The sequence below is a fragment of the Anser brachyrhynchus genome (assembly GCF_964034855.1).
Source record: "Anser brachyrhynchus genome assembly, chromosome: 16".
NCBI lineage: Eukaryota > Metazoa > Chordata > Aves > Anseriformes > Anatidae > Anser > Anser brachyrhynchus.
The window spans coordinates 9580893-10637604 of NC_137734.1; the positions used below are offsets into that span (position 1 = coordinate 9580893).

The 1056712-nt window shown below is 44.1% G+C and overlaps 25 protein-coding genes and 13 long non-coding RNA genes across 118 annotated transcripts; 21 read left to right on the forward strand and 17 right to left on the reverse strand.

The window, feature by feature from the left end:
• Positions 1-15560: 15560 nt before the first annotated feature.
• On the forward strand, positions 15561-110281 carry LOC308178981. The gene is made up of 2 exons (XR_013940085.1): positions 15561-15691; positions 105109-110281. It is a non-coding gene; the product is annotated as an uncharacterized lncRNA (long non-coding RNA).
• A 5809-nt stretch (positions 110282-116090) lies between these two features.
• On the forward strand, positions 116091-276153 carry SULF2 (sulfatase 2). 14 transcript variants are annotated; one of them, XM_080558307.1, is made up of 27 exons: positions 116307-116468; positions 116979-117063; positions 167431-167497; positions 168146-168348; positions 188330-188377; positions 189063-189200; positions 210283-210464; positions 212148-212395; positions 218598-218837; positions 231629-231780; positions 235253-235422; positions 239815-239965; positions 241815-241990; positions 245723-245851; positions 246788-246844; positions 247548-247677; positions 257307-257514; positions 263642-263885; positions 265731-265827; positions 266948-267042; positions 269632-269691; positions 270113-270282; positions 270805-270947; positions 271165-271288; positions 272735-272765; positions 273071-273127; positions 274228-276153. In XM_080558307.1, the coding sequence occupies exons 8-27, from the start codon at positions 212221-212223 to the stop codon at positions 274256-274258; spliced, it is 2640 nt and encodes an 879-aa protein (XP_080414433.1). In that variant the 5' UTR covers positions 116307-116468; positions 116979-117063; positions 167431-167497; positions 168146-168348; positions 188330-188377; positions 189063-189200; positions 210283-210464; positions 212148-212220; the 3' UTR covers positions 274259-276153. The 14 variants fall into 14 exon arrangements, with proteins under 14 accessions (XP_080414441.1, XP_080414443.1, XP_080414434.1 ...); XM_080558317.1 differs by lacking the exon at positions 168146-168348 and having other exon boundaries at positions 116278-116468; XM_080558309.1 differs by lacking the exon at positions 273071-273127 and having other exon boundaries at positions 116306-116468.
• LOC308178983 lies at positions 144675-178233 on the reverse strand. Its single transcript, XR_013940090.1, has 3 exons — positions 170116-178233; positions 159290-159368; positions 144675-158266 (listed from the first exon to the last, which is right to left on the reverse strand). It is a non-coding gene; the product is annotated as an uncharacterized lncRNA (long non-coding RNA).
• A 673-nt stretch (positions 276154-276826) lies between the features above and the next one.
• NCOA3 (nuclear receptor coactivator 3) lies at positions 276827-361939 on the reverse strand. Of its 10 annotated transcripts, XM_080558293.1 has the most exons (25): positions 361766-361849; positions 361084-361138; positions 342645-342686; positions 306221-306296; positions 300652-300759; positions 297914-298086; positions 296713-296813; positions 295618-295792; positions 294850-295038; positions 294493-294594; positions 293553-293693; positions 292194-292341; positions 290930-291318; positions 289766-290646; positions 287956-288091; positions 286655-286843; positions 285861-286100; positions 284990-285116; positions 284315-284486; positions 283473-283769; positions 282287-282391; positions 281589-281814; positions 281193-281367; positions 280492-280633; positions 276827-279556 (listed from the first exon to the last, which is right to left on the reverse strand). In XM_080558293.1, the coding sequence occupies exons 5-25, from the start codon at positions 300747-300749 to the stop codon at positions 279545-279547; spliced, it is 4218 nt and encodes a 1405-aa protein (XP_080414419.1). In that variant the 5' UTR covers positions 300750-300759; positions 306221-306296; positions 342645-342686; positions 361084-361138; positions 361766-361849; the 3' UTR covers positions 276827-279544. The 10 variants fall into 10 exon arrangements, with proteins under 10 accessions (XP_080414419.1, XP_080414427.1, XP_080414420.1 ...); XM_080558301.1 differs by lacking the exon at positions 361084-361138 and having other exon boundaries at positions 361766-361934; XM_080558294.1 differs by lacking the exon at positions 361084-361138 and adding an exon at positions 329675-329801 and having other exon boundaries at positions 276827-280633; positions 361766-361923.
• A 4496-nt stretch (positions 361940-366435) lies between these two features.
• Positions 366436-382318, reverse strand: LOC308178977 (translocating chain-associated membrane protein 1-like). Of its 4 annotated transcripts, XM_080558337.1 has the most exons (12): positions 382096-382234; positions 379844-379984; positions 376802-376862; positions 375170-375288; positions 374620-374736; positions 374457-374515; positions 373601-373685; positions 373229-373299; positions 373038-373142; positions 371420-371563; positions 370512-370672; positions 366436-368824 (listed from the first exon to the last, which is right to left on the reverse strand). In XM_080558337.1, exons 2-12 carry the CDS (start codon positions 379844-379846, stop codon positions 368751-368753), a joined length of 999 nt encoding a protein of 332 aa, XP_080414463.1. In that variant the 5' UTR covers positions 379847-379984; positions 382096-382234; the 3' UTR covers positions 366436-368750. The 4 variants fall into 4 exon arrangements, with proteins under 4 accessions (XP_080414463.1, XP_080414462.1, XP_080414464.1 ...); XM_080558336.1 differs by lacking the exon at positions 379844-379984 and having other exon boundaries at positions 382096-382314; XM_080558338.1 differs by lacking the exons at positions 371420-371563; positions 379844-379984 and having other exon boundaries at positions 382096-382318.
• Positions 382319-382325: 7 nt separating this feature from the next.
• LOC308178982 lies at positions 382326-385146 on the forward strand. Of its 4 annotated transcripts, XR_013940088.1 has the most exons (4): positions 382465-382745; positions 383615-383806; positions 384157-384362; positions 385082-385146. It is a non-coding gene; the product is annotated as an uncharacterized lncRNA (long non-coding RNA). The 4 variants fall into 4 exon arrangements; XR_013940086.1 differs by lacking the exons at positions 382465-382745; positions 383615-383806 and adding an exon at positions 382326-382445; XR_013940087.1 differs by lacking the exon at positions 383615-383806 and having other exon boundaries at positions 382465-383073.
• Positions 385147-402761: 17615 nt separating this feature from the next.
• Positions 402762-461866, forward strand: ZMYND8 (zinc finger MYND-type containing 8). 11 transcript variants are annotated; one of them, XM_080557572.1, is made up of 23 exons: positions 402804-402919; positions 403101-403323; positions 413535-413605; positions 426008-426156; positions 429710-429928; positions 430824-430937; positions 432204-432296; positions 433456-433543; positions 434112-434167; positions 435282-435359; positions 435759-435874; positions 436958-437439; positions 440917-441057; positions 446256-446408; positions 447214-447717; positions 449970-450344; positions 452445-452635; positions 453530-453610; positions 454651-454729; positions 455165-455404; positions 455570-455727; positions 457159-457248; positions 460410-461866. In XM_080557572.1, exons 3-23 carry the CDS (start codon positions 413581-413583, stop codon positions 460509-460511), a joined length of 3534 nt encoding a protein of 1177 aa, XP_080413698.1. In that variant the 5' UTR covers positions 402804-402919; positions 403101-403323; positions 413535-413580; the 3' UTR covers positions 460512-461866. The 11 variants fall into 11 exon arrangements, 9 of the variants coding, with proteins under 9 accessions (XP_080413701.1, XP_080413695.1, XP_080413703.1 ...); XM_080557575.1 differs by lacking the exon at positions 403101-403323 and having other exon boundaries at positions 402762-402919; positions 429785-429928; XR_013939860.1 differs by lacking the exon at positions 403101-403323 and having other exon boundaries at positions 402763-402919; positions 456052-457248; positions 460410-460445.
• Positions 461867-468874: 7008 nt separating this feature from the next.
• On the reverse strand, positions 468875-566476 carry EYA2 (EYA transcriptional coactivator and phosphatase 2; the record flags this gene model as incomplete). The annotated part of the gene is given in 18 exon segments (XM_080557583.1): positions 468875-470076; positions 473649-473749; positions 474568-474689; positions 475295-475409; positions 476438-476598; positions 479000-479058; positions 484892-484981; positions 498458-498541; positions 499060-499187; positions 500811-500988; positions 502787-502854; positions 519693-519809; positions 522685-522827; positions 523455-523503; positions 526255-526290; positions 528142-528260; positions 566417-566443; positions 566445-566476. Coding segments are annotated over 18 exon segments (1710 nt in total). The 3' UTR covers positions 468875-469995.
• Positions 476605-502775, forward strand: LOC308178637. Of its 4 annotated transcripts, none has more exons than XR_013939863.1 (4): positions 476605-479087; positions 479886-480010; positions 491510-497701; positions 502036-502775. It is a non-coding gene; the product is annotated as an uncharacterized lncRNA (long non-coding RNA). The 4 variants fall into 4 exon arrangements; XR_013939864.1 differs by lacking the exon at positions 502036-502775 and adding an exon at positions 500030-500802; XR_013939865.1 differs by lacking the exon at positions 502036-502775 and adding an exon at positions 500046-500802.
• Positions 554995-654259, forward strand: LOC308178636. The gene is made up of 17 exons (XR_013939862.1): positions 554995-556736; positions 564706-564805; positions 574101-574375; positions 579054-579238; positions 594541-594810; positions 595453-595649; positions 598458-598641; positions 601390-601516; positions 610074-610173; positions 610434-610571; positions 610811-610931; positions 619859-620078; positions 620232-620321; positions 637027-637230; positions 639839-639955; positions 640133-640918; positions 646984-654259. It is a non-coding gene; the product is annotated as an uncharacterized lncRNA (long non-coding RNA).
• On the forward strand, positions 620335-631628 carry LOC308178638. The gene is made up of 2 exons (XR_013939867.1): positions 620335-622056; positions 630960-631628. It is a non-coding gene; the product is annotated as an uncharacterized lncRNA (long non-coding RNA).
• Positions 654260-654371: 112 nt separating the features above from the next.
• Positions 654372-662581, reverse strand: SLC2A10 (solute carrier family 2 member 10). 4 transcript variants are annotated; one of them, XM_080557581.1, is made up of 6 exons: positions 662424-662544; positions 661256-661688; positions 657203-658579; positions 656049-656171; positions 655376-655511; positions 654372-654755 (listed from the first exon to the last, which is right to left on the reverse strand). In XM_080557581.1, the coding sequence occupies exons 2-6, from the start codon at positions 661290-661292 to the stop codon at positions 654659-654661; spliced, it is 1770 nt and encodes a 589-aa protein (XP_080413707.1). In that variant the 5' UTR covers positions 661293-661688; positions 662424-662544; the 3' UTR covers positions 654372-654658. The 4 variants fall into 4 exon arrangements, with proteins under 4 accessions (XP_080413707.1, XP_080413706.1, XP_080413705.1 ...); XM_080557580.1 differs by lacking the exon at positions 662424-662544 and adding an exon at positions 661902-662037; XM_080557579.1 differs by lacking the exon at positions 661256-661688 and having other exon boundaries at positions 662424-662581.
• Positions 662582-666804: 4223 nt separating this feature from the next.
• Positions 666805-668508, forward strand: TP53RK (TP53 regulating kinase). The gene is made up of 2 exons (XM_080557585.1): positions 666805-667746; positions 667894-668508. Exons 1-2 carry the CDS (start codon positions 667401-667403, stop codon positions 668370-668372), a joined length of 825 nt encoding a protein of 274 aa, XP_080413711.1. The 5' UTR covers positions 666805-667400; the 3' UTR covers positions 668373-668508.
• Positions 668509-675185: 6677 nt separating this feature from the next.
• On the forward strand, positions 675186-702074 carry SLC13A3 (solute carrier family 13 member 3). Its single transcript, XM_080557578.1, has 13 exons — positions 675186-675431; positions 685180-685445; positions 685627-685790; positions 689467-689533; positions 690226-690411; positions 691289-691414; positions 694708-694803; positions 696674-696778; positions 697819-697916; positions 698795-698907; positions 699231-699392; positions 699709-699846; positions 700422-702074. Exons 1-13 carry the CDS (start codon positions 675321-675323, stop codon positions 700605-700607), a joined length of 1818 nt encoding a protein of 605 aa, XP_080413704.1. The 5' UTR covers positions 675186-675320; the 3' UTR covers positions 700608-702074.
• Positions 702075-702185: 111 nt separating this feature from the next.
• On the forward strand, positions 702186-710760 carry OCSTAMP (osteoclast stimulatory transmembrane protein). The gene is made up of 4 exons (XM_080557584.1): positions 702186-702284; positions 705098-705186; positions 706077-707121; positions 707953-710760. The coding sequence occupies exons 2-4, from the start codon at positions 705143-705145 to the stop codon at positions 708292-708294; spliced, it is 1431 nt and encodes a 476-aa protein (XP_080413710.1). The 5' UTR covers positions 702186-702284; positions 705098-705142; the 3' UTR covers positions 708295-710760.
• Positions 710761-715054: 4294 nt separating this feature from the next.
• Positions 715055-726626, forward strand: LOC308178640 (thyrotropin-releasing hormone receptor-like). 3 transcript variants are annotated; one of them, XM_080557588.1, is made up of 3 exons: positions 715055-716443; positions 716678-717512; positions 724319-726626. In XM_080557588.1, exons 2-3 carry the CDS (start codon positions 716727-716729, stop codon positions 724694-724696), a joined length of 1164 nt encoding a protein of 387 aa, XP_080413714.1. In that variant the 5' UTR covers positions 715055-716443; positions 716678-716726; the 3' UTR covers positions 724697-726626. The 3 variants fall into 3 exon arrangements, with proteins under 3 accessions (XP_080413714.1, XP_080413713.1, XP_080413715.1); XM_080557587.1 differs by having other exon boundaries at positions 715055-716418; XM_080557589.1 differs by lacking the exon at positions 715055-716443 and having other exon boundaries at positions 716604-717512.
• LOC308178650 lies at positions 722409-724323 on the reverse strand. The gene is made up of 2 exons (XR_013939874.1): positions 723996-724323; positions 722409-723320 (listed from the first exon to the last, which is right to left on the reverse strand). It is a non-coding gene; the product is annotated as an uncharacterized lncRNA (long non-coding RNA).
• Positions 726627-727071: 445 nt separating the features above from the next.
• Positions 727072-729583, reverse strand: LOC308178647. The gene is made up of 3 exons (XR_013939870.1): positions 729120-729583; positions 728873-728992; positions 727072-728472 (listed from the first exon to the last, which is right to left on the reverse strand). It is a non-coding gene; the product is annotated as an uncharacterized lncRNA (long non-coding RNA).
• Positions 729584-733043: 3460 nt separating this feature from the next.
• JPH2 (junctophilin 2) lies at positions 733044-763186 on the reverse strand. Its single transcript, XM_080557586.1, is given in 7 exon segments — positions 733044-735610; positions 736600-736697; positions 737989-738579; positions 738581-738777; positions 742322-742440; positions 754487-755270; positions 762382-763186. Coding segments are annotated over 6 exon segments (2151 nt in total). The 5' UTR covers positions 762761-763186; the 3' UTR covers positions 733044-735610; positions 736600-736616.
• On the reverse strand, positions 742557-754472 carry LOC308178649. The gene is made up of 2 exons (XR_013939873.1): positions 746181-754472; positions 742557-745873 (listed from the first exon to the last, which is right to left on the reverse strand). It is a non-coding gene; the product is annotated as an uncharacterized lncRNA (long non-coding RNA).
• A 2960-nt stretch (positions 763187-766146) lies between the features above and the next one.
• Positions 766147-772861, reverse strand: OSER1 (oxidative stress responsive serine rich 1). Of its 2 annotated transcripts, none has more exons than XM_080557599.1 (4): positions 772718-772861; positions 769585-769698; positions 767685-767798; positions 766147-766962 (listed from the first exon to the last, which is right to left on the reverse strand). In XM_080557599.1, exons 2-4 carry the CDS (start codon positions 769662-769664, stop codon positions 766269-766271), a joined length of 888 nt encoding a protein of 295 aa, XP_080413725.1. In that variant the 5' UTR covers positions 769665-769698; positions 772718-772861; the 3' UTR covers positions 766147-766268. The 2 variants fall into 2 exon arrangements, with proteins under 2 accessions (XP_080413725.1, XP_080413724.1); XM_080557598.1 differs by having other exon boundaries at positions 769585-769701; positions 772718-772860.
• On the forward strand, positions 772825-777551 carry LOC308178644 (oxidative stress-responsive serine-rich protein 1-like). Of its 2 annotated transcripts, none has more exons than XM_080557596.1 (4): positions 772825-772953; positions 773271-773391; positions 775130-775240; positions 775924-777551. In XM_080557596.1, exons 1-4 carry the CDS (start codon positions 772863-772865, stop codon positions 776615-776617), a joined length of 1017 nt encoding a protein of 338 aa, XP_080413722.1. In that variant the 5' UTR covers positions 772825-772862; the 3' UTR covers positions 776618-777551. The 2 variants fall into 2 exon arrangements, with proteins under 2 accessions (XP_080413722.1, XP_080413723.1); XM_080557597.1 differs by having other exon boundaries at positions 772931-773056.
• Positions 775899-783137, reverse strand: LOC308178648. Of its 2 annotated transcripts, none has more exons than XR_013939871.1 (2): positions 782622-783137; positions 775899-778159 (listed from the first exon to the last, which is right to left on the reverse strand). It is a non-coding gene; the product is annotated as an uncharacterized lncRNA (long non-coding RNA). The 2 variants fall into 2 exon arrangements; XR_013939872.1 differs by having other exon boundaries at positions 780811-783137.
• GDAP1L1 (ganglioside induced differentiation associated protein 1 like 1) lies at positions 780276-793276 on the forward strand. The gene is made up of 6 exons (XM_080557590.1): positions 780276-780754; positions 783144-783336; positions 786098-786271; positions 789035-789132; positions 789219-789333; positions 791869-793276. The coding sequence occupies exons 1-6, from the start codon at positions 780575-780577 to the stop codon at positions 792210-792212; spliced, it is 1104 nt and encodes a 367-aa protein (XP_080413716.1). The 5' UTR covers positions 780276-780574; the 3' UTR covers positions 792213-793276.
• A 4993-nt stretch (positions 793277-798269) lies between these two features.
• Positions 798270-813319, reverse strand: FITM2 (fat storage inducing transmembrane protein 2). 5 transcript variants are annotated; one of them, XM_080557595.1, is made up of 6 exons: positions 813241-813319; positions 811812-812601; positions 810811-810941; positions 809850-809954; positions 805694-808942; positions 798270-803712 (listed from the first exon to the last, which is right to left on the reverse strand). In XM_080557595.1, the coding sequence occupies exons 5-6, from the start codon at positions 806068-806070 to the stop codon at positions 803070-803072; spliced, it is 1020 nt and encodes a 339-aa protein (XP_080413721.1). In that variant the 5' UTR covers positions 806071-808942; positions 809850-809954; positions 810811-810941; positions 811812-812601; positions 813241-813319; the 3' UTR covers positions 798270-803069. The 5 variants fall into 5 exon arrangements, with proteins under 5 accessions (XP_080413721.1, XP_080413719.1, XP_080413720.1 ...); XM_080557593.1 differs by having other exon boundaries at positions 810806-810941; XM_080557594.1 differs by having other exon boundaries at positions 805694-809954.
• A 4747-nt stretch (positions 813320-818066) lies between these two features.
• On the forward strand, positions 818067-822868 carry R3HDML (R3H domain containing like). Of its 6 annotated transcripts, none has more exons than XM_080557678.1 (6): positions 818067-818999; positions 819572-819846; positions 820768-820886; positions 821037-821169; positions 822085-822200; positions 822281-822868. In XM_080557678.1, exons 2-6 carry the CDS (start codon positions 819586-819588, stop codon positions 822411-822413), a joined length of 762 nt encoding a protein of 253 aa, XP_080413804.1. In that variant the 5' UTR covers positions 818067-818999; positions 819572-819585; the 3' UTR covers positions 822414-822868. The 6 variants fall into 6 exon arrangements, with proteins under 6 accessions (XP_080413804.1, XP_080413801.1, XP_080413799.1 ...); XM_080557675.1 differs by having other exon boundaries at positions 818068-818999; positions 819543-819846; XM_080557673.1 differs by having other exon boundaries at positions 818070-818999; positions 819122-819846.
• Positions 821822-866428, reverse strand: LOC308178690. 12 transcript variants are annotated; one of them, XR_013939897.1, is made up of 8 exons: positions 866142-866428; positions 865164-865285; positions 845352-845507; positions 844512-844710; positions 833377-833584; positions 826275-828574; positions 823513-823651; positions 821822-822446 (listed from the first exon to the last, which is right to left on the reverse strand). It is a non-coding gene; the product is annotated as an uncharacterized lncRNA (long non-coding RNA). The 12 variants fall into 12 exon arrangements; XR_013939899.1 differs by lacking the exons at positions 844512-844710; positions 845352-845507; positions 865164-865285; positions 866142-866428 and adding exons at positions 836581-837384; positions 843001-844502; XR_013939900.1 differs by lacking the exons at positions 844512-844710; positions 845352-845507; positions 865164-865285; positions 866142-866428 and adding an exon at positions 836581-837386 and having other exon boundaries at positions 826275-828223; positions 828327-828574.
• Positions 824261-860046, forward strand: HNF4A (hepatocyte nuclear factor 4 alpha). 4 transcript variants are annotated; one of them, XM_080557654.1, is made up of 11 exons: positions 840330-840632; positions 844542-844716; positions 846550-846644; positions 848910-849016; positions 851230-851385; positions 855007-855094; positions 855608-855763; positions 856054-856290; positions 856996-857118; positions 857778-857889; positions 859124-860046. In XM_080557654.1, the coding sequence occupies exons 1-11, from the start codon at positions 840512-840514 to the stop codon at positions 859215-859217; spliced, it is 1464 nt and encodes a 487-aa protein (XP_080413780.1). In that variant the 5' UTR covers positions 840330-840511; the 3' UTR covers positions 859218-860046. The 4 variants fall into 4 exon arrangements, with proteins under 4 accessions (XP_080413783.1, XP_080413780.1, XP_080413781.1 ...); XM_080557657.1 differs by lacking the exon at positions 840330-840632 and adding an exon at positions 824261-824434 and having other exon boundaries at positions 857778-860046; XM_080557655.1 differs by having other exon boundaries at positions 840331-840632; positions 844539-844716; positions 857778-860046.
• LOC308178692 lies at positions 865175-865755 on the forward strand. The gene is made up of 3 exons (XR_013939910.1): positions 865175-865310; positions 865399-865550; positions 865640-865755. It is a non-coding gene; the product is annotated as an uncharacterized lncRNA (long non-coding RNA).
• A 141-nt stretch (positions 866429-866569) lies between the features above and the next one.
• TTPAL (alpha tocopherol transfer protein like) lies at positions 866570-875919 on the forward strand. 5 transcript variants are annotated; one of them, XM_080557667.1, is made up of 6 exons: positions 866813-866935; positions 867872-868324; positions 869031-869224; positions 871370-871480; positions 872179-872376; positions 874088-875919. In XM_080557667.1, exons 2-6 carry the CDS (start codon positions 867886-867888, stop codon positions 874151-874153), a joined length of 1008 nt encoding a protein of 335 aa, XP_080413793.1. In that variant the 5' UTR covers positions 866813-866935; positions 867872-867885; the 3' UTR covers positions 874154-875919. The 5 variants fall into 5 exon arrangements, with proteins under 5 accessions (XP_080413792.1, XP_080413794.1, XP_080413793.1 ...); XM_080557666.1 differs by lacking the exon at positions 866813-866935 and adding an exon at positions 866570-866593 and having other exon boundaries at positions 872179-875919; XM_080557668.1 differs by having other exon boundaries at positions 866654-866935; positions 872179-875919.
• A 414-nt stretch (positions 875920-876333) lies between these two features.
• SERINC3 (serine incorporator 3) lies at positions 876334-884183 on the reverse strand. 2 transcript variants are annotated; one of them, XM_080557660.1, is made up of 10 exons: positions 884093-884183; positions 883707-883868; positions 883029-883222; positions 881924-882003; positions 881086-881223; positions 880056-880225; positions 879262-879352; positions 878707-878884; positions 878059-878286; positions 876334-877265 (listed from the first exon to the last, which is right to left on the reverse strand). In XM_080557660.1, exons 2-10 carry the CDS (start codon positions 883740-883742, stop codon positions 877127-877129), a joined length of 1254 nt encoding a protein of 417 aa, XP_080413786.1. In that variant the 5' UTR covers positions 883743-883868; positions 884093-884183; the 3' UTR covers positions 876334-877126. The 2 variants fall into 2 exon arrangements, with proteins under 2 accessions (XP_080413786.1, XP_080413785.1); XM_080557659.1 differs by having other exon boundaries at positions 884002-884159.
• Positions 884184-896370: 12187 nt separating this feature from the next.
• Positions 896371-913751, forward strand: PKIG (cAMP-dependent protein kinase inhibitor gamma). 3 transcript variants are annotated; one of them, XM_080557683.1, is made up of 4 exons: positions 896371-896998; positions 903713-903780; positions 911534-911709; positions 912813-913751. In XM_080557683.1, the coding sequence occupies exons 3-4, from the start codon at positions 911559-911561 to the stop codon at positions 912890-912892; spliced, it is 231 nt and encodes a 76-aa protein (XP_080413809.1). In that variant the 5' UTR covers positions 896371-896998; positions 903713-903780; positions 911534-911558; the 3' UTR covers positions 912893-913751. The 3 variants fall into 3 exon arrangements, with proteins under 3 accessions (XP_080413809.1, XP_080413808.1, XP_080413807.1); XM_080557682.1 differs by lacking the exon at positions 896371-896998 and adding an exon at positions 897068-898418; XM_080557681.1 differs by lacking the exon at positions 896371-896998 and adding an exon at positions 898427-898675.
• On the reverse strand, positions 898762-911523 carry LOC308178691. The gene is made up of 2 exons (XR_013939909.1): positions 905477-911523; positions 898762-900832 (listed from the first exon to the last, which is right to left on the reverse strand). It is a non-coding gene; the product is annotated as an uncharacterized lncRNA (long non-coding RNA).
• Positions 913752-915523: 1772 nt separating the features above from the next.
• On the reverse strand, positions 915524-932639 carry ADA (adenosine deaminase). The gene is made up of 11 exons (XM_080557661.1): positions 932544-932639; positions 925962-926023; positions 923752-923874; positions 923512-923655; positions 922192-922307; positions 920219-920343; positions 919513-919584; positions 919278-919379; positions 918819-918886; positions 918402-918531; positions 915524-917236 (listed from the first exon to the last, which is right to left on the reverse strand). The coding sequence occupies exons 1-11, from the start codon at positions 932577-932579 to the stop codon at positions 917135-917137; spliced, it is 1080 nt and encodes a 359-aa protein (XP_080413787.1). The 5' UTR covers positions 932580-932639; the 3' UTR covers positions 915524-917134.
• Positions 932640-949046: 16407 nt separating this feature from the next.
• CCN5 (cellular communication network factor 5) lies at positions 949047-954093 on the forward strand. Of its 2 annotated transcripts, XM_080557680.1 has the most exons (6): positions 949047-949245; positions 951218-951425; positions 951952-951977; positions 952080-952203; positions 952365-952558; positions 953110-954093. In XM_080557680.1, exons 1-6 carry the CDS (start codon positions 949186-949188, stop codon positions 953116-953118), a joined length of 621 nt encoding a protein of 206 aa, XP_080413806.1. In that variant the 5' UTR covers positions 949047-949185; the 3' UTR covers positions 953119-954093. The 2 variants fall into 2 exon arrangements, with proteins under 2 accessions (XP_080413806.1, XP_080413805.1); XM_080557679.1 differs by having other exon boundaries at positions 949060-949245; positions 951952-952203.
• A 139-nt stretch (positions 954094-954232) lies between these two features.
• Positions 954233-958519, forward strand: LOC308178683 (P2Y purinoceptor 1-like). Its single transcript, XM_080557663.1, has one exon. The coding sequence runs from the start codon at positions 956119-956121 to the stop codon at positions 957154-957156; it is 1038 nt and encodes a 345-aa protein (XP_080413789.1). The 5' UTR covers positions 954233-956118; the 3' UTR covers positions 957157-958519.
• Positions 958520-966188: 7669 nt separating this feature from the next.
• On the forward strand, positions 966189-971119 carry KCNK15 (potassium two pore domain channel subfamily K member 15). The gene is made up of 2 exons (XM_080557662.1): positions 966189-966533; positions 969149-971119. The coding sequence occupies exons 1-2, from the start codon at positions 966251-966253 to the stop codon at positions 970060-970062; spliced, it is 1197 nt and encodes a 398-aa protein (XP_080413788.1). The 5' UTR covers positions 966189-966250; the 3' UTR covers positions 970063-971119.
• Positions 971120-972440: 1321 nt separating this feature from the next.
• Positions 972441-1030548, reverse strand: RIMS4 (regulating synaptic membrane exocytosis 4). Its single transcript, XM_080557669.1, has 6 exons — positions 1028152-1030548; positions 994993-995134; positions 983999-984111; positions 983257-983358; positions 982851-982990; positions 972441-980291 (listed from the first exon to the last, which is right to left on the reverse strand). The coding sequence occupies exons 1-6, from the start codon at positions 1028246-1028248 to the stop codon at positions 980073-980075; spliced, it is 813 nt and encodes a 270-aa protein (XP_080413795.1). The 5' UTR covers positions 1028249-1030548; the 3' UTR covers positions 972441-980072.
• Positions 1030549-1056712: the final 26164 nt, after the last annotated feature.

A 1056712-nucleotide genomic window follows, 5' to 3' on the forward strand; every position in this document is an offset into this window, starting at 1 on the left:
CCACCTCCCTCTGCAACTTCCACAGGCTTTCTTCCAGAAGTGCCCCCTGCAGGTGATGCTCACGATACCTCATGTTTGACAACTGTATTTCTTCTTAAGAAGACTTTAATTATTTAGCGCATCCTTAGAACTTCTTGTCTCCTGGAAAAAAAAAGTCCTCAAAAAGCACACACGTACGTGACTGCCACGTCTGGCAAGGCGTTTTTATCTCCCAGGTTTTCTTCTGCATGAATGCCATGTAAGTTTTAAAGCAGGGATATTCCACTCATGAATTTCCAGCACAGGCCTGGCTCCATACTTCTCCTGTGGCTGCTGTCAAGCACCTCATGCTCCCTACTTCCCCTGCATTTTCAGGAAACTTTCCACCTCTGCCATTTCTCAATTCTCTCCCACGTTCCCTTCCCTCCTCTCACACAAGGCCTCCCTCTTCTCTTGTCTCCAGACAGTCCCAATGGATCCCGAAATGTCCTACCACCCACTCCTACTCCTCCTGTCACCCTTGAAAATAGCAAAGACTGAGCTTTTATGTTCTCTCTCTCTTTTGCAAGACCTCCCTGTCAAACCCTTACCACCTGCCTCCTCTCTTCAGTTGCCTTTTGCTGCTCAGTGTTCCAAAACACAGCAAAAGACCAAACACACACACAGGATGACTGATCGCACTTTGACAAGCACAGCTCACCTCAAGAGGCAGTGCGTGCTGTTTGGCTAGTTCGGAGCCTGTCATTTACATCAGGCAGCCGGGCTGTTAGAGCAGCTGTAAGTCAGGCCACCCGGCCAAGCAGCATGAATTTACATCCTGCTTCATCAGCCATTGGCTTGTGGGACTGGGCGTCAGTCCTCGGGTGCAGGAGGAATGCAGGCTGCCTCTTAACTGTCGCTGTGCCACACAAATCATCCTGCAAAGTACATGCCACGCAAGTCTGTCACTGAATCTCCCTCAATAGCTAGGTGACATATCAATATTTCTAGATTTTTACACAGCACATTTACACAGCATGTGTCGTTTGTACCATTATTACATTTAGCTCCCCTTCTGTCTCAATCTTATGTGACATACTATGTTTTACTTCAAAATATGCACATGCCCTAACTTTACTTGGGAATGATAAATAGGATCTTCAGAAAACTATGGAGCATATGTTTGCTTCTACTAATTGATATAAACTGTTGTCCTTTTTAGGGAACTCTGTTCAAAATAATTCTACACTTATTGGATTTAAACCAGAATACAGACTGTTTCAAGGTGGATGGCTGATGACAGTGTGCTGCCTGATAAGCTGACTGCAAAGAAGGGATCCAAAGCAACTCGTGTCTAGTGAGGGCAGCTGTTACTCCATCAAGATATGACTATTACAGCATGATGCTTGGTTTCCCTGCCTGCACAAATGGTAATAGTATATGTTTACCTGCTCTGAAGTTCTGTCATCTGATTCTAGCACTTTTGTATAGGTGACAAAGATTATGATAAGCCCACATTCAGATGGTTAAAAAAATTGTGTGTACCAACATGAGTAAGTTTATGCTATGAAGAAATGTTACTGCTTACAAAAAGATGGATGAAAAATGACTTGTACAAACTGATCTGCTAATATAAATAAAACATGCTTTACAGAAAGTTAAATAAAACTGCCTGGCATAATTAGATAGTACAATTCCTTGTAAAAAAAGGCCACCAACACAGCAATACTGAAAGAATAACTATCTAGAAGAACTGAACAAAGGACTGGTAAATTATTTAAAAATATATACTAAAATATCCATTTGAAACAGACTACCATTTCTTGTACACGATGAGTCCTTGTAAACTTACTGAATGAATTGTTCAGCTCATGCCTTCAGCTCCATCCCATCTTTCAAGGTGAGAGTCACACTGGGAGGTGCAGTGGAACTGGATGGAATGGGAAGGACCGCGCACCCCTGTGCCTCGGTTCCCAGCGCTGGCAGCCATCCGAACGGACTTGTGTCTGTCCTTTCCCTGTTCCCTTGCCCTACTGCTGCCATACAGAACAAAACCTCAGAGGAATGCAAGGATATGTGAGACATATCAGGCTTGTATCATCAGCAGGTATCATCAGGCTTGTAATGGTGGAAGACTTTTCAACCTGTTTTAAATGTGTGAGCTTGCTGATTTCAGTCTGTACTTCTTGAGTAGCTTTGATCTCAGAATTGGCCTCATGTTTAATTTGGTTTCCTTCTTGCTGTGGAATAGTAAATTTGAACTTGCCTTTCTATCTAAATGTTATGACTGAGCAATCAATTAAACATTCAGTGGTGCAGCGCAACAAGATCTTTGCACAGACCATGTTATTTTCGAGTCATTCTTTTGCAGTTCTGGTCCTACTTGTAAACATTTAACCCACACTGAGAGTCTCAGATGAATGCATAAAGGAACTAAGATGAAAAGTGAAAGAGCATTCCCATGAGTCAGCTGTACTTTGAAACTAGTTTTGATTTCACCCTGTTTACAGCCCTCCCCTTTAGGGCAGAGTCACACGGAGCCCCACCCTGGGTCGGAGGAAATGGCAAACTCTAACTTTCCTTCTTCACCCAACATAAGGAGCAAAAATTACCCTCAGAATCTATTTTGACACCAGATTGGGAGCAACAGTTGAAAGGCAGACATAAATTGCACCTTCAACATGCCTTTAATATAAGAACGCAAGTGTACGCTCAGTGAAAAACTGTTTAAATCCACTGCGAAGCGGGTTTTTTAACCTGGAAATGAGATACAGGAGACCATGTTTTTATGCAGATCTAACAGATTTGAGATCGCATGGTATTTAAACCTGGTTCAATCCAATTTTCACTATTTTTTTTTCATAAATTTTCAGCAATTTCACTGAGTCATATTTGACATTCAGACAGATATATCCCAAAACTAAGTAAATTCCTACAAATTTCATGAAATTCAAGAGCTCAGTAAAGGAGATAAAATAAGCCCTAAGGGGTGAGAACATCTCTGCTTGTTTCTCTCCTCCTTAATCCCTGTATTTTGGCTTGTACTTACCCAGTTACCTCGTGTATACCAGCACACATCATTCAGTATTGCTCAGCACATGCTGCCTCTCGCGCTGCGGGACCACTGGCTACGTGCTGAGGAGCAGGGAAATGTGGGATGGACGTGGGGGCACTGTGGGGAGATGGGGGCTGCCACAGCACAGTCACAGTCATTAGGAACTAGGCTTCAATTAACTCCAGTGCTGATGTAAAAAAAACATTTTGCTGTTGTTTTGAAACAACGCAACATAGACATTGCTGCAGAAAACATGAATATGGAACAGCATATTAATAGAGTATTCAAAGTGGATCGCTATCAATGCAAACATGTCATGTCATTCATCTTATTCATAGCAACCTGCTATCCTTTCTGAAGAGCGGATGGAAAGTGTTTTTAAAGAAGGCTTTTGTCCTATAACTCTACCTTAGAGTAAATACAGAAGTTTGAAAGACTTTGATTAACCTAGGAGAAGCAGCCTCATCCTAGTATTTTCTCCTTTGAGATGCACATGCACCAACACATGCAGATTCTGTGCGCGTATTCTTCTAGCAGTAACTACACGGGAGATTCAAGTCTACACTGACACAATGGTAGCCCATTTACGGGTTATTTGCTCTTTTGTAAAATCAATTCAAGCAACAAATTGCCAGACAAGTGTGCTAAAAGATAAATATTTAAATATTCAGACATAAGCTTTTCCCCAGATTCATACCACATCCATTGCTATTAAAGCAGCCTAAGAAGCATACTGGCAGATTGTTTTACCTAGAGATGAAAACTAATTTTTGTCCTTCCTCTGCTATGCTTTGCACTGTGGTGGCAGAATGTTATAATGAAACAGCTCTGTAAAATAGAAGAAAAATAAGCGAGAGGAAAACAGCAGTTCACAAGGTGATATTCCTCCATCAGTGTTTTTGCACAGGTCAGAACACACCAAAGCAACTTCGTTTGATACAACTTTTCATAGTACACTATCAAAACTTTATATAATATATCTGGTGGAATTCCTCCCCCTACATGCTCAACTGGCCACCTTAAATTACATGTTGGACTTGGTAGTTAATCATTCTCTGTAACATTTCTACTACTGATTAAAAAAAAAAATAATGTGTCACATATTCCAGAGACCAGAGGACTTCAACAATCATTATAAAGAAAAAAATAATTAAGGGAGAACAGATAGGTGATGGACATCTTGTCCTTATTTTCAGTATTACAGATACCTGTGATGTTTTTCCAATATTGCTTTATCACAAAACATACTGTGATGCCGATTTCTGATGTTCTGCTACTCAGCACTTACAGACGATACACACCTGTTCTGGATTTGACTTCAGAACAGAACCTCCAGAGCTTTTATTTCACTGGATTTTGTTTCCTGAGTTGAAATTCTGTTTATACATTAGGTGTTTTAGTGGACTTTTCTCAATATATGCATATGTTTGAGGGGGCTTTGTTTTACCACAGCAAGAACACCATTTGCTCTAAAGAAAATACAATACAGATTTCTATGCATGAGATGAAGTACTTTGAAATGCTGAAATTTTGCTTTATCAGACTCAGTCTTATGTAGCATATCAACTAGAGCTCTCCAAAATCAGTGGAAGCTGTGTGATGAGAGTCAAGCACATGTTGAATCTCTGCTGAATCTCTGCATATGTAAATGTCTTACACGACACACATGGATAGCACCTGTGCAACTTCACAAAGTATTTCACTGTGATGAAGTTTCTGCCGTGTTTTTATACAGACACATGAGCTATAAGTTTTAAATGTGATACACAGAAAGAACGTGTGATGCTATAAAAGGTCAAGTCAATGTAAAAATATTCAACAAATATGGAATTTCTTACCTATACCTTGTCCATTATCTTCACCCAGATGAATGCTTACTGAGATGAGAAAAGAAGGGACCTGTGAGGCATGAGCATCATAACACACTTCTTTTATCACTTAAAGTAGAAAGAAAAGAAAGAAATCAGGCATGCTCTGGATAAAATTCAATGAAAATAGCTTGCATTTTAAAGGAAAACTATACTGGAAAAATAAATCTGCTTTCTATTTATCACATAGAAGAGGGAAGACTGTAAAATCTCATCTTTATCATGAAAAAAAAACATGAACACTTTTGCTTTTTGAAAAGAAAGATTTTCAATGTTTTATTGCCACAGTCTTCACCTCCACCACCACAACCTTGCATTGCAAATACCTCCCAGGGTTTGTACATTCAAAGCCTGTTTTGTTTTGTTTTGTTATTGCTACTATAATATGCCTTACTGGAGTAGCAATATGACAAAACTTCTGGAAAGTGAACTCTCAAATTAACACTGAACTGAGGGAACATGAAAGTAATGTATAAGAAGGGAAAGAGTTACTGGAAAAACTGACTTGGAGCTTACGTATTTCTTTAACTTAAAAAATACATCAGGAGGAATGGAGGAGTTACACAATGAGTCTGGCATGCTGCCACATAATTCTCAATAAATAATTCAAAATACTGCTTTATACTGATGCTGCCACCAGGATAATTTCTGCATAACAAATTACTTTCATATTCAATTGATGGTGAAAAGAGGGAAGTATCATCTGATAAATAAGATTCTTACTTACCTGTTGTGATTTCATTGCAATTCCTGTAAATGAGAGGATGAAGTCATGGTTTTTAAAAACCTGACATATGATTGACAAGATCAGAACTAGCTGTCCTGTAGACAGCAATCCTGACCAACGGGGGAAGAAAATTCTTTTTTTTTTTTTTTGAGAAAAAATGTGAAAGTCTATTTTGCAAATGGTTTTGCTTCTGGGAATTATTTACTATATTTATTTATAGGACATGAAACAGGATCCTAAATCCAAAGTTAAATTAAAACTGTGTATGCCTATGCATCTATTGACCACATAACTTTTAAGCTAAGTATTTTCATGACATAAATTCTTTTTTTTTAATCTTCTTTATTTATATTAAATCACTGTAAGTTCATATCCAGATTCACCACTACAGCACTAAAAGGTGGCATTCTTAAAGGAGGCAAGGAAAAGCACCCTAAGTGCAGTGTGATTTGGAAATTCCTTGCCAATGACTAAAATCTCACAAATGCACACTGAAACTCACAGTTTTTTAGTATTTCATGTCATTGTCAAAATATAAATATCCTGATTTCATGATGACTGTCAACAAAGAGTTTTAGTAAAACTATATGATGAATAACATAAAACAATACAATAGAATCAAAAATCACATCAGAAAAAAAAAGAACATTGACCAGATTTTCAAAAGCAAGCATACAAAATATTTATGCACACTCATATATGCAAACATCTGAAATGCTGACTCTGAAAAATAAAAATTATATTTTAAAATGGTCTGCAGTTCCATAGATCACAGCATAAATCCAGGGGATATCTTAGATAATGGATCCACAGTCAAGATCCATCCTCCAAGTCAGCCTCTGAAAATTCAGGGATGAGCTTTGGAAACCAACTTTTTAAAACACAGTAGCCTATAGCTATGCACAGAACAAGTGCACAACCTTTTACCCTGGTAAGCAAGCAAAAGTTACAAATACTGTCACTAGAAACTACTTGAGATGTTGCCCTTTTTACGTTAAGGCCAGGTTATTTCATTTATCCTGAAAATGGGCATGATTCACATTAGTAGGCATCCCTTACTGGGACTTCAAAACCTCAAAGCCTGTCAGTCATTTTCATCAGCTGGAGTGGAGAAGATACACCACTGAAAAATAGGTAGCAGAGGCAGTGATAGAAAAAGTAAACATAATGAAAAGTGACAACTGTCAAAGTTAAAAATATATCATTACACACAGTATGCCATCGTACTCCTTGGTACTTCTGAAGGTATTTATCATAAAATGTAACTTCTCTGTAAAACCATTGAGCTAATCAACTGTCAATATCAAGTCTTGCATTTTCTGGGTTTTGTAGATTTATATTTGTGACTAGTATTTTTTTTTCTATTCCTGAAATGGTTGCTTCTGCTCCAAAAATAATCATCTGGAACACTGAAAACACATTTCTGTAGTTCAAGGAGTTTCTTGACTGCTGAGAAACAGCAAACATCTGCTTGCATGCATTGCAAAGTGAGAGCTTCTCAAAAAGCTCTGCCTGTTTGGAAAGTGTTGGGTAACTAAATGCAGCTAGCAGCTTCCTCACTAATACTAGCATAGGGAAATAATCTGTTAGAGTTTAGCTCAGGTTTGCAGCTATGCATGTTTTTATCTTTGTTCACGTGTTGGGATACACTTACCTGCTGAGTTACACACTTGTACAAAGTGTTTCCAAAAATTTATGCCTTACTCTTCCATGGAGCTCATGCATAAAGAAAATGGGAGGTGTCACCAAGTCTCTACCAACACAATTGTTTTCGAGATGGAACAGAATGAGCTGGATAAGGATAGTCGCACAGGAGATACAGGAATAAGGATTAGTCTCCTACTTTTTGAAGTGTTTTACACGGGTGGAAAGGAAGGAAGCGTCTTGTAAGCATAAACCAGTAATTCAAAGACACACAGACTGATACTCAGATCAATAATCCTGTCTACAACTGGAGCATGCTAAATATTTCCCAGAATAAGAACGTTTAAAACATACTATCATCAGTAAGATGCAGTGGCATACTTTTAATATTGGCTTGTAGCTATTTTTGTTGATGGTATTTAAACACCTTAATTGAAAATATGAAAATATTCTGACAAATATCCAAAGGAACAAAAAAAACAACATAAATTATTCAAAACTTTCACACCTAAACTGTAAAGCAAACTGCTTGATGATGCTTTCTTATAGTCCTTTCAGTGTCATTTACTGGCTTAACCAAATAAATCTAAAAGCAGAAAACCAGACAACATATTTCCACATCTGGAGCCCCAGGGAATTCATGGTAGTTATGACGTGATGTCAGATCATATTATACCTTCAAGGTGATTGATTAGTATAGCAGTAGCTTAATTGTATTGCAAAACTGCACTGGCTATTTACTAGGAGATAAACTGAGGTGCTTTCTGTGATTATGCCAAGTGATAAATTCCTCATCCACCACATTCCATATATAATGTGCACCACTAATACAAACTCCAGCAGGTCCATCTTCAGTTTTTCTCATTTACTACAAGTTGTACTGACATGGTATTCAATTACCTTCCTGGCACAGAAAATCCTTGTACATCATAAAAACAACAGCAGTAAAATCCTGCTCTGGTATATAATTTGGTACTTTTGAAAATAAGGAGAATATGAAAAGACTGAAATAGGCTAGCACCAATGCAGGATAACAGAGTTTTAGACTGACCAAGTGTGCAAACAAGGGGTTGTCTATATAACTGCAGTAGAATACGTTCTCATGTGTCAGTCGCTCGGAGACATTTTACTCCACACATTACACATCTACCACACTAACACGCCAGGCCAAGAAGCACAAATCTGTGGAAGGAGACAGTTCCTGCTGCGTCCTACAGTGCAGGTAAAAGCAACTTAACTACCTGCACAGAGAACAAAAAAGGCTTCTGATTCCTCTTTTGCACTGTTTTATCTTTAGATATTTTACTAGAGGATTGAGCACACTGCAAAGATTCTAGCACTGCCTATATGATTGCTTAATACAGTATCTGAATAAAAACAGTTATCTTAAAACCTAGAGCTCTCTGCATAAGCCTGTGCACATCGTGCAGGTGAGTTTCATGTTGTGTCTGCAAGAGAATCAGACGCATGATACAGCTCAATTCCAGCATAAACATGGTAGGAGAAAACACTGCATTACACGTGCTATGCCTGTGCACATCTATGTTTTTATGAGTGGCTGTAGCAAATCATTAACTACTTGGAAATTAGTTCTACATGCACAGACGTACACAAACATCAGCTAATGCTGACTACCCACAAAATGCCAGGTTCTCTGTCGGTTAATCCTAAATAGTGTTTTAATTAATGGACAATATTTACTAATGTTTCTTCATTGCAAACAGGTAGAACTATTATATATATACAGTGATAACAATTTTAATTTGGTAATTTTTGTGTTTGTCATTTTGAGTTTATCTTTGTTGAGTTGGTTTTCTTGTAACAAATTCCACTTTTCCAGAGAGGTTCAATATCTGTAGATGATGGATTTTAGACGTGGCTGGTTCCTTGGTTGGCTCCAAGAGCCTTGGTTGTCTCTTTTTATTTTTTCCTTTCTCAAGGGACACTTTTCTATATAACCACTTGGGTCTCCTCTTGAGTAATGTTTGAGAATCCTTACTGGGATAGAGAATGTGTCTAGCAGTCACATTATTTGCACTGTGATCAGATGGTTGTAGTAGTACCCATCTCTGGCAGTTTACTTGCCTTCTCCTTTCTCAGTGTTTGTCTATGCTCCCAATTTGCATGGCATTTGTCATTCTGGATCCAGCGCTGCTTTATGTTTTGCTAGCTTTCCTTCCTCCCATCCACATTCATTTTAGCACTATACATTTCATACTTTTATGGTGTTTATAACTGAGCTCCCTTCAAAGATATTTTTTCTTGGCATATTTTCCTCTGTCTTTGAGTTATCCAGATGGAATTTGCTGAGAGTTTCTCTCTTTTGGAAGTATTTTTAATTAGGAGAAAAACAACTTATTTTTTTCCTCATCTTATTATTTTGAATTCTTCTTTAATTAGCAGCTAATGTACAAGAAGATGAAATATACTAAAATGAAGACTTATTAACCAGCAGCGTTAACATTGTCATGGTCTGTGGGGTAGGAGGGTGGGAAGAACCTTCTGAGAGAGAAATTTTAAAGCTGCCTTCAGGGGACACATGCATACATACTCGTTGGAATTTAATTAAAAATGTCATTGGAAAGCTGCTGAATAACCTCCATCTTAAACAATTAAGCCTAAACTCCTAGTGACTCAGGCTTCCCTAGATCATTCATTAGAAGAAGCTCTGTGTCTAGGTGCAATAGACTACTGGTGTTAATGTCAGCCTTAAAATGATGTTCAAGGGACTCAGAGATACACAGGCTACGCCATGTATCAGAAGACTACCAAAAAGTTAATTTTGTGGAAGGCACTTTATCTAAAACTGAAATGTAGTTATGTGGCTAGGCTGCCAAGCAGAAATGAAAAAGTAAAGACAAAAAAAAATGAGGTTGAGGATATGTTAACAAAATAGCAATACAGGTGCCTAAACAGATGTGTGCTTCAGTTCCCAGACTATAAACTTGATCTTTTTTGGCTTCAATTTCAGAACTCAGTGCTTCTGACATACATAATTTTCAGAAGACACTAAGTCCATTTAGAAGAGGAATATATTTGGTATTTAATAAAGAAGCCTTTAAAGAAGCACCAGAATCATTCACTGGTGGAGACAGGCTATAAGGGATAGTATCGCCGTAACTGGTTAGCTCTGCCCCAGCGGTGCTGCCCGACGGTCACTTTTCATAAGCACAGACAGTGAGCATCAGCAACGGTGAACTGACTGGCTGCTTTCAAACCATCTAACACTCTACAGTAATTAGAAACTGGGCTTGAGCTCAGTCTTCTACTGGAAACATTTTTATATGCATATTTACATTTCTGTATAGACAACAAAAACTTTTCTCTGAGGTGAAATCTCATCCTAAGGTTTTGAATTTTAACATCACATAAAGGCCATGAGGCCCTGGGCAACCCGATCAGGGCGGCACCCCAGCCCATGGCAGGGGGTTGGCACTGGGTGATCCTTGAGGTCCCTTCCAACCCAAGCCATTCTGTCATTCTGTGATAAAGTAACATCAACAAGCCTCCTTTTTTCCATGTTTTTCCTGAGATGGATGTAATCACTGACTGGAAGACTGTGTTATAAAGTATTTTCAGGTTAATTTTTTGGGACACTGCCTATTGTTGGAAAGGGTAATATATTGTATTATAAGACTTGTATATAGCACTGAATGATTTAAATTATTCAAATACATTTGTAGGGTAGTTCATAGAGTAACAAGCTCAACAAACCATTTCTTCCTGCATTCCAAACCAATTTCTTCTCAGAAAGCAATTACATTTAAAAACAACTGATGCACACCGAGGAACAGTAAATTAACTTTTACTACTCAGGAGAAAGTCCCATATGTCACTGTGGACAATCCAATGAAAAACTTCTGTTTAGCACAGATAATCCATCAGAAAGATCAGAAGTGTTTAGAAAAGCATTAGGAATGGACTGAGCAATAATCCCAAACCTTATAATGCCTCTGTATCAGTGAGTGGTGTATTCTCATCCGGAGTGCTGTGTTCAGGTATGGTCTCACGACTGAACAGATACAATAAGCAAAACTGGTTTTGAGAAGGGTGAAGTGCTGCCTAAAGGCATAATGAGATTCATGTGTGAGAACAGATGAGATTAGGACCGCTTTGCTAAGAGGATTTTACAAAGAGGGGGAAGGGAGGAATTGCAAAAGCAGTGTGAGAGCGCAGTGCCAACCACCTCCAGAAACCCCGAGGGTCATTGACTTTCCAGCATGTCGGAAGGAGTTGACAGCACGCAGCTGCTCCAGGAGCGTGGTGTCACTTACCCGTTATTTCTCTGGGCTCCCGAGGTGAGCACAGAAGGTGTTCCCCCCATTGGTTACGTCAGATGCCCTTTCTAGCTCACGTTCCTCTCTCAGCTTGTATATCACTGCTTTTATTTCATTGACTTCAGTGGTTTTTTTTTGTTTGTTTGTTTTTTTGACTTGACTCCACAGTGCTATCCATCTGCTCGGCTTCAACTTTACTGCCTATAACAGGCCAAAAAAAACCACAGCTCTAATAAAATACTCACAGTCTTGGAGCATGTGAATACAATAAATGCATTAAACTGTTCAAATGCAATTTATTTGTGAAAAAAAAAATCAAAAAACATATTCCTGAATAGAAAATCCCCTAAAGGTGGTTTTATTTTCAGTCCCTTCATTGGGCCACATTCTAAGATGTCCAAAGTATGTAAATCCAAATCCATTTACTTGGATTTGTATTAATACCCAGCACCAAAATATAGAATCCCGTGCACTGAGAAATGCAATCAGATACAGACAAACTTATGTGTGTATGTCCCACAATCAGATCTACACTCCTAAATGCAACCCCACACCTGTACACATTAAATTCTGTTACACTGGAAGCTAACACATAATTTAGAAACCACAAGTTTTAAAGAAATTCCAAAGGAATTTGCTTTCACAGTGTAGAGTAAGAAACAGTTCTACACGCATCACTTTGTGTCCCGTAATAATTCTGTACATGCACATACTATCACACCTAATTCCAGGGAGGCTCAGAGCACACAGCAATGGCAAACAGCTGTAAGAAAATATTGTTTTCACGAAATGGTCCTCATGTGATTTCCTCCTTATGTTGCCATGAAGAAAGACCGATTTTTGCAATTGTCTCTACAACATTTCTAGAACGGACTAGAATCTAACATCCATTTTATTATTTGTTTTAGGAAATAATTTTTCCTATTTTTAATTTGTTTCTCAAATTATATAGCTATGTAGTAACTCCTCTATTTCTTGCTCTGATATTTTCCTGTGAGGAGAGGCGAGGAGAGATTCAGGGGAATCTTATCAAACGTATCAAATCAATACCTGAAGGGAGGGTGCAAGGAAGCCAGAGCCAGGCTCTTTTTGGTGCCCAGTGCCAGGACAAGAGGCAGTGGGCACAAAGTGGAACATAGGAGGCTCCCTCCAAATAATAGGAAGCACTTCTGTGCTGTGCGGATGACAGCACTGGCACAGGCTGCTCAGAGAAGTTGTGGAGTCTCCTTGGAGATCTTCTCAAGGTGCCTGGACGTGGTGCTGGGCACCCTGCTCTGGGTGTCCCTGCTTCAGCAGGGCTTGGACCAGGTGGACCCAGAGGTCCCTTCCAACCTCAACCTTTCTGTGGTTCTGGAATAATATCAGACAAACAGACCACTCTAAAAAACAGAATGAGAAGACAGTCAGTGGCCAATAGGCATAGTATATGCAATTTGCACAATGTAGTCCTTCAAATATGGTGATCTCTGTAAAAGAAAAAGATATTCCAATAGCTCCACTAGAACATGGTTTCCAGGTCAATTCCTGCCTTCTGACAAATCAATACAGAACACGAAATCCATTGTAAAGAGACTCGGGCTTTCAATCCCTCATTAACCACATTGCAACGCTGATTTTGAGTAAAAAAAAAAAAAAAAAGTAATGAAAAAAGATAAATTTTCTGTGCCTATCAGTGTAAGAGAGAGATGGTAAGGATCCATGCAGTTCTGGCTCCAGCTGGGATTCTGCTGCTTCATACTCCGACATAAATTACAATTGACCTAACTCATCTTTATTATTGAAAAGCTATTATGACTGTAGGAGAACTTTCTCCTACAGATGAAGATTGAGGCTCTAGTATGACTTTGGTCATAAGTCCTATCTTCACTTTCTGTATCCAGTTATTCCATTCTCAATGTCACATAATTTTAAGAATGAACTCTTCAGACTTTCTTCCCCCAGAAAACCTGTAAAAATTGGAATTTTGGATGCTATGTTTTTTTTTGTTTGTTTGTTTGTTTTCTATTTTAATTTAAAAACAACAGCCAACCAACCAGTATAAAACTAATGAGAATGGGGTAACAAGTTTTAAGTTGCACTGAAAGAGATTAGTGCTAGTTTTATACATTCCCAGCTCCCGCATTAGGAATGTCTGGGTTACCAAGAGAATCAGCTAAGTCCCAGCTTCTTCAGTACAGGAAAACATTGTTGAGTGAAGCGAAGAAATAATACAGAAGATGAGTGAGATGTAAACAAGTGAGCTCAGAAAATGTTGAAAGTGAACTAAAAGCCAAAAGCATCCTTGGTGTTATTTCAGGGAAGTTAATGGATTGACAGCAAGGATAAATTTGAGACTTGGAATCAATGTATAGATGGTTTAAAGGTTCTACCTTAACCAGTAATTGGCTTGTCTGACCTACACCCTAAGAAGTTATGCAACAGGTTTCTGTACTAATGAAAGCTGCCTTCTGCTGGCTTCTGTTTTCATTTGACCCTTTACAGGAGCCATTCAGGGCCTGCCATTGTCAAAGTAAAATGTAATTCTAAGCACAAAGCTTTTGGTATATGAGCAGATGGTCACCTTATCCCTGAATGTCAGTTCACCAGGTCGTATGCAGCAAGCTTTCACAATAAAATTTAATGGAGATGACCATACAGATGTAGAACAAAATGGTTTCAAACAGGCACAAAGCAAACAAGGAATGTGTCTAAACTGTGCAGTTTTGAACAACTGAAAACAAAATAGCTTTTGACTTGTTCTTAATAGTCTTGTTCAATTGTCGGAACTAAAGAAAAATTCCCTCTGGCAGTTTAATATATGTAGCACTAGCAATATCACATTCTCAGTTTATAGAAACATCAATTTTTTCTTATTCACTCTGGCATTCTTCAGATGATAGCATTAAGCTGTGTATTGATACACTCTACAAATTCCAAAGACTAAGAAATTTTCACTCTTTAGCTTCTCAGAATTAAGCTTTGGACAAAACAGTCAATACAAACTTAAAGGAGAAAAATGGCTATCGGATCACAAGGTCTACCAGCTAAAGCAGATAGGAAGTCAGCTAACAAGTGTACCACGGACATTGTGAGATCAGATCAGCACAGGTACAGTCACTCTGTAGAAGAGTTCACCAATACACATAGTTCTTAGGTGGTACATGACTACATAAAATTGATAGCACCCTCTGTGAAATCCTCAGTTTCCAGGAGACAAACTGATATCCTCTATCATATACATCAGAACATGCACACATTTCCTGTAGATGAGTCCTGACAAAAGAGTACACAGAAAATCGATGTGCCTACCTCCTTGCCAATCACCAGTTATAGCAAGGTGGGTATTTCAGGCAAAAGCACTGAACTGTACATGATTAACCACAACTAAGTATGTTCCTGTATTGATCACAGGCAGCACAGACCAGAGAAGAGGATCGTAATTCCAACTCATCTTGGAGAACTGGAGAAATAAACAAGAGACACAATGAAAATGAAAATAGACCATAATCATACAGGACGTGTAGGCCAAATCAACTGCACAGAGATAAGAAAGGGGAAGACAGGTCTGTTTACAAAGGATGTGGGCTTTAAAGTGAATTACCAGCCAACATACATGAACAATGTCACACGTCGGAAGAAAAATGTAATCACAGTATTGGGTTGCTTGAAGGCTAATACTAGTAGCAAGACAGACAAAATAATATAACATTTGGCTTAAAGAGTTGGGCTTCTTACTTTTGTTTCTTGAGTTGGGCTTCTTATTTTTGTTTCTTTAATTAAAATATGATACTCACACAATCTCTACCATGGGCACCAGTAAACATACACAAAGATCCTTTATACCAGTATTTGTCAAAACCTCTACCCAACAGGAGAATAGCTATAGCAGTGCCAAATAACATGATAGCAATAGTGCTGCAGCAAGAAGGTTGTGCTGTATTAATGCAGACTCAAATAAAATGCATAATGTGTGTGTGTAAACAACTCACAGTCTTTGGCAAGCACAAGTCTTTCAGCAAGGTACATCTGACGACTGATAGTGAGATGCATCTATGGGTCCATCCAGAACCACATGGCATTGTCCAGTTTCCCAAACCATCGTTTCTTGACTCAACCAATCCATCAGCAGTCTCTATTTCACAGCTACCTCATATATAAATGCTTCTTTTAGCATTTTGAGATTGTACCTGCACAGAGATTAATAAGGTGCATGGAAAACATGAGAATTGCATACAGTGAGAAAAATATTCAACAGCCACTAACTCATCTCTAGACCTATGGATATAAACTGAAAACTGCCATGGACAAATAATCATGCATTTGGTGGCCACGGCTGGAAGTTTGATCCACAACAATTTGAGATAAAATGTAACAGTAGAGTCCTACTTAGGCTTCATGATTCAGTGAGATTTTAATATGTAAAACTCTTTCAAATCTTCTTTGTTTGCTGAAGTTTTTCATAAGCCCATAAATGAGATTTATTTGTTACAACTGAAATAGGTCAGAAAAAGAGAATCAATAGCCTTAGCTTGGGAAAAACCTCTTGATGCTGAAATTCTAAAATAAGAAAGTTCTTTGAAATGCCCTTCTATTAACTACTTTCCTCAGAGAAGTCTAAGGCATATTCATTAGCCTGAAATTAAATTGAGCATGGTATGATTTGCATCATATAACATAATGTGACAGTAGTGAAACCCCAATATGACATAAAAGACACACAAAAAATTCAATTTTAAGAATTTTCAATTAAAAAAGTAGCCTGCAAACCTGCAAAGTCCCATAAGCAAAAAGGATTACAGCTGGCAGTGCTCTGAATGACTTAATTTACATGTGAAAGAGCTCAACTTCTAGTTAATTATACTGCAGACGCAACCCTGAAAATCCAGGGTATGGATATTCATTTCTCATTAGAAAGCTCCTGCTTTTCTCACTCTCTTTCTCTATTATTTTTTTTTTAATTATTCACCTCACCATTGTGCACAGATCTACAGAAAAACAGCCCATTAAAATATACCAATAAAAGTATGACAAATATTGATATCAAAATTGCTTTGGTATAGGTGTTTTATTCATTCCAAGTCTACATAGATGAATACTCTGCTTATCTCTTCTTCTGCTAGATGCTCCCATGATTCCCCTAAGCTTACTAGCTGTTAATAAAAGAACCTTTTAATTCATAATTTACATAGAAATGAATATGAATTTAAGAAATCTACACTTATTTTGGAAAAAAAATCCTTGGTTGTGCACTCCTTTCTTTAAAATTCTTCCGATCTCCTTCTCCCATCTCTGTTATCATTCAGGTTATGAACAAAGGAATTAAGCTGTAACTGAGCTCATATTCTCATACTCCATATCAGCAAGATTCCCTCTGTCACAGCCTCCAGAACAGTTGTGTTTCTCAGTGGTATTATTCTGGAACTGTTCACTAAAGCAAGCAGTTTAAAACAATCTTTCTGCTTGTCTTTCTCCTCCTCTATATCATGTTACACTAGACACATACACACAGTGGCTTTATGGGCTTTTAAAGACCATATTGGGAAATCAAACTTTACAAACCTAGATTTGTGGGAGTGCGTGAGTGTGTCTAATGTGCACAAATCTGGAGAAAAGGGAAGACGTTGCTGCTCTTGGTTGACTAGTAATTCCCCTCATAGCAAAGGTCCCATCAACACATGATGGGTCTGCTGCTGTGCTGGTCCAGCTGCCATCCTTCACAAACCCAACAAATGTGTGAGGCTGGCACTGGATCTCCTTTGGGCTTGTTATAGGAGCTACCTGGCTGCAGTCAATGAAGTCTGTGAGAACCCACAAAATTTTCTGTTCTCTTTCCTTCCCCTAACGAACCTGAAAGATACATCACCAGTCAACAGAAATGTAACATCAGAAAAATCAAGGGGATTGGCATTTTGTTAGATTGTTTAATAGATCTTCCTCAGCATGGTTGCATTTGTCAAGAAATAACCACTAATGCAGAGCTACCAGCAGACAACAGTGTGCAGCTTCAGGGTCCTTCCCACCTTTCTGAAGCACTGCCTAGGTTTCCAACACAACTTGGGCAATGTTAGGAATGCGCACTGCTGGTTGTCTCACGGGCTGCCACAATGATAAAAACCTGCACAGAAAATCTGTACACTCCTACAGAAGCCCAATTTATTTACAAGGTGCCTCCTGTGAGGGCTTTTGGATGGCAACATCATAACCACCAAATGCTAGTCTCTGCACATACAAATTGCTTTTAGACCAAAACTTGCCTGTTAGAGCTTCATGCAACTTTTTTTTTTTCCTCTTGTAAAAAGTACAACTGGTCCAGAAAACAGGCTAAGTATTCTCATATGTCTCTACTGACCAATTTCCCAGTTGATGGCTTTTTGTTTAAACTTGATGTCTATTGTTTAAAAACAGTTGAACACGGGGTTTTGTTGTTGTTTGTTTTTCAACTTTGTTCTATACATTTTTTCTTTCCTGGATTTCACTTTTACAGGGTTTAAAAACTGAGCTATTAAACAGTCTATATTCAACTAGATGCATCAATTCTAGGCAGATCCACAGCAAACCTCAGCTAAATTTAATAGCTCCATTAAAAATGATAGAACGGAAATAATATTCACTGTTATATTTTTTCCTAAAATTATATATGCATTTTCTGTTTGTTCTCCTAGGCACCCAAATCCGCCTGTTCTCCCTGCCAACTTAACAGCTTTTCCTGCTTCAAAATCAACTGAGACACTGATCCAGATTTATTGATCCAGAGCATGAAGTCTGACACTTCATGGCTCCGTTCTAATCGTAGCTGCCACAGGATGATAGGACACACATATACATGTTTACCCTCAACCTTCCATCTAAAGGGGAAAGAACTCTGGCAGCTGCAAATTACTTGAAGTGCTATTTAACCTTTTCTGGTATTGACATCATTTCCTTTGGGAGTGAAACAGAGCCTGTCATAGGTTATAGCTTTTATTCAGCACAGTAGATCTCATCTAGTTTGGCAAAGGTTCTTCTTTGGCAATTAATTCCATGTTTTATTCATCCCAGAATTCTTTAAAGCTGCAAATCAAAATGCCAGTCTATGCACTGCTAACCACATTATGAAGCACCAGTATTGCTAATAAAGGTGCTTTTTGCATAGCAATCAGATTGCCTCTTTTCAGAGAAAATGAATTTAGCTCTGTATTTATCTCACTAATTGCATTCATAGCATTACAGACAAAATATCACCCACCTCAGATTTACATTATGCAAAACCTAATCTCTTAAGTTACTAAACCAAAAGTAAGCCATACGTTCCCTCCCGAGACGCAGAAAACACATTGTTTGAACTGTCAAACCATATGAATTAGATTTATCAGGAAAAAAAGCTTAGATACCACAAATGATAAGAAAATAATCACTTCAGAGCATGTGCATGCTGTAAATTCACTGCTTAGGAGAAAAGCACAACAGCTGACCAAGCACATGTTGCAGAATTTATGTCTCTCTGGTAATTATGAAAGCAAAGAAGCAATTTCTTACTTGAGTCCAGTTAAATTCGAGAAATAACTTAACATTCAAATGGAAAGCAGCGAGAGCTCTTACAGCTATCCCTCCTCCATGCCCCCAGGGCTCCATTAAGTTTATGGGTAAAGTCAGTCAGTTTTCATTGTCCCACTGCAAGCTTGAAAAATGAAAATCTTCCTTAAAGAGGTATATAAATGTCTGTCCCAACTAGCAGGAAAACTGTGATACACCGAGACTTACAATTCAGGGGCCAGAATCTGCTGCTCTTATTTATGCCCAACTCTCTCTTCATGCTGAAGCTTAGAAAAGGTCTACAGCGTACTTTATTGTAGTTACCTATTGCCACGGGTTTTTAAGTACTGCATTGTACCGTAATTAGTGTTCCACCTCCTACTCTATTAGCTCCATTATTGTGTACAGCACTCTTCACAAATTTCTACAACAGAACAGATTGAGAGAGTGCATTAGAGACAATGTTTTCATACTACGAATTCTTTCCCATTTTTAATTCTTTGTAAGGGTCCCTGCTCACTGGAATGACTCACAGGGTTGGTGCATTATTATTCCACAGACTTTACTTCAAGACTAGTGCCAGTGATTGAGACTTTTGAGATGAAACTTTGTCACACCAGAAGCAAGGCACATCATTTGTAAAGTCCGATTGCAGCTCCTTATGAAGACCTTTGGATTGACACATGTCTGTCTGGTCATACTCTGCTTCAAATGTGAGAGACTAGAATATTAAGGAGAATCTATTGCTTTGGGTATCTGCCTACGCTGAAGACAAAGCAGTAAAACTAGTCTGTGCTCAGGCACAAAAAGAAGACTATTGATGCTAAGCTTACAAAGCCAAAAGAACCTAAGAACGGCAGCAAAGGTCAGACAAAGGCTCAGCTATCCCAGCACCATGCCTCTGGCTGTGCTCAGCAGCAAAGGCTGACTGAAGGTTACTGGGAAACCTTCTCAAAACACCAGTTTACTGTTTTTAGACTTCCTGAGAGCTGCTGTCTTGGTATTTAACAGCTTTCAGTGGATTTTCCTTTCAACATTTTCTCCATTCCTTTTTCAACCTATAGTAATTTTGCCTCCAAGCATCTTGTGGCAAGGAGGACAGATTACTTAAATTTGCATATACAAATGAGATTTTCTTCTATGTAAATACATAAACTTCTTTCACAAAGGTTTAAAAATGTAGCATCCATTATTTATTGCCATTGCAAACGTCATTAGTTTCTGTGGCACTCACCAAAATGGAGAACACTACAAGCACTAATGAATTTACTTTGAAATATCTTGGGTACGTAGAAAATGCTATCTTACTTCTATATTACAGCACAAGGAGACTATTTACCTCGATAAGTCAAATGACATAGGTAGTCTGTGGCAAACCCAAGAGCAGAATCTAGGTCATCAGCTTCTCAGCCTGTTCTCTAAAGTACAAGATATGGAAGAAAGAGCACAAGAAACTACACAATAAGAAAAGATCAATACTGAAGAGCTTTTAAAAGCTTAGGAATAAATTCAGATCTGAACTGAGCTAATGAAGCTGAAAAGAGGTGTACTCATTCTCCTATTTTTTTCAGTATTTATACTTGTCGTTCTCCACAGTGTCTAGCTTTGCAGGTGAAATATCTAATAGGGGCAGTGTTCTCTGCTCTTATAAATATCTCTATTTTACTCTGTCCTGATTTCCTTCATAATATGTCTTCCTTTTCAAGTAAACCACATTGCTTTTGCTTCAGTATTAGCTAAATGTATTTTCGGAAGGCTTCTGCATGTGGAATATTCCATCCACGGAGGCCTACTGGTTGGAATGCTTTGCAGATGGTCCTCTGTGGAACAGGAACAAGTCCATGCCTTCTGAAATGCAATAAACAGCTGTAATAACCCCTTACAAACCAATGAGGAAACACCATATAAAATTCAGTTACCTCATCTGCCTTAAAAGCCAAAGGAAAAAAAAAGTTGCAAATATTGGACACTGAATCTGATAAGCTAATTCTTGGAAGTATTTTATATGCATTCCATTCTGCCTCCAGAACTTTGGCTGGGGAGGAGGCCCTTTTTTCCGTGTACCTCCTTTCACAGTAAACCAGGAGTGTGAAAAAAAGGGGATGCTACCCCTCCTAAACCAAATTTGTGATGTCTGTTCTTGCCTCTAGTTTATGACTATTTTCAACAACTCTTCAGTAAGGCTGCACTGTGCCTCACTATAATGGAAGTGCTTTGTGGTCTTACGGATCAGTATGACAGAGCACATATTCCCCATCCCACAGCGTTATGGCACAGAAATGCAGAAATTGGCATATTCAGAAGAGGGAGGAACTGCCTGAGTATCAGTACTGACGAGAAATGACAGAAGAGCTTTTAGACCAAGGCCAATATTGTCTCAAATGGGCCAAGAATATATAAGATTCACAGTTAAAGCAGAAAAAACTTTTGAGTGGTGGTAAATTCCCTTTCTCTTAAATGTAACATCTCTTTTCTGTGATACGCTGTGATAAAAATTATGCCAGAGGATCTAAACGTAGAAGGGGGAGCTAGCACTCTGTACCATTTCAAGGCAAGCAGCAGTCGGCAGCGTTTTGGAATTTTCTCAAGAATGGCATGTTCATCTGACATTACTAAAAACTGGCCCTGATAAAACTAAATGGCTTACAAAAGGATTAATAACAAGTTGTCCTAATGATTAAGAGTCCACTATCCACCATTTTCTTCAGAGATGAAATGTATGAGTTTAATATGAAGTTAAGAGCTTTAATGACTTCTTCATGAATACTTTATTCGCATTAGTTTACTAACTTTGTAATAAAAATAAAAATGTTTTAAAAACTCCTTAAACTACTCATTTAGCTGTTGTAATGCAGACCACAGAGGCAACTGACTTTATAAAGCTCAATAGGCAAACTATAGTAGAAAAAAAGTAATTTTCTACATGACAGAAGCTGCTGTATGAAACCACTAATTCCAAGGTGATGTTATCACTACAGTTTAATCCTTCTCGTATGAACTACCTAAATATTTTTAATAGCTTATCTACCAAATCCTATGTTTTCCTTTTCAAATTTTTTTCAAAAATCCTTGTAAATAATAAATGAACCTTTCATGTAAATGCAGTTCAGTCTAGCTTTGGGAAAATGAAACGAAAATGCATTTGTCAACATTGTTGCTTTAAAGAATAAAAGCTGCATACGGAAAAGATTTTATTATTCATGTATAAGATCACGCAACAGTTATGAATGTTTACAAATACTCTGAAAACAGCAAAAGCTGTTTAATAAACTTCAAAGCTCAAACAGACTAATTTGCATCTTAGATGACCGATTACAAATTGTGTAGACAAACTCTGTAACCGAAAGATAAAATCCTTTGAAGTAAACTACACAGGAATGAGTCACAAATTCATGATCTGCTTTCAAAAGCAGAAAAAGGGGTAATTTTGTCAGGAAGATGGTTCACTGGAAGAGTTCATACAGCTCCAATTTGCTAACAACTTGCTTGAATCGTTCTGAGCTCTACAGCACTCGCTGCTCTCACGGGCTGACCGGCCTCTGTGGTTATCTACTGGAGTTCCAGTGGTGTGACTAGACGAGTGCAGCTACAACACATGTCAGAAAGCCAGAGCCCACCGACATAACTGTAGATAGTATGTGGGCATTGGTGCCATGACTTGGTACTCTTAACTTTTCTGGTACAGCTTCATATAGCCCACTACATGAAACACCACCACGTTCACCAACAGTTTGAAAATAAGAATTGTGTCTTCAGAAACACACAGACAAGTTTTCTTATATACATTCTGAAGTGTGTATTCTGTATTCTCAAGATTGTGTAAATCTTTCTGTGAATGTAAGTGAAAAAGGTCAAACAGGTAGGTGTTCTAGCAATCTGAATCAGTATTTTTTCTGGAGAACAAGCTGACAGCACTTGAGAATGCAGTTCCGGTTTCTCATTAATTCCCTTTTCTTTAAATATCGTGTTTGCTAGTGCTATCAACAACTGTGATATGGAATTCTGGTCAATACTGCTGGGCATCTAGCTGCCTTTCAAGAATGTATCAAGTGTAGAAGTCACAACAAACTTTAATAAGGCTTCAAAAGACTATAAAACATAAGGTTCAGGCATGAACCTCATTAACATTACCTGCTGTTAGGTTTCAGTGTGTTTGATTCAAATTTTAATGAGTAAGCAAAGCCTCTGGATAATCTTAACTCAAAAGGATACAAATTACAAAGGCTGGCTGTAACAAAATAATCACCAGCTGAAACAAAACTCCCCTCCTTAACATTGTTCACGTGTATTTCATGGGTATAACGCACACACACCAGGTTAAGACTGTACTCAAAAAGTAGGAAATGCCAGCAAAAGTTTCTTTTTAGTTCAATACTATTTCCTTCTGTTCTTCTCCTTTTTTATTTATTTATTTGACAGCCTGATAGCCCCAACTCTTTATTTCTTAATTACACTCCTCATTTATCCTGAGCAATATGAATCAAATTTTCTAGTGATGCCGAGAGGAGATGCACAGACCGCGGGTCTGTAAAAGCACTGCAGTTTGCTGCCCGCCTTCATACGAGTCTGTAACTTAGCAAGATCCCTGCTTCACCTGTTCAAATGATGCTGTCCCCCCAAAAGCCCATGTTCTGTGTATAGCTGATACTCTAATCTGATGCTGGGCTAAGAAGGGAGGCTGGAGAATGTTAAGATCTCTCTCTCTTTCCAAGGATACTTCCCACCACCTCCTCTTTCTCTGAACCTAACTTCAGATGATGTCACTTTGGGCAGGCTTCCTCTCCAGCAAAAAAAGAGACGCTACCCTTAGCAAAAAAAAAAAAAAAAAAAAAAAAAAGACAGATTAACTTCAAAACATTGACTGTAACTCTACCTGTTGTCTCATCTGAATAGATTTTGAAACTGAGAAAATATAATCTTTAACAGATATTGCTGGCAACATCAGTGAAAGTTAAACAGTCTTAAACATGTCTGCTCGAGGGTAGATAAAAGGCATATAGCCTCCCACCTCTTCATATTAGTCAACTAAATGTACATTTTGACAGATACCAAAAGGCCTGCTCAGTGACTATCACTTACTTGCAAAAGGAGAAATTTAATATTGCAGCAAAAGCCTGGATCAGAAGCTTATTTTCACATATTACAGATACTACACTACTGAATTAGAAGAGTTAAGTTTCTAGTATTCCTCAACTACTTTCATCTAGAAATACACAGGATAAAGATACTTGCTCCCTTTTCAGTTTAGGATCTTTTGCTTCTTCATATCCCCCCCCACACAGGCACGTGACTCACTTTCAACAGCCAGATGCAGAACAAAGCTCCCTCAAATGCATCAGTGCAATGCCAAATGCCTCATCAGTGTTCAGCAAGTAATAAATAAGATACTAATAATTAAAAATGTAATCCGCCTGTAACTTCCTAGTGAATCTTGCTTATAATTTTCTCCCATGAGAGAGAATAATACCGGATTCAAAATCAGACGTGTAGATGAAGAGGTGAATTTTGGTGAGAGAGTCTGTACCCAGAGAATTAAACTTGGTATAATAAAATCATTTTGTAGGTTTACTAGGGTTTTAGTAGATTTTTACTATGGTTTTACTAGGACAAGTAACATTTACAACATAATCGGTCCAATAGATATAAACAATTGGTATTACGCTGTTATTAAAATAAAAAAAATTCAACTATTTTTTCAGTATTCACAAGCTACTTTTAAATTACTTTCATTTTGGATATGGACCCTGCTGGGATAACCACAGTGATTAAAGAATCACTGTAGCACAAGCCTGCCTGAGGGAATTAAGGCCTGTGCGGACACACTAGGTTCAGAGCTCACTCTGTAATGGCATGCATCGGCGTAACAAATACCATGACAAAGAAGAGAGGAAAACCAGATGTGGGCAGAAAACCACAGCCTGCAACTATCCCACCCCCCACACCTGCTGCTGCTCTGTTTTGTCTTTCCTGTCCCCCTTACCAGCAAAATTTGATTTTCTCCTTGCCTCTCCTACCAAGTTCCAGCTCCATTCCCTTGTACAACGCATGGTACCAGAAGCTTGTGTCTGTCCATTGGGCTGAGATTCTTCTGTCCTCAGAAACTGGATAGAGAGACTGAGAACAGGAGGCTGAGCTGCTCATGCTACAACTTGAGAGCCATGACTAAGCCCTCTGCTCTGCAAAACCAGTGCTCTTCTGCACCCAGCTAATGTTAGCTCTGTCACTCAGATGGCAGCCCTGATCAGGGGTTTTCCAGACATAACCCTGCTGGTGATATAGGATGGGATGAGTACCACACACATCTCCCTTTGAACCTTAGGAACATACACACACACACACACAAAGGTACATGGAGACTATTTCCAAAGACATTGATTCTATTGAGACCCGAATTCTGCACCTTCAAGTTTCTGTGTTATGAAAGAGTCTTTAGGCATGACACAACCGATATTCATTCCTCGTGACCCCTGCAATTTAGGGAACAAGCAGCAGAGCCCAGGGACTGTACTGAGACTACACAGATCAAGAATAAACTCGTGTATCTCCATCCACATTGGATTTTCCTTACATGTATGGAGAACTTTGAATTGCAGCCTTAAGACAACTTCCGGAGGTCTTCTTCAGGAACAGAGAAACAAATATTTCCAGGTAACTTAATTGAGACCATGTTACTAGATAATATTAGCTGTATGATATGCAACAGATAAAAAAAATCCCTAAAAAAGTTTGCAACATGCATTATATTTCTGTGCTAGAGCCCTACAAATAATCGCTGAGGAATCCACTGTTTTCACTGCAAAGTATTTCTGCCCAGCTTCTGCTGTGCTTTTGACTCCTGAAAACACTGATACAATGAAAGGAGTGCTGCACCACTTGAGGAGGGGCCATGAGGCTTCAAAGCCTCACACTCTTCATCAGCCACTGCACCTTGCACAGCCTGGGAAAGCTGCATGATGCTAAGGCATTACACGCTGCTCAAAAAGGAAGAAGTCTTACTGGGAAATTTTTGCAGAATGAGGCACAAAGAGCCAGAACTGGCTATTTCATAGTTCCTCCAACTTTTGAAGTCTGAAAAGATATTAATGTTAATTTTATCTAACAAAACATGAGGCGTTACGCATGTTGCTGGGCAAAGAACAGAGATGGTACAGAGCCCCCTGTTTGGAGACAAACACTGCTGGTGTCACAGCAATCTTTGAACTTGCCTGGATGCCAACATGCCTCAACAAGCACAGAGAAAAACAAAGTGAACGAATCCAGACTTTTTTTTTGACCTCCTTGTTAGGTAAGCTACGCAACTGTAAAACTACTTACATCTCTTCTCTAATACCCTGTCACATAAGGGAAAGGATGATATGCACCAGCAATTCCAGATCAATACAGGGTTTGTTTATCACTGATGGGGTAGAGCTTTTCTCTCCCTAATGTCTAACGACTGTGGTTTATTTTCTAATCAGACATGCATTTTCTTTCTGACTACGTTTCACTAAAGACAATCGTTTGGATGCAGTGAGGCATAACAAATCAGTCATTTTTGCCACGCCATTGTCAATGTTAATGCAGTGACTTTGAATCCAGTGAGTGCCTTGCACAGATGATGCCTATCCCGTTTCATGCAAGTTTTGCATTCTTGCAGTTATAATGCAGAACCAGATGGTTCAATCAATAAGCACCTGCCAGGTGGATCCTGTGCACAGAGCTGGGGAGAATGCCAGCATTCTTGACAGCATGGCTGTTGTACCATCTCCATCTCTAGGCCTGAAATTTATCAGAGGTGAGAATGATCAGAACTACACGTGAAGTCTGCACGCAAGCATTTTTGGCATTGCACAACCACTACAGGAAAAACAGCCAGGCTGAAAGCTTGAATTATGATCTTGCTCTTTCTCCTCCTGCCTCCCATTGCCAACTTTTCTTCATATCCTTTCAAAAACCTGGCATCATAACAGAATGTAAAAAAGTGGAAAGAATGATGTTCAGATTCCCTTGGATGTAATTCTTTGATTGACCCAGTCCACTGTGAGGCAGCAGCCAACAAGTTTGCCCTTGGGGTTAACAAACAGAGAAATAGCCTCACATTGCCTTATTATCTTTTCTTTCTTCCTCTGTTCTTTTTAATAAATTAAAGTTTGATTTATCTTTCCTTTAGGTGTTTGTAGGGATTTGGATTATGAGAAACCCAAATTAGTGGAGCTTTATTTGCTGATCCAATTCAACTTGTGCCCTTCCATTTCAACACAGGGGAGCATCATGAATGCAAAGTTAAAAATATCCAATTTGAAAGTTCTGGCCCACATATGGAAAAAAAAGTAGTCACTGGCAGATTGTCCTCTAGAATACAGAGCTAGAAGGTATGTCAAGAGATTACTAGTTCACTACCCTGTAATTATTGCTATTGAACAGGATCTAGATTGTTTTCTTCCATTGCTGAAATAAGCTAGACCTAAGACAGACCATAGCAACACAAAAGTCAGACGCTAACTTGGGCTGACCTCTACACCACTCTCCTGCTCCCCTGGGTCGGCAGGCAATGTGCTGGCCCTCAAAATAACCTAATAAATTTTACCAGCTGTTCTAATTTCTGGCAGCTGGAGGTTCAGTCTACCCTTCAGGCCCCTGAAGTATCTCCTGCAGTGGGAAGAGAAAAAGGACTAGTGAGAGGTCAGCTTAGCTCACTTTGTAACAGCTGAGAAACACGTCACTTCTCAGAAGTCTTGGTAGGTTGTTTTGGTTTGCTGTAGTTTTGCCGTTTTAATGCATGGTTGCATGGCTCCAGCTGTACAAACAGATCTGGGAAACACAAGGTAAGGCTGAAAACTATACTATTTCAACAGACTGTTCTCAACAAGGTTTTTGATAAGGAACTCAACTTCTCCACGGCCTAGTCTATGCACAGATGCTCTTATTTGGTCACAATGTGAGCTATCAATAACAGTAACACTGGTGACAAGCTCAGCAGAACCTCCCCTATAGCATCCTTCTACTGCTTAGGTGAAGTACTTAGGACCCAGATGAAAAAGAGTTTGAAAATGTTTGTATATAAGCTACACTGTAATGAATATTACTGAGGCATTATGATGTATTTATCACTTGGTCAGAAATCAATTTTTTTTTTCTTCTTCCTTCAGCCTACCTCAAGAAGCAGCTACAGTACCTAAAAGCTGCTTCTGTTAAAGCTGAAGTTAGGCGTGATTCATTAGTCATCCTGACATGGCAGGAACAACACAATTCATCTCAAGCACCTCAAATCCTCTAGAAGACAAAAGGCAAGTAATGGATACTGCACTGATAATAAATTTGAGATTTTCAAGCGGAGCCAGTAAAAGTGATGAGACCAGAGTTCTGCATTTCTTAGGTTTCCCCACCATTTAACAGCATCCACAACTGGTTCAAATTAGGTACCCAGTTTAGATACTCAAGTATGAGTAGAAGCTGGTCTTTCTGGGATCACTCTTCACAATCAGTGAAGGAAAAAACGGCTTATTAAAATTCAGAGGACAAATTTCTGCATACTTTGGGGACCTGCCAAAATAAGTTGAGCACAATCCAAAATTTCAGTGTAGTTTGCTTCTCATAGATATTTCTCTATAAAGAAGAACCTACCTCCTCAGAGAGGGGTTCTTGGAAAAACCTCTGCTAAATAGCTCCACAGAAACAGTTCTACGCTGGGAAAGGCTTCCCTACAATCAGCCTGCTCTCCTTCAGAGGGTTTATTTTTTGCTGGAAAATATGGTCCGCTACAGTAAACCTCCTCACTCTCTTACACACACAAGCAAAGAACATAGAGTAAATCTCACAATTAGATAAGCTTTTCATTATCTGTAATAAGCTATGGATGGCATGACTAAAACATTTGTTTGTAATTTCATGCAGGCAGACTTTGGTATTTATGAAGTTGTTGGTAATACATAGCTTTATTCATAAATATATTACAGCCTGGCAGGGTTTGAAAAACTATTGCTTTTTAATTGATTTTGTCTATTTGGCTCTTTGTGAAACTGCCAGTGAGTTATATGGTCAGTTATTGCAAGCTGTAAAAAAGTCTCCAGCCTCTTTTTCTTAACTCTCTCTCTATATGCAGCTTGCCAAGGAACTGGGATAAACAACCACACGTATGCTTGAAGGCACAATCAAAAATAAAAAGTAAAATCTGAGCACAGTTGAACTGAGTGCATTTAAATAAATATCCATGAATACAGCTTTATAGTATCTACCCAGCTTCACATTTTTGCTAGTTTTTTTTTTTCCCACAGACTAATGAGAGGCCCATGTTCCTGCAGTATAACACAAGAGACACCAGTTCTGCTCTCAGTTAGAAACTGTATCTTCCTCCTATGAACCTAACAAATAACAATCTCAGATACTATGACCCCAGACTTCACCCTATAGCTCTAAAAGCAGAAAGAAAGTAAGAAGCACAAAGCCTTCTACCTGCAATAAATTTAAGTGCAACCTGTGCACGAACGCTGCTTGTGCCAGGCCTCCCAAACCAAACTAGCCAGCCAACACCGGTCATTTTGTTTCCACCAATAGGCCATATGCACGAACACATCAGGATGTTCCACCCAAAAATATGCTTTTGGCTGGAGCTGTCCCTTCAGTACAAACATATTAGCTTCCTAATGTTTATGTATGTGCTTGACAACTCTCGAGGTATGAGGTTGGCATTCTGCCAACCAAAATTTTCTGTTTCGCCCATAACACAAACAGTTGCTTTGAAGTACTCCAGGTTTATTGAATGGACAAATAACTTGTTTATGTAAAATATTCTGGGAAAATTTCCATGACCTTTTACTATATAATTGCAGCTTGCCTTCAGATTCATACAGTACATCATCAGGTCTGGTTTTATATGCACAGAAGCTCTCCTGTATGGCGCAACCTTAGAACAATGTTCATTCTCAAATATAAAACTGAGTGAGTAGGAGAAGTTAAGGAAAATAAAGCAAGCTGTCTTAAACCAAAATGTTAAAATCTAAATACCTGACTTTAAACACTTAAATTTTTGCATACTAGATACATAAATATTATTTTTAGAAGTAACTAGGCTTTTAGAGGCATCAAGGACCCTCTGTTAATACTGAATAATCTCAGTTTTCCAATCAGCGGGGCTTGGAAGTAAAAAACAACTTGGATTTTATCTGAATGCCTCCCTGTGAGGTTAACCTCCTAACTCTGAGGGTGTCAGTACTTCAAAAAAGAGATCAAACTTCCTGGAAATTTCGGGGAAGCTAGTCTTTTGTTCAGTCACGGTTCACCACCTTTTCAGGCCAGGTATTCTGCTGAAACAATACTAAATGTCCTTCCCCAACTTCTGTTGAAAGCAAAACTCCCACCTAAGCGTAGTAATGGTCCTGGGTCCTCAGACAAGGAGTAGATGAAACACAGGCTTCCTGTTTGTCTTCTTCAATGACATGGCTTTCCTGGCAAATGTCATACTGGTAAATCAGTTTATCTTGCAGTATGTAACATTGATTCTTAATAAGAAAGCAATAAGAATGGAGTAAATACCATGCTGGAATATCCATAGATCTATTTCCTGTTTTGAATCAGACATGGTTAATGTACAGTCAGGGTATCAAATACAGTCCATTGAGACAATCAGTTTCACCTGACTCTCCCTTGGGGCTGCTTTTTTCAGGATTACTCCTCAGCTGCAGGCTGAAGAAATCTTTCGGCTGCAGACACCTGCATCTGGCAGCTCTCTACTGTGGATATTATTTGCACCTTGTGCAACTGTGCTGCACAGTGCCTATCAGGTTGTCCCAGAAAACAAGAAACCAATTGTATGCTGTATTCAGTAGGTGCATTCATATGAGTGGGGTAGGGAGGGTATGAAGCATGGTGAAAATCCTACTCACAGCTGGAGAAAATGTGCCTCTGAATGTGCCTCTGGTCTAGACTTAAATATCCACCAGCAATGGCTTTAATCTAAGGAGTACATTGTTCCCATTGATATTCATACCCTCCTTTTTGATTTAGTAACTTTACTTCTTAATGTACCGTGTTTATTTTCACAAATTGCAAGTCAGGTTCCATTTATCCTCTGCTGATTAAGATAATCTCCTTTGATGGTCAAGAAGCAGAAGTATATAAATGCACTATAAATGCTTCTGAAAGTTATTTTGGTTTCTTTAGCTTCTACAAAATTCCTTCATCTGGTGGAACACATGCTGAAATCGAAGAAGTCAAACTTATTCTGTTTTAAAAGACTCTTCCAGTATTTTTAGATTAATCATGTGAAACTGCATTCTTAACCTGTGCATGCTTCAAAACCATTTTAAAATTCAAATACTAAAAGACTGAATAAAGTTTTTGGTGAGCTAAGTCAGCTGCCATTGAAGTCTTAAATCCAGAGGCATTCCCATATCAGCCTCACCTTCAAAGGCCACCACCAGTTCACCACCTTCTGTTGCCATGCATCTCACGGAAGGATGACTGGAAAATGTATTTCACTTCTGCCAGAAAAGCCAGGTTCCTGCCAAACCTGGAGTCTCTCCAAAACCTGGGAAAGAAGCCAAGAAGGAGTCCCAAAATAGGTTCCTTCAAAAGATCAGCACTTGTAAAACTCCACTACATAGGAATTTTATCTTTGAGGACATTTCTTTGGTGCTATACACATGTAGCAGTTTACACTTCTCTACTAGAAAGTAATTTCTAGCACTTGGAATACCAACCACAGGACAAGACTGTCCTACTGTCCTATAAAGCTTCTATTTTAGAACCCTTTCTAACAAATTTCCATCCACATTCTCATACAGCTTTGTTGTGAGTACATTTACAGACGACCACTATGCTCTATGCTACAGTAAATACGCGTATCTCATTTACCACCAATAGGCTCATGCTCATCCACATTACACAAAGAATAACCTCAACCACGTTAGAATCATGAATCTGAGTTAGGTTAGGCTCTTGTTCTGTGTCCTTGCTGGACAAAATAGTGGAGGAACTCTCAGTTTCTGCTGACTATATAGGAATCAATGGGAGACTAGGTTTGTAAATCAGATGCCTACAGCTAAGCAGTGTGAGAACAACCATCTTACATGCCCATTTTCACCCTTACTAAATTAACTGGCTAAGAATTCTGCTTGGGATGTCCTGTCACTTTCACAAATCAATAGCAAGGCTCAGACCTGCTGTCATATATTACCCACTAGTCTGTTTGCTGAGCATCTGGGCACTTCATTATTTAGCCAGATGAAGGATACAATGACACTTGCTGCCATCACGATGCCATTCATTCAAACACTTCAGGTGAGTTTGAAACAAGTGCTGAACAATGTCACGACCAACAGATCCCTGCACAGTCATGGGAGATGACGATCAGGAAACCAGCATTCTGGTTCAGGGCGTACTGACAGACTCCCTTACCCAACTCAGTACCTCAACCTAGGAGAGGAGAACAGTAACTGATTATTATTTTTTTTTTCCCCCACTTTGTTTGTCTTCTATTAAAATGTCAGGAACTGGGCGAAACTAGAGAGAGAATGTCGCTCCAGATGGATCAGTGATCTAATGTGCTACAGCAAGTTCAGAAATCCCAGGATCGTGTTTGTTACAACATTACTAAATAATGGAAAGTGGTTGGAATACATATATGTGAGCAGCTGACTTTTTATTTCATCACTGATCTGGAAAACAATTATTAAAGAAATTAGATGTACACTAAGTCCTTAAAGTCTTTCCTTTTTTTTTTTTTTTTTAAATCCAGTAAGATAATGTTTTTTGGTGACTTCAGACATTAAAATTTTCAATTTGATGAAAGAAAACATGACTGATGATTGGGGCACTTACATTTTTTTTTATTACTATTACTTTAAAAAATTGAAATGCTTTGTTTTCAGAAGGACCACACAAACAATTCAGCAAGAAGTCACAGAATTATTTGGTCTATCTTAATCTACGTTTTACTGGGGGAGATTTTGACCAACTAACTTGCACAGCTCCAGTTTGGATAGATTTTCTCTCTTAGGAATAGGTCGTTCTCCTTTCCTGTACCATCAAGGAGAAACACTGATTCTCAAGTTTTCCTGTTCACTCTCTGTTAATCCCATAGATATCACAGCATCCTCCATCTTTTTCTTTCCTTCCCTTCTAGATGTTTTCTCTTTTTCATGCATTCTTAATTTTTATTGTTATTCCTCCTGTTTTCTCTTTTCTTTCAACCAGTGATCCTATTGTTTATTTGCCAGCCTTGATACCATCCTAAAAGCCTTCACAAGTAAGCTGCTCCGGTGGTCAGCTGTAAAAGAAGCGTCAGCAGGAGGAGGAAGTTATGCAGGTCTGGGATCTGTTCATTTCTATATTGACCAACACAAGGCAGGAGATTCCATTAGGACCCCTGCCCTCATTTACTCCCTCTCTCAGTCCTTCAATCACTGCTACCTTTCAGCTTTGGAAAAATTGGATTCACCTGCACAGTGGAAATGCTCTCCCACACCCCCGGCATCTCACTAGCTCAGATGCTCCCATCGTCTCCCTAACCTCAGAACAGGAATCATAGCTCTGCGAACGCGTTGCTCTAACTCTCTGCTCAGTTCATTTCTCTTCTTGTTCTTCGTGACGGAATCACAGCCTATCTGAAGTGTAGACTCTGAGCTCCCAAGGACCTTCCTTGCTTTCTGAAAAATGCCCAGACAGATATCTGAGTCCCCAGCATACATCAATGACAAGAAATCTGGGCAAATGCTGGCATCTTTTAATAACCAGAGGATGTGTCAGAGTGAAGATTAAGTACGTACTCAACACTGAGTGGCTGCTCAGCCAATGTCAAAGCAAGTGAGTTCCACTTCGGCTGGCAAAGATGTACAAAGATACCGCACATACAAAGTCCAGCAGAAAGGTCTTTCTGCTCTTTGTCAAGCCCATAAAATAAAAGCGCTGCATAACATAAATCAAAAGGAATTCAAAACGTCTCTGTCTCAAGCTGCTAATAAAAGCTCCAATTCAGTTCAGCATTCTGTGCCAGCGCCAAACATGGCAAACCACCAATAAGAAAGGAGATGAAATCTGCCCTCCTTCAAAACCTTTTACACTTGGGTCATTTTATTTGATTCTTATTCTATAGCCTCATCACCGTATTCCCTCAACTGGCCTTATTTTGTCTGCATAACTGAAAGGTAGGCAGTAAGTTCCCATTCCTCAGAAAGACTTAACTTCATTTCTGCTAAGCTCTGTGCTGAGTTCATCTCCCCCCTCCTAACTGCAGTGCTGACTTCAGTTGAACGTGGTGAACTCAGCTTAGTTTTTTGATACAACCCCCCCCCCCCCATCAACCATGAAATTTTCTCACTGACTTTAACTTGCTTTGGCTGGGCTATAAACAAATTATTCAAATCATTTGAAAAGCCACTATCATAAAAGCTTTTCCATTCATCATTCTAAACCGATCTGTTTGGACATAATTGAACCATTATGTCTTTATGCAAGGGAAGCGTTGCTTGGGTCTTCCTATGTGCAATTTCTTCCTCAGAATATTTGCCCTTAAACGGGTTAATTGTTTTCCTCTGCCCACATTGAGCCTGTCAGGAAGGTAAATGCACGGCTAACCTTAACACACATTTCCCAGGAAAGAGAGTAATTTATCATTGCACGAACTATAGCAGATCTAGCAGACATTAATAGTTTGCCAGCCAAGTGACCTACATATGGCAGGGTAAAGCTACAATCAGCACAAGAAATCTTATATACACAAAAGAAGCATGACTCCATCTGGTTCGAGTTGCCATCTTGCTTTTATCTCCTTTTGCTGATAGTTTTGACTGTTGCTTTGACTGAGCATCTCTTTATGTCAGCTCCTAACAAGTGAGCGATTGTGTGCAGCACCACAGCGTTCTCACACTGTTATGATTATGTGCTGCTGGGAAGGTTGGAAAACCACTAAGGGTGTGTAAACAGCAATAAATTAGTTCCACCTTCCTTAAGTGGTAAGTGTAAAAGGTATAGTGCAAGTGTGCACCATTGTGCCACCCTACTCTTAAAAAAATAGTACAGACTTACAGGTCTTTTTGCACATCCAGCATGCCAATAACCAACGTTCTTGTCATGTATTGACTCAACTATCACACAAAACTACAGGCTTCTTTATTAGCACAAGGCACAGTAACACTTCAAACTGCATTTACCTCTAATGTGCTGGTTTGGACCTCTCTTGTCCCTGAGAAGCACTCTCGGTGTCAGCCCTCACCAGGTGGCACCATTGCCCCGTCTTCAAAGCATTCTTCCCAGTGTGTGAGCAAATGTTCCCTCTCTGGAAGACATGCTGACAGTACAAGTGCTGATTATATTTTTGTTAGATAAAGTTCTGTCGTGTTAAAGGCAGGAAAGTTTGCTCTCTGCTTTGCTCTTTGATGGATATCAGTCCTTTCACAAGAACTTACTCCCTGGCAGTGGTGTTCTGTAGAAGGGGTCACCAATCTGCTATCTGTGACTGCTTCTGTTCCAGCACCGATGCACATAACAAGTCGCATTTAGAATACGTTCACTCTGTGGCTCTGACTTCTCCTCCACTGGGAATTCAACCCACAAAGTTGCATAGATGTCTACTACCATTCAACAAAAGAAAAACACTATTCTGAGTTAAGAGTAAGATTTAACTAGTCTGAAATTTCAGCTAGACAAATATGACTTGGATGTAACCTGCACAACTGTGTCCACATCAAAAACCATACAAAACTTAACAAATTAGACACACAAAACTCACTTGGAGGTTCCAAGTTCATTTTTCTTAGTTCAACATGGGGACAGCGAGAATTGATGCTAGGTTTGTGTACACGCCATTCACTGTACTTCAGTGATCACTGCAGGTTGCTCAAAACCATGTTGTTAGAGACCCCTCCACTGGCAAGGCAAGGAAACACTACTGCTTTTGAAGAAGACAAATTAACTTTATAGGGTGTGTTTGTTTTAAAGATATCCTGTTCTATGATTCTGTCTCAAATAACACTAATGTGGCGATGCCCCTGTAAGCTGTGCAACAGCTATCAACAACTACTACACGATTGCCTTGTCCATGCAAGGAAGAAAAGAATTTATATAACACAAGTCCAGATAATTCCCTGGAATTGCAGAGCTGAACTAATAAACCTTACTAGCTCCTCCTGTTTAAGAAGCATAGGATGCACAACAGTCACCACTGGAGAGCAAGAATCTCCCGTCAGGTCTGTCAGAGAAGCGAGCTGCCAGATTATTTCTGTTTTTTAAGAAATGTTTACTACGCTGTGTCTGCTGGCAACCATTGACTTTAACTTTTGAAACAGCAAGTGGGATCGACTTCCACTTTCCAACACCCATGGAAAAGGATCAAGGCACTTTTTAAAAACTGGGTGCATGGATAGCTGCAGTAGTCATGTTCTCACGCATTTGGTCAGATAGAAGCCTGAATTTCTATGCAAAAACATACACACAACAGTCTTGCGTACCGTGACCCTTGGATTTCCCTGAAGGTAAACACTGTGTAAAAGAGAACTACCTTCAGTAGTTTATACATCAGGCAATCACTATTCAACGCCTATCAAACGCTTCAAGCTGAATGCTGGAAAGAGACCCAAGACTGTTGTCCTAACAGCAAAGCATATAGCTACCTCCTATGATTTTTTTTCTGCTGCCTTCCCTACTTCTCCATCCACCACCTTTGCACCTCCTGCCTATTCATCAGTGAACAGTGCATAAAAATGCAGACATCTAACACTGTTAAGCACTGAGCATTGCACAGTTTCCTGGCATTTTCTGATTACCATAAGAGTATCAATAAGCAGGCCAACTGTTAATGAAGCCGCTTGTCTTTGTGAATCAGAAATTTTAAAAAATCACAGTAGTGACTTAGAAAATAAATAATCCTACTCATTTATTGCAACATAGACTGGCTTGTACTTGTATACAAAACTTCCAAAGCAACCTTAAGTTCTGCAGGACATATGCTCGCACTCACACATTTCCTTCTCTGAAAAGCTACTCTGAAGTGGGGATCCTAGTGGCCAATGGCATGAACTGGAAGATGGTCTGCTAGCTAACTTTTGAACTAAGTGCATTAAATATGCAGACTATATTCATCCTCACCAGCAGCAGTTACCCATCAGGGACTCATTTGGTTCATTATGTGTTGTGACCTTCCACTAATCTGATTTTGTCAATTGTTTCTGAATACAAACTATGTAACTATCATAGAGCAGCTGATGGTCAGAGTACATAGAAAGGCTGATTACGCCACTGCTTCTTTCCTTTTCTTGTTTTGATAATAATATTGATGCACTACTTTAGCTTTACACTTCATTTTCAAGCAAAATTTAGAGTTTGTACTACTTGCTGAGATGCAATAAAATTAGCTATTATATAGCATACCCTGCAATAGTATTCTATTACACAGAACTGAACGTTATTGGAACAATGACTGTTTCTAGCCTGTTATCCCAAATGTGAGCGAGCATGCGAAAGCAAATATTTGGCACTCACAAAACATGCAAAGCCAACACTCTCCCTTTAGTGTAAGAGGCATAATACAGGCAGCCTGAGGCTTAAACATTCCCTGACCTTTACCAGCTTGCCCCATGCCTGACCTAGAGGTGGGTAGTTCAACCTGCAGGTTCCCTTCAGTCCTTGACCTCTACGCTGAGACTACCGGTGCAGGTGCCAATTAGCAGCGAAGCAGTCATGCTGGGGGTCTCACCTGGGCTGGAAGGGCTCCACTTCCCATTACTGCTTCCTGCACAAGCCTCCTCCTTTTTTTCCCTCACTCCCAACTACTGCTGCTCAGACGTGCTAGGGAGATTTAATTACCTTAACTGGCCCGTGTTTGTGCAGCAAAGCGATGGTTCTTCACCACGCCACTGACCTGTTCATTTCTCTACAGATCTAAAAACCCTTAACTTCAGCCCTATTGAAAAAGATATCACCCGACTTTTGGAGAGGCTTTTAAAGAGTTATTCTCAGAAATATTCAACCTGGGCCTCACACCAATTCGACCCTGAGCTCTGGACTCATATGATGACTTGAAGCCATTAATGATTTTAAGATTACAATTGCAGCAACTGTTGCTGCATTTAGGGGAGGTTCAGACTTAGAGGTGTTCGGTCATAAAAGCCCAGATGGCAGCCTTGCCTCAGTGGTAATCAATTATTTTCCATGAGGTCCACTACCTCTATTCTGTGAGGCCATACTTTTCCTCTAAGAGAATATATGGGAAACAGGCAGTGCTGAAAATACCTACACATACTTTTGTCTAATAAATCATCTTTTGCATTTTGCAGTGATCATATCCACATTACTGATACACGCAGAAGCGCCTTATAAAGGCCTGGAATGCTCCGAGGACTCTGAGGAAGTCAGGAAACTCCCTCTTCTGGTAAGGGTTCAACCCCAGCCTAGGTTATTCTTGCACAAAGGCTGTTAACAGTGAATAGCTTTAGACTGGCCTCTTGCCTTGGCAATCGCCACCACTGCTGACTGGCCCACAGCCCATCTGTATTCATAATGTATCATCTCAGCAAAGCAAAGGCATTCTGAAAGGTCCTGAGGGCTGCAGCCTTCCAGATCAGTAACCAGGCTATCGGGTCTTAACTGAATACAGATTATAGCTCTGTAGGAACAATAAGCACTCCCTAGTTTCCTGCAATTGTTAAAAATACGAGATTTATGACTAAAAATACACAGTAAAGTTGGTAATAGCATTATAGCACACAACACCATACATATAAATGTTAAGGTTGACTTCACCCCCAAATGCTACAAGTTGCACGAGGATTCCCTTGATTGCTTGCAGTCACAGTACATGAAAGGGTTTCAATGACAGGGGAACTGCAGGCCTGCTTTTATCACATATAGAAGTCGAAGGGGTTTGTTTGTCCTGCAGGGATAGTAATTCCCATGCTAGATGCTGAACTGACAGCTAAAGCCAAGAAATTCTTCATCCAGGAGAATCACTTCCATTAATAAGTGCTTTCTTTTACGCGTCCAGCTGCCCAGAGCACTGCAGAACACGCCTCGTATCTATCCATAACCTGAGTGCTTTCACAGACAAGAGATAGGTTAGCAGCAGAGCTCAGCACTCACACAGCCACCAGGAACCCTGGCCAATTCCCATCTATAAAACCCTTCTGCCTTCGTTACTGGGTTTGAGCTATTCAGCTCATCTTCCTAGTTTAACGAGAAGACCAGCTGAACGGGGGGATGAGAGGGTCACGGCACTGTGAAACACTACTTGAGTCCAGAAGAAAGATCTGAAAACCGGCACAGAGTGATTGAATAAGGAACTGATACGTTACAGTGTGCTGGGAATCAGCTTGCAGCTGTTATCCAACTGTACAGCTAGCCGCACTGCTGGAAACAATCCAGCTCCAGGTCATGCTCCGTAACAGCACAGTTTGAGTCTAAAGCAGTATGCAACACAAGTAAGAAAGTTTTTATGCTAGTGGGAGTCAGAAAGGGGTTAACACCTGAGTTCAGCATTGCTGCACTAAGGCCTCAGCACAGTCTGAAGACTTGCTATCCTATCCTATCTGCCAACTCCAAAACCCACCACCAGCAAAAACTTATTTATTTGGTGACTGTTTCTTATTTCTGTAACCATACTATAGTTAGAAATTTTGAAAGTGACATTTATAGGGCAGTATAAGTACTTACAGTTTATTTCAAAAGGCCCGCCTTCAGTATTGAATTCATAATAATTTTATTTTTCTGTATTCTACTGTTAAATTATTTTCTATAAAAAACCAACATCTTGTAGCCATATATCATTTTACAAGTTTGTAAAAATATTCACAAGTACCCTAAAAGCCTACGGAGAGTTTGCAGTAGACTGTATAAAGGGCAGGAATAATCATATTTAGAGCTTGTACATCCTCCTAAATAATTCCTTGGAAGTTGAAAGGAACAGAATTATTTCTATGAATGGTGCACAGTCCAAAACATCTCTCTCACCCCACGAATCTGCCATGTGCAGCTGAGTGCCAATGCACGGCTGCATCGCTCTAAATTCTGCCTTATGGACAGTGTCCAGGTTTGTGACATCTTGAATATGAGACTATCAGGCCAAGCTTTCCATTTCTTATAATGATGCCAAGTGGAAATTATCCCATCAGAGAGAGCCCAAAGAATGCCTTAGGCATCATTAAGCCCTGAAACAGGGATTTAAAGTAGATCGAGATCAACGTGTGGGTCCTCTGTTGTGGAGAATTATATTTCCATGCAGAGGCTCTCTTCTGTTTGTTTCATTATCAGCAAAGCAATGTGTTAGTGAATGGAATAATGTATGACGGTTAAAAATAAAACCTGAAGTCTATTTTAATAATGACTTTTACTGCAAATCCAAGGATTTCAATATTGCCAGATTCAGTTTTGAATTGGGGTATGGAAGAGATTTCCTTGATGTATTTTGAAAAAGAATTGCAGAATATGTCTTTGTGCGTGGATTTGGCTTTTGGATTTCAAATAGTTCTGATTTTGCAGTGCAGACTCATATTTTGTGCATATATGTGTCTGTGTGTATATACATACATATATATATATATATATGTATGTGCATGTCTGTGTGCGCTGATCAGGAGTGGTCAGATGTCTCTGGTAAATAAGCAGTGAAAACATTCTGGATATTCCTGATTTATGCAACCTGCTGACAAGAAAATCCTTGTGACAGTCTGTCTGTCTTGGGCTATGCTTACCACTGAACACTGAATTTAATTTCATTGCTTCTATAGGGGGAAAAGAAAAACAGCAGAAAGAAAAAAAAAAGTTATATTGCAGCCTAAGCTTGAATTACACCATAAAAGTAGAGCAAAACTACTTGTTTGGTGTTTCAATTCAAACTGCAACAATTTTGACAACTGAAAAAAACAAAAGACATTCTAAATGATAAGAACTAAGCATCACAAAAGGACTGAAGTATTTGTGCGGTTTGACAGAATATTAACAATTAATAGATTTTTTTTTTTTTTTTTACTCAAAGTCTCCAGCACATTCATCAAAAGACAACAGGTTACCGGAAAATAACAAAGGTCAGGAGACAAAGGGAATTAATTGTAGCTTGGATCTTAAATTAGTTTTATTTTAATTTCAATGTGATGAGAGCGTTTCTTGACATTAGTAGATATTAATCAGAATCACATGCTTCCTCTAATCTCATTGATTAGGGTCTCTGTTTTCGTACTTAACAGAGTGTTTTTTACAGACATTAAAAAGTTCACACTAGCTGACACAGCTCACTAGCTGAACTAGTGAGAGAAAAATCTGAGATCAATCTTATTCAGTATAGCTCTGGCTCCTTTTTCACACAGTGGGGAAAATTCTTTGGAGAATTATCACTAGAGAAAGCAGAATAATTATTGCCTAGAAAATATTCCCACTTAGGTATCCTTATATTTGTCTCTGTGATGAACACACTGACACGTACTCAGAAATTTGGTTAATTAACTAAATAAAGAGAACCATTGTATTGAAGATCAATATGGAGTACTGCACTTCTTTTTTAACTCAAGCAAATGTTATCTCAGCACAGATTTGTCTCTACAGACTTAAAACCAGATTTTGGTGCAGACAGGGCACATCTACACCCTGCAGGTTTCATTACACATGCTGCACCTACATTTAGGTAATGCAAGCAGCTCAGCTGCTACAAATGTTGTAGCAATTGCTGCACAGCCAGCAAAAGTCTTATGAGATGATGAGTAAATTCTTAACAATCATTGTACATAATCAATACTCTTACCTACTCTCTTTAAAATTGGATTAATGAGGCCCCTGAAAGCTGTGTTTAAGTTTTGGTTGCTGCATAGGCATAGCTTTACCCATACTATCAGTATCTTACCCTGGAAGTAGTCCTAAGTAAAAGAAAGAGACCATTTGTGGAGTAAAATGTGGCATGCATAGTGGCACTTAATTACAGGAGAATAACAAGAACTAGTGTAATAGCAGTACAAAATACATGCTTTAAAATTAAATTTTGGGAGATCTGGAAAATCAACGAACCATGAAAGCTTACAGGAATCCCAAAGAAGCTCCTTACACAAAATGTATGAAAGTATAGAATAAAAAAGTACAGCCGATAGGAAGTGTAAAAGGGAATTACAGATGTGTCTATGGAATGACATGAAGAAAACCTATTGAGAAAGGAAAAGCAAAGCAGCAAATTTGGAATTAGACCTAAAAGCAATCCTCCTTTTCCCTCCCTCCCATAAATAATATTTTTAAAGTAGTAAATTTTAAACATTGTAGGTTGAAAGGCAAGCTTCAACTAACAGCAGATTAAGCGATCTCTAGAATAAAACAGAACATGGATAACTTCTTAGGTTTCAATGTTCTGGATAAAAATCTGTAGCTGCTCATCTTCATAAATAGCATGGAACCTTACTGCCTACGCACGGTTTGATCCAAACACATCCAAACACAAATTACGTTCTTGGTTAAAAGCTTCCTCATTACTGTTAAATTAGATTACACTGAGATTCTGAAGAGTTTTTGTTATTTCTCTTTTAGAAGTACATTTTCTGATTTTACTGTGCAAACATCAGAACAAAAGATATCAACATAGTATATTTAATAAACTGTATCTCTGAGAACATACTGTTAATTAGAGTACCAGCTGCATCCAGCTTCATCCTTTGAGTGTAATGAGCAAATCAGTTAGGCATTTAAAAATCTATTTAAACTTGATTTAAATGTTTTGATGGAGACAAGTGAAGTGTGAATTCCAGAATGTTAATTTTGTTAAACAATTGGATAAAGCTTGAAGAGAATCATAGACCATTGTGTAACGACAAACAAATATCATACTGTGTTAGCAGGAGAAATAGCCAAATTCAAGGGAACAGTAGGTGGCAAGAGAAGTTAATGGCGACAAGGCGAGTTTCACCATACGTCAGTTTGGATTTATGTATTCATTTCTAAAAGAACTACTCTCCTGAAATCAGCAGAAATAATATATATGGCTTCTGTTTACTCTTGTTTAACCTTGAGACCTGGTCCCACGGTTGTCTTGGAACTGAGATGCCATAGATTGCTAGAACCAATAAAGTGTGATCTGTGTTTTCTTTGGGTCTTTGTAGCCATGAAAATAAGACAAGCTGAGAGTGTCTGCAGAAGTAATGGCCTCTCTGTAGGTCAGTTGTTCAAAATACATGTTTATCATTTGCTTCCTGGGAAGAGCGAAAATAAACCAAACAGTAGCTGGTGAATTTCAAAGGCCATTGTTTAGTTGACTGAACTGGCTAGAAGAATTACTTTCTCTTTGTGTTTAAATTGCAGCTGATTCTGTCCTTCTCTATTTCCAGATAACCTGTTCCATATTAAATAACAAAACCCTTGGAAGCTTGCTAAGTACTCTATTTCAGATATGCCCTAGTCCCCTGCAAAAGTCAACTTCTGACAGCAGACAGTGGTAACCTCATTAGTAAATGGTCAGAAGGAAAACCAAAAGGAGCAGCTAATGTACTAAGAAGCCTGCCATTAACTGCAGTTATGCCCATTTCTGTCATTGTGGAAGTAATAAGCCACAGGTCTTGGATTTATAATCTCAGAGTTCTACTAGAAAACTAAGTGCTGTAAGGCGGGTGGTGAATGGAGCTGCACAAAGTTTCATTTGACGTCATACAGGTAATGGCCTATTTTCCTCTCCCAAGGTAAGGTAAGATCTCCGTCTCCTTCAATAATTAAAGTACAGCTAGTTTAAAATGCCTTTTTTTTTTTTTTAGTAGAACACCGTACTTTCACACAACCTATTAGCTGAGATTCCCCGCTTGAAAAAACAACAAACAAACCAAACCAAAACCAAACTCCAGTCTGAAAGAGGGGAGTTCCTAACCACTGCAAGAATTGCACCTGACTTCAAGTCTATCGTCAATAATTCTTTCAGTTTGTCCTCATTGATTGAACAGTTTCTAGTGGATTGAATAGTCACCTGGTATCTTGCCACAATGGAATTAAAAATAATCTGGGGAAAGGAGGACTGCATAAACCGTAACAACACAGGTTATATTGTTAAAGAGTCCCAGAAGTTTTGCAGCATTTTAATAACCACTTAGACTTAAAATTCTTGTTGGCAAGTTGCAAAACCTGAGTCCATTAGAGAGGAGTTATAAATTCCAAATAGTGATTCATTTGGGATGGTAAAGGAGAAGGAAGTTAGATGGCTGGAATCACACTTGTGATAACTTGTTAACAGGTTATAGAGAAAGAGATGGTTCCTACTTAAGTAAAAATATCATACAGGATGAAACACTTTTTAGGGATTAACATGTAAGAAAACCATTTAAGTCCCTTCTGCCAAGTTTTCCACTTACTGGGTGTCCCTATGAGATATGTATTAACATAAACCCGTCTATTCTTACCTTCCAGTCTTAGCCATAAAACTATACCCATCAGCAGCCTCCTTCACTCTATCAATTCAGCATGATTTCACCCATCTGTCTGCAAACGGCAGTGTAGTAAACAGAGACACAGCAGCCTAACTTAGCTATGAATATAGAACAAAGGAAATCACCCATATCAGTTTAAGTTGAATTGTTATGGCTGGCAACAAAAAATGACATTTATTAAGCAACTGCTGGTTTGACTTGAACAACTGATCTTCCGTAGCAGCATGAAAGCAATGTATGTCAGTCCCTGGAGTTCCAGCCCTAACAGCACGACATCCAGAGTGATCTTCTTGGGAACAGGTACAGATTACACGAACTGTGTCCTCAGCTATGCAACAGGTGCTGGCACTTTGGAAAACACTATTCTCAGTAACATCTGATTTCAGCTCTAAGTAACTTATATTAAAAGGAAGCTAAAAAGGAACCCAATACAGCCTTCTGGCCTGAGTGTGGGCTGGGTATGGCATGCAATATGGTTGACTAAGGCTTCCGTATCTTACACTGTCTAGTGCCTAGGTAACCCCAATAACTCACAAAGCCATCTTGGTGATAAGATGGAATTGCCAACCACACCGTCTCCTTTGGATAGACTCAGGATGGTTTTCAGAACCTCATTCACAATGAGAGATTTCCCTCATGTTCAGAAAGAGCATCAAAGTCCTGAATCAGGAGCACGTAGAACCTTCTCTCAGGCATCTCTTATTAACTAGAATTTTTTATTAATTGTGATGCTAGGCAGATGCTTAAGGTAGCTTAGCTAAATGTATGTCTGTAAAGCCTTCTGCAGACACAAGTGAGCAAATCCTACTCGCACTAGAGACCAACTAAACATGAACTGGCTCTGAAAAAGAAGCTATGCAGACATAACTGAAAGGGGTCGAGCTTATTAATTAAAGCACCATGTTGCAAGACTGTGCAGCTCACAGTTAGAGCTAATTCTAGCCTGGACAGCTTACATCACAGACAGAGCCAGGCAAATGGACATCCAAATGTTGCTGCAAAGCTTGGAGTTTTAGCACCCAATGTCCTTTTGTGATTTATCCTTGGTTTCCTCCTCTCCTGTGTGTCCCTCTGTTCAAATATGAAGATAATATTTACCTCCTATAGACACGGCTTTTAGGCTCACCGCATCCAAATTTGCAAAGCATTTCAGAAGTTTTGTTTGCATTTCTCTCCATTTCCCCTCTCTCTATTCAATTAACACTGTGCCTTTCTTTGTAAAACTTCCCACTATGTTTGCTCTGCTTTTCTCTCTACTCATTTTTTTCCAAAAACACTGAAGTCAGAAGCAGAACTTTCCAATCCACAGTTTTTGGAATGGTTGATAATTAGGCAAAATGTGCTCACTAACGCCTCTAGCAATTGCTCATTATGAAGAAACTGAGAAAATAAATGAAGGAAAAAGAATTAGGGAGGTCACTGACTACTTAGCCATTTGAGACTTACAGGCATAATGAATAGCCTTCTGGAACGAGAAAACTCCGGCCACACAGACTGCCTTCTTTGGTGAACAGTTTAGACAGTTTATTTCTGTCATTTCTCTTGACCAAACCCAGGTAAACTAATGGCATTCAAAAGCTGGAAATATTTTACATGTTTCAGTTAAAATGACTATTTATACATGAAATGGGTGGCCTGGGCAGGCTGTCGAGATGGGCACAGTAAGGATTTACCTCTTGTAAACTTTCCTCTGACATGTTTCTACTTAAGGACGTAGCCTTTCATGTGGATTGTGTGGTTTGTTTTTTTAAAGGCAGAGCCAAACTTTGGAGAGCAGAAAAATTTCAAATCCTGTTGTTAGGGAATCCTTTTGAGAGAGCAACACATGGCTTTCATTGGCTTCACATTTTCATAAAGAAAGCACAGTGAGTCTAAGCAGAGGAGAATGGAGTGGAAAAACAGAATGCAGCACCAGATTATAGCTACAGCAAACCCCATAAAAGTTTACATACTGACAATAAGCAAAATCTTGCATCAGAGCCAACTTACAATAAAGCAATGCAAAATGAAATGACTGAAAGAAACACTTTCCAGCATGTAGCAATTAATATCAGTATTTTACAAGGTGGGGTGTGGGTGAGGTGGGAGGAGAGTAGAAGTATCTTCATATTCTATCTTATTCTTTCCAAGAATAAAAAAAATATAGAAAAGCTTTGTTTATTTCCTGTATTCTGTCAGGGGTCAGTGCTCCAGAACGCTGAGCAACCTCAGCTCTCAGAAAGTGCAGGACTTTTGAGGGCTTTCAGCACCTTGCAGAACAAGCATGCGCTATTGCATTGCATTTATAAACACAAACACTTGCTTTTCAAATCAATGAATGAACACAGGGAATGTCTGGGCGAGGTGTGAAATGTGCAGCCTGTGGAAGCTGAATCTGATCCAAAGTCAAAGGAACAATTCCTATCAGTTTCCCTGGGATTTAGATCAGGCCCTTACATGTTTTGAAAGATGCCGGATTGACAGCCCTGGAGACCTAAGTTCTGTTTATCCACATAACAAGCCCAGCACAGGCAGGAGCATGTGATCTTAACCCACACTGAGTCCCTTGACAGTGGGCCTCAGTTGCTCACTGGAAGAATGGCTTTTTCAGGTGAAAAGGGAATGTGCTCTGGCTAGCCCATTTAGCCCTTTGCCTTTCTGCTGAAGCTGCCAATTACAGTCAAATGTTGGCAGCTTATTTCTCCTTCCCAAACCTATTGTCACCTCTGGTGGTGCAGATTTAATTGAAACCCTTCTGCAGCAGGTTGAAAAGAGGATTTGTAACTTACTCCAGCCACAGCTGCAGCTAACTAGACCACTCTGGCTTTGCAGAATTATTTACGATGTTACCTTATGAAATCAACCAGAAGTGTCAACAAACTTGAGAAAGCCCTGACCTGTAAGAGAACATAGTGCCCACTCCTTAAGTTTGCATTCAGTTGTATGAACAGCACGATAGTGAGAGCAGTCATCACTGGCATCTCTGACAAGGTGACCAGCTCTCGTGCAAAGGGCCAGCACAGGCACCAACAAATTCCTCAGAAAAGGGGTACCTCACAGCCCTGCTCAGTCTGCTACTCATGCGTAAATTTCACCCATGTTAAATTTATCTTCTTAAAGGAAATGCAAAAAATAAGGCATTTCAAACATCAACATAAAAATAATCCTTGCTAATCTGGTGTGTTTTTCCATTTAGAAATCATTTCACTTCTGATGCATGTATATTTTCCATCCTGTGAATTTCAGGCAAGACTTCCATTATAAAAGCAGGCTTTACTGAAAGTTTACAGCTATATAGATGTAACTCCAACAATCTGCAGAAATTTAATTTGGAATGAAAGCATTCTGCATCAACATGTTTTTTTTTTAAAGAAGAAAACTTTACTATATTGAACTCTCCACAATAGTAGTATGGTTTAATTCAATTCTACACCATTTCCTAAAAGGGCACCAAAACTCGTGTAACTTTCTTTCAGTTCTTTCATCATCTAAGGAAGTGTTTCAAATAAAACCATTCCTGCTGAAGAACAAGTCCCTTTCATTTCCTCATTTATCCACCCCCACCTTCAGCCAGCTCCCACCTGCCCTGTCCCACAGGCTGCAAAGCACCATCTCAGAGGCGAGGAATGTGGGCCCTGGCTATGTAACCCACAATGGAGCTGACAGAGCTCACGTGAGCTGTATGAGAGTCGTGTTCCCCAGCTCTGAAAGGGGTTTTTGGGTAACTGACATGAAAATCAGCCCTGCATAAGGGTGTAAGTGGTTTCAAGAGAGGGTCTCTGGTACTTTTCAGAATGTCAGCTAGCTCTCTAAACACTTACCTCATGCTATCCAGCCTTTTACCACCTAGTCTTGACACAATGCACACACACACAGAGCAAACTTTGCAGCTCAAGAAACTCTTCAGCACATACAGATGATGTCAGTCTAAACAGTTTTCCCCCTTCCTGACTCTATACTGGGACCAAATTGTTCCCTCCTTTAAGAAAGCTACAGAAGGAAGAAGTGCCCATTTGAAAAGTAAGGAAAATACAAAAAAGTTTCAGTCTACCTTCCCCTCAGATTACAGTCATGTCAAGCTCTTGAGAATAAGAGCCAGGAGAATTTCACAGCATGCGAGGGTCTGGTTCAGATCAGGAGCCCTGCAGACGTTTCCCCTGATGACGGTGCTCCACCTTCAGCAGCACTGCCACTTAGCGCTTCGATTCCTTCTTTCCACACTGGCTCACAGCAAAGGAGGCAGAAGAGAACTTAATTTTGTCTAAAGCACACTTGACACCTGAGCATAGTACTGTTGGCAAAATTGTCAGATTACAGTGCTAAAATTTTTGATATTGAAAAGGTCATAGTCATCACTGTGGGCTTTAGATGAGCATGATCCCTTTTACGGCAGCACACGAAATCCTAACAGCCTTCAGTATGTTTCTCCCCAATGCCTCTGCATGGCAGGACAGTGCTTCCACCCCGCTGTTACAGAAAGGAAGCAGAACACAGAGCTTTGTGCTCGGCCCAGACAAAACTGCTCATGTGCCTCATGCTGCCTGACTCCAGCTGAAATCAGAGGCATGTGAATCAGGGGCACCGAACATCTAGGTCTAAAGTTACTTGCATTAACTCTCACGGGAGGTCTGCAGCAGACTCATAACAGCTTTCATTCTCTTCCATTCCTTGCTTCAGCCACCACTTGCCTGTCCCTTGCTTTAGCAACTCTTTTACAACCTGGGCCAGAATCATCTGTGTGGTTCTGAAAGCAATGACACCATTAAAAAAAAAAAAAACATTTCCTACCTCTTTCACTTCTTTCCACTCCCCACATCTGCTTTTGTTGCCTTCCTCTGAGAGACAAAGCTTTGCCTCAGTCATCTCTATGGAAAATGCATCATATTAATATAGCCTTTTTATTATCATTAACTTTTAAAATGTGGAATGAATTTCCAAGCTAGCAAAAACTAGGTCTGCAAATACTTGCTGCAATCCAAACCTAGTTTTCTTTGCTTGTCTGCACTGCTGTGAAATTGGAATTACCATGCCATGGGAGCGCCCAACTGAAATCCAAATAGATTCCCACTCTCCTTTCAGGATACTCAAATTTTCCAGTATCCTGACTAATTTAAGGATTAACAGATCTTTGGGATTGTGGCCTAGTATATGGAGGGGGCCCAACAGCTAAGCCAGGCACAGCAGGCAGCTGTGAGTCAGAATCCAGAGCACAGCCAAGGTGCTGGCTGGCATACCTCAGAGCCAATAGCTGCTGGCTGGCTACAGGTCTGATGTTAAGGAACTGTAATTAGGACTCGAGGGAGGAGATTTATACCGCCATCCCACAGTCTGCTTCACTTTGACCCGAGGGAAAGGCAGAGGCTGAAAATCATCCCACTTGAGGGATGCTAGCTGGCTGGCTATACAGGAGAAGAGCCAAAGAAACAGAGCCAAACCCAGCACCTTTGTGCTCCCAGTGCCGAGTCACACACAGCCTGTAAGAGACTGAAAGCACTAAGCTGGGACATCCAGGTGAGCAGCACATGCCTGTCACCAGGCTGCAAACCCGTACCTCTGCAGTCTCGTGTACAAGCATGCAGACCAGCCGTAAATTCTTCAATGCCACTATATTCTCATAAAAACCAGGGGTACTGCAAGAAGGCTCAAGCCCTTCTGAGGAAGAGTGGGTTCATTCTAATAAGGCCGGCCTTCAATGCAAGCACATTATCAGCAGCAGACAGTGAAAGAAGAAATATTCCTACTTGCATTTCACCCCGCTTGGTAACTGCTAGTGGAGGAAAGAAAGGTGTCCCTCTGGCTGCAATGAATAGACTGGCCAGGCCCATCTCGATGTGGTGAACACACACAGGTTGCCACTGAATGAATGGCATTTGGCATGATCACAGAACTCAGTGATTTTTATGGGTTTCTATAATCTTTGTTCTATGTTCCTGGAGTCCCATAATAAAATGTCCTGTTCTCACATCAACTCCTTTCTATATATAATGGCCTTCTAACCCCAACACTACTCCAAATTTGGTCTATTTTGTCTGATGTAATTTAGCTTAAAGTCTTGAGGTGACTTGTCTTGGTTTCCAATGCAAAAGCAAACATTTGCAAACTCCCTCCAAAACAAGTGCACCTGTACAAACTGGAACAGCCACAGTCAGTCCTCAGTCTCTTGCTTTTCTAACGAGTCCGAACACAACCACAGCAAACCTTCAGACAGACCGTGATTTTCATCCTTCAGCTGGATGTCGCTCAATCACTTTGTCTCCAATGGGAAACACCCTGCCACAGCATAGATGCACACAACATGTCCTGCAGTAAACTACAGCACAGGACAGAAGATGTGACACATAAATAACCTTTTGGTTCAGTGAAATCCCATTAAGCTCGGTCAGCAGCGAGGATTCAGACAAACATGCAGAAGCCTTCCATCCAATAGAGACCTACAAATGCAAGCACAAGTCAAAACATAGCAATAACATGGCTGCCTTGGCACAACAGTGAATTCCAAGTATTTCTGCATTGCTTCAGAACACAGCTCCATTAATACTCTGTCACCATCTCTCTGTTTGTTTGGCAACTGATTTTTTTACTGCTTCACATGTTCTTAAAGCTGCAGTGAGTCCCAGTGCATACACCTAGTCGTTCCCTCAAAACAGGGGAAATCACAAAAGTTGAGGTATGCCTTTCGTAACAGAAAGAATATTTGGATTGCACTTTAACCTCGGACCACTGGACTAAACAACAGTCTTTACGTATGTTAGTTATCATGAGCAAAGACAAAATAAATTTAAAAAAACAAACTCTTTTCATCAGGGAATAAATTATACAGGGTTCTAGATTTGGTCTGACCCTTGGTTTTGAACCCTGGTTTTCATCTCTCTCCCCAGAATCACTGTCACTGAAATCAGTGTCAAATATAGCAGAATAGCTCTCCAGGTGCCAATGGTATCTTAATTATCTGAAATCTCCATCATTCACTCAATGCAAAGACAGAATGTGTGAGCTTAGCACAGCAAATCCTCATGATTCAGGATACCTGTTCTGAAGTGACCCACTAGCATGGGCTGTATTGTTCTCTTTCCTGGCACAGTCTCTGCCCTTCAGGACAACACAGGACACCGCGTTCTAAACACTTGGTCTGTGGATCCTCAGAATGGCCCTGGCTCAGGATTCTCTCTCGCTGTCATTGTCTCCTTGCTTTATGCAAGCCTGAGAAACTTCTGCAACAGCACTTCCCAAGTGGTACTCTACAGGAAACTGCATTGCTCTCTTCCTCGTTTCCTCAGAAGACGCAGGAAAGAAAGAAGATACACCAGCTTCTCTCTTACAACATAACAAGATGAAATGAAGCAGCTGGAAGCTTCCCCTAGAGGTTAAGCAACAAATGAAAGTAAATCCAATAAGGATCTACTTGAGGCCTGAAGCTGCCAGCCGTAAATATGAAGCAACAACCATCAAGTGAAGAAAGAAACATGACAGCCAACTGGCCAATCACCAGGGCAGAGAGAATAAAGTGAAATAAATGGAGGACAAACAAACTCACACAATTTATTTCCTCACTTCAGAGGTTTGACTGTAGAGAAACAAAATTATGACCCTCCACAATAGCTGGAGGCACATTCCCAATGAAAGGTAAGGTGGTGTCCACATGGCATATAAGAACGGCTCCTCCAGAAATCACTGGGCTGAGCTTTAGAACAAAGGTTGAAGAAAAGAGATAAGTAAAATTACAGGGATTACAGGAATGAGAAAATACAACATGGATTTACCAACAGCAGATCATGCCAGACTGATGCAGTACCTTTTTCCTAATGTAGCAGATGTTCTAAGGCAATACAGCAGAAAAATACAACAGCCTTCATTTAGCAAAACTTTAAGAGACCACTTTGTAAAATGCCATATCAGAAATTACTATTACTAAGGACAGTGAAGGTAGGGATTAATTAAACTGGTGAGGAGCTTCCTAAAAAGCTTGATTTGTGTTCACAGAAGCTCCAGTTTTGGACTGGCCATTTAATATTTTCACTAACATTCACAGCACAAGGGTGAGGAATGAAACTATGGAACCTGCTGATGAGAAAAATTTGAGATGCCTCATTAATAAGATAACTGGGCTATCGTACAGGAAGAAGCGGGTAAATTGTGACTGGAATGACAGAAATAGGATGTAAGGTATCATGAATTTGTTATTTATTAAATCTGCCATGAGTTTTCATATAAACAAGTTTCAAGTGGTAGATCTAAAAGAATGAAAAATGACAAGGATAGTTTTTTTCTTTTGCAGTTTTCCTGTCAGCTCAGTGCAGACCCGGTGAATAAAAACACCTAAAGCCTTAGTTTAGATATTGTGATGCAACACACAAAATGTTTGCAGAGATTCAGCATATATGATAGCACGAGATCACAAACTTCATTTTACACCAGAGTATAAAGAACAAGGCTTTGCACTTTCCTCTGCACAACATAAATGTAGCCATCCTGAAGCTCTGCACAGCAAAACTAAACTCCAATAGGCATGTGTTGCCCCTGCACATGCTAGACTCACGTTAGACCTGAAGTCTGCAGAATTGCCTTGAAAACGAAGCTAGTATGAGCAGAAACCAGCTTGTGAAACATCTACGTTTAGGCAACAGATCCACTCTGGCTTCTACCCTCGAGGCACAACTGTAAAACCCAAAATGCAGCAAAATAAGCTTGCGATAGCTTTAGAAGACTTTCAAAGCATGGGGTAGGATGGGGGAGAAGTGACAGTGAAGACAGACAGAGACACAAATCCAATCATTGTCAGTAATGAAGCCATGGGTAGGTCTTACTTCTTTAAGAGGTGGCTTTGAGTTTCACCTTTTTTGTGTCTGTGGAAACATCACAGGAATTGGCAGAAGAAATCATACCACCCACACAGCATTTCCATTTTTACCAGGTGCAGAAGTGCCAAGATGCCTTTCAGGATTTTAATATCAACTCCAGTAAGATATTCTTTAGTCTAGCAATGAGATTAAAAATAACTCTTCCACTACGAAACTTCAGTTTGATTTTCAATATAAAAAAAATCTTGCTATTTTAAATGCAAGATACTGTACTATAGAACCGATAAGGAACATTTCCTGTCACCACCAACAAGGTGAAAATGAAAAAATGTTCTATAAAACTGTTCTTCAAAATGCTATACTTCAAGACTTACACAATAAAAACAATCTCCATATGGCCTCACTATACTCGATGGGCCTGACCTTGTTCCAGACTCTGTGTACTATGTTGCATCTGTCATCTCTCTGACTGAGCTTGCGTGTGTATCACGGGAAGCCCAGGAAATCACATCCCATAGGAAACTAAGTCCAGTTGTAGTTCTCTCGTTCACCGAGGTGACCCAAACATTTAAAGTCAAAATTAGAATTTGTGGAAGAAACCCAGTGAAAATTGAAACCAGCTGGTGATCTTTGGCAAAAAAGCCACAAGTATAAGGAAAAGGTCGATGCTCTGATCAGTCAGAAAAACAATTTCCTAGCGAACAGCTGATGGCAAATTTTTCAGTCAAGAAGCCTTCTTAATTCTGGGTTTAGAGACTGCTTATGAATATTTTTTCTGAGTATTCCTCAAAGAGAAGACTTAATGTATATGCTGTTTAAGGCCTTGATTCTGTAAACAATTATGCACAAGATAAATGTTATGCATACAAACAGCAGCCTCTTGTTAAATGGGATATTCACTTGCATGAAGTTACTTATTTAGCGCTCACATATCGTAACTGAAGCTAACCTAAACCTACAATGAGATCTGGAGGAACTATGTGTATTTAACACCTTGAGCATGTTATCCTTTTTTCTTTAAAAAATTATTCATTCACATCATGTTCTATGCAGAATTCTCTGAAATACACTTTTTGTTGAACACACACCTGCTTCTGGATTCTTCCCCCACCATCTGCTCCATTTGCTGCCATTCCCTTTCACTATAAGATTGCTCATCCAAGTCAGTGTTTTTGCTGTTTAATTGAATGATTGGTGCTTAAAAACAAGAAAAAATATTTTTTAAAAAAGCTTTATTAAATGATTTTTTTCCCCAGAAAAATGGATTTGAAGATATCACAGAACTGTTTCTCTCTTAAGGTTTAATTTTAATTTACTTTTAAATGCAACTACATGTAAATGTGGTTTAAATGTAAACAAAGCTCTTTGTCTATTAGGTGACAGTTTTTGAAACTAGCTTTAGTTTAGGGAATATTTCCTAACTGATAGCTTGGATGGACACATAGGAGCTGTAAATACTTCTCTGGCAACTGAATAAGCTGATCCTGAATATCTGTGCAAGCTCACACTTTGCTCTTTGTTTCTCATTATTTATTTTTAAAACTGCATCATTTTATAAGGACATATATATTTAGTTCTGAGTCACTTGCAAACAAATCACGGTCTCCAGAGAAAGAGCAGAAAAGGGAAGTTTCTCCCTTTCCTAGTTGCTATCAGCCTCAAAACATTCATGCTGAACTCTGTCGTATGCATGGGATGGCCAAACTGCAGTTGCTCTGAGAAACAGTGGTAGATTGTGGATTCATAAAAACAGGCAAGTGCAAACAGATAAAAAATATGTCAGAAAAATATTTTCCAATTAATATCTAAGGAAAGCTAGTCAGTGATCCTCCAGTGAAGGACAGAAGGAATGTCATATGGATCCATTCCACCTCCTGAATGTTCCCAACCACACATGTGCTCACTGAAAAAACTGAAATGACTGCTATATTGGAGACAACAAATGAAGTATTTGTAGAGAATTACCTGTTTGTCATTGCTTAAAATGTTAGTAAAAATCAGAATGTTTTAAACTCTTACTGAGTTTGTATTAAAACAACCAACATCTGTCACAGCTTTCAGGAATCTTCGCTGAATGATCCCACAAAGAATCCTTTGCTGAAAAGACAAGGGGGAAAAAGTCTCTAGAGAATTCTGTCTTGTTTGCTGCAAATATTCTCCCCCTAATTCTCCATCTCTGGAGGACAAAGGAGGGGGAATCTTCTCCCTGATGCTAGTGTGAATTTAGCCTGTGTCTTTGTGTCTCCATGGAGACAATGTCAACACATCTGTTTTCTTTTTGCACTTGTGATGGAAGCACTCTACGCAAAACTCATAGTTGTGGGGAACAAAAACAGTATCTCAGGGCAGAACCAGGGAGAATTCTTTACCACAATGACCAAAGCTGTCCTGGTTCAGTTCATTTCCACCAGTGATATGTGCCACCAGAAGAAAAGACCGGTGAGTGTAAAGTCATAGCCTAAAGCTCAGAACTTGTATCTCTTGATACTTTCCTCTTTAATTAAAGTAAGAATAATAAATATTAAGCGTTTGCAAGGGAAGAAAAAGAAATATAGATCCAAGATATTCGAGGCCGTCAGGTGAATTACAACTTTCTAGACTTCTGCAATGTTAACATGATATTATAATGTGCCCACAGCTGTTAGATATTTTTGCCCCTTTGTATAGGCACTACAAATGAATACCTCCCAAGACCTCACTGCAGAGCTCCATTGTATATACATTATTTGTAACTTTATCTCCCATTTCCCCCAACATTTATTCATTGTCAGCTAATGGAAGAGGAAAATGCATTGCAATGCAACTGTGTCCAAGTTATTTGTTTATCTCACTAAATATATTTCAGCTCCAGAACTGGCAAAGGAAAGCAAAAGTTGAAACCAGCATTGTTTCAGTAGCTGCACATTCATTCAGTGCCTGGAGCGTGTTAAACTGGGTTTTACCAGTCATAAGAATGTCCCACGTTCCTATTCATTAACTTATGAATAGGAGTAGGTCACTCTCAAGCTTCACTGTCTGCAAAAGGAAATACAAAATTGAGATATCCTACCAGAATTTAGTATTTTTAACAAAACTAAACCACTGATTTTAGAACATTTACCACAACCACAGTACATTTAATATGCATTCCTGGTATTCCATCATTTTTATTTATCATTCCTGCTTGTGAAACCTTTGGCCTTCAATATGACAATGATCCACTAGTGAGTTTTTGGCTGGGACTACAAACCTAGAAATAAAGAGAAGGTCTTTACTCTGTAAAGTGCCTTCTCTCAAGCAGAATTGATTACTCTTTGCCACACAAAGTCCTCACAATAGCAAAGAAACAGAAATGCTGTTTTAAAGATATACTAGAAACCACAAATAACAAACCTGTCTGGTATGGACTAGTTAAGTACTAGCTGTTTGCTTTAAAAAACATCCACTGTATATGCTTTGTAAGGGGAAAGTATTGAGAACATTTACAATATGGAAAGCAACTACTTTGTATATTTAAAAGCTTATCATTTTAACAGCCCTTTAAAGGTCTGTGCAATAACCAGTCTAATGTTATTCTTCTAACACTCATGATCCAGTACTCAGAGCTTCAGGTTCTGACAGCTACAGAGCACCTGGAGCTTCTACAAAACATGTAGTGAAGATAGGACTTTTCATATCTTTTTCTATTTACTACTAAGCTTGTTACATGCTTCATTCAATGAACTGGATAGCCAGTTCCCTAAAAAAAACCAAACACATATCTTTTCTTCTTTATCAGATCAATTTAAATCCATAAAGGTGACATCTCAAAAGTAAAGAGAGAATTATAGATACGAGACCAAACTTAGGTTTTGTCCCTTTCAATCTCCATGCTTCAAATTGACCAGAAACTCACTCAAATTGTCTGGAGTTTGGACACAACAGACATTTCCCTGACCTTCATGCACAGCTAGTACTGAGGAGGTGTGCATTTTGGGGAAGGATTATGCCTTCCTTGCACAACTGCCGACTTTGTTTGGGAGAGTTAAAGTAATCATATGCAAGAAAAGAAGCCTAAGCATAAACTTACTTTACAGTAATAATAAAAATAGTAATACTTACAGCTGTCTGCAAAACACCAAGTCAGTTTATAACACATGGTTTGAAACCACTTTGGTGACAGGCACAAATGATGAGAAGGCATGAGGCAGGAAACTGAAGTGCGGTGTCCTTACATGCAGACAGAAACATCCTTTTATAGTTTTCTGGTTGTAGCAAAAATCCCTCATTACTTCTGCCCTAGCCACAAACCAGATGCACCTAAGTCTCATTTTCTTTCATGAGTCACAGGTAGAACACACTCAAGGTGAAACTACTCATATCATGCGAATTTAGGTTTCTAATGAACGGAACTTTGTTTTTTCAGTTTTACGCAAAATTCATTGCAACTAACAAGAAAAGTTCTTTGGCATCACTGGACTTTGAATCAGCCTTCAGACTCTAAGCCCAGCATGGAAGTGATGCGGCAGCAGAATAAAGACCTTAAAATCAGGGGCAAGCAACCAGAAAATCAAATGTCTAGAATTAGACAACACTGAGGCTAATGAGGATTACCCGTCTGTTCAGGTAAGAAAGCAGCACCAGATTCAATGTTTGCTATTTTGCTGATATTCAGACAGGTTCCTAAAAACAAGCTGTTGCTTCGATTTGCTTTCAATTTCCTTAAGAGAAAAACTTCAAAGCATATTCCCAAGGTTTGGAAATGAGCTTATGTGAGCAGCTGTTCAGAGCATCCAGCTTCTTTCTAATTAGCTTGGGGAAAAAACTGGAAAGTGAGATTTTGCTAGTCCAACCTTACAATATAAAAGACAGGACAACAAAAGGCATGTGGTGAAGAGCTCATATTTCTGTTTCAGCGTGGGGCTTATCCATTCAAATGTTTCACTTTTAATAACTTTGCTGCTGCCATTTTTATGCTAGTTGAACATCTCAACTCAGTATTTTAGAAAGGAATAGGAACCTCCAGGTTCTACAATAAGAACCTCTGAGGCAGGAAGGGACATTAGTATTCAAATGCTGTAATTGGAACTGTTAAACTGCTAACTGGATATGCATGATGTCCCCTAAACTGCCAGAGACATGTCACAGAAAGACACACAGCGAGCCATGTTCTCTTAAAGGACAGGGCAGATGATGAAAGCTGAAGCCATTAGTCATTTCACAGCTTGTTTGGGTTGGCCTTGGGTTTTTATGCCTTTCAGAATACTTAGCTAAGGAATTTCATGACATGGCAATACTTAAAGTGAAAAGGGCACAGTAATTAGTTCAAGGCATGAAAGGAATTTGATTTTATAATGTAGACTTTTTGAATGCATAGCGCATATTAAAAAGAGCCTGTAACTTTTAGATTGGCAAAAACTCAAAATTATCCTTGGAGATAGTATGAAGTTTCTCCCAACTTTTTGCAGAGTAAGACAGAAGTCAAAATGAGCTACTTTTAATAAAACAAACGTTTTTCATTCTCAAAGATAAGGCCTTGGGTTCTTATCCCAGGGCAGGAGTCATCAGTCAGTATTTACTGATTGAGATTTTTTTCCTCAGCTCTGGCTGACCAGCCAGGGTGTGACAAAGCCCGGCTCTGGGCACACACCCAGCTGGCATTCTTGGATCGCAGGAGCTCTTGTCCCTTTTTCAACTTTGCTGGCAAAGCGTCAGCACAGATCCTAGGGATGAATTAATCTACTGTATAAATATATACTGTGGAATCTTCCCTTGGGAAAAGGATCCAAGTTCACAGAGAACTGCCAGTCTAATTGAATGTTTCATTGACACTGGAAGTGGTATTTTGTTACATTTTAAGACATTTATCTGGATTTATTCCATATCTTTTGCAGAAGGAAGTTTCATAGAAATGACTTCCTAATATTAATAAAAGCACTAAATATGTTTTAAATATTTCAAGAAAAAATACATTTCAGTATTTCTATATTTCATTCTTTCAAAAGATCAAAATAATATTAATTTGCAGGAAATCCTAGAATTTTTTTTTTTTAAAAAAAGGAAAAATGATCAGGAAAACTTTGGGGCAGTTTAATTTCTTCCCTTTTACCTTCACTCCCTGGTTTTCAAATGGAAACAAAACTAATAAGATATTTTCTATTCACAGATTTTTAAAATGCTGAACAAGCAAGCCAAAACACAGAAAGACTTTCCTCTCCTTCTCCCTATCCAGACAACTTTAATATTCCAAGTAGAAGTACCTTTTCATTTATAAATAGGGAAATAGAGACAGAAAATGGAAATAGAGTAAGTCTAGAAAAGAAACTGAGAATTCTTAACCATTGTAGCTCAAAACTGGTAGACTAAGTGGGACCACTGCTCATTGTTTTCAGGCACAAAGAATGGAAAATTTTAGATTGGGCAATGAAAGTTCATCTTACTTATAAGATGGCTGCTCATTATTTTCAGGCACAAAGACTGGAAAAATTCACATTGGGCAATGGAAGTTCATCTTCTTTGTAAGATGAGTTCTTTTTGTTGGGCAGCACCATGCAATTACTTATGACATTGTTACCAAGCTGAAGAGTCTGTTTGTGTACTATGTAATAATTATGACTGGTGTTGTGAACTGTTTCTTTTTTTTTAATCAGTGAAAAATGATCAAACACATGTGACATGTGAAATCCATGATTTCCTAACAGATTAGTCACAACTGCTGTTCTTCCAGTCAGAAATACCGAATAGCCACATATTTTTCATCTCCCTCCTGCAAATGGGAGCTCTCTAAAACAACAGGATGGACTTTCTTGGGAAGCTTGATTTCTCTTGACTCACCACAGACAACAGGAGCAGAACACAAAAAACATTTTGTCGGAGATAAAACTAGCCAAGTATTAATGCTAGGTATCCAAAGCCACAGAACAGAAGTGCTCTGAGACACAATCAGGGAAAGGAAGCTCAGTGACAGAGCCCCGAGCACATCCTCCCCACGCCTGCAGGTTTGGCTGCCTGGGCTGAGGGCCAACGCAGAGATAGTGCAGCCAAGGGCTGCTTGTGGCTCTGAAAATGCATGCCATAAATTCAACACTCGGCGCTGGAGATTCAGTTGTACATAGGACTTTTCAACCCATGAAACTGGTTTCCTTGAAGCAAGATCAGATGTTCTCAATTGAAGTGGTATGCTGGAGAGGGTGGGATCAGAGTAATTCACAAAACTCTGCTGAGATTCAAGAGTGAAAAAACTGTAAGTTTTAGACAGAACTGGTGGGATCCTGCCATGGATGATTTTTATCAGATCCATGTCACAGCATTTTTGTCTATTTCAAAATATCTTGTCACTGCAGTAAAAGGTTGTGCATCAAATCCTAAGGCCAGTAAGTCAAGTGAAATACCAAAGTTTTTCCTATATGGTATGTGTTATGGATTTTCAGAAAACAAAGAGCTACCTTATTTAAGATGGTTTCTGTCACCTTGTAATGCTGACAGAAATATATCATATCTTTTGTTACTTAGACTATAGTGATACTTAAAATGCCCCGTCCTCTCCAAAGAGGCCTTGCCTCTGCCCCCCAAGTCCACATGCTCTAATTAAACATCATACAGGAATCTGTTGCAGAGCAAGACTGTTGTGTTTTAAAAGAAAGACTTGCTCTTTCTTCCAAATAACTTCTGCATAAAATCAGGATGAACATAACCTAAGACATTTGAGTTTAAGCACTCAAATGCAATACACAACTCCTGTGAACAAATAACCAATGTTAATTCAGATATTTAGTTGCATATGCAAACATATTTTATATCCATTTAGCTTACTATGCAATAAAAGCCTATCCATCATACAATTAACTAAGCACTTCAGAAGTGTAAGAATGATATACAGCTCTTACACAGCACTTGTCTGAACCTCCAGCTTTCAGAAATCATGAACAGCTGCCTTTTAGGAAAAAAAACCAACAAACTTTAGAATGGCTTTTTTAAATCTGTTGATCAATTTTAGATTCTTTATTTCTTGAAATTTAGAGCCTTTAGGATTCACATTCATTGTTTTTTACCCCCCCACGCCCTAACCAACAGTCATAATATTTAAAACATTTTTCTAGGGAGGCTCACGATTCTGTGTAAACAACTGTTTCCAACAGCTAAGAGCAAAAGTGAAACTCCATGTGTCCCAAGAGCAAGCCAGGAAAGGATATATGTAATCACATAAAAAGGAGAGCTTACCACTAGGAAATGTCAGCTACAACAGGCAAAGGGGATATCAATATATAGTTACTGTTATCAACACTGCAGGCCACTGTTTACACTCTACATTATTCGCATCTAAGTGAACTAATAACACAGAATGTAACAGAACTAGTAGTTACTATAAAGCCCTGCTGAACTTATTTCCAAAAGAAACTTTATAAGAAGCAGGATATCATTACTGACGTGAGAGCATACGCATAAAATCAACTACTGCTGCATTTTTTTTAGATCATTTTCTTGGTCGTTAAGTCTCATCATAATATCTGGAGTTCTGTATACTCTATAAGGAGCCCTACCTCCTCAATATGCATCATGATCACAATGTAAAATTTTAGGCTATCCAATTTTTCAGATTTTCACAAATCATGGTGGTTTGGTTTTGGGTGGTTTACCCTTTTTTTTTTTTTTTTTGAAGGGGAAGAGAAGTGGATAGCATGCTGCATTTCATCTCCTCTGCCATATCCCTGTGCAACATCGTTTTTGCAGCTGTTAACCTCGTCCACCCCTCTTTTTAAATGACTATTGAATTTCTTAAAGGAAATTGGGAAGCCCTAATGATTTTGAGGTACACCAAAACTGTCCCACAGACTCAGTTAGATCCTGTTCATCTAATTTATGATCTTTTGTCTCAAGCATATATACCAATCAGGTATGTGCAAATGCAACTAGTTAAATGCTGAAATACAAACCTGATTAATATCTACAGCCAGAATTAACTGCTGATGTAACCTGAACAACAAGCAATTTATAGAGAAAAGAGCCCCCCTTCTCAGAGTCTGTATTCAACATGCCCAGATTGTCTTGCTCTTTAAGGAAGTTTTTAATGTAGTCACAGAAGCAGTAGAGAGTGAGGGGAGAAATGACAATCAAGCTATACAAATATCTCAGAATTCAGGCTTCAACCTTAAGCGAATGATATCAGAACTGCTAAACTCTGGCAGAAGTGCCAGTATGGAAAATAAACTAAAGAAACAGATGGGTCTACTCACTAATAGAGTAAGCTTTCCAAAGGGAAACCAGCTGCAACACACGTAATGTGAGCCATGATCCCGCGTCTGTGCTTCATCCTACTGGGAGAACCAAAGTGGAGGTGGGAAACAAAGGATACTGATTCTGACATACCACACAGATTTCTCTCTATCCATATTAACACTGACCAAAACATGCTCCTGCTCAGTAGAGACTGCACCGTGCTAAGGACAAATTTCTTCTACCCCAGTAACCTGATGCACTGTGAACTAGACTGAGAAGCGATGACCTTGCTGTAAATGACAGAAGTAGCTCAGGGGATTGGACAAATACAGCGCTAGTGAAAAAAGCCACACACTCATATACAAGAATTTGGTCCTCCAAATGGTTCTGCAACAGAGTGATTAATCATTGACAAGGAATTAATCCCTTGCCTTCAGTACAGAATAGTGTAGGACTAGTGTAGGACAAAGCCATCCTGTAGAAATCTGGGATTTAATTTTCTTTTTAACTTCAAAAGGGAAAAAAGAAAAGCAGACAAACACCAAAGAGCCCAAAGTTTAAGACTGGCCCCCTACCAACTCTTGAGACACAGACAGTTTGGAGACATTCATGCAGAGCTAAGTCAAGCGATCAGCAGTGAAGCCATTCTGACACATGAACTGTTGAGAAATTCACATTGCTGGGTAAGTAAGCCAAGTAGGTTACTGAAACCAACATCAGCAGGCTCACCAGGAAACAAGCTGCAATGCTAAAACAAAAAATGAGAAACCTCTGTGATCTTCTTCCTATAAACTCCACTTCTGTTAAAGCTTATAAGTGATGAGATCCAAAGTTCTGTGGCTCTGCGCTACACATAAACTTGGTAGCTGGTCCTCAGTCAGAAACTGTAGTCCACCCTCAGGAAGATCATCAATTTAATTCAGTTTATGGATAAGCAAGATGCCAACCCAGCAGAGCCAGAAACTGAACCTAGGCCTCTCACACCCTGAAGAATGAGTAGGAAGAACCCTACCCACCGGGCTTTACGCCTCCTGCACTTTAATCAACGACAAATTGGATTCAAAGTCTTTCTTCAAGTTGAGAGAAAAAATAAGCAGCTGGGAACTGTAACAAGAAAGAAACTCTTCATCTGTAAAGGCCAAAGGCTAGAAATCAAGCAAGAATTCCCTAATTTTTAGTTTTGTTTCATCCTGTGAAATTGGAGTCCATAACTTTCCTTGGGGCTGTTTTCTAAGCCTTACATGTTGCTTGTGTTTAGTAAATCTGGGTATTGAACACTGTTGTGCACCTACAATTCCTCCACAATGCACGTTTATATATTATTACCCTCTACACGTTTGCTATGAAGAGCAAAGGATAAGAGCCAGGAACCTGGTTGCTTTCCTAATGCAGGAACAGACTGCTGAAACTGCAACCACAGGAACTGACTGGGTGATGTGTTCTCACCTCTACTACCAATACCTTGGATTATCTTCATCACTTGAAAGAACATACAGTTATAGCGCACACCTTAAGAAAATTAGCATAAATAGCATAAGCAGTGAGGAAAAGACGTTCTACCAATTCACGTGAAGAGTATGTCTGCTGTGTAACCCGAGAGTTTCTAGTTAATCAGTATTTTTGCTGAAATGGATAATTTTCCACAGTCTCAGAATGACAGCTTATGGTACAACATTCTGCTTTACGAGCACAGTGAAAAGCAAAACCAGGAATTAAATGGATGAGATTAATAAAGCCTTTATTGTCTGGGGGAGTTTGAGGGATGTGCCTGGTACTGCATGGCACATCTGTGGCACAGAGTGAGGCGATCCAAAACCACCTATGGACTAAACCTTGCTTGACTCTGAAGTGCTGTTTTATTAGGAGACAAGCGTTAAAAGTCTTCGATGAAAATCAAAAAAGCAGGATATATATAACCTGTTGAGAAATGTTCCTCTGTCAAACAGTAGAAATATTTGAAATGAGATCCTCTGGGTAGCATTGTTGTAAACTTCTTTTTTTTTTTTTTTTTAATATTTTCTATATCAATTTGAATAGTAAGAATAGAGGACAGTTAAAAAATCTGTCTATGACACCTACTTTGGGGTCACTGCAAGGATTTCAGATGACAAGCTGAGAATTAAGAATGATCTTGACAGGCTGGAGAGAATCTAAATTCAACAAGGTTGAATTGAGTACAGGTAAGGGCAAAATGGTCTGTACTTCAGAAGGGCAAATGAACTGCACAAAAGTAAAATGGAGACCATCTGGTGAGGCAGCAGTTCAGCAGAAAAAACATCTAAAGCTTATGGTGAATCAACATGATGCTGATATTAAAAAGGCTAATCTCATTCTGGGAAGCATTGTTACAAGAGTCATATGTAAGACACACAGGCAATCTATTCCACTCCATTTGAGAAATGAAGACAGCATTTCCACTTTTTGGGAATCAGATAAGAAAAAAGTAGAAGAATTGGAGAAACTCTGGAAGAGCAGGGACAGAAAGAGGCATGGACACAACTGGCAGAGAAAATAAATATGGGACTGTCTGAATATCCTGTAACACAGAGAGTCAAGAGGTACATCAAAAGATGTCCCTGCAAAAGAAAAGATTTCACAACAGAAATTAATTTTATTTAAGGATAGTCAGGAGATCTTTATCCAAACTGGCAGAGGAAAAGATAGCTATAGATATAAAAGGTTAGCAAATTCAACTCAACACAAAACTTAAGTGAACTTCAAGACAGCACAGCCAGTGTTTCACCTGGTAAAAAGTATAAAATTAAAACTGTCCTTAAAGAAGGAACAATCCCTACACTTTGCAAAGCCTTTGGTATGCACTGCAGTATTTTTAGAGGGCAGGCTATTTAATAGAAGAGAATGAGGCACCCCTAAACTCCCAGCGCTCAAAAAGAACAGGACTGTTGTTTGTGGTGAATCCAAGGTTACCACTACCCAACACTATCAGACTTGTTCTTTCCTTTTTTCAGACTTCAAGAATGGCTTTGCCCTTGCTGTGGTTAATTTTCCTTCAGTCTCAGTCAAATCAGCCTGTAACTTAGACTCTTTGGCTTTCAAACAGGAAAGGTAAGCAAACAAATGGAGGCACTGTGAATATTGGACAGAGTGCTGCAATTCACATCACAGACGAAGTGCCTGCTCCATTAGAGAATGCTAATGAAAGAGCTATAAGGTCCCTATACCTCCTGGTTAAGTTTGTGCCTAATTATGAAGAAATAGCAAAGACACAGCAGGATCCATCTAAACCTTTTTGCTAAATAAACACAAAATGAGAGGCTTAGATCCATACACTTACTGTTATGCTGGAAAGCTACTTAAACACAAAGATAACATTTAAAACCTTGCAAGCCATATGCAAGTATTCTGGCCAGTTATACTACCATCAATTGGTCAGTCTAATCATTAATTTTTGGAAATGTAGATAAACCAGTCTCTTTCCACAAAAAGAAAAAAAAACAAAACAAAAAAAACAACAACCAACCAACCAAACAAAAAAACAGTTATATTAACCGGTATTAAGCATTAATCTGTCTTTTCATTTCATTCCTGCTTTGATCATCTTAGGCAAATAGCATCCATTGACCCACTCAAGAGAAACAGAGCATAATATTCCACTGAAAATTTTCCTCAATTTATAATAATGTCCAGCACTGAAATCAAAGCTCTTTCTGATTAGCAGGGGAGACCTGGGGATAAAAGAGAATTGTATATGCTGATAAGCATTTTTTGATAGCAGAAGAATAAATTATTGTGGTTGTAATGCAAGTGGATTATTAATCTTCCTGTGAATTTACAATACTCAAACAATGACCACTGAAATACTGTAGATATTTATGAGCAAATAACTCCAGGGAAAAATGTGCCCTATTTCATTGCTTGGACCCAGAATTCACAATGATTTAGTATTAGAAAGCAGTTCCTATATCTTCCTTTTATGCATGCACCCTTTCCCAAATTTGGATTTTAATTTTCCAATGTCTTCTAGTGCATTTGTGATACTGATGATACAGCAGAAATATAGTACTCATAGTATCATGTGTATGAGGCAAAAATCTCTCTCCTCTCACACCACCAGTGATTGACTGTGCTGCTACTACATATACTATAATGGGAAAACACAATGATTAAGGATCAGTCAAAACCTCACTGGACCCTTTTCACCTTCCAGCCACTTGCTTCTCATTCTGCCCACTGGAAATAACAATAATAAATTAAAAAACAAAAACAAACAAAGAAAAACTACTAAAAGCTGAAGGGATTCTCTCAGGCAATAGGGATGGATTTCATATTAGCTCCTCTAGACTGCTTCAACAATGACAGAGAAGTTTGAAATTAACTTTAGTATTTACAAATATTATTGGTGTGATTCTCCCAGGAGGAGCACGTACAACATCCCTGAAAACCGCACTCCCAAATTTCAAAATTTAATTCGAAGCACACTGCCTACCTCAGGACAAAATGCCTGACTGCTAAAAGCTTTAGCATCCTCTCTGCTCTGCTGCTGAAGGATTGCTATTTCTAGAAGAACTCAGCTCTGTAAGACAAAGTGTTAATACATTATTTCTGTAGGTCTCTATGGCCTGAAGTTTGAATTTAATGTGAACTGAATAAAATCATTTGCTTTTTATCAGCACGGTCCATGAACCATGGTTTGAGGCCAAGACGTGACTCTAAGGAAAATGAGTTTAGCTGCAACTCCCTAATCCCTGGATAAGATCATAAAATCACCACACTTCACTCAGTACTGTTTAGCAAGGAATGACTGCCTCCATAGTAATAATAATAATAATAATAAATGAATTAGAGTCACTAGCTCCTTTAAGATGATGGCCTTTGCAGGTTCAGGTGAGGTACCTGGCTGTGCATGGAGAGGATGCAGCGTAGCCAAGACAGAACAATAATGTCCATTTCACTTTTATGTTTTATTTCTGGAAATCAGCTCAGAAATCTACTTTCAAAAGAGAGGAAACATCCTCTTGCACATTCTTTCTCTCTTAACACATGCATAAGATGTCCTTTTATGTCTAACAATTCTGGGTTAAACCCATGCTTTGCTGCAGTTATAATTCCAGAATAAACATAGGAGTAACTCCTGATACAGACTGTTGTAATAACCCATGAAAATATGGAAACTCAAATGTAGAGACAGTTGCAGAAGCAATTATTGTTTTCCATAAAATCCATAGAATTACATACGCTAAGAAGGAAAAGAGCTAAATTCATATGAACTGACCGTTGTTTTAAATATTGGTTCCACCTCTCTTGATTAGATGCAAAGGAATTTCACTAACGTAAAGACGTATGCCTACACTTAGCTCTGTAGCACACACAGATACTGACCATTCCCTGGCAGAAACTTGATGATACATGTGTGCTGGATGGGAGCAGAAACAAACCAACACAACCAATCGCAACTAAGCCTCCCATTGAATAGGTGAAGCGTAACTAAATGAAACACTTCTGACAATTTGATGGAATAATCTTGCATGACGAATACTCCTGAGAGAAAATGCAGAGGCAAAACACTCTGAGAACATTATTTCTTACAATTTCTTCTCAGAAGCCTGTGAGCTCCCTTAAGGTTCTCCACACAGTAAGTATGAACTTAATAGAACATGCTCGATTTCTTTCTCTGAAAGAATCTTAAATATTTTTTATTCCATCACATAATCATTTAAAGACCTTTTTCTTTGATCTTAATAGACTGTGCACCAAACCATAGTTAATAGGGTGATAAGAGTTTAAAAAACAGCAAATAAAAAGACATAAGCCAAAAAATTGATCGACCCCACCATGGCTCAGATTTTATTTTGTAGAATTCAAGCAACTACAATCACGCTAATTCTACCCTGTTCTAAAGTGCAACTCCTAAATTCTGCAGAACCATTCCAGTATTTAGACACCAGCAGAATAACTCCAGATGTGGCACAAGCAGAGAAGAATTTATTTTGTTTGTTTACATACAGTTATACAAGCTTAATTGAAGATTCAGTTTAGCACTGGTGTTTTTCAAACAAGGGGGCAGGACTTGTTAGTTTGACCACAGTCCAATGTTATTCTGCACAAACAACAAACGAGGTTGGAGTGTGAACAGAGCTATCACACAGCTATCCACATCAGCTGTGTATATCTAATGCAGTTATTTAGAAAAACAGTTAACGTAAGCATATTAATCAATGAAACCTGAAATAAGAGTAGCTATAAAAACAGCCGTACTGTTTAAACTAAACTAGTACAAGTATGCATAGATTGGCTCTAGCAGTTTCTGCAGTTCCCATTTCCACTCTAATGCAATGAATTATCTGACTCTACCTCTCATTTAAAAAAAAAGTTCTCATTTGGCACAGAATTTTTAGCTAAGGGTGCCAGGTCCTGATAAGGATATGCTGGGGCCATCTGTACATGCGTATGTTTCTTAAACAGTACTAAATAAAATATCCATCTTTCTTTTAAAAAAAAAAAAAAGGTGTTCAATAAGGAACTTCAGAGTTAGCCAGTGGTATTTTGTAGAATATATTATTTTACACCCTGGATTAAACTGAATAACTCATCTGAAAGATATCCATGCCTAATAATTCATTAATAAGCACATGATATTATCATATAATTAAAATTTATTATTTGGTGTAGATATGCTGCAGGATTTTCTTCCTGAAGGGTTCACATAGGGTCCAATCCAGTTTTTCAATGTTCTTTTTTCCAGTTCCCTTCTGACAAACAAGAACATGATTGTCACTGCCTTACACTTTGTTTCAAGCCAAATCTCTTGACTCAGTTTCCATTCTCCTACTTGATCACCCCAAATTCCTTTTTCAACCTCTTTCTCGATAACTGTTGGGAAATTGGATAACTTCTTTCTGGATAACTTTTTTGGGAAGGGAAAGGGATTTTTTTTTTACATAGCAAAGCTAACTTAATCTGGGCTAAAACGTCTGCCCTACTGAAATTGTGCCCGAGAGATATTTGGATCCCAAAGATATCAAATCTTAAGCAACAAGAAATAACTCCACAGCATTCATTGCAAACATAGCAACAACTCAGAGGAATAAGGAATATTTTCTTTCAAATGCAAATCTACCTGCAGTAGGTAGAGTTCTGTCATCTGATGATAGACCTGTCCTTTCAGTCAGTGCACATTTCCAGTAGTAAATAGGTAATTTTCCTGCATTGCCTTTTGGGACGTTTTGAGTTTATTTTCATAAGGATAAGCAGAGAATATACCTTTACTGACTAGCAAGAGTGGAAATAGCATCAAAGCAACCATTAACTCGCAGCTGTTTTAAATGGCACCCAAACAATAACAGACAAAGTGTTCCATTTGACAGCCTTTCTATCTATGGAAAGTAGTGATCCGTGGAGCACAGTGATATTCCTGCCCTGATAAATCTGCGCTGGTACACAGGCAAAGCACAGTCTGGGAGAAAGGACTCAAAGCAACAGGAATGAGAATCATTGACAAAAACTACCAAGTGGGAGTCTTGGACTGTTATTACAATACCTTAAAAAAAAATGTCTTGATGGTGAAGTTAGAACAACAAAATATTTTAACTGCATGCAAGAAATATGGCTCTCTGCTCTGATTTTCACGGACTGAAATGATTCTTTACAGGTACATGTCGAGAGGTGGACTTTTCAGCTTCTACACAACAGACATGCAAGGAGGTGATTATATACTGAAGAAATGTAAAATCCTATAGGTTTTTACTGTAACTGATAAAATGGGTTTCAAGGATAACAGCCGGGTTTGAGGTACATACAGCCAAATCCTTTGAAAATCCATGCATAATATGCTTGACATTAAGACGTATTTCAGTGACAGCCTGGAGCATATATAAAGAGAGTCCTTCAGCACAGAAGACAAGGACAAAATGTAGGGAACACTGAAGAAGAACTAAAAAATACTCTCCCCAGCAAAAGGTTTTAGCACATTATGACTGCAGATTTACAAGAAGAGTTTAAATTATTAGTAGGAATGAGAGTAGAGAGAAGTCATTGGAGAGTTATGAAGAGAGCAGAATGATCCATCTGATATTCTCTGCTTCTGCCAGTAACGATTTGAAGCAACAAGGAAAAACTGCAAGTTCTCTCTCTTGATTAGGGTTAGGAGCTTACCTAATTATGAACAGTTGTGCCTCAGATCAGACATCACAAACAATGATCAAAGTTAAGATATTCAATACAAATGGCCTCTGTGGATGTCCTATTTGATTTGCATATTTTCAAATTTAAAAAAGCTCAACTCTGCTGGCATTTGTTCCTAAGCCCTTGAGTTTAACAAGGTTGCCCTCTAAAGCCTTTGAAGTATTCCTGCCTATAAGAAACAAACACGTGACTGCATCACAGAAAGGAAAGAAAACACATAAATGTTTCCTGAGCCAGTTAGAAATCAGGAACTATGGACTCAATCCCATCAATAAGGGGATACATCTCAAGCTCATCTCTAACTGAATTGAAATGAAGCCCTCATAAACCTTGGCAGTCTCTTATTAAATGCCTCTTACAAAACATACATCAACCTATGAGCTGGAAGACATGACTGAACTGAAGGTAATTTTTCAGTGCCCAGAGGCAGCTCTTTCCTTTTTTTCCCCATATTACCGATCCTGTTACTGCCTGATAAGCAAATTAATTTTCTCACAATTGCTACGTAAAACATGTAATTAGCATTCCAGTACACAAAATTGCTACCAGCCCACTACACTGGTTTGAGAGCTAGGAATACTCAACAAAAAAATCATGCTTTTGATACAGTCTTTACACCATCCATACAGTGAAGTTGCTACTTAGCTATTTCACAGCGATGGTACAAAAGCTGGGTCATCATTTGCAACCCTACTAAACTACAGCTGTGATGGGAAATACGTGTGAAAGATGACTTACCCCTAACTTGGCCAGTGACTCTGTCATAAATGAGGAACAGCAAAAGAAAACCTGTGAAGTCAGAGAGCTGAAATGTCGCTGATTCTTTTTTCTTAATGGTGGGTCAGTTTGATAAAATTGCACTGTGTTTTGACTAGCCAAAACAGTTTCATTTTCCTATAGGGAATATCAGTGTGAGGTTAAATAAATAAATTGGTAATAGTTTGATATTGCAGTGCTGCATGTTAATGAAGCTCTGGTAATCAAAAGAATTACTCTGAGTTTATGTATATCACATGTAAAACAAGTAGTACCCATGGATTACATTAATACATACAATTAATGAATGGGTGCTAAACTTTCAGAGACATTTTCTAACATCACCTTACAATGCCTGCTGCTCATTGTTTCAAAGAGGATGAGGTGAGAGTAGAAGAACTCAAGTTTTGCTATAACTAACCGAATCTTCCAGTAACGACTCTGTGAATGTTCAGATTTACATCCAACAAGATAAGGCGACCATGCCAAGAAACGTAAGCGTTACAGACAAAAAGAAAGGGTTAGATCAATCTGGCCAATCAGATGTTACTCTCTTTACTAACATGCACTAAAGAAAATGAGTCTGTCCTGAAGTTTGACAAGAGATTTAGCGGTCAATGCATTAGCAGTTACATTTTTGGCATTCCATTCAATCCCTACTACATCAGTTTAATAATTATTAACAATTCCCATTCTCACATAAGGGAAAACGATTTACTTATTCTTGTTAAGATCAAGGTGTAATCAAAAACAATTTGTTACCCTTTATTGTGAGGAACAAAAAGATTCAAATAACAAACACACAGATTGCCATTAAAAAGAAAGAAAGATTACCTTCTTTTAATTGCATATACTTTCTTTAAATTGGTAAAAACATTTTCTTTGAAAATGGATGAAATACTGGATACAGCCATGCTAATGGTGGAACAAGTTGGTCTTAGTTAAATTGGCTAAGATCCCATCAGACATTTTGAAAAGTATTGCAAGAATACTTTAAAACACTGAAGAGTTCAGAAAAATACCATATACCCTATCAGTTCTAGTCTTTGGACACACCAGCGCTTGTTAATTGGACAATTAAAACTAGCACTTTAATGCTACGGGAGCTAGTGAATGCTAATGGATTTATTAGCTCCCTCTATTTTAGCAGCTCTTTGGGCCTCTAGCTGCTTCCATGAAGGAAACCATCCTTTATTATATGTTTACAAATAGGACTGAAAGACATCAATCATATTATAAAGGGAATGAAGGAGGAGTCTGATGAAATGATTTTTCCAATTATTCAGAAAATTTAAGGGCTAGCTAGAAGGAAAAAATGTTATTTAGGACATGCATGAAAAAGCCCACTTGTTTAATGAAATTCAGACTAAGATAAATGGATTAAGTACACCAGTTACTCAATAATGAGCAGGCAACACATAAATGTGTAGAAAGAGAAGTAATTTGTTTAGCCTATGGTGAATACATGATGAATACTGTGTAAAGGCATTAAGATTCCAAGCCTGAATAAAGATGCCAAGTGTACTTATTTGTATTGCTCTGGCTGTTTCTCTAATGGATGGAAACTAAAAGGTAAATATTTTCTATCATGTCTTAAAATTCCTTAAGAAACAGTTAGACGAGTAGGAACTATAAAACCTCATCCAAGCCACAATTTTGTTTTCTTAATATAATTTGTTCTAGGTTAGCATCCTGAATGTCTTTTGCTCACTGTATTCCTAGCACTGTTTGATCCATATACAGATGTTTTTACACAGACATCTGCCACAGATTTTGCCAGTTTTCTGGAGGGTGACATCTAGAACTAACATGGAAGATGCTTCCCCAAAGAGAAGTTAAAAGTTAGGAAGCACTTTGCAGAAACAATTGGTTTTACGAACACAACAATGAGTGGGGGTGCAACGTATTTGGCACATCAAAGTTACCTGTTGTTTCAAGGAAGGTAGTAACCAGAGAAACCGATCAGAAAACCTCTGGGCATAGATTTCTGATGCGTGTCCAGTGAAGTTTACTAAATGCAACAAGGCTAACAGAGAAGAATATACAGTGCAAACAAGCAGTATTGCATGGTTACTAAAGATTTACAGCTTCAGCACGGTTGACCTAACTGCCCACGCACCATTCCAAATCCCTATTTTATTTCCACTAAGTCTTTGTCACACAAAATTTTTCCTTTTTTTTTTTTTAGTTAGATAGCTTTTATGAATTAATGAAGTTCAGAGAATTGAGCTGAAAAGGTTACATTTAAGACACACAGTCCATTACTGAACTTATGAAACAACAGAATCCAAACAGATAGAGATTGATTGACTCCAAAAAAACATGCATTAACCCCATTTTTATGAAAGACGAGAACTAGCAATATTTACATGCCTGGAAGCACATATAAAAATGGGTAACAGATAAAGCGATTGCTGTAGTTAATGTTGTATATAACAAAAGAAAATGTGATTTTTTTTTTTAATATTTTAAAATAGATTTACAGTGGCAAGATTATTCCAGTTCTCTGAGATTAGAGGCAAGGATAGTTATTTATAGTTTTTCTCTCAAGGAAGGGACTCTTGACTCTAAAGGATTTTTGTGAAATAAGGATGGGCTTTCGGTTTATTAGGCAGAAGCATGTTTAACTATAACTTTGATGAGAAAGGTGATTTACATGTGAAATGGATATTGTCTTGTTTCACTAATTAATGTATGGGGTTCAAAGGTAGGTAATGTCCCACATTAGAGTTCTGAAAGTTTGTTAACTCGGCAACAGCATGGTGTGAATGTACAGACAGCTCAGTCTGATGCTGTGCCTGAGCTGGAATATCTTCACAGAAACCAGACCCTGTGGAAACACAATGGTGAGATGCCCACATACCTTTACATGTCAACACAGAGCTAAGATGAAGGACTCAAAGTGGTTCTGTGCTGTGCAGTACATTTACCTTGCATTCCCCCAGATGTCCTGTAGCAACTGCACTACCCAGACTTGTCCATAACTGGAGGAATCATGTTCTCCTAATACTCAGCAGTTAAGAAGTTAATTGTGTACAGAATAGAGAGGATCTAAGTGTCAAACCTAAATGCATTCAGTTACAGACTGATCCAAAGGCTTCTGAGCCTCTCTTCTTACTTTACATTAGTAGCATCCAATGTTTCTTGGACAAAATGTAGGTGACACTTTCAAAATTACCTCCAACATAGATAGGGCAAAAACAGCTTGGTAACTGCAACATATGCTATGAGTTTGATGGCCTAGGCCCCTGCTGCTCCATAACAATATGTTAAAAGCAAATTACCAGACGTACCACAGTGACAAACGTCTGCTCATTAGCAAAGGTTACTGTTTTGCCAGGGAAGACAACTACTCACTTAGAAAGAAGCATACTTCATGCTGGAAGACTGAGAACCACAGCAGCATTGCGCTTTTTCAGATCTTCAAATTAGTACACATTTTTGTTATGTCAGGGCTCTACATCTGTTTAAATATTGTGAACATTTATGAATATTAATTATCATTTGTTCCAGAAAGCTGTAAATCAGTTAATTAGGAACCTGTCATCGTGTTTATATTGTCTAAAGGAAAATCCAAACCGGAACAGAATAAGAAATTAAGCTAAGATTTAGTCTACAATTACCATTTTATAAACACACAACTTGATGCACTCACATTAGAGCCTTCACAAAACATGATGTGAGCTACAATTTTTTTTCTGCTGGTCATATTTTGGTCTAACAAATAAATACAAGAGTTGAAAATTAAATTGTGATGACATTCCATTAACAAATTCCATTAGGTAAAGCACAGATCAAATGGGCCAGTTTTAGATGCTCAGCTCAAAGAGGCCAGCAACTTTGGGAGGTGCTGAATACAAAAACCTGAGAAATGAGCAATGAAAGTTACTTACCCATAAATAAATGATGTAATGACAAATAATGAAGGCTTAACTGGCAAATATTTAACATTGGATCTTTCCTTCCTATATGTCCTCTTCCAATACTTATTAAGCTAATCACTTAGTGTTTTATGAATGTGAATTGCTTTTCCTCCATACTCAGTTATTCTTCTCTCTTAAACAACAAAGCCTCTTCACTGATTCACATCACTTATGCTCTGGATCATTTATATACTCTTATATCGAGAGTAAATAAATACTCCAGCAATAGAGCCAGCAATACTTACGATTTACATTCTTTCTCACAATTTTGGAAAACTATAACATATGTCATATATATATTGGTAGCATGAGTGTAACAAAGAGCCCTTTGAGCTATCTGCCTGGCTTTGACCCTTCTGTATGCAGCACATATTATAAAGAAATTCTGCAGAAAGGTTTAGCTATAACCAAACGTTGTTTTCATTAATGTTCTAAGATCCAGAATGTCTAACTATGCACCGGATTCTTCCTAGGTTTTAAGATTTCTCACTGAAGAAAGCACACAATTTTAATCTGTTAATCAATGTGTATGAGAAATTAACAGTGCCTTTAGTGAATAACAGACTCAGACTGTTAACACAGACAGAGTAAAGTTATTTCAGTGCACCAAAGAAAATGACTTGTATGAGGGATGTACTTGTATCTGTCTAACATTTCAAAGTAAACCTCTCTAATATGGAGCAGTTAAGGAGGCAAAGTAAGCAACCAAGAAGAATATTTCCCTACACAATCTTCCTGGTGTGCATGGCCCTTTGACTTCAAACGACTTTTGACGGATTATCATTCATTCCATTTCTATAAATTCGCAATTAAAACTTACATGCTTTCAATTTCAACATTATCAAAAATGCCTGAAAACACTTCCAAAGCTTCCATACAGCTGACAGCTAATGCTGAAACGCCTAAAATTTTAGGCATTTCTGAGAAGTATCTGCATATAAATTTTACATCATTTTTCCACTTCTGTGTAAACGAAATAAAGTAGGGCATACAAGTAAAAATATGCTGTTATGCTCGTATGTTACGACTTTTATGACTATCGTGACTCATGTACAACAGAAGGCAACGTACAGGGTGTTTCCCCGTGAGTTAAAGACCCATTGAAGTTAATGACTGCTATCTCTTTTTTTGGGCCATTAAGTCTGCTCACTGGTCATCAATCCCCAGGAAATGCCTGGTTCCTGAAATGTTTATTGCCTAATTGAAAGGATAGCAACCAACACAGTAGAAAACATACAGCCTTCTACTGGGAATGTACAAACTACAGGCTCACATTGAGAAACTCCTTTCTTCCATACCCTCAGAGCAGGGGCTGAGAACAACCTGGGAGGGGAAATAAATCTGAGGATACAAAGAGCTTCAGCAACAAACCAGCAGGTTATAAATAAAATCCCCCCACAAACGCCAAACATTTTTGTTTTTCTTTTTCTTTCTCTCTCTTTTTTTTTTTTTTAAATCATTACTCACCCTGACATGAATCCTAATTAAAATTTTACACAGTGTGTCTTTTAATTAGCCATGGCTGGAGTGGTGAAAGCTATCAATATTTAGCAGGATAATTGTATGAAATGACTTTTCAAAAATGAACAGCAGGCATGAATCCACTCAACAGCAGGGGGTTATTCAGACACACACTGTGCAAGATGGGGTGCCTCAGATAATGTGTGAGAGATAATAATGCACATAGGGAGTGACACATGCTGCCATATTTTGTGCTTCATTGGTTTTCTGCAAACAGCATTTGGCTCTTGTTGCACTCAGGACATCAGGGTTCACACAAGCTACAAGCTGGTGATTTTTATCTTTATGTTGTTGATTTATTTTGTCTTAAATAGAAGGATGTGTTTAATAACAACTCACACAAACAAAAGACTGAGACACAGCTCCATGTATGACCTAGTTTGATTGTACCTAGCAGAGGCTAGCAACAAACAGATCAAAAACAGAGTCTTTCTTTCTTCCTCTTTCTTATCAAAAAGAAAACAAAAAAGCTTTGCCCGTCCAGGCAGAATGTGAAGCAGTCAATTGATTTCTGTTTTGTGAATGCATGTAGTAAATATATTCAGCTTTATTTTTAATAGCATTGTAGCAGTTCACTTCCCACATGATTTTTCTCTCCTTTCTTTCATAAAAGAACTAGGCCAGACAAGTTGCTATGGCACAGTAAAAAAAAAAAAAAAAAACGTAAACACCTGCAAATGTTTCCCACTTGCACTAAGGAAATGTCAAGTGCCACCAAGTAAAACGGGGTTCCAAGGCTGTTGCTCACAGTGTGAGCAGTTTGTGTGACCAAGTCCTCGAGGAACGAGGTATTCCAGAGTAAGAACACAAATCCCAACACAAATTCCCACCACAGAGAGCCAGATGTAGAGCCCAAATGAGAACAGCAGCGTGGACATTCTGGTTAAATGTATGCAAAAACAAGTATCTGACTCAGCTGTTTCGATGTAGAAGATGTGAATGAGCATATTTCTACCTGCTGTCTGCAGAAAGTCTCTTGCTTTCCCATCATGGTAAAGAAGACTCCTGCAGCTCCAGGACATTCTCTGCAAGTAGGTAGGTGGAGGAGAACACCAGTGCATGTCCAAGGCTCTTAATGACACTAGAATTAAACGCAATGGGCCAAACGGGTACAGATATATCTGCTCATCAGTAAGGCAGCAGACTGATGACTGAAACCTACATGGAATCTGTACAAAATGGTAGTACACACCTGTAGGATTTTCAGCACAACTCAACAGTGGGACTGCCCCCTGAAATGCACAAAAATTCAGAATACCTTGGCCTCTTTTTTTTTTTTCCTTTCTTTCATAGTATGAGATGACTGGAAATAGCCTGAGCCCACAATGCAATATTTCAGCAGAAATATTAACTCTCTCTTTGCTATGGCATATAATGCAGCATCAACTGCACCCAAATCTTTCCCATAATCCTTTATAGCCAAATTAGCTATAAAACTGAGAGACCAAGACATACAGCTACATTGTATATCATCTCAGTGCACTGCATACCACCAACATAACAATTATAAAGCAGCTAATGCAATTAGATTGGCAGAAACATGAGAGATTTATAACACAAGATCAGTAGGAAAGACTTTTTTTCACGACTTAATGGAGGTGTAAAGCGCTAGGGTTTACAACATAACAGGCAGTTGCAGTACTATACCACTGATGAATTACCCCTTCACAGGCTCTGATCTAAAACCCTGTGAAGCCAGAGGAGCCCCTCCACTGAGTTCAATGACTACTGCAATGGGCTCCCAAATTAAGTTTGTATGTAAGCCTGGGAACCCAAGATCTTGTTCTTAATGCTGCAAGAGATTTGTTGAGTGACTTTAGCCAGTTCATTTCACCCTTTCGTGCCTCAGTTTCAATTTAAACTGAGAATCACAGCAGTTTTTACAACCTCCATTGAGTAACAGTTATAAATCTCTCTAAAATTCCTAGGAGGTGATATGCTGGTGCTAAGTATTTTTAACACTAAACACATTACCATGTACAAAGTTGGCACTTAACAGTTAAGAAAACAGCTAAGGAAAGAAAAGAGGCACAGAAACCCCAGAGACGTAAAAGCAACACATCAAAGTATCCTGAAGTTAAAAATAGTAATGATAAATAAAATAAATAAAAAAATAAAGCTAAAAACCAAGACAACTGATTAACTAACTACTTTAAAACAGTTTTATATAAAATACCACAATTTACCTTTTTCCAAACACTTTCTCCAACATATGATTATGTTGGATCATAATCAGAATTTGTTTTGTCAAAAAAGAGGAAGACTAAATGTGAACTTTGGAATTTCAGTTAATTTTCCAAGGTATGTTATATAGCAAAGTATTTCAATGAAAGAATCATAGAATGGTTTGGGTTGGAAGGGACAGTAAAAACCAATTAATTGCAACCCCCTGCCATGGGCAGGGACACCTCCCACTAGTCCAGGTTGCTCAAAGCCCCATCCAGCCTGGCCTTGAACACTTCCAGGGGTGGGGCAGCCACAGCCTCTCTGGACTACCTGTTCCACTGCCTCACCGCCCTCTGAGTGAAGAATTTCTGTCTTATATCCAACCTAAATTTACACCCTTTTAGTTTAAAACTGTTTTGCATTGTCCTATCACCACAGCCCTTGATAGAATCCCTCCTCATCCTTCCTGTAGCCCCCTTTACCCCTTTAGGCACTGAAAGGCCACCGTAAGGTCTCCCTGGAGCCTTCTCTTCTCCAGGCTGAACACCCCCAGCTCTCTCAGCCTGTCTTCACAGCAGAGCTGCTCCAGCCCCCTGACCATCCTTGCGGCCTTGTTGTTCCAGTGGAACATCAGTTTATATGCACTCAATCTTACTGTAAGACATAATGAAATGTAACTGACAGAAGTATAGTAACAAGACGGTCAAAAAGTCCAGGAAGATTGACTGAGTGGTACATCAGCTATAACAGCACCAGCTGAATGGTTATATACAGCATCAGACCAAGGTTACTATCATCGGTAGGCTGATGTTTCTCACGTGTTTTAAAACTGTGAGGTGCTGGCTGAGAACTGGAGCTGGGGCACAGGTATGAGAAACTTGTTCCTTCTGTAAATGTATATCAGCAAAGGAATGAAGTTCTCTGCCAGTGTCCGTTACATCCCTTGAGAGGCACAGCCTAGGCTCCAGCACTGGTTGCAAACTCTTGTCCCCCTGGAGCTCGCACAAGCCATCACCCTGACTCTCCCATCTCCCACAAAAATAAATTAGAAAAATAATTACATGCAATAATCTATCTAGAGCCAGCAGCAGCTGGATTGGGTGAGTAACCCCAGAGATACTGTTACACATTCACATAATTCACAATACATTAATCTTGCTGCCAGTAAAAGTAATTGCTTAAGAATTAACTTGGGTATTTATGAAGGCACCTTACCCTTCATATAAATGAAAGCTCTGTCATTTAGCCAGTCTTACAAAAGATACAGTAACTGAAGGGACATTCGAATTAAACATGAAAATACTGTTGCACCCTAAGGGAATGGAACCTGCCATAAGTAAAAAAAGATCTAAACACAAAGTAGTATGGCAATTTACAAACTGAGTGGCTGTCTCTCTACAATGTTAATAGGCACTGAACACCCAAACCTCTCAGATGTTTGAAAAAAACACCCTAGATTTCAGACAGATTTGTAATCCATGCCTGGAACAGAGGGTTCATTAGTTAGATATACCTCAATAGTAAAATAGTGGACCCTGTTTTTCTGCGGACTACACATTGGTAAAATGCTGCAATAAAAAAGTCATTTAGTTGGTTGGAACATCTGTCTGAAACACTGGCAAATTTGCTGTTCCTTGTATAATGGAGGACTTTATATTTAGCTTTGCTTCCATCCAAAGCTGGTGAATGGTGTTGATGTTATAAATGAACTGAACACAGATTTATTTCTCTTTTTTTTTTTACTACCAGCATGTCATCATCCCTGTCAGTCACCAATGTTTTGTGTTATATGTACCCTTGATTTTTTAATAAGAAGCAAATGTGTCACAAATATTCCAAGCACAATTTACAGACCTTTAGCCTAGGAAGCAAGAAAGAGAAGGAAAGGGAAGGGAATGAACGTCTGTGTCAGTTCTGCTTCCTACCTGTTTGTATAATTGCTCAGAAGCAACTGCAGGCCAGATTTCAAGGGAAAAGACAGCTGGACAGGCAGGCAGTTGCCTGTTAAAAGCAAACATTAGAGAGGGAGGGGAAAACCATCCACAGGGAATAGAAAGGAGATGGAATCACTGGTGTGTAAGTAATCTAGGGCACCTGTTGGGGAACCTGGAACCACCATGGGCTGAAAACTATTAAGCACTGAAGAAAACAAATGTCCACCAACAAAATGGATGAGAAGCTTAGAAAGCTTGGAAAACTTGGAAAAGAAAACCAGCTTGCCCTGGAGTTTTTGTTGTATCTAGAACAAGTTCATAAGCCGCTTTCATTGCATTGATGCAGCCATTTCAGATTCTTATGAAGAAAGCAGCTAGAGGAAGTGGTAGCACCTGGCCCTTACCAGTCTAGAGAACAAAAGGCATTATTAAAGCCCATTAGCAACAGTGCAGCTGCCAGTTAAGGACAACACACAGGACTTATGGATTTGAAAACCACAACTGTGGAGAAAGAACAGCTGGATGTACAGAAACACAGACAACCTCTTTGCCGCCAGCAGGAAAAAAACGTCTACATTAAAATACATCAGACCTTTTATATCTTTGAAATCTAGAATCTGACTTTATTGCAAGCTCTGGGCCTTGACCCCAGACTGAATCACTGCTCACCAAGAAGGAATTTAAGGACAGACTGAGGATTATTACCAGCTGGATGTGACAAACTCAAAAAGTTCTGATAACATTAACTTTTTAATTTGTGCAATATTCAGTTTTGGACCATATCAGTTTTCGTCATAATCAGTTATTATAGCAGACTTCAAAACACAGTAATCCCCTTGGGAATCCTTCCATCAAACGGATCAGGCGAAGGTGCAGGAACAATTCGTGGAACTATTAGATAAACTAAGCAATTATCAAGAAACAGCCTGGCTTTAGTTTTAGAATATTCCAAAATCTCTACAACATTACAAGTGAAGCCAACACAGCTGCATTGAAACTCAGAGAGATAAGTGATGAATAATCCAGAAAATGTAACTAATGAACTTCATTGGAGATATTCCTAAACAAACGTTGATTTTCCAGACCTAAATAGAGAAATCAAAGCTGGATTTTAGTTTTCAAAAACTACCTGTGAGACGTTCATCCATTATTTGGAATTCTAACACTCCGCAGCAATAAGCTATCTTTAAAGTCAAGGCACGTAGTATGAAATTAAAACACTACCAACAGTGATTGCAAAATCCTTTTTACCAGTATGTGTGCTAACTATTCCAGTCAAATCATGTGTGTAGATGTATGGGAAGTATACAACTGTGTGCATGTACTCAGAAAACAAAACAAAACAAGAACTGGTGAAGACAAAAAGGAAAAGGGAGATATTCAGCTGAATTTGTTTCAGTGAAAGATTTTATCATAGGTTTTGTCTTTGTGTTTGTATGGTTGTTTGTTTGTTTGTTTATCATAAAAAATCCTTACTTTCAGGGTCAAAGACAGTACAAAGTAAAAAATCAGAGGATACTATTAAGCAGGCTCTGGATATTTGATGCAGATAGCTTTCAATTTCAAAACAAACCAACAATTCAAGCCAAATTTGACAGAAATCAGTTTCTGGTTTGTAAATCTATCTAATAAGCCTGCTTCTACGTGAAATAAATCCGGTTTTATTTACATCTATCAAAATGATCTAAACTACAAATTTCATTTTACTGCAGAGTAAGTTAAAGCTCAGTGGCTTACCTAGAATTTCATTCTGCAAAATGGATATTCAAAGCAGAAAGTAAAACTTAAAATTGTAAGAATCAAAGGCAAAAAAAGTGGAAGTGCTCCAAATTTCAGAGTTCTGAAAACCACCCCAGGAGCTGGACTTTGCTGTGGCAATATTCCATTTGGAAGCAAGGAGAAGAGGTAGATCATTTTGTGTAAATTTATTGTAAAAAGACAAATCTGTAATATACAGCAAAGAAAAATTAGGAGCTAAGAAAGCATTAGCAAGTACTCTCCATAGGAAGTGGGAAGCATTCACAGCAAATGAACTGGATTATAAATATTTGACTGATGTTTCTATCAATAGGAATAAGCAATACTATCACTGGACAGATACAAATTTAAATTTTGTGGGAAAAGAGCACCATTCTTTTCCTCTGACATACCCATCTGGAGAGCAAAAATATGATCTCTGCTAATTGGGCACGAATACTGCAGATGCTTGAGTAAGAGCAGACGATATTTCTTTATGATTTACCTACAGAAATCCAAAATGGCAATAAAAGTTACAATGCAGCGTGTGACCCGCTGATTCCTATCCCGTTAATACTCCACAGTCATTATCAGGCATCTTTATTCACTTGCCAAATGATGTTATCTATTCTGTCTCACATAGCTCATTTTTGTTTGGGTGCACCCATTAACACACTCACTGTGATATGGACAGAGCCCCTCCCATATTTCACACACATTTCACTTTGCTTCATTTCAATCGTTACCAGGCCAAGCTTTTTGTGTTTGTAATTTCAACACTACACAGCAATCGTCTATGTCAATAACCTCACCTATAGTGACTCAGACACAAAATAATACTATGGTGGTACACGTTGCCATGCATTTGCAGAGCTGCAGTAATGACCCTATACACGCTTTTAACCCAGAACAAATGCAGGGCAATTTAGACTTGGTTTAGCATGAAATGAAAGAGAATTAAGGTAACCTGTGTGACCTTGAGGATGCTGTCGACAGGCTGAGAGAATGCAAGTGGACAGTCACAGCAACTCAGCTGATGCTATAGAGCTGCATCTTGCTCCTGTGTTTTAAGCCTCAGCCAAACCACTTCTATCTTCAATATCGCACAATCATAGCACTATATGCTATTTCTAGCCCAGCCAAATCATCTTTCTGAAGCTCTCAAATTGCTGTCAAATTATCAAAGACACAAATTATAATGTAAACTTGACAGAGAAGGGGTGTCTGTGTGTGCACGTGTTTAAAGAGAGGGGGAAAAAAACACAGAAGAAAAAAGGCAGTGAAAAAAGCTCCTGCTGATAGCTGTGCAGTGTGCCAGTGTGACCCACCAGCTTTTGCTGAGTCTCAGCCAGGTTTCAATTATCATCACGTACCTGTTTCTGTGAAACAGTTTGTTAAGACAAACCAGCTCATTCTAATAGCTACTGGATTTTCTAGCAAAGTATGAGCAGTGTGTTAGGAGACACTGAGAACAAAATCCTGAAAATGGACATCACACATGTACAGATCAATAAAATCTTTCAACTCAAACTCCATCAAGAGTTTCTATGTCAAACATAGACAAAGAGAGCATGTGCAGAAGAGCACAGAAGGTGCTTCTTGCAACAAACTCCACAAATTCAAGACGCTCTCAAGACAAGCCTCCTGACAGCTGTGAACAGTCCAACCTGCAGGCAGGAGACATGCTCCGTCTTTGCCAGATTCCTGTAGGAGGCATGCTGTCCGCTCCAGTTAGGTCTTAGAGGATAGACAGTCTTTGACCTTTTGCTGAATGAGGCTGGTAGTGTTAATTCCACAAGCCATGCAGTGACTGCACAGCCCACTCACTGCCAGATGCTGTTTAAATTGCATATTATCAAATGGTACGTTACCCAAATTAATTCTGTAAATCAAAGAAGCTTGTGATTTTTTTTCTAGAAAATCCTTAAATATAGAAGACGGGTTTGTTTGCTTTTGCTGTGGTTTGTTCTTCTGAATATGTCAAGGGCATAAAAACTTCCCCTGAAACACAAATATGCCCCAGGTCTCTTCTCCTGAATTAACCTGTACCTTTAAAATGTTTTTTTTTCTGAAGGTGTTTCAGTTTGCATTACAGCCGTGTATTAACAGCTGGACTACATTTTCTTTTTCTTTTTACAACACGCTCAAACCACATGCTCTTTCAAGCTCTCTACTCATTTCTTCTCTCCAACTTTAAAAAAATAAGTGGAAACAGAGCAGTCCCAGTCACCTGAAGCACTAAACAAACGCATCAATCTTACTGTGCTCAGCAGAGAATTTAGCATGTGGACCAAGAGCCAACTAGCTCAGGCAGCATTAAGCTCAGATGCCACTATACAGGTGTAACATGCAAACACAAGTTGCAACAAAGGAAATTTCAGTTAGATACTGAAAAAAAATAAACAAAAACAAAAATTCACAATGAGGGTAGCTGAACGCTGGAAAAGGGACCAAGAGAGTGCACAGAATGTCTGTTCCTGGAGATACTGAAGAGTCAGATAATAATGGCGTGCAGTATCTGAACGTATCACAGCACGTTCTGAATAAAATTTACAATAGAGACAAGCATAGATGAGAATGAGCAGTAGCACGGCAAGTCATGGCTCATGGTCAGCACATTCTGCAAGCACACTCACAGATGCTCCTGTCCAGCCACTTCAGGTGCAACTGCCTTATTTGTTGACGTACCTAATGCTTGGCATGCAAACTGTTGAAAATGCTGCTTGCTAACTACAACCAAACATAGAACTCCACTTTTTTTCTAAAAATTAAAACTTATGGAAAAATGTTTCACAACATAATCCCCCTCAAAATCTTCAAAAGAATCAATGAGGATCATTATTACTGTCATTTGTAGCTTGACACTTGAGAAATTTCAAGAACAGCTATTTTACTCTTAGATTAACTAAAGCACCGAGAAGCAGTTAATATTAAATCAAAGTAAGTTGATGGAGGACTCCTAAGTGACTTCTCTATGACCTAAGGGCTGTGACAAGCCATTAGTCCTCATTCCCTTCCCAGCAGTAAATGATTCCTCAAAGGGTAAAAAGTTAACTTTAAGCTATGGTGTCCCTGAGAAGGGTACAATCCTTTATGTAACCTCTTCAATTTGCCTCTCTGTAACAAAAGTGCTGCATGCATTGCTGAAGCCTTTAAAGAGCAGGAATCCACAAAAGGTCAAGACCTAAATGACATATATTTCCCTTTAGCCTGCAGATAAGTGAGAGCAAGTTTTCTCAACACAGGCTTAACAGTAAGCCCTTTAACATTTATCCTTCATACCAAAACCAATAACAATTTATAGCTGGGACACAAAGATTAAAGCAAATCAAAAAATGTTTCAAGCATCTCCAGAAAATAAGTTCTTCTTTGAAAGTGATTGCTTTATCAAACAACTGCTATCAAAACATAAAGTCATGGAGGAAAAACATGAAATTATTGTAAGGATAAGTTTTTTTTTTTTTTTTTTTTTTTTTTAAAAAAGATTACAAAAGAAGTGCAATATTTGACCAGGTGTTTAACACCTTAATCTGAGCTTCAACCACTTTCTAAGGATAGCACAGAATAAACCTTATGAAAAATGTACCTTAAACTGAGCAAGTAGTGACAACTTGAATTTACAATGTATTTTAATACCTCCAGAATTATTTTTATTTGTACACTGATTCTGGATTTCCATGCCAGAAGTCCTGAGAAAACAGAACTTTTGTGCTTTCATAGATGTTTTCACTTTTAAAAAACATCTCTGCACTTATAAACAATGTGAAGAATGTTTTCTTTATAATAATTTTCATTATAATGTTACTAGATACTCTGATTTAGAGGAGCTCCAAATCTTAACAAACATGAGCATTTCATGATTTAAAGTTAAAAATAGCTTTTTTTGTTTGTTTGTTTGCTTCCAAATTAATATTTGAGCTTTAAGCAGAACTGCAATAACTTCTTTTTATTTGAAAGCTTTGCCATGGTTTAACCAAGAACAGGATCAAAACTACAGTCCGTGCTCAAATAATTTTATATGTATTAACACTAGGCTGTCTGTTTAGCACAGTTAGTTAGAAGGACTACATAAAAATTATACTATTTCAGTCATATCAGATGAAACTCACTCTAGAAGACTTGAACGATACCAGCCCTCTAGGCAAAGGTGACTTTTACCAGCTTACAAAGTCCCAGATAATTATCAGCACTGTAGGTTTCATTTTTTATGTAGTGCTAGACACCTTCTAGGTGATTTCTTAAAGCTACCTGCTTTATGAGCCAAGAGTTCATGAAAGGTAGCTGAGGAACATCTTGCAAGCCCACTCAGCAAAATGTGTGTATTGATTCCAATGATTTCACTGGAGTTAAGCATGTGTTCCTGTACTTATGTTAAACAGGTACGGAAAGTAGACATTGGGTAGAGTTGGCATCAAGAGAAGAACACAAAGGGTGTATTCTCCTCTTTCTTCTTTGCAGAGAGCCTAAAATTTGACCACGTTAATATTACAGGTAAGTCGATATATTTTTTCTCTCCTTATGTTTACCAGCAAACATATAGAACATGGAACAATAGAACAATACAGAACTGGCATTGTACCAAACAGCAGAGAGCAAACCTGTCACATATAATGTGTGCTGTTACCATGTGTTGCTGTCAAATGGTGTCACTTTTAACATTGCAGTATCATTACATTTAAAATAAATGTAATATCAAGATACAAGTGTTGGTCCCAGATGGAAAAATCACTGAAACTGAGAAGTCAGAGATCAATTTCCAGAACACACTTTTTATACAGTCTAATTTTCTTTTCTTCTATGTATCAGAAAAATAGCAAACTGAGGTGATAACAACTTTGGACCAACTACCAGTGCAAAACTGCTGCATCCGCTGAAGCTAGTGGTAATTTTGCCTTGGATTTAAGAGAAACAGAACTTATACCAGGCATACTTGTCAGAAGGAAATGAAGAAAATGTTCAAAACAAATTGATAGAACAATAAACAATCTCTGAAAGCCCCAAATGAATCTTTTTTCCAACGTGTTAAGATTCTTCCACATCCCTCTCATCACTTTTATCCTAAAATTTCTTATATTTCCTTCAGTTATACTTTTCAATAACAAATAGTGATATAAATCACTTAGGGGGTTGACATAAGAGAATTCTTTTTTCTTTTGAAACTGGAGATAAAACAGAGAAAATGAGAGACTGTTCCTAATGATAGGAATTGCAGGAGAGAAGCTCTCTGGGAAGAGAACCATACTGAATTTAAGTGCAAGGTGTACTTCCTTTCAGTTGATGTTAGCATCTCTCCCTCTTTGACAGTCAGCTCTACTAGCTTCGTTGCCACCTACTATGGCTACTAAACAAAGGAGTTTATTTCTTTACCCAGCAGAAAAAAGGCTCAATGCTTTTGGTGCATTGCTATCACATTTTCTGGCAAGAGGCAGAGGAGAAAGCTAATAATCAAGACAAAGTTGAAAAACAATGTAACGTGACCCTCTGGCAAAGAGAAATCCTATCACCCCCAATCTATGAAATAGGTATTGTTGATTCCAACACTGAATATAATCTCCCTTTGACTCATACACTTTTTTTTTTTTTTACTGCAGATACCTTTATAATCTTGCCGAATTACATTAGAAGGCACACATACATTTATGCAGTAGCACACTTTCTGTTGTACCACAGCAGTACTTAATCAAACAATCAGGAAATAAAACCCCACAGGTCAAAAAGCAAATGATAATATTCCAACTGACAGAATTCTTGTAAAGATTTAACTCATCCATGTTTCACTTCTATTGTTTTACGCACCACATGTTTGCTGTTAAATGAGATATCTGAATTAATTTCAATTCTTTCCCAAAATGAATGAAAAAAGAGACAATAGTTATCCATCTATGAAGAACAAAATCAAAAAAGGAAAAATGCCTGTCAGGCTTTAAAGAGGGTATAGAAAACAATACCAACCATATAAAGAGTGGAAAAAACACTATAAAATGCCTTTGGAAAAAAAAAAAAGTCTTCAAACTCATTTTTTCTTAAGTAAAAGCTTATTCAGCACATTACCCCTGTAAACAATACAACTGTCATGGCATTGTACTTATTTCCCTCTGTGATGTTCCTTTCAATGTGATTTGCCAGAACTCTTAAAATGTGTTTGACTGTTTTACTGTCAAATTGTCCTTTGTTGTCAATTGTTCTCTTTGCAATGGCTCACATATTCAGCAGTCTTAAGATTTATTTTGCCAGTGAGAGAAAACAGCAGCAGAACTCTGCCCGTTGAGCAAAAAGAACTACTTGATCCCCTAATACTTGGGCTTATGTACAGGAAGAGTAAGCCTAGATATTCTGGATCTATAGTTGAAATGAAGTAAACCCATTGGTATTGAAAGGACAGTACAGGGGATCTGATTTGGGGTAAGGCCCTGCAGCTAATGAGATGTGGCAGATGAATTCTGAAACAGAACCAAAGGTCCAAATCTCCAAATCAATGTGAAATGAATGCTCTCAACATCTGTCAGGAGTACTCAGTGCACCACAGAGCAGGCTGGTGCAATCTGAAAAGCTAAAAATAAAGTAACTTGAAAACTTCAAGTCACCTTCTAAAGAGATACCACAGCCGATGATTTGTGAGCTATCTGGTAAATAAATGAATCTACTTACAACCTCTGCATTCTGGAAAATGAGAGAAATGGCATTCCCATCGTGTTTTTTTCACTTCAGTTGTGAGGTAGTTTTGGAGGTCATCTCCAGAACCATTATACTTGACACTATGCAAAGGCTGTGCGAAGTGCATGCTCATGAAAGCAGTATCTACCAGGATAAGAAAGCCTCAAACAAAACAGCACAAGAAATTTTCAAATCAGTACATTTGCCTTATACAGTGCTCCTTGCAATTATTTTAAGTACAAACAATACATCTTACCCTTCACCTGGTGCCAGTTTTGGGGGTTATACACCACTCAGGGTTTGACTGAGTAAATCAATTTCCCAGTTTTATATTACGAGAATTTTTCCAATAACTTTTGTACATTTTAAATTAGCCCTTTTAAAATGGAGTATACAGTTGGAAAAAAAGAAGCAGTGGATTAGACTAGCTGCTATGCCTTGAAATTATTATTCTTTTGATGATAGGCAAAGGTTCTCATAATGAAACTTTTTTTTTTTTTTTAAGACATTGACAATTTGCAGTTGGAAAGCTTTGATGATAACACCTAATTGGGAGTAGAGAACACACCTGTAACCTAGTCAAGAATTTGGGACTTCATTGGCAAGCTTTTCCTGCAAACACAGTAAACACTATGGATGCATATGTCACTAACAAACAGCATCGATTAGTGCTTTTGAAGTTAACAGATCAGCATTGTTGAGATCTGTACTACTAATATATACAATTTGCATAAAGGAAAAAGAAGCAGCAGAGGCAGGAGCTCCTTTGTAACATAGAAAGTATCAAGGAGTCTTTCAAAGTCCCTTCCAACATTAAATATTTTCTGTTACTGTTTTTCATGGGGACCACTTATTGTGCGAGTTATATCCAGCCATTTACACAAGCTGCCATAATAAAAAATGAAAACAAAGATAAACAAACAGGCATTTCTAAATCTATGTTGGCAGCAGAAACTTAAAAGACAGGAAACATTTGTTCTCTCTAAGGCTGATGAGTTTTAGTGCTGCTAACTTACATTCCCAGCCTCTGGCTTGAGGTGGTCAGCCCACAACCTGCTATTCCAGAATACGGTGTTTAGCCTTGGGCAAAATAAAAAGCAAATGTGGAATTCATCATGGACATAATAAAACAGCAGGGAATCTCAATCCTCTGCTTCTGAAGGCTCTTGGCATACTTGAGAACTACCCAAAGAGAGTGTAGATCCCTCTCCAAGAATATCTTCTGAGAATCTGGAACCTGGATGAATTCCTAAGCCAAATGTCATTAATGAAAATAGCACGAATCCTCACTAACTTAAGCTAACCCTTTCTTGCTCTCCTCTGCATGGGCAATAGTTGTGGCAGACAAAGCTTCAATGTAACTGCTAAAGCAGTGAGCCCAAGCTGAAGTTCTCCTCTAGTGCCCTCACACCTCCAGCGGTTTCACTACCGAACACCGACTAACTGACCATGACAACAGTGTAAATGCACTGTCAGTGGCAAACTTTGCCACTAACTTTCTCAAAACGCCATAGGATTTTACTAAGGAGTCATATCTTCTGCCATTTGCTTGAGTTATTCATTATAAGTTAATGTGTGCTCTGATTTTTCAAACAGTTGAAACGTGCTGAAGGCAATTTTGCTTTAAAGTGCTAGTTACAACTTACCCAAAAAGCATTAAGGGCTGGTCATTGCTTTTTATTTCAGTGTAAATGTTCACTTAAGCAAGAAACAAGGCAGGAGCAAAAGGGGGAAGCGAAGACAGTAGCTAGGGACTGTCCATTTCAGAATTACGAAAAGAGGCTGATCACAGACTAACAAGGGATCTGAACTAAATCAGACTGGTTTTACCATCTGTGCATAAGTACAGATGAACTGTCATTCTAACTGATGGAGATTTTATTTCCTAAATTAGCTTCTCAAATGGAAACACTTAAAACCCACTTTGAATGCACAGCTGAGTCATGAATGTGTTTATTCTTATTATTTCTGTCATAATGAATCTTAAATTTGAAAAATGCTTGTTGAACTATTTTTACTTGGATAGAAATAAAGAAACTGCATTAAATTTGTTGTTCTTCCTATACCCTCTGGCGATCACCGCATCCCACTTTTGCCTAGAAACCCCTTCTGCTATTTTATCAGCATTGTTTCTTCCTAAATGAAACTTGCTACTCATCTTCCTGGGAGCAATTAATTTTTTTTTCCTTGTTTCATTTGTGTTTAAATAAGCTATTGATTTTATTTTCAAGGTAATTTAAGGTGGGAATACAGTCCTTATTTGATAACTACCAGCCTAAAGTGCTTTGAGTAAACAAATTTTATGGTTTCAATTTGTTGTTTTTGTCATCAAAATCAACCAAGCAGCAACTACAACTCATGTGGTTGGATTTGTGGACTAAATGTCGTGTGAAGCAAGAAGTAACATTAATAATTCAGTAAAGTGCTACCCGCGGCTAAATGATTACAAGAGATGGGGCACAACACTCTATACTGGTACAAAAAGCTTGTCATTAAAATATACCCTAAAGGGGGTGACAATAGGGTAGCTGCATAAACAAAATTAAAGACCTTTCATTTTTAGAGGCCATAATTTTATTACATGAGACTCATTTCTGCCTCAGGTGCTGTCTGCGGTAGTCCACCTGAATGACGTGGTAACATTGCCATCAGCTGCTGGGCTGTTCAGAAACCAAAAATAGTTTGTCCAGGCTGTCCTATCAGCTACTGAGGTTAGTCATACCCGAAGAAATGGTAGATGCAGACAGAGGTTAACTATCACTGTGCACATTTTTAACTTCTATTTTTTCTACAAGATTGGACATCTAAAATGTTGATATTTTCCTAATATCCATGCCTGTCTGTAAAGCACATTTTAAAAATATATTACCAGTTCTAGGATAGGTCTCTTAAACTGTCTGAAGCTTTTACATGTCATTGAATGAAAATTAATCTCCCACCTCCAACCCAGACTTTCATTTTGAAAAAAAGTAATAGCTCTTCATCTTTAACAACACGTTACTCAGCTTACAAAGTCTATTCCTGTATTTCTTGCCACTAAAGCCTGGACTAAAACAAATCCATCTAGTAAGTATTTTCAAATGCTATACTCATATTTTAAATATCATCTAATAAAAATATTCTGAATATTAATAGCTTAAAATTTAAGCATCCATGGTAATGATATATATTTCATAATATTGTTTATATTTTTTTCATTATAACATGTTGAAAGGCCTATGAAGAGCTAGTAAATAATAAATAACTGACTACAAAGGGTTGGGCATATGGTTAAGACAGAGAACCAGTTTCATGGTTAAGAAGCAGACAGAGGCTTAACTTTCAGAAAGTCTTGACAGGTTTCAATAGGAAATATCAATAGGAAAAATGTATCTTTGACAAAAAGAAATACAAAAAAATTGTGGCCAGAACCATCTATTAACAGCAATAATGAATTAGGATTTGACAGGCATACTACCACGTTTCCCTTAAAGATCAACATGTCACTGCATATCCCTTTAAGCCAATTGTTTTAATAACCTATTTTACAAAACAGAAAAGGTCCCTGAGAACAGGAATATTTAAGACCTATGCAAAATCAACTGGATCTTGAAAATAATATTGCAATGCATGAATACTATGTGATTCCCTTCCTGTTATGAAGCACACAATCAACCACCTGCATTTGTCTAAATGTAAAAACAAAAACTACCTAGGGACTGACAGCAAAGGAGAGGAAGAGCTAAGGCTTGTTTTCCATGCTGAATGCAGTTGAGTTTCTATTGCTAAAAAGAAGGAAATTTGGCAGATACGACTGTGGTGAGGAAAGGTAAACAGATCAATCTGCCCACAGGGTTTGTTTTTTTTAAGACTGCAGTGAAAATATTGGTCAGTTGGCTAAATTATAAACATTTTAACTGTACAGGACCTAGCAAGACATAACTGTCCTCGAGTCTGATTTTTGTAGCTCATACTAACAAAACATCAATTAATTTGACCAGATTTAAACACAATAATAGTTCGAGAGCCACCATAGACTCTGGAAAAATGGAGCCTACCAGTTATTGCTCTCATATTTTCAAGCCGGTCCTCAAGCTCTGTAAGCAACTAAAAGCCTGCACGGTATTGCTTAGCTAACAGCTACTGCATTGAAAGCCTGGAAGGAAAGGTTGTACGAACAGCTCCCGTTTCCTTCTCCTCATGCCTTTAAATGACGTTACCAACACAGGTTAGATTCCTGAGCCCAGCTCCTGTATCTTCTTCCACAGTGCTGTCTGCTCATTACAACATAGCAGCATGCTTCTGAGTTTCTCCATTCTTAGATTCATGTAATTACAGAAAGACTCATGCTTTTAAAATTTTTGCTCCCTATAGAGTTTAAATATATATACACATACAAAAAGCATAAGGAGGGAGATCCAGATAAGTCACAGAAGCTGGCAGCAGGGACAAGCTGAGAGACATCAACTACTGCATTTATGGAAATGTTGTGCTTCAATATAGGAAAAACAAGCTGCACTTCAGACAGAGTATGCGGCATTTATTAAATATGCAAAAAAAGAAAAAAGAAAAGTCTAAACTAGTTGTTCATTGTGTTGTCCTTTGGTTAAAAAAAATAAAAAGAGATGGCAAAATCTTTGCTATTGTGGTGATTGATCTTGTCATCTTCATATTGCTACCTGATAGTTGTCTGGAAGAGTAAAATGCCTGAAACATAAATAAGTCTGTATTCAAGGTGCCTTCTTCCAGGAAAAAATTCTCCCTCCCAATATTTCTCCTTGTATTTGGTAACAAAAAAGCAGTAGAATTTTATAATCATACATTAAAATTTTAGAACCATTTCAATAGCTATCTCTGCATTAAAAAAAAATAAAAGAAACCTTCAGTAGGGTCACTGACATTTAATGAATTATGAAGTGGTTCTTTCAGAGCATCCCAATCCGGTTATCTTGCTAGCCTCATTAAGATTTTTCTATCTAGAATACCAACCCTTTGATAATATCTACTTAGTCTTGTTTTCCGTCTGACAGCTGTCGCAGAGGAATGAATGGAATATTTTAAGATTTTTACTGAAGAGATTTTCTTCGCATCATTTTGGTGACATTACACAACATGTTGGCTAAATCCTATGCTCACAAGGTTCTTTAAGAAATACCCTCACCAATGTAGTCACGGTGAGCATGCCATGACTAAGCTAATGTAAACACTCTGCAGTGTTTTTGAAGACCAGACCTTTTGTCTAACACCGTATACTGCGTGCTGTTCATCACAAAGCAGGAAACTGGAATAGCTCTTCTGTGTACTAAGTTGCCAGAAGACTGTAGGTAGTCACCCAGAGCATCTAATTTATTGAGTTTGACTTATTCATTGTCTTAATATGTAAGTAGAATATAAAGGTTCGACTATGAATGGTAGCTGACCTTGCAGTACATGCAAAGGATATTGGAAGATTCTCCTTACAAAGACATCTACAGCCATCAAATCAGAGTTTGCTATGATCTACCACTCCATCCCCATCAGTTCTAGCCATAGAGATCTATGCAACAGTGTTTCAAGAAAATTTACTGCAACTTTACTAAAAGCATGACCATCAGAAATCACACTAACATCTTCTGTAAAAGTCTTGACTCCAAATGTTTGCAATAACCTTGTAAATTCCATCACTATTAAAGGATTTGTCTTAGTACACATACATACCTACAGGCATTACATACTTTCACACATCCCAAACTCACACTTTCTAGCTAAAGTGCAGCTATCCTATTTGAAAACTCTAAGTCCAAATCAGTTTGCAAAATCAAGACAGTTGTAGATAGTGGTTTGCTTCCAGCACACAGGTTTCAACGGCAGAAAAGGGCTTGTTAGAGAATTCAGTTTGCTGGGAATTTTGCTTAAATAAGAAGCAACATAGGGTGAAGTCTATCTATCATGGAATTGGTAAACACCGCATGGAATCAGAAATCCAGTTCCTTCAAATAATTTCAAAGAATTAATTACTAACGAGAGAATGTTGCAAGGCACTTCTTTTAAAAAGTTATACTTTGAAAGGAAGACTCTCAAAATTGTTCAGCACTGGCCTACCACTGATTTTATAAAGTATCAGTTCAGTTCAGATGAAATAAAACTAAGTGACCACTTCTGAACATTTCAGACTGCATTTCTTAGAACAGAGGTTTCTTCTGTTAATTGTCAAAGAGAGTTCATATACTTCTAACATTAATAGTATATTCTTCAATGATTTTCTGGAATTTTATGTGCATGCTTTTGAGGGTTCTCTGATATGCAAGTGCATATTCTTTCATTTATTATTTGTAGAGATTCTGAACAATCACAGAACAAGAGGTTTGGAAGGACCACAACCTATAGCTGAATATTTTAGCAAGGAATGTACTGGTTGTGGAATACCCCATATAAAATTACAATTATACTGTGAATGAGGCAGTCTTGAAAAGGTTGTTCAGACAGTAGCCATTCTTAGCCAGGAGACTTGCAAGCATATTTATTAAAGTCACTGCAAAGACAACTAACAGCATCAGCAAGTTCTGCCTCTGTCTGTATTAATCACCTACAATGCTTTAGTAGAGAGGAGGTGTAAGCAAAGGACAAAGAGCAAACTAACTGTAGAAAGTCTAGCTAGGCATATTTCTTCAGTTATCCAAAACCGTAAGCTCCCTCTACTGGTACAGCTGAATTACTAGATACTGATGATGGTCCCTGATCATGTAGTTTTAGCCCTAACACATGACACTATTGCTTCTGTATTGGCACAGACACCATTGACTTCCCATTTCTACAGTATTTGTTTAATCCTACCAATAAAAAAGTAGATGCAAGGTCATACAAATTTTAAGTTTATTTCGTAAAAAGACCCATAAATCTTCAACATTTGGGCTAGCTACCAGGTTTGTTTTTTTTCCACATTTTCAAAACCATTTCTGACTTATCTTTTACTCCATAAAATGGAGGTTCAATGGCTATAGGACAGCTGATCCTTAACATTAGGTCAGAAGTGTTTTGGGAATTAGAATGAAGGATCCTAGAAACAAGAAATATCCATGCTCATCTGATCTGTCCAGAAGACAGAAATAAATGTCTTGGATCAGCAAGAAATCACGTGAAAAAGCAAGAACAGCCATCCTAAAAGTAGCTATTGAAATTCAATTTCAAAATACTAACAATGTCAACAAGACAAATTCCAGATGGCAGCCCAGACCACAGCCTCTGGAAGTGCGTACAACACGCATTTTCTGTTGCAGCAGTCTGAAGGAAATACGCAGAGTGACACAATCCATGTCTGTAGAGCCAACAGACTCATCTTACTAAAACAGTGTTTAAGATGTAGAACCTCAACCGAAATAGGTCCATGGGGTAATAATGACACAGTAGGAAAGTGACTGATAGCACCCGCAGGAGTTCGCAATTTAGTGTAGACACTAACAGGACACAGAACATACAAATGTTAGCCCTCCAATTTTAAAATACAACATTTGTGGTTTTTTTTCCTGCAAAAAAGAGAATTTACAAATAGAATGAAATCAGTTCCATCCGTTAGATCAGTCCCACACCTAAGACTTTCCTAAGAATGTTTCCACACTTCTGTGCCTGTCATAGCTCTTGGCCTGTCACAGTTCCTGATTATGAGTAGTTTTACCTTCAAGGCTGTCTACAACTATAACAAAAATCTCAACCAAAAAAAACATCCTTTGTTTACTAAAAGGGCTGTTTCACTCAAAACCCAGGAGCAACTAACACTGCAGTTTTAACAGTAATATCTTCAAACAGAAACATGCTGGAGAAGTTGCTCATTTTTCCCTTCTTTTTGTAGACATGGATCAGTGTCTTGGGTTTGTGGTTGTTGTTTTTTTTATTATTATTATTTTTTCCTATTTTTTGACATGCCAAAGCTGTGTCCATTCTGAGTAGATTTCATTTCTACAAACCCTCAGGCAATGTCATTTTGACTTCACTGTGATCTCTGCACAGCTCCTGTCCGGGAGCCCATTAAATGGAGAGGAGTTCAATAATCCATTCTCAAACTAGCAAAAGCACAATTAAGTGTTTAACTTCAGGATGTGAAAGGCAAGGCTCCTACCTAGTAGTGTGTGCTCAGTGATGAAAAGCAAGTCTGGAAACACCAGAAGATATTTACTGAGATCCAAATAGGATCGTTTTAACAGGCTTCATTCAAGTGAAATTTGCTGGCGGGAGTTTTTCCAAGCAATGCAATTTTATCTGTTCATCTTGCCCTTTGGGTATCCCTTGTACAGCACAGACCCACCACATGAGTGTCAGGAGTACTGCAGCACAGGAACTGGGAAGAACATTGCCATTATATATCAATGCAAAGATCTGACCATACTACCTGAAAAGCACTACTCAGAGACGAAACATGAACAAGAAAGGAATTAAGCTTCTGTGTAATCGGAGGCAAGTGAAAAAACAGAAGAAATGACAAAGTTTTTGGCACCAAATGAAGTATTTACAGCTCTTTCAAACCTCTCCTAAGCAGCACACCTGACATCTAAAGACCCTTCTTAACAACACAACAGAAAAAACAAAAACCAAAAACAAGCAACAACAACAAAACCCCGCAAACCAACAACAGGAAAAGTAGGAGACAACAACAACTTTAGGTGGAGGGTTTTGTAGTCACTCCAAATACAGCAGGACAGGACTTGCTATCTGTGCTCAGAAAACGTTCCACAGACCACGAACAAGGAAAAACTAAAATAAAGCAAAGCATTCTCTAGGAAAGCATAAAGGAAGCATCCAGGTCCTGCAGCACGCACACACATACTGCTTCCCGTGGCTTTATCACGCAACCTGGTTAGAGAACCTTGGCAAAGCACAGTTCCTTGCACCAGTGTTGTTCTCTGCAGAGGTGGGTTTCATCCAAAGTGAGTAATTTCCAGTGATGACATAAACCTTCAGTATGAAACAGCTGCTGGTACCCATCAGAATCTCTTGGCATCCTCCTTATCTCACTGCATTGGTGTTGTTGCCTTGGAACAAATCACTTCTCACTGGCAACAGAAGACTTTCAACAAATTAGGGGGGAAAAGGTCTGCCTGTGTGCAACTCCTTTACATCATTTAAGATGGACCTCAGGAAAACAAAAGAGTGCTGCATTGAACATCATTTTCCTATCTTTCAACCTTGCTCACTTGAGTTCCCCCAGCTCAGCAGTCTCTAGAGATGCCTGTAAATACCTGTAACACACACCTCTCTAAGTAAATGCTGATCAAGAACCTGAGACCAGACACGCCATGCAGCTACAACAAACTGCACCATTTACCTTTAAAGTCCCATGCCACGGCCATTTCATAATGCCTTATACTCAAGCATATACCCACTTATACCCAAACAAATCAAAACGTCTCCTTAATAAGAGGCAGGCTTTGTTTCTCCTGTCAACATGTGACATGTTGAAACTTTAGAAAATTGAAATGTGGAACAACAAAGCCAGTATTCAGTTCTAGTCTCTGACAAAGATGTGATCTGTTGCTGGCCAACTCACTTGAATTACATGATATATTATTTCATGTATCCTCATTTTCATTGGCTTCATTTACTGAGATAACACAATAATTTGGATAGGACCTTCCCCAACCATCTGTCTGCACACAGTCAAGCACAACAAAGCCACAGCATTCTGAGGTTCCACCTACTATTATACTGTTTGGATTTTGTATTAAAAGTTACCTCATAATGCTTTTCCTCTGTGGAAGACCATAAATGCTACTACACAGACTGACTAGTTTAAAGCTAATATGTGCAACTCAACAAGCCATTCAGGCTTTTATGCACCGTGACTACTATATTTTCTAGTCACTTCGATACCCTGCAGGTACCTTTTTAATTTCCTTTCTCTTTTTTTCTTGTTATGATTAGGCAGAACTTATAGGCTCAGCTGGATATAGCAAGTATATCTGATCACTTCCCCTGTAGAAAAGTGTGTTTTGGTGAAAAATGCAAATCTTCCTAAACTACAGTAGCAATCACCTTTTCTTACTCTCTAAAGCATAGATCAAAGCACCACCCCAAGTAAATGGGGTGGCTTTCTAGACACCACAGCTAGAGCAAGCCCTTAGAGCCAACAGATAGGTTTGCTCAGCCGTTAATTAAGGATATGTGGCTCAATGACATAATTAATTTTAAAATTCAGACTGCGTATCTGAAACTGGCTTTGACACACAATAATTGCAAGACTTTCTATAGTTTCTCTGTTCCTCACAAACACTAAAAATGTCAGACAAATGAGAGTGAATGCTAGTTATGAATAGAAATCTGAAAGAAAAAGGCATATAATAAGTAACCCTGATGATGACAACCACACCCATTGGGAATCAAAACCAGAGCTCCTACACATATCCTTGTCAATTTTCCAACCAAGACTCTGAGGCTGTGGTTTAAACAGCATCATTCCCTAAAGGGTACTTGTGTGAAACACAGATCACACCCTATAGGGAAAAGAATAATGCATTAACTCTCCTTGATAATCACACAGAGTGATGCAGCAAATAGATGCTGCTCACTCATATTTCACAGAGAAAAGGGTACTTGGGAGCAATAGGATAATGCAAGAATCTTGGCATTATTTGCAAAACAGATCAAATTGCTATAAATCTACTAGCTGCTGGCTGTTCTAGCTTCGACTTGGAGATATTTTGAGACTCCAGGCTGACCCAAATCTGGACCTAATTACCTTTGAGTTACCAGTCTCCAGTTATATCTTCTTTTCAACATCCAAAGAGATGTAACAAAGAAAGTAATCCTCAGAGAAACATAATCGAATGAGTTCTCAAGAATAAGGATGTAATTATATACTGCCCAGTGAGTATCCTACAAAATGTGTTCACTGCCTATATGATACTTCGGACTAACACTTCAGCTTTTCCCAATGAAGAAGGGAACAAGTATTCTCCAATGCATAATGTTCAGTTCAAAATGTCACACTGTAATTCCCTTAGATACTCTTCTCACTTGCCTTTCCCTAGGAATTGTCATCCCAGTTCCCTGCTCTTATTCATTACATATCTGGCAAGACACGGTGCTGGAAGCAGCCTCTACCCCTCTGAACAGGGCAAGAGCAGCCAGCCCCACTAAGATCTGTCCCAACACGAGGGCAAGCTCAGCTGCTGCTGATACTGAAGCATCTGGAGGAAGGAGATGGCTGCTTTCTGTAGGCAAGTGTGGGTGTGGAAAAGGGACAAAAAGCTTCTCAAGTATGGGTGTGGAAAAGGGACTAAAAGCTTCTTAAGTGCAGCCCCAGCTCAAACAACTGCTCAAGCTGGATCAACACGATCCTTTGGGATATTGAAGCAGAGATGGGGACCTTTAATCCAGCCAGACAGCCAAGACATCACTCAGAATCTATTTAATAACCTGATGTTTTTTAAAATATATATATACACACGTATACACATACACATATATAGAAAAAAGTATATATATAATAGAATGGTTTGGGTTGGAAGGGGCTTTCAAAAATCATCTAGTCCAAACCCCTGCCATGGGCAGGAACACTTCCCACTAACTGAATGTGTTATAATATACAAATCTGTAATATATATGTGTATGTATGTGTATATATACAAATGAACCAAGTGATCATTCCTAGGTATTTCTCAATTTCTTTGTGATGGCCAGAAGGCTTCTTTAAGGTGCACTCAATTTTAGAATCAAATGTTCCTTTTCTCTGACAGACATGGTGAAGCAACATACCCAGGCACATACATTTTGTTATCTGGAAAAGATGACAGCATCCTGCCTTCATTTGTACTAAAGGTTATGAGGTTCATGCCTGCAGTTTTCTTCCAATGAAGTAACTCAATGGACCTTGAAACAGAGACATCAATTAAGGAAATTTTTAGCAACTCTTTCAAACAAAACTAAACATGTTTGGTCACAGTGTGGGGCTGTAATTTTACCTTGTTTATAATTTTTTTTTAATTTGCCCTCTGGATTTCATACAAATCCACCATAAGCAGTATAAGCTTCACAGTTACTGACGTGTATGACAACATTGCACCAGTCGCCCACTTTTCTAACTTGGAAATCAACTTGAAAAATTATGGCCAGAAATGCATATTTTGTTATACTTGCATATGTTATACTTGTTTCTGTAAGATCTCAGATTTGTTAATATTATGATGAAAGTTGTGACCTCATTATATTACACAATATAAAGGGCAAAAAATAGCACGTGTCAGAATTTTCACAACACTGTACATCAATTCCCTCACTTTCCTTAAATCATGACTGAGAACTTGACCAGGATTCTGCCAGGGAAATTGTTTTCAGTTACAATAAAGTGCCTTTCTGAATGTATGTCATTGTAGTACAAAGCACTTCTCTCCAAAAATGCTTGATTGAGCTCAGGTGCTTAAGCTAGCAACATTTCACTACATTCTGATTAATTACCTCTATTGAAAATCTGGAAAAATCTCTGATCTGTCCAATATCAGCCAAATATAACAGCAGTCTCTATTATTTTAACTATTTCCAGACATAACAAGTGAAAAATCTAGGCACTGAGTAAGAATACCATAAGTTATAGAGATTACATCACTTTATTACAACGAAGAGGCCAATGATGTATGCAAAATGTGAACTAAATTATATTTTAGTAGTACCATAAATTTCTCCAGAGTTTGAGCTGTGCTGTATAAGCCTATAGAGCAAACCTAGTATACGGCAGCTTAAGGAGGAGATCATAAAAGAGCCTGCTATTTCAGAATACATTTTGAAACCCCTTAAGACTATAAACCAGAAGAAAAATCTTTAAGGGAAAAAAAAAAAAAACGCAACATAACCCTTTTGACAGCACTGCTGACTGTACCAGCAGAAGCTCTACCCAAATAAAATTTGTGCGAGACTTTCAGATGTCACACATTTTCATATCACTATACAATGTCACTGATAGAGTGAAAATACATTAACCTAATAAGGAAAGAGTTACTGCTATTTTTAAAACTTAAATGTATAAGAGCAAATAATATATGAAGGATAGAACTTCTGTTCTTTCCCAATTTTTTTAGCAGAAAGCAAAGGCAAGGAATTCAGGTGAGACAGCTACATCTCGACCACAGAAACAAACGGGCAGAAATACCAGCATTTGATTCTCCACACAGGACAGAATATTTAACTGCATTGGCTTGTATTTATCAGTTAACAACTGCAAAAAACAAGCAGTTCTTCAAAGTTTACTCTTCTGATCATATGCCAGAACAAATAAAGCTTCAGTATGAGGTATACCTTGTTAGCATTACCCTGAATTTTTCAGCTTACCTATGGATTTAGGGAATTAATCTGTCCAACATACTATATATACATATATATATATATACACACACACACAGAGCACTGTCTGTGAACTTTACGATAAATGTAAATGCTAAACACACAACCCCAGCTGTAGATGGAATAGACATACATTTTCATTACTTCTTTTTCTTTACTACAGGTTTCAATGTGATTCAACAGCATACAATACGGTAAGACATATCTCAGCACTAACAAGGATCATTCCAGTGAAGTAAGAGACATCAATCAACAAAAACTTCCCCGGATAGCACTTAGTTTTCGGGGGGCACCTGCCTGTAGGCAACAGAGAAACTGAAACAGGTCAACAGGTGAAAGTTTCACTTCCTTTGAAATAAAAAAAAAAATAAAGTAATTAGGGAGGAGCTGAACTGTAACGTCCCTACTGGGCACGTATCACAAAGACAGCACCTTGCAGTCACTCATAGATTTTTTGAAAGGCAGCAGAAACATCAGCAAACTTACATTGGGTGGGAGGATGAGGTAAAGAGAGGCTACCCATTGATTAAAGTGCAAGAAACAATATTACTCAGATTCTTAGCAAAGCTACAACTTGGCATGTCAGGTCTTTTGTTTTACAGTCTTCAGCCAAGATCCTGTTTCTTCTTGCCTTAAACTAGACTATTGCAATCTTGACTTCTATGCTCTGGGCCATTTGAAGTTGTAAACAATATACTTCTGTTGAGGGTTTTGTTTCTTTTGCTGGGAGATACAAGTTATGATCCATGTTTCCACTTTTCACACAGAAAAAGATGAACAGATAAAATAAATGAAATTAATCAGATTAATTAAAACATTATCTGAGCAGAATGGTATGTAGCTGGTATTATACAGGCATATAGCAAGACAGGATTCTTCACCCAAGATGATAACAATCAAGTCGAAAGATTAACAGGATGGTTTGAATAGGTAGTAACATACTCAGGAAGATCCAATCATGCAGTTCTCCTGTTTGCTTCATTTTCAAAATTATGAAAAATCAACTTCCTGAGGTCTGCCCTTATTCTGTGGCAACAATCCAAAATCTTATAGCTTACGTTTTGAATACTGCACACATTTGGGATGACTACTCAAACACATTATTGTGACTTTGGGGAAAATAGGAGATCAGGAGGTCAGTTCTGAGAGATTTGGTTTAAAGGTTACTGAAAGGAATATGGAGTAAACAACCGAGAAGTTCAAAAACCGTGATCAGGATAATAATTCATGCTTTTTTGCAACACTGCTTTATAAACTAAAATTTTACTCATAGTATTTCTGTTCATGCCAGTAAAGTGTTAAATTGTAATTTAATGTTATCAGCTGAAGTAGATCAGCTGGCACCAAAAATCCCTCCAAAAATAATCTTTCAGAAAATGGATCCTTTGAAATAAATTCCAGAAGAGTTTCAAGCTGCATAACATTATATCTGGCAATTTCTTTCTAGAAATTTATCCATCTTCCCAATGTGATTCAGATCCTAACATTCCTTTTATGTTAGAAAATATGCTTACAGGCTCTTTTTCCCTTGGTTAAACTGTCTTTTTTGGATTTCAAAGTTAATTTCAAACCTTAGATTGATAAATGCTTTTGCACTAAGTCAGTAGAATGGCAACAACAAAGCCTACAATTAAACCACGGTCTTGAACTGCTAGCAAAAACAGCAAAACTCAGCATATTTTTAAAAGGAATTTGAAAAAGTCACAAATATAATCAAATAAACCTGAAGCCTGTTCAGCATTTATCATCTCTATCCTTTGATGTTTTCACACAGAGGTATAGAAGTCTCATTTCTCAAAGTCTTTTCCAGCACAATGGTGTCATCTACTCCTCTTGTAGCTCTTACTTGCACTGTATTAGCTGTTTTTTTAAACTTATAAAGAATTGTTGACAAAAGTATATACACATATGCAGTACATACAAGATACAATGTTTTTTATCATTACTATTAAGAATTTGGTGGATAATTTATAAAAAAAATATTTAAAGGAACTGCAAATCTACCTTGGATCTGTCTGGGACACTTATATCAAACTAATTACACATGTAAATACATATTTTCCCAAGTAAAATTGATATTTGATCTGCAAATAAATATTTCTGCACTCTTCCTTACCAAGCATACCAAATACATACTTTCATTATGGATTTTTTAAATGAACATTTCTACACAGGAGCACTCCCTCCTCCTGGCCTACAGTTCTGCTAAGGAATTATTCTAGACTGGTATCTCTAAATGATTTTTATCCTCCACAACATCCAGATTTGGTCTTTGGCACTTTGGGTCTTACTTAATATGTCACCTGTTACCAGAGTACATCAAAGCCTAAAACATAAGAAATAACGTCACCAGCGTCTGAAGGTTGGGGAGTTTAATAAGTTATAATAGGAATGAAGCAACGTCAACAAAAATAGCTACTTGGAGATAAGCAAAAATCACCGCGGGACAAGAAACTCCTTCTCCACTTTGAAATGTTGCACTGTGGTAAATCAGAATTATAACAGTACTGAAAAATTTCACAAATATATAGACTGTGCAAACTGTGATGGATTAAAGTTACTTTTTAACTTTTGCTGGAAAGTTTACTTAACTTTTATTAAATTAAAAACAAAAAAGGGTTAAAAAAACTTTTATACAAAAACGCTCACAAATTTTTAAACTTAAAAAAAATAAGTTAAGGTACCTGTTGACAAATACCCTTTCTTCAATGAAAACTTCAGCTTCAGCGAAGATTTCTGAAATGCTGTGTCTATACTTACTCTGGTCAAATCAACAAACTTGCTAAGACTGCATCTTTTAAAGAGAACGTTAAAAGTTTTGTAATAGAGCCACCTAACAAAACATTATTGCAACAAGACTCATGATGGAATTATTAATCCCTCAAGATTTAAAATGGAATAGAAAAAAATACAATGCAGATCAGGAAAAGGTATGTTGTGTAAATTGAATTGCATCGCCATTCAAGAGCAAAGAATCTGGCCCAAACATCTCATAATATGCCGCAACCTTTTTCACTTTCACAGTAAATACACCTACAGAACAATTAATATATCCACGTTACAATGTAGTCACACTCATAAGGTATTTATAGAGCATAACACTAAAGTATGTGAGTCCATTCTCAACAGCCTGACCAGATTAGCCATCAGGGAGCACAAAGAGGTGTAATTAAATGGCTCAGCTGGGGATAGTGAAAGATTAGTGGTAAACCACTAACCTACAAGCTAGGATGGAGCACAGTAATGCCACAGGCTCAACCCTGAAGGAAAACGCTGATAATCCCCAGTTAAATTATTTGAGCTGATATCTATCTCTAACATTACTGTGGAGATCAAATTTAGCTCTAGTGCTACTACAAGTGCCAATGCTGCACTGTCAGGAAACATCTTAGTGTGGTTCGAAGACACTGATGCAGAACAGCCTCATGGAGGTAAGGGAACCAGCATGGTGAGTGAAACCTGGAGACTATTTAAAATGTTTTTGCTTGTTTCTTTGTTTCAAGGAATGTATTAGTCTGGTAAATAAGTGGGCTTTAGGAAAGCACCTTGGTGAACTCTCATTGGGGGTCGTCTAAAGTTGTGAATTCTCTTTGGTGCTATCTCCTTGCTGGAAGAACACTGGGTTACATTTACAAAGGAGACACCTTTCCAAGATCTGGTACTTGAAAATGCCGATATCTTCTGAATCGCAATGCCTTGCATGCAAACACTTGAAATTCTCAAACTTGTTACCAGTAGTCACATAACAGTTTGCCTGTACCTACTCAGGTCCACTACCTTTGGAAAAATAAAAGTGCTTAATGTTTGTCAAATTCAAAATATCAAAGAAGCTTCAAAACAAAACCGTATGTATTGCAAGAGAACAAATGATTAAGTTCTTTATGTCAAAACAGGAAACAATTATAAAAGAGAAATTACACTAATTATGTAAATGGTTCTTGCAATGTTTTACACATTTTCTGTTGTATGGATGACTCCCTTTTTACATACAGTAATAATTTTGTGAGTTTATTAACTCACAAACTCTATTGTGCTTTTAGCTTCTTATATTCATAATACAGGTAAAAGCTTTGATGTTTATATTTTTCAAACAAAGCCCTTTGTTTTCTGTCTGTTTTATGTGCTTCTAGAACATGCACCTACCTAAGGATGTTAAGATTGGTATTTTGCATCTTTGGCTGAAATGTAGTATCATAGATTGAAAATAAAAAAAAAAAATAAATTATTATTAAATCCCTACTTCAAACAAAAAAACCCTACTTACTCTTCATTGTGGCTGAATCAACACTTTGTATCTACAGTTATCATGGTAAAATACTAAGACAGACGGTGCTTAGAAAAGGAACTGTAAACAAAATTCTATCTGGAATCAGCATGAGTTTTCCCAAAGGAAATGCACCCAGTTTCTTCACAGTAATAGTCAAATATTTGTGTTAAGGGAGAAACAACTATTCCCAAGAAGAGAAAATAAAAAGCTAAAGAAATTTTACCTCTTAAATGCTGTAAATTGACTACTCAGCTGAAAGACTCATATGTGTAGCATCTAGATATACGCACAGGACACACACACAGGGAGAAGATGAGTCACACAGATTCAGACCTATATTTAAAAAAATAATACTGAAAGTCTCTGTATGTCTATAGGAGGTTCAATTTTAAAAGCCAGTATTTCAGATCTTCTCTTTCTTTATACCAGTTGGAACAGACAGAAGCCAAGGTGGCTGTAAGCCAGCTTTACCTCAGCCAGGGATTCCCTCTTGCAGGGGAAATCTCAGCTGCCAACTCTGGAAAGCTTTACAGATCGTTTTACTGCAAAGGAGACTGCACACAGTCCAGGATATGGCTTAATATTTCTTTCCCTACTAAAGTGAATTTTATGGCAGTTAGTACATCTAGAAGACCCTTGCCAAAAAAGAGGAAGATGGAGGTCCATATACAGCAATGTATCTGGAGCTTAATTTTCCACTACCAGTTCAAAGTAAGTATAAATGTTGCCATTTCCATTAGCTCTTTCCTTACAATTTGCAGTGGCTTTGCATAAATGTAGATGAAGACATTACATGGTGGGCAAGGAGTAAGAAAGTTTATTTTCCTTAGTACAATTGTGATTTCTCCTTCAAATTTATCTGTGGCATAAAGAACATGACTTTCTTTTACAGAATAAACAAAATGGAAATAACTAATAAAAAAAAAAAAAAACTTGCATTGGACGGACCAAGTTGTAAATGTCACGTCAAAATTGAAGAAAAGTGCCTAAGAGATATTTCACAGTTACTTATAGTCAGACTTTTGTTACTATCAAAAGACTATATTCAGAAAAATAAATCATAAAGCAGCACATAACAGAGTAACTGGGAGATAAGACATATGAACTTTAGATTGAAATGGACTTAAAACCAACAGTCAGTACATCTATCTTTGCTGCTCTTTTCTAGAAAATCTGAAATGTCATCTATCAAAACTTTTAGATTACGCTTCAGATGTATTACTCTGTATTATTCAGCATTAAAAGGGCACAAAATGGGTTGCACAGAAAACAGAGGAACTAACTTTTACATTCAATCTTCAAACAATAAAAGCCATTCATCTAAAAATGCATATGCAACCAGACACAATCCATGTTTTCAGGTTTTACAGCTCGGTCAGCTGACCATAGTTCTTAGAAACCCTCACTGTGACCTCACTTCAATAGTGGCTGATACAAATGGAGGGCTGACTTTTGAGTTTTACAGTCAAACAGAAAGAAACATGGGTGATTTCTTTATATATGCCTATTCTTTTTTGACCACAGTAACTTTCTCCTGTTGCGATCACAAAGTGAGAAACACAACAGACGCAACTAAATGTAATTTAAGAATGCAATACAGTTTATATGCACTTCTCCTTCGTACTCAGTTCTCTGATGCCTTGTGCTAAGAAATAGGTTAAACAAACATAACAAGTTTGCTCAAGCATTGGAGATGAAAGTTCAAATGATAACTACATCTCAGCAGGAATAAAATACAAAATTGATAGGGAATTTCATTTTTAATGATATTACCTACATGCAATTTTCCTACAAAAGTACCTGTCACAAATGAAAATGTTTCATTTAGGGAGTATAATGATTTATTATTGATGCTAAAAATATCAAGAAATCATCATAAATACATCACAACTCTGAAATCTCAAAGTCACAAATAAATCCGCCCAGCCAATGGCAGTAGATTTGAATTCCCTTTCTAAATCCTTACTGATTTAGATAGAGTTACTAACTCCTATCCCTTTGCACACCATGTGCTTATTGTTTTCTATGTTTCAGTAGCCAGAACATGATGATTTATCTATTTTAGGGCCAAACTCAAATGTGTAGACTTCAGTAAAAGCTCTTGTCTTACAAGGGTACAGTTCCTATGCACATCTAGGCTACTCACTTGCAAATACCAGGTGACAATTTTTTATTTTTCTGCAGTTTGTTCTACTCTTACAGCATAGCAACAAACATTAGAAACGATTATACGTGCTTAAGTTTACATTCTGCCTGACAAAGAAAAAAAGACAGGTTTTAGGCAAATCATGATCCTTGCAGGCGCTGTGTATCAAACTGCCTTTTACTGTGTAACACTTTGGGATAAAAGAACAGCATTTGCTGTACTGTATGACATCATATATTGAAAAAGGACCCTATCTGGGATAAATTGATTAATAAAAAAGCCTTCTGTTCTAATGAATTTTCCAAACAAAACTTTGATCCTTTACAAAAACCAAAGAAAATGCAAATCATGTTTTTTTCAGTCTGGAAAACTTCAACTTACTTTGGTAGGTTTTCATTTCAGTGACGAATGGGTTAAAAACCAAACAATGGCCTGGGCATTTATCCCACAATGTAGTTTCTTTCATAACAACCATATAATAGAAACTTCTGGGTGGGTTTCTCATTTGCTGCTCCTGCTTCCTAGAAGCTGCACAGCTCAGTCCCTTCCCCCTCCATAAATACATTCAGATTTCTCTACTCTGCCAACACAAAATTAAAAGGCAAAAAAAATCATAAAAGTAAGGTCTGTAGCATGTGATGGCACTGTACTCGGAGCAGAAATTTCTTTCTTTGTAATTTCTCTATATAAGAAGAAATCTAATTTTTTTTTGTGATGCTTTATAGCAATATAACAAGAAGCAAGAAGAGTACAGTGTTCACAAAGTACACTTGTTTTCTACATAAAGAAAGGTATGTAGAAAAAAGGATGTGTTATTGGGACATCTCCTTTATGCCAGATACCTAATTTACACTTGGAAATCCAACTTACATGTAAGGCTGTTTGACTTTAGCCCAACGCTTGTCCATCCTTCAAAGACAGACATGATTAAACAGATGCATGTAGTCCCAGGAAAACTGTTACCTATATACAGATTTACAACTTAAAGACAGCATAAATAGATACATATTCAGTACATATATTTGAGAAGATTAAAATGCAAAAGAAGTTCTGCTTTTGCACGTAACCTCTGGTCCCTAGCACATGCAAATCCCTTCAAGTCAAGCACTCTTGAGAGCCCGGAGATTCCAAATATTGTTTCATACATATTGAGATATACCTCACTCTTGCAGGTCTGGTTTGAGTCCAGTTATTAAGTCAAAAAAAGGAAAATGGCACTTCTGTTAGCGATTTTTAAGTGGTAAAAGACTAGCAGCTAAATTCAGGTGTGACTGTTATTCAGATAGCATGCCCCAAAGGTCAGGGAGTGTTTGCTTTATTTTAAGGCTCAATATATAAAAACACATACAGCATATATAAGTTGGATACTGCCTACCTATATGTGAGATATTGAACAGTTATCATGGTAGAGCCTGTGGTAACCAGGGAAGCTTGAAAGATTTGCTGTATAACCAGAAATCCTAGACGCCAGAAGATCTAGTTAAGCTGTCACAACTGTTCCTGCTTTTGTTAATAACTATGAACCTATGCTTGTGTGGCCTAGCCTATAGCTGCACTGTTTACATTATTATGTCTTAGATCTCTAGCAGGAAGCATGAGGAAAAGATTTAAATCCAGCTCGTGAATTAACCTGTGTGATTGAAGGCAGTAGCAGACCAATGCTTGCTTGAGGAGTTAAACTCAGAGCTGATTTAAAGTCCTGAAGAGTACATACTTTTCTGTTCTCCATCTACAAAGTACAGATGTACTGATTAACATACAAGGGTACCTGTAGTAGCACTGTACGTGTGAAACAGAACTTTCCAGATACTGTAAGAAAAAAATCTGTCGTAACTGTTCAATCCCTCAAGAATTTTTTAAGCACAGAATTCCAATAGAATTCTGCAGAGATTGCATTTTTGTTGATTTGTGATACTTTTGAAACATACAAATAGTTGAAAGATCCACGCGCTTGTAACCAGGAAAGATGCCACATGCACATTCAACCCACACCAAACGAAAGTATTAGATCTATGCATAAATCTGTATATGCAAGAGTGAGTAATTTCACAGTTATTGCAAGAAACTGTACTGTTAGTTTCATTTTTAATTTGCCTGGTTCAAAATGAAATCATCAATCATGAGTCTTGGAGCATATTTCATGGAATTACTTGATCTTTCTCATTAAAAATACAATTAAAGCATGTCACTCCTCTATGCACATTGCATATGTATGTACAGGCATGATCTATTGATACAATCACAACTTTTTGACTTCAGTGAAATTGCAAAGGTTCATTAGAAAGGAAGAGACAGAGAGCCCTGGCAGTTCGGAGATCTTAGGGGGTCATTTATTGTTGTAATAAATTTCATTTTTCTATCTGAAGGGTAGAGTCTAAACATTGTAATAGAGCAATATTGAGGTATTTATTTTACCTCATTTTTTCTTCAGCTGAAATACTAGCAAGGGAGTGTTTTTCAGGTTGGCAGGCAGCCAGTCATTTCTCAGTAAATAATGTGAATCCTATCCTGCAGCATAAAGCTGTACATCTTTTCAAAAAATGTTCAGTCCCCTGCTAAAGTCCAAAGAACCTTTGCTTACAAAGTGTCTGCAGAAACTTCTATAGCAAGCAACTCGGCCTAGGCTTCTCCACTAGATAGAGTTCTTTCTTACTCTGTCTCTTTTTGTCCCACTGAAATGACTTCTTTTACTCCTCCTCCTTAAGGTACTTCTCCTCAATATACGAGAGAGAGAAAAAAAAATCTTCTATAGCCTACATAAGGTGTCTCAGACTGTCTTTCACCCAAAACCTGAAAAATTCTGCTCTGTAACTTCTGGTGCTAGATGCACAGCTGTATCAAAGCAGACATGCAATATATGCAATTGTTCAGACAGCATCATTGGCAGGGCTCCATTATGACTTATGCATAATTGTAGTACATAATGAGTGTTCTGTGAATTTCAAATTTAGAAATTTGGTTTAGTTGCCAGTAGTTGATGTTGTAAATAGGCTCTGAAAGGGTAACTTTTGGATACATATCATTCAGATCATTCAGGCTACTAGCTGGCAAAGGCAGGTTTAGTGTCCTTAGACAGAAGCTGTAGAAAATACAAAGCCAAAGAGTAAGGGTGAAGACATCTAGACAGGTGTATCTTGATAAATTGGACTGAAAAGGGAAATTCCACATTACAAAGGGAGTGCGATGAAAATTCAATCAATTTTATGCAATGTAGAAACCAATACACTAAGTTTTGGAAAGTTATATAGTCAGAAGAGAAAGTAATGTCTGAGTATGTTTAGGTAGCAGAAGAAATTTGATGACTGTGATCCTTGTGTCAGCACAGCAACCTGCCTTTATGTGTAATACATCAAAGAGAAAGCTAAACTTGTGGAAAGAGATATCGAGGCTTTTTTAAAAACAAAACAAACACACACACACATACACAGAGGTTCGGTGTTGTCTTTTTGTGTATCATTTGGCACCTCAAAAAAGGAAAAGATTTACAGCCACTGTTAAACATGTTCCTTGTAGCTACCCAAACGGTGTGCCTTAAGCAGATATTGCTCCAGTATTGACCCTCTGCACGTGTGCATTCACCCAACCAAACAGCACAGCTCAGGCTTTAAAATCCACAACAAAGCCCAACTGTTCAGTAGAAGGACTGCATGCTTCGCCAGAATTGAACACAGAACAGATTAATTAATCAATGTTTGCAAACCCCTTTGAAATGGAAAAGTGCTCTGAAAGCTACAGATTTCTATTACTCAAAACTTCCCTCTTAGCACTGAAGTTATAATCCATTTCCCTTAATGTGTTATGAGTAAGAGGATAGGAAACATGACATTGCAGATACCGATTACCAGAATTATCAAAGGCCATGCAAAAACTCGAAGTTTTGATAGCTGTCTTTACACAGGAAGACTCATCTTTAAGTCAAATAGAAAACTGTCTTATCTTCTTAAGTTCAGACAGTACTTTATGTACTTGTAGTACTGTCTATTGATATTGTTGTTTTTCTTTTTTCCTTTCCTATAACAGACAGAGTTGTTGATTGCCAGCAGAAGAGATGGCCCTGTGGGGTAGGAATGTAACATTTCACTTACCATCCGCTGGCATTTTCAGTGGTTAGCACCGTCCATCAATGTTTTTGTTTTCTCAGTGGTGTCAGCACAGAAATGACGTTCCAAATGTTTTCATTTCTGCAGCTTCTGAGATGAATTTGCTTGCTTAGGTAAATTTGCCAAGCTATCTAAGTCTAGGTTATGTCTTGCAACATTTAAAACAGTACATTCATTTTCCTAACAGTTCCTGAGTCATGACTGGCATATAACCAAAATTAAAAAAAAAAAAAAAACAGCTTTCGACAGTTTATAAAAAGTGGCAACATTCCCACAAATCTGCTTTGTCTTTATAACAAAGCAGCTTCTTTCTGACTAAGGCTGTAAGGTATGTTTCTGATTAGTTTACTCAATCCTGAGATATTTTTTTTTTCCCACTGGGAACTTAACATATATCACATGAAAAAAAAATAGGGCTTTAAAATTCAAACTTAATCTTTACATTCACATGCTGAGTTTCACTCTCATGTTTTTGGCTGGTTCACGTCAGAGATTAGCCTGCTGCAAGATCCAAACCTGAACCAGTGGATTATTTGAGTCTTAGGGTTTGTTTTCAAGTTCCTGCTAGTATTTAATTACCGATGTTATTAATGGAATTTGATATACCTTTATTTGGAAAAAGGCAGATGGCAAGCACAATCGGAAGTGTTGGAATGATTGTGCTAATGGATCTTCTAAGACATTAGGGATTTAAAAAAATTGATTATTGCAAATAATGGATACCAATATTTTTTTAACTCTACAGAAGCATCAGCCTAATGGGTCACATTTCTCTCACCTTCGCATAAAGAAACCATGTGGGGAAAAAAGCTACAGGTTAACTATATGTAACATGCATGTACAATTGGAAATATTTTCAATGTATACAACTGAGTAATAAAAACTGTGATGAGCCAAGCGAGAGGATGTTTAAAAAAAAAAAACAAAAAACAAGCAACTGACTTTGGAATCAACGCAATCAAGTCAATGCATTTTGCTTGTAAAATAAAAGACGGAAGCATTATTTTTGGACTTAAGGCATAATTTCTAAACTTAACAAGTGATTTATTACATCTGTGGACTGAGACACCACTTACCTGTACATGCTTTTGGATTCTGTCAAGACTTCTTGTAGAGCTGAACAAATTATTTGTATTTTCAGTTTCTGGGGCCAGCTGTTTGTCTACGGACTGTTCCATGCCTAGCCATTATTTCTCTGAGGTCTACATATGACAGCATGCAAAATGAAGAGCATCTCTTTATGATTATCTTTGGTACCTACGACAGGACAATTGGTTTAAGATGTTAAATGGAATTGCTATGTACTAGTAAAATCAATAACAACAACATTCTTAGAATAGCAGGAGAAAAGCTTGTATTAATGGTAAAAACACTATCTCAAAATTATGACAATGAGGCTTGATTAGAATATATATGGGAATAACTTAGGTTTGAGAACAGTCTTATAAAATTAATGGAAGATTCACTAGCTAATTTTTCATTCTAATAATTAAAACTATATATAAACCGTTCCTTAAAAATATCTTGTAATGACAAATTCTCCCTTCAGACTTATAGACATTCCGCTTGCTTACATGAGGGTAAAATTTCATCCATCTGAAGGCTCATGAGGAAAAATGTAAACCATTTAAAGTATTTTTGAGTATTAAAAGTAATTGTATTTTTGAGTATTGTTGCAATAATAAGATAAACCTCAACTGTACTGAGATCCTCTAATGCAAAGAAAAAGCCTTCCTCGTGGGTTAGAAATGTATCCCATCTTTGAAAAGTGTCTATTAGGAATAGCATGTACCATATGACAGAGCATTGGAACAGGTTGCCCAGAGACGTTGTGGAGTCTCCAAGATCCTCAAAACCCAGCTGAATGTGTTCCTGTGCAATGTGCTCTCGGTGACCCTGCTTGAGGAGCTGGGTTGGCCTAGATCTCCAGAGGTCCCTTCCAGTATCAACCATTTTGTGATTCTATGTCATTTACATTTAATGACAGTGTTGGGGTAGAATACAAATGGTTGACTATTTCCAGGAATCATAATCGGTCCACACACTAGTTTTAAACCCAAAACTCTGCTCTGAAACTGCTCTAGTGAGAAATAAGAACGTGACACTTTCAAAAAATGACAAAATTTCATTCAGAACACGGTTTACCATATGTAATAAATATGTATTTTTTCTTCTCCAGCACGCATCTCAAGACTGTTTTGTCAACTTTAAATTGTTGGATGCTGAAAAGAATTTGCATCATTTTCTTGCCATGTCATCATAAAAACATTATCTTGGAACCTGTCTGGAATAAAATAAGCTTCTCAGTCCCTGGATTTTCTGTGGAGAATCAACTGAAGATGTAGGGACTGGATTAAAGAGCATCATCTGGGAGGTCCGTAGCAAGGAAGGTATTTTAAAAATCTCTTTCTCTTCCTTTGTATCTCTGTAAAGTGTGAGTGCATTTCAAATTGGTAGGGAGGTATGGAAAAGTGAGAAGTAAACCTGGAACGATGGGGCTGCTTTGGGTGGTTTACAAGTACATGGCAAACATCTGTGCTACTTCCACTTGGAGTGGAGATAGGGACCCAGAATATGGGATCCTGTCCACAGATTGTCCACGTATCTGTGGAAAATTCTTCAAATTAGGAACGTGGAAGGCTAAAACTCAAAGCCATTTAAATGGTCAGAGTCTTGACTCTCCTGGAACAGCTTCTCCACAGGAGATGTAGAAGAAGTCTCCACACACACACACACAGGAGTCTGCTCCGTGCCCCTTACAGCAGGCTAAGGCACACTGCTCCGTGCAGTACCACGGCCGGCCTCCCCACACCGCATGTGGAGAGCCCTGCTTTAGCGTTAAGTGGGACGTGAAGAAGTTTTAATAGGCCAGGATTTTATTCCTCCCAACCCCTAGAGGATCAGGCTTCCCCTTCCCCCCGCCCCCAAATTTTTCCCTGATCTCCCCCCAAAACCTCTTTATCGCACCTGGCGCCCGCAGCGGGGGCCATCCCCAGAGATCTTCGAGACCTTCTTCTCCGCTCACCCTACGGCCATGGCGGGGCACTGCTGGGAGGCGCCCACCCGGCAGGGAAGGAGATGAGGGGAAGGGACGGCGGCTGTAGGGAGGGAAGGGCAACGAGGGGACGGGGAAAAGCAGCGGCGAGCCTGAGGTGAGGGGGTCAGGAGGGGCGGGCACCGCCGCGGTCCCTCAGCGCGCTGGGCGACGGAGAGCGGCCGGCGGGGCCCTAAAGCTCCCCTCACGCTCACCACCTCCTCGGCAGGGAGCCCCCCGGGCGGGGAGGCGGCAGCGCTTGGAGGAGGCGCCTCGCAACAGATGGTTAAAGCCGGCTCCTCGCCGCGGCCCGTATTGGAGGGAGGGAGGCAGCGGCCGGAGCTGCGCGGAGCGGCGCGCAGCGCCCCCAAGCCCGCTTCGCTCGCTCCCGGGGCGGGCGCTGAGGAGAGACCGCCGCCATCCCGCCACCCCTGCGCCTCCAGTCCTCGGCAGCTCCGGGCCACCTGCGAGTTTTAACCGCCCGCCGGGCGCTGTGAGTAACGCTGGGCCGGGCTGGGGCCGCTGGGAGGGCTCTGGCTGCGGGAGGCCCTGAGGGCTCGGCTCCTCGGGCTGCCGCCGCCTGCGCTTGAGGCGGGCGGGCGAGCCGGAGCCGCCGGCTTTGCCGGCCGGAGCCGCCTTTTTCTCCGGTTTAACCCGTACGCAGGGAAGGTGCGGGAGCCGATCCTCCCCGGGACGGGCGGCTGTGCGGACGTCGGGCAGATTTTTATCACCTGTGAGGAAAACCCCTTGCCATTCGGTCCCCCTTCCCTTTCCATCCCGGCTTCGACGCTGGTGGCGGCTAATTACCGGGCTTTCCTGAGGTGCGGGGAGCGGCCGGCCCAAGGTCACGCAGCGAGGCGGTGGCAGAACTGGAGAATAGCTTAAAAAACTTCTGGTGCCCGGTCCTGGGCTCGGCTCAACGAGGCTGCAGGGCTCCGGGCAGGGACGGGGTCCAGCTGTAGGTAGGTCTCAGATCAGCTCGTCTTTTTGTTCCCCTTCAAAGGGTTGCCTACTGATGTGAAGCCACACAGAGGTGCAGTGTCCGTGCTGTCTCCCTCATCTTCTCTAGCCTGAGAGCATGTAAATGAGTATGTATATAGTCTTACTTTACTAATATTAAGTTCAGTAGATAAAAACAGAAGTTGTTAGACTACATTTTGTTAGTTAGACTACATTTTGTTTTCAGGTTTATGGTGTTAATAAGTAATGTCTGATATTAATAGTGAATGTCTTCACATGCTATCAGACAGGAATTATCCAAAAAAGCCTTAATTGCTTGGGTGTTAACTGTATGCCAAAGCTAACCTGCAGTGCAATGCGTTTTATGCATAATGCACGTGAGAGGTTTGGTGGGCCATGTCCTAAAACTAATGTATAATGGGCTTAAGAGTTCTCCAAACTATGCAATTTCAGTAATTGTCTTAATATTAGCTATTTGCAAAATGATCTTTTCTTCCTTCTCTCCTTATCTCTAAACATAATTTTTATGAGTTCAGATAAAGGTATTCTACTGTCTTTTGCCCCCACTAACATTCAGTGTTTCTCTGAAGTTTCTTATTGCATGGAAATATATGTTATGGTTCTAAGGATGATGCTTTGACTAAACATATTAGAGTCCTCGAAGTAAATCCTCTTCATGTAATTTTGCAGGGCTTTGCATTTCACACCATGTCATGCAGCAATGAAACTTAAAAAGTTAAATGTGCTTTTTCAAAAACTGACCCCCCATCTTTCTCAATTTTACCTTACCCGTTCTGCTTAGTTATGGGGGGTAAGGAAATGGAATATGAGAGGTTTAGGAAAGCACTCAGAATATTAGTGTAAATAGGACAGATTTATTTTTAATTTGCATTAGACAGTTCAGGTGAACTCTGGATTCTGTTCAAAACAAACCTTGGAATTCAAGGCAAGGTTCCTGCATGATGGGGTATTTTTACTATAGATTTTGTATTTTGCATGTGGAGGGTTTTTGTGTGTGTATGTCTTTGTTTTAACCTCATTTAGAAAACAATGCATTATTCTCAAAGTAATTAATGGACTTTTTTTTCTGTGGACTTTGATATTTGCAAAAAAGAAGAAACCTCTTTGTGCTTGTATTTGGGCTATGTAACACTTCTTTTGCTGCAAGGATACCTTGCAAGGAGTCTTATTTCAGGTAACTTCTAGCTAGAAGAGTTGGCCCTTGCTGTATAAAACCCTCTTGATTAGTTATATGTTCCAGTACCGATACTTTATCATTTCTTTGAAATGGATAGGAAGAAGTCTGAAGTCAGTTCATCGAAGTAACTCGCATTATTTCATTAAACAAATTAGTAAGTTAAAATAGGTGATGCTTTGCTATGGCCCTGTATGTTTTGTTTTTAAAAATAGTCTCTGTTGCATTGTTGGCACTTTCTTTCAAGCATCTGTTACAAGGACTTCAGGCAAGAAGAATCATGGGTGCTCATCTACATAAACAAAACTCAAAATGGCTCGGTGATGTCAAACTTGGAAATAAAATTGATTTGCTTACAATAAGTTGGTAACGTAACTGAATGAATAGGACTGTTTTCTGTTGCAAATGAAGAAAAATGTGGTGGAGTGAAGCAAAAACTTGTGCAGTATAGCAGCAGAAATATTTTTGAGATGCTAGAATTAATACTAGGAATAAAGATAACTGTAAATAGCTTCCTTTTTACTATGGAGCTATTGCAAAAAAAGATTCACAAGCCAGTAATCAGTACGTAATGTCGTCTTCTGTTATTACAGTGGAAATAGAAAAATAAATACCTAATATCTCAAAGATCTCTACAACTTGGAAAAGGTGTGGATTTATTTAATCTTCCCTTCAAAATTGCTTTTAGAAATAATTAATTTGAATTTCAGGCTTCTTGCTTTGTAGATAGAAAAGACTTCAATCATTCTATGCTAAATGACTGTGCTCCCTAAAAACACATTTTTCTCTTTTTTCCTCTCAACATCCTTTCCTCATCCACCTATGGATTTCAGAATAGAGCAAAAGTGAGCTCAAGAGCTGCTACCAACCCATCAGAGCATTTTGATTAAAGTTGTTTGTGAGATCCTACTTCTGTGAAGAATGCTCCATGCTTTTGCCAATTTCCATGAAGTGTAGATAAGACCTGCCTTTCTAATTTTCCCTTGCAATACCATTGATAGAACAGATTCTCATTTTTGTCAATACACTGGGCTAATTTCTCAGGCTGGAGTGGGCATTCTGGAGAATGAGATACGGGCCTACATTTTCAATATGAAATCGGATGTTCCAGAATGCTCATGGGTTTTGAGAGTACCTGGATTTATTCCAGTGTAAGCTATGATTCGATCTGAAACCTGAAGAGGTGTCATGAGTGTCTTTTGTCATTTGTTTTTTTTTTTTGTTTTTTTTTCCCTTCCCATTAGTAGTATCTAATACACTTGGATTTCTTGTTAATCTTTCAGAAACTGTCTGCATTTCTCACAATTGCTTGTTGCTAGTTACCTGCCTCTACCCTATCCCTCTCACACATACACACCCCAAATGGTACATATGGAGTGATAATGCAAGTTTGTTAAAGGAGGATTTTAACTAATTAGTGGTTGACCTCTGTAGGAGGAGAAAAGATTTGTAATACTTGTGAATATTGCACATATTCAGAAAACATTCGGACAAGTCTGAAATATTACCTCAGCTTTGTCTAATTGCTAGATATAACCATGCCTTTCTACAAATACAAATGCTGAAAGTCCAAAGGTCTTCAGCAAGAAGCAGCATCCAAAGAAGCGTTGCTTCTGAGGCAGTAAGAACGTCTTAGTAAACAGATAATTTAATCTTCCCTCTTGTAAGGAGTTGTACTTGGGTTCCAGTGTTCCCATAACACAGGAAATGTATGCCGATCTCCTGTGGCTGCCACAGGATCTGTCGTGTGCAGATCTGTGCATGCTAATATCTACTGTGGTCTTATCTTCCCACAGTGCAAAATTTCATTTTCTGTATCAACGCAGTTTATATATACAATTGGGTAACACTTCTTTTTTCTTTTTTTTGTGAGTACAATAGTTCAACAGTTTAACCTAGACCCACCTCTGTGTCTGTGGATGTGTGTGTGTATGCATATTTTATTTATATATATATATATATATTTACATGTACACAAGAAAGAGGGGGTTATGTACTTGTGTTCTTATGTTTCCAAATCCTGGTGAGCGAGATTTCCCATGAAAGTGTTTGAGATGATGTCTTATTTCTGCAGTTTGGCTGTGGTAGGAAATCTGTTTCGGTGCTCAGAATGACACTAAAGTGAAGTAATTAATGTGAAAGATCGAAAAACATAACAATAGGAGATCTTATTCAAATGCAACTTTCTGTAAAGCTGAATAAGAGTCATTGTTAAGCAGCTATTACTTTATTTAGTTTTACAACACCCTATTTTATGCTTACAGCCTTTGTAACACAGATACAGTTCCTACTCTAAATCTGTACAGAATAAACTGAAGTAACTAAGCAGATGAAATATATACAGTGACATGTTGACATTTCTAATCTGGTCTTGTAGCAGTGATGTTTTTTTTTTCCCATGTGAACAATGTAGAGGCTTTTTATGCAGTTAGTATCTGTAAGGAGCTTATTCCAAATCTTAGTTTCGTTATTTTGTATTTGTCACTATATTTCTAGTGTTCTAACTGTCTTACTTTTTTTCCACAGTAAAATCATGAGAGTAATTCATAGTTCAGTGAGTTTGAGCAGCTTGTGGTAAAATACAAGTTTTGCTGTGTGATCACTAGTACTAATTAGCATGGTTAATGGATTGTTGGAAGAGAATGTCAAAATAAAGAGGTGTCTGTTAGGCTCCAGAGTCATCTGTAATCTGCATATGGTATTCAAAAATAAAGATAGTATCTTTGAGGAAACCACTATAAATATCGATACCTCACAAGGAGTAACAAAAATACTGGCTAAAGTCTCATTGCTCCAGAAAGACATGTCCCATTTAAAAATAGGCAGCTTCTTATTTGAAGCTTCTAAAAAGAAAGCAATTGAGTTGCCTTTCTTATCTGAAGGTCTTGGAGAGGCAGCAACCATTGCAGAGGCCTGAAACTATTGATCCAGGAGGTAGGAAGCACTATAACCAGTGGTTCTGGGGTGATCTGATAGTTCTGGCCAGCTCTGGCTGAGTCAGTGAATATGACTACCAGGTTTAATAGATGGGGTCAGTGTATTTAGGAATTTGGCGTTTTCTAGAAATACTTGAGAAAAGAAGATCAGGGATCATCAAGATGCTGAAGTATGTCAGAAGGTGATGTCATTTGCATCTGGAAACCACATAAGGAATACTTCATGAAGCTCCGTGCACATTTAAGAACAACATTTCTGATCCTTCTCTCATGCAAAATATCTGGTAGAACTCTTCAGAAATGAAAGGATCTTAATATTGGCAGGTCTTCACAAGGCTTTCTAGTTCAGTTTCCCTTCCTCGTTTTCTGCTGTTCCCTTTTTGTCTTTGTTAACAGTAGCAACATGTTTATGCTGCATTGTTAAAATTTTGTAAATTTTCTATTGGAGTGTGTGTATAGGATAAAAGTAACAATAAAATGCATAGATCTCTTTTTTTTTTTTTTGGGGGGGGGGGTATAATTACAAGGTTGTTTCATGTGAATTTAAGTATGTGCAGTGAACAAGGTTTGCAACAAACTCCAGGTATTAATTTGTACTGTTTGGCTCACTAGTTCTTAACTGTCTCTGTACTGCTGTATTCTCTCCAGTGCAATTAAATAGTTATTGTCTATTGTCTTTTGAACAAATGTTTGTGTATAGTTCCATTGTTGGATGGATTTCCCTCCCTCCCCACCGCAATGAATAATTTGAATTGCTTCAAAAAAAAAAAGGGGGAAAAAAAAGAAGTCTACATTACTTACTGCTATAACTTTTGAAGTTTGGATATAACCTCAGATATCTAATAATAGTGTGTAAATTATTGATATACTAAGATAAATATGTCTAGTATTATTCCAGTTCATATCCTAAGGTATCCTTAATCCAAGTCACTTCTGTGATTTTAATGTCTTCGGGGTTCCTTTTCCCTAATTTTACTAGACTACGAGTCATATTCATCACCAGTTTTTACCACCTTTGTGGTTTTGTAGCCAACATACAGCTTGTGCCTTTGGAAAGAGCAAAAAAACAGCTGTGCCACTGACTATAATATTTAGAATTATTGACTTGTTTTTTAGTAAAAAAAATAACTTTGTTACTAATCAGGGTAAGGCAAATATCTGTTATTAATAACTTCAAGATGAACATTAGGTGTTTTAGCTACTGTACTTCCTTTTTCCACCCTTATTTTGAGGTATATTTCACACATACAGAGTAAATAACTGTTCAAAATAATTTAACTTTTAGTTTACATCCATCTTCACTTTCCCCTATGTTTCAGTACCAGCAAGATTTGAAGGGCTTTCAAAAGAATCTGGCTCCTTTAAATCATTCTTACTTTGTTGGGGGAAATGTGTAGAAGACATCAGTGACTTACAGAAAAATTACATGCACTTAGAAAACTTTTTTGTCATAGTTTTTGTGTGAGGAAGCAAATTACTGTACAGAATGTAACTGATCTGTACATAGAGAAGGGTGAAAAGGCGGTGTGACTTCTGCCATCTATTTCATTTGACACGTCTTTGGATCTTCCTGTATATCTAGAAATACTGTGATGCAATGGTTTCTGTGACCCACTTGGATTCTTTTCTGATTACTCTGAATCCTCGTACACTGATGAAAGTGGAGGCAGCTGTAAGACTGCAGATAAGTGAGTTCCAATTAGTGCCTTTAAGTCACTGTCAAATGATCTGTCTTTAGTCACACTTGTCTGGTAGTCTAACTACAGAATCAAGGCAATTTTAAACATTTTTTTGAAATTTCCTTGAATGCAATATTTGCATGGTTTCTCTTCTGCTCAGTGCCGTCTGGTGGAGAACAGACTTGAAGCCAGTAGTTAACTATGATACAAGACCCTGTAGGTTCTGTAGCTGTTCACAGTGTGACATTAATGGTGTTAAATTAGCAACATCAGCAATATTAACTAATTTCCTCATTCAGACTGTGACATTTGTTTGGTAAAAGGATCATTAAACATATGCAAACATCCTATGTGCAGTAAAAGGTCTTTGGGCCCTGACAAATGATAAATGAGAAAATTACCAGTTGTAGGAAAATGTAAATATCATTCTTTGGAAATCTGTCCTCTGGCAAGAGAAGAATGTTCCCCTCTAAGCCATGAAGGATTCATTATATTCTTTTCACATCTGTAAAGAAAGCTAGAGGATATTTTACATACTTAAAGCATATCTTGATGTCTCTTCTTTTCTTTCAGGCACTGCTGTTGAATTGGGATTTGTCCTGGTTTTGTTAAGCAAGTACTCCAGCAGTGTGCTGCAGAAAGAAGTGCTGTAGCCTCAATTAACTCCTCCTATAATCTTCTGAGTAATTTTGAGTCCATCTTATGTTTTTGTTATTAACAGCTTTAGGTTATTATTTTAATCAGCTGTAATGCAAGGGATTAAAGCAGGGGCTCACATATTGATTGCCTTCCCATCAGATGACTCCATAATTACTACAGATGTAATACAAACTTGCATGTTAACTGATGAATGTATTTATCATGGCTTCAGGGAAAGGCTTAGTCTAGTTTCTGACAACCTTGAGTGACTTTTTTACACTCGCTGTCTCCAGCTGTATAGGATTTGTAGTGTCAGGTTGGAGAACTAACATCACCAGCTTCAGAAAAGAAAAGCTTCAAGTATGATGTGTTTGCAGTAGCTTATTACCTAGTTCGATTCATGGGTAAAGTTTCTAGCTGCAGCGATGTTCTAAGGCATGACTGAGTACTGTATTTCAGCCACTGCTGTTTGCCTCATTAAAGCAGTGGCTCAAGTTCCTGTGCTGTCCCACAATAAAACTCAACTGTGAATTCATCCTGCTTTTATCTTGTGATATCAGCGCAGTTCAAAAAGAGCCCCACAGACTTGATAGTTTTTGTCATCTTTGAAATGACAAAAATAATTTTCTGAGACTTGAGAACTTTTTGTCAATCTTTCCAAGAATGGAGTTGTTACAAGCTATTAAAATAGTTGTTACGTTAAATATTAAAAACTTTAAAATGGCTGAAAGAGATGACTTTAAATTAGCTAACAACAGTATCTTTTTTCCCTTCCACTGGAAGCTAGGTTTGCCAATAGCAACCGTATAAAATTGTGAGAGGCTTATTTAATTTTTTTTCCAAAATTCACCCAATCAACTCCATTGCCTGGAATGTCTGATACTTCTGGTCTTGGTTGTGGATTCTTGATAGTTTTTCTAGGATATCATTCCCAAGCTAGTAAGGCATGTACTTTGATGTATGGTAAGATCAACTAATAGCCAAGCACAATCTGATGCATTCATGCTTTTCTAGATGCATGTGGGCTGTACCACCCTATACCAGACTCCGTAACTCTGATTCAGAAAAGCATTTTAAGAAAAAAAAAAAAAAAAAACCAAACTTCAGTATAGTAGAATCTCCTACAAAGTAAAGACTTCAATTTTTAAATGAGCACTGAACTGTGGGAAAGGAGAGAGGGAGTGGGAATAGAGCCTGAATCTGCCAAGTTTTGTGCAGGATGGTATCCTGTATGTCCCATGATGTTTTGGTACTAGAAGATGAACAGAGCACATTAGCACCAGTAATGCTTAAAAGCTGAACCTGGAATGAAATCCTTTCCTCACTTAAGACTTTGGCTGTATTTCTAGATACTGAGGATATGATTTGCATCCCAGCTTGTTGGGTGCTGTCAAATATCAGTGTTTTTTATCTCTTCAGGAATTATCATGAAAGCTCAAGGCAGGAACTGCCTAGGAGGAATCTGGAGGAAAAGGAATAAAATGAGCTATGATCTAAAATATGTATTAACCCAATTAGGGAATACTGAGTTTGTTGGATTTAAAATTCCCCAGGTTGTATAAGATTTTGACACAAACAGGTCAGCTTTGTGTCTACTGTGGGTAAGACAAGGTAGAGCAAAATTGCAGCAGGTGAGATTTGGGGTAGGCATTACATTTAAATTAAGGGGAAACTCAGGTCTCATTTTGAAGTTACAAACTTGAGCCCTTGTGAGATGAAACTTTGGACATTCAGTTGGTTGACAGAAGTTAAAACTTGATCTCAGCTGGCAGACAGTGTTTTGTACGGACTTTTTATTTTACGAATTTATGTCTCAGGGCTTTTACTAGTTGTTTGCTGAGACTAGTTGTTCCTTTGTCTGTTGGACTCTCTACCAGTCTCTAGAGCACTGGAAGGCAGACAGAGCACTTAGATATTTGTTTTAAAGGTAGGTCATGCTCATGCTCCTTTATCAGTTGACTGCCAGATCTGAAACTGAGAAAATACTGCTTCCATGTCAGAGTGGGCCAGAAGGACTGTTAAGCAATAGAAGTATTCATATTCCTAGAATTAGATGATGACCCGAACTGAATTTATCCTTTCTTCAGATCCTAAGAGTTTGAGAAAGTCTGTGATTTCTCTTCTGTCCTCTGGAGATAGTGTGTTGTGTGACTTGCTTTTAGTGATCTTCAGCAGGGGCTCCTTATGATAAGCTTACAGTATTTTATAGCTTGCAGCATGGACATACACTGTGTGTTTGCCTGTATCTGCAGGGTGAAGTTGTTTTCCTACCACACTGCATTTCAAAGACCTGGAGTTAAATATCCAGGTAAGTTGCAAAACCTCATCTTGAGAAGATTAACAGGTTGGACAGTCATCACAGATACACAGAATCGTTAAGGGTGTAAAAGATCTCTAAGATCATTTAGTCCAGCCGTCCACCAACAGACAAAGAGGAGCTCTGCATCTCCTTTCTCCCATGGAGTAAAGGTCTGGGCTTGATGAACTACAGTGATCCTTTGCTTTTTTTTTTTTTTAATTAGCTCTCTATTGTCCATTTGTACTTGATTGGATTGCTGAGATGTAAGTATATAATGCTTCCTACGTTGTTACTTAGAAAGTATAGCTAGTTATTAGAACAGTGTATGTTAGAACAACAGTAGCATTAAGCACAGTTGTAGTAGTGAGTATTAAGTTTGAAAAGAAATTCCTTTTTTGATGTATTTTAAGTTTTTCTACTCTACACGTTAACAAAACTCCTTCAGTTATGGAAGACTTAAGTTAGCTTTGTGTTTATTAGCAAATTCACTTAGTCCTGATTTCTCAATCTTAAGAGTGTCGTTATCAGGGTGAATATGTTTGTCTGTATCTCTTACTGCGTGTTTCGAAGACAGACTGGAGACAATGCAACTGTGGTAGCAAAGAGGTTGGTGCTGAAGAACCACTTGAGAATAGGTTCTGCTTCTCAGTTTTATAGCACTAGCTCATTTTCAGTCTGCTAATAACATCAAGGCAAGCTAGTTTAAAACTAGCTGAGGCCAAAATTGGAGCAGTAATAGTAGTAGTAAGAGCCTGCAAGTGATATTTCTGGGTAATTTGGTGAGCAGAAGCATTGTGGTGTCTTAAATCTTAATTGTAAAGATGTCTTACAAATGAGACACAAGTACCATTTCTACTTCTGAGCTTATATAAATATTCATTTTTATGCAGAATTTTAAAGTTTTTTTTCCCTCTAAAATTATCCTTGTATGGTATTAGGGAAAGAGAAACTGCATGTGTATAGATGAAATTCACTAAAACCTGCAGAAAGAATAATTGAAAGACAGCTTTCCTATCCTAGATTAAAATAACTTTTTTTTTTTGCAGTACATACTTTCCTTCTACTTGTGTGTGTGTGTGTGTTTTTTTGTTTGTTTTCCCCTGCATATGTATGTAAAATAAGAATGGAAGTGCTAAGGAAGAACAGTTTTCTGCCCACGGCTTCCAAAGTGTTCTTCAAACATTTATCTCATAGATGAATTACTCACTTCAAAGTCATTCTTAAATCTGTAAGGGGAAAACTTCCTACTATCAATTGCACTAAAAGGCAGAAATGTCTCTTTATTCTTGTCTTATTTAACATTGTCAGCCTGTGAGGCAGTAAAGTTTTAATGCCTGATAACTTTTCATTATGGCAGAATTGTTTCTTTCATTATCCATGTGCTGAATTTTGCTGTTCTCCTTGTTCTCGGGGCACAGGCCTAGGTACCAACATCATACTGTTGGTATCTTTGCTTTCATTAGCCTTCCACATGTACACCCCTATCACCTCCAGCGATAAGAAAGCATTTGAAAGGTTCGAGATGCTTACTGGGAGTTGCTGATGCTTAGAAACCTGCTGCCTGTCTCATAGGGCCCAGTCTTAAAACCCAGCAGTTTTGTCTGCAGGTGGAGTCTTAGGCAATCTTCCTGTGACAGCACTGCTGAGGGAGTTGTGGAAAGGCCAAAGGGAGTCTCTAACTTTTTTAGAACAAAAATCTTCAGTAGCTAGCTGGGATTTTCCACCACTTTGCAACTATCATGCTGGGGTTACTTGTTTCTTTTAGCTGTATACCCTGGCTTCTTTAGCAATGGCAGTGTCCTCTTTTGGCTTTGACATCTGTTTTCTGGTTTTCGTTTGTGTTTGTGGGTAGAATTACTGTGTCTTTTGTGACAGGCTCTAAATTTAGGACACTGAGTCCTTCTGTTTTCAGAGTAGGCATGAATGTGTATGAGACGCTTCAGGAATGGAACCTCAGCCACCTACACGTTGGTTTGGATTATATGATTGTTGGGGTTAGGTAGGGTGCTTTTACTTCTTGGCTAAAGGGAAAACAAATGCTTTGGTTGTCCTTGGCTGTTAGTGTCAATCTTTGTCTACTTTCTATGAAAAGCAGATGAAAGTTAGGGATCTAGAAGCTGTGGATCACTGTGTTTCGCAAAGCAAAATGGAGCAACCTGTAGTTGAGCTAGCAGTGTGCCCTTGCAGCAGAAGTGGCAGTTCAACCATCCTGTGCTTCCCTGACAAACTTAAGGGTATTTTCAGTTCTGTTGATAGTCATTGAACTGAGTTTGACTACCTCCAGCGTGTGTGTGTTTATAGATGCAAATTTTGCCTAGAAGCTAATGCAACAGCAGGTCTCTTAACCTGCAGTATCAGACTCCTTTGGAAACACTGAATTAATAAAGATAATGAGATCCCCCCCCCCAGTTTTTTTGTGAAACTTCTCTTCTGTTTGATCTGTGATGTTTTCTGTTTGTTCTGTGACTTTTTGCTTTTCTTCCTCTACTCTTCCATACTGTCCCTATATCCTCAGGGATGTATCTTCCCATTTCTCAACTGCTCTGAAATAAAATGTACAGAGATGGTAGCTGTGGTATTGTATAAACTATGATCTGGCTTTTCCAAGCACAGTTCTTCAGTAAAGTCACTTTGGAGATGAAGTACCTGAGTTTAGTTTGTAGAATAGAAAATATTAGCGGGGTGTCATAATTCTCATTTATATAGCGACTGAATCACTTTTCTGTAGAATACTTCTAGGAGCAATAGATGGCATAGGATTAAACAGACAGGACAAAAAAAAAAAGTTGCCCTACAGAAAAGAAGGACTTTGCAGCATGGGGAATCAGCTGCTTCCAGAAGAGTTCTGAGAGCATGCTTTCAGATGGTATATAAAAGGAAACTGGAAGGTCTGTACTCAGACCTTAAGTCTCGGGTGACTTGCTAAAGGACCATGAAAATTATTCTCTTCTGGATATTCTTTGTCTTTTTCTATCAGGTTATTGCTTACTTGGCAGATGTACCCAGGCTGAGAATTGCATGATTTACTGCAGTAAAACTGTTAAATACTGCTTTCTTTGGTATGTTTTCACTCTTCAGATGCATGGTGTGTATAAACTGAGAATTATTGTAGACACATCTACTAAGTAACAATGCTGAAAACCTTTTGCCTCGTGAGTTTACTTGTAGGAAGACTTTCTGGTTCCTTTAAAGGCGTTAAAACTTGCATTTCTGATATGGTTTGAATGTATTTTCTCTTGCAGTTCTGGTTTATGATTTTAAAAAGGTTTCTGTGACATAGAGCTCTTTTTCATCACCTTTTAGCTTCATATATTGTGGTGGGAGATTGTGTATGTAATGAAAGGTGGTAGTCATGAATTTAAGATGGTCCAGACTAAATACACAGATCACTGGTGAGATGTTTGGGTTTGAGAGACTATGGCTTTCTCTTTCCTCTGTGATGGCAATACTTCCTTTATCTCTGAAATGAGGATTTTGTGCCATCCTGCAGGTTATGAATACTGAGTATCAAGCCATTGTGGGACATCTGTGTGCCTTCTGCAAATACTTTGACCTCCTTTTATTTGAAATAGTTTTGAAGAATAAAGACATAAGTTATTTTATAGGCATACTTTTTTGATGCTTAATTAGCATTGCTGCTAACACAAGAAGGAATTCTAAAAGTGTATTGTAGAGGCTTGACTTATGATAGGAGCCCATCTGAGCATTTTTGTTTCCATTTTCTGCCCTTTAGTCAAAAGCATCTAAACTGGTATTTGGTCCTCCCGGTAATATTACATCTTAGAATCTTGAGAGAGTTATTCAGCGCTGTAGCCTGTAGATATTATTTTATAGCTCATCTTTTCTGTCTTTCTTAAGAGATGGCAAAAATTATAATGCCTGCTATTCTGAGTTCTATTGAACAGTCACTGTTGCTTGATAGGCTTGCATTCATCCTGTCAGATGGTACCAAATAGGAATGCCCTATGCAGATTGCTCTGAGAGACTGAGTGAAAAGTCTGGGTTGATTTCCACTCTGAGAAGCATGTTTATGTAGGTTTTGAAAGCACCTTCGCAAACTGGTTCAGGACTGAACAGAAGGTGTTCATCGCTAGCTAATAAAATAATGTTGAAATACAAGGCATTTCTGCTAATTTAACAAAATACTTCTGGAAGTACTTCTTGCTTCTCATCCTGCTTAGAACTAGGTTTTGAATGTGTGTGGCTTGCTATATGTAGTGTCTGTTCACACCAAACTGAGTTGTGGCTTTGAGGGGAGAAAAAAAAAAAAAAACTTACAGGATATCGTGGAAATGAAATAATATTAAATATCTTTCTAGGTAGAGGAATTGTAAGTCTTCTCTCTTCCCCTGTCCCTGGTTGAATTCTGATAGGGGACGCTAGAGATCTTGAGTTACAGAAAAAATGTAAGGGTTTAAAAAGCAAGAAACATAAGAGAGCACACCAGTTTTGCATATGAAATTATACCTCCTTTCCTATCTATACACAGGGCATTCTCAGAAGTTCTGTTTTAGTGCTGTTTTAGTTCTAATGTTGTGTTCTAATTCCGTGGCGGGAGGGGGATGGATTGTGTGCCTGTGACTGATGTGCGTGAGAGCAGCACCTGCCCCTACACTGACATTGTTTCTCAGGTTTTCAAACTGGACTTCATCAGTATCAAGTTGTTAAGGTCATGCCAAAAATGGTTTCTGCAAGAGCAGAGGCATAGAATATCCTGAGTTGGAAGGGACTCACAAGAGTCACTGAGTCCAACACATGGCTCCACACAGGACCACCCAAAACCTATGTGTATGTACATCATATATCCCGGAAAGACTGTCTCTGTGGAGACTGCCATAAAATCAGTCATCTTTCAGTGTGGTCTAATCTTTTAGGGACTAAAATATCTGGTTCTTAACACTAATAAAATAAATGCTTCAATGCAGAAAATCCTAAAGCCCTTAGTTAAAAAGAAAACTAAATATGTGCCTAAAGGCTCTGGTGACTTTCAGTCTTTTGCTTTTATGAGTACAGAATTGTTGCTAGGAAGATTCCAGTTCAGCCAGGTACAAATCTTACAGCAGAGAAGACTGTATGATGTACGTATGATGAAATGGAGATAAGCACCTGAAGGACAAGCATGAGCACCCTCTTTGCAAGATGTTCTTGGTTCTCGTTACAGTCAAATATCAGGTGGTTTAGAATTGTTCACTTTGTAAACCCCGTGTTTTTGCAGCTGAAACAAACCCTAACAAAGGCAAAGAAAGTGAATACCTCTGGATCATATTTGGTGAAGTGTATTCCTTCGCAAGAATCTGGCCTGCTGCCAGTTTTCTCAGTTTCATGCATGAGCAGATGGTAATACTTACACCTGGACAGCCAGCTATCTGATTCACTGACGAGGTGATTTCTCCCATTAGGTATCAATATAAATACAGTTAGGACCTAGGATGTGAAATTTCTAGAGTTGTGGAGTAGGTTTTCATTGTCTAAAGCCTTCATTTCGACTGTGCTGTAAGGCACACTCATTTCTGAGCACTGACTGTTTCAAGCCTCGAGATGAACAGTGGGGCTTTTTCTTCCCCTTCCTGTCACTGATACTTTTACTTGGATTTGTTTGGGTGGGTTCAGGGCCGGCAGCAGAAGTTGACTGAATTAAGAATGACAGTTGTTGGATTTTTGGATTTTCTATTATTCACATATTTCTAAAATAATTACCTCTAGGCCGGATACTTGGCTATTTCTAGTCCCCTGCCATTCCTATTTTGCTCTAAGGCAAGAAATGAGAGTTCCCTTGCATACGAAAGTCACCAGTGTAGATCTCATGCAGCGGTTGAAATATCAGTGAAGTTGTATTGATTTCACAGGCAGTGGAGCGCTCTACAAATTGAACAAATTAGGTGTCCAAATAGAATTTCAGAATTAAGTTACTATTAGATTAGTATCTCTCTTATTTTTTTCCTCTCCAACCTATTGGTTTACCAAAGTAATATTTTTTTAATTTTATTTTCTAAGTTGGTTATCTTCAAAACTTCAGACACTTTTATTTTTTAATAACGCTGTATGTTCTACTGCTGTAACAAAACAGAAAACAATTTTTTTGTGTGTGTATAATTGCCTTTACACTATAGTAATTTTTGGAACTATGAATGAGCAGTCAAGCAGAAGCAAAGCTGAAGCAAAAACTCTTGAATGACTTCTCAAAGCAGAAAGTAAGCTTTATTTAAACTATTGCTTGCAGAAAGTGAAAACCAAGGTATTGCAGTCCATTCATAACGTTAATTTCTGAAAGAGATATGTGTGACAGCATGTGCACATTAAAGATTTAAAGCTATTTAGAGAATCCAGAGAGAAAAGATAGCAAAGCTGAAACTTGCAAAGCTTCCAGTATTTTCTGTGACTGTTATGGTAGGGTAGATAAGTTAGGTCACTCCCTTGCTTTAATTCCATGTGTGAAGAAATTTAATGGAGACCGTGCCTAAGTGTCAAGGGAACTTTGTATCAAATTACTAACACTAATTTTGAGCTCTTGATGTACATATTAGCATATACTAAGCCTTTTTTTATCCTTCATCAGCTAGCATGTAGTTAGAGGCTAATAAATAGGACTGTGTAAGCAGCCCTGTAGAGCAAACTTGTTGGTGCAGAGCTCCTGACACCCATGCTATGTGTTTGCCTTCAGCTGAATTCGAATTAGCATTTGTAGAGGTTTTTAATGGGTCTGTAAGCTGCATGTTCAGTTAATTTTTCCAAAAAGTGTTCAGTTTGTGTGCTTTCAGACTGTTCTGCAGTATGAGCAAAAGCACAGTAAGGGGGTGCAGTTGGATGTTTATTGTGCATGACGTATATTTAACTGTTACTTAAGATTTTTCTACTGAAATAAATGACTTTAAATACATTATTTCATACCAAAAGTATTTCAGATTAGGCTTTGTTTTGTAAAGGAGCAATGAAATCAAACCAGAAATACTGATTGCCAGAAGAATGTGACTTTTAAGTGAATTAAGTCGAGGTGATGTCATCAATGATGTGAGTAAAACAGTTTCAGAAGTGTTGCATTAAAATTAGTTATGCTGCCAATATGAAGATCATCTGTTCTAATTTCTTTAGGAGCTTTGAGATAACAATAGCTGCTGAAATGCTGAAAGCAGGGATAGCAGAATATCTTTCCTCCCTTTTCTTGTCACGAGGGGCCCTTTCTGCATACATGGTTTAAGTAACAAGAATGGTCAAACGCTTTGGAAAATGTGGCCCATGAGGAAAGGCTAAAATCTGGTTTTTAGTCTAGGAAAGACAAGACTGAGGGTAGACGTGAGTTTTCAAATAAATCAAATCTTACTGTAAAGAGGAAGGGGATAATCGGTTTTCCTCAATCGTTGGAAACAGGACAAGAAATAATGGCTTTAAATTTCAATAGGGATTAAGGGGAGATAGAAGAGATTCTTATTTGTAAATCTGGAAGAGATTTTTTGGGGGAAGTTTGAAGTCTGTGTTGGAGACTTTAAGGCCTAGGTAACCCAGATGGGTTGGAATGGCTCAGCATAGCTGGGAGTGCCTGGCAGAGCTGGGTGGACGGGACAGTTTCTTGAGGAAAGCCCTGCAGGTCTGGTCAGTGATGGGCAGTAACACATTGGTCTTTGTCTTCTGTAAATAGAGATGCGTGCTTCTTATTCTTGATATGTGGTGTGCAATAGAAACAGTGTGACTGAAACCTCCAAGAACAGCAAGCTACGGCCGAGGTTCAGTCTAGCAAACTGCGAAGGTGATTTGTTTTCTGTATCTGACAGATTTGAAACTATTGGAAAGTGAGGTTGAGTTAAAACAAATCTAAATTAAGGTCTGAATTTCCTGCCTTGCTGATTGTCTTTAGAGATGTGTTTTTGTCAGCCACATAAATTAAAGTTTCCTGTTGACACTGGTCTCTAGCAGACACATCACAAATCTTAAGGAATGAAGAAGTTCTGTGGTGTGCTCTTAAGTGACTTTCCTATTAATGCTTTTGAAGGGCGGGGGGGAAGAAATCGTCTGGGTTCTCTTCAAATATACTCCAGAAGTTGATTACAAGCCTATTGTAATATGGGCTCTGTGTTTGGTTTGGTGACTCTTAGTTCATTTGCTTATTGATCAATTTATTTCTATTTGTTTATTTTGCTGATGACATAGAATTATCTACACCAGTTTGTGGAACTTAAAGAGGATTTAAAAACACTTAATGAGCCACAATATGCCAATATTAAAACACTTAATTACTCTTACTCCCTATCCCTTGTACATGAGGAGAAAAAGGTCTGGCTAGTTTGGGTTTATTTTGCACAACACAAGCGAAGCTTGTTAAGTCCTAGTCAATCATAATGAAATGTTTGAGCATATGTCAGCTTCCCAGAAAATTGTATTGTGTAACCCAGCACTTCACTATTCTGACAAGCTGAAGAAATGTTTCCAGTAGAGGAATCAATCAGAGGAAATGAATCATCATCTGTGTGTAGAGGGAAAAGAAAAAAAGGCAAAAATATTGTCCTCTACAAATTAGACTTAATTTACTTCATTGTGGAGTGAACTGTGGCTACCTCTAGAAAGGTTATAACCTAGAATAGCCTGTGACATTGCAAATCAGTGTTCAAGTTGGTGGTTGTTGTCACCTTCTGTGTTTGGCTGACACAGAGGGAAAGAGCAGCGGCTGAGGAAGTAACTTCCTTTGAACCTTTGATAACCAATTCTGTTGCTAGTGCTGCATCTTGGCAGGAGTTATTTCATGTTCTCTTACAGTAGCCTTGGGAAAACTGACTTTCAGGTTTCTCTCGGTTAAATGTATCTTTAGTGTTGTATCATCTTGCAAAGGAAATAGCCTAAGTGTACTTGTTCCATTATATTATCTCTTGCTGAAATTAAAAAATAATAATAATAATAAAAAGTTCTATATTGTCTCTTCTTTGTAAGCATTTGTTTGGACTGTGATTTTCACAGGGACTCCCAAAGCTTTTTTCTGGGTAGTAGTTCCTAGTTCTGAGCCCTTCGTTGGGTCTGGGGCGCTGAGAGATGAAGAGCAGGGAACTAGTTTCAAGATAGTTGCGTCACTATGACTAGAATAAGATTTTTAAAACAAAGTACCTGAGAAGGAGAGGAAATTCTTCAAAGATAATATTTCCAATGAGGGAAGAATCTTATTTCTCTAGTAGTTAAAATAAAAGTAATAAATTTGTTAATTTAAAACTATATTTTGAGTCCCATGTAAATTTCATACTTCAGAAGAAGCAGCAATTAAAATCGCTTGTCTTCTAATGACCTACAAATGTGTTTGATATGTTATGAAGATAATCTTGTTCAAGTTGACATATGGTAAGGATTCTTTGACTGTTAGTAGGCAGGACTGGTTTTTTTCCTCTAGCAAGTTGCACTTTCCTTTTTGCCTTCCATTGTATACATCGTGGTGTTCTATTCATGGCCGTACAAGGCTTTAAATAGAACCTGCCATTTGTGTGTCTCATGAATCATGCATGTGTGATACATTATTAATCTTTAATATGAGGATTTAAGTGTTGTCACTGAAAATATGCATCTAAGCCTATTTTAATATTACCGTGGCAGAAAGAAATAACAAAATCATTAATTACACTTGTGTTTCTTAGGCATGGTTTAGATAAAGATCAAATCATTCTGTTTATATTTATGAAAGCTTAAATACTGGGACACAGATGGACAAATAACATTTAAAGAGAGAGGTGAGTTACAGAGTAGTTGATTTTAGCATTATCCTACCTGTAAGAGCCACTTTACATCAGCTAATGCTCATGCACTCAGACCATGAAGTATTTATCTAGGTTTATCATAAGTAATACCAACCTTAGAAGGAGGAAAAAAATTGCTCAGATTTTAGGAAGCTTCAGTAGAACGTCTTACAGTTCAGTGCATTATAGCAATAATGTTCCCTGAATTTAGCAAGGTGATTGTAAAGAACAAATGTATAGGAAAAGAAATGCCAAAGTCTGCAAAATGCCTACAAAGCTCCCAAGAAATGGTTCAGATGCTTTCCTCTAATTCTGATCCTCTGGTTTAATAATGAGTTCAAGAGAAATACGAACTATTTTGTTTCATTAAGTTATGCATGGCCAGTTGGACTTCATTTAGTAAGCTGGCTCTAAGTTCAGTTAGATTCTGATTCAACTTTTTTCCTGTTTCAGCCTTTGTGTCAATATTTACAAGTTTGTTGCTGTGTTTTTCTGTTTGTCTATTTAAAAAAAAAAAAAAGCTGTCATGTGGTCTAAGGAGCTCTACTTATGGCCTGTTGGAACTAATTAGAAAGAAAACATGTTCAAATTCAGAAACAGTAATATGGCCAAATTTTGCATGGTGCTAAGCTGCTTTGGTGAGTTGTTGCAACTAACTGTACTAAGAATTTGTTGAGATGCTTTGTTAGTTTTCAGGCAGAGGCTCGCATTTTGTGGACTAATAGAAGGAATTAACTGAGAAATACAAGTTGAGACTTGCTCACTGCAGAACGTGAATGTTAGAGAATGGTAATACCACTGGTGTTGTGGTGAACGTGGAGTAGAGAGGACGTCATAAACCCCGGTGGTGTAGTCGGGGCCACAGAGCTATTGCAAAACAGAATTACATTTGGAGGTAAAACTAGAGGTGTTTTAAAATCCCTTTATAAGGGTGTTAAAGGGAGAACTTTTTTTTTTGAACAAAGAGCGAAGTTTGGAGCTTTTGGTCTTTGCTGCCTGCACTGTTCTCAGTGTTCCCATTCCAGATTCTGACTTGCAGTGCTTGCTTACCTCTGAGACTCTGCTCTGACCTCAAGGATTTCTAATGCTAGAGATTAATATGTTTTAAGTAAGTTAAGTGTTTGATATGTGGGATTCTTACATAGGGGGAACCAGTAGTGAATTTCCAGGAAAGAAAATCTTGTTGGTGTAGAAAAGGTGCTGCCTGGGATATTCAGCTGAAAGGGAGCTGGAAGAATATCTTCAGCTAAAGCAGAAAACGTAGCTGGAGTAAGTGGAAGTGGCTGCTCAGAGAGCTACAAGGAGATGGAAGGACCAGACCACCTAATAAATTTGTTCCAGTGCTTGCTTGGGGTGTGCAGAAATCATTCGTATGGCTGCTGAACAGAAGGTGATTGAAACCTCAATGCTAAAGGTAACAGAGGATTCTCCCTTCCCCATTTCAATGTTTTTTCCTCAGAATTGCATCCTGAGCAAGAGATGATCTTGTGTTTATGTACAAAAAACAAACAAACCAAAAAAAACAGAACTGTGCTTTCTTGTTCTGTAATTGAAGTCTTGATTAATCATATGCAGATATAAAAATCCAATTTAGATGAAGCTACAGTATTTAAGCAGAGTTGTTTAATTCTCAGAATCATTCTTGGGAAAGAAATGCTTGCCTTGTGATTTCCTGATTGTACTTTAAATTATTTGCTGGCTGCTGCAGTCACTGGCCTGCATCAAAATACTGCACTTGTTCTCAAATCTGGAACTTAGCAGACTTTGTCTTATTTTTTCACTCTGTATTTTAGACCCAGTATGTGTTTGTATGTGTTGGATCCTTATACTGCTTGTTACCTTCATTGAAAAGGTTGTACTTCAGATTAACAAGGCCTTTTTGAAGGACAGTAATTATTTCATTTCTACCTCCGAGTTCACTAGTGCCACATGTTAGACTTAAAATTTTGATCCACACATCCCATCATTGAGCTAGGTCTGTTTGTGTACTGAATAGCACGTCTTATTCGCAGCTACTTTTTTGTTGGTGGTGTTTTTCTTACATAGCAACAGAAGAGGCACAAGTGTTATTAACAACAGGAGGCTAGCTGCAAACATGACAGCGGTCATGGAAATTGCGCCAGTTCTAGTGCTTGGAGCAGTTGAAGTTAGAAATCTCTTAATTAGACCCGATGTAGCTACAGTTTGCTTGAAAATTCCTGCAGACAAGCTTTCTGAACCCTCTCCTTTAGTTCATACTTGCCTAAAATGATGCAAACCAAGGCTATGGGATAAAAACCAGTCATAAATGTTTAATCTATTTAACATGGTTCACTGTTGCAAAGTTTGGGCCATGTATTGGGTTCCCCGTTACAGCTATTGAGGTAGTTTGTCCCTAGAAGACTGTATTGAGACAAAATACTTGCATGCGTGTTATTTAGGTCCTGATCAAACTCTTAGTAAAACCTAATGTTTTGTTCTTTGTTTTTTTCCTTAACCCATATTATATATTTTTTATTAGACTTGTGTATTAATTACTTCCTTGCCAGCCCTCTTCTGGGAGGGAAAGCTTGCTTAAATATTTTCCAATGCTTAAAAAAAAAAAAAAAGACTGCATACAATGATAAATATTCTGTATTTGTGTGTGTTTCACACTTGCATCTAGAACTATTTAAATTGTGTGTATACACTGTACTTTGTTTCATCAAAATAATGTGAAATTCGTTAAAAGTGGTATGAATCATAAGGGCAGACTTTGTGCTGTGGTATCCAAGATACGTTAACGTGCTGATAAGTTACTTGTTTTCCCGCTGTGAGAACTGGTTGCTGTATTTGATCCTTTAGCTGAATACAAACTAAATTAAATCTGCAGTGACCTATATTGTGCTCCAGCTAATGACCCAGTTAACCTCTGGTTAATTTTGTGTCTCTTGGTGTCCTGGGAACAGGGACATGTTTACTTCAGTTGCCACAAACCTTTAGAAATGTGCCACTGGCATTTATTATTCTAGAGCTGTGTGTTTTAATAGAAATTAGCTAATGGGCCATGGGGGTCTGCAGAAGTTGTAGAATGCCAATGAGGAGTTTCCTTTCGTTTTTCCTCCACCCTGATTTACATGACTAAGCTTTTAGCTTTTCTTGGTTTTGTTTTTGTTTCTTGAGTATTGATCTGTCTCCTGTGGAGGAAACAAACTGTTTGCTTAATGTGCAGGCCGACATTATGGCTGGCAGCTTCCCAGAGGCTCCCCTCTTCTGCCTGCTGAAAACGGCACTAGGACCAGCACAGATATTGGCAGGGAGGCTTGTAACTAATGCCACTTTATTATTCCATGGCTGTGTTGTGCAAATAAATATGAACATGATCAACCATAAAATAATTACAATGGTCTTGTTTAAGGGTGAATCTGAATAACCCCTTACTCTAGCAGAAGTAGGATTCTGTTGGAACTGGGTGGGCTCCTCTATGAAATCTGCCACCTTTTTCAGGAAATTAACGTGCACGGATACAAAAACTGGCAGCAAGGAAGAGTGATTATCCACACCCATTCATAGCAACAGTCCTTACGCTTGCCTCCAGAGCTCTGGTCAGAAACACCTGAATTAGGCATAATTTTTTTTGTTGTTGTTGCTTTACTTTGCCTGCCTCTTGCAAGGGAGGACAGCTGTGTTGGCTTCAAAGACCCTACGATGGGTGAGAAACAAGCCAGAACCTAGCAGGTGAAATCTGAAGCAGCGTTAGTTATGTAGCGAGGTAATACGTCTCTTGGAACTGCCAGCAGCCAGGAGTAGGTGAAGAGCCAGGTGGCTGGTGATGTTTACTCCCTCCCAGCAGCATGGCCCTTCTCTGATCCAGAAATGATTCTATGAGATATGTGTCAGCAAAATAAAATTATTTATGGTTTTGTACCATGGATGGGGAAAAAAAACTCAAAGGTATGGGGTGACTGCCTCATTATATTATTTATACATGAGAGTATGATATCACAGCAGTACCACAGCTGCACGTGAATACAGAAGATCTAAAAGGATAATTGTCCCAAGTTTTGTCCCAAGACCAGTTCATCTGCTCCTGTTGACAATTCTTGCCTTTTCCTGCATAAACTCCTGCTGTTTTGCTTTTCTCTGCTTGCAAGCCATTTCTCCACTGTAACCTGGGTATCACAGGTTGGTCAGAGTGTGTTTCTGGGTGGTCCCTGAAGCACTAGTTAGTTGGAGCGGTGCTTGGTGTCTCCTCAATCACTGAGCTGCATTCAACATGACCTAAATGCTCGTTAAATGTTTCACTGCTATGTAAGCAACTGATGAAGTTTGCTTAGGGAAGTTTGCATAATGGTGAACACAGATGGAAAAGCGTTTCACTGATACCTCTCCCTCGACTAATGGTTGCTCAGCCTGCCTACAAACATTTTTCTCCAGATGTGGAAAGATTTGTAGGCTTGATCTTAAACTCAATTTCTAGAGACTGGGTAGATTCAATTGTTAGCAGAAGAATGGTCTCAATCTAAATTCAAGCTTGCAAGTCTTTTTATTGGTTTGTTTTTGTTATATTTGTTTGTGGGCTTGTTGTTGTTTTGTTTTTGTTTTATTTCGATAGCAAACCAAAAATTAATTTAGCCCAGCCCTGAATACTACTGATTCACAAAGCACCAGATGAAAGTGCTATCCCTTTTAGATAGAGACCTGTAAATACGAAATTTACATAGAAATTGTATGTAAAATAGAAATTTTAAGTATCACAGAGTGGCCAAGGTTGGAAGGGACCTCTGAAGATCATCTAGTCCAACCCCCCAAAAATATATTTTTCAATACAGAATTGTTCTACTGGTTCTAACTGGAAGATTATTTTCCAGGTCTGAACTCTTTCCATTAAGAATTAGACTGTCAAACAGTCCATTCATGCAGGTTTAGTTACCTTTTTTAAGCAATAGCTGAAAAGTAACATTGGTGTAGTGCCTTTTAGGAGGCAAAAGTACAGGCAAGTTGAAACAGAGTTTAGATCATTTCGTGGACAGAAAATCTGTTGATAGCTGTTAATCGTGATATGATGTAACTGTAGATGAGGAGATTTCCAGTTATAGGCTGCCAGAAGATAGGAAGATATGCCAAGGGAAGATTCACATACTCCATTCCTCTAATATTTTTTTTTTTTTTTTTTTTGCTGTGTCTCAGCAGTACTCCAAGAATACTGGGCTAGGTGAACCTTTGATCCTTGCCCAGAATGACTTCTGTAGGAAACTCCCCATGTTGCCATTGTCTCAGCACACTACTTTTTCCCTCCAGGTAACTTTCCATCCCTTCCGTGTCAGGGATCTGTTAAGTGAGGCATAGTCCAGGACAACCTGAACCTGTCGTGCCGTGTAGAACATGTAGTGGTTACAGACTGGGGCCTTGAAAAACAGCTGCTCTAGAGCCAATCCTTTCTGCTCTGCTTGTTCCCTGAAGTTTGTACAAATTTCCTTTGGGAATGGAATCCTTTTTTATTTCACTTTTGCCTGTGGCAGCAACAAGAAGGAGGAGCTCACGGAGTGCCCGTGTTAGGCAGTACAGCTGCTGTGCAGAGGACAGGTGGGAACAGTTCTGCAGCGGTCCTCAGTCTGCTGCTGGCCACTTAAACAGACGGCTTTAGGGGGACAGGGGGGTTTGGGCTGGTTTGCTGAGATACAGGACACTTGTTCAGAGACTTGTTTTATTTGAAGAGTTTTTTGTGAGCTAAGAATTGCTGCTTAAAATGCACAATGCAGAGAGGGGGAGGAGTTATTCCCCCAAACAGATTGTTGGGAATGGGCTCTGCTCAGCCAGGTGTCTAAGGCACCACACAAAATAAACTGCATCTGTGTTGTTTGTGTAATTTGGGTATCTTTTGCCAATTTTGGTAGAGACAAGCTACCTCCACCAGCTGGGCAAAGCTGGCACTCACTTTCATCTGTCCTCCTTTCCTTGTTACCTGTAGAAAAAAAAACACAATAAAATCTACATTCCTGAGAGAGGACTTTATCAATTTTTTTCTCCCTCCCTTCTAAGAGCCTGACTGTAAAGGATCCACCACATCATATCTGACTGGGCGCTACAATTCTGCACCCTTAATGTAAGGGGGAGAAACTTACTATAAAGAAACAACACTGAAGCTGTGTGTTATAATGGTACAGTGTGAGTGAACTTAAATGATGGGGAAAAAAAGCCCGTTATTTTCCTCTGGGTGGGTGTTTTTTGGTTTTGGTGGTGTGTTTTCTTTATTGTGTTGTTGCCTTTTTTCTTTCTTCTTTTTTATGGCAGAGGAAAAAGCAAAGTATCAACCTCTGTCTTGTTTTGCATTTCTTGAGAATTAGGTCTAAACGTAAGGAATTTTAAGTTGCAAGGTATTAAATCCTTCCTGCTTTACCAGCTGAAGCATCTTGAAAATGCATACTTCTTCTGTCAGTCATCAGAGAGCACAGGGCATCCTGTGTGCAAAGGGAGCTGCAGTGCCCCACCGCTTAGTCCCTCGTCTTTTCTGTTTATGAGCTTATTCTGTCAGGGTCTGTTAGTTTTGGTATTGTTAGAGTTTTAACAGGATTTCAGACTTGTTGGTGGTCTCCATGGGTCCTTTCCCTATTTCACCTCTGAGTATTCCTACTGCTAGAGGAAAAAAGCAACTGTGACTGAGAAGATTGGAATTACACACAGTGTAATTCCCTTATTCATAAATTTATAAGGGAGTTGCTTCTCTTGGTTAGTGGCTGAGGAGACAAATTGCAAACTTTTGTTAAGAGCGGGAATATACTCTTTGGACATTCAAAATCCTAAGCTCAGTGATATTTTTATTTTTTTTTTGTGTTTAAAAATAAATCAATGAGAGAAGTTATTCTTATGTAGGTATTTATGTTTCAGTTAATTTGTACAAATCTGCAATCAGTGCTATTGAGCCAGTATAAGGAGGAGAATTTATTTAGATTAAAGGCCTAACCTGAGTTCCTTCAAAAGCTGCTAAGAAAATAAACTGAGTATATTGTATTGCGCTCTAGATAATGCTGTCATGCGGTATGTCTTCACGTTTGGTTTTGCAATAAAACGTACAGTTTTGCCTCCCTGTAGAAGGGGAAATCTGGCATCATGCATTCATCTCTTATGAGTAGGTTGTGAATACCTTACAATGCAGTGCAACTTACAGTAGTATCGACTTTCTAAGATTAAAGAATGGGAAAATAAGAAAGATGAAGGAAAAAGCTGAAACGTTTCTGAAATAGTTATATTCAGTGAACAGCATTTCTGAAATACTATTTTTGTTGAGTACTATTAGCAAAAAGCTAAACAATTTTAAAAAACAAATGATCTCAAGATAGTTCATATAATAATTATTACTGTAATTAATGATTCCCTTGAATTGCTGTTATCTTCCTTACAGTTCGTTACTTCAACACTTAACTAAACTTCTCAGGGCTTATACTTTTTGTGTTTGATTACCTTCTTCACTGTGCTTCTCCGCTGACACAGAGGATAATCTTGAGGCTGTGTACAGTGTGGCCACTTAAGGAGAATTTAGATACTACCTCTTTGTCTCAAAAGATTCAAAATACTTTGCGTAAGTGTTCTGTAGCATAAGTTGTTATGAAGAAGCTTATCTTAAATATTTGTGCCATGAAAATCATTCTTTCGAAGTATAAAGCATTGCAGTAGAAAAAACAAACAGTGTATTATTTTGAGACTAAATTTTTATTTAGAGACCAATGTGTTAAAACCAAATTGGGTTTTGATCTTGCAAGCATGACTGGAAATGGTCTGTTAAGGACATTCATGAATCTGCCTGTTCAGCCTGATGGATATAATTTCAAAACCATTGTTTCTAAAGGTTAAAATGTGAAACTGCCATATAATTCTAGGGGAAAGGAGTTGCAGGATGTGACTGTTTATGGGTACTGACTCCAGTACTTTCTGCACGGTTTAAATATATATTTTGGATATTGGGATCTATCATATTAGAGTTTGCTTTTATTTTTTAATACCCTAACTAAAAACTCTGAAACAAAATACTGAGCTTTTAACCTCTGCATTTTTTTCTTTCTTCTCGTGGTGCTCTGCAAGTATTCTGAGCCTGACAACAGCTGATTTGCCAACTAGTTTTCAACGCAGAGTGCAGAATGCCATTTCCACTGAGCCACCTTTCTTCAAGGTAGAATGTAACAAGACATCATGCCCTCTCCAGGTAGCCCAGATGCCCAAGATAGCACTGATTAAGATAACTTCTCTTAAATTTTAGTGTTTCTTCTAAACCACAGTGGTGCAAAAAATAATAGCTTACTCAGAATATTTTCAGAAGGAACAAAGCATGACTATATCAAATTTTGTTGAGTTAGTTTCGTTGGTTTCAGTCCTTTAATGTGAATAGAATCATTTGATTTTTTTTATTCCCATCCAGCTAACTCAAAGCCTGCAAACGTCACTTTTCTATAACACCTGACTGTCAGAGTAAAACTCAGCAAGTGGAAGATATATGGAAAAATATTTTTGGTGTGGAAAGTGGGGGGAGAGAACTGCTAAGTCCATGAATTTAATACCAAGTTTAATGTCTCCTTTATGCAATGTTTGGTTTTTGCCTTTTTTGCCTGGGTATTAATTCAGAGTCAGTTGGCTTCAGTACGGTTGCATTAGTATCCTTCAATGTAAAGAGAAAGTGCACTTTTACCTCTTTAGACTATTTCTCTTTAAAGACATCTTATTTACTAATCAGAAAAAGTTGGCCTTTAGGCAGATACACTGTCCTGTATTTGTTGTTGATGCTTGTATCACAAGTAAACCTCTTCTGTATGTACATGGTGAGATCTTTCGGGATTTTCTTTTTTGTTCACTTTCACATTTATGAGAACTGGAGCTATAATGTAGAGAACAAAAACTGATTTCTTTTTACTTGCATCATGAGTCTCGAATGCCCTGCTGAGGGCGGGTGTGCCATGCATCCAGCCATTCAGGACTGCATAGGAGCTGCCATGAAAAGCCTCTACTGCTCAGCCGCTCGGCCCTTGCAGGGACACCTTGCAATCCAGGAGGTGTGCTGCTCCCTTGCTGCTGAACAGGGAGTGCTGTGGCTTTCCTTGTTCTCAGGTGCTGTGTTTCAGATGCAACTGATGAATTCTCTGAACAGCAGAGGAAGGGAGAGGCAGTGACAAACTACAAATGGGAAGCTCTGTAGCCACTGGGTCAGGATGCTTGACTGAGCCCCGAGCGAATGCATGCATGTGTTGTTGGCATTTTGCAGCGGAGGAAATACCTTCATCAGCCTTTCTGTAGCTATGGTCATTTGTCCAAGAGATCTGTATGTTTAACTGTGATGAGAGGTGTGTTACAGAAATTTGGAATCTTTTATTTTGAAATTCCTGTGTATTGTTATTAAAGGAATGTACGTGGCCTATAAACAAGTAAAAAGCAAACGCTGATCATTCACTTGGCACATTTTTTAAACTTCAAGTTTTAACTCTACCTTCCTTACTCTGTGTCTTTTTCTGATGTTGGCTGAAAATAGAGCTCAAAGAGGCTTTCAAAAAAGTATTAAAACATGAAATCAAAAACATTTTTAGACTTGTGGCACTAGGAACTTTCCTAAGGCTTGCTTCAGGTATGACGTGGCCATGCCTAAGGTATTAGATACACACCGATAGAGAGAAAAGAGCACCGTGTTCAATATAAATGTAAAAAAGCCTTAGACGCTGCTGATTATCTGTCTCTTTGCATGAATAACTACAGCAGCTTGCAGATACAAAGGATTTGGCAGAGACCAAAATTGCAAATCCTTTGCAACAGCACTGCTCTCAGATTAAGTTCCTGTGAAATCTTTCCTCAGCCACTAATTTCACACTCTGGGGATGGAATTGTGAACACTTTATAGCATATAAATCTTGTTTTAATAACAGCTTCCTTGAGCTTTAGTATTTTTTTACGGAATTGTTGTTGGTGGTTTGATAAGAAAATAGTTTATATTTGTAGTATATAGTATAGGTTGTTAGATGTTTTATTTTATAATTGTAGCATCCATGATAATTCAGAGAATGTTGGGAGAGTGAGTCCCAAAACACATTATTTTAATAGTACAAACTCTTTTTCTCTGGCTGTTACAAGCAGGAATAATAAAGTAGCTTATTAACATCTGCTTTATATTGGAAAATAAAATTTGATTTTTTGCAGTGGCATTTTATATGCAACAGGAAGAGAACTTAAAGTGAGTAAAACAGTTTGTGAAAACTTCTGTATTAAAACATTGCCCATCAAAAATTGGTATTTGTCACACAACTTTTCTGTATCATTTTTCTTGAAAAGGGGATTCTCTGTGGTAGGATAAAGCCCAGAAAATTGGTAAGTGCTGCTCTAGCCCAGCCAGCAGCCACGCTGGGGGAGGAAAGGGATGGAAGCAGACTCGTTACCTCTGAGAGAGTGGTGCAATAGACTCGAAACTCTTCCCCAAGAGTTGTCACATATATTGGGCATTTGGGCATATATTTGGTACCTCACAGCCCTTTTCACCCAACAGCTCTTGTCCTCCTCCTGTTTCCTTACCTAGAAGGTCTCAGTCTTATTTTGATGTGATTGATTTGAGGAGGGCAGTGAGGTTGGGAAGTCAGTGTGGTACAGTGTCAAGGGATAGGAAAAGGGCTTCCTGGGAAGCCCTGAAAATGTTACTGTGTAAAGCCTGAGGAGCTCTGTTTGGGTTACTTTGCAAAGAATATTGTCTAACACACATTTGCATTTGTATTTGAAAGTGCCCCAGTATTTGTCAGATGTGGTTCAAGTCAGATTTGTTGCACAATCTATAGGTTTTTATAAGTTCAGATCTTTGGGGGCAGTGGAGGGAGAACCACAGTATTCTTCTGATTTAAAAAGTGTAAATCTGCAAGCGTATTTGGGAAAAGTGAAAAAATTGTTCACGGAAAACTGGTTTGTGTTTGTTTTTAGTGAATGGAAGTAATAAATTTCATTCATCCATTGTAGAAACATAACATTATGTTCTTTGTAACAGCAGTAATTTTTTTTTCTGTCAAACGTCCAGTATTGACCTTGAGTTCTGTCAACAAAAAATCCTGTTCTAAGAACCCGGCTTCTTGCTGCACTCGTACCAAAGTGAGCAAATAGGAGGATGCAGAAGTTGGGATTTATTGTGGCTGGTGTGCGTTGCCTTCTGGACTGGTGGCGTGGCTTTTTACTGGGTTGGGATCTCTGTCGCTTACCTCCTGCTGCTTGGGCTGGAGGCGTAGTTGTGAGAAGTAGTTCTTCAGCTTCTGGCGCTGGGTAGCCTCTAGGAGAGCCTGAGGTTGTAGTGCTGCAGGTCTCTGGCTGAGGAGTTGAAAATTTGGCATAGTGGAACTGAATAATCTGGTCTGTCTCTATTTACCATTTCTGAACAAAATGAAGTTTAACCCTTAATTTGTGGTGTTTTTTTGTTCTGATTTGGTTTGATTTTGTTGTTCTTACCCACTGCTTTTGTGCTTTACATGTATTTTAGGAAAATGCACGTCGCTAAATCAAGTGAAAAGTCAATACACTTCAAGTTTTACTTTATAGGTTGCAGGACCATGATCTCTTTTCTGATGTGGTGCATAAGTAATAAATTTTAATGTTGCTTCTGTTAGCAGGAGTTAGATGAGGAAGGATCTTGCAGGGAACTAAATGTAGGAACGCCTGACAGTTAACATCAGTAACATGTATAAGAAACAAATCCTTCTCAATCTACCTTCATTTATTAACTTGGATTTTAAATAGAGATACTTTGGTAAATTTAGAAATGTGTTTCAGCTGTTTAATCTACATGTGTGCCAGTTTAACCTACATAATGTGCGGTGATGTTGCTTTCTTTTTGCTCGATGGGAAGTTGTCTTGCAAAGTTACCGTAATGGTGACCACGCTGGTGGCAGTGGCAGTCACTCGTTCATGTGCGAGTTTGTGCTGAGCACGAAGCTTGGGTGTTGTGCTTGGTTGAGGAACAGCTCAAATATTGTCTTCAGCTGTAGCCATGGTTCAGTTTTGTGCTGCCAATACAGCACCCAGCTGGCAAGCAAGAATGTTTCAGTTTTAACACCTCTCTTTTAACCAGAGATTCTTTTTTCAGTTGTTTCCTGGAATCAGATTGTGTGTCACTTTCCATTCGTCTGTTTGCTTGTGTTGAGCTCTGGCTACAAAGCAATACAGAGAGTTTCAGCTCTCATAGGAAACAATGACATACTGGTTTCCATCCTCAACCAAATACTTAAGAAATAAACAGTGTTCATGGTAGGGAAAAACCTGAAGCAAATTCCAGCTGTAAATTTGTGATGCCACCTGTTTGTAAAAGAAGCTGCAGTGAAAAGTCTGTGCTGCACGCAGCCTCTGTTCTTTTCGTGCTAATACTTCCTGTTTCTGCACACCGTGCCTGAGGTATGGTGTAGATGGCAAGTTACGAGAGTCACAATCAACTATAATTTGAATGTGAGATGTTTAACTAGCTGCATAAAAAAGTAAGAGAAGGGAGAAGAACTCTTGGAGACCAGATCTCTTCAGACTTCCTTCTGAGCATTCTTGTAATGTTATAGAAGTTGCTTTAAAATCAGTGACAATGAATAGTTCTGTTTCAAAGGAAGGTGCATAAAACTCAGATCTGTAGAGCTATAAATGCACAAAATATTTGGTGCTTATTGTATTGGGCTGTACATACTAATAAAATGTACATACTACTAATCACTTTGATTTTTATGCTAGGCCGATGCTAAACTAAAATCTTATATGGTACATTTTGGCTCTGCTTCTCTATTACAGAATAATTTAGACTAGAACGGGCCTGTGGAGGTCATTTAGTTGAATTCCTTCCAAGCAGGGATGACTCCAAAATTAAATTGTAATTTATTGCTCCCAGTCTTTTTCTTAAGTATCGACTGTCTCCTTCCAAATGAGGTGCACTGAAGTAATATTATGTCTGACCTATTAATTCCATCCAGTCAGCCTCTGTTATGAAGATGGACATCCCTGATGTGCTGGTATCTCAGCTCGTGCAGAGTGCCATGAAGATACCTGACTGCGACAGAGTTTAAACAAGTTGAAGAATTTACCAGAGAAAATCTGGAGCTTGTTCTGACATCTTGTGCAACAAAGTTCTCTACATGGCAATCCTAGAACATGCTGCAAACGAAATCTACTCGTCAGTGCATGTGCCAGAGACAGTCAGGATTCAGTGTGGCTTATGTGGAGATCTGTGCTGCCATGGCTGTTATTTTTACTGGACTATTGTGCTGCCCTTTGAGCAGGGGTGGCCTGTGTAAGCCCACGTAGTGCAGGCAGTTTCAGTAAGTTATTAGCAAGCCTGAAGGGATAGAGGAAGTTGAACAAAATACAGGGCAGGGTGCAGAACAAGGGTACGTACTGTGAGCTCTTTGATTTGTCTTGGCTGGAGGGTGGTTCTTCACTAGCTGAGGGATCAAACTGAGTCATCTTGTCTGTCATCTGGAGCTGGAAGGAAGATGCTTAAGGTGATGCTGGCTGTCTAAGTTTCATTGGTAATGATTAGACTAGGGTTACCCAAAGGCTGCTGATTATTTTATCCACTTTGTCCTGGCTTGAACTTATGTGCTGTTTCTTTGATAGCTCCCATTCTCCTCCATTAGTGTATCTTCAGCTTTTGTGGTGTTCAGTGAGCAAAGCCTGTTCTTATAGGAACTTTATTTTGTACTTAGCTCAATAATCCATTGAACATATTTAATCCTGGTGGCTAGAAGAAGAGTGATATGAGAATATTGGTGGTAAGGATAAGAGATTGAAGACAAGTAATGTCTTTTTCAGTATTCATATAGAAGGGATGTGATGATTAGCCTGAAGCTTTGTGCAGGAAGGGAAGTTTGTACTCTGCTTTATAGATTGTTCTTACTGGTTCTGATCTATTGGCCTGGGTCATAGCTCAGTTATTTCTTAAATAAAATGGGGAAAAATAGTGGAAACAGTGGAAGAGCTGTAAATGATCTGTTCTGCCTTTTATTAGGTTCTCTGAAGCTTGAGTAATTAATTTCTGCCATTCTACTTGTTTTTCCCCGTGTTCTCTGTTTTTGTTCTTAGTTTTGAAAGTAGCTGACTTTCACTGACAGCTTATTACAGAGAATACTGTATTTTTCTCTATGGTATTAGACATTCCAAGTGGTCCCCAGAATATTTACAAAAATGCAGTTGATAACACAATCCTGTCATATTTTCCTTCAGGAAACTTTCTCAAAAGGTTATTTTCTTCAATGTTATCTAGGCTGTATAAAATAGCTACATAAAGAAGTTAGCAGCAAGCTTTTGGGAGCTCTGTGCTCTCTTGTATGTACATTCCTTTCTAAACTGAAACTTTGCAATAGAAACCTATACAGCACTCTGCTGTTTGTTACAAAATACCTCTAAACGTTCGTCTATTTTGGAAAACAAATGTCTGCTTGCCTTGAAACCACAAGTACTAAGTTGAGAAGATTGGTAGAAAAACAGTTTGTAAATGTTTGTTAACATCCACAGAATAATGATGAAATTCTACCCCCTAAAGAATTTTTTCCTTTAAAAGGATTTTCATAATACCACGCTCCATAATATATGTTTATATCAAAATCAATACACAAAGCATGTAATTAAAAGACAAGCAGAGCTGGCGTTTACACTTGAAGGAAATTAATGGCACTGTTGCAGTCCTTCAAGAAAACTGAATTCTCCCTACTAATTCCCACTTCCCATGCTTCCTTCTTAACCCTGTTTTCTGATAGCCCAGCAGGTTTGGAGAGGCACTGCTCACCTCTACAGAATATTTCATTGTTTTGAGGGGAGGGTATGGGTATTTAAAAATTTACCAGCTGTTTCAGGTCACTTACAGCTTACGCAGCTCTTTCTTTTTAAATGATTTATTTAGTTGGCCTCTCATTGAGTTGTCAGCAGTTTGCAGACTGTAACCATGGGAAGAAAAGATCCTAATTTGTCAGCTCAAGAGAATGGGAGTTGTTTGTAATCAGAGAGAAAGGGGAATTAGTTCATTTTGTGGGACTGACATGTTGGCTCTCCCCAGATGCAGTACTGAAAGAAGGGTGGCTGGCAGCCATGCATTTGTGATCAGAGATTGAGAAGACAAAAAGAAGGGGTGAGTGCGTGAAGCTAAAGGAAGATAGCAGAGATGGGAATAGGATATTTCTTTTGAAAGACATGAGAGGATGTACACGTGCGCACATTTCGTGCCTCAGAGGGAAAACTAGAGGGAGTTGTCAGAACTAAGAGCAGGCATGAGCAAGGAGCTGAGCTTTCCTCCAGCTTGAGAATAAGATAGCGTATGACATGAAAAAGAAACAACAGCAGAATGTTAAGTAGGATACAACTTTGAAGTACGCACCTCTTGTCTGACTCATCTGCTGTGGCACTTCATGTCAGCAGGAAGTTTGTCAGATGTAGGGCACAGTTGCCATATTTTATTACTAAATAAATATAATTCTAGAAATTTAGATGAGTTTAACAGTAACACGGAAGTAATTAGGGACAGACATCATGCTACAGATGTAAACTCGTAATTTCCAGAAGTCAAAAGAAATGATTGTGGTTTTCTTCTGTGTAAATTGACGTGTTCTGGCTGAATGTGTATTACATCGGGGTAAAAAAGGGGTTTTACCCTTCTATGAAGGATCATATCTTGGCACTTGGAAGGAATAGGAAAAAGGCGGGTCGGGTTGGGTTTAGATGTTGATGATGGCACTGATATTTTTTTATATGCTTATCCAGAAACTGGTTACATTTCACGTTGGGGATACTGGTCCCAAGGGATTACAGTGGATATTGTTGGCATACTTGTAGAACCTGATTTAGGCAGTACTATTCATAGATGTCTTTAGTTACTATTTGTATAAAATGGTATTTAACAGTGCTACTGCTCCTTGGTCATATTATTGAACCAATCAAAAGTCTCTTCATAAATGTCTGCTTCTCTTGCACCTGCAAGTGCTTTATATACAATGAGTCTAGCACAGATAATGCAGACCATAGTCTGGAAAAACACGTTTTGAAATCAGGCACTTTACCGTTTGTTTGTGCCTGCACTATGGGAGGATGATGAGATTTCTGAACAGCTATCTTTTAAGTGTTCTGCAACAGCAACCTGAAGGTTAAGGCTCTTCTAGCTACAGCTTTTCTCTATGATCAATGAATAAATAAAATTTGTGGTGTGTCATGGATGTTATGTACGTGCAGACATTGGTACAGGTAAATGGTTTCAAGGCTATAGAAAAGGTACACATCAGTCAGATGCAAGCTGTGTGTATGTATGTATATACATATTTTTAAATAGCTTGACTTACCATAGTAACAGCTTAAAAACAGGAGATTTTTTATTATATTTTTTTTCCTCCTGTAGATGTATTTAACTTTGTCATTCTGTGCTTGCAGTACATTAATCTCTCCTAGTAGGTGTGGATGTTTGCTGTGGATATTTGTAACTTCATACACGGTATTCAAAATGATTGGGATTGAGTGATACATACATACATAGGTCTCTGTTCGTAGCCTGCTTAAATTAGTGAATTTATATTTATGAGATACAGAGGTTGGGCTTGGTTTATAATTTTTGGCAATTTAAAAGAGTTGATCACTAAAATTAGTCTAGCAAGATTGTTCTGTGTTATTAGATGTGCAAGAGCTGTTCTTGATGCTTTGCTTGAGCAGACATTCTGTTGTTCCCTGCTCTGTACTGTAGCTTGGTCTCTTTGAATGCTGTGTTTTGTTCTTCTCTTTCAGGCTGTTTAATGGTGTGGTGTTGGTTTTTTTTTTTTTTTTTTGCTTTGTTTTGTTTTTTCCTGGCTCAACTCTACCCAGCATGTACATTCTATGCTTGCAAAATATAAAAGAGTTTAAAATCTGAGAGGGACACTAGGCCAAAAGTAATTGGTATTTTTGGCTTGTGACAAAGATTTATAGCAAATACTCTATTCCTTGCAGTGATATAGTGAGTATAATGGCAATATATACAATTGTGCTCTGTCAAAATGACTCTAAGCTTGCAAAGATGTTTTGCTTTGCCTGTAGGTAGCGTGTAAGAGATGAGAACTGGATGGTGTCTCATTCATGAGTGGTCTTTATTTTGTCATACAAGGTTGCATAATTTAGGTGATAATACAAGAGACAAAGACAAGAGGAAAAACAACTTTTGTGAATGATGGTGTATGTTGTAACATACAGAAAGGATAGGGAACAGGAAATAAAACAGTGAGAAGAAAGGTAACCTGAAAACATTACCAATTAAAAATTGCTTCACCTGTGAAAGTACTCTCATATCAGGGCTGGTTTGTTTGTTTTAAATGAACTGTTGTCAAATATGAGTCTTATTTTATGAACCAGACACAATTTTTAATTAGCATGGCTAAACCAAATTTCTTGAAATAGCCGAAATGCAGTAGGTGTGAATAGTGTTGTAGAGACACAGCAAAGCCCAGTCTTGCATGGAAGTTTCAGTTGGTTTCAGTGCAGGTTCCAGCTCAAAACACTTTCAATAAAATGATAAAATAGAAAAAAAATATACTCTAGCAAGTGAAAAATAAATGGTAGCTTTATTGGTTTCTCAATGAAAGTGTGTCTTGTATGTGTTTTTTTTAATCAAAATACACAAGTGGCGATATTGTCTGAACTTAGGCCTGATCTGTCCCTTTCTCAACAGAATGCAGTGAAGAATTTTGTTTCCAGCAGAACTTGTTTTTATAAATGAAAAGAGATAAGTGTTTCATTTTAGTAAACATATGTATAAAAACAATCAGGTTGTATGGAGCAACGAAGAGTGTAGGTTCTGCGTATACAAACGGTCATGCTTAGTTTGTCTTCAGCGAAGTTGCACAGCGCCCATTCTGGACTGTGCACAGAGAGCTCTCGCTCTTGGGACGAAATTCTGCAGTGCTGTGGTGGGGCAATATACCTGACCTGTGGAAATAAGGATCTTGTCAAGGAAGTGCTGACTTAAGTGCTCGTTAGTATAACTGTTTAGATCTCAAGAATACCTCGGACTATGCATCAGGATAAATGAAAGGGAATTCGATTATTTTATCCAGAAACTAAGTAATCTTAAGTTTTTGTTGTCTTTTCTGTTGTTGGTATGCGTGAAACCCACTGTGAAGTGTCTTTCCTTAATTAGAAGATTGTACAGTGACACATTTCCATATTGTACCAGTATCAAACATTGGAAAGGTTATGGAGACACAATTCTAGTTTAACAATAATTTCTGTAATCTAATTCCAAAAGAATTTTACAAGAGGGACAGAGGCAGCAGCCGTAACTGTATGTTATATATTTTTGCAAATTGGTCAGGTAACCGGTTCAAGGAAAGGCACAAGGGAAAAGCTTCAGCTGATCAATTTGCTGTTGGCAATTTTTTGTCAGTCTTCATATTTATTAATTACTGCAAACACAGCTTGTAATCGGGTGTGATACAGCTTGGTCTGGTTGTAATTACCTCTGGTTGAGGTAATTTAGGTGGAGCTGTAGCCGGGGTTGAAGAAGAGTCACATTTTGGAGTGGGCCATTCACGAATGGAGGGAGAGAGAGATTGTGTTTGGACGTAACAGCCAAATCCATATGTAACTGTAGTTTGTTACTTTAACAGCGTACAAAAGAAGTTGTAGTAGAACTTTGAGGCTGCAAGGTTAAAGATGTTAGTTCTCCAGGTGGACCACGTGTCTGACTGAAGAATGGAGCGTGAATGCAAGACCTGCAATTTACCAGTTTTTTCTAGTTGTGTGTTCATTATGTTGCTGTGAACACAGCCTGGCTTGAAAGGAAGAGAAGTGTTCACGTGCTCATTCTCTCGTCCTTGATCTTTTTGTTATATATGTGTACTACTGCTGTGACTTGTTACCGTGTGAACATAAACATCCTGTGATGAAATTCTAAGGTAAAGGCAGTTACTGAGATGCATAAATAACAAATGAAAGTTGCTGAGATTTAATCTGGAGATTGATGTACAGACAGTAATTCAGAACTGGTTTTCAACTCTGAAAGTATTTTTCATTTGCAGTGACACAAATAAGTATTTGCCATATCTCTATCTTATCTCCATGCAAACTAATCACAGAAGATATGAGAAGAAGTGTGAATTTAATTGCGTCTTTCAGCCAAGCCTTCTGTGAAAGACAGTAACCCTGGAATTCTCAACCAGTTGCTGGAGGTGTTTGCTTACTTGCCAGAGAATCCCCAATGATACAAACAAATAACAATGATTGAGAGTTCTACTAAGGAAACCAAATTTGAGTTCCCTAGTCCTGCACCCATTACTGTGGTGAAAAGATTTAATCAAACAGTATCCAAGTTATAAAAGTTCATAGCGTCTTTTTTCTTGATCATAAATGTGATCCGCATAAACAATTTCTAGTGTACTGCATAGAATATGTCTTTGAAATTAGTATGCTGTACCAAGGAGTTCTGGGGCAGTCAACGACAGCAGTTCAGTTGCTGGCTGATGAAATTGTCATGTTTTCTCAAATCTTAAATGTATATATAAACATTATTTCTCAAATTCCATAGATAGGACTTTTGCCTGTGGATATGTAGAATTTTATATATACATAAAACTATATATTATATCAGTGTTTTGTTTTTGTTTTTAATGTGAACTGAAAGATACCTTTTAAAAGAAGAAAAAGGAAAATTAAACCTGTTAACAAATACAGTAGGACTCTGTTTCCTTTGGGAAGAACGTGGATACTGATATTTCACCTGGACTGCTTCCATCGTCATCCTTGGTTTCAGAATTATGCATTATTTGACTGTGGAAATGTTGACCATTCTGCGAATTTCATGATATTTCAGTGAAGCTTGGGTTTTATCTGTTTGGTTCAGGTGTAGCCTTCTGTTTCATGAAGTTTTAACTTTCAGAACTGTAAAAATGTGAAGGGCAGTGTGTTTCTCAGTGCTAGATGAATCCTGGCTTTCTACTGTTAGATGGATTTCCAGTAAAAAGATTATTAAAATAAGGTTATTTTTTCTTTTAGATAATCTGGGCTACAGTATTTTGACTAGACAGAGCTTTTAACTGCGGTGTCGTATACAAGGAGGGGTAGGATACCTGAGATACCTGGCTAGCTGACAGCTGCAGGTGATGCTGCAAAAATTAGAAGTAACTTTTTTAACTTTTCTTCCATAAAGTAGGAAGAGCTGTTCTTGAAACTGACTAGAAGACAGTATAGTCCTGTGACTCAGAATGATTTTGAAGTTGGACTATTCTAGCACCAAGCTGCAGTAGCACTAAAGGGTTGTATACATGATGTAATTTTAACAGGAGTGATCTAAATTAAGAACCCTTAGCAAACAGCATATTTGACATCACGAAGGGCCATGTAAGGAACAGTTCTGTGGACCTCGCAACCTGTAATACCCTCCCCTTCTCCTCACTGGCACTGTGAAGGTCATGGAACAAGCAGATAAAGAAATGCTAGCAAAGACTGTAGGAGAGCCTTGCATTTGTTCTTATTTAGTCTCTTGTGTGTGCATTTTTATTTAACAAAATATCATTTTAGTATATTTAATATGACTACTTAAGGTGAAAGTTGGAGTGAGCAAAAGTCATACATTCTAATTAAGTTTGTCTGATCTCAGACTAATCTGCAGGTTGATTGGAAGGACAGCCATTCGGTGCTGTTAGAGCTACAGAAATGGCATTTATAATTCAAAGCAACATTTCTTGAGGTTCATGTTAGTGTGGGCTGTCAAAATGGAGAAACAAAAAATATTGCTGAGCAAATAGAGAATTCTAGCAGCGTGCTTGAATTTCAATTTCCTGTGATTACCCAAGGGCAAGGTAAATCTCTTTCACAAAGATTACAATGATCTGTGGTCAGTAAAATGTACAAGAATCTTAGTCCGCAATAGCAACCGTTTTTCTGAGCTTCAGGAAAAGAGAGACGATGCAAAGAACAAATGCCTGGCTTTATTTTTAGCATGTGTGTATGTGGTGGTTTCACCCTGATGGACAGCTGAACTCCTCCCCAACCCTGTTCTCACTCCCCCTTCCCAAAGGGAGTGCGGGGGAAGAAAGTACGCTGGGAAGGAGAAAGGCTCCTGGGTTGAGATAAGGATAATTTAATTAAAATGAAAAGAAGGAAAAGAAAACAAGGAAGGGCATACAAGGAAGCAAAATGAAAATGTTTATTCTCTATTTCTCATCAACGAGCAATGTTCGACTGTGTCTTGGGACGCAGGACCTCAACAGGCTCAGTGGTTCTGCAGGAGGTCAGAGGCTTTCATAACAGGAGCCCCCCTTCTCCTTTCCCTTTTCCCAGCTTTTATTGCTGGGTGACACCATATGGTGGGGGCTGGCCCTGTGCTCGGTTTAGGTCGGCTGTCATGGGGGTATCCCCTCCCCACCTCTTGCCCACCGCAGCCTGCTGGCTCTGCGGGGCTGGAGGGAGCCTTGAAGCAGTGCCAGCACTGCTCAGTCATAGACCAAACACTGGTGTGCTCCAGTGCAGAGCACAGCGTGGGGACAGTTAGCTCTGACCCAGCCAGACCTGGTGTGGTGTGTATGTGTACATGTGTGTCTGTAAGCAAAGATAACTTCAGGGGGGGTATACATCTATACACATTTATACTTGCATACATTTAAATACATATAAAAAATACTCCTTCCCATTTTCTTCCCATGTTTAGTGGAAGTTTCATTTATTACCATTTTTCTGGGGCTGTTGTGTGCTCCTTTGTCCATCTGGGAATAGAAGTTCAGATCCATTTTCCGCTTGCCGACGCGTCTGTTAAGCCATGTTGGCGTACTCCCTTCCTGGGTGATGAATCGGCAGTATGTTCCTTAATATTTCTGAGATAGCACAAGAGGACTTAACGTTAGTCGATGGGAAGAAGCCTTCTAAATGAAGGGTACTCCTTGTGCTACTCTTTTGGTCTCTGTATCCTGGGTGTCTGAGGACCACTGAGTAAAATGTTCCTCTTTAATAGCTGGATAGCCAGAGGGTAAGAACTGTGAGTTCTCTTGGCTTTTTTTTTTTTAATTATTTAGATTTATTTATTTGCTTTCAACTGCCAACACAAAATAGACAATAAGAATCCAAAAATTTGCAGTCTGTCTGAAGAGTTACGTTCCTAACTCTTTGTACTTGGTGATATAAAGCTCTCCAGTATGCTCAGTTACAGTATTGCTTCTTGACCAAACTGGCAGTATAAGCCTTAGCTGAACAATTATAACTAACTTATAACTACTGCAGGGCATTGGTGGCCAGTTGGGCTCCAACCATAGGAAATTTGCTTTGTGATGTTTCCTGCGTGTGTTCAGAGTGCTGACAAATCAGGCTGTTTTCCAAACTGTTCTGTTAATCTGCCACTCCTGTTTCTTGGCATGCTTGTCACGGACCTCAGAGGTCAAGGCTGGATCTGCCTCTTCTGAAAACGATCCATGGCTTTGCTCTTCATTGCTGATAAGAATATATGTATGTGGCACACGGGGAGTGTGGAGTACAGGAAAGCAGAGCAGTCACTGGCCCCTGATCAGGAAGACGTTGTCCTAGAGAGGCTGACAGTGTTTTGTACCCTTTAAGACACCCTTATTAGTTTGTTTAGCCATCCTGGTTAATAGGGTATCTGTAAGTGCACTGCAAGGCAGCTTCCTCTTTTTGGATAACACAGAGCCCAGCTGAATTATATAAGGAGTTATGATCACCTTAGGCAAAAGACTTGTTGCGGTTTACACTTGATGAAACCATCCATGTGTCTAAACTGCTTAGCAGTGTACGTGAAAGGTTCATAGCTTCGCTCACCAGTAAATGTTTCAGGTAACTTCTTGCTTGCTTTAATCATCTCTGCCACAAATGGTACATGCTTGCTGCCCGTGAGACATAACCGAGAGAATAAAGCATATGATAGACTTAAACCTTAGCAAAAGGCTTCCACGTTCATTCCAAAAGGACATTAGGCGCTCTGCTGCTCCTGCAAGTGCTGCAAAGTCAATAAAATGTAGATCTATCAGTAGCTGACAGGAACTAGTGAGGGAGAATTTTCAAGCAATATTCTCCTTCAGCATTTTAACAAGCTGTCAGAGATAAACAACTGCAAATATCCAGATGCTCGCACCATCGAAGAACTGTGCTTTTCAAGGTGACAACAACCTGCACTGCTAAGTAACTTTATGCTCTATCAATGACTATGGGGATAAACAGTTATGGTGAAATATAAGGATGGGGGAGTCTAACATTGAGGGAAAAGAAGTGAAACAATAAGAGTTAACAACAGTCTCTGCAATTTATTAGGTGTTGAAAACAGACTGCACAATGTTACAAAGAATGTTCTTTTATTAAAAGTTGAGTCAGCTAAATTAGGTATCTAGAGTGTAGTGATAGTTTTTCCTCTATTGACATGTGGCTCCTAAATTAGATGTCCTGAATTACCTTCTGCATAAGCTCACTTTTATTCCATTTCCTATACACTGAATTCAGTACCCTAGCTTAGACATCTAAAGAAAAGAGCTAATAATAATAAAAAATACTTCCTCACTCTTCTTAATATTGGATTCCTAATGTTATTTAGTCCCAATCTGATTTTGGACTAAATATCAGTGTCAATCTGAAGTTGGTTTTATTACACGGTTTGTAGAACACTTAAATATTTTGGGTGTTGGTGATGCCACATTGTGGAACTGAAACTTACTAGCTAGAGAAGAAGAAACGAAACCTGTGATTTTTGTCTGCTTGTAGACAAAATATTCGTGAAGCATAGTGTAAACTATCTTAACACTCTAATCCACATTCTCAATTTTGTCATCATTTTGTTTTTGCCTCATTAAGTGGAACTGGGAATAACATTTGAAATGAAATGAAATCATGAAGAACTGAACGTTAAATAAAAATTAGCCAGAAAAACACCAAACATAAAAAGTGCCTGAGAAGATTTCTCAGAGATGGTATTCTTGAATATCATAGAAATGTGCCCCTGTTCTATAAAGCTCTTCTGCTAAATACTTACCTGCTAGTGTATATTGAGATCCATGTTTTTAATGGACTGACTTGGTAAAACTTTCTTCGTAACTGCTTTCCCAGTCACGCTGTAGATAGATGGGCACCTTGTTAAGAGAGTTACAGTAGAGGTAGGTAGGTAGTTGCAGCAGAGGTAAATTAGGTATCTTAATTTTAAATGCACTCTATTGTTGAACTGTCATTGATTATTTAAAATGTCTTTGCATCATTTATGTAAACATGAATGGTAACTGTGGCACTGGAGGAAAAAAAAGTGATAGCTATTCTCATGACAAAAACTTAATGAAAGTAGACCTTCTGCTTTTAATGATGTGATGTTCTTAAAGGCTATTTATAAGTACAAATTTTATCTGTGATGGAAAAAACTTCACAGATGGGTACTCATGAGAGAATATTTAAACTAATAATAAAAGATATTTTAGTGAAATATATTTGGGAATCCTATGGTGGCTGTCCTTGAAGTTAGGAAAACGTGAAAGCTTGTTCTACTGCCTAGCTTTTCCTCATAGGAGGGATTAAAAGTAAAATGTTCAAAGCTTTGTCTCAAAGTCAAGAAAGACAGATGTACGGAAGAGCATCTTTTTCTGGTTACGGATGATCATTGGGAGAGGTGCACAATAGGTTAAAATGGGGAAGTTTGCTTAATTTCAGTTAACCACATAGATAATTTTTTTCTTGCAATGGCTTTTTGAAGGCTTAATATTTAGAGTCTCCTATTACAACAGTCTGGCTGTGATGTCTTAAAAAGAAGATAATGGCAGAGGTTCTACCCTACCACGTGCCTGAAGATAGCTACTTAAAGAGTGGTAGGATAGGAATGGCAAGAAATAGTCTGCATTTTGGTATGCAAAGTGGTGGAGTAGCTACTCAGTACACTTCACATATATTTATTGACCTCTTGCAATCAAGTATTTTGAGTAATAGAATTTCTGTGCAGCAGTTTCTTTAGTCTCCATTATTAAATGTGTTGTTATTCAGCTTTCTTATCAGAATTCTTTTTTCAGTGGATGAATTGATATTAGCTATGATGAGTTTAAAGGATGACAGACATGAGCTCTGATCATGGTCTGTGATATCTTCTATAATTTTTGGAAGTAGAGCCTAAAAGCTTAGCTGGAGAATTTCACTTTAATACAAAAGCACCTTTTTGTATGTCTTCAAAGATGCAGAAGAAAGTATCTCTCTGAAGACTCATGAAGCAAGAGGAGGTTTAGAACTGAACTTAATTACATTAACGCTCTTTGAATGTTAATAGTTACAGTCTTCAGAACATACCTGATCCTGTGAAAAAAGAACATTGTTGGAGAATAAGATCACAGGAAGCCTCAGTTTTAAAAAATTAAGCAGTTTGTAATAAGATGTTAACTGTTTAACTTCTGGATCTTAAATACAAACTGAAATGTAGTTAAGAAAATGCACTCATAAAATATTTTTTTCTATCAAATTCTGTATTATCATTACAAAACATTCTTGTTTGCTGCTAGAATGATTTAGTCTCCTTGGCTTCTATAAAATAGATTTTGTGCAATTTTTGTAGCTACATTTCTTTTTCCTTTCTTTGGAACAGCTGTTAATCTGAGAAGACTGTCCTTTTCCACTGTGTCCCAGACTAGCTGCAGTTTCTGTAGGTAAGAGCAGTGATGTGTGATACAAACAACCTTAGCCTCTGTGTATCATGTACAATATTTCATTTCATCAAAGATGTCTCAGATACAGGAATGACCAGACAGGCTTACTTGGAAATAAAACATCAGAAAGATAAAAATGGTTACTCTTCTTGTTTTGTCATTTCTGAAATTTTTCTTCAATATATGTGGCAGAATTGAAGGATATGTACGTGTTGCGCATTTTATTCATCAGAGTGTTTGGCCATGGATTTGATAATTCATATTAATTTTGAATTTCTACACAAAATACTTGTTCTTCATCCCTTAGGTGAATATTTTTCCTGGTGTGGAGTCTGTATACCTCTTCATTTTTGTTAATACCTCTCATTAGACCTACAGTTAAGGAAATCTAGACTTCCAAGCCTTAAGGCTTAATATACTTCTTATGAGGAGTTCTAAATACAGTAATTCACATATCATGTCCATATCTTTAGGTTTCTATACTGCAAAGTTTGGAAATAATATATATTATAGGAGAAGATCCTTGTCTCTAGGAAGAACTTCGAAAGGCATGCTTATCCTTCATTTGAGACATGAGTCACATACATAACTTAAGAATAGACATGATGGGGAAAGAAAGAAAATACACATAGCCACCTGGCTTAGTGTGTCATTACCCTTTCAGACATTTCATGATGATTCTGTGCTGATTGTGTTGCTCCAGATCTCCATAGCAAAAACAATAAGCTTTTGACCTCTCAGCTGAACGATCCACGTGTAATAAAACCTGTGAAAACTGTGGCAAAGCTCACATATTCTCTTCGTGAGTATAATATAGCACCCAGATGAGCTATTTTGTGTTCCGTTAGAAGTAATTCAAGGAAAATTTTCAGGGATTATTGGACTTTGCAATTAGTGCCATCAGATCTTCAAGAAGCAGGACATTAGCTTAACCTTGACAGTTCACAACAACCTCTGCTCACACCCATGCTTTCAATTCTGAAACGATACCACAGCTGTGTGCTGAGAAAACCACAAACACTGTCATTCTGAGTGAGATTCTTGATTCTCTAAAGTATCTTAGTCCCTCAGCATCAGAAGAAAAGCTAATGATATAGCCTTGAGAATGTCCCAGGAAAAAGGAAGATGAAAGGTTTATAACTGTCCCTTGAAAATACAGCGCAACAAGTTTGTGAGAATCTATGAGAAACTGTAAATAATGTTCTTGGTTTTATCGTATTTTTGAAAGGAGGGTTTTTTCCTTACCATCTTCCATTCTCTCTTTCCAAAATGTCATCGTGTAAGGGATGAAGGCTGACCTCTGCTACTCGATTTTCTGCTGGACAATTTTGCGTTTACCTTTTAAATCTCTTCTGGATCTGAAATTTGGAATCCAGAGTTACAGCAATATGATTTGCTTTGTGCTTGACCCTATTTGCAAAGTGTACAGAAACTTGGAATGCTACATGGATCTAGGCAAAAACTATCAGGCTTTCTGAAGCACAGTAAATTTTAAAATCAGTAAGTGATAGCCAGGGCTTCCTTGCTTATGACTAGAAAAGAGATTGCTTCATGTAACAAGCCTAGTTCTATCTCAGGGTGTGAGAGAGGTGGTAATTCACTTCAGGTGTTACCCCATCATCCCCCAGTAGGTGTTTACATTTGAGCTTAAATTATAATACTACAATTATAATACGACTTGAATGCAATTGTGCTTTGAGCAAATTACTGAACTGGTATTTTCACTGTCAAGGTGTAAAACTTCCACTCTACTGCAATTTATTTGCTTTTCCTGACTTAATAATCCTGAAATAATGCACAAAAAACAGTTAACTTCCATTTCACAATTAAGTACCTTACCTACTGCAAAAGTAAATCTTGCTTATTTTAAGACGTAGGAAGACTATTTTAAGTTAATGTTTAAAAACACACAACAGTCTTACCAAAAGATTTTCCCTGTCACTCAATTTGTTATTTATGTGACAAGTGCTCTGTCTTTTGTCGTTGTTGTTCCTTTGTTTTTTGTTTAGATAAGTAGTTTAATTGCATGGAAGCGAGTTGATCACTTTATGCATGTAAATTTTTTCTCATCTCTGGATTGCAACTGGAACCTATAGTCAGGCTCTGCTATCTAGGTAGCTGGAAAGTGGCTCTCAACAGCACCGTGCGATGCCAGAAAGCGCAGGTGAATGTGAAGTGAACTTCCTTGGTTGAGGAAGCACCAAGTCATGTTAGCAGTGGAACTCCCTGCCTCCCCCCCCGCCCCTTTTTCTTGGGCACCATGTTCCTCCATGGAAACAAATGCTGATCATGAGCTGCTTCTTGCTCTGAAAAGTTTAAAGGTTTGGGCGGCATAGGGCAAGACAATGGAAATGCAGTTTATCCTACTGTTTATGCTTAAAATACTGTTACCTACATCATGTGTGTTTTTATTTTGTCTTTTGAATGCATTTCTAAAACTGGTCATTTTTCAGTGTTTTAAAAAGCAAACATCGATGCGAGTCAATGCAGAATATGTTTTCAAGGAGTACTGTTTGCCAGAATCACTGCTAAAAATGAAACATTCTCTTAGGACTCTTAGTATACTGTACCCTGAAGGACTTAAAGCTTTGTTTTAGAGAGCTTTGCCATTAACGGTTGCTACACTACAAGGGGATTGTTCTGATTACAACCCTGTGCAGTTGAGAAGTACCAGAATTGATGGTACGGCATGCTGTCTGGGCAGTGTACTTAATACAGACTTCTTAGTAGAAGATTTCCACCGTTCCTGTCAAATTGCACTGTATTACTTCACAAGAAGTCATGGTTTTCCTAGTGTATGCTTAGAACTGAAAAGGTTAAGGTTGCATTTTACAGGTGGTGATTTGAAACAAAGATATAAGTCAAGATTATCCTTTGTGCATTTTTGTTGCTGCTGGTTTAGCAGGTCAAAGGCTGCTCAGCTGGAGGTAGTTTACTCTCCTACAGGGCTTTCAGTACAACAGAACAACTGACTGTTGGATATTTTGTAGGTCAGTGTTGAAAAGACACTGGCTTCAGCCACAGTTCTCAGCAACTCTTCAGAAATCCCAGTTCATTCCTGTCCCCAACACCACTGCCTCCGACGAGAAAATTGGGAGCACGCAGTCATCAGCTGTGAAAAGTTTGCTTGTTGGATTAATTAGCCCTGCTCAGATTGAGGGCTTGTTAATTGTGTTTAGCAAAATGTTAGCATGCTTGTTTCTGGAGCTAGTGTGTCATTGCACTGCATTGCTATCTAGACATACCAACGGAATCAGACGTAGCATGTTGTACCGATGAAGTAGGCATGTCACTTGGCTCTTCCTAAGGCATTTTTGCTGTTGTGAAGTGCACATGGTGCTGCAAAGTCTGTCACACGTTTGCTGACCATGGAATGGTGAGTTACAGCATGCACAGCTTTGCTCTTTGCTTTTTCTCTTGGGACAATTCAGGGGCAGCCTATTGCTTCCTTATTCAGATCACAGGGTAGAAGTTGAAGTAATGTAATGACTTGGGTTTGCCCCCTGCAATGATTTACTACAGTGACAGCTGGATAGTGGAAAACATAATTATTGGTCAAAAATTGTAAATAGAATTTATTGGCTAATGAATGTATTGTGTGTTTTTCTATTCCTGCAAGGAATACAGCTAGGTAAAGTTTACTGTATTGCTTATAAAAAGCTGGAAGTACACATAATAAAACCAAGAGTAAAGTGAAAACTGGAATTTCCCTGTAAACTGTTTCATCTTCCTCTGATTGTTGAGGAAAGTTACCTATCCTGTTATTTAATGATGGTGGCTTTCGGTTATGCTGGTTCAGTTTGTGATCTTGTCAAAACACAAGAACTAACAGATAGGTCTGTATAATGCTAAGGTCATAAGCTCTAGAAAGTACTGTGTTTGGGAGGTGAAATGGGTGTCAGAGGTCTCACTTACTTAGGGTCTGCAGGTATTTGTCATGAGGATAGTATGTATTGCAGCAAAGTTCAACAAAATTCAATATAAATATGATTTTTTCCCCCCTGAAGCTTTTGTTATTATGTACTAGAATCCTTGGTGTTGCTTTCCTGCAGCATTCATGGCAGACAGTAGTTTCTGTCCTTACTGAAAGAAAACAACAGTAAATTCTTTGGGTTAAGATCCAGTTTCTTTGGAAGTTAGTATTTTGTTTGGTTGTTTGTCTCTCAGTGGATGTATTATCATAGATAAATACACAATTAATTCATTATGTTATTATTTTATTAGAAAACAGGACTTGAACTTAAAGAGCCAGGCTGAGTAGTTCCCTGCTTGTAGGGTTTATGCTCTGAAACACGGAGGAGCAATGTCAGTGGGTGACTGTGCAGGTGCAACGTGGCTTAATTAGGATGACAAAATACAATTTATACAGGAAGCATACTATTTTTGGATCCTTATGTTGACACAAATCCCTTGTGAATTAAACCATTTAATATATGAAATTGAAAAAGTCCCTCTAATCTTCCTTTTGAATGAGCCGTGAAATAGGATCCGTGAACTGCCTGAAGTGTGAAGAGGTTACTATGGCTTGTTTCCAATATATTTTTATAAGATATTAACAGATCTGCAGTAGCCAGGAGCTTAAAAGGGAACTTTTATAATCTTCCATAAAGTAACGCAATATGTATCTGAAAATCAGACAATTACGTAGGTTGGAAAAGATCCTCAAGACCATCAAGTCCAAAAATATGTCCATTGTTCATGGTAAAAGCTTTCAGTGCTCTTTCTGAAAGTCATCTCGACACTCCCTACCAAATGCATAATGTATTCAACTACAAGGTATCGCTTCCTATGAGAAAGTAGTTAAATAATTCTGTTGACTGTCTGGAGTCACACCTATTCTTCAGGAAGAAAAACCTGCTTGAATTTCATGTCTGCTGTAATAGACACCAGAGTGAAAATGTGATTCGTGTGTAATTACCTCTGTTTTTTGGAAGAATGCTCATATTAAATAAATGCCTCTACTTTAGGACTTTTAACCAAAAGAATTCTAAGTTTGATGCAAGCTTCAAGATAACTGAATAGCTAGGATTTGTATCATGGTAAACTAATTTTGTATTACATTTGGTTTCTTAACACAATGGCAATTTTTAAGCCTTCTGTCCCTTCAGGCAGCATATATTTTGCCAGACATTAAGCTGTTGCTTCTAGCATGCAATCTAATAATGCTAGCAGAATAATAAAATATATAACTTCTCTTAACACTTGTTCAAAATGTTTAAATATTCCTCTTAAAATGAGTAACCTGTTCTTATTGTGACTTGATTTAGACCAAAAAGCTAAACCCAAACAGATGAACAGTAGGAATCACAGTTGCTTCTCTGAACAGTTTTTTAATGATCCAGGGTTTTTCTTTTGTGCTGACTGCTTATAGGTCTGCTTTCCTGTCTGCAGATTTGAGTCTTCAGCACTTAGCAAATTCTCAGCCTAATTCTTCTACAACTGCAGTGTGCGTGCTTGCAGATCTGTTTGCTGCACTGCCAGTGTTAATGCTGCAGTGCCCTAGTGGGGCTTAGCTCTGCTTTCCTCAGGTTTATGCATGCAGCAGTTCAACTAGTATCAGCAGAAACTCTGTGGTTTTGTCTGTTTCTGTAGATACTGAAAACTCTACCTCAATACCAGCTCTGCAGATGATTCTAATACAAGAGTCATAGGGAATAAACAATGTGCTTGGAGCAGACTTCTTGATTTAAAGACGGTGTGCTGTTGGCACGTGCCCAAGTCAGAGCCTGCAAGCCTGCGCATGCCCAAAAGAGAGATTGAAAACTGTCCTGGTGAAGGGTATTTGTCTCTCAGCTTGTACTAGTGACAAGAAATCCAGCAAGATTTGGATTCTTTCTGGAATTCCTGACATCGGTTGTAGAAGACCTTGAAAGTGAGCAGTGGCCAAACAGTCCTGGTTTAATAGGAGTGGGGTGATTTTATGCAGAAAGTGTGTCAGGACTAGCTTGTACTATATACTTGGGGGAAAGGGGGACAAAAAAATAAAATGCTCTGGTGTTTTCAAGCAGTAAAGAATTCCTGAGATGTTGAAGTTTTAGGAAAGTAGTCTTTCCTAAAAACTAATCCTCAACAGGGAAATATAAGATTGCATTTTGGAATATTTTGCAAAATGGTGTGGTTTCTTTAGCGATAGTGCTCTGATCTTTGCCTGATGCTTTGTCCAAACACGTCTGTCACATCAGGATTTAACCACTGCTAGTTAATGGTTGCATGGAAACCCTTCCTGCAGGTGTACAAAGTGCTCTTAGTGGCTTAATGGCTACAATTTTTCATGGCCTGAATAAATCAGTACTGTAGAAGGGAGGATATACCAATACTGTTGTGCTGCCTCTTTGGAGGAAACCTTGAATTAAGGTATTTGCCTTTTGTTGCTGAAGTCTGATTTTTGTTGTTTTTTTTTTCTTTTTAATGAACGGACACTCCTAGTTGTATGTGTAAATACAAGCAAAATTGTACACCCTACTGAATCAGTTACCAATTAGTTCATGGTAATATTTTACAGCTGCTGATACTGGAGAGCCTGATTACTCACCTCTGTGTTCCCCTGTAGAAGACCAGTTGCTGACCTGGTGAGTATAAAACCCTCTTTTACTATGTTAATTCCCTAGTCTCTGTGGCACTTAAAAATCACTCAATTCACTTACTCTGTGAAGAGGTTTGTAAATATGTTCAAAGTTTATTTACTGATGACAAGTTTTGCCTGAGGAATAGAGCTCAAAGTTTCCTTTTGGTACGCAAATTTTTTTTTTCCTGTTTCTTTTTTAAAGTAATGGAAAGCAAGTAATTTCCCAATAGTTGAAAAAATGTCAAGGTAGTTTTATTTGTTGCTTAGTTGTAGTTTTTCTTCATTTATTTTGATACTTGATTTTTTGGAAAAGTAGCACTTTCTGTGAAGGACTTGAAAAAAAAAAGCATGGTTGTAAATTGGTGTGGTTTCATTAAACTTAACAGATATATTGGTTTCTGCCTATTGATGATAGGGTACAGGAAGGAGAGGTTTAAAATTCTGAATATAGTTCATTGATATTGTGGCTTCTCAAGCAGGTAGTACTAAAATACACTCTCTGAACTGTATGAAACCCTCAGGTTGTAGTTCCAGTGTTCTAAGATCTTAAGATCTGGTGAGATACAACTTCTTAACTCTATCATTTGCCTTATATTGAAGAAAATCTGTCCTGTGTACGTGGCATACTGAATGTTTTACATGTTTTTTCAAGACTTGTGGACCAAGTCTGAAACCAGGGCCCCGAGGCTCTGGTAATACCTACCACCAGTGCAGTGGAACTGAAATACAGTCCGGCTTTCCTTCTTTGATTTTCACTTTTTGTTCTGGAGCGATGCATCCTGCGTACCTCATTCTGGAAGTCAGCCTTGCTGTTAGATGTCTGACTCATGTAAAGATGTTGCAAGAATGACTATTGTGAGTAGCATTTTTTTTTTCAGTATAATGGCCCTAAATGCTGTTCTTCACAATAAAAACAGGATAGATTGGTGTAATTTATACTGTAGCTGAGCTCTTGGCCGGGTTGGAATCTTTAAAGCGTGCCCTATTTAACGATCAGTTCATTTACCTTTTATTGGAGCAGGGAAGCAAACATCTGTGCTGCTTTTTTTGCTAATTACCTCTGAAGTTTCTGTTTAGACAAACTGTTCATATCCCCTCTATTCTGTCCTGCTCAAATTCTGTCTTGCATTTTCCCTTCCCAGTTCTTTCTCAATACCCTAAAATTGCTTGGCATGTTTTCTGTTTCTGCCTTTGCCCTCTCTTTCCACCAACTTGTTACTTTGTAATGACAGGCCTAACAAGAGCCTGCTACTTTCCTATGTAATGCAATATAAAAGAACAGGGCGCAGAGTGTGTGCAGGTAAGGAGGTGGAAACAAATGCCCAGCAGTGGGTGGAATTAACTCTCTTGGTGGTTGTACCCCTGCTAGCCTGAAGATAGGACCAGCCATTTTTTCCTTTCTAGAGTGTGCAGGGATTGGAAGTTCTTGTAGAAGGGGGAAAGGAAGCTTTCTTAATAAGAAACAACTAGATGAACTCATCGGTATTTTTTTCTCCCTTCTTTCCAATGAACCCAGAGTTTTGTATATACTCACAACATTATTCCAGTGATTATTTTGTTTGTTTGTTTCCTTTCATGTTAGCATGTGTCAATAAATGACAAAATACACTCAGATTGAAATGTAGCCACTTATTAATTACAGGGAATCTGTACTTTGGGGAATATAAGAGTGTATTCCTCCATTGTTGCCATTATATGTGGTTTTATCCCTTGTACAGAGAGTTTTTGCACAATAAGTTTCATACAGTATTCAGTTCAGGGTGTAACTGAGAAGTGACTTAAATTAGAAGGTAATGGTTTGCTTGTGTTCGGTGTCAGTTTCAGGATTCTACAGCTTTATCTCAACTGAATGTGGACTGCTAGCAATGCATCCTCATTATACTATTGCCAAGTGGCTTCTCTGTCAGTTTATAAAGAATTTGATTCAAAACCAATTTCTTCTCATGACATGGCAAAATTATTTAGCAAAAATGGCTACATGCCACATCCGTAGAATAAAAAATTACGTATATTTATATTTGTGCATTTAAATCGCAACAGAATGACGTTAAAAATATTTGACAAGATACTAACCACACTTTTTTCTGTGTTAGTCTTACGAATTCACGTTACAAAAGTAACTCAAAAGTTACATGCTTGGCCAGTATGGTCAAGATGTTCCAAAAAGATTTAAAAATACCCACTGAAATTAGAGTGAAATTAGAGTGAAATTAAGTAACAGACATGTGCATGCAATATTTAAATATTTTGATATATATTACAAAATGTGTGATATATCAATGGGTTAATTAATGCGACGCTCTTTCCCTGAAAGTCAACAGCAAGGAAAAACGAACATTTGATAAATGTTCTATATGAACATCTGAAAAATCTGTTTCAAATTGGAGTTCATTTGTATGCAGGGGTAGGAGTCTGGGAATGACAGTGACACAGACTTTCTTCTTTAAGCCACTGACTGTTAATGTAACGAAATATTTGCTAGATTCTGACTCGAGTTATTCAGAATAAATTTGTTTTGCACTTATGGAGAGTGCCTGAGTATTATTTTGGACCGTTTATTTATGTTAAAAATTGACTCAACTTTTCCTTAATGTCATCCTGAATTCAGAGCACACCACTTACCTTGGCAAGAGGTGAAAACGTGAATATCTAAATGAGGATAGAGATGTCTTCCAATGTTCTTTCTCCTTCCTTTGTAGCCTTCCTTTAATCTCCTTATGTAGCCTGAGACCATCCCTCAATCCCATGAAATCAATTCTGAACACTAGGCCTCACTGTCTTTTGTGGGGTTTTGGCCTCTGCCTGCTTTCCCAAATTCTTGAAGTGATATGGATGATTCAGAACAAATTGCTCAAACAACTAAGCGCTTGCATTTGATAAATTGATCAAACATGAAAACAGGTAGCCCAGACTGGTTGTTGAAGTTCCATCTTTGAGGAGATTCAAAGTCCTGAGCAGCCCAGTGTGACTTTGAACCTGGCAGAGCTTTGAGCAAGGGCTTGGACCAGGTGACCTCCAGGGAGCACAGCAGTTCTTTCAAAGACATGCAGTTTGGGGCACTGCTGGGAATAACTCAAGTACCTGCAGAAGGATGTGGTGCAGACAGCTGTTTGTTCTCAGGGTGCTTGGCGTGGGTATCATCACACACTGCAGCTCAGGTGGTACAAGGTACAGATTTTTAAAGGTTGGCCCTTGAGGGTCCTGTAGGAGTCACTTTGTGGAAGTGGTTCGTTCCAGCTTGAGGTTCACTTGTTTCTTTGCCTTTAAATTGTTGCCATTTCCTCACTTAGCAAGTTTCACCTTGCAGGCAGTTCTGTGATGGACCATTATCACACTTTGTATGTTTGTATATGAACCTGAATGCATCTTGGTACCATATAGACACTTTGCATCGTCAACTGCCATCGACAGTTTAATCCTTGGAAACTTAAAGATGTGGTTAATAAGATTACCTGTCATGAGAGTGTGATAGCTTCAATGTTTTGAGTGACACTGAGAATTTCTGGAATGCCTAATGAAGCAGTTTTGAAAATCATTGCTCTGACAAAATTAAAACCATATACATATTTTCATGTTCTGGTGCTTCAATACAAAATGCAATCTCTTATCTAGTAGTCAGTATAAACAGTTGCAGGGTGTTTTGGTGATTGGATTTGGGTATATGTTTTTTGTACATTTCATTTTCTAACAAGCCCTGTCATATTGTCATAAAAATTGAGCAACTCTCTTGCTCTTCTATTTAATATTAATAATAAAAATATTCCACTGCAAGAAGTTGAATAAAGATGAGCTAACTTAGTCTCAAAACTTTCAGGTTTTACTGTGAATATTTTAGGCAGCTTGAATTGTTATCTTGTAGGCCAAGGAAGTAATTGCACAGCCTTTGAGCCTGCTTGTACTTAGGAATATGGATAATGAGAAACACTGCAGAAGTTCTCTAATTAAAATAAAATTATTTACAACACCAGCAGCTGCTAGTCATAGAGACTGCAAATTCCTTTATAGCTGCTCCAGTCTGAGGAATTTGGAGCACGTAGGATTTTGCTTTGCTACAACTGAGGCTTGTGGCAGTAACGTAGAAGCTCTGCTCAGTCTTTTGGAAGTTAAAGAAATACAGCAAAGACTTAAGCGGCTTTTTAGTTTGTTTTTGCTTTTTGCTTGTATGAAATGTTGTTAAGCATTTTCTTTGGTTGATGTACATACTACTTTTCCTAGTATGATGCAGAAAGAAAGGAAGAAAAAACTGCTTAGCAGCTCACATGTGAGCTACTACTGGAGAGAAAGCTATTATAAGCTTAATTCTAAATCACACAGAGACACCACTTTGCTGACCTTGCTATTATGTGTGGCCTTCAGAGGAACAACATCTTTATTGTGATTATTTTCTCCACTGCCCTAGGAGTCTGGCTTCGTGTCCCTTTTTACAGGGAGTTTTAATGGGAAGCAGTAGTATATTTGGCTTCAATCCTTGACTTCTCTACAGCCAATAATCTTGCTATGAGGAGTTACTCATTGAGAAATACGCTGCTCTTGCATGCTCAGATTCAATTTCATTATACTTGGGTATGCTCGTTGAGACTGTTACAGCAGAGCATATGGTCCTCAAAAGCCACAGCGTTGTCTGCATTCACTGGAAAGATCTGTTTCCCTGGAAAAAATTAAGCAGAAAAGGGTGGGAAGTGAAATCTGATTGATAGTGAAGAGATGCAAATGTCTCTGAGTCACAATTTTGAATTTGAACTGACTGTGAATGAACTGTTCTAACAGCTGAGGTTCTACTGTATTAAGTCCTTAAGCACACACCTTTTGTAGTTAGTTTTATGCTTCTGAAGTTGAGCACACAAGTGTTCTTTTACCTTGCTCCCTTGTGCAGGTATATTATCACTGTGTGTGACCAAGTCGTAAAGGTTTATTTTGTTTTCCCTCATTTGATGTGCAGGACAGATGGAGCTTACTGCAGCAGGTAACTGCAGTACCTTTTTTTTTTAATTGCCCTGATGTCTGGCTTCTCAGGAACTATACAATAGTGAACCTGAATGAAGAATTATTAACTGCTTTGGTTCTTTTACGATGGCTATCAATGTATTATCTAAATACTTTGTGACTATTAGAGTAACTTGAAATTGGGTGTCAGTATGACCACCATTTCAAAGAAGGGGAATGTAGGCACAACACAATAAAAATAGACCTGTTCTGAGAAGCTTAGGAGTTTGGGGGATTGATTTATCTAGATGACTTTGCATAGTTATAGCATTTTACAAGATATTTTTCACAAGCACATCTCTTGCCCTGTTTGCAGTTTAGAATGTGCAGTGCTTTGGGGATGCTCAGTTAAACATTCAGCAAACGGTGGCCGTTGCAATCTCATCCAAGCTACCAACGGTGCAATAGCTTCCTTTCAGCAATTTCTCAGACATTCAACAGGAGCCGTTAATAATTAAACGCTGATGTAATCATTTACAGTTAAATATATTTTTTGTGGTGGAGGGCTGTTCTGTTACTGCTTGGGGTTTGGGGATTTTGTGTGTTTTGTTTTGTTTGCTTTTGCTGCCCTGTGGAAGACTACGGCAGGCCAGACTGTGAGAAGAGTGTTGGGGACCTGAGGTTCCTACCATAGCATATGGTTTGATGAGTGAAGTGCTGCACGAGCAGCTTGTTGTCCTCTGCATGTGACAGCTGCCTGAAAGCACAGAGACACATCTTGCCAGCAGCCTCACTAGCTTTTTGCTTGCAGAAAGGACACATCAGCAACCGCAAGTTTACTTTCAAGTTCCAGAGGGAGGTATGCAGGTGTAGTTAAAGGACCCCAAATTCTGTTTCACCACCCCCTGTTTCTCTCACCCTTTCACCTTTGTGGCTTTTAGAAACAATTAACAGCAAATCAGAGCCTCTGTTCTGATCAGAGAGAGAGGAAGCAGGTTAAAGAAATGTGATGTTGGCTCCGTGCCGATAAATTTATGGAGCATTTTAGATGAGTTCTGAGGATAGCACATAAGGATATCGTTCACTGGAGACTAGTTAAAGATGTGTACTATTTCAAAGATTCATTAGGAGGCACTTGGAAGTTGAATGATGATAGATGCTTTGCAAGCCTCTAAGTGTTGCTTTTCATTCTCTTTTTGTTGGTTTACCAGTCCCATATATTATCAAACAATACTGTGATTAAAGTAAAAGCATCATGAAGATGACTGGCAAATTACACTCTGTGACACTTGTACAAGTAAATTTATTTGATTGTTCAATAGGGTGTATATTTGTTAGATAATAGTTGTGATTATTGCTGTCTTTGAGAGCAATCATTACAAGGTATAGTCATTATATCAGTAATGCAAATTCCAAATTTGGTCCTGGTTCTTAGTTCCATGCAGTTACAGCACTGATCCCAGGGAGGATTGAACAGTCTTCACGTAATCCACAGTAGCATTATGTTTTGTTGAACTCCAAATAAATTATACCCGATGCAAACAGCTTTCTATTGAGATGGCAAGCAAGTTTTAGCCATTTGGTATTCCTTGCATGGTCTTTTAACCTTGTTGGTGTTGAATCTTTAATGTTCAGAAAAGGGTAAATGTGATTATGGCCAAAACTGACATTTGTATTATATTTTTAATAGGTTTTGAGTCACTAAGAAAATATTCTAGTACAGTGAGGGATCACAGTAAGCTGTAGGAAGTGAAACAAACACTAGAATATGATTTTGAAGTAACCCTAATACTGGCAAGGGGATGAACTAAGTGATCTAGTGCAGGCAAACACTTCATAGTCATACCATAGTTATGGTCTGTTGGTACAGTTGAGTAGAAATTAGTTATGCATATTTTTTCTTCATAATTTAATTTGTAGCAATGCATGCTGCAAAGAGGTTTTAATACAAACTGAAGTTCGTCATGCATTGTCTCAGGCTGTAGGCAAGGAATTATGAGCATTTATGCCACAACCAAGTACCACTTAAAAGGTAAATTAAATTATTCTTAGATTTCTGAGAATATCTCTGTAGCTGTATAGACTTCTATCTGTTCAAGAACTGCAAAACCTCTGTCTTTGCTAATTTCAGGTTGGTTTTTCCCCTGTCAAGTGTCTGAGTATCTCAGTAATGCTCTGTCTGTTAAGCTGTAATTAATTGCCAGAGACCTGACGGCGAAGTCCACTCTGCTCCAGAACATAAAAACGAGCTGTTTGTTACCTGTAATGTCATGACTTGTTTCCTTGAACAGTAATTGATGTCACTTGTAGATGATGTCTATGAACTTGGAATTGTGTTGTTTATCTGCGATGGACCTTGAGAGGGTGATCTTCGAACCCAGTCACAGTGGTATAGATTACATCTGTAGTGCAAGAATTGTCTAGGGACATAAATTACAGCAATTAAAATTAGCTAGAGGAGAGAGAATGATGCATTATTAATTGGCATAGTCATTAAAGGGCTGCAAAGAACCTAAAAGAGATGCAATGTCAATACTCAAGCACTGAAAGTGACAGACAGCGTACAAAGACCAACAATTGTATTCAAAGCCTGAGGTCATTAAGACGTGGGCAATTACATGGAATTTTATAACTCTGGGCGAAGATTGCTCCAGCATACTAAAAATATGTTAAAACTGAAATTTTTTGACTGTTCATATTCATGTAACTACTCTGAAAGCTGGAGTAGTGCAATTCATTTCTACCTAAATAACAGTTAGTGTTTTATTTTCAAGAAGTTGGAAACAACAAAGAATCGTAATGAAACCGCATCAGCAATATGCTGAATTTAAGCAAGAAAAAAAAATAATTTTTCAGCATTAAATGTAATAATCTGAGCTCATATAGAGAAGGATAAATCTTGTCACGCTGAAGAATGAAGATTTAATTAAGAGTCTCTTTATACTACAGAAACAGAGTCCTGCCTGTGTCGTGCTGAGAAATCCGGCAATCTGACTAAGAGGCTCGTGGTAGCGCGGCTGTATATCAGCTACTTCATTATTCGTAAGCCTGCTTGTCAGGGAGTTTCGGTGATTTACCTATCTCAGCTAATCTGCCATATTGGAAGTATTGCTTGTTTTATAAAATAGTTCATTCATACTGCTAGAAATGTTAAAAGGAAGTGTCTTCACTGAGAGAGAAGTTTTAATAATTGATTCACAAAACAAAGTAAACTTTAAATATTGGAGGTGTTAGGACAGCAGTGTGTTTGTCTCGACATCTCATGAAAGAATGCATTTGTGCCGGATGGAGATTTAAAAAGTCCCAAGTAAATGTCTGAATATTTTCTTACCCAAATCCTTGGAAAGTTTTTGGTTTTGTTTTTCAAAACTTACCAATGCTTTCTTATTCTGCTTGCTAAGAACTCAGATTTCTAATTCATCTCACCCTTTACCCCAAAGTTTAAACACTGAATGTAATTAGCTTTGCTGTGCAGATGCTGAATTGAATGGCCTCTGTTGATTCAGAGAAGCTGAGCAGTGTCAGAGTTCAGTTACTGTGCTTTCAGGAAGGCCTCCTGTTGCCAAAATGAGCTTTCTTTTTTCTTTTTCCAAGCTGCATGCCAGAGTCTGGATCAGCATGCAACTGGTCTCAAGAAAAGCATGTATGTATAGCCCCTGAAAAAGCAATACAAATGTGCAGCTACATCTTCTCCAGCAGCAGCCACCCTCACATGAGTCGCGCCATTAGTAAATTACGGGGCTATCTGTTTGCATCTATTAGGTTTGTACCTGTTCGCTTAAATCATTGTTTTCAGCATTTATCCTTCTGGGCACTGAGAAGCAAATATACCATGGCTTTGACTATTTAGTCTTCAGCCTGTGGTTAAAAACTATGATATAAGACAGCCTTTCTCCTGCCATCTCTGAGTGGTGTAGTAACAGAGTTGACTTGCTCCAAGTACAATGATTTAGCGCTATCACTGAATTGTCTGCTTTATTATATCTCACACTCTATTATTTTGGCCTTAGATACTTTGCTTATCTGCTACATCCTCAAAACTCTGCCCTGATTTAACTGCTTAGTAGTCAGAGCAAGTCGAGTGCGATGCAGTCAGTGTACTTCACCAGTTTTGTGCTCTCTGGATGTTTCTATGATTCAATGCACGATGCCAACCAGGAACTGTGGAATTCAAGGTCTCTGGGGGTCTAAGTAGCTAACAAGCTTCCATTATTCCATTCCTGGCTTCCATCAATTTTGCTGTTGCTCTTTTCAGACTATTAGGCTGTGTAGGGAACTCATTGGTGGGAGCTATAATCATGTCAATCATTAGAATTAAGCCAGAATGGTGAATATTCATTTCTAAGTCATACAGGCAAAGAAGTTTGGCTCTTGCTTTTCAAGCGATGTTTGATGTCGAGTGAAAGATGTTAAAGAGGTAAGCAAGAAGGAAACAAAGAATTAAGGCAGACAATTCTGAGGAGGGTTTGTCTGAGTATAACAGGTCCAGAGGCTCAGTGAAGCACTTCTTGTGTGTTCAGCTGCTGTGTAGACATGGGCAATGCAGGATAATGATGCTTTAAAAAACAGAACAAAACCACCAACAACAAAAAAGAAAAAGCCAAGGTGACAGGTTATTTACCCACAGACAACAAGCAACAGACCATAAACCCAAGGGTTTGCTTTACATGAAGAAGCATGTTGCTCTTGCTGTGCGTGTTTGCCACCTTTCCATCTAGCAGGCTGTGGTGAGCCAATGCGGGGGAAGCCGAGGTGTTGTCCTGGGACTTTTCACGTCCTAAAGAGTGGTGCTGGGCAGAACTGGTGCTTGCCAATGTTTTCAGCAGTTTGAATGCTGGGCAGGCGCGTGTTTTGTGAGCCAAGTCGCAAAACAATGGTCACACAGCAATTGGTGGAAACCTTGGCTGTGCTCAGGAGGCCAGCCATGGAGAGCTTTGTGTAGGTGAGGTTCCTGGTTAGCATGTGATGAGCTGTGTATGTCCATCCTGTATGTCACCGGGATGCTAGTGGTGTCCTCTTGGCAAAAAAAATAAACACAGTGACCAATTCAAAATGGAAATACGTGCCTGCTATCTCAGCTGTTTCACCTTGCTCCTTTGGCCCAGGTTTTCTGTAATGCTATGTTAAATCAATTGCATAGAGGAGTAAATGACTTTATTGATTTTATACTAAAAAATAATTTGATTATACGAAAGAACTATTCCAGACTGAATTTGTTATACTGAGATTTACTACCGCTGATTTGGTGTACGGACTGAGCATTTTGCTGCAACTTGCTCGAATTACGAGATATAATAGGGAAGTAACTGTTGTTACTGCAGCACAGCGTACTCTGCAACATCTGACTGCGATAAAAAGGACGTGCCTGGCCACATGGCATCAGGAAAGTCGTATCAGAAACAGTCTTTGTTCCCAGGGGTCTTTGTGTAGAACAGAAAACCACACAGAACATGAACTGATAGGATTATTAAGATGAAGAAAGGTATTTTTGTTTTAAAAATGACATTTCTAAATGTTAGAAATGTCAGTCAGTATTGGGTGAACAGCATAGTTATGTTCAGGCTGCAGACAGCTGCGGAGCCAATTGTTACTTCCTTGGCACTTCTCAAGGCTCCTGCATCGATGTTGCTCACAGCATTGCTACAAGCTGGTTGGACTATCCAGACAAACTAAGAGAACTCATTAAATGACTTGATTGAGGTAGGGTCAAAGGGTGCTATTGACCTTTCATAATGCCTGTCAGATGGGTTGCTTTTTACAGGTATTTAGCACCACCTGCTTCCATTTGAGCAAACGGGCCCTACTGCACACAATTGCTGTAAGTAATACTACCTAGGAAGCAAGAGATATCAAGTAAGGGCTTTGTGCTACAGATAAAACATATCTTTCTAAAGTTCTCTGAAATCACGATTTTGATACGGATTCTGGGACCTTGTCTGATAGTTCTGCTCGTGATGGAGAAGAACACGCTTTACAAAAACTTCTTTACAGAATTTTTGAATCAGACAATTAAAATGAGTCTACCATACATGAATTAGTATACTAGCAATAGTATTTCCTAGGTACTTTCAGCATTTAGCGCAGCTAAGAGCTTTCGCTTTAAACTTTTAATTTCCATTTTGAAAGGGTTTTTATATAACAACTTGCAGGTCCTGTTGATGTTCATGGAGAAGTGACACTAATTTTATTTTCTGATGTTATGATGTTACTTGCTAACACATTGTGGGAAGCTGGCAATGCAGAAAACATGTAGGTATGACTGGGCAAGGTGGGTACAGGGTGGGTACGGGTATGTGACATGACCTGAACTTCTTCCTGCATGCTGAGCATAGCTTAAGGAGTCATTGACAGTTAAGTGATGTGTGTATAGGGTACACGACTGACACTATGGCTGCAACGCAATGACTTGCACTTCTTGCCTGTAATAGGAGGTAGTAAAGTATTTTGCCTTAGAAATATATGCATGTTTTAAATATCCTTTGTAATTTACTGTGGTTAGTGTCTTGCTACCACCCCAATCTCAGGCTTTTAGGCAATTGGGTATAAAAGAGCTGAGATCTGAAATGGTGAGGTGCTTAATAAAAAGAGGGGAGATTTATCAGACCATGCATTTTAGTCTCAAGAATATATTTTTCCAGTTTTGCACATTTTAGTGATGCAGTACGTAGGGGAAAATACTTCGTTTTAAACACATTGCTTGATAATTTCATCCAATTTCCTCTGGTTCTTACAAGTGGTGAAAAGTCATTCCCTGTTTACTCTCACCACATCTTTATAGATTTCTATCATATACTCCATTACATTTGTAATCTTCTGTTCCATCTTTGCAAAATCCTGATCTATTAACTATCTCCTTCAACAGAAAATACTGCTTAGCTTCCATTATCTTTTTTTGTTGTTCTCTATATTCTTCCGAATGGTATGGTGTTTCAAGATGGGAGGAGGACAGAACTGGATACAGTATTCTGCACGTGGACAAATTATGCATCAATATGGTGACTTAGTTAAGCTTTCTGTTCTGTTCTGCAGTCCTTTCCTGTTAGTATTTTCTGTTGTCTTGTTCAGCATTGCTGAGCATTGAGGTAACTTTTTGACAATACTGTCTGACCAAATTGAAAGTCCTTCCTGAAAATTGGTATCTACTTTACGTCCCCCTCAAATATATGCATAGTTATTCTTGTTTCCTCTTCAGGTACATTACTTTGCATTATTGACTTTGAATTTCAACTACATTTTTTTTATGGCCGGTTATTCAACATTATGAAATTCCTTTGCAATTTTGTCTTAGGTTTAACCTACCATGAATAATTGTTGTGTGTACAAACTGTCATCTAGTTTCAGACTTTTTCATCCATTCCTAGGACAGCTGTTAATATATTCTGTGACGTCTGTCCCAATACAGATTTCCCCAGGTTCTTTTTAAAGATCTCCACCATATAAACTAAAAATCTATTTTGACCTTTCACTTCCTCTTTCAACCACTAGAGTCACATGCTAGAACTCCTGCCCATGGCAGCTCGCTTATTTAAACAAACAACAAACTTATTGAAGGAATTTTGTCAAGAACTCTGTGGAAAAGAGGTACATTTTGTTAATCAGATAATTTTTGTCAGTATGTTCACTGACTGCTTCACAGTTTTAATAAGCTTAAGGAGCGGTGACTTACAATTTTTACAATGCCTATACAGACTGTCTTCCAATATATCATATTTATCTGTGTATTACTAGCTGTGCTATTTTATGACATCTTTATTCATGAATTTTGGTCACTATCACTTAAAACAGGCGTAACCCAGCGAAGAATGAGTCTCATTGTGTTTTGTTGTACTGAGCGGAAGCAAAACTGAGAAGAGTAAGTAAAATAGATATGAAGGAGGAAAAAAAATGAAAATAGTATATTTTAAAAGAACAATGAGATGGGGCGTTGCTTTGCTTTAAAAGAGCCGGTGAACATCAAAAGTCCTTTTTCTGACTGTCAATGCTTTGCTGAATTCACATCACTGAAACAGTGACAGTTCATTCCAGCCAAGGATCTTTCTGGAGGGGATGTTTCTGTTTGAGATGTTTTCATTTGTCTCTCATCTTCCTCCCATCCACACGCCTCTGTTCTTTAACTTTTGGTAATGATGCTTTGTGTGGCAGAGACACAGGAAATATGATTTTCTCTGTTATTATAATGCTTAGTTTTAAGGTAGCATCTTATATATGCTATGCAGTACCAATAAATCATCAGTTAGATAGTAGTCTTCTTTCTCATGTGATAATGGAGAATATCTGATTGAAAGAAGACATTAGCCTACCTTTCAGAACTGCTCAGCATGTAAGGCTTCAATTATATTCATTGGACTGCTCAACATTTCTGAAATTTGGTCCCTTAATACTCAAAATCAATAGGAAGAAATTAATATTAGTGGAAAAATAAATCTGAACTGTGCTGCCAAACAAAGATCTTTTGATTAAAAAGTCTCAAAAAAAAAAAAAAAAAAAACAACTTCCAGAATACTTGAATTTTCTTATTCCTGTCATGGGGGTCATCTTGATGTTAGATTTTATGCGGGCAGTGATACCTCTTAGAGCCAGTTCTTGTCTGAAAAGGTTCAAAAACTTAACCACAGGATGAAAAATATTTAAATATAAATCCATTCTTTCGAGTTGAAGTCATTTGGAAACTTGCTCAGGATAAGAGCGTGGGTACTACTGTGTGCAGTAACTTTTGTCCCAGGCAACGTGTGTATGACACAGATCAGAGGCGAGCTATGAGCATGAGTGCCCTTGCTCAGGTTTGTTGAGGAGCTTGCTCTAGTTCCATTTAATGTCTCATTTGAGCCCAGGCCTGTAAAACAGGAAGTTGACTTAAAGGCTCTGTTGTTGTGATGGCTTTTTTCACAGCAGTTCTGAATTAGCTGTGGTGGTGAAGGTTACAGATGTGAGGGTGATTGCATTTACATGGCTGTGGTAATCAGCTGGGGATCTCACTGTAAAAGCAAAGTCAGTAAAGGTGGCATATATTTGCATGGGAATTGGTAGCTGATAGATAATGTCTTTCAAGAGGAATAATGTGGACAGATTGCCTTAATGTGAACAGGAGAGGCCAGCCAGCATGCCTTGTACTATGGGATTGTTATTGTGAACAGACCTGTGCTCATTTATCTAACCATGACCACAATGTAACAGACAGAGGTTTCTTTTCACATCTTTTCTGGGATGATTTCTAAAATCTAGAGCAGAAAAGGGTAAAATGTGTGAAATAACTAGTTAGAGATACCCACTACTTCATTTTTTTATTTGCTTTACTGTTTTTCTTCCAAGTGTGTAACAGGTGGGCAAAATGGGAATTTATATATATATTTTAAAAAGCAAAAAAAAATGGTTTGAATTGGGGTAACATAATTTAGGACAAAAAAAATGATAATATCAAGGGCAGTAAAAAAAGATGCTGTTCTCTCACTTTTCCTCCTCTCTAAAGAGACAGCATATACATATATATAGCTGTTAGACAAGAAGTTGGAAAATTTTAACCACCATGTTATGCATGTGTATTTTTTCACCACTTTGTCTAAAATGTGAAGTTGGTGTTACCGTGCTGTTGATTTGGAGTTGATAACAATACTTACATTTATTGTTTATTGCATAATTTGCTAGATACTATAGCAGAAATTAAGGCTTTATCTGCAGGCTTTATTCAAGCTATGAATGGAGTTCTCTGACTTCTTTAACTCTTCATTTTTTTGGTAAGCAGAAAATAAGCCAGCTATCAAAATATTTTACCATGTGTTACTTGCATTGCGTGTTTGCTAGTGGGGTACTGACCAGACAGACACTCTATTTGAGGAAAAAGGTTTATAAGCATCTGAGAACATACTTCAGTGAAATTTCATTATCTGACACTGCTTTAGCAGTGCATGGCTTTGCATTTCTCTTTTTGTGGGAACTTGAAGTTGTAAATCTTCATGCTTAATCTTAGTCTCCTCTTTCCCGGAAATGTGTTTTACTAGGCAGTGCAGTGCTTTGTACTCTGTGGGCTCCTGGGGGTATCCACTTTAATTTTCAGTTTATTATAATTTGCTTTCTTTGTTGACTCTTAATTTCATTTAATCATAACTTGGCACGTTGTTTAGCTGCTATTTCCCAAGGTCTGCAGCTCCCCTGCTCTGGTCATGTCACTTTTGATTAAGCAGTCACAAAGCCCTTTACCCAGCTTATAAAGGGTAAAAGTCAAAAATCAATAATGTGCCAGTCCTCCCCAAGTGCAGTAGCAGTCAGAGGTAAATGAATGATTAAACATGATGAATAACAGTGTAATGGAAGACGTAAAGTAGGGAAAAGTGCTCACTTTAGCCTAAACTCAGAGATTTATTGCTGAGTACTACAAATAATGGAATCATCAATCTTCCAAGGACTAAAAAAGGCATCTGCTGCAGCCAGTTTAAAATGCAGTGAAAGAAATCTTACCTCCTCATCCCCGCCTGTTGCAGTCTTACTCTGTTGTACCAGAACAGATGCTACATAAGGAAATTGGCATGTAAACCTTATAGATGGTTGGGTGGTTTTTTTTTATCCATCTATTCCATATAATAATATCTTGCTGGACAACATGTTTTGTAGATACAGATGAGATATTTTTCAGTATTTCTGTAGTAAGTCATTTGTGCACATGAACATAGCTTTTGCATTTTTCCACTCCAAACTCATTCGCTTGACAGCGATAACTCTATGATTTGTTTTTTCCACTTGTAATACGCTCTAAGTATCCAGCTGTTAAAATACAATGCCCAATTTATAAAATAAATACCCTGTATGGAAAGAAATATCAGTAACTCTATAGAGTTCTGTCCTTTGCTTGAAGTTTCTGAGTGATCTGGGTAGCATAGTGTGGTGTGTGGGTGATGTGGGCTACCAGGAGAATAGCGTAATTCATGGGTGTAAGATGTAATAAGAAAAAAAAAAAGGCAAAAATTGAAAATTCTTGCTGTGGTGCTTCAGGCACATTTTAATCTAACTCTGATATATATTATTTTGATTTATTTCTTCTTGCTAGCAAGTACTGGCAGACAGTGAAACTGGAACTGTTTCCTGCCTTGGTTGCACTACCACAAATTCTGAATTTCACAAAATAATTTAAAGGCTTTATGGATTTAGGCTGTGTCTGAACTTGGAACAATTTGACTGAGACCCACACTTGTTCTCCTATTTAAGCATCCATCTTCTCAAAAGTTTCAATGCATGTTAAGATGCTAAAGAACTTTCTGAATCTTGGCTTTTGCCAGTATAAGTAGCTATGTTATATATACAAAATAGGAGGTTTCCATTTCTGTGGATCAAAATACTAATTTACCAGTATTGCTTGTTCCAACCTAATAAATATGTGGGCAAAATAATGCAATATCAGTAACTTTGTGTTTTTATCTTTGTTAGGGGTACTGAGGCTTTTGCCAGCACAGTTAGCTCAGATGTTGTGGTTCTGCAGACCTCCCACCTGCTCAGTTAGGTTGGTGAAAGCTGATTGTAGAAATAGCACTGTATCCTATACAGGTAACAAAATTCTGTCTTCCGCTTAACTTCTTGAAACTAAATTATCTGGAGCTTTTCACCATATCTGTCTAATACGAATAGTTATTAAAGGACCGTTAATAAAAACTTCTGATTAAGGTTGCTTAGACTTCGGCAGAGAAGAAAAAACAGCCAATATCAATTACTGTGAATGTGCCTAAAAGGATTCCACTATTCAAATGTTTATAAGGTACCAAAATGACTGTCATAGTGTCATTTTGTAAGATGGGACTGAGATGCTAATTACACTTCTTAAAACAGGAAAAAAATGAAGATTGCTTAAGGATTTGAAGGCAGAGACTTTTCAATGGTATGGGGCAAAGCTGATGGTTAAGTTAGAGCTTCTAAGAGATAATGGGAATAATTTAGCGATTAAAAGCACTAGACATTGTTGAGCATCTAACTTAATTCTTTGCTTGGCTGTTCACAAAAAAAGACTAACAAGGGGCAGAACAGTTTTCCTTGTCTTGCTCACCGGGGAGCAGGAAAATATAACAAAGTGGAGTGTATGTCAGTGATGAGACAGGGCTCAATGACTACTTGGAGTTGTAGCCTCTCGGAGTTAGAAAGTAGTACATACTGGAGAAGAAAACCTTCCCAGACAGTCCTAGTCCTGCAGGAAATAGCGCTGTGGATTTTGGTTGAAGTTCTTTATTTCAAGTGTTTATTCTTTGCCAGGCCACAAATTTAAATGTCTAAGGTATCTTAAAGCCATCCCTGCCTATTGAAGTGAGTCTGCATTGCAAAAAATGTGTGGGTGTGAACAAGCTCAGGAAGCACAGAATTCTTCTCCTGGGGCAGACATAATAGCAAGAAGTCCCTGAGGACTCTGAACAGCTTCTACACACATCTGGTGCTGCAACCAGCTCTTTCTGTGAAGAAATCTCTGCTGGCAAAACTGGAGACTTTCAAAGGTTCTTCATTCGGTGGGAAAAATAGTGCAGTGATGATGCTTTTGTGTTGTTTTTGTTGGGTTTTTTTGAATAAATTAAACTCGGTGTAAGGACTTGCTCTGCCATTTAGCATGAGAAACCTTGAGTAACTTTAAACTGTTTTGAATTCAGGAGCTCATAGTTTTCCTATTTATTATTACTGACCTCGCACACCTTTACATTCTAGATGCTCACATTCTTCCAGTGTTCTTTAATTGGCTGCATCACTGCTCTGGGTTTCAGGGGCACCATCTTGTCTCTTGTGTGCACCCTTTGCAGCTTCTCTATAAAAAATCCTCTGAGATCTCTTCACTCCTTGTGTTTCCCACGTTCTGTTAGCTCTTTGGGGAAGTTTCTACTCTGATCTATTATCCTTTTGTACTCTTCCCAGCCCCAAGGACCTGTATGGAATCCACTTACCGTGTACAGGTCTCTTCCTGGAGGATTCATGTCTTCTCTGTGGAACTTGAGAGGTGCTGTACATTTGATTTTGTCTAGTGGTTCTGATATTTAATTCTCTTTTGCAGTGAGGTGAGGAAGCTGATACAATATGGCCTGCAGTCATTTTGGATCCCCAGATCCCTCTCCCAGTGACACTTCCCAGCAGTCTGGCAGCAACCTCTTTTCATTTATTACACATACTATTAATTTGCCGTGGGGTCTGGTATTGATCTTTCAGTCCCATTAAAGGCAGCTATTTTAATTTTAACCCTTTTTCTTGGAAGAACAGAACTTGTATCCCGAGGTGTTTCCCAATTACTGTCAAGTAGTTAATCCACCCCTTTTCCTTTAATAATCTCGTCTGAGCTACAGTGCAAGAAATGAAAAGAAGCTTTCTTGAAGAGCTTGCAAAAGCGCTGAAATGGTATCCTACCAGTGAAGAGAAGGAAGACAGCGCAAACAAAGGCTGTGACTGCTCTGCCTCCTAATCCTGCAGAGTGGGGTGTTACCTGTGTTCCTGGGCAGTTCATTTACGTTTTATATGATCAGTCAAGCTGTGTCATTAAACTCTTAGGGCTGTTGGAATGGAAACTGCACTGCATTAGGTTTTACATGCAGTCTGGTGGTTCTTGTTGGCTTGCATTCTGTGCCTGATTCTTTCTTCTCTTTCTCATCTTCTTTTATCTGATGTGGATGGCGAGTGACTTGAGGCATGGACTTTCAGTTGGACAGATGTGCAATTCTTCAAGTTCCTGAGAGCTGCATATCTGCTGTGTGAGGCTTAGCCTGGCTGTGGGGATTCTCATAGAAGAAAGGTTTCCCTAAAGCACAGATGAGTCTTGTGACTGTGGGCCTCGCAAAGACAGACCAGCGCTGCTAAGCAGATTATATCAAAATTGGACAACAGACTCTTTATCCTCCTATCTTGAGAAGAATTTTCATGGCTTTTCTCCCCACACCGTTTCCTTCAGTGGTCTGGGTTAGGCTCTGCCACTGACCTTGCTGTTCACAAATGCTTGGGCTACTTGTGAAACTCAGTGTTGGGATGTATGACAGCAGGCTGACTTGCACTCCTCAGCCCCTCACTTTCTAAGTCTGGCTTCAAGTCTGACCAGGCAAAAGGAACACGTCTGTCTTCCCTCTCAATGGGCTCGCTGTGTATTTAAAGCGTAGAGAGCTCCAGGCAGTCTGTGACCAAATGAAAGGCTTCTGAGCTCTTCTTTCCCTATGTAGCTGAATCATCAGGGGATTAGACGTATCAATAGGAAAACATTTCTCATGGTTTAAAGTGACTGTCACTTATTGAGGCTCTGGTGAATAGCATACTGCTTCCTGCCTGAAAATAGCCAGGGAGGATCCTGCCTGCTGCCACGAGGAGGGAACGCCCCTGCCCAGTTCTCCTTAGAAAGGCTCTCAGTTCAGGCAAGGAAGTCCTTAACGTGTAGAAGCTTATCCCTCAAGCATTATAAAAGAGAAGATTCCTATTCAAGCGTCCATTGAGGATCTCGCAGTAACTAAATGAAAATTTACAGTTTAAAAAAAACCTGCTACAAAATACAATTCATGATATTTTCCTTTCCAAGTTTGAGAAGCTGGAAAATTATGTAGTATTTTTTCTTTCTGAAGTCACACACTGACTCTATACAAATTGCCCTTTCCTCGACAGACTCAGAATAACAACCGCTGACTTACAGAGTTAAAACAGAAAGAGAAGAGGATAGAGGACTTCAGTCTTTCAAACTCTCATTCCTATTCTGTGGTGTTTACACTTGTGTTTTTAGCACCACGTTGTGTTTAAGCCTCTGATCCTGACTGTGAGGTGCAGGGAGCTGAACAGAGCCTGTGACTCCGCAGAGGGCAGTGTGCTCTCCTCTGCCAGCAGCTATGTGTCGTGGGAGTGTGCATCTGTTACCCAACATGATGCACTGTAAGGGAGACAGACTCTTTTCACCTTTATCCTGAGGCTCCTTCCTCTACTACTTATGTATCTGACTTCAGAAGGACACCAGGAATTTCAGGGAAATACTAGCTAAAAATGCAGGCAGAGCTCAGCCCTTGCTATTGAAGGTAGCTTCATGTGATGCTTATTTCTACTGAGGCTGTGGAGCAATGTAATGAAACTAACATTTTACAAGAGGTCAGTCAATATCAACAGCTATGGTAAACAATTGCAACAACCGTTGAGTCCTGTTAACTTTATCATGAATAATTGCAGATTTACAATTAAGCATCTTTGAAACCTGGGCAGAGGTTTTCCTTGTGTTTCTTGGGCAAACACACGATTACATCTCAGGTGTTAATAAGTCAACTTTCTTAACCATAGATAAACTATATCAAGTATTGTAATTATCATTACCTATTAAAGTAGAACTTGATTTTCTTTCCTCTGTGTACATAAAGCGTATTATATCATTTGTCTGAAACCAAAAGCTGCTTCACAGCAACTTGTTCTCTCCTCAAGGCAAGTTCTTTCTGTGCGTACCGGGAAATGGTTTCTGTATCTCTTTGGAGCACTTCCTGCTTATTTGGAAGGGCAGTCTTCACGAAATCTCAAACAATGTGGTAACCACGCCAATCATACCCTGTTCATCTTGCTCGCTTCCAAATAACTCATAGTCTCAAAACTGCTGCAAGGAAGATACTCGAATCACTCAGCAGTTGGCATACAGGACATCCTAGAAATTGCTTATGAAATACAAAACAAGTTTTCTTCAAGGTCTCTCACTGGCATTACTGGAAAAAAATGTGTGATGATCTGGAAAGTAAGTTAAAATTTCTGTGCTGGGAAGTTGCTACTGTATCAGTTCTGGATCAGCATCATTGTAAACAGTTCAAACATCTTCAATCATTTGTTTTGTGTGAAATGTATTGATATACACATGAAAGGCTGCTAGCAGAGAGAACATTGTTGATCTGCACAAGTGGAATACAACTTCTGTAACTTCTGATTGATGAAGGAAGCTAATACATATTAATGTATTTCTTTGTAGAGCAGAATGAGCATTTGATCAATTTGCGCTGTTCTGGTCTCCTAAAAGGTAATGTATTTAACGATAGTTTCATTTTACCAGAAGAGTTTCTATGTGTATTCCTCACAAGTCAGCTTCATTTCAGTTGATTTTATTTTTTACTGATCTGTGCACACCATCAAAACCAAGAGAAAAGTTCTAGATCCAAGCTAGCTGCCTTTTGCTATTGAATGTCAAGTGCATCTTCACCAGTTTTCTCTAGCACAAGTTGTTTCAGGAGTTTCTAGTGTTTAGTTGACATCTTTCTGTGCTGACCTCAGCTGTGTTAACATGTTGGAACAGACGTTGCTTCAGAAATCCTTAATGATGACAGCACCTTTTCACAAATGCAGCATCCATTAATCACACGCTGGACGTTATTTCAACACCAAAGGCTAAAAGATAGTCACTATACATCTTCATTGGTGCTTATCTGTCAATGTCAGTTCACCACTATCAATGGATTTTACTCGATATGCAACCATAGGAACCTGTATCAGGAGGGGCAGCGTGTTCATAGGAGTGTTAGTTATTCTGATGGTTATTCTTGAAGTTAGCTTGTCAAGTCCTTTATTCATTTTTTAAAAGGCTATAGGGGTTCTTATTCTTTGAGCATTATTTAGTGAATACTCAATTCACATTAAGAGTTTTTAATCTTTTGAGGCTTTAAATAATTAAGAAAAATCATTTTAACATGCACCTATTGACTTTCCAGCTCCTACCAAATGACTTGAAATAAATAAATCATGAAAACAGTCTGATGCTTCACAGACAAAAATGTGCGTTGATGAGGGAGGAAAGAAGGAGTGGATTCAGTTTGGGCAGCAGCAGCGAATGGTGTTGGATGTGACAGGTATGTGCAAAAATGCAAGCCTGGCATATCAGAGACTCCACTCTAACAAATTAATTTCAAAGGGCATTTGAAATGGGTTTCTTGGTTTGCAGGTGAATTGCACCTTACAGCTGTTAGAATTTTTGTAGTAGTTTTTATTTTCTAGATGGTGAATTTATGCATCTGAATAGCCAAAAGAGGATATGTTTTAATCAAAGCTTCAAAATGCCAAGTACCACAGAAATGCAGGGGGAAAAAATTGCAGGATGTGCTCTCATTTCATTTGATAATAAACAATAAATGTGAGGCTGGAGGACAAACAATATAGGTTGAATTATGTGCTGTCTATGCGGCTTTCTACATAAAAAAAGCCCCCTAACAAGGCTTCTGATATTTTTTTCTTTCTTTTAAGATAACAAGTCTCCTTATTACAGTTGTACTGAGAAAATAAGCAGATGCAGACAATGTATAAAGTGAATTTGCTCTGTAAGTCAGAGCAGTCTATCACGCAGGGCTTCGTAGTTGCCTCATAAGGCCGGTATATATACTGTGTTATACCTGCTCACAGTAAGATGGTTTATAGGAGTATAAACAAATTAGTATATTCTCTGTAAAATAACTGGTATGCTTTACCATACAGATCCCCCGAGTGCCTGATAAATATGCAATATCAGGCTTATTTCTTTAAAGAAACATTGGCACTTACTCTGAGCTTCTGTGAAATAAAAATCTTGCCTTTATAAACTGCTTAAGAAAATGAGACCGTGTAATTTTTTCAATACCTGTTTCTTAAGTGCATAAGCCTGGTTGTTTTGTGATTTGTCCCCCTTGTTCTTTTTTTGTTTTATAAATGAATAATTTTGCTAAAGGGTCCATTTTGACAGTGCTGGAACTTTCCACACAAGTTCTACAGAATATCTTGCATATAAACTTTGGCTCGTTTATTGAGCTTGCCAGGGCATATTTTCCTTTGAAAGCTCAAAACAGTCTTGCAGATGCTGTATTTTTCCCTCTGACATTGCAACGTGGGATGACATTGCTTCCTGGAAAGGTTCATGGGACAAGCTATGATTCACTTTTTTATTTTTATTTTTTTGCAAGAGGATTTTTAATGGCCTGTTTTTGCATCAGTTTGGATGCATGCACTCATACATACTTGCATTAAGCTGCTTCTGAAGTAGACTGTGTTTGCAACCTGCAGGTATGTTAGCTCCCGCCTACCTAAGGAAACAACCTTGGGATCCAAAAATCCGATGTTTTATGTTGTGATCTAAACAAACAGCAGTAATAGCTAAAGCAGGGAAAACTACTTCAGATCTATAGCAAATATGCTTCCTAGTGTTACTGCAGCAAGCTTGGTATGCATGGTGTCTCACCCGGATGAGAATAATCAATGAAGGGATGCAGCAGCACACTGCTTACCAAATCTAACCTGGCTGCTTTTCCTACCATTTAAAATAATAGTGCAATCGTGTCTGGTTGGTCACACTCTTCAGTTAGGGGTTTGCATGGCTAAACCTTGCTGCAGTAAGTGCAGAAATGGGAAATGCATAAACAGATAGAGAGCTTCAAAGTTGTCATTGTTAAAAATGTCAGTAACCAGTGCTTGGTCTTTCTAAAGTCATGCTAAGGAGAATGATGCACATATGCTACTGCCCTGAATGTTAGGGTGGCTTTCTTTTTTACAGCTGACAGACGTTTAGGCAAGCAGATTCCTGTCTGCAATCAAACTTAGTGTGCTAAACTCTGCAGAGCTCAAATGAAAATGGTAATTATTGCCTTACTGCTTGAAATATATTGTATATTAAAAATATACTGCTTTCTACTAGTAGTCCTTGGTGTTTGGAAATTAAGTGGTTGGGCTTTTTTTTTTTTTTCAAGCCATAGTGCAGTCAGTATTAAAGGCTTGAAATTTGTTTAGTTTTTAAGTATTATGCAAATAAGGAGGAAATCTTGTATTCTAGGAATTAGGTGATTTTAAAAATGGGTTATATTCATGCACAATTGTAAAGAAAGTTACTTCTGTTGAGGGTAAAGGTACTTGGGATGGCATCAAATTTTTCACATTAGATGATAAAAGACAAACTACTGAGAAACTAAGCTAACATTTCCTAGATTACTGCAACTTGAATTAGGGTCTGACTGGAAGAATGTGATTACACAATGTGAGCTCTGTAGAAAAGCAAAAGGAGTCAGGAATTCTTGAACCTTATTCTCTGGTGCTGTGCATGTGTGTGATCAGTTATATTGCTACGGGTGTGGAATGAGAATATGCATTACATGTGATGTTTTGTACCCTGTTGAGTACTTAACTACTCAAAGTAGCTGTCTAGTACTGCCGCCTTCTCACGAGTCAGGCTCTGATTTTGAACCTTTTTACACTGATTTGCACTGACAAAAAGAGTAAGAGTGCTCAGTCACAAGAACACCAGGGTTGATAAGTAGTTGACCTAGCTAACTAGCAAATGGACAGAACTCTGTAATTTCTGAGAACGAGTTTGAAGTTGTCAAACTTGAAAGCCTCAGGTTAGCCTCTGCTGCATGTCAGCTTATATATTTAAACTGCTTTGTTGGGGACCAGAGCTTTTGAACTTTGAGACTCGAAAGTTTTGCCTTACTATTTTTTCCTGCTTGCCACTGAGGCTGTTGATAAAGACACTGATTCTTATTTATGAACTTCTAGATTATAAACAGTGCTTCTTTAAAAACTTTGTAGACAGAAGAGCTTGGTAAGTCTTTCCTTAGATGTTGGTATGTAATACTGTTACATCAGCAGCATCATGTTAGGTAGGCGGAGAAGATTTTGTTTTCTGTCATGTATGAATTGCCTGAAGAAATACTGGCAGAAACACAGGGAGATGTAAACCAAGATGATATTTAGTATTCCATTCATTTTCTCTTACATGCATTTTATGCAGCCTAAAGATATCGAGTGTATTTTGTCTGTTCTGCCAACCTTTCACAGAAAACTTTTAGTCGTACATAATGATTTTTCCTTCAGTTAACTAAATTCAGGAAGATGGCTAACTGTAAAGAGGAAACTCAGGATACCATTTCCTCTGCCTACTTACCTGGAGTTAGTTATCTCTTCTTTCTAGGAATATTCACTTACCTAGGTGTAGTTAACTCCTCTTTTGAGGAATATTTCTTTTTTTTTTTTTGGCTCTGTTTTTTGTGTTGCAGTTGCCTGCCTTCAGTGTCGGAACTTGCTGTTTTCCCACTGCTTGTAGACCAAATGAAGGAATGGCTCCAGTGCCAGATAGTCAGATTGCATCCCAAAGAGTTCCCGAATTACGGGGAAAGTAGGTGTGCCGCGGAGGAAGTGTGGCTATCAACCCTGAAAGTGACTCAGTTATTGTTATGTTTTGCAGATTTGCTGCTTGCTTTCTGTTTCTTTTGACCATAGTCTAAATTAATTCAAGGGATACTGGGAGAACCAGGTGCCTTTTGTGGTCATATGCATATACAATAATTTAAAATGATAGTGAATAAGTACTTCCTGCTTGAAGATGCTCACAAAGGCACCCACTGTAACTTCATCAGTTCCCTGGAATTAGTTACTTAATAATCTACTTGACCTTTGTTATTAGTCATGTTAAGGCTGTTCCCACGTGCATTACTAAGTCACAAGAGGTAAAAAAAAGCATTAATAAAGCTGTAGATATGAAAGATGCTGCAGAGTGCTTACAAGCTTTTGAGGATGCATCACTGTTGATTTACAGAGTTATTAAAATTTAATAGCTGCTAAATGCATGGGAGTGTTGCCCAAACTTTAGAAAAACATTCAGTTGTTGAGATCAAGATGGCAGGAGGCTGACTGCTGCCTGTCAGGTAGCTTCTGATGCACTTTTAATGTTAAATCGCAGTGTTGTCTGAGTAATAGTATGTGTAAAAGTATGTGAAAACTTCAAACTACACACATTTTAATTGTACTTGTTTACAGTGCTGTAGTTAATTTGTAGTTCATTTGTAGCTCATTATAGTTCAGTCTTTTTAACTTACTAGTAGCTGCTGCAAAGCTATTCAAGTCAGTATTTGTTTTTGTAGCTGTAGGTCAGCAAGAGAACTTGTAGTGCTCTGTTATAGCAAAGAGTGTGCTATAGCTTCATTGTAGCTACCAACATCAATCTCGTGTAGCTGGTATGCCCCTAGAAGTAGCCATTATTAGCGTAATACTTAACCTTTATGCTAATGTGTTAGGATGGGGACAAAGTATTTCAATGCTTAAAGTCCAGAAGGATTCATCATCATATAAACACTTACGTGTAACAAACTATAGGACCACTTTTAAATGCAATACACTGAGTTGTAAAAATTCTGGAGGCTGGTTATTCTAATCTGGTGTAATAGTGCTGCTAAACATAAACTGCAATTTCACGTACACTGCCTCAGACCACTGTAGTTGGACAGTTTATTTGATATAGTCTATTTCAGTAGAAGTGGTGTGTGGATCAGATAAACAGATCATTTATGCTCACTGAGCTGGTGTGGAAAGGGGATAATCAGGGATTGATGTGTATCAAGTAAAATCAAAAGCAGCTGGATATTATAAGATTTACAGATGCAAATACAGTTAACAGTATCCATATCCGTGCTATACTGTTTGCCACAGTATTTAATTGTTTCTTTTCATTAAACTGGTCAAGCTGCTGAGGAATTCAGGCTTCTAACTTACCTGGGTTCATCTCTGTAGCCACTGGGGCAAGCGTAATGCTCTTTTTCCCTGAATTCATTTTTTTAGATTTAGCGGTGAGAGGCTAAGGAAGTCAGCACGTGGCAAACTGAAGGAAGAGAAGTATCTGCCATAGCCTTGAGAAGGCTTGCTGTGGGATTGCCGTTGTGAAAAGATGTGGGGAGCCCACGCTTTGTAACACAGCCTGCTAAATCAAGTGTGTTTCAGTCTCATCTTCTGCCATGCGCTTGGGTCTGATAGGCAAATGCTAACACTCCCACTCTAACTGTATTAAAGCAAGGAGAATAACATTTTCATGCATAAGATTGCATTTGCGATCATTAAGATTAGACCTGTGCAGTACCGGATCATCTGGAAGTAAAAACTAGATTTATTTTTTTAGTTTATTTGGTTGTGGGTGTTTTTGTTTTTTGCCAAATTGAGCCAACCATGTGATTTATTTTGTTAAACTATGGGAGGAGAAGTGATACCTGATCTGGCACAAAGTCTCTGTGGATAAAATTACCTCTACAACATTTTTGAACATGTCTGAACTGGCAGAATGGCTTAAAGTCAGCCCTTTTTTTATTGTGTGTGTGTGTGTGTGTGTTTGATCCACTCAGGCTATCCTAAAATAGAATATATATATGTATGTATGTATGTATATGCATGTATTTAGTGATAATGCTGCCAGCAGCAAAGAGTTTCCTATCACTCAGCTTGAGAGTTGTACTTCCTGACTTGCCAGGCACATGCTCACAACTGGAAGTATATGTGGAAAATCAGAATTCGCAGACACTTTTAAGGAGGAAAAGGGCAAAAAAAAGCACTGCTTGAAGAAAAAGGTTCTATTCTGAGGGAGAAGTGTTTTCAAAAGTCAAAACAAGCCCTTGAGGTTTCTCTGATATTCAAATTTGATCACAAGGCAAAAACTGATGAGCAGTGATTTCTAACTTCAGCTCCTGTTAGCAGTGGAGCTTCTCAAGGATGTGAGGAGCGTGCATACGACACATTAGTGTCAGAACATCCTCGAGGCAGTTTGTTGGTAGGTGCAAACTTGATATAGCTATGCAAATTTTGTGAGTTATCACCATTGCATGTTATCAACTCTGCAACAGACAAATCTGCATTATTTTTGTTTTAATAAACATTTTAGTCTCAAGATCTCTTTGAGTAGAGACGTCAATTAAGGACTGCCGAAAGGGACTCGGTTGGAACATGATATTTTCTTCTGGATATTGAACACTCAACTGCAAGTTTTTTTCATCTTTTTGTTCTTGGGCTTGGTGCTTCTGATCAGAGGGGGATCAAAGTAAACAGACTGCCTATTGATTGTTGTAGTAAGGTCCTCAATCATGACTTCCCATCATAAATACATCGGTATTTTCCTACTTGACTTTTTTCTTTTCCTCACAAACTGGACAGGGCTTGAATAAATTCTAACAACCTGAAGTTACATGATTGTATCAGATACCAGTTATTTGCTTATTTCTTTTAAACTTCTTATTCTAATGATTTACTTTGTTTTTTTGAGGAACTGAGCGCTTGTCATCAATGTAAATGGATCCGCCTGAGTCTTGAGAGAACCCAAAATGCCAGATCGGGAAAACATAAACTGCCTCACTAAGGCTGTGTTAAGAAAATTTGCCATTTTCATTTTAATATCAGTTGGTATGTGAGTCCATATGTTGCAAGGGAAGTTTATTATTGCCTTCAACCCTGGACCCCACCATTTCCCCCGTCACTCCCTCTCCCTCCACCTCTTCCCAGCCCCCTGGAAACACACATGCCTTGTGCCTACTGCAGGGAGTGCTGGAGCGTTCCTCTGGTCCCACTTGGGTGCATGTGCACACACGTGCATATACACCTGGTTTGCCCCACAAGCTTCTCTAGAACATAGGGCATTTCTCATATGCTGTTCCTCAGTAACCTTATTTGAGTGTGCATTGCCTATGGCCCTGTGTTACTGCTCTGGTAATCTAAACGGGTAATAATTCGCACAGCACAGTTGGGACCTCGGCTGGCAACACTAGTGGGGAAGTTCTGCCGTGTGTGGGAGTATCAAGGGGAGCGGTTAACACAGGGTGGGCTGATAGCTTGTGATGCATGTATAGAAGCTATCGTAAGCAAAGCAGGTCATTATATATTGTGTAGCTTAGAGATTTAATCTTAGTAGAGGGGAGATTAAATCTTTTTTCTACTTGAAGATCTATTAGCACTTTGCAGGTGTGGGTGTTGTATAGTGAATTTGTCTACTGACAATAGGTTGGCTCTTGTTTGTGGAGGCCCAGAGGTCCATGGGCTTCAAGTTGGAAACTTGTAGCCTAGCAAACAGAACAGTGGTTTGCAGCCCAGGATATCTACACTTAGGTGGATCACTGACCTCTTGAGGGTGGATCACTGGCCTCTTGAGTTGACCATGAGTAAGTCATTTTATCTTTCTATGGCTCAATTTCTCAGTCAATTTAATATTACCTACTTAATTTGTAAATCCATTTGAGATTTATTTATGAATGCCAATAGGTAAAAGGAAAAAATGTACTAGAAAATATAAGATATGCTAGACCAGTTAAACTAAAAATCTAACAGAATTATCACTTCAATATTTTCATATATAAACAGCCAAATCTTGTCAAGTTCAGTTAAATGCAGTGACCTCAGATGTGAACTGTGCTGCCGTATGATAATGTAGTGTTCTGATGCAGACGTCATCTTCCTGTTGTACAGTGTCAGCCAAACAGGAGGCTGGATTTGGATTGCAAAAGATCAGACACAGTGGGAAATGGCTGGTCATTATGCATTATTTGAGCACCTTCTGCTCAAATCTGACAGGCTGCAACAGTAACTCTGGAATAGCTTTCCTGTTGTTTCTGTCTGCAGAAGTTCAGTTGGAAGTGTCTGGATTCATCCAGGCCATTCTGCATGGACTTGATCCAAACAATCCATATGCACAGTATATGTATGGAAACATGCTGAATTTACACTAAGCTGCAAAGGATGAGGTTCGTCCCAAAAATCTGATTCCAAGCTAAAATTTTTGATCAAAAACTTGCCCCTCGTAGTGAGGGGAGGGGGAAACCTGCTCTAAAACAACATTAGCAGTTCGAATCCCAAATGGGAACTTTTGAGGTGTATGGAATTGGCTGATCTTTAGGAAAAGTTGCAAGCTGCACATTCTGGCCCTTGTCTGTCTGGAGTTCAGATCCAAGGGTTTATTTTAGGCATATGTATTGCACATAGCAGTGGGATAAGAAAAGGGAATTATCAGGTGGGGGAGCAGCAGAAGGAGGAGTTAATTAAGCAGAGGTGGTTCCAACATTAATATTTTTGTCCTTAAAAATCACAGCTGAATATGTGAAATGAACGCATTATCATTCATCTCCATGCTTTTCAGCCTGTTTTTGACAAATCACCAACCGAAGCCTAGGAACACTTTCAAAATGCTACTTTGTCCTTCATGAATATTAATCTTAAATAAAAATATTTCGGTATTTTGAGAGATGATTGATGCACTTCTGGTTTTGATTGTTTTGAATTTTAATAGATTAGATGTCTATATTAAAAAAATACTTCAAGTAAAATTAAAGGTGTTATTTTTTTTTCCAGAAAAAAACTTTATCACAATTGTCAGTGCCTTTTACAATCTTTGTAAAACGCAAACATGTTGAAAGATGCCTACACCAACTGGACAAGAAGATGAAATATTACTCCTAACTTCTTATCGTTTCATTTGTCATTAAGAGATATTTAACTTTGCTATAAAAAAAATTGCCATCCATAAAAAAAAAATTTACATGTTTTCCACTGTTAGCATTTGAAGTTTTATCAGCTTCCTTCTGGCAGATGACACACTAGTTTAAATTAAACCTCTACTAATTCATGCAACATTTAAAAACAAATATTCTGAACAGGTGCTACCTGATACAACTCATTTTGCTTTTGACTTGATGAGCCTGAGACTGGGGCATTATTTGCATATATTTCTCCTTTTTCCTGTCTTGGATATTGGAACCATCATGTTTTGCAAGAGTTTTATGCACAAGATAGTTTCTTTAAAAAAAAAAAAAAATTGCTCTAGGCATTTTAGAGGTTTTTAATCATAAACTGGGAGGCTTGAATAGATTCTGATTTAGCAAGCGTGTCACAGTGCTTTTGGTGAAATACTTTTCTGTTCACTTGAAAATGCTTTCTTCTTAGTAAAAGAACCAGACTATTTTATTTACTTAGTATTAAACTGATGAGGTCAGAAAAAATTTGGTCTGCAATCTTGTGTGTGTTTAGGAATATGCAAGCCAAAAGTCTGCTGGAGAGTGCGAAGTCTACCTTTGGGTTATGTAATACTGCAGGCACAGCCCTTTGGATAAAACGTTCTACTTTACTTCATGTAAGAGTTTGGTCTTAAAATCTATTCAGCTGGAAATTTTTAAGCCTGAAGTTTGTCTTGACCTTTGCCAGTAAACAAGAGTCAAAAACATTTTAATACTGAGCAATAAGTATTGATTGGCACTTCACTGTCATTCATTTAGCAGATTGCAGTTAGATAGCAGTTAAGTTTTTGGTTTTACTACTGTTATCACTAAAAATCTGTGTGATGATTCAACAGGTACCTCCAGCAGCTTTTTTTGCTGGTACTACAGGGCTTTTCAGAAAACCTTAAGCATCAAATCTTCAAAAATAGATTTTGAGTTTAAAATCTCATTTTAACAAATTGGTTTTTTATGTGCAATACACATACCAGATGTTCAGTGTATGGTGGTAACAACTTTTTCCAACTAACAGCATCCAGTCTTCTCTTTGGGGTAGAGGGGGAGAAGTAGTCTTAGTTCCTGAAGAAATGCATTTAGATATTCTCATGCCAGATGCTACCGTTCGTAGGTAAGGTAGCTAAGGTTTCTCTTATACTTTGGGATGAACAAGATTCTCAGGAATTATTACTGTGATGAAGCATGAGAGTAATGAGGTATAGGAAAAATGTAAAGCTAACTAAACTGTAAATAAGAAGATTGCATTGCCAAACACCAAAAGAGTTCAAGTGGAATTTCAGGACCTAAGGAAAGCCAGATAAACGTTCAGAACTGTTTCTTGTGGGTGCTAAGCACTTTTGAAAAATCAATTCACTCCATTTTAGGTGTGTAAATGACATAAGAATTCTGAACTTTAATTTGTTGTTCACTGGTAATCCAGGGACTTTTTAGTGATAAACATACAGACTTCTACTAAAGTGAGTGATAAAACTATCTCTGAATTCAGGAATACAGGATCAGACATCACAGGGCAGATCTGTTTAATGAAAAAAGAAAAATGTTTAAAGAGACTAATCAGGCTTAATTTTTTCTTTGCCAGATACAATTGTAGGCAGCAATGCTCCTACAGTGACCGTTACATTTTTTTAATGGCAAATAGGATGCAGCTTGTGAGTCTAGAGAAAATGGCATAAGTTATTTTTCTTAATTGAAAGGAGAAATTGTGGTCACAAATAATAATTCAAATATGCTCTACACATGAAGAAAACATAGATATAAATCACCTGAGATGGGTACTTATGTGATAGAAAGAAAATAAAAGGTTTAAGCTAAGATAATTAAGTAGAAGACCAGGATGCTAGTCAAGTTACAGAACTGGAATCTTTTTTCTACTTATATAAGAAGGTAAGAAAAAATAAATGTAATTGCTTAGATTCTGAACATAGAGAGAAGACTTATTTTTAGTACTTAAGACAACTCCTATAATCAGCCTGAAATTTTTGAAAGATGAACAAGAATCAGATCTTTTAATATGAATGTATTAACATTTCTAAACACAAAAGATGGGAAGAGGAGGAAACAGGTTTGCAACGTGTGTTTTGGACATTACTGAGTCAGTGGCTGTTAACAGTATTGTCAGATCTGTGTTGCACGCAAAATCTTAATAATTGCTTGCTGAAAGGGGATTGTAGGGGAGTGATGCTAAAGCTCATGTGTGGATTCAGCTCTATTTTTAACTTTCTAGAAATGGAAGTAGAGCATTCTCCAGCAGTGATGGGACGTGTTTCTGCTTCAGTATTTTCCTTGTTGTCTTGGATGAAGTAGAAAGCATTTGGTTGACTTTAAAGTCCTTTAGACATTTTGTAGGTAATCTCTGCCCTCGGCACCTAGGCAAAAAGAAATAAATAGTTGATTTGTGATTAAAAAGCCACCTTTTCAAAATATAATAATTAATGTTTTGAGAATGCCTCAAATGTATGCGTTAAATCTTTCAAATGGCTGCACATCACCTATACTAAGAGTCCTGAAGCTACCGTAACATCAAAACTGCGTGTCTTCTTGCTGGTGTATCTTCACAGTCCCCAAAGCAAGTAACCTGTGTAACCACTTGGCCTCGCAGAAAGCGAGTCAGGAAACCCTCGGGGGCCTTGCAGATGATCAATAAAGGAGAGTCATGCCAGTGGCTCCTAGGTAAATATTTCTTATTTCTTATGAAGTAACCCCTCTATTTCTGATGGGTCAGTTCTGACCTTCAAGGGATATCTACAAAACACCTTCAAAAGATAAACCTCAATATTAAAGTTCATGACAATTAAAAAAGAAAAATGACAATTTTCAGAGATGCTGGTCTTAGGCATATTATAATTTTTTAAACCTCTCTTGCAATTTCTCCTGTATCTCCTCCTCACTACTACCTCCAGGTTTGTCAGATGGTGAGTTTCTTCTTTGTTTTAACAGATCGAGCTCTCTCCTCTTGCTTTGCTAGCATGCCTTGCTATGCCAGAGATGCAACTTACTTTCCCTTCTGATGGATTGATTAACTATTAGTTAAACTCAAAGAAATTTAGCTTTGAAGATTGCTCCTTCTATTTCAGTCTCGAAGGAGTGCTTTGTATGCTCTAGGGCATGTCTGTTCCTTCCTATGTGTAACAGCTGATCTCATAACAGGTATCATGCCTCCTCCTCCCCACCAGAAAGTTAGCCTCACCTCTGCTACTGAGGCAACTGAAGAAAATGAAGGAAACAGCCTTCTCTGTGTGTGTAGAGTGCTGGGAGTTGTGTATATTGTGCTCTCTGAATGTCTCTTGAAGTTGTGCATTTGAAGTCCCACTTAAAGCATGTAAATATCCAGTCAGTTTGAGATGTCTCTATTATTATGGAAAGTATTTGAGGTAGGGATGGAGGACTACTTTACAGTAATAATTAAGTCATAATGATAAGCAGAGTAAGTAAACAGTAAGATGTAGAAGATGTAGCCTTCCTAATGGAAGTGAAGCCCAGTCGTATCCATTTTTTGTGTGTGGGTTTTGTGCCTATGGAATAGGTCTTCATAACTGAAGGTACTCCCTACTGTAGGTGCAGCAAATACAGCTGAACGTAAAAGCTGCAAACCAACCCTGCCTTTCGCAAAGAGCTAGAACACAGGCACTGGATTCCTGCTCCCAGCTGGGAGCTGTTGGGGGGCAGAAAATGTAGATGGCTGCTCCAGGGTGTCTGTAGGGTGCAGAGAGCATGGTCACCTCATAGGTCCTGGACTAACATTAAATGTACAGAGAAGAACGAACACTGTGCTTAGGTTGAGTTAAGGCCCATTTCAGCTGATTATGCATTTCTCTATTCTAGCACTTTCAGATCATAGAGTAGTTGTTATTAGGTAGGCACAGATTATTTTCATATTTTAACATCTTCTCACAAAATTTTATTAGGGCAATGGCTATTGACTTTATTATATTCACTTTTACTAAAGTTTCTCTTAATCTTACACATCTTGTATTACATACTGCCTTATCTGGGTATCAGAATAAGAGGCAGTGTGCACGCTACACTAAAAAGGGGTTGAAAGCCTACTAGGGAAAATCAGATGAAGATGTTCAAAACAAACAAGCAAAACACACCTGAATTCTTTATGAAATGAAAAATTCTTTATTAAAAAAATATTAAATCATTGGTTGCTTACAAGCAACTCTTCTAAGAGTAATTCTCTAATAGAGAAAAAGAGGGCTGTTTTTCTCTATTTCTTCATTATATGGGCTGTGTGACCAATGACACTTCATCCTCTGTATAGAGCTTGAGATGCGTCTTTGAGCCTTATTAACAATATTAATGCTTAGCAACCGTATTAATTTTGTATGCGCGCTTCAGAGTCATTCAGATAAATAGTGTTTGCTCTGGATTTCTGTTTGGCTTTCCAGGAAAGATTTGTTTTGAGTGTGTTATCCATCTAGATAACCTATCACTTTTTATCAGTGCACTGGTGTGTTACTTTAGTTATTCTTACAACTTACCAGTCACCTTTGTTGCTTCAATATTTTGCTGAATTACTTAATCCACTGTTGTGAATTATGATTAAAATTTGTGATTAATCTTAGACTAGAAATTGTCTTGATGCATTGTAACTAAATTTGTACAGTGTACTAAATCTTTATTTTCATGCTGAAGAGTAAGCAGGAGAGCAGATCCATTGCTTAGCAAGGTGAATTTTTTCCTCCTCCTTTGCTTTTGTTGGCTGTGTTCCTTTCCATTTCCGTAGTACCTCAAAACATATAAACCATTTTCCTCCATAATGTGCATGCATATTTATAGAAAGTGCAACTTGACTTTAAAAGTTAGAAGTGCAGCTATTGCCCACAAAGTTATTTTGAGCTGGATCTGCAGTAAAAAACATTACAATGTGTGGGATCAGGGCACTGAGCATTGGATCTCATACTGTGCTGCTTAGTCCTTCTTAATAGGACTCCCAATTGTTGAAGCAACACTTGCACATTTTATGCAACTGAAATGCATTTGTTTACGAATATTTTTTTTAAAAAAATCATACCTGTATTTGGAAAAGGTCTGAGCAGATAGTACAACTCAAGTGACTATGGTCAAGTAAGTTACCCTGAGAAAATGCAAGCGAGATCAGCTCATGTTCTGTTGCTGGCTTTTTTTTTTTTTCTCGAGGTCTTTAAAGAGGGCTCAGAGCATATGCATATACATTTCAAAATATGAAAGCAAAGGAGAGATCAAAATGACTAATGATTTGAGAGGTTTACATATGGTAAGTAACTACAAAGATAGAGGCTAGTAAGTCTGAAGAAGAGTTGGAAGGCTTTGACTGAAGTATTAAAGTGTGAAAGCCAGCCCGTCTTATCTATGTGTGAAGAGAACAATATTTGAGCTCTGAAACACAATATATTTGGCAAGAGTGGAAGAAAGCATGTCTCACGCAGCAAGTTCCTTTTTTTTTTTTTTTTAAATGACTTTGGACTCTCTCTGATTGCCTTGCCATTTCCCAGAAGTTGCTTTTCTGTACCACAGACATGCCACTCTTCCTACTGTGCTCTGTTAGGGGGGCGACTGTTCCTGGTGCTTTCTCCACCCATGAGCTTCAGTTGGTGCCTCTAAACTGATGGAAGGAGAGTGGTGGGGATCCCCACTCTGCCAGCTGGATCCAAGTGGTTCCCCTTTATGCCCAAATCCATAGCTCAGTAAGCACTCCAACCTGCATTGTTCAATCTATTCTGTGCCACGCTCCTTCCAAACAAGGTGTGCAGAGACACTAGTGTGTCAATTTTTTCAATTAGTGCCTAACAATGCAGACAGATGTGTGGTGGTGTTTAAAGAAATGCTGGCATATCTCTTTTCTCCTAATTTCAGTAGGGATTTTTCAGACTAATTTTTTAGCTAATCAGCAATATTAGTTACTTGGAGGTACAGTTAAATAATTCTGAGCTGTTAAATGACATGCTATGAGAGAGATCTGAAATTTATTTAGTGATGCACAGTGACAAAACTATTGTATGGGAATGAAAGGGAATGGTCTTGTTTCTTCATTTTATCCTTTAAACTCCTGATTGTTAGTGATGGTCTATCTATGCCAATGGAATCCTTTTACAATTAGTGAATGAAGAGTTGTTTTTCTTTTAAAGTCTATACCTGCATAGTTCCTTCCCCTCTACACCCGTAGTCTTTCAAACCTCCTTGTTTTACCAGTAATTTCAGATGATTTTGTTGCTCTAGGCTTCAAATAAACCACAGCATTTTAAATGCCTCTATACCCTTTGATTTTTTGGCATTACAAAAACAAGCTAAAATCACTGAACTGCTTTTACTTTGGAAACTGCTCTCCAAGTATACACAATTGTTATCCCTCCTGTTTTGGGACAGTGCCAGAACAAGTTACTTTGAAATGCGTGAGCTGGAGACCCCATTCTCTTCGAGAGGAAGCCCCTTTCACTTGGCAGGGTTATCACAAACCGGGGGGCGTATTATCCTCCTAATGCACTTGTATAACTGCCATTAACATTAATGGAAATTACGTGCACTGGCTGTGAGGTGAATATACCCTTTTGTTGAAAGGAACGATCTATTGCGACAGATTTTCCAGTAATGATAAATCACCTTTAGATTGCTACGCTACTGTCACTAATACTAGTTTTAGTATCTTTGATTACAGCTTGTGGATGAAAATTCACAATGTAACTTTATTGGGTCATGGGCTTCTTATAATGGAATACCCCATTTACAGTGCTCTAGAAAAAATGCATTAAAAAGGGAGCTTGTCCATTTTCTTCTCCAATGTAATATATGGACTATTGTGCAGCAAAATTAGTATTTCCTTTTGGGTCGGTAGTTACTGTCTGCAGCCCTTTCAGAGATGGTTTGTAGGGTGTGTGTATTGCAGATGGCAAACGTTGGCCTGCGGTGGGGACTGAGAAATGCTGAGTTTCCTGGTTTCTGTTCCTGGCCGAGCTGCTGAAAGTCTTTTTGGCTCTGGGTGACTCATCTGCCTTATCTGACACTAATTCGTGTCTAAAATATGTGGAAACAGAAAAATCATAGCTCACAGGTCTGTTGTAAAACTTAATTATCTGTAAATTGTTTTATCATAAGATCAAAGTCACTACCAAAAGGTCAAATGTTATCTTAGAAACCAATAGAACAATTTTATCAAAATCTCAGCAATATATAGTCCCTGTTCTGCATAAAGCTTCTGTATTAGTGTAACTCACTGTTACGGAGTGGTTACTTGTACAGTTATACTGTTGCAGCCCCTAGTGTGGACGCAGTTGTACTGACACATAGTGCTTCACTTGGATTGTTTATTCCTGAGCACATTGGTACCTTAGTAGTGATATAACTGCATTGGGGGAATTGGGCTGTTTGGGTTTTGCTGATTTAGGATCAAATCTGTGTGTAGCCAAGAATGAAAAAGGTTCAGGATGATCAGCCTTCTCCAGCAAAGTCAGAATTAGGTCATTGGGAGTAATGTTTGTTTTAAAGCAAAAATCCAAATAAATCATAGATGAAACAATTTTTTTTCCTCTCTGCATTGCTTTTCAAAATATTCACTTATAGCATGATTATAGTTCTTTCTGCAAGTCTCTTCTGTGCTAGCATTTTTCTTTAAAACTACATCTAGTCTTTTTCCTTAAGAGTTTTCAGGAACTGTCTTATTTCCTCACTGGTTTTGCCTTCAGTAGAGAAATGGTAGAATCTTCTTTATTTTCTTTATCAGTTACTCTTCTTCCACTGATTATTGGTCCTGCACAGAAAACATGTATACTGTCCGTTTTGAACCACCTGACACTACAGTGAAAATGGTTTATGATAAAAACAGTGCTGTAAAATCCTCTTTTATTTTTAGATGTATATTTTCAAAGATACAAATCCAAAATCAAGGAACCTACAGCTACAGTGGGGTTTGGGATGTGGGGTGTCTTCCATGGAACTCAGTACTAGCTGTAGTGCTAAGTGTCAGTACAGTCAGAGGAAAACTACTGTGTGTGACTATCAATGGAGGGAATGCTTGAAGAAAATATTATGCTTTTTAACATCTTAATGTGTCGGTATCTTTGAAAGTTCAGGGGTTCTTAAAGAAAGATACTACCTGCATAAGGCACAGAATGTAGTATATTCTAAGTAGTGCATGGGTACCTGCAGCAGACACAGTCCCTACCTTGAAGAGCTTGATTAAGCATGTCTTAATTACCAACGACTGTGGTGTCCCTCACTTCACCCCCCCTACGGCGATGGTGCCTCAGCACCCACCAGGGCTGGGGCTCTCCTCAGGTGGCCCAGCCCCTGCGTGCCCTCCTCAGGCCCCGGAGGGGGGGACGGGGGGCCATTAATTAACCCTCACACGCACTCATACACATAGTCACACACACACGCACAGTCACTCAAACTCACACACTCCCAGCTACGGCACCTTCTTTCCGCTCTGAGGGCTTCGTGCTCCCGGGGGCAGAGCCGCCCCGGGGGGGCTGGCCGCCCGCCTGCCCTCTGCGCGCCGCCGGGGCCTTGCGTCAGTGCGGGGAGGAGGCTCCGTGAGGTGCAGGAACTTTTGAACGGAGAACGGAGAGGAGGGGAGGACGCGGGGCGGCGGCGGGGAAAGGCGCAGCACCCGCACCAGCTCCTCTTTCTCGGAGCCAGCCGTCGGCCGCGGGCGGCGGATGCGCGGCCGGGCTCGGGGGTGAGTGAGGGAGCGAGCGGCCGGAGGCCTCCCGCCGGGCCGAGCAGCGGCTGGGCCGGGGGCACCCCGCTGCTGGGGCTCCCCGAGGCTGAGGCAGGCGGCCGGGAGCCGGAGGGGGCTGAGGGGGTGACGGCCGAGGGCAGAGGTGGGGCTCGGGGCGGTGTGAGGCGGCAGCGCCGTCTGAGAGCTCAGCCCTGCTGGCCCGGGGCAGCCCGCCCGCTGCGCCTTGGTGCCTGCCGGGGCTGCTGAGCACGGCTGCCCGGCTCCTGCCCCGGCTTCCCGGGTGCCCGGCCCCGGTGGGTGTCGTGCTGTCGCTGCCCGTGTCCCCCATTCCCTAAGGGGCGAGGAGAAGCGGTCCCGAACCAACTGATGCTCCAGCGCTCCGCGGCTCCGTCGGTGGGCTGTGCATCCGGGTAAAGCGCGGCTGGGTGTCTGTTTGTTCGTGGAGGTACGGACAGGTTTGGGCTGTGTGAAGCCACAAAAAAATCTGTTCGCTTGGTAGAGCGTGTTTGTGTAACGGTAACTGTGCTTGCCTGCTTTTTCTATTTTAAAGCACGTGCATTTGTTCCCTGCTGGTGTTGTCAGAAGTCAGTCTGTGAACGTTACCATACTCAGTACAAGATGGCTTAATTATCTTTAAAGTCATCATGTCTTTGTAGTTTATAAATACCTGAAGATGATAAGTACGATAGGGAAGTAATGCTTAATCTCCTAAAAGTTGTTACTGGGTTAACAGTGCTCACAGTGCACAAGAGGATGTGTGTTCCTGTGGGTTTGGGGGATCCAAGTGACAATTTAATCTACCTGAAGACACGCTAATGCTGTGCATATTACTGGGGACCTTCTGTAGAAACAGCCAAGTAGTGAATAGAAAAAATAGTATGGATGTATGGAGAGTATATCGTGCTATTTGGAACACTTTTTTTTTTAATAAAGTTCCCTCCTAGGAAAAATTATAACTGAATTATAATTCAGTTTTACTTAAAAGGAAGTTACATAATAGGGAAAAGATTCCCCTATGAAAATAAGCTTCCCTTTGATAAATATTTAGTTTTGGCACAGAGTTCACCAGCGTAAGGAAAGCAACAGGGGAGAACCCATCTGAATGGTAATTCAGTGCACTGAGAAGTCTGGGAACAGAAAAGTTGGTTACCTGCAAATAAAAATACTTTAGCCCTAGTTTGTGCAGGTAAACCAGCACAACCATAAGCTTCAAGAGCCAAATTTAGCATTGGGGATTTGATTATGTACTTTCTCTTAAACTTTTGATTTTCTGGGAAAAAAATGGGGAAGTATAAAACTACAAGGAAACACAGCATGATGTTAGATTACAGCGTTAAATGACGATTCCAGCTTTCCCCTGAGAGCTTTGTTTGATTGCCAACAAGAATTCTCCTAATCCACGAATAAAATTGTTTTATTCTCTTGCAAACAAAATTTAATAGTTTCAAATGATGGCTGACAGCTTCAGTGAAAAAGGAATGCTACAACTGAACCCGGGATGTATGGGAGTAACTCAAGAGTTAAGAGAACAGCAGCAGGGCTGAATCCATTTAACTGGCAAAGTGGTTTTAATTGGGTCGGTTGCTAGGGAATGGATCCACCACCATGTATTTCAATGGCTTTAAACACTGGACAAATGGCACACCTAAGTCTGCTTCAATAATACACCTGGTATTGGCTCCAGCTGTATTTAGAGCAGGTGTGCGTTGCTTTTTGCTAACCTGTTTACCCTTACTGTGCAGTTCCACTTTGTGGCTTGCATGCTGTTACCCTATTCTGTTGTGGCTGCTGGACAAGTTGGATTTGCCATACCAATTTTGTATTTAGTGCTTTGCAGTATGTTTATTTAAAAAAAAAAAAAACAGTTCATGTAAACATAACTAAAAACAGCTTTCCAGAAATAGTCTCACAGCAGGATTAACTTGCATGTTTGATACAAGAATTAATTTGGTATGTTTGGACTTCTGTCACAGCAAGAGTCGGGTACTACTCTTTAGTGTACTGGCATAACTTAATTATTTGACTTCAGTGAAGTTACGCTAGCTTTATGCAGGGGACAGTTGTGCTGGTGACCAGCATTAGCAAGGTTTGGAGCACCAGTGCGTGCAGGCTACAGTCAGTTACGAGTTTGACACACAGTGCGTGCTACATCTCTGCCAAGCAATAGTAATCAATAGCATGATTAAAAAAGACCATCTGGGGGTAGAAGTGACACAAGTCATCCCTGTGCATCCTGCCTGTGCTGCAGTGGACCTGATGATAATTAGTGAGGGCAGTGTTAAAAAGAAGTCATCTTTCCTTGGTGGAAATGCTACTTGGGAACAGAACTTGTCTCCATTCTTTTATAAATAGATTAAGTGCGCCGAAATCTGGCTTTCTCTCTTGAACATGTATATGACTTAGTGCAATGTTATGGGTCGCTACACAGGAGGACTAAGTGTGGCTCTCTTCTTATTCCCCATACTGGCAGGAGTTAAGAGCAAAAAGACACAGCTGTATCTAAATCAGGCTACGAAGGGAGTCGAGGACTTGTTAAACTCGACTGTAAACCATAGAAAATAAGAGGACCAGCCTTTCTCTACAGCAGCCTGCTAGGAGGTTTAATAGGCTTCATAAAGTTCAGCTAGATGCCCCAGCTGAAGAATGTTTCATGAATTTCTGATAGCACTTGCCTAAATATAAAACAGGGGTGGCCAGACTTGTCAAGTTCATATGTGTAATCTGGGAGAAAACAAGAGGCATACCTAATTCTCACGAGAACCACTACAGATTAAGCGTCTTTAATATTGGAGGATGGCCTGCAGAGGCACATAAAGCAGCGGGCCATCTGTGCCGCTCAGAACAAAATGCATCACTGGAGAGGGTGCTATATTAAAAGCGAAGGCAGACTGGGGCATTGCTGCGGAACTTTTCTGGCTACCGTTGAGTCACAGTTTAGCTTGTTGACAGAAACGGGGAAAGAATTGTTAATGCGCTTTGTGTCATATTTCCTTCCCTGAAGTTCACCGAAGACAAGGGGTTAAAACCCATCAATCTATATTTGACCACTAGCAGTCCATGCAAGACGCTCTTCTGCTGCTATTCTGAGAACTATTTAAAGCTGGCTTTTAGGTTTTGCAGCAAATACGCTGTTAGTAGTGGCATGTCTGTCTTTTATGAATACATATTTTGAGAAATATGTTATTTTCTAAAATTGCTTTAATTTTCTTACCTAGCTATTGGTGTGAGTTTTGCACATAATTACATGCTTCGAGTTGATTTCTGGCAGGACTTATCCTGTTAATAATAGGGACATAAATCATTTTCAACATAATGTTGAAAATTTTTCATTGAGGTGGGGGCTGAGAGAGAATATTGGGAGAAGATGCCTGTTGTACTTAATTCTCTCTTCCATTCACAGTATCCTCTCAGATATAACCAGTTCCTTTAACCATAAATGTACATGTGTGGATAAAAGCTGTGGAATAGCAGTTTATGTACATCCCTGAACATGTTAAGTATTTCCCAGATAGATAAGCAGCTCTCTGAGCTGGGGACAACTTCTATTTTTAAATAACAATGGAGTGAGTGAGGGTCAATAAACTATGAGGAAAAGACAGGCTGAGGGGAGAGAGGCCATAGGGTTCCTTCCATGCATTCGTTTAAAAGAAGTGAGAAGAATGTGAGGAAGACTTACATGCACAACACTCTTCATGAATGCAGTTAAGAACAGATATAGCACAAATAGACAGCCGCCTAATGCTGCAAGAAAAGGCAGTGAACGCTATTATTCAGAGACGCAATTGGCTAGTGTAGAACAGGAAAAAAAAATAAACTTTAGACCTTCAGAAAAATGTGTGTAATAAAAGTGTCTATATTATCTGTTCCTTTTTTTTTTTTTTAACAGAAACACATATGGAATGATTTCTGAAGAGTAGAAACTATTTCTATATCCCTTCCCCCAAAAAGCTGGTGTCCAGGAATATACGCCTGCTAAACTAACTTTTTTTTCCTTGTCTTTTGAAACAGATCCAGGTTTGCCTCTCAGACTGCTTTTGACTGCACTGAACAGTAGCAGCACATTGAATCTGACATGATTCTTCCCAGTTGTACTGCTGCAGATGGAATTCTGAGTATGGAGAACGAAAATTGATTGGACTTGTTGGTGTTCCTTCTGATATTGCCTGGCAAATCTCTGATCAGCAGCAAAGGTACTAAAACTGTATTTGTAAATTTAGGAAGTTGGACTTTTCTCTTTCCCTGCTCGTTGGATTAAGTGATAGGACATGTAAAATCAGTTTTTAGTTTCTACGAAGGAAATTAATTTCACCTGCCTATGAAACTCAGTGGAGAGACTAGTAAGGAAGAAGGATTTTTCTTTTTTGTTCAAAAACCTATTAGTGTACGTTTCTGGAAAGCAGCCTTAGTAAGTATTGCATCATACTATCGCTAGATATCTGTTGACTTATATGAAAATTATATACATATTTCTTAAATAAGCATAGAAGCTGAGTATAATTTTTCACACCAGTGGTTTTGCTATTGCATGAGAACTTTCTTAATCAAAGTTTATCTCAAAGAACAGACACTGACAGAGATGAAGTAATAATGTGGCTATGAAATAATCTGCTGGAGGAAAAACTGTTTTCCCAAGTGGCTATAGGAACAGAATAGCCAATGTATTTCTTTGGGTAAAGCACACTTTGCTAGATTCTTTCTACTCAGGCATTTCTAGTCTTTACAAAGAGCAGATAGTCTCCCTTGTGTCATTTTTAATTGATTTTTTTTCACTGCATTAGAAGAGATCATTGGCACTGGTCCAGGAAATGGCAAGCAGCAAGTAGGGAAGCCATCAAAAACTGACTCATTGATCACTGGGTCTGATGAAATAATTAGTATTTGGTATTTTTTGTACAGCCTCATATTGGTGTTTTGACTTCAGAAAGTGAGAGAAAATCCCTCTACGCCAAAAGACCACTGAGCAGAATTATAATTTCAAAAATGTTTCAGCATACTTAATCATTTTCAGGAGTCTGCTTGTAGGAATGGCTAGCAGTTGCTTTGTTTCTGGCTCACCAAAAGGAGCAGTACCCTTTAGTCACGCTCTGTTCTGCGAACAAGTCAATTTTGGGGCATTGTATTTATGATGGAGGGAAGTCAGGCAGTGCAAAACATTTCAGTGCATCTGTTCCCAAGCATTTGCAGCAGTAGATCTTCAAATATACTCAATACTTAAAATAAGAATCTTGGAAACCAACAGAAATGTTGAAAGGATATCATATTATCATCAAAGCTGTAGTAGACTTCAAACGGTGTCACACAATAGTTTCAAGATCTGGGCAGTTCTGCGCACTAATGAAATCTATAAGATAAAACAGTGTATATCAGTATATACAGTATAAACAGTATATAGTATTATATCTGAGGATCCTTTGTGAGTTTGCAAATGCATTGTTAACTCAGTAAATTTTACCACAGTCCTGTTTAAAAATGTGGATAGATGTGTTTACCTCTTCAACATCTGCATTTTTGATATAGTAAACAAAAATGTCATCTCAAAGCATCCCAGAACCTTAAAGAAGATTGCTTTTTATGTGTTAAAGCAAGAGTTAAGAGTTGGTGCCCTGCTAAATCCTTGAACTTGCTGCCAAATTTGAGCGTAGAGTGAAAACTTCCTTGTGTATGTAGGTAATAGCTTATGAACTGTGAATTTTTCAAGTTTCTGTTTCTAGTTGGCACTAGAAAAATATTTAGTTCCTTTGTTTTATTTATTTATTTTCTTAGGAGTTAGATTATTTTAGGCAAATAACCTTTTACTTCTTTGGAGAGAACCTTGCTGTTCCTTTGGGGAGGTGGTATAGAGAGAAAAGTATAAGTTTCCTTCTCCCTTACAGGAGACCTGCAAACAAAAAAGAAGTAGAAGCCATTAACCTACCTTGTTCAGAGAGAACACTAAATCAGAACAATATGGCACAGCATAGTCTTGTCCTTGGATTATTCATGATGACTGTTTTATCACTGTTGGATGGAAGTTCAGCTTTCCTGTTAAATCAGCGTCTGAAGGGAAGATTTCAAAGAGACCGTAGAAACATCCGCCCAAACATCATCCTCGTTCTTACTGATGATCAGGATGTAGAACTTGGTAAGAGCCCAACATAAAGAGAATTTTAGTTAATGAGTATGGCAATTCTTTTCATTGAAGCTAGATGATTATTTTAAAAATAATTATCTTTTTTTTCATTGCAAAAAATATAATAGAACAAGTAGCAAAAACCTACCTTTATGCAGGTTTCCAGCTGCATGCAATTGAAAGACAGCAAAAAGTAGTCTACATTTAAAATGTCAAACTTCCTGTTTCTGTGGAAATATGAGATTCCTGCCTATCTGTCTTCATCTGTATGTCTAAACTGTGCTTCTGGCAATTGCAAGTATAATCTGGGAAGCAACGTGCTTAAGCAGTAGGTTTAAATTCATAACTGATTATTGCACTATGTAATTACCCAAATTTCTTGTGTAATTGCAGACATTCATTACATAGACAATTTTAATTTTAATTACTTAAATCTTACCTAACATATTCATACTACTCTCAGTATTGTCCATTTAGATGTGTAGTTAATTACTGACCAAAATCACTTAGTATGAGAAGGTTCTATGGTGTTATTCAATGCTATGTTAATTGTTGAAGAAAGGAGATGAAGATTAAACACACTTTGCCTAATGATTTGGAATAATGAATTAACTGACAGAGATTGGGTTTTGTTCTATTTCCTGAACAAGCTTATATTTACAAATGTTGTCTGTAGTTAGAACTGATTAACACAAACCAGTTTATATTAGGAATTTTGCATTAAAAATATGCTTTTAAGTCAGTATAAAGCCTGGATCGTCTGAAAGATGAGAGCTGCTATATGTGTGGTCTGGCAGGTTTGTTTGACGAGCTACTATGCCAAATTTCTAGTATGGATGGGAAAAATTGGAAAACAGACCTGAAAGAAGAAATGGAACACAATAGTAAAGTTAATTGACTTATATTACTTCTACACTTCTCTAGCTGAGAAGTTAATTACAGCAACATGGCAATATTCTTATAGATGCTTCCTTTTTATTAGTATTTCTGCATGTCTGTGATATTGTAGATGTCATATATTTCTCAAAGGTGGCTGAAAAGCCTGCTATAGCAGTAACCTCACCAAATAAAAATTTAATTGAAATGAGTGGGATCAGAAGATTTTTCTTTTTGGTTGTCACCTCTTTTTTCTTTTGGAGAATGGTTATTCTAATCACAAATAAAGGAGTTTTAATAATGTATATCCAAAAGAACCTAAGTACATTATCTTGCAGGCTCAGAAGGTGGTCCTAAAAAATTTATCATCTTCTATTTTATGCTAGTCTACTTGTTTCTGATGCAATTGTCTAAGTCCTTTGGGCAGTATATTTCTCTTCTCTGATAATCTGATGCTTTCCAATTTCAAGCATAATGGGCATGTGTCTACACAAATTAGGATCTAACTAAGGAAAATCCATCTGATGAAGCTGAGATTTGATATTTGTCATTTGCCACTAATGGCTTGGCGAGACCCAATATTTGTTTGAATTAATTTTTATTCTTGTCTATTGTCTGGTGAGCTGTCCAAGTTAATCAAAATTGCCATTTGTGGGGATTGTGGTTAATGCATTTAAGAAAGATGAAAACAAGATGTGAATCACCAATAAAAGCTAAGGAAAACTTGGAAGCTATGAAAGTGTAGCATAGAAAGCTGTGCATAACAAAGATTGCAACTGCTTCTAGGAATGTTCTGTAACTGATGGGTGTTTTAGCTTTTGTTTTTCTATTGTGGCAACTTTTGAGGCAAAAGGGAAGACAACTAAATCTCAACAGCCTTTCTTCATTTAAGATAGATTTAACAATGTAACAGGAGTAGGTGGAGTTTGCCAGAAGGAGATGTTGTCCTCTCAGCAAACGAGTTCAACTTGTTTTATTCTTTTTATTTTCACTGCTTCTAATCATGAGTTTTACTTAGGAAACCAAACACTAGTTTTGTATTGAATAAAAGGAAAAGACTGGTAAGGGACTGATGAAAAGGATACAGAATCTCCAGGTCAAAGAAGAACAAGCATAAATTGTAATGGATACGGATGGAAGACGACAAATGAGAACACCAAGAACTACGGAAACATGCACACTCAGTTGACTGTCTTTTTAATCAAAAGAGTTGTGCTGACAACCTGAATATAAAGAAGAGGAATATACTGATGAGGAGAAAGAATTAATTGGAACCAAAGACTTTCTCCCCCATTAGAGCCATGTAATTCCATGTTAGTCTAATGCTGATGTCTGCTGTGTGATGGCCTCGGCGTCTTCAGTTCCATTAGGTGTGCCTCCCATATCGCTGTGCTTTAAGAAATCAGCTTAGTTCATTATCTTGTAGTTGGAGAAAAATCTGATTATTTAGAAAACATTTCAGCCTCGTTAAATCTGAGTGAGAGGTGATTCATATGTTACTACACGTTCCAATGTGTGAAAACACTGAAGTGTCACAACAGTAATGTTTCTTAGTTATCATACACGGGGATTAGTGTCGTAGAGCTTTGTCAGAATTGAAGATGAGCAAAGAAAGGAAATGAAGATGTGAAAAGGGTGTCTAATGGGGTTCAAATAGAACGCAAATAGAGGGCTTTAGGGGACAGTACGTTCTGGGTTCCAGTGAACTTACCTGCTTATAGATGATACTTCTCAAATTGGGCTTCAGAGTTGACTAAGTCATTTGGGACTTAACACCAGCTCTTAAACAAGTGGACCTCCCTAAAACTCATGTAAATTATGACTTCTGACAACAAAATACTAATGGGAAAGTCAATAATATTTCATGAACAACTGTTAAATTAATTAAGGACTTTTTTTAGCTAGCTTTTATTGCAGTCTTACTGAGCAGGTAATAAAGCATCCTCATAGTTGTACAGGTTGTTATATGCTAGTAAAGGTTTTACATAATTCTTTTTCCAATATAACATACATTTGGAGAACTGAATATGGTTAAACGTTTCGCTGTATTAGATAATCTTTTCTTTATAGCATTAGTAAATGAACTCAGTTCTCCAGTACTATAGCATAGAATGTCTTCTAATGTATTAAAAAGTGAAGTTATGTTCAGTATCATACCTATTGCAAAATGTGAGCAAGATAAGCTGCTTCACATTGATAATACAGATGATCTAATTGAATGTGTCTCTAGCTAATAGAGAATATATGAAAAACAGTATGCAGTATTGTACATTTTAAAAATCATGATGAATGTGTGTATAAAAACCCATGCATTTTGTCTTTAAAACATTTTTGTACGTTCAAATAGGAATATTTCTGTGTGAATTAGAATCCATCCTGGAATCCAGAAATCATACTGAAGAAAATAACCTGTAGGTTCAGAAACATGGACCTTTGTATACGTTTTAACTGCCTCATGTGTGTGAGCTTCTCCTCAGTGTCAAGACCTCATTAAAAATGCATGGAGTTTTACTTAGTTTTCTCCATTAATACTAGTCAAAATTAGTCAAAGCCTTATCTTTAAAGCGAACTGTGAAAAGGCACTAAGCAAAGTTTTGGACACCACATGAATTTCAAGTGGAATTTCCACCTCTATTTTGCTTTGCTTTGTTAAGTGAGCAGCTTGAGTGCATCAAATTGATTAAATGCATATTTGCACAGTACTTCCATAGATCTTTTGGTTTTTGAAAATAGCATAGACACTTCACATTTAGCTCTGAATCATTTTTGTTTATCATCAGTGATTTTAGACAGGTAACAGACCATTTTCTGAATAAAATATTGACACTTCAAAGCATGACTTCTCATGGTACATCAGCTAATGAAACCCCAAAAGATTTTCCAATGCAAAATATGATTTGGTGAGGTTCCAGCTGCTGATTAATACACATCTCCTCTTCTGCTACAGAAAGATCAATTTGTACTTCTTTTTTTTTTTTTTTCACGATTCTGTGTTTGTATTGGAGGCAGGCTGAAGAAAATAAGTTTTGGTTGGCTGGTTTAATGCTGTCTGAAATATTTAAAGCTGGCCTATTTAAGATTGCACGGAAGAGTATGCTAGATTTTTACCTTCCACTGATCTGTCACTCTGTATTAGTTCTCAAGCTGCGGAAGCAGATTAGATCATATGTTTTTGTATTAAAGACTGTTGATATATAGGTCCTTGTCATTACAACAGTTTTATTAAAGAAGGTTACTGTCCCCAAGGGGAGTCTTAACATGTACTGTTATTTATGCCCAGATGCCTCTGTCGTTTAAAGGGGTTGTTAAATTGTATTTTAATATTGGAATGACAAAACATTATTTTGGTCTGACTAGTTATTTTGGGGCTAGCTCATAAGATGACAGAGGAAACATCCGCAGTTCTCAGGCTCACATAACAAATTGACTGTTAAAATCATCAACGGTGTTAGCACTTTTGAAGAAAGGGAGGTTGCTCCCAAAACACGTGTTTTCTTATCCCACAGTGTTGGAAACAAAGAAAAAAAATCATTTTGTTTAGAAACTTCCTTTTGATATATGAAGTTCAACAAGTTCGAAAGGGAGAACGAAATAACCTGCCTTGGTTATTGTACCAAAGTGATTTGACAGGGATGTACTCTGATACAGGTTTCATTTATTTCTTTATAATATTCATTTCAGCAAAATGATCTTAAGAAAACTAATGCCATGGCAATTGCAAGATGAAATGACCTGCTGTAGCAATTAACTTTCCTTCATGGTGCCAGAGAGTCAGATTCCATATGTGGCTTATGACCCTTTTCCCTCTAGGTTTTGACTCCTGGTTATATCAATGTGCCCTGTATCAAATCAACTTATTGTTGCAATTTCATAATGAAAGCCCTGCCTAAAGAGCTTAGAAGAAACCTAAACACATTATTGACAGAAACAACATACAATTTGTGCCAGATGGTTGCAGGATGCATTGATTAAAGCTGAACTATTAATCCAACTCAACCTTGGGTAAGTTAGCCCCAACGCTACTCCAGCATAAGCCCATACCTTCATCTCCATGTTGTCTGTTGGCTTTCTCTGCTCATAAAAAGAATGGAGGGTTGGTGTTGGAAAGGTTTGCTCTCCTTTGCAAGGTCACACTGTGACAGGTGTCATTATAAGTTCTTTGGAAAATGGAAATTCTTCCTAGATCAAGTATGCTGATGCAGTTTTAACTGCCAGACACTGATAGATAAGGAACACTGAAAGCCTTTTTTCTTCTGATCCTTCATAAATCTGTGCATAAGAAGAATTCTGATACAGATCAAGATTTAACTATGTGTATGTCTGTGGTAAAGATGCATTCTTTGCCCAAAGCCTTGCCTTAAAAAGGAAACAGAACAGCCATTTGGCAGCAGTGTGGCTTTTACTAACAGCTGACAAAAGGACTTTGACTCCCATTACCCCAATTCATCCAAGTCTCTGCCAGTTAAACTTGCTCTTTGTTTTTAGATGATGATTGTTACTTGTCCCAAGTGGTCATCTAGAATCTGATTCTGCAGAATCAAACCTAAGAAAACTTAAGAGTTTTAGGTGACACTATTATCAAAATAGGTCAGGTGGCTAGAAGGAACTCAGTGGGCTAGTGATGGAAGTTCTGATGAGGGTTTTGCTCTGTCATTGCTTCTTCCAGAGACCAGTACCAGCTAATATCACATATCAGGGGAAATAACTTTATATCAAGAGAACAAGTCTAGTAGATCCTGCTTGAACTGCAGGTTTAAACTAAATAATCTGCAGCTGTCTTCCAGCCTCAACAGTTCTGTGATTACACCCTCAGCCAAAAGGGTTCTTCTGCAAAAGCAGAAGGTTGGCACAAAAAGCAGTGCATCAGGTGTCTTCAGAAACCAAGGATTAAATAATGCTTAAGGAATATGCAAACTTTGGTCAGGGTTGCTGCACAAAGTTAATTTCACCCTCAGGCTGTGTTGTCTCAGCCTAATTCATGCTGCTTCTCGCCTTCAGCTACTGGAACAGTACTAGTGGCTCCAGAAAGGCTGCACAGATGCTCTTGGATACAGTGGGAAATCTTGAGCTTGGAAAGAAATTGAAAAAGCCTTATGATTTATGTCAACAAGTTTGAGTTCAATCTTAAGTTACGACTTCAGTATTTGGTCCTTTTTGAAACAATGGGAGAACTTCGCAGGTGGGGAGAGAATAATCTCTTTGGATTTGGATTCCCTGTGCGATTACGGTGCCGTTACTACAAGTGGTTCTTTCTGGTCTCTGATGTAACACACGAGCTCTTAGTTAGCTCTTGTGGCTGAGACAAGAGAATGTTTCTGAAATGCTTTTCTTTTTCTAGGGTCTATGCAAGTGATGAATAAAACAAGGCGGATCATGGAACATGGAGGTGCTCATTTCATCAATGCCTTCGTGACAACACCCATGTGCTGCCCGTCTCGCTCCTCTATTCTGACGGGGAAGTACGTCCACAACCACAACACTTACACTAACAATGAGAACTGCTCTTCTCCATCCTGGCAGGCTCAGCATGAAATACGTACGTTTGCTGTGTACCTCAACAACACAGGATACAGGACAGGTAAGATCAAGACTGGCTCTGTCTGAAAGCTCCCTTAGCCTTCTTAGTACAGAGGTTAATGTATAATATTTTAGTTTGTACTTGTAATGGACTGCAGTAGTGCAGGATGCTATAGCTTCAATTGTGCGTGTGGGTTGGAGGTTTAGCTTCCTTGTGCTTTTACTTGAGTAAATTTTAAAACAAAACCGAAAAGGCTTTTTTAGAGGCTGTGAAGGAGAAAATGTGTGTGCTGTAGGAACAGAATTTCTTGTTACAGGACTAAACCCAAGGCATAGCACATGTAAAATGTGCCCTGCAATGTGTAGAAAAGCCAAGAAAGATATTATGGAAAGGAGTTAGTAATTTGAATTTTCATAAAACAGGTATATCAATCAAACTAAGAATACAAGACAAGGGACTGCCTCTTCTGTGCTTTGGGGCAGAGCAGTCAGATGGATTGGTTTCTCTGGACAGTCCATTCCCAGAAAGGTGTTTATTCCTCAGTTTTTCATCTTAATCAGCAAAATCAAATGTACTCTTGAGAAACAAATGATCTTTGCATGCAGTGCTTCTTAGGAATAAAGACCGTGTAGAAAGGATTTCAGAAAATATGCAGCACTTTTTTCACGCCTATTTCTTTCTTGCACTCTCTGGACGTGAGATTTAGGTTCTTGCTGATTGCGGTGTTTCTGTCACGTTTCTTGCTAATGCCTTTTGTCATATTCAAAAACTGGCATAAACCTGGACCTATTCGTGTTGTTTATAGTGTGTATATATACTATAGTAGTATAGTTGTTACTGATAGTATACATTTGTGCATTGAATTTATAGTATGTGAGGCTTGATCGTGATGATGCTTCCAGGAAAGAGTATAAATCTTGAATAGTAATTATAACAAGATCTTTTTTTTTCTTTTTCTTTCTAAACATTCATATGAGTTGTGCATGTCATCACTGTAAAAGCTTAGTCTTAAAACAAATAGGTAATTTCCTTGTTTTGTTTTTTCTAAAACAAAGATCTGAATTAATCTGGAAAGGAATAAATTAGGGGAAGTGCACATACCTAATTAATTGGTTGCTGTTTCCCTCCGTTTATCATTCCTGGCACTAATACCAGTGATCATATGAATACCACACCAAGGTTAATGTTTTATTCGTCACAGATCATTTGTTTTGTGTTTGCTGATATTTGTCTGTTGTAATAATTTTTATATTTAGTGACTATATTTTGAGCACTTGCAAGTTCAACCAACTTCCACAGCTTTTGCAGGTGTCCTGGTATTCATGTGTTATATTTTTTACATAAAGTTACTGTTTACATGTAGGCCCAAGATCTTCCTGAATCTCTATTCTATTTTCAGTCTGGTTCTGTTAATTTGCAAGCTAAATGTGTTGGAACATGCAGAAATAGTACTTTTGTAATTACAAAGCAATCTTCAGGTGTAAAGGAGATTTTCATGTAGCTATCACGTAGTTAAACGTGATATATTATAAAAATTTAAATGGATATTGCCATTACTAAACGTTTGTGTTAATTTCTGGTCTCTGATTAAAATCTTGTGTTAACCACTGTGAGGGATCTGTAAGAAGGTATTTCTTTTACAAGTTTTTTTCAAATATCAGATTTACCTGTTTCAGAAACACAGTTTCAAAAGTAACTCGCAAGTAGAATATTTTGGACGTTATGAATACATTCTCTGACGTGGCGAATCCTTGAATGTGACTGCAGTAAACAAAAGAAGGTGGGGAGAGCACTGGAGTTAATTTGTAGATTTTATCTATTTATTTTGAGTTCCATGGTATTACTGGTTTACCCTGGAAACACAGTTTAGCTTCTTCTTTTTTTTGAAGAAGAAGAAAAGGAGGCCATGATTAATAAAGTCTTCTCAGGTTTGCTTTTATATGTAAGTTCACAACTCTGGAATGAGAAGGCTGTCATTTTGGGAGAAAGGTTGGTTTTGTTTTTTTTCTTAATTCATAAGCCAGGCCTTCTTCCTGTGTTTCCCTTTTCTTGTTTAAACCTAAAAGAAGAAACTGTACTCTCCTACTCCATTTAAGCTTCCATCATTTTTCCCCCTTTTCTGCCACTCATTTCACATCTCCTTGCCCGTTTCTCTATTCATGGTGATCTCCGTGTTTTGTTCTATCTCAAAAGATGATTCTGCTGTGAGTGTTCATCCTGCAATGTAATATTTCTTCTGTGGCAGTGGCATTTGTGGTTTAGATCTATATAGACTTGTGCTACTGCTGGCACCTTTGGGTGCAGGTGGTATGCAGGCAGGAAGAGATCAGTGTGGTGTGGGATTCTCCTCCACATGTTGCAAGTAAAAAAAATATGATAATAAATGGAAAAGGTGTGGCTTTCCTGTAAATTGTTCTTAGTTTCAGCCTTGGTTGCCAGTTTTATATCATTCAACCTTGGTACTTTACAAAGTTTTACCTACCTTGTTAGGCACTGGACTTGGCAGAACAGAGGTGAAAGTAAGAGGCTGAGCTCAAGGGAATTTCTGTCTTCAGCTTTAACAGTCAGGATTTCAGCAATCGTGCAAGACTCACTGTCACTTCATGTGAATCAATTAAAATAAATATTACAACAAGGCAAAGGGCTGGCTTTTCCTCCTACAAAGGAAGCCATTAAGGCAGTCGGCGTTACAGGTATGTCTTCCTCTGCTTTAACCTTTCTCACAATCTTAAAAAATGCCAGTGTCGTGAATAACAACTAAAGGACTGTATTCTCATTACATAGCCAGTACATGTAGACACTAAATCCCTAATCTCAGTACATTAAACAGTCAATCCTGTTTTTAAGAGCTTCTCACATCATTGTCCTACTACATATCATGGAGAATCAGGAAAGAAGAACAATTTATTTAAATAAATCAAGTCGTTTGATTAATTCATCTTTAGAAAAGTCCATGTAAGCAACATCTGAATCATCAGTAACTTAAAAGAGTGGTCACTGGTACTTCAGCTTGGAGCAACAGATGATTAAGATGGAAAAGAAAGAGATCCTGTGACAAACGTTTCTGAATGTGAGAGGATTTCTTTGCCAAAGGTTCCTGTGTAAACATTTACAGCAAAAATGTTCAGTTTTCCAAGAATATACGTAGCTCTTTCTATGAGTCATCTTTTAAAATGCACAAGGCATTGTTGCATGCTTGTTTCCTGCAACAACAAATACCGTTATATTTTATTGGAATACAGATTTAAATTTTCCCTTGGACATTACTTAATGAGAAAAGCTTCTCTTTTCCATTTGCCTGGCTGGCTGAACGATTAGGTCTTAAAGTTAGTGACTGATTCCAGAATACTTTGTCAGCCTTATCTGCAGTCAGGAAATGAAAATACATACTTACTTTATTAAATTCAACAGAATTAGGGATGGTGGGCCAAATTCATACTGGCAAAAGGACACTTGTGCTTCAGTGACTCTTTGTGAGAGTTTTATTAGTTTATGTTAGGGCTTAATGTGGCACAGTATGCAGCAAATGTAATACATGTTTTGGCTAACTTACCATCTTCATTCCTGTTGAGCAGTACCCTACAGTACAGCTAACCCCATTCAGTAAATTAACCTGTTAAAGAAGGAAAAAGCTACTTGTTGTGTGGTAATATGTAAATATCTCACTCTGATGGAAGGCTACACTTGAATTATGCGAAGAAGGCACAAAATATGTGCCATTTTGCACTATTTGTGTATTTTGAACCTAGAGAAAAGTCATGGCTGAAGGTCCGTCTCTGCCATAATAATAAATTTCTTGGGAATAAGAGTAATAATCATTCTTACCACTTTCACAGGGCTTTACAGTAATTAACTAATGAATTCATTAAAATTCAGTGACAGTCTTTCATTTCCTCCCTTTAATATTTAGACTAAGATGATACCGTGGTCAACTGCATTCAAATAATTATTTTTCCACTTCACCGTCTGAGCCTGTGACATTTTAAAGTGATTTTAACATTAAATGGTAAGATAGAGGAGAAAGGCTATTGGTAAATGTTCATTAAAGGACGAATGAACATGAAAAATATGTGACCAGATGTTAATATCTTTATACGTGCCAGGAGAAAAGTACTGATTATCAGCTGGCTGCTGCAGAATTTTCTCTGCACAATAGCTGAACTACAGAAATACTTAGAAGCTTAACTGAAGTTGCTCTCTGTGTATAATTGCTTGGTAGGGAACAACTGGTAAAGTGAAGAGTCAAATTGTAAATAGAGAGTAGTGAAATACTTTCTGCAAGGTCACGTGCAGGTAAAGAGCAACATTAAGAAGAGATGCAAGTTTTCATTCGCACCCTAGTGCCCTAGCCACTGTGCCATGCTGCACTTCTCTGTCATCTTACATGCATATAAAGAAAACAGGTTGTCCAAGTCAAAATGACATCCATATGCAGGATGGCTGATGAAGAACTGAAGGCCATCTTTTAAAATAATGACTAAGTGAATTAGGAGTCAGGCTTGATTTTTAGATATGATTTGCATAATTAGGAACTGAAGTGTTACAATATTCACCTCTAAGACATCTCAGTGACTTTTGAAAAATGGATATCAGGTTTCTGAATTATTTAACTTGAAGATAAATTGGTTCCCTTAGATCTTCTCTTTGTATATAAACAAAAAGGGCTGTCAAATAATATCTGTTATGGGGTTTAAGGCCATTAGACTTGAAAACTGTGTGAAAGAAAGCTTCAGCCTACTGGATATATCATGATAGCTGTTAGTACAAAGGGAAACCAAGAACCTCTGCTGGAAAGGATGTAAGAAGAGTCCTGACGCATAGACCCAAACCAATGACTCTACCCATGTTACTTCTTCTGTCTGACTTGGTCATTCGTAGTGAATTGTTGAGTTGGAATATCCTGCAAATGTTTTGGAGAATGACACTTTAAAACAAAAGTTATTTCTAAGTTTCCTACCTCATGTATGTTAAAGACTTTTGTCTCCCAGCTCTAACTTCACGTCTGTGCTATCAGTTGGTTTTGAATCAAGCACGCATATATCTTCTCCCTCTGTTTCTATGAATTGAGTTCAATGCCTCAGTAATTTAACTTTAAACATATTATAATGTATGATACCTTCAAGTGGGAACACACGAGGTAGAGTTGTGGTCTCCTGAGGTTTATGCAGAGGTTGTACAAACGGCACTCATCTATACAGCTGCTATTACACCATCTGTCTTTTGCATGTAGCTTTATATTATATTTTAACCATCCTGAAGCGAGGAATAGTTGTGCTTCAGTGAATAAAGTCACTGAGTAAAATCCACAAGATAGCCTGCAATCAAATATAACCTTCCAGGAGTCCAAGATGAATGCATCCACAACTACAGAAATAAGCCAGTGTCTGTGGCTCCCTTCTTTCCAGGCATATTTTATTCCCCACTGCCCTCTCTCTTATTTTATCCCCTTGTCTCTTTTCAACACAAAATGTTGTAGATTTTGAAAAACAGCTCATCTTCCCCCCCCCCCCCACTATAATGTACTCTTCTGATAGGATGCCAATTGGAATTGTAATACTGTAAGTGTATTACACCGAAGTGTAATACTTTGTTATACTGATACATCATTTCAAGCAAGAAGCAATTCATAGCTTGATACTACTTCAGAAGTAGGATTACCATTTCATAGCATTCAGAATAGCTAAAAGCTAAATAGAATATTTGCACATTTGAAAATATTTTTAAAATCTTTGTTAGTTTACTTACTAAGCCAATAGGTTCCCTTACTTTTTAAGTTCTTCATCTTCCTAGGCAGAATGACTTCTTTCAGTGCTGTGTTCAACATCAGGTAGCATAGTAGCCAAAAATGAGAAGAGGTTCCCTCGTTTTCTCACTCCAGTTTAATATCTTGTTGTTCGTCCAGCTAGCCATTTAGGCCTTGTGGCATCTTCTCGCATTGTTTTTCTCTGTTTTTCTAGAATGCTGTTTTTTGATTTAATTAAATTTAACTTAATGACATTTATTGAATACAGTTGTCCTAAGCTGGTCTTCACTTTATGCCCAGAGATGTGAGTGTCCCATTGGCCCACATGGTTATACACTTGCCCAGTAGGGCAACAATCCGCAAGTCAGTGGGCAGCAGAAAAGCTCAGTGGTACAAGAGTTCATAGAACAGTAAGCTGCATGTCATCTTTTAATAAGTGCATAGCAGAACATTGATAACTTCAAAGGCTGGTCAAGTTAGAGATAATATTACTTGCCATCCTCATATGTATGTTATGCACAGGAGGCCTATGTACATTTATGAGACAGATGCGTTTAAGGATAGTAAGATGTGACTGGTTATTTGAAAAGAAAAAAAAATCAGATTTATTTTTTGTGAAAGATAAAAGGTGAAGGTAAAGAAAGTAAACTACTATAGAAGCTAAATTTCTTCTCTTTTGGAGAGTATCTTGATGAAAGGAATTTTGTGGTTATATTGAAACGGGGATGGACTTTTCCCCTAATTGAATTTGGTAAGACTATTATTTATGAACTAATGTTTTTAGTAATGTTCTTCCAAGTCTATTGCTAGGTGGAAGAAAACAGGCTGTGTTGAAATACAGCAATTATTTCTTCTTGCACAGTATATCGCAGTAGCTCCCTGGAACCAGGCAAGCAGGCGGCAGTATGATGAGAGGAGGATAAACTAAAGGTTAGGATTATCTGTGGGTATGGAACATGAAAGAAGGGTGTGATACCAATGGTAAATCTTCAACAAAATGTCTCATCGTTGTGGTGGGTTTGACATTGGGAAAGATTTTTGAAATCTGAATGATTAGGCTTGGCCATCAAGGAGGGAGCAAACTGTCGAGCGATAGTGAGCTGTGTGGCAGAGCAGCACTCTGAACCATGTAGCCATCAAACTCCCTTCTCTTGCACTGCCTATTATAGGAAATGGCGCTGTTGCGATACACTAAGTCATCTTGTGCTGAATTACAGTAAAGATTGATGATTTGAACGTTGCCATTTCTAGATTTTTTTTCCTTTAACTTTCAGAGAGCGTGAGATAACTGTTCAGAAAGATATTTATGCCTTACAATTCTGGTTCTGCTTAAACTTTTGTAAGCTGTGCCATAGGAATTAATGAAAGGGAGCTTTGGCCAAGTGACTCCATGGGGAATTTGTTCACCTGAGAAAGACTTGCAAGACTTGGATTGTTATCAGCATTCTTCTATTTGGTTCCTGATTGACCGTTTCAAAATATTTGGTTTGAGACCTTTTGTTTTACTTGGCTTCATCTGCTCCCCTTCTGCCAATTCCTGATTCATTAAATAGATCTTGGCACTGATCCTTGGGCACAACTGAAAATGTATGATGCAAATTCAGGAAGAGGAACAAAGGTGTCACAAAGATTACTCTGAATTCACTTTGTCCTGCTAGATACCGTGCTAGTCCCCTAGAAAAATAAGAAAGTCTGCAGGCTATTCTAATTGCACTGGTTACCAATCACTGTACAACATGGTTCTTATAGCTATTATGATGATCATAATCAAGAGCTACTCATTTTTGGAAGATACAGTCAGCTATTTTAATACCTAATGAGAACTGATGTCTCCTAAAAATCTCTCCTATGGGATGAGATTTCATAGTAAATTACAGAATTTTATCTCAGTACCCCTATCTTTCTTCTGCTGTAAATCCATTAATTTCACTGGGTTGATTGCATTACACGTTGTCAGTTTAAGAGTATATTTGGCCATGATGTGAAGGCAGAGTTGAATTGACCTTTGGGCTTATTGCTCATTATATGTGTACTTAGCCATGCTGAGAGTGCTTTCTCATCCGCTTTCCTCTGATTGTCTTTTAGAGGACAAAAAGTACTGAAAATAATTTTTGCTAGATATACAGCGAAAATAAGATCAGAAATACCCCTTCCCATCCAAAACTAAAGAATTGTTCAACTGTAGCTAATTGTTCAACTTTGAGCTGGGAAAAACTAGTAGCAGATACAGAGGTAAAAGGTTTTTGAGGCGTAGACAAATCCTTATATGTAACTGTAAGATTCACAACTCAAAACCTTAGTTAATATGTGGAAGGCTGGCTGCTAAACTATGTGCTGTCAGAAAAACAGTGCTTAAAGTATTTCTTTGAAGTACTTAATGTACTGTATTCATGTTTAAAAGTAAAGGGTCAATGGCTTAAAATGTGAGTTTAACTTCCCAGTCACAGTGATAAGTGCAGCTTAATGGGGTACTAATAACTGGATCAAGCTAAGTAGCATGGATGATATGAAGAGAAGACCCCAGAAGGACAGATGGGTAATATAAATTCGGAGCTTACAGTCCAGGAGTAACAAAAGATTAATTTTACTTTTTCTCAGCTTCAGGATTTATTATGAGAGCACAAGCATTTACAAATATCCTCCTAAATGCTAAAGTCCTGGAACGAAGTAAATTTGACTGAAGATCGGCCTAGTAAGTCACCTAGCTGATGACAGGATAGTTCAGGTTGGAAGGGAGCACTGTTGTCCAACCACATACCCAAAGCCTGTGCCAGGCCATGTTGCTGAGTGCTTTAGCCAGCCTAGTCTTGAAAAACACAGAGGATGGGAACTGCACGGTCATTTTGAGTAACCTGTTTCAATGTTTGACTGTTCTCTCATTTTTTTTTTATATTCAGGCTGAACCTCACTTGTTTCAATTTATCACAGTTACTTCTCCTACCATGCACCACTGTGAAGAGCCTGGCTCTCTCTTCTCCATAACCTCCTCACAGGTGAGGAGCTTATTAAGACCTCCTGAGGCCAGGCTAGCATTGCTCCTTGGAGGGTATCTTTCCAGTGTGTAGCTTGTCTCGTCCTTAAGGACTGCAAGAGTTTTGGTTTTCACTGCTTCCTAACAGAATGTAACATATCACTGTCGGGAAGCTATTACCAGTATGCCTTTTGTACATTCCTTTTTTGATTTCATCTTCTTACCTTATTTTAAAAGCACATGAACACCATGATCATATTGTTAAACAGGTCCCTAGCGGAACAGGGAAGTGATCTTGGCCAGTGGGTAACGGAACGGTGCCTAACAGAAGGCTGACTAGGGTCAGAATCAGACCTGAACTGCCAAACTGAGGAAACTGAATGAAAGCCTGAAATTCCGTGTCTAATTCTGATCTTCTGGCAGTTCTGCACTGGAGAATCTTTGTTGACTTGTGCTGCATTCCCCTTTCTAGTGTGGGAGCCAAAAAAGTTCTGTCCTGATTGCCAACATTGGGTATTCTGTATGGAATGAAAAGAGACAAATGATGCCCTGCACTGTTTTATTGATGCATCAGTAGGATGAAATGTCTTAATTTTCAGTGTAATGCAAAGTTTTATGAATATCCTTTGTAGAGGTATTTAAGTCTTGTTAAGTGTTTTTAGGTAGGTATTAAAAAAAGTAGCAGAATGGTTTTTGTTGGGTTTTTTTGGTTGTTGTTTGGTTTTTGTGGGTTTTTTTTTGTTTGTTTGTTTTTTAAATAAACTTGCAGAGTTTGGTAGCTAAGGGTGGATGGTAAAACTAGCCTGAGCATTTCCAGTGGTGGTAGCTGGTGCCTTTGGGAGCATTTTTGAGACCAAGATGTCTGGTCTTTCAATTATGCTTTTATACTACATTTGGCAATATGTTAGCTGCGCTTTCTAAGCAGTGAGCTGTGGCCCTGGTATACCTGCAGTGGCGTTTCATTCAGAGCAGACCTTTGTGTTAATTGATAGCATGGGGCAAATTCTTGCATGTGTGATTCTCTTCCTTACAGGAAGAGTTTATAAAACAAAACAAAACCTCTTGTGAAAAAAAATCTACTGTATACTAAAGAATTTTCCAGGTGCTTATCATCGAAGGGTGAGACTCTGAGAAATGAACTTTGAAAGGTTATGAACCCTTGAGGAAATGGTAATAGTGTACAAAGGACTCACTTCTGTTGTATCCTGTTCCATGGGGTCTGAGGAGAAACTGTGTTGTATGGTAGTGAAAGCGAAGGGAGATCACATTCTTGATGCATTTATTAAAAACGGTTGCTTGGGTGTTTTTTAATGATCCTTTCCTAGACTGGATAGAGGAACATGGCTGAGCATATCAAACAGCAGTCTCTGAGGATGTTTGTTAATGAAATCTTGGAGCGGTTTGCAATTGGATGTACCAAAGGCATGTGTACGCTATTGAGCAGATGTCTCTGGCGGTGAACTAATCTGATGAGGGGAAAAAATGTTAGAGAGAGTCTTTACAATCCAAAATCAAAATCCTTCACCAGCATCAGGAGAGCTTTTTTGTAACCCAGTATTTTGTAGTACAGAGAAGTGATTAACAGTTTTTGAGTAACAAGAGTTTGAAAGGCTCAGATGGAGGGAGGAGGGGAAAAAGATGTGCAATGGAAGATTGGAAACAGCAGAGAAAATTATTTAAAGCACTTGACTTCCATGAAGGAGTATAAAGATATCCTGAATGTACAATGGAGGTTATGCGAAAGGTGCTGGAGGAAGCTTCCGCCAGACTTGCCTTTAATGCCTCTGCAGAATAACAATGAAGTAATTCTGTACAGAATGCCTCTTTCCTGAATTCTTCAGCCATACATTTTAGGAACTGATTGCTTTCTGTGAGCAAAAATGCCAAATGTATCTGTTTGGATGATAATATGTTGCTTGGGGGACAAGAGACTTTGGACTGCCTTGTGCATACCTGCTGATGCAGACAGTGGCCAGTGTTTCAATCCTTTACTCCTTGTTACCAAGACAAGAAAAAATGTTCATCTGCATTGTTTAATTCTCCACAATCGCTATGAGTTGCCTTTTATTCTTTAAAAATTAGAAATAATTCATAAAGCCAAAAGTATATACTGTACAAACACAGTCCCTGAGTAATGCAATAGCTTTTATCTACAGTGGGGTAGCTACTGCTTTGTTTGTTGCTTCAGGTTTACTTAGCTTGGTTAAAGAAGACATTAGGAGGTAGTTCAGGACAGTGAAACAGGAATTCTTCTCTGCAACATGCTTCTCAGTTAACCCCTTTGTTAGTGGCTCATCTGTAAAATAACGCAACACCTTACCTGCTTTTGCAAAATACGTAGGATTAGAATACCTAGAAATTCAAGGATCTTATTAATTGTGTCTCAATACATGTGCCCTTCACATCTTCTGTGATACAGGTCCTAATTTTGTCAACACCTCTATCTCTTTCAAACACTGAAAGTTCTCAAACATTCCCTTTCTTGTGGCTCACCTAAAACATTAATTGAATGCATTTAAATTTGTTTGGGGAGATGGTTCAAAACATGCTTTTGAATTCTACCTAGGCACTTCGAGCTGGGTCTCATGGCCATTCAGTGCACAGCATACTTACTCCCTGTATTCCATTGTATTGTATTATTATGTATTATAATATTGCTTAGGTCATGTTTCCCATCTTTATAGAAAAGAAAATCACTATCTGGTAGTGATACAGAGCTCTCTCATGTACCATATATCATGGTTTCCACTGTTCTCATTGTGTGTATCTTTCAGACAGATTCAGCCTACTACAAATAGACTCAGGTCCTTGACTTCACTCAAGGCCCTTTTTACAGTGACTGAACACCAATTCTGTGCTTTCCACAGCCTTGCTCCCTGCATGTATATAAGTACAAGAAGGCACAGTATCAGATGCTGTGGGCTGCAAACTTAAAAAAAAAAATCTATAAGAATCTGGGAGCTGAGAATTGTGCGCTCCTATCCCCTCGACTTTGCGAGGAGCTTTAATCTGAGGTTAAGATCAGAGTCTCAGGTACTCTGTTGTCCTTACAGAAGCACAGATGTTTGCTGGTAGATTGTCAGCATGAGGTGCTGCAGCACTACGTGCTTCTGGATTAAAAATATTTGTAATGTCAAGTGGAACAAATGTAAAGATCTTTGTGCTGGTCGCTGCGATAGTGCTAACTTGGATTGCCAGACCCTTCAGAAATTGAGATGTGAGTTCTGACATGAAAAACTCAGGTCCTGAATTGCTTTGCAATCCACAGGTGTGAGAGCAGAATTTTCCCTCTAAGCTTTAAAAAAATTAGGTGGAGGAATGGGGTGTAATTTATCCTGCAGTTGCATAGTGATGATATAACATGAAGTAATACTGAAAAAAATGTACTGCTAATTTTGATTTTTTTCTGGAATAGCATGGAAGTGTCACTGGATACATCATATCCTTTAGAAAATGTGTTCTTATATAATTCTAACAATTTCTGTTTTTCTTAACCATTTTATGGAAAATAATTAGCATCTGTACACTTGCAGTTTACAGTTTAGCAAGGCTAGCATATACATAGCTCTTGTGGGAGGATCATTCAAACGTCTACACTGTGTTGGAATCCTTGCACTTATTCTGCTGTTTCATTTCCTCTATACAGCAAGTTTAAAATCTCATTATCTTTACAGTCCCCATTTGTCTTCATTTCTCCTAAGCCAGCCTCCTGTTGGTGACCTCAGCGCTTCTGATTGTTCCAGAAGTGGAGATGGCATAAGTGGGTGTAACTAAAATGAAAAATGTAGCTAAATTGGGTGATTCAGAGTAGGATGAGATAATGTGGCAATTGATACTATTTTAAGCATTTTCTGTTTTGTTCATCTAAGTCTGAATGTATCAGCCCCTAAATAAAATGTGGTAATTGTAGTGCAGTGTGTCTCATGTACTCAGGTTGTAAATCAAAAGATATGTGTTATGGAGCTCTGAAATAAAGAAACAAAGGCAAAATCGTAACTTATCTATTACCTTATGTGTGTCTGGATGAAGAAAATGTTTCAGTCAGACGAGACGGATATGAAAGAATATAGTTAAAAATAGTATCTTTGAGGTGTTTGTTGTACCTTCTTACTGCACTTCTGCTTTCTCTACCCCTAGCTTTCTTTGGAAAGTACCTTAATGAATACAATGGTTCCTATGTGCCTCCTGGCTGGAAAGAATGGGTTGGATTACTTAAAAATTCTCGATTTTACAACTACACACTCTGTAGAAATGGAGTGAAGGAGAAACATGGATTTGACTACTCCAGGGTAGGTCTTACCGATTTATTTCTATTTCTTTAATATTTGAGTGTGACTGCAAGAAAGCTATGATTTATGGTTTCAGTCTAATTAAAGAATTCTCTTCATACTTTAAAGCTGCTCTGTGTTACATTAGCTACAATGCAGTAGGCTCCGTGTTTGGACTTTCTGTTATCTTCCATTCCATGTGGGTCATGTTACTGAAAACATTGTTAGCAGAAATAGAAACAAACAAAACATCCTGAGACTGTTAATGTGTGTTATGAGCTGCAGATGTGAAAACGGATTTAAATGCTGCATGACAACTATTTTTCGTCTTTGTACTATAATTATGGTGTGCTAAATCCGATTGTCATCTACTCCCCTGGTATAGAACTGATTTCAGTGGAGTTGCACAAGCGTAAATGAGATAAGAATCCAGTTCCCTCCAGCTAGACCCATCTTTTTGTGTTAAAGGAACTTGTTTCACAGCCAGATGAGGAGAATTCATAGTATCTTGGTATATCTTACGTTAATTCTGACTTCACTGTCTGAATGAAGGCAGAATTTAATTATTAAATGTATATCTTGATGTATTGTTAGAGGTGTGTATGTTCCTAATATACTTCCAAGGATATTGTACTGTGGCCAAACTTACTAAAATACTTGATAATTATTGTGAAATATAATGTCATCCTGTGTCACCCCTCCATCTAGCACTCGTTGCAGATCAAACAGTTACCTGTTTGCATACAAGAGTATGTTTATTTCAGATGAAAATGTTAATTTTCCAAAGAAATCGGCTTTTCTGGAATATAAATGTAAACGAGTTAATCAGTAAATGGATATAGTTTAAATAGTGTATAACTTCAAAAGTTGACTTGCTGAGGAGTGATACAGATTTATAAGGTGTATTTGCTTAACAGAAATTGAATTCACTTTCTCCTGTTGAGCACAAATCCTGCCTTCCTCTTTTTTGTTTCATTAGTGATGTGTTCACAGTTTTTTTTCTTGAAAAGGTTGATGTCTATGTGATTTCCTTCTTCCCCTTATTCATTTGCCATTTTTAATAGAATGCAGTTTGTGCTGAAAGATAAAACTTGACAGGTTTCTATGGTTTCCTTTTCTATTACCAGTTGCTAGGAGTAAGGGACAACTGATGTACAGAATTATTTGTCTTTTATTTCCCTTCTGATCTATGAAGAATCAGAGAGCTAATCTTTACAGCCGTGCTACCAAGAACATTATAATGGAAATTTACCTTAAATGGAGCAATGTCAGGCAAGTGATTTCATAGGGCAGTGTTCCCCATTGTTATAAAAAGTCAACAAGGAGCTTTACGTTCCGAGAGTCTCAGTTCTATTTTGTATATGCAATACTTGAAAATGTTTAGGTTTTCAGTTGGTTCCGTTTTTCTTACTGAGTTTGTTAATAAAAGAAAAAAAAAAGAAGTCTGATGAAAATGTAAATGTTTTTATAATCTTCATATTCTTGCCTAATACACAGCTGTGATAATAAACAGATAGTGTGCAGAGCAACAGTATGTGTTGATGTTAACGCTGGAGTTCAAATGAACAAACACAAGCTGGAATACAAGACTGCTTCTCTATTCTTCCTACCATTTTTGTTGCTGGAAACCTACTTTTCCAGTAACATACAGTATAATCAGATTGTATTTTAGCCCTATGTACTTGACATAATTAATGCTAATTATGTGCCAGTGGAAAACTGAAAAAAAACACACAAAATAAATGACTGATTCTGTCCTCCAAAGCAATTGCTAAGCATTTATCCTCTGAAAATCAAATCTTTGCAAATTCTTTCAGATTCTCTAACAGGAAGTATTCTACTCCATTTTTTTCTTTTTCAATTTCTTTCAACTTTTTAAGTGGAATTTTTAGTTTTGTTTGCATTCTCGGAATCTTCTACAGTCTCCACAATCTGGAGCTTTAAAAAAAATAAACCAGTTGAAGGAAACGTTTCTGTTTGGTCTTTGGCCTGGTAAGCACTTGTGTTTGCAAAATTAAGTTTGAATCGTGTTTTGACCAGGTGAAGATCTTCATCTTCAAAATAGAATTTGAAGACTATTCTCTCTTAATGTCTAAGTCAAAGATGAGTTACATACTTGAGAAAGTGACCAGCCAGCTTAAAGAACAGGCACATTTTAGATATGTGTCAGTGCTTTTTTGAGAGTATGGTCAGTTACTGAGACTTACGTTCAGAAGTCAGATTTTCTTTGGTCTTGTTTACTGTATATCTTCCCTTCCACTGCAAATGCTAATGCATGGAGTTTCTTCAGTTAACTTTGGATTTATACCTAATTATACCTGCTTTCATGATGAAAATATATCAATAGTAGGCAAAATCATGGCAGTTTCATGACAGATGCGCCTCGTGTTGGGACCAGTTATAAATCTATAATGGAGACTTTGCTAGCCTGGTTCTGGGATGCACAGGAAATAAGTGGGGAAAAGTAAATACAGTCAATGAAAAAAATTATTTGATTACTCAGAAGCTGTCTTCTCATGTCATGGACACTGGCAGTGGTAAAGAGCAGCAAGTGTCCAAACCATGGACAAAAATCTGTATGTAAAAGGAGGTGCAGTGCAGTACGTACCGCACCTTGTTCACTTGGCAAGAAGCAGTCATTATGTCCAATTTTATGTTCAGCTGTGACAAGATAACTTTTTTCTTTTTTTAAGTAGTGTCTTTCTTATCCTAATCATGTTTGACGGGTATTTATATTTGCAACATTTCCCATGACACAGCCAGCCCAGGGGGGAACATGGCTTGTCATTATGCGAATACTGTCTTCAATCCATATAGCTTGAGCATATATCAGAAGATGTATATGATACTTCTTGGAAAATAGAAAGAAGTCCTTATCTTCCAAAGGGACTCTTCTAAGTTATCAGTGATTAATTTGATAGAGGTATATCTTTATCAGAGTGTCATTATGCCTGTAATATAGAATGAAATTTTGGGTCCATTCAGTCCAGCATCTTCTAGCTTTAGTGACTTCTGGTTCAGAGGGAGGAGAAGAAAAATGAGTATCAATCCATTTGAATTTTCAAAGCACTTTTATGGTGTAGGGTTGGACTACACACCTTGAAGATTTCAACACCAAAAAGCAAATAAATTAACCTCTAATTTTCTTTTTTTTTTTTTTTCCTTGTTAATACCTGGTCATTGTAGTTGGTATTGTGATCTGCATAATTCAGTTATACACTATGAGAAGAAAGAGTCCTAATTGATCTTTAATGTCATTCATTTCTGAGACGAAACTGTTGCTTTTCATATTTCTAGACAGTGAAGAGGTAAATATTTGATTTTAGGTTTTGAAGTTTTAACATCTATAATTTACTCCCTCCTTTTCCCTTTCTGAGCTAAGTAGCTTTCTTTTTCCTGTTTCTTATGATATCTAAGACCTCCTGTTCCCATCACACCCCCAACTTGAAATTATTTTTTAAGTATCTCACTATACTTTTCCTTCTACTTGCAGGATTATCTAACTGATCTGATAACCAATGACAGTATTACATTCTTCAGAATCTCAAAGAAGATGTATCCTCACAGGCCTGTATTGATGGTTATAAGCCATGCTGCTCCTCATGGCCCCGAAGATTCAGCTCCTCAGTATTCACATCTTTTTCCTAATGCTTCGCAACACATGTAAGGAAAGTGAAAATCCTGTTATTTCAGGTGTTCAGGTTCAGGTGTATAAAATCCTGGGTACCTCTGGGGGAACAGTATTTGTTTTACAATACTCTGGGCATGACTGTGTCACAAATATATAGGAAGAGTTTGAAGGTTTTTTTGTACCTCTTTGCACTAGTACAGGTGGCTACTGCATCTAGAACTCAGGAATGTAGCTCACAGATAAACAGAAAGTTTCTTGTTGAAACCATTGGACATTGTTATAGCCTATTTGGGAAGTGAAGCACTGTTTTATTTTTAGAAGAAGAATCGAAGTCTGGTTCTTAAGTTTAGTCTCTTCGGTGGAAGAAACCCTGTCTCCCTGTCGATAGACACAGACATATTATTTCATAGGTATTACCAAAAATCACATAGTATGTGTTACTTATTAATTCTATTTTCCATATGGAAAGAGAGGAAAAAGAGGCCTGCAGCATCAGATTAGACTGGCCGTTTCTGAATGAGCTGGTATATCTGTAAATGATGCAGTACAAAGTTTTGAAAACAGCTAAGGTCCCTAAGTAAGTATCATCTAGTTACCAAGTTAATATTTTAATAAGCTCCAGTGCAACACCATGATAAGATGGTTCTTGTTTATAGCTACAGAGACGGTTTGCAGGTACAGGCCTGTAATTCTCTACTACAGGCGTCTCATCTTATGCTGATAAATCAAATGATTCACCCATATTACCCTTTGTCACAATGGAAAATATTCAGTATTTTTCTAATTACTATCTTTATGTCTTCATTGATGCTCAACGCTTGTAACTTTCTTCCTTTGTATCCTTTTTTAAGGGGAATTCTGTATTATTTTGGATTTGTGAAGGGACTGCTAACAGATTGAAGTAATAATTGGTACCCAAAGCTCTTCAGACAAATCCAAAGTCCAGTGAAATCCATTTGAGCTTTTTCACTTCATTTAAAATAGGGTCTGAGAGGAAAAAAAGCTTCCCTTGTTCTGTTGTCTAGGTGTCGTGTAACTTAGAATTGTATTTCTTTGTTCTGTGCTGTGCTGACAAAGACAATCTGTGTCCTAGATCTCAGCAATGTAGTATTTCATGTTTGTTTGCCTTCTTATGCTCATTTATTTTCTCTGAAATTAAAGTTACAGAGATGCCAAATGAGTAACTTCTGCTATTGCTTATACTCAGTATTGACATGGGTCTTACCAGAAGTTCTGGTAGGCATTTGTATCTCAGGGATTATAATCTTCTGTCAAACAACATTCTGGAGCAGTTTACTTATGGTGGTTGAATGAAAAAGAGTAGAAGGATTTGAGGAAGGCTAACAATGAAAAATATAAACTACATCTATTTTTCTTTTGCTTATGATGTAACTTCTATTTTCACACAAATGAGGTTTATCTTCCTCATTATAAAATAGTTATGCAAAACTATTTTTAATTGCAGGTGCTTTTTCTTGCGATGATAATTATGCAGGAAATAACACTTTGCAGAAATATGTTTTGTTTGTAAAGAAATAATTTAGTAGATTAAGGAACTGTGGGTTTTGGGTTTATTCTAGATATGAACATAAAATAGGATTTTATATACTTCCTGTGCAAAGAAACTGCCAGTCTTATTCCAAACACTTTTCATATCATTACATAAAAATAATCTGTAAAGATGTTCACTGGCCTGGTTTTAAGATTAAATTAAAAAATGAAGAACATGCATCATTCCCTTACTGTATATACACATTAGTCCTCTGGTTTCTATTCTTTCTCCTGTCCCCGCATCCCAGGGAATTGCTCAGTGACAGATAGGTCTGTCAATGACAGTGTGTGTAGTTCTCACTGTTCTGTTATCTTGTGGATATGATAGGGAAGGATCAGGACACAAGTAGAACACTTGTTATGAATTGCCCTGAAGCAATATCCTGAACGAAGTCTTTGCCCAGCCCTGGAATCAGAAGGCAATATACCATGTAGCAAGTCTTTGTACCTCGACTTGCGGCAGCATTGACAAAGTCTGCATGCGGATTCTTAAGCTGTATCCACAAAGCAAAGTGCAGATGCAACTGTAATGCTTATGCTGGTTGTCATACATACTGTATTGTGTAGCATTGCTAATAGGAAGTTAACGCTAAGGATTTTAGCATAGACTGACAATCAGAGTGTGTTGTGCTTCTATTATTACAAGTACTAGCTGGTATGAATATTCTACCCTATACTGCAGTGTCTGTCCTTCTTGTTTTGCAGAGTTCCTTTTTTTGTGTACCTACAGTCTTACTTGAAAATTATCCTTATCCACCAGCATTCAGCATAGCAAATCTGTGGGCTACTTGGCCGGTTTTCCTTTTATTATCATCTATACAAATAGCTGCAGATAATGCAACAGCTGGGCAGTTTAACAGTCGTCGGAAATATTATTTCTGTAGAGGGTACACTTTACCACCCATTTTTTCCAAGGTCAAATGCAATCAGACTTGGACTTATCTTCTGAGTGCATTTGAAGGAGTTATCTTAACCAACTTCTAGGAATGTTACGTTTGTGTATTTTTCCCATAAGACAGACAAATCTGTTAAGTGTTAAGAGGGTTACATTTGTAGTAATCAAAGAAAATCATGGGCTTTGGTTGGATTAAACAGCGGGAGGTTTCAAATCAGCCAGGAAATCACAAAGTAAGCTGAAAAGGAGTTTGCCAAGCATTTTTGATTCATTCTGGGCATCACATAGCAACAGTTTCCATAACTGTCAGCATTTTCAAAGGAGCAATGTCATTATTTCAGCCACAATAACGTTCTGAAATTCAAGAGGCTATTAACAATACACAGAGAATAAACACCAGCCCTTTCCTCCCTATATGAAGAAGCCTCCATTTGCTGCCTACGCACATTTTGCAGATAGCATCTAACAAAGGCTTTCTGCATAAAACATTTCACTGTCAGATTATTAATTTCATATTTATATAAAAACTTAAGATTACCTGTCATATTCAAAGATACATTAGATACACTTACTTCAAGGAAAAGTTTCAGTTTATATTACTATTGTTTATCTTAATAACCTACCCTGCTGCTCTGTTGCATGCACAAAAATAACAGTAGATGTTTGCCAAGTAGGAGATGAATTTATCAGGAAATTGTGTTTGGGAAGAAGAAAATAGCCGACTATCTGCTATTTTTTCCTGTTTTACTGTGTCACCGTCTTGGCTTGCACTTTTGCATAGACTGAGTTTATTACTTTGAATGAAAAGGGAAGCCTTAACAAATCATGTAGGAAAAGTAATTTTTAATATTTTAGACTCTGTGTGTGGTGTGTTTTAAGTAGGATAGGAAGAAACTCTTGAAAGTGGTTCTCAGTCTTAAGGAATTAAAAAAAATAGGAATATTTATGGTAGGTAAAAATAATATTTCTTGTAAATATAAGCTATAAATACAGCTTCCTAGGGAGATGGTGACACAAGGAGTCAACATCATGATAAAAATATTCCAAAATAAATCTTTTGTTTAGATCCAGCTAACTTAGAGTGACGTAATTAAGCACAGAAGAGCAATCTCTGAAACTGACAACCACATGAAATAATGGACAATGAGTGATATTTCTCCTCATAACTTTAATGGTTACAACATTATGAGTACTTAGAGGGTCTGTGAGGTTCCAGGAAGACACTGAATCCAGCTTTTGGGATTTTTGCAGGAACTTTAATTATTTGTTTTTAGTTTGAACTCATCAATTTAGAATTTGAAAGTTTCTTATGATCACAAAGGAGTTGGTGGCTTGAAAGTATCTACAAAATACAGTCCTGTTTCCCCTCACCCCTGCTTTTCTTGGCAGGTCTTTAAAATCTGGCCATGCATCTATCTACTTCTGCTTGCCATGAGCTCACAGTCAGTTTGATACCACCAGGTAGGGTTTCTGTGCGTCCCCCTAGTACTGAAGAATTAAAGTAGCCAGTCATGTTGAATTCAAAAAAAGCCGTTAAACAACATAGCAGAACCTTCTCAGCAAGTTTTATAGTTGTTGTCAAACAGCTTTTACTGTGCTAATGTGGGCAGAATGAAAGCAAAGCAATAATGTGTAGAAGGAAACTCTACCTGTAGTATGTGCTCTTTATCCAAATGATACATCCCATTTGTGGAGTTAGACACTGAGGCTAGTCTCTTGGCCTTGAAATGTATCTGTTAGTCTGAAGACATTGCAAAAATGTTTACTCTCTTAATAGGTTTTAGTTCCCTCAGAGCTGTTTTTTTCCCATCTTCCCCATAGAACATGAAAGAATAGACTTCTCCAAACTAAATCTAGTATTTTATTGTGTACTTCTGAGAGCATGTCCTATGGTGTTGATCAAACAGAAATTGTTGTTATACATTAAGGCTTTTTTTCTACACTGCTAAAGTATTCTGCTTTTCTCTTTGCTTCTTAGCACTCCTAGTTATAACTATGCTCCAAACCCAGACAAGCACTGGATAATGAGGTATACAGGTCCCATGAAGCCTATACACATGGAGTTCACTAACATGTTGCAGAGAAAGCGCCTTCAAACACTCATGTCTGTGGATGACTCTATGGAGATGGTAAGATTAGTAGTCACTTTTTAAGTCAGTAAGTGCTTGCTTCTTGAGTTAAGCTCTAAACAGTGGTGTATATGAAGATAAGAGGGCTGTGTATGGGGGTAGGAGGGGGAGGAGGACTGCTGCAGTTTTTAAATAGTGTGTTATCCTTTCAGTGCTGAGGATGTTGTCTCTCTGTCAACATTTAAGGATCCTCATCTCCTAAATACAGGCACTGTGAGTTGGGTGCTTTGAGTGAGCTAATTTGTTGCTATATAGTCATTACTGATTAAGGAGAAGAGGAGAGGGATCACCTGAAAAAAATGTCCTAATTTTTAAATATTCTGATAGTGAAAAGTCATCCTACAACCTGTTGAAAAATACATACTTAACTGTGTGGGTCTATTTTGGTCCTGTAACACTGGATTTCTGAGAGGGGAAAAAAAAAAAAAAGGTGCTACAGCAGGACTAACCAGAACAATTCCATGATAAATCGGGCCCAGGATGTTAAATGTTAGAAGTAAATACATATATAGGTAGATTCTATTTTATCTTTTTTTAAATTAAGTCTGCATTATGTAACAACGAAATTTCTTAGTGCAAGTTGGGAGTCTTGAAGAGAAATATCTGAATTAGCTAAAAGCTACTGTGAAAAAGGTTGGATTTGTTTCCAGTTGTAAGAAGGCAGATTTAAAGGTGTTGCAATTTTCTGCTTCTCTTGGCATTCTTAATCAAAATGGTGGAAGATTCAAATAAGAGGAGTCCTGTAAGGCAAAGATGAAGTATCTGAATGGCATTGCATGAACTTGTTAGTAATGTCTTATAATTACTGATTCAGGCAAGTCATTTTCTTAATGAACCTTCTTAGACAGATCAGATATCAGCATTTGGGGAGATTAGCTATTTTACTACAATATTTTGATTTTCTGTTTAGTGAAATGTTTTCACTTTGGATTAATGTATTACACATATGTTTCACTGCATACAAAATCAGTTGGGTTGTTTTTCAGTTGTAATCCCCAAGTTGGTGTGAGATTTTCAACTGAATTATATGCATCTAATAGCCTTTCAAAATTAAAGCAAAAACAAGTGCAACAATAAAAATTAATGCAAAAAAGAGTTTATTTTCTTCCATGCTGATTTGTCATGAATGTGTAAGGCATCACTTTGGTGGTGCCCCCCCACCTTTGGATCTTTGCAAGTGAAAATACCACATAAAAAATTGATCTGTGGTGCTCAGGTTGGTACATTTCACTTAAAGATTCTAGTATAAATCCAAAGAAGCAACTACAAATAGAGTTAAAGCTTCTCTTAATTCTTTATGTTAGTTCTCTGTCTAGTGAGACCAAATGGTGTTCATCCGGAAGAGATTTTACAGATATTCTGCATAATGGCGACTGATTTGTCTGAAGGCAAGATCGTTAAATGTTGCTTAAATAAGTGTGAGATACAAAATGCTGTCATTTTATTAAAATTATTTACTGGTGGGAAAAGATAAAGGTGAAGAGAGAACTTTAAAAATACTCATCACCTTGAAGCTCTCATTTCTGTTACCAGATAGTATCAAATACATATTTTGACAGGTCTCATGCAAAATGCTGAACACAAACACTTTTGAAACTATGGAATGTGAATGCGTTTACCTAAAAACAGAAAACAGAGATTTGCCCTGTAATACATAGCCACAATATTCAGTTAGTAAAATTTTTGTGATTATAAATTATTTGGAATAGATCATTGCGATAAATCAGTGGCATGCTGAACTGTTGGTATTTATTTGTAGATTACACGTAGGCAGAAAATTGTATCCAATATTCTGTGTACAATACTATTCAATGAAACAAACATCATGTTTTGTTTTGCTTTTTTTCAGATTTACAATACATTGGTTGAAACAGGGGAACTGGACAATACGTATATAATATACACAGCAGACCATGGCTATCATATTGGTCAGTTTGGGCTCGTAAAAGGAAAGTCCATGCCATATGAGTTTGATATCAGAGTTCCTTTCTATGTCCGAGGGCCAAATGTGGAGGCTGGGTCCTTGTAAGTTCTTTGCTTGTGTGTGTGTATGTGCATGTCATAACCAGAAAAATCCTTGATGTTCACATCTCTGGTCATATTGACCTGGCATCCTACTGGAGGCACCCGTCCTTTAAATGCCTCCAAGGATGGTGACTCAGCCGCTTCCCTCAGTAGCCTGTTCCAGTGCTTCACAACCCCTTCAGTGAAGAAATGTCTCCTAATATCAAACCTAAACCTCCCCTGGTACAACTTGAGGCCATTTCCTCTTGGCCTCTCCCACCTGGCTACAACATCCTTTGTGGATGTAGCTGAAAAAGCCACTGGGAAATAGGTCCGTTCTAAGAAACACTTATTTGTTTCCTTTTGAGGGATGCAAATAATGCATGTATCTATGATATTTTCAAGGTGAAAAATGTATGATACAATGTTCACTTGCTACAGTGGTAATTATTGCTGGGCATTAATTAAAACACTTAGTGAAGCCACTTGTTTCAACTTATGAAGAAGAATGTACATAATAGCTTATCTACAATTATCATCCACAGATCTTCTGTGGTTCATCCTTTGAGATTACATGGTTAGCGTTGTTTGTCAGATGCACGCAAGCATGCAGAATATGGCTGTTAATTAAAATGGTAGCTTTGATCAGCTAAGAAATTATGTAAATACACTTTCTAAGCAATTATTTCAATAGCAAATATTTGCACTTAAGTAATGATTTTGGACAGAGTGCCATAATTTACTGCCTTTTATTTATATCAATGTGCATGTTTTAGCATAATTAACACGCACACAATCTTCTACGCGCAATTTTTTTCATTACTGCAGAGGAACAGATCTAGCAGGTAATACGGTGGCAAAAAAAATTAAAAAATCCATTTGTTGGTTAAATTAACTGATGCATATTATCAGTAGACACAAAATGTTACATCCTGTAGATATTGCAGTTTGTGCAATTTATTTACAGCAGTTATGCATGTGAAATAAACAATGGAGAATAACAGTTCTGATAGCAGTTAAACTGAATTTTAGGCATGATTTAATTTCCAGCACCATTTATTCAACTAATGATTTCAGTTGAAGTTGTGAGGTACTGAAATCCACCCCACCCCACCCCGCCCTTAGAAGTTAGCACTAAACTCTGAAGCACATGACTTTATGAGAAGGATCGGAGTGAATAACATCACTGGGGTAAGAAGAGGGAGTGTATTTTGTAGGGGAATAGCAGGCTGATCTAATGGGAGGTGATATAAGGGAGAAAGTGAAGCCAAGAGTTTGAGAGGAGGTGTGCAAACAGAATTTAGAATAAAGTAGATCAGGAAAAAGAAAAGACGTGGCAGGGGAGCAGGAATATTCTGAAAGAGGCACATCTGGGGAGCCAGCGAGTGCACCAGAGACTGTGACTGACACCTGTGCTAAGCAGAAGATCCAATACTCTGCTGAAAAATGTTGCTAGAATTCTGTAATTTAGAGATGAAGTGTAGGTGCGGTGAGTCTATTGAAATCCTAGGTATACTTGGATCACTTCCTATAACGTTAAAAGTGATAAAGGATAAGAAGTATTTCACTGTCAAAGCTTGCCTCATGGTTTACATGGTGTCAAGGCTGCCTATACAATGGACTGGAGTGCAGGGAAGGAATTCCTTAGGTGGAATTAAAAACATTAATCCAGCACTGAAAGAAGTTTGTCTACAGCAGCAGAGACTTTCCAGTGAGCTGGATTAGCCTCCTACAAACTTGCTCTACTTCCCATGAGCTGCTGCCATGAGTTCCATAGAGAGGCAAAGCTAATATGGCCAAAGTGGGGTAAGCTAGCTTTTCTGCAACGTGCCATGCTAGAGGCCAGCCAGCTCCAGTCTTCACTAGTTCAAGGATCTTCACACCTAGACATTCATAAAACCTGTGTAATCTTCCTACTGAACTTTCATTTTATTTTTTTTTTTTGAGTGGCCTCTAAGGATAAAATATAGATATATATTTCTGTTAGAATCTGAGGAGTCAGCCTGACAGGCTGGCAGAACAGAGCCCATCGCAGTTCAATGAATAGGAAGAACAGGATAAAATAGCTTGGAGGGGGATATATCAGCTAATAAATTGATCCTTCCTTTCAGAGTGATTTTCTTTAAATGGTAAAACCTCAATCATCCATGTTTTCTGTGGACCTTATGTTTCCCCTGCAGAGTAATTGCCATGACTCCCTTTTGATACCAACGAAGATTTAATAGCAGTCACTGTAGCAAGTCATTACTTAGCTCTCATTTCTGTTACCAAATATGCTACACCACAATTATTAGTAATTAAAATCAAATTAGGTACATCAATTTAATTCATCATCCATGCTCTTGTCAGTGCCTGTTTGCTTGCTTGCTCAAAAATGTAGTAATTTTTAAATGGTGTCTCATTAATTAGTGTGAATTTAGCAGCTTTCTTCTGTCCTGGATTTTGAGTTAAAATTCTGCATTGACATACATTTATAGCAGCCCATCTGGTCCCAATCCTTCTTTTGTGCCTGCAAATCATGGCATGGTTGTTCTTTATGTTCAGTGCTGTAGAAGATTGTCTCTATAGCAGTATGCTCGCTTTCTTTTTTCCCAGTTTTTTAAAATTGACTGCCTGCCTTTATATTTGTTTAAAAAATAATAATACACAGCTAATAAACTATATATATATGTAATGTTGTGAATAATAGGACATCACCTTAATAGATGTATTTGAAATAAGCTTTTCAGAAGTAACATAAACTTAGAGCACTTCTCAGTTAGACCCAGAGTAAAAGCAAGTCACCTGGCAGTGACTTTGGGGCATTCTTTCAGCCACTCAATGCTGGATTGTGCAACAAGATGCTCTGACCCATGATCCTATGCATATTCAGCCATGGCAGTTCAAGGCATTTGGGGGTGGGAGCTGTCTGTACTTCTCCAGAGCTGATGCCAATGAATTTTAAGCCAGTTTATGTTCAAATGTTGCCCTGTTAACCGTGGTGGCTGAGAAGCACATGCCGCTGCTTAAAGAAACAGGGCATGGCAAACACTCTGAACTCTGACAATTGGAGCTGTTTCGAAGTGTTTGCAGAATGGATGGTTGTGAATTTGGGAAGGCTGATATTATTTAAGTTAAAGATGTTTTGGTTTTTTTAATTTTTCTCCATAAGTGCTTCCTCTGCTTTTTCTTTCCCATTTTCTGTCTCTCATTCTACATTAACAGCAGCTTTCAGTTCTTTCAGTTCTTTGCTGTAGTATCTGGCAATATATTTCTCCTCATGTTCTGATCAGAACATGCTTTATTTGATATGAGCTACAGTACTTATTTCCATGCCATTTTGAGATACAGATAATGCATGTGCTGCGTGCCAAATTTACCGTTTAATCAAGTCATCAACATATTTGGCAGACACTTTGCTGTAAGACACTGAAGTTTTACCAGTGCTTTCTCATGTTTCAAAAGAGTTTTGAACCTCTTTTGCAATAATTAACTAATTTTTGCCTTATGAACTACTTCGCATTCTCAAAAATGCTTTGTACTAAAGTTTTATATCTTCATATTAGTTCCTCTTCAGGTTATGCAACTTACCTGTATTTAACATTTTAATCCTTTCACAGAACTTCATAGTACTGGATTTGTGTCCTCTTTTCTTTGTTTGTGTCACAAAATAAGATTTTTCAGATCCGTGATCTCTGTGGAAGAGCTGTAGTTGCTTTAGTTGCTTGGTGTCATTGCAGAGCCTTTAAACTGGGTTCTCATATGTTTTTCCAGGAATCCTCACATTGTGTTGAACATTGATCTCGCACCTACAATTCTAGATATTGCTGGATTGGATATTCCATCTGATATGGATGGTAAATCCATTCTGAAACTTCTGGATTCTGAGAGACCAGTGAATAGGTAAGAAAAGGAAATATGTATGTAAAAATGCATGTTTGCACAGGAAATTGGATTAAGTATTCATCAATGTGCAGCAAACTTAAAGGAAAATTAATAAAATTATCATCTGAAAATCTAAAGACATATTTGATGATATGTGGATTACTATTTTCATTTTGTAAGGTTCATATAGTAGGTATTTGGCATGTATGGTATCTGGATATACTATAAGTAGCATGTGTAGTGGTGGGTGGGCCACGCATGATGAAGGTCTTTAGCTATATGAGTTACAGATTTTAAATGTCTCTGTGGCATCATTTGTAACAAAGCATTTCATAATGAATAAACTGTAGAATAATTGAGTTGAAAGGGTTGGTTGTGTATCAGGCTATAATATAAAGACACTAGCATACAGAATTGCAAAGTTATTATTTATCATCAATACTTTCATTGGAAAAAGACAGGGAAGAGAATTAGACTGGATGCTTGCTAGAGAAAATCAGCAGCTAGTGTAAAAGAAAAAGGGAAAAAGGAGCTTTGCTTTATAAGTAGTCGTGTAGAGCGAGGGGGGAAGGAGCAGCTGCTTTAGAATAGGATACTTTGGGGGTGGTGTACAGGTTAAGAGTACAAACTGGATTCAGGAAATCCTGATTTAATTTGCGATCCTTTGTGATCAAGGACAATTCAGTTAATCCTCTGTGCCTTAAAAGTGCTTATGTTGAAATAGTTGTACTGTGTGAATCTGTTGTGGATTTTGTCCCTGTGAGAACAAATCTGTCCTATGTTTGTTCATGATTTGCACTGGAGAAGCTTATGTGCCTGCTTCATAAAGCTGTATGTCCCCTTGAGAGTTTATTGTTGTGGTTCTCATCTGAATTAGGAGCGGGAGAGGAAACTGGGGCATTATTTGATAACTGTTTTTGGAAATTGTTCCTTTCTCTCCTCATCTCCTCCCAGGTTCCATTTAAAGAAAAAGATGAAAGTGTGGAGAGACTCATTCCTAGTGGAGAGAGGGTAAGGAAAGCGTTAATCACAAAGCTCAGTCTTTTTAAATAGAAGGATACTGAATAGCTAGAGCCAAAGCAGCACTCTACCACAGACCTAAAGCCATTTAGCTGTGCCAGCAGGGACACGGCTGCAGTATGCCTAATGGCAGTGATTGTGTGATAGGAGGGAACGTATGGCCTCTGCCTACAGCCTACCTAAATGTGCTGTTGGGGTGGGGGAAGGGGAGTTTTACTTGGATTGGGAGATGGAAAGGCATCCCATTTCCTTTTAAGCGATTCCCCCACCCTCCTACTTATATCATGGGAGTAAGAATAACCTTTCCTCTCTGCGTGATCATCTGCTGGCCATTCCCTCTGTGCCTCTCTGCCTTCATACCTAATGCTGGGCATGAAGGTTTGGCAAAGTGCAGCCCTGTGTGGTGAGGATATGGTCTCTTAATGCACACTGTTGTTATTGCCTGCCAATCAGACGTGCAATACATTGCCCTGGTTTTGTATGCTCCCTGAGCATGATATAAATAACTTCTGTGTTATCGGAGATGATGAGAAGGGCTAGTTTCTACTGGGCTGTTAAGATTTGGCCACCAGTAATGCTGGCATCCTGGCAGATAGCGTACTTCTCTCTGTCTTATCAGCAAACGGTATGTTTATCTTAGAATCAATGCAAAAATAAATGTGTGGTTTTTCGTTTTTGTTTTTTTCCACTCCAGTAAACTACTGCATAAGAGAGAGAATGAGAAGGTAGATGCCCAGGAAGAAAACTTTCTGCCCAAATACCAGCGTGTGAAAGACCTCTGTCAGAGAGCTGAGTATCAAACAGCTTGTGAACAGCTTGGCCAGGTAGGGCAGACTGAAAGTAAGGAGTTGTATATGGGCTAAGCTTAACACCTTAACTATGACATTGTCATTCTCCTTGTTGTCAATGCCAGTCAATGTCAATTATAAATCAAATGGTTCATTTTGTAGCCTCTGCTCAAAACCATATTACAGCATTTATGAGATTGACTGTCAGTCGGGAAATTGCTGATTCAAGTGCCTCTGCCTACTCTTAAGAGAACCGCCTAGGTTGTTTTAATATTATATTCCCAAAATTGAATGCCTTTGGGATTCTTTAGTGATGAGAAGCAACAATGAACCTAACAAATTGGCCTCTTCCACATGCATACAGCTCCCTTTTCTTTGAATTTTTAATTTAGTTCATTTTATTATTTGGAATTATGTGTAATAACAGAAAACTAATGTCTTGTGAATTCAATATATCCCTCCTGTTAACAAAAATGTACTGTGAAAACAAACAAGCATTAAAAGAAACTCAGGAAAAAAGAATTACAGTAGTATCAATGCATGATCTTGGCCTAGGAGAAGGTTTTGCAACATTACCAGAGCAGCGCAAAGGCATAGCAAAGCTGTGTCCAGTGACTCCACTTCTGTGGAGATTTCTACCCTCTTGGGGTAATTACCATCCTCTGGAAACAGGAAAATTGGCTCTGTGCCCTTGCTTTCTCATCCAGGTACCAGTTAGAATAACCCCTCCCAAGGACCGTAACACATTCTGCCTGTGGACAAAGGGACGAAGGTAGATGGGTCCGTGTGCTAATATATCTGTTATTAGGCTGGCATTACCTCATATCCTGGCAGCTCAGAGGGCTGTCAGAGTAAGTCAGTCTGGGAAATACAACTGTTCCTGCAGACATGAGCTGAATGTCTCACTGAGACTATTGTCAGTAATGAGCCATTTAGGCTCCAGTAGTTCAGTTTCTACTGTTGGAGGGCCAGCTTCCTTCTTCTGGTTCCACAGATCATGTAGTTCAGTGCACCTGTGAAGTGAGTCCACTGTTCCTTAGGTGCTTGGATTCAATTTATATGCACAAGCATTTTCCAGATGCTCTTTTCCTCCTGTGGCTTCTTTGTCAGATTCAGGAGACAAGGAGATTGTAGTTTCCCTCTTCTTGTTAGAAGTCCTGAACTTAAAAAAGTACTTCTGTGCTGTAGTTTGTCATCAGATGTCTTGGGCTGAAATTTTAGATAGGTGAGAGCAAGCCATTGTTTTTTGAAAGTTCAATATTCTTTGAGAAACTGAGGGAAAAGTCTTCATTTCTGCTAGAAGATCATACAGTACATTGGGGGAAATACAGCTTTTCTTTTTCCATCAGTATTCTCTCTTTGAGGGATGTTTCAACTTCCTTTTGTCTTCATCTCCCCAATTATTTTGAACATTATTATAAGAACAGAGGTGAAGAGAGACTTTCCAAGTCCGTGTTGTCACTGAAGCTGTCTCTTTGCATAAGATAGCTTAGCTACATTCAGGCTTTCTTACACTAATTACCACGTCTCAGTTATGGAAGAAAGAGGGAAGGCCCTGTATTGTCTACATACATTCACAGCCTTATGTTTGCTTTTGTGGATAATAAAATATCTTTGGCATCTGTAAGAAGTGGGGATAAAATGTCAACTCTGTAGTCAGGATTGCCAACAAATTCCAAAGTGAAGGTGTGCTAATAAGAGATGTGTGTGCTGCATCCTCGTAGTCAGGAGACAGAGAGAATTACTGTTTTGAGCACTTCAGTCAGATGTAATTGGAAGTGATAGGATGAAATTGAGCAAAAAAGAAATTCAAGTTGGACATCAGGAAAAATTGCCTAACAATCAAGTCAATTAGAGTCTGGGAAGGGCTCTCAAGGGAGTCGCAATCCATCTAACCCCTGCTCTAGAGAATATGTCCTAGTACTCTGTCTAGACAGCAGGAATAGTGGGAGATGAATGTGCTTATTTGAGGGTAAATTGTCCCTAAATGTGGGTGCCCCCGAAAGTCTTTCAGAGTGAAGCAAGCCTAACTTCCCAAATGACAAATGGTTGTTGTCTGTTTGCTGTTGCTATTCACAGCTCTGCATAATAAGTAGAATGAGCCCAAATGAATAACATACTGCTGTCAGGTGAATTTATGATATCCAGATACAGTGGTTATATTACAGACATCTCCTCATCCTGCAGGATACTTATTATTATGCGTTTAACAGTATCCAGAGTGTTTAGTGCAAAAAGTGAATTTTTACATCCTGATCTAAAGAGAAGCCTGGGTGAGAATTCAGGTGAAAGCTTGCAGAAGTCATTGGGATTTTTCATCTTGACTCAAAGAAGTTCTGGGGACCTGCTAGTCCATGCACAGAGAATTCTGAGCAGTGCCAGGGAATCTGAAGTGTGAGTAGGAGATGAAACACAAACGGAGGACAAAGACTCAGGAGAGGAACGAGTGGTAAGGGACAAGGGCAGCGTTACGAGTAAAGGAAAAGTAAGGAAAGCTTTGAATGTGATATGGAGAATTTGAAATTCCCCTTTGTGAGCATGCAAGTTTGTGAATACAGTTCTATCACTGCAAAACACTCTTCCTTTGCAAATCTCAGTCACTCTCCTTGACCTATAATCGTTTTGAGAAGAGAGCACCAGGATCATGGAGATGAGGCTATTCATGCTGTTTAAAACCTCATTTCAGAGTCCATTATATGGGATTTTTTTTTGGCAAGACTAATATATGTAAATTCTCCTGAGTGCAATGGGAATCTGCATGTTGCCATGTTCTCTTTCTCAGTTTGTAGTTTGGGCTGTGTTAGTTATTTGCATCCAACAAAGGGTGACTGTAGGCTCAGGTGAAAGAGCAGCTCAGGATTTATATTCAAGGATTTAAGAGAGATGCGTTCTTTCTTCCCATGTGAAATAAAAAACATTTCGCCTAGTACCTAATAGCTTCCTCACAAATTCTTTCTCTTCGTCGGAGTTTGGCTTTTCATTCTAAACTGGCTGGTAAGTGGAAGCTGACCCACTTTTATCTGTAGGCCTGCATTAATGTGCTTTTGTGGAAGCCAATTATGATAGTAGCATTGCTCTATAGAGTATTCCCAGCAACTCCCCAGTATCATAACAACAGCTGCACAAAATCTCCCTCTAAATCACTTGCCAGAATTTTCTTATGTGACAATTTTATTCAGGACAAAATTCAAATTATGCAGATTTGCACTTGGTTTCCTGCAGGTATTCTGCAAATTAAAGGTCTAATATACAGCCTTCCTTCTGACCGCTTCATACTCTACCAGGATCAAGAAGGGATATTCTCTTTTGTAAGTGACATGAAGATACCATAAAAAAAAAAGGTTCCACTTACTCCATTGTTCCCCCCAGTTCTCCAACGTAGCATGGCATAGCAGCAATGAAAACTGTTAGGATCAATATGCGCTTTCCTACAGCAGTTCATAAAGTGGTATCACCATTATCATCATTAGCCATTGTCTAGTGCCAAGGGTGGAGCAGTAGGAAAAAATAGCTTACATTTTCTCCATTTCCTGAAGACTTTGTAGCTTGAACTTACATTAATCAAATCTTGGAAACTAAGGCACGTTTTATAAAGAATTTCTTCTAAAACTGGAAAGAAAATTTTTGGTCTGTCTCTTGTGGTTCTCTAGTTCTTTTGTAGCTAGCAGGAATATCTGAGGTTACTAAAGAACCTGGGTTCTCTCGGTAACAGTGAAACATATCAAGCCAGCTAGATTCCAGATAATTTTTATAGCTCATTAGGGGGATCTTTAGAGTTCCTGAATTCCAGTGTGAGTTGCACGTGCTCAGCAACTTTCAGGATCTGGTTCTTAATCTGTGATTACAACAAGAAATGGCTTGTTGATAACTTCATACATTAAAAATTTTATCAGCCCACTGACTGATAACATTTAGCAGGCAACAAACCATGAAAATTAAAATCACGATGATTTATTAAGGGCTGTTATTCAAGGATTGTATTCCTTATCAAGAATTAGAATTAACAAAACTGTTTTCCTCCTTTAGCCAGAAATAGCCTGTAATGATTTCCAGAGGCTATTTTACTTAAAGGTTCCTTTGCTTGTTGTTGTTGAACAGATCCAAGTGATGTGCATCTCTTGTTAACAGAGACGTTTAAACTCCCTGTCATTACAGTAGTGGATGATGCAAAGAAGCTTGCCAAAATAAATGCTGACGTTTAATAAAATAAAAAATAAAAATAATGTTCTAATATGTAATATGTGTGTAGCAAGGTAGTTTGATTCAAGATACAGTAAGCTGGAGGCTGGGAGACTGGCTTCAGTTAGTTAGGGACTCAGCGTGGGACCTTAGACAAATCCAGTTCCCTTTTGGTGGTTCTGTTCTGTTTTTTTTCCTCCACCACTAATCTAATTGCTGCTTTGCACACCCTCCTTAGCTTCCTCAATACCTAACACAGCAGCTGGGACCATTTGATACCACAGTCCAATTATTAGAGCAACAATAAGTGAATTCTGTAACTGTAACATTAAGTTCAGCTGAATACCTCATTTTTCATTTGCATGCTAGTTGATTGCCCCACCTGCCTCACTGCAGCTACAGCTTGTAGCATTAAAAAGTCCTCCTACTTTTCTGTTGGTAATCTTGTGAGTTTTGACAACTGAAATTGAGCTGAGAGCCCAGAGGTCCAAATCTCCAAAAATCATGAGCCAGTGTAATGAAATAATGTCCAGTTGGAACAAAGACCAGGCAGTACTGTTTATATACTGATAAAATGGAGTAGAGAAAACTAGACTCATCCTTTGCCAATGGATATATTGGAAGAAGATAAAATGGGAAAAATAAATTGATAAAAGATCAAGAAAATAATACCTGTGGAGAAGAGCTAAGGAATTGGGCATATTCAGAAAAATAGCTGGGGAGGGAGGCATCTGTCGGCATGGATCTACGAGATACTATACAAGAGGCATGAGCTAATTATCTCAGTCAACAAGAACAGAGGAATAGTAATGTGTATGAGAAAAGCAATAGGAAATTCAGGTCAGACTATTTCCTGAAATTTGTAACACCTGAGCTGTAGGACAAGCTGCACAAAAGCAGCAGAATTGCCTCTGGTAGAGAAGGGGCTTGCGTCTCTACAGAATTTGCTGTATTGTCTGGATTAGCTCAGTAAAAAATAACACAAGGAGCAAAACACAGCAAAGAAAAAGAGCCAACTAAACTAAACTGTACTGTTTCATACAAGAAAAATTGTATCCTAACTACTCATAGATCAATTTAGACTGGAAGTTTGTCTATTTCCAGCCATTATAGCAGTTTATTTCTAGCTCCCCGTTCAATGTGGCAGCAAAGATGGGGTTCAGAAAAATGTATGTAAACTGAAAATGGATGTTGCTGAAGTGTCTTTGTGGGATTGCTGGCAGTGAGAGAGGATTTTATTATCCTGCAAAAATCTTGAATTCTGGAGTCTATATTCCTAAAACTGTTAGGGAGGGAGCCTTGCTGGCAGCTAACTGATCAGACAGTTTCACTTTTCACTTCTCTGTAAAAGGGAATGGAATCCCTTCCTCTTAACAAAAAGAGGAGCTGATGAGACACAGCGTGATGATTTAGGGCTCAGCTGTGAAAGCTGTATGTTTCTACTGGAAACTTTTCTTAGCGAGATTTGTGTGATCAGCCCTTTTCTCCCAAAGAAAACAATGTCAATTTATAGAGATTCACTGTGGGAAATGAGTGAATTGTATGAAAAATCTAACAAGGAAGGTCATGGCTATTTATTTCTGATTGGAACCTCAAGTAATGACTTTGAATTAACATCCGTGATTGCTCTAGTGGTAAGGAGACAGTGATGCACAGTAACGCAAAAACCACTTGATGGTGATGGGGGTTGTGAAGGAAATAATGGATTTCTGACACTCAGAAAAAATATGTCTTTTTCCACTAAGGGATCATTTGCATGTTCAAGGTGAATAGTGTGAGCAGAGGGAAACAGTATCTGCTCAGTCTGCAACTGCTGCTGTTAGAGTCATGTTTCATAGATGCTGAAGTCCTAATTTGCTCTTGTTGATACATAGAGCAGACAGTTTGGGCTGAAGGAGGGCAAATACGTGTTACAGGCTGTCTTCTCTTTGCCTTTGCAGTGTACCTTTGGGCAAGTTTTCTATTCAATAATACTAATTTCTCCATTAAACTATAGCTCAGGCTCTTCTGATTTGCACACAAGTAACAGTGAGTAGCACATGTTGTGCAGTGGGAAGTAGGGTAGGGGATGGGGTAGAACTGTTAGAACAAGCCCAACACAGTAGGTGGCAGAAAGCACAAGCACAGCAGCTCACTTGGCCTGCCTGAAGGTGGTGGGAAATCGCCAGCTGGAACAGGTTTAATAATTAAACGAGGTGTCTGGAAAGTTTTGCACAATGTGAGCCTGATGAACTTCAGGACATACTGCAAAAGTCATTTATCTGATGGCTGGAGTAGCTGTTCTGCAAGGCACTACAGGAGGAAAGACAGGTTATCCCTTTGGGGTTTTGATATGAGCTGGAATAAAGACTGTGGGGGGAGCTTGGGTTTTCCAGTGAGTTTTAGTTTACGTTAAACCACACGTTCCCTTTGAGGATATAGCTCTTGTGAGATAATATGAGCTATAGAACTTGAAAAGTTGGAGGCAAGTGGTGAACTAAGGGCACTTAGTTTTCTTGGCTGGTTGCGTTAATCCACTATTTATATGTAATTACATTTTGCTGCTGGATGGTTATCATTTGTACCTGTGAGCCAAAGTATCTCTGGGGCACCCTAGAGTTCTTCATATAGGAATTTAATTATTTAAGCGATTACCTCTTGTAAAATACTTTATTTGCTTCCAGGGGTTGACACAGGTTTCTGCAAGAGGGTGTGCTATGCACTAGAAACCAATTTGAAATGCCAGAATTCACAATGTTTAAAGCTTCTTGACCGTTGAGCAGAGGTTTTCACAGTTCTTGCAACTACAGCTCTTCTCCCTAAGATTGAAAGCATCCTGTGGAAATGAATGCGGTTGATATAGCTGTGATATTGCCTAGAGAATTTGTGTTTGTACTTAAAAGCAGAGCAGGCTAAATTGTAGGCTCCCAGACACATTCACACACATGCCTGTATCTGTTCTGTGAAAAAAAAATAGAGCTTGAGACGTTGGGGTTTTTTGCCAGCTGGGTTCAGTGTTTGTTTCTAACATCATTTATATAGTTCTGCTCTGCATTTGGTTCAGCAGTGGGCCTGCTAATGCATACAACATGCCCTTCCAGCAAAGCCCTTAAGATATATTCACTGGATATATCCATCCAGCATACAGCTGCCATGGAAAAATTTAAACGGCACCAAGAATTAAAGGAATTCTTCCAGTTCACCTGGAGGGGGGAAATAAGCATCACTTTCTTGACAGGAGATGAAAGAAATAGAGTTTAAATATTTTTGGGCCACACATCACAGCACTTATAGTAGTTCTCATCCTGACATTTAACTTTCCCTCTGTTGAATTTTCATTTTTCATGTATCAGATACCTACAGCATAGAGTTCTTCTGAGTAGAAAATGCAGTTTGTTCATATACGTTCAAAACTAAGATTGAGGTATCTGTAATGGGAAGCAGCAACAAACATTTTTAAATCTCATTCTACATTTTTTTGTGAAAGAAACTGTTGCTCATTCTAGTAAAATAACTTCCAACCCCAGTCTGTGTATCAATGAATGCTGGGCATTTATAAAAAAAAATAATATTAGAAAAATCAGCAATTTATTCTTGAAAGATTTTTTTGTTCTGCACTGCACCTAGGTAGATGCATCCTGCAGCCATGCAAAGATGCCTGATTCAAATGTCTGCTTGTCAGTGTCACTGATTTCCTATGATTCCTTGTGCTGAAACTTAAGACAGGTTTATCTGCATGAGTGCAAGGCTTGGCTCATATAGGATTTTTGGACAGGATACATACAGCTAAGAAGTAATTACAGCTCAGGAGACCCGGCATACAACTGTCAAAGGAAGTAAGTGGCCACACCATAAACTTCTGAATGTTTTAAATAAGCAGACCTCCTGTGGATATAGATAAATCTACTGTAACTGAGTATCTCGCGTCTGACTCCTATAATGAAAGCACTATGCGTTCTCTATATTCTCTATAATGAAAGCACTGAAGATGGTGTTTTCTTTCTTAGCTGTCATGCAAATGATAGGGCAAATTTCAATGGAAAATGAGTGCTTTGTTGCCCAAGCCTGGGCACACCTCTGTATGGAAATTGAAGTGACTGAATCTCCCTCGTAGAGCAGCAGGGTGCTGTAAAATGTCATCTCACTTGGGAACTGTTGCTCTTTTTCTTTCTGTTCTTTTATTTGGAAAATTACCAATATTCCAGTGAGTCCTGGAGGCACAGACTTAGGATTTTGTAACAGGGAAAAGGAGAAATGCTTCTCAAGGCTCAGCAAAAAGCTGTAGGTTTTTCCAGACTGTTTAACATGGTAACAACTGATACATGTTTTTTGTGTTTTTTTTTGTTGTTGTTGTATTTTTTTTTCTTTTTATTACTGTGTCCCAAAGCCTAGTTCTGTAGCTAGTAATGTGTTGGTGAATAAAGGAGTAGGTAAAATTAGTTTGTACTCTATCTGAGAAGCAGGTAAAACTTCTTTGCCAGATTGAAGGTGGCTAAACTCCCTTGCCCTTGGCACGGCTCTGACAGCAGCGCAAAGGGATCTGTAACCAACTTGCTTCAGGTTTTGAGTACCAGAAGTAATCAGATCAGAATAAAGATGAGATTTTCTCCAGTTTGAGTGGAAGATGGAGGCAGTTATCACTGTGCAGGCATCCAGTGAAGCTCACCATTGCCAACCAAGCCCAAGGGTGTTGAATGGGAAAAGCTATTATTAAGAGAAACACTGAAGATGGAAATAAACTTGTCTAACCACAGACATCCATAACTGATCTAGTTATACAAACCCTGTTAAGGTCAGTAAAGAGAAACGGGCTCTTCTGCAGGGCAATCCTCTATTCTTCTCCTCTCTTTTATATGGCCACCTTAAGATAAAGTGAGTTTTACCCTGGAAGTGCCTGTTCCTCCTCTTTGACTACAGACAGAGTCCAGATAAACAGTTCACACCGGATCTTTACAGTAAAGGAGTCCACTACTTGGATAAATTTATCCCACCATCAGGCATTTGAACTAGGAAAGAGAAGAAGACTTCTCAGAAAAGTTATTTCTTTTCTTGTAGAGTATGGGATGAGGCTGAATTGAACACAGGCCTGGAGCTTAGTGCTGTTTTAATGGCTTGTTATTGGCACAGATTCCTACCACCCTGCCAAACTCACTTGCAGGTGGGCAAGGATTCTTCCAACCTGTGGTAGGGCTTGAACTTCCTTGTTAGAGAAGCATAATTGGGGAATAAACCTTTTTGCTTGATGCCTCTGTATTTTTAGCTGTAATACTGATTTTGTTAACAAATTCCCATTGCTCTGCCTCCAGGAAATGAAATCAGAAACAAATACAAGAGTGTTCCAAAATGTTCCTGGTTTGTCTAAAAATGGAAGGTTACAGGAAATCTGTTCTGCTGGTAGACAATGAACCCCAGCTTACTGTAATGAGGAGTCTCTGATAAATCACTGGAGCTGGCCATTAGACATTGCAGAGTTGAGACAAGTTTTAATGACCAAATCTTTCTTCCAGAAATGGCAGTGCGTAGAAGATGCCAGTGGGAAGCTCAAGCTACACAAGTGCAAGGGAATGGCGAACTTGGCAGGTGCAGGCAACAGCAAAGGCACTTCCAATCTTTTGCCCAAGTATTACAACAGGAATAGTGAAGACTGCAATTGTGAAGAGAATGAATACAAGCTGAGCCATGTCGGACGGAGAAAGAAGCTCTTCTCCAAGAAGAGTAAGTGAACCCACTACATCTTGTGTCTCTGCCTTACAAAATGGTAACTGTTCAAACACCCATAACCGTCCTGATTTTCATGGACATTGAGTTCTACAGATGTCATTGAAGGCAAGCATATTTACTGTGTATCTGCACATGAAGCGGTGTATTTCATATTGGACAATCAGATTTGAAAATACCTCAGTCTGTAGGAAGAGGAGTGTTTTGATCCAAAATAGAGTCCTATGTTTATTTCTTTCAAAAACAGGAAATGCAGTACACACACTGAAGCGGCAAGTAGCTTAAACTTGCAAAGGCCTTGAAACATGAACAGTGTGTTATAGTGAGTACTCTAATTTTCAGTAGATACTGCAGTGCTTGGGGCTGTTACTGCAGTAATTTATTTTTAATAAAGATGTGTGTGCTGCTACAGAAGCTGCTCGCTTCTAACATCCTTTTCTTGTGCTCAGTCAGCAGAGCCAGGGCTGACTTTTAACCAGAGATCACATCCAAAGGGGATGACTCTGATTCTGGTTTCCTTGGCACAGATCAGGTGCTTTTTCAGAAGGCCCATTCCGCTGGCTCTGTTTTAAACCTGAGTCAGACTAACATCTATATTTGAAGTACATAGTCTAATTATAGATTAAAGAGGCAAATGGCAGCACAGAATTACTGTTCACTTGTAATGTTTCTTTCGTCTCATTCCACAAATACAGGGCCTTAATTATTTAGCAGATTAGTCTTTCTGTATAATGACCTGGCACAAGCTTCAAACAGAGAGTTTAAATTGATTTTCTTCCATTATATTTGCCTTGCAAGCTGATTAGTACCTTCTAAGCTAATTTTTAGTTGAAAAAAATTATTGGTTCCAGGATGAAATTACTCAACTATACTAGCTGTTTAAACATGTGGCACAGCAGATAATCTTTAAATAACACTAGAACATGCAGTTCAATTAACTTTTTTTTCATTTTCCGAAGTCACAGAGAAGAAAGTTCAGACACAGGGAGTCAAATAACAGGAGTAGATTGAAGGCACTTAGATGGGAAGAGGAAAACAATTTACGTGAGGACAACATAATGCTATCTGATAATACTTAACACTTACTTAAGTACTTTTCATTTGTGTTGTGCTTTCTAAACATTAACTAATTTTCGCAACATCTAGAGGAGGTGGTTAAGTGTATAATTACTGTTAGTTTACGTATTAAAGAGGTTGAGGCAAAGAAGCGAAGGTTGTGCAGATACTTTCAGCCAAAGGATTGGGACATCTTTTTCCCTACATTTGTCTCAGAAGAGGCAGAGTTTATGCTGTACTGTCCAGCACGCTTCTCATTGAGCCATAAGGCATAAACTTCAGCAGCGTAAGATAGGATGTTGGTAGTCATGTTCGCATTGCTTGTATCTGAAGTAAAACAATTGGCTCCAGATGCTTTATTATTCCCTCTGCCCACATCCAGGGTGTGCGATACAATGGGAGAGTTTAGCTTGGACCTGTTGACACAGACTCTTGGGTTTGATGTTGGCTATTCTTTCACATGCACTTATCTAATAAATCACACACCAAAAATAAACGAGCACAAAGAAATACAAATCAAGATAACATGCCAAGGATTTTCTGAACAGCTTACTTAGAAAGCTGGCTCACTGGATTTGTAAATGGTGACCTGGGTACTGCTGATGTGCATGTGGATTTCTATGACCTGTTTCATGAGATGGGGTAAAGTGCAGTCTGTGCTGGGTTGTACGGTTCTGAGGGCATTTTTGGGGTCTACTACTTAGAGTTTGAAGGGTGCATGGGATCAGTGCTACTTGAATGCCAGCAAATGCTATCCATAAGATTGAACGATAGCTGTACAGAAAATGGAAGTTTCAAACCGGACTATGTCAGTGTCAGGTCCACACTAATGATTTAGTTCATAGCAATGCTGAAGCCTTTGAAAGGAACGCCGTGATCACTCCCTCCTGTCATGAGCAGTAGAGATGGATTTGCAAAGCAGTTTTGACATACTCTAATCTACGGTTGTTTGCAGAAAACTAAATTGGATGCCCTGCTTCAGGGGCGCATCAAGAGTGTTGCAAACCCTGATGGTGATAGGAGGTTTGGTCTTTCGCAAAGATTAAACCCAGCGATGCGTGGTGAATGCGTGGTCTAGAAGACCAGACTAAATTGCTGATAGAGGGGCCAAAGCACCAAATGTTTTGATAAAATAATTGCTTTCTAATGTAGGCATGGTCTAGATCCGTTGTCACGTACACCATTACATTTAAGAGGCAAGGATAGTTCCTAAAATGAGGAAATCAGTTGCAAAACAACGTCATGTCATGTGCATGCCTTTTGGGCCCTGGACAAGTAAGTACACAGCTCACCTGCAAAGCTGTTACCTGTTCTGCATTGCAGTGTCCTCTTTATTTCCTTTGGTGCATTCTTATTTTTATAAAAATGATGAAATAAAGCTCTGCAATGGGAGGGAAATTTAAAGTAATAATGAGTGCTTAAAATCTTCGGCTGTTTGTTGTCTGTTATGTTTTTCTTGCTGTGGATTTCATCTCTTCCTCCTGTGACAAACAAGTGCATATGATTAAAGGAGTTATTAAGCTGCATGTAGAGAAATGATGATAGGCCACATAGATTTGTGTACAGAGCGTGTACAAAGAAGCTAGTACATTTTTATTCCAATTTTCATGTAATTTGTTTTTCTTTTGAAGTAGTTTCAATACTGTAACAAAATGGCCTTCTTTGTTACATAAAAAAAAAGTACCCAAACATCAAGTACTTTAAAGATAATGCATTTGAAGTATGATTTTCAATGGCTGTTGTGAGAAACTGGATGTATGGAAGTTTTTGGAGGTTGTTTTTTTTTTCCTCTTTGAAATATCCAAGAACACAGAATCAAAATAAGATTTCTAGAAATCTCTAGTTACCTAATGATCAAGAAAAACCTCCTCTAATCCTTTATCTGTATTTCTAGACGCTTGAGATATTTTCAAAAATTTGACTTCAAAGTGCCTAATTTTACTTTGGTCTTGTAGAAAAAGTGCTGCTTCTCTGCAGAACTCTGAGAAAATACAGAGACCTTACTGGGAAATATAACAGAATTGAGGTGGCTGGTGGTGGACTTTTTCCTCATTGCCCACTGTACAAAAGCAGAGTTCTTGCATGCTGGTTTATTCCATCATTGTCGTGATGCTGGACAATGCATCAGATGCAAAACACCTACCTGGAATAAATGATGACAGGAAAGCCCAGGAGTTCTCTGTCTTCCGCTAATGTCCCTGCTGAGCAGTCACATTCCTGCTTAGGAGAAATGGCCACGCAGTAGATACAGTTGGTCACAGTCTTCTCAGCTATCCCTGAGATCATTTCCAAATGATCTCAGTGTTAAATCATGATTCTGGCAGCAGCAAAATAAGTAATAAAGCTTGAGAGATGAGGAAGTGAGGAGAGTTAAATACAAACCTGAAGGCTGGGCATGTTTATGTCAGATATGAAGCTTATGGTTTTATAATACAGCATTACCTCACTTATAATCTCAGATACTGCAGTTCGTGCTTGCTCTAGACAGTGTTGAAACCTGAGATGTTACCAAGTAGTTGTAAAAATTCAAGTGTTTGAGTCCCCAGACCATCTGGGGGAACTCTGGACTGGAACAGGCCTGTCCTGTCAGGCTAGAGCGAAGCCACACGTGCCTGTCAAGTGATCCAGGGAGCTGAGGCAGGATGAGTGTGGCATTGAAAACTCATTAGCTTTCTTATGCTGAAATTCCTCTGGACTCTATTTCCAGATTTAATTTTGAGGATGTAATTTCTTAGCAGTGGCGGAGGACAAGAGGCACAGGGACTCAACTTACCAGAGCCAATCTTTAATAATTTGAAAAAGGAGAATAGGTATTTTGGGCAAAATATTTAACAGATCTAGATCTACTTTCTTTGTGGGTTAAAGAATTGGAAAGTAAAACTGAAGCCTGGGGGAGGATCAAGTAATTAGACACTGGTATTTTTGCCTGCAGTGACACAGTACAGATGAATATTGAGCTTACTAAATATTTTAACCACTTCCTCTGAAAATGATGGAGTTTGATACTAATCACGGCATTGAGTCAGCACTGTGGATAGCACGTTGTAATAATGCAAGGCCTTCATGAGCTGTCTCTCTCCAGACCAATTTGTTCTTTATAAGGCTGGATTAGGACTGGCTGCAAGGGAGGAGCAGCTCCTGGCTTCGAATTCTTCAGGGGCGTGTGGAGACGGCGGTACCCTGCAGTTGTCTGTTGAGGTCCAACATGCTGGCTTGGCATATTAGACTTGGAAGGAAGGTAAATTGTTAGTTGGCTGAGCTTAACAAGATGAAATGAGGGAACAATTAAAGAAATGGGAGTTTACACTTTGAATGTAATTGTTAGGGTGTAGCTTTTTGGAACTTCCTCCTACTTTTGAAAAGATGGGAGTTTCCTTCTCATTTATTCAAACATTTCCTGAATGGGTGCCTGAAATGCAGTTGGTCTTTTTGTTGCTTTTTTTTAAATTTATTTTTTTCTCAGATGTGACTCACCTGGCTTAATATCGGCTATAAACTTTGAGCCACAGGTGGAAAATGGGCTAAACCAGACAATCCAGCTGGTATTCTGCTTTCTGTGTGGCACTGATGAGAATTTAGGGCTTGGACCAGTTTCAGGTGGGAGGGGATGTTTGTTTCTCTTCCCACAGTCTACAAAATGGCCTTTGAGACTTTGTGATCCAGTTGGAATTCATGTAAGGCTTCTTGAAAGAAGTTAGTCTGTGTTAATGCCAACGCATGCCAATAGCCATGAATATTTCTTTTGTCAAAATTGGTTGTTCTACCTCCCATTTCTTTTCTTCACTGCTTGTTTTTGCAGTGGAGTTTATCCCTGAGATGAAGTCGGCTCTTCTGTGGATCTTGAGATTACAAGAAATGTTGGTCTTCTCATGTGGCACATCAGCTGAGTTTTCCCTTACCAGGTTGCAGCAGGAGGTCCTGTTCTAGTGAGAAGTGCTGTGAATCAGCTCGGTGTGAAGGAGAGGTGACCAGAGGAACCAAGACGCTTGCTTGGTTCCAGCAACATCTTGGATGACTCCAAAGCACATATACACAGCAAGGAGTCTGGGCAGGGGAAGAAGAGAAGCTATGGTACTTTGGTCATGCTTTTTTCTCCAGGAGTGAGATAATTCTGCTCAACATGAGTGACTGAGCAGTCACTGCAGTGAGCAGGAAATAGTCAGAGGTGTGAGCCCTCCTGTACAGTAGGGAAGTTTAGTTATGGATTCAGACTCCATAGCTAGGATATATGCATGCCACTTTAGACAAAACTGAAGAGGAATTGGGATTTGGGCCAGGAGAGGGAGCTTTGGAAAGCAGCGATGGCAATAAGATCACTGGGAATCTCATACTGTGAGGTGCAGATTCTGTCTTTGGGCTGCAAACACAGAGGCAAACTCTGAGGGAGTGCATAGCACTGGAGGGTGGTGCTTTTTGTAGAAACTTGCTGTCTGGCTTGCACGTGAGGAAAATAATTGCAAAGAAAATAATTAAATGTGGATAAAAGTAAAGATTCAAATATTAATCCCTCCCATTAAAATCAAGCATCTTGTCTTGAAAAAAAAGAGTATGGAATTGAGAAGAAGTTCAGGCTGAACACTCGAGTACTCCCTGTTGAAGTTCGGGGTGACTTCTGTGAAGTGTTGAAGGAATACTGGCACTGGAATGTTTTACAGTAGATGACAGAATGCAGTTGAGAACTAATCCGCAAGGATGACCTAAGACCCTGCTGTCTTTAACTTTCAGAATTATTTTTTAAGGTGTTACTGCCATCTAGTGGCTCTTGGGGGAAGAGTAGAGTTTCTTTGAAAGTTGTTCACTCTCGGGGTGATGACTGTACAAATACATTCTCTTTCCCCTCTGCCATCCTTGTGCATTTGCACTCTATCTACCCCTCTCTCTCAGGCTTTAAGGTACCCATCAGGTAATGACATGGCAGTGCTGAGGAAAGCTGCAACAAACAGCATTTGTCATTGAGTGAATTCCAAATGTCATATTAGGGGCTGTTGTTTGCCAAGAACCACAGAGAACCAAAGTGTAACCTGCTGTTTCTCCCCGTCTTAATCCTTTTACTCCCTTTTCTGTGCAGAATACAAACCAAGCTATGTCCGGAATCGTTCTATACGCTCTGTATCCGTCGAGCTGAATGGAGCCATTTATAACTTGGGTTTAGAGGACGGATACCAACCTGTCTTACCAAGAAACATCACCAAGCGACACAAGATGCAGAGGGCTGTTCCTCGTGAGGAGGAAGATAAAGACATGGCAGAATACAGTGGCACTGGTGGCATTGCAGAATATACAGCCCCTAATCTAATAAAAGTTACTCACAGGTGAGTAAATATTGTAAGTTTCTATAAACTTTTGCTGCTTGAGTGGCTGCTGTACATAAATGCGTGCATTACCTTTTGATAAACATATTATGTCCCTTTTGGATACCGTCTAACTTCACTAAAATTGTTATTCTCATCCGTACACACCTTTCAGTTCTGTTTTAATTTTGTCATCATGCACAAAGGGGCATGAAGCTACTGAAGAACCACAGCGGTGCTTTTATGTCTTCTACACTTTGGAGACAGTAATCACTGATCAGTGCACATTTCCAGTAAGGACAAGTGAAACTCTTTGCAGTGTTGGTGTGTACACCTATCTGAAACCAGGAAAGGCTCTACCCATATAAATCTCAGTGTGCAGCATGTAACCCCGCCTGTCTGAAGATCAGAATACTCCATACTCCAACTGGAGTATTACCCAGTTTCAACATGCCATTGGTTGCTTTGTATTTCAAATACAAAATCAGTCCCAAAGGAAGCAGCAGCATCACAGAGCTTCCTGTACCCAGTGCTAGGAAAGGAAAATCTATGTTATCGATGAGGTTAGATAGACCAGGAGTACTGGGGAATGGAACATTGGAGAGAGAGGTGAGGGAATTGTCCACGTTCTAAAGAGACTCTAATAGTTAAAGGTTTCTCAGTGTGCAGATCCAGGGTCTGGTGATGTATCTTCAACTCTAGTTAATTCAGTGTTTAGTCACCCTTTCTACTTGTGAATTATGAGAAAATCCATCAATCACTATGGATTATGTGAATTAAATTGTTTAATGACTAGCTTGTGCAAATATGCATGAGCCAGATAGCTGCTGTTAAAATCTGTGGTTTCCATTTGACTTCAGTTTACAGGGTTAGAGATTTGCTAATATGAGGAAACATAGGTAGGTTGACATCAGCAGAGTTCTGCCCTCATTCCTCAGCTTTTTTGAATGTTCAGGACCCGTAAATCACTATTTGTGCTTTTTTTCTGGGACATGTTAAATTGATTTGTGCTGCTTTACTGGGTGTATCCCAGCTCCATACCAGGAACTGTCAGGAAGGTTGTGCGTAATTCATGAGAAGTCCCCAGGAATACTTGCAGAAAAGAAGGCAGTGGGATAACATGCATGAGGTGGTTTAAAGAAAACAGAGGAATATTGAAAAAAACCTCAGCTTTAATTTAATAAATAATCATTCAAAAATAACTCCATGATATTTATTGACCCCTAATAAACTTGTTGAGCATTTATGTCTTTTTTTTTTTTTTAATCTTAAATCCTGGACTTCATGAGAAGTTACTGGAACATGAGCACTTAAAGTTGTCGGAGGGTATTTTGCCTTTGAAGTCAGGGAGCTGTATTTGAAAAAGTTTATCCCTTTTGTAGAAAATCACATTTTTTTTCTTTGTAGTATTATAATACATGTTATAAAGAAGTGCTTTCTCCTTGCCCCTACCACTGTATGTCACTTAATTATGCATAGGGAAATTGCTTCTGAGTAGTGCTTTCGGTACTTGCTAGTTAGTAGAGATTATTTATGTAGACAGCCTAATGCATAAACAAGAACTCTGTGCAGCACAATTTGCATATAGAAATGAAACAGTCAACAGGTTCTCTTGATAGGAATATTGTCCTTGAATTTTTTGCCTTCTGAAAAATGCCCATGGTGACTCAAACCCAAACTTCTTTCCTGGCTAGTAACATACTCTCCTGTTCTCTTGAATGAACATTGTTTATTTTGAATTCTGAGTGTCATTTCCAATCTGGCTTCTCATGTGTTCTGGAGTTGTGCTGTTAAAAATAGCACAGCAAAAGCTGTTTGCATTGTGTGTGTATCTACTATAATAAACATTGCTTTTTCCATGGCCAGGTGCTATATCCTGGAGAATGACACTGTTCAGTGTGACACAGATCTGTACAGGTCACTGCAAGCTTGGAAGGACCATAAACTTCATATTGACCATGAGGTGAGTGATGTTACCAGTCACACATTTTCAGCGTGTCTTTGGCCTGGTTTCCTGTGGGCTGATAGGATCATGCTGACTACATTTGTGTCTGTCTGCCTCTGTGTGTCTTTGTTCTTCCCTGGAATCTTTGTAACTTAATGGTTGATTTCAGAATAGAGATTTCATAGATAATTAAGTTGCTACAAGTTTCTGAAGACAAGATAGTAAGTGGAGGAGAGAACTACAACTTAAAGAACTGAGAAATGGCATGAGCCTTATGAGATAAATGAGAGAGACTTGTAAGTCTCGCTTCTGTCCTGTTGTGTTCCTGCTTTAGGATCACTGGGCTGGATTCTTTGTGTATTTTTCGTGAAATCTTTGTCCACTGTCTATGCAGCCATGGACTTCTATTAGATTTGTGGTCACTGTTGTCTGATGGTAGTTGCATGGCAAATTCTTTGTTCACGCTGGATGACTTCATTTTTTCTGTTGTGTAAAGAATTGAAGTGGAAGCCTGTAATACCCATCTGAGTGGGCTACGCTGTGCATGAGCTACACTGAACAAAAGCAGGAGTTTCATTTACTGAAGGTGGTTAAAAATAAACCATGTGGGTGGCACAATTAAATTAACTGCTCATGTACATCCCATGTGGCCAGATGTTGCTAGACTGCCATGTAAAAGGATGGAGATTTACTGCTTTTCTCTTCCAGAATCTCTGAAGAGGGGACTTCAGAGCACTCGCTCCCCATTTTCTTCTCAGGTTCCTAACAGGCCAAACCTTTAAGGGCTTCATTTTCCTTTGGTACCCTTTCACCTTTGCAAATATGCTGAAGAGGAAAAATCACAGTGGAAGTGGAGTGTTCATCTGTCTAAGGCTGTATGGCACCCTCCCACCTTGCTCCCCCCAGTGCCACATTCTGCTTTCACCTTCAGTAATCAGAGCAGGCAAATTGTGCCCCAGAATTGTCCTCCTGCCTGCAGTTTCCTTTTGGGAAGGTAGCTAATCTGAAAATGCTTGTTAGTGGAGGAAGTTATGGAAGGTAGCAAGAAAGAAGCATTTGATGGCAATATGTTTGAGAGGGTTAGAATAAAATTAAACCATGCTGTAATTTTTTTAACCTGTATGTTTACTTTTTTCAGATTGAAACGTTGCAAAATAAAATAAAAAATCTGAGGGAGGTGAGAGGTCATCTGAAGAAGAAGAGACCTGAGGAGTGTGATTGTAACAAGATAAGGTATTTTTGGTGTACTTGTGAATAGTTAACTGTAGCTGATTTATGTCTTCACAGGAGAGATCAGAATCTGTTTTAAGTGGTTTTGTACCTGCTATGCTCTTGTCTAATGCTTTCTGCACCTGTCCAACCCTCCTAAAGTACAAGGCCCACCTTCTGCCAGGCAGCAGTTTAATTGCCTCTGTGTCAACTGATGTATGTAAAATGCTTTTAAACCAGTAAGTTATGCTCTTGTACTGAAGATGTTGCTATTAGATACTAGAAATTAATATTTTTAGCTGCAGGCTTTCTTCTGAAAACTTGCTTGTCAGTATGGTGCAGTGTTACACAAATCTTTCAGTAAGAATAGTGCATAATGTATATGGAATAAAGGGGTGGTCAGATGAGAGACTTTCTTTCCATTTGGTTTCTTCAAGTCCAGATGAGTTATCACATAGCATATAGTTCCTGCAATACTAAGCAGCTATGCCAGGTAGAAGAAGCAGGAATTTAACAGTTGGTGCAGAGTAACTGTAATTCTGTAGCCACCACCGACTTTGTGCAACAATTTTTTTTTCCCTGATGCATATGATCTCTGGATTTTAAATGCAACAGGCAATACTAAAATAGCGATTGTGCATTAAGATCTCTGCATAGTTGGTTTCTCATAGCCACATATTTGCAAAATGGCTGTGAGATCAGCTCACTGATTGCATGGAAAGAAGGTTCAAGCATATCTGAAACCTTCTAGGGAGCAAGTTCTTGCTCTGCAAATAAGCACAGCAGAAAAATCTTACAAAATCAAATGTTAACACAAACAGAATTTGCCCCTGAGAAAGTTGATGGAATGCAATAGTTCAGTTGGAAGGATCTACAAAGATCATGAAGTCTAACTGCCTGACCACTTCAGGGCTAACCAAAAGATAAGCTTATTATTAAGGGCATTATCCTTAACGAAACCAGGAGCAACTGCTCTTTGATCAGAGTGATCACAGAGCAATCACTGAGGCTGCAGTGAGGCAGATGTTACCAAGAGTACAGCAGCCACAGTGGCAGTACGACAAGAAAAGCTGTACTCAAAAACATAAGGCAGCTCTGCTATCATTGTCAGCTAAAGTAGTTTTTATTAAGGAGCCTCTATAAGAGGATGTGGATGATACTTCTCTGTCTCATTGCTATAATGGAGGTACAACATAATCTAGTTTAGTTTACAGACACAAGGTACATAGTCGTTTTGGCCCATGTTGATTCTGCAATGCAGCTTCAGCAACAGATCATTAAAATAAGCAGAACATCCCTTTCTTAGGTTATGCCAACCCAATGTACATACAAGCTATGGCATAAAGTACTTAAAATTAAACCCGTATAATTCTAAATGACAAATCCCCTAAACTTTGCCTTAACAGTTTTGAAAGCACTGTATTATGTAACCAACCAAGTTTATTTGATACATACAAAGATGAAGTTATTTTTACAGTTAACATAACACTACGTTTCTCACATCTGATACAAGAAGCACTTACATTTGTGCATAGCATCATTCAGATGAATAATCCCACTGAAATCAATGAAGGTAATAACGTGAGTTATATGTTTGCAGAATTGCATTGAGCGTAGCATTTCAGACTAGTTAATGATATGCACATTATCTATGCTAGAGAAAAAAGTTGACTGAATTGAAGATAGTTCTTTAATAATTTTATTTTGTTAATTTGCTATAAGGATTAAATTTACATAAGCTCCCAGTAGCATTTGTAATTTAAAAGATTTGTTTTGTTTCAAAGGGAATTTTAGTCTGACAATTAGAAAAATAGCACTTACTGAACTTAGTTTGTCTTTGCTTATTTGTGTGGTTAGTAAGTATAGTGAACTGTATTAGTCAGGAAAAAATTGCCATTGCCTAAGCCTATTTTGTCCTTTTTTTTTTTTTTTTTTTAAACTTTGCAAACTACAAAGAAAGGAAACTTGTGCGAAACCTAATAAGAGCTCTTGAAGACAGTCAAAATAGTAGAGCTACCCAAATAGAATGTGTATGATGTCAACTGCCACCCTACATATCTCAGAATACATTAGACACTGCTACTGCTTGGACAGTCCCATCCGGTTTCAGTTTTCCTGGAACTACTAGCTAGTAGCAGTGGGGGGGTGGGAACTCTATGAGGTACAAGTGATGCTTAAATTATTTTGTTTGGAAAACAGCAGGAAGGTGGTATGAGCTTGTCATCATATCCTCTGAAAAATTAATGAATATTCTGTTGAAGAAATCTCATAATTGAATTATAAATCTACTGATTTTACCTGCCCCATGTAGGGAAACAGGAAGTAATGACAACTAAAATTGAAAATTGCAACTGGAATCATCTGTAGATACATAGTGCAATACAGTAGCAGAGCACCAGGTGTCACTATGTACAAATGATCGAAGGAAAAGAGAGGCACAAGTGCCTGACCCAGTCTAGCAAGGCTGTTTTGTGTTCACCACCTACCCTGAGTGAACAAATTGAAGGGAGAAGTGATACTGGATTAAATGCACTTTGAATCCAGGGTGAAAATATGGTATGAACAGGTACAATTGTCTCTGTTGTTCATCAACAATTCTTTTTTATTTTCCAGTTACCATTCAAAACACAAAAGCAAACTGAGGCACAAGGGATCTAATCTTCATCCTTTCAAGTAAGTGAAGAAGGCCTGTTCCTTTGAAAGAGAAAATGCAAAGATCCTAGTATTTGGTCCAAGCACATGTGTAAAAACTAAGCAAAAGAAGTAATTTCACTTATCCTGTGCTAAAAAGAATAAACATACAGACATCTGGGAAAAGAACCAAACCAATAGTAAAAAAAAATGCTTGTAAATGCACATCAAAGACTTCAGGCAAGCCCATTAAACCTCTTTGGCTCCATTTTTTTTTCCCCTGTACCATGGAATTGCAAAGAGCTCTGGAGATCCAGAGCTATTTGGAAGAAAAGCCATTTATTTTTAAAATACCAACTATTTCTTTCCCTCAAAGCAGCTTATTTTATTAGCTGCTTCATTTTTTTTTAGGTGTATTCAAGTATAACAGAGTCTGCATGACCCTAATGTTTCATGTGTGCAGGAAAGCCCTACAGGAGAAAGACAGGCTGTGGCTGCTTAGAGAGCAAAGGAGAAAGAAGAAACTGCGCAAACTGCTTAAGAGAATAAAAAATAACGACACTTGCAGCATGCCTGGTCTGACCTGCTTCACCCATGACAACCAGCACTGGCAAACTGCTCCCCTGTGGACACGTAAGGATACTCTAAATTAACTAACAGATAGCTGGGTGCAGTGTACTGACTAGGATGATTCTAGGTTACCAGAAACTACCAGCATGATTAGGCAAGTAGCCAAAGCCACACGATTTTCCTCATACTAAATAATCCATGTTTCAATGTTGGCATGCATGATCCTTACAAAAGGCAAAGGAGTTAAATTAATAAAAACAACAAAACTGCAGATGAAAACCTAGAGATACTGCAGGCAGTACACAATACATACACAGTACATCGTATTATTATCTCAGCAGCTGGAATGTTTCCCAACCAGGAAGGGAAAAACAACTAGCTGAGACACTGCTCAAGTTAGACGTTTTGTGGGGGCTACGTAAGCATAGAACGTTATGCTGGAAATGTATTCTCTGCTTTAGAGCTCAGGAGTGAGGGAGTGACTGCCTATGAATAAAGCAGTACCATAACCAAAAAGTAATAAAATAAGCAGTGCCTAAAACCAGCAACATATATCTTAAGTCTTTATGATGCTTTCCTTTGCAGTGGGTCCTTTCTGTGCTTGTACCAGTGCCAACAACAACACCTACTGGTGTTTGAGGACAATCAACGAGACCCACAACTTTCTGTTTTGTGAATTTGCTACTGGATTTTTGGAGTATTTTGATCTCAACACTGATCCATATCAGGTACCTGATCATAGTACAGCTCTGGAAATGTATGAGTGTTCTTTACCAATGATGCATTGAAATACCGCAGTATTGGTACAAGAAGTAGATGCAACTATTAACATAAAATGATTTGGCTTGTCTCCTGTTGGAAGTAAACCACAGATATTCCATATGTGCAAGTTACCAAACTACAGAGGAATACCTGTTCTCTAACAAGAACCTCTCTGTATTGCAGCTAATTAACGTGGTGAACACACTAGATAGAGAAGTTCTTAATCAACTGCACATCCAGCTGATGGAACTAAGAAGCTGCAAAGGATATAAACAATGCAATCCAAGAACTAGGAATATGGATCTGGGTAAGTGCTTCTGCTATTACACTCAGAAACTACCCAAAAGAAATGGATCTCTTGTTTACTGACATGAAACTTTCATCAGCCAAAAAATGATTTTAGAATTGATTTATACTAGTAATGCCCTGCTGCGGCTGATGATTGCATGCTCAAATGCTTGTATTGTTTGTTCAATTTGTCTTATGTAATGTTTCCAGAAATTCACACTTACATAGTAAGACTTGGATACTTAAATATGCAGCTGCTGAAATGCAGGAAGAAGAGCATCCCTGCCCCTGGCAGGGGGGTTGGAACTACATCATCTTTAAGGTCCCTCCAGCCCAAGCCATTCTGTGATTCTGTGACTGAAAGAGATGAGGAAGGAAGAAAACTAATGAAAGAACAAACAAATACTTAATAGCTGCTTCCGAGTTCATAGGCTCTTGGGATAGGTCAAGCTGGAAGGGACTTGTGGTGTTCATCTGGTCTAACTTCGTGCTCACTGTAGGGTCAGTTTTGAGGTCAGACCATGTTATTCAGGGCTTTATGCATTTGGATTTTGAAAACCTCCAAGAATGGAGACTGCACAACTCCTCTGGACAACTGGTCTAGCAGTTGTGTTACAGCATTCCATCTGAAGGCATGATTTTTAGGAATATTTCTTTTAGAGACAATACAGTCCACGCAGACTTACTAAACTAGCTTAGAAATAACTTTAACCTCAAAAACGGAGGCTAGTGCTTAAGCTGATTGGTTTTCCCTGGTGTTGGTGCAAGGTAGTTGTAAAATAACAGCAGGTCAAGGTAAGAGGTGCACTGAGGAATGCATTACACTACCAAAAGATGTGCTCTTCTAACTATGCCTTTAAGTTCCAAAAAGAATGAAACCCATAGTTCTTTATTCTTTTTCTAGGTTAGACTCATCGTTTTGAGTCCTTTCAGTTTTCCTGGTCTACTCAACACTATTCTGTGTTTGTTTTTTTAATGTTTAGTCATGATAGCAAACTGAAACATATAGTTATTTGTATTTCTCCTTTTTAAATTGCATTTCTTATTTACTCCTTAGTACAAAGGCATAAGAAATGCAATGTAAAAAAAATATGTATAGCCTTCAGAGCTTGAAGACCCCCACCCCCAATATACTGTTACATACCTAAGTCCACCTGAGTCAAAAATATTATTTCAGGTCTTATTTAGCGTATGTACCATCTAAAGCTGTATGCTTTGAAATCAAGTTTTTGGCATTTAAGTATACCACTGCAGGACATTTACAGAATAGTTTCACAATTACCTATCTCAATTTACAACCCATTTTACCTAGAATAAGGGATTAAATCTGAAAATAACAGTTCTAGTGAACATCTTAATATTCTGTTAATATTCTCAGATCTTACTTTAAATTGTGTGTTACCAAATACCTTATTCTGTTGGTTAATACAATGGTTAATAACATGTTAATTTTTTCCTCACTTAGGACTTAAAGATGGAAGCTACGAGCAGTACAGGTACATTTTTAAAAATACATAGTTAAATTATTATTCTTAAATACCACCTTTATGCTAAAGAGTTAGGAGTGTGGGATTGGGAACGACATGGACAGACACTGCCTACAGTGACGTTTGCAAGGTCTTTCCATCCCAGTTACTGTGAAACACCAGAGCTATTTCTGTTTCAATGTTATAACATGTTCTAATCTTTGTAGTCAAAATTCAGGCTAAACTCTTCTCCTTCCTCATCTTTTAGACTGTAGTGCTGGTGGTTTTCTTGGTGATGGTTAACTTTTTTTCTCCTTTTGCTGCTTGAAAATTAGGCAGTTTCAGCGTCGAAAGTGGCCAGATGTGAAGAGACCATCATCTTCTAAGTCACTGTGAGTTGGGAGCAGTTCATGAAAAGCATTAGCTTTTACTTACCTTTCTTTTCTTTACTTTTCTGTTTGCATGCAGCACCTTTTTAACATCATCATCTGTTCTCATGAAATGCTAAGTGGCAAGTGCTCTAAATTAAGCAAGAAATATTACACTGCCATCGTTACAGACTAGTCCTGTACAAAACCTCTTGGTATATGTTTTCTGGGAATGTAGGAACATTAAGATTAAAGCAATTTAAAACTTGAGCAAAGGTGGACTCTCAATTAAGAAACCGATTACCATTACCTACCTGTAAGAATTTGAGATCATTGTGTTGGTTTTGTCTAAACTTAAATGTGTGGCAGCCTCCTAGCAGCCTCTCATAACATCCAGAAATAACAAGACTGATTGTCATTACTCATAGAGGATCATGTACTTTCTTGCTATTTATCCAACCACCACCTCCCTCATGTTGTGAGCAAAGAAAGCAAGTTAGAACAGAAAGTAGCGTACTTTGGATGAAGAAAGGTCTGTACATTTTGGGTTATTCTGACATTATACTAAAATCAATATTGTTTGTTGCTTATTTTACTGCCTTCTGAAACTTGAAGATTATTATTCAGTGTAGTACTGGTAGTTCTCAACTTCCCAGACCCCAAAGGTGAGATACAAATTTAAAGATAAGAGAAATAGTTACTTTTGACATGCCAGTTACTCTCTGTCTCTGAACCTCCCTTAAAAAGAAGGTTGAGACTTTAACTCGTAAGGTGCTCTCCAGCTGTGCAGCAAGAACTACGTACCAGTACCTTCATCAATAGGCACAGTCTGACCTTCGCAACTCCTCCAAGAGCATTTTTGTCACCAAATGGTAACACTTTGTATATCTAGTTAAAGAGAGCCAAGATTGGATTCAGAACCAAACGAAGCTAGAATTTATGAGATATATTGATTGAAGTTTCAAACATGGTTGGTTGATTGTTTGTGATATACCTGCTGTATTTTTATAGGTGGTCTACAATGTTTCAATTGTTTTATTCCTGCATGGAACTATTGAAAATATATTCCAACTACTTCCTAACTAGAATGTTATACACTAAATCATGTTTGTTTTATTTTAAAGAGGCCAACTGTGGGAAGGATGGGAGGGCTAACCTCCCCACCTGCTGGACCTCAGTGAGGATATAAACTGGCCAGAACTTGAATTCATGTACAGACTATGTGAAAATGTGTATGATTTCAGAAAGAATTATAATGTTAGCCTGGAGGACTGGATGAACTTTGAGGCCGAACTAGATAAGAGTGTTTGCACTGGTGAGTGAATTAAGTAGATGAAATGAAATTATGGAACTCCTGTCAGGAACACAGGTCTCTTTGAAATCCACTATTGTACCTGCTTTTTGCTTTGGATTATACCTCACCTGCTTCACAAAGCATTTTATGTCAAGAAGACACCACTAACACTGTTCCAGGAATTGACAGAAGAGGAAATACAGCTGCATCCCAAAGAGGATTGCCATCCCCATGGGCAAAGTGTACACAAAGACAGTGGAAGTAAACCTACAACATTTTTCAGTTCAGCTATACCTTTGGATGGCGCGAGGGAAAATTTCAAAGCCAAGTATTTCTAAAGCAAGATACAGAAAACATGGATGTTTTTGCTTCCAACTGGGGTAAAGGTAATGGTGGAAAAGAACTTTTAAGAGATTCAGGAATTCAAGTGAGCAGCACTGAATATTCTCAACACCATGCTATTTCTCACATTTCCTCTGAGGGTATGTTTTAGGTCCATGTCTACTTGTCTGTCCTATTGACAACTCTAGGAAAATTAGAGAAATCTTAACTAACAGATGTCAGACTTTTGGAGGGGTTGTGTAAATATTGATCAATATACTGTTTAAAAATAAATTCTTTCAGGTTGTGAAGATTTTCGTTATTAAAAGTGTGGAATGCCCACATACCATTTCTCAAAATGTTACTTAATGTTGCATAGCACATTTCAGAATTCATCCATTTTTAAAAGTACTGAAAAAAATCAGTAAATGTACATCTTACATTTTAATGAAATCAGATTTGTATTAATTTTTTTTGTGGGTAATATTATATTGTATGTTCAAAACCAAAACAATTTGAGAAAGCAACATTGGCTTAGTAGTGCAACTTTTACACTTATTTTTAAAAGGCTGCTCCAAGAAGTTCAATAATCATGACCAATTAAAAAATAATCTAGTTATAGCTCAGTCTAGAGAAAAGTAGATGATCTGAACGAGGGTTACTGTTTAAAAGCTTTTAAAGGAAAGAAAACATGACTTTACTAAGGAAGCACAGTGTACAGAGTCTATTTGAGTATCTTCATAAAGATGTTATTAAATACATCGTAATACAGGCAGTAGCAGTGATAATCTATCATTTTTTCCATGTTAATCTGCTACCTGTTTTAAAGCTGCATATGAGAGGAAGCTCGTGATAGACTCAACCAACTGTGGCCTTGACTCTTAACAACAAGAGGAACATTTTTTGCAAAATACAACCTTAACTTGCACTTCACAATAGAAAAACATTTTTGCTGCTTTCCTGGGGAAAGTATTAGCTGTCTACCTTTACCTGAGTCAGTATGCAGAAAGAATACTCACTAGGTTAGAGGAAAAAAGTTTCCACTTACCTTTTTTTGCATTCAGCCTATAACCTTTGAACAGAGGATGAGACTATCAGTCTCCTGCATGGCTAGTATTACTGCTCTAGTTGCATATCAGATAGAAGCTTGAAAAGTTACCATTTCCCTTCATGCACATGCAAAATACTGAGCTGAAAGATTTGCACACTATATAAGAAGTAGCTGTTACTTTCTGAAGGTAGGTTGTTGCCAAGTTAGGGGGAAAGCTACCACCTCTCCTCCTTTCAGCTCTGCTAAAGAGTGCTATTTAAGTTGAAAAAGACATAAATTCCAGTCAGTATTGATGCAACTTCGCTAAACTGGTCTCACAGGCCAAATGTCTAAGGCATTACTCCCTTAGGTTTTACAGCCAGCTGGAAAAAAAAAAAAATAAAACCATTTGCTATACATAGCTTTCCACAGTAACAGCTGTAGCAATTTTGTAATAGTAGCGGATTTCCTCTGACCATACCAGGATGTTGCTAGCAGCCTCAAAGTATTAGAAAGCTAATACACTATGTCACCAAGTTCTGATTTTAAATAGAAACCTTTATTTACATTATTATTAACATCCAAACACAAAAATCAGAAGAGCAGTAATACCTTACAACCAACTCTTTTATAAATCAGTCCCCAAGGTTTTTCTGTTTTTCAACATAAAGATACAGATATTTCAAGCAATACTTAATGTAAACTAAACTTAAATGCAATTCTCAATACTGTATGCCTTCTCCTGAGAATTTTTTAAAATATTGCTCTCAGAGTTACATGGTTTCATACTTGCTGTATCATTCAATCACCTGGTAGTCTGCACATAAATTCGAAAATAAAATGTGTGCTAATTGGTACAACATTCAAATAGTTTTTGTCTTATAACTGAAAAATGGTCCTGATTTCCTAAATTTAAAAGCAGAATTTTAGATCAAGATTGGATAAAGGTACTACACGCGAATTTTATAAAAACATGGTTTCTGTGATCAAAGAATAACAAAGTAGCAGAACTATGCTCATTATGCAGCAGTGACCAGAGGTGGTTGTACTAGCTAACTGTTCTCTTACAGTTGAAAAATTTTATACACGTTTTGTTGGTTTTGTTGTTGTGTTTTTTTTTTTTATCTGCTGCTACAGAACCAAATCAGAATTGGTGGAGATATTAAATGCTAACAGTTTTCAAGGTAAGTTTTATTTACTGCAGTCCATAAGCCTTTCAAACTAGACATAATATTTAGGATCAGTGTTGCCAAGAAAGATGTCATCAATGCAATTTTAAAATGCGCCCTCCCCCCCTTTAATCAAGTTTAAACTAAAAATCTTTGGATTCAGCAAAAAAGTAGGTACTAGAAAGCTCCAACATTCTAAATACAGATGAGAAAACAATGATCCTTTACAACACCAGTCAGGTAGGTACCAGCTATACATACATGTATAAACAGAATCACTCATTTTAAAAAAAGTTAAGAGGGTACAATGTATAAAGTTGTATACAGTCTAAGAGCTCACCTAATGAAAGCAATCAGGGTTTGTAGTTTCCATCAATATAATGAATAACTACAAACTATAAAGATTGTTCTACTCTCATTTATATAAAAAGCAAGGGATTGTTGCCTTTCAACTTCAGTAGGCAGCACTTAACAAACAGATATGTTCTAAGAAATAAGAAAGAAGATAAAAGTTCCTTAGCCTTTTAAAAGTTTCTCATTAAAAAAAACAACACGTATTGGATCGAAAGTTTCAAATAAATACTAACACCTAACCTATACACTCAGTACTAATTGCAAAGATAGGGTTGCGTAAGGTAGACTGAATCTACATTCCCACTGGAACACAACTGGCTGTATGCTAAGGATTAACTTGTTGAGAAATTTTCTAGTGAAAGTTACTCCTATTCAAATGGAAGATCACTGCATATTCTGAAAAATAAAACCACCTCATGCTTACAGTACCAAGAAGAAGCAATCAAGAACACTTTTTTTCTTTTTTTTTTTTTTTTTTTTTTTTTACTCACTTGGGAGAAGTCAGTTTTCCATTACACAGTGAATAACAGAACAAAAGCACCACACATCTTAAACATTTCTGGGTCGTCCCTTATGGAAGATTAGGGGTTTGACTCGCTGTAACTGCCTGAAACTGGAAAAACTGCAAGAGGAACTTCATTTCAAGGAACCAAAATAGAGAAAAAAATAAACCTTATCAGCAAATAATATGAATAAATTTGTAACCAAACAAACTTAAATACTGATATGAGAGAAACCTGCTTAGAAAATACATTCATTACTATTAGAACAATCCAATGAAGTGCAGACATTTGGTTAAGTGTGGCTTAATATCCTTAAAGATTTTTGGATGTTATGTAACAACAAATATTTGCAACAGACAAACTTCTTTTGAAGAACATTTAGAGTTTGTTAAAATCGACCAAAAAAGACGCAATCCAGATTCATCAGCTGAAAAGGAGAGAGATCATAGAAAGACATGATCGTCATGACAAGTCATAACATCTTACAATACAGAGCCTTTTTGTCAAATTGCCTTATGCAAAAATAAATGTAACAAAGTGCTCACAGGTGGAGAAAGCATTTAACAACTCGTCTTTTATAAAAAGCTATATGTTAAAGATGTAAAAATAAATGAAGTGTCAAAGACCAAAGAAGAGAAAGGTGTGGGCTGAGGTCACCCAGCTTCAAAGTCATTAAGTTTAATTAAAAAAAAAAGTATTCTATTTGGACCTCAACTACGCTGAGTTTACAGAAATCAATTTTGTTAAATATTTAGCTTCACAAACTCTGCAAAAATGAGTTAGTGACCTACAAAAGTCATATATATAATACATTATCTTAAAGAACATATTTACAAAATTTATTCACAAAAAGACTGCAAAATTCTGATTCAGACTGCAGTGCCTTGCCTTGAGTTTTCTGAAGTATTTTCAAAATGATGAAAGATTATTGCTCTTATTTCCATACACAGAAAACATTACATTATGCAGTCTTTTCAAATAATTCTTAAGAGATTGTGTTTGAGAAGGAACATGAGCACACCCTACCTTCATATTAAGTCCTTATCAAAGATATTGCATTAATCCATTATATAGTCTTATATAAAGTGCACTCAGCTGCACATCAATATGTAAATATTAGTCACAATTGTGTTTAAATAATTTAAATTTATTATCCTCTCTTTTTACCCCTTGGCATCAATGGACAGGATAGTATTGGAATAGTATGTGCCAATTCATTTTGCACTGCTCCTTTGCTTGGGAAATCCTGACTCCTGGGGGTAAGAGATTAAAAGCAGCATTTATATTCAGGAATTAATATAAAAGAGTCAAGGCTAGGAACTACATTCTCTGTCAGATACTCTTACTAGAGAAATCAGGAAATTCTTATCACTGTGACTTCTCCAGGCACTTTCATCTGCCTGTAGTTAAAGGGCTTTGGATAGCTACAGTAAACAGACAAGGTATTCCAGGGGTCTACCCATCCTATTTACTAAAATGCCTTTGCCGAATTCACATTTCTAGAGGCAGAGCGCCAAAAATATTTATGACCTTTTTTGTACACCACAATATACAGTAATACAGACTGCTTCTACTAAAAAAAAGTGGGTTTTTTGTTTTGTTTTGTTTTTCTCTGAATGAAGTAACTTAGGACATCATGGTGATTAGCGGGAAAAGTCCCTTATTTCCATAAGGCCAGTACTAGTTGCCATGAAGAATGCGTAACTTTCCTTTATAATACTAGTGCATCGTTAATACAGCGCATTCTTGTTTGGAGATCGGGTTTAGGTGTCAGCAGTATTTCTGTTAAAGAAAAGAAGAAAGCATCATCAGCGAAAATAAAAAATACCTTTGCTGGAAAAACTGGTCAACATTTTGCATTTTGAGGAGGAAAGTACTGACAGTCAATTTCTAAGCTGAACAGATTTTAGAGCTCCATTTTGAAGATAAATTTGCAGAGAAGAAATGCTGTCCCAGAATTCCCTAAACACATTATTTGGTTATCTTCACTGTGTGATGTGGTTTTGGAAAATGTGACTCCCAAAACTTCCTTTTTCCCTCTTTATAAAAGGTACTGGTTTTTATCAAAGTACTCATACCTTACTTGTCTTGCAGAAGTCCTCGGATTATTTTGGCTACTACTTACGTACCTTAGACAAAATTTCATGAAGTACTGGCAAACTGAATAAATGTAGCTCATCTCAATATTATATTGCCTATCCCTTGGCATTTTCTGGAAAGCGTACAGCACAAGTATAGTTAGTATTTTGGCCTCCTTTGTCATACCCATTATTAGCTCACTTTCCTCTTAAATAAGAGGCCTAAGTTTTCCTTAGTGTCTTGCTATGCATACACAAATATTCTAAGGTGTTACAAGGGTAAGTATTACCATTAGCTTCTGCCAGAAAATACTGCGATACCAGGATTCTTGGTTCATCTGCTGAAGATGTTTTTCGCAGTCCCTGTGTTTTCCTTTCTGGGCTTTCTCCAAGCTCCCTTTGTGCAGTCCTTTGTGCGGTTTAAACCTCGATCCAATACGTGATACTTCTAAGTCAACAGCTAATCACAGCTGCTTGGATTCATCAAAAATAGTATGTATCTTGTGTCATACAAGTTGTATGTCCACAGATGTAAAAACAAAGAGGATAACAGAGGATTGTGCCAGAGGAATGTCTTGAAGCAAATCATACTCAGTTGGAAAAGAGCCAATACATCATCACTCATTATGGGCAACTTACCTGGTCTGGACCCATAGGCATCCCTGACATAGGCATAGTATTAATGTTCATCTGTCCAATATGGCCACTGCTGCCATTCATGTGCATCATACTGTACGTTGCAGGATTACTTTGATGGCTAAACTGTTGCTGTGGAAAAGAACTGAAGCACAAAAGCAAGAATAAAATGACGTTCCAAGAAGTTTACTCACTGTTATATTGCCTTCCCTGTACCAGCTGTCAACATGTGAAAGAATTACGTTATCAACAGAAGCCTAAAACTATTTCTACATTTATTTATATCTGTATATTGTCTGTTTAACATAGAAATAAAAATTTCCCTCCCCAAAGGAATTTTGAATTTTTAAATATATGCAGAAGTATGTATACACATTTCCTATTGTAACCTTTTTGGACACACTGTGATACTATTCTGAACCTTTGTATTTCCCCCAAGTTATGTTTTCAATATTTAAAGAGTGAATGTTGTCTCCAGTTGCAAAGACTGCAGGGGTCCAATATGAATAAATGGAACTAGGCATAATATAGGTTCAGTCTATTTCCTAAACCAGAGCAGGATCAAGGACAATACAGACCTTAGAAATATAATTATTTTTCCCTTTTCTATATCGTTTTCCTACTACAAGCTCTTTAACATAGTTTCTACTTTTGGGCAAACTGAAAGACAATTTTTGAGCTATAGGTTATAGCTGTAAATTTACCTGCTCCTGGTCATGCTTCCTGAGGGCCAGCCCTTCATCTCAGGAGACTGGTACATCGCTGCTGCCTGAGGATGCTGCATCATAGGATTCTGAGAGGGTCCCATTCTTGACGACATCATTGGATTGGGAGGGCTTGATACTCTGCTAAAGGCAGGATCAGGTTGTTGGGTTATTCCTGACAAGACAAAGAACAATATACTCATTTATCATCACCTAGGACTTGGTTTATCTTCTTGCAAGGATAGGAGGGGAAAAATAATCTTTGTTATAGGAGCATTTCCATTTTTCAGAATGATCAGTATTTAGTCATTTTGGATTAACAATAAATAAAAAAGGAAAAGAACACCAGACAGACATTCAAAACAAAACAAAAAACCACCATGTTAGTACTAGTACCATAATTAGGTGGATAGGAGAATTGCTGTGGAGGAACTTGAGCCATTGGAGGGCCTGTCAGACCACTGTCCATGCTTCCTGAGGCAGTCACATTTGGTGGTGGACTGAAGGCCTGAGGTTGCTGTTGCTGCTGCATCATCATTGCCATCCTCTGTTGTCTAAAATGATGACTTATTATCTCCCTGTTACGCTGAGCCACCATTTGAGCATTAAGAAAACCTTGTTGCTATCCCCCAAAGAAAAAAAAAATGATATTAGAAAATTTTTTACAAATAAAGTTGTCAGACTCAAACTGTCTACACTCTTAAGACCCAGTATATCACTCACCAGAATAGAAAGAAATTTTATTTTTAAGAAAACCCACAGCTATTACAAAAAATATCCAAATATCAAACAAAGGTTTTCATTGATTTCATTGTTACTGTTACAAAACAGGTGATAGAGTAGACTGTCTATTACTTCCTACATGGAAAAGACAGTTTGCACACTGTACTGATAGCATGAACCCAATGAACAAACCTCTCTGAAGTCTCAAGAATAAAAGAGGTAAAAAAAACACCTTTTTTTTTTAATTGTACAGTGGAAGAAAAAAATGCTGTGGCACCAAGAAAAAAGGTTCAAATTCTAAACAAACCTGTAAAAGATGTGTCTGTCCAAAAATGACTCTTTCAGAAATCGTTAGTGTAATAATTACTTACCTGTGATGCCACCTGTGGCTGCATAACTGGTCTCATCACTGAGGTATTACCACTGCCTGGATTTTCCATTTTCATTTCAAGGGCTTGACGGGTTTGATTCATGAACTTAGAAAAAGATATTTCACCACTGTTAGCTTGAAAATACCAGTATCTGAACAAAATTATGGCAACTCCTTAAAAAAAAAATTCTTTACACACCACTTGAATTTCTAAAGCACAGTGGTTAATTTTTCCTTGTTTGACATACCTGAAGTACCAAACTATTTGCTATCGAGCTCAGACAGACACACAAAAAGAAAAAAACCTTCAAATAGTGCAGTACCAATTGGCTTTATTTTTCCCTTTGAAATAGCGCTTTTTAAGAATAAATATATAACAGACTGTCTCTCTGTTCCAAATCATGCTTGGGGCCGAAGAGTATGATCTCCAGCTTTGTTTAAAATAGTGAAATTTTTTCTCCTTCCTTTCTATCACAACATCCCAAAACCATACAGCTTGAACTAGTGTCGTAGAACAGCCAAGACAGAACACAGCATTTCCTAAGGATTTAACGTTGCCATTCCAGGTCACACAGCACTATCTCAGTTTTCTGCGTTTTATTTGTACATTTTCTATTACCCAAAACTTCACCATGTCCAAGTGTATTTCTGAAAGGCCACAGCACAGGAAGCATTTTCCATACTAAAATCATATTCAATGCTGTTCTCTTATATTTGGTATCAGGACTTCATTCTCACATGGGAATTCAATACTGAAATCATGCAGCAATTTTTTAAAGCAGTGCTTTCAAGCCAGTGTTAAGATCTATGTGGCTTTCATCTACTCTCTCAACTTCTATCCTAAGAAAAAACCTACGGCAACAGCAAATCATAAGGGAAAGCAAAACAGTATTTCAATAAGCCCAAATGCAGGAGAAAAAAAAAAAAAAGAATATTTGGTTTTCAGGAAAAATGTAACTGCTTATGTAGTGGTTAAAAATGATAATATTAACATGGATAATGAGATCATCCAGAGCTATGTTGTACAGGATTACCGTTTTAATTAAAAAGCACTGTCAAAATTAAAGTTCCGTCCTTTCGATCATCTGCTATAATGTCAATTTCCATATTCCTGAAGTAATACACAGTTCAGAGCACACCACATTCTGAAACAAAACAAAAGTGTAAAAGCAGGAGCAAAAGATTACCTGCTGCCCCTGAAGCCTCTGCTGGAGCTGCATGCGGAGCTGCTTTGGTGTATTGGTCCGAGGTCTCATCACATTTGCTCTAGGATGCATACTTTGAAGTGGAAAATTGCTTTGTTGGCTCATCTGATTCATCACTGAATTAAAGGATGGCTGTTGTCCCTGAATGCTGCTAAAACCTCCTGGCAGGGCTGCCCCTTGCCCTTGATAGGGCTGACCATATAATGAAGGCTTCTGATCAATCATCACTGCAGATTCCTGACCTTGAAATGAATCTTGCTTGGCTTCCAAAGCTTGCCCCTTCAAGAGATGTAAAACACATACTGCTAGTGAGACCAACAGTTTCTTGAGTAGAAGATAGCATAAGCAAGATTACTACTAGTTTTGTCTCTAGACAAGTGAAATAGCAAAAGTGATTGTTAATAATTTATTTTAAAATCAGTTCTGCTGCACACTGCTCACATAAGCAGATCAATATCATTATTCAAACCCTTCTGCACTTTTAAACTGCAGTTTGTACAAATGATGGTGTGATTTTGTGTTTTCCAGTAAATTCCAAAGATTTTAACAGAATTTCTTTTTCCTATTTGTTAGCCATGCAAATTCAGGCAGGCTGGAATTAGAAGAGATGAAAGTGTCCTACTCACTCATCGGTTTAATCAATAAAAGTTCTTCAATGATAACCATTACTCTAAACAAATACTTCCAAAGAGATTTAGAAAAATGGCATCAAGGAAGTGAGAAGAGACACATGTGAGTGAGGAGGCTCTCCTCACTTTCTTTTCACGTACCAAAATAATAAAGGCTATTGGAAAAAAAAATGGCCAGAATTTCTTCCTTCTTACTTGGTTTACAAGATCAGGAATTCCTAGCGCTCTGTCAATTTCTTCCAGGCTCGTGACATCTGTGTTACTTAGCAATGTGTGCAGCTGATCCAAAAGCGCTCTTTCCTCATTCTGTCCTTCCACGTTTGGTGCTGCACATAAGAGGTCATCCAAAGAGTTTCTCACTAATTGTCTATAAATATATATAAAAAAATGCAACCATTATGGACTATAGAGACATGTACTTAGTTTTTATATTATATATTGACCTGGTGATGATGAAGTACACCCAGAAGACTGAAGAAAGACTTAAAAACTTAATGTCCACATTTAGGTCTAGAAACACCCAGTCAATTGTCATCTATCCTTCAACATTTGTAAATTCTGTTTTCTCCTGGCACCTAAATATTAGCTTCTGAATGTTCCAGAGAGACATAATTTAAGATTTTCCCACTCTTTTCTCTGTGCCTCCCAACTCAGGGACTGATTGATTTTGTTAGCAATACCTTTTGTGGGGCTGGGTTAAAGAGGTCCAGTGTCATATGATGACAAAATATCAGCAGACTAGGAAATTAATTCTGATCTGTTGTCCCCACCGCATAAGCTACTTTGATTTTTTTTTCCAGGTCTTAAATTCATCTGACAAAGAGTGAACAGTTGTATTCAAACACTTTTTAAAACTTCCCTTAATTCTACCTGTTTTGTGAACCCCGCGATGCTTGCTCCATGGACAGCATGTTGTCAGGCCATGATCCTGGCTGGTTAGATGGTGCCGGCTGTCCGTAGGGATTCCCCCCCAAACCCATGTTAATCTCATTCGACCCTGTGAAGTAAAACACTTGTTTTTAAAACAAAAGGTGTCATCTTGCTCTTCAGTGTTCACACAGTGTTGTGGAAGATCATATAAATTATGAAGTAGCTTCAAGAGCTACTGATTAGCATGTTTCAAGGTGCATGCATACATAAATTCATCCTCAGGCTTATTTCAAAAATATGATATGACCACAGATTTAAATATGAATATGAGTACTTAAATGAGTACCTGAATTTGCAGTGTGGTTTCATATGAAATTTGGACAAGCCATGTGAGAAGAGTATTGAAAAATTTTGCAAAAAGCTTTTAAAAACCCTGATCACTGTTCACAGTAATAATAATAATATTTATGTCAAAGATTATTAAACAAATTAGGTACCAAGTAACGTGAATTAAATTGATCAGAATACTAGCATCTTCACATATAATCATAAATGGCATCCGGTTCCTGGAATTTAGCAGTGAAGTACTGCACTAAAGTAACAGAAATAATCTATAAATTATCCAGAAAAGATCTGGAGATTCAGCATGAACGACCTATATACAAAACACAAATCACCAGAAAAAAAAAAACAGTAAGAACATCAACAAGTCATCAAATGCCCTAGTCAGGGGAGATAAGTCTTAACCTCAAAGAGTCAAGTCTTCAGATGAAAAGCTAGCATTGTATGAAAACTGAAAATGTTTTGATGATGCTTGCAAAGAAACTAATGAGATAGTGCTAAGTATGACAATAAAAAATAAAGAACTTACTCATGTGAATCATTTGCTGTTGTAGCACTGGTCTTGTACCAGGTATGCTATTAGAACGAACGGGCAGTCCGGGCATAGAGCCGCCTGCTGTGGGTCTGGGCAGTGATGCACTAAACTCAGGTCCTGGTCTCATCACTGAAGTAGAACTTGTAGGTTCCAACCTGTTAACCTTTGAGTTTGGCAAACCCCAGTCTCCGGACTGGTGTTGATTCATAGCTACATTTCTGTTGGGAGCACTCACTATAAAAAAAAAAGCACAAAATACAGTATTTTTTTTTTCTAGAATGCAATACGTGTTTTCGTTTTAAAACTAACTTTATGTAGATTTCTTTGTTGGTGGTTTTCATTTATTTTTACACCAATAAGGACACTCGCCAATGACAGAGCAATTCACTGAACACTTAACAAAAGCAACTAAAGGTTACCATGCTAAGTTTTAAATCATCAGTTATATTCATTAAATATATATTTAAGTTGCCAATGTTTGACTGCCATTGTGACTTGTTCTTGCTTCTATATATCAAAAACAAATTAAATTCAAAAACTTTTAATAGTCAAAAATAATTTCACTACTAATACAGAAACAAAGTCCTGATAATAATACACAGATAATAAACAGCTATGTTCTTAAAACTTCAACTAGAGATAATAATTAAGAAGTATTTCTATGCTGCTTATAAAACTAACATTCTTTAATGTTTCTTCTACCAAAGCTCATACTATAATCTTGCAATATTTTTTGCATTAAAGCTTTTTCTTTTACAATGAGAACTATTTGTACACAATCAACAAACCTAGATTTGCTCCAAAGTTTTCCTGGTTTTCAATCATTCTTGGACTTCCACCCATCAAGTTTTGCTTTTGTAACATGGAGAATGCATTGACATTCCTCACTGGAGCACTCGAACCCACAGGGCTGTCTAAAGACATGGCTCTGCTGAAAGGTGGACGGGTGGGCTGCACAGACTGGGGACTCCTCATACCTGTTGAAGAATTAAAAGAAGCTTGCAATTGTATATTTTAAATAGAAAGTACCATTAATGACTTATAAAAATTTAATCTATTTACAGGCATGTATATTTGACCTTAAACAAGCCAATAGCTAGCTACTCTGCTTATGTTCTCAATGCCCAAGCCACATTTTGAATGCATAGTTCAGACCTTTCACAGGCAAAGCCAAATGCAACTCCATCTGACACTAGACATAAAAAGGTATGTTTTAATTTAGGTTCTATAATGAACCCTGCTTTTAGCATTTTGAAATACTCTAGTATTTTGGACACTTTAATATATAGGAGTGGACTACCCATCCTTTGGATAACTGACATGGAGACAGGAACAAGTCAAATGGATCTCTGAATCAAGTGGAGCCCAGAAGCAGTATGTTTTGGAGTCTAGAAACAGTATGTTTTTGAGCACTTTGCATTACGTGGATTTATTAGTGAGATCACTGTGTTCTACAGCCAATGCTGTCAGTGACCTTACATGTTCTTGTACTTGATTTCACATTTCTCATTATCCATGATTCACCTCCTTAGGTTACCTCAGCAAACTATGACCCCATATAATCAAGAGATGACCAACATTATAAAAGGACATGACAATTGTAATGATAATGATGCTGGTCTATTAGCAAGGTTATCTTTTTCTCCTACTCAGCTTCCTGTTAAGAAAGGTCATTCCTTTCAATGTCAAGGAGGAATATTGATTAGAATTTGCAAGCCACGAGATGTTTTACATAGAGTAAGTAGGAAATCAAAGGCTTGCCACCAATCCCATGTTATTTCCCTAGTCATCTGCAAGGAACAAAAATCCTCAATTTCAATTTACAGCTGACAAAACATTTTTCCTGATGTTTTGCCTCTGAGAAATCTGGTAGACAATCCCAGAAGAAACCATTAAATGAGGAACTGACGTTAACTTTATTCACTGTGTATATAGTAGATAAGTGCAGCCATTTTGCATTGCATTTATCCATGAAGATACAGCAGATCAAAATGTATTCTCTAAGGATTTTAGGATGCATTATGTTTACATCAAGTAAGAAGAAAAGCCTAATTGTAAAACCAAAGTGATATTAAATGAAATTCCTTACTCAATGGGGCATTTCCTTGAAATAATGCTTGCTTTGTTCCAAAGCTATTTCCATTTGTAGACATAGCATTATTATAAAACTCTGAACTAGTCAGATCACCTAAAATTGCATCCAAATTATCCAAGTCTCCACTCATCTGAAAAAGAAGCAGTAAAATAACCAAGGTCATTTACTATCATACAACTATCATTCAGCTTTTATTTAGCTTCTCACTAATCTTAAACAATATTATTGAGATAAATATTTTAGTTCACGGGCAGTACCTTAGGCTTTCTCCCAATTTCCAAAGAATTTCCAATATCAATTAGCTATGTTTTTTAGAGTATTTTGCTCTGTTAATTTTGAGAATAAGGTGAAACTGGAGGTACATGTAAATAACAAGAAACTCATTTTCGAATATAAAATTGCAGTCATCTCAAATTACAAACATAAAAATACTAACAGCAGCAAACAATATCAAGAATGTTTACCATTCAGTGATAAATACTGCATTTGCCATACATAAATATCCAAATTTGATCATTGCTAAACACAACACCAGACAAAAAGTACCCACATATTTTTCTAGTCAATTGGAGCCCTAATCTTTTTTGTATATTTGTTGTTGAATCAGATGTGCTTTTACCAGAAAAAAAAAAAAATCATATATAATGGTTTTCAATCTTCACACAATAAGCTTGTCTGAACATGTTTGTAAGATCTCAGGAGCAAGTACTGAAACTATACTAGCGTACTATTACACAGTTGTTAGGAGCTGTAAGTACACTGTTACTAACTGTTTATTGTTGTTCTATAAGAGGTACTCAGAAGTGTTACAGGGTGTTTTACTTAGAGTCAGCCATTCGCAAATGTAAGAATTGTATAGGCATTTTTATTTAGAGTTGTTACTGATTTGGAAAATCCAAATTCTAAGATACCAACATGTTTTCAGTAAACTGTGCCATAATGACTGGTATTATTTGCTTTAAAACAGTTCCAAAGGTGACTTAGGATCTAAATGCAAAATAAGTACTATCTGTACTTCATAATTTTATGAACAGCTGTCTCCAACAAGTGTACCACTGCTTTCAGTAGAATTATTTCACAGAGACGTAGTTTGCTTTATTGTGACATTTCTTGGAATTTCATCTCTTGAAATATTGAAGCAAATAGACATATATAAATATATATTTGAAAACTGTATCAATATATAAGTATATATATTTATATATATAATATATGAATATATATGTATTTGAGACAACTTTTCCCTCATTTAAGGGAAAAAAAGAGTACAAGAACCAATTAACTAAACCCAGTCAATATCTATTTTAAGCATTACACATTTTTATGTATTGCATATATTTTCAAAATGACATTACATAATGTCTGCTAGTTTTACCTTTTGTTTGTTGCATTGCCAGCTAATTATAAAGGCGTTTAACAGCTCTGTTTCATAATAAGCCACAAAAATAAACACGTTCAATGTGAAATTGCAGATGCTGAAGATTTAATTTTAGGTAACAATTTGTAAATAGATGCTACCTTAATCAAACAATAACTTAAAGTCTGCACTACACCAGGACTTCAGTACAGCTACAGCATTTGGTTAAATACATATCTCATACTTCTATTTGTTTGAGCGTTGGCAGTTACAATAAAACCTGACCATGTAGTTCCCTACCATCCGCACATAACATGTTAGAAATGTTTATACGTGCATACAACAACAAAAAAAAAAAGTGTTGTCCTTTTAGCAACTCACTGTAATTTAAAAAAAAAAAACAAAACACTGACTAGTTCATTACCATCACTTTACATTATACTCTACCTCCTCTGTTGGTTCCGTTTTTATTTTCATGTCCTTTTCTTGACTGGAAGTAGGAATAGTAGAACTACTGCACTGACCCATTTTATTATCCACATTTTCTACTTTAGGCTTCAACTCTTTGGAAAGTGGATCCTTAACATCATCTTTATCTAACAGGTATCTTAGTAAAGCATTGTTTTCCTTCTTCTTTGGGCTCAGTTGTTCCTGTTTGACAGTGCCTTCTCCACATGGGGCTGTATTAGCAGTGTCATGATATGTGTCTTTACCAGTAGCTTCAGCTGTGATCTTGGCTACTTCTGCAGGAGAATTACCGTTCTGCAACAATTTATGTAAAATTCTATGCTTCTCTTGCAGGAGTGACCCATGCATGTTTGAGGAGGAAGACACCCCTCCAGATGTCGATGAGGAAACTCCTGAAGGACTGGTAACATTGGTAGAAGATTCTTTACAATTAGATTCTAACGGCGAGTTGGATGCTGTGGAATGTCCTCTTTCATCTGAGGAGCACGTGAGTAGCTGAAGCAGCTTTTTATGCCCTTTGCTTTCAGATTGTCCTCTCTGACTTTCAGGTGCCTCCAGGCTTCCCTCTTTACTATCTTTTTCACTAAGGAGATCCCTGCTGTTTGACTGGCAGAGGGAACTTTCCACTTGATTTTGTTCACAATACAAGCCGGAAGGGCTTTTGGAGTCTTGGGTGCTTCCTTTATTTTGCTGAGCTACACTCATGTTTGGGGAATTATCCAATTTTGGACCTGGAGAAGAAAGTGTTGATAACAGGGAAGTTCCAACACCCTCGCTAATGGCTTGAAGAGCACTAAGAGAACTGCTAGAGAAAGTGCTGTTGCTGGTGTTGCTGGCAGATCCCATTGGAGAGTGCATACCTGTATCACAGGAGAGAGAGCAAACTTATTAGATTACAGTACTGACTATACCTACTTTTCCTTCAGGATTATGTCTGACTGCTACATTAATTACTTTTAAAAAAGTTAAGAAGTTTAAAAGTTAATTACTTTAAAATAAATTTTAACATGAAATTACGTATAATATATTTAAGTCACGTGTACACAGTCATATAGAACTGTTAAAAAGGATGAAAAATGGAATTCAGATAAAAGTGGGAGAAGAGAGCTTTAAAAAAAATAGCTTGCAGCAAAAATGAAGTACCTGTAACTGGAGAAAACTGGTGCGAACTCATTTTTGGACTCCCTCGATTCCTAGGAGATATCATTATATTCTGTTGGTTGGATGTTAAACCAGGACTACCGTGTGGTGGGCTACTTATATTTAACCCATAACTGTTGTTCTGATAAGCAGAGGACTGCATTCCTGGTCCAGAGTTCACTGGCCCCATACTACCAGGGCCTCCATATCGAGAGTTGTTCAGCTGACCCACTGCATTGGGATCTCCCATGCCATAGTTCCTGTTCTGCAATGGCATGCTTTGACTGGGTGACATGTTCATAAGACCACCAACAGAATTTGTATTTCCAGCCACAGGTGTTCTCATGTTTTGCCCAACTGCATTAGGATTTGGTCGATATCCATTTTGCTCTCTGTAAATTCAACAAGACACCCAGACACCCCAAGAGAACAAATTAAAACTGTATTCAGAATCAAATGCTATAAAGACAGAACAACAGTATTAAATAATTTTTCAATAAGAACAGTGAAAACTCAAGCATCTCCACAAACACAGAACTGAACTATGCCACTCATTTATTCATTCTAGAAGTGCTCGGTCCTTTAGGTGAGTTGAGTTACAAGTGCATACAGTATCACCTCTTCCTTCTTCTGCTTCGTTCCTGAGTCAACGCATGACACTATCCTAACATGCACACTAATCACACCCTGAACAATCTCAACTACTCATTTTTCAGCATCTGGAGGTACTTTAATGCCAGAAGCTGAGAGACTCCCTCCAGAGTGGCATATCAATTATTCCTGCAATCAACAAGAACAGGTCACAGGAAGTGCTATTTAAGGTACGTTTGAGTCATCAGTGATGCATCTGAGGGGGTTTTGTTGTTGTCTTTTTAACTGGTCTGCAATTAAAAAGAACAAGATGCAAGATAAAGCACATAACTAAGCATTTCTATTTCCAGTGTTTCATCATTGTAAATGTTAACCCAAAAGAATACTAAACACATAATGACAGGCCCCCTGCAGGAACAGAGGGAAAAACTTCCCTTTTGACTGGGGCTGTCATTCTGCCACACAGCTGCGAGGCTGCATGTCGACTAAAATCTTAAGATTGAATAAATGTGTCATTTATTTGCATGCTATGCAACACTGCTTCCCAAATTATTATTCTTCTGTTTGAGCTTTAACCAAATAAAATATTTTGGCATACTAGTTTTACAGGTATCTTCAAGGTTAGATATATTTTTAAAAGCTATGACACTTAAATGACAGACACCATTGATTTCACCTTTGAAGAAAGTGGGTAGAGACAAATCCATGACGGTCATTAGTTACAGGATTTCGAAATAGTTTACTCTTTGTTTGCGCAGTTACGATAGTACCATCCGCTAAAGAAAACCGATACAATGGTGTTTCAGCATGACCTTGTGTATAAGCTGTAAAGGAAATACACTGATATCAGTCATATGTAAAAGACCAAAAATTGTTAATATGCACTCTATAGATTTTTCAGCAAAATATCCCTCTTCTGATGAAGACAAAAATAATCCAAGACACACACAAGAGTGATATTCAACTAAAGGAAGCATTACACATTTTCTCCTCTAACAGCAGAGGGAGCAGAAAAGCAAACAAAAGATTATTTTGATGCTGCAGTATTTTGTGCTAACCATGCACAGCTGGCAAAGTTCTATATTTAACAGATTTCCAAGACTAGATTAGCAGGTTTCCGTGACTCGTCCTTGGGGAGAAAGACTAATCAACGCTTAAATAGCAACTTCAGTTAAATAAATAGGTAACAAATATGAAATAGAAATGAAATTTGGAAGCCTTCTGATTAAGTACTTTCAATTTCAAATTATTATTTTTTTTTAAATCAAAAAATTGTGGAAACCACTGCTTTTAATCTGAGACCCAAATTTCTTCTTAACGTGGGATTTATTTAATCAGTTAAATTGAAGAACTTCCAATGGAATCTCCATTTTCTGCCACTACACTTTCCTTATTTAATATCCCCCTACTTGAATTTGTTAATCATTGAGAAACACTACAATTTAGAAAATGTACGAAATTTCATTTTCTTACTGTAGATGGTGGCTGTACTTCACTTTATCAAGATTATCAAAGTAGCATTACAAAATAACACTGGAACACTGAAAATATTTTGAAACCCTGTATCTTGAATAAGATGAAAAAAGGCATCAACACAAACATTACCACTTTTCAGACTAGCTAACAAGTAAACTATCCTTTCTTTAGCAAAATAAAATAAAAAGAAAGTCATGTTAAAAGAGAATAACAAGCTAATGACAAACAAGGATTACATGTTATTACAGAAATTTAGCTGTCACTGTCATTGCTATATCCATCCATGGAAAAAAAGATTACTTCAAGCTTCCAGATTATTTATCTGGCATTTTCCATGAAAAGTATCTACACAGACACATTAGAAAAACAAAATAACTTCTATCAGAATTTCTATTTCTCAAGAGTTCATCCTTCTTCAGACTGTACATATGAGTCACAGCAATTAACTAAAAATATGGAAAAAATGAACACAGGCAGGATTTTAGCATTTTTGTTTTTCAGAAAAATATGCAGTCACTGGGAAAAGCAGTACAAGCAAACACTGCAAACAGATTTTTACCTTCATGATAATGGCGTTTGTTTGACCATGTCTGTCCATCATTATGGCATAAGAACCTCTGAATACATCGACGAATTGTGTCTTCAAAGCCGGGTCTCATGGAAGATCGCAACGAGTTTGTATCAATGTTGACAAGTTTGCCTGTTACATGGAAGAAAACATGCAAGATAAACTCTTTAGGACTATACCAATCCTTTCATATAAACATGATACATTTCTGAAGGCTCCAACATCACTCTTTGAATTGTTCATCACCCTAACACCCAATTTTAAGTATGCAGAAGCTACGTTTATGAATAATCTGCCATATGGGAGTATGATGCTGCTTGTTAAAACATCAATACCCAAACGGATTTAGATAATCATAAAAGAGGAAGTTCAAATATCCGTAGGTTAATACTAGAGCTTTTAGAAAACATACAGCAACTTTATCTCTGGTTACAGGCACCTAAAGGATGCACAGACAGTAAAACTTTCTACTAACCAGCTACATCCACAAATTAACATCTTAAACATAAACACTGAAAAGCCCAATATAGGTATTTCAATTTAAGCAGCGTAAAATGCTTTAAATATTAGCTCACGTACTGCAGAAAAATACAAACATTCTAGAACTTTCATTACCTTCAATTATGATTTATATTTCTTACATGTGAAGGAAAGCATAATGAAAACAATTTGAAATGCTGCCAAGTAAAGACACAAGCAATGTTTTAAACCAACCTGCCAGACAACGCCATACCAGCATACAGACAGAAAATGTGTCCCACACTTGCTATTACACCCCAGTGCCAACGATGGTATATTTAAAAAAAACAGTTAGGAATTCTTGTTATGAATTCTGCTAGTCACTATGGATCCGCAACTTATTTATGTATCTAAAACAAGCACATGGACAAAAAAGATACCTTCATACCTTCATCTTGGGTACATTTCTCACCTGAAAGATCATGTCTCGTAATAAAACTCTCTGGGTTTGTTGGAAATACTCTTTCAGCAGTTGTGATACGACGTGCCACACAAATCATACAAGACTGCAAATCTGTATTTAAAAAAGAATAGTTTTTCTTTCATTTCTTTCTTATTTCATTCTGTTAAAGAATCTAATAAAATAGATGGAGCATCTTGCATTGTTAAAATAGAAGTATAAACAATAAGAGTTTAAGTTTTTGCATTCTGTTCCTACTTCATTCAGAAACGGATTGCATAAGCTACAGATTTCATAACACATACCAAATAACAAAAAGCTTTACTCAGAGATTTCTTTTCTGCACAGTAATTGAATAAAATTTCCTACCTTCCCCCTCTTCCATCATAGCTCTTGGCTGAGATAAAGCAAAACACTGCATTGTTTCATATCTCTGACGTGTATCCTGATGGCTGCCTACATCTTCCAAAAGATCATGAGAGGTTTTCACCATCATCCGGCAATTAAATGTATGGCTCTTCTGTCTAGGTGTTTCATTGGTCCAAGCAACTCCGTTAACTTAAAAGAACACAGTATGGGTTTATAATGATTTTCTATTTTTTTTCTTAACTTAGATACCTTGTTACTAGATTAGAGAGATTAAAGAGTTTTAAAATGTACTCAATATACCATCATTTCTATACCTTGGGAATAGTAATATTGTGAGCCAAGTAAAAAAAAAATATATTTCCTTAATATGACGATTTCACTCTTACTTGAAAGACAGCTGAAAAGTCATTCCCAGATTTAAAAAACAAGCAGTTCCTTCAGCTAGTCCTGTAGCTATACAAAATGTGTTCCTTTAGTATGCTTGTTTTATGTTACAGGTAAACAAATTGAAAAGGCTAAAGTACAGTGTGAATTTCCAGCGCATTTATTTCTAGTGGTGTGTTTATTAAGAATATTTTAATTTTGTGCACTATTAAGAACATACTACCATGTTTTCAAAATTAATATACTTTTGAAGTCAAATTTCCTTTGCAAAAGTAAATTGTTTTGTAAGGTTATCCATTACAAGTTACTTAGGTGTTTGTTTTTTTCCTTCTCTGATTATTTTCAAATAGTCTAATGACAGTATAGTAAGTCAACTTTCATTACCTGAAGATTTTGGTAAGTTTTTAAGGAAGTCCTTCCGGTCCTCTTCATGCAGGATACCATAGACGCTTGTATTTACCAAATCTTCTTGTTTATATTGCAAATACTGTGTGACATTTTCTGACACAAATACTATGTTCCCGTCTCGATTTACAACGAACAGGAAACCATCCAATGCCTAAATATTAAAGTGACAACATACCATATAAGACTGCAAAATTCTGAACATAATTTAGTTTAAAAATCATGCAGGTGCTAAACGTCAAATTACAATATATGCATTTCTTTTCATGGGTAGTGCTAAATTTTCAATTTTTTCTGCACAGAAAATTGTGCCTGTTAAGAAATGATTTCAATATCCAAAATCAATCTATTCATTTATTATTCAATTGAGATTTTTCACAGTGATAACCAGCTTTCATGTTTTATTCTTTCTTTATCTGAACAGAAGATAATGAATTCATAAAATTATTCCAATAGCTGGCAAACTCAAATACGAAGAAATTCAGTAGAAACAAGTAGTAAGACATAACCATGAAGACATTTCCACCACCAAGTGACAAAGTAACAGAGAGTCTATCCTTTTGTTAAAATACTGTATGTTCTTAACTGAAAGAAAAATTAAATTTTTATTTAAAACAATAAAGTTTCAAACATGCTTTTTCTTAGATTAATATGCTTGATAGCAGCGTTTGTTGAAGATGCTCCACATTTTAGAAACACAAACATCGATATACATCACATACCTCTAGTCTTTGTAAAACCTCATCCATTTATTTTAATGGACACTCCCTAAAGCTAAGGGAAAATATTTCTTGTATGGCTAAGCCCTGCTTTAGTTGTAATTTCCTAATGACTGCCAGAAAAAGTAAAGCACAAGAATACAAGAAAAGGCCAAAAGCTATTCTTTTCTTTCATTCTACAGACTATTTCAACAAAAATAAGAAAACACAATGGATTTTATTTCTGATCCTTTCATGGTTCCATATAGTTCTTGCATACTATTTCACTATAGCATTGCAGGCTCTATTGTAATAGTTTCAGCTGCTCTAATTTTTTTTTCCATAGGGATTTACCAGGTGCCTAGTTTGTACTTGCCTGTAATAAAAGAGGTCCCAAGGAATCCTTATCAATAACTCCTTGACCCGTAGAAGACACATCAGCTTTCTGAACATCATCGTCATTAGAAACAGCTTTTCCTGAAAATCAGAAGATGTTTCCATAAAGCAACATTTCATATGAAACTATATTTTTAATATTACTAGCCAAATTCTGGAAAGTAAATAAATAAAGGAAAAAACAAACAAACAAAAAACACTAATGAGAGAGGTGATCTCAAATAGTTCTTGTTGCTTATGACCAGAGTAAATGTCATGGCTACGTAATATCAAACCCTTTGCTCACAAAAATTGACTTGACAGTTAAAGCTGGATCAAAGCAACCACCACTCTGTTTTGCGAACAGTATTTCTTCTGCTGCTTCCAGGATCATATGTCTGATGAATGCTTGATGAATCTTTCAATGTCCATTAAACAGACTTTTTGGCACATCTTTCTGGTTTTATTTTGATTATCTCATCATCATTGGTCACAGTCCTCAGATGCTATCACAACTGTTCTATGAGCAGTCTTTGGGTAGTGTTAATAAATATGTGTGTGTGAGCACACGAATATGTCTGTATGTATATGTATATATATAAATAAAATTATATTTTAAGGATCAAAATATCCTAAATGAGTAATTTGGTTGCAGGCAAAGGTGCAATGGGCATCCACATCAGGCAGGAGAATTACAGAAAACAAACAGTAAACTTTGTTCTGTGGTATCGCATACTAAGCTGTATAATGAAACAATTATTATATTAGGATACATGCAATTGCATTAGAAATATCTTAAATATCTTAAGAAATTCAGAAATATCTTAAGACGTCTTTTTAGAACTGTTTTAACATGTATTCAAAACTGTGGTAAATTAGCAAGACTGGCAAAATACACAACATAGTTCACTTGATTTGAAAACGAATCTACTGCCCAAAGGAAATATGTATAGTTGACACTTGGTAGGCTAGTCATTTAAAATATATATATTAATATGTATATATATATAGTCATGTGATATATATATATATACATGGAATATATATATATTCCATCACTATGAATTTCTTTTTTTTTTTTTTTTTTTTTTGCATATACCCGTGTATTTAAAAATATATGTATTGTACCACTTAGTCTTACCCTTTGAAAAAGGAATCACAAGAAAATGAAATTGTTTGTTTGGCTTAGCAGGGAACTGTACCTTGCTCTTTTATCTGTCGAATCTGTCTCACGGTTTCTTTTAAAATAGCACATTTGTCTGGTTTGACGTTGAAATTATCAATGTCACTCAGATTAGCAGATATCAGTTCAGCCAGTTCTTCAATGTATTTGCTTTCCTGCTCACGCCGACGCTTCTCACCACTGCAGGTCAGACTAGGAATCAAAAACATTATTACATATACTTATATTCCATCATGCACAAGAGCTGTGTGCTCACACTGAACTTCAATGTACTTCTTGTAACACCTATCTATTAAACTTAAGTAGTAGTCATTCTTCTAGCAAACACAAATCTAACGGGGTGTGCGTATGTTTTGTTCTGTTGCTGTTTGTTTTGTTGCTTTTTTGTTTTCTTAATAATCTTAAGTAGCAATTTATCTTAAGAGGACATGAGGTTATTCATCCAAAAAAATCCTTCTGTGATATGCTATTGTCAAACAATGAAAATAGTAACCGCCTATTATAAAACTGTAACATTCCTATTTTAATCTTAAGTTACTTTAGATTTGTTTATAAGTTATAAAAAGGAATTTAGCATTTTATAAAATCTTCTCAAATTGCTTGTAATGAGATGACTATGAAAGGTGATACCTAAAATAAATTTCTAGGCATTGGGGAAAAAAAGAAAAAGTCATCTCAGTTTCCAAGAAAATCAGAATCCCAGACAACCTAATGTTGAGAGATAAAGTCTCTCTCTGAAATTTCTTTTCCTGCATAGTTTAACAGGAAAAAGTAAAGCTTTGCTGAGTAAAGATATGGTCTATAAGCTAAATCAACAAGAAGGACTGTGGCATACCCAGAGCATCCTGAGAGTAGGAAGAGGTATTCAGGAGAAAGGAAAGGGGGCAAGAATGGACACACTGAGGGAATCAAAAGACAATGAAAAATCTTTGAGAATGATAGAATCACCTAGGTTGGAAAAGACCTGCAAGACCACCAAGTCCAGCTGTCAATCTGACCTACTGAATCCCATCACTTAAACACATCCACATGTCTCTTAAATACCTCCAGGGATAGGGACTCCACCACTTCTCTGGGCAGCCCATTCCGATGCCTCACCACCCCTCTCCATGAAGAAATTCTTCATAATATCTGAACTAAACCTCCCATGTGCATCTTGAGGCCATTTCCTCATGTCCTATCACTTGTCACCCGAGAAAAGAGACGGACACCATCCTCTCTGCAACCTCTGCGCAGGTAATTGTAGAGAACAGTGAGGTCTCCCCTAAGCCTCCTCTTCTCCACACTGAATAACCCCAGTTCCCTCAGCCACTCCGCCTCAATCTTGTCTTCCAGTGCCTTCACCAGCTTCATTGCTCTTCTCTCTACACACTCAAGCAACTCAATGTCCTTCTTGTAGTGAGGGGCCCAAAACTGAACACAATGTTTGAGGTGCGGTCTCACAAGCACCACGTACAAGAGGACGGTCACTTCCCTGGTCCTGCTGGCTACACAAGTTCTGATGCAGGCCAGGATGCCATTGGCCTTGGCCACCTTGGCACACTGCTCAGCACCCCTGGGTCCTTCTCTTCTGGGTAACTTTCGAGCCACTCCTCCCAAAGCCTGTACCACTGCATGGGGTTGGTATGACCTGCATAATCCTCCTTCTGTTGTTGATAATAATTATAACAGCATTTTTATTGTCCGTTACTAAATTAGTCAAACTGAGTTCCAGTTAGGCTTTGGCCCTTCTGGTTTTCTCCCTGCACAACTTCACAATAGCTCTACAGTCCTCCTGAGTTGCCCGTCCCTTCTTCCAGAGTTCATAAACTCTCTTTTTCTTCCTGAGTTCCTGTAAATCTCTGTTCAGCTAGGCTGGTCTTCTCCCCTCAACTTTCACTGCATTGGGACAGCCTGCTCCTGTGCCTTTCAGATTTCATTCTTAAAGAAGGTCCAGCCTTCCAGGACTCTACCTGTCAGAACCACCTCCCAAGGGACTATGTGGAGGACACTCCCAAAGAAACTCTGGGATATGGTGCAAGGATCTGAGGATCTCATAGGCAATTTCTTACATGATGGAGGAAATTAGCAAGGGACAGTGGGGAAGTGTGTAAAAGGGAGAAATAAGAGTACACATGACGCCTGGTATTTTGGTGAAACTGGAGACATTTTGAAAAGGTTTTACTGTGTGGGAACAAGAACATGAAAGTATAGCACAGAACCATTAGTGTGTGGCAGAAAGTAAGGAGGTCTGAGACAGAAAACTAAATCCCTCAGACAACTGAATCTCTGACAGGTTTGAATGAGAGGCAGGAAGACAGCATGGAATAACAAAATTCAAGACAAGGTTGCAAAGAACTAGTCTGGAGAAATGCACGTCAAAAAAGTGCTCACTCTATTGCAGTATTCTGTAGTAACCATAACCATCTGAAATGAGGCCTGCAAATCAATTACCAGATATAAGATGCTGCCTCTGTAATTTCTTTGAAGCAACCAGTTTTTCTTCTTTTGTCTTGCAATCACAGCTTCAAACAGTGACTCCTTAAACATCCACTCCAATAAGATTTAGCAAGAGACTACCGAGTGTAGTTCGTAAGCTTTGGCAGATCTACACATAATAGTAAAGCTGTGCATCTTCAAAACAAAAAATGCCCTAAGAATTTTTCAACTGAACACAATGCTTAGTTTAAACATACTCAAAAGTGCAATGAAAACTTGAAAAATAGTAAAAAAACCAAACACGTAGCAAAAGAAGCGGAGAAGTCTCTATACACCTACCTTGCACCTGGGGTATCACAAGGCAATGGCTTGCGCTTCCTTGACTCATTGGTCAAGCTATCCAAGGAGTTTTCTCCTAATCCACTCATCCTGACCATACATCAGCAACTAAAAGCAATAAAATAAGAATTGTGAATGAACCTCTCAAAATAAAAGTCTAAAATGTAGAGAATTTACCCAGATAACTCATTTATTTTTATTTATAGAACTGAGTCTTCATTTATTTATTTATAACTGAAAATCCATCTACCGTTTTAATATTAAAAATACATCTGGTTACATTTTTTTAAACCTATTTTTGTAAACATATATTTTGGTGAACTTTGCATCAATGTCAGCAAAAATAAATGTAAAAAAATGCATTTAATTTCATAGTATAAATTACAGTGTGAGTAATCTGTATTCTATATATGCTGAAATAATTTTTCCCCATTTTCAGAGACGTTTAAAGCTTTGCACCATAGAACAGGAATGACCGTATAGCTCCAATTTGGCTGAAAATAGTAAGATTCTCAGTGTTTTAATATACACTAGGAAACTTGAAAAGAAATAGGTTTCTTTGCAAATAAAACAATAAAGGAATTTAAATGCCATATAGCCTTAAAAAGACATCTAGTAAACAAAGTGCTTTCAGGACAAGTCATCTAAAGAAAAAAGAGAGGTGTCTGCATTGCTTCTGATGTACTAATTTGGTTTTCGCTTACCAGCTTTTTGTGGCAAAAAGTACTACTACCTAAGAGGAGCAAACAAAGGGAAAGACCCACAAGCACATATTTGTGTGAAGCAGCAGAGGGGTTGCTTGCAGCATTTGATACTGTTATCACTGTATGTCAGCTATGGACAGAGAATTGGGGACATTCTTCCTACAGCAGTACCAACCTTTGGAGACTAAAAAGGACAGAGGATTGCTGACTGCACTGAGGAGGAAACACTGGATTACTCTTGCAGATGTGCATAGTTCAGAAATAAACTGGCATACATTTAAAGCACAAGTTCTCTTTACAGCTAAGCAAATGTCATGATGCTTAACATAAAGTCATATTGATAACCAAGTCTCATTCCAAGTGATATGCAATAGGACAGGAAAGGATAACATACTTTGTAAATCACAGGAAAATTCAAAATAACAGTAAAGTATAATCTTGCATTTGAAACAAACTATTACACAAGATGCCTAACTCCACAACTATAGCCAGGACTGCACAGGTACGAAGCTGGTGTAACAGCTAACTCTCTGACGCAAAACCAGGATGGATAAGACAGGGTAGATGGAACGGCAAGCCTGAAGACTGTTATTCAGTCAGGTATTTCTCCAGGGTAAAAATTCCTGAACACAGGGAAAATAGCAGCCCACCTTGCTTGAGGCTGCAGGTACACAGTTACACCACTAGATGACAGTATATTGCCAAATGGCAGCAAGAACGGTATTTTCTTCAATTAAGCAGCTTGAACGAAAAGCTGCTCAGCTGAACAAGTAGTTTCAAAACCAAATTATAAAAACAAGCTACGATCACGCAAAAAGCGGCCGATTCTCTGAAGCTCAGGGGAACAGACTCACAGGGTCTTACGCCTGCGGAGCACACGCTCAGGCCGCAGGTGACACACACACACCCCAGGATCAGGATCGGTGCTTCTCCCCTCTCGCAGCTGCATTCCTGGGCAAAGTGTGATGCTGCAACACGAAGAGCTATTGTGGCGAGAGAGAGGATGAGCTTAAGCTATAATAAGATTTGAGGATGGCTCAGGAAGGGTGTGGGCACAGCAAGTATGTCTGAAGCCAAGAGCAAATGCTTCTATTTAAGAGGAAGAAAGATTGAAACTGTATTAAATATTGAAAAAATCGAGCTCAGATAGCTTGATTTTTGGCATTTCAATGGAACGTAATTTGGGTTGCATTAAGTGACTTAGAACGGAAATGCCATTTCTGGTTTGGCATCTACCTGTATTGACAGGTATTGAACTCAGCATAGGATTAAATAGAAAACAAAGTTACTATGTTTTGTCTCAGAAACATGATACACGTCACAGCACTTGTATTTAAGAAAAACATTAAGTGCCTACAAATAAAAGCTTGAAGAAGGAAGGAAAAACTTGGTAAGTGGTGTAGCTCATTTCCTTACTGTTATACCCAAGTAGCTTGCAGTAGTTCTTCCAGCCTGGAGCTGCAGAGTGCCCTGCCCATGCCTTTTCCTTTCCCTAAGAATACCTTTCCAAAGGTATTCCTGAGAAGGTACATAACATCTACAACAACTGCTTAGCTAAGGAAACTCTAGCAGCTGCTTTCCAATACGCGTGGATTTACAGTACAAACTGTTAATAGTCAAACTAATCTTTCTGCTACAGGACATCTTAGCAAAAGAAGCTATTATTGAGTGAGTTAATAATGAAATAAATCACCAGTTAAAAGATACCAGATGTTACGTTTATCTATTGAATAGGAACCTGTAATTTCTGACGGGCTAAAGAGTTTTTTGAAAAACAAATCTATTTGGGGGACAGGGGGATTTTTTATTTTTTTTTTATGCTACTCATTATGTTTAGAAGACAGCTCTGAAACAGTTTTCAAAAGTCAGTGCATTTTTACCACTGAAGTAAAAGAAGTTTAATACAACCACCTTCGTAAACCTATTTTCTGAGCTAAATTCAAAGCACAATTTCTGGCTCTTGCATCTGTAATGCAAGCTAGAAAGATGGTGCTAGAAAGACTCTACTGCTTATATTGCACAATCTGACTTAAGGAAAGCATTTTTTGTTAGAAAAGAATTGCACAATGAAATTCTTATTTGCTTAATGAAAAGATATTTATAAGCTAGCTTAATTTGACACAATAAATAGCTCAGTTACTACGTAAACCATGGAAAGTGTAAGAAACTTTAGATAAGTATAAGTTACCCAAAGCACAGGAATTATAATCTTTCATCATATATTATTGTTCTTACTCAGAACAACTGAAAGATAGACGTGACAATAATGACTCATAAAAAATCTGACAACTGTTTTGCTGTCTTTCTTTGAAGTTACAGGTACAAACTCAAAAAGTGGATGGCAAACCTCATGCATAAAAGGTTAACTAACAGTATATGCACGTTTGTGCTTAAAATGCAAAAAGGTACAGCAAATTGATTACATGTAAGGATGAAGGGATGCTGAATATAAATTCTATTCTATCACAAACAACTAGATTTTTCTAAAATTTATCTGTCCCTAATTTATATAATTTGTATATAGAATTACTTGGGACTGCCTAATTTTAAAGTCAGGTATACTTAATAATTCCATGTATACCAATATTGGTATACCAATAATTCGTATGTATACAATAACTTTCAAATGTTTGCTAGTCTGATGTTATTAGAACCAGAAAATTACTACACTGCATTGGAATCCTTTGTCATTCCCATGAAACACTTAGTAAAATAAAAGCTATACTCTATTTTGCTATTCAGTACAGTTCATAATAAGCCACACCTTGTTCTGTCCAATATTATCTTCCAATTATTTGGGAAAACACAGCACTTGCTCTCACCAAACAATTTAGAAAGATCTATATTTGTATGAAATAGACAACGTTAAAATTGGATGGAAGGAAATATGACCAGAGCAGTCGAAAGTTTATACTTAAATTTGAGAAAAGACAAGATGTTATAAGAGATGGTTTAATGTCTTCAAAGAGAAAGACATTAATTCCTTCAGCTGCAGCAGTAATGAACTACTATATACTAATGTTCCTATATCCACCAGTGGATTGGAACCAGAGGCAGCAACATTTGGAGAAAATGTTCCAAACTTTCATGACTATTTAAAAATATTAAATCCTAGAATTGTTTTTGCAATACCACTAGATTTACCTTTTCCAACATAATCTTAAATTTTCCATGTTTTTTCTCACTCATCAAAATGGGGAATGAAGAAAACAAAAAATAACAAAGAACTTTTTGCTTATCAATAAGTGTCTTGAAAAAAGCATTTGTCCCTTTTAATGAGGTGCATATGTCTCTGCCCTTGCATTATACTTTTCACATGGTAGGTCTATTAATTTTTCAGTGAAAATCATAAATGGACTGTTAAAAAAAAGCACTATTGTTTTGCACATGACATAAAACAAGTTCTAGTAATTAACAGTCCATCCATTTCAACAATATATGTACAAATTTCAAAAAACAAACTGACAATTTAAAGAAATCATCAGCGTTTAGAAGACTAGCTCTTTTCAACCTGCCAGTTTCAATATTTAGACAGGCTAAAAAATTCTTCTAAAATTGTGTCCTGGTCCACCAAAAAACAGTAATCATGTCAACAATAAGATGTTTGAAATTGAGAAAGTTCCTAAAGCCATTTATTAGAGAGCATTCAACTCAAAAGCACATTAAGAAGTACTGAGTACACTAAGCAGAAAGTTTTCAGCCTGATATGATCATTTCTTCCCTGGTCTTACTCCCCTCACTCTCACATAAACTGGAATGCTCCTAACTTAGAACCTTAATTTCTGCTATGTTGTCTTTCAGTGTGCTCGTTTCCTTCAAGTGCTACTTCCCTTACGTTCTTTCTTATGCCGGTGTTCTCAGTCGGTTAAAGACTTATTTACCAAAAAGGTTATGGCAATTGGGAAACTTCTGTCCTACCAGAAGCCAAAAAATATAGACAAGTATGCACTTCAGATTTAGGTTTTGTATTTGTTTAGTTGAAATAGTTGACCATACACACATACACACAAGATAAAATTGTATTAAGTGCATAAACTCTTTTAGCACTCTTTTAGTCCCATTAAACCATCAACGTTTTGCTATAGTAAATATATGTATTTGTGGCATATAGCACATTTGGAAGCTCTTATGTCTGAGCTGACTTCTCGTTTGAAGAATTCACTAGGGAAAAAGCATAAACTGGCTCTTTGCATTCCCCAGTATTTGCCAATTATGAAAAATTAAATCAAACCAGTCCTTTTCAATGAATCATGAAGATGGCCTGGAGTTTCTTTAATTGTACATAATTTTAAAGTATTAAATACAATCTTCCTTTCTAAAAACCAAGACATAATTCAGAAAACTTATCTTAAGATGCAAACTGTAATAAACTGGTTTATGCTAAGGAAAGTCCTATATCATTAAATTTAACTTTATGTAAATAAAACGAAAGACATTCTCTTCAGCAGCTCCTCATTCTTAAGAAAAAAATATATTTTTTTCCTTAAAAGCATATATATAAAAAGCATGATAGCTTTCCAGTGATAAATTCTGATTCAAAATATTATTCAAAAAATAATTTTCTGATTCAAAATATTATTCAAACCAGCCAAAGTTTCTTTTGTTGTAAGACTGACCACAGAAACAACTGACGTTCCCATTTACAAGGATAGGAGTCCACAAAAAAGCAAACTTGAAAAACTCTCTTTATGTCAATATTGCTGTAAGGCTTTGGTTCTCTCGCTCTCTTTCCCTCTCCTCCTCTCTCTTCCCTCCTTCTCTCCCCATGCTTCTTATATACTTACATGTATAATACGCAGCTTTAAAAATGATACGGAAATAACTATTCAGGTACATATAGTCCAAGTATAAAATGGGTCACTTACATGTCCTTAGCAAACATTCAAGCACAGCATATTTTTCATAGGACCTTCAGAATCAGAAGTCATTTTAAGTCACATCCTGAAAAACAAAAAAGGCTGTACATGGAAAAAAGTGTTTACTTTTCAATATTTCATCTAACATTAATAATCTTAAAAAAAGTAAACCTTATTCAGATATTTTAATGTGAAAGTTTATAACTCAATTGTACTAACTGTAACTGTCATTTTTGCTGTATTCTAAAAAAAAACAAAAAATCTGAATCTCAGCATCACAAATGCCGCTAGTATGATAGATTTTCTTTCATAAAAGAACTGAAAATATTTATTTTAAATGCATTTTTTTTCCTTTAGGAGGAAAAAAAAAGTAGATGTTTGATCTTAGTAACTTTAAAATCTAAATTAATTATTTTGTAAAGTTATGATTGGCAAGTACAAAACTAAGCGCTTAGCCACTCTACGTCAGCTTGTACACACTGCTTTGCACTAACTGTTACATGAGAATAGCAAACTGTTTTCGGAGCTACAAACATTTGGTTTTCTGTTACCCTGTTTTTCTATGAAATTCTAGGAATGAGTAATCCATATTATCATGCATTTTATACAAGGTACGATTAAGTGTACTAATTAGTGAGATTCTGGGTCTCTACAGAGAATTACGGTAACTTAGGAAAAGTTTCAAACAACAGCTGCGTGATTGAATTGATTTACTGAAAACTGCTTAAAGCACTATGTAAAGCAGAGGCTGTTCAAGCTAATTAGAAAAATAAATTGCTCTTGGGAAATATTTATGAGACATTCACATGTAAGCACACACCACAGTCCTATCCAAAATCAAGAGTTTCAAAATCGATACTTCTACCCAGACTACTTAATAGGTAATCACCAGTAGGCAGGTAAAGGAGTTCTATTCAAGTAGCTCATTTCTTAAGAGATTAAACTGAAGCTTTTCATATCAACTGGTTGCATTCACATTCATCTGCTGTTTTAACCATCCCTTTGACAATACTGATTGTAGCTTTATTTGTATGAACTGGAATTGCCAATTAGAAGGTTGATTGACAATGTGGTCACATAAGAGTAAGCATCAAGAGTAAATTGTCTGCTAATTAAAGACTTCTATAACACCATTTTATGCTAAATCAACCTCTGCTAATCATGCAAACCAGAACAAAAGCACACACAGAAAGAAGAAAAATCAAAAGAAATCCTAAGATGCAGTATCAGAAACATTTGTTTGGACATGATGGAAAATTAACTCCTTCAGCTGTTCATTTCCATAAAAATGCTAAACCAGTCCTATACTGCACTCAGTTACAGCTTGCCACCTAGCTTCCTGGGATGTCTTATACCCAGCAAAGGCTATTTGCTGATATCTCTACTGCACAGGATTTACAAAGGAAAAAGGTAGCATAAATTATATTCACTGTTCAGTGTGATGTGAAGCTTTTTCTTCTCAGATTTTTAGAGCAGCTTGATAAACTGATGCATACGCCTGTGCAAGAATGGAGGTAGTTCAACATCACAAACAGGAGTCTCACTGGGAAGCTGAACTATGCAGGAGAATCTGATAGTGCTAAATCACTCGAAGAAGTGTGAAGGAGAATCAAGACCCACCAGTATATACCTAAAGGATTCTGTATGACTGGAACTGCAAGTGGAAAGAGAGGAACCCTGAGAAAGCATGAAGTTGAAAACCCCACAAAAATCTTAATACTATTTAAATGAGTTTTAGAATATTCCTTCTCTATTCCTCTCACATAAATATTCCTTCTATAGATATAAGTAATCTGAGCTGTTTAAAGAGAAGATGGAATCGAAATTCTAAAAGTAGTACTGCAATAAAGTAACTGTAAAGAAACCTCCTGAATAATCCCACAGGAAGGCCCTTAAAGGATTTACAAGAGCATCTAGAGTAGTATTCCCTGTCCCTTCTCTAAAACCACTGCTTCCTCATCTGAGTAATGAGATCACAGCCAACTTCATGACAATTTAAATATAAAGAATATTTTATGTCAACGCTGCTTTCTGTTCTCCTTCACCCGAATTAGTTTGGGATCCCAGAGTGTCTATACCAAAGCACAGTAGTGCACCAAGCAATTGCCAGTCTCAAAGCCAGTGCTACTCTACAGTGCCTGGCATTTGGGCTGTGCAGTTGCTTCTCCATCAGCTCTCCCTGCGCTGGTACCACTTTCCACACGTGAGCATACTGTTTCCTGCCTAGAAACAGTTCAACCAAAATCAAGACTGTTCAAACAAAGCCATTGTTTGGTGTATTTTGATGTCAATGAGCTTGATGTACTGACCTTCAGCTGCCTTCCCCACTTTCAGGATGAGCTACAGAGATACTCAGTTTACACCATATAGAAATTAGGCATTCAACATAGCACAGATATAAAATCTAAGTCTAAAATTGGTTGAGTTTTCAATCCGATTTTTAAAAAACATCACAGAAATATTACATTAGACTTTGGATGGAATGGACAGGTGATAAACCATATCATTGTATGTGGCACAGCTAGCAACAGTAGGACACATTCATAGCCAAATGTGCCAGATGAGGTAAACACAATGGCTACCTTTAGAAAGATCTAAAGAGGATTACATCTTCGGTCCTCCTTAAATGTTTCACAGATAATTCATATGCCTGTTTAAAAAGGAAATCAAATATAACACACTATCCTGTAGACTACAGTACGTTAAAGCAACGTCTTTTTTAACCTCTTGGGGGGGAAAAGAAGCAGACGGAAAAAATACCACTGAACCTTAACCACAGCTTTGTGAACCGACAGCACAGTGTAACTAACTACAGAAACAGATAACGAGACTGAAGTACAGAGTTAATGTGGAGCTTTTAGTGTGCTGTAATTATTTTGTGCTTCACCTATCTTTTAAGTCTTCACCTATACTTTAAGACTAAAGCAGCTATGCACACATTATGAAGGAAAAAGCAAATTACTTTGTTAATTGTATTGATACATCATTATCCAAATCTAGCACTTTCCTCAGTACAATAACCGATGATAAAATACTATTCCAAAACATATGGATTTCATCATTCTCCACTCCCCTTTTCTCCCACCCTCTCAGCCTCTATTTTCTAGATAACAAATAACTGACTCAGACACAGACTTCACTGAATCAGGGCTGTCATTTAAAAAAAATAAAAGGTGCTATCTGTAATCTGGCAGTCAATGAAGCACACCTTGTTGCAACATGTTAAACAATCTTAACTCAGCACACATCCTTTTTATATTATACGTTCCATCTTAGGGAGACTATAATTTTTCAGGCCTTGTCAGGTTTCATTTACCAATTTCCCTGCTGTGTTTAGTAAGCGCTGTGCACTTTGCCTCTTTTTTTCAGACATGACAATTAACTCGAGCCTTGTTCTCTTTGCATATATTAAAATGACAGGGCACTTTCAGTTAAAGGATTGGCAGAGGTGGAGCACACTCCTGGTACTTCTCCTGTTCCTCTGATAAATAATGTGTGTGCTCTATTTTTGGAATGTCATTACTTGTTAATTTGTTTCCTATATGTCCCTGTTTGCTAGCCACTGCAATAGATTTCAGATTCCGTCATAACAAAATGGAAGAAAAACAGGGGTCCCAGTGAACTCACTGTCACGAAAAAAGGCTAGTCTTTATCCCTCTGCCTTGACCACACGCTGCAGAATACTTGGCAAAATGTCTCACCTGTCAGCTTCGGCACTGTGCTACAGTGGTTAAAGCAGCTCACCTGTGACCCAAAGACATGTGAGCCACTTTCTGCAGTCGTAACAAACGTTGTCCTCATAACCCAGCTGCAAACAGGTATTGAACTTACACTTAGCTAGCTGTTCTCATCGGGATAGAGCTCTTTTAAGTAAAAGGCAGTTGGACATGACGCAGCCACATCAGGTACTTGTATGACACTGGCAACAGGAGGCTGAAAGATGCTGAAGGGAGCCTTTCATTTCAACTAATGTCCAAGCCCCTGTACCGTATGTGGTCGTTTGGGCTGTCGGTATAGCTGCTGGCATCTCAGGTTTAGAATGTTTTTAACATAGGTACGTCCTTACCAACTTGTATCTGGAAGACTTAGTTAACATTTAAAAAAAAAAATTAAAATGCTATAAATATATCTAAAGAAAGAATCCTAAGCTCAAATACCACCAAAGAGACAGGATGTGATATATGGGCTACTATAATGAGATGTGATAACTACATAACTGGTAAGAAACCACACCGCCACCATTCTTTTCTGTACATCCAGACGCTTTAATAGAAGAAACTCAGGCAAGTCATTGGCTGACTGAAATATATATGGTCTGCTTGAGTTTTACATTAATATTTACTGACGTTCTAAAAGTGGAAAACACTTCTCCCCATCATTCTTGCCAAAACAGTGGGTGCTATGGAAAGAGCTTGTGCTGTGACCAGTGCACTATTCTCTTTACTGCTGATAACAGCAGTAAAATTCTTTAAAAAAAGAGAGAGAAGAATTTTAATGAAGTTCTCCATTTACAAGACAAAATGCCCTTGCCAGGGCTCACAAGAGAATACCAAGGGAGAGTCACTTTCCAGCTTTACACACACTTAATTCATAAGTGACTCCATGCCATGAGACATGATATAATCCACAGGTTACTAAGAAGAATGTAAGCTGTATAACGCATGTCTACATATTATGATGTCAGCTTAACTTGGAATTAAATTTGAATTAATTCACATAATTTGTTAAAAGGGAAGTATACATTCCTAAATTATTTAAATTAGGATTACTAATCCAAGCTACAAAATCTCTGTAAATTAGAAATAGACATTAAGAGCCTTAGAACATGAAGATATGAGTTGGAACATATAAATCTAAAAACATAATTTATTTTTAACCAACTCTAACTTTTATGTTTTCAAGTGAATGTATTAACTCACCTGATGAAAGCTTGTTTCATGCCTCACCAATACGTGACTTCAACTGGAGTAGTAGTGGTAAAGACTGACACAGTCTACAAGGGTGAGATATTTGCTTTGATACAACTATCTAAAACTGTATCTAAACAGGATAGAAAGTTCATTATTTTTCTTCCCCTCACAAGCTTAATATGTCAAAAAAAATGTAAAGCACTCCATATTAGATAAAGAATTTTAATGAATATTTTGTCTTTCTCTGCCTAACTGAAATTAAATTCTGAAGAGCTCAGAAGTATCTTCCTATGCTCCGGAAATATTTGGCCACCCATATAGTATTTAAGCTTTATATACACACTTATTTTGCACTGCTGTATCATAAAATGGAAACTAGAACATAAGCAGAAAAAAACCTCAAAGTTACCAGGAGACAAAGCTGTTCAGAGCATAGGCCTCGTGGGTACTTGGGAGGGAGGGGAAAATTGATGTTGATTCTAGGCTTTTGTTCTCTTTGTGTGTGTGTGCATGTATTTTTTCTTAATATATGAACCATCTCTCTTCTCTTGAAACATCTAACCAACCTTGTTACTTACAAATGCAAAACATGCTTTTATACCAATATTTTTTCATTATTTTAATATGGACCGATACATCTTTCTGATTTCTAGACAGAACTGCAAAATGATGAGGCACTTAAATATTGAATAAAACCATTAAAATACAATTTGAGTTTACTAGGAAAAAAAAATAATGCATTTGATCTCAATTTCTTTTTATACACTGAAGCAGAAAGTTTGCAAATCTTTCAGAACTCAAGGCTAGGGACAATCTACTGACAAAACCTAGTTTTCAAAGCTTAGCCAATGCTTTTGTTCTTATTCTTGAAACACTGAAAGTCATATACAACAGTCCAATTTTATTTATCCATGCACTCTTGGCAAAACATGTTTATTAATATACTTAGAGAAAAACCCCAAATCCTTACTATCACTACTACACCAATTAAAGCTCAGGTAAATTAGCCAATTACTACATTTTTTTCTTCTTACAAAATACAGTAGCTCCTGTAAGATAATAGGGTGACAAAGATATTTTCCTGCATGAGCTGAAAAAGATACACAACCTCTTACCTTAATTTAATAATGACTAAGAAATTAGTTTTCCTTTAAAAGAAACAAAGCAACTTCCCAAACAGTTTCACTAGAATTAGAACTCAACCTGCAAGTTTTCAGTAGCAATGGTTAGCATTTTCTGGGAGGTATACACTGTGACACTTCAAAAACAGAGTGTACTTCTGAAGTTCTTGGTGAAAACAGGAAATGTAATCAACTCAACCAAGTTTGTTTCACTAAATACACATGGTCTTTCCTCAAGACATCAGCAAGTCCAATTCCCTTTCCTGAAGCTCTGAACATGTCGTCAGCAAGTTCATTCTCCTTCCTGAGACTCTGACTGGGTTCGAATACATTTTTATGCATTATATGCATGCAATTTTTCTGTTCTGCATTTTATCTTACCAGCATCTCAAGAAGCAGACTGCTTTCTGGATTCTGGAGACAATTTAAACACAAATACAGTCTTACAAATGGCATTAATTCACTTAGTGCTATGGCATTGATATAATTGAATCAGACTCTATCATGGCAGAATCTTACTCATTTTCCAGAGACCACAGTTTATGTAAAATATGTTTAGAATGAGAACAATTCAAAATCAGAATTTTCCAAAGCAGCACTTAAAAGCTAGGCAAAATATCAGCAATTTCCTTGTAAAATCTTGTCCACTGGAAGTTGAAATTTAGAGACAGAAGTCACTTTGCAGCTGCAAAATAAAATTTGGATAAAAATCTCTACTAACACCAAAATACCTTCAGACAAAGGGAAAAACTGACTGGTTTTGAAAGAATCAAAAATTAACTGTGCACACTATCAGTTTCTGACTTGTGATCTCTGTCAAGTAGATGCCAAGCTTAATGCCAGCTTTTGAACCTCCCTGCAAGTAATGTTCATAAAAGCATTCAGAACAGATGAATATGTTGCATATTCTACAGCTATTATTAGTAATGTTTCTTCATCCCTGGTATTTACAATTTAGTCTTTGGCTCTTGCATGGGAATTAAGAGTATTCATCAAATCAGTTGGCATGGAGATTGGCTTTTAAGATACCTGCTTATCTGAAGAAGTAAACACGTTCAAGTGTGAAGCTGCAGAGGAAAAATATTTTTAATTACAATTGCAAAGGTGGAAAACAAAATCTAACTATTCCTTTTGTATCTCCTTATTTAAAAAGCAAGCCTCTCAATTAGAAGCTATAAGCAAGCTAGAATTTTTGCAATGATCTAAAAGCTTTAATCATAGCTTTGTTTCCCCAGTTCTAGTCTGGGATACTTTATTTGGGGAGATCCAATGTGATCTCGTTGGTGCTCAAATACCTTAAACAGCACTGTCATTAATCACCTCACCATACATTTAGCGTATCAGCCTGCTAACTTCATCTGTCATTTCGCAGTGCTTGAATAATCCCCCAATATTAAGAGGCACAGAACTTCAGCAGCAGCTGGAAACTGCAAATCCCTGAAAAGGATAGTCCTGGTGCCTGTGAGGATTTCTATACAGCTCTGTCATACTCTGCTTTTGTGGAAGTACTGGGGAACAGTAAACTATAATTGTTTCTATATTTGTATACAGTCTCCTGGGAGATACTGTAAACTTCTGATAGACCTCCCCTTTTGTTGGGTGGATTCTATGAAAGAAACCATTTTCAGCCAGACTGACCAAGTGAGGCAAGTTCTTATCCTCAGCATAAAGACCTCTGACGTGAAAATTCCTGAGCATTAAACGCATCAGGTCCACTTCAAAATGTAATGGAACATCCTAGCCATCAACTGAAAGACCCTCTTTGATTTTGACTACTAAAAAGAAAACCCTAAGATGTCTGCCTTGCATGTTTATGAACAACACAACAGTAGGTCTACAAAGTATGCACCCAGTGCTGCAGCTTCAAGAATCTTTTATTTTAGTGTCAAGACAACATCCTCGTATTTTGTTTTTAATATAGAAGAACGCAATTTGTTACACAATTTATGAATTAGTCTCTGATATTAACCTTGGAAAAACTCCTGTCTCTCAAGACGTTCATTGCACTAACAGCTAGAAAACAATACAATGCTTAATGAACTCTTTCGGTTCTAGTCTTTACGGTGCTTCAAAGACAGACCTTGATGTTAGCAGCAGAGTAATGCACAATTTAACGGAGAGAAACAAGCCTTGCCAGTGGTGCTCTGGGTCTGCAGCAGATGAGCTGACATAACATGCCACCCAAAACATGCTCACAGGAATTTCTTTCCCTCTTGCTAAACACTCAAAGGCTGTTGTACAAAGCACAGCACCCCACACTACCAAGCCTCTAGCACTGGACAGAAGCACTGATTATCCCCTTAAGAAAAGCATGTCATAAATTGCACAGCCTGCTGTCACGAATTTGCAGACAGCTGAAATACACAGCACTTTCAAGGGCACAAACATTTGAGGGAATAGCATTCTGCTGTTACAACACAACAACAGAAAAAACAAACAGCAACAAGAAACGGCTTAAAGAATTTTGCTAACATGCTTAGACTAATCACGGCATCCTGTAAAACAACTAGAGATCACGATGTATCTGTGAAATCTTTACCTTTTGAGTGCTCTTAACTTAAAAAGGAGGACTAGACCGCACACACAACTCAGCCTACAGAAGCAATGAAGTGCGTGACTGAAGTATGCTTTAAATGCACCGCTAATTTTAACTGGAAAAATCAAGTAGCCAGCCATAAAAGGACATTGCTACAAGACAGTTCGGAGATGTAACGCAAAACACAAAATAGTTTCCTGTTTTTGTAAGTGCTTGCTTTTTCTACACATGAATGGTATGTATAAGGAGCATGCAAAAAGGGAATTTGTTTGCTTAGAGAAAAGTAATTCTGAATGAATAAAAGAGCATTGCTACTGCCTGCTCAACTCAGCCATCTGAACACATGTGACTGATATGGTCCATGAGCAAGTATAAATTACCTACCACTACACCTCAGTGTAACAAGCCAAGAAGAGGCACTCTTAGGGTTCCAGGTACTTGGAAGAAAGCTACATCCATGCTTAGAGCTATAACCCTAAATTCACTATTCCAACAGACAGGGAATCAGGTATTGAGGATAGTCAATGGGCTTCTGTCAAAATAGAACAAACCATTTTGAAATGAAACTACATAAAATAAATTTATTATTTAAAATTAGTCATTCCTAATAATCCTAGTTGTATTAACAGTACGGATGAACACAACACCTGATTTCAATCTCCAGAAAAGAATTATAAATACAGCTTTAAAACTCTTTCAGTTGCACACGCATTTCATACTAAAACTGCACATTCCTTTGGTGATAGTGTTGAGCCGATGATCTGAGACGATGAAATATTTGTGGGATGACACAGATTTTGCCATATTTTGCCAGAAATTGACAGTATATACAGGCACACTTTCAGCTGAATCTTCCCCTCACTCAAGCAGAATGAAGCTATTTGTGACCTAAATTTCTTTTTGTACAGCCTATGTCAATTTGCCTGAGAAAAGGAATCAAAAGAGTAGCGGTCATTAGGGCTGCAAGGGAGAAAAGAATTGAGAAGAGCATCCACATGTGTGCCACCGCAATGGGACGGAGACAATGGCCTGCTTATAAGGTCTACATGGAGGATGTGGGGGAGGCAGGGGAGCAGGCTGGGTTTGTTTGTAATGTGAAGATGTGAATAATTCTCGAAAATGCGGTTAGGAAGCATTGCGTGCCAAAAATAAATTAGTCTTATTTCTCGTTTTTTTGTTGTTGTTGTTGTTGTTTGAACTGAATTTAGTTTTAAAAAAAAATGTTAAGTTATGAAGCAGACTCAGAGAGAAACAGGAAAAGAACACGTCTTTACTAAAGAAAAGTAACCAGCTAGGTATGGTGGACACATTTTATAAAAGCTACTAAACAAAGGGCTGAATCTATAGAACAAATAAAGCCTAGCACTTCTAAGGACCTCAGAAAAAAAATATTGCTTGGCCATCAAAAACACTGGATCGGAGTCACAGAGAAATAACAAGTTAAAGGCAAAAGAAAACAAAAAATATCAAATTCTTACTAGAACTCACCAGATGTTCACAGATTAAAAAGTAGGCGGCTTTGTAAATTTAATACCAAATTTGAAATAGTTTTCTGGGGGATCTTTGTAATCCAACAGGAGTACTACTTAGAATTGAATTATCAGCTCTGAATACAGCTGCTGGAAGTACAAAAAGGCCTTTCAAATCGTAAGCTTCATTTTTAAGATGACTTTTTCACTGGGAACACTAATTGGCACAGTAAAAATACTCAATATTACGATCACTGCAAGTCCCCAGTTATTTAAAACTTACCAGTTTAAGTCATGAGTTACACTACATGAACTGAATCAAGATTTAATTTTCAACACTACAAAGAATTCTGCCAAAACATTTTTCCACACTATACAAAGGCATATAGGCTGCAGGAAACACATACTCTAAATTTTCTAGCACATTATAATATTCTATTTATTTCTTCATTTCATAACACCATTTGTAGCTCCAGTTCAAAATATTAAACCCAAATATTTTAAATAGCTGTAAGTAGTAAAAAGAAAAGGAAAAGGAAGGCAGCACATTAATCAGTTAATGCTTGCGCACACATCTCAAAGATGGTATTATTCTCCTCTAAGATCAGTTGTGTTTAAAAACCACCCTGCAGCTCAGCAGCAGCGTGGAATATTAATTTACACATCTCCAGCGATATGTGAGGACATCTCCACATCCCCCCAGCCCTCGAGATGGAAAGTGATTATACTGTCACTGTATGACTGTAGTGTGATGACAACAGCCAGACAGGGAGAGACAAAAATGATGCTGCCTCTCAAACGATTTCTGGAGAATAGCTGCTGCACCTACAGCTTTTGCAGCAGAGAACAAAAACATCAACCTCCCCTCCCTGTACGGCTCCATAAGAAAGCTAAGGGGGCTTCCACAGGGAAAAGGTCAACATTTCAAAGCGGGAAGCTTGTCCACCTAGGAAGAACTGAAACGCCTAGAAAACCCGGTAAATCAAATGTAAACAGGAAATACAGGGCTAAAAAAAGAACGTGAAGCGTGCCTTGCACCGAACTCTGATAGTAAAAAGATGTTTAAACACATGAGAAGCAGGAAGCCAGCCAGGCAGCCAGCAGACCTCCTCACGGCACAGGCAGAAAGCGGGCACTCGGGGGGGATAAAGCCACAGCCCCAAGAATTAATTTGTGCTGCTGGTCTGTCCCACTGAAGATGCTCGGGCGATTCCCACAGCCAGCATGTTCTTTGCAGCAATCTGGCTGGAGGAGCAAGATGTAGAAAATGTTAAGGACTCGTGGAGGAAGTATTAAAGCAAACAGACACACCGGGTGTTGCAAAGTCACCAGGATACCCGTCATCTGCAAGGGGCTCAAACGTGAATGCTTGGAACTGCCGGCCAAGCTGCACGGTCTGTCGTTACAAACTGTTGCTGAATCGGAGGACTGGCTGGTGACCAGCGTAACTGCTGCTGGCAAAAAGGAGGCTGCAGGGACTGAGGAGCCCTGGACCAGTGACATTCCTCCCTTGACTGACTTCCATCCCTAGGAAGATGGTAGAGGCCAACCTAAAGAATAAAATCACTGAGTGCGTGCGTAAACAAGGTCTGCCACCCTGGTGTGACCTCTGAAAAGGAAACCTGGTCTTGAGAGGGAAAAAATTGCCCTGAAAAAAAAAGAATGAAAGTCACACAGAGTCACTGTGTGAGTCATATGATCCTCAAACTGATCTAATATTTCTTGTCATCGTGCATTTGGTACAACTTGTAAAAAGATTTTTTTAAAAATATTTGAATTGCTTTAGTGCAGTGGCAGAGATATATTTACCCATATAGCCTGTTTTACCCTGGGAACTTGGAGAGGGACTCCTTTGCCAGTGAGAAATGTAATTTTACGAAAAGGTTTGTTGATAGAGGTTTACCAGGAAGCCTCCTTTGTAAAAGATTAAAGCCAAAGAAAAACTGCTAGGATAAACATAGTGCTATCATACTTAACATCTAACATTTACTACAAGTCAAAGCTTCAAGCATTTATCAGCCAGAGGTCAATGAGGGAGGAGGAAAACAGGTCAGTGACACCTTGAATTCTCCAAGTCAGGTTTTTGACGTGTTTGTTGGTTCTGGGGTTTTGTTGTTTGTTTCGTTCTTTTTTTGGCCCACCTTTACAATTACATGTAATAAAAACTCACATTTCTCTCCCCATTTCTCAAAAAAATAGGTGGTTTCTAGATTTAAGCTCTTCACTTTTCCATTTCCTTCTATCAAATTTCTGTGTAAACTGTTGATATTTTCAAATTTGCTTTTACAATGTTGTGGGAATGGAAACTATTTTTCTTTTAAAACGAAAAGTGAGGAGGTGCTTTGCCTGTTGAGTCACTGGCACAGATGGGCTTTGAAGAGAAATGCCAAACTGAGTGAGATTTGAAAACAAATGTCATTGTGGCAGCCTGCAACAGACGTAAAAATGTGAAGAAAAAATAATTGTTTTCTTTCCTATGTTAACGAAGTATTTTAATATGAACAATATTAAGAACTACAACATTAGCTGTTACTATTTGTCTAAATTGCTGTTACCGAAAAAACAAAAAAGCGATTATTTAGATCATAGACAAACAAAAACAAGCAAGTGAACATAGAATAAATGTATTTTAGAGAAATGAATTAAGAGAAGGATTTGAACATCAGTGCATCCTGAGAAACTACGCATAGAAGGGATCTGTAAAACCAAAACTACAGGCTGGTTTACATGGGAAACTAACTAGCATTATTACATGAATAAAACACCATACCCACATTAGACCTACCTCCAAAGTAATTGGACTTAAACACCCTAACATTACATAAATTGCTTGGAGCACATGTTGAGCCAGAAAGCCATAGCCACTATAATGACAAAAGCATAAAACTAGAGGTATGGTAACACTGAAACCTTTTACCACGTAGGTAAACTCAAACATTGGAACAATAGGTATACAAATTCCTTAACCAGGTAAGGATGCTCAATCTTGTCAAAGTATTCACAGATCAGCTGTGTGCTAGTAACCTCTTTCCAATCCTGAGCAGACTGCAAGTGAATGAATGTCTGTGTAATATTTGAAACTGGAAAGGTTATATAAGATTAATCAAGTAAACCACGAGAGAATATACTGCAAATACAGTACCTATACTGCAGGATACTTTTAAGACTTTCACTCTGTTGTAAAATGAGTTTTGCACACAATCACTACAGCAATATTCCAGCACAAAACTGCATTACAGCATGCTAATTTCACCATGCTCCCTATTATAATTTGCTGTTGGGTATCAGTGACCAGCACTGATAAAAATAAAGCTTGTTATAAAGCTCGTCCCTTCTTGTTATTACAAAATGCTTTTTGAAGCAAAGGATTTATATATGTGCTATGTCATTCCTAGCATCTATAATTTTGCATAATGATGCCTACAGCTATTTCATAAGGAAGATTAAAAACAAAGCAACATAAATTTATAGGCAGAAACATGCTGCCCTCCAACTTGTACCTTACCATCCATTTCAGTTTGTACAAAACTAAGAAAGTAATCCAAAATCTAACTCAGAAAGAAAGATTCTCACTTTTAAGACCTTTATGAGCTTGCAAAGCACTGAACTCTGTTGTTGACCACAGCACATACACACACATGTGGCATGTGTGTAAACAGACTCTGCTACTTTAGCAGCAACATTTCACAAAAATACCAGTCCTAGATATAGAGCTAAATCTGAACTATTCAGTTCCTCTACACTGGACAGAAGCACCACCAATTATTCTACCCGTTAATGCTTTCTTCTCATGGCTTTTTTTAAAGGCCAATACCACACAAATGTCATAGTATCAAGGCAGTTACAGCATCTTCCTCATTCCCTCCACATCCCACCCCAGTCCCACTTTGCCAACTGGTATGTTACGATGGGGAAATAAGACTGTAACTACCAGAGCTGAGGGTAGCCAGGAAAGGACAGCCAAGCTTCAAGTCACTGCACAAAATATCTTACCTGTTACCCTCAAAAAACAAACAAAACCCATCACCACCAAGATCACAGTTTGTCATTGATCACATGGGTTTCTAGCACAGTAACCCAAAATATCTCAAGAAAAATCATGTAGAGAAGTTTGCTGCAGTATCTTCCTCTACAAAATAGGTATCTATCTACAAAACATTGGCTTCTTGGACATGTGCACATAGGGGAATGAACAGAAGAAAGTCTTTACAGGATAAAAGTATATAAACATTGTCTGATATAGGAAAGTTAACATTTCTAAGAGATCCATTTGCCCATCACCCTACCAGTACTCCATAAACAGCAGACAAATTATGAGGGATGATTGCTAAAGACAAAAATGGATTTTCTGACTTTCTTGTAATATACAGACATTCGCAGGTAGTTAAAAACAATCACACTGGGAAAACTACTCTAACCTTTTATTTATGTTTCTAAGAAGATATTTTCTGCTATTCATACAGCTTATTTTGTCTGCAAGACCAAATTTGCGAGACATCAGCTTAAGGTCCCCATGGGTCTTTAAGCCCCTAAAACAAAGTCAGCTTTTCTGCACTACGTTTGTTTCAAAATTTTAAAATGTCATAAATCAATGCACTCATTTCTTTAAATGAATTTGCAAAGCTTTTAAGAACAGTAGTCAAAATCTATGGACTATTTAAAGACCAGCAAGCTCAATAAAGAGGCGTATTTTTTAATGTCATCTTACTTTGCCTTGTTTGTTGTCTGTATGATTTTTATCATGCCTGGTTATGAATTAGTAATATCTTGAAATGATTAGAACAAAGTACTCCCTATTTTAAGCTCAGCAAATCTACGGGGAGGAGTTATTCTACAATTATGACCGCAGATTTGACTGAGGTTGATCCAAAACAACAGAGAAAATGCAGTAAATCTGCTCAGCCTCTTAGGACTGTTTGAGACCAATTACTGCTTAGAATCCTGCCACTGCCAAACCGGAGCAAAGAAATCCCATCTTGAATCTCCAATTTTTATCAAAGTGGTCCAGCAAAGTCTGAAGTTCCAAACTGGCTTCAGACCTGCAACCATGACGAAACATATGAAATATTCCTTCATATGTCAACTTGTACAGCTCTCTCCTGTTCTGTTAACAGACAAGATAGCAGAGAACTGTGGGCAGAAATACCAAGCTCAGATTGGGATTTCCATTTGGACTCAAAAAAGTGCATGTTTTGGGGCAAACAAAATCCTAGACTCCCAAAGGCTGAAAGAAGCCTGAAGTCTGTGTTAAAACTTGCACTGATTATGAACATATGTAAGGGTAACAGATCTGAGTAATACTGGATTTGTAATATGAAATCCTCAGCCTGCCTAATAAATAGATTTGAAGACTTCTCAGAAAAATACTTCATTGACAGCTACCTTGATATTGCACACCAAAGAGATCCTAGCAGATGAGACATTTTGCTGCCCATTGCTAGCAGGTAGTTTGGTGCATCAGCCAAGAGGTTTCCTGCTCTCATATGGAAGAACTAAGAAGCCAAAAAACCCAAGGTTGTCTCTATGGATGGACAGACACAGCAAAATGCACACCTCATCTATTTTGAAGAGAAGATTTCATATGGTTGAAAGCTAGGACAGATTTTAATAAGTCATTAACAATACTGGAAAAAAAAATCAAGATTAGTGGTATGACTGTACTCAGATTTCACCTCTTTATTACGAATTTTTAGTAGCTTATGAACACAAACAAATGAAAAGGCTATTGTGTTCAATTCTACCTTTACAGTAACAGAAGAGTAACATTAAAATTCAGAGACTATTATATGACCATAAAGAAAATTTATAAAAAGAGAAGTAGCAATATAAAATTAGGAGTAGTTTTCTTCTTTACCATACTCAGCCATTTCATTTTGAGGAGTCACCCACAGTTTGGAGTTACCTGGCACCAGACCAATGAGATCTTTTTAGCAATACACTGAGTTACTGAAGTAACAGGAGTATAAAAATAGCCCAGCAAACTGTTTAGACTAGCAGAAAACTTATTAAATAAGAAAATAATTATTTTTTCCAGACAATTCTCTCTTTAAGAGGATTATTAAGCAAGAATAATTACATACACAGTTTTGAACATTTCAAGACAATCACGTCATTCTTTACAACATCTGAAGCAAGTAGAACGAGTTTTTCATTTGGCTAAGGTACACAAACTGTTTAAAAAGATATCCAAATGGCTACCAAGCACTTTGTTCATCACTGAAAAGATAACGCTTTTTTCTTTCTTAAGTTCTCAAAGAGAAGCTTTTTATTCTAATAAGAAATGGCTTTTTTTTATTGTATTTGATTGCATGATTTCTACGAAATGTGTTCATTCAAAATAATCCAGTGTACTGAAAATACAAATTCTTTACTGAAATTTACGAATACAGCTAATAAGGAAAGAGCATTTTGACACTACACATTTAATGTTACTCTTACTGTTTACAGTGCCAGTTTACAAGATGTTAACACTGTGCCTAAATTTGATATACAAAAAATCATTATGGGTTTATTATAGTCTGGATTCTCATTTTAATGAGATTTAACATCTTTAGAACAAAATGTTCAAAGCTGTAAGACATATGCTGAACATGTGTATACATGTAAAGCTTTGAAAACTGCTTTAAAACGTGAGAATGAGAAAAGCTCATGTTACCCTTGATAAATGTCAGCTGTCAGGCAATACAGGCCAATATACACTATACTTTCCACAAACTAGAGCCCAGAAAAATGCAATTTTTACTTCACTAGCTGGATATAATGCATTATACATGGCAACATTTACCCAAGGTCAAAAGTTCAGTGTTTTCAAATTTTAACCTCCAAAGCAGGGTATTGTTACACAGATAACATCATTATGCTGAAATTAATGGAAGTATTTCCAAAATCTCTGCTACACTCTAATATACACATTCTACCAAAGTGGACGCATTCAGCATCAAACCTAGTCCAAAAGAACTTGAAAAGGAAAACAGCAGTTGTTCATATTTCCACTTCCAATTCTGTATTTTTTACTGTCCAATTTTACAATTTACATAAAAATGCAACCACCTTCTCTCCTGTATTGATGAGAATGATGTACAGAAAAAAGAGAAAATCATTGCTAGCTGAAGGGATGATGTTAAATATTGTGTTGAGAAAAGCCTAAAGCAAAATAAGCTGAAAAAGAAACAAAAACCCCTTTTGTTGTTGTTGTTGACATGAATAAAACGTCTTGCAATCAGAGACTCATTCAGCAGCATGAACCGGAACATTTCCTGCTGTAGTAAATCACTCATTATAAAATTCTGAAAGTATCTTATAGAATTAGCCCAGGTACAACAAACTGAGCAGAGTGGGAACACTGTAAAGGGTGGGTTGGGGATCAGATTGTCACAACTGTCCATAATGTAATATTACTTTCTGATGTGATAAAACTAGGCCAAGCATCCCTATCTACAGTGCAGTCCTCTTAAAAGCTGTTCCTTTTCCAGCTCCCCTATTTGAAACCAGATATAATTGATAATTTTGTGCATATGAAAAATGACTTCTATGCTACCATTATCAAGCCAAATGGGGAAATGGACTTTAAAGATTTCACTGTGATTACCACGTTAACAAGCAGGTTTCTTCTGCTGCAGCCAAGTCTGAAGCACTCTGATAGTCTTCTGTGAATTTTTGTGAAAAGTGTTAGCTAGTTTTCCTGAGCAGGTTAAAAGCTCAGTGTGTTTAAAGATGAAATACTCATGTCATATCAATGCCCTTCCCTCTCTGTTGTAATAAGTATTTTGATCTATTCTAATTTAATATGCTTCCACTGAGATTTTCAGAAGCTTTTAGCATTGGTCTAGGGCTCTTTCTGTTAATTCAGTGACAATTCGATCACCAGCTTCAGTAGGATTACAAAGGCCAAATGCAGTATTTTTTCAGAATTTTATCTTCAACAGGAAGAAAAAAAAAACACTTTTAAAGGTATGCTTTTATTAAGCTCAACTAGAAAGATACAGTAAATATGTCAAAATGAGTAGAAAGGCTCAGAAGACCTAAATTTTACTTACAATTGATTATTTGCCAGGCTATTTAGAAACATAGGTGTGCACTATACACACAGCCAAGAAAAACACATGTCTGTTAGCTCCAAAGGCAACCTTTAAGCATCTTCTGGTACTAGGATCTACATTAAGCCTAGTGCCTGAAATGGAATGACTTCTGCTTAAAATGATTATTCCAGTATACTTGGTGTTTTAAAAGAATGTCAATAATAACCTAATATAATTATGTCCTTCAATGTTCACATTTTTTATTTTAAAAAGACAGAAAACTGTCCAGCACTTACTATAGTTACAGTAAATAATCTAGATGACCTTTCATCAACCACATTGAACACCAGTGTTGAAAAACAGAACAATAACTGCTGAAAACAGTGGTAACCTAACCACTGTACTTACTACAAATATTGCAGTATCTGTAGCAATGTAAACATCAAAACATCCCTTAGCTGAGAAGGTGATTACACTTATCAGAGCAAACTATCACATTTCAGCAAAATTAAAAATAACCCTTCAGATCTTTTATAGCATAATAAACAGTGAAGTATGAAAAAGTCCCCTTGCACATTTAATTTACAGTATTCATTGCACCTGCTCTGAAACCAACATAGGTAATGTGAAATTTGAACTGAACAAACAAGGTAGAAAATCTAATGAAAAGGCTGTAATCTGGAATAAGTGAGCTATTAATACCAAGGCGTACAGCTCTGAAGAGCAACTTTTTTATGTTCTGTTTCAAAATCAGAATCTAACATTACATACTGGTTAACTATAATTCTCATAACAACAGCTCCAATAGCTTCCTTCAGAGACACATTAGTAAATACATCCTATATTACTGCAATAAGCATACACAACAGGACAGAAGAGGTAGTAAGGATGACAACAGCTGTCAAATTAAGTAAGTACTACAGTGCACGTACTACTGACCAGGAAAAATATCCTGTGAAGCAGAGAACAGCTCATTCAGGTTACTCATAACTGGGTAAGTCAGAAGTTTGAAAGCATTACAGAAGGGACACAATACTTCATTGAGAAATTCTAAAAACTATACTTGGTCTTTAAATTATATTTTCTAATTTTCCTTTTGTCTTCACAACTTTTAGGAAAATCGCTAGATTATTTCATTCTACAGCGAAATATGCAGGCCCAGTTTAAGTGCTCTTAAAACCAACTGGAAGTTTTGTTTGGATGAGAGGTAAACTTCACCCATACACCATGAAAGAGTTAAATTCCACTCAGTGAATGGTAACAGCCTTGGATTATGAAAGAGCCAGAAGCCCTGCAATTTTGGAGTAAACAACAAGTAGTTATTTTTACTGCTTTAGAAATTCCACGTCTTTCCTATCTCTACATGTTCTTTACAGTTCTAGGATCTTTGCAGACCTCTGAATGATGAGCAGGGATTTGTTCTTGTCTTTGTCCAAGTGAGGACGTTACCACTTACTGTCCTGCCATTACTGCATGGCCAGCTACTTGCTGACAAATTGCTCATTATTAGCCACTAAAACGTCACACATCACGGCAGAGCATTTTAAGCAAAATGAAGCTGGTATCTTCAAACACCATTCTGCAAACTGAAGTGGTTCAGGACTGACAAATAACTGTCAGAAAGTACAAGCAGGGCAGAACTTCTTCCGCTTCTCCTCAGAGAGCCCAAGACACTACTAACAAAAACTGTCTTAGTTCTGCTAGTTTATAAGACAGAAAAAAAGTCTTTAAAAACACCTGTAAAAAGGGTGATTTTTTTATGACTGCACTTCAAAGACACAGAATTAAGTGTCTAAAAGCAAAGACTAATTTTGATTTCACTGCCAAGCAAGGTAAAATTTTCCTAAATTCTGAGCCAATAAATGACTAGCAGCCTTCCAAGTTTCTCAGAGGTTAACCTGAAACTTTATGAAAACTTGAACTGAAGAACACTATGAGGCTAGCACGAATGGCAAGTTACTTAAAGCAGTGCCATTAAACAGTATTAATGTTGCTCTGACAGACTGTAAAAGCAAGGAATGAAGAGAATTACAACTTTGAATGCTCTACTTTCAGAAAGATCAGAAATGTATTCTGAACATCTAAAGGGACATTATTAACATTTATATTATATAATCATAAAATAACAGGAAAAGAAAAGAGAAGTGTGATTTCCTTCATAACAAGATAGCGTTTTTGGCTCTGGAGTGTTCATTACCAATACCCATTTTAACAAAGGAACGTAGAATTCATCACGCCACTTCATATCCCAGGCTTGCTCTATGCAGGAGTAGAAAAGGGTGGGAAGACAAATCTACCAAAGGGTGGGTTTGTTTTCAGGAACTAGTAGGAAACTAATAAATATCACAGAATATTCTTTAAGTATAAATTCTACTAACTATAGGTACTCTCCTACTTTAAAACAAAAAAAAAAAAAGGAAAATGCTTTTTAGTATACAAATAACTTGTCTGATATCACATGCCTGCTAACTGTGTAAGTAAAATTCTTTTTTCTTTATCAATTTTAAATGCATTGGCTTTTCATTTTAGGCTGTCCCCATTGTCCTCCCCACAAAACACACAAGGCTCCAGTTAGTTCTTATTCCACACTCCGTTATTCAGCTTCTGCAAAACTCAAATATTTATTCTCTCTCCAAATGTTCTCTTCTGCCTCTTACAAAAGCCTTAAGAAAGCTTCACACTGATCTTAATTTTCTTCATTTTCAAATTTAGAATATCTCAAAACAGATTCCTGACTGAAGTCCCCAATTCTAATACTGTCACAACAGCAGGCAAGTGATGTTGACATGGGACCCAGGAGGATGACATTACACAGGTGGCAAGGAAGTAATGTGAAAAATAAAAGAAGTTCAAAGCAAATGGACAGAACTGTCTACCCTGCTTTAACAGTGCTGTGGGGAGGAGAAGGGGAATGACAGCTTTTGAAATAAAAAATCACCTAATGAAAATTCTATATAAGAATCTGGAAAATAAAAAAGAAGAGTTATCAATACATTCACTACATATAATTTTAAAATATTAATTAAAAAATCCTGAAATTAACATTATGAGAAATGCCTCTATCTAAAGGGGTATTTTTAATATGAACTACAGGTAGAGATCAATTCAAGTGGATACAGTGACCATTACCAAGTTCACAATTGCCCTTCCTCCTTCATTTGCATAGCCAGGATAATTCAGTTCTGCCCCTGTTTCTAATTACATTAAAAAGGCATTGAATAAAAAGCACAATTATTTCTCCTACTGTAAGACATAACAAATTCTTCCTGTAAATAAAACAAACTTGTTTTTGTAATTTTCCATGTTCAGAACACATGGCCCTTTTTCTTCCCTAGGACAGATAAAGTTAAACCTAGGGGAAAAAAAAAATAGGTAGGAATTACTCATTTTCCTATTCTCTATCGCATCACAGCCTTGAGCTTTACTATGAAGGAACGTTTACAGTAGTCTGTTCCTCCAGTGGTCATGGGCATATGTTTAAGTAGTAACACCCAAAAAGAAAAATACTTGTCCTCTGTTTTCAAAGCATCGATACCAAATGACTACAATAGCATGTGGAGCCAGCAAGACAAAAGACACCACTTTTGCTGGCAAACCCTTTTTGCTCTGAATCTATTTACACTTGTCCAATCCTTGACTTAGCAGGACACTCCCTATTTATACCTTGAGATTGAAAACTGATGGCTATAAGGACTATGGCCTTATTATTCAAAGTATTATTGTGTTGTGTTTTTAATTTACTGATCTTGAAAAAAAAAATGTGCACTTCTACTTCTGATTGGAGAGAGTGAACAACAGACATGGTGCAGTGATGCATCATGAAGAAATTTCAATACCACAAACTGTAAAGTTGATCTCCTTTGTTGTCTTAGCCTTCCAGATACAGACTTCAGCAGACTACGTACCACAAATGACTGAATTCAACAGTTATGGAGCACTTCAGCCAGTGTTCTGTCTTCCTTCCTGCATCTGTTCATGGATGTTGTCTATTACTGAAATTCCATGTACACTGAGAAATAACCAGTTAGGTTATACTGATGATCATCCTAAAGGACAAGCACTGTTTGCTCATTAAACATCAGAATGAAAGTTTAGAGAAATCAGAGCTAGCAATGACTCAGGATAGATAAGAAGAGCTTTCCAGAACACACAAAGAAAACTGGAATGTGAACGGCAGAGAGGGTTCTGCATTAGCATGTGGAATTTCTTTGAACAATCCTGTCTTGTCCAACCCCCATCCCCAAGACCCCATCCAAACAACCAACCTAAAAACAGTTTTAAACTGTGCTGGAAATAAAGCAGACTCTTCTAAAAAGACTGCAGAGTAAGTATTCTGGTCTGCTCCTTCAGTAGAAATCAGTAAGCGACGCTACTATTTACCATCCTTGTAGTCTGAGAAACTGAGACTACTTCAAACTACAACAGAACCTAGGAATAACCTGACTGTAAGGGCATATCAACCCACAGACATGCAGGAAGGACAGCGGTATAGATAAGGCAACCTATGAAAATTATAAAAGCAAAAAGTCCTTTCAGCTACAGCAACCAATTCCTATATTTATTGCATTTTTCAAGAAAGTGTGGAAGGCCACACACAACTCACAGTGGGAAGTCTGCTTCACCACGATCACACCACTTTATTCTATCTGAAAAACACTATGATTTCTGCATTGTTTTGTATATTAAAAGAAAAAAAATATATATATATCAGAGACACTGAGGTAGACACTGACTCCTAACTCTGTGCCAAAGAAATGAGGCAGTGGGTATGTACACTTAAGCTTAAAGGAATCAATATGTCCACAGCTTATTTTTTTTTTTGCATCTCTTCATCTTGCAATATCCTAACTGCATGCAAGAGAACTTATTAAAAAAAAAAAAAAAGTTGATGCTGGCAGAGAAGATGAGAGAATGAATACACTGATTTTATTTATTGTCTTTCAAGAAGTTGCTACTATAAATCTGCTCCAAGGCCAGAGCAAAACAGGACTTAAAAGTCTATTGAAAATGTTCTGAGGACCTCTAGACCTGATCACTGTACATCTCAGAACAGGTTATGTCACCACACCCAACACAGCTCTTCCAAGAGGGAGTTTCATTCCAGAAACTCAACCCATTGTTGTTGCAGAGGACCAAGAGTTCTCTCATCACTGGAGATCTGCGGCAAGGATGCCAACAAGACTGCTTTCAGAGATGGACCTATTGAGGACAAAGGAGGGAAAAAGGCTGCTTACTGCATCCCACCATGCAACGCTTGGACTGCAGATATTAAGTTTCACCACTAACTGAAATGTAAATAAAAGCAGAGAAGACAGAGATACAATGATAATGTTTTAAAAACAAACAAAAATTTACATTCCAAATACTACCGTTCTGCTGTTTTTCAGTGTCACTTGTGCCTGCACTTACAGTTAGGAGCAGATTTGGGTGGAAATGACAAGCTTTCATACGAGATCTCCAAGTGCAGTTCACCATGCAACTCCATGACGAAAGCCAGGAAACTCAGGAGGATGAGCCAGCAGAAACTTGAAATAGACTACAGAAGTATTGACAATGAGTTTTGGAATATAAAATCATTTTCCCATTTGGGAGGCTGTGCTCTAAAGCCTTCTCTCTAAATCATCCACCCTTCCTTCACTAAAACAGGACAATAGGAACTGTTTACGCTAGATAACAAATAATAGAGGAAAACACCTTGGCATGAACTTCTCCTTTTCAAATTTCCAATTCACAGTCTGGAAATGGTGAAGAAAAAAAATCTAAAAGTGCAACTCCCAAACAATTGGCAATTCACCCTGAGGAAACTTGATAGATGTAACCAACCTCAAAATCTACCCTGAATAAACATGCAGAATAAAACAGTATAGAACTCAGCAGTTTATTTTCAGTCCGAGAGTACTTATTTAATGATTTTATGTTACAAAAACGCACTGGCAGTATTTCTGATACCCCTCTTTCTGGCCATTTTTATTAGAAATAAAGGTTATACTGTCCTCACGTTCAGCACTTCACTTTCAGCCTGTTGCCACTTTACCAAAAATAGGATACTTTGAAGTTACAGGACGTACGAATCTGGTGAAGTTAAAGTTTCTTTAGCTGGAAAGACGTTTTTTGTTTGGTTGGTCGGTTTTTGCCGGTTTCTTACCGTGCTTCTGGCATAGGTATTAATGTTTGTAGAGATTACTTGTTTCTAACACTAAAAGGCATGTGCATCCAACACTGCCCTGATGCAATCGTGCCACTGTTCAACAGAAACCTTTCAGATAGGGACACTTAAATGGCACTTCAGAAACAGAGTTCACAAGCATTTCTGAGTTCCTGACAATTGTTACTCACTCCTCTTTCTTTTAGAAGAGTATTAATTCTATTTCACTGTGATATGCAATATGATTTGTGACTTCAGTGCAGCTCCATTGTGAAGGCAGATGAACTGCCATGAAACGGACAACGAGAAGCAGACAAGATGCACACAGGCACAGTGAGGACAGAACAAAGAATCACAGGGAGTGGGAGAAAATAAACTGTATAATAGCTGCTGCTCGGGAACACTAGCTGGAACAAACAGGGAGGCCACCAACAATCATTACAAGCGCATGTTTCTTTTGCTGTTGCAAGGAGAATTGCACACAAGAGGGGGCAGGGGATCTGCTATTAATCATATTATATTCATTGTTCCCTTGATGCCGCTGGCAATGCTTCAGGAGACTCCCTCAATTCCCAGATAAAACTGTAGCGAGAACAGCGCTCAAGAATCCCGGACCAAACCTTCGCTCCCTGGTCCTACTGTCCTAACGCTGCCATAAACTAAACACTTCACACCCGAAAAGCTCAATATACTGAATTTAAAAAGAAAAAAAATCCAGATCACAGCAGTTGAGGGCTCGTCCCCACCCTAGTCTCTCATTAGGAAAATGAACACACTACATAAATCTGACGAAACTATTTGCAAGAACAAGCCACCAGAGAGGTGAAAACATCAGCCTGAAGTAGTCGGGAATCAAGTTTCTTTGTTGAGGAAGAGTTTTGAATGTTATCTCTGAGTAAGGTGCTGAGTGACTCCCTGATTAAGTGGCACTTAAAATTCAGTGAGTTGAATGCTCCAGCCAGAAGAGCAGGCCGCTACCTGTGCCTGGGAGCGGGGGAGGGAGAAAATGGCAGCTGATGCAGCAAAGTAACCAAGTCAGCTATTCTTTTGTCAGGGAAAAGACAGACATGTTTGAGGGGAAAAAAACGTGGATTAACTAAATCTCCTATTCATATTTCATCGAAAACGTAATGCTGCTTTAATTTGTCTGGTTTGGCAAAGCTACAAAGGGAAGGTGAATTTACTTGACCACAGATATTTTTGATTTTTTTTGTGTGACAAAATCTGCATAGTATGAAAGTGACACGCACGCTAATTGGGTCCAGAATTTGTTAGTCACCCTACCCAAATAAAAATCTGTAAGATGGCTACCATGGGACGCCGGCATTCCGCAAGTTGGCAGTGACGTTGCGCAGGCACTTCTTCTTTCCCAGGTCGAGAAAATACAAATTATTTTGTTTAAAAAAGATACAAGAGAACAGAAAAACAGCTACAGCTAGGTAAATGTGCGCTTAAAACGCCAACTTGTGAACTAACGAGGCATTTCTACCTCAGATTTCAGTAAACAGCAACCACTTCATTTTTAATTAAAAAAAAAAAAAAGCCCAACCCCCGTTTATTAAGCAGCAGAGCTCCCTGCAGCCAGCACGCCGCTGTGTCCGATGACTCATCCTCCCTTCCCTAGTTTCTAATTAGCTGTGATAGCATCAATTTGGAGTTTTGGGTTGTTTTTTTTTAAAACACAAAACCATGGTGGAAACTGCCAAACGGACGACTCGTCGTTCACCGACCGGCTTGCGAGGAGCCGGAGCGGCAGCACCCCGTGGTCCCCTCAGGACTCCGAGCCCCCCTCAGCACTCACCCAGGTCCCCTCAGCGCCCCGGGGCCCCCTCAGCGCCCCCCGGACTGCCCCCCCCCCCCCCCTTTCCCGCTCCGTGGGCCCACAGGCGCCGGGCCCGCTCCCGCTGCCCCCTCCCCGGGCGGCTGCCCGCGGCCCGGCCCGGCGGCGAAGGGGAAGGACGGGACGGGCAAAGGAGGGGGGGGAAGCCCTCGCTGGGCTCCGGGCCCGGGGAAGGCGTTCCGCCACCGCCGCTGCGGGGTCAAAAGTTTAGCCTGGTTTCCATTTCACCTCTCCGCGCCCAATGGCAGCGCGGCGGCGGCGGCCAGGACCGCGGCCCTGGCTTAACTCCTTGCCGCCCGGCCGTGAGGAGGGTGGAAAAGAGCCCAAAAAACAGGGAGCAGGGCGACCCAAGGGCTTCTCGGCCCCGCAGGATTGCTGCTAGGCGGGGTCCCAAGGGCTCTGAACCGGCCCTAGTACGAGTGACAGCAAAGAGCAAGGGGTGACTTTGGTAGAGGGGCGCAGAATGGGCAGAAAGGACTGGGGTGTGCAGCGGGGCCCCGCAGGGTTTGCTTTGCATCTTGGGCAGCCGGGGATGGGTACCGTGACAGAGCAGCGTGGGGCAGCCCAAAGAGCCTCTGCACCACAGACACGTCTCTGCTTCAGGACTTCCCCCCCAAAAAGTCACCCTCCATCTACCCTGAGAAGGACAGACAGCGGATGGGTGGCTCGTCCTCTGAACAAAAATCTTCAGCTCTGCAGTCTTGGACATGAAAGCACTTACAAACCCCCATCAGGCACTATTCAAAGGTGGTCATCTACCGTGGATTGCCATACATGTGACAATACAAACCCCATTATAGGATTCGTTAATGACTGGCAGACTAACAGGAATGAGGAGCCTCAGGTCCGTTTGATTGAGGGACCGATCCCACTGCTCCCTGGCACTGCTGCTTACAGTATCTGCCTCGGGTGCCTGTCCCAAATTTCACTATGTTGTGTAAATATCATGTATGTTGCGGTGTGCAATCCACAGAAGAGGGCTCCTGTTGAGATAGTTTGGTGAGGGATGCAGAGCAACTGATTGGCAGCACTGTGAAAATATGGTAACTATTCAGACATCCTTTGAGGGGGTAGCTTGACAAGCAAAACACAAAGTTATTGGAATACAGCAATATTAATCGTGGCCAGAACCATGAGGGGAATTTAAATGGGTATATGAATGTCTTCCACAGCTGAGAAACTACAATATGAAGTTTTATATGGCTTGGATAGAAATGCGGAGATAAATTATAGGTAGAGGTCCCCCAAAATACAGTAAAGCTTAAAAAATCCAGAATGAAAATGATTAGGTAACCTAATTTCTGGATTAAGATCAGTTTCTTAGATTTATGAAGCCCACCAGGATATACAGAAACATCCTGAGAAGCCCAGACCTTCAGACCTAGGCCCTAAGTAGCACCAAGTCCTTTAACTGTCTGCTCAGTGGAGGAATTAAGGTATTTCCTTCTATGAAACTCTTGGCAACGAAGAAAGGAACTTTCTGCAGTTAATACAGCACCCCCTGAACGTGAACCAATACAGTAATGCTCACATATCAATACTGTATTCTGCTGCCCAGAATAAGTTTTACTAACTAATAAAATCAGAAGCTCAGATATGACTGAGCATGAAGAGAGGCTCCTGTCCTACAATAAGTATATCAATGAGCACTTCTGAGCAAACATCTAGTGTTCTGGCTTTGGCTGGGATGGAGTTAATTGTCGGAGTAGTTGTGGGTTAACCCGCATCCAGCCACAGAAGTAGAAAAGAATCTGAATGGTCTGGACACCAGACATTTTAAACAGCTTTTCTTGTTTTGGCACATAAAAAGACAAGAAACATCCTAGTCTCCACTCATTTCAGGATTAGGGAGCTAGAGGAAGAATGTGGAACAGGTTTCTCGTTCCACGGTATGCCTCCATTCTGCATTAACAATCTTAGGTTCTGTCATCCCCTAATCAGCAGTTCTGGTGTAAAATTGTAATGGACAAAATTATGACAAAAGCTTTCCAGAGTCAGAATTATCATCACAAGCAACACAGTTTCATCACAGGCACTAATGACTCAATGCATCAGCCTGTGGTGGAGTATCCCAAAATTTGTGCCCAATTTTATCCTCTAGGTGATTGACAAAAATGTTGAATGAAGATAGGTAATATTGAATAACAGGGGAATGGCAACCTATGACTGCATTCTGCTTGGTCTTGGAAAGCCAGTGTCAGCTACAATTAAGCAGATAGCAAGGGATGCATCACCCCTTCATTTCAACAAAAAAGTTCTTAGTCTGGTGCATTAATAAACACAATATAATACAGGCAGCACAAAGAGGAGTAAAACGTGTAGTTAAGACATCTGTTAGGCTAAGTATCCTAAGGCAGCAGAAAAGGGTAGGGTTAAGTAGAGACCTGAAGTAAATGATTGGCAACTGACTGGATACCAAGTGGAATGGCAAGTCATGGCATACACTTACAGGGTAGACAACATGGAATTTAGCTTTCCAAAACAGGCAGCTTCTAACAGTAAAGCCAGAAAACACTTGAGAACATGTATCTTAGCATACTCTTGTTAATTTTTCCGCAGAGATCTCAATCGGAATACAATTGTGAAGAGGTAAAATGGGTAAACATGCCATCAACATGCATAAGAGGTTTATGCTGAAGATGCCAATAAAGTAGTACTTAGTTTTTCAAACTCTGAAAACAACCAGATATCAGATTGTTTGAGATTATGCCCATGACAACCTAAGGGAAAAAAACATTAGTCAGGTGGCAGCTATTACTAACTCTCCACAAACATGCAGTTTGGAAATTATCTTACTCAAGAATCTCAAGGCTTTCACAGCACTTCAGAACGATGAAAGATATTCAGGTCTCAGCCCTCTGCATAGGTCCCAAGGAAGAATAAAGACATAAACAGACATTCTTCCAAACAGCTATGCCAGCTGAAAATACTGCAAGCAATCTTCCATTTTTATAAACCCAACTCACAAAATACTTTTGGGCACAACGAAGGAAATAATGCAAATGCTCTTCAAAGCTGCTCCAGGAATCAGACAACAGTGATTTCTTAAACAGGCACAGGTAGATTCTTTTCTCAATCTATGCAAACAGGCATAGTAGCTCAATACAGCAACTCTGTGGTTAAGCTTAAGGCCTTGAGAGCTGTTAAAAGATGTAGTAAGTGATTAGAATGCATCAAAAAGTTAAAGGCATCATGAAAATCTTGAGATCAGACCTTACTACCAGGCTTTTTTTTTTTTTTTTTTTTTTTACTCTAGCTCAAAATGGATAAGACACCAGTGGAAAAAAATATCAAATAACACTATTTTCACAATTTAGGTAGGTTAAAAAACCAGTTTTGCTAAGAGCAATTTAAGACCTAATTACATATATAAAAAGCTATTTTCCTCTCAGTAAAAACAGCAGTTAGTTTTTGTTTCTTTACCTTCTCTAAATACCATGTCTTTTCAGAGAAATTCTTTTAAACTGAAGTACCACAAATAAATTCCCTTTTTATAAGATGGCCTCATTTTAAAAGAAAATGGATGCTATAAAATTTTACATCAAGTCAGCATGTTACCAAGAAGCTTTTCTGTGTGTTCTGAATTTGATTAATACAAGCCAAGGTCACTTCCTGAAAGATGCCTACCACTGCAGCTGCAAGCAAACTAGACTCCTCTGAGCTCAAAAGCTGGGGGATGGGAAGACACTAGAAATTTCTAACATTGTCTCCTAAAATACACTACTTACAAAACTTGAGTAACATTTAGAGTGTTTACTAGATCACCACATAAGTAACCTATTAACTAAAGTCAGTCTGTATAATTGTGTTTTCAAGCAAAAAGATTGAAAATGATGCAGCAGCGTGTCTGTAATAATGAACAATTCTGAGGATCCTTTACTAAATTTTATGCAATTCCCTGGAAAATGTACAGTTTTTACATTATGTAGCTCATAAAGCTAATGAGCGACTGCCCTTGAATTAACAGCACATCTCAATCCTCTGAGACTCCGAGGCTCCACCCAATCTACACAGTGCCCTATTCTGACTCCATTTAGGAAAAACACGTTTGAGTTAAGCATGCAAGCTTTTTCCAGAAGTCTACAGCATGTATTTTTCTAGTTTCTGAAGACTATACCTGCTGTTTACAAGACGAGCTAGAAATTAGCTGTTTTCACCTGTAATATTCAAGATATTAAAAAAAATATTTTACAAACATGCCACATTCACATTACACATGAAGCCAAACAGCTGCAGTTTCTTCCACTTCCAGACACAAAGCTTATAGGTCATGAAAATAAGACCTGTACCAAACAAAGCCGAGCATTATTTTTGCTTTTTGTGTGCACAAATAAGAACTGTACAATCTGAAGTACCAAACAGGAGGTGGGGGGAAGGAAAGGATTGCTGGAAAATGTTTAAAACCACACACCAACAGACATTCCCCGCAAGGGCATCTGTTTGTCTAGGAAATGGGCCCCACTGGCTTTATTTATGAACACACACACACAACTTAATATACTTCATCTTTAAAATAGCCTTGATATAGCCAACATTGCATCCAAAGTTTCATACTAAAATTAGGAGGATCTGCTCAATGAAAGTTCATTTTGACAAATTGATGTAGTAGAAGGAACAGAACATTGTTGGTTTTGGGTGGGCATCTTTGCCTGAAATAGAAAAATATACTAAAGCATATCATTACCTATGCAGGCACTGTGGTTAAGGATGCCTAACATTTTCCATCACAGAAGCCCGTTCTAATTCTTTGATGACTCTCTCGCACACCCCTCAGAATTACGTTTGGTGGAAGACTTGCATAAAATTGGTTCAGACATTTAAAAACAGAGTGGATAATTATGTTGAACAAAATGCAACTTTTTATTCCACCTGAGAAGTTAAAAGTTTTAGGAAAGAAACTGCTCAAATCTCTAAACAAGCTAAACTTCATCTTGCTGCTCTGCACAGATGGTAACTGCCTTTAAAGTCTTTGCACATGCTCAGTTGTGTTTTAAACCACTTGCCAAAATCCTCAAGTATTTTATCTAACCAAGCAAGCTTTGTCGCTGCACTGCTCCTCCACGCTGACAGGACAGAACATGCTTTATCATTGTATTATAAAGACCAGGAGCAGCTTGCCTATGAACCTGCCAGCTATGAAGCAGTTAAAGCGCCTGGCAGCCCAGTAGCTGGTGAACAGGGACATTTTTCTAGGTTATGCTGCCCCACCCATTCTGAAAACAGGAGGCAGCAGAAGGATCAAGGGCTTAGCGAAGGCTGCCCCCCCCATTCAGGATCCCAGTTGAAACAGCAGATGGGGGTCTCACCCAGTAGTGCTAAAAGGGGCTAGCCGATACAGAAAGCACACAGACCAGTGGCCAAAGCGATGTTCCCATCTGCTCTGTCCAATTCCACATGCCAACCTTGCTGGCAAACAGAGCCATATTTTTTTTTTTTAACGCTTTTTTCTATTTTTTTCTTTTTTTGTTCTATTTTTTTCCATTCTCTTTTTAAAGGTGTACAAAAAAGTTACACTGAAAATATTAATGTTCTGAAATCATTCAGAAAAACTTAAAAATCACTGTCCAACTCAACACCTCTCTCTTTAACCCCAGTTGCACGTAGATAATTAAGTACATTGCTGTGTCTACATGGGACTGGCACCCGCCAATTCACAAAAAAAACCTACTATAGATTTACTTATGTCTCTTGTATCACCTCCAAGGTACATTACTATTTCAGCAAATACATTTGCTTTACTATACACCTATATAAAATGGTCTTAAAATGGAGAATTCAATTCTGTCAAAGACTCGTATCGTAACTTTGCCTTGCCCAGTAAAGGTACATAGGGAATTTCAATTACATACAAATTAGGATGCTTTTTTTTTTTCCTATGAGGAGTAAACAAGACAAATGCAGTCTTGATTATCACAGACCACAACTTCCGATTAAGACTATTCATTCACAGCAGATTTTCAACTGGCATTTAAATCACTGATTTAACTGTTGGAAATATTTACACCAGCCAATAGGGGGGTGGCGACACATGAGCTGGAAAGAAATGTAGTCCATAAATCACATCGACTTGCCATAGGCACATTTTGCTACTCAGCAGATGCAGTACTTATGGACATTTATTCACGTGTTTCCACAGGAACTAAGCTATAGAATTAATGTCAGTAAATGTATTATTTAACACTGTAAACCCACTGATTTTAATCAAAGCTTTGGATATGTTAGCATTTTAAATGTGAACTACTAAGTTTACTTAAAAAACAACAAAACAAAACCTGTGGTTAGTAAATCCACAACTAAAGAGGAAAAAAGCACAGAATCATTTTCTGAAAAAGTATTTGAGTGCAGGTGGGAGAGAAGAGGAGGGAAGACAGCTATCCATTAAGGGTTTTCAGATTACATACACACAGACTCACAAACTGGCTTCAATGGGAGTTAAATGCCTGATGTGTTAGAGTGCTTTTGAAAAGTCTACTCAGTATCTCTTTTCATCAGGCTATTAAACTAGTTTGTTTGTGTTTTTTTTTTTTTTTAAGAAAAACAAAGAGCCACGCACACACATTCCCCTTGCTTTTAAAATTTGATCTTGTTACCCTCTAACCTAATAATAATAAAAGTACGTTAATCAAGTTTCTTGACTTTTTGGCATAACTGGACACTCAAATTTGAAGAGGAGCTACAAGATCGGAGAATGAAAACAAAGGAAGTTACTGAAGAAATGAAGTCAAAATAGTTTAGTTTTCCATGCACGGTATCAGTGCTTACGTACTATTTTTGCTTCATTGTAAGGAGTGAAAAGAGCTACTTAATGCAAAAGGGACCTTTCTAAAACACAATTTGACCTTGAAATATGGAGGTATTCCTAGCTCAATGCTGTAATTAACATCTCTGAATAAATTTGAATGTACACAGACCGTATATTTGGCACTGCAGCAAGAGGCCTTCATTTAGTTCAATGCTAATGCTTAGCATGCAGAGTTTGAAGTGACAGTTATGTATCTACAGTATAGCTTATCTGAGGATTTCATTAGCTAAAAATCCACTTTCCTCCACTTGTTTTCATGTATCTTCCTGTATTTCACTTTCATACTGACCAAAACTTAATAGACTACCTTCAACTGAACTGCAAAATAAGGACAGAACAGAATAATTCTCAAATTAGAATAATTTGTTTTGCCACTGTACAGTCAGATTATCTTACTGTATTTCAAATATTACCCATCCTCTGTGTTCCAATGGTTGTAACACTAGCACCTGCTAAAACCTACTGCAAAAAAAATGAAAGCTGTAATGTGGTTTTGCATGTCAGTGTTAGGCTCAAATGTTAGATTTCAGGGATCAATTGTTTACAAGTTAAACTGAAATGGGTTAGTGTCTTTCTTCAGTGCTATGCAAAATGGAAAATAGCACCTATAGAGATGTTACAGACTAGAGTGCCACAGACTCACTTCTGAGTCCTACAACAAAAGGGCAAGAGGCAGGGTTTACTACCTCCAAAAAGATGAATATCAATTTCCAAAGAGTTTGAATGCTGGAATGGGTTCCAGACAACTTGTGGAATCTCTTTGCTAAGAAACCTTCCAAACCTTCACTGAACAGAATTCTCAAACAGTGCTTTGTCAGCACGGTTTAGATTGATGCTAGCATAACATCTCTATGATTTTCAGTGACACATTATCATGAGAGAATTATATACTGCAGCCTTGTGATAAACTGGTACCATTATAATGAGTTACTAAGACAAAGGGACTTTACAATTAATCCCACTTCGTCTTAATTTCAAGATGTGTCACTACATTCTTTTCACTACTGTTTTAATCACAGTATATTTTGTTAGTCTCACAAATCCTTTATATTTTGCATACATCCGTTAATACATCCGTTAATATTCCCATCTTTACTGGAAACAAACTATATATTCCTGATGACAACATTAATTCCTACCATCAAGGATTTTTTCCATTTAATAGCAAAACCAGAATGTTTTTGAATAAAGCTCTCAAATGCCCTCTGAATTTTTCGTACTGAATTTTATATTCTTTACCAACCATTTCCATTGCATGAAAACCTTGCGCTTCTATTTTTTCTAACGTTCTCCTGAAGAAGTGAAAACCTTCACTTTCATTAAAAAGAAATTGTACAATAAATCTCACTAACCTCTCAAGGATTCACACAGAAGGTATGTTTGTAATAGCTGCTTACCAATTAGAAAACCAGCTATGCTCCTTAAATTGTTTATACAAATAGCATGTCTCATACATTGATGTTTATCTGCAGAATTCTCCAAAATAACACTGTCATCGTTAGCACAGAAATTCCAAGTAATTTTAGAAGATTTGCAACCATTGTGGAAGTTAATACAAGAGGTCAGTGACTGCCAAAAACAGAAGAATGGATTACATCCATCTTCTTCAAGTCCCCAAAACATTTGTAATGTTTTGTTTCAGATCCAGTTGCTTCCTTGTTTACAGATAAATGACTAAATGGTTGCATAGTTTCACAACATTAGGAAGCAGTTTTATGTATTTTTATACAGAGCACTGGAGGGACCATCAGGATAGAGGTTTTTGGTTTTTTTTTTAGATTATTAATACTACTACTTTTTCTTAAATGCACTGTATCTTCAGTTCCCACCCAAGAAGATCAACTGAACTGTAGCTTACATGCAATAAAACCATGAGCTGGGGAACCACGGCTTGAGCATATGTCTGCCAACAGGACGTCCAAGATGCATCCACCATAATTTAAACAAGTCATGCTCTCTTTTAGCAGACTTGCAGGTAATTTTGCAGATAACCTGATGCTAAGCTTTAAAGCTAATATCCAGTCACACTCACATACTAGGAGGTTTCTATTAGCATCTGGTGAGTGTGTCAAACATGGTACCTAACCAATTAGCACCAGTCATGTATTTATGCCACAAAACTAGAAGGTATCACCTATCAAGTGTAGTTTATACTATGTGTTTTTTTTGTTGGTAAACAAAACACCACATTGCATTTCTATGACAGTACATCATATCGACATTGCATTTAAAAGAAAGGGATGTTATGTTTATGTACATCAGTCAGAACTTTATATTCCTGGGCCTCATCAAATTTAATTCGTAGCAGTAAAGTCACTATTATTGTCTCTAGGCATGGCATAGCTTCAGTGTTTTCTATTTAAAACCCACTAAGCATTTTTAGTGTACCTAAAAATCCATTAAGATTCAGAAAGCTACAAAACCTTACCAACTCTTGGGCTTCCATCAGATTCTCACATATGGAAATGACATCATACATGTAATAACAGGATAAACATGGCATAGCATGGAGGGAACACAAGAGCGTATGAAGCAAACCTAATGTCATTAATTCTGTCTTTCAAGATATAAATGCTGTGATATAGTAGTTTTTTTCCCCCATCGTAGGTAGATTTATGACAGACAATATGCTTAGACATATGTCTCCATCCAGTCAAGAGCAAAAGTTATTTATCCCTTCTCTCCACTGCATACTATTTACCTCATTGTGGCATCTGTCTGTAAATCATTGCTTAGGAACATTTTAATGAGCACAGCTATCTGAAACGAAACAATCTTTTTTTCTGTGCTTAGACAAGAACTTTCTCCAAAGGTTTTCCTTTCACTGTCTCCTTTCATTTTCTTCATTTTGCTCTAACCTTTCCTTATTCTAGCCAAGCCAAGTCACTTGAATTTTATCACAGACCATCCTGCTAAATTGCAGAGTAAAGAGGCTAAGCTTACCAAAAGAGATGACTATGAAAGAGGTGATGTCCAGACATGCTATCAGTTTCAATACTCTTCAGCAATAGGTATAAAACTTGACAGTTATCTATTTGAGTACTGAAGGGTAAATGGGTTACTCTGAGTTATGACAAAAAAAAAACCACGCCCTGATGATCAGCATCATACCCACTCTGGGCCCAAACAGCTTTAGCTGAGAAACTCCATTTCAACACCACTGTTTCAGAAGAACTGTTCTGAGCAAAGTATTTACATCATCAGTTACTTCAGAAATAAGAAAATCTTGGCACCAGTGATAGAAAATTAAGAACTGAAGGCAAATATATACACAAAAGGATGTTATTACTTCATCCCACTCCTTTTAAGAGCAATATTCTTTAAATGCCCAGGTATCCCCAGGAGCCTACTAGCCTTAGATACTACAGAGTGCACTGAAGACAGGTAATACCATATACTTCCTCAGTTTAAGGGAGGTAGAAAAGAGCATATATAAAGTATTGTAGATTATTAATACATAACAGAAGAAAATACATTTCTCTAAGGGAATTGCAATTATTTTATCCCTTCTCCAAATCCCCTTACTATCAGTGTATTCTTTGGATCAGTTCTCAAAGTAGCCCTGGACAACCAAGTCAAACAGAAGACTTACCTAGCACAGTGTTCTCTCTCCAACAGAAGCCAGTAGGAAAGCCTAGAAAGAACAAGGTAAGCATATCACTGTTTCAGCATTCTCTCAAACTTCTTAATCTCCAGCTCAGGAATTTCCTGGTTCACAAGGACCGAGTTTCCCAGCAGCTGGATTTCTCCTCTACGAGTATATGAATTGCTTTTGAACCCATGAAAATCAACACAGCTGTAATATTCTGTGGCAGCAAGTTCTGCACTTAAGCTCCACACTATGTAAAAGTACCTTTATTGATTTTTATTTTTTAAATTGCCATGTGATAAAAAAATAGGAGGGAAATAAATGAAATGGCTGAAAAGCAAAACACTTTCTTCGTCTTGATTTTCCATTACACCCATGGTTATTTCATACGGATCAGTATGTACTGTTAATGGTGGAAGTTCTGGTAAATTTTATTTCTCATACAAAAGCTGTTCCATGGATTTGATCTTTGTCTTTCTCTATACTTTAAGACCACTGTACTCTTTTTGGCATAGCAAATCTTCATGCAATAAGCTTTACAAAATTGTGTTACACAATATCAAAGTCTCACGTCTATAAAGGAATTCATAAATTGGCAGTTAAGTCAATAAATGCATTTATATTAAGCAGAATTAAGAAAGATCTATGTAGAACTAAGCTCAAACACTGGAAATGTCTTTAATATTGTATAACAAACTCCACATAGTGAAATATCTGATCTACCACTGTTTTTATCCAGCATCTAAGTAAACAAAACAAGTTTGTTTTAGGCTTTGACAATAAAGATTTTTCAGTTGTTTTGCATCTTCAACAATATATTTAGCCTTTAGAAAATATAAGTCTTAGAAATCCCACGTTCAAGCTTGAACTTTGCATCGAATTTGCAAAGTAACATTTAGATAAGATATCCAAAATGTAAACAAAGCAACGACAGAGGCTTTATTTCATAATGTACTGTTTATTTCAATACTTTTAATCAGCGATAAACCAGCTAAACAATACACAATTCACAGTACAATCCTTGTAAAAGCTGGAAAAGATATTAAGGTTCATGTCAAGTTCAATGTGCTCTATTTTTAACTTTAGTCAAGTCCCTTCTCATTAGCAGTAACTTAATAAATAAGCTCTTATATCAAATCAACTTCCTAGCTGCAGCTAGGAATTTATGTACTTACAAAATAAAATGTTTAGCCCAACAAATAATTCAGTTACTTGGATCTAGCAAACTAGCAATCTTCCACTGCCACAATATGCCAAATAAAGGATTATTAATTGCTTAACAAAGCAGTACTTAATTGTTTGCTATTATTTTTCGTAATCATCGTTTGCTTCCCAAGCTTCATTCCGAAACTTTAAGAAACAACAGAAAACTGGCCTCCCCCTTTGATTCAGCTCACAAAAAGAAGCAGTCTTCACATTCATATAGTTTGACAGCAATGGAACAATTCATTTAGCATAACTTTTTAATAGTGAAATTTAGGACACTGCTGTAGGACCTGCTGAAGATGCTTTTTAAAAGCATTTCACAAGGTCAAACCAACCCAGACTATTCTCATGACTGACTTATTAGGAGAGAGCCAAGTTTACATAATAGTGATCTGAAAGACAGATGATGCCTTTGAAAACAAGCCCATCCTTGAAGACACTTCTGCATTTCAAGGATGCTAACAAATAGCATCTAGCTTGTCTTTAAGAGACAACAAACTGGTTTTGAACACTCCTGCTTGCAGCAGTACCCGTATCACACGAGAGTAACCCCGTTTGGAGGCCAGACTCATTCAAGAATTGATACACACTGCAAGCAAACATCAGATCTCAAAAGCACACTGACAAAACCCAACGCCTGCTCAGTCACTGATGGAAAACTGAAGTGCTCAGAGTAAGGTGTTGAAGTCAGATAGGACCTGTAACAATCACAATAAAAATAACCCAGATTTGGGATGTGATGAGAGCAGCAAGAAGCAATTTCTCAGCTACTGATTTATGAGTCAGATCTAGAACCACTTTTAGAATAACTTCCAAGCATCACCTCTACAAACTAAGATGATTTCAGGAACCATCTCTTGAGACATCTCTAGCTTCACATCTGGAACCATCACCCAGAAGCAGCACGCCTCTAAGACTTGGTGGGAAGACATCCAGGAGCCTTTCTAAAACACACCAACTTGTATCTAGAAGCTTTTCTAGAACAGCCTCTGAACTCCCTCCCAGGCCTGATTCTGCAAGTCACGCCCTCAAACCACCACTCGCATTGTTTCTAGGACCAGTGCCAGGTACGTCCCCAGGAACCCCTTCTGCAGCCACTGTTGTACAATTTCCCCCTCCCCAACCCACCCCCCCAAAAAAAAAAAAAACCAGCTGATTTGGCTACATAAAATTGGGGAAGACTCTTGTAAGAGTTAAAAAAGTGTCATTGATATTCAAACTGCTTCACCTGTTCTGCAGAATGTGTTTACAACACAATTTTATGTAACAAGCCTTAATGCAAGTTCTGCCAGCTATAAAACAGCAGCTAAAAACTAACTGCTGGTGGCTAGCTTTGTGTTAAGTTCTTAAGCAATTACTGAATTCTACTCCATGTCCCCTCAGGTTCTTGAGCATAATATTGAAATGCATGAAGACTTTCTATGCAAAGATAGAGAGAAAAGTCAGAGAAGTTTACGAAATGCCTGGTTTGGAGGCGGGGCCTTTAAGCTAGAATGAATATGCTAAAAATGCGCTAATACACCAAGCAGGTTAGAACAAGCCGCTTCTCAGTTGTGTTCTTTTATTTTGTTTTTGTTGTTGGGTTGGCATTTGTGACTAATCAATCGCCCTATCCTTGTTTCAACTGACTTAGCTAAGATCTCTATGGGGCAATTATTACATATTTTGTTCCACTGTTGATGCTAAGGAGCCAGCATAACTATAGAAGAGAAATATTCCATTTCATGCTCACTAACAAACTGGCAGTGACATTTTTGTTCATAGTGCTTTTGGTGTTGTTTTTTTTGTTCGTTTGTTTGTTTTGTATTGTAGGGTGGGTTTCATTTCTAACAGTACATTAGAATCTTTTTTATAAATGAATCAGTGTTTGCAATGCTAGTGAAATGTCTTCCTCACCAAATAAAATTAGTAAGAAAAGCCTGGAAGTTTTGCAAGTTTTTTTATTATTTCAGAAAAAAACAAGTCTAGACTGGATTGGAATTACTAAATACCAGAGCTCCATAATAGAAGAAACTTTCAGGGGAGCAAATACAACTGTAGAAAAGTATCCAACCTTTTGTTTAAAGTGTTATATTAGAAAATTGAAACAGCCTTGCTACTGAAAAAAAAATAAAGATTTTTTAGTGGCTGAGGCAATTAGCATAGCTAAACCTGAGTCTATTTTGCTTAATGCCAGCATGTATACTCAGAACAAAACATTGCCACTGTCTGCCACGTTAGCACACCTGATTTTGTTAAAAGATATGAACTAGTTGCACCCTCAAGAAATCTATAACAGCTGTGGAGTATCAGACTGTTTTTCTCATACACATTTCTTGTAATTAAATTTGCCTGAATGTGCCTAAGGGAGCTTTGAAGTTACCTTCTATCAGCAATGTAGCCAAGATGTTGTGTGCAGCAAGAACTTTGGCTAGAATCTGGATACACTTACCATGGAACTCAGCACCTGCTACCAGACCAGAGCAACAAGATAGACATCCTGTGACACAGCTTCAGGGTTACACTGAAGCTTTGGGGTGCTAAGCCTGTACCTCAGACTGGAAGCATATCCCTGGTAATTAGTAATGCAGATACCAGCCCCATGGCTCAAACAAATAGGGAACTGTGTGCAATTTCTTAGTAGCCAGTTTTGCTTATTTTGTAGTCAAGGAATTAAGTGCTTAGATATGAAGTGCTTCTTCATATCATGAGGAAATAACTTGTGTATCATGCCCTGGAAACCTCGATCATGTGGCACAGGTGAAAATTGTTCTTTTCTTGCTAGAGCCTCACACTGTAACAATAGACACACCTGTATTTTCATGCTATAATGTGTTAAAATTTGAGCAGACTGCTCACTTTGGGGGAAAAAGATGCAGACAGGTAGATAGATGTCTTACAGATTGACTTTAATAAGAGATTTTTCTTAAGCCCTTTTTACTAATACTTTGAATCTACAACTACCCCCCATCCCTTACTGGGCTCTAGGCTTGTTTTATTGAAGGTGAACAGAGACCACCAGGACTGTTAATCTGATACCCTTAGCTCTTACGTTCTCATTCCCTCCTTAAGAGATATGCACACCCCACTAACCTGGCAACAGAAGTACCAGCTCACCTGACATTGCTGTGTAGCACTAGTAGTACTCCAAGCCTGGAGGTTCCCCTGAACCACTGCTACTGAACCTGCTTATATAAAAACTCCAAACTAATCCAAACTCTTAAAGGTCATAAATACAAGACTTAAATCTTGGTTATGTTTATTAACAACAGACATCTCCAAACCCAGTTCAATCCAGTTCAAGGGAATGGCACCAAATCTAGATCCAGATCAGGCTCTAGGAAATGACTCCTTGCATACAACTGGGGAGATGTTAACAAATTATTCTGGACACAGCTCTGTAAAGTACCTTACTATAATATATAAAAATCACTTTGGAAATAAAATCCCCCAAAGCTACAAACTAATCAGAAGGTTACAAAAAAAAGGGGGGGGATTAATACAGGTTCTTGAGAGGAAGCTATAAGAACTCTAGGTCTGTTCAGCCTAAAAAGCAGGAGGAAGATTAATTTACTGTCTGAATACATTAGTAGAATGGATGCTGGGAAGAGAGAAGAGTTAAAAAAAAAAGCTTACCACTTTATGAAAGAGGTTTGAGATGAGATGTTAGCCATAATATCATCTGCTGAATGATAGCTTTGTTGCTGTCATGCTACTACTTTAGACCAAGAAATGATGTAAGAGGAAAGAAGAAAACCAAGTTTAAATCCAAAAAGGAGGAAAAAAGCACAAACAAAAAGCCACATAAAACATGGTGGCTTTTTACTCATCAGATAACTATCCAAACCAAGGACACAGCACTTTCATTCAAATGAAATTTTAGTTTAATGGATTCAATTTTATGTGTGCAGTATGAAGTCTTGTAGCCTCAGACAGACGATCAACTTCACGAAAAATTCCTTCTCTAGCCTGATCTCTGAATTTGTCTGTATTTGACTGAAAATGCTGTTAGAGTATTTGACATTCTCAAACTATACCCAGAAGGATTTAGATGCAAGAATGAATCTGGACATCTCATAACAGAAACCCTTACACGTAAGAAGTTCTGAATTCTCAGCTCAGCACAACAATTTTCACCATCTTGATTAAATTTCCACCAGTACAGGCAGTTGCTTTGGCACTACAAGCTTCAGGGCTGGTCACCAATTTCTAGTCAAGATCTTCAGGTTTCTACAGATTCCACGTAGAATTCCATTTTCTATTTTATGAGCGTTTTGCTTTTAAATAAAATAATTTTCACATGTCATTGATACCAAACCCCGCCCTACTGCAATGACTCGAAGAATCCTGAAATATCTGATGGATTGGAACACAGAATAAAGAGAACCTCTTTTCCCTCAACCCCAAAATAAACCCCTGTTTTGCCTCCCTGTTGTTGCTTTCTCAAGGCAGCGATCGCATCCGGACTGATGTTTGGTGAGGATATTTTGCTTAAGCAGCAAGCACTCCGGGCTGCAACTGCTGGGTGACCTTGAGCAGCTCCTGGAAGGCAGTCGCCATGGTAACCCCACCACAACCGTACATCCTCAGCTGACAACGCCAGCCTGGTGCAACCCATCTATAATAAGGACATCTACCCTGCATTAGGGCTCACTGTTTAAGGAGGAAGTCAGATTTGTTCCCCCCCCCTTTTTTTACAATTCAAAAACCTGTGCTGTGGTAGACGCTGTCTGCTCTCTGTATAAATACGAGTGACACGGGCTGTACGAGTTCACACAGTGCAGGAGTTAAATAAAGTACCCTAAAATAATGCACTATGGAAAGTTGAAACTACTCACTGTCTTAATCCAGAGGGTGGTCCTCAACCAAATGAGTCTAGCACAGACACCTTGCAATACCATATAGCTTGGAGAAAGAAGTTTGTCATCTTTTCTCAAATTCTCTAATAGAAATAAACTTTATAGAGCTTAACGGGGTCAAATTTGATGCAAAGTGAGAGCAAAATGGGTTATTTTTGCATGCCAGAATATTCTCAGTTCCACCTGTGCAACCCTCATCACCTCGAATAAATTTTCAAACTAACCTGGAATTAATTGTGTGGCCCAAGAAGCTTTTTCTCTACATAGTATGCTACTAGTTCTTGTGAGGTCTGGCAGAGCAGGAAGAAGTGGATGATTCCGTAAATGTGAATAAAAACGAAATAGCCAGAATTGAAAAGTGCCAGTTAACAGAAATGTTCAGTAGAACCATTTCTGTTTAAAGACAAAGGATTAATGAACATATTTAGGAGGTTAGTTATAAAACTCTAGCAGTCAGATATTAAAGTTTCCTTTAAAACTAAACTGCACTTGCAAGATCCATCTTTTCCTTACACTGCAACTAGGAGAAAGGGCCAAATCAGATAAGTGTCACAATTTGTTGATGTCCAAGAGATTCTAGTATAGGTAAAACATTTGTTTTACCTAAAATTAGAAACAAGAGTTAGGACTGTTCTGCCTCAGAGAAAGTCAGCCAGCATCATGGATTTGCACTTATCGCAAAGGAAAACATTTGTTCCTCCACACCAGTGGAATCACTCTGTCAGCTAAAAGTTAATTTCAGTTAGAAGTAAAGACGTATATTTTAAAATAGCCTTTTCAATACTCCTCTGAAGAGTATAGTTTTTAGTTAATTCAGTCAAGTACCTGCCCTGAAACCTGGATGAGGAGCTCCTCCATCCACGAACTGTAGCCTAAAGGAGTTAACCTACATTTAACTTTCATGACTCTCTTGATCTTTGCTTAGGAAAAGGAGAGAGACAAGGGCGTACAGAGGCATCTCAAGGACTGCAATACTATCTGTACCCTAGCAGAGACAAAACCCTAGTAGACAATGTGACCTGCAAAGTATTTTTAAAAAGTATTAGCAGGGTAAAGGGAATTCATAGGTTGTTTTTTTTTTTTTAAGACTGTAAAAGATACATAAAAAGTAGCAAGAATTAATAAAAAGAGCTCATGTCTATTCTAACATCAAGGGAGGAAGAACCTGTGAAACTTGATCCACATGCCAGACCTCCACTCCAATTGCACACTTTGCTAATTGAGAAGTTAATGATACAGCTTGTGTTTAGGCAAACTTGCAGGGGAAATTCGGAAGGAACACTTGTCTTCTACACAGCACGCACTACTGTAGTGTCCTTGAGTTTAAGAAAGCCTGAATACAGGATTCTGTGGAAGCAGAGAAAGTGACGACAGTACAAGTTGTCTCTAACCTTGCTCTTTTCAAAAAGACATTAAGAAGCTCCTTTAAGCATACCTAAATTTAATTTACAGCCACACAGAAAGATTTCTCATACTTCATTGTCTATTTAATACTCCATTCAAACTCTTTCAGTGATCTCATTTTATCAACTAAAAAATGATAATAGGTTATCACACATTTAATAACACATCTTTTCCTTAAAGTGTCCCTTTCAAAACATAACACCTATTTTTAAAAAATGCTGAGGAAAGAGTAAACCACATCCTTCCTCCCCACCCCCCAAAGTTTCACACCACTTAATTTTAACTACTTAGACACACCTTCACTTCCATTTCTTTTTTATATTCTCCTGCTTTAGGTGATCAGCACCTGTAAGATTTGTATCTTTGGATATCTCTTTTTTTGTTGTTTGTGATTTTTTTTTTTTAAACATAGGCATTGAAATAGAGAAGTCACGCACCTGTCTGAAGCTTTTCCCCCAGTATGGGATTCACAGAGTCTTTCGATGATACAACCTACAAGGTACAAGCTCACGCTACAGCAACTGTCAGTGAGGGTATTAACAGAATCTCCCTTCTGTCTGGCCATACATTTCTCCAAAATTGTGTCATGGTGTTCTGATTTGCTGACCTTACTACCTGGGGTTTCCAATCACTGAAATTTGAGCAATGTTTCCCACTGCAGTAAGAAGGGCAGACAATATAATCACTCAGGAGAGAACAGAGCTAACAGTGGAAGTAAGAGACCAGAGATTTGGTTTTACCCTAAAGCTACATGAGGAGTAGAGTTGCTTAGTTCCCTGAAAGGAAGCTTTGTCTGCTACATATATGTAAATATAACTCAAAAAAAAAAGCATTAAGTAGAGGTTATCAATATTACTGTCCCTACACAAGTTAATTAATTCATCAAGAAAACTGCACATTGTATTACCACTTTACTTCATATGATACTGAAGCATTAAAGAAAACAGCGAAAAGCAGAGAACTATATATTTCACCTCAAAAGAGCTGATAAAAGTTAATACGCAACTGGAAAAAAAAGACGACAAAATGGGAAGGAAGTTCCCAGACAATATTAAGCAGATATTCCATAAGGCCCTAAATCCCCCCCCAAAAAAATCAATTATTTTGGTGACAGTTTGTTATAGTACAATTGCCAATCAAAAGGGTTCAGCTATGTTGCTTTTGGAGGTCTGGAAACACTGCCACCCTGGCTCAAAAAAGTATTATTTGAGATTGATGATCTTATCAATTACTGTCACGTTCCACTTCTTACTTTCATCACATCTGTGCGGTTGCAAGCAAGATGGCTATATTCTAAATTGACCTGTCCTATCAATCTGTGTACAGGCATTGACATATTCCTTTAGAACAAGTGTTCATATAAACACTGAATAAGTTTCTATTTAGCAATAGCTTCCTAGGGTAAACATACTTTATCAGAGTACAATACTTTGTCTTCAGCTTTGCACGTAGTTATTTATTTTGGCCTAACTGCCCAGGTTTACTTTGAAAATAATCTAGAACTAAGCATGAAAAGCACTTGTGGCATATAGTAGGACAAAACTTGTTCTGTACTGTCTTGTTGTCCTCCCTTCCCATTTTGTTTTCATTCCCACAAAACAAATCCTCAGACAAAAACAATTTCATTAGATGCAAGTAAAAGCTACAGCTTAAGTGACAGTTCCACAGCAGGTTAAGTACTGATCCTACAAATGCTGCTGTATATGTTAACCTACTCTGCAAATTGACTTAGAAACAAGTATCACCAACTATGCACAATCTTTACAGTTTTCAGTCTTTAACCTCAACCTAGAAACCAGGACATTCCTTACCACCTATGAAGAACCACTAACTACAAAAGCATAGGAGAAACAAACAAGAGAAAGCTTTTCACAACAAGCAGCAATATATTCTAATCCTACAGTCCTGTTAAGTCTTTCAACACTAGGCCCAATGGCACAGGGTTGCTCATTTTCTAGGTCTCTGCAGAAGTGATCCGATAGATTAATTCTACCTCAAAAGAGCATTATTGCAGTACTTACCCTTTCAGCAGGTCATTCTGTTTAGCAATACCTATTTACATTACACTAGTAACAAATCCATATCAAATATTTGCAGGTTTCTCAACATCAGCTTTCAGAACAGCACTCAATACATCTACTTAATCCCTATTGACTTGACTGAAGTTAATTTTCCAATGCTGATGCAACAGATAGGGAACTATCAGTAATAAGACATAACTCCACCAACTCTTACTAGTTACAGCCTCAGGGTAGACAAAGGGTGTTGAACTTCTACACCTAGGTACCACCTGAGTCTCCTCTAAAACACATTTGTTTCAGGAACAGTCTTACAGGAACTCCATCCAATTTTAGCTTTGCTAGGCTGCAGCTGCTACTACCCCACCCCAGCCATTCCCTTGCACCAGAACTTCTGTTTCTGCAACTAGGGGGTAAACTGAAAGCCCAAAGTTGTCTGGGTAGTTTTGCTCACTTTGGGGGTTTGTCGTTTTTTTTTGTTGGGAATGGAATGACAATTTTCTATTGAATCAGTTTGCTGAGTGCAAGAGCCCCAGTCCTAGTGTAAGGGGAGGATAGGTAAGAGAAAGGAAGCATAACAGTCCTGACTTGGCCGGAGCTGTGGTGGAAGTGCAGTGCATGGCGTCAGGAAGACAGCATTCCATAGGAATGCATTTAAAGGGTTACGGTTTTCTATTTCCAGCTAATAGAGGAAAGAAGTCAGTTTACTGTGACATCTCTTGCTTTTTGCACAATATACCACCTTAGCTCCCACACCAGCATTTAAGCAAAGCAAAAACAAAAACGAAAAACATAACATAAAGGATTCTTTGCGCCCTAACCCAAAAGAGCATAATTCAACAATGAATATCTGTAATGACAGAAAGACAAGGCACATTCAAAAGTACAGAGTCATCTAGTTCTTGGAGAAAGGTCAGGGAGCCTTTTTGTAAACAAGAATTCAACAGAAAAGAGCTTTAAGGTAGATAAATGATGTTGAACTTGTAGAGCCCTTCAGTTTTATTTTCAGCAATGTATCTAAAGCTACAATAATTTTATAAGTAACCAGTAAATAGGCTTAAAAGTTAACTGTTTTATAGAAGAATACGATTAGAGCAGGATGTGTTTCCTAATGTCTTTCTTTCTTCATTATACCAAAGACATGGCAATTAGGATCCCTATTACCATGCAGTCCTTATTGGAAATATAAGTCTAGAATTACTATTGGCAGCAAGAAACAAGATGATCACTGCCAGGTGACAATTCATCTAGTAACAGCAACAGTTAACACAAACTGTAAAACAAGAAATTGAAGGCAAGTTTAATATATTAATATCCATGGTTGATATCCAGCATGTGTTTGGTTTATGTACATTCTTACACGTGAGGTTTTTTTTTTTCCATAATTAGTTTACAGGGATCATTTGCTCAACAAGAGGCTTGAAGTTTCAGTCAGAATGAAACTCCTAACTGAAATTCCAGCAACATAAGCATGCCTGCATGTTATTAAAGGAAATAGTGGAAAATTTCACAGGCTGACATCCAGAATGTCTGCGGTTCCTTTTCATATTTTTCTCTTCTTGCAAAGCAGTTATTTGACTAGAACTTTAAATCTTATGCGCGCGCGTGTGTGAAGCCTGGAAATTTCCACTGCTTTAAGACTTTTAAAAAGCTTTCTCAACTGTACAGCTCAAACAACCTGAGAATTGTGACTAGACAGAATCCTCAGTTTAAGCAGAAGTTTCATCGACAAAAAGCAGTGCTAAGACAGGAAAAAAATGAAAAACTTTACTCATATACTAATAGCATTGCTTGGCTAATCTGAAATGTTACCGTACTACACATTAATCTCTTGATAGAGGTCATTTGAGGTCCAGCTACAGACAGATGGGCAAGGGAAGATGAAGCAGTTCAGGATAAAGCTAGAGTGGATGACATTGCAAGCTACCCTGACCCTCTCAAATGATGGCTCTCCTCGAATTTTCTTAAATCTCTACTCATTTCACACCTCACAGGGTCCTACTCTTCACCCCTACCACCTTCTTATGATCTGGTAATGATAAGCATTACCAGCCTGACAAGTTTGCTAGCCCTTGCTCTACACCAGACATCTACAAGTCTTATTTATGAGCTATAAACATGCATCACCAGAAGAGAGCTTCAGCAGAAAACCCATGGGTGTAACACAAAAGTATTCAAAAGCTACTCCACACAATGTGGATGCCTTCTGTCAGTCTTCTGTATACAGATCAAAAGGAATCCCTTCCTCTTATGGGGGAGGGGGTCAAATGGACATTCAAGGGTAACAGAGGTGCTGCTTTTGTTCTATGTAATTAAGAGGACAATTTGCAGAGAGACTACTCTTGTTTTTGTTGCCTTTAGAGCTATTATTAAATATTTACTTTAAATACTGTTTAATAAGGAATTTTTATCAATTTACTGCATAAAATTATTTCCTATTTTGACAATTTTGCTTTCAAATATGCAAAAATAAGTTATTTACAAAATGAGAACAAAACATACACCAGTACACGCCATCGAACTACTAAGCAAACAAATAAGATAACTAAAGTGTCTTGAATCTATTTCCTTTTATATATTTTAAAAGGCTACCACACAACTATACTTACATGAAAACTACAGCAACATGACTGAGCAAATATTTTGAAACTTCCTTCTTATGTAGTTATAACGAGTCTCTCTTGTAACACTTAACAATTATAACTAAGCCAAACAAATGGTATAATTACTGGCTCAAAGAATCAAAAATCTACCGATACCTAACATTACATAAAATGTGGTCATTTAGTAGGCCACATGCTGAGATCTGTCCACTGAGCCAGACATCCCCATTGGGAACATCAGAAAGGCTTTCACAGAAGATTGAGAAAGCGGAGGAGGAAGTACTACAGCAAAAGATGCTTCTACGTCTACTTTAGTACACAGCAACAAAGATGCAGAGAGCTCAAAAGGAACTAGAACAGGAGCCATAATTCCCTGGTTTTGTCCAGCATCTTTAGCCCAGACTTTATGTGGAAAGAAGTCACCAAAGGAGGTCTTTGGCACTGACAAAATAAGTTACTGTTTTTTGTTTTAAATGATACCTTTAGAATGTAAGCTGCTCAGAGCGGGTAACCATTTTTAACCCACCATCATGAGGTTGAAGAAGTAGTTTCACTTCCTTTTCCATAAGCTTCCAAGAGACAAGAAACAGCACTTCCACACGTTAATTATGTGCAGACATACATTCCGAATGGTTGTCTAAAATTTCAGAAAAGTTCATCCAAGTAGACTGTATCAGCTGCTACACATGGTTGAAAGCAGCTTGCAGCACAGACATGTCCCTGATCTGAGGCTCACTAGCCTGCAGCAAGTCTGGTGAAAACAACTTAGACATTTGACAAAACCAGCAAGGTTAATTTGTTAATACATCCCATAGGATGATCAGTGATGTGTTAGAATTACACATTAGTGCACACAGCAAAAACAGGGGAATGCTATCTTTGCTTTAGATTTTAGTTCTTCCAGTTGATGCAGAAAAGAAAAAAATAAGCTTATGTTGACTGACTACTCAGAACCATTAAATTTACTTAAAATACTGGAGTAGAGAGTATGCATGTCACTTTTTTAGGGTTTTTGGCAAGTAAATAAATCATTCATATAGAAGTTGAACAGAAATTGGTTGATGTACTTCGACCAAGTTGGTTCACAAGTGAGTTGGTCACCAGAACTTTTCATGCTGAATCACCACTGGAAGTTGCATTCAATTTCACACCACTATCTAGATGTAAATGACTCAGCTCATCAGTATCTGGCAAATGGCATTTAATAACAAAGCATTAAATCCATGCAGTGTTAGGGTTCTCTCTAGAACTACAGCAATATTTGAAAGACTTATTTTTAAGAACAGTAAGAGGTCTAAAAGACAAAAAGTGAACTATTGCTTATGCAACTCATGAAAGAAGCCCATCTATATACCAGACCTTGTCCTCATGATTTCTGAAGTCATATTTCACTAATTATATGAAGTAAATAGTAAATTAGCACCCTTACAGCTTACTACTCATTTGCCAATATAAAGTAGAAATAGCTGTATTGTTGCACTATGCTCCAACACTTCGTATCTTGTGCACTTGCTAGAGCTCAGAGCAGTGACAGCCCTGCCTAGTACTTAGAAAAGCAAAAATTTAGAGGTTTTCAGATGAACAGAAAAACAATCACTACAATAAGCGTTCATCACTTCTTACAGTCTCCACATTGGTACAAGCTTCAGAACAATGGACTTAACAAGCTAAGTGTTAAGAATACTACCTATCAGCACAGAATACTCCATACTTTTTACTCACTGCCTTTGCCCTTTATACATATGTACCACTCCAAGTGATCCTGAGAGGTACTCAAAACCATAAGCCCTGCTAGGGAAGAAAAACCTTAGAGCTTTGGACGAGCAGCTGACATTCAAAAAGAACGAAAAGGAAAGTTGAGTTGCATAAGATATCCTCACTGAGATGAACTCTTTCACCTTTAGAAGGTTTCAGGAGGGCTAGAAGTCAACTTTTATGTTCCCATTTTCACATCTGCATGAGTTTCTTCCAACCTACAGAGAGGGGTAGAACTTACACAGTGCTTTTCTGCCTAATCAAGAGAATAAGCTAAAACAGAAGAGCTAGTATAACAAACAAATAGTAGGTAATAATTTAGGATTTACAGTATAAAAAAATACAAAATAGGGAAGTGTGGAAATATTATTTGGGTTATTGAATGCTATGTAAAATGGGTAAAGGAAGCCTGCAGGACTAAATCCTTAGCTTATTCCCAGGAAAAGACAAGCTTCAGCAAAGTAACTCATAACTACATCTTGCAAAAACTTGAAAACCATACACTTTCAAAACACAATACTTGCAAAGAGATTATCCCATTGTCTATTCTATGTGGTTTTTCAAATGGAATGTACAAAGAATCCTTCAAAGCAGTATCAAAGTCAACAGTTCCATGATGCATTGTAGAACAGGAAGTCCTTATTCCACAGAAGATTTAGTTTGAGGTTACCGCACCTCCTGAGTGTTTGCTGTAGTAGGAAGTCTGATGAGACATCCCCATAACAGGCAGTTCCCAGAATACCAAACCCATTTAAAAGATATAATTTATGCAAAGCTTGCATGATGCAACATCTCTAAATCCATATCAGATTTAATATGATGATCTACAGGGACCTAGAGGCATCCATTAGCATTCCAGAGCTTTACCTCCAAATTCCTAATCCCAAACACTAGCACAGCAGAACATGGTAGCACTTAGTTGCACTAAACTAACCATTCCCCCGCTAACCTCTCAGTTCAAGCAGCACAGCGTCCAACAGGTTTTTACCATACCTCACACATGGAAGTTTCAACACCATGGATTACTAATGCCACCACTCCAAACAAATTCTTGGGTCATGCTACTCATAAACCAAGTTTTAGCCCAATGGAGATACTAGGCAAACAAAGTAAATCCTGAAGAGCCAGTCTCGTCCATACATTAAACAGCCCTACAGTCTGAAACCAGGGAAATAACCGGTACTTGTCTTTTCTTTTTACCCTATCCCACTCAGTCCCCCCTTCTATCACTACCAAAGAAATAGCATTAGTCTACAACTACCCAAGAGATAGGTGAAGTGCACTATACTGATAATGGTTTTAGACACGCAACCTGTTTCAGTGCTGCTTTTGAAAAAGCAGACAACACATTTTCTCACTTCCATGAAGCAGAGAACAGAAGGAGGAAGAAAATCTTAACTCAGAAGTCTCACACACACAATATTCCGTGCATCTATATACATAAACCTACCTTGAAAATGGGTCTCTAAAAGGCCTGCTGGGTATACCTGTAGTACTCAACTATTTCATTCCACAGCTCTGACACATCCCAACATGCACGGAAGCGTGGAAACAGTAAAGAGTACAGGCTTTATGACAAAAAGCTCATGCTCAGCTGAGGCTAATGCAGGTGCTAATCATTATGGCTAGCAGCATAAGAGTTATATTGTTCTGCAGCTTTCCTCTTGTCCCTCCTCCCTCGCCTTCAGGTGCACCTGATAAATCAGGGCACAACTGCTAGGTAGTTTAACCATATGTGTAACAATTTTTTGACAAAAGATTGCTTGCCCTGACCTAACAATTATTACATTTTCTGGAGAACTTTCCTAGTGTTTCAGGTTTCTAGCATATACTTCATAAAATGCAATTATAATGGTGTTGGGCTTGAAGTCATGACACTATCCATGCTTGTAGCCTTCAAAAATGAATATAACTCGATGGTCAGAAAGTCTTTAAAATAAAGTTTCTAAGAAGGCAATGATCCACAACCTACCAAAGAATGTTCACAGCAAACAGTTTAGGTGTACCTGACCAGAAGTCACATTTAACAAAGAAGGTGACAAAAGGTGGAAAAAATAAAAATAAGAAAAAACAACAGCATGTGTGCACACAGTCAGTGAACAAAAAGATAAAAGGTAGATAGATACCTGTAGAACTGAACTTACCACCTCCATTCTTCTAGCATATTGCAAAAGCAGTGACTACTGCTGCAGGAAAACCTTTTTCCCAGCCTCAGAAGTAGGTGCCTTACGCTGTATCCTAAGCTGTCAGCAGTAACAAGTATGAGTTTCCAGGGTATAAGTAAAACGGGCAGCAAAATCTCTGGTGCCCCTCTCCTCCTTCTCATTTAAATAGCACCCTGTCTTAAGCAACTGCCTTTTTCTTACCTCTACAGAATGTCAGAAATAGAGCTGGCTCTAGACAACATAAAAGAAAGACCTGTACCTACATCTAAAAGCATAAAACCTCACCAACAGTAATTCCATATGCTTCACACAAAAGACAAATTCCTTCATGTGACTGAGTTTGGAAGCAAGTTAATTTTGTTCTGCTTCAAGGACAATCAGCTTGCTGATAACTGTCAGCAGAAAATAAAAATCACCAATTAAATTTAAAATATTATTAAAGTAATAGGGTCTGTCTGAAGTATACCTCCTATTTACACAGGATGAAAAAGAATTTGATGTACCTTCCCTTAAATAAATGCAACATATCAAATCTACTATGGAATATTTGTCCTCTGATTTTAATCAGTAGCAGCTAAATTCTTTCACAGTTGCCTCTTCCCTAATACATTACGTTTAGAAACATCAATACATCTAGCCACAGAAAAAAAAGCACACAGGCATGTTGCCCTAGCATCCAGGTTTAGGTATTCTTCACCATCCTCTCATATCCTTGGCATAAAGAATACTATTCCTCATCTTCTCCCCTGTCATTTAGTATTTTAAAAAAATACTAAAAATATTTAAGATATTTCTAACTACTTATCATCAAAAAGCTTCCATGAACACAATGCAGAATATCCTGTGTCATACAGTCACTCAAGATCACATCTTCAAGGGAGGCTCATTTAAATGCAGGAGTTGAAGCAACCTCCAGTGTCAGACTGTAGTGTCCAATATCATTTCACATGCTATCAGTGGCTTGATTTTGCAGACAAATATAACCAAGATGCCCTTTCTTTCTCTTTTAAAGAAAAAAAAAAACAAAACACTCTTCTATGCAACTGTAACAGAGAAATTAATCAAAAAGGTCTTGACTGTGATTTCTTGTCTGGTATAAATGAAAAAAGCACACGATCAAAAGATAGCACTCTATCGTAGAACAGATTTCCTTCTCCTTCCCACCCTGCATTTTATCTCAGCTATACATTAATTTGAGTGATATTATGCAAAAAAAAAAAAAAGTATATATGGCAAGCTTCTAAGTTAATAAATCCAAAGACAGAATGAACTAGGGTTTTAAAAGAAGAATTTAAGAAATCCCACGACTCACATGCCAACATAAAAGCAGACTGGAAACAGTACATCGTCGTCAGGAACAATATTTAAAGCAAGGCTGAATATTGGGTTTATTCTGCCTGCCACCACTTCCTTCACTTATCCCCCAACCTCTAGTTTCATATCAGAACAGCAAATCCACTAGTAAAAAGACCTATCAGTAAAAGATCTGAATGAAATTCAGAACCACAGCCAGAAAAACAGCCCTTTACAACAAATGCTAACAGCAAATAAAATTACAGTAGATTATCACGCAGTCTAGTTTAAAAAAAAAAATCAAAAAAACATGCAATTTGGTCAGTTTCCTCTAAACTCAAGCTCTTATACTGGGGCTTTCACACAGATGTTACTATGAAGTTACCTTGTATTTGGAACGCACACATTTTTGCATCCTTCTGTTATCAGTAGAAGATATTTTACTATAAAATATTTATTTCACAACAGTGATGACTGATATTTAAGCATATGTTAAGTTTCCTTTTCAAGCAATATACATTAAGATATTTTAAGGAATATATATATGATAGATATTGTATAGCTAGACATTACTGACGCTTATGCTTCCAAATTTGCTTCAGTTTTGTCTTGTTGCTCCTAATAAAATATAACATAAATCTTTTACCTAAAAGTTAACAGACAATACTAAAGGCTGAATCAGTTATTTCTTTATTCTTTTAACAGGCTAAGCAGGAAGGAGATACATCATGAATAAGAGAGACTGATTTAAAACTGATCACTAGATGAGCTGACAAAAGTGAGAAGCTTCTCTTTTAAAATAAAACCTCAGCCTATGCCAAAGACCAGGAGCAGAAACCACAAACAGAACCAACTTTAGAACCAAAGAGGACTCTGGGAACTATGTCAACCTCAGACAATATCCCTACCCATGTTTACCCCAGTATCACTAACACCTTTCCCAGGCAGCAGTCTGTGACACCCCCCCCACGCTCCTAAAAAAAAAAAAAAAAGTGTATATATACACACACACGTTGTCTTATCTCCATCCCTCAAAAACAGCTTCACTGCAGCTGTGAGGCAGAAACAAATAAAGAGGCAATGGAAATCACCTTTCATTTCCACTATTCTCATCCCTTTCCTCACTAGCAGAGACATGAGAAGTCACCTCTGAAACTTACCAACGCTACAGGATGATCAGAAGGAGAATGCAGATAACAAGGTCTTTGGAACCGCCTGTGTACCAGAGAAACCCAGAAGAATGGCAGATGGGGCCATTCTAGCCCAGGTATCTCCCCCCCCAACACACACCTTTTACCCAGGCTGAGAAACAGAAAGAATTAGACGCCTCTAAACGCGAGACTGGGAAATTCCGAGCGACCCCAAGGCTCCCAGCGTTACACGAAGAACCTCCACCCAAACTCCCCCTACTTCGATACGCATCACACGGCGACACGAGAAGCCTCCAGCCCCGCGCAGCAGCCTCCTGCCGCCGCCTCAGCCATGCCTGCAGCTAACTGCGCGCAGCCCCAAAGTTACAGCGGTTGGGAAGAGGTAAAGGCGTGGAGGCGCTGCCTTGGGCACCCCCTCGCCCCCAGCCCAGGGGTTACTCCTCACACCCGGTCCGACCGCGCTCCCCTCCCTCAGGGAGCCGCCTCCGTGCGAGGAGAGGGCGGCAGGCCGAGGAGAGGGACGCCCCTCAGGGCCAGCCCCGGGCTGCTCCGTGCCCAGCCAGGGGCAGCTGCCCGCCCTCCCCCTGCCCGTTCCCAGCCCGGCGCCGGGAGCCGGGCAGCGAGAAGCAGCAGCAGCAGCAGCAGCTCTCCTCCCTCCGCTCCTCGCTCCCTCCCTCCCAACCCCGCTCACCTGGGAAAGGCGCCAAGGCGCAGCTCCTGCTCCCCGTCTCCCCCGCGCTCAGCCGCTCGCCGCCATTTTCCTCGCTGCCCACATTTAAATAGGAACCGGCCTCCGCCAGCCGCCCGGCGCGGGGCGCGCTGGGAGCTGTAGTACGGCGGCGCGCGGGGCAGCGCGGTACTTGTAGTGTCACGGGGAGCCGCGCCCCGCCCGCCCTGCCAGGGCCGGAGCCGCCGCCCACCCCCCGGGGGCTCCCCTGGGCCGGGCTGGGGCCCAGCTCGCTGAGGGCCCGCCGGCAGGGGCCTGGCTCGACCTCCCCTTGCAGCGGGGGGCGGTCAGGGGGAAGCTGTGTGGATACAGGATTTAATAATGAGCTTTTGCTTTGCGTGAAGGGTTACAGCGCTGCGAGGCGCCAGCCCCGCACTGCTAGATAGTGGCTGGGGGGATTTGCTGTACCGAGTACGAGCTGTGCCATTTCAACAGGGGAAAGCCAGGCTGCTGAAGTCAATGCTTAAAATAATTAAAACAGGTTAGAGTGAAAGTTAAAAAGTACACAAATAATATCCATTATTCCCTACTGCAGCTATACATTAGAGACAGTTTTCAAGCTAAGTCAGACTAGCTGTTCAGCGTCCATCTGTTTAAAAAAAAAAAAAGGCAAGGCAAGGACATGTAAGACTGGGACCTCACATAATACAGCTTAACTGTGCCCCAGGTTTGCTAGCAGAAATCCTCTTTTTCAATAATTTTTAAAACCAGACATTAAAACATTCCACATTAAAATAGGATGTGTGCAGAATATGGTAAAATAGGATGTGTGCAGAATATGGTATAGCAAAGTTTCAGGTACTCATAAAGGTGGTATATGTTTTTTCAAAATTGAAAGACCGTTTTCACAGAGCATGAAATAATGAAAATGCACAAACTGAAGACCTGCCAAGCTACTTGTACAGAATCCATTACAGGGCCATAGCCACAATTTGTATTCAAAAGGGACAAACAAATGGAGCAATTAAGTACACCTTCCAGTAATTCCCAAATAAAAAAAAAATAATATTGGGCACCTATGAGGAAGTTACTAGTACAATACAAGCCTCTGGCTATCTCTGAAACAAACATTACAAACCAAGTGAACATAGAGATGAAAGAAATCCAAATACGTCAAGTTCTGGAAAAACAAGTTTCACCTTAGATTTTACCTTGTAGTTATACTACAAAAGAACTTGCCAATTACAAATGTGTTTGGACTTGTGAGCTCAGTTTTAACCAACTGGTAGAGATAGAATCCTTATCACGTTATCACAGCAGGAAAGAGTTGATGGTGTTCAGGTACCTTAAGAGAAATGAGGTCCTGTTGCATCTCCTGAAAGCATGAGTTCTGCCATTTAATGATTCCACTTCTTCCATTATGAGTTATCTTTTTCTGCAGGATGTTCTCTTCTTCCACTATGGATTACAGTGGAGCATTCATCAGGACAAGAACAAAAGGGGTGTGCAGGGAGGAACAGGTTGATGACAGACAACAGTAACACTGGAATTTAGCTGTTGTGTTTTGGTTTTGAACAACTACATGTTATGTTTTTTCCATGTAGGTCATAAGGTCTTTGAATTATACTTAGATTGAATCTATGACATTTTAGACTCAACACTAATTCAGAACTTCATGTCTCAGAATTGTGTATTTTTGTTTTCATTTTTAATCTTGTTCTGTTTCAGCAATTAGAAAGATAATTTCAAAGTTAGCTCACTTTATATAAGGGAGGGTACAAAGATAAAACGCTTTCACTTTTCATTGATGCGATGCTCTACAGCAATTAGTAATAAACTCCCTCAAATTTTTGTACTTAGTACTTTTTGTACTTAGTTATAAGCTGATAGTAATAATTGTAGCTGTAAAATTGCAACATTTAACATTTTTATCTATTTGCTCCACCTGCTGGTGCATTTTCATTTGAAGAAATCTTTAGAAGCCTAAATGTATTAAAAAATTGGCCAAAAGTATACCCTAAGACGCATACTTGACTTTAAGGTTAATTTATGTGATGTACTTATTAAATTCAACTCTGTCAAAAAAAAGCCAATGGATACATAGACTTAGGGAAACATGACTCATAGCTTACTTTTTGGACACTGCCATTCATTTTTAATGTGACAGTAACACAGCTGGTCATCATTTTCCATCATCTATTATTCTTCTCAAAAAAAATGTTCTTTCATATGGGAGTCTCTCTACGTAACTGATTTGTGTCCTGAATTTTCCAAGATAATTTTCTGTTTGGACAACTAGCGTGAAAGTTCTGTTTCTTCAGCACATTTAATTGTTCTCTGCTCAGAGACAGAAAAAAAAAAAACAAACACTGATCAACAAGCACTCTTTATTAGAAGTTCCACCTAAGAATAGATTACTTTCCATTCCATATACTATTTTTTTTTTAATTTTACGTTTAAGTGCAAGGAAAAGGTAAGAATAGCCCCATTAAAAGCAACCTTCCAAGGCTACAATATTTTCCAATAATACTGCAGGACAGAAGTAGCTTTCCATCCCTTCCTCCCTTACCAAATAATTAGAAACAGTAAATGTGAAAAGAACAGAAGCAACCCTCCCAAACAAATTTTTGGTATTGGATTTTTTTTCATCATCATCGTCATTCACACAGCATTAGTTTAGGTTTCTCTGATCTAACCAGGTTAATCAGAACTAAGGCGGATAGCATTATCCCCAGGTTTTCTGGAACTGAACTGGCACTTTTTGACAAATGGAAAGTTTTAACTAATTTCTGTATTATTTTAATAAGTTTTCCGTACACTGTTTGCAGCAATTTGATTGCAGAATGCTTGACTACAGTTAGAGAGAATATGCAGTGTCCAAGAAATTTTAATTAGCATAGCTGGAAGAGAAAAGCTCTTCTGGCACTGAATAAGAATCACAGAAAACCAACACTGTTAGGAAGTGGTTAAAGATGTTGAAAAACTGCAGTATACTTGGGGGGGGACTGTTTTTCATTTATTTTTAATAAATCCAGACAACATATATACCCCTCTTTCTAGACCACTAATTCATTTTGCATGGCTAATCTGCTTAACTGACCAGACTACCAAAATTAACTGATTAACAATTTTAAAAGATGTTTTAGCAAAAAATTAACAAAACTCCAGTGTAAAATTAGATGCACCAGTAACACAGCCTTAGAGAATTTTTCTTTTCAAATGGAGAAAATTTTCCTCATCAGTATCTTATCAAGTGATGAATCAGAAGCAAACGTATGTTGAAAACAGTTTTTGTTCTATGCATTATGGATTTCGCATTAAATAAAAACCAAAACCCTATGTGCAACATACACTGCAGTGTATTCAATTTTTTTTTTTTTTAAAGCAAGCTCTCACTAAAGTATTATTTTAGCTCATACAATGACTGATGAAATTATAAAAGGAAGCTGTGGGGAGCTGGGGGTCAACCTCTTTTCACAGGTAACTAGTGATAGGACTAGAGGGAATGGCCTCAAGTTGCACCAGAGGAGGTTTTGGTTGGAAATGAAGAGAAATTTTTTCTCAGAAAGAGCAGTCAGGCATTGGAATGGGTTGCCCAGGGAAAGTGGTGGAGTCACCATCCCTGGGGGTGTTCAAGGAAAGGTTGGACGTGGTGCTTAGGGACATGGGTTTAGTGAGAGACATTGGTGGTAGGGGGTGGTTGGACCAGATGATCTTGGAGGTCTTTTCCAACCTTAATGATTCTATGTTTACCTGAATTCAGGTGTTCATATTGCATTAAAAACCACACATTTCAACACTCAATTTGGTTACCCAGAAAAAACACACAAATTAACTGAAATGAAAATACAGCTTAAGTAGAATTAAAAACAAGCCGGTGTATTTGTTGCAATCAGACAGACACACATTCAGTATAACCCACAGTACACTGTTGGTTTCAAGGTAGAGTAACTCTACATTTTAGGAGATAATTGTAACAGCATCAAACAGAAGTGTTAGAATGATATTGTTTGTAAACTTTATTCTGTTGTTTCTGGTCAGTAAGTTCATAAAGTGAGTGCCAGCTACTGACACTTAAAGCTAAACACCTAAAATTCTATACTTTACAATATATCAGTGCTCTTCCGCCCATTTCTCTAACTACTAGAACCTTCTGTGGTGAAAGTCAACATTCAGATGGTTTAAGAAAGGCAGTACAAGTGTGCTTTCAATTTAAGTAGATGTAGCAACCCATTCTAATACTAAGAAACAAATACAGACAAAACATTGCTTTCGTCATCCCAATTCACTTATCTACAACATAATGAAACAATTTACATAGTCACACAGCATTCCAAAACACTGAGCATTTAGAAATTCTCATGTTTTCAGAATTTGCTAACTCTAGCTCCAAGACAACATCCTGCATGTTTAGAACTTACTCAGAATAATTAGTTTTTAGTAGATTTTTAAACAGGAGCAGGCAAGAGTAACACCATCATCCAAATCCCTATGCCACTATACAGTCTTCAAACTATTCTGCTTCAGGTGGTCAACTCAAAACCTTTGTAAGAATAGGATGTAAAATGTATCAGCTTAAGAATTTTTCTTTTCACTTTTTTCCCCAAAATCAAGACAATCTGTTCATTCCTATCATACTGTTCAAAACCAGAAATGCAAATTTGTAATGTAAGAGTTTCTGCACTAAAAGATGCTGTTTTATCTTTAAAACAAAACAAAAAAATTCTTAGATACTCACTGAGAGGAAAGGAAGGTTAGAAGTAAGAGAATATAATTTTGGTTTTCCAAAGCAGATGAATGGTAGTATTTTACATTTTGGTGTGCACACGCATGACTATGCAGAGGACCTCTACCCTATAAAGTTTACAATTAGATTGTTACAAAATACTACATACAATTGCTCTGAAAGTCTTAAGATTTACATAAATTAATGCCTTATATTTTAAAAATACTTAACAGGATCATTCATCATAACATCACACCACTAGGGAACATGCCTCAACATCTGTGCTAACAGATTTTATGCAACTTCAGCAAAGGCTACACGGTTGAAACACCAACAAGTTAACATCTAATTTGATCGTTACTCTGTGACATTCATAGTTCTCTGAAGGAAGAAAAAGCACACTGATAAAGCTGTGAAAAAAAACAAAACAACCCCCCAACACACACCCCCAACATATTGCATAGTCTTTAGCCTAGACCTTAAGCATAGGCTGACTTGTCTGTTAGGCACTTAGGACCTGTGTTTCTAAGACTTTTGAAAATCCCCTCTGAGACTTTGCACTAGTATTTCTACAACAATACTTTAAATAAAAAATTACAGTCTTTAATATACAATATATGGCCATCATGAGTGTTGTGAGTGGATTAAGAACATTCACGAGTGTTATCAGTTTATTCAAGTTGTAAAATACTTTCTGGTAACACTTGCCAAAAAAGCCTTTAATGTTCCGAGTTGTTTAGTTTCACGTGCCTAGGAATGGATACTGGAGCCTAAACCCCCCTCTGGATTCACTTGGAAAGTTTGCTAACTTAGGTATAAACACACTGAAATCAAGAAGAACTGCAGGCGTGCAGTTGCAGGATACTTTAAAGAAAACAGTCTTTTGAGCAGCATGCTGAGAAATACTTGAAGGCTAGGCAAACCTCATTCAAACTGCTCAGGAGGTAATACTTTCACTGAAAAAGGCATTCACTAGTACCTAAGTCCATTAAAAATATCAGCAAATGTAGTCTGGTTCCATGGTACACATTTTTAGTAGAAATGTATGGGCTTATGTGAATCATCTAATATTCCTACAATTTATTCACACAGGGAGGTTATGGCAAATAAGAAAGTGTGTTCCTGAAACTTATCCAACATTAAGGTATCAACATCAGACCTAAGAGAGTTACTTACAAAAATACCATGAATCTCTCTATAGTTAAATAATTCCTTTTAATATAAGCATATTAATATTAAAACCACATCTAAATAAAGTGTTCACATAAGTAGCAAACTACTACCTTCACAAACAAAAAACCTTGAGTCAGAGACTAAAATAAATGATTATCTAGAGACTAAGAAAGAAAAAAAAGGCCTTTAGGTTATGCTTGATGTAGCATTCATTGCAATACTGTTTGAACGCCTCCCTGAACAGTAGTAGACTCAAGTTTAAGAAGTGGCTGTTACAAATTAAAGGAAAATAAAACAGTTGAGGAAAAAAATTGGCATGTGATTGCAAGCGTAAAATATTAACTTTTTAGAAATATTTTTAAATGAAAGACAAAACTTCCAAAGGACTAAAATACAATAGATATTAACTGGCTACTTTTTATTTCCCCCTCCTTTTCCCCTCCTCCTACAAAAGGGTATAATCCACAGCAAAAATTCAACAGGCAATCTACCATTTCTGCCAATGGAGACAATTTGCATCTTTACTAAAGATAGTCCACATCTTTATACTGGAAGATTAGCGATGTCCTGCCAGAATTTGCACTCTAAATCTGTAATCTTTGAAGGGAAATTAGTTATAAAACATTTTTGCATTTTTCTGTATATTTTTGCTATATAGCTTCTAGACATTCCTGTTACTCCATGTAAGAGGAGTGCAATAAAGAAAATAACTCTCAGGGAGACACAGGGTAAACAAATATGGTAAGAACTTTCTGGTACAGACTTCAGATTTTATAAATACATAAAACCAAACAACTAAGATTTAGACAGCCTCCTGAAATATCTGTAATAAAAATATTACAGAAATGTACTAATTTCTGATCACAGAGTCAGAAGTTCAAACTGATCTGTCCATTTTTATTGTTAAAGGTAAGTGAGTTTAAATATGACTACTGGGATAAACTAGATCCAAGAGAATCCTATCATAAAGTTAGGGTTATTAACAAAAATATTGTAAAAATATAACCTGATAGTGTCCATTTAAATAATGAGACATCCAAATTATAGCTTTGCAAGGTCAATTCTTCAACTCAGTCTTCTGTGAAACGTCTTCTGATACTAGCTTGTATCTCATACTGGTTTTGATTTTCTTATTCTTGGTGATGCTCCATCTTCTAGCTTTGCTGCTCCATTGACAACGTTAACTGTAATTTTAGATAAAGAAAATTAAAATACAGTAAGCAGAAATACAACTTGGCTTCACATGAAAAACACAGCAATTAGACCAGGGGAAAAAAAAATCAAGTATTTGTTTCAGTTGAAATTAACTTCAAGTTAGGTATCTAAAATGTTTAAGAACTTTGACTGTATGAAGTTAGTAAGAACAGGAAATCAGACAGAAGTTGCTTCTAAGTCTAATCTCCTATCTCCAGCAGTGAGAAGTAGCAGATGCTTCAAGAGGAATATTAAAAATATGGCAAATAAAGAGTAGCCCTACCAACATAACATCTCAGATTCCAGGGGATCTTTGGCAACTTCCTGAAGTCTAAGCTGCATTTAGACCATTGTAAAGTGTTGACTGCAACAAATCATTGACATGATATTTACAGAAAAAGTATTACGAAGATCTTTCTTGAGACATTAATGCTACTCTGAAGTCTATTGTTGTGTATACATAAATTACATTTCATTTTCCCTCCCTCCATAATATGCATTACTTTGAGTAGCTTAGAAGTTTAGGAAATGCATTGTAGATTATGAATTTAGTTTTTCATTGTTGTTTTGCTCGTTTGTTTGTTTTTAACATATTCCATGTTTGCAAGATCATTCCACAACACTCTGCTGTCAGGAATCTGAACAGTTTTGTTTCATTGATAGGTTTTGTTACCTTGTCAATTTGTTTATGAATACATCAGCATAGAAACTTGTTAGGGCCCACTGGTAAGCTCTCTATATAGAGTGACAGTTGATTATTGTCACTATTTAGACAATTGACTATTTTTATATTTTGAGTAATTACTAATAAGTATTAATCAACATCTCTTCTATGATGTCTTAGTTTAACAGTTTTGGTTTTTTTTCATTATTTCTTGTACCAATCTTACTGATTCCTTCAGATTTTTGCTTTATACAGCATTCTTCTGCCAGTAAGGAAAGTGCTATCCTAGACAGCTTGCCACTTAACAGCTTTCTCTGTCACTAGCTTAAGAAGACCAGGCCATGACATGAAGAAAAGGTGTAACAGTACAGATGGAACAAAGTAGCATATAAACGGTATGAAATTTCACAATCTTCATAACGCTTAATTGATATGATACAATACAGGGATTTGAAAGTCATATAATGTCATTTATTAAAAGACTTTTTCATTTGTCCTTTGCCAGTTACTGGGATGTTCCTTTGGAGTTCTTTTTCAGTGGGTTTGATGTTCTTTACATAATACATCTCTACATAGAAGAACAAGCAAACAAATTTAATTTTAATGATCTGAAACTAATAGAATATGTAAGATATAGTAGGGATTTCAGATGAGACTCTTCTCATTAAATTAAAAAATTTTTGAAGCATTGTAAAGTTTTTAAAGAGAAAAAACATACACATTAAGCCCAGTTTCATGAACTATTCCTTGCATTTAGATTAAAATAGTCTTCAATGAATAACACTAATCATGAAGATCACCCAAGGTTAACACTAAATATAGTTAGCACTCTGAGTGCTGTCCTATTGCCAATTAGAGAACATGTCCTAACTCCTGAAGAAGCTATCATGTTGTGTATATTCTCTACACATCAAGAGATAGATGCTTTTGCTTTTTATGAAAAGAAAAGAAGATGATGAATCTTGTATCAAACCATTTGGTCTAGAAAGAACGTAAAATGTTATGCCACTGACCTCTGTTTAGTTCCTTTTTTGTCAGTTTGTTCTTCGTGTTTGATATTTTCTTCCTTGGAATTTGCTTCTTAATATGCTCTCTCCATTTCTTCAGCTGAAAATTTATAAATTTCCACATCATCCAGGCCTGCGTTAAACAAATAGCACCCAGGCAGCTAATCCTAATGAAATTAAAGATTTTAGAGACAGTTAGATAAAAGCTTTGGTTATTCATTAATAGACCGTAAATCTGTCATTATTTTTTTCCCCAAAAGTCTACTATGCAAACAATTTAAATCTTCATACCACAGAAAACAGATATATCAGAAGGCTTTACTCAAGATAAAGTGCATCACACAAGAAATGAATGAGCACTGTATGAAAGCATACTGATAAAAGCAATCATGCTTATCAAGGAGCTATGACCATAGCTTTCAACAGCCAATAGGAAAACGTGTGACTGCTTGCAAGAAAGGGCTTCAATCTATGAATGAAAAATCAGAGATTCAAAATCCCTCCCACATACTAGATTGCAAGCATTGATATAAGGTGAGCTTTAAAATGATGAGCTCATGATGAAAAAGTAGTAAAATTTCAAAATGACCAAGTACAAAAATATTTTTAAAATACAGCTATTATTATTTCCAAATGATACTATGTCCACAATAGACATAGAAGTAAATAAACAATTCGGTTAAAAAAGAAGACACCTCTTCCTTCTTTCACACATATCCTGTTCTACTACTACTGTAAAAAAAAAAAAAAGAAAGAAGAGCACAAAATTCCCTTTTTCTTAAATAATATAAAGGAAAGGTGTCAAACAGGGAATTTCTTCAAAACACACTGTCCTCTTGGACTGTTTTATTAAAAGATATTTTGAAGTGTCACATTACACAAGCATTAATTGATGTCTACTAGCCTTGTTATACCTCACACTGAGTACGTTGAAGTTTCCGTCTGCTATGGAAAAACCTGGATTCTCTACTCTGGCCAGACCAAATCCAAACGTGAGGACGGATAAAGTTAGGGTCAAAAGACGCACCATTACAAAAAGTAAAGCCCAGATGGTAAATCTGAAAACAAAATAATGAAATTAATCTGCTTTCCCAGTTTAGCCCATTTCTTTTCAGTAAACTCAAACATACAAAGAGCTTTTCATTAAACTCCTCACAGTAACAACAGAAAAAGCCTACAGAAAGGCCCAATAATTACAGAAAAAATGACTTGCAAAACATTCAGTCCTGCTTCAAGGTGTTAAATACAGAAAATGAGCTTTCACTGGGGAATAGGGGCAACTTACTGCTCTAGGATGTGACAAAAGAACCCCAAGTAACAGAGTGCTATTAAAATGATAAAAATAAATGTATAAAAATCAGTATTATTACTGCCATTACATAAAGATTTATTTGGAAAAATACTTAATATCAAATGACTGATGAATTAAATGGATTAAAAAGGCACTATCCGGGGGAGAGACACAGTTGCTTATTTAATCGTTAGAGTTATAAGACAGGAAAAGATTTTTGTCCTAATCAGTATATTTAGCCTTCATGCTTTTGGATGTTATATAATGAAAAGCAGGTAACCTCCTACCTCTAAAAACCTCACAATTAAATAGGATATACAAATGAAAAATTAGCTCTCCCACTTCCTCTATATGCATTCATAAACACGGATTTTCTGAAAACATTCAGCACGCCTATTTAAAATGTTGGTTTTAAGGAATGACACGAATAGGTCTGGTGAGAAGATCAGAAAGGGAAGCAGCACTACACTACCTCAAAGGAGGCTGCTTATACATAATGGATTGCATGAAAGAAAGCAAGGTGTTTATGGTAACACCTTCCAGCTGGGCAGAAAATGGAAGAATATGAAGCAAGAACACATAAATGGAACGATGTTGTTTGTTTGTTTGTTTTCAAATTGGAACCTCCAAAATTTCTTGCATTCAAATGGCAAAACATACCCTATCCCTCTTAGCATGCTTCCGTTACGTATCTCTCTTCTACATCTCATTTCTTTCTCAAATGCATTACTTTCATACCCATTATTCTCAGAATAGTTAGGAACCCTACTCAAGAAATATATAATTGAGAACACCTTATCAGCTACAGATTTTCAGACACCACCTCCTATGTTGTACAGTTACTTCCCTTTTGCACCTAACTATAAAGAAGAAAGACCTACAAAAATTTACAGGGAATGTTGCTTTTATTATCAATTTTTTTTTTTTTTTAAGTCATCCCTACATACAAGTATTTATGGACACGTAAGTAAACTGGCATCATATAGAAGCAGAAGCCAACATATATCTCATATGGGACTTTAACAAAAAGCTTAAGCAAACTCTTACAACGATGATTATGAGCTGGTATATTTGCTTCTATGACTATGTAATTATGATGACTTCTTTTGGAATTCAAAGCAGGTAACGTTAGACATAGAACAAGAGACTTGCTACCTAAGTACTTTTATATACATTGAAATCCATTTATATGCAATTAGTACCCACAGATCTAAATTTTAATTAATACATGAAAGATTTACCCTTTTTGCTTGTTTTCATCACTGAAGTAGAAAAGACGTGAAGCATGGAAAATGAGTTCCACTAAATAGTGAGGTACCATCAGAATTAGCCCCAAATGCTGCAAACTATAAAACAGAAACATTATATATTTTTTAATTTAAGTATGAAGAAAATAGATACATTGATTGAAAATGAACATGTAAATACTTACTTTAATATATAGGCACCAGAGATATGAGCAATGTAAAGGCAAATATAACACAGCTGCCTTGGAATATCTTCCTAAAATTGGGGAAATTATAATAAGCGCTGTTATGGTTTCACTATATTATCCAAAGAAAAAGCACATCATTCACTAAGTTTGATTATTTTTCATACTACTGTGCAAGTCTCTGGAAAGAACACCTGAATCTGAAACCACAGAATGCCTATACAAGTTACCTAGGAATGCGAGCAAATAAAATACATAAATGGTATCTAAATAACTGAATATACAAATACATGCAATATAAACAAATATTAATATGAATAATTTGAAAGGAATATATATTTAATTAACTGTACCGATGACTTCTCTCCATACCTTTCGGATCTTCTGGAAGTACAGTTCTGGCAGTGCATGAAGCCAATAGGCTATCTGGCAAATATAGAAGAATTTTACCTGAAAACTAAACAATAATTCAGATGAAGAAAACGAAAGCTTGAAAACTCACCATCTTTTAATGAGATAAATTTTAATTTGTTATCTTAAAATACATCATTCTGACTCATTATACTTTATGATTCCCAAATCATGGGAACTGCAAATACAAAACAAACCTGTGATGACAGTTTTTTTGAATTAGCGTTCATAAACTTCTTGATAGCAAGTTCTCAATCACCTTTTGAGACAGTACGAAAGAAAAAAAGACCCTAAAAACCAGAAACAGTATATCATGTGAGCAGTAGAACTCACTTCCTAAAAATTAGTACGATCCCCCTTCCTTCTACCACCCTTGCCAGCAAACAGATAAGATGAAGAAGAAAAAAGGTGACAAACATGAGTTCTGTAAGTCATCTTAATAATAATTAAAAATCAATTAAGTTATAAGTCCTGTCTATTAACCCACTCGCAAATATCCATTTCTTCAGTGTAAAACAGTTCAGCAGTCCTATTATAGGTCCCATTTTGCAAAGAGTTTCACTTTGTCAGCTACCACAGTTAATTTAAAGGTAAAGGTAAGAATACATGCAAATATCTTTTAGATTTTTAAATTATCAAAAATTACCTTTGGATAAAACAGCCATCAATTTTCAAACAAAAGAAAAGATTTTCACTTAATTGTCATTCTTACCAAGTACCAATGTCACTACCTTATCAGCAGTCCCTATAATTTTGGGCAGGGAAACATCCAGTGAGTAGAAGCACCAGGTTTTCAAACTGAAAATAGAATACTTACAGCATACGAGAATGGGGATAATCTTTCCACAGTAATGTTGGGTTCACCATGAATTCTTCCTAAAGAAAAAGGCCATTGATTTAAGGACCTTCTTAATACTTCAAGTCTGTTTTTGTTTTTTTTTTTTTTTAAATAAAAATATCAAATAGAGTGACTTACTTACTGCATTCAAAATACTGGCTCCCCATACAAATGAAAATAAGTAGAAAAATGCTAGCTGTCCTGATTCATTGAATTTGCTGTGCTTTGTTTTTGACAAATGCAGACGTCTATTAATTTTCTAGAAACAAAAAGATGAACAATACATTTAATTCCTAAAACAAGCATCTATTATGGAGTTAGCGTTCCCTCTTAATTTCTTAATTCCCAGATCTCCCATTCCTTAACCAAAATGCATAGCTCCCACTATTTGAAACTTTGATCTGCGCTTTATACACCAATTTGCTTTACTAAGATTTGCCACTAAAGTAAAGTTCACACAGAAAATGTTCAGATATGTTCAAACATTTTTTTCCTATAATTAATCATATTGATAAATGCTTCAAATCTATTTGCACACAGAAAAACATTTGAGCTTCTGTGGTTCAAATGATCTACACATGAAGATATTCCACAACCATTTAACAACAGTTGGAAAAATAGAAAAACTGTTAGCAACTGATGGCTAAAAATAACATTTAAAACAGGGAACTACACCCCAATAATAAACTTACATCTAATATGTAGTCCTGGATTACAGCATGCAGAATAATAGCTACGAGCATGTAGAAGAAGATTGTAGCAATGTCTTTAGGACCATATTCATAAAAATTAACACGTTCACTCTTGTCATCTGAAAAAGAAAAAGTGTATTTTTTACATTCTTATGAAGAAATACTCTGCAACCAAGAAAAGGCAGCAGTGACCACTGTTCTTGGAAGTTACAGTAAATTGATACAAGAGACCAGTTATTTCCTGGTTTTGAAAATTACTTTTTAAGCCTGATTCAAATGACCTACATCCTCTTTTCCTTCAATACAGTGATATAATTATAAACCAGGAATGAACTATTGAGAGCAGCAGACACTGAGCTATATCCTCAATACATTTTTTCATCCAGACCATCAAAACAAACAAAAACATCCTACAGTCCACATTTTGGTAGAGAACCAATGAGATTCGCTTTTAAGACTCATGACTACACATAGAAAAAAAAACTACATAGTGAGGATAGTATCCATAGTCATTTGACACACTGGTAAATAACAAGTAACTTCTATCTCTTTTTAAAGAGATGCTGCATATTTGCAAAGTAATTTTACTTTTACAGAACTAATATGTTCCTATAAATCAAAAACAAAATTGCTATAAAAAAGAATATTACTGTTGTCACAAATACTTCACATGTTTGCATTTACAATGCTTAAGTGTAGGAGAAAATATACATGAAATTCAATTTAAAAAGCACGTAGAAGGAGCAGTAGGCCTGAAGAAAGCTTATTTTGTAGGGATGTCTCTCCTTTGGCCTACAAACACCCCTTACAACAGCTCCACCTTTCTTCACGCATCTATCAGACAACAGAAAAGAAATAACTTGCACTTCAACTGCTGAGGAACCACACACATCCTGATTTGCAGGCTAACGTATCTACCACTTACAATCCTCTGCTTTTGCCTAAGAGAGGGCAATGAGCTGGATGTTTCAGCTGCTACTTTTCATAAACATCAAGGAATTTTAAAACTTTTTTTTTTGGTCTAACTATCTTTAAGACTACCCTTTGACAAATAAAAAACAGCAGAAATATGGCCAAACATTTTTTCTAAAGGATACTAGGCCAGAAGGTGTCAAGAAAGCAATTAACTGCTTCCCATACCAGGAATGGCACAGGTCCTAACACACAGTACATTTGCAGAATTCTAAGTGTGAAATGTCCCATTTCCATGTTTGAAAACAGCCTGTGATATAATCAATGAACAAGTAATTGCATATCAAATGCCACTTCTGCCTGCACTATTTTTCCAGAGAGACATTCACTAGTAATATATTCCTGAGTCAAAACCTCAAAAATTCCTGGTGCAAAACTCATCTACATCTTCTTTTAAAACCTGATCACACAATTGTACACATCTATACACACGCACACACACCAAACACTATGAAGAGGTCACATCACAAGCACCTTTATATCCACAAATGGATTTTACCTTAGTCTCTGCTACAGGAGATTTCTACCTGATGCTGCTCAAATATCAGTAAAATATTTGTATTATGAAAGTGCAGTTTTGAGAGCAGGGGAAAAAAAGTAACTTTTAACAGTTGAGCTCTTCCATTACATAGAAACAAAATAGATTTGATTTAATCTCACCAATGGTATAGGTGACATTGTACTGCACAGTAATAAAGATGATGACGTACTTGGCTGTGACCTGGAATTTCAAAAGAAACAAGAAAAAGCTATCAGATTTTTCAAATGAACTGGACTATACAACAGCCAAAAGTAGAAGATTATGCCATCAACAAATGTTCTTCCACTTTTGATTTAAATCAGCAAGGTCCCCGAAGTGTTATTCATCTCTTACAAATGAAGAGGTTCACCTTGTTGCAAATCCTTCAACATTTGCTGAGTAGGGTCAGGACTTGAATTATGTCCTTTTAGCTAAGGATCAAATTACTCACTGTTCTACTAAATAACATTTTAAAGTGTTTAAAAGCATAAATGACTTTTATTTATTTCAAAAGTTAAGACTCTAAATTAATCTAGACGGAAAGTTTCACACAACCTTGCAAGATATTCAAAAAAGTGATATACTGGTTAAGCCTCTATATAAGCAAATTGAGTATTCAAAACATCACAGTAGAACTGTAAGACTCACCTATGAATTTTTGTCTGATAAATCAAGCAAGAAAAGAAAACAAGTAAGATTGATCTTAGAAATAAGATCAACAGTAACCAATGGTATATTTTTACATTACTTTTTCCTCTGGTGGCAAGACTATTCAAAAAAACAACAACAACCAAAAACCTACACCCAATGCTTTCAGCCATCCCCAGTTCCTGATAACGTCTTCCCATTTCCATCCTGTAGTATATGTAGCCTTTAGCTATGGCAATGGAACTGTTTATAATCTGGATTACTGTATGACCCTACAACTGAGTGGTAAGAGGTAAATATTTGCTTAGTTAACTGAAAACATTTCATTATCGGGCTTGCACAACTTCAAAAACAAACAGCTGTGTTGATCTAACTGATAAAGTGATGAACTATAACAGAGATGTAAGTGGAAGGGGAAACAAACAACTGGTTCTTTTGATGCAAAGAACGCAATACAGAATTATATCCTACACCGCCACAGTGAATACATTTTTTCCACCTACAAGCAGTCAGTTATCTAGGTTATAAATCAGAGAACGGCAACAGGCTTCATCTGAAAAATGATGAGGTAAAATACATTCTTGTATCTGTTACATTTTCTCTTAAACTAATCTTCACAAATGTGAATTAAACGAAAAAAAAAAAGAAAGCTATTTTCACCAGGTGTTACACAGTCTACTATCTCAAAGTATAACTAAGAACATCCAGGAGTACATAAAACAAGCATCCATTTAACCAGCTACAAAGCAAACAAGTGGCACAAAAACGCAACAGATCCTCTGTAACAAAGGGGGAAATGGCGTATCGCTTCAGTACACTGCACCCATGAAATTAAACAGTAGAGGAGTCATAATCCTCAAGAGTGCTTTTGAAATGAATTCTCATTAAGGAAAGAAAAAATAACATTTTTTCTGGCATACAAAATTGACCATCAGACACTATAGTCCCAAGAACGATTTAACCTCATGTAAGCCAGCACTACCATCAAAAGGAACGATCTTGCCTTTTTCTTGTCTGCCAGTTGCTTCTTGTTTCTGTCTGTTTGTGCTATCAAAAGTAGTGATGTGGTGAACTGGACAGGAAAGTTATACAAAGTAAAACAGACCCAGCCAAACAAGAGGGAGGAGAAAACCCTACTAATTATAACACAGATGTATTTCCTAACATGCTGCGCTGCTCAGCTGTGAAAGTCCTTTCATGTGCTCAGTGGTGAGAATAAACAGCGAGAGCATCACCAGCTCAAAGACCAGACAAATCCATTGACAATTCTCCTGGAAAGACAGGGAAAACATAGGTGGTTACATAGGGATTGATGTCACCAGCACCAAGCTAAAACTGAACCGTTTGCTTTCAGTAAGTCATCACCCAGGACCCGCAGCAACACACTCCCTTGCAGAGAGGTGTTCTGACAGCACTGTGCAACTTCTGCCAGATTCCTTAATTCGGGACCATGCCTCTTCCCTCTCATTGTACATGCCAAAATGACAACAGCAAAGTGGTCAATGGTTGTGGCTCTGCTGTGCTGCCTTCTGAGACTGTGGATGACTGCAGGCTGTGAGAAAAGCCTTATTACAGAATCCAGAGCAGCTCAAATGGCAAAGGAGCAATGGAAAAAAAATGGAAAAGGAGCAATCTATAAAGTAAATGGGTGCATAGCTTACAAATCTGTTAAGCTTGTACTTCACATTTTACAAAATACCCTCTTCATATTTACTTCATTAACATAGTTCCTGTTACCCTGCATGTTCACTGCAATCTTATTTCACTCTAAAATGAACTGAAATCATATGCTTCCTTCAGTAGAATTCACTCAAGTATTATGATCATATCCCAAAGGCATACCAGGAAGTTAGCTCTCCTATGAATAAGCTTTCTCTTTTTCTAAATGCTCTTTGGGAGAAGAGGGTAGTAAGCATCTTTGCTCGAGCCCAGCAGGTTAGCTTGTCCATTTGTCCACGAAGCATACAACATGACACTACAAACTCTCTACTCTACTGGAAGTATGGGAGCCCAATTAAGTGGTATTCTGTGGTAAGACAGCCGTGGATATAAGGATAATGTAAATTTTTCTAAAAGGAGGAAAAAAATCACATGAAGCTTCCTCTGAAAAGATATTAGAGGCTTAAGAAGAACTAAAAGAAAGGTTTCTTTAGAAGACAAGCGCCACCCTGTTCTCAGGAAAAGGAGCAGTATTGGGCACATAGAAGACTATAAAGGTTCTCAGAGGAGAAAATAAAAACTTTACTATTTTACCTGTTGTTTTTTAACTGCCACTTTTCAGCATGTTATAATCAGAGCGGATCTCCTTACACACATCTTTAGACCTCATTATAATCAGCAAAGTTAAGGTATGGGGAAGCACAATTAAGGTGGATAAACAGTCTTAAGTATAAGAGTTTTTCTTTAAAGAAATTCTTATAATTCAATTTATAGCATTCCAATGCTCATTTCTAACTCTAACATACTTATTGTTTTCTTATATGGTCTTAAAAATATGAGCAATAGCCATCTTGAAAAGAAAATCCTGTATTTACCATAGTACTATGCAAGCCTCAGCAGATCTTTCAATAGTTAGTCAACTGTGAAAAGTCTCATTTACACTTTCTTTGACTTATTAGTGTATAACCCCGAGGTACCACAGGTTAGGTTTGGACGTCTGTTATTGACAGCTGCAGCTGAAATCACAGAAAGCATAAAATGCAGTAGAAAGCATTGATTAAAAAGACAAAAAAAAAAGTAGCCCTTCAGTGCTTCAAACTTAAAAGTTAAAAATAATTTCTCTTTAATACAGAGAGGAAATCAAGACCAAAAGAAAATAGAAATAACAGCTGTGAAGGCAAGTCCAGTAACACTTATGAAGCACTCAATATAGAAACATGATAAATGTCACCAAAAAATACTGGAAGAACATCAGTAGTTTTGTTTGCTTGGCAGAGACTGAATTACAGATTATAAAAATGGTCTAAAACCTCCACAGTGAACAAATGAAATATAGATTTAATTCACATAACTCTCGTATTTATTTATAGTTTTGTTCTGTATAAGGAAGAGATCTAATACAGAAAAATCTGGTCATAGAATGAAAGGATGTACAGCTTTTTTTATATAGATTACAGCAATATGAGTATTTATCACCTGTTACATAGCACCACTGTTCCTTGCATAGCACCTGAAAGCTGTCTCAATCCAGAGTATTTCGGCATCAAAAAGTAGATGCATGTTTAAATTATACAGTAAGTATATTCAAACACGCACTATAAAAACACATCACAAGCCACCCTTGAATATAGTCTGCAGAACATTGAACTTTAATTCCTACTCAGTATAACTCTCAAACAGTTTACTAATTATACTTGGGTGTAACTAATATTAACTCTCTCTTCTTCCTTTAAAAGAAGCCACCTTCATCAGAATAACGATGCTGACCCTGTGGGAGCTGCAGAGTCCCTCCAAACACCTGTAGAGTTACAGGAATACGACTTCTGCATCATATACAAAGCCTGAGCTAACACAAATGGAATTCTGAGACTGAACTCAAAAAAAAAAAAAAAACATTTTTGTTTTAACAGTAGAAAGACACAGGGCAATACCATTTTAGAAGTAACATATATCAAGATACATAGAAGGTTCCTTTTGGGATCCCAAACAGGGTTTACATTATCCCATGTGCTGGCATTTACTTCTGTTCTCAAAGCCTTTATCACCCAAGTTGTTAAACTCCCAGCATTTTTTTCTTGTATCCCAAGACTGAGTTCTGCATTTCATATATAAACTTCTATACCATATTCCTCCATAGATAACAAAACTTATTATACCTCAACATCAGTTTGTCCCCATTTAGAAGGGAATTATCTGTACATCACAATTGCTTTCTCAATAAAGTGAACAACTGCATATAACTCTTTTCTGTCCGAATTTAACAGTAATTATAAATCAGATTGTTCTAAACTAAGATCTTATCCAACTGGCAGAGCATGTTGAAATAACTCAGTGTAGTATTTGTTTATTCACTTCAACCTCTATTTACCAAGCCTTATCCCTTACTCAACACTAGCATAACACGTTTACTCAGGAGCACACACTGAAGAGTTCTGTCACAGAAGTGAGAAAAAGATGCCAAATACACCAGCATACGGAGCAGCGGTGCAAAAGCGTGACTAGTAGTTTTTAATCACCACCTGATTAAGCATACTTAAAAAAACTGGTGGTCTGAAACCCCCTTTACAATAGTGTTCCTACCTGTTTTACCATGTGGACGTTTGAAGAGGGGAAAAAAGTTTGAAACAGTCACAACAGAGACATACAGTGACTTTGCTTTCTGTGTGAGGGGCATTTTTCCTCATAACAGAACTGAATAGAAAGGAGCTTATGGGAAGCTGTTAGGAATGAAGGTGCAGATGTGAAAGAAAACTAGACGAGAAAGAAAATAAGAGAGCAGCCAGCAGAAGGGCTGAGAAGTGCGAATAGGAGCTGGCTGAGAAGTGCGAATAGGAGCTGGCTGAGAAGGCACCGGAGAACTGAGGGGGAGCTGAGGGCGCCCGGTCCGGGTGCACGGAGCTGGGCGTCAGGACGAGGAAGAACCGTGACCAAAACCCTGCAGGGATGAGGGGAAAGGCAGACGGGGCCGGAGGAGCGGGGCAGAGGCCCCCAGCCGCAGGGCTGAGGCACAGAGGAGGCTCTGAGGCGGGCACACCAAAGCGGCTGCCCCACAGCAGGACCGGGACCGGGACCGGGACCAGGCACCGCTCCCCTCAGCGGCCAGCGGCCACCTCGCCCCGCCCGGTACCTCGAACATCAGCCCCAGCAGGATGCCCACGGCCAGGTAGGACGCGGCGTCCGCGTGGTTCTGGAGGACGAACTCGGGACCGAGCACCGGCGGGCTCCTGCCCTTCCGCCGGAGCCCCATCGCTCCCGCAGCCCCACTGAGGGTGCGCCGACTCCCGCCCAACCGCCTTCACCTCACACACGGTAAATACAGCCAGCCTCAGGGGCCCACCCCCTCCTCAGTTTTAACCAACCAAGACGAAGGAAGCCACGAGTGGCGGCGGTGGAAGCTAATGGTTAGGCGACTTGGAAGAGCGGTTTTTAAGGGGGTGAAGCTTCGTGAGGCGGTTGGGCGCTCGCGGCTGGAGACGGGTGAGGAATGAGTGACAAAGGCTCTCACCAGTCCGATACGCGCATGGGTGGGGCTTGAGCGAGAGGCGGGAGCGGCTGGGGCTGAGGGGGCTCCCGCCCTCGTGAGGCGCATCGAGCAGGCAGCTCTCCTCACGAGGCTGAGGAACAGAAACCTGCTCTGCTGGTGGGGAGCGGCTCCTCAGCCTCTCCTCTGGAGAACAGTCAGGATTCTTCACCCCCTTAGAGAAGTCCCCTTTGTTTCCTTTTTTTATTCCATTCTCGTGTTGAAATGGAGAGAGAACGGATTGATGGCGTTCTGAGGTGTTAAAAATACAGAAATTTGTGTATCTGCTGGTTCTATCCAGAATTTAGTGGGAAAAATGGAGCAATTTATCAGAAGAAAAAAAATTCAGATGGGGACAAGTACAAGTTGGGGACAAATCAGTTGGGGTCAAGGGACAAGTAGGGCCTCACACAGAAGAGGAAAAGGGGAAAATCAGATAGTGCCTAGTCTCAGCTGGCTCCGGGGAGGGCAAGACTCTTCTGGATCCAGCTGCCAAAATTGCACCTAAAATTTGGTTCACCAGTAAAGCTATTCTGGCTAGCTGTTGGTTATCAAATGTTTAATGCTTCCCCAAGCAGTTCTGAAGTATGTATGTTAGTCTGCTTTCTGTTAAACATTCTGCTGCTGAGCTTGGCTATGCTTCTATTCCTTTCCCCAACTCTGTTTTAGAGTTTCAGACTAATGTTTTCAGAAACTAGATTTTATATCTTAAGAATTGCTAAAGAGCAATTGTACAGAGAAAATACGCTGCCATGTGTGTTGTTCTCCTCAGCTGAAGAGACACATTTGAAATAAAATACTTGTAATTTTTTTACAGACAGTGGTTGATTTTTGATGAAAAATATAAAATAAAATTGAAAGAACGTCATAATTACTTAGCATAATTGCAGTTTGTTTGGTTTTTAGCTACAAAAATTAGCCATGTTTCAAAACAATTTATTTTCCCTGGACAGTCCAAAAGAAAAGGGCAAATAATGATAAATAGAAATGGAAACCAAAAAACCACAAACTTGGCTTATGATTTTATAAACCAAAATATACTAATCTGATTAAAAATGTTAGCATTCTTCTTGTACTGTAGCAGAGTGCACAAGCTAATCTGATTTTTTATTTTTTTCCCCCCTAGGAATACGATTTTCTAAAAGATCCATATCTTTAAGGCCTTAAGAATTGTTCTACATCTGTACAGCTTCTAGATTTGTAGCTTTGTAGACAATTTTACTTTTAGCATAAATTTCAGCTCTCATGCTGAAGTTCTAAACAAGCAATAGAGTTTGAATTTTTATTTTGAAACAAAGCTAAAGCAATTTAGGAGCAGGTAACTTCTATCACTTATTAGTCTCTTACATAAATGCATGCTTTCTGTAGGAGAAAGTAAGTTTCAATATGTTAACCAAGTTTAAAATTTATAATTAGTAATTGCACTATTTTGTAACAACGAATGGCAAGGAAGGTTTAGATCATGAGCTATAATGAGATAATAAGGTATGATAATTATAGTAATATTAAGCTAGTGGTCAAGTTCATACCACAAGAGCTATCCAGTAAGATCTATATATATTAGCATAAGTTTTTAAAATAGACATATGCTGTATGCTTAAGAGGATATCACTGTTGTCTACAATGTTCATTTTGATTAACAAAAGCCTTGAAACTATTCTTTTGCAGTAAAACATGGTGTGTGGGATGCAAGAAAAATCAAGACTTAATGTTGCAGGCCGCCATTTTACTCCTTAGAACCTGTGGTCAAGTTTTTTTCTTTTCTGAAATTTGATGACAGGGTCATGTTCAAGCAGTGAAGTGACCCCTTCTACCTATTACAAGTATGCTGTTTTCAGTAGATCTCTAAAGTGCTGAAGTCTTGTCTTTGGCATGTAAGTAAATCCTATTTCTTAAAGCACTGTACATACGTATTTAAAAACAAACAAACAAAAAACTATATTTCTGTTGCTTACAATTAGTTTTCTGAGATACTTTTTCAGAATTTATGTTATTTAGTATTTGGAAACTGAGATAACTGTTTGGGCCTGCATACAGACAACCCACTTATTTTTCTGGCTACCAGCTTTCCTGCATGGTTTGTAATTCCGTGTTTTTGTTGTTTGAACGATTGAGTCCCAGGTTTAAGGACCCAAGATTTCTCTACATCTTTGATTCCACAATTCTGTGTTATACGTGGGCACATATCAAATACAGCCCACCTTGTCATTTTGAATGTCCTACCCTTTAAACAAATGAGCTTTGCAAACATAGCTATTCTTAGATGCTTTTTTCCATTAAATGAGTAAACAAAACAAAAACTTAGCCTCTTGTTAAGAAAAGATTATGGTCTAGCCTTTCTGCTTTTCTGTTGATTTATCATGTTATTTATTTAGTAAAGGAATTAAACAGAAAATTATCATCAGCCAGCTAGCTTGAGAACAGCTGCATAGGATTTAATACTTAGTCTCTTCTTAAGTTTTGTTGATTTGTTTTTCTAGTATCTAGAAAGCAAAATGAAATTAATGTATTTTGCAGAGCTGTAGAAATCAACCAGAGATCTGCTTGCCCACGCAGAAGGAACTGAGAATGACTTCTTTATTTTATGCTTCAGTTAAATAAGATGATTTAATTCGGAATTTGAGAAAATTCAGAGAGAAAAAAAGTCATCATCATGGGCTAAGTAAGACAGTTAAAAAATCACAAAGTAAATACATTCAAATTGGCTAAAGGATTTCCTTTTGTGTTTGTGTGTTAAAAGACAATCCAAGACTGGGATTTTTGGTGGGGTGGGGAGGTGTTAGGAATTGTATAAACACAGAATAGCTAGAGACCTTTTCTAGCAGCATTTAGGATCTAAATAGACAAGATAGATTCCCTATGGGGAAGAACCATACCCCATAAGCATTGAGCAGTTCAGTGGCATAAAAATGTATTAATTCTGTTCTTTGGGGTGTAGGGAAGGAGAGAGTACCTAGGAAAGGACTAGCTGGGAAAAATGAGAGATGTGCATTCTGTAAATCATGGAAGGAGTATAGTCAGATTTTGGACTGCCAGAGGTTCTTTACCTTTTGCAAAAAAAAAAATCAAAAATTATAACCTTTATAGGTTAGAATCTATAGGTGATTTCTCTGCACAGTCTTCAGTTATAGTCATGTGGCAAAAGGAAAGGAAGAATCATCTGGGTATGACTGAAGTGAGGATGATCTTCTTTGATCTGTCCGGGGCCCAGAAATACCTGAGGGCAAGGGACTAGTCTACCTGAGCCAGTTTGCCGTCTGCCTGTTCTTAAGATACTGGTTTTACAAGACAAAGTAGAAAAAGATCAGGATTTCCAGTCATGGAATGATTTGCATTTGAAAAATATTCTCTTTATGCCAAGCATTTGCCTGCGCAGAATCTAGTTGTTGGAATTCCAGCTTATGGGACAGAGTTCTATCGTAGTTTGAGAAGGAGAATGACAGATATGAAGTAAAATAAAGTGCAAGATACATATGTCAGGTGTTTTGATTTATTCTGTACCTAAAAGCAAAACTTAAACAGGATGTTCTTGTTTTACACAATTGGCATTTAATGCCAAACAAAATAAGACCCAGTAGCAACAAAATAATGATAATAATAATAAAAAGGTTAAATAATAGTAGCTGAGATTAAAATTACAAGAGCCTATTAATCATTGTTCTTTTGGGAATTAAGGAATTATCAGCTGAGCTAAGAAAGGAGTTTTTCTGTCAGAGTATAATTTTTTCATAAAAAAATAGTTTAGTGCTTTCCTCTGACATATAAGATCCAAGCACTTTTGCAGACAGGGCTTTTAACTGTATGATTGATATGCTTCTGTATGGTATTTCTTGCTTCTCTTTGTACTTCATAAGTGACTGTAAAGCAGACTTCTACTTTGTAAGAATTGAAACTCAGCATTTAGTCTGCGTAAAAGTTTTACAAAAATGTAGCTTTGCAAAAAGGGGATACCATTGTGTACCATTAAGTGTACCCTAGTGAATTTTGAGAACTCAGTGCTACAGTTAGAGAGCAGTCTGCCTATTTTTTGATGCTGTACTGTCTCTGAAATAAAGGAAACTGTGTTAATAATGTGCAGGCTAGGTCATGTAATTGGGACAGGGAAGTGAAGAAAGAATGGATTTGTGTCTGAGCCCTATAATTAAAATACTCAATGGGAGTCATACATCAAAAAACCCTTTACAATTAAACAGCAGTTGAAGTCATTTTACTATAATATATAATTGAATAGTTATTGTAGAGCCTTAAGAAAGGCAGGAAACAAGCACTAGATTTTAGGTAGCAAGTAAGAGTGAAAAGCTATCTTGCTGTTTTGTAAAAACCAAAATTAGAAATTCAGTTCAATGTCTGTATCTGGTAATCAATTACTGGCTGTTATGCAATGATGTGCAATTTCTGAGGTGACTGATTGCAGTTTTTATTTAGAGTCTATTACGCAAATAAATACTCTACTTGCAGAGCAGGTGGAACAGTTCTTGCATACATTAAAGCAGTAGTGCCTTCTTAAAAGACCAGACTTCTAATACAAGCTCCTATATCTCTCTGGCTTTACACCACCATTTGTTTCATTCCGAGGCTGGTTCTTTCTTTCAACCTGCAAATCTCATTACAGTCCAACATGACATTTTTGAAGGCTATCTACTAGGTGCTGAAGTGACTGCAAACTAGTTTATAACACTGTATTTAGCAAGTCAAATGTAGTTAATTTTTTTTAGTCATAAGATTTTCTAGAAAGACAGGGAGGAATTGAACTAAAAATAGAATGATTGGTTTAAGGGAAGGTTATTTAGGAGACCAACATTATAGTTTTAATTTAAATTTATTTCCTGTTACTATATTGACTGTACACCAAAAAAGATCTTTCAGATCACAAAGAAAATGCCATTATCGATGGGGTTTCAGTAAAACCTTTAAGTTAAAAACACTTATTTATAAAATGCTATCGTACTGTTGTAGCTTGGTATGAAGATGATTTTGATATCTAGATGCTTAAGTGTTATGTATTTATGCTGAAAGTATCTGTTGGTATTTGTTGGATTGTTGTTCTTTATAAGGTATTTTAGAGTTATTTATAGTTGTACAGAAATAGAGCAATTGAAAGGATTTCACTATTTAATGTAGTAAGTAGATTCTCCAGATATTGCCAAATTCTTGTCTGAATAGTCTGCTTTCATATATACATCTAAAAAGCCAGCTCTGTACATTAGTTTATGTTGGTTTTACAACCCCATCAGGGTTTTTAGCGTATATCATATATATCTAAAGGGCACTAAACCTGCATTGTTTTACTTTTATTTATTTACCTTGTAAAACAGCAATCATTGAATCATCCAGTATATACAATATAATTATTTATTTCTACATATACCTTTTTGCACTTATGTGCTATTTCCCATATAATGTGCTTCCCCCTACACATGGAGTTTGTAGATCTCAATATGCTGTTCTTCAAAGAACAGCTTTCAAGGTCACCAACTGATTAAAATTCTTATATTAAAAGTGTTTTGTCAGAAATGACATTCCAGAAAACAGAAAATGTAAACATTCTAATTAATGTTATATTGTCAAAGTAATATGTGCTTTTTCTGCAGCTTGGATAATGATAATAAACTAATAACTTAGGTTTTCAGGCTTTTATGTTTTTGGCCATGTCTGGGGCAGATTTAATTCCAAACAAAACTATTTCAGGGAAAATTTAAGATAAAAGCTTTTAAAAGATTTCCAGCAAACACTTCTCATTTGCATTTGATTTTGTAAAATATTTTTTTTATTATTATTATGACCCTGTCTTTGTAATAACTATTTCCTTTTCCTCCCTGATAGATTAATAATATGGCAGTAACACTCCCCCCCCCAAAAAAAAGAAAAAAAAATTGCACTTCATGCTTATTTTCCTAATTTTATTTTATTTTTTAAATAAAAGAAGAATAAAAATAGTATATTCAAACGCAGTATATCCACTTGTACTAGAGGCAGGTTGTCATCTGAAATAATTACCACTATGATATATAGAGACTGCACAAGGATCCTATAATTGGTATTAGTTCAAGAGTAACTTTTTTCTCTATGTGTTTTCACCTCAGATAAACTGAATTATTTATTGTATCACATTTTTTCCTGAAAAAAAAAAAATTGCCACTAAAGCATAAATAGGAACGAAAGTACAGGTCAGACCTATTCTTTGACTTTATTGGTAAATAAGAACACTTATGTTACAGGCTCACTTTATCTGAATGTTAACTTTGAGAAGGATTTAGACTGTATCAGTACAGAAACAAAAATATACTTTTTTTGCAAAATAATAATAATAAAAAAGATCTGGCTGAAAGGGATCTCAGGAAGTCTGTAGATGAACTTCTATTCAAAGTGTGATCAAGTTGTGAGGTCAGACCAGGTTGCTTATGATTTTATCCAGTCTAATCCTGAAAACCTCCAGTGCAATCCAATCCACATGCACACACCCCAAAACAAAACAAAAAAACCCACAAAGGTAAGCCAGCAGTGATGTTCAGCCAGGCCTTCATAAATCAACTAACAAGAACAATGTGAATGAGCCATGACCATTTGTTAGCAGTCATCTCTGTTTACCTTTGGGAGGCTGAAGGCCGTGAAAGCCTGCAGGGCTTTTAACAGAACCAAAAAACATGTGTTACTTTGTATTTAGACATTGTATTAATTGAAATTTTGGCAACAAAATCTGTGTGTATTTCAAATAAGCACCATCCAACCTGGCTTATAAGGCTGTATTATAAATCACAGCCAAGCTGATGGACATGCTTCTAGAATGCTTTAGTTAGCTAAACTCCCTATTATTAGCCTTATTTCCAAAGCAGCCTTTGTTTAATCTTGATGCAAGGTTATTTTCATGCTTACAGAATGCCTGTATGCTCTTGTGCTAACATCACTGTACAAAACCAGCATATTTTACTTGTTACAGAACAGTCCTTGAGACTGAAGCCTTAATTCTGTTCCAGATCTCTTTCAAGCCCATTAACTTTTGATACCTGATGTTGTCTAATTTTGTTATTTTGGCTTGAAGGTAGCATACAGCTTAACCAAGGAATGAAAAGGCTCATGTTTTTTCAGGCTTTTTCCCGCAACTTGTGATTCATCAAGAAGTCATGAAAACAGAAATCAGCTGAAGAAATATTGCACAATTTCAAGATTCTTTTGGGTGTTGATGCTCAAAAGGAAGAGAGAATGCACATGCCTTTTTTCGACCAAAATATAAAATTCTTTTATATTCCAAGCAGATCACTTGGGTCTGAGTAACACAGAATTTACCTTGTCATTTACAAGGGGAAAGTATTTTATTCTCCTTTCCATGTTTTTACCATTTGTTAAATGGGCAGAGTAATGCTTTATAAAGTGTTTTGCATAAAAAGGTATTGAGGGTTGCAAAGTGGTAACAGTAATACAAGAAAACAGACTAATGAAAAATAAAAAAATAAAAAAGAGACTCCTGGTTAGAAAAGCTCTTCCAGATCCATTTAATATTTCTGTCAATTTAACAATTTTATTAACTGCTATTTTCACTACTTACTCGATAGACACAAGAAGGGCTTAGATACATTAATAATTTTTAATTTGCCTAGAACAGATTTTATTGTCCTTGAAAGACTATAATTTCCATGCATTGTAAAAACAGATGAATGTCCTGGGTGAAACTCCAGCCTCACTGGAGTTAATAGGACCTGGATTTCACCCTAGGGTTTTATGTAATAAGCTATTAAACTGACATTTCAATAGATGACCCCACAATGCAAAGACTAATATTTCATTCATGCATTAATACGTTAAGTAGTCTGTCAAGGAAAAACTAATGACTAGAAATAATTGAAACTGAAAATACACCCCCCCGCCCCCTTTTTTTCCCCAATCTGGTTTCCTTATCTTTTATGTGTATGGATAAGCTACCTTAATTTTTCTAGCATTTTAAAGATTGTCCTACCCAAATCAATATTTATAAATACATATTATGCTTTCTTTGAAATCTCCTGAGCTAGTGTCTATGTAGCAGTGTGCTACATATTACATTGGAGTTGCTTAGATGGGGAATCACCTAGCAGCAAGTCTCCTAAAATGGGTTAAAAAATAAAGATTTAATTGTTGACCCTTACAACTACTGAAAGTGCAATAAAACACAAAGTTTTGAAGGGAGTTTAGAGGAGATTTTTTTTCTCCTGGATTTATTGTCATAATTTACTACTATTTGTATTACACATTTATTTATTTGACATTATTGCAAACTATGAGGCTGAGATCACACAAATGAAATTTCACAATTGAGCCTGGGCAGGGCAGATAATAATAGCTAAGTGCTAGATGCAGAGAAACCCTGAAACCTTTCTCTTTCACAAACTTCTTTTTTTTTTTGCTTGTTAGATTTTATCCTATAATAAGGAATATTCTGTCACAGCTGTTCACCAATTATATATTCTCTGTAAGCATCTGTTCTTACTCCCCATTAATAATAGCATCATCTCTCTTCTGTGTAGTGGTCACACCAATTAAGCGTTAAAGAAAAAATGAGAATTACTAAGTAGACACCATATAGTGTTCTTGTAAATATAACTAGTATAATTTGTATAACCTAAACTACAAAAGAAAATATGGACAAGAATAATACAGACTTTTCTGTCCAAGACCAGCTCTCTTGCCACTGTAACAGTATCAGAAAGCAAGAACTTAACTGTTCCTTTCTTTTTTCACCACAAAACCTGCTATCAAATTAGCTTTTCCCAGTTTAATTGCTTACTCTAACAGACAGGGAGGTATTAAGAAAAAATATTTCCTGATCATCTGGGTGTACAAAGCAGTGGAAGGTGCAGTCTACACTATTTCAGTGACTGGAGCAATGTTAGGTGTGTGCTAGGTGCATGTAGAAGTTATTGTGACTATGCTTCTGTGGTTTAATGATGTATAATTTCAAGTGTATTAGTGGAGCACGGTACAAGAGGTGCTTGTTATGGCTTCCTTTGTATACATTTTAGAATTTCATAAGGAATTTTATAATATTCTTAATTATCAAGAAATCTTCTGCATCTGCTTTATGTTTCTTTCTTCCTCTACTCATGTTGAGAAGATTACTCTGTTCTGAAAAATATTTTTTTCTTGTTTATATGGTAACCATATAAAACTATTTCATTGATGAGATTAATGAAGCATCAATGAAGACATCTCTTTGTAAGAAGCAGCATTGTATAAAATTTGACAAATTGGCTATAGTAGTTTGAACCAGGTGAGGTAATGGGAACTTCTATAAATTTTTGTCCATCTGTCTGAATATCTTAATTCTGGCTGTTCTGTACAGCCTGTACAAGCATCTCTTCAGAGAGAGTGAAAACTTCAATTCCTTGATGTTCCAGGTGGCTGTTAACAAGCACCTCAACTAGACTTTCAAGTCGAGCACTTTTTCAAAGGGTGGGATTTGGCTTCCTAAGTAGAAGTAGCTCGTGTAATTCTAAGTGCTTTCTGGGAGCTGAGGTATCCTCCTGGGGCTCACATATATGACATGGGGCTTAGCAGTGACTTTTGGCTTTGGGGAGTGGAAGCTAGAGGCTACATGGAATATCCTAGGACATCAGCATTGCTAGATGTCTCTGTAGTTGTCTGAATTATTCTGTTGACATAGGAAGATTTGGGCAGAGAGGAGTGACGGACTAAGTAAAGTACTTCAGAATTTTAATGACAAAACTGAGAAGCTCTCTTATGATGCTTGAGCTGACAAATGGAGAGGTTCATTTCTAAAGCACTTCATCGTTCTACTTGGAAAGGTTAACTAAAACAGTTTGCAGTATAGCTCTTTTCTATCATTTTAGCTGGCAAAACAGTGCCATCATGCCATCCAGAAGAGGAGGATTTTTACTAATGTATATGTGTTGCATGGGTATTTTCTCAATAAGAATTTCTGAGAGTTAGTTTCATTTACATTTTGTTTATATGATCAATGTTATCAAAGTAAGGTGGTTTCTTTCTGTTATCGGGAAAAAAATCTTTAAAAAATGTCAGGGAAACCAGAGGTTGAGAAAATGTGATTGGAAATTCTCCTCTCTCAAAGCACAATGTGTGTGGCACTTTTAGGTGAATTAGATCTGTATGTCTGTTGGGTTACTGCAGAGAACACAGATATTCTGAGCTGGGCCATTATGTCCTTTCTGGGTTAACTTGTAAGACAGAATACAACGATACATAGAATAAAACAAAATGTGATTGACATGCTACTTGAAAGAAATACACTTTTTCCCCTATTTTGAAAGACATATGGGTATATATGCCGTTGAGAATGAATGATGTTCTGATTGCAACTGATCACTTTTAATGTAAATATGAAAGCTCAGATAATCTGCTTGGTTTTTAGTTAGTGTTATAGAATTGAATTTAAATCAAACATATCAAAACAAAAAATCAAATGTGCTTAGTGCAAGACTACTAAATTCAAAACATCCTCCAGTGTTGACAGATTTCTGAAGAAATCTGGTCAAAATTTGTGATGAAATCGTACATTTTTATTGAGGGCCCATATGCCTTCCTATTCTTCAGACAGTGTTGTCACGAGCAGGTTGAGATCTTTTGAATATATGTTTACTGCAGTTATGTGAGTGTCCCCTGATGGTGGTAGTTTCTTCCATTTCCTGATGTGCTTTGGTAGAGAAGTCCCAGTTGCTTCAGTAGTTTCTGTCTACTGCTGCACCATACAAGAAACAGTTTGTTTCCAGGTTTATTTCTAGCCTTTGTCTTTTTATCTGTGTTTACTAAGATTTGTTTACATATAACTGGATGCCTAACTGCAATTTATATGCCAAAAACATATATGGACTGAGACTTAATAATGATTTCCAATGCTCTGCATCAAGCTTGTTTGTCTTCGCAGAATTAAACTTACACATGAGGTATTTGATGTGGCTAGAGGAAGATTATGCCCTAGCATGAGGAAAGGTATGCAGGCTCTTCAGTCTTCTCTTCCATCAAAGTGCAGGGCAAATGGTTCCACGCTGACCTCACTAAGGAACGACTGAACACTGCTGGCTGGGGTTGGTCTGGGGGCTCAGAATGGCAACTGCAGGTGTAAAAGTCATGCCGGACAGGATAGGATGGCTCAGCCTCAGTCTTGGCGTTGACACCAGCTTGGAGAAGGGTTTACATGTGCTCTTTAATTGCTTTTCTTCCTGCTGCTACAGCAGAGCAGCATGTACAGCAGAACAGTAGATATGTGTCCCATGAGGAAACCCTAACTCTCAGATGGTCTGTGGTTATCAGGCAGACCAGAGAGGTCTGACAAAATCTGGAAGTGAAAATGAATACAGAATCCTATCACAAAAAAAAAAAAAAAAAAAAAAAAGTTCTGAATATCGTTTTCTAGGTAGGTGATTATTTGACCATATTTATTTTTTCAGTGAAATAAATGAACACTAGGGGATGCTATATTTCTACCAAAGTTGGGAACAATGTAGGAAAAAGTGCCAAATCTCTGAAATTATTACCCTTTTCTTTGACACACGAGGTGAGGGAAAGCAGCTTTTGGCCATTTGATATAGAAGGGTATTGTGTTGTAACACATCTGAGTGAGTAGACATAGATTGTTTTTTGATTCTTTTCTAAAAGTCTGGGGAAGATGTCCTTTTTATTTATATATAAAGTTGTTTATTTTTGAATATTTTTCCCCATATAAATACCCAGATCAGGATCCCATTTCAATAGGTTACATGCAGAAGTAGGCAAAGAACATTTCAGATACACTACCTACAAAGCTGTTTAGTCCAAGGCTCCAGTTTTAGAAGCTGTCATTTGACAACAAATGTGGAACAGCATGCAGGTTTTAATTGTTACAGGACAAGCCTGGCTGTTTTGCATTAAAACTTGTTTTTCCTTTAAATAATTTACATTGTTTTTAAGTGCTTATGAAAATTTCACAAAATAGAAATATTTAAATGCTGTTGAACAATTATATAAACTTTTGTTGTGTTTTGACATGAGGAACAAATACATATAAAAACGTAAGTAGGTGATTATTTTTAATTTAAAAAAAAATCCTATCCATAAGCAGGAACAACCTTAACTTTCAAAGAAATTGCTATTTAAAATTGCCTATTTTAGCATTTGTTTTACAAACCTTTGCAAATAGAAGCAATACTGAAGAAGTTTTTTTAATTATTACATGAGTTAAGTAAGACCAGTTTTTTTATATATTATGCAGACAGCTGCCTTTTTCTTCTTTTTTTTTTTTTTTTTGATAGCCCAGCCTTATGTGGCTATGTTCCTCTATTCTTAAAAAAAAAAAAAAAAAAAAAAGCTTGCTCTTAGTTCATACAGTCCCTTTCTTCTTTTCTGGGCTGTCAGAAAAAAATGTTAGTGTCAATTTTTGGGTGCAGTGTGAAAGGCTGGTAGTATTCTATGCTATCCTTCCATCAAGATCTACGTTTTCATAAGCAAAAGCATACACAGGTAAATAAACTCAAATGTTCACTGCAAATATACTGTGAGTTTTTGTTTGTTTGTTTTATATTATTTTTATTTTTAATATAGATTCTTGTGGAGAAAAAATGGGGGAAAAAAAAGGCCAAACACTGCAAGGTTCCTTTTACTCACATGAATGCAAGGAACTAAGCTCACACAAAACTGCAGATAGTGGCAAGGGCTATAGGAGAGATTTTTATCACTGAGATGTCAAAGCACAGAAAGTTCAGAGAACTGTCAAATATTTGTATGTAATTTTCTTTTCATAGCAGTGTCTTTGGGGAACAGAGGGGGCAGTACAGACAATGTGATCTAACTGCCCCCAGTTGAAAGCGTCAGCCTCCCTCCCTCCCTCCAGTCACTACTGGTGGCTGCAGAATCTAACCTTGCTGTTGGATTCAGTTTTCTGCAAATTGAGCAAACAGAACTGTCTCACTCCTCGCTTATACAAATAGAAAATCCAGTGTGATGGAAGGAGTTGGAATAAGTGGTTGGGAATGGGGTTGGGAGTCATAGAACCTTTTCAGTGTCCGTAAGCTCTTATGTAATAATGATCCTGTTTCATTAAATTCTAAGGCATTATTTGGGAGCCAAGCCCTGAACATATTTGCAAATAATGTCTCTGGTTTGATAAATTTGCAGTTTAAAAAGTGTATTCATCCTTGTGGATTAGCTCTTGTAGGTAAGGTTTACAAGCATGTAACTACCAGAGCAGAACTACAGATAATCTGTATCTGCTTTAGACCCTTTTGGTGGTCTAAGTCGCAAACATTTCTTTTGTCAGTCTTTATGTAGCTCATATAATTTATCTTAATTTGTAGATATTTCTATCTAAATAGAATTGTTGGTACAGTTTTACCTTTTATATTTTTATTGCTGCTTTTTTTTCTGCTATCATACGAAGATGAACAAAAATGCACAGTAAATTAGAACTTAATTATAACAGCTAGCAAATCATTTTTAATTTTCCTGAATAATGTTTTTTTTTTCTTTCTTAAAATGTTTGCTATTGTCCAGGACTGGCTGTTTCAAGATATTCTCACATCCCTTGAAAGGAGTAGTAGTTATAGATATCTGAATGCAGATATTTAAGAGATTAAAAATGCAGGACTGGAATCTGAGGTGATTTTAAGAGAAATACAGCTGAGGGATGGTGAGAAGGACAATAAAACAAGGGTCACAGTAATAATTCTATCCTCCAACAGCCTATGAATGGATGTTGTATAGAGTTGCTTAAGAAACAGTTTTAGAATTTTCTTTTGCCACTTCTGCAGTATCTTGGTATTTCCTGGATATCTAATGACACACTGAAATGCAGAATAATATCACAACTTATTTTCAAGCATGCATTGTGCTGTTATATTCCAGCAAATGTATAAAGCTAGGATTAAGCAAGACCGTTATACAAGAAGTCAGAATAATGCTTTATAAAGGGGTAAACCGACATTTTGCTTGAGTTGTTCTTGGGCCTATTGTAACTTAAACACAGGAGTAAATACATTTCCCCTATACTTTCATTCTGTAGTTCCTTATGTGGTTGAAATGTTGCATACAGTCTCATTTTTGAATCGCTTACATCTGACATCTCTTCACTCTAATGTCATGTGAGGATTTGTGGCTTTAGAAAAAAAAAAGTGTAGTGAAGTTCATTTAGTGAAAAAGCTTGCAGACTAGTCTTATATCAGTAAAGACTTATTTGTGTACCTAATTAACACACACACTTGGATTTTATTATGTTATTGGCAAGCAGAATAAATACAGCTTGATTTCTTCTGCTCTTTCAGAATTATGTTCTTTGATGTGGGTATACGTTTCCTTACGGTAATTCCCTTTTTGAAACAACTTTACAGTGGCACTAATTCAGTCAAGTCCTCGTACCTGTCACCTGATAAGGACGGCTTAGTCAACATTGTCTGCAAGTCCAACAGTGCATGAAAAATAACAATCTGTAAAAGTTCTAAAATTAATTCAACTCTTTATGGAGATGTTAGTTACTGTGAGTGAAGTATGTGCTGATTATGGGCAAGTCTTTCACCTGGCTTCACAAGACAATGCCACAACTGGAAAAAAGTCTTGCTTCTTTTCAGAGATGTGGTTATATTTCAAAGGCTTTCTTTCTTCCTGCCCTTTCACAAGGTTGAGGAGATGAGGACAGATCTACAGTGTCATTTAGGCATGAACAGAACATAGTTAATAATGTAAAAATGTAGATCCAGTGCTTCAGCATGTAGTTTCACAAAAATTTCTTTTAGTCATAACGACTTTTTAAGTTATCTCAGGCTGCTCACTCCTGTCCTCTTAGTCACGCCACTACAAGTGATATTGCAGCAATGGGTTAAAGTTAGCAGAGTAAATATTTGATTCACTGATCCTGTTCTCCATGTAACCATACTGACAGTTCTGCAAGAAGTGCAGAACTGGATACAGAACAGTGTGGATATTCTATAATTCTGTGATTCTAAGTGTGATTGAGCTGCCTGCTATGGTTGTAGGGAATGAGGAGATGCCCAAGTTAGTACTTCTAATTAAAAAAAAAAAAAAAGTTGGTGAAACTATGCGTTAAGCTGTTGTGAAAGTGATAGGACTGAGCATTTGTGGTGGAAAAAGAAACTGCTCTTGAAAGGCAAACTAGAAAAGTGAGATAAATATAGGAATTGGAAGAAAGGGTATGCAGAGCCTTAAAACTGAAGCCAGCCTGCAAATTTACTGGATGGAATAGCACGGAAGAGGTTCTAAGTAAGAGTGATGCAGTTTAGACCTGCATTGGGTTGTGATGAAGTATATGTCTAGGTGAGAGGAAAATGGCTGTGGTGACAATTTGCAATTCCATCCCTTTAAATATTTGGTATGAGCTTTAGCTGATGGACTCCTATGTGAGATAATCATCTTGTATATAAAAAACAAACCATCACAACCAACAATAAAAACAAAACGACAACAAAAAATACTCTTCTATCTAATGATAGAAGGAAAAAAAAAGTCAATTTTGTGATTTAAAATGTAAACCAAGCAATTGCTGACTGAAAAAAATAATCAGAAGAAAAATTTAAACCACAGTAATGGGACTATGGTTTAGCATTATCTAGAGTCTGTCCTAAATAATTCTTCCCTAGCAGTAGTGACTCCTCTGTCTTCCTGGGAAGGCCATGATATCAGAATAAATGCTATATGCAGGATGTCTCACGCTTGGGCATTAGAATCCCTTGGTGAAACACAGACTTCTTTCAGGATTTTGTATGCAGTTCTCATGCAGGGTTTCTACATCCTGATACCCACAAGCCTTGCATGTGCAGTGGGTTGGGCTCATCACTGTGTTGGCACAGTCTGGCCGTGATAAGTTCACATGCACTCTGGTGTGGTTCAACTTCAAGGTGGATATGCTTTAGGTCTGACGTGCAGTATATCTGCGTATGTCCCACAGCTGCTTTCCAGGTAACTGAAGAAAGAATTTGGTTGCAGATCAAATACAAAATAAATTATATCTGTTCTATTTCCTATAGAACATCCAATTTAAATGTATACTAACAAAAATCCTGTTTTATATAGGATATCCAACAGCCCTACTCCCAGCTGTTAAGTCTAATCTAGGGGTGAAAGAGATTAAATATATGGCCTTATGCCTTAAGATAACATAGGCCATAGCACCTCTTCTGAAAAAGGTACAGCTGCTAAAACAAGGCTCAAGGGTGTGTGTTGTTGGTTTTTTTTTTTGGGGGGGGGGGGGGTAAAGATAATTTTGGCAGATGATTGAACGTGAATGGAGATTTTCTTTGGAAGCAAACATACATGAGGCAGTAGTTAAAAAGGCTGTCAGAAGAAAATTTCATAATGCACCAGACATTCAGTGTGTATTACAAAGAAAATCAGAATTTTAATCTGTAGATAGTGACTGATCAGTGTCATCCACAACAAGTAACCTAAATCAAACGTATGCAAAGATGTTCGCCAGGACAAATGCAGTTCTCCAGCAGTGGTTTCTGGTGTAATTTACAGAATTACCAGCCTTCTTAGGCAGGTTAATAAATTTAGCATCCAGCATGATTCTAAAATTTCAGGAGCTGTCTTTCCAGATCTTGCTGGATTCTCTGTCAGCTGGCAGTCTTGTCCTCTGGTCTTCAAGCAGTTACTGATACTTGGGTAGATTCAGATTAAAGCGTAGAAGGGGGTGGGGAGAGGGGACTCTTAAAGGAAGGATACCGAATTACAATATTTCATGTTCCTAATCTAGAAATTAGCATTCTCATTCCATAACTTGGAAATGCAGGATGAAGCTAAAAGCCCTTAAATGCAATGTCTTTCTCTTGCGTTTTGCTAATCCTTTGAGAATATGACATTCTTCCTTTTGTGTATCTGTTCAAAACGTTATTTTTAAAGTTTCATCTTTTGTCAAAGGAAAACATCACCTGTGTTTCCCTTTCTGCCACTGATATTTTCACCCTACAGTACTTACTCTTGGGGAGACTGTGAATAACTGGCTGCTTCCTACAGGGGAATATATCAAAACCCCTGCTTCTGTCACATAAAAAAATCTCTTCCTTGGTGTGATTTATATACTGGAAAGCCTCAAGAACAATTATTTAGCAGTATAGTTGCTTAAAATGCTGTTTTTTGTTGGTTTTTTTTTTTCATTCTTTTTGACAGTGGTGTTTGATGTGTGCACTTTCTGGAGATTCTGCACAGTGGGCACAGTTCTTTGCAAAGAGCTCTAAATATAGTAGGTTGCACTTCTAACATTGTTATCTTTAATTTCCTTTTGACTGTATTTGTGCTTTCCATCTTTCCCTTGGTTTCTCTCTTTAGCCTTTTTTTTTCCTGCATCACACCCATGTTTTCCTTTAACATCTCCAAAGCACTGATAAGGACAAATACTAGCTAATCTAATCTCTCCGCCCTCTCTTCTGCTTTAACAAAGCTTTTAGCTTCCCCTGTCTCTCTCTTTTGTTTTCTTTTCCTTTCCTTTCCTTCCCTTCCCTTCCCCCTCCAAAAAAATTCACCACTCCTATGTAAAATAATCGGTCGCGCAGGACATGAGTTCATCGTAACTTAACAGACAGAATCTTCTGAGTTTTCCAGATGTACCTGTGTGTTGTTATACTGGGCTTGTACCTCCAGCTGTAAAGTGTATGTAGGGACAAGAAAACAAAGAGAAGGATATTTAATGCTTTTCCCTCCTGATTCCTGATGGAATTATTTTGGCTATTTTAATAGTGTGTCTAATGGCTGAATGCAATTGTCAGATTTACTTTCTACGTTTTCGTCCTTGTTCTTGCTAATCACTGAAGGATTATAAATTTTCCTTTTGCATTTGGGCCACCATTTTCTTGAATCAAGAGGATAGGACCCTAGGCCTTTTCTAAGGCTGCTTCTGCTTCTGTCTGCTGCATGCTGATTCTCTCCTATCAGTCCAAGCGTGTCAGTTTGGCAGTGTTCCCAGTCACCATCAGCGCTGCTGCATTCTCGGAGTCAGGTCTGGCTTAGCACAAGGCATGCACAAATTCAGCGTGTTAAGTTTTACTCCCTTGCTGTACTTCATTGGCATTAGGATATATATTTAATAAATAGAATAATATTGAAGTAGAGCAGTCAATTAATGAGCCAATAATCCTCTTACTTAGATATGCTTCATGGATCAAAATTTGGATATTTGTGTGTTGGGGGCTGGTATCTCTGAGTGGCATAGGGCTTTAGGTATGCAATAAGAAAAGAAACTGATCTTGAATGATTTAAACTGTTAAAACTGATGCAAGTGTTCATTTGAATGTCATGCATTTCCAGTGCTGTCTTGCTGCTGCAGTGGGCTGTATGACTCCCTTTATAGCAGCACTCTAGTTTCTGCTACATTCTTAAAACAGAACAAACTGCCAGTGTAATCCATGAGCCTTCCTGCTCCCTGCCCTGAAAAACATTGCCAAAGCTAAAAAGGGAAAATGCTTCCAGCAGGGACTCCAGAATTACTTACGAGATGAGAATTTATACTCTGGGCTGTTAATCCACTGTTGCGGCCTAAAACACAGGAACACAAAAAAATGTAAGCATGGTGATAGGATGGTTTGGCAGTTTTCCTTTGACAATGATATCTCAAGAAACAATCTGAATTCAGTATGGGACAATGCAGAGTAGCAGTATTAATTTTACTGGGTAGCATAGGTATGAGTCATGTCGGCTCACAAGCAAAGAGGTTTGTATGGTGAAGTAGTTATATTGTGAAAGATACTGGTTGGAGCTAAGGGGGGGCATAAGCCTTATTTGTGGTGATTGTTTTCGGCATAATTTGCACTTGGGTAAAGCTAGTGAAGTGCATATATTCTGTTTGCAACTGGTCTTGATTTATGGGAGAGGGTTTTCTATAATCATTTTTGCACAATTCTAAATCTGTTGGCATGACGTTTATTTTGCTTTTGTTATTTCAGCTTGTTTGATAATTATTGTTTTAATATTGAATTTCTCTCTCTACTACTCCATTAGTTCTTCTTTTTGTATAAATAATCCTTTGATAATATGCAGTGTGTGTCAGAATCACCTTTTCGTCTACAATTTCCATTATAATTTGTTCATGGCTATAGAATGCTAATACCTAACTACCTAATACAGACGCAAAATTCTGAACAGAATGTAATGCCTTGGTGGGGCATTTCTAAAGATTTGACCTTTGGAATACTCATATGGAGTCGACACTTTCTTCCTTCCTGGCACAGCGATAAATCCTCCCACTTTCACTGCATTAGGAAAGAGAACTGAATCACAGAATTTTAGGGAAAGGAATTAATGCATTTTTGAATAAAATGTTTGGGAATTGGCTCGAGATCAAATGGATCACTTCCACGCTGTTTTCTCATTTTGTTTCATTTGCAGAATTTCAGTAGAAGATAAAAGGTAAAGCAAAAAAAAAAAAAAAAAAAAGCTGGACAGCTATATTAACATTTTTGTGAAAGCAGACCGACAGTGTGCCACATAAAGAATTCTACTTCTTTTTAGGGCCTGCCTTATATCTTAAAAAGTACCAAGTCCTACAGGGTTAATAGACAGGAAACTGCAGCTGCAGCGGACTCATACGGAAGTCAGATTTTTGTTGAACAGCCAGCCCTAGCAGGCCGAAAGGTGGGGGCCGCGGGGGGGGGGGGGCGGGAATTTGAGAGTACAGTATCTGGTGTGATACTGATATTTTGGGCTGTTCTCTGCAGCATTTTTTATAAATGGGGAAGGCACGCAACGAATGCCAACAACCCTCTTTGAGAATGCAATTTCTTTTGTATCTTAGTTTCTGTAGAAATCAGCCGTCAGGTTTTTCCCATGCAGGGCTTGGCGTGCAGTATGTAAAACACTCGCACTGTCAGCGTGTGCTTGCTCCTGTGGGTGTTGGTGTGCAGGAGGATTCTCCCCGAATTTCCACATTTTGATTTCCGTCCCTCCTGTGCACGTTCACTTCCAGTACGTTTTGTCCTCTTGTGGCCTCGCTTTCCCTGTGCAACACGTTGCAGGCCACCAGATAAGTGAATTTAGCGTTTTGTTTGGAACGAGTAGCTTTTGTGACCTGGGTGAACTCTTCCTTCCTCAGGTTTAAAATATCCAACTGCCTTCAGCAGCGGCGTGCTGGGGCACGCTTGCTCAGGCAGGCAGTTGGTGATCACTTCCCTCGGCCTGAAAATCTGTGTGTTTTATAGGGGAGGTGGATATTTGGGGGCCCTTCCCAAGTTTCTTTTGCTGCCACGGGCCTAGCTTAGCCTGTCTCCTCTCTGCACAGGATGGCTCCTGCTTGCCAGAGCTGCACAAAGATAATCGCTCAGGAAGTGTTTCAGCCAATCCCCTGAAGCTTTACATTCAGATTTAGCAAAGTAGCCAATCCAGGATTAGCTTTTATTGGGAAGACAGATCATCAAGCTGAAGTGCCAAGCCCTTTCTGTCTGAGTACTGAGAGCCTGTCCTCCATGTTTTATAAGTATTGACATAACACTGTGTTAACAATGCATCCACAGAGGTAAGCCTTACTTTTTACATTTTTTTTTCTCTAAGACCTATGAGTTGTGGGTTGAGAGTGTGATTCTCTGTGATTTGTTGTGCAAAACTCACACCACAGCACTTTATTAAGTTGAAACTGTTTAAATTTGCTTTCTTGGGTCACATGGTTAGTAGCCATTAGCCACAGCTTTATTTTGCAGACTGGCAAAACCTTGGCATACCTACTTCTGCACAGGAGGATGGTGTTTTTAGAATTTAACAAGATCCTGGTATTCCAAAGAAGCTTTCTCTCTCTGAGCAGTTTGCCAGCACTATTGTCTGTTGTGTCACATGCCTGCTGAAGAGAAAATGGAAGCTAGGGAGCAGATGCATTTAACTGCCCTACAGGGAGTCAAGCAGGGATAATGGCAGACAGAAGAACAGGCAAGTTTACCTTTCTAAACAGTGAATGGAATAGCTAAGATAAGTTATCTATGAAAAAATACGGGATTTTTAAAAACCTAGACATCAGCAAAAAGTGCTAATGGCAGATTGTAGATATTGGGCCTAGGTGGTGGTGTGCTGTTGCATCATGTTTTTTATGCAGCTTATCTTAACTTAAAACGATTATTGAACTCTTTTTCTTGCAGGAATAATTAATACAATGTGTTTCTCTTTCTGAGAGACACTGTATGGTTAATATTTTGTTCCTTTAAAAGGGAGTTTTTATGCTGCAGATTTTGGAAATGGGTTGCTGCTCAATAAAATGCAGCAGTACATCAGTTTACAAATCTGATTCTTTATGGAAAATGCTTTTGAACTGTTAGCTTTCTTCTTTTACATAGTTTGAATAAACTAATGTACCTTTTATCTGTGCCTTTTTGTTTTACACTGTATCAGCCACAGTTCTGTTGTGGAGTCCAGAGGATATAAAATCATCTGTGGTTCATGACAGTAGTACATGTTGTTCGTTCTTGTTTTTTTGTCTTTTTTTTAACTTTTGGTTTAATGCTACGTAATTATTTCAAGAAATTCCTTTTTGATCAATTCCCAAATCTGCCAGCCTGTTGTATCTTCTTAACTGGAAAAATGAGATGGGTGCTTGAACAGTTGGTAAGTAAGCAGCATGCTACTCTGAACATTTTTAATAGTTTTCCAAACATTTTGCTTTTACTGGGTCAGTTAGTCCAGCAGATGAAGTGATTTTAGTGGTTAGCCATATAAAAAATCCGATTTGTTTAGCGTCCATTTTAAGGGACTTGTACGTGTAAACTGTTCCAATTTGAATGCACGTTTTTTTGATAATTTGCTTCTAAAGTTTGAAGCTTATACTTCCTGTTTACCTCAGGCCAGTGAAAAATATTCTACTTGCTATTTGTTCGTAGATCCTTAATTACCATGTTTGTAGGGTAAAGCGCAGTTTGGTTGTTCGTTAGGTTTGTAAGGTGTGATGAAAGCGCTAGTACTCAGCAATGAAATGACCTTACAAAGTAAAGTAAATAGTACTTAATGGACGTATGTTTTTGATAGTATACAAAGCATAATCTCAGATAAGCTTGCTTGATTCATAACTGATTTAGAACATTTTGTGCCCTTTATTAAGCTTTTAATCGTAACCTTTTCATGCATGTTTTAACAAGTAGGTTTTCAGTGATCACAAAAAACATTACAAAAGCAGAGGAAAGATGCTGTTTTGTGCTTTAATGTAATTTTTGCGCTGTTTTTTGGCAGTTCACACACTTTCATGATTTTAGGAAAGAACTTAGAGCTCAGGTAGCTTTGAAAATGACTGCACCTAGGTACACTTGCATGTTAACTTCAATAGAAGGTTACCAAGATAACATGGTGTAACATGGGCATTTACCTCTGCTTAGTTGTTTGCCTGTATGTTACTCTGAGTACCTCACTTTGCATACCCCCCCCAACAAAAAAAAAAATTACATTGTAAGAATCTCTAGTTCAATTTGCAACCTAAAACACTGCTGTGTTGTACCTCTGAGTTTCATGTGATAGCAGTTTTGTATGCAATTTTAATGCAGTTTTCAGCATACATAAAGGTGCTAACACAGCTAAGAAGTTATTCTGTTCTTCGTTCTTCAATTGCTAAAAACAGAAATTACATTTGGACATAATTTTCCTAGCACTAGTTTATACACATTAGCAGTTTACTTTCAGTCTTAAAAATTGCACAACATAATATTTGTTTAATGTGAGGAAGCAGGAGTAAGTGATCTGCAATCAAAAAGCTTGTATTAAAATGGCTCCCACAGGTTTTGTTAAACTAGGATCTGTTTCAAATCTGCACCTCCAGACACATTGCTGACAGTGAAGCATATTTGTGTAAGCTGCCCTTGTACATGAAATGAAACATAGCATCGTGAGTCTGTTAAGGTTCACTATTTTTAATCACTCAAATATAATTCTTTTATAGTTCACAAAAAATAAATGTCTGCATTGCAGCAAGATGTCTGAGGCAAGGTAGAGACAGCAGTGTTGTTTTACAGATCAGCCCAATCGCGCTGCTCCATGGAGTACTCGAGCCAATAGAAGCAGAGGGTAGGTTAAAGATTGACAATTGCAGTGGCAAGACTGAGAAAGGCCTTCTGGAAATTTCTACCATCTTTGTTCCACCTAAGTAAAGCAAATTCAGCCAAGCTGAAGAATTTCATGTATTTTTGGTGCTTTGTCAAGGTACGATGTTATCACTCACTTTCATAGATTGCATAATAAGAAGCACTCTGCAGATTTTCTGCTGTTCAGGACAGATGGAATATAGGGTTTTGTTAAAGTGATAGTCACGGGGGAAAAGCACATATTCTTTCTGCCCAAGGTTTTATAGGACTGGATCTTGTGAATTTCACAGTTAGATAGAACATATATGAAACAATGTAGCTGAGTTTTTTTCAGCTTGTAGTAAATGGCCATTATTCTAATGTAACTAGCAGTTAATCGTATAATTGCACTTTAAGTTTTCTGGCTACTAACGAGTAATTTGTATTGTCCAGGATGAGTATGATTAGGCATTATTATTTAGTGCCAGCATCCAGTTACTTTTATAATTAGTTGGACAAAGAATGCAGTGGGGGAAAAACAAAGGAGTGATCTGGATTATAAGCTATGATGAAAACAGTAGCTTTTTAAAAGCTACATGCCTCCCTTATTCTTCCCAGGCAAGCTGTTTTAGTTGGAAGCTAAATAGTACTAGGGAAAAATGAATGATTTCTTTAAACAAATGACACTACTTAACATACTGAGAATGAAAAAAGTGTAGAGTATAAACCACTCCAAATGTGATGTTTTTCCCTCTCTCTTCAGGCAGGAATATTGAAACGTAGGGGAAAACCTACAGTGATACTAGAGAGGCACGTACTAAAAGGGACTTCATGCTCAAAAATCAAAAATAGATTGAGCTATAAATTTACCTCTTCATATCAGTGTTCACAAACTTCAGTTGGCTCTTCTTTCTGAGCTGTCTCCCATTTTGTGATATCACTTTTGCTTTTTTGTTGTTTTTGTTGGTTTTGGCTTTTCTTGATTTTGTTTTTGCTTTGTTTTCAAGTGTATTGGTCATGTGGATCCAGTAGCTGAAAAGTGATCGGTGATGGTCAGTTTTGCATAGTAATGGTACCACTTCAGCACGGTTGGATAAGGGGTGGTAAATCTCTGTGAAAGTGCTCCTCTTCTTTGTCTGGAATTCAGGATATTGATTTGAATCCTGTAAATATCATGAAAGTTGAACATAACCTTTGCCCGTGTAGAATGTCGTATTATTCACTAAGACATCAATTTTGAAATTTTGTTATTTGTGGATCCCTAACATTTTCCCATGAGCATATGAATCCCAATATAATTAATTTAAGCCTAATAGAATAGGTTTGATTTACCTATTTTCTGCAATAGTTTTGGAAAGTACTACACAGGCTTTGAGGGGTCTGCAAACCACAGGCTGAAAACCATTGTAGTAGGCCACATAGCTTGGCCCTTTAATTGTCTTTAGGAAGTATTTTTTTAATACTTTTTTTTTTTAAACAAGTGTATCCCATATCCATGGGTTAAAGTCTAATTTAGAAATTGCTACATAGAAATGGAAATTTATTTATTTCATAGCTGTTTGTCATCCTTCTGTTAACCCTTTACTGGTAGTTGTTGTGCCATCTGTTTAATACTGAGAGATTAAAATTATGTTGTAGCGGGATGTTAACATCCTTAATGTAGCCAGTATAGACCTTTGTTTTCAAACATGATTGTTCTCAAATTATGGTTTTGGCTTCTGAAGTCTATAGCTATTCTTGTTGCCTTGCTTGGGCCTCAGTTCTAGAGTTTATAGTCTTACAGAGGACCGTATAACACCAAGGGTCTTCCTCCTGCTCCTAATTTTCTCTTTTGTGGCACTATTTTGAATGTACTGGATAAAGAGTAAGGTTTTAGAAAGAACTTGCATGTCCTTTAAATTAAAAATATCTATTTTGGCTCTGCATGTCAGCAGAGGTAACTAGCTTAAACATTGCTGTATGCAGACAGCTGAATAAACATTTTGTATATCTTAATTGCTTAGTAGAAATGGAGCATTTTGCAGGGGATTCTACAAAAGGAAACATAAAATATGAGAGGCTCAAACTGGAGAGTGAATCTAAAATTGAGTGATTTCCCTAGTAACCTGTGACTTCACAAAACTCCGTCTTGTGCCTTTATAGATAAACATTCAGATGTCAGGTATCCTTTTGTCATACTTCAAATCATTTCTGATATTTAGATGGTTTCTTCGAATACAGCACTGCTGTTTAAACAAGAGATACTGTTATTGAATAAACTGCTACCATTTTAACTACAGTACAGGAATGAGGCAGTGCAGTGCTGTCAGACGCCATTTTAAGAATCCTGCATAAATAGCATAGCTACCGATGAGTAAGAGACTGTTATAGGTGAGTGCTTATACAAAGCTGCTATTTATTCAGCAATGGCATGCAAATATTTTTTTCAAATTTTTATTGAATGCAGTTTTTTGAAATCATTATTTAGATTTGCTACTCACAAATGTGATATGGGAGAGGCAGGAATTATCTTAAGGATGAAATTCAGTTTTAGTGCTTATAGTCTTAAATCAGTGGTTTTTTTTGTTTGTTTGTTTTCTATTAATTAAAAGGGAAAATGAATTCCATAAATATATAATTCTAGAATTAATGTGCTTATTCCCTAATGTAGATCTAGACTGTATATATGGTCATTGGCTGTTTTGAGTGGTTTTCCATATCTGTCAGTTTTTCTTGGTTAAATGTCAAGGTGCAGTAGTTCATCTGCAACTTTTAATTGCTCTTGGTAGTTTATATAGATTAGAGCAGCTTTAAAGATTTTTGTGTATGTACATTTTTTTTAGATAAGTACTAATACTACAGGAATTATTTTCCTAAACAGAAGAGACAGTATTTCTTTTACTTGTCTGAAATTTGAAAAACTGAATTTTATTCGAATAAAACAAGACTCTTCAGGTTAATAGGTTAATAGAGAACGTATTTAAAAATTGTGCAGCTAAGTTTTTTCCTTTTTTTTTTTTACTGAAGTATCAGTAAATCCTGTATGTTTGCAATCCTCATTTTTTTTTTCTTTCTGTCCACAACTATCCCCAACGGAATAACCTCCACCCCTTCCCCTCTCATTCAGATGTGTTAAGATAATTTGTATGAAACAAATTAGTTTAACATTTTAGGAAACAATTTATTTTTTAAAGTAAGTTTTGTCCATACTAGTAGGGAAGCTTTAAATGATTAATTGGTGCTCTAGTCAATTGACAGTGAAACTGGCAAAGCTTAAATTTCAATTGTGTTCTTAAAATACGTTCCTCTATGTTCATTCATCTTCATAAGGAAATAAGAGAATAAGAGTATCATTCAGAATGATACAAAGTATTTTCTGTATTCAGTTGGTTACCTAGTTGCATACATACCAGCATCATTTCTGAGCCGCAACCTGAGGGCATCACATTCATAATACACATGCATGATAGTAATGCATGCTATCTGAAATAACAGCTCTAAGCCCTGCAAAAATGAAATCTCCTCAAAATACAACTCTCTAGACTGGCCTACTTGATCACACAGTTATTGTTTACATAAAAATAGATGCTTGTTTGTATTTACTTTGCTGCTGTTCTTGATTTTCATTTTATTTTCTTTATGTGTAATAAGAAGATACCTCTTGCTAAGGACCTGTTTTTCTTGAATTATTTAATTTGAAATCTTTGGGTAATGAAATTTCTGGGTTTGGAAGTTTGAGCTGCATAAAGCATTTTCAGAATATTGCTTGTAATGATGGAAGGTACAAAGGTGGAAAGATCTGTCAGCTTTAGAAAAGTTACTGTAAACTTGCTGTGAATTCCTAGCATGTATTTGCAAGCTTGAGTTTTAAAGATTACCACTACAATCATCACTACTACCATTCAAACAATGTCATGTTGTGCAAGTCATAATACACTACAGCAAATAAAACACTGGGAGATGCTTCTGAAGAGTTGTGAACTTTAAGTATCTTTTATAGCTAAGTCTAACACACTTATTTAACTTTCCCCCCAACATTTTGATGTTTTTTTTAGAATAATCTCAGTAGTTTTCTTACCTACTTAAATATTTGTGCCACTATTTCCAGTTGAGAGAGATTAAATGTAATAGAAAATATGAAGATACAATCTGCTCCTATAAAGGTCAGTTTTCATAGTATACTATATAATTGCAGAATTTTGTGTTAGTTGTGGGTGAAGGGCAGTGTGCAGATGTGTGTATATGCACCTCCATTGCTCAGAGAGATGTATAACCTTTGTATCTAGTGGTGAATCCATTTTGACTGTTCTTTTACATTTCAAGTCTTTGGGAGAAGCAGTCTTCAGACATTATCTTTTATATGATAAACCAGAGATGTGTCAAGTCAAGATACTTTGTTCATCTTGGAACTGCTTTTGAAGGATGTTTTTCCTGTCTCTTTAGATCTCTTGAAAGAACATTTTTAAAAGGGGAGCTGGCTGAATTTCCAAAATTGATCTCAGTAGATGGGAAGAGTCAGATTTTGAGTGAAGAAATGTTAGGAGTCCTGACCTGTAACACCCCCACGGTGCTAAGTTTGGGCCTGCGGGAGTAAAGCACCTTCAGTCAACTCTAACTTCCCATGCTACTTTGGTCAGGGATGTAGGAACAGTTCCCACTCCTGAGCTGCTGTATTGATCTGCCACACCCATTTCTCCCTGTATTCATGCACAACGCTCTGCCTTTTAATGCTGACTTGGGGCAGCTGTTGTGTTATTGTTTTATCACGTTCCCCTGAGGTTGTACCCCCAGCGCTCAGCACTAGCGCAAGTTCTCTGCAGTGTCTTTATCAATGATCTGGATGGGGGGATCGAGTGCACCCTCAGTAAGTTTGCAGATGACAGCAGGTTAGGCATGAAGGTAGGAGGGCTCTGCAGAGGGAGATGGGTGGGCTGGACCAATGGGCCAAGGCAAACTGTATGAAGTTCAACAGGGCTGAGTGCCGGGTCCTGCACTTGGGGCACAACAACCCCATGCAACGCTACAGGCTGGGGAAGCAGTGGCTGGAAAGCTGCCCAGCAGAAGGGGACCTGGGGGTATTGTTCGATAGCCAGCAGGACCAGGGGAGTGACTGTCCCTCTGTACTCGGCTCTGGTGAGGCCGCACCTCGAGTGCTGTGTTCAGTTTTTGGCCCCTCGCTACAAGAAGGACATCGAGGCCCTGGAACGTGCCCAGAGAAGGGCTACGAAGCTGGTGAAGGGCCTAGAACATGAGTCCTATGAGGACCGTTTGAGGGAACTGGGGGTTGTTTAGTTTGGAGAAGAGGAGGCTCAGGGGAGACCTTATTGTACTTTACAATTACCTTAGAAGAAGTTGTAGTGAGGTGGGGATCGGGCTCTTCTCCCAAGCACCAAGTGATAAGATGAGGGGAAAAGGCCTCAGGTTGCACCAGGGGAGGTTTAGGTTGGATATTAGGAGAAATTTCTTTACTGAAAGGGCTGTGCAGCATTGGAACAGGCTGCCCAGGGAAGTGGTTGAGTCACCAACCCTGGAGGTGTTCAAGAACCATGTAGGAGTAGAACTTAGTAGCATGGTTTAGCGGTGGACTTTAGGACTAGGTTAAGGGTTGGACTAGATGATCTTAGAGGTCTTTTCCAACCTGAATGATTCTGTGAACAAAATGCGTCTGATGCATTTGGATGAATCTGGAACATCATTGTTTTAATGTAAATTAAACCTGAGCTCCTGCTAAAGGGGTATTTCAGTCCCGACAGCCCCCTTCTCCCCCCAGCCCGCATTACATCCTCATTTCCTCTTTTCTGCACATCTAGCTGCACAGTGAGCTATATCACAGAATTGATTCAGTTAAAATTGACATGATTTTTGGATCATTAAGTCAGCTATTGGAGAGACCTTTCCTTTAGTAGCAGACAGTGTAAAATGATCTTAAGACTTCAAACGGAGTCTTTACAAGACTTGTATGTTCTAATCTGTGGCAGAAACTGGATCTGTATTTTAAAACAGGTAATGTGTGCTGCCAACTTATTTCACTCTTGACAGAATTAATATTTACAAGTCGATTTTTTAAAAAGTGTTCTTTTATTACAGTTTGGTGATTTGAAAATAGGATTTTATATGGGGAAAGAGAAGAAAAAAAGTAGTGCAACATGGGAAGAGAGTAATGAACCAATCCTGTAAGCCCATCCATTCCTATTTCTTAGGAAAGAGAAGGGGCAAGGGCAAGTTTTGGTGTCTGCCACACACTGCCAGCTCCTCTTTGCTCGAGGCCTTCTGGGAAAGGATGTAACAAATGCACAGTATAATTGATCTTCCCATGCATAGTAAATTGGTGAGCATCATATTATGGTCAAGTCTACTATGCATTTAATTTATCTGTGCAAAATAAATCTGAGAAACGTGCTATGGTCAACAGTGCTACACATTTACCATAATTCTGGTCACATGGCTCCCTTTCTGTGCTCCTGGAATTAGCAGCATAGTTAATAGAATTTGTTTTTTATGATGTGTTTTATGATTTTAAAGTGCTTAATTTGTGAATTATTACTATATTATTACTATATATGAATGACAAATATAAAATAACATTTTCTGGAGCTGATGGATCTTCTGAGCTTTGAGTCTTCCATACATTGAGCTCTGTTCATTTGTATTTAAACTTTTGGCTGACGTAACTGTCCTGTTTAAAATATGAAAGGGATTCCAACCCGACCCCCTGACAGTTGATAGGTGCTCAAAAGTAGTTTTGATAAATACCAGACTAAAAAGTCCTTCTGCTGGTAAGTTTTACTTTGTTTAGAAAACTGTTTTAACTTATACCAGTAACAAAACTCCTGCTAATACAAACTGTTTGTCAGTCTCAAGAGTTTTTCTGTTATAAATGTAACTAAGTCCTCCCTGTTACTTCAACGCTCTGATTAGCTGCCTTAGGCAGATTTAATGGTATTGGCTAAAGCAAAGGTCTCTAGCTGTCCTCTTGGCCTTCATGGTAGAAATAGCTGTCCCTATTGCTGGGATGGCTGAAGGGAAAATCTCAGTCCACTCTTAGCAGCAGTAGCTCACAGTCTGCCATATCAACATAAACTGGTATTAGCAACAACTTACGTTAACAAACTAGACAGTAAATCCTCACTGCAGAGGAAAAGATCTACATCCTGCTTGGCTGTCATGCTTTGGTGGTATTAGTAGACAACTGTGATACCTGCTTCAAGCACCGTAATTGCATTTGTCCATTATTTTGAATTTGGGCTTGCTTCAATGTCATGTTTTCTTTTATCATTCATCTGTACCAGTCATAGCTGCAAAACTGGTGTGTAACTCAATACTTCTAGTTTTTGTTTCATTTCTCTTCCACAGTCCTTCTCCAAACCGACTTAACTAGTAAAATGTATCGAGTTATTTTGCTGAATGGTATAACTATAAGAAAGTAGAATGCTAGCAAGTCAGATCTAGTTTGTCATCTAATGAACCATTTAATCCTACCTGGAATAAATTAAAAGCATCTGTGTAAGATCCCATGGTTGAATGATAGTAACAACTCAGTTCTGTTTATTCTTTATTAAAGATAATAATTAATTAATGGAATTGTATTGCCAGTGGATTATAAATACGTAGTTTTCTGTTACAGAGTCTCATTTAAAAATCCTTGAAATTATTTATTTTAATAGTTTTTTAAACTGCATGTTACATTCTAATTTTGCAAGCTGTTCTGTTGCTAAATCTGTTACTTCAGCTAATCTGTTCAGTGGTGCAGGCGAGTGTTTAAACATTAGCATGAGTCTGTTCACACAGTTTATACAGGCCTTAGATGAGGAGGCACAAGGAAGAGAATTCCTGTTTTTCTGTCCTGTATGATTTATACAGACAATGGCATACATGTTACAAGGCTGTTGTTAGTATGGAAATGTTGCCTTTTTGATGGGTAACATGCAGCATGCATGTGTACGGGGACTGCCTCTCTCCATGTTCTGGTCAGTGTATACTCTGGCAAATAGCAGACCTTTAATTTAATCAGAAATCTTCATATAGTTGTATTTGACAGTGTCATGTTGAATTTCTATGTATGAAATTAGACATGGGAATAATATAATCTAAAACTCTCCTAATTCACTTTTTTGACTCCTGCAGTTTGGCTGAAGAGGAAATAAAGGCAGAGCAGGAGGTGGTGGAGGGGATGGATATCTCCACTCGATCCAAAGGTGAGTGAGAAGGACTATTTCAGGTGTGTTCTACAACAAAGAAGAATATTTGTAAATGGGATAGCAGGAGCTGTGCAATCATGTAATCTACAAAGAAACTGCACTTCAGCGAAGACGCAAGACTCACTGTATATTTGATGGTGTCCGTCGTATTTTGTAAAGTGTTTTAGTTTTTGCTGAGTTTTTGTTATATGTCAACCCCACCCACCCACCTGCATGCTCCATTGTTACTTCTGGTTTACGAATAACTAAGGTTAGGTCCCTGGAGAAAACATCACCCTTTTGTATCATCTTACTTACAATGGCTTCCTTTGAAGTACTTCTAGATTTGCAATGTACGGGAAGGAAATACTACCTTAATATTGCTACTTAGGGTAACTGATCCTAATTGTTCTAAGAATAAAGAAGAACAATAACATTTAAATTTCCATAAAAACTGGTCCACTGAACAGTGTGGTTTCAAGGATATTAATATATGTATCCCATTATCCTCACCTAAAGAAAACTTGGTGGAATTGTAGGTGACTGAGAATTTCTATCCCTCAGGTTTCTGGAGTTTTTCCTATGAACAAGTTACTAGAGGCAAATGCTGTTCTCTCTCGGTATAAAGAAAACCAAAGATGTAACCATCTGTTATCGGTGTAAATAATGCCACTGTCATTTGGAGTGGAGGAAAAAAGCCCTTCAATCAAATACTTGTGCATAATCACTTGCTCCAGTTCATTGTAATTGACTGCCAGCTGCCTGTCCACACTCCTTTTGCACTTGCAGATGATTTTGTAGCTCAGTTTACCTGAAAACTATTTCTGTAAAACAGCAGCAATGGATACTACCATCCTGTTTAAATTCTGGCGCATACACACATTTCTACTACAGGGGTCCTAAGTCCTGTCAGTTCTTGACTGCGCAGATGTAATTGTCTTAAAAGCTTGGCACAGGTCATCTGCATTCTCTTGTTGTTAATTACAGATCCTGTGGAGATAACATGGTTATTAAATTGAATTTAGGTCATATTTTACTAATGGACAGTAATTTTCTTGTTTCAGTTCTCATGGTATGGTTAGATGGTATAATACCTACCATCTGACAGCTCAGAAGAGATTCAGTTAGTCATTTTGCCCCCCTTCTCCCTGTACTTTTCCCCCTTCTCTGCTTCTTGTCTTGCACACCAGTCTCCATCCCTGAACTATTTGTAATGTTTACTTTTCTCTATATTTCAGTTTACTAAGCTAGCAGAAAATTAACCTTTTTTTTTTTTTTAATGATTGTAACTGAAAGGGGAAATTCTTGGTCCTCCCTGCTCCCAACTTTGTGGTCCCACCACTTAACTCCTTTGTTAAGACAAAGGGGGTGATATGACATATTTCAGCTTCAGTTCACCTTAGAAAGACTTTGACACAGATATCGACGCTAATAAGAGCTTCACATGCATCAAGCAAGCTAAACTATTAGTTATGTCACTCTGACATCCAATATCTAAAAGCCTTTTATGAGTCTAATACCTGTTTATGTAGTTGTCTGCATTTTAGCACTGCTGTTTACTCAGCACAGAAACAAACGCATGATCCATACAACAGGTTGCAATTCCCTTGCATTAATTGTAGTGCTGGTCTGACCTCAAGGTATAGTGATTCAGTGAACTAAGCCCACAGGAAAACTTGTGCTTTTCTTGTAGGGTTAAGATGAAATTTCCCAGGACAGTAAGCTGATTTAATCCCTCATGGTTATTGAAAGGGGCAGTCTTTCAACTCACAATCTCGGCTCTCACACACGTGATCTTGCAGCTCCCCTTGCTTGGGCTCAGTTCAGTTCTAAGCGAGCTAACCTGTAAGACAATGACTTATGTTTTTATACTTCACTGACTACTCATTTTCTTTAATTGGTTTGTTAAATTTGGAGTGTGTGTTGGACAAAACCCATGCCTGCGCTATTCTAAGGGAAAAATAACCATCACCCGTTTTTAGCCCTTTCAGCTACATTTTTGTTGGTGAAGAAGCGTTGTGGGATGTAAAATAAATAAATAAATAAAGACTTGCCTATAAGCTTTGTTATATTCCCAACTTAATTTATGAATTGGTGGTAGAACTTTATACTAGTTGAATGCATAGGAAGTTTGCATAGAAAATAAAAAGGAAGTAACTGTGGATCATAAATGTCACCTGGTTAGTACCAGAGTTGGCCATGTTTTAGGCCTGCTAAAATGAGTCTTTCTTGGCTTGTTATATGTATTGAGACAAGTTTCTCTGTTAGTTCCATGTAGTGTTTCTGCAATAGAAAATTCACAAACCAGAATTTAAAAACTGTTGTTATACCCTGTATAAGGTAGAAAAAATGTGACAAGGTTCTATACAGGTGTGATAGTGGTAGCAATGTTTCCTCTTGTAACATTAATCTTATTCAGAATTTTGCTTTGTGTGCTTTAGAAAGGATGTAGATGAGGAAATTGACCCTATATAGACAAACTGTTAAGCATGGAGCTCTGCTTGTGTGTTTTGGTTTTGTTCTTGATGGTCTGAGGAGCTTGTGCAGAAATTAAATTGACAGTATTGTTTAACTTCACACTTGTCCTGGAGAAGCTGATGTGCTCCAAGTTTGTAGCCTAAGTTGCTCTGCTACAGTGTGCTTTGTAGAGATAATTTGGGCCCTGGGTAGTGATAGTTGTAATGAAATAGAATGTTTTAAAGACAGCTAGGTCTATGCAGACCTCTTCATAAACATTATTGTTTTAGAATAAACAGTTTAATTCTAATTGTTATAAATCAATTCCAGTTCAGTTTAGGCTAAGCTGAAACATGCATTGTTTAATCTGTAACAAAGGTGTCAACATAGCCTTTTGAATTGGTTTAAGTAATGTGGTGGTTTCAAAGCAGCCTAAGCTGGTCAAACTGCTCAGTGCTGCAGTTTTATCCACTTCCTTCAATAGCTAAGCTGACAGGAAACTAACTGAACCATAAAACATGCATAGTCTTCTACTAGCTTAGTGTGCTGAAATAGCTTGGTAGATTGCCAGAACTGGTGTAAGAGAGAGGGCAGGAATATACCAGTTGAGTGCAGGAAGTGTAGAGGTTTGGCAGCCAGTATTTAGATGGGTTTAGGCTCTAATGAAACTAAAACATAAAACCATAGCTGAGACTTCTTATGCTTTAGAATGTGGTGTCTAAGAGTGAGTCTATAGCAATAGTCAGGAGGAGAAGACTTACTGTAGCAGTTCTAATTTAGGTCTTCCTATAAGCTGTGAATGTGCAGCTTAAAGAAGGGGTTTTAAAACCCCATTAAAGATGGGGTTTTAAAGTATACTGCTGCCTTGATCAGAACAAGCAGGTGTAAGGCATCTGAAAACTGGAAATGGGAAATGATGGCTTAAAGAGAATAAAGAAAGTCTGAGAAAACAGAATGGATTCAGTAGAGGATTGCTATTTAGCAAAGGAGAAAGGCCAGGGATTAGATTACTGTAATATTTTGTCTTCTGCATATGATACATTAACATGTCTGACAGAAACATCTTGTTGTATTTCTTTTCCAGCCCTATGGACTACTTTTTAAACTTGTTTATTAAATATTTCAAGATGGAGCTTTCAAGGCTTTCTGGAGAATTTCCTGAATGTTTCCAGGTTGTGCTCCCAGAACAGTATAACCAGCTAAATCACTGTCTGATGCAGTTCTGTCTTCACTTGTACTTGTTTTCTTTGGACAGCAGTAGACTCATCAATGGGCCTTTTCATACTATTGAATTGGAAGATTTTGTTTGTTTGTTTTATAATTCTCAGGTCAGTTTTTCGTCTACTTACCTGTTGATAGAAGTTAGCCTTGGTGGCAGATGGACTTCCATAACACCTGTATTTCAGCTAGTACCCTATTTGCCTGCCTAGTTAACTAGTCAAAAGTAGTTCTTTAACTCTCTCCATCCCTTCATCAGTCATACATTCCTTATGTTTCCTTTGCATCTATACTGGCGCTTAGCCAATCATATTCTCAGTGAGTTAAGGACTTGGGTACAGAAGCAGTTTTCTATGTGCTTATCTCCCTGAACCAGATTACTAGGGAGTTGGATAGATGTCATTGCTAGGATCAGACTTGTCCTGTCAGTGACAACTAGTCATTAGATGGTCTTAGCTGTGTCATCAAATGATATTCTGAAACACTACTACACTTAATGGTGAGAATTCTGACTAGTACAAATTTTGCCCTGCTAAAGGTTTGTATTGAAGGCATCTTAAGGACGTCTCTCAGCAGTAAAGACATTGTTCGGTTATTTTGAATATAAATACAAAATGATTACTAAAATCAAATTCCCCAAATAAATTATATATATTGTAACAATTTCATAATAAAACATTTTTTATCAACTTTCTGATACCAAGTATGAAATTCTTGCTTCAATTTGAAAAATAATTTGAGAATGCTTCAGTGCAAAGTAGTACGGCCTGAGACTTTTTTCAGTAGTGCAGAGGGTCTTCAGGAGTGCCTTGGCAGCAAGCCCCCCTACAGCCAGGCTGTAGTTAATAAGCTGCTTACCTCTGCTATATTGCCAGAGGTTTGCATGTGTTTCTTGTTTTTATCTTTCAAAGTCCTGCACTGAAGACGTGTAACAATGTCTTTCTGTACTTGCCCAAAACTGTAATGTAAGAACTAATCAGGATTTACACAACCATGGCTAACCTCAGTTATTTATTACATCAAGCAACTGGATTGGGTTAATTGCATCAGTTGAAGTTTCTGGAATGTAAACAGGGCTTTAGTGGTTGAACGCAACTGGGTCATATTTCAAAATCCTGGCATAAGATTAAAATGCCTCAGAGTTTGCATATATGTTCTAAAAGAGTTATCCATCATATTGTTAAGCATTTTGTAGATAATTCAGCTTGCTATAGTATGATAGGTAGTGGGTTTGAAAAATTATAAATCTGTTAGCAACCATTCAGGATAATAAAATTTAAAAAGTATAAATGGGAGACTTCATAGTTCTAGAAACCGTAAGTAATTGAAGCTTGATCTACCAAATCAGACGACTGTGATGCTCACATTGGAGTTAGTATTGCTCCTTTTTGTCTCAGAATTCTTCCTCAAACCATTTAACTCATATGCACTCAGAGCTTTTGAGGAGGAGGAAGGAAGGGAGAAGTGATAGTCTAGGTGAAGTTAGGCCAGTTTTCTGTGAGCAGTAGTTACTGATCCTGTAGTTACATGATGGCATGTTTAAACAATGATTTCTAAACTTCAGGTGAACCTCAAGCTAACTTGTCATTTCCCAATGGATGCTTTGGGAGAGCACTCATAAGTGCTCATGTCAATGTTGGTAACATTGTAGAACAATTAATAATAAACTAGTGATGAAAAACAAGTAGCTTTTACTGAGAACTTAAAAGGTTATTTCAAGTATATTTTTTCACTTGCACTAGAAACAATTTTTAAATAATGTGGAGGTAAAAATTAAAAATCTCAAAAATCGAGAAATAAGTGGAGTAAGATTGGCAAGATTATTCAGTAGAACAATTGATTTATCATATAATCTTTAATGAAATGTTCATTTATTATTTTTCTGTAATGCCCTTCATTTAGAGTACTGAACATTTCATATTAACTTCTTTCTGAGTGCTGGGTAACTGTAAGTCTGATCCCTGCCTTTTCAGGTAGAAAAGGTGGGTGTACAGTCAATGCCCATCTGACCCAACTTGGTTCAAGTTGTCTTGCTCAACCTATGACAGGAGTTTTGTAGAAGAAGCAGGGAGATGGCAGAGATATATACTGATTGACTGGCATTGTGAAATAGACTCTTAAGTGAGACATTTCTTGCTCATTAAACACCTTTTTTAAAAATACTTGCTTGATATGTAAGAGATCATAAATTCTTGGTGTTATTTTTTTGAGCAGAAACTTAAATTGACCTCCTATAGAATTGTCCTAGTCACCAAGCTGTTGTACAGTTTAAATTCGGTGGTCTTTGTTCTTTCCTCTTGGATTTGTTTCGCTTTGTTCAAGTAATAAATATTAAATTGAACTACATTGGGAAACTAATCCAGGTTAAAAATTGCCCTTCCTCCTGACAGATTATTTTAACAAGGATGAATGTCTTGATCTGATTCTCAGAACAGCTACATGTATTCTGCTAACAGAGCTGGAAGAGTCGAGGAGTGAGAGGCAGTGTGTGCTAAACAGAGCACTGCTGTCAAGAAAAATTATCATAAAATACAACTTAGGCATTCTCTATCTTAATTAGAGTTTGAAACTAGGTACTGTCATTCTTACTTTACCTGAGCTGAATTAACGATTGTTTATATTATTAGTTCCCTGACAGGCTGGTAGATTGGTGATTGGTAAACATAGTGATAGAGAAAGGCATTAGACTATTCTACCAGCACAACTAAATCTGAAAGAAAATGCCTTTGCATTGTTGTTTTCCTGTCTGTTCCTTATTTTTCTTAAAGTTATATCTTACATTGCCTCCAGAAAATCTCTTGACATTTCAATAACTTCTCAGTTGAAAACAAAAAACACAAAAATCATAATTCAGGTCAGTTTTTGTGTGTTTTATGAGTCACCACTTGTTTATTTGAAAATCCCTAATATTCTCAGGCTTGAGCCACAGAAGCAAATTACGCTAGTTTAATGTAAAGTAGTTTTCAAAATTGGTTAACCAAACATATATTTCTATGGGATCATTAGTGCATTGGTTTAATCAGTATTGAATCAGTACCTTTTTCCAGCTAAAGTGTAGTTTGGATTTGGCAGTAACTGAATTGCAATTCACTTCTTGTTTAGCTAATAGCAGTTTAACCCTTTTCTGACCTGAATCAGGCAGCTTTGGAAAAAAACATAATTTGAAAGTGAGAAAGTATGACATTATGGCGGCAAGCCAATAAAGAAGAACTTAAATCTAACACCCGATTTTCTTCTTTGCATACTAGAGCTAAGGCACCACAAGCAGTGTCACAGTGTGCTCCGCTGGTGGTAGTTATGTGCCTGGGAGTAAGAAATGGAAGCCAAAGGGCAGAATGCTACATGCTTCTGTTACCCTCCTGGTTCAAGCTGTGCCTGCATACATACACTCTGGAAATAAATGCCCAAGTCTCTTCAGTGAGTTGTGCTGAGGGAGTTACTTGCTGGAGAGAAACTCAAGCTCATAGGTCATTGCAAGTACTTTAAGGATGTTGTTTCCAGGAGGGAGAGACAATTCTTCAGATCTCTGCATTGGGAAAACAAGGATTAAGGTATGGTCAGCACTTCACAGTAAGAGTAGTTTAGGTAAGGCTTCCTTCAGGAGTGTGTGCAAAAGCCTCGTTGAGAACTGCAGTTTATAGAAAAGAAACAAAGCATGACATTGTTGTACATACTGTTTGAGCCACGTGGTGATGGCAGGATAAGAAAAAACTGGTGCGATGCAGTTTTTGCTGATCACTCTGAATGCAAACAGTTCCCATGCTGAGTAAGCTCCATTCCACTTTAATGAAAAATTTGAATTCAGAACTTGTTTTGGTTTTAGGTTTGATCGCTTTGGTTAAGTTGTGGGTTTTGGTTTAGCTGACACTGCTGCAGTGTTTCTTTCATGATAGCTGTATAAGCTCAGCTCTCTTGGGATATATGAAGCATATGCCAGCCAAAGGAGTTCTTCTGCCAGCTTCTGTGTGTGATTAGCTGAATTGGAAAACAAAACAAAACAAAAAAGTAAAACTAAAAACAAAGCCTCAACAAAACAAAAAAACAACCTTAGTCTGTCACTATAGTTGTACCTGTGTTAGGATTTTTATAGTCATAGTTGCTTAAGGAGGTGTGGAGAAGCAGATGTATTTTTCTCATATTTAGAGGACATATCTTATTTGACTATTTGTTGTATTGTCAAATTAATCTGAATTTTGGCCTAAAAGGAGTAGGAGGCAGATGCACTTGAATTGAAACAAGTCAAGTAACAGTAATGGTCTCAGACATGCTGTATTGGTTTAATTCAGCGTAGGCATGTGAGAAAATAACTGGTCCTACACACAGGCTACTGATGTAGAAAGGGGAGGGGTAGGAAGGAAAAAATCCTATTTCTTAGTGCCAAAGATAACTTTGAACATAGAATGTGTTTTTTTTTTTAATTATTATTACTTTACACAAGCTTAACTACATTCTGCTGAAATTTTATATCTTATGTCAACAGAAAAATTTCTTTGACAGCCAACGCAACATTTCTGCTAGGCAACACTGCTGAAATGGCTGTGCCTGTGTAACTCCAGTAGTAGACGCTTTTCCTGGTATTGTCAAAATTATATGTGTGGTTAAGTTGGTGCAGCTATTCTGTATGAACAAAACTCAGGATGGACAAATGCTCCTAAATTTCTCATCCTTCCCTCAGTTGTATTGTCCATTTAGCTTTTTGTGTTTTTCAGATGTTTCTCATATTTATTTACAATTTTCCTGATTCTTAATCATTATCTTGACATGTTACCAAGCTTTTGGTCAATCATAAGTCACTGTATAGCACCAAATTCGCCATACAATCATGTGGAAAGAAGTCAAAACAGCTGCTATTTTCTGTGCAGTTACATATTTTGGGAGAAAAAAAAGTTAAAAAGCTCCAGGAAATGGAGAAAAAAATGCTTGTCATTACAGCTGATAGGTAATGTGTCTGGGCCCACCTGTAGAGTATAAAGCTAATTATAATAGGTAAGACTGATTGACACGAGTTAATGTAGACCACTACAACTTCTCATTTACAGAAGTTCTTCTACTACACCTTTTCCATCTTTTTTTATATTTTCTTCCATACATGTGGACAGTGTATGTCTTGAAATGCTTAGACACATCTTCAGATCACTTCTTGAGCTTGCATCATGAGTAAGATATAGTGGCATCATGGGGTTTTTTGAGCATATTTTCTCAAAGTTTTTCTACGTTAGTAACTGTGTAGTTTCTTGACACTGTATCACTCTGTCCACTCAATAGTATGCTATTTTCCATAAACATAAGCTTTATAAGCAAGCATTCCAAGGTTATTAAGACTACATTGTATGTATCGCTCCTATTTTTACATCAATGTCATTTGGCCATTTTCATAACAGAGACAAGTCATTAATTCATTATTAGTATATGCTCAACTGTTGTTCAAAATTTTTCAATTTCTGCCTAGCTTGTTAACCTTAGCTCCATTTGTGCAAATCATTATTGCAGCCAGTTTTTTATTTCTTCTTATTGACAGTTTGACCTTCACATTTGTAGAAAACACAGAGATCATCTGGAAATCTAGTTTTTCATTGTGTCATTGACCCTCTAAGATTTGTGCTATGTGACAAATTACCTCATCTTCGAATGAGATTCAGTCCAACTTCAATTTCACAGGGCATTATTTTGTGTACGGTTTTAAAATAAACTTCATTTCCTTGGCTTTTTTAGGAATGTCTAAAGAGAACGTGTCAGTGGCCATGTTACTTGTGGTATCTGTGGTTTTGTTGTAGAAACTAATTATATTTAATTTGTTCTGACAAGCTCTCTTTCTTACGCTGATGTTGGTTCATATATATAAAATCCCGGAGCTCTGTCCAGTCCACGTAACCTCAGCTGCCTGACGGAAACTGACACCTTAGTTAGCAGCATGCCCAATCTTCCCTGCCTCTGTGGTAGGAGGAGGTAAGTCAACTGCATTGTCCTCTGGAGATGTGAATCAGGCTCCCTACACATCTCTTGCCTGCTACTGGCTCTGCAGGCAGAGTAGAGTGACAGCTGTTCAAATTCAGGTAGCTCTGTAACTATGCCTGAAGGCACTGGGGATTAATACAGGCTATGGGAAGGTGACATGCTACCCAAGAGGACTGGAAACTAGAAGGAGCTGGGACACTTGACTAGCCTGCCCTGCTAATTGAGAGCCCTGACAAAAACAGTGGCAGTGGCTTCAAATCAGATACCTGAAATGTTACCTGCTCAGGCCATCTGCCAGCTCCTCTGGTGAACCTTGTTGCGTCTCAGGCATGATTCACTTCTGAATGGCACCTAAATTGCCCATTTTAGCCCAACTTTGATTTAAGACGATTGGCTAAAAACTGGAGTAGGCCCAGGATATCTGCTCCAGGCAGGTTAGATGGCTGGGAGTGCTAACTGCTTGCTATGGTTATGCTGGCAAAAGTGTTCTTCAGTCTTCAGTCTTGTCAATGTTTTTGTATATCTTCCTCACACAAGGTTAAATAGATTTTGATAGTAATGCTGATGAGGTTAATACTGCCTTTCATTTTGGGATCTGGGAGATGTGAAGAATTATGGAAGTAAAGTGCTATCCAAATACGTTCAGCTCTTTATTACAGCATTCTGGTACCTATTTTGGGGAGGACTGAGGAGACCGTGGGCCTACCTTGTAGCTCAGTGACATTTTCTCATTCAATAAATTCTTCAAATTCAGACTGGGAGGCATTTGTGGGGAAAAAGGTGCTCATCCACTTCCCACATGGCGTGGTCTAATGCTGTGTTTTTCAGTATTTTTCTGTTTGGGGGAACCTTCAGTATTCTTTGGTGGACCTTTTTGTGTTTAATTTCAAACTATTGACAACATACATGCTCTGATAAGCTGATAAGTTACTGGCTGTTGTTCTGGTACCTCTGAAGTTCATTGGAGACTTCAGGTGAAGTGTTTCAGCGAGTTCTGCGGGCTTAGCAACCTGGTGCGACTGAGCCCATCACTCAGTGAGGCCTGGAAGGAAAGATGACATATCCAGGAAGGAAGGGATAATAGCGTCATCCCAACCAGTGGTTTGATTGACTTTGGCTTCTGTCAAATAGCTGCCAAAAACTACTCTGCCAAAAAAGCTGTCAAGGTGGCTTCAGTCCCCAAAGCAGCATTTCCTATTTTCTTCCTTTGTTCTCACCTGTGTAGCTGCTTTGCTGAATGTGTTACATGCATGTGTGGTTGTGCAGTGAGTGGGACTACAGAAAAAAAAGCTGCAGCCAAAAGTTAGTTTTTAGACAGATTTCATTTCTCAATGGCTTTGCATGCAGCCACAGAAACACTTCTACTAGCACAGGTGAGTAGGGAATTGAAAATACGGGAGTGACTTTGGGGAGGTTTCAGTTGTTTCTCTTTATTGGAGTGGTGACTTCTGACCCCTTGGGTTTTATCTATCATTTAGTTTTGTTACACACATCAACAACTTAAGAAAAAATGAAACAAATGTTAAAAAAAAGTCTGTTAAACTTTCACTTGTTTTGTCAAACTTGTTTCACTGAACTATGATTGTCTATTGCAGTTTTTGTTTTTGAAAAATGTTAGTACTTTGTAATTAAGCTGAGCTTTCCGTATTCATTAGGAGTCATTTAAATTTTGTTCTGAGAAAATGAAGTTGCAAATACTCATATTTCCACCTAGGATATTTCTGATGAGCTTGTAAGTGATGTTTTTATTATTACTATTTTTTTTAAAGTGTATTAATAACAATTTAGCATAATTGGAGGACTGAAACAGACTAGAAGATACACAATATATGGGTAGACCTGTGTTTCAATTTCCTCTCTCTCTGTGTCTCAAGAATTTTTTCAGTTCATAGCCACCTGGGCACACACCAGGGCTGCTTAAGTTGCTGCTATTTAATTTAAGCTGCTTGATGAGCTTACACTAAGATAGCAAACCACGACTTAGAGCAGCTGAGACACAGGCACATGTTCCCTTCTGGCCAGCTTTGTTACCTGGAGTAATAACTTTGGGCATAGATTGCAACTGTGACTTATTAAACTGCTCTAGTAATTTGCTTGGTGAATGCGAGAGCGGACTGTGAAGGACACTAAAAAATTGTGTCACTTTCTTTTTGTTACTCTATCTAGCTGTCAAAAGTTACTACTTGAGTGGTAGTCTTGTCTTAATTTTATCTTTTTTACAATTCAGTTTAGCATGTACTACAAATGACTAAGTATTTGAAGCAATATTATTTTCAGACTATCGGACAATTTGATTATTTCTATTAACACATTTCAGTAGGTATATTTAAATATTGGAAATAGGAAGAGTGTCTGACCTTGTCATTTATCATGTTATAAATTCCGTTGTTTATCTTCCTAAATTACAGTGTGAACTTGTCAGAAATTGTTATTTTTATTCTTCTTTTAAGGGGTATTGCATAGATTTGCATGGAACAGTGCTCTGTTACACTACAGAATGTAATTGTTGTTACACTTTAAAAGATACTAAAATTTTAAATTAGATGAATGGTCAGAATTCCATGGGGGGGAAAAAAATGTAATGTTAATCTAAATTAATATATTGAGAATTCACTTATCAGTGGCACAGCTTAGCAAGTCTATGATTCCAGTTTTGTAAGTGACTGGATGAAAGGCAGTTGAGAATTTTTATTCTGTTCAGTGGTGGAGTGTGAATGACAAACTGTATCCTTGTCTGAATGTTGTTCATTAATATGCACTCTTTAACAGTATTGCTTGTATCTGTTATAGATCCTGGCTCTGCCGAACGCACAGCACAAAAACGGAAGTTTCCCAGCCCTCCACATTCCTCTAATGGCCACTCACCACAAGATGCATCAACAAGTCCTATAAAAAAGAAAAAGAAACCTGGTCTATTGAACAGTAATAATAAAGAGCAGGTAAGAGAAGTCGTGGTCTTGTTATGCTAGGATATGAAACAAGGATTTAGAGACAGCTGAACAGATGCCATTTCCTCATTAGGAAACACAATTTTCGTACTATAAGAAGTATATACTTATTGATGAATGCAGTGGGTGTAGGAGTTTTTAAGTTGGATTTGGGTGGCCTTTATTTTTTATTTTGGGGACTTTTTTTTTTTTTTTTTAGAGAGAGAGTACCTGTGTCCTGCTTTTTTATTTCATAAAACTAACAAGACATATAACCAGTAAGTGTTATTTTGAACAAAAGGATTATAAAGGAATATATAAATAATAACAACAACACTAATAACTCTCATTAATTTAAACCATTAGAAGGAAGTGTTTGGGGACACGATCTACTAGATTAGGAAAGATACCACAATATCAGTGGGAATCTCTCATCTATTCGCATTTCTACTACCAATTATTAACAAAAATCCAGCTGCTCCTTCGCTTGGTACTATGCAGATTCCCTCCCCTTCCTTTAAATTGGCAGACAGTATACTCTGCTATCAAACTAGATGAATCAAAGGGTCATGCTGGCAGCATTTTTCAGTTTTCACGTTTGAAACATTATTTTCAGTGTCTTCTGAATACTGAGTTCATAGCGTTTATTGTAGCTCTTAGAAGAACTCCAGAAGACATTGAGAAATTCTGATTCAATGTATGATGCAAGTGAAAGAATTATGTGAATTATGTTGAATACCAAATGCTATAAAGCAGCTATATCATCCTGGAAGAGATTGCACGAAGGCAATCTTTAGCCCTACTGAAATTATTTCTCATCTAATTTACAGATAACATACCTCTGTGTTGTTCAAAGTCCTTTTGCATGTTAGTACATTTTTGCCAATATTGTGTAAACACAGGATTAAGTTCTGTGGTTTAAAGCATTTTTTCCTCATTAATAGCATCCATATTAAACATTAGTGTGGTACAATTGCACTGGTTAAGAAACAAAATTAAATTCCTGATCACTGCAGTTATTCTGGAACAAAAACTGTGAATAACTCGGGCCAAAGAAGTCTTTCAGTGTTAAGTATATTTTATTTAAGGGTAATTGGCAGGTCCCATAATAGCATGTGTAGGCACTGATGAACTAGTTTACTGTGGCCAATTTGGCTTTTACTGAGCTTCACTGCAGGCTCTTTAAACTCCTCCACATCCTGGACACTTGCTAGGGAAATGTTGAAGAAATGTGAAACTGATGAGAAAACAAAGCTTTTATTTTAAGACTGTTAAAATTTAAACTCCTAAAACATTTTGCTCTGATTAGAACAACTGAAAAGGTCTTTTGATGTAGTTGAGATTTTCTATCATTTTGTTTTGTTGTTTGGATCTTTTTTGAGTCTTATTCCTTTTTTCTTTTTTTTTTCTTTTTTTTTTTTTTGTCCTTAAACTTAGCTCAGGCAAAATAAGCTGATAGATGTCTAAATGATAGGAACATCCTTGATCAGACAACTAATTCCTCCCATTTTCTAGCAGAAATGGACTCTTTTATTTAGATATTAGGAGGTCATTTCTCTGTAGTGTCTTACAGATTTTAAATTTTAAACAGGATCTTTAATTCTTACAAATTTAGTGTGGATATCCACTTGAAAATCAAAGTATGTAATAAATTTTACTGGTAATTTGCTTTGTCTGCAGTTGAAGACAATGCCCCATAGTTGCATCTATGTATAAGTATAGACTATTGAGATTTTGGTCTTATAGCCGTGGTGCATGCAACTGCAAACAAAACATGCTTCTGAATTGTAAACTGCAGCTTTCTCTTTTTCACTCTGTGTTTACACGTGCCTTTCTATCTTGGTTTGAATGGCATAATAATACATTAGAAATGTAGGAAGAGCCTTTTCTCGTCCCTTTTATTCCACAGGATCTCGTAGAACCTTCCATATAAAAAAACTTGTATTATATGATTAAACATACACAGAGAACGTACAGAAAATAATACCTGGTCCATTTCTGTGGTGGGAGCAAGTACCTTTTCACTAGCTATATTGTCTGTAGAATAGGAAATGAAGACTGCCAAAACATAGAAATTTGAGTGAACCTGTAGGTAGCAGAACACTTTTGGAATTACAGTAACGTTCTTTCTTTGCTTAAAATACTATACCGTATTTGATAATTAAAGGTAATATCTCTTCTGGTGTATCTTTTGAGATATAACACCTTTAGCTGGATTGTCATAGAATATCACTTCTGCACCTTGAACATCCTCTGTTCGTGAAAATAATTAGACCTTGTCCTTCGTAACTTAATAAATCTAGAAAGATCACAGTCCAAACTGGCATGATAATGGTTTGTGGTTTTTAATATTTGTCCTGTGTGAGTAGTTTTGTATAGGATGCTGCAAAGGTTTGGAACATGCATATCGTTCTACTGTTTTATGAATCATGTAGGCATGTGACGGTTTAAGGGCCTAAGAACTTGCGGAGCTGTTAATTGGTGTAGGAAGCACACAAAATTACCTGAGAATCAAACAAAATGCTTCTGCAAACTACAAACAGCCAGTTGGATAGTTAAAATAATGTCATGAACAAATGGTTTTATGTCAAACAAAAAAAATTACAGTAAATAGCTTAAAGATAAGATTGTTTCCCTCCATCCCCTGCATCCTCTGCAGCAAACCATGCCTATAATTAATACCAACCAGTAAACTTTAGTTCCTTTGTCATTGATAAACAGTACTTAATTTTCCAATAAATGTTATAATCTCTTCAAATCCAATCTAATAGACTTTGGGTCTCTGTTGACCCGTTTTGGCTATCCCAGGATCTTCAACAGTTGTGTTTTGGTATCAGCTGTGTCATCTTTGAGCTATTTGAGGCTCAAGTGAAAGTCAAGTTCATGCAGTTTATGAAATTAACGCTGTTTTCTAGTGCAGACAAACCAGTGGAGATTGTGAGTCTTAAATTCTGATACACATTTAAATGATAGATTAAATCTTTTCCAGGGTTCATGCTGCTGTGGCACACCCTATTAAGGATGTGAATATGCTCCTGTATCACCCTACTGGTGGTTTGCCTTATCAATTAAAATCAGCAGTGTTTTGCTTGATTTTAAAAAGTTGTGAATTGCTGCAAGTTAGGACAGATTTGCATCATGTTCAGCTCCTTGTTTCACGACTTCTTCAGTTGTCCTAGGTTTAGCCACTACTAAATCTCTCTCAATATTTAGCTTCCACAGTCCCACAGAATTCTGAGTTCAGAGGACATATAACCTCTATAGCTACACTATTTTCTTGAAGATAAAAGTATTTACTGATATTTGTTGGATTGCATGACCTGCACATTATGACCTCACTTGCCACAAAAGTTTATTTTTAGTGTTGAGTGTAATTCAGCATTTGTCATCTGAATGAGAAGTAAACCTCTTTACGAATGATTTTGTGCAATGAAAAGGATATTATGCTTACATAAATGTTAATCAAACTCTGTAGATTTCTGCTTGTTTTATATAATGAATATTATTATTTGAAAAATGCAAATTTGTTTTGAAACCAAACCTGTTTTTCTTGCCTACATTTCAGTCAGAACTAAGACATGGTCCGTTTTACTATATGAAGCAGCCACTCACCACAGACCCTGTTGATGTTGTACCACAGGATGGACGGAATGATTTCTATTGCTGGGTTTGTCATCGGGAAGGCCAAGTCCTCTGCTGTGAACTCTGTCCTCGGGTTTATCATGCTAAGTGTCTGAAACTGACAGCGGAACCAGAGGGGGATTGGTTTTGCCCAGAATGTGAGGTTAGTTTGTTATAAGGAGTGGATTTCTTTCATGTGTGTGAGATAGAAGCAGCTTTTTTACATTCCTGAACGTTTGATTTATTCCTCTATGACCTCTTGGTAACAGTACCAGAAGAATTTGTACAAAAAAAGGAGGCATCTGTTGCTGCTTCCCTGCTTCTCTGTATGTGTTCCTGTATTGTGTTTGCCTTCTTACCATGACTCTTCAACTTCCTTTGTGTTCCCATCTCTAGAGAAGGCCCCATTTCAAAGAGTGATCCCTTTATCACACCTCTAATGCTGAAAACATTCTGCATTTTCAACTAGTGTAGCTTACGCTTCTTCCTGTGGGCTGATAGCTCTGCAGCAGTGCTCAAAGTATTTGCCACTGTAGGGTTTACGTAAACAAGTGAATATTATTATTACTACTATTTTTTTTTCTGCAGGGCTAAGGAAGAATTTAGCCATTCCTCTCCAGTGATTCCTGGGGAGAGAATAATTAGCATCATAGTATCTTCAATGAAAGTAAATTGGTTTATCACATGTTTTTCTTTGGCCACTTATTGTATTAGAGCCCAGGTTAATTTCTCACTTATTCACATTGCTGTGAACTTGCATTGTATTGAAATTATGTATTCCCACATTCACTTTGTGTGATGTAGGAGATGGATGCAGTTTTCAGTCCTTTCCCTTTTTTTAAAATTTTGTTTCAGTTTTTTTTTTTAACTTTTGTTAACGTATTCAGAATTAAAATTGAGTAAAACAATTATCTGAAATACTTACGCTGCATCATCAGAAATGTTTTGTTTCATAGGAGGTGGTTATTTTCTTCCATTCAAATGCTGGGATGTTTTGATGGAGAAGAATTCACCTCGAAATGTTTGCTGACAAAATATTTTGTAATCTTAATTTTTAGAAAATCACAGTTGCAGAATGCATAGAAACACAGAGTAAAGCTATGACAATGCTCACCATTGAACAGCTATCATATTTACTGAAGTTTGCACTACAGAAAATGAAACAGCCAGGGGTAAGGAAGATTTTTTTATATGCTTGGATCGTATCTTTGTCATAATACTGGGTTTTGCTTCCTTTTGTTGATCTTGAGCCTAGCATATTTTATTGGACTGTATATGACAGCTTCTGTACTGTCTACCACCTGGTGCAAACAATAGTTAAGACTATATATATGGTTTTGGAGTGCATTTAAAATTTAACTTTTAATGCAACTTCCAGAGATATTTTCAGTACACCTGCTGAAACTACAGTGTGGCTTCCCAGGGGGACTTTGTGTTTTCTCACTCACTGAAAGTGGACGATGCTATTTCTAAGATACAAAGGGAATGACAGGATATGATCTCTTACCAGTCCAGGTACATGGGCAAGATTGTAAGCACAGACACTGTTTGGTAATTCATTATAACCATTGAAAAACTAGCATCTGTCTGTTAGGAGAAATTGTTTTTACCACAAATATTAGTTGTATCATATACTTGTAAAACACCGAATATTTTTCACTCAATGTGGTGAAAACCTATGCCATCAACTTGCATGCCAGTTGAGATTGCTGCTCTATGAATTTTTGTCTTGGAGGCAAAATTGTTTCCTCTTGACTTCCTCTCTCCACAAGTCTGTCTTAGTCCTCAAAATCAACATGCTTCTAAGTTTCAGATGTTCCAGTCACTGATTCTATGATTCGGTTTCTGGTCACTCTTTCTTCACTGTGCAAGCTTTGTCTAGTTTTCACACGTGAAGAAAAAAGTAAATCAAAGTAAGATGCTGTGATGAATTGCCATGGCTTGCTTTAACTCCTGTTCCTTTCTTGTACCTGTAAATAAGTTAGAGGAGTCTGTCTGCAATGTTACAGTAAAATATGTTGGGAAAACCAGATGTGTGGAATCATGGGCTCTTTGCAACTCTGGTGTCTCTACGATAAGTATTTTAGCAGAACAATAGTGGCACTTTCTGGAAAGGTTACTCTTTAGTTTTGATACACTTTAGCTCTTGAAGTATTTTTACTCTGGAGTGGTCAATACTCTTCTTTTAGGAGGAGTCATTAGAAGCTTTAAGTGCTGCTTTTCAGAAGCAAAGTGTCAGTTTTTGTTGATATTGAGTCGACAATCAAAGCATTTTGAAAATGCAGCTAGAAAAATAATGTTTAATGAAGGCTATAGAAATATTTTGCCCTTTAGACATTTTACTAATAACCTGTTGTTTTTGTGCCTGATTAGAAAAATATATATTAATGAAACTGTTCAATATTAAGATGCAGTGTGATTTTTTTTTTTCCTAACAGACAGAGCCATTTCAAAAGCCAGTTTCACTGGATCAACACCCAGATTATGCAGAATATATCTTTCATCCAATGGACCTTTGTACATTAGAGAAGGTTTGTATGAAGCAAGGAGAGGAAGATCCCTTCAGTTTGATTGCTATGGTTAAGATACCTGGAGTGTTTGTTGGGAAGCAGGAAAGAAGTTGTTAGAAATTATTTTATTTTTTTTTATTGTAGTTTATTTTGCATATAAATGCCAGTTCAGTTATAGCTTGAAAATAATCATATGCCCACTGAATGAATTTGCTATTTTGTCTGAACCAGTAGCAAATGCTAAGGAAAAACAGTATGAAAAAGACAAACTTACACTGATGACCTCCTCCTGTATAAATGCATCTAATTCCAGGAATCATCCTGTGGGGAGACTTCGTTAATCAGAGTTTGCATTTGATCATCATGTTTGTTAGCTATTAATGGATCACCGGTACATTGATTTGTCTTGGGACCATGTGAGTGTGTGACCAGGGGTCATTCCAGACTTACGTACTGATCATTCAACAAATACTATAATCTCCACTGCACTTGAGATGTGGAAGAAAAAGGAAACAGTAAAGAGTTGGATTATTGTAGTTCGATTGTCAATTCAATAACAAGCTAGGTGCTTCACATTATGAAGTTCTTTATTCTCTACTGTGTTAATAAATAGTGGAGCACTGCAGAGCTTTGCTCTGCTACTACTTGGTGAAGAGTCAGCAAGCATTTTCATTCTCTGTGCCCTTACAGTGGACATTGATGTCTGTGTTATAAAGCTGTGACAAATCCATGTGACTGATTTTATCTAAATGAATTACTTCACCCAGTTGGTAGGTCGGAGTATCAAACATCCTCTCTTATGTGATATGGTGAATAATTTTTTTCTGGGCCTTGTAAAAATTAAAAAAAAGAGTTCTGTGGAACAGTAACATGCCAGTAGAATAATATTGTTTCAGGAAATTAACAGATGATGTATTTTTTTTCTCTTGGTATTGTTTTTTTTAACATTGAAGAATTGAATTTAGTTTTATTAGAATTGATTTAGTTCATATGTTTTCAGGGCAATCAAAAACCATTATGAATTTGATAGATTCTTAAGTATTTAGAATTACAGGTTTTACTGTAAATAAGTAGTTTGTTTTATTAATTGTATGACTTATGGTAGGAAACTGTTCAGGAAAAAGCTGTCACTTCTTATTCATTTCTGTTTCCTGATACATTTTTAATTTTTTCTTTCCAGAATGTTAAAAAGAAAATGTACGGTTGCACTGAAGCATTTTTGGCTGATGCCAAATGGATTTTGCACAACTGCATTATTTACAATGGGGGTAAGTAGTTATGTACATGTGTACTTACGTCCTTGAATATGAAACTTTGGATTAGATAAAGTAATAGATCAAGTTGTAGATATGCTTGCAAATGCTGAAAGTATCTTTTCGCTAATTACTGTAGTTCCTAAACACGACAAAATTTTTTAAACAGCTGACGTACATATAATTTAGTACCAAATACTGCCTGTGCTGTCACTTGCTCATTCCACCTTAAACTTTTTTCAAATTGACGATACATTGCTTTAGTGTTTTGCATGATGCTGTGCTTTATAGGAGACCTAATTGAGGAAATGATACAACATGTTGGTCGCTTTACAGTGTATCAGCAGTGGGCAGGCTGCACTTGGCTTAAGGGAACATTCTAAGAGTTTTACTGTATTTGTTGGGAAGATAATTGTTTGCCTAATTCTTTTACAAGTATGTATTTTGTGTATACTAGTTTTGCATTATCTTCTTAGATATTCCCTTTTGTCTTTAATACAGACTTTTAAAACTAAAACCGGTTGATTTTATCACAATTTTAGCATAAGTTTTCTTGGTTAAAGCATTTTTCTTGTTTCCCTAGGAAATCACAAATTGACACAAACAGCAAAAGTCATCATCAAAATCTGTGAGCATGAGGTATGTGTTCCCCAGTTAATTTGATTGTTCTATCTGTATTTTTAAAGCAGAAACACATTCCATTGCTTGTACTTGTGACTGAAATAATGTTTTCTATTGTGTATATTACATAACTCTAGTTTGTGTAGGCTTTCTTTTGTTTAGAGATGCATATCCATGGCCTATGGAATGATTTTGAAAAGGGCATTGCTAAAGAGTCTTCCATTAGGATATTCTCTATACATAATAAAGACTTTCAATGGTGGGTGGTGGGAGAAAGGAGACATATGGAATCTGCACAGACACTTATCTTTCCAAATGAATGCTTGAGTTGGAAAAAGAGACAGATTTTCTGATCTATAAATACGTTTTTGTGTGTGTCATTTGCTGTTACTATATGAAAGTCCTGTGAATAAATACAGAAACGGCTGCCTGTGTTTTTAACTGATCATTTGCACTGATTTTATTTCAGTGGCAATTTGTAATGTTTCGCATTACAAAAAATTGTTATTCTAAATGTAGTATTTTTGAATAGTGTTTCACTGATATAAATTGTCTGATGATCTGACACTTTGTGCCAAGCGTTTTCCTCACCCCCGGGTTGACACAGCAATATGCATGATATGCATTAAATTCTGAGATTGTATCAATTCTTGACAGAAAAAAATTGCATGTGTAACCTGAGCCTGATTTCTTAAATGTTTTTTGTAATCTGAGTATAAGGAACAAAATATTTTTTGTTCTGCCTAAATTATTATAAAATTAAATGCCCAATTGAGGTTATATTTTTGTGTCTGGAACAAATGATGATAAATAATTCTTTATCACTGGAACAAATACATCAACAAAGCAAGAATGTATTTTTTTTGACTGGAGTAAATGACAGCATAGCACATAATCTGAAGAGACGTGTAAAAATGAGATTAGTTCATTAGCTGGAAATGATACATTACAGGGGTAGAAAAAGATGGGTTTCTGTCAAAACGGTGTTGAGTTCATGACAAGTAAAGGTTGATTTATGACCACAGAATTATGGAAAAATTATGTTAGTAAATTAGGTTAACATTATAATATTTGTTGATCACACTTTAGATGTGTTTAAGCTACTAAATAACCATTTGGTCTTCCTTTTCAGATGAATGAAATTGAAGTGTGTCCGGAATGTTACTTAGCTGCTTGCCAAAAACGAGAGAATTGGTTTTGTGAGCCTTGTGTAAGTTAAGGGTTACGGTAGCCTAGATAATAGATTAAACAAAGTTCTCATTTGACTCTGACTTCTTATCCTCTCACTGTTTTCAACCTGTGGTGGTTACTGAGGAGTTAGTGAGTCAAGGAAAACTGCTGCAGTTTACTGAACCACTGGCTTGTGGTTGTGCATCATGCAAATCATGGTCCTTGTGGAAACACAAGCCCATTTCAAGATGTGTAGCTGTCAGATTGCATACTTTCAGTGAGAAATATCAGCATGTCAGAATGTCAGCAAGCAGTTTGCAGCCTCTCAGTCCACAAATACAGGATATTTGCTCATGGGTCATCTGTGGTACTTGCACTTAGAATTTTGAAGGTAATACTGCTTGTATCTTCTTAATGTATGTTTTACCTCTTCCTCTAGAGCAATCCTCATCCTTTGGTCTGGGCTAAACTCAAAGGCTTTCCATTCTGGCCTGCTAAAGCACTGAGGGATAAAGATGGGCAAGTTGATGCCCGTTTCTTTGGCCAACATGACAGGTGAGAATTTAACCAAAGGATGTTTTTGGCTGTAGTTAAAAAATGCGTATTGTAATTTTGTGCTCTCAGAGTTTTTGGATTCTGTTTTTTTGAAACTTGACCCTGACAAGCTATATAATACTGTAGCCTATAAGTTTTTGTGGAATGCAAGTCGTGTTCGTAAGACTAACACCTATATAATCTCACTGAGTATGCACGTTAATTCCTGTGACTGTGATTTTGTGCTGCAAAGAACTACAGTTCTTAAGGGTCGAACCAAGTATTGTATAAACACTATGGGAATGAACATGCAACTGTAGATTTAAAAAATGGACAAAAATTATCTGTGTTGAAAATGCCAGTTTTGCTCTGAAAGGTATTAATTATTCTGTACCTGTGAACCTGCAGCTTAGATGGAGAAAGCCGTGGTAAAAACTAGTTGATTTATAATGAATTAAAAATACAAATCCATATAGTTATAAAAACATGTGCTTTAAAACTGTACAGGGCCATGAAACTATTAAGTCAAAGTTTCCTGAGCTTCTTTGGAAAGCAAAGTTTTAGAGTCTGGCTCATTTCATGATGAATAAAATCTTTCCAGTATTTGTTGGAGAGAAGCAATTTTTCCTCGCACTGGGGAGTTTGATTGCCCTTACCTTACGTGTAAAAATAGATTGTTGTATATTTAAGAATGTTGTTTTGAAATCTTTTTTTTTTTTTTTCTTGAACTGTGTTTTTCTGTTTCTCTGCTATGAGCAATGGAAAGATTGTTTAGTAACGGTCATCTTACAGTTCCATAGACTATTTTGGTTAAGTATGTTTCGTCATACTTGACCAATGTTTATTCCTGTTTTATGTGTTACTGGGGAAGTGTAAAATAAGCTAGGAATAATCTAAGACAAGCAATTACTTATATACCGCAGCTTAAGCACTGAACTGTTAAAAGAAGGTGGAGGTAGTCCTTTGAAATTATCTGAGATGTGCATATCTTTACAATTAGGATAAAATAAATCAAAATTTGAAAAAAAAAAAAAAAAAAAAAAGGTGCCAAAGTCAATTCATAGTGTGAAATGTAGTCATATCATCTTTTTTTTTTATTTATAGGGCCTGGGTTCCAATAAATAATTGCTACCTCATGTCAAAAGAAATTCCTTTTTCTGTGAAAAAGACTAAAAGCATCTTCAATAGTGCAATGCAAGAAATGGAGGTTTATGTTGATAACATTCGTAGAAAGTTTGGAGTATTTAATTATGCACCTTTCCGGACACCATATACTCCCAACAATCAATACCAAATGTTGTTAGATCCTGCAAACCCAACTGCTGGAACTGCAAAGACAGACAAACAGGAGAAAATCAAACTGAACTTTGATATGACAGCATCGCCCAAGATTCTAATGAGCAAGCCTATGTTGAGCAGTAGTACTGGTCGTAGGATTTCGTTGACAGATATGCCACGGTCACCAATGAGTACAAACTCATCAGTGCACACTGGATCTGATGTTGAACAGGATGCAGAGAAAAAAGCAACTTCCAGTCATTTTAGTGCAAGCGAAGAATCCATGGACTTTACAGAGAAAAATACAGGTAAAAAAAAAAGGAGGTACAAGACTTCTGCATTTGTTTAATTTACTAGTTAGAATTGTTATGATTAGGAGATATTCTATTTAAAAATTGATAGCTCTTTTTCATGGTGTTCATTAGTGTTCCTCAACTGAGTAGCTAAAATATGATAAAATTACAGTTGTACAGGCAGAGTAGTTAAACAGAAATAGGAGCAGTGAATACAGAATTTGGACTTCGCAGTCTTACAATGTAGTGAAAGACAAAATGGTAGCTAATTCTGTGTTGCTCAGGCAAAGCATCCATCAAATTAAGATCATCACTGTCTGACACCCCCCCCAATATGATGTTATTTAATATTAGTGTCCATTAAACTGCTTTTGTTGAAATAATTTCTTTGCAAAAAAATCAGTATGTTCCATTTCTGTTTTTTTTTTTTTTTTTAAAAAACTTTTGATAATGCTTTTAAAATTGATTGGAGATAAACTTTTAGCAGTCCTGTATGGATAGCTTAGCTGCAAATAATTCCTTCAGACTTATCGCACAATTCTGCATTTTTTGTCACATATTTTGGAGCAATAGAAAATTTCCAAATTGCTAATGGATTTGGTACAGTTCTTGGCAGGGTCTAATTTTTCAGATTCCTTTTAAAGAGTTGGGTTTTTTTTTTTTGATAGTGTCATATAATCAAGTAAAAACTTGTAAAAACTTTGAAGCTTTTCAAGTTTCTTGATCTTGAAAACTGAAAAATAAGGGAAGTTCTAAAAGCTACATATAAAGGATGGATGAAGATATATAAGAAATTGGAGACTGGAAAAAATGGTTGAAGTGGCATGATAACAGTGAAGTTTCCTAAATTTTATTTAGTTTTGATATGATCAATATCATAGATTTTTTTAATGTTAGACTTGAAATTGTAACCCAAATGAAGCATTAAGTTTAGGAAAAGCTTTCATATAAATTTTTCTTCTTCCTTTCTCTCAAGATTCACATATATTTTTTACACAAATTTTACATAAATCTTGAGAGAAAGCTTGTTTCCTTGTAAATTTTTATTTTAGATGATCTGATACTAAAAATAACATTAGAGGAAGCTGTAGAAGGCTCCTTCAAAGAAGTGGATGTAGCTTATTATGGAGGTGCTGTTGTGCAATAGAAATGCTTATTCCTTTGTTCTGCAGTGTGTGTACTGTCAAATAATTTTTTAAACAGACAAACATGAAGGCCAAATGGACAGTAGATCTGACAGGTAGTGGTTTGGGAATCTTATTCGTCTTAGCCCATAAAATCTAGGCTGTGAAATGACATTTGGGTACACGTTATCTTGTGATGGGATCCTGTACATCTTATGAAAGTGAAGATAAAGTAACTCTGATGAGTTTAAGTGTATGAAAAGATATGGACATTTCAATAGACAATAACATATCAAAAGAAATAATTCATTTTATAGATCAGTTATCATGTATATGTGTTTGTACATCTTTCACACACGAGGTGTAGCTTACAGGTACTGCTTTCTGTCTTAAGATGTAGAGTTTTAATTATACCACACTATTATTTCTTCATAATAGTGGCAATAATTACGGGAAATCACATTAAAGCTGTTTTATCAGATAAAGATAATAGATGACGACAGATGTTCTCCTATTACTCAGGATTCCTGGTTATCATAGTATTTCTTGGGATTTTTTTAAAGTTTTCCTCGCAACTTACAGATCCTGTTTTACAGTGCGCAGAAATACCAGATTTGACTTAACAGCTGGCAACTGGCCTTGGATGATCTTTGAAGGTTTCTTCCAGCTGAACTGTTCTGTTATGTCTTAGTCTATTCTAAAGTAGTATAGTCACTTTCCCACCTGGCATTTCTACCAGTATATTATTACAAATGCCAATTTTTGTAATATTTACTTCATGTATAAACTTAGATGACCTATTACTGGAACCTGTGTGTTTTGATTAAAATGTAAATGAAATTACTTGTTTGCTGTAAAGGAAAAAAAATCCTAGTAGTAGGACTGCACTATCCTTAAACAGGAATGTTTTTATTTGTATGCCACTCATAGGGATGTTTCCTTTGCATCTTTTGAGTGATGGAGTGATGTGAAGGAAATAACTTGGAATGATATCCTGGGCTGTATCAAAAGAAGTGCAGGTAGCAGGTCGAGGGAGGGGGTCCTTCCCCTCCACTCCACATCGGCAGCGCTGCGTTCAGCTCTGGGGCCCCCAGCACAAGAAGGACATGGAGCTGTTGGAGCATGTCCGGAGGAGGCCAAGAGGATGGTCAGGGGGCTGGAGCAGCTCTGCTGTGAAGATGGGCTGAGAGAGCTGGGGGTGTTCAGCCTGGAGAAGAGAAGGCTCCAGGGAGACCTTAGGCCTTCCAATGCCTAAGGGGGGCTATGGGAAAGATGAGGAGAGACTTTATAAGGCACTACAGTGATAGGACAAGGAATAACTGTTTTAAACTGAAAGAGGGTAGATTTAGATTAGATATAAGAAACAAATCTTTTACTATGAGTATGGTGAGGCCCTGGCAAAGGCTGCCCAGAGAAGCTGTGGATGCTCCATCCCTGGAAGTGTTCGAGGCCAGGCTGGATGGGGCTTTGGGCAACCTGGGCTGGTGGGAGGTGTCCCTGCCCATGGCAGGGGGTTGGAACTAGGTGATCTTTAATGTCCCTTCCAACCCAAACCATTCTATGATTCTATGAAAGAGTTCCTGAAACAGCAGATATCACTACCTTTTAGGAATGTGAAAAAATATATAGACAGTCTTTTAGGCACTGGGGAACACAGATTGTTCAGCAGTGAGTTTAGAATGACAGCTTCAGAGCATTAAGCAGAGATTTAATGGACAACTCTTGCTGACAGGAGTTAGACTTTCTTTTCAGGTAATGGCCTACAGATGTTTCCCTTTCTAGACAGATTGGGTGTTTCCAGAAGTTTGTTTTTGAAACATGACTTTGCATACATTTTGAAGGATCAGAGCACAGAATTTTGCCAAACTGTGTTAGAATATCCTAGTACCTTATCTATGAGATTTCATCAGTAATCTCCAACTGCACTAAATTTAGTATGATTTGTGTTTTTAATTCTCTACTAATATATCTAGACAATGGGCTAGTTTTATTTTTTTGAAGTGTTTACCTGCGTACATGCAATTAAATAGATAGCAGTTCAGTGTCAGAGTTTGTTTACATTTAAAATAACTAAATCTCGAAAGCTAGAAACTTCACTGAAAACTGAGTTGTTTTGAGGGTAAACATTCATTTGGCCTGAATAGAATTAATAGCTATAGTAACATGATTTTCCTTACAGCTTCTTTTTTATTAAACTAAAGCATAAGAGACAGTTGTAAGTTACAGTGGAGTTATAACATGATGTTGAAATTATTAAACAAAAATCCTTTCCCTTCTTTTGAAGGTTTAAAAGCTGTTTTGTCCCAGTGAATATGGCTTTATTGTGATTATTTTTAAATCTTTCTTTATTAATTTTGTACTTTTTCAGCTTCTCCAGCACCAACAAGAGCAGGTCAAGCAGGGAGCTTGTCAGGCAGTCCCAAACCCTTCTCTCCTCAAGCGTCAACGCCAATTTCTGCTAAGCAAGAAAGAACTTCTACTCCGGGAAGCATTCTGAATCTTAATCTTGGTTAGTCTTGACCTTCGAAAGTCTAATTCTGTTACAGCTGAGTAAATTACAGTGGTGTTAATGTGAGAAAATACGAACAAACTTGATTCTATGTAGCTTTAAATGAACAAAGGGCTTTACATGTGGCACTTGTATAATTGTTTCATCAAATAAGCTGTTCTTTTTTGTTTTATAAATGGAATTAAAGTTTCTGTTATCATTTCTTCGTTTTGATGGAAGGAAGTAGTTGAGATCATTTTTGGCTAACCTGTACAAATGAATGTTACTAAACAGTAGGTAAGTTTCTAAAGCTTGTAATTACATGAATATTGCCATTCTTCACCCCTCAGTCTCTTGTGTGAGCTGCTGGTAAAGTTTTCCTGTGTTTTTTAGGGTTCAGGATTTATTAGGGTTTCTCTTTTGCTACCTTCATGTCACCTCTTCGCTAGCCATCCACATCTAGGAAGATAGATGGAGGAAAGGAATTAGCAGACATCTTGAAAATCCCTAAATTTTAGATTCTGGAATTTTGAAAGATGAAGTAGGAAAGTACTACTTCGGTAAAATAGTTCCGAAAGCCAGAGAGACATAAATCAGTTTCTTCAGTCATGCTTTGACCAAGAGTATTCTGCTTCAGTTCTGGCCACTTTTTTCATCCCCATGATATTACATGGAGAGACAGGATTCTTCCTCTTGGTCTTTGCCAAATACTTCAGGAAGGCTTGATCACAGCAAGCAGAATTTGAAATGCTTCAAATTCCAGTGAGCTAAATGTAATTGTAGATACAAGCTTATAGTGTACTTTTTAGTGTGAATCTATCTGTGTGGACATAACCATTACTTTTGCTGCACTGCAGCTGTTTGTTGTCGTATCTGAAAAAAAAATATGCATTTGGGAAAAAAATGTTAAGAAACATTTTTGTACTGAAATTGTTTGAGCCACAGGTAGGAGACGTTAGTTGGAGCTTAGAGTATTTTGAATACATAGGGTGGAACTGAAAATCTGTTGTTGTTGTCCACAAGCAATACCATAAAAGAACAGCTAGTATACTTTTAGGTAGAATATCAAATATTTCTTCAGCTTTAGGGGAATTTCCTTTGCTATATATGCTGTTTGGTGCTAGGCATGGAAAGGGCACTTCTTCATTTGTTCGTGTCAGCTATACCTGATATGGCTTCATCTGGGAATCCCGTGGCTTTCAGATAAGATTAATTGTGTGAAAAGGGATTCTTTGAAAAAACAAAAGTGAAAGTACGGAAAACAGAAACTTGTACCTTAAGCAGCCAGCTTAAGGGCTGTGTGATCATCCTACAGCAATATTTCAGCAATAAGGAAAGGCAAATATTGGAAATGAGCCATCAGTTCTTCCTGGTAGACTGGCTAAAGGGAAAAGTGCAGGTGTGAATGATCAAGCTGTACACAGATTGCTTGGAAAAATGTGCTAATTCCAGGTTTATATATATACACGCCTGTCCTTGTGTAATAGAGTCAGAAAAGATGGAATAAAACTTGGACCCAATAAGGAGTTAAATTTTTCAGATGGGTGATGAGAAAAACTTACTTGTTTTCTTTTTACTAATACCTCAGAATTAATGAGACTAATTGGAAAAACAGATCTTCTCAGTGAGACCTCCTTCTGGGCTAGATAAGTTTGGATTGTGACACTTCTTCCATATTAAGATACAGAGTTCGCTGGGTAGATATTATAGTGTTTCTTGTCCTGCCATGTAGTGATGGTAACTTTGTATTTATCAAATCCTAGAGCAAAGCTTTCTATAATTTTTTTCTTTTATTTATATACATACTATATACATATATATCGCAAAATTAAAAAAAATCAACACTCAAATTCTTTCAGTGAAAATGAAAAAGCTTTGTGAGTGCTGATTTCTTTTGAAATTCTATCCTTATCATGCCTGAAAGGAAACTGCAGGTCTTGAAAGCTAACTGTAAACAAAACACCTTATTGTAAAACCATAAGATGTAAGCTGGCAATGCTCCAGTAAAATCATGATTCCAAACTACACTAAGGAAAAGGAGTAAGTCCCATACTTCATTTCTGACACAAAGTTATTTAATCTGTCCTTGGAAATTGATGAGGGAAATTCCACATTATTCCTGGTTAAACTTTTTGATAGTTTCATCACTCTTTCAACCTCACATGAATATCCAATCTAAATAATGTTTGCTGGAAATACAGCACACTCTTCTTGTCTGTTCCTGACCATGGAGAACAATGATCGCTTTCAACTTTTAGGGCTTTAAGGAGAAAGGCTGTTAATATTTTTTTCATGTTTCATCTCTCCAGAGTGAGTTTTCCCCCTTACATAATATTTTCTAAATTGATTTTCTCTCTCTCCTGTGAACCATCTCTTGTTTGCATGCATTTTTTTCCCTGTGTGTTTGTATTTATTTTTAAGTGCTCCAAATGGAATGTTGTGTTACAATTCATGTTTTGCGTAACTCAGTGAACCAGTCTTTAATTCAGAAAGTGTTAGGAAGAGTTTCTTATGACATTTCTGATGTATCACTTCTCCAGTAGCATCACATTGAGTCATATTTACTATACAGCAGTCAGCTTTTTTTTTTCCTCTATTCTTCTTTAGCCAGATACTCCTCATTTTATAAATGGGTCTTTGACACCTCCCCCTCTTCTTAAGTGCAGAGTGCAGAATAACATTTAAGTTCTCAGCACTTACAGAGCTGTAGCTTAATAGCAATTAGAACTATTAATTCAGCTTCTTTGTTTCAGAAACACTCTGCAGTTTAAAAACATTTTGAACTGTGACCCCTTTCCTAAAAAAGGCAGCCTTCATTTCTGTCATCTATGGATAAATTACTGTCATCACAGTAATTAAGGAAAATGTTGACTAGAAATGAGTTTTAGAATAGAGTGTTTTGATGTTTGAGGTGAAGTACCCTCCTATAACAACGCGCCTACCTGGTGATAATGAGATCTCCTTCCCTTCATTTGCTTCTGGGAATGTCAAAATAAGAGTGAAGCTCCGAAGTTGTTATTTTTCACAAGTGCTGTCTACCATATGTCCAGTTAATTCCTTTTTTTAGGAGGATGTATGGATTAGTTCAAAATCTGCTAGGGACTTAAACACTAATTAAACAGTGCATTTTTTGTAGCTTGATAGGGAAAATAGTTTTTTTGTGTTCCTTTGCTATAGTATCATATCGTTCCACTCCATGAAAGCAACTCAGTGATAGGACATCCTTTTAGTATTGAGATAATGTCTCCCTTGCATATTCATACAGCATGTAAGAACAAAACATGAGACTGAAGGGTGTTACTCTGCTGTTATCTACAATAGCAATAGGGGAAAAAAAACCACCTGTTTCTTTCATAAGCACTGGAGCTAGATGCCGTATTTGTTTTGTCATTGTAGATGACATCCATTCAAAGCTCTTCTGTGTGATGAAGTATCTTGAATTGCAGTTTCGGAAAATTAACAGTATTTCTTTCATCACAGAAAAATTAACTTTTACAAATAGCTTGTCTTTCCAACCTAAAAATCATTGCAACTGTAATTTGTATGTTTGCAAAGAGCTACCTGTCATCAGTTAAGATGGAAGTTAGGCTGAAACCTCATTTTTATTTCAGCCCCTCTGGGGTAGATTATGGAAAGCCAGAGGAGTTTAATTAAGCTGTGACTTGTGATTGTGATTTTATTTAACTTCTTTGGTAGTCTGCTTTTTGTCATTCACTTTCTGTCCCACTTTTTTGTAGTGGTGACAAAAAAAAAAGACTGTTTAATGAGATATTTTTGGCTGTGAAGACCTTCAATGAAATTCTCTACTAAGCACGAAATAGCTGTTACTGCTGTGGAATTAGAGTGGATTGGATTTAACTAACTTTCAGTTAGCTAAAGAGCATTGTGGGGGGAAAAATAGTCTGTTATTTCCTTCATCGTGCTACGTATGGAACCTAAATTTCCATAGTTCTTTGCTGTCACTGGGTAACTGTGAGAAAAAATATCTGTGTTTTACTGAATTTAGATGGAAAACATTTTGTGAAGGAAAAGAGATTCAAGGTAATCATTTCCATGTTGATACTTGAAGGATAAAAAATGTGTGATTATACCTCAAAAGACTTCACAGAAGTTGACAGTAATTTTATTAATTTACTAATCTGTTTTGTTCAGGCTTTTTTATTCATGTGCTCTTTTTGAATTGTGTTTTTTTAGCTTAAATCTCACAGATCATGTTTGGGATAAGGGGATTTTCATCTGCCTTTCTTTCTGCAGTGAAGCCCCAAACAAAAGTCTGTGTTCTCTTACTGGCAGAAAAAAATATTAAGACAGTACTAGATTACCAGATACCTTTGGTTCACACTGCAATAATTTACTGTAATTCCTATGTGAAATATTTTCCAAAGTTACAAACTGGTATACTGTATATCATGCAGAAAGTTATCTTCCTGAATTGAAATTAATTTCAAGGCCATCTCTTACAAAAAGTTAAGGTCAGTTTTTATCAGTCTATAAACGTACAGGAAGAAGAAACCTAGTTCTAATACAAGGAGCAAATTTTTCAAAAGCACTTAAACAACTTACTTAGGGCCTTTGTTATTTTCAAAATTTACACTGAAAGTGATGGAGTTTGTGGTGTGTTTGGTCTTCCGCAGTATGAAAATGCAACATGAGGACTGTGAAATTCAATATTACTTTTAGGATCATTTCACTGGGGCTAGAAAAGATGACTGTGCATTAGATTATTTAGTCTGAATTTGTGTATGCTATAATGCGTGTGTATATATATATATATATATATATATATATAATAATCCAAGGTGATCCAATATATTGCCTGTATATTTGGCTTGTGGGATTGCAGCACATAAATCATGTCTACAAGGATAATTATTATTTAATTTTCTCTGTGAAAATATACTAATAGTAAAAAACAATAGCTTACTAGAACTGCTGTCGGACAATTTAATGAATGATAATTTGTTGATAATTTAACATTGATGGAAAAGAACATCCGTATAATTTATGCATGCAGTTTGCACGTGAAATATGTAGCATCAGAGAGGAAGAATCCGTTATTTTTAGTGGAGTCATTTTAGAATTACTGTTTAGCCTGTAGTTATAAAAGAAATGAAATATGTTTCAGGGTGTGTTGTTACTCCGTAAAATTTGTCTTACATGGATAATGAACTTTTTTCTTTTTGCAAAATATTTTTCTTAGATCCTTTTTCTTTTTCTAGATCGTAGCAAAGCTGAGATGGATCTGAAAGAGTTGAGTGAGTCAGTCCAACAGCAGTCCACCCCTGTGCCACTCATTTCACCAAAACGACAGATACGTAGTAGGTTCCAGCTTAATCTTGACAAGACAATAGAGAGTTGTAAAGCACAACTTGGTGAGTATACCGCTTGAGGAAACTCAGGAGTTTAAAAAAAGTTTTCAAATAGTAAAACTTTAAATATTTTATGCATTAACACAAGAGTAAGAGGGTATTCGAGCTCTTAAACACCAATAGAATACATTGAACTAGTTTAACTTAAAATACAGTGAGACCTTACATTTCAGATTTTTGCCAAAAATCTTTCATCTTTTAATCTGTTTTTGAACTATTCTGTTGAAGATAGTATAGCAGAATTAAAGTCTTTCTATTTGCTTCGTAAATTGAAAAATTGAAGAACTGTACCTAACTCAGGTTAGCTGCACAAATTGTTATATCCAGTCATACAGGAGCTGTTAAAAATATAAGCACAGTCTAACAGTTAATTGAAGATTTTCTAGGCACTAGAGAATTGCAGATTCTTCTCACAAAAATTACGCAGTCTAAAACTGATTCTGGTAACATGTGCGGAAGTAACTAATCAGGTGAACAGTGCTACTAATTTTAAGGTGGTTTATTGTGGATACTAATTATTCCTTTTCATATTTGTCAGCATTGGTCCAACATTGAACAAAGCTACAACTTGCAGGTAGTGGGGGAAAAATAGTGAAAGGAGGGCTGTTGAGTCAAATAAAAATAATTGGAATATGTGGAAGGTAATTCTTATACATTTTGATATTGAGATAGGGAGGTGCTTATAGCTTAAGGACTGACAGTTAGAGTAATGGTATTTATATACCTCGTTCTACTGAGGGAATTTTTTTTTCGGTAATGCCAGTCAGTCTGATATCAGCATGGAATGTACTTTCCTCCCCACAATTAGGAATAAATGAAATATCTGAAGCTGTTTATACTGCAGTAGAACACAGTGACTCTGAAGATTCTGAAAAATCTGACACCAGTGACAGTGAATATAGTGATGAGGATCAGAAATCAAAGAATGATCAAGAAGATGGAGAGGATAAGGAAGGTACAAGGAGCGACAAAGAATCATTGAGCTTGAAAAAAAAACCTAAGCCCCCAGCACAGAATGAAGACAAGGAGGAGCTTAAAAGCACAAGTCCAGAAGTGGAGAAAACAGATGACCCAGTCAAAGAAAAGGCAATTACCGACACTGAGAAAGAATTTTCTGAAAAGGGAAAAAGTTTGCAACATCCTGCAAAAGAAAAACTGAAAGGTAAAGATGAGACAGACTCTCCAACCGTGCATCTAGGACTGGACTCTGATTCTGAGAGTGAACTTGTCATCGATCTTGGAGATGATCATTGTGGGCGTGAAGGACGGAAAAACAAGAAAGAATCTAAAGAACCTCCTCCTAAACAAGATGGTAGGATGAAATTCTCTTTTTCTTTTTTCTTTACTGTAGGGCTGTTGTTGAAGTCGGAACTGTTAGCTCTATTTTTGCATTAAGATGCTAAAAATATCCGTACTAAAACAATTTTTATGAATGATTTTTCATTCTATATGTCTATGAAAGAAGGTTTTCAGTCCCCATTATAATTTCTGGTTTAAATAAGAAGACTTCCATTGAGTTTCCTTTCAGCAACATAGAACTATGAATATACATAACATTTGGTCCGTCACAAATTTAGAATTTTTTTTTTGGTATGTTAATGAGTTCCAGCTGAAACTACGTTTCTATAGACATCCCAAAATCACAGCAGTAGAATTAGCTGGAATTTTTCAGACATACAAATTTCATAAGGTCCCATTAAAATCAATTCTTTAAAGGGAGTAGAAACTTCTTTTTGCATTTGGAGGGTGTAAAAGAGATCTCTAGACCTTTAGGGAAGGGAGTTTGTCAGTTTTCTTAGTGTTTTGGTCATGTGAGAGAGAATGGTACTTCTCTAGCCACTGGATTTTGAAAATAAAGTAATATGTTTCAGGTGAGCTGAGGGACAGTAAATGAGTTATTCAACAAGTGGTAAGTTGTCAGTAAGAGAGGACAGTGGTAAATCATGAGAACTAATACAACACTGCTGATTCAAGCCGAACTCTACACCTGGTAACTCATGTCTAGCAAGTGATGCCATTTTTCTTATATAAATGCAAGTTAAATTTAAAAGAAGTTAACTCTGATATTTTTGCTGATTTCAGAATTGTGTTGGACACAACACAAAGTGATATTCAGATTTATTTACTTGATCTGGAAGGATTTTCTCAGCTTCAGTGGTTCAGTGATGAGGGAGTGCTGAGTAGACAGAGCAAAGCCTGACTATATATTGCCCTGCTCATTGACTGTGTATAGGTCCTGAATGAATATCGTAATTCAAATGTGGATAATTTCTCCTCACATTCCTTCTGACTGAATGAGGATTTCATATGTTTAGTGTTATCGTACATATTATTCGTTGGAGCTAAGGAATTCCTGTTTTTTTTTTTCCTTTGACATGACAAGCTCAGGTAAAAATGCACTATTATGTTTCAGCTTTTGACCATTTTTTACAGTATCTATTTAAGAACTTCTGTTTAAGGTCCATATGTAAACAGTTGTACATTGCCAATGCAACTTATGAAAAGATACCAGATGGTTTTAGATACCAATTGTTTGCTGATTTGGTTGTCTGAAAGTTATTTGTCTTCTACCATTTGTCAGAAGAGGACTTATTAAAGTAACATCAGTTATAGCAAAAAAGTGTGTGTAAGAACATCCACGCATTTAGCCCACCAGCCACCTCAGTGAAGAGATTTTTTTGATAAATCCTAACGTTTCCCTGTCAAGGTGCATAGCAAGAGAATGGGATCTGCTATGTGGAACAATCAGCTGTAAACTCTGGGATGACAGGTTTAAGTGGTAATCCAGAAAATGTCTAACAAATGCAAACCTCTCTTTCTTCTAGAGAGATCGAGCTGCTTTTCTGGGTTTTGTACTTCTTGTTTTGTTTTTGTCAACAGCTGGTGCTTCTCAATTGCCACCAACTTCAACTAGACTGAAATGAGTTTACTTGTAGAATATCAGTATGGGACAACTGAGTCATCAGAAGCAGACGGAATGGGTTATGAAAGGCCTGACTAACCCGATCTCCTCCTATGAGAAGATGATTTCCCTCAGTAGATGAGGGAAAGGCTGTGGATGTTGTTTATCTGGATTTTAGTAAAGCATTTGACACTGCTTCCCTCAGTATTCTCCAGGAAAAACTGGCTGCTCGGGGCTTGGAGAGGTGCACAGTTTGCTGGATGAAGAACTGCCTGGGTGGATGGGCTCAAAGAGGCCTAGGGAATGGAGTTCAGTCCAGTTGGTGGCTGGTCACCAGTGGTGTCCCCCAGGGCTCAGTCTTGGGGCCGGGTGGTCAGGCATTGGAATAGGCTGCCCAGGGAAGTGGTGGAGTCCCCATCCCTGGAGGTATTTAAGAGACATGGATGTGGCACTAAGGGACATGGGATTTGGTAGGTCAGGCTGACAGTTGGACTTGGTGGTCTTGAAGTTCTTTTCCAACCTAGGTGATTCTATAACTACCTTTCGAGGAAAATAATTCAAAGTAGTCTGGAAGGTGCATATGACTCTTTCAAAAATTAGCTGTAAAATTATGGGTCAGATTTGCTGGCGAAAAGCTGACATTAAATTTAATGTTTGTTTAGTTGTAGGTAAAACTCCACCTTCTTCCAGTGCAAGCACCCAGCCTCTACCAGAAACTCCTGTTCTTACCCGCTCTGCATCCCAGACTCCACCAGCTGGTGTGACAGCAACTACCAGTGCTACTTCTACAGTTAGTGCTCCATCTGCAGCCACTGGAAGCCCTGTGAAAAAGCAGAGACCTCTACTGCCTAAGGAAACAGCCCCTGCTGTGCAGCGAGTAGTGTGGAATTCTTCAAATAAATTTCAGACATCTTCTCAAAAATGGCACATGCAGAAGGTGCAGAGACAGCAGCAACAGCAGCAGAACCAGCAGTCTCAGTCACAGCAACCTCAGTCCTCTCAAGGCACAAGATACCAGACAAGACAAGCAGTTAAAGGTATACACTTTCTAACTCAATGTGCCCATGATGCCATAATTCCCCAGTAGTGATCTCAGTGCTCCAACGCTGCCTAACCAGGAATTCTTCTGTATAAACAAAATCTCAAAGTCTGATTCTACTCTAAGTGACTTTAAAATACAACAACTTACTCACCATACCTGCTCTTTCTGGTGTGTATTTAGAGACATGTCTCCGTATTTGAATGACAAAACATTTGTGTATGTATCTGTAAAATATTTTTGCCATTCTTAGCTGTCACAGATTTGAGAGAGTAAACAGAATTATTTTCTGGATTAAGTGATAAAATCATCAACTCTATTCCAGTTGCACAATTACCACCACTATCTCAGTATCTACAAACTGATCTTATTTTATCTGTCAAGAAGCTGATTTGTACAGGTTTTTTTCATACAGTAATTTGTTAACAATGAAATTACCCAGGCTGCATTTGTCTTTGAAATCCCTGTTGACGGGAAGAATCAACTCTTAACAGGACTCTGATTCCAGTTCACTGAGCAAACAGTCTGGCATGTTACAGTGTTTTCACAACTGTTTTCTTACCATCCCTTTGCCAGAGGTTTCTGTAATAGTAAGCACATGGTCATGTGAGTTAGCACCTCAACTACTTCAGTTCAAAGAACAGCAGCTTTATGCAAATCTAGCTTTATTTGTAGTTTCAAATTAATCAACTGAACTATTTTCAGGTGTGCTAGATACATGCAGATATATTCTCCATTCTGCTAATGCTACCAACAAGCCAGTAATTTCTTACAGAAGAGAGGCTTACGTATCAGGGGACACATACAAACATTTACCAGAGTGACATTTCTCTGCTCCCAAACTGTTTTTGTGACTCATTGAAGAAGTGATGAAGAAGTGTTATTTTTCTGCTTATAGACTGCACAAATTTGGTACAGAAATATTCAGTGAGAGAAATAAATGGGAAATTTGGTGTTTTATTTTTAATAGTCATGCCTTAGTATGAGCTTAATAATATGGACTAAACTTTCAGTGTTCAGCCCATGAGTGTGTTTTATCAACATACTATTGAGTGCGTCATAGCTATGTTCAGTCTTAAGTATTATACGCTAGAAATATCACATGAAAACATTCTAAAATATACAGCTTTTTGTACATACTGAAATGACATAAAAATAGTGCATAGGGATAATTTGAAGAACTATCATATTTCAGTAATTTGTGTTTTGAAGATATCAGCAACTGAGACATCTTTATAATGTGAATCGTTAAAAACGATCTTAAAGGAGTTGTCTAAAAAAATTAAGGCAGGTAAGTCACTAGGGATGTAAAGGTGAAAGGTATTTGCTCTTATTTTTGAATTACCAACTGCTTTAAAATTATTTGAAATATTGAGCAAGGATGAGAAAGCTTTTCCTGTTTGAGTTAACTCAAGACTCTCTTCCTGTTTAATTCTCTGAAGAAATTCTTTGCTTTAATGAGTTAATCTCATGTTGCATTCCTTGCTCTGCACCCAGCCAAAGGCTGAGCTTGAGCTGGATGTATGTATATTAAAGACATCACAGCTCAAAACTAATAATAATTAGTAGAATTAGTAAAAAAATAAAAAAATAAAAAAATGCAAATAACACCAGGAAGTGAGACTAAAACAGACCGTCTTCAACAGTAGCTCACTAAACCTTGTTAGAAAACAAAAAATGAAAAAACTTCATTAGTATGTTTCCAAATGGTGACAAATGAAAACATCAAAGACTAAGTTATGGTTATACATATGGTATTAGTTGGGAGTTCTCCAAATTGAGAGGTTAGGAAATGGGATGGGGAAGTACCCAAATGGGAGGAATATGGATCTAAGGGAGACTTTTGCATTGGCCAGTCTAAACTTGTAAGATTTGAAGTTGTTTGCTACATTACCTTTAAGCCTTGTTAATAATGTATCAGTTCAGTGACTGGGCACTGTATAATCTGTTGATTAAATAGCACCATTGTATAAATAAGACAAATCTTGGAAATGGTTAGGTGCATGTATTTAATGGACATTAAAATTAGAAAAAGTTTGCCTATTCATTTTCATAATTGTTTGTGACTGATGATCTGCTGTACGTTTTCTTTCCATAGCTGTGCAGCAGAAAGAGATCACCCAGAGCACTTCCACATCAACTATAACCTTGGTTACAAGTACTCAACCGATTTCTATGGTTACAAGTTCTGGATCTGCAAATACACTTTCTTCCTCAGTTAATACAGACTTGCCAATTGCAACAGCTTCAGCTGATGTGGCTGCAGATATTGCTAAATATACTAGCAAAGTAAGTTCTTGAATAAGATTTTCTTTAAGTTTTGTCGTGAAATGAACTTTCAAATTTCTAAAATTTTAAACTGTGAAATAAAAACTTTATTGTGAAATTAATAATTGTTAAGTTATCATATGTTGTATACTCATTCTGCTGGGTAGAAACAGCTAGACTTTGATGAGAGTGCTGAACCATCATTGTGGAACTGGCTGAATGCTGCCATTCTAAGCCAGAGTGTATGTACGATATGCTCTGGCTGTCCAGGTACTTTAGACTCTTTGGCTCTCATATTCCCCATTGCTTCTTTTGGTTACACTCTGTTGAGTTTTGGCCTATTCTTGGTATTTCCTTATAAAGGCGTAGATAGCTCCACAGCATCATATTTACAGTAAACATTAATGTTTCATTATCTGTATTTAGTAACACATACACAAAAATGTAGCTTTGTTTTAAAACACAAGCATTAAAAGCATAAGAATTAATCTTGACTATCAACTTTCAGTGTTCTCACTTGACCGTATGGTCTTGGTAGGATTGTCAGTAGTAAGCAATGTCAGTAGGTGCCTTTTTTTCCTCTTTTTTCTTTTTTTTTGATTTTTTTTTAATTTGTCTTTTCCCCCAAACTCAGTTAAATTTTTTGTTTGTAACTGACTTCAGTGGCAATGTCTTGGTAATTAGAAGGTCAAGCTCTTCACCAATTCAGGACAATTAAAAAAATCAGACTCCTGATGAAAAATGTCGTCTTCTACCTTCTAAAATAGTCCTTTAAAAGTAGATCCGGGTAAACATATATGCAGATATGTGACATTGATAGTAATAGAACTTCATATTAGAGTGGTTGAAATGAAAGGTAAGCTGGTATCTATTAAAAATGTATATCAAAGATTTTTTTTGATTTTTGTCTTTCAGATGATGGATGCCATCAAAGGAACAATGACTGAAATTTATAATGATCTTTCAAAAAATACCACTGGAAGTACAATAGCTGAGGTTAGTGTAAGATTAAAAAAAAAAAAAACACTGCTTCTATTTAACTTTGAAAGTTGTGAAAATAAATAACTTTATTTCACATGGTATAAAAATACCATGTAACCATATAGTACTGTGTAGCTATTCCTATAATACATTATATGTGAGTGCTATCTAGAGATCATAATTTTTGTGCTGTTATAGAAGTAATGATTAGTGTGGTAGAGAAAAACACAGAAAAAATATCAGGTGGGCTCTATAAGATAAGCAGAAAGATCCTTAAAGGTATTTTGTCTAGCTTCTGTTGAGGATTTCTTTGTATCACCTTGTTTAAAACAGAACTGAAGTTCTTTTTTTTAAATTTCAACATTTTTTTGTCAACTTCTTAAAGCAAAAAGATGCCTATCAGAAGATTTTAATTTACTTGTAGTGCGGTAGTTTATTCCAGTTATTTCATTATGACCATCAATTTAATACTTTAAAAAAAATGCTGTCCATATTATCATACAGTGTTTACTACTCTTTAAAGAGTTTTCTTTAAACTTGGCAAAAGTAGATTGAACAGTGTAAACTATGAATGAATGCGAACAAGAGAAAGTTCAGAGTTAAGTGTGTAATGTTTTGTTTGCTTGTTTTAAGCAAAATAAGGAAGTTGAAGTTTTGAGCAACAATATTTGTATTCCCAATCCATAGTGAATGAAAAACTTGCTTTCCTAAGTCTGGTCTCATTAAAATAAATAAGTAAATCAAATGGCACACCAATAAATACAAGCAAAACTGAGGAACAGATTTTTGATTCTGATTAGAGAAATTAGAGACTCAACTAATTTTAGGTGGAAGTCCAAATTTAATAAAAGTGCTTTTTGTTTTCAAACAATCCTGCACTTTTTATGGTAGGAAAATCTAGCAAGCAAATAGAATACTTTCCTCTTGTTAATAAAAAGGAGCCTTAATGTAAGTGATGATCAAGCTCTTTGTTACGGGCATGTTTTTCTGTATAATAGTTATGTATTCACTGCACCCTGTTTATTACTACTACATATTAACTTTTTAATATTTAGATTCGGCGTTTGAGGATTGAGATAGAAAAACTTCAATGGTTACATCAACAGGAACTCTCAGAAATGAAGCATAATCTAGGTATGAAAGTGACAGTTCAAAATGTTGTGTCTATCTTTTGTCCCAAATAGAAAAATTTAAATGCTAGAAGTATACATTGTCTTCATCATATGATACTACAAATTAGCCATGTCAAGGACAGAATACCTTATAGAATGTGCTGTGTTGGTCAGTGGATACCGTTTCAATCCATACACAAAGTACTTTTGTCTATGCATAGTAAATAACAGGTGTTCAGTCCTCTGAGACAAATTTAGGCCACAGAGAGCTTTTGATAGGACAGAAAAATTGTTTTTTTAATGCATCATTGGATAATCCCTCTTCAAGAGATATTTTATGCTGATTACTTCATAGTAATGAAGTAGGAAGCTGGCAAATGTTGCTCCAATTTTTCAAGAAGGGTCTTGCTGTTGGAGGGGGGAACAGAAAATTCATCTTTATTTGTATTTTGATTAGAACTGACAATGGCTGAAATGCGTCAGAGTCTGGAACAAGAAAGAGATCGTTTGATTGCTGAGGTGAAGAAGCAGCTGGAAATGGAAAAGCAGCAAGCAGTGGATGAAACTAAGAAGAAGCAGTGGTGTGCCAACTGCAAGAAAGAGGCCATCTTTTATTGCTGTTGGAATACTAGCTACTGCGACTATCCCTGCCAACAAGCTCACTGGCCTGAGCATATGAAATCTTGCACACAGTCAGGTAATCTTACTCTGGGTTGCATGCTTCGTAGCTGAGGGAGTTAGGGTGGGTGTAATACACAATGACTCAGTATTCCTCATTTACATGGGTGCAGATGTGCCTGTGAAGAGTGATTGTGGACCGTCACACATGAGTAGTGGCTATTCTTTTCTTCTTTTCCTTTAGCTACTGCAACACAGCAAGAAACTGATACTGAAATTAGCACAGAAACATTAAATAAATCATCACAGCCCAGTTCAAGTGTGCAGCCTACACCCACAGAAACAGCCAGCACCCCCAAGGAGAAGGAAGTTTCAGCTGATAAAAGCAAAGAGAGTGTTACAGTGAGTATCATTATGGTCACTTCAAACTAAAATAGCATGTAAGATTCCTCTGAAACCTACCCCTAAAGGCTTCCCTGGATCATCCAGGAATTTGTAACCATTTGCGTATTTCAAACAGTGTGATCTGGGGAGTAAGACAGGGAGTTTTGGTTTGTTTGTTTGTTGTTATTGTGTTGTTTTTTTTCCCTTCATCTTGGCAAAAAATCTCCTTCTGTCCTCTGGGAACACCCTTTCCCCTTCACTCATTCCCAATAAAACCTTGTGTTGGCTTGACTCATCCTTCCAGCCAAGGGGGACTGGACCTCTTTCTCTCTCTCTCTCCAGGACCCATCAGTGTAGCTTCTGGTCTGGATCTTTCGATACAAGTTGCCTTCTGATAAGCAATACTGACTGCAGCACTTCCAAGCCCTTCTTGCCTGGGGGTTCAGAGGCCAAGCTCAAGACCTGCATTCAAATCAACTTACTTTATCACAACAGACTGCCACTAGGGTACCACAATGTTCCATAACACTGATACAACAGTTCACCTGGATCTACAGTTAACGGAGCAGTGTGCAGTTACGAAATCCTCCATAGCATCTACTCTGATAGTATTCAGTAGGCAAGGATGAGCAAATGCTCTAATAAAAGGGACTTAACATTGCATATATAGAAAATGTTTATAGAGAAGATTTTGCTTTATAGGTAGGACTTGACTATTAGCAATTTCAGCACCGTTTTTCTTCTGCCCTTGCAAGATTTATTAAATGAAAAATTTTATGGGGGGGGCTGATCCTTCAAACCCTTACACATGATCCCCTACATCCGTAGGAGCCTTGTTGTATTTTAAAATATTAAAAGCAAACTAATTTTGTAGTATTGTGATTCCAGCATGATGTCTCATTGAGATAGTCCTCTAGAATTGGGAAGCATAGTAAACTAGAGAGCTGTGTTCATTTCTTGACACTTTTGCTACTACTGTCTGATGTTAGATCTTTGGGCTTGACATGTCATCTAAGGGATTAACTTGGGAAACATTTAAAGAGGGGAAAAAGGATGTGCTGTTCCACCTGAATTCTTTGGGGAAGTTAGTTGAACTTTGACTCAGTTGAAGTTCGTATGTATTGTCTGTGGCAGCACAACCTTTGAATTACTGGAGAAATACGGGATGGGATTACCTAAAACTTTTGCCAGGGAATATTCCAGTTATACTAATCTGGAATTGCTTTCACATAGGTGTTCTACCTGAAACATCATGCTGTATACATTGATCATGTTCATAAGTTGAATTTTGTTTTATTAACAAAGAAGTAACCTGTGAATTCATTAAGATACAAATTTTTAACACGAACAAAACATCCAACATAAATTTCATATTATAATAATAATGACTAGGTGGAATTTATGTAAAAGCTGAGACTTTTACTGAGGTTACCTGTGCTGTCTCTGCAGATAGCAACAGGTGTGACAAGCAACCAGCCTATAAAACTGGTCCAGGTACCGCAGACCACCACCTATATTCCAACTACTCAACCCACAATTGTAAGTACAATATAATCATTTAAAGTCTGCAGTAGTACTGTTCCTGGCATTAAAATTGCTCAGTATTTCTGGGGGGTTGTCTCCGTATGCTGTTCTATCAAGATATGAATTCACTGGTGTAGTCTCAACTTGCAGTGCAAAATGTCCTATTTTGCTGTGCAACATTCCACCCTATCATTTCATCCATTGATTATTACAAAGATTGAGAAGCTCTCAGTAAGAACAGCTAAGGCACTGAGGACAGTCAGACTTCCATTTTTCCTTATTGTGTTAGTTATTTGTCCGTTTCATGTATATACTTGAAAACAACATCAATGTAAATATATAGAATTCATTTAAAATATCTTTTTGTCTATGGTATCCTAAAGAGATTTAATGAATTCTGAGCTATGCTTGATATTCCTGTGATATCTCAGTAACTCTGGAAAAAAAATATGCATTCAGCAGTAGTGTATCTCCCATGCAGTATTGCACATTAGCGTTATGAAATTACGAGAAATAGCATTGCGTTCAGACCTGTTTTTTTCCACTGAAAACTTTACCAAGGACACTTGAATACCCTAGTATCAGTCACCGGAGATGGGACAGAAGTGAGTTTGCTTTTTTTGGATTTTGCACACCATACTATCACATTCTTTCAACTCGTGGTGTTCTGCGGTGTTCACTTCAGAGTCAGCACGGCAGCTGAGCTGACGTTCTTACCAAAAGAGAAATGCTGATACTGCACTGGTAACTGAACTGCATGCCTTGTCTCAGTGGGGGGTTCAGCTGAGAAGCCCATGTTTGGGTAACTTCAGTTCATTTTCTGCCTGAAGTTAGATAATTTAAATTCATTTTCATCCTGTGACTGTGAGGCCTGATTTGCTAAGTTTTCTCTCTGTCTTTCTCTCTCTCTGTGTTCACACAGACATGCATGCACCTTCCCCCGCCAGCTGCAGCATACCACGCCTGTGTGCATTGGAATACATGCACCTCCACACATACACGCGGTGTTTCATAGCCGTCATACTCCACACACAAAATGTATCGCATATAGTGGCTGTCATGACTTGTCACATTCCTAAGCATTTTTACTCAACTCATTTCGTCTCAACTGAGAGCACTGTGCACCTTTGCAGGATTGGCATGAAGTTACTTGGACTGAATTCCCATAACAAGGTTTTGTGTGTTTTAAAGTCAAATAGGAAACATCGGTGAAGTTAGGTTCTTTTGTGAATAGCTGAGAGGTTCTAAAATCATAGAGTGGTTTCGTGTAATATTCAGAAAAATGGCAGTTACCTTCATCAGTTTTCTGTAAAACAAAGTGTATTGAGTTATGTAAAGCATAAGTGGAACATCTGAAAGGTTTCAACCTTTATTTCTGCATGTTTAAAACTTTGTACACGTATATGCATTAGTCTTGCACAGCTACAGACACCTCTGTATTCTAACAATTGCACGTGCAATTTAAATAATTTTAAACCTTAGTGCATGTTTAATATGTATACAAAATGTACATATGTGAAAAGCTGGCAGAGGTGGAGAATTTACCTCTCAGGGAATGATCCTAACACATTTAAGGAGTCTTGCACATTCCATATCCCGTTCACTCTAATAACTGAAACTTTTTTTTTTCATTTGTGTAAGTGTGTATATTTAAAAGACAACTGTGGCAACCTTAACGTCCCCGCCTATAGCACTATCAGTGACTTACACAATGGCTTCCTTAGGGTTCAATTTGCACTTTGTTTCCAAGTAGGAACTTCTCCCCTCTGAACAACTTCCAGTATATCTTCTGGGTACCATTTCCACTGAACTCTCTTTACACATCTGAAATCATTGTAAAATGACAACAATCTTGAATTTATTTAGAAAATTGGTTTCATTTTGGTTTTTATTCTTTCTGCAGTTAAATATTGTAAAAATTTGAATTCATCATCTTTGCATTCCAGGGAATGGAATGAGTAGGCTTCTGGAAGGCATAGACTTTGTCACAAAGGAGCTGATAAACACTCTAGGTTGTAATCCATCTCAGTAGGGATATTCACAACCTTTGGTGAATACCATCAAGACACTAATGTGATTTCTTAAAACAATGTGGGGAGACATTGGGCTTCAGTGAACTTGTATTTCTTCTTCCATGTTCTCTCTGGAACTTTACACTAACAGTAAGGGGAAGACCTGGGCATCCCTTTCAGATATCTCAAATTCTCACTTCTTGTTTCTTCCGCTAAATATTGTGAACTGAAATGGATGCATTTGTTTGATCACCAGTTATCCATCACTGGAATTGTATCAAAACATACTTGCAATTTGTATGTTACAGACATTTCTAAACTTTCTCACGTTTTTGTAGGAAAGTTAAGATACAGGCTTAAGATTCAATAAATCGTTTTCCAGATCTTCCAGAGTGATGTGACCGTTTCCAGATTGTTTAACATTCTTGTGCCTTTGTCTCTGCATCTGTAGAATCAATTACCACCCATGGAGATGTCCTGAAACTTCATTTATTAAGATTTATAAATCATGATCTGTATGATGGAAGTGAAAAATTTATTCTATATTAGTATTTTTACGGGGAGTATAAGACAGTTCCCAGTAATTCTGATGTTTTTGTTATCTATTTGTGTAAAAGTTAAGTACTTTTTTGTTTAAACGGATGTTCTTTGCTCTCTTCTGTGTAGACTGAATGCATGGAGGAGTTCCTTTTGGGAAAAAGAAAAAAAAAAGATTTAACTAATGTGTAACAGGAATATACTTATAAACAAGGGTATTTTTGTACTCCAGTTTGATTCATCAAAACTTTTTTTCAAATGACAAAGGATTTTCTTAGCCCTTTTTTGTCTCCCCATGTATTAATTTGGGGAAAATATGTAACTGGACGTAGTAACTTTGAAAACCTAATTCTCCTAGCATAGGCAGAGTGTGTACATTACCTATAGGAACAACTGTCCCTGTAATTATGAAGTAGTAATAATACAGTAAAAAACTCTTGGCTCTAGGAAAGTAATATACTACTTTCTGCCTTGGAATAAGGTAATATTGTGGTAATAAAGGTATTAATTCTTGCACAAAATTGGAACTTGTTCTGGATTTTCCCTGGAAAATAAATCTCTATTTCTGTGGTCATGTTAATATGACCTTTAACATAACAATATGTTTCTCTTGGTTTTAATTCACAGACCATTCCTGTAGTGGTAAGTCCTTCTGCTGGGACAGTAGCAATGAGAACTGGAGTTCAGTATGTTCAGACCACAATGCCAGTCCAAGTACGAAGAGTCTAACTGCTAACAAGAAGTCCATACAATTGTTGGAAAAAATAAATCTAATAGAGATGTGAAAAATAAACACAGTTCTTTGGATTAACCTCAAAGGTTCAGACTTTAGCTTTGTATATGTGTACAAAGCATTAACTACACTACATTAATGTAAAGCATTAGCGCTGGCTTAGAAAAGCTGAGGACAGGTAAGATCCATGTTAAATCTATGCTTCTTTTGTAAATAATGTACAATTTGTGGATGTCATTAAAGTTAGAGTACCATCTCCTTTTTATATTTGTATTGACTTTAACTTATAAAGAGTGTTTGAAGTTGGAAAAGAAAGGTTTAAAATAGCCTTATCACAAGCTAACACTGAAAACTGGTCTCAGAAAATTGCAGTTATGCATCAAATAATATAATCAGGAGAATCTGAACAACTTGATTTGCATTGGGATTGAAAATAATTTCTGCACTTTGAAACTCTTGTAGAATTTCTTGTTGAGCAACCAAATGACGAAGGGTATCTTTTTTTCTGTTAATTGTATTAGGCGAATTACAACATTTCCAATCTGTGGACCTGAAATACATATTTACATTGCTTTTTACAGTGACCAGACTGTTAAAATTGTTTACAAGAGACAAGTTAAAATTTCAGCCTAATATCAGGAAAGTTCGAAAGTGTAATACCAGCTGGTTGGTGGCATTATTTCTTATCGCTAATATCAAAGATGAGAGGGGGTTTTGGTTTTCCTGTGCTTCACAGTTCAGTTTTATTTTCTTCTTCCTCTTCTTTCTTTTTAATCCTCTAAAAAGGATTTTGAAAAGCTTTTCAAATGGAACAAGAGCTAGGTGTGGAGAAAAACATGGATCAGGAAACATGGGCAAAGGACTTTTGATGCTGGGCCAGAGCATGTATTATTTATATGATGGAATTTATGTTTTTATGTAAGCATGAAACAGTACAGTATGAGAGAAAGTAACCCATGAAAATGCTGTCTGTTACACTTATACTGTAGTACCATTTTGTATGTTGTGTAAAACGAAAGCATTGAACAAAGCAAAGGTGATGTATGTATATGAGAAAATTAATTGTATGATATCATTCCAGTACATTCTGTTGTACATTTTAGTCATGTTGATTTCTCCCATTGTTTATAAAAGAATGCGGTTTGTACAGTCTCCAGCTAGTACCCATATTAGAGGGAAAAAAGTATTAGAAGAAAAAAGCGAGAACAGAATTATTCGTGAATTGCAGTTGTGTCAAAAATAGCCTAGCTGGCCTTATTTGTGAAGCATAATTGCTTTTAGCATATGGAAGTATTTTTTCACATTTTCTTTGTATAAAATTTGTATTAAACTTAAATATCTTTTTTGAAAATTGTGTTTCTTTGTGACTAAGACAGGTGACACGCGATATGCTTTGGGTTTCTCCAATTTTTCAAGAAACTTCACACTTTTTTATTAAACAGTTTTAGAAAAATGTTTTGTGTTCCTGAATTTCCAGTTCCATTCAGTCTGGATGAATGCTCGTTTCTGCACAGTCTCCAGATCATAGCTAATTTTGCTTATGTTGGGATTTTCTGCCTCAGAAATGTGGGACCTTTGAATCCAAGCCTGTCAGATTTGAGAAAAAACAAAGCAGTGTTGGCAGTCTGTAAGTAACAAGCCACGTATGTATAAAACTCACTAGCATCTCATTTTAATAGCAGCTAAGGTCCAGTGCTTGTTGTGTAACATTTATTCGTCTGTTGCATTGGGGTTGGACACAAAGGATTGATACGCATAGCTCGTTAGGTATGTTTGTGAGTTGAGGTGGGGACTTCCATGACAAGTCCTGCTGTAGTCCTCTGCCAGGGCATGAACTAGAGCAAGACTGCTACGTGCCTCTGTTAAAAGAACCAGAGGGAGCTGAAATAGCTCATTATAAAATCTTACTACGACTATTCTTTTAAAGTTCCTACTCCTGTAGGTATTTTGTTACCTGCATTTATAAAATCAAACAATGTTCCCAGTGCTCCCGTTTAAAGAAAAGCACAAATCTTGCAAGCTTGAAATGATGTTTTGGCCTGCCCCATGTAGTTTGAATGTTGGATTAATAATGTTGGAATCTCTGAAGCCTCTGTTTCAGTGATCATCGTTATGATTTATTTTTATTTTAATGGGCATTTCTTTTTTCCCTAAGAGATGCTTTCTTTCCTCATATGGGATAATAGGTGACAAAATCCCAGTGAGGACTTGTTATCAGGCCAGGGTGTCAAGGTGTTATCTCAGATGTTCTGGTGACTAGTGTCCTCCCCCCATTTTAGCTGGTTATGGGATGAAGTTCAGTTTTCTGAAGATTTTATCTAAAGTGAGGGAAGAACACATCTCTGGCTTGGACATACCAGAGGAGATGACATTGATGTGATACGAATTTAAAAGATTGGCTGTAACTTTATTTAATATAAATTCAAATGCCATGACTGGGCTTAAGCTGCATTTATCCCTTGTGTATAGAGTACCTCCTACCCTATGGAGTGTCTCTCTTACTTAGGAGCCAAGCTTGGGAAAGATTAGTGGGCTGGGTCTGCAACTTTAACTTTTCTGACTGTTTATCTGTTGCAGAACCTGACTCAGTCCTGGCCTGAAGACAGCCAGACTCCTTAGTTTGGAGTCTGGAGGGGCTGCCCTTGGGTTGTCTGGCTGCAGAGGGCAATGCCAGTGATTAGGTGTTGAGTTGCTGGGGGCAAGGAGTAGTGTAAATAATGGGAAGCCTTTTTGGCCATATACCATTTTGGGACAACTTGTCTTCACTGTTCAGCTACAGGCAATGGATATGCCTCAGGTTTTCCATTTTGTATTATAACCTACTAGGAGGCGTGGGCATATTACTACTGATTCCTCTACTTTTGTGGAGAAAACTAACTTTTCTTAGTTTGAACTTAGAAGTCTCTATACTCTGTTCTTGCATTATCTCTTGGGCCTTCAGCTGGAGGAAGAGATGGACACTGGTGTTCCTTATCTGGGCCAGTCATCTCCAAAGCTTTACCAAGAGATGGCGATGTGTTCCTACCTTTACTGCACCTTCAGGAACCCTGCACTGGTCAGAACATGCTAATACAGCATTCAGGCTGCTCTGAGGTTTTGCTTTAGTCCCCCAGATGGTATGATGTGGATGGAGTTTACCATAGCAAAGTTTCCTAATACAAGCCTGATGTTAGTATATGGGTGTGACGAGCAGACAGATGAAGCTGAATCAATGCCATGCAGCTGTAACTGCTGCGGTGGCAACAGCCCGGCTCTGGCAGCTCTGGCTGGAGAAGGGGGAGCTTTGTGGGCTGGCTAAGAATGTAGAGTTTAAGAATTTGCCATCAGTTGTGCTGTCACCTTCTTGTGCTGATGCTTGGTGAATTAGGTTTTCAGGGCTTAAATCATGGAAAAGTGGTTATAGAGCAGAGAAACATGGAGCAAACAACAGCAACACAGCCCTTCTAGAGCCAAAGGCTCCAAGTTTCTCATCCTCTTCAGTACTGATGTCTCAGTTCAGAAGGGGTGCTATAGGCTCTGCTAGTCATGCTCAGTCTAAGCTAATCTATAACCAACTGAAGTTCGTTACGGAGAGGTGGAGCCATGCCACCAAAGGCTGTCTGAATAACCCTTTCTTTGTGTGAATGACAGAGGATAGTTTTTAAAAACAATTGTGCAGTTGCACCTTAATTGAAGGTATTAAAAAACCTCACTAAACCAAGATTTTGTTAAGCAGCTTTTTAAGATTTTGTCTAGAGGAGGCTTATAGCGGAGCCCAGCTGCCATCATGTGGAAAAACGCGAGAACTGCAAGGAAAAAAAAGTACAGGAAATTGGCAAAGTAATTACGTGTTCTTCCATCCCCAATAACGAGGTACATTTTTGCAACAACTTTCGTTACAGTTTTTTGGTTATTTGACAAAATGCTATTTTGTTATTGCATCTGAATTATTCAAAGCTTGGCAAGGCCCAAGTGTGATTTTTGGCAGAGCTGTTTTTAGAAATGGTTCAAATCCAAGTTCTGTTTCAACTAAATAACCGAAAGTTTTAAGACAAAGAGACCTAAGAAGATAGCATCCTTTCCTGCCTGCCATCTCAGTGTTATTTTTGGTTGGTAAGAGCTATTTGCTTTGTGTTACACTCCACAAAACGAATGACTTGCTAGAAGTGGCAGTTGAGAGCAGATGGGTGGGGAGACCCTAAGGATAAAGTTGGGGGGGGGGAGAGGGGGGAGGGGAAGGGAAGGAAATATTTTGTTTCGGTCCTTCACCTGAAGAGGATGGAGGGGAGAAAGGTATGTGGTGTGCATCAGTCCCTGCAAAACACATTAGGCTTTTGCAAAAGGAGTACATTATGTGAGTGCAGTTTGGCAAGTCATTCTGTATATGCTCCAAGAATGAATGAGCACTGCTCATCAGAGAGCTAGCAAATGTACCTGAGCTTTAAGCCAGGCAAAAGCCCAGGCAGAACTGAAATTTGACATGATGAGCAAAAGGTGCTCTTAGAAAATGGAGCAACAATAGCAAATCTATTAAATTCCTCTCTGAGGCAGCACTTGCAGGGACTAGAGGTGAAGGGAAAAGCAACCGTGCCCAGAAAGCCTGTTTACTTTCACTGTCTGCTGGGAGAATTCCTTGATACTCGATTCCCAATGACAGCATAGGTCATGAATCTGTCTTCAAGTCTGATCTTTGTCGTGATTGCAACTTTTCCATTGCGTGTGTCGCTTTTTGTGTTACTTCTCATTTTAAGTGTTCCGTATGTTTGGTGTTTTCAGGACAAAAGGACTTCACAACTCAATTTGCTGTGGCCTTTTGCTCATTTTTCAACAATATAAGTATCTGAAACTTGGGAAAATAATCTCCAGGTTTCATTCTACTTATAGTTTTATATATTGAAATAAGCCTGTTAAAATTAAACGGATATCTTCTTTAGAGTCCTGGCATGCAAGAAAACCTTACGGTGAAAAGTGGAAGAGAAAGGATACTATGAATTATTGTGGTCTGTTTCTGCACAGTACCTTGTAAGTCTGCTGAATAAATAGCATTAGATACGAAGTTCTGGTCATGCAGAAGTTAACTGAAGTTTCAGGGATAAAACCTTGGCCCTGATGAAGCCCACACACAGTATGTTACCTAAGAATAACTACAGTAAGTGAGGAAGGTCCTTACCTGACAGAGAAGAGATGATCAAGAAACACCAGAAGAGAAGGAAAAGGTAACACAGCAACATGAAACACTTCTAGGAAAAGCAAGAATTGCTCTGGCTTTTAGAAGCTGCTTTTAAGAGCCAAGTGATAATGTATCTGTATGAATTTATCTCCCAGTCACTGCAGTCTAAAGTGCCTGCAGCAGACCATCAGCACTTGTGTTGCTCTTACAGCAATAGATTAGATACATACTTATTGTAAGTCAGCATTTGAAACTCCATCCTTTGTAAGAAGTATGTAACAGGTGAATTACTGCCCTTAATTTCATAATAGAATAATTCAATGATAAACTTGGTCAGAGTTTTCTCCCGTATCTGAGAAGTTTCTGGCCAAAATAGGCAACCCAAATTATGCAAGTTTTTCGTTCATTGCTTTGGGAAATTATTGAAAATGCAAACAGTAAACATGCTGTGAGGCTGTAATAGTGTAGAAAATACGTTTAAAATGCTGTAAAATATTTTAAAAATGGTTTCCAGTGCATGTCTTTGCAATTAAATTATTTTGTCTTTTATAATAGATTGGTCTGGCCACGTTGGGGGTTGGGGAGGCGGTGTTGGAACCACAAAACCTGCAGCTGCTTCTGAGGAAAAATGAGAGTTTCTTTTCTCTCCTTGATCATAACTCTACCAAATCAACAGGAAGGTGGGAAGGTGCTTTACCATTACTGGTGTGGGGTTTTTTTGTTTTGTTTTTATTTTTAGCACTTGTTCATTGTGCTGATAGGAACAGACTGAAATGGAGGCAGTGTAGGTGGCTGTGGTAATTCATCACAAGGCTGCTGCTCTGATCAGCAGGAAGTTACCAGCTATTTTGGTGATACTGCCCCATGTGGGTGCTTAGAGTGGAAGGCTTATATACTCCCACGTAACCCTTAGCTTTGCTCTATTTTGCAATGCCTGCTGTCTCTGAGAAAATGGCTTGATTTTTCTTTCATCCTTCTGGCAAAGGGTCTGATGTAGCTCTTTTGCTTTGCTACAGCAGAACAGGAATTCAGGGGTTTTTAGGGGTTCACGACATGGTTTGAGGTGTAGGTTGTTAGTCCTTCTAGTATTGGCATTTTAAGTCCCAGGTTTTTCAGACATCAAATACACGTGTCTGGGAGCCAAGTGGTACCAGAGGATCACACCAGAAAGGAAATCTTCACTCCGGCTCCCAAGTGAGACTCTGCTTCCTTTATAAAAGGTTAGGAAACCAGTTGAGATTATGGCATACAAAGGGTCTGATTATGACATTATGGGAATATTAGCAATCAGTAATTGGTAGCTTAAAAAAGCTGTTTTCTTCTGCAGCATTGTATTCATATGTCATCTATTTAACTATGAGGGAATGATAGTGCAGAGGATGTGATGAATATGACATGCCAGTTTAGAGGTTTTTTTTTTTTTTTTTCCTTGTTTGGAAAAGTATTTTGGTCAGTGTTGGAGAGGAGCTGTGACAGCAGCTACTGCACCCTCATACCTACAGTCCTATTCAAGACTCCAACCAGTGTTATCTCACCAGATATGTGTTTCACACCCCCTTTTCTACTTAGGTTCCAACAAGTTTGAATTAGAGGTTCAGAAGTGTACTAACATACTGCCACTTTGTGTATTGTTCTGCCATTTTTTGGCAGAATTTGGTATCGGCCATCTTTTTAATAATGGTACTAACATGATTGGTTTGGTTTGTTCACCTTGGATTCAGCTATACTGCTACTTATTTGAGAATGTTGTCACATCATAGCTGTACTCTGACCTGGTTAATGATGTGACTGAGAAAAGATTTTATGCTGTAACTCTGTGCAAATGCACTGAAACAGTTGAAAATAGTAAGCCCTGTGTTTGTGTTCACGAGTAACAAGATGTTACAGATACATTGAAACACAGTGAAAAGGCTGAGCAAAGCCCCTGTATGTATGGGGCATGCACGTGTTCCCAGGCCTGATGTATGTTCACAAATAAAAAGCTGTTACAGATACCTTCTTCCAGCCATCCGATTCCCTGGAACAGTAAATCTTCATGGTCTGGCTCTAGTGAGAGATGAATACCTGCTACTGTGACTAGAAGGAAACACTGTGCCAAGTCTGACAAACAAGTGTTCCTAAAGCCGGTGTACATCACCCTCATCAGCTCTGTTATCTGTGGGTAAGTAAAAATCATTAGCTGGGAGGATATACGGAGAAACAGTAATATAGTAAGTGGAGCACCAGCAGGCACTAACAGAGAACAAAATGCTGCCAAGAACTTTGGAGGCAGAAACAACAGAGTTTGAGAATCTTTGAATACACTCAGAAAGCAAAATCTTCTAAGAAGCCTTGCGGGCTGGGTGGGAATCACTCTTGACTCAAATAAGGCAGGTGTTAGATTTGGAGTATCAAGCAAGAGCAATTAGCTGATTGACAGGGTGTTAAAAGCTGAAGTTTTGCTTTCTTAGGAGTCTGCTATCCCTGGCATTTGTTCCTCTTTCACAAGTTTTATTCATAGATGTGCTTATCTTGCAAGTATCTCTCAGTTCTCCAGTTTGATTTCTTTGACTTGTGATAAAACTTCCTACCTGTGACACTCATACACAGCTGGAAAACCTTGAGGGAAAAATTCTACCAGTTGCCTCTCAAGAGACCCTGGGACAAGCAATGCCTCTGCTAGAAAAATCACATTTTGTTTTCTGTTGTACTCAGCCCAGAGACCAGCTCTTTGCAAATGCCTCCAAAGCATGTACTCACAGGATGGTTTCGTTCATGCCTGCTGTTGATAAGTATGGCTAACATATTTTAAAACTGCTGCATGGCTGCAACATTTAGAGCCCAAGACTTAGATAGGGTTCTCTGTTTGAGTCCTGTAGAAAATCCCCTCTCAAATCTAGCGATGAGTCCGTTTCTTGTGGTAAAACTATTTTAACATCAGGAGTGTCACTCAGGCTTGTGTAGCACTTATGTAGCACTTGTGTAACGCTTGTAATTTGTGCAATGCTTGCCTGTTTGATCTTGTTTCACACATGATAGATAAGGGGATTATATTACTTAATGCATCGCTCTAACACCTTGTTCCAGTGAGGCTGTGATCCTTGTGAGGTTATTTGGTGCAAGCAAGAAAGAGCAGTTTTGAAAGTGAATCAGAGATTCATCCAAACCCAGAGAACTGCAATATTTGACAGCAAGAATTAACTGCCAGTTCAGCAGAAATCCTAAAGCTGAAGCTTACTTGTAGATGCATTTATTTACATAAAAATAAATATGCACAGCTGCAATATTTGCTTGCCCTGTATCTTCCTCTGCAAGAAAAGTTGGATTTGCTGACCATCCGTGTTCTCTTCCAGTGGACACAGCCACTGACTGTCTTCACTTTGCACCAACAGACAGAATAGTTGGCTACAGACTGCGTTTTGCCTCTGAGGGGCTGTGTTCAGAGTCCTCCTAATCCAACCCCACCTTGAAAGGAGGAGTATGTATTCTACATATACTCCTAGGTCCAAGAGCGGCTGGAGAGAAAAGGCAGGTAATCTAGTCCCCCAAAATGTAAACATTTTTTTATTTAATGCCTTTCACTCATCACAAGGTACTTTTTCCCCACCCCCAACCCCCCAAACCAAGATGGCAGCATAAGGCACCGTGTAGACACATGCACAGTCCACATACCATCCATGTAAGATTTAAAAACACAGCTATAGTTCTTACCAACAGTCCCATGTGTCCTTATTGTTACTGTACACAACATGATTTTCCCCAGCGACTGTCCTGGAGAAATGAACTCTTAATTTAGAATAGCAGGACTCTCCCCACCCACACCCACCCCACCCCAAAAAGCCAGATTAAAAACACAGGTACAGAGCTTAATACCAGAGTAATGAGATTAGTTCATAAATTAAAAAATACAAACAAAAAATCAACAGTTTCACTCTTATTTTCAGAAGGTCCCATGTGATATGATGTACTACGCACAGAGCATGCTCACAGACTCTCTACTATGTCCTCTTCCCCTTTTAAAAGAAAACTGACAAGTAGACCCAAGACTTCTAGTGTTTGTTGTTGATGGCAAACAGGCAGTTACAGCTCTGTGCATCCGGCTTAAGCGTGTAACTGCAGGATTCCTCAGAGTTATCTGAAGGCTTTTCCTCTGTTCAAAGGAAGAGGGACTTGATACAATGTTCTTTGGCTGCAAGTTCTTAGAGGCTTCCACTGAAAGGGTTCTCCTTCAAAAAAAGAAAAACTGCAGTTGCTGTGGGATTTTTTTGTTTAATAAGAAAATGCTGAGGAATAGGCGGAACCGATGTAATAGTTTGAGTGAAGCCCTCACAGTGCTAAGATGTTGGGGTCTGCTACAAATATTCAAGTTCCAAGGCGTGCCGAAGAGCTTCCAGGTCAGCATGACAAGAGATTCTCCAGAATGGCATGTTGTGCTAGAGTGAAACCAAAAGAGGGTTTTTTTGTTTTGTTTTGTTTTGGTTGTTGTTGTTGGTTAATACTGAGATGAAAATAAATTTCTTAATTTGCACCCTCAGGAACAGAGCTTTATACTCGGGCCACTGGGTTGTCATGGTGTCACAGGCAAGGAGGCTCATCTTAGAGAGAAAGGAAGGGAGAAGGGAGTTTCTATTTGCTGATGCATTTCTCCTGTGCAGAGAGGAAGGAAAGATCTGCCATAATTTGTGAGTGTCCTGCTTCAGGGATGATGGAGGATGTGGGCAGACTTTCTGTATGTACTAGCCACTAAACTTTACCCTCCTATTTTTTGGGGGGGGATTAATTAAGGAAGTTTCTAGAATTTCAGTACTCTTAGAAACAATTTTCTTGCCACTTAGTGATGTTTGCCTATAGTAACAAGCTGTAGAGGAATCAAACTCTCCAGAAAGCATTGTAATCCTATCCTGTAACACAAGGTTCAAAGTTATTCTGTTTGCTGCAAGTGAAAGCCAGTGCATCACTGGCTTACTTACTTAGTCAAATAAACAATATATTTATCACAAAATGAAGTTATTTAAACTTACAAAAGTGTAATACCATACAGAGACAAAATGCTTTCTAACAATTAACTCCCTTTCCAAATTAACTGGAACAATAGGTCATGCTGCATTTCCTGGAAAGGTAGGAACTGGTATCATTGGTCAGATCAATTGTTCATTTAGTGTAACACTGCTGCCCCAGAGAAAGGTGCTATAGGTTTATATGACAATCTGTCCTCAACAAAGTCTCCCAATTCTCATTTTTGAGACACTATCATATGTACTTCTCCTGCCTCCCTGTTCTTCAATTCATATTGTGATAAATCTGAGGTCATGTATACAAATGTCCAAGTTCTAACCAGTCATGCCACTTCATATCCTAGCATCTGGACAAGTCAGCTATCTGTGACCTACTATTAGCTTCTTTATGATATCGAGATCATCTGCTGAGAATTGTGAATGTACTGTAGGAAAACAAAACATCTCTGAAAGAGGACAAGGTTCCAGCTTTTTGTAAGTGCTGTGAAACAAGGGAGATTCAATTAAACAAGGGACCTGAGATGGAAACTGTAATCTGGTAAGGTATAAATGGTACTATCAAAGTCCAGTGCTAACAACATAGCTCCGTAAAGATTAGCAGTAGCTGCAATTGCTGTGGCCACTTTTTATGTGAAAATATCAAAATAATTAGAACTTGCTTTTAAATGTTAAAATCAACTCTTCTAGGTATGTTCTGGTCAGCCTGTGGTTTGAGCTGCATTTGTTTCTTATCCAAAACAATTCAAACAATTTTACTTTAGATCAAAGATACACAGCTTGTACTTGCACTTAGATTTTATGGTAAGATTGTGGTTTTCTTAGCTTCCTCCCAAAATACAGGTTTCTGTACAGTCAGTAGGAATTATGCACTAACAAAGCATTAATTGACAAAGTTTATTCCCTTTCTAGTGTGAGAATAATTTCTGAATTTATCACTGTAAACATACTGTTTCTGAATAAGTAGCGTAAACAAAGCCTTAAAAAAGAGATGATGCTGATGAAGGGAGAAGATCCTTTTCCAAGTCTACCTACCTGTATAAAAAAAAAAAACTCCAGTGTTTCCAGGTCTTTATTTTACAGAGTGTCTATTGACACTCATCTAATGTTTAAATACAACTCAAGTTTCCCTCTGGTATGTTGCCTATCAGTAAACAAATGCTTCCTTCAAGCTATTCATCAGTGTGTGTAGAGACAGCAAGCAAACACAGACCTCTGAAGTGACTGGAATCCATTGCTCTGCAATTTCACTTTAAGGGGAAGAGTTACTTCCTTCTCCCTTCCCTTCCCCTGGTTATTATTAAACCCCTCCCATTAAATTATCTACTTTTCCTTCTTTAAAGGGAAGAAAACTTGGCCTCCCAGCCTCTCCTGCTGCTCAGCATTTACAGATTTATCACTCATCAGACAGGTGAAGAAAAATGACCCACTAAAAAAAGGAGATATTATCAGTGCTGTCGGCAAAACAGTGAAAGGCTCTTTGCCTGCCCTCTCTCCCCACTTTTTTTTTTTTGTATAGAGCTCAGGTGTGTAGAAGCCTTGACTAATGATTGTCATCAATCAAAGGAGGTGACAGCCCAGCAAAGAATGTGCTCTGCTAATGGGAGAGCTGCTTAGGCCAGGAAACACAAGCAAGAGGACTCTTGAAATCCTGCCTATATGAGCCCGCTGAACCTTCCCACATCTTCATACTGCCAGGGAGCCTGGTGGCCTTTGATGCAGTCATGTTCACTGACCCACTACCTTTGAAGTATGGCACTGGGCTGTCAAAAGCAGCAGGCTATTATCACTTCATTCCCAGTCATGCATTCTGGACTCATCTCTGAGGATGCCTTAACCCTTCATGAACTAGAGGACCCTCTGCAAATTTGAGCAGTTTTCAAAGGGGTAGGATTTGTTGTTTTATTAGCAAGGCAAAATAAAATAGGAAATGAAAACTGTGGCACTTCAATTCTCATGTCGTACAATTTAGTTGATATATGTGACTACTTTCTGTCTTCAGTTGTTCCTCTCCATATCTTGCTACCACTCTTGTGTTTCTCTGATACACTGACATTATTTATGCGTGGCAGAAAGTACTCCCTGCTGTAACTTTAAATCACATTTTTTCCTCATAAATCATTGTAACCAGAACATGGGCTTTGGTCTTCTTAAATTTTGCTTGTACTTCCTCCGACCTCCCCCCAGCTTCTCTCCTCTTACAGCCTACTGAAAACAAAGAAGCTTCAACTGGTCCCTGAAACTTCAATTCCTGTTTCAAATGGCTGTAGAACTCAATTGGATGCAAGGGTTAGTCCATTTAATTATTTCTATGTCTACCTATGCCAGTGGGCCAAATACATTCATCAAACATGAAATGTTACAAACTGTGGGCTTATCATTCCTGACCATACTGCTGTCAGAGTTTTTGTTCTACTCCAAATTCAGTATACCTTCCCAATTTCATTTGGCTTGTGAAATTAATCACATTGATCAATAAATCATTAATATAGGCAGCAGCTCAGTACTAGTCCTTTTGGTAGTTACTGTAATGATGTTATGCCCTATGACCTCACTGAGTCATAAATAGAGGTGTGCATACATACATGTTCTAATAGACCATTCAAAACTAATTCCAAGAATTTGGACTTCACAAAACAAAAATAACAACAACAACAAAACAGCTATAGATCAGAAATTCACCCTGCTTGCTCATCTGAGATCACACACTGGAGTTTTCCTTTTCTTGTGTTTAAAGCCATCTTTATTAAGCAAGAATGATTCCTGGAACACATGACAGAGCAACTACCTGAAAAATTTCACTAACTGCCAAGGTGGAGGGAGAATTTACAGTATGAAATTGCTCACATGGTTGCTAAGCACTTTGCATATTAAGAAATGAGACCAATTCTGAACTGTTTCAAATGGAGGGAGCTTCATTAAATGCTTACGTAAAGAAAGAGCCATTGAAATGAAAATGTGGAAGAATCCAGGATGGCATCCACAAACTGTACCTTTTTTGCTCCCTGTTCCTCTTCAACACCATCTCCTATTACAATGTACACGGCTTTCCTTCCAAACCTTTGCATTATTCTTTCAAAACAGCTTTCTTTCCCTGAGAAACAGAAGAGAAGATGCATATTTTATCTGTACACATACAGCAAGTAGGGCTGACATTCAGGTACTGGAACTGAAGTTGGAACCTAATTGAACTTGCTGCATTCCTCATTTTCTTTAGAAATTAGAACCCAACTTAATCTTCATCTGAGATGGATTCTTTCCGTGTCACGAAAGCTACTAGCACTTTCTTTATCAGCTGAAGACTTCTAAGTGCTGCAAGTTTTCTGTAAGCTTTGTGACTCTGATGAACTGCTTAGACTGGCCATTGGTAGAATGATACAATGCTCATCATTTTCAGTTTTGAGAGCCCTCTTCTGTTTGTTCATAAAAAAGCAAACCTCAAAAGTTCAAACACTTATACCAAAAGGGACAGAAAACAAAGCAAAAAAACCTCCAAGCCAACCCTATCAATATTTATTACTCTCACAGCTTCATAAAACTCATTCAGCACACTTGACTCCAGCAAGAGCAACAGGATCCAAACAGTGATCCAAAAGTGTTTCTGTAACAGGTCCAGCCAGACTGCCTTCCTTCTAGCTGGGTGCAGTTGAAGACCCGACATGCTGTAGATGCTCCACAGGGTGGATATTTTTCAGACTTATTCCCCCACAGAGATGCTTGGGAAGACTTAATTTTTTGTAGTCTGTACTAGCTTAAGTGTGGGCAGTCAGGATGCAAATCACAGATGTGTAAACATGGAGCTAGAATGAAAGTTCACACGTTGCTTGTTGCAATCAGGTTGGGTGGATGTGCCTGACTTAGGGACAAAAATCCAATCTATCTTTGGTGAGGCCTAAGTTACTTTGCTCTTACCTGTTTTTGTTGCACTGTAAATGTTTTCAATGGGGAAGACAGTGCCCAGGCCATAGAGAAGAACTTTTGCAAGAGCTGGTATAAGCTGAGTTGTGGTGACCAACACATTCACACAGTTAGGCCTAGAAAACAAAAGTTAGTAGAAATGGCAATACATGTTTCTTTCTTTTACTCTAAACTGAAAGATGGCAGGAAGCAAACCTTTCTTGCGATTTGAAGTTCCCCAGCCAAGGGGAATTATGGAGCTAGAGGGATTATGCAGCTAGAGGCAGGTAATCTTAGTACTGGTATTGTCTCTTTAGCAATTTAATAGAATGAAAAAAAATATAAATCAGCAGCAGTGATGCAGCCTTACTGCACGCATGCCAGGATCTATTTTGGAGGAATTTAAACACTATCTAGGTAATGGCCGTGCTTTCGTTCTTTGAGTGAACGTGTTCAGGGATAGAAGGGCCCTTTCCTTCTCTCATAAATCTGTGCACAGGAAAAGTGTACTGCAGATGAGGCAGTCATGGAAAGGCAAGAAATAAGGGCTGGTTTTTCTTTTGCTCAGTTCATCATCTCAAGCTAACCCCAACAAGTCTGACAAACATGTGCAGACAGGCCTCCCACAAGTTTGGCCAGCAAAGTCCTATAAATGTGTCTCAATTTGTTTAGAGGGGGAAAAAAAGGGAAGCAAAGGAGATCCTGGATCAAGCCTGTAGGCAATTCTTTAAGCTGTTCTTACCGGGAATGTATCAAATTCAGCGCCTTCAGAGCATGTGTGAGCCAGAGATCAGTCAGCGCTTCAAGTTCTGCTCTTAACTGCAGCCAGGTTTCCCTCTTAGGAGCTCCTATTAAACCTGTAGGCAGGGAAAGCATCTTTGCAGAAGCACAAAAAGAGAGCTGCGTGGCTTTGCATGTAGTATGCCAAAGGCCTCCTGGCTGTGTTCTGAATCCTGTCTCTCCTAGTGCCCTTCTCTTGGCCCCGGTGCAGGCTGCTCCCCTTTGCCCAAGGCCACGTCACTGCAAGGTTCTGCCCTGAGGTCCATAAGCCCAGACTGCAACACACGCCTGTGCTACTAGAGCTCAGCTTCCTTCCTCTCTGAGGGAGCGGTATCAGTCACCCGCAGTCTGCAGGACCGCATTATCTTGGAGTTAACACAGAGCTCATACGGGAAATGAGCAAGAGGACAAAGTACAGGGGCTGATGTCCTGAGCTGAGAGGCAGCTGGAGCCAGGAAGGTTTTGTTTTTTTTTCCTCCTGAAAAAGCCATGCACCATTTCTAGTAAATGTGGGAGGGTATTCCTCCAACAAAACAACAACAATAAAAAGTCTGTGTTTTACCAATTCTTAGTTTTACTTCTTTCTTGTCACAGACCTGTCATTGAAGTTCTAAAAGAGAATCAGAGCAACCTACTGGAAGAACTGCCTGAAACCAGCTGAGATGAAAGATCCCAGGGCATCCTGATATCTGGTGGTATTGCTTTAGGGGAGTTAAAAGCAAGTAGTTATGTTTTCAGATAGAAATCAGCCCTGTGTTCTTCTGTGGGGAAAAAAAAAAAAGCCTATTTAGTTTTGAACTGTTTGCTTGCTTAGTAGACATTTTGGAAAATTTGAGGTTGTTCTCTGGCCAGAGTAATGATAAAATAAAGCCCATGCTCGGACTTCAGTCCTTCTCCAACTGTTAAACCAAGTATTGTAGCATATCTCCTAAAAATCTCACACTGAATCCTCATTTAAGAATGACTGCTGAAACACTTGCTCAGCTCAGTGTAAAATATTCTTATCACAGTGCTCTCTACACCTCCTCTACAGCATGCTTCTAGCAGGGTCAGAAGTATTTGAGATGATGAAAGGCATGCTTGCTGCCTGGCAGTAAATACTCACCCCCGACATTGTTTTTGTAGGTGTTGTACATCTCTTTCACCCGGCGGTAGCGGAATGCTAATTTCCTCATCCAGTCAACTCCCCCGTGAACGCCTGAGCCCAGACATAGATTTGCACTGGCAGTTGAACTGTGAAAGCCATCTGCAGAGAAGTTATACGTGCTGGGAGAAGGAGGAGGGAAGGGGAGAGGTCATTATAATCACAGTCTATACAGTGCCAGCAGGGAGCGGAAACAATTGAAAAGTGATGTGGAGTCAAGTGGCAGCAGAGATGTACACAGCACACGCTGTACAGCTGTGGAGTTCATCCTTGCTGCCTGCTCTCACTCACCCACGTGCCCCAGAAGGGCATGTGCCTCCCTGCCTAATGCTCATTTCCACTGTGTAACTTTTCTGTGTGCAACTAGAACCAAAAGATTTGAAAGGGCATTTGTGGCCTGTTATTTTTCTTTTACTTGAATGATTTATTTCCAGGCTAGGGAATCAGCCTGGTTGCCAGACCCATGATCCCACACAGCCATTAGCCTCATCTCTGAAAACAGTGACAACTAGCACAAATATAAGCAAATGTTCTTACTGTAAACAGTACAGGTTATTTAGCACTTCCTGTAAGTTCTGAGGTTCTCTGGACTACAAAACATCTGACTGTCCTCAGGTCACTGAAAATCCTTACCTGCCTCTCATCCAGGCTGCTAAACTACAGAAATAGTCAAATCTTAAAGAATTTTTCTGGCTGCTTGGCTATATTGTTAAACATGCACTGAACACATTAATCAAGAAAAAAAATAAGAAATTAACTAAATGAGCCTTAAATGCCTGCACTGTGTAAAGCTTTTTAAACAAAAACTGAATGGAAACTTCAAAGCAACTCCAGGGTAATTACCACCATGGGTGGGTGGCAGTTCCACCAGCATTCTAAACTGACAATGTCTTGGAAGGCAGCAAGCCTCTCTTCTTCCAGGTGTTTTTCCCTGTCTTGAGCCTGCATTGATGCACTTCTCTTTGTACTAGTGCAAGCATTTCTTCAGCACTGAGGTGCATCAGATCAGGGAACTGTTCCAGTTAAAAGACAATAGAGCTTAAAAACAAGCAAAGAAGTTGCTTTTCAGCTGGATCAATTCCCTGAGAATATGGCTGGGGGCGGGCTATGGAGCAGCTCACGTTATCCTAAAATGTTTGCTGGATGGCAGTGTCAGGGTGGGTTTCAGAGCTTCAGCAGAAGGCAGACTGGGCTGCAGTTGAAGAGGGCAGCTGCACTCATGGGACACAGTCTGCTGGGTCAGGTCACAGACCCAGCGGAGTCAGACAAACTGAACCAGAGCAAGGGAAGAGACAGAAATGCTCAGTGACACAGACCTAGCGTTCCTTGGCTGCAGCGTGAAGCCAGCTCAGCTTAATGTGCTTCTGGTACCTCACTGGGGCAGTAGCCAGTGCCTCTGCATTCACATCCTGATTTACTACGAAGTAATTTCCCCTTCTTGAGAGCCCTGAGGCCAATTTATTTCAGTATTAGAGCATCCAGATAAGTTTAACATGCTTAACGTATTTCAGTCAGCTCAACTTCATATCCCGCGCAGACAAACCATAAGCATGAGAAGTATTTTTGAAACAACTGAAACCACTTAGGCAGGGGCTTTTCACAGGATTCATGATACACTATTAGCTTACAGCTTTTGTTGTTGTTGTTCACTCAAAGTAAGTGCACTGATTGAGATAAAACCCAAATTATTATTTTAATCAATGCCTGAATATGTATCCAGACTCATCTGCTTACAAGCCACTGGAGCCAAAGGACCAAAATATGCATGTGCCATTTCTGTGCATTACAAAGCACAAACCTTCAGTAAAAAACCTTTTGAGTGTTCTCCACAGAAGGAGAAGGCTCTTCCAGAAGGCTGTTCCACTGTTTTCTATGCTGTTTCTGCACCAATTTCTCATAACAACCATCCACAAAAACACAAACTAAAGTTTTGTAAGAGCTCTGCATATCTTGTTCTTGCACCGATTACAGTGACTGCAAGCAACACTTTGGGAAAGGGAAATGTAATTGTACAAAAATAGTTTTTATGTATATGATTAATGAACTTAAACAGGCAATATTAATAGTTGGTGCAGTTTGGGTGTATGTTTACACCAGTGACAAGGCTGTGGCTTTGGCAAGGTCCACAATCCTTACGAGTAAGCCCATTTATTACAGATTGGGCAGTGGGAAACATTTCAGTCTGGTTTTGAAATGGTTTGGCTACACTTGTGCCAACTGGCTGGCCAAATCATATTGGAAACCAGTGTAGTCCGAGCAAAGTTCAACCTAATTTTAAACATAATTCCTAGAATGGTTCAAAGCTGAGCAAGGTCAGGGCTTGACAGTAGGCACAGGCAGATTAATGTGTGAACAGCAGCTCTGTACTTCTCCTGTGTGTTTAATAACTGCAGACAGAATGGAGCCAGGAAGGGGAGAAGGCACATGGCCGAGGAAGTTTTTTTACAACACTGACCAACCCCCTGCTATTTGCAAACAGCTGGGGACTACCTGGCCTGCAGCTTCCACCCAGAGGTCTCATACCTTAGATCTTGACCATTATCATCTGACGATACATCATCTATGTGGATCTGGTCACAGTCCTGAGAAGCGTATGAAAAAAAATACATCAGTAAGTAAATACTTTGAAAAAACATTTTAAAGAACACTTCATGTAATGAAAAATGACTTTAATGCTAAAGCTAAGAGAAAATCTTACACGTTGCCAATACTGTCTAGTACAGTATAGCCAGCTAATTGTTACAAACAGTATTACACAGCACTTGCACAAATAACTAATTGTATGTGAGACCAGCTGTTATCTAAAGGCACAACAGTTCCTTAATAATACAGTAAGTGAAACTCCTTCCTATGCAGATAGGAGGGAGAGAGAGGGGCTTGTCTTTTAGCCAGGAAGACTGTGTTTTGTAAACGTTGTTATACATGGTAAGGCACAGATTTGGCAGCCTCTCCCACTGTGACAGTACTGCTTTGGACAGAAGGTGTATCCCCACATAATTACAAGGGGAGATCTGGCTCACAGAAATTTCCAGAGACACCTGTCCTGCTGGTGTCTTCCCAGGGCATACTGAGGGGGTTCAGCTTCCTTTGATGTGCAGGGAAGCACTGAAAAAGGCACCCTTTCACAGCCCTGTACCACAGAGTTAAGAAATAATGTGTCAGTGACGAGGAAATCTATGGACAGGAAAATTAACCAGAAGGTATACTTAGAGCTCAGCCTGCATGAAGTACGTACTCGAGATCTTATCTTGCAAAATTCTTCATTGTTTGAAAGATGGAGGCCCTGCCTCAAAAACTTGAGAAATGTTGTTTCTATTGTTCCCTTCCTAGTCTTAACACCATCATTAGAGAGAAAAATCTGTAAGCTTCTCCCTACCGCCTTAATCTCTTTTCTCTATGATCCTTGTAGGTAACGAGAAAACAGAAAGCCTTGAAGCTGGCAAACACTACCCTTTGTTCTGGCTGATTTTCAATAGAAGTAAAAGCACAGTTGATGTAAGGAGACTGAAGTCAGAACAACTACAGCTAACTAAGGTACAGTTATCCTTTACCATGACAGTATTTTATAGACCACACAATCACCTACCTTACATAATTATAGGCTTTATGAATTACTTTAAATTAGCCCATTCAAAAAAGAAAAAATCCCCAAACAAGTAACTAAGCTTGATATCAATGGCAAAATGTCACACATTGTTCCTGCCTATAATCATGACATTTTCTGCAGAACTTGTTTTAGATAATTCTCAAGAAGTCATCCAATTTTATCTTGTTCTTATCTCCTCAGTCCTCTTCATCAACATATCACCGAGGTGTATACTCTGTATAACCGGAGCCAAGTAACTGAACTGCAGATTTCTGCTGGCACCTCTCTCTCTTCCACCCACTGTCATTTTTTTAAGCCCCCCTTCCCATAGCTGTTGTGAGCCATGCTGGGATAATATCGATGCAGCCCCACTCCATTTCAGTTGTGTGATGCAGGGCATTAAGTCAAGGGAAAGGTATTTGTGGAGGGATCTGTTTTTCTCATTTGTGAATGAATTGTTCTGTACACTGAAGTGTGACAACAGTAGCTATCACATTTCTGACTTAATAAAATACCATGACACTTGGTGAGACGCTACCTCATAGTCCGCCGGCTGAGCCTATCATGTTACTGGGTAAAACACAGGGAAGCTGGTTAAAGCAAGAATGTGGACCGTGTTTTACTACTTGGTTACGAGACTAATTTTTCATTCTCACAAAATTTCCTTGAGATCTTAGTGAGTGGGGAATCAGGGCAGGATATCTGGGCTGCTGAAAAGAAGGTCCAGATTGTCTGAATGGAAGTCTGCAATGGAAAACCCAGTTTCCACATCTGCTGACTTTTTAAAATGATACTCTAGGATCTCAGAGGTACGTGATCTGTTGCATGTGCAACCTGTAACTGAGTCAAATGTGTAAGACCTAGTCAATCCTCCAAGCTCCTGGAACGGAACTGTTCTTACTGTTGTGACATCTCCAGGCCAGTCAGTGATACACAATCTGCCTCCCGATGGGACCAAACCCTTGAACCCACACAGAAAGGTGCCTGAGCTAGCGCAGCTTTGAAATGGTACCACAGGCTTGGAGAAAGCTTCTGCTGTCTCCTTGTGAAATACAAGCTGGTTCTGAGGATGCATGGAGAAACTCCTTCAGTTACTACCTATGTTCTCTCTGCATATTCTCTAGGTATGGCTCTTGCACATGCAGAAACAGCTTGCAGACACACAGGTTGTCAATTTTTGTATCAGTACTGTGTTAGATAATTTTAAAAAACATCACATGAATTCATTGATCACTTGAGCTTGCATCCCTTGTTAAGGTGGGGATAGGGGGTTAACAGTTCCCAGACCAGGAAACCTCCAGGGACAGCTCTGAAAGGCAATAACCTGTAAACACACTAATCCCCTTGTTTGCTAATTCCTCATCCCCTTGTCGGTCCTGCTGTCCTTCACACCTTTTTCTAAAGTGCTAGGCAACAATATCTCCAGAGGGAGGATGAAATGTACTATTTTCTAGCTTGTGTTGCACTGTGAACAAAAGGAGTCTGGGAGAAAAAGCACAACCTTGAAAAGCCCAGAGTCCGTATTTGAGATTCACCATGATCTGTAACCTCGGCCGGTTCCTATTCTCCCTGATTTCCCAAAAAGGGAATAAAGAGTGAGAATATTTCCTTTCAAGTGTATTTACCCATATAGTCTACAGTGTGATCAGAGCCCTTTATAGGCCACACCTTGTACGGCCTGCGTTTGCAGACAGTAGGGATCTAACCTGCCTGCACTGCAACTGCAGTCAGAGGTGATGTGTCCAACAAGCACCTAAGTGCTACATGAGTAGGTGAATTAGTGTGGTAAACCCCCAGATTTATAATTTGAAAATGCAGCTCAGCAAACACATACCTCTCGCTTGCCTGGGTTGTGCTTCTAACAGCCTCCAGAATGGGGCAATACTTGTGTGGCTGCATGCCCTCAAAGCTGCCCTTGTCAAGGTTTGGTGCCTTCATTCCTTGTTACACGGCAGCCACACCATTAAGCTGTGTTTTAGTAAGTATTGACTCTCCTCCTGCCCGAATCTGCTGAAAATACATCCATCTTCTAAGTTCTACTACTCAAGAGTTAACTTGCTGGCAGAGAATCCCTTTCTGTAAGAAGACCAGAAGTATTTGCTAAGAGTCTAGGCCTAGGGCATCTCCATTCGCCCACCTGCCCTGGGAACTGGTCATCAGCCTCCTGCTGTCCTGTGGGCTGGGGGTCAATCTCGTGGGAAATGGGCCTCTGCTAGGCTGCAGCACCAAGAGAGGATGGGCTGTAGCAGCTTATTTGAATGGATCTGCTGGGTCTACTTTTCACACATGTCCAAGATTCCCCTTCTCTGGCATAGCAGGAAAAACGCTTCCAGGCAATGTATCCAGGAAGCAGTTGCCTGAATCCCACCCAGGAAGACCCTGAAAACATGTAAAACCCTGGCCAACAACAGGGAGCCAGGCAGCAGGATGGCACTGCGTGTGGTTCAAGGCCATGGCACAGGTGAGGAGAGGGCAGAGTAACAGTGGCTTGGCTCCTGTGCTCATTTGGCAGTTTTACAGAAGCTCTGAAAATGCCTGCTATTTATTCATCTGTCATCCACTGAGCTGACAGCCTGCATCAACTGCAGTAATTCATTCTCTTGATTTTGTTAGTTTTCAATGTAAGAACAGCAAAACAAAGGGCTGCCTAGTTTTCTTGGACAAGTTGACAGTGTGTTGCCATAGAGGAAAGCCCTACTGCTCTCTCCCGTCTTGCTGAAACATTTAAAGAGGTATGATGTGCCACAGCCTGATAGCATTATTTCTGCATAAGGCAAGAATCACGTGGCTTTGATAGAAAAAAAAGACTATTTCCAGTTCAGGCCCCTCACTCAGAATTTGAAGCCAATTTTTTGCTAGGCTGTTCAGTCACAGCCTTACCAGGCTAATGAGGATTACACAAATGCTAGCAAGGACTGTGCGGACCTTGCTGTATCTATGAGCAAATGATTTATCCTCATTAGGCACTTTCTAGGAATGTTTCAACAAAGCTTTATACCCTGGCAGCACCTTCTGCTCTGCACAGCACTGAAAACTGCAAACAGCATAATAAACTAGTCCCCTATTGCTAAAACAAGGTAATAATTGATTTTTTTGTCCTACCTGCCTCTCTGGTGAGGAGAGATGACATTCCCTCTCCCTCACAATTATCCCCCAAGTTGAGGCAGCCATACTTTAGCTGCTTCCGTATGCTGGGCATCCCCAAAATGCCTCAACTTGGCTATGGATTTATGCCAGAGAAATGTTTTGCTATGTTTAATATTTCCTAACAAGAGTATTCTTGCTTTAGTACTGTTTAGTTTCTGTTACAGCTTCTTTCACCTGGCCCCAGCACAGAATATGGCCAGAAATGGTTTCAGCCCTGTACAGTTTTAGCTTATTTTGTGTTACACAGGTCAGTGTTATGCCACATGATGGTGCTAATGTATATGGTAATCTTTGTGGGTCTAGAACTGAATCAGCTTCTGTGCTTTTTTTTTTATCTATTTTTTTCTCAAGAATATCATCCACTGTGTCTTTTTCAAGCCTAGCACTTGGTGATGTACAACCCTTAAATACCACTTCGTGAACACTCAAGCCTGACTTTCATTTACCATCCAAAATCAAGGACTAGGACGGCTAATGAACAGAGATGGATGACTGTTTTTGCAAATTCGGCTTCTGTTCTTGGAAAGCAAAATTTTGTAAAGGACATTCACTTCTTTTGAATCTTCCCTCATCCATCACTTTAATTACTGAAACGCTCAGCTAAAATCAAAACACCTTGGTTTTACTTTGAAAAAAAAAGTTTAGTTTGTTTCACTTGTCAAGCATGAGTCAAAAGGGAAGACTGAAAAAACAGATAATTCTCAGTAAGCAAACCCCCAGATTTTAAGGAGACAGGCGGCAGGAAAGCAGGCACCTCCTGTAACGTGCAGAGGAACACGGCGCAATTAAGCAGTGAAGGAATCAGAAGTTCTCACTGAACTCATCAGGCACAAAAGAAGTTCTCTCATTTTATGCAGCACAGAAACAAATCCTTCATTTCTCCAGTGAAGAGAAAGTCCACAGAAGCCTGCCGAGGGATGCCAGAACTTTTTCCTCCAAACTCCTCCAAGCAGTACTCTGACTCCAAGGTGCCCACAGCACAAACCCATCCTACTCACTGTAGGTGACCCATTCAGATCATTTCTACTGATTGCAAATTAAAACAACTTCTCCTCAGCACTATACAGCTGTTTCTCAGCTGGTGACAGAATTTTGCTTGCATGACTTTGTTTGGATTTCACCATATATTCAAAAGGAATTTCACTTTGTGTAAGGAAGGTATAGCCAGATCATAATAATCTGCCATAATGCAGACAATGAGGAATTTTTCCTCTTGGTCTTTCATGTAGAAACTCACATAGTTTCATCCTGCAATGTGTCTGTGCTTGAGCAGACCTCCTGCTCTGCCTCTGTGTGCAGAACAGAGCTTCCTCAAGAACAGAGACCGTTTTAAAATCTCTGCATTGCATCATAGCTAATTGCTACCTGCCCCATAGGATCTATGCTAATTTAGCTTAATAAAATTATTAAATAGCAAATTTCTGGAGAAGCAGCAGTAATGTCCTCATTATTAGATTTAGTAAAACTGCCAAAAGCCATCATTGTTACTGTGTATTTAGAAAAAAATTCCTTAACAGAATGAAGATGTCAAAGGGACATAGTAAAGTATGCTTCCAATAAACCATCTAAGGCCCATTTCTTTGGGGTCAATAATGAAAGTTTCTTGGCCAGAAAAACAAGTTTGTAGAGCAGATGCAAATGATTAGAAAGAAAGATGCTAAATAAAATAAGCAGCAACATACCTCCAGGTCATTAAAGAACAGATGTGTATCTGCAAGGTTGAAGATCATTTCTTCCATCATAAGACCTATCCGCACAGACGTTGTAGTGTCCTGTTGGGAGAGAATCATTTCTTTTTTCATTCAATTTTTTTTTTTTTGGGGGGTGGGAGATCTTAGACACAGGATCTACACATTCCTTTTTCTGAAGATACGGTCATTAAAGTCATTTAATTTCCCAAGTGTATCTTAGCATGATTTTCCCATCCGTTTTTTTTTTCTTTTTTCTCTACTAGATAATCAGTTTCTGTTCTCTGAAGGATGGATATGGCTCACCTTATGCATTTCAGCCTGTACTTTCAGATGAGTTTAACAAGCACATTTAAACACCTGAGGCTGTATAAGAATTGCTTCAGTAGGTTGGACCAAGAAGTGATTTCCAATAGCATCAGTACAGAGCAGCTAAGGGACAGTTATGAACAACAGAGCCCACAGAGGGTGATTCTTTCCAGACTCTGTCCTTTGAATCAGCCGTAAGAGGCCAGCATTATTCTTTACACATGAAAGTAGACTTTTAATGTCAAGCAGCAACACGATGAGCAGAATCTGAAAACAGAGCCCACGAGTTCAAACATAAACTATCTTTCTCTAAAGCGTGCAATCCGCATCTCGGCATGCTTGGGTTAGGTCTTTACTACCATGCTAACTTGGGTGATGAGCACAGAGCAGGACAGAAAGACAGACGTGTCGTTCCCACATCACAGCCCCCTGTGTGGCACAGTATCTACTGGCCTTGGTAGCACAAGTGCATGTGGAGACGCAAGAGCAGCCACACTGGTGCAAAGCTCTTCCATCTCTGCTGAAGGTGTCCGCTTATTTAACAGTACCAGCAGAGTTAAAACAATCCCATCCTCCCATGCAAACCCAATTATAGCAGGATAAAATGCTTGTCCAAGTCTGACTATTCTTGCTCAGGACAGGACATGCTTCTGCAGTGGCATAAAGCTTACTTGCAGAGCCAGAGATGTCATACCGGAGTTACACCCAAATAGCTACATCAATTTATAAAATAAAGACAGAACAAGATAGCTCATTAAAATGTTGGATCAGTCCATATGCCATTTGAGCTGCTGTTAGAAATGGTGACATGCACTTGATGCTCCTGCCTGCATGGACTGACTGCTTCACCCTTTGCTTGTTCTGCAATTTTCTTGTATCAGCAGTTCATCCAGGTCTGGGTCCAACTTGGCCCTAACTTGGCCCCAGACAGGGTCCCAAACTGCTTCCTTAAACGGAACAGCAAGAAAACGATGCAGAAACTCTGTCTGCGTACAGAATTATGAAAACATACTTTTTCATGAACAAAAGAACATGAAAACACACATGCCAGCAGCTCTAAAACAGCTCCTATACATTTTAAGCACCTGTGAAGTTTCTAACATTCTGCTCCTGCTCCTACTAAAATCAGTAACAAAACAAGTACACTCCTGTGCAGGATTGCACTGCCTGCAGCTGTAACGCAGGATGTCCCAAGCAATATGGACCTCCTGTGTGTTTAGTTGATTTACTTTAGAAAATGATTTTTTTCCCTGTTCCTTGCTACCCAGCTAAGACACCACAACTGCCCGTGAGAGGGCCACCAATTCACTTCCCCGCTAAGTCACAAGCGCAAGCTTCCATCAGACCAAAGCAGCCGGGCTGACTGTTTGGCCAGGAAAGCCACTTGCGGACAATCCCGTGTAGAAGTGACTGTTAATGGCTGACTGCATGTGTGCAGCAAATCCACTTGGTCCCTCGTGCTGCCCCTGTGGATGGGTACAGGGGCCACTGGGCTCCTACAGCTCTTGGCGTACTGCTTCAAAGCTGCTTCCTGGGCACTGGGTACAGCCCCAGGGATCTGATGCTCTGAAATACAACCAAGTGACATATTGTACCCAGCCTGGTACACTACAGTATTAAATAAGCCCCGGCCACTTTTCCACGTCTCCTTCCTCAAACAACTGACCTTGTTCCTAAACTCATAACAAAAGCACAGACATGTTCTGAGGCAAACTAGGTCCCTAGCGGAAAAATTTATTATTCATTCAGATATATTCTTCTTCAAAAATGCAAGTAAAAATAATTTACAGTTAATTCGATAAACAAGCTCAAAAGCATTCTGCCTGTTCAAACTAAACAACAACAGAACTTGAAAAAAGAGCATTCCCACAACAGGCTTTTATTTGTAATTCATCTTCATTAGGAGAGGGATCTCTCATCTTTACATTTATGTGGGTGGTTTTCCTCTGCTAACGTTACAAGCCATGCTAAAATGTCAGATTTATATGTAGTCTTTGCTCTAATTTTCTGCAGATTTCTGTGGAGTCATGTTATTGTATGACAGGACAGTAATGAATTAGCTGAGGAACTCTAACAGGGAGCACAATGTTTGGAGGATGAGTACATTTCAATCAACCTTTGCGGCAGATGCTGTTGACATGGATGGTGTATTACACGCTAACCTAATTATTACGCATTCTTGGTGTAGTTCTCTTTAATTAGAGCAGAATGGCTGTGGTTTCAGCCATGTGTGTGACTCACAAGCACTGTGCCCATCTAAAGAAAAGCTCAGTCACTCATGTTTAAACATGCTTATTGCTGTCCCTGGAAGAAGGGCACTTTCTCCTCTGGGCAAAAAGTAAACTCCATCAGGCTTGCCTTGAACATGTCTACCTTTAAGCCCCAAACCTGCTCCCCTGATGAGGGGCAGGGACACAGGCGCAATTAGGGCATCTGACCGTGGCCCCATGTGAACAGCACTGAATCAAATTTTACTACCCAGGTGTAGTTACACGAGGGAACTGTTTTGAAGAAAATATGCTGCTAGGAAGAAATGATTTTGTAAAATAGTTTTTAATGAAGCAATTTATTTTTATACATTTCAAGGATCATTAGCCTTTAAACCTCTTTTAGGAAGTCTCATTCATTGGTATCTGTCATTTATTCTCTAAGTTTTGTCTTTAGATTTATTGGTATTAATCACTAACAGGGAGTAAGAAACATTTCCACAGTGTATGAAGTTACCTTCTCTTAAACTAAACAATATGGAAATTAAACTGTAGATGAGAGGAAAAAAAATATCTTTCTCTTGAGATAGAGAATATGATGGAATGAAAATAAAACAGAAAAATGCACTTTACCACCCAGAGGGGAAGTCGTTTGGGGAAATGATTTGGCATCAGTGCTTTCACAGTATGGATATTTCCTCTGCAACAAGGCATGCTTCCAAGTCTTAAGCTGATAAAGTTAAAAGGCAAATCAGTGCTCCCAGTATGATGTAGGTGTCTAGAGGCACTAGGCCAGGGTTCTTCTAGCAATTATTTATTTGCATTACTGTTGCACTGATCTAGAAGCACTAGTCCCAGACTTGAACCCCACTGTGCTAGTTGTACCCACACAGAGGAAAAACATAGTCCCTACCTACAGCTTGCAATTCAAGTATGAATAAACAGGAAAATAAGGCAAGCACAAAAATGACACAGGTATATCAATGTGTTGTCAGAATTCTCTGTATACTGTATAAAGAACTGGAAAGAGAATTATGATTTTTTTTTTCCTAAAGATGTTAATGGAGAGGTCTTCCTAAGTGTTGAAGTCCAGAAGGACTAAAGGATAAGGCTGTGCTGCAGGCGATGCCCTAGTGGACTGCTAATGCCTATGTTAGAGCAGTGTGAGTTTAGCAGAGCAATGTAAAGTTGCTGCATCCATAACGATGACCCCTGCCAACATGTCTTACCATAGGAAAAGTGCGCCCTGGAGCCCTAGGAACCAGCTTCCTCAGTAACAGATCTACCCAATGTTTTCTGATGCATGTGAAGGCTAAAAACAAAAGGGCTGTGGTCAGCTTGAAATCATATCTCCTCCAGGAACCACTTTTTCTACAGTGAAAACAGATTCACCTAAAACTTCGACCCTGAGCGCTTGTTCAGTAACATTAGAAGCGTGAGGTCCTACCCCTCTGCTAATCTACAAGTCATGCTTTCGCAAACAAGGACAATGAGAGGCAGGGATAGAAAACAGGCAACGAACTCCTATAAATAAAACCTCCAGCACCACAGTGCATTTCTGTGCGCCTCACCTCTGCATGGCACATTGTTGGAGCTTTCTCCAGGGTTGACATTAAACAGCCCCAAAAATTACACGACAAACTAGGCACCCCAATAGAGCTCAGCTCATGACCGATCAACACAGCCTTAATGGGCTCCTTCCCGTCAGCTGGATGGGATAAGCATCACAGCAGTGGTGCTCATTTTGAAGTACTCATTCCCAAAGAGCTTGATATTCCCCCTAACTGCCACACCTTCACTTCCACATTTACCCAGTAGTAGTGTTTCACAGCTGCCCATTTCTGCTCAGCGTACATCCTGAGAGAACTGAGAGGTAAAAATGCCCCGTTCCCCTCCACTTTTTCACCAAGTATTAAAACATAAAAAAGGGAAAATAAGCTCTTCTTAAAAAAACAACACCAACAAAAAAAAACATGTTTGGACCAAGTATATTGATCCTGAAGAGTATTCCTGGACATGTCTCCCTACTGCGTCTGTCACAGGATGTGACTTCTAGCTAAGAGGGACTGATGTGCTGTTGCCTACTGCTGACAACGCTGTGAACGAGATAATTTTCACTAGAAGCGAGGCACTGCCAACTCCCAGATCTGTAACTGCTTGTTTGGGGGCAGCTTTGCTGCCCTTTCAACAGATAGCCCTACTACAGGAAAACACAGAAAAGAGAAGCCTGTGAAACACTCTGTGGGGGAAGGCAGAAGTGTCCATTCACCGAGGGAAATGTTTTCTTTCTGATCCCAAAAGCATGAGCTGACACGTGCTCTGAATACTGCTTTTGTGCTGGCTAGTTGTATGCACTACTCCTCTTTGAATTAGTTCTGCAGATGTGAATTGCGTTACATTTTAAAATCACAATTTTAATTCACTTATGTCCTACAAGCTAAAAATATCCTTCCTAAAAGTAATTCTGTTTCTGTTTCATTTTTCTCACTATGAATAATAGGATGACAGAAGGTGGCTAGAAGGAGCTTGATGAGCAGCCTTCAGTCTGGCCTTGCTCAAAAGGCAGGCTCACCTATGCAGATGCCTGTGTTGCTGTATTTTCACTACTAAAGGTAGCATTACCTACAAAAAAAGTCCATGGTGGATGCAGCCACACTTCAAACTGCACCGTCAGTATCCTCCCAAATGGCCTTCTTACCACTGCTCCTGAAATACTGAGCTGGATTTTTCATAAACTGCTTATACTTGCCCTAAAGAATGCATTAAAAAGACATGTGTTTGTTAACACCTGCAGTTACTACTAATCCACTTGGCTGGATGTCCACAGCCAGCTTGCCCCTCTTGTATAGTGTAATTTTGAAAGGAAGCAAGAAGCAGACTTATCTCTGGCAATCTCTCAAGTGCAAGTCACTCTCAACCCCAATCCTGGCTCCAAATCAGCCAGTTCCAATCCTCTGCCTTACAGGTACCCTGTTCAGACACGCAGGCCATTAGCAAAGGGGCAAAGCTGGCTCCTTTGAGACAGATAACAAATCAGCTTGTTGTCTGACTCTGCTTCTATTTAGCAATGTGCCAATTAACCCGACATTCAAAATGTTAGGACAAAGTCACTCGGAGCATGAATCTTGGACTCAGACCTCCCTACCCCCCCCCTTAAAAAAATAAATAAATAAAAATAAAGCCCTTCTACTTAAAACCAATCACTGTCTTTAAATCCCTGTCAAATACCTGTTTATGCCATGAGCAAATAATTACTTTTCTACAAGGAAGAAAGCATTAATTAAGGTTATTCATCAGACTCCTATTCTGTAGGGTTTATCTGCCACAGGTGTCAGCCAGAGGTGAGAGACGGATTAGTATACAATCAAGGGCTTTCTAAGTTAAATCTCTTCCTTGTGGTTAGCTGTTAATAATGAAGTTGTCACCAAGAGAAAGAATTTAATAGTTTTAATTGGGTTTAATTACTTGGAAACTCCTGAAAAATGGACCGGTTTGGTTGTAGTATAAAAATAATAAAAAAAAGCAAAGACACAAATGCCTGGGCCACATGTTTGAACAAAGAGAGCCTGTGAGAATAATCATTCTTTGGTTGTAACATTTTATACCTTGATCTGAATTTGAGACATTAACCAGGCTTTCCCATAAAAACGGAAAATTAACCTTGTGCATCAGTTCTAGTTCAAATAAGTCGAGGGGGGCAGCTGCTGCGCCTGGCCCCATGGCCGTGCTGCCTGCCTAGTATGGGGCTGCCCACGTCCCTTTGTGTCCTGTGTCCCCATCTGTCCCCGTGTGTCCTTGTGGTGTCCCTGTGTGTCCCTGTGTTCCCTCATCATCCTCTTTGAGGGTGAAAACACATTTAGCTGTTTTACTAGATTTAACTACCTTAGTTTTGTTTATCTTTTTTTCATAGAACCAGGTAACTGCTAGACCCAGCTTCTCAGAGCTTTTCAATCGAGAGAGTGGCTATTTGTGAGACCATTTGTTTTAAGTACCCAAGTAGCTCAGGAGCTCAAACCCATTTTTTGAAGTGACTACATTTCTTTTGACAAAGAATTGTCGTTTTTCAAATAGCATGACCCAGTTTTCTCATTTCCAGGCTCTAAACTTTTTGGCCACCAAAATGAAGACATATGGTTTTACCTAAACATTGACCTATCCAGGCTTGTTAGATGATCTACTGAATTTAAATGATGTCTCTACAGTCATTGGCAGTGTGACCTCGTGGCACGTCCAAGCTAGACAGAAAGCAAGTATCATTTAATCGCATTTATTCAGATACCTTTTCTTATTCATCATTGCTGTGATTTGGGAGGTACTTCCACAGTACTGCTTACTATTTACTGAAGGACTGTAACTCACTGGCATGGATCTGTTCAGAAGTGGTTGGGGACTACACCTTGGAAATCACTGCAATAAGCAAATGGATGTGTCAGTAACTAAATCCTCACATTCGAGAAGCAGACAGAGGTTGAAAAGGCTCTCCTCCCTCTCCAAATGAGCTATGCTTAGGGACAAGCAGGAATAACTAATTTATACAGTGCCTGAACCCATGGGTGGATTCCAGGCCTGTGGGAAGACAGTACCTAAATACATTTTAAAAGCTGGGCCATAATGCTCGAGAACAAATGGAAGTTACTTTTAGGAATTCTACTGGGTCTGGCTGGGATGGAGTTAACCTTCCCCACAGCAGCTGCTAAGGAGGGGGTGAGAGTGGCTGTGTGGTACTTAGCTGCCTATCACTGTTAAACCACAACAGTAACACGAAAGGTTCACGACCAAAAAGTCTACAAATAATTTCTTTTTACTATACAGGGCATAAATGTCAAAAAAGGAGTGGATTTAAAACAAATACATGTTTTAACCCCCTTGCCCTACTCACAGGAAAATCACCATATTTCTACGTAAGCCCTTGATAGCTCTGTGAAAAATACAAAACTCCTGGAAAGCTTGGTGGAAACACATCATGGCGTGTAAACCTCAGCACAACTACACATGTTGTACATGCAACTTCCTAATGCGAGTTACGTTCCTTTATTTTTTTATAGTACCTTTCCCTTAAAAATCAAGTCATAATTCAGCAACACGGGAAAGCAGGTTCCCTTTACTCATGCTTGTTAGACAATCCAGCATTGTTCCTGACATGTATTCTATGTCAGAAATAATCCTTTAATACTTCCAAATGCCACACATGCACTTTGCTTATAAAGCCCTCAGTTCACCTAAGCTCTAGTACAAGAGGTTACATCTACATGAGCTCAGAGCATCTCCTGTGCCCAGCATCGAAGCTGTTGTGGGTCTGGTTTTGCTGTTTCTGCTGCCGCTCGAGCCAGTACAAATGATAAACACAGATGTTTGCTCCCGAAATACACATTTGAAATAATCAAATAGCTGGAATTATTTACTCCCTTCTCTCCAATAATGAACTAATAATTGATGTAGCAGCATGTCTAAAGTAACAGACTTTTTTATTACCTGCAGTGATTGAACGCTTTTTTAATTTAACTTAAAAAGGCATTAAATACAAGGTTTAGCCTCCAGTGGGTAAAAAAATCTCCAACTTCCTCAGAAAATCCTTTCCAAATTGTATTCATCTTGACTTAATCCATGATCTACTGAGTGAATTAGGCTCTGTTTGTTTTGAAAATCTATTTTATGGAGTTCCAAGGACTGTGTTTTCCTTAGGAAGGGCTCATTCTGCCTTTCTGACCAGGATGCCTGCTAGCAGCCCTCCACATAGGCCTCTGCAGGTTTTTAACATCCCAAGGTGCCCCACACATATGACTAACAAAATGTAAATAAACACAGCTGAGCCTGTACGAAATTGGAAGGTTTTCTCATTAAAGAAATAAAATAAACAGATGTCCTTAAGCACTTTGGCTCATGTTTGTCAAAGGAATGGAAAACTCTCAGATGTTTGAACAGCAATAGTGATATAAGGCCACATCTCAAGCGAGGGGAGAAGAAAAAAAGCAACACCATGGCACTTTGAATTAACTAATGGTTCTCAAGGGAGGGTGCTTTTGATTTGAACCTTAGCAACTTCTACAAATAGATTTTAACAGCCGAGCAATAAAACGGGGTTTTATTCCTCCTCAGTTTGTAAAGTAGTTAAGGACAGTTTTGGCCATTAGAAGCATGAATCACCATCAGATTTGATTAAATCCCTACGGTGTTTCAATCAGGTCCTGGCTTTAGGTCCTGTGAGGGAACAATGCAAGGAAAAGCAAAAGTTACACAAAGCATTCAATGAAAGCAGGGAAAAAAGAAAAAAATAATCAACTCTGTGTTTTCAAAAGGACCTCAAGTAGGGCCACGCAAGAACTTTTCAATGACTTTTTTTTTTTTTAAATTGGTAATGATAATTCACTTAAAGGAAAGTTTTTTGTAAGAACATGTAACTGCAAGTGGAACTTTTGAGGGATAAGGCTTCTTAGATCTACATCAACATTTCTGGTGAGAACAAGACAGCCCAGTTCAGACAGCCAACAGCAGCTCTGACATTCATCTGAAATGGCAGAAAATCATTTTTAGGTCCTCTCCTCAGCTGGGCCAAGCAGTGATTTTAGTTACTTTGTCCAGAAGGTCTTAAGGCCCCACTACTGCTGGAGGATGCTCTCCTATTCCTAAGCATACCTGTGGCACTGCAAGTCCCTCATAACATCAGTGCATGCCCCGTGTCCACCACACTGATACCTGGCTGCTTACAACTTGGATAAATCTACTGTTGCCACTTCTGAAATGCAAAATAAAATGCATCTTACAGGGAATTTTATACATCTTAACTCCCGAGTATCAGCAGACATCAAAGTGCTGATAAAGATCCAACACAATTCAGATATTTAGACTGTCCTCTGGATTCATTCCATTTAGTTCCAGGATTTCAGAGTAACTCGTGCATGGAAAAATGAATTTTAACTCTAGATTTTAGTTTAATTGCATTTCTTTTTGACACTAAAATCCCGTGGACGTGTTTTACTAACAAGTATCTCAACACAGAACAAAAAACTCACTTTCTGGAAACAGTACAAAATCATGAGAAAAGGAATTAGCCTCACACATACCCTTCACCTAGAGAAAACAATGCACTTAGTGCACCCTTTCTTCTTGATACTAGTCCTCTGAAAAGTAAGAGAATGAATCTGCAACATAATACTTACATTTCTTTGAAAGAGATGCAGAAATACTTTTAATTCTTTAATAGATTATGGAACAAGCTTGCAGATATCTCAAGTCAAGGAAAAACGAATAGACTGTTTTGTTTTTTGGCACAGAAATGCTCATAATCTCTTTTTGTTGTGTCTGAACTAATACTACTCAAAGAGTCTTTCTGTGTTGTGCCTCGCTGCCTCAAATGGCCGAGGCCCCTTGACATATACTCAATTCATGTGAAATCCCAGCAGCACTGTAATAGATTTTGATCCATTTTTCGCATTGTATTTCATTAGTGATTTGTCAGGCAGATCTCTGGAGACAGTAAAGGCTGCAGCCACCTTCTTGCTGAATGGGAACTCTATTATACATGTCTGAAGGGATTGAAAGGGCAGAGTGGACAGCACATTAAGCTATAATGATGGTTTATGTCTGGTGTGGTCTCTAAGCACTCGGTAAATATTCTGCACCCATGCAGTGATCAGAAGCCTGCAGAACAGGTTTCTAAAAACTCCTGAACATAATATCCAGACTTAATTGGGTATAGAACTTTTTTTTTTTCCCCTTTTCTTTCTCAGATAGCCTCCTCCTAAGAAACGAAGGGGTGGAGAGATTTTCTCAGGTTTGACAGCTGTGCTGCCCTAGCCTAACCGTGACTCCGTGTGTTTGTACAGGTATGCATCCATTCAACCATGGGCAAGAAAGCAAAAGGAGATGTGAATTCGTAGGCCACTCTCGCTGCCACTGTAAAGGCTGTACTGCAGGGACCATATGGGAAAGACATTAAGACCCCATGTCTGATGACTAATCCACGGGATAGTGCACAGAGTTTGACAGAGGGGATTAAAGGAGCAACACAGACTGGGCCATTCATTCGTATTTCAACCTTGAGTAATTTTTGTGCTTTAACTTCTATTAATGCTGTGAGCAAAGTATTTTCTAAACACCTGAGACCAACTCCTTGCCATATCTATGGCAAGGACCACAGAGGTTTCCCTCAGATGAGTTTTATACCAGACATAAAGAGAATTTTCACACGAAATCAGGTCAGAATGCATGCATTGGAGCACTAATCATTAATGTCCAAGAGTCATGTAATGACTCTAACTGATAATACTTCTGTGAATTCTTCCCCACACCTTTTTCTTCTTTTTTTTTCTACACCTTTTTACACCTTTTTTATTCTTTTTTTTTCTTCTATCCAAAACCAGATTGTTTTGGACAGCTCCCTACTACCACCACCACCAAGAAAGGAACAATATGCATAAGCATGGTGATTTTGTAGCTAAACAACACAGGAGTTTAGTCCCCAGTTTCTGAAGCTAGGTTGATGTTTCTCCTTCCCTTTCTCTCCTCTCCCAGGAAAAGTCACCCCAGAAAAAGGTGTTATTTTTCAGCTTAAGCAACTTCATAGTCCAATTTTCTGAGTGGCTGCACAGCAGCTCTACCAGCACAACCAACAGGATGATACTGGGACAGTACTGTTGCTCAGGGAATGGTGAATATTGTACGAACTGGCACACTTTCTGGAGGAAGACAGAACCAAGACCTTCATGTCTGAGATCTAATTCAGGGCATGGGCATGTCTAATCACAGGCATGTGAATCTTTTATGATCAATTATACATAAACGTAAGAATTTTAGGCCCTGATACTTAATTTACTTTGAGATTAACGCTTCCTATGTTTTTCACAAAGTAAGAGATTCTGAAGCACTATTAACCTTTGGCTCACTGCTTCATTTATATTTGATAGTTCAACTCACTTGAACATTTCTGAATTGTGTTACTATTTAATGGTTCCCAGGACAGCCTGTCTGAGTGTGCTCTATTTCCCTCTTGGTTTAAGGTCTGTTCCAAAGCCCACTGAAGCCTGTGGTTGTCTTTGGATCAAGCTGTTAGCTTACAATACTTTTATAACACGACCATTACCTTATAGAAAAGCTCTGAGGAATTTAAAACTGATGAAACAAATGAAGAACTAAAAAAAAAAATTCTTCTACTGAAGGTTCTCAAAGAGCCTGTTGTAGCTTAACAGAAAAGGTGATTCACTCACTAAAAACAAAACAAAAAATCCCTGCTCATACCACTCTTTACATTTGTATAAAGGAAACAGCCAATAGAACTTAGTCATTTTCTAGCTTTAGAGGCCTTTCAGAGCAGACAATCCCGAGTTTCCATTTTCCTGTGCTCTTCTCTTTGTAGGCTGCTGCTCACAAGTGCCCTGCCTTGGCCTAACTCTGCTCTCAGAGCTGATGGGAACAGCTCGGCTGCTGGTGAAGGCTTTGGATAAATCCTCTCTGGCTGACTCCCTGCCATCTCTTCATCCCCACGCTGGCTGCTACAGAAATGGCAGCATTTGCCTCCACAGCAGCCCATCAGCAAGAGCTCGCAGGCACTGCGATGGCAGGGCTCCTCACCTCTGCAAGTCTGTCACAGCTCTTGTCCCATCGCCATCTGTCCCCCACACAGCAGATCCCAACCCCACATCCTCTAAGCTTGGACAGGAGGCAGCAGATGAAGGGAACTGCTTTGGAGGTTTTATGCTAGGCCAAAATATCCCCCCACACAGTTAAGGGAATTCTCCATATGCCATTTGCAGCCCCTACTCAATCCTAAGTATGACCACATCGCAGGTCTACACCAGCTCAGTTTATATTTCCTGATCCTGCCTAATTCTTTCTATTTTTTGCAGGCAGTAGGTTTGAGCTTACACATGTATACCTCTGACTGCCTCATTCATTATGTTCCCTGGGAAAAGTAACTGCTTCAATTACCTTGTACAACATGGGTCTGAATAAATCCCTGCTTGGAAACACATGCTTGGTTTTCAGAGGGTGCTGCTAGAAGTGTTAGCAGCATTCCAAATGCTGCAGTAGACTTCCACACCACAAACACCATTTTATATCCTTTACAACTGTGCACATCTAACAGCGAACAATAAATCTATCTTACTAATTACACATTCAGCTTGTTATAACTGTCGTAAAACAAGTACAGCTGCTAAAGCCATGAAATGATGTCAAATCATATTTCTGCTTTCTAGAGGGAAGCAGGGTTATTTTCCAGTCTCCTGATGAAGCTGACTGTTCAAAGCCATGTGTGGAAACAGCTGCCAACTAGGTCATCCACTTTAATTAGGTAATGATATTGTCTTTTTTCCTACCCGTTTAAAAGTGTTTGACATTGTGTAATTCAAAGTGACTTAAGTGTTTATCATAAAAAGCTGCCTTAGGAAGAAATTGAAGCACGTGGTACTAAATCCAAGACCCAGCATTTTCTCCTTAGCAGCCAAGTTGTGTCTGTTCAACCACAGAGAGCTGCCTAAAAAATACAACTGCCAGTGTTTCAAAGGGGGTATCTGACGCACGGATAGCTGAAGATCTGATTCCTAAAACTCTCAAAAGTGTACTCCACAGCAGCTATGTGGGAAGAAGAGCCAGTAGTCTTTGTGGCAACCCAGACTGACTAACACAAAATCTCTCCTAAAAAAAACCACAAACCACCACCAACAACAAAAAGTTGTCTGAGATTCAAAAGAAAACACCATTCTAACAACAACAACAACAAAATTACCTCATTCAGGTCAGAGTAACTGCTCTCTGGCTGCTGGCTAGGCTCTTTCTCGCAGAAGACAGACATTCAAAGAACATCCTGATGTCCTATCTAGCAGCAGCCAACAATACAAGCTTTAGAAAAACATGGGGCTACTTGCAACATGAAAGAGAGGTAAACTAAATTTTCACATTAGAAGGAAATACCCCAGGACATATTTATACAAATGTGCCTGAATAAAATCAGCAGCATCTGTTTGAAAAGCTGTCTTATTAGCTGCCCCCACAGTTCCCAATGCAATTTGGCTGGACAAGCAGTAATGTTAAAAAAATTAAGTTTTACCTTCCCATATCTGGATGCAAAGGTTCCCGTGAGTAAGGAGTGAAAAATAATTATCGTCTCATCCAAATCCCACACAAATACACGCTGTGATGACAGACGGGGTGGAAAAGAGAAATACAGTTACACATTACGCAATTGCAAGAATTTGTTCATTCAGGAGATATGTCCTGCTGGACTAGAGCTTTTTAAGATCTCAAGCCCATTTAGAGCACTGACTGCAGATGCTTTGTGAAAGCACGCAAAATGAAAGATGAAGAATTCTGGAACTAAGTACATTCTGATTGCCCTGAGAGTCTGCTCTCCTAACAATCACAGAAATCACCTGTTGTGTGTCAAGTTGGGGGAACAAAACAGCAGACTTACAAGAAGCACAAAGTAAAAAAACGTACATATGAAAAACAGTCTGAGATGCTAATAGTCTGAGATACTAATAATACAGAAACTGTGTGATTATTCTGACTACCCAATTTAAAAAGCTTCAGTTATATTACTGATTTTACTCTGGCTCTTACAACTCACTAATTTGATAGTTGGTTTTGCTAATAGATGCAATCACTTCTCTTTGCTGGTTTTACTAGGGGAATGTAAGTTAATGTTATTACCTCAATCTCACTGTCAGCAGTAGGGGAAGGATCGTTGCTTCTTTTTGACCGGGCTCGTACCTTGCCATCCGAACCTCTGTGATGTCTGTCTGTTTCTATATCTTTTGCTGGTGTTGTTGTATATTCCCCTATTTTGAAAAAAAGAATTCCATTGTAAACTTAAATTTTGCGCAGATCATTATAATAAAAGCAGGAAAGCTTTTAGTGGAGAGCACCAGAAACGTTATGAAAACACTATCAGAAAATCTCTTTTCATGTCAATAGCTGACATTGTTAGAGAAATGATTTATAACTTCTAAGAATAGTTGCAACAATTTCAGAAAGCACCAAGACTTTATATAAAACATTTTAAAGTGGATGTGTCACTTCAAGAACCTTAACACATTTTTAAATTAAAAACAAACAAACAAACAAACAAAAACAACACAACTTTTTGAGTTTTACCCCTCTCTCCTCCTTTTCCAAGAGAGAAATTAGAAAGTGGAAAAGGAAACGAGGATCAATTCAACATCTGCAAAAACGGTATGTTTTCTTAACTCGATGAATACTCATGATTAAAAAGATACTTTCAACATCAACTTTTATTTTTAAAATACATAACTAGCCTGTTTAGCTGTATTGCATTTCACAAGGGACAGTAGTTTAGAAATAACTGAGAAGAGACAGGTAAACTTCCCTGTATAAAGTATCTGTTTTGCTTGGCTGGAGTTTCATAAACCTGTCCAGATTTCACTTACCTTACATTACAAATCCTTTTCAAACATATTTTTCTTTTCACCTTGCTAAGCTGTGGCCTCTCCAGCTTCCTATAATAACCATATTCTTCTTCAGAGCAGCTTGGATTGTGCCTAACAAGCCTTTTTTGAAACCATGCTTTCTCAAAAAGGCTGAGATAAGATCTAAGAACAGAAAATCCTCCAACTGCTCTCAGAGCAATCTGTGACCGCTTCTTTTTAACAACCAATATTAGTTTATTTTTCTTTCAGAGAAACCACAGATGTTCAGATTTGCTCCATAAGTCAGCAGACCTACAATGGGCGTATACTGTGATCATCCTCAAATTATGTGGCATTTTATATAAATGTCATTGCATGCCAATGAAAACTTTAGTAGGGAAGTGATATCTGAAGGCTGTACTTGAACAGTACATTGCAGGATCATAATCTGTCAATAATTCCATAAACCATTTAAGCCTCAAGACTTTAAGAATTAAGCGCTCAAAGAGAGGCCACAAATTCTGAAGTCTTTTTGCATGGAATCCATCCTGAACTTTTAACTTAGACAAACAGTTTGTGTTGATTATTATTTTTTAAGAGAGCCTTTCTCTTAGTGAACTTATTTATGAATGCATATATTATATGTTGTTATTAGGAGTGAACATGAACCTTGATGGAGACGTGGGCTAATAAGTGAGGAAACTCTGGGGCTTTTTCAGAGCATGCCACTCATTGCTAAACACATTAGCACTTTGTACTAATCTGGATTTTGCATGTAATTATTTTCTACCTTTAGAGGAGATCAAACCAGGTGTACTCATGGAAACACCACAGGATGGTCTTACAGAACTTGTATTTTTGAGTCTCTTCCCAAAATTCTGTGTTGTACTGTGTGAGCAGAACTGTTATGTGCTAGGAAATCTCATTTATCCATGTAAATGCATGTATTTAAAGAAATTCCAACAACAAGGTTACAGTGCTTATGTCTACAGATGGCTGGAACTGCAAAATTAAGAACAGAATAAATGTACCTACCAGACAGCGATTCTGTGCTCTGACTGGTGATATTGTGAGAAGACTCCTGCAGCGAATAAGTGGAGGTTGGGATGGCTGAAGGGCTGATGCTGTTTGTGGACATGTAGGGAGAGTTGTAGGAGGAGCTGTAATACTGTGAGTACTGGCTTTGAGGAAAGCTTGGGTATGATGAATATTCCTTTGAGGAAAAAAGAAACACGTAACTTCTGTGTATAACTGGTGTTATCTTATAAATAAATAAGGCACCACATATGGCAAGGCAGTCTTATCTACACATGCAGTAAGTCATGGCTCAGGAATACTTTTGCTAAAGAACCATCGTTTCATTCACTTATGAAATTACATTTCTCCTCCTCCCAAATACATTCCTACTTTATTAGAACTAGCTGGCCTCAACAAGAGGTCAGAAATCAGGCAAGTTCTGCTTTTTCTGTGGAATTTTATTCATCAGCACTGACACATTTTGCATTACAGGGTTCAACAATTCTATACAGGAGTGAAGTAGGCTGCATTTTCCCATGATCAGCAACATTTTCTGATAAGCTGTTGAAATAGGATACAAAAATCAAAAAACCAATCTAACAATTGTTTTGCAGAAATGCTCACACTTGAGATTGTCCCCCTGCCTCAGTAAGAACTAAATGCCGGAATGATCTTCCCTGTCTGTAGACAAATGAACTAAAAATATTAGTTGTGAGAGATCTCAGAGCTGAGGTATCATGATATTCTTTGTCTTGTTTTAAAAGGTCCCAAATAAGCTTCGTAACACTCTGCCCATCTGTTCTTCTTTGTAAGAAGCAGGATGACACTGAAATAGATTAGAAAACTTCTCTCTGGATAATTAAAACATAAAAAAATTGTTTCTTTTGTTTTTAATTGCAACCCTTGCTCTTGTCCACCTGGTTTGCTTTTTCAGGTATAGAACTATACTTTCTTTCAACAAAAGGTTTTTGTTTCCTCAGAAACATTAATCAGCATCTGGTATTAAATAAAATTAAATAATAAATAGCCTTTAGAAAGACTAAAAGCCCTTTCCTTCTTAACTGCTTACATCTTTGTCTATGACACAGCTATTCTCAGTCACCATGGAGCTCTCAAGAACAAAGACGAGTCAAGTTGTCAAAATAAAAATTAAGCTGAAAATGAAATGAGAGAAATTCATTGTTTTCTCTTAAAGGACATCATAAAATGATGAAAACATCCCACCTATTTTTCCTTTTTGCAGGTAACCTCTATACTTCAATCAAATGCAATTCTCTCAGTGTTTATCGACCATGTTTGTAGCCAAAACTGAAGTAATAACAGAATTGCTCACTGTTGTCATTACTAATACGAGTCATAACAACCACCTTGCTGACACTACTGATTGAAATTATTGCTCCATGGCTAACCAAAAAACATTTTCTGGACAGTGTACACATTTGTTTGGTCCAATCAAGAAAAGCCATCTACTACTGCAAAAACATCTGTCTTGTGCATATATGCTTGCTGTTTATTTATACACACACATTTCTCAAGGTATCTGAAGCATGAAGTCCACAGACAGGTGTACTCTCAAAGAAGGAAGCACAGAGACGGCTCAGATGGCTCAGTATTCAGCACCTGCCGACACCTCTTTCAGTTTGTTCCTATTTATTACACAGTGCCAAGACAGCAGAGGACAGGATCCTAAAAGGGGAGCTCTCTGTGTAAGATGGAAAACATATCTCAAAGTTGTAAGATGGCAGCAAAATGATGAAACTCTTGGAACTGCTGCGCAACACCACAGCAGAGACTGCCAGGAGCATGTGTGTTGACACACACATCTTAAAACTAACCACCAGGCCACCCGAGCAGGCCAAAATGGCACACAGCAAAACACACGCTAGAACCTTCCTTAAATATATGTAAACACCAGGATAATCTCTCTGATCTGCCAGTCTCCCAGGTGCTTAAAATAAGCGACAAGGTTGCCAATAATAAATGCTGAGCCATACCTGATGCACAGCACTGAATCCAGCAGAATTTGTCAGGCCATTGGCTCCCTGGTAAATCCCTGTTGTGCCTAAGGGAGAGAATATCATGCTTATAAAACACAGCAGCAATCAAAACAGTGGGATATATTTAAATAAATTATTTCCAACAGGAAATAAAGTACCTGCTCCCCAGAAATAAGCATACAGTAAATCTTGACAAACATAGGCTGTAAAGACTGCAAGCTAATACTGAGGTCTGCTTACTGAAAGACATTCAAAGACAATGACCCAATTTAAAATTCTGTCACTTCTTTTTCCAATAAATAATGGAAGAGTTGTGTTTTTTTTTTTTTAATGATCTTTTTATATAAGAAAACATCTTGGATTACATTTGCAGTCTCACACACACACACACTTTCATGCATAGGTATGTCTTGGAATCTTGTCTTTATGGACCAAGTACCTAAAAATTTTTAGAAGGTTGTTTGAAAATTCGTACTCTGATGTTGGTACCCCAAACATAAAAATAATATTGCTGAAGCTTCTGGGCCAGCAGGGAGCAAAAACATTGCTTCATCCTGTGATATTAAGAAGAGAAAGGATGGACAGGTGAGTTTTACATGGTTCCTTCCCAACAAAGTAGGTGATATCTAGCCAAGGCTTCCTAGCTGTGGGAAGCATTAGTGCAAGAATTTCATGGTTAGAGAAGTAAAGGTTCAGAAAACAGGAGGTTCGGACAGTCCTCCTTTGACAGACAACTGAAAGCTTCTTGTCCCCTGGATCCTAGACCCCTGGGCAAGTTCTAGCCTCGATTTAACTCCGGTCTATGCTGTTTCCCATTTCAAAATTTTCCTCTTTGTATGGATTGAGAATTTCTCTTGGGACCACGTGGCATGATGCTAATCTATACCAAAAGTCTTCTTCCCATGTTGGCAGGAGTGTTTGCATCAAGGGATAGCTTCATGTACAAGTTGCAAAGGCTGGATTATGCTGACTCCATCCTAACAGAAGGTTAGCGAAGCCTAGGTTAGGTTAGGTTAGCCTACGAAGGGCTCCAAAGGGTACTCAGCCCCACTGCTTCCACAGTGACCTAAATACAGTGAAAGAGGTATAATTTTGTTGCTGTGTAGCCACAGTGGGCTCTTGTCTATGCTTCATTTTGTCACCTCAGAGCACCATCAATTGAGAAATTGGCCCTAATAAAGAGCCTTTTCTTCTTAACGTGTTTCTTACCCTAGGAATGATTTTGAGCAGTGCTGTTTTAGCCACATGAAGACGTGGAGACAGTCATGTGGCATCCTTTCTCCAAAGATCCACTTGCTTGTTTTTATTTTAAGACACAAGATTAGCTAGGGAATGGACAGCTGAACAAACTCCACTCTGCCAAGTGCAGCTACAAAGCACAAGCAGTGAGAAATAAATCTCACGCCAAAAAGAAACAAGAGGGAAGATCTGCCTTCCAGAACTAATTTGCTGCCACATGTAGCCTTTAAAAATAAAAGAGAGCAGAGAGGGGGAAAAGAGGGTGCAGGTGAGTGCTGGATCTCTGGAGCCTTCTTTGGATGCTGGCTGGGGAGAGCTGAGCCAGTGCAGGTGGGTTCAGGTGATGCCTCCCCCTAGCACTCACCCCTCAGAGGCAACCCCGGGAGGAAAGCCAGCACAGCACCCAAACCCTCCTCCTCCACACAGCCCGTATGGGGAGACTGCCCAGAGCAGCATCCTGACAGCGGCAACACGTTCAGCTATTGGCATTTCCCCACCTCCTACCCATGCCAGGTGTTGCTTTTCCACATCAGGAGGAATCTATTCCTGTGGTAAGCAAGCATTTCTCACCACGGCAAAGGGGAGTAATAGAGCCCCAGCGCTTACAGGCAAAAACAACTTTCACAGAACACAAAACAGCTCTTGTACACCAGAGCTCAAAACAATACAGGGGGGAATTTTTGATCCTCCTAAACTGTCATTTAGAAACAATCCATCATCCTTTATTAAAGCTGTCAAGAGGGGGATGAGTTACCTCGAGGGACTCACGCTTTATGTGTAAATTGTGATGAGAACACGTTTATTGCTGTGCTACCTGCACATGATACCATAGCTTCCCTGTTTCCAAATGATCTGAGAGAATTACAAAAAGGAGAGACCTGCACTATTGGAACGAGCTTACTTTGAGCTTTGCACCAGCTGTGCAACATCAGTGGGTCCGTGCATACACGATCGGGTGTGAGCAGGGAGAAGAGGGTAAAAAATTCAGGGGTTAGGGGATGGGGAAATGATTCCACAGCTTCCTGCAGTGCTTTGTGACTAGATGCTACCTGTTGGATTTTGCACTGTGGTTTTGTGGAACAGTTTTGCCATTTTAGCTGAGCTACCCCAGGTACAAGTTCAGGTAACCCCACAAGCTTTCACAACGTGGCTCCCTCTGCCCAGCAGGTTTTCAAAAGGAAGGACTGTGGTGCTGAGACAGAAACTAAACGTCTTATTTTTTTTTACCTGTGTATAAGCCTGGTATTTCCCAAAACCTTAAGTTCAGCAGGCCTGGGAACAGATTTTGGCAAATCTGTTCACTGATTCTATCCCCTGACAGTATCCCGACCAAGCACAAGCATCAACTCAAGTACTGTTTGTCTAAACTGAGATCAAACACAGTCCTCTTTTTCTTTCTTCTCCTACAGCACCGCACTAGGAGGAGGGAAGCTCCTCCACCCTAGGAATACTCAGCGCTGCTAAGCTTGGTATCTCTTGGCAGCTCAGCCTTGTTAGAGCAGAACAGGTACAGATAAGGGCACTTGAGAAAACCAAGCAACCAAAGCTAGTAAAAATTCAGATTTTCTTCCCAGCTTAATAAGGATGAAAGGCTGGGGAAAAAAACAACCAACCAACCAAAAAAAAAAAAAAACCACAAAAAAAAGCCCAGAATTAATGGAATGAAACCAAAAGATCTTGAAAATCCAGGTTCAGAAATATTTCCTTTTAATTGCACTCAACATCAACATTTGTATTGGGGACTAGAGCTGTCTCTCACAGGGATGACAGCTCAGTCCCTGTTCCACTTTACAGGCTAGACCTCCTGGAGAGACCACATTTTCAATGATGAACAATCAGTTCAAATGGAAGGCAAACAAACAAGCACCACAGTCAATGAAAATAAGGATAAAACCTCCCTTTTCACCCAAAGAAGAGCAGAGAATGAGCCCTGCTAGTTACAGTTTCTGTGAGCAACCTCGCAGAACTGAGCCACTCAGAACCCACATCAAAACTGGCCCCCAATGTTTGTTTTTTCCTTCCTAAGTTGTTGATAAGAAATAAAAATTTTAGTAATAAAATTAATTTTGCTGCATGAAATTTCGGTTTTGCATCAGTAAATTTTACACTCAAAAACCACTGGAAAACAAACCTTACAAGCTGGCATTAGCAATTTATCTCTGTTCCCATTTTTTTTTTCAAATGTCTTCCTAGATAACAGCACTTGAAATGTTCAGAGGTAGGTTGCAATGACACTAGAAAAGCAGTGGTTATGTTCAGTGGGGCACTTCTAGGAAGCTGCTGGGGAAGCAATGTACATAAACGTTTGTCCCCCTCCCGTTTCTGAATGGATACCGCCCATTTTTACATGAGTTTTACTTGCATATACATTGGCATATTTTCCTGGCTTCTGAAGACAGCACACTACCTCAAACTGCAGCTGATTTTACATTTGCAACACCGTAGATGAGCAAGTGAGTAATTTGTTTCTAACTATCTTGGTAGCTCAATGTTGAGTAATTGCATTCAAATTCCTGCTTGCAAATCAGAAACAAGCCTACGATCTCTGCTTTTGCATCTTCTCCATATGGAATATGGTTCACATCTGTGTTCAATCAAACCAGTTGCTAAATGTCACAATGCCCTCATTCACAGGTAGCTTAAAGAACATTTAGCTGGTAATAAAACAATCTGGATTCTGGAGAAGAACAGCTCTTCAGATGTATGGTACCAAAAACTTTCCCTTTAAAGTAAGTATATCACAAACACACTTGCATGAAAAGACACCGCATAAAAGCCATGCATATGCTGTACGTATTCAGTGCCATGGCTTCTTGATAAGTAGATGTGGCCCTTCCTTCTATGAGTGTCCAAGGGCAATATTTATAGAGAAACTCTTTGTGAGCTGATTGATGTTATACGCTCATACAGATGGATTTCATTTGCTATGTTTCCCTCATTCCAATTTTAATGCAAATATTTTCAAATCTATACCATGGTCAAAGATAATTTTCAACGGTGTGTGCATTGCTACTGCAAAAAATTTCACACCGGCTTCTCCTACTCAGACTCTTCCTTTTGCTCTTTCCATTGCTGCAGCTACAGGCTGTATTTCTTCCTTTCCCTTTCAGGCAAGGGCAAGTAAGGAAAATAAGGGAATATTCACAATTATTTTCAGTATTTTCAGAACTAAGCTCTGGCACGGCTAAAACAAAAAAAAAGTTTTATTTCAGCTTAAGAATACACAGTACAACATAGGAATATTGGTGTCTTAGAGAGTTGTGATTACAAGAAAGAATGGACCTGTGGTGCAGTTCGGATCAATACCACAGCAAGCCTGAAAATTAGTTTATGTTCTTGCATTACACAGGTCAGAGGGACCCTGTCATCAGAAAGGTGTTGTCTCAGTCTCCTGTGCTGCTCAGAAAAGAATAATCCACTATATTTAAAAGAACAGATGGTTTGTACTTCCAGTATTTAATAAGATACTCAAAAACCAGAGGAGACAGCCAGGTTCAACTAAGGTGGACAACAGGGCACTTATCACAGCTCCCTGGGTAGACAGCACTATTTGCAACTCAGAACATGGCAAGCTGGACTGAGACAAGGGGGTTTGGAGGACAGCTGCCATGGGCCCTTCTGAATATGCCTGAAATAGAACGACGACGTTTAGATTGAAGTGCTTCCTCTAACTCGTAGATGAATCACACAGCGGTTTTAGGGGGAGTTCTCTCAAAGGATTATTTGACCACTTAGCACTAATAAAATAAATGCCTACAGGGTTCAGTTGAATTGCATGGTATTTCACAACCTTGCCTATAACGGCTTGTATAATCTTACATTAGCAAGCTGTTTTCCTAAAGGAAACAATGTTGACTATGAGCGAGGCAAGGAAAGGCCTTCGCCTAAGTCCCAGCAGAGTGTGCATTACTCTACGCCACGAAGAACATCTGGATGAAGATTTGCATGGTCATTCAAAAAGGTTCCTTGCAGTGCTTTAGCTCTCTGACAAGCTAATGTTTCCTGTAGTAAATATTGCCTTCTCCAAGCTGCTACTTTTTTAGCAAGAGGTTAAGCACTCCTCAAAATTACCTCCTACCAACTATACTCCAGTGCCTTGTAATGTTCCAAATCCTACAACATCTGCCTGCATTTATTGGGCAAGAAAACTCATAAAATGTTGCATGACTGTCAGCTGTGGAGGTATTTCAAGACTATCTGACCTGTTAAAGGAGAAGAAAAACTCAACCCATATGTACTTTGCAGCATATTGCTCAACTGTTTGCCATTAGGCATCATGAACCCTTCCCCAAAAACAGTCTTGTATTTCTGTCTGAACAGGCTCAGACAGTATGGGGAAGAGCACACTATATTAACCTAGATGAAAGCTTGGCTCTACCATGTTATAGCACTTGACATCAGCAGTGTCTATTAAAGAATATTGCTCCCGGGAGCATACAAACACCTCCTGCAGATAATACTCCCTGACATGCAGCCCATTTAAAACATGCCCCTTCTTCTCCCACTACAATCCCATTCACTCCAGCTAACCTGACCAGGTGTTTGTGGGCACTTCGAATGGTGATATAAAACACATTTCGCAGCACAGTTTTTCTGTGTCCAAGCTCTTCCCTTGCTGCCTGCTTCTGGGAGCACCCGAGGCACGGAGCCTCAAAGAGCTTTAACGAGTGATAACCAGGCCGCTTGTACAGGCCTGGCTTTTACCGTGCTTTGGAGCCTGGTCACCTGTAGAGCTTAATCGAGCCCAACAATGGTGTTGAAAGTGCTGGGATGGTTTACGTTCACTCTCAGGATTTGAACCCTGGGAAAGCAATTCAATTTTATCTTTTTTTTTTTTTGAGAAAGTGTTCCTTTTAACCACTCCAATCCAATGATGCTGCGGCTACAGAAGGAAATCACATTGGATTGTCTTCAAGAACAAATTGCAAGGCAATGTTTTAGGCTAAAAAGTGAACATCCTTAGGACAATGAGGTAGATTCTTTCAGTGCAATCCCTTGTTGAAATAAGCATCAGCAAAACTGACTTTATCTGGGGGACTCCATGGGCACCAAAGATTAAAAATTCCTCCTGCTGCAGGTTTGATGCGGGGCACAACCCTGCTGCAGCCCCACTGACAGATAACTGGACACGATAAAGGAAAGCTGGATTTGATACCCGCTGTTCTGTTTAGTGGTTATGAGTTCCCAAGTCACCATTTAAATCAAACAAGCCCTAGAACTTCTGCTGTCATGTAATTGAGGTAAAAACCTGCCCTGTGAGCATAGCCATGTATCTAGCAATTCCCTTCCCCTTGAGCAAGACAAATCTCTATAAATACCAAGAGAAAAGAAAAGAGCAAGCTGGACAGCATGTTTCCACTCTTTGACCCATCATTTACGATCAAGATAACTTTACTGACCGCTTCCTAGAGCCAGACAATTGCCACAAGGCTTTTCCAGTCCCTCTATGCACTGCTTTGCTACTGCAATACCTCCGGGAAAGTAAAAAAAAAAAAAGGAAAAAACAGTGACCAACAGAGGATGCTCAGAGAAAGGTATGAAAAACAAGACAAAAGCAGAATGATCTGCCTGGTACTGCCTCATCAGCTTCAATTAATCTGCCAGATACAGACTTTCTAAGCCAAATGTATATCCTCTTCTTTTTATCCTTAATAACTCTCAACGGGCTCTTGGACTCTTCTTCAGACAGTGCAGGTATTGTAGTTCTACAGGTCACAATACTGTAGAGCACAAATTTCAGTATTTGAACCCTGCCAATACAAATAGAAAGTGTATCCAAATTACATGTAAAAAAACCAACCAACATGCAAGAAGGTTATCTGATGCCAACACAGCAGTTAAGAAAGTCCTGATTTGCAAAGCCTGTGCTAATTGAAGCAGAGTCAGACCCTATTTGTCCGCAAACATCAACACAGTCTTTGATCATATGATTGCACTCTATTTTTTAAGGCTCTATTTTGAGCATTACCTCACACAGTGCTTAAAATGGAGATAAAACAAAAAGCAGTACAAATACTGCACTGGTATCATGAATCATGGATCCTAACTTTCAAGTGCTTGCCTATGCAGGTACGCTAATTTTTAATGTAAATTTCATATGTAATTTTATACTAGCTCTTCTATTGCCTTGTAGATATTTTCAAGAAAACATTATTAGGTGTTCCAAATCAATTATTCAGTGAAGCTTCTGTAACATTTTAGCATATTCCATGAGAACTGCATTATAACTGAATAATCAAGGCCAAGTTCATAATTTCCCAAGCTGTTACCATCTGATGATTTTTTGACCTACAAAAATTAAGAAAATACAATCCATAAACAGAAGTCTCCACAACACCCAAACACCTCTGTAACTCAACTGTTTTCTGTGCTGATGTTGCATCTATATGAAAGAGAACAGTAATTTCAAAATTACTTATTTTTAAAGCAGAAATGTTAACTGCAGATATAAGCTGATCCAAACATATATGCCACCTCTTAGCTACCAAACCTCCATTAAGATATGAAAAATGTTCCCTTTTTCTCATCCACTTCTTATTAGCTCTATAGCTCTCTCACTTGTACGAGATGTCAAAACTGTGATTTAAGATCTCATTATAGCAAAGATGTATTGTTTCCTTTGAAATACATGCACCCGTCTGGTCTCTGAGGTCTCAATAGAAATCTCAGCAGAGCCTCATGTAAAAAGGATTTTAGTGTAATGTTTGACCGTTTCATTATTCATATTTTTTCCAGTTTGTTCAGTTGTAAAGGCATCTACAAAACATTAATATGTAAAAAGGAGAACACAGATCCAGGAACGAGGAGACCTTTCTAAGATAAATTAAAATCTTGGCTATTGTTTTGCATGTCTCCTTGCAGATGTCAAATCATCACCTGAAGTTCGAAACAGCTAAAATAGACATCTTAATTGCCACTTCTTAAGCCCGCCTTTCTTAATGACTATGCATACCTTTCTGGCTATTGCTCAGGACTGTAATCTTGGAAATCTCTCATAGTCATATTATCTAGGTTATACCTAAACTCTAAGATTTCTTTTTGCCTAATATATGGCCTCTCCAATCCATGCAGACACCTTTTTGCCTAATATATGGCCTGTCCAGTCTATGCAGTGATGACGTACAAACAGCATTTACCACGATCACTGGGCAGCACTCACACTTTTTATTTCAACATCAACACCCAGACAGGCAGCTAGATGCTATGGATATCAGGCCCGGAACAGTCATTCTGATGTTTTGTAGAAGACACCCCCAGAATTTTATCCAACACTTTCTGCAGTGAACCTGTGAATTGCCTTACATTCAAGCACATTTGTCTGAAACTACCTGTAGTTCTTAACACAGAGATTTGGACAGATACTCTGAAACAGGAACCACGCTAGGAGAATGAAGCCTCATGAAGCGTCAAGCAGCTCTTCACAGCAGGCAGCTGGGTGTGGGAAAAGCCCTTCTCCACACAGCCCTCTCCACACCTTCCTCAAGCACCTCAGCAGATATCAGATACCTCCCAAGCACACGCTCTGTCTCAGAGCAGGCTCCTGGTTTCAGCTGTGCCACTATCACAACTTAGGTTTTCTGCCACTACTTCGGAGTTTCCATGAGTGCTACTCAGCCATGACAACCTGTGTCCCCATTCATACTTTAAGCCTTACCACAAGCCCTGGTGTTTCTTAAGGATGAAGGCACCGACAAAGACGCGTTACACCTCTGATAAGCCTCGACAGAGAAAATGTTTAAGACTAGTTGTCAGCCCCTTTCTCTCCTGCAAATATACATTTGCTTCAGAAACATGCACCCTGGTGCCTACTCCCTCCCGTGGCACATCCCTTCCCAAGTCCCTCCTTGTTTAATAAGGACCTAGGAATCTGTTTTAATATCAACTACAGTAAGGTTTCTGAATAGTAGCACCAAAAAAGCAGTAAATAGGAAAAGTTAAGGCAGGGCTTTCTCCTTGGGTCTCAGTAGCACAGATCCTTGAAGCTTACAGTGCATCACTGTCAACACCTTCGCCTCTCCCCATGAGTTCCCTCTCCTGTAAGATAGTTGTTTCTTAAACAAAGTAAATGTAGCATGGTCAGCCCCTGGTGTTTAGAAATCTCTGAAAGGGAGATTGTGCTGTTATTCTGGGGAAACTTGTATTTACACTGTAAAAAGTGAGGTCTGACCCCTCCTGAAGAGAGGCCTCTCCCCGCTGAACTCACCATTGAGCAGAGGACAGCTTTGCTGCCACAGTTTTAGACTGCAACTAATGCAAACCAGCTGCGAAGCAGAAGCATTTGAAAGAGGCTACTCATTTGCTACTGAGGTTTTAATTTTATGAATCTAAGGCTGTTAAGATTGACAGTTTGCTGAGAATATTTTCTCCGTCTCCTTTATTTTCTGGGACTTATGGGTTCACTATCTGTATGCCAAAGTGTGATCCACATTTCTCAAGTGTAAATTGAGATTTACCCTTCTTGCACATTTCATCACTAAATATTTAAAGAATCAAGCTTAAAATTAAACATGTCGCTTTCTTTGCAAAATTCATGCATGCAGAACTAACTGTTCACGCCAAATAGATATTTATGGGCTCACTTTAAATATGTAACACACAAACTTGCACACAAGTGCAAGAAATTCAGGCGTCTCTTTGAAAACAGTATCAAGATACTGACAAGGGCCAAAATGTTTCAAGCATAATAAAACATTTCAATCAGTTAAATGTTCAGATTTTACTTTGTCTCAAGCATAAGCAATTCGTTCCACAAACATAAGCAACATCCATGATTAGTCCATTTCAAATCAGCATTGCACAAAATATATGCCACTTTCTATTCATTCATTACTTGACAGCTGATCAGAACAGACTCTACAAAGAAAACAAATGCTCAGCAGTAGCAAAGAATTTCACTGCGTAGGTCTTTGGCCCCAAATTTATGTCTGTACTGAACTCAATACTACTTTGCAATTCCTTGGCAAAGGAAATTTATCCCAGTTACGTAACCGAATTTTCCTTTGTAATGTAAAAAGTATTTTGCGGGTAGATGAATTTGGCTATTAAAAAAAAAAAGGTCAAATCTTTTCCTGCCCAACAACAGTATCTGCAGTATCTGCACAGTTTTAACTGTTGTGCAATTTCATAGTTTCATACCAGCTGTCATTTTAGCAATAATAACTGAAGAGCAAGGCATTGTCTAGGAATTAATGACAAGCTGGGAAGAGATGGCCTGATGTGCAATGAGGGGGTAACACATGCTCATGTGACCACAGGAAATGCTCTATAAGCTGGCTGCTATTGCTCTCTCTACATAGCTTATGGTTTTTTATATTAGCTAACACACTGGCACAATTTTCTCATAGTATTTCACATAGCTGATTAAATGACAAGTTTATTACATTCCAAAGACTTCCTTAAGCATTTGATAATTCATTTGCTCCTATGGAGGTTCAGATTCCGTTCTGTTACGCTAACGTGAAGTCCAAAAATATTCTTTCCAAGTGAGCAAAAGGTTGTCAGGCTAATATTCATGGGACTAAAACCCAAGTCTGCTCTTCACTCACAATCCAAGGGACAGGAAGATCAACACATCAGGAAGCGAACAGCACGCAGAGGGATGAGAGATGATGCTGGATGAAGCATCTACTGCCCACGCAAATCCGAAGCAACAGTTTGCAGCATCAAGAATCTCCTCCAGTAACCAAGGAGAAATACATACAAGGTGTTATAAAACTAGGTAAGGTTGTCTGTAATATGCAAAATGGCTAGAGGGTAGATGCATAAAAAGTATCTCTGAGGGTTGCTGTAAAAAAAGGGGGGGGGGGGGGGGGAGAGGGGCTGAGAGGTGTTCCAAAAACAAAACAAAAAAAACCAACCCAACCCAACCAAACAAGACACATTTTAATTGGAACATTTGTTTCATGTTCTGACCAGCTATTTACAGCCTTATGAAAACAAAAGGAAAGTAATAATTATCATAAGCTGTGGAAGTGTATGGTTTTACTAATCTTAATCAGCTCTACCAGACATGGTATCACAGACAGATACACACCAGCAATTCAACCAGAGAGTGCTGGGTTTGAGAGCCCTGCTCTTCCATTTCTTTGAGGTATGGAACCATTTGGGTAAGATTATGCTTGGCTGGAGTACAAAAGTTTGCCCTCCTGCAACTCTAGTCTGTTTGTGCTGTTACCATTAATGCAGTGAAGCCAGAAAAGAGAGTGGGTGCATGTCATTAGCTTATTTGGGCCCCTGCCCAACAAGAACCATTTTCGTCAATTACCAGTTTAGACAGTAAACTCTTTGGGACAGAGGCTGAATATAATCTTTATGTCTTGTATTCCATTTCTACTACTGAATAATAATTTGACCAAAGGTCTGAGCAAATCACTGAACTGCTAAATTTTCATAAAATGCAAACTTAGAAAAATGTGTGTTAAAAAGTAAATATATTTCTAATATCTAGCCTATGGTGTTGTTCAGTGCTGCAGCTGTGTACTTACATAAGGATCTGTTAGGAAATGGCATATAGAAGCAACACTTCTTTCCCCCAGCATTACAAATGTATTATTTTAAAGACAGAAAAATCTAATTCAAACTGACACTTTTTCTTCTGATTCATGGCTCTGGAAATAAGTGGCATCCCTCAACTGGTCATATGCACATTGCAAATATCTTAGCTTCATTATCAAATATTATTTTTGTAAATACACTAATGGCCTGAATCAATGCTGTAAACATCACTGATTAAAAAGAAGAGAATACTGTCCCTCCTTCAGAGTAAATAACACTAGATTTCAGTCTATTTGAATGTTACTCAGTCTGCCAAAATACTATCATACCCACTCTGTTACATGGCAATTAAAATCATTATTTCAATCTATAGTAAGTTTGCGACACGGTTTCATGTCATTTTTGTCAGCTATGGAACTTGCCAACCTCATCTTTTATATTTATATGTCTGTGTGACATATTGCATTAGCTATTTGGCTTAAAAGCCCTTCCACGTTTAATTTATTTTCATGCTATGGAAGCATGAAAATAGATTTCCCCTTCTGGCTGTCCACAAAATATTTTTTTAATTTTTTTTTTCTTTACCACTTAGTGACTGAAAGAGTGTTTTATCCTCATTATTACTTTTCAGTGTATTCTGTTCTTGCTAAAGAACCAGGATACAGGTGGAAACAGCAGTTAAAAATGTAAAGCTGAACACTACATTGCATCTGCATCATCTGTGTTTGTAATGAAAATGAACGGATTTAAGGGAGAGCAGAATCTGGCTTCAAAAGTGGCACATTATTGACAACAGCCATCAGGGAGGTGAGGCCCTGACACACAAATCCCAGCCAGAGCTTGTGCTGGTTCCAAAGAAACATGAGAGCAAACCAATCAGTTCCAACTACCTTGGCACTTACTGAAGGAGAACATTTGTCCTAGAGCCCTATGAGACAAAGTATTTGTCACCCAAAAGGTCATTAGTCCGTGATTGCATAACACACCTATTTCCTGGCCGTGTAATTCATAAACGAGGGGACTGCGAGGATTTCATAGCCTGCACAAGCTGCTCAAGATTCATGGCCTGACCACCCATGCCTGCAGACAGCTTCACTGTGTTGCTCTGGGAGCTGATGCTCAAGAGAGGCCAACATCAGTCAAAGTTATTTCACTTATAGGTACTTGAGCTACTACTGTCTTAAAATACTTGTAGACCTAAGCTTGAAAAAAAAGCCTTTTTCCTCACACTTTAACATACAATACTAAGCAGCAGGCACTCGTGGAGATTACTTTCCTTACTGATCCACTGCACATGTCAGCCTCTTCAAGATCCCTTCTCTCTTTTGACATGACATAATAAATATTTTGTCCTTGAAGTGAGGGTTAAGAGCTTGACTCTTCAAGTCCCCCTGAAATTCGATTTTATGAAAGCATTTAAATAAAAATTTGCACTTTCAGCTGTTTTATCACATCAGTAAGAGTTCCTGCCTGGGGCCAGTAATGGGGTGGCCAATAGGACTGATGTGAACTTGGCAGAAGTCCCAACAGTCCTGGAGTTTGGGTGGCATGGAGAGTTGCTGGATTGGGTTAAGGAGATGGAACAATTGCCTCCCTGCCCCCAGGTGCTGCAGCGTGGGAAAGCACGGAGTGCACATTCCTCAGTAGCACTCAGCACAGGAAGGCTCCTAGCTTCTCACTCAAACCTTTCACCAGCACTCAACAAGGTAAATAAACTGTATGATCAGGGAAATTCAGACTGTTCCCCTGCATAAGCAAGGAGAAGAAGGGTTGAAATATTTGTTTACAACAGGAAGACACATTTACTTCTGCTCCCTTTGCCTTGGAGTAAGCACCTGCCACTTGCAGAAACAGTTTTCCTTTGTTTTCCCCTTGAATTTCAGCCAGTGAGCTGGCTGAAATGGCATAAAAATCTGAATGAAAATAAGTGATTTTATCTAACACCACAGCGTTGCCCTAAGAAACATTATATGAAGGTACCTTGGGCACATTCATGGTCATACAAACATGCATGAAGTTCCTCCCAGTCTGCTTTGGCACAACACACGCAGTTAGGTCAGTATTCTTTGCAAGTGTAAGATTTTCAAGTGCTGATGCACAGAAGTTGTTTGTCTAAACCTCTTGATTGAGCAAAGGGGCCATCTTAAAAATTTCAGTCCCAAATGAGTCAAGAGTTTGCCTTCCCAAACAGCTCAGATTCTTCTAAGCTAACACAAAGCACATGTGGGAGCTGCATTCTGGGGAAACAAAAGAAAAACACAAAACCAACACCGGAGACCTAGACATGAATACACTGGTCTTCCAAGGCATGAAAAGAAAATGCCCATACTTCTGTCAAAAGTGGTGCAACAACCATTAGTATCTCATCATAAAGCAGCTAGTCAGGCTAGAGCACAACTGCTGTTGCTCCAGGAGGGCATATACATGACACTTCAGCTCACTGACAAAGCAGCAAACAAGCTGCAACACTCCAACAGCTCCAACTGCTGATAACTGCAAGCCAGTTTTACCAAAGAGAGAGGACTTCCACTGCTAACAGTGTAACACAATCTCAAAATGAGACTGGGACATTCAAGGAGCAAAATAGAAGCCAAAAACTGAACTCCTAGTTGGAGTAGGATGGATAGAGCTTGTAGGAATCAACATTAAGAAAACCACAGCCTTGTGCCTTTTTGGTTTGTTTTTTGGTGACACATTCAACTCAGGTGTCTCCAACACGTCCCACATGGAATCTAAGCCACAAAAAACACCTTAGTGTTAGAGATGTGTGCTTTGACAAAACTGGCACGTGAAGTCTCAGCCAAAGGTAACCTCTCAATATTCAGCTTTCCTAAATAATTTCTGGAATGAAATGGATTTTACCTTGTTTCCTGGTTTATATAACTGTTTAGGATTTTATTTGCTCTTGGATTTAAAGTCAAAGCAGATGTGTCTGTCCACGTTTCACATTCAGGGCTGAGAAGAAATACAATTTTCTCCTTCCTTTCTTCATTACGTGGGGGATAGCTAAGTGTAGTGACACAGACGGACACTTTGCCTAGAGTTTTTAAAAAAGACCCCCAGCAATATCAAAAAGCAAAATAAGAGACTTTCTCCTTCCCCTGGCTTCCACATGAACTTGGACAAATCATATAATTCTTCTGTGGTTTCCAACCCTTGGAAAGTCTTTGAGGCAAGGACAAAGACAAGGCAGAATGCATTTGCCTTCCCTCCAGCAGCTGGATCTTGGAGTGGATCAGCCTCTCATGCGCATTTTGTACATACAAGCTTGCACTGCTGCCGGCAGAGCTGCTGCAGTTGTACATGAGCTGCTTTTAAACTAGGCAGTCTGAATAGGTGTAGTCACAGCAGGGAAGTCTTCCAATTCACCAGAACCTAAGTTGGGCAATTTTTAACTACCTGAGGCATGTTCATTTGTGTTACTGTTACGTCATCAGCTGTAATGAAGGTATTTGCTAAGAAACAGCAAGAGTATTTGCATTTTAATCTCTTGGAATTGTTTATTTAATGCTTGGCTCAGTTCATGCACTCAAGGCAATTCATGTTCCATGCAAGGCACTTTCAAATACACACACGCTGAGGATTAGCAGAAGACGAAAGTCTAATCCTTGCATTTTACTAGTCAAGTTCAATATAAATATCAAAGTGGACTCAGAGTAAGAGACCTACAAGCGAGGAACGAAACTGCACTCTCACGGGACTCAAGGTGGAAGGACAGAGATGGAGCGACATTTTAAGGACATGATCTATTTCTCAGAACATACTCATTATTCTTTTTTGGGTGTAAAATGATTGATAAAGCTGAAATGGTTATGCCATGGTTCCTCTAATGCAACTGTTGACTCCTTGAAGAATTCTCTGGACAGTATTTTTAAGTCCAGATTTCACAGAGTTTATCCAAATCTTAATACTCCCCCTCTGATTCATGCATAATGACTTGGCAAGTTTCAGGAAAATAAATAAATAAACAAACATAATTCACAAAGATCAGGAACAAAACACGCTGGAGGAAAAAAACACGTTAGTATAGCTATGATAACAGAAACCTCCCATATGCACTTAAGGTTTCTGACCAGCAGCACCAAAATACTCAAAGAAATCAAATTTCATGCTAAAAATGAGTTAAAGTGAATCACAAAATGAAATTTCACCATTTTCATTTATTTCACTCTTTCTGGCAATTCAGATTTAAACCCTTTCAAGACTTTCTTGGAGTTGGCAAATCAACACTGACTCTCATGAAATCTGGTGTTTCGTACAGCTTCTGAAATTGAATGATGAAAAAATAACTAAGTTTTATTTTTAGGAATAAAGTGTATTTTGGCCTTCCTGGTTGTACAACAAAACAGAGTGTTAGAAAGCTCCAAGCACAAGGCACTGTCATCGATGCCATAAGGAAATCCAATTCTCTATTTTATAACCAGTTATTATTCTGACAGTAATAAAACAGCTATTCTAAACTTATTAAGTCTCAGCTCAGGAACCTTGGGAAAAAACAGCTGCTTTCAGCTTTGCTTTTCTGAATTTCACCTCAACAGCCTGTAGTTATTCAATGATGTTGGTACTTCAGGAGATAAAACAGGTAGATGTATCTTAGCAGGCATTTGCTATGTGTTAGCAGTAAAAAGAAAAATAATATGAAGGTATCTTTTTTTTTTTTTTTTTAACTTCAATGGTGACAATATACAGCAGTTTTACCATGGAGCAGATTGTTCAGAACAGCACTGGGGAGAAGCATAATACCACCATTACTACTGGCATGAAGTGTAAAACCACTTTTGTTTTGTTTCCACTCAGAATACAGGAATTCACACTAACCCTAGAATCCCAAGGAGGCAATCACAAAATTAATTTTAAAAAGAACAAAACAACAACGAAACAAACAACAACAAAACAAACAAACAAGAACAGTCTTTGTAGAAAAGCAAAGCTTATATTGGTCATATGTTAAGTTTTGCTAGGGTATACAAGTTCTAAATCCAGTACTTCTGCCAGAAATTAATTCCTTGATGAGCACAACAGACCTCCACAGACTTACCGTCTCTCCTTCCCTGACTGCCTACACCTAATCTTTTCATTCTAATTGCAAAAGGAAAAGAATTGATCTAATAAGGGGTATATTATTGTGACTTCTCATAGCACATGCCACAAGGCAACAAGCTGTACTTACCATGCATCTGGTAGGTGTATGGTGCTTGTCCAGCAGTTGGGGTAGTGAAGCTGGATCCATAGCTAAGAAACCCACTCTGTCCCGGGGAATGGCTCAGGCTGTCCTCTGTTTTGATGCCTTTGGAACATATAGTAGAAACCAACAGCAGAACATGAGTGCTTGTCACATAAAGGTATAAAAATGCGAGTTTAGGAATTCAGAATATTTCAGATAGATTTTAAACTAATGAACTCTTTTGTTTTTTTCCTATAATTTCTATTTTTTTTAGAAAAAAATCTACATTACTCAAAGAGCTCTCAAGTAATACAGTCAAGTACATTCACCACAAATGGTTGAGTCAGCTACATCCTGTATGCACACCTGAATGAACTTTTGCTAAGACAGAAAAGCAACCATGAATAACATTGTTTTCAAAAACAATTTATGGACAGTTTTGTTTTAGAATTACTTAAACTCATTGACTCAAGAACTTTCTGAACAGTTATCAGATGCAAGCAACGATTAACAAAACAACAGAGCCTGCAGCAAACTAAGCTCAAGACTTCTGTTCTCAATAGAGTTATTATCTTCTACTTACATTATATTTTCAGCTTTGGTAGTATAATATTTATTAACAGGTCATACAGGAGGGGTTATCACCTATTCAGATAGATATACAGTTCAGGAACAGAAGCCCTGAAGCCACAAAATCTTTTCATTACTAAAATTGGGCAATTAAACTGACAATTTACAGGGGGAGCGGCCCCAGCTGAATTAAACACTGCAAGAGGAAACCTTTGCTTGTAGTGAAAGGGGCTGATATTTTCTTCCGAAATGCTGCCATGAGTCTACAGCTGTATTATTAAAATAAACAGCTGAAAGGTATGTCTTATTATGAACCCTTTGGGTGTGATCCTCCCTCTCCTTTGCATGTCTATTTGCACAAAACCAAAAATGACCATTGGACGCATCCTGAGTATGGGGGCTAAACAAAGACCCTGTTGATGTTCTGGCTTTGGATTTATACGCTTCCCAGGCTGCTGTCGTCTTTTAGCACTTGCAGGCAAACTTGCCAAAAGACAAGTCAAATCCATGTGCCTTTCATGAAGCATACTGTTTTCTAGCTTAATGACTCTTAGAAGTAACAAGTCTGCATTTGCTCAGGTTGGAAATAATTTCTCCCAGATTATGTCTTCTCTAGTAAAATCATTTCTTTTAGCTTTAGGTGAGAATAACTGCAATATAATTTGAGTACTAGTTAGCAACAATATGACAATGCTGCATTGTGAAACACAGGAAGTTTATTTGGACAGTGAGTGAACATATTTTGGTGCAAGCGTCTGGGTCCATTACTGCCGGGAGAGCAAAAGGATTTGCGAGTGTATGTAGAGAAGCCTCTTTTCATAACATCCCATGATTTTCAATTACATCAGCACTCCGCATGCAAACACTCAACCTACCCTGGCTACAATTAATCTTCAGCAAATGGGCCTTTTTGGAAGTCTAAAAATTGTTGTCAGACAGTGAAATAACTTAGCACCAAATTAATTTCCACACAATGTTCTGTTTTGTCTAGAAACTGGCCGAGTTTTATTTTTGTGCCTAAAAACAATACTGCTTCATTGTTCTTGGTTGTCAGCCAGGTGGAGTTTTTCATATGCTGTGTCAAGTATCTTAGAGAGGGTATATGGATTGGGGGAGGGAAATCACTGCTCAAGGATGCTAAGAGGTCATCTGCAGGATTTATAAGCAGCATATGGGCCTGACACATGTATGCCCTAAAGACTCAAGGCAGTAGCAAATGGCTCTACTTTCACCTGCTCTAACAGGACAACTGTTCAGAGTTTTTCTTGGAAATCAGCCAGATGATGCAAACACACAAGTAGCTCCAGGAAAAGGGTCTCAAAACATTCCTCTTATCATCCTGGTAGAGCTTTGTCTCTGCCAAGCCCATTTCCCTGGCCTTCCAGACTGTTGCACTGAATTTCCCTTCGGTAAAAGCCTTATCAATAGCTCTATAAAAGCTTCTTGTTGGGAAAGAATACTGTATTTGCCAAGCAAACAAAGGTGTTTAAGAGCACGAGAGAAACCAGGAGTGGAAAAGGAACCTATGAAGCCATTTTAATGCTGCAAGTCTCAGCACTCATGGGATCAGCAAGAAATAAGGAGCCCAAAGCTTTCTGTTAAAGAACTGTGCCTAAGCAGGAGTAATATCTCTTTGGTCTTCAGGAGTGGAAAGAACTTCCCAATTGCCTCAAGTGCTTGGTATTTACATGCACAGCTTGAAGACACTCTTAACACTTGGTTTGCCAGGCTTTCCACCATCAGGAGTGCTGGTTTAGTTAGTTCTCTGCCTGAACTCCCCCAGCTGCTCCTGGCCCAGCATCATCTCCCCACAGCTGCTTGCAAGGCTGTGCAGGAACGCAGGGAACAAAGCTGACGAGGGTTAGAAATGCTCACGGCACTTATAGCTAATAACCATCCATTGAAACATAGACTGTCTTCCAAAACTGTAGTACTCCCTATCTTTTCACCCATGTCTTACTTTGCTCTATGCCTTGGTTCTTCTGTAATAGTATACAGATTTTTTTTCCTAACATAGCTTTTATCATTGAAACCACAGGAAGAATCAAAGGCAAAATGTATTTTACCTAAATATCTTATTTACTACAAGAGACTGTCTTAGCAGTGAGTCATGGGAACAGTCACAAGCTACTACTACAAGTAGCACATACCACTGAACCTGTGTTTTTCATGCTGTCTCATATCCTATTACTGACCAGCTCCAACCTTACCTAGTTTGTAAGACCATATCCCAGGATATCAAAGGGATGATAGATAATTCAAAGTAATCCTATCATTTCTAACAAAGTCAGATTTTCCTCCAAGCCTAAGAAGAGAACACTGCCAAGACAGAAATGACCTTTCATTCTAAACCTTTAATCTTCAAATATATTTTTCTAACAGTAATAGGAAGATGTCCTCAAATATAACATGGTATCCAAGTACTCACTGTAGGAGGGTATGCCATAGGGCTGCCCGGGAGCAGGGTAGGCAGTGTATGCAGCAGCCTGTTGGATTCCCGCGCTGTACTGAGTCTGTCCATATGTTGCCATTGTTGGGAATGATGAGACTGTCACTATATGGGGATAATGTCTATTGAGAACAAGAAAACAGAGGGCATAAGGCAATAGTTATTATACATGATCTTCTAGAGTACATGTAAAACATTTCTAGACATTTTGATAAAATACCATCAATATGCTACAATGATGGTGAATATTTTGGAGCTCAGAGTTTACTACACTGGGGCAAAAGTTTGTTTCAGTATATGGCTCCTCATATAAACTATTAAGATAAAGCTACCTGTATGCATTGGGACTTTTTCAACTCTGCAAAATACACACAAGTTAAAAAAAAAAAACAACTCAGTACTCTGATTGCCATGTTTCATGTTGAGTCTGCCAAACAACCAGGTGTCATGGGAAACCTCTGACATTTTAACATATTCCTCTATGGTCACCAACAAACAAAGCAACATTCAAAGTGATAAGGTTTAGATTCCCAGGGGTACGAATTTTCAGTACACAATACCTCAAACCTTCTTTCACTCCATATCTAACAAGATTAGGGAAACTGGTTAGTTCACTGGGCCTGAGACATGCAGAGGAACAGGTGGATGGGCTTAAGACAAATGTATTTTAAGGTGACAAAAGTCTACAAAAAATGGCTGTTCAGCAAAACATTATTTTTAATATCACAGCACTTGACAGAAACACTCACTTTGTGGAGTACAGATGGAGAGGACAATGTGGAGCTGCTTTGCTGTTGCCTAGGAAAAAAAATAAAATTAAAGGGTATTAGATTTTCATCATGTTCTGTTCTACAGCCAAGATGATACCATTGCTTTTACAACTGGTAGTTTGAGAAAAATATACAGTAATTAGGAGACATTGTTTTGGAGTAAATCTCAAAAGAGCTGAAGCAGATAAACTTATTCTCCACTTAACAACAAATAAATATATCTTCAGTTTCTCACTGAGGGTGCTACTGATTGACTGAGTTACCATTTTCTTCTTCGCATGGGACTGGTACCAACCATGAAGTTGGGCTTTGGTAGGATGAATCATGCTAAAGGCTATAAAAGCATCTGCTATGATCACTGAAGTGATTTAAGATCACTGCACTTTTTGCCCCTTTGCTTTTTTTTTTTTTTTTTTTGATATTCTCCTAGACCGTGACTGACTTTCTTTAAAATGCTAGTTAAAACATATAAAGCCAAAATAAATATAAAAAATACAACACGGTAAATCTCCTCATTCTTGATTTTTTTGAGTTAACCATCTACCTAATTGACCTGCCAATAATCAAAATACTAAACCATTAGAAAATGTATCATACAAGTTAAATGTGCAGGATGCTTTCCAATGTATCAGACAGTTGTGTTCTGTAACACTAGCAAAGCAAAACATGCCATCTTTATCTAGAGATATATTTAGGCTTAATTTTTATTTTTATTTTTAAACCTAAGTCAAAACTCGCATGTTGTAAGGAAAATACCATACTTAAATGCCACCATGAGTATTATTATACAGGTTGGCTCCATAATGCCATCCAAATTCTGATTCTCCAGTCCTGGTTGATGTTAGATGTTATTAAAGCAGTATAAACGCCAACACACCTTCACAATCATCAATAATGACATTAGGCACAACACATCCAACCTTTTTATCTGCTGGCAGTTATCAATCAACACACCAAACTAATTGCAAAGAGTTTCTCCAGGGAGAAGAACATCAACCATTATGTTCTCTGCTGACTACAGCACCACCACCCCCCACGTTAGGTGCTCGCATCTATCATCTGATCTCTTACATGGGACAGGAAATTCCGCCCAAACTCAGGCAGAAAAGAAGATCTCTCTGACGCAGGAGCACACGCTGGGTGGAAAGGGAGACTCCTGGAGTGTCCCCCCTGCCTGCACATTGCCACTGCCAGGCACAAAACATCCGCAGTGCTGTCCCATGCATCGAGGTGGATGTACCCACAGTGCTACAGAAGTGCTATCCTCAGCACGAAGTCATCCAAGTCAGAATCACTTCATTTGTTCAGCAGTTTGTAAGTTGGTGAATTAAACATTTAAAGTATGTTTTATTTAATGAAATATGCAAATACACATAAGATCTAAGTACATGCAAGCAGTCCTATGGGTTTGAGTAACTTGTTATGCCATAAACCTGCAGAGAATTTCCAAAAAGCTTTGACATGCTTGCATACGAAATATTCAATCTTCCTGGTTTAACTCTTTTAAAATTGTTGTTTCCTCCACAAGCTTCTTTCACAATATTTTACATGGCTTTGTCATTCTACATTGTAACATGAAAATTACATCAAAATAGTTTTAAAAAGAGAAACATTTAATCTGACAAAAAAAAAAAAGTAAATTGAAGTAAAATGCATTTTAATCTTTGTTCACTTATGGAAGCGAACAAATAGAAAAACCCCAGTGGAGGTACATGAGTTTTAACAAAATAATATTTATTATAAGATATTATTCTCCTTTTAGAATGTTAATTTGTGTAATGTTTCTTTATGTAACAATAAAACTGAAAAAGAGCTGCATTTTCTCAGAAAGAATTATATTTCAGTAAGAGATGAAAATACCTAGAACACACACTTTCTCAAAAAAGAGGCCCTTTTTCCCACAAACTTAGAAATCATCAAAGACCACTTAATAAAAAATAAACAAAATTAGAAAAAAATATATCTGTGTACTCCTGTCTCTTTTCTCTGGGATAACTGCAGTATTTAATAACCACTCTTAGAATAGATCAGAAATGTTACTGCAGTGCTGAGTTACTCTAGGAAAAATGGCTCTGGTAACAAAGGCACTGATGACCACGGGGAACAGGTTTCAGAGTGAGCTGGGCATGACTGCGTTGACACTGCTGCTTACTATTATTTCTAAGAGAAAAAGCCAACTTGAAGACGTCTATCTGTGCTGCACACTGACCCCATCTGCCCACAGACCCATGCACTGTACTCTAGTGTCTTTCCTAGTGCTATGCTGGACGCCTGCTTCACCCTCTTCTCTCTGGATATTAAGAAGAAAAAGAACTAACTCATCCCAATGTAGCTGCTGTGATAAAATCAACTTCTATGACCCACTCTTTGGTATCCCTTCTCTGAATGCTTTTCTGTGCCTTGCCCCTCTTATTGTACCCTTCTGCACAACAAACTCACACCTGACTGTGCATCCTACACACCTCTAACATGCTATGGGCAGTAACAAACCAAACCATAAAGACTCTATGCTCCTGTATTCCAGAAGCACCTGAGAAAAGTAAAACCCACCGTATCTCTGCCCTAGTTCTCTACGTCTACAATATGGCTAACAGTAATGTATCTCCCCAGCAAGAGGCACAGATGTTTTGTATTTAAAAAAAAATAAAGCAGAATAAAACATAGTAAGGCAAAAGATAGTGTTATATAAATGTACATAAACATTTATACTATAGATATAGGAATACCAGGTATAGAAAAAGACTGCTTTCAAATCCAAAGCTGGGCTTACCTGACTCACCTTCATACTCACTGTGAAAAATTTGCTTTGACTTACCTGAAAGAAAACAGTTTAGAAAATTAGGGTTTTAGATTGTGAAAACAAAATCTGTATAATTTCTACCAATCTGTTGCTCATTACCAGAAATATGTTATATATAATGCTTTTTACATTTGAAAAGCAGCAGAACAGGCAGTTTGAGTATAAGCTTAATTTCTTTTCTATTTCAGAAATACAATATCTTCAGATTTTTTAATTTTGAAAGAGCTAAATACAGAGTAAATATATGTGCTAAGAATGCCAAACAGGGATTTACTGTGCGTGAATATTCAATATGCCACTGTCACTGTCAAAAAAGGCAGGTTAAAGCTATTTGTTTCTATCCAAACGTGTACATCTACAGGCAAAATGTGTATTTGAAAATTATACTGATACGATTGCACATCATGATAAGCACCCATGAAAATAGCAGGCTAGACATCTAAGTAGACATCTACATAAGTAAGTATTGCAACTAGACTTGCTAAAATTAAAACTATTTATGTAATACAGAGCATATACTTGTGTGCATACAAAAGCTCTGGCAGTCTGAGATTTGACAAAAACACGGGTATTTTCCTGTTTTCCAAATTAACGATAACTATTTTCAGTGAAAAGAACATAATCATGGTAGCACAGGGAATCATTCTGTAGAAAAAATAGTGTATTATTTCTGTAAGAAACTTATCAACATGAGCTGTCACTCACAGATTGCTGATCTGTGGTACAAGCATTCCGTTGGCTCTTAATTATATTGCATAATAACAAATAGTTCCTGCACCAAGGAGTTTACAAAATGATGTACTTAAAAATCATTTCTAGCTCTAATCTTTTCTGCAAACACATACGTTTAAAAGGATGTTTCCTTTAGATTCTTATCCTTTCGACTGCTCTTGTAAATAGGCAGTCATGATGTTCGTGCTTTAATCACACAATTTCTAATGCCTTAGCAAACATGCAAGCAAAACATCTCCTTGGCTTCTTAGAGCCTATAAATGAAGGGTTAAACCTACTACTAAAACATAATAGTCAGGGCCTTTTGCTAACTCTGCTCCAACAGGAAGGCTGACAGATCCTGACCGCAGCAAACAATAGCTGGGATTGTACTAGCAAGAACTAGTTCAGCTGCATCACTTGCCAATAATTTTTTTAGCAGATTTAACATTCTTCTGTTTCCTTCACTTGAACAGTATGATGGGGGGAGGAGAAGGAGGAAGAGGAGGAGGAAGAGAAGAGCAGATAGATTTTCATCAGAGCCTCAACCACTGAAAGAATTTGTCCTTGGTACCTGCCAAATGTGAAACTTCAGACCAGAGATCAGCAGGACAAACCGTTTGGGGATGATAGCAATGATCTCAGAGTGATGCAAACTGGGGCACAGGGCTGCTTTGGCAAAATGTTTTTTTGGCTGCGCAGTGTGTTGTTGGGCCTGGGAGCCCCTGCGCTCCACACCCCACCAGCAGCAGCACAGCCACCAAAGCACAGGGCTCATGTTCAAGCCACCTCTGGGGCTGGGGCTCCAGTAGGGTCTAGACCAAAAGTACGAAGTCTACACAAAACACATTTTATACCTGCTATTATGCCAGTGAACAGATACATACATGCGTGCATGTGTTTACACCTCCAATAAAAAGACCTCTATACATGTAACACATTTCAATTCTGTCTGCATTCAAACCTTTTCTGAACTAAAGAATTCAGCCACAACTGGAGTAGCTACAAATATTCTCAAATAAAAATCTCAATCACTCGCTACACAGCAGAACTAATTATCAGAAGCAGAGGCCATGCATGTGGCCAGCTCTCCTTTTACATATACATACACATTATGCTAAAGCTAACAAACAGTAAGCAAAAGAGGAAGCCTACCTTCTATGTCATCTGGAGCCGTGGCATAAATGTTAGAAAGGTTAAGCTTCAATCTGTCAGGGCACTCTCTATTTACAGTCAGGCTGGGTGGTATCACTAGATCTAGCATTTCCTTATACCTGAAGGAAAACAAAGAAAAAATATAATTTATTCATTAATTATGCATGCTTACTAATGATTCAATTTTTTTCCCTAAGAGTATAAATATTAAAGCTGATTACCTAAACCCAGGCTTCATATAAATTCCACATAATAACATTCACTAAAGTTTTCATCAAAGGAAAATGCTGAATTGCAATGAACTACTTTTTCCCTTGGAGATTACACCCATCTGATTAACGCTTTCCCTTTCTTCCTGGATTTTGCCATCCAAAAATTAAATTTCCATCTTTCTTACATGCTAGCAGCACAAAGATGCACACACCAGTGTCCAGTGAGGTTCTAGACCAGACTACTAAGGGCTGAAAATGAATCTGAGGGCAGTTAACAGCAATGTGTATTTTTACCAGATAAGGTTGGTACCTGTGATAGGAGAGATTTAGGTGTCTGGGCTAATCCTGCTATCTGCTGGATATACCCTGAAAAACTGATCCCAACTACAAAGTCTTGACCATTAGGTGGCAGTGATACCAGGACAGTCCCTTTCACATAAAAAAACTCATCTGATTTAACTGAAACTTTCAAGTGAACAATCTATGTCATATAGCATTTGAGTTTCCAAAGAAAAATGTAGTTATTTATGTGCACACACGGCTTACAAAATAATGAAAACCTACAAACTATGCATCACAAAGAGTTCAAGAAAAGACTGAATAAATCATTCTTTCAGACCCTATACACGTGAACACACCTATTCATCTAAATAGCACAGCTTTCGATATATGTGCCTAACTCCACCTGTGCAGCTTTCTGGAAGCGGGCTCCAAAGAAACCTGCTTAAAACAGAGCTGCTTGCTTCCTTTGAAGTGTTGGATGTTTTTGATAGGTACCAGAATATGGCAGTAAGATCTACGTACCTATGTTTGCAGGACTGGGTAAAGACATCTAAGTGAGTACAGCAAGGAAACTGTGTGTTATTTATCTGCATGATACATGACGGTGTTTACGCAAGGCCAGCCTCCCAGGCACCTTTACTCCCGCAAGGTTCTGCCCTTGTTTACTGTACAGCCAGTGGCTGCAGCTAGAACTACGAAGAACCCACCAGCCAAAGAAAATCTAAAGCTAAAGTTGCCAGTTTTCCTTCCTTCCTTCCTTCCTTCCTTCCTTCCTTCCTTCCTTCCTTCCTTCCCTTCTTCTCTAAAACACACATGATGCCATGGAAACCTATGTGAAAAGGGCCCAAAGGTGCTATGTTCTTCACTTCCCACAGTCACATCGAGCAGGTCCTCAAAAAGCCTAACTGTGCTCTTAGAACAGGCGAGAGCAAATGGGAGAGAAGGGGTATGGTGGCGAGCAGATCCTGGCAACCTGCATGGGCTCCCCTTTCTGGTAGCACTAAACACACTGCCTGTACGGGCAGCTGGCACATCCCTGCTCTCAGTCAGGACCCAACTGAGCTATGAAGACAGGAGATGGCACAGCAGCAGCAGGCCAGTAGCAAGGCGCAGCACTTACTGTACAGCACGCCTAAACCATCGTGAAATTGAAGACAACAGCATAGAAATCTGAACTCTTGACACTGGGCCTCTGCAGCACTAATCTAGGCAGTTCTGTAAGAAGCGAGGACATTTTGTTTTGATTTTTTTGTTTGTTTAAAAACCAGTGTATGACTTTACCAGTTTTGAGAATCAGAGAACAAACTACATACTTTTTATCTGAACTTCTCCAATCACTTTTATAAAGACTGCAAGTTTCCGTGAGGGAGGGTAAGTATTGTTATTAACAGGTGCAGATCAGATGAAATATTTTACCTGTAACTGAACAGCAAAGACCAAAGCTGAGTTCATTTTCACTTCCCCTACCTAACAGCTGTGAAGACACTCTGCACCCATCCTCTGGGAATTTGCTGAATTGCCAAAAAGGGGAACAAAGTGACATAACTATGTACAATGTGCACAGCCCCAGTCCTCTTCCTTTCTCCAAACAGAATCTGGACTCCTCTTCTCTGCCTCCCTTAGAAATCCGTGTGGGCATGTGCATTTTTGCCATCAGTGTAGCATCAAGTCCAGAGGTTGGCAAAGGCTGCCTGATTACCTGCCACGAAGGAGATCTCAAGTCAGCAGTGAATGACCAACAGGGTAGAAATACAGTGCTCTGGATCCGCCACTTGTGTGATCCACACTCCCCAACTGCTGTGCCCTGTAGATTTGCTAAGAAAGCAAGACTAGTGTAGAACTAAGTATTATTGCTTCACAGCTGGCTCTTTGGTGCTAGAGCCCCTCAAAGCGCTCCACCTTCAGGCGTGTCCCTGTAAGAGCAGCACAACTCCTGCCTTGGACACAGACGCTAAGGTAGAGCAGGACAGAAATACAAACACAGGTGCACAGGGGATACCAACCGTGCCTGCATCACTGCCCATGAAACCAAATGCATGAAAATGCGATGAGGCTTCAGATTTGTACAAGGATACCAAAACTGCCCCTCGCTTTAAAAATCTCTCCCTAAGCAATACAATTTAACAGCAGCACTAAAATGGGAATCCAGTACTCTGGACGTAATCCTACACAAAACACAGCCCATCAGCAACGTCACTCAGCCCTAGCAGCACCGTGGCAAGGTAAGCTCTGAAGCCGCACCTGCAGGCAGCGGCTGCACTGAAGCACACACAGCAGCTCCACAGGCAGCCTCAGAGGAGGGGCGGCAGGGGATGGCCCCGAGCCGCAGGCTGGCAGGCAGCATTTCTTCAGGCAGCATTCTTTGCCTGCGCCTGAGGAAAAGGAGATTTTCCTAAAATGGCTAATTTCACTTTTTTTGCCTGCACAGCCAGGCTGCAACAGAGGAAGGAGTCAGGAAGGATGTGGTGGGCCTTATTTCTCCTGGGGCAGGAACGAGGTCTCTCCTATGAGCCCCTGTGGTTCCTAAGGCTCCCCCCGAAAGCAGCAGGTGCACAGGGCCTCTTTTCCCCAGGGAATTACTTTATTCAAATCCATTGGCACCAAAATGAAATTTTGCTTGCACTGCTTGAAAAGCAGGGTTCAGATTTATACCAGGTTTTCCTTTCCCCTGTAAACAATGTCTGATTTTTTCCTTATTTCCTTAACACTATCACTTGAATCTAGGAAAAGCACTGCCATCCCAGCTCCTGTCAGGCTGGGGATGTTGCACATTGTTTCTCAGGTAACACATGCCCTTCAGCACAATCCCAAACCCCATCACTCATGACACTGCCCAGACTGTTGCCAAGCAAATGGGAGCAGATGTTTAAAGGGAAATGATCTTTTATAATGATTAATGCACTTTAATTACATCATTGTTCAGAGATTTCATTAGCTAATCTCTGATGCTTTTTTTCTTTGTTTTGTTCCCATCACTTTTATATTCAGAGTCACCCTTCCCTGTATTTGTTTTAAAACTTTTTTTTTTCTTCCCCAGCTTCCATTTTTCTTTAGGGTGTGTATTAGTTGCGTGTACAAACAGGTAGCTTTCCAGAGAAAAGCCTGTCTGGCCGCGCACGTCATGTACGCGTTTGCATTGTTAGCGGCTTTGCTTGCTTTGCATGCACCATTTACCAATTTGTTCGTATGAATTTGTTGCTCATGTACTTCTTCACAGGAGTTTCTGAAATTCCAGTTTTAATTATGGCCATCTACAGAAAATCTTCTGTAAAATATTGTGACGTGGATGGGATGTTAGCACAATGAATGACATGCTGGAGTACAACTGATGGAAATATCAGGACTTCATTTGCTTGCTTTTTAGAGCAAAAAAGTTTTCTGGCTTAAGTAATATACAGTAAATCAGTAGTAAATTTGCTGAATATGAGCTTTTATTAAAACCAGTGATGGCAGCATCTAGCATGCTGGGCTGACAGACATCTGGAAGAGCTTTTGGCGTCTATAATTAAGAAGAACCTTGTGTGAATTTGGTGCTCAGCTTTTCCATTAGAATCCCCTACTCAAAAAAACGTATTTTGCCCTTAAAGTTGGCCCACAAAATCTCTGCCAAGAACAGAGCCTTTTCTTTTCAGGAATGTTTAGGAAGAAAAAAGAATAAAAGCCTACTGCAGTCACTCTGAAGCTTGGAATGCCAAATGAAACATTTTAAAGTTTCAAATTTTTGGTCAAGGTGTTGGGGTAATTTACAAATCACATTTTCTTTTACAATGAAGTTTTGAAGGCAGTGATGCCAGACCCCAGCTCAAAATACTCCAACATGAGCTGAGGATTAATATAGGGGGCAGTCCCTTGTCTCTCCAGCAAAGTACTCAAAGAAGGTGCAAGTGCAATGCCGAAGCAGAGCCCAGCACAGACTGAGTCAGCAAGGCGCTCTGGATGCTGGCTGTGATGAGAACCAGATAGCAGCTTGATGGATGGTATTTTGAAAGGCTGAAACAGGAAACCACCATGGTGTTGTGGGCACATGCAACCACTCCACAGCTCTGCTCAGCACAGCTGAAAGGCCAGAAGGCACCAGCAAGAGATGAAGGAGATTCTTTCCAAAGCTTGGGCCTCTGCTGCTCGGGCATAATTTAAAGCATCTCTCAGGCTGCTCTAAATGGTTTTGCAACTCCCTCCTCACAACACACTAAAGACATCTCAGGACCATCGGCACTTCCATCTCTACTCTGGAGGCACTGGACTTTGTCATGGGAGTCTGCCTGGAGAGTTTTCAGTTGGAATGTGAGCAAGGAAGAGCAGAGCATTTGCCCCATAACAGCAGCAGCCTGTAAGAGGTTATTTGAGCCTGGGAGGCCGATGGGACACTTCAGAGAGGACATACCAGCAGTAGAAGACAGCTTGGGGAAAAAAGATGACCTGGTTGTGAGAACAAGCTCTGCGTCTGCCATCAGTGGAGGAACTGATGAGCTAGGAGCCCTGCAGAATGAAGCAGGTAAGAAACAAAAGATGGGACTCCTGCCATAGGAAATAACTCTCAGATCCTACAATGAGAGAAATAAGATACTTTGAGGGAGTAAGAAATTGCAAAGAAAGTTTGTTCGTGAGGACACAGGCAGATCTAGAAATGATTCTCCCTGAAACAACCCCACGTAATGATCTTCTCAATTTTTACTGATACCTGGCTAGAGGCCAAATACAAGCTGAAACCACTCGATCTTCCTAAACATATGCATATGCCAACACAGAGCCCTAGGCAGGGCTGGTACAAGCCAAGTCCTCTGCTTTAGCTTTGCTGGGAAGAGAAGGAGTAGAGACAGAGACTGCAGTCTAATTACAAGGGCTGCATTTTTGTCTTGCTTCCATGACTTTATCTGGTTTTCATTATTTGATTAACTGTTTTCACCTTTCTTCTCCTTCAAAAATGGTGCAGATTACTAAGTAGAAAGCTGGAACTTTACGACTCCATGCTTCTCGTCATACAAAATAAGGCAGTCTGATTTCCTACTTGTTTTAGAAGTGAATTACTAAAAGGTAACTGAAAAAAAAAGAGTGAGAAGACTGATTTCTCACTCCCTCTGATCGAAAGAAACAAAACAAAAAAGCCCCAATCCTAAATGTTTGTCTTTCCTTAATTCCTAGGAAATACCAGATTTGTTGTTGTTTTTTATTCCTTAGGTCAGTTTTTCAAAAGCACCTGCTACGTCTCATTAATCTTCACCAGGAATTAAGATTTACAGTTCGCACAATTATGCTCCTAATAATATCTGGGAGCCATGCTTTCCCAGTGCAGGGAAAACGCTATTATCTTGCTGTCACCTTCCAGGTGGTAGAACAGCAGGGAACCTCCCATCCTGAAGATTTTGGCTACATCTTTCCATGCATTTCAAGCAGAGGAAAGTAATTTCACTTCCTCTGTCAGTACATTCTTCCTCGCACGGTTTTGATGCTCTCTCTCCATCGATAACATAATAGATCCTTTGTTCCTCCCACTTTAAGAACTGAAAAACGCTTCAGCAAGTGAAACCCATGACGCATAATGCCTCTCAGCTCACGCACAAGTTCAGCTGATAGATGTATGCAGGAAAGGCTGAAGGGGCATAAAGTTAAACCTGAGTTGGCAAAAACGCTCACGTACGAGACCGACAGTACAGCCACGATGACAAGATATCCTTTCAAGGTGACCTGCAGGGCAGCGTGCCTCAGGCTGTTTATGTTCCTGAGAGCTGCTTTTCGCTGACGTAATCACACAATAAAAGCAGCAGTGCCTGTCTGGATTTATCATCGCCCAGCCCAACACAGACACACAAAGTACGAGGATTCATAGTAGTACAGCTTGTAGGGCAGCATCTGGGGCTGGGGGCACTTAGGAGCATTATTCTCCAGCACAGAATATCTCAGGCTGAGGATTAAACAAAAGGAAGGGGAGAAAAGTTTTGTGATAGATAAACCAGGAAAAAAAAAAGCCATATCAGACCAAAGTGAGAAATGAAATGGGGTGGTATCGAGGCTGCTCCAGAAATCAGGGCACAGTTAACCCTTCCTGCCACCACTGGTCAGAGAGTCGATGAAAATAACTAGGTACGACAAAGAAGGAGCTGGGAGTGGTGTCAGGTCCACAGTAAGGCAAAGGTTCATTTTGAATGAAGCAGGATGTCATTTGCTTTCTGAAAGAGCCTGGCAGAAAGCAACACCCAGCAGAGCAGTGACTTCACGTCCCCTGCTCACTGCCCTTGGGCACATATTGCCACCCCCTTTTCAAGTCTTAGTGGGTCTTTGGAAACATAACCCTTTTTGGTTAGTCCACTACTGGCCACATGGTTACTTCAACAAAAGGTACAGCTCTAATAAACTGAAAGAGATACACGTGTACTGCTTCAGTTTAAACAAATAAACAAACATAAAAACCAACCCAAAACTTGAAACAGGAGCCCAAGCACCCAAGACCTTGATCACTAATTAGTTTGTTAATTCAGGAACAAATTGGGAAAAAAAAATCACAATGAGAAACAGCTCTCCCTTTTCCATAATAATTGTGTACATCTAAAATTACTTCACTGAGAAAAGAAAAAAACTGACTTGGATTTAAATTAAATTTTCCAAATTACTTTTAAAAATGTGTTACCTCTAAACAATTTAAAGAAAGATAACTGAGAAAAGAGACCACAAACCAGACCATTTCTGGCAAATTCTGAGAACACTGTTTAAAAATACCCAAGTTACTCCAACAGCACTAAAATATATCCCCCTTTTTAAAGAATGAGACAAGTCTTTTTGATCAAAATTTTACTTCACTGGAAGTTTTCTGTCTTGCTCTAACTCACAGACTAGACAGTAAAAAAAAAAAAAAAAGATGAAAAATCCTGTCTGAAGAATGTTTTGAGCCAACTTCATTTTTTTTTCTTTTTTTTGAAGGGAAGCCTGCCTTAGGATTTTTGAGTGCTTGGGACTGGCAAAAATAATTGCATGCCTTGTTTCCCTGGAAGTCCTGCATTTCCAGAAGCGTTGGCTTGCTTCACCAGGCTCCATCACCTGCTATTCTAGACTGATTTTCAATTACTTTTTTTTTTGTTATTATTTACTTAGAAATGCTGTTTCTCGTGTAAGACCTGTTGATTTAAAGAAAGCAGGTTGTTTTCAAATAAATAAATGTTCTTCCTACTCCTGCTCCTTCCCCGACCCTCACGCTGCAGCCACAGAGCGGTGCTGAGAGGGGAGCAGGCAGGCTGTGGTCCCCCGCACTTCATGCAATTAACCCAGGAACAGATTGAAGGGAGACAGAGCGGGGAAGCATCAGCGTCTTTGGATTGAGCAGTCCGAGGTAAACGTGGGAATAAGCACTGGAAGGGCTTTGAGTGCAAATACAACCAAACATGGCTAGCTTTCTTCCCAGCTGGTTGTTATGAAGGCGCAGTCTGGCAGGTAGCTCAAAGTTTCTAAGTGATGGGGTTTGTGCCACAAGCTCTCAATTTGGCAACCTAACCAGGAAATACATTATATAATTGCTTTGAATCACTGTGTTTTGTTTTTTAACTTCAACACCAATTTCACTCAAAATAAATCAAAATGAGAAACTCTAATTTTTCAGAACGCGCTTCTTGCCTGTTGAACCTGTTTGCTAAATGGGAGCAACGTTTGCAAAAGATCTTCCTATTTGCCAAAAAATAGATATAATTACTCGGCTCTCTTCCTGTGAACAATCAAGTACCAAACAGAACAGATTAAGCTGGTAAAGAAACACTACAAGCCTATAATCAGCACTCATTTGAAAACCAAAATTGCTTGTATGTGCATGTATGTACATATAATCTCTCTCAGTTTCAACACTTCTCTGTGACATTCACAAGCTTTTTAACTCCGTTAAAGAACATGTCTTCCTACTCAGACTATGGCTGCAGAAATCCACTTAGCAGCTCCAGCTGCGGAATCAACATCCGTAACACAAAATGACTGCCTCCAGAGACCGACCGGGCTTCTCAGGAGCTGGACCCAGCAGTAGGCAGTTTGTGATTTATTTGTTACTGCTTCGGCATCTCTTTTCACTGAAGTACTATGCTTTTTATCCCTTCTCTTCGGAATCAGAAATGCTAAAAATGTGCTTAAAATTAAATCACAAAAATATGATTTAGAGGAAAACAATGAGATTTGGAATGAGGAAGTAACAGCTGATAACTTAGATATTCAGGCTGAAATCCTCTGGGTTCTATTACAGAAGTGTGCAAGAAGGTTTGCTGTCTTGAAGCCCTCTTGTTACTTTTATCCCTAATACTAGTTGCTTATCCCTTTCCCCCATGGGACACACCGGGTGCACCCACCTAGATTCTGGTGGCCAAGCCACAGCACAGCCTGAAAGAACCTGTGCTCGGATAAAATTTGTGTAAATGTACATGCTATGCACAGCAGAACGAGACAAAAAAGCTACCACGAGTCCTGGAGGGCTCAGGAGGGAAAGCACTGTGCCAACAGCACACCAAAGCCATCGCCAGACAGGTGTGAAGTGGCACAACTGAGTTCTGCAGCAGAAGATCAGCAGATCAGCTCCTGGGCTGAGCATCAGGAAAACTGGGTCCTTCTCCCCCCTCTGCCCCTGGTAACTCAGCTGAACCTGAGGCGAGTCCCTTGCGTCTACTGTGCTCCTGACCTCTGTGTGCCTTCCTCCTCTGCAGGGACTACAGACTTCAGGACAAGTGCCCCTCTTCTGTGTATGTCAAGCATCAACCAGTGCAAGAGGCTCCTACTTTCATCTCCAGGTACTGCTGTACTAAATAAACAGCAATAACAAAAATATATACATAAAGTTCTCCCTAGGGCTGCAGCCTATCCCAAAGTAAAAGAAAGCAGCTTCTACTGAGTTCTTCCAGCTAACAATGCACAATATTTTGTTCCCTCTAACAGGACCACAATCAGACTCAGCACTGCTGCCACCACTACATCAACAGTAGGAGATTTTAGAAAAATATGCGCAGGTCTTGAGCATGTTAGCATCCATGCTGTCCACAGGCAAGATACAGCTAAAAATTGCCCCATAAAACATCTTTTTATGCATGGATGGAAGGAGAGGCCTGTGCTAGCCCTCACATTAGCCAAACATACATTAACCCAAAGTCTGCGCTGGCCTTGATATCTTCACCTATCACATTTAGCTTTGTGCTGCATCATGTGAATAATCCAGGGAAAACAAGACAGACTGAATAATCCAGACTCTCTTAAACAGCCCTGACCAAACCTGGCCTGCTGAAGGACACCCAGGGCAGCCTCAGCTGCCTGCACACCCCAGAGCCCAGCGTGCCGCAGGGCTGCTCACCACCCCTGCGAACGGCAGCGAGGTGAGGCACAAAGCTGCTCACCGCTACGCGGCTGGCTCTGACGCCAGCTACGAAGAGACGTGTCAAGGAGGCAACGGAGAATTGAGCTTTCAGTTTTGCTCCTAGGCTCTGTCACTAAGAGATTGGACAAGTTTCTCAGGGCTATATTAGGGCCTCTGTGAAACTGGGAAACACAGTATAAACTGCCAATTAAGCTCTTTTTAGGGGCTGGAAAGTGCTCGGATATCTACAAGTGAAATTTGTTACACTGCTGCAGTACCAATATCCATGCTGATGAATAATGACTGTCCTGAACGCGAGACAGCCAAGACGGAGGTGAGGCACGAGAGCTGTCCTTCAGGGCATGTTCTCTCACTCATTTTTGGTCTAAAAGCTCTCCATTCCCAGACTATGAGAATTTCTTCACCCTTTTGATTTACTCTTTAAACCTGTCAGAGTCCTGCAGCGACTCCAAAACCCCAGTGAGAAAGGTAAGGCTGCCCCTTTATAACAGGCTTGTGTCAGCACCTCCGTTCTCAGCCTGTAAAGGACTGACATTCAGGGAATAATAATTCAAAAAGAGCTATGGGAAAAGAACTATGAAATGCAAGTTGGTAAAAGGACCTTGGATATGAGGGAAAAGTCTAGCATAACAGCACAGGTGAGGCCGGAGTGAGAATGACGTACCTTCTCCTTGATTAAATCCCCTAGGTCAAACTTGCTCCAGAAGTGGAGACCAGAGAAGACAACGAAGAGGAAGGTCTGTTTTTGTGTGTGAAATGCTGAAAGCATCTTTTTTTTTTTGTTTGGGATTCTCTTCTTCCCCCCCAGTAAGGGAAGGGAAGACTATCTTGTCAGTCCGCGGCTCATTCTCAAGGATGCAGAACCAAAATACGCTTCAGTATACTAAAGATTCATGATACTTCTCACCTATTTATAAAGTACCTTGATGAGGGAAAACACAAACGCTGGCCTCATTATCCAAAATGTAATTGATGTCCTACATATCAAAAGGAAATGCAACAGAGTTTGTGGACTCCCTAAAATTGAAGACACTTTCTTAATAAACTGGAGATATAATATAATTGAGCAATATGTTTGAAAACCCTGTACCGTTTTGTCTTGGTCTCAAAGTCTGGAATCTAAGCAGCCTCCCTCGGCTCCTCATACTTAAAAATAAAATTTAAATATCTTTGTGGTAACCCATTACTACACACAAGGAAGAACAAAAACTAACCCCCTCACATACCCCCAGTTGGCTTCTCTAGTTGTATCTTTGATAGATCTGGTGTAGGGTTTTCATGGCAGGGGAAGGGCATTTATTTATTTTTCTTCCATTTTAGGGTTTCCTTGCTGTGGTCTTCACTGAAGAATCACTAAATCAGAGCCCGTGATTCCTGAGTAATTGCTGATTGAACACATTTGTCGTGCCAGTGGGATGCAAGCCCTGTTAGCTGGTCCAAGGGCAGTTTGCCTGCCAGGGCAATGGATTCCCATGCCATGTCTATGGAGCAGACTTTTTTCATTTTAGGAGCTACAGTACAACAGTAGTGAGCAAAGTAACGCAGTCCAATTGTTGCATATCTTGGAGATGTTAGGAGAAATAACTAATGAAAAGCAATACTGGACCAAAAACTGCACTTTGATTTGTCACTCATGCTCACTAATAGCGTGAAAACAGCTAAGCAGAGAAGAAATTTTCTTGGAGCAAATGTTCATATGGTATTTCCCTTAATATTCATTCCATTAACATTCTGGTTCTGTGGGCATTTGAGAGTCAGACTAAAATAACATGGAAAAAAGAAATGGGACTGTTTGATTCACTTCATGGGTTCAGGTGGGCTGAGGTCTGATTTCACAAGAGTTTTGGTGTGACAGTATGTTGAATCTTTTTCTTGAAGCCCAGGCAAAAGCTAACACAGGCCCAAGATCAGAAAGTTGATAGCATCAGATTTATTTTCAAGATGGAGGGATTTTTACAGGGATGACCAGACTATATTATCCAACAAGGAAGAGTTTTGGAGAACCTTTGCAGCGATCCTGCCATCCAGTCACTGATACACCACAGAGCAGCATGGACATGAAAACATCAAATGACAAATGCATCAACCCAATGCCATTCACACAGACATCCTAGTTTTACTTTGCAAAGTCTGACCTGAGAAAGAAAAGCACCTCCTGAAGGTGCCCTTCTGCGATAGTAGGCAGGCTTCAAATGACTTACCATAGTACAGAGGGACATTGACATTTGAACTGCAGGAGTTTGGGTTTCCGCCTTCTTTTTCCCCCCTGTGACAACTGTATTTGAATAACTGGAATTTTTAAAATCCCTATTCCTCCTTTCAGGGTGATGTAATGCAACGGTTGCAAAAGCCTAACAATGTAGAACTGCTGCTGTGAGAGCCAAGTCTGGCACCAGGAGAGATTAGAGTTGGCACCAAACACCATGATCTTTAAAATAAATCTGGCAGACACACTGAAAAGGTTTGCCACTGCTGCCATAAACAGCATACAGAGCAGTAAATGGAAAAATGCTGAGAAAGGCCACGGTTTTGTTGTTGGAACAAAGATGCCAATTAGCTAACCACTTAATCTAGCACTTAGTAAATGGTTTTACAATGGCATGTCAAAATTAAGGGCAGTAGCTGGGACCAAAGGTAACATAGCAGTGCCTTTCATACGTCCATCACACCAAAGCGAGCCCACAAAACCCACCAGCTACCTATCAGCCAGGAGAACCTCTGTGCACAACCGCAAGTTACGCCAGATCACTCACACAAAAATACTTTTTCCACACAGGAACGGATCTGTCTCAACACATTTCTCTTCCCAGTACTTTTCAATTATGCTTTCCAGAGAGGGAATTTGCTTCCAGTCAGTGATGCTGGAGCAGTGCTCTGGAAATAGGTGTGTATGAGGATTTTCCTTTTTTTAAATGCAGACATAATGGAGAAGAGAAATGCAAGTTTTCTTCTCCACTCTCTCTCTCTACTGACTTGAAGTGAAGGAGCATGGGCTGATTTTGTCTGCTCTACACGAGGCTCTGATGATTTGTGATGTGGACGTGTGTCTGCCTGCAACTGGCCAGATGACACCTTCTTTCATGCAGACAACTAGGCAGCCACGTAACAACAGCATTTTTCAATTGCTATTATTTTTTAATCTTAAAAAAAAAACAACACACAAACAAGCAACTAATTTCCTTCAGCAGGAAATCCCCATATTACACCCCAAATTCTAAAACTCTACAAGCACCCAACTCTCAAACAAGGGATCACTTTCACCAGGCAGACAAACTGCACAGAAGTCAGAAATGTGTGTGGTGTCTTAAGAGTTTTTTGCCAATCTGGTTAGTACTAAAACTTAAAGAAACGCTAAAAGCAGACAGCAGATTTCAAGCTATTTATCTGAACCTCCGTAGTAACCATGCAATTTTCATAAATAATACTTACAAGCACTCCTAGTGGGATACCCAACATGCTGTTTGCATGGGGAGGCATATAAAAGTTACAGCCTCCTGTCCCAACTTACTTGCACACACATGAAAGGAAAGACTTAGTTTAAAGGCGAAAACTTCACTCCCCCCCCCCCCAACCAAACAAACTGAGAAAAAGAAGATCTGATTGCACCTCCCCCAAAACCAAACAAACTGAGAAAAAGAAGATCTGATTGCCATGACCCAACTTTTTCCCGGTGGCTTCAAATTCTCCAAACAAAACTGACAAATCTGAAAACCGAGACAACTTTCAATGACCACAAACCATGTTGTCTTTTACCAGATGTTTACAGCTGCAGTGACAAACCTAGCACCGTGAAGCCTTTTTGTTTCACCAAAGAGCAGTTTCCTCCTATCACGTTATACACCACTCACCCTTGGGATCACCAGTCCAGCAGCTCATCACCTCCGAGCCTGGCTGTCAACAGCAACTGCTCGAGCACAATGCCAAACCTGGGGACTGCCATAAACACAAAAGAGCCAGGATTTGGGGTGGCAACAGAGATGATGGCTTCATTTACAGGACTGCAAGGCAGCTCTGGAAAACCTCCTGCAAGCAGAGAAATTGGCAGCTACCTCGAGTTCCTTCAAATAATCTAAGAAAACTTTATCATCTCCAAAGATTAGGAAATCCAGCTGCAAGCAAAAGCAAACTTCAGCCTCTTGGATATTTGAGAAGAAGCTTACATATGACGTTAAGAAGGTGACTGCCGTAGGCCTAAAACTCAGATTTGATCTGCAATATCCTTAGCTTAAAGGCAAAACTCTCCCACGCGCATGGGACTTCAAAGGCCCTCCCCTTCGACAGCCTAGGAGAGGAACCCGACAGCCCGGTTCAACAGCTGATGCCTTTCCTGACACCGCATTAACTTCAGCTCATCGCCTTTGGCACAGCTTCTTTCCAACACTTTGATGGAATAACTTCTACAACAGACAAAAGAATCAAAGTCATTTCTTCCCTTTGGCTACTACAGGATGGCACAGACACGACCAATTCACTCATAAGCAACATGCAAAGATACTCTTGCTGACCCCCACTGTTTGCCATGGCTACTGCAATATGAGCTACCAAAAATCAACAACTGAGCAAAATATCTGAACACGATGCTTAGCTTCCAAAGGAAATACAGTTGCTCATCTCCCTTCCTTCCAGAATAGTAGTCCGGGTAACTAGTGAAACACAAGAAAAAAGGAAAGTGTGCCTCCTTTAAAAAAATAATAGCAGAAACAAACAAAAAAACAACTAACTACTGCATGGAACAAAACAAAAATTGGAGTAAAGGGGTTTCAGCTCAGATAAATTACAGACTTACAGTACTACATGAATTCCCCTGAACAATTAAACAGCCATCTTAAAATGCTAACACCAAAAACCCCGTAATTATGTAAAAAGTTACTTTTTTCTCAAGTGGTATTCTCAGAAATTGCAATTCTGAAGCCACACTCCCATGGTAAGGACTCTCATTAGGCAGACGTGTATTCAGTTCCACGTCAGCCACAGGTTTCCTGTTACCAGAGCATCTTACAGAGACAATTCATATTTAATCTGCCTGCCTCTGTTTACCTCTGTAAAGCAAGGTTTCCTGTATTTTTTCACTTCTGAGTAAGCTGAGCTCAAAACCATGCAGATAATAGGCTGCAGTCGGGTAAATCAGCACAAGGGACTACGGGAGAAAGCTATATAAATGCCAAACCCTAAACCTACTAAAAATACCATGAAACTAGTGTATTTTTGACTTTCCTTACTACTTTCTCCACTCTTTTACCAATGGTGAGAGCAGATACTGCCTGCAGTTTTCAGTGCAGACCAGAAGTGTAAATCTCGCACTCCTATTTTCTCTTAGACCACATAACCCCTTTTCCCTACGCCCAACTTCTGCACGGCTAAATTCTCCTTTTAATTCACGATGGCTGCATAACTCTTCTCTCCCAGTCATTCTACTCCAGTTGGTCTGTTTTTACCCTGGAGCAATAGGTGCTAGGTATGTTGTGCATCTTCCGTTAGCACATGTCCTGCCATGGTTCACATTAAGCAGAACCAATCTGCTAACCCCTAGACAGCTGCTGGTTTTACAGGCTGTCATCACAAAGACTGCCTGTGTGCCTGCTTGGGGGACTTTGATTCTTCAGGAGCCCAGAAACTGAATTCATTCAGCTCAGCTGCAAATTTAAGCATAGAATTGAAATGCCACAATTAGAGAACCAGCTTCCCTTCGTTTAGCTTCTCTTCACAAACTAGTGCTGGGGGTGTAACAGCTGAAAGTCCTGCACCTCTCACTTCTAGCATGGTTCCTGAAGGTACATTTTCAGCAATAGGCATTGCAGAATAAATGGGTTCGACAAAGATCCAAACCGCAAGCACTTGCAAGAGAGGACAGCCTGTACCAGAACTTCTCCTTCTAAGCCTGGCCTAGGAACTAGAGGAAGCTGAGAGACACAAAATCAGTGAGCAAAAAAGTCAAAAAAAAAAAAAAAAAAAGCTCCTGAGACACAGGCATGAGAAAGGCCTATGGAAACCTCACGGAATACTACTGAAAACCACAATCTCTATTCCTTTTTGTGCACTGGAAAAACAAAAACAAACCAACAAAACACACACAACCCCCCTTTCAGTACTATTTGTAAACAAACAAAACATGCTTCCGCAAGAATTACACTCCTATTTCCCTCTGTCATGGGACTGCCCAGAAGACCTCAAATTTCTGGCTTGTTGGGAAAAAGGTTAATAAAACCTAGCTGAAAGAGGGAACTTTTTTCTTGTCCTGTCACACACCGCTCTGCCAGTAAATGCACGGGACAAATACTTTGAAAAGCATGTACACACTCTAAGCAAAAGTCTAAGTTTTAAAAGCAATAATCTGCCCCTGAGAGCTGTAAGAGTTAAGATTTTTCTCAAAAGCTAAGCATACATTTTTCCATACAAGCAGCTGAATCATGGCTATTTTAAAAAGTAGTTTATTAAGCACAATATAGCATATGTCCAATTGAGCTCTATAAATGTGGCCAGTGCTGTACAAAGCATCAAAAAGCATTTAAATTTGAGACTTGCTGGCATCCACTGGCATAGCAGAAGAACTGAGAAGACTAATCTAGCAGCTAGTGTGAAACAGAAAATTTACACTGTAAGTTTAGTCATTAATGGCAGTTACCTGACTTATGCCACAACACAAAAGAGATAGTGGCAGGCTGTGGACTAACATAGTATAACCTTCTGGCTGCTGAAGTTGGCTGTATTGCTCCTCAGTAAAAGGATTCAACTTTGGATGGATGGTATGAAAGTGTAATCAAAGGAAAAAGCCAGCTAAAATCTATGTACAACACAGTTTATCAAATATCTAGATATGTAGTGGTTCTGCTGGTCTTTTGTACTGCGATAGCTCGAAACTTGCAGGTAACACCCAGCGATTAAAAACTGGCAAGATTCAATAGTCCAGCACCTTGTTTGTTTGCTTTAATATGTGGTCTATGCTTGTTTATTTTTTAAAGGGGAAAGGAGATTACATCAGAGAAGCAGTGGTATAAACATTATCCTTTGCTGTATGGAAACTTTTATCCAAGTATGTATTTTAGAGTGCAATGCATGGGAAATATTACCATTGGATTTAAAATTCAAAACTGAAGCTCAGCGAATTCAAGGGAAAAACAGAATGAACATTGCATCAATCTAAGAAAAACTGAGTGTATAAATGAAATTCTAGACAGGCTGGCAAGATCACCCTCAGTTACACCAAAACTTTGGGTTTATGCCAAGAAAAGCTCTATGGTTTTAGACAGGAGCACTCAAGTGGGCAGAACTTCACGTTTATTTCTCACTCCAAAATGGGGTTTTCCTGTGGTCCGTATAAACACTGCACTTCCTAGCTTCTCTACTCTTCCTTACGTGAAGCAGCCTGGTGAGCGTTGGCACTCCAGGGCTGGGCCATGGCAGAGATGTTACACACTTGGAAGACCAGTGAGCAAACTTTTGTGGCTGCTCCCTGCGAGGATAGAAACAAAAGATGACAGAACCTGGAAGTATTTCTCCATCATACTCTGCCAGCAGCACAAGTCAGAATGCTGAAGAAGCTTTTCACTGTCATTTTGTTTAAATATTTTTAAAGTCTGCTATCAAAGACAACATTGAGGTAATATGAAAGCTGAGCTCTGATTTCCCCTCTCCACCTCCCATCCCCCAGGCCCCTCTTTCTGCAGTTTATTTGGCAGAAAGGCGTTGCACAGTGTCTCATCCAACACTGCTACGGGAGTGTTCCTGAACGTGATTAATTTGCTAATGATACAAATCTCCAAACAGCATGTTAGTACTGTTGATGATTTATGAAATGCCAGAGACAGTTCTCTCACCAGCGATAAGCTCGTGCAAACTGGTGATTTTGCCTGAATCTCTTGCTAAGAGCGTTCTCATCTCTGCATTGCTCCCAGATGGTGCTGAGGCAGGGAGCTGCAGCAAGGATTTCTTTACTAAATTGCAGCCTATGTATACACACAAGTAATACAGAGGGTCAGGTTATGAATTCTTGCATACTTTCATATGCAAAAATCTGAGAGTTTGCTTTGGAATGGGGACAAGCCTTGCTGGTCAAACGCTCTGCTGGTCTTGCTCTCCTCCTCCCAGGATGCAAGTGCGCACTAATGACTGCAAAACTAGGCAACATATTTCCTTTTCTCAGCTGCTCACAATATTGCCCTTGGCACCCCAATGGCCCAAGATACATTAATAGAGATTCCAAAAATAGTATCAGAAACATCAGTGGTTTTTCCACGTTTCTTAAGCAGATATTCCCCACGTCACACAACGTACCTGAGCCTGACCTATGACCACCACGTGTTGCCACAGTCTCAGCATCCTGTTGACCAGAAAATGCTGGCGATACCAAACTGCCCTCAGTTGTGACTTGATGACTTTGATCGATGGCACACAGGGTATGGTTTATTTCTTTAAGCAACTTTTGCAGTCAGCTTGCGGTTTCCCTCTGTTTATTCAAATTTATGCAGACTATGAGTTATTTTTACCTATGTGGAATAATCACAGATAGCTGAAAATATTTAAGACGTGAGATCTTCACTGTGACCAGCCAAAAGTCTTGTGGTTGCTTTTTCTCTTCTGACAAGTTAGCCCTTGCTTAATGAAAATATTTCAAAATTGGAATAGCAGAGAATAGGACAGCTTTGGAACTTTTCCTGAAACACAGAGACTGACATTATCTACCAATTCCTGTAAAACCAGGCTACTACAAGATACCTTTGCAGAATGCCATTTGAGCTTGTTTCTCAGTTACTACCTTCCCACAAGTGTGCTGGTTTTTGAAGGGTTTGGTTATCTCCCTCCCTAGTGCATTTACTTGTCTCCAGTATGGGTGTGCTGAGACATAGCTGGAGCTCTACCCAGCGTCATTGTCTATAAAATAAGCCACTCATTTGTAAACACTAATAAACATGCCATCTATCAGGGAGTGCAAGCTCATGATTACCCCGGGGGTTTTCCACTAGCAGTGCCTCCGAAGCCAGACATTTGCACTACCTTGCACACCACAGCCACAGAGTCGTTCTGGGCCAGCACTCCAGGCTTTCCTGGCACAGATACAAGTCAATCTGCTCAGGCTTCTATGTGTGAGTGATTTTCATGTCGTTAAAAAGAACTTCTCAATCCTATCACTGTTCTGCTACCCACTCCTTGTGCACTTTATGCTACTGTAATTTGTGAAAGAATTCCATTCAGCGATGCCGTGTATTTCTCTGCACTGCTACAAGAGCAGCATCTTCTCCAAGGCTCCTCAGATTATAACACCACGCCCAGACCTTCTCAAACCACCTTCAAGTTACAATTCCACACCAGCGAGGAGCACAAAAACTGACCTTAGGAGCTGAATACAAATAGAAGGAACGGGCAGGAGGACACAAGATTTGGCAACTCAGTAAAAACTCTAGCTCTCTCGTTCATCTCATAACTAAAACTGACAATCCAGAACAGAACTGCATATATTCTGTCTAAGAGCTGTTTCTACTTTCTTTTTACTTTAGCGTACCTGATTAATGTGTACATATTTAACACTAGTGTACTATCAGTTATAAAACAATAGTTGAACATTTGACCAAACAGGTGCTGTAATCCTGCGGTTTGTTTTGTAAATCAGTATAACCCTAGCTGCATTTAATAAGCAAAGCAAGAGAGAACTTCCCATATGCTTGTTTAAATGTACTGCTGTGCTCAAACAGGCCCCTGAGTTTTGGTTGTTGCAACTCCACAGCTTTTTCCACAAGCTGGTAAAGCCATTATTGCCACAAAAACCTCAGAGGAGTAATAAAAAAACACCCAAACCCATCTTCATTTGCATGCACACAGTCTTACTGAATGATATTCATGCAATTAAGTTACAATCAGCTCTTGACACAAACAGCAATCTGTGATGCCACAAGTCGCCTGCAAGTTAGATGCTGCATTAGGCGTTTAAAACTACTCAACATTTAACTCCAAATGGGCTCCACCTTGGTGCTCTGCTTCCAGCCTGAAACGATTTGTAACTTTATTCAGAGAAGCAAGGCTCAAGGACCAACACTGCTGCACTCCTGGAAGCAGAAATGTTTGAGCAAAGGTGAGGAGGTCAGACAAGGGCAAAGTCCAAAGTAATTTTAAGTGGTTCCCCTAAGTAGGAAAGGCTAATGGGAAACCATTTTAATTTATTACAGTCATCCCTAGTGAATAAAAGGACAACGTTTTTCTTCAGCAGCTTGATTACAAAGCAGTAAATCCCTCTGTGTATATAAAAGACCTATGGACAGTACAGATCAAATGACAGATAAAGGTTTGCACTGTTAGACGTGGGAGAAAATATCAGACTTGGTAATAGCTACAGATATTAACTCTTATTCTTTTTGTTCAGTTTTCCCAGTACACATTATCTGCACAGGAAAAGACGTGTATGTTATTCTGCCATTCCCATCCACAAAGACAAAGTAATACTGTTTTTGCAGCATTTTTTGGACTTTCCAAAAACCTAAGCAAAAAAACATATTCTTAAACATACAAACATGTCAGCTTTTTCTCCTCTCCCCAACACTTTCTGTCTCTTTTGCTGGCAACAAATGCTGCTTCAAGTACTGGCCCCAACCTGTGCTTTATAGACCCTAGACAGCAGTAAGCAAGCAAACAAAGCACGGCTTGAAGTGACAATATACTTCAGCAGTATAAACATCTTAGACTAATACCAGAAAAGAATTTTCGCCAATTGCTTAAAGTGTTTTTGTTTTTTTTTCTTTTCTCTCCAGTGTTTCAATTTGGTTTTCCCCAAATAATTGCTAGTTCTGGCAGACACATACGCCTGAGTATAACTAATAACTATCTCATTGCACTGGTCTAAGATGGGATTGAAAAATATTTAAAACAGTGAAAGTTGCAGCTACTCAGCCTGGGATTCTTCTCTTAAAAATAAGATCCGTTTAATCAGAAGCAGGATTTCTACATTTAGGAATAGGATGTTTCAGCAATGAGGAATTATTGAGCTGTCCCAAAGCTGTATAAGTCACAGGCAAAAAAAAACAAATATTTGGTTTACTTAGTAACAACATAATTACCTGGCCATAGCAATTTTATATCTTGTGTCCACCCTGTTCTTCCACACATTTTTCTCCCCTCATGAGAAATAAATATTCTGAGTCAGGAAGCACTTCAGTTACATGCAGTATGGGGCTGGAACCTCTACCTGCTACTGTAACACAACAGCCACCAAATACTTCCTGAATTACAGAACACCTTTTTAGAGTAGTTTTAGTAATACTTGCCAAATAGTTTTGTCCATTCACATTTTCAAAAACCCTGTATGGGGTTGGCCTTTTGATGAGAACATCAGCCAGTCCTACAACATTGGAAACCCTTGGGGTATAAATCCTAACAGCCCTCAGGGAGCACTTACAGATGTGCCACGACGTCTCAGCACATGCTTACAATTGTACAAGGGGCCTTTACAGAGGTCTGGGGACACAATCATGTTACCAAAAGCTCACCTATAGGGCAGTAATGCTCCTTGTGAGCGTTATTCACCTTTTTCTAAGGCCAAAATGCACCCGCTGTTGGTACCTTGACTGCATTAGGCATACTGCTCCATCAGACACTCCACCACCACTTCTTGACTTCACTGCCTTGAGCTAATACTGTTAGCTGCAACCTCAACCATCTCTGGGGAAGATCAGTGGTGTCTTCAATGAACTCCTCTACACAGGAGCAAAGTGATACTGCTGCAGGCATAGTGCAACTTTTTAACATGTTAGATTTTGAACTTTCAAAGCAGTTATCATCACTTAAGAACCTCAGGACAGTTTAAATAGGTTGATGTCGCCTCTTGGCCAAAGCAGGATCTGGTGTTTGTGTTCTGTCTGCCCACAACACTTCCTGCCGTTTCTACTGGCTAAAATCTTCTTTTCTGTGGTTTTGCAGTGTCCTTCCCTGCTGTGGACTATACAACAACAGTCGGACTTCTTCTCAAATATGGCTTTTTCGAGCTCATGGGGAGCAAGGAGAACAAAAAAGAGAGAACAACAGGGGATGGGACCCAAAGCTAAATAAATCAATGTTTCTTTGATCCTTTGGGATCAAGATGCTGTAAAAACACATGGTTATTAGAACTGTGAATTTATTGGTGAAGGAGTTGGTTACTGGCCCTGTATTTCAGCATGAACTTACATTATGATAGTAAGTACAAAGCGTTCGTTCTGTTTGTGGCTATGAGAATTAATCTCTTCCATGTGCAGAGAGCCTGTGTGATAATTGAACTGAGATTCCTGTTGGTAGTTCAGGCAAGCACTCATCAGCTGCAGGGCTTTCAACAACACACGAGCAACAGCTCCAAGAGAAAATGATGTAACCAATGTCTCTGAGAGCTACCAAGCAGGACTAGAGCCTGCTCATTTCAGGGTTTTCATCCAAGGAGATTGTCAAAATCCTGAAACAAAAAGGTGAGTTTCTCCCAAAACACTTGAAATACTTAACTTTGGACAGGATTCAATAACTAATGGAGTCTGAATGAAACTGTATGCTCCTAATATCTTGCTGTTGCCTCAATACTCAGAAAAGGTCTGATCCTGATTATTAAAAATGAAAAAGTAATTTGAAATGTTTATGTGGATGGCAGCTTTATATGCAGGATAAAAATGCTCCAACTGCCTTTTCAGTCCAGCTGGAACAAAGTTTTCATTTTTCTTTTTTTTTTTTTTACATGAAATTTCATTTATTATGAGTGCTATGTCTTAGTAAGGCAGCTGTTGGCAGCAAGCTGTGAAATTAAAGTTGAGCTGGTTATTAGTAAGAGCCAAGATATAATATGCTTTTGTCAGAGAGAAGTTATTCTTGTAGATATGTAACCTACTTTCAGTAATTAAAATAGCTAGTCAGTCAACCCCATCAACCCCACTTCACGGGAGAGTTAATATTAATTTAAAATACAATTTCCAAATTGTATAAATTGCAACCAAAAAATTGAGATTGCTATAGCTCATTTCAGTGAGGTCTTTAAGCAGTGAACACACCAACGATTTCAGAAACCCAGGAATTAAGAACTCCTCTTTCTCACTGCTATCCTAACACAGTGTTAGATTTTGAGCAAGGCACTTTTGACAAGATCCCAAACAGGAATGAAATCAGGATCAGTGCATTACTATTATCCACTGAATATGTCACACACAGCCTGTGCCTAGAGGGAATCATCCCTGGCTTCCTGTCACTGGGGCAAGTCCTTTTATCAGTTCAATACACAAACATGACTTTCCTCCAGCTTCTATAGCTGTCGTCAAAGAAAGCAGCAGTAAACTTCATGTCTTGCTCAGAATCTCCTCTAGGACGTGCTTAAGACATTTCAAAAATACCTATCCAAAAATGCCTTTGGGAACCAGGTGAAGGAACAGGACAGGACTTGGCACGTGCTGTCGGAAATCCAAGCCAGGTAAGGGATGTAATTTTATATATTGACTTTATATATATATATATATATATTTACATATAAACTAAAGTGTCAAGCCGATTAATCCTCAACAACCAAGCTAACTACATCTTGTAAATTGACTTCTTTTCCAAATTGCTGCCTTGAAGTTCAGTTATCAAGGGTAACAGCAAAACTGCATCATCATCCAGCATTTGATCAGCTTCTAGTGACTATAAAAATCAAAACCTCACTTCTGACCAAAGATGCAACCCTTCTGTGTCCTTGCCTGAGCCACAAGCTCCTGCAGACTTCTGCGACCACACAAGTCTGTTTTCAGCTAGACCAGAAAACCTTTTTTTTTCCTGGTTTTCTTTTCAGCTAGATCAGTGAGTTGATCTGATTTGTCGCATGTCTGGTAAGCACCAACAAAAAGGAGAAGACAGGAACATGCAGCCAGGCTGAGAAGGCCACTTCTTCTCATGTCAACACAGCTCTCACTCAGCTTCATCCAGTCCTGAAACCACACCTGCAATCTATCAACGTGACTGCTATAAGGAGGGCCTCGTTGCTTGCAAGGTGACTGTAGTTATAACGCCAATAAGACAGTCTGACCAAATTACTCCACTGCTTAGGTGACAGCAATCTTTACTTCCCTGTAAACACAGGATTTCTATAAAATACTCCAATATAGTTGAAGCCAGCACCACTTTTACTGCTTTAACTGACAAACATTCGTGTAACGTGGATTTGAGGACTATGCCCAACGTAATCCATAACACTAATCCTACACTTGTGCAGACTGAGTCAGCAATTCCCACCTGACATCTACTTTAGGTACTTGCAGCAGTGTCCTATTTTCAGGGCTATCAAACTACTTTTGGGGTTTACTTCGTCATGCATTTACCCTGACAGCCATCTAACTGCAGTCAGAGAGAACCAAAAAGCTCTACTAGATATCTAGAAAATGAAACAGCATTTAGGAATTAGTGGGAAATTGCTCAGTAGTGTTTAGTATCAGTGAACATTGTAGCTGGCTACAGGGCACCCTTGGTAAGTACAACATTTAGATGCTGCGAACAGCTGGACTTTCAACAGCTTGGCAGCTACCTAGAAGGGTGGAGAAAATAAAGATTTTTTTGTCAGGCAAGTGGCCATTGCCATCTTTCTTTTTAAGTAGAGGAAATCTTGGCAGGTTTTCCACCATGCAATTCTTTTTCTGAAGAGCTTTTAAATGGATAAGAATAGGGTTCTCCTCTTCCGAGATTACATGCATTGTTAAAGACAACTGGATTGTATGTCTTTTGTGTCCAAAAAAATCTTACTTGTCAGTAACTATAGAGTAAAAATCCCCAGATCAAAAATACACTTAGTATGCCTGTGAAAGCTGAGAGCCAGCAGCCCTCACTCTGCAAGTATTACCTTGAAATACAAACTCATAGCAGTATAAAAAATACAAGGCTGGCAAGAAATTGGAATGAGAATAAAAAAATACATGAATCATGCACACAACTAATTAAACATGAAAACTGACTTTACAGTCACTTACCTTCACCATTATAAGTTAACATTGAACAGAACAAATTTAAGCAGTGTATTTTGGACATTTACAATCTGGGATAAATATTTCTTTTAAACTTGTGTCAGGATAACACAGCTTCTTTTCCAAGGAGTCATGATTTCAGGCCTTCCTAACTGAAGTGCAAAACACTTAAGACTGAACACAAGACTTGGTTGACAGCACTTAAATGAGCCTGGAAATCTTCAAATTTACAGTGTCAGGAATTGCTGCGTAACTTCTAGGCTAAGACCTCAGGGCAAAGCCTACCTCTATTGAGTCAACTTACAAGCTAAAGTAGTCAGATTTTGGCAACTAAACCCTGGTTTTCCTTTTGCATATGTAATAATCCAACTTCTAAGCATTTTACCCTTCATTGTCAGGGGACCATCTGAAAAATGCTTCCACAAGTCACATCCCAGCTATTTCTTCTTTACTAATATTTGATTTGTGGATTACAATACAAGCTGCACTTCCAGAGGGTGTATAAACCATTTGAGGCACTAAAAAAAATTATACAACTTAAAGCCTGATTTTCAGTGACTCTGAAAAAAGCCCAGTATGCATTAACCTTTAAGAGTATATGCAAAGAATAATCACAGAATTGTAAGTGCCAGTGACCACAAGATTGCAGGTTCCATACTATTTCTTCTGGTAATAGTATTTGCATCAACACAGAAAGCATCCATTTGAGGAAGGACAGAACATCACGTTGGCACAACAAATCCTATTCATTAAGGACACATCTGTGGCCATTAATAGTATGTCTCATGGGGGAGGCAGCACCTCGCTAGATTGGGTTTCAAACCAAGTTCTGCTTGAGGTGTTGAGCAAAAGAGAACTGGCTGCAAGCAGGATAACACAGGCCTGGAGGGTTTTGTTTCCCATATAGTTAAAAGACCACTTCATGATTAATAAAAGACAACCAGTCTCTCTCTGGAATGGCAGACAGCATTCTGGGGCAAGAGTCTGGCCTGTCAGAGTAAACATAACAATGCTTATGTAGAGCTCTCTCCTGAGCCTGTTGCCATTCAAATAACTTTAACTTACTTCCAGGATGAAGGCATAAACCTAAGGCTCTTTCTTGAGAAAAAGAAACCCTCAAAAATGTTAGCTTGCCTACACAGTAACTGGCCCATTAACAGGTGCCGAAACACTAGCACCATTTGGTCATCTTCACTTACAATCTTGTTAGCAACTATAGGTTAAGTCCTTGATTTGAGCCCTCTGAAAGTAAATATGCTTCCCCTGCAAAGAGCAGGATCCTTTGCCCTTCTCATCCGCAACCATCCCCGCCTGCTCCAGGCTCCTCCTAGGTGCAGCGCTGCCATCACCACCAGGAAGGCCAAGGCTCAGGGGGAACTGAACGCAAATCTTACCTTGTTTGTAACGTAAACCAGGTAGAAAATGGTGCCGTACAAGCATCAAGTTAATGGCTTGAAAAGCCGTGAAGCTTAACATCTGGAGAAAATATTAAATGCTATTTAAGGCCTTGGGCAAGTGATCAAAACCAGAGGACTGCCACCATTTGACAGCAAGACCATCTCACCTGTTTCTTCCCTCACAATATGAATATTAACAGAACATAAATAAAATAATACAAAAACAAACAAGAACAAACAAAACAAAAAAACCATGACAACAAATGGATAAAAAGACCCGGCTTCTGGAAAGATTGAGAGGAGATGGTAGATGCTGCCTCGCTACAGGAGTGCATCCCATCTTCAAAGCAGTTACAAGCAACTTAAAAACAAAAAATAAAATCAAAAAATACACATACCCACACACACACACAAAAAAAAACCACCACAGAAGTAGCATGTATCTTGCACCTGGAAAAGACACATCCCTAGTTAAGATAGTCATGTGAAAGACAGCAACACATTCAACACATTTCAACAGCTAGCACACTACTGTACAAATAAAATTAAATTATTTTGGAAAACATCCAGTCCTTAAATATCAGCAAAGCACAAGCTCAATTTTCTGTGCCCACAAGATGCCTAAAGAGTCAGTTGGCCTCAACTCAAGAGACTTTTGAAAAAGCGGTTGCAGTTTTAGGTGACCAAGGACCGGGCTAATTGTCTGACTTACCTCAGGTGGGAGGCGGGAGTGCGAGCAACCTCCCTCGTCACCCTTCTCTTTCTTTCCCTGTCGCGATGTGCCCTGAAAACTGCAGCAATTCCCTCAGGATGAGAAGTGCTGCTGCTCCAGATCAGTCTGATATCAATTAATAAAGCCCTGATTTCGGTATAGTGTATTGGCTGCCCGTGTGGGCAGCCTCTGTGAGGAGAGGTCGGGGCTGCCCCGCGTCTGCTCCAGCCGCCTCCTCACAGACCCGCGGCACAACCCGGTCGAGCCCGTCAGGCAAGCTGGTGGCACCTCCGTGAAAACGCATCGAAGAAAAGAGCAAAACGGGTCAGGGCAGAGAGAAGTAAGGAGAAAAGTGCGAGAAACAGCCCTGCAAGCACCCAGGTAGCTGAGGAAGCAGGGGGCGGCGCTGCAGGCGTCGGAGCAGGTTCCCCCGCACCCTGCGGGGGCACCATGGTGGAGCAGGCTCCCCTGACAGGAATTGCAGCCCAGAGGGGAGCCGTGCTCTCCAGGCGAGCTCGAGCCACGAGGCACACAAAAGCGTTAAACTGAAGTTAAAACTGAAAGAAACGTAGCAAAACCAATTGTTTCCTTTCCAATAATCTGCTTCTGACAAAATACAAAATATTCCTTTTCTTCAACTAACCGTAGAACAGCTAACGTTAAAACTTACTCTCTAGCAAGAAACAGAGGCCTGTATTAATATGGCCTGGGGGCTGCAGGACATGCCAGGGCTTCCGCCGCTACATAAACACTTCTACCACAAAGTTGTCAAGCATGTTGTTTCCAACATGTATGGTTTTTGCTGTAGTATTCACTACTACTTCCTAAATCTCTAACATCTCTGCAGTCCTGACACTGAATCACTACTATCACAGACAACTGGTAATGTGCAGAGCCAGCTCAAGGGTTCCAAAGCGAGTTTTTAAGTTGGATAAAAAGTAGGGGAAGAATAAAACAAAGCTCTTGTGAGGGAGGACTGCTGCTGCTGCAGAAGCATGGAATAGTGGTACCTGCCCTGTTGGAGAGCATCCACTGCTGGGGGAGAAACCAGACCAATTACCACACTTCTTGCATAGGTAAAGCACCCACAACAGAGCTGGCTGCCACAGCAAATTGCCTAGTTCACACTTCTAAATCTGGTTTTAAGCAGAAGTCTTCTATCCAATATTAACATACATGTTTTATTGTGCCTACTGACATATTACACTGGTGCAGAAGTTTTTTTTTGAGGGTATGACGACTACTCAAGCTCCCCCTCTTATGCTAAGCTGTCATGAAACCACAATACTGGAAGGACAGGAACTGAGTCAAAGTTTTGTTAATGCAACAAAGGGATGACACTAAATATGCAAGTGTCTGAACACCAGAATAGTTCTCTGCTGGTAAAAAGGACTTGTTGAATCTTTGATGTAACAGAGATGCTGTGATCTTTGTTGTCAGGTGTGAGCTGTCAGTAGAGCCAGGTATTCTCTAGCAGCATTTTCTTTTGAACTGTGGTAAATATTGGAGGCAGTTCATTGCGATGAAATATAAAATACATCAGTAAGCACTGTGTGACTTTTTTTTTTTTTTAAACACAATACAGTTCCTCCTCAAACAGTTACCAGGATGCAGTACGTGCAGTTTGGAAGAGAACTGAGCGTCAGTCTGGGTATTACTGCTTGCCAGAGCTCCTCCTCTGGAGTCATATCAAGTGACTTTCCTCCTCACACATGTCCCAGTGAATACAACTGAAGCCTGCAGGTAAAATCCTTCTCCATTTGTTTTACCCTGATTGATAGCTTTAGAGCCTTCCTTCACATGGCTTCGGCTGCTTTCCAGACCTTTATTTTTCTCTTTTTTGTGTCTGCAACAGGAAGTTGCACTCAACTTTTTTACTTTACCTTTCTCTTAAAACTGACATCTTTGTGTTGTAATGAAGGAACCCCTGGGTATTAGTGACAAATTAGTCACCGGTTAAAGACTACTTTCTTTTCATTTCTATACCAGGTGGAAGATATTAAAATCTCTAGAGGAATTTCTCCCACTGTGCCATGATAAATCATCACACCTTTTTAAGTGACTTAATTTTGCTACCTTTAAAACTCACAAATAAAGAATCCCACAACTTTGTTAATGTAGGATTAAAATAATCTTGTTAATTTGATCAAGGAGATATTATCATGAAGTATAAGGAACACATTTTGAATATTTACATTAAAAATAAACATCTTTCAAAGAAGGAGTTGCTTCCTCCCATTAACAAAAAACCCCTGCACCTACAATGGTTAGAAGTATCATCTTCAAAAAGACCAGAAAAATCTTTTCCCTTCTTTGTTTAATTTTCTAACGCAATAAGGAATAGTACTTGAAAAATCTACAAAAGATAACTGTAGTCTGTAAGGAAAGGTGAAATCTTGCGCTGACTATTCTATGTTGAAGAACTTGTAAAGTAGCAGCCAAAATAGAGAAAAAAAAATCTTAAGTGGTAGGTTGCTGAAATCACAGGCCACTGAAATACAATACACAAATAAATAAAAATCACTGAAGGCAGAACTTTGCCTTTTATTTTTTTTCCCTAGAAAGTGGTCACTATTTTAATAGTGATGTGTTTATTAAAAATGTGTTATTTAAAATGTTAACCTCACAATTATGCAGACTGTGTCATTTCAGTGGAGTTTTCTAATTTATAACAGAAAAAAAAAATTCTATAGTTTATAATTAATGCTGAATACTACACAAGTGCCTTATTTAGGATTTCTGATTAAATGGCTTCACAATTATGTGCTCTTATTCATCAATTAAGCCACTTTTCCACATTATAGTAGGCCTATTAAATAACCCAGGCAGTGAAAGAGTTCCTTTTACAACTGAAAGGAACACTAGGACCAAGATGGAAATTCAGTCCTCCCCTACAGGGAAAGGCAGGCGGGAGATGTCTATCAATAAATACAGAACATTAAGTCTACACGCAATTGTCTCTTCCTCCATTAGCCATGAAAAAAATGAGGAGCAGAAGATCAATTAAAAAGCAGAAATGTAAAACCAAAGCATTAAACACAACTAGATATTTAAAATCCCACAGTGCATCTTACAAGTGTGGTGCATCACTCCCCTGCTTCTCCCGGAGGAGTTCCAGCTCTAATAATTACTTTCTGCCTGCTCACGAAGTTCAAGTTCAAAACAACATTCATTTTCCACTTCCTGTCCTAAACCAGGGCACAATGCTTCTGTGCATTGTTAAGCAACCATCACACTCCACCACAGACGCAGTTAAACCACTGCTGTGATTGAATAATCCTGATTTGTGGCAGCTTGGACTGGGGAAAGAAACAGCACTGAGCTTTAAGAAGGAAAACACCAGACTAACATCAATGCATCTTATAGCAGTAGCACCCTTTATTACTTTAAATTCTAAACAAGCATTGTCTCCACCCCCTACCTTGCAGGGGGGCATAAGTAGAGTTTCAAAACTAATCTAGTCCAGAGGTTTTACTGGATCTCAAATATTTTACACAAATTTGCTTCCCTAGTCTCCCTCACCAACCATTTCTCTTCCCCAGATCATATTCATCTGTTGCAGCAAACATGAAGGATGGCTGCCAAACAAACAAAATCAAATCATATGTTAAGGGTGAAATATGCCTTCTTTCAAATTACAACTTACAAATGTTCAGGTGCAGAGAGATTGAAGAAGGCAAAGTCATTTTAAGGAGAGAAAGCAAAGGTCTGTTTAAGATTGTAGATAGAAGAGCCTTACATTCCCTTGTACACACATTTACAGCATTGCTGAAAGATCCCGTAGTTTAGGTCAGAGACCTAAGTTTGTCCTTTATTCAAAGAGAACTGAATTTTATTAAAAACAAGGTTCCTCTGAAGTAGATGTTTACACAACAGTCTACCAAGGCTAAACAGAATGAGGATCTTATTTTATATCAATAAATAAAACGAAAATTGGTGCCTGTCTTATTTTCCTGCTAGACTCCTAACTCCACCAACACGCCCCAGAATATTTGGTCATAGAAGATGCTATAACTGAGTACTAAGTCAGACCACCGCAAAGGTCTTTTGGTGCAGGAGGCTACATCCACTGTTACTGCAGGGGCTGCAGTACCTCCTGCTGGAGCTTTACTGGCTTCCACTGGATTTGGATTTCTCAGCTTTTGCTAACTGCTGCTGAAAACCTTTGCCAAGTTGCAAATAAAGTCTATGAGTGTGGATAGCACAGAGACATAGCAATTCCTGCTCCCGTTTTGCAAGACCCGGGCCCTGAAGAAGTCAGTCAGACTTGCACTGACAGTGGTTACGATACAAAGCCATTTCTTTAAATGCATTTAGGCAACAAGTACAGAAAATTTAAAACTGCTCCCTCTCAATGGGGGTGCAGTCCTTATTTAAATGAAATGACAGGAAACTGTAGTGAGGGCAGGACTGGATCTGACATATATTTGCCCGCAGTTAAGCACAAGAACGGAGATAATTTTGCAACATGCATTAAAGCTGACTGACTCCCAGTTCTGTATTTCAGTGGAGAACAGGAGTGTCAATGTAACATTCACCAAATGGAAGCTAACAAAAAGCATACTTCAGGCAAACTAAGGTGCTTTATAAATTCAGAAAATGTTTCATAAAATCAAATAAATCCTATTTAAAAAGTAAAATTTGGACACAGCCAATATAACATTCAAATGTTTTACTTACAAAAGTGTTACATTTCATTAAAAAATGGTGCTTTTTAGTTTGTTAAAGGGTGGATAAACAATATCTTTTCAAATAAAAAGTATTGCTCAATTCTAAACAAAATTTTGAGCTGTTTCAGTCACAGAAACTGAAAAAAAACAACACGCATTTGCATAGCAGTACTTTAGCTTTGTAAACTGAAGTGAATATTTTCAACACTTACTGAAAGTTAAGTATTTTGTAAATACGTTTTGACTGGAGTTAAAATCTTAAAGAATCATTAGGCAGTTACAAATAAATTCTAAAGATGGTAATCTAGCACAGAAGCACAGTTGCAAGGGGAATCAAAACTGGTGATACAGATCTATATTCAAAACCGATCGGTTATTTCAAAGCAGTTGTAGGACAATTACATGGCAAAAAGCTGAATCAAGCATGTCATCAAAAGACAATTCGCAATAGATGCAAAACTTGCCTCTAAGACAGCTGATGAGCGTCTCTGCATGGTGCACAGTCTAAGTTGTAAATAACTGGGGCCCTCAGAATGCTTTGCTTACTCAACCTATTTAAAAAACAAAAAATTTCAGATGCCTGCTCCACTTTTTCCTCACTGTTTCTTGTGGGTGCTTGAGTAATCCTAGAGGCATTTCCAGTTTTTAAGGCATTTGCTGAGTTTAAGAAATTTTCCCCACGTCCTCTTGCCTTTTGTTCAGAAATACATTGCTTTCTTACTCCAGTTGAGTTTCTCTGGTAAGTCTGCTCTTTCAGCATAGAGTGAAGCATCAGTTCTGTGTGGGTTAACTGATTACTATCTGGACTGACTAGTCCCAAATTGTTCTTTTGCATTTAGGATTTTTATTTACTTATTTAGCTGGGCTGTTTTCCTCCTCAAAAGCAAGGACACCAAATGAGGATTTCTGCACCATGAAACCAAACGTCTAGAGTTAGGCACCAAAGAGCATAAAAATATGTTTTCTTAAACCTGTCTGCGCAGCTGAGAAGGGGCAATTAAATCTGGACCTACTTTAATTACCAGAGCCCAGAAAAGTAGGAGCCCACTGCCAGGAATGGCCAGCAGAGAGGAACCAGGTCTGCACAGTGACTTGGTCTGACCAGGCTTGTCGTCTGTAGCACTGGTTTATTTTAAAACATCCCCAAAAAGTTTTTTATTGTTGAAACATTTCAAGACTTCAGTTTTGCTGAATTATTAGCTGGTGTTGCAGCAATGGCAAGTTGAGGTTCTACCATGCATCAATTTCCTCTCAAAAAAGCAGAGGGGAGATGAATGACACTGGTATTTCATACAGCACTCATGAAAAGACACGGACGTGAAAAATTCTTACATTTGTAACCAAATACCTTAAACCTTCATTTCCTTAAGAGGAAACCAGTTGGGAATAAGTTAGTAATGGACTATCATCGAGGAAGTTTCTAACATCTGAAAAACAAACTTCCATCAATTCTTACCAGTCTCTGTCCATCAATAACAACCCCTTCACCTGCTTTTCAAATTGCTGAGGCCCAAATCATATCCAGGCTCTCCCTGCCTCAATCCCATTTTCACTCTTTGTATTCAAACCTGGCAGCAACAACAGAAGAAAAAACAGCAGTCTTTCAAACAACAAAATCCCACACCCCAGTGAAACATGCACTCTGGTTCTACAAAAAATGTCAGTCAACAAATAGGCACAAATTTCACAATGGCTGAGGTCATTCCCTTTAAGTCATTAGGGTTTGTGGGTGAGTTTTCCTGGTGGTTTTAACATTGGTTTCTGTGATTGCAGTTATGCTTATTTATGCATTTAGAGCGTATGATCTAATACACTTAGGTTTAACTACTTCATTCTTTTGACATTCTTTCCAAATTATAAAAAGGATTCTTGGTGTTTTCACTGCCTTGGTAAAGAAACAAAATTGCTGTCCACATAATTTCTTAAAAATACAGAACAGAGTAAGTACTTGTTGAAAATAATTCAAAGAAAAAAAATCCTGCACCAGACATCTTCCCCCAACACAGCACTTATTTTTGTTTTCTCTCTAGCCATATGAAGGAACCTACTATTCTTTAGAAACAGAAGTTTTGCTGGCTTAAAAAAAAAAAACAAAACAATACACACAAAGCCCCAACAACATTCTGCCCCTCAATGTATTTCAGTTACAACTTACAATCAGTGCAGAAGTTCAGTTTATTTTTTTAAATCTATTTCTACTGTTTTGCTTTTAAAAAAACTGCACACTTGCAGTAAGCTTCATTCAAACTGCATCTTCTACAGCCACTTTGATCTCTGCTATAATGCTCATTTTATTCAATGCCTTTTTGTTATAATCTATTAAGGGTCCTTCCTTGATAAAGATCATAGAGGTCAATTTTTCTAACCAAAATTTATCATTTTTTCCCTCCAAGGCAAAAAAATCCAAACAACCCCAATCTAATTCAGGTTGGAGAAATTCACTAGCACATCAAAAACAATCAGAAGCATTTTCAAAGTGAAAAAAAAAAAAAAAAGAAAAAAAAGGATGTGCTTCTCTCTCCCTCAGAATACTGTGTGCAGTACATGGGTATTAGGTTGTATACATAAATAGCATTAAAACACTTTTTAAATAACCTTTTCAAACTCGAAGCCATGGTTATTTCTATACAAGATATTTCCAGCATCCCCAGTTATTGTTTAACATTTCCAAGCACACTGCTAGTTAACAGAAGGAAGAACGGACAGCACCCAGCAAATTTTGTAGGAGACTGAAAGGGCCCATTCCTGTCCCGTGCAGACGGAGGTACCAGCTCGCCTCTTGGTTCTCAGCTCAGCGTCACCACCAGCTACAGCCATTTCGAGTCCGGCTGTGACCCAACCACACTGACAGTGACAAAACGTTCTTCAACAGCACACAAAACATTCTGAATTTCATTAACACATCGGATCCCCCGTCTCCCCTGTTTCTGTAAAATAACACAATTTGCAGCCACACATTTTGAGGGCACCACAACAACATCCCAGGCTCCCCTTTCCTGTACTGCTCTTCCCTTTCTAAGCACCTTTCCTAATCAAACCCCAGCTAAACCAATCCTCCACAAATTACAACAAAGCTTCCTTAAAATTCCCCATAAACCTTACCACAGCCTTGCAGCATACTTCTGGCTTTCTACAGAGCCTCTGCACATAAACACAAGGGAAAATACCTTAACACTCCACTAATGAAGTATTTTCCGGAGACAGCAGAGGTGACAAACAGAATGAGAGCAAAGCCAAGATGCCATCTCGACTTCAGGCAAACAACCTCTTCTGACCTCTGGCAGCTCCCACACACTATTAAACAAAACGTATTCTCTCCATGTTAATGAACCATGTACAATCTAACAGATAACACTGATGTTAAATAAACATGTTTGTATGTGACTCCTAATGCTAGGTCTTAAGCAGCTGCAGACAAACAATTTTAAATGGGAAGGATTATGCACATGTAACCTTTTTCCTCTCATTTTACGTACTTTTTAAAATAATTCAAATAGATATTTAAAATCTAGCTAGGAAGAGCGGGTGAAAAGAAGCTTGACTATTTTAAATTAAATATTCACTCTGTGATATTTACTGGAACTGTCTATGTGACGACAGTCGCTATTTTGGATCCAGTTTTCCTTTCACACCATTTTCAACTGTTAATCAGCAGCTTGCTCAAGAAGGAAAACTTGGTCTAGTTTTGTATGCTGCGATCACAAATATTTCGCAAGAGAACTGAGCAGTCCTGTATCTTTATTCCTGTTTTCTCTTTCCTCCTGCTTCAACACTTCGGTAGCACCAAATCTACCTGCAAATGGCAACACCTCCAGGCCCCAAATGACACAACCATGATATGCAATTATTTGCATCCTAATTGAGGGGCTTATCCTCACCTGATTAAAACAGGGTGTTTGTTAAACATCCTTACTTGAGTTAAGATCTGCAAATAAAGATGAAGTATTGTTTTAAGAATTAGGCTGCCACGAACAATTGTTTTCTGATGAGACCTCTTAAAAAACAGACCTAACCAGGATGGTCTCTCCGACTTTGCAGTAGAAAAGGGAGGGAAAGATTTGCTCAGTTCTCGTTCATATCAAAGTGATTATTATGCCAAGAGGTTTGAGTGGTTATACTTTTAAAAACATATATATATCGTATCTTATACTAAATTAATCCACTGAAAGGGAGAACGCACCTAAACCTGAATGGCTGTACTTTTGTATGCGTCATTGCTTATAGCTCTGAACCTAGTTTTTATTTTTCCTTGGTATAACTATTTTTTGTCCTGTGTAGTACAACATCATGAAATCTAATGAGAAGAACCGGATTGTTAGTCCAGCATTACTGCTGTGAATAATGCATATGCATACAGTAACCATCCATCAGAAATGGTAGTAGAAGTTTTCCCTGCTCAATCTAAAAAATGAGCCCTCAACTTCTGGGATATATTTAAAATCATCATATTAAAACTGCAGAGTTCCATGGTTTATGAAAAGGATTGGAGTTTGCAACTTCACTTAACAGTTCATCCCTAATAAAAGTTATTCCAGCTAGGCAAAATTAATTCAAAAATATTTTCCTGGCATTCTAAGAACTTCTGCTAGTTTTCACAAAATTTTAAAAGCATTTTTCACTGCACAAGTAATCTTAACAATCATTTCCACAGATTAAGTCTAACAACCTGTGAATTTATTGCAGAAGAAATTTACTGCAAGGAATAATTAGTCTTCAGCACTGTTCTTGCTTGCTCTCCAGCTGAAGACACCTTAAAACCATCTGGTTACTGCAAAATTTGGCACAGAAGAAACAAATCTTACTGACGAGAATTATAGCTGAATTCAGAATAGCTGTTTTACTACTACACATCATAAATAACAGTTAGGAAGACAGCAGAAAATTACTAACTTCTTTAATTATTTTCTTTGTCAGCAGCGTGCACATATACACACTGACATACACATATAGCCACAGTGGCTTTGGCAGGACACCTTCCAGTCTTTAAGTTAAAGATGCAGTTTATTCTTGCAGGCTTAACAATTAAATTATTTAATTTTCAGGAAAAAATCTGCAGATGGCTGACATGATAGAAGGACAACAACACAGCAACTCATGAGATTTTTAAATGATATTCTGAGATCAAGTTCTTCGTATGAATATGTGAGTTTAATCTTTTTGTATAACTAAGGTGCAACTGCACACATCGTGTTGAATCTGGGACTTCTTGTTGCAGGGAGAATTATCAGCAACACTTTTATTTCTCCCTAATGAAGCTTTTCTAATGAAATTTAAGACCGCCAAGGCTGCAAGATATTTGAAATAGGAGCCCATTTCAAACATTTCAGCCAAATAACGGTGATAATATTAGCGAGTTGTGGGAATCAAGTCTCTGCACAGTATTTTACAAGAAAATATGCTAAGGGGAGCGGGCTAAACAAAGCAAAGCAAAACAAAACGATGTGTCCCAAACCAAAAGAGTACACTACTTGTTATTTAGCCAAATGTTTTGACCTGTTGGTGGGGACGTAGAAGAGGCATGAGAATTGTCTGGATAGTTTGACTCAATAACTTTACAATTCAGTTCTGCATCGCAGTGGAAGATTTTTTTTTTTTGGAAGAGATGCAAATTAGACTAATTAAATCAAATTATTTGCTGCAGACTCATTTTAAGTGAATTTTCAAAATATATTTTTTAAAGGTTTTGGGATGTTTCCAAAGCTACAAGCACTAATTATTTTCAGGGTAGCTGTACTCTAAGTCTTTCTTATTTACATGCGTAAGATTTGAGGCCACACAATGCCCTAAATTCCAAAGCAGAAATAAAAATTTAGCTTTGTTCAAGAACAGAAACAGTTTATTCAAACCAAAATAGACAAGGAGATGACTTATCCTGTATGCAGCTACATGTAACAAACAACAATGCAACGTGGACTGCAGGAAAGGTGCTAAGAAACATTACTTTAAATAACGTAGAGAAGAATTAGCTTAAATCCATGCTATCATTTAGGGACCAGATCACCCTAAAACACACAGACATAAGCAGGCAGAATTTTCACGTGCTTTCTCAATATATGGGGGAAAAAACCCTCTGTGGAGAGAACTACAGAGGGAGGAAGCTCTCAGTAAATTACCAAAGTCCGCGAGAAAGATGGAACGATGAAATATCCCTGCCCTTACCAGCGTTAAGGGATGTGCAAATCTGATGCTACGCTGCAAAAAAAAATCCTGTTAATAAATTTGATGGAGACCAATAAACTGTTTATTGGTTAACCGTATGTATTTTAACAATTAATAGCTGATCCAACAGCACAGAGTATTATTTGAAACGCCGAAAAGCGGTAGCAGACCATAAATAACTTTCTCCAGCGGCTCTTCACGGCGCTCCAGCACAACTCCATGCTCCCAAAACTTCACCCGAAAGTGCGCAAACCGCGCTAGAAAATTCCCCCATTTGCGCGGCGGCCAAAAGAGCATTCAATAACTTTATTTCAGCGCGCACCTCAGCTCGCAAAACAACCGCCCGAGGCAGGCGGCAGCGCTGCGCCCCAATTAACCCCGGCAATTAGCGCTGCTCGCAGCTGCGCACGCAGGACCCCGGCGCGCCGCGGGGGCTCCGCGGGCGCGCAAAGCAGCGCCCTGCCCTGCGAGCACCACCGAGGCGGGCTTAGCGGAGCCCCCCCCTTGCCTCCCAGCCCCTCCGCGGGTGCGGAAGGAGGGCTGAAGCCGGTAAGGAGCCGCGCGGAGCCGCCGCCCCCCGCCGCCCCGACTCACCGGAGGAGCAGCGCGGAGGCGCAGCGCAGGATGCGCGCCCGCGGCGGGCGCAGCGAGCATGTGCGCGGCGGGCGCGCATGCCCGCGGAACGGGGCGGCGGCTCCGCACCCCGCGGTGCCCCCACCCCCCTTACCTCCCCTTACACCCCCTTACCTCCCCTTACATCCCCTTCCTCCCCTAAACCCCCGTCTCTCCGCGCACAGCCCCGCGCACCGACCTGATGCTGGCCCCGCACCTACCGCACGCCTGGGGCCGCCCTCGGAGGTGTCCCGCTGCCCGGCACGGCTCGGCACGGCACAGCACGGCTCGGCACGGCCCGGCCCGGCGGAGGAGGAGCCTCCCGCGGCTCCCGCACGCCGCGGGGCCCGGCCGGAGCGCGGGGACGCGCTGGCAGCCCCGCAGCTCCTGGCACGACCCTGCCCCGAGTGCCCAGCCCCGCTGCTTGGGCTGGGGGAGACGTGTCCTCCTCGCCCCCCCTTGCTCTCTAAGGAGAGCCGCGCTGTGTTCTCCCTGGGCGGCAGGTACTGCCGACGTGCGGGTTTGCGGTCATACCTACAGTTCTATCTCTGTTGCTGCTATCAATCCGCACGTAGATGGAAGTTTTCAAGAGGGGGTCGTGGTTTGAAACTTGGATGCTTGAATGCTACCTTGGCTCTCCGCTTCCAGGAAAATAATCACCACAGTCCTCGTGTTGCTGACCTCCAGTGACAATTTTTAAATAGCAATTTTTAAAAAAGCTTGGGGGGATGCTTATTTTTCTTACGTGCGCTCTGCCACAGGGACGCAGGTCCGCCAGACCCGCAGGAATAGTCTCATTCAAGCACACCATCCCTCTGCGCTCATGGACACACCGTGTCACAGCTCCTGGCTCCCCAGGGGGTCAACCCCCCTCGGGCAATCTGCTTCTACCTCTGACATTCTCAAAGGAACCAGACCGGATCTGTGGCCATAGGGAAGTGCTCTGCCATCTCCAGTGGCAGCAAAAAACCAGAGGCACCCTCCCACATGCGCACCTAGAGAGGGGCTTTCTGCTCCTGCCTGGTGGTGGGAGCCTCACCCGGATGCATTCCAGAGAGTGGCCACGGGCACATCCAGAGGGTTCCCACTGCGTGCACCTCCGTGTGCTTCACTTTGCCCACACAGGCCTCGTCCCCACACACAGCACAGTACAGGTACCACACGGCTGCCCCTTCCCACCAGCATACCTGCTCGCTGGGGAAGCAGCCCGGCCACTGCGGCATTGGGGTGTTTCTTTTCTGCGCCCTGCTCTTCCTCTTTATTCCCCCCTTTTCAGCAGTTTGAGGCAGACTGCAGCTCTCCTCTTCCGTCTCTGCAGCACTGGCGAGGCATCGGAGGAGACCTGCAAGTCCTCGCCCCGACGGCTTTTATTACACCTAGCCCTTTCCTCAGGAAGGGGATATCCCATGAACCGCAGTGGAAAAGCCAAAGGAGCACAAAGGGTGTTGAGTTCAGGGTTTGAACAAGCTGCAGCCCACTCATGGATTTAACTCAAAATTTTGACAATGGAACAAAAACATCATTGCAACGAGACAGCTGTTTTTACTATCAAAATCTCTCAGATCAGTTTGACTGCAAAGTGTGTTCCTACAATCCAAAGGAGACAAAGCTCCCAGCATCAGTTCGGAGCTGGCAAGCGTCCTAGCATGAGCTACCTCCTGCCGGCCTAGAAAAACCAAAGCTCTTTCAGTTGTTATTCCCCATCAGTTCTCAGCACTAACCCCATGATTTCCCTATGGATTATCTGCAGTTCTGAGTTTACACCGCTCTCACATGAAACTCGGAGAGATTGCTGCTTTGGGGGACTTCCTTGCTGCCTTTTTTGTTTGTAATCTTGGTTCTGGTGAGGAGTCTGTGAAGGACAAGTAAGCGTTTAGGTCCCTCAGGATCTGTCTCGAAAAAAAATCTTTTCCTTTTCCCCCCAACTCTGCCCACCCTGCCCAGGAAACGGATTGCCACATTAGCTGCTTTCGAAGCTGGTCTTAACAAGTAAGTTCGTATATACTAATCATCTAGAAATGCCTTGCATGCAAAATTCACTCAGCCCCTGATTTCACAACATATTTAAATATATGCTTAAGTTTTATGCATGTGAATAGTCCTACAACAATCAATACAATTATTTACTTAAGTGCTTAAAGCCAGGCAGGTATTTAAGAATTAGTATTGTTTGTGGTAATGCCACAGAAAGCCAGTCAGAGACCAGGACCTCATTGTTTGTACAGCACCCTGCACACAAAAAGACACTCCTTGTCCCTTTCAGCATAAGTAATTTCTGCAACTTCTGAATTGGTGCCAGAAACACCTTCCTGAGCTGGTGGGCAAACATTATTTGTCTACTCCAATATCCTTTCTATTTACTGAAAACATTGTATGCAATATTTAGAAAAGCAGATAAGGGCTCAGTGGAAAAAGGGTGCAAAGAGGAAGATAAAGGATATTTTTTCAATTAGGAATTTTAAGTATTTTCGTCATTGTTAGTAACCAGCAAAATACCTGTAGATCTTAAAAAGCAATTTAGAAAGGCGGGGAAACGAGGTGTTTCTGTGCCATGGATGGGATTATGGATTGGGGTACTCCCTGTGCTTATTCCCACGTACCATAAAATGAAAGAATAAAGGGAAACTGGAGAAAGCTCGGATATTCACCAAATGGAAATGCTCCCAATCACCTGACTGGGTATCAGTGTCCTGGACAGACTGAGGAGCTAATGGTCCTCCTTGGGCACTCCAGGAACCCCAGCAGCGAGCCCTTGCCCTTCCTTTAGGGGAAGGCAACAGGTCAGGAAGCTGCTTTCTGCCAGGGAAAGCTGCTTTCTCTGTCTACGGGATGCAGACTGCTTCGCCTGTAGTGCAAGAGAGCCCACAGCCCACCTCTGCCTTTCCTCTGAGGAGGCAAGGAGCTACATCCCAAAGCATAGGTACTACAGAAAACACATTTTCCTTGAAATATTTCCAGTTTCTGCTGTCCACCTCATAGTTGAAATGAACATAATTACAGCAGTACAAACAAGAAATGGGCCGATATTTTATTTTAGCAGCTTCTCTGACAAGTAAGATCTCGTGCCACTCTCTGGTGCAAACCTAGGTGAGAAGCCCTCAAACAGAGGTACCGAGGCTTGTCGGGGTACTGGACATTGTTAACCCCAAGCACAGAAGCACCCAGATCAGACCCTGAGCATCACAAAGTTGTTTTACCAAGTGTAAGATTTTAAAAGCAATGCATTTCGAGCTCTTACTAATTGTTCTCTGGTCCGAGGGTTCATGTTTTCAATTTCTCTTTGCAACCACAATGCTGAGTAACTTACTTGTCTTCTACAATTAAAACTGAGAATCTCACATGAAAACATGATGCCAGAGCTCAGGCTTTGTGAAGAGAAACCCTCAAATTTTAGAGGACTTTCAGTAAAATTGCGAAAGTTGGCAACCATAAGCATTTCCTAACACATTATTTTGTGGATTGCAGTGAAATTTCGTTCTCAGGGCTAATGGTTGCTTCCTTTCTGGTAGATGCCCAGAATTGCTGCTGCTGTTATTGTTAGAACATCATTACTTTTTGCAGTGCTTTAAAAACAGAGGAGAGGTACCCTGTCCTCAAGTAATTAGAGGATAAATAATGCAAGCTAGAGACTATTTTGAATCTTCTGTGTCATACAGCTTAAAAAGAGCTATTTCATATATTAGTGCTCAATCCTGTAAGGTACTAAGGGTCTGATCCTGGAAAGACTTTAAACATATTTAATTTTAATACTGCTGGACTGCCCTCCGTGTGATAAAGCACTTAATATGGGGCTGGCTATTTAACAGGAGTGTTATGCGAGGAGACTTAACGGCGCTCCACTTGGCTGCACTTCTGATGCCACAAGCTCTGCACCTTGTAGGAAGGATTCTTCTAGGGATGCACGAGAGCTGCATAAGGATCCCAGTGCTAACATCTCGCATTCAGCATCGTGAACCAGAGCTATTGATTGTGAGATTGGTTTTCTTATTCCTAAGAAACCCTTATTTGCAAAGTCGCAGGCCACGATGTTAAACAAGTGGTTAGTTGGGTCTTTAGTACTGAAGATGAACCAATATGTGCTGTTTGACCTACTTCATCAAAATTCAGAACATTTGTAACTGATAAACAAAGTGCATGTTAGCTATTAAAGCTCAAAATTAGGCAGGCAGTAAAAAGTAATCCGAGAGGAGGACTGTAGCTACTGATACTATTGAAGCTGGTCTTAAAACATATGGTTTCCAATCGTTGACACAATGCACAAAAATAAAACCCTGCAACTGAGGAGTGCCTGATCTTTTCACCACTAAATGATCAAATGCGCCTGTTTGTTTTTTAGTTTTATGTCCCCTTCCTCTTTCTGGGTTTTAAAAGTGGAAGCTTGCTATTTTATATTAGCTGAAGATTTGGCCCTTTGTACCAGCTACAGATGGGCTTCATTAATCAATTTCCATTACTGGCTTGAAATGAAAAAAAAAAGAAAAAGAATTTTTTACTTTTTTCTAAACCCTCCCACTATTTTGCTTGGAATTTCTCCTGTAGAAACAAAAGATCTCTACTCCATCCTTCCTGCTTCCTCCTGCTTTAGCAGAAAAATGATTTGTACTATGAAGACAATGAAATTTCACAGATAGCACACCCACTGAGAAAAAAAAAAAAAGATTTGTTGCAGGGTGGGATGCTGCCATTCTTTACCGTGGACAGCCATTTCTGAGAATAGGAATAAGAACAACACCTCTGGCCACAAGTGCCTAACAATTAGTTTGCTTGGAAAGGTATTAAAATGGAAAAGTTCTGGGAACATTTTGATTGTTTTCTCCATGAGTTTAAGAGCTCTTTAAATAGCAATTCTTGTGTTGTGCTGCCTTTCTAGCTTGTGATGGAGCATTATATGCAAATCCTGCTGGCTTCCTGCTGACTCACTGCTGCACATGAGGTTACCAACCCTGTTCTGAATGTGGGAAAAGGCCGTGGCTCTGCTGGTGGAAGGAATTATGGTCTGCAATAGGAACTTGCAAACCTGACCTGGGACAGAGCTAGAGCAATTTTTTAAAGATTTGATATTATTTGAATGACCAGTAATAAAAAATCACTATGAGTTTGGACACTGATCCATTGGGAGAGGAGGTAGACAAGTGTGGGTTTTGGTGCTAGAGCAGAGCTGGAAAATGGCCAGTTTGCAACTATAATCAATATGTGCATTACAAGTTGGATTAAGAAAACCTGTATTAATTTTTAATAAAAGAAGGTTCCCTTTGAAAATAGGATGTGTTTGTGGTCCGAAAGGAAGACTCATGGTCCATTTATATGGCTATGATTGCGCTGAGAATAAAAATGGAAGGCATTTGTGCAGTTTTCTCATGGGTTGGTTGTTTGGTTGTTGTTGGTTTGTTTGTTTTTTTAGCACTTCAAGTGAAATATTTTGTAGATATCAGCTTCCTCCTTAGGGAGGACTTGTGAATTCCACAGACTAGCAAACCTACTCAAATTTTTGGCTGTTTCTTTATGACTAGCAGCATGCACAAAGCAAAATGTAATTCAGGGGCATCACTGGAGTTGCTTCTGATCCATGTAATGTTGCATCTGCCTGCAGGTAGTTGATGTTACAGTAAGCCGAAAACAGCTAAATGTTGGGAGGGCTCCAAATTAGGTACTGGTTACCAAAAGGCATCAAAGTCCCTCGGCTGTTGCTGTGACAGCAGCACCACTGCTACAGAGCAGCTGAGTAGTTTTCTACAAGTCTTCCATTTAACCTGTCTTCTAGTATTGCCAAGTGTTTGTGACCTTCATTCACACACGAATCAAAAGCCATCCTGCTTCCAACTTTACATCTGATTTTGACTGCAAGGAGGAGTTTGATTTTAGAACTCTGAATACAAGCACTCTGGAACTTTTTTAAAGTGCCTGTCTGGTGGGAATAAAGCCTTATTATTATGTACATTCAAACTGATAATCAAAGACAAATGCTTCAATGTGTTATTTTAAACTTGGAGAATGTTTACCTAAATTCTACCTACTTTTGTTCAAGAAATCTCATCTGGCTTTCTAAACTGTACTCATGCTCTAGCTAACTTTTAAGTCACATTGTACTTGATGGAAAAATGAGGGACAAATTCAGTTGTACTTTCAATGTAATTTAACTACAGCATAGAAACAGGCTTTCAAACCTTTCATCGAACTGATTTACGAGCGGAACTAAGGCTTGCTTAGTACAACATTTTCACAGTAACGGTTACATTCCCACAAAAGGGAATGCTGTCAGGTAGAATGACCATGAGTCAATTCTGCCAAACTCATTGCTCTGTTCAGATGAGACAATTTAGTTGTCTGAAAACTTCCTAGTTATAAAAATCAGTATTGAAAAAATGCTCCAAAATATGATGATTAAATCTTTTTTAAACAAACTAAGAATACAGTAGGTACATTTTCTGTTTTCCCCACCTTTAGTATTGGTTGGACTTTCAAATTTGTTTTACGAACTAATGAAAGGGCAGAATGTTATATTCTGAAGATCTGGAAAGCACCAAAGGAATCATGCTTTTGGTGCGCAACTTATACTACATTTAATGAATGCAGGTGACTGCAAGCTGTGATAATCCACCCCAAGTTAAAAGAAGAAATGCTCTTTCCTAACTACCACATAAATATAGTGAAATTTAAGAAACTCAGATCTAATCAGATAGTTCTAGGAAATCACCAATAGTCTATTCTCTCTCTCTCTTCTTCTTTTTTTTTTTTTTAATCAAAAAGAAACAATAGTTCACTTACTGTGACTGAGATCATTTGCATCTTGCTAATCCGTATTAAAGGCAGGAATAAGCCACATCCTCAATCTGTGAGACCGAGCGCTCAGTGCACCCTTCCGATAACTCATTGGTCACCCTTTGGAAGTGTAAAGCAAGTAAATCAATATGATTTATAGTTTTGGGAACAATTCTCTGCAGATCAATTTACCTAGGATAATTCTTTGAAAAACTAACTCTGGTAAAATGTTTCCTTTTCATTCTGTGCTCAAGAAGATAATTTGACTAAAGTGTTCCCTTATGCTCCAAAAACGTGACTTCTCGTGATCTAATTTTTACTTTAAACTTGCATGCACCTTTCTCTCACTACTGTACAATTGAACAGCGGGTGCTCAGACAGGAGGCTGCACTTTTTCTCTTTCTTTAGCAGAGAGAGGGGACAGAAGTGTCTGTTGCACATGACACAGCCCAGCATTCACCCAGGAGATTTGCTCATCTGGTGCGTTAGAAGCAGAATAACTCGGGGCTTTCAAGAAGTTGCTCTAAGTTGTGGGAGGTAGTATGATAAGATCTCCATCTGGCTTGTGGCAATTTGAGTACTTCTACTGCCTTGTTTATACCATTTGAAATATATAATGAATACAATCTGCTGTCCCCAAAATTATATCACATATAAGGCCTGTAAGTTTAGACTAAAAGGTTTCACAAGAGAACTTAGCACATTACTTCTCTGTAAATGTTAATTAAGTGTTCCTTGTAATGCTTTTTTGAGCTTCTATTACACCCAACAATCAGATGGAGAAATAGAGGCAGCAGGGGTGCCAAGGCAGCAGTGGAGATTCAGTCCAGTGGTCTTATTCCTTTGTATTTTGTTGCTGGCTTTCCAATTCCTCCCCAGAATTGTCACAAAGTTCTATATTTTTCAGGGAGCAGCAAGTGCCAACAGCTTCCTAAGGGAAGGTGACCCCGGATCCAAGTGTGACCCCAGCACAGGCAGTGATGGATACTGGTAATGGAGTCCATTGAGACCCCAGATACAAAGAGCGATGAACTGGGGCCTGGGTCCATCCAGGGAGCCCTACTAGGAGCAAAACCAGAAGGGGCCAGAGAGAAGCCTAAAGATGAGCTGCCTACAGCATAGGGTGAAGGTCTATCCAGGAGTCAGAGCTGCTCACAGAAACACCTACAGCTCAGACAGGGGGTAAGCGTCCTGGGGCTGAGCTTAAAGAGAGCTCCTGGGCCATGGGCTGGAGGTGGGGGTCCCACATGAGACTGGTCAAGGGAATTAAGGCCTCTTGGTAAATTCAGGGCCCTGACAATATTTAGAAATAGGTGAGTTCCAACTTTGTCAGTTTGTTTGCTTGAGTTTGGTACAGGGCATGAGCAAACAAGTCAAGGTAAATGGGGAGCTAACTGACAACTTAGGCTTGAGTCCAAATTCTCAGAAGAAGGTGGTTGTGCAACTGCAGCCTCAGCGTGAGCAGAGCCAGGGACCGGGCATGCGGCAGCTGGAGACCAGCTTTGCACAAACCAAAGAAACGTCCCGCAGTAGCCTATGCAATTGTACGCTGCAGGTACCTGCTATCTGGTCACCAACATTCTCCTGTGGCTTTTATGATTTGGGTGAATCTACTAAATCTTGACATCAATCAAACTGGCTTTAAGCGTTGTGCTTATAGTTGGGATCCTACATTAAAGGTACAACAATGTAGGGTAATTCTTTTGGAAGGGACCTACAAAGATCATCAAGTCCATATGAGAAGGCCCAGGTGGAAGAATGTGTTCCCTTAAGCTTCCAAATCTCTGTTTGCTGTGTAAAATCTCTGAGAAGACCCAACGCTTTTATGTTTCTCTAAAACATGTTGAGGTCCCTTTATGGTAAATGCTTGCACTGAGTGAGATGGATCATTTTGCTGAAAAAATGTTGTGTGGTATCAGCATTGCTCTCTTAGAATGTGTTTATAGAAAATGTTATCTATTTATATGTATTTACACTTACTTTTTGTCTTTATGAGCTGATGGAAAATAATGGCTTGGTTTGGGCAAAACGGATTTTACAGTCAGACTTCATGAATCCCTCCTCATTCATTTCAAATGTTGCCCATTTTAGCATCAACTTCCAGAGGCCCTGTATTCAAGTGCAATGCAGACCAGAAATACTGAGTACATTACAAGTAGCAGGTTACACTTCAAAACACTTGGTTCACAGTGTTCAAGGCCATTAATCATTTTTATTATTCTAAAGGACTGAAAGGGCTTAGAAACTTTGCCTAGGAAACAGTATAGATTCTGAACAGCTGCACTATGACTCCTGCTCACATTAGATTTTGGACAGACCATTGATTTTCAGTAAATGTTCTTGGCGGCCAGGAAGTGCTGAAACTGGCAAACTTTCTCTTGCAAACTTTTTTTTTTTGCTTCTGAAATGAAAAACATGCTGGTTTTTCTGATTTAGATCATCAGTATGGTCCCACTTTACCACTACATCACACCATCATAAAACTGGAATATCACGGGAATTTAGTTACAGACCAGACAAAGTCAAATTCATAGCAGGGAGCATATATATTGTATTTAATGTAATTTTATTTTATTTTATTTTATTTGATTTTATTTGAGTCTGTGGACATAGGCACTGTATAGGTAAAGTTTTGCATGTGTTTTTTCTTTGTTGTTCTGACAATTGTTAGTAAGGAAGTCAGTTGGTAGGATTTGTCTGTAAGTGAATTTAGGTTTTCAGAACTGCAAAACATTGCACTTCTCTAAGTGTGTCCACAAGCTAACGAACAAAAGTATCGTTGTTACCTCTGCAATTGTATGAATGCTAAAATTACATTTAATGTCTGTATACATTTTTGTATACTTAGCTTGGCAAACAATTACACCAACTGCTGTATGGAAAGAGGACAGGATACTTTAACTGGGGTTTCTATCCTGGAAGTTGCATGTTTCTGTTACTTGTAAACTGAAAAAAATGCTGTCTCTATTTACATTTTTTCTTTTTCTTTTCATCCTTTTTACAAGTCTCATTTTTTTTTTGTTGAGGAAGAAAGTTAAGAAATTGGAAACCCTCCTGTCCTGCCATCAGAGCTGGAAAACAAAAATGTTCAGTTGCTAAAACTTGAAACAATGCTCTGAACGGATGCGGCGTGAAGTAGCTGTATTTTGATATTTTCATTCAAACTAAAATGGAATTAGAGTTACACCATATATGAAAACATTTCTGGAAAAAAAAAAAAGGGTTGTCTTGTAATTTCATGTTTCCTGAAAAAAAAAATCTTACAAAGAAAACTGAATATTACAGATTCCTCTAATAAAGAAGAGTGCTTTATGCAAGAAAGAAAAAACAGAAGTACTACAGGCTGGTTACTGAAGTACTGCAGTCAGAGAAATAGAAACATTTTCTGTGTTTGGCATTTGCAGTCCTATGGAGATCTTTATGTAGCAAAAGTATGGGTAAAAGTGAAGTCAAATGGAGCATTTGATTTGTTTTTTCAAATATCCAATACAAAAAGAGCCACGTTTTCTAGCTTTGTAAAAGCAAACTTACTGATTGTCTCTTTTTGTTTGTTTGTTTGTTTCTGAAAATAGGCAATTACACAAAGATCTGTTATCTTTCTTTTTTTTTTCCTTTTATTTTTTTTTTTAATGGTAGAATAAGTTTCTGGTTTTCACTGCTTTCATAGGCTCAAAACCCCTGCGTGCTGAATTAAACAAAATCTCTCAAATCTCTCAAACTTTGTAACTTTAAAAATTTCATGATTTTTAAATTAATGTCACTATTTTGCGGGTGGGGTGAAGGCCTACCCTATTATGATTTAGTAGACATGCAGTTGACACAGCTGCAGAAGAGTATCAGACAGCAAGCCCCCTCTGTCTTATTTATAGAGCCCCACAAGTTTTTCATCTCTGATTGTTATTTTTATTTCAGTAGCATTTGAGATCCCATTTTCCTGTACATTCACATGAGAAAGCAGTGCCTGTCCTGAAGAACTGAGATTCTAACAGCAGACTGACAGAAGTGGGGAGAGGGAAGAGAAAGGCTCCGCTGTCCTTTCTGCTCAGCTCCAGGTTCCCAACAGCAAATTTCATGTGCAGGATACAGGGTCCTGCTGATTTCCATTTTTTTAAATACAGTAATGCTTTGGGATGCTACCAAAAAATAATTTGATGTACAGTGCCACTTTGAACGTAAACTTGAGTCTGGACAATTTTCCCCCAAAGCATGTCCAACTTCCCGAACTGCTTTCTTTTGTTGCTTTTGGGATGAACTCGACTTTCATAGCAGAGAGCCCTCTCCTTTGTTTTCAAAGTCTTTTTCTGCCAAGCAAAGTAAGTGTGTTTCTCAAGTGCAGTCCTCTGAAGGCACTGAAGCATGTTGAATACAGAAGAGTAATTTGTTCCCTCAGGCTGTATATGTCTTGTATTAAAAATTACAAGATGAGAATCTACGGCTGTGCTGAGAGCACACACTGGATTTGTTGTATGGTGAGAAGAAAACAGGTTGTGGCTAATCTTGTTCATTTGTTGCAGATAAGAGAGGTGCTACCCTTTCTGCTTTTTTGTTTTGTTGGGTCGGGATCAAATCCCCATCTGCCCATCAATGGGAACAATTGTGTCTGAGTCAAGAGTGCTTTGATTAAAAATGATATGGTTGGAAACACCCTCTTTGCTGAGAAGAAATGAATAAGGAAATGGCCCTCAAGTGTAAGCTTCTGGGGAGAGACTGTCTGCTCAGCTCACAGGCCAGTCAAAATATGCTTTCTGGCAGTGAAATTAATAAATAGACCAGCTTCAATAGATGGAGATTCAAGGGCAAGAGATTAGTGTTGTTCTAAAATTCTTTCGGGTTGGAACTTAAATCCAATTTTAATGAGGTCATAGTAGAAAATTAATTTATTTTCTATCTTCCAAACAATATCTTCTTTGTTAAACAAAAAGATTGCAGAGGTGATTTTTTAAAAAATTACTGGTATGCGCTTCAAATGTGGAAAAACTGGCCCCTTTCATTTCCTGAAGACAATCATGTGATAACCTTAAGTGGACCACATAAATGTATTAATCTCATAACCTTAAGTGTCATGGAGAACTGAGAAACCTCCACACTTTGGCTTTCCTCTGTATGGGTTGTCAAAAATGATATGACGGGAGTTGTTTTGTAGTAAAAATACAAAACTGCTGAGTAACAATGACATGAGTGTACAGCAGCCTGTTGTGGAGCAGTCTCCAGTGAAAGTGGTAGAAACTCCATTGCTCAGCTCCATCATTCAAAACATCAAAGGTTATGGCTATCGAGAGTCTCCCAGTGCCAGTGTTTTTCATAACCTCCAGCTTCTGGAACTGAATGAATTTATCAACGTTTCCGTGTACCTTACATAAGCAAGCCCACAGCTGAGTTACAAGCTTTCCTACTCATGGAGAAAAACTTAGCCATGAGACTAAAGGATTCAAATGTTAAGAAATAGGAAGAACTATCCATTTGGGATTTAGCAGATCTGGCAGTTCTTTGTGCTTTGAACCTGCAAGTTTGCCCATACCTCAGCAAATAAAAGCAGTGGCTGGTATGTGTCTGTGATAAAGTGTCAGTTGTGAGAGGTGGCACGGGCAACCTGGGGTACAGACATCCCTTAAATGTTCCCTGCTTCTCTTCTGCCTGTCATTCGTTGATAATCCATGGGCATTTGGTGTGTGTTTTCACAGAGCTGGTTGTGAGGCAGTGAGAGGTGCTGTCCGAGTGCTCAATGAGTACCAAACTGCCTGGGCTTCTGATCTGGGATCCGTGTCTGGGGCTTTGCTTTGGATCTGTCACAACTGGGATGTGAATGTCACCAGTAATTGGGTTTATGAGTGCTTTCTGTGTTCTTGTTCCCCACATGAAGCGTGAGAGTCCTTCTCATCAAAATGAGGGTTTATTTGACAACACTGGACTTGGCAACATAGCCTCAAAGAAGCGGACAGCTCTCCGATGGCAAAGTCACAGCTGGCATGGGGAAGAGCAGACGTAACGGACGGGCCCAGGAGCTTCTTGATGCAGCTGATGTCTGATGCCTCCTCACTAATGCAGGCAAGTACACATCACATATATGAGTCTCAGATGGATTTTGAGTGGAAATTCATAAAAGGCAAGACAGATATTTGGAGTAAGAGTGACATGATGGAAGTGATAGTATAACAATGATGTGTTAAATTACTATGGTCAGGAAACGGCCTCTGTATTCAACAGGTCCGGAAAAATCCCATTCTGTGTCTCATTGCTGCAGACCTTATTGTGACTGATAATTTCCAAGAAAGGCAGAAACACGTGCAGATCTGTTACTACAAGTACTTTTCAAGTGGCTTCAGAGATGCCTGGAGTTCGTTTACACACACCCTTCTACAGAATCCTCCCAGGATCTTGTGCCAGTGACCACATGTCCGGGGCACCATTAACTCTCTGGTGACTGTACAAAGCACCTCTTTTGCTCTGAAAACAAAGGGTACATCCTGTTAGAGCATTGCATGCAAATTGAAATGCATTGACAAGTAGATTGCTAAAATTTGACTTCTGAAAGGGCTGAGCCAGTCCTGCTGGGATACGAAGCCATGACTTCTGACCAGATTTCAAACCTGCTGCTTAGCTCCTTAAGGCATCACGTAGCAACTGATGCCTGCACTAAATGGAAAAGCGTATTCTGTATGTGCACATGCAGTTTAATGTCTTTGCCAAACTTTTTTCACCTCCTCTGCTACTCTAAGCCATCACCTGCTAGTGCTTGTGGTGTGCAAATTGGAGAGTTTTCTTTATGAGCTGCACATAAAATCCACACCTCTGGTCATGCATGAGAAACTGCTAAAAGAGGCTGATACAGCTCTGAAACATGTTCCATGTTTTATGGACAAGACCTTAAGGTTGTTTGCTTTTCAAAAATGCACCATGTGTCATGCGCTGACCCTGCTGGCACTCACAGATACTAAATGACACACTCTTGGCAGGGAACCCAGCTGGCTAATTATGCATGCAGTTTACCTACATACTGGCTTTAAAAGGAGCCCAATTAAATGATCCAAGGGGTCAGCAGAAAAATGAAGGCGTTACTAGTGGAGTGAAACCTTTTCTGCCTCCCCAGGCAAAACTAACCATATTCATAATGTCCAGGAAAAAAAAAAAAAAGAGAGTGCAGATGTTTTTTCCTTCAAAAAGAAGCATGCTTTGCTCATTATTTGTATTGATCATTATCACTCTTGACATTTATTTTTGTTATTACAAAAAGAGGGAGTCTCATATTATTTGGGTATTATTTTAATGCTGATCTTTTTCTCATTCAATAGCTGTCAGATTCCATAGGGCTATTTTTACAGAAGAGCTAGTTTATCTGAGCAAAGATAACAGAATCTGTCTCTTCTCTGCCTTGGCTGTTGGTATCTTATCTGGCTATGTTGATTTAACATTAGCATCATTTATAGAATAAGAAGGGCTTTCCAAATAAGTCTGTCTCCTAATCAAACTTCCAAATCAAAGTTGTCTGTCTAATAAAAGAACAAAAAACCCAAGAATACTTATTACAACTTTTGACAGTTATAGAGGATCTTCTGGAATTTCTAGAAGACTCACCAAGGGGTTTTGCCTGTGCTGCTGCCAAGCACATGATGCTGAAAGCAGTGCTGGTGCTCCATTGCAGTGCCCCACATTCTGTAAATGCCTGAGCACAGGCTGTGGTCCTGTCCCCACAGGCCAGCGGTCACCAGGCAGCACAGAAGCAGTGTGGGGATATTTCCAGCATTAAAGCATTTGGCCTCTCCCTTTTGCTCCACAGCAGTGATGAGTTTTCTCTGGAAGCGTGCCCAGGCCTGCTGGGGAATATACCTCTTGCAAAACAGGACACAAAGTTGAGTTTCCCTGATTAAATCTGGTGGCATGCACGCTTCAAGAGCTGCCCAACAAATGTCTTCTGCATTTGATGGTGTGAACCCAAAGACAGCTCACTCTGCTGCTGTCCAGGTAAAGCGTTTTTCCTTCTGGTGCCTGTAAAATAGCTGGAAAAACTTCTTGGGGGAGAAAAAATTCTAAAGTGAGCTGAATTCCCCAAGTCATTACACTTGGTTAGTGTCTTTCACAACACGGCTAAGCTCTAGGTAATGGTATGCATAACCCCGAAAAGCAGAAACAGAAAGACAGGAAATTATGGCTGAACTTGTGTTTTTCTTAGGGCGTTTGTGCTCACTGTTGGAGCAGTCAGTGCCAGGTATTGTGAAACACAGTGAGAAGCCTCTTTTCAGCTAAGTTTCTGTTTAAAACTCAGCCAGATTATTGTGAGATATGGAAATCTCCAGAAGAGGTATCCTGTAAAGGCAAGCAGCTGCTTCGAGAAGTGCCACTTGCACCTCTGGGAGTCTCGTGTACACCCAGGCAGCAGCTCCGGCATCTCAAAGAGGATCCCTCACTGGAGAGATGCGTAAGCTATGGTCATCTGGTGCTTAAAGCAGTGATGATGTGCTCTTTCAGCCTTTAAGGGTTTATCCTCATAACTGTGATTTTCAGTACATTTGTATTTCAAATGAACTCGTATTTCGTTATCTATTAACATGACATTAGGGGCATTTCCTTAAAGAGAACAAAACCTCTGCATATTCCAGTGGATACTTCTCTGGTCAGTTCTGTCTGTCTTAGGAACCCCTCAGAGTTGTGCTCAGAGTGCGTGAGGATTCACAGAAGTGGGAGTCTAACTGACAAACCTTGCTACCATGAGCATGCAGCCGTCCTGTTTCAGGACACCCAGAAGATCTGGTGAGCCCCTGGCTCATGCTGATATCTGAAGTGCCCAGCACTCTGGTGAGCAAGCGCACAGTTGTGCTCCTGAACCTCTTCTCATGCATCTTTGAAACAGCCTGAAGTCACGCTAAGTCATCTGCCATCAATTTTCCTGAGGAGTATAAAGCACAACAGGGTGATATTTGCTGAAAGCCATGTTAAGGGCTTGGTGAGTTGTTGATCATCCCGTCTTCCTCAGCCGCCTCTATGGCTTTCCTCTTCCTGGTGTCTCCCTGCAGCCTCTCCCCACCTGAAACATTGCAGTCTGCACGGCTGGCCAGCCAAATCCCTGCTTTCTGTAAGTTATTCGGGGCAGAGAAACAGCTCTTGCTTGGGATAAAAAGGAGAAGAGAAGCCGCAGCAGGGTTCCAGCCCTTAAACTTTCACAGGGTTGAAAAAATCAAATGCAGTTGAGGGGTAGCCACGTGAAAGGATTAGACTCAAAGATAGCGAATTGTTCCCAAGTACGTATTAACAAACACAAGCTTACAGCTTTAAACACTTCCCAATTAGATGTGGCATCTTCCAAATTTTGTCAGAGGAATGGTGGAGTCTTACTGTACCATTTGGCTCCAATTGCTTTTTAAGATCCTGATGTAGCAGCCAAATCATTTTATTACAAAACAGATGAGTCCTGCATGGCCTCAAGAGCTGCGCAGATGAATACCTGACAAAAAGTTCAGCGAGAACCATAAGGAACAGATCAAGTCCTGCTCACGCGTGTTGTTCATTTACACCTTGCATCACATGCAGCCCAGTGCCTTCATCTGAGCTTTGTATTAAATGTAGACAATGAGCTTGATTCACCACCGCATTCCTTTATTTTTACCTCAGGATAATTCCATTTAAATCAGAGTATGGACTGGACTAACACAGTGCTTCTTGTGCCAAAGAAATCAATGCTACAAGCCTTTGAGCTTCCTGACCTGCTGTTATGCTTTAGCTTTCACTTTGTTTTTTTTTATCCTACTTGAGGATCTTGATGGGTTCATATTTGTCAGAGGCTCCTCTGTTGTCTCAAGAGAGCCAGTTAGGTGCTAGAATTAAATGCCGAATGACAGATTTTTCATAGCATGGGAAGAGCAAAACAAAACAGCTGTCTGCATAAACCTGAAGGAGCAGGAACTAGGTTGCTCTTTAAAAATAAACTTGGCATTGGAGATGGTGACTGTGATAAAGTTATAGCCAAAAATGTTGAATATTTAGGATGCTCAAAAATATTGTTATGTTAGTGGTTTGCAAATGTGGGAACAATATATTCAAGCTTTATTTTTTTTAGCATGTTCTTTGGCTTAAAGTGAAGTTCAACATTCGAAACGACCATGTAATAATGGAACTGTTTTAGTCAATCTGTTGTTTTCCTGTATTCGGTTAGATCCTCTGCCTTTCATGCCAAAAATAAGTTTTTACTGATTTTTATTTCTGGTAGCCTGAAAGAACAAAAAAAATAGAGGATCAGCAAACTGAGGATTCAAATTCACCTGCTTAAGCTCAATAAGGCAGTGGGGGATCATGAATTTTGCTAAGATCCATATTTGACCTACAGAATAATGTGAGAGGAAGGTATAGGACTGGAATAATTCACACGCACCCCAGACTTCGTTCTTGGTAACTGGACTCTAATTAAACTATATTTACTTGTAATATGCATATATTTTGATACAGAAATCAAAGTGAGAGGGATTAAATGCTCCATGATGGTCTTTTAACAGAGATGCTTTTCAGAGCCAGGCTGTGCTTTGGCTTCCATCATAGCATTGCTGAATGTTCCCACAGTAAGTGAAAAATCTTCCTGCAGGGTGGCACTTGGTTTGGAGGCTATGACAGAGTCAGAAACCAGATTAGTTTAATGTAATATCAAGTTTTCCTGCAGGCGTTTGCTATGAGTGCATTTATCAGAGAAGCTGTAGAAATTTGGAAAGCTGTTCAACAAGAATTTTGAAGCAAAGCTAAGGTCTGAAGGTGTTCCTCAATGCCACAGCTGATAGAAGAAACAAATGCCTGTTTGTCTGTGTTTCACATGTACCTCTCCTTTCTCTCATGTGCAAGACTCAGTTATAATCTAATTCAGAAAAAAGTTTGGGGATAATAGATACTATCTAGTGGTACCTGCATGTGCTTTCACAGAAGTCATAGAGGTATCCGCAAAACTTATGTTACACTTCACAATTTATGCTGAAGTTGTTAATTCAAGCACTCAAAAAGTAGGCTGGTTGATATTTAGGGTTGTATCTTTAATGTAGCCTTTTTTTTTTTTCTATGCTTGATTCACTTAAGTCATAATTGCATTTTACTGTACTGCCTCATCCACTGGATGTTCACTGTGTTCAGGATTTTTATATGCCCTTTTAATATGTGGTCCCAGATGTTTTGTGCTGTGCATTATTCAAAGGCTGCCGGAATATAGAAGTTAATTTACTTGTGTACATTTCCGTGGTGGCATCACCATCATATCTGAATGCTTCTCAAAGTCAATTACTTCATCTTTGCATCAATGCTGCAATAGTCAATCATTATTAGCTCTCTTTTATGACTAAGTACAGAAGATAGCTGTTCAGCTTCCGCAAGTCTCCAGTGAGTATTTGCAGACTAGTATGTTTGATCTGCGTGAGGTAGAGCTAGGTGAAAGTCTGGTAACATTAGGGATTGCAAATGATCCAGGCAGCGTGCTGATTCTGACATCACCAAATTTCAAGCCTTTACTAGGGGCAAGAACTTCTCGGTGAATATCTGTGAGATTGTTATGTTTACAGTATCCCTAAGTTTCAGAGACATTACCAGGATCTAAATGTCGGTGATCTAAATGTCAATGCCAGGATCTAAACAGCAGTACTTCATGAGGTGCCTAATGTGATGAAAACCTTACACAGACCCTCTGCTCTTCTTCCTCCTGTTTTGCCTCCTTGTATCATGGTTTTGTGACCAGAGGAGCCTTAATTGCCTTTTGAACATGTCCTGAAACAGCAGGTGGAATTTATTCCTATCATTTCTTTTTGTCTTTCTCTTAACACAAAAGCAAACATCATGCTGTCTTAGAGGACACCCTAGCTAGTATTACTTGTAGATGACGCCCCATCTCTTCTTGTTAATGATGAAAAGGTCAGTGCTCACAAACACAGCTCATACTCTGCTTTCTGCAGTCCTAGGGAGGAGCCACTCTGACTTTCTGGGTGAAATCTATTTGCACTGCTCAAAGTGGAGTGTGTTGCAGGTTGGGTGGCAGCCAGCTACACAGCCCATCTGTGAAATTTGGGGGCTGCTTAGTTTGAACTAGTGTCGCTATTATATCATGTCCAAACTATTTGTGAATGGGAACTGATGGTGTTACTTTCAATGAAGAAATACCTTATCTGAAGCTGCATGCAATAGCTGGAGTTGTAAATGTGCAGAGGCTATTTAAGATTTTCAGCCTATTTGTGTGTGACTTTATATATGTACATGAACCTCTTAACAGCAGAGAGATTTCAGTCTTTTGATATAATATTAACATTATGCAATGACATGTGAGTTGCATATGAATTAGGTAAAATAAATTATAAAACTTAAAATATTAAGAGGCCAGTTTGATCATCATCTCCTGCTGGTGTCTAATTGTTTCATATAACGCTTTCTTCTATGTGATGGCTTGCTACCATTCATGAGAGCATTAGTACACTAATCAAGCATTAACATTAATCAAAGAGATATTCAATCCTACTCTGAACATGTCTGGATGACAGAGGAGCCAAGATGCTAACAGATATATATGCCTTACTTGCAAAAGCGTCATTATTAGTAGATCTTGCACCAATCACAGCAATGGGGAAGGAATTTTAGTAAAATAGGTTTAAAATAGACTAAGTTTAACAGACATGAGCAAAATGGACTGACATTTGTCAGAGCTAAATACACTCAGTTATGCAATGGAGCTTCTGCTTTCTGGCAGATGACTGGTTTATTTTAAAATCATTTTATATATCTGTTTTCTTCTCCTTTGTCTTTGCAACCCTTCATGGATGATACAGATTTTGAGAGAGGTCTGAGATTCCAACACTGGGATGCTGGAAGTGCAGGCAGTATTTTGCAGTTTTCCTGCAAGAAAGTACCCTCTCAGCTCAGAAGTTTCTCAAGCACGTACGACTTGGCTGATAGAAAAGGGAGCATATTATTTTTAACTGAACTGCCACGGATATAATAAAGTCTGCAATAAATTAAATGAGAAGGAAGGACACCTGTTCTACCCCCTTGTTCACTACAGGGCAGTGTTTGGAGGTGAGCACAGGCACGGGGGAACTTTTACGGTGCAGGAACAAAGACACCGTTGACCCCTGACATCATTTAAAGCTACTTGATGCCAAGGACTTCCTCACTTTATACGGATATTGAAACAAATAAGTCATGGAAATGATGACTGACCCCAGCCATATGGGAACAGAGAGATTAGCTGCTAATATGGAAAGTTACCTGGCCAGTGTTGAGATCAGTCCCGAGGGAAGGGGAAAGATCACAGGGAGGACTGCCGAAGCCGTGAGGTAATGTGGCCTCTGGTGATGAGGAGCTAGAGCTTGTGGCAGCCGAAAGACAAGAGGCAAAAGGTTTTCTCTGCTGTAGCCAGCAGTGTATGTAATAACATGGCTGAACGACAGAGCTGCGTTTTCTAGGATGTTCTTGATGATATGGGAATAGCAAGCATGAGGAAGTTACTGAATTTAGACTGTAAAGTGCACGAGAGAAAAAGCAGTAAAACCAAGGAGCAACAGAAGGCTGGAAAGCCAATCGTTAGTGAAGTGGAAGCAAGAACCAGGAGTCGGGGAACAGAAAAAAGGCTGCAGGAGCAAGCTGCCTGGGGAGCTAGAGCAAAGAGGCAACACAGAGCAGCGTGGCGCAAGGATGTCTCTGCTTCCAGGAACACTCTTCACATACAGCCAGAGGAGACCAAACTAAGATCAATACTGATCCAATCAAAAATGGGAAGTATATAAATACAGCAACTTGATTGCACAGGTTAAGTGGGTGGTACAGCTCTTCTTAAATACATATCCCACTGAAACCCACACGGCAAACTTCACAATGTGCTCTCTGACATAGTGGGTCACAGCACACAGGGAGATGATGTTGTCTCACTAGAGGTTATTTTGATCTAGAATTTCCAATTTCCTTGAGCATAAGGTTCAAATCCTCACTAAAACTGTTTAAATTGATTACAAAGCTGAGGTATGAAGAACTGATGAAACAACAAAAAGAAGACAGGTTTTAATCCAAATTATGGATGTTTTCTTGTAAGAAGGTCAGCCAGATCCTATCTGAAATATGTAGACTTCAAATTTAGCAAACGACCATTGATATGAATCACCTTGGAAACTTGTAACTGCAGCTGCTAGGAGGATCAAAGCTTTAGAGATCTATGGAACTGGAAAGGCAATAAAGGTTGAGAGAAAGAGAAAATAGGAAGCAAGTCTGAAGCCAATTTTCTACTTTTCACACTTGGGATAATCATTATGTAATCCTGCTTAAGAAGAACATTCAGCTGGAGAAGATGTTCTCTGCTGACAGGGAATGAATGAAACGTGTGCATACCAGTGAAAGGTTGTGGCACAGACTCCTCATTCCAGGAAATGAGGAATTAGCATGGAGCCATTCACATGAAAAATCAGAAAACATATTGTGTGGAATAATATACTGCAAGAGGTTATTCCTACACTTGTTATGAATTATTTTAAGACATAAATAGACCATGTCTATACTTCTGTCTGTCCACACATAGTGGAACTTCTGGTGAAATCAGATATCTTTTGCTGTTGGTGGTGTTTTTTGTTTGTTATGGTTTTTATTTTTTAATAAGAATATTAAAAGGCTGTTTAATCTCCTCTCCAAAATACCATAAAAATTATGATTTTTGTTTGAATCTTTGCCTTAGGATTGCTTCAAAGTCATTCTGTGGATCACTGTGCAGCAAACAAGTTAGGTCTTGTGAAGAAGATCCATAAAACAAAATGAAAAATAACAGAAGTTGAATTAAGGCATTTAAAGCTTTACCTCTCTCTCTCTTTTTTTTTTTTTTGTTTATTTGGTATTCAGTCTTGATAATTCATGATTTTATTTTTTTGGATTATTTTTCTATCTGAAGCTTTATGTAATTGGTATATACTGTATGCGTTACGTTAGCTTAACTTTTTGGTAATTACAGAAATCTGTCACCCTTAGTGCTGCCTTCAGCTTCCATTCTTGTCTCTGACTTTGGTGGCTGAAATTTTTTTCAGTGTCATAAAACTTAGGGTTGTAAAATTCATATTGTAACTTTAATAGCCACATCTGTTTTAAACATTTTTGTTTTAAGAACTCAATGTGAATTTAATGACAAGGCAATAAAAGTAAAAGTTGAAGGAAATTATCACAGATTTGTAAAGCCATAAGATATGTTTCTGGACTTCTGTGGGCCTTCAAGTTACAAAGAAACAACCCACTTGCTTTTATTGTAGCTATTCTGCTCTTAAAACATTTCATAGCTTAATCTATTAGCAAGAATTAACATTTCCTTTACATTAGTATTAATAATGACAAGTATACCCCGATGTAGGTTGTCATTAGCATACACCCACACCATGTTCAGAAGAAAAATATCTCTACAGTGCTACCACTTTGTTAAACAGTTAGCAACAATTGATAATTTATCATCATATTTTTACTGCCATATCAATCTAGAGAATCAAGAACGTAACAAAAGCCACTTCTATCTTCTTCCTTCAGTATCTCGCTATAGACCCAGCCTTTCAGATAATGTAAATCAAAGTAACAGGGCTGTTTGTTGCGGCAGGGACCCCATCTGTAGAGCTGAATCACAGAGTCTTTGAGGTTGGAAGAGATTGCCTCTTGTCCTGTCACTGGATTCCACTGACCCATCTTGTCTGCTTCCCATCAGGTATTTTACACATTAACAAGGTGCCCCAGGAGGCTTTTCTTCTATAGGATAAGCACTCCCAGCCCTCTGCACCTCTTAGTAAGTCAGATGCTCCAGTCCCTTAATCATTTCTGTTGCCCTTTGCTGGACTTACTCCAGTATACCCATGTCTCTGTTGTACTGGGAAGCCCAGAAACCTTTAAAACAACCCATCAGACGTTATAAACTTAATCTGATGTTCAGTACTTCTGACACTGGATCTCCTGGTCCTTTGCTGCCTTTCCTTCTGGGCTTTTTCTGTCTGATCTCTGTCTTTGTTGATAAATGGAGACCAAATGGAAAGCTGTAAAAATCTTTCCTGTGAATCCCTTAACATTGCATGTAATGTTTATCAAATCAGAGTCATATAAACATTTATGTAAATCAATTAGGAACAAGCAGGCAGCATTCAGGATTGCTTTCAGTATCACTTTCATACCTAAAATCCTTCTAGGCAGACCCGGTTAACCCAGTCAATATGTTAGAAGCTGTTTCAGTGCCATCTTTTATATATGTTTGCAAAACTCATTATGGCAGAGGAAAGGAAGGGGTTTTAAAGGAGAAATTCAATGACTAGAAGCATTTCAGCAACCTATACTGCCAAATATAGTTGCTACAGTGGCCTGACTCCTGGCATCTGGTTGTGGCTCAGTTGTTATGGATGTCAGTTTGGAGGACTCTCAGTTTTCTACAACATTTAATAAAGCCATTATACAGACCTCTTTCTTAGATAAGATTTTGCAAAGAAACAGAGGCTCTAACTCACTGACAACTATTTCAGATAAAGTGATTTACTAACTATTTACAAGCGAGTTGCTCCTGGTGTTCAGTGCTCACCACCAGTTCAATAGTTACAAAGTTTGTTGAAAATAAGCCCACTCAGGACAGACTTTAAATTGCTTTATACAGTAGATCAAAGATAAGAAAAGTAGTAGCAGTGCAGGTTTAAAGTAATTTGACCCTTCAAGGGGCAACAGTGAGCTCAAAGAAGTTTCTGTTACGCTGGTAAGTGATGCAGTAAGTTACCATAATAGAGGTTTATCATGCTCAGAGCTGTAGTGCTTTCTTTCTCTATCACTTTGAGATTATCGTCTTCAATTCATAGATATGCCATGGAGCAAATGCATAAGGAATACATACTTCACCAGCTCTTTATAATTGCTCAAAATAAGTCATGTATACAGAGGATATGGCTTTCCACCGGCAAGTTGGTATACACTTGTGTTGTTTGTCTGTTTTGTCTGCAAAATTCCGTGGATTAAGTTAAAAGAATCTGCTTCAGGTTTGATCGTAACAGCCCTACGTACGTACAGAAAGCAGCTAATAACTTGCCAAAATTTATGGAGCCTAACACTGTATTCTCTGATAGACTCTGGAAGCTTGAGCTGATCAAAAATCTTTCAAAACTGGTTTTTAAATTATAGATTGACTTCTGTCTGATAGTTTGTCTTGTCCATATAAGTCAACTGAAGGCACACAAAACAGGTAATTGTTTTTAATGTAAGAGTGCCCCCAATTTTTGAGCTATGTGCACAGATTCCCATTTTACTTGTTCAATAATAATTAAGCACATCTCACAAGGGAAATTTGCATACTCATCAATTATTTCCCCTGTTATTTTTGGAAGATCTGGATTGGTACATTCTAGAAAGAGCACAATTTATTACAGGAAATATAATCTTCAACTTTAGACTTTATTTCATATGAAATCACAGGTCAAAACTTGCAAAATAGCAGGTCACCTGAGTTGTGGGGGAAAATTTAGGATAATCAACTAAATTTGTGCAAAATACTGGATCTGTTCCAATTCTCAAGAAAAGTGTTCTGAGGTCACAGAGGAGACAGTCATTTGGTTGTATAATTTTGTCATTCATAATGCAACAGCGTCATATTTAATAAAAAGGAGAGTGCATTAAGTACTTTTGCCTGATTAATACATTATACTTCAGTAATTACACCATGAACAAAATAAAAGATATATAGAAAACTTTCATTTTTTCTATTATTTTTAATGCTATTTTCTATCCTTGGAAAGACTGGGGTGATACCTGCTGCATTTTAGGGGTGACAAAGCAAAAACATGAATTGTGCTCTTTGATTTTAATGAAGTTGGGGCATTCAAAATCATTATTTTTGATTTATTTGGTAGTAAAAGGAATACCCCAAAGGCCACTCTTTCCTTCACTAGCACTCATATTTACCTCCTGACTTCAATAGGTTTTATTACAGTTTGAAACTGAGATTTTTTTTTCATTAAAAAAATCAGAAAATTGCAGAAAGAAAAGAAAAACTCTGGTACTTGTTCTATTTTTAACATTGGCAGTAGGTTTCATGCAGTAATAATGAGAGAGGAATTTGTAGCTAAAAATTTTAATTTGGTTTCTTATTTCTCTTTTCTGTCACTTCCACTGAAGAAACAGGCTTACAATATGTCTTTGCTTGCTTAATGCTATTGCTAATTGCCCAGTTGGGACTCCAAGAAACCATTAAGTGTCTATTGATTGTAATCAGCTTGTCTATGACAGATGAGGTTGGTTCTGTTATGTCCTTTTTTTCACTGACTGGTGCTACAAATTGAGGACTTTGTGCTCTCGCTGACTCTGACTTTCCTGCATTGACTCTCATACTTTTTTCACACTTTTCAGGTACTTTTTGTTATTGAGAAACTGGGTCTGTTGGATGGCTGTCCTGCAAGAATGGTACACCTAACCCTCTGTTTGTTTAACTCCTGAGCATCAGGGCTGTATGCTTCCTAATATTTCCTGTTGCTAGAGTTCAAATGTTTAGAAATTTCAGGTGGTGAAAATAGCGTTTTGGAGAAGTGATGGCTGCTGGGGGTTCTGCAGCTGTGTGAACCCATACCACCTCCGTGGGACCTGGGGTCTGCTCTAATGGTCACTTTTCCCAGGTAAAATATGACATTTAATATTTTTCTCCAGAATCATCACTGCTTTTGTGAGTCAAGGGGAGTCAGTCCAATTTGCTTCTTAGCTAAGCATGTCTTTGAAACTGTTTAATTCATGATTTTTTCTAGAAAGTGTGTCACATTCTCCCTACCCCTGGGGAAGGGTAAAAAGAGTCTGCTCAGCCTCCCTCTGGGTGGAAACCTAAAGCTCTGAGCAGTGTTTAGTACGTTGTCCAACAGCTAAAGAAATAGCTGTTAAGATAAAAATAGAAGTTGTTTACAAATAAAGATGAACTAACTTTGGATAAGTATGGTTTCACAAGCACAGCAGATGGTAGGACAGCAGAAAAGGAAAAAAGAAAAATGTGGGAAGAACAGATGCAGAGGAAAAATGAAGAGAAAGTTATCTTCTGGAGAAAACAACAACAAAAGCCAACTGAAATGTAAAAAGGATGTCTGAAGTGACAAAATGAGGAAAAACAAGCATGATGGCAGGTTGTTCGTGTTTCCTGCAACTGCCACTGGTGAGACCAGAGACCTTGGGATGTGACTTCGTCCAGGTGAAGGGAAAGACTGGAGCTCAGTAGCACAAATGGAAACAACGCTCCCTGGTCTGCAATGTGATAGTGATGGCATCTGCAGGCAATGCTGCTTTGTAACATCAGGCCAGTGAAATCTACCCAACTGGCAAACGTGTCCTGCTGGTACTCAATGCCGTGACTGCTGTTAGTGAACTGATGGGCACCACGTTTATTGCTGCCCCCTGTTCACAACTGTTACTTTTTGGTCTTTTCCAAATGGTCTGTTCAAATCCTAGTTTGCTGATCCTGAATGTGCCTTGTGTAAACCTCATCCTTTTCTGGCTATTTCCTCAAGAGAGACAACTGCTTGCCCTGCAGCCCCTTGTTTTCTATGCAGTTGAAAAATTGTTGTAACACATTGAGCTGCGAGATCAGATTTCGTTCCTGTTCGGGGGCTGCACAGGCTCTCGTGAGATGCCTTATTGATCCAAAGCACTTACAGTGACCTGCTGGACTCTGTAATATAAGGTCTGTCTGTGTCAAGGAAATGTTCCATCTGTATGTGCCATCCTGGAAACATCTCGATCACGTCAAGGTCAGTGCCAGCAGCTCAGCCCACAAAGCTGTCGCTCACGGGTCTCTTTGTATGATGCTGTCTCAAGCTGCATGGGGAGTGGGCACGGACACATATGGGTCTATGCAGAGGGCATGAAGCACATGCTAATCTCTAGCAGCTGAATGGTGACAAAAACTGGAGAGAGACCTGAATTTTTATAGCTGTGATTCAGATTTTGCTCTCAGCTCAGGGGCCATCCTTATCTTCACGGCGGCTGTAACATAAAGCTGGGTCTGGTCTCAGATGCTTAGTAAAGGCCAGTGTTAAATGGCCAGTGTTCAGCAAGGATCTGACTTGGCTAGGTAAGATCTGCTGCCTCCTGACAGAGGACAGCTTTCCCAGTGCAAACAGAAATAAATCCCCTTAGGCAGCTCAGGGACCCGGAGCAAGGCATGGGCTCTGCCTCTCCTCCAGCAAGCCGGCCCCACTTGTAAAGGGATACCCAGGGTTAGACACAAACAGCAACACCATGCACTCCTCCTCCTCCACACCAGGCCCTCTGCAACCCCCAAAGGGAAGGAGCGCATTCGCCATCTGCACAGCACAGGTGTGGGTCTCCATGCTGACACCCTGCACAACCTGGCAGGCCTCGCACACTGCCCCGATTGTTGTGCGGGCTGCCCCGCTGCGGCGCACAGCTGCAGGGCCGCGGCCATCTGCACGGGGAGGGGCGGCTGCAGCCGGGCATGGACAGGCCTTAGGCTTAAGTAGCAGCCATTCAAGAGCTGACATGAACTAATTTATGAGAAATTGTTTTTAGCAGGTGCTAACCTGTCTTGACCACAGATAATAGGGTAGTTGCTATTGGGAATCAAACCAAAGAGCCATAAAACCCTAATATCATTGCACAGTTTGCCGGAGAGCACAGCTGTTACACTGTCATCATTTCTCTCCGTAGAAGACACACCAATTCCTACTGAATTCCAGCCAACTAAATGCCAGGAATTAGAGCCATGCAATTACAGAGTAGCAATTGCCACTTCAATATTATTCAATTATATCTGTATGTGTGTGTGATTGTCTGGCTGCTGAATTGCCACATGCTCCTGACACCCACAGCGAATCTCTGTTCTTTGCTTACACACTCACTTCTACTTCTGTGCTAGAGCTAAACCAAAAAGTGAGCATTTTTCCCCTTCAATCTCACCAGGTACGTCTCTAATAAGACTTTTCAAAACTTTGCCAGTCACCTTCCGTAACAGCCTGAGGAATACTGTAGGGACATCTCTAGTAGCTGGATACAGGATATTGTATTTCTTAGTTTGTCCAGTTGAGTAATTGCTTGCAGTAGCTTTGTGGATTTGTACAACAGTTAGTTGGAAGGAAGAGAACGGCCAGTTGGGGAATCTAAATATTTGTAGGGTGACTTACAGGAGAACCAGTTTAAAATCAACAGGTCAGGGTTTGATTCAGTATCATAAATTAAATGCTTGGAGAGAATTTTTTGGGAGAAACAATGTTCAGCATTTTGAGTTCATTTCAAAAGCACTGTTTATTGATGCACCGTTTTCCACCATTAAAATAAAATGTTGCTTTATAGATTTTAGCTGCAAGATACTGTTGAAGAAAAGGATGAGAATCAAAACTATTAAACTCTCCCCTTGTTGTCTGTTATTCTAGAGAAGGCATTGCTGGAGGAGGTGCTCTTCAACAGCACTATAGAGCTGGATCAGCGAGCTCAGTTCTCACCTTGGAAATCATCTGTCTGCATCAGGTAGCAGCAGAGAGCTGAGCCTGGAGAGCAGCTTGCTTGGGCAGCAGCCTATGCTGTGAGTGGTGAACTCTGCTTGTCAGCCTGGCATCTTTCACTAACACCAAATTTGCTGTGAGGATGAAAAAATGAAGTTAGAATGCAGCTGAGAGTGAGCATATGTTGGAAGTTCAGCTTAGGTAATGCAATAAGCTCTTCAGGAGTGGATTCTCTTTCTTCACAATGTAAATAAATACTCACGATAGCCCCAGACATATTCATTTTCTTGCAATTCTCCCCCTTCCTTATCGGAGGTGGTGTCCCGTGCATTATTGACGCAAGCTCATTTGTGAGACTGTGCTCTTGTCCATATGTGCAAGTCACTTAATAAGATGAGAAGCAATGTGTAAAATAACAAGAGTGTTGATGTAAAGTTCTCAAATGGCCAGCACTGGGATTAATAGTTAATGGCCTATTGACACAGAATATTTATTGATGAGCAATGCAAGAGTTCCAGTAACACCAGTACTGGGTTGTTTTGGAGGGCTGCATGCTTTTTTTTTTTTTTTTTTTAAATCATCATTTGATTGGCAAAATGCAAAATGTATGTTATTGTGTCTGTTATGGAGTCTCTTACTATGGTTTTGGGGAAGTGTTCACTTTGAAGGAAACGATCTGAAGTAAGAAAAGACCCTTTAAAATCGTAGCAGTTTTTTGAAAGACCTGATGGGATTGTTACAGCTAATAACTCCTTTAGACTTGCTTGATAAGATAATTACAAGGAAAATCAAATTTTGTGCTTTGGGGTATAAATTGATCAAAAAAATCTTTCCCTTGCACAGCTGTCTAGTTAAGTATTCAAAATGCAAATGCATGAGCTTGGGAGTTAGTGTCATTTCCCCATCCTTGGAAGCATCGGTGGCAGCCAGCAGGAGCAGCAGAGTGGACCAGCGCCATCCCCACACTGTGTCACCAGGGGCAGGAGCAGCCCAGATCCAAGGGAGGCAGCAGCTGCGGCTGTGGTGGCTCTTCAGAGGAGGTAAGATGATTCCTTCTGCCTAGGTTCCTCCTGGTCAGTCTGAATCTGGTCACCAGGAACAAGCAGTGACCCAGTGCATGTCCTGTGGGACTCAATTTCTTTCTTGGACTTGCTGGGAAGTGGCACAAAGTCAGAATTTGACTGTTTCGAAAGGAAGCCAGCACCACATTTTTTTTCCTCCCCCAGACTGGCTAATGTAAAGAGCATAATTTTGAAACTGAAAAAGCAGACCTGCTCCAGTTGGAGAATCCCTGCCCTAAGTTACAGGAGACCTTAAGATGTGATAAATTGGTGGTGCTTCAGCATGCCCAAATTCAGGTATGGAATATGCATGGTTGTGCTCAGGAAAAGAAACCAAAAAACTCTTTACAGCACAGCATCAGATCAACATCAGATCTGCTCTGCTGCTGCCAGCGTCATCCCACTGATGTGTGCTCCCCATGCAGGCACCTGGAGCCACAGGCTTCAGCTGCTCCAGCCCTGCAGCTCTCCTGAGCACCAACACCATGATTTCTGAGGAGAGCGTGTGAGTTAGCAACAACTGAGCTTGACTCTCTGCTCCCAAACTGGAGATTAAACTAATTGTGTTTCTGTGCTAACTGAGCAGATTTGACCCAGACTTGACTAAATGAGCTGGATTGAATGGGTGAAGTTTTAGAACAACTCTTCCAAGATCACCAATTCCTTGGGGGAAATGTTCCCTAGACTAGTTTTTAACAGCAGTGCACTTTACACAAGTCTTTACAACAAATTTCTCCCAGGATAAGTAGTCAACAGAGCTGCTGACTCCAAAACTACCTCCATGTAAATAAGGCAATGTGTTTTAAATAAAACTTAGTGCTCTACAAGAGGCAGAGGGCTGATAGTGGCTGGGATGGGAAACACAGTGAAAAATCAGCTCCCATTCCCCAAATGATTCTGTGGGTGCTGGTCAGGACTGCAGCAATGTGTACTTCGTACTGTCCTGATCACTTAAATAGATTCATTATCTTTACAGCTGATGTATATATTTCCTGACTGATTCCTACAGGAATTCCTATATGTGCTACTGTTTCAAGCAAAACAAACAAAAAGAAAAAGGCAGTGAGAAAAGACAGGCTCATTTACTGCACTTAGAAGAGTGTACTGGCACACTGCTGTGGGCAGGAATGCCAGTACTGATATATACGTGCATGGATGTAAAGCAAATATAACCTTATAGATGCAGATGCATGAGTGCTAACAGAAACTCACCTATACATACACAGATTTTACAAATCAACAAGTATATGTATACACCCATGTGCCAGTCTGAATAAAACAGTGTGATTTATGCTCACTCTTGCTTACAGACAGGTACTCGTGCCCTTCTACATGTACACAAACATGTATGCAGATGCCACACAGTTTTAGACCACATAGCACACGGACATCTGTTGGTGAGTTCTGGGCAAAACAGGTACCAGCGAGCTGACCTCTAAGTCTGGGCAAGTGAGCTGAAACCTAGAAGTAGCAAGGCTGGGGCTTTTAATGAAGTGAATGAGAAATGAAAAAAGAGAGTTTGAAAGTGCCTGGTGCTGTAATACATAATTGATGAGACTCCAAGCAGGGCTTCAGTGTCTAATAAATTATTAAACACTGACTCATTAGGGAAAGATTTCATTATAGGATAATTTAATTAAATGATAGGCAAAAAGAGGAAAGAGCTTTAAGGGACTGAGTCCTTCTGTTTTTTTCCACTGTGACACTGATGATTTAAAGACAGAGGAGGTGAGAAATGATCCTGGAGGTGGGAAAGTTATTTACTGTGATGCTGGGCGCAAGAGGTCTGATCTCCGTTTCCTCAACATTTCCATTTTCATATACCAAAGTGGCCATGGGCTTTTGTTGTGCTGGTTTAAAGGCATTTTGTAGGCATTTCCCTGTTGTAAGACTGCTGACACTGCAGGGCAGCTGAGAGTTGACCCCGGTGATGCTGTCCCCAGTGGTGGCAGAAATGAGGTTAATGGCCGTGGCCCCTGGAGCCTGCAGGGGTGGGGTTGTGGCTGAGGTCTGACTTCACTCCCTGGAGCTCTGGTGGGACAAAGATGGGGTGACTGCTGGGTCCCTCAGGAGTCGCTTGGGAGCCACCACCCTGCTCCAGGGAACAAGAGTGCATCCAGTCTCAATTTTCAATCCTTATGAGGCCAGAGGCTTTGAGCTGAGCTAGGTCTCCCTCTGAGCAGGACAGGGGGTCCAGGTGCTGATGCCAGCACCATGGGCTGCCTTCAGCCAACTTCCATCTCTGCCCAGGGCACCCACGCGTTATCCTTCAGAGGAATTCACATCCCTTTAATTTGTCACTGTCAAGTGTATTTGGAAGGCAGTGTACAAGACAAGGGCCTGAAGTGGTGTAGCTCAGTTGGCATCACCAGCCTGGAGAGCAGGAGCAAGAGAAGTCAGGTCAGCACTGCTCAGCAGCTCAGGTGGGTTTGGACCCAAGGGGCTTTTTTGTTTCTTCCCATTTAAAAAGAATCAAGATACCATGTAAATCACTGCAGGCAGATTGAAGGGACAGATAGTCCTCTGCTTAATGCTGAGCAGCAGTGAGGAGGCTCTCTGGGGTAGAGCCAGGGTGTGCTGCCATGATTCCTTTGGGTTCTGTGCTACCTGCCCTGCACTGAGCCCCTGGTCACCCTATGAACAATTGCAGAAAGCTGGGGCAGGGAAAAGAGAGCAAGCGCTTCACATCTTTCCATGCTGTGGAGGGGAACTATGTTTTCATTTGACAGTTTCAACATTAGGACAAAATCTGTAGAAAGAGTATCATTTTATTCTGTTTTCCTACAGGGTGCTTTTTACCCAGATGAGTTTATTGCTCCATCTTGGCTAGGTAAGGACATCAGAAAGGGGCGGCTGGGAGGAGACAGCGGTCAGGTCAGAGAAATCCTCAGGACAGCAGCAACTGTGAGCTGAGCACCCCAGGGGGACTTTCTTCTGCATCTGTGGTTCATCTCTGCCTGTGCTGGTGAAGGTTAGTGAATCTCACTGAGTTCTTTGCTCCCTCTTTTTGCTTAAACAAGGTCTGAAACAAGCATATCTACAAACCTGTTGGGTTATTTTTTTGCTTTGCTTGGGACTGTGAGTGGGACAGTTGCCCAGCTGCTCTCTCTGCACAAGGAGGTTTTCAAGATGGAACAGACAAGGTCAGGTGCATCCAAACTGATAAATAAAACAAGAACTTCCAATATGACAAGCATAGCAGAAGCAGAAAATTCTCATTTCCAAGCAGCTACATTCAGTATCTATTTTACTTTGGAAGGATGCATGCAGCTGTCTAACATTTGCTCGAGCCCTCAGTTTTGGGCCCCATTTCAATTCCTTCAGGCTTTCCTAGAACCAAAGTATGTCTGCAAAGTAGGCTAAATTAAGACTAAAGTTTTGCAAAAGCTGTAGGGTTACTGCAAAACCAATAACACTTAATGTATTTATTTCTTTATTTGCGTAGTGCAAAGATAAAGAGGACATAAAAAAATCTTTTCAGTTGAAAGAATCTGTTCATTTATTCACCAGGAAAGCAAGGTGAAGGAAGGAAAGATGAATGCAGAGGTGACAAAGGCACATGGGGCTGCATTAATAAAAGGGCAGCCAGGAGGTTGGAGAAAATGGTTATTTTCCTCTGCTCCATGCCTCCTGAAGTGAAATGCTGGTTCTGGGCTCCCCATTTCAAGACACTGATAAACTGGAGGGCATCCACTGTGAAGGGCCTCTAGGATGGTCAGGAGGCTGGAGCAAGCAGCTGGGTGAGAGCTGTGAAAGGCTAATGGGCATCTTAATTGCTTCTAATTACCAGGCTGTTCATAAGGACTGTAACGGGTAATTTTATCCTTCCAAGGGTATTTCTGGCAATCAGATTGAAATAAAATGCTCAACTAGATGTGGTTCTTAAGTGAAGAGTAAATGGGAAAAATACCTTTCTCTTTTATCATGAGAAGAGAATTCATAAATATAAGCTCCTACTTAACTGCAGTCATTTGCCAGCAGACTATCCACAGCTCTTCCCTAGAAATGCTGATCTTTTTGGGGTGTTTGTTTGCTAGTTGTGACAGAAAAACAGGAAATGGCTGGGATTTTTTGCTGGAATGCAACCCTGTGGTGAGTGTGGTCAGAAATTTGGGAAGTCACCCAGAAATGCCAACTTTTTATTATTACTCAGAAAAGAGAAAGCCAAGGAAAAAAAAAGCCCGTCAGACAAAGGAGAAATCTGACAACATCTGTCTCTTTAAAATCACCTATAATTGCCTGAGAGAAAGGAAACTGGTCCAAAAAGCACTTATGTGCACTGTGAGAAGAGAGAATTCTGTCTGAGACTGACTGTGTCAGCTTCGCTTCAGAGTCTCATTAGATCCTGGCACAAAGTTGAGAATAAACATGAAAAAAAAAGACAAAAGACTTAGAAAAAGTATTTTCTGCAGAGAAAGTCAAAACCAAGCTATTTCATCTAAAAAAAAAAAAAAGTGAGAGATGATAGAAAGTAGGAGCTGTTGGCTTTCTGGCAGAGCCTGTTCAGGTAAGCATGGAAGCTGCTGCTCTGCTAAGGTGGGGAGGCTCTAGGAGACTTGTAGCAGCCAAAGGGCTGTCAGATATATATAAAAAAAGAAGTTTTGTAATTGTACCTGAACCTGTTTTAACTCCTGTTCAAAATTTAGGAACCTACTCATAAACCTGGTAAGTCCCTTTAACTGGAGGCCTGGGAAATGAAGCTGGGATGCTTAATTTCAATAGATAAGCAAGTAAAAAACAATTAAGCAAAGATATGATGGAACAGATAAAGCAGATCACAAAATTGACAAAAAATAATGTATTCCAAATCATATTCTTGAACTGTCTTGGAGCAGCCTGACGGATGCTCATTAATTCCATGACTTTTGAGTGTTGTTCACTGGTAAACTGGCTGAACTTGGTGCTAGGTGCTTTGCACAGAAACACGGTCTCCTTAATCTCTGAAGAGCTCAATCTTTAGCGTTATATTTTCTTCCCAGTCTCTCCCTGAACGAATTTAAAATTCCTTTTCTTCAAATGTTCTTTGAGGGATCTTTACCTCTGAGCATTTCTTGCTACTGTGTACAAACTATCTGTGATAAGAATGTGGCTAGATGTGATGGGTCACATCTTCCTTCCCCTGGATGACAACGAGCATCAACCATTTCGTTTCAGAAAGGAGAACAGACACTCCCATTCTTATCGATGTCAGACGAATTACTTTTCTGGTTACTTTTACTTACTCTCAACAACAATTTTGGAAACAAGACAGTCAATGAAGCTTAAAAAAACTGTCTTAACAATGGAAATTAATATTTTGCATGACTGCCCAAATGCAGCATTTGCTCACTTCTAAGAATTCAGTAACAGCGCTACAAACAGCTCCTGAAATCCCCCAGTTTTATGCTGTGAATTTTAAATTTCCAAAGATTTATATGTTTGGCTTAGCCTGCAAACATGCTTAGAAGCTGATGGTCTTTGTTTTGCAGAGTGAGCAGAAAATTTTCTAAGGAAAGGTGTTTCTGAGGAGTGTTTCAGGGAGATCTGAAATCCTGTGGATTGTCTGTCCAACTGATGGATCAGGCTTTTCATCTGGGATGAGGAAGAAAGAGGTCTGAAATGGTTAAAGAGGAGGGATAGAGGCTAAGAGAAGTACTACCCCCATTACTCAGGCTTTGCAAACATTCACATTTGGCTGTACATGCACAAGACCAATTTTTTTTTTTCTCATTTACCCCAGAATAAATCTGGAGCGAGTCTACAAGTGTCCACAGCTACCTTCTTGCTTCCAAACCAGTCTGTTCTTGTATTTTTTGCCCTTCTCCCCAGCTCAGACCATCCTCACAAGGCTTTGCACCACAGCCCAGGTAAGCCTTTACCTACCACTTCTGCAAATTCTAGTTACAGAAGAATTAACATTCATGCTGGCACTCCTTCCCAGGGCTCATCACTGCAGTGATGTTGGCATTACAGCTTGCAGACTACATTTTGCCTGGCCATCCTGGTGACAGGGGATTACTGCAGCTGAGCTGGAGTGGGCACAGATCTCCAGAGCCAGGCTGGCAGGAGTGTAGTGGTGGCACGTGGTCCTGGCAAGGCAGATGTCACAGCTTCCAGGTCCACCAAGCTCTCTCACCCTGTCACTGAACTTGCATGAAGGTTATGTGGGAACCCTGTTCCTCAGTGAAACTGGTTTCAGGTGTAAATGCCCTTTTCTGCCTTCTGTTAGCTGAATACTGGGATATTCTTTGATCCTTAATGGCAAATAACTAGAAGAGAGTTTTATCTGATGGTCATTTGAAAAGCTTTAGATAACTAATTTTTTTTCCTGTCACTCCCACAGTTTCATTCAGTGATCTTTAGAAGCTATGTCACCATCTCCTGCCTGAATTTCTCCAAATATAAACCACAGAAGTCTCCCAGACATGCTATGAAATTCACTGATTGCTTAAAACTTGCCTGGAATTGTCCTTTGCACCCATGGCACCTTTTGAGCCAAAGGCCTCAAGCTACCTTGCACATATTACATCTCCCCAAGGCCTGGAAGTCAGGCAAAGAAGATTGATTCAAAAGGTGTGAGGGCGGGACAGACAGACGCACATCTCAGCAGTGCCATCACCTGAACAAACGTGGGGTACTGGGGGCAGGTTATTGCGGAGGGGAGGTTGGTGGGCAGTCTGTGCCTGTCGTGCCCCGCAAGCAGCACAGGACCTTGTGCTTCTGCTGGAAAGGTCTGATGGCGAGGTGCTTTTTACGGCAGGGAGAAGTGACCACAGCCCGCTGTGGAGGGTGTTGTTGACATTCTTCCCCAGAGCCAGCCGCCCTACACCGAGGTTTGATAAATAGACTCTGCAAAGCCTTGAGAAATTTTTTGGGTGGAAGTCGTGGTGGCAGAGTAGTCTTTAACATTATTATTCTTCGTTGTTATCATAATGATTGTTTTGAAAGATTTGACTTGCTGTTTTTCAAAGAGATTTTCTATCTGATATGCAGAAATCCACCCCGAGGGGGAGGAAGAGCCCGCTCAGTGAAAGGCTCCCAGTTACAGCCCAGGGCAGAGAAAAGCCCCTCTTTTATTTTGCTAGTCTACCTGCTTTGCAGGCTGATGACTTGAAGGGATTTAAAACCTCTCTGTCTCTCCATTTCAGAGGTGAAACATTGGGCTTTTTTTTCTCGCTGTGACCTCCAGGAAGCTTGGCACATTCCTTAAGTAAGATTGACCCCAAGTTCCTTTTTCTGATGTTTTTGGATTAAGCCCGTCTTGGCATTCATGCAGGCTATGATACAGCCAGCATTCCCCAACTGTGATAGTTTGTCATGGGTCAGCACAAGTGAAAGTCTGTTCAGCAGAAGGTCGCAGTGTTGCAGCAGGGCTTCCTGCAGATTAATACTGAAATAAGTTAAAGCAAGAGGAGGGGAGCAAGTCTGAGGAGGTTGAAACCCTGTGGGTGCTGCAGACCGTCCCTGATGTGCTGCGACACTTACGCACACTCTGAAATGCATTAAGAGCTGGTTTATGAACAGAACATCTCTTGGGTATTTCTGGCTCCCTCGCAGACTGCACAACTCCCCTGTTGTCCCATGCTGGACTGTGCAGAGTGTATTTCTGTGACACAGGCTGTTGCTTCCAGAGATGTTAAGGCCAATTACACATCTTCCATTAATCACCTAAATTCTCAGCTTGCTAACCATAGCTTTATTTCTAATTGAAATCAGACAAAGGAAGCTGGAAGTGCAGGAATAAATGCTGCCTGGAGTACAGCAGGAGGCACTGCTGTCTCGTTGTGGGAAGATCAGAGGTCTGAGATCTCATCTCTTTGTTGGTGAACCAGGTATGGGGCCTGTGAGACCCCAAGGAATGCATTTGTGGCACTGTACTAGAGGCAGATAGTAAACTTAGATTCATGGATCTTAATCTCCCTTGAGTAGTGCTTGATTCTGCTTAGATAAGTGTATATCATAGCACTGATAAATTCATAGCATCTTGTACTCCAGCTGACACTAATTATGATTTCTACAGGTTACTGGTGAATGTGGATATATCTATGGTTTCCCCCCCCCCTCCCTTTTTTATACTTGATTGAGAAGGTTGCAAGAGTTTTAGGGGTTTAATTTATTTTCTGCCCATCAATATTTCTAAGTTAAGAAACTCAGAACAGTGTCATGAACAGTTTTATGGCTTGATGGTTAGATTTGGGAAGAGGTTTTTTTTTTTGATTTAGAGAACTTGGAGTCATTACATTTTATCTGAGCAGTGAAAGTTCTGGATCTTTAAAAAAGAAATTCTTTCTTCATTCACCACTGGAATTACTGCTGTTCTAAAAAAATAAAAAAAAATTGAAGCTTGGGAATTCTGAGTAAAAATCTCATTTATGCTATAGTTTCATTCTCCCCCAGTGTTGCCTCTTCCTCCTGACCCTTTCCAGCACCTTCCATCCCAAGAACACTTCTAAAGCAGAGGTACATACATTGGTGACCACTAAGTTATGTAGATCTACTCTGGTCAGCCCTGGACTGCAGAAGGTGAAGCACTCCAAGAGCTCTTAGTGTTTCAAGTGTGGTTACCACTAGTGGAAAATACTGAGACTGACACAGATACGGCAGCCTAATCTTGTCCCTGAGCAAAATCAAGAGCTCTGAACAGGGACTAAAGAGACGAGAACTGAGTTTCTTTTATTATAGGCTTACTGTGGCTGAAGGCAGGTCTGACAATAAAGCGCAGGCTTTATTTGGGATGGCCGGAAAGATCTGTCACAGGATCTTGTTGTCAGCTGCAGGGGTAGCTTGGGCAAAAGGATCGTCAGGCCGATGGGGAAGTGCCCCAGGTTTGGAGGCACTGGAGCAGTTTGGAGCAGGACTTGCTAGCAGAAGTAGAACGAACAAATGAGTCCAGGTGCCAGAGAGCTGAGGGCTGGATATTCATAAATGGAAAAATACAAAAACATTCAAAATGCAGCATTAAGAGGAACCTTAAGCAACCACTTGCTGGGCCAAAGTTAGAGTTAGCCACCCCTGGGACACCCTGCCCTTCCAGGAGCCCTTCCTTTGCAGGCAAATGCAGTGGCATCATCATTAATTTTCTTGCTGTGGCTCACTTTGGTTGAACCATTGCAAAGTGCCTTTTGTGAGCTTCTTCAGAGTTTTGATTTTTGTAAAATAAATTTCCAGGATAGGCCATATTTCATACGAAAAAACAGAGCAGAAGAAGGAGTGGAATCAGTGGAGTGGAGCGGAGTGAGAAGAGAGCTCTAAAACTCCAGAGACCTTTCAGTTACTTTTAGCTGTCCTAACAGGCACAATAAATAGCTATCACAAGCCCTGTTTTTCACCCCTCACTAAGTATTCCGGTCCAGCTGTAGTTATTGATGGTGATTCTGAAGCTGAGCAAGACTTCACCATTTGTAGCACTTGAGTAAGTCAGTGAAAGAATAAATGCAGAGCTGAGTCTGCTAGACAGAGTACAAACCATAGCCAAGAAAGCTGCACTTTTGGCTCCAAATGTTATTTTCCAACCCCCTCCATAAGTCAGAGACTTGCCAGATCCCCATTTAGCTTCTTAAATTATTGTATGTAACACCTGAAATCAAATGTAGACATGACTTTGTCTTTAAGCAGGGAGTCAGGTTTAAAATTATGGCACCTAAGAGCCAAGGGAAATTTTCTAGGTGCTAAATTTGGCTCCGGAGCTGCCATTTCCCAGCACAGCAGAATAGTTCACCCCAGTCCAGGAGGTCACAGCAAAGCATGAAGGTGTTAATGTAAAACACCAAAACGACAGCCTTCTTGATTTATGGAGCTGACTTTGCTTTCTAGGAACTAAGAACAAGATTCATTAGAGACGAAGATGGAAAAATAGCTTACATGTTTTTTATGTCACGAGGCTTGGATATGCAGTTTGTTGCCGCCACTGGTAGTTGAGGACACCGCAGATGAGATGTTTTGTGGTGGTTCATGGAGGATCCACGGACTGTGGCACTGGCAGGACTGGAGGGGCTCTACCAGGCAGGCAACAAGGAAGAAGAAGGACTAATGAGGCTGTGAATATGTATATATGCTAATAGAGGCACATGGGCCTCTGTGGAGCAAAAGTAAATGGAGCATAAGCTTGTCTCTGTTGACAGTCTCCAGGACAGAAGTGCTCCTGTTCTCAGCATCTCCCTTTGCTGCAGAGGTCCAGGATGGTTGTAGCTCCAGCATGGCAGGCGTACCTGCAGTTGTTGGGGTCTCCAGCTGGTGAAAAGCCTCAGGCATGCACTTACTGTAAGGGAGCGGGCAGTGCAGGGCAAGGAAGGACAGATAACAGCACTCCTTCCCACATGAGCATCAGTCTTGTCCTGGGTGCTTTACGCCACAGGACGAGAAGTTGTACTGCTCCAAGGTCTCTCCCCATTATTCCTATTAAAACTATTGCAGTCCTGATGGCTTTATCTATTGAAGGGCTCTGTGATCCTGAAATACGGCAGAAAAGGGGGAAAAACACACAGATCAAAGCCTGCATTTGAATGATGAGAGAGCAGGTAAATAGGATATTTAAGCATTCCTGCTGTTGCACAGGGATGAGTCCTCTCATGCCCTGGATGGCAGCCTGATGCTGTAGAGCTGCTGTAACTGCAAGCTCCTGAGGCTCTGACCTCAGCCACAACAGGGAAGAAAAAAAAAAAAGCCCTAGAAAGAGTTTTCCTGCCATAGATCCTCCTCTGCCCTTGGTATCCGTAAGTTATGGTGGATGACCGCAGTGTGAAGGTAAACCTTGCGTTGACATGGAGAGTGATGAATAGTTTCTATCCTGAAATCCAATCTCTGAAATTGATTGCACCATCACAGTAAATCCATTACTGGAGCAACCCATTTTACCAATACCACATTTCAATAATTTATTTCAGAATAAAAGGCTTTTTAAAGTATCAGATGAAATTAAGACCAGTTCTTTGATACCTGTAAATACTGGAAACCCTGCTTCAGATGGAAGTGTCATAGATACTTCCTGAAAGCAAAATTATATTTCATATAGTGAACAGAGGAGGGGGAAGGTCTAGGTGAAAGGGGAGGTATCTCATTCAATATTAGCAAGGATAACTAGGATTCGTATCAGCTTCTTAATTCTTCTTGTTAAGGTTTTCAGTTTGTAGCTATCTGTAGAACTGGTTGTTTAGCTCAGATATTATCTGTGGATAGCTCTTAGGAGTCTATGTGTTCCTCAGGAAAGCATCACCTACAGGTCCATTAGATTTTCACAGTCCAAAAGCTGCTTTCTAATCCTACATGCATGTGTGTGTTGGCCCGGGTGGAGAAACCCAGCCTATGAGAGTGTTGAACAGCATCAAGTGAGCCCAGAGGCTGGAGACAGACGGATGGTCTGTCCTCAGCGTGCCTACAGGCTGCCTGCAGGGCTGGCCTCCAGGTCGTGTGCCTAGGTGATACATCGCCGAGTCACTGGGAACTTAAGAAGGTAAAACTGAGACAGTACTCTTCGTTTATGGGTCAGTTTTATCTCCTTTTGAGCATTTTCAGATGTAAGACTCTTCTAGCTGATGAGATGATGATTTGTAGAGTTCTGTGCCTTTTCCTGTAGGACTTGTTTTGAGATAAAACAATTTGAAAGGAGCAGCAGAACCCTGTCTGGGCATACACCTCCCCACTGCAATTGCAAACATTGCTTCAAAAAGAACTCACAGCCTGCTGAGAATAGGCTCTCCCTTCTGATGAGAGCATCCTTTTTTAACAGTTGGTCCCTGGTTAGGACACAACACACGAACCAAAGGCTGTGCTTATAACCACGGCTATTACCCCGCACTATGGCCGCACTCTGTACTGCACCCCTTGTCCAGGCAGAGTGGCGCTGACCTGTTGTAAAGCAGCTGGGGCTGCGTTTAAGGCAGTTGGAGGCTTCTGTGTTTGCCTTGTGATGCTCTGCAGCTTTCAGGGCACTGGGTAATGGGATCTAGGTTTAGGAAGCTGAAAGAAGGAAAAATGCGAAAAAGAGATATATTCCCATATTTAATAAACACGTACCATTTTATCCTCCATCTTCTGCCTGTTTACAGTACAAATAAAATGATCTGCCCTTGGTGTGACATTCCTTGCATTTTTACATCAGCTTAACCCTGGAAAAGCTTAATCCTGGTTTAATGGTCTTTTAATAGAAGTGGTCAGTAGTTTGGTAAATGTTTAAGTGACAGGTTGACAGACGTGAAGTTAACACTGTAATCCTGGCTGCAGGCCAAATGGCTACCAAGCTGGTTTTTCTTTAAACCTGATAGTGGGGCATTTATTTCCAGCTCAGCCTCAGGTTAGAAGAGATGGCTTAGGCAGCAAAGTTTGCTCTGAATATTTACAGGTGGAAAGTGGCTCTTGCACTGGGTTGTCAAGAGTTACCTTTGGGTGGTGTGAAGCATTTCTATCCTAAACCTTTGACAGACAATTTCCTTTTCCTCTGCAGAATGTAATAACATTATTACAGGCAGGTTTGAACTCTCTGTAGAAAGATTGTTTTTCTCTTGAACCCTATAGACTTTCTCTGTAGGTGATTGCTATAATATCAAGAACTCCAGAAGCAGAGTACTATATGGAAATTTCACAGAGGAAGCAGGTAATTATAATTATTGTACAGAACAGCATCTCTACCCACCAAACATCTTGAATACATTTCTCACAAAATCAGGTGTACGTTTAGAACTGAGCCTTTGTGGCAAAGCCTGGGCTGTAGAGCTGAAGCCCTTCTGTAAAGCTGAACCCAGATGCCTCCACATCTTGTCACCTCCCCGAGCCAGCTCCTGCCCTGACTCTGTCAGCTCCCTCTCTGGCTGTGCCAGTGCAAGTAGCACACAGCAATGCTCATGCAGCCAAGGACCAAAGTGAAACGAGTTAAAAGAAAAAGACTGATGCCTCAGACTGCCTTCAAGCCCAGTGCAGTTCTTGGAAGAGATAGATGTAGAGCTCAGGCTTTGCAGAGGCACTGAACATCCCTTTCTCCCTCTGTCCTGGTGTCCAGATGCCTACAGGAACGCTGCAGCAGCCCTGTAACCTCTGACATGCCATCACTTGATTTAATGCATTTCTTATGTCAGTAGTTCTCTGAGAAGGATTGAAACAATTTCTTTTATGTTCCAGACTGTATTTTGCTTAGGTTGACCTGTTAAACAGTAAGTTTTAATTTTATGGGAACAGTTTCTCGGCTTTTTGGGGGGAAGGGTCCAACAGATTCTTTACTTGCTACCAGCTTACGTGGGAAGCAGTGAGGTAGTATGAGCAGATGGCTCAAATATAATTCAACTGCTAAAAGAAACTTTATATTTTTTTAAATTTACACACCATATTTTTTAGCTATGTTTTATATTCCCCTTCATTTTGGAATTTTCCCCGCTAAGATTTTTGTTATATGTTCAGTGTGTGTGTGTATGTTTGAATATATGTGTGTATATAAAGTATGTTCAGCTTGGAATGACCTATTCACAGAGGGATAGCTTTGAAAAAAGTCTCTCCCCATGATTGACAGTTGTGCTCAGACCGTGGGGATTATGGGGGATCAATGAGGATTATCTCATTTACTTTCATTAACCCTTGAGTTTACTTTGCTGGGTTTCTTCCACATGCCACTCAGCTGAATGTTAACAGTTTCTTTTAGCCATCAGCTGTGCTGCCAAATTCAAAGACTCTTTTTTAAAGATGTGTTTCAGTGCTCTAAAGTGGTTAGACATAAAAAGAGACTGTTAATGTTAAGTACCAGTAAGAATTGATGCTCTGCACTGCTATTAAAAACCTGTTTCAAAATTTATCCATACTATCAAATTATTCCATCTTGATAGAAACAGAAATTTAACTCTTATAGGTGTTTTCTTCCTGACATCCCACAGTTTCTTTTTAGGAACTTTTGAAATAAAATTGAACAGAACATTTAATTCTCTTCCACTATGGTGAGTGGTTCAATGTTTGTCTGTTTAAATTTGGTACTTTCATGCATCACATGTTCTAAAACATTCCTGGTGGTGTTCAAGCGATGCATCTAATTCCTGCTGGTGAGAGATACCAGAGTGAGACCTTCAGGAAGCTGAGAAGAAAAGAACAGGTAGAAGTGATGGTCCTTGGAGGACCCATGCTTCATTCTGGGCCTTCTTGTGAAGGTGCTGACAGGAGCCAGATTGTACCAGCAAGATGGTGGCTTTATTTTTGTTGATATCTAGCCAACATCTACAGGAGAGAAATCCTCCATGGTATCACCACTGCTAAAGCCAAATCAACTTCTGGCAGTTTTAAAAGCTTGGAAAGAGAAGTTTGCTGAAAGAGCTCGTTTTGCCTTTAGAGTCCTATTGGCAGGACATGCTCCTCCATTTAGACTTGAAGGAGGAAGACATCAACATTTTTCTGATTGCAAACGTACAGTGCATGAATAACTTCCCACTTCTTTTCTATCATTTCTCTCCCAAGACCAAGAACAAAACAAAGACAGTACCTGAAATGTGAAACTTTCTGGTATCTTGGAAGAAATGAGTTTCTTTGTCGAAGACTGTGCAGCACAGTTGCATGTGTGAGTGCATATTACATGTATAATACTAATAACAAAACATCGAGAGAAAGCTGCTTAATCCCCCTTCTGCTCCCTTGAGACTCTTCTAGGGGAACATCCAGTTTTGGAATATGTGGAACTAAATGCAGAATGGATATGTATATCCATGGAGGCTGAGCTCAGGCCAGAATCCCCTGGATTAAAGGCTGGATGTAATTTTCATTGTTCATGCTTTGCACAGCCGTCTACTGTATTTCAAATCCTGTGTTATCCACTTGCAGTTCATGAGTGAAAGATACGGCTGGATGTGTCTGGACAGATGCTACACTGTACAGTGCTCCACTGAAAAAATGGCTTTGCTGCTCGAGGCTCAGGTTATAGGCTCCTATTTTCAGCAAGCATTAAAAAATCATTTATATGTAAGTAAGCAGAAGCTCAATGTTAGATTTTGGTGTGCAAATTTACATACTTCTAAAATGCTCTTATAAAATGCAAACAACATGGCAGTGATATCAAGAGAACTATGTATTAAAGTTTATTTTAGTAAGTTATTTGATAAAATTAAAGATATTTTTGACAGTAATTAAAATGATATGGAATATGAACAGTTTTGTTGTTGTTTTGTTTTGTTTTTAAACAGAATCTTATTAACTTTTAGGAATGTCACAGAACCTCTTTTTATGAGCTCAGCATGGAACTGAATGAATTATGAATAGCAATTCTGAATGTCATGGAAGTTACTGAAGCCAATAAGACATCTTTACTTGAAGGAAAACAATGTAAGTAAAGGTGTGCAGAATCATGGCACTGGGAAGTAGTCTGGTAAAACAGAGAAGGTCCTTCCAGGCACACGGTGCTTTGTGCTATTGCATAAAATTATTTCTAAAACATGATCGTGTCAAATATGCCTAAAAAAAAAGTCATTGGAAAATCCTGGTTAGTCACTTTGTGTGTCATCTGCCAATGCAGAGTTGTGCAGGCAGACATGGAATTCCGAAGCTATAGGAATTCAGGTGCATGAGACAAATCTTATTTTAAAAATCAACTTTCTATTTCCAAACTCATCTCCAGTCTTCTGATTTTATTTTTTAATTATATCTGAAAGCAGTTGCTCTCCTTGGTGTTTTCTTTGGTGTTTCAAAAGCATCCAGCTGGAATTTGCAACTACCTTTATCTAAGAACCTCACCGCAGTCTGGTTGGGCATGTCCTTTAGTTAAACAAATAAACCATGCAATGTTTGGGAATGAAGGAACATCAGATGTCGGAGGCGGCTTCATGTTCTGGAGAAACTTTTTCTGAGGTGTTTAAAATAGGACCGTGTCCTGCCACCGGGAGGATGTCAGCAGAGTTCCTGATGAGAGCAGGTGCCTGTGACTCCTCTGTGGTTAGGAAATTAAGAAATGCAACAAAGCCAAATCATTTTCTGACTTAGCAACTCATCCCAAGTGCAAGAAGTAAAGATTTCCTTCAGGTTACACAGTTACTTACTCTCCAGTCAACCAATTAGTGCCAGACAAGGCAGTGACATCTGGATTTGGTTAGTAGAGCATTAGCTGTTCATTGGGATGTTTTGACTGGACTCTTCAATGGGATTTATTGTACTTTATAGTTGTTTATTTTCCAATCAGAGTCAGCCTTTAAGTCAAGATTGCTGCTTCAGCCCCTTCTGAGTGAAAAGAAACACAAAGAAAGAGTCTCCTCTGACTCTTAGGTAGAGAGGGTTTCTCAGCAATTATACACAGGGTTAAAACACAGGAGGGCAGACAAAGTAAACAGTGTGCTTACTGCCCGCTGATTAGCAGAGCTGAGGTGGCAAGAGGGTGAGGCATGGTGGCAACTGAGCAGGTATGTCTGAAAATACATCTGGCACTTCTTGCTTTAAAAATAAAGTTTATTCATCTGAAGCTGGAAGAAAATACCAAAATGGCGATCTCTGCATTTAGGCTTGGCTACAGAATGGCTCCAGCAGAAGCAAGAGCAGCGTGCTCACACCTCTGTGACACTCAGACCCCACACCTCCAAGAGCCAAAATTCAGCATCTGTAAACCTCCCATGTCTCATCTGTAGAGGTGGCTTCCAGGGAAGAGTGCTTTGTCAGTGAGACAATGTTTTCATCGTGGGATTCTCTCTTTGGGGTTGGAATGAATTCTGAAAGGCATTTTACTTGTTCAGGCCAGGGAGCTTCCATCACTTGCAGTGCTGATGAACACAGGCCACATTCACTTGACCTGGCGGTGGCATTTGGCTTCATCTGATCAGCTGGGTGAGCACCCTCACCCTCCTGTGCATAAGGTGGTCGGCAGGCACCCACCCAGCCAGCCTGCTGGGGGCCTGAGCGCAGGATGCTTTCTTTCCCAGAATGGAAATCAGTTTCTCAGAGGCGCACCTGGTATTCCTCAAAATCCCAGCGCTACCTCATTGCCTCGCCATAAAATAGCTAAGTGCAACCGAGGAGCAATTGTGCGGTGTCCTCCAGCCTACACAAACAGCCGTTACTCCGGTGCTCTCCAAGATGATGTTGGCACACCGGTGAGGTGTCCCGTGCTGCTGATGGATGGAGCAGCAGGTCCTCAATGAATCCCCACCCACGCACCACAGCCAGCCTTCAGACCTCCGCCAATGCTTCCCCTCGCTCAGCAAGCCCCAGGAGCTGCACAAGTCTCGTTCATCACAGTTTGGCAGACCTTCAGTCTTCTTCATTAAACCTCCAGCCAAAAACCATGCAGTTGCAGACTCACCGTGGCTACCTAGAATCCACCAGGATAATAGTGCTCTTGATGTGTTTATTGCCCAGCTCTACTTGTTCTATTTTTATTTATTTTTCAATATTTTCTGGACCAAAGTCCAGCAAAAGTGCATGTTTCTATGCTGGCCACATTTCAGTTCCTAATTCTAATTGTACAGAAAACTGGGATTGTTTTTCTCCCTTGTTTCTTTCTTTCCTTTTTTTCTTTCAGTGTTTCCTTTGGGTCTGTGTTGAGCTGCTCCAGTGATATTCAGACAAGATTAAATATTTTACACTTAACATCATTTCTGCTACGTTTTTCCTATTGTACTCAACTTGTACTTCAGCACCAGCCTAGCTGGCCTTTTCCTAAGTCCATTCTGAAATGAAAATGGCTTTAAGCTCACAAATGGAAGAGCCCAACAACTTCATCTGAGAGCAGATATGGAGACTTGATGTGTTACCAAATATGTCAAAAAAATAACTGAGGACCGAGAGTCCTGAGGGCATCGCATTGGCATTCTAAATTGGGTAATAGATAGGACGTTTGTTTTTTACTCACCGCTGCACTGGTAATTGTTGGTTTTATACCACAAATTTGATCGTATGGAGCACGCAGTATTTGACCTCTCCCTTCCCTTCCCTCCAACCACTTGCACATGCTGTTCCAGCGTGCTGGCATTGAGGACTGATGTTAAGAGAGACCACATGGAGTGTTTCAGATTATAGGCAATGGAGGTGATCTTAATTCGTTCTGATGTGCTCGTGCTTTCTATGTGTGTCTGCAATGTCATCAAGAGCTTCTGAGGGAAACTGCTAACCTTGCAGCCTGTCATTTTTAATGGAGGGGATAACAAGTAAAATCACCTAATTTGCTATGAACGTGAAGTGGCAAATTAAAAATGCCTGTGTCATCACATTTGTCTGGAGGTATTTCCTGACCAAACAAAGCCCCAGCTAATAAAGTGTATTCCAGATTTTCACTAAATAATGTGGGTTGTTACATAATAAAGTCTCAACGCTTCTGGCCCCGCTAGAATCCATTGGGAAACCTCTGGAGCTCAACTGTTTGGAGGGGCAGAAAGTATTTGGGCTTATTAGGTCTCCATGCAGTGGAGGGGCTGTATGTACAGTGCAAATTTTATAGATTTGTCTTGGCCAGACTTTTGCCGTCACTGTGTCTTTCTCATGGCTGCCAAGGTTTGGAAATCAGTGCAGTGCATGCTACAAGGAAAACTTTTGTCCTTTGGATCCCCCCCCCCCCTCCATCCATATAGAAGCTGAAGGTCTTTATATTTGAACTAAATATTTAAATGCTCTGTTATTCAGACAAATGAGAACATGATCTTGGGCCTGAGCTGTGGAATTAATGTCAATACAGTGGAATATTTCAGCTGACCTAATGTGTGTGCGTTGGGATTATGCCAATTGTCAGGTGTGTTTGCACATATGAGAAAATTCTTTGCTTTCACCAGAGTGGCTTGGAAATCTGCTGTTAAGGCTACTGAAGGCTTTGACTTTGAGCCTCTGGTGGACTGGGGATCTGGCTTGGGGAGACCCAGTTAGTTCTCAGCTGCCCTTTGAAGACGTGTGGGATTTCCTTCATCCCATCTTCCATGCTAATAATAATCAGACAGAATGCCACAAGTTATAAAAATGCTACCCCAAATGGTTTGTGTTTTTTCATTATTTTTGTTTCTTATTTTCATTTCTGGAAAAAGCCAAAAGCCATCAGCAGTTAATTTCTATTGATATATTTAAGAAAAAAAAAAAAGCATCAGAAAACCCTAATGTGCCCACATTTACTTTGGATGAAATAACATATGTGTCAGCTGCAGGCTTCTGGCATCTGAACTCAGAGGTTACGTAAAGAATGAGAGAAGCTGAACCCATGGAAGAAATGTGCCTGGAGTTGTTGCCTGCGCCCTTCTGCCGAGGTTCAGCAGGGTTGGTAACCCTGTAAAAATCCCGGGGAGAAAAGGGCGTTAAGGAATTAGCACCTCGGTGTGCAGTGATGGGAACACGTGGAAATCACAGCTCAGAGGGTGTTTTGAAGCCTTGATGTGGAAAGAGGTTTCCCAAGTAGACCCTGAAGGTGAGAGCTCTCCCTGCTTCATCAAGGCACCACCGCTGGGCAGTGGTGGCTGCAGGAGCAGCGATGTGAAAATGGGTGGTTTAAAAGCAAGATCAGGAGGCTGGTAGAAAAAAGAAAGGAAGAAAGAAAAAAGAAAAATGAGATGGTAAAATGGCAGAACACACAGAATTTCTCACTAAAAGATGAGCTGCAGTATCTGTGTCACTGGGGACTCTGGGCCACGGGGAAGTTCATTTGAGGGCGCTCTGCACAGTGTGAGAGCTATTGCTAATGGCAGCTTCACAGTCGTTGGAGTTTATCCATTGCCATCTGTCTTTATTTTGCACATCCTACTCAGAGAGACTCCACAAATCAAACTGACTTGGTGCGTCATCCCCGCTCCTCCCGTAGGGCCGCGCGGTGTGTGTGGCTGGCAGCGCCCGAGCAAGGCGCTCGCAGCCAGGAGGGCAGGAGCGGGGGCTTCCTGAGGAGGCTGGGGCTGCATTGTTTGCCCTGCAGCAGCTTTAGCGCTCTAAAGGTCACAGTGAATTGAGAATAGGAGCCCTAGTGAGGAAAGATAGTTAGACAAAATATCTGGCTGCTCGTCCCTTTTTTTGCCTTTTTTTTTCCCCCTTTTTTTTCCTGTGGGCTGGTGCTGGGTTCCAATTGTGAACTTCAGAAAGCTGCTTGCAGGTGCGCTGCCAGCTGATAATGAGAGCCTGTCCCATCAGCCTGGCTAAAAAAAAAACTCTTTCAAGGGAGTGATGTCTGATGGCCAAGGAAGTGTGGCATGCATTTTTCCCTTTGAAAAATGACTTTTGCACATGAAGTTGCCAGCATAAATCCTCTTAGTCAGCACTTCTTCCTCCATACATTAATTTTACTCTTCTACAACACTGCTTTTCTTAAGATAACAAAATCAAAATGTTTAACAAGAGAGAGAAAATCAGCATAAGGCAGGAAGCAGATCATAGCTAGGACAAGCAGATGTGATAACAAAGAAAACAAATGCCATCTTCTCTGAACAGTTTGATGATGTCTGATGGGAGTTTGCAGATTTAAGGCAAATTTTTGGGACTTCCCTGCAGCCACATTTCAGTAGTTGTATTAGTCTGATTTTATTATGCTTACTATTTTAATTTTTATTTTTTTTTAATTTTTTCTTTAATTATACTTACATTTTTTTCTAACTTGCTGTAATATTTATCTGGGCAAGGGTCGTAAAGATTTGTGTTTTCATAGGAGGCCTGACTGGTGGGGTTGAACTTGAACCTCTTGCTGCTGAAGACTTAGAAATGCCAAGAATGAGGTTGTTGGTGGTGAATCCTTAGCTTTGAACCCAACTGACGTGCACGTATCCATGCAACCAGCAGCTATACAGTCCCCTAAGGGGTCTCAGTTCACTGGCAGTGCTTTGTCTTTTCTCTAAAGTATTAACTTCATGAAGCATAACTTCAGGAACAAACCCAATTGCTGTATACCAGTCCTTTTCCCCATTGCAAAATAACAAAAAAGATGCCCCAAACTGGGAAGAATTCTTGTTCTGCTTCCCAGTTTTCTTTTTTTTATGGGCAGTAGGTTGGGGAAAAAGTGTTCCTTCTTGTGCTGTAAACAGCATGGAAAGAACAACCTGCAGCCAGGTCCCAACAGGGAAGAGGGAACATGATGTTGAGCTCCTGGCCGCAGCAAAATGGCAGATTCCAGGGTGGAAGCTGGGGGTGCCAGGCTGGACTGGGGAAAAGGCTGAACCCGAGCAATGTGTGACCGCAGAGCCAGCAAGCCCCAGGGGCCCTGGTTACACAGGAATTTTCTGTTGGTGAGGGAAGCAGCCCTGTGCAACCTGGGGCAGCTCCAGTGGGAGCAACTGGGCTGGCTGCATGGCATGAGGGGAGAGGACTGCTCCATGGACCAGTGGTGCCTGCAAGTGGCATCGACACCAAATCTGGGCTCTGCCATGGCCAAGCTGTGATCCCCAACATGACGGGATGCTCGCAGGGAGTGTGTCCAGTAGTGGTGCCAATACACAGGAAATTGAGAGATAAAGCAATTGTTTTAGCAAACCTGGAAACACAAGTAGCTTACTAGATACCTCTCTTGCTTCGCTCCCAGATGCCTACTAAGCCTTAGAAAATGGTTTCTGAGTAGCCTGGATCATGATTATGGAATTCAGCATTATCACAAATCTGACAACTGATAGCTTGAGTTTCATTTTTTAAATTTCATTTATTTATTTATTTATTTATTTTCTTGAGCCTCCTCGCCTTCGTTCTTCCTGGGAGAGCTGAGGCTGGGCAGTAACTGGGAGCACTGAAGGAAGAGGGGCAGAGAGAGCATCTTCCCGGCCTGTCTGCTTCGCCCCTGCAGTCCAAGGTTGGCAAATGTGCTGTGTTCATAGCTATTTTTAATTAGCTGTCACAACCTGTGGCCTTCAGGATTGAGAATTTAGGAGAGTTTATGGCCCATATAGGAACAAAACTCTCTCTTTTGTCTTTGCTTCCATTGAATACCCTGTTGGCTGCAGGGGCGGAAGAGAGGAGCCCCATGTTGAGCTGGGGGAGCCTGCTGACCTTCACCTCTTCCATACATCCTTGGGCTCTTTTTTCCCTTACTTTTCAATTTTACTTAAATAGCAAAAAAGCTCTTCTAGACAAAACTTCCAAATATTTGATTTACAAGAAATGAAAGCTTCAGCAAACTGCTTGGACCATCTCCTGAGGATGGGAACAGCTCTGTTCCCTGGGGGACGTTCCCTGCATCGGTTGGGATGTGTACGTACATGTGTTGACACAAAGCAGAGAGAAAAATACAAAGTATGTAATGGCTGAGTCACATTTTCTACTCTTAATGAAGACTGTGTTCAGCTGGAGAAGAGCATCCAGTGCTGGTGTAAGTATGAGAGCATTACAAAATGGAGTAATTCTTCCCAAAATAAAGTTTGCAAGCCTGGAGAAGTCAGCACTGAAGTCCAAAAGTTCCTAAATGCTCCTAGACAAGGAATAACACAGCAGTGCCAGTGAAACAGCCTCCAGTTTGATGTGATGCCATTCAAACACTGTGAAAACAGGGGCACTTCAAAATAATGTTTTTAACCCAGATTAAATTGTGCTGATCTTAAAAACTCAGAGGGGCCCTCCTGACGCTGCTGTCCCAATGTCCTGCAGCAGAACAGCACAAAGTGGGATCGCACAAGCTGACCTTCCCCAGTTCTTGTGCACAGCCTAAAGCAGCTCTGCGGGGGGTTGTTCGGCTGTCCGGCCACAGGACGCATCGGTCAGGACAAGAACAAACTGGGAAATCCAAGGAGACAGAAAAAACGGAGAGAAGCCATAGGCCAGAGGAACGCTTTCCTTCCTACAACTGACCCTTCCCTGCCTGAATGGCAAGGACCTTTTCCACCTGGATCAGTAACGTGAGGGGACCTTGCAAAGGAGTTCAGAAAGGTTTTTCTCTCCCCATCTCTGGTTTCAGCGCCCTGGGAATATCACTGGCCTCCAGTGCTGGCCTCTCGCGGCAGAACCACGTGAGCTCCGGAAGCTCTGCTCCAGGTCTCAGATAGGGAAGCTGAGTGCTCGAGTCAACACTTCAAATTTATTGATGTCTTGCACAAATATTTATGGGGCCATTTCCTCCCCCAGTGGCAGGCAGGGAGCCAGCGAGCCCGCTAATTTATGGCATGCTATTTATTGACAGAAACGCATAATTGTTTTACGTTTAAGGAGAAAACTGTGGGTGCTGTGGCACAGGGAAGGGATGCCTGAGCTGGGAGCTCAGTGAGAGAGGGGAAGCGTGGGGGGATTTGTAGCATAATACAGCACATCGGGGCAGGGTGACGTGCCAGCATGGGGACCCGGGGAGCACCCAGCTCCCTTGGTCCCTCCTTGCTCCTTGCTGTCCCTCCCCAGCAAACTGCACTGGCTGTGAATGGGCTTGGGGCAGAGGCCTCAGCACCCAGCGGCCACCCTGGACCTGCCGTCCAGGTAATTTGACAGAAATACCGATGTGTCCTGAAAGCCGACCCGGACTGAATTTCCCAGATCTCGTATACCCAACCAAGATCTCTTCACACTGAAAACGGGTGACTCTCAGCTCTGGAAATGTGTGTCTAAACACAGAGATGCTGCAGGCCTGCAGGCTCCTGGCTCAGAGCAGTGCCAGGGGCTGCCTCGTTCCCCAGACCACAGCCACCCAGGGCCACGGGTGATGGAGCAACAAAATACTGCCAGGCCATTTCAAACCCAGCATGGGCAAACTAGAGGGAGCAGGAAGGCTTTGGCAGGTAGAGCACTGTGACGTCTCCTCATCCCAGTGGTCCTGGGGTGTGAGGATGGGCTTTTTAAATGCAGCCTGGCCGTGCTTTCTCCTTGGCACAGTTTCCTCGTGAGGCGTGTCGCCAGCACCAGGAGCAGAGCAGAGAGTGAGCAGGAGCTGGGCCCACCTTGCAGGACTTCAGCAATGCAAAGCCCATTAGACTTGTGCCGGGAAGGTGCCAGTCCAACACCTGGGCATGGGAGGACACCAAGGTGACAGAAAGCCAGCTCTGTCCACCCTCCCTCCCAGGGACACATCTCCCCAAAGCTGGCACAGTGTCTAACCAACGTGCTGACTTCTTGCTTGTGCCTAACCACACGCCAGAGAAAAGTCACCAAAACTGTACGTCCCATAACTCTATTATAAAAATGCAATAAAGTAAAAGCATCTTTACAATGCCCCCGTTGAAGTGGATTTTTAACTAGCTTTGTCATGGGCATGTAAAAAATAAAATAAAAAAGCACAAGCATTAATTTAAAACAGAAACAATATTACAGTAACTCTGTGTATAGTGAGAGTTTCAATTTTAATTTTAGTTCATTATCTTTTTCCTTATTAAGAAAGGTAAATCTGTTTTGTGTTTTCATTATTTCATTAGCTCAAGAAACCTCATCAGTAACCATGAAAACTGCCAGCATAAATAGCACAATTTTCATACGTGAGACGGAATAATTTGCTTAACCACCTATTCAGCAGAGGCTGGAGCTAACAATTAGAGAAAGCAGCGTGAATCGAAAATAAGTTACAATTGATTGTGTTTCAGTGGAAATGAAGTTTGGAATGTGCTAATTGGATTTCACGTACACATCTGAGCCACAGTAAGTTGACATGAGACTTGGGACACCTCGTGAAAGAAGACTCTTCTTAGGAAATGTACAAAAATTGTTTAATATAATATTTAAAACACAATTAAAGCAACATGCTAATGACACCCTCACTTCTCAGAACTGACTGGTGACATCTTCTTCCAGGATTTACTCCGAGATGGAAAACTGAAGAAATGCTCTGCAGGACGAGACATTGTGTGCCCTGGAAGTGCTTATGAGCTGGATCACTTTGGAGTGAGTGCTTTAGAACTTTCATAATTTCAGTACTTTTTTGGCCCAAATGTCCATTCCAACAACAGGTGCATACAGGGGTTAAGCTTTCTCTGTCACACCCAGCTCTCCCCAGCAGGTGTGAGCCTTCACAGGCAGGCAGTTCCACTTCCTCCACAAGCCTGTCGTCTGCTCCTTTTTTTAAGCTGTTGCAAAACATCTTTCATTATATTCTCTTTAATGTGTAATTATGGTTAGAAAAGTGATACACAAAGCCAGCTCTTGGATCTGCAGCTGACTGGCTCTTTACAGGTTGGCCAGAGGTGATCTGTTCAAGCCGTCACACCATTAGGTAAGAGCTATAAACCAGCAGTGCTTTCTCAGGTGATTAGCACCAAACCCTTTGTTACCCTTTGCACTACCTATTGATTTTTCCTGGTGTAAATATGTCCTTACTGCAAAACAGCAGAGCTTGCAGCACAACCTGGGCAGACAACCATTGGGATAGTGACAGTGCTCTTGCTAGCACAACACAGAGCTCAGGGGAGGCGAATTTATCCTGGGCTGCAGCTCATCCATCAGCCCGTGCTGAGCGCAGTGCTGGTGATGGACAGCCCGTGGCTGAAATCTGAGCTTGCTCAGCCGCAGCGAGCAGGGCTTCCCTGTGCCACCCAGCCATCTGCTGTGCTAACACCGCCTTCACTGGCGTTAGACAGTGTTGGCCCATCTCTCCTAAGAGAACACCTTCCACCTTAATTACTCCCTACCCCTTCCCTGCTCCTGTGGTGTCTGCCAGAGGGACCAAGTGTGAACTAAGTGACAGTAACGTAGTACTGTGCTCCTGGTGCCAGTCGTGCATCTGCTCCCTCTGCCCAGGCTGCATGCATCCTCATCCTTTATTGCTTAAGCACCCCCATTTCCCCTTTTCAAAGGGTGCACTTTGGTTCTTTCCACTCACAGGGCAGGCTCTGGCCTCAGACCCCCAAATTTCAGCTTTCTGCTATGACTGCTGGTGGGTTTGCCCACTCTGAGCCTGTAACCATGGTCTCTGTGGCCACAGGTCTTTGACCTTGTCACTTAACAGCCCCAGCTACTTGCTGAGAAGTGGCTTATCCCGAGTCATACTTTTGTTTCCTTTTTAGTTTCTCCAAAAGTCTGAATTAAACTTAATACACACACGTATCACTACTCGTCCCAATAGCCTATTAGTATACAGCGTTCTTAAATTACTGGGCTGCTGCTTCCAGTCACAACCCTTGTGAGAAAGCTTTGGCTTGGCATTCTAATTAAAAGAGTGGTAGTGGGGTGGTTAAATTTCAGATTCCCTGCAGCTGTGGGAAGATGTGGGTACACTGATTACCCTCAGGGCTTGGATCCATGGTGCAATTTATGCAAATGCAAACCTGGTTTAAAAGGTTCCTGTCCTGCCTGTTAGCCCTTTCCCCACCCTCATCGTTCCTTCCCACCCCAGTGTGCTTTATGTAGCTCTTCCTTGGATCACGCTCCAACTCAGAAGAGTGATGTGGTTCAGGTTAAACCCAAACTGGGAAGTTTAAGGTGATATTTTAAGATCTTTTTTTGAAAGTGTGCTTAGACCAAAGAGGCTCTGCTCTGAATCTGTGGGAAAAGCTGGAATGACAAGCAGGCAATGTCCAACCTGCTCTGCACATGTCTCCACATACCAAGGGAAAAGATGCTTTAATTGCATTTTCAGTGCTGCCCTGTTTGAATGGAAGACAAAGCAGTGTGAGAGCAGAGGGTAAGTCAGTTTTTGTTTATTGCTTTATGCTAATAAACATCTACAAGTGGCTGCATCTGGAATGAAAATGCTGTTAGACTTACTAGAGTTGCACAGGTAGAACTGTGCACTCTGCAGGGAAGATATATGAACTGCTAATCCATAGGTTGGGAATCCCATGTGCACTAACTCTTCTTCATGTGCAAGGGCTACTGAGACAAAAACAAGGAGGTGTTTGTTACTAATAGCTATATGTGCACTGTAGAAACCCATCTGCTATCCAGAGGACCACCCACAGATCATTGTTTTGGACACTTAAACTGTAATTTTCTTTTATAGATGTCCTGCAGTACAGACTCCACCAGGATTCTGGTCTCTGGCACATATATATGTACTGAGCACACTGACAGAAACCTAATGACTTACATGGCTCAGCCATTAAGAGAATATTTCAGAGGTTTTTAAAGGAGAAATCCTGAATTGTTTATGGAAACCTCTGTGGATCTCCTTTTCCAGGAATGCATTATTTATTGTGCTGGTACCACGAGGGGCAGGGAAGGCACATACCCAGAGGAGAAGAGGCGAAGCTCCCATTGCGTTTACTGTCGTAACTAAGCACAAGGGCCTGGTTCTGATCTTACTCATGTTGGTATAAATCACGACCACCACAGGCTGTGGATGCGTGCCCTCTTCTTGATGAAGCGATGCCAGCACAGCAGCTGGCTCTTCTCTGCTGTTCCCTTGCTGCAGGTTCCCTCTTTGCTGGCTGCTGGCAATAAGCTGAGCCCGCTGGGTGCTGCGGGCACACATCCTGCAGTGCCCCGTGCCTGAGGGAGTACTGAGAAGGAAGCCAGGAACCTGTGAAATGCACGCTGAGTTTGCCATGCCAGGCGTGGGGCTTCACTTTAAAGGAAATTCAGAGCTCAGGCCTCAAAAAACAGCCTTGAAAAAATCTGTGCTTAAAAAATAATCCTAGGATAGGGGTGTGCTGTTGGTGCTCCCATTGGCTGATGGTCCCATCTGTGTGTGACCACCCCAGCCCGCTCTCCCTCTGCTTCCTCCATGTTGTCTTGCCACCTTGTCCATGCTTGCAGTCAGGTTGGTTTTTCCCTAGAGGTGTGCTGAGCCCAATCTTCTGTCAGCTGTCTGCAGAATGGGCTGCTGGGCATATTTCTGCCCTGGGAGGGGTGATGTGACCCCAGGAAGGGCAAGCAACCCTAACAGGACTGGCAGAAGGGGACAGGACATGTCTCCTCTGGTCCTTCCTGGACTTGCTGTGAGACCTGAGGAAAGGCTCTTCACTTTGCTCTTGGGCTGAGTTGCAAGGTCTTAGTGTTACGGGTGGTCTGTGGTTATGGGGTCTCAACTGCGAGCGAGGATGTGTTTTAATACAGTTTTATTATAGTTTGTTCTTTCTAAGGTTTCTACACAAGGCATTTGAATGGTGGCCAGCACAAAGTGGGCCATTTGCAGTCTGGCATTGAAATGAGAATGCAGATCATGGGAATGTTTAAATGATAAATACATGAAGGAAAGGACAAATCTCAGTCCATATTTTCTGTCTGAAGTGAGTAGCATTGTTTCCTATTGATATTATGGCTAATAAGGACAGGTGGGCACTTAATCCTTACAGGCAAGGGGTTCTTTCAGTGCGATGTCGCCATTTTAGTCACCAGCTCGTCATTACTGGTTTAAAACATAACACTGCAGAGCTCTTAAGCTGCATCAAGGCATGGTTGTGGGGAGAGGGGAAATATGTCAAGTCCCCTGATAGATGTGTCCCCAAGCTTGCTGAGTACTGTGATGGGGGGAGGTTGAAGCTGCTGCCTGAGGATGAATTTTAGCAGTGCTGTGCTATGGCAGCTCTCCAGAGTGCTCCTAGGCAACCTGTGGATGACCAGCTTGTGACCAGCTGTGCTGGCACCGGTGTCCCAGCAGAGGATGCGGCAGTGGCAGCATGCTGCAGATGCACACATTGAGCTCGCTCAGGTGGATAAGAAAGGAGCCACAGCCAAGAGAGGTTTGGGCCCAGAGTCTGAGGCTTGACAGGTCTGTGTGCTGGGGTGGGAGCAAGGAGTGTGCACAGGTGGTGGTGCTCCTAAACTAAATTTCAGCCTCACAAGCACTGCTGAGGCTCTAAACTGGCTGCTTGCTTCACTTCGCTGCTTTCTGGCTGCCTGGGTTATAAATCTAATGCCAAAATAATGGTAAATTACATTAAGAGACTGCAAGGAACTTCAGCTGGGGGCTCAGCTCACTTCTGCTGCGCCTCTGATCCAGGGGCAGGATTTTAGCAGGACAGAGAGAAACATTAGCAATGCCTTACGGTTTATGGGGTGAAGGTGAATTTGCAGGAAATCCTGCCAGTCCTCCTCCACGCGGTTCATTAGGCCCATGGGCAGTTGTGCAGGTGGTGGGATGGGAGAGGTGACCTCCTAATGTCTATCGCAGGGCATCCTTTTGCAGTTGTCCAGCTCAGCAGAAAGCCGAGGATTTAATCGGTCTGTGACACTGCAGAGTTGTGGGGATTAAAGGATATTTGACTTCATTTTTTCACATGGCATTTTGTTTTTAAAATGTCACTGCCAGCTACTTCAGGGCCCCGTTTCATCGCTACAATATTTCTTTTCTATACCAGTGTCACCTCATTGATTTCTGGATGGAAGGCTGGAGGGTTCAGTGTACCATGGAAATTCTGAGGTTGGCTTTGAAATGAAATCTGGGATTCAGCTCATTTGTCGTCTTGGGGAGTTTCCAGGCTGTGGTCACACTGTGTGTGTTCGCGTATGCAGGGAATGAAAATTCTGCCAGTTCGAGGTTTCTTCCTGGACTAATGACAAATATCGCTGCAGAGCCAAGGGTCCCGTGGCTCGTCTAATGTCAGGTGCCTTCAGGATTAGCCAGGCCAGATGTGGGTTGTTAGGAAAAATGACTACTCCCATTAATATTACTTTAACAATTCTGCTTTTTTTTCTCCCCATTGTTTTCTGAAAAAGAACTGTTTCTCGCATCTTCGGTAGAAAACACAAATAAGAAAAATGCTTTTGAAATTATGGTTTTGGTTCCGATTTTGGTTGTTTTTGTCTCCTTTCTTTCCTGCTATCTTGTTCCCCAACTCTCTTGTTTTTACACTGAAGAAATGTGGGAAGGCAGAGGAAAGGACAGAGCACTTGCCACGCAAATTAAAAACTGTACGTTTTAATTTTGAAATGAGATTTTTTTAAAAAGAAAAAAACAGGTTATCTAAAAAGTTAGAAAAATTGCTTTCTCAGAAAGAAAAGCTTAACAAAATAAATATTTCCAGACTGTTTAGCTGGAAATAAATGCTTGGAAAGCTGAAAATACAGCATCACTAGGGTATGCTGGATTGCTCTATCCAAATTATTGTAAGTGTTGCATAGAGAACCGTAGATCCTGGACTGAGGAGTTTCCTCCTGCAGAGAAGCCTGGCCAGGCAGGGCCCCTTGGCTGCTGCTGGCCCAAGGGACAGGGACACATCCTGCCTCTGGGGCTCACGTGGTGCTTTCCAGCTGTGCTCTGTTCCCCACTGCTCCAGCGCTGCCTTGCCTCACCTCCCCTCCAGCAGCAGGGCAGGGGATTTTATTTTATTCTTATGTGCTGCAGAGACCTCTTGCAACTGAAATGAGAGGGAGGAAAGCAAAGACAAACTCACCTGCACAGTGTCTGCTTTGCAATGAGCGTACGAGCAGATGCTGAGCATCTCCTGGCCAAATCTGGATGGAGTTGTGCTGTGGCCTGAGTGTCCTAAAGCTTGGTACAGGGGACGCTGCAAGTGCTGCGGGGGCACTGGAAGTTCCCAGGCCAGGAGCGGTAGAGAAAAAAGGAAAATAAACCTATTAGTTCCAAAACATTTCTGAGTATGAGCCACATGCGTGCCATATGTCATTGCACTGCACATGAGCGCACGTTTGCGTAACCCATGTGCTTGAATTTAGCATCTCTGAGTGCTTGTGCACAGGGGGCGAGCATACAGGTGTCCTGCACATGCACGTGTCAGGGCTCTACTGTTGTTTGGGGCTCGGGCTGTGTGCTCTGGAAGCACAGGGTGCAAGCACATGGGTGTCTCTAGCTGCAGTGGGTAGGTGGGAATGTCTGACCTGCATGGCTGGGAGGAGGAAAAAGCATTTGCAGAGAGTTCTGGTAATTCCTCAGCTCAGCCGTCATTCTGGCTTCAATTCCAATTTTTGTTTGGAAGATTATTCTTTATAGCTTGAAAAGGAAGAGAGAAGATGCAGTAACTAACCCCCATATCCCTGCAGATCTTAAGCACAGACAAAATGGTTGTCTTCTTCCAGCTTCCCTGTTCTTGAGTGGGCATTGTTTTAAAGAAGTGAGGTTAAAAATTTGTGTAAGCGATATCCTGACCTATCCTTGTTTTCTCTGGAGCTCAGCAAGCAACGATGCTAAATAAAGTCAATTTTGTAACTTCCAGGTGGCCAGGCATCTTTGCATCTTTTAAGCATAGGAACAGTTTTATGTGTATTTTGTAAAAATTGGCTTGCTGGGGGAAAGCAAGCTGCTGAACCGTGTTTTCAAGCCCCGATGGAAAGCATGCGTTGCTGTCTGAAGCTAGCTAATAAGATGATGAAAGGTAAAGGTTCTGAATTCAATTCAAAGTGTCGATACGTAACTTCGTAACAAATGAAACATTTTTCAATTACTGGTAATATGAAACAAAATAGTGGGAAATAGAAATGGCAATCTTTTTAGGTAACCTGGAGGCCATTTCCAAGAGGCACTGTGCATTAACAAAGCAGTGAAAATTTTTACATCACTATTTTCCCCTGTGCCCATAATAGCATAAAATAAAAAGATTTTAGATAAGATTTCATTCAGTGAATCAATTGCAAAACCACACAGAGCCTTAGTGGGCATTCAGTCCTCAATCTAATGGAAATTTTTACGAGGATGTCAATGCTAAGTTGATTCCTATAGCGGAAAGCACATACAAAGGATCCAATTACAGCTGGAAACCTTTTGCTTTCTAAGAGATGTTATTAACCCCTAAAGCACTGAATATGCAAAGGGTTAGCGAAAAGTTTGCTGATGAACTGGAAGATGGTTTATATTTCATTGTTTCCCCCCACCACCGTCAGCTCATTTTACCTCTTCGGTGAATAGAAACTAATACTCTGCGCTCGTGGTAATTAACAGTCATGCTGGAGCATGCAGTGAATGTAGGGGATCCTAGAAGAAAGTCACAAGTCCTATGAACTGTGTAGAAAGTGTCTACAGAACAGGTTTTGATCTTAAAAAGGTATCGTGACATGAAAATGGTCAGTGAAGAATAAAGTCCATGTTGAATCTTCTTCCAGGGAGTCCTCAATGTCTGGGGAATGTTTAATGCAGGAATAGGACCAGAAGCAGCAAAACATCAGGAGGAGAGAGGAGGGGCAGAGCATTGCTCCTGAAACCCATGCTGAAACAAAGCTGGGCTCCCTGAGGTCCAGGAGACGGTGTTGGTACCAAGGTGGGTGTTTCAGAGTGGTTCAGTGGCAGTGTAACTGTAACCCCCAGTCCACGGTTCTCCCCTCCTTTGTGTCTGAGCAGCAGCAGCGCTTTGCAGCAGGCTTTAAAGCAACGCGCTTGGAGCCTGGATGTGCAGGCTTGAAGTTCTCCTGTTACAAGCCCATAGGCAGCTTCTCCTAATTTATATTAAAATGCTCATTGTTTCATTGACAATGCGGAAGCACTTTGCATGCTGAAGTCTCAAACATGTGGCTCCTGCTCTGAGTGACAAGCAAAGCTCAGGAGCTGCTCTCCAGTGAGGAGCTCTCAAGTGAGAAGACTCCAAGGTGTGTATCCCGGGACTGTGAGCACCATGCACATAGATATGAGCCCCGTCCCTACGTGTGTATCTTACCCAGAAATGAAAAAGGGAAAAGGCATGGCTGATTATATGAGCGAACTCAGTTCTATTCCCACTTGCGGTCAGGTCTAGCATAATTTCTCAGCAGTAACTACTGGTTCATGGCAGAGAAAGAGCCCGTGGTAGAAGTGTTTATGAACAGATCTCCGAACTGAGACCCTGGAGATGGAAGTCCAGCCACAAGCTTCAGATCTGGATCCAGATTTCAAATGCCCCAAAGTTTCAGAGGTGTGGGAACCAGGCTTTTGTTCTGGGCACATAAGAACCTGGCAAGTAGTCCATCGAGGTGAGTGTTCAGCACTCCTGGCAGCAACTATTTGCTGCTTCTCAGAGCCCGCAGGTGCCAAATGAGAACTGCATGGCAGAACTGCTCAGAAATGAGCCTGGGCAGTCTGGCTGGGCTGCAGAGGGAGCTTCCCCCGGAAGGGATAAGAAAAGGGCCCGAGCCAGGGTGCTGGGTGAGCCCTAGTGCATGAGGGCCTTCTTGCTGCTCTTTTTGAAATGAGGGGCAAGAAGAATATAGGGTCAAAGTTCTTATCTGCATTGAATTTGTTTGTGTTAAAGTTGTGGACACTTGAGACGTGGGAATGTCAAAAATGCCTTGTGCAAGCCAAACTTTCTCATTTATCCCCTGCATGTTTTGAAAGACTTTTATCTCTGTCCCCCCAGTCCAGCCTTGGTCTCAGATGATGGGTGGCACAATCGGTTGCTCTTTATTCTTACAGGGTTATCTCCGTAGATAACTTCTTGGGCTGAGGGAGCCCTCTACTTTTTCCTCAGAGATAGGGATTCTCTAAGGACAGGTGCTTTATGCCTTTCTCATGCTGTAGCAGGAGAGAAAAGGAAAGGGGCCACTGGGAGGGAGCACACTGCTCAGACCCAAGTTGCTGCAGGCTGTGGGGTGCTGGCAACCACCACTGCTCCTTCCCGGAAGGAAAATGGCCCAGTTCCCCACCGCTGAGCTGTGACTTCCCAAGCCAAGAGACACCCCAAGGGTTTCGTATGAACAACACGTTTGTGTCTAAAAATAGGACTAGCCAAAATGCAGCTCTAGGGCTGGCTTTGTCTCATCACTCATGGTGCTGGAGAGGAGGGGAGGTTGGTGGGGGAGCTGTTTCGCTTCCACAGGGGCTTGCTGATATCTTATTTCCCATCCCTGCATTTCTTTGCTTTGTCTGAGTCATGCATTTTGGGTCTGCTTATGCTCATGTGATTGAAATGTAAGACAATCTTCAGTGTAGCACATATCTACGAACCTCATTTTTCTGTCCAAAAGGACTTGCTGAGGTTTTTTGTCAAGCTGCTCCATCCAGCTTAATTTGGGCCAATTTATATGGCCCGACATTGCTGTTTTAAGCTTAAATAGCTTAAACAGTGCTGTCTCTACTTGGGTGTACCAGCAGCATCAAAGTCTCTGTCAACACTCAATAAATAAGATAGCACACAAGCTGTAACTTTTAATGACATACAGCCAGGGTCCTGTGATATCCTTTTTGGGGGGGAGCGATGAAGCAAATTGCCATTGTATACAAGGAGCGAAGATCCTACAACCAAGAGCAGCTATATTTAGAAGGCAGCCAACTGCAGCAGGCTATGGGGAGTGCTGAGGTGGCTGTAACCGATACCCCAAAATGGAGGTCAGTAATTTGACCTTTCTGCTTGGCAGCCAAGCAGCTGAGCCTTGTTGTTGTCTTTTTAGACTAATTACAAGAGCAGAAGAGCTGAAGACTGTTTAAAATGCTCTAATCAAATTGCTATAAATTACTTTAAACAACAACAACAAAAAATGTATTTACAACAAATTTGGTAAGTTTCTCATGTGCTAGACAGACTTCAGTGTTTCTGTGTAAGGGCCATGCATGGCTGTTAGTTTCTCTATGAAACAAAAATAAGCAAAAACATTGGGAAAACTTTATTGTGGGGAAAATACTGAAAACAGAGATTTCTGAGCAAATATTGTCTTTCAGATATTCTTTGAATGTTCTTAGCAACACCATGAAACAATCTACTTTAATCAAAATGTGTTTTATGAAGTCAAACTACTTTAATTTCTCTGCCTAGTTGTAGATTGAGAGATTGGACATGTTTGTTTGAATTGGAGTTTTTCAAGCTAAACATCAAAAGTCGTTCTGGTAATAATAGTAATTAATAAGAAAACATTTCTGACATGGCCCAGCCCCCAAATATCTTCAAGTGATTGGAAGAGTCCTCGAGATCACAACAGACATAAAAAGCAGTAAGCTGTCCCTAGGAAGCCTCCTGCCGAGGATGGTCTGCAGCTGCACAGCCCCAGGACTACCCGAGCTGCAGCTTGTGGCAGCAGAGCCAAAAAGGGGCAGCAGCTGCCCTATGCTTGTGCCCAGCACACCCCACTCAGCACCGAGGCAGCCTGGGCGTTCATTCAATGTGTTTGCAAGGGATGCTTGCAAGGATGTGTCTAATGCTGTTTTGCTTTTGAATGCAACTGGATGACTCTATGGCTGGGGTTTTCACCACTTATTTCAATAGTATTCTAGACCTGAGTTTGGGAACAAGAGGTCTTCATATCTTGCTGTTCTGTCCTGCACCATCTCCAGCCTTTACCATGATTCAGGTGCATGGACATATTAGAGAAACCACTGCTTAGCCAAACAGTAAAAACAGGGTGACAGGTGTGCCAGGAGCAAGTGTGAGGTTTCAGAATAAATATCTGCCCTGCTTCCAGCACGTCTAGTACATTGACTTTTTGCACACACACCATTACTGGATTTTTCTTATTGGCCTTGTCTGTCCTGTGCTTTGAATGAACCTTGCCTTTGATTTTGTGCAGTGCTTCTCGTGCTGCAGCTTCCCTGTCATTAATTGCCTCGTTCATGAGCCCTCCATGAGTGTCACTTTGTTGAGCTGCCAAGGTATGTAGGATATAACGCATCTAGCTTGTTTTCTTTTCCTACCCTCCTGGCCCTGAGCCAAAGAAATGCCTTCACCTCATCACCTGCAGCTCTCCCTCCTAATATCTCTCACTTTAAATTAAATCTCACATTTTATTTCTCAGGCATGGCAGGAATTTTACAGCACTAGCACTTTGGAGAGATGGCTTTGACATTGCTCGGCAAGGACTTGTCCCTCCAGATGTCAGTGGTCTCTTCGATTCCTTTCTGCTGCATGTGCATAGGTGGAAAAACTGATTCCCTACAGGCTTTACAGGGATAAATATTGGGCTAGAAGAAAATATTTAGTAACAGCTGAACTGGCAAGCCTAACTGGTGTCCAGGTCCACGGCTGAGAAGAGCTATGTTTTTGCTATACAATTCCAGCACGATTTGACAAACACTGTTTAAAGAACTACATTAAAAGGGTGAAGCTTGGCGTATTTGCTCAGGGCCAGGAAGTTGCAATGGGGCAATTGAGCAAAGCTCACAAGGACTCACGTCTCCTGCTAGACCCAGGTTGAGTGGTACCAGACCTACACAGAGACCAGAATTGAGACATCCCACAGCTTGTCGATAATTAATGCAATCAAAGAGAGAACCCCATCAGCAGCGTGCTCAGAGCCAGCACGTTCTGGTGGTGGTGGCTTTGGTGATGGTGCTCCAGCTGCACAACATGGACTGGCTGCTAAGGGGATGTCTGCTGTGGTAGCAGGGACCATGCCCTACATCAACCTCAGGGCACTTTTCTCTGATTCCAGGGCTGCTGTGGTGCCATAGTTCAGCATTTCTCTTGTGTGTGCACTCTGAAATTTTATTTTCCTCCTTGATTGTCCAGGCAAAGGGCTTGCAGTGACCTGGAGAGTGTACTACTGGTTGCTGTGCTCTGTTAGGTTTTTACTGTGGAGATCCAGGACTGGGCTACATTGAACGTGGGTTTGGAAAGTTTTTCTGTACCACGCTGGGCAGATATATGTTTGGATTCTCTTCTTGTTTATGTATTTTTCTTGGCCCCTACAACTGCGTCTGCATTGTGATTAAAAAGTATTTAATTAACATACAAAAATAAAATTAAAAAGTGTAATAGTTATTGTAAAAATAAAACTGTACCAAACCACTCAGGCAAACAGCACCCTGGGGAGTTGGTGAGCTTGGAAAAGCTGGAAAAATACAACTACAACTGTAACAACTTCTCCTGAGAGGGGTACAACAGGCTAGAAAAATATAACCCACCATCTACTGCAGCCAACAACCACCCTGAGGGCATGGAGGCAAGGAAAATGAAATGCACACCCAGTGCTACAGCATGAAAAGTGCCTTTCCCCATACTTGCCTCCAAGACTGGGAGCACAACCAGCAGCAGAGCCAGTCTGGGGCTGCAGCACTGGGGGGATCTGGCCCTTCTGCTCTGGAGAGTTGGGGGGTTAAGGCTGCTGGAGAGCCAGCTGCCTCTGTTGTGTCCCTGGTTCCAGGGCTTGACATCAGCCGTTTTTCTTGGTTGCTCGTCCCTTCAGATGTGGTGCAGCCCGCCCCTGTGCTGCGGAGCGAGGGGCACTGCTGCGGTGTCATAACCAGGTCTCCTGTGAGCAGCAGAAATGTAGCTGTTCCCGCACTAAGCATAACTGTTCCCACACTAAACATAGCTGTTCTCGAGTCTGCCAGCAAGTCCTGGTCCGCAGGAAGCAGCGACAGTGGTATCAAGATGTACAGCACCATGGGAGGCAGCTGAGCAGCTGTGGTGCTGGACCAACACTGGGGACAGGGCAGGACCTCATCCATGTGTCCAGGGGCACTGTGGGAGCCCAGGACCAGGGCTCCAAAGGCCATAGCTCTGGCACACCAGTAGCTCTTCCCTCACAGTGTTCTTTTTATTTTTTCCAGCTTGATTTCCAAACAGTAAAAGTTCTTATTTTTCTGTCCTGGCAGTAGGTGGGATTAAAATGCTTGAGTGGAGTTAGTGAGCAAATATGAGAAACAGAGCAGGGCTTAGAGCAGGACCCCCAGGTCAGGGAGATGGGCTTTGCAATTAGTCTTGCATGCTGTGAGGCCAGGGCTCGTCATTATCTCTCAAAGACCCTGGTCTTATCCTGAGCCCTTTGAAAGCGCTTTCCTTCCCAGGCCTCCCTGTCCTGGACGTTTCCGCTGGCCGAAGGCTCCCGGTTGTCCTGGGGGCAGCAGCGATGCTGGGCACGGCACCTCCCCAGCTTTGGGAGTGCAATGAGCTGCTCAAGGGCAGTTGGGGGTCTGAGCATGGGTCAGGGACCACTTGTGTGGGCAGAGCAAGCTTCAAAGCGCTCTCCTCTGCCCAGAAGTGCTTCTCTTATATGATTTCTGCCTCTTTGTGTTGCCTTCGGTCTCACTAACGCACCGATGCATCTTTCTGAACTGAGCGGTTTAAACCTCTCTAAGTCCTGAATGCATAAACTCTTCTAAATTGCTATAGTCACATTTTTACTCTCCTTAAAAAGCAAGTGTAAATTCCTCATGGCCAGCCACTTTTTATGGATCCCTTCAGTGCCTTTCTGAGTTGCAAGGTCCTTGGGCCTCTGCCATGAATATCAGGTTTGCAGCAACTGAATTATTTTCTTGATTGAAGATAGTAAAGGGTTTACAGGCTTTTTTTTTTTTTTTTAACATAGAATTCTGTCTTGGTTGCAGTTGTCCTGAGCTCTGTTGTATTTCACAGAAAATGAGATGGGAGTTCATGCCAAAGCTAAACGTTCATTTCAAAACCACAGTAGAATTGTGAAATGACATAAATTAGGCTTTATTTTTCTGCTGGTAGCTCTGGTAGCAGAGACCTTATTTTCCGCACCTGGGAATAAACCTTAACATTGAAAACACCTCTCCTTCTTCCAGGAGAATTAAAATTAATGCATCTTTTCTCCGCAAAAAGGGATGTCACCTGTCCGTGCCCATTCCTCTCCTTCCACCATATGCGCTAGAAGTTGTATTGCACGTGCTTTCACCAAAATCTTTGGGCAGAATTGTGCCATTAGTTTATTTTACAGACTTGTGCAGGCTGGGATGGCATTAGTGAAAGACTCAAGGAGGCATTTGCATGATGGCTGAGTACAGAACAAGTTAGGATGGGCGAGCTCTGGGCTCTTGACCAAACTAACTATCAGTTGTTTGTCGTGACAAAAGCTCTTGGTGGTTAATGTTGTCCCTGCCAGTATTTATCCCCGCAGCCTCGAACTCCTCCTGGTGCTGTTCCAGGCTGGAAGCTGGTGCACCAGATGCTGGGAAGCTCATGTGGAAGTAGCCAAAGCCTTGTTATCCCTCGGGGCTTCCCCCTTGACGTTGTTCCCGTGGGTACTGAGCTGGTTTTGGGAAGCTCTGGAAAAGCATCCTTCAGACAGAGCTGCATCCCCTCCAGACAGGTGTTAAATTTGGCCTTCCTACTGCACACTACTAGAAAGCAGAGATTTATGAGCCAACTCGGTGATATATGGCATTTGGTTCTGGCCCTGATGGCTTGCAAGATCTTGGACCTTAGATAGTTTCTGATCCCTTGGCTGAGCGATGCTTTGCTGGCATGGCTCCAGGCTAGAATTTAGCAAGTCCTGCAGCTCAGGCCAGTAAAACTTTGTAACTACTGTCAAATGTGATCTTCCTTTGCTCCTTACCCTCGAGTTGCCTCCATTTATTTTCCTGTCACTGAAATCCCTCATTACTCCTGATTCAAGCTGTTCACAAACCTTGCCGAATTTCTGCAGCCATTTTTTTTTTCTTGAGGCTGAAACTTTGGTCTGGCCTTATAATTACAGTATTATTAATGTATTTTTATCATTGTTAATTATTTTTACATGCTGAAATTGATTCAATATGCCTGGAGCTGCCACGCTAGAACATGTCTTGATTCTCTTCCAAGCTGGAGCCCTCGCGCACCAAACGTGGAGAGTTCCAATGCCTTTAAATCACTCTAAACCTCACCAAGTGATTTAAGTTATTGGAGCACGTTCAACTTTTTATAAGCCCTTGAATGTGAACCCTGCTTGGAGTCTGGGTATGTACGATGCAGCAGGATCTAAAATGATTTGAGTGCTTGACATATTTTCTAAGCCCCCGTATGGCTGGGGAATAATCAGGCCTGTCGGGCAGTGCGCTGTGCAGGGACTTCACGTGATGGGAACCATCACATTTTAAAGATGCTTCCAATTCCTTTAAATTGAATCATTCCTGCTTCATTTAAGGGACTATGGGTAGAGCTCTCTGTGCGGCTCAGAGGATCAGCAGTGTGATGAACTGCGTTTCATCCCCAGGCTGATGGATCGACTCCTACACAAGGTCGGTCTCATGGCAAGGCATCACTGACCGGTCTCTGGTCACAGCCCAGCAGCATTGCCACATGTGCCAGGAGCCAGGGGGCAGAGGGCTGAGCCTTCCTCTGATCTCCAGACCAGGTCAAGTCCGAGTCAGGCGGTGCCCATCGTGTCCGTGCACCAGAACCAGCAGCCCAGGGTGTGTTGTCTACATGCGAGAACTGCGGGGACATCAGAGGCCAACGGCTGGATATGCTGAAACTTCTCAGCTCAGATTTATTTTAAAATCTCCTGGGTCAGGAAGAAACTATAAGAATGCAGGCTGGAGGATGGCTGTGCTGTGGAGGGAGGAGACCGACGTGGGTGTGAGTGGGAGCATGGCCGGAGAGCTGCCTCTCATCGGAATTGCTCAGCAGTACTGACCATGTTAAGCTTTATTGCTACCCCATTGTCTTGGCCATGAAGTTCAGAGTCCTGAAATATGTGATGGACCTTGAATACCTACCCAAACTCTTTACGTGGAAGCTGCTGTGTCCAGCGTGGTTTGTAAAGCTCCCATCCTCTGCAGGAGCATGCAGAGATCCAGGTTCAGGGACACCGGGCTGCAGTTCCAGCAGGCACAAAAGCAAGGGAAAATGCAAAACCTCCCAGAGCCTTCTGAAAGTTCAAAAAATAAAATAAATGCTCTTGGAATAGAGGTATCACTGCAGAGCAGTACAAGTCACAGCTCTGAGATGTTGATTGCTGGGTGGACTGGAGACAGCAGAGAACCCGGAGTCCTCCAAAATATTCCCTTGGTTCAGATTTCAGTTTTTATGGACAACTGCAAAGCATCTCCACTATAATTCCTTGACCTTGCAATCAAATAGCGTGCTCTTTTTATACTCACAAGGGCAGCTGCTGAACACGTTGCTGTAGTTTGGATTTTTGCCTTTGTGAATTGTTTCATTTAGTTTGATATCATTAGGTATGTAGCATGTATATATGAACCTGTGCAGTAAAACATCTAAGGTTTGTACCCATAAGACTAATTCCTGCTGCTCCTACTCAGTAAATAATGACAGCCTTGAGACCCATGAGTGCTGAGGACCTTAGAAAATTCAGATGCTTTCAGTTATGTGCCTATATATGGTTTTAATAGTCTCAGTTTATTAAAAAGGTAGGTTTTTAATTCTAATGAACTAAACTCTGCCCTGAATTACTAAAATGTAAATCCAAAGTAACTTTGACTAAACCAGAAATCCTGAGTTTACCCATCCATCAAAGAGGGCAGAATTTGGTTTGTTATCCTGCCCAAGTCCCATTTTAATGGCAAGAGATAGTATTATCAGTCATCTCAGTAGTGACAGTGCAAAACCCAAACTACTGTACATTCTAGGAACAGGTTCTTAAATCTTAAACAACACATAATTCTCCTTAAAACCTTCTTTTATTAAAAAGTTTAAAAAATGATATTAAATACATAAACAGCCATGTTAATTAGATTATATAGTTAATGTACATTGGAACTATGACTTATTGCAGAGTTACTGACCATGAAAGCACATTTTGATCATTCCAGACTGTAATCCCCACTTAATCCATCCCCAGTCTGTCAATCAGTGGAATACAATCAGGATATTTATGATCACATCAGACCTGAGATCTGGAAGAATTTAGCAACTTTGCAGAGCTGAATCCAGAAAAGAAGGGGGAAAAATGTTTCCACTGGCAAAATGAACCGTTGCCAGGAAAAACATTATTGTTGACTTGGCCCATGTAATTGAATTTTCTACTCAGAAGTAACTTACAAACCAGCAACTAGGAGAAATTATCAATACTGGGAACTCTCATAATAACAAAGCAGAGGAGTTTTACCTGGCACAGTACTTCTTAAAATCGTGTTTTTCTTTTTTTAACACAGCACTGTGGTTTTTTCCTCTCCTAGTTTTTTGCCATCATGAAATAATTCAAATCACTGGAGCAGCAGGAAAAAACATCCCTTTCTCAGGCCCCCAGCCTCCTGACATCCACCGCAGGCCCCGTTTCAGTGACTGCGAGCACCTCCCAGCAAGACCAGTGACCTGGGGGCAGGAGAGTCCTGGATGTCCATGGGCATCCAATGCCCTGCCCAGGCCGTGGAAACCTTCAGGTCCGTTTTACTTTTAAATATCTGATTTATATCTCAGTATTTTTGTAAGGGACGGTAAATACAATAGCGAAGACGCGTGGCACTAGGGATAGGGTTGTATAGGTATGTGATAGAGGTATGAGGATGGGCTCTTTCTTGGGACTGGAATGGCTGTCTTGTGGGTTATTTCAAAACCTTCTAGCTTTGGAATTTGTTTCCATTTTTGGAAGAAATTGAGGAAGCAGAAATCTTTAGGAAGAAAGATGTAACAAAGAAGTGGGGGAGCCTGGACAACCAGATGCCCAGGAACCAGCACTCTTCAGCTGGGGTGCAGGAAGTTCAAAGGAGCTTTAGAAACAGGGTCTAGAGATGCACTTTGCATCAAGCCCAGAATAATTCTCTCATACCTACCTATGAGCCTCCTTCTCAGTGACAGGGTGTAATAAATAACCTTGATTACGGACATGTTATTCTATCACATTCAAGCAGTGAGAGAAACTGAGGCCGGAAGCAGAGCTATCATACTCCTTGTAGCTGTTCATAGCTGTACAGGGACATGATTTTCAAACTGATTTCCTCCATTTAGACATCCAAATTTGATATTTAGTGTCTCAGAATAGCATACCAGAATCTGGCCATTTCTGTACTAAGCTATGTGCACTGGCAAGGTTATAAAGGCTTCTCTCAGCTAGCTGATGAGCAGACGCTGTGATCAAGCTCAGTCAGTAAGTGTCTTTTTCCTCAAAGGCTGAGCAAATGTAAGCACGTTTCACACTTTGTCATTTGGTTGTGATTTGGTCTTTTGCCTGGATGGCAAACGGCTGGATTCCAAAAAATGTTTCTTCCGTGAGCTTCAGTGATTGGAGCTGTGCTGAGCTTGGAGAGGCAATCCTCTGATGAACTTTCCAAGTTCCAGTTGGCTTTTTAACAAAGTCCTTGTCTTAAGCTCAGGGCCATTGGAGGCTGTGCTCAAAGAATGAGCTTGCTGGGCTCTTGATGTTGACTCCTCCAAGGCATGTTTTTCTCAGTTGCTACTTTATCGCCCCTGACTTGGAAAAATCTCAATAACATTCTCAGTATGAGAAGTGGACAAATATTTCTTTTTTTTTTTTTTTAATTATTAAAGAGAAACACAAACCAGAAAACAGCAGGATAATCAGTGGTCCCTTCAGCTCATCAGCAGTCATCTGATAAAGAGGTTCAGTCAACACCCTTTGCCTGCTCTGATAGCAATAAAGTTCTTGGACTGAAGCTGTCGTGGGATTAGTCTTCTGCTTGTAAAAGAAATGCCTTAGCAGCTAGCAGCGTGATGCCATTATCCTGTTGACAGTGCTCTGTGTCATTGATACTGGCTCTGATGCAGCTTCTGTTCAGCCATCCTTTGCTTTCATTAAGCTGCTCTCCAAGCTGCCCTTTTATAAGACATTTTCCTCTGTTTCATTACGGGTGCTAAGGTATCTCTTGATAACTGTATAAACTAAAACTGCACCAAGGGTGTTCAGTTTTAATTGGGCATTAAAAAGAAAGCTTTTCACCAAGTAACCACCAGCTCTGGACCCTTTGCCTGCAGTGCAACATGGCTGCTTTCTTGAGAACTTGAAATATGTCAGTTGGAGTTTGTTTCTATCAGAGTAACGTGGTAGTTGTATATATGCCACTTTCCCAGGAATGTAAATGCTTCGTTAGTTCTGTCCCTGTCCTGAAAAATCTAATATGGCACAAATAAAGTGCGGTAAATGGCTTCATGGAAAGCAGATGTGAGTGGAAGCCTAGACTCCTACCAAGACTATAGGGGACTTCAAAGCCTGAAAGAAAGAACTGAACAAAATATTCAACTGTGCCAAATTTTCACTGTCCTTGATGAAAGAGCAAAAGTGAGGAAAAAAAAAAAAGAAAATCTGGCTCCTTGTTTTAATTTTCTGCTAGCCTAAGGCAAGACTTTTAGAAGGAATAAATTACAAGCAAGCAGGGAGAGAGACTGAATGGAGCAACTGACTGCTAGCGCTGAACAAAGGGCATTCTTGGAAGGGTCTGGTTTTACAGAACCTAGAAATTGTCAGCTCAGTTATCAGGAAGCTGCCTCCCTCCCCGCTTGTGAGCGTGCTGCTTTTGAGCAATGCCCCAGCTCCGCATGAGCCGGCTGCGTGCAAATCCTGTCACTGCACGGCAGTCATGAGTGCTTAGAAAGTGTCCTCTGCTGAAGCATTTTGTAGGACAGCCAAGTGGAGAATGCTTTGAGAATTGTGCACCATAAGTGATAGCAACCTTTAAAGTCATATTCCAGAGCAAGTTGTATGGGCTGGACTCGGAAATTAGTTAGAATATAGATGATAGTATTCAAGAGGCTAAAACATGCACCTCAAAAAAAAAAAAAAAATCCTGTTTTGGGTATCATGGACTATGTAAGGATAAAGAAAAACACAGCAAACCAGCAGATTTTTTTCTTCCTCATATATTGTGTGGGAGTCAAGGCTGTGGCTTAAAAAAAGCTGGTCAGAAAATAGAGGAGAAATATAAGAAACTGAGCTGCATTACTTGTGGCAGTTCTTTTGTGTTGCAGTCTTACAAAATGATGCTTCATGTGTTTAATATCTCTTCCATCTCTAATCCATTCCAAACTGCCCTGCAGGCTCCATCTGAGATTGAGATTTGGCTGGCACAGCCTCGCTGGTGGGAGCTACCTAAGGAGCGGCCCTATTACAGTGGTTTCTCTGGTGCTCAGTGCCCAGTCTCTGGAGGAACCCAGGTGCATGCTGGCGGCCTCCTTGCTCCTGTGCGTGAGGCCAGAGCTTGGTCTTCAATGCCAGGTCGTCTTCGTCCAGCCTGGTACAGGCGCAGAGGTTCAGAGGTCCCCCATGTTGGGAAAGCTGCCCCTGTTACTGCGCCTGCTCCTTAGGTCTTGTGTTGCCTTTTTGCCTTCCAGAGCCAGCATCCCACCTGGGAGGCTTTGATCATTTCTTCTGTAGCTTCAAGCATAGTGAACCCCTCTCTGTGAAGGAAGAGCTGTCAGGCATTCGAGGCAGAGCCGGCTGTGATGGCAAAACGTGACCCTCAATCCACTGCAAGTCTGGTAAAAATCATGGCATTTCTATACTATTCGCAACAAATGCTGTTCTCCCCGCTCTTCCTGCTTTCTCATTCTTCCTTTTCCATGTCCTAAAAGGCAAATAATTTTTAAGTAATATTAACCCACTCTTGATTGCACAACTCAAAGCTTAATTCATATAGATGTTTATTGTGACTGAACATGACAATGAGCTAATGGCTTGCAGAAACCATTTTGTAGATGGACACACGGTTGTAAATTAGCTGCGGGACCTCAAGGCAGATTTACCAAATACAATTGTGTTGCTGTGTCTGAAAATAATTACGTTTGCTTGAGTTTGGGCCAGGCTGCCTAAAGATTCTCTGCACTGTAATGAGCTGTTGGTGACTTGACCTGTGCTTTAGGTGTAATTTTGGAGGTTTTTAAATGTTGATGGCATTTTTCAGAGTGGTCTTGTAGCACAGGAGGGGAAAAAATAAATAAAAGGGGCAGCAGAAGTGGATGAGCAGTGATAAAGGAGAAGGAAAACATGGCGCTTGCCAATTGCTTGGCTGATTTACCACTCATTTTTCTGCAGTAGCCCGAATACCAGGTTGTATTTGTTTGCCGCTGGCTGCTGAAGCCTTCGACCTCAGCCTGCCCTTCTCTCCCCCAGCGCTGACAGTAAGTGAAGAAATGCTAAATTCATTCATCTGCCCGAGATGTCTTTGAAGTCCACCACTAAAAGCTCTATTGTTTTATTAGCTGTTAATGCGGCACGGGGGAATTCTGCTGTGCGCGGCGGAGCTGGGGTGCGGGGGGAGCCCTTCCTGGTAATTTGTCACTCCTCAGAAGTCCGAGGAGCTCTGCTCTGCAAACACGCCGGGACGTTTGAGTGCTTGGGGCTGAGCCTGGAGCTGCTCCACGCAGCTTCCACCGCAGCCAGTGGGAGCCCTGGGGGTGAGGGATTGGGCCAGGTTGAGGTCGCACCTTGACAGCCTGGACATTACCTTGGCCAAGGTCACTGCTAAATGAAAGACCACGGGCTGCTGCAAACAGATGGCTGTGCTGGCTCAGGTTGGATGCTGGTCATGGAGAAGGTGCTTGTCAGAGCAGGAAAATGGGGGGCAGAGTCTCAGAGGGGAGAAGTGCCACCGCTGAGCGCTGCTTGAGCACCGTTGGTGCTCTTTGTGGGCCAGGGGTGGTGGCTTTCAGAGGTGCTGCAGCGCCTGAGCATTAGCACAGCTTCCTACCTGAATGCAAATGTGCTTGGAGAGCTGCTAAACCTCAAGGTCTCGCCTTTCTCTACGTGCACCCTGCATGGGAAAATGGTCAAAGATCAACAAGTAATCAATAAAGGCACCCTTCGCCTTCTCCTCTCGGCTTCCAGCTCTTTGCATCCCACCTCTCTCCTGAGCTGAGGGAGCTGCAGGAGCTCACTGGTGTGTGATTATGTGGGCACACATACACTTGTAACTGCAGGCTGGCTCCCAGACGTGGTCTGGAAGCTGGGCACAGCACACTCGAGTTAAAGAAATGAACTGGCCGCTGCCTCGGGCTGTTTATTGCTCAGCCCTGTTGGCAGGTACAAAGGGTTTCTGCAGAAGCCATCCCTCACGTCCGGGGAGCTGCTGCTCCCTGCAAGCACAGGGCAGCTGGTGGTGGGAGCTGTGTCCTGGTAAACACAGAGAGGATGGCAAGCCCAGCCTCCCGGCCACCACTGCCCGCAGGCAGCCCTTTTATTTGCTTTCCTTTGCTTTGAGTACTTCTCACTGACTCAGCCTGATCAGTCTATCACCAGAGCCTTTCTTTCTGCCCGCTCTTCCCAGTGCCTTCTGTGGCACTAAAACTAAGTCAACAGAAATGCAAAACTTCTGCCTTGTTACCACAGTCATCTAACGAATCCTGAGAACTTTGGCAGGCCAGCTCGGTGCTTTGCATGACTGCTTAACTACACTGCGAGATGTAGGTTTTGCCGAGAAGCGTACTCATTAGGTGGGCATTAATATAAGTTCTTCCTGTGATGTAAAGCTGCTGCTGTTTGCTCCCCAAAGCAGGGTGAAATGAGTCTCCCAGCATTTTCCCATGGCAGAAAGGTGAAGGGTCATGAGGAGCTTGTTCGCTAACATCCATAGCATGGGAGTGTGCAATCGATTTGATCTGCTGTGCCCTCACCTTTGGGCTCAGGCAGCTGCAGGCAGGGTGGCAGTGGAGCAGAAGGGGTCAGGGAGCTTATCAATAGGGAGATCAGAATTCAGTTTTGGGAGGTCATTTAAAATTCAGTGCTTTATGGAAGTGCTTTATGGTAGAAAATAGCTGCTGCTTTAAGGTCCCGATCCAGCAATCACACAACACTTCTGTGTGTGTCCTGCACAAAACACATCCCTCGCTAAACCGAAGCCTTTGGGTTTGAAATGGATATCTGCACGGAAGCATTTTAAGGTTTATTGTTACTGATCTCAGTTTTGCTGCGATGTAACCTTGCAAGGTGGGTATTACAGAACTAAACCCAATACGTGGCACAGATTAAGCTGCTCTTAAATAGTTTAAAAACCAGTGGCCCTTGCACACTGTCTCCTAGCATTGAGAGTGGCTTTGGCGTTCTTATCAAGATTTCTGCAAACAATCTATTCCAATGTATTTGTAAACAGCAAAAAAATACAATAATGGCCTGATATTTAAAGGTGAATTAGGGGGGTCAACATTCTCCCGCACTCCCCAGCTGCCCAACTGGCGAAGTTTCAGGATGCCTGCTTTCCCCTCTAAGGCAAAAAGCATCAGCCAGCTCTGGGAAGATACTCCTCTTGGACAAATCCCTGCAGGCAGTGCACATGTGCCTTTCAGGTGGCCACACTGGGCTGGGTTTCAGGGCTTTTATTGGGGCAAACATGGGTGTTCTGTTTCCCCATCAATGGGTGACTTGCTCTGTGGGTGCTGGTCCCTGGCAACCCCAGCTCAGGGCCCTTGAGCTGTGAACTGGAGTCTCTCAGCAGCAGCACAATAGATTGCTTCCTCACCACTTGCTTTCCAGCAGTTTGGGAGAGATTTGAACCCTGTCCCAAATTTCTCTGCTATAATGCTTGGAAAATGCATTTAAAGGAGGCATTTAATCAAAAAGCTACTCTACAGAAATGGTTCTTTCATCATGTTCCCATTAACCTTAGAATGCTTTTAAGTACTTTCTCTTTCATGGGAATGAAGCTGAGGAATATTTCCAGCTACTCCAAATTTTTTATTTCAACTCGTGGGAATTGGTCAAGCCCAAGATACCAAATAGAATCCAAACCTGGCTGGCTTTTTGTCTTCTGCAAACGTCCTCAGCCCCATTGTTATGTCTCTGAACTCGCAGCCCTATTTCTGAGTATAAAGCAAGGATTTTGTGAAGCTCACCAGCACTTCTAGTGCCAGCGTGGTGTATAGTGTCTTGCTGCTGCATTAGAAGGTTACATTTACAATTGCCACATTATTTCAAAATGTAAGAAAGATTTTTAGGAAGCAGTCTGGTGTGTCACTAGCACTGTTCACCCCACTGCAGGGCCCAGAGCAAGCTGTATCCCTGGTGTCAGCATGCTCAGACTTCACCTGCTCACATTAGTGCGATACCTGGGAGCCTGCTCCTGGGCAGCATTTGCATTGTGAACACTGCTGTGCCCTCTGCAGGATCAGGCCCTCAAGCAATGGAGGTGAGGAATGCAGGAGTTCGTGCTGGTTGTCAGTACCCAACAAAGATGCTGGGACGAAGGGTCCGCGCTGGCTCCTTGGTCACAGAGAGCTCCCAGCCCTCTACAGGATGGGCAGCAGCAACCTGCAAGCAGCCCCTCGCTGCCAAATCCCTGGCTGACAGCAGCACAGCCCTTCCCAGCTTCAGCTGGAGGTTTTACAAGTTGGAGCCAAGCAAAGACTTTTCCATCCCTAAGCACTCGCAAAAGCCCGAAGATGTCGCAGCCAGACGTATTTCCAGATGGGTAAACTTCCAGGGGCTGATGATGGATTTGATGCATCCCCGATGATGACAGCGGAGGTGCTGACTCCCCTTTCAATTCCTTCCCCTAACAGACAAGGTCCCTGAACCTGACCCACTTCACCGACATGTGCAGCGCTTGTTTCTCTTCCGCAGCCTGTCTGGTTGGCTTTGCTTCCTCCCCCCCGCTCGTAACTCCCAGCTTCTTTCCTGCGGGAAAGATTAGGAAGGATAGGAAGTCGTCTGTGCAAAAGGCATCCCCGGCCAAAGTAAATACAGGTCACAAGATTAGGCTTCATCAGAACTTTAAGCCTGGCCCAAGCTAAACAAATGAGCTGTCATGCTCTGGTAAAAGATCCAGTATGAGCAAACTGGCATGACTGCAAAAATGGTAAAGCAGCTAATAGGTTTTGCAATATGGAAGTTTTAAGTTTTGTTTTTAATGCTGCATTCCTGAAAGTCAAGACTCACACTGAACTTCAGATGCCATTAATTTTGTCTGATGGCCCCGCTTGCCACTAAGCAAACACTTCCCAAAGCCCAGCGATAGAGCAGAGCCCCATGAGGTTGTTCCGCCCCAGAGACCCCTTCCAGCACAGAGGAACAAACGGGAAGGAAGAAACACCCTGTCTCAGCTTGAACCCTGGGTTTCTTGGCTGTTAAGCTGAGACTAAATCTTTGAATGAATTACAGACTATTTTTTTGAGGAAAAAAAGTTCTCCACCTATTCAAATATCCAACTCGTTGATGTCCAAATACCTGCATAGAATCCAGCAGTGGTGCGATGGCAATAGGCACCACAGCACGCAGGAATTATGCAGTTGTTCACAAAAAAAGGTTAACTGAAATGGTAGATGTCTCTCAGTCTCTCAGGTTTCCCTGTAAAAAGAAAGAGGGTAACTTGCACTAATAGGAATATTTTCTCTCGCAATGAGCAGACCCTGTGGACATAGGACTTGGGTGTCATCCTCTGGCACTGTCCCGTTGTGCAGCTGTGGGCACGTTAACTTCTCCCTGAGCGTTTTTGGTGCCTGCACAATGGGGTCAGCCGGGTGGGGAAAGGCACTGAAGCTGTTATCTGCCCTGAGCTACAGAAATCTGCAGCACAGCGACATGTTCAATATTTACTGGTCATAACAATTATAAGGAAAAAAGCAACAAGCATTAAAAGTCTTTATGGAACAAAAGGCAGGCTTTTAATATTGTTTTAATGTACTTGACAAAGCTTTAGTTTAGAGCCAAGCCAGTCTCCTGTAAGTGTGCGAGGGCTGAGACAATTTAAAAACCAAAATATTTATCCCAATAGAGACCTTGCAGCTTATCAGGTAACTGCAGGCTGCGTTTAGGCCATTTTTAACTGGGCATTAAAAATATTTTTGACACATGCTTTATTCCCCTACAATAGACCCTAACAGCCCCTCTGAGGCTTCCCACAGCCTTATGTGCAAAAAGTAATGGGGATTGGTTTAAAGAGTGGAATTTGACCCGAGAGAGAAGTGAGTATTTGGGGACTACTTAGTCCTTGGTAGTACTTGGGGGCTCTTTAGTCTGTGGGGCACTTTATTACTCATTAGTGCTTGGGGACGCTGTGTTGTACTCGTTAGCATGCAGTATGGGCTGTCCAGTGGCTTTCTCCGTTTAAGCATTGCTGCATTGTGGCAGAACACGTAGACCTTCCTCCTCCTCATCAGGGAAGGGGCAGCTGGACCTGGGGCTGCTCAGGGCCACCAGGCATCCCCGGGGATGTTTGCCAGCAGAAAAGGATTGTGGAGTCCTGCTGGACACCAACGTGACACCCACAGGTGTGCGGGAGCCTCTGGTGTTTGCACAACTAAATATACAGCCAAGAGACCGAAGCATGCCTGCAGGGAAGCCGATCATGCTGGTGGGCTGCTTGCATAGCTACAGTTCAAAGCTACTCATCGATATAGGCAAGCCTTGCCCTTCTGCAGAGGGCAATGCCATGCTGCTGGCAGACCGTGCATTAGTTTCTGGTTTTATGAAACAAGCCTGGATGAAACTGCCAAAAATCTGGCCACTCTTGTGCCACTTGCTGTACAGCATCAGCCAGTAGTGGAGATGCCGTCAATCACCTTGCACGGCCATCATCATCTTCCCAGGCAGTGCCACTTCTTCCCTTAGGGACAGAAGAAGATGGGCTCGGGGTGGTGGTAGTCTTTTCTCACTTTTACTTTTCCCGTTAGCTTAAATTATTCCCAGAACTCAGCAAACAGGGATCAAGTTTTCTCCACCAGGCAAGGTTTACTCCAGGTCTGGAATAGTGCCCGAGCTTCCCAGCGGTCAGGAAAAAGCTTGCAGGGAGCAGATGAGTGACTCCCTTTGTATTTTCCATCCATCAGGAAAAGCTGCATCTGAAAAAATAATAGCTGAACTGGAAAATAAAATTAGACAAGTCTGAACAAATATGGAAACCATCCCTGACCCGGTGTTGGAAAGAGTCTCAAATACTAGAAAGGAGAGAAGCAGAGAGAGGGAATGGATGAGTTTTGGCCTCTGTTGGGAATATGGAAGGAATTATTTCATTCTTTTTCCCCGTCTATTTGTTCTCTATATGGCACTCTGTGTGGTTAACCCTCCGTCTTTGTCATAAATATGTGGCAGAGACAAGTTTTTCAGAGGGTCCAACCAAACCATCTGTTTTGCATCTGTGGTTTTGCATATGTAAATATTATTATTAATAGTAGCAAAAGCAATCATAATGACAGCAGGAATAGGAACACTATTAATAGTAATAGCACTGACACTTGTATTTGTATTGCTGCTGGAGGTCACGCTACGCAGAGGGACTCAGCTCTGAGTTTCAGCAAGAACAAAAGCATGTTGTTACCCCGAGGAACTGTCGGTGGGCACAGATGCAGCTGTGGTGTGATGCCAGGATTGCCACGAGGTGCCCGAGCATGCTGATTTCCCGCAGACCCATGCTGAGGACCTTCCAAGGGGGAAATAGCTCCCGGCAGCTGCCAGCCCCGTGCTGTTCCTGCTGTCACGACAAGGAGAAAATGCTTCACAGGACGGTGAGCTCAGCTCAGCGGCACAGAAATACCTGGACACAACTGGAAAAGTTCCCTGGAAAAGGTAATTATGTGATTCCTGCTTATTCAGAGGCTGAGTTTGTCCCAGTAGGGTCAGGGCATAGAGGTGGTTTCTGCACTGCCTAGTGCTGCATCCCAGTCCAGCTCCCAGCCCAAGGTACCTGGTGTCTCTGAGGACACCGGGCTTTTCTGGGTGGTGACCTCTCAGGGCAGCTCCTTCTGCACACCATCAGCATCCTGCCGTTTGAGGGAGACCTCGCTTTTCTGCCCCTCTTTTTGTCTTATGACCAAAGGTGACAGCAACTCTCTACTAATGAAATGAGCAGAGGGAGGACCTCAGGGCTGGGGGAGCTGAGGCCAGAGGCAGAAGCAGCAGCAAGGAGGCCAGAGAGAGGCAGGGAGAGCAAGGGCACAGGTCCCCAGGGTGGGGAGCCCAGAGGTGCTCGTACTGGAGGGAGCAGCAGAAGCGCTTCAGGGAGGGCAGGAGAGATGCAGGGAAAGGAGAAAGCCCCTGGCACACCCTAGGCTTGGGTCTGATCCCCGCAGTGCCTGGAGATGCACAAGCTAACAAAACACATCTCAGCACACCCTCCTCCTTCCAGGTTCTCCCTGGGTTGAGACAGTATCTTTGTTCTAATAGGAGGAATGTTTTTTAGCTCGGCTCTGGTTGTTTTGCTGGATCTGTACTGCATTAAACAGCCCATCTTCTGGTTTATATTTTTTCCAGTTATCATATTTCATGTATCCTGGCTCCTTTCATCCAGCCCCGTATCCCCCCAAGCAGAGACTAAGCAGGATCCAGTCCTTGAGCTCGCTGCTCTCACGTGCACAGGAGCGATGATGAGCCCCCTGCCCCCCGTTTCCCTGCTGAGCTGTGGGAGCTTTAATGCCAGGGCATGCGATTCTTTCCCGTGTTCTCCGCTCAGTCTGTCACCCAGATCCTGCTGCCACGGCTGAGGGCTAGGGCTCGGTGGTGGTGTGTGCTGCCCCGCAGGCTTCACATGGCAAGCTGGTTCTGAAGTCAGGCTGCACCAGTGACAGCAAGCCAGGGGTTGTGCTTATTTCTTGTATAACCTGGATTTTCACTGTGGGTGCATTATAGGAGTGCATCCAAGCATGGTGGTGGCCTGACATTACTTTTAGAAGTCCACTCTTTGGTAGAGCACTGTAACTTCTCTCAAACCTCCTGCAGGTCAGTGTTGTTGTGGTGGGAGTGCCTGTGATCCTGCCACTGCCAGTCCCGTCCCTGTCTGTCTGCAGGCACCGGGACAGGTAAAGAGCTTCTCTGTCTTGGAAATCTTCACAGACAGGCATCTGAAACACAAGAAAAATCATCTGCAAACTGGAGTTGTGCATTCCCCTACTTGCTCTATCTGTCTTCCCAGGGCACAAACACCTTGGGGAAATTCGGGCTTTGAGCCTCTGCAGGATTTGCTTCTGGTTGTGTCCCAGATGCCTTCAGCTCTGGTAGCTGCTCAAATGTCATTCTCCTGCAGTTGGCAAGGCCTGGGAGCAGGCTTCCATGGGAGCAGGTCAATTTACTTTGAGCTCCCTTTCACAATCTCAGGCAAGCCCCTGAAAGCATTGATCTTTGTCCATACAACTCTGGCTGTGTTTGCCTGAGGAAGGTGGCGCAGCCCAGAGGAGCTCCCAGAGCCCCGGGACACCCTACTTTCTGGTGTCCTTACCCCAACTCAAATCCTACCAAGGACTCTCCCCTGAAATACTCTAGGAAATGCTCAGTTAATCTCTTCCCGCTCATTTAGAGGAGCAAGTGGTGTCTGTGGGTGGGCTGGGCTGGTGGAGCACTCCCGCCCAGCAGCTATTATCCAGCAGCTCCTCGGGGGGGCAGGAAAGCCACTACCTAATCCGTCCCTGGGCTGGATGGGTGCCTGGATCGGCTCGGTGTGCTCAGACAGCACACACACTACACGCCTGCCTCGTAGGAGAGCTCATGGCACAGGCATCTGTCACCGAAACCTGTCTGCATGAAAGGCTGTCTGCACAACTGGGGGGGAAAGAAAGGCATGACAGCACAATTAGTGAGAGCAAATGAAAGGCTGTTTGAAGAGGAGGAGGGAGGAAAGGGGAGAGCTGCACAAATCCCTGGTGGGGTTTTGGGCTTGACATCAAAACCCCTTAACAGTGTATTACTTCAGCCCCCAATGTGGACAGATGTTGAGCTGTGGCTCAAAGGAAGTCAGAAATCTTTCCTTAGAAAAAAATTGGCTAGGAAACTAAAGAAAATATTGTGAAAGAAAAGGAAATAAAAGCCCACTAAAAAAGATTTATCACTGCCCCAAGCATTTCTGTATCCTCTAGTCTTATGAGGTCTCAGCCTCAGGGGAGAGAGCAAGAGAAACGGCCTGGTGCTGCACTAATGGGTCGCAAATTTAGAGTGGGGACACATTTGTCCAGTTTGGTGATGGAGGAAGCTCACCCTTCCTGAAGACTCCTCCAACCCACGCTAACCTCAGACAGCTCTCAGAGGCCACAGTGACCTCTGGCACCAGCCTGCAGCTTTCCATGGGACGTCCATCTCTGATGCCCCCGTCCCTCTGACACTGCCCTACTTCTTGCTGCGTTGTGGGTGAGGCTGCACGTGGTGGTGATATCTCCAAGATCTCTTTCCCAAGCTGCAACCACCCTTGCAAAGTCTGTACCAGGTATGAACAGTTTGCGGGCTGTGATATATTAGTTAGTGTTTACCTACATTTAAGCTCCTCTCCTACCTTTTTGCCCACTTAATTTTGCCAGCTCTTTTGGAGCCATTTGTCATTGGCAAAACATTTTATTTCCCAGAAGAGCTGAGCATCATCCACCGACCTGGAGAGTTTGATGTCCGTTCCCCTCCCAATGCTACAAATGAAGATGCTGAATAAAACCAGGCCCAGCAGAGATTCTTAGGAAACTCCATTGCTGAATGGAAAACTCTCATCTGTCCCCAAAAAGTGTCCTTTAAACCCAGCACGTTGCTGCCTACAACATAGGAATAGCTTTTAACTGGCTCTCAATCCATAAAGAAGCTTCATTTCAACTCCGTGGCAATGTAAATTAAAAAATAATAATTTTGGCAAACCTTTTTGAAAATACCTTTTCTGTCCATCGGGTTCTCCCTATCCACGTGCTTACTGATGTTCCCCTAGCGTCCCAGCACGTTGGCCAGGCAGGGGTTCCCTTGTCAGAGGCTCTTTGCCACTCCCCGTTTGGTGCAGACCCAAGCGCCCCAGCAAGGCTGGATGTGACCATCACCAGGGCCCCTTCCAGAGACTGCTCTGTAGGTGGGAGCTGCATTGGCAACCCGCCGGTCCTCTGGTTCAGCAGGCATGTGGAATGTCTCACTGATCTGATCCTTCTGACTGACAGACTACGGAGCATGACGTGGGTGCGAGGAGCTCCCACGTAACTCCAGCCGTGAAGACCAACACGAAGAAGTGCCTGAACTACCCCGTCATGCCCTGTCCTTCCCCGTACACTACTTGCCCCTTGGTCATGAGCAATCAAATAGCTCCCTAGCTACCTTCTTGTTTTTGATGTATTTCTTCTTATTTTCTTTTTCTTTTTTTTTTAAGGTCAGTTGGCAGGGAGATCTTTGTGCTCTTTTTTAGCTCTTTTAATTTTCTGTCTACACTTAACTCGCTGTGTTTTATGGTTTTTCCTGTTCTCCTCATGTGGGAAACCTTTCCACTTTTTAAATGCTGACCTTCTCCCTGTGAAACCTCCTTAACCTTCCCAGTGAGTCAGGCAGGGTGTTTTTTAGGACCTCTTAGTTCTCTTCGAGTTGTGGCACATGTTGTACTTGGGCTTTAATAGAGTATTTTTTAATCACCTCCAGACTGCTCGCAGGCTCCTTGCTTTCTGCCTGTTCCTTTTAGCTCTGTTGTTGTTATTGACCAATCACCTTATTTTTTCATAGCTCCCTTTCTTGAAATTGCATAGCCACGTGCTGGATTTATTTGGTGTGCTCTCTCCCACTACAGCATTAAATTAGTTGTACTGTGGTCACTAGCAGAGAGCAGCTCTCCCACAAACACCTTGTGAAGCAGGTCCTGCTCCCGACTAAACCCAGAGCAGCAGCCCTCCTTGCCGCTTCCAGCACTGCTTGGTCACAGAGACTCATTACTGTATCCAAAAGTATTGTTTCTTCCTGCCGGATCACTGAGACAATACATATGTAGATAGTTGAAATCTCCCACTATTACCACCTGACCTAAATTTCAGCTTCTCTAACCTCATGTTTTCAGATCATTATATTTATCCTTATCAGGGGACAGTAGCACAGTCCTTGCTCTACATTTTACCCTTTGGAATCTGGGATCTATCACCCTGAGAAACCTGCAGTGATGCTCTTTCTGCTGCTTTTTCTCTGTGCAGTCCTCCACACACACAGACGCTTCTCACGTGCATCCTGCTCCAGCCTTCCCACGCAGCCGGTAGCCCAGCAGCATCCAGGCCAGTGATTATTCTCCTGCCAGCAGGTCACCAACAACCCCGTTATACTGGGGTTCCTGTGGATATTCCTGCGTATATATTCCTGTGGGTCTGCAGTACTGCATGGGGTCAGAGTCATCTTTTTTTTTTTTTTTTAATTGCAGCTGCACCAGTTATTTCCCTGCTGGCCTTCCACTGTGCACTGGCCACATCCTCCTCCTGAAGTGTGCAAGTCTGAATTTCTGCACCCGCTGCCTTTCCTCCACCTTCTCATTTAAACACCTATCTTTGGCCTTCTCCTTTCTCAGTGCCACCAGCCCAGCTCCACTGCTGCTCCCCATGCCCAGCTGTGGGGTTTGGGTCCGTCTCCGCAGCACAAAGCCCTTCCTGGGTGCGTCCATCCCCACATCACTGGGGTGACAGGAGCAGGGGTGGGGACCCCCGAGCACCTGCTCAGCCCTCGCTTTGCATTCAGGTCCATGCAAGTCCCCTGGTGCGGTGGGTGCTGTGCAAGGAGCCGGGCAGCCCCTGGCGTGTCCCACCTGCCTCATGGGCTGACCCCACAGATTCTGGGGACCCGTGTGCTATTGAGCCTGAAAAAACAGGGAAGAGCCCCCTCACCCTCTGCTAATGAAGCCCCCTCCCGCAAGCTAGCTGTCAGCCTGCTCTCCTGCGTAACTTGGCCGTGCCAGTGCCCCAGCACCGGCCCCACAGCCGGTCACGAACACGCGTGTGCCCGTGAGGGCTGAGGCGAGCCTGCGCGGGCCTCGGCGCCTTCCGTGGGCTCGGGCTGGCCCCTGGCGGCCGCCGGGGCGCGGTGCAGCCCTGCTGGGCCGGCCGGAGCGCATCGGCCCCGGCACCGCCCGGAGCCCGGCCTCAGCGCCTAGGCCTGCCCCGGCTCTTCCCAGTAAATCGGGGTTATCTCCCCCCGGCCCGTATAGCTCAGTGGGCACGGGCTTTCGGAGCAAGCTCGCGGTTGCAGGAAGGGAGCACCTGTTTTCTGTTTTATGGATGTCACAGGATCATTAGGGTCGGAAAAGCCCTCCAAGGTCATCTGGTCCAACCATCCCCCTATCACCACCATCACCCACTAGCCCACGGCCCTAAGCACCACGTCCAGCCTTCCCTTGAACACCCCCAGGGACAGTGACTCCACCACCTCCCTGGGCAACCTGTCCCAGTGCCTGACCGCTCTTTCTGAGAAGAAATGTCTCCTCATTTCCAACCTGAGCCTCCCCTGGTACAACTTGAGGCCATTCCCTCTAGTCTCATCACTAGTTACCTGTGAGAAGAGCCCGACCCCCAGCTCCCCACACCTTCCTTTCAGGTAGTTGTAGAGAGCAGTAAGGTCTCCCCTGAGCCTCCTCTTCTCCAGACTAAACAACCCCAGTTCCCTCAGCCGCTCCTCACAGGACTCGTGTCCCAGGCCCTTCACCAGCTTCGTAGCCCTTCTCTGGACACACTCCAGGGCCTCGATGTCCTTCTTGTACTGAGGGGCCCAAACCTGAACACAGCACTCGAGGTGCGGCCTCACCAGAGCAGAATACAAGAGGACAACCACCTCCCTGGTCCTGCTGGCTACACTATTCCTGACACAAGCCAGGATGCCGTTGGCCTTCTTGGCCACCTGGGCACACTGCCAGCTCGTGTTCAGGTGAGCATCAACCAACGCCCTTAGATCCCTTTCATCTGCAAAGGACATCTCTGTGTCCTTGAGGTGACAGCATCTGCGACATTCGGGGGACTCACAGAAACACTGCAGCCACTGTGCTGCTCCTTACTGAGCCCTGGCAGCCCAGCTGCAGCAGGGTGGATGTGGCTGAGGAAGCTCAAGGTGATTCCCATCACTCGGTGGGAGAGGAGGACGCTCCCCAACAGCAACTCGAGGAGCTGGCTGACAGCCATGGACTGGATACGGCCAAGGGCAGAGGATCATTTTCCAGTGCTTTGGTGAGTTTTCTTTGAGATGTTGTTTTGGGTGATGTGGCCATGCAGTGTTAGACAGCTTAAGCTGTGTCCTGTGTGTGTCACCAAGTGGCCCAGCATAGAGGTTGCTGGTCCCTATTGAGCTGCATTTTCAGGGGAAAACACTAAGCTTTGGGACTTGCTTCCTTAGGTGTTTAAAAGAGGTAAGGTTGGGGGTAAGCAGGATGGAGGCACCCTGGTCAGCAGGATGCCAGCGTCTCCTCTCTTGCAAACTTTTGGGAGTGAGTGTGGTGGTAGCAGGGTGGTTTTTTGTAATGTATATGTGCCAGGAGGAATGGTGACAGGGCCTAAAAAAAAAAACAATCAAAGAACATACAATTGTGAGAAGTGGAAAATTTGTAGAAGGTACGAGAACATCATTGCAGTATTTTTGTACATGCAGACCTTAGCAGTGAATGCAGAACAACCTCTGTGTACAAAAGAAAGCAGCTAAACATGCATGATGGATGTGCTGTGCTTTTTTGGGCATGGGCCACATGAAATCAGGTGGGGGAGCTGCTGGGCCTTTAGGGTGTTTAGCTGCATTAGCTCCCTTCTCAGACTCCAGGCTTCTACAGACATTATAAAAGGTGATGACATTAATGTATGCTGCTCAGAACTCGACATTCCTTCTGCAATGCTGTCCCTTTTATAAAGCACCAAGTACTTCAAAGAAGTGGAAAACTATATATCTTGCTCAGAAATGAACTGCGTGGATGGAAAGCACTGTCAGCAAAAATTGTTTTATTTCCTGCATACAAAACCATTAATCTCTTAAATGACAGGAGATACAAACCGTGAACAATAGAAGATACCAAAGGAAGGGCGTGTTCCCTGCCTGGGACCAGCGACTCTCCAAGGACGCAGAGGACAGCTATGGGCATGTCCCAAGGCTGAAGGCACTGCAGGGAGAGCAGCCTCTGAGCAGAGGTTACCAGCCACAGGCCACAAGAAGAAATGTCCCAATGGCACAGTCTGCTCCCCTCCTCAGGGCGATGCTGCTGGTCCCTGGTTTCAGGTGCTGCTCGTGTGCTCCACTCGCTGGTACTGCCCGTGTGTGCAGCTCGCTCCTCTTGCACGCCTCTGCTTACACCCACTCCCTTCCCACAACCTGGGGGTGATGCTGGAGGTCAGTTGGGGCTGCTGCTGCTCACTGCCAGTCGTGAGACTTGCAGCAGCCACCCCTCTGGTCACCTCCCTCCTCATTGTGGCTGCGCAGCCTCCCTCCACTCCGGCATTTCTTGCCCTGTCACCTCCTTCACAGCCAGAAATGCACAAATCCCACTTGACCTGTCCCACCCAGCCAGGAATCACAGGCTTTGCATGGAAACGGCTGGGTGAGAGCCCATGGTCTGACACTGGGAGATGTCTCTGGCCCAGAGGAGGAGCACGAGTCCAGGATCTCAGGGGAAAGGACAGGAGTATTGTTCCCTCCTGTAACCTGGACCTGCGCCACGTTCTGGTGCTGTTCTCCTCCCCTCACCCACAAGCCTTGGTATCAGCCCTTTTCCCCCACAATCACCAGTGGCCTTGAGCAGCATGGCTGTAGGGCCCAGGACAGTGACCTGCTGACAAAAACATACTGCAGCCCTCACAGCCCACCCCACAGCCTGGCCATACACCCGAGATATTCTTGGTGGCACTGACCAGGCTGGGACTGCCCAACGCCACAGACCTCAGGTAGGGCTGGTGGGAAGCACCCAAAGCCAGCACTCAGGTCGGCACACGTACCGTTTCCTGGAGAACTGCTGGTCTATCTCCTCTAAGGACTGGCCTTTTGTTTCCGGAACAAAAAGGTAAATGAATATAACAGCCATCACTCCCATCAGTCCATAGAGAAGAAACATCCAAGAGAAACCAATGGCATCTGCAGAGAGATTCAAGCACATGAAGGGTCCGTCAGAGGTCAGTCACATTGTGGGATGCAAAGGAAGCTGGCTGCTTACTACAAAACGCTCACTGGTGCTGGACAGGGAAAGCTCCTTATCTACAAGGCCTGGACTAGGAAGCAGCAAGGGAGAAGGATGGTTCACAGCAGGCTTTGCCAGCAGCACCACTGAGAGAAGGAGAAAGCCGAGCTCCAGGGCCCAGCACTGCCATCTGAATGCCTCAACCGGGAGCTCTGCTACCAAGAAACTTTGTAAAGCTACCGGCATGAAAGCTGCAAACCCCATGGTTCCCTGACAGTGCAGCATGAAGGATGATTTTTATAAAATGGGTGATGGAGGAGCTCAGACCAGTGTCACTGGTGCCTGCATTTTTCTGGTCTCAGAGACATCGGGGTCACAGCTATTCCAGTGTCCAGTGCCCAGGGTTCCAAACACCACTTGCTCTCCAAATGGCTGTGGTGGCCGTCCTCACTAACCCACCTGTGGGAAATGGAGGGACAGGGACGGACACTTACCAATAAGGTCTAGGAAGGAGAGGCTGATCAGTAAATTGGCGGCCCAGTTAAAGCTGTTGCAGAAAGCAAAGGCTCTTCCTCTTATTCCAGCTGGGTAGATCTCACTGAGGACCAGCCAGGTCACTGCACAGATCAGAGATTAGAAAGATGGTTGTGAGGTTTAAGAAACATATTTGGGAAACGAGCGTGGAATATTTGGCAAGGGTTTTATAGAGAGCCAAACTCTGGCTTCACCCAGCACCCACTGCTGTTGGTAGTGAGCAATGATATTGATCTCAGGGTCAGATCACAGCAGAGCACTTTGAAACTCCCATGCTCGGCGCTCTGCGGAGGGATGAGATGCCAACAAACAGGTCCAGTCAGCAAAAAACAAAGCAGGGGATTTCGCCATTCAGCAGATGGGAAAATATCGGCATATCTGCCATCAGGACATGCTCTTGTAGAGAAAGGAGAAGGGGTAGATTAAAGAGAAAATGTTGTATTTGGGCTAACGTCAGAGCTGGGAGCAGTATGCATCTTGAAGCAGTCTCTCCTATCCTAGGGTTATTTTGCTTGAAATGATTTAGAGGGTCACTGCCAAACTCATGAGGCTTGCTGTGCACTTATGTTTTTCCTTAGCTAGATGCTGTTGTCTCCTATCAAGGCCCTTAAAACAGTAAGTGCCAGAAAATGCTAGAACTCGCATGGAAGCAAGAACTAGTCTCTGTTCTCATCTGATGAATAATGATTTCGGAAGAAGATCAACCAATATTGAGAAACTTTCAGTGAGGTTCCTCTTTCCAGCTCTGTTGCTGACTTTCTGGGGAAGCTCCTCAGTACGCAGCCCTCTTTTCTTCCTTGTTGGGGTGCTGTGAAGATTAGGTAGTGCTTGTGGGATGCTCTGATTTTGCAACCAGCATGACGAGGGGAAAAAAATTACATGAGTAGTGATAGCATGGACGAGAAGGTTATTATGACGCTGTACCAGCCCCACAGCCAACAGAGCTGCAAGACAAGGAAATGATTCAGGAGGCTGAAGGGGATATATTTCCAGTTTCCAGATACTCAGCGGCTTGGTAAAGCAGATGCATAATGAACATTTCAAGCAGACTATAAAGATCAGCCCCAGCTTTATTCTCTGGGTTAGCACAAGGATATATAAACACCATACTTACTTGGTCCAAATCCAATTGAGAATGCGCTCACGAAAGCCATCATGCTCAGCAGCGTAATCCAATTTAAAACCATATGTTCTGTCGGGGGAGCACCACCAAAAGGGGCGCCTGAGCTCTCTCCTGTCTCTGTTTTGGACTGACTTGCCAAGCCCATCTTCTGGGTGTGGGAAGAGTCAGTAACAGCCTCCCTGCTCTGAGCACCGGCGAAGGCTTTTGTAAGGCTCTGTGCGGCAGCAGAACCAGGACCCCCCTGCCTGTTGCCTTCACCTAACGCTGGTGGGACACGGAACCCAGTGGGCTGGGAGGACAGGGGCATCAGGGAATGCTGGCTGAGGCTGTGGGATGCATTGGGGTCTGCGGCCGCCGTGCAGTCCCTGGCCATGGCCAGCGGAGCGATGCAGCTGGTGAGCCCAATGGTGGTGACGGAGATTGCCATCACCACGCAGCCGGCGATGAGCAGCACTCTCCTGCCGGCCTTGTCTGCAAACGCCATCGCAACGAGCGTGGCCACCACCTTTATTGCCCCCAGCCCAACAGAGGCCAGGATGGCGGAGGAGTTGCTCTGGAATCCCACCGAGTGGAAGATTTTGGAGGCATAGCCCAGCACGTTGGGCTGCCCAGTGAACTGCTGGAAGAGCACCAGGCCCAGGCCCACCAGAGTGCGTCTTCTCATGTTGTCTCTGGTCCTGAAAAGGTCAAGAAATGAGTAGTGCTTCTCCTTATAGGACTCCTGCTTTGCTGCTTCTCTGTCCTCAGCAGTCTGCAGTTGAATGAGACCCTTCTGGCAGTCTGAGTCCCACGAGTTTAATTTAACGGGGTTCACTGGGAGAAAGAGGATGCTGAGGAACTGCATGGCTGTCGGGGCAATGGCCAGTCCAAACATGTACCTCCATCCCTCATCCACGTCCGCAAAGACGTAATTCAGTGCATACGACAGCAGGATACCTACAGTGATGCCTGCTTCATAGAGAGACACCAGCAGCCCTCGCTGATGGGCCGCCACCATCTCCGAGACATAGATGCAGCAGGCCATGGATGAGACAGAGATGGCAAAGCCCACGGTCATGCGCCCGATGACCAGCCCAATGAACGACCTCGCCAACGTCAGAATAAGGCTGCCGAACAGCAGGACCAAGTTGCTGACCAGGATTGCTCTCCTCCGGCCATGGCGGTCAATGAGGATGCCCCCCACCAGAGAGGCGAGGAGCGCCCCGATGAGGAGGGAGCTCACCAGAACTTCCTGCCTGAAGCAGCCGAGGTGAAAGTCTGTCTGCAGCTGCAACAGTGCACCGGAGATAATCCCCAGCTCGTATCCAAATATCAGCCCGCCCAGGAGAGAGACTGTAGCAGACAGCAGGAGGACCAGCAGTGCACGACCTGGAAAACAAGCAAGCGATGCGAGGTTCAGTCTTCTGGCTCTAGCAGGAAAGTTATCAGCAAACAATCTGGAAAAAGCTCTTCCAGGACACACAAAGTTTTCTATTTACAAAGCTACAATGCCAAATCTCCCCAGAAGTCCCTAGGCCGCGTGTAGAGGCACTTGCACATACTCACATGACCTACCAGGCCTGCACACACTGCCAAGGACTGCAGGGGCACCCACTGGGGTGCAGAACCATGAAAACAGGGCTGTGTTAACAAAGCAAAGACTCATATTTAAGTGGAGGACAGTGATCTGCTTTTCTGGAGTTGTACAGGAACCCACCGTGGTCTCTCTTCATCATTCTGATGGCAAAAGCTGGTCTGGGCAGGAAATGCTGCTTCCACTTTTTGGGTTTGAACTCCCCGTGTTACCATTATAAAGTTTCAGTCCATGGTTTGCAGCTTAGAAGCATCTGTAGGAAAAGAGCCATCCCTCGTCGCCTGTGAATTTCTCAAGTCACTCACCGGGACCGAACTGCCCTGGCCCAGTCCTCTTCATTACAGCTCACTTTCCCTCCAGTTTCTCACCTGATTCCTCCTTCAAGCTCCGCACAATTCCAGGATGAAACAAGTGTCACTGCCCAGCGCTCTGCATGCAACGCCTTTTCCCCCTAACCAGTTTTCGAGAAGGCCCTGCTGTTTTCCAGGCTGTCCTCTTTCCATGTCAGTGGATACCCTACATTCACCCACAGAATCTGATGCTTTTGAACTTCATTTTTATTGTTGTGAAGCATTTATCACAGAAATACCAAGTTACTAAACAACCCTAGGATCCATGGGGGTGGCACTATACTTAAAGCTTACTGAACTATCAACTTCTTTTTTTTTCCAGTTCCCTATCTGAGCCCAGGAGAAGGGAGAAATGGTTGGCCAAGTCAGTAAGTTGTTAAAGATGTTGTCTCCTTTTTTTCCCCTAACTTAGTTTTACAGATCATTTATGAATGGCAATAACCAAGGCAGCAGTTTTCCCGTTAACATCTCCTCATCAGTAAAGCGGTATCCTATAGGTATGGCTTTATTTATTATGTGATTATGTGGCCAGAAAAACTCCCCCAGTATGTGCATTCCCTCTGAACTACAGCCCAGTAACAACTCCAGGCTCTAAAATCTCACTAAAAATAAAATCTTCAGACCTCAGGATTGCAAGGTAAGGAGCGGGAATGCAAAGCCTGCAGTGAGAGCTGATGAATGCCACATGCACTTCAACCTAAGCTGGAAATCTAAAGAAACTTTTTTTAAAATACTAATAATAAAAAAGCAGCATTAACTATTTCACTGCTGAGTACATTAGTGGGAGGTTGATGGCTATTCTTCACAGCTGCAGGCAGGAACAAATATTGGGATGAAGCAGCAGGGCAGTTACTTTTTGTCAAAGTTTGCAAAGGTGGGGATGGGGATTTAAATTATATTTCTATTGTCTAAGAGACAGCAGAGAGTAAGTGCCCTGCTGACGGGACCACAGCCCTCAGTTCCTGGGGGGCCCTGCCTGGCCTCTAACTGCTGTGTCTACCTTGAGTCTGAGCGAGAGAATTTGGACTGCTTTGATGGAGACAAGACAGAAACCAGAAACAGTACGTAAAAAAAAAAAATCTGACTACAGGAAATAAGGATGAACGAACAATGTCATTAAAAATGCTGCTCGCAAAAGTTTATTCCTCCTAGTTAATCCTGCACTCTTGGCATTACTTTGTGGGAATGACCCTGATTTCTTCACCTCTCCTTCACTACCTCTCGGTGCCCAGGATCACCAAGCCAGGCAAACCTTCTCGGGCTGATCTAGCTCTGCAGCACGAACTTCCTGAGCTGAAAACCTCCCTGTTGCCTGCCCCAAATACAAGAAGTGATTCTTTGACCTTGCCTTTCTCATACAGCTGAGCATGCAAGTTTAGTAAGTATATAAGCTTACTTAAAATAGGAAAAAACAACAGCAAAAGCAAAGCAAACCAAACCCAAACCAACCAACCCGCCCCAACCAACCCTACAAAAACAAGGTGCTTGCTGCACACGCTTCTCGCCCTGGGGAGAGGATGAAAGGGCGAACATGTGCGAGCCATGAGTCACGTCACTCAACGTGGCAGGGGGGAGCGCACGCAGCGTGACAGCCCCCACTGCGTGGGGACCTCAGGGGAACAGCAGTGACAGTGACCTGCCTCCCCCAGTCCCAATTCGAAAGGCACAGGTAATGTGCATTAGTTTGCAGGTATCTGCTGTAATACACTGGTTTCCAGCACATAATGCTATCTGTATTCTCACATTGGCTTTGTTTAATTAGAAATACTCACAGCTTCATACTCCCAGCCTCAGTAGACCGTATGTGGAAAGAATGAGGGCACAACCACCAGACCATGGAAAACTTTTCTCACCCTGCCTACGGGGTTTTTTCCCCTCACAAGCTGTGTTTAATAGTAAGCGTCTCTATTCAGCCTATAATCACAGCTAGCACTAAAGGTTATATCTGCGAGATAGCTATGTTTATATTTGTATTTATTCTGTATCCCTCTTTCCCTTGTGCTACTTGTGCCACACCGGCTACAAGCCGACCCCTCGCGCCACGCTGTGTGACTACCTGCACCGTTTTTATCATTCCTTGTACACATGTTACACAGATAATTAGAAAAAATATTTGCTCACTGAGAACAAAAGTCTTTGCACAAAGTGGGCAAGCCATTAGCTTCAAGCCACCAAGTCAGTTCGATACAGGCAGCCCTGCTGTGAATGCCGCAGCTGATTCGATCAGATTTTGCAGTTTTCCTTGTTAACTTAGTGGGCAGCAATAGTTCACGAACTCTGCTTGGGATCCGGCTCGGTACAGAGTCTGTTCTGGAGCTGCCGGGGTACCGGGGACCTTTCAGAGCTCATCAGGACAGCAAATCCGGTGGGTCTCAAGGGGAGCTGCGCCAGGAGATCCCCCGCCCGTGGCAAAACCTGGGGAAGGGGCTGTGGTCCAGGACGGTGCTGGCGGCTGCCCCCAGCCCTGTGTGCCTTCCCTCGCCCCACTCATGCTCTTGGCCCTGCCTTAGGGGCCGAGCCGCAGGAAATTACTGCTGTTTTGCTGCTGGAAGCGCTAAAAAAAAAGAAAAGAAAAAATAAAAGAAAAAAACAAAAAAGAAAAGCTGGGCGGGGGAAGGAAAGAGGGAGGGAAGGAGGCAGAGAGATGCAGCCGGAGCCTTCAGGAAAAGTGGCCAAGTTGCCAACTTCTCTCCGCCGCTCGCAGGGGGGCTGCCTGCCTGCCTGCCGCCCCCTCCCCGGCCCCGCCCGACCCCCCCCAGCCACTCACCCATGGCAGCCCCGGGGCGCTCCGCAGCGGGGTCCGGCGGCGGCCGGAGCGGGGCCGTGCAGCGCCACGTCGCTCCTCGTCCTGCCTCCCGGGCCGGGCAGCCTGGGGCTTGTAGTCACCCTGCCCGCCCCCTGGGGGGGTCCCCGACCGGGAGAAGGGGGTGGGAGGGATGGGGGGGGGGTATGGGGCGGCGGTACTCGCTCGCCCCGCGGTCCCCGGTCGGGGAAAGGAGCGGCTGGGGGCGCTTCGGGGGGGTGCTGGACGGCGGGGCACAGCGCTCCGGCTCCGTCCCGGGGGGGGTCGGTGGGGTCCGGAGCAGGACCCGACCGTGCCCGGCCCCCGCAGGCTCGCCCCGATGCTCGGCTTTGCTCCTGCGGAGTGGAAAGGCTCCGGACAGCCCGCAGGAGGTGGGCTGGAAAAGGTTTTCGGAGGCTCAGCTGGAAAGGCGAAGAAAGGCTGCTAGGGGAGGAGGGAGCGTTTCAGAGCTGGGACAGGGCAGCAGGGCTGAGCGGGGACTCTTACCTCGCTCTTCGCTTGGAGACAAGGGGTCGGGCTCTCGGGCTTGTCTCCTTGCACCAGCACAGTGCTCCATGAGGCAACGTGCCTCCGTGTCCAGCTTGCCGTGCAATTAACATTCTTGTTCTGCGCAGTGGGACAGAAACCTTCCTGCTGCCTGCTGCATAAAAGCCACTGGGACTTGAACTTGGATTCAAGATTTTTATTTATTTATTTATTTATTCTGAATCTGAGGCTAAATTCATGTATCCCAAATTCGAGTTTGTAAAAGCACTTTGCAAAACTTGATATGGTTAGAAGTGTTTTTAAAACTTTAACACAATGCAAATGTTGTCCCTCGGTGCTGTTCATGCAAACTGCTGTTGCTGGACATGCTGCGATGTGGTGAAGTGCGTGTGTGTGTTGAGAAGTGTGTGCGATGCTCAGAAGTTTGCTGTCACCCAGCTAGCGCAGGGACCAGAGCAGGGACAACGTGTCACAGGCTTTGGGGTGGGTTGCACAGCCTTCCCAGGGTCATGCCACGCAGACTGCAGCCAAAGGATACACGGAAATGACCATAAGCCTGCGTTGTGGACTGGTGTGTGACTGCAGGAAGTATCTCATTTAATGATGTGGCTGTGACACGACTAACACACTGTGGAGCCTGTGCTGGTAAAGCTTTTTTGTATTGGGATTGGGACCCAGTCCTGGATAGGGCTGGGGACGGTCTGCGTCAGCGGCCATTGCACCTGTGGCTGCAGAGCAGGCACAGACCTCTGACACAGACAAAAGTAAACAGGTTGGGTAAGGAAGGGAAAACACGTGATGTCTTTTAAAAGAGCTTTTCAGTGGTCATTCCACACATTAATGAGGAATTTAGAAAAATATTTAAGGAATCCTTGTTCTTCTATGTAGGGGGATGCATGCCATGTCTCCGTTCTGGGACCAGTTGTTCTAATTCTTTACTGTCTTTTATTTATCTACTTTTTTTTCTCCAGTTCATTGCTTTGGGATGCTTTAGGTGGGCAATGCTGGATCATGTATGTCCTTTCAGCCTGTCTGTTGGATATGAGGCGTGCAGTATGGGCAGCAGCTGATCAAAGGTTTTGTTCTTGCTTCTTCTCAAAGTCATAGTGAATATTAAAAGTGTTTCAAAACATCTGATTTATAAATTAAGTGAATGCTTCCCACTCATACACTGTAATTTCAATAGAAACACAATATGCAACAATACCTCTTCTGAAACCGTGTGTCTCATACAAACTGACACCTGCACAGGGATCATACGCGCGGTGGAGATTGGCTTCAAACACGGCCAGCCAACAGAACCCGATGGTGTTCAAAGAAGGAGCTTTTCAATAGGATTTGTAATTCATATTAAAGTAGATTAAATAGCTCTGAAGTCATGACTAGCTCTCATGACACTCAGAGGGAGACTTGCAATTTTCTCTCTTCCCCAAGAACCTGCATATGAGGCCAGCTTATGGCGAGCAGACATTACAGCTCTGTGTCTTGGCTCATGTTCCAGGTTTTGGGAACACATGGGAACTCTGGGAATGCAGCATGATCTTGCCCATGATCTCTGCCCCCCACAGCCCCTCCCTGGAGCAGAAGCCCAGACATTTGGGGTGCACTGTGCTAGGAAGTGGAGGAGATGTCACCCCATTGCACCAGGCAGAGAGCCAGGGGAGCAGCAGTCCTCGGCAGAGTAAACGCATCCTAGCTCCATGATCTACAACTTGCCCAAACAATTCCTGCACATTTTACTACACTCCTTTTTGAATGAATTCAGCATGAGAAGGAAGAAATTATATTTTCTCCATGGTCACTCAGCATTTGTTTATCCGCCAGCATAAAGCCACCCCTGACATTTTCTGGAGGCTTCCTGTTCTCTGGCAGGGTAATAAACATTATTAGCAAAGACAGCAGGGAGGCAAGGTCCTGGGGAGTACAGCAGAGCTTTATGGTATGTTTGCAAAAGGCGGCCAAAAAGATTACATCAATATGTGCAGAAATACAGCTGCAGCATCGGCACCGTGCGTGGCTGTGGGTTACAGTCCTCTGAAACCACACCACGAAAAACTGCTGTGATGTACAGCAGGGATAACTTTGGGGAAAAAAAAAATCTTCCTTTGTGGGTTTTAAAGTGCCATACATCTTTCTTATTGTATCGTTTGTAGTTAACGGGCACTGGGGGCCTGCTCAAGTCTGTAGCTGTGGTCTTTGAGTCCTTGAGCTGTGCATGAGAGGGGCTGGGAAGGGCTGGATCCGCTGGGACGGGCTGTGCCCGTGGCCATGCAGCAGCTCACACCTCGTGTCTGCTGGTGTGTTTCTAGCCTCGCTCTCTCCTGAGATGCTCTCCTCCTCGTCTCGAGGTTGCGTGTTTTGGCAGTGCCATTTCTCCATCTGATCCTTATCGCTCTCTTGGCTGCTGGATGTCAGAGCAGCGAGGGCGCATTCCAGCTTCACAGTGAATAGCAACACGCCCTGAGCCGCAAGTATGCGCTGCCTGACGTGCTCGGCGTTGGCAATGGCAATAGCAGCCCGCCCTGGGTGACACAGCCACATGTCCGCAGCCAGCTCTGTGTGGCAGTGATGGCAGCTGGTGCCACAGGGCTGGAGCAGCTGAGACAGCCTGTACAATCACAAGGGAAAATACCAATAGAAGAGGAGAGAGAAGCCCATCCTGAAAGAGGAGGATGTTCAGCGACACTTGTCACATACTCAAGCACATTTTCTCTAATTATAATTGACCCTTAAGAAGGGATTAAAGAGACCACATTGAAGAAGTTCAGTACAATTATTGAAAAAGATAATGTCCATGAACAGGCTTAGAGTTGGCTGGGACGGAGCTAGCTTGCCAGGCACTTGAATTTATTGTGTGCTTGTTTGCAGCCCAGAGAGCTTTCTCATTATTACGCTAGGTTGCACATATTTTTCTTTTAATGTTATCCTATCTGCATCCTAAAGTCAACAAATAGAAGGATGCTTCCACCGCTCCTGCCTCCTGTTCTCTGCAGCCATCGCTAACAGGGTACAGACTCTCTCTGCTCTGCTTTGCCTTGCAGAGGACGTGGCAGTGGTTTAACTGCTCGCACGTTATCAGGGCAGGCTGCAGCACAGGCACGGGGCAGGCTTGGGCTCAGCAGCTCATGCAGCTCAGCATAGGAACAGCAGAGACTTTTACATGTAGATACTTACAATGAATACCTAAGAATATATTGCAGCCTGGCTGCAATTTTTGGTGCTGCAAGCCCATCCATTTCACAGATGTTTGCATCAAAGCAATACATTCTCCTAGGGCAATATCTTTTTCCATGCGGTGGGTCAACCAGCACAGCATGGAACTTTTTGCAGCCTGGAAGGGGCAAGAGCTGCTGGGACCAGGGTAAGCTGCCACTGGTCCTGGTGGCTGCCTGCACGTCCCACTTCCCTGCACACTTTAGGGATGTTTTCACGCTGCACCTGTGACTGTGGAGCTGCCTCTGGGGTGCCCGATGCCCACAGCCCTCAGTTTTGGCCAGGTGTGTAACGCTGTGCCTCTCCTTTTCCCTCTCTTCCCCACTGCAACTGCGGTTTGGAATTGCAGGGATGGCAGGAAGCGCAATGAGCTGCATGGGAAGCAGCATTGAAAATTCACACACACAAACCCATTACCCCTGAGCCTGCACTTGGCAGGTAGAGCAGACCCAGCCTCAGAGCCGATAGTGCCTTAGGTGGGTGTGAGGAGCCCCCGGAGCCTTTATCCAGCCTTTTTCCAGGCTGTCTGGCTCTAAGAGTCGCAGCCTCCCTCCTTAAATAATTTGGGGAGCGAGGGGAAAGCTGCCTGCAGCATTGCCGCCTGCCCAGCGCTCAGGGGATCAGCAGCAGCAGGGATGTGGGCAGCGCTGTGGGACCCCGCTTGGTTTCCATTAGCTCGGGTTGCTGCACTGCAATTTTTAACTCAGTTACATTGTTTGTGAAAGGGGAGTTTATAAACGCTTGTCACCAGGAGAACAAAGTTACATAATTAAACAATTTACCAGAGAGTCTGTGGCTTCAGTGAAACTCCCTGGTGTCATTCAGTACTCCAATAAAAATACTGGGTGATACCATAAATATTGTAAATGGCTCTAGGTGGTTTCCGAGGGCTATGTCAACTGTTGATTGCATTCAAAAAAGAAATGAATAAATGAAATTGCAGGCAAGATGAAATTTAAATAAATAAAATAATGGGAAAAATAAAGCAAAAACATTTTCTTTTGTATTTTGAAAGTGCCGGAGGATGTTTATGGCCAGCATGAGAGAAGACCGTTGTGTTTACCAGAATTACGAATAGAGAGCATCTGCATGCACTTGTTTGTAGGTTGTATATGTATGTCTGCAGGGATGGTGCATGGATGCTTAGATAAAATGTGCCCACAACATGAAGAAAGCCCCATATTTGACCGCTTGTGGCATGTGCAAACTCTAAGCGTGGAGCCCAGGAACACATCCGTTCCCCTGGCCCAGCTGCCAGGATCCTGCAGCCCTGCGGGGCCGGGGCAGGACCTGTGCGGTGGGAGCTCGTGAGTGCTGCTTGAAAGCGTTCCCGAAGCAAGACAAATATTTGCCAGGCGTGCTCCCACCACGCGAGTGACAAGTAAGCAGTACGGAATGCATTAATAAAATATAAATACTCTGAAAAAGAAACAAACGCCGCTTTTCTGCTCCCCGAAGAGGAGAAAACAAGGACGAAAGGGCCTCGCAGCACCTCCAAAGGCAACAGTCGAGACATTTTATTTGCAGGGACTGCGCCGGAGTCCCTCTGAACACAAACTGGGGGAGCTGGGGTTGCACATCTCCCGGCAGAGCGGTGGGATTTCAGGGTGCCACGAGGCCCCAGACAGCTGCTCCCCGGACGGGGGGGCTGCACACCGACGCTGGGGCCGGGCGGTGGCTCCGAGGCTGTCCCGGGAGCGCTGAGGGGGACAAATCCCAGCAGGGCCGGGCCGGGCCGGGCCCACCACGCAGCGGCCGCCCAAGATGGCGGAGCACAGCTGCGCGACGCGCATGCGCGCTGCGGTCTCGGCGCCTAAGATGGCGGCGGCCGGCAGTGCTGAGGCTGTGGACGGGGCCGCGGCGCCTGTGGGGGGCTCGGCCGAGGCGGCCGCGCCGGGCCCTGCGGTGGGCGAGGCTCCGCCGCTGCCGGGGCTGCAGCTGGTGCAGCAGGGCGCCGAGGCGCGGGTGTACCGGGGGCGCTTCCTGGGGCGGGCGGCAGTGGTGAAGCTCCGCTTCCCGAAGCGGTACCGGCACCCGGCGCTGGAGGAGCGGCTCAGCCGGCGGCGCACGGCGCAGGAGGCGCGCTCCTTGCTGCGGTGCCGCCGGGCAGGTGGGCACGGGACGGGTCGGGGGTCTGGGAGGGGGCAGCCCTCGTTTGCCGGTGGCTGGGGCGGTCCGAGTGTCCGCCTAGGGCCTGCACCGGCTTCTTGGTATGGTAACATTAGGTAACAGCCACCCTTTGTCCTTTTTTTTATAGGGATTCCGGCCCCAGTGGTCTACTTCGTGGATTATGTGACCAACTGCATATATCTTGAAGATATCGTAGGCTCGATTACTGTTCAAGACCACATTAATTCCATACAAGACAGTGGAAATGACACCAGTAGCCTCCTTAATTTAGCAGAGAAGATGGGCGAGCTGTTAGCAAGGATGCACGATGAAGACCTCATACACGGGGATCTGACGACTTCCAATGTACTTCTGCGACCACCCACAGAGAAGCTGGACTTGGTGTTGATAGATTTTGGACTCAGTTTTATTTCAGGTCTTCCAGAGGATAAAGGGGTTGATTTGTATGTTCTGGAAAAAGCCTTCCTTAGTACTCATCCCAATACAGAAACCCTGTTCAAAGCCCTACTAAAGACCTATGCAGCAACGTCTAAAAAGTCTGGCCCTGTGATGAAAAGGCTGGATGAAGTGCGGCTAAGGGGAAGGAAGAGATCCATGGTGGGGTGAAAGAGAGCAGGCATCGGGATGGAGAAATATTGCTACTTAGGTTCTGCGAGTATGGTTATTTATACTTCCAGTTGGTTTTATTTCACAGGTTACTATTTTGATAACTGTGTCATATTAAATAAAAATGAATTTGTAACAGTGTCGTAAAGTAATTGTGAGACATGAGCACAGATGAAAGACAACTAAAGGTTACTTCTTTCGTAAATGTTAAACATTTCTTTTAAAGTGGAACTTTCAGTGCCATTCCATGGGCCTTCTTCTTTGTGTAGTTAGAATCACACCAAGTGATCTTCTTCAGCCCATGGACGGTGGATTTCTGGGAGGTAGGAGGGGCCTGAGGGTACCAGAACATCTACCAAAGATAATTAAGACAAAAACAAATATATTATTTTTTCTCAGAAGACTTGCTACAAAGGGCTTAAATACATTATAAAGGCCTGTATGCATCCTGAAATTTTTAGGACTATAAATTTCAGGACATGGGCAATGGCTGAAATAGAGTGCTACACATAAGACAGGTTCATTTATGTTTCCAGTAGTAATCTTCTCTCTTTTAACTTTCAGTTGATATTATTTCCTTAAGTAAATACAAAAGAATGTGAAGAACGGGTTTGTGCTGGGAAACTTCCTGTTTAAGCAAGAAGTCTGCTTTAAATTTCTGGGTTTGCAGCTTTGTAAGTTGGACTGCTTGAATTGTGATTGCCTGGCTAGGTGGGCAGGGGTATGGGTGTTTTTTGGTAACTGTCCCTATTCTAATTAGTTTTCTGGGTTAATCCGTCTGATAGCGCCAATGTAGGATGATCCAGAGGAAAAGTTTACAAACCCCATAATAACCAGTCCTCTGCACTATTAGTAGAATGGGATGTAAGCTGCGTGCCGTGTGTGTGAGCTTTCCTGCTTCCTTCAGATAATGATTCAAAAGGAAGAACGCAGCTCTCCCTGCGTGATGTGCTGCGCCGGGCAGCCTCTGTGCTGCACACCGAGGAAAATCTCTACCCCCCAAGGGGGGGGCGCACACAGTTCCCTTACACTGCGGCTGCTGGAAAGCACTTGGGCACGGCTCTGCGTGCAGGCCAGGCGGAAGGGAGGCAGTGCAGCTGCAGGCGCTGCGCATGGCCTCCGTTCGCAGCCTCGGGCTCGTCCCTTCCAGACAACCCCGTGCCGTGGGCACCAGGCACTAGAAGGCGCTCGCCGCACCGCGCTGCACTTTGGCCGGTGGCGCCGCCGTAACGCCGCCGCTCTCCAAGCCAAGGGTCCCCCGTTCGCGTCTCGCAAGTGTCCTAGCGCGGCGGGCTGCCCGTGCCCGGCGCGCATTCACTTCCTTGCCAGAGGAGCCGCCTGGGCGAGTGCTCGGCCCCAGGTGGGGCCCGGGTTCCACCGACCCAGCCACAGCTTTGTCCGAGGTCCCGTTACCCCGTCGCTTTCTACCTTTCAGCTTTTTCTTGCGAAGGAATCCCGCAGCCTGCTCTGGGCTTTTCCCATGGCTGGTGATGGAAGCCAACGCCCCGGGGTTTTGTTTTAACTGCTGGGTGTACCCACTGTGCTCACCCAGTGCGGAGCACGCCTGGGCTGGGGGCAAGGAGAAGGAGCTGGGTTTTTGTGCAGGGAGCCTCCTCGGAGAGCTTGCACCCAGCGCTGCAGCTGCCTGCCTGCCGAGTGACTGCAGCAGTGCCAGCACTGCTCGGTCACTTTGCTCTCCCCAGGCACCCCGGGGTGGAGCAGGGCCTTGTGGCGTGGTGGGAGCAGGTGGATGCAAGCTAACGAGTCCCCTAACGAGGCCCGATGTGAGCCCCGACATGCTGCCCCCCAGCATGCCTCGCCTCCCTGCCCACCACCCCCATCTGTACAAACACGCTGGGACTGTCTCCTGGTGGTGCCAGGATTGAGTTATGTTTGTAGAGCCCTTTGAAGTGGCCTGTTTCTAACTATCGTGATGTTTATTAAAATGCAGCTCTCTCTGCAGGACCATGGAGTGGAAACAAAGCTGATGGACTGCAAGTTTTTATGGCCAGGAAGGAGCCCTGCGGCAGAGCTGGGGTCAGCTGCTTGCACGTAGCGCCGGGCTTCTGGCAGGAACCCTGAGCTGGCCTCCTGAAATCTGCTGCGAGGTGGTACATCACAACAAGGCAGAGCATTGCAGGTAACGAAAAGCAAAATGTTTTGCTTTTTCATCGCATGATACAATTCCTCATTATTTAAGGCTTGCTTTTTGCACATCACTACATTGCTGTAGTGAAAATCAGTAGGCAAATCACAGCCGGTGCATAGCCACAAAGAGGAGACTCTGGACATGCGGCGTACCCAGCCTGCACCTCCTGCAGCCTCAGCTCTGTCCCTGGTTGTGCCCTTGGGAGCTGCAGCTTGGATCATGGACGGCTCCGAGTGATGCAGGGAGAAGCAGAGATGTTTGCTCTGCCCCAGGCAGGCTGTTTGGATCAGCCCCAGGGGTGTGCACAGCCCCCAAAAGTCCTGCCTGCCTCCCGGAGGGCACTGGAAGGGCTGGCAATGTGAAAGGGGACGGCTTGTATTGCACGCAGCCACTGGGTGTCTCCCTGCCGTCGTCACCAGCGCTGAAAAAAGTCTGCATTTGGGAAAAATGGTCTTTCAACAGAAAATAGTTGTAACCGTTGCTGGACACGCAGCTGGTCACGCTGCTGCTTTCTGCTGCATAAATATTCCTGCTTTTAAGAATGAATTTCTGTCTCAAGAGACCAATGTCAGGCCTGCCACAACTATTAATTTCCAGTGACTTCTCGGCACGTGCCCCTGCTTGTATCACACCTGGGCTTCTCCCAAAGTGCAATGAACACGAGGGGTGTGCAAACAAGCTGTGGAAAAAGAATAAAAGGAAAGAGGGAATGACAAATGAAAGGCAAGTGGAGGAGTTTCATTAGAAGAATTTGCAGTGTTAGGATTTTGAAGGGAATTGCCAGTTATTGATGGATTTTTTTTTTTATTTTTTATTTTCCCCTTATTTTAGTGTCTGATCACTATCAGTGATTTATTTTGTGGAAGTGGGTTTACCAGCCTGGCAGTACTTTGCAGTAATAATGATAAATTCTGTTTTGCCCACTGATCCAATAAATACGCAATGAAAATAATGTGATTTTTGGAGGTAGTTTTGGGTTGTAGGCCTATAGGACCACTTTGAAGAAAAACAAATGGGGAAGAAAACACATACTCTTATGGCAAGAAATAGGAATGAAGATGCAGTTGCTTAATCCGGGTGTGCTGTTACCATGACTTTTGAACAGTGCCTCTTCTGTGCGGGCAGTTACTGTGTGTATATGTAAAAACTGTGCATACAAGTTATACAGTGTAGGTTTTTTAGTCTAGGCCTTGATGTCTGCAGGAAATTGATATTTTCCAGTTTTGCAAGATGCAAAACATTGATAACCTTTTGCAACCCTCCTCTCCCATCAGCGCTGATAGGAAACCAAGCTAGTGCAATAAAAGCATAAAAGCTCATTTGTAACCCAGAGTTCAGTGTGTGAGGGTCACTACAGAGAGATAAAGCCTCTCTCTGGCCCAAGCACAGCCTGTGTCCCACTGCTGTCCCTTTGGGCACCACACAGCACCTCTTTCTTCTGCGCTAAGCTCAATGTCCTCTGTCAGTAGCGGAGAGTAATGGCCCAGGAACAAGCGAGGTCTGATCCCAGCGGTGAATAGGGAGCCCAGGGAGGGGTACAGCGAGGGCAGCTGGTGCTGGCGCTGGAAATGGGGGTGATGGAGATGCAGTTTACAAGGAAACTAATTTAACCTGAAATCCTTGAAGGCCCCTGCATGGAGCTTATAACTGGGACAGGCTGGAGGCTGAAGCCTGTGCCCTGAGGGGCTGGGCGGGTTGGTGGCAGGGGCTGCCCAGGCAGGGACGTGACCGTGTCTGGAAGGGGAAGACGGAGATGTGCTCCCCTTCCCCCGTCCCTCTGCACTGGCAGAAAGCTGCGTCTTTATAAGAGAAAGAACAGACCATGGCATTGATGGCTTATTGTTCTTTTGAAGCTTTTTTCCACTCACAAGGTTGATTTTGAGAGGAAAAGACTAATAGAGCTCCTTTGGTCCAGCATATGGCACAGGCTCGTAAGCGTACTCCCAGTCTGGCTGATGGCTCTATGGGGTGAGCTCCACGTGTTTTAAGCCATGGCATTGCTTTGGTGGCCTGAATCTTGCTTTCAGGTCCTCAGCCACCTTCTTCAGCATTACACCACTATCCGAGTGATGAAGTATGCTGCCATCACCCACCGTGATGGCGTTGAGGTGGCACAGGAGCCTCCCACTCATTTCTCTATCCACATAACTTTTTTACTCACCATGTCCAGCAGTTAAAAAAGGCAAGATTTTTATTTTTTTTTAAAGAAAAATCACCAGAAAAACCACCACCACAACAAAAACCCCATTGCTTTCTCTTGGTCAGCTCTGTGCTTTCTCTCGGGCCCCCAGGAAGGAGCAGGAGCGTTTGCCAGCGGGGCTGGGGCAGCCGCGGGGCTGGCAGCCAGGCGGATGCCGGATCCTCGCTGTGCCAGCGGCCCCCGGCAGTGTCCAGCAAAAGCTTTTGTCTCCTTTCGGCTGCTTGAAAGGAGCCGCGGAGATGCTGTGGCATCCTCTTCAGCCCCCTGCCCGGGCTGGTTGTGGGGATTAACTGATCTGTTACTGTTTATGCAAAATTATCGACATGCCGTGGAGGAGGTGGAGGCCAGAGCCGGAGCAGAGTCCGTTCAGCCAGGGCAAGAGTTCTGGCTCCGTGCTGCCTGTGTCCCCACACTCTTCCTCTCTAACTTCTTGTTCCCTCTGTGCCAGTGATTCATGGTTTTTAGAAGCTTGAGAGAGCTTTTCTCAGTGGGCTCTCTGCTTTTTTGTCCAATTCATTCCACTCTAACTTCTTTGATGCTCTAGGAGTGACCGGCCGGGAGGTAGTAGCTCTCCAGAGAGCTGATCAGTTGTGACAATGGAAGGGTTTCTCTGCTGAGCAGGATTTTTAGACATCTTTCATGTCATGGGCCCAACTCACCCAGGTTTTGAATATATTTAAAGAACTCAGAGGACGCTGGCAAAGTACTAAGTCAGGGGGTTGCTTTGCTTTCCTTTTTTTTTCTCCTCGCTGCTCAGCTTCGTTTAGCCGCCAATCGCGATGCAAAAAGCAGAGAGAAAACCCAGCTCCCTCGGCTTTGATCTGCTCAATCTGATAGTGTCTCAGATCTGCCTGCTGCCGTCTGTGCCCCTTGCTCGGGCTCCCCGCAGGCACACACAGACCAGCAGCCGCCGTGCTGCTCGCTGACACTTCCCTTGGCCACGGGGGGATCCTGCCCCACGCACGCCCCCTTTTTCTTTCTGATGTCCCACATCGAGGGCAGAGCTGGGAGGAAAACCTGCCCTCGGTTATACCTGGGCAGCTCCCGTATTTTCTCTTTGGCTGATGATTGAAGCATCCTTGCTGTGTGACTTTGGCCCAATTATGTTAAGGGCTTAGTCATATGCTTCTCACTTGATTTCTGAGGCTCACACTTGTGTGCGTCAAGACTTTGCCTCCTGCTTTTCCAGTATTTCCTATGGTCCTGTCCCGTTCCGCACCGCTGGCCTTTTGTTTGCTTCTGTTCACTCATTTTTAACAAAAAAAGTGTTTCACGTGGTCTTGCAAACAACTCGTCCAACATCTGAGTCCCTATTCAAACTGAATTGTCAAAAGCAATCCCAGCTCCCTGTTTTTCTCATGCTTTTGACTTTTTTAACGATGCGAATTTGTGTATCATTTCTGACCATGGGGGGGGAAATGTCAGAGAACAGGTAGCCAAACTTCCAGGTCCGGGTGCCTTTTTGTAGCCATCAGGTGTACTCGCCATTTCTTTGTAGTTCGATGCACTGAGCCCTACCGGCAGGCACCCTACAGCCTGCACTACTGGGAGCCCAGCTGAGCACGGCAGGCGGTGCCAGGGGTTCTGACCCCATGTGTGACACCTCCACCACTGCACCCCAGCTGGAGCTGCTGCACGTGGGAACGGGGCAGGACGAGGGGCTGCCCCGTGGGCCATTCTTCGGCTGGGGCTGAGCTAAAGGTGCGAGAGGCTTTGGCTGGGAAGGGGGACCGGGAGGGCGTGACGTGGCCATAGGTGTCTGGGAGGGGGTGGGTGCTATAGCAGGGCACTGCGGTGGGGTGGTCGGGGTGCTAGAGTGTTGCAGGGCAGGTGCTATAGGGTGCTATAGTGGGGTGCTGCGGTGGGGTGTCTGCTACAGCAGGGCAGGTGGTGGGGTGGTCAGGGTGCTATAAAGGGGCTGTGAAATGGAGTGGTCAGGGCGCTGTAGCAGGGTGCTGTGGCAGGGCGGGCACTATAGTGGGGCAGCGCGTTGGGGTGGTCAGGGCACTACAGTGTTGTGGGGCAGTCAGGGTGCTATAACGGGGCAGTGTGGTGGGGTGGTCAGAGTGCTATAGTGTTGTAGGGTGGTCAGCGTGCTATAGTGGGGCAGTGCAGCGGGGTGGCCAGGGCAATATAGCGTCGTAGGGCGGGCAGAGCACTGTCGTGGGGCGCTGTGGCAGGGTGGGCGCTATAGTGGGGCGGTGGGGTAGGGTGGGCAGGGTGCTAGAGTGTTGCAGGTGGGCAGGGCACTGTAGCAGGCAGTGCAGTGGGGGGTGCTCAGGGCGCTATAGTGGGGTGCTGTGGCAGGGCAGGCGGTGGGATGGTCAGGGCGCTATAGCGTTGCAGGTGGGCAGGGCACTATAGCAGGCGGTGCAGTGGAGCGATCAGGGCACTATAGCGTTGCGGGGCGGGCAGGGCGGTATAGCGGGGCGGTATAGCGGGGCGCTGCGGCAGGGCGCTGTGGCGGGGCGGGCAGGGCGCTGGGTGCCCCTCCCGGCGGGCGGGGCGGCCGCCTTCATCCCCCCCCCCCCTCCTCCTCCTCCCTCCCCTCCGGGCCGGGATAAAGCGGCGGAGCGGGGCGCGGGGCGCGGGGCGCGGGATGGCGGCGCTGGGGGCGCTGGTGAAGAAGGCGTGGAGCGTGCGGAGGGTGCTGGTGCTGCTGTGCGCCCCCGTGGCCCTGGTGCCCGTGCTGCTCAGCCTGCCCCCCAAGGTACCCGGCACCGCCGGAGGGTGCCCGAGGGACCGCCCGGGGGGGGGCAGGGGGTGGGGGCACCGGTTTTGGGGCGCAGGGGGTGGGCACGGGGTGGGGATGGGGCTCGCCTGCCGGGGGGGTGCCACCACATCGGGGGTGCCCGCTTGGGGGTGTGGGGTGAGGGCACCGAGCAGGGGACGGCGCCGTGGGGGGCTGCGAGAGGGGGCTGCAGTTTGGGGGGCACCAAAACCGCGGACCTGGAGCACAAATGGGGTGTGCTGACTTGGGGTGCGGAGCAGGTGTATGGAGCGGAGTTAGGGGCTGGGGTCATGAAGTGTGGAGCTCGGCCCTGGGGACACGCAGGGGCGCAGCTCGCAGCTCGCTGCCCTCCTGCTGCAGCCCCTGACCCTAACCAGAGTCCCCCTGTAGGGTCTGTCCGTGGAGGAGGGGACACCACAGCCTGCAGCCCGCCAGAGCTCCTCAGGGTGCAAACAGAGGGGGCATCTTGGGGTTGTTGTAATCTTTTAGTGGAAAGAGGGAGTAGATCAAGTGAACTGTGTTCATGCTGCTTGTGTAGGCACTGGGACATTGCGAGCAGCCCATGGCTCTCAAACCGAGTGGCGCTAACTGGAAGTTTCTACCGATGCCTGGCTGCCTTGTGCTGGTTTTTATCAGTGGCTCTGAAAGTAGCGCTGGAGAAACTGAGGCACAGCGCAGGGCCGCAGCCAGCGTCCCGCAGCGAGCTGCATGCAGAGCTGGGCTGGGGGCAAGCCCCTGGGCGCAGGGACAGCGGTTCCACCCAGCCCTGCCACCCCGTCCCCTGCGCCGCAGGAGGGACCGGGCAGGCAGGATGGGCAGCGGGGTCGTGCTGGGGCACTGGGAAGGGCAGCGGGGCTGTAGGTGCCTCCTGCACTGCTCCGGGAGGCTCCTGGGGAGAGGCTGTGTCCAAAAAAACTTTGTGAGTGAGATGTTTGTGGTGTTCTGTAGGTGTGGAGTAAATCAGTTGGTAAGCTTTGGGCTTTGGTGTGTGAGATAGGCTGCATGTCAGGTAGCATCTGTGGCAAAACTGGAGAGGGAAGGGTTTTGCAGCTGTCCCGTACACACAGCTCTCGTGCGCCAGGAGCATCCTTGGGTGGACGTCCACGGGGCTCTGAAGTCACTGGGAAATTTTGTGCCACTGACTTCAGTAGGCTCAGGATTTCACCCGTGTATTCTGACTCAGATCCATTTGAGAATGACTTTGTTTATATCAGAAAATAAGCGATGTTCAGTACGTAGTGATTACAGAGTGATTCAGATGCGGTAAGGACACGGAGGTGGCATTTACTTCTGCCGGTGTAGTGCTTGTTGGTGAAACCTTTATATTCAAGATAGCAAAATAAATCTCCTTAATTAAAAAAAAAATAATAGTATGACCATTGCTGTATTAATAACACAATATATTAAAAGAGAAAACCCTTCTTTGGATGTAATCTCATTTTTTTTTCTTTCTAATTTGCATTATTTGGCTGAGTTCTTAATAGGAGTATATTGAATGTTTGCCTCAGAGCAAAAAGCACATTGCATAACAGGTACTTCATCCCCTTTCAGAGTCATAAGTAGCTCATATTTGTTTGTACATTCATTTACTGCAGCTGAACAAGTGGCTTCAATGATATTTAATATTTCCCCGTTTGACTCTGGCACTTGTAAACTCTGGAGCTGTGGTTATAGGGCGAGGAGATGAGCTGTGCACAGCGCACAAGTTCATGTCTGAGCCAGGCAGTGGTTAATCATGGGAGTAAATCACAGATGAACCCGGCACCGTGCTGAGGGAAAGCCCTGCCTCTGATGCCCATTTCACTGCTGGAAGTGTATACTGATAGCGCGACTGTAGGGGTTGGGGTGTTTGGGAAAGGAAGGAAGAAAAACCCCTCTGCTGGTGTAACAGGACTGCCTGCCCCGACTCCAGCCGTGCAGCGCTGGGGGCATGCTCCTCCCTGTGACCTGCGGAGAAAGAAGTGCTCGCACAGCCCAGGATGATCGGCTGTATTAAGGGAAGGCTGGAGGTGGAAAAGGGCAACTGCTTCCAGCTACAAAGCTGAAGGAGCAGCAGGGTAGAGAAGGAGAGGACATGGCCTCACTGAATGCCCACTGATGATAGCAATCTGTGCTCGTGTGCCCGTGAGCGCCGAGTGTGTCACAGTTAGCCGTGAGTCTGTCCAGTCCCTGCATCGCTGCTGTCAAAACGCTGACACTGGTGCTAGCGTTGCTGCTCAAGCAGCGGGATGTTTAAGGCCAGCCCTGCTGTGCCCTCCCCAAGTTGTCCCCACGTTCAGCCTGCAGCCGTGAGTAACCAGACCGCTGCACCAGGTCGTGTTCAGGGGGCAGTGACTCACCTGCTGTTTCAACACGAAGTTGCCCCTCGTTTTGTTCAGCAAGAGAGGAAGCTTGCTGTTGCACCAACATGGGATTAAGCTCAGCCATCCGGAGCTGTGCTCCAGCCAAGCTGCAGGGGTGGTGGGAAGCAAAGGGAAGGGTTTGCGCTTCTAACAGCAGCATGACAACACAGGGAGTGGGGAGCAGGAGCAGGTGAGGGCTCAGTGAGTGGGGAGTTGGGTGTTGCTGGAGTTTGGAAGCTATCCTGCTGTGAGATGGGAGATGTGTGCCCCCAGCTGCACCGCATGGGTCACGGTTTGTCCCGACATGGGACTGGAGTCCAGCCTTGGCTGTCTTGGGCAGCCACATCACAGGAGTGGCCTCGGGCACTCAGCAAGCTCCATCCCAGAAAGAATTCAAGTTCAGGTCTGCTGGTGGTGGTACTGGGAGGCTGTCCCGGACAGGGCACCCACAGAGAGCAGGCTGGGGCAGGAGAAGCCCCTGGGGGAGGCAGAGCTGTTGTAGCAAGCTTTATGCTGAGTTCTGGCACAGCTGGAGCATGGGAGTGTTGGACGGGCTGGAGAGCCCCATGTCCTGGTGGGACAGTCACTGTGCTACCCAGCAGGGTGTCAGAGAAACCCCAGAGATGAGAAGCAGTGAGGCCCAGCCCCTGCAAGTCTCAGGAGGAGGCTTCCCTCATGAGAGAAGGTGTCCTAGAGGCATCTCTGCAGTACTTTCCTGCTCTGCAAGTGCTAAAATCTCACATCAAGCCAGAATTTGCCTTCTCCCCACTGAGATGCTCAGTAGCACAAGGGATCAGAGCCTTAAAAAGCCACCTGAGGTTTGGCTTTATGGGCAGCATCTCATTTGTCTCTGGAGACCAAGAAATCATGACCTACACTTTGTGTAATGGAGAACCACAAGTAGGATGCGGTTTCTCAAATGTGCTTCTGGCAAAACCCGATGGCCTGTGTGCAATGGGCTTTCCAGTGAAACCTGCTCCTCGGTGACCTCTCCCTGGAGGCAAAATCCTTTGAGGAAAAACCATACGTCAGGTCTGGCCTTACTTACGGCTGCTGAACTCCAGCATCCACACCTGCACGCTACTCCTAAAGCCCTCGTCAGCTGTCACCCTACAGCGGTTGATCTCCAGGTTGCCCTGCGTGTCCCTTCAGAGGTGGATCGTCAGGGCTGGTGCTGACATTATATTAATACCCCTTGTTGGTATTTGATGCCCTTTGTAGGCTGCAGTCTTGTAGAAGGAGACTTGCCTCAGTGCTTTTGTCAGCAGTCTCCTTTCTCGTGAATAGAGAAGTGAAATTTCTGCTTTGCCAGCAGGTTTGCCTAGCCCTCTGGGTGCGCTCCCCAAAGCGTGGCTGGAGCAGTGAGAAATGGGTTGTGCCCGTCACATAGCACAGCACAAGGAAAGGCCCCGGGTGGCTTCCCAGCACCAGGCTCTGCGCACAAGGGTCTGTGTCGCCTCCCGCTCTGGTGGCTGCTGAAATGGCTGAAATTTTTGTCCTGTGAGCGGAAGTGCTGGCGACCCCCCGGCTCGCGGAGCTGTGAATGATTGCAAAAAGCTCGGCAGGGCAGGAGGGGCTGGAGGAACTGTTCTGCTGGAAGGGGCATGGGGGGCACTTTTAATGAGCTGTGCAAAGAGCTTGTTCCAACAGCTCCTAATGAACTCAATGTCTACAGCCACTTGGCTTGGTAACAGCTGAGGCAGCCAAATCTGCTAAAAGGAGCTCTGAGCAGGCGAATGGGTCCCAGTGCCTTCAGAAAACAGGCTTGACTTCCTCAGTGGACATAGAGCCATTTAACATTGACTTGGATGTAATGAGTCTTCCTGATGAGAACAAGGAGACTTTAGGAACTTCCAGAAGAAAAATGGTTTTGCTTGCGCTCAAAAGCAAGGAACAGAGACCATCTCCAAAGGAAGGCACTGGGGGGGAATGGGTGATGCTAAAGGAGGCGATGTGGTGAGGCATGGTCTGTGGGGAGGTGGAAGGAGCTGGGCCCCGGGCTGGAGCAATGCCCGCTGCGTGCTGCGGTGCATGAGCACGGGTGGGCAGGGGCAGCTCTTAGGAGAGCAGCCTGGCAGGTGAAATAGTGACTGCAGCCTGCTTATGTTTCATGCACAAAGTCCGTCTTTGTGTTATATATGCACTTGGTGATTTAGAAAGGCCAAATTCACTAACGTAATGATCAGTTAAAAGAGGTGAGAGGAAGAACTTCAATGAGGAAAGAGGAGGGATAACTGGCAGCTGGGTGACTACCATTTACCAGCATGGAGATAAGGCGAGCCTGGCTCAGAGCAAGCTGGCACAGAGGATGTGAAAGCAGCAATGCTCGTGGTGGAAAAAGGACAGTTGACAAGAATTAATATTAATTGGAAGCTAAGAACCATAGACAACATGAAAAGGGATGTGAAAGAATTGACGAAGAAATCCCTGGGCAGGGCGTTGCAGATGATGAGCAGTATTTCAAGTGTGTGACGCAAAAGGAATCTGAATCAGGATACTCTATTGCCAGATAGATAACGCAGAAAAAAAGCTGTATTCAATGCAGTATTTCTGTTCTGGACCTGTAATACAATACTATAACATATTAAATATTTTTATCATGACAGTGACTAAAGGGAAATGAAAATACTTGCTTGAGATGACACCACGTAATTAGTTGAACATGACTGCAAGACTGGGTACCCACAGCCAAGAGGAGAGGATTAACGTGGTGTTTGTACACACAGACACATGGAAGTTAAGCAAGGGCAGTGAGAATCTACCAGGCTGCTATCTGCTTAGGTTGTGGCTTTTTCCAGAATGCCTTCCCAGACTGCTTCCACAGTTCCAAAGCAACCTTGACGAACTGAAGAAGTTTCAGAGTGAGGAAAGGACAGGAGAACAAGCCACATGGTGAAAGACTTCAGCAGTTTGGCCAAGTTCTTTAAAAAAAAAACAACAAACCAACCAACCAAAAAAAACAGAGGTATGAGAGCACATCCCTTGGGAGCAGAGTTTGGAGAAGGGTGGTCCAGGCTGAGGGATAAAGGTAGAGCATCAAACCAGATGCAGAGAATGACGTTCAGGTTACCACAACAGAATTTTAACAGTGAGGTTAATTGGGGTTGAACAGCTCACTAAACTTGTGGTGGTTTCACCATCACAGAAAAGGTTTCTTTTTTCCTACCAAAACATTGCAGATCTATAAAATGATGCTGAAATGGAGATTACTTCAAGTGGGGAGCCCGGTTAACCTTACACAGTGTCAAGTTGTCATATGGTGCTCTTTTAGCTTTGACATCCATCAGTGTTTGAAGTTGTAGGATCTATTGCTGCCTCCAAGGGGAAGTGTGAGGCTCAGACCTCTGAGGCAAGGAAGATTCTCTGGAAGATGCCTGTTTTCGCCATGAAATTTGCCCACTTTGACCTCCAGCTGTCTCGTTTGTGAAGCAGAGAAAAGGTTCTATTTTTCTGCCAGGGACAAAACACTTCAAAAAGTTTAAGTGCTTCATAAGCTTTATGTCTTTTTGGTGTAACTCCAGAGCAAAATATCTTCACAAGCATTCACTTTAGCTGTAAGAGCTTATGCCCCTGTGCTAATAGCCCCTTTCTAGCCACTCTGCAAATACCCAGAGCCAAACAGCTCTGCTGGCAGGAATGCTGGTAAACAGGGCTTGTTTCATGTCCAGATTACATAATGTTTGCAGGAGCTGTGTTAGGAGAAATCAGATTCAAATACCCATCCCCTTGGAGAACAGGCTGCGACTGAGGTGGCCAGTAACACCGTCAGGGCTGCAAACTGGGGGCAGTTTGTAAGCAAGATGCTAAAAGCTACCGGTACTTTTTTACACTGCGTAGTTCCGAGTATCATAGATAGGATATTTCTTTGTGATGATAGTGGGATAAAAGGGCTTGAAAAGCTCTGGTTTTGGCCAAAATATCTGTTGGTATTGGGTTCTGGAGGGACCTGTAGGCCCCTCCTTTGCCTGGTCATAGGACGGGTGCTGGGGAGAGCACGTGAGAGGCGATGTGGCTGCGAGGATGCACATGCAGAGGCTGGTGGAGCAAAACCAAAGCTTGGCTGGGCCTTAGGGTAGGGCTTCTTCAAGCGCTGGGCCCATCTGGTGGGGTTCTGTAAGCGCTGGGCTGTCTGGGAGCTTACTGGGCCTGCTGGGGAACAAGGTCTGGCAGAAGCTCCTCGTGTCCCCTTCAGCTTGGTGGTGGGGACTGATGGCTCTTGCATGCCCACGCCTTGGTGCTATGCCTGGGCAAGCTGGTTCTCCTCATCTGACCCACATTCCCTGCCAGCACCTCCTTTCCCCAGGGCACCTCACCTCCCCGTATCCCCTCTGGGAGCCCGCCTGCCCGTGGGAGATTGCCCTTGCCAGAGCTCAGCAGGTCCCCAACGTGGAAAATCCCCGGTGCCTTCAGTGCAGCGAAGACAGCATCTGTGTCTGGAGGGGCAGAGGTCGCTCCCGAGGGTCTTGTGCAACAGCAAGGAGAGCTGCTCTAGTCCAGAGCCACGGAGCACTTTCTTGGAAATCATTAAATGGTTATAAAATTAACCCGATCACAAGACCCATTTAAAAGTTTGTATTTGCTACCATTTTTCCCCCTGAACTTTGACAGAATTATTTTGAAACAAACAAACAAACAAACAAGCAAAACACATAACAAAGCTGCCTGGAGGTGAGAGGAGTAGAAAGGAGTGACACAGCATGAGCGGTCGAAGGATGAGGGTTAGGAGGTGAAGGTGGGACTGCTCCTGGGGGCGGCTGTGACCATCCCCATGGAAGACCATTCTTCCGACATCAGTTAGCATTTGCTGGCGGTATACTAACGCAACTTGCAGGGTACTGGGGCAGTAATTAACATTTGCAAGGTATTTTCAGGAAAAAAAAAAACACAAAACTTTCGATTTTATTAAGGGTTTGGTTCAATTTTATGAATGGCTTTACATTTTTATTCTGTGGAGCACTTACTCCAAAGCTGAGTTATTCTGAAGTGGTCTCGTTCCTTTCTTTTTCAATGATTGCCCTATTTTAAATGAAAACTTGTTTAATATAGGTGCGGTTTGTCTTCTTTTGGGGTAGAATAGGATGGACAAACATTACCGCAGCTTTCTTTTTAAAGAGGTTCGCTGATGATAGGTTGGTGTTGTTGATAGGTTTCATTTCAGTAAAACCCTCCATACAGCAGTTTTCTGCCCTGTTTCGGTTTTACCCCTTGGCTTTTCATCTTACAGTGAAGATTAGTTTTTAGATTCATGCTGTGTTTCATTGCAATGTTTCCCAGAACATTTTCCATACACTAGAAAATAAATATCCCTTAGTTCATAATTACCTTTCTAAATCATAATTCATCTGTTTAATGAAGTCAATTGAAATCTTTACTGATCTGCTCTTATATCGAGGTGTTGTTAAATATTTGCAGTTGCTCTACCCCTGTAAGAGGCAAACTGTTTGTTCTGAAGTTCACTGGTGCAATTTTCCTTGCAGAAAACTAAAGAACATTTTGCCATTGGGAGAAAAAAAATAATTTTTATGGCCTTTAGAGGCTGAATGGAAAATGACTTAATGAGAGCAAAACTATTTCTTTGGTATATAGAAAGAGCCAGAGCAAAGAGGAATTATTAGTTGCCATGGGAATGAAATCACTCATCTAGTGTGCAAACATTTTAAATGTGGATTTTTACTTATGCAAAAATTAGTGGTATTGGCTTTGTTGTTCGGGTTGCACAACAAAGTTCAGGGGAAGTAAAGCCATCAGGAGCTCACGGAAACCGCCGGGTGCCAGATCTGAGCTCTGGGAACAGAAAGGTTTTACTTCACAGTACCTAGTATGTCAGTGCACCGTGATCTAAAATCGGGACTATAAGCAGTCTTTGAATGCAGGGCTTAGGAACCTGATGTGATGCAGGAGCTCTCCTGTGATTAACATATTTGACAGCTATTCAATAATCGAAGCAAATTGTTCTTGGTTCTTTGGTATTGTCTTTTCCACATGCATGGAGGCACCTGAGTTTTACAACGTAAATTACTTGTCAGACACAAAGTTGGAAGGCTAGAGGTGAACGACACCTTCTGTCATTTGCCAATTTTCAGACGTGTTCGATGACAAATCCCAGTTGTGTCTCAGCGTGTGCCAGCGGCCTGAAGGGAGCATTTTGCAGGTGGCCTGATGCCTTTTGGCTCAGCCCTACCTGCTTGCGCCTTGCTGTGCTCTCAGCAGCTTCAGCTGGGCCCTGCTCTCCCCAGAAGTCCTCGCACGGAGCCCGGGAGCCGCGCTGGCCTCCCCCGGCAGAGCCTCAGCCCGGCGGGCAGGGGAGGAAGGTCCGGGCGGAGGAGGCACAGAGGTGCCTTTGAGAAACAATTCAACCTGTTCGACAAGCTGGAAGAGAGCGGGGAAATAAATAGCTCTGTAGCTTCCAAACAGCTCTGGGCAGTTATTTATAGCGCTGTGGGCACCCTGCCTTGCGGCCGCTGACAATAACCCCCTTCAGCCCCGCCGCGGCCTAGTGGCTCCGGCTTCTCGCCTTGTGCTGGGCTCCGTCCGCCCCCCAGGTGCTACCCCGGGCTCTGCTCCTCAGGCTGGAGGAGCATTGTCCTGACTCCTTTCCTTGTCTTGACTCCTTTCCATAGCTCCTGGTTTAAGCTGTGGATGTCAGGAGAAGTGGCTCTGCTCCGGTTGTGCCTCCGGGGGGATGAATGAATCAGGAGCGCTCAGTGTCCGCCAGCCTTGGCATGGGAGGCACAGGGCTGGGGCGAGCTCTCCACGCTCAGGATGTGGCATGGCACCAGAGAGCTTGATTTATTGATTTCCTGAGGGACTGGGATGGGTTGCCTTGGAAGGGTTTCTAACGGATCTCTCAGGAGACCCTGATCCAGTCAAAGAAGCTTTTCTGTGTGCCTCCTATTATGAATAGGGGGACTTGATGCATCCATCTCTGAAAGCTGTTTACTCATAGCCATGCAAAGCCCGATCCATGGAAATTGGAGAGAAAGCACAAACATATTGAGTGTAGCAGCTGTCAGGTATGGGGACACCTAAGGACATTAGCAGCTCTTGCCCTAGCAGCAGCGCATGCTGAGCGTTAGCACCCCAAGTCAACGTGGAGGAGCAGCTCCTTCTCTCCAGACTTCCTTGGATGGTGCCTCTGTGCTTCCACCCTGCAGCACATAGGAAGCTCAGGAAATTGAGGAGGATTTGGGTTTTGCCATGCTTTCAGAGAATGTGTAACCCCTTATACAATCTAGGGAGGAAGATGTTGCCCTTAATGGGAACGATGCGGGGGAAATATAGTATCCTTGAAGGAATAACTGGTGTGTATTGCTTGTCTCAGTGTCTCCAATTGAGAAGATTTCTCTAACACCACATCTTTCTTTTCCTCTCTGTTTCTCTTGCAGGAAGGACGATGCCTCTACGTGATCCTACTGATGGCCCTGTACTGGTGCACGGAGGCGCTGCCCCTGGCTGTGACGGCCCTGCTGCCCATCGTCCTCTTCCCCTTCCTGGGCATCCTCCCGTCTAACAAAGTCTGCCCGCAGTATTTTTTAGACACCAATTTCCTCTTTCTCAGTGGTTTAATCATGGCTTCAGCCATTGAGGAGTGGAATTTGCACCGCAGGATCGCCCTCCGGGTCCTGATGCTGGTGGGAGTGCAGCCAGCCAGGTGACTGCTGGGGCAGGGGGTGTCCATGGGGGGACACGAGCTGCAGGTGGCTTGGGCACATGCTGCTTTTTCCTATTAATTTTATGATATCCCTGCACATGAGCTTTTCTTCCTGTAGCTAGAATATGTTATCACTTGCCAAACTCAAGACATTCAACTTTTTCTTTCTTCTCTCTTCCAGGTTAATTTTAGGGATGATGTTGACAACGTCCTTCCTGTCCATGTGGTTAAGTAACACTGCCTCCACTGCTATGATGCTTCCAATCGCAAATGCAATTTTGAAAAGCCTCTTTGGGGAGAAAGACGCCTCTAAGAATATGAACAGGGAACATGAAGAAATCCAAGGTAATTGAGACAGGGCAGTAGTATAAGCCAGCTGAGGTCTGCCCTGCTGCCATCAAATATGCCCCAGTGCTGGTCCCATTTTAATACTTATTTCATTAATGTGGTGGAAGGGTATTGACATAAAGCTTCCTCTTATCCTGCTCCTTCTGTATGCCATGCCAGAGGCAATACTTAAGAGTTGGAAATGTCTGGAAAAAACAAGAAATGGTGATCCCCACTGCTCCCCAGACCTGTCACTGGCACAAGTGGAAGTCCAGCTCTGCGTGCCCACTGGGATGTGGTGATGATGGGGTTTCTAAGGTGCCTCGCTGTAGGGTGTCCAGAGCTGGGGGTGCTGTAGATACCCCTACAGCTGTGTGCTGCGTAATGGTGCCTTGCTGCAGGGATGGGCGAGGGTCGCAGCCCCTCTGTGGCAGTACGCACAGCTGCCCTGCACACAGGTCGTTTCTTCTGTTTTCCTGTTTCCTCCCTCGTGAAACTGGAGCCTGAGCTGGGAGAGAAGGGGAGAATGAAAAGCAGGGATGGCAGGCTGAACATGTATTTGTAAAGTGCTTTGTGATGTCCCATGGTCCAGCTCGGTGTCACTCGGTGTTGAGAGTGAGCAGGTTCTGGACAGGCTTGGTCAGGGATACGAGGTCAGAGCAAGCCTTCCTCCAGCCATCTCTCGGGAGTTTGGGATTCTGGCAGGCAGGGATGAAAAACAGCAAAAAGGAAATGAATCAGTGAAGTCCCCTTTGCAGTTATTGCTGATAGTACGATCAGTAGTCACGGCTTCTCTTTTTCACACTAATTAGATGTTCTTCTGTCTCTGCAATTTTAAAAAAATGGCTTTTTGGTTCCCACTGAGTCCTAAAGCAGGATAATGAGTCCCCAGAAGAAGACTGAAACATGCGTACTCTAATACTAAAGATCAAACTAATCGTTCGTCATTAATGTCTAGCAATCATGAGATGTTTGCACTCCAGGCTGCTTTATCACATTTGCTTTATGAATTTTTGACCGTGCATGTACAGTGAAATCAACCCCACTGACCTTCTTGCTATGTTTTCTTATTCTATGGAAGCACTGTGTTCTGTGGGCCTCCTTTTAACCTTCTTGACCCCATTCTCTGACATGATTTGAGTGTGTAGTTGTGAGAGTAGTTTAGGAACATATAAAACCAAGACCCCCCTTTTTCCTAGACACTGGCAAGCACAGAGTTACTGTCCCTGGCTCAAAATGCTTAGGGTGCTGAGAGAAGCCAGCAAAGGGAGAGGGATGCAAGTAGAAGAATGAATAAAATGATGCTTTGCAAATATCATGTGATTGCGTGATGATGTATTTTTCTTTTGAGGTAGAGACTTGTAATGAATACAGGGGAAGTATACACATACACACATACAGTGCTATCTCTGATCAATGGGTCGTATTTCTCTGCTGCTGAGACCCTCCAGGTTGCAATCAGCTATGCCCACGCTCAACCATGTGGACAAATTTTTGTAGATGAGTAGATTTGCATGCTTGAGTTGGTGATAGCAAAACTTTGGAGTAGATCTTTTCCTCATTTTTACATTACTAGCTATTGATACGAGAATTCAGATGAACTTCGGCATTCGAAATTCAGCTGTTTCTGGTTGTTCAGGGTGAAGGTGGGGTTATGAACTGATCACCACCAAGCAGGCTTCTTTTGTTTTGTTTTGTTTTGTTTCCAGTGGGTGGAAATATTTTGAGGGGGTCTTTTATTTTTTTTAGGAGCAATAGAAATATCACTAAAGCCAAACTGCTCTAGGACAAGCCTTTTCTGCCTCCAAAGTATACAAGCTATTTGGGCGAAATGGGCACTGAATCTGCCTCATGCTGCTCCATGCAAGGCCAGATCCCAGCCCAGTGGTTTTGCCTCTTTTAACTTACAGACCTGTACAAATTTTCAGCCCCTTTTTACGAGTTTCATAGGAAATGATTGCTCTGCAGAAAGTCTGCCTTTCCTTCTCGTGGTTGCCTTTTGCAGACCTCCCTGGAGAGGTAACTCACAGGTGATCCTGGCCAGATGGGAAGGGAGTTTGGGCTTAACAGGGGAAAACTGGAAAAATGTTAAAAAGTGGAATGAAATATGTGTCCTTGGCTTGAATGGGACATCAGTGGTGAGAAGCCTTGGGCTAAACCCGATGGGGGATCAACAGTCAGCCACAGGTTAATATTCTTCTAATTACAACCCTCTAATGCAGCACCCTTGGAATGAAAGCTCAGCATGTGTGCATCCAAGCCAATTAACTCTGATTCGGTAAATTAGCCATGTGTAAAACATGACAGTGCAAAACGGCCTGGCTCACTGAGCTGGAATGAGGGGGCTGTCCTCGGCGCTCACGTGTGCGAGCCCGGAGACTTTGACCAGTGGCTCCTCTCCGTGCACTGCTTTCAGTGTCAGGGGCACAGACAGGCAGAAGAGGGTCGGGTTTTGGCCTGAGGGGGGGGCGCAGCGAAGTCTGGGGACTGCTGGGGTGGCTGTGGTGGGTGACAGCAGTCAGCTGGCCTGGGGGGGTGCAGGGATGCACCAAAAACGGGCAGAGCCCAAGTACACGTACAGAGGCCGTGGTGACCTGGACTGAAAGTGGATGAAACTCCTGAATGTTCCTGTCCTACAGGGGATATGGAAAATAGGGTTTAGTAGCACATCCCTGCTCCCAACCTCAGGCGGTCAAGCCAGAACTACAACTGCTACGAGCCTTAAGAAGAGATAAGGTTTAAAAAAAACAAAGTGTTTGTACTGCATTTCTGGTCTATCTTACAATTTTGCTTTCTGAGTTCTCCATGGGGCACACACCCATATGTGTGTGGCAGTGTGATGTACACCTCCCAGTTTACTGCTGAAGAGCACGTGGGTCCTTCTGGTCAAAATTTGCCCTTTCCCCAAGTGCTGCTGAGTCGTGGCTGTCTTCCCTGTGGCTGGTGATAAGGACACTGGGGCAAAGCCCGTGAGATGTACAGGAGGGTCCCTGAGAACTGCGTGTGCCACCAATTTCTCCTGTGGCAGCCCCAGACTTGTGTTGAGGTCAGGGTGTGGGAGGAGCTGCCTGGCCAGTTGTGGAGGGGGTGGTGGGCTTGGGAAGGGTCCCTGCTCTTGGGGTGGGCGTCAGAGGGCCTGGTACAAAGCCTAATCCTCAAATATGTCCCGCTCTCTCCTTTATAGAGGGAAACACAGCTGCACGGTGGCTTCGCAGACTTCCCAGGGGGGAAGGGGGAGCTCTGAGGCTCTGAGGGCTCCTGCTCAGCCTCGGGGAACGTGCCCTGGGGATACACCAGGCCCAATTCTTCTTCCTAAGAATGAGCTATGGTTAACTCCTCCCCCCCCCAAAAAAACTACCCCAAGCCCCCACCTGGGTACATGGCACCCAGGAGCCCACGCCCATGCTGGAATACCCCAGGGCCTGAACAGTGGCAGAAATAGCACCAGGAGAGAGCACCTCTGGGTGCTGGAGGAGAAGCGGGGTGCTGCGGCAGGCCCAGAGCGGTGACAGCAGCAGCCAGGCTCCTTCATCCCCTCCGGGTGCTCCCGACCCCGTCACCAAGGCGTGAGCTCCCCCTTCGTTTGTGTGCTCCCTCCTCGGTAAAGGGCTGTTTGCTCCCTTCCGCTGTTTGGTTCAAGGAGGATTTTCTAGATGCTTTGAACTGTTTTAAAGTCCTAATCTTTCTTTTTCAGCATCTTTACAGCAGAATAAACTTTACACTGTACCAACTGAGATGCAGTTTCTGGCAAGTACTGAGGAGTAAGTTAACTATTAAGTTTGTATTAGAGAGTTGAGACAGAGCATTATCCCCTGAGCTAGACCCAGATGTAGGAATTTGAAATTCAATCACTGAAATGTTTTGATTGCACCACAGCTCCCAGTCGCTAAAGACTGGCCACAGAACCCCTCCTCTCTGTGTCCAGCATCCTTCCACACATCCGCATCATTGCAGGGATTTTCCAGTCACCCTGGAGCGGTACCAGAGGTGTCTCCTGCTGGGAAATGGTTCTTTGGCTCTCCCAGGAGCATCAAAAGTGTGAAGCCAGTGGTGTAAAACCACTAGGATTTACACAGTGCTGACAGTCCTGCTTTGATAACAACGATGGGAATGAAACAGCTCTTCAGGAATAGGAGTTTCTTTCCCCTCGGTGCTATCAAAATTTTCCTTTTTTGTTCCTTTGAGCACTTTATGCCGAGTTTTTCAAGTGGCTGAGGGGCTGGCCAAGGCACGTGCAGCGTTCAGGCGCTGAGGGTGCTCTGCACGCCTGCAGGTCCTGCCTGGTGCTTCTCCGAGCCCCCTCCTGCCACGCGGAGCTGCCCAGGTGTCCCGGAGGGCAGCGTGAGCTTGGCTTTCTAAAAACTGGGAGTTTGCCTTCTTGTCAGGCTCTGAATTGGCTGTGCTGTGTTTAAAACAGGGCTTTCACTGGATTCTCTTTTGGACTGTTTTAAAGCAAAGATCTGACGGAGGAGAAGGAGGTTGCCAGCGATGCGCTCTCAGACTTAAAGAAGGAGGAAGAGTACAAAACGAACATATGGAAAGGCTTCCTCATCTCAATCCCGTACGCAGCCAGCATCGGGGGCACGGCGACGCTGACGGGAACCGCACCAAACCTCATCCTTTTGGGACAGCTGAAGAGGTATGGGAGGCCGTCCTGGAGAGCCCTACCTGTCTGCCAGGGTAAATCCTGCACAGCCAGGAAGTACTCTCTGTCCCTGTGAGAAATTCCCTTCTGTGCCGAGAGCTAGCTTGGAAAATTCATGCCCTTTCAAAACGTTTTGGGAAACTTCGTGAGTGGATGAAGGCAGAATGGTTGCACCAGCCTGAGCAGTGCTGAGCAGGTTCCTAGTGCCCGTGTGGGTCACCTCACTGCTGCTCTTAACCCCACTGAGTTTAATGGGACTTGACCACCTGCTTGAAATTAGGCTCGTAAGGGTTGTCATGAAAAGGGCTGAGTAGTGTTTTGTGAGCAATTATATCTGCTGCTGTATGGTAGAAAGGAAAAATAAGGAGCCCAGTGCTTCTGGCCTGTTGTCCTAGGCATAAAAAATGCCTCCTGTGTTCCTAGGAGTGTAGAGCTGTGCCATCCTAAGTGCCTCCAGGTACTTCTTAACTCTGTCCTCCACAAGCAGTATGTTAAGGCTCTCCCAGGCTTGTGCAACATCCCTATGAAGTTCAGGTTCAGACCCTCCAGCAGCTTTTTGCACCAGGATTTAATCCTGGGTGTTGAAGATTATTGTCGTAGAAGAGTATCAGCCATCCGGAGAGAGATTTTCAAGTCTCCCCCTGCACAGCTGGGCTAGGTGAGCTGTGCCCGGCTGGGTAGCCCAGGGGTTGTTCCAGCGCTCCCCAGATCATCTAGAGCCCAGACGGGTGCTGTGCACACGGGGGAATGTTCTTAAATGCACAACGCGAGTTTGTGGGGTATTTTGCTGCTGGTTTCAGATGTTTGCCCTTAAATTGAAGGGTGGTTTTCCCTTCTTGCATTAACTTGATTTTTTTCCCCATTTGCTTAGTTATTTTCCAGAATGTGATGTGGTGAACTTTGGTTCTTGGTTTATGTTTGCATTTCCTTTAATGCTGATTTTTCTTCTCGTGGGATGGCTATGGATCTCCATTCTGTATGGAGGAATCAACCTGAGGTATGTTTATATTCCCTGCACATATACACTTCTCTGGTTACACCAGCATTGTGAAATACATATTCATTATGATTCTCATACTAAGTCTAACGATATCACCCAGAATCATCTGCTTGACAGTGGAGGGTTTCATCACTAACTTCAGGGTGCTCATGCTGTAACAAATCCTCTCTTTTTAAGAAGCTGTATGTGTGTTGTCTTCAGCAAAATGCTCCCAGATCTGTAAACATTTTCTGAGCACTGCTGTCACAAGAGAGTCTTTTATCTTTCCTACCAAGAGCATCTGCTTTCTGCTCCCACCCTGCTCATTGCTGCTAGCTGACTGCTGAGGGGAAGAGTTGGATGCAGCCCTGACAGTGGCTGTGGTCTGTCCAGAAAGGGGCTGGAGTGGTGTGGGATGGGAAGGGGTTAAACGAGGAAATGGCTGTGCAACCGCTCAGCAAACACTGAAGAAGCAAAAATCTCTGAACAACAAATGAAACAGTAGTGTTTTCACAGCTCTCACCAAAACCCCTTTTGCAAATGTGACTGCGTGCAAAGTTTTGTGCTGCAGATGTGGGTGAAGACTGGAATAAGCCCACCAGAGTCAGACCAGGCAGATTCCCTGCGGATGGGCATTGCCACGTAACGCTGAAATCGCTGTGTGATGCAAAGTCACCCTGCTCAGAATCAGTCCCCAGAGATCTGGCGTTCAGGCAGGTGCTTGCTGTTAAAATAGGCTCCCATTAGGGTTAGGGCTGAATGCTTCCTAAAAAGTCCCCACTCTTCCATCTCAGGTTGCAGGCAGTTTCAAGCATTTGGATGCATGCAGTAGATGTTTGCTGAGATGGAACAGGGAAGTTTTACAGAAATCTCATACCCAGCTGAAATACATGTAGAGAATATGTGTTACATGTGCATTCAGTGAAACGCAATTATTTGAGCTTGTTTCACTGCCTGACTTAGGCTGGGGGGAAGTCAGTGGCAGAACGGCTTTGGCAGAAGGGAAAGCAGGATTGGACTTTGAAGACCAGCGTGAAATCTCGGTTGTCCTGGAATTAGTAACAGAAATCTCCTGGAACGTAAGAGCCAGGATTTGTTCCTAGGGCTGGAACTTGGGTTTGGAACAGATTACTTCATAACAAGGCTTCGTTTTACAACAACGCGTTAATCTATAACTGAGAGTAACATGTTTTACTGGTAAACCTTTGCTGCATGCATGCAACCCTGAGTGTACACAGCTTAAAACACTTGCAGCGGTGCCACACAGATTATTTTGGAGCCCTTTTTCCCTCTGTACACTCTCATACGTGATAGTAACAAACTCATAGCCCTGCTTCCACCAGGGACCATACAGAACTTCTAATAGATAGAAAAGTCTTTAATTGTTATTCTGAGTTACAAACACAAATAGCAAGGGGAAAAAAAAAAAGAGAACAGGTGTCCAAATATTTACATTGTCTCAGAGGCAGGAAAAAAATCAATGGGAAAGTTTCAAGCTAGAAAATGACAAATGCCGCTCCTTAAATTGCTGGGGGGGCTCCACGCATGGCCAGGGGATGCTCTGCTGGCTCTCAGCTGCTCTGCGGCCGTGTGCCCAGGGCTCTCATGAGCCCGGACTCATGCATCCTGTGCTAAGGGCTGGGGCATGGCCCTGGCACAACTGAGCAGGTGAGGGACAGGAGGTAGTTCTGCTGGCCAAACCCCCAGGCAAAATGCGAAACGTCTCTTCTGCTCGGAGAACGTGATGCTTTTTGTTTTGTTTGGCTCCTCTCTGTCCGCACGGAGCCCGGCTTTATTGGGATAGCTGTGGCCAGCACGGAGCAGAATTCCCAAGTGGCAAAGTGCCTCGGGAGGGACACTGCGAGGCCGCACAAGTACAGGCACCGGCCTGCTGGCGTTCGGCTGCTGGGATTGCAACAGCTCAGGAGTAGTGGCTGGGCTTTCTGTATGGGCAGAAAAGTACAGACAGACGGACGCCACTCCACTAGCGGGCTGGCTTTGCTTAAATCCAAAAGACATTAAAAGGCTGAGGTGTTGGTTGATTGTGAAGATGAAGCTGCTGTTCGTAGCACCCTCCTAGACTCAAAAAAGCAGGTACATCTGTTTGAGGTTCAGAAATTCCTGATGATCAACAATTCTTCTGTACAGAAGACCTGGCCACGATTTCCCATTGAAATGATGACACAATGAAGCAAGCTCAGGCACTGCAGGGCCTGGTGGGTGCAGCTGGTGTGGACACTTGGGTTTTGTAGTTTCACCAAGGTCACAGGCAGGGCTAGTTCAGGCATGGGACACGATGGGAGGTGAAGTGCAAGACATGAATATATCGTTTGTATGCACATGCTCCAAAGGATCAAACGGCATGTGCGGTCAGCGCACCGGGCTAAGAGGCTTAGCCAGGAGCACATTAACATTCCCGGCTGTGGAGAAATTCCCCACATTTTTGTTGAGCCTCAGCAGCATCCTGAGATTGCCCAGGAAATTGCAAGTGACATGAGGAGTGAAGGGACAGGTTCATTTTCCATGTCACCCGCTGCCTGGTGTTCTGCCCGGGTAGTTATCTGCTAGAGATGATGAAATCCTGCAATGCCGGGATTTTCTTTTGGCAATCACAGCCCGTGCTGGGGGAAACAGTGCAGAATATAAATGAGACAAAACTTCCTACCCTCTGTGGGGTTTCTTTTGTATGAAAGCAGACTTTCTTCCTCAGTCCTGCTGAACAGTCAGTGTACTTAAGGTGCTTTGCTTTGCTGCGTTTTCATCCCCGTGCCCTGGCCAGGAGCTGTCTGCCCCTCTCGCTGCAGACCCACATTTCTGCATGCTGCTGAGCTGCATGCTTCTGGTGCCAGGGGCTAGGCTCTGTAGGTGACACCAGGGCTTTTCCACTGCTATTCAGAGCCGGGCTCCTAATATATCAGAAAGCATGCCCTCAAAATACAAACCAAGCTCACTATCGGTGTCATTGGGACAGCTGGCTGCACACATGCCCCTCTCTGTGCACATGGACGTGGCCACCAGCACGCTTGGGTCTTGTCACAAGTGGGAGGAAATATCCACGTCCAGCTGCACCCTGCGAGGCGTGGGGCTCTGTTTGCCAGGCTGTTCCCACTCTCGGTGAGCTGAAGATAATCCAAATGGAGAGATGTGCAGCCGCGGGGAGTTCCTCTGGGAGGAAGTTTCTCTTTGAAGCTTGCAGAGCAGGCACTGAAGGAGTTCACCGAGTGTGCACGTGCTGCAGTAGTAAATGCAGCCTTCGTGATGGTGCCAGTGGTGTTGGGCACATTTGACGATGTGACTATGTCTCTTGGCAGGGGCTGGAGAACAAAAAAATCAAATATAAGAGTGGATGCAGAAGCCCGTGCCAGAGAAGTGATAAAGGAGGACTATCAGAAACTGGGCCCAACAAAGTGAGTCATCGAGTCGGGACCGAAATGAAAAAGAAATCGAGTGGGTTGGAAATGTCCTGTCTTAAGAGGGATGAACTGGGGGAAAGTTTTTGTTTGTTTGTTTGTTTTGTTTTGTTTTGCTTTGTTTTTTTTAGCAGAAAATGAAATACACATTTCTACTCTATTCGTGACCTGGTGAAGTTTGCTTTTTTGCGTGCTCCCTCCTCTTCATTTTCACTAACAGGAATAACAGCAAATAGCAGCTTGTACTCAAATCTTATCAAGAACAAAGTTCATATTATAGAGTGGATTCATGCTGGGCTGTTTAATTACTGTTTGTAGTTTTTCTGCTCCAGGAACCAAAGCAATCCTGTTTGCTTTATGTAACTAACCGATACAGGCTGAATTTTGGAGATTTGTGCATTCCTGTTTGTAGCTGTTCTGCAAGGCAGGAAGCATTTGCTGAGGAGGCTGATGAATCACACAATAGATATAAATCATATAGATTGTGGGTATACTTTATGAAACCTTAAAAGCTGCTCGAAGAAAGCCTATGGAAAGAATTTAAATCCATTTCATGCAGTAGGTCATTTTTTCTGAATAACTTCTTCAGCGTTATAAGTCACATGAAGAAAGAACATGACACTTTTAGCTTCTTATTGTGGTTTCTCAGAAGTCTTGTCTTCTGGAAGAAGCATGCAGGTTGCAATGATGGGGTCATAGATAGGAGAAAAGAACCACCAGAAAGAAACATGAGAGTTTTAGATTTATGAGAAATGCCCAGAAAGGGGGAAACAGGAAAGGCTAAGTATCTCCAAGAATCAAAGCATAGGTATATCCAACCAGCCACCAATATTCTGGGCAACCAGGGCTGGTGAAGATTTTTGAAACTGTAGGTCTTAACCTCAAAAGGTCTGTGGTTCTCCATCTGTAAAATAATATTCTTATGCTCACGGCGATGCTGGGAGAATTCAGTGGTGTTTGTGTCGTGCTATTGACATTGTAATTGTTGCTGCTGTGTGGAAAATGGAGTGGTTCTTCAAAGACAATTGGTTGGGCCTGTGCTGTAAATGAAAGAAATTGGTTTAGTTGTTCCGTTCAGTACATTATCGAGCAGCCTGCAAAATGTCTCTGAAGAATCAAAGTCCCACTTTGAGGTCTAGGAGCGAGAAAGCCCATTAAGCCATGCTTGACCAATTTGATTAGCAGCCCCGTAACTTCAAATCAGCGTAAGTGGCTTCTTCCCAACAGTTTACATGCCCTTCCTTGTGCTCTGAGAGGTTTTAAACAGAGTTTTAAGACATTGCCTTGGTTAAATCTTGACCCCACTAGAATCAAGCCTAATACTTACAGTATGATACTGCCATTTAAAGATCCCCATGCTATTTGTCAATGTGTCTAAAGGGTGCTGTTCAGGTTTTGATCCTGGAGAATGTCATTCCTGCTGTCTCATGTATGATTTGAATCTTAGCTGTTCTTTTACGTGGCTTGAACTGGAGTGAAACCACCCCTAGCTGGTCAGTATCAGCCCAAACCATGCCTTAGGAGTATCCCAGAGGGCAGTGATGAGAGGAATGACCTTGGGAAGCTGCTTGGTCCTTCCCCTCTGCCCCATCCACAGGGTCAACTTTGCAGACGTGTAGTGACATCTGCTCTGGGCATTCCTGATGCCCGTCTTTCCTGTCCTTGGTATCTTCCAGTAAGAGATCACTGCTGGCAAGTACCAACATCTGTAAATAGATTTGCAACCTATTCCAGTATTCCCCTGTAGTTATTTTTAGAGAAGCCGCCTAGCTTGTCACCCAACCGCTGCAGCCTGAGCTCGATACTTGCCCTGTCTTGGCCTCACCCCATTAGCACAACATTTTAACTACATTTCCTTTCATTTTAGGTTTGCGGAACAGGCAATTTTCTTCCTCTTCTGCATGTTTGCAATCATGCTTTTCTCAAGGGACCCCAAATTCATTCCAGGCTGGGCAAGCTTGTTTGCACCAGGGTAAGATTTTATTTTCATTCCACTGCCACATTTTTCAACAGCATTTCCAAGTCTGAGATTCCTGGGTTTCTGGTTGCATTGCTGAACACTGCTACTCAGGTTTCCTGGAATAAATTAAATGGAGCCCCAAGTTCCAGAGTGAGCTTAATTGTTTCTGTCTTGCGAAGGAGGTACATGAAGCCCTCTGGGAAGCTGGCACTGCAGCTTCTTCCATATGTGTGTTTGAGGCCATCCCTGGGGTTTGAGTGTGGGGAATATATGCTGTCTATACATACATTTGCATATTTATATTGAATTCTTTATGCAATCCACTGATTTCACTGGAGGTCTGGAGAGTGAGGAACTGACTCTATGTGCTATTGTGTCTGTTTTACACGTTCATCTCCCCTGTAACATCCATACCTTGGGAAGACAAACAGATAGAGCAGTTGGGGATCGCTAAATCTCAGGAAGGGTGTTATTTCTAAGCAGAAGAGATCTTCATAGTTTTTTGTTTGTTTGTTTGTTTGTTTTTATATATAAAACCCAAGCTTAACAAATGATTCCTTAATAGAACAAAGTAGTTATGGACTTCTGCTCATCAGTTAATAGCTTCTTACAATCAAACACGTTTAAGCTCTTTATTGGGTGGAGCCTGACTTTCAGCTTACAGTCTGAGCGTTTTGCAAAGAGCTCCTATAAATTGTGTGGCCTGGACTCTGCGCCTCTGCTCCCTGCGAGGAGCTGGGATATCCGTCCTCACAGCCCCTTGTGGACTGACCACAGCTCCACGGGCAGAACTGCTGGAGCATCGCTGTCAGGGGGGGAATTTAGTCTTGTTTTTATATTTGCAGGGCTTTGGGGCAGTTTTTCCATGGGGTTCTTCACAGCCTGTCTTAGAAATGTAGCTCTACAGGAAATTAAAAAGAAAAGAACTGTGAACAAGAGTTGTTCAAACCCGATGGAAACCTGTAATCTTCTTTCGTAAATCCCCATTCCCTTAAACTTTGCAATTCTGCAGGCTTGTGCTTCTTACCAGTGTTTCTGCTGCTTTTGGACAGGTTTATCTCAGATGCGGTTACAGGAATCACCATCGTGATCATTCTCTTCTTCTTCCCTTCCCAAAAGCCTTCCTTCAGGTGGTGGTTTGACTTTAAGGGTGAGTAGGAGACCCCCAGGGCAGGGTCCCTGTCCTTGCCTGGGGTCAGTAACATCCCACTCTGGGACTGTGCCACCTGTGGGGCCATGCTGGCTTGGGGACACAGCCAGGACACACGGAGGCTGTTGTCTGATGTGCCAGCAGAGGTTCAGCAGTCACTGCCCTGCTGCTGTTGCAGGAATGACTCGCTTGCTCATGTTGCTGTCAGACATGACGCTATGTGTGTTTGTGTGTGTTAGAGATCAGCGTTGACCTGCCATAACAGACAGGCTTGTGGCACTCGCAGACATTCATTGTGTTGTCCAGACTGCAGGAAGATGTTTAATCAGGCCTCCTCTGGGTAAAATAGCTGTGCCCTTGTTCAACAGAAAATTACAGCCCCATTAGCGCGTCCTTTCACATGGCAGAGCTCACTTCATTAAGTACTAAGAGATGGGCTGTAGGGGAGATGGGAGTTCTTTGCTATAAAACTCCCGGGTTGATGAATGGCAAGTGGAAAATTAGGAACATCTTCATGATTCAGATGGCAGAAAATTTCCTCCTTCCATGGACTCCCATCTGTTGAGGAAAATGTTTGTGCCTGTTACAGAAAGGAAATTAACCCGATGTTAGAAGTTCCCCAAGGAAGCCTCAAAGAAAACCTTAAATGCTAGAATTTCCTTTCTCTTCCTTTTTGTTAAGATCTTGTTTCCTGATATTAAGGTAAATGGTCTTTTAATTGTCTAGCTTAAGAGAATCCATATGCATATTTTAATCAACAGCAGCTCGTGGTTAGCGAGCTTCGCTGCTGATGTCAGGCTGATGATGTCGATGTCAGATGGTGACGGACGTGCTCCTGTTCGGGAGGGTGCGTGATGTGGGGTTTTCTCTTCGTCTAGCACCGAACACGGAGATGCAGCCCTTGCTGACGTGGAGGAAGGCCCAGGAGACCGTGCCCTGGAACATTATCCTGCTGCTTGGAGGAGGCTTTGCCATGGCGAAGGGCTGCGAGGTGAGGCTGCAGAGCTGCATTTTGTCACGGTGCCATACGGGGCCCTCGTTTGGCTCTGGGAAATTTTGCATCTGCAGTGTCACAACGCCAAAAAGATGTTTCTCAGCTGAAGGCATGTTTCTCAGCTCCCCCGACAACAATGCGCAGCAGAAAGTCAGGAAGGGTTAACAAATCTTGCAACTCCTTTCAGACTGCTCGCTGTTAGATCCCCTGAAGACACTGCAGTTGCGTGGGTGGTGAAGGTCATACACAATTTGCAGATCTATGAAAGGATCTGAGGAAAGGAGCCCTGCTCTGCAGCTTGTGTGCTCTCCCTTCTGCAGGAGTCCGGTCTGTCTGTGTGGATAGGAGGCCGCCTGCACCCCTTGGAGGGCGTACCCCCGCCCGTGGCCGTCATCCTCATCACGATTGTCATCGCCTTATTCACGGAGTTTGCCAGCAACACGGCCACTATTATCATCTTCCTGCCTGTCTTGGCCGAACTGGTAAGACAGCTCAGTGCTCAGAGGGCAGGTTTGTGGTGGCTGCTGGGCTGGGACAGGCACCGTACAGATCTCCTGCTCCTGGAGGGGGCTTTAGGCACTTTGAAATCCTTGCAGCAACAAAACAAGGGCCTGTGGCATAACGGGAACACTGCTGGATAATAATCCTTCAAATGTTGTTGGTGAGATGCATGATTGTCTGTCACAGAGTGGGGGATATGGCTCTGTACAGTGCACTAACTACTTGCATCTTTTAATTATATCCGCCTTTCGCTCCTAATCCCCGAGATACAATTTCTGTTCCTTTCTGTTTTTCAAGGCCATTCGTCTGAAAGTAAATCCCCTCTATTTAATGATACCAGGGACTATAGGATGCTCCTACGCATTCATGCTGCCAGTCTCAACGCCTCCTAACTCGATTGCATTTTCTTCTGGACACTTGATGGTCAAGGATATGGTAAGTTGCTTTAGCTATACAAGATGCTGAAAACAATCAATCTGAGTGAAATGTTGAAGAAAGTAACTTTCAGGCGTGTTACCAGTACAACACGTGAAAAGACAGAAATCTCGTACTGCAGTGTTGGAAGGCACAGGGATATAAAAGGAGCCTAAGGTCTAGGCCTGTGAGATTTGGAGCCATGGCTCCAAGTGATGGCAGAACTGATTTTAATTGTGCTCAGCATCTCTCAGCCCCTGCTCCTGCTCCTGCCACTGTCAGCAGCTCAACTTGCAGAGGTTTCTGGGCTCAGGAAAAGTTGCCCAGCTCAGTGAAATAAAGTTTATGAGCAAAATTAGGCTCAATCACAGTTCCACCTTATATTCCTGTGGCTAAATGAATGCTATTGTTTTTGGTGGATCAAAGCTTGGTACGCATCCACAGAATGGCTTAAGAAAGCCCACTTAAAATGTTGTTAATATTAATGGCAATTAAACCTTACATTTTTATAACGTTTATATTCAATTAACTTTATTCTTCACGTGCTGTAGATGTCCATGCTAAACTCACCAGATGCCTTTGTGTTTCTTTTGTAGGCAAGAACGGGGTTGCTCATGAATCTTATGGGAGTTCTGCTTCTTAGCTTGGCTATGAACACGTGGGCCAAGAGCATCTTCCAGCTGGGGACCTTCCCTGCGTGGGCTAACATCCATGCAGAAAATGCCACATCGCTCTTGCCAGCTGTAGAAAACGTCACTTTTAGTGCACTGAATAAAATATGAACAAAGCCACCCCAGGGGAAGGACTCACTCACTTAGGACTTGGGCACTGGAATCATCAGCGCGTGCACAGGAAGAAGGCCCCATGGCTGCCCACACTGCATGGGACCCTCGGGTTAAATTTTATTTTTAGCAGTACCGGTCGGTGCCGCAACATCCGATTTTGATTTTCTCTGAAGATCCTTCCCCCCCCTTCCACAGGCACCAATCGGATCCTCCCAGAGAATTTCAGCTGTCCCTCGCAGGTGGTTGTTACCTGCACAGCCTTGTAAGCGTCGAGCATCTGTGGGTAGGTGCCTCTCCCCCCGTGAAAGCTATTGAGCTGTGCTGCTCCAGCTTCTGATACCCTTCCTCGTTTTGGAGAGCAGCCCCGGGTGGAGGCAAGTGGATTATTTCCGTGCAACCCAACGTGAGTGAGTGTATCAGAACCTGGCCGGGGAGGAGGCAGTGTGGGCCCGGTGCTCCTGGCAGGACCGCGGAGGCTGAGGGCTCGGCACGATCTCATGAGTAATTCTCTCATGTAAGGACGAAGACTATTTCTTCAGTCTTGTGCATGAAAGGATGATTCAGGAGACGTGTCGGTAGGACTCGGTGCGTTGCCCCATGCTTTGGGAACAGGAAGGCACCAGTTTGTTTCCAAACCTGGGCAATGTTTTGAAAACCCGGATTTCAGTCGCTGCCTGGCTCTTTGCACTGAGTGCAGATGGAGGTTTGGGGCCAAATTTGTTTCTGATGTAACTGTGTGGACATAGGTGGTGTTTCAGCTTTGGGAATGTGGCCAGTCTTAGGTTTGTGAGACTGACTCACTCATGGGCGACCTGCTGAGTCACAGGTCAGTGGGCAAGCTGCATTGGAATATTATTGACATTTCTGAAAAGTAGGCTTTGATTCTTAACATCTTTTAATTTCTGATTGCTTGGGTACTTTCAATGAAAGCATTGCAAATTGACTGTGATTTTAATCACCATTTTATCCTTTTTTTTTTTAAATTTTCTGTAAGAATCTAAAATATTTAATTTTAAAGATCAGTCATTGAAATAAATAGACAGGAAGGTAAAGAATCTGATTCTTGGTTTAGGGAGGTGACTGGACTCTGGATTGGGCTCCGCTGGGTCCTTTCTCTGATGGTGTGGGCTGGTGGCACGGCTGGTGTAACAGCTGGTGGCATGGGGTGAGGATCCAGCCCATCCCTCCTGCCCTCGTGCTGCTGACAAAGCCCAGGGCCAGGCTGGAGCTGGCAGGGTGATGCAGCCCTTGGGGCCAGTGCTTGCTGCTGCTGCTGGGTATTACCTTAGGGTCACACTTAGGCAGGGACTTGAGGTTGAACCGAAACCTCCAAAACCAGCCGAACATGGAACTTTGATCAATCAGGTTCAGAAAAAAACAATCCTTAATGTTCAGCGAAATCCTTCAGCTTAACAAAATCCGTAATGATCGTGGAAAATGTACAATAAAGCACATTTGTTAGCACGTCACTTTGTCCTGTTTGCTCTGTAGACTGAGGGAAGAAGAGCAAAGCCCGAGCCTCCCCCTCCCCTAGCTTTCCCCCTGTGATTTTGGCTTTGCTTCCCGGGAGGAGCAGGAGATCTCCCTGCCAGCCTCCCAGGGCTTGGGCTCTCTGCATCGATGGGCTGTGTCGTGCTGTGGTGAGCCCAGTTTGGACTGAGAAGGGCAAGTAGGGTAAGTTGCTCCCTGCAGGTCTCTTTCCCAGCCGTCTGTCTGCGAACAGTGTGCTGCTGCTGCTGTCCCAGGGCCAGGGGGCAGGAAGGAACCCCGCTGTCCCCGTCCCCGTTCCCGTTCCCCAGTTCCCCAGCTAGGGCTGCTGCTGCTGCAGGAAGCCGCAGTCGGCTGCTGGAGCATCTGCTCTGCCCCCGTCCCTGCGCCAGAGGTGGGAAACTGAGGCAAGGAGCGGGACGGGGACCTCCCCGTGGTCACACAATGTGGCCTTGGCAGGCCTGGGAAAGGTGCAAGGAGCACCTGGATCCTAAGCCCCTGCTTTAGTCAAAGACCTGGCTTCTGCCAGCTTTAACCTCTTCATAACCAGGAGGCTGTGTGCATTTCCCAGGGCCCCCAGAGGATCTGAGTTAAGGCATATGGATGGCACCATCAACTAATTCTGCTTTTCCATATCTAGGCATCTATGAGAGCAGGACTATTCTGGCTTTTATTTTATTTTGTTTATTTATTTTATTTTATTTTATTTTATTTATTTTATTTATTTTATTTATTTTATTTTATTTATTTTATTTAAAGCAGATTTAAAGATTTAGTATTTCTGGGGTTTAAGGTTGAACTTGCATAAATAAGCTGCAGTTCTGCTTGCTGCTGCTAGTGCTAAAATTCACTGAAAGAAGCTTTTTGCGGTAAGTCAACCCCATTATTCTTGAAGGTTCTGCGATGTGGCTAGAGATATGAATCCCTGGAAAGGGCATTTTGCATGCTGTATTAACCTTCTGTAACTTAAACCCTGTTATTTCGGAGGAACTTTGCCTGCCTATGCACCAGTTCTCTAGGAATGTAGGAATCCAACAACTGCCACAAAAGCCACTCACATTAGCAGCCTGCTTGTGAATTTTAATTAAACAGGAAATGCCACTCATGCATTGAAATTCAACATCCAGAATATCTCTGCTTTACTCCTTTGATGTTTCCCATCCAGTCTGGGATGAACCTCCACATGTTCTCCTGAGACACTCGGAGGAAAATCGCTCTGGTTTATTTACAGTAGGAAAGCATTTTGTAGCGTCTTTTATCCCGAACCTCTTTACAAACTGTTCACACAGACGACCAGCGCCGGGGGGCTTTGCAGCACTGAGCAGCTCCGGGGCTGTGCACAGTCTGGGTGCACCCAGCGGCGATGCTCAGAGTTCAGGACAGAAAGTGGGAGTCCTGACACAAATCAGGGCATAATGGGCAGAATTAGGCTACTGCAGGTCTGATAGTGTTGGCTCCCTTGTCATATTTATCCCTGATCAGTCACAGAAAGATTTGCTGGGATTTTTCTGTATTTCCACAGCAGAAACCATAGACACGAACTGCCTGTATCACTGTAAGTTTCTCATTTGCACGTGGTTTTTAACAAAGAGTCACTGCTGTTGGGCTGATCCCTCCCACACCCTCAATTTCTCGAATTGCGAAAGTACCGTCAGCCCTAAATCACAGTAGTTCCGCACCTCTGTTATTACCCAGACATTTTCTTAAAACATACAGCAGGGGGCACCCCAGGGTGCTGCTGCTGCCCTCGGCAGCCCCTTGCAGCACCGGCACCACGCGGTGGCTGCGCTGCCACCGCCGGTCGGATGCGCAGGTGTCCCAGCAAGGTGCTCCGCGCCCGCTAAAGTGCTGGGAAGCCTACACTGGGGATGTCAGAACAAGAAAATCGTAGACCCTGAGCTCTGTGGAGACAGGAGCCTGCCAAGCCTGGCCGTTCCATGGTGCGCTGGGCCACGAGCCCCAGGTGACCAGCCGGGGGAGGTCCCCTGGAGCACCCCAGGGACACGCAGCGCATGCATCCTGCTCACCGGCCCGCCAGCCTCCCTCTTCTTCTTCACTTCCTCAGTTTTCCTTAAGAATCTCCTTGTCACTGACAGCTGTAGTTTACGCGCTCAGATGAACGCAGACCTTGAAGTACTCTAGCAGAGCCTGGCCGCAAGATGTCACAGTTGCTTCATGGAGCTGGCGCAGCCCTGCTTGTGTCCTGCACCCCAGCCCATGCACGTCTGTATGGAGGTGTACAAAGACACACGTGTTCCCTCACAGTCGTCTTCTTCTTTTTTTTTTCTCTTTTTTTTCTTTTTTCTTTACTTTTTTTTTTTTTTTACTATATATATTATACTTAAATTTTGTTTATGTATTTATTTATTTATTTTTAATGCATAGCAAGCCTGTTCATTTTGCCCTGGGAAAAGTTAGGCAACTATGGTTCCAGCTCATTTACTGACTACTGGTTCAGTGTATATAACGTTTTGGCCCTCCCTCAGGCCCCAGCCCACAGGGAACGATTTGGAGCCAAGTGGAGGCTTTTTGGCCAGGTTTGCCTAGGCATACAAACACTTGCTGCTGCCTAGAGCCACTGGTCAAACACAGCTTCCCTGTAGCCTTCTGCTCCCCTTTGCTGTATGAGTGCAATCCTCCCTGGGTGAAATCGTCACCCTGCTGCTGGCTAGGATGAGGCAGCTGATTTCCCAAGAGAGGACAGTGACACCCCAGTCCCCATGTGATGCTTGTTCCATCCTGGTCACTCCGTATGGTACTGACTCATGTCTCTCGGCCATGTGTCATCACACCGAGATTCCTCTGCACTAAGAGCCAAGGAGGTGCAAAGCCCAGGCAGCACTGGAGTGGGGTCACTCCTGGACTCTCTGTACCAGCTTTGCGCTCTCACATCAGGAATTGCCAGCGTTTGCTTACCTGAATTGCCTTAAAAATGCCTTTTTTTTGAGTCCTGGCTCCCTGGTGCCAACTTCATTGTTTTCCTACCGTGGGTCGCCCAGCGGCTGCCTTCAGCATCCTCTCTGAGAGCGACGAGGCACCGGAGCATGGAGAGCTTACGGGCAGGGCTGGGGCACATCTCTGCTGCTGGGTACGTAGTGCTTCCCTCTGCTTCCCTCTGTCCTGCATTTTTCCACTGAAAAACCTCCAGTAAATGGATTAGCCAGGCTTGCCAGGCAAAATTTTCCCTCCATCTCTCCCGCCAGGCTGGGGGAGATGGGACCAGCCTGGTGGGGTCTAATGCTGGGGAGGGGGTTGCAAACTATGGTGGGAGAATCCTTCTCCCCACCAGGTTTTCTGGTCTCTGGAGAGTCATTCCTCCTCTGAGGCCTGAGAAACAATATTTCTTCCCAAACATTTGTTTTCATTAGACATTTAAATAGCTCTATGGGACATTTCATCCTGTCTGCAATGGCCAAATTCTTATCCTTGGAGATTTCCTCTGGCACTGAACATCAGTGTGAAACTGTTTTCTCTGATCAGCTCAGTATTTGTCACCCTTAAACTTGCTGCCTTTTGTCTGCTCTCCTATTAAGAAGCAGGGAGAGCAGAAACTCCCACTCCACCTCCTCCAATCCATTGAACTTTTAATTACAAGGCTAACTAATCATTTCCACAGCAGCCAGGCACCTCCTCTTTGCTTTTCTTCCCCAAGCATCCTCTAAATAACCACCAGAGCTGCTCTTAGCCACGGCCAGAGCTCAGCCCTCCGAGTGGCTTTATGATGATTTTTATAGAATAATATAATGCTTTCCTCTGCTGATGTTAGAGGTGGAGCTGTTGCGTTGTAATTGGCATTTCAAGAAGTGCCTTGAAATTTCCTGGCCTTCATGGCTTCAGGGAAGACCTCGCTGCCAACAGCTCGGGTCGGCAGAGAGGCAGAGCGAGAACGGAGGCACTCAGAGAGGGAGGTCACAAAGCCCCCTCATTAGTGCCTCTCTATTTCCTCTGCTAACACCCCGCCCCTTGCTCTTTGCACAGGTTGAGTGTCTGCGCCTATTGTGAAGCCTTTCTGTTCCCAAGTGTGAGCAGGACGGCGGCAGATCTATGGTGCATTTACTCCAAGCCGGTCCCCGCAGGTGGCAGGGAGCTGCGGGCCCTGTTCCTGCAGTGCTCCTGCCTCGCCGCCGTGGTCGGAGGCCTCTTCTACAACTGGCTCTTTGCTTCCCTGGAGTACTCCTGGCACCTCGCTGTGGCGATGGCTGTCTCCTTCAGCCTGCTCCTCCTCCTGACCCTGTTCCTGGTGCACCCTGCCCGCTGTGTCTTCAGCATGATCATGCCCACGTTGGGCACCAAGCAAGGTCGGAAGCTCCTCTTGTCAACCTGCGTCATGATCGTGGCGGTTAACGTGACCCCGAACATCGTGAGCAACATTAAAACCATTCTGGAGGTCATCAAGTGCATCTGCAAGAATTCCTCCGAGAGCCTGTTGAACTCGACTGCTCTGCTGGGGACGGCTTCCTGGGAGTTCGGGGAGGAAATCCAAGCAGCCGGTAATTCCATTAATATTTGGAGGCCTATGAACGGGCATTTTAGGTTTTCACTGCTTCGTAACAGCACCCTGATTAACCAGCAGATGCACCTGGCTGGTGAGAAAGTCAGGAGGGACTTTTTGGCTGTGGAAGAACTGGTCAAAGACTCCGTACGAGTGGGCAACAAACTGGTCGCTGGCTTTTCCGTGCTCTACCTCTGCTTTGAGTCTGCGTGGTATTTGAAAAATTACCTCACCAACCTCCGCTTTGACAATTTTTACATCACCAAGAAGCTGGAGCGTTTAGCCATGGACAGAAAAGCTGCTCACCTGCTGGGGGGCTCATCCAAAAACCTCATTCGGCCCACGGGCCTGAAGATGTCCCGGGAAGAAGTGCTGCTGTGCCTGGTGCAGGCCCTGCGCCTCGCCGTGGCCCTGACGCTGATGCTGGTGGTGGTGGCGATGGACCACGTCGCCTTCAGCGTGGCGGACACAGCTGTGAGGAAGGTGGCTCAGTTCTCTGTGGTGCCCGTCATTCTCAACGTCAAATACAGTGTGAGTGCCGGGCCCCCTCCTGCTCAGGACGTGATTCTGTATCAGCTTCTCTGCCCCTCTAACCAAGCCCTGCTCGGAGCTGCGTTTCTGCTCAGTGTTCAGGAGGGATGGAGGGAGGAGGGGGCTCGAGGTTGCTGCTGCTGAAAAGGAAAAGTCATGGAGAAGTGTCAGCTATGGTGGGCAAAAGTCTCCTGCACCATGTCTGTGCATGGGGGGAAGGCACATCGCTCGGCTTCCCTCTGTGGGGTGCCTGCTGTGTACTACATCATGGGAGGTGCCGGCGGGGACAGCCACCTCTGGGGGACTACATGCTGCTTGCTTCCCTCCCCAGCATCCAGCTGGACAAGCAACATAAGGCTTGGGTGTGTGGGGAGGTGTAAAACCAGGCACAGCCTCAATGTCTCCTTCCAGTGCAGCACATACCTAAATAGCAGCACATATCAGCTCCCAGTCACAGCTTTTTAGCTCAGATTCCTGCTTACGGTAAAACAATCAGTGCTTAGAAACACACCCTAATATTCAAATGTGCAGATACTGGTACCCTCTGGATTATATTTCTCTGTGAATCTCACACGGAGCATCCCATCACGATCGCTGTAGCAGCGGGTGAAGATGACAGGACTGGGTCTCACCGTGCCAAGCGCTCAGCACCCTTGCCAGCTGCAGTTATTCTCACTCAGCCTGAGGCATATATGCCTTCAGTACCCCCATCTCACTGCACCCAAACAAGCTGTAAGGGTGACTGCACACCTCCAGGCTGATATTTCTGTAGTAACCAGTTGGGTTTGTTTCATTCATGCCCCGTTTAACCTTTTACTCTTTTTATTCCAGGCTAAAATACAGCTCCTGCCCTTTTTCCCGAGTCTGCTTCAGCTTCCTGACAAAGGATCGACCCTGCGGGACTTTGAGAAGAGTTACCACCACGACCTGACCTTCAGCTCTGCCCGCTGCAGCATCAGCCCCCCGCTGCCCCCCAACCCCTCTGTGCTGCTTGTCATGGGGCTGCTCTTCTGCATCATCTACGCCACCGTGTTTCTGGAAACCTACGCACGGCGCCTGTGCAGGAAAATCGCTGCCTCCTTCTTCGAGAGCCGGGAGGAGGAGCGAGCACTTTACCTCTACAGCAAGCTGTCCAGGAAGCACGCGGAGGAGCAAAGCTGCCCGAAAAACTGAGGCCTCTTTGGGAAACACGGGGAAACACATGGAGACCTTGTGGCAGTGGCTGGGTGCAGGCTTCTGCAAAGGGATCACCAAATTCTTTTTTTTTTAGAGTTGGAGAAGTGGTTTGAATCCAGGAAAAATATTTGGGGAAAAAAAAAGAGAGAGAAAGAGAAAAGCCAAATGTTAATATTTAATATTAATTTAAGAAAAAACGGGCTAAACTTACTAGTCTTTTTTTTTTCTTTTTTTTTTTTTTTTTTCTGGAGTCAGCTCTTCCAGGAACAGTGGAAAAAAGACCTGATATAGCTCATATGACTGGGAAGATGTTGGCAGAATTAGGCAATGTTTACGGGGAAATATGTGGGAGTCAGGGTGGGGGAAGAGCTTCCTTACCTCCCCCCGACCCTGCTGGAGGAAATGCACACTTCCTCTCTGAAGTTATCCCTCCAGGCAGCAAGAAGGAAAACCCATGAGATGATTAATTGTTGAGGAGTTTTTCTTTCACATTTCATGCACAGAGATCTGGGTAGGTGGGATAATTATTAGCCTTTAGAAGATAGTTTATTCACACACACACAAAAAAAAATGTTGTTAGCCTGCTGACATGCATAGAGGACCCACACGACCACAAGATGCACCTCCTGGGTATGGGTAGGGGTGGAAATCAGTGCGTGAGGACTTGCAGAAATCACTTCACCAGGCCTCTCCAAAATGACAGATAAAATAGTTGAAGGACCTCAGAAGAGGACGAGACCAGTCAACAAAAGGTCAGTTCAGGCCGACGTGCAGGAGGACTTCACAAGCAGGAGGCTGAAACCTGACAGCTGAGCCCGTGCTTGGTGGGGAACAGAAAGGGGCAGGACGTGGAAGGCTGGACTTGCCTAAAGCAGTAGCTAGTTTCATATGCTGGGCTGCTTCAAACTCTGAAAGGATGATATTGAATCTAATATGCCAAAATTCATCACTGGATCCACATCTGAGACATCACTTCTGAAAGAGAGGCAGATCAGAAGCTGTGTAAGGGCAACAGCCAGGAGGACAGGGAGCTAAACCAGCGCCGGGTTAAAAACAAAGCAACTTCGCAGCTTCATTTCTTCAAAGTATCTCTATTATTTTCCTCTCGTCTCCCATTAGAGTTTTCATTAGGGTAATTATTTGACATAATGCACCTCAATGAGATTAAATTACAGAAGTGAAGTGGCAGCTGCAAATACAAAAAATTCTCTCAGCTTCTGAGATCCTTGAAACAAAGTAGGTCTGGATTATTTTTAAAGCATCTATCTAACAAAACTCTGGTGTATTTATCTCCCCAGGTTTCTTAATTCCCTGCCGTTATAATTATTAATCTAAGCACCTTTCTGCCTCTGCAGCTGCCAGAGTGCTTTATCATGAGGTTTCTCTAGCAAACACTCTGTAATGTTCTGTTTGGGGAAGGAGAAAGATTTCCACGTGCCCATTGAGTAGCCAAAATTACCTGGAGCCAAGGGTTAAAGAGCTGCAAGGAGACAGGGGAACCCTTCATTTGGCAAGCCAGCAGCACATGGCCTTCCAACAAGCATGTCTTTTAAAGCAATTTTCCCCGAGAAGACTCATCTTTTTGGCAAGAAACATACAGGAGTCCTTCACAGCAATATTTCATCACCCTTTTAGCATTCATTACTTTTTGGCCAGTAGCATTTGGGGAACTCCCCTGAGCAATGTCCAGGTCCAGTGATGGGTCCTTCAGGTTCAGGTGGGGGTTTGCAGCAGAGACCCCAGAGCTGGACTCCGAGGACTAAGGGACCACCCGGAGTGTCCCACCGCACCCTTTGCACTGGTGCTGCCCTTCACTGGTGTGGAGGACTCCTGAAACATCCATTTTCAGCCTGAAATTTCCTCTTTGCTAGGAAAAACTGACCCCAGTTCAGCTCAGTTCTCCCTTCTCTTCTGCAGAGCTTCCTGCAGCTCCCCTTAAATTTTAACCACTAAAGACTAATTCTGGAAACTTTGCGCTTCCAGACAGTAAAGTTCAGCGTCAGAGAAGCCTTGATTAGGGTAATTACATCAGCTTGAAAAGATAATAATCAGCGAGGCACTGCTGCTCTGCCCGTGCTCCCGGAGTCACAGCCGTCATACACCTTCCCGAGGCAGAGACATGCTGTCTTCTCTATTCTGCAGGTGGGTTTGGAGGGACTGAGGAGATTTTATAGGTTTTTTTGGTGCACATCACACCATTTTCTGTGGTTGCAGTGATGGGAGCTGTGTGCAGTAGAGCTCACCTTGCCCGGTGGCACCCAGGGACCAGTTCTCCTGCCCTGTTTTGTGCCTCTGCCACAGGAGGCAGTTGTGGCCTCGCACACGAGTTTCAGCTTCAGCAGACACGTAGAAGCCAGCAAGGGGAGAATTTGGGCTTGGAAGGAGCATCAGAGGCAATCAATGGCCTTTTCTCATGGCAATGCTGGGGTTTGTTCACTGGAAAGGAGGGCAATAAATGCGATGTGTTACACCGTGCAGTGCCGTGAATTGTCCTCACGTTCGTGTCAGAAGTGTGGTTTGTTTTTTTTTTTTCTGATGTAGGAAGAAAAGTCACTTTAATAACTTCTGGTTATTTTAGAGATGAAATCATATTGGTGTTAAATATGTGTATGCTGAAGGCTGGTAGAATTAAATATCATTGCGAAACAAACGCACCTGAGGCTGTCATTGTTGGGGTCAGTGGCACCACCCCAATGCACATCACACGGAGCCAACTGATGGAGCTGTTCTGAGAAGGAAAGGGATGTTGAAAGCTGGCTCTGTGTCACTGTGCCACTAACCCTGCTTGCTGATGAGAAACTAAACCAGAAGCTGGGGTGAATGTGATTTCCCCGCACCTTACCCGTTGCCCAGCATCACCCCAGAGCGGCGCAGGCACCATGGGGACATCCCAGGGGCTGGTGGGGGCTGCATCCTGTGCTGGCTGTGTCCTAGAAGGAACCTTCAGGTTTGAGTTTAGGAAGCAAATGTTTAAGGAAAACATTTAGGAAACTTGTTCAGGCTTTCTTTGGAGAGGATCAGCCATATTTCTGAGGCTTGCTTTACTCCTCGTTGAAAATGGATTAGCCGTTTCTTTGGGAAAGGGAATACAGAAAAGAAACAGACTGCACCCACGCTGCAGCTCCCTTGCTGCCCCCGCGGGCTCTGCAGGGCAGGATTTCACCACTTCTGGAAGCTGGGGAGCGGAGAAGTTGAAAGTTCAGGGCCGGGCACTGGCAGGTGCTGAGGGCAGAGGCAGGGCTGCGGGGCTCTGCAGGGGCCCGTGGGCAGCTGGCGATGGGGCCAAATCCCCTTTTTAACACCCCTGTTGCTCATTAATGCCAGTGCCAGCCCAAATCTTTGCTGATGCCAGACGTGGGCATGTTCACCTGTTTTCTCCCTCGCATTTGTAGAGGTTTGCAATTTCTTACCAACCTAAATAAAGGTGTTAATTACACGAGAGAAAGGCCCACGGATTGCACTTTCCTCCACCAGTGTGGTCAGCCCAGGGGATGGAAAGATCCTCAGGTATGGGACAGGATCTGCCCTGAAGCTCCTGTTACCCTTGGGATTTTGTGGTATATTTTTGTGGATTTTCACCTTAAACAAGTGCAAGTGTAGATAACATATACGCTAAGTCCCTGCTTCTGGCTGGCTGGCTGGGGAAATGAATGGCCTTAATATCGAGCAGCAAATGTGAACTGTCCAGCCAAGGCAGTGCTCTGCGAAATATTTCATTCAGAGCCACAAACCTACATCCACCGGAGCAGAAAACCAACCAACCAACCACCTCTCTCCAGAAATATGTCCCGAGTTTTGATCAAAGTCCATTTGTAATGTGTTTATCCCATTTATAGCATTTGCACTGTAACAGCAATGAAGAAGTAATGGTTACGTACATCAGCTTTTAGAAAAGGCAATATAAATAAACACAAAAGCAAATAAAAGCTATTTCACAGCATGGTGCATGCTCTGCCCAGCTCGCCATGCCACTTCGTGCCCGAGCAGGTGTAGGGGCAGAACTGCCCCCAGTGCCACCAGTACCACTCATCCCAGTAATGCTGCCGGTGTCGAGGACACTCCTCCAAACCCTACGGACAGCTGGTGATGGGGAGAGCCCCTTTCAGACAGGGTTTTTGTGCCGTTTCTGCAAGGACAGCCTGCCCCGGGGCCTTGGCTGGGCTGCAAGGTGCTGCTGCCAAAACAAGAGGGATGGAAAAGAGAGGAGGCGTCATCTTTAGAGGCAAGAGGTGGTAAACAAACCGCTAAGTGCAAAGGTCGCCAGAGGCTGATTTGAAGCAGAAGAGATGTCAGCACTGTGCTGTCCTGAACCGATGCCCAGTACTGTTAAAATGTGACTGCTTCCTGCCTTGGGGCTGAAAGTTTAAATTCATAACACCCCCAGAAGAACTGCAGGTGCTCCCTGCTGCTTCTCTGCTGCATGTGCTAGCTTGGAGGGGGGCATGGACATGCACTAACCTGCCTCAGCAGAGACACCTGGTGCCATCTGGATGCCGTGGGGTGTCTGGCATCTGTGCAGGGTGGCAGATGTGGTCCATGACCGTCAGCACCCATAGCTGAACACCAGGCAGAGCATCCCATCACCCCTAAAAAGATACCAGGTAATTATCTGGGAGTGACTGCCAGATGTGAAGCGAATCGGGGGCATTTGGAACCTCGTTCTTTTGAGCAAATTCTTTTAGAGGCTAATTATTTTTTCCAAGGGGGAACTAAAATGTGTTGAAGCAAGTTGGAGACGTGAGACAGCTGTGGAGAGATGAGGGGTGATATGCAATGCACAGGAAGAGTTTTCCTCATCCTGGTTCTCTTGAACGCAGATCGGTTCACAGTTTCACTCTGAACTCGATGCTTCATGTTTTTCAACTGCAAATTTCCACATCAGTGGTTCATAACAAGCCCTCAGCCCACAAGAACTGAAGGAAAAGAGGAAGAAGCAGTGCTGGTTTTCCCAGAAGGCTGCTGACTGCCACCGTGTCCGGACAGAAGCCCATATTCCAGGCACCTTCCAAAGCCCCTGGATTTCCCAGACTCTACACATCACCGATTTCCAAAGATGCTGGGAGGTTTGACAACCAGGTCCCTTTTCAGGCTCTCAGAGAAGCGTGATTCCAGCAGCTGCTGCAGTGCCATAACCCTGCGGTTCAAAGGGAACATGAGGTGCTGTGGCTCATGGACTAAATGGGGGTGAAATCGAATCAGGGGCAATCCTCTGTGCTTGGGCACCCCAGCACCTCACAGTGCTTCCAGAAAGTGCTTCTGGGTTTCTTTGTAGATGAGCAACAGAGGAAATGAAATCACTGGCAGAAATGTTTTCAACCAAAGTTGGAAAAAAGTACCACATGTCCACACATTTCTTTTTTATACGCAGTCCCAGCCTGCAATTCCTCACCCCACTTGAAATAGCTGGTGAGATACGCCTTTATGTCTGAGAAGGGTGAGAAAACAATTCTGTAAATTCATTTTCCACAGAGATTATGAAAAGTCATCTAAGCCAGCAAAAAGTCACACCTGAAACACGGTGAGAGATCTTGGGGGGCAGAGAAGGGCGGTAAGCAGGGGGCAGGACTGGGCAGGAAGGGGCTGCGCTGCCAGCTCCTTTCCTTGTGTGCCCCCCACGGCCCAGCCAGAAATTGTCTTGGACAGGGGGAGACCCAGGGCTTTGATGGCAATTTGTCCTTCGAAGCAGGCTGAGAAACCGAAATGGCCAAGTTCAAAGGCTGAATGCTTCCTCTTGCGTCAGTCAGAAATCTGTCACGAGTGTCTGGACAATAAAGCACCAGGGAAAAAAAGGTTGCGTGGGTTAGGGGAAGGGCCAGGCTGGGCTGGGCTGGGTGCAGGCCATGTGCTGCTGCTGAGTGCCGCGTCCTGTGCCCAACACCGCAGGGAGAGAAGGGAGAGCAGGGTCCAGGGGCTTAAACAAAGGGCTGGGTTGCAGGCTAGGTTTCATTTTCAGTGCTGCTGCTGGTCATCTGAGAGGTCTGATGGGTTTGAAAGGTCTCAAATCCAAAGAAAAGCAGAGGGAGTCAAAGACATGGCTACCCTGCAAGTCCCCATCCCCTCAGAGGTGAATTTAAGTTTTGCAGGGAAATGCAGAGAGTAGAATACTGATGCCTGGGAGGATTTCTCTGTGCCTCTTTCAGTGTCTCTTTCCAAACCACCACCGGGAGCTTTCATTGTGGTGAAATTACGCTTGGAAGAGGAGCACCCTGTTCAGCACCCTTCCCCTCCCCTCTGTTTGCAATAGCTGTCGTTTTCAGTAACAGGAAAATCACAATAACAGCTCGGAGTTCAACAGCAGCTTCAGGAAAAACAGGCACCAGGGACTTTGTATGAGGCTGTTGCATCTGTGCTAAAGCCTCTCCTGAGTACCGAGGCGTGCAAACCCCGGGATTGTGTGAGCGCGCACACACACACACACACACACACACACACGCCCTCACTCCTCCTTCCTACAGACGTGCGGTAGGATTAATCTCACCGTTCCTCATTTACCTCCTGACACATGCTGCTCCACAGCTGGGAGGATTTATTCACACTGGAGAAGGGTCAAAGCAGATGGGAGCAACAGCGGGACCAAGGGGGCAACTTCAGTGAGGGATATAATGTATTATGGCTCTGCAAATAACCCAGGGTAAAGCAACCGGGACGCTGCAAACAGAATAACCAAGCTGCACTCCTGCCAGAGGAAAGTGATGCTGCTGATAATTTTGATTAGGACTGATAATTGTGGTGGTGCCTCGTGCCTGCCATTCCCACACCTCGCCAAATGGTGGGTGCTGGGTGCCAGTGGGTCAGTGGCACCCAGGGGTGCTGGAGCTCCCTCTGAGCAAGGTATCGCAGCATTACGGGCTGCTGGCTGCAGAAAGTATCACGGAACAGTTGTAATTGTAGTGCATCTGTTAACAAAGAAGGGGAAAAAAGTAGAACTGAATGCACCATGAGAAGATCTCTGAGGGCAGGGACCTGCTGCTGCCTCCCCAGCCTGGGGCTGATGCACAGAGGTGAGGTCCTGGGGCAGGAGTCAGAAGGGAAGAAATGGAAAAGGAAGGAGAGAGAATTTGTCCTCCCTAACTGAGCCAAAGGTGAATGAAATGTCGGAGTGTGTGTGTAAGAAAGAGAGAGAAAAAAAAACAAAACACCTACAGGGATAGCACTCTGTGGAGCCAACTGGAGGCATAATAAATCCTAGAGGAAAGGGGAAAATACTGCTTCTCCCAGTAAGGCAGAGCTTGGGGACAGACTGCTGCTGGCAGGGAGAGGAGCATGGGGCCGAGCCATTATGTGGCGTTTCATCCACACCATGACTGTACCACCCAGGCTTGGAAATGTGCCTGTGAAGTCCCAGACCTGAATCACCCAGCATCAGAAAGATCCCTCACATTTTGGCGATGCGCTTCAGTGTCTAGGATTAGCGGGGTGGCTGTGCTGCTAACTGCAATGCAATCTAATTGAAAAGCGAGCTTTTCCCCTTGCCCTTCCCTCCGCTGCACAGGTTAGAGTACCGTTAACACTTTATCTTTCTAATCACAGTTGCTCTTTCAATGTGAAAATGTATTTCTGAGAGACTGTGGAGACGTCAGGAGCAAGCAGGGAGCTGACAGCAAGTTGTGGCTGCTGCTGTGTTAGCTGACTGTCGGGGAAATGCTGCATCCCCCAGGCTGACCAGCTAGAAACCAGCTATCCCAGCCCGACCGCCAGAAGAGCCCGGATCCCCCAGCCCAGGGGTGGGTAAGCCTTTCCCCAAGTGGCACCGACATGCGTCTTTGGGATGGGGTGGCGGCAGGAGAAATAATTCGAGGAGGTTGCTACCTGGGTTGAATGACCCCCAGGGAAGGGGAAAGCATCCTCTGCCCCAGCCCAAGGGAAACAGGCAAGGCATCGCCCTCGTCCTATCCTCCTGAGGATGAGGGAGGAAGGAAGGACTCCTCATCCTCCCCTCTCCTTCCTCAGAGGTGTCAGTGCCTGCGGCTGGGCTCCGAGTCCAGGCACCCACACTCCTGTGTCCTGCAGCCCCCTGCCAGGAGGTGCCGGGCCACTGCCCCAGGGGTCTCCAGCCTGCCACCGCCCCCCTACCTGGGCTGCTTCCTCCTCCTCCTCCTCCTCCTCCTCCTCGGCTCAGCGGTGCGCTAGGACCCGGCAGGATCAGGTGCACGGGGGGGCTCCGGGGGGTCCTGGGGGCTGGGGGTGTCCAGGGAACTGGGGTGGTCCGGGGGGCTGAGGGGGCTCCGGGGGCTGGGGGCTTCCTGGCTGGGGGGGGGGGGGGTGGGACGGGAAGCGGGTTGCAGCAAGATTTGGGGTGAATTCTGGAGAAAAAGGGGAGGGAAGAAGAAAGGGGCGGGCAGGGGGGGCCGGGGGGTGCTCACCACCCCCCTCGCGGCAGGGCTGCGCCGGGGAGGGTGCTCGGGGCGCGCAGGAGCCGCGCAGCACCCATGGAGAACGGCTCGGCCAGCCCGGGAGCCGTCCCGGACGGCAGCGGCAACCAAACCCTGGGCAGGATGCCCCGGCAGCCCCTGGAGCTGCAGGTGGTCACCATCCTGCTGGTGCTGCTCATCTGCGGCGTGGGCATCGCCGGCAACGTGATGGTGGTGCTGGTGGTGCTGCGCACCAAGCACATGGTGACCCCCACCAACTGCTACCTGGTGAGCCTGGCGGTGGCCGACCTCATCGTGCTGCTGGCGGCCGGGCTGCCCAACATCTCGGACGTGGTGGCTTCCTGGGTGTACGGCTACGCCGGCTGCCTCTGCATCACCTACCTGCAGTACCTGGGCATCAACATCTCCGCCTGGTCCATCACCGCCTTCACGGTGGAGCGCTACATCGCCATCTGCCACGCCATCAAAGCGCAGCTCCTCTGCACCGTGAGCCGCGCCAAGCGCATCGTCTCCTCGCTCTGGCTCTTCACCTCCGTCTATTGCCTCATGTGGTTCTTCCTGGTGGACACCACCCAGGTCACCTTCTCGGATGGGGCGCAAGTCACCTGTGGGTACCGGGTCTCCAGAAGCCTTTACATGCCCATTTACTTCTTGGATTTCGCCGTCTTCTACGTCATCCCGTTGGGACTGGCGACTGTCCTCTACGGCCTCATCGCCCGCATCCTCTTCATGAGCCCCCTGCCTTCCACCCCGCAGCACCCCTGCCTGGGCTCCACGCACCAGGGCGGCTCCCTCAAGCTCTCCTGCCGGGGCAACAGGGGGGCCCTGAGCTCCCGCAAGCAGGTAGGGCCCCCCCCCCCCCCCAGCTGGGCTGCTGCGGCTCAGTGCTTTGAAGGGTTTTGGGGGGATGGATTCTAGCAGGGAGAGGGGTGACCCAATATTTTGCTTCCCTTTGTGAGGTGGAGCTGAGAGGGTGTGCTTGCTGCACAGGAGGCACCCCAAAGGCCAGCTGGGGTCTGGCAGCAGATGGGCTCCCCCCCCCCTGCTTGGGCTGGCCTCCACGGAGCTCCAGCATCACTTGGGAGAGGCAAGAGCGCAGGGTTTTGCCTGGATAATTAATTCCTAATTGCCTCCCCAGGGAGGGGGTGTACCAGGACACATTATGGACTCAGCTCCCAGGCAGAGTTCCGGGCAGGTGACCTCAGATTTGGAAAGCAAAGGGAAGGGAAATCCAGCAGGACACAGGACCCCCATCCTCTGAGCCAGCCCTGGCTGCAGCCCCCAGCTCCCTGCGGCTGGGGGAGGCACCTCAGTGTCCCAGAGGTACAGTGTTCCTCTCAGTGACTCCTCTGTCATCCAGCTGCTTGCTTGCTCTCCATCTCCTCGCCTTGTTCCTCCTCTCTCTGTCCACAAGCACAGTTACTGTCTCTCACCCACCTCCTGGGACAGGGCAGTATCTGGGCACGGGAATCCTGCTGGCTGGCTCTGCGCAGGACAGCGTCCTGCTCAAGCCTCAAACTTTGACACATGGTCTGCTTTAAAGATAAGGGCTGAAGCCTGGGGTCTGGCTTAAGCCTCTCCTGCTGTTTGTGAGCAAGCAGGACCTGATTTCCAGCCAGCCTTAAATTAGTTTCAGCCAGTCTTAAAAATATCATTTATCCAACTCGTTCCCTGACTGGCACAGGAACTTCCACCGCCCAGGAGAGACGATTCAGAGTCACAGAGGGAAGCAAGCAGCTCAGAGAATAAGTATTATTTCTTTATGAGCTTTTAAGTTTTTTTTTAGTTCAGGTTTTTCTCCCTTTTTCTCCATCCCAGAAAGGTTTAAAGCAAGCACCAACATCTGTAAAAGCACCGGGCTGCTCTCCCAGTTGCTGGTGCAGGGTTTTTCCGTAGCAAGTTCCCCAGTGACTACAGGACAGCACCTACAGGTGCACGGCCAAGGAGCAAAAACCTCTCCTACCACATCTGCACAGGCTGTGCCATGGGCTGAGCACCACACACAGCGTGCTCCAGCCTCATTAGGACGAGTGCCCGAGGCTGTCAGTCCCAAGGGGCTGGATGAAGGCACTCCAACCCCTGGAAACATCCTGTGCTCTTTCCACCGTTACACCGGCAGTTTTCTTGAGGTCTTCATTAGCTCCTGAAATATCTTAGCAAAAACTGCCCCTGGCCTTCCATCTCAGAGCTGGGCTCATCAGGAATAAAGATGTCACCGAGGTTTTAAATTGTCAGAAGTGTTGAACTTGTTTTGAAAGTGGGAGGCTCTCTATCTCTATTCACAACCAACACCTACCTCCCTATACAGACAGGTATGTGTGTGTAGTGCTATGATCACCATCGTCAATATTCTCACTCTATAGGGAGCTCTGTGATGATTTGTGGAATTAGCAACAAATCACCCAGCTTTGCTCTAACAGAAGCTGCTGTGAGTCTCCTGAACCCAGGAGAGAAAGCAGGAGCTCTGCTATTTGTAGTGGAAAACTGCAAAAGCCACGTTGTAAATCTGTTTGATCCTCACCTCCTACCTTGCAGAGATACAAGGGTATCAGTGCGTTTGACTGTAACTATCATGTTTGGGAGAATTTGCTTCCCCCTCACTGGACTTTGGAGGCTTCAGGGAGGTATTGACCATGCTCCCAGTTCAGAGCATACTTCTAATATTCATGGCAGCAAGAAATAAAGGAGAATCCTGGATCCAAGCTGCTCATAAGCTATTCGTGAAGCACAAATAGAAGCTAAAATACTGGCAGGCAAGGCGACTCCAAACTTCTGTTTCTGAGCAGTTTTGTTTCATGGGGCTTCCAGCCACGTTCTGGTTACTGCTTCCCTCTGACCACACCACAGCACTTTGAGGCAGCCTGTGCTGAGACAGCAAAGGAGAAAGAAACCCCAGCTGGGCCACACGGTTAGGTCACCTGTCAGGTGGATGCCTTGCTGCTCCCCAGAGGTGGTTGTGATACAAACCCTGGTCCAGTGATCTCCATAATCATCTTTCCCTAGATGGTTATGACACAGGACACGGTCACTTCATTTTATATATAATCATAAGAAATTTATAAGGCTGTCCAGTAAGACCGTGCACCAAAGCCAAGTGAAACCACACTGATATTTTGATGAGAGCTTTGGGCAGCATGAAGAGGAGTGCTCTGAGCATAACGAACCTGCGTCCTGCCAGAGCATCTCCCCCAGTGCTGCCGGGAACCCAGCCGGAGCACTGTATCCCGATGCTATGGCTGCAGTGAGTCACGGCTCTGCATCTAGTTACAAGGGAAAAAACAACCGATCAACCAGGCAGGGAGGAAGGAGGTCTCCTGGGAGCCCCGCGGGGTCAGCACAGAACTCTGCCTTGAAGCTGTCTTCCTGCATGGGGACAGCAGGGACCACACGAGTGATGTTTGCTGGAGCCGCTGCAGCGTGCAGGAGGAGAGCAGGGCACATCACCGAGCCGGGTCTAGTCTGAGGCTGAAGGCAGCTGGATGAATTTTGTCCAGCAGAGCTGGCAGATAGAGATACAGGATGGGAGAAGCAGTGAGCAGAGAGGAGAGCATTCCTGGGGGTGTTACGGCCCCACAGCACCCCCAGCCTGGAACCAGGAGAGTCTCCCCAGGTCAGCTTTAGCAGGTGGGTGCCAGCCCTTGTGGCTGTAGGGAAGAGCCTGAAGATGGGAAATGAGGCACAGAAGGGACCAGAATGGCCTTCTCTGGGCCAGGTTCACCTCTGTGACCTGCTCCTGAGGAAGTCAGTGGCAAAAAGCCCCCGTGCAATGGTCCAGAAGTCTAGACACCGGTGTCCTGGGTCTTCTTCACCAGAAGAAAGATGTCCTCTCTGATTTTCTGATAGTGATGGCAACACTGCCTCAAAACCAGGGGGAACGGTGGAAAGAAGAAACGCAGCGGTATCTCAAATCATCCCACTGGACACTGCTTTGCAATCGCTGGTGAGCAGCTCGCAAGTGGTTTTCTTTGCTCATTAATTACCCGTGGCCAGGGCGGAAAGGCCTGCTGGGTTATGACACGCACCTCTCACACTCTCCAGAGAAGTGCTGACAGCCCTTGAAAATGTCACCAGGAATTTCCAGGGGGGCCCTTGGTGATGGGTCCTGTCCCGAGCACCGGCCGTGAGGACACAGCACCAGAAAGTGCCCCAGCAAGAGATGCTGGCGGGTCTCCAAGCTGGAAGGGCGATGAGGAGGCTGTGAAAGCAGTACGTGAGCTACCAGCGGGGAAGATTAAAGTGAGGGTGCACCTCCGAGCACGGGTTTCACCCGCTAGGGACCACTAGAGGGAGCGGGATTCCTAAAAAAAAGATGCTGCAGCTCAAGACGGTGGTGCTTGGACAGGGAAACCTGGCACTGGCTGGGAGAAGCAGCAGTGGCCTGGGGGACATGGGCTGAAAGCCTCGTCCTCCTTCTAGCCACAGCCCCTTTGGGGCTGCTGCGTGCACACCCAACGCACGGCACAGTGGCTGTGAGACTTTGAGACTTCATGGAGAAGTTTTCTCCCTGGCTGGTGATTTCCTGAAGGATGCTTTGAGGCGACAATAAGGATCTGTCTTTTTTGGGGGGTGCAGCTGCTTTATTGGGCCATGACTCAAGACTTCTCCAGATAGGGATAAATGAACTCACATTCTCCCACGCTCTCCCCAGGGCTGATTAATTTCATTTCTCACTTGGGCACCAGAAGAAAGCTCAGTGCACCTAAAGGATGCTGCTGTTACTCTCCCAGGAAAGCCAAAGTGAGGAAAAGCATGGAGAGGGGTTTCAGCTGTGCATGGAGATGATGTTGGAGGTTTCTTTCCCTGTGATAGCGATGTGAGAGCGACTTTGGGATAGACCACTGGGATTTAAGCAGAAGAGCCATCCTGCACCATATACAGCCTTAGTAACACTGCACCCAGGAGAACCTGGGCTGTACGGACAGTTGGCTTTATGAGGCCAATTTCATCTTGCAGCAAGCTCGCGGCAGGGCTTCCATCTCACCTTGCAGCCTGGGTGCAGCATCCTTGGTGAGCACCGAGGGCATTTAGCGAGAGTAGGCAATAAATCCTTGCGGTGCTGGTTCCTCAGCGGGTTTCCTCTCCCAGGACAACGACAACTTTTCCACAGGGAAAACCACTGTAGGACGCGGAGCAGGAAGCACAGGTCTTTTCGTGACAGCACTTGTGTGGTCTCATGCGGTCTGGATGGAGGTGTAGGGAGGTTGTCGGGCACTGTGACATTTCCGTAACAACCAGCCGAAAAGCAGGGGCAGCTCTGGCTAAAAGCAGATGAATCATGAATTCTTTCCCACGCCAAACTTTGTTTGGTCTTGGAAGGACTGCAGCCGACTTACTTGTCAGCCTAGGATGCACTCCCTCTGGCTTTGTCACGGTGAGGCAGAGTCCAGCTCACTCTTTACAAACATCGTGGCTTCCTGAGCAAACAGAATTACATCAGTCAAGAGGTCAGAGATGTTTCGGCCTCACAAGCCAGCGTGTGAGCAGGACTAATTCGTTAGCTTTAAAGGAGACATTTCACCATGCAGAAAGCTCTTGGCCAGAAGTGGCACCTGACAGAGAGCAGAGCTAAGTGGACACAAGTTTGGAGATTCATTCTCTACAGCGGACACCTTGGCACCTCAGAAATGGAGACAACCCCTGTGCTGAGCGAGGAGTGTCTGTGCTTCAGTGCCCACCTGCAGAGGTGTGGTATTTAAGTTTTCCAGGATGCATTTTGCAGCGATCCTGCTGCAGTAGGACTACTGAAGCTGACGGAAAGGCTCCCTCCAGCCTTGTCCCAGGGACATCCCTTTAGCAAGGACCCTTCCAGGCAGGACATGGACATGGTTGGTCTCTGCATGGGATGGTGAAGCACAGCCTGCCCTCGTCTCCTAGGACGAGTGGTCTGAATAAACTGCCCAGTGGGGGGGATTAAATTCTGAATGAAATTGTACTTAGGATCACTTGAGTTGAGTTGTTTGCATTTTGCTGTAGGGTTCAGCTTTTATCACATTTTTGTTAAAATCAACTTCATTCACGTTCTCAGGGTATTAACCTCAGCTGCATCAAAAATATGGCAAAGCCTTTCTGTGTCTATTTGCTGTAAAGATATTTGGAAAGAGAAGTAGAGAGCATCGGTCCCATCCACGTGCGCTGCTCCTCAGGCAGAAAGCCTTCCTTCCTGGGCTCCCGTGGTACCGGGAGCTCTCTGTCCCAGAGCAATGCGGTCTCACAGCCGGCGGGAGGATGCTCCTCCGTCCCCTGGTGAGGAGGGGTCGAGCCCATATTGCCCTGCCAGGCTCGGGGCAGACAGTGGCTCTGTGTTCGGGACAATTGCTACAAAGCACTTTGTCACCCAGCAGCCTCATCCTAGCAGCTTGAAACCAAAAGCTTGTGGGATGGATCCAGCCACACTTGTGAAAGGCACTGGAAAGCTCTGAAGCTTCTCTCTTTAAAATCCCTTCTGTCTTCTCCCAAGGCAGCAGTGAGCACGCTGCAGCCTTAGCAACAGCCCAGGCACTCACAGCATCACGGCGAGGTCTGATTCTGGGAAGTGTCCTCACATTCCTGTTAAACCACACACAGCAAAACACTTCTACTCTGGCCTCAGCTTGACAATGGATCCTTTCTTGTAGGAAAAGTTTTGTTGCCACTGCCAACCGCCTCTGATTTCTACACAAAACATTACAGGAAGGCATCACTGCTTGTAACTAAGTTAAAAAAAGAAAAAAAAAACTCCAAGAAAAGCTGAAAGACCGAGTGTGATCCAAGTACTTATTTCCTTATAGAGGAGTCATTGCACAATCCCCTTTTTGACATTTGAAACACCGCCGCCTTAATATGCGGGCGGCATCAGTGTTTACTCATACTTTCCTCCTTGGGGACGCATGTATTCTGTAAGCACTTGTGGGAGGATGATTGTCACCTACCCGAAATAGCTGTCAAAATTATTAGGATCGTTGCAGTTTCAGTACAAAAACATTTTCTTAAGCAAGCCTGAGTTGAGCTGAGGGCAATTACTGCTCGCTCCTGCATTCTCAGTATCTTCTTGTTCCTAATACATTAATGTAGTTCTTCCCTAGTGTGCTGCAAATTAAAATAACCCATACTGATTAGCTGAGCAGCTCCCCTATCAGCACAAGTCAGGAATTTGTGTAGGACTCCAGGCACTGCTCCCAGTGCTGCTCTGTACCAGGAGCCTGTCCCTGGGAGCACAGCAGGAGTAACAAACCAGAAGATCCCAGACAGGGAGTTGAGACTCACCCCTGGCACCTAAAAAAACTTAGGATCCCACTTTGGCACAAGTTAATTTCCTCGCTGATTTAATGTTATGAGCAATTTTCATACCTGTTTTCTGGTACAGAAATTCCCATGGTTATTTCCCACTCATTTCCAGGCTGATGGATGCTTGTGCTGAAATTTCCAAGTCTCTTGAGTGGTAGGTGAAAGCCTGTCATTTAAAGGTTGTATTTATGCAATATTATTTCATGAACAAAACAGATTCAGCGAGGAATAGACAGTCTCATGGTTTGTGAGCCTATTTTAAATCCTAAAGGAGAGATACGTGTGATATTATGAATTACCTGTCTGCGCAGTTAGAGGTGGGAAGGTTCTGCTGGAGCTTCAGCACCATTTGCCTATTTCTCTTTTTGTCTATTCCCTCTAACAAGGTGACCAAAATGCTGGCAGTGGTGGTGGTGCTCTTCGCCCTCCTGTGGATGCCTTACCGCACGCTGGTGGTGGTGAACTCCTTCATGGACCCGCCGTATCTGAACATCTGGTTCCTGCTCTTCTGCCGGACATGCATCTACCTGAACAGCGCCATCAACCCCATCATCTACAACCTCATGTCCCAGAAATTCAGGGCTGCCTTCAGGAAGCTCTGGGAGTGTGAGCAGAAGAGCGCCGAGAACCCCGTGCCGCACAGCGCCCCGGTGTACTACAGCGTCACGAAGGACTGCTCTCACGGCAGCTCGGATCTCCTCACCGAACAAGAAGAGCTGAACAGCCTCCCGGCACCTGCAAGGAAAAGCAGGCCTGCCAAATAAATACCAGGACCCTGAAACAACGCAGGAGCTATGTGGCTGCACGCACCATGCTGGGAAAGCGCCAACAGAAATCGCTTGGCATTGTGGCAATCTTGAGTTAATACCTCTCCAGGGCATTTAACAAAACAGATTCTTAGAGGCGAATTAATTTGCTTTTCCTTAATGCTAATTTATTCTTGTTTGTTGAAGTGTTAGGCGCAGGTCAATGCTTAGCATCTTTAAAGAATCTGTAGTTAAATATAGCAGCTCAACGCCGTTCTGTGTTACGTGCAAGTGCAGCTGTTTGTTGAGTTGGGCCAGAGCGCTGGAAGGAAATGCAGGAAGAGAAGGGCACTCAATGGAGAAAAAAACACTGGAGCAGGTTTCTTAGGGGGTGAGGATCCCCTTCCCAAAGGCAGGTGCCTGTAAGATAGACACCCATGTAAGCTGCTCCTCTGGAGCATTGTCAGAGATAATGGGGACGTCTGGGCACTTCCAAGAAGCAGCTCCTCCCTTCTCAGGGTAGTGGTCTGAGGAAGGAGAGGAGATGAATATCTCCCTAGATGTGACCCTTCCTCTCCGTGACTCTAAAGAGACCAGTCTGACTCTCTCAGATGGAGATTCGTGAATTATGCATGGCTGAAGCTGGGCGTCAGGGACCTCACCCCGTGCTCCCGGAGATATGGCCGTGCTGGTAGCACGTAAACCCAAGGTCCAGGCCAGTTGGATTTGTTACAGAAAAAATGATCAAATTAATCATCTGTGTTCCTTAAGGTAATAGTAGTACTTCCAACACTGTGGCCTGAATTTCTTTTGAATAATCTTACCTTTCCTGTCTAAATTCCTGCAGTTGCTTTGGCTGGATAGCCTTTGGTAGCCTCATCCTGTAAGCCCTGGCGTGGTGTAGCTGCATACCATCAAGCAGCACGTTGTCCCAGCTACAGCTGCGTTTCAATGGCAGGTGAAACAATTCTCTTATTTCTTGAGAATAATTCATAAAAGTCTGTAAAGTGTTTTGTGATAAGTGGCATTGCCTATAAGGCATTAATAACACTCGCTGCTGCTGTCATCTAGTAAGCGAAGTGGATATTCATAACCTGACACATTCAAGAAACCAGCCCAAGAACGTTTGCCCCAGACTCACAAGAGACTATCTGGACTGGGAGTAAAACATAAGAGATTACAGATGAGCCAAATGCCAAGGCTCTTGCCAAATAAAATAAGAGTCAGCCACCAATAACCCTGAAGTGACTGTAAACAATTCTTCTTTGAGCAGCCAATTCAGCCTCAGCACCCGACACTGCTTTACAGCAACCCAGAGCGTTAAATCACAGGCTTACATCTTACTTGGGAAAAGATCCGTGAGATATTTTTAAGAGCACAAGACTTTAAGTAACTGTTCTGTGTCTATGGAAAATAACTTCCCTGGGCGAGCCAGAACAAGACCTCACTTCCCACCAATGTGCACGGAAGCGTTCAGGATCTGTTTCATTTTGGTATAGGGTGGCTTTGCATGTACGGTTGTTATATTGCGGATTATTAAACTGCCCGCTTTGCTCCAGAATAACTGTAGGATAAGGAGAGAGAACACTGGTTTTGCAGATATTTATGAAATAGTGTTTGTTTGGAATTTATGGAATCATGTAATTTTGTGCTCTTTTGCATATATTGGGACTTCAGGAGCAAAGTTCCTCTTTGTTACTCTTAAGAAAGCTTTGCAAAGAAATCTGGGAGTTGCTTCTTGAAAAGAAGGGAAATACTTTTTCTACAGCGCAAGAGAAGCATTCTACTTACCAAAAGAAACTAGGAAGTGAAAAAATTTGCTGGTAATAATCTTTTCTCTAGCAGAGAGATTTTTTTCCCATTAGAGCAAGTTCTTTCCATAGCAGCTCAGAAAGAAAAAAAAAAAAAAAAAAAAAGGCAAAAGCATCTGCAGACAAAAAAAACCAAACCGGTAAGCACAGAAGCACCTCAATATAACACCCAGGTAATGCAGCCACACGGGATGGGGATTTAGGATTAAAATCAGGGTTTAGGATTAGGGCACTTCTGAGGCAAGGGACGGGCACTTGGGCAGCCTGTATCTCTGGCACCACAAGGAACAGCTCAACACAAGCATCCCAGCAAACTCTTTTCTGTCTTCCCCATCACATTTCCATTTTTTACTGCTCCCTTTAATGCATTTTTTTTTTCCTTCCCAGACAGTGGCAGTTTGAAAGCACTATTCTCCTAATTAAATTTTAGCCCCAGGCCAACAGCTAATTGATGGTTCTGAAGTTTTTGTTCAACATACTTGAGATTCAATTAAAAAAAGACCTGCTCTCTTCTCCCCTTTCTGGCCTTATCTGCCAAGTACTGCATGATCCTTTGTTACTTCTTGAGAAGTAATTGGCAGATAAATTCTCCCAGCACCACGAGACCTCCAGTAAAGGCACTGGAGCGTTAAACTCAGTAGATGAGGAATGAGCTCCTGCCCCTTCTCCCTGCGCTTATGCTGAAGCATTGGGAGGGTTTGGGAGGGTTTTAGGTGGAGGAAGGTCAGCACTCAGCTTGCTAAGGAGATGCTGGTTGAGAAGACAGACAGACACATGCTGTTAGGAAAGAAGTTGCCAGCAGAAAGGAATTACAAGGAATAACTGCTGCTGGAGGCCTCAGCTGATGGCTCCCGGAGGGATTAGGCTGGAGGGAGTCTGGAGCAGGCAGCTGAAGCAGTTTTGTACCAGCAGCAGCAAAGCCACAAACCTGCAGAGGTGGATCAGCCCTGAGGGAGCTGGGGCAGCTCCTGCTGGGACCGAGGTTCTGTTGGTGGTTGAACTGGGCTGTCCCCACAGGCAGCCGAAGTCACCAGCACAGCCCGCTCCTTTGCGTATCAATGCAAAGTACTCTGGACTTGGAAACCCCAGAGACAGGTGGCTCTGATTTGGAAAGAACCAACCTCCCCTCCCTTCCCCTTTCTCCAAAAGGGGCTCGGTCACCTTTACGCCTCTGCCTGCTTGCTCCTTCTGCTCCCTGATCCCTCTGCCGCCTGCCTGCTGCACACCCAGGAGGGCAGGACACCCCTGCAGCCAGCACTGAAGCGAGACAGGAGCCAAATCCCAGTCACTGCAGGGTGAGGGCTCACGAGCATTTTTTCCTTTGTGCAAGTAGTATCTAACAAGGAAAGTGAAAACAGGAGGATGAAAATCTGTCCTGGCCTTTATCTGGTTGGAGGAGGACAGACTTCAACGCTTTTCCTCTCTAAAAAATCCTAGTTTAGGTGAAATGAAAAGATCACAAACATTCTGAAGCTCAGCCTTTCCAGGATTGCTGCCAGAGCCCCCCAGCCTGGGCATCCCCATGGGGCTCCGTCCCCTCTGGCAGGATGGGGCTGAGCGGACCCACACCATGGAGACCACAACGACCCCCAGGGCCAGACAGGGGTCAAAGATGCCAGGATTGCCCATGGAAAACAACCCCTGGTGTGCAACAGGGCAGGGAGCTCCTCCTGGGCACGGTGGTGAGAAGAGAGAAATCGATGTTATTTCTTCGTCGGCGCTGGCCCCGCAGGGACCTTTGGGAGCTCGCATTCCAGCAGTTCCCTGAAGCGCTCTCCGCTCCTCAGTGCGTGTCATTTCTCAGGGCGAGGTCTCAGCAGACAAGCCGGCTGTCTCCAGGAACTGTGGCCGTGGTGCCACGTTTGGTGGTGCTGGGTCTGTGCGGCCGCACAGTGCTCGGCTGGAACTGCGGGAGGAGCAGCTGGGAGCGCGGGAGGCGTTTCTGCTGGCTCAGCCAGGAGCAACAGCACGGCATGGCAAGCCCTGGCGTGGCAGAGAGAAGGAAGCACTGACACTTCAGGGGTCCAACATTCTCCACAGACCCCTAGTCACTGGGACTTCCCTCCTCTGGGTATCCAGGGTCTGAGCAAAGCCTCAATTCCTTACAAGAAATCCGACAGCTCCCTTCAAACTTGAGCATACCTTGCACCCTGAGCCCCCCCAGCCTGCTCACAAAGCCTGAAGCAGCGTGCTGCCCTCAGTGCTTAGTCACTGCCACCAGCACGAGCGCAGGCTGCACATTTATGAATGTCCCCAAACAGATCCTAAAAATCACTCCTAAATAATTTACCGCATTGAAGCTGCTCCTTAATTTGATCTAACCTGTTAGCTTCTTAATTAAAGCTTGCTGTTTCTAAATCCTGCCCTTGCAGTGCTTACTGACCTGGTAAAATGCCAGCGGCTTGCTTTGAATGGAGATGGTCTGGTGGCAGGAGAGGGGTGCTCGGCTCTGCCACGCTCACGGGTGCTGCGGAGCCACCAGGTGGGAGCACTTGTGTGTGTGCTGAGGGGAGGATGGAGGAGAGAAGTGGCTCAGGGGAGGTAGGAGGTTTACGGGCTGGAAAACCCCACGGTGGCTGAAACTTCACCAGAGGCTTCCAGTGACGGAGACACCACATCCAGCACCTTACCTGGCTCTGGCTGACCCCAGCGCAGTGCTTGTGGCCAGAGCAGTCACCTCCACGGGGCTAGCAGCAGGGTCCTCAGCAAGGACTATTTACTACTGCAAAACACCAGAATTTAAGTAAGTTACTGAAATAAGCACCTGCCAGGTTGCCTTCTTACATCACCTCTAGGTTTGCCTGGTGGGAGGGGTGCTTTCAGCAGGGTAATTGGGCATCCACAGCTGATGGTATCAGAAGAGAGCGTGGCTGTGCTGGGGGCTCTTTGGGACAGCCTCTGCCTCCTGGTTCCTACCAGCACCTCGGGAGCCAGCCCCAGGCTGTGCTGGGGAGCAACCCGCAAAGAACCCGTGGCTCCCTCCAAAAAGGGAGGGAAAATGGAGCAGAAGGAGACACGGCACCATGCTGCAACCAGAGCTGGCTACAGGAGCCTGGCTCTGCTCTTTGGTACAGCCCTGCAAGGAGTAAAGAGCATGTTAGTAAAACCAAAATAGCAGTACCTTTAAACTAGTGACAGCTCACCACGGAACATGCTGAGCAACTGCTTACATTTTTTAGAGGCGCAAGCGAGGGTGGACCACACATCAAGGAATGAATTAAAGACGGCCCCTTTCCAATCTGCTCTGGCCCCTGGCTGCTTCTTTGAACTAATTAGTTCAAGCAAGCTCCAATTAAGGAGCTGCTAATAAGGCTTGGGGGGATAGTGCTACAGCAATATTGGTGTAATCACTCCGAAGTTATTTGTTTGTTTTGCAATGTGTATTTCACAAGCCCTCTGGAGGGCTCCTTGGCTCTCGGAGCCGTCTCCTCTCTGCTCGCTCACAGGATGCTGTTCAGCGCTCCTTAAAGCAAAGCATCCATTTCGGGGAGCGTGCTGTGATTCACAGCTGATCAAAGCCTGCCAGTCCCACAGGAGTGATCCTAGTTGATTCTATTTACTCAAATATCCCCAGCTTACCAGTCTTTGCAAGCACCAGCCCTGTAGGATGAGCACTACCTGGTGCAAGCAGCCCCTGCAGCGGGGGCTCTTACCCCCATGGGCAGCCCTGCCCTGGCTTAGCTGCAGACCCCAAATCAGGGGCACTTTCCCAGCTGCTACGTGGGGGAGGAAACAGACCTGCAAAGTATGGTGATGGGGCAGAAGTATTGAGGATGTTTCAGTGTTTTCTAGTTGCTAGATTTTCTTTAATTTCAGCCCGGTGACTCGTGCTCTGCGTGCTGTTTCTATAGAGACAGAGGATGCTGTGAGTGCGCCGGGGGCTGCTCGCTGCTCCTCTGAATGGGAACACCTGATGCCAGCAGTTGGGACTGGGGGCAGCAGCTTTTCCCTCTCGGGGAGAAGGTCCTAAGGTGGTCCCAGTGCTGGTGGGATTTTCAGAGGGTCAGTAAAGGGCTGGTGTCCTCCTGGCTGGTTGGCAGCGTGGCTCGTGGGCAGCACGGCGCAGGTGAAAGCGAGCCTGGCTGCCCCAGCCGGCACGACCTTGGTGGATGCTCAGAGGAAATAAGCAATGAAAGCAACGTCTCCCAGGCTGCTTTTGGGAAAGCTACCAGTTCCCCTGCCCCGTGCAGAGGAGCAGGGTCACCCCTCTGTTCTCCCCAGGACCTGCTCGCAGCCAGGGCCACCTTAGCCCCAAGACGAGGGCCAGGAGTGAGGGATGCTCCTGCTCTCTGGGGGGACGGCGGAGGGCAGCGCCGCCATCCCATCCCCGGGCTGGGCACGTCGCTATCAAAGGACACAGGGGCTCGGATTGCACCTTCCCTCCCACCTCCCACCGGTGCAAGCTAACTAACGTGTGCCCTTCGGTCACCGGATCAGGCCAGGGCCTCTCTCCCGGCTCTCACATGTCCGACTTCTCTCCCTGCACCCGGGGACACTCAGCTGGGAGCAGTGCTGGGGACATCACCCCAAAAGCAGCAGCTGCCGACGCAGAGTCTCAGCGCTTTTACCCCCACCCTGGGGAAAGGACGTGCTCCTCCTTTTGCCACTTTTCATATATTTGAAGCACTATGTCATGGCTTCAGCAGGAGACCCGCCTCCCTGCCTGCTGCCTCCACATGGGCCAAGGATCTGCTCCATTCACCAGCCGGAGATTTATGAGGTGCGAAGGGCTCTGGTTACCCTGCTGCCCCTCGCCTCCTCCCCGTGACTGGATGAATGAGATGCTGCTGGCTCCTCCAGCACCAGCGGCAAAACAAGCCCAGAGGAGAGCAAAGCCATCGTTTCACCAAACTCGTTTCCTTAGTTCCTTACCAGGGCACAGAATCTTCCACCACAAGGCCTCTTGCACCCTGCAGAGGCTGCAGAGAGCCCCTTCTGCCCGTGGAGGCTGAGCCTGTGTCTTGCCAGCCCCTCTGCACGGCCCGGCTTCGCTCATGTGAGATGCTCCAGAAATAGAAACGGGATTGAAGGTTTCAGCTACTCTGCATTCCTTGGGACCCTGTGCCCCTGCCTGGTGCTGGGCTCTGTTCTCCCATTCTTCCCCTAAACCACTCTTCTCCCCACTACTATTTCCCCATCCTTCTTGCCTGGCTTTCCCATCACTTTGGCTGTTCACTAAAAAAATCAGGGGCCGGAGGTGGCCGTGAGCTCATGGGTCTGCCGTGACTTCAACGCTGCCTAAGAGCATGTGAGATTTTGCACCAACAGGGCATCCCGACCACGTCCATGGGTCTTTAAATCAATGCAAGAGAACTGAAGCTAGCGGGCTAGAAGGAAAGCGAGAATTACTCCTCTCCAAACACAGAACTGTGGCGCCGGAGGAGCAGGCAGCAATACGTGGCTGGGAAGGAACTTGGCAGCGGCCCTGGGGAGAGGCAGGCAGCGAAGGGACCTGTCACCGGCTGCCCACATCGCCCCGGCAGGCTTCGGGCCAGCGAGTCGCATTTCCTCCAGCCCCGTTCCTCCTCCCGTCGAGGCCAGCTCAATGGGGCTCGGCTCGCTGCTGACACGCAGGTCCCAGAACGTCGCTGCATTTGGACCGAGGCTTTAATGGCAGCAGAGCAGCGTGGTCTGCAACTGGTTTCCTGCAGGGTTCAAGAGGGGAAAGGCGAGCTGAATGGCTGGGGAGAGCTGGGGGGAGGAAAAGGCAGATGGGGCTGACCCCCCTTGGACTATGGTGAGTGCTAGAAACTAATTGTGATATTTGTGGGAAAAATTGCGAAGAAAGTACCCTAAGGGCTGCAACGTCCTGCTTCAGTGTTTTTTGAAGCCAGGAAAGGAAGCAGGAGGGCCCGGGAAAATCTCATACAGGGAGACCCAATGGCTGGCACACAGACTCTGCAAACATACCAAACCCTGGCCAGGCTCTGGCTGGTGATTTTCAGTTTTCTCCCATTGCTGGTGGTCTTGGAGGACCTCAGCAATGCTGGTGCTGTACCCTCACTGCAGAGGCCAGGGCAGCCCCACATTCCCCGGAAGCCTGGCTCCTGTGGCCACGGACAGCCCGAGGCACCCTACGCTTGAGTCTTGCTCACCTCGTCCTGTGTCCGGGAATCTGACAGCTCAGCCGCAGCCACCTCCGAGCCCAGCGTTCCCCTCTGAGCTGAGCCATCCTCTAGAAAAAACGCAGCCAACGAGTTATTTATGAGCCAAGGTCTGCATCAGTGCGTGCTTGTTATTCATTGCAAGGGTTTCCTCCCTGCGGCTAATGGGCCCCGGGCTGCCTGCATGCACACACCGGTCACTTGGAGAGCTCGAGATGTCCCCAAACACCTGGCACCAAACTTTCAAAAAACAATAAACGAAAACAGTTCTCTTTGCACATAACCCCCCTATCAACAAAAAATGCAGGTTTTGAAATAGATATTAGCAAAAAGCTAAAAACCATCCAGCTGTCACCTCTGAAATTCTGGACCACATCATCATGACCTCTCCTTGAAGACTGGAACGAGTGTGTCATCCCGAAAATAAACCCCCACAAAGATAAACACTGATACAGTGAGCAGATAACTGTTTATTATTGCACGTAGTCCAGCAGAACAACCGACAGAAAACTCCGGACAGCAGTACACAGATTGTAGTACACGGCTTGCAAAATCTGTGATGAAGGTAATTTTATGTGAAGAGTGAAATGTATCTGCATCTTTGTAAGACCTGAAAAGTATAACACAATATCCTATTCAGTTTTGAAAGCATGCAGTTTGAGGTAAATCTGTTATTTTGCATCTAAGAAAACGAAATCCCTAAGGGGCTATATATCTATGTCTATATATCCATGTCTCAGTGCGATATGGATATATTTATATGTCACATAAAAGCAAATCTACCTACATTTCTCAGAATGTTAATAGGAGGAAAGCACATTACTGAGTGCACATCACATGCATAAAAAAAAATGGGGCAGGAAGGGGAAGAATTACCTTAGCATTGTCGAAAAAAGATCCTTCTTTGTGCTTAGTGATAAATAAAAGCCCCTCAGGTCTCTCAACGGAAATTGTCTTGGTAGCTAATAAAAGCAGTTGGCATGTTGAAACTGCAGAGCTGGCAGGTGAGGGCCAGCAAACGGGGATAAAATGCCAAAGGCAGCAGAGCCTGGGGTTTGCAATACATTTATATTTAAGAAAAAGAAAAAAGAAAGAAGCAAATTGCAACTAAACTATGCTCTGTGGAAGTGTAGCTGACGCTGCACAGCTTTCTCAGGACTGGTACAGCCACATGGCTTTTAGGAAGGGATCACATTCACTTCTCCCACAGTGAACACCATGTACTTGCTACTGTGGCAATGTTCCTGAGCTGAATAAGGTTAAAAAATAAACTTGGTTCACAAAGAAAACTACTGAATTATTCTCACTCCCTTATATCATAATTAGAGTAGATAAATTAGGCAGGTTCTGCCCTGTGTCTCCAGTCTGTAAACTCCTGCCTGTCTGCCACCCTGGCTCTGAAATCCTTTCAGACTGACCTTTGGAGCAGACTGGCCATCTGTTTTTTTCCTTAACCAACATTTCCCGTTCTTTCCAGTCCCTCAGGTTTTCCCACCCAGTCCTGTGCTGTGGGACTTCAGGATACACAGAGGTGCACAACCAGCTATAAATAACATTTCCGATTAACTTAAAAAGAGATAGAAAATACATATTGCTCTTAAAAGAAGGAAGAAACATGTCCAAGCACTCAGCCTCACACTAAACTGTAACTTCATCTGTGCCGACTTTCTAAGCTCGCACTGCTAAGGATCAAAGCAGATGACGGGTGGCAACATCTCCTTCAAAAGGTCACTCTCTGTCGCAGCTTTGGGAACAATCGGTGCAAACTGCCTCGGCTTCTAAGCCTCACACACAAGAACAACAGCAAGAATTGCCCCTCTGTGCTCTACCACTGCTGAAAGTCTGGCTGCTGTGTATTTCTGAGCCTAACACCCAAACGCACTGGAGTCACTCGGGTCTCTGCACCTTTTTTCTTTCAGGAATAACCTCACCTCTCCCACAACAGCCACCCTGCATCCTCTGGCTGGAAAGTCTGTTCACTCTGTTTCAGTGAAAGAGCAGCACTTGAGCCCCCTCGCAGTCCAGCGCTTCAAGGGGGAGGGACCTGCGGGTGTACGGGGGTATTTGTCAGTACGTACCTCCTTTTAATTGTAACTTGCACCATTTTCATAGGAAAAAAAAAAAAAGGGTAAAGGGGCAAATTCAGCACATCTATTTCCTTTCCCGTTACAGCGGGAAGTCACCCACTGCAAGATGCTTCCGCACGGAGCATTGCTGGCGGCAGGAGAGCGCTCGGATGGTGCCCGGCCCCTAAACGGGCACTGTCTCCACCCGCAGCACCCCTGGGCACACCAACAGCCTCGGATCAGCCAGCCCCTCGCACCCCACCCCGCAGCCCCTGAGCGCGGCGCGTCGGCGGGCACGGGCAGGACTCTGGTTACACTTCAACAAGCCCAACGTCAACTTGCTCCCCTCTCTCTCAGTCCTCCATAGGCGGAATACAGCTCCAGACGGCGGGGAAAAGAAAGACTTTTTGCTCGTCTCTTTGGATGACATCTGAGCGTGGAGGGCGACGTTGTCCAGCCCTAGCCGTGGCGCGGCTCTCATGAGTCATTTTGGTTGTGTATTGCTTCATTTTCAGGCCATGGATGACATTCTTTGGGAAATCTCTGACACTGAGTCAAACCAAGGGAGTTACACAACATATGTTACATATGTTACACAACATATGTGCATGGATAAGACCTTCTCACTCATTTTCCTACAGCTAAAGATAAATCCCTCATCCCTGGCCTGACAGGACAGTTGATGGCTTTGGTGAGAACAATTTAAGGCAATTGCTATTTTACACAAAGAAGAGAAGGAGGCTGAATTGCAGAAATCCTGTTTTTTTCTTGGTAGATTGCAGAGGCCAGCCACAGCCTGGGAGCAGGGAGACTGAACTGATCTTCAGGCACTTTTGTTTAAGGTTCATATTTGCAGTGCAACCTTGGGATCTCAAGTCCTCCTCTTAGGTGTTTCTGGGTGACTGAGATTTAATCCCCACCAAGGTCTCTGGTCTCCAAGAGCAGCAACGCCTGTCCCAGACACAAATGAATGGCAGAGTCAAGGAGCAGCAAAACACACAACTGACACACAACCACTGCTGTCTGCACAGCTTTCATCTCTGCAGGTTGAGAGAGGAATAACACAGCAAAGAAAGCAGTGCCCAGCAGAGCAATTTCATCCCCGAGGAAGGCAGCCTGATACCCTCACTGGAGCTTGGGAGAAGCATCTCACATTATGTTCATGTGAGGCCCAAGGGTCATGTTCAGCCCCGATGTGTTTGTTTGTTTGTTTTTCCCCCCAATATTTGAACACAAGGTGACAGAAATCTTGAGCCCAAGGTGACACATTCTTGTGTCTAGGAACTGTTCAGGCACAAGAAACCTCACAAGATTTTGTTGCCACCAAACCCGAATGCAAGCCCTCATCCTAATTCAGGTGGAAGACCTGAGCTCCAGTTTAACCTTAGTCACACACACCTCAGCTCACACTGATCTTTAGAAACTCAACTACGTAACAGTGGCAGAACCAGCACTGGTGCAAATAGAGCTGCAAATTTCACAGTGTCACATTCTCTTTGTGTGTTCCTGCCTTTTGTTGTACTGAGTGCCAAGAAATATTGCCAGGCACAAGTTACCTGGCCATGGAAGAGTAAATTGAAAGTGTTTCTTGCAGCATATTTGCAGAAAACAGATTTCAAATTTAACATCACACATTCTTGCACTGGAATTCATGTCCTTCCAACTGGGAAGGTAAAACTGTGGGATTGTATCCAAGCAAAACAGTTCAATTTTTTACCTTTGAGAAATCAGGAACGATCCACTGAAATTACTCCACAAGCCACTAAAACAAGTGATAACTGAGAATCTCAATGCGAGTTATCTGTTAAATAAATCCCCATTTTTTTTTACCAGCAGTGCACCCATCAATGAATGACTTGTGTTGGTAGTAAAGCTAGTCAACTATAAAACGTCCACAGTGAGGTCACAAATTGAGGATAAAATCTCATTGCTCTTCTTACCTTGTCCAAAGGGCACCTCATGTCAAAAAATGGACAAATAGGATGGCCAGACCAATGTTCAGTAAGATGACCATGCAGATCACGATTGTGTTAGGTCCCTGAAAGAAAAACCCAAAACAAGAGTATTATATTCCACAGTTTCATGGTGAAGAGACAGACAGAGCTGCCTGGATTCTCCTATTCAAAAATACCAGTAGCACCAACTCCCAACACACATGTATTTGGCCTGAATTTCAAATGAGTTGAATCTATCAATCCCTATTCCTATTTGTCCCCTGCAAACTCCTTCACTGCTAGCTTGTGCTGAGGCTAAATCAAATTAGAGACTCTGGCCACATGCACGTACACTGCCATTTCAACCTGTTCCTCCCAACTCCTTTCTTCACCCATATATCACCCCAAACATCATCTGTGTTTGTAAAGTTGCCACTTTTAAGATGAACAATTCCATCTGTATGAGATTCTTCTAATCTCAGACCAAAATATTTCCAAGCAGTGCTTCTCTAAAGTCACATCGGGATTGTTCACATCAAAAGGACTGTGGGAACAAACAGGCTAATAAAACATAGTTTTACAGCTGTATTCACTCACAGCAAAATGAATTTGAGGGACTATTTTTTACACCTGGGAAATCAAACGGTGATTCAATACCGTGAACCAGCTCATAAGGTGCCCCTACTGCAAGAGTAAAAGTAATGGGAAAAAAAATACTCAGCTTTTTTTTTCCTGTCCTACATGTTCCCCCACACTTTCCAGATCCATGCAATGGGGAGAGAAAAGGAAAAAAATGTAATTAAAAATATCATAAAATGTCTGTTTTCCTCAAATTTTGGAATTCCAGATTTACCTCACTGCACCCTCATGGTTGGGGACACAGGAAGGACAGGAGGAAATGTCCTTCTGCAGCCTCCCAGATCCCAAGGGACTCTCCCTTGGGAGACTTGAGCAGTGTGGGAAAAGTTTCCTGAGGTATTTGTAAGGTCCCTGAGGCCCGGGGCAGCTGGGCTGGAGGTGGGCGGCCCCAGGGCTGACCCCGAACTCTCTGGGCTGCATGAGGCCAGGGGCTGGAGACCAGCCTCTTCCTGCACCTTCCCAAAGAAAATGCTGGTCCCAAAACACATTTAAAGCCCATACTGAGCAAAACCCTGGATGGTGGAAAGGTGGTGGGAGAGGTAAAAATGGAGAATTTCCTCCAGAAGGCTCTGGAGGCCCAAAAAGAGCCCTGGGGAGGAGCACTGCAGCCCTGAGACCACAGTCTCTGAGCCCTTTGGGCTTCCCGGGGAGAGAATCAGCAGAGGGAAAAAATTCAATTCTTGTGACAGAAAAGGCAACAGAGCTGCTGCTGTCCCCGGAGTGTCCCGCCTTGCCCCGAAACGTGCCACACATCACCTCGTCGCACTCCTCTGCATCCTGTGCCGCTGCCACCGGGGCCAGGCTCCGCTTGGCCCCTGCCTTGTGCTCCGTCCTCCCCGGTGCCCGGGCCTCAGTCTTTCTGTCAGCAGCGGGCTCGTTCCTGCCCGCCACCCTGCGCTCGGGGCTGGGGCGCTGCTTCGCCTCCTTGGGCCGTGGCTGGGCCTCCTTCGGCCGCGGCTGCTCTGCCTTGCCCTCCACTCGCGGCGCCGGCTTCTCCTCCGGCTCCCGTGGAGGGACCGGGGTGCCCCCGTGCCGCTGGGGCTCCCCCCGGGTCTCCGGGGAGGGCGGCCCGTGCTCGGGGAACGGCTCTTCCTCATAGTCTGTGGTGGGGGAGACCGAGGAGGTCCTGACGGCGTAGCTGTGGTAGCCCTTGAAGAGCTCAACGTCGGGCTCGCGTGCCATGCGCTGCAGCGGCCCGATCTCCATCTGCTCCGCCGGCCTCCCCGCGCCCCGCGAGGCCGGCCTGGCCTCGCCATCGGCGGCCCCGCCGCCCGCCTCGCCCCAGCTGCCCGGCCGCAGGCCTCCGTCCTGCCGGGCGGCCGCCTTGGCTCGCTTGGCCTCCGGCGGGGGTGGCGGCGGGGCTGGGGGCCGGGCTGTGGCGGCGGCGGGGGGCCGCGTCCTCCTCGTGCAGCTGGGGGCTCTCGGGGGGTGTGGGGGGCGGTGGGGCGCCCTCGGGCCGCGGTGGTGCCGCCTCCTCCATGTTGATGGTGTGCTCTGTGTTCTCTATGATCTCCTGCAGCAGCCTCCGCTTCTGGTACTCGGGGCCTGCGGAGAGAGGGGTTGGTGGGAGAGGGTCCGGGGGGGCTGCGGAGGCTGGGACAGGGCTCAGCGAGGCCCTGGCACCGTGCACCTCTGCCAGGGGCTGTCGGTACCCAGATGGAGAGCAAAATACCCCAGCCCAAACCCAGAGATCTCAGCACCCCGTTGTCACCTTCCTCCCCAGAAACAACTCTGGCTGCCTCAAGCTGTGTTTTTATAGCTGCAAACTCATCCTGTGCTTTTCTCCTTCGGGGCCAGGACAAGCTCCCAAGTGAGGGGAGCGAGGCTGCATTTTCCACTGCCTGCCTGAGCCTGTTTCCAGAAGGGATTTCCTATGGTGGTGGATGCCTGCCCTGCACTGTCCTGCAGGGAGGAGCAGGCCTGCAGCTCCAGCTGAGTCAAGAAACAGTGAAAGTCTGCAGCCCAGCTTTCTGTGGTTTGGAGCCACGCAGAAGGATTATCCTGGGCCTTAAGGGGATCAAGCTCCCATCCAAGCTTTGGTTTGTTTGTGTTTTTTTTTCCCATCTGGGAAATTTCAGTATGGCTAATAGTGTGGACACTTAAAAAGTTATACATGGAGGTGCTCTGCTTCCTCAGGAAAGGCAGGTACCCCCAGATGATCTGTCTTTTATCCCTCTCTTTGGGAAAAACTTGTTTTTCATGCATGGAGCAGGGCTGGCAGTGAGAGCCAGTCCTCCTCTAGGCACTGACCCAGCCACCAGCAAAATCACCTGGCACCATCACACAAGGTGACTCAGGGCTTCGGGTTTCATTCTGGCCTCATCTCCCATGCTGACTTGTCAGCTCTTAGCAACGTTGCCGTCACTTCAATTATTCGCGTATCATTAAATCTTTACTTCTTGTTAACCCCGGGCCATGTCTGCAAAACAAATCGCTGCTCAGCTAGGGTCTGAGGAAATCAGCCAGAGCCTGACACCGAGGCCAGCCCATCACACTGGGCTGCTGGCAGAGCAAAATCCACCAGGGACTGACCGGGAAAGTCTTTCTGAACAACAACTGCACACGGTGCCCTGCACAGTGGGACCTGTGCAGGGACGGGGGTCGCTGTGCATCCCCACAATGCCTAGAGCAAATGAGAGTAACATGACCATGCTCCTTATGGGCAACGTGGGGTCACAAAGCAGCATGTCTGAAAGCAAAGTACCTGCTTTTGAAAATGGTGTTGGCCCCATTCTGCTGAATCCAAGTAATGCTGAGGGGTGCAGGTGTACAGGGCTTGGTGCATGCTCCTGAACAGCACAGACCCTGGAGCTGCACTGTCCCCAGCTGCCTCACAGTTCCTCCTTGTGTCTCCTCCACCCCAAGGACTAACACAGACTTGAGCCTGGTCTGGAAATTGGAGATTGGCGCTTCATTCCCTCTAATAAATCAGTGGTGTGATTTGCATGCTGCTAACTCCTGCCCACTCAGGGCAATGACTCCGCTCTGAGGGGGCGGTGGGGAGAGAGGGCACTGATTTTAGCTGCTCTGCCCTGCCTGCACGCCCCTGTCAATCAGCAGGCGACCCATTCAGGGCCGTTTATTTCTGGCCGCAAACGGATTATTTGGAAGCCTTTTCAACAGTTGTTCAGACTCCTCAAAATAGGCTGCCTGCAGCCCTGGGCTCCTTGCTATCTCCTGGTGCTTTCTTCTCCTCCTGAATAATTCACACCAAAAGCCCCGGCTGCCTGGAGGGCACTGCACAGCCCAGTCCTCCTCCCCTCCCCAGCCTCTGCTTCTGCCTCACCTCCTTCACCTCCCAGCACATTTCAGCAAGGATGTTGGCTTTCATCCCTCCCCTCTAAGCTGTTAGGCTGACATCCGAAATGAAACCCAGGGCTAAATACTTAGTGAAGACGTGAGGCTTGCTGAGCAGGACTGTCCTGTCCCAAACACAGGAATAGCAGGGAGAAATGCAGCTGCCAAACACTGCTAGGCTCTCCTGGCTGTGAGGTCAGAAGTCCTAGCAAAATCCAAGGGTGGATTTCTGCCTTTTTGTTCCTGGATGGTGCTGCCTTGCAAGAAGAGACATCTTCCCTTGTTGTGCTCTGATTACAAAGTGAATATAAAGATTAACAAGAATCATAGAAGAAAAATGTGCACCAGCCCCATACATGGCCACTGAAAGAGGCCAGGACCAAGCAAAGCCACACATAAGGGCAGTGAGAGGATTCAGGCACCTGGGGAGCCAGGAGCAGAGGACAGGCCGCTTCAGGCATTTTGCAGAGCCAGTTTCATTTGTCTCATTCAATTGCCATGGGTGGAAAAAGTAATCTAGCCAGATGTCAAAAACCTCCCAACAGGAATTCCAGTTTCCTTTGCCTCCGGGCTATAAATACCCCAGTGTGCAAAGGGTGAATGCGGATCTGTGACTGGCAGCTGAGGGGCTTATGCCAGGATCAAGTGACGTTTAGCTATTGTTAAGTGAAGTGTCACACGCTGGCTCGTGCCCGCGCCCAGGCGCTGCGGTGGTTCCCAGCTCCAAGCCGGCTCTGAGAGCCCCGCGGTGCGGCGGGGAGGAAGGGGCAGCCCTGCAGAGCTGTGTATCCCCAGCTAGTATTTGCAGGGCGAGGTGGGCATATGGGGAATTTTGGCAAATCTATCAATGTGATTGCTTCCCCAGCCAAACGCCGGGTGTGTGCTGTTCCCTGTTCCTGGGCTCGGGTGTAGTACTGCGACCTGGAGGCACTGCAGGCAACGCAGCAGTGGGCAGCACGGTTTGCTGAGGGGGAGTCACAGCGTTTGGCTCCTGTCCCCAGTTTTGCCACTGTGATGGGACGCTTGTTCCAGCTAACAAAACCAGATAATAAGGAAGATAAAATAAAAACATAGGCATTTGGATCCCTGTTTTCTGCTCTGTTATTACCTTCCCTCTCCAGAAAGGAAAGCTTTCCAGGAAGAACACAGCTCTGTCTAGCTTGGCCTAGGGAAAGGTAATGGCATTCACAGTGCTGCTTCATTACGCTTCTATCCACTAGTCCCCAGTGCTTGGTCGCAAAGAAGGAACCTCCTGAGTGTTTTCTCAGCCAAATAATTAGCAGTGATGCTATCAAATAAATAGGAAATAAGGGAAGTAGTACTTTGCATTATCAACTTTCTTACAGGATATTACAGCCGCTAATTAGCCGAGGCTGATCGTACCCTGGTGCAGTGTGGGGTCCCACAGGATACTGGCTATGAGTCGATGTGCAAAGCTGTTCCAAGAAAAAGCCACAGTGGCTTGAGGGACGCATCTGCAGGAGCTCTGCAGGCAGACCCGAGCTCGCTGCCTGCCCTGCCAGGTGCTGGGAGGGCTCCAGCGTGGGGAGAAACACGCCGGGAAGCTGAGGGGCTGTGGGTTTTTCCTCCAGTTTATGGTAACATCTCACAGCAGGTAAAACAGCAGTGCAAAGAGCAAATCACCCACATGAAGGGACTGGCTGAACTTGTGCGAAAGAGGATTTAGGGTAGACAGGAGGGCAGCACGCTGAGTTATAAAGCGGCTGAAACGTTTGAACAGATTCCCCAAAGAAACTGCAAAATCCCTCTTGGAAGACGCCTCTGGTCTTACCTGGCTGGTAGAAGTCTGGGGAGAGCTCCCTGGCCATCATCCTGGCTATGCCCGACTCGTTGTTAGCTGCCTGAGCTGCCTGCTCAGACCCTTCAGCCTTGGCCTTGGCGTGAGCTGTCCTGTGGAGGGAAGAGGAGAGGACAGTGAGCATTGTCTGAGCCCACGTCGGCCTGCCTCGAGCAGCAGACTCTGACCGGCAGCAGAATCAAATCTGCCCCTGCACTCAAGGAGAAAAGACCAGAGAAGGCCAGGCTGGATGGGGCTTTGGGCAACCTGGTCTAGAGGTGTCTGGGCTGGAATTAGGGGATCTTCAAGGTCCCTTCCAACCCAAACCGTTCTATGATTCTATGACTTTCAACCACAAAGGGGCACAAATGTTTAAGGCTAAGGTGTGACAGTTGCACTTAGCTGTGCAAGCAAACGGGGCAGGTATATTTGTAAACGGGAGCATGTTTATGGGTTGCAGTGAGGCAGCAGGTGGTGCCAACAGGGCTGCCACCGTGCCGCACTGCACAGAAATCCCGGCTCAGAGGAATGCCTAAAGCACCTTCGCAGGGGTCTTAGGGGCGTGCAGGAGCAACAAAGCAATGGCTGAGCACCGCTGCACTGCCACCAGCCCTGAGCGAGCTACTGCACCTCACCAGCAGCAGCATGCCAGCATGCTGGACATGTTTTACACCAAATCTCTCTTTCTTAGCTCTCCAGCAACCAAATCGAGCTTGTCCAAGGGGTTCCTTTGCTCGCAGCAGCCCAGGAGCTGCTCTCACTGGGGCACAAGGGCCAGGAAAGGCAGAGCCATTGCGTTCCTTGCAGCCTGGCTCCCCGAGTCCTCTCTGCTCCTTCCCGGCACGTCTCCTCCTTGCTCCCTAAAGCTATCCGAGCTATTTCGCTGGCCGGCTGTCGTATTCCTCACATGCCTCATACTCAGGGCCCTGTGATCTTCACGCTAAAAGCAGGGCTAGCTTTGCAGCCCAGCTGCTCGCAGTCTGGGAGGGAGCTGACTTCAAACAGCAAGACAGCACCTTAAAAATAAGGGAGGGCAAAGCACCGTGTGCTCAGCTGCTCTGCTCCACCCGTGGCTGAAGGAGACTTTGCTTTCCCCGTGCTCTCAGTAACGCTTCCCAAGGCTCCCTGGGTCTCCCTTGCTGCACGTAACAGAGCACACGCCGGCTGCATCAGTGCAAACCTGTGTATTTTGGTGTAGACACACAGTTAGCAGCCCTCAAACACCAACTCACCAACTCGCTCTGAATTTAATAAGGTCAATAGGACGTCTGTCGAGCTATTTAATGACACCCAGTGACCATTTTCAGTTCTCACCCCTGCAGTGAAAACGCTGGAGAGGGATTTTTGGACCGCTGGGATGAGTCACGGTGCCCAGATTAGTCCTTTCCCACTAACGGAGATGCAGCACGCAGACAAGACTAGCGTTACTCTGAACACTCGACAGGTGCAACGAAAAGGTGCTGGAAATGCTGTTCTGAGAAGCTCAGAAAGGCACAAGGTACACACTCACATACGTGCATACAGGCACACGCCATTTCGGGTGGCTGTGGGCAAAGAATTAAACACAGGGCATGAATCCCAACTGATAGAGGCGCCAGTGTGACTTGACGGGGAGCTGAAAACACCGCTCAGGGGCCTGAGATAGAGCAGAGGGCACAGGGCTGCTGTGCCTGGGACCGCGTCTCTCCGGGATGCCATCCCCGTGCCACAGACGTGGCTCACCCCCAGGCTGCACTCAGGCGTTATCTCCCGCTTTCTCCGCGGGCTGAGCTGCCTGGGATTGCTGTCATTCTTGGTCTTTTAATCCAGAATTATTACAGCTCCTGAAACATCCAGAGGCTACGTGATGAGGCAGAAAACAGCAATTTTAAGCCGCGGCTCGCAAGCAGGAGGTCTGAAGCAGCTCTGAACAGAGACAGCACCTCCTTTTTTGGTAGCATATAATCAGCATGATTAATTCCACCGTGGTCTGGCAGGGGCTGTGGGGATGGTTCTGTGCTTTCCATGCCCGGGGATCAGAGGGGGCTCGGCACGCCCCACGCCGAGCACAAGCCTGCACGACGCCAGCCCCGGGAACAGGCTCGCCAAGTAGGGAGCCCAGCTCGTCACCCCGGCAGGACCTGCCCCGGCCCTTGCCTTTGTCCTGCTGCTCTGGGAGGACGGGATTCACCATACAGGGCTAAAATCCTCCTTTTCAGCCGCCCGCTGAGCAGGCAGAGGCTTTCCTGGCCACTTGTCAGCCCCCGCAGGGAATGGAGCAGTGCCTGGCAAGCAGAAGGAATCCTCCCTAGAGGTGGCTTCTCCAGAAGCAGGCTGGAAGCAGGCTGGATGTGAGGCCTGCTCCTTCCGCTAGTAGGGACGGAGCTGGACCCGTGCTGATGTGGTACCAGAGGGCTGCAGACGGCTCCTGGCATGCCCAGAGACTTGGGGCGATGCACAGGACCAGCCTGCGGGTGCTGGAGGTGACAGTGCAGCTCCTGACTGTGCTCACCTCCTGCTGGAGCTTTTTCCGTTCCGTCAGAGAAGCTGCAGGATGCCATCGGGCTGCTGCCCAGGGCTTGAGCACTGCAGCTCCTGCAGGCAAAGGGGCGGCGAGGCCAGGGAAGACCCTGGGTTGCAGGAGCTGCTGTGATGATGCTGCGGGTGCTCGGGGGCTGAGCCACGCTGCGAGTCAGCACGGTGCCAAGCCTGGCAGGCTCTGCAACGAGCCCTCCTGCACACCCTGCAGCAGAGCCAGGAGCCGCTGCCAGCCCTGGGGTGCGAGGACAGGTACCCGACTTTGGCATCCCTGGGGACGCAAGCTTCACGGCGGCTTCGTCTGGTGCTGCGCTCTCCGAGACATACCTGACCTCTGCTCTCATCCCCTGCTTGCAATGTCGGCCAGGAGCGCTTGATTTGGGAGACTGAGGTCAACACAGCTGCAGCTTCGGGTCTGGCACCTCCAGCACACCGCACATCGGCGTCCCAGGAGAGGCAGTGGTGCAAGAGGGCTGCTGCCACGGGGCCCAGAGCCTGCCCCGACAGGGATGCTGACACCCTGTGCTCAGTCCTGCTGCCACCGAGATCATTTAGTACAGCAGCAGCCGGCTGGTGAACGCCTGGGACACGGAGACATCGCTCAGAGATTTGAGTTTGTCTACCCAGGCACACATCCCCGGGGCACGAAGGCAGAGCACTCAGAGCCATCCAAAAAACCCTGCTGAGGGTTTAGCAATGTCGTGACAAAGCACAGCCTGAAGGAAAGGGCCCAGCCATAACAATAACATCTAGCTCTCACAGAGTACTTCTGAATTTATTATTCATCCACGTGGCTGGCAGTGCGGGGGAGCTCGACGCAGAGCAAAGCTTGGTCCCAGCGGCAAAGCAGCAGACAAACAACAGGCGCCCAGGAAGAGCCCAGGGCACACAACCAGCAGCACAAAAACCTCTCCCGGCCCACGGCCCGGGGTCTGCAGCAGTAAAAGAAAGCTGAGACAGGTCTAAGGGCGATCTTTGATCATTACACATGATACAAATACAAGGAAAAATTTCTTCCAAGGTTAAGATCTGCTCAAAAAAAAAAAAAAAAAGAGTCAGCTTCTGCAAAAAGCAAATCGCTGGATTTTTATTATATGCATATGAAGCCGACACTTTCCAGGGAGCACTTTTTTACTGCCCTGCTGTGCTGCCAGCTCGTAGCCCTAAAGCCCTTCTGCAGAAAACAGCCCATGCAACCACCAGCAGAGGAAAAAGCCTGGTGATGGAGGGCATCGGTGTGAAACTGCACCAGAGAATTTTATAGCCTCCAGCAGCAGGATTCAGAGGCCCCTTCCCAAAGCAATGCTGGAAAATGAACCATGAACACTAAACGTACCCAACTGGGGGCAAGGACCACAAGGAGGGACCTTCAGAAACCAAAGCCGGTGCTCCCCATCCGAGGCGAGGCAGCACGGAGCGGGGACGAGCGCTCCCCGGTGCCACCCGGAGCCATCCCAGGGCTCGCTGCGACTGCTGCGGGGTCTCTGCCTGCCTGCACGAGGCTGCTGCACGCCGCGGCCGAGCGGCTGGGAGCAGGAGGGTTAAACGTGGCGGCTGCTTCGCTGGCTCCCCTGGCACGGCTCTAATGCTCTAATCGTTTTTGTGTTAGCGTGTGGACAGAGCACCGCTGCCGTCCTTCCTGGCCCCATCCCAGGCGCACTGCCCAACTCATTCCTCTGCCTGCTACCGAAATCCCCCGCAGCTACACGAGCCGCAGCTGGGCACAGTGCTAACAGGTGAGAGCCGAAGCCCAGGCAGCAAGCCCGTCTCTTCGGGTAGTTTATAGGGTTTTGCACATCCACAACGGATTAGCCTGCAAACGAGATTGGAATTAGCGGAGAATGCTGCAAATACCAGATGGGGCTGGGGCACCTACAGGTGCGGCGGTGACCTTGCGGCTAGCAACAGGGGAAGAGCTGAGCCCTCTGCCCCAACACATCCGTGTATCGACAGAGAGACAAACCCATCCGGCACCATCCCTCCCTATCTGGGGTCTCCCTCCCTCTTCCCATTGATCCAGCAAACCCTTAGAGGAAGGACCAACCGAACACCTTCTACTTGTCATTCTCAACATCATAAGCTGCCAAAGCAACAAACAAACCCAACCCAAAAACATGACCAAACATAATTCGCCAGTTTTAGGAAGGGAGGTTTTTGCTAAAGCCCACTCTCCTGGACGCTGGCATTTCCCTCCCCAGCCAAACCCTGCTTCGGCATCCGGTGGGGATCACTCAGAGAAATCCCTGAGCACCGCTGCCCAGCCAGGGGGGGCAGGCAGCACTGTGGGGGCATGCGAGGGGTGGGCGGCGGGTCGGGGTGCTCAGCCTGGGTCCCATTTGTGATGGTAAATGCCAGGCTCTTGGCGCTGCTGTGGGGAGCACAGGGAACACGGGCAAATTCAGCACGCTTCCACAGTCACGCTGGTGGCATTTTGTCCTTCTGGAGGAACTTCAGATACGGCTTTGTCTTGGCAGGGATGCTCGCAGCACTCAGGAGGGATATGGGGAAAGCCGCAGAAGTGCTTTTGCTGATGGCAACGTGGTCCCTTCTGCGCTCACGAGGTGAGGGGGCAGGACACACGGACCCAAGCAGGATAGATGCTTTCTCTGTTTTCCACACCACCTTTGCACGTGTGCCACCTCTATATTTGCATCATTCTTTTCTTCACGCGTAGCCCCAGCCTGTCCCCTTTGTGCCCCTCCACCTCCACGCACATGCAGACACCAGCAAACCTCTGCTACCCTCATCTGCCTGTAACCACCCCACGGGACTGAAAACCCCTTTTTGGTTCATCTCTTGTGCCCCCTTCCCTGCTGGCAGTTACCTGATTGCATGTCCTGCCCCGAGAGCCAGGTGTATATTCCCCTGCCCTATTGCTCTTCTGGCTCCATCACTCGTGCGCACAAACCCACTCGGTTTAGACTCCGACATCCCCAGGGCTGAATCTGTGCCGGTTTATTTTATGGACTCTACGCCTGCGGGGTGCAATCTACTTTGTGTATAAAGCAACACAAGCTGCCTCCTACAAGAAATACCCCCCCACCACTTTCAAGGAAATCCCAGAGGAGAAAGCATCCTGGCCTCGCAGAACAACCCTGCCGCCCTTCTCCTTCCTGGCAGCCAGCTCCTGAGATGCCCCGGGACTGTCACTCGCCGTACAGCAGTGGTGGCACCGGGTACCTAGGTGGATAAACGGCACCTCTCCTCCTTCCTTAGGGCAAAAAGAGCACCGACAGCCCCCTGGGGCAGAAGAGCATCCTTTTCTGCTCTATGCTTCAGGGGTGCCTGGCAGAGCTCGCTGCGACCCAACGAGCTCAGCGAGCGTGAGCCTTTCTGATTACTTGGTGGATTTTTAAAATACCGAAATGTTATCCTCGGCCCTAAATAGCTCAAAGCCACTTGCATCTTTCACCAAGGGATACTTCCCCTCAGAACAGCTAAAGTGACATTAATCTCACAGCAGACAGACCTGCAGCTGTCTGCAGGACGACGACAGCCTACAGAGCCCGGCCCTGCGGCGAGAGCATCCGCAGGGGCACTTCTGGGGAAAAACGGGAGATTTGCAGCTGCCGGCTGGACACCTGGGGTGTTTTTAGGTCTGTCCTTCTCCATCCTGCCCAGGCAGAGCTGGGTGTGGATACGGCCGAGCCAGAGGAGTGGGCTGACCCAAGGGAACAGCAGGGCTCACTTGCTTTGAGGGAGCCCGGAGCTCTGCCAAACAGGTGGCATTCACAGTCTGAGCGGGTTTTACCTGGCTGCCAGCCCGGGATCGGGTCAGAAAGTGGGTATTCTCTCTACGAGGCTGTTGTTTTTTTCAGTGAGAAGTTTTAACAACTTGTAATTTGAATGTTTTTCCACATTTCAGCAACCCAAACCAAGAAAGCGAGGAAATACAGGCTGTGTTCTGGCATTCTTTTTCCCCGGTCAAAAAAAGAAAAGCAGGATTATTTTTTTTTGTAAGGAAACAAAAGCAGGCAAATTTCTTAAAATATTGTCTTTGGTTAGAAGCCCAATTATTTGTCAAATCTAATCTAGGGCAGAAGCATTTTTCTACGAGCACATGGGTCTCTCAAGCTGATGTCCGCAGGTTGGAGCCCAGAAGAAACACAGGACCAAGCCGCGAGCTGGGATGGATCCTGCACGTCTGCTGAGGCCACGAGGGGACGGGACGCCGGGTGGCAGCAGGTTCTGCACGAGCAAAACTACAAAAACTTGTACTCAGAAGACCAAAGGGCTCTGGCTCAGCACCAGCATAAGCTGAAAAAATGCACCAGGAGGAGGGGGGGTTTCTGTATCTCTGGATTTATATTTAAATTGGACAGTTTACTTCAATATTTTTTATTTTTCGAGATAAGCCTGTTTCACATTCCACAGAAATGACGATAACCCTTGAGCAAAGCCTGATTGAAAGCGACGATTTGAAGCCCGGCACCCTGCCGGCTGATTTCAAGCATTTGGAGGGGACTCGAGTCCTTCCCGCTCCGCGCAGCAGCGCATCAAGTGGGCATGAAGCTGCCGTTTTCCAGTCGTTTTGCAGATTAAAGCCTCACTTCATTTCTCCCTTTCTGTGTTTGTAAGCCGCTGAGATAAGGATTTCCCACAAGGGCAGGCCGAGCAGCCCATTAATCCCAATTAAGCCCGTTTCCCTGCCTGGCCGGCTCCCCGGTCCGTACCCATCCCCAGCTCTGCTCTCGCTTGGGGTCCCAGCAAGCCCCGGCGGTGCTGGCCCCCACCCCAAATCCCCCTGGAAACCCTGCAGAAAGCACTCTGCCACCAGAAAGCACTCTGCCACCAGCAGATGCTTTCTCCTCGGACCTACTGGAAGCGCGCGCTCCCTCTTACCCTACTAGGGCATGACCGAGCCTCGGGAAATTCATGCGAGGCGAGTGGAAAGCAGATAAAGCCGCGCGCACCCCGCTCTGAAGCCGATGCATCTCAGCACAATAAGAAGGCCTGGCCAAAAATGTGTCAGTGCTCCAGCTGCAGCCAGCTGGGGCTGGAGAGGAGGCCTCTGTGGGGAAGGGATGAAGCGAAGGTGAAGGCATCACACGGCTGCTCGCTCCCCGGCACCCGACGCCCCGCACACAGCTCTTCTTCTGCCCTGGGGACGGTGCGTTGGTGCCACCGCTCGCGGCAGCAAAAATGAAAAGCAGCAAAAGCGAGCCCCAGATACCCTGCTGCCTCCCCATCACAGGAGCTGGGGGTCCCCCAGCTCCACCATGGAAAGGACAGAGAGTCCCCAAAGTCCTGGTTTGGGGTGTGGGGACAGCCCAGGGCAGTGCTCGGCACGGTCAAACCACTTGCTTGGGAACCGGGAGCATGTCCGACAGCATCACCTCCAGCGGGCACAGAGGACAGAGGAGTTAATTAATACAACTGTTTGTGCTAACTGAAAATGAACTAAACAAGCCGCCCTCTACACAAACACAGCGAGCGCGAGGAGGAGCACCAGCAGCGTCCCCTCGCTGCCGCCCCGGCTCCCAGCACCTTTCCTTTAACGCCTGCCGAGATGCCAGGCTGAGCACCAGCACTCAGCAGGGAAGGCTCAGCTGCTCTCCTGCTCGCCGGCCTCAACCCTGGAGGCCCGGGAAGGCCCCGGACTCCTGGGGTGCCCAACACCCGGGTCCGAGCCCGCCGGCCTCGGGGGTGCCGAGCTGGGCAGCCGCGGTGGCACGGCCAAAGCCCTGCCCCGGGCACACACCGCGCACCCCACGGGGCCGCGCAGCCGGCACAGAGGACGTGAAGGCTGGCGGCCTCCCTGGAGGCACAGGCCTCGAGGCGGCACAGGAGGCAGGGCGAGGCAGGGCGACGTCGTGCCCGGTAAAGCACCTGATGGGTGCGAGCGTGCGGCCGAGCTGCGGCGGCGGGGGCTGCCGGCGGCCGCGGCTCCCAGCTGTCGCGCAGGGCAGCGCCGATAAGCCCCTGCTATGCGTTCCCTTATTTAGTCAGGGCGCTGCGCTGACTGCAGCGATTCCCGCGCGTCATTTGCACCCTCCTGCCGCGTCCCCCCGGGAGCCGCCCGGCCGGGCTGGAAGTGCTGGGAGCACAGGGCGGCCTCGGGGAGCGATTCGGGAGCCGTGCCCTGAAACCCGGCCGTCGAGGCTTCCATGTCCAAGCGGCAGGGTCGCAGGACCTCTGTGCGTTTAAAAAAATACCCACGACGTATTCCTTTCCAGTTGTATTCTCCAGTCATAACACGTTCGGCTTTAGGGCCAGCATATAAACAGGCGAAGCACAGCAGCAGTCTTTGTCCCTCACACCTTCCCTTCCCGTTGGTCCTATGACACGCAGCAGATATATTTTAGGTGCTGTTAGCAGGACGTACGCCCGTCAAACTTGCTAGAGCCCGGCCAGATCCGTGCCTTACAGGAAGCAAAGCAAGTGCCTGCACTGGGTTTGGTCCAAGGCAGTGGGAAGCACAGCTCCACGCACAGGGGGATCTCGGCAGGCACTGCTACACGGGGGCAGAAGTGGGATTTACACTGATTTTGTCCCCCAAAAGCCCCAGCAAGAAGTAAAGCTGCTCCTGTGAGCTGGGCAGCTCCTGGGCATACAGCTTCAGAAATCAAACTCCAAAGCACAGCCAGCCCGGCCCCTGCTATCCTACCCCACTCCCACTCTCCCACTCCCTGTTTTCGGAGGCTTTGCCCCACCTGCTCCGTTATTTTTCGGAACAAGCAAGATTTCCAAGCGGGCGGCTCGGGAGGGACCCGGACAGGGCAGGACAGCAGCAGGCTGGGGATAACCAGGCAGAGAACCCGAACCGAGCAGGCAGCGGGGCCACAGGTGCCACCCAGCCCCGTTCCTGCTGCTCTCAGGTGTTCCCTGCACAGCTCGGTGCCCGGCTCCGCTCAGGATCCTGCCCGCACATCCCCAGCGCGGCCGCGTGCCTGAGATTCCTACGGCGCCACCGGTGGAGGCAGCCCCAGAGCTCGGGCTTGTTTTCCTCCAGATTTCTGTCTTAAAGAGCCTTTTATGGCGCAAAAGAGAGAATTCTGCTCTTCTCCTGGCATTGCGCTCCCCAGCAGCGGAAGGCTGGAGAGCACCTTAGCTGAGCCCTGCAAGGGGCCCCCCCACGTGCCAGCCGCAAACAGAAACCAAACATAGGTGCGCAACAGCAGAGGCGCACGGAGGCAGCCAGGCACGGCACAGCCCGGCTGCTTGGCCCTGGGAATTATTCCGTAGTGATCATCTCACACAGACACGTGTCGTGTCCTCCCCAGAAGGGGATTTGTACGGTCTCAAAGGTGTAAGATACAGAGCATCCTGCAGGGAGCAATACAAAGTCCAGAAAACTTCACCTCGGAGCTGCGAGCTGGGGAGATGCTAGGGATAGTACCGCCCTTGTATGAACTGCAATCATTTATTTTCACAATCTGTAGGCAATTCTTCTCGGCTGTGGGTGTAGAAACTGAGGCAAGGTTCAAGGCCAAAGAGGAAGCTGGTGCTGGAGCTGGGATTTCACCTCCGGACCCCTTCTGGGCAAAATGAGGTCTGTTTGCTCTTGATCCCAAAGCTGGGCTGAACAGGGAAGGAAGGAGGAGCTCCGCACAGAGCAGCACAACCCGGGCATCAAGGCAGATGGAAAGGGTGAGGTGCAGCTTACAGCAGGGAGGAGACAAGTCCCTGCTCCGCAGCGGGTCGGGGAACGTGCTCCTTGTGGGACGTGCTCCTCGTGGGATGTGCCATGGGGACCCCGGGGCTGCCAGGGGAGCGCTGCGCCCTCTGCCCCGCGCAGCAGCCATGCCGACACGAGCTCTGCGAGGGGAGGGCGTCCCGGAGCGCGCTGCAACCTCCGATTTCCTCCAGCTCCGAGGTTCCCTTAATAGGAAATTATCTCCCAGCCGCGCCGGGAGGGATGCGGTCCCCAGCAAGGGCAGCGGCACGTTCCAGCCCCTGATGGAAAACACGGCCGAGCCGCTTTTGATCCAACGTGTAAATAGTGTATAATAAAAAGAGGCTTACGTAAACTGACCGACTTCTCGGGGAGCGGCTTTTGCAGCTCCAGCCTCCTTATTTATGGGTGCGAGCGCCGCGGCCGCGCGCTGCCCCGGGGCACGGCAGGGCCGGCGTCGGCTGAGCTGAGCTTCCCAGCCAGGAACAGCCCGGGCTGGGGTTTGTGTCCCTGCTGTCCCTGCGTGACTCCTCCTGACATCGGGCTGCCTTCTCCCTGCTGGTTGCTGAGGCAGTGGAGCTTTGCTAAAAACCAGTTGTGCTCCTTGCAAAAGTTTGGAGGCAGGAAAGCAGAGGCTGGGCATGTCTGGGTTGTGCAGGCGGGCAGAGGTTTGGAAATGAAGTGCCTTCCCCAGGGCAGCTGTTCCCCCCGTCTGCACGATAATGAAGCAACTTGGGTGATTAAACCCTAAACAAGACAGTTTGTGTCTTGTTTAAGAACAAAATTTAAGAAACATTTAAGAATAAAAAAATCTAAGAACAAAAACAGTTCCGGAGCCACAGCCACCTCCCAGCAGCCCGAGGACAGCACTGATGCCACAATGTGGCCCCAAAATCATGGCAGCAGGGGGGCACCGTCTTTGTCCTGCTAAGCCCGACCAGCCGAGCCCCACGGGGTCCCCATCACACGGGCAGCGACAGCCCGAGCCGCAGGGCGATGCGGTGCCAAGGATGCACGCGGAGGTGGGGGGGATGCAAGCAGGAGGGGATTTTCTCCTGCCAGCCCCAGAGCTGCCCTCTCATCTCCTCCCGGGATGGAAGCTGGAGCCATCAGCGCTTTCCTTGCCAGCTAGTTCCTAACACAACTAGTTCAGAGCAGAGCCCACCAGGCGGTGCTGGGGACACAGCGATGCCCGGCCGTGCCCACATCTCCACCGACGCGAGGGCTACGGGGGAACACGAGGCGGCCACGTGCTGCCGCACGCCTTGTGCACGCTCCTCCCGCCCATGGGATCTGCCCCCGGTTCACGGAGCCCCCGGCACAGCGCTGCCTTCACAGAGCCCGACCCGATAAAAGGCAGCGACAGCACAGCAGCAGCCTGGGAACTCCCCCCCCCGTCGTACCGGGGGCTCCGGGGCAGAGCCACGCGCTGCTGCAGGCAGTGTTTGTTTGGGACGCATCCCGCTCGTGTGCCTGCTGGAGCTACCAGCGCCAACATCCCGCTGCTCTCCGTCCTGCCCCCTTCACGCCGCCACAGCCGCTCCGGCAGCTTGGCAAGCACCGGGTGCTGCCTGGCTCACCAGCTCCTGCTCCACAGCAGCTGCCCTGCACGAGGGACGTGGGGGGACGGGACAGGGCTGCGGGAGGGGGGCCGGGGGCTGCAGCAGGGCCACGGGGCGGGAGCGAGGCAAGGAGAGCGGCTGCAGCTCAGTGACACCGTGCGTGCGCTCGCCACAAGGACTCTCCAGGGGCCGAAAGCCTGAGGCTGGCTAAAAAAGGAGATGGAGACAGCAGAAAGCTGGAAGCTTTCCCCCACTCCGTGGCAGGTCCCAAATGTCCCCTGGCTGCCACAAGGGCCCTTGGCTTTGCTCCATCAGCAAAAAGAACGAAATAGAAATTGCAGGGAGCCACGTTCAACCCCGCTGCTGGGACACGGCCAGGGGGCACCCAGTTGGGTCCAGAGGGACCCGTGGGACGGGGACCACCACCATCCCGAGGACCTCCGCGCCGGAGCCCCGCGCACCCACCTGGACGCCGCGATCTCCGACTTCTGCCGGGCGATGGCCGCCGCCCTCTGAGCCCCCTCCACGCTCCTGTCCACCTTCTGCCGGATCTTGGCGCTCTTGAGGGGGATGACGCGCTTCTTCATGCCCTTGACGAGGACGTTGTGGCGGTACTTGCCCTCCTCCTTCTTGCCGTCGGGCAGCGTGGTGCAGCCGTAGCCGTGCCGCAGGTTGTCCAGCCACTCGCCCTCGTACTTGAGCCCACTGGAGCGCTCGCTGACGCCGAAGCCCGAGCGCTTGTCGTTCTTCCACTCGCCCATGTAGGTCTCCGTGGTGGTGGCGTCGATGTCGGACTCGAAGGGGGGGTACTCCTCGCCTTCGGCGCCCTCGCCCAGGCTGACGGTGGAGGTGGCGTCGCTGGCGGCCGAGCTGATCCCGCTCTCGCTCTTGAGGAAGCTGACGCGGCTCTTCTGGCTGGCCAGCGACGACTTGGACTCGGACTTCTTCAGCTTCCCCAGCAGGGAGCCCCTGCGGAAGAGCCCCCCCTTCTTCGGCTTGCCGGCCTCGGCGTCCGCGTAGAGGCTGAGGGCGAAGCCCCCGCGGGTGATGGTGGGCGAGACGGGCAGGCTCTCGGGGTGGGCGGCAGGGGAGTCCTGCTGCGGCAGGGTGCCGTTGCTGTGCTCGCTGCGCAGGGAGGACAGGGAGGTGCGCAGCGGGGAGCGCACCACCGACGCCATGCCGTAGGGCACGCTCTGCCGCACGCCGTAGCCGTGCCGCATGCCGTTGGTGAACTGGCCCTGGTAGGTTCCTGCGGGAGAGAAGAGGGAGGCGGTGAAGCGGCGGCGCTCTCCGTCCCGCCTGCGCGGGCCAGCGAAGGGCTGCTGGGCATGCGCACCCTCCCTCGGAGAGAGGACCCCAAAATCCACCCGAAATCCACTGTGAAAGGCGCTGCCCCAAAGGAGCGAGGACAGAGAGCACAAGCCAGGAAGGTGCTGGTGCAAATCCAAAGCTGCCTGGTGGATGTGGGGCCTGGGCTGCCATCAGGACCAGGGGGCAGGAGGCAGCCCCACGGGGCTGGAGTTTGGGCTGTGCCGAGGGGTGGCAGCAGCCCCACGTGTACACGTGAGAGGTGGTGGCACGGCTCTTGGCTCGGGGACAGTCCCTTCCAGCCCCTTCTGCTGTTTGTCACTCGCAGCCTGCCAGGACCAGCTCCAGACCCCCGAGACGGGCGCGTGCCCATAGCGCGGGCTGCCCGGTACCCGCAGCAGCATCTGCTTGGCCCTGACACAGCTTGCCCGTGGTCCCAGGACCAAGGCTCACGCCACAAAGCAAGACGTGGGTAAAACAGGGAGGAGAGGAGCAGCTCTCTGAGGATCCTCCAGCTCTGTCCCCTTCTCCAGACCCAGCTCAGGACCGTGCACACGGTGTGCCATACAATGGGGGGGACGCGGGGAGAACAGCGCTCACCATGGCCAGGGCTACACCCCAGTATGGGACCCTGAGAGCCAGCAGGACCTTGAAGGACTGGGAAAAGCACATTGTTCCTCTGCCAGCCCGGCCCTTTCCACGTCTGCACCTCCGCAGGTGCTAGAACAGCAACTCGGAGACAACAGCTCTGATTTTTCCCACCAGGACGCCAAGAGACTTAAATTAGCAGCATCAAAGCCCCCTCTCCAAGAAGGGCTCCCAGCAGGAGCAGGGCTGCCGGGGGCAGTCCTCGCCTCCGGCACCGAGATGCCAGCGCTGCCACCCTGCCAGGCGGGCTGCGAGAGCCAGCGTGTCCCCAGCGAGCCCCACGGGGTGGCAGGGGACGGGACGGGACAGCGTGGGACGCCTCCCGGCCCGCTGCCCTCCCCGTCTCGCTCTCCTCGCTCCGGAGCTACAGTTGCCTCAGAAACCGGCAAAACCACCCCAAACAAAAGCAGCATTCAGCTCCGCTCCCATCTATCAGCCCGTGCTGCGGCATCTGGAAGGGGCCGGCTCGCTCCAAAGCGGTGCTGGGGGGGCACCAAGCTCCCTGGAAAGGCGCCCCGCTCTTTGCGCTGCTGGGCACGGCTCCACGCGAGCAGCCAGCCGTGCAGGGGGCATTTTTGTGGACATAAGTCTGAAAACACCTGAGTTTTGTTAAGCAGCGACAGAAGGCACCGAGGTTTGGGGAGCCAGCCCGTGCTGCCCCGGGGGGGTGACCCTAGAGCGGGGACCCAGGCTAGGCTAGCCCAGGAAGGAGGGGGGAACCCGGCTTCCAGACATTCATTTCCACATTCAGATGCTGTTACTGAGACCAGGGATGACCCTAGTCCCCTGAGAGCAAACGCAGCTCCTTCTTTGGCGATGGTGGGAGTGCATATTTTACGCTCTCCCAGGCCACTTCTGCAGCATAATCTCTACTCCCAAGCTTCAGGTTTCGTTGAAATCCTCTCCAGACCCGCCTGCGGGGTGTTAACTTACAGCGCCGGGGCCAGGAAAGGCAAGAAGTGCCCGGGCGGGCAGCAGCTGCTGCCCCCGAGCAGCCACCCCCCGCCAGCGCTCCCTGCCCCGGGCACACGGGATTTCGGCTCCCTGCAGCACCGCAGCTACCCTGGAAACAGAAGGGAGGGTCCGGGGAGTGCAGAGCATCTGCACCAGCCAGCCACGGGAGCTGCTGTCCAAAGCAAGGTGCTTTTGCTTGGTTTCTTGGGGTAGTTTAAGCTCTGTTAGGAAAAATAAGGGAGGCATGAGCTGGGAGCTGGGGTCATCACCCGAGTTCTGCTTCACCCCTCCAGTGCAGGCATCTGGGTGTGCTCCTCACCCCGCCACGCTCCCAAATCTTGCTCTGTGCAGTGGTGACAAGTCTTCGGAGCACGAAAGCACCACGTGCTGCCCCGTTTCCCTCCCCACCCCTTCCCCACGAGGAGCCCAGGAGCAGGGTGCCCCATCCCCGCCGGCGCAGGGCTGACACTCGATAGGGGTGACACCGGAGCCCTCCCCGCAGGACAGGCCAACCTTGCACATAGCAAGCTGCATCTGATAGCGCCGTCGAATTAACCACCTGGAAAAGGAATTCTGGAAAAGTCTCATCGGGGCTCAGCCTCTCCTGGAGGCTCAGGTCAGGGCAGCCTCTGTCCTCCAGCAAGTCCCCGACTTCCCCCCCAGCAGTGCCACGGGCAGCTCCTGGCCAGGTGGGATGGGAAAAGCCACGGGGCACAGCAGGTCTTTGGGTAGCAGAGAGCTGGGAGCCTGCTTCTCACAGGCACCTGTGTGAACCCCTGGCCACGTGCCCACGCTAAGCATGTCCCACGTGGGACAAGAAACGAGGTCCTGGCAGCTCGTGGTGTGACCAAACCTGCCAACGCCACCTGGCAGAACCGAGAGCACCGACACGCCGCGGTGCCCAGACCTGCAAAACAAGCGTGGGGTGAGCGGGTGCTAGAGCCAGGGCTCGAGGGGCTCGAGCAGAGGGCTCACTGGTGCGGCCACGTCACGCTGTGATGCACGGAGCCCGACGGAGGCTTTGTGCCCAGCCACCAGCCTGGAGCAGAGCCAGGAGATGCTGGGAGCAGCTCAGTGCTCCGGGACACGCTGTCACCTCCTTGTCCACCCTGCGTGGGTACCAGGGCCAGGATGAGCCCGGGAAGGCAGGAGGCACCACCACGCTCCATCACAGCTACCACCGAGTCGGTCGCAAGCAGCCTTGCCCAGCTTATTTCATATTTTCCTGACTCAGTTTCCCTCAGTGGGAAGAGAGAGCCTATCTAACCACCTCTGCAGGGCATCCACCAGCACGGCCACGAGGCTGCCGGAGGAGCTGTCACGGTGCCGCACTCCTCTTCCTGCACCAAAAAAAAAGTAATTCCCCCTTTTTTTTTTTCTTATACCATAAAGCACCCTGAAAGCAGACTGCTTCGAAATCTCAAGCTCTGAGCAGCGCCAGATCCAGCTAACCTACACACACCAGCGCAGTGAGTCTAACAGAGGCCCAGGGCTGTACGAACCGCATCGGGGCTGGTGGCAGAGCAGAGCTGCACACGTCTGAGCCAGAATTACTCTGGGGCTATTGAAACAGCCTGGCCACAGCATGACACGGGGCAGGGGGACACACAGCCCCCAGCCTCACTGCTCGCACTGGGTGTGGTTCTGTAAAGAAAAGCAGCGAATGCGAAAAAAATAACTGTTTAGGATCAAAATGGAACAGAGCCCTAATTCCCTGCCTGCTCAGCCCTGCCTGATTCATTGGTGTGTGCCACCTCTGGAGGCACCGGGCTGCCAGGGAAAGCCCGTGGGGCAGGGATGTACAATACTTGTACGCATCTGAAAGAAAGCAGAACAGGGACAGGACTCACGATAATGCCTTATTGCCTGCTTTTTTTCATGTTGGAATGACAAAACGTGCCGGTTTCTCTGTGATGCCCAGGTAGAAGATTCCCCACCTCTGTCTGTCCCTGAGCAAGCAGGGGGGACCCTGTCTGTCTTCACAGGATGGAAAGGATCAAACCGTGGTGCTGATGGAAACGTTGTCCCTGCAGACTTCACCTCTGAACCCTCCCGTGTTCAGCAGCAGGATGTGGCCCTCGGTGCAAGAGCCCGCTGCCAGCAGCATCACAGCTCCCCTGCCCAGCACCTAGGCGCTAGGATAACGAGCGATGAATGTAGATTATACGAACAGCCAGGTAAATAATGCAAACAACTCCGATAGCTTCGCTGCCTTCCGAGCACCTGCTGTTAGCCAGACACTGCGATGACAGACGTGTCAGAAGAACTTGGTGCAGAAGGCCAGGCACATCAAAGCCACGCACAGCGCCACGTGCCAGACACGCCAGCGAAAACCTAGGGCTTCTTTTGGGTGCCAACACCACCAAGGGAAGGCTGTCACGGTATTACCTAATGGCTTCTCTTGGAAAAGAAAGGGAGAAAGAAACGGAGAGGAAAAATAAACACAAAACACACAGCATTAATTCACGGGTCACGTTCAGCCACGCAGTAGCTTTGTTAGAGAAGCAGCCTGGGCTGGAGGGAGTCTAGGTGCTGGACCTGAAAACAGGGATTCGAGTCCCTGCTCCATCTCTGACGTTACGTGACCTTTGACGAGCCACTTTATCAGGCTCAGTCACGTGGAGATAATTCGACATTTTTTGCAGGCGCCCACAGACCCGTGGAGGAGAGGTGCCATGGGGGTGCCACCACCCCAGGCACACCGGGGCCGGGTGCCCCAGCACCCACCGGCAGTCGGGGCGCCCCTGGGGAGCCCAGCCCCAGGCCACCCCGCTTCGTAGGTCCCGCTGGAGCCCTCTTCTGTGCTTCCTTCCCCTTTCTTGCGGTCTTATGATCTCTGGTCTAATTGTTTCCGCTCGGTTAACGTGCACCGCTGTTTTCTCTTAGCTGCCTAGAGAGCAAACTGCGGCATCAAAAATAAGTTGGGCTTAGGTTGCTTTGGTTGCAAGTGAGGGTTTTCCCCCCCATAGGCATATATAAACAGGGATTTGTAGAGCAAAGCACAGCTTTGAGCCCGGGCCCTATGCTTGCAATAAGATTCTGCAGTAGCAGTGACGCTTTTCTCTACAGCAAGATTTGACAGGATCGAGCACTCCGCCAAAAACATGTATCCAAAAAACAAGGACTTCTTACAGAGGTCACAAAACTTAGAGGCAGAAGCCAAGCGATGAGGTTTTTGCTGAGAATTTATGTGGCAAAATGATGAGTTCCTTCATGCTTTGCCTTGCACAGCCCAAATCGCCATCCACTTTAGCTGCCAGATCCTGTCCCCGTAAAAGGGCTCCAAGCTCCTTCCTGGTGACAGAAGCGGGCACACACACTACTGAGCTCAGATACCCACGGAAACATTTCAGAGCATTACTCTGCCCGTCCACACCGGGAGCTCTGAGCCTCGCGGCCGATTTCACTCAGCGTTACAGAAGGAAGCTCTTCAAGCTCTCAGCCTCCCACAGCTTTCACAACGGGCCTTTGGTAGAGGAGAGGACAGGGAGCAACCCAGGCAGTGCCTGAGCTCGGTTGTATCAGGAGCTCACCCCTTAACAGGCACCAGAAATCCATACGGGATTTCAAAAGCTTCACCCTAGGTTTGGGCTTTATTTAGCCACCAGCCTCAGCCAGCCACGAGATACAAAGCACAGACAACCCTGCAAGTGTCTTTTAAAGTATAACTTTGATATGTATATTTTTATATATATATTTCAAGTGTAAGTGCATTTTAAAGGCCCAAAAGGGGCTCCATCTCCCTGATGACCACGTACAGCCCCGTGACGACCCACGGCTCCTAACGAGCTGGCCGGCGCCGCCTGTGCCCAGGGCCCTGTTCCTGGTGCCGCTGCCTTCCAGAGGACACCAATCTCACCCCGGCTCTCGGGCCACCCGCAGTGCCCTGAGGTTTACCGGGCCAACCCCAAACTCAAATATTAACAGGCCCAATTAGTGGCATGGCCACAACGGGACTGTGCAGGCGGTGGCTGCATGCAGGTGAGGAGATAACGCAGGAGCAGCAAGATTTGCCTGTCCCCATGCCGTAGGCTTAATGCTGGCACCATCGCCTCGGCCACAGCTCTCCCTGTGCTCCCGCAGCAACGTCCTCCATAGGGCATGACCCTGAAAGGCACCAGCCCTACGCCCTCAGAAAAAGCTGCGTTTTAGTAAGCAGTGAGGAACAGGCTTTGAATCTGTGATACTTTGAGATCTCCCGAATTAAAGTCACGCAGCTGCCGAGCTAAGGTCTTTCACGTGCTGCTCACAGCTATTTGATCTCTGCGCATTACAAATCACCCAGACACACCTTACTTGTAACCTACACACCTCACAGCAACCCGTTAGGCTTTTGGAAGAGTACATTGCAAGGACGAAGCGAGCATGCTTTAGGCCTCGGCATCGCGGTGCAGGCGGCGGGGCCTGGCTCATTACCAGCTCCGAGGCCCATGGCAGATGGAGGCCAAGAGCTAAGGAGCAGGAGCGATGAGCCGCTTCTGGGCTGCGTCTACACCTACAGCCTCAGAGGGCACAGACAAAGTGAATCAACTTCAGGACTGCATTCCCCAAAAACTTAGCCATCAGCCTAGGCGACTTGTTGAGAAATATATGAAAGCACAGCCCTGACGGCTGCTGCCTTGAATTAGTCCGTTTTTCTAACGTCTATAAATCCGATGCTCTCCATTCTGAAGATTTATACCATTACTGTTATTTTTCCTTACAAACCGACTCCTTTGCATGTCCTGGATAAATATAGATGTAATTCTGATACATATTTTGAAGCGTGTTTCTTTCAAATCACCCTCTCTATTTAGCTATCCTAAATATGGAAGCCTGGAACATTACAGCGCTGAGGAGCTACAGAATTACTTGCACAGAGATTCTTGTAATGGTTCTAACCCCAAAATTGCCACTAAGGCAAAAACACAATTAGACTAAGCAGTCACAGAGTACAGCAAATATCTGGCTGCTCGGTGCCATTTGTGCAGTACTGAGGGGACTGCGAGCTTCAGAGTAACCAAAGGGGTTTATTTTAGGGAAAGACACGTGGCTACGTATTTTAAACAGCTTTGATAACTCGAGCAAAAACATTTCACCAAAGCAGATGTTCAGGCATCCAGTCGGAGGCATGCGAGCAGCATTTAATACCTAGGCAAAGCACGCTACGATGCTGGGGGTGGCTCATATCCAGCGTGAAAACGCTGACAAGGTGCTGCCTGACCAGAAAGCGAAGGGCTGGCTGTGGGCATGAAGCAGCGAGGCGTTTAGCTCGGGTCCAGCCATGAACTGGAAGAATCGACCACCGGAGAGCCAGGAGCCGCAGCCTGCGCTGTCCGACGCTATTAACCAGCTCCCGTGGGACGGGCAGGAGGGCACCGTGCCCACCCAGCCCTCGCTCGTGGGGCAGGAGGAGGTCACCCCTGCCGCCGACACACGGGCATCGCACCGGTACCCACCGTCGCCCTTACCTCCATCAGCGTACGTCTCGGTGCCGTAGCCGTCCTGCAGGCCGTTATTCCAGGTACCTTCATACTTGGCTCCGCTGCTCATGCTCTGCCTCGTGCCGTACCGTCCCTTAAAGCCGTGGGTCCACTCGCCCCTGTAAACCCACCGCCCTTTGGTCTCGATTCCCAAGCCGTGCCTCTTGCCTTGGGACCAGTACCCTTCGTAGGTGTTGCCGCTGGGCCACGTGTAGATGCCCACCACCTCGAAGCCGTAGTTCCAGGAGCCCGAGTACTCGCCCTGACCCTTGGGGCCGGTGCAGATGCCGTGCCCGTGGGCTTTGCCCCCTTCCCAGCCTCCGCAGTAGGCGCCTCCATCATCGAAATCGAACCTGCCTCCGCTCATGGCACCGGCTCCCGGGGTGGGGGGGAGCCCCCCGCCGCCCCCCCCTCAGCCGGGCAGGGGCAGGAGCCGGGGGCGAGGCTGCCCCATGCCGGGAGGCTCCGGCCTCTGCTGCCGGGCCTCGCCGGGCCGAGGGAGGCCGGCGAGGGGAGGGCAGGGGGCGGGCCGGGCCCCGGGGCTCCGGGGGGAGCCTCTACCTGGCGGCCTCACGGGCAGCGGGGCCCGGCCGGGCGGAGGAAGAGGAGGGGAGGAAGAGGAAAAAAAATGTGGGGGGGGTTAAAAAAAAAAAAAAAAAAGAAAAAAAAAAGGAGGGGGGGTCCCAAGCCCCCGCCCCAACCCTTTCCCCGCCCGGAGTGAGGTCAGCGCTGCCCTAACAAGGCCATCGGAGGCCGGGAGCTGCTCCCAAAAATAACCCCGCGGGCCGGCCCCCGCCTCGGGGCCCTTTTATGAAGGAGGAGGAGGAGGAGGGAGAGGCCTCCACCCCCCCCCCCCCCCACCTCCGGGCGGGCAGCCAGCAGAGGAGAGGCTGGGAAAGTGAAATAGCCGAAAATAGCGCCTGGGAAGGGGCGAGCTGCTCCCCGGCGGCCTCCCGGAGGCAGGGAGCGCCCGTCGAGGCTGGCTCCCTCCTGAGCCTCCCCCGGCCCCCGGACGAGGAGCTGTTGGGGCGAGGTGCGGAGCTCTGTGCCTCCTGCCGGGGCAAAGCTCCAGCCTCAAGTACAGCGGTGCACCTTGGACAGCCTCCTGAGCTGCCAAGGAGGCGCTGGAGAAAGCGTGCGGGACTGCAGGAAGAGCTGAACGTGTCTAAATGTCACCTACACGACAGAACAGCCGTACACCTTCCTGTGCAGGCGCAGGTGAGGACCACCGCTGTGAGGAGAATTGCAAAACGCCTCACAAATTACTCAGCCACATAAACGAGGGAACGGGCTCTTTGGATATGGGACTGACACAACTCAACAAGCGCCCCTCGGCAGAACCAGACCCCCCAACCCCTTTTCTACTTTAACGCCAAATCTTAAAATTGGCTCATGTCAGAAATTCAAAAAAAAAAAACAACTTTCAGACTACTTAGTCATGCTTTCGAGGTTTGCTCTGCACCACGCAGGGCTGGAAATTGATGTTTTCTCCAAGCAAAGCTGGAGGTTTTTGGTTTGTGGCTGCTGGGCAGACCCAAGCAGCGTGTAGTACCAGGGCTGACACGTTAAGGCAGCACTTTGCAGCTGCCCACGGCCTGCTGTTTTGCAGTGTTCCAGGATTTACAAGCCCAAGCATGTTGTAACTGTCCTAGGAGGATGCCAAGTCCAGGACCATGTAATTATTTACTTAGAAACTCTTCCTAATTACGTAGCACAGTTGCGAACTGATAGACCGCTGTTTAAATATTAGTAATTTATGGTGGCATTTAGAGAGCCTGTGCTGAGCACTGAATTAGCCATGCAATCAAACTTTAGAAAACACTAAAATCTTGTGTGTAATCAGGCACCACCCAGAGCTCCCCTGATTTCTTCTTTTTGGCAGAAAAACTAACGTTCTGCTTTGAAGGCTGGCGAGGCACGGAGTCAGCTGCACCCAGCCAGCCCCGGCTCGGAATGGGGTGACCTCTAGTGGCCCTGCAGCACTCGCTTCCCGTCCCAGTCTGCACCAGTTCACCTCTTTCTCTATTTTTCACACTACCTCCTGGATTTCAATCCACTTTATAGAAAGTGGTATCGAGCACCTGGCATTTTAATCCTAAACCCCGCGAGTACAGGTCTGTGGTGGTTATCAAAGAAATGTTAAAAAACAACATATATTGAAAAAAGGTCTTCACATCACCATGATACCTACCGTGTTACGTGCAATGGTGATGCAGCTGCTACTGGCAAACATTTGGGAATAGCAAAGAATAATTATTTGAGAAGTAAGGTCATTTTGCAACCAATAGTCAAAACATAAATGCCTTGAATTCAAAGTACCAGTAGCAGAAATACAGCTACCCAACAGTAGGGAAACTGAAGGAAGACCCAAACACAATCCACAAGGGGTAGCTGACACTTCAAAACTTTGGGCAATAATAGCTAAATTTACACAGCCACTTGACTTTGGTAACTAACTTTCCACAAAATACTAGGTACTGCCACAGAGATGGTATTTAAAAAAAAAAAAAGAGTAATGCCAAAGTATTTAGCAGGGAAATGTTTGTCTCAGTTTTCTCTCCAGACCTTACACGCAAGAAAAGTTCAGGTACAGCAAACAATAAAGACAAACTTAACACTGCTCATCTCCCCTCACCAAATCATATTGTATGATACGATGCTCTTTTGTTACACACATGCGAAAATATAAAGTGACTGCGCTTACACATACCAAGTATGGCAAGCTGGTTATTTCTGAAGTACACTTCAGGAAGACTGCAAGGCTCCACCAATACTCTGGACTTGGACAAGGCATCTGAAGTGACAACGGTTCAGTAAAAAGATTGGAGGGGGAAGAAAATACAGTGCTCAAGATTTCCCTATTGTGCAGCTGACAACCTAATACTGGAATAGCTGCATTTGGTGTTTTAGAGCAGGCTGAACAAAGCTGAAGAAACACTAAGTTAGGACCTCTGAAGCTGGCAAATGCTGTTTTGGCCTTCCTAAAAATAAACCTAACAGAGTCCATCTTATTTCTACTTCCGTCAACTTGAGAAGCAACACTCCTGAAGAAAGCAGGATATTTCCGCTCCTGCAAACAAGCCTCTAAGGCCTTCTGGACATTCAGTGAAGAGTTACACTTGCTTCACGTTTTCCCACTAGAAAACACTACAGAGATCAGGATAACCTCTTGAATCAGGTCTTCCTTTGATAGTCCGCATTTCCTTTCTGATCAGGCAGCCTAGCAAGCAAATCTTTCCTTTGTTAACCTACCTTCACCTGACTAACTGAACAAAGACAGGTGAAGGAGGGTGTCTGTTTAGGTGACTGTAATAAAGCCTCTCTTTAGGCACAAAGGAGTAACAATGTCTCCACTCAGAAAAAGCAAATTCTCTCTCCTGAATTTGCCTAGACTAGAATTTGTACCAAGCAGAGGATGGGAGACGATCATCCTTTATGAAATAAATTCAGAGGCACAATTGTTCAAAAATGCAAGCCTAAGCATTACAAACTGAGGCCAAAGTGACTTCAAAGAAGCTGAATTACACCAAGTTTCTCACATAAGAGCTCTAACCACCAGGAGACCTAGAGACTCTTCCCTTCCAACAAACTGAAACAGGAGGATTTTGAAAACGATGTAGTTTCCCACATTAGATCTCTCAAGTATAGGCAGATACTTTAAACACGCTCACTGTTTACTTCATTAGCTATTCCAAGTTTAAACTATAATGCTTAAGCTAAAGTGTTTGTACAGCTGAAATAATGAACATTACCTAGGATGCAAAGAAAGTTTTTTATTGCAAGCACAGTGAGCAATGATTGGATTGCATCTCACATGACTGTGACTGAGGTCACATTTAAACGACCCACACGTCTGTTTTTAGTGCTCCTCATTGTCAGGTGTACATCATTTCTGCCATGTGAGACATTTTCTTTGGAATATACAAGTAATATTCCATGTATCCCGAAAGATCTTCAATAGTCACATCATCCACAAAGGCCCTGGCTTGCTCAGAGCAAGAGCGTGGAGAACTTGATGGAGTTCTTGATGGCAAAGCTTGAGAGTGATCCTCAGCAACTGTTATTCTATCAGGTGCCAACGGGAAAGCGTTCTGCAAGCCAGAGAATTTGTACACCTCCATATCTTGCCATCGTTTACACTGACAGGCTTTATCTGCACAGGCACACGGCTTATTCTTGTTCAGCTTGGACACAGATTGAAAGTCAGAGAGCTCCGTAGTCTTTGGGCCTGCTTTGGATTCTAGAGAAATGGCAGCAGGAGAGTTTTCCTGTTTGTTCTCTGATGCAGACTGCACAACAGAAGCTCCTGAAGAATCAACATCATCTCCCTTCTGGCCAACGTCGGGAGCAATACGGCATCGTTCATGTGCACAAACTTCCTTTGGGATTGGCATCCCAAACCCTGTGCTGTCATCTGGGGCATCAATCTGGCTCTTGTGCACTATTTGGCTGCACGTGGAATGTGATTTTGTGCTGCAATGGACAAACTTTGGAGGATGAAGAATTGGAGATTTGGAACGCCTGCGACGCTGGGTTCTCACAACTCCTCTTGAAGGCTTCTTCACAGGCCTACCATGGAAAGATAGAAAAAGTGAGTGAAGTTTCACTAAAAGACTTACTGGATTATAGATAATATCAGGCAAGATATCTAGTGTTGCATGCAAGAGCTCTAACATCAGAGTATTTGCTCAGGGTATTCCACTGTCTTGGAATTTTACATTCTTCTAGTAAAGCACCTGTATAAAATATAAAAGAAACCCCTGGGAAATGAAACCTGAAGTGCACGTCTTTAGGATTACAAAATGAGTAAAGCATGGGAGAGAAGATAAATAACCTCCAAGAGAAGGACAAAGCACAAGACGACAGCACAAAACCAGTGACTCGAGGCAAGAGGATGGTTTTGTTTCAGTAGACGTGTGAAGTTCTGAATAAATACTCAAGAAAAATTCTTTAATCTACTTCCCAAGGCATACTGACATCTGCAATGTTGAATGGTTATTCAAAGAGATTATCTGAAAAACAGCACTTCACGTTTATATTACAAAACATTTATAATGTTTATGTACCTAAAGCTGAACAGCATTTCCTTGCACTTCATATAATTGTAAATGAGAACAGTAGTCACATATGACAAGAAAAAGGTAGCGCGGGATGTTTTTATATAGTGTTTTTAATGAAATAAATGCGGGTCCCTTCTTTAGGGGCCCAGATACTGGAAAATTTGGCTATTTAAAATTCACTTTCAATGCATTCACATTTGAAGTAGTCTGACAATCCCTAGCTTCTCTCACCCATGCCAGGTTTCCTTAGAAGTACACACGTTCTTAGGCTTGTTTTCATCTGCTGCTGTTCTAATTAGTGCTCTTGGACTTGTCCCCTCACCAACAGGAAGAGAAGCAGTAGATCTGTGAAAAAGAGAATGAAAACGTAACAGCCTAGATTGGTTCGCATTATGAATATGAAAAAGCTTATGAAACTTCTTTTCCAGACGAGACTGCTCCAAATCATTTATGACATGTCTTAAAAGACCTGCCCACAAAGACGACTCAAGTCTGACACGTTCCTGTGTCAAAAGTTTGTGTAACAAGCTTTCACTGAAGGTGGCGTCGTACTGCAAACAGATTGCAAATCCAAACTCCACACCTCAGTGATGAAGCACACAAAATAGCTAAATAGCAGAGGAGAGGGGGAAAAACATTACTGAAGAAATGTGCCTCTTTTTCCACAGACAAATAAGCTATTCTTTCCTAAAAATACATGTTCTTTGGACATAAATAGACTTTGTTTATCTGAAGAACACTTGCGTCTTTGTCTAGGACGACGTAAACTAAAACTCTCCATACTACTGCAAGTTCGATCTCTTCAGCAACAGAACTGTGACAGATTTTCAACTTCTATTCAAGCCAGAGATCATAAAAAATTACTAATTTCCCTGGTGCTATAAAAACCTCCCAAACTGCCATTTTCAATGAGCTGTGACAATACCAGAACAATTTTGCCAAGTTGCAGTTTTACATATTAATCTGGAATTGACAAGGAAATTTTTTTCCAAATCCTTTTCTTAAATTGTTTTTTAAGGAGAACTGATCCCCTGAAAAGTAAAAATGTCTTTGCACGCTGTTCTAGGATGGCATTAGCTGGCATTTAAGAGACTAACCTATCAGTCAAGCACCTGCTATTTTCCATTTAAAAAACATCAACACAGTAGTAAATTGAAGGTCAACAGTAAAAACTACTATAATTAAAGTGTGCCTGACTTAGGGGTGGGACTAGAGATACCAAAGTATCGAGAGGCACGGTGGTGATAGATTCCTAATGAGCTTAATTACTTAAATGAAAGATAATTTTAGAAGTCCTTCTACTTGCCATTTAGCTCGTAAAGTAATTACAATTACCAACTTGATACTTATATTCTGCCTTACTTACACTTTTGTTTCCGTCACCAGCATAACTGCATCACTGCCAGTAGCTTACTGAAATTCAGTACTGTACATGTAATACGTAATCATACACATTTGTCAGCAGAAAAAAAACATGATATAGAAGCCATCTGTTTGTTTTAGATAAAAAATGATTGTCACTAACAGAAGACACATTCTGCTTGTGTTCTTCTTCCTGGGACAGTGAGGGTTAAGTGCCACATCTCAGATCTCCCATGAAACAAGACAACACAAAAAGCATTCTTTCCCATTTAGCGTTTTTAGTTATAAACAGAAAATTTGTAAGTAACATCAATGAAAATAGTTTGTGTGGGAATCATGCATTGCAGCTAATGCCCTCCTTTACTGATATGGAAAGAATATTTCTCTCCTGGGAAAAGATGGGAGTTTATTCTCATGACAGGCCTTTAAAGCCATGGCAGTAAGCTAACTTCGAGTACAGTTCCAGTGCTATGGATATGACCTCTGGCAGCCAGATTCATGCCAAAATTCATTTCAAATATGCTGTCAGTTGCTGCATATTATTAGGTTTGTTTCAAGCCTGTTGGGACCTAATAATGATCGAACGAATCACAATCCCTTTAGAAGCGCAGTCTACAGCTAGTGAATTTATTTCCATTTAACTAGAACGAGGGCTTTCAGTGCCTAACCTTTTGGAATTACCTCGTTCCTTCAGATCTAACAGTGAGGGTGTTCCCTTCCAGTCCATTTGTAACATGTTAACTCTGTACCTCCCTGTGCTGTTACTTACCCAGCTGCGTCAACTCTTAGCTTTTTGAATGCTGTCTGCAGGCTTTCCTCTTCTCCATCCTTAGCTTCTGTTTTCATCATTGGGATGGTCAGACGCTGACGGAGTCACCATATACTGCTAAAACCAGAAAAGAGACATATCAAAATAAGAACCGATGCCTCATTAAAAATGTTAGTTGCCCAGCAGCATCATAATACATGAAAGTAAACTCAAAACAGCAAACTGCACAAAGCTGAGGTCATTCTAACAGAACATTTCTGAAAGTTGATTCAGAACAAACTTTATGATACCCAAGAATGGAACAGTCTCTCATACAACCGCATTGGTGAGTTTAGCAATTTAAAGTAAAATCTGGTGTCAATAGCATCTTGCATACTAAAGTTTAGACAGACTTCCATTTGTCTTAGAGCTGCTACCAGGATAACTCCAGAAAAGGTAAAAGGTGAGAAGAAAAAACGACATTAGAAACAGCCAACTTTATGCAACTACGGGAGTTGATGTTACAGATATATTTTTAAAAAACAGACTTCTGTTAAGCCAAGATAAAGTGTTAAGCTAAACATTTTTTCTTATTTTGAGATCCCAGGTGTTTGGTTGAAATTCTCCTCTTACATTACAATTGGATGAAACAGTGCAGTGAGTCACATCAGACTCACAGCCTTCTGATGTGCTCTATGATTGACTGTAGCTACTGCCACCATGGAGGGCCAAAGGACAACAAATACACTGCTTTTAAAACACGTTAACTTTTTTATTCAACCTGCTTAAATTTGGACAACCTACATTTAATTTTAATTACATTCATATTATACCAAAATAGTCAAAGTGAGTTAAACCGCATCTGTTTTTGCTCACATACACTGAACTGTTGGAAGAAAAGAGTAAAGCAGGACTCAGAAGTGATGATTTTGTGTGCTGCACTCCTCAATTTTACAAGTATTTTTTTTTTTATTTTAAGTACCAATAAAAACATTTTCAGGGTTGTCATGATTTTGTTTTCAGTTTGCAAGGCAATATGCAGACATACAAATTTGTGTTAAATAAACCAGAAGCAGTAAACTTACAACAAAAGCTGGTCAAGATTGTAAAAGAATCTGAACAACCAGAATCCTCAACTTTGCTTATACCACCCAAAAGAAATTTTCTAATTGTCTTGGCAATCAAGGATATCCCAATTTCAAAAATAAGTCTCAGTTCTACACCACAAGCTCAGCGTCTGTTGAAGTTTGCCTGGCCGGTTAACCTGCTTCACTTCATACATTTTGAAAAGAACATACTTTTCATCTGCGTAGTCTCCATTACCACACATGAAAGTCCTTAAACAGAGGTATTTTGCTACTGAGGCCTCCGCAAAACTGCTTTTTAACAGGGTAGTATTTCCTACTTTGACTTCAGTAAGGCTTCCAACACCATCTCCCGTAAGGTCCTGAGAGAAGCTGATGAAGCACAGGCTGGATGAGCTGCACGGTGGGGCACAGAGGATGGTGAACAGTGGCACGAAGTCAAGTCGGAAGCCAGTAACAAGCAGTGTACCCCAGCAGTCAATAGTGGGGCCACTCCTGCTCAACATCTTCATCAAAGATCTGGATGACAGGGCAAAACATAGCCCCAGTAAGTTTGCCAATGATACAATATGGGCAGGGGTCGTAGATACACCAAGGGTATCATGCTACCACCCAGATGGACTTCAACAGCCTGGAGAAAAGGGCTGAGCAAGGGGAATTGCAAAGCCTGGCCCTGGGGAGCAACCCCAGGCACCAGTACATGCTGTGGGCCACCCAGCTGGAAAGCAGCCCAGCAGAAAAGGCCCTGGGCATCCTCATGGATACTATGGGGAAAAATATCCAGCAACATGCCCTTGTTGCAGCGAAGGCTCATGGTATGCCGGGCTCCTTTAGGCAAAACATTGCCAGCAGGTCAAGGGAGGTGATTCTTCCCCTCTGCTCAGCACCAGCGAGGCCGCGCCTGGACTGCTGGGTCCAGTTCTGGGCTCCCCAGTACCAGAGAGACATGGAGCTACTGGGAAGAGTAGGGCCAAGACAAGTAAGGGACTGGGGCATCTCTCCTGTGATAAAAGGTGGGGAGCTGGGGCTGTTCAGCCTGGAGAAGGCTTGGGGGGATCTTAATGTCTAAAAATACCTGAGGGAAGGGCACAAAGAAGTCAGAGCCAGGCTTTTTTTGGTAGTGCCTGGGGGCAGGACCAGACACAAAGGGCACAGACTGAAAAACAAGAAGTTCTGTCTGAACACCTGGAAACACTGGAGGTTTTTTGTAGCACGGAAAAGAAGTAGTCTAGGTAAAGAAAAAGGAGCCATCAGAACCTCAGCGGCTCAGTTACTTGTGGAGATGTGGGGCGGTAACTTCTGCTCCCGGTCAATCTCATTGCAGCTGGAGGTGGCAGCTCTCCACGCTGTTGTTCCAGCTGCTGCCCAGCTACGATTCATTTGGGCAGGCTTTACTGCAGACAGCTCTTATGACACACGCGGGATAATGTATCATAACAAGTTTAAGGCACACGCTGTCCCGTGACTCACGCAGTGAGTAAACACGAGAGGAAGCAGCCAGCACAGACGGGCGGCGCGGTGCTCGTCTGAGCAAGGCATTGTTTCAGACCTCTCTTCGTTAAGTTCGTTAAGCTCTGGTAACGCACACGGTCCCTACTCCAGTAAGGTATCTCCTTGCCCCGAGAAGCCTCTTGGAAATTAGGAATCCCACCTTCAGCCTTCTCCCTAGGGATACCAGATCCCTGAAGGGCACAGGCCTCAGCTCAGCAATAAGAACACCACCACGAGCAGCTTCTGGGTGACGGGGTGGCGCCGAACGCCCCGCCAGGCTCGGCCTACGGGCTGCCCCCGGCCCCGGCACAGCCAGCCCTCGAGGGGAGCAGGATTTGCTCCCCCAGCAGCACCCCTCGCTCACCCCGTACAGCCGCCACGCTTCAGCCGGCCTTCCCCTCGCCCTCCTCCTGCCCCCCTCGCCCTCCTCCGTCCCCTCACCCAGCTCCAACCCCGCGCCCCCCCAGCTCCTGCGGGTAACACCGTGCCCAACGGCCGCAGAGCACCCGGCCACCACCCTGATCCCTGCCGTTCCCCTACGCCCCCCAGCCGCCCCCCAGGCTCCCCCAGCCCCGTACCTGCTCGCCTGCGCCCCAGCACCGCCCGGCAGCGCTGCGGCGGGGCCCGGCCCGGGAGGCGGCGGCGGCGGCGGGACGCGAACCCGCGGCCCGAAGGGAAAGGGAGGGGAGGGGGGAGGGAGTTCAAAAAAACCCTGCAAGGCGCATGCGCGGTGCGCCCCGCGCCGCTGACGCCAGTTCCTGTTGTGCTCGGGGCCTGCCGCCGCCCCGGCAGCGAGGCGGGCGGGGGGCGGCCGGTAAGCGGGGGGGGGGCGCGGGGCCGCCTCACGGAGCGGGGCCCGGGCGGAGCGACGGGACCGGGACCGCCTCACGGAGCGGGGCAGGGCCCAACGGGACGGGGTAGGCCCCGTGCGGCGGCCGGGAGCGGTCGGCGGGGGCCCGGGGGTGGCAGCCCCGGGGAAGCTTTACCCCCTGAGGGAGGCTGTATGCCCCCTGAGGGAGGTTTAACACCCCCCCCCCCCCGGGGGGTTTCCTGAGGCGCAGCTCCCGGGGGGAGCCCCTTGGAGCCGGGCCTGCCGCCTCAGCCAGCCCCCCCCCCGGTTCTGTGTTGCAGCTCCCGGCGCATGGCACGGCTCCCCGCGCCCTGACGGCCCCCCCATGGAGCCGGCAGCCAAGGAGGAGGAGGAGGAGAGCCTGCAGCTGGCCTTCAAAAAGCTGAGGGTGGACGCGGCAGGGTGAGTGAGCCCGGGGAAGGGCCCTGACAAGGCAGGTTGTTGATATGAGTCTGTCTGCTGTTACTTTGAATCTCGAATGTGATGCGGGAAAAGGCTCCTTGCGCTCCTAGGGGTAAAAAACTTCATCGCTTCAAACGAAACACGGTCATTATAACTGTCCACTAGGCAAAGCAGCACTTTGGTACTAATTTTGACTCAATATCCGACTGAAATTACACAGTGACAGCATGAAACCATGAAATGACTCGCCCAGAGCAGGGGACCCACTCTAACTGTCGTGGTAACTTTAGTCACCTTGTGAGATACGGAACTTGTTCATCCGTTTATCGAAACGCTGATGCCTTCAGGCTCATCACTATTTACTGCAGCACATAAGCATTTGCCTGGAGAGCATCTGAAAAAGAGTACCGAAACTTTGTGCTGCTCTAGAGCCTGGCCTTGCTGGAAATTATCACGCTAAATGTGGGCACTGATAATTTCTTATTTCAGAAGATAACAGAGTAAAATGTCTGTGGACATTTTTATACCCAAAACATTTGATAACGCACCAAATACATAGATAAGATGTAGTATAAGCTTGTTCCTTAGCAGTGGAAGACAATAAAATTATGTAGGCTAATACATTGTGAGATAGTTCACTTGAAGCCTTTTGGGAATTCGCCAGCATAAGGGAAAGCTTTTGTACTGATAACTAATGTTGGCTTATGAGCTCGTCTCCATAGCCATCAATACTCTGAACTCATGGCCTCCCCTGCTCAATAAAAATACATGTTCATTTGCTGCTCATTTTCTATATTTGAGGATGTCTTCTGTTAAGTGTGGGAAAAAATATCTGTTCTCTAGATCAGAGAGAAGCAAGGAGGAATGGTTAGTAAGCGTTCCACTTTTATTGTGTTGCCAGTGGCAGGCTGTGTGGAATTCTGGTTGATTCCTGATGATGTCTCTTCAGGCACAAAAAGATCTTGTTTTGAACAGCTAATACCTACTGACTAGTCTGTTAAGATGAAGTTTGGGCAGAGCACTTGTCTCTCCTGATAGAATTTCAGACACCTTACTTAGGATTTCTAGTGCTGTGTTCTAAATCGCATATATGGCCATCAAATCCAAATCCATATGCTGATATTTTGTTAAACATCTCTGTAATTGCTTGCACTTCCGTACTGAACTAGGCACAGAGCACTGTGGTAAGGCACGTGAGGTAAGGTATGTTTGTTGCCTGGACTTCCAGGGCCAGAAGTATTTATTTTTTTTCATTATATGTTTATCTGGAAGTTCTAATGAGAAATAAATCAGTAATCTCTCCTTGTTTGTTGCTGTACCTCATCCACTTCTCTACTGACTATTCCTCAGCCTGCTGCTGTGGGTTCCTGACTTTGCATTTTAGATGAGTAGGAGTCTATCTTTAACTACTATTGTCAGACAAAAATAATTGGAACATGAGTTTACATTCCTTTAATGTGTCATTTTGTTGCTAATAGGGCATGACATCAGCCTCTGGGCATTTTGGCCTTGTTTCCTTACATCCCACCTATTTTTAGGCACTTAACTGTGGTCAACAGAAAAAGGGTGGTTGGAGAGATCTCCGTAAGATCCTGTTTCTAACCCCTGACTGTAGAGGAAGCCAAGGCTGCAAACTGAATTGTCTTCGCTAAGCATCTAAAGCTATGAGGCAGAATCCAGATCTTTGAAGCCATATGTTGAGGCACCATTGTAACGTGGCATTTTCCTTTTTACTTAGATGTATTGCAGCTCTGTCCGTGGGCGACGGGACGATTCTCAGGACACCGATAAGAACAGCTATGGATGGAGCCAAACAACAGTCTGTTTGCTCCAAGGAAGCATGGCATGGGTAAAACATCCCCTTAGCTGCACCATACATGTATTGAGACATTTAAACCTTGCATACTGTTTTCACTGAAAGTTGTTGTTAATTGTGTGGCTGAACATATCTTTCCTCTCCTTTCTATTGCAAATATTTACTATAACTGTTTGATACGATCTTTTTGAGAGGCTTTTTTCAAATACTTTTAAAAAATAATATTGCCTCTTGTCAGAGAGAAGGTACCTAAAACTTTCTTTTCCACTGATCTCAGAGGTCCTTCTCTTCAAGTCTTAAACCTTTGCACCCTCCTCTCACCCCTTTTGGGGTTCTTTTATTTCTGTTTTGAAGTACCTGGATATTCAGCGTCATTCTGCCAGCAGCTCTGACTGATACCAGGTTCTGCATTACAGTTCAGTTTGGGATGACAAGCACCTTCGACAAAAGATTTTGGGGGAAGTACCTTTAAAACAGGGGTGTTGTTATGTATCCCTCCTTTGGGGGAGCTCCAGTTCATTCAGACTCCTCCACTGTTCCTGTCAGAGATTGTCTGCCACCAGTCATCTGATTTTTCTAAGAAGCAAAAAAAAAAACCCACCATCATATACACACACATATATTTAGATATATACAGTTAGCCACATTTTAGAGCTTTTTGAGCTGTGGCCTAGATTCTGTCGTTACCTACCTGTTGACCCGTTACAACCCTACAGGTGTGTGAGAAAGCCTTCGAGAGGATCGGCGAGAGTTCCACGTCGCAGACGTTCCAAGTCTCCCGTCCTGCATCCCCCCAAGTTTACATACTGCAACGTGAAAGCCAACGGCCAGCTGAAACACAAAACCCAGTCAGACACGTCAAAGAGTAACGTCGCTTCAGACGTTTTTGTTCCAGCAGAACACGGTACAAAGGACAGGCACGATTCTCACTTTGAGGCCAGCGATGACAGAAGAGCCAGAACTGAACCTTTGGAAGCTTCCACCGCTCAAGAGCCTTTGGGGAAGTCGAGGGAGAATTGCCTTGGTCTCGCCTCGTCCTTCGAGACTAGCTTGCATTCAAGCCAAACCTCAGATTTCCAGTCCTTATCCATGCTTAGCAATGGCAAGCAGTGCCCTTGTACGGACAAGAAATGCCAGTGCCGACAGTGGCGCACCATGGAAGTGTACTCCTTCTCTGGTTTACGGAGCGTCCTGTCTGAATGCGAAAAGGCAGTCCTGGGGGTCCGTGCCCACTCGCGTCAAAACAGGTCCCCGTGTGGAACGGCCTCGTCGGGTTCTCCCAGGTCGTGTTCTGAGCAAGCTCGAGCCTTTGTGGATGATGTGACTATTGAAGATCTTTCAGGCTACATGGAATACTACTTATATATTCCTAAGAAAATGTCCCACATGGCAGAAATGATGTACACTTGACTGAAAGCAATAGAGAACCACGATTCAGAGTTTGGAGTAATGGTTGGGTTAAATGCCTTGTCAGTGCCATGTTTTTGCTGTTGTGTGTTTGATCAAATGTTTCTTTGCATCATACAGTTTAGTTTTCTAATAAAATGAAAAATGGAATATAGTTTCTGAGCTTAGTTCTAAAAAGAATGCACTAAAGTCTCTAAATACCTTAACAGAAGCACTGTAGATCAAACAAACTCCATTTGTTTTTTGGTTTGTGCTGTGGATATTCAAACTCTGTACTCTGTTCTCACTGTGTCTTTGGAAAAGAACCTTTTAGGTTTTGTTCTGAAATTTTGCAGCGTTTGGAAAGTTCATTCTTAACATGTCCCAATACGTAGAGAAATGTTTCATGGCTACAGCTCTGTCCTCCTCATCCTGCTCTAGGAAGAAGAATGAGAAGGCATTCAGTATTTTGGATAGGATGCATCTCCTTTCCTCGAACGCTGCCTGGCTGCTTTTTAGTTGGATCAGTTGGGAATGCTTCCTCCTCTCAGATTTGGGGGAGGTCCGGAGTGTGTGGGTGTGTGCTTGGACCCTTTTGTAACCTAACTAGCTCACTCTTAAGCAGTTCTATTTTTCTGCAGATAAGTGAAGCTCTTAGAAGCAAAAATATATTTTGTTATTTGTGCTTTACAGAGGGAATGATTTAAGGGAGAGCAAAGCAGGCTAACACTTTTTTGGGCCGTGCTGTCTCAGACGTGGAGATTGTGGAGCCATCTATACACACTGTTTCTGCATGTTTGATACACAAAGCAGTTTGGAGCTAGGGTAAACAAGGATTGTGTATCATACAGGCTTTGTGGTGTAGAGCTATAACATTCCATCTGGTTGAGAATACTGAAATAAAAAGGAAATTGTTGCTGAGACTTGCATTAATAAATGTTTGTCAAAACCCAACAAATTAAAGCCTGAATAATTTGATTTACACTCATTTTCCCCCAGGATAATGGGTTGGTTTTGCTTTGTTTTTAAAAGTAACCAAGTCTGCTTTCAGTGTCAGGTGCAAGCACAGGCTGAACAACTGCACTTCAGTAAAATACTCCAATTTTCACTTATACTTTTCAAGATTAGTTATCAGCAAGCCAAGGAGTTCCAATTGTATGGTAGTAGATTGTTGGCCTTGCATTCCGTGCTAGAGAAGTCACAGACGTTCCAGGTGATTACTTTCTGATTTTATTGTGGTCATCCCTAAATTCTACACTATGCTTCTGCTAAGTTCAGCTTAGAAGTTTTTAAAAAATCCAAGTAAATTTACTTTGCTCTTAAGTGTTGCCACTTCATACAGTTACTTAGCAAGCGATATTGGCTGGTACTCTCAAGGTAACTGATTCCTAAGTTTTGTCTTGCGTATCTCCCTTACCTACCTCCGAGTTAGGAAGGAGGAAGAAGGGTGTGCAGGTACTTGATTTGTTGCTGCTGTTTTTCAAAGGCTATTTCCACTTTGACTCAAAGTGCTAATTTTCTTTTCCATGTTTTGTTTCTGTCCCCTCTTTCAAAGGCCTGGTGTGCCTGGGGAAGTAAGGAAATAGGAAGTTAAGCAATCCAGGTGTGCAGGGAGGCAAGGGGTGAATTCAGATTGCCACAAGACTGGAGGAGAGGAAAGGTTCTCTAGGCACATTTCCATAGAGTGCCTCGCAAGGCAGAATAACTAGCAGCTAGAGGGGGGAAAAGAGCCAAAAGCTCAGTGGTGGCATCACCTGCCCGAATTGCTGTTTGTGAGTGTTCAAACACATCCAGCGCGGCCTGCAGCAGAGGGAGGGCAGCTCCTCCGGGTCCTCCATTCCTACAATCACGCTTGCGGCAAATGTACCAAAACACTGCTAACGTTTTCATCGCCCAAACCACCTCTTTTTGGTGAAATGAGTGCTGAGAGGCCCCCATCTCAAAGTTACTGTTCCCTTTAAACCCGTCCCAGTTCAGCTCATCTGCTTAGCTCCTCTAATAGCTCCCGCTTGCTGCCTGCCTGAAACCTCAGGCTTTTTTAGCAACCAGCACCTTGTCTGGGAACGTCTGCACAGCACCGCTGCCCTGATTGACCAGCGCTGAAGCTGTCAGACCCACCAGCTGACGGGGACTGGACAGGGGGCACTGCCTGTGGGCTCTCTTCCCCTTCTTTTTTTCCCTGCAGGTTTTCAGTCCCCTCTGGCACCCCCGTCCCTTGCCATTCCACTACCCGCAGCAGCGTAACGTCAATAAAACCAGAGGCAATCCTTCACTGCGGTCTGCCTGCTCCCAGAGGGCTGCCCCAGGGTCAGGAGAGCTTGTCTGGAGGAACCTGATGCCAGCTGAAGGCAAAAATATTGTCCCTCTCGCCCTAACGCCGTCCTTCCTATGTCAGCAGCACCAGGACGTGTTTTTCCAGCATCTCTCCCCCACCCGCAGCATTTTACGAGCAACTCGCCTATCTGATTTCAGGGCTAGCTCAACCAAAGCGTGATGCAGAAGGGCACCTGGGATCGATGACATTTATTTCTCACCTTACAGAAGCCAAACCGAGCCCTGGCTGAGCTCTACATCGGCAGACACCGAATCAGGACACCCGGAAAAATTCAGCGCGGCCGAGTTCTGCTGCTCGGCGTGGGCGCAGGACGGCGGCAAGGTCGGGCAAGGTCAGGCCCCGCTAGAGGCGCCCGCACCGAGCCTGCCCTTTGCTCGGTTCGGCGAGCAGGGATTTCGGTTTTTGCTCGGCCCAGCGAGGCGCTGAGGGAATGAAGGCACCCCGAGGGGCCGCGGCCCCGCAGCACCTGAGGGATGCGGAGGGCGGCCGTTTTTTAATTCACCACCAAACGCGCCACTAGATGGAGCTTTCCAGACGCTGATCCACAGGAGGAGGCAGTTGTGGTTCTCCCAAGCTGTTCCTTCCCTTTTCTAAGGCCAGAGGTGCCCCTTCCCAGTGACAAGAGCCCCGGAGGATGCTGCCTGCCCAGCGAGGGCCGCTCTGCAGCGTGCCAGCGGCAGGGAGAGCCGAGCACAGGCGGCACCGCGCAGCTGGGCGCTGGGGCCGGCTCCTTCACCAGCCACCAAGTTGCTGGGTTGGCAGCAGCGAAGGCCGCCGACAAGGTTTTGCAGCCCTGGCACCCGTCACCTGGGAGCAGGACGTTCTGACGCCACGGGGAGAGCTGGTGCCCCCCAGAACTGCTCCTCTCGCTGGCAGCCAGTCCCACCCGCGGGGAACTGCCTCCAGCCGGATGGAGACGAGGCCAAGTGCCACCAAACCACCAGGATGCCAGCCCAGCGCGTACAGAAACGTGCCAGCTGGCCACACAAGGGTGTGCAAATCTCACCTGGGACGCTTCTGTGCAAATCTCTGCCGGGACACTCGCAGCGCACAGAGGGCAACAGCCACAGGGACCCCGCGGCTTCCCGAGTGCACAAACCCCGCTGCCGTGCGGTTTCGCCCCACCTTGCTGATTGTGAAATGGCCCCTAACAACACCCGTTAGGCAGGAATTGACCTGTGCTCTCCAAAAAAAATCACTGAAAATCCATAAAGAGCCATTGCTGCTGCTTTTCATTCAAGGCTGTACGGCAGGCGAGACACCCGCTGGACATTTTAAAGCCGGCATCCGCAGCTGTAGCCATTTATCACCCATCAGCCGTACCTACGACAGCGAAAACCCTTTAACCCCTGCTGGAAAACATCGAGGCTCAGAGCCGCCGCGGATTGCTGAGCCAGCAGGCGTGCAGCGGGAGCCCCCGGCGCCGCCTCGCCTCTCGCAGCGATGCTGCGAGCGTGCCCGCTCCCCGGGGAGCGCGGCCAGGAGCCGCGGGGCTGCGCGTCCACCCGCGCCAACGCCGTGCCCACGCCGTGCCCGCCGGGGCGCAGGGAGATGGAGCTGCCCCGGGAGTGATGCTGCTCGCGGGAGCCCATGTGATGCTGGGCTAGCGCGGCTCCTCCATCGTCCCCCTCCGCTCGCAGGCTGTCATGGCGACTCCCAATAATGTCACTCCCACCAACTGCAGCTGGTGGCCCATCTCGGCTCTGGAGAACGACGCGGGGAAAGGCAAGGAGGGGGAGGAAAATCAGGATCCGACAGATCCCGCTCTCAAAGCCCAGGACAGGCTGGTTTTGTACCACTGGACCCAGTCCTTCAGCTCCCAAAAGGTAAAGCGCTCGGCCGGGTTCTCGGGGAAGAATCACCTCCAGCATCCAGGGCTTACCCTTGCCTCGGGAGGAGGGCTCGGCTCGGGGGAGAGCCAGCAGCTATTCCCCAGGCTGGCAAGGGGAGCGGCGTGTGCCCGGTCAGCTCTTTTGTACCCGCATTTCTGCGTTTCAACAGCATCTCCCTGGGGAGGGGATGGGGGGGGGGGGGGGGTCAGCCAAATCCTGCTTTGGCTCTGAGACCAGGCTTTGCAGCGGGAGACGCCTCTGCTTTGTACTCGCTCCCAGCCCCTCTCTCGTGTGGCGAGGCGTGCAGACAAAGGCTGAGCCCAGGACCACCCTGCAGCTGGGGGGCTGCGGGACCCCCGCGCCTCCCGGAGCAGGGAGCGACCCCGGGACACGGCCCTGTGCCGGGAACGCTTTGCCCTGGCACTGCGGCAGCACCCTGGAAATGCCTGTCCTGAAGCACCCTGGCTCTGTGCAAGGCACCGGGGGGGCAGACAGCCAGAAATCCCATTTTCTGAGTGGTGGCAAACGCTCTTTTTGCAGCGCGGCAGCGGCGTAACAAACCTGACCTCCTGCTGGCCCCTCTGTCATTCCCGTGCCATTGACACCAGAAGGGCAGCGAGCTATGCGGGGGGCCTGGGGGGCACCCATGGGGCCCTGAGGAGCACCCACGGGACCCACTCGAGCCCCACAGTGGGGACATCCCCATCTGCTCGTGCGCACCACGGGCCCATAGGCGCCTGATGCAGCAGGGCAGCCGCACACACTCGGCCCCACCGTGCTGATCCAGATCCGCACCGGCAAGGGGATGCCCTCTGGGCTGCAGCAGGCAGTGGGGGTCTTTTATTTATTTTTTTGTTGTTGCTGACACAGCCTCCAGCAGCTGGGACCCCTCCTTGGGGCACAGACGCCCCCAGGGGCCCTCGCACCTGCGCTGCCCCTGCCCGGTCCCTGCCGGCCCTGCTCTCAGGCCCCGATGGCAAAAGGGAATGGGGCAACAGCAAGAGCCCAAGGGGGCACCTGGGGTGGCCCCAGCCGGGGTTTGTCCCTCGGGTGGGAGAAAAACACTGGGAGCAATTTCCTATTGAGGGAAGCGGGCTTTTCCTTGCCTGACTTTAAAGGAAAAAAAAAATTAATTTGTCAGCCCCATAAATAATTAATGGCTAATTCCCCAGGAACTTTGAAGTGCTCATAGAAATGCTTTTATTTGTTAAGATGTATTTTTAGCTGCTGCTGCTGCTGGTTGGAGGAAAACAAGCGATTTGCCTTCATTCAGCAGTTCTGTGAAACATGGCTCTCTGACATCCCTGCGGGGTGTTTTGGCCTGTCTGACATACTTGGTTCAACAATGGTCAGCTCAAATTGAGATCTTGAGTGCACATTCAACAACACCCCGAGCACAGAAAAGAGCAGCCAGGCTCTCAGAAGAGGATGCTGAGCTGTGCACAGCACCCCAGGGCCCAGCAGGGACCCGATTCCTACATCCAGCCCTGCCCCTGGCTCCCTGCCCCAGCTGGGCTCAGCGTTCCCGTCTGTACAATGGGCCAGGGCTGCCTCAGAGGCGGCCTTGCAGGAAAGCAGGAGAGGAGCAGAGAGCAGGGAGACCAAATGCCATGGCACAGGGGGCACAAAGGGGTGCAGGGGGTGGGCAATGTCCCCGCGGGGCTGCAGCAGGGGGAACACCCAAGAGGCCAAAAGGCAGGGCAGGGCTCCGGCAGGGAGGAAGAGAAAACACACAGCAGGGCTCTCCTTGCTCCCAGGGCTTCCTGGAGTACAACAACTGCCTGAAGCCCTCCACAAAGCAGAGCTTTTTTCCAAAATGCGCCCAGCAAAGCCAGAGCCTGACCCCGAGAGCAGGGCATACCTGAATTTCCATCCAGGTTTCCTCCAGGCGGGCTGAAGCATCCCCTAGGCACAAGGTGTAGCACTGCTGCAGCCACTGCCGCCTCTTCCTCCTCTTCTTCCTCTCTGGGTGCGTGCCGTTGCTCTGCCCAGCTGGGATCCACAGCCCCATCGCAGATCCCCCCCAGCTGGGGAAGCGCCGCCTCTGCCCGACTCCACCTGAGGCTGAGGGCCGAGCTTCCAGCCCCCAGGATCCCACCCCTAACTTCATCTGTGTGTCACGCAGGCCGCCAGCCACAGAGAAGTGACAAATTCTGCAAAACTCTGGGTGGGTGCGGGTCTCCCTCCTGATATTTCCATCCACTACCAGCAAGGGAAACCCTCGCTCTGCCACCTTGGCTCCTTGCAGAGGGTGCGAGGTGCACGCGTGACAGCACGGTGCTGGGCCGGTGGGCGAGGGACCCGCGGGGCGATGCGCGCCCCGTGGCCTCGGAGCACTTTTGGGGCCAGCTCGGGCCCGTTTCCCCCCCGTCCCCCGCTGCAGGTGCGGCTGGTCATCGCGGAGAAGGGGCTGCCCTGCGAGGAGCGGGACGTCAGCATGCCCCTGCTGGAGCACAAGGAGCCCTGGTTCATGCGGCTCAACCTGGGGGAGGAGGTGCCCGTCATCATCCACAGGGACAACATCATCAGTGACTACAACCAGATCATCGACTACATGGAGAAGAACTTCACGGGAGGTAAGGGGGGGCAGAGCCGCGTGGCCAAGCTGCATCGCAGTGGAAATTTAGGGCTGAGTGAGATGCTGTTGGCTGGATGCAGCCGTTTCTCCCTGCGAAGTTTCAGCTGTCCCCAGAAAGAGCAGTGACCAACCAGCCCTCCCAACGCTTTCACGTTTTCCTATGAAAAATATCCTTGAGGTCTCACAGGGTGCGGGGAAAATGGCCCTAGTGAGGTCAAACAAAGGGAGCAGTGCTAGGGACCATGAGGTGATGTGACACGGATCCAGAGGAGGGGACTGGGAAGGGGGAGCCCATGTGTCCCCCTGGGGCAGGGCTGCAGGCAGTGCCTGGCTGACCCCGGGATGCTGAGCGGTGCTGTACGGCAAGCAGCGCCTCGAGTCCCTTCACCCTCATTTCCCCAGGCTGGGACGCTCGGCTGGGGGGACTTCAAAGCCGAGCAGGGAGCTTTGGCTGCGGCATCACGACGCTCGCCCCAGCATCCATCACCCTTGCGACAGAGACATCAAAACCATCTCAAAATAGCTCCCCCAGCAAGCGCGCCTTGCCAGCCTCAGCTGCTGTCCTCTCCCGGCCTCGCCACCGTGGTGCTCAGCACAGGCAGGGCGCTTCCCCGCCGTGGGGACAGATGGACGGACACCCCAAATCCCACGGGGGAGCCCTCGCCAGCAGCAGCTCCCAGGAGGGGGCAGCCCCACACCCTGGGGGCCCCGAGGTTCATCGCCCCGTGGGGCCGCAGTCCCCGCACCGCTCGGTGCCGTCACCCGGGCACTGCGAGGAGCAGGTGACGAGGCATATGCTGGCAGCACGCTGTCCCCGCAGGGAGGGACATCAGCTAACGCCGGTGGCAGGGAACTGCTCTGAGCGCAGTGGGGATTTGTGGCTCTGCCAGGGGACGTTTTGCTCTTTTTTTGGGGGGACAAGCAGCAATATCCCCCCGCAGCAGCAGCTGAGAGCCAGCACAGGTACTAGGGAGACTGCTCCTGCCTCTTCCTTCACCCTCCAAAACACGGCAAGTATTTTTCTTCAGGAGTTGGCAACAAAAATCTTTCCGCCGTCACTTGTGCTTTGCTGCCATGGAGGAACGCGGTGTTCCCTCCCCGCTGCTCCGGGGAAACTCCTGCCCTTGAGCTCTTCCAGCCAGGCGAATTTTCTTACCTCTCCGCTGAGAAGCGTGATGTGGGGAGCACCTGGGGAGAGGAAGGATGGCCCAGGGCCATCACCTCCTTCTGCACCACCTGCTCTGGAGCCATGGCCCACCCAACATTAACCACGAAAAGCACCACCAGGGTGGCACTGCGGTGGTCTGTGGAGGCATCGCCCACCTCGCAGCAATGCACAGGGCTTGGGAATGCCTGTAGTAGAAGGAGCAGTCACAGAGCTTTGTTTCCAGGACTGGAAGTGTTTTCTGCTAGTTATGCTGAGCTACCATTAAAGGGCAGCACGATAAGCAACATTTTTCCTTTTTCTGGGCCACCTTTGTATGGACCATCGGCTGCTGGCCACAGGCCACAGCACCCACACCGCCCAGACTGGCTGCAGTGTGCAGAGGCAGAACAAACACCATCCCCCCAAAAGGATGGTGCAGGACGGGGGCTGGCAGCCAGCAGCTCCTATTTCATTGTGGTTGCTCCCTCCAGCTGCTGGACGGGGCCGTGGTGCTGGGCACGCTGGTTTCCAGCCCTGGCACCAGCCCGTCGGGCGCTGGCCGTGCACCACGAGGAGGGAGCACGCAGGCCGTAGGTTGGTTGTCACCGTTTCATTCAGCCGGGTGCATTTCTCAGGTGGAAAGTCCCAAGTTGTAGAGCTGGAGTGCAGGCAGCAATGTGTGCTTGCTTCAAAGAGAGCTGGGGGGGGCATCAGGTGCCTTTGCGCTTGCCGTTACCTCCCCTTGCTGTGCGCCGGGGGGTCTGCATCCAACCCTCCACCCAGCTCCCCCATCAGAGGTGTGAGAAGGTTTGCAATACCCGGGCTGCCAAAACTTCTGCTGTCTGTCCCTGCTGGGCCAACCTGTGCCGCTGCCTTGCTCCCACCACCAGCAGTGCCAGAATCATTATTCTGGGTCCTTAATTAGGGAGCAATGTTGGCCACATCTGCAGAAGTCCGTCTGCTGCTGCACCCTTCGCTCAGCCCCGCAGGCAGGCAGGCAGCACACGGACAGCCCGGCCTGCTGAGTCCCAGCAGTAAATCTACTCACTCCCTATTAGCTATCTGCAAAAGCCATAAACTTTTACGATCCCGTAAAGAAACGGGCCTGATATTCTTGGAGGAGACAACAGGAATGGTTCCCTCCTCCTGGTGTCATCTACTGCGCATTTTGAGCTGTAAATGAAATAAAGGAGCACGACACAAACTGCCACGCAGTGAAAGTGAATAAAGCACAGCAAGCCGAGGATGAGCACAGCTGCCGGGACGAGGGATGCTCATTTGGTTTCGGCACTGGATGAGAGTTGAGGGGAGAGGTGCTTGGCTCCTTGCTCTGTCACCCTCATTAACCCATATTGAACGGGATTTTCAAGCAAACTCAAAAAAACGAGGTACCTCATTGCACTGGTGTAGGGCGCATAACCGAGGAGACCCAGCCTCGGACCCGCAGGTCTGAGCTCCTTTCTGCAGACGGGGAATGTTTCGCTCCCCTGCTGGGAGCTGTGAAACCAGAGGAGTGCACACAGCGCTCCAGTGCGGGCTAACGGGCCCCTGCTGAGTGCCCGACCCCCCCCAGCCCCGCACTGCTAACACCTTTCCCGTTTGCCCCTTTCAGACAACGTCCCCCAGCTGATCCCCGAGCCCGGGACCCCGCTGCACTCGCGGGTGCTGCAGTACCGGGAGCTGCTGGACTCGCTGCCCATGGACGCCTACACGCACGGCTGCATCCTGCACCCCGAGCTCACCACTGACTCCATGATCCCAAAGTACGCGACCGCTGAGATCCGCAGTAAGTCTCCTCTGGGGCAGGGAGCCGGCGGGACGGCACCGCGGCCCTTCCTTCAGGCAAGGCAGGGAAAATGGCAGAGCAAAGCTGCTGGGGAGCTGCGGGTGCCCTGGGATGGCTTCCTGGCCCTGGGGTGCCCCCCACCTGCCCTCTCCCGAGGGTTCCCCCAGGGCACCGGCTGCCCAGCTGCCTCCCTCCTCAGCGGTGCCATCACCACACTCAGCGCACAATCGTGCAGCTCTTTTTGGGGTGCTCCCTTCCTGCTCCCCCTCTTCCCTCCGGTAACTCCAAGGGGACGGGTGGGGGAGCACAGCGAGGTTGAATTGCAGAGGGTGGATGAATTGGCACCAGACAGCACACAGCCTCCAAGCACTCATGAAACATTGACGATGCTTAATATAACTCAGCAGCAGGGCTCGCTCGTGAAGAGTCCCTCTCCAGAAAAGTGACTTTGTCTGGATGGCACCGTCCTGCCCCGCACCTCCGCCCTCCGGCACGCTCCAGCCCCAGGCAGCTCCCGTAACAAAGTCAGGTTTTACCTCCCACAAGAGGGACCTGAACACCAGGCTGAACTCATGCCTCGGATAAAGGCGTCGTGCAGAGCCCGGTCCCCTCCCCAGAGCGTGCTGCTGCATTGCTTCACGCTCCCCGCCTGACTCACCACGCTGCCCAGGGCCTGCCAAGATGTTTCAAAATGTCTCGCCTTCCAGAGCTCCTGGCTGGTGGCATTTTTCCCAAACCGTCACAAAGGAGGGGCTGTGTGATGGCTGGGCAGTTCAGGTGCCCTGGTGCTGGGGGTGCCCTTCCTCCCCATGGTGCTGCCCTTGATGGCCCCAGGCGATGGCTTGGCAGCCCCACGGTGCTGGGGAAGCGCCTGGCTCTCCCAAGAGGGGCAGGGGAACTAAAGCAGGGTGATATTCGGGCTGTCTGTGAGTTACCAGCCAAGGAAAGAAGGCTGGGAGGCTTGGAGAGCACCCCTGGGGGAACAACAGGCATCTTTCCCTGTGGCTGCTACAGTCTCCTGGGGGAAAATGGGGAATTTCCCCATTCCGGGGCAGCAAAGAGCCTGCTGCTGGCATCCCCCGCAGTACCCCTCCTGGCAGCACTGGCTGGAGATGGGGCTATGCAATTCCAAAGGCAGCTGTCGCAGTTAAAACACGCTCAGCCCCATACCTCTCCCTGCTGCTCTGCACACACACGGACACGGGGCGGCTGCCCAGGAGATCCCAGCCCAGAGGCTCGATCTGCTGGGAAGGACGTGGCAGGAACTGGAAGATGGGGAGGGTGGTGACAGCGCTGCCACCCCCTGCCTACGGCAGCAGCGCCAGAGGTGCCCTGGGGAGGGCAGTGCTCGGCCTTGCTGGGTGGGCAGCGGGGGCGCAGGTCAGGAGCGGGTGATGCTGCCGGGATGCAAATTCACTGTGGCAGTGAAATGCTGAGTTTTCCCTTGGGAAATCATCCCAGCAGCTCCGGGATGACTTGCAAAGGCAGCAATCACACCTGATGCAAGCCATGGGGGCTGTAAATCAGGCAGCACAGCCGCTGCTCTGCTGCCAGCCCAGGCACAGCCTCGTGCCCTCCTTTCAGTCCCTCTCCTGCTCCATTGTGGCAGCGGGGTGAGGCACAGCTCAGGACGGCAGCGCTGTACCTGGGCTGGGGGATGCACAGAGCTGAGCCCAGGGACCCCTCTGCTGGGGCAGGGACACCTGTGGTGACGGGAGCCTTGGAGGTCAGACCCATGCTAACAAAAAAATAAAACAGCCAGCTTGGCTCCCCAGAGCCTCCGCTCCAGGCAGGGGCAAACCTTGGGCTGGCAATGGCAGAAGGTGCAGAGCAGAAGAACTGGGAAACCCCATTAGTGGAGTTTTATCACCTCCTCCCCTCCCTGTGTCTTTTCCTACCAAATCCCTCTGCCTGCGCATTGCACAGAGGAGAAGAGGCCGCTCTGTGCAAGGAGCTCTTGCAACAGGCAAAGTCCGCGTGGTTTCAGGCTGGTGTGAACACATCTGCTGGCGTTAGGCAATTGCCAGCTCTTGCGACAAAGCAGAACCTGATCCCTGCTGCCAGCCCAGACCCCAGCAGCAGCCTGGGACCTGCGGGGGAACTGAGGTCTGAATTTTGCTCCATCTGGCACAGAGCTTCGCTGTTGGGAAAGGGCTGGCAGACTGAGCCAGGTTGAACCAAACATCAGCTATGCTGCTTAAATCTGACTCCTCTCCCCTGTTTTTGGATGCCTCTCTGCCAGCCCTTTGGGGCAGGCACCAGTTTTCTGCCTGGTTTTGCCCCATGCAACACTCCCAGCAAAGGGGCTGAGCCACCCTGCTCCCAGCAGAGCCAGGGAAAGTGGCCCCAGAGGGAGCCTTCGTGCTGGTCCTTTCTTTTTTCATTTTTAGCAGAGGAACAGCACTTCAAAGCCATTTAATGCATCAAAAAGTCTCTCTCTCTCTTTTTTTTTTTTTTCAAAAAAAAACCAGCTGGATTGTGCTTGCAAATCCCCCTTAATTAAGCTCTTTGAAGGGAGCTCAGCTGCCTCCTAGGCTCACCTGCAGGACAGGATAACTCCAAAACTGCACCTTCAGCCTGCTGAGCTCACCAAACACACCACTTTCTTGCTGTAAAAATCTGTGAGGCTGCAGCTCACCAGGGAAATCTCCAAAGGCCTCAGCTCCTGTCTGCCCCAGCTCGTCCCTGCACCTGCCAAACACAGCCAGCACCTCTCGGCGGGGAGGAAACACCCCCACAGCCCCTCTTTGTGTCTCCCTCCAGGACACTTGGCTAACGCCAGCACGGAGCTGATGAAGCTGGACCACGAGGAGGAGCCGCCGCTGACAGAGCCGTACCTCTCCAAGCAGAAGAAGCTCATGGTAAGCTGCTCAGAGGTGGTGGGGCTGCAGGGACGCATGGCTGGCCGGCCATCCGTCTCCCACCCTCACCACGGCTCTTCACCCAGGCCAAGATCCTGGAGCACGACAACGTGAACTACTTGAAGAAAATCCTCGGCGAGCTGGGAATGGTGCTGGACCAGATCGAGGCCGAGCTGGAGAAGAGGAAGCTGGAGTACCAAGGTAGGGCTGCCTGCATGGGGTGGTTTTCAGCCCAGGCGTGATTTTGGGAGGGCTGATGGCTTCACACCCAGTGAAAGCCCACCCTGAGCTCTATGTAGGTTGCATGGATGGGGCAGGGGCTGCTCCGGGAGTCCACACGCCTTGCTTGCTGCAGGGGACAGGCAGCTCCTCTGTCCTCACATCCGCTTTGCAGGAGCTCCAAGGTCACTGCAGCGTGGTGTGGCACGTCCCCAGCAAAGGGCCACCAGCGACCCACCAACCAGACACTAATCCTGCCGGTCCCTCACTCCTCTGCTTTGCCCCCCATCACCTCCATCAGCGCAGGAGGAATTTGGTACCTGTGCCACTGTGTGTCACCACACAGACGTATGCCACCACCAAGTCCTCTCGCCCTCCTGGCTCCCTCTATCCCCAGGGGTGCTGTCATCATGGCGAGTCTGAGAAACCAGCCCAAAGCTCAGCGGCAGGAGGGAAAGGATGCGCTGGCTGAACAACCAGGGCTCAGCCACCTGAACCGCCAGCAGCGACAAGTCAGAGTGGGCCAGCGCAGTGACTCCGCAGGCCGTGGCTCTGCGGGCCCTGCTGTGACTCAGCGGTGGTTGCCCAACTCTGGAAAGACCAGGCCGGTCCCGGCTGTTGTGCCATGAGGAGCACAGGCTGCTGAAAGCCCAGGAGCAGGGACATAGTCCTCAGCCCCTGGGTGCTGGTGTGCACCCATGGCACACGCAGGGCACCGGGTGCCCAGCTCCCAGCACTGCCGCTTCTGACCTGCTGCATGAGGGCAGGGAAACCTGGGGGCCCTTGAGGGGTCCTGGAGAGGTGTGAGCTGCACAGAGCCCACGTAAGACAGCAGCAGGTGGGATGGAGCCACTCCAGCCAGCCCCAACATCAAACAGCACTGCTGAGAGCTCCCCCCCAGCCCCCGATGCCCTGGCACAGCTGGGCATCGCTTGTCCTGCTGCCACCTCCATGTTCCCCCCAGTGCTACTTGAGCAGGGCTCCTGACCCCATCCCCAGGACACATGGAGGTGCCAGGGATGCAGCCCAGACGTGCTAATGAAGGGGTGACCCCACAGCTGCCCCCACTTGGGGAGCCCTGCGTCACACGGGGTGGCACTGAGGGGACTTCGAGGCCCTGCAAAGCCCCAGGCTGGGGACGTGCTGGAAGCTCCGAGGCATGTTGGCATAATTGCGTCCAACGAAGCCCCTCATCAGCAGATCCAAGAGGAGAGGCCAGCTGAATTCACCTCATTACCTGCCCTCGGAGGTGCCAGGAGCTGCTTTTGCCCGCAAACCCCCAGCACACCTCAGGGGTGCTGAGGTGCACGGCAGGCCCCAGCACCAACCCCTCACCTCACAGCGTCCTTGGGGCCCAGCAGCACCCGGCAGGCTCCAGCTGCAGCACCCCCACGCTTTATTAGCCACCAAAAATATTTACTGACTAATTAGGCACAGGCAATCTGTCCACTCGGGCTGTGCCTCTGGCAGGATTAGGCAGGCTGCCAAGCGGGTACAAACGAGGCCTGCTAATTACCAGTAATTCCCCTGGCCTGGCCCCGCAGCCAGCCCAGCTTCAGCAGGGCCCACGCAGGATGCAGTGGGGGCCTCGCCCACCTTCCCCCAATTTCAAAGGGGCATCACGCAGGCTTTCCACCCCACCTGTAGGGCAGAGCCTCACACAGAGCAGCGGAAAAGCCTCACAATTAAGGATTTGATGCAAACTAGGAGTTTTAATGTGGGAGCAGAGCACAGACACCTCTCCCCATTGCCAGCACAGGCAGCTCCCAGCCTCCCCTCCCCAGCACACCCCAGAGTTTTGGGGTGTGCCCAAAAGGGCACTAGGGGTGTCTTTAACACTACCCTGACCCCAGCCAGCTTCTTCCAGCCTGTTTTATTCCTGGACATATCCCACATGAGGTTATTTCCAGGGTCACCGTTTTCAGGGGGCCATCAGCACTGTGGTATCTTCCCTCACGGCCAGCCCTCACACCCAGCTCTGCCTCCCCACAAAACCCAGCTCTCGGCACAAATTTTGGTGGCCCCGAGCAGGGGGCCAGAGCTGGAGGGGGGGACAGAGGCAGGACCTCTGTGACAGCACGCAGGGAGAGCAGCCAGGCTGGGCCAGCAAATGGTTTTGATTCCCAAGGATTTCTCACATCCCTAAAATAGGACGTGTTACCATGCCACCCCTCAAACAGCTCCCAACGCCCAGCGGCAGCCAAGGACAAATGCTCCCCGAGCACTAACACAGCAGAAGTGCTCGCTGCACCACAAAAAGCCATTTCACAGAGAGTGATTCGTATCTTCATACGGGTTATAAATGATAAATATATATATAAATGATCATATATATATAATATATATATAAATGATCAGCCCAATAGATAGGGTTTGGTCTTTGGGGACATCAGAGAGCTGAGAAAAAGCATTGGGAGTCTAATCCAAATCCTATTCCTTCCATGGAGCTTTGACCAAGCCTCTAAGTGCCCACCCAAGGATCTATTCTCATCCTACCTCTGTCACTTCTTTCTCCAGGGCAGAAGTGTGAGCTTTGGCTCTGCGGCTGCGTCTTCACTTTGGCCGACGTCTTGTTAGGAGCTACCCTGCATCGCCTCAAGTTTCTGGGACTCTCTAAGAAATACTGGGAAGACGGCAGCAGACCTAACCTACAGTCCTTCTTCGACAGGATACAGAAACGCTTTGCCTTCAGGAAAGTCTTGGGAGACATACACACCACGCTCCTCTCAGCAGTGGTACCCAACGCCTTCCGGCTGGTCAAGCGGAAACCTCCCTCCTTCTTCGGAGCCTCCTTCCTGATGGGATCGCTGGGGGGAATGGGATATTTTGCTTATTGGTACTTAAAGAAAAAATACATCTAATGCTGGCTGCTTGGTGTTTAGTTTGGTGTCTCTGTGCTGTGTGAAATTATGATGAAGCCTCAGTAACTGTAATGAAATTTGAAGCAAGGTATGACTAATTATATTGTTTAATGTAACATTCCATAGTCTAGAAGTAGAAAAGTATACTGCAAGGAAATAAGACAACAACAACAACAAAAGCATCAACTTGTAAATGCCTTTTTTAGGGTTAAGTATTCAACGCCAGCGAGAGGCTCAGGGGGTCACCGGGCTCCCCGTGCCCACCGGGAAGTGCCGCCGGTGCAGGCCAGCTCCACTGGGAGAGAGAGGAACCCCGAGAAGTTTCCCAGGTTGAACCACGGGACTCGGATACTCGGTCCTCGATGTCTGTTTCCGAAGTGTTCACCGGCCACATTTCACATGTGTAACTAGTGGGGACTTTTTTCTTCTAGAAGCCATTCTGTCGTGCTCGGAGGCTTTCCTGGGAGCAGGGTGCAGTAGCTGGTCACGGTCAAGATGGATTTGCATTCTTCAATTTCCCATTTTTTAAATTATTTTCCTTAAAAAGAATATTTTTTATTGAGCTACTCTTAGCATCTATCCACTTTCTATGTCTGGTTTTGGTGGGCTTTTTTTTAGAAAAGAATTTCATGTCTGTCTTTAACTGCCACACTTTCCTGCTGAGATAAATCGTTTTGACTTCCACCCTGAATTTTGGCACACAAAGGGAATTATTGTTTTAGCCTTTTGGCTCGGTCTTGAGTTTTCTTTCGTGGATTTGCAAAGCATCTCTCACCGCCCGAGCATACCTGGACTCTGAAAAAGTACTACCGTTTTCCGAACTGTCAGGACTTTTCTGAAGAAACTTTGGCCTTCTCTTCCGTTGGGGGCTCTTTTCTGTCATTTCCTCGCTGTGTGTTTTCTTAGAGACACTTTGCACAGAATCACGTTTATGACTTTCTTGTGCCTTTTGCATGTTGGAAAGAATAACGGGCCTCACTGCTACTCGTGCTTTGAAACTGAGATCCTCAATAAACCGTATGGGAGGAGTAACTGCTTCCCATTCCTAAATGTGTTCAACAAAATCCTAGTCTAATTTCAAAGCATGCCCATGTGCAGAGGCATGTGCAGGTGGTTTGTGCTTTTTCTTTTGAGCTGTACTGGTATAAAACTCGCATGGAAACAATGCATATTCCTCTTCCAAAGCGCACATTTCTGTAGGCGCTCAGCCTGCTAGGACCTCCGCTGGCTGGTTTGCAGAGCGCTGTGGTGATCCCTGCTGAGCCACGCTGCCCCTCTCGGCTTGGGAATGTATGCCAACTGTGGCTGAAGCAATATGAGTTTCATTGCCTCCAACTCAAAAATGATCTTTATGGCTTGGAAAGCTGCAGGATTTCCCAGGAGCTTTGGTTCTCAGTACAACCTGGCAGCCATGGAAGTGCGAATACTGAGCAGGAGTTACAAGGGTTGAGCACACAGGGATTAGACAAATGTAAAATGCGCTAATGTATGCGGTGTTTGCAATGAGTATGGGCTGGTGGCATACCTCTGGAATACAACCTGTGCAGCTGCAATAGCAGTTACCCCTGTTACCTCCCAGTGATTAAGGTCAAACTCTCGGTGTGCGAGAACCCAAATCCACCACCTGTGCATGCACAGCAGGCACCTGCAGCTAAGGCTGTTCAGATGTCCTCCCAAATAGAGTTACCTATTCGCTTCATGGCATTAATGACTTCTGGAGAAATAGCTGTTCTGCTTCTCTTTGAAGAGGGAAGCAAGGGGGTCCCCTGAGGTCACCCCTTCTGTTGAATCTGAAAGGTGTAAGAACATACACGATGACCCCTAGTTCATCACGTCCGTGACACTAAATTCCCCCAAAGTTGTTACTTCTTTACCATGATTTCATCCTTCTTCCTTTGTCAGCTGTTCTACAAAGGAATTCCCTGGTGCTAAGAGCCAGTGAAATATATTCACCAGATATGGAAAGGGATAGTAATGGAGGAACAAAGCCATGAAACCCAGACAGGACAAGAGCAAATACTCCCACAGTTCCCAGGCTTTCAGCCTGAGAATGAGGCAGAAGAAAGCTTCTTAGCAAGACTGCTGTTTGTTATTTTGCTGCCCCTCCCCTCCCTTTTAAAGGAAATAAAGAATAAATTTAGAATCACAAATCAGAACTCTAACCACTGGCGAAAGTAGGTGCTTGTTTTGTTTTGGAGCACGCTGTTATAATGCAGCTATTGTAAGGAATGTCAGGCAGAGCCAACAGCCAGAACAAGGCACAGGTCAGCTCAGACCAAACTGTGACAGCTGTCTGTTATGTTGTCTCATGCTTTGATGGAATGCCACAGATGCTGTAGTGACGAGTGTTGTATAGGGTAGCAGGCTGGCTAGTACTACTTACTGACAAGCCTTTGTTTTGAACCAAATAAAAGAAAAATAAAAATCGGTGAAGACAGTGCCACTCCCTGTTGCTGAGCCTTGTTTCCTGACCTTGGTAATGAAAAATAACAGGAGTTTGCTCCAGGGAAAAGCAATCTCCAAGAGCGATAAGAGACAATTACTGTGACAGGCAGGGGCTGGATTGATGTTGAAGTGAACCACGAGATGAATGTCACCACCCCAATCGATCCAGATTAGAGACTTACTATGAAGCAGCCCTGTTGTGATTACAGGCTATCATAATAAAAAGTTGCTTTCGCTCCAGTTGATCTAAGCCTCATCAGTTTTTCTCCTCTAGTTCCATTTAAAAACAGAGAGCCGCATCCTACAGCACCGTAAGCCAGGCTCTGGCCTGACGTTCCCTGCCCAAGGTACTTTCTGTACACAGAAGTGTGAAAATGAGAGCAACCATCTGTTCTCTCACTCCAGGACTCCATGCTTTGCTTTCAGCAAGGTGTGGGGTAACAGCAGCTCCCAAGGGGTAAGGCTGGAAGGTGAGGCACTCAGAGATGCTGTTTGGAACAAACGCCTGCCCTGGGATACCTCACAGTTTACTGCTGACCAATTCTGTAGCAAACTGCTAGCCCTGAAGCGCTGGCTCAGCCGCACAAGACAACAGAAGGAATGGCTTGTGCTGTACCATCCTGCACCACACACTCCTGAGTATCTAACCCAACCCCGTTTAGGGTCCTTCTTCTTCTTCCCTCCCACTCGCCAAGTCCCAGTCCAGCACTGAGGGACAGCTTCACCTTACACGCACTTAACCAAGCAAATTTTTAGCCATCGAAATTTCTGGTTTTTAGGAGCAGCCATGCCTTTAGGCACTTAAGGACCTTAAAAACCTTTAAGCATGCTGAAATGCTGGACTTGTTATTGAAAGAGGGGAGATCAGCGTCTACTTGGCAAGTCCGAGCCCTTCTGAACACCTCTGAGATGGAGCCTCATGACACTGAGTGAGCTGTGGGTACCACACAACCTCCTCCTCCCTCCCAAGCCTCCTGTTCAAGAGGCTCCCAGGGATCAGATTTATAACCCTACAGTTTCTGAAGTCTTTTTTACTCCTATGGGTTTTGCTCAAAAGGCTCAACTATGAAAACCAAAATGTACGTGTCAGTCCTGTGACCGCAGTTTGCAGCCTTCTCTTCTTGTCAAGGCATGGGGAAGATCTCTCCATGCAGAATAAAGGCCTTGGAAACAAAGCTTGGCAGAGGACATAGGACAGAGCACACAACCTAAGCCTGTCTGTCACAGGTTGCCAAAGAAATCAAGATCAAGGGCTAAGACTACCTAATGACAGTCTTGTGGTCCTCTAAGAAATTAATTGCTGAGTCTTGCTGTGCTTCTGGATGGAAAAATATCCTTACCACACAGCTGCAGTTTCCGTGTTCTTGCTAATGAGGAGAAGGGGATGGTGTAAGAGGTGCTCCTTCAAGCAAGGGGAAAACTTCATTTCTTCATTTCTGCTGTGAAATAAATAAGGGACTTTCCCATCCGAGAATGGCAAACAGAAAACCTTAGAGCTCGTGACAATACCGGGTTTTGTGACATTCACATCAAGATCAAAGCCAAATCCACCCAAGCTGGTTCCGCAATATTCCTATCCATACCCCTAAAGGATTTCCTAAAGCATGGCCTCACTGTTCACAGAGAAGGTTTTGTCTGAGACCCCTAATACTGAATTTAAGGTTTTAAGCAGGAGCAAAACCCACAGGAACTTTTATTCTCAGATAAAGCACATTCATGACAAACAAGTTTCCTTTTCTCCCCGTCACGCTGACTTCCTAATGTGCCCAGGTGACACTTACTACCATTACCTTTTATTTTCCATTTTACGCGCTTTCCTCTGCGAGATTAAATGGAGAGGAAACAGCCTGCTTTAAATGCCTCAGCGAAACAAAGAGTTCCACGCAGGCCCTAAATAATGCAGGCGAACAATCGCTGTGTCAGCACACAGCTGTCTATCACTGCGGCGCAGGCAGGCAGCAGGAGCGGAGGCTGCAGACTGCAGAGAGCCGCGAGCTGCAGGCCACGGCCGTACGCGCAGAGGGCAGCTGCCACTGCCAAAGCAGATTATTTCTATTTCCACATGACTTCAACATCGAACCGTATCGATGAGCAAAGCGTCAACCTCCACCCACTCCTTGGGAGCTCACGATGCACTTTTCTGCCTTGTCCTTCTCTGTACAACGGACTGCTTTCAGCTCCGCTTTTCTTCGCCCCTCTCCACCATCCTACCCCTTTTCTCTCTTCTGGATTTTCCTGATTTCACTCCTCTGCCTGCAGCATAGGGACACACGAGTATTTTCACAGGGACATCTCCGTTGTCAGGAGCCCATGGGCTGTGGAACTGCACCAGCAGACAAAGCACCTCCCATTTCCACCTTCTGAGAAAGAGCAGCAAAAAAAAAAAAAAAAAAGATGATGAAGTCTTGCTAAAGAGCTCTCACCTAACAGCACAGACCAACTGACAACCTAGAAAGCGTTTCTTGAAGAATAACGCTGTCCATGCCCCTGCTTTCGCTGCCTGCTGTCTCAGCCCTTTCCTAACAGCACCTCATCTCTCCTGTGACCCAAATCCTTTTTAGCTGCAGTGGAGTTATCCAAATAAAGCTACTTTGCAATCAGAACTGCGTGTAACTGGGTTTGAGGGTGTGTTTGAATGTTGCAGGCACTTCTTGGCACAGAACCACTTTCTATAGTTGAGAGCTGCTTCACACGTACTGTTTACATCACAAGGTAATGTCACTCCACTGCAAGCCTCCTAGAACACTTCTATTTTTGTTGACCAAATGCAATTTCTTTCCATCCCATGTTCTCTGAGCCAAGCATTAGAGAAGAGCAACAGAAAGGATTCCTGGCCACAAACACACACAGCAGCAAAATTGAACTAAGAAGAAACTCTCCCACTGAACAAACAAAAATTACCTGGCATCGTTTCACTTGTCTCTCAACTTTCAAATCATGACAATGAATGGGAAAAAAAATACATTCCTATATTCAATCCTTTACTACTTCCATTCTCCTAAAGACTGAAATGGTAACGCCAGGATACAGCAAAGCTGGAGCAATGGTGCACGGTGCTGAGCCAAGCTGTGACCTAGAATGATACTCACTGAGTCTACCAAGTAGATTTTAAATCGTTGCTTGTTTCCATCATCTGAAAATCCTCAGTGCCATTCAGAACCAGCACAATCCTGCTGGCTTTGGGTATAGTTCACACACTTGGATATAAGCCTAACAGGCTTTGTGGGCATAGCATCATATTCTCAATTAGTTCTGCATGGATTTCTCTGTCACAGTCAACTATTTTGAGCCACAACCTATTTAGCTGCATTTTCTCCAGCACTGAGTCACGATCCGTTACGCTTGTCACTGATGCAGTCACGTTGCATGCGACCTCTCGGCGCTGCAGCTCTCCCCGGTCCCATTGCTCTGTGGAACATCACAGGAGTCAGGAAGAGGTTTCAGAATAGAACTGATGTTTACATCAAGGATATGCCTATTTGTTGCTTGGACATCGTTTTCCACAGATTAAATGTATTAAATTGCATGATGGAGGGAACGCATGATCTAAAACTGCAAAACGAATCTAGACTGGACATGGAAAAAGGCTTCAGAGATGAGACAGAAAAAAAATCATTTATATTTACTTTTATTCCAAGCTTTTCTTTATTCAGCCATACACCACTAGGGAGGCATGCCGCACAACTGCAGGTCTCCTACCACTGGGTACACCTTCAGGAGAAGCCTGACCAAGAAAGGGCATTCTTATGAGTACTCCTTTCCCTCAATATTCAACTCTCCCGAAAAGCTAGTAAAGCTCTTCATACTGCTTATTTTTTGTGCCATGTTACAGTTCCAAAGCTTTACAGAAAACGTTGCTCAGATTGTTACAAAGCACATGGCATTGCCTGTTTTGTGACAGCCAGAAGGCAGATTAAAAAAAAATCTTTCAGATTAAATGTTACTAAATAGTTGCCTGAAATTTCAGGGATTGCACTCCATCCTGGCGGTCATTTGTGTTTCTCATTTTCCCACTAGCCACCTCTATATTCTCATTGTATACTTAAGGCACTGAGGTCCCCATCTCACGTTCAAATGAATTAGTAATTTTCTGCTAAATACCCAGGTAAAACTACCCTGCAGAAAATGCAGTGCTTGCTCCCCAAGAAAAAAGAAAAAGCTAACTACTAACACATCGAGTGGCGCTTTCAAGTGACCCTTCTTTCCTTCCAGGAGTTCAGGCACATCAGACACACTCCTGCTTCAGTAAGTTAGGCGTGTGCTTTTTTCCAGGTAAACACTATTACAGTGACTGACCAACTCCTTTTAACAATGGTTAATTATGAGTTCAGAGCCACAACAGCCTTTATTGCTAGTACCAATTACCTTTGTCTTAAGCTTTGACAAAATACTTAAAAGAGAGGAAGACAACGTAAAGGGAGAAAGCACGCATTTAGCAGAGGTAAGGGGTGCTTTTTACTAATCTGCACCCCAGGAGGTGAGATGAAGCTATGAAAAGACATAACCCTAGGAAACAGGTTCGAGTGAGCAGAGATAAATACGGGCTGATCAAAGGCAAAGAGCTGGAAAAGGCTGATGGCAGAGAAGCTGCAGGGATGGGCTTTAAGCTACAGTGGAAAAATGGGCATTATTTTACTAACAAAAGTGGCTGCATATTTGTGTTCAGAACTAAAGGCTTATTTTCCAAGGCATTTAATATATCACAGCAGCCCCTAGAGTTTTTCAGTTAAAGTGCACCACAGCACATAACTGGGTCTTGCTCACGTTGCCACAAATTGCCGTGCATCAAAACAGAAAACCGGATTCGATTCTTGTGGCTGCTCCATGACCTAAGTTTCAGCACACACACAAAAATAAAGGGCAAACCAGGAATACCATTTAGCACCAGTGAAGCATTTTGGACTAGATGATCTTCAGAGGTCCCTTCTAACCTCAGCCATTCTGTGATTTACAGAACAAGTCTGCTTTGAAAAAGACACTGAGGAAGAATCAAAACCCCAGTTTCAAATATGTTCTGAACTGTTCAGATGGATTTTACAAAAGACCCAAGCATACCTGTTCGCCTGATCTCGCCTCCCACGATGCAAACAATTGAATGAGTCCCAGGTAAGTGAAGAGTGAAATGAATCCTAACCCACTTAAACTTCCCACTGTGTTCTAGTTTAGACTCCCTGCTTTAGTGGCCCCATCAGAGGAGAACCTCTAAGGCACCAAGACCACGAGCATCATCTGCATCAGTCAGGCTAAATGCTACTTTTGTGAAAGCAGCGATACAGAGCCCGGAAAACAAGCTAGACTTAATCACATGCAATGAAAAAAAACATCAAACTTATATTAAAACAAGTAAGAAGCCAGTAAGATGCTGCAGAGAAAAATTCCCTATGTAACTCTACAAACATGGAAATATAACTCTGTGGAAGTAGAGAAATACTGTGCTGAACTAACTTCAATGCAAGTACAAAACCAACCAAACAAAAAACAACCAAACCGAACAAAGCAAAACCCAACTCTTTCTCAAGATTATAGTTTTTCTTTTGGAATCCACTATCAAATGTGAACATTTACCTTTAGACTATGTTACTTTCTTTCAAAATTTTAAAACAAATTATCAGTAACTGTTGATAGTTGAAAGAAAGGATCTGACAGTTTGGTAGAAGCAATCAAATCCAGTTATTCACAGCACTGTTTCTTCTTTGGCTGAAAATTTGTAAGAGAGTCCACATTGTTATTTTAATGATATAAGTCGGGGGGGGGGGGGGGGGGGAGGAAGTCAGGTAAAGGTAACAGCAAATATGCAAACAGAAAATCTGCACCTTTGATTTCCAGTTAACTGAAAGAAAGTTAAAAGGCACAAAAAGGAGGCCTGGAGCACGAGGAAACCTTAACTAACAGTTGGCACGTGGTCTCTGGGCACTGAGAAAGACACGTAGGCCAAGACTTTCAAACTCCTTAGGAGTATTACAGTTCATGGGAACTTTCCCATATATTTCAGCGGATTAGGCTTTCACTTTGCTATGACGAGCAACTGTTGGTGTCTAAATAATCAGCTGCACGGCATAACATGCACACATTAGAAATCTTGCATTTGTCAGGCTTTTTTTTTTTTTTTAAACCCCATACATTTGAGAATTAGTGCCATAATAACCCCATTCAAATACCGTGTGCTCAGACTGTGACTGATAAATCCACATCTCAACAGCCAGAAAACAAACAAACAAACAAACAAAAAAAACCAGCAAAAAACCTGGAAGGCTGGATTGTTCAGGGATATGAAGAGCAGCAGCAGTATCTTCACAGACTCCAGAAACATCCTCAAAGACACAAACACTGATAAACTTTAAGTTTTTCTTTCATTGTTTAAATAAAATTTTGAGAGCAGCCACATTATTTTCACAACAGTCTGTATGACACTGGTCTGAAGTGCACAGAAACATCCACGTAGTGATTGCACAAAACATTGGTGGCACTGAAGATAATTTCAGCAAGCCCTGTTAGTTTAAATAAATAGCATTTCCTGTTATTAGGCCTTGTCAATGTAGCAAAGTTACATAAAGATAACCTAAAATAGAAACTTAAATCTAGTGAAATTAATCAGAAGACCTTCTGGGTATATAATCTTTTTTCATGATGAAAGTTGCTTGCAGACTAGCTTAACTCAATTGGGAGCAGGCTTATATTACATCAAAAGAATGTCAGCAAATGGATCTGCATTGTTCAAACACATTGTTAGTTAAACCCAATATGAGTTAATCAGTCCAAATTTCCCAGAGTCAGCTTAAATGCAGTTTAATGCCAAAAAAAGAGCAAACGACAGAAAATACATAACCTCCTGAAAGAGCTTCTTTCTGAAAGGTGATTTGTACTTCCTGAGGATGCACAACTCCCACTTGCCACTGAATTCAAGGGAATTCAGCTTTCCTCAGAGGCAGGCCACAATAGCAGAATTAACATCATTGTATTTACTGCAAATACTTCCACTCACTTGGAAAGGAGCTGTTAAGATGGCAAAAAAAAATGTGCCGAGATGCGGCTATATTGCATCATAATCTATATTCAGTAAAATAATCAACTTGGAGTCAAACACTGCAGACAGATCACGTCCACTATCAGATCAACAGACACATCTACAGCCTTGCCTACAGACCTTCTGGACTGTCTCGTTCATCTTTACAACTGTCAAACCAGTTTTGTGCAACTGCGACTTGAATAAGCCTTTATGAAATAATAAAAAGCTTTTCTAGATAAAAACTATGCTAAATGTTTGATTGATATGATGAGTAAACCCATCCCGTATCATACCTATTCATTATATAACAGTAGTGTTTTATTCAGTAGTGGCTTTCCAACCACAACAGAAGTGGCCGCAACTTCAGGTGCAATCAAAATTAAGTAGCTTATTGATACACCCGGATAAGCAAGAATAAATATTGCTTCAAGCACACTGCTTTGCAGCTTAGGATAAATGATATGTTTCATTCATTTCCAAGCATAATATTCAGAAAATGGCAGCTTAAGCCAACATGTTTGTAACACCAGAATTTCATTGTTCTTCTGGAAGAAACATAGCAGACAATACACTTTATTGTAAGGTGCTCAATTTGCAAAATTAAAAAAGTAAAAATAACCCCTCCAAGTCTCGTATTTGACTTGCTTTTTGCATCTAGAATAAAATGACAAAACTTGACTACAGATACTTCATGTAAGGAGAAAGTTAAGACTTGTTATTCAAGAGTTTCCTTTCCAAAGGCAGGCATAAATTTGAAGTCACAATCTGCTTAAGACGTTACATGTCAGGTTCACTCTCTTTGTTGCAGATTGTGCATACACCTAACAAGGATTTGTGGCAAGTTGGTGTATTTAACGTTTAATAACATGAGATGTTCTAGTTTCACAACAGAGCTATATGCTGCTTTAACAAGTGAATATTTTTGGCCAAGCCTATTGCAACAATTAGCAGCACTATCATTATGAGAGATTTCCCCTAAGGCAATACAAGTAGAGCATTAAAAAGAATATGAGATTTGGATCATCCCTGGTATTTTTGACAAAAACAAACCAAGAGGGAAGAAAAAGAATTGACTTAAGATCAGTTAAGCTCCTAAAGAGCAAAGGCCTCTGTCAGTCTTAGAGGATCTGTTCCTCAATTCATCAATAAGAGAAACAAATCCAACTTCTTATTCCTTTGCTGAGAATGCCAACCAGAAACTCCTAAACAACAGCTGACCTTTTCCAATACCATTTTTTTTTTTCTCATGAGGACAAATCTCATTACCACCTGCCAGCCATCAGCTAGTAAAGATTGTTCTCTGCCCCAGCCCATCATCTTGTTCCTTACAGTGGAAATACTGTAACCATTCCTATATTCAACTACCCCAGTACTGAAAGCAAAATTCAAAGTGTTTAAAACTTCTTTTATCTGCTATAGCTGTATTTCTTCGAACTCAAAGGTATATTTGTGAGAGGTAGTCCAGGAGAAAATGGTTTCAAGTACCAAACTCTGTACGTTACATACCAAGCTGACAAACCTATCAGCGCACCAAGAAGCTTTTGACTGAAATCATGGAAATATACGGCAGTGCACACAAACATGAATACCCAGATCATGGTGAGAAAACACAAGGAAACAAAAAGGCTGTTGACCACAACACGCAGCTTTGAGTTCTGGTCTATGGACAAGCCTTCCAGCACTGCCATTTCTTCCACAATCATTAGAGCACAGTACGAGAGCAGAAAACAGTGCCCTGAGATATCAAAACCATTCCAGATCCCGTTGTCCTGGTGGCACTCCTGCTTGGTGGCGTACAGCCGGCGAGGCTCATTGTGTTTACCCGAGGTAGAGCACATGCCGGTGAGATTCTCGATATACATGAAGAGTCCGGTGCAGACGTACCAGATGGCAGTGCCCACCAGCAATGCACTAAGACGCCGCAGAGCTGTCAAAATGCTCTTCGTGGGACCGTAGAGGAACTTGCTCTTGGCAAATAGGTAGGTGGTAACTCCAATGAAGGGCAGCAGAAGCCAGAATGTCCATGCCCAAGCCACCTTGACAAAGTACCTGCCAGAGAGAAGACAGAAGAGAAATATGCACGTGTGAAATTTCATAAAAGCCAAGACGAGGGAGCTGGGGGTATGTTGTGGTGCTTGAACTAGCAGCTTTAGAGGTCACTGTTCAGAGCTGTCTAAATTAGGCACATGATTCCTGCCCTCCAAGTAAAGCATAGATAAAATCTTAACCCTCTCCCCATTATTTCTCTTGGGTCCAAAACCTGAGTACTTTCTCGAACAGGTACTTCAACTGTTTCCCAGGCAGCATTCCCTTGAACCTAGAGCCTCATTCAGACTCCCAGCTGACTTGCAGTTCAGCTATTGCAATTGCCTTTACCCTACAAACCCATTCAACTTTGCCTCACTCAAAGAACAGCTGCAAAGATATTCTCAGCCTGCCACCCTGACCACAGTAACCCTTTCTCTGACTTTCAGTGTTCCTCTCTTCCTCCATCTCAGATTATCTTTGCTTTCAAATCCCTTCACGACCTCACCCCCTTCATACTAAGATACCCAGGAGAAGGACTGACTCTTCTCCCTCATCAGCCCACAACACTCCTCCTCCATTTTATCTTGTAAAATAAATGAAGTAACAAAACCTCACAGTAGCGTCTGGTCCTTTGCTGTCCCTCCAGTTGATGAGGGCCGTCCTACAGCATACACAAACCCTTCTGCCTCAAAACTCACTCCCTACCTTGCCAACTTTTTCTGTGATGTCTGTAAATCTTGAAAACGAGCTGACAATGTGCTGCTATCCTGTTTAACAAGATATTGCCTAACTAGTCCTGACAGTATTGCATAACTAGTCCCCTTTTCAAATCTTACAATGGGGCAGGTTCAAGCGAATTTACGACCACGTTAAGGAGACCACGGCCTCTGACCTTTGTCCCAGCAGCACCTTCCGATGCAGCTTGCTTCCTGTCGGCTCTCTTTACGCACAACTTTGAAAAGCATAGACAGAATCCTGGTCTGTGACCAAGCAATAGCCAGACACAGTCATAATTTAATCATCACCTACATCAGCACCTAAGACAAGAACAAGCAGGAACAAAGTTCTGTTTTCATTAAGGTCCTAACAAAAACTGTCAGGGACTGCCCAGGGCTTTAAGGAGCGCCTCCGTTGCTCTCCACGGTACAGCAGAAGGGGCACCTGTGCAGCAACTACAGCTGAAAATAAAATTCTCATTTGGCTGAGACACTTAAAAGCAAGAAGGCTGCTAACATGACTACTGTCAGCAAACCAGCACACAAGTAATCTGCGGGGAAAAAAATCGCTTCAGTACTGACAAAGCTCCCCTATTTCAGAAGGGCAGGACACCGCAGTACGGTTTCACTGTAAGATCAATTCCCCTCTCTGAGCGTTCTGCCAATTGCTCTCTTCAGTCACGCTGAAAGCACTTCCTCTACCACGTGTCGCCAAGTGAACAATTCAAATCAATAAAGTAAAAAAACCCCAAGTCACCAGGGAAAATAGAAAATTTAGCTTTATCTTCTGGTCTATAGCAGGTAGGGCACAGGGGCACTCGCACAGCTCAATCCCTTCAAAGCGTTCAAGCAAAGCGTTCAAGAAACGCTGAGCCTGCCGAGCCATTGCCTAAGGAGCAGAAAACAGGAGTAATAACTCTGCTTTTACAAATACGCTAAAAGACTTACACTCAGGAGTGGAAAACAAGAGCAATAACGCTGCTTTTATAAAGATGCTAAAAGACTTATGCTTGCAAGACTTCAGCTTGCTTTTGGATCAATTCGCTGCCAGTTCTGAAAACCTGAAAAGTTATCTGGGAGCTGAAGAAGGGGGAAGATTCCACCTCCTCCACCTCCACCTCCACCTCCACCTCCTCCTCCTCCTCCTCCTCCTCTTCCCACCACGAGCAGCAGCCGGCCGAGGACGCCGGGCAGCCCCCCGGCGGCCCCGCCAGCCCAAGCCCGGGGGACTCCCGCAGCCCCCCTCACCTCCTCGCCCCCCGAGGGTCCCCCCCAGCCCTCCTCACACGTTGAGCAGGTTGCGCTTGTTCTGCATGGGCGTCTCCGGCACCAGGTCGCCGTCCTTCAGGGCGGACCCGAGGAGGACGAGGCCGAGCAGCACCCAGGGCAGCCGGCGGCGGACGGCCCCGGCCGCCAGCCCGGCGCGCAGCGAGCGGCTGCACCGCTCCAGCCGCTCCATCGCTCCGCCGCCGCCCCCGGCCGCCTCCCTCACGGCCTCCGGAACGAGTCGAGCCCGGCTCCGCCCAGCCGCCACCACACGGCCACCGCCGACCTTCTCGGGCGCCCCCGGGCGGCGCCCGCCGGGCCCCGGCCCTGCGGTGGCGGTGAGGGGAGGAAGGAGCGCGGCCGCTGTGGGCATGCGCGCCCCCCGCCCCGCCGCCATCTTGTGGCGCTGCCCTCAGGGCGCCTCGTTATGCGGGGGGAACGGGGTCCTGCCGTCCTGCTTCGTCCCGTGGGAGGGTTCCTGGGCTTTAGGGGTGCTCCTGCCCCTGACAGACGGCTCAGGCGTGGACAGGGCTGCGGCCAGCCCGTGGTGGGACCGGGATTAATCCCCTCGAGGTTCCCTCATAAAGCTGTAAGGGCTGTTTGGCAGCGCTAGCTGATGTGTCTGGTGAAGGAGCTGAGTGATCCTAGCAGTGGGAGAAAGCCCTCTGCAGGGCTGCCAACACATTATAAATTGGGTGGACAAAAAGCACTGATTTCTAACCAAAAGTCACATCTGGCTTTAAAGAAGCTCCCATGCTGGGCGTGCAGCTGAGTGGCACGAGCAGCCCCACCTCTCACTGCAAACAAGCACAGAAAACCTGGGACTTGGGGGCATAGCATGACCCGTTCAGTTCAATGGCACTTTGAAATGCAAAGTGGAGTACAAGCTCCAAATCTATCATGTATAATGGGAGAAATGCTGCTTAAACAGCAAGATCCTCAATGTATGTCAATATATATTCAGAAGCATTGTTATCCCACCCGAATGTATCAAAACAAGAACAAAAATTACTTTTTGCGTCCATTACCAAATGGGTAGGTTGCTTCCAGACCAGAACATCAGAACAGGGCATCAAGGGGTTATACTATGCACCATAAATGAACATCCATTCCTTGCAGAGTAACATGCCCAGCTTCCCTTAGCATCTTTCCATAGTATGCAAGAGAGAAATCGGGAACTTTCTCATACGTCCTAACACGTAATTTTTGAACTTTTTTTTCTGTGCCTGAAGAGTCTTTCTTGTAAGACTCCTGCACTGTTCATACTGCTGACAGCAACAGTGTTCAGACACTAGTAGTCTGTCACTATGGTGTTTGAGACCTGCTTCATCTATCGAGCTGCTGCTGCTGTCATTTCAACTTATGCTTTGAAAAATAAAACACCATCAGCAAGCAGAGAAATTGCTAAATGAACAAAGAGCCTTTATTCATCTGAACGGCCTTAGTAATAAAAAATGTGAGGTGAAAAGAAAGCAGACCCTATCTGAGACAGGATGGGAAAGTGTTTCTTGCCAGAGTGCATTTCAAAGCCTTTTTGCAGTCATCGTCAGAAAATCTATGACAACATCTGGGCTGAAAGAGCAGAAGGACACATCAAAGTCGACTGACGCACAAGCAACTCCAGTAGATATGGACAGTTTCAGCTAAGAAGGTTATCCAGGGTAAATGGCATTTGGCAATTTATTGTATGTTGTTTTTAACAAGACTGACACGGCCACGTCTAGCACTTCTAGCCACAGCATTGTACCCCTGAATTAGAAAAGACAGACAGCTGTGTTCACTCAAATGAGTGAGGATAACAGGGTCTGGGAGCAGGTTTCACAGAGTCCAGCATTGTCTGCCTAAATCCCCTCCTGTGGGAGTCCAGCTGCCTTTGAAACTTTTCCTTCTTTGCTTCACAGGTTTGGGTCTCTGATCTCCAGATTGTTTTCAATGCCTGTGAGCTGGAGATGGCAAGTTGCTTGGTTGGTTGTTAATGAAGCATACTGTGGTGTCTACCACATTGCAGGAGGATTTCATAAGCTTGGCACCTGTTCCAGATGAATGGAATTGATGGCATGGGCTGGAAATTTGTCTGTCTTCAGCCCAGCTTGAAATGTCTGAGGATTATCTCTATAAATCATGAATTCTAGCAAGTGCACTGAGCAAAGCTCAACTGGGTTCCAGGTGTCCTGCAGATTTAGACTGAATCTGTACTTTCATACCACGTATATGCTGCCACATGCACCAGCCAAGGCCAACAGTCCTTTTGAGGAACCAATTGTAGTTCCCTCATTAAAAATAAAAGATATTAAAAAAAAAGCAGGATTTAGATATTTTAAAACTGCAGAAAATGCTTTTACTCATAACCAGGAAATGGGGTTTATTCTAGGGCAATTATAGAAGGTTCCTAAAACGTTCTCACAGAGAGCAAATTGGTATTTGACAGCTATAAAAAATAGCAAACTGAATTAATTGGTCAGGTATAACAGATCTGTCTGTCCTTCGCTTTTTCTTACTTTTTTTCTTAAGCTCACCAAGTCACTGCCTGATTCACAAGCTGAATACTTCCAGATTATTTGGTGAAGACAACGTGTTGTGTTTTTTTTTTTTATCCCCTCTGTTTGAAGAAAATATTTAATTTGAACCAAGGCCCCAAACAAATTCTTTCATTGACAAATTAAATTTAGCCTCTAAAATAAGCAAGAATTGATTCATTTGCAGATGTAGAACTGCATACAGAGCTGAAGAGCGGTTGGTGAGCATTGCCCCTGCACGCCCAGTTGCCCAAAGCCTTGGGCACTTATTTGGACATGCAACATGGAAATCACAGCATCCTGAGCAGAGGTCTGAAATGAGATCCAACATGCCTTGAGAGTGTCCTTATTCCAGAGCCGTGGTAGATTTGAAGGAATCTTTCATGGTCATAAAGTTCCATGTTTTATCAGGTGTTCCATTATTCATTTGAGCAAGAACAATGACACTGAGTTGTTCTTAATTATTTAAAATAATTACATTACTTAGAAAATTAACTCATTTAGTTCTAGCAATTGTATTAATCATCCATTTCACTTTGATTGCAAGGAAACTTGCCTTTCTCATGCAAGGCTATGGCATGGATACCTTCTGCAGAATTGAGAATCATTGTCTGGAAAGTCACCTAACCTCAGCATGCAGTTAGTGGAGAGAGACCCTGACCCTTTGCAGCTCTTGCCAGACAAGAGTGACATTTTGCTCAGTCATAGTGTGGTTTCTGGGTCCACTTCTCTGTTGCAACCACAGAAAGATGCCTAGAGAATAAAAAAAAATGCATATATATATTAAACAAAACACAAGAAAGGTTGATTCTTCTCTGACCTGAGTTTGAGCTAAGGTGAGCTCTCACCAGCTGATCTACCCTTAGGGAAGGTGTGCTCCAGGGAGTGCTCCCCAGGCATCTGGACCAGGGGTCATGCTGGAGCTCAGCACAGCCACTCGCCTGCCCCCAACAGCTCGGTCTCTTTGCCACGGATGTGGTAGCACACAGGCACAGCTTGCACCTCATCCTCATTTGGAATTAGGAGACAAGGGCAACAGGTGCCCCTCAAAGCACGCTGCCTGTGGTTGCACACTTGATGGGTCTGAGTTACCTCAGTAAGGCACCTGTCCGGACCTGGGAGAAGCCGTGTCTTCCCAGCTTGCCCTCCTGTCTCAGAGCAATACCTACAACCTGTTGGCATCTGCTCGTCCATCATTATCTGCCTGCTTTTCACCGTGGGGATCATCTACCGCAGCTCTCTCCATCCACAAGGCGCTTTCCAGATGGAAACCATTTAGAAACCATGGGCTCTCAGTGGCTGTGCCACCCCTCCTTTCCAAGCCTTGCTTGTTCTGTTTTTCTTGGTGAATGCTGCTCACATCTCCATGACTGATTGTGTTTGAGTTTGATTGTTAAGTGTGCTGGGATGTTTGCACGAGAGGTGCTACATAAGCATTATCTGTGCTGTATTTTCTTTGCCTAATAGGAGCTTAAGCTTGAAGTTGAAGATAGTTTTGGCCCTTTGCTGAGACACCATCCTTCAACCTCAGTGCTCTCAGCTCTGCAGCCTTCTCTATTCACTGTCAGCTTAAAAAAGTATGCTTTGTTCCCTTCTGTGTCAGTGATGCCTTTGAAATGCAGCCAGGGCAGAGTTACCGCAGCCTTCCCATCACACTGACCTGGATCCTCACTGCCCGTCTCCGGTGATGAGGGATGCTCCTCGTACCAGCCCGCCTCATCATTGCTCTGCAGAACCAAGGGCTTCTCACCTCTGTGAGTGGGTGCTGTATTATTTGCAGCAGAAAAGCCAGATCAAGAGACAGAATAGAGAAAATGGTAATTCACAACCTGTGCGGCTGCTCAAACAAATGGGAAAGACCTTTCCCCATCCTCAAACCCACAAAACGTTGGAAAAAGTTATGGAAATTAGCCCCAGGTAATTTGTATAGACTGGACCCAGCATTAAAACCTCTGCAGGTCACACATTTCCCCTCAAACTCTTTTCAGATGAATAGAAAGGGTATGATCTTAGCTGAAGGGAATTTTCAGCATAGCTGGTGGTTATATCCAAAGATCAAAATATTTTGGGATACAGGGCAAAGCCTAATAAAGAACCAATTCAGTTTTCTGTGGAGTTTTCTTTACTAACACTACAAATTAAGACCTACTGCTACAAAATATTTATGTTCCTTGCTCTGCATGGCCAGATTTCAGCAGAGCAGACTAATGACAGGTCTGAATTTATGGAAGAGGATGGTCTGGTGATCAGGGCCCCGAGCAAGGATTCGGAGGGTCTGGTTTTAATTTGTGGCTCTGACAAACTCCCTCTACAGCCATAGGCAGGTTCCTTAACCTCTGTATTCCCATATTCCGGGTAGGAAATGGGAGCAGTTATGTTTTCCTGCTTCCTCAGAGATAATGTGAGATTGCAGAGAGGTACAATAACGATCTGAAGAGCTTAAAAATAACCAGAGCTCACAAAGCTGTGAAATATTTATTCTTGCTACAGAGAGAATAAAACAGCTCATTAGCAGATGAAATGGGGATGAGATTACACCTAAAAATGTGTGATTCATGCAAGTATACGTGCACTTGTACATAAAATGGTCGTAATTAGTCATGTTTCTGTAATTACCTGACCTAGTGCAGCTGCGGTGGCTGTGTGTACCACTCCTTGCTGAAATAGCTGGCCCGGTTTGCATTCGCCTTTTTGCACTGCAGATGATACGTGCCTTTTGTGTTTGCCGAAGAAAATCTTCACTGCCAAACACCTGCATACATGAATTAAGTTGGTTCTGTGTTGTCTTTTCTTGGTAGCTGATGTGTAATTTTTTTTTTTCCCCTGAACATTTAATGGATGGGATTCTCAAAGAAGCACGGCTACTGGTAAGCAACTCCCGTCCAGTTAGATTAATTTTTCTGGTAGTCCTGTGCTAGAAGTGTTATCTATTTCTTTCATTTATTTGCTTTCTGTAGTGGTTATCAGTCACAGGTTAAACTTCATGCAAAACTCACAACAACAACGTCCATGAAGTCTTTTCTGGGTGGCCCTTGAGCTACTGTATAAAAATACAACCTGTTTTTTTCCCCCTGAGAAAACACAGCTTGTTGTAACTGCTCAAATACGGGAAGAAAATGATCTACACTTATTAATTCAAATTCAGAAATATGAACTTCTCAGACTTTACTAGTGCATTTTTAGCTCATGTGTTTACATTCAGGTGTAGAACCTGGAGCTGCCTTTCTGTTGATCAGCTGCAGGGACCACAGTTAGCAGTTCCAGCTTCCTGGCTGGATAACTGGCACAACAAACCACATAACATGAGCTGCAGCTGCTTTAGTCAAATATATAATTACAAATATTAAATGCAAAGCTAAAAAAAATAAATATGCATACATAATATTTAATCTATGCTTTACTGGCTTAGTTAATTATATAAGTGTCAGCTAGAAATGTGATGCAATTTGCCCTGAAAATAATCCCTATTGAAGTGCTCTGTAGATAAAAATAATAATTACAGAAAACATCAAAGCATATGTTGACTGGCCAGTGGACTCAGGATTGTCCTAGTCTTAATTTAGCTGTAGTTAAGTTTAAATTTACACAAATCATTAGCAAAAATACATATTTGGTTTCTTACCGATCTATTCCCTGGGCTCAGCGAGCTGAACACCTCCTGCTGCCCTCGTCTCTTCCACCACAGCCTGTCCCACATCTCAGCCTGCATCAGAAGAGGAAAGGAGGATGCCCAAGGCTGGGGAGTTCCAGCGTGATAACCAGCCACAGGTGCTATCAGGACAGCGGGGTGACAGCAAGCAGCGTGAGGCACTGAGCCATCCTCAGGACTGTGATGATGCTGAAGCCAGAACTATACAGGTGCCTGGGCTCTGAGCTCTGCTTCATCACAATTTTTCCAAGCCAGGCTCTTTCCTTCAGCATCTGTAGGAACTTGGAAGCACTTGTTTGGCTGTGACATGCAACTCAGCTTGCCTTGCTGCATGGAGGTGAGTGAGATCCTTGCACCTTCCCCGTGGCATCCAGTGAGCTCTTACTGCCAGGCACCAGCTGGTGGCAGGGCACTCGCTGACCCGCTAATGTCTGGCCCAGCTTCCTGACATCAAGAGGAACAAGCCAGCTGCTCTCACTGAGGAATTGCATCCCAGTCCACCAGCAGCAGAGCATCCTCAAAATACTGGGGTCCTGTCTGCTCCTCACCAAGGTGGGGTGAAGGCAGGGGTGTCAGCCCAACTCAAACCCCACTGACGGTGTCCACGAGCAGCAGAGAGGCAGCTCTGGGTCCACGGATGGCCATCAAACTGCAGCCACGTGGAGATCCTACCGACAGCCTAGAGCTGCAGAGGGGTGACGAGTATGCTCCTGCCGCCTGTTCTTACAATAAAGAACTCTCCAGTGCATTTCTCTTCTAAGTTCTGTAAGAAATAAAATTAAAGCCAAATCCTAGTGCTTTAAATCTGAGCATTTAGCAGCTTTAGTTAAAGCAGTCGGGTTCTTTCCAGAAGTGTTTGTTTGTCCAGTTCAAACAAGCTACTTTTCTTAAATACAAGCCTGCCACAGATGTGTGACTCAATCCAATCCCTGTTGACATGATTCAGAGGCTAGGAAAAAATACACAAGAAGCATATCCTGCCACTTTTAGGGCTTTTTTTTTTTTTAGGGCTGTTTCTTTAACATAGGCTCCAAACAATCAGAAAACCCTTCTTCCCCCAGTGTGCAGCAGGACGTGGGCAGAGGATGGGGGATGCCAGCACTGAGCAGCACAGGGCCCATCCTGCAGCAGCATCCCCGCTCCCCCAGGGACGTCAGCATTGCTGGGGCTTTGAACGCCACTTCAAAGCTGTACCCAGAGCAAGGCTTCTGTAAACTCGGGGAAACAGGTAAATATTTGTCAGGGTCAATTAAGCCTCCTCATCCCCTCAACAGTCATCTGCGTGGGCTGGCAGGCATAGAGCCCCGGGGACTTACCGAACCTCCCCAGGAGGCAGACAGACACCCAGCACTGCAGCGAAGAGGCCAGGAGGTTTTCCCCTCACCACAAGCCATGAACTCACACAGACATCTCCTTCAGTCGCTGGCTGGTAGGCAGAGGAAGGCCCTGCCCTCATTCATCAAAGAGGAGAGAGGAGCAGAGCTGGTGTGGTTTATAACCCCTCCTCGCACCCCAGTTACTCCAGATTGGCGTCAGCTGCTCGCGGAGGCTGAGCACACACCTCCTCAGTGTCCCACCTGCTCCTGCAGGTTTTAGCGAAGGACATTGCGAGCTGTTGGTGCCAGAAGGTGTAACTTCAGATAACGCTTCCAGGAATTTATGAAGTTCCATTTTCTGATGTCCACTGACCCATGCAGGGGTCCAGAGGTGTGGGATGTGGAAGCAGAGCTGTGCTGCAGACACTCCGCCATCGGCTGAGACACCAAACCCTACCAGTGCTCCCAACCTTTCCCTCACTTATCAGCACAGCACAAAAATGCCATCTTAAATAAGAAAAAAGGCAAGGGAAAAGCTAAAACCAGCCAAGCACCAGATGAGACAGATGCAGAAGGAGGCAGCAAGGCTCCTTCCCTCCGTCCCAAACCCCAGCTGCTGGTGTCTGATCCCCCCTGCTCCACCATGGCCCTGGGGCAATGCCACCCTCCCTGACTTTTAGCCAGATGTAGATGAGCTGTAGACAAGCAGAGGCTGTGGGCAAGCAGAAAAGGAGGCACCAGGGCTGTATCTGAGTCAAGCTGGGAGCCGCGTGCCGGCCCCGAGGGTTTCTTTTCCCTTGGCTCCAGCCCCGCGGGCGCCCAGCCCCACGGCCGTCCCCTCCTCGCTGCTCTTGGCGCTGGGGCAGGGCCACGCCAGCACGGATGCGTTGGCACGAGGCACAGGCAGAGCTTTGTTCCGCAGCCCCAGCGACACCCGGAGCTGCCGATGAGCTGCAGGAATCCGCCCGTTCGCCTCCCTTTGTACTTCAAAGGCCGGAGGCTGGGAAGCGCGGGCTGAGCGCAGCTGCCAGCGCCCAGGGCATCAGGAGATAAGGCATTTGTCCTCAGCCGAGCTGCTCAGTTCTGGGCTTTTCAGGGCCTCACGTGTCAGGGTGTCCCCTGGCTGGGGGAAAAAAGAGCCCAGGGAGAGCATCTCTGTGCCAGGAGAGGCACGGAGCGCATCGCTCCCATTTTGGATGCGCTCAGTTAAATTTCACATCCCTACAGCTCCTTTCTTTGCGTCAGTATCAGTCAGCGGGGCAGGTGAGGACTAAGAAAATAAGGCAGAAAGGAGCACCCTGAGGCCTCATTTTCTGCTTTTCCAGCCATTGTCCTGCTTTGAGCAAAATGGTCCTTGCGAACATCTGAGCCTCCGCAGCTGAACCTGAGAAATCTCTCGTCCAGGCAGGCAGAAATCCGATGGCTTGGGTCCAGCCATCTGGACGTGGGAAAGCTCGGGAGCCCCATGAGAAAAGGGAGATTTCTTGGCAAAGGCTCAGGCAATCTTTACGGGAGAGCAGAGGGCTGGAAACACAAGGTGTCCGTCAGGCTGCGCCCGCTCCGCGGGCACAAGCCAGGAGTCCTTAAGGTGTGCAGGTACAGCAAGAGATTTTAAACCTGAGCAAAAAATAGCCGAGTTTCTTTTTCAGCTTTGATGCCAGAAGCAGGCAGATGTCGCAGCAATCCCACCCTGTGCTGCCCTGGGAGTGTGGGACCAGTTCCCGCATGGTGCAGGGCACCAGCACACCCCAAAGATGTGATGCTGCTGGTGGAGAAATGTGCGTGGGGAGCGATGTGCCCAGTGCCACTCAGGAGACCGAAAGCATCGGGGTCAGCCCCCCGCTATGCCTCTGCACCTCTGCGGGGAGCAGTGAGGTGCTGGACCCTGCAGTTTCCCAGCTTCATGAAGGGTTTTAACCCAGCAATCCTGCCTGCCCGAAGCCCCCATCCTGCAGCCATGAGCTCAGCCCCCGTGCCCCTGGGCACGCAGCAGCTGCTGTGCTGTGTCCCTCCATGCTCTGCTCCAAGCCTGCCTCTCCTGGCAGGTCTTTTGAGCCCTTTTCTTCTCCTGGACAAGCTGCAGATGCTGGAGGGCGCTGCTGGTGCTGCGGGGGGTGTGAGCAGGGACAGAGGGTGCCAGGGCCAGCCGGGCAGGGAGGTGACCAGGAAGGGTAGCAACGGGAACAAGACCTCCCTGTGCAGCCATGAGAAACCCGCCTGTGAACTGACGCCAGGTGCTCAGTTTCTATCTTAATTTTGGTCTTGGAAAAAAAAAAAAAAAAAAAAAAGCGAGCAAGCTGAATACACAGGGGCTCCAGTCAAGCTGCGGCATACACCCGTCCAAGCAAGAAAATTACACGGGGAGGCTGCCAGGGTGTCCTGACTTCACTTTGCCGGGTCTGGGCTTTTGGGGCTGTGATCCCACAGCCCCTGGCCAGCCGGGATCCAGGCCTCCAGCCGAGCTGCAGCACATCCCCGGCGCTGCTGTGCAGGTAGCGCTGGCTGTGCCAGACGCCGAGGAAAGAAGTGACCTCGGATGCTGTCGGCTGTGGGGTGGGTTTTGTCCCCGTGCTTTGGCACCCAGCGATGCGCAGCCCTGGTGGGCGCTGCCGCTCCTGCTCACCCCGTGCTCACATCCCCAGCACGGGGGCAGCAGCCACAGGGACAGAGGGGATGCTGCAGGCTCTGAGTGTGCACAGCAGCAGCATGGGGTGGCCACCAGCAGAAATTGGCCATGGTCTGGAGCATCATCGGCTAGTGGCAGGGGTGGGGAGCTCCCACCGGGACCCCTTTGCACCAGCAGTACGGGACAGAGGCTGAACACAGGCTAAAAAATGGATGGATGGGTTTCCTGCCACTGAGCCCGGCAGCTGAACATGCAGACACCAAGCACCAAGCGTGGTGAAGAGCTGCAGATATACACCTCCCCGTCACGTTTGCAGGGCTGCTGGCAAACAGTAACAGCAAATTACCTTTGAGTTGGGCTTCGAGTAGCTTCCGTGCCGTTTGTTAAGTGGATTTCTAAACTTAGCCCAGTTACTGTAAAAAATACCTTTGCAAGAACCTACTGTCCGCAGCTTCAACTTCAGAGCCCTTCATTTCTAGAGACGGCGGAAAAATTTCTCGCCTTTGAAAGGCCCCGATTGTAGCCCAGTGCTGGCAGGAGCTCCCCGCGTCCTCGTCACAGCCGTGGTGGGGAGCTGCGGGCGCGCCGGGAGAGGTGGTCTGGGTGACCCTGCTATTTCCCAGAGAGATCACCTGGGATCCTGGCAGCCCGGCAGCCTTGCCCCTTGGTGGGCAGCATTTGGCCACCGCTGCCTGAATGCCCCCAGACACGTGGGTTTCACTTTGCTCCCCGAAGGCAGGGCTCAGCCACCCTCCTCACCCTCACCCAGAGCGGTGGGACGTCCCCCCTGGGCTTTCAGTGTGAAATCCTGGCTTTAGCTCAGCCTGGAGGAGCTGAGGCACATGGACGGGGTGGTAGCAGGGTGCCAGACATCCCTGCCACATGAAACCAGCAGTGCGGACGCTTTGGAGGAGTCATTTTAAAAATGTGAGTCCTGAAGAAAGGGCCTCGGTGACACCTTCGCTGCGTGTTTACCTCCAAAGTTCACAAACAAACACATGGGAGGTCAGTCTGGGCTTTGTAACGTCGTAAAATACGGAGAGCGAGTTCTTCTGACCTGGCAGTCAGGAGAACTTCCTCCTGTGATCCTTGAGGAGCAACCAAGCTCTCGGCTGAGCAGCGTTTGACCGCTGCAGGGCTCTGGCAATGTCAGAAGCCCCCCAGATCCCTTTCCATCCCTGCCGGGGTGGCACCAGGGTTGCCTGGCTCTGTTGCACCCTCTGAGGGTCCGGCTGCCTCCACCACACCACCCTCCTCTGCGCCGGGGTCCGGGGAGCTCTGCAGGTCCCATCCCCCAGCACCGCCCTTGTGGGGACGTGTCACCCCTGCCACCTCCATGCCTGGGCGGTGGAGGATGCCCAAAGCCCCAGACCAGGAACCACGGACGTGCCAAAGAAACCCCACAATGTGTGTCAGTCCGAAAAGCATCCGTGCACATCTCTGCTGAGACAGGGCTGCGAACCCGGTGCTTTCTCTCCTTTCTTTCCCCGATGCTCACTAAAATGAGCTCGCCGGCGCTGCTGCCTCCAGCCGAGTGTGTGTGCTTCTTGGCGCCCCGCGAGCTGCTCTCTGCAGATGCCGTGTGCTTTGGCAGCCAGGCCAGTCTGGGCTGCAGGATATTACCCCTGGCAGGGACACAAACCCCTCCAGTTCCTGGAATTCGGATTGTCTCGCAGAGTGCTGATCAGGCAGCGCTTTCCCTCTGCACCCAAGGCAAGCCCCCTGCCCGTCCCCGCGGGGGGCTGCTTGCGGCTCGGCTCCTGCGTGGCAGCAGGACCATGGCAGGTTCACCTCTCCAACAGAGCAAGGCACGACAAATTGGGGAAATAAAAGCTATTTCCTCAAATGCACAGCTCTGCAGTTCATGGCACTGGGTGAGCATTTGCTACACAGGGCTCTGTCTTTTGTGAAACAATAAATCACTGAACACCCACCCTCCCCCCCGCAAACCAGCCCCAGTGCCCTGGGAAGGATGGATGTGCAGATCAGCTCCACGGGGCGCAGACAGGAACATCCCTTCAGCACACACCTCCCACCGCCCCCGGGGCCCGCAGCACCTCAAATTACTTTACAGGAGAGCAGATTCCAGGAAAACTCAAGCACTGGCAAAAATATACCTGGGGCATGTTTCAGCAGAGCCCCAGAGCAGGGGGAGGCTGCGCTGGCACCGCACACTGGCTCCATCCCTGCACGCTGTTCCCACCCCATGCACACGCCTGCTGCTCCCCACATCCCCGTTTCCCTTGTGTTGCAGCGTGGGTTTGCTGGGGGTGCTCAGCCAGCGCCAGGCTTCTCCGCTTGTTGTCTCTGCCACAAAACTTTGGGCTCTGTGCACAGGACGGGCAGTGTGCATCCATTTAGGGAGGCTCGGAGCACCCCCATGGCAGGGGCTTGGTGCTGTGTGGACGAGCACCACAGCCGCCAGACTGTGGCCTCAGCAGCATCCTTCCCTCATCCTTTTCTCCCCGCCTGAGCACCTGCTCCCCCTTTATGCTCTGGTCCCAGCTCTGTGCCGGGGCAGTGGCTGCAGCAAGCCGCAGGGTGGCTGCCACGCAGGGCGAGGAGCGGGGACAGGCATTGAAGCAGCCCCCCCAGCCCGCACGACTTGCGTTTTGGTGCCCTGCGACCACTCAGCCACCCCCTGGGAACCCCGACCGCTCGGGATGCTGCACGAAAACACACCTGCTGCTGCTGGATGACCCGTGCAGGACTGCTGCTGGCCCGGGGACACGTGCGCCCCAGTGACTGTGTCCCCCAAGGAAGGGACATCTCTGCCACCAGCTCACAGCACCCTGGGGTCCCCCCGCTTCCCCCCCATTGCCTTGCTGGGACAAAGCCCCCTGCGCCCAGCCTGCTTTCCTGGTCACAGCCCCCCAGCCAGACACAAGCAGGGGCACGCATCCCTGGGGCTCTCTCCCTGTGGGTATCTCACAAGAAAACAACAAACAAACACCCAGCAGCCGAAGAGCAGCTTCCCTGCCTGCTGGCAGCGGCTGCGTGTGCAAGAGGCGTGCACGGGGAGCCGGCTATAAACCGCCGGGCAGAGCTCTTCCCAAACCTCAGCACGTTCCCCGGGGGGAAGAGCTAAGATGCAGCTTCTGCGTCACGCTGCCGCGGGCTGCCCGCCTCGGCTGGGTTAAATCCCTCGCACACGTGCCCCGAGCAGGTTGCTCGCAGCGGTCAGCCCCGTGCTCGGCTGCTCGTGGCTCGGTCCTCAAGGTACGTGGGGGGGTGCAGGAGGTGCAGCGGCTGAGGGACGAGGAGGTTCCAGCCTTGTCCTTTTTTTTTTTTTTTAATTCTGGTTTTGCGGTGGTTTATTTTTTTTCCCCTCCCTCCCCAAGATAAGGACTCGTTAGGATCCCTCACCGATCCTTTTAAACGTTGCCGGGTGTTTCTTTACCTGTGTGAGATTTCTGTTTGGTCGCGGGATTTTCTCTACGTGCCAAGCGCCTGTGAAGTGACGGGGCGAGTAGCTCTGCATGCTCCTAATTAGCCCTGTCTGGCAGGTAGGTGGGATAACTGAAAAAACTGGGGCAGAGTCTGTACTGCTTTTTTCTTAAAAGAAACACCAAGAAAAGCAAGACGTCTCCCTGCTGCTCCTGGTGAAGTTACTGGGACGAGCGCGCAGGAACAGCGGGCGATCGGCGGGGTAACCCAAAACTGATTTCGGAAAGGACAAAAGAAAACCCATTTCCACCTTGTCTGGGGAGAGGGGGCTCGCACGGCAGCGCGCAGCGGTGCGGGCGGTGTTTTCTCTTGCAGCCTGACTCGGGCTCTGCTCCGCGTTCCAGCTGGCAGGGCTGTGATGCCGCGGCTGCGCTTGCACCTCTGCTTCACCGGCATGCTCTGCTGGCTGGCGCACGAGTCCGGCTCCTTCGCGCTGCCCAACGCCACCGAGCTCCTGTCCCCTCCCAGCAGCGCGGGGCCGGGGCCGGCTCCTGGCACCGGGGTGCCCCGCAGCCGCCGCCGCCGGTACCTGGCGCCCCGCGACATGAGCGCCATCCTGGACTACCACAACCAGGTGCGGGCGCAGGTGTCCCCCCCGGCCGCCAACATGGAGTACATGGTGAGTGCGCATCGCTCGTGCCACGGGGCAGGGGGCTGCTGGGGATCTGTGGCTCAGGGCTCGTCCCGGGGATGTTTCGCACCCCTGGTGCAGGACGGACCCCCACACACCCAGAGCTTTCCCCCAGGAGAGGCAGAGCGGGTGCAGGATGCGACCCAGCGCATCCCATGCCAGAGCAGATGTGGGTCCCTGATTTCCCTGCCCCTGGGGCCATTCCCCCTGCTGCAGGCTGGGTTCCCCCACAGTCCCCACACTGCAGGGAGGCTGCCCAACCCCGCTCGTGTCTGCAGGTGCCCCACAGGGATGCTGCGGGAGGGAATAAAGCTGCTGGCCCCACTTCAGTGCCCTCAGCCACCTGGTCAGGGCTGGACCAGCTCCTCACAGCATGGAGCACCCCGATGTGCCCACCCTTCCTCTAGCACTGACCAGGGAGGGCCTTTCTGGTACCTTCTGGAGCAGGAAGCTCCCACACCTGTGGAGGGGGATGCGCCTCGGGTGTCTCCATCCCACCTGGGAGCAGGTGGTGCTGTGCGCTGCTCCCGAGCTGGTTCCTAAAGGCTCTCGGATGGGAGAGCAGAGCTGGGGTGGAGGTGGGAGCAGCCGGGAGGTCCCTGGATGCCGCTGGGGGAGCAGCAGGCTCAGCACACAGCAGGTCAGGTGTGCCCGGGGCATCCTGTGCTGCTTCGTGCTTGGCCTAAATCCCTGCCTTCCAAAATCCCTCTCCTGGGCATGGCTGAGGCTCGTCCCCAGAGCGGTGTGTCCCTCTTCCCGCAGCTCTTTCCCAGACCAATGTGCAGGCCAAGTTTTAGGAGCAGCTGGGGGTTTCAGATCCCCCTCTGCGAACACAAGGAGCAGGTTTCCCCACCTGCCTGCCCCCAGCAGCCCACATCCCCACCTGCCCTTTCTTTTCCCCCTCTCCAGGTGTGGGACGAGCGGCTGGCCAGGGCGGCGGAGGCGTGGGCTGTGCAGTGCGTGTGGGACCACGGCCCCCCCCAGCTGATGAAGTACGTGGGGCAGAACCTCTCCATCCACTCGGGCAGGTAAGGGCCCCGCAGGGAGCCCCCGGGAGCTGGCTCCCAACGCTCGGAGCTCTGGTGGGGGCCGGATCTTCCGAGCCACTGCTTCTGGCCTGGGGAGCAATGGTTCCTGCAGCGGGGCGTCCCGTCCACACCGCAGGCTCCCCTTTGCAGGTACCGCTCCGTGGTGGACATGGTGCGGTCGTGGCACCGCGAGCAGCAGCACTACTCCTTCCCGCACCCCCGCGAGTGCAACCCCCGCTGCCCCTCCAAGTGCAGCGGCTCCGTCTGCAGCCACTACACCCAGGTGAGAGCCCCCCCGAGCCCCCAGCTCGCACAGAATGGGGGGGGGTCTGGATTTCTGCTGGGGGCGATGGAGCCCCTGCAGGCGCTCACAGCGGTCCCTGCACGCGCATTTCTGCATCCTCCTCCTCTGGGATGAGATCCCGGCTTCTGTCTGGTTCGAATCACAAAGCTTGCTCCAGGAGCTTTTTTCCCTGCTTTGCCCTCACTTTCTCCTTATTACCCCCCCTAACACCTCAAAGGCTGTGAAGAGCAGAAAAAAACCAACCAGCCCCTTCCCGCACCAGCCGATCGTGAATCATCTCCGTGGCAGAGCAGCTCCGTGGCGCTGCCCGGCCCCGTGAATGCAGCCCCTTCATCCCGCGGCACCTCCGGCCGTGGCTTTGCCAGCACGAGGTGGAAAACCTCCAAACCTCCCTCTGCCTCCCCGCCTCGGGGCTGAGCCCCTCCGATGTTTGCGCGGCTGTCTGGGAGCGCGGCGCTGCCTCCGTCCTGGTGTGGTTCCCCGGGGGTGTCTCGGGGGCTGTCTGGGCTGCAAACGGGCAAAACACATTTTTTAAGGGAGAAATTCAGCCCTCGGCGGCTTTAGGAGGAGCCTTCTGGTTGTGGTCCCCATGGGAGGAGTTTCACCTCCCTGCAGCCTCCGCCGGCAGTGCTTCAGGGTGAGCTTTGGTGGTTTATTTGGGTAAATCAGACACGACCCAGACCCCGCTGCTCGTTTAACTCAGCTCACCAAGGCAGCGCATCCTGGCACCAGGTGGGCACAGAAAAGGGACATTCAGAAGCCACCCTCGGGTGGCCGAGCGGTGCCAGGGTGGGCACGGCATCTCCCCCAGGGAATTCGGGCCGTCAGGGCTCGGTCCCTGCCCGGCAGCTGGAGCTGATGGGGGCTGACCACCCGCTTTCTGTCCTGGCACAGATGGTGTGGGCGTCCTCCAACAGGCTGGGCTGCGCCATCCACGCCTGCAGCAACGTGCGGGTTTGGGGCAGCACGTGGCGCCGCGCCGTCCTCCTCGTCTGCAACTACGCCATCAAGTAAGTGCGCGCGGGGAGCCGGCCGCGCCAAGCTGCGCTGGGTGCCACGCAGGGGTGATGCTGCTCTCCTCTCTTCCCAGGGGCAACTGGATCGGGGAGGCGCCCTACAAGGTGGGGAGGCCATGCTCAGCCTGCCCGCCCACCTACGGCGGGGTCTGCTCCAACAACATGTGCTTCACGGGACTCAAATCCAACCAAGTGAGCTGGTTTTAGGGCTGCGGCAGCGCTCCACGGCTCCACCACCCTCTGGGGACGGGGGAAAAGAGGATTATTTATGACACCACACTGCTTTTGGCCCTCCGACCCTCCTCCCTGTGCTGTGTTAGGCATTAGGCAGGCTATCAAACCGATTTCAGCCCCAGTGCTCCCACCCTTTTTGGACACCCCCTGGGGGCACTGCCTTCTCCGGCTGTTTCATGCCTGGGGGGCGCTGGGGACAGCTGGTGGTGGCCTGGGGCACTTGGGGGAGTGGGATTGGATGTCATGGCCCTGCTGCGCAGGGCTGGGGGCTCTCCCTGCCACCCCGGCACTGGGAAGGGTCCATGCAGTGACCGGCCAGACCGTCCCTTTGGGGTGAGCGACTGGAGCCCTGTGTGCATCGCTCTGTGGGGCCCCCCAGCCACGGCCCCCGGCTCTGAGCACCCCAATAAAGCGGTCTGGAGACCCGAGTGCTCGTGTCTGTCCTTACTCACAGCCTTCTGCCCCCTCCTAACATGGAGTTGTGCGAGTTTGCTCTGTGTTTTGGGGTTACCCCAAACCGCAAAAGGGTGCAGGAGCTCTCGGCTTGGCCACGGCTGTGGGAGATGCCCGGGCACTTTGCTCCATCGTGTGGGAGAAGCCAGCACTGCTGGGACACCGGGCACAGCGGGGACACAGCTGCCAAAAATCCCCGAGGTTTTGGCTCAGGACCGTGCCCTGCCTGCGATGCTGGGGCTGGTGAGAGCTGGGGCAGGCAGGGCCCCCCCAGGTGCCCCCAGCTCTCCCCATCTGCCAGCAGCTCGGATTTCTTCCAAACCTGCCTTTCCCCCACTGCTGCAAAGGGCTTTAGCCCAGCCTGGGGGTGACAGGGGGCTCAGTCCCAGCCTGGGCTACTGGGAGGAGCGGGGGGGGGGGCAAGGACCAGTCCCCCAGAACCTGGCAGAGATGGGTTGGTGTTGCCTCAGGTGTGGGCACACCGGCAAGACGCCCCTTCCTTCCCTGCCGCGTGCCTCTCAGGAGGAAAGTGGAGAGACCAAGCAGCGCCCCCCAAATGGAAACCCCCCCAAACCTCCCTGCAGGGCCCTGCCCAAGTGTGGGGACCGCATCCACACACCTTGTGCCTGCGAGGTCCCAGACGTCCTCCTGGGTGGAGCACGGATGTCCACGGGTCACTCCAGGCCATCGCAGGTCCCCACGAACCCCAGGAAGGCAGCCAGCTCTCCCCGCTGCTCAGTGAGCGCAGACAAAGCATCCTGCAAGGAGACTGCCAGAAACAGGGGGTGCGGGATTCGGGGAGCAGAGGGAGATGGGGAGTGAGCTGCAAACGCCGCGCACCAGCCCCGTGCTCTGGGCACCACCCTGCATCCCGCCGCTGCCTCCCCATCCCCAACAACCCCTCCGGTTTGGCACCGAGGGGACGAACCCCGAACCACAGCCGGGGGGTTTCACCCCTTGGCCGGGCTCTGCTCTGCCCCAGCCCCGCTCTGCTGTCCCCCGGCCGATGCCACGTGGCTGCACCTTTGCTCGCCTTTGTTCCCCCACCGCGGCCGGGCGATGCCGGGAGCCCTGCGGTGCCCGCGGCGCTGCGGTGCCGACCTCCCCGCAGCCGGGGGGAGCCCCGGCCTCCGCCGCCCCGGCCTTGACACCGGCTGGCAGCGGGAGCCCCAAAAGAGTCCAGTAAAAGCCGTGTTTGAGTTTCTAGCTTGGCAGCAGTTACTATAGCTACAGCAACAGCACCTTGCAGATTGGTTTCCATAAGAGCTTGGTTACTATTTAACATCTCCACCCACATTAGCCCTGATTAAGCGAATCAATAAGATAACAGGAGAGGCAGGTTTCCTCGCCCTGCCTCTCCACGCTCCCTCCTGCCTTCACCTAGTTCCTTAGAAAGACATTTCCATTTATTTTTTTTTTTATTTTTTATTTTTTTAGTCCTACACTTCCTCCGCGTTTCGCCCCAAGTCCCCATAGCGGTAGCCGGCGAGACATGGTCAATGTAAGCACCCAGCTAAGCGCTAAGATGGAGGCTCCGTACGGTGAGTACCGCGGCCCCGCCGCCCGCGGGGAGCGGGGCTGGGACAGGGCAGCGGCACCCGGCCCTGCCGCGCTGCCCCCGCGGGCTCCGCCACGTGCGAAGGCCGGAAAGGGTCCCCGATTTTATCCGTGCATACTAGAGGTATAGATAAAGCGTTCTTGTTCGCTCCGCTCGGCTGGAAGAAGAAGGAAGGTGCTGGAGGGAGCAGAGCGGGGCCGACCCGTTCGCCGAGGGGCCGCCGCGCCCTGCATAGGGAGCGGGTTCCCAGCTGCAAGTCGAAGCAGCCTTGAAGCCCCCCGACGTGCCGCCTCGGGACACAAAGCCAGCCCGAACGCCAAGGCTGCGTGTGGTTTGCGGCGTGCCCCGGCTGCCCGAGCGGCCCTGCCAGCCGAGGGAAGGGGCCAGGCCGGGGCGATGCTGAGCGGGGCTCCCAGCGGGGAGTTCAGCGCCCAGGCCCCGTGGTGCGGGGCACCAGGCACCACGTCCTGCCCCGGTACCGGCCCAGGGCAGCCCCAGGCTGCTGCTCTCGTTCGCTGGGCCGGGTGCCAACGGCCAACAAAGGCACGTGGGCGCTGGGGGACAGGTCCCCCCTGCCCAGGCTGTCGTCATCCTGCTGTTACCCTCTGGGTTCAGACGAGCTGCAGCTTCCCCCGGAGGCAAGGGGCCAGGGCTGGTGTGGTCCTGTGGGATCTGGGGCCTCCAGAGCCCTGGGTATGGCCAGGGCGCAGAGCGGGGATGCAGCAGACGAGGTCTCACAGTCACAAGGCTCTCTGTCACACCCCCTGGCTCTCCATCACACCACCCTGCCTCTCCTCGCTCTGTTTTTGGTGTCCTGCTCCTCTTCTCCTTTGCCACACTCGCCCCGAAGTCGCAGCCCCACCAGCCCACGCCCCAGCCGCCGTGTGAGCTGCAGCCAGCCCCGGGAGGTTTGCTGGGCTCCCAGGCCACCTGCCCATGCTTTGTTCACGGCCACATTTTGGCAACGACTCCAGGCCCGCAGACCCCTGAGGGTGCTCAGCCACACACCTTGCGTCTCCAAAGGGACAGCAGGGGACGTCCCTGCCACCACCAGCCCTAAGCCAGCCCCGTGCTGGGAGTCCTTGCCGTGGGGGCCCGTGTTTCCTTGCCCCATGTACTTCAGGACTCTCCAGCCTGCTTTGCTCTTTGGCTCCAAATGCTCCCGCGCACAGGTCCGCGGTGACACATTGCACATCAGCACGGCCCCTCGCAATGGAAACGTGTAGGGACTGTCTAGGATGTGCAACAGCATCCCCGGGCTGGGCATGGAGCAGAGAGCTACAGGGGAGCAGGAGAAATGTGACAGTTAGAAAACTCTCAGGTTTCGTCTGTTTTCATTATTTGTAGGTCCTAGGTGTGTAGGAGCTGGGGGCTCTCGCATTAAGGCAAGCTCAAAATAACGCTCAGCTTTTGGTCTGGTCGGTGCAGCTTGTGACTGTGTCCCCAGCTGGTGCTGCTTTGACCGTGTGCGGGGAGACGCGTGATGAGGGCTCTGAGTAAACCAAGCCTTGATGCCTGTGGGCGATCCGGAGGCTCTGCCCCTCGGCACGGTCACTGCCACTGGCCAGCACAGTGGCCAGGGTGCTGATGCTCACTTGGGCAGAAGGGGAGGCACAAGTGACGTGGATGTCAGATCCATGGCGTGTGACAGCACAGGGGGAGCCAGGGCGGTGCAAGGTGGCTGGGTCCGGGTGTCCCAAACCCAGGGTGCCTGTGCCCTCCTCTGCCCTGGGGCACAAAGCCGTCCATGTTTCTGCAGCGAGCATCAGCCCTTGCAGGACAGACGATATTCAAGGAGCTGGACGAGCTGTTTATTCACTTACAATTAAGTTGTGACGTCCGCTTGCATCTGGCTCTAAGCGAGCAGCCGTTTGCCAGCCCTGGCACATCGGTGACCTTAGGGGAAGGCAGGCGAATAGCTCCGCCGGTAATTCTCCCCGGGGACTGGCTGAGGGTCAGCAGGCAGGCCGACTTGGGAAGAATTGCTCCACATCCCACCTGCGCCGCTCTCCCCATCTGGCTTGGTGCACAAACAAAGGCAGCGCAGACACCCGTGGCTCGCAAGTCTGTCCTGGGGCCAGGCTGCTGAGCCTGGGGCCTCGCGAGGGGGAAGAGAAAAAAAATAATAATAATAAAAGAGAAAGAAGGGCCTCCCGGGCTGAAATGAGAGAAAAGTCAGACTGTTGGCAGAAGGAGGGGAGTCCTCCTAAACAAAATGGGTGAAAAAGTTATCCAAACAGAGGCGGAGGAATGGCCGGAGGAGACGGAGACCCCGCAGCCTCTCGCCTCCCCAGGAGCCTGCAGTGCGTTTGGCTGGGCTGGCACTGCCGCAGGATGGGCGCAGGGACTGGGACACGCTGCGGGGCGGGTGGCAGCGGGGCGGCCAAACCCACCCCAGAGCCACCGGGGAGATTGTTCCCTCGTGAGGAAACGCGGGCGCTGCCTGGGGCCGTGGCAGTGCTGAGCCCCAGCTGTGCCGTGAGCTTACTTGCAGGGTTTTCTGTGATTGACAGGCTGGCTTCTGGTATTTTCACCCCTCCGTCCATCTCAGGATTTTCAGCATCCATTTGAAGTCAGGGATAAAGAGCAGGAGCCCAGAGTGGGGCATCCCCAGCGCGTTTACATTAATCCTCCCCATCCGCCCCAGCCCCAGAGCACCTCCTGGGTTCCCACAAAAACACAGGACCTGTGCTCTGTGTAAAGGAGCTGGAGGATGCCCCGCAGGAGCCGCGGTGAAGGTGTCTGGTCCCCAGTACCCTGCACGGACACTCAGCGAGAAGGGAGAGAGGTCACGGGGCTGGGGGGGACGTTCAGCCTCCGCTCCAGCACCTGCTCAGGGCTGTAGGATGGAAACTGCCCCCCCAGCAGAGCCTGCCACTCCGGGCACGCTGGTGCTAAGACATGGCAAATGTTTGTGAGAGGACGTGGGATGGAGAGGGGGATGCCCAGGAAGGGGCCCAGGGCCTCCTGCCTTCCGGGAGCGAGAAGAGGAGCCTGTCTCTGCTTTTCCCCTCCCAGTGAGACCAGTGCAATCAGGGCAAATGTCCCTGACCCCAGCACAGCCAGCACTGCTCCTTCCTACTTCAGGAGAGGCTCTCAGTGCCAGGGATGCCTTGGCTGGGTGCTTTCAGCAGGCAGCAGCGCATAATCGGGGTGAGCTCAGTAAAGCAGCTTTGGAAATTAGCTGAAAAATGTGAGAGGTCAGAGCTGCTACGGCATTTTGGTCAGATGTGGTGAATAGTTTCAGCTGAAGAACATGAAAGTAGGCAGAATTTCTAAATATTTGCACTTTTCATTGTAAAATTGATTTAATTTTTATAGGCTTCCATTCTATATGACCCCTACTGAGCTTTTTTCCCCTGGAATACTCACGTCAGCTACTATTTAACACTTCTGTCTCTTCCTTGTCCATTGCACAAGGGCTGTCAAGGACAGGCAGTGTTGGGACACCACCACAGCCACGTGCTTTCCGTGGTCCCCTTCCCGTCCCCACTCCCACCGTCCCCACCAGCTGCTCACAGGGGCCGTAACGCCAGGGCCCGTGGGGCAGCACCTACAGGGGCAAGAAACAGCTGAGTAGGATCTGCCTACACCCAGGAATAAGCACCGGTATTTAGACGGGAAACAAAAGGGCCAAACATTTAGCTGCCTGGGACGGATCCTGAGTGCTGGAGTTGGTGGAGTTTCTTTGTGGCTGGGCTCAGCAGAGCCGGGGATGCTCTGATCACACCGAGATGTGCGACTTCCACTGCTCCGGGGCAGCCCCTGGCTGCTATCGGAAACACATCGGTGTTTTTATAAAGGGGAGCGAGAACAGCAGTGCTGCTGTCACCGGGCAGTGAGACCCAGCTCTGGCAGGGGAGCCTCAGACTCACTTTGAGCCCCCCGAGGCAGGTGGAGGCCCGCTCTCCAGAGGGATGGGTCGCCCAGAACTGAGAAGTGAGCGCAAAGGGGTGTTGAGGGATAGTGATCCTGCAGCCAGAAAAGCCCGTTTCCTGTAAATATTTCCTGTAAACACAGCAATACTTGCAGCAGGAGCAGGGCCAGCGGCGGCAGACAGGGTAGTTCACGGGGCAGAGCAGGGCGAGCGTCTGGAAGTGTCGGAGTTAGAGCGTGGCAAACACTGCAAAAAAAACATCCCTGACTGTTTGTGTTCAGGCTCCTTCTCTGTTTGCTTTCCTCAAATATTCGAGCAAACAAATTTCCTGGCAGAAATGTTTGTGGAAACAGCAAATGTTGCAGAATTTTCATGGAAGGCGTATTTCGAGGCAGTGGCTGTATCGCGAACCCGGACCTGACAGCTCTGCTCACTGGCGCTGGGCACAGGCACCAAATTTCCACCGGCGTCCCTGAGCTAAGCCAGGTCCCAGAAGCAATTACTCCCCAAAATAACTCATGTCCAAGCTTCGGCCTGAGCATCAACAGAAATCACTTAGCAAATCCCTTCAGGAAATGCAAGCCTCAAAAAAATAACGTGCTCGAGACAACGTGCCAAAGCTCCACGCGAAGCAGCTTCACGCAGAGCTGCAGCTAAGGAAAGGCACCAGCAGCCGAGGAGCAGACCCCGGCTCAAAAAGCCGCGTGTCTGCGTGGCCGGACCGGATCGCTATCCCAAAATGCTGCAGCCACTAGAGGGACTCTGGCTGCATCCCGTGGGACCAGGAGCCCCAGCGCCGAGGGGCGGATGGGGACCATCAGCGTGGGCTCAGCCCTCCAAGGCCCCCACGCGGAGGTGTCCCCGGGGGCTCGGCGGGCGCTGGCATCTCCCGAGGGAAAGAGGAGTGGAAGTGGGGACGGTGACAAATGGGCCACCATGTGGGCTGCCTCCTCCATGACAATGCGCTGGGGGCTCCGACACCTTCTCCAGACATCCAAGCTGCTTTTGCACGCTGGTTTTCATCGCAGCCCTACGAGGGCTCCCCCCTCACCTTGCTCATCCCACCCCAGGCTGCCAGGACACAAGCCCCCGGCAGCACCTTCCTTGCTGCTTTGCCCACGTACCCCAAAACTCAGCCAGGCTCAGCTCCTGCCACTGAGCCTGGGCACCCGAGCCCACCAGCGAGGGACCAGCGGGTGTCTTGCACCTGCCTCCGCGTGGGAAAGCTGTCCTGGCCGTCCTGGCCATGGGTGTGTGCAAGATTTTATAGGTGATAGCCCCTGGGAAAGGGGGAAAAGCAGGGAGAGCTGTACACTCAGCTTCCTGGCGTGGCTCTGCGCTCTGCTTAAGAGCGCCAATGTCAACAGATAGACCTGGAGGAAGGAGCGAAACCAAATACACGGGCACTTCTCAGAACAAGAGCTGTAAAACCTGCGCAAACCTGAACAAGTGGCACGACACTCTTTTTATATGGTAAGAATCAATAGTCGAGCCCACTCAACATGTTTGCCGACACATAAATGACAGCCACCATGCTGCATTTATGGCCCAGCGCCTTCAGCGGAGCCGGCAGAGCTCAGCTCCCACCGCCGCGCTCGGTCACCTCTCACCCTCTCCGCTCTGACGAAATGCTCCAAATTTTGCAGCACGGTCCCTGCAGCCTTGACTCCACGTGAGAAGCTTCTGCTCCTCCTTCCACCACACCAGCCCGCTTCACATTTCCAGAGGATGCACAAGTCCCGCGCCCTGCCCTGCCCTCTCTGTAGGGGAACCAGGGCCCACCCCACTGCCCTGGTGAGACGTGGCAGCCCCAGCACATTGGTGGTCACCCCAAGGAAATTCAGCCACAGGCTGCGAGGCTGGACAGGGTCGGGTTAATGGATAGGGCAACAGCAGGGGACAGCAGAAGGCATAAAAAAACCAAGTGCCCCACGGAAAATCTCCCCTGCCCGGTGCTGTGGGTCCCCAAAGGGACCGGCACTGGCAGGGCAAAGGCAGCACCAGGAAGTCAGGGTGGGGTAGGGAGGCAGGAGGGGAGGGGGGCAAGCAGCAGGGCTTTAGATCCACAACCCTGTCTGCTCCCCCTGCCTTGGAGGGCTGAGGTCAAGGAGTAAATGGTGGTGGCTTGGTCCCCACGGGGACATCCTGGTGGAGGCAGAGGCGGGTGCTGCCCGCAGCTCCATCCCTGGGTGTGTGCCTGGTGACTGCCACCGTCTGGGAGAAATCTCTGTGTACTGGGTGTGTTTCCCTGCTACAGGAGTTAACACACCGGTGTGGAAACAGACGGGTGAAGGGAGGTGTCACGGGGTTACGCGCAGTTCAGAGCCGGCCCTGCCCTCCAGGCAGCACGACGCTGCTCCCAGCCCCGCACAGACGCGCTGGGCATCTGTGCCCATCACCAGCCAGCATGGGGCATGGGTACGGACCTGCTGGGCTGGGGTCCCCTCCCCGGCTTCCTCGGAGGGACTCAGGCTGTCCCCCCAGGCCCCGCATCTCACATCCATCGCACTTCTTGAAACCTCAAAGCCAAACTGAAACTTGCCTTCCCCTCCGAACAGCATCTTCTGTTTGAACTGAAACGTCATTCCCCACCCGTGGCTCACCAGGAGCCTTCTGGAAGCCCCTGGCAGCTGTGCTATCAAAATTAATTCTGATGAAGCCCAGGGTGGGAGCAGAGGCTTGCAGAGGTGGGGCAGGGACAGTGTAGTCACGATTTTCCCCATTAGAATTGTGCCTTTGAGAGGGCAGCGAGGGGTCTGGCATCTCTGGGAGAGCAGAAACGAGCTCTCCTCCTCTGCACAGCAAGAGGAGGGGCAGGCTCGGCAGGAGGAAAGCTCTCTGAGGAGGAAGGAAAGTGCAGGAAAGTTTGTGTTTCAGATGGGCTTGGCCATGCCGACAGCTCCTCGAGGTGTGGGGGCTGACCAAGGCCATGCTTGCTCCTGGCCCTGATCAGGGTGGCTGCCACACAGCACACGGATGCATTGCAAAGTCACCTCGTTCTCCGTTTCAGCATTGAATTCTCATTGCTCCGAGCATGTGAAAACTCAGTGAAGTGCTACTCTAATCCCTCACCTAATTTTACTCCTCCAGGCTAAGCAGGGCCACACAGCGCCAGCACACTCCTCGCAGTGGGGAATAATCTCAGCGCTCAGCAGCTTCCGTGCTCCCTGCTGGACCTGGGCCATCGAGTCAACACGAGTGTTGCAGCAGCAATATCTCCAGAAAAAAAAAGTAGAAAATTCAGTGCTGCAATGGCAGAGAGGGTTCTCTTCTGGTACTTGGAAAATCCCTGTTCTTCCCGGTGGGCTCAACTCGGCTTGGCCACGGTGTAAGGCACGCCCAGGGACCATGCTAGCCAAAAGCTCAGGCTGCCGGGGACATGGAGACTCCTCAACTGCCCTTCAAGAGGAGCTGGGTTAACCAATACGCACGGTCTGTTAAGAAACCTCAGCCCTGAGAGCCTTCCAGGTCCCAGTTTCTTTAGGAGAGGAGGGCTCTGACACAGGGCAGCAGAGCTCCCACGGCGCTGACACCAGGGCCATTTGAATCATCGGAGCTGCTGCCCGGGGCTTTGCAAGACAAAAAGCTAAAGGCTGCCCAAAGGTGGGGAGCACCACGCACACGGCTCCCTGCCTGCTAACCTGCTGTGCCTTCGCACCTCCCTTCTCCTCCTCTTGTAATGGCAGCTGCCTGACATCGATTGCCCATGCACAGCTGGGAGGTGAAACAAAGGTTGTTTCTCAAGGATATCGTGTTATGGGTATTTATATAGAAACACTTTAAAGCGAAAGCTCCCAGCCTCTCCCCACAGAGCCTGACCTGCTCCTGTTGTTAAACGTGCCCAGGCACATTTTGCGGTGCAGCCTCCAAAGCTGCACGTGCAATCGGGCCCCCTGCCCTGCAGAAACGCAGCAGCAGGCCAGAGACCAGGGCGAGGGCACCTCAGAAAGGTGGCTCAGAAAGCACCGAGCATCGCTCTGGGCACCAACAGCAGGGCACAGACCCAGAGCCACCTTATAATTCCCCTCCAGGCAGTGGCCAGAACCCTTTAAAACCTGCAGCTCTGCAGCACAAACTCCTGCTCCCCATCAAATCTCATTGTGACCAGCATTAAGGGATTAGCCGAGCCCTGCTGCCACACGGCAGCCAGCTCCCCCAGCGCCCGCTCGGGCATGGCTCTCACCCCGCATCCCACTGGGGGCTCGCCGGGTGCGCGGCCCCGTGCGAGGGCAAGACTCCCCTAGCTCTGCCTGCAGAGCCGGGCACCCCTGGAAGATGCATGGCAGCAGATACCACCTGCTCCAGGAAACACCAGGTACCCCTACGTGTTCCCAAAGGTTCTCTTAGCGGGAAGAGAGCTGGCTCTGTGCGCTGCTCCCTTGCCCCAGCACCCACAGGGACCGTGGTGCAGAGGAGCAGGGCGAGGGGAGAGGCAGCGAGGAGGTTTCCTGGAGTCGGGGTGCTCATGGGGAAATCCTGGGGGTCCCTCTTGCATGAGCAATTTCCTGCAAGCAGGTCTTGTGCTTGCAGAGGCTGCTCCAGCATAATTCATGCCCCCTGCGTGTCCCCAGCCACCACGCCACGGGACGGGCTCCCCACACCAGTGCTGTGCTGGGAGCTGCTTGGGGAGCCACGAGCTGGGAGCTGCTCCCAGCAAATACCTGCACTCTTTATCAGCTGATGATTGATTTAGAAAAGTTCATGGCTTTGGCATTCCATGATACGTTTACTAGAAATGGTTCATTTCCTCAAATGATGTAGTTTATGGTCATAATATATTTTAATTTCTTTATGGCAGAAGAGGCCAATGGCACTGGGTCCTGCAGGATTGTAAAGGGACAAATAATAATGTTATTCTCTCTTGGAGACATAGGTCAAATACTCAAAGGGGAATTAGCAGTTTGCCATGCTGTTTGTTAGCTGTGAGCCAGGCGGTTGGTGGTGTCCTGGCCGTGCGGTTTTGGGACTGGTGAGATAAGTAATTCCCTCCCTTTGCTGCCACCCCACGCAACAAAACTTGCACGTAGAAAGTTCAGATATGTCCATACCTTGCTATCTCCTGCAGTTTTTTATTTCTGTGGCAGTAAACAGGACAGGAGCATTACGTAGATGAGTGTCGTGGCGTCCATGGGCTGCAGGTGCTGCCAGCAAGCTCCCAGTGATTGTTTTGTGTCCATTTTCTCCTCTGGCACTTGTTTCCTTAGGAGACTGAGGACATCAGGGCCAGTCCAGGCTATTCGGTCACTCTGCACACTCCTGTGGAGAAAAAGCATTTTGCACTAACTTGTTTCTGACTCCAGAAACTAGAATCTCTCAAATCTTACCCATCCTCCAAGCACACAGGTTTAGACCATCCCTCCACCCCCTCCTGATGCCTGCAGCTCTTCAAACCCTGACTAGTTTTGCAGTTGTTTGCCTTAATTTCATCAGCCCCCCGCCCCGGAGCTAGTGAGGGCCGATCCCAAGCGTCCCAGCAGTGACTGGAGGTCACTTCCAGCAGGCATGGCGTGCTGATGAAATCCACCTTTGCAAAAAGATAAATTAAAAAAAAAAAAAAAAGCAAAACTTGCTTTGTAACCTTTGTTGATTTTGGCTGTTCTCCTCCTCAGCCTATTTCTCCACCGGCTGGATCAATTCTGGGGCTGTTCCATGTGTAGAAGGAACATCGGGTATAAAGTCAATGAAACCTAAAAGCGCTGCAAACAGCTGGCAGGGGTGCACGGACAGCCCGGGTTGTCTGCCAGGCCATAGGCTGTGTAGGGATCTTTTACCCTGGTAAACTATAGGATTACTTCAATTCGAAAGGGATCGCATTCACCTGTTGAACAAGTTCTCTAAAGGTCCAGGCGTGTGCTGCCAAGCTCCCTGTCACGCTAAATGTGTGAGCTGGCAAGGCACGGAGCGATAGGTGCTCCTTGCTCCCTGCTGAACACAGCTCTGCAGAAAATCTGACAGCAAACTTTCCTTCCAGTGCCACTGCTTCCCCACGGCTTCTGTTCCCCTACAGATTGGGGCTGAAATGGTTGGGATTCGGGCTGAGCAGCTGCCAACGCAGACCGTGAATCTGGACCGTCACGTGGCAAGGTGGCTCTGGAGCTTTTCTTGATTTCCTCCTGAGCAGGCAGGAGAGTATTTTGCTGGAAAGCTTCCGGGTTTCCGTTCGGTTGTGTTTGGGATCTGACGCAATGGTCACAGATTATAGGGATTTGGGTGGGGCAGCAGGAATCGGAGGTGGATGCTGTAACTTGGGCCAAGCTGCAGGCCGCGGTGTGATGGGATAAGATGAAATTAATAGTTCCTCTTCCTCGCTTGGGCTCGTTGCTTGATTTTGTGCAAAAACACACCGGACAGATTTTCAGAGCCAGAAGCACACGCTTGTGGCTACCGACACGCAGACACCGTTCTCGAGGGCTGCCATGTAGCCAGAGCGATTGCAAATACAAACAAGATAGGCAAATGCACCGACATTTCTGAGGGCAGCTGCCATGTTGAAAACAGCTCCAACTTTCTTTGTTTCTACTGTCCTTGCAAAACAACAGCTCCTAAGAGTACCAATAATTACTTCCTCAAGTGCTCAGAGCCTTTGTTAGTCAGCATAATAAACCCCTTTCTGATCCCGGGATGAAAGGCACGCACGGTGTTATCGCTAAAGCAGTATATGCCGAAATGCTCTGTCTGTCCCTGTGTTTGCAGTTCTTTTTTTGCCGCTTTCACATAGCAGCTATTTATTTTAGCTCCATTGGTTGCCTCCAGCTCCAACATCCATCCCAGCTTCGGCTGAAATGCACATGTTGCTTTTGGAGACGATTTCAAGCAGAGTCGTCTGCATCCTTTGAAGCACACGTCCAAAAATCGCCTTGGTTCGCTGCACAGTGATTTTATGTCCTGGGGGCCTGGACTGTTCGGGTTCGTTTGGCTACCTTTCACAAATTTTGCACCAGTGAGAAATAACCCGAGTTTGCAGCGAAGCTGTCTGCATCCTCCGTAGCTGTGCCGGGGAGCCCTAAGCACTGCTGCATGTCCCAGGGCTCACCAGTGGCAACGTGCCCGGCGTCTGCTCGGGAGCTGCTCTGCCTTAGCTATTGCATGCACTGTCCCGTGCAGCGTCCCAGCTGACACAGCAGCACTGCCCCAAGGCCTCCGAACAACATCTGTCCCAACAACAGCTACAGGAACTTCAGCACTGGGGAGAATTTGTCATTGAACAAAACGCCCGCATCTTGCCCAGGGCACAAATCTCACTCTGACATGTCGCTGTGGTCACCTGCTGGGGCCGGATCTGATCCGCTTCCCGGGTGAGCCATGCCCCACCAAGGGCTCTTCTGTGTGTTGTGCCAGGGCAGGGATGTGCTGCATGGTGCTGGCAAGGGGCAGACAGACCCTAAACAGCTTCTGGTTAATGATCTGTTTTCCTGGAGACTCCTCTCTGCTGCCGTGGACGTTTTGGGGACTGACACCTGTCCGTGTGTCAGCCAGATGATTGCCTGGAGCTTAAACGAAGATCCTCTGCTTCAACTCGGGGCTTGTTTCAGCTGCGCTGACCTGCAGTCCCCCGCAGCCCCTGCAAATTCCTTGGAGCTGCTTATTAACACGCCGGCAGCTCTGCCCCGTAAGTCATGACTCTCTGCAGTAGAAGGCAAAGGGGCTTGACAGTGTGGCCTAAATATCCCTGTTTACAGAAAGTCTGACAAAACACTAGCCCTTGGCTTTATCTTTCCCCTTTGGAAATAGCCACAGAGCAAATATACTTAAGGCACGAAGGCAGGGGGATTTATATTGACTTTGGAAAAAGCTGTTCTTTAAAAACAGGAAAAAAACCTCATCCTCGAGCTGCGCAGACTGGGTGCTTCACCCAAAAGTCTTGCGTTGAGGCTTAAAGCCTGCCTGCTAATCTGTAGCATTTCTGTGTGAACAAGTCATGCAGTAAACTGCTCTCTGTTAATTTTTTAATGCAGAATAAACAGGTCAAGAAATGATTAGCATGAGAATAAATTGAGCTTAATCAGGAGAATCAGAAAAGATGAGAGGGAAGAGGCAAATTGGAGTTATCAGTTAACCATATGGAGTGGCTTTGCCTCCAAGAGCTAATGTGCCCTCGTGTTTTCCATCCCTTCTGAAGCTGCCTTTTTTTTCCCCCTTCCCTAATTTAAATGATGAGCTAAAATTGCTAGTATAAGCACAATGGAAGCCCTTGTTTCACCTTCTCATTTTCTATGGCTGCCCAAATGAATTGCAGGTGATAAGGCTCCTACCTGGTTATTACAGATGGTCCTTCCCATTCCGCGTTCAGAAAGGAAGATACTGAAGATAAGGTTCAAACGCGCAAAATCCACTTTCTGCAAGTATGAGCGCTCTGTTCTGGTGCAAAAGTTTCGGTGAGATCCTGGCAGATCCAGGGACTGAGTGGAGGCATCCGTGGGCAAGGGGAAACGCAGCCCTCAGGACTGCTTGGAGTGGAGTTTGGTCAGTGGTCGGAGATCTATATTCTCAGATAGGCAGGACTTTGTCCACAAACTGGAATTTGAAATTTCAAAGGGGAAAAAAAAAAAAGCAGAAGGGACCTTTGCATGTGTGGAGATGACTATGCTGGCGACGTTCCCCTGGGACTTTTGGTCTTCGTCTTGCACCTCAGCTTTGTGCTTCCCCACCAGCTTGACTTGGCGATACTGCGGTGGGTTTTGCCGGTGCGGTCCCCAAGCAGCGGCCCTGGGGCTGGCTGTGAAGCCCTGACCTTGTTCAGGGCTTTCCTGGACTGGAGAGATTTCAGACCCGGAGCCCAGCTCTACTTCACTTGCTTGCCAAGGAAAAGCCACTCCAGTTGTGGAGTGACACGGTAGGAGCGATCTGAAGCGGTGGCTGCCAAGTGGCAGCAGAAGCATCGCCAGCATTCTGCGAGGTTTGTCCCGCTGGCTCCGGGCACTGGCACTTCTGCCAGGGATTTCCTGAGAGTGCAGAGCTGGAACAGGGAAACCCAAAGGTTTGCTCTGAGCAGGAGGCTGGATCGGAGATTTCTGAGGTCCCTTTCAGCTTGAATTGCCTCTTGATCCTACAACACTCTGTGCAAGAAGGGCAGGAGGAGCCCTGTGAGAGGAGCCTGCTCACCCACTTGACGTAAAGAGCTAGCAAGCGTGGAAGCTGATGGTATCCTTCCCATAAATGCTCTATTACAGAGTCTATTCCCCATCCTCATTTACTGAAGGACATAGATCTTATTTTCAGGGAATCCCCTTTTGCTTTAGATTAATTTGCCAAAGACATACAGATAAGGCAGAATTAGTGTCATGAGGTGCTAGAGGGGAAAAAGGCTGAAGGATTTATTGCTCAACTGATAAAAATTAAATAATTACTTAGTGCAGAAGGCTTCATGGCCTGAAGCTGTAAAATTTTCCTTTGCAGACATCTTCTGGCATGGGTGGAGGGGACAGAAAAGGGAGAAGGAGATGGCCTGAAAGCTGAAATATGCCTGAGCACCTGGCTTGGAACAGCCTTTGCTTTACCAGGGCTCTGCTTGGGATGCAGCATGGGGTCCCTCCGTGCCTGTAGTGCATTGATAAAGCCCCTCTAAAATGTCCTTTCCTTCCTACGGGACATGCCAGCCCTGGGTGCTCTTCCAGCCGTGCTTGTGGCCCTGGAGCACACCCTGCCTTCCCCTGGGTTTACATCCTGGCAGCCCAGCGAGGACAAACAGGCTGTCCCCAGTTGATTGCCAGCTTAGAGTTGTCTCTACCTCAAATAGAAAAACCCCAAACATCTTCCGTAGGGCAGAAGTGTTCAAATCAGCCTCCAAACCAGCTTCAAGTCAGCACATCTCCACCCTAAAACAGCTGCAGGCCATCGTGGTCCTATTAACTACTATAGGCCACGACTACATTTGCCAGCTGTCCCAAAAAACCACCATGCAGGGATGTCAGACAGAGACAAGGACTCCCCAGGCAGCCTGTCCCCAGGGGGACATCAGCCTCCTGCAGCAGACGCATTTCCAGCTGGGGGCTCGGCCCCGTGCCGTGAGCCCATCCCCGGGGCAAAGGAAGTGCGTGGTGTCCTTGGTGGTCTGGTCCTTCACCTCTGTGCTAAGACGAGCTTTGTGAGGGTGCACCAGGCAGAGGACACCGGTAACGAGAAAACAACAGTCAACACAAGCCTGCGGACGGAAAGCTCCACGTCCCATTGACAGCTCCCTGCCTCGTGAGCCACCTAATGCTCTCCAAACTTCCCCGCTCCTTATCTGCCTCTCTCACACACACGCTGCCTCCCCGTCTTCTATTCCCGGCCCTCTTAATCCTTCCTGCCCTAGAAGCAAACGGCCTTTGCAGCCCTATTTTGTCAGCAGGCTATTTAAGCAAAAGGCTTGTTTTGCTGAACAGAGCAGAACAGACCATGCTTTTATGATATTTTACTAGACACCGCGGCAAATCCTGCACATATTTGACCTAGTGTCTGTAGCATTTATCTAATCAAAGGGATCACTGTGGCCCGAGCAGGACTGGGACGGAGGGCCCTGAAATGAGGCCACAGCAGGGCTACACTCCACCTTACCATCTACACCCTGGTGCACATCATTAAATTCATTTTTAGCCCAGGACTGTTCCTGCCGAATGAAAGTACAGCCAGCCACGTGAGTGCAGAGAGGGTCCAGCCTGTCTCTTGAGAGCACAGAGCAGAGGACTGTTTCCCCTGCAGAAAAGGATCACTTGTCGCCAGTCCCAAATAGGAAATCAGGGGCTTTCCCCTGTTCCCCGCTTTGCTCCTGCAGATCTGTCGCCCAAAGGTAAAAGTGCTATTTGGAAGTGCTACATACATCCTAATATAGCCACCGTGGTGAGGATGGCTCATGGAGCCGGGGCTGTATTGGTGCACCCAGGAGGCACAAACACAAACATGTTTCAATCCCAAATTGGCAGCGTGGACCCAGCCGATTGTGAAATCAGGGATGTTTCCAGTGCAGAGCAAACTGATACTGAATCATCAGTTGCTTGTTTTCCTGAGCAATCCAGCTGACGCCATTCAGTGATCAATTAAATACCTGCTTGTTGATCTTGCATTTTTAGGTGCTGCAAATTACACTGGAACTTGTCAGTCCCGGAGAGGGCTGACATGCCCTGGGTGAGCCGGGGCTCGGCGAGCACGAGCTCTGCCGCTTGTGTGCCCCCGGGGTCTGCCCCGAGGTGTCGGCCATGCCAGCAGGCTGGAGGCCTGTAAGGCAGCGGAGGTTGAATCCACAGAAGGAAACTCCACACCGCAGAGCAAAGCCCCGCTGAGCTGTAAAACGCCCAATGAAACTTTTAAGACGTGTCAGTCAAAGCGGGGCCGGGGTGTGTCTGACACCGGGTGGCTCCAACGCCGGGATGAAGGGGACAGGAGCGGGCCCGGCCGTGCCCTGGGTGCCCGCGCCAGCCCCGGCCTGGCTCGGCCCCTCGCTCGCCGCTCCGCTTGCGTGCCTGGCGCTCGGCAAACCCTCACCCCGAAGGTTGTTTGGTCACGGCTGCAGAGTGGGACCTGTTTATAGGGCACTCAGCCCCTGTAAAACTGGGTTTATAGGGAAGTAAAATGAGCCCTACGTTGTTACTTTGCATAGCAACGTGTAAATTGCAATGCAGGCGCTGACCTTCTCGGAGAGGAAAGGGAGAAAAAAGGAAGAGCTGTGGGAGGGAGGGAGCGAGAAGGGGAAATCGGGGGGCGAAGGCAACGAACGGTGGAGAGGGGAAGGCGATGACAGAAGTGAAGAGCAGCCTTGTTCTCTAGGCAGGGTTTTTTCCAAGTTTTCCACCCCAGGTACAATTAAGACCAACAGCAGCAGCTCGGCATCAAGGTCAATAGCCCCAGGAAGGTGTTTCCTGGGTGGCGAGCGCCTTCTCTCGCGGTCCTGCGTGTGCCTGGGGCTGAAACGAGCACAGCGCCTCAAGATTCAATAATAAACAGTCAACAAGAATCACTGCTGCTCCACCAAAAAAAAAAAAAAAAAAGCCTAGCAGCGTTCAGCAGTGGGTGAGATGATTAAAGATTAACCCCCTGCCTCCTGCCTCCACCCCTCTGGGGAGTATAGGCCTTGAGGCTCAGCAAATCCTTTCAGAGAAATATTTGAAATAAAAGACAACAGATAGGGGACGCAGCGAAGGCAGAGAGAGGCATAAGGGCCAATAGCCTCGGACAAGGGAATCAGTACAATCTGGCCCGTGTTTGCCGATGATAATGCGCCTTTCCAAAGCCCTGATAGACATGGAGATGGCAGATTATAGCGCGGCACTGGACCCGGCGTATACCACTCTGGAGTTCGAGAACATGCAGGTGCTGGCTATGGGCAACGGTAAGTCCCCGCGCCGCCTCCTCTCCTGAGGGAGGACGAGTCCCCGAGGTGGTCGCCGAATCGCTCCTGGGGAGGGCTGGGGCACCGCGGGGCGCTCTGCTGCGTGGCTCGTGGGGGCTTCTTGCTTTACCCGGAGAGAAATAGAGGTGGTGGAGCGGTGCCGGGCATGGGAGGGATGGTGCCCAGATACCTCGGGGAAGGGCGCGCAACAAGAGCGCGGTGGGATTAGTGGTCCACAACGGACATCCAGCCACGGCCCAGGGCCTGAGCTGAGGACAGGTGGGTCTCACTGCCCACAGGCTCCGAAAGAAAGAAAAAACCCCAAAGCTGCAAACTGAAATGCTGCCTACCGCTCACCAGAAACTCCACAGAGCCCGTGACTCAAGCGGAAAGCCAGTCCCATCCCAGGAGTGGCTGTAGCTAGGTTTTCCCCAGCCCAGAAAGCTTCTTAGTGCCTGGTGAGGGTGGAAATCACTTTAAAAAAGTGATTCGAGTGCTGCCCCAGGAGCTGCCCTGAGGCCACTGCCCTTCTCTGTGCAGTGCTGGGTGGGAGCGTGGTCCCTGGAGCACTGCGGGGCCGGGGGGCTTGGCCTGGCTGGGAGGGGAGCAAGCAGAGCTGGCAGCGGGTGATGAGAGCTCCCATCCCTTCAGGAAGGTGAAGTCACACTTAACCCACCAGGATTTGCAATACTGGCCCACCCGTTTGGGGACCAAGGAATCCTGTTGATTAATGCTCGGCAATAAGAGGAGATTCCTCTCCCAGTCTCCCTAACATCTCTCTAAATACGTGTTAATGACTAAACAAGTAACGCTGCAGAAAATGACTCCCTGAGCCCTTTCCTCTTGCTCGCTGTATCACCGAGGCTGCTTGGGCACCCCTGTCCTGGCAGGACCGTGCCAGCAGCACAGATTTTCCCCAGCTTCAGCTCCGCTCCCCGCAGATGTCGCATCGTGGTGCCGAAACCGTGCAACCACCTCCCCCTGCCCTCTGTGCCCAGGGCTGTCCATACCCACCTGAGGGGCTTGGGGCTGAAAGCAGCCCCCTTGGGCTCTGCCAGCACCCACCGGGACCTTTGAGGACAAGCCCGGGCTTTGCTCCCTGTGCTCCTTTCCTAGACAGCACACAGAGGTTTGTGTGGGGGGGGAAACCAGAAAAGCTCACCCTGCACGGGACTGTGAGCGGGGGCTCCATGAGGCAGAGGGACTCAGGAATTTCATACAGCCAGCTCAGGGGCAGCACGAAACGTGCCCTAGGGGCAGATGAGTCAGCTGCGTTACAAGGCACTGACACCTCTCCTCCTCGTATGCCTAGATCCCGGTGAGGGGCTGGTCTCACCCCAGGGCAACTGCCCACGGAGTGCCAGAGAGCTCGGCTGGTGGCCTGTGGGGCTCCCCGGCTCCAGCCTGGGGTGGCCACTCAGCCCTGGGAAGTTTGCCACTGTCCCACTACAAACACATCCTGTGTTCGGGCTGGCTTGGGAACTCCAAGTTGCTCCTGTCACCCTAACTCAGCTGTGAGGTCACAAACTGTGTTGTTGTTTTTTCCTTCCTCCATTTACTTTAACTCCAAACCTATGTCCGTTAAAATGCCTTCAATGCAGCAGCCAAAAGCACATATTTTTGGCACTACAAAAATAAACTTGATAGGAAAATTATCCATTAGCTCACCAAAAATGGAACCAGTTCCTATCAGATGAAGATTTCTCCAGTAACAGTACCAGTTTCTCCTATTATATATTCCTCTGTTTAGAGCATGATACCCCACTAGGAGGGATGTATCTGGGCTGTCACTGATAGACAAGTATTGTGATTATGGGAGCACTATTTCTTTTATCCTCTGTTGCAAACTATATCTAAACATAGGAAGCAAACTGAAAAGCTAACTTTCTGGAACAACATTGAGGCAGCTGAGCCCTCAGGATGCATTCAGAGGAAGGTTTTTGGAGGCAAGCTGTTTTTTGTTTTTTTTTTTTGAGGCAAGGGACACATGGGCACAGGGGAAGGGGCTCGGGGTGCTGGGAGCAGGGGAAGGAGCTTCCCGAGCAGGCAGGACAGCATGTACAAGAACACAGCTCCTCCAGCCCCGAGGTACAGCCGGGTGTGCCAGGCTCAGAGAGGGAGCAAACTGTGACTCAGGAAAGCAATATAGGAGGGACACAAGGAACCAGAAAGCAAGCAGGGAAATGAAAACTGCTGCCAGAGCCAGGAGAGGGCTGGCTCGAGACGCCCTGTGTGAGCTCACTGCCAGGGTCACGGCATCCACTCCCAGCTACTTGTGCCCACGCATCTACACCAAGGGAAGGCACGAGGATGCTGTGCACCTCCCCATACTAAATAAAAGCTAATATTAAAGTCCCAGGAGTGTTACCTTAGCCTTCCCCCAGCACACAGTCTCCAGCTAGCAAAGGCAGCTGTCCTAGGACCAGCCTTTTTATAGCCCCCAGCCCCCCTGCAGCCCCTTTCTGGTGGGTGCCAAGTGGGAGCAGCTGTGGCCCTCCCCAGGCAAGCATTAACTGTGTCCCTGCCAAATCCAGGAGAAGCATGGCGAGGGAGAAGGCAAGAGGGGGATCAAGAGTACAGAGCTGTTCCCCACACACCTGGGGAGATCAGGGCTCACCCTCAGCGACTGACTGTCAGGCCTCCAGAAATGGGGGGTGAATGTCCTCTGGGGAGCCCCACTCATTGTGCAATGCCCATCTCTGTGTTATGGGATGCTGGCAGGGTCACGAGTGGTGCCTGAGGACGTTCTTTTAGTGCCTCTGGCAGAAACTGCTGCTGTCTTGGTCGGAGCCTCCATTGGTCCTGCTGATCTCCATGACTGTCCTTTGATGGGGGCTGTCGGGATCAATATACTCAGGTATTAAAGTCTCAGCAGGTTTCTATGGCTTTGTAAATCCTGGGTATCATTTGCAAATGGGATTTCCACTGAGGCAGGGGAATGTGCCCATGCTGATACAAGAAAATGTGCACGGGAGAGGACAACTAGATCAACTGAATGACGAGCTGATCCCTTCAGCCTTGAGATTTGTTTGGCTTGCTGGAGGGGTTTTAGTGTGAGGCTTGTATGGTTTTGAGCCTTTCAGGTGTCCTTTCCTACAGAGACTGCTGCAATTCCCCACCCTCCCAAGAAAGCCCTGCACATGCCAGTCCCCTTACAGTTTGTAAGGACTGAGAGACACATCTGTCCCAGCAGTGGTGTTACCAGACTGGAAGATACCCGGCACACAGCCTCCTTCATGTTACAGTGTCGCCCTTTCTTTCTGTGTTAGCTTGCCCAATCCTTCCTTGTACGGGTAGTATTAGCCCATGGGTTTTCCAGCAGAAGCCAGCTGAGCCCGTTGTGCACTGAAAGCCTCGTTCAGCTGCAGACATGCTGCGCAGGCTGGAGCTCCGTGCCTGGCAGAGGCTCTGCAGCAAAGGCAGCTGGTCACCGCATTTTTGTAACAGCGTCTGCTCAGGGCTGTCTTGGGCTGTTTCAGGGCTGTAACACAAACACCTTGCTCATAACCCAGCAGCTCACCCTGAGCTGTAATGCCTCAGCTTTAACTCTGCACCAGCTCACTCTCTGGCCACACTGCAGAGGCCCAAAGCATCTGCAAATCCCCCAGGAATTTTGGCTGCGCTCTGTGACAGCTGGGTTTCCGTGTAGTCTGAAGGCGTTGCTGGAGGCAGGCCTTTGGGGAGAGCTGTCTCACCCTGGCACAGCAGCAGCTTGAGCACGTTCAGGCTGCAATGACTCAGGCCGCTCGGAGCACCACCACTCCTCACGCACATCTCTGACAGCCCGCTGCCACACAGCCTGGCTGCAGCTGCCCAGTTCCCCAAAAATCAGGTCTCTCGCTGGAAACTGAGCTCGGAGATGTTGGCTGTCTGTCTCACCCTCTTCTTCCTGTGTCCTTCCCCAAGCAGACACATCTCCATCAGAAGCAGCCAACCTCAACACCTCCAATAGCATCGGGGTGAGCGCGCTGTGTGCCATCTGCGGGGACCGCGCCACGGGGAAGCATTACGGGGCTTCCAGCTGTGATGGCTGCAAAGGCTTCTTCAGGAGGAGTGTCCGGAAGAACCACATGTACTCCTGCAGGTAAGGACAGAGGGGGACGAGATGTGTGGCAGAGGCTAAACAGTCCCCAGCAGCAAAGCTCTGTACAGCAAAGCTCTCAGAGCACAGCAGCATGTTCCTTCATCCCCTTCATCCTCCCTGCATCCTCCACCATATTCCCTGACCTCATCCCCTGGCTGGGAAGGGCCAGAGGCACAGAACAGCTCTCCCTCTGGCATTGCCCTCATGGGATCACTGAGGGAAGACCCTGCGAGCTCATACTTTAGGGACCAAACACATGTTCTTTGCAAATGGGTGTTGCCAAGCACGGATGCGACCAAAAAGCCAGGTGGTGCTGGTGGGGAAGCCCCATTTCGGGGGCTGAGCACATTGCTGCCCTGTGCTCTGAGTGCAGCACAAACCCCATTCACTCCCTGGGAGCACTTAAGTGGCCTCCCTTCCCTTCTCCATCACGAGGTGGAAGTGTGTCTGCCATCTCCCTGCTGCGCTCTCTGAGCACCTAAAGAGGCAACAAGTTGGGTAACGCGGTGTGCACGTGGCTGCGCGTCCCGTGACGGGACGAGACATGCGCGCCGCTCGTGCACCTCACACACTTCACCTGGTGCTGCTGGCAGGACGCCCACGGCTCTCCCATGCCACCAGTGGCTGTGACTTGCCTGCTCGCTGCTCTGAGCGACCGAGACCTGGAGTCGCAGTGGAAATTGAGGAATCCTCAGCTCAGCGTGTCTGACTCCCTCAGGATCTTGGAGTGGTCCACTCCTGGTGTCCTGACAGCCACTTGGACAGCGTGAACAGCAACATGACTCTGAAATCTGGGTGACGGAAAGAAGCCCCAGATTTAGCATGTGAAACATATTTTTGCCTGCACCCCAGGGTTATTTAGCCTGGCTGCCCAGGGAGCCCCCTCCACACAGCTCCAGTGAGAAAAGCCCGGGTGCCCCGCTCTTTTGACGCTAGACCTTCTACATAAGTGTTACACAAATGCTTAAAGGGCTGCTTTCAGTCATCCGTTTGAGGAGATCTTGACTTGGGGCTTCCAGAAGCACAGCAGAAACAAGCCTTTTCAAAAGCTACAGAACTCGGCATGGCTGGGAGCCCTTTCCCAGTTCTGTATGCCTTTGTCTTTGCTTTGCAAGCTCGATCAATCAGCAGCAAATTAGAGCAAATTTGCAAGTGAAATTCCTGCTGCAAATGGCTACCCGGCTTGTGTTGCATACAAGAACCACACATGGGAGATCAGTTTATGTACCCTCACGTGTGATCAATGTGGTAATACAAGTGTGTAGGGCAGGACCTGGCTGCTTCCCATCTCCTCTCTGAAGCACAGGCGACTGCAGAGCTGTCCAGAGGTCAGGAGCAATCTCCTTGGATCCCACACTACCTTGGGAAGATTCAGGGACTTAAACTCACATCTATCCTTTTTTTAAATTCATAATAAATGCATTCTTCCTCCCTTCTAACTGGATTCCAGCTTACCATAGAGGTTACCAAGGTGGCTCTGACCCTCCTGGCTCACAATTTGAACTTCCCTGGGGCTTGTTGCTCCATCTCAAGTACCCTCTGCCTCGTGGCCAGCATGTAGAGCAGCAGCCTGAGCTCCTGCGTGTGACTGTCAGATCTAGCTTGTCCTTATTGCTCAGCCAGGGGTAGAGCAGGGGGCTGAGGTGCTCAGTTTTAATCAGTTCAGATTAAAGCAAGCGTGGAAGTGGCACAGACTGGGGCTCCTTTCTCAGGGTGAGCCTCAAGGAATCTGCTCTGAGTGTATCGTGGAGCCTGGGGCTCTGCCTTGTCCTGTCACCTCATTTCTGTAACAGGCTCCGTCTTGCTGCTCCTCACACCTCTGTTTCTTCCCAGGTTTAACAGGCAGTGCGTGGTAGACAAAGACAAAAGAAACCAGTGCCGATACTGCAGGCTTAAGAAGTGCTTCCGAGCAGGAATGAAGAAGGAAGGTGGGTCACAGCGTGGCTTCCCCGTGCTGCCCTCAGCAGCGGTCACGCTGTCTGTCTGTCTGTCTGTCTGAGGAAGCCCTCGCAGCCAAAGGCCAGTCCCCGCCGGTTCGTGGGCACGCTCGCTCAGCCAGCTTAGCCCTGTCTTCCTTCCATAGTGCTCCCCTCTGCATGGAACCAGGCCTCCATCACTGGGTGTTAAGGGGAGATTTGTCCCCTCATCATGAGCCCTGCACATGCCCAACCTGCCCTGCTGCCATCTGTACCAGGGCTTTGCAAGCAGCTCTCATCCCAACAGTCAATTAAGCTTCCAAGCAAAGCACAGGGACCCTGTGTGCTCCTGAATTCAATTTCAGAGGCCCTTTTCAGGGGTCAGCATAGACAGCCAGGAGGGTGCCACAGGGCCATGCCCATGGCACCCGTGGCTCTTTAGCGCACTCTCACACTGACACACACATCACCTCTGCTCCCACATCTGAGCGACCTGGGAACGCTTCTTAACACCAGTGAGATGCAGGAACTTCAAAGAAGGCCTGGACAATTCGGAAACACTTTGGGAACATTGCTGTCAGTGCTAGTGCCTAGTCACCATCAGATCCACAGCGGGACAGGTGCCTCCAGCAAAGGGTGCAGCTATCATTTTGCCCCTTTGTTTCCTCATGTGCCTGTAGGTTCTTGTTGGCCCTCTGTAGACAGCTGAGTTTTGTCTGATACATCAGCCATGGCAGGAAGGACCCAGAGCAAGGTGGAGCATTTCAACTATACCTCTACTCAAAATGAGTTAAGGCATCCGCCTGCCAGCATGGCCCTGGAGCACCCCACAGACTTGCCTGCATCTCTGTCTCTGCAGTCCTTCTGGGTCCCCTGCCCCGGACACGGCGGGGCAGGATTCACCCCCTGCTCAGCCCTGCTCGCTTCTCAGAAGCACTCACAGCAGCGAGGGCACCTGGGGCTGCCGGTGGTCCCGCTGGTGACCCTGCTGGTGGAGGCATCAAGGCCCTGCCCCAGGAACACTGGTCTGTGGGAAGTTCTCCGAGCAGGAACATTTCACCCCCGTTAAAGCGGATGAGGTGTTGCAAGGAACTGGGCTTGACTTTTCCTGAAGAACATAGGAATCCTCCTCTCCCCGCAGAGCCCGCTCATCCCGTGCCCAGAGCTCTGCTGCTGTCTGTTAATATTCAATAGAAGTTACATTAGGTGCATGACCAGCTAATACTGAGCAAACATTTGGAAAACATCATGGCGTGACTGAACTCGGGGGCCTGCTACTGATAACAAGCGGCATAACCTTGAGAGCTCCTATTTACAGCCGCTGACTGCAGGGCTTTGCTTCTGGCCCAGCCTCATTATTGCTTTTTATCAGGCGGATTTATACATTGAGAACGTATCAATCCAGAGAGCCAAGAGCCTAAGGCAGAGACTGTTCTGTTTCCCCTGCCGTCGATCAATACCTTATTTGAGCAGATGGCTTTGGGTGACTGGCTTGGCCGTGGTGAGTTATGGCCAGCCCACAGCCTCGGAGCAGACAGAGAGGCAAATTCTCTTCCTCAGCATTCCTGCTGCTGCTCCGGCTGCTGCTGCCGCTCAGACTCGGAGCTCAGGCCCTGCTCAAGAGCAGACCAAGCAGGGAGGCATGCCGGGGTGATACCTGTCCTGGGACTCTCTTTGTGTTAAGGTATGAGAGCATTGTTGCTCTGGATAGATACATAGGAGCTGTTTTACATTTTCTTCCTTATCGTAGCTGAGAGAGAGGTTCGCAAACTGCACCTACCCAGTGCAGGAGCTTCCCAAATGCAGCTCACAGAAGTCGCATGGACAGACAAAATAGCCGTGCAGGTACTCAACTGCTCAATTTCGCACGTATGGGGGCTCCGTGTGTGAGCATGGCCACAGTCTCAGAGATTCCCCTAAGAGACTGATCCTATATCTTGAAATCAAAAACCTGAGAGACAGATCCTTTGAAATGAAACTCTCCCGTTGAACTCTGCAGGTTTCGAACCAAGTCCTTGAGCTCTGAAACACCCCAGTCCCAGGAAAGCCTAACAAAGGCAACGCGAAAACAGAATGACTAAATGTAGTCAGCTCTCGCAGGCATCACATCACAACCCAGAGACAGCTGCACCCTGCCCTGCCAGGCAGGGAAGCTGGGAAACTGCAGCTCAGGAAGCAGTCCAAAGCACTGCGAAAGGCAATGCCAAAATACTGTGATAGTTTTTGCTGTGCATTTCCATGAACAACCTGCAGCTGTGCCAAAATACTCTCTTGCAGCTGTACAAAACGAACGGGACCGAATCAGCACCCGGAGATCAAGTTATGAAGACAGCAGCTTGCCCTCCATCAATGTCTTACTGCAGGCAGAAGTCCTGGCACAGCAGGTACCTCTTCTTTCTTCTCTGGCAAATTCACAAGCACCAGGCACTATCTGGCCACTAGGGCCTGGTGAGTATTTAATAGCTGAGTCCTCAAATCCCTGCCTCTTTTCTAAGCAACTTATCTGCCAACTCAGCGCTGGTTTTTCAAGGCATTTGTTACCTGAAACCTTCCCCTTAATGGTCCTTGGTCTGGAGCTGCGCTGTAATAATAGGCAATGTGGGGCACACGGAGGCTGGAGAGCCTGCTGGAAGAAAACAGGGGAAAGTCATTGCAATCCAGCAATCCAAATTGCTGCAGCAGTCTCTGCCAGCCGAGGGGCTGGCCTTGCACAGGCAGTTTCCTTTCCCCGATGCCTGGTAGGAACTCCTGGTTTCTAGCTTCCTGCACAGTTTCACAAGGAATCAGTTTCGTGCTTTCTTATGCAGATATTCTTTCCAGTGTTTGCTTGAAATTCCTCATTGCCACAAACATGCTGCCAAAACTTATTTCCTAGAGCGTTCACTGAAAAGAGGACTCCAGTTTAAAAGTCTGCACACAGTGTATGTCAAATTGGCTTTGTGTGGGAGGACACAGGACAGGACATGAGTTCACAGGCCATGGCGAGGGCAGGGCTGTGGCTGGAGGCAGGAGCAGCCAACCTTTGTGGGAGCTGAGGAGAGCAGCACTCCTTGTCCTCCTGAAAACAAAGATGGGTTCAAATTGGTGGCCCATGTTCTTCCTTGCTCCAAGGCTCATGTTGCCCTCAGACTGACCAGGGAGATGCCCCAGGACAGGACACGCCGCGCTCTGGGCTCCGGGCTCAGGCTGTAAGGTCCTTCTCCTTGAAGAGGGGATGTCAGAAGGGCTAAGGACCAAGCCTTGACAGCAGCAGTGTAGCCACTGTCATCCCATGTCTCACTTTGTCCTACACAGGTCCTAATGTATTTATATACCCTCCAAAAATAACATTGGTGCTGCTCCTGGAGAGGTGAGATAACGGGGTTTCAAGTCACCAGACCTACAAGGGCATTTCTGGGCCCTGCAGTGACATGACATGTAAGGCTTGAGTGGGGTCTGCTGATAAAACTACAGCCATTGACAAATCCAGGGGAGCTGTTGCTCTCCCACAGAGCACAGACAGACTCATTAAACAAGGCAGGCTCCGGCACACTAATTGGTAACTTTTATGTTCCTAGTAATTAGAACAAGATACTGCTGAGGAGCTGTTTTCTCCAAGATCTTGGGTCACTCATTCAGAGGTCTTTATTTATTTGCTAAGCCTTCCGGGGCTCTCTGATTAGGGTAATACGTGGTGAGATTTTTACAATCTTATTTATTCAATAATAGCTCTAGAGCTGGAGAGCTTCCAGGTAATGCAACCTGAAAAAAAAAATAAATGCAGATGGCATTTGAACTCCATTTCCTTAGGGAGGCTGGCAGGGTCCAAGCTGAAAATGCTGGCAGGAACAGGACAGGAAGAGCTGATGTTGTACATGAGCGGACAGGGCAGGCAGAGGGCAGTGACGGGGTTGAGTTAATTGCTTACAGAAGCATGAGGATAAAGTAGTGACTAAGGGCAAATTTTCAGATGAGCTGGGTGAGCAGCTATGCATGAGAACCAGGCAGGAGGCTGGGTGCCTGGTTTGGGGGAGATGTTCTTTCTCTGGGTGAAGGGACTTGCAGAGTTGTCAGGCTTCTCCTTTACATATGAAATGGCCCCATTTGCCTCTGCAATCCCAAATAATTCTCCACGAAGAAAAGGGATCTGCGTTGTGGGCATGTTTGCACATGTGTAGTTTTGCAAAAAAAGGCTTAAATTCATGTGGGGGGGCGTTAGAGGGACACCAAGAGGGAAAGGCTGACTGCTACATGAGCCCCTTCATTCCCTCTTGGATCTTGACTGAGCACATTTGTTCAGTGGGAGGAAGATCTTGGCTTTGGAAGCATTCGTACTGTAATTCTACTGAATTCGGACTATTCAAGGCATGACAGTTTACCAAGATGATCCACGGTCCCAGCTTTGCAACATTTCGTATTCACAGATCCCTAAATTGACCTCAATTTGAAGTGAACTGTGCTGCATATTCTGGAGGCTGGATGCTCAGCAGAAAAAAGTAATCATCTCACCTCTGGAGTCTGCATCAACACACAACCCTGAGCCTCCCAGGCCTGGGATTTTCCTGTCTGCGTTCCCTCGGCGGCACCGAAAGCTGAAGGATCCTTTCTTTCCTTCCAGATATCATCCCCGGTTCCCGTGATGAACGGAGACATCCGAGGGAAGAAGATCGCCAACATCGCTGACGTCTGCGAGTCCATGAAGCAGCAGCTGCTGGTGCTGGTGGAGTGGGCCAAGTACATCCCTGCCTTCTGCGAGCTGCCCCTGGACGACCAGGTGAGTGCCCGCGGCCACCCGCCTCGCTCTGCCCCGACGAAGGCGGCTGGGAAACGAATGAGAGCCGAGACCTTCAAAGAAAATGCGCATTGTTCGCTCCGTTATCGGGCTGCTGCGGCTGATTGGGAGCCGCGTACATACAATGCCCGCGCAGGGCATTTGCATGCGCAACTGATCAGTCGATGAGCACAGGCGTGGTAACAGTGAGCTGAAATTAGGCACACAATCAGGCGAGCATTTTGTATGGATCTATCAGTCGATTATTGATTGATTATAGTTTATGCAGCACTTTGAAAAACCTGAAGTGCTATACAAATGCTCAGGGTAATCAGAATTAGCAGGAATTCTCACCTAAAGCCTGCTCAAGACTAAAAAACAAATCTACCTATCTTTCTTTCTGTTTCTTGCCTGAGGATATGTTGGTATTCATTCTCCTAGTGTGAAGTTATTGAAACTAAACACTATTTTGCTCCCAAGGCAGTAAGAAAATCTCTCTTCAGAGCTAAAAAGCAGGAATATATTTACACTTAACACAAATAACTAAAATGATATTTATGGATTTCCTAACCAAGATAAGCACCGTGCGTTTGAATTCCTCTGTAAAACTGTACTGCAAGATCTCACGCTGCATCAAAGAGACACAAAGAGCTATCTTCAGCCAAGTCTAAATTTCAGACCAGATGTCACAGGACATGATGTGCGTCCTGGCTCGAACAGTATGTGAGGATGGTGGGGGAGCTCCAGTGGGAAGGGACACTTCTGGCAGCGGCCAGCACAGCTCCTGTCACTTGTAGGAAGGCATTTCCAATCTAGCCACTGTTCAGTCACAAAACCAGCCTAGGTCCTCTTCATCTAGGATTAGTCTCCAGCCCAGTTCCAGAGAGTATCCAGCTGATGAAACTCCCCCCCAGATGCTAAAACTGAGGTCTTCAGTAAAAATTCAGCAGCCCAGAGCTCCAGGGAATCTAATGATTTTTTAAAGCACAGTTAATTCCATTATTTTTGTCTGTTGTGTGAAAGTGCTAAATTGTTTAAAATGATAGTCTGCTAAACTCCTAAGGCAAATACAACAGAAAAATTATGAAAAACAAAATGGAATCCAACAGCAAATGACATTTACACAGCAAACAGGCTGCAGCCCAGCGGAGGCTTGGGGCAGCTCGGCATAACCCCTTCTGCCATTTGGAACAGAGGCAGTAAACCCGGTTAACAACTCTGCAAACTACAGCAATTTCTACCTGAGCTCATTTTACAATTGCAGGGCTGTCAAACCTTTCAGAAGATGAAAACAAAACCTCTAGAAGAGACTGTCTGAACGCTGCCTTCCCAGAGGGGAAAGGCCACGCGTGGAACACGCCACAGAAAGAGGTCTGTTACGACTTCCATGAGCAGCTCCCCCGTGATGAGCAGTTCCCGATCTGTCCCAAAGGGCTTGAAAGGAAAGACTGTGCTGCATTAAGCCTAACCAGTTAATGACATGCGTGCTTTCGAGGGACAGTGTGAGAACAGAGACAGCAGATACTCAGGGGAGTGCAGGAAGAAGGACAGACATGCCAGGGAGCAGGAATGAACAAAAATACACACGAGCCGATTGCCCAAGGGGCATGAGAGCTGGTCAAGACATGTCTGGTGGGAACATGTAATGTTGGGAAACGCTGTGACGGTGCCATTAAAATGCTGCCTGAGAATGAATCATCTCTGCCAGCATATTTATAGGAAAGGTCACACCCAACTCATTTTTCCTCTGCACCAAAATGTCAGAGTACTGGGTTTGGTGGGGCAAACCATTCCATATCAAAGTTAAAGTTCTACTTTGTGGTGTTACAACTTTTATATTTATCGTTAAAGTTCTACTTCGTGGTGTTACAACTTTTATATTTATCCTAGTTGACAATGGAACGATGTGTCTGAGGGTGATCACTGCAAGAACAAAGAACAGTTAAGATGTTTTTGCTTTGCTGAAGTAATTTAGTTTAACTTTAAAGTAAATTGTATGGACACAAAAATGGTGCTTCCAACCTGAGCTTTTCTTGAATTTGTATTAGGCAGGAAATTTCCACATGAGGGGTTTGTTCCCCACTGGGACTTGCAGTCTTTCCAACCTTCTCAAATTTTCAGCAGATGGGAAAGCTCAGCTTTGTGCAGCTCTGCTAATTACGAGCAGCTCAGTTAGCACACCCACCCATGTTTGGATAGCGATAGAGAGAGGCTAGATTTTGGCATACAGATAAAGGTTCCCCAACATCATGTGTGCATAGCCTTTTTGCAAGGACCTCCACTCTGTTTATTTTGCATAACTCTTTTACACCCCCTAGAAAAAAGAAAAAAAAAAAAAACATCTCTCAGACATCAGCATCTTTTTTAATCAGCGCTTTCTTCCATAGGTGACACACTTTCCTGACATTTCTGGTAGGGTAGGACTTTGCTTGGCTTTGTCGGATGCTGAGAGATAACACACTGGAAAAGGGGACCATTCCCATCAGGACAAACTTTTCAGAATCTCTCCTTTAATGTTTAATGATTGTTTTCTTCAGCAGAGTTTCCTGGCTGGATATTAAGGAGCCTCCACGTCAGGCTGTCCAATTGTTAACTTCTGTTTCTGCCTAAATCTCTGAAATTTTTAACCGAAGGAGGGCAAAAGATTCAGAACATTCTCAGGAGCCAATGAAGGGTGTAAAATGAAACACTTCAATCATTAACGCCAAGGCAGAAAAACATCCCTTTGGCTTCTCTGGCCCAAACGCCCACTGCTGCAGAGGGAACAAATGACCAGAGGGTGACCCCCCCCAGCCAGTGGACGTGGGTCCCTGTGGGCACTGCCCAGAGACACAGCAGCCATCCTCCTTGGTCCTGCGAGAGACAGCAAAAGCCTCATCTCCCCTCACACAGGCACCTCGGGGAGACTCATTCCTGGGCCTCCGACACCAGGTCACTGAGTGCAGCAGGGAGCTTTCAGCGAGGGGCGCGATGCACGTGGGCTGGGTTACAGGAATCCCCCCGTGCTGCCCGGGTAGGGCCCTGCAGCCCCATCCCACCCCGCGACCAGGCTGCTCTGCAGTCTCTCCACTGCCTTCCTCCACGGCGCTCACGGTTTCGCCCAGTCTCTCCTGAGATGGAGCCTTATGTTCCTAAGCACTCACTCACTTTCCCCTCCCACACATCTAGCCAGAGGAAGGGCAGCTCTCCCCATCTCTAATATCACGCTGGGTGCAGAGCACTGGATCGTGCCTCTCCCCACGTCCCAGGCCGGAGCTGGAGCATCACCCCTGGTTCTGCACTTGGCAGGAGCTGCCTTGGCTGTAAACTGCCCACTGTGAACACGTGCCGCTGCTGGCACACGGTCCTGGGACACTCTAGCAGGGTCTTCCTCATGACATGTGCCACGAATAGAGGATGCTTCAGGTGCTGTCTACTATCTACTGGTTCTGCTGGATTTAGAGCTCTTTATTCACAGCAGCAAACCATTTTTGGCCTTTTCCTCTGACTGTGAGTAGAGAGAGGCTCTCGCTCCTCATTCTTGAGCGTAACACAGATTCTGGGCTTCCTCTGCTGCTTACATGAAATCACAGCCTTGTGTGTCTGTCTGTGCGCCACCCAAGTAACTTGTTCCTACCCTTGCAGGTGGCACTGCTGCGAGCACATGCAGGCGAACATCTGTTACTGGGAGTTGCCAAGAGGTCCATGGTGTTCAAGGATGTCTTGCTGCTAGGTAAAGAGTGCACTTCTGCTCCCTGCCGATCTGCTTCTGCTAAGCTTCCCAGCCGGGATAAAGGAGTGTGTGGTTCAGTGTTTGCAGGACACCCTTTTTGCAGGTGCTTGAGCTTTTAAGGAGCCCAGCACAACCTTTGGGTACAGCCAGGCCTGACACACATTCACACCCAGGCCATGGCACGTTGCTGTGGCATAGGTGGGTGACAATGAACATCCCCACTGCCCCCTCAGGTCAGTGTAAGCAGGTTGTGGTGTGATTGAGGAAGAAGATCTTGCTCCTCAAATCAGCTTCTCCTCGCTTGAGTGACTCCTAAGGGAGGAGAGGCTGCTCTGGCAGCAAAGATCAGCATTTCTGGTGGGCCATGCTAGGGAAAGGGCAGAAGCAGGAAATTCTTAAGGCTTCCATCCCAAAATTATCTCAACATTAGTTACTTGGGTTTTGAACTCCTTGCCACCCTTCTGATGTCTTGGGCAATGATGAGGTGATGGTCTCTGTGCTGCTTGTCCAAAGGAAACGACCATATCATCCCACGGAACTGCCCCGAACTGGTGGAGGTCAGCCGCGTGGCCATCCGCATCCTGGATGAGCTGGTCCTCCCCTTCCAGGAGCTGCAGATAGATGATAACGAATATGCCTGCTTGAAAGCCATCATCTTCTTTGACCCAGGTATGCTCCAGCTTGCAGCAGGCAAGGCTCATCGTCAAAGGGAACTAGTCGGTGTTATGCCAACTAATACTAGTTGTGAGCTGTGGAAGTGCCGCCTGGTGTCCTCTTGGGGCCAAACTGTTCATAGAGGGAGGGGTGAAGTCAGCCTAAGAAGAAAAACAATGTCCACTGCCACAGACAGTAGAGAATCAGAGACAGCTCACCTCAGCCTGTGCCCAGAATTCATGTTATTACTGGAGGACAGTTCCTAGGGAAGCAGCCTGGACAGTTTGCTCTGTGGGTTGTTTCAGATGCCAAAGGACTGAGTGACCCCTCCAAGATCAAGCGGATGCGGTACCAGGTGCAGGTCAGCCTGGAGGACTACATCAATGACAGGCAGTACGACTCACGGGGCCGCTTCGGGGAGCTGCTGCTGCTGCTGCCCGTGCTGCAGAGCATCACCTGGCAGATGATAGAGCAGATCCAGTTTGTCAAGCTCTTCGGCATGGCTAAGATTGACAACCTGCTGCAGGAGATGCTGCTGGGAGGTGAGTGTTTGAGGGTCCTGCAAGAGGCCTTCCAGTGCCCCCTGATCACCATTCCCTTGGGAACCCTCACAGCCATCATTCTCCATCTGAAAAAGGTGGAGATCCATCCCATCTGCAGGTCAGCCCTTTGACATGCATGCAATCTTATCCTCCTGGCGTTTGCAGTGATAACACAGAGTACTCCGTTTCTATTCACCTAAAGAGATGCTTTACCTGTGCAACTACTTACAGAGAGGAATCCCCAACCCTCTGCACATAGACTAGTTTCACAGTGCAACCCCCAGACTCCTACCAGCCAGCTGTTTCGCTAATCCTCCTCTGTCAGAAGGGAGTCGTCAAAACTAAAGGGTCTGAAAGATCAGCTTGAAAGTGCATCCCGTATTTTCTACTGGAAGCATCCAATGGGAAAAAAAATGAAAAAGACAAACACAGAGAGAGAGAAGTTGCCACTGTGCTATTTTTTACCACAGAAACGTGTCTCAAGAGGAGAGGAACGTAACCCTATATAAAAGTAAATGCAGGCAGCAGGCAGGGTTACTGAGCCCAAGGCATCCGTGGAGAAAGATGTGTGCTCTGATCACACAGGTACAAGCTGATCGTGCACAACTGCTGGGGAGGCCTGGGCATTTTGGTGCAGTGCGTTTCCGCCCATCTGAGATGTCTCTGTTGCTGTAGTGGCAGCTAATGTGATATGCACGTTTGCAGGTTCATCAAGTGAAACGCCGCATGCTCACCACCCCCTGCACCCTCACCTGATCCAGGAGAACCTGGGAACAAACGTCATTGTGGCCAACACAATGCCTCCTCAGATGCACAATGGGCAGATGTGTGAGTATCGCCAGAGGGAGGGGAGCCCCCGGGAAAAACTGAGAGCTTTCCAGTCTGTGGAGGTAGTTTCTACCTTGCAAGGAAATTTCGATGCAAGACAGTCTCTGATAAAAGTCTGCGACAGAATGCAGAAAGGAGGGAAAGACAAACAGAGAAGTGGATTAGATCAGAGTAGGATAGACTGATTCAACAAGATGTTCCCTGGCAGACTGTAATTTTTACATAGCCCTTTAAATAAACAGATGAATGATCCCACCCAGTGCTTGCTGAGATCAGTGGAAAGGCTCCCCTTGCCTTGAGTGGTCCAAACACACCTCACTTCGCCCTCTGCAAAAACAGGAGAATCTGATCCAACACAAAAGGTTACCACATGGGAATTTGGGCTGAAACAACCTCAGCTGACCAAAAATTGTGGCCAGTACAGGCTGAAAGACCAGTAGCTCCCCTCATCCAATGTCCATTACTGTGGCTCTCCCAGGGCATCTAACCAGGCCCGAATGTCAGGGCTGCCCTGCAGCCAACACACCGGCCATTAGGGGCTATCGTTTTGCTACGGAGCCTTTGTCTGGCTTCCACCTGAACCTAGCTCGGACAGGGGATAGATCCCATTGCCATCAGGTCCATGTGGCCCTCTCCTAATTTTGTGTCTCTCTCTGTAGCAACTCCAGAAACTCCCCAGCCATCTCCACCCGCGGGCTCAGGGCCAGAGCAGTACAAGCTGCTGCCCGGAGCCATCGCAACCGTGGCGAAACAGCCCAGCTCCATCCCACAGCCTGCCATCACAAAACAGGAGGTCATCTAGCAAGCTGCAGACCAGCTGGCCTCGTTTAGAAGACCGTGTGGGAGAAAAGCCCAAGCTGACTCTGTCACTGTGAAAAGAGAAGCCATCCAGAGGTCCTCGGGCACAAACACACGGACTTGCTTATTGGACTAGTGCACCACTACCAAAAGCTGTCTTCCTGCAGCTACGGGCAGCGCGTGCCACGGAGAGCCTCGAGTCACAGAACTAAGGTTGAAGCCTTACTGAAACCCTCATTCCTCATAAGAAGGGCCAGATTTCTGTCTGCCTCCATCGGGAGGTTTGCAGGGACTGGCTGGGGACCGTGCAGCTGGCTGTTCCCCCATTGCTGCCTCTCTGCGTCGGCTCAGCATACACCAGATCCTGCGAACAAGCGATTCTCCAAACTAAGACACTGTGCTGTGCAGAAGGAGGGCTTCCACCTGCAGCCATGCCAGCTCCCCAGACAGCCCCCGTCCTGCCAGACTTTTCAGAGGTGGAAGCTCCCCCAGGAGCATCGCTGCAGGTGAAGCACACTGGGATTTTCCCAGGCAGCGCTGAGAGAACGGCCCCTCAGCCTCAGCTCACCCCAGATCTTCCCATGGTCACCCTTCAGCAAACTAAGCCCCCATCCAGGTCTACCAAACCTTTTCAGTTTATACAGGCACAAAGTCTGGCCCACCGGGATTTTCCACCATTGGTATCTTGCTGTATTTGAGGGGTTTTGCTATTTCCATGCCATGGCTGCTTTCCCACCACAGGGCTCAGAGAGGCAGCCAGGTCATTCCTTGACACCGCTGCCTCCTCGCCACCCAGCCTGGGAAGTTAGGGGACTGTGGGATTCAGGGGATTCATAGGATGGGGCCACCCCAGCACAGGCTGTGAGGGTGAGAAGAGCCTGGGCCTCAGAGATAGGACCAAGGTCTTGGGCTGCCAAAATACCAGGAGTGTTGTAACCCAGGAGTTCAGCTCAGACCCTTAGCTTTAACGCTAAGACATGCCATCTGATCTACGTGTCCAGTTCAGTGACACTCCCTCCGCTTAGAGTGAGTGGCTGATAACAGATTTATAGGGCTTCACAATGCGATAAGAACTCATTATGGCTCCTCCAGACCTCAGCGGGTTTGAGAGCAGAGCCTCAAAACATAGTGCTTCGAGTCCCGCAGCGAAGACCGACTGAGGTCAGGGAAAGGCCCTGTCTCACCAGAGCCCCTCGGTCTGCCCCAGCCTGCACTGCTCCTTCCCTAGCGCCCGTTTCCCTGTGCCTGCCTATTTCTTTTACTCTCTGAGGCCTGCCAGGGCCGAAACCACGCAGGTTTGACCTTTGGTTTACAGCTGAAATCAGGCAAGGAGCCCTCCCGTTGCCTCTGCGGGCACGGCCTCCAGGCCTCTCCTCAGGTTCAGTTTTGGCAGCACCACAGCGGGGGTGCCGAGAAACCCCAGAACGAATGTTTTTCGTGAGAGAAGGCCGACAGCAGATGCACAGCGTCTGTGCCCTGGAAAATCCAGCAGGAAGGAGAATGATCCTGGTTTAGCACCGGGGCAACAGCGGCTCTAATTAACCACAGACTGCGTTCCTGCGGGCCCTGGCCCTGTGGGGTGATGTGGGTCCTGGCCCTGTGGGGACATGAAGCTGGTGGAATTGCAGTTAAAATGGGGCCTGGGAGAGGTCCCCAGAGGGGACGAATCTGAGCCAGCAAACCAGAGGAGCTGCAGATCTGTCCCGTGATCGCCAGCGCAAACGTGAAACACCTCGCCTTGCGCCGACGGCGTCAGAAGTGTTGTATCGTCTCTCAGAGCTGGTGGCATTATACCGAGTAATTTATTGCAATGATGAATCCAATCATTTTCTGTAAATTATTTTGTAAATCACATTGATTATTTATAATTGGGAGATTAAATGCAAAAAAAAAAAAAAAGTAATAACCAGGCTGTCTTTTCCAACTGCAGCAACCTTTCTTCCCGTATGTAGAGATACTCTGTGGGGAATCATTGTGGTCCATTTTCACCGAGCATTCCTCGATACTGTACATTAATTTTTGCTGGTTACTGCCTTCCAATGGAAACAGAGGAATATTTCTTCACTAGAGTTTGTATTCATTAAAAAAAAAAAAAAGAAATAAATGCCAAAATATTTTCTAACTTTTCCCAGACAGATGGATTTCTTTCTTCTGGGAAGATTTATTCTAAATTCAGGAGCTCACCTCCCTGTTGGTCTGAGCACAAAGCATATGTGTGTTGGGGAAAAAACTAAAAAACAAGTGTTTGATGCCACTGCCAGCTGTCACTATTTCATGGGGAGCCTAATGTTAGCTGGTGTCTGTCCTTGGAGCCATGTATGCTGGAATCATAAGGTTGAATGACAACCCCAATTTTCATTTAAAAAAAAAACACACAAAGGATAAATATTTACTTCCATGATTCCAAAGAGCTTAAAAATTTCAATTAACCACACTCTGAGTGCCAAGCAATGGAAGCTAAAATATGTTATTAGCATTTTGAACCCATTCATTTCTAAGTCCCTCTTGTATTTTAAGGGACATTTTTGAGCACTTTGGGCCGATGATTCTGCTTTGGTTCACATGCAGCCAACCTACAGCCGACAGCAGGTGCAGTCAAAGGCAGAGTGAGCCTATAGGGCACAATAAGACAATAAAGTGAAAGTCAGCTTGTCACCGGTTGTAAAGGTGAAGAAATGCACTGACAATTAGAGAAGACTCTTAATGACCTGCTCTGATCACGGGAGCCTGCTCTCAGCTGCAGCATTCCTGGCAAGATAACAGGAAGAGAGGAGAGAGGTCTAGATTGCTATAAGGATTCGGTATCTGGGGAGGAACAACATCTAGCATTTTCAGCGCTGACCCACGGGAGATGCCCTTCAGGTTCCCCCACCTCCTGCCCCTAACGTGAAGTGAGGAGGACGGTCCCACCCCAGGTAGGAGGGCTTGAGGGGCAGCCTGGTTTTCCAGCCTGCTACTTACATCACGAGCCTCCTTGCACATCCAGTGACCTTCCAGTGACAGTCACGTTGGAGAAAACTGTCAGCAGGTCTGAGATGCAGCTATGTTTGAGGACTGTGTGGAGACAGCACTTAGAGTTTGCTTTCACTCTGACACCAAGGGCCCAGAATAGGGCAGGCCTCGAACAACACACCCCAGCACCTGCGCACCCTTCCCTAGCTGATGATCCAGAACCCCAATGCCATTGCTAGACACGTTATATCAGCCCAAACACAGTGGCTGAGTGATTAGTCAAGAAAAGGAAAAGGAGTTAGTTCCTTGCCTTTAATGTGGAATAAAAACCAGGACTGCTCTGTCTGCCACAGCAACCCTGTGACCCACAGTTGGTTTCACCTGCATATATGCCCTAATAGCTCTGCATATGCAGTATCAAATCTTTGAAGCAATAAATTCTCCTGGATTCCTTCCCGTGAACTGTTCTATCAAGGTTGCCCTTTACCTGGTTAATCTTAAATCAGTGCAGTCCCTACAAGAGTTTTCTCATTGCTGGATTCAGCTCCCTTGGAAAAAAACCCACAACCAGCCCCAGAAACAACCTTGTCCTTAAGCGGCATCCTCAGTCACAGCCCTCACCTCTTCTGTCACTCCAGCCTGGAATCACACTGAGACACTGCTCGTGTCATGTATGGGCTGTGTTTTATCCTCCTGGGCTCCCTGGAGCCTGCAGGCAATGTCCCATGACACAGGGGATGGCTTCTGTAAGGACACCTAGTATTGACTTTTAAGACAATTTCCTTTCATTGTTTTTAGACAAGAGAGCCTTTTACTGTTCTCTTCTGTGCTTGCTACCTAAACTGAGGACATTATCCCAGAGATTAGCATCTCCAGCTGCAAGACATTTTCATGATGTTCAAGCAAAGATCTGCAAAAGTGGTATTTTTAGGTACTCTGGCCACTAAGAAATGCATTCTTTTCATATTCCTTATATAACCCTCATCTGAAATCGCCAACAGGCTTTGGAGCCTTTTCCACAGCTTTCATATCTCAGTGGAAAGAAACAAATAAACAAAAAAAATGGCAAATGAGCTTTATGGCCTGCATATCATCTCTGACAAAAGCAACTATTGCTGCTATTAAGCTTGCAAGTACACACACAGGCACAGATAGTCATGAAAAACAAGAGGCAGCTGGGACAGCTCAGCAACGTGGCACTGCTGAGCCAGGCAATTCTGAGTGCCAGGCTGTCCGGTTCCTTCAAGGCCGAGTGCAAAAAACACCAACCAGTTTGGGAATTCAGGCCGTGCACCGCACAATCCCCTTCCACTCTGAGAGACTGGAGAGGGAAGGGTAAGGTGTGGGTACGTTTAAAATCCCTCTCCCCATTCCTAATTCAGGTGTGACCCTCACAGTCATAAACACACCTAGCACCTGAAAAATTGCCAGCTGGGCCAATAAAGTTGGCAATATACTGTCAGCTTCGTTACGTGCAGAGTGAGCAGGGGAGCTTGGCACAAACACGACAGCAGTCACTTCCTGCAGCTCGGTGCCCTGTGTAGGAGAGAAGAGGCTGCTGCGGTCACCAGCGTGCTCCCCGCTAAGGCCCTGGAGGTGGAGAGCTCTTGGTATAACTGTCTTGGGAAGGAAGGTGGTTTGGGAACTGTATTTCCAAGGCTTACTCTGGTTTTGGGCCTGGAGTGGTGCCAGGTTTACTGCTTCATCAGCTTTCAGAGGCCTGGGGCCACCCCTGCTACAGGTGGTTACTTGCAGAAGATACGGGCTACACACACTGCTTCATCCTTCCCACTGAAATAAGGGCTTATGACGGGTACCAGGTTGAAAATCCCAAGAGCAAAGCACCCAGTCCAACCCAGGGAGCAGCAGCACTTCCTTCGTCCTGCCCTCACCATTTACAGGCTGGCTTTTGGAGGAGCAAAACCGAGTGCTCGTGCTGCTCTAACACACCTGGCAGCGCTGCGCCATCGCCACAGAGGTGCTGGCAGGACGCACGTGTCCCCGAGCAGCACATCCACAGCACCCAGCAAGGGCTGATCCTGCCAGGGACCCATCCCACCACAGAGCCAGCTGCTTTCCTTCCGCTGTGCAAAGACACCGGGAGGCGTGATGGAAGGCTGAGAAAACACGGTCTGTTCAGAATAAATAAAACTACAGAAATCCCGTAATATTTAAAACATTCGGAGGCCCTGCCAAGCACATTCCTCACCAAGCTTTTGCGAAAACATCGTTAGTATTGAAGCTAGTAAAGCCAAGGAGGAAAGAAGTCTTTTCTCAGGCCCTGGGATGGGTACGGCTGTGTCTGTCACGCTGTGACCTGACTGCAAGTTAGCATGAATTTACGTGGCTGGGAGGGGGTCTCTGCCTGCATACAGCTGCTTCCATGGCAGATGTGACAGATTTGAATGTGTTTGCATATTACTGACTGTTTTCATAGCTTTGCATGTGGCTCTGGCCCGCCACACGTGCAGAGCAGGGGCAGAGCTCTGCAGAGGGATGCTTACTTCTCGGAACCAAAGTTGAGATCCCCTTCTCACACCGAGACACACAGGGCAAGAGCAGGCATGGAAGACTGGCTTGGAGGAGTTCTCCAGGCTTTGAGACCATGGATGTTTATGGTAATTTAGGGCATATTTTCACTTCACCCTCATTGGGCCTATAAGCACGGGGAAATAGCTGTCAGATTTTATCACAGCCGAGCACACCATGGGCCAGCCACCGCGTCCGGAGCAGGCTTGCACCAGCCTGGCGTGGCCCTGCTCCGTGGATAAATAGCAGCTGCCGTTCCCCAATGCTCCTTTTCACCCTCCTGCACTGCTGCAATAGCAGAAACTCAGCCTGGGATACAACACGGCCCCACACGTGGGCAGGCCTCACCCAGCGTCACGGACTGCTGGCTCTCTCTTGTGGTGCCCAAAAGGTTTGTGTAATTCATGGGGTGCCGAGGTCCCACCTGCACCCCGAGGGCCAGAGCCCCTCTTGGCCTGAACTGTACAGAGATTATCTTTATTACAGGACTGTTATGTTTGCACAGTTTAGCGATTTAATATCAGTTTAAAGCCTTCTCTGCTAGCAGTGCTGTTTGAAGTCATGCTCTCTTCTCAGCCTTAGCTTGCCAAGACTGTAAAACGTTTATTGCTAATGGTGGAAAAGCTTGAAGAAGCCAAGATAACTTTCCCAGGCTGGGTATTAAGACTGTTTGAGTAAGTAAATGAGTGAAGAGTATTACATGGGCTTCATTAAATATCAACCAACACCAACAGCCATACATTTATAACACAACGGCAGGGTGCGGGAGCACCCAGGAGCAGCAGAGCTGAGAAAGGTATGAACCACAAGTGATAGGAGAGAGGAACACGAGAAAGGCTAGATTCCCCATGGGGTCCAGGTGTGGCTCCAAGGTCAGGTAACACAACTCCTGACTGAAACTCATGCAAAATACGGTAGATTTGGGGCTGATGAAGTAGTAGAGCAAGTAGAGCTCATCCCCTCTCAGCTGGGGAGGTTTGCACGCATGTGATGCAGTATGTCCTCCTCCCTCCCGCAGCCACAGGTAAGGACAAAACTCTCCAACTAGGCGAGGACTATCAGTGTTTGTTTCCATTTTTTTGGCTTTACTTCCTTATAGGCATGTTTTGCCTTTACTGGTTTCTAGTCACAGGATGCCACACCACTAAGAGTAAATTACAGAAACTCTTGCTACTGTTTCTATGATTTTACATCAGCACTTTAACAGTCCCCCTGTAACTTGGCTCTGAGCTTGAAACTTTCGCTTCGATTCACCACCACCCTTGAGTTCAACATTCTCCACATAAGGAAAACCAGAGCCAGACAGTTACTTCATTTGAAGACCACCCCCAAATTATGTTTCATTTCTAGTTCTTCTTCATTACACAGCATTCTCATTTCTACTTTCCTTCCTTATTCTCCTTTATTAACCTAAAGCTCCTGCTCTTATTTTAGTACCCTTTAGTATCACCAATCATCCCTGCTTGGTCCCAACACCCTATTGCAGCAGCTGTAAACAGTTAGGTCTGGTACTTTCTCCCTGCTAAACCAGCCTCACTGGTACAAATTCCAACCAAATTCCACACCTTGTAGCACAAATTCCTGATCACAACTCCAGCATTTCCTACCCCTTTGGTGTTCTTAAGCCTTTTCTCAGATCAGCTTTACCTCCTGCTAATTTCAGCAGTTAGCTGGGATCAAATGCACCTGGGAACCTCCTTCAGCTGTGATGCCACAGACCTCCCTTCCAAACATGCTCCTTCTCCCTCCTTCCAGAGGGATTTTACCTGCTCAGAGACAGCTCCCTCCAAAATTCAGCCGTCAGCTTCAGGCTCTCACCTCTGCCCTGGGCCTCCACGTCCTGACTGTCTGCTTTTCTCCTTGTGCTTCAGGGCTCTGTACCCAGGAGCTGTAAGAATGTAAAGAGGGGCAAGGTAAGGCCTCTTGTTCTCCCAAAGTCCCTTCACAACCTCATTTATACCCTGATCTACTGAAAAGGGCACAAAATAACATCACAAGCAGGCTTAATTCACAGAGAGCATCCCAGCACAGGACAACAGCTTGCCCAGCTGCACCCAGCTCCGAGCTGGCTGGACGCAAAATAGCGCTGGACTGGAACACTGGCATTGGGTAAAATCAGTGTGTTTCCCTTCCCTTGAAATGTCTTCCTGCAGGTAAACACCTGCAGCATATCAAATTTGCTGACGCACTGGTGTATCTCTTGCCTGGCACGGTGTCATTACAATCTTTTCAATTTTGGAAGGGTGAATCCTCGAAGAGGAGTAAATCAGGGCGGAATGTCAGATGCGACGGAAGGGCCTGGCTTCCCACCGAGGGCTCCTGGGATTCCCACTCTTTGTCCAACTATCCTCGACTCCCTCTCCTGGCTGCAAGCACAGGCTGCAGCCCAAGCCAGGAGCAGCGCCCACTGCCCCCCAGGGACCCTCCAGGTGGGGCACAGAGCCCAGTGGGTGCTGAGCCCCTTACGCCATCTCACTCTGTCCATGGATCAGTGGGGTTAAACGTGAGCCCCTCTTTCCCTACACCCTCACTAGCCCTCCCTGCTGGACCCTTTTTAATGCAGCAAGACTGGGGTGGGGCCATTAGTAGTAGTACACCGCATTTCATGCCCCGCAGTCTGCACTCCTAGGTTTTCTGCCCTCTCAAAACACAAAGCCAGATCTCCGTTAGTGCTGTCTCTCTCCATCCACACTAAAATCCCCATTTTGGCCCAGTTCCCCGCCCTGGGAGCTGGCTCCACTTGCCTGGACACTGCTGCGGGACCCCCCCAGCCCCTCGCGAGCAATGGCTGCTGCAGGGGGGAGCAGACAGCAGGTTGAGAGGCGGCCTCCCCTCTACGCAGCTCTGGTGGGGCCACAGCTGGAACGTGGTATGCAGTTCTGGGCTCCCCAGTACAGGACGGACAGAGAGCTTCTAGAGAGGGTCCAGCACAGAGTCATGAAGATGATTAAGGGATTGGAGCATCTGTCTTACAAAGAAAGCCTAAGTGAGCTAGGCCTGTTTAGCCTAGAGAAGGGGAGATTGAGAGGGGATCTCACCAACCTCTATAAATACCTGAGGGGACCATGTAAAGAGGAGGGGGCCAAACTCTTCTCTGTGATAGGACAAGGGGTAATGGGTATAAATTGAACCACAGGAGGTTTCATCACCGTGTCAGGAAGAACTTTACAGCTGGGGTGACAGAGCACTGGAACAGGTCTGCCCAGAGGGGTTGTGGAGCCTCCTCCTCTGGGGATGCTCAAAACCTGACAGGATGCGACCCTGCTCCTGTGTGACACGCTCTGGGTGACCCTGCTGCGGCAGGGGCCGGACCAGAAGATCCCTGGAGGCCCCTTCCCACCTCAGCCCTCCTGCAGCTCCCTGACCCCACACAGGAGCCGGCCCGGCCCCGCTCCCATCCCCGCGGCCACACGGGGGGGCCCGCTCCCGGCTCTCCGGGCTCCGAGCGGGGCCGGGCCGGGCACGGCGCTTCCTGGCGGCCGCTTTGGTTCCGGGGCGCCGCTGCCTGGAGACGGCGCTGCCGAGCGGGGCCGCTCCGGTACGGCCGGGCCGGTGGGTTTGGGGCCGAGAGGGATGGAGGCATGGAGGGAGGGATGGAGGGGCCGCAGGAGCAGCCAGCACGGGCAGCGGAGGCCCGGTCCTCCCCGGGGAGGCTGGAGGCTGGCAGCCCCGCGGCCGGTCCCCGTGTCGCAGCGCTGTGAGCAGGAGCAGCTCGGGGGTGGGGGGGAACGCGGCTTGTTGTCCCCTCTTGTCGTCCCCTCCCGGCCCCAGGTGAGGCTGCGGGAGGCCGGCCGGGCTCGTGGCCGTGCTGTTTGGCACACAGCTCGCTGCTGGGTCTGGGAACCGAAGTGAGGATGAGCAGCGGCCTGCCTCGGTGTCCCCGCGGCGCTGGGTGACACCCGCGAGCGGTTCTCTCGCCTGTCCGCTGCAGGCCGAGCCTGTGCCCCGACCTGCGTGCTCTTGGGGTGCTGCTGTGCCGCCCAGTCCTGTGGGCGGATGCCCAGCCGATGGGGGGTTTTGCCAGAGAAGCTCACACAATGTCCTGGCTGGGTCTGCCTGGGAGAGCTTCTCAGAAGAGTGTAATTTGACTGTTTTTTGGTACAGAATCCAGCAATCCTGCCTAACCAGGACACGTTCGCTTTGCTTCAGTTTCCAGTTGGATGTAGGAAATACACGTTAAGGCAAATTAAATTCTGTGTTTTGCAGTGGAGCTGCGTAGTTCTTGTATTAATTCTTTTTGGATTTGGCTAGGTTGTTTTGTACCTGCTATGCAGGATAAAGAGATTAGAGGACCTGCACTTTCTAATCCCAGGAAGAGAATTAGAATGTCTGGGCTGTTCTGGCGGTAGTGCTGGTTCTTGCAAGGATTGACTCTTTGGCAGGGAAATGGAGGGATGCGGGACATAAGAAGTATGTAAATATTGAATAGTAGTCCATGGGACTGTTTGTCACTTGTAAGCTTGTTTTTTGACAGATTCCTGCCACATCATGTCAGGAGACAGCGACTGCACAAGGACAAGTCCATCAGCAGGGTCTCCATCCGACAATGAATTCTTGCCGGATCGGCCCAAGTATGTTTGCTCGCTGTCTCCTGATCTCATTACCAAAGCCCGCGAAGAGCTCCAAGAGAAACCTGAATGGAGGCTCCGTGACGTGCAGGCACTCCGAGATATGGTGTGCAAAGACTATCCCTCCCTGGGGACGTGCCTGGACGATGCTTTTTTGCTAAGATTCCTCAGAGCCAGGAAATTCGATTACGATCGAGCGCTTCAGCTTCTGGTGAACTACCACACCTGTCGGAGGAGCTGGCCCGAGGTCTTCAACAATTTGAAGCCATCCGCAATAAAGCCTGTCCTAGAGTCTGGTTTTGTCACTGTGCTGCCTCGTCTGGACCCAGAGGGACGCCACATCGTCTGCATCCGTCCAGGTACTGAAATGCATGAATATCTTCGTTCTCCATCTTCAAGGTGTTTCTGGGCCAAAAATCTGTTTCCTGCTCTTCTGTGAACACTGGTTACTTACACAGAGTACGTGGGTTCTCTTTGAAACTTGAACAGCTAACTTGCGAAGGGACACCTCTGTCATTAGCCAACGTTATACCAGTTCCTTTTCCTGTTTCAGCAATAACTGCAGTTGAGTAAAAACCAAAATGCAGTGAGGTGGGCTGATGAAACATTAGGCGATTCAAGAAAAAATGTGTAGTAACTCAAATTGAAGCAGGGCTGCTGGCTTATTATTTGCTTTTACTGTGAGTGGAGAGAGAAGCCTGTGGCTTTGACTCCAGTACAAATAATCAGAGGCTTCAATGTGCTTTTGGTGCTGCCAGGCTTGCTGTAAATTTGTCTTCATTCATCCTCCTCTTTTCCATTTACCTGCTTTCTTTCTGAGCTGAAGCTGCTTCTAATAAGCTGTGCTGGGTGGAGAATGGGGTTCTTAAAACCATTGCCTTTGCTCCTTGAAGTAAACACGAGTTGCCATTTATCTCTTTGCTTAAGAAAGGCTGCTCTGAACTAGGACTGTGGCTATTAAAGACTAACTTTTAAGAGTCCAGTGAAATAGAAAATCAGTTTTTGGAATGTGTATTGTTAGCTTATCTTTACTTCCGACTTACCATCCATGTCTTGTAACCTCAGACAGATGGACACCCAGTAATTATCCGATTACTGAGAACATTCGTGCCATATACTTAACGTTAGAAAAACTCATTCAGTCCGAAGAGACCCAGGTGAATGGAATTGTAATCCTGGCAGACTACAAAGGAGTCAGCTTATCTAAGGCGTCTCATTTTGGTCCTTTTGTAGCCAAAAAAGTGATTGGAATTCTTCAGGTAAGACCTGAACTGGTGGGAAAATAAGCTTGTGCATTGTAAATGACTGCTTCTGTGTCTAGAGTTCTTGACTATGTCACCAGAAACTTAAGCAACTTGGCTTTTACTAGAAGAGTTAGAACATGTCCCTGTCCAACCAGTTTCTCAGATCCTTGCCAACTTAACTTGCTTGTCCTGTTTTGACTTGTGCTTCCCTAAAATTAAATTTGCATTAGAAATGCAAACTTTGAGTTGGAACAGAAAAGGCCAGTTCTGCTAGCTAGTGATGAGGAACGGAGCAGTGAATTACAGTTAGGCAGAGGACTTCACTTTGCCTGAATGCTAAGGAATGTCTCTTGTTATTTAAATGGTTCCTACCTAAACATGTTTCTGTCAGCCACTGTGGATGGAACATGTCACTCGCTGACTGCTGGGCAAGTGTAAGTTCAAGTCCTGCTGCAAAAATTTTGCAGAGAGGATTTTTGAATGAGCGTGATTTGAGGAGGATTTCCATCCAGTTCCTGAAAGAAAGAGTTCTTCAGCACAGGGGTCAGCAAGAGACAGCAATAAAAACGATCTCTACACTACACATTTGGAAGGAAAATGATGACGAGCAAGTTAGAGCAAAGATACAAGCAAGTAGAGCTGTAGAACGTAGGCAGGTGAAGGCATAACCTGCTCAAAGTGGCAGGAAGTTCTCGTGAGTTTAGCTGATGTTCTACCTTGCTATATGAAGGAGTAAGATGAAGAAAATTTCTCTTGAATGGATTTGTTTCCTCGTTACTTTCTGGTCTGAGCTGGTTCTATTTTTTGCTGTGTCTGTGGAGGGATAATGAAGGATAAGGGCAATCAGGAGAGTTTGTGGAGACAAGACTAGTGAGTTTATGAATGTCTGTATAAGAAGTCACATAATCCTTAAAATTATGATCTAAATGTCATTAAACTGTCTGAGCCCCTATTTAATTTGCACAAATACAGCGATGGGTGTCTGCTACTGTCAGTGGAAGCTATTAACAAAACAAAGAAGGTAAAAGACATAAGGTATGGGTAACATATAAACATGTTGCATCAACCTTGCTGAACTGCAACTCCTGAAGGAGGAGCCAATTCTCTGACCTTCCGAAGGAGAAAAATACTCCCACAGTGCATGTATCTCCTTTTCAGCCAAAAGATGGACTGCTTTTTTTGTATAGGTTGAGCTGATCATAAGGGAAAGAAACTTCTCTGAGGCACATGAGACCCTAATATCTGATTACGAGCTTTTGGCTTGGAGAGCTTTGTGGAAATTAATTCCTCAGTACGCAGCTCGTAACTAACTGTTTTAGACTGTGGGCTGTACAGGAGGCGCTGTGTGCTCTGCTGGCAGCAGATCTGGTTGTCAGTCCTGCCTGACTGCATGAAAGGGCAGGGAAAGAAGAAGCCGTAGTGGCAGAGCCTGTTTGTATTTTGCAGTTAGCATGACAGAACAGTTGAAATGGCAGAAAAATAGGGCTATAAGATTTCCTCCTTGTATAAAAGTACGTTTTAGATGTGCTTGGTACCCAGATGTCATAGCTGGACACACAGAAGCAACCTGTGCTGGGCTCCCAGCATAGTGCACTCACTCCTCAGAAGCTAGGAACACAGGGTCACAGAACAGTTTGGGTTGGAAGGGACCTTAAAGACCACCTAATTCCGCCCCCCTGCCATGGGCAGGGACACCTCCCACTAGACCAGGTTGCCCAAAGCCCCATCCAGCCTGGCCTTAAACACTTCCAGGGATGGGGCACCCACAGCCTGTGCCAGTGCTCATAGTAAATCCCGTTGTAACTCTGCATCCTCATCAGGGTTGGGAATACCCAAAGGACAGTGCCTGTGACTAAGCACAGTCACTAGTACCTCACTTAGCATCTTTCTTCAGGGAGAGAAACAACGTACAAAAGGAAGACTTAGTGGCAGCAGTGTTTCCCAATGTTTCTTGTCTCTCACCTTTATTTTTATGCCCACAGCCCTCGTACTGCTCCCCATTAGAAGGTGCATTTCTGTTACCTTATCAGCTTATGTTGGTATCTCAGGTGAAGTTTGGGAGCCAGTGGGTTGTGCTGGCAGTCAGTCTTGGGAGATTTAATAAGAGGAAAATGGCAGATGTTTTTAAACTGCATTATAAAAATCTTCTTTACCCTTCAGGATGGATTTCCCATTCGAATAAAAGCTGTTAACATAATAAATGAACCTCGTATATTCAAAGGCATTTTTGCAATCATCAAGCCTTTTCTGAAGGAAAAGATAGCAAACCGGGTAAGGATCTGCATCATTTTAACATTAATGCTGGTGTTTTTAAGTTCCTTGCTTATATCTGTTTAAAAATCTCACGGCTAGAAGAATCTTGGTGCCACTTACCTGATCTAACTGGTCCTTTCTGCTTTAATCTTTAAAAAAATCCTGTTAGGAAAATTCTTCAAGAGAAATAAGCTTTGAGGAGTTTAAATACTGGCGTAATATTAATATGGGTATTTAATGCATATGCTATATAATCATGACATTGATTCCACCCCTGGGGTTGGGCTGTCTTGGCAAGTAACAGCGTGTGCTTATAAGGTGGTATCACAGGAAATGGCGCTGTCCTTTCCTTGGTTTTTCTTGCACCGTAGGACTGGATGTAGTTGCAAAGAATGATGCCCTTTTCCACAAGGGTAAGTACTTAAGAGTGCCATGAATGGGTTCGGGGATAAGCTGAATCTAGAATTTCTGCAGAGGCTAGCAAATCTCAAATCTTTAGTGCAGCTTAAATCCCAGCAAGAGACTTGGCTCATCTCAAGACTTCTCTCACTAGCGCATCCAACAGCACCTGCCCGATGTTGTATGCTGGCACTTACACGTAACGGCATCAATTCCAAAATTTGCTCTTTAATTCAAAATAACCTCTTTAGCTGACTAGTAATATGCTGCACTGTTTGATACACACTATTAAAGCTATTTTCGTCTTTCCTCTCTAGTTTTTTCTTCATGGCTGTGATCTGAATTCCCTTCATCAAAACATTCCTCCAGTGATCCTGCCTGAAGAATACGGTGGTACTTCAGGGAAGCTGGATATATCAGCATGGAATGAGCTGCTGCTGGCCTCTGAAGAGGATTTTCTGCATGATTTCTCACAGCTGGTACTCCCATGTGACAGCTCTCCCCAAGACATGCTAGTGAGTGGGGATGCTGATGAAAAACAATGCGATGATTCCTTGCGAGGCATGAAACCTCAGCTCTACTACTGTTATTAACAAATCAGTGAAGGGAACCTTTCCAGCAGTTAAGACCTCTTCTGTTCTGATAGGTGATGTTGTGAACTCTGCCTTACTCCTAAACCCGCAGTTTAGGAACAGACTGCTGAGGCACTTTACACTATAGAACCAAAGGAAGCTGAAGAGGGCACAATGGGGGCAGGGCAGAATTCACAGAGGAAAAAGGCAAAGAGCACATAATTGCCAAGTTACATAGAATACCTAAAGTTCATTAACCTCTGTGGATGATGCAAACTTGCCTGTTGCTTGTCATGATAAAGACAAAAATGCAGGATGGTAAGCGTGATAGTTTCTTCTCCCCACCCACTAAAATTGACAACAACCATATGCTAGCTTTGTGACTGTCCATTCCCTTCCCCTTCTAAAAACACACAATAATCCAAAAAAAACAATTGCTATTTGCTTTTGAACCCTGTGAAATGTATCTCTGTCAGCAGAGATTGCTTAAAACCGTAAGAGTCTAACTTGGCCTGTCCCCTATCTCTTGGTTCAGAGTGTAACTTGGCACTTCTGGAATACCCGAATGAATATTTGGCTTGGATTAACACAAAGGGAGACTTTTTTAATCCATGAAGACCAGTATGGAAATTCTCTCTGAAACTTCCTCACAGTAGGAAATTAACTATTACAACATCAATATCAAGGCTTAATATAAACAGATGGCAATCTTCATTTGCAGAGAACAGTAAGTTTCTCAGATCAGGTAATGAGGCTTTTAAGTGGCTACAACTCCAAATACTGAGGTTTGAGACCAAATGAGAAAAAGCTGTCACCCACCTTCCCACATCATCAGTTGTTCTTTTCTTCAGCTGATTGCTATGAGGAATTTGGTAAGTAACTCTCATGTAGAATTTGTAAGGCAGCTTTGTAGCAGCTGGCATGACATATAGAAGGCAATACTTCATGTAAGAAAGCAAGGTGCTTCTTTAGCTTGTTACATTGGACAAATTTTGAACTTCGGTCTTTGTGAAACCAAATGCAGACAGGCTATTTGAAAGCACATTCTTAAATTTCCTGGTATTGTAGCATTTTGTTTCCTGTGCTTGTCTGCTCTTTTGTGAAGTGTTACAACTTTGGTTTCAGCTTTGTTAACCTCTTTTGTCTTTGTTCTTGTATGAAGTTAGACTTTAATAATCTCCGTAATATTTACCCATAGCTTGTATGCCTGTGCTTAGAGGTCTTTGTCTAGAGACACAGCTAAGATTCCAATGTCAAATCAGGGTAAGATATCCTATGTCTAAATAAGCTGTTCCCACTCCAAGTTCAAATGTTTAATAGTCTAGAATTAGAACTTAACTGTCGCACACTTTTTGCACATGTTTTTCTGCACTATAATAGTGTAGAGCTGGGAAACCTCACTGGAACCAAGAAAGCGCACCCAGTTATTTCAAGGTGAAATACTTCACTGCTTGGTGAAAAAGAAATCCCGTCTACCATGAGACTTATCTCTAGAGCACTTTCTCTGCCTGAAATCTTTATTTAGTGCCAAGTGTGATATAAGTACCAGTTTTGTTTCTGTAAATATAAAAAAACAAGAGTATCTTGAGAATTTCAAACATTCATTTTTTTCAAAGTGCCAAACACTGTTTTGAATGTCTTTTTCTCCTCTCAGACCCCCCTACAGCATGATTGCACTGCTAGAAAAACTTTCTCCACCACCACAGTAATGAATTTCTGACCTGGCAGCAGACCTCATCCTGGAACTAAGGGTGGCAAACGCCAGACCTGTCATCCAAGCATTATAAAAGGAGACTAGGTTTTGAAAAGGGGTAAGCCATGAAGCTTTTTCCTGGGCAGCAGTTCAGAATTTCAGTGGGAGGAAGGAACTCATCACTTGACCTGCTTTAGAACAAAGGTGGGAAGAAATTAACTTCCCTCACTTAAAGCATGTGATTTTTTCCTACCTTTGTAAGTTAAGACTTACTCTTATTTGACAGTTACTACCTTAAGCAGAGGAAGAAAAATATCTTCTACTATATAAAATAAGGTAAAAGAGTAACGCTAGCCACTTTCTCCTCACTTCTGACCAGAATTGGCTGCATGTTTTGCAGAGATTGAGTTCTTTGTACCACCTAGCAAGACATTAATACGCAGTACACAACTTAAAGGTAAGTGGCTACCCAGCCTGTTTAACTGCCAGAACACAGAGACTGCTCTGGTGTTTGTATTCTTCGAGTGCCTCTTAACTGTAGCCACAATGTATAATTAAAAAAAAAAGTATTTTGACATGTCTGCTGTAAGAACAGCTACTTTGATCCATCCACTTATATAATAACTACTAGAGAGGGAGGCTGAATATTCAAAATTCAATTTTAATATCCCTTTAAAAAAAAGTGGTGGCCAACAGAAGGTGGCACTTGAGGAACCTTTAAAGAAACCAAACCCTTTTTCAGGGTCTTAGATTCTCTTGCATGGTAGAGAAAACAGATCTTACCCTCCCCTTTTCTGTTCTGCTTACAATGGAACTAAATCATTTGCTTTATTCTTAAACATAACAGGTAAGGCTACATTATCCAAGCTGAAAATAGCCTGTGATATGCCTCCAGAACTTTATTCTTAAAGCTGGATGCTTGATGTCAGGATACATGAGCTAAGCCAGGCTTACCCGTGTCAATCATTTAACTAATATTCTAGATTTGCTCTTCCTTGGCTTTAGAATTTAGAGTGTACTAAGTTTGCAACTCTGTCTATAACCCTTTTTAGGTTTGTAGTCAGTGCTTAGCTTGTCTTACAGCAAGCGCAGCTCTGTCTCATACATACCTGACAACAGAGCCGAGGGCTGTTCTTTGAGCTTCAGCACTTACTAGCAAAGAAATAACTTTAGTCCCAGAATTTCTTGTCAGATTAGGAAAATAAACACTTGCTTTAGATATATAGTCTCCTTATCTGCAGGTTAAGAGAATAGATACGAAAAGCTGTTTAGCTTGGTGGTTGTGGTTTTTCTCCCCCCTCCCGACCTCTTCACAGCACTAAAACTGATGTGATTTTTTTTTCCCCCACACACGAAATAACATTGTTTCCAGAGGTTACATGCCTCTGGAAATCCATCCCTGCCAAATCCAGCACATCCTAAGGAAAGGTACTCAAACTGCATTGGGTAGTCATGGCTTTTGGCATTAAGTGGGACAGCAGTTAGCTGCATACTGTACATAAAAATACTTGAATTTATACTCTTGCAAATGGGTGTTACAAACCCTGAGGTATTTTCAGGAAGTGGGTGAAGTAATTTTTTTTCTTAAATCATTTTGGCATGAGTTAATCAGTGTTACTCAAACTAATAATTTTGCCTTTTTGTTGTATGTGGGCCTAGAGGTGTTGGGTGGTTAAGTGTACATCTTATTTTGACAAAATTTATTTTTATATTGCATTTTATAAAATGGAGTGGTCAAAATGTGTAATTTTATGATGCATGACTGGGTGATTAAACACATTATTGTAACAGCTGCTAATGTGGTATTTTGAATACATTTGCCTTGCGTCATCTTGGAGTATTTATTGTGAAAGTGAATAGCAACGTATGCTTAGTTCCACACTAAACACATGCCTGCAACTAAGTATAATTGCCAAGGAATTACATTTAGAAAAAGTGTTGATTTCTACTGCAGAACTAAATTTTACTTGAACAGTACCCAAGCAATTTCAAGGAATAGGATTTGACATTCAGAAAAAAAAAATCACATGGAAGGCGCGCTTTCAAAATACATCGTGACTTAACTGTTTGCTGCATGGAGAAGACATCCACTCACAGTCTAAGTGGTGACTGTAGCAGCTAATTAGCATTGTAATCTTTAGATGCAATATTTTGCATTAGAGAATAACTGCCCCAGTCCTCAACACTTCTCAACAGAGCTGGGAAAGTTTCAGTAGTTAGCCTGTTTTATTCAAATGAGTTTACAGTGCAAATGCCTTAGTGCCAATAATAATCATTTCATGTACACTTTTATAAGCATACTAGACAAGTGAAAATTACTTAGCTCTATTTTCCACCATAATCATGAAGTTGTTTAAGCTAGTCATACACTTACTACTCAATATTTGGCAAACATACTAAGACAGATTATCACAGAAGTTGCCTCTTAGAAAAAAGTAAACTTGTTCTTAAAACAAAATAGTTAACAGCTTTTCAGCCTCAAAGTTCTGTTGTTTTGGTGAGGAGTAAGGTTTTTTTGCCACAAAACAGAAAGATAAGTATCACAAACTTCTGCTTTAAGCAAAACTTTTGCAGCAGAATGTAGAAATTAAGCAGTACGGCTTACACTTCCAGGAACTGAAGTGTTAGCATTAGTGCATTATGCTGAACATAACTTGTTCTTTAAAATATATTACTTCATTTTTAGCTAAATGTCGCTTCTGTTCAATATTAAGGTTGGGGCTAATGGACAGAACAGATACTTTTTGTGCTTTGACAGCACAGCTGTAGTGAATTTTTAAAATGCAGTAAAAAAGAGTTAACCATGAGTTAAGATAGAAAGATAAATGATAATTTTGATCCTGCATCAAGCATTGTGCAATACGTAACCGTCCATCCATCTGCATGTTAATATTAACATAAGAAGAAACAGTATTTGCCTTAATAACTAAAGCAATACATAACATTTTGGCTTTAAGCAAAAAATTCCCCACTTTTATAAGCTCAGATATGTGCAGGTATTTAACTGAAGTCCCTACTGGTAAGGACAAGAGGAGCCACTAGGGTCCAAAGGTAGAGCAGGAGACACAGCCAGCTGGAGGTTATCTTCACCCACACAGCTGGCCACTTACTTGTCATTGTTTTAAAATCCGCATCAGGGCTAAAAAACAAAGAAATCAATTGTTAGATATATGAGACTCCTTCAACCATTACTTGCTACCTCTCAAATCAAACTCAGACAATTACTGGGTCACTCCAGTACCAGAGCCCTTGTGGGACCACGGTGAGAGAACTGAAGGAGCAGTTTCCCAGGGCTCCTCCTTAGTAGGCCTGTTCCTCCCAGCTCCCCGTTTTCAAAACAAACCTGCTTGCATACACTGATGTGCTACTCCGAAAGAAAATCTCCCAGTGAGCTACATAATATCAGACTCCTGATAGTTGCCGCTCTGTAAACGTATTTGCTAATTTACACAATATTGCAGTCCTGGGGAAAGCTATTATAAGCTGCAGAAGCTAAGGATATGTCCAACTCCCAGCAGATCTAGGAAAACATCTCTCTGTTTAAGTGGCACATCCCTGGCATGGCTTTCCCAGGGTGAAGACATTAGGCAGGCCTCTGACAACCTTCCCAGGAGGCCACCTTAAGCCAAATGGTATGTATCCTTCCTGCTGCTTACATAGTAAGTCTGGTAAGCACACTTTCTGCCCTTGCAGCTGAAACAGTCCGCTAGGAGTGCAGCTACTGATTTATTTTTTTTGCCTTTTTCACAAGTTTTTTTTTTTGTCATGTCTTTAATTCAGCAACACCAAATTGAGAAGCTACAGCTGTAATGCAGCTGGCATAGGGACTGCACATGAACAGCTTTGGCAGGAGTAGCCAGAGCAGGAATCTCCTGTCCACCTAGAAATACCAGCTAGCACATGCAACCTATCATTTTCTGCCTTGCTCTTACCTGTACCAGTTCGTGAGCGTCATCATGATATAAAGAGAGGCAAGAAAGAGCATGAAATGGAAGAAGGTATAGCTGTACTGAACACCGTCCTTCTCATTATCCACGACACGGCGCACTTCTCCGTCCTCGGCAGCCCCACTGCCTGCTCCCCCAGTCTCCTCCAGAATGGCACTGTCGCTCCCAGACAGCATCAGCTTGTTCACTTGGCTGTTACTTGAAGAGCGAATGCTGCAGGGTAACCCAAAGAAAAAGATGGTTAGGAACTCCCTTTTCAGGTAGCTATGTTTGCTAATAAAACAAGCAACAGCTGAGAATGAATGTCTGGGACTAGCCAATTGCATTTTTTTAATCCGTCTGGAAACATCGAGGAAGCTCCTTGGAGAGAGCTGTTGCAATCTGAGCTTTCGTTAACCAAATCAAACAGCGGTCCAAGCCCAGGTCTTATACCACAGAGTGTACCATTTTGTTACCAGAATTGGGCTAATAAAGCCTGTATTTATGCACAAAACAGAATGCAGTTTCATTAGTTGTATTTGGCTTGGGCCTGGGACCAGTTAGACATGAGCAAATGCCGGTACATTTTTCACTGGAGCCAGAGCCAAATGAAAAAGACAAGCAAAACTCATCTGATAGCAGCACAGATCCTACCTGGAATACAGGAGGCAGAGGACAAATATAACCAATCCAACAATACTCTGGGCATCCCACCACTGCAGGGACTTGGGTGGAGCTGGGGTAGCAGGTACGACCGTGGTGTTGGCTGGAAAAATTGTGGGTGTAGCTATCTGCGCAATGATGTTCAGCAAACTTGGGTTACAGTTTCGCTCTGAAAGGAATTTTGAGGCAGATTGAGATGAGATGAGCTTTGACAGCAAGTAGCTAAGAAAAGATGACAAACTTGCAATTTATCATTCCCGTTAATATCTTCAATTCCCCAGAGGCAATAACGGCATGGAATATTTTTCCTTCTTGATAATTAGGCAATGGTGTATTATTAAATAATAAAATCACAATGCCCTCAACAGATACCCCAGTTTATTCCTGAAAGAGGCAATTTGATGGTCTCACTAGACTTAGCTTTACTTTCTGACTAGATTTTATCTAGACAGAAGATCAGCAGTCCCCACGCGGTGATCTGTAGTAACTGGGTCACACCAATAGTTTCACACCACATTATGTGGCTCAGGACAACCTGTTACTTACCAGGCTCATTAGACATGGCTGACCACGTGAGATACATGGTGTACAGAGTAATAATAGAGGACTGGAGGAGGCCAGAGTGAGGCTGATATTCCTGTTCAAAGACAAGACGAGATGAAAAGGGTGGCTTTTATCTACAGCTGGATGAAACCCTATGGCCATAGATATAACAACTGTTGGCATTTAAAACTAAAATTTTTAGAAACACGTTTGGCTTTGTTCTGTTTAAAAGACAGGAAGAAACTCCTTAGAGCAATACAATGTATGCGGCAATAACTCAAACATGGAAGGAATACGGAAACCAAACCCAGTTCTTCTGTGCTCAAGACTCAGGTACAAGTTCTAGCCAAGTTAATCCCAAGTTGCTTAACAGTTTTGTAAATAGGAACCTAGCATATGATTTATTTGAGCAATACCAGTTCAGAATCAAGCAATATGCAAGCTTTCTACTGATATTAAACATTCGTACCCACAATTTTGAAGCCATATTTTTTTGGATCCCCAAAGCCACACCAGCAATGATCCCACCTCCATCCCCTGGAAACAAGGTCTAGAACAATGTGAGCCAAAAAAAGCCTATCTTCAGGAAATACATCACTATATAGTGCATCAGTTTCAGATCAAGGTTTTTTCTGGTTTGTTTGTTTTGTTTTTAAATCTTATTTCTCAAATATCCCTAGCTAGCATAGCTATAGTAGACAAACTTTGAAGTTCTTATGTCTAGCTGAATCAGTGTGATATCCTTCTTACATCCCTGCTTTGTATGTCAGAAGAAAACAGCAAATCAAAACGAGTACCTGAACTTTTGGAAGGATAGAAACAATGGATACAGCAATGCACAGGATCATATTGATGCTTATGAAGAACTTGTTTTCAGCGCAATCCTCAGGCTTTGTGTAGAAAACATAGAAAAGCACAACAAAAACCAGCGACAAGCCGTAGAACAAGCTTGTACAGGACAGCAGAGCTGGAGGGGAAAAAATTACCATTAGAATAAAGCCACAGTTTAACAGTACATCTAAGGTAATTCAGTGGCTAGCTACCGCTGTAAATGGACAGGCTCCCTTCCTTACTTCTAAATCTGGTTCAGAAAGCTGGACTAGCAGGATGTATTTTCATTAAGTACGGCCAAATGTCTGCTTCAGCTCACTAAGCAGCGCAGCTCAGAAGAAAGCCAACGCTGCCATCAGGGGAGTAAGACCTGCCTTCCAGCTGCAGTGTAATTGGTTTTACTGGGTTGTCAAGCCACAGTGTCAAAGAGCACTTTTTGCACACTTCAATCTACTGTTTACAAGCCCTGAAGTTCCCCCTCTATGCTAAAGGCCACCTGTTTTCACTCCCATTCTGCTATGTTCTTTATAAGAAGCTACAAAATGCTGTTGCAGCATTCGCAGCTGTAACACAGAACCACAGAAGTTGGCACTCTGATTTCAGTGGTCAAGTCAGCGGCACGCACTGTGGCAGTGTGTTGGAGAGCAGCCACCATCACTGACATAACGGACTTCCTGAGAACATCAGCAGGGGAGGCGACGAGGCAAAACCAGAACTAAGAAGATCCAGGCTACTAGTTCTGCACTCCCTCTGCAAACTAGACAAGTTAAGTATTGTTTATTACTACTGTCAGACCTGCTAGTCACAAGCCTGGAGTATTTCACACTGTATTTAATGAGAAAAAGGCAACACTGCAGTTATTAATTCCAAATGCTTACAGTAGTGACTCAGGGAGACTGTAGTGTATAATTCTAGGATGTGTTTGCAAACTAGCACATGATATTCTGCAGAGCACTGGCCAGCCAAAATAAATCCCTGCCGGCTTAAGATTCCTACCTGCATACCAACATTTAGAGTTTCCCTCCTCCATTCTCTCAACCCAGTTCTCATTCCAGGAGTGAGCAAAGTCCACGAGAAGCACCAGCTGGATAAGAATGAAGCAGAAGGCTCCAAAAATACCAACAACAAACCAGGCTAGAAAAGAGAGTAAGAAAAACAAGCTTAGCTTTCATCATTTGCATGTTAACCCAGGAAAAAGAAAAACACCTATTTCTAATTATACTGCAGACAAATAACAAAAATAAATCTGAAACTGTATTTTGAAGTGTTACTCGCTTTGGCCTCCATCCTGCAGAATCACGTGAGGAATCGCTGCTACTTCACAGCTGTGGCCTACACTAGTCAAGCTGAGCGTGGAAATGCTTAGCCCTAGGTGTTTCAGAATGAGTTCAAGATCCAAGTCAAGATACCTCTGTGTACGTAAGCGCCACAGGGCCACATTTCTCTAAGGAACAAGAACCCTCTCGAGTTCCTGTAATGTGGCCAGATAGGAGAGGAACCTTGCAGCGATTTTTTTCAAAGGCTCTGGGGTAGTAATTTGCACTCATTACAGACAGCGTTCTGAGGGCTCTCATCAAAATAGTGTCAGGAGGCTCATCCCAGCGGCTAGTGTCAGAGCACTGTATTAGTAACAGACAGCGCCTTTGTGCGTGAGAGGAGATTGCTTCAGCTGGTCACTAAAACACTGGGCGAACCAAAATATTCATTCTAAAGGACAGAATCCACGTCTTCTACTCCCACTACCACAACCGTAGCCCAGCAAGTCTGTGAAAAAGGTTTGAGTGTAATAAACAATTAAGACAGTACGAGTTTTGTCACCACACGTTGACTGTACCTCTTGTGAAAGGCCCTTCAGGAATGTAAAACGCTCCGACCATGATACCCACAATGGCAGCTATTTTGAAGAACCAATACCTTGAAAAGAAGAAAGTTTACAGTCTCACTCCGCATACAACATTCAAGTTTTACACAATGTACAAACAGCTTGCTGCACACAGATGAATGTCTAAGAAACAAAGCAAAAAGTTGTGTTCGGTGGGATTACACAAAGATATTCACTAAATGAGGGAGAAGGGCAAATGCAAAGTGTTGCACCTAGGACAGAAAAACTCCATGCAATAGGAGTTGGCTTTTGGCTGGGGCCAAAGGTTTGCTGTATGAGGAGCTCCTGCTCCAAACACAGCGCAATTCAGCAGCAGGTCCTCGCAGGGAGGACGGCTAGCTGCACTGTTCAGCTTGGAGAAGGGACAAGGGAGACCCAACAGCTGTGCTCAGCTGCCTAAAGGAAGGTGTGAAGACTTTTGACAGTGTGCAGCCTCTTCGCGCAGGTACACAGTGAAAGGGCAAATGGCAACAGACAAGTTGCAGAAAGATGAACTACAGTCAGATAATACAAAAAGAGAAGTAAAAATAAAGCTACACAAACATGGGCAGTGCAGAAAGGTCAAAGCAACCCTTAGAGACATTCAAAAAAAAATCAAAGAGGTCATGAACACCTGCTCCGTGTTGGTCCTGCTCTGATCATTCACTCTTCTAGCCCAGAACTAACCCAGTGACATCAGTAAGTTGACAATCAGAGCCCAGTTTCTGCTGGATTAGAGTCAGACTAGCCCCCCCGTGAACGAGCCAAGGAATGCCACAGAGAGCACAGGGAGGGGGCTATAAACCAACTGGCACCTAACATCTCTGCTGACACCTGGAGGAGTCATCACCTCCCTTCTGCATTAGCAGCGATGTCTGGCTTCCCCTTATCAGTGCACTGACATGCTACACAAACAGGAAGCCTTTTACAAGGCCAAAGCATTGCTCTTTATTCTGTTCAAAAGAGACTCCAGGCTATCTATGCATACTTCAGCAATTTTCCACTGTGTTCAGCAGAGAAACCTGAGAGAAAGAAAAGAAACAAGTTAGAAGACCAGAGAGGCGGCTTACAGACATACCCGTTGTGCACTGCTGCTCTTGGATCGTTACTTGTTTTCACTGCTATCATCATCAGCGATAAGACAAAGAAAAACACTGCCATGGCAAAGCTGATTCGATAGACAGCTCTGTAGCCAACAAACACATCGCAGCTGATGAAGCCATTCAGATGCGGTATCAGAGTGTGAAGCCCCTCGTCACAAAATCCCGGCACCTGAGTAGGGACACATTTAGCTGTTAATTTACCTCTGTGTTTGCAGTTACAGTCATTAAGCACTCTAACAGCTACGCATCTCAGTCAGCTCTCTTCTGGGACATCTGTTAACAAAAGACCTTTTGCTCTGCCAGCCCGCACAGACCTCACTGTCATCTGTTGCTTCCCAAGCCATCACTAACAGCATTCGGGGAGACTGAGATACCAGAGCTGCAGACAGTGCTGGCAATGGCTGGCAATCTCTAGCTCTGGTCGAGTTTCACAGACAAGACATTCTGAAAAACGCACATTTAACGAATTGCCTATTTCAGGCGGGAGCCACTTGGTAGGCGCAGGCTCTTAACTCAGGGGCACTGCCAGCTCAGGAATCACCTCAGGGATCACGCTTGTGGCTCCTCTGTGCTCCGATCCAAGTACAAATAACCAAGAGCCGCTGGCACACACCCCGGCTTTGCCAACAGTCAACCGAATTCCCCCTCCGTACCTTTTTCAGCTGCTCCTCCATGCCCGGCGCCAGCATGATGCAGGCGACAGCGGTGCTGAGGAGCAGGAGGAAGGCGTAGATGAGGCGGGTGACGGTGGAGTTGCTGCCGCTGGGGCAGCAACGGCACAGCAGGCAGGAGGCGCCGCCGCACAGGCACGGGACCTGCAGGACACGCACAGCCCGTCAGACCGCGGCTCCCGGGGGGACCCGAGCTCCGCTTCCTCCCCGCGACCCCCGGCGCCCCCCCCCGGCGCCCCCCCCCGGCGCCCCCCCCCGGCGCCCCCCCGGCCCTCACCCAGCTGCCCAGCGAGCACAGCCCCAGCACCGCCCCCATCGCGCCGCCGCCACCGAGCCCCCGCCGGCCGCTTCCTGCTTCCGCCCCTCACCGCCCGGCGGCCGCCCTCCAGCGTCGCCGCCGCTCATTGGTTGTCCCCGCCATACCGCCCGCCAATAGGGGACGGGGGGGGGAAGCGCGGCAGGAGTAATGAGAGCCCGCCCACCCGCTATTTATTTTGACGAGCGGGGTGGTTGTGAGGAGAAGGGCGTTGATTGGATGAAGAGAAGGGAGTGGGTGGTTCCACTAGCGGCTCGACCAATGAGCGGGGCTAATCTGAATCATTCCTCTGATTGGCAACTTTTTTAGCCAATCCATACCCGTCTCTCCCTGAAGCCGCAAGGGGCGCTGGGGCCGCCCCGCGGTTGCCACGGCAGTAGGCGCCATGGCGGCGGGGCCCGGTGCCAGGCCGTGTAATGGCGGCCGGCTCCCCGAGGGGCAGCCCGGGGGAGCTCTGCGGGGCGCTCCCGTTCCCAGCCCAAGGGAGCGGTCGCGTTATGAGCCTGCCGGCTCGCTGCTGCCCGCTCCTCCCGCCTGCTCGGTGGGGCTGAGCCGAGCCGTTAGCGGGCTGCGGCTGGAACGGGACTCAGAGGGGAAGCCCCCGAGCCTCCCAGAGGCAGTTTGTCAAGCCACAAACACTCAGTCCCTGTTCTCAAGGCGCACAGCTGTAAAGCTGGACCTGTGCGCCTTCTGTGTAGGATCATTAAGGCTGGAAAAGGCCTCCAAGCTCATCTGGTCCAACCGCCCCCTACCACCAATGTCACCCGCTAACCCACGTCCCTAAGCACCACGTCCGACCTTTAAAACCCTTAAAATGGAGGGAAAGGAAGCATGTGAGGATAATCACGGTTCTGCTGCTGCCCAGAGCGCAAGGGCCTCTCCAGCTGTGCATTACCAGCGTGCTGCACGATTTGCAGCTTGGAGGAATTAAACAGCGCAGTGACTGCGCTGCGGCTCAAGTCCGGAGCAAATTAAAGGGCTGGGAGCTGGCCGTGAGGACGTGATCAACAACAGCAGGAAGGTGACAAAGGTTTACACAGAAGTTTAGACAAGCCCTCTGGAGCTATTTAATCGGTGCCAGTGTTGCAAAATATCAGAGGTCACCATTGGAACTGACCAGCTAGCGTTAGAGGATATATTTTGGCTATGGTAGTTCCAGCATCACTTCCTGCTGCGTCAGACTCTTCTTTCCTTCACACAATCCCTCTCAGAAAAAACCTACGTCCATCACAGTGACAAATAATCAGGATGACAGCTTTACTGCCATCTAAAATTGCCAAGAAATGACAAAAAGCATCCGGTAAAACAGACACTTATTTTCCGCAGCAGCCTTAACACTCAGAGTATATGAACATTATGTTAACAGAATCATCCCTCTTGTAATCAGCCTCATTCATGAAGACATAGAGGCTGCTTTCAGAAAGAGATCGCTCCATAAATCATTCAAACTGTGCTTCCCTCAGATAATACGTGAACCTTTACCTTATTATTAATGTATTTTTCTCACTCTTTTGGGAGCACCAGCTGGATCTGTAGGCTTTTGTCACAGCCCTGCTACTTCACTGTTTGTGCATACGAATGTATGCAGAAGAAGGCAGAGTCCAAAATTCTGTGTTCTTTCCCCAGTAATCTTGGATAAATCACTTCATAATTGTATTACTAGAAGATATGAAGCTTAGCTAAATCCTCAGTCTAACAACACTTTCTTCACAGGAAACTTATGAGCCTAAATAGTTTTGTTAAGTACTGTGAGATCCTCCACTCAATTATGTGAAAGAAAGACAAAGTATACAGATATAAGGGTTTTGCCTTCCACTGTCCATGTAACAAGAGATTTCCTTCCAACATAAAACCCCTCTGATTCTGCATAACATCATCTCAAAGCACACACATTTAACAGGAGATAAGGATGAAGCCAGCCTGGTTAATGTCAGCTGTGGGAACAAGACAGGGAATGGCAGGAGGTTATCCCAGTTGTGCAAAAATACCTTGCTCTGGTATATTAATCAGTTCTAAAAGCAGAATAAAATGATGCATCATTACACATCTATGTTATATCCCATACATATCTATATATTAGTTATTTGAAGTGCCTAGATTTTTTTTTTTACCTTGAAATTATGTGGTATTTGAAAGAAATGTGCCAGATACAGTCATTGGAAAGTAGTTCTCTGCGGTTCTTTTTGCAACAGAGCTAATAAAAAAATGTCACTCAAGCTTGTGCGTTAGTGCTATTCTTGTTAATCTCAAGGGTCTCCCTTTCATGATATCAAAAATGCAGAACTTTCCTGATGTTCCCTGGAGTATTCAAGGGTCCCTGCTCTGCATAGGCTGTATTTTTGCAGGTAACAGATCCAGGTTATAATCAAAAATCCTTTGACTGACCAGAATCTTTCAGACAGGTGTTTAACTGGGGGAACTGCAAATTAGAATGGCTGAGTTAAATCAACTGTAAAAAAATAAAAAATAAATAAAAAATCGGTGTTTCTGTATACAGGACCTGTATACAGGTCTAAACATCTTCTTGTGCTCCTGCCTGCATAAACTTCAGAAGTTTGAAGTATTGGTGTCAGCTTTCTAGTAAAACTCACCGAATTACTGGGCTCCTGTGAAGTGTTTAGCTTAAAGCAGTATTTTTAACTGTGCTTCGTCTGGATCTCCAGAGCATAGTTACAGGGTTTTCTTAGGGGAGAACTGTTTTTACAGCTGTTTAGTTCAGGCTTTGGGTTGAGCTATATTCCACAGTACTGATCTTAAACCATGCTTTCAAAGTAGCCATTGAAGCACACTGTCTCTGAGGAAGTTAGCAATTAGATAACGGGCAAAACCCTGCTAAGGCTGAAACCACTAGTGGGTTGAGTTTGCCTTTACATGGATAGAGTTAATAGTTTCTACAAAGTCATGATGTTCCAGCAGGGTAGAAAGTCCTCCCAGGTATAAATATCATTAAGTTTATGGAGCTCCCAGATCATTTTTGGTGGGGCATATTCTTATCACATGCCATGGATACAAGTATGCATTCCCCACTAACACGTCAGGGCTGACAGGTATCATTTGGTGTGATTCCCCACGAAGCACGGGGACCAGTGCCAGCAGCATGGTTTTTCATGGCTTACAGGCTGGCTTTAGGCTCACAGGTCCCTGCAGCTGGAGACCAGTGAAAATCAACCTAGTCCACAGTCAAGTTTTTAAATATGCTAGCTTCTTTTCTTCTCAGTCCTTTGCTCACGATTTTATAATTTTCATGTTCCCTTCACTGCATGCATTGTGACTGCATTAACACCTGCCTCTGCTCTTCTTAGACTATTTTCCTATCATGTCATGGACACATGAGTCATCTTATTTGTGATCTGCTGAGCTGAGTGAGAGTCATAGTAACGTTGTGCGCTTCAAGGCCATTAGTAACGCTGCTAAAACTTGCATAATATATTCTTCTGTGTCTAAATCCCTAAGAGATTGAGTAACTGTTTTCTTTTTCACCCTAAGTGACTATGCAACTGCATGAGTCACTCCTGTTACGATAGAGAAATTGTAATCTTTGTGTCTTTCCAGTTTTGTTTGGCCAGAAATTTATTTTATAGGACACCTTTGTTCATTCTCCTCCAAGTCCTTATATGTCACTGGAGATGTTTTCGCTGACTTTGGTTCACTTCAAATCATGTGCTTTCGTCTGGAAACTGCTTTAGTTTTGGTTATTGGTAAAACAGATGGAGAAACATTCATCTTTACCCAATGATATTACTAAACTGTTTCATCTCGTTACTTATGGAAGCATTAGTGAGACTTAAACATATTTAAATAACAACAACAAAAGCTTATAATAATAAAAGAAATTAAAAAAAAAAAAAAAGGAAAAATAAATATGCTGGAGGGAATATTTTGTACAAAAGATCTGCAGTGACAGCTGTGAACGAACCATGAAAGGGACTAGCAACAGATGGCTGGTAAAAAGGAGGAGGGAGTGAAAGGTGTCCTTCTGTAATAGGTGAACATGATACCCCTGCAAACAGCACAGGGCGCTCCCCAAACGGAGCGGGATCTTGCACAGAAAGGCCATCACAGCTCTTCCAGGGCTGCTGAAGCAGCATTAGCCCTGCTCTGCCGCTGCTGTTAGCAGCTGTCCCAGGAGGAGCCTTGCAGCCAGAAGAGCTGCTGGAGCTGGGCACCTTGTTCTGTCACTGCGAGCAAGACTGCGTTAGTGCAGAGCCAGGTGTCAGCCCCTGCTCGTCAGCAGAGCTGAGCTGGGCTTGGCTTTGCTGCTAGAGCACCTCGGGCTGGGCAGGACATCAGAGGTCCTGCTTTCAAGTATCCACTTCAGCACTGAGTAGTCACAAAGCAAATTGATCTCCTACTTGAGCAACGCACAAGTACACTTAACAAATGTTGCTGAATTTATTGCTCGAAATGTTTTCATGATTTCCCTCTTCTGATACGCATTTTTTATTAAGCCAGGACCTTTTTCCCCTTCTCTCTGTGACCTCATCTCCCCGCCAAAGCCTGCACAGACACCCAGCTGGGCAGCCCCGTTGGGTCAGCAGTCACTGCGGCACAACGTACACCGAAATGCCAGTGGAAGGAAAAGTCAGGAATTTCTGGATTTGATCCTGCCTCTAGCAGCGACGAGCTGTGCAGCTTCAGATGAGCCACAGGACTATGTGAGGCAATACGTCAAGTGAGAAAAGGAGCGTATCCTGCAGCGGCGTGGCAGTTCATCTTTCAGAGAGGGAAATGCAGATCCCGAGCAGCTGCTCCCCAGGCTCGCCGTTACTCGGAGCCGCAGCCTCGCTGGTGCGAGCGGCTGCACAGCGGGACTGGGAGCCAGCAGCAGGCAGGAGCCTAAAACTTAACCAGAGCCCATCCCCAGCTAGGTCTGAACTGACTTAACTACTTGAGCATTGCCAGCTTAAAATCAGATGAGTGCTTCACCAATCTTTTCTCACAATAGAAAGCAATGTAGGATCATACCGGCTATGGCCATTTCTTTTAGCTGTTTTTATTTTATTTTTTTTCCCCTCTTTTTCCACTGTTCCCCATTCTAGGGCTTCTGCTTTCCAAGAAGATATTCTGAAGCTGATTTTTTTTTTTCTCATAAATCTTTTACATCATGTAAATCCCCTCAGTGTACCAGCTGACATTTTAGAGGTTACATTTTTGCACTTGAGCCAGGAAGCGTTTAGCATGTTACAGTGGCTTATGTTGTTGTATTTTTTTTTAGGAAGGGAAAACAGTTCCTTCCTCTTGTGTCTCCAACAGAGACTGTTTCTCCTTGGGGAAGGAGTTCACATGATCGTATAGATGCGTCAGATAAATCCCTTCCCACGTTTGATATTTGCTAAGTTGAATGATTGTTATTCCAAGCCGATAGCTGGAATGGCTGTGTGATTTAATATCCAAAACTTCTTTCTTTTCTTGTGTTCACAAGCTTTAAAGAAATGAAATATAAAAATGAAACCCTTCAACTTAGACTCACTAACCAAACACTCTTGACCACATTATCTACACAAATATTTCTCCCTGTTTGTTTGTTTAAAGCTGGCCAAGAGTGAGGCCGTGAGTTCCAGAAATACTTTTAAGATAACAGAAATGGGCATCCAGATCGAAAAGGAACTCTGTATTTAGAAACTCTGAAATACTACGGGGGGGTGGCTGTGCTGTTAACTGTTTTCTGTCTGCTCTGCATCTCCATGGCTTTGGAAAGTGAGTCATGACATTCTTCTTTATATAAACGTTTTTCCCATCCTAGATGACTTTAAAAAAATACCCTATGGGAGTCTAATAATACAATACCCATCTCTAGTCACATAGCTGTTTTCAATAGGGCTGTTGCTTGAGTGAGGCTAAATCGAGCCATTTCCCAAAGGCAGTGTTGGGCAGGAGCTGACAAGGCTCAGCATTCACGGAGCCCACGTGCACCCCGTGCAGAAGCAGCCACAAGCGTAATGCTGGGAGGGAGGGCAGGGCAAGAACTGAGGGGTGAGTGTTGGCTTATCGAGGCATCTTACAAACTTGGCCTTCTGCTGCAGAACACCCTTACGAGCACACTGGACCTCCGCTAAAAATTCACACAAATTTTAAAACACCTTGGGCAGGTGTCACAGTACTGCAAAATGTAAAATATTCCCAAGAACACAAAAGTAAGGCACCTCGCTGAGCTTGACTTCCGCTGGCATTTCAGAATCAGAGTAATTTTCCCTTAATCTAAATATTAGCTCAGTTCCAAATTTACTCTTCCTCAGAGAGAATGGCAGAAGTTTGGTGTGGTTTTTTTTTTTTTTGGTTAAACTAAAGAACTGCTTACAGTTTTTAAAATGTGTGTTGGTATCATTATATTTTTTACCGTGTTTTAGGGAGTCATGTGAAACCGAATGCTTCGACAGGCCAGCAATGCACTTCTCATGGGTATTTTCTTTCTACCTTCAGATGGAAGAAGCCACTGCTTCTTAGTCCCAGCCTCTACTTACTGCCATGGGTACATGGGTGTCTTATCTTTAGATGAATTTTTGTGGTTCTATAATGTGAGTCTGCTTGTAGCCAGATATTAACTTCAGTGAAGATAATAACGTGCAGAACCTGCCGCATCCTGGTCAGCAAGGAATGTGCTGGGCAGCTGTGATCTCTGCTCAGTTATCTGCAGAGGCTGAAATTTGGTTAGTGTTTTATGCTTAGGCACCAGATAGAGCTAAGATATTGCTTAACTGAAGAGCTATTATTTACCGTTAATAAAACTGACACCATGACACATTCCTTATGGCGTAGACGTGCTATCATATCTTGGCAACGGTAACAGAAGGAATTATTCTGCCTGGCTTGCAGTCTTTTCTTCATTGTAAAAAGAAGAAATAATGAGGCTGTAATTACCCAGCTTGGAACTAAATGAACCCAACTGAAAATGCTGAATGATGAGCGATGACTCCTAACAGCTTCCCAAACTTAGCTTGTTTGGATGCCATCACTGATAGTGCCAATGCCAGCATCAGATCCCGGCTCTCGCTGGGCTGTTTCCATAGCCAGGAGTCATAGTTCATTTGTTCGGACTCAGCGGTGCCCCAGCCTGAAGTAGTGGTGAATAAATAGTGGTAAGCATACCATAAGCCCTGCCAAAATGATCCGTTTACATGACAAAGTCAGTGTGTTGCAAATTAGGATGAAATTTATAGCACACAAACCACTCCACCCCACATTTTGGGGTAAAGATCTGTAGTGGTTTGCTTCAGATTAGGAATTACTTTGCATGAAGTTTCTCCATGCAGTGTGGTTACTAGTTAGCATGCTATAAACTTCCTCTCCAGCCCCAGATGAACCATATTCTCTGCGTAGGCAGGTCTTGAGGACAGGCTGTCACCACGCAGCGAGCAGTCGTTCCAGGGCAAGCAGGATCACACACTCCTCCCTCCAACCTTTCCGTATCAAGTCTGTGAGGCTTCTCTAATTTTGCATCTTAAATTTACCTAATAAACCAGCCGATTCAAAGTCTTTTTTTTTTCTTTCCTTCCTGCAAATGCAGAAGGGGATCTGTTATTCCATTAATTCTGTTTCTCAGTGTCACACAATGTCTTGTTAGCCAGATATGCAACAGCTCACAGACTTGCTTCCCGGCTTGGTATAGACACTGCAGAGCTGGTGGCCTGCTGCACTCAGCACAGGAGGAGCGTGTTTGGCAGAGCTGCAGGAGAGAGCCGGGATGAACTTCCCATAGCAATGAAGAGGCATAAAGGAATGCTTCTAGGTGCCCAGCTGGCTCCATTCTTGTTCAACTCATCCTTTAAGACTGCTGAGAGTTAATTGTATTAGGAACAATATGTTGCAATGCCTAGAGACCTGGCTAAATACCAACTAACGAGGCATCTTAGTGAAAAGAAATAGGATTTTCCGTCGTGGTTCCTCTGTTTGAACCCTGATTTCTGCAGGAAGGCACACAGAGCTGCTAGGAAGCGCACACCTCTTGCCCAAACGCTGTGCTCTCTCGCTGGTTGCCATAGCAATGGGGAGAGCTGAGGCCATTTGGGTTGTCGTTCCCAAGGCACACGCCAGCGAGGTGCAACAGCCCTGCGCCGAGCCTCAGACACCTTCCAGCAACCACATCCAGCCCGAGGAGGGCAGCTCCCAAAGCGTGGCCGTTTTACAGACACGTAGCTTGTTGTGGAGGTTGCTCCCTTGAAGGAGCCTTTGTAGGATGGCCAAATGTTACCCATATAAAAACAACGGCACGCCTGTCACACCAACGGTTTGCAGCATACGTGGCAGGTCACAAGCACTGCAACCACCTCCGCACGCAGGGGAGAGCTATCGGGCAGCAGAGCGCTTTGAGCAAGGGATAGTTTGGATGGGGACCAACATTTACTTCTCTCTCGGTATTAAAGGGCGAGGAACACTGGAGCAAACCCAGACTTGGGGATCAAATATGACTGACGCCTTTGGACGTAGGCAGGACAGCCTGGATGGCGGGCTTTTACTGAAGGGCCTTCTGCAAGAACTTCTCAAAAGACATCTAACTCAGGATTGTGTGGAGATAAAGTTTTAACATATGACTTGAAAAAGCTGATGTCTATTTAAACACCACTGCTAGATTATTATGATGGGTAATCTGAATAAAGATACTTGATGCTCTATCAGGACAACTTTTACAAAGTTGGAAACGATTACTTTAGAGTTGTTACGAAAAGAAATAACTTAATCCACACAAGTGAGTGACAGCAGGGAACTGTATGGAGACATTAAACTCTCTGCCCCAAAAGCTGTAGCCCTGCATAAAGGTGAAGATTTTACACCAGTTTTACTGTCTCCTGGCAGGTCCCCACATCCCGCCTGCCTCCCTGGAGCCATCATCGTGCCCTGCCCACAGTCAGCAAGCAACAACCAGCTCTTGTCAGTGTGCGGTGGCCACCACCTTGGTCAGGAGCAGGCATACGGCACAGCCCAGGCCTGGGAGCAGGGGCCTGCACGCGGCGCCTCAGTGAAGGCTCCCAGCTCACCAGAGAAACCCTGCTTTTATTTTGTGCGTGCTGTTAGCACGAACAGAATATTTTGTTCCCTGACCAGAACACGGAGCCCTTCCCACAGAGCGCCCTGAACTCCTGCTGCTTTCCGAGCGAGTCACGGGGAAGCTGGCTGCACCTCCCCGCTCGTAGGCCCGGGTCTCCAGAGCAGCTGCACCCGCCGTGCCTGAGGGCACGGGCGCAGGGACGGCTTTACTGAGCTGCTTCAGCACTAGCACTAGTTACACGTACCCCTTCACCAGGCACGGAAAGCAGGGAACTGTGCCAGGAGGGCAGGCTGAAGTCCTTCCTAACCTTAGGTAGGGGGTGAGCGCACGCGGTGAAGCCCGTTGCCTCACCAGAGGATTAACCAGCCGCGTCTGATCCCCCCCACGCGCCAGCAGTGCCCTGCTCACAGCCCTGGAACAAAACCACGTGGAAGCCCGTTGAGCTGGGAGCACGAGTCAGGATCAAAATATTTACAGGGCTTCTGCACATCTGCAGCAGGAATCCTTCTCCGGCTGCCAAACGCTGGGAAAAACTGTAATGGTTGCCTGGGTGGCTCTGGCACATCTTATACAGAGCTGACAGATGACTTTTTCTCATTTATTAGTGTACCCCTTTCCTCTCCAAAAGGGATAATTGCCATTGCCAGCCTAGCCTGCTGCTTATCTTTCTCTAGCTCTTGCATCTAGCAGAAACAGAGGGACAAAAGGAAAAAACAACTGTGTGGGAGCCTTTGAGGAATGCCTGCTTCCCTTGCAGTAAGACCTGAACCTCATACATCCCTCGTTATACCTTCTCATCCCAACAGTCATTTTCAGCCCTTTCTGAATATCTGAACAATCTGGACAAGCAGAATGAACCCATCTAACTAATACTCGCATATTTCCCCCTCCCTGAATATGTCCCTGAGCTGACACAGATGCTGCTATCCACCCCCTGTCACAAACAAGAAAGCTTTGGCCAGCGAGATGATTTTCTGGTGAAGCATGTGCTGGATGCGTGACCTTTGTGGGTTTATACTGAAGAAGCTTCTGGATTCCTTTAGACAAACAAATCCCTTAACAAGCAGGATTTATGCTTGTTCTGTAGTCTTTGTGCTGCTAACCAGCTGCCACGCTTTCTCCTACCAGCAGCAGGTAAAGTGCTTCTTATATAGTGTGCAAGGGAGCTTGTAATGGGCTGTGGGACCCTCACGGGGAAAACATGGCACGAGACGGTGCTGTCACTGCGTGGTCTTGGCTTGCCAGGAGATGTGACTTTGAGACCTTCTTGTATTTGTTGCAGCTGCAGAGAGGTAGCTATCAAGTGACTTAATCTGCAAAGGCCTTTGGCTGGAAGGAATTTTGTAGAAATGAATGATAGGAGGTGCACGGCCAAGATTTGCTTTCCACAAAAGCCTCAAAACAAATTTTGGAGGCTATTTAAAAAAAGGTCTTACTTTCCAAACTGAATGCCTTCCCTAGGGAAAAGGAAAAAAAAGCAAGCCTGGGATGAGGTTCCAATCAGCAATCTAACCAGGGTGAGCCCCTGGAGGTGTCTGGCTCGGCAGACTGAGGAGATAACATCCTGCTGTGGCTGAGAAGGGGGTGGGATGAGTTCTTGGGGTGAAATTGCCCAGGAGCACAGCACAGCCACTCACTTTGCATTGCAAAGCTTTATCATCTCCGCGCAGATTACTGGAGCCAAAAATAGCTGCAGCTTAAAGCAAACAGTTTTTTGAGCGCGCTCTGCCCTGCTGGCACGCCAGCCCGCGCCGAGCCCCTGGTCCAGCCCTGCGTGGCCCCACGCTCCTTGGCGCCAGCCTGGGCTCCGAGCCCCTGGGGGTGCTTCGCTAACGAGCTCAGCCTCGTTAACGCATCTCTGAGTTCCACTTGTTGAGGAACCTTTCTGGGTTAACAACTGTAAAAGCGAAATTGGTCTGAATGTCAAATAATTCACCGAGGCATACTGACACCCACTCTCATCCTTAATCTAAGCAACCTGTCCTTCCTGTGGCAGTTAAAAGGGTGGCTTGTCGCTAACGCTGCTTCTACCTGCCGGTTTCTCTTCTTCTCATGAATGCGAGTACAAGATGTCATTCGAGGGCTTAAGACATAAGCATTTTCCTGAGGGAGCCCAGCACACTGTTGAAATATGTTTTGCATTTTTTGATCCAAAGTTTATTTAAAGTATTTGTTCTGGGGGGTGGAAGTCTGGAAAAAATCAGTTTACCACATTTTTTCCACGTCTAATTTGTGCCATTCCGCATTTCCTTGCGATCTTGATGACATCAAGTGACACAGACAGCTCAGCGCCTGGGAAATGCCATGAAAGTTGCTCTTGCGTGAGGAGGTTTGACGGTACAAGTGAGGGCTGTGGCAGCACGAGCTTCGGAGGGACATGAAGCTCAGGCTGCCAAATGTTCAGGTCAGATCCTACTGTAATGACAGTTTGGCTCCTTTGGCTTCGGAGCCCCTGGACAGTCCTCTGCACCAATGCTTTTTCACGCTGGAACACGCAGAGCACGAGCAGCACTGCAGCGCTGCTCTGGGGATTGATTTCTGTATGTTAGCACCCTTTGGGATACTCTCACCTCATCTGGGGATGTGCCCTACAGGCTTGCTCCTTGTCCCTCTTCCTTTTGGCCACCAGGCGGGTGGTCACCCCGTGGGGCAGCTGCTTGCTCCTCACCGCAGAGCACAGGAGTTGGTACCTGCAGTGTCATGGTCCCACCCCTTCCTTGCGGTGTTGCTCCCCCCAGTGAAAAGCTGCTAACAGCTTAAAAAATAATAAAATAAAAATCACCACAATCCTCTGCAGACCAACTGCACCATCAACACCAGTATAACAGAGCAGAATGAGGCCTGCCGTTGTGCAGGGCGGCAATGGCATCGATGCCATCCCTGAGCCACGCAGGGTGGCAGAGCGTAGAGCAGCTGGATGCAAGAGGCAGCAAGAACATCAGCAAAGAGGAGCAGATTAGTCAGCTGGAGTAAAAGCCATAGGAAAGAACAGAAAGCCACAAAAGGCTGATTGTGGCTTCGTCTGAGTCTGCTCGACACTGCAGCACAGTCTGCCATTCAGAGCGGGCCATGCCAGGCATCTATAACGTCTGCTCTCTATTGTGAGAGGAACTGCATTTATTCCTTTATTCATAGCCCACAGCTCAGGATGAATGCCCTGGGGTGTCTGTGATGCCAAAGCCTCTGGCATCTTGTACAGAGCGATAGGACAAGAGATGGTGAACCTCAGAAGTAGCCAGAAGTTGGGGTGGATTTCCAGAGAAAAATAACAACTTTCATGTAAAAATAGTAAGAATGAATACATCGAAAGCAATGCATTTTTAACCTAATGCGTTAAGATTTCAGCCAAACTGAAAACTATTTGGCATCTCATGGCTTGGTTTTCCCTTGTGGAAAAAAAAAAATGTTCTGTAGAAAACACTGTTTAATCCCAAAGTACATTTTTCTACTTCAGAAGAGTTTTGATGGAAAATGTTAGGCCAGTCCTTGCAGGGATGGTCCTGGACAGTGAGGGCACCGTCAGGACACAGTGCGGGGAGGAAGGAGAGGGCTCTCCTGATGGGTGCTCTAGGGAGGTTGTTCCCAGGACCAGGGAGGTTTGAATATGTCAGACAGTTAGTAGACATCTTATTTATAAAGCTCACGTGCTGTGCTCCTGGATTTCTGAAGTGTTTTGCTATTACCACTCCTACGTGCTGCACGCATTGCTGTCCAGGCAAGGCCCGGCTGCTGGTGTGGCAGCACTCGTATCTTCGCAAGATCTGGCCTCCAGACTCCGCGGTCTGAGTGTCAGCATAAGCACAGCCTTCTGGATTGCTTTCAAATATGAGCTGGAGTAAATGCAGAAAACTTCAGCTCTTCCAAGGCAGCCGAGCTGCCTCCCGAGGCCGCGGCCACCTCGGCACGGGGGCAGAGCCCTCCCAGGCCCTCTTGCCCGGCAGCGCGCCGCAGCCAGCTCCTTGCCATCACCGCCGGGTAAGTAATAATGCATGACCCAAAAGCACTGGGGAGAGATTAGTTTCAGTCAAATGATACATCTCTGGAAATCAAACTGTCTTCCCGAAGCTGGTTTTGAAATAAAATAGAGGAGAATCGAGAGGTGGAGCTATAGGAGGTCAGCATGGCTGCACTAAGCGTGGGGATGTTTTGTTTTATTGAGGTTCTTTCTCCTTCCTCAGCACCCCCTCGTCATCAGGGTGTTTCCTGCACTGCCAGCTGCTTTTGTTGGTATTTTTATCTCTTCCTGCATGCGATGGCAGGGCGTGGGTATCCGCTGTCACCAGCAGCTTGCAGGCACCGATCTCATGGCTGGGATGGGACGGCTGCTCGCCGGGGTGGGCAGCAGGGGGGCAGAAGCACCACTGTCAGGCCTTGTGCTCTGCAAGGTGGCAGCCTTGGAGCAGAGTCCTCCAGCTCACACTGCTCACTGGGCTCTCAGCCCGAAGTTAAACCTTCTGCAGCTCCAGCAGGGACTGGATCAGGTTCCCGGCAAATGCCCTCCAGCCAAGTCATGCCCTCTAAGTCTCCCCTTTACAAAGCTGCAGACGGTAGCACCCTCACAGCAGGGAAAGACGCATCCTCCACTCTGCTGGTGAAGCAATTGGCACTAACGAGCCCTGGTTCCAGGCTGGGCTGCGGGGCAGGATGCCCCAGTCGGGTGCCCACAGATGCCAGCAGGGCTGTGCCAGAGGAGGACAGGCACGACAGCACTGCCATCAGCTGTCTGACTTCTGTCACCCCGAGTCGCCTCCAACGAGGGACACAGGGAAGTGACACCACCCAGGGTGACATTCCTGGGCAGGGCTTCCTCTCCTCCTGGAGCAGCCCGAGTTTGCCAAGAGCCCCCCTGCTGCACTCCACAGCGGGGTGGGCGCAAAGGCAGGTGCTTGGCACGCAGCACTGCCTCGCCATGAAGACCTTCCCCCTTCCCTTCGGATGCTGTCACCAGCTGTGCATTTCACCCCCAAATAAGGCTGTCACAAGGGCAGGTGAGCACAAGCACACTTGAATTTCACCAAAGATACCCCTCAGGAGCCTACAGTGCAAAAGGCACTCCAAAAAGACATGGAGCTATTTCCCTGGGAGGCTCTTCCACCCGGCAAAGCCGCCCTGGTGGTGTCAGGTGTGATGGAGCCCATGGCTTGGCCCCCACGGAGGGGACGAAGGGCACAGGGCAGCTGAGCCGCGCATCCCAGCGATGCACCCGAGACGCCTCGCGGAGCTGCGGGTGCTGCCGGTGACAGGTGGAGCCCGCAGAGGAAGCACCCGGCAGCGAGAGCCACGCATCGAAGGAAGGATGTTCAGGCACATGCAGCTGCCGGGAGATGAGGTTACAACGCAAAGCTAAACAAAGATCTCAGCGAGAAGGAAACGGATCCCTCCTGCCGCCTGTAAGGTAGGAGCCGAGCAGCGGCTGCTTGACATCATCGGGACGAGCATTGGATTACAGCAGGCTGGGACTCACCCGGCGGGGAGCAGAACACGCCCCTCGGCCCCACAAGTGCAACTTCATTTAGCGGCTCCCAGCACAAGGAAGCCGTGAGTCTGGAGCTGGCTGCGGCCAACCTGGCTGGCGGGGCGCGTTTCCAGCCTCGATCCCTCCGGCAGCAGCGGGGCTTTGGGACTCGAGTAGCAGCCGGAGCCGTCGTGCCCGTAAGTGAAGCACGGGGAGCAGGGTGCGAGGGGCAGGATGCTGCCAGGGGCTCGTCCGCGGCTGGGGGCTGCCGATGGGTGGTTTCTTTAAAGGACAGACTTAACTTTTACCTAACGGACTGCCAGCAGCGGGATTTTGCCCCCTGCAAGCTGTAGGCTGAAAAGCAAGGCTGCGTGCCGGCTTTCTGCCGTGCTGGTGGCAGGGAGGTGGCTGTGTTTCACTTTGAAAATCGCGTCGCTCCGTGCTTGCTGCGGAGGGGAGAGCAGCTGTAGCAATCACAAAGGACTGTGGCTCAGTGACCCCCGTGGGGATTTCTGGCCTCCTTTCTGCCATTTGTCCATTTATTTTGAGAAACTGGCCAGACAGGATCCCTTACGACACAGGGGCCACGCTGTGCCTGTCCAGGAGTAGATGCCAGGCTGCGAGACACCGGGCTCCGTGCCCGTGGTGTGGGTTGGGGCCACCCCAAGCCCTGGCGCAGCTGAGAGCCTCACAAACGCGGTGGAAGCAGGCTCGGAGACTCACAGGCATCCAGCTTCCCAAGCAAGTGTTTTAAAAGGCACAGAGTTGGGATAAAAAAAGAACTGCTGTGTGGCGATATTCTCAGGAGGCTTTGAAAATTCCTCCACCTCGGAGCTGCCTGTCGCTCTCCTCTCTCCGGTTTCCCCTAAGCAGCTGGTAGCGAGCAGCAGCGGTGAGCTGGCACACGAGTGCAACGCCTTGGTCCTAGAGGAGCATTTGGGAAGCATTTCCCTTGCATTGGAAGGGGTAAATGCGTTCACGGAACAAGAACCAAGCTTAGCTGTATTCCCAGGAGCAATGCCCCTGGTGGCTGTGACCGTGGGACGAACGAGGAGGACATGCCAGTGCCGGATGAGCAAGAGGTGGCTGTGGTGGGGCAGCTGCAGCAGTGAGGACAGCTCCACGGGGAGCGCGTGGCCAGTGGCAGAGGCCATCAGACACACGCAGCCCTCGGGCTCTGGGCTGTGCTTGCTCATGTGAGGTTGGCGTGCTCCGTTCAGGTGGCTGTGGGACGTGCTTTGGCTTCGTTGACTCTTGGCTGGAACAGGCCACCTTGGAAATGAGGGGCCACCCAACTGAGAAGCCATCACGTGTTTACTGAGATGAGGGACAGTGTCTGGGAAACGAGGATGCATGAAGAGATCCTCTAAGGCTGAATTAATCCATAGCATGGATACAGATTAAATGGCTGTTCACAAACATGGCTACACCAAAGCTTACTGTACCCTGAGCACAGGACAGGGCGCTGGGCTCCATGTCCTCCATGCCATGGACACTTGCCAGAGGGTGAGGACTTGGATGCCCCAAAGAGCTGGAGGCCATTAAAATAAAGCGCACAGGCTGCCAACACAAGTAGCATCATAGTGGATATGCTAAACCCCAAAGATATTCATAGACCTGCATCTTCCAGCTGCTCATTTCTGTACTCACAGTGGCTGATTCTGACCAGGTGTAAAGGCTAAAATGCTGTTTCACTTCCCCATGCTCTTAAACCAAAGAAAAGAGAATTTTGAGCCCACTTGGAAGCCTGCGCACAGACATACAACTCTGCCCCCCAAAACACAGCTATGAAAAACATTTTCCAGGTTGCTAATATTTCCTGGATCTCCCATGTTTCGGGACCAGTTATTGCATTGATCCCTCCAACCTGCCTGGATAGCCAAACACTAGCATCATCCCTGTTTTACTGGGGCCAGGCACAAATCAGGTGTTTTTCCTGGGCTCATACAGGTCTGTAGCAGAACCAGGGGATGAATCTGAAAGTCTATAAAGAACAGCAGAAGCTTCAACACTGCTTTTTATTTGCCTTACTGCACCACCTTGATCTCAATTTTCACGTTCAAAGCCTCAATCTAACTGCTGAGGGTTTCCATCGAGTCACCAGAGCCATACAAACGGAACAATCCAGAAAACAAGTTTTCCAACACAGTACCTGTTCCTTAGAGAGGATGAGAAAGGGGAAAAAAACAAACAACATGCTCCCAGCCAAGCCATAAAGGGAGGTGCTCCCAGCAGCTTACCGGTACCAGCCGGTGTGGTGGGGAGGGTCGGCGGCTGCATGCACTTTGTCCCCAGCTCCTCCCGACGGCAGTGACGGAGACGCGGAGATGTTGCTCCAGGGCTCAGCCTGGGACCTGTAGCACAAGCAGGAAGAGCAGCGGTGGACTATGAACCATTTATTCCCCCGTTTCTAAACTTCCACTGCTTTCAAGCCTGCAGGGCTATGTACTTTGCACCACTCATTTCTGGCTTGCGCTGTGGGTTCCTAAAAGCCTTCCTTCCCGGCACAGCCCCAAGAGGCACAGGGCTCTCTGCCTGGCTCCTCCATGCCTGCACGCTGCTGGCCACAAGCTGCTGCCTCGGGAACTCCCAGGCCAGGACCAAAATGCCAACATTTGTTGATATTGACAGTGATGTAATAAGCCAAACATCCCCACCAGAGCGTCATCAACTTTACTGGAATTACTCTTTCCACAAAGTAATTAGCCAGTGGTGCTCATTGCCTCTAGATATCACTGGCACTCAGTTCAGAAGGCGTTGTATTGGACGCCAGGTTGTTATGTAGGTAACAAAGCTATCCTGGTTGCAGTTATAAGGATATTGCTTTTAAAGGATTATAAAACCTCCTGGTTCAGGGCAATTAGTAACTGATGAAAATATCCCATCACAACTACGAGTCTTCTTGCACCTCTGAGCCAAGGATGCCAGCTGCTGTTGGAGACAGGATACCGAGCTAGACAGTCTTTCAGCCTGCCCCGGGAGGAGCAGTCTCCCATTCTAATCAGTGATGCATTTGGCCTGATGTTTACCCATGAGTCAAGAGCTACGAGAACGACCTTCTGTCTGCTGCCACCACCTTGGTTGAAACCAAAAAAGGATTTCCTCTCTGGATCAAAAGCAACACCAAGACATCTGCTGTATAGAATAGGGCTGAATTCTGCCAAAAAGCACTCCGGGCTTCTTGGAACATGTACTCATTTTGAAGCAGTGCATTTGTTTTGTGTGTTCCTTCTGGGTAACAGCTGAAAAACAGAGTGAGAATCTGGACCTCAAGCAGTGTGTACCATGCTGATGGCAGTGCCCTTGTAATTCACTCCTCACTGGGTGTGGATGCTTAGCTATCCTTTGGACATTTCCACAAGGTCCCTGAATAACACCTCGATGCACTATAAAACCAGACTAGGAAGAGTAAAATATTATTTCAGAAGTTACTTCAGCCCATCCCCATCACCAGCCTCAAGCCCCCGGACCCCCCATGTGGGATGCTGCCTGCCTGTGCACATTGGGTCTTGCAGCTCTGCCCACCCCCACGGCTGGGACAGCCAGCAGAGGATGGAGCAGGGCGCCCACCTGCCGCTCTGCAGGACTCCCCAAGCCCCCAAGGTAGGGCCGTGGGGAAGAAACATCCAGCTGGAGCCAGTGCCGGAGGGATAGAAAGCCAAGACCAGTCGCTGCAGGGCTCCTCTCTCCAAAATCAGCTCTTTTGAGAGAAAACAGGGCTTCCCCAACAGCCCCTCAGGACCAGGATTATTTGGTGATGGCTCTTCTAGTTCAGAGCATGCTCGTTCCAATTTGCTTTAAGCATCTCCTGGCACAGGGCCACAGATTTGAAGAAGTTTTGCAATACACGCGAAGTGCCGGAGGTTTAACTGCTTGGGCTGCATGACATGGGAGCCGGAGTGAGGCAGGAATGCAAAGAGGGGAAATCGAGGATCGAGAATTTCCAAAGCTGGCTTTCTTCCTTCCTGCTTTTGTTAGCCCGGTTGGTGCCCCGAAAGGGCGATGTGTATTCCCAGAGTTGTGGGAATGCTGTTTCTTTTCCTGTCTAGCACTTCCAATAAGTACTTCACTGTAAGTGCAGTAAACACTAACAGAAGTGTATTGTTAAATCCTTGTGCCTTTGCTTGGATACTGCCATGATCTTAATTAGTATTTTCCACTTCTGTAAGCCTGTCATCTGCAGATCTCAAAGCTTTACAAATATTTGAAACATCTAGTGAGGAAAGAGTATTAATAGCTCCATTTAACAGATGGGCAAACTGACACACAAAAGCAGCAAGTGCCCTGTCCTTGAGGCAGGGATGGAGCAGGCGAGCAATCCTCAGCTCCAACAACGAGGCAGTTTTAGAAGTGGGTCAAGGAACGAAGAGGAAGTCTGCAGATCTGTCCTGGTTTGGAAAATGACTGCAGTCAGAGTGGCCCAGAGCCCAGGTGGATGAGGCAGAATTGCTGAATGAGCTACTGCTTGCTTCCTTAAATGGTTAATCTCTTGCTTTTTGTCTGCTAGTATGTGTCCCTGGGACCAAGTTTAAAAAAAAAGCAGTCCATGATGTTCCAAAAAGTCTGAAAGCTGAAACAGCTGCTAAAATAAGCAAGTGTCTTGTTGGCTGGGCTCTGCAGGTCAGGAGATTGCAAGTCATCCACAGATGTTAAGGCCACAGAGGAAATGTCTCTGAGTGGGGCTTAGGGACAAAGGGAGAAGGCACAGCTGTGTGCAGAGAACCAAAGAGCACCAGGCAAACCAAGGCAACTACAAGCACCAGACAAACTTCCCCTTCTTTTCCTCAAAGCAGCTAACATGGAAGTTTCACTTCTTTAAATGGCAGTGGGGCTGCAAACCAGTATTTATTTATACTTTTGTCAGCAGCACCGATCCCCCCAGGCCTCCCTGTGGTGCAGGTCAGGGGACCGAGTGGCTTCGGTTCTTCCCAGCACGCTCAAATCAAGTTGTTGAAAGGAGAAGTAAAACCAAAGGGGACTTCTGTGAGGCCAGGCCACTGGTCAGGCTCTCTCTGCTATTAGACCCAGCAAAGCAAACCACTTCTAATGCAGAAAAACACATGCTGAGAACATTTCTGATGAACACCTGTATCCTGAGGCCTCTCACTGCTCACCAACCCCACGCTCCATCCCCTGTTACAGTCACAGGTGGTGGAAAAAGCTGCTGAGCTTTCTACCTCCTAACGTGAGCATGGACACTGTTTTCTTACATTTATTTTGTTTTCCTTCCCCAGAAGCCAGTGCCCTGCTGTGTATGAAGCTTGTCTGAAGTCATGTCCAGAAGGAAAGTCAACTAACCCAGGTAGGGATGCACACTGCAGACTGATAAGATTTTTATTCACAGGGAAGTATTACATAAACAGGGAAAAGTTTTCTCCTTCCTGTTTTGTAAGAAGTCATTTCACCTCCTCTGTATTCCATATTACTAGCTGCTAGAAAGTTGCTGAGAGGAAACCAATATCCGCAGTTGTGCTGTAATGACTTCCCTGCTGCATTTTCCATACTTTGCAGCCACGCACACACCAAGCCACGTCACGGTGCCAGCTCTCTGGGCAGCCCTAGCATGAGCTGCATAGCACAGCCCCCCAGCGTGGCTGATAGCTCGGGAGGGAGACACCACACACAGATCCTGCCCTTCCTGCAGCCTGCTCCCACATTGCCATGCCAGCTTTGCTCTGCAGATAGGGTCAGCCCAGCAAGATGCAGGGAATCCCCCAGAAGATGCAGGGAACCCCCAGCTCTGAGCCTTTCTGTGACATTTGTGGGAGTGGTGAGCCTGCTGGCTCAGACGATCCTCCCTGTGCTTTCGCTTCCGTGTCTCCTGCTCAGAGCTTCTCAGCCCCACGTCTGGCTGTGCAGGTCACCTTGCTGCTTTCTTTCGTCACTTACAGACTGTTTGCACTGAGCAGGTGTCTGCAGATCTGGCACCAGCACATCTCAGGGCTGGCCGGTGCACTGTCATTCACCCTGCAGGTCCCAGAGCAGCTTACCTATACCCAACGCCTTTCCGTGCATGCTGGAGACACCCCATGTCCTTCTGTGCCCAGGCTGCATTTCAGTAGACCATAAAATATTTGGCAGTTAATTTAATTAGGCACTTTCCCCGCTGAGACTACAGCTTGCAAGGATCTCTCCAAGTACACACACGGTGTTTTGGTGCATCTCGAGCACCACTTCAACTCATGTCAAGATCCCACATCCCTGGTGACTCACGTGCAGGGGACTTACCCTGCCTGCAGCAGGGCTCAGTAGCTGCTACACCTAACACAGATGTACCAGAAATCTCCCCACACCACAGCAATGCTGTGAGGTGGGTGCATGGGGCTCCAGCAAGGCAGCACAGCCAAAGGGGCTGCTGCTTTCAGTGGGTCACAGGAGCCACAGGGTCACACAGAAGGACTCAGCTCAACCAGCTCCTACCAGCTGTTTTTTACTCCTACATTCCCCATTTTAACTGTCAGCAAATCTCCAATAGCAGCAGCCCAGACGCTGACCCTTGTCACTGCTCCCGGGGCAGACTTTCCCCCATTTCCCAAGCAAGCACTACCCCTCTCCTCTGAGTTATGTGAGTGATTTTTCCTCTGTGCAGCAGCACGAGCGAACCAGCCAGGCGAGCCCCAGGGAGCAGAGCTAAGCCCATTTTCGCTAATCAGCCTGCCTCATTCCACAGTGACACTTGTAAGAGCTGCCCTGGTTATTTTTAGGGACCGCTGGGAGCTGCCAGGGCTCTGGCCCCTCAGGAGGCCCCAGGGCTTCTCCCACCCCTCACACCGCACTGAGGGGGAACACACTGCTCAGGTGTGGACGTGACACCCGTGGGGCTGTGTGAGCCTGGATGAGGCAGGGCCAGGCACGTGTGTGCACCACAGCTAGGATCTGCCTTCCTGCAGCGCTTCCACACAGCAGCTAAACTCAGCCCTTCAGACCACAGAACAAGGCCACGCAAGATCTGCTCTTTGTCCCTCTCAACATATAAGTAAAAACCCAGGCCTACATACCTCTGTCTTCACAGAAAGGTTTTCCCACAAACAGAGCTATCCCATCAAGAACTACTGGGGCTTCCCCCCCTCCTTTTATACATACAACAGCAGCTATGCTAGAAAATAGGTCCCAGCTGCATCTCCTCTGGGCTGAGGGAAATCCTCCTCACCTGGGGAGGCCGCAAGGTGCTGGTGTGGTGGGCGAGCATCCCAGGCAGGGGTTGAGGAGGTCACCGTCTCTGAATTCAGTGCCCTGAGGTGCTCAGAAGAGCTGTGGGGCCGTTGGGTAGTTTCCAGCCTTTGGAGGAAATTTGAGGTGAAAGACAGCAGGGACTTTACTTCCAGAGGCCTGGATGGTCTGAAGGGAGGCAGGGGATTTGTGGGGAACCCCGTTACATAGGAACCCACCAAATCGCCCGGCGGTGCTGGGACATCACAAGTGGGGAAAATACAAGGGTCCTCCTAGGACATGACTACAACAGCAGCTGTGAGACTGTTACAGCTGGAGGGTTTAAAGCGTCTGGTCTGTGGTTAGTCTGTTTTGCAGATTCAGCCATTAGCAAATCTTCCACAGCCATGGTTTTGCTCATGTGAAAGTGCATTCACGTACAAAGGCAGCTAAACAAGAAGTGGGGGGAAAAATAAAAATAATGGTGGGTGGAGCCCTCCCCTTGTACTCTTAACAGCTTTGATGGGGTCTCTGTGGGGGACCAAGGAGTGGGGACTCTTGGGGCCAAGGGTGCTTGGATGAAGGGCTTGGGCTCGCCGGTCTGCACAGCGCGGGTGGTGGAGCCGTGTCTGCCTGCACCGGGAGGGGAAAATCAGGGGAGGGCAAGGCCACCGTGTCTTCCGCCTTATGGGTGCTCACTCTGCATGTTGTGGGGCTGCCCCACCCCATCCCATGGCGCTGGGGCTCATCCTGACCAGCCCTGTCTCCCTGAGCCCCGAGGGATGTGTGGCTGCCCGAGGGATGGGGACGGCGGCACCTCGAAGCTGTGGGATGCAGAAAACAAGCTCAACCTGGGAACAAAACACAAATACAACCGCTGTCACGGCAACTGGCTCCAGATGCACGGAGAGACCAATTATTTCCATTAATCAACTTGGTGAGAAGCTGCAGAAGAGGCTTAAAATGCAGATGAGGTCTGGATGCTGCGGGAAGGGAGGAGCCCCAGAAAAGCTCGGTTGCCAAGGAAAAATGTGATTTTTCCCCTCGCGGAGGGCAATTACTGGCATCCTTATGCAGCCACCAACACGGGGCTGGAGCCTGATCCAGGCCAGTGGGGAGATCGGCGCTGAGTAACGCTAACAAAGAAGTGTCATTGTGGGCTGGGGGGGCTGAGCGATCTCCCCCGTTCCCCCACAGAGACACAGAGCAGGGGTCCCCAAGACCAGGCTGGGGATGTGCTGAAGGGCAGGACTGAGGGAGAAGCTAAATGCAAGGGGTGTGAAGTCCTAAGTCCTACAGGAGTCAGGCTAAGCCACATCTTAAATCGGAGGCTAAGCAGTGAGTTACCAGCTCTACAGGCCTCAAGCGATCTTCCTGCCACAAAACAAGGCCAAAGCAACAGATGGGATCTGTTTCACACACTGAGCCTCAATCTCCCTGCTGTGCCTGTTCTTCTGCTTTATGAATGATATTTTTCCACCAAGTCCTAGAGAAGCCTAAAAGCTCTGTTCTTGCAGAATCCCTGCAGTGGAAGGAGACGCCGTGATGTCGGGGTTGGTTGAATTCACTGCATTTAGTGTCAGAGCCAGAGGGTGCAGAGTTACTATGAGGAATCCCACAGCAAAAGCCTTCCAAAAATACCAATGTGACATGCCCAACCTTGGCATTTCTTCACCACCACAGCACAGTGAGGCTTTTCCACGCCGCTCAGCACGTGAGGTGGACACCCGTGCCTTGGCAGGAGATCAGGCTGTTGCCTCTTTTCTCTCCCAGCCATGAAATTGGGGGCCCTGCAGCTCAGAGCACATCAGTTTGGGCAGAGGCAAGGCCACCACCACGTTTCAGAGGATGCAGGCCCAGCAGGAGGGCAGGGGAGCTCTGTGCCATGAGCAGGCCCTGCTGCCAGCCCTACCAGCAGCACCAGGACTGGGCACCCTGCAGGGCTTCCACTGTGTCACCCTGGTTTCTGGCCCTGGATCAAAGCTCCAAGACACGGGGGTCTTGAGCCATAGTGAGGTCTTAAAGGCACTGGCACAGGTCTAAAAATACTCCCTAGCCCTGATAACCCCATTATGGAGCCCTCATCCTTTGGTGTGCAACCTCTCACGCATGTTCCCAGACAAGAGCCAGTGGAAAATTTGCTGAAATTCCAGCTGGAAGCTGTCAGACAGTTGGTGGAAACCCCCTGACCTCAAGTGCTGGCTATTGCCCTGTGGGATTTTTTCCCTCCTGGCTGGATGAGGCTCTCGCAGCAGGGAACCTCGCAGCAGACCGCAGGGAGCACAGAAATCCTGGTGCTGCCGCCTCTGTGCTCTACCAGGCCCCCTCGGCAGCAAACCATCTCATGCTGTAAATATTTTACAAGCCCGGCAGGGCTGTTGAGTGTGTTTTGCTGTTGTTATGGATCTGCCCCCAGTAGGAGAGGGCTAATAATAGTCATGGTACCCAGGAATGAAAGGGCAAGGGGTGCAATGCGGAGATCTCGATGGCACTGTACGTCTCCATGCCCTCGTCCCTGCAGGTTGGTGGTAAAGGGAAGAGAAGCAGGATGCGAAGCCTGAACAGAAAAAAGGGGCAGTATCCCTCTTTGCCTGCTGAACTGCAACACAAAGAAGTTGTTTCACCCCAGAAATGCAGCAAGGTTTAGTTTGGTTTGGGTAAAAGCTTGGCTGGACCTCCAGAAGCTCGTAGGCCAACAGCAGCAGTTAGATCCTCTGGTGTGACACCAGGAGAGCAGGATCCGGCCCTGAGGGCACGGAGCTGTTGGTCCCAACTGCCGCTCACAACGGGCGGTGGGAGCATTGGGGATGTAAGTGTGGGGGACTCCTGCACCTCAGGGCTCCCCGTCCCTGTGCCAGGCCTTGCCGGCTGCCTGTTGTGGTCACCGAGACGTTCCTCAGGTGTCCTAGGGGAGAGCGCGCCCTCGAGGAACGGGGACATTTCTGTGTGGCCCCAGAACCAACGGCAGGCACAGGCCCTGCCCTGCCCAACGCCACGCCTGGGAGCGGGGGAAGCAAGATAGGGCCCAATTCCATCCCGCCCCGTGAAGGGAAGCCGTGTGGGCTCGGGTGGTGCTTCAGGCTCAGTGCTGCAGAGAAACCTGCTGCTGTTTAACCTTCGCGCTTCCTCCCTTCCAGCCTCCCGCTGGGCCGGGCTGGCTCCCCTAAGGGACAAGTATGTCTAAGAAGTGCTCAAAGGTGTCCTGTAGCAGCAGGTGCCACGAGGAGACGTGCAGAAATTGGTCTGACACAGACAGTTTATGCAGTTACTGCGAAGCCCGGTTAGAGGTAGAGCAAAAGCCTGACACGAGCCTGAGGTAAGAGAGGAAGGCTGGGGGCAAGCTCAGCACGGCCATTCTGCCTGCCGGTAGCCCGGGTACACGTGCAGTCTGAAAATAGCTCTTCCTAGCCATGAAAATAGCTCTTCCTAGCTTACAGGTTAACCTAGATGAGGGACAGATGCAGTGTCACGCAAAGGGCTTCCTTTGAAACTGGAGTCCAGGGCTGGGTGTGACTGCAAAAATCCACCCGAGCCCTCCAAGCCATGGGACACAAGCCATGGGACGTATGTCTGCGCTGCGGGTGCATGGCCCTGTGGTGTGTTTAACCCCCCAGGGGTGTTTCCAGGCCGTTGTCCACCTCCCAGTGCTTGCAGTACCTGCGTGCTCGTAGTGACGGGCCTGGGAGCTGTGCTGCAGAGGAGCAGGCAAGGGGGAAATGGGGATTTGGTGCTGGCTTGTCAGTTGGACAGAGGCGGTGAGTTCACCTGAAAAAAGTGCCCTCCTTTCTGGCTCTCTTGCACACTGGAAGGCAGAAGAATCGTTTAACCCTTTAATTTCTTAGCATCCACGCCTTCTGAATGTGTGAAATTCCACCTGGCTGTGAGCAGGGCTCGCTGGTCTGCAGCAGGGAAGGTCAGACCCCCAAGGGCAGAGCCCTCCCGCTCCTCCCGCTGCCCACGAGCTCCCCGGGGAAGGACAGCGAGCCCAGCCGAGGTCTGGCACCAAAACCTGCCCCGAACGCCACGTCCACGCCAGCAGAGCCGAGACCGCCGCGGCTCAGATCTCCCATTTCATTCCAGTCCTCGCAAGATGCTATGGAAAAATAAGCTCGAGCCAAACAGCAGGCTTGGCAGGGCAAGGTTATTTCAGCAAGGCGAGGGAGCTTTAAACTCCGGAGCCTGCCCTGGGGAGCCACTGCTCCACAACCATCCATCCACAGTGACGGCTCCAACTCTGCGGGCAGGAGGGAGGTGGTTCTTTCTTATCACTGGCCGATGCTAACAGATATTTCACTGGCTAAGCCCCACCGAGCTGGTTTGGGCCTGCCAGGAACTGCAGAAAAATCACATCTCGCCCTGAAAATTGAGGCAGTGGCTCCTGGATGCGGGGGCTTCCCGGCGCCCTGGTGGCCATGCGGGCGGGCAGGGACCCCCTGGCCCGGCCTGGGGGAGCTGCAGAGCGGGACAAGAGCCTGGAGCAAGGGGCCGGGACAAGAAGCAAGCGGCCGGCGCTGCGGGAAGCGGCCGCCCCGGCCCCGGTGGCGCTGCGGGGCTCCGCGGGCTGAGCCCGGCGGCAGAGCTCAGCCGCCACCTCCCGGTAGCTTCTGCCCCAGCATCGTCCCCGCTGCTCCCCACGGAGCTGCCGAGCTTCGGTAAGGACTTGGAAGGGGATGGCCGAGCGCTCGCCGTGCCCCAGGATGGGGCGCTTTGCCTGCTGAGGTCCGCCAGCCTCGGCGGTGGAGGCTGCGAGGCTCCCGAGGCTGCGGGTTTGAGGAGCTGGGCTTCCCAGCAGGCTTCCCTGGTAGGAAGATCAGCATTGAGCAGGATCGGTGCAGGAGCTGAACAAACCTCTCAGTGGCACATTGACCCCGAGACACAAAAGCAAGCGAATGCTACAAGTTGCCTTTTTTCCATTAGATGCCGGTGTTCCTGACCGGCACCTCCTCCACGTGGAGGAGCAGGGCGGAAGGCGTCCTTTACAGTGGGCAAAATAAGCCAACTGGTAGCCTCGAACTTCCACGCAGAAAAAAACAAACCGAGTGCCAAACTCAGTGAGCAGGAGAGGGAACCAAGAGCACCAGGTTTACAGCGCCGAGGCAGCATGTGACAGCTAGCTCCGTGCCCGGGCGCCAAGACGCTTGCGGTGCGTTCCCAAAGCTGCTCAGCTCCCTGCACTGTGTGCAGGACAAACGCTGGCAAGTTAAAGCCTCAGCTAAAATGAAAACCAACAGCTTAAACACCCACCAGGCTGGACCAAGAGCTGGCCGGCGGCTTGTGTTCATTGTGAACCTTTCTTTGCACTCTGCGCTTGGCACAGACAGGAGCGAAGGGATCCAAAAACCTCACAGAAAGGTTGATTTTCACATGTTAAAGTGCTTATCGGAAAGCCATCTCACTGAACTCTCTATCAGTTACACGAATGTGACAAACACACCGGTACTGATGTGAAGCACTCACCGGCTCCTGGAGCTTTTGGGTGGCTGCCTGCTGGAGCCCCATTTCTGATTACAAATTCAGGTTGGATCAGCCCCCCCAGTGCGGAGAGCCAAATTCAGCCTTCATTCAAAGCTCCTCGAATGGCATTTGGAGGAGGAAGAAGGGCTTGGGCCAGGCTGATGTCGAGCTGAAATGCTGAGCTTTGAATCCAAGACAGCCTCCGTTCCCCCACCGTGCCGGGGAGCCGAGCGGCAGGCGCGTGGTGTGCGCTGAGAACAAAGCTGGTGACAGCAGAGCCAGCAGCAGGTCGTTACCTGAGATTTCGGTAGCTGCTCCGACTGGGAGCGGAGTTGCAGGGGCTTTTTTTTTTCATGCTGTAATTTACCTGCGTAAAGTCATCTAACCTGGATGCAGCCATGCATCCAGGTTGGCCGAGCATCCTCGACCTCAGAGTTGTGTTTTCTCTGCAGGATTTTGGATGTGCATAGAAATTCAATGGAGGTAGAGTCCAGCACGTACACTGACTTTATTTCCTGCGATCGGGCTGGCCGGAGGAACGCTGTCCACGACATCCAGCGAGATGCAACCACCATCAGCATGCGCAAGCTGACCGAGGACATCAGTGACCTCACCGTCGAAGGGGCAGGTGAGCTGCCGCAGGCACTGGTAGCCACAGCTCGTGGTGCCCAGCCTAGGAGGGCACATCATGAAACGGCAGAAAAGCAAAGTCCCTGGGAGCCAGGCACAACGGGGGGATGCTCAGGGGGAACATCCCATCCCTCCCTGCAGCCAGCAGGAGGCTCACAGGCTGAGGGTCTCTTGCAACCAGCGGGGTGGTCCCTGGGGTCCTGGTGCAAGAACACTGCAGCCAAGGTCCTGGTCCTGTTTTAACAGGATGAGCACCAACCAGCAGCCTTCCTGGGGCAAAGTACACGTCAAAAATACCTTAGGCCTCATAAAAATCATGGGGGTGGGGGCTGTAATTTGCTTTTTCCATTTCTTAATTACCCTTTAAATAGTATTTTGAATAGCAACAGCAGTAATTTTAAGCACCACCAGCCATCTCCATGCCTTTCCCCATAGCCCAGACATGGCAGCATCACCCTGCTCAACGCTGCTGCCCAGCTAGCTGTGGGATGCACGAATGCTCAGCTCTGAGCCTGAGGCTGGGTTCACTAACAAGCAACCAAACACACAGCACAGCTGCAGAGAATAAACTCCTTTCCAGCCCTTTCTCCAAGCTGCACTCTGTAACTATAAAAATGCTTTAAAATGCATTACCCCAGCTGTACCTCTTCAAATATGTCCCTAATAGTACATGTCCGTACACCTGTCTGCAATAAGCACAACCTGGAGCTCATCTAGAGAGAGAACCAGGGTAACTGCCTGGCTGTCCACTTGGAACTTGCCTACACAATTTAGGCAAGGAGAGCTCATCCCTGCTTTGAAAGGGACTGTTGGTTTAGGACTGCTGTATCGATGCACCCTGCAGTCATATAAAATCCTTGCACCGTCCTTTGAGACCTGAGGCACCCTCCCAGCACCACCAGCTACCCTGCTTTGAGAAGGGTTTGTGCTCTGGGAACGTGATGGGACAACCATATACATTTAAGCCAAATATCTGGCCACAGGTAGGTGGCAATAGGGCTTCAGCTAGTGAGCTGAATGAAATCAGCTGTAGCAATGACTGATCCCTTGTGTCCTGAGCACAGCATAACCATGCTTTCCTCCCACTCCTCCCTTCTGCAGACAGCGAAGCACCTAGCACCTCTTCTGAGAGCGACCCTGGAGCACGACCAAAGGAGCAAGAAAACAAACCCTCTCCATGACAGCGTGCAGGGGGCGGGATGGGGCAGCAGGAGGGACTTGCTGTGAATGTAAAACGAGAATTTGCTATTGAATTTGTGGACAAAAGCCAACCTGGACCAGGCAGTTGTCTGTCACACGCCTCTGCAGCAGCCATTTTGTTTAGAGCACCGCAAGATGCTGCACAAGGACTGGTACCTCCAAAAGACTTCTGCTCCCATCCCTAACGATTTAGAGCAACACTGCAGTGTTTGTAGTGACATGAGCCATTCTCAAGATGCCTTAGCTGCAATTTTCCCCTATGGGAAAAAGCGATTTCAGTAATAATATACACACCAGACTTTCCTGTCCAAGGTACCTTCCCACTATTGCAAATTTAGCCTATTATTTATTCCGTTTCCATAGATTAGAAGTTTAGACAATTGGTTTTTCCACACACTGCCCTCATCCTGCATCTCACAGCTGAGCTGGCCTCCGGACTGCCCGTGGGGCCGCTCGCCAGGGCAGGCAGCAGGGGGACCCGGCCGGTCCCGCGCGTCCATGGCCAGCCCCATGCAGCCCCACTGCTGCTGCTCAGCACCAGGAAAGGACCAAAGCACAGCCCTGTGTGGACAAGCTCCACCGAGAGGCCCAGCAGCATCAGCCACAGGCATCTTTTTCTTTGGGTTTTAGCATTTTAAGGTATTGTTAAGGGGAGGGGAGAAACATTTTGCTGTTTTGACTGTTGAAATTCAGGCTTAACTTCGCAAGCTGTTAGCTGAGATTATCTCCGGTAGGATCTCACACCATTCTCTCTTTTAGGAGACATGTTTTGTGTTAAAGATGGTTTGATAAAACTATATAAGCTGTTGGAATAAATAACACAGCCTTCAAGTACTGAAAGTGCTCTGCCTGGATGGTTGTTCTTCCTCCGTTTCACCTTGTAACAGGTTGGGCTGCAAGGAGGTTACACCAGCCTCTAACAGGGAGATAGGGAACTGTATGACAAGAGAGTCCCTTCTGTCTGGGGCTGTGAAACCTCCCCAAACATTTGCAGCCCCCAGTTAGAAGCAGATTTAAAGTTGGGGATGGAGAATGCCAGAAATCTGCCCCGACTTGCCCAGGTTTGCTGCAAGGCAGTGCTTTTCCAGGTTTACTGGAAGCCAAGCAGGGTAAAGCTGGCTTAGGACTTGGCAGAGCAGCTGAGACACCAGAAGAAGAGATGCCGGTGGGAAGAGATGTCCTCAGCACAGCACCAAGCTACAAGGACATCCATCACTCACGTTTCACCCACCCAGCACAGATGATCCCAGCAGAGCTCTGGGAGACGGCTCCAGCCCCACAGGGATCGGTCCTGCAATGGACAGGGCAAGGCAGAGCTGGCCTGAGAAAGCCTCCAGCAGTGACACAGGGACAAGCACCTCCTTGACAGCCTCAGGAAGAACTGAACGTTACAACTTTGAGATTTATCAGAGCAAACAAGGCCATAAATAAGCAGAGAAGTTGCTGCCAGACAGGGGGCGAATTGTCTGTGGGTCTCCAAGAAGCGATGGCTGCGGGACCAGGACAGAGATGGATGTTGCTCCAGCCTGCCCAGGAAACAAGGACTTGGCAGCCAGGTAGAGGCTGCATCTGCTTCCTTGGCAGCCCCACACAAGCTCCCCCCGAGCTGCCTGGATACTATTGCAGCTCTGTTCCCAGACGGCGGCCAAGAGCCTGCTCCCTTTTCCCCGTGCTCAGGGGCAAACAAGCAGGTAGCTCCTGGTCTTGGCTGACAGGCGGTTTGGTCTTCAGGCCCTATTTCCAGCTCTCCTCGCTTCCACCGAGCAGTATTTTTGGCTCAGACACGCACACGAAGCAAGCCGAAAGGCAGTGCAGAGGGACTGTGCACCACGCATGACCTCCAGCAGTCAAGAGAGGGCTAATCTTGGGTCTCCCTGGTCAGAAGATAGCTGCCGCAGTTATATTTAGGCAGATCACCAGTGACCTGTTGGCCAGCCACCCTCGGAGCACAGGCATCAGGTTCCCCCCACAAGTAAAAGAGCCGGGTCAGCTGCCATCGCTGCAGGACCAAGGGCACCGGATGAATCCAGCGATGTCCTGACTTGCAGAGCTGCTGAGCGCACAGATGCTCTGAGCCCCTGATTTCAGCTGAACATACAGGCATGAGGGACCTCCGCCAGCTCCACCCGAGTGCTAAGCGATGGGAAAGTCGATCAGAAAACACCCAAAACACCCTCCTGCCTGAGCTGATACCACAGTCCAGCAGCCTTGCGGACCAGACCGTACTGCTTCTGGCCCTCAGCATCAACAAAGCGTGCAAAACTCAGGAAGGGGGGAGAAAATATCAGCTATTTGTGACGCATGACAGAAAAAGTGATAAGGATTCTGCTTCTAGGGGTAAGATACGCATTTCTACGATTACTGAAAAGACGCAAGGTTGCATCAATAAATCCAGATTGTAAGTCTAACGAGGGAGCATAAGTACCTTCCCTCTTCTGTGCCGTACATTAAAACTTTCAAAGCTACCTGCTAGCAGTGGGAGGCAGGAACTGGGCTGCCACACCAACCGATTGACCCCTCTGCCTCTAGCAGGGGTACAACGGCTCGCATTGCAGCCCACGGAACACGGCTCCTACCAGTCTCCCTTGAGCAGAAAGGCGAGAGGATTTCTGTTTTAATATAAATTTGTTATTTTATTAAACGAGATTAACAATCAACTGTCCAGAATCCAAACAAGCAGCTTCTTCAGAAACAAATTTTGGAGAAAAATTAACTCAAAAAAGCCTGGCTCTAACAGCAACCATATTCTTAAAAGTGATGATTTATAATTTGCTTAAAAAAAAAAAAAAGTAAGAAATTCACTCTCTCCTATCTATCTAGGTGTATGTATGCACCACGTATTTCAGAGATGAGTATTTTACTCAGAAGACAAATATGGAAGCCTAGAAAGAAAGGAAACATTCCCAGCACTGGGGCGCTGCTGGCTGAGGCTGGGCAGCCACTGTCCAGGACCACCACGGCCCTTCGCCAAAGGCAACTTTTTGGTGTAGTATCTTTGGAGCATGCACCTTTGCAGACGCCTGGGATGCTGCAGCATGCCACACACACCACGCTCCCTCCTCATGTGCATCGAGGAGCTCTTTGTCAGCAGGAAAACTGTCACTTCTCTGGCTGCATGGCTCTATTGCATATTAAGTAAAAATACTGTAATGCACCAAAACGGCTTAGGAATTTTGGTGAATATTTCCTTGCAAGTTCTCCACCAAACTGAAAGTCTGACTCCTAGCCGGTGTTGTGGTTAAGCGAGAAAAGCAATTCAGATGGGACCTGAGTCAATATTTGATATTGGGCCCTAGCTTATTAATCACTGAGTTTAATAGTGCCGTAAGATTATGTCACGTTAGGAAAAGCGCAGAATGGTTAAAACAGGCAATCGAGCACAATTTTTCTAAGGTCCTAAACAAGGATGCAGGAAGAGCAAAATGCAGTTTACAGGAATCGTCTAGGATGAGTACAAAACTGGGAAAGTCCCAGAAGGCAGATTTGGGCCCAAAATGGTAAAAATCCGTTCCAACTTCCTATGCATGTGTGAGCACGCTCACGGCCAGCTGTGAGCTCAGCTGGAGCCCACGGTGTGCGCTTCCGCGGCAGTGACGTTGTAAGACCCGATACACAGAACTCCTTGGCTGAGGGAGGATGCCAAAAAAGGCTTTTAAAAAAAAAAAAAAAAAAAAAACCACCCTTCAGACCTGTGCACCAGCTTCCAGCTTGTTCTTGTCCTGGGCCTGTTAGCACAAGACTAACCACAGGTAAACACAGCTGCAGCCAAACCTCCCTACCCGCACGGATGGGGATAAACCCTCACACCTACTCACTCCCGACCTGGCACACCTTTTTCCTAGAACGGCGGAGATTAACCCTGACAGTCAGAGCCAGAGGAGATTATTTCTGCACCACGGGCAAGGGCTAAGGCAGGTCAGCAGGGCACGAGAGGTCCTTCTGCTCTCGTTTATGGTACAGAGGGAGCAGCAGCTGAAGGGAGGCGTTTGGGTCTGCGTGCACAACAGCAGAGGAAGCTGGATGTCCATTTGGGAGACGGTTCACGGGGGCGATAGGGGTGTGTGTATGATAGGAACCTGATTCTGCTTAGCACTGTAAAGGTTAACATGGGATGCCAGGAATGGAGACTGACCCCAGGCACCTTCCGGCGCTCCCACAGCCCAGAGGAGAGTTGAGCACACACGAAGAAGGGCCACGGCTCCACGCTGGCTTGCAGGGACGCATCACGATGCGTTGGGCACCATCCCGTAGGCTTCATACAGCGTATTGAGAAGTTCCTGCTTTTCTTTCTCGGGTAAGAAGCTGGACTGAGCTGCATTGATGTTCTGGAAAGGCAGACGGGGAACAGAAAGATGTTAAGGCACATCGGAGATGAAGATGTGGCTGTACACATCCAAACCTATCTCTGACCATCAACGAGCCAGGGAAGGTGAAGTTTCCACTCCAAGATACATTTCCACAGCCTCATTTCCCAGGGCAACTGCTCTGGCCCACCACTAGCAGCAACCCCGAAAGGAACGAGGCAGGCACGAGGAGGAGGCCTTTAAGTACTCTGGAGTTTGTAGGGTACACACTTTAGAGCTGTTCCTACACTCCAGGTGTCCCTTTGTGCCAACACAGCTGGTGGTGGCAGCCTGACGCGTGCTGCCAAGACAAAGCCCAGCTGCACAAGGTCCTCTCCAGGGACCTTCCTTTTGTTACACAGAGCCAGGACGGCTTTTGCAAGGGCAGCAAAGGACGGCTGGCATCCAGGGACCCCAGGCTCAGAGCTGCCCTTGTTCTCCTGCACCCGGGGAGCCAGGTCTGCAGTAGGGGCTCCTTTCCTGGGGGGCTCCAGGCAGGACAGCACACCCTTCAGTGCACCCCGCATTTCCAATTCCAAGCAAGTGTCTTTGCAGACGCGGAGGTGGCAGTCAGGAGCATGACTGAATGCTAACCAGGAAAGCTCCCTGGATATGCAGATAAGCCAAACTCCCAACAGTTATCCTGTCTTTTTGCCTTGGGTGAGTAATTCAGAAAACTAACAAGTAAAGCCAGGTTTTGGGATGTATTGAAAACACATAAGTGGCTGCGCACCAAGCCAGCAGTCGCTTTGTTTTCAGTTCAGTTTACAAGTGCAAAACCTGCAAGCTCTTTTGTATATGCGGAATCTTACTAGCTTCAGGGCCAGGCCTTGAAATAACCTCCCTGCAATTCCAAATCCATGGAAAAAAAGCAACAGGCACCTTCCTTCCTACAGTTAGATCTGTTTTGAAGACTCTGCTAGACCATTTCCACCCTAACCTGTTCTCTACACAGCCCAAAGCAGCCACATGGGGGCTGCCACCCCCAGTGCCCCCGCTGCACGAAGCCGCGCTCAGCTCCTCCTGCTCGCTGCACCCCCAACAGGATTTTATTTTCCCTTAAAACTCTTCAGCTTATAAAGAAAACAAGCAGATGTCTCTGGGCTTCACCAGGACCCCTGCAGAGCACCAGCTGAGGCCAGCTTACCACTCTCTTGAAATCCTCCTCAGTGAAGCCCATGTAGTCCTTCACTATGCTGTAATCCGTGTCGATGTTGGAATTGAAGATGAGGGGGTCATCGGTGTTTATCGAATAGTTAGCCCGATCCTTCCTAAATCTGTAAGGGAATATAAAAACGGTGGGCGAAGCTCTATGCGTGGCAGTGTTCATGCACTTTGCAGGGTGAGATGTGGTAAAAGCAAAAACCTCCCAGCAGCAAGGAGCAGAGCGCGGGGTGCCTGCTGCGTGCGGGTCCGGGCACCCAGCTCTCACCCACCCGCACCCCAGGGACGTACCACGCTGTCCCAGGTGGTTTGCCTTTCCCTCACACAGCAATAAAGCAGCTATAAGTAGCCAGGATTTGGGTTAATGACTTTGAGATTAAACATTACGCGTGTGTCTTACTGCACGGCTGGGTGTTTCCTGAAGTCCGGCAGACATGCTCCGGTCAGATAACTGGACCAGGGGCAGACCTGGTTGGGGGAGTTAAAACAAACACGAAAAACAGCATCAGCCACACAGATCTGAACTGCAACTGTGAACACAGATAGCGGTGAGCAGGCAAACCAGATGGAGGTTCAGGGCTTTGTTCACGGCCCGGGCAGCTTCCACCCTCCACCCAGACAGGCTCTGGTAGTGCAGCCTGCTTTGTGGGATAATTCTGCAGGCTTGAGGTCCATAAATCAGCAAATAAGCTGTCCAAACCATATCCTCGGCCAGAACAGGATCCGTTTCCTCTGCCACACGCTTGCTGCGAGCTTCTGTGCGCCCTGTGTGGCCCAGAGCCCGGCCAGCAGCCAGGCACCAGCACCGCTCCTGCCGCGGAGCTCGGGGCACCCGGCTTCCACCGCAGGGCGTCCTCACCTCAAAGTGCATCTTGGTTCTCAGCAGCTCCTTGTAGAGCTCGGGGTCCTCCAGGACGTGGTAGCCGTGGCCGATGCGCTCAGTCTTCAGGAGATACACTGCCTGGAGAGCATGGGGGAGCAGCTGCAGCCTCTGAGCCGAGCCACGGCCCGGCTCCCTGCCCGCCACGTGAACACAGAAACCCCTCGGGATTCCCCTGGGGCTTCCCAACCCCAGTGCCCTGAGCAACTCGTACCTCCTTGATCATGGCAGGCGGCCCGGCCTCCCCGGCGTGGACGGTGCGATGAATGCCGCATCGTTCGGCTTCCTGAAAGGCGAGGGAGGAAACGCTTCGGTGCGAGGGCAAGGTCACCAAAGCTCTGGCACAGCCAGCGGGCTCGGCTCCCGGAGCTCCCGGCCCACGAGGGGTCAGGACAGTAAGACCAGCAGCAGCAGCACTCAGGAAGCTGGGTCACCTCGCACCCGGAGCCCAGCCTTGCTTCGGGCTCTTTTAATAAGCACTGGGCTGTCCCCTCCCCAGAGGGCAGCAAGCTCGGGGCGCTCCTTCCTCCACCCACTGGCCTCTGTGCATGGACTCACAGCAATTCCCATCTGTGGGGCTTCTTCCTACTCCAGCAGCAGCCAAGTGGGGGGATTTAAAGCTGCTGGGGCAGGGGACGTGATGCTCAGCAGCCTCAGGGCTTTTTGGCTTGATCTGCCTGGCGCCGTGCGCTGAGCTCCAGCTCTCAGGATGCGGTTAGGCAGCGATGTCTGCCTTTAATCACTGAGATATAAACATGGGAATAGCTTTTCTATTTAACAAAACATTTTTAATTGCTAAAGTTAATTTTTAAGCTCTCCCAGCTGCTTGTGGTCTGGGTAAAGTGCTGCATGTCGCCTAGCCAGGAATAACTCAGCGTGTGCTTTCTTAGCGCTTCTTTTAAGAAGCTTATTTGACAAACCTCGTAAGCCGCCTTATGGCCAGAGGTATTCTCCACCTTCAGCGACTCGTCCCCGGCCAGGTCTATGGCCACCACGGAGTCGTTTCGATACTTCTTGCAGAGCTCCACCACCTCCGGAGACCAGCCTGGAAGAGACAGCAGCAGGATTCAGGAGAAAGCTTTCGTATAGTCACACTTTGAGATTTTTTTTCTAAACACGGAAGAAAATGTGCTTTCATGGCGTGGTGTCATGGAATAGTTTGGGAGGCACCTCCAGAGGTTCCCTGCGCAGCAATCACCCTGCCCTGCTGCACAGCATCCTCCGCTCCCCCGGACAAGATGATGGGTGCTACTTCTGGTGAAAAGGAGCTGCACAGCCTCCTGGAAGGCTGACCTTTAACACACGGTTTTATCTTTTTGGCATCAGTGGGAGAGAGTAACAAACGGCCAACAACCACTCAGGAGTTATCTCTGATCAGGATGCAGTATAATCTCTGACAAAGCAAACACATCTATTAGCTGATACTTCACCTACCCTTCGCAAAAAGGCCAAGAAACAGAGATAAACTGCAGAGTTAATAATTAACCGGCACCTGCTGTGCACGTACAGTCCTGAAGTCACATGAACACACAAGAAAATGGGTGCAACTGCAACTTCTTTTATCACCAGTTTCGAACTCGCCAGGTTCGAGCCATTCTTGCACTGATAACTGAGATGTAGCTAGCTCTGGCTGGTATTTCTGCCTCTCTCTTGACACTTCCTAAGTTTCGGGGTGGCTTCCCAGGAAGAGCTCGTGCCCAGAGCCACCTCTTCAGGTAGCACATGCACAAAAATGCAGACTCAGCTGTTTACAGGAGGAACTCCAGCCGCTGTGCAAGCGCACGCTGCACGTGCTGCCGGCTGCCCCCGCAGACACGTGGGACACAGGCTCACAGCTTCCAGTTTCTACAAAGAAAGAAGTTTTCTTCCTAGAAGCCAGAAACCCGAGGGTCAGGATTTCAGATTATTGTTTGGTCGTCTTTCCCCGCCCCCCCATCTCTACTTGGACACCCTCAAATCTTCCAGTTTCCAGGATTTTTTTTTTCTATTTTTTTTTTATTTTCATTTCTAGCAACAAATTAGCCGTGTGTTTGTTAGAAAAACTTTCTGCCCTATTAAACCTGCCTAAAATTCATCAGGATCTGAAGGCATTTGTAGCAAAGTTTCAGTGTAAGACAATTACTGCCAGACAACTCACTCCTGCTTTGCTTCTCCCCAGGTGAAGATGCTCACAGAGCTCAGCAGCCCAACAAAATGCTGAGAATTATTTTTTTCCTATTCTGTGTCATAGTACCTGCTATTGAAGAAGTTCAGAGCTGCTTGTTTTGGGAAAAACACTTTATATTTGTGACTTAAACATGTTTTACTTGTTTTTCCGGCTTAAACCAACAGTGAGCTAGCCGCCAGCGGATTCTCTGGCTAACCCACGCTGGGGCTAACGAAGGAGCGTGCCGCTGCAGCGGCGTGATGGTGAGCTGGAAAGTTTAATTTCTGCCTCCAGAGCTGTGGGACATCAGCCTGGCCCTCCTCTGGGACCACTTCTTCCCAAAGCAATGTGGCCGCTGGCTTTGGCAGTGGCTTCAGCCAGCCCAAGGAGAGCTCCGAGCCCCGGGCAGGGAGCGAGGTAGGAGCAGAAATCCCAGCTCCCACGGGAGAGGCAAAAAAGAGCCCTGTGTCCCTTTAGCAAGGCCTCCAGCTAGCTCTCCTGACGCTGGCTGCACCTACAGCCCCGCTTTCACTTCCAGCAGACCCTTTACGAAGGGTAAGGGAGCAGAGGACCCTGACCGAGAAAGAACAGCCCGTGCTCGGCACCATGCGGTCCCACATCACACACAGGGCCACGGGGCCGGTGCTTTCCCCACATTTCCGCAGGGACCTGAACCCAGGGGACATCCCCCCCCAGCCGCGCGTCAGGGAAGGGGAGCAGAGCAGCAGGGGAGCTGCAATACATTACTTGGCATATGGCGCATGCAGCATAGAATAGACCTGGCTTTGATGTGGAAATCCCTTTCTCCATCCTGCAGTCCCTGATTTACGAGGTGAACAACTTCATCCGGAGTGAGGTCTCCCCTGTGGGGCAGAAGAGGTGGTAGTGAGAGGCTGGGCACCACCTGGGCAGGCGGGCAGGAGCTGCAGGGACGAGAAGTCGGAGACCCCACAAAGCCCGGGCCCCGCTGGCGGTAACATCCCCGGGAACCCAGCTGGATCACCCCCAGCAAACAAGCACATTTTGCACCCACGCCACGCGGACGTGTCTAGGACGATTTAGAAAAGCCTCAGGGAATTAGATGCCACTGCTGCTTGGGCACTTCTGCAGCAGTAGGTGCCCAAAGAGCTCTGCACCCAAAGGGCTCCCTCCTACCTGGCTGTGCTGCAGAGCACCTGGGCCAAGTTTTGGCCAGCGAGCTACCCAGAGGCAAGGCGAGACTTAGGTCACTGCCTGTCCAAGCAAACGCCCCGAGGAGCCGAGCCCAAGAGCCTCTTGTTTGCCAGGGCAACTCATTAGGATGCATAGCTCCCTGCAGCGTGGCGAGCACAGCACACCCAAAGCTACCACGACACGTCCTGCAAGGGGCCACCGAGCCCAGCACTGATTTAATTAGCAGCACGCAGCAGCGTGGGGGTGACATTTAAACAAGGGAGCACATTGCCAGCCCCTTGCAACGCTGCCCGCTGGCTCAAACTTCTGCTTTGCAGGCAGGCAACCCCTGTCCAAGCCCTGCTTCCCCCCGTCTAAGCCCCGCTTTCCCTCGCAAGGGGAATGGCTTCAGCCAAAAGCTCAAGCGCAGCTGCCTCGCACATGCTGAATTAAGTGCCTGCAGCAAGGCACATCAAAACACGACAGCACACAGAGGTATTACAAGAGGAAGAATGCTACGGACAGGGCAGGGAGAGGGAAAAGTGCCAGAGCTGGCTGCACCGGCGGAGCGAGCAGCCCCGGGTACCCAGAGGTGCCGGCTCACCCACGCAGGTCCCAGCTCCTGGGTGCTGGCCGGGGAGCTCGGGCAGGAGCATATACAGGTACAGGGCAATTAAGTTAAAGGCCGTGATGAAACCTTACTAATTAACGCGCTGTGGCAGGTTGTGAGAGGGAAAAAAAAAATTATTAGTCTTCACGTCTGACCGCGTTGCAACACTTTGCCTGCAGCTTTTCAGGAGAAAGGATGATGGGGTGGCCAAGCGGAGCCGAGCCCACCCATCGGCACGGCCCTGCCCTGCTGCCCCCCTGCCCCCCTGGGACGGGACGGAGGGGATGCTCGGGGGGGTCACTCACTCGGCTTGTCCCCAGGGGATGGGGCTGACGGAGCAGTTGGCCAGGAGGTGAGGGCTGTAGCGGACCTCCACGTAGACGACGCCTTCCTTCGCTTTTGTCTCCACCAGCTCGTACGCGATCCTCCGCACCGCCTCGCGGTCCCCCCTGCAGGGACAGCGGCGGGACCCGTCACCCCCCGGCACCGGGAGGGGACCCGCAGGGACGCCACCGAGCGCGGACAAGCAGGCAGGGGGTACTTACGCGATGGCAGGCATGTAGTGATCAAATTTCTCTAGAAACTCGGTAAGCGACAGCGGCGTGTTGTAGCTGATGTGCTTCAAGAGGTCATCAACAGTGTCGCCGGGGAGAGGAATCCCTCTTTTCCTGGAAAACAAGTCACATTTTACCAATGGGGAAGGCTATCGTGTTTTTAAGAGGTCTCTAAGCACGGCCTTAGCTGGCAGCATCGGCCTCCGTTTCTTCACAGAAAAGATATGGCACAAGCTGTCCTTCCAAAAGCTCCTCGCAGACATGGCCCTGGATCTCCGCGGGAAGCACAGCGATCCGAGACACCAGCAAAACACAAGCAGATCGAGATGGAAGCCCGGGGTGACCCAGCGGGAGCAGGGCCAGAGCACATTTCAAGCTTAAGACAGAGCTCCTCGGGAGGGGCTCTGCATTATTTCTTGGCATCTCCCCCTCCTCGAATTGCCAAAATTCCTTAGAAAAGTTAATTTCTACTTATGGAAGCTCAAGGGCCTGAGAAATGACAGGGAAGTGCGTGGGCTCAGGACCACCCAGCTTTGCTGCGGGGGAGCCCAGCCCCAGCAGCGGCACAGGGAGGTCCCAGCAGCGGCTCCCACGGGGGGCTGCGGGTGCCAAAGCCCACCCAAGCTCTTCATCATCCCCACGCACCGTCACCTGCCCGCGGACGCCAGCCTAAAATCGGGAATAACAACCAGACATTTGGTTCTAATCCTCTTTCCTTCCTTCCCGGCGCTGCCGCGATGAGTTACGGCCGGCTGATGGATGTCTCCCTGCCGACGGAGACCAAACCCCGGTGACAAGTCCAGCGACCCGCTGCCAGCAGCTGTCCCGCGAAGCAATCCGCAGGAAAGCGGCCCGAACGCCGCCAGTCCTGGGCTGAGCGAGCGCTGCTCCTTTCCCCATTCGGGCAGAAAGGAAAGCAGCCCCGGGCGCAGCGTTCAAAGGCAATCTGTCCGGATTAAGTTGCTGGCACTCAGTGGGGGCCGCTCAGCGCTGCCAAGGCATCAGCTTTCCCCCCCACCTTGCCCTTTCCACGGCAGTGACACGTCGCTGTCTGCTCCGGGAGCTCTCAGCTCTTCCTCTGCCTGCCCGGGGGACACCAAACACGGAGCCCCGCAGCCAAGCTGCTCTCCTGCCCCCCTCCACGCACCCCCAAAGCATCACCAGCGGCAATGGTGCTTCGGGATGACCCTCAGCACGAGGATGCTGAGGCTGGCTCTCTGTTGGAGCGGGGTGGTGGATGTGGCCACCATGGCTTTGGAGCTGCTGTGGAGCCCAAACCCCCAAGAACCGCAGAGTTCAGGGCTGCCCCCGGGGGCTCGTGCACCCCAGCAGCTTTGTGCTACCTGTACGCGTCCAGCCACCACCTGGTAAATTGATTCCCAGCTCTTTGCCTTTAAAAATAGACCACAAACAGCTTTGTATGTCCAGGGTGAGGTTGTAAGGCAGTGTCCTGCACTGCCCCTTGGCTTTGGGGTTTGTGTACACACTTGTTTTAGAGCCTGCAAATAGCACAGCCTCGCTCCACCCCAGCTGAGTACCAAGGGCTGGCAGCGCCGGGGCTGCTTAAAAATAGGAGGGAGCTCAGCATGCTCCCGGGGAACCAAAGTTCCTGCCCTAAGCAAGCAAGGAGCAGGGGATCCTCGGCCAGGTGCTGTCTCCTGGGCCTCCAGGCTCCTGCTGCCCTGCCAGGCACAGCATGGGCAGCAGGGACCCCACTTGTTTGCCCGCAGGGACTTTCATCCCCGCACCACAGCCCCGCAGCTTGAACCTGATGCCACAGCGAGCAAGGGGGACGTCTTCGCCCCGGCCTCTGCATCCAATTGATGAATCTGTGGCCATTCCCAACAAAAAAAAGCAGCTTTAGAAAGAATAGCTCCCCCAGGATCACTTTGCCCAGGAGCCCGCTGGGCTCACAGGATGCCAGAACCACTTCCCACCCTCCCCAAATCGACTTCTTCCCTAAATTACCAGAGCTGTGCTTAACAGCTGTTTCCTGAAATCTCTAAGCTTGACACATCCTTGATCTGCACGTATCTGCTACTGCTGTCCCTTCACTTTTTCAAAAATCTCACCGGAGGAAATCCTAAGTTTATTCTGCCTCCAGCCACAGAGCCAGGTCCTCGCCCCAGTTACTCAGCCAAAGCTAACCAACTACCCACAGCTAACCCATTACTCACAGCTTTCTTCCCCCAGATACTCACTTGCCAAAGTATAGGATTGTTTCTGGTCTAATGGCTCCATCCAGGTGGATGTGAAGTTCTACCTGCAGTAAAATAAAGAGAAATCAGTGATGCAGCAAAAGCTTACAGGTAGGCGGGTGGTGCTAACGCAGGTATAAATGCAGCTAACAGAGGGCAAAGTCATGAAAAGGAAGTGCAAAACCATTTAAAAAAATGATTATTTTTTAATATCTAAGTATTGCCCAATTATTTTCTTATTCCTACTGCAGGTCACAGATTTAATAGATCTTGCAAATTTATCGTGTCTTTAGTAATCTGCACACTGCTTCGGGAACTGTCCTACCCATACTTAGCTTGCATGGCTTGGAGTTTGGGAAGATTAAAAAACAAAAACAAATTAAAAAAAAAAAAAACAACAGCAAAACCAACCCTCAAACAAGCATCAATTAACTTGATAAGAGCATCATTACACAAGAAGTCAGGCTTCACTTCCACGAATCTACTCCGGGTTTATTGGCAATTATCTGGCATTATCACAGCCTGCAGGATTTCTAATGCTACACACAGAGTCCCAAGGTACAAGGTGCTGTAAACAAAAGGACAAGAGCTGCCCCACAGCGCTCACAAGCTTCTTTCAAAATAAAATGGTTAAGTTAAAATGGGACAGTAATTCAGGTCACGTTGAAATCCCGTTTCCTTATTATTGCTTAAACAATGCGTTTTGGAAGAGGAGCCACAGAAAAGAGCCAGCTTTTTCCATTAGGCAGCTGTGACTTCGGAGGGACATGACAAATACATGACAAATGTAATTTGGAAGTTGAGCTGGGAAGGAAAATCTTAGCTGTAAAACATTACAGCTAGATCTTCTTATTTCCAGAGCTGCCTGCTTTTAAGCAATAGAATAGCCTACTATATATATTATATATATATTAAAGGAAGGACAATCTGAAGCACAAAGCAGTTACTGGGAAGGAATGGCTGCAGGACTGGCTTTGCTCATTCCAGGTCTTTCAGATGTGGATGAGTTGAGGCATCTGAGTACTAAGATGCCCAGAGACAGACTGCCACATTGCACGGGACACGACTGGGGCCATTACCACCTAGGAAACAGGTTTGTAAGAGGTGGCTCAGGGACATTTTCTCTAGTCCCATAACGCCCCGTGCAAGCCAGGTGTGCTTGGTGCCCAGCTCACGGTCAGGGTTTTCAACAACCAGGGCTGCTGCGAAAGGCCAAGGCTGCTGGGGTGCAGCAGCACTCGGGTTTGCAATATGCGTGGGATGGCCGTGAAGCTACTGCTGAGATGGTGCACGCAACGGTGCAGCAAACACCGGGATGCAAAGTGCAGGCACCAGGCTCGGGGCAGCGCGAGCCACCGACCCTGTGCTGCTGCAGCCAGCCAGCCCAGGGGCCAGGAATACGCCCACAGACGTGGCAGGCTGTAAAAAGATATTGCTGTCACTTCTCCTACCCTTAAGACACGATCTGAACCTAGAGAGATGAAGATTTTTAAAGGGCAAAGCTTGATCTTTCCCCCTGCCCGGAGTTGTGCAATTCTGCTTACGAGGACTAAATGTCCTGAGAAGCAGCAGATAAAATAACAGGCTGTGGACACGATCCGCGCTGCCAGATGTGGATGCCTGGCACGTTTTCCACTCTTGAGCTCCGATTCCAATTTCAAAACCATGCGAGCTCCATTCCTTGAGGTTTTCAACAGCCCTTGTGACCTCCTGGTGGAGTTACAGGCTTGAGACACGCTCGCACTGATAAGAAAACCCAGCAAGCTGAACCCACCGGGGTCTGCATACCCCAAACGTCTCTCGAATGTTCCCTACAAGAACATCCCAATGTGACACTTCCAACAATGGGACAGCAAATTTAGTGGCGTCCTTCACCATGCAAGCCACCTCCTGCTGCTGCAGGCGAGATGCTCGTGAAGCAGCAAGGCTGCTCTCTGACACCAGCGGGCTCCTGCTCTGCGAATGTGCATTTCTTGGGGCCTGGAGGTACCTGAGCAAACCGCTAAGAGCCTTGGACTCGACCTAAAACTTTGTGGGGTTGATCCCAGGGGTCATTTCCTGCAGCTAGCAGCTAACGTTGGCTATTTAGATTCCTGGGACATTTAGGCAAAGAATTAAAAGCAAGCCCACAAGGGCGAACGCGAGGGCTCAGCTCCCCTCAGCTGCCTCCTGCGCGAGCTCCGCAGGCCCCGGATCCGCAGGAGGCTGCAGAGCTCTGCTGCAGCTCTCTTCTTCTGTGTTTGCTCTGGGCAAACAAAGCCTAAGACTTTTGCAGATGGAAGTGGGTGACACGACCTTGCTTTAAGCCCAGTGCCCTGATAAAGATGAAAGAGGTTTCACTGAGCCGTGGCTCCAGGAGATGCTGCCTGAGCAGAGGCCAGGCGGAGCTGGGAGACCCACACACAGGGATCTCACCTCGAGCCCTCTGGTTTATCTGAGGCACACGCATTAATGGGGGTCTCCCCGTTTGGTCCAGGACCTGAGCAAGTCAATAAAATCCCCCCAGTTCTGCTAAAGAGCGGTCCAAAGCCCAAGCAACGAGTTCAAAGGACACGAAATGCCCAAACGTGCGTGCTCTCAGCACACAGCACTCCCAGCAAGGCTGTCGCAGCAGACAGCACTTGCCGTTTCTATGCAAAAATAAGCAGTTTTAGATCAGCCCCAGTGCCCGGCACGCTAGGGCAGTTATCAGCAAGATGTTGTGGCTTTAAGCAAAACAAAGCGAAGCTTTAAGAGTTCTGGCTTGACCTCTCTCTTCTGAAAACACTGTCATGTTTTATTTTCAGCCTAATAACCTTCAAAATAAACTCAAACACAGAATATGGTACTGCAAACAAACACGTTCCAAGTCGGATTATTTTCAATTTAGTAAAATGAGGAGGAAAAAAAATTAAGTAAACATTCAAAGCATTTCCAGCTACAGCCAACCCACCAGCACTTCTCTCTTATTCTACAGTTTGCTCAGCGGACTGTGACAGATCAGTTCGCTGCTCAGCTTGCCTGCTACGTGGCATGAAAAGCACCATCCAGCCCGGGGCACTCGAGGGAGTTTGCAAACCAGGTGTTTGTTCTTTTTACTTTAATTTTGTTTTGATACAATGACCAGAGTCAGCTGGTTGGGGCACAAGCTGAAGAGCCCTAATGCCGGGGTAAAACCTTCGCCTTTTTATTTTGACCACTTCTAGCAGACGTTCATTGATAAACCAGGCAGCTCCTGAAGTTTCATCATTTTAAAACCCTAGCAGTGACTTTGGCAAGGATTATTTATCAGCACATTAAGAGGTGATAATCTGAGGTTTGCTTTATTGATTTCAATAACTGAGTGATTACAGCTCTAACCGGTCAAGACACAAGGCAGAATAACAGTAACAGAGATCAAAATTCCACAAGAGATAAGATGAATGCTAACCCCTGCAAAAAGAATGAACTGTGTTCCCCAAATATAGATTATTTTTTTCCCCAAATATAGGTTTTTTTTTCCTGGGAGATACACTCCCAGGAGCTAAGCTGTGAACTTCATAACCTGGCCGTAAACCCTCATTTTGGAAGCAACCAGTGAGGCTGGACCAGGAGGGATGTAAGGCAGAAGAGACACGGTATTATTCCCAAACCTGATGAAACCCCTAAATGCCTACTGGCGGACAAACCTGGGGGTTTGAGTCTTTAAAAGAGAAACAGGTCGGACTGCAAGACCCAGGCGACCTGCTGCTCCGTGCAAGAGATGTTTGTGCTTTCTAGGGAAGCATTCACACGGTGTGTTGTGGCTTTGGTGGCTGGCCAGGAGGATGCCGAGCGGCGTTTGGTGCCACCCCTCATGGCACCAGCGACTCAGCCTCCCTGCACAGAGCTCCTGGTGCTGCTGGGCCATGGGATGCTGATAAGAGAAGGGGGCTCTGGGGCATCCCCCAGGGACAGCAGCGCCATGTCCCTGCCTGAGCCGTGCGGGGCTGGAAGAAGGCAAGCCTTCGGAGCAATAAAACTGAGTCCTTGCCCTTCGAGCGGCACCAACCGGCCTCAATTAATGCCATCACTGATGGGGTTATCAGGGAATGTGCCTGTGCTGCATACTGGAGCACGAGCACCCACAGCAGTGCTCAAAGCACGGCAGAGCCCGATGCTGCCGGGGGTCCCCAGTGCACTGCCAGCACCATGGCTCAGACAGCACCGAGCTGGCTGTGCCGAAATAAACTCCATCCTCCTCGGGGCAGCCAGCTGAGACCTCGTGCAAGGGAAAAGCAGTGTGAAGGCAAGGGGTGCCCAGCCAGGGAGTGCTGGGAGACCGGTCGTATCTCTCTGCAATTACCAACAATTTATTATTATTATTTTAAGCTTTGCACCCAAGACAAAAGACCTGTACTATCTGCTCAGCACAGCTGGGCAGCTCTGTCTTACACAGCGGGAGGACAGGACCCTAGAGCAGTGCTGGCACCTTCAGTGACTCCTGGATTGGGTCACCTGGAGCTCTCCTGGCCATTGACGGGGACACCGACATCTACAGCGAGCTCAGGGACACCTCTCCCAGCCCCCAGGCAGGACAGACACACTGGATACAACTGTCTTACTTTGGATGGGGGTCCCCAAAACACCCCAATGCCCACTGTGAGCCCCGCAGCAGCTTGCCCAACCGCCTGCCCAAAGCAACCTGAGCTTATTTTGGGAGCAGCCAGCAGCAGGGCTGCAGTGCCTGTAATGGGGTGGGGGCCATATGCCAGGAGCCCCCACTCCTGCCCCCCACAAGGCTTTTAGGGCTGGGATTTCAGCTGTGTCAGGCTCCCCGTTTTGGCGGCAAGCTGAAAGAAAAGCCCCCAGGTGACCCACAGAAGTGGCGCAGGGTGACCTGCAGGATGAGCGCCACGTGTCCCCAGCCCCCCGCACGGACACGGGCTCTGCTCGGGGTTTGGAGAGCCCGGCCTCAGAGGGAAGAGGCTGATGGTTGGTGTCCTCAGTCTTTTCTGCTTTTTTATGGCCTACGATAAGCAGGGGTCAAAGTCACACCGTGGCAGCCCCAGCAGCTCCCTGCCCGCCCGCCGCAGCAGCTGGGAGTCAGCGCGTTCCCGAAAAGCAGGCGGCAGCCCCGGCCCCTCGCCCGGTTACCAGAAACGTCCCTAACGCACAAAACTGGCCGTTCCCAATGGCAGAGGGTCCCGGGGGATGAATAGGGGTGATCAGGGCTCATTAACTGACTTCAGATCTCGTTTTTTTTCCCAGTCCTGACTTAGCAGGTTCGCAGGACTGAAAGGGACTGCCTGACTCATGAAATCCGGGCTCGTAATCGCCGGCAAGCAGACAGCACAAGTTTGACCTTAGCGCACAAACACGGCGTGGTTTCCCCAGGTCTCCCTCTTCTGCATCCTACTATCCCACACAGGAAAACCAGGAAGAAACACGACTGAAAGGAGAACTTAACTTGCTTCTTTCGGACAAAAATGTAAAACCGCTGGGGTAAACCAACAGCTTTCGTTCTCAGCGGAGCTGATGAAATGCCAACGTCTCCTAAAACTGAAGTGGCCTGAGAAAGGCTTTAACCACCCGCAGATACCAGTGCCCCCTGAATTTCAGTATCAAGGTTTGCCTGCTGGTGCACGGGTCGCCTCCCCTGGGAGGGAAACCTCGGGCAGCAACCGACTGCGGCGTGCATCAGGCGTGCGCACGGAGGCTTTTCCAAGTACGCCGCGCTGCTCTGCTGCAAGCTCAAACGGAGAGATAACTGGTTTGGGAGTGGTGGGGGATGCAAACAGTAGAAAATAAAAAACACACACTCAAAACCACGCTCTGAGGTTTTCAGAGGCAATCTTCTTCCCCAGGAAACCACACACACTTGCTGCCTCTCACGTTCTCCCAGAGCTGCTGGGAGACCCCACGTTGCTTTCTCTGTCTCCTCTGCCCCTGCCCACAACCCACGGAGCCCAAAGACACCCGAAGAAGAAAACCCCTTCCCCATGTGCCAGCTTACCCAAGACCACAACCCAAGAGCAGAGGTTTCCCGAGGAAAAGGCAGTGCTCTGCCACCAGGTAGGCGGCTCTTGCTGAACACACCTGTCTCATCTTCTTCCCTCTCACCTCTTTTATAACCCGATTAAGAAGCACGTTACTAGATGATCCTATTCGGGGGATATTTATACAGCAAACAGTGAGACCGGAACGGCGGAGCACCCTGTGACAGCAACCACCGAGATGGTATCTCAAGAGTAACAGAACTGAGCGCTTAAGGGACTGAAGAGAAAGAAGAAGAAGAAAAAAAACCTTAAAAGCAGTGGGGCTGCCGGTCCCCGCAGGGACTCGCCACCCCCCCAGGAGACCATGCCCAGCGGGGGTCCCAGCGCCTCGCCCGCCCCGGGGTGCACAGACCCCGGCCGGCACAGGCGGGTGGCACGGCACGGCACGGCACGGCACCGAGCCGGTGCTCGCCCCGGCTCCCAGCCGGCTGCACGACGGCCGCTCAGAGCCCGTGCACGGTGCACGACCGGCTCCCAGCCCGGTGCACGGTGCACAGCCGCACGGACCCGGAGCACGGCTCCCAGCCCGGGGCACGAGGCACGGACCCGGAGCAGGGCTCCCAGCCCGACAGCACCGCAGCCGCCTCACCTTGGGCCCCTCGAAGACCCGCAGCCCCTGCTCCATGCTGCCGCTGCCGCCGCCGCCTCCGCTGCCTCCCGCGGCCGTGCCCCGCCCCGCCCCGCCCCGCGCAGCGCCGAACACCGGGGGGGGACCCGGGGGGGCCCCCGGGGGCTCCCCGCCCCGCTCCGCCCCGGCTCCGTTCCCCCCAGGCGGGGCTGCACGGGGCCGGCACCGGCTGCGGGGACAGAAAGCGAGAGGACACATCCTGCCCTGGCTGCGGCGCTCAGCCGGTGCGGGGATGTGGCTTTATGGGGGGTTAGCCCCAAAAGAACTGCCTTGTTCTTCGGTTTTAAAGTATTCAGCCCTCACTCCCCCCCCCCATTTTTTTTTTGCTTGCAAAGGCGCTGCTCGGCTGCTCCCTTGTTTTGCCTGATGGCTTTTCAGGATTTTTTTTTTGGCCCATTTTACGTCTCCTGCTCAGAGTTAATTCTTATTTTTAGTCCCCCAGCCACGTTTTCTGCTTTACCTCCCTCCTTGCTCTCCCCCAGGTGATGCACGTGGCAGCCCACATCGCCGAGGGGTGGTGGGGCAGAACACCCTGCTCCTCCCCGCCTGCAGCACCGGAGGAAGCCGAGCAGCACTCGAGGAGCACCCGAGGGTGCGGGAGCAAGGAAGCTGCTGCATGCCTGGAGCACCCACAAAGCAGCACCCATTCGGTGCATACAAAGCTGCAAGGCAGTGGTCCTCCCTGGTCCTCTGGGAAATGTCCCCTGGGTCCTGAGCCGCCCAGAGGGCGCTGAGCAGGCAGGCGGTGTCCCCCATATCACTGCTGAGCCAGGGACCACGGTTTTGTCCTGCCCCACTGGAATTCACCTGCTCGGGTGAGGCTGTCCCCAGCCCTCAGGGCTGATCTGCGGGGAGCTTTGGGCACAAAAGCCACAATATCAGCACAAAACCCCATTATTACTTGCGTGGTATGTAAGCACACAGAGCGCTTGGAGCCGCAAGCGTGAGCGCTACCACAAATGGATGGAAAATAAAGTTCCCTCTTCTCCTTGCCCAGCTGTGTTTACAGCGGAGGGACAGTGTTTGGGAAAGCCTCTGCGGGGGATTAGCAGCGCTGCAGCCCTGCACGGGGGACGAGGAGGGCTGCGTGCTCCGCCAGCACCGCCGCGCTCCCAGCTCCACCATGGGACACGCCGCACAGACCTCACTCCACGGGGAAACATCACGGGTGATCCCTGGTCCCTCTTCCCTGGCTTTGATGGGATTTCTGCCCCAGAGCCACGTAGGCACTGAGAAAAGCAATTTTTCAGCTCCAGTCCCGAGCTAATTTGGGTGAGCGCACTGCAGCAGAGCCTGCGGGAAGAGCACGGAGCCAGGCATGGGGCTCGGCTGTGGAGGAAAGCTCAGCAAAACGTCCTCTGTCATCAGCAGCACCTAGCAGAGGTGCCCTGACCGCCTGCCACATCCGTACCACCCAGCTGAAAGCCAAAGTTAAATGGCAAAAAGCGTCCTCTGCGACTCAGCAGCTGGCAGGGAAGGTAACCTCCAGCTGCGGGGCACGGGGACAGCGGGGATCAGGAGCCCGCGGGACGCAGCCACGCTGCACCGGGCCGTGGGAAACCAGCGGGAACGAGCAGCGGGAGTTTTCTATGCTAAAACTTGTGATTTCGGGAGCCACCAAGAGGTGGCATTTTCCAGGCTCCCAAAGCTTTATGAGTGTTCGGGTAAACCTCCCGCTGTGTGTGCCCAGAGGCTCTGAGCAGAAATTAAATGCTTGAACGTGCAAATCAGGGTGTGAAAGCAAACTGCCCCTTTGAGCTCCAGCTCTCATGGCCTATTTCATCTGTGTCATGGGCTTTTTAGCATCCACTTGGAAACATCTGCTTCGCCTGGAGAGCGTCACGCGCGTGGAGGTCTGACTTCTGGAGCAAAACAGCCGCAGCACAAACGGGCCCAGGGTGAACGCACGGGGCTCCGCCGGTCCCCCGCATGCAGCCGTGCTGGCTGTGCCACCTGCACCAGGAGGACAGAGGTCACTTACAGCCTCTATTTGAGGTTAAAGGAAATCACAAGGAAAAAGAGCACGGGGGTAATTTTCTGCCAGGAGAAAAGTTGTTAGCGAAGGTCAGGAAGGCGAGAGGAGCTGAGTCTGCCCAGTGGACTGGGGACCGGCATGGTGAGGTGGGGTTTTCTTCCTGCTGAGCAAGTGCTTCTGTCTGCAGACTCAGCTTTTTCCAGAAGAGTCAGCATCAGGACTGTTATTGGGAGCACCCAGCTCTGCCGGAGCCTCAGAAATGAGGCTTGGGCTGGTCTGAATTACCCAGATCCACTGCATCGATCTGTACTGCTGGCCTACTCAGGCAGTCGCCGTGCTGCTGCTATGAAGTGAATGCTTTCCTGCTGAGAACATCTCAGCCCTCTGCAGCCAGGAGGTTCAAGCAGAACAAAGGTTTGTGCCTCTTCATGGCCAGGGCTGGTTTCCCACCTGGGACACTTTGGTTTTTTGGTTTCTCACCCTGGAAACCAGGGGGGCTCAGCCAGGGACCTGCCTGATCCCAGCAGCTGCTTGCTCTCCTCAGCAGTTTATCAGCCCAACACTTCAGGTCCCTGTCGTTCTCCCAGTTCGGTCACACCTTTAAATCCCTCCTGCAAAGGAAGATGTCCCCGCGCTCGGCTCAGCTTTGGGGAACGGCGCTTCCGAAGCAGGGAGGGGACCCAGCCCCGCAGCACCAGACACTCCCCATTCGGAACAGAAAGCGAAACAAGTCAGGGCAAAAAACAGGGTGATGAAGGGCCCCAGTGTGGTTTTGCTTGCTTGGTTCACATCACTGCCCCGAGTTCAGAGGGAGGGAAGAGGGACAGGGGCTCACCTTCAGCTTGGGGGGCTCTGGGCACACACCGTGACCATCCCTGGGGGAAGGAACAGGCTCTGCATGGCCTGTCCACGGTGCTGGTCTGCCCTCGACTCTCCTCTGTAGCTTTAGGAAAACCCCAGGCAGTAAATTAGAGAGGGAAGTGTGATCTTGGTGGATACTCCAGCACTTATTTCCCAGGGGCTATATTTAATCCAGCTCCTTTTTTCTTGTTTCCGCAGGTGAAGACCAGCTGGGAGCTGGTTGCTGACACCTGCTTCCCCCACAGGCAGCTTTCCAAAAATACTGGAAGTGTACTTGTGCCAGGCTTAGATTTTTCCAGAAGAGACTTGTTTTCACACCTTTGTTGGCTTTTGTTGTTGTTCTTTTAAAAAAAGACACCGAAGAGTGTCACACTGCAGCCCATTATAAGTGGCCAAGCAAGGGAAAAGTGTTTAAATTCTATCAGTAAGGGATTATAAGTGCTGATGTCATGTATAAACATGACACTTTTGCAGGAGTGGAAACTCTCAGCCCAAATACCCATCGCAAAAATGCTTGAGGCAAAGCCCTAACTCACATCAGTATTTCTCATTTAACTTCTGCAGCTTCCCTGTGGGGCCAACCTCTGCCCTGTGCTGAGCGCACCCCAGTCCCTGTGCTGGAGCCGCTCGTTTCCAGCTGGGAAGCCTCGGGACCTTGCACAGTTAGTGGGAAACACAAAGAAAGCCCCCTGCTTCCCCAAAGGGACTTCTTCATTCCCACACCACACTTGGAGGAGTGGAAGCAGCCCCAAAGCTGAGAGCAGAGGGATGTGCTCAGCTGCACTGGGGGCCTGGGGGGCCACCGAGCACCCCTCGGGGCTGGCAGCTCCCTGGCCTTGCCCAGGAGATGCTGAACACCTGGGTGATGGCAAGTGCCTGGTGCTGCTCCAAGGGCGGCCACAAGGCTTGCTCCACAGAATGCATCGCTAGCCTGAAAACTGGAAAAAAAAATAGTTTGATTTTCACAGTGGGGAAAAAAAAACACTGATAGGTACCCTAAGGTACCGATGGTGCTGTCCCAGGGACACCAGGGCGTGCCCAGCTGGGTGACAAGCTCAGAGGAGCGCAGGCACACTGCTAGGTGCCAGGGCACAGCCACCCGCAGAGCCACGTGGGGTGCTGCGAGCTCATCCCCTAAGTGGATTGCCGATAAAACAGCCAACTTGCACCGGGCCATGCTGAGGTATCGCGACCTGTCCTGGACATCTCCTGGGCCAAAAGGCAGCTCCAGGGCCCCCAGGACACCGGCACAGCACAGCTTTGGTGGTGAGGCAGCAGAGAAAAGGCAGGGAAACAATGTCACTGCTTTGGGCCAAGGAGAAGAGCAGTGGCCTGGGTCTGGCAGTGCTTCAGACCTGGAACCACCTCCAAGGCCTGCTCAGAGCCACAGGTTATCCAGGACAGCAGGAGCCTGCTCTCCCCCAGCACTCAGCACCTGCAGGTGAGAGCAGCTCAGTGCCTGCAGTGTGGGGTGTCTGCGCTGTGGCTCTCTGCATCTCCAAAACCAGAGCTCTCCTGCGGGTCAAACCTGCCCAAAGCAGCAGCACCGTGCCCAGACCAGTGCCTGCTCAGCCCCACGGCACGCCAGGACCATCCTGCTCACAAGGAGGAGCAGGAGGAAGGGTGCCAGGTCCCCTCCCTTCATGCTTCGCTAGGAAATGCTGCGAGGAGCGGGGCGGTCACAGAGCAGCACAAATACAGCTCCTGCAGCTAAGTGCAAGCCCAGCTGTGGCTGCTTAATGCTTCCCTATTCAAACCCAGTTCTGAACAAGTGATCAGGAGGCACACGGCTGATTTTATCTCCGCAGGACAGGGCCCGGAGAGCTGAGGCTCGTGCACTTTTACACGTAGACAAAGCCCTGCAGAACAAACCCCACGGTGCTCCCACAGCTCTTCCTCCCATTATCCAGCGCTGAGCAGGGTGAACTTCCACACTGCCCAACCACTCCAGCCCCGAAGGAGCTTGCTCAGGCTTCACACCCAAGCACCACCCGCAGTCCCTGCACGGGGCAGGGCGACACGAGCCACAAAACCTCTCCAGGCTGCGGCACGCACACCTGGCAGCCGCCCATGGCAGGACAACCTCCTCCAGAGCGGAGGATAACCCCAGGCACGCAGGGTCTCTGCATGCGTTGAGCAACCCCGGCATAAACCAGGTAACAGGATTATCAGTGCTCGGCCATATTCTGCCACCCGGGCACTAAAGGACAACGCAGCCCTGAGGACAGCACCCCTCCGGCAGCCTGCGGGGCTGGAGGTCAGCACCACGCACCCCCATCCCTGCTAGAGCAGAAAGGAGGAAATGCTCTCACCCAGCCTGACCTCAGGGATGCTTCGGAGCAGTGAGCACAGCAGAGTAACATTGCCCCCCTCAGACGCTCCGTAACATCGCAGCTGCATCCCCAGCACGGTGCTGCCGCGGCAGGAAAACCCAGAGCCCAGCAGGCAGGGCCCAAGGGGACCCGGTGCCACCTCTCAGCCCCCCCCCAGTGCCAAGGGAGCACTTTCTGGAGGCTTTTTTTTTTTTCCCCCAGGGCTCCACACAATTAACGTTGTGCTTCTGCTCCGGCTTTAACTGGGCTCCCAGCCCTCCATCACGGCATTCGGGATGGGGCCATGTCCTGGGCCTGGCTGGCATGAATTAACTCCTTTTTGATGCCCGGTGTGGGGCTCAAAGGGCTGAGATAACAGTCGATTTGATCAAAACACTTACAATTAACATACTTAGTTGTGAGTCACCATGTTTTCTGGTTTGCTGTTAATATTTTTCCATGTGATCGTATTTTATGCGATCCATGCCACATTCTTCCTTCTACTGCATATCAGGTCAGAGTCTGTTAAAGTTGTTTTTTTTTTTCCCCCTTTCCAGTTTGCTGTGCTGTAAAGCACTGACCTTGAGCCTAATCTGGTATTCAGGCCCCACATTGCTATCATCTCTCTCCCTTGGGCACTTATCTTTGAGAAAATTAAGAGCTACACTCTCCTCCTTCCCGCCCCTGGACGTCGGTCTGTGGATGATATCAGGAGTGGTACCTCCTTTCCCTGTGGGCTAATTACAGCAGCTTTGGAGTATTTTGACTGTCTGTGGGTAACCAACATGTTCTTATTTCTAGGTCTGTAGAATGTGTTGCTTTTCTCCCAAAGGCTAAGCGCTTGGTTAAGGATGTCACCTTAAGGACGCCACCCAAACACCTGCCCCGAGACCGCGTGGTGGTGGGTGGCAAGGTGTGGGGCAGGCACCTGTCAGTGTCTCCTCCAATGGTTTTGAGCTTCACCCCCAAACAACTGCAAAATCCTGAAAACCGATGGTGTCTGAAAGACATACACTGACCCTGGCAATGCCAGGGAACCACAGCTTGCAGCTCTGTGCTGGGGCCTGACCTGTGCCTACCCAGCAGGAGTTAGCACTGCCCAGTTACCGCCTCCTCTTCCTAACTGGAGCCTCCCCTCTCCTTCCCCACCTTTTATCGCTCCGTGTGACACCCTATGGCTCAGCGTGACACCCTCCTGCCCTGCCGTGGCCAGGCACTGCCTTGGCGAGGAGCAGGGCTGCAGCAGGACATGGGAGCCCCTGCACGGGGCACCTCAGCACCAGGGGAAGCACCCATGTCTGAATCCCACCACACCGGGGGTGCAGCGCTGGGTTATCACAGGCTCCAACCCAGGCACCCAGCTCAGGCCGTACACAGCACTGCCAGAGCCCAAAGGCCTCCCTGCTCCTTTTAGCACCGCCTGAAGCACAGAAGTAGAGTCCAGCACCATTCCTACCTTCGTCTCCATCCCCAGCCAGACAGGTGGATGCGTGCCCAAACCCAGAGGCAGCAGCCGGGGCCAAGCAAGAGCTGCGTGAGGCAGCAGCACCACGATGTGACAGGTCCCATGGTGAGCCAGAAAGTCCATCTGCAGGTCCTGAGTGACAGGGCAGGGCTAACACCATGCCAGGAAGGCAAGGGGCACATTGGGACCCCCAAGGCCAGACTGAGCTGGAGGCCAGCACCCCTCCTGCACAGCTCAGAAAAAAAGTGAGGTCCTGAGCTGAGCTTAAATAGAGCTCCTGGGCTGGGTGCGGGGACCCAGGTGAGGCTGGTCAGGGCCATAAGGCCCATTAGTGCCCTCAGTGACACCTGGAGCATCACAGCCCTCAAACCAAGCCTGGGGGCATGCGCTGACTCCTCTGTCACCCCGACGCAGGGCACAGCGAGTCCCCCCGTGTTGTCAAACCCAGCAGACATCAGGGTTTGGGGTCCACAGGGCTGCGGGTTGGGGCTCTGCCCCTTCCCCAGCCTCTCTCTCCAGTCAGTCTGATCTGCTGGGAGCCAGGAGCGTTCCCTGAGGATGCTGGAGATGTGGGGATCATCTCTCCTACCCCACAAATCTCTTGGCACTGACAACCTCCGTATCACGGACAGCCCATGTAACTATTATGCCGGGTATTGGGGTTATTGCGTGGGGTGCTGTACGAGGGAGAAGCAGCAGGAAAGGACAGAAAGGCAGGTGAAGGGGAGGAGAGGAGCAGGGGGCTCGTCCTGTCGTCCCTGTGCCAGGTCCCATCAGGGATGGTGCTGGGGGGGCACCCGGGGGCTGCCTGGCTGCTGCCCCGGGCAGACTGGGCACGGGCTCCTGCTCCAGCAAGGAATGTCTGCAGAGAAAGCGATCCTCCCCGCCTCGAGCTGGGAACGTCTGGAGACACTTTAATTCGCCTAATCCAGGGCCCCAGCCCAATTAATATTCTATAGGATCTCCTGGAGCTCTTGTTTTGTTCTGTTCTTGGCTCGAAGGGCTGCCGAAGAAATTGAAAACAGATTATTGGGAGGAAAACAGCTTCAATTTTTTGACAGCTGTCTCTGGCGAGGCTGGCTGCGTTTCCAACCATTCCCCGGGTGTGAGGCAAGCCTGGCCGCGGTGCTTTCCCCCGGCGGCAGCAGGGGGGCTTTGCTGGAGAGGAAAGGCGAATACCCAGGGATGGTGCCGGCCTCGTTCACCCCCAAACACCCTGGCAAGATCCCCTAGGTGCCACCAGGGGAAGGCAGAGGCCGGAGCTGCCGAGGGGCTGGGGGCTGCCTGCAGGGGGGGAACCGGGGCTGGGGCACCAGGGTCAGTTGGGGACAAGCAAACGAGCTGTGGCCATATATACGAGCTGTTCCTAAAGAGCCTCCGGAGGGATGTCTGCTCCTCTGCTGTGCCGGGAAGGAGCTGGCAGGGGTGTGCTGTCTGTCCCCATGGCCGTGGCTCTGTCCACAAAGAGCTCCCGGTCAGCCCTGGTTAGTTCTGCGGCCGGGTGCAGGGGACAGCTGGGGACAGGATCCCGTTCCCCTGCAGGCTCAGGGTCTGGGACACAGAAGCAGCCCATGGAGTAGCTCGTGATAGCCCGGTGACGTCTCAAACACCTTATTTCCCGCTAACTGAGGGCTTTGGGAAGAACAACCTGGGGTCAGGCAGGTGAGCTGACGGAGGACGGGGATCTCAGCCTTTTGGGGGAAGGACGCTGCGGGTGGAGCGGGTTCCCAGCGAGGCTCCCACCCAGGGCCTGTCTGCCTCAGGGCTTCCCAGGACAGAGCAGGAGCCCAGGGCTGCCCACCCGGCCCCTCACCACGTGAGGAAGGGGCAGGGAAAGCAGAGGAACGTGCCCCAGCCCCGTGGGCTCATTCATCCTCCTGTTCCCGGCGGCGGTGCTGCAGGCAGCCCTACCACAACGCCGCCCTTTGTTCGCTGTGATCCACCCGGCCGCACGCCCGCCTCTCATCCCCTGCCAGGGCCTGCTCTCCCGAGGCACCTCGAGCGGAGCCTGCAATAAATCAGCCCGCAGGCTCCATCCAAGACACGCAGGGCCCGCGTTGCCCTGCTGAAACACGAGCGTGGAGCTTTTCGTCTGAACACCTGCAGCGGGCAGGAAACCGCGCTGACCCGGGGGCGGCATTGCCTGCTGGATGAAAGGCGTGCTGCTGCTCTCAGACTGCCTCCCTGGCAGGACCGCCGTGCTCCGGCATTGATCTTTTCCCCGTGCAGGGCAGGAGCAGGCTCCCACGTCCCGTTCCCTCGAGCTCTCGGGTGCCTTGGTGCAGCCCGGTGCTGCCAAAGCGAGCTCGGACCCGCCAGCCTCTTGCATTCGGTGGTGCAGGTGTTGAAGGTGGTCGTTTTAAAATGACCTGGTGAGAGACTGGCAGCAAAACCCTCCCCTCTGCACCGAGGGTGGCTGCAGAGAGCCGCCGTAGTGTGGGGAGGGATGTGCCTGGGGGCTCCTGCCTGACCCCAGGCACCCAGGGAAATGTCTCCAGCAGGAGAGATGGGCGCAGGTGCAGCGGCGCACCAGCACATCCCGCTCCAGAGTGAGCACGGCTCTGCTGGTCACGGCAGGAAGGACCACACCAGGAAGGACCATGGCAGGTCCCTCCGCAGCCCCCCAGCCCCTCTCCCTCTCCCCTTGCCCACTGCCCCAAGCTCCCCATGCTGCTTGACGGGCAGAGCCCTGCCTGGGGAAGCTGGAGCTGAGGCCAAAGCCACCTTGCTTGGCTTTGCTTGCTGCTGAGACGTTTTCTTCTGGGTTTATTTTCATGTGGATCCTCAGACTGCAGAGACAAGCAGGATAGCAAGAGCTCCAAGAAAACAGGAAAAAGGCAGGTTCTCTGGATTTCTATTTTTAACACTGCAAACAGCATTAGTGTCATTATATTTAGAAAAAAAATTCAGAGCGTTTCCTGGCTCCCCTTTCAATACCTTCAGCTATTTCCTTGCAGATGTTTCCAGGGGCCAGCGCTCCGAGGCAGGAGGAGACAGGCTGGGCTCTCGCCTCGCAGACTGGCCCAAGGAGGGGAAGGGCCTGCGAGGGGAAAAACGGCTCAGAGCAGGTGCCCGTGGCCATGCGTGGGTACGGGGAGGACAACCAGGCTGTGCACGACGTGGCCAGCTCCAAGCAGCCAGCAGCTCCATCACCTCCTCACGGCCACGTAGCCTTTGTGATGGGGACCATCACCTCTGGAGATGGGCAGCAGCAGCACCAGGAGGTCTGAGTGGGCATGGGGAGATGGCAGAACACGGCACTTGCTGCTCAGCTTTGTGCGCCATGCTGCTCAGAGGAGCTTCCCCCTGGCTTTGACAGCCCTCGGCTCGCTGCCCTGCGCTCGAGGACTGCAGTCGGCACGGCGTTTGTGTTCAAATCCCTGGCAGGCGAAGCACAGCCTGCTTTCTGGAGGGCAGGCAGCGTCGTGGCTTCGCGCGGGCAGGCGGCAGACCACATCTCAGCAGGACCGGGGGGTGTAAAGAAAACTGGGGTTTGAGTGCGGTCAGATTGTGGCCGCAGAGCGTGCAGCGAGCCGCTGGGAAGCGGCGCTCCTAACCCCAACCCCGCCGTGCTGCATGTGGTTTCCAGCGACGTCCCGGCCGAGGGAGGCCAGGATTTCTCCACGTGGCCTGGGGAGCTCTGCGCTTGGAGGAGCAGACATCAGAAGCGCAGCACGGACAGCGTGCACAGCAGCCAAAAGCACCTGAAATGCAGCCTCCAGCCGGGCTGCGAGCGAGGTCTGGGTGCACACAGCGCTCTGCCCGCACTCCTGGCCTGGCAGCACCTGCAGGAGGCTTGTCCTTCGCCCAGCCGGAGCAGATGTGTGTCCTTGCTGTCAGTGCGAGCTGCCGGGCTGTGTTTCCTGGAGCCGGGTCCACAAGAGGAGCTGCCTCCTGAGATGCTCCCTCGGAGCCCTGGTAGCTCCAACCAGGAGAGGAAAGCCTGGCTGGAGCAGGACGGGCAGAGCCACGGCCGGGCTGCCACCACCAGCCGGCCGCAGGCAGACCCCGCAGCCAAACCCTCCCATTCTGTATTTCCCCCCAAAGCCCTGCTGCAGGTGGAAACCCAGCCTCAAACGGTCTGTGTTTGAGGACTCCGGGAAGGAAGCTTTGCAATTCCCAGCCCAGCCCGTCCCAGTTTCCACGGTGGCCGGGGTGCTGCAGCCAGCTGGGCAGGGTGCTGGTGCTTGGCGGGGTGCTGATGCTCCTTCGGGCAGGGTGCTGGGTCTGGCAGGGTGCTGGGTCAGGCAGGGGTGCTCCACGGGCTCCTCTCACCCCAGGCTGTCCGAGCCCCCTCCTGGAGCTCACCAGCAGCACCCCCTGGGGGAGCAGCGTTCAGGGGCACGTCTGGAGGCAGCGAGGAGCTGATCTGCTCGGCAGAGCCAGAACCAGCCCAGTTAAACAAGCAAAAAAGGCAGCCTGTGGGGAAGGGGTCCAGCTCAGAAGCAGACGCTAATCCAGAACCTGACACATCCCCCGGAGTCACAGGGGGGCTGCTTTTCTTTTCTGTGATCACCACAAAGTGCCCCAGGCAGAAGAGCAAAACCTTCCAGAGCAGCCTCCCCTCACCACCGAGACGGAGGGAACCCGCAGGGACCTATTTCCACGGCACAGCACGGAGTTTTGTTGGACAGAGGGCAGGGCTAGCGTGGTGAGAGCCAGCAAAGACCCGTTAAATAAGAAATGGGGAGTTTGCTAAGCCAGCATCTCGTGGGAGTAACATCAGGGCAAGGCAGGTGGGGGCCGTGCCTTGCAGCCTCACCCTGCTGGCTGAAGGTGGAGATGTCACCAAAGAAGATAGAGATGTCACCCCAGGAGATGGAGAGGACACCCCAGAAGATGGGGATGTCACCCCAGAAGGTGAAAAGGGCACCCCAGGAGATGGAGATGCTGCCCCAGAAGGTGGAGATGCCAGCATGCAGCAGCAGCTCGGATCCGCAGAGCAGCGTGGGCTGGTGAAATGCTCCATCTCCCTGCTCCTCCTGCTCCGGCAGTCCCAGGGGAGCTCCCAGCCCAGGAGCTCTGCTGATCTTCATCTCCCATCGCTGCCTCTCTGCGTCGTGGTGCCCGGGGACGCTTCCTGGAGGAGAAGAAAAGCAGGAGACCTCCGCAGGGGGGTGCCCGGTCTCCCAGGGGATCAGCAAGACAAGAAGGACCCTGTCACCCCCCTTTCCTCACCACATCAAAGAAAGCACCGGTCTGCAGGAGACCTCCGCGCCCTGCGGGGGTGCCAGCCCACCCAACACCCCCACGCCACGGTGGGGGGGCAGCGTGAGGCAGCCTGGCTGCGAAGGGCCAGCCTGGGCTCTCGCCTTGCGGTCGGGGTGTGAAACCAGCCCAGCCCGGCCGTCTGCTTGCTCGTAATTAGCATCGGGACCTACGTGAGGCAGCCGCCTCTGCTTCTTCGTGGGGGATTCTCGTTAGGGGCCGTGGGTTTGCAATTAGCAAGCCACCCCTCTGCCCCCCCCCGCGCCAGGTCCCCTGCCCGTGGGCAGCCTGACAGCAGGCAGCAGCCCGGAGCCAAACACCTTTTACAAATCACCCTGCATAGCTCGCATTCCCGGCCGGTTTATGAGCGTTTCAGCTCCTCGTATTGATCAGGGCTGGAGCCGGAGTAATTACGTTCATCAGAAATAATTTCCCCTGATTTTGAGTCATATTTGAGCCGGTGCCCACCTCCTCCGCTCACCCCTCTCGACGCAGGCGGCGCTCCGCTCGCTGGTACATACTTTCCGGGCGACATCGTTGCTTTTATAACCGTAGTGAGACCCAGAGGCTTGTTTTTCTCGACTGGATCCCACACACACACTAAAGGTTTCAGTCGTGCCTTTATTGCCTTGGCTGGGGATGCGGAGAAGAGGAGCTGCTTTGTGGGACGTGCATGTTTGGGAGATGGCTCCGGCGTCAGGAAGGGGCGTGGGGGAGAGCTGGGGGCCTGGGACCCCTCCACACACGCAGGCAGTGCTGGTCTCAGACTTTATAGTCTGGTGGGATGCTTGTTTAGGAGATGGAGAGCCAGCCGAGTGCCGGCTTCATTCCCTTGGGTGCAGGGAGGAGGCAGGGCTCGCCCCAAAGCCGCCGGTGTGAGCCCCGAGGAGAGGCAGCATCTCCCCTCACCAACAAGTTTTTGATGGTGCCAATTTGGGCTGGTGGTGAACAAAGCAGGGGGGCCTGGCAGGTGGACGGGCAGCTCTCCTGTCCTCCTCGCAGTGCCCATGGTGAGCCCTGTCAAGGTGCCCAGTGCCGAAGCTGAAAGCCCTTCTGTGCGCTCCTCCACCCGCCGTGGGTGCTGAGACGTGCCCGTTGCACGGGGTGCTCAGGCAGGTCCCTGCAGCCTCCTGGCACCTCCTCCTCCTCAGCCTGGGTGCAAGGCTCCTCTAGGTTCATGCTCAGGGTCTGCTGGGCCCTCAGCCCCTGCAGCCCGGTGCTGCGGGACGTGGGGAAGGGGTGGGTGCAGCGGGGCCGAGCGCCAGGCCAGCTTCTGGAGAAGGAAACGGCCACAAAATCACAGCCACACCTCGCGCACCGCGCATCATCCTGCAGGGCCCTCGCGGAGTCCCACAGCCAAGGCCGGGAGGAAGCACGGACGTTGCCCAAGCTCTCCCTCCACCAGGCAGAGCCGGCTGCAATCAGAAGGGGAGTTTGGTGACACCCCAAGGCATCGCTGGCTCTGTGCACGCCTCTGTTTGCAGCACCGTTGGTGCTGCAAGAGGCATGGAAGTTGCCTGAGAACACGCAGCACACCCCACCAAGACAAGAACCGGAGGAAAAACACGGCTTATTTTAGGCCAAAACCACAAGAGAAAACAGAGATAGCCGAAAAGCATGAGCAATTTGATCAGGAAACAAGAGTTAGCCATGCAGCTCCATGGAAAATACCAAGGGTCTGTCAGGAACCACGCAAGGTCAGGGTCTGGGTTTTATATCTTGTCTGAAAGACAAGACTTGTAGCGAGATTTTAAAAGAAGCTTATGCTTGGTGATGCTTCATACCAAAAATAAACTCTCAGGGGACCATAATATTTGATACGTGATGATTTCTGACACTGTTTTCCAAATAATAATGGGAAGACTCATCAGGCTGAGGTTTCCAGGCTTTGTTTTACAAAATTCTTATTCCATGGGTTATCTGAATGTTTAACTTATGGGGACGATTACGAATAGCTCTTGTCTGGGCTTCAGCAGAAAATCTCACAGAAATCTTGCCCGGGGTTTGATATGCCTATTGAGAAAAAGCTTTCTCCTTTCACAACAGTTGATACATGGCTGGGCCGTGGCAGGGATAAGCCCTCTGTTTGAATTATGAGGTTTTCCCACAGTTTTGGCTAAGGAAGCCATTTCTCAGTTGTGATAGTCCATTTGCTCCCCCAGGCAATCTCTCAGCTCCTTCCTCTTGGCAACCGCAGGGTTTTGGTCACGAGCACAGAGCCCCATTTATCAGCTTCTTTTTAATGCAATCTACTTCAAAGCACCCCAAAACCAAGCCAGGACCAGCCTCCCGTCACCTGCTCCCGTCCAGCAGACCCTTTTGGGGTGGCAGAGGGCTGTGCTCACCCCCGGCCCCGCGGCTGGCAGCCCGCAGGGGTCGGCCGGTCCCAGCCGAAGCCGAGGTTTCTGCTGCCGTTGCCTGACCATCAGGAACTGGACGGCAGCCCTGAATTCTTTTCTCACAAGTCACTTGGCCGGTCACCAGATGGTAAATACTTTCAGTCTCTCCTAGCCCGGGCTCGGGGTAGAAGCAGTGACCTCAAGGTAAAGGATTGCCGGGCCCGTCCCTCGCCCCTCGCCATGGCCAGTTGTCCAGCCCAGTAAAGGTGCAAGAGCAAGGGGGAATGAAGCTGGCTGGATGGGATGGAAATGGCCATAACGAGCCCTCGGCTCTGCTGCCTGAAGCTGGAGCAGTTCGTTCTGGGTAGGAAACAACTTTACCATCCTGCCAAAAACATAGGTATTTCCAAGGTTCCCAAAGCCAGGGTGTTTCCAGAAGTCTCATGAAAAAGAGCCAGCAGCCATCCCAAAGGGCTCAGCAGCCAGGGGAGACCTGGGATGTCTCCTCTTCGTCTCGGGGCTCCTGGCTCTCCTGAGTGTGGCATCTGCCCAGGTTCCCCAGCAGTGCTACCCTCCCTCCTGCAGCCACCCTGCTGCGGGGGTTGAGCCTCGGCTGCCCAGGAGCAAGAACGTCCCCTCCTCCAAGGTGCAGGGCTGCTCTTGCCCCTACCTGTGACAATTTCCCTATTCATACAAAGAGGAATAGACCCAGAAAGCAGCAGGACAGCCTTGGTGCCCAGCAGAGACTGACGTCCAGCCCTGCTCCAACTTCAGCCAGCCCCAGGGATGCTCAGCACCCGGCGCAGAGCAAAGATGGGGAGAGTCCGAAGCAAAAAGAAGCTACAGTTTATTGCAGATGGGTGCAATTCCAGATGAGCAGGGTGCACACTCACAGAGCTATTTACGATGGCATGTTAAATGTCACAGCCATGAAAAAAAACACAGCTGTCTAAAATGTAAATTCGCTGGGTTAGTTCCTTCATTCCTATAGAAACGGCAGAGCTTGCCAGCGGCTAACTCAAAGGAGATGTACTCAGATCCCTGTATCAACTATTTTCTTGCACAACTGACCACAAAAAAAAGAAAAAAAAAAAAAGCTGACAATAATACCATGGAAACTGTGGAGCACAACATGTGGAATTAATTAGTAGCTATGAAATCACACACATGGTACAGGACACATATGGGGTACATGCTCCAGAGGGGAAGGGTTGTAAGTGAGTATTTAGAAAGTGAGCTGCTAACGTGCTGCTTCACAAACCAGAACCTGTGCGAGGGCTCCTGCGCTGCCCCTCGCTGCCCACAGCCCTGTGCAGTGACCTGGGGACATGGGAACACCGTGAGCCTGGGGACACAGGGACACCGTGAGCCTGGGGACATGGGGACACCGTGAGCCTGGGGACATGGGGACACCGTGAGCACGGGGACACGGGGACACCGTGAGCACGGGGCCACGCTCGGGGCAGGCAGAGCCCCGTGGGTACAAGACGTGGCTTTCCTTCCCTTATCAGCACGAGATCCTGGTTTCTAACTGGAAAATGAAGTCATGCCCATTAATCTGGATGTGCCAATAAACAAGCCCGGGACAATGAATTAAATTCCCTGTCCCCCGCAGCGAGGCTGCATCAGGGCTCTGGCTCCTCTCGAGCCACTGCTGGTAGAGGCACTGCGGCTGCACCGCTCCCGGACACAGGGGACCGAACAGCAGCACGGGCTGCCACGGCCTGGTTAACAACCCGAGAGCAGCTAGCAGGGCAGAGCCGGAGCAGAGAATCCTGGCGGTGACCGCAGAGCTGGCCCCGCACCCTTCCATCCCTGCCCTCCCCGTGCTCGCGTGCGGCAGCTCCGTGCCCGCGGGGCTGAGCTCGGGGACAGCAGTGCTTGGGACTGGGGACCCGTCACCCGCTTCGAAGTCCTCCTGGACTCGGTTGCAGCTTTTTCAGGAGCGGAATTTGGGTTTAGAAGGCTTGAAATCAGCAGCGCCAGAGTTGGATGTCCCAGACTGGATTTTGGGTGGACAGCTACCCCAGATCATTCACAGCCCTGGAGAATGGTGCCGGCTCTGTTTGGCAGCCCACACTCAGCAGGCAGAGGCTTTGCCCATCCCCGTGGGCACCCCGGCCCCCGCTGCCATGCCCACGTCCCTGGGGACAGCGTCCCTTCCCTTCGCTTGCTCTCCTGGCAGGCAGCACGCTCTCACCTTGAGGGGAGTGGAAATGTCAGCTGGAATGTGGGCTGGAAAAAAAAAAAAAAAAAAAGAAAAGAAGCAAATCTTGAGGCTCGTCCAAACCTACTCCTGTTTATATTGGAGCCTGGGAGTGACATCAGAGCAGGGAGAGTATAAACACCAGCGGGACCCACTCGGGGCTTTAAAGCCTGCGAACACGCTGCTGCCTCTGGCCGCCCGGGGGGCGATGCGCTGAAGTGCCACGGGGCGAGCAGCATGAGGCTCCGGCTGGAGAAGCAGCTCCTCTTCCTCTCCCTGCTCTGCATCCTCTCCAAGGTAAGGGAGACGGGGTGCCGGGTGGCTTTAGCCTCGCTCGGGGAAGCACCCGGCTCGCCCAAAAGGAGGCTCAGGCTCCGGTGCTGGCTCGAGCCCTAGCTCCCGCTGTCAGGCAGGCTGCGTTGCTGCAGTCTCGCAGAGGCAGAGCTGTGCTTGGGAGAGTTCAAATTAACCAGCAGGGTCTTAATGCTCGTGGGCCAAAGGCCAAACGCCGCCGTGGTGCAGGCAGGAATGGCAGCAACGTGCTGGGCTTGCTAGCCCCGTCCCTGCAGCCCTCCCTTCCCTGCGGCTTCGTGCCGGCTCCCGCAGGCTCCTCGCTCCGTGCTGGCCGGGCAGCGAGCACCAGCCCCAGGGGTACCCAGCTCTCTGCCTGCCCCGGGATGCTCACACGGAGCTGATGGATACCTCCGACAGGATTTGGGTTGTTCTATGATTTGTTTTTTCCTTCTCGTTTCTGCATGGCATCGCTCCCTGTGCAGAGCTTTGAAAGGCAGGGGGAGAGCGCAGCTCCAAATTCTTCTCATCGCTGCTTGAATCCCAAGTCAGACGTTGTGCAGGCAGGGACATCACAGCAGCTCCGTGCCCATTTGACTGCTTTCCCAGGCACTTAAAATCTCTAATAGGAGCCACATTGTCATCTAACGACAAGTTAATTACAGGGAGCAAGGGGAAATGGATTAATGGAGTTGGCTTGGCTAATCTCTCTAAAACATTGTTCTGTAATAGAAACCTGAAAGATGAAAAATGCTCTTGGCTCCCTGCTAAGCTGTGACTGAGGAATGGCTCCTACCCTGGGAGCACTCGGTGAATTTCTGGAGCATCACCAGCAGCCTCTTGTCCCCAGCCCAAACCTTGCCATCACACCACAGCTGGTCCTTCGGTCCCTGCCTGGCTCTCGCTGGCTTCCGCTGCTCATTGATAAAACTGGAACAGGGCAGGGATTGCCCAGCCCGTTTTGGACATATTTTATCTCTAGTTCCTGGCACAGGCATTTCTACAGGCCAATAAAAAACCATCTGGTGAGCTGAACTGCTGCAAGCAGGTGAGCAGACAGCACACCTGTACCCATCCCTAGCTGGTCATGCCAGGCTTGATGCTGGAGGGAGAAATTCTAAAAAAGAGAGGAAGATGGTTTCTAAAACCCACGTGCTCCAGCTGAATCCATCATCTCCTGGCAGGCTCAGCAGACACCCGTGTCTGGATCAGCACAGGGCTGGTTTGGGTTGCACGTTGGCTGAGCTGCTGCCAAATCGCAGGTGCTGGAGGCGCCGCGGGCAGAGTGCTGCAGGAGGGGAGCGCAGGGCTCACGTGCAGGCATGGCTCACATACACACCGGCATTGTCCAGGCCAGGATTGGAAAGAATTCACTTCCAAATTGCAAATTCCAAATCATTTGGCTTCAGGCCCAACATACAACAGCCCCAGCAGCCGTCCCTGTCAGACACAAGACGAGCGCTGCCTGCAAAAGCTGTTTGTGCCAGGGTAACGGTGTGTGCAGCACGAGCCGCGGGCATGAACGCCTACCTGCCTGGGTCAGCCCCTGCAGGCACGGCCCTGGAAAACAGCCAGCAGGGCAGACAAACAACCGTGGCGCACAGACCTGCCAAAGTCATTACTCCACGTAGCTGGGAGGAGAAATTTGGCTCCCGGTCCCTGAAAGCCCCTGTCTGCGTGCTCCTCACCCGGTGAGCCGGGCAGAGGAGGCTGGTGGACCAGAAAGGACAGCAGTGAGCTTCACTTGGCTTCTGTTCCCCCACTGCAAATACGTTGCCCCATGTCTTGGCCCATCACGCCCTACGAGGCCGGTACCATTCCGGGCTGCTTTGCCATATTCCCATGGATGTGCAGAACCTCCCTCCACCAAAACTCTGCCCCCACCCCACCGCGACCGACTTTCAGAGAGGGTTTCCTGGCCGTCCCAGTGAAATAGCAGCCGTCAGCCAGGCAGCCAGCGATGGTTTTGTCCCCGCAGGTGTGCGCCCAGCTGTGCCGCCGGCCATGCTACTGCCCCTGGGTGCCGCCCCGCTGCCCCCGCGGGTCCCCCCTGGTCCTGGACGGCTGCGGCTGCTGCAAGGTGTGCGCCCGGCGCCTGGGAGAGCCCTGCGACTTCCTCCACGTCTGCGACCGCAGCCAGGGCCTCGTCTGCGACTACAGCACGGGGACCGGAGCCACCTGCAACTGTGAGCACCGCAGCGCCCGCGCCCCCCCGGGCTCCAGGCACCGTGCCCAGAGACCTGGACACGGCTCCACTGAGGATAATGCACGCAGCCGGCCTCGGGGCTGTGCTGCTGCCCCAGCTCTCACAGTGGTTTCTAGCTGGGTTTTCGGGGTGATTTGAGCCAGGGTGGGCCCAGGGATGCTGCAGCACCAGTCGCCCTGCTGGGGCTGGACGCTGAGGTGCTGCAGAGAAATTGCAAAGAAATTTTTTCAAGTCTGAAAACCCTGAGAGACGTAGGCAGAGCCAGAGGGCAGGGAGTTTCTCACCAACTGGTGAGCTGCTGCTCTGAAAAAACGTGAGCTCAGCAGAGAGGGCAGGGAAGGGGAAGTGGAGTGTTGCACATACTGCTGCAGGTGAACAGCAGCAAAGCTGCGCCCACCCTGCAACTCTGCCCCTTGTGCCCCCCCCCCCCCACCCTCAGGAACCCCTCCGCCATCCCCACCTCACCGTCACCTTGTCCCTGATGGGCTCCGGGGCTGTCGTTGCAGTTGAAGACGTGGAGGAAGGCTGCGAGGTGAACGGCCGGGTCTATCGGGACGGGGAGGTTTTCCAGCCCAGCTGCAAGCTGCAGTGCCGCTGCCTGGACGGGGGCTTCACCTGCGTCCCGCTCTGCCAGGAGGACGTGCGCCTGCCCACCCCGGACTGCCCCCACCCGCGGCGCGTGGATGTCCCGGGCAAGTGCTGCCCCGAGTGGGTCTGCGAGGCCGGATACCGGCACCTGCTCCAGGATGCCGGGGCAGGTAAGAGGAGGACGTGGTGGTGAGGGTTTGGTGAGAACCAACAGGAGGCACCTCGCTGCACATCTCCCCGCCATGCAGGGTTACGCCGCAGCACCCATCCTGGGCATGCTGCGTGGTGCTGGGCTCCAACCACTCTTTCTCCATCCTCTGTCTCCATCCAGCCCCCGCGGCAGCGTCCCCGGCGGTGCCGTACCCGTGCCGGCCGTGGGGCACGGAGTGGAGCGCCTGCTCGGCCACCTGCGGCGTGGGCATCTCCACCCGCGTCTCCAACCAGAACCGCTCCTGCCGCCTGGAGACGCAGAGGAGGCTCTGCATGGCCAGACCCTGCCCGGCCCTGCCAGCGGCACCCCCTGCGGTAAGCAAGGGCCTTGGTGCAGCCGAGACCTCTGGGCAACAGCTCTGACCGGGAATGGGGGTGTTCCAGCCAGCACGAGCCATGGGACCCCCAAGTACCCGTGCACACCCCATTGCCCCTCCCCGGCCACGAGCCAAATTTACTCCAGGGCAAGACAAACCACCCGCTGGGGGCGGGTGCACTCGGGAGACATACGCCAGCTATCCGGCAGCAGGAGCAGCCCTGAATTTGGGGGCTCTGGATGTCTGAATCTGAGAGCACTGTGGGTCCCGTGTGGCTCTGCACCCTGCAGCCGGGCTGGACCTGTCCCTGCCGCAGAGGCTGTGCCTGCAGCTCCTGCCTGGCTGCCTGGGTACACCGAGGCTGGGCTCTTCCATCCCTTTAATTAGCCTGGCACGACCCTATTGTAAACAGAGTGCACAACTGCCTTGATCAAACACAGCCAGCACTTCCCTGCTCCATGTGCCCCTGCTGCTGCACGTCCCCGCTCCCCAGACGTGGGGGCCATGTCACAACCCCCACCACCCCATCACTCTGCTCTGCCTTTCCAGAGGGGATGAGGAGGGCACTTGTGGCCGTGCCCACCCTGGTTGCAGCCCGGAGCCAACGCCTCGTCCCGGCAAAGAGTCTGGCACAAGCCCATGGCACTGTGGTTTCGGCGGAGATGGAGGACACGTCCCTGGGGAAACCGAGGAAGAACCGACGGACCTAGCCTACAAAGGAGGGTGGAGATAGGGAACAGGATCCCCACGTCACCCACGTGCACCCTGTTGCCCCGGGCTGGGTTACTGGGCAGCATCCCCCAGTTTCTTAGGCTGCACAAAACGGGGAAACCCCGTCCCAAGCATGAACCCACCTGAGAAGCGGGGACTTGGTCCTTTCCCGGATCGGTGGGGCTCTGGAGAGGGCCGGGTGGTGCTGCTCCTCTGCTGAGCACCATGCGCACTGCTCTGCTGTGTGGAGGCTGGCAGAGGGAGACCCCCAGGGGGACCCCTGGTGCCAGGGCTCAGCAATGCACCCACCCGTCCCATTGCATCCCATTGCCAAGCAGCCGCCGCACGCCTGGGTGTTGGCAGAGGCGTCCCCGCGGCAGCTCGCGTTCACCTTCCCCGCATCCCTCCAGGATAAACAGGACCCTTCCTGCCCTGCCTGGCCTCCTCCTCCCCAAAGCCCCGGTGGTTTGGCAGGGCTTCGGCGAGCGAGGAGCTCAGACAGAGGAGGCACCGCTCCGCGGCACCAGACACACCACCTAGCACCCAGGCACGTACCCTGAAAGCTAAGGGCCAAAGCAAAGGCAGGAGAAGGGAAAACAAATTGGGACGATGGACTGGAGAGCTGCTGAGCAGCTCTGCGTTTGTTTTCTCCCAGCAATAAGCCTCTTGAGGGCCATGCAGAAACGAAGCCCAAATGCCCTATAATGGCCTCGCAGACGCACTGCACATCCCACGGCTGGGCAGCAGTGGTCTAGGCTGCGTGTCCACGCAAGAGATGCACGATTTGGATATGTATCCACGGAATTAAAGCATTGAAACCTCTGTGGCAGTGTATCAGCCTGGATTAAATGTGCCCCTGGGCCAGCAGCAGGAAAAAGCAGCGAGGCCAAGCAGCCGCTCGCCAGCTCCCCCGGCCCCTGCAGGTGCTGAAAATAAAAGGGATGTCAATGACGCTTTCAGCCGCCTCTTTGAAGAAAAAAAAAATAAAGAAAAAAAAAAAGTCTCACTGCTCACGCAGTAAAATCAAAACATTGTTTACAAAGAGAATTATTTACTGTGATCGGCTGGCGTGCTGCCCGAGTACAGGTGGTTAATTCAGTTTGCTATCGGAACACGGCAAACCTCTGGCAGGCAGCAAACTGCAGAGCGAACCTGGCCCCGGCTGCAGCTTTTCTGGGCTTTCTTTGTTTCTTTTTACCTCTGCAGTGGCTGTGCCACAAAAGCAGTGACATGAGGCTCACGTAGACCTTAAAACCACAATGTTCCTCTGTTGACACAGAGAAGACATGTTCAGCATACTGAAAATCCTGGTTTGAAGCCAGTTCTAGTTCCACGGCGGGACATGGCCACCAAGGTGATTTCCCAGCTCTCAGCCCCCCCTGGATGACAACAAAACCCCAAAAGGTCACTTTTTAAGTGGCAACCTGCAATTCTTATCTCACACGGCAATGACTCAACACACCTCTTGGATTTTTTTTTTCTGGCAGCAAAATGTCACTTCTCCCTGATTCACTCAGCAGAAAACATCTAAACAATGAATTAACAACTCCAAATAAATCAGAGCTATTTTTCCCCAAGAATAGAGGGAAATCGACTCTTGAGATTCGATTGTGAGGCTCACAACGTCTGCCGTTCCCCCTGAAGCCCTGCTGCCCTGGAAACGTGCCTTTGTGGGGTTTGTGCTCATCGCAGCCCCCGACACCGTGAGTTCTGGGCTTTGCCTGCCCTTTGGGGTGTGCATTAAACTCTCCGCAACCATAGATAATTGTGGTCACCCCTAAAACTCAACCCCAACCCCAAGGAGAACCCAGCTCCCCTCGCACACCGCTGCTACATCCGTGCACCGGGGCGTGTGATCTGGCAGCCACGCTGCTGAGCCGGCGGTGAGCAATACAGCGCAGGTCATTTCCTAGCAAGCACATGTAGCCTCCGAAAGAGAAACTGTGGGCTACCACATGAGTAAACACCACGCAGAACCGTTTTTTTTTTTTTTTTCCATTCAGCCCTGTGAATGATGATTTTTAAACACATGGAGATGGCTGAGAAAGGGCTGGTGAGCCCCTTGGTAAAACTAAGCACTTTTATATACCTCCCTGGGCACAAGGGTGCAGTGCTCAGCAACAAAACAAGATTTTTTGCTTATTTTTTTGCTATTGGTGCACCTCTAGTGTGAGCGAAATTCTGGACGGAGTGGCGTGCCAGGAGCACGGTCCCACAAATACCCCACCCCGCTGCAGTCAGAAAGGCCACATCCCCACGGGAACCTCTTTGCAGTTGCACACCCTGGGGCATGCCTGCAGCCCTCAGATTTCACCCCGTAGGCACGCAATAACAAGGTATGGATCAAAACTGCTCAGAGGAAGAGGAATTTTGTCTGTATTTGGGGGAGGGATGTCAAAGCGGGCAGCAGCAGTAAGCTGTCGCAGGACGTTGAGGCTGTTTTTGGGGATGGGGTGACCACCCTCACCCCAACAGGACGGGACAGAGCCACAGCAGCGAACTGCCGAGCTCTCCCACCGGGTGCATCGCGGGGCCACCCCAGCGCATGCATCCCTTCCTCCCGCCCCCTCCAGCCCCACCAGAAATAGCCGGGAGCCCTGGCGCCGGGCTCAAAATACCTCCAGCGGGCTGACAACAGGGAGCTGAGCAGAGGACGGCCTCAGCCATCCACCTCCCGGGCTCTCTGCTCCCCGTGCCCCCCGGCCAAAGGGCATCAGAGAGGGGAGGCGAGGGCAGCCACAGCCCCGGGCCGGATCCTGAGGCTGCCGCAAGCACCGCCCCAGGCACCGCCGCTGCCAGCACCGCCCTGCTTCCTCCCCAGCCCCGGGCCAGCTTCTGCAGCACCCGATGGCGGCCCAGGCTCCGGTTTGGGACAACTCCAGCAACGCCTCATGCCCCGTCAACGCCGCCTTCGCCCATCGCTTCTTGCCCGGAGTCTACCTGGTGGTGACCCCCCTGGGGCTGGTGGGGAACGCGCTGGGGCTGTGGCACCTGTGGGCCGCCCCCCGCGGCCCCCTCAGCCTGCTGGTGGGCAACCTGGGCCTGGCCGACCTGCTGTACGTGGGCACGCTGCCCTTCCTCGTCAGCTACTACCTGCGGGGCAGGGCCTGGCCCTTCGGCAGGGCCTGGTGCCGGCTCACGCGGGGCCTCTTCCACCTCAACCTCTACGCCAGCATCGGCTTCCTCACCTGCATCAGCCTCCACCGCTACCTGGGCATCGTGCACCCGCTGCGGGCGCGGGGTAGGTGCCAGGATGTCTTCTCCTCCGTGTGGCTCAGCGCCGCGGTCTGGGGGTGGGTGGTGGTGCAGGTGGCCCCCGACCTCGCCTTCAGCAAGATGGGCCCCAATGAGACGCAGTGCCACGACACCACGGAGCGGGACAGCCTGGACAGCTACTTGGCGTACACCGCAGCCATCACCGTCACTGGGTTCGTCGTGCCCTTCCTCATCATCGTCGGCTGCTACTGCCACGTGGTGGTGGTGCTCTGCAGGAACGACACCATGGACCCCAGCCTCAGGAGAAGAAGCATCAGACTGGTGGTTCTCGTGATGGTCCTCTTCTCTGTCTGCTTCCTCCCCTACCACATCTTCAGGAACCTCAACTTGCTGTCCCGGCGCTGGCAACAGCAAGGGTCCTGCACGCAGGCTTCAAGGGACATCTACATCTCCTACCAGGTGACCAGGGGCCTGGCCAGCTTCAACAGTGCCCTCAACCCCCTGCTCTACATAATGACCAGCAAGGACTGCATGTCACGTATGAGGACCATCTGCCGAAGGGCCAAGCAGTCCCTGGGATCCATCTTCACAAGCGAAACCTCTCGCCAAGCATTTGAGACAAGGACGAGCAACATCTCTGGTGAGCAGGAGGCTTCTGATGAGCTCTGAGGCACCCAGCACGACTCCTTCCCCAAAAGATGTGCTGCATCTGCTTGTGCTTGGCTCCTTCTTGGTATCAGCCCCTTGTCCCCACCGCGATGTCTGCTTTGTGAAGAGACGGTGACCTTGGCACCACCAGCTCCATCCTGGTGCCAGGGACGGACAGGACCATGGGCATCAGACACCAAAGCGAGGTCAGGTGTTAGAACAAAGCTACCAAACCCAACCGCTTTGCCTACAATATGCCAGGAGATGGAACAAAATAGATGCTGCCTTTACCCCATTCCTGAAATATTTCTCAGCCCTGCCTCCAATGCAGCAGCCCGAGGGGGGTTAACAGCCCTTGGCTGCTCTTCGGGCTTCTCGATGAGCAAGGGACGGGGACGAGCGATGCTTGGCCCTGCAGCACCTTCAAGCTGCCAGACTTTTGGGGGGGACGTGGGCTGGAGATGGGCTCCTTCCCTCACCCAAGGAGGGGGCAGTGGTAATTGACTACCGGCATTGCAGGGCTGCTGAGAGGGGAAGTGCTTTGGAAAAGGAAATATTCATAAAAATAACTCAGTTTAAATGTATGACTAAACCTTGCCAGCTGCTGGGCTAGTTGTTCTGGGTGATTGAGCTGCTTCAGGATCTGTTATCCTCTGCTGCCCACCTTCTTCACGGACAGAAAAAAAAAAAATGTATTTCAGCATTACTCACTCTCTTCTGGAACACCATATAGCAGGCAACAACAAATTGGCATTTAAAAGTTTCCAAAGGTTTTGGTTTTTTCTTCCTTATTGTTCTTTGCAAGGCAAATGACGGCAGCAGCCTGAAGCCGGGGCTCAGCAGGCAGCTCCCCGGAGAGCGCCGAGCCCCACAGGTGGGCGGCTGCAGCTCGCTCTCCCATCCAGCCCCACGAGGATGTTTAAAATTAGACGTGTCTGTTGCAAATTGGACGTGCAAATGCCAGCTGAAGAGAGGCTCGAAGACTTCTGGAGGTAAGGGTGGCTGGGGAGGGCAGGATGTGCACCAGTGCCTGTGGTGGCCGTGGGGAGGAACAGAGACTCCTGAGCAGTTTTCCCTTCTGCTGTGTTCCCCACCATGAACAGCTGAAATATTTCAGTCCTTGTGAGAAGGAGACTGCACGCCTTCAGTGCTGCAAGGTGTCTTGCAGCAGCAGCTTTTGCACCCCTGCTGAAGGAGGGGGGCAGTGAGTTAGAAGCGCCCCGTGCTGTGACAACACCGGCCCACGGGCGCTGTGCATCGGAGCAAAGTCTTACCGGCCGGCAGCCGCTCACAACCCTACCTCGCCGCTCCGCACAGGAAACTGTGGCTGGCTTTCAGGCAGAGTTAATACACCTAATGTGCAAATAAACACTTCGTGCTTTCAGTCGTGAGTCGTCTGAGTTCTGTTAGAGCTTTACAGGGACACGGGAGCCAGCTGCGCTGCAGGCAGGAGCCGCGGGGAGCTCCCCAGGGCTCTGCAGAGGGGAGCTGCTGGGAGCACCCAGCGAGGCTGCAGGCAGCTGGCAGAGAGATCACCAGAGCCTACTCTGGGTCTGCCGGGGCCTAGCACAGCCCCAAAACTTTCATCTCCTGCCTCATCCTCAGGAAAACAAAAGGCAAAGCTTAGTTCTCAGGTGAGCTGATCTTTTGTCTCTGCATCAGGTGTTTGGGGCATTAGGACCAGGGCTGGCCTCTGCTGCTTGCACGCTCCCAGGATCTGTGTTCCTCCAGAGCCCTGAACTCTTTTACTCCTTTCCTGAAAAAAAATAAAATCCCCTCCCACCCAAGTCCCTCCTCCAGTGCCCCCCATGTCACTGTTAAGGATGATTTAAAGATCTGCATCCCAAGACCCAGCTCCGAGCCCCAGGGACTGTTGCAGCCCTTGCACATCTCATTTTTCTGTGTCCCACATCTGTCAAACCACCAAAAGCCATTAAGGATCCACATGCCGGGATGATGTCTCTGGGATTTTGTGGTACCTTGTGCTTTGCAGCCCCTCTCAACCCTCAGTGAGCACTGCTATCCACATGAGCTGCAGAAAACACTCCCCCCAAGCACAGCCGAGCTCCTGCCCTTTATTAGCTGCATGTAATTAAGCACAACCACTGGCATATGAGCCTGGCTCTCGCAGCTGGGTGAGGGGGAGCAAAGCAGCCCCGCTTCCTCCAGCCCTTGTTCCCCAGCAAGGACCAGCTGCCGTCCCACAGAGGACATCTCGGTGCCTGGGCACCTCCGGGCACCCTCTGGCCCCTCCGAGCCACCCAGTGTGGTGGCACTGTCCCTTGGGTGAACAGCAAGGGGACAGGGACAACAGGGAGCTGCTGTGTTCCTCCTTCCCCTTGTCCTCCCCTTGTCCTGGGGGGGCTGGCAGCGTTTTGGCAGGGCTGTGCCCCAGTGCTTGTGTGGCAGAGAGGGGCAGCGCCCCCGGAGCAGCCACAGCAGTGTGGTTTCACCCAGACCTGTCCCCGCTGCTGCAGGCAGCTGTCTGGTTCCTGTGTGTGAGCCACTTTCACAGTGTGAAACGGCTCTGCAGGAAAGGAGGAAACTCACTTCACCTCTTCTGGACTCCTGGCTTTAGACGTGTTCCTCTTCCCTCCCTTGGACTCAAAGATGCCCAAAATCAGGCGAGAGGAATCCCACCCCCGACGCCTGCCCTCCTGCCCAGCCCCAGCATGGCAAAGCAGAGCAATGAGCCACCGGAATCAGACCCGACAGAGATTTTTATCCGTTTTCCCCACGTTAGGCTCAACCAACAACCCAACGTGGTGGCAATTCTCCTGCCGGCGTTAATGGGATCGAGATCAGGCCTAGAAATTTGGCAGCGTTTCTTGCTTCATTAAATAAACCTCTCTTAGTTGAGGGTTTGTTGCAAGCATGGCTGAGATTTGTTATGTTAAAGATAATTCTGAGCTGACAGCCCAGGGAAGCCATTCAGGCAAAATTAACAGGCACGAGCACAGATGCACAGATGCACAAGCCCTTTATTTCCCTAGAATGCAAAGCTGTTTGGCTTGGCATGCAAAACACCATACAAGAAGAACACATCACTGCCTTTGACAGATAGATGCAGAGGACTCAACTCCGTTTAAATCTTTATTTTTACTTTGCACAGATTTTTAGAAGGAGTCTGAAGCCTGAAAGGAGGATTTGCCTCCACTGGCGTTCACAGTGTACGATACATGGCTGAAATTAATGCTCCGGGGAGCTTGGTGCAGCTGGTAAATCCTAAGAGGGGGAGGCTGGGGTGGGTGGGAAGAGGGATGGAGAAACCCAAAGCCCCATCACCCGGAGATGCAGCCCCAGACTCAGCGTGAGGTGCTCAGCTCTTCAGCACAGCGATCGCATTGTGCAGCTACCTTTGGCTCGAGGGGGAGCAGACCCCGCAGGTTATCTCATGTACCGAGGGCATCGATTGCACTTGGAAAGGGACAGCAGATGCAATTACTGCAGGCGACCTGGGCAAAAAATGGTAAATATATGTGGGGTTGGGTGCTGCTGGTGAATATTTCAGTAAAAGAGAAAAATCTGAGTCTGTCTGTGCTGCAGAGTGTTTTGGCATCTGGGAGACCAACAGCCTGTAAGAAGAGCAAAGCGTATAAATAGAACAACATTTAGCGTGCCTGTGTGAGGCCACCAGCCTAATATTACTCCTGCGGTGCCTGGGTTATAAATAGGTGCTGCGGGTGGGACCTGCGCGGGGCAGGAGCCCGGGGAGGCACTGACTTGCAGCTCGGCAGCAGCTGCAGCCGTAGCACACATTTGTATGTGTGTTACAGAGCAACTGCGGCTGCACCGGGGCCTGGAGGGCTCGGCGAGCCCAGGCTCGGCAGGGATGTGCTGGTTTTTAGAGCATCCCTCTATCCCTCCTCTGAGCCCCTCGCTGGCAGAGCTGGCAGCTCCAGCTTCCCGCACCCAGCCCGCCCGCAGCCCCCAGCGCGGGGGTGCTGGTGCAGGAGGGGACCTGCCGGGGTCGGCGCCTCTTCCCCTCCTGGCTGGCTCCTTTTCAGAGCTCCTCGTCTCTGGGCTCGCTGCCGGTGGCTCTGGTTAGTCCCCAGGGGAGCAAAGCCAGCATGGCAGCACGACACAGGCTGGGAGGTTTTACTTTGCTTTCCCATGCCATGGGGTGAGGACGGGAGGGTCACAGATGGACCGAGCAGCAGGCTCGGTCTGTGAACATGGGGCAACGTCCCCTTGTGAAGGCATGGCACAGGAAGGAGTGGAGTGCTTGCCATGCTGCAGATCATGGGATGGGGGTGGCCCACAGACAGCAATTCACATCTGCTTCCCAAGGCAGAAACCCCAAATGCCCATGCCCTGGGTCTGTCACTGCTAGGAGGTGCCCTGGGGTAACCCAGGAGAGCAGCACCTCCAGTGCCGCAGCTCCCGTCCCAGAGGCTCAAAGGAGGCGCTTAAAAGTTACCCAAACATTCCTCACTCCAGAGGAACCTCAGGCCCCTTCTCCTGCTCACCACAGGTGGTGTGCCCGGCTCCCCAAAAGCCAGGCGTTAATTTGATTCCCTGTGGCTGACTCACGGGGCACTGGTGCCTGGAGTTGCTCTTGCTGTGCCCCGGGGACCCGCTGCAGCCTCCGAGCAGCGCTGGGAAGCAAGGGCCAGGGCTGGGGCAGGCACAGGGGACCCTTCTCAGGGCAGATGCCTCTCATCTCCCCAATTAAGCCTCCCGGAGAGGAAGCAAACTGCTTCCAAAGGCACCAGTGCCTGGCGCGTTCCGGCCGGTCTGGGGAAGGCAGTCAGCTCTGCGCCGCCCAGTCCCTGAGCTCTGGCTTCAGACGGCAGCACGGGAAAGGGAGCGCTCTCTGTGAATAATCAACGCATTTTTCCCCGGTTAAAGTGGGGATATTTGCAGTACTTGCATATTTGCGATGCATTCCCAGAGCCTCTGCCCCCCGGCCCGCAGCAGGGAAGGCGTTTATATATAGCATCGCGACGCTGCGCGTGGTGGGAGCAGGATCAGGCCCTGCTCTGCCTTCACCCAAGGCTCTGACGTGGCCGTGGTCCTGTGGTGAGCCCGATGCCACGGCTGCTTGTCCCCGGAGCCACCGTGCAGGGCACCAACGTGGGCAGCCCTCACCGAGCCTCTGCCCCTCATCCTGGGACCAGTCCCCACCGCGCTGGGACACTCACCCAAACTTGGGGCTGCTCTGCTCCAGCAGCCTTGCGGTGTGTATTTCCACTAGTTCGCAAGCAGGGACTTCGTTATTTTATCTTGGTTTTATTATTGAAGCCGAGGTGCTCAAGGTAAATAAATGAACCAATTGAAGTGGCTGAGATCAAAACCCCGCTGCAGCAGCGCAGCACCTCTCCGGCTGGGTGCCGGCCAGGCATTTATGGCAGGTACTTTGTGCCTGGCTGACGCTCAACTGACAGCTTTCCAAGCACATAAAAAACTTATTAGGCTGAAAATAGAGTTTGTGGTCACAAACTGACAAGAGCACCATCAGCGTTTGTGGCCCAGCTCCGCTCCTTGCCCAGGCTCCAGCTGTGGCAGGGAGCAGGGGTGGGGGCACGGGGCCGTGCGGGTGTGCAGCACCCATTTCGGGCAGGCAGGGAAATGGGGCAAAGCTCTGCCACGGGCTGTGGGGTGCCAGGGCGTCAGAAGGAGGCACGGCCGGGGTTTGGCAGGGCTGGGAGCTGGCAAGGAGGCTGAGGACAGCCACACGCGGGGCTGTGCCCACCCCCACGTGCCCTGGGGTTTGCAACCCGCAAGCCCCATCCGTGGCGACCATGCGGCGGCAATCTGCTTTGGTGACCAGTTTGTATTCTGATTCTATACCCAGCACTTCATTAATTCATGCATGAGCTTCCAGATTGCACAGCAAAGTGCCTGCGGCCATCCAGGCTGCACAGGGTCAGGGAGAGAGGCAGCGGGGAGATGCCAGAGCCCAGGGAAGGCCAGGAGGATCCTGAGTGATGCTGGGGCACCCCGGCGTGCCAGGACTCCCACCCTCAGCTACGGCAGGGACAAACCTCTGGCAACAAACAGGGGGAGCCTCGGATAGCCCAGGGCATGGCCTGTAGCAGAGAGGTGGGCTAGCTCCGGCTAGCAGGAGGGTGTTGTGCAGGACGATCGATGGAGTCACGGGGCAGAAGTCTGTGTCTGCAGAAGAGGGCATCGCCGGCACCTGGTGTGGAGAGGGGACTGCTGCCGTGCCCAGCTCCCCGCGCCCAGCTCATTATGCCCAGCTCACCATGCCACACGCCTGGGACCACTGGGCATCGCCTGGGGCTCCAGCCTGCTGCAGCTGGCGTGGGCACTCATCTCTCAGTATCTAATCCTTTTTAGAAATGAACTAATCCATTGCTTTAAAAATATCCTGCGGCGTTGCGAGGCTATAATCTCAGTATTAAATGGCATTAAAGCCAGAAGAGCTGATGCGTTTACTAAGGCAAAAGAAATCATCTGTTTTTTCGTTTCCAATAACCAAAGAAGCGGAGCGTGCCACGGTGCTGAGCCACTCGGCGACCTGGAGCACCCCACGGCTGAGCGCGGGGAGGTGCCAGCCCCCTGCCTCCAGCCCTCGGTGACACCTGAGGGTGGCACACAGTGCGAGGACAGGCGGTGTGTCAGGGACCCCGAGCTGCTGGGCCCGGCCAGCACCGAGCGAGGGGCGCAGCGTTGGTGCACAGAGCAGCTGGGGCACGGCTGACGGCACGCACCCACCTCTCCTGTACATCAGACAGCAGCGAGGAGAGATTGCTGAGGTGTTTCAGAATGCAAAGATACTGCAAGGTGTCATCTACGGATACCTCCAGAAAGGAACGGGGAAGTAGCTGCCTGGAGGGAGCTACAGCCCCTTGTCCCTCTGCCACGGGAAGGAGCAGAAGGCAGGCGCTTGGACCGCAGCTTCAGCTTTGCCCTTACCTTTTAGCAAAGAGGAGCACGGGCACGGCTGGGCACGGCGCTGTGTGCTGCCCGAACTTCTGCCCAGATGTGGCAGGGGAAGCGGGACCTCCGGGAGCCGCCCAAACAGCCTCCGCTGCCGGCCTGTATTTAGCATCTTTCCTCTGAGCCTGCTGAGCAGCTTTGCCTGTTTCGATCCATTAAAACTAGGAAAGCTTTTTAATAAATTCCTTGCCAGCCCCGAATTATTAGATGTGAGCCAATTAGACACACTAATTAGGCCCTGTTTAAGCGCAGATGAGGCCTGGCTTTGTTTGCAGCCTCCAGGATGCAGGCAGCTTCTCCAGGCTCGCAGGGCTGGCTGGCCGAGGAGCACCCGTCCCGCTCACAGGCGCGGGCAGCGGCAGCACACCACACAGCTGCCAGAGCTCTCACCTTCCCTCTGCCTCCCCGTGCAGTAAAAAAAAAATCAGGCATTTAATCTCATAATGCAACTTCTTGCTGGAAATCGACGATAAGGTACATTATCCTGCCTGGTCTGATCCTGCCGATGCTACGTGAACTTTCCCAAGCAGAGCAAAGGTGGTGGGAAGCCAAAGGTTGAACGGAGTGAAGTTCACAACGGGGAAGCAAGAAACAATTCCAAACTGGGTCCGGTACTGAGGGTTCTTGTTCTTGACCCTGCCCTTGTTCCTTCTGAGCTGCTTTTATTGCACTGAGTCTGTGCATGCGGTCACAGCAACCCCCCAAAGGAGAAACCGGTGATGTCCTTCAGGTGCTGCTAAAGGGATTGCACAGGCAGCTTGTGCCCATCTTCTCCCGTGGTGGAGAGCATCTCCCCGTGTTTTGCACACTTGGACCTGCCCCGGCACGTTGCTCCAGCAGCTGCACGGAGCAGCTGGCTTTGGATAGCATCTTAATGCTCCAAGTACCTGGGGAGCCCAGAACTGGACCTGCAGGGCACTGGGGCCCCAGAATCACCCCTGAGAGCGATGGGATCACTGTGAGATCTGCTTCCTCCTCTGGGAACCAGCAGGAGCACTGCTGTGCCCTTCCTACAAGGTAGGATGTCACAGATGTCGTTGCTGACCAGTGGAAAAAATTACCAGCAGCCCAACAGCAGCACAAGGAGCGTACCTCCTCTTGCATGTGGCCCTGACGTTGCTTTAGTTTTGGAGGCTCAACAGCATCCCAGGACCCATCGGCAGGGCTGCGAGCAAGGCCAAGGAGAACACAGACCAGGTGCATTCCTCCAGCGGAGGCCTTGCCGTGTGATTTAGGGGCTGCGAGCGTGGCGGTGGCACACAGCGATCCTCCCACAGCTTGCGGGCACCGGCACCTGCAGTTTTTCTCTGGGAACAACTTTCAGTAATGGTGCTGGCACTGGGGCACCACGAGGAAGTGGGGAGGTGGCCAGGGTGGAAAGGAGTTCGGGGCCGCAGCAGGACAGGCGCCGTGTCCCCGGTGCTGTCCGAGGACATGCAGAGGTCAGGGCTGGGGGGGCTGCAGGAGCAGCGAGGGACATCCTGCCCCGGGGGGCTGCCAGCTGTCCCCGCGGCACTGCTGCCTGATCTCCCCTTCCCCACCTCACACTGCTCCATGCCGGGGCTGCCACAGCCTCCCAGGCGATCTGTTCTGGTGTTTCCCCATCTGCAGGGTTAGGAAGGTTTCGCCGGGTCCGACTCAAACCTCCTTTGTGCAATTACAGCCCAAATCGTCCTGTCCCCTCCGGACCGAGGAGTGGGGTGGGTGCACCGGGAGGGGGGAAGTAATCCTGCCGTGGGTCTGCTCGCCTGCTTCGCCTGTTCCCGACTGAGAGGAGGGGAGTTCAGTTCTTGAGGCAGGCACCGTCCAACCAGCGAAGCATCCTATTTTTAAAAAGGCAGCAGGAGGCTTACATAAAGACTCGGGAAGCCAGAGACGACAAAGCGGGGCCTCCGCTTCGCGGGCTCCGGCTCCTCCCGCAGCCAATTCTGCTGGAGAGCCGGGGGGGGGGGGGTGAGGTCCTGAGCACCCGCAGCACCGCTGCGCGCCCCCGGCACCCCCAGCACCCCCCGGCCGGGCAGGGGGGCGCGCAGGGGGCACCCCGAGGTGCCGCTGGGGGCGCGCAAGGCGGCGGCGGGCGCGCAGGGGGCGCGCAGGGGGCGCGCAGGGGGCGGTGCGCGGGGGCGCGGCGGCGGGGCCCGGGGACGGGGAGCGGGGAGCGGGGCGGGGGGGGACCCGCGGCGGGGCCATGCGGAGCCCGGGCTGAGCCATGAAGCGGCAGAACCTGCGCACGGCCGCGCTCATCCTCTGCATCTTCTCCTACCTGCTGGTGGGCGCCGCCGTCTTCGATGCGCTGGAGTCGGAGGCGGAGAGCGGCCGCAAGCGGCTGCTGGAGCAGAAGCGCGGGGAGCTGCGGAGGAAGTACCGCTTCTCCGCCGACGATTACCGGGAGCTGGAGCGGCTGGTGCTGCAGGCCGAGCCCCACCGAGCCGGCAGGCAGTGGAAGTTCGCCGGCTCCTTCTACTTCGCCATCACGGTCATCACCACCATCGGTGAGCGCCGGAGCGCGGGGTGCCCCCCTCTCCGTCCGGCCCCGCATCCCCCGCCGGGGCCTCCCCCTCCAGCCAGCCCCTGCTCCGGCTGCCCCAGGTCGGGGGCTCTGCCTGGCTGGCACGGAGGGGGGGGGGTCCCTGCCGGCCCCCCCGCCGTGGGGGAGGCCCCAGCCCGGGGGCGCGGCGGGGGCAGGAGCCGCGGGGTGCGATGCGCCCCCGGTCCCGGGGCTGCAGAAGTTGGCAGGGTGCGAGGGCGGGAGCCACGCCGGGCCCCCGGAGGGCTGCAGGCAGCGAGGTGGGCTGGGGAGCCGGGCAGGAGGCTCCGGGTCCTCCAAACTCTGGCTGTGGGGCTGGGCAGGAGCTGCTCCGGGGAGCCCCAGCGGCTCCGCAGGAGTGGGCACCCACAGGGGATGGGGGGGAGCTGGGTTGGGTTGGATTCGGCTGGGTTGGGGGGAATAATGGAGTTGCATGGAGCCCCCAGGCAGACACGCTTACTAGAGCCCAGATGTGGTTTGCCTGCTATCTCACGATGAAATGACACTAAATTCAATGAGGATTGCCTTCACTCTGAGGTTAGCCACATAGGTGTTTAGCAGCATTTAATTAACCCACTTCTATTAATCCACGCACCCCGAGCATCCTCCGAGGGCAGGCAGGTGTGGGACCCCCGCTCGGGTCGTTCCTCGGGCTGGGAGCTCAACCAGCAGATGTTCCTCGGGGGCAGGAGCCCTGAGGCCAAATCCTGCCCTTGCACAGCCAGCAGCTAACAGCAGGTCCTCGTCTGCAGGCTGGGGCTCGGCCTCGCAGAGGGGCCACACGCATCTGGGAGCTGAACCCGCTGTGTTTCAGGGCATGGGCAAACGAGGAGTGGTGTGATGAGGGGAGGAGAGCCAGCAGGTGCCCCAGCAGCCCTGTCTAGGGGCTCTGCATGCCTGCCCGGGGAGGGACAGGGCTCTGGGGACACGCTGGGGACACACACAGCACCCAACAGCAGCACGCCCAGGGCACGGCGAGTGTCAGCCCCAGCAGGAGGGCAGGACGGACAGCTGCGATGAAAATCCCCCTCACCCCACGACAGGTTATAGCTTCGTTTACATGATTCCTCTGTCGCCTGTGACAAACAATTGGGAAGCGTGTTACACGCCCTGTGCAATAAATAACTTCAGCCCAGGTGCCATATTTTAAAAGGCTGGCGTGTCAGCCCCCTCTCCAGCGGGCTGCGTTCTGAATCTCAGCTTTAGCATCAACGTAGCTGTGTTTACTCTTTCTAATTCCTTTTGTCATTTTGAAAGCATCAGTCATATGCTCTTTCAGGAGCCTCTCAGGGCACAACAGCTGTTTTTCCACTTACCGCTCTTCTGGATCATTGTCTTTACCTCCTCATTGCTCTCATTGTATTACCTTGTAGCCTAGGACCTGATAATTGCACTCAGTTATTAGGCTGGGATCTGACTGCTTCTTTTTTTTCTTTTGCCACTGCAGTCGCCTTTCTGCTCTGTATTCCGAGAGATGTGCCATGCCAGGAATTAAGTTGCTCATTTGTGATTGCATGGGTTTGTACACAGACCCAGCAATTAGAGACCGATCGCTCCCTGCCGCCCTTGCATTTGCGGCTCAGAGCACAGCGTGGCCGAGGGTAACGCTGTCCTCAGCTCCCAGCCCTACCAATTGCAGGAGTTTCCTGGAGTGGGAGGTGTGCCCAGAGCCTGGGACGATGCGTTTGTCATCCTCTGCTCTTCCCATCACTGCGCGCTAACGCTTTCCCTAAAAAGCTTTCCCTAAAAGTCCTGGAAATCTGCTGGCAGCGGAGACAGAGGTGAAGCCAAGTCACAGCCTTGAACAAAAGTAAAAAGAGCGCATTTTCTCCCCAGTTCTTCCAGCAAAAGGTCCCTTGGGTACCTGGAGGAAAAACAAACAAACAAACCCACACAAATAGCTGTTTGCCAAAGGCCAGGCAGCAGTGCAGGAAGGATCCCTCTTCGCGAGCTGCTCGCTGGTGCTGCTCTGCAGGCACCTTCAGAGAGGCGTCTCCAGCCCTGGTGGTTTCTCATGGAAACCCAGCAGCAAGCTTTGGACGCCTCCTCCGATCCCCCCACGCAGCGCGGCGCTGCCGGGCTCCTCGCAGCGCGTTGCTCACTCATCCCTTTAGGTCAGGGGCCGCGGGGTTTGGTTCGGCTGGTAGAACGAAGCGAGGCGGGCACGGGATCAGCGGAGGTCAGGGGGATCGTGGCGAATAGCTCACTACGGCTCACAGCGTAACTGTGCGTGTCCTCGAGTCACAGCGCTCAAACTTGGGAAATCTCCCCACAGCGGTGGGGAAATTAAATCCCTGGGGGGTGTTTGAGGAGGGTGGGGGAGGCTCCCCCCTCGTCCCTGGGGCAGGGCTGCCGTGGTGTAAAGGCTTTGGTGCTGCCCTCCCAGAGGTCCCGCAGCACTTCAGGTCCTAGCATGTTCCTAGCGATGCTGGAGTAAATCTGAAGTTGCCCTGCAGAGCTCTTTGCGATTCTTTTTCTGTTTCCCCCCCTTCTCCCCATGCTCCCTCAGCAGAGGTGGTTGGTGGTCCCAGGGGAGCCCCCGCCAGGGCCTGACGCCTGCCTGTCCCCTTCCCTCCGCAGGCTACGGGCACGCTGCCCCGGGCACGGACGCCGGCAAAGTTTTCTGCATGTTCTACGCGATCCTGGGCATCCCCCTGACCCTCGTCATGTTCCAGAGCCTGGGCGAGCGCATGAACACCCTCGTGCGGCTTCTGCTCAAGAAGGTGAAGAAGTGTCTGGGCATGAGGACAACCAACGTCTCCATGGAAAACATGGTCCTGGTCGGCTTTCTGTCCTGCATGGGCACGCTGTGCATCGGGGCGGCGGCCTTCTCTTACTTCGAGGGCTGGACTTTCTTCCATGCCTACTATTACTGCTTCATAACCTTGACCACCATCGGCTTCGGAGACTTCGTGGCCCTGCAGAAGAACGAGGCGCTGCAAAAGAAGCCCCCGTACGTGGCTTTCAGCTTCATGTACATCCTGGTGGGCCTGACGGTCATCGGCGCCTTCCTCAACCTGGTGGTGCTGCGCTTCCTCACCATGAACTCGGAGGACGAGCGGCGGGACGCCGAGGAGAGGGCCTCGCTGCGCAGGGCCCGCAACAACCTCCACCCGCCGCCCGGCGAGGCCGGCCGGGGCAGCAAGGCCATTTTTCTCCCGGCGGAGGAGCGGACGAGCCAGCTGAACCTGATCCCGCTGGTCCAGGAGGACGCGGAGAGGCAGCGGCGGCGCTCGGCCAACTCCTCGGCCAAGGTGCCCTCCTTCTGCACCTGCCTGTGCTACCGAGCCCCGCTGTGCGGCAGCCCCGCGCCCTCCCACCCCGAGACCCTGAGCTGCCACACCAACCCCGTGTACTACAACTCCATCTCCTACAAAATCGACGAGGTGTCCCTGAGCACGCGGGGCCAGACCGGCTCCTCCCCGGCGAGCACGTTGTCATCCGGCAGCCCCCGGTGCCGGCAGCGCCTGCGGCCGCGGAGGAAATCCATCTAGGAGCGGGCTCGGGCCCTGCTTTGGCAAACGATTAACTGAGGCGTCAGGTCCCAACTAGCGCCCTCGTTTCTGCTCTCCCCTCGCAGCTGGCAGCCCGAGGCCCAGGAGATAAACGATCCGTCCTCTGGCAGGGGATCACACACCGTTGTCTTTGCTCTTCCCTCCCAAGTGGGCTCGAGCGTTTGGGTCTGGCAAGAGGCCCCGTGATGTTAAACCAGCGGGCTGTAGGTTTGCTTTCCTGCCTCCCTGCTCCCAAAATTAAGTTATTGCTGTCTTCTTCCTCCTTCTCCTCCTCCTCACCCACCCTGCCCAGCAATACAGGCTGCGTTAGGCTTGCTGTGAGCGCGTGGATGAAGCCCGTGTGGGTGAGCCCTGCAGGGCTGGGGGTCTCCTGCAAGCCGCTCCCAGCCCCGGGCGCAGGCGAGGCGGTGCCACGCAGTGGGCTCGTGGCCGGGACAGTGATATGGGGTGGGCTGCAGCCCTCCCTCCGGCTCAGCACATGGGGACGGCTGGCTCGGGGTGGCCGGAGACCCTCAAGCTGAGCCCCAGGCACTCTCCTGCTTGCCCACCTCCTGCCAGGGGTCCTCTGGGCTCTGCTGGGCGGCAGCATCCTGCTCGTGGGCACAGCTTGGGCAGGAGGGACTGCAGCCAAACCACAGCCCCCTGCAATGAGCCTGGGCTGTGCTAAGGGCTTGGCCCCAGGGAGCACCTCCCCAGACCACCTGCAAAGGGTTTGGCCCTAATTAGATCATTAGCAAAAATCCCTAATGGGGAGGCTGCTCCCAGCTGGTGCCTCCATGCCCTGTGCCCACCCTGCCTCATCTGCAGGAGCAGGACTGGGCTCTGGCAGTGGGACCAGCTCCATTTCACTTTTTCCCCCCCAATAAAGAGACATTTTCACTCTTAGTTCTACCTAAAACCCCCTCCGATGCAATTTTCCTCTCTGTTTTCCTGCTGGTGGGGAAGGCGTGCAGGGCACCGGCGTTGGGAAGGCTCCGGGGCAGGCTTTGCTCTCTCCTCCTTTTGTTCTGGGAAGTTTAATAAAAGGTGAATCCAGCTGGTGGTGGTCGGATCCTTGTCACGAGCGGGACCAGGCGTGCCCGAGCCCACTGCCTGGCTCCCCGCACCCCACCACAGACACGTGTGTGTGCAGGGACATCCCTGTGGATGTGTGCGGGGGATTTGGGCACCCAAGGGAGCTGGGGGCTGTGTGGCTGTCCCAGGCTGGAGCTCCTCGCCCAATGTGGGGTGGTGGCTTTGCCCCTGCACAGGGACACCCTGGGCTCCTCTACCCCCCCCGGCTGGTGACCTTCACATTCCCAACCTTTCCTAGTGCTCAGGCTCCCCAGCGATCGCCCCAAAGCTGCGCAGGCTGGTGACATCTGGGACGTTCTTGTTCCCGGCTCTGAACAGTTCAGGTTTGAGCTCTGCATCAGGAGATCCAAGCAGGCAACACCAGGACGGGCAGGAGCGCCGCCTGCCCGAGCAGCTGGCAGGAGAGCAGGGCAGTGAAACACCCGGTGACAGCCAGCCCCGCTGGAGCTGGAAGCGGGAGAGCAAACAACGCAGAGGCTGAGCCAGGCTCTCCCTCTCCCCGGGGATCAGGGCAGACCCGTGTGCTCAACGGCTCCGTGCCCGTGAGCTGCAGAACCCGCTGCAGGACGATGCAAAGGGAAAGGCCGTCGGGGCGCTGGGGCTTGCAGCGTGATGGTTGCACCATGGAGCTCGTCTCGTGCCGAGGATGGAGCTGGTGACGAGCTGAGAGCGCAGAAAGCAGGGCTCCTGCTCGCTTTTATCGCTGCCTTCACGCAGCCTGAGCTGCCAGGCTGCGCTGGGAAGGTCACCGGTTGCTTAGTGACTGCCTGAGCCCATCCTGCTTTTGGAAGCTGGAGATGGTCTGAGGGTGGGAGATGCCATTCAAATCCCCCTGCGCCAGGCTGGAGGAATCCTCCTCCTCCTCTTCCTCCCTCATTGCCCTCAGGGCAAGCAGGGCCCCGTGGCTGCAGCAGGAGGGTGGGTGCGAGCTGTCCTGCCCCTAAGTCCTGCCCCTGCTGACCTGCAGAGGGATTTGAAGGCATGAGAAAACCTTTAGGAAATTCTCAGGAAACTGGGACTCCGCAATGCTTCACAGTTCCCATGGGAAACAGGCTTGTGTCGGTTCCCTGGGGGGCCCCATGCATCCAAGCAGTGCCCTCAGGCCCTCCCCTCCTGCAGGCTCACAGCTTGGGCCCCCCTGGACCCGGCGGCACCTGCACTTCCTCGGGGGTCCCCAGGCTCCCCTGAACCCACATCCCTCACAAAGCTGACGTTTGGGGTTAAAGACAATCCTGGTGGCAGCAGAATGCAGAGACACTCCATGAAACAGCTCCAACACACCGTAGGAAAAAAAAAAAAGGTTTTTATTGTCACCATTATCAACGTTTTCATTAGCTTAACACTGAATTGTAAATCACTCGATCGTTACATATTGTCTGAATAAAACCTACAGACAGGGAAAAAGTACAGCAGAACCCTCTCCGGCCACAGGCGCGGCACGCCGCGCTTCGGGGACTGCGCCCAACGCTTCCACCCAAGGCAGCCCACGCACCTCGCAAGCCACCGGGCACGGGAGACGTGGGGCAAGCAGGCTGCCTGGCTCCATCGCCTGTGTTCCTCCAGCCCCATAAGATCAGATCTCAGCAGACAGCGTTAAAAAACCTCCAAAAGTTTTTGGAGTGGGTTACAGAGCCCCCAGAGAGCGGATCAGCCGCCCCTGCTCCTACAGAAAGGCGAAAGGAAGAGGCAGCAACCGCTCAGCGCCCTGTAAGCGATGGGTTTGTGGAGCACTTAACGAAGCACAAAGGTTGGGCCCTGTGGAAGCAGCCCCGGCCCCGAGCAGAGGCCAGCTCTGCAGCAGCGCCCCGGGCTCCCCGCGGCACGGCCGGCTCGGCTGCGGGCAGCCTCGTCCCCGCGGGCTGGAGTAAGGCCTCGGGTTGAGGGGTGGGGGGAGCCATGTAGGGGGCAGCGGGGGCAGCACAAAGCAGAGGGAGGCTCCTGCCTGTCCCTGCTTTCTCCTGGCCGCCTGCACGGCGTGGCACGCGTTTGACCCCCAGCTCCAACCAAGCACGGCACGGAAGGACCCCCCCGGTCTGAAACGCAGCCGGGACACCCGGATCCCAGGCGGGCGGCAGGCCATGGCAGTGCTATGTCAGGGGTCTCGGGGGGAGGCGCTGCGCCCCCAGCACGTCCTTCCCACCTGAAGCAGGGAGGCAAGCCCAGCACGGTGAGGCTGAGGGAACGCACCGTGGATTCGCTCTTCCTGGCTCCAAAGAAAGCCCAAAGCAGCTCGAGGTCCAGGGGATGGAATCACAAAGCAGAGACCAGAGAGCAGCGCTGGGTAAGGAACCACAGCCCTAGAAAAAACCTGCTGCAAGATTTAAAAGACCCGGGCTGTGTTTAGGGGGACCTGGAGCCCTCAGGGGGCAGCTACCTGAGCTTGTGGTGCCCGGGTAGCTTAAAAACAAGCCACTGGAAAAGCACGTGGGCTTCAGCAGCAGGTGTGCCTCGATTCCTCCCTCTTCTGCCCATGTCCCTGCTCAGCAAGCAGAGCTCGCTGCTGCCCCTGGGCTGTGTCCTTCCTGCAAGGCAAAGCCCTCTCCTTCCCGAGCCAGGGGTCTCAAGCCCAAGCGAGGTGCCCAGCGTGCTGCATAAATGAAAAGGCTGCCTTTACGCTGGCCCAGCAGAGAGGGGTTTAACAACATCGCTTTGGTTGCGTTTTAGTTTCTGGAAAGTTATGAACGGAAAAGTGTTCGGTCTCAGCCTCTGTTTGCTGGTGCTCTGTAAAGGGCTGGTGCTGGCTCTGTCTCAGTTTCAGCTGCTAAAGTGCAAAGGCCCAAATGCTACACAAGGAACTGTCCCCTGTTCCTCTGCCCCACCGAGGATGGGAGCAGCTACCGAAGGGAAGGGAGGGCAGAGGGGTGCTGGCACCGCTGGAGGCGCCCGGCAGAGCCTGATGCTGCCGCGTGGTGAGCAGCGGGGGCTCGGCATGGACTCGGAGTCACTGAGAGGAGTCTGGCAGCACGAGGTTAAGACTTGTTAGCCACATTTAGAGAATGCCGAACTGCTGACAAATTCCCAGGGGACCTACCACATTGACTGACTGGTGCTGGGACGCATTTGGCAGCCAGGAAGGCCCCAGAGCCAGGCGGGGCGCAGCAGGGCATAGCGCAGCTCGGGGTCTCTGCCATGCAGGGGTCACAAGCGTGTCCTGCAGGCAGGGGCAGTTCTGGCTGCACACACGTGGGGACACCACTAGAACACGCTTTGGGCGTGCGGTGCACGTGGAAAGGATTTCAAAGATTGACCTCTTTTCTAAATGTTTGGCTCAAATTGGGGAGCTGCAATTTGGCTTCAGGTGCTTGCCCCAGGTCTCCGTGCTTCCCTCTGCATTACTAAAGGTGCTTTAAGGTCTGCTTGTTTTCCTGGGCTGCTGCTGGCACTTTGCATTTACACGCCTCTTTTTGTTCTCCAAGCACTTCACAAATGACTGGGAACTATTCCATCACTCCTCTGGGCTTCCACCACCACTGGGCCGGTGACCGCTGTCTGCGTGGCTGGCCGCCTTGAGCACGAGGCGGGGATTTTTCCTACGGGAAACGCTGCGAGGAACCCACAGGCAATGGACAGGGATGCTGGTTTGAAGCTCTTTTATTTTATGCACTTCATCAATGATAGAGCTGCCTTAAAATCCAATATCCTGATCCTGCCACTTTGGAAAAATCTGTAGACGAGCCCAGCGTTACCTGAAGACTGGCACAGAACAGCCTGCTCCCATCTCACATGGCCGTCCCCCCGAGCCTCTGCGAAGGTGCAACCTTTCTCTGCCTTGGGTGGAATTTTCTAACAAAATGGACAAATACCATCTATGAAATGGACAAAACAACCCACGAAGCCTTTAAAGAAGAGCAGCTCAATCTGCTGCTCTGAAAAAAACTCCCGTTAGCTTGCCCCTGCCATCTCGAGGAAAACAGGCAGCTACTGGGCAGAGCTGTGTGGCCCCAGAGTGCAAAGGCTTTTTTTGCTTAATCAGGGCTACAGTGGCAGTGGGAACCATTCGCATTGAGTTACAAATACTAAATAGCCTAAGAAAAACAGGGTGCTTGAAACAGTCATCGAGTTCATATCGAAAGGATTTTTTAACTCTGTAGTATGAAGTCACCTACAGCTGCTTCGTTCTTCACCTAGGAGAGATTTCATGTCGATGGGCACACAAACTCACAGCGAAGTCTACGCGATGGATATTTCTTACAAGGCAACAGCCCAATCTTCCTTTTTACAACCAAAGTTAATACAGATCTTTTTCAAAAGTGATGGAATTAAGATTGAAGACAATTATAAACTGTATCAACAATATGTACTACAGCCTGCAAGTCACAATCTGTGCACACCAAATGGAATATATTATTGCTTGTTAGCCTATTAGACTTTCTTTATAAAAAGATTTTTATACAGAGTACAGGATTATGACAAAACTAGCTAAGTTGTTTTCATCTTGAAAATACAACATCAATTTTTTTTTTCAACAAAGGCTTGAATAGTAGCTGAGATTTAATGAACAGTGACAAATATTTACTAATAATTTTATGGTCAGTTTGAACTGAATTTCCTATAGGACTCTTTTCTGTTGTTTATTTACATATGCCTCTTTTCTTTTGGAAAAAAAGTTGATAAAATATAACAAGGAACACAGAAATCAAAAGAATGAGTAAACTCCATACCGAGAACATTAAACATTTTTGAAAACACTAAATTATGCTATCCGTTAAAAAACATACATCATTTGGTCTTTAAAGAAAAATATTTTTCCTGCTTTAAAATATTACTAACAGCATGTAATAAACTAACTTAAAATGAGTTTCATAAAAAAGTTGTCTTGCTGTCTAAACATTGCTAAACATGCTTAGGTTGAGATTCTGTTAACTGCCTCAACACCTTAAAAACAGCTCCTCTACAGGAGCTTGTGATATTCTGACTCCAGAAGACCTGCAATTTAGAACAGTACATTGATAAAGGATCCAGTAGCTAGAAGCATTAAATATATATCATTGTTCAAAGCAAACAAATCTGCAATATTCGTCTAAACAATCCATGGCCAAGCGCCAGGGATGTGCATGGCAGAACAGCGACGTCCCCCGGCCCCTACCCTGCCGTGGCCGTGCGGAGGCGGACGCCCGCACGCGGTGCAAAGGAGGCACAGCAGCCTGCCCACGTGGGTTTGGCCGCAGGATGAGGACCCGTGGATTTAATTGCAGAGTGAGGACCTCGTGTTGTCTCTGTGGCATCCCAGCTGTGTTGGGGCAAAGGGAAAGCGACACCAGGAGAACACCGCATTTGTACCTGAACAAACCCGGGCTAACTGCGGTCACGGCTGCTTTCTGCTCAGACCACAAGGTGCACGGGGGGACACTGGGGAGAGATCACTGCTCTCTGAGATGCTCTCAGCATCAGGATTTCCTCGTTTTCCATAGTAACAGGAATGCAGGAAACATTTAGGGACCAGCTCTCAATTTTTTTTTTTTCTGCAAGCACCCTTCCCGTTACTATTAAAATGTAGTATTTCGTGCACAAGGATCAGGCAACCAACCTTGAGCCGGGCAGATATTCATCTCTCCTCAGTCTCATCCCTCATCACCACTCACAGACCAAAAATATTCTCACGTTTAATTGTTTTTGGTTGGTTGGTTGGTTTTTTTAAGTCTCCTGCTCTCCCTCTCTCCCCCGGTCCCTGATTATAATTAACAGCTAGACTCAGACACAGGAGAAAAACTCAGTCAGGACTTCTAAAGGGGACCAAAGTTTAGTTTTCAGCTGCTCACCATCCTAGCAAGCTGCTACTTTTTACACAACCACACTGATAATCACAACTATCACATTACACCACCTTAGACAGAAACTGGCAAGTCAAATTTGAGGGGAAAAAAAGCTTCTGTTTTACGACAATAAGCTATCCCAAGCCTAAGACTTGCCTTGGATGCTACACTGGGGGTCTTTAAACTGATGGATAACTAGAAGACCTTTATTTTTTTAAACCACAACATGCCTTGGTCAGCTCAGGAATTGTGGGCATGAGTGAAGCAAGAATTTAGGCTGGGCAGTACTGTGCAACTTTACTGAGCCCAGACTCTGCGCCCCATGGGCACTCTGAAAAGGGCTCCTGTGAGCGTGTCGGTTTACGAAGGGCTGTTGGTTTTGTTGAGTCTGTTCGGTTTATTTCTGGACTTGCCAGTTCGCATGACTGTGCTGTGCATGGTAGCCAGGGATTGTAACGTTCACTTACTGCGGAGAAACAGGACTTGGAAGTGACTCGAAACAAAAGCGAGAATCACTGGACTACGGTCAACCATGGAAAAAATGCAGAAGAAAACTGTCCAGAGCAGACTGCTAAAACTGCCTCCAAACTCAGAACCTGAGATGTTAATCAAAATAACACAAGTGGAAGCATAACTTTGTTTTACCCTGACAGTGAACTTTCAGCATGATTAAAAACATACGGAAGATAGTCCTCGATGGGAAGTAGTCCTATTTTAATGAAACCAATCGTCTTTGAGCTTGCAGAGCTTTTAGAGGGATGACATACAGAGACACGTTACATTTGCCAGGCATGGAGGAACTGAGCTTTTCAATGGGGTCATTAAATAAAGTCATTTTTTTGGCATATATAGTCTCCTACTCCCCAAGAAAGACTGCAAAAATGTTGCATTCATCTCACTGGACCCAGGAAAAACATGACTAACTAGCTGTTACTGGTAGATAATGTCCAAACGATTGCCAATATGAAGTTTTCGGCATTCCTTAAGACAGAAGCCCTGTTACTCAGTTACCAGGTTTGGAATGTACCCGGAGCTCCCCACGGTCCTTTTAAAGACATAGTTATTAAAAGATCCAGTGCTACAGACCACTAAATCTACCTAATCTATTCTAGTTCATACACATATTGTACAATATTGCCTAGAACTCACTACATACCAAGAGGAAAGGATGCTGACTTAAATTACAGTAAATGTGCTTTTTTTTTTTTTAAATAAGAGAGCCACAACATAGTTTGATCAGCATGCAACAAACTTTCTTCATCTAATATATAGAAATTGTCTAATACGATTAGAAAAAATAATTAGTGAGAGGCCAGAGACATATTTGATCAAGGAAATTAAGAGATTTATCTGAAACGCTGAGGCTTTTGCCACTTAAGACTCAAAAACCTATTAATTCTATGTCCCTTCTCCTCCTTCCTTCTCCTTTATAATTATATCATTTTTACAGACATTAAGGTAAGGCCTATTATTTTTGCATCTATCTTGTAATTTAACTCAAAATAATGTAAAATGCCATAGACAAGCTTGGACCAAAAGCAACTGCTTTTACCATCCACTCTACACTCATGCTTTTATTCTAACGAAGCCAAGGTCCGCATGCAGAAATAAATGTTCAGTATTCCTCAACGACAGGCCAAGAATCTGCTCCCTCCTGAACATGACACGGGACCTTCACTATTAAATCACAAAGTCAAACATCTCCCAAAGCTCATTTTGAGACCGCAGCCATCAAATCCTCATTAAGACTATGAGAAAATCTAGCCAGAAAGGGCCTTTTAACGGGAAATTGTTGGAGATTCTCCATTATTTTGGCTAATAAGTGTTTTCAAATAGAAGTTTTTACTTGTCTGAAGGATCTAGCATGCCTTACTGCAGCATGTGACTGCTGACGACAGCTGCTGTAACTCAGCAGCTCAGAGAATGTGCTTTACTGGGTTCACCTACGAGACTCTTTTACAGCTAGCGTTGCACTTAAATTAACAGAATATACATGCTGTGACCACCGGCTCTTCAGACTCCTCACCCACTACCGCTCCATACTCTGGGGACAGCATCTCCTCTCTCAGGACACTTGACAATGCCTGTGTATTACAGAGACTGCCTGCAGCGACTTTCTTTCCTCAAGGAAGACCGTGTGCCCTCCAGCACCTTCTTGTCAGATGACAGCCTGAGGTTTCTTTCTTCTGCACCCCCAGAAATCTCAATCTCCTCTCCCGTGGCAGAATAAAACAGTCCTGTTTCAGGTCAGTCAATAGCACAACAGGAAGGGCAGCATCTCCAGCAGATACGTACCAGCACAAAGGAGATGAAAGAAAAGCAGGAGAGAGAACACATTGTGGCTGAAGGATGCACAGCAACAAGGGAGTCAGTGTAAAGCCTATCTTAAGCAGCAAGTCTGACGTTCAGCTCCCACTTACAGTGCTTTTTTACTGAGCAAAATTGCAGCTAATTAGACTGCTAAACTCGAACTCTGTTCAAACTGTCTGGTCTAAGTAGGCGCTTATTCTCCCACCAAGTATGCTTCATCAGCAGTGGTAGACAAGTTAACGCGGCAAAGACACTTGCTGGTAATTTGGCACAGTTTGAAAACACAGCAACGACAGCGTTACAGTTAACGTGATTCACTGATGTGGAATTGGTACTTAAGGGTTGCAGGTTTCTTTCTTCTTCTTTCTTTGAAGAAGAAAGATCTCAGAAAAAAACTAATGCTTCCTCTCAAACTTTCTACTCCTGCTCATTTTAGGTCAGAAATTGGCCTCTGAATTTTTCAGGTACTATGAGAAAGAACCTAAGAAATCTGTAAGATGCACAGTTAAGCAAAATACCTTCCTTACGCCCCCCATACACTTTCAAATGCTGCAACTTTCCAGGGTTAATACTGATCTGAAACAAGGGTCCAAGAATGACAGCGAGAGAAGTGAAACAAGAGGTGTATGTCTAATTTGACAACTAGGACTCATGCCCCATGGCACCTCCTCCCCGGACGGAGAGGGTACAGCGCCCTCCCCCTCGTCTTCTGTCTAAGGTCACTGGTTTATCCTCCTCTTCCAGCTCCACGAGAACTGATTGAACATGCATTGCGCTTGAGGTCAGAGTTCCAGCAAACAAAACCTTGACAGCATGTTTAAAAAACAAAAGCAGTTCCCCCTTCCTTACTCACTAAGACCTGTCACAGCAGGGTCCCACTGTGCTCTCCAGGGAAAGCTGTGAGGACTGACGCAGGAGCGGGCCCGTAGTGGGATCTACCATCGAGGAGGTTGGGAAGAGCTTGTACCAGCCAATTGCTAAAGTTGACAAATCCAGTTCTTCCAGGAGGACCCTGGCGACTCCCATGAAGTGCTTGCGCTCCATGCGTCCGTAGTTTCCCCAGACTATCACCTGAGAAACAAGAGGGGGGAAGCGCAATTAATCCTCAGACCTGTACACCTGCTTGGGAAGCAGCAATCTGATCAGAGGGATCAGAGGGATCTCTGTGCATCCTGTTTATCCAACCTCCTTGGGCTTTACTAGAGTCTGGGAAGAGCAGAAAGTTTTACACTACAGCAGGAATACACAGGCATACGCTACGCTGTTGGTGACGTGAAGCTCTGGCTGATGGTTTTACCTTTGTTTTAAGCACGGCTTTACAAATCTGAACGTTACCAGACTTTTTTTTCCCCACGAAAAAGAGGTGAACGCATGCGTGGATGAAACACTCTTCTTCTGCTCTAACTGCTGGACAGGGAAGTGCGTGCACAACGTGGGAAAAGGGAAGGAAGGGCTCCTGGTCTGGAAAAATAACCTGACAAAAAAAAAGTGGGGCAATAGCCTGGGCCAAGAGCCAAACGTTTGAGGAAAAGTCTGTGTCTTAACGTCCGCACTCAGGCCTCGTGGTGCGTGGCAGATGGCCACGAGACACGGTTACTCACCTGGAGAAAGGGCAGGAGCCGAGCGCTGGCAAGCGGGACTGGTGACGTAAGGGGCACACACGGGGCGGCATGCGGGGAGAGCAGAACAGCCTGCCGAGAAAGGCTCGGAGACGCAGAGGAAGGTCTAATGAGAGAGCTGGCAGCCGAGCAGGGAAAGCTGAATCACACTTACGACACGATGGAGACCAGTGGGTGGCACAGATGTAGTGAGGGTCATGGGCTTAGGCATGCTGGAGGGCTGCATGTGGCCGAGTGGCCCTACGTGGCTCAAGACAAAGGTGACGACTGACTCCAGAGCGAGTTCATGTTCTGAAGACGAGAGGATGAGGACGATGGGTTATGATGGTGACTAGTGATCTCTGGCTAATCCTGACAGCTTCTTTCCCTAGGCTCCGAATAACCAGAACATTAGAGCTTTCTGTAAAACGAGGTAGGAGAGACATCGAATGTCAATGTTTATGTCAGCACGGGATGGAGCAAAACACCGCAGAAAGCTGGGTTGGTGGCACAGCGACTGGCAGAGAGCCAGGCTCCTAATTTTATTCTCTTTGAGTAAGTTCCAACGAGACATTGCAAGTTGCAATCAGACATTGCAAGGGGTCTTTAAGACAAACTGAAAACCACAAACGGAGCAGGGCACAGGACAGCAGAGCTGCAAAGAGGCAGGCACAACTCCAACCCTCTTTGCAGCAGGGCTGCCCTTCTGCACCGGGGCTGCTGCCAAGGCAAGGACATGGCCAGGATACTGCGTGAGAGGCTCACAGAGGACCATATACTGACATTTAGTGCCTGCTTTTTGGTTTCTGCTGTGCCTCAGCCTGTTGGAAGGCAGCAGGCTTTCCGACTGAGTGGCAAAGCAGGGCAGAGGCATTTCTCACTGTCCGATTACAAAGGTCTATTGATAAAATAAGATGAAGGCAAAGACTCGTGAGAACCCTCTCTGCCATGGTTAAGTGGTGGAAGGTGAAATGGTGGCCTGGGAGACACAGCATTGGATAACCCGGGGGACTTTTTCCAGGAGCAGCTGGGCTCTGCCAGCTCACGCCACCCCGAGCTGACCATGGATGCTCCTTGGACACCCTATCTGGAAAATGCTGCTCACATCTCTGAAATGAAGACTAATGTTACGCTTCACACCCAGCTTCCCATCCTTGTTGAGGATAAAATCCATAGTTCTTAACACCTTCAACACTCCTTTCGCGAGCTAATTTTTAGGTACTTCAGGCTGCCTGCCTTGCTTCCACCTTCTGTGTGACAGCACCGTGGCTGTGATCCACAGAACTCGGGGTGAAGATCCACATGGCAGCAAGGCTGCAGGTAAGGAAACCTAGATCAAGCCAGGCCCTACCACATTTCAGCCAAAAAACATGCACTCTGCCTGCAACAGGGGAAAATGCTTCTGATCGAGGTAAATGAAGACAAGTTCACTACGGAGAAGGATCCTGAGATTAGCTGGCAACTCGTATGCCAGCAGAGGTAAGCAACAGAAACTCACAGGTTAGTTACATCAGTATTTCCAGTGGATTTTAGCCAGGGTTTGTTGGATGGGAATGGTTTAGCTACAAATTAACAATGGCATTCACTCTTTGCCCTGGAAACATATGTACAGGATTGAAAACATGAGTATGGCAGAGAATGTATGGCAGGAAAAGAACAGAGGTAGAAATAGGTAGGATATGTGACTGGGTGATGGCCAAAGCAGAGTGCTCTGAATGCAAATAAACACAGAAGAAACCTATGCTGCAAGGTTGTTCAGCATCTATGGATACTGCCTATCTCCTAACTGGAAAACAAACCAAAAACCTTTTCCTGGTAAGCATTCATGCTACCTGGCAGGGTATCAAATAATACACAGTTTGAGAAAGAAAAAAGGTTCTTCCTTTTGTTAATTTCAGACAGAGTGCATGTAGTTCCATGAAAGCATTAGCTTTTTCTCATCTATGTTATTTATCCAGATTCTTTACCAGATTTAGTGTATTCCAGCACAGGTGGGAGAGAAAGAGACAGACCTGAAACCCACTCATCTTACCTGTAACACCTTGCCCTGGGGGCTCTCAGGAAACAGTAACACCTGATTGTACAAAGGGTCTAAAGATTTGCGGGCCACTTTTGTCTTCTTTTTCGCAATGCACACGCCATTCTCTAACAGGTAGGCTTTGATGTAAGCAGCTGAAAAAAAAAAAACAAATATGGTCAAATATGAAAAAATCTTCATGCTCACTTTAGGCAAGACGGAGTGTCACGTCTCTGTCTCTCTTAGTCCCAAAGAAGGCATGTACAGCAGTGAAAAGATTTGCCCAGCCAGCCTTATTTTCAGTACAACAAAAATACTGCTTATTGCCACAGAAGCCAAGCAGAATCAAAAATTTTCCTTTTTGCAAGCATGCAGGAGGCTGGAGCTCAGTGAGCTGTTTTAGGAGGTCAAAGCATACTACCTGGCAGTGTTTTGGAGCCGGGTTTTGGTGTCAGTCCCCGGGCCTGAATGATATCCACTTCTAGCTGCCCGTTTCGCTCTTGCAAGCCAATTTCCACATCCCCTAAACCAAAACGTCAAAATAGAACACTTTCAAAACAATGTATTTGTGGGCTAATAAAATGTTAACAATCTTTGTGTCATGCCCACTATGAGCTGTAAGGAACTGTAGGCCCTAAGTGCCTGATCTCCTCCTGCTTTACTCTGCAGAAGCTCTGCAGAGATTCAAACCCACACTTTCAAAAGCAATCTCTAATTTCAGCCCTTTAACACGGCTTTGGTGACTCAGTCTCATACTCGTCAGTGGCAGCTAGCCTCCATTCTCTCCCAAACTGGAACACCTAGAGTTGCAGGCTGCTTTGGAAAATGCAATTATGTCGTACCATAGGAAAATCTTTATAGAGCCTGATGGGCCTTAGAGAGCAAACGGAAAGATGCACAGGATGCATTTTCAGGATTTTAGCTGCGTTTTCCTTAGACTGTGCCTTTCAGCTCTGATGGAGGAAAGCATAAGGCTGGTGCTCCCCTGCTAACGCTGTACTAGCAGCAATCAGCAAAACCTCGCAGCCAAGCTTACTTGATTTAACGCAGAAACAGTGCGGAGGAGTGGTAGAGCAGCAGCTGCTGGACGCATTATTAGGTGGCTGTAGGAGTGGTCTGTTCCAGATTCAATTTAAGCAACGTAAGATCTTTGTGTTCCTTACCCATCGAGGTGGTGGCCAAGGTCTGACGCCCAACAAATTGTGCAGGGCCCATGCTCCCCAGGAAGTCACTAAACTGCCCAGCAGATGCCAGATGGACTCCACTGAAATTCAAGCTGCAAAATAAATGGATTTTGGCAAGTGGTTAATTTGCATTTTAAAGCAACCTGGTAACTAAAGAGCCTGACTTAATATATCCTTGAAATGAATGGCACCTGCAGAAGCCTTTTCCCCTGCAAAGTTCACTGATTTCAAAGGCAGTTTTGTTACACGGGATCCATTTAAAATCCTTTTCCTTGTGGAGGAAAAAAAAAAAAAAGAAAGAAAAAGCAGTGATGGTTGCAGTCATCAGTCGGCTGATACTTATCTCTAATGAGTTGTCTGCAAGGGAAAATCTCTGCCATCTCAGACTCACGCAGCCTGTCACCTCTTCCAGGTACCATTATCATCTGAGCTTCCTGGCGTGGTTTATGGGATCTCTCCTGGTAGCTCTCCTTTCCCAACCTTCATTTTTGGGAAGGAAACAACGCAGCTAGAGTAGTAGTCAGAGGGGAGTTTAGGGGTGCTGACAGCAATCCCCTTGGGACAGAAATCTCTATTTCTCTCTGACACACGGAGCAACGCACCTATTTCTTGACCAGAGCCCCACTTCCTGCCACTCAACGCCAGAATCACACCCACTGGGTGATTTTCACACCTGCTTCCACAACCAGCCCGTGACACAGCCGCTGAAACACACGTCAGGAGATTTGTGCCGGGGTTACCCCCGCGGCAGTGCCGGGTTTGCGCGCTGCCCCCCGGGGAAGCTGCTGCACAGGGAAGCCAAGCAAAGCGCAGCCCCCGGCACTTCTCCAGACGCCCCTGGCGGGGGGCATTACCCACGTAATGCCAGCTCGCTGCTTCAGGAATTCATTTCTTTGAAATGAATGGGTGAGGAGGGCCACATGTTCCCTCCAGCTTACCCTGGCGATGAAGTCGGGGAGAAGCCCTGCCTCCGGGGCGGGCCGGGCGCTGCGGGCTCACAAAGATCCATTGAATCCCCCCTGTAAGCCATTTACGCTTAAAAGACATTAAAAAAAAAAAAACACACTTTTTTTTAAACCCCATTCATCCAGAGGAGCAGTAATTTCAGGCTGAGATTTCAGCTCTCATTAGCTACTCGCAGCCCCAGTCTCAGCCTGCTGGGGATATTTATTTATTCCCCCGAGGAAGGCGGCGCACAAAGCTCAGCATCTGCCCTCGAGCTCCTTATGAGCCACCTTGTGCAGAAAGGACGAGGGAGGAGGGCGCCTTGGCATCCTACAGACAGCCTTGGGATGGGCTCTGAGCAGGGCAGACTTCCCCGAAGCCTCTCTCGATTCAGCGCTTCTTCACCCTGCATCCACTGTGTGCACGAACACCCCAGGTGATATTTTGAGACACAACAGAAACAGCAGGATTTATAATTGGCACTAATTGCAGAGAATATCTAAGCCTGTTCTCAGTGTCACCGACTCCTCGGAGGCACAGGGTGCGTCCCCAGTGCCACCGTCCGTCCTGCAGGGCAGAGGCAGCCCGGGACTCTCTCCCCATGGGTTCAGGGTCCCTGCCCCATCGCCTGGATCTCCCCATCCCCAACGGGGCCGCCCCCAGGAGCAGCACCCCGAGCACAAGGCGCAGCGCAGACATCCTGGACCTGTTGTGCACTGGGGACAGACCATGCACACACACCGGGCTGCTGAATCTGCAGGGGCAGGGAAACACGACGGGGAAAACAGGGGAAGGGGGAGCAGGCAGCCAGGCAGGCTGTGTAAGGCCGGCTATTTGCCCATACAAGGAGGGAACGAGGGAGCTCTGCTGCAGGGAGACCAGCGAGGTTCCTCGAGCATGTTGAGCCATCCACAGAGGGTCAAAAAAGGATGAAAAGTTGCGCTTGGAGAACCTAAAATAGTTCGAGAAACAGGAGATCTGACAGAGAAAGACGTACGATTCATCAGGAGATGAACGGACTATCAGCCAGAAGGTAAATGTTTTCTGCCTTCTCTTCAACTCGTGGAAGATAAATGGGCAAAACTTCGGTCTCACTCCTACCCCGGGGAGTACGTGACCTGAACGAGCGCGTAAATAACAAGCTGGCGAGACACCTCGCAGGCGCTCAGGGAAATGCTCAGTGCCGTGCTCAAAACAGATGCTCGGCCTCATTAACAAGACGCCCAGGGTCAGGATAACAGAGGAGTCCAGCAGCAAAGCCTAGAGCTGCAGGAGCCCAAAGCCAGCTCAGACTCGGGTCTCCGCGAGTTCCCCGTCCCAAGGGCAGGGCTGCGAGGTGAAACCCGGCCAGTGACCATGGTGGGGACACAGCTGGGAGAAGCTCACCCGCAGAAACCCAGTGCTGCGCACTGCAGGAGAGCAAGGAGAAGCCTTTCTGCCCCCTGAAGACTCCAAATACTTTACCAAGCGACCCCATGGGGCCGTTTCCCATTACCTGCAGGGCAGAGATTCGTGATGAAGGCTGATGCCGGTATTTGGGCAGGATGGCACAGGCTCCCGCACACCAGCACACCTCTCCTCGCCATAAAATGAGAGCACCTCTTAATGGGGCAGCAGATGCTGCAGCTCCATCAACCGTGTTCCAGCACGAAGGAAAACAGCAGGAGCATGCGAAAAGCAAGGTTAAAAAAATACAAAGCACCAGAGAGAACAAGAGCTGCTGGGCTGGAGGTGAACAACAGCGACTGGAAGTGTTCGCAGCGAGACAAATGCCGCTGTTATCTCTGCACAGACACAGGTCGGAGGGCTTGGGGCTACCTCGAAACGATGTGCACTTGCCAGAGCCACTTGGAGCGAGGGGCAGGACGCAGGACACTGCTACCCGGACACCAGGGCCATGCTGCAGATGCACGGCCCGGCTGCCCACGGCCACTGGCGAGGAGCAGCTGGGAGAAGCAAAGCTCCTGCGCCGCTTCCTAACACGAGGCTGATCCTCAGAGGGATGGCAAAAGCCCCTTTAAAACCCCAATCCAAGGCAAAGATTCGAGCAGTTTGGCTACCAGCCTCAGTCAATGTGTTTACCAGCACTCAGTATTACATTAGACAATTAACATTCCCTCGTGTTGTTATGTTTGGCTGGGAAAGGAAGATACAGGGAATTAATTCTTTAATAGATCGTGCCGTTAGCTGGTGGGACGGCAGTTTCTGTTGCACAGAGGCTGGGCTTTTGCAGCCCTGCTTTATTAGGCTTCGGAAACACCAGCTCTGCATCAGGCTGCCTGGCTTTTAGTGATTCTTGGACATCTATTTGGGTATTGCCAATAAACCTGGAATGGAAACAATTTCTGTCTGGAAAAATCATAAGCCATCTCCAAGAAAGCTATTGCTTCTCCCTGGAGAGGAGAGGGGAGAGGAAAATATAACTGCAGAAATTTAGCATGCATGTGAAGAGAAAACAGCAGGAACCATTGAGCTGCACCGGCTAAATTTAGGATGCTCAAATCCCGCTCGGTGAGCTCCGTGCACCAAGTGCTCAGCAAGGAGCTGGACCGAGGAAGCGAGGGGGGCGGCCTACGGTGGGGCCTGGGGTCTGTGGGACAGACCCTCCCCATCCACTCACCTGCTGTTTCTACAGCTGCAGCAGGGGGGAAGAGAGCTCCTCCAGCATGGCCCTGGGAAGCCCTTCTGCACCCACCCAGCCTGTCCCAGCCCCGACCGCTTCCTCTGCTCACTGCTGGGGTGGACGCGGTGCCCCTCGGCATCCCCGGGACAGGGCCATCATCCCCCTTGCACGAGGAGGTGCTGGCCCCGACAGGCCTTTCACGTTTCTGTTCCACCACCCAGAAGAGAGAGCACGGGACTCTTAGGGTCCCGTCACTTAAAGCACGCCCCGGCACACCGCACCCTTCCTTCTCCCGAAACGCTCCACCTTAAGGGCAGAAAATGCTACTATAACCTGGTTATCACCAATAAAGGATGCTTTTTTTTTTATTTCAGTGTAAAGAGAAGCGCTAAAAATAGCTGCAGGAATAAAGAGGGAGCATTTTGCAGCTGACTTGCAAATAGCAACTGTCACAGCAAGGCCCTGGGGAGCGGGGCTGCTGCTACAGAACCGAACGGCAGCGCGCCGAAAAAGATTAACAGGTGACACTTGTCAGCCTGCTGTCTAAAGGGCACAAATCCTCCACCCAGCGAGTGCAGCCCAGCCTTTCGGACAGGAAAGAAATTAATTGTCTCTTCTTTGGCCCTCTGCTTTCGCTAATCATGATTCATGGGCTCTGCTTTGCCCCAGCTGAGTGAGAACGATTTTAATGAAGTTAAAGATTATGGGGTTTGCTGTGGGATTGCTTTTAAGTAAATGCGATTTTGTTACTGACCTGAAGGCACAGGGAAGTAAAGGACACCTCCAGGGTGTCAAGGACAAGCACAACACGTTGTGCTCAAGCACCTGCAGGAAGGTGAGGAGGCAAACCAGGGGCAGCAGCAAAACAGAGCTCAGGACGCTGTTGATCCTGGGGTCTCCGAGCCCACCAGCGCTGTCTGTGCCGAGCAGCATCAGCGGAAAATTGCAGTAACATTAATTTTGTTTGCACAGGTACCAGCTGCGCCCCCAAGGCTCAGCACCAGCCGCAAAACCCATTTGGGAAGCATGGATAAAAGCCGTTTGCAAAGACCAAGCGAGGAACGTGAGCCAGCTACTGCGGGTGCATCACAGCACTGGCAGCGGGGACACACCTCAGGACAGCAGGGGACAATCGCTGCCCTTGCAGTCATTCGGGCACCCACGAGAGGGAGACAAGATCCCACAGCACCGCCTGCAAGGCTGCAGCTGCAAGGCAGAGGTGGGAGCCCAGCCCTGCCCGCTCCAGGCAGCCGCAAGCAGTGCCCGCACGCAACCCCTGCCAAACGCACGCCAAATTCTCATTCCCGACCTGATGAAAAAGGTGACTGCGTAAACAGTTTGTCTCTTTTGTGACACGTGTATGTGTAAAACAAAATCGTGTTCACACAATATTAAGAATCGTGTGTTCAGACTGGAGGTGAAATTGCCTAGCTGGTTTTTTTCTGCCCTTTTTTTTAACACAGCAGCGATAATCCCGATTATTTAGGAAATCTGCACAGCAGTCTCTGAAGACTGCGCTCCTGTGATGCACGCTGCAGGTCAGGGCATATGAAATCTGTCCTCTTTAGTGTAACTGAGGGGTGGCTTAAAGGCTCTTTGCCAGCTGCTTGCTCCTCTGCTCTTTGAAGGTGGCAGCATTTCCTGGTCTGCACTCACAATTCACGTGGAGATCATCCCGCAGTTGGTTCCGTCACAGCAAGGCTGCTCTTCTTCATGTGTATTCAGATGGAGAACTAGCTACCCTAAATTTGCTTGTAATCAGGATTTGAATGACTAGAAGGACAGTGCTCGTTTCAATAGAAAGCAGCACAAGGAGGGCTCAGAGTACCTGTGACGATTCCTCTCCTCCCGCATACGTGGCTCTGCTCAGCCTCCTCCTCACCCCCACCCATTGTTCGCTGCACATTAGCATGCAGAGCGTGCATCGGCACAGACACGTTCAGGGAAAATGTATCATTAATTTCTTCCCTTGTCCATGTGGAGTTTGCCTGACCTCTTTTCTAAATCCATTTTTAAATTGTTTCTGGGATGCCGTATGCCAGGTACCACCGTTATTCTGCTGCAAAGGTCTGCACAGTCAGCTTGTCAAGACCTTGCAGAACTCGTACGAAATACGATAGGAAAGCACCTGCAGAGGTCACCCAGTCCACAGCCAGGCCTCAAGACCAGAGCAGCTTCATGTGCATCATTCCTGAGAGTTGCTTGCTTCACCTCTTCCAAAACTCTCCCTGGACAATTTGTCCCTGTGCTTTGCTTTTCCCTTCCCAATCTCTTTCCAGGCAGTCCTCAACGCCATTTTTTGAGTTGTCAGTTAGAAGCCAGCACACTTCCTTTCTTTCGCCCTCGATACAACACTTCGCAATTCTCTCCTACAAGACTTGGGACTGCTCTCAGTTGCCCCAACCTGTGGCGGCCGCGTACCAGCTGCGGTGTCCGCGCCGAAGGAAGGCACAGCGAGGTGTTCAGCTCCCCTCGCAGGACGGGTGCAATGCCCTTCTGTCACGGAGCTCTGGCACAAACAGGGCTATTCCGAGGTGGCTTTGTGTCCTCTCCCTTGGCCCCAAGCCCCGTTACCATCTATCTCTCAGTACACCTGCGGATCCCGACTCCTGCAGCGCTGCACCTCTGTGGGGTCAGCACGGTGGGTCCTCGTGAAGCCTGCAGCCTCACCGCAGCCACCCCCGGCGCCCCCAGGGAACTGCTATTTTCAGAAGACAACATTTTGCCTTCTGCTTTTTGTGAAGTATTCACGCTGTCCACACGACCGCCGGTTTGCCATCAGCTCAAGCCTTTAGAAGTGATACGCTCCTAAAAGGGGAGCTCCATCCACCGCGTCTAGTACGTACGTGGAATTTGTTTGGGCATTTCTGGGGTTCAGAGAGCATTGTTCTCTTCCTGTAAATATTTTCTAAAAGACTTGTTTTCATCCTCTTAGTGCACAAAGAGGTAATTAATAAGCAGGTTGCCTGAACACAGCCATGCAACTAAATATGCAGCAGTGGTTTGACCTGCATGGCCGAATTAACCCATTTGCTATATAGCCAGTGTCTCCTGCTCGAGGAAGTTGTTCTGCCTTTAAAAACTGGGACAGCAAGACGTACTTCATCCAGAAGAAAGGGGAAAAAAAAAGTCTCCTCTGAGAATGATAATATATTCAATAGTTATTTTATCTGAGCAGAAAGAAAAAGACATCAGAAGTCCAATTTCAGAGAGCAGGAGCGCACTGTCTCACAATCGCACTCATCCATATTGTATGTTAAGCTCTTTTAAATTGCATCTAACACACACAAAAGCAAAGTTGATATCTATCAGCTACGGAGGAAGGCACAACTGGTTAATTTAACATTCATTGCCCCTACCTTTGAAATATTTACAGTGTGTATCAGGCATTATTAATGCAACGTACATCTGACTGTAGTGTCGTGGGAGCGGGCGCACAGCCCCGTGCCTTGTCAAAGTTGATGTGAATGCTGCGGGAGCCTTCACATTGGCAGTGAAAGGCTTTTGTGAGCACCTGTCCCCGCAGTACCTAAAATCAAGCTAGCAGCACCAACTGCACATCTCCTCCCAGCCAGGCAGCGTTCCCGTCTCTGCCTCCCAACAAGCTCCGCTCTCTCTTGGCCACTCCGCTCTCTGCAGCATTTTTAGCACCGTGACGTACTGTCTTATGTGCTGTAACACACTGTACTCCCTTTGTGTATGGTTCCTTCTGCTGCATGAATTCTGCCACCTAAGCTGTGCTATAAAAAATAGGCAGGGAATTATGTACAAAGCCCTCCCCCATTCCCTTCCCCACCTCGCCAGGCAAGCTCCAGTTTTACAGACCACAACCTCTCAGGCACATCGAATAAAAGATCCCTGCCATCAGGGAGCAATTTTGCCCGCTCCTCAAGAGGTTCCTGCAGGTGGGATTCACTGCAGTCAGTCCTGGAACTACAGCTTTCGAGGCCGCGTCCTCTCCAAGCCACGCTGGTCAAGCTTAACAGCACAGAAAGGTCTGCTGCTGGGGAAGAGGCCGACTAATTTCTTGCTGTGCTACAGGAACAATTCTCCATGCCTTCCCTGGTTTCCACCGAGACCTCCGGGCCTTGATTTCTTGCAGCCTGAGCTCTATTAACAACACTTTTTTTTCTTTTAAAAGACTCAGATAAAAGGAGAGCCCTAGAGGTATCTGTCATAAAAGAGTCTAGAAGCCCCTTGGCTGCAGATGCCAAAGAAGAGGCACTCACTGAACAGGACGAGTCTTTTGGATGGTGTTTTTAGGAATCAAGTCTTGTAATTTTTGAATGCCGACGGTACCACCCCACAGTATGAAGCAAGTCCTAGAAAGTATTTTAAAAAGCAGCCCAAAAACCAGTTTGTTGTGCAGAACAACAAAGACGACGCAGTAAGGGTTTGACAGATGGTGTCCCTGGTCCTTCCTCCCCGCAGCACCCAACCAAGCCTGGCAGAGCACCTAGATGCACGAAGCTTGGCACCTGCACGTGGCGGTGCAAGAGTTGGTGAGAGAAACCTCCAAGTCTGAACGGCTGAGAACAGTTTTGTTTAAAACAAATACCACCTTTCTCTTCTATAAGGTCACACAGTGATTTTTATTACATTAATTTCCTATACTGGTGCACAACTACTGTGCAGTACAAAAGCTGTGTAATAATACGGCTGGGAAAAAAATTAAATGGAGCAGTGTGTGACATTGTCAGCACTTACTGACATGTTGTAGGAGTTTAAATTCTGGGAGAGTCATCCTTCAGACCAGCTAATCTTCCATATACTTCAGCCTTTGGGTAAGACCCTGAAATGAGTATTTTCTTGAAGGAGGGCCTAGCGGATCTGAGAAGTACATCCCTGTATAATAAGCCTTCCATAAAATGATCCAGATTTCATGCACTCTGGTACTCAGACTATAAGCAGAGCTGCTCAGAACCATGCAATACATAAAAGTCTTCGATCGTGGCTCTTCGCACTTGAGCTGAGCAGCTGTAGCCAGCCAAAGCCAGCTCATTGCAGGAAACACGAAAGCAGTCCACCCGCATCACTTTTCAAGAGTGTGTTTGTATGACTGAGAGCACGTATTTAAGGCCTTCTGCAGCAAAATTTTACTTAAATGTTTGATTGCTTCAGTGTGCCACCTTTCGAAGTTGTCCTTTTTGTCCTTAAATTGAAGAGGATTATGAAACCATACTGAACTTTGGAAACAAGCCCTTTTGGAAGATGATGTTTTAAACCCATTTTCTTCCCACGTTCACATACCAAAGAGGTGCATGGGCAGGAAGAGCTAGGGCAACCTCGTGCTGCTGAAAACCAGGTTTTTGACAGACACTGCCAACAACTGTCTCTGACCTAGGACTATCTGCACCAGTCAGAAAGCCAGCATTAAAAAGAAAATAAACTTGCCACAGTTAATGGAGTCATATGAATCCTCATTTTGCCTCCCTGGGAACACAGCTACAGCAAACAAGAGAAACCAACAGAAATCTGATTTAGCTGAATAAATTTCTGCCCCTCAAAGCTATTCCCCAAACACTTCCTTTCTTTGCAATGGGAAAAGAAAGCGGAGAAACTCTCCTGCCACCATGTTTCAAGAGAATAGAGCTCTCTTTGCTCTTTGTACTCTCAGCCCCGTTTGCTTATCACTGGTGGTTCAGGCAGATAACTGCAATTCCCGCGGGCTCTCCCGCGGAGATCAATTATCCCACCTAGGAACAAAGAGTCCAGGAACCCCTTTTCACACACTTCAGAGAAGTGGGAGCAGAAACTGTCCCATCCCTGGCAGAGGGGCCGGTGAGGGCGTTCTGGCCACATTCAAGGCTTGAATACCAACCATTAGACTTGTTCTAATAAAGACATCTGGACGGCAAGACAGGATTTTGACTTCTTTGTTGCACTGGTAGCTACATGCAGCTTGCCTTCAGGGTAAAACAGCACTTGTACGGGTGCAATATTTTGTTGGCAGAAATATTCCCTCTCCAGGAAAGACCAATCAAAGCAGCCAGCGTGTGCAAGGACAGGACAGGGCTTTGCAGAGAATTACACTCCCTTTCCCAGGAGGATAAGCTATGTAAATATAAAAAGAAAAATATTCTGCTCTGCACAAAAGCAGATTCTTGCCCTGCATTGCCAAGGGACTGAACTTAATCACTAATCCTCCGAATCTCGTAGCAGAGGCAGAACTCCAAGCCACAGGACTGTGGTGGTGTAGAAGAAATATTTCCCTGGAGACAAGGGCTCGCAGAAGAGATAAGGTACATCACAGCTCCAGAGTGACAAGATTGCTATCGCAGCCTGTGCCTCATTACTATTTCCAACCTTCAGCACAGATCCATGATGCCTTTCCAGGATTAGCCTACTTCCAAAGCTAAAGAAAGTATCTCTTAATTTACAGCCCGTTACTTATTTAACACCAGAATTGCATTAATTATTTGAGAGAGCCTTTGGACTACCCTGGTATTTTAGCGGCACAGTGTACTTGGAATACCACAAGGGAGTAGGGAGAGCGTGCAGCGAGAAGCCGAGTGTGGTACATAAGCAGAACTCATTTTAGGTATACAGACATTACAGACATTTCGGTCTCACACCTAGAAGCAAGGAATTTGATTATATATATATATATTGACTGTCCCTTTTTAAATACCGTTGTGTTTTCTTGTGTTTTTATTTTTTTAGCTTCTCCAGAGATCCCATGAATGGCCATGTTAATAAAACTACGATAATCTCCATATATAGCTTCAAACAACGGAAACAGAAAAGAGAATTGAAGACACGCCAGTCCTTGAAGTTACGGACCACGGATCCACTGCTTTGCATTCAGTTGTAGGGCCTAAATGCAATAGGAGGTGTTATAACCCTTCTTGGGGTCAAAAACCAGTTCTAAAATACATTTTTTTAGGACGCTAACTCAGATGAAACAGAAAAGAAAGTTTGTTAACAAAACCTTCTAACTAGGGTTTCTAAATATGTACTTTGATATCAGAATAATTATTTCGCTACTTGCATCATTCTCATCACCCTAGCACATTTTTTTAATTTTTTGTTTCCCAAAGCAAAAGGCTCTTTTGAAAAAGGGGAAACAGCTACTGTGCAACATTAAAGACTGCCGGCTTATAATTTATTACCTGTAATGGGCCTCAGCTATTCACCCTGAATTATTCTTCTAAAAGCAAAGCTGTTAAAAGTAATGGGTATCTGCTTCAGCTCAGAATAATGAGGACACTAAAAAAGTATATAAACAGCTAAAGTATGTGCCAGCTACGCAGGAAGAGAGACCTGCTGTAATTGAATGGGCAGTACACCTGCAGCAGAGACGAGTCTGACAAACACATCATCTATCACACCGGAGGAAAATTAATAGGTGTAAGAAGAACAGAGCATCCCACAAGCGATTATCCAGACGCTTTCGGCGACTTACTTTCCCTCCGATCCATAGCTGTTCATGCTGTCCTCGATGGACTCGTGGCTGGCTTGACGGACGGTCCGGCTGGGCATTTCGACAGCCAGCCCCGTTTCTGTGCTCCTTTGGATGGCTCCTTTGAGTCTCCGACCGTCCCCATCTAGGAACAAAAGGGGAGAAGAGGCAGTCAGCTATTTTTCTGCCAGCCTTTTGCAACAGCAGAGTCAAGGAGAAGCAGGGAAGGTCTTTCGGACGACCAGCCCGGCAAGCTGGCAGCCAGGCAGCACTTTGCTCTCACGCTGCGTTTTGTTACTCAGCCCTGCTTCAGCAACAGCTCCCAGCCGTCTCTGGAGCCAACCCAGAGAGCCAGCAAGCCAGGGCCCAGCAGATCCTCCGAATATACACACCACCCTACCTACTTCGGGCATTTGTACCAATTAATTATGCATCGAGTGCAGGTGCACACAGGCACGCGAGCTGGCTCTGTGTACGTCTCTACCCAATCTGTGATGACAAGCAACAATAACCACGGGCAGACTGAGGCGTACAGCTCGACCAAGCCTGGAAACGCTCCTTAAATCCCACGTTGACACCTCTGATTGCGAGGAGCAGCAAAGAGCCACAGCCTGTGGTCAGCACTGAAGGACCAGCAGGGAAGGGTAAGGCCAAGCAGCACCAGGAGTGCTGCGAGGGCAGGAACCATCCCAGGTGTAAAACAGGGAAACAGCTGGGAACAGTCAAACTATTCCCTGATGCTGGCACCCGGAATGGCACCAGCAGTGGAAAACCCCGCAGAGAGGCCTATTCCCCTTTGCACGCTCCTTGGGGCAGAGCAAAGGGAATTAAGTAGGCTCTCTTCCCTCCTGGGTGCAACCTTCAGAGGCTCAGCCCTCTGAAATTAACAGTTGCTATTTCCATCCTCCTTCTCTAGCAGTCTGTTTCTCAGAACAAGCCACGTTATGTAATGAGCATGTAATGAATACCATTACTATTAATTGCTTTAGCTGGTGCTAGGAAGCTCCAAATTTCATCCCACATACAGCACTCATCCTGAAACACATCATCTGCAAGTTTTCTGAACAAAGCTGAACATCTGAACCCTTTTAAAGGTGCCTATCTGTTAAATCTGGATTCAGGCAACGAACCTCTAACCCCCCAGACCTCCTGATTATTTCTGTTAATTTATTTTTTGTTATTATGGCAGCAGCCTCCCTGACAGCACCGAGGAGAGAGCGCAATGCTGCGAAGTCAGAGTGCTCTCAGAAATCCACCAGTTTTTGAGTTCCGCCCAGCAGAAGAAATGACCCAGCTCTCCAAATATTAAAGAAATTGAGACTTTCCCTCCTACTTTAGAGAACTATGCGGGTAACTGTACGAACCTCTAAAATATGCAGAACGCTTTTTTGTGTAGCGAGCCGCTTGACTTAAAAATACTTTTCTTTGGGGCCTGGTGTAACAGGCACGTTTCAAATCACGAAGATACCAGAATACTTCCAACTCTCAAATTTTAATTGCAATGAAATGCAAAGACAGAAATTCTCCTATAAACTCAGCCAGAAGTCCCTTTTCCTCCAGTATCCTGAGGTTTCCGACCAGGTAACCATGTCGGCCCCAGGGCTCTGCACCAGCAGCTGTCCCCACATATGGTGCAGCACGTATACGTACATCCCTGTGGGCTAAAAACTGGAATACGCATGTTTTGAGTTAATGTTAACTACAGTTAGTATTGTTTGTGTGCCTAGAGCAATGTATGAAGCACATCGTATAAATCAGGAAGACCCACAAACGTAAACCAGATATTTTTTAAGTGCTTCCAAAATCCAAACCTTCAGGCAAGAAAGTAAAGTTAGTAAAGGCATAAGTAAAAGCAAAGCCTCATGAAACGGCCTCACCTACTTCCCCAGCCACTGCAGAACAGTTGCCTTTGATGTACCTTCTACAAGGCTTGTACGGTTTGCTTGGAGCCCCTGACGGGGTTTCTAGGTTCCTTGCAGAGAGCATCCCCCAGCCCTGAGGACAGACTTGATGGTCCGTTTCACTTCTGTCTCTCACTGACCTCCCCAAACAACCTTTCGGGCACCTCATCCATCAGTTCCCAGCCCTCCTCCACATGCGCACTCTCAGCACGCTCATTCTTCTGCACCTTGTAGGTTAGTTATCACTAGACCCTGGGTGGGCAAGCGGAGCCAAAGCAACAAATTGACAAATATGTAGAAAAGAAAGGAAAAACATCCAGTAGCCCAGCTATACAACATCTGCTTAAAAAAAAAATCTAGATTATTTCTCCAACCTAATTAGCCATGCCTGGAGACGTGCATGCTTACAGGACTAGACGTCCACATCTGGCAACAAGGCAGAGTCTCGGGGCAGAGCGAGGCATTAGAGCAAGGCAAGGTGCTCGCGGCTTTGCATCACCCGGAGCCGGAGGCTGGGGCATGGCCACCTGCTGCTGGCCACGGGGGACCAGGAGGGAGGGCAGGCAGAATGCCTCCTGCGTCGGGAAATGGGATCAGGAGGGAGGGCAGGGCAGGCAGAATGCCTCCTGCGTCGGGAAATGGGATCAGGAGGGAGGGCAGGGCGGGCAGACTGCCTCCTGCGTCGGGAAATGGGATCAGGAGGGAGGGCAGGGCAGGCAGACTGCCTCCTGCGTCGGGAGACAGGCGATTCCAAACGCCTCTCACTCGCTCTTCCAGGCCTTCTGCAAGTGGGTGGTTTTCCAGTATTCCTGATCACATTCACTGCTATGACATGTAGATGTTCATACTTAAAAGGGAAAAAAAAAAAAAAAAAGGATTATGATAATGGGGAAACTCTGGGAAACCAGCCAGGAGTAGGTCAGACGCAAAGGATGAGTTGTGACCGCAGTGACAAGAGTCCTTCGTCCCTCCCTCCTTTCCCGGGTAGGAGCACACACTGATGGCTGCACCCAACAAACCACCTCCAGTTACTCCGCAGAAAGGTTTCTCCAGCCTTGTTCCCCTTCACCTTTTTGCCAGAAGCTTCCCTTGAGCAGAAAGGGAGGAACGTGACTTGCCAAAAAGGCAAGCTCCCGCACCACTGCCGCCCGAGACCCGCAGGAGCACCACAGATGCCATCAGAGATAGGATGCAGGTTCCTGAGCTGCCTAAACCCCTCAGTGAAACCCTACCTGTGGTCGGCACATAACAAAAATTTACGTTCCTTTAACTCCCTCAGCTGGGAGAGAAGACCAGGATCAGAAGTAATATACCTGGAAAGAGTCAGCACAAATCTGCACTGCTTGCCTGCAGACCGAAAACATTTTGCAAGCAATTGTCTGCTCTTAGCAGCCTCTGGGCAACGTGGAGCATCGTGCAGGGGCTGAATCCCCTCCCTTATAACCCGAAGCCTTCAACTCCTTTGCAAATCAAGAATGTAAATGATCAGCCCCCGGTGAGCACTGCCTGGCAAACCCATTTGTCTCAGTTGTGAGCGCTACCTGGAACAAGTTAGAGTGGTATTGACATTTCCTACAGCATCTCCGGATTTATTCCCTGCACCTCCTCCAATCCAGCAGTAAACCACGAAGGTTAAGCAGCTGATCGAGCCCGCAGCACAACACGCAGCTGAAGAGCAGAGCCAGGCTCAGAATGACCTTGGGAGGAAACGTTTTGCCCCAATTCCCAAGCTGAGGGCACCCAGCACCTCGCGGATGCCGAGGACCAGAAGGGAGCAGCAGACGCTCCGACAGGCTTTCCGCCTTGACAGCAGCTCGGACCTTGCTAGTTCACGCTCTGCTCAGCCAAACAATTTGTGTTTAGCTAAAGAATATCTTCTAAAAATGTATCCGCTCCGGACTGGAAGGTAGAGAGATGGAGAATCTGCCATTTGCCTGCGCAGTTTGTTTCACTGCTTGACATTTAAAGAAGTGACTGAAGTTTGCCTGGCTTCGGCTTTTCGCCATCAGGTTTTTAATGTCCTTCTGCACCACGAGGGCTGCTTTGTGCTCTCGCTGAAAGGCTCCTCTGCAGCGTAATCGTCACCTCTCAATCTCTTCTGACAAGTTACACAGACTGAGCTCTTTATGTTTCTCATGCTCTGGCATTTTTTGTCTCTTGCCCTTGAATCATTTTAATGACCTTCCCAGGTTTTAAACACCCTGTTGAGAACAAGCATGTTGGAATTGGAGTCTACATTTTATTGCAAAAAATAAAATCAAAAAAATAAAGCACGAAGGTAGAATTCAGCTTGTACTCTCGTCTTCACTGCTGCTCCTTGCACCTCCCAAGACCCCAGTAAGCTCTCGGTAGAGCATCACACCTCATTGATGCTATGCAGGCCCTGCCCGGCTTGCTGGCATGGCCTTGTAGAATATTAACATGTAAGAAAAAAAAACACCACAATTTAATGGAGACATCTTAGGAAACAGTCCATACAGCTCTATCCAACTCTCCCACCCTCAGTGCTATTTACTACCCTGCTAAGGTGTTCATCCCCTGTGAATTTGGTAAGATTTAAATCCACATTTGCTCCGCACCAAATGAAAATGCTGAATGGCACCACACCTTCGAAACAGCCTCTTGTCTTAGAGTTTTCCTTGCCGAGTGCTTTTTGAGAAGTGAAGCAAGTTTTTAATCTATTTGTCACTAGCACGTTTTTTAGGGTCATGTTGTTCTAGGTCAAAACCCTTACATATGCATCACATTTACCCAGATACCTGCTTCCACTAAAACAGGCATAAAAAAGTCTGACAAGACCCACTTTCCCCAAATCCTTCTTGACTGGTATTAATTATATTCGCACCATTTTGTTCCGTATTAATTAAACCTCATTATCATGATTCCCTTAATTCTGTCTCGGAGCAGCATCAGACCAACAAAGCTGAAGTTTCCTCCAGACAACCCAGTAGTGGATGAAGAGGGGTAAGGTGACCTGCAGGTACCCTGCACAGAGCTCTGCACCCCTCGGAGCATCCTCTTCCTTAAATACATTGTCATCTGTCAGCTGCACTGCAAGGCATCCCTTCACGAGGATGATGAGGATATTAAGGCTGAACTGACTGCCCCAAAACTGTATTTGCCTTAATCTTGGGGCTGGGAAGTAAATAAATAAAGTAACCAGTGGCATCCTCCTCCTCTCCCCCAAGGAAACAGCCGCTGTCTCTCCCGCTCTCCCCCAGCAGCCTGCCACCTGACTCGTTAAAGCTCTTTCTGTTACTGGCAGGTCTGTGTGCTCAGAGAACAGCGAGTCTTGAAAAATCTACGCGAGTTCTGCAACAGCTCGTTACAAGGTCGCGGTTATGCAATTAGCGCTACCACGCAGGATTACACCACGATGGGAGGCTGCGGAGCTGATGTTGGAGGCGCAGCGCGCCCCTTGCGCTGCTGTCCTCACGTCACCTTCCAGCACCTCCCGCTGCTCCATCCCACCACCACCCAAGTGCTCGGTATCTTCCTTCTCTTTCCCAGTTTGTTTTTAATTTTCTCCTCTGTTTGCTCGGCTTGCTGAATGCTACCGCCACAAAAAGCATGACGGATGCGATACAGGCCCTCCCACGCTTTAGAATTAATTGGTATTGATTTAACCCTTAGATCACAAACTGACTGAATTTCAACTCGATCAGCCTTGCTCCTAGATTAACCGGCTGCTTCCAAGCCCAGAACGTGCTGGTACCCAAAGCACATGGCCAGCAGCACCAGTGAGGCCACCCAGTACACCCTAAGCGTCCAGCAGAGCAGCCTGGGCAGCTTTTTTCCTTCCCAAACTTGGAGTGCGAGGGGGAAAATCAGGAGGGGAAATCCTGATCGGACTTGGATGCTTACTTTCCGGTTGCATTTGCTCCTACTGCAAAGCTCAGGACAAAACACATCTGTCTTTTTCAGGAAAGACCGGTCCAAGCCTGAGCAAAGAGGCGGCATTTGTATTGTGCTCTTACACCAGCCAGGCAGCGCGCATTGATGTGCATCCCTGCATGCTGTGGGATATTGACCTGGGCATGCTCAGCTCTCTGGCTTCACACCTGGGTTCCTCCGCAAGTGAATCATCTGCCTGGCTCCAAACTGAGGCCCAGGTACAAAGCAGCACTTGTACAGCATGGAGAATTGACAACCCCAGCAGGGAAACAGAGAAAAACCCATCCGACTGAGCCGACGCACTCTTTGGTGCACGTTGTAGAGCGTGTAGAAGCAGAGACGAGCAGCAGAGATCGGCAGAGATGAGGGAGACGAACGAGACAGCACCGCGTGCCTGCTGTCAGCATCCGTGCAGGGGTACCAGGGCGCGTGGCTGGCTGGGACAGGACCCGGCAGCCTGCAGAGATGTTCCCCGAGCCGCACAGCAGATGGTGCTGAACCTGCCTGCACAAACAAGGTCTTGCAAGTCCGTTCATTTTCCACCGCCTCTGACTTCACTCCCAAGGTCAAAGCCAAAGAGCTGACTCTGGCTTTCTTCTCCATGAAGGTCTGCCCCAGAGAAGAGGTGGTGCGAGTCCGTTTGGGGCTGAAAATGGACAAGGAAAGCACCGATCGCCCATCCGGAGACATCAGCTGCTGAGACGAGGAAGAAGGATGGATCCCCGAGTCCAACAGCCAGGCTCTGCCACACCTTTGGGCAAAAAGAAAAAGACGCGGGGGCATCTCAGCTCAGCACCCCATGGGGTTCTGCTGAAGCACTGACCACTGTACCCACTTTTTGTTTTCCAGTACTCTACTGAGAAAGAGCCAACACGCTCACATTTCCGCTTCAAACTTTTTCACTCCATTGTCGTCCCTAAGGGCTTTAAAAATGCGAGATTTCTTTCTGTTTGGTCAGATGCTGAATCCCTACAGACACGTGCGAAGATTTGCGTGCTGTGAATCAATTCCGCGACTAATAAAAGAACTGCATTGTTCAGAATCACAAAGAAAAAAGGGAGAGTCTTCCCACAGCCGTGCTCGAGCATCCAGCACCTGTGGCAGCCTGGCACACGCCGAGCCGAGCGGCTGCGTTGGGCATCGCCGGCCCTTTTACATCGGTAGCTGTGTTTGGAGCGAGCCACGCTGTTCTCCTAAGGGGATGCTATTGCTGAGGAAAAATATATAACTACATTGCAGAATGCAGTTTAACAAGATGAACTCAATCTCATCATGCCTGGCAAGCTCCAACATCCTGCCAAGTATTCCCAAAGTCGACATCGTAATGGAGTGTGAATTATGAGCACCTAAAGAGAGGCAGCTTGTGCTGTGCTCCGGAACATGCCAGGCTATCATCACAGCCTGAATAATCCACCAGAAACGACAGAAAATGGCTGGGGATAAACAGGGGCACTAATCAGGCTGTTTGCTTCATTCCCCCTGTCCTAGTTTCAGCCACTAATAAAATTACACCCTTTCTTTCCAAATTAAACAGAAAATCTTCCATGGGATGGAAAAAAATATTTTAACACGTTGATTCTTAATCTGTGCAGATTACGTGCATCCACATGGCTGTAGAAGGACAGTCATCCTTCTGTCTTTCGTCCTGGTGTCTGGCCCTGCCTTTCCTCGCCCACAGTGCCAGGCAGCAATTGCACCCAGGGTGTACAAATCAAACCAACCCTCCCCCAAACCCGTATTTTGTCCTCTTCCTCCTCACCACTGAGGTGACCAGGATCATTCAGAGGGTTATTTTTATTAGGTAGCTGGAAGAAGGCACCCGGCAGCAGGCCCGGAGGCTTCCTTTCCTCACCCACCGGGATGCGCAGGAGGGAGCTTCCCCCGGCGCACGGAGGAGCATCACACAGCCCAGCGGGGTACGGGAGGTCTGCAAGTCTGCATACAGCAACAGTCCTATTTTTAAAGCCCAACAGAGCTTAATTTAGGTAGGCCAAAGCTAACTTTCTTCCTCTTCCTTCCTATAAATGCTAAAATTAGCACACAGATCCAACGCTCCCCTGCGCAGCCCGTCCTTCCCTCCGCCCACCCCAGCCCCGGGAGAGGAGCACTTTGCCTTCACCTCCCTCCCACTGTGAGCAGGGGAAGCTCCAAAAACCACACATCTGTTTTCAGGCTTGCCTGCAGCTCCCAACCACCCTGCCGCCCAGCCCAGATCCCCAGCTCCTCAGCCCCTACCGGAGCAGCAAGAGTTTGCTCCTCCAAGCTGCCCGAGCTGCGGTTTGCTGTCACCCCGCCGCGCCGATACCCGCACTGCCAGGCTGGGGGGAGCACCGGTAAATCAGTGCTTTGCTGCCCATCTTCCTGAGACCCGCTTTCGTATCTTAAACTAGGAAAACGTCGTATTGTTTCTGCTCCTTTTGAGGTTAAACACAAACAGTTTCCATGATGCTACGTTGAATTATTTGACCTTTTTGACAATTCAGCTGCATAACAGAATTAAATGGCCAACAGTCTCATTTTAAAATTTCTAATGAGTTCTGCAATTCTCATGTTCTGCAATTTTCAGCAAATCACATGTCAGCGAAGGAAAAAAATCTCAAATTTTCCTACCTACAAAAGAGTCAAAGCTAAGAAACCCAGAGGTAAGCCTATATACTGCACCGCCAATGACTTTTAAAGAGATTTTTGACTATGATAAAAAAAGGGCATAAGCTTTTCCCCACTGAAAAAAAGTTTCAGCACCACAGCACTATAAAAAATTGATCGTTTCTCCCAGAGTATTTCATGGGAACTGCTTTGCTGCAAGACTTCTCAGAATTCTTTCCATGTGTCTTTTTTTTTTCCCTGTTTGCAGGAGCAGAATCCAAATAGCTTCGTCTGATGGCTGGTTCTGCATCTTTATTTTTATAAGAAAATGGAACGCGCTGCCCCCTGCTCTTCCCCCCATCTGCCGCGCTTTGCAGGCAGGAGCGATTACACGGAACGTCTGCATGCACGCAGACCGCTCACTGCTGGAAGAATTCCTCAACAGCCTCCCAGCGAAGCCCAGCTCCCTCCCTGCTGGCTGGCCCAGCTCTCTAGGGACAGGCAGGCACGGGACCGCTGACGCTGCAGCGACCGTCCCGGGCAGAGCCGCGTCTCTCAGCCACGTCCCGGGCGCTTCTCCATCTTCTTCTTTCCTGTCTGAGCGAGGAGCGATTCATTTAAACGAAAATAAAGCCTCACTGTGGTATCTGTACTGCAATAAATGACATATACACACACTGCAGAGCAAAGAGGGGAGCCAATCTTGTCACTGCGTGGATTTTGGGGGTGTGAGGGTCGCTCGGAGTTTAACCACCCCTCCTTGGCACCTCCCTGCCCCGGCTGGAAGGCGCCGGGGGGCTGCTACCCAACTGCACCCCCAGCCCAGGAAGGTTGAGCTGGCAGGCTCAGAGCAGAGCAGGTCCACTTGGCACAGCCACGGGCTATTAGTAACAATAACTAGCACAAACTATTTTACCACCGCATGGCAATATTTATTCCCCATTAAGCCGGGGGAAATGTCAGGCACAGCACTAACAATGACGAGTGTTTCAAAGCACAACCTTCTCGCTTCAAAACCCCAAACTTTGCAAGGTATGAAGGTCTGGGCATTGGGAAAACATGAAAAGCCAAAAGGTGAGAGGCAAGTTCATTCGCCAGGGCCATCCCTGAGCTTTCTTCTTGTTATTTCACAGGAAAGACCTGAGGTGGAGCCGATACGTGTCCTTGGAAGTCCTCCAGCAGACCAACATCAGGTAGAAAGGCCAGGTCAGGATTTCTGGTTAATTACAAGGGAGTTGAACCAGAGCACCCTGTCCTAATTCTGCCATCCATCTTAAACTATTAATAACTCTGAGGACATTGTTTAAGTCCAGGATCTGAAATATGAATGAGCCTGAGCTGCAGAAAACCTCTCAGTTTAGAAGAGGATCGCAAAAATGAGGTGACTTCTCAAAAATAAAGCAGCTAGAAAACGTCACTATAAGAAAATGACGGCAGAAGATGAAAGAGCTGCCCTGCCTGTGCTTCGCTAAAGCAGAAAGCTTTGCAAGAAGCTCTTCTGCCCTTCCTGAGCCCTCTCAGCCTGCCTGCTTGCTAATCACACCTCTAGAAAGAGCCTGCCGTCCTGCTCCTCACTGCAAAAAGGCAATGGGTAAAACACTGAAATGTCATTAGCAGGCTCCTAACCAAAAAATAACAGAAAAACAGTCAAGCAAAATTTTTCACAGCCCAGACCCTACAGAGGTGCAGAAGGACTCCCCCATCCAAGCGATCTGCTCTCCCACAGACATGGCAGGCACGTAACCGCCTCCTACATCTGTCTCCTGCTCATGAGCTGTGCTCTCCTGTTGTGGATGAGGACTCTGAGGTCATGAGCACCCTGGAGCAGCCCAAACTTCTCAGAGAAGCTAACACACCTTTCCGTACGGGGATTTATAACGCTCAGCTCCAGCATCTTGTTCTCACTCAGGACTTCCCTTCTGGGGCACTAATTCATGTCTTTCTCCCCATCCATAGCCACCTTTTCAGAGCATTCACAGGGCGTGCGTATCTCCTAGCTCCCCACCAAATTCAGCTGAAACTGGAAAGCCTGTGCTGCAGTTAAAGGAGTGATCGAGAGAGAGAAGATGGTGAGGACAGGGCTCTGACTTCAGCATTGAAGAAATAATTGCCTCTCAAATTCACAGCTAATGCAGGTAAAGTTTAGTTTTCGGTCAGACAAAATTCAGGGGAAAAAGCTGACGAGCTCTTATATGAGATCTTATTCACGAGATTTTTCCCTTCTCTTCAGTCCCAGCGAAGCTCTTTTAACAGCAAGCCGCTCTGTCAAAACCACGTGTGTGAGCACAAAGAGCGAGCATTGGTCTTGACACAATAAATGAGTCATGCAGTCTTTTGTTCATTTGTTATAAACAATTAAAAATGCAGCCACGTTTCTTTAACAGGCACGAAGCCACAGAACCCCAGAGTCATTCATAAACCAGACTCATGGTGCAGAGTCGCACTTAGAATAGCATTTGATTTGTGTTTAGCTTGGGTTGTAATTACTTCATCACATTTTCCTTAAGGAAATGAATGATCAAATTCACAAGGAGCTGACTTTAATTATACACACTGCTTAATAACTTGCGTCCATTTGGAAGCAGTTATTTGATCGACTGTAGACGCAGAGAGAGGGAGAAGATGGCCTGGCTTCCAGAGGAGCCGAACAATCCCAGGCATTCGGCTCCTCGGTTCAGTTTCACCAGACGATACAACCACCTGGGTCAGGCTTCTGCAAAGGTGCTTTCATGGAATACCTGCAGCAAACTTGCTCTTGCAGACGGAGCCACTCTGCTCATACGGGTTCTCTCACTCGGTCACTTTTCAGGAGCACAGATTACTCTAACACAGCTCGAGCGCCTGGTTCTGCCCGGGTGGGGTGCAAGCAGAGCACCGTGCCCTTTGTGGACGTGGTTATTCGGCTGCTGGAAGAGAGGGTCAGGCTTCCTGCGCCTGGATGCAGCACAGGACCAGCCATCGCATTTTAAGCTACCGCTGCAACGTAAGTGATTCGTGGTTAATTACAAATCAAAGTGGTCAAAACACCGGGTCACGTCACATAGGAAACAGCCCTGTCAATCACACCGCCTTGATGGGTGTCTTCAACTGGTGACAAGGGAACAAGTCAAGCACTGAAAAACACCATCCAGGACTAAAAACTGGGACACTGAAACGTCATAGCAGGCTCCCAGCCAAACAATAATAAAAAAAAAAAAAGTCAAGCAAAATTTTTCACAGCCCAGACCTTACAGAGGTGCAGAAGGACTCTCCCATCCAAGCGATATGCTCTCCCACTGACGTGGCAGGCACGTAACCGCCTCCTACATCTGTCTCCTGCATGCACAACAGGAGCTCTTGGTATAAAAAAATAGAAACCTCGTATGGTTTGAATTACCCAATGACACATACATAGCAGCAAGTTCATGATTTGTGCCAAATCTTTCTAAATGTATTTAGAAGGAGCAGGGATGAACGAAACCTTTTTGGACACCTTGCTGGTTTCTCTCCCTTGACCTGGGGAGCAGAAATGAGAAGCGATGACCACGTCCACAGTGTCAGCTCTGCAGACAACACTGCCCACCCAGGAAGATCAAGCATTACACAGCAATATGCATCTCTGTTTGGTGGCAGGGAACGTTTTAACGTAAAGAAAAAGCCTTTGGTGGGAACTTCTTCACCAGGCAGCTCCTGGCCACGCACAGCAAGGAGCCGGAGGTCAGCAGAGGACACCGCGCATTACCCTTGCTAGCGAAGCATCCGTGTCACAACCCGCTTGCTTTTGAGACCTGCATTTCACTTGTACATGTGTATTCTCACACTTAAGCGGAGGCTGGGCTGATGTAAAAAGGCCTTGGGATTTCTCAAGGTGGGTACCTGGCCACATAACCCCTTTTCCCCCAAAGCTGCCTTCGGAGCACCCCATACAGGGACCACGCTGGTGACCCGCGTCCATCTGCTTGTGTGCCAGAAGCGACCTGTGCCAGGACAGAGCTGCAACCTTCTTGCTTATTTCAGCTAACGTGAAACCGAACCTCAGGCACATCAGAAAACGAGCTTCGGAGAGAGACCCCAGGTCCCAGCCCGTGCAGTCCCTGACCACGAGTGAGAATTTTGGAGCGAGCTCGGAGCGAAGCAGCATCGTCCTCTCCTCTCCTCCCTCTCCTGCCACCGGTTCAGCGCTCGGTTTCCCTGGCAACAAAAAAGAGCATCACCACAGCCTTCTCCCTCGCAAACGGCATACAAAAATGTGTCATTTTTTTCTGCTGGTGTCTTTTATCGCTAGGGAATAAGCCTGAACTCAGAACTCACCACTCAGCAAAGATGGAAATAGATCTCCATTATTTCTATTTAAAATTTAAGTACCTTCGGAGCCTTTAAGCTTGTCCAGAGATAGGTAGCGAGTAAGGGATTTTAATTCATTATGTTAAAAAAAACCTTGCTGAAGTTCACCTTTAAAGATAAATTATACAATCTGACGAGTTTGGGGAAAAAAATGCAGCTCATAAATTTAAAATCTGTATTGTAGATTCTGTTAATATTCTCTTTTGAAAAGCATTAGAAATGAAGATTACAAATTTAATAATGTAACACAGGGGAGGAATTATCCTCCTCCCCACATAAAAAGGCAATTTGTTCTTGCCTATAAATTGACTTTCTATTACTGTCATTAAACCAGCATAACGTGCTAAAATTAAAGGCTGCCCCACCGCAGCCCTGTGGCAACCCACGGCCCAGAACCTCTCATCCCAATGATTCAGGGCATCGGGATGAGAGAGGGGCAGCGGACTCTGCTCGCTGCCAAGTGCCATCTCCTCGCCACGGGACAATGTGGCACTGCTGGGCATTAACAAGGGACTGAAAAGCAACTGGGCTAAACTAATAGGGGGGAATAAAATTCAGGAGCAGAGGAAGATGCTGGGCCTGTGCCCTGAATCATAGGATCATTAAGGTTGGAAGAGACCTCCAAGATCACCTGGCCCAACCGTCCCCCTACCACCACCATCACCCACTAGCCCACGGCCCTAAGCACCACGTCCAGCCTTCCCTTGAACACCCCCAGGGATGGTGACTCCACCACTTCCCTGTGCAACCTGTCCCAGTGCCTGACCGCTCTTTCTGAGAAGAAATGTCTCCTCATTTCCAACCTGAGCCTCCCCTGGCGCAACTTGAGGCCCTTCCCTCTAGTCCTGTCACTGGTTGCCAGTCACCATCTGTGCCCAGCCCACCAGGACCCTGTTCCCACGCAGAGCACCAGCTCCTCACCCCTCAGCACGCTGAGCGTGCCTGGACCACTGGGATGCTGCAACAACCACGTGAGGACTTACCGAGCAGCACCAGGATTACAACCTATGCTCAGTGGTTTCCTCAAACAGGCAACTACATGCAAACAGCACCACTGAAAGAATGGTAAAAACATACTGTCGTGTCTTCGCTGTCCTGTGTCCCATGGCTCTTCCGCTGTCTGTAAGATACTGACGGGTTGTGACACATCTCAGTAATAAAAGAAACCTCTTTGTCACTTCTTAGCATCAGCACCACCCCTCCCTTCAGCCTTGTACTTGTACTGTACCTACCCAGCTGCACATTCCTTCTGTCACTCGATTTAACTAAATTGAAGAAAAAAAACCTGTTTCACCCATACTTTACACAGCAGGCAGCTGGAAAGCTTGCTCACATCTTCGTTAATTCTAGAAGAAATCTGAGCAACTAGCACTGGGGGATGAGTTTACAGCAGCTGCTGACGGTTCTTGTCATTTTTGTTCGTGAATTGCAATGAGTCTTAAAAGGAAAGAAGCTGGTATTTGGTCAAGACTGCTGCAGAGTAACATTGACCAGCACGCCCAGAAGGGGCTGTCAGCAAGCCGGCTGCCGTGCCAGGCCAGCACAGGACCTGCTAATGGATGGCTCTGACAAGACGTGCCCTCTGCTCTGTGCCAGGTCGGGTCTCACCCTGTTGGATGGCTCTCGCTGCATGCAGTCATCAGTATTTGCTTAAAACCTCCCCATTTACCCAAATGCTAATTCGAAGAAGCTCAGCGCTTGGAATAATGGCAGAAAATGAACACGAAGGGGACCTGTGATAACCAAAGAACCCATTTGCGAGTCTGACACGCGCACAGCAGCTCTGTGCAGTCTCCCCCAAACCCAGGTTTCTGTCTCCCCGCTGCAGCAGTTACTAGGTCATACGCGTGCAGAGGGTTGGAGGTCCGTGCCTTGCCCTTGGCCTACTTTGGAGAAAGGCATTGTATTTCACTTCTGCTCCGACTATCCGCTTCAATCAGAGTAAGCTATAAGGCATTTGATTTTGAAGCAAATCAAAATTTCAGCTCTCTGGATCCATAAATGACTATGGTGCATCCTCCTGGCACCCTGCGTCCTCAGAGCGTCCTTCTGTTGTATCCTTTTTCCTCAGAAATCCCATTTTACCAAGCACGACTTGGCCCTTTGAAAGTTACGCAAAATTTGACTTTTTCATATATTTTCTACTAGAGATATGTGACTTTCTCCACTGCATTTTACTGCAGTGGACCTTTAAAACAGCTTCCCCTTCCAACAGTCCCCAGTCCTTTGCACAGCTGCCTAATGAATTCAGAGTGTGACATTTTGTTTTTCACACTGAGGTACGAGAGAAGCTGTAAAGCATCGCTGTGAGATGAACCAGAAAACACGGGAGGCAGCAAGCCCTTCCCACCAGCCAGCCCCAATGCCCTCAGCTGCACCCCCTGTACCTTTCAAGTCTCAGCTTGTACTCAACCAACCAACAAACTTCACTAAACAAACCAATGTCAGCTTCGTGGAGTACATAAAAGCCTCTGTAAACAACAGGGTTTCACAAACCCCAAGTAAATTCTCTTCTTATTTTTGATACTCCACTTCCTACCCCTACCTGGCTACTTGGACGCTTTGGTCATGAAGCAGTTCCAGGATCCCAGTGGATGTAAATCCTAGAAAGACTTTCCAGAGCAGTGCAAAAACTCCTCTGATGTCACCCACACAGGAGGCTACAAATTGGCACCAGTATTTGTCAACGCTTTGTTTTGATCTTTTGGCAAACAAATACACCCTCTGAAATGTTTGCAGGAAGCAAAGATAAAAAGCAGTAATGAATAAAGACCAAAGAAGTTTGAAGGGCTTATTTTTACCAAGTAATCAATACCTTCTGGCAGCCTTTCTGCAGCTCTAATAATACCAGCGAGGACAGTAACCCTTGGCAGTTTTTGTTCACCGCTCTACAAACATTATCTAATTAAGCATCACAATCTACTCCTGGGAAGGAAAAAGAAAAAAGGAAAGCATGAGCTGAAGTTCTTCTACGACGAGAGAAGGTAAAAAGAGGATGAGTCTTGGAAGAGAGAGATAGCGAGTGCCAAAACGAGGTTAGAGCTGAGGAGCTCCAGTTTTTGCATGCCCATTCTACTAACCACATCGTCCCTCTGGGACCAGCTAGAGGGAAAGGGTTTATTGTTCACACAAAACGTGCTCACATTTGCAATCTGTGCTCAGCACAACCCTTGGTTTTACTTTGCTGCGATACAGCATTAGGACGGCTGCCCAAGCCAACGCATTAATAAATCAAAGTGACAATAAGGCAGTTGGAGGGAGATAAATTATTGAGCTCGAAGCAATTTAATGCTTAAAGACTAAACTGCAAAAGATGGGAGCTGCTGAACATGGAGTCTGATTTTCCTCAGGACAGCTTTACTGATATACTTAGGCTGCCAGTCCAGCGAAAATCTGGAAGAGGAAACACTGCATCTTATCTCTTCATTGAAACATGGCAAGTGATGACATCAGTTTCATCTAAGAAGAAGTATCTCTTCGCAATCACTGAGTTCCTTCATACGGCTGTTTCCCACCTTCACTCCGCTGAAGCCAAGAGGCGGATGATGGGTAGCTGACAGTAACCTATTTACAGGTCTCTTCTCCATCTGAACTCAATTTATATGACTAGTTCTGCGTAAGAGTCTTCTGAGATTCCTTACATGCAGGATGGTCCTTGGGATCTATTCTTCTCCTTTCACAGCTGGCTATTCCCAGTAACTCCCACTGCAACGCATCCAGGAGAGAACTGAACTCTTCTAAATCCTACCTGCCATAACCAAACACATCCTGCACAGCCTGTTATATTACAATGGAAAGATTTTCCTATTGAAAGCACTATAAATAAAACAGCAGTTGCATTAAATTCAATAAATTCACACACACACACCCCTTTGTGTTTAACAAACACAGAACCATATTCAAGTATCCCAATTATAAAGCAAATGGGTAATATAAATCCATTTCTCATACAGTCCCTCGTCCCACAGGGACAGAACATGTTTCATATTGATGCATTTTATACAGATGGTTTTATCTTTGAAGAGTAACAGATTCCTAATATACACCTTTAATGCCAAGTTTACCAACAAGATGAAAGTCACTGCAGACATTTTGTTGAGAGCTAATTATTTACAGCCATTACAGCCTATTTACGCCTCACACCCCAGGCCTCAGACTTGGGGGAAGGTGTCTACAGCCTCCAGAAGACTTGTGGGATTCCTTGCTAGGGTCAACGAGAAGGGCTCACAGCCATCTCCCTAAAATCTCATCCCCTTCAGGACGGTTTGTGCCAGCTGCCTGCACGCAAAAAGACCTAAGAAACTTGTAACAATTATATTTCACGAGTTATGGCCAACGCTGTTGTCATAAAAAAGCAGCAAGAGGAAAAATGTTACTCTTGACAGTAATGAGATTTTGCTTAAAAAAAGAAGAAAACCATAGAAACGGTTTCTGCCAATGCTGAGCATCTTCCCAGTGAGGAACAGAGAGCAGATGCCCTACATAGCTTCCTGCCTTCTAAGAAGCACATGCACCACAAACCAAAGGTTAAAGAATATGATCAGCAAATTTTCTTCATGATAGCCAAAACTGGGCACTCAGCCCACTCAGTTGCTTTCAAAGTTTCCCTACCTTGCAGTTCTGCTTTAATGTTCCTAATGGAAAAATTAGGTCAGCTACGAATCTCTGGTCGGCATCTCAGTATTATGGGTTGGCACTCTGAACTTCTGTTGGCTTTTGGAGGTTCGATACAAATCTTGACCTTTAAAACATAACGATACGGCTTCGGGCCTCCAGCCATTCTCAGATCTGTTCTTCTGTGTCTTAAAGAAAACAGTTTGAAGGGAAAGACAATGTCAGCAAGGACTCTAAAACAGTAGAGAGGTGAGACAGACAGGTGCTACGGCAAAAAAGAACATCCATATTTTGCTCAGTCAACAATGCTAAATATACACAGGAGTTCAGTGCCTCCTTGAAAATCACGATTAAAAAATAATGACAAAAAAAAACCAGAGACAAAATCCAGCCCCAGATCAGGAGGTATGTTCAGACGTGACAAAGGCAGCATGAGGACACAGAGTTAGAACGAGGTACTCCAAGTTCCCTCCGGTCAGCCCGAGTAACTCCTAGGTGCTCCTCCAACCACTGTGGAAGCTGCACCTCCTCCAGGCTCTTTTTGCACACACAGAACAGTTTCGTAGCACACAGAAACACGGTTCCAGTACAGACGTTCTTCCTTTAGTCCCACAAAAAGCCACCAGTTGACTCCATGACTCCAGGCAGTTTTGATACGGCCACATGTACCAAGGCTCACAACGGGAATAAACCACCTCAGCGTTTCAGTGGGCACCTGAAAGCCCACCTTCAGTGGGCTTTGGTGGTGATCTGCAATATTAGAGGAGGAAGATGGATTTCAGGTCATCAGCTCAACCTGGAAAGGGCCCCGGGGTGCTCACCTCGACCTAAGCCAATGTCTAAGACCTAAGCCATGTCTAACCCCAGAGTCAGCATGTGTCGATGCAAACCCACTTCTGGAGTCTTCTGAACAAAGTATTTTCTATTACTTTGGGGCAGCCATTACAGAGTCACAATATTTAGTCAACCTTTTACTTCTACAGTCATTAATCATGCACCATTTAACTACTGGTTTGTCATTTACTCTCCTAATCCTTTTCAAATCCTTCTGCTTATTTTCACATCTTTTTTCAATCCCGTTCTGTGCGTCTCACTAATTACACTCCTTTGCTGTCATAGGCTGCTTCAACACAGACACGTTGAGCCCGAGGTGGTTCGATCGCTTGCTGGGTTACGTGTCCAATGAAGATTTGCCACTGCAACATTTAAAACAAAATGACGTCACTGGAAGATCACAAAATATGCTTAATTATCTGGACAGCTACTTAGCACTCTATGGAAGGAAGGGTGAGGGGCCTTTTGGTGGTGTGCTTGAAGACGATGTTTCTAACCCTGCAAGAGTAAATGAGAAAAATTGCCTACGGTTTCCATCTTTTTTAAATAAATGTGTTCCCTGGCTTTTCAAAGGGCCGTTGTTTGCCATTTCATTGCGTCCCGAGGCAGCCACCCCTGCTGGTCTCAGGAGACTCACAGCCTCTGAAAGAGGGCAGGGGAGGCCAGCCTACAAGTCGGAGGTCAGCAAAAGCCAGGATGCATCCAAGTGACAGATGTCAAATACGGGTGGTAGACGGATGAGACAGGCATCGCCTTAAAATTTAAACCCAACTGAATTATTCATGGTGAGAAGGAAGAGAAGAGGCAATGCGATGTATATAATAGACAGAAGAAACTGAGGGAAGTGGATGACTGACTGCCGTGAGGAACAGCGGACTGGTTTTCAGAGGTACCCAGAGTTTTAGAAAGACCACCCAAAATGTATGTATGGCTCCACAGATTTACTACCAGAGACATTTTTGGATGTCACTGCAGGTCCCAGCAAGAGTCTGACCGTGTAACTCGACATCCACATGCCCTCTGGACTCTCAGTTTTCATTTCCCTTCCGAAGTGAGTCTTGACCTTTCCTGCCAGTGATGCAAACGTTAAGACAGCGCATACGGAATGCGGAAAGGCTGCAGAGTAACGGCTTCATTCAGCCCGGGACAGCTAACGAAGGCTGGTGAGGATCAGTTACACGCCACCATCGCTAGCTACTAACTCAGCATCTCCAAAAAAAGACGGGAGGAAGCACTCAGCACTCCCACCTCCCCCGGAAAATCTCGGAGGTGGCTAGCAGCCCACACCGAGGAAAACGTGCGGAGCTCAAAGGGGAGCTGAACTCAAACAGCTTTGTTCAGCTTGCAGAGCATCGCTGACACACAGCTTTCAGAACAACACTTCCAGCTGAGACCCGAGCATTCAACAACAACCCACGACGGCTTACCGACTGCCTCCCAAAACAACGGCCTGCCCCGTTCAGGAGGTTGTTGGACAGCTTCCACTTGCCAAGAAAAACGCTGTGGCCGCAAGTGCCAAGCATACTCGTGTGTAACCCTACTAGATCAGCAGTTTGGAATTAATTTAGGAGCGTGGATCAGTCCTCAAACATTTTTTTGCCATCAGTAAGACCTACTGAAAGTGCTAAAGAGGAATTATTATGCGTAACACCTGCAAGAACTTGCTGTAAACACATTTGGCAGTACCAGGAGGTTCCTTTATGGCATAATCCATTTTTATATACACCTAATATTTTCAGGTTTTCAAACGATTGTCAGTGTGTTTGTAGAGACTGTTAATGAAACTCATTGCTAAATGCAGTTACGATTCTGTAGCTATTAATACAATGTGACATCAGTTATGTCAGCTTCCGAGTGAATCACAGTCGCAAACTTGTAGGTGTTCGATAGCTGGTTGTCAAGTTGAAATAGAACATTGTTAAATATAATCCAAGTCTGTCCTAGTTTTTCAGCTCTTTTCCTCTTTGTGCGCTGCAGCCTTAGTGGACTGAACACCTGCAGTTCTGAAGAGATAAGCACAGGAAAATTAAGGGAAAAAACACATCGACTGTTAGACCACTTAGATCAGCAAGTTTTAAAATGTTTGCTTTTGACTGCAATTTCATCTCAAATCTGAGAACTGTAAGAGCTTACGAGAACAGGTCAATGAATCTTTTACAATGCCTAAACCTTGCAAGATGCACTCATATCAAGATGTTAAGCTTTCTTTTTTTTCCTTACAAACTGAAATAAAAGGCTGAGAATCTTTGCTATCATAGATATTTAGCATTAGAGCAGGCAAAATCCAGCTTTCAAACCATTTACTGGGGCAAAATACTGCTCGAACCAACATTACTGACACCTGCAGAAGACTTTTGTATCGGTCAGCCCGTACAAAAAAACTTTCGTAACAGAACAGACAGAAGCCTGGGAAATTATTCATGAGCATTTTGATCAATTAAACTTTTTCAGCCCATCACGATGTCACCCCTCCAGGATTCACTTTCCTCCACCGCCTGCCTCCCGACCATTTCTTGTGCGGTTAATATCCTGTACAGCTGATCTCTGGAAGCCCAGTCTTTGGACGCCAGGGGCAGGTGCTGAGGGAAATAAACAGTTTTAGAGATTTCAGGAAATTAAGCAGAATTGTGGCCCGAAAGAAGACTTCCTGATTTTCCACAGTCAGTCTGTCCTACAAGCTCGCTGTCTCTCTGCAGCAGATGGTTGCAGCGAACAGACTGTGAAAACGGTGTCAAGTACACCAACTAAAACGGACTGTGGATAATTTGCCTGGTATTATTCCTACAGCAGCAAGGCAAACTTTACCTCAACCAATCATACAATATTTCATTGGTCTCTCTAGTAGGTAAACTAGGCAGCACAGAGTCAAAAATAGAAAACAGTGAAATAGGACCAACACGATGCCATGTTAGGGGCACCTGGCCTGGGCTGGGTCTTGGGAAAACTGAGTTTAGGATTTTTAAAAAAAAAAAAAAAAAGCCTGTTGTCCCAGAGCAGTAAGAGTGTTTCTCCAGACACAGAGCAGACAGGTCACAAGAACAGATTTACTTGTGATGCTAGCCAGAAGTTAGAAATTCAGTGGAAACAGATGAAAAACAAGTTTATAGAAAGATAGCTCAAGTCTCTGGCATTGCTCAAGAAGAGGAAACCCTGTGCCAAACGGGAGAGCTGAGAACTGCTATTGTGAAACAGTCCAGAAGAGGGTCCTGAGGAACAGACACGATCAAAAGTCAAGCTCTTCCCTTATTTTCAACTGGTGCTTTCTCATGTCTTCCATTTATCCTCGCATTCCCTTCAAGTGAAGTCCTTCAGACCAGACGGTGAAGCCACAAGCCTGAGTTTTATCATACGTGACCCCTTTATGCAACAGCACCACATGAGGCTTGCTGTGCGCTCACGTGGTGCTGGTTTGATCATCCATACCTGACGCATTTCAGGAAGACAAGCCACCAGTTAAATGACTCTCTTTACCCATGCAATTTTCAGAAGCAGCACGTGCACGATAATAAAACCAAGACCACTGTACTGCTCTTCCAAAGGACCGAGCAGAAGTGGAAAATATCAGTGGTGGAATGGCCATGGGCTGCCATACAGAAAGCATCTTCAGCTTGCTCCTTGCCAAGTCTCTAGCTTATCAATAAAACATTGGGAACAGCTTTCTCGGTGTCAAGGGAAAGGAGCCAACAAACATGTGTTGTCTGCACAGCGAAAAAACCCACGATGCTAATTTTGGAAAACATCACCTGGTGGAAACGTGTAAATACAGAAAGGAAAGGGGAAGAAACAGACGGGAAATACTGAGAACCCTAGCGGGACTCTGCTACTGCAGAAGTAGCAGCAGGAACTGAAGTATTTATAGGCAGGCCAAAACCATGGAGCCTCTACCCAAAGACCTGAGGCTGCTGCCCAAAGGTGGCCCCACGGCCAGCACCGCCCGGAGCAGCCGATGGATTGTGTGCAGGATTGGAGGGCAGCAGGCAGCCGAAGGGATCGAGCCCACGTGTGGCCAGGTCATTACACCCATCGAGTGATCCTGGAGCCCCCAACAAGGAGCTGCAGGTAGGAGCAGGTGCCTGGGGTGCCAGGAGCAAGGCAGATCTTCCAGCGAGCTGCGACGGCGGGGAGAGTGCTGCTTCTCCAGTGCTGCGGAAAGCAAGGGCAGACGCTTTTAAGCTGAATTACGCAGGAATCGCTACGTGGAAAGCAGGAATACCTGCCTCACTGAAGGCACCCGAAAGGGCAGGGAGTGCACCTCTTCCACCCTCAGCCCCATCCCTCCAGCAGCCGCTCACAGATCCCGTGGGATCAGTGCCACAGCGCTCCTGACGGCCCCAGATGGAGGAGGAAGGCACAGCAATGCCAGCACGCACCGACACCGCGGTGCAGGAGCGGGTGTCATGGGATGCTCACGTTACCATGGAAATGTCCTCGTACCGCGTAACATTTTGACACTGTCTGTTTTCCGAGAGGCAGCGAGGACGTGGCAGCCTGCAAAGCCTGCACGAAGGGGCTGTCAGAGCTTTGCCACGGGTGTCCCCGCAGCCTGCGGCCCCTTCGGAGCGCCCGGGTGTTGGGTTTTGACCAACCTGGCAGCTCTGCTTTTGAAAACACACGAGGAAGCTTTTAACAAAACCAGCTCCATAAATCACTGATTTAATGTGTACTGTCTGCCAGGCCGGGCGCTGGCCTGCACGCCCACTTTGGGCATTTCTTGCCCTGGTTTCCAGCCCAGCGTTTTCAGTGCCCCTCCATCAGCTTGTTCCCATCCCAGCGACTGTGCTCCTCCGCTCGCTGGCTCAAACTCGAGGCGGCAGAGCTTCAGCCTCACGCTTGCAGGACTGCTGCTGATTTTCACAATGGCTGGAGGCAGACACGGCCCTAAATCCCATTCATTTTCAATAAAAACTGGAGACCAAAACTCGCAGGCACTTCTGTCCAACTTTCCATATTTAATATTTAAAACAAGCACACACTCTGGTTGTCAAAACCACGATCCTTGGCAGAAAGCTTGTTTTTATCTTGAGCTACATCAAGTAATACTACCTAGCCTGTTCCATCTAATTACATAGAAACAAAAATCCCAAATCCAGAGGGGATGAATCTGTGGGCTGTGACTCACAAGGCAGATGTACAGGGATCAGCCAGCTCAGGTGCAAAACCGTGTGCTTCCTGACAATCAGGTACCAAAATCACCACTGACCAAAGGGGAAACGTAACACTGGGCTGTGACAGCAACTCATCCTGGTTGTGGGGTTTTTGTTTTGTTGAGGTGGGGAGCAGTGGACAACTGTCAAACCTCAAAAGTTAGAGTGAATCGCTACCTACCTTTACCGTCAGATTAATTCAAAAACCCCTGTGAAGGTAAAAGGGCCCTGCAGAACTGCTGCAGGGCAACTGCCCCGATCCCCTGGGCCACCAGTGAGACCTCGTATGGGCTACCAGGGCTTCGGCCAGCGGGACGGCGACACGTGCTGGACACCAGAGAGCTACTGGGTCGTATTTGCCATGATGCGGCTCTCCAGGAACGAACCAGCTACAACAGCTGGAAGTCAGACAAGCACGAAAAAGAGGAAAAGCCTTCTCGTTTATTTTCCTGCCAATGCGATTAAAAGCAAAATATGGATATAAAGCAGCAACATTTAATTTTTGAATCAAATTTTCCTTTTTACTAGTGCTGCGATGCCATGCATCAAATACAAGAAAGGAAAGGTAAATAGTAGAAATAAAAGTAAAAAAAAACCAGCCACCCACACAATCATTCCAAGATGCTGAGAAGTGCTAAATGAGGAGCTGGATTTCCAACAAAAAAAAAAAAAAAAGAAAAACACGTTAATCTTCTTAGACATCTTGGCTGCAACACAATTAACATGTTTCCCATCCCCGTGGCAGGACGCATTTCCTGCTAGCCGTAAATACACGCGGTATCGGTGGGCAGCTGGCGGGAGTCCCGCAGCCCTGGAAGCAGGTCTGACCCCGCAAACGCTGAGCTCTTACACCTCAGAGGATGGTGAGATCCAGAGAGGGACAAAATCACACGTGCCGTGGGGCGGGAGACTGCAGCCTCTGAAATCTGACCTGCTGCTGAGCGACCTCCCAGTCCCAACGGGTTTGCAGGGATGGTGCAGTTCACCTGTGGATCCTCAGTTACAGATCTCTGCTGCTCAGGCTGCCAAAACCATCCGAAACGGTGCGGTGCGCCCAGAGCCGGGAGGACAGAGCACCCTGTTACAGCCATGCACCCACCCCCAAATCCCAACATCCCCGCAGCACAGGTCTGGGTGAACACCAGATACGGAATTTGGGCTGGTACCGATGGGATCAGATAGGTCACCCCACAAATCAGTAAGAGGAGACTCAGCAAAGGCACCAAGCAGTAGCTTCCGAACGCAGAAAGAAATTAAACGCACAAAGGCCGAAGAGGGAATGAGCAGCCAGGCAGCAATCCTGCAAAGAACAATCTGGAAAGTGGCACGGATCGCATCCGAAATGCGAGTCAGGAAGAGGGATGCTCCTGCAAATGCTGTGTGTTTATAGGAACGTCGTACCCAAAGCGTGGGAGACGACTGCTCTCTGCTAGCAGCCGGCCAGAGCTCAGCCAGAGCACCGTCCGCGACGCTCCTCGAGCAGGAGCCTGCACCCGGCAACGAGGGCACGGCAGTGCCGGAAAGCTGCTCTGCGCAAAGAATTAAATCAGGCTTGTCTAGTGTAAAACGCAAAAGGCTGAAAAAGGAGGGAGAGGGATGAGAGAGAGCGACTGTGGCGATGACGGTCACCTCCTGACGTAGGGTTATCAGCACGGGGAAGAGGAGTGAAGCGTTCCTCTAAAGCCAGAAGCGATCGACTGTTTCCCACGTCACTGGGAGCAAGACAACAGTAACTCGCTTAACTTCCATGAAGATTTAGGTTGAATTTTTAGGGAAAACTGTCCTTCTAATTAGAAATTTCAGCAGGAAGATGACAGTGAGCTGGGGTGCTGACAAGTGACTTCTCAAGGACACCTCCCACCCCTGCGTTTCTCGGAGTAAGGACACGCAGACATCCGCAAGAACTCCTCTTAGTCATAAAACAGTTCTAACAAAAATGTGAGATTCACCTCTGTACACGCTGTACTCTCCAAATTGTTGAGCACTTGAACATTTTAACTGGCTTCTGCAAGACTGTGCGAGTTCTGTGTGTGTTGGAAGAAGGTGATATAACGCTAATGGCATGAAGCTGAAACCCATTAACTGCCACGGGGATTTAACTGTGGCTAGATTTGGTTAAAAAACGGGGCTGCTGAGCTCTGCTTTATTCCTCTGTGAAGTTCAGCTGGCTCAGGGCTTCCCAGTCCTTTTATGCATGCTGCTTTGCAAAAGAAAAAGCTAAAGATAAAGCTTAAAAGCTGATCCAAGACAAGTATAGTTTGGTAGCAAAGGCAGAGCGTGCCTCATTTGTGCGTGCCGTCAGCAGGTGATCAAAGCACTGGCACCTGCTGAGGCCTCGCTCGTGTTGCACGATCCCTGCCCTGACATCCCCATACAGTGCAGCTTTCACAGCCTGTTCCAGAAGCCAAAACCAAACCTGAGAGGAGCATTACTGGGGTACATGGACATTCAGATCGCACCCAGCAGCTCTGCAGAGGACTACAAATCCTTGCTCCAACACGCCGGCTGTGCTTCGAGACAGGCGGCTGTGGGAACGAGCAGGAGCAGAGAAGATGGGAGGCCCGAGAAGCCCGCGTAAGGCAGGTCTCACTGCCCCACTAACTGCGTTAGCAACTTACAGAGCATCCCTAAATTAAAACACTCATGTTTCTAATCTGAGGCACTCAAATAAGAGCAGACAGGGCTTCAAAAAATAATCGCACAGATAAATTATTTCTCAAAACAGCTACTCCAATCAAACGTACTTATTCCCCCACACAAAGCAGGTTCATACATTCTGTCAAACAGAAACGCTGAAGCAAAACACTTATAGCACTTCCCAGCTTGTTCTGATGTAGGAACCTGACGGAGTAAAGACTATTTTCTTTAGCCTGGAGAACAGAGTGCTTTTGAATTAATAAATGTTGCATTAGAATTAATTTCACATGAAATAGAAGCAGGAAGGAAACAGTTTCTCCTAGACAGAAAGCTTTCCAGGGACACACTTCTCTATCTGCAGCAAATTGACAGCAAAACACGGGGAAGAGATATGCTTCCCCTGTGGCTGGCAGAGATCACGCAGCAGCAGCCCTCCGCAACTCCTGCACACGTGGCTGGCGAGCACCAGCATCCTCGCAGCACCCGAAAGGTGATGTACGTCCAGCCAGGCGCAGGCGCCTTCGAGGGGAGCAGCGCTGTGCTTTCCACGACTGCAAGCGCTACGGGGACGGCTCGGTGACACCACCGGGAGCCCTTGACCTCACCCACGTCCCCTCTCCCCTGTAAATCCTCAACAACTGGATGGCCAATAAGGAAATGTCCGCGGAGCACGAGGCACAGTGCCCGAGATCCTGGGCAAAGCTTTGCTGGCCGCAGAGCCCGAGGGCAGCAGCGCCAGCCGGCCTCACGTCCCTGCTGCACGCACAAGGGCCGCGCTCCTGCGGGCTGAGCAGCCTGAGCCGCAGGGAGAGCGCTGCTTGTCCAAGCACAGACATGTCCTTGGGCACCCAGCGCGCTCTGTGGGAACCCTGCGGGAGTTCTGTGGGTAGAGGGAAAACGAGGAAAAGGTTTCAAGTCCCTCGCTCCTAGAATCAACTCTTTCACGCGGCTCTCGCTCCCTTCTGGCCTCGAAGACGAAAAAACCCTTCTCGTGTATCTGCAGCCCTCCACGGGCACACCGGTCACACAGCGGGCAGCAGATCCACAGGACCAAGAGTTCAGTGCAGTGTCTTCAGCGCACAGGTGCAGGAACAGCACAACCCAGCAAGCTCCGCGCCAACCCGAGGTCTGCAGTGCAAGTCAGTCACCGCATGTACGATCCGGATCAAGTCCCGACAGGGCGTGAGACCGGCAGGCTCTGCAGGCATTAGCCACGGCACCTCTGCCGTTGGTTTGCTCCGTACCCCTTCGTTTGATGGAAGAGCGATTTGACAGCAGCTCCTCTAAAATCATTCTTATTTTTCAATTTTAATCCCTTTGTAAAACAAGCCTCTGCTTACCCAGAGCCAGAACGTGCCCAGCTGGGAGAAAGGCACTCCTTCCAACCAACAGGATGACCTGCGGCCAACGTACACCCCACGGAGAGGGAAAAGCCGCGGCTTTCACTGCCTCCCGCACAAGAGAGCCGGCGAGGTTCGTAGCAGGGACCAGACCACAAGCAAACTCCCTCCACACCTGGTTATTCCAAGGCTGATTCGGATTTGTCCTGCAGCATCCCCTGGGTAACGCATTGCCAGATGAGCCCCAGATTTTAGGTTTTTGCAGGGTTTCGGGGATGAACTATCATCTCATTTGTAAAAGGTTAATAGGAAAAATACTTAACATCCCAGCTGTGCAAATAATTTCCCTTGTCCTCTGCGTGAATGTGGTTACCTACCTAACAAATAATTAACAAAACTGGTGTTGGGGTACCCTGCAAACCTCTTAACTTCTTTTGGATGAAGCAAAAGCAGACCACAAGGACTTGACAATTTCAATACATATATATTTAAAAAAAAAGAGTTAGGCTTGAATCATCATTTTCTTTAAACATCATGTGCACCCCAATCCAGCACAGTGCTGCCACTGAGAAATATCCATGGCAACTTGAAAACCTACATAGGGGATCTCTCTATTTAATAACTTTATGGCTCTTTAATGTTTAAAATTATAGAGAAGTTAAATGTTTAAAATTAGAGAATTTCAACAGATACAACCCAGACAAAAGAGTTTTCTAAACTAACCTACAAGCCCACAACTAGCCCATTGTCCCAGCCCAGTATTAAACGTTTATCAACCCACCGAATTAATATTTCACATAGCTGCTCTTCACAGCAATTGATCGTAGCGCAGCGCATCTGCCAGTACTCGATAGCGTGTGAAAGCAGCAGCCGAGGCTGAATTTTATCTCGAGCTCAACTCTTTTCTGAACAAGCAGCTGACACGAGGAAGGCTTACTGTCAGTATCTAGGAGACATTTTGACTTTGGAAACCATTTTCTCTCTGCCAGACACTTGGCTCCAGCTGGCTGAGGCACGATCTCATCCTGCCGTCTCGCGGCCGTGGTCCACCAAGCTGGGCGGGCACCGTGCTGGGGCGCTGACCTGCTGGACTCCGACGCGTCCTTTGCAGCTGCACCATGGCTTCTGCTGGCTCCTCATCAAAGCCTCTTTGCTCTCCGTGCTTTCATGGGTGTACGAGCCCTGTAACTCACATGCAGATGCTCAGGGATGCCTGGACTTCAGGGCAGCTGTATCTGCAACACGACCCGTGGTTACAGGCTCCCAAACATCCAAACCTGTCTCTCTGTCAGGGCACGCCTTAGATGGCTGCTACCAGTGCAAACAGGTTTCCTTCCCAAGGTAGGCAGGACTCAGGATGGAAGAGGAAGGAGCTGGTGCATGCCTGCCTCTCACCCCTCAGTCCCAGCACAGCTGGAGCAGGCACCTGGGCATGAGAAGTGCTCCTGGGTCCTGAGATTCACGCACAGCGTCTTAAGGAACCCCGAGGTCCAGCTCTGATAGCACGCAGGACGACAATGCCGCTCCTCACAGAGACACTGCAGCACGTGCAGGTTCCACAGACCGCAGAGCAGGCTACCCTTACTTCAGTGACCTTTAGCCCCTCCCTACCTGTGTGTCTTTAGGTGCAGTCCGTGTCCTGTACAGTGCACAGGGTCCTGTCTGGAAGCTCCCCCCTCCTCAGAGCCAAGGACTGCTCCTGGATTCCCACCAGGCCCCCCTCACACCGACTGCCCCCACCGTACAACCACCTCCCCTCTCCTGCCCGAAGCCCGCGGGGTTTTGCAGGTACAGTTCCAAGTCATCGCTATTGCTCTCTACCAAATCCTCGCTTTCTGCTCTGCTTTAACAAATTTCCCCAAACTCCACGCCGCACAGCTGGGATGTGCAGGCTCTCCACAGTGCCAGCAAGCAGAGGGTTCAGCAGAACATCCCCAGCCTCGGTCCTGGTCTGTGCCAAGACCTCTCGTGGTGGATTTCCAGCGCCCCACTCCACACTACTCAGGGTTTCGATTGCAACCTGCACGCAGAGCTCGCGAGCTGTGTACCAGGCAGGTTCCCACAGCCATCGCAAATCCTCGACAGCCTATTTTTAACCCACGTGCACTTGCCACTTGGCAGTTCAGGCCCTTCTGACATGCTGCCACCAGCACAGCAAATTGCTGATTCCAGCCAGGAGCAAGAAAAAGAGCGAGGCAGATCCTTCACACAACCAAGATTTGTGCTCAGACAGTTAGAAACATGCACTGGTTTAAGGCTTGCATTTCTAGAAAAGTGTGCACAGAGTGCAAGCAGAGTGACGTTTAACGTGCTGGAGATGGACAGCAGGCAAAGCAAGTCAGGAGAGGGGAGAGGGCCCTGGGATGGCAGGCAGTCCCTCAAAGCCCAGCAGGGCAGAGGAATAACCCCCAGGACAAGTGCAACCAAGGCAAACAAACCTGCTTTGTAGGGAGAGGCATGTAACCGTTCGGATACTTATGCTTAATTTTTTTTTTTAAACCTCTTTTTAGTCTACTACTCCATAAGGGAAAAATTAGCAGAGTTCAGGATAGGCATTTGCATAAGTTAAACCAACACCTAAGCAGATAATAACCTCAGTTTCAGAATCCTTAACTTCCGCTGACATTGATGGGGACCTTCGTGGAGCAAAGACAGCAGCACTCAGCCAGCAGGAAGTACAGCAACATTACCATGCCGAGATCAAAAGAGTTATTAACCTAGAGTCCTTACACTATTGAGTGCAGACAGTAATTTCTGTTATTTCAAAGCCCCACTGCAGCTTACCGGTGAACAGAGCTCCGTGTTTGCTCAGAGTATCCTCTTTGTGTAAGCAGCTGAGGAATGAACAGGGTATTACAACACAGAGCAAATTTCAGTGCCACTCCACATCCATCTCGTTGGTGAGACAGGCACGTGATCTTATTTGCCACGGCACACATCTGAGGCTCCGTCACCCCCTCCCTATGGGGTGATTAGCTCTGGAAGCATTCAGAAAATCCACTTTCCCACTCCAGGTCCTTCACTGCCATCATTGTCCTGTGTATACTCAACTCCTGCCTCTGTGCACCGTGATAAAAGCAGCATCATCTGCATCCACTTCACTGCTGAGAAATCAGTTTTCTCACATCATCACCGGTTTTGTGGCAAGCAGAAGAGAAGATGAGAACAGCCTTCTCTTCTACTGCCTGAAGGATGGTCAGTAATGAACAAAAGGGCCAATACAGAGAAGGAAACGTTACAAGTAAAAGCATTTTTCAAAAGCAGATCCATTTTTCAAGAGAAAAAGCGGAACATCCTAGAACCCACAGATGTTACCAGCACTGGCCAAACCTAGCTAGCTGTTTCCATGTCACCGTACCTCTCAGCATGGGCTCTCCTGAAAAATCTCCTTCTAATCCCTTTAATCTGACCCACCTGTAGTAAGTCAAATGAAACAACTCAAAAATTGTCCTTGTTTGTAGATTTGAGTTCTCATTAGTTCCCAAACACCTCTTTTCAGAAGGGGTGGCGTGGCCATCTATCAGCTCCTCGTCTTTTTCCGTAGGATGAGTATTCTCCTAAAGATGTGCTTCTCAGCTTCAGACAAAATGGATGATGTGCCTGTTTGAAATAAGATTGTTTACTTTGCCAATGCTCGTGGGATCAATTTACTTATTCTTTTTGCTGCCATCTCCTGTGGAGAACATCTTGCCAAATGCAACATTCACCTCCCTGAATGAGCTATCAAGATTTTTTTTAATTTTTTTTTTTTGACAAAAATCACATTGCAACTCAAACTGGTCAGAATCTCACTCTATGCACGGGTATGAAAACGACAGAATCTTGTCTGGCACAATTTCATCATTTCTTTTATCATTTCCTTTTCATGACATTTACTTCCTTGAAAAAAAAAATACAGGCTTCTGGTTTTAACACACACAAAAATACAAAGCAGCACACATTCATTCTTACTGGTTGCTCATGTGTGTCTGAATACACATTCAGAGGCACAAAATACAGAAACAACGCTGCAACATCCCCAGTGTGCTGCACATCACCCCAAACAGCTTTACTGATGAGGCTAACTCAGGCAGGCAAGATCCTCTAATAAGCTGCTGGAGAATGAGGTCTTAATTGTAGATTTATTTAATTCAGAGACGAGCACTTGTGCTGTATAAAGACAGCCTATTAGCATTCATGCATGAGCATTCAGTAAGCGTGAATAGATAAATACAATTGTGGGCAAAACCATTTTTCTAAGCACTGGAACAGGAAGTATTCACTTAAACCGTCACCCAGCACCGAGCAAAGGGGCTGGACAGCAGGGAACGAAATGCTGCTCAGGGCTTCGCGTCGGGTGCTTGTACTCCAGCATGTCTCACCATCAATCATTTCTGAAGCAACAGCGCCAAGACTTCCCAAAGCTCCCGTTATCGTCATGCATGCTCCCCGGCATTCACACCAAATATGAAGTGAAAATAAATCAAGAGCAAAATGTAGAGGATAACATTAAAATAAATATATATCCACTGGAGGATACAATCTTCTGCCTGCTGCCTGGCATCCTTGCATGATGCTGATGGCAATCATAAGTTAATCACACAGATGATGAATTTATTCTTACGTCAATTCCTTTAGAAACAACAATGTTAAAGGTGCAGCAGTGCTGATTTGCCCATGTATTCCTGCTGGCATCTGCACATCCTGGGATGAGCTACCAGACAAAGGAGCACGCCGGCATTTTGAGGGATGCAACCATGACAGTCCATGCTAAAACACGCCTTAGTTACCAACTTTCATTATTTGCTGCTCAGATTCATGTATGGGTTCGGTCTCTGGCACAGCATGTACTGTGAAAAACATCATTCATTTATGAGTGAGCTGCTGGGGATGGATAAAGTGCATACATCCACTGCATCCACTGCTTTGTGTCCTCGCTACCCACGCAGCTGCTGTGCTGCCCTCCACTCCCAGCACCTTCTCCAGCACCCAGTGCCCTTCCTTTCCCATTCAATCCAATTTCTTTCCTGCTTTTCCTTACCCAACAGCCCTCTTTTTGAAGCTCGGTCTCATTTTCTGGACGCTGCCAACTCTTTGAGGCCAGAAACATCTTTACAAAGCAGGCAAAAATCACTGCGCCCACTCTGAAAGGCTTTCGGACTTATTTCGTGATCTACTTCACTCTCGTTTAAATGGATTTATTCCCCCGCTCCCCAGCCCTGAAAGCGGCACGGTGTGCTGTGCGAGGGACCCCTCAGAACCACCAGCCTGGGGGTTGGCCGCACGCAGCCCCGCGGCGCGATGCCCGGCAGCAAACCCACCTCCTCCCTGCGCGCCGACCCCACCGCTCCGCGCAGGAGGCAGCCAGCACCAGGCGGCCGACGCTGAAGCCTCTCTTTGGCGAATGTACCCCGATTTCGATACCGACCGGGGGAGAGAGCACGTTTCATCGCCACGAAACACCTTCCCTCCTAACCTCCGCGGGCACACGCTCCGCGACGCGTACCGGTGGGCATCCCAACGCCAGGCACACCGCGGGTGCTGGACCACCTCTGGGCAGCCGTTCCTCGTCATGATGTAGACCACAAAAGAGGACCACAGACGGGGACCGCTGGCACCCCCAGCCCTCAGCTTGGGCCAGGGCAAGCGCCAGCCCCCCGCAGTCCCCAGCTCTCCTGCCAGCCCCCACCACAGCCCTCAACCCCCCGGAGCGCAGCCGCCCCCCGCTACCTGCTTCCAGCACACCGGTGGCCGGGCAGACACCGTCCCCTCGCCCACCCCGGCCCCCTCCCCAGCCCCTTTAGGGTCTGTCCCCCGCACCCCGTCCTCCCACAGGGGCTCCCCCCCGTCCTCACTGCACCCCCATCTACCCACCCAGCCCCGGCCCCACACCGCTCCCTCTCCCCCTACCCGCGTCCTCCTCGTCGAAGCTGTTCATGCAGGGGAAATAAATGGCCAGGGCCTCGAAGGAGGCGGAGAGGCTGAGGCGGCTCTGCGACCGCTCCATGAAGAGCCCGGAGCCGGGGGCACCGCCGGGGGCTTCCCCCGCCGCCGCCGCCGCCGCCGCCGGTGGCTTGGCCAGCTTGGCCGCGCCATTCTTCACTCGGAGCACGGCCCGCGGCGTCTTGGCTGCGGCAGGGGCCTCGGCGAGGCGGTGCGGGGCGGTGCGGGGCGGTGCGGAGCCGAGCCGTGCGGTGCGGAGCGGAGCCGAGCGGTGCGGAGCCACCTGCTGCCGCCCGGCGCTGTCGGCGCCGCCCCGCTCCGGGGCCGCGGCCCCGCCTCGCGCCCGGCACCGGCGCCGCCAATGGCGGCCCTGAGGGGAGGGAAGGGAGGGGAAGGGAAGGGGATGGCGGGGCCGAGCCGTGCCCGCCGCCCGCCGGCCGTGCCGCAGACCCCTGCCCCTCCGCTTCGTGAGGGGAGCCTCGGGACCGGCCTCGCCTTAGCGCGGTAAAGGGGGTGCCGCCATTGTGGTCTGGTGCCCGTCCCCCCCATAGAAAAATAAACACAAAAGTTAAGACTTTGAGGAGATTTTTCTCACAAAGGTGGTCCCAAGGGTGGTCGTCACGCGGAGCCCTACAGCCTCTGGCTGCCCCGTAGATGTTTCTGGTTTTACTGAACGACATTTGCTGGCAGGTTGTGCGAGGCACCGTGTGGGGATGGAGGAGGTGAACGACACCAGGAGCTGCCCTGTTCCCCAGCTCTCTGCCATAAACGGCTCGGGGAGCCATTTCCCTGGGCTCTGCAGAGTTTTAGAACATGGGGTGGGCAGATCGTTCCCAGGAGCTCCGTGCCAGAGAGAGAACGGCCATGAGAAGACGTGGGGAGGCTGGCAGGTCCCCCAGAGGAGGTGGACACACCTCGCTCCTAGCGTGTTCCAAACATTGAGACAGAGAATGACATTCGTGGTTCCTGCAGAATAAAGGCCCAGCAGCAACAGGAAAATCCATACCTTTTTCTTCTGAAACATTTCTTTTCAGAAATAGTTGCTTCAGAAGAAAACCTCTGAGAAGAGGTTTCACTCATTACCTATTTCAGAAGGCCCTCCGTGGCCATGGAGAAGTCTGTACCCAGCCCGGCCGTGGTGGCATTTAATGCCATGCGTTGAACTTCCTTGCCTTTCTTCCTCCCCCATCCCGCAGGCCGTAGGGCATCATCATCGCCATTCATCAGCAAAAGTCTTCTTTCCCCCAGATACTTCTCTTCGGGTACCAGTAAATAAATAAATCAAGGAGAAAAAAAAAATAAACACAATTTGGAAGTATCCAAGTTACCAGGCAGAGCTTGCTTAGCATTTAAACTGGTTCTGCGACACACCGTTTGATAGATGCTGCTGGGAATTTGGGGCGCCACAGCAACAGAGTGAATTTCAGATCATTCCCAAAGGCTGGCTGCTTGGATTCCTCTGCTGGCAGGCCTCACGAGGAATTACCGGTGCCGGCTCAGACGTGCCAGCTGAACCCCGCTTGCTCTGAAGTGCCACAGACATCGTGACACCGCCTGTGCCCGTTCTGGGGAAGGGAACCTGCCATATCATGGGTTATTCACTGCAGCGAGGCCTCAGATGGAGGAATGGAATATATTTCCTGACTGTGGCGTGGTGTCCCCAGCGCGGATGCTGTCATCTGGTGGCACAAAGGAAGACGTTCTCACGCACTTGTTCTGTCCACCCATCGCTGTAACAAGATGCTGTCCCACAGCAAACGACGTGACAGGCCTGGTCTTACAAGAGGCATATCGGAGCCCTACATCTCCATGCAGGAAAAAGCATGGAGAATGCTGCTGTAAGTGCTGCAGAACAACAGCCTGCATTCAAAAAATAACTTTCAAGTGCCAGAACCCAGCTGCAGAAATCCAGCAGATAACCAGGGAGGACGCCCTGGGATCAGTTATACCTAACGCTTGGCTCAGCCCCACTTAAGCTCTAAGGCTGTAATAGAGCTAAAGACCTCATACTTGCAAATATTGCTTTTCTTTTTTATTTCCATGCACAGTAAGAAACATAAGAATTATAGCCCATAATAACACCTGTACTTTTCTCTCAAACAGCTAATAAATAAGCTCATGAACAATCTTGCATCTACTGAAAACCCTCCCGGAGCTGCAAAATGTTTGTGGCTGCCAGTACAGTGCTGCTCCCTGGGGAACAGAGCCAGGAGGCCCCAGCCCAGGGGGGAAACAGCCTCACCGACCAGGCACAGTCCCGCACCGTGGGTAGCAGAGCAGGGTGGCGATGGAAATGGGTCCTACCAATACACCAGCTCCAAAGACAACCAAAGAAAGCCAAGCTCAAGAACAGATCTGGGGAAAACTCACCTCCAACATCGAAGAACCCCAGGTTAAATGGAGTGTCTGGTGGGGGTCCCAAGTAAGGCTCATCAGGGTAATTAAAGGTAAATAAGGGTAATAAGGGTAAATAAAGGTAATTAAGGCACTCCCTGGCTTTGACATCCACAGTTTTTGTTACTGGTGATCCCTTCAGAATAGCAAAGGTCATTTGAGTATCAGAAGCCAAACTGAATTTGCAAGGCTTACCGAGAGAAAATATATTTCTTAATCCAAAAACTAATCAAAGTTTGTTCTGAAATAACATTAATTCCTTCATCAAACCTTGGCTGGGCAGGCAGTAAAGCGGCAGGAACAGAATGAACTTATTGCAGACAACGATGACTCCAGGTCTGAGTTCTGAAAGGCAGAAACATCAGTGAGGAATGTATTACCATATGCTTAGGAGAGATTTCAATAGCACCAATCAAGGCATTACCGCCGCTATCGGGACAAATCCAAGTGCATTAAAGCTGTTAGACAGCTCCTGTCTACCAGTCCTGGCAGCGCATTCGATCCGAGGAGCAAGGGACATCTGTGAATCAAAATCTGCTTCCAGGTTCCCAGGCGCAGGAGCTACCTAGAAGTGCTGAGAGCTGCTTTCTGTTTGTTCAAAGCAAGAGAGGAAAATTTTAAAGAAGGAATAGCAATTTAGGCTTGACTTCATGCTGTGGTCACCTAAATGGCTCGTTTCACTGCATTTTGAAAGCACAGTGATGGCAGAGGTACCAGTGCCTAATGGATGGAGCATAGGCCTGTGGTTTGGATGACTGATCTCTGTTCTCACGGCTGCCAAGTGATTTCCAATGCTTTTTTTCTGTCCTTTTCTTTCTTCATCTTCACTCTGGGACTGAAGTGCATTGAGATCTCAATATCAGACACCGAGGAGGAACATCTCCACCATCCAGATCACAGTTGTGCGCCTTTCTCTGCTCTCCACCCCCCTGCCAGCCTCGTCTCCCCCTCCAGGCACAGTTCGAACCCCTTGTGCCTGTGCAGCTTCTCAGCACCGCTTCCTCCAAAATCCCTGTGCGAGCCCTGCCCTTTACCTTAGTTACGTCTCCTCAATGCTCCTTTTGTGTGCTTTTTCCAGGCTCACACCTCTCTCTTTCACCATACCTGTGGTACCAGCTGTGCTCCAGTCCTTTCTCGCAGCCTTCCACTACAGAGGGTTTTGAGCTGCGTGCCCTCAGCATCCTCCCTTACCTTCGGCGTCACCTACCTCACATTTGCCTGCTACAACATTTTGCCTCTCATGGCAGGGACCTGCCTAATTTGTGTACTGCAGGGCTGCTTGATTTCTGGCTGGGCCAAAGCTTCCTAAACCAAAAACCTCTGCCTTAAAGTAAGATGAAATGTATTGACAGCTGGAATTCAGATGGACAGTTAAAGCTGCAATGCCCTCCAGATGCCTGGAGGAAACAGTTTGCTTTGGTTGCTTTTTTAAGGGAAATAAGCAGTCAAACTGGAAAACGTTAGTCTGTAAGTGTTCTTCATTGGTCAGTGTGGACAGAGCGATCCTTGGCAGAAACAGAGAAGCGAGGAAAAGCCAGGAGGAAGACTCCTGCGATGCTGTAAATAAGCTGAGAGTCAACCGAGAACAAATAAACTCAAAGATTTACTACCTCCAGAGTAGCCCGTCTGTGTCTGCACTAGTGGAAGTGGTTAATTGATTGTTTTCCCAGTGGAGCAGGCTCTGACCGATTGAACCATGGAAAGCTCTGATAGATTTTTCCTGCTTTCTCTTTCTCTTCCAACTAGTCACGTAGCTTATATTTTTGTCTTGAGTCTTAGGTGTCTGGGTCAGCCTGGGAGATTATTTTTCATGTATTGGGGTGAGAGGATATGCTGCCTTGTCCCCCTTGTACTCCTCTACTGTTCTGCATATGTCTGTTCGGAAATAAAACCAAACTCCCTGCTTTGCTTACGGTGCTCTCTCTGCCCTGTGCGCTCACCGCTTGCTCCAAAGGGCTCCTGTGCTGGGAGCTCAAACGCAGTGGGGAGACAAACCCTGCTAGTGAGAACACGTCACGTGCATAAATCTGCTCAGGACAAACAGCCCTATGAGTAAGGAGGGCTGAGGTCCTCCCTGCCTCGTCCTGCCCTTTCCTTTCCCAGGGCAAAGCCATCGCTGGTGCCTGGGCAGTGCGTAGCTGGCGGTCTGCAAAGGGCTCTGGCTCCCAAAAGCAGATGCAAAACGGATCACCCTGCTCCCCGGGGCTCTGACTGCTTCCCTCACCTGGTGTGAGCTCCTCCTGGTCTTCCTGAGCAGCCTGGAGGGCAGGAGAGGAGATCGTGCAGAACATGGATACACAGAAATGGGGACTAAATGCAGCAGAACGGCCTGGCATTGCCTCCTCCTGTCTTGTGGCATTGCATCACCGTGGGATGACGCTGAGAGATACTGACTCACGGCCAATTACACCGAGTACCACAGTTTCGCTGGATTTGGTTATTGTACGTTTGTATAACAATATTCATTTTAACTTATTTGTTATTCCTTATTATTTGTGCTGAGAGAATATTGAAGACTGATGCCCCGAAGAGCCAGGCACCGTATAAATACATGGTGAAAGACTTTTTCTTCCCCAGGTGCTCGCTGTCTACATAGTCTAGACAAAAACCAGAAGGCAGTATATTTTTTCTTATACGGTGCAGGGTGTGAAGCACGGGAGTTTTACTTGGTTTGCCCAAGACCACAAGGAAAAGCTCTGCAGGAGCAGGGAATTGAATGCAGATTTCCTGCTTTGATCTCAAGCCTACCTTCATCTTTTCACTAATATAAACATTCTGATTTTCCTGCCTCAGCAAAATTACATTGTCCGTGGGAAATTCTGCACATTGCCAAAGCAGCCAGACAGGCTTTTACAGCATCCTTTGCTGGCTGGGATCCAGGCGAGCCGAGAGTGCTCTGGTTTCGTGATAGCCCATCGACATCCCTGCCTTGCTGTGGCACAGCAAACGCTGCCGTGAGGAACCAGCCAGCGCAGTACTCTGTATGCACAGAGCAGTTCAAAATGCACTGCCCTTCTTTAAACCCCCAGCCCCATCTAGAAGCAGATTTGTTTACAGTCTTGCTGTTCTTCCACCCTTCTCTCCTAATATCCTGTCTTAGTCATCTCTCTCTCTTCAGCTATCAAAACCAAGCCCACAAAGGTGCTAAACCACTGGTGAGACAGAGCTGGGAGGGTGAGTAATGCGATGCTGAGCCATCAGCCTGAGGTCCCACGTTCCCTCTCCTTGCTATCCCTGTTTCTTCTCACATTTGTCTAGCCAGCCTTCTCCCAGGGGTTAAGAAAACTCGAGGCTTCACACCGGATTCTGCACTGTTATTACTGTTGGCATCTGCTAAATCCAGACAGCTTCAGCCCATCCAGTGGCTTCCACCCCTTTGGAGCAGGAGTGTGTGAACGGGTTGGCTACTGCAGTGCGATATAATTCAGTTGACTATCTTCTGCTTCACCGTGCCTTCCCAAATGTTGTTCGGTGGTTTTGTTTGGTTGTTGTTTTGTTTGTTTGTTTTATTTTACTTTGCTTTGTTTTGTTTAGGCAGCAAGGATGGAGAACGATGTTAAATCAGGCTGTTTCTTTTCTGAACAGCTCACTGTGGGCCCAGACTGATGAAGTGCATGTACTCATCATTTGCAGACACATGCTGTCTGTTGCAATATTCAGCAACAAGCAAAAGGAAAGAAGAAATATCTACGTGGAGAAAATACTGCTAGGAGCAGGTACTTACTTATCCGCTGGCCAGATTTATCACAAACACAAGGGGCTGTACTATTCCCCAGCTCTCCAGGCTTGGAAATGCTAGGCACAGTGAGGAGAAGCTTGACAGAGCTGGGAAAAAGAGAATAGGAGATCAAAAGCAAGAAGACCAAAAATGCTGAGCTGCAAGAGGCACAAAGGGAGAAGGAAAGGACTGGAGAGTTTAACTAGTCAAAAGAAGTTTTGCAGCCATGGCAAAGTTCAAGACAGCTGGAGGGAAATGGACTTGGGGCACATCCTATGGCCAGGAGCAAACCTGGGACACTAAGTGGGAGCTCAGGTACGGGAACAGCCCATCTAGCTCCTCTCAAAAGCTTCATAAGAGAAAAGCCCACCTGGACACCAGATCAACAATCGTAAGTGCCCGTGTATTAACGTAGCAGCTTGACTGGCCACAAATAAGAGAGCTGCAGCTCAGGCTGCCTGTCCTGCATGTGTGTCAAAACAAAGAGGCTGCTTCTGAAAATCTGAACCACGGTGTCTGCGCTGTACAAAGCATCCTACAGAGCAGACATTTTGTGGAAAATATCGTGAGAGTTTGGGGGGGTGGGCAGCAGATTGTGGCTGAATGAAAGCAAGGAATTGTGCAGACAAACTGCTTCCTTCCCTCCCTTCATTCATACCCGCTCGTGGCTTTGGCATTGTCACAAGCGGAGGCGATGCTGGGAATGACAGGTGGAATTTAGTGCATTTGAATTTTAATCAGCAATTATTGTAAAACACAATAATGCTTCAACTGGTGGGTAATTTAGCTCCAATTCCAAAAATATAGACTCATCCACTCTGGCTGTAAATTTCCAACCTCTTTCCTCCAAGCAAACTAGCATATAGAAATGTATGAGTGATAACCAAGCAAAGTAATGATGGCTGGAGAATTAAGATGGCTCAGAGCTATGAAGACAAATTACATTGCAATAGTATGGCACCCATCCCAAGTCATGCTTAGAAAGATTCAGGCTTTACTTCTCTCACTGGCTTTAAAAGGACTGCGACTGCACCCCACTCCCCTGTGCACACACGTAGGCATATGTTTGTGTGTGTGAAAGGCAAATAAATGTTTAAATCCAGTTGAAATATCAAAACTCAGTGCCAAGACTGCGAAGCTCTTCTACGTGTGCAACTAGCAATTTCCTGCATGCTGCTTTGAAGGAAAACAGAAAGCTTCTCAGCTTTCCAATGTTAGCTTCTGAGTCTGCAGGCGTGAACCTGAGATTTTTGGCTTAGAGTGAGCCGGCCCCAGGTGCTGGGGTTTGGTAGCCCTCAGCGCAGGACTCCTCCAGCCACCACAACAAGCATCCCATAGCGGGGCCAGCCCATGCCCCGGGCATCCCGAAGCACCGAGCCAGCTTGAAGTGGCTTGGCTAGCAGCAGCCCCCCGGCCAGGAGGCCAGCAAACCCAGCCGATGAGGCCACAGGAGCTCTGTGCAGCGGCAAACGGAGGGCTTCTCCATGCTCCCCGGGGGCTAGCTGGGAGCTGATTTGCTTGGGTAGCTCTGCGGTCTGCGGCGAAAACACACTCTTAAAATAGGTACCTTTAAGGAGCTCAGCGGATGGTAATTTAATTTAGATTTAATGTCATGAGCTGGGTCCTTTGGTTGCTGGAACATATGACCACATGGACAAAATGCTCCTCGCTGCAGCACGCCTCATCTCGGCGCTTCTGCTCCCTCCGCGGGGGCTGCACGCTGGGCATCGCTGGCATGGCTGAAGTCGTTGGCTGTGGGACTGCCACGCACCCGTTCCCAGCCTGGTTTGGGTAATACAGTTTTTAAACGAGACTGCTGAGTCTGTAATAAGAAGAGGACAGAAATAATCCTGTGTGTGACTTCCCACAGATGGGCTTTGGTACTTGTAAAAGTTGTAGCAAATGGATTTGCTCCGGGCTTTGGATAGGCAGTGACAGATTTATAGAATGAGAGGTGATGCAACATAGCAGCTACTGCAAAGCTGCATTTGGAAGGCGAAGTCGCTGCAAACAGTTGAGGACAGCTCACTCCAAATGTCACCATCTTGCTCCGGCACCTGCGCTGAGGCTGGACTCGGCGAGCAGCCAAGGAGGGCTCTGTGTCCTGCAGCGCGCGTCAGCTGGGCGAGACCCTGGAAGCCGACGAGGAAAGGCAAAAACGCTTTTTCTCCACCTCGAAAGCCAGCAACAGTTTGGCAAAATGGGGTTGCATTTTCACGGCGCTGCCTTAAAGGCTGCTTTCGCTCTTTTTCTTCTTTTGCTTTGCCTTTTCCCTTCCTCCTTCCTTCAGGCTGTGATAACTGCTCCAAAATGATAAAAAGGACTCACTTGTCTGTAGGTACCGACGGGGCTAAATTTGTTACACATTATGCACATTTTTCACGACGCAGCATTTTTTGCTGAAGTTGATAGGAACGACGTTACATAAGAAACCCTTAGCAGACTGTTTATAGCAGACTGTACAGGACAAATAACTCGAAGCTGTGACTCAAACTATGCAACTACAACCCGAAGGTCAGACTAACCAACTGATAGCACAAGTTTTATCATAACGCCCTAAAACATTGCATCACCTTGAAAATAAGCAGAGAGCTCAATAACGTGCTGTAGCCTTCACTGGCAAGCTCCCATTTAGCTTCACGACTCTCTTTTCTCTTCTGACATAACCTGTCCTAAAACCAAAAATAATGTGCTGTACCTTTCGAAGTGCCTCATCTCAGTGTGTCATCAGCAGACTGCTTTTCCAAGTGTTCCAACTCCTCTCTTAGGTCTCTAACTATAGGAAACTACGGGAGGGGATTTGAGGGACTGGGAAGAGCATATATCTTCCAAAAGTTTAAATTTAAAGGAGCATAATCTAAAGTACACTGCAAGCGTATCTTGGGAATTTATTTTTATGTTGATTGCTTTAGTGGTTTCAGGGCTATTGTATTTCTTATCATCTGTCTGTGAAGATACATTGGTTCCTGGTAGTACCAGTAAAACCACAGATAATGTTTTCATGTTTTTACTGAGCCTATATTTCGCACAAAGTACTTGAATATATCACTCCGCTTCCTATCTCGCCAATCTCATTTTTATTCCCCTCTTCACATTTAATTTCAATATTTTTTTACGTTTGCACGCTCATCAAATCATTCACCTTCGTCAATCTTCTTGAGTGCAGCACTGTCAACATTACTAATGCAATTCCTGCTGGGTTTCACACTTCTTGCTAGGCAGAAATCTTCAAGTTCATCCAAATTACTTCCAGTCTTCAAAATATTAGGCCCACTCCTTCCAATACTCAGTGAAAGTACTGTGAAAACAATTTACCAGATTTTTTAATTTTGCTGCCAAAAGGACTCCCTCACTCCCAAGCTCAATTATTAAGGAGTTGATCGTTATTGTCTGAAAACCTGTCTCGGCTGGTGTTTTTTTTCATCCTATTGTCACAGGCCAGGACGGCACCGTGTTCAATTTCCTTGTCTCTGGTGGAAAACATCTTCAGTTTGCTTTTGACAAAATGGAGTTGCAGCAGTGATTCAGAATTGCTGAAAAACTGTTTTAATAAAATAGCACACTTGTCATATGAGAGAAAATATGGTTTCAATGTATCTTAGAGGTCGATAAATCTGCTGCTGGCTGGCTGTGGAGATAACTACCTTGTCTTACAAGGCCCAGGAGTTGCTTGCAGTTTATTTCAATAGCATTGTGGAGGATGGAGAAGTATGGAAAGAAGGTAACAGCACGGATTATGTAGCAGCACATAAGGTACCAGCCCGTCTTTGAATCCATTGGGAACTGCATGGACCATATAACACCCATTGGGGACGTTCAGATTTAGGTTTTTCCTCAGTGCTACAAACACCTCACTCGTTTCTTTCCCCCCTGCCTATCTACAATGCCCTTCAAAGGAGGCAGGAATTCTGTTTGTCCAGCAGCATCTGCCCAAGCCCTGCTCTGCGCTGGTAACGAGCCCCTCAGCCTTTGTTCCAGCTCCGCGGGAGCTCCAGTGGCTCGAGCCCACTGCCGTTTTCCCCAGACAAAGCACCCGATTAAACTCGTGTGTGTCACAAGCATAAATGTCAGCTCCGATGGCGATTGGAGCAGTTGCTTCTTTTTGCTTTTTGAGGCTAAATGCACTTGGTGCTGGAGCCCTGGACGCTCTGGAGGAGGTGCTGCCCCACGCAGCCCTCCCTCAGACCCGGCTGGTGGCCCTGCAGGCACCTGCCCAGCTTGGCCGTGCTCCTGCTGCCAGCGTACATCCAGGAGTGAAATGCTGACACTCCAGGAGATGAGATGTTCGGGTAACTGGAGGCCAGGTTTCAGCACTGATTCCCTAAAACTCTCCTATTGCAGCAGAACCTGCACACCCCGCACGCACGGGGAGCCGAAGGGATGCTCGGAGCAGCGCTGCCAATCGCAGCAAAATCTGGAGACTGGACCCATCTCCAAAAGACTTTGATTTCTTAATTTACTTTCTGCTTGATTTAGCTATTTTCTGAAACAATTTCAGCAGTGAAAAGCCTTTTCAGAATAGAACAGGAAGGTTTTCTTTCTCCTGAAAATGCTGAAACAAGATGTTTTGATGCTGCCAGACCTTTTTGTTTGGTTGGTTCCTTTCAAAACAAAATTCCAGAGAAATGCAGTCAGTTTTGTGAAAGTGCTTTGATTATGATGGCTCTGTGTGTTCTGGCTTAAATATTTTTTCTGCCTATCTCTAATTTTCAGTTCAGGAAAAGTGGGGGGAAGGCAGAGCAGATGTCACCCAGTGTGTTGGAGGACCGGAGATCTGGCACCCACCTAGCAAACAGCCTTCAGAAGGGTGGGAACATGGAGCGGGCGCATCGGTGGCTCGGGGAAGGACACGGTAATGAAGAGTCACAGAGGAGTCCTGCAGAGCTCTGGGGCCATACCAGCCTCTGTTTCTGCCTCTCCCAGTGACCTCAGGCAGATGTCCGTGGCCCAGTGATGTACCTGTAAGATAGAGAACAACGGAGTGCCCCCTCCGATCGCATCTGCTCAGACTTCGGGCTTTTTAGGGCCATGACAGCCTTATGCATTGTTATTTTGGACAGCATCTTGGCCAGTGCAGCCCTCTTCCAGGCTGTGGGCTCTCTGCTCTGTGCAAAGTGAGGACAGTAATTGGACCTGTGTGTTTGTGTTAAGGCAGGCGGCAGCAGGAGAATTTCAATGCAGATTCCAGCATGCTGCAGACACAAAAAGAAATCCAGGCTTTGCAAAGTCAAATAGAAGCAGTTTCATCCTCCTGGGAGCTGCAAAATAGGTTAGGATGCCAAAAATAACCTGCTACTAGTTATAGATGCTCCAGCTCCTTTACCGAGACACGAAAACTTAAGCAGGGTTTGCTACGAGTCACTTGTTCCTTCTCCAGTGTCACTGTGACCTTCTGCAGTTTCCCCACCCCAGATCTACCCAAATTACAGATGAACCCATCCTCTCATTCACTGCTTTACTCTGCCTCCTGTGCTGCGCAGGGCTCGTGCCGCAAAGCTTTCTCAGGGAGCCTCTCCCCGTTTTGGAAATGGCTGGGTTTCTTCAGCTGTCTGCCCGTGCCTGCTCTCCCCCAGCAGCGAGCAGAAGCGTTCATCCAAGCAGTGAGTTGTGAACAAACCCGGGTGAGTGGTTCCCCCCTTTCTCCCCCCCCCAGCAAACTCATTTGCATGGAAACCTTGTTCCGAGCAGCGTGCGGGTTTTGTCAGGAAATGGAGCTGGATGCAGGCTTCCAGACTTCAGAAACGCCTCAGTGAAGGAGGAGCTTCCCGCGGGGGTCTCGCTGTTCCTGTCCATTTATACAGGCACCTGCAGACCCAGCTGACCTGGGGTGTTTAAGGTTTCACACAGCACCCCCAGAGCAGCAAACCAAGCCCAGTTTGGGCTTGGCACCCCAAAGAGAGTCACGGCCCGGGGATTTTTCTGAGGGAGATTATCTAAACCACAAACAAAGCTGATAAATTCCTAATCTAGAGACCATCCTGCTGGAGAAAGGGAAAATAGAGGGGCAATTTGAGCGGCCTCACCCTGCAGGTCATCCCAGTGCCTGCGTCTCTTGGTGCTTTGGGTGCTGGGGTGAAGCTGGGGCCACCCACGGGTGCCACTTCCAAGCCCAGCACCTCTCGCCCTGTGTCCAGCCCTGGCAGTAGCAGCCTCTTGGGCTGAAGGCCCTGACGTGTGTTCCTCTGTCCCTGGATGTGTCCCTGTCCCTGTGCAGGAGCCCCTGCCCCGTGAGCACGCACCCGATCCAGGGCTGGGAATAACGCCCCTGTCCTGCGCTGCTGGGCTGGGGTGGGAGGGGAGGCAGCAAAGAGGGTCACTGGAACAAAGGGAGATAAACAAAGGATAATCTGTCAGGCAACAATTCATCACTTAAAGCCAAAGCAAAGGAACGATTTCCCAGCGAGCCCAGCACTAAGCAGATGGGCTGAACCACTCCGTCAGCAAGCAGGTGTCCCGGGGCTCAGAAAACCCATCCATCCGTGGCCACGGGGCGATTATCCTGCATGGCGCAGGTATTTCCAAGCGTGGACAGCCAAATCCCTCGCTGCTGCCGCCGCTTTTATTAATTTATTTATTTCGTGTAACATTTGCAGACAGGACCAGCGGCATCTCGGGAGGATGCCTGCAGTGGTACAGCCGCTGCCTGAGGAACAGATGCTTTCCTGGCAAATCATTTCCATTTGGGAGACCTCACGTCAAAAGAGCAAACCTGGGTCATTCATGAGTTGTCTGAATGGGGAAGAAGCCAGAGAAGGGACTAGAGGGAGGTCGGGACTGCGGGAGAAGGAGCTGGCCCCGGGCAGACGGCTCTGTGTGTGCTGGGGTGTCACAGAGGTTCAGCAGCTGCACGGCCCCAGCACGAAGACATCTTTCCTTCCTCCTCCACAGACGGGTTTCAGGCAGGTCGGTGCCGGAGGGCAGCCTTCGGGGCCCAGAAACCTTGGTGAAGAGGAGAGCTCGGGCTGCCCAGAGGCTGCTGCCGTCACCCCGCTGCTCTGCCGTCAGATGCCTCCGACAAACTTTGCTGTCAGTCAGAAGCCTTTCAGCAAACAGAGGCGCTGGCAGCTTGCAAGGCACACACCGCTGCTCGCCCAGCGTGCTTCTCTGCTCTCCTTTTTTAAGCACGCAGGTTGAAATTTCAAATTGCTGCTCCACTAATGGTCTCTGGAGCGAACGAACCTTCCCGTGGCCTCCAGCAGGCACAGCTGAGCAGCGTTCAGCAGGGAGGGCAGGGACACAGCACAGGCAGCAGCGCGGCCGCTGTGGCTGGCTGTGAGCGGGGCTGGCACCCTCTCCTTCTCCATCCCGAGCTGTGCTGGATCCCAGGACGTGTAATATTTGCTTGAACATGTCAGCAAATCCCCCCTGTGCTACAAGAGGTCACCTTCCCTAATCTTCGATGTCCAGTTGCATAACCGAGATAGTGAACAAATAGCTTAAATTTAATCTTTCGTCCCTTCCGTCTCAAGCATGGAGAATCAATTCCTGGGCAAGCACAGCTTCAGCATGGGGCTGAGAGCACACACTGGTCACGTTAACCTCCAAAAGAGCCCCCAAAAAACACCAAGAGGAAAAAACAACCGGGGTTTTACTGCCCATTCCTGCACCCCATCCTGTCCAACAGCCCTCTAAGCCAGGGCTTTCGATGCCTTCAGCCCGAGACACGCAGCAGAGGCCCCGCAGCTTCCTGGAGCTCTTCTTGCTTCCCTCCGCCCCCAGCAGCTCTCACAGGGGTGGGGAGGGATGAGCAGCACCCGACACGTTGTGGTTTGTAGCCGGCCCTTCGATGGAGCTTTCCCCCAAGCCCCTTGGTATCTCTGGGTGCTGCTCAGCCCTTTGCAAGCAGACACAAGCAGACCAACGCTGCTTGCAGCTCATTTCAGGCACCAAAATCAATGGCTAGGCTTCAGCCAGGTTGGCCCCTTGCCTGCTGCTTAAAAACATAGCTTTTAAGGTTTTCAGAGTGCTTAGACTGCCTCAAAAAGCAGAAATGCCCCGGAAATGTTGCGTCTCGCTTCTGCCAGCTGAGGGGAGGCTCCATCCGGAGCCCGCTCCTCGTGCAGGCTTGGTGAGGAGCTGAGCTCAGCCAGAGCAAGGTCTGAGTGCAGGTGGCAGGAAAATTGCTCCATGACCTCCAAATCGGTGGCGCCCGGAGGCAAGAAGAGCAGGAGGGAAGGGCACCAGCAGCTGGGTGGGGAGGAGCACACCCTGCTCTCTGCAGAGCTGCAGTGGGGCACCAGCCCTCCGCCCCTGGAGGCAGCCGGGGAGCAGGGGCTGCTCCCACCCCTGGAGCATCTTCTGCACACGAATTAAAAGCGTTAGCCTCAAATCTCCTAATTTACCCCGACTTTTTCTCTTTGAGAGTATTCATGGTGGGAGCCATCTGGACCGGATCGTTTATTAGCTTAGAATAATTCAGCCGCTTTGCTAATCTCATCCCATTGCCCAGGGTTCCCCCCAGGTGCCTCGCGGGGCAGCCCGGGGCAGGGCAGCGCTGCCCTCGTGCTCCTGCCCCGGCCCCAGCTCATGCCCCTGCCCCTGCCCCTGCCCCGGGGCCAGCTGGGGCTCCGCAGCAGCCCAGCTCTGCTCCTGCAAGAGGAGTGGGAAATACCTAACATGGAGCCGTGCACGTGACGTGTTTGTGAAGCCCTGCACCTTTATACATCCATACGCACACGTGATGGATTAGGACCACATTCAGATTTCTTTGGAGTCCCCAGCTCTTAGTAGGAAGTCAGAGGGTGCCGGATCCCCTGGGAGCCCCACTGGCAAGAGGGGATCGTGGCGGGTCCCTGCTGCCTCCCACAAGCCAGCACAGCCGTGACAGTGGCGGGGGGGACCCAAAACTCCCTGTCTCCTGGCGGGGACAGAGCTTGGCAGCTCCCGATGGCTCGGCCACCCCACATCAGGAGCCCTCCCCGGCCCCCAGGAGCCTCACAAGCAGGGCTGCCCCTCAGCCCCAGCAGTGGCACGCTGCCCCAGCACCGGCCCTGTCGCAGAGCCAAGACCGAGCCCTCATTAGCCTCACTGATTAAATTGCCTTCTACTGAGGGAAACCAATTTGCCAGCAAATTTCCTTCTGCTCGCGAGTAGCACTGCGCGCTCTGCAGCCTGGTGCCCGCAGGGACAGCCGGGATGGGACCCCCAGCCCCGGGGGGCCGCACACTGCGCCCCGCTGCCCTGGCCCTGCTCCCACCGCCCGCGCGGGCACGGCGAACGCCTCACCCCCTCCTCTCCTCCACCAGAGAAAGAGCAGGGACCACGTGAATGAGATCATCCACCCCGAAATTACTCATGCTGAATTAATCACCCAGCACCGCAGCGGGAGCGAGCCGGGGTCGCTGGGGGCTGAGCGGGGAGCGGTGGGAGGGAAGCCTGCCCACCGGGGAGAGATGGGAAGGGGCTCGCTGTGCCCCCCTGCCGCGGAGCTGTAGGGCCTGATGGGCTTTTCAGAAATGTTGTGCAGAGCCCGGGGGCACAGCGATGCTCAGAGCAGGTTTTCCACCCCGGGAGGGCTCAGGGAGGGGGCCCGATGCTGCGCCCCTGCAGCGTTGGTGCTGCAGTTAGGGGAAGCAGCGTGGCACTGAGCTGCTGTGCTCGGGGAGAAGCCCTGTCCAGGCTGCTCAGCCAGCTCTCCGCACAGCTGTGATTAAGTTACGGCTCATAGAGGAGCGCGGATGCCAGAAAACATCAAATCGCTTCCCCCTGTCACCATAGATTAGAAGTCCTCGTCCTGCTTCCTCCAGGAAGAAGCCAGCCCTGGTCTCACTGCTCTGCTGCTGGCCGCGTCCCCGTGCCGGCGGGTCCCAGCAAGGGGCAGGGGGATCGTGCGGGTGGGGTGTGGGCACGTCCTGCTGCACCCCCGGGGCACGGAGAAGGACAGGGCTGGCAGCAGAACTGCAGCTGAACGCGGGGAGAGGGGGCCCGGGGTGGGCTCCCCACCTGGAGGGCGACTCCTGGGCCTTGGCCCATGGGGTGCTGGAGGAAGTTGCTAACAGCGAGCGGCAGATGAGTGTCTGAGAGAGGAGGATTTCCGAAAAAGCTGCAGCTGCTGGCTAGCGCTGACCTCGTGCCGTACGTCCTCAATCCATTTTGGGGGGCTTTGTGCTAGGTGTAAATCCGTGTGGTCCCAGGACGTACAGGGCTGGCTTGGTACAAGCCCCACGTTAGGCGTTCAGCATCACTCGTGCTTTTTGGAGCTGCGCTGGGTGCCAGGACGAGCGGCTCCCACTTGGCACCTTCCCTCCTGCTGTAGGGCCGGGAGCCAACCCGGCTGCTCCAGGCCACGCTCTGCTGGCCCGACAGAAAGAGGCCTCAGCCCGGACCGGTCTGCGGCGGCAGGTGAGCACAGCCAGGGTGACAAGGAGGCACCTGCACGGCAGGACCTTACCCCGCGCTGCTGCAAAGCCATCGCCCACGTCCCACTGGTGCTGCAGCCGTCCGGCCCCAGGCGGAACAGGAGGGGACGGGGTTTGGTCCCTTGGGGTCCGACAGAGCAGCGAGTTTGGTCCCCGGAGCGAACGCGTCTGTGGTGGGTCAGTGCTGAGGTCAGCTCCAAACAGAGGTGCTTGGATGCTCGGCCCCGTGCACCCCAGTGTGAGCGCATGAAGAAAGGGGGGTTCCCAGTGAGGGGTGCGTGTACATGCTCGGGGGTCCCTTTGGCTTCTAGGAATATGGGGGAAATCAGATATTTTTCTCTCCTTTTGATGCTTTTCAGAAAATTGCTTGCCTTAATGAAACGTTTGTATGTGAGCTTTAAGTAGTCAGCAGCTCAGAGAGGATCCAAAGCCATTTTTTTGCTCATGTTTTGCCTGTTCCAGAGAAGCTGCAACATTTTTCTGGATTTATGCTCATCATAAAACCAAGATCCTGTCCCAAAACAGCCATAATAAGGTATGGCTGAAAATATAGAGACTTAATAAAAACTTATGCAGTAATTTGGCTCTTAATCCCAAACGCAATCTCTCCCCTCAAATAATTGCAGTCCCCGCGAGATTAAATTCTCTCTACATATTGCTTGTAAGTCTGATACCTTCTATCGAGCTTAGAAGGGTTTTATCTTCTTAAGTCATGGCTCTGTAATTGCACATCTGATTCAGTCTGTGATGCAAGGAGCTCCCAAGGAAGCTTTTGCAAAGGTTCCTCCATGTCTGACAGCGTTGTGTGACACCGGTGCAGTTCGAGCACTGTGCAGTGCATGCAATGCACGAGGCCGATGACTTCTAAAGGCAAGAGGAGGCTGTGCTCTTGGTCTCATTTTACCACTCAGCAGCAGGTCCCAGAAAAACCAGGACATCTGCAAACTGTTCCCTAAATGCCTGCTTCAGAAAAGAAGGGGGATCTGTTCCTCGGGCCTAAAAGCTTAGGATAAAGCAGAAACAGCCATCCTCCCCTCCGCCCCCTTTGCCCCAGGGCTTCACTTTCTTCCAGTAATTAGCAACATCCCAATTCACAGTGGAGAGCTGAATGAGAGCTGGTGCAGTGCCAGGGGATGTGCAGCAATCCCCTGCTCCCTGTGTCCCCCCAGGAAGGGACGAGTCCCCCGTCCCTCTCCACCAGCCTGGACCGCAGCCCCTCGGGGCACCACGTCCCTCCAGCCCCGTGCTGTGATGCTCTGTGCCTGCAGGAAACGTCCCACGCAGCCAGCACAGCATGGAAACGGCTGTAAGAGAAGCCCTGCAGGTGAAACTCCATCCTAAATTCCTTGTCTGGAGCAGGAGATTTTGTCCAGGTCACAAAGAGATGCTCCAACGTGGGCTCTTCTCAAAGCAGCTGCTGGAGAGCAACGAGCATGGAGAAAGCAGAGTACAGGGGAAATGCCCCCAGCTTCACTGCGCTTCGCTTGGAGAAGGAGCGGTCACTGCAAAGTGCCAGCTGGGCTGTGTTTGCCCAGCCGAAGCTCTCCAAAATGCCACTGCCCCCGTGGCTTGCTGGAGAAACGCCCCGAAAGCTGTGCGGCTGCAGCAGGCAGGTCGTGCCTGCGCCCTGCTCGCTCAGCAAAACGCCACAGCCAGGTTACGCTGAAGTCCTCGGCTCGAATATCATGGTTGTAACCTCCCCTGCAATCTGCTCGGGCAGTGACACAATTAATAGTGCCCTCGCTCAGGCTACGGGAGGAACATGTGATAGCTCAGCTAGCTATAAATCACGACAGAGTTTCCATCTGGCCCAGCGTCTATTTATACCTCACCAGCCCCAATTAACTTTCAAAGTTGGGGCTGGTGGTTAAGTAGAAAAATGGTTCTTGGAGAGCGATGGGACATAGGAGAGGGCCCAGGGGAGGCACGGGAGCTCAGGGCTGAGGTCGGTGCCTGGGTGCCAGCACATCCCCGATGCCAGCAGAGCTCCCGGGTCTCACCCAGAGACATCAGCTCCGCTGGGACAAGAGGGTTTTCGTCAGGGTCGGGAGCACCGAGGAGAAAGAGCTCCTGGAAAGCACCGAGGGGTGGCGTGGCCAGGCTCCGTGGGGTGAAGGTCTCCTCCGAGAGGAAGCCTGGTCCACCGGCCTGCTTTCACTGCGCTGTCGGTCTCAGCTGGGCAGGCCCAGGAGGGTGATGCTCGGGGTGCTTCTGGGTCTCACCCCCGGTCACGTAGCTGCTGCTCTATCAAAAACCAAGCTGCTGCCAGGAGAGATTGGGGCACTGAAGCTCTGTGTGAGCCAGCAAAGGCAGCCCAGCACAAGCCCCAAAAGGGGCACATCCTCCTGTGCGCAGGACGGTTCCTCAGGAGGAGCACAAGTCAGGAGGGCTTGGCCCAGCATGACACAGCCCTCAGCAAGGACTCCAGCACCACCTCCCTCAGAAAGGAGGCTTTCCCCTAAGTTTAGAGGCCAGCAGTGCCACTTTCCCGATGCGCACAGCAGCCCAGCGTCCAGCCGGCAGCTGCCAGCCATCGAGTTAGAGGGCACAGACTGACTCCGTGGCTGGCAGCCCTGCAGAGCCTGGAGAAGCCAAATTCAGCAGGTTCTGCGGTAGAGGGGAAAAGCTACAGGCAGTGCAACTCGACCTGCATTGCAAGAGAGTCCTGTGAAGCTCTCCAGGCTCTTGGGCAGGAAGGAGTCAGTTTTGTCACCGGGCTTGAGCTCACCTCCCAGCCTCTTTATGAGTCCTGGGGCTCTGTGCCTTCTGCTTGGTAGTGTGCACAAACGCAATATGTTACGAGCCTCACCAGCTGAACTTGATCCCACTTTGCAGAAGGTCAGCCAAGGGGCAATCCTACAGCTGCCAGCTCCTCCTGTCCGGATTCTGCCGCCTGCAGCACGGCCCCAGGGGTGCTGGAGTTGCCCCAGTGCTACCAGGCTGCAGCTGACTACCGTAACACACCAGAGCATACGAGCTGCATCTTAAAGCCTCACTTCTCTCACTGGGAAGGAGCCCACGAAGTCAGCATTCCGTAAGAATCATTCCTTCTGGCAGTCTCTGAATTTGAGCTGGGTGGTAGACCGGTGCCCGGTAGCTTGGGGATGGTGAAAGAGGCCTGGCAGAGGCGCGCAGCAGCGGCAGCCCGTCGCAGCCTCTCTCAGCCTCCAGCCCCAGCCTCCCAAGCGATGGCAGAATCGTGCTCCAAGAGCAAGACCCGCCTGGGGCTGCTATTTTCTCACCCAGTTCCCAAGGGGCTTCCTCATCCCGGTGTTCGCAGACTGTGCTGGCTGCCAGCACTGCTGCGCCCGGGGCTGCGTGGAGATGTTGTCCTCCCTGGGGCTAAGCCCAGGGCACGGCCACCTCCACGTTTTGCATGCCCCCGTGGCAGGGAAGGAGCAAGGCGTGTGCATTTCTGGCCGTGCTGCGAAGGAAAGGCAGGCTGGGTCCTGCGGGTGTTCCCCGGGGGGCGCCTGGGCCTGGGAGAAGCTCCGGGTGCCATGCTCGCAGCGATGCTGTGCTCAGGACCCTGTGTGGGGGCCTGTGGTCACCGACCCCCCCCCCCCGGAGCTGACTTCCAGCCCTGCTTTGCTGAGCAGCCCCGCAGCGGGGTGGCAGATGGCGGGCGTGCGATGGCGAGGAAGCGCCGCGTCACCGGCTCACCGAGACGCTCTGCCAGGCTTCCCGGCAGCAGCATCCCACTGCTGGGAGCTCAGCCTCCTGGCAGAAGCAGCCCTCTGTCTCTGACGAGCGCTCCTCTGTCGCTGGCACCAAGCGCTGCGCCTTTGCCTCCTCGCTGTGCGGTGGGGACGAGCCACGCAGCCGAAGCAGGAGTGCTTGTCCCTGCCCGTCTGGGCCACCTCCATCTGCTGCATCATGCCTAGCTGGCACCGCGTGTTCTCTGCGCCAAGGAGCATTTTATTTCCGTGGTTCTGGAAGAAAAGCGGCACAAGCGATCCGTAACTGGGAGCAGATCTGGCCAATGGTGATGATCATGGTGGCATCACAGCTTCTGACTTCTTTCATCACATAGCTACATGCGCAGAGAAGACCACAGAGGTACGGCCATATAAAAGAGAAGCAGGCATGAAAGGAACACATTACGAAGGATAACGGGAACCGTCCTTTGGAGACCAGGGCCACCCCACAGCCTGGGCTCTCTGTGCTCACCTGCTCAAACAGACCGCCCTGCCCCGTGTCCCACTGCCATCTGCTCACCCCATCGGGGCAGCTGCAGCGTGAATTTGGCATTGCCAGGCTTTTGGGATGTGGCTGCCAACACACTGCCCTCATCTATCGCGGTTATTGCCCGTGCCCAGGCCATGCCACGAACTGCCGCGCTCCCCGTGCCGCGGGAGGTGCCCATCCTGCTGTGCCGAGGCGGAGGCTTGGCCGCTGTCCTGCCCGCCACGGGGCTCCCCCGGGACCGAGGTGCGACACAGCAGCTCCGTGGGGTCAATGTGCTTTGCTAGTGCTGCAAAAAGTCCTGTCCGGCAGCTCCTGCAGAAAAACTGCAGAAGAGCAGGACTGCAGTACCCCCCGCTCCCCTCCCTGCTGCTTGTAGATGGTATCAGGGCACCCCGCCAAGCTTGTGCCCGCCCTCCTGGGTGCTGAGGGCTCTGCCGCCAGCTGAAAAGTTCCAGCACTGCCTGGGAAAAAAGCTTTGGTCCTCCACCGGTAGCTCTGGCTGCAGAAATGAGCTCTCAGCGCTCTTTCATTAGACTAAATGAGAGTCACATTTAAGACCTGGGCCTATCTGCAGCACAGGCTCGGAGCTGTCAGAGATGCAAATGACGGGATTTGATCGAATCCATTTCCCGGGGGGGCCGGGATATGGTGCCCTGACAGTGGAGTGGATCGGCTCTGTTCCTACTTAGAGGTCACTGCATTAAGATTTCATGAGACCCCACACTGTTAAAAGTGGTGCTGAGCTCATTTCCCTCACTGGGCAGTGATTTATCTCATGGGCTTCATGAAACGACTAAGCTAAAAATGTCACCCAGTGCCACTGGGGTGTAAGAAAGGTGGAAGGGAGGGGAGAAGGATATGATGGATTTTCCTAACAAGGGAGGCATTATGAAACAGCTTCCTCCTGATGTTCTCATTAGGCCTCTCTCATTCATCCTCAGGACCTGCCAAGCACAAATGACAGCACCCAGCTTGCACCAGAACAGGAGCAGATGCCCCCATGCCGCCCTTCTGCCTCCAAACCCCACTTCTACCTCACCCTGCTTAGTGCCTGACATATTCCAGAGGAGGGACGCAAGAGATGAGAGCACCGCAAGTACCCTGTGTTACCACATCCAGCCTCATCTCCTGAAACTCTTCTTATCTTCTGGCAGGAATGGTTGGGAGGAGGCAAGTGGTGGCACCGAGGTGCCTAAGACACAAGCCTTTCTCCCTCCTTATCCAGCAGTGCAGTGCGTGGCTTGCAAAAATACTGTCCTAGATTGATTTGCCTTCCTTTGTGTCTGTGAGGAGGTTGCAGACTCCTCTGCTTCATTCTTTCTTTGAATCTAATCAAGATATTTTTTTTTTCTTGAGTCCTTACTCCCAGGAACGAATGCCAAAAAATGTGCTTTCTTGCTTAGTTGTGACTGATGGTGAATCACACGAAATTGCTCCTGTTCCCTTGCTGGATATGTTGGCTGGTTCCCGGTACGTGTTATTGTGTTACGGCTCTGGCAGAGAAGAAATAGCAACCGAATGGCAAGTGAGCCTAGGAGAGCGAGGACAGAGGAGGTGTCACCGGGTAAGTCACAGGACCACGGCCTTCCAAGTGTGGGTGTTGGGGCGTTGGAAGGTGCATGTTTCTAAAACCTTTGGTGGGAAGGACCAGGAAAGCTTGAAACACGTTATGTTTCTTTCCTGTTCTTAACTTCCTCCTGTGTCACATCCACAAAACCTTCTGAACAACAAGGCAAAGCAATTAAATGAAGGGAGAAGCAGCGTGCACAAAGCAGCGGATATGTGGCTCCGTTTCTGGTGCTACAGCCACAGACAGCTTCGTTCCTTGATACACTTAAATTTGCGAAATGTTTATGAATGCATTTATGGTGGCTTTGTTATCCATTCACATCTCAAACTCACCCAGCTTGGGGAGCCATGCCCTGCTATTTTCGTTTCAGCATTTCTTTGCCACTGCTGCTTCTTTATTAAGGGCTTGTTTTTGCCTTCCAAGGCGGCTGGCATTAACATGGGTAATTAGATAATGTTCTGGCAATCCAAAGGTAAATGCATTAACACTTTCCCATATACTGTCCTGGCCTTTGGCTGATCTGTGAGTATTCAATAAATGAATCAGGTCTGAAATAAAGTTGTTTTGCAGAGACAGGCAGATCTTTAATATGAATAGAGAAGTCTCAACTGGGATTTTCAAGACAGCCTCAGGATGTTATGGGCCCCATGCCTTATTCCTGCAGGATTCACCTTGGACAAAAACGTAAAGGAGTCAAAAATGAATCAATGCTCCTAATGTCCTTTGCCCAGAGAGGCTGTGCAGTCTCTTTCTCTGGAGATATTCAGAATCCACCTGGATGCCATCCTGCACAATGTGCTCTAGGGGATCCTGCCTGGTAGGGGGATTGAACTCGATGATCTTCAGAGGTCCCTTCCAACCCCGCCTATTCTGGGATTCTGGCATAATGTGATTCCATGATTCTGTGAGTCTGTGTTTTTCTGAGCCTGGAAAGTCTCAGACCAGCTATAACATCCTGTCCAGAGATCTGGTGATGGTTGGTGGCTTGCTGGGAATTTGAGCAGAAAATCAGCTACGTCTTCTCTTCAGCTGTCAACAAAAGAGAGTGGCTATTCCTTTTCATCCCTCAAGATGCTTTATTAACTTTGGGAAAGAGTATATCTCAACCAAGGGGAACGCCAGGCTTCCAGGATAAATCATACAGCTCTGAAAGGGGCAGTCTTTTCGCATTTAATGTTTGTGTTTGCATTGCTCAGAAAAAAGTAACCTGGGGAATAGCTGAAAGCACAGCCCGCGTCCCAACCACCTCCACGCAGAAGCCTCTGGGCAGCCTGGTGGGTGTCTCCCACAGCGCATCCAGGACTGCAGACACAGACTAACAGCACATTAAACTCCTGGCTGTCTTGTGTTGTCTCTCTCTGCTGGGTTTTAATTTTCTGTCTGTACAAACATGAGAAAGACAGTCGGTTTTCTGTGATTTTTACCTGGGAATGCGTCAGCATGATCCTGCTGAAGAAACTCTGGTGGCCAATCATCAGCCCTGCTCTTCTCCTGTCTATGATATTAAGCTTCATTAGAAGGTGGGTGTGAAAGATGATTTATTTGGAGAGTTTCTCATGAAGTCAAAGGGCGATTTAAGTTGTTTTTTAAAAAGCACAAGTAAATCTGCAAAAAGCTGTCCTGCACAGAAGACAAACCCCAGGCTACCTCAGTTGTCCCACTGTTCCTCTCACCAAGAGGTTGCCATGAAGAAACTGTTGGCCACAGCATCCTTCCATCTGTTCCTGGGATAAAAATAGGGTCTGCGTTTGGAAATCGTACCCTGGTTTCCAAATGCTTGTCACTAGATACAACTCAATGCTAAAGTGAATCTTGGTTTTGGATTCTCTTTCTTGCTTTGCCAGATCTGACTGTCTTCCAGTTCAGCAGAAAGATTACATTTTGCTTTTTTTTTTTTTTTTTGCATTTTTTGCATTTTTTTCTGTACCCACAGACACAAGCTCAGATTTCCCTTCAAGGCTCTACCTGCTTTGCGAAGAAATAGATCAGTTCTAGTAATGTACTGAATTTGGTTCCTGAAATTTCATGCAGATCGGTGTGATGAAATGTCCTTATCTTGCCCTTGGGAGTGATGCCACCTTCATGATAACAAAACAGTTCTTTAATATGGAAATCACAGGTGGCAGGAGGAAAAACAGACTTTAATTTTCAGAGAAACAGACGGAACAATTCCAAGAAAAGTGGAGTCGTGGAGCTAGGCTGGAATAGTTTGCAGTTTTAATCTGAAAAAATATTCTACTTTTGCCATGATGGATGTGAGAGTGGGTGTCACCCCACGCCCTCTGCCTGTATCAGTTTAATCAGCACACCTCATATACAAGAGCTTGCTTCCTGATAGCACTGGAGTATAAAAATGGATTGGAAAGAAATCTTGTCTAGGTTGTTGGGGAAAGCTCTAGAAAGCCCATCCCAGAGCTGCACGCTGAACTTCTGGGATGGGAAAGCAATTATGAGCACTGAATATACGAAATAATCCTCAGTGCCAGTCTCAGACAAACCTGCCCTCGCAGCTCTCAGTGCTGTGACTTATTAATCCTTTTATCAGCCCTGTGCCATCCTCAGAGTTATTTCCCAGCTCTGACCGTTAGTAGCCATTTCCTTGGAAGCTTCTGTGGATTGTTAAACTGGTAATAGTCTAGTGGTAGGTGTTTATGAAGAAAAAGACACCTTGAACCGCAAGCCAGAATAAAGATCAAAAATCCTGTTGGAGACATGCTGCTTCAGAGCTCTCACCATGACTTCACTGAGAATAATTAAGTTTTTGAGAGTCATTTGCATGGGGAGGTGGAGGAACAGTCACCTCTTCTTCTGCAGTTGATACATCAAACAACAGAACCAAAGATTTTGGGCAGAAATGAGAGGAGGGAAATCACTGTCCTATTTAGAAGGGGATAAAGCTCCACCCTATGCTGTAAATTCTTTTTTGAAAGTCAGGGCTTGCACAGGATGAAAGCTAAACAATCCATGCACTTATTAACATTATAAAGAACCTCTCCAGAGCTCTAGACAGCTAATGTTATTCTTTAAGCTTCAGGTTTTTAGGCCTCCAGACAGTCCTTACTTAAAAAGAGCACAACAAACATCAAAAGCGCAGGGTGGGCTTTGACGTATGGCCACGGAGACACACGGAGCCACAAGAGGAGCTGCCATCCCGCAGAGACCTCCAGCTCCCCTGTGCTCCACCAAAGGAGATCCACTGTGCCATGAACTAGGGGGAGGTTTCTTTCATGTGGGCCATAGGGAGCCCAGACTTGTCCGAGTTGGTCTCATCAGGCCCCAAAGGTTGGTCTCATCAGGCCTTAGACGTTGGTCTCATCAGGCCCCAAAGGGGCCTCCTCCTGCCAAGGGGAGACTTCTCCTCGGGGTGAAACACCATCCAAAATCGAGCAGACCTGGCCCTGACCACAACATGGAGTTATGGTCTCTCCTAGCTGCTTTTCTAACAGAACCCATGCTTCAGAGGCAGCCGGAGGAGGGCTGCTGGTGAGCAGGCCGGAGCCATGGGCAGCCAGGCCTAGGGCCTGATGCTGGCCTGGGACACAGCATATGGGTGGAAACACTGAGAGAGGAAAAACATGAGAAATCAAGAACTGCAACAGTATTTGTACTTCCTAAAGATCAGAGTTTCCTATCAAATGAACACTTCCCTTTCAGTCTGAAAACATCAAGACATCTGCCTCTTTTTAGGGCTTGTCAGAAACAGCTAATAAATACGGACCAGGGCTGGGATGTGACTTCTCCAGCCCTCTCCTCCCCTGCTTGGAAGCTGTGTTTCCTTGAGCTGGCAGCTTTGAAGAGTTTGCTATTTGTTCCTTGGCTTGATTTTTTTTAGCCATTACCTGGCATCAGATATGCACAGCAACTCTATACAGGTCTTAACAGCTACAAAATTTACAGCTATATATTCTGTTCCATTTATGTTTGTTTTCTGCACTGCCACTACTCATGAGCAGAACATAAATTACCTGAGTTTAATTCATGACCTAGAGTTCAGAGCACTTCCCCAGAAATAGCATTCTCTGTTTGGGACACTACTGCCAAGACTGCATTCCTGGAGCTGAATTCCTATCCCGTCCAAGACATTTATTCTACCCATATTTCCCATCATACTATTTTATACTATTTAGGTCATTTATATTTTCTTGCTCTCACAGTCACTTGGTATATGTTGCTCTGTCTCGTTGCAATTATGCTCTTACCTATGTTCTGTAAAGTCACCTTCAGACCTTCAAACAACTTCAAATTAAAATGGCCATTTTGACCTCAGTCCAAATTGCATTTAATAGAAATCTGTACTAAACCACTTGCATTCCTTGGACAGAAGGAAGAACTGAAAGATGCCCAAAGAAAGTATTATTTAGTCTAGTATTTAACTAGCAGGGACCATGAGGAAAACCTTCTGCTCTTTGCTTTAAATGTCACTTTAATTAAAGTTAATGACAATGCTAATATTAATTCTATCCTATGCAAGATGTTTATCCCTGATCCCAGTTTAGGTTCAGTCCACTCAGAAGTACTAGTATCTTCTGTAAATTTAATTCCAGCTAATCTAATTCCAGTTTTAACTTTGTCACAGCTGGTCGCAGTGTCACAAGCAGTTTATGTACAGAGAGAAAATACAAGACAGACATGAAATGTAGAAATTCTTCCGCTGGGGCTTTTTTCTTTCCTACTGCAGAAGTATTCATCTGAAAAGACACTGATTGTTGTCCCTTTCTGTCTTCAGTGTTGCTTCCTTACTAGGTTCCTTTCTTATCTCTACCATATACAACTCCAACCATCCCCACAACCAGAGCTGACAAATGATGAAACTCTTAATGTACCACCTGGGCTTCTGCTGGGCATCCTTTCACCAGCTTCAACAGGGAAACCATGGTAGATGCCATAAACTAATATGCTGATTCCATTTGGGATTCATCCCTTAGTACATTATTTAGTAATCTGTGAGATCCAGCTGTGGAACAACAGAAACGTGCAGACTGTAGATAGAGAACATAAAGAGATAGAGAAGACAGAGCAGAAGACAGAGAAAAAGGAGTAACAGAAGAATCAAGAAATAAACTATACTTAGTAGATCACAATTATATTTTGAGTATTTTGAGAATTTTTTATTCTGTGACAGACTGCTGGGAAACCAGGGATTCCTACACTGCAGGGACCACGATCATGTAGTGCCATCGCCTGTTTGCTTCTGGTAGCTACATCAGCTGAGATCTACTGCTTCCAAAATAAAATGACAGAAAAAAATAATTACAAAAACTGAGTAATTTATCAAGATTGTATTTCTGAACGAAAGCTCTCAGTTCACGCCATGATCCTCTCCTCTACTGCAGTGGCTCCCCGTCGGCTGTCTCTTGTTCTATAGCAGGATCCTGGAGCATATCCACATGATGAGCTGCCAGGGCCGGGTACGATGGTCATGTTCCTCTGAGATATGCTTGTTTTGGGGACACGTTGAGCATGTTCATGGACCAAATGTGTCCCCGAGATAACGGCTGTCATTTCACAAAGTTTTGGAGCTCTTCTCCCAGCTCTCCCAGCACCTCCATAGCTCAGCAAGAGTGCTGGGAGCAGCCCAGGGTGCAAACCAAGGAGATGAGGCCTGTTGAGAAGAGCAGGGGAAAAGAAAGCTTGGTCCTGGGAGGAGAAACAAGAGAAAGATGGTAATAACTGCTCCAGCTGAATCAGTGCTCGTGGCTGAAGATAAAGCATGGGCACCGAGTGATTTTCCTCCTGACTTTCCAAAGTCATTGACCTTTGGACTGAGGCGAAGCAGGAAACTGCAGAAGTCCTCCCATTGCCGACAGGTCTGACAGCAGCTTTGACAGGAATGGGATTTTATCTGAGGGAGAAAATTGGATGCCAGCATCCTGTAATTGAAAGGATTTTTGCTTTTCAGCCCCAGTAACAAAGCTTTGACAGGCGGTGCTGCTACAAACTTGTGACTCAGGGAGGTCACGTCATTTTGTGTCCCACGGGATTACAGGCATTGTAAAAGTGAGTGATTTTCCTCATATTCTTCATGGAAACCAAGCTAGGCTTTCCCTCAGGCCCCCCAAAACGCCCCCTCTCCACCCCTCAGTAAATGCCACTCATTACACAAAACACCCTAATTGCACAACACTCAGCCAGCAGATAAGGATCTTGTTTATTTTCTTGGGTTTCGGTGGGGTTTTGGTTTTGTTGGTGACTGAAACCGTGCAGTCTGAACCGCGGGGAGGCCAGCACCGAGGAGGCCACCCAGCTCCCCCCGGCCCACCGCCCCCAACGCCCGCCATTTCCCGCCCCGCTCCCTCAGGG

What these genes read in the sequence shown, in the direction of transcription:
- SULF2 (XM_080558315.1), top strand. Translation starts at nt 212,221, where the DNA reads ATGGCACAGCATAGTCTTGTCCTTGGATTATTCATGATGACTGTTTTA. An exon ending in TGGATGACTCTATGGAGATG is followed by an intron (nt 239,966 to 241,814) that starts GTAAGATTAGTA and finishes GCTTTTTTTCAG; the next exon opens with ATTTACAATACATTGGTTGA. An exon ending in GAAGCTCTTCTCCAAGAAGA is followed by an intron (nt 257,515 to 263,641) that starts GTAAGTGAACCC and finishes TTTTCTGTGCAG; the next exon opens with AATACAAACCAAGCTATGTC.
- NCOA3 (XM_080558299.1), bottom strand. Translation starts at nt 300,749, where the DNA reads ATGGTCAGGATGAGTGGATTAGGAGAAAACTCCTTGGATAGCTTGACC. An exon ending in AGCCACAGGTGGCATCACAG is followed by an intron (nt 281,815 to 282,286) that starts GTAAGTAATTAT and finishes TTTGGGGGATAG; the next exon opens with CAACAAGGTTTTCTTAATGC. An exon ending in CTCCTATCCACCTAATTATG is followed by an intron (nt 281,368 to 281,588) that starts GTACTAGTACTA and finishes TTGTCTTGTCAG; the next exon opens with GAATAACCCAACAACCTGAT.
- LOC308178977 (XM_080558336.1), bottom strand. Translation starts at nt 382,215, where the DNA reads ATGGGGCTCCGGCGGAAGGGCAGGAGCCCGCCGGTGCTCGGTCCCGAG. An exon ending in GAGCCAGTATTTTGAATGCA is followed by an intron (nt 374,516 to 374,619) that starts GTAAGTAAGTCA and finishes CTTTTTCTTTAG; the next exon opens with GAAGAATTCATGGTGAACCC. An exon ending in TATCCCCATTCTCGTATGCT is followed by an intron (nt 373,686 to 374,456) that starts GTAAGTATTCTA and finishes ATTATTGTTTAG; the next exon opens with TTTTCAGGTAAAATTCTTCT.
- ZMYND8 (XM_080557569.1), top strand. An exon ending in CATTCTGAATCTTAATCTTG is followed by an intron (nt 441,058 to 446,255) that starts GTTAGTCTTGAC and finishes TTCTTTTTCTAG; the next exon opens with ATCGTAGCAAAGCTGAGATG. An exon ending in AAAGCAAAGAGAGTGTTACA is followed by an intron (nt 455,728 to 457,158) that starts GTGAGTATCATT and finishes CTGTCTCTGCAG; the next exon opens with ATAGCAACAGGTGTGACAAG.
- SLC2A10 (XM_080557579.1), bottom strand. Translation starts at nt 662,493, where the DNA reads ATGGAGCACTGTGCTGGTGCAAGGAGACAAGCCCGAGAGCCCGACCCC. An exon ending in GTCTCCAAGCGAAGAGCGAG is followed by an intron (nt 658,580 to 662,423) that starts GTAAGAGTCCCC and finishes CTTGTTTTCCAG; the next exon opens with GTCGTGCACTGCTGGTCCTC. An exon ending in CAGCAGTTCTCCAGGAAACG is followed by an intron (nt 654,756 to 655,375) that starts GTACGTGTGCCG and finishes CATCACCCCCAG; the next exon opens with GTTGTGGGAAGGGAGTGGGT.
- TP53RK (XM_080557585.1), top strand. Translation starts at nt 667,401, where the DNA reads ATGGCGGAGCACAGCTGCGCGACGCGCATGCGCGCTGCGGTCTCGGCG. An exon ending in GCTGCGGTGCCGCCGGGCAG is followed by an intron (nt 667,747 to 667,893) that starts GTGGGCACGGGA and finishes TTTTTTTTATAG; the next exon opens with GGATTCCGGCCCCAGTGGTC.
- SLC13A3 (XM_080557578.1), top strand. Translation starts at nt 675,321, where the DNA reads ATGGCGGCGCTGGGGGCGCTGGTGAAGAAGGCGTGGAGCGTGCGGAGG. An exon ending in CTTTTGGGACAGCTGAAGAG is followed by an intron (nt 690,412 to 691,288) that starts GTATGGGAGGCC and finishes CCATTTGCTTAG; the next exon opens with TTATTTTCCAGAATGTGATG. An exon ending in TGCCTGTCTTGGCCGAACTG is followed by an intron (nt 699,393 to 699,708) that starts GTAAGACAGCTC and finishes CTGTTTTTCAAG; the next exon opens with GCCATTCGTCTGAAAGTAAA.
- OCSTAMP (XM_080557584.1), top strand. Translation starts at nt 705,143, where the DNA reads ATGGAGAGCTTACGGGCAGGGCTGGGGCACATCTCTGCTGCTGG. An exon ending in GGGCACATCTCTGCTGCTGG is followed by an intron (nt 705,187 to 706,076) that starts GTACGTAGTGCT and finishes CTCTTTGCACAG; the next exon opens with GTTGAGTGTCTGCGCCTATT. An exon ending in TTCTCAACGTCAAATACAGT is followed by an intron (nt 707,122 to 707,952) that starts GTGAGTGCCGGG and finishes TTTTTATTCCAG; the next exon opens with GCTAAAATACAGCTCCTGCC.
- LOC308178640 (XM_080557587.1), top strand. Translation starts at nt 716,201, where the DNA reads ATGAGGGAGGAAGGAAGGACTCCTCATCCTCCCCTCTCCTTCCTCAGA. An exon ending in TCCTCCTCCTCGGCTCAGCG is followed by an intron (nt 716,419 to 716,677) that starts GTGCGCTAGGAC and finishes CCCTCGCGGCAG; the next exon opens with GGCTGCGCCGGGGAGGGTGC. An exon ending in CCCTGAGCTCCCGCAAGCAG is followed by an intron (nt 717,513 to 724,318) that starts GTAGGGCCCCCC and finishes CCCTCTAACAAG; the next exon opens with GTGACCAAAATGCTGGCAGT.
- OSER1 (XM_080557599.1), bottom strand. Translation starts at nt 769,664, where the DNA reads ATGATGAAAACAGAAGCTAAGGATGGAGAAGAGGAAAGCCTGCAGACA. An exon ending in CTAAGAGTTGACGCAGCTGG is followed by an intron (nt 767,799 to 769,584) that starts GTAAGTAACAGC and finishes TCTTTTTCACAG; the next exon opens with ATCTACTGCTTCTCTTCCTG. An exon ending in TCTAAGGAAACCTGGCATGG is followed by an intron (nt 766,963 to 767,684) that starts GTGAGAGAAGCT and finishes TTTCCATGGTAG; the next exon opens with GCCTGTGAAGAAGCCTTCAA.
- LOC308178644 (XM_080557596.1), top strand. Translation starts at nt 772,863, where the DNA reads ATGCGCGGTGCGCCCCGCGCCGCTGACGCCAGTTCCTGTTGTGCTCGG. An exon ending in AGGCGGGCGGGGGGCGGCCG is followed by an intron (nt 772,954 to 773,270) that starts GTAAGCGGGGGG and finishes TCTGTGTTGCAG; the next exon opens with CTCCCGGCGCATGGCACGGC. An exon ending in TCCAAGGAAGCATGGCATGG is followed by an intron (nt 775,241 to 775,923) that starts GTAAAACATCCC and finishes ACAACCCTACAG; the next exon opens with GTGTGTGAGAAAGCCTTCGA.
- GDAP1L1 (XM_080557590.1), top strand. Translation starts at nt 780,575, where the DNA reads ATGGCGACTCCCAATAATGTCACTCCCACCAACTGCAGCTGGTGGCCC. An exon ending in CCAAGCAGAAGAAGCTCATG is followed by an intron (nt 789,133 to 789,218) that starts GTAAGCTGCTCA and finishes CTCTTCACCCAG; the next exon opens with GCCAAGATCCTGGAGCACGA. An exon ending in GAGGAAGCTGGAGTACCAAG is followed by an intron (nt 789,334 to 791,868) that starts GTAGGGCTGCCT and finishes TTCTTTCTCCAG; the next exon opens with GGCAGAAGTGTGAGCTTTGG.
- FITM2 (XM_080557595.1), bottom strand. Translation starts at nt 806,070, where the DNA reads ATGGCGGCGGGGCGGGGGGCGCGCATGCCCACAGCGGCCGCGCTCCTT. An exon ending in AAGCGCAACCTGCTCAACGT is followed by an intron (nt 803,713 to 805,693) that starts GTGAGGAGGGCT and finishes TCTCTCTGGCAG; the next exon opens with GTACTTTGTCAAGGTGGCTT.
- R3HDML (XM_080557678.1), top strand. Translation starts at nt 819,586, where the DNA reads ATGCCGCGGCTGCGCTTGCACCTCTGCTTCACCGGCATGCTCTGCTGG. An exon ending in CCGCCAACATGGAGTACATG is followed by an intron (nt 819,847 to 820,767) that starts GTGAGTGCGCAT and finishes CCCCCTCTCCAG; the next exon opens with GTGTGGGACGAGCGGCTGGC. An exon ending in CTCTCCATCCACTCGGGCAG is followed by an intron (nt 820,887 to 821,036) that starts GTAAGGGCCCCG and finishes TCCCCTTTGCAG; the next exon opens with GTACCGCTCCGTGGTGGACA.
- HNF4A (XM_080557654.1), top strand. Translation starts at nt 840,512, where the DNA reads ATGATAATGCGCCTTTCCAAAGCCCTGATAGACATGGAGATGGCAGAT. An exon ending in CAAGGATGTCTTGCTGCTAG is followed by an intron (nt 855,095 to 855,607) that starts GTAAAGAGTGCA and finishes GCTTGTCCAAAG; the next exon opens with GAAACGACCATATCATCCCA. An exon ending in CATCATCTTCTTTGACCCAG is followed by an intron (nt 855,764 to 856,053) that starts GTATGCTCCAGC and finishes GGGTTGTTTCAG; the next exon opens with ATGCCAAAGGACTGAGTGAC.
- TTPAL (XM_080557666.1), top strand. Translation starts at nt 867,886, where the DNA reads ATGTCAGGAGACAGCGACTGCACAAGGACAAGTCCATCAGCAGGGTCT. An exon ending in CATCGTCTGCATCCGTCCAG is followed by an intron (nt 868,325 to 869,030) that starts GTACTGAAATGC and finishes TTGTAACCTCAG; the next exon opens with ACAGATGGACACCCAGTAAT. An exon ending in AGGAAAAGATAGCAAACCGG is followed by an intron (nt 871,481 to 872,178) that starts GTAAGGATCTGC and finishes TTTCCTCTCTAG; the next exon opens with TTTTTTCTTCATGGCTGTGA.
- SERINC3 (XM_080557659.1), bottom strand. Translation starts at nt 884,040, where the DNA reads ATGGGGGCGGTGCTGGGGCTGTGCTCGCTGGGCAGCTGG. An exon ending in TGGAGGAGCAGCTGAAAAAG is followed by an intron (nt 883,223 to 883,706) that starts GTACGGAGGGGG and finishes GTCCCTACTCAG; the next exon opens with GTGCCGGGATTTTGTGACGA. An exon ending in CTATCCTTCCAAAAGTTCAG is followed by an intron (nt 879,353 to 880,055) that starts GTACTCGTTTTG and finishes GTCTTTGAACAG; the next exon opens with GAATATCAGCCTCACTCTGG.
- PKIG (XM_080557683.1), top strand. Translation starts at nt 911,559, where the DNA reads ATGGAGGTAGAGTCCAGCACGTACACTGACTTTATTTCCTGCGATCGG. An exon ending in CCTCACCGTCGAAGGGGCAG is followed by an intron (nt 911,710 to 912,812) that starts GTGAGCTGCCGC and finishes TCCCTTCTGCAG; the next exon opens with ACAGCGAAGCACCTAGCACC.
- ADA (XM_080557661.1), bottom strand. Translation starts at nt 932,579, where the DNA reads ATGGAGCAGGGGCTGCGGGTCTTCGAGGGGCCCAAG. An exon ending in GGGTCTTCGAGGGGCCCAAG is followed by an intron (nt 926,024 to 932,543) that starts GTGAGGCGGCTG and finishes ATTTTACTGCAG; the next exon opens with GTAGAACTTCACATCCACCT. An exon ending in GCCATAAGGCGGCTTACGAG is followed by an intron (nt 919,585 to 920,218) that starts GTTTGTCAAATA and finishes CTCGCCTTTCAG; the next exon opens with GAAGCCGAACGATGCGGCAT.
- CCN5 (XM_080557679.1), top strand. Translation starts at nt 949,186, where the DNA reads ATGAGGCTCCGGCTGGAGAAGCAGCTCCTCTTCCTCTCCCTGCTCTGC. An exon ending in TGCTCTGCATCCTCTCCAAG is followed by an intron (nt 949,246 to 951,217) that starts GTAAGGGAGACG and finishes TTGTCCCCGCAG; the next exon opens with GTGTGCGCCCAGCTGTGCCG. An exon ending in GCTCCAGGATGCCGGGGCAG is followed by an intron (nt 952,204 to 952,364) that starts GTAAGAGGAGGA and finishes GTCTCCATCCAG; the next exon opens with CCCCCGCGGCAGCGTCCCCG.
- LOC308178683 (XM_080557663.1), top strand. Translation starts at nt 956,119, where the DNA reads ATGGCGGCCCAGGCTCCGGTTTGGGACAACTCCAGCAACGCCTCATGC.
- KCNK15 (XM_080557662.1), top strand. Translation starts at nt 966,251, where the DNA reads ATGAAGCGGCAGAACCTGCGCACGGCCGCGCTCATCCTCTGCATCTTC. An exon ending in CACGGTCATCACCACCATCG is followed by an intron (nt 966,534 to 969,148) that starts GTGAGCGCCGGA and finishes TTCCCTCCGCAG; the next exon opens with GCTACGGGCACGCTGCCCCG.
- RIMS4 (XM_080557669.1), bottom strand. Translation starts at nt 1,028,248, where the DNA reads ATGGAGCGGTCGCAGAGCCGCCTCAGCCTCTCCGCCTCCTTCGAGGCC. An exon ending in CTTCGACGAGGAGGACGCGG is followed by an intron (nt 995,135 to 1,028,151) that starts GTAGGGGGAGAG and finishes TTTTGTTCCTAG; the next exon opens with ATGGGGACGGTCGGAGACTC. An exon ending in AGCTATGGATCGGAGGGAAA is followed by an intron (nt 984,112 to 994,992) that starts GTAAGTCGCCGA and finishes TTTATTTTGCAG; the next exon opens with CTTGAATTTCAGTGGAGTCC.